Source organism: Schistocerca nitens, chromosome 7, assembly GCF_023898315.1.
Source record: "Schistocerca nitens isolate TAMUIC-IGC-003100 chromosome 7, iqSchNite1.1, whole genome shotgun sequence".
Classification (NCBI taxonomy): domain Eukaryota; kingdom Metazoa; phylum Arthropoda; class Insecta; order Orthoptera; family Acrididae; genus Schistocerca; species Schistocerca nitens.
This window is the reverse complement of record NC_064620.1, coordinates 372,804,109-373,957,541: the sequence shown is the minus strand read 5'-3', so window position 1 is coordinate 373,957,541 and position 1,153,433 is coordinate 372,804,109. Positions and strand designations below refer to the sequence as shown.

General features: G+C 42.2%; 4 protein-coding genes across 5 annotated transcripts; 2 read left to right on the top strand and 2 right to left on the bottom strand.

The window, feature by feature from the left end:
* Positions 1–211,790: 211,790 nt before the first annotated feature.
* LOC126195648 (uncharacterized) lies at positions 211,791–246,577 on the bottom strand. Its single transcript, XM_049934273.1, has 3 exons — positions 246,443–246,577; positions 219,390–219,849; positions 211,791–212,546 (listed from the first exon to the last, which is right to left on the bottom strand). Exons 1-3 carry the CDS (start codon positions 246,575–246,577, stop codon positions 211,903–211,905), a joined length of 1,239 nt encoding a protein of 412 aa, XP_049790230.1. The 3' UTR covers positions 211,791–211,902.
* Positions 246,578–496,896: 250,319 nt separating this feature from the next.
* Positions 496,897–1,000,678, top strand: LOC126195243 (microtubule-actin cross-linking factor 1). The gene is made up of 97 exons (XM_049933770.1): positions 496,897–497,237; positions 593,952–594,013; positions 676,263–676,352; positions 678,611–678,688; positions 686,348–686,440; positions 754,498–754,661; positions 755,528–755,643; positions 756,711–756,814; positions 756,993–757,208; positions 757,582–757,712; positions 757,943–758,200; positions 758,894–759,098; positions 759,293–759,421; positions 759,631–759,870; positions 762,714–762,955; positions 763,181–763,409; positions 765,381–765,650; positions 766,792–766,966; positions 770,383–770,555; positions 770,701–770,840; positions 770,968–771,088; positions 774,168–774,379; positions 784,065–784,215; positions 786,947–787,030; positions 789,296–789,538; positions 791,786–791,895; positions 792,764–793,035; positions 794,313–797,479; positions 798,783–799,061; positions 801,172–801,531; positions 801,706–801,896; positions 802,482–802,750; positions 802,835–805,686; positions 807,361–807,520; positions 808,587–810,802; positions 813,650–813,796; positions 815,847–816,070; positions 821,986–822,184; positions 827,694–828,059; positions 831,432–831,655; positions 832,236–832,436; positions 832,969–833,269; positions 836,049–836,255; positions 836,424–836,589; positions 841,331–841,468; positions 845,109–845,341; positions 846,389–846,558; positions 848,110–848,257; positions 849,004–849,324; positions 850,407–850,603; positions 851,269–851,401; positions 851,781–851,981; positions 853,457–853,742; positions 855,406–855,575; positions 855,705–855,923; positions 856,011–856,139; positions 856,727–856,960; positions 861,169–861,408; positions 861,501–861,671; positions 863,950–864,162; positions 866,709–866,822; positions 867,531–867,857; positions 870,240–870,422; positions 870,579–870,714; positions 876,902–877,074; positions 877,830–878,027; positions 879,226–879,492; positions 882,059–882,253; positions 882,688–882,928; positions 886,931–887,181; positions 887,748–887,948; positions 890,716–890,870; positions 891,214–891,225; positions 894,431–894,704; positions 901,684–902,013; positions 904,883–905,104; positions 905,217–905,539; positions 906,074–906,218; positions 910,533–910,751; positions 910,845–910,922; positions 911,381–911,578; positions 911,996–912,126; positions 914,144–914,306; positions 914,578–914,867; positions 922,440–922,502; positions 933,619–933,693; positions 935,909–936,080; positions 936,188–936,305; positions 941,763–941,995; positions 942,252–942,369; positions 966,475–966,629; positions 977,923–978,085; positions 982,932–983,045; positions 985,655–985,871; positions 988,923–989,000; positions 998,526–998,576; positions 998,998–1,000,678. The coding sequence occupies exons 1-97, from the start codon at positions 497,117–497,119 to the stop codon at positions 999,161–999,163; spliced, it is 25,710 nt and encodes an 8,569-aa protein (XP_049789727.1). The 5' UTR covers positions 496,897–497,116; the 3' UTR covers positions 999,164–1,000,678.
* Positions 1,000,679–1,019,268: 18,590 nt separating this feature from the next.
* LOC126194971 (THO complex subunit 3) lies at positions 1,019,269–1,084,757 on the bottom strand. The gene is made up of 5 exons (XM_049933368.1): positions 1,084,417–1,084,757; positions 1,072,588–1,072,744; positions 1,072,288–1,072,492; positions 1,065,760–1,065,921; positions 1,019,269–1,019,943 (listed from the first exon to the last, which is right to left on the bottom strand). Exons 1-5 carry the CDS (start codon positions 1,084,600–1,084,602, stop codon positions 1,019,685–1,019,687), a joined length of 969 nt encoding a protein of 322 aa, XP_049789325.1. The 5' UTR covers positions 1,084,603–1,084,757; the 3' UTR covers positions 1,019,269–1,019,684.
* A 132-nt stretch (positions 1,084,758–1,084,889) lies between these two features.
* LOC126194970 (intraflagellar transport protein 52 homolog) lies at positions 1,084,890–1,148,627 on the top strand. 2 transcript variants are annotated; one of them, XM_049933366.1, is made up of 7 exons: positions 1,084,890–1,085,026; positions 1,085,154–1,085,287; positions 1,085,365–1,085,582; positions 1,097,202–1,097,337; positions 1,115,432–1,115,696; positions 1,147,879–1,148,124; positions 1,148,241–1,148,627. In XM_049933366.1, exons 1-7 carry the CDS (start codon positions 1,085,012–1,085,014, stop codon positions 1,148,517–1,148,519), a joined length of 1,293 nt encoding a protein of 430 aa, XP_049789323.1. In that variant the 5' UTR covers positions 1,084,890–1,085,011; the 3' UTR covers positions 1,148,520–1,148,627. The 2 variants fall into 2 exon arrangements, with proteins under 2 accessions (XP_049789323.1, XP_049789322.1); XM_049933365.1 differs by lacking the exon at positions 1,084,890–1,085,026 and having other exon boundaries at positions 1,085,086–1,085,287.
* Positions 1,148,628–1,153,433: the final 4,806 nt, after the last annotated feature.

Below are 1,153,433 nucleotides of genomic sequence, written 5' to 3'. Positions count from 1 at the left end.
TCAAGAGTGACCGCAGCATGGTCTCCGAGCTGATAGTCCATGCTGCTGCAAACGTCGTCGAACTGTTCGTGCAAATGGTTGTTGTCTTTCAAACGTCCCCATCTGTTGACTCAGGGATCGAGACGTGGCTGCACGATCCGTTACAGCCATGCGGGAAGATGCCTGCCATCTCGACTGCTAGTGATACGAGGCCGTTGGGATCCAGTACGGCGTTCCGTATTACCCTCCTGAACCCACAGATTCCATTTTCTGCTAACAGTCATTGGATCTCGACCAACGCGAGGAGCAATGTCGCGATACAATAAACCGCAAACGCGATAGGCTACAATCCGACCTTTATCAAAGTCGGAAACGTTATTGTACGCATTTCTCCTCCTTACACGAGGCATCACAACAACGTTTCACCAGGCAACGCCGGTCAACTGCTGTTTGTGCATGAGAAATCGGTTGCAAACTTTGCTCATGTCAGCACGTTGTAGGTGTCGCCACCGGCGCCAACCTTGTGTGAATGCTCTGAAAAGATAATCATTTGCAAATCACATCTTCTTCCTGTCGGTTAAATTTCGCGTCTGTAGCACGTCATCTTCGTGGTGTAGCAATTTTAATGGCTAGTAGTGTAGATTATAGTAAATCGTTTGACCCAATGCCCCGCTCCGGCTATTAGTGAAGGTTCGAGCATACAGAATAGGCTCTCCGGTAATGACTCGAAGACTTCTCTAGTAGTAGAACTCAGTACTTGTTGTAGCTGGGATTCATAGCCATAAAAAAACTTTTTGAAGGACATCACCTTTACGCGAGTGACTGTTATAAGTTTTTATTACACACTATTGCAATTTCGGCCTTAGGTCATTATCAAGTGGTGATATTACGGCTTTAAGCCATGTCAACGTAATGTAAGCTGATACATTTGTATGTCGTTGTCAATCCTGTTAAATACACTCGTGTCGTTGTTACACAGTGCGAGCACTCGTTCAAAATGGTTCAAATGGCTCTGAGCACTATGGGACTCAACTGCTGTGGTCATTAGTCCCCTAGAACTTAGAACTACTTAAACCTAACTAACCTAAGGACATCACACACATCCATGCCCGAGGCAGGATTCGAACCTGCGACCGTAGCAGTCGCACGGTTCCGGACTGCGCGCCTAGAACCGCGAGACCACCGCGGCCGGCGAGCACACGTATTCAAACATCGTGAAAAAACAACATAATCTGTAAGTGTACATGTTCGTTAACCCTTCACTAGTCACACATGCATTAGACCACAGCTAAACCTAAATGTCGTCTGACTAGGGCCTCCCGTTGGGTAGACCGTCTGCCGGGTGTAGGTCTTTCTGGTTGACGCCACTTCGGCGACCTGCGCGTGGATGGGGATGAAATGATGATGATTAGGACAACACAATACCCGGTCCTTGAGTAGAGAAAATCTTCGACCCAGCCGGGAATCGAACCCGGGCCCTAAGGATTGACCTTCTGTCGCGCTGACCAATGAGCTGCCGGGGGCGGACCGACCACAGCTGCAGACTACTTTTTGCAGGCTACTCAATAATAAAGTTCATTGAGTCAGAAAAGCTTCTTTCACAAATCAGCACGGATATAGAAAGCATCGCTCGTGCGAAACTGAGACCACACCACGTGCAGTAGTCTGCAGCTGTGGTCTAATGCATGTGTGACTAGCGATGGGTTAACGAACATGTGCATTTACGGATTATGTTGGTTTACGATGTTTCATTACGTGTGCTCGCGCTGTGTAACAACGACACGAATGTATTTAACAGGATTGACAACGCCACAAAAAAAAAAATGGTTCAAATGGCTCTGAGCACTATGGGACTTAACTGCTGAGGTCATCAGTCCCCTAGAACTTAGAACTACTTAAACCTAACTAACCTAAGGACATCACACACATCTATGCCCGAGGCAGGATTCGAACCTGCGACCGTAGCGGCCGCGCGATTCCAGACTGTAGCGCCTAGAACCGCTCGGCCACTCTGGCCGACAACGCCACACAAATGTGTCAGCTTACATTACGTTGGCGTGGGTTAAAGCAGTAATATCAGCACTTGATAATGGCCTAAGGCCGAAATTGCAATAGTGTGTAATAAAAACTTATAACAGTCACTGGCGTAAAGGTGATGTCCTTCAAGAACTCAGTACGTTGTCCTCGACGGCGAGTATTCATTAGAGACGATGGTATCGTCAGGAGTGCCACAGGAAAGTGTGAGAGGACCACGTAAACGAACTGACGGATAGCGTGAGCAGCAGTTTGCGACTCTTTGCTGATAACGCTGTGTTGTATGGAAATGTGTCGTCGTTGAATGAAATTAGGACGATGCAGCATAATTTGCAAGAATTTCTATTTGGTGTGGTAGATGGCAGCTTGCTCTAAATGTAGAAAAAATTGAGTTCATCCAAGTGAGTAGGAAACACAGTCCTGTAATATTAGGATACAGTATTACTGGTGTGCCTCTTGACAGTCACGTCGATTAAAAATCTAGAAATAACATTGTAGAGCGATACGAAATGGAACTAGCACGTAAGGTCAGCATTAGGGAAGGCTAGTAGTCGACCGGTTTATTTGGTGAAATTTAGAAGTGTGTACCTTACTTATAAAGGATATCGCATATAAAACACTAGTGCGACCCAGTCTTCTGTACTGCTTGAGTGTTTGGGATCCCCAGCAGTTCGGTTTAAAGGGAGACATTGAAGCAATTCAGAGGCGTGCTGCTAGATTTATTATTTGTAGGCCCGATCAGCACGCGAGTAATATGAAAACGCTCCCTGAACTCACATGGGAATCGCGGGAAGAAAGACGACGTTCTTTTCCCGAAACGATATTGAGAAAATTTAGAGAACCGGCGTTTGCAGTTGACTGCCACCAGTGGACATTTCGCGTCAGGCCCGTGAAGACGGAAGAGAAATAGGGTTCGTACGGAGGCATATAGGAAATCGTTTTTCCTTTGTTTCATTTGCAAGTGGGACAGGAAATGGAATGACTGGTAGTGGTACAAGGTACTCTCTGTCACGCACTCTATATGGTTGTTAGTGTAGTATGGATGTGGACGTAGAAGAGGTTCTTCACGTTTCCTTCGCGTGTGGAGCGCGGGGTGAATGGCTACTTAAGTGCCCCTGTAATAAGTATAATTTTGTCCCCGCGGTCATTACAGGAGCGATACTTAGAGAGCTAACAAACATCTTTAGATTCTTCCCTTTATAGTGGTTCATGAAAATTTTTAAGAAGGCTTTCGCGAGATAAGTTGCCTCCACGACACTCTCCCGTGAGTCAAACAAACCTGTGACCAATCGTGCCGCCCGGCTTTGTAAGTCATTTGCAAGCAGCGTTCTCTGCAGGCTGACCGCATTTTTCCAAAATCCTGCCAGTAAACCGAAGTCTGCCATCTTCCTTATCCACAACTGAGCCTGTGTGACCATTTTATTTCATGTTCCTTACAGGTTGTTACACCCAGACATTTGTACGAACTGACCGATTCCAGTTGTGACTCGTTAGTATTGTACTCTTAGGATAGTAGATTTTTTCGTTTTATGAAGTGACAGTTTGACATTTCTGAACATTTTAAGTAATCTGCTAGCTTTTGCACCACTTTGTAATTTTGTCCGGATCTGGCTGCATATTTTTGCACTTCTTTAAACACAACACTTTATTATAGATAATCGCATCGATAATCGCATCATCTGCCAAAAGGCTGACGTCGCCATTAATAGTGTGTGCCAGGTCATTAATACACAACATGAATATCAAGGGTCCAAACGCACTTCGCTAGGGCACGCAAGAAAAATGATTGACTCTGTGTCCAAGATAAAACTATGCGTCCTCCGTACCAATTAATCCTCATTGCAGTCACAAATTTCATTTGATACCCGCTGTTAACGTACGTTCGTTAATAAGCGTGATGTGGTGCTAAGTTACAAGTATCTGTTTTCCTAAATCCAAGGCTTTCACATTGTCAACGGCGTATGCACGTTTCCGGAAATCAAGGAAAAATCAGGACACTGCAAAAAATACAATTCTAAATATTACGAAAGTAAGTAAAAAGTACGATACACGCAACAGAAAATTGAGTTACGTACGAAAAGTTTATGTTCCAAATTAGAACATGTTTGTGAATGAAATGGGTGCCTCAGTTATGTAATTGCACACTTAAAACGTCAACAAGGAAATGTTCATCACGTGAGCAGCAATGCAGCTCATATATTGAGTATCTGTCCTCTTTGTCACCTCCTTTGGAGTTTTTTAATCCTGTGGTCATTCTTGTGAAGCTGTTCTCTGCGCGACGAGCATTATTGCGAGCAGCCACACGCCCTCAAAACACTCTTCCAAAGCGACAGAAGTATTTTAGTCGAGCGGAATCACGTATTGTAACACAGTTTTCAATCTGAATATTCCAGGATTCAGAAATTCTGTTATATTTAGCACGGGTCACGGCCGACGGTCGTCCTACCACCTGAGCGGAAACTGTCAGGGACGTGCGATGTTATCTGGAAGTGTCGCCCGCCAAACGTTGCGACACCGGGTACGGAAAACAGGTCATACACTCCGCGAGTTGCTAGCACCATGGCCACAGTAACTCTGTTTCTGCGCGATGGTGTCATTTCCTTGAAGTGACGGGCTCCTCACTTCACAGATATGTCATCTTTCGGCTGAAAGGAGATCTCTATCGAACGAAGGGAATACACGTGATTCCACGGAGAAAATCGCCGTGATTGCCGACACCTGTTATCTCCTTGTCTGCCAGAAAGCAGCCGCTACTTTTTACACGCCATATAATGCATTGCCCATTTAATTAAGTAGGTGGTGTCTTTTAATCACTCCAAGATCTGATATTTCCACTTGAACGCAGTTATTCGCGATTATTTGAGATTCCCCTCCCCGCTTCCCCCGTAAGCCTCTCATCCACACCCCGGAACAGTCACACTACATCATCGTATATCTATAATCAGTACATGATATGTGAAATGTTATACAGAACATTTAAAGTCGAGGTCAATCCCAGTCGCATTAAATGTATAACATTTTTGAACTCATACCACAGTAATGTACAATTTGTGAAAAGGTATTTTCTCCAACGATTTGTGTTATTTATTTTCCGCTATTGACCAGTTTCGTGTATAATGCCATTTTCAAGCTGTAGTCGATTGTCATGAGCACAAGCCACCAAGGTATCCAACCACATACGTATTGCGTGCAGACAGATTTCTGACGACAAGCAGTCATGCGTACAATTTATATTTAGCGTTTTTTAGGGAGCTGTGAATAATTTGGGTCCCTGTACTTGACCTGTTCGCTTCAGTAAAACTGTAAGGATTTAAATCTAGCGATATAGATAGTCAACACAAGTATGAATGTTTTGCACTTAACACACAAATGTTTTCACAAGTCCGTTCTCATATAGCTTTCATATGGGCAAACGCGACGTTCGTAGTTTATTACACGTGTGTCCCCGCAATCTCAGTCGAAGCGTAAGAGCATTAGTGTAGTTCCACTATCATCTTGCTGGATTCAGTTCAGCTTGTTATGCAAACAATTGTTCTTTTTAATGCTCATACTCACAGTAACATCTTTTAGTCGCAGATGGCAAACTATACAGTTACATACAGAAGGTTCTGTAGAACACACGACTGCAGAAATTAAGTTAATAATCACAACAGACATAAACTGCTCTTATGTCTAATTTCGTTAGAATAATTGCTACTTAAAACTTCATTACAAAACTAAATAAAAGTACCCAGTGATCGCAAAGGTGTAAGACGTTTGGGCATTACAAAGAGCACTCATTTGCACATAATATATAGACCTGAATTCTCCTCCAAACACTGCGGCTGTTCTAGCTTCCAAACCAAACAATGATGATCTTAGTGATACTTAGAAGTGGAGCGGAGATTACGTCTCTGGTAAGCTTCCTAATCAATAGGATAAAAGAAAAACTATACTAACAAAATAAACACAATAAATATTTGTTGTTAACCGAAATGATTTAGTCCGAAGCTGGGGAAGTGCGCCTGTAAGAGGTCCACCCCTAAGTGTCAACTGAAGAAATTATCGATAAAGTTCATAGTTAAGTGATAGAAGACGCTTGCATTAAGACTCGTGAAATTGTTAAACTGTTAGACGTCTCACATAAAAGGACACGCAACATCCTTTACCAATTTCTATATCGGAAATAGCTGAGTGCACGAAGATTTTTGTCTCTCTTGAATTACAATCAGAGGTCTTCGGCGTCATTACGTAACTGTAGATAAAAAGTGGATCTAATATTACGTACGGAAGACAGACTTGCTGTCGAGGCAGTGGGTTTACGAAATTGAGAGTGCACCGACAAAAATTGCTGATTATGTTTCTCCGTCGGGATAAGTTTTAGCGTTTGATTTTTGGACACACATGGTATTGTCTCAGCGCCCATAAAGTTTCACTTCATACAGGACACTTTGCCTGAGCACATATCGGCCGTGGCGATGACATACACTGCCAACCAGCTGGAAACCCGAGAACTGTTCATCACCACACATTTTGATGTAGTTTCTTATGCACTTCATTCCCTACATTTAGGACTATGTAACTTCTTGTTCCTCAACTTTTAAAAGTACGTTGTAGGCAAGAAACTTTAGTTGATAGGAGAGGTTATCTGTGCTGTAAACGAACCTTATACAGAGACGAAAGCAAAGTTCATTTCATGAGCAAATAAAAATAAATTAAGCAGGAAATTGAATTTCCATTCAGCCAATGCGCAGAAGAAATGAACTTCAGAAATGAGTTACAGGTTTTGCGGAAAAATATTTGCTTTTTACCAAAGTTACCAGTGCGTCCTCATTCAGGAGATATAAATTTGCTCTAGACACCCACAAGCAGCAGAATTTGCTGAAATGTTGCTCCAAACACGCCTAGTGATTTCCGGTCACGTCGCTGAGCCGCTATATTCAGCCGATCGGCGTTCGCCCACGTCTTTTGTCAAGTTCACCTGTCAGTCGCACACACGTCGAGGCCCGAAGTTTCTTGTCGGTTAATCGGACTGTCAGCCACGGAGAAAGTGCGTCCCAGTAACACGCGAACTGTTCACAAACTACGCTATTTGAGTAATACTGCCACCCTTGGCCCGGAATCTCATAGTCATCGACATTTCCCAGCGCCATCTAACTGCCTGTTTTCATCCATGACAGCAGCCATTATGTGCAGAAGATTTGATTACGTTCGACGTGAACGTACTAATACGTCTTATTAGCAACGCCTGTCACTGATTAGGTACAAGGAAAGTACCATAAATCGAACGGCTAAATGCGAATAAAATTATTTAAAAGTACGTCGATGTGTCCAGTCTACCGTCCACAAAAATTATTTCCGCAAAACTCGGCACTTGCGTGTAGTCACAGTCTGAAGGTAAACGACTGTAGAAGTACTAGTCGCTGAAGAAACAGTGCCGCATAACAGACAGTTACCATCACTACATTCACAATACCCATAAATGATATATTATTTCGCGGAAACCTAAACATTTTCTTAAAACAATAATATTAACCAACACATGTAGTAATCACAAGAGTACCATAATACTATATTCTTCCGTTAATCGTCATCGAAGTGCAAATGAGGAGCTTCAGTAATGTCAGTAAAACACAGTAAAATGAAACAGCTCATGGCAACTATCTGAACAATGTGATCACTGTTGCTTTTGATATGGCACAAAATGTGTTGCGCTTATAAAGTGTGCATTCTGCTCCATTTATCCCTTCATTGCAACTCCACATATGCATCCCGAAGACAAAAAGAGAAATTTGGAAAAGAGTTTAAATTTGGGGTAGAAAATTGTGAGGTTTTTGCCAATGGCATTCTACACTGAAGTGACAAGTCATGGGACAGCGATACGCACATACACAGATGGCGGTAGTATCGCGTACACAAGGTATAAAAGGCAGTGCATTGATGGAGCTGTAATTTCTATACAGTGGATTCATGTGAAAAGGTTCCCGGCTTGATTATGGCTGCACGACGGGAATTAACTGACTTTGAATGCGAAATGGTAGTTGGGGCTAGACGCATGGGACATCCCATTTCGGGAATCGTTAGGGAGTTCAATTTTTCGAGATGCACAGTGTCAAGATGTGCAGAGAATACCAAATTTCAAGTGTTACCTCTCACCGCGGACAACGCAGTGGCCGACGGTCTTCATTTAACGACCGAGAGCAGCATCGTTTGCTTAGAGTGGTCACTGCTAACAGATAAGCAACACTACGTGAAATTACCCCAGAAATCAATGTGGGACGTAAGACGAATGTATCCGTTCGGACAGTGCAGCGAAATTAGGCTTCAATGCGCTGTGGCAGCTGACAACCGACGCGCGTGCCTTTGCTGACAGCACGACGTCGCATGCAGCGCCTCTCCGGGGCTCGTGACCACATTAGTTGGACCCTAGACGACTGAAAAGCCGTGGACTAGTCAGATGAGTCCCGATCACAGTTGGTAAGAGCTGACGGTAGGGTCTGAGTGTGGCGCAGACTCCACGAAGCCGTTGGCCCAAGATGTCAACAAGGCACTGTGCAAGCTGGTGGTGGTTCCATAATGGTGTGGGCTGTGTTTACGTGGAATGGGTTGGGTCCTCTGGTCCAAATGAACCGATCGATGATTGGAAATGGGTATGTTCAGCTACTTGGTGATCGTTTGCAGCCATTCGTGGACTTCAGGCTCCCAAACAGCAATGGAATTTTTGTTGATGAAATTGCGCCATATCATCGGGCCAGAATGCTCGCGATTGGTTTGAAGAACACTCTGGAGGATTCGAGCGAATGATTGGCCACCCAGATCGCCCGACATGAATCTCATCGAACATTTATAGTATATAAGCGAGGGATCAGTTCGTGCACAAACCTTGCAACGGCACCACTTTCACAATTATTGACGGCTATAGAGTCAGCATGGCTCAGTGTTTCTGCAGTGGACTTCCATCGACTTGTGGGGTCCATGCCATGTCGAGTTGCTGCACTACGCCGGGAACAGAAAGTCCGACACGATATTAGGAGGTATCCCATGACTTTTGTCTCACCTCAGTGCAGTTCTGCCATAGACGGCAAAGGACTTTTAAGATCAGTCGAACGGAGTGGACAGTGTCCTGAATAAAGTTCGCTATATGAATATCAACTAAAGTAAAGTAAGGGTAATGGAATATAGTCGAATTAAACAAGTGATGCTGAATGAATTAGATTAGGAAATATGACACTACGAGTAGTAGATGGGTTTTGCTATTTGAGCAGAAGAATAACTGATGATGGCCATAGCAGAAAGGAAATAAAATGCGGACTCTCAGTTTCAAGAAAAGCATTTCGGAAGAAGAGGCATTTGTTACAATCGGACACACATTTAAGTGTTATAAAGTTTTTTCTGAAGGTATTCGTCTGGAGCGAAGTCTTGTATGGAAATGAACCATGGACGGTAAACAGTTCAGACTGGATGAGAATAGAAACAGTTTCAATGTGATACTACAGACGAATCTTGAAAGTTAGAATGCATAGATGGAATAACTATGAGGTGGTAATAAGTCGAGTTGGAGAGGAACGAAATAAATAGCACAACTTAATTTGATAGGACACATCCTGGGGCATTTTGGAATCTTCAGTCTGGTAATGGAAGGAACTGGAGGGAGCGGGGGAGGGGGGGGGGGGTAAAGTTGTATAGTGAGACCAAGGCTCGATTAAGGCAGTTATAGATTCGAGTGGATGCAGGTTGGTTGGAGCAGTTATGCAGAGATGAAGACGCTTGCACAGGATAGGCTAGCACGGAGAACTGTATCAGATCAGTCTTCGGACTGTACACTGAAGACCACGACAACAATATCGACGACGACGAATGAGGGAAGAATGCATGACAACACAGCAACTTCTATTTTGGGAAATATTATCCTGTAGGTACCCCACGAATTAAAATATATTGCTTCAAGCAAGTGTTTATCTTTTTGCGAGATAAATACCTCATTTGTGACTTCTGACCCTGTTGCTCATTACTATCTGTTACACGGCATTGCTTCATCAGTGACTTATGCTTCTGTAGTTAACGTGCTTTATTACTGTATATGCTTTCCTTCATCATATCTATCAACCTGGAGTAATATTCCGGTTTGCATTCAAAAAAGATCTCGAAAGAGCAAATCACCCGTGAAATCGGGACCTCTCACAGTCTTACGCCGCGCGGGATTAGCCGAGCGGTCTAGGCGCTGTAGTCATGGACTGTGCGGCTAGACCCGGCGGAAGTTCGAGTCCTCCCTCGGGCATGGCTGTGTGTGTTTGTCCTTAGGATAATTTAGGTTAAGTAGTGTGTAAGCTTAGGGACTGATGACCTTAGCAGTTAAGTCCCATAAGATTTCACACACATTTGAACATTTTTTGAACAGTCTTACGCTGGTAACCGCAGAACATGAGAATGATGGAGACTATCGCGTCCAACGGACAGCACACTTCGCAGTCTTCTTGTGTAGTTCGTACCGTAGAACGGCGGAGTTTCAAAATAGTTCAAATGGCTCTGAGCACTATGGGACTTAACATCCGAGGTTATCAGTCCCCTAGAACTTAGAACTACTTAAACCTAACTAACCTAAAGACATCACACAGATCCATTTACGAGGCAGGATTCGAATCTGCGACCGTAACGGACGCGCGGTTTTAGACTGAAGCGCCTAGAACCGCTCGGCCACTACGGCCGGCGAACCGCGGAGTGCATACAACGAGTAGTATGGTTACAAAATTTACTAAATAATGGCGAATGACGTTTGTCATGAAAATACTGAACGATCTGTTAGACAATCTTGCAATTGACTCAGAATGTATGTGCTGCTGATCCCTTTAATGGTGCATAGTGATTAGCGCTCTCTTCCTGTTGTGAAAGGGACCCATTATAGGTACATTTATTTGAATAGCACAATACGGTAGCAGCCATGATCATACCTGCGATGATACGCCTTTCTCCCAACCTGAAAGCAGCTCATCCTTCCATTTGTGATGGGACCTATAGCTTGACACGGGATCAGAAATCACGTTACGAACAGGTATTTTTCGAATAACTGAGGGTTTTGCAACAGTAGAAAGCTACATGGTAGAGGATAAGAATTCTCGGACCACTTGGTAATCTAGTCCTTAGATTCTCAGTTGATACGTAACCAGCTACACTGTCGAGGCATATTCCTTCTGGCAGAGACGGTAGCTCCCATCCGTTTGACATTTTAGCTGTGATCGAATTAAGAAAAAAATAAAAGAAAGTAGAGTCTCAACGAGCCCAAGTCATTTGTTGCTTGACTACAAGCGCAGACTGGTGTTTTGTTTGTGTTTCAACTATGTACTTTGAAAACGGAAGAAGGAAAGAAAATTAGATTTCAACGTGCCGTCGCCAACGAGGTATATGATGATGAAACACGAACTTCCTTGCTACGGTCGCAGGTTCGAATCCTGCCTCGGGCATGGATGTGTGTGATGTCCTTAGATTAGTTAGAGTTAAGTAATTCTAAGTTCTAGGGGACTGATGACCTCAGATGTTAAGTTCCATAGTGCTCAGAGCCATTTGAACGAGCTTCCTCCGATTTTTGAACCAACCATCCCGATATCTGCCGGAAAAGGCGCAAATCTTAAATCAGAATAGCTAGAAGATGGCTCTTTCTGACTATGGCCTTTGAGCTTGGTTGCTCAACTTTTTCCGCGGTAGAGTTTGTAAGCAGAGAAAATAAGTCACTAGCGAGACAAGGCATTAGCACAGTTGGAAAGCGGCAGAGAAAGCAGTTCACAGTGAGTATATCGAGGGAATAAGACCAGCATTCGCTCGAAATGGATCGAGGATTTGAAGCCTACTCCATGTGTCTAAGAAACCAGTGCCCTGACCAGTAAGACACCTCGCTCCGTACAAGTAGATTCCAACATGTGATGTTCTGAAATGGTTAATTGTAATAAAACTGAGTCGTGGCCTGAGGCAAATAATTGACGATGAGTTACCGTAATTATGACGCATTTGTGTTTAATCGCAATGTATGTTTCCCTGTTTATATGTCTAATTCATCTGACGCACCCAAGTGAACTTAATTAAATATTATTTAGTTAACAGTCGACTGGAATAGTCACGTTTACTAGCCAATCAAAGAATCGAGTATTATCAAATTGAAGTTGTAACAAATAGAAATTAACACTCATTTAAGGTGCTGTCCTTATACGCAGTGCCGGCCGGAGTGGCCGTGCGGTTCTGGGTGCTACAGTCTGGAGCCGAGCGACCGCTACGGTCGCAGGTTAGAATCCTGCCTCGGGCATGGATGTGTGTGATGTCCTTAGGTTTAATTAGTTCTAAGTCTAGGCGACTGATGACCTCAGAAGTTAAGTCGCATAGTGCTCAGAGCCATTTGAACCATTTTTTATACGCAGTGCTACTTAATACTACGTTAAAGGTGATTGCAGGAAGTTTGATATTTTCCTTTTCACGTTTGATCATGATGCAATACTGTTTAGAACGAATAGTACCTAATACAATGATTGCCTGTACGAATAATATGTTAACTGTACCGTGCTTTTCAATATCATTTAATCTATCCAAAGCTGTCTGTTTTGATGATCTTGACAGTCTGAAACAATATGCACGAGGGTCGACGAATCATCTTTACTGATGTACCTGTTTTTGCTACTTTACTCCTTTTTGGTGCTATGCATATTTTATTTAGCAACTTTTATATGTTTGACAATCCAACGTGGAGCTGTATTATTATAATTGGAGCATGTTGTCAGTATGTAGACGAGCCTGATGTTTAATTACATTTCTGTCAGACTTGAGAATCGGAGGATGACAGCTAGTTACTGCCGAAACTTGTCATGAAATAAGGTATTCCACATCAAACAATCTTGGCTTATAATGTTATAAGTTACAACATGCATAAATTATTCCCATCTATAGCAATTTTTTAAAATATGATCCAAGTTTCTCACAGCATACCTTTCAACGTAGCACCAGTTTCATATTTATTAATACATATTCCATAGTGCCAACTCAAAGGCCGAGACATACATTGACGAAACTGTTACGGGTCGCAAATAAACAAGAATAACAGCCTTCAAAGAGTCCGTCCTGTAATCTGTACAGTTTTGTCCAGATACTACCAGTATAGCCCCCTTTTTTTTAAACGAGACGTAGTACTTACTGGCTCAGCACAGGTGGAGTGCAGTAACATTCTCGGCGACTTTGATCAGTAGTTCACGCATCTACCGCAAGAGCTGTATCTTATCGAGAATGTCACGGCTCCAGCGCAAACCTCAAACTGTATGACAATAAAACTGAAACGTCCCCGCCACATTATCATTTCGGAAAATAACTGTTACGCTTTGACCAATGCCAGTAACTATACTTCAGAAGTATATGTCCTCTATTTCCAGCTGACGTAAATTTTTAATGCGGCTTCAATGGGGGTGGACAAAGGCACACCTGCGGTTCTACAGATTAACATAAATTATAAATTAGACGGCTTTTTTGTATCTGTTAGTCGTTGTTATAATAATTTATAAATCCTATAGAGACTTTTTTTTTTTTTTTTTTTTTTTTTTTTTTTTTTTTTTTTTACTATGATAGATGCTCTAAATTGGAAGTGAAACGTTTCCAGAGGTGATAAGAGACTCCGAGGTGCCTCAATTTCGCTGCTTTGCTGTACTGCGCGTTTGCAGTTATGATACTTTGTTTTTACTACTGTACCCTAACTCAAATAGCTAAAACCGAATAAAAGACAATTTAAAATTCGAAAATGTGTCTATTCCAACATCCATCGAGGTAATTTATCTGTAAAACTGTGCATTAGCGTACAGTCGTATTTTGAAGTTTGGGTATGAATCTAAGGACTTAAGACGCACAAGTCAGTAAAGAAAAAATGCTGTGTAAAAATTATGACCATCAGATTCACAGACGATATTATCATATGCAGCACTTACAGAGACATATTTTCCAAAACAGACGTTGCTATGTTGTCGCACGGTCGTCTCTTATTTGCCATCGAAGCCCTAAAGTGGAGTCTCAACGACTGAATGAAACACAGCGGATATGAACAGTTGGCAGCATAGATGGGGATGATGTGATCACTACGGCTTTTGGTATCTGACTTCCGCAGTGTGTATACTCTGAAAATCATGTAGTGTGTCCACACACAGTTCTTGTCAGTGGCCCCTATCCATTCTTGTTCATTCTGCTGTGTTTTAATTCCGTCACTGAAAAAAGTGGTCACTAGCTGTCAAGCCAGCCAGTCTGTTTAGCCACACTTTTTTCTGTATTAATGGACCATCACCTACGTAACTAATACCTGAACTGGATTGTTTGCTTTTACGTAACCTGTTTTATACGAGTATTTCATTTTTGTAACTATTTCATCACGTTCTCATTATACAGGATGTTAGGGGAAGGGTGTAAGTTCAGATATTTCTGTTGATGACTGGGAAAGTACGCTGAACAACATTGCATCAGTATTTACTTCATTTGCAGACTAATAATTATGGTTATTACGAGTAATATGTTTTTAGGTTGGTTGGTACCTCCAAGTTGTTAATGTTTATTTTCTCGTGAGCAACAGGTTAGGTATTGAAGTGTGGACGCAAAACGGTTAGCCTATACTGACAGGCGTAGACCACATAGTGGCGCAGTTACGACCGCGCGCATTTACCACCGTGCAGAAAACATCAGAAAGTATCATTGTTACGTGTTCACAGGAAGATTCTTAGACGCAGAGAAAAAAATTAAAACTATGAAGCGGTTACATATTAAGATACCAATGATATAACAACATCTTTATCTATACTCCTAACACCCTGCATTGTTGTAATCTAGTTCTCTTCCGGCCGGCGACTGTTCTGGCATGGTACTTTTACTGTCACTTGTTTACCCTCCGAAATGTGTGTAACGTAACTGTTACTCTTCTACCCTTAAAAGTAACTTCCACCTAATACTAGATTTAGGGGCGCTTGCTGCAGACGCTTTTTTCCCCTCAGCTACTCGTCTTTCAGCGATTTCTGCCATCCTCTTTAACATGTTCCTTGAATGACACTCGTCGACAGCCGTTTCTGACACATCACGCGCAGTTGACACAGTTAACGGAAATCAGGACGCGTTAAAAAGCGTCCCGCCTGTCGGTCTTTCCTGCCACACTTGGAAGTAGCCAAATTGCAGACAGGCGACGAGACTTGACACGAATGCTTCACAATAACTGATACATGTAGTGTTTTTGCGCAGAACAGGAAGCGCGTTACAAACAACATGATCGCTTGCAAATGAACACACTTAAGAATTGCTAAAAAATCATGGTTGCACACCGCTGTATTAATCAATTTACCACACAACCCGTTTCACTCGAAATAAGACAAAATTAGTCATTACAGAAACAATCATAAGTGTAATATTCAACAGTCATAACTTATTAAGAATTCAACATTGTGACACCGTAATCAGATATGTAACAACCTTTAACCACCATCAAACAACATGTCACACGGCAGCATCGCCATTCAACTAAAAATCAGGAGCACACATAGCGTGTAATACATCTGTGGCGAAGCACGTGACAGTACTGATGTAGCATATGATCCTCAGGCATGAATAAATCGTCAAAGATGGTAGACTGGTAGGAAGAGCTACTGCTCAGAACCAAAGAGCGCGCTAAAATTTTTGATCACTGGTCGTTCTTCTTAAACATGATATTGTATATAATGTTGTAATCTGACTATAGGTATTACCCAAATTTTTTTACATTTTAACAGAATAGGGTGGTCAACAATTGTGTTGATATAGTGATGTCTGCATGTTTCCACCGGCTCCTATTTATTTTGCGATTGATCCAACGATAGAAAGTACCATATTTCGAGTTGGTACCTGTAGTTAAAATTAACAGAATGCTCTTTGGTTGGTGTAGCATCTCTTCCTACCAGTCTACCATCTTCGATGTTGTATCTCTTGCTACCAGTCTACCATCTTTGATGTTGTATTAATGACTGTGGATCACTTGCTACATCAGTATAGTTTTGTGCTTCGCCACAGGTGTGTTGTATACTCTATGTGCTCCTGGTTTATAGGTATACGGCCTTGTGACGGTGGTTATGGATTATCACACAGTCTTAAGTTCTTCATAGGTTATGAATATAGAGTACAACATTTGCGATTGTTTTTGTAATGACTAATTGTATCTTATTATGGTTTTTCGTTGTATGAGGACACCTGAAGACTGTTTAGGACTGAAACTGATTCTGTAGCAAACTGATTGATACAGCTGTAATGACTTCAACAATTAGCAGCACGGGATAGCCGCGCTGTCTTAGGCGCCTTGCCACGGTACGTGCGGATCCCCCCTTCGGAGGTTCGAGTCCTCCCTCGGGAATGGGTGTTGTCCTTAGCGTAAGTTCGTTTAAGTTAAATTAAGTAGTATGTAAACTTTGGGACGATGACTTCAGTAGTTTGGTCCCATAGGAACCACAAATTTCCAACATTTTTTACAAACTGTAGATCATTTCTTAAATAAAGTGGACTTCAAAACACTTTACGACATCAGGCATGTCCGAAGAATCTCAGCACATCCCGATAATGCCATGATAATACTACGACGATTACCTGGATGGTAAAAATGTAAATACATTATTTTTTAAGCTGACTGCAACACCGTCGCAAAAGCCACTATTTCAAACTGGACGAAAAGAAAAAAAACGTTGTGCACCTCAAGACATACAAAGTCAACGAACGAAACTTCTACAGAGCGTTTACCTGATTTTACCTACATTTACCTAAATCTTTTTGGGGAAGTATTACGTCTGCTAAATGATGACGGCATTATAGTTAGGTGTTGCAGTTGCAGTGTTTAATCAGAAGACTAGCTTGTCGCATCTCTCCACGCTTGTCTATCCGTGGAAGTTCCTTCATCGCTGCAGAACTACTGCAACTTAAAATCCTTTTCAACCTGTTTACTGTAACCAAGCCTTCGTTAAACTCTACAGGTTGTACTAGGACTGTGATATTTTTTAAAATATCGGGAATCCGATATATCGATATATAAAAAGTTTTTATGGGACCTCGATATATCGAATAAGAGTATCTATATATCGACGGAAAAAAATATCAGCTGCACATTGTAAGCATACTGCCGGTTTTAGAGTGTATATCCAAGTATTGATTTGTTATTAGGTATTCTGTACATCAACAAACTAGCAGCCTGCTTATCCCCCTTAGAGCAAGAATTCAAAGAAAAACTACGCACGTTCACACTTTGCGATAACTTTTTTGCTATCAATGGTAACTACATCTAAGTGGCACGATAAAAGGTGTCCGACGGGTCCGTCGTTCGGTTCTACATCTACATCTACATCCATACTCCGCAAGCCACCTGACGGTGTGTGGCGGAGGGTACCCTGAGTACCTCTATCGGTTCTCCCTTCTGTACCAGTCTCGTATTGTTCGTGGAAAGAAGGGTTGTCGGTATGCTTCTGTGTGGGCTCTAATCTCTCTGATTTTATCCTCATGGTCTCTTCGCGAGATATACGTAGGAGGGAGCAATATACTGCTTGACTCTTCGGTGGAGGTATGTTCTCGAAACTTCAACAAAAGCCCGTACCGAGCTACTGAGCGTCTCTCCTGCAGAGTCTTCCACTGGAGTTTATCTATCATCTCCGTAACACTTTCGCGATTACTAAATGATCCTGTAACGAAGCGCGCTGCTCTCCGTTGGATCTTCTCTCTCTCTTCTATCAACCCTATCTGGTACGGATCCCACACTGCTGAGCAGTATTCAAGCAGTGGGCGAACAAGCGTACTGTAACCTACTTCCTTTGTTTTCGGATTGCATTTCCTTAGGATTCTTCCAATGAATCTCAGTCTGGCATCCGCTTTACCGACGATCAACTTTATATGATCATTACATTTTAAATCACTCCTAATGCGTACTCCCAGATAATTTATGGAATTAACTGCTTCCAGTTTCCGACCTGCTATTTTGTAGCTAAATGATAAGGGATCTATCTTTCTATGTATTCGCAGCACATTACACTTGTCTACATTGAGGTTCAATTGCCATTCCCTGCACCATGCGTCAATTCGCTGCAGATCCTCCTGCATTTCAGTACAATTTTCCATTGTTACAACCTCTCGATACACCACAGCATCATCTGCAAAAAGCCTCAGTGAACTTCCGATGTCATCCACCAAGTCATTTATGTATATTGTGAATAGCAACGGTCCTATGACACTCCCCTGCGGCACACCTGAAATCACTCTTACTTCGGAAGACTTCTCTCCATTGAGAATGACATGCTGCGTTCTGTTATCTAGGAACACCTCGATCCAATCACACAATTGGTCTGATAGTCCATATACTCTTACTTTGTTCATTAAACGACTGTGGGGAACTGTATCGAACGCCTTGCGGAAGTCAAGAAACACGGCATCTACCTGTGAACCCGTGTCTATGGCCCTCTGAGTCTCGTGGACGAATAGCGCGAGCTGGGTTTCACACGACCGTCTTTTTCGAAACCCATGCTGATTTCTACAGAGTAGATTTCTAGTCTCCAGAAAAGTCATTATACTCGAACATAATACGTGTTCCAAAATTCCACAACTGATCGACGTTAGGGATATAGGTCTATAATTCTGCACATCTGTTCGACGTCCCTTCTTGAAAACGGGGATGACCTGTGCCCTTTTCCAATCCTTTGGAGCGCTACGCTCTTCTAGAGACCTACGGTACACCGCTGCAAGAAGGGGGGCAAGTTCCTTCGCGTACTCTGTGTAAAATCGAACTGGTATCCGATCAGGTCCAGCGGCCTTTCCTCTTTTGAGCGATTATAATTGTTTCTCTGTCCCTCTGTCGTCTATTTCGATATCTACCATTTTGTCATCTGTGCGACAATCTAGAGGAGGAACTACAGTGCAGTCTTCCTCTGTGAAACAGCTTTGGAAAAAGACATTTAGTATTTCGGCCTTTAGTCTGTCATCCTCTGTTTCAGTACCATTTTGGTCACAGAGTGTCTGGACATTTTGTTTTGATCCACCTACCACTTTGACATAAGACCAAAATTTCTTATTATTTTCTGCCAAGTCAGTACATAGAACTTTACTTTCGAATTCATTGAACGCCTCTCGCATAGCCCTCCTCACACTACATTTCGCTTCGCGTAATTTTTGTTTGTCTGCAAGGCTTTGGCTATGTTTATGTTTGCTGTGAGTTCCCTTTGCTTCCGCAGCAGTTTTCTAACTCGGTTGTTGTACCACGGTGGCTCTTTTCCATCTCTTACGATCTTGCTTGGCACATACTCATCTAACGCATATTGTACGATGGTTTTGAACTTTGGCCACTGATCCTCAACACTATCTGTACTCGAGACAAAACTTTTGTGTTGAGCCGTCAGGTACTCTGTAATCTGCTTGTTGTCACTTTTGCTAAACAGAAAAATCTTCCTACCTTTTTTAATATTTCTATTTACGGCTGAAGCCATCGACGCCGTAACCGCTTTATGATCGCTGATTCCCTGTTCTGCGTTAACTGTTTCAAATAGTTCGGGTCTGTTTGTCACCAGAAGGTCTAATATGTTATCGCCACGAGTCGGTTCTCGGTTTAACTGCTCAAGGTAGTTTTCAGATAAAGCACTTAAAAAAATTTCACTGGATTCTTTGTCCCTGCCACCCGTTATGAACGTTTGAGTCTCCCAGTCTATATCCGGCAAATTAAAATCTCCACCCAGAACTATAACATGGTGCGGAAATCTACTCGAAATATTTTCCAAATTATCCTTCAGGTGCTCAGCCACAACAGCTGCTGAGCCAGGGGGCCTATAGAGACATCCAATTACCATGTCTGAGCCTGCTTTAACCGTGACCTTCACCCAAATTATTTCACATTTCGGATCTCCGTCAATTTCCTTCGATACTATTGCACTTCTTATCGCTATAAACAAGCCTCCCCCTTCACTGTCCAGCCTGTCTCTGCGGTATACATTCCAATCTGAGTTTAGGATTTCATTACTGTTTACGTCTGGTTTCAGCCAACTTTCTGTCCCTAGTACAATATGGGCGTTGTGACCGTTTATTAATGAGAGCAGTTCTGGGACCTTTCTATAGACGCTCCTGCAGTTTACTATTAGCAAGCACATTAATATTGTTATTCCCTGTTGCATTTTGCCTACTCCTACCTTGCCGCGTCTCAGGAGGCGTGTTGTCGGGCGTAGGGAGGGAATTATGTAACCTAAAAAAAACCCATGTGCACTCCACACGTACTCCGCTACCCCTGTAGCCGCTTCCGGCGTGTAGTGCACGCCTGACCTATTCAGGGGGACCCTACATTTCTCCACCCGATAGCGGAGGTCGAGAAATTTGCACCCCAGATCTCCGCAGAATCCGTCACGTATCGGATTTATTCGGAACACTTCATTTCGATTTCCCTGTTATTTTAATTTCTGCAAACGCAACCGTCTACCAGTTTTAGTGTCAAAATTGCGTAGTGAAGTTAAACGTTACAGTTTCTGCTGGTAGCGCCGAGTGCCGATTACGTCAGCATTTCCCCCTCACACGTTTCCGCCCACAGCAAAGACCAATCTTGTCATTTAGATTGTTGTTCATCATTTTCAGCAACTATTTTAGAAGCCGGCCGCGGTGGTCTCGCGGTTCTAGGCGCGCAGTCCGGAGCCGTGCGACTGCTACGGTCGCAGGTTCGAATCCTGCCTCGGGCATGGATGTGTGTGATGTCCTTAGGTTAGTTAGGTTTAAGTAGTTCTAAGTTCTAGGGGACTGATAACCACAGCAGTTGAGTCCCATAGTGCTCAGAGCCATTTGAACCATTAATTATTTTAGAAGAATGCCGATGTGAAGAAACAGCACACTACTTGCGGAAAAAAAAGTCAGGAATCTTGTTATTCCATTCACACCGCCGCTCCCCCCACCCCTCCCCCTCCCCCAGTGCAGTCGGACGTCTTCTTTGTGCCGCCACCTACGGGCCCGGGTTCGATTCCCGGCTGGGTCGGGGATTTTCTCCGCTCAGGGACTGGGTGTTGTGTTGTCTTCATCATCATTTCATCCCAATCCGGCGCGCACGTCGCCCAATGTGGCGTCGAATGTAACAAGACCTGCACCAAGGCGGCCGGACCTGCCCCGTAAGGAGCCTCCCGGCCAATGACGCCAAACGCTCATTTCCATTTTCTTCTAAACCAACTAACCAATCATCGAGTTCATTAATATTTGTTGAAGTACCTGAGTCAATCATTATGGCTTCTAGTGTACTGCACACGTCGTCTGCAGACCACATTTTTTGATGTGCTAGAAGTTCATAAGGCCCACAATTAAATGTACCCAACAGTGCCCATCTATCACATAGCTATTACCAGAACGTTACTTTTATTCCGTACATAAAATTCAGTTTTGAGTGTTACAGTATCTTCAAAAGGCGTGTTATTAACGTAGGAAGTTCGTGCCCATGGCTCCCGTGGCTAGGGCTAGCATGCAACCAAACCCTGACGCCTCTCACACTGACTTAACGCTCACGTGTGGTGTTGAAATAATACCTGCGTTCAAAAGTATTTCATAAATGACTGTGTTGTTCACGAGGTTTTGATAGCAGGCGGAACATGTGTGCTGCTTTTGACGTAGAGATTCACAGTTTAGGAGCGTCAGTAAACTTAGGTATGTTTACAGAAGCAGAAAAACCTAGGTCCTGCGGAATTTGAAAAGAATCGGGGAGTTATGACCCATCTGAAACCTATATAAATAATTTAGCACTGTTAAAAAAATTACCTTTTGAAACCATCTATTTGGCCAGATTTCAGTGACGTTCAGAGCTAGCGTATATTACAGTTTCAACGCATTTAGAACAAATAGCTTCACCAGTATGCATTCAGTACACGTGTAAACTATTTCCTGTCGTTTCATTCCCCTATGTAGGATTCACACACTAACGGCACATTTAAAATGCACGTCATTGCCCTAGAGGGGGCTCAAAACCGCCTTCGTAGCCGAAGTCACTAACGGACACTGTGCGGTGATTCCCGACTCGGAGGTACGGAGGTTCGAATCCTGATGGTGGATGAAATTTTCACTGCCATTCTGTGGGAAGCATAGGGGAGGAAAGATAGTGGCGTAAAGTTCCTTACACGCAGTCTTTGCGACAATGTCCTGGATTAAATCCCAAACCTCTCCACACTGTCTCACGAAGCGAGGGCATGTGACACTGTTGATCCGTCGGATGAGGTTGTTGAACTGGGCTCCTCCCTTGGCACTGTTCGAGGGGAGTAGGGGAGTAGGCTACTTGCCGGCGCCAGATTTCACCCTCTCCTTTCTCTCTTCATCATCATCATCATCATCCAAAACAAACATAACACTACACTATATACGCATACATTACACTCACTCACACTCTACACATACACGTACCACACAACTTAGACACATCCTTTAGGGACGGGGTCAGTGTGCGCGGGAGAACGCGGGAGAAGAACGCCCTTTCCGACAGTCGGCTGAACTCACTCCGTGGGATATCCCAGCCAACAATGCCATACGTTATTTACATTTTACGGCGCTCAAATACGCGTCTTCCGCTTTTCGAGGCAGCTCGGTGCCCGAACTCATTATATTAACTAGCGCGAAAACTGGCTGCCGTAGACATGGGAGATACGCTGACGATTTGCTCGTTTTCTCCCGCTTGCCCTTCAGCAAGCGGCCGCATAGATGGTAGAATCATTTTGAGCCTACCTGTGCCCTGTTAGTTTTCGTCAGACGCTCCGCGGCTTGCGCATGACTCACCATATCGCATGTCTGCAAAGCGAGTCGTGACTTGCTTCCTCTGTATGTTATTCGGTGTGCTTGTTAACATATTAGCGTTCAGATGTCGTCTTTGCAGTAAATGTTAGCTTTTGGCATAATATACTTTGCCTGACAAAAAAGTGAGGCACCCAAAGAGGGGTGGAGGAAAGAAAATGAAAAAAATTGTGTGAATTCCTAAGGGGACAAAGTGCTGGGGTCACCGGTCCCTAGACTTACACACTACTTAAACTACCGTATGCTAGGAATAACACACACATCCATGCCCGAGGGAGGACTCGAACGTCCGGCGGGACGGTCCGCGCAATCCGTGACATGGCGCCTCTAACCGCGCGGCCACTTCACGCGGCAGAAAATATAACTTCACGGGTTGAGAAGGTATGTGATTTCAACGATTACAAAATCGAGTGAAATGTAATTAGAAAGAGCTTTGCAAGATGGGTCCACTTATCACTGTGACGTTGCACCCCTCTGGCATGGATACATGCATTGGTTCGATGGGGAAGGGTGTGATGAAGCCATTGTATCCTCTCCTATTCCAAGCTGGCCCACACCTGTTGTGATTGGTTTTTGGCTTCTCGAATACTGGCACTATGACGGCGTTGACATCCGAGCTGGTCCTGTTCGTGCTCTATTGAAGACAAATCTGTGGATTTTCCTGGGCACACGAGTTCGTCACCATCGCGCAGACAGTTCATAGACACATGTGCCATGTGGGGATCAGCGGTGTCCTGTCACAAAATGACACCATCATACATGTCACATGAGAGGTGGTACACGAGGATCCAGGATGTCCGTGACGTACCACTGTCTCATCAGACTTCCCTCAGTCACACGACGGTGAGAAGAAGTAATACACTACGACTCTTCACACCACGACGCCAGAAGTGACACCGCCCTGCCCTTCCGAAATATTGGAAAAATGGAACCTCTGCTTAGGTCGCCGTCGCCCTCTTCGACCTCTGGTTTGAACCGTGTTTCATCACGTTACATAAGGGGACGCCATTCGTCCACAGCCTATGATTTCCGGTCACGGGACCACTCCAAACGCAGCCGTTTGTTTTGTGGTGCTAATAGCAGCCTCCGCACGGAACGGTAATATCTTAGTCCGGCTACTGTTGCTAGTCTTTGACCAGTGGTGCGGGCTGATACAGAATGTTGTTGGGAGTCCATTACTTGTTCTTAGATAACAAGCACAGAAATGCTTGGTGCACAATACGTCGATCTGCCCGTGTGGTGGCCGCAGGTGGTCAATTTGAACGATGGCGACTAGTATTCCCACCCTCCCGTCCCCATGCAGTCGTTCATCGAGCGACCATCACATCTGAATGACCCATAAATCTGCATATTGCGCGATTCGACCAGCCGGCCAAATAAAGACCCACAGTATGGCCTCTTTTTAAACTATATCACGTGCTGATAATGCTTCTCATACGACCACGCTGCATCTCCTGGTCCTTCAGTGATCACTCAACATCTGACTCTGTTAACGCCGCTATGCAGGGCGATTCACGAAGGTATGCAAAAATTTTAATATGTAATTCTACAAATACAACCAAAGAAAAAAGTTCATACAAACATAGGTCCACATATGTTTCGTTACGGGTAATAAAAGATTTTGCCTGAAATTTAGCAACTTCGTTAATGTGAAGGCATCGCAAAAGTATACGAGGTTAAAGTAAACCACGATTTCCATTTATTTTGTTGTTGATCTGGTGAATCTAATAAAACGTGTCCCAGACGTGTATCTGCAGTAGGTTTCCAGAACATTCAGAGAAGCAAAGATGTAATTTCGTAAAACTTTCAACTTATTAACTGCTTGGCCCAATTTGTTTTTTAAATTCCAGAAAATTGTACAAAGTTTTCAACAGAAGTTGTAAAGAATTTAATTTTGGAAAAATGATGGTAATAACGTTAACTGAAACAGTATGGATGTGTCGGATAATCTGATTTTATTAGTACCATAGCACACGTGAATTCATGATAAACCAGATAAAACAATGCTCGTGTTAAGGAAGTTGTACAGTATACATACAATTTCACAATACATTCACAATAAATGTTCAAAAATGTCTCCACCGAGTTCAGTGCATTTAGCTGCACGTGTATGAACAGATTTTGTTGCTCATTTCAGTTTCACAGTGTTGTTCTTAATTTCGTCTATTGCATTCGTAATGCGAGCAAGTAATGCCTCACTTGTACTGACTTTGTCCTCGTAAACCATGTCTTTCATCCATCCCCATACACAAAAATCCAGTCGCGTTAAATCGGGCGTTCTTGGTGGCCACAGACGTGTAGCACCATGACCAATCCATTTCTGGGGAAAATGTTCTCTTAAAGGTGTTAACGGCGTTGGTGAAATGTGGAGGCATCCGTCATGTCGAAAATACATTTGCAATCATGTTTTATTAGATTCACCAGACCAATAACAACAAAATAAATGGAAATCGTGGTTTACTTTAACCACATAGTTTTGCGATGGCTTCATATTAGCGAATGGAATATGTGATCTTATAGGACAACTAACCAAGGATTTCCACCCAATAATATCCAAACAGCAGACTCTGTACACAGTTTATTAAATTGCCAATACTAAACTCTTAACAACAAATTCATATAACTTACAGAACGTAACAAATGGTTAAAAGAATGAGCTTTAAAAACAATAACGGCGGCTTGCCACCATAAAATCAAAGAACCTTTTACAGTAGTTCTTTTAGAGTTTACCCAAGAGGCAAAATCCAATAATAAGTTAACTTGGCAGTACAACTTAAGATCATTTACAAATACCTTTATAAAAGATAATGACACTTGGCACCATAAAATCGGAAAACATTAAGAGCAATAATAAACAAATAATAATAATAATAAATAATAATAATAATAATGGCAACTTGGCACCATAAAATCAAAGAAGCGCAACACACAACCAATAAATATAATAACAAAATAATAATTTGATACAACCAAAGGGCGAGGGCAGCCCCCAACGCAATCACAGACGAGCGAGCTCTCAACACTTCGGAGCCTTCCCACTACAAACGGTCCCCGAAATAAACAGCTGAGAGATCCCCGACTTGCCTCCCACAACTGCCCATCACTTACGCACCTTTGTTATGTTCTGTAATACACGACAGATAATATCAACACAAGATAAAATTCAAAAATACAATATAACATCCCGACAGCACATGATAACCACGGCGCCGTTAACTCGGTCGCTCTTATCAAGTGCCGGAAGCAAACACACACAAATATTAATAAACAATTCTCGCTTTTTAAAACAAAACAATAAAAGCCAAGCGCACGTGAACAGTCAAACCACAGTCTTAGAAGTGTCTTAACGACACCAAACGCGACTATTCCACCAAGTTAATAATGACACAGTGAGATAAAAATACAGAACATACTAGTAAATGCTGTTACACAAACCAAATTGACGAGATTGTGTTGTTCAGGTCCCAGAAGACCACATATACCAAGCAGCAGTAATTCACTATGCATATACTGTCCTCTTGGGTAAAATATTCCGGAGGTAAAATAGTCCCCCATTCGGATCTCCCGGCGGGGACTACTCAAGAGGACGTCGTTATCAGGAGAAAGAAAACTGGCGTTCTACGGATCGGAGCGTGGAATGTCAGATCCCTTAATCGGGCAGGTAGGTTAGAAAATTTAAAAAGGGAAATGGATAGGTTAAAGTTAGATATAGTGGGAATTAGTGAAGTTTGGTGGCAGGAGGAACAAGACTTGACCAGGTGAATACAGGGTTATGAATACAAAAGCAAATAGGCGTAATGCAGGTGTAGGTTTAATACTGAATAAAAAAATAGGAGTGTGGGTAAGCTACTACAAACAGCAAAGTGAACGCATTATTGTGGCCAAGATAGACACAAAGCCCACGCCTACTACAGTAATACAAGTTTATATGCCAACTAGCTCTGCAGATGACGAAGAAATTGATTAAATGTATGATGAGATAAAAGAAATTCAGGTAGTGAAGGGAGACGAAAATGTAATAGTCATGGGTGACTGGAATTCATCAGTAGGAAAAGGGAGAGAAGGAAACATAGTAGGTGAATATGGATTGGGGCTAAGAAATGAAAGAGGAAGCCGTCTGGTAGAATTTTGCGCAGAGCATAACTTAATCATAGCTAACACTTGGTTCAAGAATCATGAGAGAAGGTTGTATACATGGAAGAACCCTGGAGATACTAAAAGGTATCAGATAGATTATATAATGGTAAGACAGCGATTTAGGAACCAGGTTTTAAATTGCAAGACATTTCCAGGGGCAGATGTAGACTCTGACCACAATCTGTTGGTTATGAACTGTAGATTAAAACTGAAGAAACTTCAAAAAGGTGGGAATTTAAGGAGATGGGACCTGGATAAACTGAAAGAAAAAAATGGTTCAAATGGCTCTGAGCACTATGGGACTCAACTGCTGAGGTCATTAGTCCCCTAGAACTTAGAACTAGTTAAACCTAACTAACCTAAGGACATCACAAACATCCATGCCCGAGGCAGGATTCCAACCTGCGACCGTAGCGGTCTTGCGGTTCCAGACTGCAGCGCCTTTAACCGCGCACGGCCACTTCGGCCGGCGTAAACTGAAAGAACCAGAGGTTGTACAGAGTTTCAGGGAGAGCATAAGGGAACAATTGACAAGAATGGGGGAAAGAAATACAGTAGAAGAAGAATGGGTAGCTTTGAGGGATGAAATAGTTAAGGCAGCAGAGGATCAAATAGGTAAAAAGACGAGGGCTAGTAGAAACCCTTGGGTAACAGAAGAAATATTGAATTTAATTGATGAAAGGAGAAAATATAAAAATGCAGTAAATGAAGCAGGCAAAAAGGAATACAAACGTCTCAAAAATGAGATCGACAGGAAGTGCAAAATGGCTAAGCAGGGATGGTTAGACGACAAATGCAAGGATGTAGAGGCTTATCTCACTAGATACTGCTTACAGGAAAATTAAAGAGACCTTTGGAGAAAAGAGAACCACTTGCATGAATATCAAGAGCTTAGATGGAAACCCAGTTCTAACCAAAGAAGGGAAAGCAGAAAGGTGGAAGGAGTATATAGAGGGTCTATACAAGGGCGATGTACTTGAGGACAATATTATGGAAATGGAAGAGGATGTAGGTGAAGATGAAATGGGAGATATGATACTGCGTGAAGAGTTTGACAGAGCACTGAAAGACCTGAGTCGAAACAAGGCCCCTGGAGTAGACAACATTCCATTGGAACTACTGACAGCCTTGGGAGAGCCAGTCCTGACAATACTCTACCATCTGGTGAGCACGATGTATGAGACAGGTGGCATACCCTCAGACTTCAAGAAGAATATAATAATTCCAATCCCAAAGAAAGCAGGTGTTGACAGATGTGAAAATTACCGAACTATCAGTTTAATAAGTCACAGCTGCAAAATACTAACTCGAATTCCTTACAGACGAATGGAAAAACTGATAGAAGCCGACCTCAGGGAAGATCAGTTTGGATTCCGTAGAAATGTTGGAACTCTTGAGGCAATACTGACCCTACGACTTACCTTATAAGAAAGATTAAGGAAAGGCAAACCTATGTTACTAGCATTTGTAGGCTTAGAGAAAGCTTTTGACAATGTTGATTGGAATACTCTCTTTCAAATTCTGAAGGTGGCAGGGGTAAAATACAGGGAGCGAAAGGCTATTTACAATTTGTACAGAAACCAGATGGCAGTTATGAGTCGAGGGGCATGAAAGGGAAGCAGTGGTTGGGAAGGGAGTGAGACAGGGTTGTAGCCTCTCCCCGATGTTATTCAATCTGTTTATTGAGCAAGCAATAAAGTAAACAAAAGAAAAATTCGGAGTAGGTATTAAAATCTATGGAGAAGAAATAAAAACTTTGAGGTTCGCCGATGACATTGTAATTGTGTCAGAGACAGCAAAGGACTTGGAAGAGCAGTTGAACGGAATGGACAGTGTCTTGAAAGGAGTGTATAAGATGAACATCAACAAAAGCAAAACGAGGATAATGGAATGTAGTCGAGTTAAGTCGGATGATGCTGAGGGAATTATATTAGGAAATGAGACACTTAAAGTAGTAAAGGAGTTTTGCTATTTGGGGAGCAAAATAACTGACGATGGTCGTAGTAGGTAGGATATAAAATGTAGACTGGCAGTGGCAAGGAAAGCGTTTCTGAAGAAGAGAAATTTGTTAACATCGAGTATAGATTTAAATGTCAGGAAGTCTTTTCTGAAAGTATTTGTATGGAGTGTAGCCATGTATGGAAGTGAAACATGGACGATAACTAGTTTGGACAAGAAGAGAATAGAAGCTTTCGAAATGTGGTGCTACAGAAGAATGCTGAAGATTAGATGGGTACATCACATAACTAATGAGGAGGTATTGAATAGAATTGGGGAGAAGAGGAGTTTGTGGCACAAGTTGACAAGAAGAAGGGTTCGGTTGGTAGGACATGTTCTGAGGCATCAAGGGATCACAAATTTAGCATTGGAGGGCAGCGTGGAGGGTAAAAATCGTAGAGGGAGACCAAGAGATGAATACACTAAGCAGATTCAGAAGGATGTAGGCTGCAGTAGGTACTGGGAGATGAAGCTTGCATAGGATAGAGTAGCATGGAGAGCTGCATCAAACCAGTCTCATGACTGAAGACCACAACAACAACAACAACAACAACAACATACTGTCCAAAACCACCTTTCTTAGGTAGAGTTTACCTAACACATCAAATGCCAAATATGCCATACATGAACGCAACTCCGGGCAGGTAACAGGAACCACCTACGTAAATCCTTACCAAAAGAAACAAACAGGCACCACCACAGATTACGCTGAGCAGACCGGGTGGGCAACGACCACTCAGCGGGATAACCAAAAGATCCTCCAGTTGAGCAAATAAATTAGTACCAACAAGTATCGTAACGAGCCCCCCCCCCCCCCCCCCCCCACACACACACATAGCAAAAATTTCCAGCAACGCCGTCCCACATCAGAATGAAGTTCGGAAACAGCTGCTGGAGCTTCCAGCGGAAAATCTGACGAGCCAATCGATCCCACCCCCTAACCTGGCAGACGACTCCAAAATTCAGCAACTAGTTGTCTCCGGTCCAGAGTATCACAGGACCCCACCGGACCTCCACGTCGGACAGGCAGGCAGAACAAGTACGCCGACTCCAATTAATCACCACCGCATTGCCAGCACAGCGGCGAGTCGCCTCCGCCCCAGACCACTCTGCTCATATTGTGAGGCACAACAACCTTAGTGCTAATCACCAGCAGGTCAGGCAGAGCGAACTTCACGTTCCGTGCAATACCCGGAAACCGACTACCCTCTCGCTGTCCGCCGGCCACCGCAAGCACACGCCAGCGACGTAATAGCAAATCAGTACCGGAGCGCCACCCGTACTAGAACAGCGAACTATAATCGATTATAGATTAGCATTAAACAAGATATCAGTATAGCGGCGCGCGATATCAGCGAAGTTGCTAAATTTCAGGCAAAATCTTTTATTAGCATTAAATCATAACTAAACACTTGCGGACCTATTTTTATGTGAACTTATTTCTTTAATTTTACTTGTAGAATAACATATTAAAATATTTGCATATGGTCGTTAATCACTCTGTATATCCCCTACCAGACCTGGTACCAACACGAACAAAACTAATGTATTCTAATGGTCGTTCTACCTGTTACAGAGAACTACACCGCTAAACATTTACATACCCGTACCAAGTTACATTGACATCCGGCCGTGGGTCCTACACTACCTTTTCAGGCGGTGTGTTATAGTGGAAACGATGCCTTGCTGCAGTTCCGACAGAACATTTATCCTAGTAGTAGTAGTAGTAGTATGCAAGTTATTGTTGGAGAGTTGCTATGGAGTAAGAAGGAGGGGGCGGGGGATAGTGGAGTGATACTTCGTGTCCGTCTGTGTGCTTTTGGGATGACAAGAGGAAGTGTCTGCTAAAGCCAACACGTCGACATTCGAGTCCCGGTTGGCACAAGTTTTTAATCTGCGTGGAGTTTGCAGCGTTCGCCGTTGTATGAGATATATGGTTCCGGAAGGCTGCGAGAACGGCTTCCAGTGCAGCGAGGGCAGGACGAACGCGTCAGGGCGGCGGCGCTCGGCTACAGCTGGTTCCGGCCCCGGCATTTTGGCAGGCGGGCGTGCCAGCACAGCCGCTGTCAGCGCGCCAACCTCGTGGCGACACCCGCGGCCGCTCCTAGCAGGCAGCTGCCCGTCACGTGCGAATCTCGGTCAAGAGCAACAGTCGGCAGCTAATCGCGTCCAGCAGCATTGTAATTTGCAGTGTTGTGCTTCTCCTGCGACCACCCTAGTAACTGAAACCGGTCGTGCATATTTGCGGCTGACATTCCTCTTTTTTCACGAAATCATCGCCATTGATCTAAAATCTATACAACTACGTAAAGATAAGACGTTGTTAACAAAAATCTCGAAATGTTCTTGACCTGTTTGCTCTAAATTTTTGCGTGATGCATTCAGACCGTCAAGTAGTATTTTTTAAAACAACAATGCATAGGTTTCCTGTTAAAAGCGATTTCGAGAAAGAAAATCTGTATTGTGCTGTGAAAATGTGCAGTTTCACTTTCTTTCTCGCAGTCTGTTTTAATTACGATAGCAGGGCATTTAAACCAGTAAATAAACTGATAATTAATTGAAACCCTCAGCTGCCGACAGGTGTTGTTCACGTACCTTGATGGGGACAGCTAAAATTGTGTGTCTCGACCGGGACTCGAACTCGGGATCTCCTGTTTACATAGCAGACGCTTTATCCATCTGAGCCACCGAGGACACAGAAAATAGCGCGACTGCAGGGACTTAATCGCTTGCACGCTTCCCGTGAGACCCACATTCCCAGCTGTCCACAATCTACATACTTAATGTTCCTAATAGATACTTTGCCCATCCACCATTACTCGCGCCAACTAAGGTGACGATTCCCGTAAGAGTTCGGGCAACCTGTGCGCATTCTCACAGACGAAGGTCAATGGCCGGGTAGCCTTTAACTATACATATGAAGACAGTAACTGTCCTCGAAAGAACAGATACCATTGATGACCGTGCAGCTTCTCTAGAATAAATGATAATTAATTGGTATGTCAACAACACCTGTCGGCAGCTGAGGGTTTCAGTTAATTATCATTTATTCTAGAGAAGCTGCACGTCATCAGTGGTATCTGTTCTTTCGAGAACAGTAACTATCTTCCGCGAAGATCAGTTTGGATTCCGTAGAAATGTTGGAACACGTGAGGCAATACTGAGCTTACGACTTATCTTAGAAGAAAGATTTAGGAAAGGCAAACCTACGTTTCAAATTTGTAGACTTAGAGAAAGCTTTTGACAATGCTGACTAGAATACTCTCTTTCAAATTCTGAAGGTGGCAGGGGTAAAATACAGGGAGCGAAAGGCTATTTACAATTTGTACAGAAAGCAGATGGCAGTTATAAGAGTCGATGGGTATGAAAGGGAAGCAGTGGTTGGGAAGGGAGTGAGACAGGGTTGTAGCCTATCCCCGATGTTATTCAATCTGTATATTGAGCAAGCAGTAAAGGAAACAAAAGAAAAGTTCGGAGTAGGTATTAAAATCCATGGAGAAGAAATAAAAACTTTGGGGTTCGCCGATGACATTGTAATTCTGTCAGAGACAGCAAAAGGCTTGGAAGAGCAGTTGAACGGAATGGACAGTGTCTTGAAAGGAGTGTATAAGATGAACATCAACAAGAGCAAAACGAGGATAATGGAATGTAGTCGAATTAAGTCGGGTGATGCTGAGGGAATTAGATTAGGAAATGAAACGCTTAAAGTCGTAAAGGAGTTTTGCTATTTGGGGAGCAAAAATGTAGACTGGCAATGGCAAGGAAAGAGTTTCTGAAGAAGAGAAATTTGTTAACATCGAGTATTGATTTAAGTGTCAAGAAGTCGTTTCTGAAAGTATTTGGAGAGAGTGTAGCCATGTATGGAAGTGAAACGTGGACGATAAATAGTTTAGACAAGAAGAGAATAAAAGCTTTTAGAAATGTGGTGCTACAGAAAAATGCTGAAGATTAGATGGGTAGATCACATAACTAATGAGGAGGTGTTGAATAGAATTGGGGAGAAGAGGAGTTTGTGGCACAACTTGACCAGAAGAAGGGATCGGTTGGTAGGACATGTTCTGAGACATCGAGGGATCACCAATTTAGTATTGGAGGGCAGCGTGGAGGGTAAAAATCGTGGAGGGAGACCAAGAGATGAATACACGAAGCAGATTCAGAAGGATGTAGGCTGCAGTAGGTACTGGGAGATTAAGAAGCTTGCACAGGGTAGAGTAGCATGGAGAGCTGCATGAAACCAGTCTCAGGACTGAAGACCACAACAACAACAACAATAACAACTATTTTCATGTATAATAAAATAAACTGTTTCTCGAAACTTCCTGGCAGATTAAAACTGTGTACCGGTACGAGACCCGAACTCGGGACGTTTGCCTTTCGCGGGCAAGTGCTCTACCATCTGAGCTACCCAAGCACGACTCACGACCCGAGCTACCCAAGCACGACTCACGACCCGTCCTCACAGCTTCAGTTCCGCCAGAATTCGTCTCCTACCTTCCAAACTTTACAGAAGCTCTCCTGTGAACCTTTCAGAACTAGCACTGCTGGAAGAAAGGATATTGCGGAGACACGGCTTAGCCACAGCCTGGGGGCATGTTTGCAGAATGAAATTTTCACTCTGCAGCGGAGTGTGCGCTGATACGAAACTTCCGGGCAGATTAGTCCGCAATATCCTTTCTTCCAGGAGTGGTAGTTCTGCAAGGTCTGCAAGAGTGCTTCTGTGAAGTTTGGAAGGTAGGAGACGAGGTACTGGCGGAATTGAAGCTGTTAGGACGGGTTGTGAGTCGTGCTTGCGTAGCTCAGTTGGTAGAGCACTTGCCCGCGAAAGGCAAAGGTCCCGAGTTTGAGTCTCGGTCCGCCACACAGTTTTAATCTGCTAGGAAGTTTCATATCAGCGCACACTCCCCTGCAGAGTGACCATTTCATTCTGGAAACTGCTTCTCGCATAATACAGGGTGTATCAAAAAGTACCATCCGATTTGGCTCGTCTATATTTCTGAAACTAATAAACATATACATTGAATTTTGTTTTTTTGATGATTGGGAAACTCAAAAAGCTTTTTTTCATACCTTTTTAGTATGCCCGCCTTGAGATGCACGGCGTATGTCAGTGCGATATTCAAATTGTTCCGACACTGCAGCGAGCATGTCGTAGCTTCCACAGTTGCTGTTATGCGATGTCTCAGTTCATTCATTATTGTTGATAACGGAGGCACATAATCAGTCTTCTATAAATCCCCACAAGAAATAGTTACAGGTCCGGTGACTTTGGAGGCCAGTAATGTAAGGCTGAACCATTTGCTCCAGTGCGACTGATCCATCGTTCAGTAATCCCTTGATTTAAAAATTCCCGCACTTCCAGATGCCAGTGTGGCGGTGCCCCATCCTTCTGGTAAACGAAGTAGTTCGAATGAGTCTCCAACTATGGGAAAAGAAAGTTCTCAAACATATCGAGATATGTGCTTCCTGTAACAGTGTTCTGGGCAAACAAAAATGGACCTTACACTTTTTCCCGTAAAACTGCACAGGACACATTAAATTTTGGAGAGTCCCTCTCATGTTGTAGAACTTCATGTGGTTGTTCCATACCCCATATTCTCATATTATGACGGTTCACCTTTCCATTTAAATGGAATGTTGCCTCGTCACTAAACACTAAGCGTGGAAGGAAACTGTCATCCTCCATCTTGCCAAGAACGAAATTACAGAACTCCACACATTGTCGTTTGTGACCTTCGCCAGACGGACATCGAGGGCATATTGAGCGGTCGATCTGCACGGTGAACGGATTTCTGTGGACTCCTTGTGAAACTATGGCGGATGCGTTCGACGTCTGTCAGACACTCTGGGACGGCCTGGCGATTTGCCTTTACACAAACAACGTGCTTCTCGGAATTGTTCATGCCATCGTCTAATGCTCTGTGCTCTAGGAGGATCCACACCATACCTAGGTCGAAAGCCACTCTGAACAGCCGGCCGGAGTGGCTGAGCGGTTCTAGGCGCTACAGTCTAGAACCGCGCGACCGCTACGGTTGCAGGTTCGAAGCCTGCCTCGGGCATGGATGTGTGTGATGTCCTTAGGTTAGTTAGGTTTAAGTAGTTCTAAGTTCTAGGGGACTGATGACCTCAGATGTTAAGTCCCATAGTGCTCAGAGCCATTTGAACCATTTGAACCACTGTGAACAGTTATTACTGACCCGCACTGCGCAAAACGTAGAACACAAAACGCTTTCTGTTGTCTCGACACCGTTTTTACTAAAGCTGAAGTGGGCGCACACTTCTGCCATCTAGCAGTAACCATGTAAAACTCGAGAGTTTGCTCTTTCCAACAGTGTGTTGTTCACACACATATCTCAAGTAAAGTAATAGTTATGAGTTATTTTTTAATCAGATGATTCTTTTTGATACACCCTGTATTATTTCTCCTTATACAGGCTATTAAATAAGATCGTGACCGGGTTAATCAATAGAAAAATGTATTTGAGAACAAAGTAAAACATGTACACACGTCATACATGAACATAAGAAAAATGCAATTACAGTTAATAATACGTCCAGTTAACTGCAGCATCAATAATTACTTGGCATCTGCGAGGCATGCTTGAAACCAAATTTTCCCCGTATTCAAGTAAAAGAGACCTCCAAATGCGTCGAGTTTTCCTGACGGCTGTTTCAAAGTGAATTTTTCTTTCCCTTGCAACTTCTTTTTTATGTAAGACCGTATACTTTCAATAGGATTAGCGTCAGATGACTGTGAAGACCATTCCAGTACCTGCACACCTTTCTCCTTTTTTCAGCCACTGCAGAGGCAACTGCTTTTCTTCGTATCATTGTCCTGCTTCAGTATCCAATCTTCATTTTTATCGACGCATAAGCTGCAGACATATCTCTTCTTGTGTGTCTCCCTAAAGAGTTCAAAGAAATCTAATGTGTTATGGACGTTGCTTGAGGGACAAAGGTCCTCTCTGTTGGATTGTGAAAGAAGTAAGGCGATATCTTGTACCGTCTGTGTGTAATGCGGACCACGCTCTGACTTAACAAACTGTATATAAACAAAAACTTTATACACAACAATGTGCTGTTTTGTTTCCTTCCTGGCCGTCGGGTTTAACAGAAAACATGAAAGCTGTATTTATGGTTTATCGGCTTACTATTAGAATTCTTGTGCGGAATCGGAATCGTCCTGAACGTTGTGGTCGTACCGGTTCGGAGATTAAAACAATGCAAAATACTGTCATTGAAGTTATCATCCCCGCAGATCCGGCAGCTGAAGAAGTCCCTCATATCCCTTATATCAATGATCCCAACCGATTTACCCATTAATTTTGAGCGACTTCTCAATCAAGGTTTCTTTTGTGGTACCAGTTAACAAGGCTCAGAAAGAGGAGCGGGGGGGGGGGGGGGGAGGAGATGGCTGTAAGCACTATGGGACTTAACATCTATGGTCATCAGTCCCCTAGAACTTAGAACTACTTAAACCTAACTAACCTAAGGACAGCACACAACACCCAGTCATCACGAGGTAGCGAAAATCCCTGACCCCGCCGGGAATCGAACCCGGGCGTGGGAAGCGAGAACGCTACCGCACGACCACGAGCTGCGGACAGGGGGGGGGGGGGGAATAGGAAATGGATAGGGAAAAATAACTGGACACATCGAGGGGGAAAGAGGAGGTCGACAAAGAGAGCGGAAGGAGGAGATGCAGGGGGGGGGGAGGAGGAGGAGATGGACTGAGAGAGGGGGAAAAGGAATTAGGACGTATATCCAATGCCCGTACATATTAAGCAATTGGGAAGCATTGCCGGTTTCGCTAGTAACACTACACTTCCAGCATTATCTGATTTTTTTTTTTTTTGGAGGGGGGGGGGGCTATCTGTTAAAGTAACCAACATTTTCATATAGCGTCGAACTAGTGGAGGTCAGGGAACCGCCGGTATATGCTGACTCATAGTACTTTTTCCTCAGTGTGCTTAGAAGGGAGGAAGCTTGGGGTTTGTAGTCTCGTCGAGGACGCGGACATTACACACGACGTACAAGCTCTGAGAAATTTGAGATATCTACTCTATACTCCTGAAGCCACTTTACTGCATGTGGCGGAGGGTACTCGTGGTACACTATCATTTCTCCCCGTCTGTGTTCGCGAATAATGCGCGAGAGGAATGACGGTATCAGCTCTCATTGACGTCTTCATTTCGCGCAAAAAATCTCAACTTTGTTTTCGCGCTTTACAGATTACTGCGTCAACGTGTTAAATTAGGAATCGAAGTGTCCAAGGGGCATTTCTGGGGTCACTTAGCGACGTACTCGTTGGGAAGCAGCCACCAGCTTCTTCTACATACAGGCGTTAAGTTCTACTGTTTCAAGTTGCTCACTGTATATGTATGTACACGTTGCAACATAGGTGCAATATTGGTTTTTAGGATTTGCTAGGACTTGACGTATAACGCTGACCAAGATTCTGTGGTCGACAGTAGCATCGTTGGGGCCGTGATATAGTGCAATCTTGGTGCGTGAAAGCAGCTGCCTTTAGTTTACAACTGAGGTTTGTGAGAGTATTATGCCCCAACACGATATGTTCAAAGAAGAGATTTACGTTTGACATTGCGTGTTTGCCGCTGACTTTTGACAGTGCCTAATGGCCTTGAAACTTTAATCCGTGTTATACTACAGAACAATGTAAATATGTACACGATTATCGGTATGTGTACTACTGCAATGTCTTGATTCATGTTCTGATAAATATATGACACATTTGACAACTGGTACGTAGCCTTCTCAGTACTGATTCACGAGACAGTTGTATGATGGCTTCACCAGAGATAGTCACTTACTTTCCTCAGATATTGATTGATAACTCATTGTGCATAGCATCCGTTACTGCTTAAATTACTTGTGGCGTATAGGAAACCTGCGTACTAGGTTCGCCAGACAAACATTCAAACAAATCGTATTAATGTGTTTTATTACAAAATGATAATTACAATACTTAGGCCTTGCAATTACAAAGATGTGTAGCAAGCAAAGGGCGACATACGAAATATTAAATCTTCTTTCAGTATAAACAATTCCAAGTTTGTGCTGCATAGTGTGCAAGCGAAGTAACGAGCATTGATGCTTCTATCCAAATCGCTATTCTTGAAGGTGCTATTCAAGTGAGGCGTCGACAGTAGGTCGCGGCGTTATGTCCTCTTCACATAGAGGCCGCTGCTGTCGCGTTGTCGTCCTGGAGGGAGGACCGGTCAGCGTGCGATTGGCTGACGTCTTTTCACAGCCGTCTCTTCTCGATTGTCCCTGACTGCCGCGCGGGATTAGCCGAGCGGTCTTAGGCGCTGCAGTCATGGACTGTGCGGCTGGTCCCGGCGGAGGGTCGAGTCCTCCCTCGTGCATGGATGTGTGTGTTCGTCCTTAGGATAATTTACGTTAAGTAGTGTGTAAGCTTAGCGACTGATGACCTTAGCAGTTAAGTCCCATAAGATTTCACACACATTTGAACATTTTTTGCCCCGACTGGCGTGCCGGCGCTTAAGTTTACACCGTAACATTAGTGAAACAAAATTTCATTAGACTCGCCATATCACGTGGAAGTAAAAGAAGACATTTACAAAGTGCGAGTACATGTTGCTGGATAAGGGCATCGAAATTCATCAGTGCTAAGGCGCCCTCCGGCCTTAAACCGCCTCTGGACTAAACAACAACTTTAAAGCTCTTGAGGAGGATACCCCGTCAAACGCCTTTCACGATGAACAAAGCACATGTACATATCCCTCCCTGTTAACTTCTTGTCGTCTTATCTTCAAACACCTAAATCGCATCACGTGTTCCTTTTCCTCGCCAGTGTTTGTCCTTCAAGGGAAGGAGAGGTGATGGCGTAATGTTCCTAATCACCAAAATTTGCACCATTATACTGGATTAAATTCCAAACCTCTCCACATTCCCTAATGGAGGGAGCCCATGTTACAGTGTGGATGCTGATCCGTTCGTAGAGTGGAGAAGTTAAACCTGGCGGCCCCCTTGGTGCTGTTCGAGAGGAACAGGCTATTGTGCTGACACCAGATTTCGTCGTCTCTCTTCTCTCATCTTCATACAACACAAACGTGACGGCACACAATACACAGATCCATTACAGCCACCTACACTCAACAGGTATATTTAAGACCTGACTCTCACACACCGCGAGAAAAGGGGCCATTGTGCGCAGGGGAAAAATACCCTTTTCAATTAGGAGGCTGAACATGCCCCTTGCATGACATGATAATAGTGTAAGACTTCCATTTCTCGCATTCGGGAGGACGACGGTTCAATCCCGCGTCCGGCCATCCTGATTTAGGTTTTCCGTGATTTCCCTAAATCACTCCAGGCAAATGCCGGGATGGTTCCTCTGAAAGGGCACGGCCGACTTCCTTCCCAATCCTTCCCTAATCCGATGAGACCGATGACCACGCTGTCTGGTCTCCTTCCCCAAACCAACCAACCAACTTCCATTTCTGAGACCAAAGTTCTTCGAACTCTGGGTCTGTTGATCCCAGTCTCACGAGAACTGTGCTTCACAGTCTTTCATGTGGATTATGTGAAAACTTGTATAAGTACAACAGTACACAGTATGTCTCTTGTCCGTTCAACTTGTTCTTACTCAGTTCCGCAGCGTCTGTTCTGCAAGTCTTCCATCCACTTCGTACTTGTCTCTGACTACCAATCATTAACATTGTTCGTTGTGGCGTCCCAAATTCAACAGCCAAGCGTCGTGGAACCGCAATCATGTTCTCTGACTTTCAGTGAAAATTTTCCCTCATTCCGTTGTGCAAACATAAACTGCACTTCCACTGTGTTTGAAACTTCCTGGGAAATTAGAACTGTGTGCCTGACCAAGAATCAATCCTGGGACCTTTGCATTTTGCGGACAAGTGCTGTACCAACTTAGCTATCCAATTACGGGTCATAATATGCCCTCACAGCTTTACTTCGGCCAATATCTTCTCTCCTACCTGCAAACTTCTGAGAACTTTCCCTGCACACCTACAAGGTTAATTGCCAGGTAGTTTCAAATCAGCGCACACTCCGCCGTAGAGTTAAAATTCATTCTGCCATGCTTATTCACTCTGAAGTATACAGGGAGTGTACATAATTTTGAGATAATGTCATACACCGGTATGGTTTAGTTAAAGAGATATTGTCTTTCAAAGAGTGTCAACATTATTCTGTGACATCCTGCATCGTAATGGCGCTGATGTCGAATGAGAGAGAGATCAGGACAGGCGAGGGATGGACCTGGCGATGCTCTGCGTTTATCGGTCGGCAGAGACAGTCGAGCTGCGCTCTGCAGCCAGCCAGTATCTGCTACGGGTGAACGAACCCAGGACTCCGCTGTCGTTGCGCGGCCAGACAGGTAGCGGGGGGGGGGGGGTGGGGGGGGGGGTCGCTGGCGGGACTGTCCAGCGTCTGCAGAGCGACGCCCGATCTCCCACGGCGTACTGCGATTATGTGCACTGCAGCAGGGACGTAGCTAAATAATCTGTTAACTCATATTTACAGCGTTAACTCATATTTAGGCGTCTTTACAAATACGACGAGACCAGATGAAGATTCATGTAAAACTGTGTCTTGAGCACAGCCCTGTATGAGCGAAAACGTGGACGATGGGGAAACGGAAATGAAGCGATTGGAAGCTTTTGAACTTTATCTTTGCAGGAGACTGTTGAAGACGAGATAGATAGGCCGAGTAAGTAACGAAGAAGGCCGCGAGAAAAAATGCCTACTGAAGAACGTACTGAAACGAAAAGGCAGAGTAGTTGAAAATATTTGGACATTAATTACTGCACAAAAATGGTATTTGAAGGAATGATGGAAGGAAAGAATCAGAGGGCCAGGCGTAGATACGAGTAATGAAAAGCAGATAGGTGATGATCTGTGGTACCGCAGTTATGCTGAAATTAAGAGGGTGAAAGGTGGCTACACTGAGCCACAGCGCCAGAGATCGCGCTAGAGAGTATTGTTCCGCCGCCTCCACTGGCAGTGATTATTGAGATGTCGTAGTGGGCAGTGCTTGGGGAGAGCTCGTGGTAGTCAGTGCTTGTTAAGAACTCGTAGCAGAGAGTGTTTGTTGAGATGTGCTAGTAGGGAGTGCTTGCTGAGATGTGATACTGTAAAGTTCTTGTTGAGATGTGGTAATAGCGAGTCGGTGTGGAGATATATTGTAATGATTAGAGTGATTTTGGTCAATATATGAAGGTAACGAAACTTGATTTATTTTTCATTATTGCTGCCATGTTTTAAATAATGCGTCATTACAGGTTCAGTCAACAAAGCATCTGGCTTGTGTTCTTGTTTTAGAGTGTAATTCTGGTTTTCTTGAGTAATTATGGTATTTTTATTTTCTTTAATTAATTCAGTATAAATGATATTTAAAATTTCTTGTGTTATTGAAGAAGAACCGTGCCAGATGCGTACGTTGAGTCATACTTCCACACACAGAACAGTTACACTTGTGCTTTGGTTTCGTAGGTTTTATAGTTGCTGGGGACTTAATTAATTAATTGTGTTAATGAAAATTTCCAATTCATTCTTTGTTATTGTTCTATGCAGTCAGATAGCGTAATAATACTAGTCAGGGCCAACCGTTTACGAGACTGCGTAATCGGACATACAGCTACTAAAATTTAAAACTAAAATTATTTGCATTATAAATTAATTAAGCCCCCATGCACGATTAACGAACAATTGAAATAATCGCGCTAAATCGTCAACGCGTATACAAAACAACAAATCAAATTCAGAGAAAAAATACCATTCTAAGAATGACAATTACCAAATCTACACATGCAAAATAGACTATAATTACTAAACTACAAATTACTACAACAATGCTACTGTCTACTATTTTTATAATCAGAAGATTTCCAAGGGACGATCCGAAGCAGCGGTCGCCACGTCCTGCCCTCGCTGCACTGGAAGCCGTTCTCGCAGCCTTCCGGTTCAAAAATGGTTCAAATGGCTCTGAGCACTATGGGACTTAACTTCTAAGGTCATCAGTCCCCTATAACTTAGAACTACTTAAACCTAACTAACGTAAGGACATAATACACATCCGAGGCAGGATTCGAACCTGCGACCGTAGCGGTCGGGCGGTTCCAGACTGTAGCGCTTAGAACCGCTCGGCCACCCCGGCCGGCGCGCCATTTGGGAGTGGAACAGGTAAGTGTGAAAAAAATGATTGTGGCGCCAGAAGTACCCACCGCTATACACTATATGGTGGCTTGTGGAATGTAGATATACAGGATGACTCTCGACTGAAAAACTTTTAGAGGTAGTATGGACCAAAGCAGAAAAAAAGTCTCGCAAACATGGTCTCTCAAATGCACAACTTACGAGCTGTGTTGTTGTTCAGTAGGGGAGATGTGTTCACAGTAGCGAAGACGAACAAGTCCTTATAGATCTTACCGTATGCATTTCAGAGCCCATGTTTACTAGACTTTTTCTTGTTTTGGTCCATACTATCTCCTCTCCAAGTTTGTCGGTTGAGTTCTGTACACGTGTTTCTTGCCGACCGTCGTATACATTGTGAAGGTCTTAACAGCTTCACGACCAAGTTACCGGATCGCTGCAACACCATAGACACATGGGCGTCAAGCGCACAGTAAACACATGAAACGTGCTTGAGTTTCTCGTTTGCTTACGTTTGCTCTTCTCCTGAAGGCGGGACAGTAGTTTTGCGGTGCTGTTATCTTGTTACTATTTCAATTTACGTCGTTCAAGCCCTCTTCGAAGACTCTTTGTAGTGGCACAGAAAAGGAGTGCATAGGTCCATTAAAAATAAAATGGCTGTTGTAATTCGGTAGCTATAAATGTTAAAAATTCCTTGAGCACTTCAGAAAATTCGTTACATTGTTTGCTATAAGTTAATGAAAACGGCAGCCCCATATATTTGCTTGGGGTGTTCAGTATATATGATGGAAAAAAAATATTGCTGGGCTATGACACCCCCCCCCCCCCCCCCCAGCCATCTTCTGGCTCTCCAGGAGGTGACGTAAAATTTTTTTTAAAGCGAGCTGTACTCGTGACGAATCGAAAGTTTTCGGGTTGCTGGTATGATTGGTGACAGTCCTAAAGATGTGTTAGGAAGGGTTGACATATAAATCGTAACTGTGGATTGCTTGTACCAATTTCAACCAGGCGTGGTCTACATGTGCCTTACTATCTGTACGTAGGACTGGGGCACCGCTAGCTCTCTTAGAGATGAGTGTAGGAGCAGGGGAAGGACGGGTGTGACTTGCAGTCATTTCTGTGGATCGCTTGGACCAATTTCAACGAAACTTCGAATTAGTAAAGTTAGATTCCAGTGACACTTTCCGTTCTCGGTTACGGTCAGCAAAACACATGAGCAATCTTACTTGCTTTGAAGTTGATCAGAGATATCCATTTACTCCCGCAAGAAATTTGATATTGCTCAAAAGTGATTTCGCTCTGTAATTTATTTATTATTGTACATGGATGGGAATCAAAAATTATTATGTTGAATCAGTATCTGTATTGAGCGTAATATTACAAAGAATTTGTGAAAGATTCTACTGTATAAATGTATACTGAAATAGCTATTTAAAAAACGAATGAACGAAGTTTGTTTTTACACTTCAGACAAAATATATATCTTTTTCTAACCCGTATAACAAGGGAATAAATAAGTAAGAGATCGACGACGATTAATCACTTACTTTATTGTTCCTCTACTATCTTCGATGTTAACGCGAAGCTCTTCCGCATGAAGTGACTGTTCTGTTAGTAGGCAGCGAAGGGTAGCTGTAGAAGCGTGTGCAGTTCTCCAGCGGAACTGACTTTCTTGGCCTCATCTGCACGGTTGGCAGCGCGCAGTAAGTGCGCAGTTTTCCTTGAGTTAAGTACTCATTTGGCTTCCTGAAGAGCAGGTATTAGGTTTACTGTCTGCAAAACTGCACCTGCGGCTTATTGGTGATTAAGGGTGTGGCTTTGCCACTCACTTTGGTATATTCCAGTTTAAGATATCTAGCAGCGTTATTAATAATGTAACGTTTCCCTCTGGCTCCCTAGCAATATAAATGGAGGCAACATTCGTAAATTCTATCTCAGCTACAGTTGTCACTGTCGTTGATATCGTGAAATACATATTGCGATTCTGTAGTAATAAATATGGCTTATTGATCAAATCACAAGTGAAGCCATACTCATTTCGTAGGCGTAAGATGTGTTACTGGGATGAGCAATCAGTGACTTAGCCACGCTGATTTACATTCGCTATTCGCTCCCCCCCCCCCCCTCCCCCCCTCCCCCTCTCGAATGGTTCAAATGGCTCTGAGCACTTAACATCTAAGGTCGACAGTCCCCTAGAACCTAGAACTACTTAAACCTAACTAACCTAAGGACATCACACACATCCTGCCCGAGGCAGGATTCGAATCTGCGACCGTAGCAGCAACGCGGTTCCGGACTGAAGCGCCTAGAACCGCTCGGTCACAGCGGACGGCCCTCCCCTCTCGTCTGCCCCAAAGTTACGCTCGCGATAATTCTTGACTTCTTCTCCTGATGAGATATTCTTTCAGACTAGGCTGGCTGGTTGGTTGATACCAGTGGCCTTGTTTTCGGTTGGCTTTATGGCGTCGATCTGAAACCCATAAAAATCTGCTGTTAGCACGGTGAAAGAACGTACGCAGCTCAGCGTGGCAATAATGGTAGTGCACCCTGGCTGCATTGTGCTGGTGCTGCTACATTTCTCCTGGGCGTCACAAGTCAACGTCTCAACATTTTCTGGAGGCAAGGTATTTCGGATATATAGCGAAGATCCACCGTGAGGAAATCCTGTGCTACACCCGAGCGGGTCTGAGGGCTCCGTTTTCCATTCGCTCCAGGTGGTCGATAACAGCATCATCGGAGTTATGGTTGGTTGGATGGTTGATTTGTGAGAGGGGACCAAACGGCGAGGTCATCAGTCCCATCGGTATTCGGAAGGATGGGGAAGGAAATCGACAGTGCCCTTTTTTTTTTCATTTGCCTGGAGCGATTTGGGGAAATCACGGAGAACCTAAATCACGATGGCCAGACGTCGCCCTCTGTCGGATGCTGCGTTCTCTAGACCAGATCTCAGAAATGTGCTTTACAGTACAGCTCAAGGTCCTGTGGGATTTTTGACGTCGCGTTTAGCAACGGGGAGAGCACACGTGAAGTGTCCAGTGCTTTGACCTCGGGTCTTTACGGCAGCTTTCACGCGTCACAGCAATCTCGTCCTTTCTGTGGGTGACGCAGTACTACAAGCTTCACCTGCAAACATACATGAAAATACACTGGAGAAAGGTAAAAACCTAACGTTTCATTAACTTTGTACGTTGAGAAAACTGGGTAGTGTGTTCTTCTCGAAGATCTTCGTTAAGTTTCAGGCTTTCTGCAGGTGTCTGCGTTTTCCTTGGGTCGTAGCCTGTCAGGTAATTGGCTGATTTCATCTTGTAGTTATGGAGAAGCGCCTTCTTACTTTGTCTGTGGCCTCTTGCCTGAATGCAGGTCTCGGCCAGCCCAGGCTCTGGAGCGTCTCCAGCTCCTGTTGGCAGTCTGGTTGTGCCTCTCGGCTGCTCCCTTTAGCCTCCAGCTTGAGAGCGGAGGCAGCCGTCAGGTCTTCAACTCTTGCGTGAAGACTTCAACCACGTGATTCTAGCGTGTTCGTGATATGATGACAACGGCGTAAGTTTCTGGAGCACTTTACCTGAAAGAGCAGAAGTTTACCACCTGTGACAAAATTGTTTTCGCAGCTGTCCATGGCGGACTATCTCAGTGTTGCACAGTTTCTGATTCAAGCGGATGTATTGGTATGACGCAGACGCAAAGGTGACTCACAACAGACACATCATCATACTCAACAGGTCGTCTGTTGAATTCGTGCTCCGTCACTTAGAATCCAGCGTGAGGGGACATAAAAAGGGTTGAACAATCAAAACGGTTACCCATGTCCAATAAGCAGTTACCTGTCGATGCAGTGTATGCGGGACACATGTATTCAAGAGTCCGCCCCCGGTAGCTGAGTGGTCAGCGCGACAGACTGTCAGTCCTAAGGGCCCGGGTTCGATTCCCGGCTGGGCCGGAGATTTTCTCCGCTCAGGGACTGGGTGTTGTGTTGTCCTAATCTTCATCATTTCATCTTCATCATTTCATCTCCGTCGACGCGCAAGTCGCCGAAGTGGCGTCAAATCGAAAGACTTGCACCAGGCGAACGGTCTACCCGACGGGAGGCCTTCGTCACACGACATTATTATGTATTCAGGATTTCCAGACACGATGTGTGGGGCCGGCCGCAGTGGCCGAGCGGTTCTAGGCGCTTCAGTCTGGAACTGCGCGACCGCTACGGTCGCAGGTTCGAAACCTGCCTCGGGCATGGATGTGTGTGATGTCTTTTGGTTAGTTAGGTTTAAGTACTTCTAACTTGTAGGGGACTGATGATCTCAGATGTTGTCCCATACTGCTCAGAGCCATTTGAACCATTTGATGTGCGGGCATGACTTTCTAAAGCAGCTTTGAACATTTATTCCTCATTGACATTGTGATATTCCGAGCATTGGAACGAAATAATGTCTTTCAGTCGGACAGAGTGAAACATAAAGTTTAAATTGCATTAGTAGAAGTGCCTGTGTTCCAAAAAAAAAAAAAAAAAAAGAAAGAAAGAAAGAAAAAGGTTCAAATGGCTCTGAGCACTATGGGACTCCCCTAGAACTTAGAACTACTTAAACGTAACTAACCTAAGGACATCACACACATCCATGCCCGAGGCAGGATTCGAACCTGCGACCGTAGCGGTCTCGCAGTTCCATACTGAAGCGCCTAATATATACTAACAGCTTGTAACTAGTCCTGGCTTAATGGTTAACTATAACGCCCAATTAAATATTTTAAAAAAATCCTCAGGTCTTACTACATTGACGCCTTTGTACAAATGTTCCACTTCGTGACGCAACATTTCGGTTTCACGATACGCTCTGTGACCCTGCACCTCTCCCGCAGCTGAGAGTCACCAAGTCTTCCTCTCAGGAAAAAAAAAACCTGCTCCATCTGCCAATCTCCTTATGGTATATGTCTTAGCACACGTTTAGTTCCACCATAATTTTCCCCTTTCCTCTCTTCCATTCCCCGTGTGAGTTCGAGTTTCTCTGATTTCCCCGTCACGGACTTTCTCCAAGGTGTATTGAACGTACGCTCTCGGAAAATTTGTAACAGTAGGTCTCTTTGTAACACGGTGCATCTGTTTTAGCGCCCACCACTGCTGTTTTAGGAACATTTCCGTGACATTATCGCATTTACTATACAAACCTTTGACGAAACGTGAGATTACTCTTTGCATCTTCTCTCTCTGTTAACCTTAGCAGGTAAGGGTCTCCTCACATTATAACCATGCTCGGCAATGGGTCCAAGGACTCACATAGCCAAGGTTGTTGTTGTTCGCTGTAGCCGCACTTTTTACAGATTATAAAGACTAGCTGATTTATTTTTCATCTTATTTTATTTAGGGATTTCAAAAAGTAAGTTACACACGCCGTCCCACGCTAAGACCATTACGCAACAAGAGTGCCGCACTGTCAGAAGAAAGTACATGCTCTGGCTACAGTCATAATTCTGTTGCGATGCCAATAATAGATGCACCACAGTGTTCTACTGAAATGGCGTCGCAAATGAAAACAAATTCCAAAATGGTAGTACGCAGGCAGTTCTATTCTTGTGGGCAAAACTTCTAAATTACACTCTGAATCACCGTGAAGTTTCGGCGCTGTATAGAGCAAATGCAATGTCGCGTCTAGCCGCACTGAAGTAATGCCAACAATTTGACCAAGGCCACACAGATGTGGGCCAAGCTGATCGGGAAGACCAGATGTTGCAGCGTGAATTTCCATCGTTTCGGCATGCTGAAAGAACGTGTTAGGGAAAGAGATTTTTCAGCGTTGAGGACGTCAGAACAGCAGTTGTCGAATGGCTCCATGACAAAGGAGCGGATTTCTGTCGACGAGGAACCGAGCTTCGGACAGTTGTTTACAGAGACCTGATAACGATGTCGAAAAACAGTAACATATACACTATGTGATCAAAAGGATCCGGACCCCCCCCCCCCCCAAACATACGTTTTTCATATTAGGTGCATTGTGCTGCCACCTACGGTCAGGTACTTCATATCAGCGACCTCAGTAGACATTAGGCATCGTGAGAGAGCAGAATGGGGCGCTCCGCGGAACTCATGGGCATCGAACATGGTCGGGTGATTGGGTTTCACTTGTGTCATACACCCCTAAACATCCCTAGGTCCACTGTTTCCGATGTAATAGTGAAGTGGAAGCGAGAAGGGACACGTACAGCACAAAAGCGTACAGGTCAACCTCGTCTGCTGACTGACAGAGACCGCCGACAGTTGAAGAGGGTCGTAATATGTAATAGGCAGACATCTGTACAGACCATCACACAGGAATTCCAAACTGCATTAGGATCCACTGCAAGTACTATGACAATTAGGCGGGAGGTGACAATACTTGAATTTCATGGTCGAGCGGCTGCTCATAAGCCACACATCACGTTGGTAAACGCCAAAACGACGCCTCGCTTGTTGTAAGGAGCGTAAACATTGGACGATTTAACAGTGGAAAAACGTTGTGTGGAGTGACGAATCACGGTACACAATGTGGTGATCCGATGGCAGGGTGTGGGTATGGCGAATTCCCGGTGAACGTCATCTGCCAGCGTGTGTACTGCCAACAGTAAAATTCGGAGGCGGTGGCGTTATGGCGTGGTCGTGTTTTTCATGGAGGGGGCTTGCACCCTCGTTGTTTTGCATGGCACTAGCACAGCAAGGGCTTACGTTGACGTTTTAAGCACCTTCTTGCTTCCCACTGTTGAAAAGCAATTCGAGGATGGCGATTGCATCTTTCGACACGATCGAGCACCTGTTCATAATGCGCGGCCTGTGGCTGAATGATTATGCGACAGTAACATCCCTGTAATTGACTGTCACTTTCGACGCCCAGCGGCGAGAAAAAGGTGGTAATGAGACGATCACAGAGGAAGTACTTAGTTTTAAAACAGTAGGATCTCGCAATAATAAAAAAAGGAAACTTGACCCTGTAGAGGCTCTCTATATCAGGAACAACAATCTACAAATGTGGCAGTAAATAGCTAACCACCCATTACCGACGCACAGTATTGCGAACAAGCAGTGGGACAATTTTCAGGAACATCTTCCGGGTCCCCACGCTTCATAAGTCTCTGAAAATTCAGTATTGGGTCGCTTAATGTTGAACCAATGTTTTAATTTTTTAAGGTGATAAGAAAAATATACATCCATTAGAATAATACATTTGCCGGCCGAAGTGGCCGTGCGGTTAAAGGCGCTGCAGTCTGGAACCGCAAGACCGCTACGGTCGCAGGTTCGAAACCTGCCTCGGGCATGGATGTTTGTGATGTCCTTAGGTTAGTTAGGTTTAACTAGTTCTAAGTTCTAGGGGACTAATGACCTCAGAAGTTGAGTCCCATAGTGCTCAGAGCCATTTAAACCACTTTAGAATAATACATTTAAAAAAAATTAGCTATTTTATTTCCAATTCACCTTATTGTAATAAACACATGTATAGGCTGGATACATTCTCGGAAGGATGTATTACGGTGTTGAATGGAAGTCTTCATTCGTGCATGTAAATCGTCAAAAGTTCGTAAACTCGTCCGAAAATAATTTAAAACTTATCTTCATCTCCCCTTAATTCCTCAAAAAGGACAAAGAATGCACCCACTTCGTCTCTTCTCATATTGAGTGGATGGACCCAATGCACTCTTCTTCTTCTTCTTTTCAAATGTCTGTACAAGAGATACCACGTGCTCCATTTGTAGTCGAGGTCAACTGAATATGCACAAGACACGGAAGGATGGCACGGCATGCCGTACAGTTGTCGGCTACGTGTGAAGAGGCAGTAAGTCTCGTGTCGGCCCGGCAAAAAAGCTGTCTTGTCGGCTGCCGGGTTGATGTGAAATAAGCTTTAGTGTTTCCAGAATGAGAAGTTTGGAAGGTAGGAGACGAGATACTGGCAGAATTAAAGCCGTGAGTACCTGCCGTGAGTCGTGCTTCGGTAGCTCAGTTGGTAGAGCACTTGCCCGCGAAAGGCAAAGGTCCCGAGTTCGAGTCTCGGTCGGGCACACAGTTTTAATCTGCCAGGAAGTTTCAAACTTTAGTGTTGTTTATGAAACGTGTGTATTTCGTTAGCATCTTGTGTTTGTGTGTGTGTGCGTGCGTGCGTGCGTGCGTGTGTTTTAATTTAAGTGTGATTATCATGTCTAATGAAATACGAAATAAAAGCGCCAGACACAGGATTCGGGATCCAAACACATCAAGAAAGAAAACCGGACAAGAAATTGTAAGTGAACTAATTGCTATGGCAGTTTGGCAACGGCGAACGATTCGGGCGTGACGTTGAGCTCCCTGATTGGAAGAATCAGCTACAACGCATGAAGTGCAACTATCAAGTAATTTTATTCGAACTGTAGAGTGTCCGCCCTTTTGGCCAGCTTGCGTGGCTTCTGGTCCAACGTCCTTAAGTTTGTTCGTAGTATGAATGAGTTTTGTGGTCGAATCATACAACATGGAATGCCAACAAGTTATCTGCCGCGACTGTTTTTCGTTTGATTTCGCCGCATATTCTCTTGTCGGAAGTTGTTTTTATTTCTTCATTTTTTTAAAACTTTTTATATCTTGCTTTATAAATTCTGGTCTCTACGTCAGAAATAAGTGTATTTTCTGTGAACATTCTTCCGTCACGCATTATCATGAAAAAAATATTTATAAGTGAAATTGATAAGAAGCGGGAAAATGATCAATATTTCGTGGAGGTGAAACTGTAACATCAAACTCGATTGCGCAATATGCTGGTGACAAGGGCATCTTGGGTACCGCTGTATTTACGTCATACAAAAGCTGATACTACAGTGACAAATTTTGAAATGAGCCGGAAACGAAGTATTGTGTTCAGATATAAGGGGTGGTGAAAACGAAACATACAGTTAACTTTCGCTTCTACCATGGAACATATGTTCTTAAATGAGAGCTAGAAAAACTGAGACTTCCAAAAGATTTGAAAACTGAGACTTCCAAAAGATTTGATTAATGTATATTGCTTATGTTGTAAACAGTTCACGCGAACAACGCTAAAAAGTAAAGCAGTTATTAGTAGGCTGTATAACAATTAAGAAGCAGTTGGCATCGCCCGAGGTCCGTTGATAGTCCCGTTGATGTCATTATAGTCCTTTACTTGTTATTATTGCACAAATAATTTTTATTTTTCGGTTGATTTGTCAGAGGAATGTTTAGTTTTCTAAATTTTTTTAAACGTTTCATGGAAAAATGCAACATCAATGTTTACGCTTGCCTTTTTTTTTTTAATTACCGTAGTTCACTGCAGTGTGAAGAATTCTACTTACTCTACTGCATCTGTGGTAAATGATGCGTTACATCGTACCACAGTCAGTTCCTTAATTCTGAAATCAAATCTTGCTCTTTTCGCAAGATCACACCCGTAAGATCCAACAGTGGTTGTTTTGTGCCACGTGAGCTAATGAGCAGCTAGTGCCAAAGTGTCGCTGACGTAACGCCTAGTGTGAACCAACTGGTGTTATGGCTGGACTTCGCCGCTCTGTGATGCGACGTAAACGTTATGTCAGTGTGAAGAGAACGCCCTGGATTTGTGCAGCAAAGTGCCCACCTTCGGTAGAATATACCGGGTAATTATAAATAAAGTTAAACTTTCAAACCGCTGTACAAATAACACCACTGGTCAGAATGACGTCAAATTGCAACGGACTATTATCGGAGAAAGGGGAAAACGTATGGCTGAAGAAAAATAGTTACAAAATGTAGCAATAGATGGCGCTGTAAGCATCATAATTTAATAGTGGTCGACCACTAATGACAAATTAATCATATAACAATGCCTAAGGTGTACGTTTGACGTTAAACAAACTGTACTACTCAGTGTGCATGGGTGTTCAGGTATGTTAACTGTTAGTTACGTAAGCCCATCCACCACGGCAATGTCATATCACACCGGATGGGAAAAATCCGTTTTTAATTGTCCTGAGGCTAAAAACCGCATGAAGAACATCAGTCAAAATCAAATCGGATTATTAATTTCCGTGTGACTGGCGCAAAACATGTTCAATATGCTGTCCACCGTTTTCTGCAACAAGTTGAAATCGAGGAACAGTATGTTCCACAACTGATGGAATTGTTTCCGTGGTCACGTTCAGAATGTGTTCTTGCAATATAGCAAGGTAGACTACTTTCCCATTTAGGATATTTTATTATTGCATTTTCCTCATCCAATTGTTTGTTGCAACCTATAATCCATCTCAGATTCGTGTCATGAACTTTTGTGTGTATGGTATTTACAGTTTACTAGGTGTAGTTCTTCGTTCGACGATTGACATACATCTGTGTATCCAAAGAAGAAAATGAGAAAAATTACGAAGAAAACTCATCAGAACATTATTACCGAATAATTAACGTAGCTGAAAGATACTATCTTTTGTTACGTGATGAGTTACTCGTTGTTTCGGAAGCAGATCTATATCTCGAAACTAATTTACGTATTTCGTGCTTAGGCTAAATTCCTTGCAGGCATATCATCAAATCTTACCTGCAAATGTCTTTATCTGTAAATGAGTGTATTTAATAACATTCCCGCTCGTATAGTTGAGCGCGCTACCTTTAACGGCCGTTCATCTGGTACACCTCCCAGCCTGATGTGCTTCTTAAACTGTTATGAAATATAGAATGAAATGGTCGGAAATAAATATTTTAGGCGGTGCGAGGCCTTAGATGAGCAAAGCGTGTGGTGTACGTGTTTGGAAACTGTTTGTTTTTTTAACAAATAAGTGCCTGCTAAATAGAAGTCGGTGGCACAATCTTGAAAAACAATATACAGTTTTACCGTAGCATACAGTTCATGGATGGTTGTCGAGGATGGAAGATTAATGTTTACAGTAACGTTCAAACAAATTTTCAGTGTATAGTACAGTATGATCCAGTTCCTTCAGAGAATTGTTCACACAACAGAATTTCGTAAGTAATCGCCCGTTAACTTTACCTTAAAATGCAAACTTCGGATAGTACGGTGTTGGGAGTCCGGGTGGTGCATTAATTTCTCTTTCATCTTCAACAATATGTGCATATAGTGAAACAAATGATTTTGATCCGAGATTCCATTTCTGTGAATGTTGTAGTGCTTGCGCTCAAAGCAGTGGCCGTCGCGTTAGACAGTTGCTATGTTGTGTAACAATAAATTACCGACTATTAATTTCCTTGCCTCAAAGTTCGCATTTTAGGATGCTCAACCATTTGTCCAATTTTGACGCAAACGTTTGCGTATTGTGTTTATCTGAAGACTTTCAGTATCGTTGTTATGACATTGTCGTCCTGAATATGGGGCGTTCTCCAGTTAAATATTGTATAGGAAGTATGTAGAGCGTCTAAAAATACTTGTGGTGACCATAGTCGCGGGTTGTCTTGATAAATGTTAACTCTTTCTGCAGCATTTCAGTGAGATATTAAGAATCCATCTTGCGATTAGTAGTATTTACACAAGATTGAGGTAATTACAATCAAAGTGCAGTTTTCACTTACATACGCAGTTATAAAACTCGAGTTAGTTGTTGGGCCAAAGGTGAAATAAATTTTAAGAAAATGTTATTTGAGATTATTTTCAAGGTTTGGAAAAGTGAGCCATTTTCTTTGTGCTGTAGTCGGTGGAGTGTCTCGAGATGAGGTAGACGTTTTGCAGAGGACTCTGGGCTTTTCTAGGTACACGGACGCTCTGTTTGTGGTTTCGGGCAGTAAATGCAGTAATATGAAATATCAACGGAGTATGTGTCCATTTGGCAACACTTATCGCCTTAGCTTTCTTCTCACCATACATTGCAATTTATTCGGCATCCGTTGTCTTTAACAGTGGTTCTGTAATGAAGAAGGTGATATGACAATCTGCCCATAATTGATCGAAACGTTAATATGGTGCCTTTCTTTGAGCTGTTTGCGTTTCGCTCGATAATTGCTAGCGTGTCCCTGTATGTGTCGCGAAATGTAGAACCGTCCTAGCATTCATTAACGACGTGCGTTCGGTAAGTAGTGCAACACATCTTTTTCCTCGGCCAGTCTCGGTTGAAAAAATAGGGAATTTGTTCTGGGATATCGTGGAATATTCCCGCTTGAGCCCCTACAGTTTCATGAAGTTCCGACAGGTGGTGGCGCTGTAAATAGCATTCAGTATGTCGTTTCTGAGCATCGCAGATATTCATAGGCGCTTGCCGTATGTCTACGGAGACCTGGCAATATGTGACTCCTACAATATTGGAATTTGCGGACATTCTCATTCGAAACACCTCGTTGCTCAACTGAAAGTCCCTGTTGGCAGTGCTGACACACCAGTCCATCAGTTGGGGTACTGAAAGGTGTGTGCCAGCTGGATTCCTCACCGCCTAATAGAAGAGCAACGAAGGGCCATATATGCAGAATTACTTTTGCGTTACGTTTCTAATCATGACAATTGTTTGTCGAACATCGTCACAGGAGATGAAACATGGATTCATCATTTCGAACCGGAAAAAAGGCACCGTTAGATTAGATGCCGAGGGGAAGAGGAGATCGAGGACGACCCAAAACACGCTGGGGATAACTGAAGTCGTAAAGGGCAAGAATGCCTAATCCATGACGTGAAGAATTAGAAGAGTATTTGACCTATTAACATCCGCTGTGGTACGAAGTTACTCTGACGTCTGATGATTTCTTTCTGTTAAGAATGATGTGTTCTGTTGGTAGAAGTCTCCAACCCAATCACAGAGCTGGTCCGTCTAAAATCTTTGCGCCAAACTCTGAGAAACGGTTCGGAGCGTAGGCGTTGATCGGTGCATGTCTACCCAGTATTGGCTCCCGTGCAGCACCGAATGCAGAGCGTGGATGTGGTCATATACAGAGTTAAGGGGGGGCTGTGCGAAGCTGGGTGCAGGTGGGGTGACAGGTTGACGGGGCACAGAAGCGCCGCCGCGCCTCTCCGACGCCGTCCCCGGGCACCCGCCAGATGCGACGCAGGTGGCGGAACCGGTCCGTCCGCGACAAGAATTTCCTCCGGGTGTCCGTGGCGCGGCGAGGCGAGGCGAGGCGAGGCGTGGCCGGCGGCAGCTCGGGGCGCGGGGCGGAGTCCGCCAGCCCACTGATGTCACCTGCTGCTCTGGGAACGCTGACGCTGGCCTCGGCCCTGCCTGCTTTCCACAAATCACACCGCACCGTTTCCTACTCGTCCGCACCTACATCTACACTCCGCAAGAACCCTCTTGCTGGGGTTAGAAACTCCTGTTGACGTTTTTCCATATTTGCGAATTAAATTTTTTCCACTTGCGAATTAAATTTGGGTTTTTAAACGCTGCCTTCCGCAAAACGCAACTTATTTCTTTTTCTGTTTCACCTAGACATTTTTCGACATGTACGTGTCATGTTCTGGGTCTCGATTTATTTCTGTAAAATGCCAGACACAATTCATATTTGTTTAAAAATTACAACACGTGTATTTTATTTATTTTGCTTCGATTGCTTACCTTGAACTACATTAATTATAATAGTGGGTTTGTACAATTCAGCTTGTTTTTGTGGCTTCTGTCTTTTGACAGTTGGAAAAATTGTGCTTGAAAAATATGTTAATTTTGAATATGCTTTTTCGTGGGTAGTCATTTTATACGTCCTGTACGTACGGTTTTCCTTCATTTGTGATCTTTGGTGTGTTTTCTTTTCCTATTCTGTTTTCCACACCTTTTTATACTTCACTCTCCCGTTTTCACATACCTTTTACGGAAAAACGGGATCTGAGAAAACATTTAATATCGCCATACTTATCATGAGCGGTGTTATGTGGCCGCTCACTCACTCAGGTGATTATGTATGGGGGAGGGAGGGGGGCGGCGCTCGCAAAAAAAAAAAAAAAAAAAAAAAAAAAAAATAGACCGTTCGCTCGCAATGTGTTCGTGTGTGTGTGTGTAAGAGAGAGAGCAGGAGCTAGAAAAAAGGGGGGAGAGTGAACTGAGGGGCAGGTGTATATGCGTAATCGAGGATGTTTGACATACTACGTTTTATCTGGAGAAGTGCCTTTGTATAATTCATTAAGTGTTGAAAATAGTGTTTGGTTGTAGGATGTTGTGTATTCGTTCAAGACTTTATTTCTTTGCATCATTGCTTTCTCTATGTGAGATTTTCCCGCTGTTCTTTTTAATAGAGACTACTGCTTTCTCAGAGGATTTTGAGATTAGCTTCAATATTTTTTTGGTGGTGTGTTTGTTGTGATGATCTACTAGAGTCGAGTGTGTACTGTCACCTCTTAAGGCTCTGAGTGCTCAGAATACCTTGTTGCCCCATTCTCTCTCCCATTCGCGAATACTGCGTGGAATGGGCGACGGCCGATAAACTTCCGTGGGAGCCCTAATTCCTGTGGTTCTTTACATATGCCTCCGAATTGCAACCGTAACCATCTCCGTGATACACAACACCTCTCACAGCTACTGCCACTGGAGTGTGTTCAGCATCTCCGAAACGCTCTCGTGCCGAGAAAACTAACCCGTGACGAAACGTACCAAAATTGTTGAATCTTCTCTGTGTCTCTTTTAACCTCACGTAGTAAGGGCCAGAAACTGATGAAACTACTCAAAAATCAGTCGGAGAAGTATTTTTGTTAGCCACCTCTTTCGTGGACGAATTGGATTTCCTTAAGATTCTCATAGTGAAGCTCAGCCTGCATCCACTTTTCCTAGTATTTGTTTTAGTGATCATTCCACTTTAGGTCGCTTCGCACGGTTACTCCTAGGTATTTCAGGTTGTTACTGTCTACAGTAATTTTTGAGAGATCCGGACTGTATGGAGGGTGGCCGAGAACCCCTCATTTGAATTTCTGCAGGAGTGACGCGATTGTGTTGGCCGTATGAGGCTTTGCATTGTCGTGGAGCAGAATGACCCCAGGGGTGAGATTGTCTGGTCGTTTTGATTTGATCGCTTGACGAAGGGTGGTCAAGGTTTGCGAAAAACGCTGGGCATTCACTGTGGTCCCGTGCTGCAGGAAGTGAATCAGAAGGGGGCCATCTTGGTCAAAGAAGAGCGTCAGAATAACCTTTCCTGCACTCATGTGGATGGCCTTGGCTTTTTTTGGTGGTGGTAACCCTCGATGCTTCCACTGGAGACTTTGTCGTTTTGATTCTGATTCGAAGTGATGACACCATGACTCATGTCCAGCCACCACTCGGGCCAGGAACGCATTCCCTTCCCGAGCATAGCGCCGCAGGTGAACAAGATAGTGGGCCTTTCGACATGCTTCCTGGTTTGGTTGAAGAGTGTGGGGCACCTATTGGGCGCACACTTTGCGCATGTGCAGTCGTTCCTTCATGATGGTGTGAACACTTCCGACGCCCAATCCGACCACGGCGGCTATGGCTTTCACAGTCACTCGGCCGTCCGGGGGAATGAGTACAGCCACCAGCTGGAGTATGTCACTGGTAATGCAGTGTGGTGCTCCAGACCGTGCTTCATCGGCTAACGACACCCGCCCTTCCCTGAAGCGCTTGTGCCACGCCTTGACCCTTGCAAGGGACATGCAATGTTAGCCGTACACTTGTGACATTCATCGATGAATGTCTGTTCCTCCTACTCCTTCTGCTGTCAGAAAACGAACAACACCTCTTTGCTCTTCTTTTGGCGCCTCCATGTCACTGTTTGCAATGCGACTTGCAGCGTTGGACGGTTGATGCATGCTGCTGCTATCTCTGTATAGTCACGTGACTTGCACGCGTGCCCACTAACGACGGGCTGTGAACTTCCACGCTCTGGTCGAAGCCAAACCTCGTTACACACGCCACGATATTACCCTCCTGTCACCAGTTTGCGCATTCCAGACTCCAGGCCCTTTCTTTTTGAACGCCCTTTACAATCGAACAATAATGGTCACGCTTCATGGCCAAAGTTCTGTTGTTGAAAAGCGTCTTATAGGCCTGAAACTGACGCTATAGTTGTGTACACGAGTCTCCCATGGAGGATACAGAGGTCCTTCACGTGAGCCTGGCAGCATTCGTAAACTGGAAGGGGAAGACGATGACACAGCAAGATAGTAAGTAGAAATATAACGTCAAAGAAATCAGAACCAACAGACCACTCCTGTATGAATTTTAGAAGAGTTCCTCTCACCTTTATGACAAATGCCGGGATCGTAAAATCTCCATCTCTGAAACGAGGTAGTGATTGGAAAACAACAATATAAGATATTGTCATATAAAATTAAATGAAAAACGCCCCAATAGCAAAACATCCCGACTCTCAAAAATCATTCCAGACGATTGCCAGGACAGTTACATTATGCCATCCCTGTCACCACCATCATCATTCCTTGTCTGTTGTTAGTAATTTGACATAGACGTCTTGTGCAGTTACCCACAAGGGGGCAGAAATGAAACAGTTACATAGAAAGAAATAAAAAATCATTGGTCCCTCGCTCATCCACGTTTGGCAGTGTTGTTACGCCCATTGTCTCCATATGAGAGCACAGGCAGCCCCCATACCTGGACCGCACACACAGAAGCTGGTTGCATTTAATGAACTGCCAAGCTGATCATTCAACACCTGTCATCCCGCGGACTTCCTTTATGGCACTTTGCACTTGTTTTATGAGAAATAAAATAATTTAAAAAATAAATCAGAACGTCGACTTTGTTTTAAAAATGAAATGTTGGTGCAGCAGTGGGCAAGACTGTGCCAAGTTTTAACATTTCCTGGACTTAAGAAGAAGGAATCTTCCTGCGGCGACACGTTACTTTCTTCGAATATGTTAATTGTAAATTTTTTTCTATGCGAAGTGGCATGTGGAACGCTACGGTGGATAAACTGCAACAGTAAATCGTAACAATCTGCACTTGGTGGATCCTTATTGTTGAAATAGAGTGCCTTTCAAAGATATCTTGTTGCCCCCCTCCCCTCCCCTTCGCCCTCCCCCCCTCCTCAATTGCGATCCTTCCCAGTAGGTCATGGCTTCTGACATAGTTATTTTCAACAGTGAAAATAAATGCAGTCGTTTCAATAATATTCAAAGATATTAATTTAAGAAAAGCGGATACCGCCGTATTTATTTGTCCAGTTGTGTGAAGTAAGGAAAGATACGTACCACAAAATAAATGCACCGTAAAAGCTAGTAAACACCATAAGTTGGTGACAATCACCATCTGTAAACACGGCACCGAGCACCGTAACGATTATACTTAGTATCACCGTCTTTTCTTGAGAGTCGTTTAATACCGTACCAAATGTATCCCGAGGAACCTTTAACATATCACTTCTTACTGCAAAACTATAACTTGTTAATGTGGTAACGAGCTACGTTAAAACATCACCGAGAACCGAGCTAGACTTAGGTGGCAAATAATAATAATAATAACTAAATAAAAAATTTAAAAATCACCATTCAACGGTTTTCAGCTATGCTGCGCATGGCCCATTTCCACCTGAGATTGGGCATCTCCGTCGACATTCCTCAACGTCAACTCGATTCAGTTCTCCAGAAAGTTCTTCTTAATAAATAATATTGCAAAAACGAAACATCAGTATGAATAAGGATTCCAGTATGGTCAGCTTGGTTTTTAATACGTTATTTATTAATTATTAGCGCTTGGCGTTATGCAGGACTCAGTATTGAAATAAAATTATGACCAGAAATATGACATAAACATCACGTAGTACTAAACGTTGTCTCCTTTTGTTTCAGGTGAGTTTCCCGAGCTACTTTTCATTGCATCGTTATTCGTAAGTATTCAACATGAAGTTATCCACATGCAATCTGTACTCGTCGTTGCTTTGTCAATGAACGCTTCATTAGTTCATAATGTTCACCTTCCGCCTTCGACGCTGGCCCGAAGTTACCGAACAGATGCTTGGTTGGAAAGTAACCGTTTCGAAATCAGATGATGGAGGAAATGTACATATGTTCAGCTCCAAAACTTGGAAGGCAAGATGGGGAGCGCTGGTGGGGTGCAAGTCCTTATTACCAGACAGCAATCACCTCCATTCCAGCGTGAACATCTCGTAAAGAGGTTGCAAAATGCAATGTCAGAAGGCTTGGACTTCAAATTTCCCAGAGTTCCAGATTAGTTTCGGGATAAATTTTAGGGCAGGCGTTAAAATGCGTTATGCCAATGTATTTCTCTATTCAATACCTATCGAATGCCTTTTAAGAAAAAGTGTCAGTAAAACTATAACTAAAAGAATATCATTTGTTGGTGATATTAGGACTGTACACGTAACGTGAGATACCGTGTATATCAGAGCACAAGATTTCACTGCTAGCCGTTAAAAAAATGTAAATAACCACTATGAGGTAAATAGTAAAAATTGGAGCAAAAGGTTGTAAGCCTGTCAACCGCCCACTATTCGTTCCTTACTGGGAGTCCCGCTATTCCATTTACAGGGTGCTGCCGGTGGTCGCTATTTATACAAACAGCAGCTCACGTTGTGCTGGCTGCTGCGAAACCACAACAGGATGTGACAGCTGATTGGTAGACGGGCGACAAGGCCCTCCTGCGCGTAACATGCACCCAGCACGAACCGCGCTTGCGAAACGGCCACCTCGTAAATGTGTAGGCCCGCATCGGGTAGAGCTCATCACTTGCTTCGTTCCGTTTGAATAGCAGACTGCAGACGGATCTGTGGCCGTGCTGTTCGAAACGTGTGCAGTTCACTACTTCCGGTGTGGAAAAGCCGAATGCTGTGAGAGCAGACGACTGAAACCACTTTCTCGGGGCCCATCATGCATTTTACTCTCACGAATTCTGCGGAAAATTATTTTACTATGCTAGCAGAATCACAGGACAGTCGTAATAAGAGACACTTCAAGGGCACAAGCCTATGTTCATTTTTTTACCCGCAAATGTTTCACCGCTTTTTATATTTTCAGCGCATAACTGTTGTATAAAGTCGACGGAAATACACAAAACAATGATAACTCACAAAGTTATGTGACGAATACAGGGTGTTACAAAAAGGTACGGTCAAACTTTCAGGAAACATTCCTCACACACAAAGAAAGAAAATATGTTATGTGGACATGTGTCCGGAAACGCTTACTTTCCATGTTAGAGCTCATTTTATTACTTCTCTTCAAATCACATTAGTCATGGAATGGAAACACACAGCAACAGAACGTACCAGCGTGACTTCAAACACTTTGTTACAGGAAATGTTCAAAATGTCCTCCGTTAGCGAGGATACATGCATCCACCCTCCATCGCATGGAATCCCTGATGCGCTGATGCAGCCCTGGAGAATGGCGTATTGTATCACAGCCGTCCACAATACGAGCACGAAGAGTCTCTACATTTGGTACCGGGGTTGCGTAGACAAGAGCTTTCAAATGCCCTCATAAATGAAAGTCAAGAGGGTTGAGGTCAGGAGAGCGTGGAGGCCATGGAATTGGTCCGCCTCTACCAATCCATCGGTCACCGAATCTGTTGTTGAGAAGCGTACGAACACTTCGACTGAAATGTGCAGGAGCCTCCATCGTGCATGAACCACATGTTGTGTCGTACTTGTAAAGGCACATGTTCTAGCAGCACAGGTAGAGTATCCCGTATGAAATCATGATAACGTGCTCCATTGAGCGTAGGTGGAAGAACATACTGACGAAACTAAAATGAACTCTAACATGGAAATTAAGCGTTTCCGGACACATGTCCACATATCTTTTCTTTATTTGTGTGTGAAGAATGTTTCCTGAAAGTTTGGCCGTACCTTTTTGTAACACCCTGTATAAGGAACTTAGTCAAAATATAAAACACTGGACACTACAAAATTAAATATGAAAATCCAGTTCAGGCAAAGAATTTACTTTCTAAATTAGAACACGTTTGGAATGTATCAGCTTGGCGTATCCCAAATAATGCCATTGCAAAATGTGCTAATTTCGAGTTGCCCGAAAGCACATTCCTGATATGTAACGCTTTTAATGAGGGACTCTATGAACTCTACAGAACATTTATACGATTATTGTTCCAAAGCTGCATCGTAGCGAATTAACGGTGTGCATAGGGTCATTGCGATGTTACTGATGCGAGTAAGTAGGTAGTGTTTCAGTAGAACAGTATCGACAGGAAGTATTAAAAGATTTCGTAGTATTCTAACAAATATCAGAATATCGTACTAATATCAGGGTACCGACAACTGAGCTATCAAGTCGTAGTGGGAGAGGTAATAACCTTTCGCTACTAGTTCGATTAAAATAAAATTATATGCGGTTTCTGTATAGTACGAGGGTCATTCAATAATTAAAGAGACAAATTGGTCCGGAGAAAAAAGCGTTTATTTTTACAAGACAGTTCTTTTTCTGCTTTTCAACATAATCACCTTGAACATTTATGCACTTGTTCCAACGGGCTACAAGCTCTTTTATTCCGGCTGCAAAGAACTCTTTATCTTGATGTTTGAACCTATTTCCCACAAACTTTTTCACGTCCTCGTTGTCCCTGAACCTCTTCCCACGTAATGCCTCCTTCAGTGCACCAAACGAGTGGAAATCACTAGGTGCTAAATCAGGACTGTAAGGGGAATAAGGCAGTAATTCCGAGCCCATTTTGCCTATAGTTTCACGGGTCTGTTGAGCAATATGAGAACGTTCCGTTGTCTTGTTGGAGAATCACACCCCTCCTCTGAGATCCACGACGTCTCTCTCTCATTCACCAGAAACTGGACCTTAGGCATCCCAAAACACCGTCAACATGATGATGCTTGGGTTTCTTTTGATTCCGGCTCATTATAGTGAACCCAAGTTTCATCACAAGTTAAAATTTTGTTGAGGAAGTGTTCACCTTCTCTTTCATAACGTTCCTTTAGCTCTGTTCACACTCCCAACCTTATTTTCTTGTGTAGCCGCGTCAACTCCTTTGGGACCCATCTTGCACATGTTTTGCGGTACTTCAGCTTGTTGCAGATAATGCTATGAACTGTACCAGTACAAACTTGAACCTTATCAACTGTCATTTCCACAGTCACAGGCAGTCGATTCGACTGCAACTGGTCGGCCAGAACGGTGTTCGTCAGTCATTGATACGCGACCATTTTTGAACTGCTCTACCCACTTGTAAAAATTTGCAAGATTCATAAATCCCTCACCATAAACTTTAGACATTCTACAGTATATATTCACTGGTTTTTCGCCTTCTGAAAGTAAAAAACGATTAAGAGAACGTTGTTCCACTAATGTGGACGGTTCATGCGGACTCGCCATCTTGAAATCTATTTTTGAGGTTAAAAACAAAACAATGTTGATACATCAGCTGATCAGGACTCATCCCAGTGATGCCAAATTAAAGCCATAAAAGTACCAAACTTGCCATACTAACAGTTTTTTCCCCAGATCAATTTGTCTCTCTAATTATTGAACGACCCTCGTATATTATGGATCTATAAGGCTCACTAGCAACTGTCAGTTAGCCCGCCCTCCGCCATTGTTCTCACCGCCCTCCGCCGTTGTTCCCACTGACTAAGTGCAACAAAAGCAGGAGTTGTATACAGAGAAAGGGATGCTGAAGTAAAAATTACAGACGATCCACTGTCAGCTACATATATCTGTAATATTAAGTATCTGACGTATCCAGACACCCCTCTATAACGCGGAATTAATTACTACGTGTTATTAGAACTGGACCCGTCAGTATAAAAGAAGGCGGGGATTACGAGACCTGTCTAAAAAGAATCCGACCTTTGCCGATGGGGTTGGGACCCTAATCCCCTTCAAAGTAGGCCCCTTGTGCTTGCACACACTTAGCCTACCGATCCTTCTGCCTGAAACACGTCTGGAAGTCCTCTTTTCGAATGGTGTTCAGCTCCGTCGTTGTGTTTCGCATTACCTCTTCTCTACTCTCAAAACGGGATCTTGTCTGTGGCGTCTTCAATTTTGGAAACAACGAAAAATCTCAAGGAGCCATGTCTAGACAATATGTAGGTTGGCGAACGGCTGCAATTCCATGTTTGGCCAAAAAATTTAAAATCAAGTGGGATGAATTTGCGGTGGCGTTGTGATGCAGTTGCCAGTTTTTCACCGTCCGCATGTCTGGTCTTTTGCACCGAACTGCGTCACGTAGTCGCTGGAGAACATCTGGATAGTATTCCTTTGTCACTGTTTGATGTCCGTGGAATTTTGCATCACGAATACGCACCGCAAGGACAGTCAGCATCACCTTGATTTCGCTTCTCACCTGCCGCACTTTCTTCGGCCTTGGAGACTCGAGATGCTTCCATTATGACGAGTGTCTTTTTGTTTCTGGGTCGTACCCGTACACCCGTGATTCATCTCCAGTTATCACGGTGTTGAGAAACCCTGGATCAGTGTCGGTGGTGCCCAGAAGGTCCTGTGCAACGTCAAAATGCAGGTCTTTTTGTTCCGGCTGTTCAAATCATCACGCAAAATTGCATGTGCACAATATTTACCCACTCCAACCCCTTTGGCAATCTCCCGCACGCTCAAACGACGATCTGCCATCACCAAATTTTGCACCCTCTCAACAACAGCTGCAGTCTGAGCAGTTAGGGACCTACCAGAACGCTGGTCATTCTCCGCTGATGTGCGGCCAATTTTGAATCGGTCGAACCACTCCTTAATTTGTGTTACACCCATCGCATCTTCTCCACACACCTGCTGAATCTTACGAATTGTTTTGCTTTGAGAATCACCAAGTTTTTGACAAAATTTGATGCAGTGTCTTTGCTCAACACGTTCAGTCATCTTGAGAGAGTCGGTAATCCGACGAACACGCTCCAACGACGATCTGCTATCACCAAATTTTGCACCCTCTCAACAACAGTTGCACTCTGAGCAGTTAGGGACCTGCCAGAACGCTGGTCATTCTCCGCTGGTCATTTACCTCCCTCAGCGACTGACGCGCCGGAAGGCGGGGACAAAATTCACGCATGCGCATAAAGGTCTCTTCCTTTATTGTGTACAGTGGCGCCGCGCTATCGTCTCTATTTTGGTCGGATACTTTTAGACAGACCTCGTATTGTGTTGTCAGTAGAGAAGCTTAAGGGGCCATCTAGCATTGCGAAGGAGGTTGAAAAAGTCGCATAGATTCAGTGGAATTAATCACTCGCCAGTCTTGGCTACCATCAGTCCAGCTAGCTCAATGATTGTGCGTAGGAAATTAAAAGGAATGGGCTACAGTGGTCGAGCACCTCCTCAACCGCCACAGGAAAAGTCCGTGCTAAGCGATGCTTGGTATGGTGTAAAGAGCTACGGCGCTAGACATTGGATGACTGGAAACGGTAAATGGAGTGATGAATCACGCTGTACCCTGTGGCAAGGGTTTGGGTTTGGCGAATGCTAGGAAAATGTTACCTCCCATCATGTCTAGTGGCAATTGTGAGGTACAGAGGAGGAGGTGTTACAATGGTGGGGATGTTTTTTGTATTTTAAGGTGTGGTCTCCTTACTGCGCTTAAGAAAACGCGGAAGGTTGTGAACACATTTTAAAACAACATGTACTGCACACATTTTAGAGCAACATGTACTGCACAAGCAGAGGGACAGTTCGGAGACGATGGTTAATAGTGTGAGCATGACACAGCACCCTGCCATAAAGCTGCAACTGTGAGGCAGTTGTTTGTAGGCAATAACGTTCCTGAAATGGAATGACCTGCCCAGGAGTCCGGACCTGAACCGAGTGTAATACCTTTGGAACGCGTTATAAAGTAGATACCCCTCCAGTGACTAATGCCCGACGTCACTCCTTTCTTAGTTTCGCCTCTTCAGGAAGAATTGGCTGCCATTCTTCTACAAAGTCTCATGCACTTCATTGAAAGTTTCCAGCAGAGTTCAAAGGCGAAGGGTGGACACACCCCATATTAATGTCCACTGATACATGTCCGGAGACTTTTGATCAGATTGCGTACACTCTGTCTTGAGAAAATACATGTAGTATTGATTTTATTCTCGAGTTAGTTTACACAAACGTAATTGCCGTCTTTTCTCTTAAGCTATAATGACTGTATTTCCCTTAAAAATGCTTGTTGCAGATGAGTCATTTCGTCTTAAAAAACGCTTGTAATGATGTACATTAATAATGGCACATATGGCTAGAAAACATTTATCTCAAGGCTGTATGTTGTTTGAAGCTGGAATATTAGTCGTTTACTGCTTATGTTTGTATTTCATTTTATACTCAGATTGATTCAAGAAACATCATGATTATTATATTTTGCCTCTCACTTTTGTGTTAAAGGGTAGTTTGAAAGAACAAAAGCAATCAATACCTTGCAGTACTCTGTCGATACTTCTGTTCCGATAGTTCCAACATTATTGCGCTATCGATGCAATTTCAGGTATTAGTATCGATACCAAATATCGTATTGTACTTGGACGTCCCTAGGTGTGGGAAAAGGGACTGCGAGCAATAACACATCTGCTTGGAAGTATTCGAAGCATGGTCTATGCCATAGTCCATTGGAATCTGGTAGAAAACTAGAGCCAGCCAATCTGTGAGCAAAACCGTTTGCAGTTGAAGATGGTGCAAGCTGTCACCTTTGCATCGGCAGCAGATACGTACATAACAGTCAAAGGTACCATCTCCGTGAACTGCGCACAGTTCCGTGCAGTAAAACATGCCACCTGTGTGACTGCTCCTAAAGATATGCCTCACATGCACTCTACTACATAAAGATGTATAACTTTCATAGATGTTGGAGAGAGCATTACGGTTCAAGCTTCTCTCCAAATCAATACAATTCCGCTTTCAGTTTGCAAGGTAATGCGAGAATTCAAGAACAGAACTTTCCTATCCTCCACACTCAGAAAGTAAAATCTATCGTATAGTTTTGATATTTTTTTGCGGATCAGTTGAAAGAATGGCAGGTGGCATACATACCACCGTCCTCTAGCCTATTGCTTCATATCACCCTGTCGGAGACGGTTGCTAGAATGGAATTTACTAATTATGCAGTTTTCAGCATTTCATTTAGTTTCCGTGCGTTTTACGTAGCATTTGACGTGGCAAGTAGTATACCATCTGTCACAGTATTCTACACGTGTAATTCTTCTTCGCGCACCGATATTATCGATGTTTAATAGCAGTATAACGCCATCGACGTCGCCTTCCACCAAAATAGTGCTTCAGTTCACAGAGTGATGCATTGTTTGGCGTACATTCGAGGGAATTCCGACCACATGGCTTGCACGATTACCCGAGTCAAGCTTTATCGAGCTCGCCTCTTCGATTTGCCCCGCTGATGGAAATACATGTTATACGGACTGGCAAGCTGAACGGTAATATCCATTCTTCAAAGAATTATAACTTCACTCAAGGCTAATAAGTGAAGGTACAATCTCCACATTAACGCGATTTATTGAGGTATTCCTGTTGTTTTGATAATCCCGCATAAGTTCGATCAGTGTTGATAACACCTTTTCTTGGGAACTACTTTAGCGGTCCACGCATAAGAGCGATGTCAAAAGCATCATTACACGAACTGGAATTGCTGGTTTCTTCTGTGTATGCTTATTCTTTACCGGCGAAAAGCATCTGTGTCAAGATTATAAAATCCTTGCGTGTATTCCGCTGTAATTTATTTTCACATTAAGTCCAATACGTTAGCCATAAATTGTATCTACGAAATGTTAATCCTACCAGGCATGAATTAATAATGAGCTGGCTCATACACCAAGATTGTGTAGGTATTTACTCATTGCTGAGCGGAGTTGACAGTGTGTTACCGAGCAAATTTTAGCGATAAAATATTGTTTAAAACGTGGTAATGTACTCTACAAATTCATTGTATGTTCACTGGCCTAGAATTTCAAAACTTGTCGATGGTCTATTAATTTTTGAACGATGCTTCCAGTATTGTCCACGAAAAATTCATTTCTTTTCTTGTAGATTAATTGGAATTTAAGAGCTGTGCACACACTGGTGCTTATGGACGAAACACGTAGTTAAGAAATTTACCATGGTAGTGACGACCGTTACCTTGAATCGACGATAGAAATGCACTGATCAGCCAGAACATTATGACCACCGACCTGCTGTCGTTATAAACCCCTCCAGGCGATAGCAGCGTCACCTGGGGAGGAATGTCTGCTAGTCAGACGCACGCATGGTGCATGTAGTAACAATGAGTGTGCTGCCAGTGTGTAGAATTGGGAAGGCGCGCGATCTATCCGAGTTTGACCGACGGCAGATTGTGATGGCCCGGAGGCTCATTACGGGTATTTCAGAAACTCTGCACGACTTGTCTGCTTTTCCAGGAGTACTGTGGTGAATGTACTCAACATGTGGGAAACCAAGGTGAAACCACGTCCATGGAGTTCAGTGGCCACTCCTTGTTACTGATATCGGACGTCGTAGACAGGGCAGACTGGTAAAACAGGACAGGTGGGGAACTGTGGTGGAACTAACATCAGACTTTAATGCTGGGCAGAGTACTAGTGTGTCTGAACACACAGTGTTCCGAACACTCTGAACGAAGGGCGTCCGCCACGACATCGGCGTCTCGGACTGAAATGGGGACGTGGTCATCGGCACTGGGCTTTGACGCAATTGCAGAGCGTTGCGTGGTATGATTAATCCCGATAACTTCATCATGCCGGTGGGATGGCGCGGATCCGTCGTCTTCCAGGGGAACAGCTCCTTGACAATTGTACTGCGGGACGGAAACAAGCTGGCGGTGGCTCCATTATGGTCTGGGGAACATTCACGTAGGCATTCATGGCTCCAGTGGAGCTCGTTCAAGGCACCTTGACGGCCAAGGACTACCGTTAAAAAAAATAATAATAAAAATGAAAAAAAGTCAAACGGCTCTGAGCACTATGGGACTTAACTTTTGTGGTCATCAGTCCCCTAGAACTTAGAACTACTTAAACCTAACTAACCTAAGGACATCACACACATCCATGTCCGAGGCAGGATTCGAACCTGCGACCGTAGCGGTGGCGCGGTTCCAGACTGTAGCGTCTGGAACCGCTCGGCCACTCCGGCCGGCAGTATCGTACACTGGTTGCAGATCTCGAACACCCCTTCATGACGTTCATGTTTCCCGAAGGCAGCGTCATTTTTTCAACAAGATAACGTGCCATGTCACAAAGACAGGAGTGTCACACAGTGGTTCGAGGAACACGGCTACGAGCTACAGTTGATGTGCTGGCCCTGCAACTTGCCAGATCTGAACCTGAACAAACACATGTGAGATGTGATTGAGCGTGGCTTCAGAACTCATCGCCTCCTCCCCCCCAATTTACGAGAATTAGGCGACTTGGGTCTGAAGGTGTGGTTCCAGCTCCCTCCAGCGACCTACCAAGACCTCATTGCTTCCAAGTGCTTCCATGCCACGACACGTCGGTTCTGTTATCGGTGCCAAAAGTGGGCATACCGGCTATGGTGGTCATAATGTTGTGGCTGATCAGTGTACGCGTGTCTCTGGCCACTAAGTCGTAGTTCTACATCTACATTTATACTCCGCAAGCCACCCAACGGTGTTTGGCGGAGGGCACTTTACGTGCCACTGTCATTACCTCCCTTTCCTGTTCCAGTCGCGTATGGTTCGCGGGAAGAACGACTGTCTGAAAGCCTCCGTGCGCGCTCTAATCTCTCTAATTTTACATTCGTGATCTCCTCGGGAGGTATAAGTAGAGGGAAGCAATATATTCGATACCTCATCCAGAAACGCACCCTCTCGAAACCTGGCGAGCAAGCTACACCGCGATGCAGAGCGCCTCTCTTGCAGAGTCTGCCACTTGAGTGTATTAAACATCTCCTTAACGCTATCACGGTTACCAAATAACCCTGTGACGAAACGCGCCGCTCTTCTTTGGATCTTCTCTACCTCCTCCGTCAACCCGATCTGGTACGGATCCCACACTGATGAGCAATACTCAAGTATAGGTCGAACGAGTGTTTTGTAAGCCACCTCCTTTGTTGATGGACTACATTTTCTAAGGACTCTCCCAATGAATCTCAACCTGGTACCCGCCTTACCAACAATTAATTTTATATGATCATTCCACTTCAAATCGTTCCGCACGCATACTCCCAGATATTTTACAGAAGTAACTGCTACCAGTGTTTGTTCCGCTATAATATAATCATACAATAAAGGATCCTTCTTTCTATGTATTCGCAATACATTACATTTGTCTATGTTAAGGGACAGTTGCCACTCCCTGCACCAAGTGCCTATCCGCTGCAGATCTTCCTGCATTTCGCTGCAATTTTCTAATGCTGCAACTTCTCTGTATACTACAGCGTCATCCGCGAAAAGCCGCATGCAACTTCCGACACTATCTACTAGGTCATTTATATATATTGTGAAAAGGAATGGCCCCATAACACTCCCCTGTGGCACGCCAGAGGTTACCTTAACGTCTGTAGACGTCTCTCCATTGATAACAACATGCTGGTTTCTGTTTGCTAAAAACTCTTCAATCCAGCCACACAGCTGGTCTGATATTCCGTAGGCTCTTACTTTGTTTATCGTCGTCTTGTGTGTGCTGGTTTAAATATTTCACCACAGTTTTTGTAAGTTGTTTGCGTAGCATATGACGTGCAGAAGTCATCTACTTTGCTATCATTATTACCAGCCTGCAACAGCTGCGTTCCTTGTCGAGCAGTGAGTTGCAGTTTCAGACAAGTGAATGGTGTGCCTTGATTGTTATAAAGCACATCAATGTGCCCTGTACCACCTTGCAGTCTGTGAACTGAGATTTATGAACGCGACCGTATGAATCAGCGGCGGTGCCTTCACCGCAAATAGAGTGTTAAATGACATAGTTAGCCCTGTCATCAATCTGCGTTTGGATGAGGTCCTGCACCATGCCAGCTCCTTCTTTCCCGTATCTTCATAGTTTCAGCTCCTGTGTTAGACTCTCTCTGTGGAACAAGATATAAGACGTTGACAAATAGTGCCGAAGGAGACTGTTTGTAAATTATGTTTAGTTACTTGGTTATTCATCCACAGATCATTTTAGAATGTTAGGCATATCAGATTACTATGACAAGAAAATGTACCGTCAGCTTATTACGACAATAAAACACAACTAAAAGTTAATAAACGGTGAAACGTGTAATGACTTACAGTTTTATTTAACTGCAAAACTGGTGTCACGCAATTTATTTACGTCACACACACAGACACACACACATACCCATACTGTGTTAATTTCTACACACCAGAGTTTATCGCCATGCGTATTAAAGGCCATGATGGTTTCACAACAGCAGTGACACTGCAGCATGATACGGTATCTCTATAAAAGCCTTGAATTAAATTTTCTGCTTGGAATTACGTTAGTTTCGGCTCACGGTTGGTGAAGCGTGTGTGTGTGTGTGTGTGTGTGTGTGTGTGTGTGTGTGTGTGTGTTTTCTACTTTCCGCTGTCAGCAGTATGACACAGCAGTAAAAAACTGATTATCGTGACAATTTTTTTCATTATTAGATCAAGGGAAAATTCTGATTCATTTCTGTGAAAACAGTACTGCGCAACTGGAAATATTTATAGTTTTTTATTGTCACTTTTACTGTTATTTTTGGGATACTGAGTATTTCTCATTGTAGAATAAAGAGCTATACTGACAGAACGTCTTCATTTCCGTAGCCACACTATAGCTTTTGCTTCATAATAAAACCGTTATGTTAAGACTTGAGCCGGCCGCTGTGGCAGAGCGGTTCTAGGCGCTTCAGTCTGGGACCGCGCTGCTGCTATGGTCGCAGGTTCGAATCGTGCCTCGGTCATGGATGTGTGTGATGTCCTTAGGTTAGTTAGGTTTTAGTAGTTCTAAGTCTAGGGGAGTGATGACGTCACATGTTAAGTCCCATAGTGCTCAGAGCCATTTGAACCATTTTTGTAACAAGTATCTGTAGTGGATTACGTTGAAGAATGTGTGTGCGAGATCCCAAATAATGACTTATAGGATATATAATTTTGTAATTTATTTAATTATTTAATCATGTCAGAAACATAAACTATAATTTGCAGGATATCATAAACATTAAAGAAATACTGCAAACAGATTGGTACTATAAGTGTTATCGTTTCTATTAACAGTTAATGGCATCAGCTAATCATATGCTATACAAGCGATATTGAAGATGGTTTGACTTATACGCATATAATTCGCATGTTTCCTTGGTGGCATCAGTCACGGTCTGGGAAGAGGGTATAATTGGAACAAGTTGCAGACGAGCAGACGGTTTATTGTCTCTTCTTCAACACATGCGTGTGTTCCGTAAGTAAGTGGTCGAGAATTGCTGTTAGATAGTTGCTTACGTTCCCAGGTCATCTGCAGTTGCCTTGCTACATGTCTGTTTTTGAGGTGGAAGGCACAGACGTGTTTTCAATGGGTCCGGTTTCAGCTGGTTCTCTTCTCTTGATTATAACGGAAATACACATCTCTTCTGTTATTTTCAAGTACCAGATGTTTGGATTTCATCCTCCCAGTTCTTAATTTCATTCCCTCAACAAGTACGTCATGTTTCTTCAGTAATGTTCACTTTTCTGGAAGACACAAATCTTGTAATTATTTATAAAAGGAAAGCAGTTATTTTCGAAAAGTTAAGCAATTGTTACTTGTCAGAAAGTGCTGAAAATGTTTCTTACGTCTCAACGCTGTGGAGAACACCTGAAATTTCGACAATGGCAGACACGCCGTATAGCGGTCACGAGAATAATTCAGTTCTAACGCTGTTCCTGTACACCTGCAACGCGCATCCAGTGTCATTTAAGCACTGCCCATGTTTCTTTGTTTTTGCAGCTGGGTCATTATACTTCTGGACCAGTGATGTGTAAACTCATTTCCTGTGTTAAAATACGGATCTGGCGATTCACTAGTTGAAGAAAGTCATTCTCGTCAAGTTCGGAAGTGGTACATTACAAGTGATCGTTAGGGAAAAAAAAGTGCTCAGAGTAAGAAATGGTTCTCTGCGGCCGTCTGCAGCGTGGGCCCTTGGCAGCCACGTGTGCCAGCGGCTATTGACGCGCCGGCAGGCCGTCTGGACCAGGGCAGAGAGCAGAGCGGCCGATCGATGCGCCGCCCTTGACCTCGCGGCGCACCCTTGCACCACACTGCAGCAGCCGTGACGTCGGCCACGGCCACGCCCCCTGTGCGCACCGTGCTGCTGACCACGATACTTTGCACCTTCCTCTCTGCCCGTTTTCGCAAGGATGCGCGAAACCGCCGTTGAGCTCCCAAAATACACTACTGGCTATTAAAATTGCTACACCAAGAAGAAATGCAGATGATAAACGGGTATTCATTGGTCAAATATACTAGAACTGACATGTGATTAGATTTTCACGCAATTTGGGTGCATAGATCCTGAGGAATCAGTACCAAGAACAACCACCTCTGGCCGTAGTAACGGCCTTTGATACGCCTGGGCATTGAGTCAAACAGAGCTTGGATGGCTTGTACAGGTACAGCTGCCCGTGCTGCTTCAACTCGATACCACAGTTCATCAAGAGTAGTGACTGGCGTATTGTGACGAGCCAGTTGCTCTGCCACCATTGAACAGACGTTCTCAATCAGTGATAGATCTGGAGCATCTGCTGGCCAGGGCAGCAAACAAACATTTTCTGTATCCAGAAAGGCCCGTACAGGTCCTGCAACATGCGGTCGTGCATTATCCTGCTGAAATGTAGTGTTTCGCAGGGATCGAATGAAGGGTAGAGCCACGGGTCGTAACACGTCTGAAATGTAACGTCCACTGTTCAAAGTGCCGTCAGTGCGAACAAGAGGTGACCGAGACGTGTAACCAATGGCACCCCATACCATCACACCGGATAATACGTCGGTATGGCGATGACGAATACACGCTTCCAATGTGCGTTCACCGCGATGACGCCAAACACGGATGCGACCATCATTATGCTGTAAACAGAACCTGGATTCATGCGAAAAATTGACGTTTTGCCATTCGTGCACCCAGGTTCGTCGTTGAGTACACCATCGCAGGCGCTCCTGTCTGTGATGCAGCGTCAAGGGTAACCTCAGCCATGCTCTCTGAGCTGATAGTCCATGCTGCTACAAACATTGTTGTCGTGCAAACGTCCTCATCTGTTGACTCAGGGATCGAGACGTGGCTGCACGATCCGTTACAGCCATGCGAATAAGATGCCTGCCATCTCGACTGCTAGTGATACGAGGCCGTTGGGATCCAGCACGGCGTTCCGTATTGCCCTCCCGAACCCACCGATTCCATATTCTGCTAACAGTCATTGGATCTCGACCAACACGAGCAGCAATGTCGCGTTACGATAAACTGCAATCGCGATAGGCTACAATCCGACGTTTATCAAAGTCGGAAACGTGATGGTACGCAATTCTCCTCCTTACACGAGGCATCACAACGTTTCACCAGGCAACGCCGGTCAACTGCTGTTTGTGTATGAGAAATCGGTTGGAAGCTTTGCTCATGTCAGGACGTTGTAGGTGTCGCCACCGGCGCCAACCTTGTGTGAATGCTCTGAAAAAAATCAAATGGCTCTGAGCACTATGGGACTTAACTGCTGAGGTCATCAGTCCCCTAGAACTTAGAACTACTTAAACCTAACTAGCCTAAGGACATCACACACATCCATGCCCGAGGCAGGATTCGAACCTGCGACCGTAGCGGTCGCGCGGTTCCAGACTGTAGCGCCCAGAACCGTTCGGCCACCCCGGCCGGCAATGCTCTGAAAAGCTAATCATTTGCATATCACAGCATCTTCTTCCTGTCGGCTAAATTTCGCGTCTGTAGCACGTCATCTTCGTGGTGTAGCAATTTTAATGGCCAGTAATGTGTTATTCCTCTTTCTCCTATGCGCGGTTGTGTATGTGTGTGTGTGTGTGTGTGTGTGTGTGTGTTGCTCCTTATTTTACTATGTCAAGGAATAAAAACTGCCCTTTCGTAAAGTACGAAGCTCCGTTGACGCATTTACCGTAACAAGTCTATCCGATCTTCGGATGCGAAAAAAAAAAAAAGGAAAGAATCACAGCACCAAGAATGTGTTGTGCGACATAAAGGAAACTTGGCAGTCGTGTTTCTGCATCTGAAAGATAAAGTCTATCAAATTTCGCGCCAGTCGCGTAGCAGTGGCGCTAATAGCGCCAGTAAGATGCAAATTCAGGTATGCTTTGAATACACGCTGTAGTCGTGAGCGTTAGTTACTTTTGAGACTGGGCGTGGTGATTTTATGTTAGTCAAGATTCCTTTAAGGCGACAAAGACGCGATTATCAGCACCTCATTGAGTTTGAACAAGGTCGTGTAATAGGATTACGAGAAGCTGGATGTTGCTTATGCGATTTTCCAGAACGACTTGGCAGGAATGTAGTCACTGTCCATGATTGCTGGCACGGGTGATCATGAGAATGTACGATCGCAAGATGACCGGGCTCCGGACGGCGACGTGGCACTGCCGTGAGGGAAGAACATCGTGTTCGGCGTGTGGCTCAGGCATCGTACTGCATCTGCAGCAGAAATTTGTACAGCAGTTGTCATCACAGTGACATTGGTCACTTCAAGGACAGCTCCAAGTCAGATGCCCTGTAGCTTGCATTCCACTGACCCCGAACCACCGTCATTTGTGACTTCAGTGGAGACAAGCTAGAAGCCGCGCGGGATTAGCCGAGCGGTCTTAGGCGCTGCAGTCATCGACTGTGCGGCCCGTCCCGGCGGAGGGTCGAGTCTTCCCTCGGGAATGGGTGTGTGTGTTTGTCCTTAGGATAGCTTAGGGACTGATGACCTTAGCAGTTAAGTCCCATAAGATTTCAAATACATTTGAACATTTTTTTGAACAAGCGAGAACTCACGGAAACGGTGGAGGTATATTTTGTTTTCTGATGAAACCTGGTTATGACTTAGTGCTAATGGTGGTCGTACGTTGGTTAGAAGTAGGCAAGTTGAGGGCCTGCAACCAACCTGTCTGCGCGCTGGATACCCTGGACTTACACCTGGAGTTATGGTGTGGGGTGCGATTTCGTATGACAGCAGGAGCACTCCCGTGGTTTAACGATGCACTCTAATTGCAAATTTGTACGTCAGTCTGGTGATTCATCTATTGTGTTGTCATTCATAGACAGCATTCCAAGGGGTGTTTTCCAACAGGATAACGCTGCTGCTCGATCAACAGATCTGTCTGCAATCGAGCACATATGCGACATCATTGGACGACACCTCGAGCGTCATCCACAAACAGTATTAACCGTGCCTATATTCAAAAATGGCTCTGAGCACTATGGGACTTAACATCTATGGTCATCAGTCCCCTAGAACTTAGAACTACTTAAACCTAACTAACCTAAGGACAGCACACAACACCCAGCCATCACAAGGCAGAGAAATTCCCTGACCCCGCCAGGAATCGAACCCGGGAACGTGCCTATATTGACCGACCACGTGCAACAGGCATGGAACTCTATACCACAAACTGACATCCAGCACCTGTGAGACACAATGCATGTACATTTGCATGCCTGCATTCAATATCCTGGCGATTACGCAGGTTATTAATGTACCAGCATTGCCTATTTGCAATAGATAATATTGTGCTTAACACTTAAATGTGTTACCTAGACAAATGTATTCCCGAAATGTCATTTTCTACATCAGTTATTTTTGCGATTTTTTTCCGTCAGTGTATTTTGGCTGCGAAACGTCCAGCCGTCATCTGAGCAACCGTTGGTACAGACGACAGAACCTTACGGAGAGACACCCTCCTATTTTCTTCATACGACTTGAAGGCCAGTGTTCAGGCATCAATTTGATAAAGCAATTCGACGTAGTTCTCAAAAAAAGTCGAAAAAATCGCCTTTGGCGATTTTCAGACGCTGTTAAGTACAAAACATTTTGATAATTGTAAAAGAGTAGCTGGTAGCTCATTCTGTGACAAATGTTGAAACATAATTTTTAATAAAAAATATCTTTTTATTTTTAATTACTTATCGCATGAAATGAAATTACGGTTCGATACAGGTCTGTGAAGTATGTAATCATATATGTCAATAATCCTGCTCAGTTACTAGAAACGAAAAAAAAAATATTTTCTATTCGAAACTGCGTTTTTGTTATCAAATTTTAATTTTTTAAATAGTTGCATTTTCAAGCGATTAGCAATCGCCAAGCAGGGTGTAGTTTTTACGCGGTTTCGCACATCCTACTACGTAAAACCCGAGCTGGTGCCCACGTCCCGCATCAGATACACGCCATGCAACAATTTAGAAAACGAGGAATGGGAAATCGAGGCACTGCGGCGACTAAAGCTGCTGTGAAAGACATGAGATGCATCCGCAGTTGCGATTATGAACCACCTCCAGCTGTGTAATGGAATGATGACTATGAAAGCTTGTGCCGAACGGGACTCGAACCCGGATTTCCCCATTTACGTTAGCAACCCCCTTAAGTGCTTCGGCTGTCGCAGCACTGCCCACGGCCACAATCACACTTCCATATGCCGTCGTCATCTATGTGTCATACCTGTACTCGTATATCTCATTAATATAATTTTCTTTATCGTCATTCCATTATACAACTGGAGGTGGTTGATATTCGCAACTGCGGATACATTTCATGTCATTCAGGAAAGTATGTCAGACTTGATCGTAGTTTTATTGTGGACACAGACAAACTGGGTCCACAGACTCCGTCTTGGGGGAGTGGTGGCGACAGAGAGGATATCCGGCCACTAACATTAGCCATATAAAAATGCAGATCCCGTTGGTGAATGAGAAAAGGCAAAGAAGAAGAAGTAACAAAAATAAAAGTACATATTCTTTATTAAAAATTATTATTCAGTATTTGTTAATTAACATTTCCGTTTGATAATACATCAAGAACTCAAATAAAAGTGTAAAAAAAATTGCTAGTAGCGAGATTTGATCCAGTGAGCTACACGCTACGTACCCAACTACTGGCGGCTCTGTTAAATTCTTCGAAGTGTTTGTGCGGAACAGCGGAAATCTTCAGATTTTCAAAGCCGATTTTTTTGAGATTTTTTTGACAAGTGCCTCGTTCTACTTTATGAGATTGAAGTTCGTGCATTGAAAAAGAATATGAAAGAGTGCCAGTTTATAAGGTCGCCTTGTCAGATACGAGATGTACTCACTCATTGTCCACGTATTCCCCTTGTAGGTCAATGCATTTTGTCAAACTTTTGTCGAATTATTAGTTTCTAAAATGTCTTCAAAGTATCCCATCTACGACTGCCACAACGACATATTTCTCTAAATGTAGGAATAAGTGGAAATCGGATGCAGGTAACAATTTTATATTTCTGTCCTCACACGAATACTGATACAAACATATTTATCGATCTGCGCGACTCTGAACCAGTCGCCTCTTAAGATTTCATCATTTTAGTTTCTGTAACACGGGAGGATGTAAATAAATTTACCTAAATAAATGGCATTGCCTGCATCAGAATTGATACTTTGCACTCTCCATGCATATTAGACGTTCATATTTTCACAGTTCTTTGTTCCAACGATTCGACGAAGGTGGTGATCGTCAGCCGGCCGCTGTGGTCGAGCGGTTCTAGGCTCTTCAGTCTGGAACCGCGCAACCGCTACGGTCGCAGCTTCGAATCCTGCCTCGGCATGGATGTGTGTGATGTCCTTAGGTTAGTTAGGTTTAAGTATTTCTAAGTTCTAGGGGACTGATGACCTCAGATGTTAAGTCCCACAGTGGTCAGAGCCATTTGAACCATTTGGTGATGGTAATTTAGTAACAGATAAAACATAAAGTGCATATGTTCCCCAATCTTAATCGAAACTGAAATGCTCGCTCACATGTTGTTGAGGTTGTTTCGACTGAGCTGCAGAAGTTTCGCTGGGCCTTCCTTACACATCCTCCATACCGTCCCCATCTCTCCGCATGCGATTTCCATTGTTTTGGAGCCCTGAAGAAGACATTTCTTGTCGTCGATGTGCTGCGGACGCGCAGATGCACACCTGGATACAATCATGATCCGTAGGCAAGCGCAAAGATTTTTGCATAAAGGTATTCACCGTCTTCTACGCAGTGGGATAAGTGTACTATCAGCTATGGCTATTGAGTTTGAAATAATAGTTTACTTACTTTTTTCCATTTGTCTCGTTTTTATCTGACTGTCCCTTATAAACGGAGGCGTGGTTTTCGCCAAGTTATAGCTCACAGTGCCCGCCGTGGCTACCTCCTGATCATATTCCTCAGTCGAACAGAATGTCCTTCGGTGCCTGCCGACGTGAGTCTGCTTGAGTACGGAGACAGGCACTGCTAAAGGTAAATGTCGTCGCTTGGCTGTAGGCGCGAACGCCCAGCTCGTGGCAGGCCTCGTGCTTCGCTTGTGTTTCAGAAGTGGTTGGCGCAGTCTTGAGCGAGGGCAAGGAAGTTCCACTTGCACATCACACTGAACGCCGTTGTGATCGTCAAGGGGTGTGTGGCACTATATACATAGTACACTAAAGCTTTACGAACTGTAACTGCACTAGCCCACTGGGTCTCCATACAGTAGGCCAAGAGAAAGCAGATCTGCTGTGTAAAATTGTCGTTGTTACGTAATACTGGGTCTCATAGATTTATTTTCTTCTACTCGCCTTGATTTAATGTTGGCCGCAGTGAAAGTGAAATTGCTTTGCATTGCCGTGATTACTTGGTGTGTTTTTGAAGTCATCGTAAATGTTTGTAACGAGCCATTAAATCTCAATATTAGTTGTAAATTTCTTGTTCCTCTTTTTCCAAGTTGGCATTTACTAGCTTTCTAATAATGTTCTGGCAACTGCGACGTATACGGTATTGAGTGCCTGTTTTGTTCAGAAGCACTATGCAAAGTTCCTTCGGAGATGCAACAGGCACTGCAGTATCGTATTTATCCACCGAAACCTGGCAATTTTCAGTTAAAATGCCTCCGTTGCACGGGATATACGTAATGGATGTACGAGTGCAGGTTGTAGACACTTGCTTGACGACATACAGAAGTTTGGACTAGGTCGTGAGTTGTGCTCGGATAGCGTAATGGTAAGGCGATCTCTCGCGATAAGCAGGGAATCCGGGTTCGGGTCCCGGTCCGGCACAAATTTGTATTGTCTGGAACTGATGGTTGGCCATATTCGCCACTGCGAATACATTTCACGTATAATTGCAGCCTATTGCTAGCGTAGATTTCGGGGCGTTTTGACACACCCAACACGCAATAAAAATCTTCATACGTAACAAAAAAATTTCGACAGCGGTATGGAATGGCATCCAAATCTTTCGCCTTTGGCGATCTTGCCCCATATCAGCGAAGGACGGTATGGTTCACATCCTCCATCGACCAAATTTTAAAGGCTGGCCAGGGATATTTACTGAATATTTTGGTATAAGGGACCCATCGTCTCTCTTAGCTCATTACAGGGTTATAATGTAATTATGATTTTTTCTGTTTGTTACTCCAAATTCCTTTGTTTCTCTGAAAATGCCATCACAACAGCGAAAAGACATGTAATATGCATACTGCAGCAGATGCTAAAACCCTGTGATGTGGTTGCCATCGCTGCCGGGAACAGCTGACTTCGAACATAGCAGAGTTGTGGCTCTCTTACATTAAATTCAGCGAACCCGTGCAGAGGTGTGTATCGACCAGCTGATAACCCGCTCCATATCACTGTGAACGTGCAACTAGCAGTGTCAGAAAAACAAGTCATTGACAGAACCGAACAGTGCTGAATGTAAGTTTGAGGGCCCAGATTTAACGTTGTCAAAAGCGTGTATCGTGAAGTATGGAAGTTTGTTTCCAAGCAAGACACATACCGCATACCGACGAAATCCACACTGTTGTGCAGATATTTTTTCAATGCAATACAGAAAGATAAATGAGAGAGAGAAATCAAACGAATGCAGTTACTTTGCAACGAGTCACCAGAGACCACAGGCCCACTATAGTAGAACATGCAGAAAATATTCCTGAACAGCCTCCAAAATATTTACGTTACTGTAGTGTCTGTACGTGACATTATCAGTAAAGTTTGATGCAATATTCCTTCTGACATGCAAGCGTGTTTGGGTCTGTCAGTGAAACATGCTCCGTAGCCGAAGCGCTTACAGCGACCCCTAGTATAAAGTGGGAAATCCAGTTTCGATTCCCAGTCTAGCACAAATTTTCATTTGTCCCCAGTAAATTGTATAGCTTTGGTGGTACTGTATTTGCAATTTGACAATACATTTCATGACTCCGAAATATTGTTAGTCGAATTCGGGTTCACCTTGTACAAGGCGATCAATTGCCCCCACCGATCAGTTTTATGCAACCTCTGCTAAGTTTGTAACAGTAACGGTATCCAGACAGGCGACAGCCACATAATCGATATAAGTTCCCTCTCGGAACTTCATGCGAACTTTTTTTGCGTCATCAGTTTTCTTACTGGTTTGCTGCAGCGCACCACGATCTCCTCTTCTACGCCAACCTCTTCATCTCAGGGTAGTACTTGCAGTCTATTTGCTGGATGTGTTCGACTCTCTGTTTTCCTCTACAGTTTGTATCCTCTACGAATGCCTCTAGTATCATGGAAGTTATCCCCTCATGTTTTAACATGTGTCCTACCATCCTGTCACTTCTTCATGTAAGTGTTTTCCATATATTCCTAACCTCGCCGATTTTCATAAGAACCTCCTCATTCCTTACAACTCCACGCAATTTTCAACGTTCTTCTGTAGCACCACATCTCAGACGCTTCGATTCTCTTCTGTTCCAATTTGCCCACAGACTATGTTTCACTACCATACAATGCTGTGTCCAAACGTACATCCTCAGAAATTTCTTCCTCTAGTTTGATACTAGAAGGCTTCTTTTGGCCAAGCATCCCCTTTTTGCCTCTGCTAGTCTTTTTTTATGTCTTCCTTGCTTCGTGCATCGTGGGTAATTTTGCTGCCTAGGCAGCAGAAATCCTTAACTTCATCTGCTTCGTGATCATCAATTCTGATGTTAAACTTCTCGCTGTGTTCATTTCTGCTACTTCTCATTACTTTCGCCTTTCCTCGATTTGCTCTTAGTCCGTATTCTGTACTCATCTGAGCGTTTTTCCCATACAGCAGAGCTTGTAATTCTTCTTCACTTTCACTGAGGATACCAGAGTCATCAGCGAATCTTATCATTGATATCCTTTCACCGTGAATTTTATTTTCACTCTCGAACCTTTCGTTTATGACCGCCATTGATATTCGATGTATAGATTGAACAGTAGAGGCGAAAGACTACCTCCCCGTCTTGCACCCTTTTTAATCTGAGCACTTCGTTCTTGGTCTTCCACTCTTATTGTTCTCTCCTGGAAATTGGAAATGTGTGGTAAGTTCCTATGGGACCAAATTGCTGAGGTCATCGGTCCCTAGGCTTACACACTAGTTAATCCAAATAACGTACGCTAAGGACAACACAAGCACCCTTGCCCGAGGGAGGACTCGAAACTCCGACGGGGAGAGCCGCACGAATCGTGGCAAGGCGCCCTAGACCGCGCAGCTACCCCGTGCGGCTGTTCCCTCCTGGCTCTTGTACATATTGTATTACCTGTCTTTCCCTATAGCTGACTCCTATTTTTCTCGCATTTGTAACATCTTGCGCCGTTTTACAATGTCGAAGGTTTTTTCCAGGTTGACAAATCGTATGAACAAATCTTGATTTTTCTTTAGTCTTGCTTCCATTATCAACCGCAACGTCAGAATTGTCTCTCTGGTGCCTTTACCATTCCTAAAGCCAAACTGATTCACATCTTTCATATCCTCAATTTTCGTTTCCATTCTTGTATGTATTATTCTTGTGAGCGCTTGGTCGCATGCGCTGTTTCACTGATTGTGCGATAGTTCTCACATATGTCGGCTCTCGCCATCTTCGGAATTATGTGCATGATGTTTTTCTGAAAGTCTCATGGTATATTGCCAGACTTATATATTCTACACATCAACGTGAATAGTCGTTTTGTTGCCACTTCCCCCAATTACTTTAGAAATCGATGGAACGTTATCTATTACTTCTGACTTATTTGATCTCAAGTCTTCCAAAGCTCTTTTGAATTCTGATTCTGATATTGGACCTCTATCTCTTCCCTACCAATTCCTGTTTCTTCTATCACGTCATCAGACGATTCTTCCCCTTCATAGAGGCTTTCGGTGTACATTTCAGCACATCGGCCCTCGCCTGTGCATGTAACATTACGCTCTTCTTATTACCGCCTTTGCTTTTAATTTTATTGAAGGTTGTTTTGACTTTTCTATGTGCTGAGTCAGTCCTTGCTTTCCTACTTTCTCTTTCGATTTCTTCACATTTTTCACGCAGCTATTTCGCCATAGCTTCCCCGCACTTCCTATTTATTTCATTCCTAAGTGACATGTATTTATGTATTCCTGAATTTTCCTGAACGTTTTTGTACGAGTACTTCCTTCTTTCATCGATCAATTGAAGTGTTTCTTTTGTTAGCCATGGTTTCTTCGCAGTTACGTTCCTTGTACCAGTGTTTTCCTTTCCAACTTCTGTGATTGCCCTTTGTAGATATTTAGATTCCTCTTCAACTGAGCTGCGTAATGAACTATCCCTTTTCACAGTATCTGTTGCCTCAGAGAACTTCAAGCGTATCTCTTTTGCTTAATGCCGTGGTATTCCACTTCTTTGTGCACTGATTCTTCCTGACTAGTCTCTTAAACGTAGTCTACTCATCATCAGTATTAAACTGTAATAGAAGTCTATATCTTCCCTTGGGCACGCCTTACAATCCAGTATGAGTTTTCTGTCTGACCATGATGTAATCTTCCTGTGTCTTCCGGCATTTTCCAAGTATACCTTCACCTCATATGATTCTTGAACAGAGTATTCGCTGTTACTAACTGAAATTTATCGCGGAACTCAATTAGTCTTGCTTCTCTCTCACTCCTAGTACCAAGCCCGTATCCTCCCTTAATTCTCTCTCCTACTCCTTCCCCTACTATGACATTTTAGTTCCCCATGACTATTAGTTTTTCATCTTCCTTTACGTACTGAATTATCCGTTCAGAATCCTCAATACTTTGTGTCCTGCGGCTTCGTTATCTACACCTGAATTGTCGTCAGTTTGCTGTCGATTCTGAAAAAAGCAGCCCTATCGCTGAACTGTTCACATAACTCACTCTCTGCCCTATACATAACGCATCCTGCTCCTGTTATACCATTTTCTGCTGCTGTTGATATTACGCTATCTCGCGTGACCAGAACCCTTGTCTTCTTTCCATTTCACTTCGCTGACACCCACCATATCTAGATTGAGCCTTAGCATTTCCTTTTTCATGTTTTCTAGCTTCCCTACAATGTTAAAACTTCTGACATTCGATCTTTTTCTCATGGTCACCTCCCCCTTGGCAGTCCCCATACCGGAGGTCCGAATGGGGGACTTGTCTGGAATCTTTTGGCAATGAAGTAATTGTTATGACACTTTTTCAGTTTCAGGCCACATACCCTGTGGATACACACTATGTGTCTTTAATGCAGTGGTTTCCATTGCCTCTTGCATCCTCACGCCGTTGACCGTTGGTGGTTCTTCCGCCTTTAGGGGCAGTTACCCAACCCAAGGGCAAGAGAGTGCCGTGAATCTCTGCCCGCTCCACAAGGCCTTTGGCGGAATATGGGTGACTTCTCATGCCGGGAGTTTATTCAAAATTTATGCGGTTCGAACACGGTTCCGGGAACGTGTTTTGATTACTAGTCAAAGAAGCTACACCTAGACAGCGGGTGCAGTTCTGGGCAGCTGTTGGCAAGCGTTATCGTACTGTAAAAAATACTAGTGAGGATTTGTCGTTGGTTACACGGTATTTCTGGACCGGGATACACCTTAATTTTGCCATAGTCATCCTAGTGTCTCGAATCGTTCTTTGTGTAATTAGCACTGTAGTCATACAGGTTTTGGAAATCTCTGTTGGTTTATTTCGTATATAGTAATGTTTCACCTTCGGAAACAATGAAATTGATCGGAGATACCTAATGGGAAGTGTGAAAGTAACAACTTTCCGGCATACGAGAACCAAATGAAAAGATTAATATACAGGGTGAGTCAGCGGACCCTGCCCATGTCGTTTTATGCAACCCCACATGACAGAATAATGTCATCGGCCAATTCGCTCTGGCGATGTGAAGCACATTGTCAGAAAGTTAAATGATAACTGGTAAAGTATACAAAAACATAGACGTGTTGTACAAATTTTGTTTATAAATCTACTTTAGCACAATGCGGGTAGTTACATATTGACCTCTTCATTGGGTTGTACACTGTAAAGTTGCAACTCCCACACTTCTCACTGTAATATCTCCTGTTAATGCCGTTGTTTCCGATGATGAAACATATTTTATAAGGCAACTTTTCTAAACCATTGACTAAAGATTAAGTACTATAACACGAAATGAACCTACAGAGCCATCCAAAACCTGTATGACTACACCGCTCATTAGACAAAGAAAGGTTGGAGACCCAAGGAGAAGTATGGTAGAAACAAGGTATATCTTGGTCCAAATACACTGTGTAACTCACGGCTAGTCCTCGCTTGTATCTTTTACGGTATGAGTCCGGTTGCTAAAACCGCCCAAAGGTCTGGGAAGGAACTTACATCGATTACGTGACTCTCGCCTGTCTGAATACTGTTCGTAATGCGGACATCGTGCAGGTTGCATGAAACGGAATCGGTAGGGGCAGCTGAATCACTCCGTATATCTCAGTTTTATAGCATTTCACTTCAAGTGATACACGTATCGTTCTCACATTTAAAAAACGCCTATATTTGCCAAGGCGAAATTTCGCCTCGGAATCTTCTTCTTACACTACTTCTTTCGGGAAGTAACTTTCTCATGATCTTGTCTTCTTTCCCGTTTTTCGATCTATCTAGTGTTTCTTCGTTCTTTTACTGTGTTTTTTTCGTCTTTCATATGTCCACACAGTGATGTTCGACTTTTTCCTGAGAACCCCAATATCCTAATCTTGTTTCGGAAAGTTTACCTATGTAGAACTTCTGCTTTCTTAACATTAATTTCTGTTAAGTCACTTTTCACTTCCCCGAACAAAAACGGAACTATATCGACAAATGTAAAGGTAATTTCAGGAGTACTCGAAGGAAAAGTGATAGGATCATTACTGTTTACATGTATATACAAATAATCTTATGGATAACTTCGGAAGCTCCATGAGACCGTTCGCAGATGATGCAGTTTTCTATACGGGGGTAGCAATGACGGAAGACTTAGAAAGCTGCATGAAGACTTGCTGAGGATTGATTGGAGCAGGGACTGATACGTAATGTTGAACCTATAGAAATGTAACGTATTGCGCATAAGTAAATAATACTGTACGATGGCGCTATTGATAACTCATCACTAGAAATGTTGATAACCCTAAAATACACGTGAGTAACCATCCGGAGCGACGTAAATGGAAAAAAAAATGTAGTTCAGGTAGGTGCCAGGCAGAGATTTTTAGGGAGAATCGTAAGGAAACGTAATTCATCCACGAAAGAAATGGCTTACAAATCAAGTTTCGAGTATTGTTCACGAGGTTGGGACCTTTACAAAGTTGGGTTAATAGAAGGGATAGAAAACCTCCAATGAACAGCGGCGCGTGCGGTCAATGGATGGTTTAGGCGGCGCGAGAGCATTACTGCTGTGAGAATTGCTGTAGTTGTAGGAAGGTTAGCGTTTAGCTACCATTTTACGACAAATATTTAGACACAGAGCACAAACTCGGAACGAGGAGGATGGGGAAGATTATGGGCCGGCCGCGGTGGCCGTGCGGTTTTAGGCGCTTCAGTCCGGAACCGCGGGACTGCTACGGTCGCAGGTTCGAATCCTGCCTCGGGCATGGATGTGTGTAATGTCCTTAGGTTAGTTAGGTTTAAGTAGTTCTAAGTTCTAGGGGACTGCTGACCTAAGATGTTAAGTCCCATAGTGCTCAGAGCCATTTGAACCATTTGAAGATCATGGACTGTTCGTTCATCGAACGAATGACGCTGGAGTGCGTCTTAATCGTATTAGGAAAGTCATAGGAAACTTATCGTCGGTGGGGTTTGAACCCCGGTCCTCCAGAATGCTTGTAGGCCTAGTTAAGAATCCCAGCCGTCTGATAGTAACGGCTGAAACGTAAATTTGCATTATGCCAGTTGCTAGTGAATTGTTACTCGTCGGTGTGACGCTTTCACTCTAGCAGTCTCCCTCATTTCTCAGTCACACCGTGTACAACAGTTAACGATCCGCTCGAGGGCGACCGCACCCACGACACTTTTACTGCCGCAAAATAAAGTTACCAACTCACGCCCGCTGCCGAAGCGGCCCCGCAGCCGAATGGCCATTACGCAATGGAGGGGCACAGGGCCAGGGGGAAAGTCCTGTCGGCAGGTCCGTTGTGAATAGAGCTGCCACATATCAGGTGTAGAGTGCTGCAAATCGACCTGGACCGAGAGGCATTCGCAGTCACGCAAGACATTTCAAACCCGGATATGGCTAGGGACACGGTTTCGAACGAAATACGTTGATAATTGATTCACAAGTAGTATCGTACTCATGAAAGTATCAGTACCTTGATGTATCGATATTTACCTTTGATAAAAGATTAGAGTAGATACTCTGCGTCGACTCTATTGTCTGCATGTCTGTTTTTAAAATCTTTCTTATAATATAATAATAATTGATTTTCACCAGTTTTGAGTACAATAATATAAGCATTAACTGGAACAACTTTTTAGAATATATCACAATTTTTTTGAAATTTGATATTTGAAAGTGCAGAGCAAATTATCGGAAAAAGAGCTGAATATTGTCACAAAATCACATTGTTTTCATCACACTAATACTACCTTGTCTGCCTCATAGCTGAATGGTCAGCGTAGATGTCTGCCTTGCAAATGACCCGGGTTCGATTCCCGGTACTGCCAGAGATTTTGCCTTAGTGCGAAGAGTGCTAGGGGGCGTACTCAGCCTGTTAATGGCAACGGTAAAACTAATTTATTGAGAAATAGGGGCACCACGGTGTGGAGTCTGCAAAACGGCGGGAGAGCCCGTGCCCCTCCATACCGCATCCGCATGACGCCACAAGCCAGAGGGCGGCGCGGGGTTCGGTCGACATTCCTTGGGCCTTTAAGGTCTGCGCGAAGAGCTCATTGCGGGCCGCTGTGGCCGAGCGGTTCTAGGTGCTTTAGTCCGGAACCGCGCTGCTGCTACCGTCGCAGGTTCGAATCCTGCCTCGGGCATCGATGTATGTGATGTCCTTAGGTTAGTTAGGTTCAAGTAGTTCTAAGTTCTAGGGGACTGCTGACCTAAGATGTTAAGTCCCATAGTGCTCAGAGCCATTTTTGAAGAGCTCATTACCATCTTGTTAAGCAAATATTTTTACTTTGCTGTTGTGATGGAGTGTTTTCTGAAGTGCTTTTCTATGTTTGAAGTGTTTCCAGAAGGCTTCACATTTTTGAAACAGATTTAGCACATCACGTCGTTATTATCCATTATTCATCAAAATACTGCCAGGTTTCACTTTTGGCAAGGGCCATTCTGTCTGCTGATTCAGTTATTCTTGGACTTAAACTGTTTTAGACAACAATAAAATGCAGACAAGAAAGCGAATCGCGAAAACAGGGGGCTTCCAAGTGAACGAGCTGAGGACAAATCATTGCGGAGGGTGACGCAGTGTCGTAAGTGCTTTCGTACTCCTTAACTGTATTGATCGCACTCACACCGCTCCTTCATTAGTTCGTCTGTCGGTAGTCGCGCGTTGTTGGAACTGAGTCATGGGGGCAAAATTGTGAGTAAATAGTAAAAGTGTAATAAGGTACTACTAGGATCATTCCATACGCTACCTGCTATAAAGAACTGCTATGAGGAAAAGTACCAATTGAGAAGTATCTAGTTAAAAAAAAGGGATCGGTATTGAAACGAAAGTACTATGTACCAACAAGTACCGATACGTTTTTCCCTGTTCCTACATGTAGCAGCCGTGGCACGTGCAGTGGGAGCTGTTGTCGGGGCGCAGTTTTGTGACAGGAGAAAAAGTATTTAGTGAGGGAAGAGGAAAATGGAGAGAGGGAGGGTGAAACAAAAATACAAAGGAGAAGGAGAATAAAAAGTAGGAGGAGAAGAAGAGATAGAATTGGAGGCCAGTAAAGTGGAAATGTATCAAAGGAAATTATGAGAAAATTCGGATAGGACTGTTAAGCAACAGTTCCCCAAGACCCACTTCTCCCGGGTACGAAGGCATCTACTTCTTGTTTTCAAGTACTAGATTTTATTTTTTTATTATTTTTTATTTTATGTTTTTGTTAAACAGTAGTATGCAAAGATTTTTTTTAAAAAACGAAATATGTTATCAATTTATCAGAAAAACACTACGCGTTTCCTTTTAATTATAATTTTAATTTTTGTTCTGTATAGTGTAGGAACTGAAGTGAGAGGTGACTCTCATTAAAATGGTTCAAATGGCTCTGAGCACTATGGGACTCAACTGCTGAGGTCATTAGTCCCCTAGAACTTAGAATTAGTTAAACCTAACTAACCTAAGGACATCACAAACATCCATGCCCGAGGCAGGATTCGAACCTGCGACCGTAGCGGTCTTGCGGTTCCAGACTGCAGCGCCTTTAACCGCACGGCCACTTCGGCCGGCTCTCATTAAAATGCCACAAAAGACAATCAAAATGCATTTATGTAAAGTTTGGATTTTCAGTGTATGTTCTTCGTGTTAAAAATTAATCTGGATTGATTTTACCGTCTTACCTTCTGCTCTACATCCGTATCTACATAACTACTCTGCAATTCACACTGAAGTGCCTGACAGAGGGTAAGACTGATACTGCGTGAAAAGCCCGTATTTTAGTGAAAAGCCGTTGTTTTAATGATTACCACGCCAACTCATGTATTTGATCCGAGACACAAACTCTCTCCTATTTCGCGATAATAGAAACCAACTTCTCTTCGTTGAACTTTTTCGATATCCTCCGTCAGTCCTACCTGGTAAGAATCCCATACCGCACACTGCATTCTAGCAAAGGATGCACAAGCGTAGCGTAGGCAGTTTCTTTAGTGCATTTGTTGCCTCTTTTAAGCGTTCTGCCAATAAAACGCATTCTTTGCTTCGGCTTCCCCACAATATTATATTTGTGATCGTTCCAATTTAAGGTTTTCGTAATTGTAATCCCTGGGTATTTAGTTCAATTGACAGTCTAGATATGTGCGATTTATCGTGGGCTGCAGGTTATATGTATAATAGCTCGCTCAAAGACATATGAACAGTACTTCTTCTCAGTCTCTGTTACCGAATGAATTGGTAATACATATTAATTTATAATGCCACAGAAATCGCCATCTTCCTCATGAGAATGCGTACGATTAAACTCGTGCGAGGTCGGAAATATCACTTCGTACATATCAAGGAAATTGTTGTGGAACTGCCATGCCAGTTTCAGACATGGGAAACAATTTCTCGTTACTGTCGCAGCTTGTATGTGAATAAAATGCATTTCAGAGAAAAAAAGTTTGCGGCGTTTCCTTTATCACTGATTGAACTGTTCATCATATTTACGAGTGTCACATCCACAGTCCTGAAAGGCTCATTTTTTATTAGACGATTTGTAAGAGTACGAGAAGCTACTAAAATAAAGTTTTCTTGTGAACAGCCACTGCAACAAAAATAAAAAGTTGTGGACAGAACCAGTAACGTGCAATTACTAAGGCATCTTGTGTAGAAGGTATACATAGAGCATCCCCCTATGATGACTTCCTTTTTTATGATTAATACTATCAGTGCTAACTATTGTCTGAAATGTGCTCGCTGCCTGGACTCCATCCAAACTATCCAATCCCTTAAGAAAAATGCAAAATCGCTACATTTTTTTCCGTTCTAGGAGCTGCGTCCGTTCAGACTATAAACACTGTATTATTCTGGTGTGCCCAGTGCTTACATCACTCATTTCTAAGCAAATAGTCATGACATCTTGTTGGAAAAATGGACAAAGCCTTGTTGTAGGGGACATAGCTTTCTTTCTCTCGGGAACGTATTTGCGTTTCCTCGTCGCTTCTCGACGCCCGACTTCCTGCGAATGTTATCTGTGTTCAAACAGGAATTTCTGTCCTTGCGACATACGGAATAAGTGGGTTCTTGTGAGAGCAAAACTGTTTGTAAAATTTTCACGTCAAAGGCTCTTTTCTAAAGCGTTGGAATAGTCACAATTTTATTCTGGTAAGTTTTCCGTTTGAGTAACGAATATTATTTTTAATTTTAAAATTACTCACATTTGTCATGGTCATATGCGCATGTCGTAAGGTCAGATAGCTGTTCAGACCTGTTTCTGTTACCGACTGTTCCATTAAAAATTTAGAAGTGAACATTTTTTTAGCGGAACAGCGCTCGCCATCATTCGTATTAATAATATTCTTGTGGTTAAGTACTGACGGCTGCACATGCCCATCTTTCCGCAGAAGAATGATTGCTTAACGACCTCTCTGAGCGATGTAATTAGCCTGGTCTTGTCTTGTTAGTCTAATCTGGTCTTCGCGGCCCTATGTAAAGGATTGTATATTTCTAGATTCTTTACCGAATAATATTTCTTCAAACTTTGTACACAGGCTTTCGGAGGATAAATGTCTCTTCCAACGCATGGAGCATGCTGATGCAGGTTCCACAACTGTATTATGGATTTTTGATAAAATGCCAGCACACGTTACACTTTTCTTTTTGTATAAAAAACTACAACCTGTTGTCGCCCCCAAAGCCATTGTCCAGTGATATATGTCAGGCATCTGAGAGAACACAAAACGTAATCGGTCGTGATATTGTATTGAAAATTTCGCAGGGTGGTTGGCACCATTCTTCAAGTGTCTGCCAGTTTAGGTTTTTCAGTATCTGAGTGTCAAGCCTGATGGTTCAGTGGTAAAGCGCGTGCCATGAAAACGACTGGTCGCGGCGTCGAATCCCTGCAGGACAACGGAAATTTTCAGTCTGCCTTCAGTCCGACCGACCTTCTCCTCTTGAGATGTGGGGAATCGCCAGGAACGAGACGGTCAACTGTAAGTCCTCTCTGCCCGGCTGGATTTCTGGGATAGGCTAGAATCAACGCTGTCGTCGGAGTAGCGTCCAGTTGAAACACTTGCACTCGGCCATTGAGCAACACCCGATTATATTACAACATCAGAGTCATCTCACGCGTGTGTCCAACAGAAATTGGAAATTTGTTGTTCTATGGGACAAAACTGCTGAGGTCATCGGTCCCTAGGCTTACACACAACTTTCTAACTAACTTACGCTAAGGGCAACACACACACACACACACACACACACACACACACACACACACACACACACACACACACACTTCGACCCGGGGGGGGGGGGGCGAACCGTGACAAGGCGCCTGCGACCGCACTGTTACCCAGCGCGGTATGTGTCCAATGCATCTGCGACGAGTTCTGCTGTCCATTTTTGTATTCCTTCAATATCCCCTTTTAGTCATATCTGGTATGGACCCTACACGCTTAATCAATTTTCTGTGACGAGTCTCACGATTGTTTTGTAACCGACCTTCTTTGCAGACTCATTGCATTTCCTAGTGGACCAAATTCCACCACCTGTGTTACTTACCATTAAGGGTATCCAAATAATTCTGTTTCATATAGGTCTGCTTACAGATTATTTTTGAAATGCTCTCACGCTATCGAGTGAATTTGGTACTATTATGTTAGCGTTGCTGAAACGTGGATACAACAATTCAAGCTGAATGTAAGAAACAAAGTCACCGTACTCCAACAATAAGCTGTGCAAGGAAGAAATGAAGCTTAAAGCTGAACCATAAAAATGATGCCGTTACCAGTAAAGAAATACTGTCAGCAAAAGAACTGCACAAATATTCAATCAGAACTTATAAGCTGTCAGCTTGTTTTAAATGTTTGAAAATGTAACATTTTGGACTTCACAAAATTGAGTACCGTAGTATATTGTGGCTATATTATCAGTGAGACGCAACTGGATAATACACTGAAGCGCCAAAGATGTTGTTGTTGTGGTCTTCAGTCCTGAGACTGGTTTGATGCAGCTCTCCATGCTACTCTATCCTGTGCAAGCTTCTTCATCTCCCAGTACCTACTGCAACCTACATCCTTCTGAATCTGCTTAGTGTATTGATCTCTTGGTCTCCCTCTACGATTTTACCCTCCACGCTGCCCTCCAATGCTAAATTTGTGATCCCTTGATGCCTCAAAACATGTCCTACCAACCGATCCCTTCTTCTAGTCAAGTTGTGCCACAAACTTCTCTTCTCCCCAATCCTATTCAATACCTCCTCATTAGTTACGTGATCTACCCACCTTATCTTCAGCATTCTTCTGTAGCACCACATTTCGAAAGCTTCTATTCTCTTCTTGTCCAAACTAGTTATCGTCCATGTCTCACTTCCATACATGGCTACACTCCATACAAATATTTCAGAAACGACTTCCTGACACCTAAATCTATACTCGATGTTAACAAATTTCTCTTCTTCAGAAACGCTTTCCTTGCCATTGCCAGTCTACATTTTATGTCCTCTCTACTTCGACCATCATCGGTTATTTTACTCCCTAAATAGCAAAACTCCTTTACTACTTTAAGTATCTCATTTCCTAATCTAATTCCCTCAGCATCACCCGCCAAAGATAGGCATGCGTATTTAAATTCAGGCATGTAAACAGGCAGAATACGGCGCTGCCGTCGGCGACTCCTATATAAGACTAGTGTCTGGCGCAGTTGTTAGAAAGGTTACTGCTGCTACAATGGCAGGTTATCAAGATTTAAATGAGTTTGAACGTGGTGTTAAACTCGGCGCACGATCGATGAGGCACAGCATCTCCGAGGCAGCGATGAGGTAAGGATTTTCCCATACGACCATTTCACGAGTGGACCGTGAATATCAGGAATCCGGTAAAAACATCCAGTCTCCGACATTGCTGCTGCCGCAAGAAGATCCTGCAGGAACGGGACCAACGATGACTGAATAGAATCGCTGAACGTGACAGAAGTGCAACCCTTCCGCAAATTGCTGCACATTTCAATGCTGGGCCATCAGCAAGTGTCAGCTTGCGAACCATTCAACGAAACATCATCGGTATGGGCTTTCGGAGCCGAAGGCCACTCGTGTACCCTCGATGACTGCACGACACAAAGCTTTACGCCTCGTCTGGGCCCATCAACACCGACATAGATCTGTTGATGACTGGAAACTTGTTGCCTGGTCGGACGAGTCTAGTTTCAAATTGTATGGATCGAATGAACGTGTACGGGTTTGGAGACAATCTCATGAATCGATGGACGCTGCATGTCAGCAAGGGACTGTTCAAGCTGGTGGAGGCTCTGTAATGGTGTGGGGCGTGTGCAGTTGGAATGATACGGGACCCCTGTTAGGTCTAGATACGACTCTTGACATGTGACACATACAGTACGTAAGCATCCTGTCTGATCACCTGCGTCCATTCGTGTCCATTGTGCATTCCGACGGACTAGAGCAGTTCCACAGGACAATTCGACAGCCCCCACGTCAAGAATTGCTACCAAGTGGCTCCAGGAATGACGCAGGTTGCTCGGCATTGTCCAGTCTCGTTGTTGTCATAGTGCGTCTACTGACATAGATGGCGATGGCGCAAATACACGTTATCAAAGAGTAAGCTCAGATGGAAAAGTCCTGCTTAATAACGTAGTTTAGTTCAGTTCTGTCGAGAAGAAAAACGGAAAGGTTTGCTAATACCGTTAGAGAGAGCTCCGGAGAGAGCAGCAGCCGCAGTAGGAAAGAGTAATAGGACAGCGCGTAACGTTGTGAACGATGATAAGAAAGCCAGGCGGACTGTTCACAAACTTGTGACACCAAGGAAGAAGAGACTGAGGAAGAAAACGAAATGTCACGATGACTTTGATAAGTGTTTACTGAAAAGAAAATTCGTGAAATATTAAGACTTTTGAAAGAGATATACCCACTCTTCGAAGCTTTACAATTGGGTGAAGAAGGATACAGACACTAATGGCTGACTAAACATAAATTTCCGTAAGTTGCGGATTTAACATGCAACGAGCTCTTGGAAATCGTGAAACGTTAGCAGCCCGAGCCAGAATATACAGTAGATAAGAGTGCTAAAAGAATCCGATCAAGGGCTTAATGTAATGTTACGCCGTCCACCCTACAACTGTGACCTGAACCGCATTGAATTTACCCGGAATTTAATGAAACAGAAAGTTTCATGGAACAAAGTCAGCAGCGTCACCATTTCCCAACTGAAACAAGTGGCTGTGGCTGCAGTACATTACATTACGAAAGACGACCGGAAGAAGGCGTGTGATTAAGTGAAAACTATTATGGACGAATACTGGCACAGAGACGCACTGTTGGGAGCGTAATTCTCAAGTTCAGCAAGACAGTGAAAGTGAAATTTCGTCGCGTGGTTCTGGGGATATATCGAACAAGGCAGCTTCAGAATCAACTGAGACTGTTGCTTCGGACATCAGCAACAGCTCTACCGAGTCAGCAGATGAGGCAGGATTGTGTGCTAGAAGAACATAGGGATTAAAGGTTGTTGAAAACATTGTTCAAATGGCTCTGAGCACTATGCGACTTAACTTCTGAGGTCATCAGTCGCCTAGAACTTAGAACTAATTAAACCTAACTAACCTAAGGACATCATACACATCCATGCCCGAGGCAGGATTCTAACCTGCGACCATACCGGAAAACATTGTATTAACTGTTTTTCACTAGATCATATTTTTTGCTCCTGTCTTTCGTTTTCATTTGGAATCTTTGTGTATGTGATTGTAATTATTTTTATTTATTCATTATAATATTTAAATGTTCGCAAATGCTGGTGTATAGATTAAAAAACAAAAGTAGAATAATCTGCTTCTATTGGTCGTGCAATGCAGTCAAAAATGTGTTTTTCGGTACAAGATTTGATAATATAGTGATCAAAGTCATTTCGATAAAGATATGAAAATATAAAAAAAAAATCTTACAGCACCTGACTAGATTTGAATCAGTTTTGCACAGTAAGCAGACGTATTGTCTACAGCACTACTTCAGCTGACTGTATACGCTCTCTATTTTAATGGTATAGATTCTCGCGCGAAATACCGAAAGTTCTTTTTTCATCCATTACTTGCAAACGAGGGCCCACAAGGGTGAATCGCTCTAGAATGTTCTACCTGCGACCCTAACCCCAATTGGGACCTCTCTTTGTTAGTTATTAGATCGTACACCAAAATTATAATGCAGTAACAGCAGAATGTATTTTTATCTGCTGCACGCCCAACTTTAAGTTATTAGATCCAAAACACCACAGTTATCTGCAGAAGAATGTGTTAATAGCAAATGTATTACGCGTTCACTTCAGTTATTAGATTGTAACGCAGCAGGTTTTGTTTTTCATTTCGTGCGTTTTCCTGTAGAACAGTATCTTTTAAAAGCGAATGTACCGTGTTTCCTAAACGCACGCGCAGCTGCCTTGTTCGACCGTAAAACAACGGTTTTATATTACTGTTTTTTATTTCGATTGTTTTTCTGTACAAGAGTGTGTTAACAGAATGTGTATTTGTTTTATCTGCTGCATGTATACCAAGTAAATTTTCATTGAGGCAGTTACACCTATCGTGCGTCATCCGAAACAACCAAACGTCAACAGTTCGCAGCGCGCCCCAGCGCGGCAATTGTAAACTGAACGGGTAATAAATAAATTCTTAGGAGACAAGTCAGTTTAAGTCTGATGATGACCTTGTAAGCCGAAAATCGGTTAACTCAATAAATTAATGCTGTAGAATATAATCAATACAGTGCTTTTCATTTTTTTACAGTAAGCAATCTTAAATGGTTAAAACACGATGTCCGTGTTTGTTGACACGAGCGGCAAATACAGATGTACATAACTTTTTAAATCTTAATTTACCCTTATGTTCACGTTACGTTAACGTATTCCGACAATTCTTAAAACTGCTATTTGACTACGAGTTGCCGTTCCATGATTTGATTTGACCCGCGTATGAGTGCAGTGCGGATCGGTCTTGCACCCCCCCCCCCCCCCCCCCCCCTGTTGGCCGGCGGCCCAGCCAGCAACTGCGAAGTTCGCCCACTGCAATTGTCTGTCATTGTGGTGCTGGGCGTCAACCCGCAATCGGGCGCAATTGTGTGGCGCGCGGGACGCGGGAAGCTGCTGGCCGTGCGTCTGCTTCCTTTCTGCGCCGCTGGCGAGCTGTGGGCGGTACCGTTAGGCCGGACAAAGACGGCCGGGCGAGAGCCAACTTCCGGCCTGCGCTCCAGAGTCCGGCGCCTGCTGCGCCTACCTGTATACTGCGGGACGCCACAGAACCAGTAAACATTGCTCCAGTCAGCCAGTAACATCCTACACTTACGTGACAAAAGACGTGCGTTACCTCCTGATGTCGTGTCGGACCTCCTTTTGCCCGGCATAGTATTGCAACTCGAGGTGGCACGGAGTCAAGAAGTCGTCGGAAGTCCGCTGCAGGAATATTGAGCCATACTGCCTCTATAGCAGTCCCTAACTGCGAAAGTATTGCCGGTGCAGGATTTTGTGCACGAACAGACCTCTTGATTGTGTCCTATAAATGCTCGATGCGAATCATGTCGGGCGGTGTGTTCTTCAAACCAATCGAGAGAATTGTGGCCCGGTGCCATGGCGCATTGTCATCCATAAAAATTGCTTCATTGTTTCGGAACATGAAGTCGACGAATGGCGGCAAATGGTCTCTAAGTAGCCCCCCCCCCCCCCCCAGTCAATGAAGGTTCTGTTGAGCCAGAGGACCCAGCCTATTCCATATAAACACAGCCCACACCATTTTGGAGCCACCACCAAACTGCACAGTGCCTTGTTGACAACTTGGGCCATGCCTTCGTGGGGTCTGCGAACCCTACCATCAGCTCTAACCAACCGAAATCGGGACTATCTGACCAGGTCTCAATTTTCCATTTACCTAGGGTCCAACAGATAATATGGTCATAAGTCCAGGAGAGGCGCTGCGGGCGATGTCGTGCTGTCGCAAAGGCACTCGCGTCGGCCGTGTGCTGTCGTAGCCTGTTAACGACAAATTTATCCGCAGTGTCGTAAGCGGACATGTTCGTCGTACGTCCGACATAAATTTCTGAGGTAATTTTAGGCACTGTTGCTTGGCTGTTAGCACTGACAACTCTATGCAAACACCGCTACTCTCGGTCGTTAAGTGAAGACCGTCGGCCACAGCGTTGTCCGTGGTGGGAGGTAATGTCTAAATTTGGTATTCTTGCAACACTTTTGGCACTGTGCCTATCAGAATATTGTATCCTTTACCATAATCATGGCGGAAACCTTTTCACATGAATCATGCGAATACAAATGGCAGCTCCGCCAATGAACACCCTTTCATAAGCCGCGCGGTCTGAGGCACCTTGTCACAGTCCGTGCGCCCTCCCCCCCCCCCCCCCCCCCCCCCCGCCGCCCCACCGTCGGAGGTTGGAGTCCTCCTTCGGGCATTGGTGTGTGTTGTCCATAGTGTAAGTTAGTTTACGTTAGATTAAGTAGTGTGTAGGCTTAAGGACCAATGACCTCAGTAGTTTGGTCCCATAAGACCTTATCAACTTAGATTAAGTAGTGTGTAGGCTTAAGGACCAATGACCTCAGTAGTTTGGTCCCATAAGTCCTCACCACAAACTTCCCTTTTATAGCTTGTGTATGCACTGTTACCGCCATCTGTGTATCTGCATATCGCTACCCTATGACTATAGGCCCCTCAGTGTATGCAAAAACTTGATGAGGTTCATAATCATAAAGATATGACGATCTTCCTGAATTGTTGCACAATTAAACGCACGTCTTGCTTCCGTCTCACCAGCACCTGTTTACTACAAGTAGAGGTTGTTTGACAGCTTCCCGTCTGTGCATGTGATGGTGTCTGACGCGCAGGACCGGTTCGAGAATATTTTTCCACACAGACGACTTACCATTTAGCGTGCCCCCTACTCAACCCTTTTTCCATCGTATACTTTCAGCCGTCTCAGTTTTCGGTACTAACTGTGGTACGCACTGTATACAAACCTTGCACTTGGGTTTCCCTGGCGCACGTCTCAGCTAGGCACACCAAGCGGCCGCCTAGATATCGCAAGGCCCAGTAAACGAGCAAACTTTATTGTCAAATACGCCATAGTCTATCCACGCATTTGTCAAAGAAGCCCGTACACGTACAAACACATTTTGTCAGTGTAACCTCACTCTGAAACAGACGCGGCTCGTAGTCGTATTTTGACAACAGGGAGAATGGCCAAAGATGCAGACAAAGCAGTCATGGCATTGATTTTGGCACTGTGGTTAAAGGAGAAGAAGAAGCAAACAAGACGGTGGTGCAGGGAATATCTTAAAATGAGAGAGAGATTACATCAAATTTCTTCGAATGGACAATGGAAATTTTAAAAAATTGTTAAGGCCCTCGTAAAATTCGCCGCTATCTAGCAACGGATGTATCGGACAAGCCGTACACGTACCAAGAAAGCTTGTCAATTTAATCTTACTTTTGAAGCAGACGCTTTTCGTGTATGATATATTTTGGCACTAGTGGGAATGGCTACAAATGCAGTAAAGCATTTCTAATTTTGGCACTGCGTTTAAAGAAGAAGAAACAAGACGCTGGTCGAGGGACTTCGTTTAAAATTGGAGAGAAATATATGAAAATCTTTCATTGGAAATATTACACTCAGAACCTGAGGATTAAATGAATTTTCTGCGATTATTTTGTTGATAATCTCTTACTGCGTAATATATGAATGGTAAAAATGTGATACCCCCACCATTTTGGTAAGTTTCAGAGCTGTTTTGTTTTTATCATTGATCGTAGGTTCCATAGTTACGGAAACTCCCCATAAGTGAGACAAAATGTAGTAAAGCAATTTTTCACTATACGTATGCGGCGAAACATCGGCACAAACAACGCCCGCCGCCATCTTGTCAAACTTACCTCCATTCAAAATTTCTCGCAAACACGGTCAAATGTTTGGCAGACATAGTACAGTTTGACAAATTCATGGTCGTGTATTTGGGCCTCTCTACAGCTGTGGCGCCTCTGGCGCTCCAGCCGGCGGTTTGTGTCGCTTGGTTCTTAAACCAGCCCTACTAATGCATATGGTGCAAATCTTATCAATCAAATGGAGTTCCATCGTCTTGCCAGTCGCTCTATCCGATAGACAGAGGTGTATTTCAACGATCATTATCTTTTCGGACGTTTGTGCAATAATCTTTGCCACATGAAGCCACGCTCGTACTGCTCACAGTCTTCGTTGCCTTTCTTCTCGTATGCTGCATTCGTTGGCGTCAGAATGACACGCGCCTGTGAAGTTCCGCTTCAAAGAGCGTTCACGCTTATTAGAGCATTTCTTGTTCACAACCGGTGTCTATTACAGGAAACCTAAGTCAGTAAGCCACGTCATGTGGAGACATAGATGTCTCACATCTGGGCGTTCCTAAAAAAATAAAAAAAAAACATTGGAGTTTCTGCTTTTATACGACAGTTTTGTATGTTGGCCTTTCACTGAACATTTTGCATTTTTCATGCAAACTGCATTTGCAGCACCATCGTCTATTAGGACGAAACCTCATTTAGTGATTCATTTAGACGACAATATTCTGAGAACATACAGTCAGGCCAATGTGCTGCAAAATGTCGTTAAACTCTTCGTTACCGACACCGAAGACCGACGTCATATTTCCCGCTACTTTGGCACAACAAACAGTGGAAAAAATGACGCGTTTTGCAAAGATCTTTAACTCAGTGTATCAATGGGACTGCATACTTTCGTAATACGCAAATATAAATACGAAAACCATCTAATTTAACAGATTAGTTTCGCTCACTGAAATCAACGTGGATGCAGGTCAGTTTGCTTCTGCCAGCTAATCGTAGCATAGGACACATGACCTCGTCAGCAAATCACACACACCGTGTCGAGGTATCACGTACTGAGTATATTAATTTCATTACTACTTGCAACACTCGCAACAATTTTAAGATGTGCTGTTCGGTTGCATCTTAACCACAGCCTCAATCACGTGTCGTGTGCTATGACTGTCTGATGAGATTATGTGTTCTGTTCTGTGATTGGTTGACAGAAGTAAACCGAGCAGCTGCCATTTGATTTCAGTGTTTGCGAAGCTGAAATGCCGCATTTTGTGGTTATTGTACTTATACTTGAGACCAGAAATATTTCGGACTGGCTTATGGAGGATACTCCCCAGTTTTGAAGTCAAAGATGTCGGCGGAGCTAAAGAAAGCTGTCTGTAAAAACTTACGGCTATGAGACATGGATATTAAATGAATTCACTGTCAGAAAACTAATTGTAGCACAAAGAGGAGTGGAAAGATCAATTTTGGGCTGCACAAAAAATATAGAAAGAAAGCAGTTGTTAACAGACAGATAACAGAGGTCAATGGCGTAACGGACATAAAGGTCAGTGGGCTGGTCCTGCCGCTCGAAGAAAAGATGGCAGGTGGTCAAAGCAAGTACTAGATTGGAGCCCAATCTATCAAAAGAGACAAAGGGGAAGACCACTGGACAGATGGGACAGAGACGTAAGGAAGACAGCCAGACGGAACTGGCAACGGAAGGTCAATATCGGCAGAAATGGAAGAACTGCAGGGATCCTACGTTGCCCGTCGACTCAAAGATCACCAAATGATCGAATTGCCTGATAATGACGATGATCATGACTTGGGTATTACGAAAACATACAGATCTAGTGATACACCGCATTAAAGATCTCTCCAAGTTTATTGTGCTAAAGTTGCAGAAAATGTGACGTCTATCTATAAAACATTTGATAAATCTTCTCCAGAAATTGGTGGTAGTGTTTCACTTGCAAATATTTTCTCCGTTGCTCTCACGGCGCTAAGTAGATATCGTAAGAAAAATCCATGACAGCACCTTGGGTAGAACACGGGTCCCCCGTGTGACTATGTGACTACATGCTTCTCACACATTATAATCGACGGAGAAACATAGTTGGTTTTGATTTGTCAGTTCTAAACAACAGTTGCACAACATCCACTGTTCGGAAAACGTGATATTTTTCGATGAAGTGCAGTTTTCGTTTGACACGCACTGTTGTGGTGCAAAGGTACGGGAAGGACAGTACGGGGACGGAGGAGGAAGGACGCAGGCGACACAGGAGGATCCCTTTGGGTAGGACCCACCAGCGGACGAGAACAAGAGCGCCTCAGAGCACAGGAAGCGGCGCCCCCCTGTTTGCAAAGCTCTCCACTCTCCACCACACGCAGCCCACGCGCTGCAGTTTTTAGACCCACCGCGAGCTAAGCGCTGTCTTGATTCTAACAGATGCGATGTTAGTGGCGTCGAATTAATAGCACTGATTTATCTGCGAAATATTTCCTTTATTGGTAATAGTAAGAAATCATTGCTTCCACAAAGAGTGCGTTTCTTTATTCAGTCGTGCGGTTATGATGTTTCGTATTATACAGGGTGTTACAAAAAGGTACGGCCAAACTTTCAGGAAACATTCCTCACACACAAAGAAAGAAAATATGTTATGTGGACATGTGTCGTCCGGAAACGCTTACTTTCCATGTTAGAGCTCATTTTATTACTTCTCTTCAAATCACATTAGTCATGGAATGGAAACACACAGCAACAGAACGTACCAGATTGACTTCAAACACTTTGTTACAGGAAATGTTCAAAATGTCCTCCGTTAGCGAGGATACATGCATCCACCCTCCGTCGCATGGAATCCCTGATGCGCTGATGCAGCCCTGGAGAATGGCGTATTGTCTCACAGCCGTCCACAATACGAGCACGAAGAGTCTCTACATTTGGTACCGGGGTTGCGTAGACAAGAGCTTTCAAATGCCCCCATAAATGAAAGTCAAGAGGGTTGAGGTCAGGAGAGCGTGGAGGCCATGGAATTGGTCCGCCTCTACCAATCCATCGGTCACCCAATCTGTTGTTGAGAAGCGTACGAAAACTTCGACTGAAATATTGCAGGAGCTCCATCATGCATGAACCACATGTTGAGTCGTACTTGTAAAGGCACATGTTCTAGCAGCACAGGTAGAGTATCCCCTATGAAATCATGATAACGTGCTCCATTGAGCGTAGGTGGAAGAACGTGGGGCCCAATCAAGACATCACCAACAATGCCTGCCCAAACGTTCACAGAAAATCTGTGTTGATGACGTGATTGCACAATTGCGTGCGGATTCTCTTCAGCCCACACATGTTGATTGTGAAAATTTAGAATTTGATCACGTTGGAATGAAACCTCATCCGTAAAGAGAACATTTGCACTGAAATGAGGATTGACACATTGTTGGATGAACCATTCGCAGAAGTGTACCCGTGGAGGCCAATCAGGTGCGGATAGTGCCTGCACACGCTGTGCATGGTACGGAAACAACTGGTTCTCCCGTAGCACTCTCCATACAGTGACGTGGTCAACGTTACCTTGTACAGCAGCAACTTCTCTGACGCTGACATTAGGGTTATCGTCAACTGCACGACGAATTGCCTCGTCCATTGCACGTGTCCTCGTCGTTCTAGGTCTTCTCCAGTCGCTTGATGCTAGTACTGTAGAGCAATGAGTCGCATGTCAGCATAAGCACCGAAGTCAACATTACCTTCCTTCAATTGGGTCAACTGGCGGTGAATCGAGGAAGTACAGTACATACTGACGAAACTAAAATGAGCTCTAACATGGAAATTAAGCGTTTCCGGACACATGTCCACATAACATCTTTTCTTTAGTTGTGTGTGAGGAATGTTTCCTGAAAGTTTGGCTGTACCTTTTTGTAACACCCTGTATATCTTGTACGTAATCTCGCCGGACAAAATGATAGTCACCGCTTTAAAAAGGCAAACGACAGTCGTGTGGCATGAATGGCTGCGAGACACCGAGGAGCAGGTTCAGCCGCCTAATTGGAAAGTTTTTTTTTTTTTTTTTTTCGCACCCGAAGGTCTCTTTCCTTCGCTAAGTATGAAAGTTGTGTGGGTCAGTATATCTGTTAACTGTAGATAACTGGAATGGGTGTAAACATATAGTCTAGTGTTATGTCGTGTTCGTGTTGGGGATGATGAGAGAAGAGAGAGGGTGAAACCCGGTGCCGGCACGTAGCCAGCTCCTCTCGAAGAGCACCAAGGGGGCCGCAGATCTTTACGTCCCCAGCCGACGGACGAACCACTGTCATGAGAAGTGTCGCATGCCCTCATTTCACGAAGCACGCGGAGAGGTTTGGAATTGAATCCAGGACATTGGCGCAAAGACTGGTTATCAGGGAATCTACGCCAGCACTTTTGTCTCTTCTGCCTTAAAGGAGAAAAAAAAAATTGTCAACAACAATGGCGTGCCCGGATGGTCACTGATCGAAGTACTGGCAACGTCCGACGGTACTTAACCTCGGTGATGTGACAAGAACCGGCGTATCCACATCGACACCAGCCGTTGAACCCCTTTAAAAAGCGCACTGATTGCTTTGAAGCTGAAGCTCTTTAGTGTAAACTGAACTGACACTAGGCGATAATGTGACCGTCCACTTCAGGCGTAAGTCATGGCAGTGAAGAAAAAGCAAGAAAAAATGTTTGTTTCGAAAACAAACCACGTTACTTCTCGACATGGACTCCTCTGAGGGCTATACACTTGGTACGGCGATTCTCCAGCTTTTTCATCCCATTGGAAAAAGAGGTTGTATCAAACTCTGCAAAATACTCGTTGACTGCGACTATCACTTTCCCATTTGATGAAAATTTCATCCCAGCAAGCCAAGTTTCAGGTTAGGGTTCAAAAAATGGTTCAAATGGCTCTGAGCACTATGGGACTTCACATCTATGGTCATCATTCCCCTAGAACTTAAAACTACTTAAACCTAACTAACCTAAGGACGTCACACAACACCCAGTCATCACGAGGCAGAGAAAATCCCTGACCCCGCCGGGAATCGAACCCGGGAACCCGGGCGCGGGAAGCGAGAACGCTACCGCACGACCACGAGCTGCGGACTCAGGTTAGGGAACAGGTACAAATCACTTTGGGCTAAACCTCTAAACCTGGTGAATATGGTGGATGAGTAACCTATTCAGAGCCCAATTCGTGCAATTTCGCCATTGTTATCGTTTATATGTGGGATAGTGAATTATCCTACTGAAAAGGCACTTTTTTGCATACCAACCTTGGTCTTTTTTTCAGCCAAAGCAAATTTCAAACGATCCAACAGTGAAGCATAATAGGGTCCAGTTAATGGTTCTGCCTTTTTCCAAGTAATCTGTTAGGAGTATTCGTTGCAATCCGAAAAAAACAGTGGCCATCATCTTACCAGCTGACAAAATGGTCTTTACCTACCTGCGTCGGTGCGCTTTAACCAGCGTTTGTCCATTGTTTTGACTCTGGTGTGTAATTATGGATCCAGGTTTCACCAACAGTCACAAATCGGCGCGAAAATCTTGCGCGTTGAGATTAAACATCGCCAGACATTGTGTCGAAATGTTTGGGATGCGCTTTTGGTCAGCTGTGAGCAATCACGGCACCCACCTCGAGATAACTTCTTCGTAGCCAAGTCTCCGTGAAGAGTGTTTTGTACTCGCTCAGCTGAGATACCTCGATACCTAAGTCTTACGAATTTTTATTCTGCGGTTTTGCATTGCCATATAATGGATTTTGTCAATGGTTTCCTTTGTGGTGACCTCAGTTGGACAACTGGAGCGCTCTTCGCCTTCGGCACTGGCCCATTTTCAACAGCAGTTGACACAATGTGAACTGTACGCTGTGCATATTTGGAATTCCTTATACGAACCTCTCTTGGCCACCAACAATGAAATCGCAACAAAACTGTTCCATTCTTTCATAGAAATTTACCAGACTTGTCAAACTACCCTCGTATATGTACCAATAAGTTGTATGGAATCAGTGCAGTGAAGATGGGCCGATACAGAGACGCGACAGAACGGCAGAAAGGACATGTCGTATTTGGACGTGACTATGACCGTGCAGTGAATGAAATTGCCCAATTTATTGGCATATAAACGCGGACTGTCCAAAATGCGTACAAGGAATTGTGTGCGGAGTCAGGGAACATGGCATAAGGACAGTGGTCGTAAAAAGATCGTAAACTGTATGAACTGGAGACAAGTGTCACGAATTGTCAATGAAGACAGATCCATTTCGACCATTTTGCGACCGAACATTGAGAAGGAAATGCCCCTCAATTAACATTCGGAGTTGGCTACCTCGCAGAAGACCATTGCTCGTAGAGCCGCATAAAGCTACGTGTTGTCACTGGATCAAACAACACGGAATTCAGACCGTAGATGTCTTGAGACGTTTTATGTGGCACAAAGGGTCGCGATTTTGCATTTATTCAAATGATGGCAGGCGTCGAGTGCAGCTACTGTTCAGTTAAGTGTTAAATGGACGGTATAGTTCAGACCAGAGATGTTTCTGTTCTAATGACCCTCCCTTGGCCACTAGAAAAATTATTGAGTATTCCTGCTAAGAGCAAAAAGAACAAACAGACAGGCAGCCTCGAAACTTTCCGCTGCAAAATTAATCATGACTACTGTGCCCTAATCTTATCAGGTCCTATTTCCTTCAAGTATTAAATGACTTAAATAAATCTCTCCTTTGATGTTACTTTTGAATATGAAAATTGAAGTAGAACTTTTCGTCAAAAATAAAATATTTAGTGCTGTAGCTCTTAATTACTCTCCTCTTGGCTGTGAAAGAGTAAATTATTAATTTTGCAGTAATGCGTGGCCTATCCGGAGTGAAGTCGAGCGTACCCAAGGTTAAAGTTCTTCTTAGCAGGCAGCGTAAGAAACAGCATTTCCATATCTGTGTCGTAATGTAGCTCTGAAATTCTTGACACTTATTGAAGAGCAAGTCAGACGGATACGATTCTGAACAACTATGATAGTCTGCGTCGGTAGAGCAAGTGCCACATATTTTCGCTTTTCACATAAGAGAATCGGTTCATTTCAACAGATCGTGTTATTAAATAGTGATCGCACAGTACTACCTAGCATTCAAAATCCTGTCTTCTGCTTGCTTGCACTTTGTATCGTAATTACTAGGAGAGGAAAGATGAGCATAATAATATTCACGTCAGAAATTAGGAAAATTTTACCTTTTAAGATAACAGTTATTATTTCATAAAAACGTTCCTCTCAGTGCTCAACTATTACAGTATATATTCAGCTTCTTACAAGAGCGTATATTGACAAAAATTATTTCCTGATATCTCGCAGCAATGGCGGCTGTCGTTTCCTTTTTAACAATAGAAGGACACCTCCTTTGAAAATACGCCCTTCAGTAGTCAAATCTGTATCAGAAAAAAAAAGAAAAATCGTTAGTAAAGACACGGAATACACACCTGTCAGAACTTCTATCGTACCTTCCAAACTCTAAAGAGATTCTCCTACTCCAGCGTTGTCAACATGGAGAGATAGATATGGCGGAGAACGGTATTTTCTCGATCTGACTTCCACATGAGCAATGTATACGCTATTAAGAAACGCCCTGTTGAACTAAATACAGTGTCTGAGCACCGGGCTCACTTCTCTGTATAAAGAAGTTACACAGTTAGCATTTCGATGTAATTTTTTCCTCGCTTTCTATTTCGTTTCGTATCCCTTGTCTTTTGCGCACTTTGTGTCGCCTTGGGACCACACAAAGTAACTTAATGATCAGGTCTTCCTCAGCCGGTATTGTAGCATTCGCGGCCTGGCAAACGACCGAGATGGTGGAAGGACAGCGGTTCACATCTCCTCCGTTCATCCAAATTTAGTTTATCGGCGATTTCCTTAAATCACTAAAGGCAAATGCCGACATGGTTCCTCAGGAAAAGGCACGGCTAATTTCCTTCCCCACACTTTCTTCGTCCGGGCTTGTGTTCCGCCCCTAATGTAAAGGGGACATCAAACTCTTCCTTCCTTTATACGTTGACGGGCAGGTTTTCTTCGTACTACTTCGCACCACTTTTCCTCTGGTTTGTAACCAAGATATTATTCATTATTGAATCCTGCATTAAGTAAATTGTCTGCATGTCTTTGTTGTTTTATTGGAACAACTTCGTGTTTTCCCGTGACTTCGACCAAATGTGAACGAGATCTATTTAGTGCATCTATTGGAATTCATTCTTCTAGATATTTATTTATAATGTTGTGTGTCGCAAATACTTGCATACCTATTCAATCATTTACGAATTTGCATCAGGTTCACAAAGAAAAAAAATCGGTACAGATTATATTGTAAAATTTGTGTATCGTACCATTTAAAATTCCCGTCTAGATAGTGTGATCTATACAGCTTCTCCATTACCGTATATAAGTGTACCACGACTGCTGACCTCATTCAAGACTGTCTGTCTCGTGCAACAAGATCATATTAGTGAATTAATATATCGGAAGGATGTAAATAAATTTTAGAGTATCATTGGTGCTGGCTGCAGGCTACATTCTATACAGTAAAGAGTCGGGCTGTGCGATGTGAACCAAGAGTCGCTTCTCTCCGTAACGCGATTGGCTGTATCATTCAGCTAGTGACCTGGATCTGCAGCATTGACATCGATTTCGACAAGAGGTTGAGCTAAAAGTCCATTCCGTCCCTTTCATTTCCCCCAGAGCTTGACCGTTTAAAGGTCCATTTACACCGGACGACAATGGAACAGACTGTCAAATATGTCTATACGCCATGATGCTAAGTTCATTAATTGACGGTGACAGATTACGACAGAATATATTGTCAGTATTAAGAGGCATTGCCAAATTGTAGCAGGGTTTTTTTATTGTGGAAAACGAAGTTCATGATAGATATTTTTGACGTAGATCGTTTAGTAAATTCAACTCATAAAGAACAAAACAAGATTCGACAGCTTGCAATAATTTCAAGAAACCTTTCTTCATCACAGTCGCAGTGATCCTCATCCATAATAAATAAAAGTTTTAGTGCTGCAAGTTGTTGAGAAACTGGAACAATAGATAAAAGCATTTCAACAATATCAGTTGTTTATATTTATGTTCAAAAAGTCTCTCCGCAGTGCCGTATGCTGCAGTGAATATACCGAAATGAAACTCAGTGAAATAAAAGTTATTAATTCATTGAATACTTATTTTTGCTTACAGATTTTCAGATTAAATGTTGAAAGTGTCCTCCCTGTTGTTGAATACACAATTCAATTCGTCTAATCATGTTTCCAAACACAAGCTGTAACATTTCTTCTGTAACAGAAGCAGTGAAAGTGGATATTGCAGTTTTCAATTCATCGATGGATTTTGGATGGTTTTTATAGAGAGTTGCTTTCGCTGCACCCCAGAAGAAAAAGTCAGGTGGTGGTAGGTGAGGTGATCGTGGAGGCCAAAGTCCATGTGAAATTGTGCGATCACCAAAAACATCAGCAAGCGGTGACATTGAAACGCGAGCCGTATGCGCGGTTGCACCATCTTGTTGAAAATAACAGTTCAATATTTCACTTAACACAAGTTCTCCTATGAATGGATACAGAATATTACTACAGTTTCGTTGTGGGTTTACTGTTTCGTTGAAAAATATAGGACCCACAATCCGACGTCTAGAAATTGCAATCCAAACACTTTTTTTCACAGAATGAAGTGGTTCCTCATGAATATACAATGGATTTGCAGTACTCCACATACGAGAATTTTACGAATCCATGTACCCGGAGAAATGAAACCACACCTCACCGGTAAAAAACGTTTCATTAAGAAGATCCCTTCCATTTTGTGGAACGAAATTTTTGAACCATTGACAATAATGCATTCTCTTGCCATGATCAGTATTTTTCAGTTCTTGCACGACTGTCACTTTGTATGGGAAAAGTTCTAATTTTTTCCTTACAGCTGTGTGGGCCGTTCCGACACTTAAAATCGATTCCCTGGGCGAGTTTTCTTACTGACTTGTTCGGACTCATGGACATATTATCGGAAATATCGAGTAGTTTATCCTCAGACAAAATGTTAGGACGACCACTTCTCGGTGCATCTGTCACTGAACCCGTACTTCGAAATTTGTTAATCAGATCTAGCACAGTATCGCGATGTGGGAGTGTTGGCTCCGGGAAAACTGAATTAAACGTTTGACGAACTGAAACTGTGTATTTACCGCCAGATTTGAACACTTGTTCGACTAAAAACACACGTTCTTCAGTAGTTAGCATTTTAATAGTGACAAAAACGAAACAAACGAACAAAGGAACTAAAATTAAACGTTCACGTCCACACGTAACGACACACACCAACGATAATACTGACGCTGGCTGAGCTAAACGAAACAGTGGAATGTTGGGTGAGTCCACTTGGAGGGAAGTAACCCAGGCAGGCGAACAATCATGCAGCACTGCGGAGAGACTTTTTGAACACTCCGTACAACAGCCGTTTCTGAAGATTACCATGCAAACTAACGACACAATATTTTAGACAGTACATGCGCTTTTTGCTTTATTCTTTGCGTCTTTTTTATCTTCATAATTGTCAGATAATGTCACAACAGTGTTCTTTTTCCTCTAAGGAACTGACTCTAGGAAAAAAAAAAACTTTCATCAATTTGTGTTTGCATTAATTCATGCACTCCGTCTTCAGGCCACGAGTGGTCTACCGGGACCATCCGAACGCCGTGTCATCCTCAGGGAGGATGCGGATAGGAGCGGCGTGGGGTCAGCACACCGCTCTCCCGGGCGTTATGATGGTATTCTTGACCGAAGCCGCTACTAGTCGGTAGAGGCATCACGAGGCTGAGTGCACCCCGAAAAATGGCAACAGCGCATGGCGGCCTGGATGGTCACCCATCCAAGTGCCGACCACGTCCGTCAGCGTTGAACTTCGGTGATCTCACGGGAACCGGTGTAGCCACTGCGGCAAGGCCGTTGCCTGTATTAATTCATAGTGTAGGCTTATTCTTTGTCCAGGTAGTGTAAGACCTAGTCAGTTTTTAATTCCAGATATTTGACCTCTTTTGTGGGAGAACATTATATCAAGCGCTCGTGAATCCTTCACAGTATGTCGAGAAAAAAAGTATCCAACAAAATAAGGATGAAGTTGTAACAACAGCAAAGAATACGGAGCTATAATATGAGAGATTGCGACGACAATGAATTAAATTGCAGGCGACGTCGAAGTCAAATCTTTCTTCACGAGAAACCCTTGCGGTGACTTTCCGATCGGTTTCGTTCTGTGTGACTGCCGTCATTTCAAAGCCGATGTGCGGTTCTAGGCGCTTCAGTCTGGAACCGCGCGATCGCTACGGTCGCAGGTTCGAATGCTGCCTCGGGCGTGGATGTGTGTGATGTCCTTAGGTTAGTTAGGTTTAAGTAGTTCTAAGTCTAGGGGACTGATGACTTCAGTTGTTAAGTCCCATAGTGCTCAGAGCCATTTGAAGCAAAGCCGATGGGGAATGTTTTGTCGTTCCGTTCCGTGGCGCAGAGGGTAGACCGACTACAAGGCTGTGGAAATAAAGCTGAATGCTTCATAACGTACTTTCTAAATGAGAATAAAGAAAATTGTGATTCTGTTTTTCAGTGCCAACGGAATTACAGTTGCAAGTTATAGTTAAGCCTTCACAGATGGCGTAGTCATCGAGTCACGCCCTCAAACCGCACGCGCACGTGAGCATAACGCAGTAGCGATCAGTGAAACATTTATGTTTCAAGCGGACATGGTACGTAAACAGGTAAATGTAAGGGCGTGAAACAGTTGCAGAAAGGGGCAATCATGTTTGGCTGTGCGCATGGCCATATGGTTTGTGAGGTTGCCGGAATTGTTGGTGTTGTGCGGGCGGACTGTTCAATGTGTTTAGATGTAGCCACATACGGCCACGAAACACGACGTCAGAATTTTGGTAGGAAGAAGGTCCTGACAGAGAGGGAGCGGAGACGCGTTTTATGGCTTGTGAATCAAAATCGCTTCCAAATCCGACAGAAATTCCTGCAGGCAGTGAATGAAGGCCCATCCCAACCTGTTAGCGAGAGAACATTGCGACTTGAACTTCATGAAGTGAACATTTGGAGACGGTCATCTCGCAGGAGGCCATTGCTCACAGTGGCTCATAAATGCTACATCAAAGTTCATGGGGCCGAACGAATATGTCACTGGTTTTCTGAACACTACTCCACCCAGTTACATCGCGATTGGCCTACAAAATCACCTTATTTGAACCTCATAGAAAATCTGTGGCACTTGTTGGACCAGCGAACAAAACGCCTACTTCAGCATCCCTGCAGTTTGGTGGAACTGCGTGATCAAATGCTCGTCGAGTGGCTTAACCTGTATGCGACGTACCTGCATAATCTTGTGGACTCACATCCGGAGAGAATTCAGGCGATTATCAAGTCCAGGGGCGGAATTACACGGTTTTGAACGATATTTCTCTGTGGGTGACTAATTTTTTGTCCAGTGACGTGTTGACGAGTTGCAGCGCTCAGACCATGGTTGCGGAGTTCTCTAAACAACCTCTTTCCGCCGTTGTGATTACTTTTATCGGCGACACCAAGGGCGTTCCGTCTCGTTGGGCTCCCACTTTCACGGATGACTTGCACTGTTTACGCTGTGTGAGGGGAAATCAGGCCCCGGCAACATTCATTGATTGTTACTGGTTCTCAGTGAAGAAATCGTTGTTTACTGCCCTGGATTTGAGGTTGGAGTACTGCGTCTTTCTGCTTTTACATCACCTTCAGGATAAAATACAGCGTAACATATCTTTCTACATTTTCTGTTTTATCATATGATGGCATTATTGCAGAACTGCGGCTGCCATACGATACAGAATGTGTAAAACATGCAGCAACAAGACGAACTTTGGTTTTCATACGCTTCGGATACAGACCTCCGTTACCGGTTTCGAATTTACACATCCATCGTCAGACATCTTGCATGCTTTTATCAAAACACACAGTTCAAATGGCTCTGAGCACTATGGGACATCTGAGGCCATCGGTCCCCTAGAACGTAGAAATACTTAAACCTAACTAACCTAAGGACATCACACACATCCATATCCGAGGCTGGATTCGAACCTGCGACTGTAGCGGTCGCGCGGTTCCAGACTGAAGCGCCTAGAACCGCTCGGCCACAAGGAACGCCATAACACACAGTACTTTGATCTACCGGCAAGTTTCCATAAACCGAACGCCTACATTATTTGCTTTCAACGTCTTTTTACAGCGAATAACTTGTTGACGCTTCCAGAGTCATTCATCGTGGTCTTCATTACTTGCCACGTTTAGAACGCAAAAATGCAGCTTAGCTGGACGCACCATGTGTTTTGACCCGGCTACATTAAACTTTATTTCGATTTCCAAGCTAGGTAAGGTCAGAGACTGGTTCGGGACGAGATGTAGTCATTGCAGAATATTTTCCCGTGTGCGGTGGCACACCCTCTTTTGTATGTTGTTATTTAACCAGACACCATCAAATTAACTTTCGCATTCTCGGAAGTACGCTACGGTCGCAGGTTCGAATCCTGCCTCGGGCATGGATGTGTGTGATGTCCTTAGGTTGGTTAGGTTTAAGTAGTTCTAAGTTCTAGTGCTCAGAGCCATTTGAACCATTTTTTTCTCGGAAGTAGAAACAAAAATTCAGTCATTTGCGTAACATAAGTTTTGTAAAAGTTTCGTGGTTTCTCAGTAGTTGACATCTGTATTATCTCTGCTCTTGCCTTTGAAGATCGATTACTGATTCACTTCGAACTTAAGTAATTCCTGTATTTTGAACAAAACTCAGTCATGGAAGAAAATCAGTCGTCCTACAATAAAACTAGATTCAAAAGCAAGTAATTTTCTTCCGCGTAGCGTTCACTTCAGTTTTGTTGATAGATAAATGAATCCCTCACTTTCAATGGTGAGTTTTATTACAACGTTTCATCGATGTTGATCATCATCAAAATGTTCAAATGTGTGTGAAATCTTATGGGACTTAACTGCTAAGGTCATCAGTCCCTAAGCTTAGACACTACTTAACCTAAATTATCCTAAGGCAAACACACACACACCCGTACCTCCGCCAGGACCAGCCGCACAGTCTATGACTGCAGCGCCCTAGACCGCTCGGCTAATCCCGCCCGGCCATCATCACTCAAGACAACAGCAAGAACTTAATTAACTACCATAACATTCTCATTTACAACACTGATCGTCCATTTTTTTTGTTTGTTTGTTGCATACAGTTAAATACATTTATTTTATTTGAGTCAGAGGGCGATAACAGGCGCAGACAGGGTCTTCTACCGCAGCGTGCGAAGGCCTTCGCATGGTTAACAATACCGGTCAGCTCTCTGCTTGACGGTTGCGCCGAAGATGCTGCCTTCGCCCTGTTAACTGCGCTATCCCACGATATGAAGCAGATACAAAACAACATAATTAAATACACAATTTTACAAATATACATGTAACGTTTAACAATAAGCTTACTAAATACCTGAAGTTATGCTCGTAGAATACAAGCAACATACGATTACTTGCAAACTGAGCGGTAGGATTCATGGTTAACTTTTTGATATTTGGTTACACTACATATGCAATAAGAAACCTGCGCTGACATCTTTAAGATGCCTATTTTACCCGTGGTGGATGCGAGGTCGAGATCATGTTAAATTTGAAAGTTAAAATCTTGCCTTAACCATCATAGTTGAAAGACACTAATTTTTACTCGTTTCGAAGATAATATCTTCATCATCAGGATTATCTGAACAGAAGTATCTGCACTACGCACGAATGTTTGAGAAAAAGTCCCTCCATAATATTTATTGTTCGGGGGTCACTCAAAATAAATACACGATGTTTTTTTAAGTACCCAATTCATTTTCCATGTGTTTTATATTTTTGTAGTACCTTGATACGTACTTCGAAAAACAAAATGTCATTCCACATAATCTCAGTCCATATCTGCTGCCGTCCGCCACCGTGCAACTAAGACCTCTCTCTATACCTGCACGACGGAAGTCAGAACCAGCTGTTTGGCAGCTTTCACAAGGGAGTCATCATTCTCATATCTCATTCCGCGAAGGGATTCCTTCAGTTTACCGAAGTTTAATATATTCTGGACATTCTCACTTCTCTTACTTCCACTCAGATTACAGTTCGATCACTGTTATGCGTCTGTCAGCCAAAATCACATAGGGAATACGTTGCACATCGTCAGAGAGTCTGTGCAGTGCTGGCCCTGCTGCTACAGGGTGGTCCGTAGTATCGGAGTGCCCTCTTTCACCATATAATCTGCTTGCCCAACGACTCTGTGTACTACGATCAACTTAGGATCAACTCAGCCGCTTGTGATTCTTTGTCATTGTCTCATTCTCGCACCAAACGAATTCTACACTGAAGTGGGACAGCGATATACGAGTTCACATATACAGATGGCAGTAGTATTGCATACACAAGGTATAAAAGGGGCAGTGCATTTGGCGGATCTGTCGCTTGTACTGAGGTGATTCACGTGAAAAGGATTCCGACGTGATTGTGACCGTACGATGGGAATTAACGTACTTTGAACGCGGAATGAGAGTTGAAGCTAGATGCATCCATTTCGGAAATCGTTAGGCAATTCGATGTTACGAGGTCTACAATGTCAGGAGCGTGCCGAGAATAACACATTTCAGGCATTACCTATCACCACGCGCAGCGCAGTGTGGCTTTCATTTAACGACCGACAGCAGCGGCGTTTGCGTAAAGTTGTCGGTGCTAACAGACAAGCAACACTGCTTGATATACCCGCAGAAATCAATGTGAAACGTACGACGAACTTATCCGTTAGGACAGTGCGGCAAAACCTGGCGTTAATGGGCCGTGGCAGCATATGACCGACACAAGTACCGATCGTCGATTGGAAATAGCTATGTTATGGTACTTGGAGATCATTTGCAGACCTTTATGAACTTCATGTTCCGAAACAACGGTAGAGTTTTTATGGATGACAAAGCCCTAAAGTCATAGCTCCACAATTGTTTGGCGACCAGTTTGAAGAACATTCTGTAAGTTAGAGCAAATCTTTTGGCTATGCAGATCGCCATCATTGAGAGGTCAGTCCGCGCACAAAATCCTGCACTAGCAACACTTTCGCAGTTATGGACAGCTATAGAGGCGGCATGCCTCAACATTTCTGCAGAGGAATTTCAATGACTTCTTTAGTACATGCCACGTCGAGTTGCTGCACTACGCCGGGTATAAGCAAGCACGACACGATATTAGGTGGTATCCTGTGACCTTTATGACCTGAGTTTTCAGTAGCACGTTGCTACGACAGTGCGTCTTGCGGAAACTGCCTGATTTAAATTTGTGTGCCAAAGGGAAAAATGTTTCTCTTTGATTTCCGAGGGTAGGAAAGATGCACAACAAAAGTTGGATTATTGAAAAATGGTGTGAATTTCTTTTGGATTGGTCCTCACATCTCCAAGAAATAGGGACGAGGATATCTCACCAGCGGACAGCGATATGGAGGTGGAATCGATAAGTCGCCTCTATAGGACCGGAACGACCGCGCTGCCACAAAGGAACGATTTAGATGGGCAAACCAGTCTGTTTCTCGGCCGCTTTAAAATAGGCCCCCGCCGCGGCCGTGAAACCAGTTCGCGTGCTGTATATGACGCTCTCCTTCATGCGCTATTATAATATTGTGTTAATTACCTGCTTATGATCGTCAATTTCGAATTGGATACAACTAGGACTAGTTGCACATTGCTTTCGACATATTCGGCATCCGTTCTGGTATTTATCGGTCTGCAACTATCTTGGTGAAGTCGTGCGTCGCCATTCTTGGCTTGTATCGTTTTCAATGTGTTCCGCGCCAGGCTTAACTTAGTACGATGGCCGCGTCGCGTAAACAACAGTTTGTATCCAGTGGGACACGAAAATATCACAAAACAAGCAGTATCATCGTTTCGTAAAAAGTCTACAAAAACTTTGAGTATGTGTTTACGTCCTAACGTGTTGATCTTGCCGGAGAAGAGGCCGCCCACACAAACTGCTGTGGCACAACCAACGTTCGCTGTCGGAATATGCTTATTTATTGTGCCGGAGTAGCAACGCTAATAGATTAGGCAACAAGAACAGGGGAGATGAGCATGAAATTTTGATTGACTTTTGTATGGATATCTTTTATCTTTATACAGTCATCACATTGCTGATTTTTTCCTTGTTGTGGGGGCTCCATATCTCGGTGGGTAAAAAAAGAATCCCTCTGTTGTCCGTCTGTCTGTCCGATTGTCAAGACCCCTTTTTCTCAGGAACGGAGAGAGATGTATCAAGGTGAGATGTATGTCAAATACTGCGGTCTACGATCACTTGGCGGCGTAAATAACTTAAGCTTCTAAGTCAGTGCAATCCAGAGATGTCATGTTTTGATGCTTGCAAAATCAGTCATCAAAAATCCTTCTCGTAGGGAGAAATCCGCTCGTGATGATCCTTGCACTCGTTGCAGATGATGGATAGTAGCGGTTCTTATGCAGGACACACATAATCGTACTCTGGTTTTTGCACCAGACCATTACAGTTTCGGGATTTCTGTCATCAGTGCTTTCTACCGACATGTGAACGTGTGCATTGCAGCTGTTGGAGGCCAATTTGAAGATCTGTTGTGATACGCCTGCGATGCAGCTCTGCACTGTGTTCGGGGACGATTTGCTGTTGTTGCACGCACACCGTCTATTTCCGGACGCATGTTAACAGGACCATTTTTCCTCCATTTCCAGTCAGTAATCCAACACTGGAGTTTGTTTTTCATCCTGTAAAATTAGGTTCGTACAGATTCCTCAGAGCGCAAATTCTGTTCACACTTTTCCTTTTTTTTATTTTAATATTGCGGATTTTTTTGGTCAACGCTTTCCCTGCAGTGCAGTCCATGCGTTAAGAAAATCTGCATCTACCTGATCACTCTGCAACTCGCAATTAAGTGCCTAGCAGAGAGTTCATCGAACCAACCTTAAGCTACTTCTCTATCGTTTCAGTCTCGAAAAGCGCGCGGGAAAAACGAACAATTGAAATCTTTCCGTGCCAGCTCTGATTTCTCTTATTCCATGACGATGATCATTTATTCTTATTTAGGTGATCACCAACAAAATACTTTCACACTCTGATGAAAAAGTTGGAGTTTGAAATTTCATGAGAAGGTCCTGGCCGGCCGCGGTGGCCGGTTCTAGGCGCTTCAGTCCGGCACCGCGCGACTGCTAGGGTCGCAGGTTCGAATCCTGCCTCGTGCATGGATGTGTGTGATATCCTTCGGTTAGTTAGGTTTAAGTAGTTATAAGTTCTAGGGGACTGATGACCTCAGATGGTAAATCCCATAGTACTCTGAGCCATTTGAAGCTTTTTGAGAAGGTCCTGCCGCAGCGATAAATGGCTTTGTTATAATGCCTTCCATCTCAATTCGTGTGTCATATCAGTGGCACCCCGTCTCTTATATCGCGGTAATACAAAATTAGCAACCCTTTAAAATTTTTGGATGTCTTCCGTCAATCCGATCTTATACGAATGCGACTCCGCTCAGCAATACCCCAGAAAAAGGCGGACAACCGTAGTGTAAACAGTCTCTTTAGTAGACCTCTTACATTTTCTAAGTGTTCTGCCAATGAATCGCAGTCTTTGGTTTGCTTTGCCCACACCATTATCTGTGTAATCGTTCCTAAAGTGGAATTATTCGTAATTGTAATTCCTAAGATTTTAGTTGAGTTTTTACAGGGTTTAGATTTGTGTGATTCATCGTGTAACCGAAATGTAACGGATTCCTTTTAGTACTGTTGTGGACGACTTCACACTTTTCATTCTTTTGAGTCAATTGCCACTTTTCGCACTATACAGACGACTTGCCTAAATCATTTTACTATTGCTTATGAAAGGAGGATATAAGATGAACATCAACAAAAGCAAAACGAGGATAATGGAATGTAGTCGAATTAAATCGGGTGATGCTGAGGGAATTAGATTAGGAAATGAGACAAAGTAGTAAAGGAGTTTTGCTATTTGGGGAACAAAATAACTGATGATGGTGGAAGTAGAGAAGATATAAAATGTAGACTGGCAATGGCAAGAGAAATTTGTTAACATCGAGTATAGGTTTAAGTGTCAGGAAATCGTTTCTGGAAGTGTTTGTATGGAGTGTAGCCATGTATGGAAGTGAAACATGGACGATAAATAGTTTGGGCAAGAAGATAATAGAATCTTTCGAAATGTGGTGCTACAGAAGAATGCTGAAGATTAGAGGGTAGATCACATAACTAGTGAGGAGGTATTGAATAGGATTGGGGAGAAGAGAAGTTTGTGGCACAGCTTGACTAGAAGAAGGGATCGGTTGGTAGGACATGTCCTGAGGCATCAAGGGATCACAAATTTAGCATTGGAGGGCAGCGTGGAGGGTAAAAATCGTAGAGGGAGACCAAGAGATGAATACACTAAGCAGATTCAGAAGGATGTAGGTTGCAGTAGCTACTGGGAGATGAAGAAACTTGCACAGGATAGGATAGCATGGAGAGCTGCATCAAACCAGGCTCAGGACTGAAGACCACAACAACAACAACAACAACAACAACATTGCTTATGATCACCTGATGACTTTACAAGACGGTAAATGACAGCATCATCTGCGAACAATCTGAACGGACTGCCTCCCATGTTGTTTATGTAGCTCAGACACAGCAGGGGGCCTATATAAACACTTCCTTGGGGAACTCCAGATATTAGTTCTGTTTTACTCGATGACTTAGGAACTGTGACCTTTCTGACAGAAAATGAGTCCAGTCACACAGCGGACACAATACTCCATAGGCACGCGGATTAGTTATAATTCTGATAAAGAAACATGTACTTTCGAGACCCTCAAAAATGTGTGGTTATCTATTGTGAGTAGTTTCTCGTTTGAGACGGCATTAATTTCGCAACAGGGTAAACAGATGAGCAGAACAGAAGACAGGCCACCAGGTGCGTATGACCCTCCCCCCCCCCCCCCCCCCCCCCCACACACACACACAAAACACAGGTTCCCAGCGGTCTGTTCTCTCCCTGCTGCCGGTGAAGAGCGTTTTATGAGGCTGTGTGCGCCGCGAGCGTGCGTGACCGTGAGGCCCAGCCGCTAGCCGTGCGGTTGCGTCCGCATCCGGCCGCCGCAATTTGGCGCTCACAATTGGCCGAGATAACCGCCGCCTACCGCTTCCGCCGCCTTCTCATTTGCACATCCTCGCCTGTGGAATTCATGAGGCGCGCCCCAGGCTCCACACCGCGTTCCGATCGCCTCCCGATAAAGGGGGGACACTGAGCGCCGATCTCTGCCCTCTGCCTTCCACAGGTTTGTCAAACAAGCGCGCAGACGTACCAACGAAACCTGTAAAATGGGATCTCACTTTTGAAACAGCTGTCATGCATTGCGTAACGTATCTTGAAGTATTTTGAAACTAGCGGACAATGTACGAGGTGCATTGCAAGATGAAAACTTTAAATCTTCGAAATCTGATTCACTTGCCAGATACTTCAAAGTTACATATAATAGGCCAGCATGGACTCTACATGGCGTATTAAAACAGCAAACCTTAGTCCCAGGTTCGATCTTTAATCTGCCAGAAAGTTTCATATCGGAACTCTGTTGAAGAATAAAAATTCGTTCTGGCAGGAACTGGCTATTGACAAATGCATGCGTAAATGGCCAAAACTTGGAGCTTCTTGGCAGATTAAAACTGTGTGCCGGACCGAGACTCGAACTCGGGACCTTTGCCTTTCGCGGGCAAGTGCTCTACCAACTGAGCTACCCAAGTACGACTCACGCCCTGTCCTCACAGCTTTACTTCTGCCAGTACCTCGTCTCTTACCTTCCAAACTTTACAGAAGCTCTCCTGCGAACCTTGCAGAACTAGCACTCCTGAAAGAAAGAATATTGCGGAGACATGGCTTAGCCACAGCCTAGGAGATGCGTCCAGAATAAGACTTGCACTCTGCAGCGGAGTGTGCGCTGATATGAAAGGTCCCGAGTTCGCGTCTTGGTCCGGTTCAAAATGGCTCTAAGCACCATGGGACTTAACGTCTGAGGTCATCAGTCCCCTAGACTTAGAACTACTGACACCTAACTAACCTAAGGACATCACACACATCCATGCCCGAGGCAGGATTCGAACCTGCGACCGTAGCAGCCGCGTGGTTCCGGACTGAAGCGCCTAGAACCGTCTCGGTCCGGCCCACAGTTTTATTCTGCCAGGAAGTTTCATATCAGTGCACACTCCGCTGCAGAGTGAAAGTCTCATTCTGGCCAAAACGTGTGTCATACGAGCCGTTAGTCAAAATTTCTCTCAAACACTAAGTTTGACAAACACGCCAAACGAAGCAGCACCGTGCCAAACAGTTTTACAAACACGTGAAGTTTGACAAATTGTTTGCTCGTTTAGGGGGCCTTATGGGGAGCTACAACGGTTTTTTTTTTTTTTCAAAATTTCAGAATTTTATCTCATTATAAAATTTGCTGTTTTCTGAATAAAATAATACATATATCACACATAAACTCACATGGGAAGTTTTATATAGAAGGCTGTGGGTTGCTGTGTTATAAAGGTTAAATTACGTGTTGCTATTGGTCCAGAAGAGGATGGCCACCAGGTTGAGGAAGTTGAAATAAAGTTTGAGAGACAAAAGGAACTTCCTGATGGTAAAACCATAAGAGGTAGGTTGACAGACTGTAGCAGTATTGTGGGATGGGCATTAGAAATAATACTTAGGATTCGTTGAAAATGATGCAAACAGTATGGGTTACCTTCTTCCACAGACTGTCAACTGATGAAAAACCGGTACACCACCTTTGCCCACCTGGACCTGATTCGTGGTGCAATTACCGCAATGCCCAGTTCATGTAGCCATAAACATTCCATCCCAGCAGCAGTCATGGATATCATAAAACGTATTTACAGAGACCTGGAAAATCCTGAATTACTGAAGAAGTGTCTGTATGGCAGACTCAAAATCCCACTGAGTCGTTCAGTAACCTTATATGCACTCCTATTAACAGAATCTTCCGTCGGTTCTTGGTAGAACAACAATATAATAAATGAAAAGCACCAGTTTGCTTTTGTTCTGCAATATCACTTTTATTGTTAACCGGTTTTCGACTTACAAGTCCATCGTAAATGTCTGAAGGTTGCCTTTTAAGCCGAAAACTGGTTAACAATAAAAGTAATATTGTAGAACAAAAGCAAACTGGTGCTTTTCATTTATTATATGGACTCCCTTTTTGTTAGAATGAAGACACTAAAGTTGGGGGTCAGTGACGGTGTTATTGCTTTTAATGATGACAACATTGGTAGGGTGAAAGTGCTACAGCATATGGGAATTAATCCTGGAGCAAAGTGCATCAGAGATCTTCAACGGATGGACAAGGTCCTCATTGATAAAGCAGAGTATGCAGCACAGTTGGCCACTAAGGAGTCCAGAAAGAAGAAAAAACTTGGCAAAAGATCAAGAGAATGATATACAATATTGTGCAGGCTGCTTCTGAGTGACCAAAAATAAAAAAATTAAAATAAGCATGTATTAAGTGAGAAGCCGTTCCTGAAAATTTACATTTTCTGTCGCATTTTTCCGTAAATCTCAAAAACCACTTCGAGTAGAGTATTCAAATTTTCAGGGAATAATAACATACATATCCTGAGTTTACTGAACTAAAAGAAGAACATAATGTTATGTATAATGAAAATTATGGAGGCTAACGTAACAAAAGTACACAAAATTGTAACCGTGCTATTAAACAATTGTATTTCCGAAAGCAGTGGCTGAAATGCAATTATTGGAGTTCAGTAGACTCAGAAGATACAGTTTAATGTTCTGCAAAAGTTTCATGTCAATGGCTACAGGGAAGCCAAGTCACCAAAAATTAACATTGTCGGGATAGGGCGTTCCAACTTCCCTTATGTGTACAGAGGCAGTAAGCTTGTATAGATAATAATTTGATTACGGAAACACTCTCGTGTTCCCTAAATTAACCATCGTTTGAGCCAAGTGATATTTTTGTCATAGTAAACGAAAATAATAGTGAATTACAAAAATTTTATCATTACCCTTATATACTTAAAAAATTATTGTATGTATGTGCATACGTACGTAGTACTTACATATATCGTACACTTCCTCTTAAAGCATTCTGCACTAGGTACATTCCAACCAAACTTGCTACACATATCGCTGAAACTTCCTGTACACATATCGCTAACTGTCTGGAAAAGAAAGCACTGTAGGGATAAGCATAACCGACCTCCCATAGGGGTAGGGATGAAAATAGGTGACATAAAAGCTGGGGTGAAAATAGGTGACATAAAAGCATAACTCAGAAATGCCTTGAGCGTTTTCAACAAAATCTGGTATATGCATCACTCATGTGTAAAAATACCGTCGGAGTAAGATACCCCACTACCCCAAGGGGTGGAAGGGGGAAAAGGTGTGGTGACAAGCAAAAGTGTTCGAAAACGAACGGTTGATATTTCTTCCCTGTATTCCTTCAACGAATGTTTCTCTAACACAACGAGCTCACTTATTTTTCGATCCTATTTCAAATGTAAATAGTGTTTGTTCCATTTTCACACCTAAAATGTTGAAAAATATAGGAGGGCTGTTCGGAAAGGAAGATCGGATCGGGTACGAAATGGAAACTACAGTGGAAACCCGATGAAGCCTTGCGCATACGTGTTGGACAGTGTCTCTAGTATGCCCGTCGCATCGGGTCGCGTCGCTCTTTTCAGCTCTGAGGGGGCGGTGCGCATGTAAAGATGACTAGAAAGTGGTGTATCTCGCCAACTACGGCTCCTTACAGTTGCAATTATGATGTTTCTGTACCGTTTCTGATGGGACATGTTCATCAACTACAATACAACCCGTAATTGGCTCTCCCTGAGTTTCACCTCTGCTTATGCTTACATGACGAACTGCTGGCTGCGAAGACAACGTTTTGGCTCGGACAACGAGCAGTAGATCAGCTTCGAGAATTGATGGAAAGGACAGGCGGCTGTCTTCTATGACGAGGGTATGGGAAAGTTGTTACAACGCTGCGACAAATGACTAAGTCGGAACGGTGACTATGTAGGGAAGTGGCTGGAAGGTATAGCTAACTGTTGCAAATAAGACATTTTTGATTTTCACAGTGATTTCCGTTTCGCGACCAATCGGAACTTACTTTCCAAATAAACCCCTTAACATACAAAAAACAACACTGTCACGCATACTTGCTGTTGTAATTGTCTTGGTAATTGGAAATTTGTGGTAAGCTTAATGGGACCAAACTGCTGAGGTCATCGGTCTCTAAGCTTACACACTACTTAATCTAACTTAAACGAACTTAAGCCAAAGACAACACACACACACACACACACACACACACACACACACACACACACACGTCAATCTACTACCAAAAGAACTATCCCGTACTAAATTAACTACTCCTTAATGCATCTGCACTTTATCAATGGTTTGTGCCATTTTCTCTTGGAGTGTTTAGCGGCAAGCTGCGGTACTTTGGGCGAGGCTTTCAGTGTGTCATTATAATTATCTTTATTACTATTGGTCTTATGTCAGTACGGAACTGTAGCTCTAATTATTTGCTTCAAGCAATAAATTATCACCAGTGTTTCCCATATAGTAGAAATATCTACACTGACTTATTCAATGTTAGAAGATAATTCCAATGCCTTTAACCTCCCATACAAAATTCGTAATTGAAATAATAATGAGGTTATCTGTAGATAGCAACAGAATTCTGTTTCAGAGGCGGACTGGAGTGAATAGAAAGTACTTATGAATACCATTTTATTGTCCGTATGCGTTCTCGCTGCAGGAGATTTATTACTAGTGATAACTTTTGCATCATAATTGAAAGAATAAGATATATACGCGCAATATTGGATTGCAGACTTGCGTCAGGTAAACGACGAGGGCATTTCATTTGCCTTTTCAATGGGTATGCTAATGTAACCGTTTGCCATTGCCTTTCCGCACATCCTAATTGCAGCCCACCGGAAATTAAAGTTCAGAGACTGAACCTAGAAGCGTGCTTACAACAAAACGGCTCTGCAGGCAGAGCTGAACGTACTTCGGCAACGCTGTCAGAATGTCAGAAGTTGAGACGTTGCTCCTTAGCTTGTTCCTCGAAACTGCAAGGAGCTTCTTCGGCGTAAAGTAATTAATCTTGTTGGGCTATGGTGAATGAGTAAGGCTCTTATTAGAGACCGGAGGTAGGTTGCTGTATGTCAGCAGTATTTGCTAAAGCTATTCTAGTAGCATTGTGTTCAAGATGACGTCGGTGATGCTGTGGATTGTGAATGCGAGCTCGGTTACTTTTAATAAGTATAACTGTGTTTTTTTGGCAGTTTTAAATACCATTTTATTGAATACTCGCCTTTTGTAACTGGAAATCGCTGTTGTTATTTGAAGCACATACATTTTATGTGGTCATATGACGCATCTTCCGTAGAATCTTCAATCGAGAAATTACATAAAGAAATTTTAAAGCTATATCAGTGTTACTTTTATTTCTATACCTTTGTAGCATTATTACAATTTAATGGTTTCCAAGGCAAGCACGTTAGTCTTACTGACTTGATAACATGTTTTTTGCCAGTAATAGCGGTGATACGCTTTTAATGCGACTCCTCCCATATTTCTGATCGTAGGGGGAATCCATTCCAGTAGGTCTCCTCTATGATCATCTAACCCTGTATCTATTCTGTTACTGGTCTTTAGTACGAGTGATGCAGTGCCTCGGCAGATTTCGGAGTTCTGTGATAGAGAAACGTAGCAAACGAAACTGAGAGAAGATGTGTCCATGTAAGAAGAGAATAGTGATCGTATCAGGTACCAAAACTATTAAGAAACTTTTGAAAAGTGAAACCTTATACGCAAGAAAAGTGTGTTCCCTCATGTAAATGGATGAGGCATGGCTGTTATTCGTGCACCCCTGCTCCTCCTCCCATATTTTTAGCTTCTAAAATGATATGAATAACAGTATGCTTTGTTTTCCAGTCAGTCTTTTGATTGTTTTAACGCGGCCTGTCACGACTTTCTCGTATGCTTCAACCTCTTCATATCAGAGTTGCACGAAAACCCAAGTCCTCGATTATTTGTTGGATGTATTCTAACTTCTGTCTTCCCTTCCAATATTTGCTGTCGTCGGTTCCCTCTAGTACCACGACCGTTATTACCATATGCGCTATCATTTCTTATCATTATATTTAATCTTTAGGACCCTGTTATAACACCACACCGCAAACACCTCGATTATCTTCTTTTTTGTTTTCCCACTGCCCGTGATTCATTTCGATTCAATCTTTTGCTCCCGGCGTACATTCTCACAAATTTCTTCTTCATTTATGTTTGACCATAGTAGATTTTTAGCAAGGAATGTCCTCGTACAGTACTTACCACATAGGCATAACCGATATTCAAGCCAGTGCGAGGCGCTAGTTGAACAACATTCCAAAGAAGGACTTTCTTTTTGACTGTTTCAAATGGCTGTATGAACATTCTGTGCGCTCTACTCAAATGGCAGGGAGGGGGACTATGTAGAACACCTGAAGCATTAAAATCACCGCCGGCCGAAGTGGCCGTGCGGTTCTTGGCGCGGCAGTCTGGAACCGCGAGACCGCTACGGTCGCAGGTTCGAATCCTGCCTCGGGCATGGATGTGTGTGATGTCCTTAGTTTAGTTAGGTGCAACTAGTTCTAAGTTGTAGGGGACTAATGACCTCAGAAGTTGAGTCCCATAGTGCTCAGAGCCATTTGAACCATTAAAATCACCATATTAACATTCTCTATTTTGTGTGTATTCATCCAGTCTTGAAACTTTTTGGTTTGACGGGATTCCAAGTAATAGCATAAATTACATGTCAAGTAATGATATTTTTAACATAATTTATAAAAACAACTTATTGCGTTGTTGCCAGGCACCACCACTACGCTAGATTTTCTTTAACTTTGCAATTGTTTCATTCTTTGGGTCTCAGTACGTGATTTCACAATCCTTGGTCGGCCCTTAACTGCATATCATTAAACTTTATTTCGAAGTGTCGTTAAACCGTGCAGCACATTAGAGATAATTTTGCTTATGTTCCACAAATATGGAAAGTGAATGCCAAGAGGCGCAAATTATGTTTCTAAAACCGATTGCTGCCAGCAAAGTAACTTCGTTATTATTGGTGTCGAAAAGAACAACCAAGACTCACAGCATCACAAAAGCAATAGTTGTTTCATGTTGTATTAGTTGTCAGAACGGCGAAGTCGTGCCATACCCAGCAAAATCCTTTCTACTTCCTTCTCAGGTAAACGAATTTCACGGATGCCAGCAGAAGCATTTTCCGTGAAAAGTGTATCTTGGTCCTTGCAATCCTTTTGTTTTTCTATTCAGAATAAAGCGAGTGTTTGTAAGCGTCGGGGTTACCACACGAAATACACAGTTCTTGTGTCGTGGACAAACCTCAGACGTAACGGCCTTTCACACGCATCCAAAATTCGAAGAGAGACGAATTGTTATTCATCGGGTATTGTTCGTGAGAAAAGAAAGACGGCGCCGGTGTTAACGCTGAATACAATTGACCATTTTCTAGTTACCGTCTTCTTTTTCACTTACGGTTGACAGTGAGATCATTAATGCCATATTAACGGGCTATAACGTCGTCGAACAGCTTAAACTCACGCCTATTGTTTAAACAACGAATACATATTGTGGTTCTACACTGACAAAAACAAATCGCAACACCAAGAAATAATTAAAAATAGAACAATGAAATTTCGGAAATACGTTTGTCTAGGTATCATATTTAAATGATTAACATTGTAAGATCACAGGTTAAGCGCGAGATAAGCCGTTGCAAATGTAAAATGTTGGTATATTAATAACCGATGTAACCTCCAGAATGTTGACTGCAAGCATGCAAACGTGGAGTTTTCGTTCGGTGATGTCCCATATGTGCTCAATTCGAGACATCTGGTGATCGAGCAGGCCAAGGGAACATGTCGACATTCTGTAAAGCATGTTGGGTTACCACAACGGTATGTGGGCGATTGTTATCGTGTTAGAAAACACCCCCCGGAATGCTGTTCATGAATGTCAGCACAACAGGTCGCATCACCAGACTGACGTACAAGTTTGCAGTCAGGGTGAGTGGGATAAACACGACAGTGCTCCTGCTGTCAGTATGATATCGCACCCCAGACCATAACTTCCGGTGTAGGTCCAGCGGGTCTAGCACGCAGACAGGTTGGCAGCAAGTCATCACTGGCACCGAAGCAGAACCAGCTTTTATCAGAAAACACAACAGACCTCCACACTGCCCTCCAATGAGCTCTCGCTTGTCACCACTGAAGTCGCAAATGGCGGTGGTTTGGGATGAGTGTAATGCAAGCTTCAGGGGTCCTTGAAGTAACCGATTTGTAACAGTTTGTTGTGTCACTATGGTGCCAAATGCTGCTCAAATCACTGCTGCAGATGCAGTGCCATGCGCCACAGTCGTACGTCGAACACGATGGTCTTCCCACTCGGTAACGCCACGTGGCCGCCAGCAACCCGGTCATCTTGCGACGGTACATTCTGGTGACCACCGGTGCCAGCAGTCATGTACAGTGGCTACGTTCATGCCGAGTCTTTCTGCAATATCGCAGAAGGCACATACAGTTATTGAGGTGTTGATATTGGCATCTTTGTCGCCTTAAAGGCATTCTTAACTAACATCAACTCACTACGTCCAATCTCAAAGGTAACTAATGCTTACAGTTGTTAAAGCGTGTATTTAAATCAAACATGATTTGCATCATCTTCGTGGCGCTACTAGCGCCACTTTTAGGCCAGTGGCTCGAAATTTGAAAAGACATCATTCAGATGTAGAATCACGCCTACCAACTTTGTTTTACACGAACAGTAAAGGAAACAAAAGAAAAATTCGGCGTAGGTATTAAAATCCATGGAGAAGAAATAAAAACTTTGAGGTTCGCCGATGACATTGTAATTCTGTCAGAGACAGCAAAGGACTTGGAAGAGCAGTTGAATGGAATGGATAGTGTCTTGAATGGAGGATATAAGATGAACATCAACAAAAGCAAAACGAGGAGAATGGAATGTAGTCGAATTAAGTCGGGTGATGTTGAGGGTATTAGATTAGGAAAGGAGACACTTACGGTAGTAAAGGAGTTTTGCTATTTGGGGAGCAAAATAACCGATGATGGTCGAAGTAGAGAGGATATAAAATGTAGACTGGCAATGGGAAGGAAAGCGTTTCTGAAGAAGAAAAATTTGTTAACATCGAGTATAGATTTAAGTGTCAGGAAGTCGTTTCTGAAAGTATTTGTATGGAGTGTAGGCATGTATGGAAGTGAAACATGGACGATAAATAGTTTAGACAAGAAGAGAATAGAAGCTTTCGAAATGTGGTGCTACAGAAGAATGCTGAAGATTAGATGGGTAGATCACGTAAGTAATCAGGAGGTATTGAATAGAATTGGGGAGGAATTTGTGCCACAACTTGACAAGAAGAAGGGACCGGTTGGTAGGACATGTTCTGAGACATCGAAGGATCACAAATTTAGTATTGGAGGGCAGCGTGGAGGGTAAAAATCGTAGAGGGAGACCAAGATATGAATACACTAAGCAGATTCAAAAGAATGTAGGCTGCAGTAAGTACTAGGAGATGAAGAAGCTTGCACAGGATAGGGTAGCATGGAGAGCTGCATCAAACCAGTGTCAGGACTGAAGACAACAACAACAACAACAACAACAACACAACTCCTTCTTGATGTTGCGATTTTTTTTTCGTCAGAGATTTCGGTGAGAGAACATAAATGGATTAAACGAATATCGCTTCTAAAACCTATGCGAAAATGAATGTCGGGTTTCCGTTGTTCGACGACAGTGAATTTAAAGTACAAAGATCTGTGACATTGCTGAAGCTATAATTTCGCCCTCCTGTACTCGTGTTCACGTACAGGACTCCAGGGATAGAACTGCTATTTATATATGTTACTAGAATGAATGTTGATGCAGTTTCAAACACACAAGAATTTTTCGCCAGCTGACTGTCTGCAGTTTCAGCAAAGGCGACAGTGACGTAGTGAAGATGCAAATGGCTCATGAAATAATGTTAATTGAAAACGCGAGGGGCGAAACTCCCGTTTTATAAACTGTTTACAAATGAAGACGGAGATGCAGCAGCAGTGGCCACCGTTTGAAAAACATTGGGTCCAAGAAGAGGCGTCGCGACCATCGGAGAGGAATGTTCTGAGTAAACGAAAGTGTTCAGCAGCAGAACGTGAAGGCTTGCTGTAAAACTCTTAGTTCATCTGCATTGTACGAGCTTTCTCACTTTAAATATTGCGCGTATATGTATCTTATCCTTTCAATTGTGGTTCAAAGGTCTCCGAGCACTATGGGACTTAACATCTGAGGTCATCAGTCCCCTAGAACTTAGAGCTACTTAAACCTAACTAACCTAAGGACACCACACACATCCATGCCCGATGCAGGATTCGAACCTGCCACTGTATCAGTCGGGCGGTTCCGGACTGAAGCGCATAGAACCTCTCGGCCACTGCGGCCGGCTTTCAGTGGTGATGCAAAAGTTATCTCTAGTAGTAAATCTTCTGCAGAGAAAAAGTTAGTACATTAGCAAGAAAACGCTTACGGACATTTCAAAATGGTATTCCTTAAATACTTTCTATTCGTTTTAGGCATCTCCAAACCGTCTCTGAAACAGAGTTCTTTTTCTATCTACAGATAACCCCATTATTATTTAAATTACGAATTTTGTATGGGAAGTTAAAGGCCTTGGAATTATCTTCTGACATCGAATAAGTCAGTGTACATAGTTCTACTATATGGGAAACACCAGTGACAATTTATTGCTTGACACAAATAATTAGAGCTGTAGTTCCGTACTGACGTAAGACCATTAGTAATAAAGATAATTATAATGACACTACCAATAGTAACTGTATTAGCTAAGAATTGAGGTTAATAAATGAAAAATTTGAATGAAATGTAACGCACAGTGTGGATAGTTACCGCAAGAAGAAAGTAGAGGAAGGGGCAGGGGAAGGATATGTTTAGTATGCGTAGGAAGTATCAAATATTCTAGTCTTATGTGGAAACAGAATTTCAGACGAAATTACGTTTGTGAAATGCAGTTGGAGCTTTACTACTTAAAGCTTCGTAATCATCTTTTGATGAAATAGTTGTTGCGTTATTTCAGATATTGCTTCAACATTATTCGATGTACACTGATGAGTCAAAGCATTATGACCACGTGCTTAATCGCTTTTTTGTCCGTCTTCAGAACGAAATGCATAACTGATTCTGCGTGTCAGGGCTCCGACAGTTTGTTGGTAGGTTGGTGGAGATATGTGGCATTAGATGTCTACGCACAAGTCATTTAATTCATGTAAATAACGGGCCGCTGATTTGTGTACACAGTGATGGCGCCCATTAGCGGTCCAGATGGTTTTCTCGGGATTTACATCAGCGGAATTCGGTCGCCGAGACATCAACGTGAGTTCACTATAATGCTCCTCAAACCACTGTAGCAGGGTTCTGGTTCCAAGACACGGACAGTTATGCTGCTGAAAGATGACATCGCCTTCGGGCAAGACATCAAGCATGAAGGGATGTATGTGGTTCGCAGCTTCCTGCGTGTCTACTGTTACTACCATAGGTACCAAGCAATCGCAGGAGAATGTCTCCCATAGCATAAACGGCTCCCACCGGCCTGCGTCCGTGGCTCGCAGCACGTTTAGAGCCGCCGTTCACTTTGATGATGGCATTTGTGGAGAAGACCATTGACCTAGTGTAGCAAAAATGTGATTCATCCGAAGAGCCGACAGTTTCCACTGATCGACGGTCGAATTCCGATGGTCCTGTGTCCACTGCAGTGGTAACTGACGATGTCGTGGGGTCAACATGTGAACAAGTAGAGGTGGTTGACTGCGGAGTTTCATGTTCAACAATGTACGATGAACGGTGTGCTCCTAAATATTCGTGCTTGCACCGGCATTGTGCTCTTTCTGCGGAGATGCCACAGATCACCATCTGCCCTACTTTACAGAGCAGACAAACCTCCGAACCATTTAGCGCCTAGTGGTAGTTTCAGCGTCCTTCTGCCTCTTACCGTAGGTGCTCACGACAGTAGCACGTGGACAGCTTCGCCGTTTTCGAGATACTCGTTCACAGGCTCTGTGTAATAATAATTCGCCCTCTGTCAGAGTCACTTGTCCCAGTGGTTTTCCCCATTTGCAGCCCATATATTCGCTATGGTGATGCCCCCCACCCCCGCCCGTGTCTGCTTCGCTCACATACTCGTACTTTCGTTACCGCGACACGTGCCCTCAACTCCCACCAGGAGGTATCCAACATCGCGGTGGACAGTGGTCATAATGTTTTGGCTTATGCGTGATACATACTGCTTTCTTACAGTACATTTACTCACTGCTGGTTTCGATCATGGACCATCTTCACAGTGGAAATTATCTATTGTTACAACGTCACGTGGCACACATGCTATTTAACTAGGAAGATGTACGCCATTGCCGGCCGTAGTTCGAGTGGGGCGGTCTGTTGCCCGGCTGATGTTCTGTAGCGAATGCCATCAAGTACTTCCTTCACCTTAGGAATCAAACTGTGAAGCCACAAAGGCTGAAGTCGGGGGAGTGTGGTGTGTGATGCAGTACTTCCCAGCCCCGTCAAGAAAATAAACCAGTCACACTTTGCGCCTTATACTCCCAAGCATTGTCCTGCAAAATGATGGGTGGATCCTGCAGAAAGTGTCGCTGCTTCTTCTGAGCTGGTCGCAGCCTGTGTTTCAAAAATGAACAGCTCCACTCGAACAGCGAACACAGTCGGCGCTCGTAAGGGTATCGTACACCAAGATGCACTTCTCAGCCGTTGTCGAGAAAATCGAGTTAAAAGAAACCGTTGCGGTGAAATATTCTCTACGATTAACAATTTTCTACAGCGTCGTGGCGCAGCGGTAAGCGCTCGGGTTCGTAATCCGGAGGTCGCCGGATCGAATCCCGCGCCAAGCAACTTTTTTTCATTATTAGTTTTTTTGTAATTCAAATATATATATATATATAAACTATTAATGAATTGCTTATGCATGTTGATGAAGGCGGATCGCTCTCCAATTGCACCGCCTCCATTTTTCCGTTTGTTTAACAGGGTGTACCAAAACTCTCACGTCCGCACTGATTTTCGACGATGTTATAAGTTGCGCTAGGGACCGCATCTACCTTCTTTCGAAGTTAGCAGGCAACTACGCTGTTATGCGGCGGCTCGTTTCGGCCCATTCAACATCTGCCCTTCAACTGTAACGAGCGAGTAACGGAGTTTATATTTCATACCTGCCACAGCAAATTTGTGTTCGTGGGGTCTCCGTTCTAATTCGAACGTTTTACTTACGCTATACGTATTCGTTTCGGAATATCGTTTCTACGTCTTCCGTTAACTATACGTGGTAAACATTATGAAGACAATTAATAACATTTGTGAAATACAACTTTATTTGCGGAAAACATAATGATGTTCGAAGTCGCCAGTTTTTCCACGACAAACGACTTTCAACAACTTATTATATGCATAATTGTTGCAACTGATTGCCGGGAATTATATATATATATATATATATTACAAAAAACATACTAAAAAAAGGTTGCATGGCGCGAGATTCGACCCGGCGACCTTCGGATTACAAACCCGAGCGCTTACCGCTGCGCCACGACGCTGTAGAAAATTATTTATCGTAGAGAGTATTTCACCGCAACGGTTTCTTTTAACTGTCGGTTTTCTCGACAACGGCTGAGAAGTGCATCTTGGTGCTTTGCCACATTACACCTCTGGCCATGAGCTTTTATTATGCGCAGTACGAATCGAATCTGAGTTTCACAATTGGCGGCCTCCCCTTGTAAGTTGTAAATAAATAGTTACCACTATTAAAGCTACAAACACTCGTAATTCTAAAATTTTACCACACAAGTCACCGTACAGGATATGCTCGAGGCGCTTGTGTTCCGTTCTCCTTCCCCTCCCCCCCCCAACTCCCTACCCCGTTTTTTTCCCTACCCCGTTTTTTTCCACCACCTCCTCTTTCAATCTATCCCCTTTTGCTCAGTTGGTGGAAGAAGCGCTGAAAGAATGATTGCACCATAATGGTCGTTTCGTAAAACACGTAGAAGGTAGTGTACTGTTGAACTACTCATGGAGCGTGCTCTATCCGAATTTTAACGGTAAATTCCCCCGTATCGTGCAACGCTTTTTTTTATACCGCCCGCCACTGGAATAAGATGAGCATCACGCGCTGGCTGAACGAACGTGTGACGCAACGCGCATGTCTTGTTTATATTTTCCGTTAATGTCACCGTACAAGAATCATAAACTAATGAGCAAGGATCATTCGAAAGAGGCTGTGTATTCCCGACTTACGTATATTTATGGTTCCTGCAATGACTCTGACATCTGTTTTCCCTACAACCAGGTTTATACTGCAGTCAGACTGTGTTTTTGCGAGGAAAGTTGTGACTGAATTCGAATCTGAGGCTTGGCAACAAATTTTCGTGACGCAATACTGAAAAACGGCATGCAATTTTTTTCGGTTTTTCGCTTATAGCTCGGAAACTATCATCTTTTCGTAAATAATCTTCCAATTCGAAGTGAAAGAACGTGATATGTCCTACACATTTCACTATTAAGGCTGTTTCCTCCCAAGTGCTAGTTGAAAATTGCCGTATTTCGGCTGTCTCCGAAAAAATCCACTTTTTCCATGCAAAACTCGGATTTATTTTTAAAGACTGCCCACTTAACTTTTCCCATTTTTTTTTTTGCACATACCCTACTTAGATCATGTATTTAAAGGTACAGGTCATGTTTTGAAAAATGACGTAACCTTCAAATTATTTAATGAAATCCGAAATTCTATAAATTTAGGTACAAAAAATTGAAATTGCAGCGAATAATATTGAAAAATTATTACATATTATTATATTATTTTACATTTAGTTATATGTAACACTGTTATGTGAGCAAAAATTATATGTGACGTTGTCCCTTAGAGAGTGGTGGCTGAGGTTCTTAAAGTGCGGCAGGTACTGGCACAGGTTCATCTGGAAAATAAAACAGGTAGTGAGAGAACAACTTGTGATCACGCATCAAGAAGAGATGAATGATTACGGAAGACACTGTGAAATTAGACATATTGTACAGTCCGCGCCTTGTAAGCTTCTTTCTTCAATCTGTTCTCCGTCTCTTTCTTCTGTCTGTTCATCGTGTATATCAGTGAAGTCTTTCGAGGTCGACGTTTTCACCAAGCCCTTCGACGATGTGCATTATTGGGGAGCAATGAAGACCTTCTTTCCAGCATTCACAGTTACGTTGGCAGCCTTTTTTTACGTTTACAAGAAATGACCAACGTATCGAGTATGGTGCAGGATTCAGACTGGTTGACACTGGCACGAGACCACTCCTTGTTGTTTTCCACACTCACTCGTTAGGGGTTCTGTGATCATTCAGTGTGGTTTGACTGGAGAACCACTGCAGCACCTGAAAGTAAACTCTCTGTCAATGTTGTCGTACGCCAGATTCCGTGTTGGGGCAGAGAGCCAATTTTCGTTTTACATTTGTACGATGAAGACACGTATCTCAAATCGTTCTTGGTAGTCTCATGTCGTTTCCCCCACAGAGCCACGAGAAACGCGTTTCCTGCTTCGGCAATCTCGTGCCAAGTGCAAGATACGTATACGGTGCGTTTCACAATTAATAGCAAAAACTATTCCTGGCGAAAGTATACAAGGGAAAGGATGACAAATCACTTGTTCTCGATCTGGTCCTGGTGAAGGGATACAATAAATAAAATGAAAAGACCTATTTGCACAGAATTTAAATACAAAGTAAATTTTGAAATGCTAAGAATTCATTAAATTTCAACCTTTAATAGTAAGGTATGAAGGGGGATAAAGTGTGTTTTTGCGGAGACAGCCGAAATAGCAAATTTTCAACAAGCGCGCAAAACTCAATTCGTGGGAGGAAATAACATTAACAGTGAAATCTGCAGGAAATTTTATGTATTTGCATTTTGCAAGGGGAGATTATTTACGAAAAGTTGATGGTTCACCAGTTATAAGCAAAAAACCGTGAAAAATGAGGTACCTTTTACTTTTTTCGCATTTATTTAATATTGCGTTTCCAGATTTTGTTGGCAAACTTCAGATTCGAATTGAGCAGCCCGAAAAGCACGTAGAATGGAATAAATCAAAACTACCCTATAAATTTCCCGCTAGGGGTCATTTTGAACACAAATTGAATGTACATTATTAAGCTATTGCGAACTTTTGGAATATCACATAGCTCTTTTGCGAACTAATTGTTGAGTGTTTGATGCCGAATCCATATTACGAGGATTAGTTTTGAGTTATCACATCGAAAAAATAAACATCTTCTTTGTATCAATGGGATGCGGCATTTTGTTTTGGCTCTTCTAGAGACATGCTGCGTTACTCTGGCGCGGTAATTTCAACCTGCAAACAAACAAATAACAGCAATTACATAATTTTATTTTTTCGAAGAGATAATTAGAACTTTATGACTACCTCCAGTGTACATCATTTTGTTCCGTTTCGTTTTGTATTAGGCAGTTTACCCAAAATGGCTAGAGGATGCTAAGTTGATCTGCACATTTCAAAAGTTTTAAACAGTGTTTCTTCGTTCACTGGCAAATTGAAAAATATTAGAGAAGGAAGTTCCAGCTACGTCGGAAGTTATTGTAGACTGCCGCAGTTGAAGAAGGGTCGGCAAAGATTTAGGCCTTATGTGAGAACAAATCAACCTAGCATTGGGCAGTTGTGATTCGAGGAAACCACGGAAAACATGAATGAGACTTAGCGAACGGTAATACGGTCTCATCTGCTTGCGAATAAGAATGCTAAGGACGAAATAAACTTGGTCTGAAAGGATGTGGGACTGATGACCTCGCTGTTTGGTCCTCTCTCCCAAATCAACCAACCAACCAATCAATCAATCAACCAATCTGACAGAATCGCAAACGATCGCACATTCAGGAATAAACATAACAACAAAACAATGGACCGTCCATCCTTGCCTTTTTCATCTTCCGATTTAGTCGTTAACAGCAAATCCATGTTACTCGTTCGTGCCTTTGCAGAGTTACAGCGAATTCTTTTCCATTTCTCTAGCCCCAAGTTGTGCACGTGAATTAATTTTCCTCTCCATTATTCATCTGAGTTGAATTTACCGCTGTATTATTCGTAACTAATGGCTTCATTTCAGCCTCTGTAGTGTCCATTGTTTGCGGATCGGAAATTTAATTGCGTTTAAGCTCTCCATGCTGTTGCACACAGATAAGAGGATTGTAGCCCCGTTGCTGGCGCCAGAAACGTGATCAGATAAGTGAGCCTAATTTTATTTTAAGTCACACGAGTGTGCGCTCTATGAATAATAAGTGCGATTTGTTCGTTATCCTCGTAGTCCAGCGTGAACTTTTCTGCCGCGGCGCTTGTTCTCAGAACCCCGGTCATTAGGGCCTCAAGGTTAGCTCCGTTGACCATTATTTATGTGTCTAATAAACAAGCTGCCAAAACCGCAGTTGTATTTCATTGCTTGACGCAGGGGCCATTTTTGTTCCCTGCTACTTGTATCCTACGGCCGCCCTGTATAAACACACGTGCTCGCATGCCAAACACGTGCTCTTCTTTTTAGAGTAAATAATGAGCGAGGCGAGGCCGGTACGCAGTGTCGAACGTTGAAGTAATATGTGAACGACCTCTCAGTCTGTGGTCATTCGACGGAGAGATAAGGGTGACTGACCAGTCGGAGAGATCAGTTGATTCTATGTGGTTTGTGATAAATTGAATCAGTGTTTGAAATCGCTCTGCGCATTTATTTTAGTTTCAATTAAATAATTACGGAAAGTGAAGTTTACGGTGTACTGTATAATAATTATATACTTACGAGACAGAAGTTGGTGCCAATATCCATCAGCCAGTGCCACAATTATGTGAGGAAAAGTATATAGGCCGCAGCGGCGAACCTAAATTGTTGAATGGCGATAGACCATTTTAGTGCAGAGAAATTTTTGAGTACTTTATAGAGGTGAAAATGAATGTTGTGATAGAGAATGATATAATTTGTATGAGTCGGTAGATACACATCGGAATGCTTCCCACGAGCTTTATCTGCAATTGTTTTCCCCTTAAGATTTAAGGAGAAACTGATAGTATCATGATAGTTACCAGGATTAGAAACACCTTATTGCATCCAACAATAACGAAGGTCTTCTCTTTGTTAAACAATAGTGTGTAAAGCATCCTGGTATTTGGTTATTGATGACGAACATGCTTTTAAACGGACTTAACCACATAGTTATTAGTCCTTCAATCCTCATGACGTTCGACAGCATAGATACGAAACTTTTTTAATGGCAGTAACGACATCGTATGTATTACAGTCAGGTACATAAATAGTTAACTAAACTAATAAACCCACGCCCGGGTTCCCGGGTTCGATTCCCGGCGGGGTCAGGGATTTTCTCTGCCTCGTGATGGCTGGGTGTTGTGTGCTGTCCATAGGTTAGTTAGGTTTAAGTAGTTCTAAGTTCTAGGGGACTGATGACCATCGCTGTTAAGTCCCATAGTGCTCAGAGCCAAACTAATAAAATGTAGTCGTCATAAGCTAAAACTAAGATCATTGTATACAAAAGTTAAAATTCCAACCTAATACGAGGGCGCTTGAGAAAGTAAGTTACACACGCTGTTCCACGCTAAGACCATTGTGTAACAAGAGGGACGCATCGACAGAAGAGAGTACATATTAGGGTTTCCAGCAGCACGGTTCAGTGCGTTACATATAAGAGGTGTATGACACTGTGGGAGTGTAATGGCGCGGCCAACTATAAACATCCTCCGAAGTTGAAGTACGCGGGGCAGTACGATTCTTGTGGGAGAGAGCGTCTAAATTGCACACATATTCTCAGTGAAATTCTGGCGGTATGTGAGCCAAAAGCGATCTCGTGACCAGCCGTGGTGTCACAGCTCCCTCGTATTAGGATGGAATTTTAACTTTTGTATACAATGATCTTAGTGTTAGCTTATGACAACTACATTTGCTCTTGTCTTGGGTTCTTCGGCTGACGTTTGATGATTTTTCTGACGTTTCGCTAGCACGAGAGGCTGGCATTGTCAGAGCTTCACCTTTCATTGCTAGAGTTGGAATGGAGCCGACCTCCGGCAGCATATTACACTCCTGGAAATTGAAATAAGAACACCGTGAATTCATTGTCCCAGGAAGGGGAAACTTTATTGACACATTCCTGGGGTCAGATACATCACATGATCACACTGACAGAACCACAGTCACATAGACACAGGAAACAGAGCATGCACAATGTCGGCACTAGTACAGTGTATATCCACCTTTCGCAGCAATGCAGGCTGCTATTCTCCCATGGAGACAATCGTAGAGATGCTGGATGTAGTCCTGTGGAACGGCTTGCCATGCCATTTCCACCTGGCGCCTCAATTGGACCAGCGTTCGTGCTGGACGTGCAGACCGCGTGAGACGACGCTTCATCCAGTCCCAAACATGCTCAATGGGGGACAGATCCGGAGATCTTGCTGGCCAGGGTAGTTGACTTACACCTTCTAGAGCACGTTGGGTGGCACGGGATACATGCGGACGTGCATTGTCCTGTTGGAACAGCAAGTTCCCTTGCCGGTCTAGGAATGGTAGAACGATGGGTTCGATGACGGTTTGGATGTACCGTGCACTATTCAGTGTCCCCTCGACGATCACCAGTGGTGTACGGCCAGTGTAGGAGATCGCTCCCCACACCATGATGCCGGGTGTTGGCCCTGTGTGCCTCGGTCGTATGCAGTCCTGATTGTGGCGCTCACCTGCACGGCGCCAAACACGCATACGACCATCATTGGCACCAAGGCAGAAGCGACTCTCATCGCTGAAGACGACACGTCTCCATTCGTCCCTCCATTCACGCCTGTCGCGACACCACTGGAGGCGGGCTGCACGATGTTGGGGCGTGAGCGGAAGACGGCCTAACGGTGTGCGGGACCGTAGCCCAGCTTCATGGAGACGGTTGCGAATGGTCCTCGCCGATACCCCAGGAGCAACAGTGTCCCTAATTTGCTGGGAAGTGGCGGTGCGGTCCCCTACGGCACTGCGTAGGATCCTACGGTCTTGGCGTGCATCCGTGCGTCGCTGCGGTCCGGTCCCAGGTCGACGGGCACGTGCACCTTCCGCCGACCACTGGCAACAACATCGATGTACTGTGGAGACCTCACGCCCCACGTGTTGAGCAATTCGGCGGTACGTCCACCCGGCCTCCCGCATGCCCACTATACGCCCTCGCTCAAAGTCCGTCAACTGCACATACGGTTCACGTCCACGCTGTCGCGGCATGCTACCAGTGTTAAAGACTGCGATGGAGCTCCGTATGCCACGGCAAACTGGCTGACACTGACGGCGGCGGTGCACAAATGCTGCGCAGCTAGCGCCATTCGACGGCCAACACCGCGGTTCCTGGTGTGTCCGCTGTGCCGTGCGTGTCATCATTGCTTGTACAGCCCTCTCGCAGTGTCCGGAGCAAGTATGGTGGGTCTGACACACCGGTGTCAATGTGTTCTTTTTTCCATTTCCAGGAGTGTATATGTACGTGTCGCGCCAGCGTCCTAGGGCTTTTCCGTAGTCATTTCTGCTGCGGTTCTCCCCTTGCGGCCTGTAACGGTCGTTTGCTGCAGCACGTGAATCGTTAGGCCTTTCTTTCCTTCTTATTGAAGCTGTTGTCATGTGTTCGTGTCTATGTATTTCTGTAGCTTCCCTGAACAAGCGGGTATGACAGCTCCTTTCTGCAGCAAGAACTTCCGTGTCGGGGAATTTTACTATGTAGTCGGTCACACCCCGCATGTGCTCTGCCAAAGCCGATTTCTCCATCTGCCTCAGCCTGGAATGCGGCTCATGTGCGGTGATCCTGATGTTGTCCAAGGCCGCACAGCCCTCGGTGACGCTGATCCGTGAGGAGAACCATCAACTACAGACGACAAAGAGCAGGCAACGAGAAATTGATTCGTAGCATCCGCAGGTTTTTCGACGATCAGGACATTCGCTGAGCAGTTCTCGTATGAGTCCGTGAGTAAATAGCGGATTTCGATCGCCCAAAACGATTTATAGTACATTCTGATTGTTATTTAAATAGGCTTGGTGTCTATGTTGAAAAATAGTGTCTACTGCAGCATTCACGAAAAGTTACTTGACTGCAATAATAATGCGTAACTTGCTTTTTTTGCTAGACACAATTTCTTCAGGTCTAGTTGATAAAGGGACTCCTTGCACTATTTAAGGGCATTGGTTGGCTTTACTAGATATACAGGGAGCGATACCGCACAATAAAGTCGGTTTCGGTGCGGCCAGTGGCGGGTTAGACCTAAGCTGTTTTAGCTTTCCTGTCAAAATCAAATAAATCAAACTTACTTTTGGAAGTCTTCTCATACATGTGTGGACTGGCATTCGGGACGACGACGGTTCAAGTACGCGTCCGGCAATCCACATTTAGGTTTTCCATGATTCCCCTACATCGCTCCAGGCAAATGCCGGGTTGGCTCCATTGAAAAGGGCTCGGCCGGTTCTCGTTCCCCATATTTGATACAATCCGAGCTTGTGATCCGTCTCTAACGACCTCGATGTTGACGGTACGTTAAATCCAATCTTCTTTTCGTACATGTAATTTGTATGTATTATTTTCAAAAACAAGTATAGAAAAGTATTTCACTCGTTATGCCGGAATCAGGCACGAAGAATGGATTGGCTGGTGCTTCGGGCAAGACCGATAGCAGGAGTGTCCCCACCCGTCGTCCTACCGTATGCGATATCTAACGGTGGCGACTATAAATCTTTGTGGTAATAAGCACTTCTTGGTAGGGAAGTGGCTATTAGTTATCCGCTTGAAACTGTGGTTGGTGTTGCGCATTGTGTGTAGCAGTGTATCCTCACGAGAATGTTCCAGATTCTTAGGGCTGCTCCACAGGCGCACTATAGGGATTTTCTTGCCGTAATTTAAATTAATGAGTAATCTTTTCGTACATCCAGTTCCGAGACGGTCTTAGGTAACAGCTTCTCTTCTTGAGCTTCGTAGTTCGTTCTTGCATCGTGGCATTAATTGGAGGTAATAAGACAGTCAACCTCTTTCGGATGTTTTGTATCACTGTTCAGTCTTGGGTGCCTTAATACTACATGGCTAAAAATAGAGCGCGATGTGGGACCGGAAAGGTGTGTCCTTCACGAACCTGCCCCAGGCTGCAGAAGCCACAAGCAGAGAAACCTCAGCTAAGGTGTCGGCGGATTGCCTTACTGCGGCGACGTCCTCGCTATATCACGACTGCTTAGCATTTGCGGGGGTATAATGACGCACAAGCCGTGAATGCACAAATGGTGAGACATACCACGAGTGTAGACTTCAATTTGACTCAAATGAAGTTATTGAAGAGGTGGAGGAGTGGTAAAATAATGGAACCGTATTCAGGAGGACGACAGTTTAAATCCCCGCGTGGCCATCTAAATTTATATTTTCCGTGCTTTCCCTAAAATAGTGTCATTCCCTAAATAGTTTCAGACAGATGTCAGAATGGTTCTCTGGATACGGCACGGACGATTGCTTTTCACGCCCTCGCCAAGTATTTGGCCTCGTCGTCGAGGGAAGGTTAAACCGCAATCTTCATCCTTCCTTCTTCCGAATGGGTTACAACGCGACAATGCTCTGGACTTAATATCTCCGATATGTACAATAGGACCAATCTCGTTTCCGCCGTAATAGGTTTTCTAAACGGGACAGTGTTACATGATATGTGACTGACTCACTTCGTAGTTTAGAGACCGGAAATAAGGAAATGGGGAGCATCGCTTCGAATGTGTCGTATGTGTTTATGTGAATTAGCCTGGGTTGGTTTTTAGTCAATTTGCGACGGTTGTCTGGATAACGTTCAAAGAGAGATTCGTAGTCTTTTCCCCAATACCATTCGACCCACGCTCTACTCTGATCATGTCACTGCGTCGGAGGAGTTTTGACTGATAGAATACACTTTACTTTTTAGTACATTACGGGAAAGGCAGTGATCAATTTCTTACGAATATTTACTATTAAAAACAGTCTTGATCACGATTTATTTATCAAGGTGACCGGTTTCGACCACTACTGTGGTTATCTTCAGACCATTGAGTACTTCTAATTCTCCAACAGAAAGAGGTTCCTACTCAATGGTCTGTAGATGACCACAGTAGTGGTCGAAACCGGTCACCTTGATAAATAAATCGATCAAAACTGTTTTTAATAGTAAACTAGACGGAAAATGAGTAAGCATTAACATGTTTTCCGTATACATATATGATTTATCCCAAACGAGCAACAGCATTCTCAAATTGTTCACTCGTTATATAGGGCGTGTGCAGGAAATATCATCGCTAGATAGTTCTCCCGATTAAGCCACATGTGAGACACGTAGACATTCCCTGAGTACAGAAATGAAGAAAAAGAAAAGAAGAAGTGGCTGATACTGAAACAAAGTGCTCTCGCGTTGTAGATGGCGACAAGACATTTGGACTACATGTAAAGAGAGTAAATGGACGTATACTGCTTGCACAAACGGGGATAAAGTTAGTTAACTACAAAATGTGTGTGAATTCCTAATGGACCAAATTGCTGAGGTCATCGGTCCCTAAACTTACACAGTACTTGAACTAACTCATGCTAAGAACAACACACACACAGCGATGCCCGAGGGAGGACTCGAACCTCCGCCGGAGGGGCCGCGCAATCCGTGACATGGCGCCCCCAACCGCGCGCCTAATCCGCATCATCTTGACGTCACGCGCGATATCGACGACAGCACGAACGGTTGTCGACTTTGTGACAAGTAAGAGTGTGAGAGTTATTCACTACGTTTACATGCGACACAACTTCCGAAAGACGGAAACCGAATTTCGTAAACCGTTTACACTGTCGTGTTTGCATATTAAGATCTGAAGCGGATTTACTAGCCCAGTTAAATATGGCGCCTGCAAAACAGCTGTTACAGTTTATGATTTACTCAGCGCAATCGCTGTTTCACTTCAATTAGACAAGGTATAAACAGCTTCAGCGTGATATTTTCTACTTATTCTTCACTTTAGAAAATGCCATTCCATCCATATTAGCCGAAAATTTTTAGAAGCAAGACGATTCCTGACAGCCGAAGGGCGTTTCAAAACCAGTTGCTTTTACATGGGAGCGAAAATCGATTGCGGTATTGGAAAACCGGTATCCAGAAGCGGATTTCCAGAATAGATTTTGAAGTGTTTACATGCGATATTGGGAAATCGGTTTACGAAATCAGGTTTTGGGAGCCGCATGTAAACGGGGTGACTGTTCGTCGTTTCACTTGCAGCAGTTTAAGCTGTCCTCTTATGTTCCTGCCTAACGGCACACTCGGAAATCGCCACATATTCGGAAACAAAGAGCCAAAAATTTGTGAGAGAATTAAAGACGAATTTTATTGCAGCTCGTTTTAGTCGCAGCATTTAAATCGGCATTCTTAGGTTCCCGCCTGTCTGCATACTCAGAAATCGCTGCTTATTCGTAAATAAACAGCGAAATAATTGTGATAGGGAAGAGTGTGAATGTTCTTGCTCCTCGATTCACTTACACCAGTTTAATCTGTCCTCTTAGGTTTCTGCCTAACCACACACTCGGAAATCCCACATATTCGGAAATAAAGAGCTAAATATTTCTGTGGAAATAAAGAGCCAAATATTTATGAAAAGAAATATCATGAATTTTATTGCTGCTCGTTTCAGTTGCAACAATTAAAGCTGATCTCTTACGTTCCTGCCTAACCACACACGCGGAAAGCGCCACATACTTGGAAATAATCAGTTAAATATTTGTGAGAAGGGAGAATATGAACGTCATTCCACCTCGTTTCAGTCAGCTTGGAAGGTGGGAGACGAGGTACTGGCGGAATTGAAGCTGTGAGGACGGGTCGTGAGTCGTGCTTGGGTAGCTCAGTTGCTAGAGCACCTGCCCGCGAAAGGCAAAGGTTCCGAGTTCGAGTCCGGTCCGGCAAACAGTTTTAATGTGCCAGGAAGTTTCACAGTGGTTCTTGTTTCGTCTTTCAGGGTTTTACAGGAGAAGCCACTAAATTCGAGGCCACGCCTGCAAATCTTCTACTAATTTAGATTGGTTCTCACATACAACAGTAGGACGTCCGTTCTCCTAGTTACAAAGATAACACAGTCCGTGTATTTATATGGAGATATCCAAACTTTAACTAAAATACATTGAAGCTCACGCTCAAGTCGCAAAATAAGCCGTAACACAATATCGCATTGTCACTATTTTTAAGTGCTTGCTTTCACCTTCAAATCCACAAATACAACAACGCAGAGCCACTATTTCCTCAGTGCGTGCTTTCTCCACCTTCAAATTCAAATAAAGACTTCACGTGATAAGACCACTTATCTCCCTCAACAAAATAGAAAATCTCCTGTCTAATCGAGGTACGGATCGGCTACAAACAAGTGACTTTAAACCAACACTTCGTTCTGTAACTGTTTTGGCATAAAATCACGAACGACGAGAAAAGCCCTAAACAACAATATACCGTAGCCACTACCGCTACCTCAAACAAAACTCCTAAGTTTCCACATAAATCAATCACTTGACGCTTTTCGCCCATAAAGGGTGATCAGAATTATCACAGATCGGCGTAAATATCTTTCAAACAAGCCGATAACAATCTCACGAAATTCTCTTAAACGACTGTAGCGTTTCACTCAAACACTCCCGAGTCTAACCCAGATTCGGACTGATCTTAGTCCGGCTACCAATCAACGACTAACTGAAGTCTAACCCCGATTCGGACTGTTTCTAGTCCGGCTTCCAATCAACAACGACTAACTAGAGTTCTCATCAGACAAACCAAGTATCATTTACGATGAACAAACATAGCACGATAAGTCTCCCTTTTAACAATAGTTTTTCTTTGCGGCTCTCGATGGAGTCTTGCGATGGCCAGTTGCGCGTTGATATTATCTTTGCCGAAAGCCACAACTCTGCAGTTGTCCATGCGTAGTAAAATCGCTGACTTCGACCGGGTTCTGCTACTCAATTATTATCAGGCGACAATCTCTACAATGTTATACAAAAATGCATGTTAGAAACTCTCTAAACAACTCATTACATTCTCGTTTCTTTTCATAACAGCTAATTGTGAAATAAGATGAGGGGGCATCTATTGGTAATGCCGATTTAACATAACAATAATTTTGGCGCATTACACGATCTCTCTGGTTCTTGACTAATCACACACTCGGAAATCGCTAAACATGTATTTCATCGTTCAATCCCTAATCAGACAGAAATTTAAATAACGTCGAATATTGCGGAAGACACTCGTATTATATTCATAAGAAAGTCCCAGAATGTACTAACATGAAAAAAAAAGATATTTGCATGTGGCGAGATGCGAACCTACATCTTTCGACTACAGAAACAGCGATTTTATTCATTACGCTAGCACTTACTGACGTAAAATATCACTTGTCTTGGTTATCAATCTCTTGAAGCGGTATTGACTGACTTAAATGGTAATGGTGGCATGTTTGCGATGAATTTTCTGTGGTCTGTTACCTAGAAAAGACACACTAAAAATTATAATACAAGCGTGTATCATGCTTAATTTGTAAATTATTGATGATATCATCTCTCCTGTGAGAGCACTCTTACATGAATGCATTAACCGCTGATAAATCACTATGTTGTGTTTAATTGTAGCAATAATTATAATAAATCATTCCAAGAATAACGTGGTTTTAAAAATCGTCGATACGCGCCCATGAAGTCTTTTGAGAGACCCGTATCGAACAATAACGAAAGTCGATAGCAGTTTCTGCGGTCGTCCATTTTGCGCGTGACCTCAAAATAACGTCACGTGTGTGTTGTGAAAGCATCATTACCCAGACTGCATCATTATGATGGATTAAGTATGGCAATACGCATTTAGAGCGTGTGAATAACGGTCTAGTAGGTTGTGAGTTTCATGGAGTAATACTGTGTTTTGGCAGCACTGGGCTCGGTGCTGATCATAAATATTTTGACAGTTATTACACCCAAATAACTTTTGCCTGGATGATTCACATCATTTAAGCTGAAATACAATGAGTGTAATTTTGTGTTCTATCAGTGTTAGGTAATAAGATGAGTCCCTTTCATTTCTGTGAAATTTAATTTAGATAGTATATTTAACACTTCTGTAAAATGTTGCACATTTTTGCAAAATGTGGGGTAACTTTAGTCCAGCCAAAGTAACCCCAAAATGAAGATGAAGTCGTGTTGGAAGCTATTGGTGATTCTGAAAGTTTCTCTGAAAGATAAATTAACAGTTGGGTAATGTAAGACAACGAAGGATATTCTAGAATTAGGACTGAGGCGATTGATGAGGGTGCTTAAGTGAACTATGAGGGAAATACAAAGTCCTCTTGCAAATTGCCAGAATAAAAAATAAATTATTTTATACATGGGAGGCTTTGACTGGAATTATCAATCCAACACGACTAGCAAGTTGTGGCTACTTTCAAGTACCAGAGCTTCAGTAATTTGTGTAATAAGGCTTATATCCATACTGTACAAGATTATTAATATATTATATGTTGTATTTGCATATAGGTACCACAGTGTAACATCTAACTTTAAAGTTATTTAGTCAATTAATGGAAAGTAAAACACTTGTATGTTTACTGTGTCACTTTCTGAATAGATTTCAACATTCCCTGCCGTTGCCTTCAAAATGTAGTATTTCATTTGTTCGTCATGTTCCTGAATGTCTAGAGAGTTTACTTTGTCCAAACATTGAATATATATTACCACTTTTACATGAAGAAATGACTGAGTGGGCCAAGTAGCCATAAGAGTGGTTAACATTGACTCATTTTTTTCATGGGATCATAGCAACAGATGTGGCACATTTTGTTCGGTATCTTTTTTAACTGATTGTGCAGCTCTTTGGTAATACTGGAGAACGTATTTCAAATTTTCACTCTGCTACTATCCTTTTTATGTTGCTACGTATAAAGAGACTGTCAAAAATTGGGCGAAAGTAACCCCGGTTTACGGAACGTGATCGGGCCCAGAGGGCAAAGCGATGCTGACCTCTACTACGTGGCATCAGATGCGGTATGAAACGGTAGGGGATCAGCACATCGCTCTCCCGACCGTTGTCAGCTGTCCAGCCCTTCGAACCGCTACTTCTCATTCAAGAAGCTCCTAAATTTGCCTCACGAGGCTGAGTGCGTCCTCTCCAGTCCTCCGCCGAGGGAAAAAAAAAAATCCCTAGTAGTACACGAAATGGTAACCGGGTCCTCCGCTAAGCTATAGAGGTGAACTACAACATTACAATAGCCTCATTTTATTTGTAAACTTACTTTATATCTAGAAATAATTCGAAAGCCAAGATCGCTTAAATACTCTACACTGGATCTTTTTTTCTCGCTTAAATACTGTTTACTGGATAACCGGTTTCTACACACTAAAGGTGCCATCATCGGATCTGTCAAGATTTAACATGACAGGTTTGAGGTAGGGCTTACATGAGTTACACTATATACATTGCTATTAGTACAGTACCACATACCTGAATGTAGCTTAACATTTATAAACCATTTGGATATAACGATACATGAAGCAGACCAGCTGATATAAAATCATTGCCACAAAAAAATAAAAAACAACTGCTCTCATGGTCATTCTTTTCCATCAACTATGTAAAACCGAAGATAAAATTATTTGGTACTTGACTGCTGCTCGACTAGCAACGGTCGGCATCACACTGCCCCATTCCGCGCCGGTTTACCTGCTGCGATTCTAGTGGTTCACAACCGGCCACAAGATAGCACTGTCCCAGCAGTGCACACACAGTCTCACGGTGTAACCACTCATTACTACTACAATACAACTTTACTAATACTGCTAATCAAATACCCATGCAAAGAACACTTCCGCATCTACTCACTGTACATACTATACATGCTATGCATACTATACGTACTATACATACTATAAAGTACGTCAGTTACAGAGTAAAAACATATGAAAGAAAGGCATTATCCATATTAGCGTCATACAAAACTACATATTATGATTTACCCTTATTCATATATGGAAGTCAGGAATTACACGTAGTAAGCCGTTCACAACACGACTTAGATACAATGTGACGAGTGATTGAAACCTATATGCTGGGCTTTACCTGCCTGGGCACTACGGTCTTAGGTATTGTGAACGCTAAAAAAAGTATTAGCGTGCTATAAAAGGCTCTCACCATCTATACACTCCTTATGAATGTAGTACGGAGCGACTATGAAAACCTGCATAGGCACATGAAATTAAGGAAAGCCAGGTCAGAAACAAACCAAGGGGGCACGGGTACAGGGGGGGAAAAACAGACCTGCGCACCAAGATGCACAGCCATTCCACGTGCCCTCCCATCGGCATGGAACTCGTTCCGTCCATTTATCTCACCGGGTGGGGAGTACAGTAAATAGTATTAAAGCGATCTTGGCTTTTGATTTGTTTCTACAACTGAGTGATCGCCACACTACGCACTACGTGTTCATTAGTTGATATTTATCTGAATAAAGTGTAGCATCTATTCCGTACTGTTACTAGGCATACGAGGTGCATTCAAGTTCTAAGGCCTCCGATTTTTTTTCTCCGGACTGGAAAGAGATAGAAACATGCGTATTGTTTTAAAATGAGGCCGCGTTCATTGTCAATACGTCCCAGAGATGGCATCACCGTACGGCAGATGAAATTTTACCGCCAGCGGCGAGAATGAGAACTGTTTTAAATACTTAAAATGACGACGTTTTCCTTACTTGAACAGCGTGCAATCATTCGTTTTCTGAATTTGCGTGGTGTGAAACCAATTGAAATTCATCGACAGTTGAAGGAGACATGTGGTGATGGAGTTACGGATGTGTCGAAAGTGCGTTCGTGGGTCCGACAGTTTAATGAAGGCAGAACATCGTGTGACAACAAACCGAAACAACCTCGGGTTCGCACAAGCCGGTCTGACGACATGATCGAGAAAGTGGAGAGAATTGTTTTGGGGGATCGCCGAATGACTGTTGAACAGATCACCTCCAGAGTTGGCATTTCTGTGGGTTCTGTGCACACAGTCCTGCATGACGACTTGAAAATGCGAAAAGTGTCATCCAGGTGGGTGCCACGAATGCTGACGGACGACCACATGGCTGCCCGTGTGGCATGTTGCCAAGCAATGTTGACGCGCAACGACAGCATGAATGGGACTTTCTTTTCGTCGGTTGTGACAATGGATGAGACGTGGATGCCATTTTTCAATCCAGAAACAAAGCGCCAGTTAGCACAATGGAAGCACACAGATTCACCGCCACCAAAAAAAATTCGGGTAACCGCCAGTGCTGAAAAAATGATGGTGTCTATGTTCTGGGACAGCGAGGGCGTAATCCTTATCCATTGCGTTCCAAAGGGCACTACGGTAACAGGTGCATCCTACGAAAATGTTTTGAAGAACAAAAACGTCCAGGAAGGGCTGCGCGTGTGCTGTTTCACCAAGACAACGCACCCGCACATTGAGCTAACGTTACACAACAGTTTCGTCGTGATAACAACTTTGAAGTGATTCCTCATGCTCCCTACTCATCTGACCTGGCTCCTAGTGACTTTTGGCTTTTTCCAACAATGAAAGACACTCTCCGTGGCCGCACATTCACCAGCCGTGCTGCTATTGCCTCAGCGATTTTCCAGTGGTCAAAACAGACTCCTAAAGAAGCCTTCGTCGCTGCCATGGAATCATGGCGTCAGCGTTGTGAAAAATGTGTACGTCTGCAGGGCGATTACGTCGAGAAGTAACGCCAGTTTCATCGATTTCGGGTGAGTAGTTAATTAGAAAAAAAATCGGAGGCCTTAGAACTTGAATGCACCTCGTACTTCCCGAAAAGCAGTATGCATGATGCTTATCGCAAGCTACAACTTACTACAAATCATCAGCGCTGCGTAGACATTCCCGTACTGTAAAATTATTTATTTCAGCTATATCCTTGGAGTTGTTGAGAGGCGCACAGCTTAGGAGAACTAGCGATGTTTGCAGAATTGTAAATTGTAAACAAGAAAGGAGACACATGGTGTACACATCAGATTAGTGCGGCACCCGTTGCGATATCCAAACCGAGCAGTGGAAGGAGCGGTAAATGAAACTGCAAGAGGTCACGCAATATCCAATGGTTCAGGTAGTTGCAGCTCCGAGTTTGTGTGTCCTTATGATACGATCACAAGAGCACTGTCAGAGCAAGACACCTAACCGGAATCCCGCCCTGTCCAGCACACTTTTAACGCGCCATATACCATCAGTTTCTCTCTTCGGATTGCGTGGCGTCTTCTGATGCGTGGTTATCGGGAGTAGGATGCTATACGGAGACTCATGGCGTACGCCAGTAGAACTAGCGTGCATACAGGCTCTTCGTCACTGGGAGTCGTGTGCTGCTTCGACCGCCGCTATCGTACATCTGAAAGCCGCTTGCCACGGAACCCGTGCCACGACGCATAGGGGGCACCATTGCGTACCTCGAATACCCTCCAGTGTCCTACAGCTGTTAATTACCGTCCTGCCTAGCAGACTGTTACGATTATCAATTACTGTTCCACGTCCTGCCTAGCAGACTGTTACGATTATCATAAAAATAACCGTAGCAGCGATTATCGTATACAAGAACTTCCAAAATATACGACAAATGGTAATCAGTTTATACTCGAGTTGTAAGGAGGGCCGGCCGGAGTGGCCGAGCGGTTCTAGGTGCTTCAGTCCGGAACCGCGCGACCGCTACGGTCGCAGGTTCGAATCCTGCCTCGGGCATGGATGTGTGTGACGTCCTTAGGTTAGTTAGGTTTAAGTAGTTATAAGTTCTAGGGGACTGATGACCTCAGAAGTTAAGTCTCATAGTGCTCAGAGCCATTTGAACCATTGATTACTTGACAGAAGGTGAACTACTTAGCCATGATCGCTTGTAAACAACCTTTATTTTTGATTACTGCTTTCGGTAAGCATGGTTACCATCTATAGATCTGTGCATGCATTCATACAGTATGAAATTATACAGAAATAAAATTAAGTGTACAGTGAGAAATTACACAGATATAAAACTAAGCATACAAAACATGTGCATTGTAATAGCAAAACCGTATCACACATACCTTGATGAAAGACTATTCCATGTCTCCTATCCAGATGTACAGGTGCGCTTACCGAAAGAGGTGGCGCAGTGGTTAGGGCACTGGACTCGCATTCAGGAGGACGACGGTTAAAAGTCGCGTCCGGCCATCCAGATTTAGGTTTTCCGTGATTTACCTAAATCACTTCAGGCAAATGTCCGCCCCCGGTAGCTGAGTGATCAGCGCGACAGAATGTCGGTCATAAGGGCCCGGGTTCGATTCCCGGCAGGGTCGAAGATTTTCTCCGCTCAGGGACTGGGTGTTGTGTTGTCCTAATCATCATCATTTCATCCCCATCGACGACGCGCAAGTCGCCGAAGTGGCGTCAAATGGAAAGACTTGCACCCGGCGAGCGGTCTACCCGTCGGGAGGCCCTAGTCACACGAGACTTACATTTTACTTCAGGCAAATGCCGGGATGATTCCTTGGAAAGGGCACGGCCGACTTCCTTTCCCACCCCTCCGTAATTCGATGTGATCAATGAACTCGCTATTTGGTTCCCTCCCCCAAGCCAACCAATCAGCCAACAGCTACGCTTTCTAAAACATTGCCAGGTCTGTGAGGGAGGAAATGAACTGTTGAAATCAGTGTGTAGTGACCCAGTATATGTCATGTAGTGTCGTACGTACGGCTTGCTTAGTAAATTAATACACGAAATCTTCTGTATTTGTTAACTATATAAAACACGACATTAAATTTTGTGCCGGTGATCTGTTTAACCCACAATGATAGCGGATCTCTACAAGCTGCGATCTCTGTTGATTAGTGACGTGTTCTCACTACTATTGATTTCAGGTCATTTGTTGGCCTATGAAGATAACTTGCCCTACTAAGGTGCGGTGGTACCCTTACATACTTAGGCATCGGGCGACACATCCTTCCATACTGACCATTTTTCTGGCATTCCGTTTTTTTCTTCTGTACCAACAAATGATGATAGGAATTGCGAGCAATGGAGATGAATACAGCTCAAGAGAAGATACGCTGAACATGGCGTAGTTGTCGAGAATTTTGTGGAGGCGTCATGCGTCTCACGCGTGAATTAATTTGTTCATTACCTAGAGGTCTTTATGTTTTTATATTGGTGCAAATCATTGACGTTAGCCTTTCCATTAATATAATCTTGGTGAGTTTATATTTTTTTTTAAGTGGTAGAAATCTGGAACACAATGTAGCCACATGTCGTGACTCCGATATGGGAGGTCTCATCGTGTAAGTGTTGTTACTACGCTGAATTGTGTTATCCACTATCACTGTAATTATTTTCTTATTTTCATACGTGATAGTAACGTAGGTTGTCAGCTGCAGCGTAGATTGCTATCCAAACGACACAATGAAAGCCCACTATGTAACTTTATTTTTTCATATTTTTATAATTTTAATAATTTGACAATTATGTTTGCAGATTTTTATAAAGTACAAAACGCTGTCATGCAGCAATTTATTGCGTATTAGTTTGTGGAAATTGTACCAAGTTGTAAAGCAGCTTCTACATAGGCGCACTTACGCGAGTGAAAGTTCAAATGTTTCAAATGGCTCTGAGCACTATGGGACTTAACATCTTAGGTCATCAGTCCCCTAGAACTTAGAACTACTTAAACCTAACTAACCTAAGGACCACACACATCCATGCCCGAGGCAGGATTCGAACCTGCGACCGTAGCAGTCCCGCGGTTCCGGACTGCAGCGCCAGAACCGCACGGCCACCGCGGCCGGCGCGAGTGAAAGTGATAAGAATAATTTTTTAGCTTCGGTTTTAATAATTATGTTACAATAATTTTCAAAAGGTGTTTAGGGATCATGTTGTAGTTAAAATACGTAAATAGTGTTAAGAAGAAGTACAGGAATATACAAGTAACACCTGTCTGTTACAATTGTCTCTTTCCCGGCCAGCGGCGGCCACCACCTGCCAATCTAGCGGTGCCCTGGCTGCAGTGAAGTTCGCAGTAGTGTGTGGCATGGGACACGAGCATTTCGCGAATATATTGTGGTGTTAACCTTGACTTGCCGATGTATCATTCGTCTCGTTTCTCACATACCTGGCAGTATTTTAGAACGAGTACCTATACAGCTGGATAGGATACAATTAATAAACTTTTCTCGAGGTATGTTGTGACACGGTTTTGCTATTACAGTGCACCTGTTTGGTATGCTTAACTTTATCTCTGTTTACTTTCACATTCTACGCGTAATTTTATTTCTGTATGATTCCACACTGTATGAATGCATTCACTGGTATGAAGATGGGACTAATGTTTACCAATACTGGTAATCAGCAATAAAGTTGTTTACGAGCGATATTGTCTAAGAATTTCCGTCTTCTCTCAACTATATCTGACTGGCAATGCGTGTGTAAATTGCGTACATCATAATGGTGAAATGGGCCGAGAGGCGTTACGTGACGTGGTGCACATTGTGAGGAATACTTTTATCTGCTACGAAGGTCATGAGCAACACGTTGCTATGAATATTAATTTTTATTTTTTTCAGACAACCATGTCAATTATCTTAATATACAGTTTTTTCTATCACTTTACAATATACTCGTAGTTTGCGTTTGGATGCACACTTTTCTGTTACCGTTCTGTAAAGCGCGGTGCTCAGCGAGGTGTTATGCGATACGACACGTTGCAGTAAACGTGGCGTGACCCGACTGTTATCCCTGCGATACTCGTACTCCCTCAGGAGCGATGTGACAAGTGACGAGAGACAGCAGGCGGCAACAGGCTCCCGTGTATCGCCTCACTCCTGACCTCGTCGCAGACAACTTCCAAATGTATGGTGATTCAGAAAGAAAGAACAGATTTCAGTTACTTATTACAGACCAATTATTAAAGACAGAGACAGTTTGTGCATGTCCCTGGATAGAGGACGGTTCAAAGGTTCATGTTCGCACTGACACTATACTGTACACTCAGTGTGAAAACCATGCGTTGCTCGAGAAACACAGAAATGGCAGTGCATTTCATTCCACACACGAATCAACAGGCCCTCTTTATTGAATCGATACCATCAACAACTCGATTTCGTAGCTCTTGCAGAGTAGCTGCCATAGACGGAACTGCTTGGTTGATTTGGGGGAGGGGACCAAATAGCGAGGTCATTGGCCCCATCAGATTAGGACAGGATGGTGAAGGAAAGCGGCCGTGCTCTTTCGAAGGAACCATCCTGGCATTTGCCTGCAGCGATTTAGGGTAATCACGAACACAACTCAGGATGGCCGGACGCGTGTTTTGAACCGTCGTCCTCCCGAATGCGAATCCAGGGTGCTGACCACTGCGCCACCTCGCTCGGTGGTAGGTGGAACAAGTACTCTGTGTGTTACGTACCCCCCCCCCCCCCCCCCCCACCCACAGAAAAAGATCGCAAGGTATGGGGGTTTGGTGACCTGGGGGGCCAAAAGCAACGAACAAGATCTTGTTGTCCACCTATTCCAACCAAAAGTTTTGGGCTGGTGTTGTTTAGATAACGCCACACCTTAAGATGAAATTGAGGCGGGACGTCGCCATACATGGAAATGAAATCCCTGGAATCTTCGTGAAGTTGAGGATAGAACCAGTTTTGGAGCATGTCCAGATAAGTCATTCCTGTCACAGTTTCCACCGAAAAACAGAAAGCTCCATAAACTTTGTGAACAGAAAGTCACAGAACACATTCCGTTTCTGTCAGCCTCTTTCAAGTTCGAAGACGACGTCAGGATTTTGTGCCTCCCAAATATTTACATTTCAGCGGTTTACTTTACCCAAAAGATGAAACGCCGATTCGTCCGAAAAGAAATCATTCGAAAAAAGTGCCCTATGATATATCCTGGAGAAATGAAATGGAAAATTTGTGCTATCTGTTTTGGTCGCCGGGACGCAATAGCTGCAGTAACTGCAACTTATAAGGCTTTGTATGCAGACGTTGTCTCAGAACACACCAAACCGTTGTTTGAGGAAGTTCAGGTTTCCGTCCTGCCCGGCTGGCGGACTTCGGAGGGCTCTTTGAAAACGCGTATTGGATACACTCGACATTTTTATCAGACGTGCCTGCCGACCGGCCCTCTTGCCTCTGCACATGAAAACAACTTCCAAGAATTTTGTTATGCCAGTCATATATCTGCTTGTGCAGAGGCGGCTTCTTGCTGAGTCGTCAGCGGAATGCACGTTGCACTTGAACGGTGGATTGATTTCTCGCAAATTCCAACACGCAAAATGAATTTTCTTCTTGTGTTGCCGCCATGTTTCTGGGAACATACAACAGCACAGCTGTGTCAAAACTCTGAACCTTCCTCTATCCAGTGACATGCATAATGTATTTTTGTCTTTTATAGTTTGGTGTGTGTAATAATTAACTGAAAATTGATCTTTTTGGATCACCCAGTACGTCACGTATTTACTCGAGTCTGGAATCAGGTTATGCCTGTCCTCCCAACGTTAAAAACGATTTCGATACGTTAGCTGCATCTGGTACCCATTATTATAAAAGGTAAACTGGCCGGCGACTACTTTTTCTACTGCAAACTTTTTAAAATATATTCCGTGTTTTATTTAATTTCGAAGTATAATGATAACTATGGGCAATAGCGAAGAGCAAACAAATTCATCAGCTATGCTACGAGACCATAAAATGCAGAAAAATTTTTTTATCGAATAATTTCCCAAAATCGAATTAGAAAGATTGGTTAGCGAAAAAAGCGCGCGAATCCGAAACAGTGGTTTTTATTTTTTTTTTTAGCAAAAAATAAAAGTTTTTCTGAGAAACATTACCGAAGGGTATGTAGCATCGCTTCGCCTCAGTGAGAACTGCGCGTAAATCTGTAATTCGTTTACCGTAGAAATCCATTCCAATACCCCAAAGACGCCACTGGTCTACTTGTAACCATTGTGTTTTACTGTTGTCTTGCTTAAGATCGTTGTAGCGCTAACTGTATTTCACATTACAGCAGTGTTCGCGGAATGAGCCTCTGAAAGAGGTAAAAGCAGCTCAGTTTACAAACGTGAAACTAATTTGCAATATGAGGTGACATAGTGAAAGTGACTTGAGTATGATTTACTAAAATAAAACAGAGCGCTTGTGATAAGCAATCGAGGAATAGACGAAGGTTACCCTCCTAGAATTTTTTTTTGTTTTGTTATAACCTCTAATCCTGCAGCCTCGTGATATCTACATAAATACTTCGCACGCAAGCTATTTTACGGTGGCCAGCATGGACTACGCTGACCAAAAAATAAAGTTCATATGGCTCCAATCAATCGTATACTATATCAAGCATATTTATTGCGGTCGTTTCGCGAGTTGCTTAAAAACAAAGCTATCGCAAGCAGCGTTATAGTCAAAGTAACAGTCTCGATCGTGCTGTTGCCACGTGCCACCCTGATATTGCCACAACCCAGCAGTTGGTAGTACCGAACGTGACATGCATTTATTTTCTGCTAGTCGTCAGAAACAAAGCAATGCTTTTCCGTGAGACTACGGGACAGAGCCCACACTTTGATCAACCGCGCGTGATGTGAGCAATGACACGCCACGTTTTCGCGCATTCGCGTGACTCACGGTGCAGATAGGCAGCATGCAGTCACCTACTGCCACACTGACGCACTAGCCTTGGCCGAGAGAGTTCCCAGTCAGCCTTCGGAGGAATTTGTCGGTGCCTTTGTGCAGTTACAAGTTAATTCACTTATCGCACGTCAGCTAAATATGTGCGATAACCGCTTCTTACCTGAAGGACGCCCGTTCGCTGGAATTTCAAAGCTTTCCTTCAGCGCAACGTTGCGTAATTGTTTGATCTCTTTTATACAGGCTCTCGCGGTTTGAAATAGCTTTATTTATCTGGACAAGATGCTGAATTTACAAAAGTTATCGAAATTTTCTGTGCGTCCATACAAACTACAGTGCCTTGTGCTTGTCTCAATGTTTGATAGTGAAGAGCCCTTTTATGCACGCATTTTACGTTTAAAATACTGTTATTAGTGATTGCTCGCGGAATAGAATGTATTATTATTACTTATTGAATGTAGTATTATTTAAAGGAAGTGATGGTCAATAACTTTTAAATATGTTTGAAGGGTATTTCGCGTTTCAATTTATTTAGTTGTATATGCGGGAAATAATAAAGATCTAGAATTGGAGAACGCTGAGGAAGTCTATGTGGAGGAATATTCTGCTTGCGTGAAGAGTTAGACCTTGCTGTCAGGCAAGCCCCTGCAGTTGATGATATATCAGCAGAAGTCATCAGGGCTGCTGGAGAGCAGCTACATGATGATCTGCTCCATCTCATACACGTTATATACGAGCTGGGCAACTCCCAACAGACTTTAAAACATGTATCAAGGTGCCAATATCAAAGAAAGCAACTGCAAACAGATATGAACAATATAGGACCCTCAGTTTGGCAACGCACGCTTAGATGATCTTGACCTCTATCGTTTTAAGACGGATCGAAGGCAGAATAGATCCAACGGTCACGGATAACCAGTTTGGCTTTAGGCACACGAGAAGCAATACTCGGCTTACGATTAATTCTTGAAAAATCGCTATGGAAGAGCTCGAGACACGTATATTGCCTTCATCGACTTAGAAAAAGCGTTTGGCTGGGTACACTGGCGACAGCTTTTTAAGATGCCGGGAGAGATGGACATAAAGTGTACGGACAGAAGAGTAGTGCAGAGACTGTATAGAGAAGAGGTGGCTGTGATAAGATTTGGAGAACATAAAGAAGAAGCCACTGTTATACTCTCTCTTGTCTTATTTAGTGGATACATTCAGAGTGCAATAGATGAGGCAAGTGAGAAACTTGGAACTACAGGAGGAATTAAAATTTATGGTAAGGCAGTAGACATGATGAGATTTCTTGATGATATCTCGATATTAGGTGAAGATGCAGAACAATTAGAAGCGATACCGGCCCTGATAGAAACCACCCCCAGCTCTTCATATAATTTGAAAGTTGATAAAGGTGAAACAAAATCTTAGTGGTGAGTAGACAAAACACCATCGCTCAATGCTCGCTTAACAATGAGTAATAGGAGACGGTCGAAACCTTTGCCTCCACAGGTAGGAAAATTGCTCCAGACGGCAAATTAGGGAAGAATTAGCCGAATGCACCAGGTAAAAGCTGCTTTTAACAAGAAACCATTTCACATCCAGCAGCATAGACCAACATTTCAGGAAGGACCTCAAAAAGTTTGTTTCGAGTATACTGCTGTACCTAAGTGAAACGCAGACGCTCGACGAAGCTAAAAAAATAATATAACTGCCTTCGAGATGTCGTGTTACCGCAGAATGCTCAAGATTTCCCGAGTAGAAAAGATATCAAACGAAGAGGTGCTCCACAGAGCTGAGGAAGACAAGCGTTGTCTCCTGAAGATCACGAAACGCAGTAGGGTCACATGGGTTGGCCACCTGCTGGGACATGATGGTATCATCGAAATTATCACTGAAGAAACAGTAGAAGGGAAGAATGCAAGAGGCAGACCGAGACTAGAATGCATCAACCACGTCATGGGCCATACCAGATGCACCACGTATACCGCTCTGAAGAGGAAGCCGAAGATAGAAATTCATGGTGAACTGCTGCTAATCAATTCCATGGTAAAGACGGAAGAAGAAGAAGAGATGGACGACATTCCCAAGATTTCTCACAAACCGACGTAAATGTGCTAATTAAAACCGAACCTAACAAATTAGACCCCTCAACTTTCCAGTAAGTAGAAAGACCTCTCAAAGGACAAAAAAATTATAAAGGCTGTAACAAAAATTTGGATAACAGAAAAATTCCCTGAAAAGTGGACTACGGCCGTCATACACCTCTACACAAGAAAAGGGGTAAGAGCAATCCAGACAGCTACAGCGGAATCTCTCTCATAGACTGCACATAAAGGATTTTATCCAGGGTCCTATATGGAAGAATCAAGGAGCAACTATAACAGGAGTTACGGGAATACCAGGAAGGTGTCAGACCATGGAGGAGCTGTGCAGAAAAGATCATTAGTTTAAAACTGATTCTGGCATATTACATGAAACATAACAAACCTCAGGCAGTAACATTTGTATATTGCCTCCATAGACCGCCAGTACAAAAAGTTTTAAATGGCGTGGGACTCCGTCCAAAACTAATTAAATTAGTAGGACTTACTCTAACCAACACCAAATCGAGATTCGAGTTCAAAGGGGAAATTTATGAAGCACTCCTTATAGAAACAGGCTTAAGACAAGGTTACTGTCTATGAGCATTACTGTTCAACTGTTTCCTGGAATATATAATGAGAGAATGGTACAAGGATAATCCAAAAACATAAGAATTATAGTGCTACAAATATGCTAGTCTGAATTGCTTGGGATTTGCTGGCGACTTTGTCCTGCTAGCCAACAGTGTTCAAGAAACCATATAACAAGTGAAATCACTACAAGAACTAGCACAGAAAATTGGCCACAGAATATCATTTGAAAAAACAGAAATTATATTAACTGACCCATCACTTGCAAATAAAATTACAATAGGAGAACAAGAAATCAAAATTGTTGATAAATATAATATTTAGGTGGAATGGTAACTTACAATCTAAATAAAAAACCATCATGGGAAAATAGAATAAAAGAACTGAGCAAATTACTTAGCCAGAAACACATACAACAATAAAGCCTATCTATAGATGCAAAATTAAAACACTACTAAACAGTTACACAACCAGCAATAACTTGCGCAGCTGAAACCATCTTCAAAACAACTAATACAGCAGAAGTAGACAAAATACCAAGGATAGAAAGAAGAATAATAACTATGATATGTATAAATAAGCAATATCAAGTAAATGGGCATTGGAGAATAGCTTCAAATGAAACAGTGTACAAGAAAATAGAACCAGTAATGAGCACGATCAGGAACTAGCATATCTCATTCTTTGGACTAGCGTATCTCTTTCTTTGGACATCCTGATGAGAACACCAGAAAACAGAATTAGTAAGGGAACATTAGAACAATTGTGGAATAGTAAGAGCAACTTTAAATGAATCACAGAAATTAAGTAAGATATAACACCAAATTACAGCAGATGGATTAAAAAACAAAACAGAGAAAATTAGAGTAAAAACAAACCAGTCTACAAACGAAGATCGATAAAAGGGCTACAGGAAGAGTGATCTCAGGCGAAGAAAGAAAGAAAATGTCTGAAAAAATGAAGTAATGGGCAGACAGAAGAGCAAAACACGCTTCGTATAATAATAAATTATAATAATCCCTGTGTAATCATTGCACTGTTGAATTGTGTTATTGAATTATTATTGAACTGTATCGTATTACTGAATAACAACAACCTGCATAAACTTTTGTATAACTGACTAGAGTGGTCCAATGAAGGCCATAAAATAATAATGATAATAATATAGAAGCAACTAAGGAACAACTAGAAACACAATAAAATTAGTTTGCAGTTCTTTAATTTTTCACAGAACGCTAATTTCGGTCATGCAATGAGATTTCATGTGCCGCTTTTATTTTCATGACCTTCGCGTAATTAGACAATATTTCAAAAAATGAGGGCTCCAGCCTAATCCAAAGAAAACAGAAGTCACATAGTTTATCTTCACAACAGAGACTCTCAAAGAGCTCTTATCATTCATTATTATGGCCTCATTGAAACACATTCCACACCACCTCGGTGTTACACTCGACAGAACACTCGCCTTCAAGCAACACCTGAAACAATTGCCAGCAAAAATGAAAATTATAAAAATAAACAGATTCAGAAGCTGTTCGATATGTCACGAGCTGTTAGTGCCTGAACATCAAGAATTAGTAAAATAGCCCTCGTACACTCAACTGCAGAATACTGTGTTCCTGTTTGGATCAGCAGCTACCATACCAACCTTGTCGATACACAGCTAAGCCAGGCATTGCGAACCATAACTGCAACGATCAGAACAACTCCACTCCGGTGGCTACCATCATTTAGTAACATCGCACCTCCCCAAACTGCACGGCTGGCAGCCCTCAAATCACAACTGGAAAAATGCTGATGCCAACCCATCCTTTTCCAATCATGACGATGCAGCATTCCTTTCTTTTATTTATTTATTTTAAACGCACCATTCCTTAAACAGCAATGACTGAGACAGGTCGTAGACTTGCACCTTTATCAGTCTCCATACAACTCAACGACTTCAAGAGCAGTTATCAATGGCCACTTTGACAACACCAAAATAATTCACGAAATCCCACCTCGTGACAGATCCAACTTTGGCGGTATCTGGATTTTCCCTTCCCAGAAGACAGTGCTGCAATATCGCTAGGTTTCGTACAAACCGTGATGTCTGAAACAAGAGCCTGACTCAATGGGAAGCTTCAGAGCGTCCCCGATACGACCGATGTGATGGCCGCTTGGCCCAGGTTTGCACAGATACATCATTCATATGTGGGTTACATGTTTTTTAATCGCAAGTGACTGAAGTTCGATTCATTATGACGAGTACTCCTGCGCGCTGAATTTTGTCTGTTGGCTGTGAATCTAGCTATTGTATTTGGGGAGATCCTTCGCGATTTTTTTCAGTTCTCTTATACTCTCATTTTAGTTTATGTACTTTAATAAGTCCAGCTGCAAAATACTAACACGAATTCTTCACAGACGAATGGAAAAATTGGTAGAAGCCGACCTCGGGGAAGATCAGTTTGGATTCCGTAGAAATGTTGGAACACGTGAAGCAATACTGACCCTATGAATTATATTAGAAGATAGATTAAGGAAAGGCAGACCTACGTCTCAAATTTGTAGACATAGAGAAAGCTTTTGACAATGCTGACTGGAATACTCTCTTTCAAATTCTGATGGTGGCAGGGATAAAATACAGGGAGTGAAAGGCTGTTTACAATTTGTACAGAAACCAGATAGTTATTAGAGTCGAGGGGCACGAAAGGGAAGCAGTGGTTGAGAAGGGAGTGAGACAGGGCTGTAGCCTATCCCCGATGTTATTCAATCTGTATATTGAAAAAGCAGTAAAGGAAACAAAAGGTAAATTTGGAGTAGGTATTAAAATCCATGGAGAAGAAATAAAAACTTTGAGGTCCGCCGATGACATTGTAATGCTGTCAGAGACAGCAAAGGACCTGGAAGAGCAGTTGAATGGATAGGGCAGTGCCTTCAAAGGAGGATACAAGTAGTAGGTGAGTTTTGCTGTTTGGGGAGCAAAATAACTGACGATGGTCGTAGTAGAGGATACAAAATGTAGACTGGCTATGGCAAGGAAAGCGTTTCTGAAGAAGAGAAATTTGCTAACATAGAGTATAGATTTATGTGTCAGGTAGACTTTTCTGAAAGTATTTGTATGGAGTGTAGCCATGTAGGAAGTGGAACATGGACGATAATTAGTTTGGACTAGATGAGAATAGAAGCTTTCGAAATGTGGTGCTACAGAAGAATGCTGAAGATTAGATTGGGATGTTTGGGGGAACAGCGAGGGCACTGGTCTCGGGAAGGACAGGGAAGGAAGTCGGCCGTACCCTTTCAAAGGAACCATCCCGGCATTTGCCTGAAGCAGGGAAATCACGGAAAACCTAAATCAGGACGGCCGGACGCGGGATTGAACCGTCGTCCTCCCGAATGCGAGTCCAAAGATTAGATGGGTAGATCGTGTAACTAATGAGGATTTACTGAATGGAACTGGGAATAAGAGGAATTTGTGGCACAACTTGACTAGAAAAAGGGATCGATTGTCAAGGGATCACCAATTTAGAACTGGAGGGAAGCGTGGAAGGTGAAAATGGTAGAAAGAGATCAAGAGATGAATACACTAAGGAGATTCAGAAGGATGTATGTTGCAGTAGTTGCTCGGAGATGAAGAGACTCGTACAGGATAGAGTAGTATGGAGAGCTGCATCAAATCAGGCTCTGGACTGAAGAACACACCAACAACATATTCTTATTAAAAAAAAAAAAAAAAGACAGAAACGACCGTCTACATCGTGAGCTCTCCGTGCTGTACCAGAAAAAGACGATAATAGAAAAGTAATGTCGTGTTCTCTGGGTCAGAGTAACGACGGCGTGCTGCAAGCCGTTTGGTGAACAAATTAGGGTTTCGTCTCTGCCACCAAAAGTTCCATTAAAAAATATTGCCTACCTGATTATAATCCGGCTGGTCTGGGCTATTAAGGAACAATGGCTGTCTGATAAAATCGCTTGTAATGGAATGTTGGTCAATGCCGTAGAGTGAGACGGTCGGTAATAAGGAACAGACAGATAACTCGCGACATGGCGATGCAATAACTTTAATCTCGGCTGTGCCGCTGCGTGACCTGCCGACGCTTAGCAGCTGCACACCACGCAATCAGTCGTCTTTCGCACGGTAATACCATTCGATTAGCATCAGTTTTGTGTAACGGGAATGTGTTTTGGTTCATACTCTATCCACATACGTTTGCTACCTATCTGATATCTGGAGATTTGGGTGTTAGTGGCAAGAATCAACACCATTCAAAGCAGAATTACATACTCAATCCATGACAAGATGTAGTAAAGTTGAATACCAACATGTAGCCCTCCATTACATACATACGAGAAAGTAAGTAAAACGAATGCAAACAAACATAAAGTAGAATGAAAGCAGTATAGTTACAGTGCATTTAAATCGAGCAGTTCACACACACATTAGCAAGCAATAACAAATACAAGCCGGCCGGAGTGGCCGTTAGGTTCTAGGCGCTACAGTCTGGAACCGCGCGACCGCTACGGTCGCAGGTTCGAATCCTGTTTAAGTAGTTCTAAGTTCTAGGGGACTGATGGCCTCAGAAGTTAAGTCCCATAGCGCTCAGAGCCATTTGAACCATTTGAACAAATACAAATAAGCCCACAGAACCTTGTGCAACGAAAGCAGCTTCTGTTTTATACAGAACCCCGTACAAAGAATGCAGCTTCTGTTTTATACGGATCAAAGACAAATCTCAAACCATTTCTGTTTTATACGGATCAAAAACAAATCTGAAATCATTTACCCCACACAATAGAAATCAATCGGAAAACAACACATTTACAATGAAAGTCAAAGAGTACAATACGAGTAGTCGAAATCGGAAGCACAATGTTATGAATCAAATTCTGTTAACTACGAAACGAAAGCAAACATAGAAGACTGCAAAATCTGCCAATAAGAATGCGAGTGGCGGATGGATAAAATTTCAGCGCTCCAAGTGGCCTGGCAGCAAACCAAGGTCGCGTTATCGGAAATCCCCTACGATAGATTCGACAGCAAGATGTGCATAAGACCATTGCAAGTGACGGCGAAACCAGGAACGACAACAGACAGTTAAATCGAAACAAATTTTGTTTTGACCACCATGTTGTTTTCGCTGTACATTAGTGATGTCGTGTTTTAAATATCCTTTTCAAGTTCATCAACAGTGGTCAGCAAGGTCTCAATACCCATAACAACGGAGGAACGGAACACTCCATAATACGACAGCAATTTCATATGAACAAAGTGTGTGATTATTTTAAAGAATTTGTGAATAGCAAACCTACATACGAAGCGAATATCCCCTCATATTAGATTATCCTGTTTCTCCATAGAATGACCGCAGCACATGCCCAGAGTGTGCACAACTACTTTTAATATTCATGTGTACTTTTGTTAAATGTTTTTGTATTGGGATTGTAGCCTGAAGATGAGGTTTGTACATCGAAACATGGTGCTTCAGTAAATAATTTAAATAGTTAAAAAACTTTGTGACTGGTAGGGGTCGTTTAAAAACCTTTTCATATATTCCTTTTGTGTTCCAATTACATTTCGTGGCAGCAACGCCGTAGAAAGGCAAGAAACGATATACGAGCACGATTCGTCGGCACGCGAAATTAGATGTAGTTCGACATTCGGATGTCGCTGTTTTCCCTCTAGTCTTCTGAATGGTAAACGCCAAAACGCCACTGACCAGAACTCGGTGGTGGCGGAAATTGTGCGATGCAGAGAACAAGCTGCCGTTGCCGCCTAACTTGTTCCTTGAACTTAGAAACCTACCTGTAACTTAGTTTTAGAAAATTTTACTGAAAACGTCACATCAATGAATTGCTGTTTCCAAGAGGATTTAAAGCCGATTTTCTGTTAAAAAACAATGTTGTGCTGGAAGGTGCGGATAGTAAAACGCTGGTATGAACCGGGCCACACGATGATCGTTCGTTTATTAGTCGTACTGCCACCGTATCTCAGCGGTTAAATACACACACTGTCAAATATATGTGTACGTTCTTCACATCGTATGTTATGGAGTTAACTATCTGACGAGCGTCTTAACGCTAATTTGGGCGTAAGACATAAGGCAGGTGTTTGAAATTGCGCTGAAACCAACATGGCATTAGACTGCTGTTCGCAACGGTAAACTTTTTGCTAAATTTCTTTTTCTTTAAATTCCCGGACGGTCATTAGCGTCAGGAAACATTACTCTCTGAAACTCGCCAGTCCCGTTGTAACTAGTGAGTGTATTTGATTAAGTCATCCGACGTTGGTTGCTGGTTGGACCGGTTTACTGCAGACGGCGGTCATTCGAAGGCTGGTTTGTGGCAGCCACGGTTCAGCGAGTTGATCTAAAAGGCACATTCACGCGTTATGCCGTCTTAGTATGTGCGCTATTTCCATCTACATTACATACGGCGTTTCACTACCGCCAGTTTAATCTGTGTCGTTCTGCTGATACGAGGAGCTCCATTTATACTTACGTTCCAAAAGCAGGAATACCAGTTTTCTAGCGTAAACTCCTGTACATATTTCACTTTAGTAGCTATACCAGAACTTATCATCTAGTAGAAGCAGCCAAAATACACTGAAGCGCCAAAGAAACTGGTACAGGCATACGTATTCAAATACAGAGCTATGTAAACAGGCAGAATACGGCGCTGTGGTCGGCAACCCCTATATAACACAAGTGTCTGGCGCAGTTGTTAGATCGGTTACTGCTACTACAATGAGGTTGTCAAGATTTAAGTGAGTTTGAACGTGGTGTTATAGTCGGCGCATGAGCGATGGGACACAGCATCTCCGAGGTAGCAATGAAGTGGGGATTTTCCCATACGACAATTTCATAAGTGTACCGTGAATATCAGGAACCCGGTAAAACATCAAATCTCTGACATCGCTGCGGCTGGAAAAAGATCCTGCAAGGACGGGACCAACGACGACTGAAGAAAATTGTTCGCCGGCCGCTGTGGCCAAGCGGTTCTAGGACCTTCAGTCCGGAACCACGCTGCTGCTACGGTCGCAGGTTCGAATCCTGCCTCTGGCATGGATGTGTGTGGTGTCCTTAGGTTAGTTAGATTTAAGTAGTTCTAAGTCTAGGGGACTGATGATGACCTCAGATGTTAAGTCCCATAGTGCTTAGAGCCATTTGAACCCCCCCCCCCCCCTTTTTTTTTAAGAATCGTTCAACGTGACAGAGCTGCAACCTTTCCGCAAAATGCTGCAGATTGCAATGCTGAGCCTTCAACATTTGTCAGCATGCGAACCATTCAACGAAACACCATCGATACTGGCTTTCGGAGCCGGAGGCCCACTCGTGTACCCTTGACGACTGCACGACACAAAGCTCTACGCCTTGCTTGGGCCCGTCAACTCCGACATTGAATTGTTGATGACTGGAAACATGTCAGCAGGGAACTGTTCAAGCTGGTGGAGGCTCTGTAATGGTGTGGGGCGTGTGCAGTTGGAGTGATATGTGACCCCTGTGACGTCTAGATACGATTCTGACAGGTGACACGTACGTTAGCATCCTGTCTGATCACCTGCATCCATTCATGTCCATTGTGCATTTCGACGAACTTGGGCGATTCCAGCAGGACAATGCGACACCCCACACCTCCAGAATTGGTACGGAGGGGCTCCAGGAACACTGTTCTGAGTTTAAACACTTCCGCTGGCCACGAAACTCCCCACATATGCACATTATTGAACATATTTGGGATGTCTTGCAACGTGTTGTTCAGAAGAGATCTCCACCCCTTTGTACTCTTAGGCATTTATGGACAGCCCTGCAGGATTCATGGTGTCAGTTCCCTCCAGCACTACTTCAGACATTAGTCGAGTCCATGTCATGTTTTGCTGCGGCCCTTCAGCGTGCTCGCGGGGCTCCTACACGGTATGAGGCAGGTGTACCAGTTTCTTTGGCTCTTCAGTGTAGCTCCAGGATGGCACACAGCTGAAGGTCCTCCTATCTTAGTGCATTGGACTACAAGCCTCGCATACATTCCTGATAACTTACTATTGCACTTTTTAATCCAGCTATTAGTACCTACGCTGTGAAAACAGGATTCATTTGTGAAGGAAGAATACCAAAAACGCGTATTCTTCTGCTCGTTTACTCTCCGGAAGGAACTGGTTCGAGACAGTAGTTTGGATGCAGAGATCAGAGTGAAGTTAATAAGTCATAATTTACATCTAGTACGGTCAGAACTTCCAATCTCGGAATTAAGGTGCATTTTGTTGTCTGCTTGATGCCTTACGAAATGGTAACCTGCATATCTCTGAACGAGATGCCTTGTTTAATAGTAACCTGCATAATTACTGCCTTAAAAGTTGAACGAGGTCGCGCAATGGTTAAGTTGCTGGAGCTATTTAGGGATTAGCGGGGGTTCAAATCATCCACATTTAGGTTCTCCGTGGTTCCTCAAAGTCTCTTAAGGCGAATTTCGGAGTGGTTCGCATGTAAAGCAGACGGTTTTTCTAATCGGATCTTTCAGTCTTCCTGTAAGAGTCTCTTCGTCGATGAGACGTTAAACACTAATCGTTCTTCGTTCTTTCCCAATAGAATTCTATTGATATCATAAATTTTCATACGCGTACTGAGCGAGAGAAAGATGATTGTAGGCGGTGGCAGCATCAGTGATCGCAGGGTCATCTCCGCTTGCAGATTTTCTAAATTTTCCCAACAGGATTTCGCTAGAACTACGTACTCTCTCACATTTAAGACTAGTGGAATTGCGCGCGGTGCTTAGCAACGATTGTGTAGATATATATTTTAAATACTATTTGGCAGTACGTGCGTACTTTGATGACCTTCTGTGAAGAACCATAAGTGAGCACTAATGCTGATACCCACAGTTATAGAACTAAACGTGGAAATTGCCACCGTCGGTTTTGGTTAAGAAACGTTGATTTGTGTTCCGAAATAAATCTTCTGTTGCATGTGTTCTGATATATAATATCTGAGAGATCACATTAATTTTGGAAAAGAAAGTTGAAATGTTTCCTCTTGCCAGCTGGTCATATTCCGTATACCACGTATAGCAGAAAACTATTGTCTCGGTGCTGTACTTAGCTCGTTTGTAAGTGGGACCATCGAAAAATAACGGACAAAATTGAGATTGGGTCATATGAAACACATTTACATGCTTGCGATGAGCTTTACACAGAAACGTATTCTTTTATGATGAAATAAATTAACTGTCAGTATAACAACGTTTTTCACTCTGATCTGGCGCTCAGTTGCCACACTGGTTAGTGTGGTAGCGGGAGGTAGCAGATAGCTGCAAGTGTTTGCACCCCATTCGAAGACAAGCGTGCGTGTGCTTTTCTGTTTCACAGGAAATGTGTTTCGGCGTTGACGACCAACTTCTTTGGGCCAAGAAAAAAATTCTTGTAGCAACAGTTGTTTCGTTTTGTAAAAGTCCTATTTTGTCTCTCTCTCTCTCTCTCTCTCTGTGTGTGTGTGTGTGTGTGTGTGTGTGTGTGTGAATTCCTAAGGGACCAAACTGCTGAGGTCGTCGGCCCCTAGACGTACATACTGCTTAAACCAACTTGTGCTCAGAACAACACACACACCCATGCCCGAGGGAGCACTCGAACCTCCGGCGGGAGGGGTCGCGCAATTCGTGACATCGCGCCTCAAACCGCGCGGCTGGCATGGTGTATGAAATACACTATGTGCAGTAGTGTGTAACTGAAATAATGTCACATTCTTATTACATACCGATGAATAATGTAGGAATCGTTAACTACGCAATTATTAGGTTGTTGCACAAGTTCGTAGCGTTTTTGTTTTGCGTGTTGGTATTTCGGGTGCTAGGGCTTTATTTATAGATTGTTATTTTTTGTTTGTAGTTCACTGTTGCTATTTGAGTTTGCATGTTGTTATTTAGTCATTTGAAGATTATGAGTGGTGCCGTGGACTCTACAAAATGGAGTGCCAAGTGGAGTAATCACAACATTTTCGACATATTTTTCATTTTGAGTTCAATAGAGGGTTGGCAGTTGACAGCAGCGGAGGCAGCCAGAAATATTTGCGCCGTTCATGGGGGGTTAATGTCGTTGAGCAGAGGATGGTAAGAAAATGGATTTTACTCGTTTTAAAAAGGGTCGTTTTGACATTACTGACTCCCCACGTTCAGGAAAACACTCCGGGTTTAATGATGATCGGATTAACGCCTTACTCCACAATGATCCACGTCAGCATACTCGAGAAGTGGCAGATGTGATGAACTGTGAGCATTCCACCATGGTGCGACAGTTTCAAAAATCGGGTGTAAGGGTACCGCATGCTGTAAGCCAAAATCACAAAAATCAGCGGGTGGGCCACATCTTCTTTTCTGCTTGCTCACCTCAATTGGTTCGTGAACAACACCGACCATTCCTAACCTGTATCGTCCCTGGTGACGAGAAATGGTGTCTTTATGCTAACATAAGGAAAAGAAAGGAATGGTTGAGTCCAAAGAAAGCAGCAACTGCCCGTACAAAGGCCAGCGCACATCGACAAAAGATAATGCTATGTATCTGGTGAAACAGCTACTGTGTGTTGTACTACGATTTGTTTCCTGGGGTGTAACCATCACTGCTGATATTTATTGTCAATAGCTGAGACGTCTTGAAGACGCAGCCCAAGGACAACTACCAGGGAGACGTGTGAAGTGATGCTACTCCACGATAACCCCCGCCCGCGTTCTGCTAGACTGACAAAAAACACTGTACACGAGTTGTATTGGGAAGTCATTACGCACCTACCTTATTCACCTGATCTTGCTCCCTCAGATTTCCACCTATTCCGGTCTCTATCGAACGACCTTCAAGGCACCTTCTGCTCCGGAAAAAAAGTGCGCTCCGAACATGGTTCGACGAGTTCTTCGCCCCCAAACATAAGTGATTTCTACGCTCGCGGAATGGAAAAGTTATCTCAGTGCTGGGCCGGCCGGAGTGGCCGAGCGGTTCTAGGCGCTTCAGTCTGGAACCGCGCGACCGCTACGGTCGCAGGTTCGAATCCTGCCTCGGGCATGGATGTGTGTGATGTCCTTAGTTAGGTTTCAGTAGTTCTAAGTTCTAGGGGGCTGATGACCTCCGATGTTGACTCCCATAGTGCTCAGAGCCATTTTATCCCAGTTTTGGCAGAATATTGTGAATGTTGAAGGACAGTATATTATTGATAGCTCGGCTCTGTTATGGGTATCTGTTGTGTTCATTAAACTTACGGAAAACCGCTACGAATTTGTGCATAAGAGTAACAGTAGGAAGTGTGGAGCTTAAAAATAAGTGAGGAGATCAGACCATGAATCCAGTTAGCAAAACAGATGAGGGCCGCAGCAGCTGTGCAGATAAGAAGGTAAACTAGCCTCGAGATTTACGTCAGGCGCACTTCAGACTGGTGACTGCGGCAACAACAACCTGTTGTTTGTCATGTTTCTAGCACATTTGCCGGCCGCGGTGGTCTCGCGGTTCTAGGCGCTCAGTCCGGAACCGCGCGACTGCTACGGTCGCAGGTTCGAATCCTGCCTCGGGCATGGATGTATGTGATGTCCTTAGGTTAGTTAGGTTTAACTAGTTCTGAGTTCTAGGGGACTAATAACCTCAGAAGTTGAGTCCCATAGTGCTCAGAGCCATTTTCTAGCACATTTTGCGTCGATCCTTATTTATCATAAGCTCTGTCAGAAGCTTTAGTAGTTAGCCTCTTGGAATTCTCGCTGACTGCTTTGGTGAAGGAATCAGTTAAAATCCCCACCCTCGCACGTGGACACGCCTGCGCTTCATCAGACGGCGGGAGAGCTGGCGCCATCCCAAGCAGAGCGCTGCGCCCACGCTTGGCCGGCAGTGCTCGTTACGCCCGCTGTAGCTGGTAGCGCCTCCATTCTGTTACACTGCCGGGAGTTCCCGTCTCGGTTGTGAAGAATAAATGCGTACGTGGCAGCTGGCGTTCTCTCTGACCCTGAACTGCTGGTCTGGGCTTGGTGACGTTCTTACCTCCCGTATCCGGAGGCCGTTTGCAGCACTAGGCTTTGTCTGTGCGTAGTGTCCCAACAAATGGTGGGACCGAACTTCTTTGCCAGCCGGTAACCAGCTTTTCTTGCATCTCGGACAAATGGCTTCCTTTACCCAGCCCCAGGAAGTGAACGAAACAAACTGCTTATCGATCAGCCGGCCGATGTGGACGAGCGGTTGTAGGCGCTTCAGTCCGGGACCACGCGGCTGCTACGGTCGCAGCTTCGTATCCTGCCTCGGGCATGGATGTGTGTGATGTCCTTAGGTTAGTTAGGTTTACGTAGTTCTAAGTCTAGGGGACTGATGACCTCAGATCTTAAGTCTCATAGTGCTTAGAGCAATTTGAACCATCTTGCGCTTATCGTTCCCTTTACATACTTACATTTCTTAGCGGCAGTGAGCAAAATATTTAGACAGGTTATCAGCACTTTACATACGTACTTCTCCAGTATAGATCACATCATATCGCGCTGTATAGGATTTGTACGAAATGAAGTGAGCATTTACCTAATATGACTTACGGTCAGTGCGTCTACGGTGTTTACTTAAACCCACACCCACAATATAGTAACACGGGCATCACGATCTCCCCAGCGTAACTTTAATCTGGAGAACGGTTATAATAATGCGACAATCACTACGTTTACATGCAGTGAACCTCCTTGAAATCGAAAATCGAATTTCGGAAACTGTGTTTCGCTATCCCGAAAAATATCTGTTTTCCGAGCGACACTTGTTTTACACGAATACTTTCTGTAAATACGCTAATCACGCGACTTGTGGAAAGAAATACGGTGGTCAGTGGTGGAACTTTATTATACTTTCGTAACGGCTAGAAAAGTTGCGAATGTGCAAAGACACAGTACTTTTCCCGTTCTTCGAAGTAGCTGTTTTGTCACCAGTGATTGATTGTTTACGAGAGCCTTTTCCGCTAAGTGAGAGAGAGAGAGAGAGAGAACGGTGGAGGGGTCGCAGTTCACTAATTCACAGGATTACTACGAAGGATATAGGGTTCTTGTCACAATTTTGCTAGTTCACAAAGTATGACAATATTTCGTTTATGTATCTGCTCACATCTAATATGGATAAATTGTGTGGTCTTCAATGTTGCGAAAAAATTGTTCACTATTCGCGTAGGACAAGTGAGAAAGTCTCGCCAGAATGGAAATGTTTCAAAGAATTTAACTTACGAAAAACTAAGTATGAAAACTGCAAAACCGAAAGATCATAAGGTAAATACACTGCCGGAAAAAATTAGTACACCGTTTTAAAGTTTTCCAATTCACTCAGTATTTAGTGTTTCAATAGCGCATATGGAGTGCATGAAATGATTACATTTACAGATCAATAGCACAAGTGGTTCTGAAACACCAAGTATCGATCCATACTGAAACACCTATATTAGTACGTGGTAAGGTCTCCAAGGGCGGCGATATAGGTGCTGACTCTGACATCCAGTCGTTCTGGGTTACGTGATGCCACGCCTGCTCGACCTGTTTTATAAGGGCTGTTGGCTGACAAGTAGCGCGAGTCACTTCTCGTCTCATCATATCCCGCATGTGCTCCGTTAGAGACAAGTCTGGAGAACGTGCTGGCCAGGGAAGTTGCTGCACGTCTTGCAGAACATGTAGAGTTTCACGGTCAGTGTGTGGGCGAGAATTATCCTGTTGGAATAACATATCACATTCCTGTTGAGAGAATGGCAAAGAACGGGTTTAACAAGATTCTGCACGTACGGAGCGCTGGCTAGCGCCCCCTCCAGAAACACAAGAGGTTAACGAGTGCTGTAACTTGTCTCATCCCAGGCGATAAGGCCTGGGGTGGGGCCACTGTGTCTTGGATGAACGCACTCTAGGAGACAGCACTCGCCAGGTGTAGGTCGTACGCGCAAACGACCGTAACTTGCTTCCATCGCTGAAGACGTCAGCGCGCCATTCCATCTTCCAACTGATCCTCCGGCGGCACCAGCCAAACCGTGCACTCGATGATGTGGAGTGAGGGGAAGACGGGCTAGAGGTGTGCGTGCCCGTAGTCCCATTGCTAATAGCCGGTTCTCAACAGTGCGTGTTGACACGTCTGGTCTCACAAGCCCACTTGTCTGTGTTGTGGCTACTGTACGATCTGCCACTGAGCTGCCCTTACAGTACAAGGATGCTGGCGTGCGTCTGTGCTGTGCGGACGTTCCGAACCTCATCTACGGGTGGGAGAATGTTCACGTGACCACTGACACCAGCATCGTTGCGCAACTCACGCAGCACGTCCAACTTACGTGGCAATTCTCCGAAAGGATCATCTCGCCACTCGGAAGACCACAATTTGACCCATTTCAAACACGCGTTGTTTGCTGTAGGAAGCAAGAGCACATCTCCGTGTGGCACGATTAACTACTTTGCTTTACACGTTTGTTCCACACTGAGGTTTCTGGCTGTGAGCATTCTCGATGAAAGGGTAGATCAAGATGGCGCTCTAGTAGCTATGCCACTACGTTATCTGTTGGCGGACGACGTTGAAACATTATCGGTACATCTCCTGTCCCCTAGATCTCGCCGTCCGCTGTGGCCGAGCGGTTCTAGGCGCTTCAGTCCGGAACCACGCTGCTGCTACGGTCGCAGGTTCGAATCCTGCCTCAGGCATGGATGTGTGTGAAGTCTTTAGGTTAGTTAGGTTTAAGTAGTTCTAAGTCTACGGGACTGATGACCTCCGATGTTAAGTCCCATAGTGCTTAGGGCCATTTGAACCCGAGATGGCATATGCCGTCATCGGATCAAAATCGACGTCGTGTCTCCAGGTGCACTAATTTTTTTCCAGCATTTTTTTCATAATTGTAGTGGGAGTGCACCCACTAATCTGTGTAAAGATGAGATCGGCCGTAGAATTTGTTAATACAGTCGAGTAATTAAAAAATCCACATAGCAGTGAGAAACGCGTCCTTTCATGGTCCTCTTCATCCTCGGGAATAGAAAGAAATCACAGGGGGCCATTGTACTGTGAATATGTTGGTTGAGCCAACATAACGTTTTTTTTTTTTTTTTTTTTTTTTTTTTTTGCCATACCATTACGAAGAAGCATTGAGGTGTTAGCAGGAGCATTATCGTGATGCCGGCTGGTGTGGCCGAGCGGTTCTAGGCGCTTCAGTCTGGAACCGCACGACCGCTACGGTCGCAAGTTCGAATCCTGCCTCGGGCATGGATGTGTGTGAAGTCCTTAGGTTTAAGTAGTTCTAAATTCTAGGGGACTGATGACCTCCGATGTTAAGTCCCATAGTGGTCAGAGCCAGTTGAATCATTATCGTGATGTAGCTTCCACGAGTGGTTTTGCTACAATTCTTCTCGTTTTCTTCGGATTGCTTCAAGCAAACGGCGCGTAAGTTCCTTATTGACCATAAGGCAGGAACTCATTGTAATCGAAGAAAAGAGCTACAGGAACCTTCACATGTGATCGAACTTGTCGAATTGTTTTCGGTTGTTTTCATTGAGACGATTGGGCCTTGATTTCGACGTGATAACTATATTCTCATGTTTCGTCAGCTGTTATAACCTTCTTTACAAGTTCTGGATCGTTGTTGTCTTCATTCAGCAATTCGTGAAAGATTTCGGAACAAACTCTGCTGCTACATGTTTCATGCCCAAAACATTCTCAAAAAACTGCTTAGCATAAGCTAGTGGACATGCTAAGATCATCAGCAACCTCTCTGACGGTGATTCCGCCATTTTCCAGAACAATTATCGTTACTTCTCCACATTAACTGACGTGCTACAGCGTCCAGGGCCGTCGTCGTCTCCTAGACCGTCTTTGAAACGTTTATCCCACTCATAAACTCTTGTCTTACTCGTAGTAGTCCGCAGCTCGTGGTCGTGCGGTAGCGTTCTCGCTTCCCACGCCCGGTTTCCCGGGTTCGATTCCCGGCGGGTTCAGGGATTTTCTCTGCCTCGTGATGACTGGGTGTTGTGTGCTGTCCTTAAGTTAGTTCGGTTTAAGTAGTTCTAAGTTATAGGGGACTGATGACCATAGATGTTAAGTCCCATAGTGCTAAGAGCCAGCCTTACTCATAGTAGAGTCGCCAAAAGCCGAATGCGGTGCTGCACTTTTTTCAAGCAAAATTTAATGTAAATTCGTTGATCCATCTTTTTCGTAAGCAAAAATTTGCCGAGCATACGAAAACACGTACAACCTTTTCGACTTTCAACAAAAAAGTAAATATTGAAAACAGCTGAAAATGCAAACATAGATAGGAACAGGTACACCAACAAGATATAAATCGGATGTATAAATCCCGCGAAATTAAAAAATTTCCGTTATTTTTTGTGACATCTCGCATGTAATGCACTAAATTATGGCACTCGCCGTTATCGGAGCAACGCTCCGTCCGTTTTCACGGCACAGCCTCCCGCTCGTCTGACGTGTAAACGATATGAATGAATCACTGGCTACCGAGGTGCGTTATAGCTCTGACGGCACCCGCTGAGCCGGTTTCCCCTGAGAGTGAATCGACAGAGGCGGCAGCGCTTGGCGCTTGGCCTTTAGCTTTTTGCGGCCACACGTTCCGCGGACGACGTACGGACTAGGCTAGCCCTCGTGCAAGCCGAGGAACCTGCGCGAAGCAGGGCAGCGGCGCTGCATTATTCAGCTCTGAGACAAAGGCAGCCGCCGGCCGCCAGGGGTCACTGTCTGCCGCAGGGCGTGTGCACTGCCCGCGTCCTGCATTATTTGTCGCCTGGGTGGAGGGCAGCTGCGTAGAGCAGAGCGAACGTCAGTTTGCGAAAAGTGCTGTCTAGCCGTTACATTGTGCACACACGTTTCCGTGGGCTCCCACATCTGATCCCTCATTACTGCTTCTGGGTGTTTAGGTAAACACACTAACACCGATTTTTGGAAATTTGCGTTTCGTTGCTCCCACAAACGGTATTTGTTTCAGAATGCCTTTACTCGCGCCGGCCGCTGTGGCCGAGCGGTTCTAGGCGCTTCAGTCTGGAACCGCGCTGCTGCTACAGTCGCTGGTTCAAATCCTGCCTCGGGCACGGATGTGTGTGGTGTCCTTAGGTTAGTTAGATTTAAGTAGTTGCCGGCCGAAGTGGCCGTGCGGTTAAAGGCGCTGCAGTCTGGAACCGCAAGACCGCTACGGTCGCAGGTTCGAATCCTGCCTCGGGCATGGATGTTTGTGATGTCCTTAGGTTAGTTAGGTTTAACTAGTTCTAAGTTCTAGGGGACTAATGACCTCGGCAGTTGAGTCCCATAGTGCTCAGAGCCATTTAAGTAGTTCTAAGTTCTAGGGGACTGATGACCTCGGATGTTAAGTCCCATAGTGCTCAGAGCCATTTGAATCTTTACTTGCTGTAATATTGGATAAATACTTGCACAAATGTACTATATCCGAGGGGGATTACTTTCACGGGGAAAAGTTGATGTTGATGAGTAAATAAGGATTCCATAGGAAAACAAAAATTGTCTTTACTTTATGGTCACAGCTCTTACATAACCAACTACAGTGGAACTGGGAGCCATAAGCTCGTGGAACCCAAAGGAGGAGAAAGATTTGAACGCTAATTCCACGACGAGTTGAGAAGGAACGTAGCCTCGTGACGCTAGGGCTTGATGGGGAAAAGAACTGTCTCGTTTCAGTATAACTATTCCACTTCTCTCCTAAATCGATTTAGGGTTAACACGAAAAAATCCGTATAGCCAGACGGGGATTTGAACCCCGCTACTCCGGAATGCGAGTTGAATCTGCTAATCAGAGCACAACATTGTTCGCTGTGTACATGAGTACGTCTACTTCGCAGGCCACTATACGGTACGTGGCAAACATTACTTCAAACTAATATTACCGATTTCCTGCCCTATTCCTTTCACGTATTGAGCGAGTGAGAATTCTCTCTGTAAGCTTCCGTACCAGCCCAAACGGTCTTATTTTCGTAATCCGTACATCTACATCCATACTCTGCAAACCACTGAAAAGTGTATGGCAGTGGGTACTTCTGAATGTGCCAGTTATTAAGGCGCCTACCCGTTCCATTTAGGTTTGGAACACAGGAAGAATGGTTCCTTAAACGCTTCTGGGCGTGGTAATTAGTCTAATTTTGTCTGTTCGATCCCTACGGGAGCGATCCGTAGGGGTGTTGTACTATATTCCTTGATTCGCGGAATGTGCGGCTACAAAACGCTGTAGGCGAAGCGCCTGCTCCTCCCTTGACTCACTGAGGGAAACATGCTGCCCTCTTTTGTATACGTTGAATATCGCCTATTAGTCCTATTCGGTAGGGGTGCCACACCCTTTGGCAATATTCTAGAAAGGATCACAAGAGTGTTTTCTTTTGTAGAAATTGCATTCACCTGGTATTCTGTTAATGAACCGAACTCTGCCAACCGCTATACCTATACTCAAAGTATGTGATCATTCCACTTCAAATCCCTACGATTGTTATACCCTGGTAGTTGTATATTTTGGTCGATTCTAAATGTGACTCATTGATTTTGTACTGATAGGATACTACGGTTTTTCGTTTTTTGAAATAAAAAATTTTACATTTCTGAACATTTAAAGCACGTTGCTAATTTTTGCAGCAGTTCGAAATGCACCTTTTTCTTCAGGTAGAACTTCGTTACAGATAACCCCATGATCTGCGCGCGGGATATACGACTTTCGCGGTAGAATTATCGCACTTTTTTTTTCATTGGAACTCGGTTCTCCACACTTACTCAACAGGGATCTGATATAGATCGATCCTTTCTCGTAAAGGTTTCCATTGAGCTTCGCCGAACATCTGTTTCACTTTCGTGTAGGTATACCGAGCCGCGCGGGATTAGCCGAGCGGTCTAGGGCGCTGCAGTCATGGACTGTGCGGCTGGTCCTGGTGGAGGTTCGAGTCCTCCCTCAGGCATGGGTGTGTGTGTTTCTCCTTAGGATAATTTAGGTGAAGTATTGTGTAAGCTTAGGGACTGAAGACCTTAGCAGTTAAGTCCCATAAGACTAAAAGAAAAAAAAAGTATACCGACCTGTTTTCACTTCGTTCGCTCTCATCTGTCCTGCCTACTTGGTAATGACTCGAAACGCTACAGCAGTGCTCTAGAATTGATTCTACCTTCGCCGTGAGTGTGGTTTTCCTTATAGATACACTGCACTTTCCCAGAACTCCTCCACAAATTTAAGTCTTCTATTCGCCTTGCCTAATTACAATATTGTGTCTTCGTCGCATTTCATGTTACTTCTAAATGTATTACCCTGCAAAACTTTTAAGGACGAGCTAGATATAGTCAGATATCATATTAACTACTCGTGGAAATGAATAAAAGTGAGGGAGCATGTTGTCGGAGTGCACAGAAAGCTGGTTCAGATGGCGTGAGGTCGTGAGGTCTTGAGTGACTGGCGGCAAATGAGGCTGCCCCACAACATGAGGCAGTTGCAGGTATGGGAAAAGAGAGAGAGAGAGAGAGAGAGTGTGGTTGTGTTCCACCGTGGTGGTGTTCTTTATGATAACAAGACTCGAAGACAACATCTGGATGACTACACACGAGGAAGAAATCATCGGTGGACTGGAAATAGGACGAAGTGTGATTGGTACTTGGACGGGGACTGCGAATAGGTGGCGCTCGGTGGGGGTGTGGATCGACCGTGAGGCTTGCCGAGATAGTCCGTGCAGTTGCTATAATGCAACATTCGTTACCGCACCTTCCTAGTAAGCAGGAGATCCTGGGTTCTAATCCTGGTCCGGTGCACAGTTTATCTCGTCGCCGCTGATTCCGCTTAATGTCCCACTGCAGCTGACAGCAGCGATCGCCCTTCAATTTGCATATGAAGTATTTCTCACAGCAGTGTTTCACCTGGATGGTGAGCGTTCCCAACCACAAGCACTGCTGCCCGAAGGAGAGGAGGCGGTCGACTACTGATAGCTACAGCACCAGACGACCGCTACATTGTGCAGCGGGCAAGGAGGGACCCAGTTCAAACAGCGGGTTCATTTATTGCGATTTAACATACTGTAAGTCCCGCACTCTCACAGTCCACAGTTGCATTGAGTATTTCTTTCAGTTACCCTCTGCACTATACTGTAGCACTTCTTCCTTTATACGTGGTACAAGTTTCATCCAGCTGTGCTACTTGGCTGTGACACGTCATATGAATGTTACTTCGTCCTTGAAGTTTTGCACAACATTGTATTACCTCTAAAAAACGTCATTGCTCGACTAGAGTGAGCCGGCCGAAGTGGCCGTGCGGTTAAAGGCGCTGCAGTCTGGAACCGCAAGACCGCTACGGTCGCAGGTTCGAATCCTGCCTCGGGCATGGATGTTTGTGATGTCCTTAGGTTAGTTAGGTTTAACTAGTTCTAAGTTCTAGGGGACTAATAACCTCAGCAGTTGAGCCCCATAGTGCTCAGAGCCATTTGAACCATTTTTTTGACTAGAGTGACCTGTATGTTCTCTAGACATGAACCCTATCGAACATGCCTGGGATAATTGAAATGGGCTGTTCATGAACGACGTGACCCACCAACCACTCTAAGGGATCTGCGCCGAATCGCTGTTGAGGAGTAAGACAATCTGGACCAACAGTGCCTTGATGAACTTGTGAATGTATATGCCACGACGAAGACAGGAATGCATCAAAGCAAGAGGACGAGCTACTGGGTTTTAGAGGTACCGGTGTGTACAGCAGTCAGGACCACCACCTCTGAAGGTCTCTCTGTATAGTGGTACAACATGCAATGTGTGGTTTATGTGAGCGATAAAAAGGGCGGAAATGATATTTATGTTGATTTCTATTCTAATTTTCTGTACAGGTTCCGGAACTCTCGGAACCGAGGTGATACGAAAACTTTTTTTGATGTATGCATTTGTCTTGTGATGCAATGAGTAATTGTGAGCCGTACTTTAGGCAATGCAGTTCTTCGTTTATGATCTGCCACACTGGAGTGGTCGCTTCCCAGAATCTAGAGTTTGGCGTGACTGATTATGTGGAGTTAGATTTGATTTTGCAAAGCAATCGTAGAGTGCTTGTTTTGCGAGGGAGGAGACTGTGGTGAATTAAGAGTCAGATGCAGCCCACGCACCAGCTTAGCTGAGTAGCATCGATAGTCAGTGAACCGGAGAAGGGTTCGAAGTTTTCAGGAAGACTTGGACCACTGTAGTTTTTAGTAGCTACATGTGCTACACCTGTGTACTTCTAGAGAGTGTTTCCGTGTGCCTCATTGTCTCCAATAACGTAAGCATGGAGTGAACAGTTTGACTTGGTACTGTACAGTGGGTTTGCCCGTTTCATTGTATACAACTAATGCAACTTTGTCGAAAATTTATCACGGAGAAATTCTGAAATGCTTTTATTCTTGTTTCAGGTGAGTTTCCATAGCCGTCTTTCACTGCAGAATTAACTGTAAGTACTGTAAAAAAGTAGTCTGTTTCGTGTAGAAGCCATGTCTGTCCACTACGAGGGTTCTTCACTATTTCTAGCTTCCCAGATGTTTGTGTTGTAACCTGTAGTGTGCTGGCGTTATTACGTTGATGTTACCTAAGCTAGATGGAAGTAGAAAATAATAACGGCAAATTTGTCGAAGCAACCTATGATTTTTTTTACTTGGTGTCCTACAAAATTTTCGTTCCCGCCTTTCGTCAGAAGATGTTGCTAGAAGTCGGTGAATTTGGCCTTGTCCATTGGATAGATCATGATTTCACAATTCTTCTTGACCAGTTTCAGCTCTGAATAGTCAAGTCAAGTCAATTGGTTACATATGCAACGCATGAAATTTTTATGTTATATGCTTGTAACCAACACATTTTTCGTCACTTCTTGCAGAGCGCATATACAGGGTGTTCGGAAATTCCCGTTACAAACTTCTAGGACCTGTAGAGGGGACTCAGTACATAATATTTTGAAAACGAAGCCGTGCTCGCAAACGCCATAAAGAGACGCTATAGTGTCATAGTTATAGGCGCCGGCGCCTGTAACGTGATTCCATGATTAGATTACGAACATTCAAAGATGATGGTGAAAGATAAATGTATAAATTTTGTACCGTAAACGAACGAGTCGAAAGTTATAAGCGAAAATCGTTGTGATATCTCTGACAGTGGAATACATGTACCGGTACTGTTGTTGCTAAGATTGTCGGTTAGGCAACTTCCAGAGCTGATAGAATGGGCCAAAATAAGAAAAAAAATGTGCTGCAAACATGGGCTCTAAAATGTATACTTTTAAGAGTTGTGAGCACACGTTCAATAGAAAAGATGTGTTTCACACTGGCGAAGATGCACAAGTGCTCATAGCTTCTTACGGCCGGCCTCTGTGGCCGAGGGGTTCTAGGCGCATCAGACCGGAACCGCGCGACCGCTGCGACCGCAGGTTCGAATCCTGCCTCGGGCATGGATGTGTGTGATGTCCTTAGATTAGTTAGGTTTAAGTAGTTCTAAGTTGTAGGGGACTGATGACCTCAGATGTTAAGCACCATAGTGCTCAGAGCCGTTTGAACCATTTGAGCTTCTTACGTATGCATTTTAGAGCCCATGTTTCTAGTCATTTTTTCTTGCGTCGGTCCATACTACCACCTCTGAAAGGTGCATACCCTAGATTCTCAGCAACAACAGTTTTGTTCCATACTACCATCTCTAAAGTTACATACCCAAGGTTCTTAGTAACAACAGTACCGGTGCTTGTATTCGCTTGTCAGAAGTAATAGAATGAGATTCGCTTCTAACTTTCGACGCGTTCGTTTCCGAACCAGGGACCCTTACCTCAAAATGGTACGTTTATGCGTCTCCATCATCCTTAGAAGCTTGTAACATAATCACAGAATCACCTTGTGTGTACATACATTTACATTCGCCGGCCCCTATAACACTGACGCTCTGTGACGTCCTTGGATTGCGTTTCTGTACATGAGATCCTCTTCAAAATGTTATATACTCACTCTCCTCTACAAGTCATACAAATTTCCAACAGGAATTTCCGAACACCCTGTATAACTGACGATGTTGTTCAGAGCCGAAACCTCAGACGAAGACATGTAAAACTACGACATAGATGACAAATAAATGGTATTGCTATAAAGTTCATTCGAACACCATAGAGGGGGCATGTGAACGTTCACTAACGCAGAAAATACATTTCCGACAGTTAGGAAATATAGCTAACGGACTTTGCTCAAGTCAACGATAAATTATGTTACATTGAACTGTAACCTTGTTCACATTTTCGTCTAGGGTAACAAGCATCGTGTACTGTTAGTCAGATCGTGGATTCGTTGCAGACACACTTATTTGTCTTATTACTATTTTAAAACTGTGACCGGAGTGTAATCTGACGAACATAATATGATGAGTACCTAATGCCGTGCAGCATTAGTAGTACCGGCCAGTTGCGCCAGATACTCAACAGTTACATGGAGGACCTCTGGACAAATTATAAGCCACGAGCTCTTAACCATTACCCACGGCTTCCAGTTATTTCTGGATGGATCTTGGATACAAGTACATGTCATGTTCATGTTAACGGTTTAGTGCATGGAAAGAATACAATGAAGGTCATGCTAGAGCTTCCCAAATATCTTCAGTTTTTCCACCTGTAACACTCCCTTCCTTTAAGAATGCTAGCTGAGCACAGGGATGGACGCAGTGAAATTCACTAATAGACGGAGATTTGCCCAAATTGAAGCTCCGATCGAGCTTTGTGCCACACTGCACACACCACTCCAGAGTGAAAACAACAGAGATCGCGAGGAAATACAGATAAGATATTTCAGTGTTGACTTAAGAAGGCCGTAAGTGGTTATAAAACCAGATGTTTTGCTTACCGTTTTATGACTAAATGTTACACACATGTGCGTAGACTGCAGTACACTCGCCGTGACCGACTTAATTTCAAAAATTTGATAGTTTCTTCGGAACGTGGTGCGCAATCTACGTGTAATTCAAATGGTTCAAATGGCTCTGAGCACTATGTGACTTAACATCTGAGGTCATAAGTCCCCTAGAAATTAGAACTGCTTAAACCTTACTAACCTAAGGACATAACACACATCCACGCCCGAGGCAGGATTCGAACCTGCGACCGTAGTAGTTGCGCGGTTCCGGACTGAAGCGCCTAGAACCGCTCGGTCACCGCGGCCGGCCCTTACATGTGATTTTCTCTGGAGAGGCAAATCGAGGTTCCAGCGCTTTCCTAAGTTGATGTGATAGCTTCCAAAATGAATTTGATCTAGATTAGTGATGACTTGGCCCATATCAGTAACTAGTTCCTTCTACATGACGAAACACAGTCCGAAACTTCAGTAATCAAGGTGTTTACGATGAAAAAAATTGTAACTGTATATACCCTTCATCGCAATCGCCAAAACCCGAGAGTGGTAGCGTAGAAGTAAGACACAGTACTCGCGTCCTCATTTAGGTTTTCCGTGGTGTCCTTAAATCGCTCAAGGCAAATACCGCGATGGTTCCTTTGAAAAAGACACGACCGATTTCCTTTCCCCATTCTTCCCCAATCCGATTTTTTCCGCTAATGATCTCGTTGTCTTCGGAGTGTGAAACCCTAATCTTCCACTTCGTGTAATATCTAACACTGGCAACTGATTATACGTTTTTGTTCTAAGAAGTGAAATCGTGCGTAAAGGGTTGTCTTTTTAAATGAAGTTCGATCTAAAATGCGGTTGCGAGTACATTACACGCAATTTCAAAGGATGACTTCAGCAGAAAGGACCTACACACTTCTAATATCGGTTGCAATTCTGTTGGGAACCGTTAACAAACGTTTCTTGTGGTCACGCGTTATTGAATATCCGCATAATATGTGGGACCCGCTGTTACCAGTACTATTCGTTGATCACACGACAGTCAATTGCGTGGTTTTCGTCGCCTTCTCCGCCTTCCCAAAAAAGTCGTCTGATAATATTCGGATTAAGACGATGTGAATCGCCTCTTACGACAGCAAGGGCTTGAAACATAATGAATTTCTACCCGAGGGAGGCGCAGAAGGCTATGAACAGGACACCGACTGGCGTTTGGTCTCCGGATCGTATTGGTAGCACCAGGCCTCACCTCTGGTAATAATGTGGGTATCCAACAACACATGGCCACGGTGCTTCGAGCGATTTCACAAGAAGCGCTTCTTAACGTTTTCCTACGGCCTTACAATCGAAGTCAGAAGAGTCTTGTAGTTAATTGTGACTACTCAGAAGGCCTTTATTTCTCGAGACCATTCACCGAACTTTTCAGGCGCACATTTTACAGGCTGGCGCTGATAAATGGTTCAAACGGCTCTGAGCACTATGGGACTCAACATCTGTGGTCATAAGTCCCCTAGAACTTAGAACTACTTAAACCTAACTAACCTAAGGACATCACACACATCCATGCCCGAGGCAGGATTCGAACCTGCGACCGTAGCAGTCGCGCGGTTCCTGACTGAGCGCCTAGAACCGCTAGACCACCGCGGCCGGCTGGCGCTGATAAAAGTAGCCCTTTTAAGTATAAAGGAAATGCAGTGGAATTACAGAAACGAAGAGCTAAATGGACTTGCCATTTATTTACAATGAAAACTAAACTTACAGAAGATGTTGAAAGTGACTCCTGCAACATCAATATACAGCTGTACACGTCAAAGCATATTCATTTACACCCGGCGTAAAGCTCGGTTATCGAAGGCGGCAACTTCACAGCTGAAGCTGTCGTTCAGTTCCTTTATTGTGTGTGGATCTGTTTCACAGACCATGCTCATCAAATGTCACCAAACGAAAAAATCACATATTGCTAGATCCGGCGAACGTGGTGGCCATAAATGTTTGCTAACAATTCGTTCCTCAGTGAACACATCACGGACTCGTTCCTTAGACATGTGGGATGTTGCCCCATCTCGGTGAAAGAAGTAGTATTATCTTTCATATTCAGTGAGTTGAGCACGAAGTGTATCAAAAATTTCCATGTATGCCACCATGCTGATTGTAGTGTCAAAAAATATCGGTCCAGTGATGTGCGTTCCTGCTACACCGCACCAAAAGCCGATTTTTTTGCTGACACTCCATGTTAAGGTTCTTCGTTGCCCAGTACCTCGTGTTCTGTGAATTCACATGACCGGAAAGAAATATGAAACCATGCTTCGTCGCTTGTGATGTAACGGAAAGGGCCTAACAAACCATCGATGATGTTATTCAAAAACCATGTGCAGTAATCTTCACATTTCTGTTTATCCTCCGCTGTTACTGCACAACCGTCACACGATATGGCTTCGATACGACTTTTCAATACGATGTCAACTACTCACATGCGGCTGTTGGGCCAGTTTACGAGAAGAGGCCTTCGGGCTCTGAATAATTCTTTGGCGTATATCTGCAATAACTTCTGTTGTGTGAACTGAAGGAATTCTTTGTCGTTTTACATTTTGCACAGATGCGTTAGTGCGCCGATTTTTATACAGACTTTGTATTGCTCTCTCTCTGCTGGTAGTCCTTTAACCGGATACTTGACCCCGAAAACTTCCCGAATTTTCGTAATCGAACCTGTTTTCACATAATGCTTCCACAATTTCAACTCTTTCTTCTATCGAGAAAGTCGTTTTGCAGACCGCAAAGGGAAACGTCTAAGTTCACAGGTGAAATAAACTGAAATGCTGACAGAAGAATGCTAACAATTGATTATTGGATAAAACCGTCCATTGATGTAGCTGTTTCGGAAGTTGAAATCGCATTCAAAGGGAAGGCTTACTACTTTTAACTGCGCCACCTTGTATATTGCAGGCTGGAAGTACGCTTTCTTTCATGTTTTTGTAACAGCATTCTTGAAGCTTACAATATACCTGTTTGTTCGATGCAGTTGTATTTTTGTAGGGGATATTTATGCCTTCGCAGGATGAGGAGAAGTGGATCAGTCAGATTCCAGGTGTCTGAATGAGTTGTCTTTGTAATAAACATTACTTTTTGATCTTGTATGCCGCTTGTATGATTTACTTTGCGTACCCTGTTGTGAGCTGGCGAAAGCATTTGTAGCTAGTCTCACCTGTACTACCTCGAGAGATACGGAACAGGTTTGCATCCATTGCTATTTTGCGATTGATTTGCTGCCCCCGATGGAATTATTCTTTTTCATGCCCTCGTTTCGTAACTGTGACGGCGTATAAATTACTAAAGTTGCATACTGATCGCAGTAAACCACTGCCTATGCAAAGGCTATTAGGTAAAATAAAGGCGTCAGTTTTCTCGTTCCCTACCTACTGCCAGTAAAAGAAATTGACGCCTTATATCGAAAGTACGTTGTTATTTAGAATATTTTATTAATATTTGTTTGATTTATTCACATGATCCATTGTAAATCGCTGTGGTTCAATAACCGTATACGATAAAAAGAAAGACATCTGACTGTATTTTACACCTGGTTCTGTCGAATGTCGTTTACTCTTTGCTTACTCCAAACTGAGAAAGCCCTCAGCCACTCGGTTAACAGGAGTACGTACAGCCTAATACAGAATTCGATGTCGGCGCCACTCGACTCAACTGAAGAGCCAAAGAAACTGGTGCACCAGCCTAATACCGTGTAGGGGCCGCGCGAGCACATAGAAGTGCCGCATCACGACGTGGCGTGGATTCGGCTAATGTCTCAAGTAGTGCTGGAAGGAACTGACACCATGAGTCCTGCAGGGCTGTCCACAAATCCGTAAGAGTACGAGGGGTGGGGGGAGATCTCTTCTGAACTGCACGTTGCAAGCCATCCCATATATGCTCAATAATGTTCATGTCTGGGGAGTATGGTGGCCAGCGGAAGTGTTTAATCTCAGAAAAGAGTGCTCCTGAAGCCGTTCTGTAGAAATTCTTGACGTGTGGGGTGTCGCATTGTCCTGTTGGAATTTACGAAGTCCGTTGGAGTGCACAATGGACATGAACGGACGCAGGTGATCAGGCAGAATGCTTACCTACGTGTCACCTGTCAGAGTCGTATCTAGACGTATCAGAAGTCCCATATCACTCCACCTGCACACGCCCCACACCATTATAGAGCATCCACCTGCTTCAACAATCCCCTGCTGACATGCACGGTCCATGGACTCATGAGGTTGTCTCCATACCCTTACACGTCCATCCGCTCGGTGCAATTTGAAACGAGACTCGTCCGACCAGACAATATGTTTCCAGTTATCAACAGTCCAATGCCGGTGTTGATGGGCCCAGACAAGGCGTAAAGCTTTGTATCGTGCAGTCATCAAATAGACACGTGTGAGCCTTGGGCTCCGAAAGCCTATATCGATGATGTTTCGTTGATTATTCCGCACGCTGACACTTGTTGATGGCCCAGCATTGAAATATGCAGCAATTTGCGGAAGAATTTCACTTCTGTCTCGTTGAACGATTCTCTTCAGTTGTCCTTGGGCCCTTTCTTGCAATTTCTTTTTCCGGCCGCAGCGATGTCGGAGATTTGATGCTTTACCGGATTCCTGATATTCACGGTAAACTTGTGGAATGGTCGTACGAGAAAATCCCCACTTCATCGCTACCTCGGATGATGTTGATGATGATTGGTTTGTAGGATGATGATATTTGGTTTGTGGGACGCTCAACTGCGCGGTCATCAACTCCCGTACAAAGTCCCAACTTTTACGCAGTGCAATTTGTACACAGTGCAATCTAGCCACTGTCACGAATGATGATGACGAGGAGGAGGACAACACAAACACCCAGTCCCCGGGCAGAGAAAATTCCCAACCTGCCCGGGAATCGAACTCGGCTCCCGTGATCCAGGGGCAGCGACGCTAGCCACTGGACTACGAGCTGCGGACCGCTACCTCGGAGATGCTGCGTCCCATCGCTCATGCGCCGACAATAACACCACTTTGAAACTCACTTACATCTTGATACCCTGTCATTGTAGCAGCAGTAACTGATCCAGCAATTGCGCCAGACACGTGTTGTCTTATGTAGGCGTTGCGGACCGCGGCGCCGTGTTCTGCCTGTTTAAATATCTCTGTATTTCAATACACATGCTTATACCAGCTTGTTTGCCGCTTCAGTGCGCAACACAGGGAAAACACTGACAGGAATTAAAATCAAGTTAACTCCCAAACAAAGCCCTAGAATCTACGTGGAATTGGAACTCTGGCCTTTGATTTGTGGTCTGAAGCAAAATTAACGTGGCCACAGGGGCAGATGCTTTTATTAAATGAATGTCATTTAAGTTTTATTCGCTTGGACATGTTTGAAAATGACGAAAGGTAGTGGAGCACATCCAGCACTTTGTAAAAAGAAATGCGGAGAATAATAAAAGGTTAACTACCGGTATGAAATTCCACTGTATAAGCAATAATAATAATAATAATAATTCAACATTGTAATTTATTTCATTTCCCTTACATTAATATTGGCAAATTATATCAGCCCTGAGTTGTAAAATTACGGTGGACAGAATATTGCTGTGTACGTTATATTGTTAATTAGTGGATGTTTAACAATTCTGCTTGGCGTCTAGAAGAAGAACTAAATACAGTGTTAATTCTAAAACATTATGGCGGTAATTGTAGGTATGAAATGCAACCAGTCGCCTTTTGCATTAGGTACTATTTTACCATTAACAAGTTTCCAGCCACTTCAGTCGAATGATCAGATCGAGGTCTTACAAGAATTATGTCCTGTATATGGTGCAGCCAGACGCTAAAAACTGAAGGATAAATCAAAGAAATATGTACGAAACGGAAAGATTGTTTATGCAATGTAAAGCATCCTAAAACATAATGATATTTTCGTTTCTCACACATTTCTTTAACTTAAGCTTAAATTTCCATTATTTTCGCCACGAGCCTAACGTTTAGCTGCCCTTGATGCAGAAAATAATGTCCTTTTAACACTTCCCTCTACGATGAGCTTTCAGTGGCTCCAAACTAGTTAATGGTATAATAAATAATATCAAGGGTTGATTTCATACCTTCAAGAAACGCCGATTTCACGCACAACTCTAGTTAGTTATCCATAACGGATGCAAATCAAAACCATATTTAACCCTAGTACACTAAAGAGGAGAAACTGCTAAGTTGCTACTAAAATATCATAACTTATATTACTCCAGATTTATTCAAGGAACCAATATTTAATAGGTTATGCATTAGGTAATTACAATTGTTACATCTCCAAATTAAGTACAAAATGTCCTGTTTTAAACCCTGCTGCAGTCGTAAATTTTACGGATGTTTAGTAATCAACGGTTAATGAAATTGTGTACGTGGAATTGATGGTAATAGCGACTATCTTTAGATACAGAAGAATGTCATCTGGGAATCTCTCGTAAATCGGGACTAGGTTTTCCGATTTGCTCTGTTGCCGTTGTTTTTATCCACGCGTTGCTGGGCAATACTGGACTGGCTTGTACTTTAGGATTGTAAAGCATTTGGAAGGCACCGTGTTGGTGTTGTTTCAAACAATTGTGTGTATGCTTTCCTGTGATGGTTTGGAATCAAGAAGATACTAAAATATCGAGAGAAGAAAGATTATCGCACAAACTTAACGAAGTAGCCACAAGTTTTCCACGAAGGACACGGGAATCTACAACGTGGAAAAAAGAGGCGGAACAGCTACGACAGAATCCTGACTGCTACCTCGCTGGAGCTAGTCACAGCACGAACAAGAGCACGAGGAGAAAAACAACTACGGAACTAATGTAACGTACCCGCGCTGGGACAAGTCTTAGCAACTTTTAGGCATGTCCGATGGCGCCAACGCTACTACAGCCTTACCACACTGAGTCGGCTTACACCTCTTGAGTCTCGACATGACATCCACTGCTCACATCTAGACTGTACCTGCCCAGCTGCGCTAAAGGCACGTACCGCGATAAGGGAAGCATACAAAGTGATTTTTACCACCGTGTACAGTCTCCAGGAATTGATCGTTGAGAGGACGCGGAACAAAAATGGTCTAATAAACTTACGTCCCACACGTTCATACCGGCCAGGCTGCATCCGAACAGTGTCAAAGGCAGCTTGAATACGCTGCTCCAGTGTCTGTACACGTGGAATGGGCTACGCATACGCGATGCTTTTGTGGTGGCCCAATAACCAGAAATCGCACGGGTTGATATCCGGTGAACGTGCAGGCCATGCAACTGCACCCCCTCATCCGATCCATCGACCAGGGAGGGCCGGACTGAGAGGTGTCTGGACGTTAACGGCGCAGTGGGCTGGAGCACTATCCTGTAGTAGCAACATAACGCTTCGGATGAACAACGGCACTTCTTCCAACGGGGGAGGCAAAATCACCCGCAACAAACGCCGATAGTTCTGTTAGGCGACGTGGAAGGAAGACTGGTCGCAAAATATGGTCGCTAATTATCCCAGCTCACGCATTCCGGCTTCACCGATGCTGATGATTCGCTGTCACCATACCATTGGCGTTCTGCGTACTACCCCACAGATGACTGTTACGAAAGATGACGACACGACTCCGCGTTTGGGTGGCCTCATCTGTGAATAGGATGGATGACACAAATCCCGGAATGGTGGTTGCCTGGTGAAGAAAGCAGTGACAAAACTGCTCCCAACGTAGAAAGTCTGTTGCTAACGCTGTAAGTGATAAGGGTAGTAGCAGTTGTCATTGGCTTACCCTGTACTAGCGAGCCAACTGCTCTGTACCGACACGGCAGTCGCCTTCCACAGTGTTAATCACATTTTCCTCCAAGCCTGGTATCCGAACACTGCAGGTACGTTCTTCGTGATTTGCTGCTACCTGAGACGACCCAGACTCAGATAAACGGCGAAACACTGTTGCAAACAATCTTCTTGGGGTTGAAGCTCTTTTTTCCGTGTTTGCTTTAACAATACGTATTTTTTTGGATGGGGGTCCGCCTTTAGCAAAACACAATTTTGTTTTTTAACCCAAACATGTTTCACTGCAGTTGCAGCATCGTCATTGGGCTTTTACTCTTCATCTGTTAAAGATAAAGAATGTTCTTTACTGTCTGTATACATGTAACTATTAGTTTTTAAATCGTAATGACAGATATTTGAAAAAACACATAAATCATTAATTCATACCTTTTTACCACATGGTGTGGTTTTTCTGATGTGTTGTGTTTCTACAGTGACTGTTTTGTTCCAAAGTTTGTCATCTGCAACCACTTACACTTTAAACTAGATAAATTGTTTAAGCCAAAATTACGATTTGAAAATTGTTATTTCTGTGTTCTGTGCCTGAAATTGTCTATTTACATAATGGAAAAGAGATGAAGAGGAGGAAAAAGAAAACGTAAGTGATACATTATGTAAATGCACAGAAATAACAATTTTCAAATCGTAATTTTGGCTTAAACAATTTATCTAGTTTAAAGTGTAAGTGGTTGCAGATGACAAACTGTGGAACAAAACAGTCACTGTAGAAACACAACACATCAGAAAAACCATACCATGTGGTAAAAAGGTATGAATTCATAATTTATGTGTTTTTTTCAAATATCTGTCATTACGATTTAAAAACTGATAGTTACATGTATACAAACAGTAAAAAACATTCTTTATCTTTAACAGATGAAGAATAAAAGCCCACTGAAGATACTGCAACTGCAGTGAAACATGTTTGGGTTAAAAAACAAAATTTTGTTTTGCTAAAGGCGGACCCTATCCAAAAACATACGTACTGTTGCAAACACTGAATGCTGTGGTTGTCGGCGGAGATAGGTCTCCTGATGCAACGTTGCTACCCGCAGCCCGTTGCCATTTGCCTTTCCGTAAGTGAACATCATGTCGGCAAGCTCTCGATTTGAATACGGAACCGTTGTGTAGAACGCTGTTATTATATCCACTACCAGGTGGGTCAGCAAGAGAAGTGAATCGGACACAACATTACCAATTACTATGGCAGGTGAAGACGCAAGGGTATGGCGTCTGAGGAACATTACCATCCTCTAGGAGGAAACTACGCTTTCTGTAACTGTGGCTGCGTGATAGAGCGCCTAATAGACCGCAGTCTCCGTAACAAAGTGTGATTGAATAAACGGTCTCTTTACATGGAAACCACGCATTTCCGGACATAAGTTCATTAGACTTTTTTTTGTTCCGCATCCTCTCATCGATCAATCCCTAGAGTTTGTACGCAGTGGAAAAAATCATCCTGTATAAGCGAAGCAGACACGAATGGGGAATCATTCTAGGGCAGATAACGGGTCGCAAACCGGGAAATTCTCCCGACATAAGCGAGTTTGACAAAGGGCATATTGTTATTGCCCGGGCGACTGGGGACGAGCATATAGGAAACGGCGAATCTGGTCGATTGTTTTGCTTGCTACTGTCGTGAGCATCTGGGGAATATGGCTGAACGACAGTGAAACTATGAGGGAGGCGTTGGACGCCACGGCTCGTCACAGCACGCGGGGATCGCTGGCTTCCCCGCTCTGTAAAACAGTATAAGCGGTGACCTGTGACAGCGCAGACGACAGAGTACAAAGCTGGTGCAGACACAAAGTATTATGGAGCGCATTATTGAACAGGGGGTTTCGCAGCAGGCGACTCCTAAGTGTTGATCCCATGTTGACGCAAGCTCAAGTGCGATTGCAGTGGGCACGGCTACAACGAGATAGGACGGTGGATCAATGGAAACGTGTCGCCAGCCCGGATGAATCATATCATTCAAGCGAACGGCTACTCGTAACATTCACTGCGCCACGGACTTTGACCGATTTGGGGACATTAACCTGGGCTTCCATGGGACCCGTGGTAAAAAACGAAGGCATCGTGGCAATTGTTGCGGACCACCAGCATCCCTTCACACTGGATATCTACCTCGACGGAGACAGCATCTTTCAGCACCAGGCTAGACTCGTGATACTGTGGTTTGGGGAGCATAATAGTGAACTCATTTCGATGTTTTCGCCACCAAATTTGCCTCACTGTGCCATACGGAACACTTCAGGGGCGCTTAGGGTGGCAGTTCGTCAAACCACCGGCCCGTAATTTACTAGAATTTCATGACATGTACGTAGAAATCTGGTAGCACGTACCTCCGGAAACCTAACAAAGTCTTGTCGAATCCGTGCTGCGTAGAATAGCTTCTGCATTGCGTTCTAAAGGTTGGCCAACGTACTATCAACCAAGCGGTCATAGTATTTTGGCTCATCTATGTACGCTTGCGGCAAGGACTTTGCTACCCATTTTGTGCATGGGCATGAAGCACTTTCGTCTTACAGTGCTTCTAACCCCTCCGACAGCGGACACCTTGTGCCAAGTCCATGGTAGAAATAAAGGAACACTGAAAGAAAGCCGCACGAGGACTTCCGAAAGGCATGGTGTTTCAGAATGGCTGCAGACAGGACCTCTCTTGGAACGTCACGGAGCTGAGGTTCTGTGGACACTGATCGACCTCGCGGGTGCGGTCGCGGGAAATGTGGCCCGGACTGCGAAATGTAGAATTTTAAGAAAGAGAAGACAACACCAGACAGGTGGAGGACATAAGCCCGTCTTCAGATAGTAGGATTGCATTTTGTGTGCATCGGAGACGGACAGAACTTACATGGTTGGGCACAAGTGCGGAAAAAGTGAAAAGGACCTTATTTTCTTTTTAGTAATAAAACTGGAGAAGGATTGCGGTCATTTAATAGTAGCAGTATCGCAAAATTAATTTTTTAAACTTATTTAATCGTTTTAATTTTTAATTTATTTTTATTAATTTTATGTCAACTATGAGTAATACCTTACACGTTGAGTTTGGAGCGGACTAATTCTCTGGACAGAGGAGGGACTGGAGGGGAAGTGCTCTTTATAATCAGAAACAGTTAAACAGACCGCATAGGAAGGTTATCTTTTATTAAAAATTTAGTTATGTATTTAGAATTGTGCGGTCTGCCATAGCGTCTAGGGTGCAGACACGTCAAAGGTATGCGACTACATCAGTATGCTGCTGAAGTATGTAATTGTAATGAGTAAATGTCGGTTTGGACAGTGGTGCGGGTAGTGATGTCATGTGGGCCGGCAAGTGTCCAGCGGGTAGGACATTTGTAAATGAGCATTTACCCGGGAATTCGCCCAAAGCAGTTTTAAAGTTTTTGCTGCTAGAATGTAGAATATACCAATTTAAATAAGGGATGGGACGATACTCCAGATATTAAAAGTTATCATTCATTGCCTCTATTATTGAGAAGGAAAGGAAAGAAGAGTTTTTTTTACTAGTATTCCGTTTTGCTGTACCAAGGAAGAGAACATGTTTCTGGCAGCTGCTTATCATTTATAATGTCTTCTTTCTTTTTGCCAATTGTACTCTTCTCTCTCTCTCTCTCTCTCTCTCTCTCTCTCTCTCGTCACACACACACACACACACACACACACACACACACACGCAACTCGCACACATATGATCACAGTCTCTGGCTGCTGAGGCCAGACTGCTCGCAGTAGTCATGTGTATGTGAGTTGTGTGTGTGTGTGTGTGTGTGTGTGTGTGTGTGTGTGTGTGTGTGTGTGTGTGTGTGCGTGTGTGTGTGTTTTCTATTTCCGACGAAGACCTTGTTGGCCGAAAGCACGCTTTCTGATAGTCTATTCGTTGTGCCTATATGCAACTCAGCATCTCCGCTAAATGGTGATTAGCAGCTATCCTTTTCGTAATATTGTCCTAATGTCATTGCTGTGTATTGTGACACACTTTCTAATACCCCTCAAATCTCTGAATATTATTGAAGATTAGTGATGACGAAATTATTACGGAATGTATTAAACAGCTGACCTGTGGTTCTTGATGGTAAATGTATTCTTACATATTAAAACGATTTCAGAGGAAAAAATGCTTTATTTGCACATGTATTGACGATTGGGACACTATAATTTTCTATTCTGCTCCTTTCTATATCTACTTCAGTACGACTACACTGCTGTGAAGATAAAATTGACTTCATTAAAGATACAAAAAGTTATGTTTACAGGTAGGTTGTTTCCCTAATAACTCTCCCTAACGGTCAAGCAGCTTGTCAACTTGGATACGCAACCACTAAAGAAGCAGTGCTGCAAAACACCTTTTCCAACACAGAATATCAGCATAATTTTTTTATAAGCCTCGCTTATCAGTTAATATTTAAAATGCATATATGCTCTGGCGTTCATGAATTTTGGGCATTTGCTCAGGCATTTACCCTGGCCATTTGCCCCAGCTTATAAATGCCCAGGCATTTTACACCACTAGGCGCGAGACTGTTTACTTCTTTCTCCACACCAATCTAAAACTGCGTAGTTGTATTATTTGAAATTAATTGTCTGCTGTTCTTTCCTAACTGTATGTGCTTGTGTACGTGGTGTAACTTTATGTTCAAATGTAGTTGTATGTAATAAGTAACAGAGTCGCGAACAACCCGTGATGTACAAGTGTCGAAACTGTACTACTTCTGAATGTAAACATTAACTGTGTTGATTTTCTCAAATACATGAGATTTAATTCCTCTAAACCTAACTTAATAAACCGTAAATATTAGTATTTAAAGCTGTGTCAAAAAGTTATAATGAACAACTGTCCCGTATTAAATGTGAATTTTGTTAGATAATGCAAATTTTGGGTTGTATGAAAAATATACGAATGGTCACTGTTCCCTAATTGTTCCTCACAAAGTTCGTCTTACCTGCACAGTGAAAAGCGCTGCTCTGCTTTAATATCTGAAATAAAACGATGAGCCGCAAGTTCCTGAAAGGAATCACAGCGAGCCGGTCTTTGTGGCCGAGCGGTTCTAGGCGCTTCAGTCTGGAACCGCGCGACTGCTACGGTCGCAGGTTCGAATCCTGCCTCGGGCATGGATGTGTGTGGTGTCCTTAGGTTAGTTAGGTTTAAGTAGTTCTAAGTTCTAGGCGACTGATGACCTCAGATGTTAAGTCTCATAGTGCTCAAAGCAGTTTGAACCATTCGAATCACATCGCGGGTGATGAACTTAAGATTTGCTTTAAGTGCTTTGCAATTAAGATTGATATGTTGACAAGAATTCAGCTTGCTGGTCATGCAACAGTGCGAGGCATCTCAGCAAAGTTATGTTAACTTTCATTTATTTATAAATAAATAAAAATAAGTTTTACTTTTGAACAGGGAGAGGAAAGCTTAACTGATTGTAAGTTGGCTCTCGGCGCAGTGGCTGATGGGAGTACCCATAAATGGAAATGCCTTTACGGTCGCTCCCAGCCGTCACCTCGCCGGATGCCAAGTCAGTTTTTTTACATTGAACAAATGACTGATAATTTTGAAATGAATACCAACCGTTGGTACACAAACAGATTAAGTGTCACCTATGTGTTTAGGCATCCAGAGATGTAGCAGAAATCTTACGATATTCTTGAATGTGTGCATATTCACTGTGTACGTCTAAACTGCGAGGAAATAAATCTCTATTTAGCGCAGACATAAAGCGTCCGACTGGTACAATCGGTGTGCAGACTGAAGAGCGAGCGAACAAGTCCCCACTCTATGTACCCAATTAAATCACAGGGGACACCTACAGGCTGCTCCCATAAGTTTAAACGGAGCCTTCCTCATCACGCATTTCGAATCTGTGGCGACGCATTGAGTAGACACGCCCGGAGAGTGTTTATATTTCTGCATATGCGGAATACAGAAGTTAGTAACTCATATGACAGCTAGACGGGAAATTAATGCTTAGTCACCTTGTACGGCAGTTGTGACCTACATTGGGGAAAGGCCACTTCCTTCACCACAGGCGCTCCTGGCTCTTCAGTTTTCGGACAGACTATATTTTAGTTACATTACTACTTTCGTGTCGTTAGGTATTGTTTTTTTGTGTGTGTGTAGTGCTGCTTTGGTGTTTGCAGTTGCATTGGTCGCGGATTAACGCCGTCTGTGCTGGAGTATACCATAGCTTGTAGCGCTCATTTGAATATGACCTGCCCCGCTGGCTGAGAGAAGTAGAGCGAACGGTTTTTGGCCCGTAATCGGTCCCGTTCGTAGCGGACACACCTCTACCCCTGTTACTGTGTGTGCCGCGGGCGGAGACTTGGGAATAAATTCGTTGCGAGTGCGTGCTGACCGTTCGACTGGGCTGCCGGTTGTAAACTGGCTTAAGTACTGTTCATGTGCCCTCGCATTTCACATCTGACTCGTGGGGGCGTGGAGAGAACGGGATGCCGTGGTCTGCAGATGGCAGCGGACAACCTCCAGAGCAATTCTTTCGTGCAGGCTGCACTTCTTTTTCTTTGATTTTATTACTGTAGCGTGCTAAAAACTAAGATCTTGTTGTCCATTGCGGTTCGTGTTATGTCAGGTTTGGATGCAATATGATGACATGATGAAAGGAGAGCCGATTTCATCTCTGAACCGATCTACGGCTATAGCTGTCTCTAAAGGCGAAACTCCACCGACTCAACATTATATGAAGATGGTATCTGTTCTTTCGGACATGCAGAGTTTCTTTGCAGGAATCATAAGGAAATTAATTTATCCGCGAAAGAATTTTTGTTACAGTACACTTGTTCGACCATTTCTTGACCATTGTTCAACAGAGATTCATGAAGAAGTGAACGGCGTTTGCTATCGGAATAGATGAGAAGGAAGATGCAAGAATAACGTAATAGCGTGGACTGCACAGAGAATAAGGGCTTTCTATAAAAATCAAACGCTGCTAACGTCCAAAAACAAAAACTTGCAGACCAGAACAAGATTCATAGAGAACTATATATGTGCAGTGTATGGTGCATAACATGTAGGCCTACGGTGGGGGAGGGGAGACTTGGAAATATGGTCCTGCCTCTAGTCAACGACAGTAAATATCAAATGGAAAACTATAGTTGACTGTATTGTGAAATGGAAGAATTAGTTCTGCAAGCCTAGATATCATTAAGACAGATCGTCATTGGTATGAGATGCAGCAGTCTTGCCGACATTCTTACAGTACGTACTCTGCAGTTCTGGGATCTCGAATCCCGTTTTTTCCTAACATCTTGCAGAGTTTTTAAGCATTTTTCGCTGTTACTTAAAACATAGTCGCAACGTTTGCTTGGACTGTACTGGAAACCTCATTATAGGGCAATTCAATCAAATGATTAGGCTCTGCTGCTACACTATTCCCTTCAAACTAGAAATAAACTAATAGCTTCTAATTTGAACTAAAGGAATCACAACCTAATTAAATCGCTGGAGATGCGGAACACTGAAGGTGAAGAGCCCAGAAAGATTCTGTGATCTCCAATTCCGTCTTGTCGTGATGCAAGAGGGCGAGCAAATTTCCTGCACCCGCTGAACTGACACCGCCGGCAACTGAAATATTCATGCCACTCATCCGCCTGCGACACCGCTGAATTATTTACGAGTCGCTCGCTGCTCTTTCCGCTGCAAGTCTCACACCTGCTGTCAACGTGATGCCCTAGAGGACACGTTCGCTTGCAAACGTGTAATTGCTTTTGGACACTGGCGTATCAGGTTCGAAGGTGGAGCTTCCAAGATCCGGTGATAGTGGCAGTGTAATGAAACCTCTCTTGTGGAAGTCACAGTATATGGTCGTGGTGACAAGCGCTGTAATCTTGGACTGTCCATTTCCCTGTCAGTAGCAGTCAACCTGCCTTTTCGTAGGAACTGTGTTGCAACGCACACTTGAAAATATTATCGCCGTATGTCATAGGTAAAGAGCAGAGGCTTCAACTAGTTTAAAATCCTGTATGATGCACTATATTCCTGCTTCCTTATAATCAGTCATTCTCCATTGCAGAGTATAGAAGTCCTGTGTAAACGCACCTGAATGAGAGAAGAAGCAAATTTGTATTGTGGTTAAGACATTTATCTGCTTTCGGCGGTTTCATTCCCGCCATCTAGTTCACGGTTTTTCGTCCTTTCCCTAAATTTTGTAGACACGATGTATTATATAAATGTAGACAACAGGTCTAAAGTAACAACAAACTCCCTAAATAGATGGTTTCTTTAACCCTTTGATGCATAACAGGGGTCTTTTGGCCCTGGCAGCTCTTCCTTTTATCAATAAACTGTCTTCAAATTGGGCCGGCTGGGGTGGCCGAGCGGTTCTAGGCGCTAGTCTGGAACCGCTCGACCGCTACGGTCGCAGGTTCGAATCCTGCCTCGGGCATGGATGTGTGAGATGTCCTTAGGTTAGTTAGGTTTAAGTAGTTCTAAGTTTTTGGGGACTGATGACCTCAGAAGTTAAGTCCCATAGTGCTCAGAGCCATTTGAACCATTTTCTTTTGTCTTAAAATTGTTTACTGCAGTTTATGTTTTAATTGACTTCCTGCTTCGAAAAACATTATTTAGTGCAAGTCAAATTAATTATTTTCCTTCATTAACTTTGTAATCCTGTATGTCTAAAGCATGACGAAGGGTTCTGAGATCCCTTAGCGAGCAAGCCATCTTTCGAATAGTTCACCTTTAATCTGAATGGTAGTATGGCACATTATATTGGCAAGATTAGTGACAAGAGTTGGCAGTTGGGCGCAGCTACCACTCATTATTGAAAAGTCAGCATTATTATGTCAGTTGTAGCCCAGTGTTATTTTGAAACGTAAGTGTGTCTCTATGGGACAAAATTGTTTCAAGTGAGCATAAGTTTACTTTCACAAACAGAATAATTGCTTACTGCATGGATTCCACTGACCTGTTAGAAACAAAAGAGCGTCATCAGAAGTCAGCCCAAATGTCAAAAATTATCGATCAACAGTTTCTGAATGACTTGTAGATGAAGTTTCCTCAGAACAGAAAGTTGACAGCGAGTCAGACATTGCTAGGGATCGAGGATAATCCCTTTGGCGAGATGGCACGTACATGCACATTAAGAGACAGTCAATAAGATGGCCTTTTATCTTATGGACAGATGTAATGGATGTAGCAGCCTAAACGCCCTGTGTTTGTTTTCACAGCGACACCCCATCTACCAAGAATGCAGATCTGATGAAAGAAGAATTTCCCTCAGTGAATTTAGACAAAAAATAATACGTCCTCATGACGTGGAGGTCAAATCCATACATCCAAAATAATGAGCTACAAGTTTCCATTGTGGAGGTAGAGCGTGCTCTTAGCACTCCATCATGCGCCAAAAATGAGTTTAATATTCTTGTCGTGTGATGTAGGATGTGGCAGGTATTAAAAGAACAGATGTTTCTACCTGACGAGAGAATACTAAGAGGAAATATGGCGTATGCCGTAGTGTTGTATCCGATTTTATAAAAAAAAAAAAAACCGATCGTTAGCGATTTGAAGACGCGTGTATGGTCATTTCTTCTGCCTTCGAAAATAACTCATATAAAGGGAGAATCTACATTTCGCTTGAAAAATTCGAGGTGTATTGATAAAACAATATCGCCGTTTCGAAGTTTTTAAACTGAGGAGTCTGTCAGGGGGAGGGGGGGGGGGGACTGCAGTAAGTCCAAGTCCGGCCGTGTTGTGGCACGGTCAGTGGCAATATGGCAATAGTGACCACGAGGGGGTCGGGCGACTGGAAGTCGAGGCTTAAGTGGCGGTTTGTCGGCTAGCCGGGCTTGTCAGGTACTCAGTACACGAGGTAGGTGGCGCTGAACTAGGTTGGAGGTGATTTGTCAGTTTTTTTTTTTTTTTTAGTCTTGAGATGCTGTATTCAGGTAAGATAATGAGCACTGTATTCTTAAAAAAATATCGTACAATGTATTTCCCGTGCTTCTGTTGGCTTGTAAATAAATAAGTACAAATGTGTTTCATTCCCAAACAACGTTGCTACAGGAGTTCTGTATGAGTATATAGGAGCAGAGAGTTACACGGGCACTGAGACAGTGGCTCTCTGTTTTAATACTATTAATCATCCATGTGTTTCTCTCAGCAGCTATTCACTTGTAGATCGGCAGGAGGCTGCTACTCCACTGTGCTTCAGTGATAGCCTGCTGTCATATCAAATCAAATGGCTCTGAGCACTATGGGACTTAACATCTATGGTCATCAGTCCTGCCCGAGGCAGGATTCGAACCTGCGACCGTAGCGGTCACGCGATTCCAGACTGAAGCGCCTAGAACCGCACGGCCACACCGGCCGGCAGTCATATCATTATTGCCCATCCTTCTCATATGGTTAGAGTGGCTGGAGCAACTTGTTACTGCTAGACTGTAGCGAAAGTCTCCACTCCACATCCAGCAGTTATTGACGAAACTGGGTGGAGCTACTGTCTAGTGCTCGATTGGTGGCAGCTACCCCTGCCTAACTCAGATTGTTTCAGTAAACCATATTCCGCACTGAGAACAAAACAATGACTTACATGTGTACTATCAGCCAGCTCAGTACACAGACTGAAGCTACGGAGGAGAGGGAGGGTGGCGAGGGCCAGTTGCACCCTATGGTGGTGGTGTTGTGAGCTAGCTCAGATGCTCTGAACCTCAAGGTGAACACACAAGATTTGATATTCCCGCCAATAAATTTGAATTTCCTGCGAAATTTCAATTTCTCGCCATTTCCAGGGGAGCGAGTGGGAAGGGACCTATGACATCATCAGGGAATGGGGGTAATTAATTAATAAATTAATTAATTTTATAGCAAAAGTGTTCCAGAATGCAGTTTGCCCTAGTAATATAGCTTGTTCAGAAGGTTATAGGTTCCTGTAGTTATGCAGAGATGAAGGGACATGCACAACATACACTGTACATAGAGCTGTATTGATTCAGTCTTTGGACCGAAGAATAGCAGAAACAGCAACAACAGCATACAGTGCTTTTACAGTACTTCCAGGTCTAGAGCCATCGTGTCAATGCTATGTAACAGCTTTAAATACGGACGCAACGGGACTGAGCTTTCCCTGAGAGCGCTAAGTTCAATGGTTCAAATGGCTCTGAGCACTATGGGACTTAACATCTGAGGTCATCAGTCCCCTAGAACTTAGAACTACTTAAACCTAACTAACCTAAGGACATCACACACATTCATGCCCGAGGCAGGATTCGAACCGGTCGTGCGGTTCCAGACTGTAGCGCCTAGAACCGCTCGGCCACACTGGCCGGCAGAGCGCTAAGTATACAGCGTTTCTTTTCTTCGGCAACTGTATTGTTTCACGTTTTAATGAAACTGCAATATCGTCCCTCTCTAATACTCGTACCAATGAAAATTATACGACTCTTTTGTAGCCTTCGCCTTAGGAGTGGTCCGCGTCCTTTTCTTCACACTTTGGGAATTTAACCGAATAAAACAGCGTGTCCCGTGATGAATGACATTCCTTACACATATTGTCAACACAGTACAGTCCTAACTTGAAAGACTATTCAGGTTTTGAAATGTAAATGTGATGTAATAAGTGCGGCTACGCAGTTTCTACTTACTTGTATGTAGTTCCAAATAATGATAAGCATGTCTTATACATTGTTTATATCAGGAGCCAGCTAGGGTAGCGGAAGGAAATAAACCAAAGCGCATCGTGTAATAAGTAAAACTAGTTGGAATCAGATGGGGTACCAGTCAACAGATGAGACAGCAGTTCGTTAGCAGAGCGCGACGAGGAGCAGAAACTGGCGCTCAGTTGGAGACTACAGGAAGAGGTCGCAAAAGCGTCGAGCCGGGCAGCCGGTGAAGCACAGCTGGCCGCAGTATATTGTCGACCCAGCGAACCGGTTATGGGAGAAATCCGTTTTACGAGTAGCCCGCGGCAGTAACGCTATCGGAGATTCGTTCATGTTCGCAGTGCCTGTCGTTCTTAGGCCTGCCTGCCGACAGTTTGGAAATGGTAATACCGACTCTTCAACATGAATATGTTCCGCAGAGTCACCTCTTCAAAGACGTAAACAACCAATTACGCTCTGAATATGGATGCAACGTCTGTGTTCTCTGCGCTAAGCGGAGAAACTTACCATTGAAAATGCTAAATGGATTCGTTTGTGTATGGCAGCTGGATCCTTTGGAAAATTGATAATGTAAATGCCTCCATTGGTTGCTAATTTACGGCCAGAGAAGTGCCGTCTGGATGTTAGTTTCTTCTTTAGCTGTAACATACGTATCGGCCGAAGTTATGTAATTCTTGGGCGTTAATTGAGTACGTCAGACGCACTGTACAGTCTAATGATCACATACGTTTCTCCTCCATATAAGGCATGTGTTGGTATGCCACGCACAAAAAAAATGTATAAACTTTCTGATGGTCAGTGACGTAATACAATTCGTTTGAAATATTATTTGAAGACACTCGTAGCCTCTGACTCCTCAAAGTGTCAGGTTGGCAGTTCTGGCGGAGCCTCTACAGCTTTACAGCGTTGATGAATGTTAAAAGGTGCTGTACCAGAAATCTCCATACAGTACAGGCGATACAGCATTTTAGCAATGTAAGCACGTCTGAAAGTTCTGCTTTAAATTTTGGTGTTAGCAGTTCATGTGTTACGCAATCAGTCAAAGATTAGTAACATTTCAAAATGGACTTGAAAACGCGTTTTTCTTACCTCTTGCAATTGCAGTAGCGAAAGGTACTCTCCAGATGGTGACAGTTCTAATTATCGTATGGCAGCGAAACTTGGTAGATATGCTAATGCTCGAATGCGAAACTGGCTAAAGATGAAAAGAGTGTTCCAGTTTTGATCACCTGTTACCAATCTGACGCTTTACACTGAAAGACATCCACGCTGTCATTTGAGAAGCTATAACGTGAGTGAACAGTATGTCTATCGAGAAGATAGACCGTGCGCTGTTAATGAAACTGTTTTATGCGAACGACAGCAATTCAAGTGCTACATTGAGAGAATATCGCCGCGCGGAAAGGTCTGAGGAGAGGCGCGATGCCATTGAATGGTTTAAAGAAGGTGGGGACGAAACTGGAAAACACGGGTGTGCTTGGCGTGGCATCGGGAAGAGGAAGGCGCCCTATCCCGGTGGAAGTTACTGACGAGTTTACTGCTGCTGTAACTGAGCTCGTGCAGGGTCACAAAAAACGTCCATCCCATGGCCGACTCTACGGAAAGTTTTACGGTCTATTTCTGTTTGTTGATGACACTAGCTTGGTTGTAAAGCATGTTGTGTGCAACATTGGTTCGGTTTCAAATAGTACAGTTCATGACATAAGTTCATGGCTTGTAGAAAATAAACTAACGCTGAATCACAGGAAGACTCAGTTTTTATAGTTTATAACACACAATTTCACAAAACCTGATGATTTAATTTCACAGTATGGGAATATGGTTAGTGAAACTGAACAGTTCAAGTTTCTAGGTGTTCAGATAGAAAGTAAACTGTCGTGGATAGCCCACGTTCAGGATCTTGTGGAAAGACTTAGTGCTGCCATTTTTACTATTCGAACGTCGAACGGTATCTGAAGTAAGTGAAAATGAGCGGTTGGCGTCATTTGCCGGGAGACCCCTTGCCGGGCAGGTCCGGCCGCCTTGGTGCTGGTCTTGTTACATTCGACGCCACATTGGGCAACCTGCGCGCGGGTTGGGGATGAAATGATGATGAAGACAGCACAACACCCAGTCCCTGAGTGGAGAAAATCCCCTACCCAGCCGGAACGGAACCCGGGCCCGTAGAACGGCAATCCGTCACGTTGACCACACAGCTATCGGGGCGGACTCTGAAGTAAGTGATCGACACGAAAATTAAGTCTACTTTGCATTATTTTTGGGGCAGTTCTTCCCATTCTCAAAGGATTTTTTGGCCCAGAAGCGGACGGTTCGGGCAATAAGTGGTGTAAGTTCGCGAACCTCTTGTAGACCCCTGTTCACTAGTCTCGATAATCTGACATTGGCCTCCCAATATTTATATTTTTTAATGGCGTTTATTCTTGACAGTATCAGCTTATTCCCAAGAATTAGCAGCTTTCACTCAGTTAATACTCGGCAGGAATCCAATCTGCATTTGGACCGCACTTCCTTTTCCTTAACACTTGTGCAGAAAGGTGTGAAGTAATCTAAAGGCTGTCAATTCGACTAAATACCTAGGAATTACAATTACGAGCACCTTAAATTGGACAGAACACATAGATAATATTGTGGGGAAGGCGAAACAAAGATTGCGCTTTGTTGGCAGAACACTTAGAAGATGCGACAAACCCAGTAAAGAGACAGCCTACATTACACTTGTCTGCCCTCTGCTGGAATATTGCTGCGCGCTGTGGGATCCTTACCTGGTAGGATTGACGGACGACATCGAAAAAGTGCAAAGAAGGGCAGCTCATTTCGTGTTATTGCGCAATAGGTGTGAGAGTGTCACTGATATGATACGCGAGTTGGGGTGGCAGTCACTGAAACAAAGGCGGTTTTCTTTGCAGCGAGACCTATTTACAAAATTTCAATCACCAGCTTTCTCTTTCGAATGCGAAAATATTTTGTTGACACCCACCTACGTAGGGAGAAAAGATCATCATAATAAAATAAGAGAAATCAGAGCTCGAACGGAATGACTTAGGTGTTCCTTTTTCCCACACGCCATTCGAGAGTGCAATGGTAGAGAAAAAAAAGTAGTATGAAAACGGTTGGATGAACCCTCTGCCAGGCACTTAAGTGTGAATTGCAGAGCAACCATGTAGATGTAGATACTGCTGCATCCAGTTTCAATAAGCTACCACAAGAATTCAAAAATCGTAGCAGTAGCGCTTTCAAATCGAAACTGAAGAATGTCGCCATGGGTCACTCTTTCTATTCTGTTGATGAGTTCTTTGAAAAATTAAACTGGTTCTTGTATTGTTGATTGCGTTTATTTAAACTAATGGCTTGACTTTTTTGGGTTGATAAACATTTTATTTTATCTGTTATTACTTTTGTGTTGTAATTTCATGTACAGACACATTCCATGAGCTTGGAGATTTGTTCCTCAATTTGATCCTACGGAACAAGGCGTGTAAATAAATAAAATTAATTTGATCTATCAAATGGATCGAAGCAGAAGTACTATGTACTGCTTTAAACACGGCTGTTGTCATTTTGAAAGACGGCACACTCATCATGAAGATGTAGAAGGAAGGACAACGATTGGCCACAGACAATACTATGAACAGTTCAAACAAATTTCGGGCATGCAGCCGGTCGTCGTTGAACGGCGACCGGCTGAAGCCCGAAATTTGTTTGAACAGTCAATTCGCCGGGAAAATTTTAAAATTCAAATCCTATAAACACCCTGGTTCATGCACGCAGTAACCAGCGTGAGAGATCCCAAGTTATGAAACGAGAAACACTCCCAAAACATCACAGAACCACTACGAACGGGTTAACTGAATAACTCAGTTATGCAGGGCAGGTAACTGAGTAATGCAGGTCATGCTCGGAGTGCTCGACATGCGGCTGCTAAAACGCTTATGTGGCCCCGTTTACCGCCAAGTCTAACCGGACTATCCGTAGATCAGAAATGAGCTCCATATACTCACTCTAAACACACCAGCGATTCCTGTGACGTCATATCCGAACTCGCCGAGGCCCACAAGAAAGACAGGCTGCGGCGTTTACGTCACAGCACTTGACATTGCAGGTCTTAAGAGTGCCAGCAGCCGTCTCTGGGGTGTGGAACGAGTAAATATTTCAGACGAGATAATAATTCTTGACTGCGTGTTTAACTGCACACGAGAAAATTAAAACCTTTAGTGGGTACCTTTTCAATTAAATACTGATTTCCTGTGGACTTTGCACGGAGCCTAGCGTTCACGAAGTGTGGCGAACAAGCCGATTAGTGTGGCGTCACAAGTTCGTCGCAGGACCCGTGTATCTCGTTGGCCCCGCGAACTCGCCGTCGCCTTGTGCCCCGTAGACTCCACTCGTGAGTCTCCGCCGCAGCCCATTCGTAACCTTAGTAAGTTAGGCGTGTACAGTTGGACTCGACTCGCTCAGAAAGCAACCTTTTTGAAAGACATTTCCGCCTTCATTAAAATGTAAATTATTATTCATTTATTTCACATAGTCTTGATTTCGGTTTTATAGCCATTCTCAAGTGCAAGTTGAAATGTCACAAGATGTCCGACCTGCCTGAATGACAGAAACAAGTTGTGTAGCAATGTAATGACTGATTGGAGAGCAATGAATATTCTTCTATTTATACATACATTTACATGGATAAAAATAGTTCGAAGACTGCTGTAAATTTATTTTAGTATTTAATATGTATTCAGAGAATGTCTAGCAGTTGTTGACATATGTATAAACACTTACGGGACGTTACCGAGTCTGTAACGATAGTATCAGGAAACATGGCATGAGGATGAAGTGCAATCTGTAAATGATGATTAATTATTAAAATAAATTACAGAAATGAATGGTAAGCTACACAACACGCCGTTAGCCCATAAACGCAAGTTGCCATAACCAAATAAATACAGAAATAGCGCGCATTTTTGCCTCAGGGATATAACAGTGACGTTGCTCTGTGCCCAGTTTTCGTATGACGCAGTACATATGTGTTCTGACAGTGAAGGTGGAATAAACAAGAACACATGTGTTTTGTTTGCGTTGGAGGACATTAGTATGAAGTGTGGACTGCAGCGTGCAAGTCATTCCAGATATCACTCCTCCGCTAATGTAACGAATTTGCTGTTGTGTGCTATACATTAATTTCCGTCTAACACCCTCCACAGTCTCACGAAACACAGCTTCGTTAACGGCCAACTGATCCCAGCAAATGGCTTTGAGCACTATGGGACTTAACATCTGAGGTCATCAGTCCCCTATAACTTAGAACTACTTAAACCTAACTAACCTAAGGACATCACACACATCGATGCCCGAGGGAGGATTCGAACCTGCGCCTAGAACCGCTCGGTCACACTGGCCGGCGACAAGCCTTACACCTATGTTTCAGGAGGAGAGAACAAGTAGACGAGTATGAAGCGACCGCAGCGCCACAGTTCACAGACGCCTTACTCGCGGAACTGCAGCAGGAACGAAAGAAGCCCTTTAGCACTGATGTAGCAGCGGCGCCTTGATTGTGAAGTACGCAACCCGAAAATTAGACACGTACACATTTTGCTTCTGATCTCTACTACCCCGCACTGGCTCTTTCATACTGCTGGATAAACTGGTTAACTTTTCTACGTGCTTGCACCGTATTGTCGTACGCAATTAAGTAGCACCTCAAGGTGGCTCAAATGGTTCAAATGGCTCTGAACACTATGCGACTTAACTTCTGAGGTCATCAGTCGCCTAGAACTTAGAACTAATTAAACCTAACTAACCTAAGGACATCACACACATCCATGCCCGAGGCAGGATTCGAACCTGCGACCGTAGCGGTCGCTCGGTTCCAGACTGTAGCGCCTTGAACCGCACGGCCACTCCGGCCGGCTCCTCAAGGTGGAATTAGTGTAATGAGAATCTGGGTGGTGTACTTGCCTTTATCCAAATAAAGGATCTTAGAAATTACAACTGTACCAGATTTTACTCGCCATGAACATCACATGGGTGCAACCCACGAATGGAAATCCTGCTGGGAAACAGAGCAAAAATAATCTCATGAAGGTGGAATTACCATTGAAATGCGTTGTGAACATAAATAATAAAGAAGCAAGAAATAGATGTTATTTGTGTAGAATCTTGTCAACTGTGCAATTTTGTTTTTTGTGCATCCTTTTCATTTCTAGCATGAGTTCCTTGTCTCATGAGAGCTTCGACCAGTTCGTATTTTTGCAGTCGATTGTTCTGTTTTTATCATTTATTATGAAAACAGCACTGCGTACAAGAAGAGTCAGTTGTCTAAGACACAACATACACTCATTGAAAAGTCTGCATACGTGTAGCAACCATAGTGCGATTAAAATTACTTGATCGTTATTTCACATGTTGCAGCTGGTTTTCTCCGATCAGAGAGCTCAACGTTACGTCAGAACCGTTCGCCGTTGCCAAACTGCCACAACAGTTCGTCTCGTTTCTCGTCCGGCTTTCTTTCTTGATGTGTTTGGATCCCGAATCCTGGGTCTTACCCTTACGTTTCGTATTTCATCACACATGATAACCACACACGCGCGCTCGCGCGCGCGCGCGCGTGCGCACACACACACACACACACACACAGATGTTCAAATGTATGTGAAATCTCATGGGACTTAACTGCTAAGGTCATCAGTCCCTAAGCTTACACACTACTTAACCTAAATTATCCTAAGGACAAACACACACACCCATTCCCGAGGGAGGACTCGAACCTCCGCCGGGACCAGCCACACAGTCCATGTCTGCAGCGCCTGAGACCGCTCGGCTAATCCCGCGCCACACACACACACACACATATATATATATATATATATCACAGAGATCGGCTTACGTTAGATAAGCTTCGCACGATATGGTGTGAAGCCAAAATTTTAAAGGCTGTCAATTAATCGTTGCGACCGGGACACGAGAGTCATAAATACAACAGATTTTTGCAGTGTAGTGGCATGGCATAGTGGTTAGCGTAAAATCTTCACGTACAGAAGGTCGAAGATTCGAATCTCGGCAAATGTAGCGAAATTTTTTACTTTTCTAAATCAAATCAAAAGACTGTCATTTTCATTCGGTTGATTGGTTATAATGTAATTCTCTTGATTTCTAATATTTTATCGCATCGTTTTCATCACCGTATTGACTTTTTTATTTGCTCTTGTTTTTCTTCCTATCATTCTTTTTTCATTTGGAATCTGCTTGTGTCGCCTATAATCTGCGGCCATATTCAACCAGGAACACGATGTTCTTCCCCCTCGGCAGTGCCACGTGGCCGTCCGGACCGTACATTCGCGTGACCACCGCTGCAAGCAGTCTTGGACAGTATCTACATTTGTGCCTAGTCCTCCTGCAGTATCGCAAAAGGAACAACCAGATTCTCGTAGTCCTATTACACGACCTCGTTCAAATTCAGTAACGTGTTGATAACGGCATCCTTGTCGCCTTCTGGACTAACATCAACTCACCGCGCCTGATCTAAGTAACTAACGCCCACGACCGTTACTGCGTGTATTTAAGGAAAACCTGATTTGCATCTTCATAGTGACGTTAATAGCGCCACTATTATGCGATGCGCGTGATATCTGAATTGACATCATCTTTCAGGTATAGAAATACTCCTATTCCGTTTAAGTCGCACAACGCCTTCTTAGTGTTGCGATTTCTTTTTCCATCAGTGTATATGCGCCTGCAGGTGCGCACGGATAATGCAGGTGATCCCACCTGCCAATGTGCAGAAGTACCAGGACGGGTATAAAATTGTGTTCTCAGTAATTCTCATCATCCCCCGAAGAATAATTTCATTTTTTAGACAACGTGTACCTTAAATTTGAAGGGAAAAGAACAGAAATACATGAAATTGTTGGCTTCGGAGAAGTCTACGACGAAATTCATCACATTTTTAGTCTGGTAGAGAGAAGCTCAGGGGCTGTTTTCCAGTACACGAGGATGATGATAGAAGCATTTAACTACATTTTGCAGATTGTTGAATATTAGCAGATGGAAATATGGTGTAATTAGCATAGAAAGCCAGAAGAAAAACTAGTAGTAACAATAACGTAAATGAAATCAGTACTGAAATAATTCTGTAGTTATTCTTTATTTCACATTGTTTTCCGATAAATATAAAAATTGAAATGTTGAAGTTTCATCTAAAAACTACTAAAATAGTTACCAGTGAATTTATGGAAGTGTCCAAGTAACAAGAAAACATCTCAACAAACTGTAATTATTAATTACAAGTCAACTAGTAGAATATGAGTAGAAGGACACTACTCTGTTATGTGGGATGTTGGTTGATTTGGATAAGCAAACTCTTGTACTACCTCATTAATCCTATTCCTAAACAATAATTTTTTACATTCTGGAATTTTTTTAATGTGGACCATTAAACTTTTCAAAAACAGTTCGTCGCAGTCATCGCCGTCGTCGTCGAGGTCATCTGTATGCCTTTTCTTGTGGTATTTTGCCAATGAATATTGGAGTTTTTCTTTTTCTGTCTCTAAAACGCTTTTATTATAATGTTTTAGTTGGCGGTTCTTTCCTTTCTTCTCTCTAGCAGACAACTGCGTGGACGAAAGTAATAACGGCTTATTACTTGAACATGTTTTTTCAGCTTCTAGGGAAGCGTCGCTTACGCTCTGCGGTGATGAAGCCAACATTTTGAGATCACGTGGTTCTGCATCCGTCCTGCAGGTCTTGCAGACTTCTGCTGTCAGCTCTTCAGATGTCGATGCTGCAGATTCAGTTGATTCCGAGACCGAGACGCGGCGCACTTTCCCTGGCTTTCTAACTTTCACAAAGTCCTCCAAAAACATTAACAAATGTAAATAAGGCCATCTTGATGCTGGTTTTCTTCCAAGTTCTACTGCAAACTGGTCTCTCAGATACTTCCATTTCTTTCTTAGCACGGTCTCTGAAAACGAATTATTTTTGATGATTCAGTATTCTAACCTCATACCAAAAATTACAGGTGATAAAGGAAAATTAAAATTAAAACTTATATTACTTTACGATTTCTTTTTCGTGACAAGCCACTGGATCTCTTTTGGGTGTTGCATACAGTTTTGGAGTGGGTATATTAATGGCTATCAACGTGCTTGCTGGGACTACATTCTTGCAATGTGGGAGGAGCAGCAATAAAAGCAAATAATTATGCCAACAAAGGCGACTTTCAGAGAGAAATCGGAAGAACTTTATAATATATGAAACTTTCCAAATACTGTCAGAATCGTGTCCAAAGAATTTAGGATCGATGTTTTCAGTTGCAATAATTTCTTCTTCATTGTCCAACAAGAGGTTCATAACTACCGAACTACCGGTCGGTTTGGTAAGCAGAATGATGGTAACACATTTCAAATATCTACACTCCACATGCTACTAAAGGGCAAAATCTGGACGTCCTGGAACTTAGCTTCTTGGCTTAAACGAAATTTGAAGCTCCGTACGTATTTGTAGGCTCTGAGGTGTATCCACTGTTACCCAACTTCGAGAAACCTTATAGTGAGAAGGGATTGACTACAGAAAAGGAATGTTTCAACAAAGGCTAACCAATTGCCTTTGGTTTGGCATCGAAGAGTAGACCCGGAAGATTTCTACCAACACCTAACTGATGTAGGCTTCAGTCAAAGGAAAAGTCGGTAGCAAGTTGTGGGACGACTGTCAAATAAAAGTAAAACTGTAACAGATGTACAGGCTGATTCCAAAAGAAAGACCAGCTTTCAGTTATTTATTACAAACCACGATAGATAGAAACGTGTCACTGGATAGAGGAAGGTTTGAAGTTTTATGTTCGCAGCACAGATAATATGCCAGGCACTAAATGTGAGCACCATGCGTTGCTCGAGAAACACCAAAATGAAAGTCCATTTCATTCTACGCACGACCACCACAGAAAGAAATTGCGAAGTGTGAGGTCTGGTGTCCTGGGAGGCCAAAAGCAGTGATCAAGATCTTGTTGTCCACCTCTTGCAATCCAGATTAGTGGAACTGTGTTGTTAAGATAACGTCACACCTCAAGGTGAAAGCGGGGTGGTGCGCCATCATGTATGAAAATTAGAAGAACTAGAATCTTCGCGAAGTTGAGGAAAAAACCAGTTTTGTAGCATATCCAGGTGTGACATTCCTGTCACAGTTTTCTCCGCAAAAAAGGAAGTTTCATAAACTTAGTGAACATAAACGGCACCAAACACATTGTTTCGGAGAGCCTTAGCCTGTTCGACGACGACGCCAGGATTTTGCGACCCCAAATCCTTGCATTATGGCGATTTACTGTACCCGGTAGATAGAAGTCGATTTGTCCGAAAAGATGAGTTATTCGGAAAAAGTGACGTCTGACTTAACCTGAAGCATTGAAATGCAAAATTTGTACCTTCTATTGTGGTCGGCGGGACGCAATTGCTTCAGTAAATGGAACTTTTTAAGGCTTCATATGCGGACGTCGTTTCAGAACACTGAGGAAATTGAATTTCGAGGCCTTCCTGTCTTGTGGGCTTACGAGGGCTCCGTGTGAACTGATACGCTCGACATTTTCATCAGATGCGCTTGGCCGACCAGTACTCTTCCTTGCAGATGCCGCCAGCTTCCAAGAATTTTGTACACCGGTCATAAATTTGCTTGTGCAGAGGCGGCTTCTAGCTGATCGTCAGCGGAATGCACGTTGCACTTGAACGATGTGTTGACTTCGCGCAAATGCCAACACACAACATGATTTATTCTCTTGTGTGGTTGCCATGTTACTACAAACTAACAACAGCGCACCTATGTCAAGACTTTGAGCCTTCCTCTGCCCAGTGGGCTGCGCAATGTGTTTCTGTCTTTTATAGTTTGTAATAAACAACTGAAATCTGTTATTTCTTTTTGAATTATGCGGTAAAATGACAGTCACGAAAAATGCAACACTTCCAATTTCTTAAGGTATTTTGAATTTCTGTATTTTAAATTTCAGTCATCTTTTTGACAATAATCCACTATTTTATAATAAAATATTATGGTACGCTCCCACATAGGTATCTATCAATGAAGAATAAAATGATTATAAATAAATTAAGGCAGAGATACAGAAGTAACACGAATGTATTTGCACTTAAAGCAAATTTTGAAGAGGCTCATGTTGAGGTAATGCACCTCGATTTTGATTTTCTAAACTTCACTTCAGACTTCTCTCTGCGTCTTCAAATGTGCATTACTTTCTCTGACACCAATCAATCATCGAACCTTTCAAGCGTACTCCTGATTAATGCTGCACTGTCCTCTTGAGGAATCATCTACCATACTTTCAGTAGGGTCTCACATAGGACCAGAATGGCCTCTGAATAGAGCTGACAGGCCTTTCTTCCCAGCAGATTCCACACATGTTCAATAGGATTCAAATCAGAGTTTCGAGCAGGCCTTCATCAAACTCCTGCAGTTCTCGCGATGTGAGCATGCATTTCTGGTATGTAAAATCATTACCAATAGATATAGCGTAAGGCGCAACATGCTCCAAAAGGATTTTCTCCACGTACCGATGTGTTGTAAGGCTTCCTACCTCCCTGAAGATGAAATCCGTTCTTGTGGTCTTATTGATTCCTGCCCACACCATCAGAGCACCACAGAGAAAAGGCGTCCTGGATGAAGATGTGCAAGAGCACTACCTTTTCCCGGCCCTTCTCCACACCCTCACTATACCGTCAGGAGATTACAGGCTAAATCGCTATTCATCGATGAACGACATTCGTTCCTATTTTTGTGCTCGTCAGCCGCGATGTTTCCTTGCAAATCGTAGTCGAGCTGTGTGGTGCTCGTTGATGGATTTTAGACCTGTAGAAGGTTTCTTAACGTGAAGATTGACTGTTTCCAGTCTTCAATGGACGGTTCTCACACATGTCATTGACCCCATCGAAGTTAATGGAGTAGATTTCGTGCTTCAGTGGCGGTAGTGTGACGGTTGCAGAGAACATGAAGTTGTAAGAAGTGATAATCTCTTGGCACTATTGATCTTCTCGGACCTGATTCTGGTTTCCTTGCATAGCCTCGAGTTTTCCTGTACTATCTTACAGTTCTGGAACTCGTGGAAGGTGTAGTTCTCATACTTCCCCACCGTAATTCGCGCTGCGACCATTTTCCACCAATGCAACAGCATATGTGGCGTGTTCAGGGCTAAACGGCATGCTTACTCCAGAAAGCTGATTTCGACAGTCACATAAAGAGCCTACAAACGCAGGTGATTGAAAGGGAACAATACAAGGTGTAACAATGAGTGGTACAGTCCGGGAAGATATTATTGCTCCACATCCAGTGATGTGTTTCTCAGGTTGCGCCAGAAGAAACAATTAAGGCTACGGAAATAAATAATCGTCGCTGCAAATGTTTGCACACAAGGCGATGCCAGTAATATATTCCGTCTAAAAACTAGGGACAAATATTAGACATTGATTAAATAGATAATTACACATCTATTACGTGTTACCTTTGTCGTGCTAGTATTACAGCATATGTAGTAAATAACCCCTCAGTGTACAACTGAAGACTTGCTTTATTGGCGGTTCATCATTTGTATTTACGAAATGAACATGTAGGAAATGTTAAAATAAACATTATATGCACATATGAAGTAATATGTCGCTTATTTTCTCGTTTATTTGTTGACATAATATCGAATTCTGATCTGTGTTCGTCGTGAGTTTAACACCAAAGAAACATTGCGCTATGTATTCCTTCTCCACGAATCGTAAATCAGGACCTGTCGAGTAGTTACGTACGCTTATAGCACGTTTGTGCTGCAGCAACGCAACTCTAATGTACACTATGTGATCTAAAGTATCCGGACACCCCCAAAACCATACTTTTTCATATTAGGTGCATTGTGCTGCCACCTACTGCCAGGTACTCCATATCAGCGACCTCAGTAGTCGTTAGATATCTTAAGAGAGCAGAATGGGACGCTCCGCGGAACTCACGGACTTCGAACGTGGTCAGGTGATTGGATGTCGCCCGTGTCATACGTCTGTACACGAGATTTCCACACTCCTAAACATCACTAAGTCCATTGTTTCCGATACTATAGTGAAATGGAAATGTGAAGGGACACATACAGCACAAAAGCGTACAGGCCGACCTCGTCTGCTGACTGACAGAGACCGCCGACAGTTGAAGAGGGTCGTAATGTGTAATAGGCAGATATCTATCCAGACCGTCACATAGGAATTCCAAACTGCATCAAGATCTACTGCAAGTATTATGACAGTTAGGCGAGAGGTGAGAAAACTAGTATTTCATGGTCGAGCGGCTGCTCATGTGCCACACATCACGAAGGTAAATGCCAAACGACGCCTTGCTTGGTGTAAGGAGCGTAAACATTGGAAGATTGAACAGTGGAAAAACGTTGTTTGGTGTGACGAATCACGGTACACAACGTGGCGATCCCATGGCAGGATGTGGGTAAGGGGAATGACCAGTAAACATCATCTGCCAGCGTATGTAGTACCAACAGTAAAATTCGGAGGTGGCGGTGTTATGGTGTGGTCGTGTTTTCATGGAGGCGGCTTGCACCCCTTGTTGTTTTAAGTGGCACTATCACAGCACAGGTCTAAATTGATGTTTTAAGCACCTGCTTGCTACCCACTGCTGAAGACCAATTCGGGGATGGCGATTGCATCTTTCAACACGATCGTTCGCCTATTCGTAATCTACGGCCTGTGGCGGAATGGTTACACGACAATAACATCCCTGTAATGGACTGGCCTGCACAGAGTCCTGACCTGAATCCTACAGAACACCTTTGGGATGTTTTGAATTTCTTAATGGTTGAAATGGCTGTGAGCACTATGGGACTTAACATCTGAAGTCATCAGTCCCCTAGAACTTAGAACTACCTAAACCTAACTAACCTAAGGACATCACACACATCCATGCCCGAGGCAGGATTTGAAGCTGCGACCGTAACGGTCGCGCGGTTCCAGACCAGAACCGCTCGGCCACCGCGGACGGCTGATGTTTTGGAACGCCGACTTCGTGCCAGGCCTCACCGACCGACATCTATACCTTTCCTCAGTGCAGCACTCCCTGAAAATGAGCTTCCATCCCCCAAGAAACCTTCCAGCACCTGATTGAACATATGCCTGCGAGAGTGGAAACTGTCATCAAGGCTAAGGGTGGGCCAACACCATACTGAATTCCAGCATAACCGATAGAGGGCGCCCGAACTTGTAAGTCATTTTCAACCAGTTGTCCGGATACTTTTGATCACATAGCGTAGCCTCAGTGGCGCCGTCTTTCCATCTGTGCCAGGCGAAGGTAAGCCTACAGGTGCATCATGGAGAGCCGAACAAGAAAAGCGCTAAATTCCCTGTGTAAGTGATTCGTAAAAGCGATGAACAGCTGGCAAACCCTACAGTTTCAAAACTCATTTTAGTACAGTTTGTAAGAGATGATCATCATTTTAGAAGAAAACTTCGATCCCACAGCTCTTAGCACAAAATAGTTACATGTTCCTAACGCACGCGATTGTAGTACCCTCGTGTTGCGTAGGTTTTGTATTTCTTCCTGCACGCCTAATTCACTCGACATGAAGTTCAGGCAAACGCAAATGGTATTTCTAGACTCTGCTATTGGTGCGGGCCGCGGTGGTCTAGGGTTCTAGGCGCTCAGTCCGGAACCGCGCGACTGCTACGGTCGCAGGTTCGAATCCTGCCTCGGGCATGGATGTGTGTGATGTCCTTAGGTTAGTTAGGTTTAAGTAGTTCTAAGTTCTAGGGGACTGATGACCACAGATGTTAAGTCGCATAGTGCTCAGAGCCATTTGAACTTTTTTTTTTTTTTTACCGACGGATGTTTATTTTCTAAAAACTTCTCGAACTTGTTAAGCACAATCTGTTTCTCGCCGCCTCTTAACGATTTTCTGTACAGAACACGAAGCAAATTCTAAAATTTTCACAGCGCATACGAAGAGAACCACATGAACACGACTGATGTGACAGAGAAACAGACTGTGCAGTGAGAATTGAGATAAGCACTGCATGGGTTAAACATTAATATGCCGATTAACAAAAGACAGTCAAGATTTTTAGTGCTTTGGCGTGTCTCATTTTGTCATTCACGCTAGAATAACAACGAATCAGCTGATACATAAAAGGGCCCGTTTCCAGTGGCGTGACAACATCTGTTTTAGCTGCATTGTACCCGGCGAGCAGTCGATAAGGGTGCCGAGGGGGGCTTTTGTTTGCATTATGACAGTATAGTAACACCATGCTGCTGTGAAAACTACAGAAACTAATTACTGGTAGAGAACACTGAAAATGTGAGCTGTAGAAGATTCATACTTTCTGATAAGCGGAGAAGTAGCCCATAAACATTTACGTGATTTTTTTTTTTTTTTTAAGTTTTACGCCGCACGAATTTCAGAAGTTCATTCCACCAAAAATTCCAAACAGATGCGCGCTAGAAACAAGAAGCCTTGACCAGAGCGAAAACTTCACAAAAACTGCATCTGGACTTTTAACTCAGTAAGCATATTCTCTCTCTCTCTGTGTCTCTTTCTTTCTTTCTTTCTTGGTTTACGCCAACAACCATCATGTTGATGATGAGACACTGGGACAAAGAGACAAACACTTTCAAGTTGATGAGACACTGGGATAAACTTTTCGCACGTGAAGACAAAGATATTCTATCCTAAAGAAGCGAATGAACAGTTGAAGCAGATATCGTCAGGTGGACAATTGTAATACAATGTTCTAAAGATTAAAAGACAGAATGAAAATAATAATAAATCGTTACTAACCATCGGTTTTCATCTCACTGCTGATTTCAGCCCAGCATTTTTCCACAACGTGCCTCTTGGAGTGGTTTCTCGACTCCCTGTCCCATATTGCCGGCCTCTCGTAAACCAATGCAATTAAAGCTTCCAGGTCGACCATTTTATCGTGCATTATAAACTGTGAACGCTGAGACGGCCAGCGCAGCGCAGGCGGGAACGCGCCACCGTCGTACGTCCGAAGCGGGCGACTGACAACAACCGGCGCCTGCCAGTCTATGTCAGTGCTGCCACCTGCACCGCGCGCTGCCGTCCCGTTGTTTGCGCACACAACACGAAGAAAGCGGGTTGCCTGCGCAGAGGAGTCCAGCTCGGGGCGGCCCGAACCGGCGCCGAAAATGTCCCCTTGTGATCTAATGAGGCAGCGCACGATGGCGGCCCCGACCGAAAGCGCCGTTTCGGTGCAGAGGGCGGTCGACGCGCTTCGCTGACAAAATCGAGACGCTATCTGTACAAAAACTGTTCAGTAAAAAAAAATTTGTGTACTCTTTCGTTATTTATAGCCTTCCAATCCCAACAAAAGCAGGTGTTGACAGATGTGAAAATTAGCGAACTATCAGTTTAATAAGTAAGTTTAATAACTATCAGTTTAATAGTTTAATAACTATCAGTTTAAGAATACTAACGTGAATTCTTTACAGACGAATGGAACAACTCGTAGAAGCCGACCTCGGGGAAGATCAGTTCCGATTCTGTGGAAATATTGGAACACGTGACGCAATACTGACCCTACGGCTTATCTTAGAAGCTAGATTAAGGAAAGGCAAACCTACGTTTCTAGTATTTGTAGACTTAGAGAAAGCTTTTGACAATATTGACTGGAATACTCTCTCTCAAATTCTAAAGGTGGCAGGGGTAAAATACAGGGAGCGAAAGGCTATTTACAAATTTGTACAGAAACCAGATGCCAGTTATAAGAGTCGAGGGACTCGAAAGGGAAGCAGTAGTTGGGAAGGGAGTAAGACAGGGTTGTAGCCTCTCCCCGATGTTATTCAATCTGTATATTGAGCAAGCAGTAAAGGAAACAAAAGAAAAATTCGGAGTAGGTATTAAAATCGATGGAGAAGAAATAAAAACTTTGAGGTTCGCCGATGACATTGTAATTCTGTCAGAGACAGCAAAGGACTTGGAAGAGCAGTTTCCCGGAATGGACAGTGTCTTGAAAGGAGGATATAAGATGAACATCAACAAAAGAAAAACGAGAATAATGGAATGTAGTCGAATTAAATCGGGTGATGCTGCGGGAATTAGATTAGGAAATCAGAAACTTAAAGTAGTAAAGGAGTTTTGCTATTTGGGGAGCAAAATAACTGATGTTGGTCGAAGTAGAGAGGATATAAAATGTAGACTAGCAATGGCAAGGAAAGCGTTTCTGAAGAAGAGAAATTTGTTAACATCGAGTATAGATTTAAGTGTCAGGAAGTGGTTTCTGAAAGTATTTGTATGGAGTGTAGCCACATATGGAAGTGAAACATGGACGATAAATAGTTTGGGCAAGAAGAGAATAGAAGCTTTCGAAATGTGGTGCTACAGAAAAATGCTGAAGATTAGATGCGTAGGTCACAAAACTAATGAGGAGGTATTGAATAGAATTGGGGAGAAGCTGAGTTTGTGGCACAACTTGACTAGAAGAAGGGATCGGGTGGTAAGACATATTCTGAGGCATCAAGGGATCACCAATTTAGTATTGGAAGGCAGCGTGGAGAGTAAAAATCGTAGAGGGAGACCAAGAGATGAATACACTAAGCAGATTCAGAAGGGTGTAGGCTGCAGTACGTTCTGGGAGATGAAGCAGCTTGCACAGGATAGAGTAGCATGGAGAGCTGCATCAAACCAGTCTCAGGACTGAAGACAACAACAACAGCCTTATGTGACAGCTTCACGGTCAACTGCTTGTCTTTTCTTTAGTGGCAATAGTTATTGTGATGTTTCGAAATTAAGTTACTCCCGGCACGAAATTCGATAGCTTGCAATGAAAAATTGCCGTCGCTATGAGTTTGCGTTTGGTGCAAGTTACGTCAAACATTACTGCGTATGGAATGTGCCTAACCTATTGACTTTTTCTGTACAGTTCGATGGAGGTCTATATGTATCTGCAGTCTCGAGAAAATGGATTTTATATATAATATTCGCTTCTAACCAATTGTACGAACAACATAGCATCATGACTATAGCGAATTATTCATAGCATGCATTATACAGGGTGTTCAGAAATTCCTGTTACAAACCTCTGGGATTTACAGAATGGAGTGAGTACATAATTCTTTTAACTGGAACCCATGTCCTGAAACGTCATCCAACGACGCTACAGAGGGTCAAAGTTATAGGCGCCGGCGCGTGTAAATGTATGTATGTACAGGGTGATTTCGTGTCGATGTTACGAAAGTTCTAAGATGATGGAGAACGATAAATGTATCAGTTTGCTATAAGGGTCCCTGTACCGAAAACGAGCGAGTCGCAAATTATAAGCGACGACCTTCCTGATGCCTCTGACTGGAATATCTGTACTGGTACTGATTTTGCTAAGAATGTAGGATAGGAAACTTTCAGAGGCGGTAGTGTGGACCAAAACAAGGAAAAAATATCCAGTAAACATGGGCTCCAGAATGCACACCTTAAGCGCTATGATCAGTTTTTCGTCTTTGCTGCTGTGACACCCATCTTCTCTGTTGAACAAGTGCTCATAACTCGTAAGGTATGGATTTTAGAGCCCTTGTTTACTAGACATTTTTCTTGCTTTGATCCACACTATCACCCCTGAAAGTTGCCTAACCCACAATCTCAACAACACCAGTAGCATACATGTAATCCATTGTAGAGATGTCAAAACGGCTTTCACTTAAAAACTTTCGATTCGTTCGTTTCCGGTACAGGGACCCACACCGCGAACTGGTATATTTATCCTTCTCTACAATCGTAGAAAGTTTGTAATATTGTAACGGAATCTCCCTGTGTATACATACATTTACACGCGTCGACGTCTGTAACTCGCTAACGCTTTGTCTCGTAGTTGGTTGAAAATTCCGGACGTGGGTTTCTGTTCAAAATCTTATGTACTCATTCTCCTCTGCAAGTCGTCGAAGTCTGTAATGGGAATTCCGAACACCGTGAATTTCATAAACAGTTCAAGACATCGAAGCAAGTTTCTGGAAAATGATAGCACACAAAGAAAAGAGTATTTTCGAGTGTGGTTTATATCGAAACATTCGAATATTTCGAAATAGCAGTAAATATAGATTTTTCCAGTTGAATAATGTTTGTTGTTTGTGTTCCTCAAAAAATGGTTCAAATGGCCCTGAGCATTATGGGACTTATCATCTGAGGTTATCAGTCCCCCAGACTTAGAACTACTTAAACCTAACTAACGTAAGGACATTACACACATCCATGCCCGAGGCAGGATTCGAACCTGCGACCGTAGCAGAAGCGCCTAGAACCGCTCGGCGGGCTTGTGTTCCTGAGAACTTTCCACTGATGGCGTCTCGCTGAAGTCATAAAAAGGGTGTCACGAAGTCATCTCCTCTCTGCAATAGTGGTGTAATATCGTATTTCCACTAATGAAACCCTGGGACTGAAACTTTCTAGAGAATTTTTCACTTCAAATGTCTTATAGCTCATGAAAGATATAATGTTTAGACAGCTTTAAATCTACTACTAGTTTATTTTCTGAATGAGAACTTCTATTCTGAAACAAAAAACAGCATAGTTCTACTACTTGAAGGAAAGAAAACAAAGTTGATTCTATGGTTAGTAAGATTATGAAAGCATATTGCTTATTATGTTGTGAGCCACAAGACCACATGCATGTGTGCGTGCGCATACACACACACACACACTGTTCGGTCACATCAGTGTGACCACTGTCAGACGCCTGAATGACCACCTTTTGCAGCGTGGCCAGCTGCGAGAAGTGCAGGAGTAGAGTCGGTGAGGTTCTTGAAGTTACCGACATGGGCGGGCAGCCATGCTCCACTCCAGTGCCGTGGCCAATTGTGCCAGGTGTCTCTGTTGAGGTTCCATGGCACACACAGCCGAATGTGTTCAAATCCTAGAAGTTTCGTGGCCAAGGGAGTACAGCTAAATCATCCTGGTGCTCTTCGCACATCGCACGTACGCTGCGAGCTGTGTGAGACGTTGCATTAACCTGCTGGTAGATGGCATCATGCCGAGGAAAAACATACTGCATATAGGGGAATACATGGTCCCTAAGGTTAGATGCATGCCTATGTTGCTCCATTGTGCCTTCGAGAATGGCTAGATCACCCAGGGAGTGCCGCGAAAGCGTTCTCCAGTCCTTAACGCTCCCTCCTGTAGCCTGCACCCTTCCGACGATTCTTGTAGGGTGTTTGTGGGTGTTTGCTTGCAGATGTTTCACCTGCCCGATCGAACATAAAACGTGATTCGTGTAAAAAGACCACCTGCCACCACAGCGGACATGTAGTTTCGGTATTGGCGTGCAAACTGAAGCCTTGTATTGTATTGTATGTTAACCGGCGACCTAGAAACGACGGAGAGGCTCCGTCCCCGCCGCAGCCGCAGTGGTCCACAACCCCACGACGATTACCGCAGTCCACTTCACCCCTCCGCCGCCTCACACCGAACCCAGGGTTATTGTGCGGTTCGGCCCCCGGTGGACCCCCCAGGGAACGTCTCACACCAGACGAGTGTAACCCCTATGTTTTGCGTGGTGTACGCGTACGTGGAGAACTTGTTTGCGCAGCAATCGCCGACATAGTGTAACTGAGGTGTAATAAGGGGAACCAGCCCGCATTCGCCGAGGCAGATGGAAAACCGCCTAAAAACTATCCACAGACTGGCCGGTTCACCAGACCTCGACACACATCCGCAGGGCGGATTCGTGCAGGGGACCAGGCGCTCCTTCCCGCCCGGAAAGCCGTGCGTTAGACCGAACGGCCAACCGGGCGGAACTGAAGCCTTAGTCGCCGAAGCACAGCAGTCAGCATGGGTGTATAAACGAGGCGCCTTGTGAGGAAATCCATATGCTGCAACGTTCGCTTTAGCGTCGTCGAGGAGCCACTGTTGGTATCCCCTTGGTTCATCTTGGCGGTCAGTTTCTCAACATTTGCACGTTTATTCGGCCACACACATCTCAGCACCCGTCGTTCACCCGTGTCATCTGTGGCCCGTGGTGAATCACAGTTGCCTCAGCAGCTATTTTGCGTAGCGTCATTTTGCCATGCACGCTATACTTCAACCACGGCGCAACACGAACACTTACAAACTAAGCCATTTCGGCAACGGTGGCACAGCGGTAGCACGCTGGACTAGCATTCGGGAGAATAACGGTTCAAACCCGTGTCCGGCCATCCAGATTTAGGTTTTCCGTGATTTCCCTAAATCGTCCTGGCAAATGCCGGGATGGTTCCTTTGAAAGGGTTCAAATGGTTCAAATGGCTCTGAGCACTATGGGACTTAACATCTGTGGTCATCAGTCCCCTAGAACTTAGAACTACTTAAACCTAACTAACCCAAGGACATCACACTCATCCATGCCCGAGGCAGGATTCGAACCTGCAACCATAGCGGTCACGCGGTTCCAGACTGAAGCGCCTAGAACCGCACGGCCACACCGACCGGCATTTGAAAGGGCATAGCCGATTTCCTTCCCCATCGTTGACGCGATGCGAGCTTGTGCTCCGTCTCTGCCGACAGGACGTTAAACCCAACCTTCCATCCTTTTTTTCCGTTTCCCAAATATTTCCACCCAGTGGAAAGCCAGTGTTCATGCCCTTTTAGACGTCTGTAAATGGTTTCGTTTCCGCATCACGAGAACGACTGCACTATTTTTCCTCTTCGTCCAAACAAGCTTCATACGCCCTCCACCACTGGTGCTGCCACGTACCGTCTGTGAGTGGTTATTTGCTCGTTGATGTCGAACATAGGCGGAGGTCACATTAATGTGACTGGACTGTATGTATTGGTGAATTGCTTTTGTATCTCAGATGACTGAAGCGTAGGGAGAAAATCCTTTACTAGCTTTGCATTCCAGCTTTTCTTTATTCAGAACACGTAAGTTCAGGATTCCGTAAGAATCACAAACGGCAAGTTATATACACTCCTGGAAATGGAAAAAAGAACACATTGACACCGGTGTGTCAGACCCACCATACTTGCTCCGGACACTGCGAGAGGGCTGTACAAGCAATGATCACACGCACGGCACAGCGGACACACCAGGAACCGCGGTGTTGGCCGTCGAATGGCGCTAGCTGCGCAGCATTTGTGCACCGCCGCCGTCAGTGTCAGCCAGTTTGCCGTGGCATACGGAGCTCCATCGCAGTCTTTAACACTGGTAGCATGCCGCGACAGCGTGGACGTGAACCGTATGTGCAGTTGACGGACTTTGAGCGAGGGCGTACAGTGGGCATGCGGGAGGCCGGGTGGACGTACCGCCGAATTGCTCAACACGTGGGGCGTGAGGTCTCCACAGTACATCGATGTTGTCGCCAGTGGTCGGCGGAAGGTGCACGTGCCCGTCGACCTGGGACCGGACCGCAGCGACGCACGGATGCACGCCAAGACCGTAGGATCCTACGCAGTGCCGTAGGGGACCGCACCGCCACTTCCCAGCAAATTAGGGACACTGTTGCTCCTGGGGTATCGGCGAGGACCATTCGCAACCGTCTCCATGAAGCTGGGCTACGGTCCCGCACACCGTTGGCCGTCTTCCGCTCACGCCCCAACATCGTGCAGCCCGCCTCGAGTGGTGTCGCGACAGGCGTGAATGGAGGGACGAATGGAGACGTGTCGTCTTCAGCGATGAGAGTCGCTTCTGCCTTGGTGCCAATGATGGTCGTATGCGTGTTTGGCGCCGTGCAGGTGAGCGCCACAATCAGGACTGCATACGACCGAGGCACACAGGGCCAACACCCGGCATCATGGTGTGGGGAGCGATCTCCTACACTGGCCGTACACCACTGGTGATCGTCGAGGGGACACTGAATAGTGCACGGTACATCCAAACCGTCATCGAACCCATCGTTCTACCATTCCTAGACCGGCAAGGGAACTTGCTGTTCCAACAGGACAATGCACGTCCGCATGTATCCCGTGCCACCCAACGTGCTCTAGAAGGTGTAAGTCAACTACCCTGGCCAGCAAGATCTCCGGATCTGTCCCCCATTGAGCATGTTTGGGACTGGATGAAGCGTCGTCTCACGCGGTCTGCACGTCCAGCACGAACGCTGGTCCAACTGAGGCGCCAGGTGGAAATGGCATGGCAAGCCGTTCCACAGGACTACATCCAGCATCTCTACGATCGTCTCCATGGGAGAATAGCAGCCTGCATTGCTGCGAAAGGTGGATATACACTGTACTAGTGCCGACATTGTGCATGCTCTGTTGCCTGTGTCTATGTGCCTGTGGTTCTGTCAGTGTGATCATGTGATGTATCTGACCCCAGGAATGTGTCAATAAAGTTTCCCCTTCCTGGGACAATGAATTCACGGTGTTCTTATTTCAATTTCCAGGAGTGTATTTTCGTCTGATTTTTTTACGCGTATTTTGTTTCAGACAATTCTCATCACTGGTGAGCGCTGATAATATTTCTTTAGTTGTCGTGTAAAATTTTGCTTCTTTTACCAAATACGTTAGAGTTTGCGCAATTTAACTTCATTACCATGCTAACTGCGATACAGTCTTATTCATGAAGCAGACAGCAGAGGACAAGACAGATCAATAGCTTATAAAATGCTCATTGCCATTATTAAAAAATAGCCGTTAAAAATTACATTATTGCATTGAAAAATATGTAGGTACATCTACGTATGTAAACGAGTCATTCACATATTAATCAAATGGCAAAATAGTCTCCTACTTGCGTGCCGTCATCTGCCAAAAACGCACTTTAAGATCTGGAACCGTTTATGGAATACGATAGGTGTTATAATTCTCTTTCACTGTATTGAAGTGTACACAGATGGAAATGAGTGCGCTACATAAAATATATTCCCTTGAGATTAAAGATAGATAACGACTTCCTCCCAAATGTAAAGAACAATTCAGTATGACATGAAAGTTTTCTGAGTAGCGTACCGCGTCATGGTGTAAAAAAAACTGTACCGGAGATACCAACGTGTCGGCCGCTGTTGCAGTGGTCTTTTTCCGTGTCTAACAGAAGACCCAGAGGAAGGCTACTGTAACTGTGCCTGAAACGTTGGTTTCTACAGTACAGTTTTTTTGCATTATGACGCGGTAGGATACTCAGAAAACTTGTATGTCAACTGACTCTGGCCACGGAAGCGTACGCAATTATTAAAATTCAGTATGTTAGTACATTCCCTACGCAGTAATGCGAGTATATAATACACCAAACGCTAACTCACCCCGGCGCCTGGTTTTCATTACAAGCTATTGGAATTTCGTTTCGTGGCTTACTTAATTTTGAAATATCATAATAACTGTGACCATTAACGAAAATCTACGCATTTCACGATTAAGCTGACATTCAAAGCTATAGGTAACGAAAGAATTATTTTTTTTTACCTGGCTATTTGTGTAAAATAATTTGAAAAAGAACGTGAAGCAGGCACACACCATGGCACACTGCTTATGCCATAGTAGTGTTACACCTACTGGTGGATTAACCAGCGTTCTCTGTGAGCACGTTCACCGCTGCCAATCGTCACGCACACTACCGGCCATCTTTGTGTTCCCGCACATACCCTCATATGGTGGGGGTGGGAACACATGATGCTTCCAGGAACATTGTCGAACAGAATGATTTTTGTGGTCAACGTGTTACGGTGTGGGGAGGCATAACATTGCATGGGCATACTGACCTCATAATCTTTGAATACAGTGTACTCACCAATCAACATTATTGCGATACTGTACTCTTTCCTTGTGCGCTTCTTTTCAGGGGTGCATTGGCCCTGACTTCATTTTTTATGAATGTCGGGGTACGACTGCATCGAACTGTGCAGGTAGAGGAGCCCTTGGAACGAGAAGAAATTTGGCGAATGGAACGAGAAGATATTCATCGAATGGACTGGTCTGCGCATTCCCCCGACCTAAGTACCATCGACCAACTGTCGGGTGCGTTGGGTAGACATATTCCAGCACGTCCACATGCACCAACGACCCTCCATTAGTTGTCAGACGTGCTGGAGGAATGGGACGCCCTGCTTACATGAGGTCCTTACCAACCTCGTGGGCACGCAGTCCGTTGTGATGGTACACCCTATTAAGAAACATGTCCCACCTTTTGTAAAGTCTAGGAGACCATTATCTTTGAATGAATGTGCCATTACCGTTCATCTCATTTCGTATTTCTTATAGTAACTCATTGTACTAAACTAGCGCATTTCTTTTTCTATATGACGATACTTTCTTCGAGCTACGTTACTTGCCAATGACATATCCTGCGACAGTTACTGTCATCCTTAAGTTTTGCACACCAGTGTAGTTACAAGACGGGCTAACTTAGCTGCAGATTCGGTATAGGATCTGATAGCGTCAACCGCGTCCTGGAGCTGTATACGAGTTTAGCGATTTCTGTTGTTTCTCAACACCACTGACACGTAATATCCGCATCATTCATCTTTGCAATGGTACAAGGCTTAAACTGGGGAAATATTTCTGGATTTTCCTTTGTAAAGGAACATTTGAAAACAGAATAACGCATTTCCGTTTTTGCTTTGCTTCCCTCAATTTCAGTCCCTGGCTTGACCTTGAGTGTCTGGACACTAACGTTGATACGACTAATAGCCTTTACATATAACCAGTATTTCGTCGGGTTTTGTGAAAAATCTGTCGATAATACTGTACTACAGTAGTCGTTGAAGTCTTCACATGTTGCTCTCTTGACAGCCAAATGCGATTCATTAAGCATGTCTCTATCTATAGCTATGCAGTTTGGTTTACATCATTTACGGAGTAGTCTGTATTTCTTTAGCAGTTTTTAATAGTGACTATATACCGTGGATGGTCCCTTCTGTCATGAACTGTTCTGCTAGGTACACACGTATCAAGTGAGTGGTCAACTTTTCTTTTAAACCTGAGCCTCCGCAGGGCTAAATGTTTCGAGTTCCATATTGAGATACGACACTACTGCTCCTTTATCTAGTTTACTGAACTTATAAATCTTCCTACTTTTTTTGCACTATGTGATCAAAAGCATCTGAAGAACTATTAGTTCACATTAATATGGCGTTCGCCCACCCTTTGGCTTTATGATGGCTTGAGCTTTGTTGGGAGCACTTTCAGTGTGGTGTTCGCATGTCTGTAGAGAAATGACAGTCCAAAGATCCTTCCCAGAGGCGTTCCATTGAGTTCGGGTTGGGAGTCTGGACAGACCAGTCAGTTTCAAGAAATGTTACTGTGCACAGAGCATAGCTTCACAGATGCTCCTTAATGACAGGGTGCTTTGTCGTACTGATTCAGTCATCGTCTCCGAACTTTTCCTTCATTGTACACAGTACACAACGCTGTAAAGTCCATTCATTTCGTCCGCATTTAGCCTGGTCTTAAGCACGATAAGGGGATTACGCACTAACTGCGAGAAACATCCCATACCATCGCACATGCTCCTCCGTACTTGACTGCTGGCACCAGATGGCAGCTGACGCTCTCCAGGCGTTCTGCAAACTCAAACCCTTCCATCGGATTGCTACAAAATATAGTGTGATTCATCATTAAAAACCATTCGTTTCGAGTCATCCATTGTCAAGTGGCATCGTTCTTTGCACAAGCACCGCTTAACATTGACTACCGAAATGTGACTTAAGAGAAGCTGCTCGATCATTGTACACCATTCGTTTTAACTCTCTTCGCACAGTCATTGTGCTGGTTCGACTGGTGGTACCACACTGTAACTCCTGATACCAGTTTCACAGTAGGAATCCTGAAAGAGGTCAGGTCTCCTTCACGTACAACAACGACACGACTTACGTTTGCAGCTGGGACGTAGCTACTCGTTTATTGCCGTAGGCCACTTTTCTCCTTCCACGCCCCTCGTCACTCTCACAGTGGACTCTCCACGCGACTGTTCTAAGCACTAAAACTTTCATTCTGGAGGTAACTGGTCCACGTACTGGAAATAAAAGTAGTTTACGGAGTCAATATAAGGAAAGCAAGAAAATGCGAACTCCTGTAGAAGCAGTACTTGGTCGTGATTAAGCCCGTTCGTTCCAGGCTATATTACATTATTTTCCACACAGTGTAAATAGGGTTGAAGGATCACATTCATCATTGCAGTTCGTCATTCAGATGGAGGCGTCAAAACTTCGTGATATCTTGGTGCTATTGTCGCATGTGTACGCTCTATGTTCCATTCACTGCCTCTGATTTCGTTTCAATCCATAACAAGAGAAAGCAGAATAGACCACCAGAAGAGTACTAACACGCGTATCATGACTTCGACACGTGAGCTTACTGCTAACCTGGGAATCGGAGGAAGACAGTGGCCAAATATTTACCCGATCCAGCGAGTTGTTGGCGCAGTGGACACACACTCGGGAGGACGGTTCAAACCTGCGTCCGGCCACCTTGATTTGGGTTTTCCGTGATTTCCCTATATCGCTTCAGGCAAATGCCCCGATGGTTCCTTTAAAAGAGTGCGGTCGATTTCCTTCCCCATCTTTGAAACAATCCGAGCTCGTGCTCCATCTCTAATGACCTTGAAACTGACGGGTGTTAAACATTCATCTTACTTCCTTCGTTACCTTTAGCGGGGCACCATTACGGGATTTCCACATTGTCTCGCATCGCTCATTGAAGAAATTTCCCGGCACATTAAAACTGAGTGCCAAGCGGAACTCTCGGCCGAGGATGACACGCCTTTCGGTCGATACTGTTTTCCGAGGCCTGTTCGGCCCGATTCTAGTATAGTTTAGAGCACTGAATTACAAAATGTGACAGGAAAAGGTAGTAAATATGTAATTTCACGATTGTTTGCGACATGTGTAGCAAGGAAGACATCGTAACTGTCTTGGTGTGCGTACAGGGTGAATATTAATAAAACCGACAAACTACAGGGACAGACTACTGGCTCGAAATGGAGGAAAGAAGGTCCTATATAAAGTGTGTCCGGAAATGCAACGTTGCCACGATAGATGGCGCTGACGAATGACGGTTCCTCTGGCTACGTGCCATGTGTTCCTTCTGTGTTGCAGGATGTGTGATTGACGCAGCGTACTGTAAGCAGCAGAATGGTCCGGTATTCATTTCAGGAACAAACCAAGATCTTGTTTGTGCACGGATGAACAGATGGAAACGGTCGAGAGGCAGCAAGGCTATACCGAAAAAGTACCCTTACAGACACCAACCGTATCACACAACATTTCAAGCCTTTTTTGGGTGGGTGTGTGGTCATGGATCGTATCAGACAGACGAATGCCCAGGGACGCGGCATATAGTGCGTACACTAGATTTGGAGGATCGGGTTCTACACGATATTGAGACGAACGCTAGCAGAAGCTCAAGGCAAGTGGGCCGCCAACATGGTGTAAGCCAAAGTACGGTTATGTGTATCCTGCATGAGAGCCGCTGCTATCCCTATCACCTGCAAACCTGTAGAGGCCAACTTGAACATCTGTTGTGAAGTGTTGTAAGTGGATGCGAAGCAGCTGTGTACTCTGCTCCGGAATGATTCGTTGTCGCTGCACGCACGCCGGCTTTTTCCGGACATTTGTTCATAGGACCTTTTTTCCTCCATTTCCAGTCAGGAATCCGTCACTGCCGTTTGTCAGTTTTATTAATGTTCACCCTTCTGTAAAGGCACGACGTAGTACATTTTATATGACTCCGTGGTTGTGAGTCTTCAAGTGTCCCAGTGGTTATGAGATACGCCTGACGCCCAGCAACGGGCTTCTATGGAAGTATGGATTAAACGCTTTGAGGACTTTATAAGCACTGTATTCACTACGTTGAATCGTACTACGTACGACATATAAACAATAAAAGCAGTTTCACAAATAAGATACAGTTCAAAAGTCAAAGAGTAAATAGCTTTTTCTAAGAGTAATTATTGTTCCATATTTTGTACTATATTGTTCAGATCAATAAATATTCTGTACTACTGTGGTAATTCAAGGTATAATCTAATTCTATTCTAAATTTCTTCCAGATCCGTCCAACCGTTTCAGCGTGAAGGAGTAAAAAAAATGCCCTCTGTCGCAATAATAACACGTGCCCATGCGTAGGTCTAATTGGATCATAAATAACCAAATTTAAAAAAAAAATCATCATCCTGCAGAATCAATGATTCATTCTGCTAACCGGCACACTGTTTTTGGAAATCCGTGGTCTACGGCAAAGTCGTTTTTGCGCAACACCCTTTCATGGTTCAAATGGTTCAAATGGCTCTGAGCACTATGGGACTTAACATCTATGGTCATCAGTCCCCTAGAATTTAGAACTACTTAAACCTAACTAACCTAAGGACACCACACACATCCATGCCCGAGGCAGGATTCGAACCTGCGACCGTAGCAGTCGCGCGGCTCCGGACTGAGCGCCTAGAACCGCTAGACCACCGCGGCCGGCACCCTTTCATGCAGGAGTACTGTTTTACCGGATTGTGCTGGAGAACGTCTGCTACATTTGGAGAGCTGCGGAAAGGTAATGGCGGTTGTGAGCTGCGAGGGAGGGTCGTGAGTCGTGCCTACGTAGCATTCCCCACGAAACGCAGTGTGCCGAGTTCGAGTCCCAGCCGGTGCGCAGTTTGAACCTGCTAGGAAGCAGGAACAGCCCTCGCTCCACTGTGGAGTGCAAGATTATTCTAGAAGCTCATAGAATGGTTTGATAATAGTTTTGAGACTTAACGCTGAGACCATCTCATTAAAACTAGCCTCATAGGTGACAGTGCTTTGCAATTACCAGACTATTTCAGTCCACACATCAGTTTGGCGTTTCATAGAAAGCAGCATGATATTGTTAACATTTAACGTCGGTGCCATCACAAAGGATAAGCTGTGTGAATCTTGTCCATAACTTTCCAGGCTCGGAGGGTTGAGATAAGCGTTACTTACAGGACAAACTTATTATTATTATTATTTTAGCCGACCACGATAGGCTAGGGACGGCGGTTATCGCCGAAACAACCGCTTTTCGGTAATATCAAGTTTTTTTCAACTTCTATTTAACCGGACTGTTAAAACAGCTCAAAAAATCTTTTTCTAATAGTTCAAATGGCTCTAAGCACTAAGGGACTTAACATCTGAGGTCATCAGTCCCCTAGACTTAGAACTACTTAAACCTATCGAACCTAAGGACATCACCACATCCATGCCCGAGGCAGGATTCGAACCTGCGACCGTAGCAGCAGTGCGGTTCCGAACTGAAGCGCCTAGAACCGCTTGGCCACAGCGTCCGGCACCTTTTTCTGAAATAATGATTTTCGGTTTTTTATTCCTGCTATTTCTTGTAAAAAACGTAGAAATCGAACAAAGATTGAAAAAATTCGACTCCCTGAGTTTCGAGATACGTACATAGAATAAAAATATTAAATTAAATAGACAAACAAAAGATAACTCAGTCCGTCCACCGTTCGTTGCTTTTCCCGAATAGTGGTAGGTGGTGGTTGACTTCCAGTATTCTCCTATTGATTCTGATTTTTTGAAACACTACTCAAAAAGCATGTTGTGATGGGGAATCATAGTAAAATGGTTCAAATGGCTCTGAGCACTATGGGACTCAACTTCTGAGGTCATTAGTCCCCTAGAACTTAGAACTAGTTAAACCTAACTAACCTAAGGACATCACAAACATCCATGCCCGAGGCAGGATTCGAACCTGCGACCGTAGCGGTCTTGCGGTTCCAGACTGCAGCGCCTTTAACCGCACGGCCACTTCGGCCGGCGGAATCATAGTACTATTTGGACATTACGAATAGTCAGTGTTAAAGGGTGAAAACTGGGGTTCGAGAACTCTAGTTTTCGTGTTAATTTGTCCGTTTTGATGGTCTACAAGCAGATAAAGGCTTGTTATGTAGACACAGGCAGCAGATTAGTAGCTTTCTGTTTTTACTGTAACTATGAATGAGCCGTTCACTTTTAACTTTTCTCCTTACATTGTGTTACAAGTTTTTTGTGGCATCTCCCGTTTTTAATTTTTAAAGTAAATGGAACATTGTACTTCAATGATACCGCACTTCGCTAAATTCTTCCAGATTGGGGAAGGTGCCATTTTGTGATGCAAATTGCCATATAGATGAGATGAGCAAGTCTTTTACACTGCACGTACACGCGTAGCACACAGGACAACAGCGAGGTTATTGTCCCAGCAATGCTGTACCAATTGTTATGCGTCGCATTTTGTTGTTCATTTCTGTCGGCAGTGTTAATAACACTATGCCGTCCGGCGACACACAGTGGTGGCGTGAGCATAGTATCGCGCAGTGGCCGGCGACAGCACTTTAGTATCTTTTGCATTCTCTTGGCGTTCTGTTTAGGTAACAATAAGTTACACACGTCAACAAGTTCTTTGTTTTTATAAGTACTTGTGCCCTTTCATCATGGCGGACGAAAGAGAATACGATTATTTACGATGAATGCGCGTACGTCTTGTCCGACGTTCCGGACTACTTGGCCGATTGGGAAGAACACATTGGATATCAAAAAAATGAAAGTGAAGCAGAATCTTAGGAAGATAGTGAAATACGTCCAAGAAGAATTCGGCGAACGCTACGGTGCCGACTGATTTGGCAGAATCAGATGAAGAAGACAGTTCACAATGGTCAGACTTTGATTTGCCGTGGACCAGTAATAAATTTGGAGGATCCCCTGGTCCAAACATATTTCACAAAGATACACAGAGCGTCGAGGATATCGTAGAATTATATATTGGGAACTATCTATTTGAATATATTAGCAACGAAACCAACAAGTACTACAGTCAAAATTGCAATAGAAGGAAACGATTTAAAAAATGCCTAATTTGTCGACGTAACGGTATCGGAACTTAGAAAATGGTTTGGGCTTGCTATCCTTATGGGAATTGTAAAAAAAGTAAGGACCTATGATTAATGGTCAACGAATCCGTTGATGGACACACTGATATTTCGCAAAACGATGGCCGGCAACCGATTCAGACAAATATTATCATTTTTACATTTTTCCGACAGCATCAATAAACCGTATAATTCCGATCGGCTTGTCAAAGTGCAATTCGTACTTGATTATTTTTCCAAAAAGTTTAAAGAAACTTTTAATCCAAGTCAAAACATCTCAGTTGATGAAGGAATGATACCGTGGAGTGGACGGTTAAATTTTAAAGTTTACAATCCGTCGAACATTACGAAATACGGCATACTCATTCGGATGCTGTGTGATTCGAGTACGGGATACATTTCCTCAAATGGTTCTAATGTCCCTGAGCACTATGGGACTTAACATCCGAGGTCATCCAGGCCCCTAGAACTTAGAACTACTTAAACCTAACTAACCTAAGAACGTCACACACATCCATGCCCGAGGCAGGATTCGAACCTGCGACCGCTGCGGTCGCGCGGTTCCAGACTGAAGCGCCTAGAAACGCCCGGCCACAACGGCCGGCTACATTCCCTCATTCAAGATATATTCCGGCGTTGGACAGCCTTTACCAAAAACAGTGATGGGACTATTGACACCTTCTGATGGAAACTGGCATCATCTCTGCATGGATAATTGTAGAACTTACAGAGAAGTTACTTGAAAAGAAAAAAGATACGGCAACGTAGAGGATTTCCGGAAAATTAAAGCGCGTAAAAGTCAATGTGTCTGATGGTTGACAAGGTGACAAGCGGCCGGCGACAAGTCAGGTAAGCTGAATTAGCGCTGCAGGCTCCAAGCGAATAAATTTGTACGAGACGTGCGGACGCCAAAGTGTTAAAATAGCACTGGTCGCTTTTCCCATTTTCTATAATAACGAAATATTTCAGAGCAATGCACATTCTACGAATAAAAGTTTCTCATTCTGTAAAATACCGGTTGTTCAGATCTAAAATACCGATATCGGTTTTAACCAGTCGTTCTTTCCCATCCCTACAATAGGCGATGCCATTTTTGTGGGCTGGAATCCCATTCGAATTCCACCCGCGTGCTGGACCAGTGTTGATGAATCACTGCTGCCTCCTGGTGACGCCGGAGCAGGGAGTTAGCTAGCAGGTCGGGCTCCAACATTCCTCTTTTGGCGTCGGCCTCGCAGCCGCTGTGGGAACGCGGTGTACAGAGTCTGGGAACGGATCCGCCACCATTGTTCCCCGTCCGTCGAGCAGAAAGTGCGTCACGTGAAGAGTGGCTGCAGTACACACCTTGTTTGGGTGCGGAGCCGTGTTCTTTCTTCAGAAGCGATAGCGAATGAGGAAGATCATTAGTCAACCACCATTCAGCTGCTGATGCGTGAATTATACAGGGATACTTATACACAGAGATACTGTCGTAGGTAGGCCTAATTCAGAGGACTCCCTAGAGTGCACTTTATTTCATCTTTAGAGCCCGAATCATAAAACTTGGAAGCGTTCATGCAGTATCATAGCATTAAACATGCTCAATGAGGAAGCAGGATATTTTTATACCCTGCTGCGCCACAAGAAGCGACGGCGTACTAAAGTGAAGAAATTTTGGACAAAGTCAGACCAAGTTTTGTACATTTTCGCTGCAAAATATTTGTTAGTCAACATCATAAACTTAAAATGAGGATTTGATGCGATAACATAATGCTATCGAGACGGAATCTCGTATTAAGTCAATTTTTTTATATCTATAGAAGACTTTTGAAACCGTTCCTCTCAAGCGGCTTCTAATCAAATTGCGTGCGTATGAAGTATCGTCTCAGTTGTGTGACTGGGTTCGTGATTTCCTATCATAAAAGTCATAGTTCGTATTAACTGACAGACAGTCATTGATTAAAAACAAATGTCATATCTGGCGTTTCCCCAGGAAGTCTTGGTCCCACTACTGTTCCTAGTTTATATGAATGATTTGGCACTCTCAGATTATTTGCTGCTGATCCTGTCATTTACTGTCCCGCAACGTCATCAGATGATCAAAACCAATTGCAGAGTTACTTAGTCAAGATATTTGTATGGTGCAAAATGTAGCAACTGACTCTAACAAACGAAAAGTATGAGGTCATCCACATGAGTACTAAAAGAAATCCAATTCCGGTAATACGATAAATCGCAAAAATCTTAAGGCTGTCAAATCAACTGAATGCCGACGAATAACAATTACCAACAATTTAAATTGGAATGATCACATAGCGTTCTGGGGAAGTCGAAGCAAAGGTCGCATTTTATTCGCAGAACACTTAGAATATACAACAAATCCTCCACTACGCGTGTCCGTCCTCCACTCGAGCATTGCTGTGCTGTATGGTATTCTGACCGATTAAGAGTAATAGAGACAATCAAAAAAGTTCAAAGAATGGCTAGTTTTGTACTATCGCGAAAATAGGAGAGAGACTGTCACGGATATGATACGCGAGTTAATATGGCAGTCATTTAAACAAAGGCTTTATTCGTTGCGACGAGATCTTTTCACAAAATTGTAATCACTAATTTTCGTCTCCGAATGCGAAATTATTTTGTTGACGCCAGCAACATGATCATTGTCACAAATTTAAAAAGGAAAACTGAGCTCGCGTTGACTGGAAGTGTTCATTTTTCCCGCGGGCTGTTCGAGAGTGGAACGATAGAGAAATAGTGTGAAAGTGGTTCCATGCAGTTGAGTGTGACTTCCTCCTGTCAACTGTGACTTCCAACTTCGGTTTTGCCGCAGGGAAATGCACAATTCCAGTTCCGTGTTTTTAATGCGAGCTGCATTAATCGTTTCGAAAGTGTCTGTGATCCTAAACCGGGAAAAACGATTAGAGGGCAGTAACTTAAGCATTTCCAATAGGATGAAGCAAATAGATGCTAACTTTAATATAGTTGGGGGAATTTAGTGTCTCTTCCCGACCTAACTTCATCAAAACTATCACAGTAAAAGATGGCAGCATATCTCTAAATGTGGCAACTCTGTATCAGGAGAAAAAGCTAGCATATAACTTAATTAATGCTTTGCATTTTGTGTGTCTATTTACCTTGTTTGTGGAGGACATCAGCGTATTCGCACTGCCGTATGTTATTAAGTATTGTACTGCTTGAGCTACGCCAATAGCGCAGGGGATAAACATGTAACGTGCGTTAAGATAGCATAAAATATTTGCGTTTACGACCTTCAACTTAAACGATTTTGCGTCTATTAGCAACAATAAGATTCTTTTTTTGTTTGAATAATTGCCACGAAATATATTGTCTTATACCGAGCCGATCTAGGGCACTCAGCTCACTATGAAGTTTACAGACTGTAACAAAATCAGCGAAAGTACTCATGTTCTGCTCTTTTGGCGTAATTAGAATGAATAAAACATCAATAAAAGATGCTATCATGCAAGTTATTGCAATATATGCAATGCGGCCATAAAAATCATATAATGTGCAGTATAAGTGTCTAAATTCATGCAGTTATATCGATGAAATCTTCCAAATATGCATTTACTCTCCTGGCCATCGAAATATGAAGATATGCACGCAACATACATTTGCATGGAAATCTTACCACTTTATCGCTTGTGCTGCGTACGACAGTCGCCGCGCCCTTGCTGGAAGCTTCTGTCCGCCTTTGCTTCATATGCTCTTTCCTTCTTGACGCTAGGTGAAGATCTTTCCTTCTTTCCTGGGGAGTCAATTTCCCTATTTACTTTGGCCACTTGGCGTCATCTGTCCTTTCTAGATGGCCGAAGCATAGTAGCTTTTTTTGCTATGTTATCTCATGCTGCTCCCATAATTTTGCTTATTGTATTATTGTAACCATGACCCATTTGCGAAATTTCACAAGTTCTCCAAAAGCATAGCTTCGGTGGCAGTATCTCTCTCTTTCTCTCTCTCACTGTCTGACTGTGTGTGTGTGTGTGTGTGTGTGTGTGTGTGTGTGTGTGTGTGTATTTATTGAGTCATTTTTCTCGTATCATATTGGATATTTACGAACGGCAGTAAAACTGGTGCCGTAAAATTTAATTTAATGTCGTGTTTCGTTAGTGTGTCGCTGCAAGTAAAACTGAGTTTGTCCCAGCAGCAAAAATTGTATGCCTCGTTTGTGTACTTTTATTCTGTACTTAACCGTAATACATAGGCTGACGTAAAGCACATAAATTAAAACTAGAAACAGAAAGTGTTACATCTACCCCGTATAATATTACACAACCACCAACCACTCTCCCCGCATAATATATGAATGCTGTGTATCTCTGACCACGCTGCGAGACTTGGGACTAGAGCAATATAGAATAAATCAGCGCAAATGAACAGATAATGTGTTGCACGAATGACTAGTATGGGCACGTAGCAATAATTTCCAGTATTACAAGTGTGAAATACGCGATAGCCGGTACCACTCCACTGCGCCACAGTAGCTTTTTTATTTTTATTTTTTTTTATTCAGTCTGTACCGACCGCATGTTAAGTCCCAATCTCATTAACGCCTGTATCGTGTTGGCCTTCCGTCTGTTGGTAATTAATTTAATCCTTCACACAGTACTTCGACTATTCGTCAGACAGAAGCGTTCTAGATTTTCGGAGGTCGAAAAGGTTTCGCAAGGTCAGCATCTCTCTGGTAACTATTCGCATCTAACTTTCCTAAGCGTACCTATTAGATTTTCTTACAGCTGTATTTACCTGTTGCAACGCTAGTGACAAGTGTCTGGATTCCTTCGACATCTTCTGTACGGCAGACTTGTTAGGAACTGAACAATGAAGCAGTACTGGCGTCTTGGTATACAGTTTCCTTTACAGGTACACAGCACATTCTCAGAATCTCTGCCCATTACATTTCATCTCTCTTCGTAGTATTATGCCAGATGCCATGGACTGCACACGGTTGCCACTGTCGCTGCAGAGTAATAGTATAAGATTCTTTGCCTTGGCTATGCACAGGATCCTGCTTTAGCCTACATGTAATGAGAATTTTTATTCGGTAAACGAAACGGGAAACTAAGTTGTTTGTCCTTTAGACATCATCTACAGCCAACGAACGGAGAGTACTGATGACCGTACCTGATAACGATTTTTGTGCTGCACACGCAGTACTACTTGTCTAAACCTTGAACTATCGTTGTCCAGTATAACGTACTCTTACCGCCACCGGAGTGGGTAAGTGACAAGTCGACCGGCAGCATTACTGTGATGGAACAGAGCTATTTTATGTGTGCAAAATGGCTCTGAGCACTGTGGGACTTAACATCTGAGGTCATCAGTACCCTAGACTGAGAACTACTTAAACCTAACCAATCTAAGGACATCACACACATCCACGCCCGAGGCAGAATTCGAACCTGCGACCGTAGCAGCAGCGCGGTTCCGAACTGAAGAGCCTAGAACCGCTCGGCGACAACGGCCGGCTATTTTATGTGTGTTTTTATATTATCAACTGTTGGTTTGAAGTGGCTCGCTACAAACTAACTAACGCAGTCATCGCTCCGATGTCGACTTATAAGGATGCACCAGTCGGGAGTACAAATTCTACAAATATACAAGGTATCTGCACGGAGATTATTACGCACCAGTTGTCCAAAATGGGTGATTTGCTTAATACAGTGTTTCGGGACTAAATTAATGTGCCATTACGAACTGTCAAAATAGGAAGCAAGTATTCTAATTTGAAGAACTTGATAAAGGGATAATGTAGTCATAAAACACGTTTGTTAAATACATCAAAAAAAAGTTTAGCCTCACCTCGGTTCCGAGTGTTCCGGAACCTGTATAGAAAATTGGAATTGAGATCAACATCATTTCCACCCTTTTTATTGCTCACGAAAACCACACATTGCATGTTGTACCACCACACAGTGTGACCGTCAGAGATGGTGGTCCAGATTGCTGTACACACTGGTACCTCTAATACCCAATAGCACGTCCTCTTGCATTGATGCCTGCCTGTATTCGTCGTGGCGTACTATCCACAAGTTCATCAAGACACTTTTGGTCCAGGTTCTCCCACTCCTCAACGGCGATTCGGCGTAGATCCCTCAGAGTGGTTGGTGGGTCACGTCGTTCATAAACAACCCTTTTCAATCTATCCCAGCGTATGTTCGACAGGGTTCGTGTCTGGAGAACATGCTGGCCACTCTAGTGGAGCGATGTCGTTATCCTGAAGGAAGTCATTCACAAGATGTGCACGATGGAGGCACGAATTGTCGTCCATGAAGACGAATACCTCGCCAATATGGTTGCACTACCGGTCGGAGGATGGCATTCATCTATCGTACAGCCGTAACGGCGCCTGCCATGACCACCAGCAACAGCGATGCACGTCGGCCCCACATAACGCCACCCTAAAGCAGCAGGGAACCTCCACCTTGCTGCACTCGCTGGACATAGTTTCTAAGGAATTCAACCTGACAGGGTTGCCTCCAAACACGTCTCCGATGATTATGTGGTGGAAGGTATATGCGACACTCATCGGTGAAGAGAACGTGATGCCAATCCTGAGCGGTCGATCCATTGGGCATGCTGTTGGGCCCATCTGTACCGTGCTGTATGGTGTCGTGGTTGCAAAGATGGACCTCGCCATGGATGTCGGGAGTGAAGTTGCGCATCATGCAGCCTATTGCGCACAGTTTGAGTCGTAACACGACGTCCTTTGGCTGCACGAAAAGCATTATTCAACATGGTGGCGTTGCTGCCAAGGTCCCTCCGAGCCGTAATCCGTAGGTAGCGGTCATCCACTGCAGTAGTAGCCCTTGGCCGGCCAGACGTCTACAGAAAGTTAAAGTCACAAGGCGTCAAATCTTCGTAACTATAGGGCCAAATGGGGCTGGCTACGCGAGGCAGTTGAGGGAAACCGAAAAGACGGGTGAGTCAGTCAGCGAGCAGTTACGGTACACTGTGCTGTGGTGTGTGGTGGTGTTCATCATTGTAACTTGGCCCGGGTCACGTTTCGCGGAGAAGTATCACTGGCGGACATGAAGATGACGTGTGACGATTGTAGCCCAGGAGTTTAGTGTTGTTCACAGCATTGTTTTACGTGTATGGGGAGTGTTCCGCAACACAGGAAGTGCTGCCCGAAGGAAAAGAAGTAGTTGATGACGGTCAAGTACAGCAGCAGATGACCGCTACGTTACGCAACCACATTTAACACGACTGCAAGGCACATAGTCTCATGTTCCATAGAGGTACGGCACTGAGTGGGGATGGTCTCTCTGCCGGCGACCAGTACGCCATGTTTCGTTGATATCCGCACATTGGGAGCACAGTTTGGTATGGAGCCAATAACATAGGGGCTGGACCAACGAGGATGAGACCAGATTCAGTCTGAGGGATGGGAAAACATAATGCACCCAGGAACATAGCCGAACATGATCGTTCTAGTGGTCCAGGTGCTGTGGTGTCGAGAGGCGTAATGCTCATGAGCGTGCTGACCTTCGAATCTTTGAACGCGGTACACTCACCGTAAGTTATTGTGATGCTGTACTCCTCCCCTATCTGCGTCTTTTCAGGTGTGGATTCGGCCATGACTTCATTTTTACAAACGGTAATGCGCGCGACCCCATCGAACAACGTAGGTAGAGGTGTTCTTGGAAGGAGAGGATATTCGGCAAATGGACTAGCCAGCCCGTTCCCGCCACTTAATTCCCGCAATACCAGGGGGTAGGGGCGCACTTTATGTCCATCTTTTGAAAATATTGTAATTTGGTCATGTACTTCATATTTAAAAATTCTGAAAAAATATTGTTTTTCATGATTTCTTATATCAGATTCTGCAATTGTTTTGAATTTTTCAGTAAAACGTAACCCAAAACTTAAGTCTTACTACGGACACATTTGACATCGAACGGTCGGAACCGCACGAGACCATGCTTAAGACTATCACTCGACAATAAAAACAACAGTATAGTCTGTATCATTTCCATGCAAAACTACGCACTTGTCTGCTAGCGCCATCAGACGGTAGCATGTTGTAGCTGCGCTGACATGTGCTCGAGTTGCGAGAGTGGTATAGTTGCTGTACGAATCTGCCTCTTAGAGTGTTCGCACGCGGGTTACTGTGTACACTGTGTAGAGTGATGTCTTGAAGAGAATTAATCCCACGAATGTGGTCCAGATGTTAGGGTCAATGTTGCGACGTGCTGAATATGGAAACGAAGAGACTTCGCGGATTTACTATATAAACTAATTCAAAAAGATAATGGGGATGACAGAAATATGACATTCCGCGGGATAAATATATTAATTTTTGAAGGACAGGAAGAACCTGAACCTCAAGGTGGCTGTTCAAGCAGTACACGACGTTCACCTCCAGAGCAAAGGAACTGTACAGTCAAAGTGAGTACGAACTGTCTTCACCCAAACAGTCAAGACCTAGTTTATTGGAAGATACTGATGACAGCTTACTAGAGAACATTTATGAAGACTATTACAATCGTGGCGTCAATTCCAATAGCAAACCAATGAGCGCTCTAAGTGCACTAAAAGTAAAATTGCAGATTAATTCTAAATTATGTGTCTAGCAAAAGGCGAGCAGGAGCTCGTTTCAAAGGAAACAGACTGTCGCAATTACGGGTATAAAAAAGCATGTAATATCGCAATTTGATAGAGCAAGGGCGTATGACACTACAGTTCACTGTTGGCATCTGCAAATGTATGCACTAGAAGTGTCTAAAATGGTTGGCATGCACAATTCTAAAGCTTAGATTTCTTTTAAGACAATTTTAAGGCTGGATATGGCATTTCATCCATGCATATTATTACATTTGTCATATCTAAGGACATAGAAGACAAAAATAGTATACGACAGAAGCACAACAGTTTGTGGAGGAAGTGAATATGTTTATGATAGAGCAGGGTGTGGAGTAAGGGCGTGCCCGGAAAAGTGACCAGATTCGGTTCCAGCATGAAATGCTGTCATCACTAACACTGCCTTACAGAGGAGAGAAAACTACAGCTAGTCAGCTAGTATGTTGCATCTGTACTTACTTCTATCCACAGCACACAGTTGATGTGGTTTTATAAGTGACAAGCAGACTATCAAACAAGTTGTACATACATTTTTAAGAAGCACAAGGCACATCACCGAAATCCCTCAGTGCACTATGGGAACTAATATAAATACCATCAAGTTTTTAGGATATATGTGTTTTGCGCTATTGTAATTACTTTAAGCAGTGTATTTTTGGCACTGTTGATTGAAAATATAATGATACACTGACATCATTGAATTACGTATAATTGCCGTCGTGTAGTATTGAATCTTGTCTCTGTTTCTTTCTGTTAAAATGCCACTTCTGGTAGAACGCAACTTTTCCACGGAAATGACACTGACCACTGTTTTTTTTTTTTTAATGACCGAGTATTCTAAGCTTAGTTTCGTGCGGTTCCGAGCGTTCGAGATCAAAGAGGTCTCTTGTTAGTAGTAAATGTGTTTCTTCACAACAAATGTCATATTTTTTTCCAGTTCAGGACCCTTCTTACACATCTGTATATCTTTAAAAAGTATCTTGTGGATAAAAGTCAAAGCTAATTGACAAAATGTGTATTTAAGAAAAATGTGTGGTGGTTATGAAATCCCCTCTGTGTACAAATTACGAAAAATGCTTAGGTACTGCTAAGATTGTGCTATAATATATTTTTTTCAGGTTCTGCACCCTATTTATGCATAAGTACCTGTTTAAAAAGACTTGTTAATAACAGTTATCAACAATCAACGAACTTTTTTATTTTTTTGTGGTGAGCACAAAGTACCTCCCCCCCTCTTGGTAGTACGCATTATGGAAAACAAGTTGGTATTGCTGGGGTTAAATCCTATCGAGCACGTGTGGGATGCATTTGGGGATGCGTATTGCTGTACCTCCAGATGCACCACCCAGCAATTGTCAACCGCGCTGGTAGGAGGAATGGAACACTCGGAGGAATGGAACGCCCTACCAATAGAACTCATTATCAACTTTGTAGCCAAGCCGCGGGGGATTAGCCGAGCGGTCTAGGGCGCTGCAGTCATGGACTGTGCGGCTGGTCCCGGCGGAGGTTCGAGTCCTCCGTCGGGCATGGGTGTGTGTCTTTGTCCTTAGGATAATTTAGGTTAAGTAGTGTGTAAGCTTAGGGACTGATGACCTTAGCAGTTAAGTCCTATAAGATTTCACACACATTTGAACCTTTTTTGTGACGAGCAAGGGGCCACTTTGCAAAGCATGCTCCACTGTCGGTGGTGATTACGTACCCTATTAAGAACCATGTCACGCCATTTGTTGTAATGTCCAGTGGACCATCATAAATCGCGGCGACTTCAATCTAATTATTGTCTTTCAGTGCAAGTGTCATTTAGGAACATAACCTACGACCAACTTAGAGACAGAAGTGATGACACTTTTTGCAGGACCTGACCATCATTTTGCAGGACAACGCTCTAGCTCGTACACGTACAGTGCAAGCTGTTACCGATTTGTTTGAGTTATGGGGCTGCTAAGTGCTATACCACCTACTGCACTCCCCTGACTTAAGCCCTCGTAAGTTCAACTCGATTTCTTAGCTGAAAGAAACCTTTTCGGCATTCGCTTCAGAACTGCTACAAATTCTTCGGGCTTAGACCGCGCCGCCCGAACTGTCAATACAACTAGCACTGCTAAGAGTATCCTACGACTTCTGCGTCGCTGGCAACGGGTTATACACAATGCTGGTGACTACTTTGGTCAGTAAAACTTTGAACACGTATCTATTTTGTACGAGCTGTAAATAAATAGTTGCCGCTATTAAAGTCCCAACCCTCGTATATGTAGAACGCGCATTTGTGTGTGTGTTTTTTAGATAGGGAGAGAAAGAGAGAGAGAAGGAAAGAGAAAGGAGATACTCCTCATACGATTACGTCCTGGCGAGTCGACACTAGAAAGCGAGTTAATAGACTTGCCTATGACTGCATTAATGGGCGTGCAGGTGGCACGCCTGCGTTAAGGCGATGGCAGAGGACTCTGGCGCGTGCCTTATCCGTGCGGTGGCCACCTGCAGTAGCTCTCAGATTCGCCTCGCGCTGGCGCTAGGCGGCTATGATTACTGGGCGCCGCGTGACGTCACCCTGCCGCCTGGAGAGGCGTGAGCGCAGCCAGCACCCCCTGGGGTGCTGGCGCAGCACGTGCAAGCGGTGCCGCGTCGGCGCAGCTGCCACGCGTACTGTTGCAGACGAGCACATACTTTGTAGCGTCGCTCCTTTTTTGGTAGCTTCCTCAGCCAGATGCCTCAGCTCGGGAACGTGTCATCTGCGGTGAATCATCACGCTACAACTGATAAGAACTCTAACGCGTTCCTGTGTGAATAGTCTGTGCGTATCACCTTTCTTACCATATTTACTCTTTTTTTTTTTTTTTTTTTAACTCACGGACACCACAAGCACCGATCGTGTGAAAATCAGCTCCTCGTCTGCTACATCGAGAATGCCGAAGCTAACGGAACCAAAATTGATGCCGTGTTTTTAACATTCGGAAAGTCTTCAGTAAATGTCCACAATGCCCCTTTCGAATACTGGACCAAGTATACGGACATGATTGAATATTTCCTAACACTCAGAACTCACTGTTTATTGTCATCAGAAGCAAAAGTAGCATCTGGCATCCTGTAATGACATGTTATAAGCACGTTACTGTTCATGATTGTATATATAAATTACATGGTAGGTAACGTCTTTAGATCTCTGAGATTTATCACGGCGAACACACTTGTATTCAAGGATTTCACTTCATTAAAAAATATTACCATAGTCAGGAAGACATACAGAAATAACTGGCAGCTGGCACAGCGCATAAGCGAATGCTTGGTTTTTGACGGAGACCGCATTACCAACCGCTTTATACATTATACCAGTCTTCAGTAGAACAGCATCCACGAAATTCAACAAGACACTTCATGGATGAAACAACATACAGGCAAATGTGATAAATGTGTGAGGTATTTAATTATTTACTTACTTATTTTCACCGTCACCGATCAATCGGTGGAATCAGCCACAATTGTAAAATACTTGGAGATATTCGCTCGTGTCAAGACAACTATGGGATTGTGATTCGTTAGAAGTATCCTAATGAACGTCGTGTATAAAACAGTCGTGCAACCAATCTCGAATACTGTGTGACTTTAACCGAGATGAAGAACGTGTGGACAATGATACTCGGCAACTTGAATTTGTTGAATGAAGGTCTTTTTGATAATGCAGAATCAGCGGAACCAGCAGAACTTGCGTAATATGAATACTTATTTTGAGTCAGACTTCAACAATGTGATCAAAATATGCATAGTGCATATCTACAAATATAAGCAGGGTTCAGTAAAAAAAAAAAAAAAATAACTCATAACTTACCGAGTTGGATTAATGAAAGAGATAGGGAATATTCGAGGAAATACGCGTGATTCGGCAGATCTTAGTGAGAGATGTTGCAAGAAATGTGTTGTGCGTCACAATAGAATTTAACATTTAAAATGCAACAAAAGACTTGTGGGAACCGTAAAGTCGCCTGCTATTCTACATTGCAGGGTAATAGAGAAGAGCTGCTATGATTTAATCTGTTTAAATCGTGTGTAAAGATCTTCAGGCGCGCTAGCGGCCTTGTTGTTCCCTGTAAGTAAACAGCTCTGCACTGTTTTTTAGTATTCTGTCAAAAACAAAGTTATTAAAGAGAGACCATATTCTAATATTCGATTCAAGACGTTAAAGAATCACTTGTGCCTCATTAATATATTTCATAAACGCGTCTATGGAAATCAGAAATGCAAATCAAGGAATTAAATCGCTGTATTCTCTGACGATTTTACGTATTTTTATGATTTTTTTTTTCAGGGAAGCTCTTTCTAGTGTGCATTTAAGGTGTCAACGGCTTTTCCGGAATGAAAGCAGCTTTCAACGTTAAATGTCTACATTTTCCGCATTCGAGTGTAATTAGTATTTATTTTACATTTCCTTAAATTTCGACAATTATGCAAATTTTCAAGCGGTATCTAACCACATGATACTGTCATAATAACTGATATTTATCAACAGCGCAAAATAAGTAATAATTACACTCGAAGGCGTATAATGCTGTCATTTCACAAATTTTGTTCGTTTGTGACCCTGCCCGAGGAAAAGGAAAATTATCTCACTGTTGATGTTTTATGAGCCCAGAACATCATATTCAAGCCACGCTGTGAAAAGCTCGATCCTTGAATGGTTGTTCTTAATGCAGGTGCCAGGGAAGAACTGAGAAACTACGGACAGCACGGCTTGTGAAATAGCTACGGCGGGACATTAGTGAGCTAATGGGAGGACTCCTTGTGGTAATTGGAGTACCAGAGACTATTCATGTCCTCCTAATTAAAGCTTAGTTTGCATCCGCCTTCGTTTCTCATTTCGCACAACACAAGCCAAGCGGAAACAGCGGGCACCGTACGTAATTACTGAAAAGGTTGAAAACGATGGCGGAGAAGTCACACCTGTAAAAAGGGTAGCAAAAACGTCTCGGTGCTTCCGTACTAATTGGCAGATTGAATTCTTTAAGATATTTATATCTTATCAAGTTATGGACGTTGAATCTGGATTGTTGTTAAAATAGCGGGTGCTTTGTGTTGATACTGTCCGAGGAATTCCATATCAGAACGGGCGTGACATAAGATGATGTTATTTCACTGCTGCTATTTAATCTGGCCCTAGAGAAAGCAATCCGAGAAATGAAAAGAGAAAACAAAGGGGTGATGCTAAATGGTAGGACATATTTATTGGGTTACACAGACGACATCGCTGTTCTAGCAGAATCAGTGGAAGAGATGCCAGAAACTGTAGAGGACCTAGCGCAAAATGCAAGTAAGATCGTGTTACGGAAAAGACCGAGGTAATGGAGGTATCGAGAGAAGCACCTAATGACATCCCATTTACAGGTAGGGATACGGAAATTTGCTCAAGTGGAAAATTTTAAGTACCTCGGTACATGGTTCAACAGGCAAAATAATTTAAAACAAGATATAAACCAACGTATTGTGAACGGATCTAAAACTTATTTCAGTCTAAAGCAGATAATGCCATCCAAGAAACTGTCAATTAAGACCAAACTTAAGCATACAATGCCATGCTAGTGCCAGTATTGTTGTATGTGACAGAAACCCTAAGCACAACAAAGAAGGATGAAGAAAACTTGTTCGTCTTCGAAAGAAAAATTATGAGAAGGACCTTTGGACCTGTCCAGGAAGGGAGCTCGTGGAGACGTAGAAAAAACCAAGAATTGTATGAGCTGATGAGGCAACCGAACATCTTTCAAAAACTGAAAGCGAGGAGAATAAGCTTGGCAGACCGCGATGCTAGACCAGACACCTCTAGGGCAAAAGCCGTACTTATGGGAAGACTTGATGGTACCCGTCCAATAGGAAGACCCAGGAAGCGATGGGAGGATGGGCTACAGAAAGACCTTTGCCAACTTGGAGTCCGTGACAACTGGATCCAAAGTGCAAAAGATCGCCGTCTGTGGAGAAGCATTGTGAGGTCGGCGCATGATCTACAGGGTCCTTGACCGCCGATTTGATTGATTGATTGTATTCATACTGCGACCAATTGTTTTACAGCGCTTTTTTGAAAACTTTAATTCTTCCCTTGGCTAATTAGGTAGGGTATTTACAGGCAAATGGTACAAAATATAAAGAGCCTGTATACAACTATGACCATCTGAGAATGAGCCTGCGCCGTTTCGAAAGTTAGAGAGGAATAAAGTTTCATAAAAAGATAAAACGATTGGTCGCAGTATCAATACAAAGCAGCCACTATTCTTTGAGACATAATTTCAGATAAAATGGTTCAAATGGCTGTGAGCACTATGGGACTTAACATCTATGGTCATCAGTCCCCTAGAACTTAGAACTACTTAAAGCTAACTAACCTAAGGACATCACACAACACCCAGTCATCACGAGGCAGAGAAAATCCCTGACCCCGCCAGGAATCGAACCCGGGAAAATTTCAGATAAGAGTTGTTCAGTGTTGTATCTCATAGGTTTTTGCGAACATGTATCCCTTTGATCATTATGGAACTCTTATTCAGTGACCAGATTGAGCATTACGACCAAACGTATTGATTCACCTTCGACTTGGCTCAAGAGCTACTGTTGGTCTAGACGTGGACTCTGCAGCTGCTCGATGTGTGTCCAGAAGTAAACACCAAGTACCAACATACAACTCTTGTTGCATTGCCAGGAGATATTCATAATCTCCGAATGGACCATCAGCGTATTTCATAGTGTTCCGAATGGACCTACCAGACGGTCAGCTACGACTGCAACCCACTAGCTTTTTAAACCAGCTACTCCCGTTTAGCCTGAAAAGTACTAAGAAGAATTTTATTAAAATTTTGTATTGTGTCTTTCCCTCCAATTGTTGCCTCATCTAAAAATAAGAGTGAAGGTAACAACGGATAAGCCGTTTAAGCGAAAATACGTCATCTGATTCTCTCCTATGGTCGCCAGGTGAAAGATTCTGCACACGTTGAAGATGATGCGGTACATAAACTACCCCTGAAGTACGAGTACACTCCATATGATACTGTTGAGGCGCAACACACTCAACGGCGACGTGTCGTATGTTGATACCTGAATATCAGTGCGTTGCAGAATGCGTTGTTCCTGTGCAGAAATCGGAGCGAATCTTTCTAGACCCACCGTTTTTGGTGCTAGAGATACTCTCCCAAGAATAATGCGACGAAAAACAGCAGACGAAGTTAAATAGCATCTATATTTTCTGCCTGGAAACACTTTCTAATATTGCCCCATGGTCCTTCTTCCATTATTATTTGCATAGTAATGTGAGATGTCTACGCGGGAAAGAACTGGCGAAAGTAGGTGTTAAGAGGTGAATGAGGTGTTGGTTGGGCAAGGAAACGTTGGGTTCGAGTCTTCATTTGAAGTGAGTCGGGTGGGTTCTAAGTTTACGGTGTGGGAGGGGAAAGCGATTGAAACTACCGTGGGAAAGAACATGGATTGTTGGGTGTGGAAGGAAGAAGAGACAACTTGATAGAGGGGCGATAACAGACATGTGCTCTTATGAATTTTTCGTATAAACTTTCGCCAAATGAATTCCGACTGGCCATAAACCGCCGCAAACACACAACTGTATGACCTCACAGTAATCCCATTTATCCTTTTGAACGAAACGAACGCTGTATGACTAGTTTAGAAATATTAAAAAAAACTGTTCTGCCGATCGAATTGACACTTGAATTGCAACACAAGCTAGATGAAACCAAAATTTTGTAAATGTTAACGCCATCGCTGTCCCAGATCGAGGGCACAGTGTCTTTGATGCACGCGGCGTGCTGTAGGATGCTCCCATGAAGGAATCTTTAACCAGAATAAAAATGTTCAAATGGCTCTGAGGACTATCGGACTTAACTGCTGATGTCATCAGTCCCCTAGAACTTAGAACTACTTAAACCTAACTAACCTAAGGACATCACACACATCCATGCCCAAGGCACGATTCGAACCTGCGGATGTAGCGGTCGCGCGGTTCCAGACTGTTGCACCTAGAACCGCTCGGCCACCTCGGTCGGCTTTAACCGGAATACAACAGAAGAAAATTTATCGCAGATGTAGAAACTGGCGTAATAAAGGGAAAACACTAAATTCAACTCAGGTTAATATATTAATATATCAGTATGTTACTCTGCTCTAAGCAAACTGTAAAGAGTATTATATGGAGTCCATTTCTGGTTCTCAGTTTGCACAGAAATAATTTTCTAATTTGTTTAATATCTGAATATGCATACTACTGGCGATCATCAACAGTTAAATTGTATTTCAAAACTGAAATAATTTATGCTATTATACTACGGTGTAAAACTAAGAATTCTATTGCGGTAACATTCCACAGTATCTGTGAAGTATCTCAAGCCAATGTCTAGAATCTTTGTCACTGTAACATCTTTGCATTGTTTCCTTTATCAGTCTTTCGGTTGGTTGCCAGCTGCCCTCCTAGATTTATTGGAACTCATTTCTTCATTCTTGCATTATGTACAGCACGTTTTAAAACTGCCCTCTCCGGCCGCTCGGGCTATCTTCCCTAGCATTGTTCCTTCTAGGACGTTCGCAAGGAACTCATTGTTGCGTGTTATGTGACGTATTCATTTGTGCCTTCGTAGCTGTAACGTTCTCCTAAAATAACCTATCCTTGCCAGTTCTTTGCAGGACTTACCGGTTGCAGGTTCTATCTGTTCGCTTTAACAAGTGTCTCCAGCACCATACCACAAACGCACCAAGAGGTTTTATTTTATTTTTGCCTATTGTTTCCCTAATTGTTTGTTTTTATGTCTTCATTACGGCTTCCGTCTTCAGTTATCTTAAAAACTAGTTCCTCGTCCAGGGCGTGGAGGCCCAGGGGATGTCGACCGGCGGCCGTTTCAACCTCTGCCTTGCCATGTCATGCGGACGCAATATGGAGGGACATGTGATCAGCAGACTGCTCTCGCGGCCGTTATACCGACTTCCCAGACCCTGGAGACGCTACTGTTCAGTCAAGCAACTCTGCAGTTGGCATCACGATGTTGAGTACTATCCGTACCAGTCCTCCCGCCAAGTATGAATCTGTGGTACTACTGGGAAACGAACCCGGATACTCTGCATGGGAGCCGCTCAGATACGGAGATGGACTCAGTTATCTTACTTCTTAAATATCTATATGATCTTGTTTGTTTTGTCTTATTCCCTTTAATTTCAAAGTCTGTTTCTTCTGGTTGTTTGGAGAATGCGAGTACGTCTCTCCTTTTTGTGTTTCTTTCTATTTTGCACTCGTCCCTTAGTACTGCACTCATAACTTCTGAGATTCTTTCATCTGGAGCTATCACAGCTATGTCACCCGCAAGCCTAACCACCTGTATTCGTTACCAATTTATTCTGATACCTAAACAGTTTTCTTCGCACTCATTTATTGCTTCTTCTTACAGATGTTGAATAGGGATGGGGACCTGAGTTGTGTAGAGCAAAGTAGCTGCTTCTGCATCCACCTTTTTCCAAATTTTTTTGTTACCTTTTCTTTTCTGAGAGATTTTGGGTCTTTCTTATTCATTTAACAGAAGCACTTTCTCAAAAGTCGACGTTATTTGTTAAAAATAATGTATTTGCTGCAACTGTTGTTGCATAGACCAGTGGCTGGAAGGTTTCCCCAGTCGCCAGAAATCTTAACCTGACTGCCAGTCTGTGTCTGAGAAGAAACACAAGTTACTCACTGGAACTTTTTGCTATTATGAAACTCTGTATAATATATACAGGATGTCCCAGCTATCTTCTCCACCCAAAATATCTCTGGAACAATAACAGCTATTGGAAAACGACTATCACCGGTATCAATGTAGGGCTGGGGCCCATGAATGTACATATTTGGAAACATTCTAAAACGAAAGCATATGTGGTTTTTTTAACACAAACTTATGTTTTTTTTAAATGGACATCCTATATTTTTTCTTCAGCAATCCATAGCATGACAAAGCACATACACAATGGCGTTGATTGCATCGCAATATTCCCATTACATCCCGAGATATTAAGACGCAAAGTTGACGCTTGAAATACCCGACATGCGCTGCTAGCGCACGTCCTGAGGCTCAGGCGTGAACCCCATGCTGCCCGTAATCGCGATGTGATTGACATGTGTAATCACACTTCCATACTTATCAAGAGGTCCTAAACGAATAATACGGTCTGCTGCCATCCTGCATTAACGTCGTACATTCCAGCAGGTATTTATCCCATAGGCTAGGGGTGATGCGGTTCTGTAACATATCTGTGTACCGCAACGTTAGTCACAAAGTTAACTTCGCTTATCTTTAATCCGTTACTAAAAAGGTAATGCCGCTCAACGTTAAAACTTTACTGTAGATCTAGCGCAAGTGACAGTTAATCATTCACTCGTAATAGTAAAATTTATGTTGATGGTTTTAGTGAAACGAGCAAGTGGACTAAAAGTTTTACCGTTGTTTAGGTAAAAATGTTTTGATTTGGGAAGTTCAGGTAGGACATAGAAGATGAATGTAAACATGTTTAACCAATTAGTTTTATTATCACATAATTATCAATGTTATGTTTATCTAATGCGTTAAATGACAAATTGTTGCAAACAAATGTTTCTTAACATCACTGGGTAAAATGGCCCTTTGTAGAAACTTCCACTGTGATACCAGCACTACATACTAAACATAGCGTTCACATCTCATGCTCAAAGTGATGCCCATTGGCTTGCATACATAGGGTCACTCTGCGGATGAAGGATGCCCTACTTCGTGCTACTGTTTCCTCTTTGATGGCTGTACAAGCATCAATAATGCGTTGCTTCATGTCCTCTGGTGTTGTTGGTTCATGTTGGTAAACAGCATCCTTCACTGCTCCCCAAAGAAAATAATCCAGCGGTGTAAGGTCCGGAGGCAAGACCGCTACGGTCGCAGGTTCGAATCCTGCCTCGGGCATGGATGTTTGTGATGTCCTTAGGTTAGTTAGGTTTAACTAGTTCTATGTTCAAGGGAACTAATGACCTCAGCAGTTGAGTCCCATAGTGCTCAGAGCCATTTGAACCATTTTTAAGGTCCGGAGATCGGGCAGGCCACCTAACTGGGCCACCTCGTCCAATCCACGTACCAGGGAACTTACGGTTCAGAAGACGTCGTGCTCGTAAGGCGTTATGTGCAGGGCATCCGTCATGCTGATACCACATGACCATTCTCCGGTTCAGAGGTACGGTGTCCAAGAGAACAGGAAGATTGTGTCGTATAAATCTGGAGTATTGTCTGCCATTTTGGATGCCATTTATAAAGAAAGGTCCGATAATGGTATCTCCAATAATCCCACACCAAACATTAACGTTCCACGGACGTTGATGCTCTACCTGACGGAGCCATTTTGGATTGTCTGCGGACCAATAATGCATATTCCTCATATTGTCAATTCATTTGTTGGAGAATGATGCCTCGTCGGTAAAGAGAACATCTGCAAAAAAATTTGGATTAGTCAGACGTTTTTGCTGAGCCCACCGACAAAATGTTACCCTAATGCGGAAGTCATTTCCATGAAGATCCTAGTGTAAATGAACACGGTAAGGATGAAATTTATGACGTTTAAGAATACGCTGTGCACTTGATTTCGACACACCAATTTCACGTTCAATTTGACGTGTGCTGATTTGAGGATTCACAGCTATGGTAGCGAGCACAGCAACTTCAGCACGTTCATCTGTGCGTGTTCTAGGACGATGTCGAGGTCTTGGATTTAAGCTTCCCGTTTCACGTAAACGAGATGTGAGACGACAAAACATCCGGCGCGAAGGCGATGGATTGTCAGGGAATCGTCTTCTGTACAGTCGTTCTGCCTGAACAGCATTTCGTCCACCTACAACAGGGTACAGTACAGGTATGTAGAGTAGGGTAGAAAACAGACATATTAACTTAATAATCATAATGTTCGCTAACAGTACTATCAACAAACAAGCAATCTCATAACGTATTTCCCGTCAACGTACATTCTCCATAGATCAGCAGCATTTCTACCATATCTTCATGTGTGTACATTATACTGTACAGTATAAGTTCCACAACACAACGTTTATTCACAATGTGTACTACCTCCGTGCCGTCACTAGATTACTCTGATGCACGACTACACTGGCAAGCGGTGTACTGTACGCCAAAGCAACAACAAATGGGATGCTCGGAGGATGGTGGAGTACAGGAGTTTGCATGGGTCGCAAATCATAAACAAGGCGAAGTGGTAACTGTGGCAGTAGTGGGAACTACGTTGGACACTTGACTAGGTAGAGCCAGGCCCTGCGCGACAGGCACAATGGGTCATATAACACATTAGGTAAACCTTATTTTGGGTGTGCAGGATAAATAGGACAACCTGACGGGTGTACACCGATCGGTACTGGTTCATATTGTGTACGTAGATACGTAAAACGTGCAAGAGGGAAACCATTAGGTGCTTATGAGAGTTGATGGCAGCAGACAGTATTATTCGTTTCGGACCTCTTGATAAGTATGGAGGTGTGATTACACATGTCAATCACATCGCGATTACGGGCAGCATGGGGTTCACGCCTGAGCCTCAGGACGTGCGCAAGCAGCGCTTGTCGGTTGTTTCAAGCGTCAACTTCGCGTCTCAATATCTTGGGATGTAATGGGAATATTATGATGCAATCAACGCCATTGTGCATGTGCTTTGTCATGCTATGGATTGCTGAAGAAAAAATATAGGATGTCCATTTAAAAAAAACATAAGTTTGTGTTAAAAAACACATATGCTTTCGTTTTCCAATAGCTGTTATTGTTCCAGAGATATTTTGGGTGGACAAGATAGCTGGGACCCTGTATATGCTTATCTATGGGTTATTGGATTGGCTCGTATTTGTATCTTGCCAGTGAATATCTTTTTGAGTGATGTTGAGCACCATCGATAAAATGTACTCTTCCATTCGAATCTAATTACGAACGAGTCTCGATTTTAAAATCTATGTGATGAAGTACGGTTGTAACCTCCCCGCAAAAATTTTGAAAGACAATAATTAAATGTTAATGGGAATAGAGCCAAGTGTAACCTTCCCACAAAAATGAAAGAAAATAATTAAATGTGAATGGACATCGTGCTGTAAAACGTAACCTCCCAGCAGAAATAAAAGAAAAGTCCATGATAATGAAAACGAGCCAAATATTTGCTTTCCACAGTAATAAAACTCAATGATAATAAAAATGTGCAAAAAATGTTAAGTCCCCACAAAGTTAACGTTAAGGTGAACCTGATACATTTTATAAGGGCAGCTGCGCTGACCGTAGGCCCTGTGCAATAATTAACCTGATAAATTGATTCTGGGAGGAAAAACATAAGAAATATTGTTTCAATTGGAATGATTCTTTTCTTAAAAACGATTGCTTTGAAAACAAAATTATTATTGGGGCATTTCTTGAACAAATTAATTACAATTAACATACATTACATTATCAGATGTGCGCAATGCTGCTTCATTACCTTATTTAACAATATGCCTCGTCCCGAACCTTGACCAGAGACCCATGTCGACGCCCGCCGACTCCTCACACACTATTCCCGACTGAGTACAACTCGCAACTGACCGTTCCTGCCGACTCGCTATACGCAACTGAGTCCAACTCGCAACTGAACTGTTCCTGCCGACTCGCTACACGCAACTGAACTCTCGCGCGGTCAAGCGCAGACTAGCAACGATAAATAACTCTCTGGTCAGAGATTCTGTCATGCCTCGCCATCGGTGTTAAATGAAAACATATCAAACGTACGCGTTTCACGGTATTTCAGAGCGTTGGTAGTAAATGCAACATCGAGAATATGGATATCATGCACACACAAACTGACTTTAGACAGTATACCTTAACTAAAGGGTGGTCCATCTGAAGTTTCGGATGAGATTATATCGGGTAAAAATAGTGGGTAAGACAAGTTCGTAAGCTCAAAGGGGGACTTCAAATGATACTACACGTGACCCCCCAGCCCACGCCCCCTTGGGTGGGGCTGGGGCAACTTTTAAATCTTAAATGGAAACCCCCATTTTTTATTGCAGTTTCGGATTCTCCATAAGAAAGTAATCAAGTTTTGTCTGAAACTTTTTTTAAACCATTGACAGATGGCGCTCAAATCGAGAAAAATTAAAATTGGGGAAGAACTCCGATTTATTTAGAATGATCCGAGAAGGACGCATCAACTCGATAGAAAATGTGCACCAATTCTTTCATTACGCCAAATTAACTATTTTTTTACAAAATATATCCTACCTACCACAATTTTTGATGGAGAGAGGCAGAATGGTATTAAAATCTCCACTCTTCTTCAACAATCTCTAACGGAGTGTGGACTTCGAGCCAAATAAAGCCAGCAGCACCCACTGGAGAGCGGTGAGAGCGCAAATGACGTTAACCAGTTCGTTCCGTGTGAGGCCGGTTTAGGAATTTGTGGACTGGCCGTAGCGATTTCAAAATGTTCAGATGTGTGTGAGATCTTATGGGACTTAACTGCTAAGGCCATCAGTCCCTAAGCTTACACACTGATTAACCTAAATTATCCTAATGACAAACACACACCCATGCCCGAGGGAGAACTCGAACCTCCGCCGGGACCAGTCGCACAGTCCATGACTGCAGCGCCCTAGACCGCTCGGCTAATCCCGCGCGGCGTAGCGATTTCACTAGTCGACACAGAAGCTCGGAAATGACGGGCAAGGAGGAGGAACGTTTCGAATGCAGAATTATTTTCTGTTGTGTAGATATTTTTCACAGAAACTAAATTAATTGGGTAATAAACCGAATAAATCATAATTACATTATATTCTGTAACAAGTTGTGGAGTCCATGGGTCCTTTGTACTCAGTAAACATCGATTAACAGCCTCCGAGATTTTGTCGGTCTAGTCCAGGGCTTAACAACTGGCCGGTTTTGAGCGCGAGTACTCGCGTCTGCTCAGGCACGTGCTCACGAGCGGGTGCTAGGTCGTGGAGTAGGGAGGGTTGGGAGGGAGGGGAAATGCGCGCGCACGTATGAATAGGACCGCAGCGTGCCTATTGAATTCGCGCCGACTGTGTAACGTTAAAAGTACTACGATCAGCTCTAACAGTCACTTCGCTGGTTAAGAATCATGTCAAGTCGCCGTTGTGTAACCCCAACCATGCTTTCGCAGTTCAACCCCCATTGGGAGGAATTGTATCTGTTTACAGAAAAAGATGGTGTTGCAAAATGTTCAGTATGTCACAAAACGCTGAATTCTCTTAGGAAATTTAATTTGCAGCGACATTATATGTCGTACCACGCGAAAGACTACGGAAGTGGAAAATGTGATGGACCAGATCATGCACAGGAAGTTATTAAACTTAAAAGGAAACTATCCGAAGAAGATCTGGATAACGAAGAAAAATCAACTGAGGCAGCTCTCAGAGTGAGCTACAAAATTGCTTTGTTTTTAGCAAAATCCCTGCGCCCCTTCACTGATGGCGATTTAATAAAAGATGTTTGGTAGTTGCAGCGGAACATTTGTGTCCATCTCAAGTTGAACAGTTTCGGATTGTGCCATTATCTGACATGACCATTATGTGTCGCATACAGGACATGGCAGACGACGTCCAGAGCCAGCTTGGAAATATCTATAAAGATTTTATGGCGTATTCTCTAGCTCTGGACGAAAGTGTTGATATCACTGGAACAGCGCAGCTTTCCATATTTATTAGAGGTGTTAATAGAGATCTTCAGGTGAAGAAGGAGCTCCTCGACGTAGTAGCCATGAAGAACACTACAACCGGAGGTGATATTTTAAGTAGTGTTGAAGAAAGTGTTGAAAATATAGGATTGTCGTGGAATTCGTTAGTTTCAGTGTCTACAGACGGTGCACCAGCGATGACAGGGAAAAAATTAGGTTTCGTTGCGCTGTTGAAGGAGAAAATGCAAAAACTGACCGTGCCGAATGAAATAAGGGGCGTTCACTGTGTGATCCACCAGGAAAACTTATGTGCAAAGAGTATCACTCTAAAAAATGTGATGAGTGTTGTTCGTACAACCAATTATATAAGGAAGCATAGGCTACAACACAGACAATTTAAAAGCTTTCTTGAGGATGTAGAAAGCCAGTATGGTACCCTGCCTTATTACAGCGAGGTCCGCTGGCTTAGTCGTGGCAAATTATTAAATCGAATTTTTGCCTATTAAATGAGATAAATATGTTCATGGAAATAAATAACATGTGTGTTCCTGATTTGAAAGAGCCTTCATGGAAATGTGATCTCACGTTCTTAGCAGATTTAACTAGCCATCTGAATGCTTTGACATTTCACTACAAGGTAAATATCTGCTAATTACTCATTTCATAGATCGAATACGAGCTTTTAAAATGAAATTGACACTTTGGATGAGTCAGCTGGAAACAGGAAATCTAGCTCATTTTCCTAAATTATCATCCATGCAAGATGTTCACAGAGACTGTGAAAGTTATTCACATAGTTTAGTTGCCCTTAAGGGAGAATTTGATCAACGCTTTCAAGATCTGACAGCACTAGACAGTGATTCTGATCTGTTCTCCTCTCCATATTCAGCGAATATTGAAGAGATTCGTCCTGAGCTGCAACTAGGAATTATTGACCTGCAGTGTGACAGAGAATACAGAGACAAATTTCAGAACAAGAAAAACATTTTGGAAGTTTACAGACACTTCCCTCAGGATAGATTTCCTCATTTGCACAAACTGGCGGATACAATAATATCAATGTTCGGTTGCTTGTATGTTTGTGAATAACTGTTATCTGCAATGAAATGTAACAAGACGAGCCTGAGAAACGCATTGTCTGATCGAAATTTAAACTGCACGCTGCGCCTACGATGCACAAGAACAATTACTCCGAACATAGACGCAATTGTAAAGGGCAAAAAGCACAAGATAACAGAGAATCCCACGCTTCAGTGACACCTTTTATTGTGTAACAGTTCACAAATTAATACGAATTAGAGGCATACACTGAGCTAATAAAATTATGTGGCACGTGTACATTCTCCTTTATTTGTTTCATTTGTCGCAGTAATAATTCGTGAGTGATATCCCTGCAGGTGGCCGTCGATTTACATTGACTGGCGGCAGCTGTTGTGTGCCCCACGTGACTCTCCCCACTCTCCGCTCTGGTCCGGTAGTGGGGGTAGTGTGCTCGCGCTGCTCCGTGCTCGCGCCTTGCTGCTCACAGCTTGCTCCGCGAGCACGTATGTTGTGAAGCCCTGGTCTAGTCGGTGCTGACCCTTTATAGAGGACAGAGGAAGGTGATGCAGAACTGCATCCGGCTAAGAATTTCCGCTCGTCACGTGGACGGAGACCGCGCGCGCCACACCCACCCCCGGAGCCCCGGCGCCCACGCGCGCCCAGGTGATGTCAGCGGCGGCCTGGTGCTCGTAATTCTCGTGTCCAAACAACAGGCCAGCTGTGCGCCCGAAAGGTCGCAGCACTGCTCTCCTGCTTTAGCCGCGTGACGGCACCACACTAATTACACACGGGGCGTTACTGTTTGCATTTGTCGAGCTTCACGCCACGAGTTTGCCTTTCGTGCTCTACGAAACTGGGCGACATTGTGTAAGAGAGAAACGTTCAAACAATTGCGTCAGAATAAGCAGAATCCGGGAAAAATACCGGAGCAAGTCAGTAGAGACAGAGAATTAAGGGCACGAGTCAAAAAATTAGTCACCCCTCGCTGATACGGAGTAACACCATCTGAAGGCTCGAAAATGGTCTCAGTTCGGCGAAGAAGACAGTCCACAAATTTCTTCAGGCACAACATGTCATATACTGCAGAAGCCACTCTTCGGCCCACTTACACTGAAGCGAATTCATATTCGCAGTCGGTTCGCCAGTGTTCACCACCATTCGCCTTTATCTGTGATCAACCATAGGGAACGGAAGAGGATACCAGAACTTTTCATATATGTCGGTTGGCGCTTTTCGTTGACTGATCATTACAACTGAAGGGGAAATTTGAAAGCTGAACACTAATTTCCAATGGATGACGAACATGACCTGAAGAAAGGCTAGCGGTTACCATTTTGGTTATTAGTAACCCTATACATTTACAATAGTGATTGTTTTGCATTTCAGCATCTTCTATCTCTCCCACGAAGGTTTCAGATATCTGCAGTGATATATGCAGGGCACTTCCAGGCTTTTATTGAAGTATGTATAAGGAAGATAACGTCAATAAAATATTATTAACGAAATGTGATACATACACTCATGCTCACAAATTAAGGATAATTGCAGAATGTGGTGCCGCACAACGTGGCACTACACAAAACTGGCGCTAATAGCAGAGGCACATAGGGAACACACACGAAACAGATCTGTAAGTCCACGGTATTGATGATTAGTTGAGAAAACCGTCCCGAAACACATTAGCTACAAAATGCCACTGTTTCCTGCCCATGTACACCGACATCAATATGGGGTATGATCCACACGTACACGGGCCGCACAACGGGTTGGCATACTCTGCATCAGATGGTCGAGCAGCTGCTGGGGTATAGCCTCCCATTCTTGCACCGGTGCCTGTCGGAGCTCCTGAAGTGTCCTACGGGTTTGAAGACGTGCAGCGATACGTTGACAGAGAGCATCCCAGACGTGCTCTATGGGATTTAGGTCTGGAGAACAGGCAGGCCACTCCTTTCGCCTGATATCTTCTGTTTAAAGTTACTCCTCCACGATGGCAGCTCGGTGGGTCCGTGCGTCATCATTCATCAGGAGGAAGATGGGACCCACTGCACCCCTGAACAGGCGGACATACTGGTGCAAAATGACGTCCCGATGCACCTGACCTGTTACAGTTCCTCTGTCAAAGACATGCAGGAGTGTACGTGCACCAATCATAATCCCACCCCACACCATCAAACCATGACCTCCATACAGGTCCCTTTCAAGGACATTAAGGGGTTGGTATCTGGTCCCTGGTGCACGTCAGATGAGATCCCGGCGAGAATCACTGTTCAGACTATACCTGGACTCGTCCGTGAACATAACCTAGGACCACTGTTCCAATGACCATGTACTGTGTTCTTGACACCAGGCTTTACGGGCTCTCCTGTGACCAGGGATCAGTGGAATGCACCTTGCAGGTCTCTCAGCGAATAAACCGTCTGTTCAGTCTTCTGTAGACAGTGTGTCTGGAGACAACTGTTACAGTGGCTGCAGTAAGCTCCCGAGCAAGGCTACCTGCAGTATTCCGTGGCCGTCTGCGGGCACTGATGGTGAGATATCGGTCTTCTTGTGGTGTTGTACACTGTGGACGTCCCGTACTGTAGCGCCTGGACACGTTTCCTGTCCGCTGGAATCGTTGCCATAATCTTGAGATCACACTTTGTGGCACACGGAGGGCCCGTGCGACGACCTGCTGTGTTTGGCCAGCCTACAGTCGCCCTAGTGTTCTACCCCTCATAACGTCATCAGCATGTGTTCTTTGAGCCATACGTAATTGTATTACACCAGATATAGATTTCAACTATGACATACTCATTTTCAATGCACATAAAAACAGGTGACATTTATTTACTGTTGTTATTTGCACTGAAGATGACTGTGCAATAGTTTAAATCTAGATCTGGTGTAACAAAACCATGTACTTCGCCATCGATTTGTGTTATTTTCTTCATTGTCTATATTGAACGATCGCTGCGCACAACGCGATCATATGGATTTCTGTGTGATTACGATTGTATTTATTCACTCCGTTCCCGCCTAATGCAAACACCTAATGAATTTGTCTTTCTCATGTCGCCAGTAATCATTTGAGTGTGTAGACAATTTTCCGCCAGTAATATTTACTTTCATTCAGCATTTGTGCTTTAGATCTATTGGATCCCTGAAGCATGGACCACTACATTACTCGCGAATCTCTTGTCAAGAACAAGAAAAGTAGACAGGAGATAAAATGAAACCTTTCTGTACTGGTAACGCCGATGCGTAGATGACACGAACTTCCTTTGATGGTTCGCTGAAAGACAGACAACCAGCGGGAAACTAGGAAACACGCCCGAATGCCGTTTGGTAACGCGCGAAAAAGTAGGTAATCTGATTCAGTCTGAGCGTCGGTTGAGTATTTGATCGATTGCTGAAACTGGAGGAACTGACAAAGAATGGGTAAGACAAGTTTTATGAAACCAGTTTAACATGAGTAAAGGGTGTGCGAAACGGGGAAAATTCTCATCATAGAACAAAAAGAATCTCGTAAAAATGTTTGTACTAATACTTTGAGTACCACTGAAAATGATCCTAATTTCTTGCAAAGAGCGGCAACATGTACGGATCTTGGTTTTTCACTTATGACCCAGAAAATAAGCGCCAACCAATGCGTTGGAGGGACCAACGCTCACCGAGAGCAAACAAAAGTTCGAATGAGCAAATCAAGATTCAAAGCGATGATGATATTCATGGAACTGTGTATCTTCACTCTGTTCCTAAAGGTCAGTCTCTAAATGAACATTACTGCCTTGAAGTTCTAGTTCAACTCCGCGAGAAAATACGGAAAAAACTACCTGAATTGTGATAGAACAAGTCATGGTTTCTGCATCAAGACAAGACACCAGCTGATACCGCGTTGTCAGTTGAAAGGTTTCTAGCGAAGTACATCATCCCAGTGTTAGACCAACCACCTTATTCGCCTGACCTAGCACCATGTGATTTCTATCTTTTACCCAAAGTCAAATCTGAGGTAAGAGGGACAAGATTTCAGTTCGCTAAAGCAGTGGAAGAAAAAGCGGCGTGCGTCATCAAAGATCTCACAGAGGAAGATTTCCAGCACTGCTTCCATCAATGGAAATTCGCACGGACCATTGTAGGGAGTATATTGTGGGTGTCAATAACTAAATACCTATATTTTTGAACAAACGTTTCAGAGCAATAGTCCCGTTATTTTATAGCCATACATCATATATATCATCATCCTGTTGCCTCGCAAACTGTCTTCAGATTCACTTTTGTGCTGTGTAGCAGAAATTAGGATGCCCAAAGACTTAAGATTTTGTGGACCTGGTCAATGTGAATGCTGTCGGGCACGAACAAATAGTGATCGGAACGAGCGTGCCTTAATAAAACAAGTTTTTGGCGAAAATCTTCAGCGAAATGTGCCGTCATTGTAGAGAAATCTTTTGGGAATGTTGATTGGAACACATTCTTTGAAATTCTGAAGGTAGCAGGAGTAAAATACAGGGAGCGAAAAGCTATTTACAACGTGTACAGCAAGCAGATGGCAGTTGTAAAAGCCGAGGGACGTGAAAAGGAGGCAGTGTTTGAGAAGAGAGTGAGACAGGGTTGTAGCTATCCATGATGTTATTCAGTCTGTACATTAAGCAAGGGGTAAAGGAAACCGAAGAAAAATTTGGAGTAGGAGTTAAAGTTCGGCGAAAAGAAATAAAAACTTTGAGCTTTGCCTACGGCAATGTAATTCTGTCAGAGACAGTAAAGGACCTGGAAGATCAGATCAACGGAATCGACAGTGTCTTGAAATGAGGATTAAGATGGACGTCAGTAAAAGCAAAACAAAGATAATGGAATGTAGTAGAATTATATCAGGTGATGCTGAAGGAATTAGGTTAGGAAATGAGACACTTAAAGTAGCAGAAGAGTTTTACTATTTGGGCAGCAAAATAACTGAGGATGGAGAGAATATAAAATGTAGAATGGGAATGGCAAGAAAAGCGTTTCTGAAGAAGAGAAATTTGCTAACATAGAATATAGATTTAAGTTCAATTAAATGGTTCAAATGGCTCTGAACACTATGGGACAACATCTGAGGTCATCAGTCCCCTAGAACTTAGAACTACTTAAACCTAACTAACCTAAGGACATCTCACACTACCATGCCAGAGGCAGGATTCGAACCTGCGACCGTAAGGGTCGCGCGGTTCCAGACTGAAGCGCCTAGAACCGCTCGGCGACAATTGCCGGCCTAGATGTAAGTGATAGGAAGTCTTTTCTGAAGGTCTGTAGTGTGGCGGCGTATGGAAGCGAATTAAGGCAGATGAGTGTCATGCATGAGTGTATAGTTTACCTGGGTGTTTTTGTTGCATGACTACTCCCTTCGAATAACACGAAGGAGGCAGCCGAGCTTAACGTACTCATCCTACGGACGGTTTACTAACAACAGTGTCGTATGCTCTCAGTTCAGGAGAGATTGCGGAGAGGTTTGCGTTGCCACAAACACCGGTGATCAGGAACTTTACGCCACTATCTCTCTTCCCCTTGCTGGTCACATAACGGCAGTCAAAATTCCATTCACCACCAGGATTCGGACCGGCTTACCTCCGAGCCGAGCGCCACCGCACAGACGTGTACTACGAATCTTGACAGCAGAAACCGTTGGTAAGTAAAAAACGTGACTTTGGAAGGATTCAGCAGCTTCTTGAACCGACAGAAATCGCTGCCCACGCATGGTTTTTGTTTGACGTAAGACAACAAAAAGAAACGTCAAGTGATAATCTGGTGGAAACCGAAATGAGATATTAGGGTGATATTTTTCTCCGTAAAGTAAAAAAAAAAAGTGTTTGACGTGCTGTGTGACAGCTCTCGCTGTCATGATGAAGAATGATGCGACGTTTTCGACTGTTTTTCCTGATTTCATCTATGATTTGTGGCAAACAAATTGTTGTATACCTTTCATCATTAACGGTTCTTCGATCTTCTAGGTCAAGTCAGAGTAAACAAAGAAACGAGAGTTCTTTTTGGAAGTGCTTCCCGAACGAACCATTTCGTTGGTTTGGTACATCTTAGAAAACCCGAACAGTGGAAGCTGTTTCGTCTTCTGTTCGTACCAATATAAACGGTGTTTCGAAACTATTCGTTGAAATTAATACAGGAAATAGAGAGCATCAAACAAATACATCTGCTCTGTAGATGTGCAAAGCAGTGCAATGAAGGGTCAAGTTACGTCTTTACGAAAATCGTGAATAATCATGCAACGAAGACGATCACGTGTATTTAAAAGCTCACTGTGGACCAACTCCTTGGCCAATTTGTGACTTCACATTCTTGACCAGTTAGTGAGCTGCTCTTATTTTAACAAAAACGAAGCGCTACTTTTAAAACAACCGTAATGTCACTCGTCAGTAGAGCCACCTAGTGGCCATTTGTAAAATATTAAAACGCGGTTCTCGTATGCGAGTCCACAAAGCACCAACAGTTGTTGGCGGAGGACCGTTACGAGGTAGTAGCCGAGCAAACATATTCCGAACCCTTTCAAACGGGCGAAATGTAGTGTGTAATGTGTATGCAGTAGGGTCAGTCTTGCACACCCCTCGTCACGAGCAGATGGGCATTGTACTACTGAAAAATGTCATGAGGAGCTCACATCACACCAGCCTTCATAGCCTATTAAGACACACATATTTGTGAAACTGAGATAAATTTCTCGGTTAGTCCTTATTTCAGAACCATGTCACACCTGGAGGAAATTATTTAAAATACCTTATATGACATAGCCAAAATACACCATTGGTTTACAAAAAACGTCTCTTTGTTTACTGCTTTTAATCTTATAAGTCTTAATACGTACTACTATTCTGCTCATAAAATAGCATGCACGCGTCAGCGAGACAAACTAACGTATAAGTCTAGCCTCTTCGACAGCAAAAATAATAGTGTCCGTCTATCTGTAATTGTCATGTTGTTCGCCCTTCATTTCGACAGCGTGGGCTTCACGGCCGATCGCGTTTTTTTTTTTTTATGTGGAGTGAGTAGCGGCGTTTTGGCTTAAATACGCAATTCTGGTCTACAGAAAAAATGCACATGTTAAAAAAAGGCCATTATCACGTAAACCACGAAAATAAACAGAAAAACGTCTGTCCCCAAAAATGGCTCTGAGCACTATGGGACTTAACATCTGAGGTCATCAGTCCCCTAGAACTTAGAACTACTTAAACCTAACTAACCTAAGGACATCACACACATCCATGCCCGAGGCAGGATTCGAACCTGCGACCGTAGCGCTCCCGCCGTTCCAGACTGAAGCGCCTAGAACCGCTCGGCCACATCGGCCGGCCGTCTGTCCCCCCCGGGGGCGGTTATACTTGAAGTTCCTAATGAGGTCGACGAGTTAGTGGTCTCTGGAGAACGGGAACCAGCGCAATGGAAAGTGTGCCGTCAGTCTAGCTCGTAGCATGCGGCGGGCAGCGAACCGTGGACACACGTTGCGGCTTTCCATCACAGAGGACAAAGATACACTTTCGTTACGGCCCTGCGAACGAGACGGCGATTGTTTGGTGCAATGGTCGCACTGTGCAGTCCAAGGTGCTCTCTCGTCGCTGCACACGACACTCCATCTGCTGTCGTTCCGACCGCTCAAGACGATATTGTGCACATATTGTCATTCGCGTTTCCATTCACTTCACGACTCTTCAGTAGTTGATTCTAACGTAAGACTGGCCTTCGCAGTAGTACAGAACAGGTTGCCGCTGCACTTAATAGTGGGCCATGTCTCTAAAACTTATTAACATCTTCAGTATACAATGTAGCATGTATCCTCCCAGTTTGGATTCAGTCTTGCCACTCTTTCCCCGAATGTCGCAAATTTTCACAAATGTTCGTGTCAACATTCCTAATATTCCAGACGTGGTTTAATATAATTAATAGTCCATAATGAGGCTATGTTTGTATTTTTCTATCTGATGAGGTAATGAAGCCACTATCTACATTTTTGAGCGCAACTGTGTGTTTTGACGCCATCCTTAAGTCAACGAAGGGAAGAGTAAAATATGTTTTAAGAGAAACTTTTCTAATCTAGATGAAAACAGATGAAGTAAATTTGAAGGCGAACATCGCCGACCCAGCGAAAGAGCGTGTCCTGTATTGTATAAACTACATATAACGGATCTCGGGAAGACAACTCGGTCACTTATATTTGGTACTTACAGCTTATTTCATAAATATTTTAACGCCCATTGTATACAAGTACATCTTTGCTTTTTATCGAAGTATCTGTTCCTGTACATTTCATTACTTCAATCGTTTATGAAATTCAGGTGTGTTCACGTTACGACGGGCGTACTTCATATATGTGTCGCCTTGTCACGTGGAGATACTACATGTATGGTATGACAATAAAAAACCTATTCGTTATCACGAAAAGAATACTGCCAAGTAGTCCAATTTCTAACAAAATAAACTCAATACCTCTGATTCTGTTCCGAGTAGCATTTTCTACGACACTTCGTCCTAGGAGAAACATATCACGCAGAAATCACTGATCCTTACATATTGCGTGCTTTACGTCTCAAACTATATTTAGTCCTCAAACATGTCTTAATATGAGCACACGAAGCAGTAAAAGTTGATTCCAAGGACAGCGTTAATCGAACACGATTCGTGGTGATCTTCTAGACTGACTTTCACAATACTGGAAAGTTAAAGGAAAGCTTACCTTTTCTGTAATAGTTTACCGGCCCATCGAAAGACAACTAAGTAGAGACAGAGCACCAGCTCTTGGAAAGCAAGAGGTGTGTGTGTGGGTTTGCTGTGTAAAATGTCTGATGCCCAAACTGCCTTATGCATCTCTCTTTGTTATGCCTCATAGAAGTTAAAAAATGAATGAATAAAGTTAATCTTAACAGCGTTGTAAGATATAACTTGAAACATAAATTTGGTTTTTGGCTTATTTTATTTTAATAATTCGATTTAACATGTTACTTCAAAGTTTAAAATTCATTTTCCTCGAAAGTTATTCTGTACTTTACATACATTAGCAGCCAACACAAAAATATTTTGTTACTGACAGATGGAAAATAACAAAAGAAATAATCTAACGCTCGCGGGCGCGCGGGAGTGTGTGTTTGCTCAATATGATATGACACAACCAGAATGTCTTTAGCCACTAATGGCTGTATATTCACGGCAGGCAGATGCCAGGTTTTGCATAAACAGAAAAAAATTGCACCAGTTTAGTTCCTCATCGTTTTTGTGTTATTGAAATATCTCTGCCGGCATAATCCTGAAGTGATTAACAGGAACGATGGCTGCCGGCCTAATCCTGAAGTGATTAACAGGGACGATGGCTGAATTTAAAGATGTACGGCAACATTGTTATTTCAGTTCTGTTCTTCCAGAGCTGCACCCGTTGCACCGTCAGATAGAACTGAAAAATAGACGGGCAAAACGAAAGAAAACACAATGCTGATTCACTGCGGGACGGGCGCCGAGCGAGTGAAAGTAATTCCCGTCACGAAGTGGGTATAAATCAGCTGATACGCTGCTAGTGCTGTGTCATAACCTGTTCATCGAGATCAGACCATTTCAGGCCAGTCAGCGGGCTAAGGCTGTGCAGATCGGATCTGAGGATCAGACGTTCAGAGGTCGCCGCTGGTGCAGAAAACGAGCACGGCAGCTGGAGTGACGGCTGTCTGGCATGCAGGCGGACCAGACGCGGGCGCAGACATCGGCGATCTCTGTGGCCCGCTGCTCCGCAGCTGCAACGGCGCGCTGACGCGTTCGCCTCGCCAAGGTCGTCCCGGGACGCTAATCTCTTGAGTCAAGCGCGCGGCAGGTTGCTTGCCTTTCGTTTTCCTTTTCTGGTGCTGATTGAATGGAATGGAGCTTAACGAGACGGCAAAATTCAAAGGCTGTCGAGACATTGGGGAAAAGAGTACGCGGTCCAGCCACACTAATATGACAACCGCCTGTGTTCGACGTCAACGTGCAATAACCGATCACAGACGGCAGGTGGCAGCAGAAGCAGTGGAGGGTACATAAAGTCGGAGGTCGTAAAAAACCGTACAGTCGCAGGCATGATTCCGAAACGGAGCGATTTATCTGACGTCCAAAAGTGGAACGATGATGCCCTTCGGGTGAAGGGTGAAAGAGTTTCCCAAACGGCTTAAGGTCTCCAAACCGTTTGCGTGTCGCCGTGCTTAAAGTATACGGTGCATGGCAAAATGGCGCTACTGAAAACTGGCGCCGAGGAGACTGTGGTGAACCACGGGTCATAGATGACAGGGGTGAACGACGGCTGCGGAGATGCGTACGGGCGATCAGACGTGCAACTGTTGAGCAACTGTCAGCCCAGAAGAACCAAGAGGCTATCAATAGTGCCTCTTCGAAGACCGTTCAATGAACGTTGCTGTCAGTAGCTCAACTGGACTTCCACTGAATGGAGATAGGTGCCCTTTCCAGATGAATCTTTTTTTGTGCTCCATGAGACAGATGGCCGTTGGTGTATACGGCCCTACAACAGTCGTCGGAACGGACCAGGCCGGTGGATGGAGTGTTTAGTCTGAGGAAGTTTTTCGTGGCGTTCCCTGGGTGATCTCGTCATTCCGGAGGGCACAATGAATCAACGCAAGCATCCATTTATCCTTGGGGACCAAATCGACCTCTGCCAACGGCCTTACCGCAGTGGTAACACCGGTTCCCGTCAGATCACCAAAGTTAAGCGCTGTCGGGCTGGGCTAGCACTTGCATGGGTGACCATACTATTTGCCGACCGCTGTTGGCAAGCTGGGTGCACTCAGCCCTTGTGAGGCAAACTGAGGAGTTACTTGATTGAGAAGTAGCGGCTCCGGTCTCAGAAACTGACATACGGCCGGGAGAGCGGTGTGCTGACCAAATGCCCCTCCATATCCGCATCCAGTGACGCCTGTGGGCTGAGGATGACACGGCGACCAGTCGGTACCTTTGGGCCTTCATAGCCTGTGGGGGAGGTTTTTTTTTTAAATCGACATCTACATGCAGCTTGTTTTTCATCGGCACAATGGCATCTACCAGGAGCGCAATGTGTCACACAGCTCGCAATTTACGTGATGTTCGAAGGGCACCAGGCTGAGTTTACTGTACTCTGCTGGCCACCAAACCCAAACTAGAATTTGTGGGACACTTCGATTGGACTCTTTGCGTCATGGATCTTCAACCGAGAAACCTAGAGAAGCCAAGGCACTGGTGACGACATGATTCCACATCCTGCCGGTACCTTTCAGAACATCACTGACGCTATTCCTGAACGTTCGCAGCGCTCCGCACTGCAAAAGTGGTTATTCAGGCTTTTGACAGATGGTCACATTAATGTGACTGGACAGTGTACTAGAGGAGGCCTCATAATCCAGAGTACCCTCATCATTCGATGGACAGAACGATCACGTGTCAGCGAGGAGGCGACGTTGTAAGTAACAAACTGGGCTCAGTCAAAATGACCACCCAGGTATGGAGATCCTCATTCCAGCCACATCGATGGAAAGAAGCTGGTGCTCACAAGGTAACTAGTAGGCCACTATCCACCTCTGGCGGAATCATCTACCAATACGTCAATCTTGTTGAATACAACTTTCGGCACAATTACATGTGTTTCATATGCTGACTCAAGAGCAACACCTGGCTTCGCTGAACATCTGTCCACCATCCTAGCTCCCACGTGATCAGTGTAACACGAATTCTAAAATTCTGTGAAGTGTCGCGCAAGAAACCTAAGGTATTAAGGAGACGATGTACTCGTAAATGAGCTCAGTGGATGACTAAGCCTCTGTTTTTTACTGAGTGGTCCGCCATCGCATTATAAGGCAATTTTATCATATTTCATTCAGCGCATTCTTGTTCCATCATACAGCATCTCTGGCCAGGATGAGTATAGGTTTCTTCAAGCACGAAAACTTCAGTGTGAGTGGAGACGCTAAGTAACCACCCACGATACAGCACTCTCCAACCAGGAATACAGTCTTGTTTTATCTGTACGCTAGTGTTCGTAACAGTGGTTACAACAACGATAGGATCCCAAAAATCGAGCCGAAGCATGATGCAGGAGCAGCAGGCACGGTTGAACTGCAACAAAGACGTGACGAGCGAGGTATACTAACCTGAGAGTGCGGTGTGACGGGAGGCAAGTGCTGATGAGGGGCAGGCCGGTTCGGCGTGGCAGTGGGAGCCACGAGCGCTGGCGAGCACCGCTTCCGCACCCACCTAGCGGCCCCTGACCTCGCGGCCTCGCCGAGCGGCGCCTCTTACCGCTCCCAATACTCTCTCTGCCTTACTCTCACTGCTCGCCAGCTGTCTGCTTGCCACCCACTGCACAACTGTCAGGGTCACTTACTGTGGCGGTGGTACCCCCGCCGGTCACGGCCTAAGATTAATAAATAGTTTTCTGGTTCATCAGATACTGCGCCGATGATGCGGCTCATTACGATAAATGGTTGATGGACGGCCGCCAGATAAAATGCCACTGACGGTTACTCACTAAGAGTAACCGTTTACATTAATCCAAATATTAATTATAAATGAAAAGCACTAAACTGTGGATGTTCTACAGTTTTAATTTATACACTCCTGGAAATTGAAATAAGAACACCGTGAATTCATTGTCCCAGGAAGGGGAAACTTTATTGACACATTCCTGGGGTCAGATACATCACATGATCACACTGACAGAACCACAGGCACATAGACACAGACAACAGAGCATGCACAATGTCGGCACTAGTACAGTGTATATCCACCTTTCGCAGCAATGCAGGCTGCTATTCTCCCATGGAGACGATCGTAGAGATGCTGGATGTAGTCCTGTGGAACGGCTTGCCATGCCATTTCCACCTGGCGCCTCAGTTGGACCAGCGTTCGTGCTGGACGTGCAGACCGCGTGAGACGACGCTTCATCCAGTCCCAAACATGCTCAATGGGGGACAGATCCGGAGATCTTGCTGGCCAGGGTAGTTGACTTACACCTTCTAGAGCACGTTGGGTGGCACGGGATACATGCGGACGTGCATTGTCCTGTTGGAACAGCAAGTTCCCTTGCCGGTCTAGGAATGGTAGAACGATGGGTTCGACGACGGTTTGGATGTACCGTGCACTATTCAGTGTCCCCTCGACGATCACCAGTGGTGTACGGCCAGTGTAGGAGATCGCTCCCCACACCATGATGCCGGGTGTTGGCCCTGTGTGCCTCGGTCGTATGCAGTCCTGATTGTGGCGCTCACCTGCACGGCGCCAAACACGCATACGACCATCATTGGCACCAAGGCAGAAGCGACGCTCATCGCTGAAGACGACACGTCTCCATTCGTCCCTCCATTCACGCCTGTCGCGACACCACTGGAGGCGGGCTGCACGATGTTGGGGCGTGAGCGGAAGACGGCCTAACGGTGTGCGGGACCGTAGCCCAGCTTCATGGAGACGGTTGCGAATGGTCCTCGCCGATACCCCAGGAGCAACAGTGTCCCTAATTTGCTTGGAAGTGGCGGTGCGGTCCCCTACGGCACTGCGTAGGATCCTACGGTCTTGGCGTGCATCCGTGCGTCGCTGCGGTCCGGTCCCAGGTCGACGGGCACGTGCACCTTCCGCCGACCACTGGCGACAACATCGATGTACTGTGGAGACCTCACGCCCCACGTGTTGAGCAATTCGGCGGTACGTCCACCCGGCCTCCCGCATGCCCACTATACGCCCTCGCTCAAAGTCCGTCAACTGCACATACGGTTCACGTCCACGCTGTCGCGGCATGCTACCAGTGTTAAAGACTGCGATGGAGCTCCGTATGCCACGGCAAACTGGCTGACACTGACGGCGGCGGTGCACAAATGCTGCGCAGCTAGCGCCATTCGACGGCCAACACCGCGGTTCCTGGTGTGTCCGCTGTGCCGTGCGTGTGATCATTGCTTGTACAGCCCTCTCGCAGTGTCCGGAGCAAGTATGGTGGGTCTGACACACCGGTGTCAATGTGTTCTTTTTTCCATTTCCAGGAGTGTATTTCGTTAACCGGTTTTCAGCTTACAAGGCCTTCATCGTACTTTAGATGCCCATATCCTTCAAAGACAGTACAGTACTGTTGTACAACAAGATAAAAACATGGAGAGTGAAGTTCAACACAGAGTAAATTTCATCTTAAAGTACAGGTGCTCCGGTAACGCAGTTGAAAATGTTAAACAGTAAGTAAATGTAAGGCCTTACTCAGGGGCTGGGGAAATGGTCTCTTCTTATCCAAGGCAATATGTTGCCCATATCGATCAGTGGCAGTGGGGCAGTTGCAAAGTCAAGGTGGCGGATGTGGTAGCCGACCGGTGTGGCCGAGCGGTTCTAGGCGCTACAGTCTGGATCCGCGCGACCGCTACGGTCGCAGGTTCGAATCCTGCCTCGGGCGTGGATGTGTGTGATGTCCTTAGGTTAGTTAGGTCTAAGTAGTTCTGAGTTCTAGGGGACTGATGACCTCAGATGTGGTCGCAGGTTCGAATCCTGCCTCGGGCGTGGTTGTGTGATGTCCTTACGTTAGTTAGGTTTAAGTAGTTCTAAGTTCTAGCGGACTGATGACCATAGATGTTAAGTCCCATAGTGCTCAGAGCCATTTGAACCATTTTTGAACCAAATCTTCACCTGAAACAGATTACAGTGTAATAATCCTGATGAAAGCAGATGTAGTTTGAAAGTGACAGTGCCGATGCAGTAGGATAAGTTGCCAGGACACGCATTTCGACCGTTAAGTGTTGGCCTCCTGTTAACCTACATCCAGCGTGGGAACGCGTCGGGTGTACAGAAATACTGCCTACGTGCGAACAGTCTCGCTACACTGCTGACTGACAAAGCAGCCAGATAGGATGCAATCGTAAGCGAAGCTACTACATTTTCATCTCGTTGCATGGTGGAACAGTAAACAGGTGCCGTTAAATTATAATTCGTGGCTCTCAAGTACCTCTGAAGAAGCAAGGAAGACAAAAGAAACAAAAAAGAAAGAAAGTCGATTGAAATTGTGTTATTAATATTGTTTATTTATAGAGTTTGTTCTTTAGCGTCCACATTTAAACCCTACAGCCTGTTTTATTTCGGGAGGTTTTGCACCAACTGATTTTCAGTCGTCTCGGTCTTACATCAAGAAAAGTTGTGTCAGATGTTGTAGAGGAGTAAGATGATGCACAGGTGAATATAACACGCATCCCTAATAGCGTCTTTAGCCTGCTGGGATGAATAACCTTGTCATGGTCGTTAAATTACGGAAACATTATGGAAGTATGCTGAATCATTACTCTGAACAGCCAACCACAGCACACGGAGGTTGGTTGGATAATCACTATGTGTATACGGACTGATAAGGAATGAGCAGGTTCTCTGCAGAATGGGCGAGGAGAGAAGTATATGGAAAACACTGACAAGAAGAAGCGACAGGATGATAGGACATCTGTTAAGACAGCAGGGAACAACGTCCATGGTTATAGACGGTGCTGTAGAAGATAAAAACTGTAGAGAAAGACAGATACTGGGATACATGCAGAAAATAATTGAAGGCGTAGGTTGCAAGTGCTACTCTGAGATGAAAGATTGCTACAGGATAAGATTTCGTGGCGGGCCTCATCAAGGCAGTGGGAAAATTGATGACTAAAAGAAGAAGAAAAAACTAATCCGCAAGTCAGTATGTGGTAGTATGTTCTCTGCACAATAATCTCGTTTTAATCAAAAGTGGACCAGGTGCCTGTAATGGCATGTCGTGAATATGACAGCTTATAGAAATGAACAGACCTAAAGCATCAAAGTATCATACGCCATAGTATTAGAAGATGTGTCGCATATATTACTATCTGTGGCTTGGGAAATTTCTTGTGAACACTTTCACTGTGTTGAGGCATATTCATATCTCATTTTGTAATGTAGGACACTTTTGTTAGTCTTGCATTTTTTAACCGCCAGTAAAGGAAAGAACGACAAATTATGCATTATTCGAGGCTGGTGGTTTTAAAATGAATACAATATGCTGAAAGTAACGCATTGAAAATTAATGCTGACACTATTGAGTTAAAATTTTTGTTCCGTAGCAACTGAAAACGATGATCGAGTGTTCCCGCTACGGTCGTAGGTCCGAATCCTGCGTCGGGCATGGACGTGTGTCATGTCCTTAGGTTAGTTAGGTTTAAGTAGTTCTAAGTTCTAGGGGACTGATGACGTCAGAAGTTAAGTCCCATAGTGCTCAGAGCCATTTGAACCATTTTTGATCGAGTGTTCGCCGTACGAAATAAGCAGGAGAGGAAAAGTGTTTCTCAAGTTCATTTGCGCAGCTCAGTCTAATGTAAAATCCAATGTGTTTATGACCATTGTGTACAGCGAGATCTAACTTATGTCGCTGATTAATAGAACACAGATGTATAAATGATCCACAGATAGCGAGTTACCCAATGTACGATGTGCAGAATCAAAGTGTGAACTAACTTTCCCCAAGTAAGAGTCATCTGTATTATCGATGGACCTATTCTCTCGGGTCCTGTGTGGTGTAAGGTTCCATAGGCATCTTTAAAAGCTAATATAAAACTTGTAGAAAGTTAAACAGTAATGAACCAGACAGATGCTTCGGAGACAGCTGTCCTGTGATACAGGACAAACAATATGTTACACTTAAATGCCAACCACAATGTAACCTGACCTTTTACAGACACAAAGGTGTGACAGGAGTGAAAGTCACGTAAAATCCTCTAGCGAACTGCTGACAGAGCCCAGCGGCTTGACGAGCTAAGTCTTAAGTTTTCGCAAAGGTCAAACACGTAGTTACATTTTACAGTCTTGACTAGCGGTTATTTCGTGTAATGATGTTCGACAATAACTTTTGGTGAATATCCAGATCCTAGTAACCAGTGTGGACAGTGCTCCTTTTATCTGTTACGTACCGAACATTTATTTGATGCGGGCGGCCCAAATTGTCAATATCGGGAAATACATCGGCACGTGAAGAATTAGCGTTACAATTCTTAAGTCGACAGCAGTCGTCGGTAGCATATTGTGTATACTTGTACACGTACCTCGCGTTTTCATCGAGAAACTTCTGTGTCATTGTGGCTAACGTACAGTTCTCTAAATTCTAAGCAATGTAAACAATAAATATTCAGAAGGAAGCTATGAGTAAACTGTCTCGAAATTATTACTAACTTATTTTCAATCTCTTGTTGGTTATTCGTATTCTTAATCAAATGTTCTGTAGGACAGGTGAGACACTACTTGCAGAAGAGAGAAGTATTCTCTCATAGAGTTTGTAAAATTGTGAAAAGACAGTTCCAAAGTTGACCAACACGTGATACCTAATTTCAGTACAACTATCGAGCCATCAGTTTGCAACTATCCGGAAGATAACGGCTATGGAACGCATTTCTGTAGATGCCGCGTTGGCATTGTTTAAGTTAATGCACTCACGACTTCAATTGCTCCTTTGGAAACACCATAGAGGGAAAAAAGAAAAACAGGATGTTTCAAAATGATCCATCCGATTTTGCAGGACTGTATCTTCTACATGTACAATAACACAACCGTGGGGTAAATTTTAGCTTACGCATGGGAGTAAAAAGTTTTTAGTTTTCGAAAGAACCATCCGATTTTACAGGCATCTATGTTTTACATGACTGCACACACTGCCTTGAGATACTGTTTACAATTACGTTTAAGATCTAAGTTTCACAAATGTTCGGTGTACCAGTGGACGCACGGCGTAAGTCTGCGATAGTCAAACTCGTCTCATACTTTTGCGAACATGTTAACATTCTGTTGCCACGCGGCTCACAGCTCACCAAAACTTGTTGAAAGAGGACGGAGATGGAGTGTTCAAAAGACGTCAAAAATGACATATCGTATGGTCAGCCGACTCTGGTGGTCGATAGAGCAATGCGAGTTTCGCACACCCTTTAGACTGGATCCATCGTTGAGACAGCTCATTGCTAAGAAATGCTCTTACATGCAGGCGCAGGTGCGGTTGTGCTCTGCCCCGATGAAATTTTCGGCTTGTTTTCGCAGATGTGGAAAAAGCTAGATAAACGAGCAAACAAGCGAGCTAGCTGCAGCAAGGAGACACCTACCAGCACCAAACAAGACTTTTCATTTCAGTGCGTAAATTAAAATACACTAATTCTATGTCTTCATTCGTGTAAAATTCAGTCTTGTGATATCGAATGTTTTTTTTTAACATTTTGTATTTTCATTGCAACTGCGATGGCTACTTGAACGTGTGCTGCAGCTAGTCCCGATGCCCAGCCCAGCTATCCGAAGCAAGCGGTCCGCTGCCAGTCGCTCCTGTGTATTTATCCTGTCTCAGCGGACGCTCCGCAGCCGGGCTGTAATCACCTTCGACGCAGTGCAGCGCAGCAGCTTCCAGACGGGTAATTCTTCCGCTGGGAAGAGCAGCTAGAAAACCTTCCAACGTGAAGAGTTTCATACATCACCGGGACTGTATGAACTACGTGTTGCACTAATAGTGGGCGCGTTTGTCGGATTTTCGTTCTGTCAAGGCTGAGTAAAATTTCACAGTTGTAGGAGTAATGTTTTTTTGGTGCCTACAATCATTTTTAAACGAATACGAGAGTTTTTTAATTGACGCAACCTAATTTTGTTGTAGTGCGTGCTATCTCTAGCCTTTCTTCTTATCGTCAGTAGCTTCTCTGCCTCCAGCTAGTTGGCGTTTCGAAGGTTCTTTGACATTTATTTTCCGTTGCGCGCAGTGGAAATTTCCTGCCGCAACACTCGTGCACCTCGCCTTGCAGTTGCACAGCCATGATAAGCGAAATTAAAAAACACAGAAACGAACTGCACGGTACCGCGTAGCCTGTTAAGTGTGTTTCTATCGGCGCACAAATCAAGTATATAATTGATTAGAATATGAAATTGAAGTTCCTTTGGCACTGCTAGCGAGAGAGGCCTAGAGACAATTCGTACGCTGCATTGCAAGAATTTTCACCGGGCCAGGTGGCACTCTGCCTTTTGAGGCTAGTGTTCCGCTGCTTACCTCATATACTGCATTTTCGTTTTCCAGCCTGTACATGAGTGTGTAGGCGTTCGTGTTTGACGTCACCGAAGGTAAAATTTCCTGGGTGACTAGGCTGCGTCATATTCCGCGTCATACTAGTTCTTCAAAAAAATCGACATGTCGGCTTCCCTGCTGGAAACTTCCACAAAAGTATTCACGTGTAACTGACCGCTCAGCCACCCCGGAAATGCTAAAGAATTCGTGAGGATGATGACTCCAGAACAGACGAACGCAGTCTAATCACGCAAAACATTTTACGTTGTATTGTTCATTCTCTAATGACCACGACATCGATGAAACGAAATATACAATCTTCCTTTCCCTTTGTTTGAGCCCATTGGGGAAACTTTCCCTGTTCCTGTTCAACATGCACCTTTTCTTCTTTCTCCAAAGCTTCTCGGTTTTCTGCGACGTGTGCCAGTAACTGCCTAATGTTTCGCAGGCAAAACATCCTCTTTCTTCCGATGTCTGCCTGCCATTTTGCTTTCAGTTCTGAGTTGCAAGAGTCTGGATTTTTTGTTTCGCATGATATGTCCTAGCAAACTCCTCTTCTTAATTATACTGGGCGGATCTCGGTATCTGCTGACAGTGTTAATGATTTTTCAATTTGTCGTTTTTGCCACTGTTACCTTAAGTACATCTGCATTTACTCTTCTTGAGGGTATTTTCGTTCTGTCGTTGCAACTACAAAAAGGGGTGTTTTTTTAACACCAGACACGTTTCGCTTTATTGAGGTATCATCAGTACCTGTAATTATTTACATTTTGGTTTCCGTTAAGATCGAAAAACAGTTCGTTTTGGATCGTAAAGGAAATCAAAATGTAAATACACTCCTGGAAATGGAAAAAAGAACACATTGACACCGGTGTGTCAGACCCACCATACTTGCTCCGGACACTGCGAGAGGGCTGTACAAGCAATGATCACACGCACGGCACAGCGGACACACCAGGAACCGCGGTGTTGGCCGTCGAATGGCGCTAGCTGCGCAGCATTTGTGCACCGCCGCCGTCAGTGTCAGCCAGTTTGCCGTGGCATACGGAGCTCCATCGCAGTCTTTAACACTGGTAGCATGCCGCGACAGCGTGGACGTGAACCGTATGTGCAGTTGACGGACTTTGAGCGAGGGCGTATAGTGGGCATGCGGGAGGCCGGGTGGACGTACCGCCGAATTGCTCAACACGTGGGGCGTGAGGTCTCCACAGTACATCGATGTTGTCGCCAGTGGTCGGCGGAAGGTGCACGTGCCCGTCGACCTGGGACCGGACCGCAGCGACGCACGGATGCACGCCAAGACCGTAGGATCCTACGCAGTGCCGTAGGGGACCGCACCGCCACTTCCCAGCAAATTAGGGACACTGTTGCTCCTGGGGTATCGGCGAGGACCATTCGCAACCGTCTCCATGAAGCTGGGCTACGGTCCCGCACACCGTTAGGCCGTCTTCCGCTCACGCCCCAACATCGTGCAGCCCGCCTCCAGTGGTGTCGCGACAGGCGTGAATGGAGGGACGAATGGAGACGTGTCGTCTTCAGCGATGAGCGTCGCTTCTGCCTTGGTGCCAATGATGGTCGTATGCGTGTTTGGCGCCGTGCAGGTGAGCGCCACAATCAGGACTGCATACGACCGAGGCACACAGGGCCAACACCCGGCATCATGGTGTGGGGAGCGATCTCCTACACAGGCCGTACACCACTGGTGATCGTCGAGGGGACACTGAATAGTGCACGGTACATCCAAACCGTCATCGAACCCATCGTTCTACCATTCCTAGACCGGCAAGGGAACTTGCTGTTCCAACAGGACAATGCACGTCCGCATGTATCCCGTGCCACCCAACGTGCTCTAGAGGGTGTAAGTCAACTACCTTGGCCAGCAAGATCTCCGGATCTGTCCCCCATTGAGCATGTTTGGGACTGGATGAAGCGTCGTCTCACGCGGTCTGCACGTCCAGCACGAACGCTGGTCCAACTGAGGCGCCAGGTGGAAATGGCATGGCAAGCCGTTCCACAGGACTACATCCAGCATCTCTACGATCGTCTCCATGGGAGAATAGCAGCCTGCATTGCTGCGAAAGGTGGATATACACTGTACTAGTGCCGACATTGTGCATGCTCTGTTGCCTGTGTCTATGTGCCTGTGGTTCTGTCAGTGTGATCATGTGATGTATCTGACCCCAGGAATGTGTCAATAAAGTTTCCCCTTCCTGGGACAATGAATTCACGGTGTTCTTATTTCAATTTCCAGGAGTGTAACTTGATTACATACCATTGATGATGCTGTATCTCAATAAAGCGAAATGTGTCTGGTGAAAAAATCACGCATTTTTGTAGTTGCAACGACAGAACAAAAATACCCTCAAGGATTGTACAGCTACGAACAATATGGCCACACAAATGAGCATTTACACTGTTCGAATCTATGTAAAGTGAGTGACACAGAGTATTTTTTGTTGTCTCACATACTAGGGCTTCCTTTCGTTCCACTCACAGATGGAGCATGGGAATAATCACAGCTTGTAGGCCTCTGCCTGCTGTTTTACCTGATTTCATTTCCATCGTCTCTACGCGATAGATAAGTTAGGGGCTGATGAAATTAGTAGTTTCTGGCCAGAAAAACGAGTCTTGAAATTTCTACAAAAATGGCCAGCTTCTTTCTTCGAGTGTCCGCCATTTAAAGTTCACAGCTTCAGTGATGCATTTTCCCGCCGGTAAAACAAACTAGTGACCTTCGCGACGCTCTTGTCTCTACACAATCGATTTTCCTTGCTCGTCGGACCTGATACGGCATCCTTAGGCTTGAGTATTCTGGCAAGGACGGCTCAAGTGTTTTCACACAATTTCTTCGTAGACAGACTGCAGTTTTCCAGTCCCATAAGGCGTAAATCATAGACTGACGATTGTTTTGCCTTGAAATGAGCGTATGTGGTTGCTCCCCTTCGTATCACTACCTACTTGTTACTCTCAAATATTTGTATCACATGAAGACTATAGTGTTGACTCATTAATCGTGTGGTCCAAAATACTGAACTGCACAGTTTTGGATTCCTCTGTATTAAAAGCCAGCTGCCAGTCTTGTCTTTGGGTTAATATTTTATCGATGTTCCACTGGATACTACGTTAATTTTACTGGATTGCATTACATCGCAGGTAACTGCATCGTTTTCGAAGAGCTTGTTGTTGCAACTAATAATGTCTGATTAACATTAAAAGGTAGTCCTAGGTTGAACAAGACTCTTTATTGGCTAAAAAACGACGCGTTTCACCCGTGTAGGGCATCATCAAGTTATCACAAACGATGTGGGTCATCAGTCGTAGCAATGTAGAGTAAGATCAAGCTCATAAATCATAAACATGGCCCCGGTACAGAGTGTGAGCGCAGATCGGCCTTTAGAACCGATGCTCATTTTTCACAGAGAAGGTTGGCTGTGTGAGATATCCACGGCTCTTCCTGAAAGAAAAATGCGACAAAGAGAGAATTGGTACAGAACACATTAAAATTAAGGGAAAAGTGAGGAAATCGAAGAACGTAGAAAAGGAAAGACAAAAATATTTTTCACCACTAATACACCTTCGAATCACAAATCGAGGGAGGTGGTTCAGTGGGAAGTGCGACTCGCCCCTCGCATCGAAAGGGGTCAATATTTCGATTTCGCACATGGTGATTTTGGTTTTCCTTGGTTTACCTAAATCAGCCTAGGCGAATTTAGGAAAGGTTTCTGCAACAAGGCTGTGGGCGATTGTCTTCCTCCATCCGTGATAAGCAGAATTAATCGTCCGTATCGATGAATCTCGAAGTTAACAGGTAATTACTTTCCTTTCCTTAAGAATTTAATGTGGAATTTTCAAAACTAAAGTAGGGCGTTTTGAAAAAAAATGAGTGAAAGAAAATGAAAACTGTAACGGAGTAGCTTTTGTGTTGGCAACTATGCAACCATCTCAGTTATTACTATTTTCCAACACTATTGGATACTGTGTGGCCTCCTAAGGATGAAAAGCTGTTCATCGAGAGCTTCTTCCTAGAAGATAGAAGTAGAACTCTGCTTATTTCTAGCTTATAGAACTTATCGAGGGAGATAGCACAGTGGTTAGCACACTGGACTCACATTCGGGAGGACGACGGTTCAGACTCGCTGCTGGCCATACAGAGATAGGCTTTCCGTTATTTCCCTAAATCGCGTAAGGCAAATGCCGGGATGATCCCTCTGAAAGGGCGCGGCTGATTTTCTTCTCCGTAGTTCTCTACTCGGAGCTTGTGCTCCTTCTCTAATGAGATCGTTGTCGACAGGATGTTAAAACTAATCTCCTCCTCTTTAATTAGGACTCTAGTTAGCTAGAGGTATTTTACGTTGTCGTAGAATAAGATTTTATTGAATACAGACGTTATCTCGTATTTCAAGGATTGGCCTGAAATAGATCTTAGCCCTGGATGAACCTAAAATTTAAATCAACACAATTATTGATGAAAAGCTAGGTAACATGAAACTTTTCACGTAATCAACGGCCGGCCGGGGTGGCCGAGCGGTTCTAGGCACTACAGTCTGGAACCGCGTTACCGCTACGGTCGCAGGTTCGAATCCTGCCTCGGGCATGGATGTGTGTGATGTCCTTAGATTAGTTAGGTTTAACTAGGAGAGTGATGACCTTAAAAGTTAAGTCCCATAGTGCTCAGAGCCAAACAACAAACGTAATCACCGAAGCGACAGTGGAAACTATACGACTATTTTAAATGTAACTTGGCTATAAATTTACTCAAGATTCGCATTGTACTGCCGCAGCTGTTAATATATTTAAGATGCGTGTGAAACACCATTTCAGTTGTCAAGAAATTTCTGCCATCGGTTACGTTCAGTGTGAACACTAGCAGGTGACAGATGCCTAGAAGGGAATCGAATGTTTTCAGATGTGGTGCTGTAGAAGAACGTTGAAAATTAGGTTGACTGATAAGATAAGGAATGATGTCTCCGCAGAATCGATCAGAAGAGGAACACACGGAAAACGTTGACAGGAAGAAGGGTCGGGATATTAGGACATGTGTTACGATCTCGTGGAATAGCTTACAAGGTACCAGAGGGTAAACGCTGTAGGGGACGACAGAGACAGGAATACGTCCAACAAGTAATTGAGGGCGTAGAGTGCAATAGCTACTCTGAGATGAAGGGGTTGGCACAAAAGAGGTATTCGTGGCAGGCCGCACATAGCACTCAGAAGACTGATAGCCCAAAAGAAAACCTACTGAAACTGTTCTCATGTGTTCGGAAGGCAGCTGTGACGTGAGGATGTTCAGTGAACCTAACCCATACCAGATATTAATGCATTTCTTAACAATGGCTGAGGCGGTGTTTTAGTAGGTATGCATTAAAATAAGTTGGCTGCTGTGTATCCGTTTTGCGGGCCGGCGTTGGGAGAACCCCCGCGGGTGATCGTGCTTCATGAATGAACGCGCGACCGGTTGTAGGGACTGCCGCCGCGGATTAGCGTAAAAGAGGCGCCTTCCGCGCCGGCGTGATTCAGCGAGTGCGCCCGTTATGGAAGTGCGGCATTCACAAAACGCCCAGCGACCTTGCAGTCTGGTTACAACGAAATATGCCTGTCCAGCGCCCGCGGCTGCTCCTGCGTCAGCTGTTGGGCCATTTCCTCCCTGGACTCCAACGCTGCCCAGAGAACACTGTGCCACATTCCATCACAGCATCCTGATGTGCATTGTGCAACTCAAAAATTAGCAACAAACACCTCCATTAACAAAAATAGTGCGTCATCCCGAAATTTCAACCAAAAGTATGCACTTTACGTAAAATATAAATTTGTAAGAGAAATTTTTTACCACAATAGTATGTTACGGTTGCAGGCGTTGCCAATAAAATTAATTTGATTCGAACGCCTTTTCACATTAATGTAACCATATGGCGCCAAAATAAAGCAAAATTGTACAAGATAGCAACTTTTTACTGGAAGGATTTTTGAATTTTACATGTTTTGTCATTTTCCTCTATTTATGTTTTTTAATCAAATTTCTAATAACCTACCGTTTTTAAATTGGGTTTTTATAAAGCTTCTATTTTTTTAGTGCACACGTTCTAAGGGAAAAAAATGGCGTACCGCGAAGGAATTATGCAAATTTGTCACTTGTCCATATCCATCCAGATATCGACGGAAAACGCAAAATTGTTAACTTTCGTGCCCATGTTTAAATGTGTGACGCTGCAGCGCAACTCGACCGCGCAGTTCTTAAGGACGGTAAACAGGGATGATGGCGATATAAGAGCATTCCGTGTTCTCAGTTGGACAGTAACAGAGCAATATACACAGATGTCAGCATTTGAGAGAGGGCGTGTAGTTGAGCTCAGAGAAGGCGGTTGGAGTAATCGGCGGATCGCTCGACATTTAAATAGGAGAGATGCGACTATGCGACGGTGTTGCCAGGAATGGGTGAACCATGGCCGAACACAGCGTTACGAAGGAAGCGGTTGACCTAGAGACGACAGAATATAAGGACTGAGCAATCATCAGAGAGGCAGTCAGAGCCCCGATCCGACGTGCAACTGGTGCTTCAGTGACTACAAGAACCATTAACAGGCAGCTCACAGCGCCTCTTGCGCCCACTATCATTGAGCTTTGTACACCAACAAGCTCGTTTGCAGTGGTGTCGGTCATATTCGGACTGCAATATCATTGACTTTGAGTAGAATTGTCTTACGTGATGAGTCCCGGCACGAACTGCGCCCTGTCAGGCGCCATATACCTCGACAACTAGAAGTGATCGTCTGGGGTGCCATTTCGTCTCGTAGCAAGATCCATTTGGTTGTCATCCGTGCGCCCTTACAGCACAGCGGTACTTCGACGATATTGTAAGCGCCCTTTTGTTGCCTTTCATGACAAGCCTTCCGAGGCGTACATTTCAACAAGATAATGCCCTCCCGCACACGCCGAGAGTTTCTAGTACTTGTCTTCGTGCTTGCCAATCCTCACCGTGGCCACAAGGGTCGCTGTATCTCTCCCCAACTGAGAACGTTTGGACAATTATGGGCCGGCCTCTCCAACCAGCAGGGAATTCTGGATAGAATTTGGTCCGATATCCCTCAGGAGCAAATGCATCAAATCTATGAATCAATGTCCACTCGAATAACTGCGTGCATAAGAGCCAGAGGTGTACCAAGCAGTACTGACTCGCTCAATTTGTGAAGCTCTTTCTCTTGAATAAATCAGGGTTGTTTTTTTTTTTTTTTTTTTTTTTTTTTTTTTTTTTGATTACTCCTTCGTGGTGCGTCGTTTTTTTTCCCTTACAGTGTACATTGACCATTTCCAACAACAAGGTTGCAAATTTCTGTATGATTTCTATATGATTTCTGAATTTTGAATAAAAGTTGTATGAAAATATAATTTGAAATGATTACTTTACAATCCGCCCATAAATGATGCACACAACAGAGAAATATCAAAATGTAGATGTGTTATTTACAAATATCCACAATTTATACTTTTGATACTGGTGTCTAAAACTGTACTGTGACAAGTACTGTATTTGCTTAACAGAACCACACCCATTTATATGTTCGATATTACATTTTCAATAGCTATACTATTAGATACTCTTGATGACAGGTTGAATCTACGCTACAGTTTGGAGACGTCGGTACCCAAAGAACTGAGCCAGACAAACGCACTATCAGCCATTATTTCCATTATTCGCATAGACGACATTATTTAGAAATGGAAAGCCCATTTATATTAGAAGATACTTATTGATATCTAAGTAAAGCTTTCATCGGCTTGACGATTCGCTTCAGATCACTGCGCTTTACTAGACATGGTCTTAATTGGAAGTAGTTTCTCCAGTTATAAGGTGGACCTTCAATTTAACGTCTAAAGCGAACATTAGTTTTTTTTCACATTCTGGAGTTGTTAAAAAAACGGATCTTTCTAAAACAGTGGCATTTATTTTTTATGTTTTCCGTCAGTCCTTAGTTGCTTCTGTGTTCATAGGATGCGGAACAGTTCAGAATGGTTCAAATGGCTCTGAGCACTATGAGAGGTGTTGGGGTGGGTTGTTTGGGGAAGGAGACCAGACAGCGAGGTCAGCGGTCTCATCGGATTAGGGAAGGACGGAGAAGGAAGTCGGCCGTGCCCTTTGAAAGGAACCATCCCGGCATTTGCCTGGAGAGATTTAGGGAAATCACGGAAAACCTAAATCAGGATGGCCGGACGCGGGATTGAACCGTCACTATGAGACTTAACATCTGAGGTCATCAGTCCCCTAGAACTCAGAACTACTTAAACCTAACTAACCTAAGGACATCACACACATCCATGCCCGACGCAGGATTCGAACCTTCGACCGTAGCAGTCGCGCGGATCCGGACTGAAGCGCCTAGAACCACTCGACCACCGCGGCCGGCTGCGGAACAGCCTATCATGTAATTCAATTAGACGAACCACAGTATTTACATTCATCTTTTAGTGATTTAATCCTTATCTTCTTCAAAGCATTCCTATCTTCAATTCACACGCTTCGTCCCATGCAGTCCTGAAAAGAGTCGTTTGGAACATCCTTAACGTCATTCGTGGGTTCGAAACATGGTTCTGCCAGCAACGTTCTTAATTATAGAAAGAATAAGAGAATGTCATATGGAGTTAGTTCTGGGGACTAACGTTGAAGGGAGGGGAAGGGGACCGCAGTTGTATTCTTGGCGCAAAACTAGCGAATTGATGCAGCTCGGCGTGTAGGAATGTTGTGAAGGAACTTGCTTTGACTGTGGATCATTTATGCGAACGTTATCCAAACTACTTATTCAAAACACGTTAATAATGCCTGTTGACTGACCATGCAAAAAATTGAAATGCACAATTCCACTGACTTAGAAAGAAACTGTGAGCTTCACTGACATTGGATCCATATGGTCGTGTCATCTTCAGTTGTCTGACGACCACTTATAAATTCTAAGATCCATTCTTAGCATGGCGTTACAGCTAGCGCATCATTATGGCGCGGAAACTAAAACGAGATATCGGCAATGTAACTGTGACGAATATTGTGCTTCCAATGGTATGTCGCTTGGATGTTTCTAGCTGGGAAGCGTGTAAAGACGCAACAAAGTAATTAATTTTTTTAGTTGTGGTTCAGTCATTTAAATTTTTTTTAAATCGTCAAGGTCGCTTTTGACTGTAAAAACTATTCATAAAATCCACTGTTGAAGTTTCGGCTGAGTGGCTATTAGCATGTGGAGTACTGCGAAATTGGGGTTGAGCACATGTGTATGTTTCAAAAAGTATCTGACGAGTACGTGTGTCATCATCACGTCCGTACGCTGTCTATTTAAGATTATCTTTTGCATAAATAACACCAAACCATTACACATGCAGTTTAAAAGATGATATGTTAAATAATGAGCTTTCGGACGTGATGGTATCGTACATATGTAGCAGATCTTTAAAGTTTTGACGGTACTCTGGTTGATAATGTCCATACGGCCTAAATTGTAATAGCGCATTTTTTGAGCAATGGATGGACGACCATCCCAACAGTGTATTCCTGTTTAATAAGTACATGCGCATACTCGAAGCGTATAGATAAGTTACTCCGTTTCCACCGTTCGCTAGAGACGCGTATGATAAGACAGGTAAATGATTTAGAAAAATAATATATTTATCTTCTTGCTACTGAGGTTGCTTGTTGCAAAGAATTGGTATTAAGAGACAATGAATAGTGCACAGAGATGCTGCAATATCAGTACTTCGAGTTCTCGAAAGCATAACGCAAAAGATACTGTTAGATCGTTGTTTTCACGGTAGTTGGGGTTGTTTGTGGGAAGAGACCAAACTGCGAGGTCATCGGTCTCGTCGGATCAGGGAAGGAAGTCGGCCGTGCCCTTTCAGAGGAACCATCCCGGCATTTGCCTGGAGCGATTTAGGGAAATCACGGAAAACCTAAATCAGGATGGCCGGACGCGGGATTGAACCGTCGTCCTCCCGAATGCGAGTCCAGTGTGCTAACCACTGCGCCACCTCGCTCGGTTTTCAGGGTAGTAACACTAGATAGATTATATACAGACTGGGTTCAGTTGCTGTGTAGTCATTCTCTGTATTTTTTTCAACTCTCCGTCCTGCGTGAAACGAATCTATAGATTTTGGTGCGTCGGAAGCGTGCCCTCTCCGCCGTGGTAGCCGCCAGATGGCGGGTAGAATTCTTACACCTGCTCCCGACGACAGCTGCTTACCGCCACTTCTCCAACACTTGTGGTCTCTGCGTGCTCGCTGACCCTACTGAAAGGGCATCTTTTACTCGGAACGCTGTCGTGTAATACTCAGTGGTTTCAAGATAGACAGCGCAGTAGGCTTGAAAATCATCATCGCGGTAGTTGAAGTCCTTGCCACTCGTTTCGTATGTTTCTAAGCTTTGGCAGTATTATTTTCAAGAAAATGCCAAGAGTCTTAAAAGTTATGCAAGAAACCTTCATGTGGCTTATAGTTCCATAGGGAATGGTACGTCAGTGTAAACTGGAAGAAAAAGGTATTGGCAGTTACGAGGAGAAAACGTGTAGAGCATAGAGGCAGGTAGGAGATGTGTAAACGTTTACACAGAAAAGGTTAAAGTGTTAATTAGCCAAGGGCAAGGTAAGGAAACTTCATGTTAAAAAGGATATAAGACAGAGTTGCATTTAGTAACCTCTGCTGATTAACTCAAACAGGATGTCCAGAAATTTACTTGAAGGATAGGCAATTGCAACTTACTGTGACTAGTAATTACTAAACTTAGAATTAAGTAACTGACATCAAGAAACTAAGGAACACACGCAACGTTTAGTGTTTGGATACTAGACACGCTGTACCCTTCTTGCACTTGTACTTGGCATTTTTTCCATCTCTTTTATGCAGCATTCAGCACATTCAGAAAGGAAACTAGCAGCACAAAAATTGAGCGTCGTGCAGAAATAGAAGTAGGAGACGAAGAATGGGGGCACCTGTTAGACAACTGGGCCACGGAGATTTCCACAGTTGCAGTGTAAGATCCGGCATCAGCGGAATTTGGCTTTGTCTGCCAGCTGGAGAGTTCTCCGTTACTTTTTACACTTGAATACGAACTTTCGAGAAATCATAGCCGGAAGCAATACTTTGCAACGGAGGAGTGCTTAACCAACACGAGTGCTCGTGCTCTATTGAATGGCTGAAAGGACTGGATAAAAAAATAATTCCGGGAGCCGGTGGTAGCTCGCGGAATCTGGGAGCCGGCCGGGAACGCTCGCAGATGGATATTTTTTCCCCTCCTGTTTTTGCAGACAAAACTACTGCGACTAAGTGCGTGCGCACGCGATTGCTTGGAAGAGATCTCGTATTACTTCATGGAACTATTCCACACTCACAGGGCGCGACTGGAAGTCATAATTAAGACTCAGTTCCATTTGGCTCCCCTTCCTAATCAATGAAGCGTATTGCGATAGCCAGCAACTCATAGCAATCTAAGGTGGTGAATCCGTTAATCTAAGTATAGAATTAGGAATATAGTAGAACTGTAACCTTCGCTTAAGTCTTGGTTTTAGCGCCTCCAAGACCGTGAGAAGTGGACATGAGTGCCATGGACCATTATCTGCACCGTAAATTGTCTAGACTGACAGTTAGTGTGCATAAAAGTGCCAACCGCATGCGACCGTGGATAAGTTCTTCGCACTTACACGTCCGCTGGTGTAGAATGAAACTTTTCGTGTGTTATATTACTTCACAACGTAGGCACCAAACAAGCATTTTATTCTATACAAACAACAAAAATTTCCTGTTTCCAGTGATGTAGTGTAACTACCCAATGAATCACGGTCATGTTCATACATGAATGCAGCACAAGCAATTAAATATGTAACATAACTGAGGTGAGCCATCTGCAGGGACTAGGATGCACATTGGCTTGAATTTAGCCAGAACATTACATACTACGCCTGTTGCGTCCAGCACAGTTACTGTATGTTGAGCAAACAAACAGTTCAGCGTGGCAGCGGCAGATCTGGAATATGTTTGCTGGAAGTGAAGAGCTCGAAGTACAAAAAAGAAGTTTCTCATCAGAAGCATCCAGGTGCCAAACCGGAGTTGATAACTGATATGGTCATCCAAAGATTTGTTGTTTCATATCGTTTGTTTCAACAGACTTCCATTAGCGACTACAACTTATCTTATTGACTTCCTCTAATTAAATTATCTTTCAGGAACTTCAGTTTAAATTAATATGTTTTGGCAACAATTACTTAGGCTTTTGGCGAAGCCATTTTTGCGCTGTATCCTTCCTCTCAAAATGTGCAGAAAAACTACTGTGAAGTTTGGAAGGTAGGAGAGGGAGGTACTGACTCAAGTAGCGCTGTGAGGGTGGATCATGTGCCCTGCCTGGATGTTCAGTAGGTGACAGCATTGCCCACAAAATGCACGGTTCCGGATTCGAGTGCCAGCCTGGCACGCAGTTTTAATATACCACGAAATTTATTTAAAGTTTGCTATCATTATTATTTCACTATCTACCTTTGCACTCAAAACAACTGGCACATGCTTTAACGTGAAAGGGACCTGCTACTAGTATTATCTACACTCACACCCTCTCCCCCTCACTTTCTTGTTCCATTGTCGAGCGTTGTGCAGAGAAAACGACTGTCTACTTGCTTCTTTGTGTTCCCAGTTTTGTCACTGGTTCTTTCATGTAACCGTAAAAGACTAACCATCTAACCAAGACAAGATCTAGGAAGTGCCTCTTCGTAGGGGTGTCATAGTAGCGAAGAATCTCATCATGAATCACGCTGCCTTTCTTTCAGTTTTTTCATACTGAATGTACAAGGGTCCCAGCACATCTGCTTTAATTTAAAAAAAAACTACCTTTCCTGCTGTAAGATTCACGTAGATGTTCCATAGCTTAGTGTTCCAGACAGTCAACTAGGGAACTTACCGATAGAATCTAGCGAGTCACCGCTGTACTGTGTTATAACGATACGTTTATTTTAATCCGATGCCTATGTTTGTACTTACTCCGAGAATTAATGTTCTGTTAAATGTATTTTATCGCACGGCAGATTGATCACAAGACCTCCTGCAATGGCGGCATCGCCTAGAAACAGATTACTGCTACATCGTTTAATCAGGCACTAACGTATATTATGAACGACAACGATCTTATAAAACTTCTCTGCAGCACAAACGATGACGTGTTCCTTTGAGACGATGTCTCGCCATGTAGAACGGTGCATTGTTCTCTTTGACAAGAAATCGTTCACTCACTTGCATGTCTAATCGAACATCCTGTAGTCTCGTATGTTATTCCGCGAATGATAGTACGGACCTGTATTAAAAGTTACGGTAGACAAGATTCGTAACAGAATCGTGGTTATATGTTACGGATGTCATGAATAAGCAGAATGAGCTGGATTACGCACCTTATATATTGCATTTTCTAATTTTCTGTTAATTCTGTTTTCGTTTATGAAAATACCTCGATGCTAGTGACGCCCTCATTCTAGGAGTAGCAAATGTGGGAGAAGGATGAGAAAAGAAAATGATGAAAGTTCTTTGTAGAAACCATTTTACTCGAAACAATGTAATGAACTAGCACAAACTCTAAAGAAGTGATAGTCGAGATTTAAAACTGTTCTCTCCAAAAGTCAACTTTGATATTCACAGAGAGTCAGCTCATTAGACAGCCCAAGACGGGCCACAACAATTCGAAAAGCTACCACCAGAGCCGCCTTCTGTTGTTTCTCTTCTGCGAGGAAGAAAATTCTGGTTATCGTCTTCTGTTGCATATCGCTTTCCGTTGTTGTGCATTAGTTTCATTGTTCGTGCATCGTGTCTCTCCGCTGGTCAGCAGTCGTTTTGAGTAGCAGATAGCCTACATAAAGACGGAAACACAGAAGCAGAGAAGATATACCAAACGGACAGTGCTGAAGTACTGTTGTAAACGTGATGATGCGGCACACGAAGCAACACGGCGTTAGAAAACGTAGCTTGTGCGAAACCCAGCTTGCTCTTTTCTCACATGATATACTGCGAACTATGAATGAAACGCAATAGGTAGATTCCATATTAGTAGATTTCCGAAAAGCATTCGACACGGTACCGCATTGCAGACTGTTAAAGGAGGTACATGCATGCGGAATAGGCTCCTAGATATATGAGTGGCTCCAAGGCTTGTTAAGTAATACAACCTAATATGTTGTTCGTCGGAGACGGGGAAAAACCGGAAGTGCCTCAGGGAAGTGTGGTAGGACCGCTATTATTTTCTGTATACATACATGATCTAGCGGACAGGGCGAGCAGCAATCTGCGGTTGTTCGCTGATGATGCTGTGGTGCACAGAAAGGTGTCGAAGATAAGTGACTGTAAGTTGAACCAAGATGACCTAGACAAAATTTCTAGTTGGTGTGATGAATGGCAGCTGGATCTTAATGTAGAAAAATGTAAGTTAATGCTGATGAATAGGAAAAACAAGCGCGTAATGTTCAAATACAGCATTACTAGTGTCCTGTCATTTAATTTTTGTATATCCATAATTAAAACGGACGACTTGGGACGTCAGCTAGTATAATATATGTTAAAGAATGACGAAATTCCTCCAGCTGTATTACGGTGTTGGTTTTATTGGCAGAAGCTGGAGGAATTTCGTCATTGTTTAACATATGTCGTTTATTTATCTGGGCTTAACGCTGCGAAGCGATATGAAAATGGAACGAGCATGTGAAAATTATGGCATGGAAGGCGAATGGTCGACTTCGGTTTATTCAGAGAGTTTTAGGAAAGCGTTGTTCATCTGTAAAGGAGACCGAATATAGCACTCGAGTGCGATCTATTCTTGAGTATCACTCGAGTGTTTGTCATCTGCATCAGGTCGGATTGAAAGAAGACATCGAAGCAATTCATAGGCGAGCTGCTAGATTTGTTACCGGTACAGATCAGCATTCAAGTGTTACGGATATGCTTCGGGAGCTCAAGTGGGAATCCCTGGAGGGAAGAAGACATTCATTTCGAAGAACACCACTGAGGAAATTTAGAGGACCGGCATTTGAGGCTGACTGCAGAGCAATCCTACTGCCACCAACATACATTTCATGTAGGTAGCACGCGGATAAGATACGAGAAATTTGGGCCCGTACGGAGGCACATAGATAGTAATTTTTCCCTTGCTCTATCTGGGAGTGGAACAGGAAAGGAAACAACTCGTTTTGGTACAGGTTACGTACCGCCACCCACCGTACGTTGCCTTGCGGAGTATGTATCTAGATGTAGATAAGTCAAAAGCGATGCCTTCGAGAAAAGACAAAGCCGTTTGCTTGTTTTGTTGACACTGTTTCGTTTCTACACAGATCCCACCTGTAACTGAATTCGGGAATTCTGCTCTGTTCGCTTTTTTATCTTTTGACTCATTAGAAAATACGTGTTCGGTAGTCCGTGTTTGCATTTTCCCTGCACGTGTTCGCCCTCAAACTGGTCGTTGCCCTTAAGCGTTTTAGATTCGATCGCGTGCTGCTAGTTCGGTACCGGTCAATGATTCGTGACCTACTTTGTTGCTGGTAGGGTATGTTACGGATCATTCCAGTTCCGAAAGATCGTGGCAATACGCGAGGAAATACTGATCTTACGGCTTATCCTAGAACGTAAGTCGAAGAAAGATAAATCTAAAGGAGTAAGATTTGTACACTTATACAAAGCTTTTGGCAATGATGACTGCAATATTCTCTTTGAAGCTCTTGAAGGTAATCGTGGTAAAACATGGAGCGAAAGGTTCTCTAAAATTTGCATTAAAAACATACTGAAGTTATTAGTCAAAGGACACGAAAGGATAGCACTAGTTGAGGAATGAGTGAGACAGAAATTTAGCCTGTCCCTGATGGTATTCAAATTGCACAGTGAGCAAGTTGTGAACGAATCCAAAAGAGAAATTTGGAAACGGAATTGAAGTTTAGGGTGGGTAAGTTAAACCCATGAAGTTTGCCGACTACGTTGCAATTCTGTTACAGATGGCAAAGGACTTGAAAGAACAGTTGAACGGAATAGAGTGTGTCTTGAAAAGAGATTAGAAGGTGAACTTCAATAGAAGCAAAACAAGTTGAACTAAATAAAGGCGAATTAAATAAAGCAACGCTGAGGGAATTAGATTAGGAAATAAGATACTAAAAGTAGAAGATGAGTTTTGTTATTCGTACAGCAAAATAAGCGACACTGGCCGATGTTAAAGAGGATATAAAATCCAGAGTGGCAGCTACAAAAGAAGCGTTTCTGAGAAAGAGAATTTGTCAACATTCTAATATAAAGTGAAATGGTAATATCTCTTCTGACGGTAATTGTCTGGAGTGTAGTCTTTTATGGAAGTGCTACAGAAGAGCGCTAAAGATTAGATCTGTAGATCGGATAACTAGTGAGGAGGCACGGAATCGAACTCGGCCAAAGTAATAATTTATCGACGACTTGACTATAAGCAAGTTTCGGTTAATAGGCCGCATCCTGAGGGGGAGAGGGAAAGAGGGAGAGGACTGTGGAGGAGACCAATTCTTCACTATAGTAAGCAGGTTCAAATGCGTGCTGGTCGCAGTAGCTACATGGACACAAAAGGCTTGCGAAGTGTAAACTATGTGGGCAGCTGCATCAGTTCAGTCTTCAATTGAAGACAACAAATTCGTGGAATTACCAGCGAATCCTTGGGTTATGAACCTTAATCGAACTTTTCGCCACTATATTTCTTACTACAGCGGTCTGCAAGATGCGAGAAGAGAAATTCCTCAACTGCTGAAGGGCTGCATAAATATATTATTAAATGTGAGGGAAATGAAACAGCAGATACTCTCCCTATGAGTAAATTTTACTATAAGTGTTAGCTATAGGTGCCACTAGCGGTAATTCTGTTGCGATGGTTACAATGATATAGTGTTACTGACGACGTTTATCAGTAGTGTACTGAGCGTCTTCAGCCTCCATATTTTCTGCTTATCGCAAGTGTGTGTTGTTAATAACTGTGACAATGACTGTATTACAAATAGTTGGTCATGAAAAACTGAATATAAGCGGTTAGCGGTATCGTGCTGTAGAACACTAACCTGTGAACCCTTCACTGGTTCAACCTCTTGAGTCATTCTTAGACAGCAGCATGGTAAGTGCATACATGGGAAGAGAGTATCGCTCACACGACCGTTTATGTCAGCTTCACTAAAACAGATCCTGTACTTCTACTTCTAGTTGCCCCTCCATTGGGCTAGATGGCGCGGTAGTATTACACTGGAATTCTGTTTAGGTGGGTGGTGGTTCAAATCCCTGGACGACCATCTAGCGCGTAAGACGAATGTCTGGGTGGTTCCTCTGAAAGAACACGGCCGATTTCCTTCCCCATCCTTACCTAATCAGGTCTTTTCTTCGTCTCCAATGATCTCGTCGTTTACGGGACGTTAAACCATAATCATCTTTCCATTTTTTTCTGCGTTGTCCATAGGAGGCCGAAGAGACGCAATTCCAGTAGTCTTTAAAAAAAATCCGGTGTACAAAGTAGGATCGTCTTGCTTTCCTTTTGGGGCTGTCACACACGGAGACCACTAAAAACAATCTCGTCATATAATGTTTCTCAGAAAATTATTTTCATCATGTTCATTCAACCCTTCGTAAGACACACATTACGATATTTATTGCATGAGTTAATCTGGTATGCAGTCAGGAACAGAGGCACCTTCATCAAGGACCGTGTGTTTTAATTTCACTAACCAAGTTCAAATCTCTTGCTGAGCGCACTACACTCGCAATGCTTCACCCCTAAAAATAAACAATAAAGAAGTGTAATCCATGACAGTCAACAAATAAATATGGTTTGCATTTGAGACAAGTTGCCGTAAAACATGTACTGATGTACCAGCCTGACAGTTTATAGAATACACAAATTTTGGATGTTTTTAAAATTCCTTGTTAAGAAGAAACTGGAAAAGACAGCTGCGGAAAGATATAGTAAGTCCACCGATCTCTCCAAACTCTGTGTTGCATTTCTTTGTTCCTTCGAATACCTACATATCTAACGTTTTCTTTTTTCCTCAGCGAAAATCAAGACTTGCTTAAAATCAGTGGTAAGATAATTACAGTTGTTCCTAATTCGGCGGCCTTCTTCCGTCAGTATCCTCTCTGTAGAAATTATCAGGGATATTGTATCACGCAATAATAGGTAGTAAATCTAACTTCAATAACAAATTATTTTTATTCTAAGTTAAGCAATACTAACTTTTCTTCTAGCTTTTTATGGAGTGGTTTATTCGTGTTTGAAAATTGCGTTCTCTTTGTGTTTCAGGTAAGTTTCCAGACGCTGGGAAGATACCTATGAGCAGGTTAGACTATACTTCTATTCACATTTGGTGTACAAACTGCCTTGCCGTTACTGCACTACAAACGAATCCGTTAACGGCCATCTAGACTGCAGTCGACATGTTAAGTGGTCGTTAGGCATTCAGAGTGTGCTTATTTTCTGGTTGTAATGTGTTAAGAAGCTTCAATATCAGCTCACTGTCTTTAATTTTACTAGGAACTGATAAAGGAATGGTCCAATTCGACATGTCGAAACGTAACCTGAAATTTTTCACATACGAAGAATACGCCGAAAGAATTGCATTGTCAAAATTTTAGCTGCTAAGGCGTACAAGTATTTTTTTTGCTATACGAAGAGCCGCTTATAACAGCGGTTTGTACAGCCTCGCATCAGTCTCAAACAATTCATTACCCAAACACTTTGGTGAAGCATGAAATGCCTTTCCAGTTTTGCAATTCGGACATTTAATTATTAATTTACACACAACGCCTACCCTTGCTCCAATATCCGCGTGAAGTTTAACTTCAACACCACAAAGAGAGCAAGCCTCAGATTCAGAGAGAACTTGTGCAAGGATTTGCAGATCAATAATGATATTGTCCATAAAATCGTTACTTTTTCCACTGCGATTTTAATGTTACCTTTCTTTCGGCTGCACCAGGGGGCATGGTCACTTTAGAAACTTCGTGGTTTAAGTGTTAGCATATGTGTTTTGTAATACTTCAGACGCAAATTCAGTTCTCACATGACATTGTAGGCTTTCCCGGCGTAATAAGTCTTCAAAGCCTCTTAGGACTCAGTAGCAGCAGCAGCGTTCTCCTGAAGATGGCGAATAGTTAGATCGCCGAAATATTGACTCGAGTTTATTTTAGGATCCGGCAGCAAACGCGAAGAGACTTTCAGATACTCCCGTGTCAGTTACCCGCAAATTTGGGTTTCTTAAACGTACTTTTACACTCAGTCATTTTATTTACGTATTAAACAGCAATAGAAGCAAGAGCACTACAAAAATCGCTAGTTATCACACTGCTTTCAAATAAAACTAGTACCAGAAATAGATTTGTTTATTCGTAATGCCAACTTATGAGACGTAACAGTAGGCACAAATCAAGGCAATTCACAGCCTTCTAGATTGCGTGGATCCCAAGATATGACTGTTCAACTGTGGCAGTGTACGCGAAGAGGTGAAAATTGTCAGCCATATGTCAGCTTTCGAAATACTGTTTGACCACCTTAAAATTTTCTGTTTTTAATGTATAACAGCACGTCAAGGGAAGTCCAAAGTACATTACGAAACAGAAAACAGAAAATGCCAAATTCCATCGAATTTGACGTACAGTGTCCACTTAAAAAGGTTTCTGTCTGTTATTTCTGATTATTTGATGTTGTTTGTTTCTAATTGTTTTCTCATTTCTGTAATCCATGCTGTTTCCATTACTTTTTCCGGGAAGGCAGGAATATTTATTTTAGTAGCCTGTTCTCATTTGTTCGGTGTGTATGTTCAAAGAAGAATAATTCTCTTTACTATTACTTCAACTATTTTTCTCTATATTTTCGTAGATCTCCTCATTACTTCTCATTTTCCAACCAGATGTAGTTTGTGTTGCACCAGTTATTTTTCTAATAATCCACCTTTCAAGTACTTCAATTCTGTCCAGTTTATAGTTCATCGCTAGGTATTCACATCCATGTCAGAATTCTGGCTGTACCACAGTGGTTTAGTGTTTTCGTTTTATTTTTCTAGATACACATTTATTTTTTTTAAATATTCTTCATGAAACCATATGTTCTTTCCATTTTATTGTTCTCTTATTTCTATTGCTTTTACAGTCAATTCTGTACTGTTTCCCCCAGATACTGTATTTAAATTCGCAAATTCAGTCTATTTTATCTGTTTGTGTTGGTATGTAGTTGAGTGCATTTTTTTTATTTGCCATTATTTTTGTTTATTCAGCAGAGATTCTGAGACGAGGTCCATTCGCTATCTTTCCAGATTCATATGAGTAACCGTTCATGTCGGATTTTCTGAAAGCATTGGAAAATCATCTTCAAAACACCTTAGTTCATTTGTTTTTCTTGGTTATTTAGGTCCAGAGTCCAGATCATTACAACTTCTTCTAAAACGTTGTTAAACAGTAAACGTGATAAGCCACCTCCTTGTCTAACACCAGTTTTTATTTTCAAATGGCTGAGATATTTTTCCTGTAAAACTATCGTTGAATAGCGTCTTGAGGTTGAAGGTCTTCTGTCTGAGCTTGCTTACAAATAGATTTGCTTTTGGAGTGGGTCTGCCTTGAGCAAAACAGTATATGGTAACAGCGTATATTTACAAAACCTCTTTTTTTAAATTTGTAAATACTTTCTTAAAACTCTTTAATTTATATTTGTACCAGTAGTAAAGAGCATTTTTTATGTTTAATAGAAGAAAATAAAAACCCACTGACTATGCTGAAACTTCAGCGAAACGATGCTGAAACTTCAGCGAAACATGTCGGCAAATAGAATAAAAAATAAGATTGTGTTTTGCTCAAGATAGACCCCCTCCAAAAGCAAATCTATTTAGATATAGTATTTGTTAGAGTTTCACATTTACTTTAACACAAAAATCTCTAGTGATTTTATGTGTTGTTTGCGTACCGAATCAAATTCTTTTTTGAATTCAGTAAATGATAGTATTATAGTTTGCTGGTTAACATTCTGTAGCTCAGTATTGTTTTTAAGTTAAAAATCTGATCTGTGCAGGATCTTCCCTTTCAAAACCCACCCTGATATTATCCCAGTTGTTTGTCTGTGGTCTCTTCAACTCTGTTCAGGGGAATTTATGATAATATTTTGTATATCACTGGCAGAAGTGACTCTTCTCTATTATTGACATTTTATTCCTCTCCCTTTAAATTGGCTAAATTTTGATTACGCGATAAGTCACACAAATCTGAAGGTTGTAAATTCAACTAAATACTTACGGATTACAATTATAAATAACCTAAATACTGTGGGTAGAACAAACCAAAGACTGCGATTCATTGACAGAACACTTAGAAGGTGCAACAGATCTATTAAAGAGACTGCTTACACCACTCTTGTCCGCCCTATTGTGGAGTATTGCTGTGCGGTGTGGGATCCGCATCAGTTGGGACTGACGTATGACATCGAAAAAGTACAAAGTAGAGCAGCTCGTTTTGTATTATCGCGGAATAGGAGAGATAGTGCCACAGACATGGACTGGAGTGGCAATAATTAAAACAAAGGCGTTTGTCGTTGCGACTGGATCTTATCATGAAATTTCAATCATCAGTTTTCTCAACATTCTGTTGGCACCCACCTACAAAGGGAGAAAAAATCATCACGATAAAATAAGAGTAATCAGGACTCGCACAGAAAAATTTAAGTGCTCGTTGTTCCCGCGTGCCGTTCGAGAGCGGAACGGTAGAGACACAGCTTGAAGGTGGTTCATTGAACCCTCTGCCAGGCACTTTATTATGAATAGCAGAGTAATCACGTACATGTAGATGTTCGTGTAGTGGCTGGGTCAATGCTGTTTTTCAAATGTTCTCAAAAAGCAAGTGCAGATAACTTACAATCTTTGATTCGAACCATTTCAATAATTCTGCTGGAATGGAGTCTTCGCCACTTGGTTTGTCGTTTATGAGTGTTTTAGTGGCTTCATATCTTTCTAGCTCTGTGGTAGGGAAATCTTCCGTAATATTTTCTGGTTTCATAATTACGTAACGGTTTAAGAGCCTGTCCAAAAATTTTACTAATATTTCACAATTTATTGTGTTAATTAATCCAGTTTTGCCGTTTTCTTATTTGAAATGAATACGTGCTACTTGATACCCAGCAAGGATAATTTGCTGTTATTCATTTCGTATTTATTTTGTGTGTAGCCATTTTCAAGCAACAGTATAGGTATCCGAAAAACGTAATTAGAATACTAGGTACAAAGCAACGATTGGTAATAGAATAACTGTTGCAACTAAATTATTTGAAAGATAAGGGTGTGAGGGTACTGGTGTGTAGTATGTGTAAGTGGTTGTTCTTTGGAGGGCGACAATGCCCAGTGGCGCAGAGAGTCGCAAGCAGAGGCAGCCAAAGGCGGTTGCGTAGCGAAGGATTTATCTCTATGTTTAATAGTAGTGGCACACAGTTTGAATAATAGTGTGTTTATGTTTGTGCAGTGTGATAAAGGAAATAAATTAAATTTTACCAGTTCTTAATGCGTCTCCATCAGTTAGTACCACACCATTGCATTTAACAATGAACGAAGTCTCGATATACACGGTCAACTACAAGAAGAGGTTTGTAGCATAATAATCATTAATTAAGCCATATAATCTCCAAGGAGACGGTAGCTTATAAGGGGATTGAATATATTTAAATGTGGTGCTACAGAAGAATGCCAAAGATAAAGAAATTAACGAAGAGATATTTGGGAGAAAAGAGGTTTATTTACAGATTTATCTGAGAGTACATTGATAGGGCACTTCTTGAGAAAGCAAACAATAATTAATTTGGTGGGAGAGGGAAGTGGGGAACAGAGGGGGGGGGGGGGGGACCGTCTGAGAAGTGGAGAAGGAGTGGGTGTAAAAACAGCAGCAGGATACCAAGGCTTGAATACACAGGTTGCAGTAATTGTGCAGATATGTAGAGTAGTTCACAAGGGGTACCGGCGTGGGGAGCTGCGTCAGACCAGTCTTTGGACTGACAACTACCACAATATTGAACGCAGATGACGGAACACACCTCTGCGTACGAACGTTGTCACAGTATTGGCACGTAGCAATTCGTCTCACCCTAGGAGTCAACGTAATACGGGTAGTAACAAATGGAAAAAAGGGGGAAGCCAGTGAGAGTACCGCTGCAGAGTAAGACCTCCCGTGGGGCGAGAAGCGGGTGGAGTGGGCGCCCCGCCGTGTCAGATCGCTATCCGGGATCACCGCCCGTCAGCCTTCAACCTGGTATTGACCACGCCTTGATAAATTGGACGGGACTCAGCAACACTTGCCTTGTGCTTTACGGCTTATTCACTGCTTAGTCATTGCTGTGACGTGCCTAGCTTGCTAAGGTATTCAGTGTTGCTGTCAGTCACGAGTAAATGACAGCTGTCACGAACTTTGGCTGTTGTTATACGAAGAATATCCTCTGTTTCGTGAACCCCCTTTGCGTATTATTGGGGAAAAAAAGGCACTGTTGACAATATTGTAGTCATTGCTGTTTGCATTAACTGCAAGTAAGTTGGCTTAGTGGTTATCATATGAGTCTCGTGTTCAGTGTGAACGAGGTTTAGATGACGTGTGTCCCCGTTTTTCCCTGGCACATTTCAAACGAATCGAGGGATTTTTGTTTTTTCTCCAGCCGACTGATTTCCACCCCCCATCGTTGTTCACCTCTTTAATAAGCCCTTTTGTCTTGTGTAAGCCCAGCTATTATACCATTCTTACAATTTCCTTCTTTACCCGTTCTGATTCGGAAGTAGCAAAATTCGTCTACCCTGTCAAGGATCCTAGTCTGACATGCAGTCATCTAACATGTGTAGCTGCTGCACACACCAATTACTTATTTTTGTTTTTGTTTATGTGCGTGTCACGGTTAGGAGGAAGCAAGGGCGCCCATACGATAGTTTGTGGAGTGCGGGGGCTGCACCTGGCGGCATGGAGTGTTTTTAATATTTTGGCAGATGAATGGCGACTGCAGTTTCGACTGTGTTCGAAACCTACCTAATATCGCCTTTCAAATCATGATCTTGAAAGAAAGACTCCTAACTACACTGTATTTTTCCTTTTCTCTGAGAGCTGGATTTTAGGGGGGGGGGGGCATTGACGCCCTTGGCGGGAAGTACACGGCGCTTTGCACTAAGCATTCGACTCAGTTTTTGGTCATTTCTGACAACCACTGCTGTGTCATCAGCGGAACCTGTCATGCTGAGTTTCTGTCCGTGACAAAGAACCACCATTAACAATTAGAAAATGTTATGTAATGTGCTTAATAGAAAACGACGATCCTCGTTGCTGAAAGCACCGTGACTTGCAATGCTGTATACCACAAGGCATGTGGGCAGACGACGAGAGACTGCGTGGCATTGCGTAGGTGAGCTCAGTCAAAAATTGTTGAGTGTTGACTTTCGGGCTCTGCGAGATCCTCAGTCCTCTACAGCGATCCTCCATTACGAGCTCCGTGTGCCACTGGTGATGTAGGCAACACAAACACGCGGGAGCCATGCTGTTTTGACAGTGCTCGCCGTTTATATAAAGATAACTCGACTGCCGCCCTTCTACGTCATGGTCAACTCTGAGGGTCGGCTGGGGATACGTTAATGTGGAACAGCTAAATGTAGAAACGTGGACCAAGGGGTGATCTACATGCGACCGTGTATTGCGTGAGACACAGGGCAGTACAGCGAATCAACGTCAGATGTCTGGTTTCGTACGCTAGCTGTTTAGTCGGTATCGCATACGTATTTTGTCAGCACAGTGAGGGATACTAGCATAGTCTCCAAGTCAGTCAACTTATGGTGCTTTTTTTATTTACCAATTGTCCCCTTTAAAGTAGTTCCCTTCGGCGGCTATACGCCGGTGGAGTTGTTGTTCCGCAGCAGTACTGAAAAGCTTCAACTGGCGGGTCCTTTATCAGGTCTGTCATATTCTTTTGAATGTTCTCCGGAGTCCCAATGTGACGCCCTTTAAGCATTTTTCAACTTCGGGAATAGGAGAAAGTCACAAACACTCAGATGAGGAGAATAAGGGAGCTGTGGAATAACAAGACTCCCTTTTGGGGTCGAAAATTCCGTCATGGAAGTGGCCGTTGGACACGGGGCGTTGTCATGGTGCAGCATCCACTTGTTTGCATTGTCCGGTCTTACTCGATTCACCGTTCTCCCGATCCTTTCAAGGACATCTTTGTAAAACGGTTGATAGTTTCTCGTGGAGGAACAATCTCACAAGGGCACGGACACGTTCGACGTTTTCGTCGGTTTTTGAAGCTAAATGTCTCCCTGAGCGAGGTGTATATTCAACGTGTTCTGGGCTTTCCAAAAATTATTTGTTCCAGCGCAAAACGTATGCCCTTGATAAGAAATCTTTCCCGTAGGTCTGTTTTAACATTTCAAGGGTCACACTCGTGGATTCCCCAAGTTTAATACAAAAACTGTACGGCGTAACGTCTCTCTAAATTCCGCAGTCTCACTTTCGTAACATACAACAAAAACACAGATTCACAGATGGCACTCTCAAAAATCACGTGATGGCTCTACGTAGCCGAAACTCGGGGTGAACTTCTGGAAGCAATGAACACACCACAGCATTGTCAGATCTCTCACAGTGTTGTCAGACTCATTACTTTTCTCACTCACCACCTACTCCTTCTACGTTGGCATCTGTAAACTAGGCATAATCAAGAAGATAGAACGTATTTCCTAAGTGGGATGTCAGAAGGTACACAACAACGAAAATCTCGATCACAAGATATGACAGATGAACACACTGGACGAAAAATAGTCGCCCGTAGGACATCATACTAACAACGTGTAACACCGTCTATAACGTTAATAATGGGCACAGTTCGAAGCCGATGGTTAGGTCCCATAGACTACCAAATTATGGGGATGTTGATGGCTGCGTTCACATGCTGTTTTTTTTTTTTTTTTCCAAATAGTCACAGACATTTTCAGTGGGGTTAAGGTCGGGATGATGTAGCGGGTCAGCCTAGGAGCCATAGCGTGCCTAACAGTTCGACAAACCGGGAACGCATGTGAACACAGCTGTTGTAATCTTGGAAGATGGAAGTGTTCATAATGAACACTGTGAAAGTATTGAAGCAAGGGCAGCTTTGGTCACCGACATGTGGACATACTCGTAAGTATACTGGTTCATGTTCACGGTATCCTGGATGAGTAGGCTCGAGTCATGCTAAAATTATCACCGACAAATGCACTTGACGCCTTGCATCATTTGAAACGAGTCAAACTCGCGACTCGTCGAAGAATACTACACGTCTCGTCAACTGCTGTCCCGTTACTCCGTGGTTTAGCCCATGAAGTAAAGCTTTATGTGCTGCTAGAATGAGATTTTCACTCTGCAGCGGAGTGTGCGCTGATATGAAACTTTCTGGCAGATTAAAACTGTGTGCCGGACCGAGACTCGAACTCAGGACCTTTGCCTTACTATTGTGCTTCTGTTTTGTTTTCTCATATATATTACAGCGTGTAAAAATTATTAGTAGCTCCCGTCTCTTGTTTATTTTCGGTACCAGACCTGGTCATGGGCATGTAATAGCTGGAAACAGATCGTGGTCTAAGCACTGAAAAATAAAAAAATTAAAAACCTTGCAACTAAAATGTATCTCCAGTCTCTGCTACAGATCCTGTCAGGTTTGAAACCGATTGTGTTTGACAAGGCGAGAAATTCATCTCCAGTCTCTTGAGGATTAGGATATGTCTACAACCACTGTTCTCCGGCGTGTTACATGACTGCGTGTAGTATACAATTACTTGTAGATGCGTTGGACGATCTGCATTGATTCACCAACAAATCGGGTTGTTAGATTCGCGGTGTGGTCATGGAACTGTCTAAACACGACATTTTCTTTGTGCCATTCTGTCACGTCTCGACGACGTCATTTTTTAATGCAGTACTTCCTTAGAACCAACTGACACGAACCCATCACTTCACTGTCATGATTAAGTCAGCGGTGCGCGTGGTACCAGTTCTACAGAATCTACAGCGCTCCAAAGCAACCAGTTGGAATGACTGATATTGTCTGGTGAATTCAGCATTGCTCACAATATGTGTGGTGTCACTGCCGGACACCACACTTGCTAGGTGGTAGCTTAAATCGGCCGCGGTCCATTAGTACATGTCGGACCCGCGTGTCGCCACTGTGTGATCGCAGACCGAGCGCCACCACACGGCAGGTCTCGAGAGACGTACGAGAACTCGCCCCAGTTGTACGACGACGTTGCTAGCGACTATACTGACGAAGCCTTTGCTCTCATTTGCCGAGAGACAGTTAGAATAGCCTTCAGCTAAGTTAATGGCTACGACTTAGCAAGGCGCCAATTGAAACAGTGCATGTATCTTAAGAGTCTCATTTGTATAGTCAAGAGAGATGTACCAAAGGAAGCATTAAAAGTTACGTATATCCCAAAGCTACGTATTTTCTTTATAGCAGTCATAACTTATCCTGTTCCAGACTTGACGCCAGTCGGCGCGTGTGTACGCGTGCCTTTCGGCTTCCTCCTCAGTGTGGCGTGACTAGCTTGTTACGCCACAACAATATGTAATGGGAAAAGTTCTGAAATAGAAGAATTCAGAGACTTGTTGTTACGATCGAAATAGGTCGATATAGCGCATACAAAGTGTAACACAAATATTCAGTGAACTTAAATGGGGGGGGGGGGGGACGACGACGACACGAATTGTTCTCGCAAATGCTATTAAGTAAATCTAGAGAACTACTATTGAGGAAGTTTTTATGAAAAACCTGCTACCACTGTCGTACATCTAACTTAAAAAGACATCACGAGAGGAAAGTAAGAGGGATCAATCGCACACAGAGGCATAAGAGGGGGGAGGGGGACCAAAAAAACTAGGGTTTATATGTACGGCGTCAATTCTTTCAGACATATTCTTGATCGCGCTGTCGTACACGCGAGGTGTGTTAGAAAAGTATAGTGATACTGACAACACTGTCAGCAATCTGGCAACGCTGTGTTGTTCTGCTTGTGTAGACCGGTGCGCTCGTTCCATCTAGATGCTCAGTCCGATTTTCAGCTCAGTACATCCATCTTGTGACTTTTGGGAGCGCCATCAGTGAATATTTATTTCTGTTGAGCTATGAAGATAGTACAGTGGAATTTAGGGCAACTTTATGCCCTCAAGTTTTGTTTTAAGCTTGGGGAATATGCAAGTGTGACATATGAAAAGTGGAAACAGGACCATGGGGAACGTTCCTTATCAAGAGGACAAGCCTTTCGCTGGCACAAATCATTTTTGGAAGGCAAAGGACACGTTGAATATGAACCTCGCTCAGTGAGACCAACTTCAAAAACCGACGAAAACGTCGAACGTGTGGGTGCTTAAATGTGATTGTTCCTCCAGGAGAAACTATCAACCAGGTGTTTTACAGAGACGTCCTGGAAGGCTCAGGCAAAGGTTGAGGCCAGATATTGCAAACAAGTGGATGATGCATCATGACAACGCCCCATGTCATATGGCTACTCCCAGCACGGAATTATTGAACTCAAAACCATTCCAATTGTTCCAACCCCTGCCTATTCGCCTGATCTGAGTCCTTGTTGCCGGCCGGGGTGGCCAAGCGGTTAAAGGCGCTACAGTCTGGAACCGCGCGACCGCTACGGTCGCAGGTTCGAATCCTGCCTCCGGCATGGATGTATGTGATGTCCTTAGGTTAGTTAGGTTTAAGTAGTTCTAAGTTCTAGGGGACTGATGACCTTAGAAGTTAAGTCCCATAGTGCTCAGAGCCATTTGAACCATTTTGAGTCCTTGTTACTTTTTTGTTTTTAGAAATTGAAAAAATCTTCAAAGGACGCAGTTTTGGGAATGATATGTTCAAAACCCTACCAGTTGAACCCTTCAGCGTTACTACCAATACTGAGAACGACTAGTGTATAGCAGCCGAAAGGAGTTCCTTTGAAGGGAACAATATTAATGTTTAAAAAAATTAAGACTTTTAAAAATCAGTCTCATTATTTTGCTCTCACACATCGTATACATGACGGAACGACATAAATTCTGACATCGGCTGGAATTGGGCATTGAAATGAATTCACTGGCGACAGTTGAAAATTTGTGCCGGACAGGGAATCGAAACAGGATTTTCTGTTTCACGCGAGCGATCGCCTTAACCGTTCAGCTATCCGAGCACGCTTTCCGTCCGACCCAATTTACCATCTTATCGCACAGCGCCCTCTCTCCACCATAGTCGTTACATGACGCTTGATTCCCACAAGAGTTCAAGAAAGAGAGTGCTTACTTACTGAAATGACATGTCCGAAAGGACAGGCAACCAAACTAAGCCTTGAAGACCATCAGATCATTTCGGGCTGATGCACTCTCCCTCCTGAACTCTTCTTTGAATCCAGCGTGATGCCACGACCAATGAGTACGGTGAACAGGGGACGCTATGTGAGAAGTGTGTGGCAAGATGGAAATTTGAGCAGGATGGAAAGCGTGCTCAGCCGAAGAGATGACGGCAACCGCTCGTGTAAAGTGGGAAATTCAGGTTGGAGTTCCAGTCCGGCACGAATTTTCATTCGTCGCCCTTAAATTTATTTCAGTCCGCAATTGCGGTCGATACCAGACTTTATTTCATTTCATCACGTATTACGGGGAACTCAAAAAAATGGCTCTGAGCACTATGGGACTTAACATCTATGGTCATCAGTCCCCTAGAACTTAGAACTACTTAAACCTAACTAACCTAAGGACAGCACACAACACCCAGTCATCACGAGGCAGAGAAAATCCCTGACCCCGCCGGGAATCGAACCCGGGAACCCGGGCGTGGGAAGCGAGAACGCTACCGCACGACCACGAGCTGCGGACTTACGGGGAACTGTTCTACAAACAATTGTGTATATGATTGAAGACTTCCAAAACTTAAAATATCTTCAAAATATTGTCCATCAGACATAATACACTTGTTCCATTTTTCATTAGTAGGAACAGTTTTTAAATTTGTCTGTAGCTACGCTGTTTAGTGACTCCGGCGATTTTTTCACTTCTTCTACGTGTTGAAAACGCTTCCCTTTCAGTTTTCTTTTCATTCTTGGGAATAAAAAAGTTACAGGGCGCCAGGTCCGCCGAGTAGGGTGGGTGGGAAACTGTTGTCATTTGGTTCAAAAATGGCTCTGAGCACTATGGAACTTAACATCTATGGTCATCAGTCCCCTAGAACTTAGAACTACTTAAACCTAACCAACCTAAGGACATCACACAACACCCAGTCATCACGAGGCAGAGAATGTTGTCATTTGGTTTTTGGCCGAAAACTGCTTGAGACACTCAATGCTTTGTGCACAGGGGCGTTGTCTTCGTGAAGAAGGCACTCTCTTGATTGCCACAATGCTAGTCGTTTCTTTTTTTCATTGCTTCATGTAATCGTAGTAGCACTTGAATAATATTGGGTAACTGTGGTACCTTGTGGGACAGATGTGTGGTGGACGATCCCATTGATGACGATAAAGGAAACCAACATTGTCTTCACAACATGGGATGTCACCTGACTAGCTTTCTTTGGCCTTGGTGAAGGAGGACTCTTGCACTGGCTGGATTATTGCTTGGTTTCTCCGTTGTACCCATAACACCATGATTCGTCAGCTGTGATGACTTTTGCGCCAAAATCCGGATCAGTTTCCAGTTGTTCCCGGCACACGCACAAAGGATTGGCACTCTGGTTGTCAGAAAACACACGCGGAACGAATTTTGCTGCAGCACGTTTCATCTTCAGACAAAATTCGTTGGCATGAACTCCGGGATTTTCCAGTCATTTCTACTGATTCATCGATTGTTCTACGACGGTGACGCATGATCGCAACACGGATTTTTCAGTGTTCCCGTCCGTTGTGGAAGTCGAAGGACTTGATTTGTATTCAGTTAACATTTGATCATTTTTAAAACGAGAAAACTAATCGTAAACCCTTGTCTGGATTAAAGCTTTCTCCCCATAAGACGTCCAAAGCATTGCGACAACTTCTCTTGCCGATTTTCGTAGAAATAGAACCTGATGTTAGCACTTTGGTATTTAATGTCTGCCATTGAAAAATCGCCGAACACGTGAAAAAGCGCTTACAAAAACAGTCACATTGACCACAGTTTTTCCACAGCAGTGCCGCTAGGGCGGCTGATACAGAATGGTCCCTAGTGAAGGCACTTTGCGGGAAAATTTGGAACTAATATTCTATCAACTGACAGAGAAAAATTCTCTTTACTTTTGGATCTTCCCCCCCCCCCCCCCCGCCCCCCACCGTATAAACGGTCGTATCTCCCTCCGTCCAAAGATGTATATAATCTGCTCCCTCCGTACACGAATGAAATACGACAGAAAATTGGTATTATTCCACCATGCACTGTGTAGTGGCGTGTGAAGTATATATGAAAGTAGATAAACGTGCCTACCATTACTATACATGTAAATCAATAAAACGAAACTCTGCGCTCTTGTAATAGGGAAGTAGGGTTTGCTAAAAATATCCGTGAGTGAGTATGGAAAACAAGAGTGGCAGCCATACCCGTGCCGGACGTGATGCCAGACTGCATCGTCGCCTCGAGCTGCTTATGCCTAGCTCCTCTTCTGCTGTAAGCCGGGTGTTGAGTGCACTCTGTTGCTGGTGTAAGCCGGTGAGCGTAAATAGACAGTGACGTTGAGCAGGTTGCTGTGGAGGACAGAGCGTAGGGTCGCTTTGTGGGGCCTTCACGGCTGGTGGGCGCCAGGGCAGCAGCGGGGAACGGCTGCAACAGGTGTTCATCTCGCTCCGGTGCGCTGTCCTCACGCCGCCCGAGCGTGCAGGCTTAGTTGTCATCTCGATGCCTCGCTGCACATTGATTGGTTTCCCAGTGGCTCCTGCGACGGCTTCTCGTTAGGTACGGGTCGCAAAGGCACGAATTTTCAAAGCTATCTCCTCATTTTAGAATAGCTTTTGCGTCCTACATCATCGATGACCTGCCTTACATTTATGTAAATCATTTTTATAGGGCGGTTACTAACAAATAATAAATATTACACAGAGTTCATGGTACAGAAGCCGCCTGAAAATGTTTTGATCTCAGATTACCATCTTGGTGTTAATACCAGGTAAAATGTAAACTTGCACAGCCGGAATTGTCACTATTAATAAAATATTCCGGGCTATTATACCGTTGTCGACAGGATTTCACCTGAAAACCCGACGCTTCGTCCGCATCTGCGGAGGACATTGTTGAATGTCCGATTCACACCCTGGCTCTCTACTGATTGCTAGTCAGTAGCGAGCCACGGTGTGAATTGGACATTAAACAAAGCTACGATGCCCTCTGAAAATAGGCTCCGCAGATGAGGACGAAACGTTAGGCTTTTAAGTGAAATCATGTCGACCACGGCATAATAGCCCGAAATATTTTATTAATTGTGTTAATACCAGGGTCATTCAAAAAGAAACGAGCTGGAGGCTGTAAAATGGAAACCGCTGATGAGATCGCAATGCAATGGCCTATGGAATAAGGTGTGGTCCCTGTAAGAGAGCGAGGGCCAAAACTCGCCACTAGAGGGATATGGGCGCACACCAATGTGACGATACAGTGGGCACGGCCCGCGTCGACCATCCACTGCACTCAGTAGTGCTTCATGAGAAAAGGATTGTAGTCCACTTTGTGACAGCGGAAGGAATGAGCTGAACGAAAATCAGTGAAAGAATGAAACAAGCGTACAAAGAGAACTGCATTTCCATTGCAAGGGTCAAGGCGTGGCATAAGCGATTCAGGGAAAACCGTTCATGACACCCCACTGCATCATCGGTACCAGGGGAGTTACAGTGGCAACCATTGACCCACGGTTCTGACTGAGCGTCGGAATTGTAACGGACATGCAGTGCTCTCAGTACACTTGCGAAATTCTTTGGTGAATTTCCGTTCCCCAAACTCCTTTCGGTGTCAGAAAACGCACTCCATCCCGCGGATCTTCTTTTGAAGGCCCAATTTCTCTGTTTTCATCGTGACTGAGTGCAATGGGCGGTCGACGCGTGCCGTGCTCGTTCTGTAGCCACATGGGAGTGCGCCCATGTCCCTCTAGCGGCGAGTTTGGGCCGTCAGCGCTCTTAAAGGGACGACACCTTTGTCCATATGCAGAGGCATTACAATTCTTTCAGTATTTTTCATTTAGCCTCCGGCTCCTTCTTGAAAGACCCTAACACTTCTAACATACAGAGCGCATCAGAACTTCATAAAGTGCAGTTGTAAATGTGTTCTGATAATATGCCTTCACACCTCGTCCGCACCAGAGGGCTGAAACTCGTGTTGTGCACTCTACCAGGTCTACCGACCGACCCTCGATTCCGAAGCTGTTCATAGCTCCGCGACATTCTTTTCACATGCAGACGTTTCGGCCAATCACCCTACAGAGCAGAGAGCAGGCACTGCGACTGGATATTACCTACTACCATAAAGTACCGCTCCCTGTCGACATTTCCAGAAGTCTGTTCCCGGAAGGGTACTAGGAAACGCCAGCCATTCACTGGGAAACCACACTTGAAGACTACGCAGTGGGGCCACCCACTACACGTTACTCGCATTAGTCGAACCCAATTATTTATCTTCCGACTTGAAAATAGCCACATTTCCCCGATCACTCGAAAATCGGCGCCGTCGCTTACAATAGCGACCAGTACTCATCGACGGCCGCAGCCCGTAAATGATTGTACGCCTCTTCATTCTTGTTTCACCACACTGGCAGTGTCAGCGCCACATAACAACTATGTCGTATGATGACGCATTGCTGTTGTACGCTTCCACCAACTCAGCAGGCACGAGTGCAGCTTTTTACCGTGCAAATGCGGGAAACGATTTACTGCGCGACACGTTATAAATGGGTTGTGTCATTTTATTTTGGTTCCTCTGGCCGTTTCATTGTGTACAAGTACTTTTAGACAAAATAAGCAAAAAGTTGGTTACGAAACTTTTATTTTTTCGAGGTGATAATTGAAACTACGTAACTACTCTTCCGAAACTTCGTCGTAATACAGTTACTGAAAAGCAGTATTCCCAATAAGCTAATAGTACTTTGTGAAGTGCACAAACGCGTGACTCCTAGCATCAGGTCGTGGTGACGGTCAGCAACCGAGGCGTTTGCGCTGAGAACGCCCGTGACGGCTCGGCAGCTGGGAGTGCCGGCTGTCAGTGTCCGTGGCCTTTATTACGAGGCGCCGGGAGAGGAGCGAGGAGTGGCTCGGCGGCACGGCGGACACCCAGGCCGAACCCGTCGCTCTGCCGCCCACGGCCGCCCCGCCGCCCACGCGACACGGACGCGGCCCTCACCCCGGCCCGTGACGTCATCCTTAAAAGGGGAGGCGCCAACGCCTGCTGTCGGGCGGCAACACCAAGGCCTGGACGCGTTTCTAAGCGCCGTCCCCCAACTATTGAGCTCAGCTGAGACTTACCAACAGTCTTTATACACAAGCACCATTCATAAATGGGAAAGGAAAGGAAGGAAGTTCTAGTTTTAGTGTGGGCACAAAAGGACTCGGCGCATAGACGCATGGACGGTGCAGTATGGGAAGGGACAACGGCACTAATGAGGGCTCCGTTGTGAGCAGTCACTGCACAAGAGGGGTGGTGCAGTTTGACAACTGAAGCTCAATCACGTAACTTCTAAACCATAACTAGCGACTTTGCTGACGGCTGTATTAACAGGTTATGTCTGTGCGATAGATAAATATAGATGTCAAGAGTTAGTAGTTTGTCGCTGGAGTGACGAAAAAAGTAATAGCATAAACAAAGAATCAACTCAGATGAAACCATATGCTGCCAGAAAGAAATATCATAGACCAAAACATGGGTTAAAAAAATGGCTCTGAGCATTATGGGACTTAACTGCTGTGGTCATCAATCCCCTAGAACTACTTAAACCTAACCAACCTAAGGACATCACACACATCCATGCCCGAGACAGGATTCGAACCTGCGACCGTAGCAGCAGCGCGGTTCCGGACTGAAGCGCCTAGAACCGCTCGGCCACATGGGCCGGCTCTGATGATGTATTTCACCATGAACGCCACCTGTGTGATGCCCTCAATATGTTGCAAGTGTCAGTAATCGTGAGAAAATTGGTCTTTATAGTTGTGAATGCACTTTGTCGGACCTAAGTCAATTGAACGTGGGCAAATTACTGGTGCTCGTGTGGTGGGTTCTTACATAACCAAGGTAACCGAAGTTTTTGGTGTTTCAAGAGGTACCATATCGAAAATTTACATCATATACAGGGAAACCAGAAAAACAACATCTACTAAGTCACAGCGTGGACGAAAGAGTGAGTTGAGTGATTGTGACAGACGTCAGCACCGACACAACACCAAGGGAGCTCAGTAAGCAGGGAAAGGGAAGCAGAAGCAAATCTGGAATTCCAAAACCACTCACCAGCGATGCAAATTCTCGTAACAGGAAAACATGGTGCGAAAGTCATAAAACTGGGACTTTGAAGAAATCCAAGAAACTTATTTGATCGGATAAGTCTTGTGTCACGCTGTTTCCAACTTCTGGTCGGCCCAAGAATGAAACAGGGCGGAGGGGTTGGTGATGATTTTGGCAGCCATATCGTGGTATTCCAAGGATCCCATGGTTATTCTGCAAGACGGCATTAGTGCTAAGGCTTATGTGACGATCAGTTTCATCCCATGGTACAGTGTTCGTTCCCAAATGGTTAATCTGTGGCTCCTGTTCACACAGCTCACATCATCAGCACTGATTTTGTGAGCACGAGGACGAATTGTCGCGTCTCTCCTGGCCGCCACAGTCACCAGATCTCAACATTATTGAGCCTTCATGGTATAGTTTGGTTAAAAGGGTGGGTGATCGCTATCTACCTCCATGAACTTTAACTGAACTTGACAGTATTTTGCAGGAAGAATGGTATTAGATTCCCCTGCAAACCATACAGAATCTACATTTATCCATTTCTATTCCGAGAGAACTGGACCTGTTTTGAAAGCCAAAGGTTTTTCTACAACCGTATTAGGGATGGTGTGGTTTAATGGCCCGGTGATAAAGTGCCTCACTACAAATCCAAAGGTCGAAGGTTCGATCACCTGTCACTTATCACTTCATTGTTGTCTGTCAGTGTTTGTTGATGTGAAAAATTCCGAGTTGCACCGTGTTAAAAATGTAGGCCTCCTATAACTGGCTGGTAAGTCAGTTCAGAGGAAGGCAACGGCATAGCACTTCCAACAGGACCATGCCTATGTTCAAAACAATCTTCGGATTGATGACGGCTTTACTTTGACATTAGTAATGGTATGTATCAACTCGTCGGTGATTATCCGCAGACTACAAACGAGGAATTGTGTGCACAGCTGAATATCGGCTGCAATGTCATACACAACATGTTATACTTGGATGTTTACGCGAGAACAAAAACTATCATCGAATGGAAATTAATCGGAACCTGCTGGACCAATACGAGGCCGGAGATGATACTTTTCTGAAATCATCATCACTGGAGATTAGGCATGGTGTCACCACTTTGAGACGGAAATCAAAAGACAAGCCATGTAGTGGCAACACGCATAAGGGGTTTGTCCAGCAAAGAAGTTCAAGACACAGACATCTATAGAAAAAATTATGTGCGTAGTCTTTGGGGCGTCGTGGAATGGAGCATACAGCAATTACCAATGAGAACGCCACTACGCGACACAGACTAGGCTGGTGGCCTAAATTTACGGTCAGTCCAAAGAAGAAAAAGACAAGCTTCCGCTTGCAACTCGATAACGCCAGACCACACAACAGTTTTGCTACCATGGAACACTTTGCCAAATTTGGTCGGACTGCTGCACCACACTCAGTTTACAGTCCTTCCATCTCTCTGGGCCTATTATGAAAACCAGACATGTTCTCACAGTAACAGCAAGCCGTTGACGGTCCGTCGCCACAATAATGTCTTGTGAAGATAATTCATCAGCAATTTCACGACGTAAGAGTGACAGAAGTTACGTATTAAGTTAGAACAGTTTTCCCTCCTTTGGGGAAAGAAAAGAAACAAATATTAAAATGTAAGGCTTCCTGACTCAGGGATCATCAGAATTATAAAGAATTGCAGAATACTTGCTTCACGTCTATAGCCGGCCGGAGTGGCCGAGCGGTTCTAGGCGCTACAGTCTGGAACCGCGCGACCGCTACGGTCGCAGGTTCGAATCCTGCCTCGGACATGGATGTTTGTGATGTCCTTAGGCTAGTTAGGTTTAAGTAGTTCTAAGTCTAGGGGACTGATGACCTCAGAAGTTAAGTCCCATAGTGCTCAGAGCCATTTGAACCATTTTTTTTTCACGTCTATAAATAAAAGGACGGCTTCCAACTTATTGATAGTATTCAAAGACTATGCAAGTCATGGACAAAATACAGCCGGTACCGGAAGAAACATCTAGCCGCGTTCACACCGGCCGCGCCGCGCAAAACCTGGGAAAGAGGTTTGGCGTGGACGGCAAACCGCGCCGCTCTGCGCATCAACGAACATGTACCGCGCAGTGAAAAATGTTCGTGCGTTTCTCATTTTCCATTTTTGGTGAGCAGCGCGCGCGTTCATTGGAACATCTCTGGGCACATACGGACACACTGCTCCTTTCTTTGTAGTTCTGCGCTGCTCTACGCCGACAGCAATGCATGATGAGTAAATTCAAAACCTAAGGCCAGTAAATAAATAAATAAAACCAAGATTGTTCAGTAGTCACATAATATCGAAATAAAATACATGGACGGTCCTCAGTTCTCTTCCATCCAGCGATGTAATCGCTGTTATCGTCAGAACTTCCTATCCGCGGATCTGTGACAGCGTCATTAAGGTCACTGCAGGTCACAGAGGCGCTAAGAAAGATCAACAGAGCGACCTTGATTTGGCTGGTGACGTATAAGCCATTTCTGGATGCCCGGCCCACAGACCAGTCATCAACCATTTCACTTTGTCAGCAAAAGCAGCACCGCATCTACAAGAGGCCACCGAGGGGAGCGAGATTAATTGTCCACGTTACGTGGCGGCATCTTTGAGGGCGTTACAACAACCGTTGAATCATTCTTCTCGAAGTTTGCAGCTCCAGTGGGACATCCGCACTTGAGAAACCCACGCATTGCGCTGCACTGATGTCATTCATTGCCTTTATCCTTCGCGTCAATGTGCAAGAAATTGCAGGTTATTCCATACAGTGGTTGGGTGTAAGTAGGCGTCTGACTAGGGTGTGGAGCTGGAGTTCTCAGATGTGGGGAAAATAAACAATTATGCAGGCAGAATGTTTTTGTAAGAAGACGTATGACTATAATCGAAATTCGTTCTAGTTCCATAAGTTTGCGTGATGACTCTTCTCCGTCAGTTTGTGTTGTAATGAAATAGCCTACCGAATTTAAACGAGGCTGTGAAAGTGTCCAAGGCAATCCACGTGAAGGATGTCCGACGAGAGTAACCACACCAGAAATCGTCAAAAAAATGGTCCATATGATCTTAGAAATTTGGTCTACGAAAGTGTGTGACATTGCCAAAATTGTGAGGTTTCCGTAGAATATGTCGGCTACACTTTGCATGAAGAACAGCACGTGAGGAAGATTTGAGCAAGAAGACTGCTGTGCCACTCACGACGGATCAGATGCGAATTCGAACGACACTTTCCGAGCGGAGATATTCTGTGCGTCGTGACAAATAATGTAACATAAACACAGCACTACAAACCGGAATCAAAATAACAAGTGAAACAGCGAATAGAAGCCAGTTGCTCAGCACCAAAGAAGGCTAAGATGATTCAATCAGCGGGAAAGATCACGGCATCTATGTTTTGCAGTGTCAAATATATTCTGTTGATTGAGATCTTCAGAAAGATAAAACAACTGGGAATTGCTGTTTTAACTTTCTAACGAATCTGGATGCAAAATTTCAATAATAGAGACCAGTTTTCAACAGACTCATGTTTCACTAAGACAGTGCACCTGCCCACAAAAGTGTGTTGGCAATGAGAACATTGCGTGATGTGCGCTATGAAGTATTGGTAACATGTGCAATATTCCCCAGATTTGGCTCCCCCAGACTCCCATCTCTCCACAAAACACAGCGCCTTCCTTGCAAATCAGCATTTTTGGTAGATGTATTGTCGTGCCAAAACCATTGCGCAACAGGAGTGGCGCTTTTCAGAAGAGAATACATATTCCGGATTTCCTGTGGATAACAGATGCAACGCCGTCTGTGAGTGAAATGGAGAGGCAGCTGGGAACGTGCTCCAAAGTTGAAGTACCTGAGACAGTATAATCCTTACGGGCGAAGCGTCTAAGTTGCACACAGATTCACCGTGAAATTTTGTCTATGTAAGGACGGAATGCAATCCGCGTCCAACCGTAGTAAAATGGGGCCAACAACTTGATCAAGGACACACCTATGTGGGTGATGCTGATCGAGAAGTCCAGATCTTGCACTGCACAGTTTACATATTTTTGGCAAGTTGGAAGAACATCAGGGAGAAGTAGATTATCCAGAGATGAGGACGTTCTCACAGCGGTTTTAGAGTGGCTCCGTGACGTGGAGCGCATTTTCTATCGTAGAGGAATTGAACGATTTGTAGAACGTTCCTACAGTTGTTTGCATAGACTTGGTGACTGCATTGAAAAATTGAGACACGTATCTGTGTCACTTTTTTTCAGTTGTAGTGCATCATTGAACTAAAAGTTACTCGGCCTGAAATAATAATGTGTAACTTACTTTTTGAAGCCCGCGATCATATTATCTCCCCATAAAAAACAGTATAGCAGGTTTGATCAAGTAGCATATTTGGCAGGTTGTATGTATTATCACATTTCTATAATCATACTGTATTGACATTATCTTCTTTATAAATATTTTAATGAAATCCTTTAAGTATTTCGCATATGTCACTGCAGATATAGCAGCTGTTGAAATGGGAAATGGTCACTAACGTAAATTTCACCAGTTACCATACTCCGTTCATCATAAGGTTAAACCTGATGGAAACAAACACAAAGGAATGATTGGTCACAAGCCGTAGCACACGTAAACTGGTGTTGTTGCGCTCTTGGAAGTAGGTCCTACTTACGTATTAGATGTATTATTGCTAAGTTACGTTAAATGAAACTTTATATTCAAATGTATTAGCAGCCGTCAACGTTTTTCTTAATCACGCTTTAGTTATGTAGTTTTTATTTCAAAAATCGTGTGCGGTCACAGCCTTTGCATTGCTGTGTTCTGGTTGTCGCGCTGTTAATACGCAGTATGAAAATGGCCGAGGCTGCTTCATGTTTCGTAGTGAAACACACATGTGGAACACTGTTAAGTGCCGAGAAATAGGTTGTTCTTAATGTTTGTCTTATATTTAAAGAGATAATCGGCTCTGAAGTTTTCCGAGGGACTGTATTACATACAGTTGAGACGTAAGTGCACATTCGTGAATAGCGGAATCGGTAGCGCAGGAGTGTGATAACTCATTGTAGTAAATGATTCACTGGTTCAAATCTAGCCCGAGTCAATCTTTTTTCTGATTCAGTTTGAATTACCTACATTTCGTAATTCTAAAATTCATCGTCATTTTTTATGAATAATGCACGTCTTATTGTTTATACGAGGGTTGGAATTTAAATAGTGGCAACTGTTTATTCACAACCGATACAAAAGAGTTACATGTTTGCAGCTGTTACTGTCCTTCAAAGTTGTCACCAGTGTTGTGTAGAACCCGTTGCCAGCGATGTGGAAGCAGAGCAGAGCAGAGCCTGTTCTGTTGATGGTGCGAATGGAGCGGTATACTGGCTGTCGAATCTCTGGAAGAGTTCTGAAGCCACGAAGTGCTTCCTTCATCTTCGGAATGAAATCAAAGTCACAAGGACTTAAGTCCGGGGAGTTTGATGGATGGTACAGTACTTCCCAGTCCCATCCACCGAACAGAGCAGCCACAGCTTGCGCTGTATGCGCCCGCACGTTCTCGTACAAAACAAAATGATGGATGGGTTGCGCAGGAAGTGTCGCCGTTTATTTCCAAAGCTGGTCGCAGGTGATGCTCCAAAAACGAACAGTAATACTGTGCATTGACGGTCTGCGTGGAGGAACGTAATGCGTTAGGACAACACCATCACAGTCGTACACGAGAGTCACCATAATTTTATACCGCTCCATTCGCACCATCAACAGAACAGGCTCTGCTAACGGTATACTACGCCTTCCACATCGCTGGCAACGGGTTCTACATAAGGCTGGTGACTACTTTGAAGGACCGAGCGAGGTGGCGCAGTGGTTAGCACACTGGACTCGCATTCGGGAGGACGACGGTTCAATCCCGTCCCCGGCCATCCTGATTTAGGTTTTCCGTGATTTCCCTAAATCGTTTCAGGCAAATGCCGGGATGGTTCCTTTGAAAGGGCACGGCCGATTTCCTTCCCAATCCTTCCCTAACCCGAGCTTGCGCTCCGTCTCTAATGACCTCGTTGTCGACGGGACGTTAAACACTAACCACCACCACCACCACTACTTTGAAGGACATTAACAGGTGCAAACATGTAACTCTTTTGTATCGGTTGTGAATAAATAGTTACCACCATTTACGTTCCAACCCTCATAATTACATATTGCTCGTGAAATTCCTGTTTTCATTGCAAATATAAATTCTCAGTTATCAATATTTTTTGAAAGACTGTTAATAAAAGGTATTGAAATTAAGAAAACTTAATAATTCAATTTTTAAGGGAAAAATGAAAAACTAAATACTCTTTATTTGGACTATGTTCATTGTTTTATACCACAGATGTAGATAATGTGTCATAGAAACATGAAAAACAATCATTTTCACAGCATCGAGCACACCATACAAATGCAGCATTTTTATATTTGCCACTGTACGATTACAATGTGAACCCAACATAACTGATGGGGCCAAGTTAAGGAATTTGTCCCGAGAAATAACAAGACTCTTAAGCTGCCAGGCGTACTGAAACTGACACACTGCAGAACGTTGGCGGGATTTGCAGGGGTGTCACTAACTATTGCCACCAAGAATAACTCCGAGGCCGGCCAGAGTGGCCGAGCGGTTCTAGGCGCTGCAGTCTGGAACCGCGCGACCGCTACGGTCGCAGGTTCGAATCCTGTCTCGGGCAAGGATGTGTGTGATGTCCTTAGGTTTGTTAGCTTTAAGTAGTTCTAAGTTCTAGGAGACTGATGACCTCAGATATTAAATCTCATAGTGCTCAGAGCAATTTTTGAAGCATTTGAATAACTCCGTAAGTATGATAGCTGAAAAGTTTGTCGACAAAAGTTGCATGGGACAACGGGGGCCATAATATGAGGTTGGCTTTTTGTTGCTAGGTGGGGTCACGTCAGAGATACGAAGGTCAACTTTGTTTTTTTTTTTAATGGGATGCTATACTGTGGTACTTATTTTCTGATAGCGGATATCGAGACGAATCCAATGATGTGTAACAGTAAGGTCAACGCAGGTCAAAAAGGTGGAATGAACGTCCATTTACAGAAGGTGTTCGAAGTGATGACCATTAGTATCAATGCAGTGCTGCATTCTTCTTATCATGGATTGAGTTTTATTCCTTATCACATCGGCGCTTATCGAAGCACATGCTCTGACAATTCTGTCTCGCATATCTTCAGGTGTAGTTGGATCGTCATTATAAACAATGTCTTTTACGAATCTCCACAAGAAAAAATCCACAGGCGTGAAGTCTGGCGAATGAGCCGGCCACGACACATCTCCTCTGCGTCCAATCCAACTATTTGGGAATTCTCTCTGCAACTCATTTCTAGCCATCAGTGAAAAATGTGTCGAACAGCCATCGTTTTGATACCACAGTCTGTTCGTTGTTCTTAAAAGTATTTCTTCCAATAACAGACCTAATATTTCTTGCAGGAATGTGGTGTACTTCCTAGCATTAAGATTTCCTTCGGTGAAATAGTCACCTATAATTCTACCCTCCAGAATCCCACACCATACATTCACCGACCACGGTTTTTTGTGTGCAACTTACCGCAACCAACATGGATTTTCAGTTGCCCATTAATCCATGTTACGCAAATTAACATTTCCATGGTTCGTGAATGTAGCCTCCTCAATAAATAAAATCAAATTAATAAATGTATCATCCCTCTAAATCTTGAAGTTGAGTCAATCGACAGAATTCAGTGCGAGGCATACAATCCGTGCTATTTAGTTCGTGGTGGAGACTGATATGGTAAGGACGATATTCATGGCGACGCTGAACACGAAAAACACTACTCTGGCTCATACCAGATTCCTTTGCGATTTGACGCGAACTAACACAACAATCTCGAACCCCAGGGGCAAGAGTCCCAATCTCCGTTTCCTTGTTGGTAACTTTACTTTGCCGGATATGTGTCCGATGCGTTAACGATCCAGTTGTTCTCAGTTTAAATGTACGACGTATAGGGTGAGTATGCTGAGGATATCTTTCAGCGTATAAGTCTCTAGCTGTCACTGATGACAGTTCCAGTACTGAAATATACAGGGTTATTACAAATGATTGAAGCAATTTCACAGCTCTAAAATAACTTTATTATTTGAGATATTTTCACAATGCTTTGCACACACATACAAGAACTCAAAAAGTTTTTTTTAGGCATTCACAAATGTTCGATACGTGTCCCTTTAGTGATTCGGCAGACATCAAGCCGATAATCAAGTTCCTCCCACACTCGGCGTAGCATGTCCCCATCAATGAGTTCGAAAGCATCGTTGATGCGAGCTCGCAGTTCTGGCACGTTTCTTGGTAGAGGAGGTTTAAACACTGAATCTTTCACATAACCGCATAGAAAGAAATCGCATGGGGTTAAGTCGGGAGAGCGTAGAGGCCATGACATGAATTGCTGATCATGATCTCCACCACGACCGATCCATCGGTTTTTCAATCTCCTGTTTAAGAAATGCCGAACATCATGATGGAAGTGCAGTGGAGCACCATCCTGTTGAAAGATGAAGTCGGCGCTGTCGGTCTCCAGTTGTGGCATGAGCCAATTTTCCAGCATGTCCAGATACACGTGTCCTGTAACGTTTTTTTCGCAGAAGAAAAAGGGGCCGTAAACTTTAAACCGTGAGATTGCACAAAACACGTTAACTTTTGGTGAATTGCGAATTTGCTGCACGAATGCGTGAGGATTCTCTACCGCCCAGATTCGCACATTGTGTCTGTTCACTTCACCATTAAGAAAAAATGTTGCTTCATCACTGAAAACAAGTTTCGCACTGAACGCATCCTCTTCCATGAGCTGTTGCAACCGCGCCGAAAATTCAAAGCGTTTGACTTTGTTATCGGGTGTCAGGGCTTGTAGCAATTTTAAACGGTAAGGCTTCTGCTTTAGCCTTTTCCGTAAGATTTTCCAAACCGTCGGCTGTGGTACGTTTAGCTCCCTGCTTGCTTTATTCGTCGACTTCCGCGTGCTACGCGTGAAACTTGCCCGCACGCGTTCAACCGTTTCTTCGCTCACTGCAGGCCGACCCGTTGATTTCCCCTTACAGAGGCATCCAGAAGCTTTAAACTGCGCATACCATCGCCGAATGGAGTTAGCAGTTGGTAGATCTTTGTTGAACTTCGTCCTGAAGTGTCGTTGCACTGTTATGACTGACTGATGTGAGTGCATTTCAAGCACGACATACGCTTTCTCGGCTCCTGTCGCCATTTGGTCTCACTGCGCTCTCGAGCGCTCTGGCGGCAGAAACCTGAAGTGCGGCTTCAGCCGAACAACACTTAATGAGTTTTTCTACGTATCTGTAGTGTGTCGTGACCATATTTCAATGAATGGAGCTACAGTGAATTTATGAAATCGCTTCAATCATTTGTAATAGCCCTGTATTTCTCGGGTTCGGATAAGGAAGAAACTAAGAGATTACCAGACGGCTGACTGTAATTAATATCTTCAGTGGCTTCTTTATTCAACAGTACGGTGAAATACCTGCAGTATGCTTTTGCATTACTCATAGCCCGCTCAGAAAAATTACCCTGTGTTTAAGTTAGGCATTTTCATCATCCTTGTTTGTAATTAGAATTCTATGTCAGATGAGAACAAGAGCATTTTATGCTTTCTGTCTGGTCACCTAAGAAGCGCGCGGTAGTGCTGGAGTTTTGCCGGATATTATTTCATTCTCTTTAAAAATTAAATTACATTCAAAGCTATATTGTTTCTTTGTCCGTCTCTCTTTACGTCAAACTGCAACTGCTCACATCATTGCAGGTTAGTTGGCCAGCTGGCTGGCCAGAGCTGTCCAAGTTGAATATGTTGGTACAGGTGTTGTCCCACATTATCGCTCAGTCTATGTGCGTGTAACACAGCAAAAAACGTATCCTTATGATCGTACTTGACTGTACTGGTCACAACTTGGCTTCCGCTCCACGTGAAACGAAATCCAATGAGATTGAAGCAAACGCGGAAGAATACATGGTGTAATGTTTACATCAGTTTTATTTTTATGATGAGCAGAGTATAATAACTATAGTGTAAATGCTAGCCGTTCTTCAGGTTATGTTGCTAGTCGGGAATCAGCGTTCTACTTTTTACTGTCCTTCCAGTTGTAACGAGAAGCCAGAGTAAAGTGCCAAAGGGACAAAAATATGGCTCTGAGCACTATGGGACTTAACAGCTGTGGTCATCAGTCCCCTAGAAATTAGAACTACTTAAACCTAACTAACCTAAGGACGTCACACATATCCATGCCCGAGGCAGGATTCGAACCTGCGACTGTAGCGGTCACGCGGTTCCAGACTGAAGCGCCTATAACCGCACAGCCACACCGGCCGGCGCCAAAGGGACAGATGAGCAAAATTTTGGAATAATAGTGAGGAAGGCGGGAGTTGCAGTTCAGGGTTAAGTGCATTACTGGCACGCCTTTCTCCATTACGTACAAATTCAACACCTACATTGTTCTTCTCATGCGCCATTTTGCTTGCTTCGTCAAAAGGAGCGACCTCACCATGCAAAATTATCCTGTCTGAATATCAAAGTTTTACATCGCGTCTGGGGAGACACCGGTGTAACGCTTATTGTTGTTGTTGTTGTGGTCTTCAGTACTGAGACTGGTTTGATGCAGCTCTCCATGCTACTCTATCCTGTGCAAGCTTCTTCATCTCCCAGTACCTACTGCAACCTACATCCTTCTGAATCTGCTTAGTGTATTCATCTCTTGGTCTCCCTCTACGATTTTTACCCTCCACGCTGCCCTCCAATGCTAAATTTGTGATCCCTTGATGCCTCAGAACATGTCATACCAACCGATCCCTTCTTCTAGTCAAGTTGTGCCACAAACTTCTCTTTTCCCCAATCCTGTTCAATACCTCCTCATTAGTTACGTGATCTACCCACCTTATCTTCAGCATTCTTCTGTAGCACCACATTTCGAAAGCTTCTATTCTCTTCTTGTCCAAACTGGTTATCGTCCATGTTTCACTTCCATACATGGCTACACTTAAATCTATACTCGATGTTAACAAATTTCTCTTCTTCAGAAACGATTTCCTTGCCATTGCCAGTCTACATTTTGTATCCTCTCTACTTCGACCATCATCAGTTATTTTACTCCCTAAATAGCAAAACTCCTTTACTACTTTAAGTGTCTCATGTCCTAATCTAATCCCATCAGCATCACCCGATTTAATTTGACTACATTCCATTATCCTCGTTTTGCTGTTGTTGATGTTCATCTTATATCCTCCTTTCAAGACACTGTCCATTCCGTTCAACTGCTCTTCCAAGTCCTTTGCTGTCTCTGACAGAATTACAATGTCATCGGCGAACCTCAAAGTTTTTACTTCTTCTCCATGAATTTTAATACCTACTCCGAATTTTTCTTTTGTTTCCTTTACTGCTTGCTCAATATACAGATTGAATAACATCGGGGAGAGGCTACAACCCTGTCTCACTCCTTTCCCAACCACTGCTTCCCTTTCATGCCCCTCGACTCTTATAACTGCATCTGGTTACTGTACAAATTGTAAATAGCCTTTCAAAAATGGTTCAAATGGCTCTGAGCACTATGGGACGCAACTGCTGAGGTCATTAGTCCCCTAGAACTTAGAACTAGTTAAACCTAACTAACCTAAGGACATCACAAACATCCATGCCCGAGGCAGGATTCGAACCTGCGACCGTTGCGGTCTTGCGGTTCCAGACTGCAGCGCCTTTAACCGCACGGCCACTTCGGCCGGCTAAATAGCCTTTCGCTCCATGTATTTTACCCCTGCCACCTTCAGAATTTGAAAGAGAGTATTCCAGTTAACGTTGTCAAAAGCTTTCTCTAAGTCTACAAATGCTAGAAACGTAGGTTTGCCTGTTCTTAATCTTTCTTCTAAGATAAGTCGTAAGGTTAGTATTGCCTCACGTGTTCCAACATTTCTACGGAATCCAAACTGATCTTCCCCGAGGTCCGCTTCTACCAGTTTTTCCATTCGTCTGTAAAGAATTCGCGTTAGTATTTTGCAGCTGTGACTTATTAAACTGATAGTTCGGTAATTTTCACATCTGTCAACACCTGCTTTCTTTGGTATTGGAATTATTATATTCTTCTTGAAGTCTGTGGGTATTTCGCCTGTCTCATACATCTTGCTCACCAGATGGTAGAGTTTTGTCATGACTGGCTCTCCCAAGGCCATCAGTAGTTCTAATGGAATGTTGTCTACTCCCGGGGCCTTGTTTCGACTCAGGTCTTTCAGTGCTGTGTCAAACTCTTCACGCAGTATCTTATCTCCCATTTCATCTTCATCTACATCCTCTTCCATTTCCATAATACTGTCCTCAAGTACATCGCCCTTGTATAACCCCTCTATATACTCCTTCCACCTTTCTGCCTTCCCTTCTTTGCTTAGAACTGGCTTGCCATCTGAGCTCTTGATATTCATACAAGTGGTTCTCTTCTCTCCAAAGGTCTCTTTAATTTTCCTGTAGGCAGTATCTATCTTACCCCTAGTGAGACAAGCCTCTACATCCTTACATTTGTCCTCTATCCATCCCTGCTTAGCCATTTTGCACTTTCTGTCGATCTCATTTTTGAGACGTTTGTATTCCCTTTTGCCTGCTTCATTTACTGCATTTTTATATTTTCTCCTTTCATCAATTAAATTCAATATTTCTTCTGTTACCCAATTTCTATTAGCCCTCGTCTTTTTACCTACTTGATCCTCTGCTGCCTTCACTACTTCATCCCTCAGAGCTACCCATTCTTCTTCTACTGTATTTCTTTCCCCCATTCCTGTCAATTGTTCCCTTATGCTCTCCCTGAAACTCGCTACAACCTCTGGTTCTTTCAGTTCATCCAGGTCCCATCTCCTTAAATTCCCAACTTTTTGCAGTTTCTTCAGTTTCAATCTGCAGTTCATAACCAATAGATTGTTGTCAGAATCCACATCTGCCCCTGGAAATGTCTTACAATTTAAAACCTGGTTCCTAAATCTCTGTCTTACCATTATATAATCTATCTGATACCTTTTAGTATCTCCAGGATTCTTCCAGGTATACAACCTTCTTTTATGATCCTTGAACCAAGTGTTAGTTATGATTAAGTTATGCTCTGTGCAAAATTCTACAAGGCGGCTTCCTCTTTCATTTCTTCCCCCCAATCCATATTCACCTACTATGTTTCCTTCTCTCCCTTTTCCTACTGACGAATTCCAGTCACTCATGACTATTAAATTTTCGTCTCCCTTCACTACCTGAATAATTTCTTTTATCTCGTCATACATTTCATCAATTTCTTCAGCATCTGCAGAGCTAGTTGGCATATAAACTTGTACTACCGTAGTAGGCATGGGCTTTGTGTCTATCTTGGCCACAATAATGCGTTCACTATGCTGTTTGTAGTAGCTAACCCGCACTCCTATTTTTTTTATTCATTATTAAACCTACTCCTGCATTACCCCTATTTGATTTTGTATTTATAAATCTGTAATCACCTGACCAAAAGTCCTGTTCCTCCCGCCACCGAACTTCACTAATTCCCACTATATCTAACGCTTATTAGCGCAAAATAAAGTTAATGCGGCGGCCATATTTCTGAATCTCCGAAAGGCTTTTGACACTGTTCCACACAAGCGGCTTGTAGTGAAATTGCGTGCTTATGGAATATCGTCTCAGTTATGTGACTGGATTTGTGGTTTCCTGTCAGAGAGGTCACAGTTCGTGGTAATTTACGTGGTAATTTACGGAAAGCCATCGAGTAAAACAGAAGTGATTTCTGGCGTTCCCCAAGGTAGTGTTATAGGCCCTTTGTTGTTCCTTATCTATATAAACGATTTGGGAGACAAACTGAGCAGCCGTCTTAGGTTGTTTGCAGATGACGCTGTCGTGAATCGACTAATAGTCATCAGAAGATCAAAACAAATTGCAAAACGATTTAGAAAAGACATCTTTATGGTGCGAAAATTGGCAATTTACCTTAAATAACGAAAAGTGTGAGGTCATCCACATGAGTTCTAAAAGGAATCTATTAAACATAGGTTATACGATAAATCAGTCTAATCTAAAAGCTGCAAATTCGGCTAAATACCTAGGAACTACAATTGCGAAAACTTAAATTGGAAGGAACACATAGGAAATGTTGTGAGGAAGGCTAACCAAAGACTGGGTTTTATTGGCAGGACACTTAGAAAATGTAACAGATCTACTAAGGAGAATGCCTACACTACGCTTGTCCGATCTCTTTTAGAATACTGCTGCGCGGTGTGCGATCCTTACCAGATAGGACTGACGGAGTACATCGAAGAAGTTCAAAGAAGGGCAGCACGTTTTGTATTATCGCGAAGTAGGGGAGAGAGTGTCACTGAACCGATGCAGATTTTGGGATAGACATCATTAAAACAAAGGCGTTTTTCGTTGCGCCGTAATCTTCTCACGAAATTCCAGCCACCAACTTTCTCCTCAGAATGCGAAACTATTTTGTTGACACCGACCTACATAGGGAGAAACTATCACCACGATAAAATAAGGGAAATCAGAGCACGTACTGAAAGATATAGGTGTTCGTTCTTTCCTCGCGCTGTACGAGATTGGAATCGTAGAGAATTGTGAAGGTGGTTCGATGAACCCTCTGCCACGCACTTAAATGTAATTTGCAGAGTATCGATGTAGATGTAGATCATAGGATTGGCACTGAGTGCTCGTTCTCTCGTGTTGTCTTTCATTTCCTCCGTTGAAAACGCTTGTTGACAGGTGCAAGCAAGGTCTTGTAATATTTAGGTCCAGAAAGTTGATGCTTTTATTTTGGACCTAAATATTACAATACACAACAAAACATGCACATTCAAAATTCATAGGAAAAACACAATGACTGACTCCACAATCCCTGCAATCTAATGTCACCCAAATATCTATAAACAGGCAGCGTACAGGTCAATGCTACATAGGGCAACTAAAATACCATTGAACCAAGAAAACATGCAACAAGAAATAAACGCAGTGAAAAAGATTGCAGTTGCCAATGGTTACTATGCTTTCATGGTTGACACAATCCTAGACAAAGTGAAGAAAGCCCCGGGTACAAACCACACCACAGAAGAAAAACAGAAAAACAAATTTATATCTAGTATCCCATACATTGGCAATGTATCACAGAGGATTACAAATGTTTTCAAAAATCACAAAGTAAAAATTGGGTTTTCTGCATCTAGTAAAGTACAACAAAATCTAATACATAATATAAAGTGTAAGCATGATCCATACTCAGACTTTGGAATATACAAGAATGCTCCATGTTCTATCTAGGACAAACAGGCTGAAATTTCAACACTAGGTACACAGAGCACATAAAAGCCTACACACACAACAGAGACACTACATCAGTCATAGCAACACATATACATAATACAGGACACCCATTTGGAAAAATAGACTAAAATGTCAAAGTACTCCACCGACTAAATAAAGGACATAAAATGGATTTGCTAGAAGAACTGGAGATACGAAAAACTTGTAAGTGAATCAGTGAATTTCTTCAGATTTTTCGATAGTATAATTAAATAAAAATAGTAACACATAGAAATAAGCACAATTGTAAAACAGATATAAGTAAAATCCAAATTGTTAAGGTAAATAACCTCTGTACAAAAGCATATCATATGGAAGACCTATAATGTCATCTCTGTTGACTATTTGTAGGAACATCTGTGTAACTGGTATGTTTATGTAAAATGTTTTCGATGTATAAAAGTGTACAAGAAGTTGTGTATGATTTTTAGTGTGTGTGAGACTCTGCACAAATGGACCATAAGGAATCTGTAAGTACAAATTATTCTAAATTTCGCCACTAACTTCACAAAAAGATCGACAACCAACTAAAAATTGCGTGTGTTCTTATATATTGCAGTAAAGTCAACGAAATGAAGCAGACACTCACACATCGACAACATCACGTAGAAATGGCATAACAAACATAAAAAACCCACTTGAAAATGGGGATCATTTCCAGAAACGCGACGTGCGGTAAATAAAATAAAGAAAATCGCGACTGGTAGCAGATGAGTTATTTATAAACAAACCTATTAGAACTTGGTAGATACATACAGTTTTTGTCAGAAACTCAAATCCTGGTACAGTTTTCTTAAAGAAGCCGTGTTCGGAAATCTAGTGTTTGGATGTAAGAGAAGTGTGAAGATGGGATCGCTTTCAAATGTACTGATTCACGGAACACACAAAGCGGAGACATTGACCTGTGACCTGAGTGCCCTACAGGAGCCCGTAGCATGTGGGGAAATGGTTCAAATGGCTCTGAGCACTATGGGACTCAACATCTTAGGTCATAAGTCCCCTAGAACTTAGAACTACTTAAACCTAACTAACCTAAGGACATCACACACACCCATGCCCGAGGCAGGATTCGAACCTGCGACCGTAGCAGTCCCGCGGTTCCGGACTGCAGCGCCAGAACCGCTAGACCACCGCGGCCGGCGAGCATGTGGGGAATGTTCGAGTAGCCGTCGTCGCCTTCTCTTCTACGTGACGAAGGACGTCCTCTTCAGAGTCGAAAGTGAGTCGTATCCCTAGAGGAGCACAATCAAAACTCAAAGTTGCGAACGTACCAGTTTCTCGCACCCATTGTTTTTCCATTTTAGTCGGACTAAAATGGAATATGATGTCATCACTAAAATGGTATATGTCATCATTTACACCCGGAACTGACTAGGACGCCCTCGTCTCTGTTTTTGCGCGTGCTACTATTCCGGGCATGGGATCCTTACTGAGTCCTCTCGACAACTGTAATAGAAATCCTGAACCACGCTGTATTTTAAGACAAGTGTGGCATTATCGGTGATGAACTTGTAAGGCTGGAACTTATGCGGTACTGTAGCTTCTGTTGATTTTCTTTCTTATTTTATCGCTGACAAAGACAAAAATTTGAAAATGAGTTTCATGCTATTGCATTCACAATTTTGTGGTGATTCTTTGAAAAATTATGTACCGTTGCCGAAAGACTAATGTCACGATGATTCGTGGTGACAAACGAAAATGAAAACAAATGATTTCATTGTGTTTTCTGAAGTACGTATGATGCAGAGTGCAACACTCGCCTGACATTTCGATCACGTGCTTATTCATAGCGCCTGTTCTGGACAATATACCAGAGACAGCCGGTGTAGGTCCGTATTATCTAAAACACAGACAAAACCAGCTGAATTTCTATTTGGAATTCACGAAGTGACCAACCGCAATGTACGGATAATGGTTTACACACTGGAGCGGAGTTACAGGGAAACAGTGTTAAGGTACTCAACAGAACATTCTGATTCAGGTTTCCCGTTATTTCTTTAAAAACAGTCCGGGTTAACGCCGTATTAACAACAAATCTCTGAATTCCTTCAGTCATCCTTTATCCAACCGAGCTAGTGTTCCATCTCCCAAAACTTATATCTTGATGGGGCGTAAACTCCACTTTACCTTTCATCCTTCTTCCGTGTGTCCTATATATTGAAGATACGCTTTCTACTTGAGACATTTCAACGACTTTTGACTGAATTATAAATATTTTTCAGCAGTGACTAAGACGGCTCATATAAAATTTGGTGTTTTATACTGTAGTATTGTTATTATGAGACAGACGTGAGTGGATGTCAGTGGGCCCGGTACCAGGGTGCCGCCAGGTTAACCATTCTATCCGACAGACGGATCACTGTTAACATTGCCATTTTAAGACAGTATGAAGACTCATAACTTTGACCCAGGACACTGCCTACAGTCTGCTTCTCCTCCTCTTAGAAGCCTAATTAGAGGGATGGGTTGATTGATTTACCCATTTTTCGCGGCTGCCTTCCAAGTCGAGTGCGACCACGACTGTAAAGGATGGACTTTTGGAGTGGATATCACTTGCCTGCGTAAATGAGACGAATTATCCTGTGCTGAACCTGACGAAAAGTAGAAAAGAACAAGTGCATGACGAAGCTGTTCATCAACATCTACATCATTACTCTGCAATTCACAATCAAGTATCTGGTAGAGGGTTCATCGTAAAACCTTCAAGCTATTTCTCTACCGTTCCACTATCGAACAGCGCGCGGCAAAAATGAACACTAAAATATTTCTGTGCGAACTCTGATTTCTCTTATTTTATTATGATGTCGTTTCTCCCCGTGTAGGTGGGCGCCTACAAAATATTTTCAAACTCTGAGGATAAAGTTGTTGACTGAAATTTCTTTATAAAATCACCTTTGTTTTAATGATTGCCATCCTTGTGTATCATATCCATGACACTCTCTCCCCTACTTGACTATAATGCAAAGCGAGCTGTCGTTCTTTGAACTTTCTAGATGCCCTTCGACAATCCTATCTAATGCGGATCCCACAGCGCACAGCAGTGCCCCAGAAGAGGGCCAACAGGCGTAGTGTAAGCAGTCTTTTTAGTTACCTGTTGCATTTTCTTTAAGCGTTCTGCCAATAAATCGCAGTCTTTGATTTGATTTGCCCACAACGTTATCTATGTGGTTGTTCGAATTTAAGTTACTCGTAATTGTAACCCCGACGTATTTGGCTTAATTAATAGCCATTGATTTTTGTGATTTATGGTGTAACCGAAATTTAGCAGATTTCTTTTAGTCCTCATGTGAATAACTTCACAGTTTTCTTTCTTCAGTATCAGTTGCCACTTTTCGTACGATACAATTATCTTGTCTAAATCATTTTGGAACTGGTTTTGATCATCTGATAACTTTACACGACGATAATGATAGCATCATTTGCAAAACCATCTAAGAGGGCTGCTCAGATTGTCTCATAAATCGCTTATGCAGATTAAGAAGAACAGAGGCCCTATAACACTTACTTGGGGAACACTATATATTACTACTGTTTTACTCGATGACTTTCTGTCAGTTACGAGGTGCATTCAAGTTCTAAGGCCTCCGATTTTTTTTCTCCCGACTGGAAAGAGATAGAAACTTGCGCATTGTTTTAAAATGAGGCCGCGTTCATTGTCAATACGTCCCAGAGATGGCAGCACCGTACGGCAGATGGAATTTTACCGCCAGCGGCGAGAATGAGAACTGTTTTAAATACTTAAAATGGCGACGTTTTCCTTACTTGAACAGCGTGCAATCATTCGTTTTCTGAATTTGCGTGGTGTGAAACCAATTGAAATTCATTGACAGTTGAAGGAGACATGTGGTGATGGAGTTATGGATGTGTCGAAAGTGCGTTCGTGGGTGCGACAGTTTAATGAAGGCAGAACATCGTGTGACAACAAACAGAAACAACCTCGGGCTCGCACAAGCCGGTCTGACGACACGATCGAGAAAATGGAGAGAATTGTTTTGGGGCGATCGCCGAATGACTGTTGAACAAATCGCCTCCATAGTTGGCATTTCTGTGGGTTCTGTGCACACAATCCTGCATGACGACCTGAAAATGCGAAAAGTGTCATCCAGGTGGGTGCCACGAATGCTGACGGACGACCACACGGCTGCCCGTGTGGCATGTTGCCAAGCAATGTTGACGCGCAACGACAGCACGAATGGGACTTTATTTTGGTCGGTTGTGACAATGGATGAGACGTGGATGCCATTTTTCAATCCAGAAACAAAGCGCCAGTCAGCTCAATGGAAGCACACAGATTCACCGCCAGCAAAAAAATTTCGGGTAACCGCCAGTGCTGAAAAAATGACGGTGTCCATGTTCTGGGACAGCGAGGGCGTAATCCTTACCCATTGCGTTCCAAAGGGCACTACGGTAACAGGTGCATCCTACGAAAATGTTTTGAAGAACAAATTCCTTCCTGCACTGCAACAAAAACGTCCGAGAAGGGCTGCGCGTCTGCTGTTTCACCAAGACAACGCACCCGCACGTCGAGCTAACGTTACGTAACAGTTTCTTCGTGATAACAACTTTGAAGTGATTCCTCATGCTCTACTCACCTGACCTGGCACCTAGTGACTTTTGGCTTTTTCCAACAATGAAAGACACTCTCCGTGGCCGCACATTCACCAGCCGTGCTGCTATTGCCTCAGCGATTTTCCAGTGGTCAAAACAGAGTCCTAAAGAAACCTTGACCGCTGCCATGGAATCATGGCGTCAGCGTTGTGAAAAATGTGTGCGTCCGCAGGGCGATTACGTCGAGAAGTAACGCCAGTTTCATCGATTTCGGGTGAGTAGTTAATTAGAAAAAAATCGGAGGCCTTAGAACTTGAATGCACCTCGTATTACGCCATGTGACCTTTCGAACAGGAAATCAGGAATCAAGTTGCACAACTGAGACGGTACTTCATAGGCACGCAATTTGAGTTGAAGTCGCTTGTGAGGAATGGTGTCAAAAGCCATCCGGAAATCTTAAAAATATTGAATCAATTTGACGTCCCATGTCGATAGCAATCATTACTTTGTGAGAATGCAGACAGATGTGTTTCAGAAGAACGATATTTTCGGAATGCGTGTTGGTTGTTTTTCAATAAATCGTTAATCTGTAATTGGTTGAGGAAGTCTTGGAAGGCCTTCTCTTCGCGTAACGACGCAGGCAGGAGGAACGGAACCATGGCACGGCGTTGTCTGCGGCAGTTGGCTCAACCTGGCGGAACAGATGGGCGCAGGTGCTGGTTCTCCTGTGATGGCCTACGAGTAATAGCTCTGTCACGTCATACATTGCCTACAAAGAACTCTGTCGGAGGTAACAATAACTTGGCAATATATCATCGCCATCGTCTTGGGAGTATTCTACGGCTGGCGTCGCTTCTTATCTCCGGTATTCCACTTTCTCCGATGATGCCAGTCTCATTCTTGTTGTCCCCTGGCAAACATCGCGTCCCGGCTCCTAGGGCGTCCACGATTTCTTGTTTTCGCTGTGTTCACTGTCAGGTTTCTTTGCCCATCGGCTATGTTCCATCCCTTCTAGATGTCTCATACCGTCGATGAACGTGCAATATATACTTCGATTAAAATAACGTGGTTATCGACGTTTCAGTGAGTCGAGTGGTAGGGGCCGGACGACAGACAATCGTAGCTGTTCCTCGGACTCCACATGCTCGCTGGTTTGCCTGTACTGTGGACCAAGCAGCAGTGCCTTCCCACGCGACACAGTCTCCATGGGATGGGAGAGGGCCAGAGCCAGGGCAGGCATATTGCTCGTTTTCTTTTTTTTTTCTGGCTGTTCTCATTTATGTTTACCTGAATCATATCAGGCAAATGCCAGGACGATTGCTTCAGAACGACCCGGACGACCACCTGCCCTATCATCAAAAAACATCCTTATTTATTTTGGGTGTCTGTATATTTGTGATATTTGTCAACTGTTTTATGACGACAAATCATTTATCGTTATCACATAATCCCTGGATGAATAAATAAATAAATGTAACTTGTGCCGTTTCATGCAGATGAGAAGTGTTTGGTATTTGGATCTGCAAGTGATTGTAATTTGGTTCATATTCCTCTTCTCATAGCTAGATATGGACTTTCAAGTTTGTTGCTTGTTTCAGTGGCACATTTAAACACAAGGACACACTTAGGTATCGTTTACACGGCCAATAGAAAATGCGTAATGCCTACAATATATCCGGGAAATGTTGCACACGAATAGGAGCCACATGTCGACAACATTGCCAGCCACTGTTGTCTGGCAGTCTTCGCTGCAACAGCAGCTGCACGCTTTATTTTGGCCCCTTTGTGATCAGTGCAAATAGGCTGACTGCGTACCGATCCAGAAAGTTTACCCATGTTGCCAACGTTAGCTACTTAACAGTACTGTACGCTTAGCAGTAAGTAACCATTGAGAATATAGTATTGATCCGTGTGCGTTGTTATGTGTAGTGATCGCAAAAATCATTTACGAAAATGAGCGAAGAGGCTTACCTGGTCCATCTAGTGACTCGGTATCAAACTATCGTGTCACTTATGCAACGCATTAATCCATTACATATTCGTTTCTTCTATAAGCTGGCCACTGGGAGAAGGAAGTAGGTCTCGTCTTAACAGCCAATGTGCTACGAGCCGCTCGGAGGCCAAGTACAAGTGTGCGATCGGTATATTTCCGGGCAGGAGGTGTTTACACGAACCACAGTATTGGCGCGAAATGGATGAAAGCGAGCTAGAGCTTTAGCATTCCACAAGGGGAAAAATGATAAGAGAAAGAGAAATTAGGCTTTGTGGGTATGTTATTTTTTAAGCAAGCGAACTGTTTACCAAACTTCTAGCTTGTGAACTAATGCTGGATACACACTACCTCCAGAATGTTGAGATACGATTTTGAATCTATAGTAACATCAGATGCTTCGAGAATTGGTAAGACCAGTACCAATATGAAAGGCTGTATATCAGTTTAAAGCCGGATTGGCAACCACCAGTCCAATTTTGGCTACGGCTGGTTTATATAAAAGTTTGATACGTAATTTTAATCGAAACGTCTCATGGTGCCAGACGTTTACTACTCTTTGCTGGAGGGATTCAAAGAACTCATAAAGTTTGATGTGACGGTCAAACGTAATATTAATATTTTATTGTGGTTTAACGGTATAATGAGAAAACTGTGAAGTGCATGAACGCAGCTACGACCGGAATTGCAGGACATGAAAAGTAATGTGTACGACGACAGTAATAATAGGACGATTAGCAAATTGCTGCCCATGAAACCAGACACACCCTTGATGAAGTTTAAAAAAGTTTTGAAGTTTCAACTCATGTGTATGGATCATTGCCACAGATCTTCTTCTACGATGGTAGCAGCGTGAATGCCCTTTTTTAGATGTCTGTGTATATTACTTTCGATGTTCCATAGCTCCGGCACTAGATGTATGTATCAAATTTATTTGTTCAGCTCTACATTCTTGTAGACAACAAACAAATAGGGAGCCTCGACGTTGGCGCGCCAACTTTGGAATTAAAGAGGAATTATATTGTTTCGCCGCTCAGATGACGTGACTTGGCACTGCAGCGCTGTCGACGTGGAAAGAAGCAGGCTTAGACTGAGAAGTAAGGGCAGAGGCAGGTATGGTCCAATTAACACGAAATATTCTCCTCCCTCGCTGGACAATGATGGCAACTACTTGCAACAGCGTGACCCATTCTGCTCTGGTGATACCTAATTTCGAATGCAACGTATGACATGCGTGAGTTTGTCTAATTTCTCATGAATTTTTGTGAACCTGAGTTTGATCATTTCTACAATAGGTTCCACATTGAGCTCCTCGTGCAGTGTAGTGTCCAAATGCGCGTGTATCATGAAGCCCTAAGTACACACCGAAGTACTTTATTTTGTAATACCTGGATGTGCTGTGTTTTGGTCTTGCTAGCGAGGCCCCATGATGTGCTTATCATCAAGGATTCTTGATAGAACAGTTGCCATAATTGTTGTACAGATCTTGAGCTCCCTGCTGCGAAATAGTGACGTCAGTTCCCTCGGCATGTCAAAGGCTTTTATTAACCTTTAGGTCTTGCACGTGTCTATGAAAAAAACAGGTACCTATCCAGTGTGACTCCCAAATACTTGACAGTTGAGCTCCTTGGTACTTCTTGCCCTTGGATAGAAAGGTTTCTGTCTAGTTGTGCACGGTTTTTGCTAAAGTATATTGTCTTTGTTTGGCCAGGTTAATTTTAATCTTGTGATGTCTGTACCACTTTGTAGTGAGGCTCAAATGTGTCCGTAAGGCTTCTGGTGTTGACATTATGTTGACGTCCACTCGTAAAGTACACAGTGTTGTTATCAGCGAACTGTACCAGTTGAGCGTTTGCAATCATCGGCATGTCGGTGACGTAGATCGCGATCAACAATCGGAGCTCGAAGGGCCGTGCAATATGCAGGGCGATTTTTACCACCGTGTACGAACTCTAGGGATTGATCGATGAGAGGATACGCAACAAAAAAGGTCTAAGGAACTTATGTCCGGAAATGCATGGTTTCCATGCTAGAGACCATTCATTCAATCATACATTGTTATAGAGACTCCGGTCTTACACGCGCTGTGCCATAGAGCCACAGTTACGGTAAGCATGGTTTCATCCAAGAGGGTGGTACTAGCTCTATCCCTCCTGCCATAGTAATTGGTAATGTTGTGTCCGATTCACTTCTCTTGCTGACTCGCCTGGTAGTGGATGTGATACAGCGTCGTGCACAATAGTTCCGTATTCGAATCGAGATCTTACAGACGTGTTGTTTACTTACTTACGAAAAAGCAAATAGCAACGGGCGGCGGGCAGTAAAATTGTATCGGGAGACGTATCCCCGCCGACAGCAATAACAGCATTCAATGTTTGCAACAGGGTTTCGCCGTTTGTCTGCGACAGGGTCGTTCTAGGAAGCAGGAAATCATGAAGGGCGTACCTCAAATGTTCGGATAGCAGACTTGCAGGAAAATGTGATTAATACTGTGGAAGGCGACTGCTGTGCTAGTACCAGGCAGTTGGCCCGCCAGTACAATGCAAGCCAGACGACCGTGGGGAACATTCTCCATGACAATTGTTGCTACTCTTGTCACTTATAGCGTGTGCAGGGTTTACTAGCGACAGACTTTCCACATCGGTAGCAGCTTTGTCATTGGTTTCTTCACCAGGCAACCACGATTCTGGGATTTGTGTCATTCATCCTGTTCAAAGATGAGGCTACCTTTACGTGGAGTGGTATCTCCAACTTCACTCGGAGTAGTATCTCCAGCTCCCATAACAGTCATCTGTATGCAGAACCCTCCTGGTATGGTCACAACGAATCACCGGCATGGGTGCAGCCGGAATGTTTGGGTCGCGATAATTGGCGACCGTATTTTGGGACCAGTCCTTCTTCTTGCGGCGTTTCTTGCGGATGACTTTGACTCCTCTTCTGAAACAAGTGCCATTGATGATTCGAAGGGTTATGTGGCTGCTACAAGGTGGTGCTCTAACCCACTTTGCCGTTAAAGTCCGTACGCATCTTAATCGTGTCTTCCCTGGTCGGTGGATAGGACGAGGGGGTCCAGTTGCATGGCCTGCTCGTTCACCGGATCTCAACCCGTGCTATTTCTGGTTATGAGGACATCTCAAAGCTATCTTGTATGCAGAGCCTACTGCAGATATGGAGACTCTGGAGCAGCGTATTCATTTTCAACACTTACCGTACAACTGTGGCTGCATGGTGCAGCGCGTATTAGACTGCAGTCTCTGCAACAATGTATGACTAAATAAATTATTTCTAGCATTTAAACCATGCATTTCCGGACATAAGTTCATGAGACCTTTTTTTGCTCCGTATCCTGTCATCGACCAATCCCCGGAGTTTGTACACAGTGGAAAAAATCGCTCTGTATAGGCTGTATAGATAGCACCACCGTCTTTCGCGTGACGCCGGCTACGAGACTATCTCTGGTAGTGACAACGTTATCGACTGACAGCAGTCGATCGTTATTCTGTTGGTGCAAAATCGAAGTCCACAACTGAAAGGAACTTCATAAACACCCGTTGTAGCCAGAGGATGCCGTATATCTATTGCCATTCGTAAATATACTTTTATCTTCCTATCCTTGTCAGCTCTTATGGTGTGTGTCGTTATTTAGCAAGATTCGGAGAACGAAGCTACATCGTGCATAGCCGAAGTTTTTCCAGCTGATATAGTGACATTATTCGGACACTGCCTCGCCACAACCTGTTTTCAATATAACAGTGATTTTTATGATCAGACTGAAGCGATGGCTATGTGCAGTCCTCGTATTGCAGATGTGGCCAGTTTGTTTGTGGTCACTTTTCAAGAAAGGGTGCCATCGCTATGTTGTAGCTAGTGTGGACACATTTTTCCTTCTTGGTACATCTTAATACTATTGCACAAAAAATCCAATTTATTGTGGAGGCGGAGAGTAATGGAGAACTTAATTTTCTGGTTGTGTCTGCAGTTAAACGAATGGACGGGACGTTGGGCCATAGCGTGTATAGAAAAGGCACGCATACTGGTCGTTACCTTCATATAGATTCTAACCACCACCCCAGACAAAAAGGAGATAATGTAAGTACACTGGAGCCAGACGCGGTGGTCTCGCGGTTCTAGGCGCTCAGTCCGGAGCCGCGCGACCGCTACGGTCGCAGGTTCGAATCCTGCCTCGGGCATGGATATGTGTGATGTCCTTAGGTTAGTTAGGTTTAAGTAGTTCTAAGTTCTAGGGGACTGATGACCAAAGATGTTAAGTCCCATAGTGCTCAGAGCCATTTGAACCATTTTTGGTGGCCAGAGCTAACAAACTTTGTGAGCTGTTTTATTTACCAGAGGAGCTTCAAGAAGAATGGTTGTTCTAACGAGGAGCTGAATCGAGCTCGTCGCCTTATCAAGCGTATCAGGATCATAGAGGAACAACGGCTGCCCAGCGGATAAGTTTTTCTTCCGTTTGGTAGTAATATTACAGATTGCATCGGGAAAGCGTTGGGCAAGTACGGAGACGAAAGCATTCTCAAAGTCACTAAGAAGATAAAAGAATATTTAAGAACTATACAAGATATAAGACATCCTTTGGCCACACGATGTGTATAAAAAAATTCGTTGTAGTTGTGGACTAGTATAAATTCGTACCGTGAAAGCAAATGGTAACAACCGTTTAGTTGAACATGAGAGGAACTGCTGTTTGGACATGCGGATAAGTCGGCCGTAGCAGAACATGTGTACGAAGAGAGTAATTATGAAATAAGATTCATAGAGAAGACTTTGCAGGAGAGACGCTCAGTAGCTCGGTACGGGCTTTTGTTGAAGTTTCGAGACCATACTTTCACCGATGAGTCAAGCAGTATATTGCTCCCTCCTACGTATATCTCGCGAAGAGACCATGAGGATAAAATCAGAGAGATTCGAGCTCACACAGAGGCATACCGACAATCTTTCTTTCCACGAACAATACGAGACTGGAATAGAAGGGAGAACCGATAGAGGTATTCAAAGTACCCTCCGCCACACACCGTCAGGTGGCTTGCGGAGTATGGATGTAGATGTAGATAGAGACAAGGGTCATATCGAAAACATTGCATTATCATGCGTGCATACACAGATTGCCTGTTGATATTTGTAAACACCGCTATAATTGTAACAGAAAAGAGGAAGGTGTCAAATTTGGTAATATACGATGTCTCGTAGCTGGCGTCACATGAATGACTGTGGTACCTTCTATATTGCCTTAATATTCGGCGCTCCCTCGAGTTCTGGTTGCAGTTCGCCGCTTTATCTTCGACGACGTCTCCCGCAGCCGGAGACGAAACGTTACGGGAAGTTTTACATGTCGACCACGGTCTGTCAGCCCGAAAGGTTTAAGTGATGTTATCACGGCCATGAAAGCTTACATTAAATGATCAGTCACCACATTACCGTAGTCGTTACGATATACGTCTAAAACTCACTATACTGAGAATATTCTGATACAAAATATTGTCACTGGAGAACATATTCTTCATTAAGTATTTCACTGCTGTTTTTGGCAATAGTCGAAGTTGGAAAAGTATTCACCATTCACCCCAGCATTTGGCCACAAGTGAGTACGCAGATAATTACAAAGGACGTGGTTGCTAGGTGACGTGGGCTGGGTGGACGCGGTAGGTGCGCAGGACAGGAAGCGGCGGCGGCAGCGGCGCGTCCTCGCGTCCGTCCTTCCGGCTGAGGTGACATCACGTTCACGCTTCGGCAGGTGGCGTTGCGTCGCGGCGGCTGAGCGCGCTCTCCTTACACCAACAAACGTGGCCGCGTGTTTGCGGACGTAGCCTAGTCCTAGCTAATGCGGAGAAGACGGTCCAATCCGCGCCGATAGCTGCTGCGTTCGTTACTACTCAGTGCCCCCCCCCCCCCTCCCCCAGCGTCGCAACCTTTGGTGTCACCATACAGTCTGCGGTGGAGGATGCAGCCGCCTCCCATTCACGTATGGCCCGGCGGAAGATCCACTTTTCTTCAGGCTTAAGCCATCGGCACACGGACCGTGCTGTCGAACGTTAACGTTGAGCGTGCCAAGTTCAACGTGCTGCTGAACGCTCAGGAACGATGTGACTTGTGCATACGGTACATGGACCCCAACGTGGTATACGCGATCGCAACGTACTCCAACGGCAGTTGAGGGATGTTTCTAGTTCGTAAATCTCACTGTTTACTCAACGGGCGCGCGTAAAATTCCCACGTTAGCTCTATTAAAACGCACATTTCCTCCATCGACCAAGAAAAGGAAAGTACCGTGTCCAATCAGTAAGGATGCAGGATTGTAAAAGTTCCGTTACAAACAGTGCGGTACAAATTTGGAATACTTCTCCGCATAAGATAAGCAATATTTCATCATTCCCATATTTTTGTAAAACCCCAAGTTCAATCTTACTTGATCACTGTTCCTACCCAGTAGCAGGAATCTTTGCAACATGTGAATTACGAAGCGTAAAAGAAAATGGAGCAAAATATCTTTATACAAGTAGCGCAAGCTGTCCTGTAGATTAAGCCAATCGAACTAAGTCATCCCTCAAAAAAAAAATGAACTTATATTAACATAACATCAAATATTATAGTATATACTTATATTAAACTAATAATAAAGTATCACAACCTAATAAAAACGAGAATGTTAGGGAAAAAAATTGGAATTGGCAAAACGCGAACCACCGACCCAACACACATGTCAGTACAGGATAGTGACGCTATCCATTACGCTAAACCAACAACACGCCCGTAGTATCTAATCATATTATTTTACCCCTTGCTGAAAACCTTACTCCTAGCTATGTTACTAACTGAAATTTAATTATAACAAATTGACCGAGAACAATGCGTTTTGGGTGTATCTTAAAGTGCCGTTGCCTTCAAATAGCCTACTCTCATAACACGCAAATTACAATATTTCTTTTGCCACGAATATGATGTTTCTCGTTATTTTATTGGAACGAATCACACAGTTAACAACGGGCTTTCCAGTGATTCTCAATTTGGTGGTGCTCAGAAACGGCATTTCTACATATAGGCTTGAAATGAATGCCAATATGGCGCCTTACAACTCTGTACTGAAGGGAGACGGCGTGCGTGTGACGTAGGCGACGTTGTGCCACCTCATTGGTCAACGCTCAGACGCACGCTCAGAATATCTGACATGCCAGATATTGCTCTGCACGTTCAGAAAGACTCCCGAACGTGCTGTTCCACGCTATGACGTCAGAAACTCGGCACGCTCAACTCTCAACGTTCGGATGCACGGTCCGTGTGCCGACGGCTTCAGGGTATAAGTTCAGAAAAACCTTTCCAATCAGATGGCTGACCGTGTTTTTATTTGGTGTAAATTTAGTCGTAACAATGCAAAATTTACTGTGTCTCTTGATAATGTTGTAATGAACATGTAGCGACAGTTGTAAATTTGTGCCAGACTGGAACACGAACCAGCCGAGCGCGAACAGTCGCCTTGAGAAAGGACATACGCCTCCAGGCAAGACCCAAACTACGTCATTGATGTTTCCACCTAAGATTTCCGAAGCAGAGGTATGCGGTTATGGGCCATCAACAGTTGTCACTACACAATCGTTACATTGCAGATTTAACACATCTGAAGGGTCTGCACCGATATCAATTGATCTCAGTACATCTTGATTGATTTCGTCCCCATCATTTCAGTGCACTTGACCCAGTGCACTTAATCCATTCTGTATACAGCACTGTTTTTCGGACGAGTGCTGCGCTGCATTCACGGCACTCAACCGAGCGGAAGGAAGAATGCCCACGTTAATAACACAGCTAGTAACAAGCAATGGAAACAAAGGGGAAAATTGGGAAGGAAATCACAATGCGCGGAGAGAAATTGAAGCTTCGAGGTTTGCTGATGAATTTGTAATTACGTCAGAGACGGAAAAGGATTTACAAAAGCAGTTGAACGGAATACATAGGGCCTTGAAAAGATGTATTAGGTGAACATCAATAAAAGTAAGACAACACTGATGGAACTGGAAGTGGTCTGTGTTATGTTATTTGGGCACCAAAACAAGTGGCTACAGTCGAAGTAGACAGGACATAAAATACCGAGTGGTGATAGCAAGAAAACCGTTTATGAACCTCGGAGTTAAGTCTAAGCAAGTTTTTTTTCTGAAGGAATTCGTCTGGAGTGTAACCTTGTGCAGGAAGTGAAATGTGAAGGTTAAGCAGTTATTGAGAATTATGTGGGCAGATCGAATAACGAATGAGGAGGTACTGAATCGAATTTGGGAGAATAGAAAATTGCGGCATAACTTGACTAAAAAGAGGGGTCGGTTGTTAAACCACGTCGTGAAGCACGAGGAATCGTCCATTTGATAAGAGAAGAAAGTGTGATGGGTAAAAATATAGTAGTTAGACGGAAATGGAATTGGGTTGCAGTTGTTACGCAGCGATGAGAGGGCTTGCAAGGACAAACTAGCGTGAGAGCTACATCAAACCAGTATTCGGAGTGAAGACCGCAATTAGAACTGTAAGCTTTTTACACCAGTGTGAAAGCAAGCCACACAGTGAAGCATTATGTGGTATTGAGTTATGTTGAGAATACCCAGTCTACGCATTGGCGTTCGAGAACTAAAACTGTTCGTGCAACATACGCAAGTGCACTCTTCTTTATGAATTTGATGTAATACCGAATATATGCCACATTTTACTTTTTGTTAACGGACAGTCAGATCATGATAGTGTCTTTTATTTTGATTGCTTTACCGTCATTGATTAATACAGCAGTTAACGGATTGTGAATTTTTAGAAAAGAGTAAGGACGTGAAGTAAGCTTTCAATGTAGAGTGCTATGCAGAGTCACTTTCCCTCATTTACACACCTGACGTCATTGGAGAACGGGTTAAGTAGGTCGTTAGGCGAGTTCCTGGCGTTTATCTTATCGTTTCTACCGCGCGCCACTTATGTATCTGCCACCACATGCAGGGATCCTGATATTCCACCGACAAGCAGCTACAGCTGTTGACACTAGTAAAATAGAGGTATTAGTATTTGGAATACACCCCTCTTCTGCAGCTTTGGTGTAGCTGGACGTCGTGTCAAAAAATGGCGAGAAAGCAAAACTGAACGACAGAACTTGGCACGCTAGAGCATCGCTTTCATTTCTCTTATGTTCTTTATCCAAAGAACCATTTACCTTGTTGTGTTTGTTATATTAGTATTCTATTTTGTAACAGTGTGTTTGTTTTCGCCACGCTACGATGGGAAACGTGACCAAATGAATCGACCGTGCTGTTGCTGGATAAACTATCCCGTTTGTGATTCAGGGAAACTATGGCACACTTAGAATTCTAACTTTGAGTTTTCACCCCTTGCGTACAATCTTTTCCCTCTGCACATGCATTAATGCGTCATAGTTTCCATAAAAAATGGCGATATACGGGTGTTGCCTTTCCTGAATTTTGCCTTTCACTTTCGTTGGGTAAATCAGACTGGTTCGTGCGTGGGGTGAATGTGTTGCCGCTGCACACTTCTTTGGTACAAAGCAGGTTGCTCGTGTGCATCAGGCACATTATTTCAGAATATAGTAAAAGAATATCCCATTAAGCCACGCCTACAATTTGTTAGAGTATTTGGACGCGGGAAACTAAATTCCGCGTAACGCTAATATTTGTATTATAGACCTTGACGTAGCCAGTATATAGACAACTGTGGCAGTCGTCTCAGTGAAGTTACAAATGTGTAGTAGAAAGCGACTCTCCCAAACCGAATACCAGTTGCAGGTTGCCTATCTGCCGCCTTTCAGGGACAACAGATATAAGATTTTCGATATTCGCATAATTATTGGCCGAATTTTAAAATTTAAAATGCTGTCTTAATCTACTCAGTAAGAGGTACAATCATAAAAGTTTACAGCCAGTATTACAGCCAGAAACTGTGGTTGTCTTGGGGCAGTGTAACTGGCGGCGCGCAAATACCGGGACTTTATTCATCAATTATTTTAGAAGGAGAGCACTTAGCGACTTCCAACGAACTTTTACACATAATTTCAAACCTCGACGAAACTCTGCTTCGCTGACATCCTCCTCCAGAATGATGAAAGAAAAAGAAGTTAGTGCTTACTACATTTTCACTGTTCATGCAGTAAAATTTCAACATTATTCGTGACATTTTAATTTATTACTTCTTTACTACTAACTCGATTTGCTAAACACTTTGCAGACAATATTTATATATGTCGCTGAATATATCTGCAAAAACTATATCATTATACGATACATATTTTAGGAGATATGGTGTCATAAACATTGAGATGCTTAAAAAACAGCTTTTGCCGAAAGAAGGAGCAAAAATTACTCACACTATAATCATCCACTGTTTCAATATTAGAGCACGTAGCGATTTCCAGCAAACTTTAATCATAACTTCAAACTTTTCTAAACTTTTTCTCGCTTGCATGCTTAACGTCAAATTTTTAACACTCTGACTCATTCGTAAAGTAATCGGGCATTTGAAGCTGTTTTATACATGGCAGTTCCATTTTTTAAAAAATCGGCGTTTACTGGTTGCACTCCAACCGAGATAGCTGACACCCCCTGATGTGTGGGAATCAAGATACAATAGCCGATCTGTAAGGCTCCTGTATGCATAACGATTTTCAGGTAGGCCGTTACCACATCGTAGACTTAATAACCGTCTTCTTGATACAGGATCGCTTAGACCAGACCGATGGGAAACTGCCAGCCCTCGCCACGCGCGAACTGTTCGGCCCATTTGGCTGAAGCCATTATTCGTGAAACATCTGCTTGTTTTCAGCTTGTCCAGCAATCATTAACGCGCAGATGCCAATTGCGCATTAATGTAAACGGAAGACATTCTCATCAACATTCTGAAACAATTTGAACACCGCTTCTGAACATCACTAGAGCGTCAAAACGATCGTGGGCCCGTAGCGGGGTAATGGTGCAGTAGTGACACTGTGGCACATAGAAAAGTGCTTCTTTTTATCTCCTCTAAACAGTCTAAAATCTTGTATACTGTACGTAACTTTGTGGTAGGTTATCGACAGGACGGTCGTAAAAGTCCTCTTCTCCTCTTTGGTGGACTATCAAAGCCGGGAAATCTCTTCTTCCTTGCGCTACAGGCGCCAGCAACGCACACTATCCCTCTTTACGACCTAATTTATTGGCGAAGGAACTATGTGCCATAAAATTTTAGCGAAATAGTTTTTGATAAGGTTCGTCAGTGTCGCCTAACTCGTAAAACGAGCCTTGGAGCAATCCAGTTGCTCTTAAGCATTTCCATTATTTGAGCACTGGACAGTAAACATACACTGATAAAAGTTCCCGTACAGCTTCCAACTAATTTTACTTCATTGGATAGGTCCTCAAATAAAAAGTATTTGGATATATGTTCAAAAAGATACTTTCAGAAATACTTTCCAAAATCCACCAATCCAGATTCTGAGGAAATTGTACAGTTCACTTATGTGAGTATACACAGAAATAAACTTCTCAGTGGCGGAGTTGGTTAGTATTAAACTACAGATGCTAAGGTGTTGGGCTTAATCCTCCGTCGGTGGGTCTCCAAGGTGTTTACACTTAACTTTCGCTACTTGAGAGAACGCCCATGAAAAACGAGTAATCATAGCACAATAAAACTTTGTGGAAACATTTTTGAGGACACGCAGAAGAGAAATAACAAATTAACCTTTGAAAGAAACACATTTTAATTTCCACATGGGAGGGTAATATTTGTTAATTGCGTACCATTTTTATTTCCGATTTACATACGTTTCTCAGTGTAACTGCCACACGCATCCACGACAGTCTGGAATCGCACTAGAAGAACCATTTTACAAATGTTAGCAGCACTTTTCGAACGGTGGACCATGGAATGTTGAACTGTCGTTGGACAGTTCAGGCACTGCTTGAATGTCGCACAGTGTGTCCAGCATTCTCAGCCATGGCAACAGTAACTTCTTCAACAATTTGTGGCGCAGTTAACCGCCAGCCTTTCCTAGTAGCAATACGCAAATCGCTATTTAATTCGAACTACTGAATCGTGTTTCTTCAAACCCAGTACGGAAAGAGGATCTCTCCATATTCCTTTAATGCGTCGACACACTGGAAAAGCAGCAGCACTATTGCTCTTGTTTCGATAAAACAGCTTTACGAGTAAAGCCCTGCCCATCTCGTCCGGATCCAGTTTGACAGTGTGCTTCTGTAGTGCATACTTTTGCTTGTACTTCAGTCCTGCATCGCCATACCACTACTGCCGCCTAACGGAAAGTCGTAACACTAACACTACTAACAACGCAAATTCTGCGTGTACAGTCTGAACTTCATTCCTGTAGAGTTGCGTAGCTATACGGTAAGTAGTTTTGCGTTATACGGTAAGTAGTTTTGCGTCTACACTGGCACAGTCGCGAAACTTTAATTGTAACCACCCTCTATATCAGTGACTGACTAGCTTGAAAAGCGCTGAGTTGCATCGCAGATCGACGTTCACGCTAAACAGTCAGGCAGTGTCCGTGCAGGTTGTCAGCTGACTTCCTCGAGCAGCGCAGGATCTCCATACTGACATCCTGTGGCTGTTGGATAGAAAATCATTTTCTTCCTCCGTCTGCCTCCGTAGTTGAGTCGCCAGCGCTAGCGATTCCCGGTACTGGCAGGGATTTTTTCTTGATGGGAGGAGTGGAACGGATTGCAATCAGCCTCGTGAAGCCAACTGAGGTGCTGCTTGACCGTGTAGTAGCGGCTCCAGCTCACGAAAACTGAGAGCAGTGTGCTGACCCCACTTTCTTTCGTACCGCATCCACTGCCGCCTTTGGCAGAGGGGGAGACGGCGGTCGGTCAGTACTATTAGTTCCGCCAAGTGCTTGTCGATGGATTTAAAAAACATTCCTCCGTGAGTTGTACCAACGTCACCAGCGACCACAGAAACATAAAAAATGGTTCAAATGGCTCTGAGCACTATGGAACTTAACATCTATGGTCATAAGTCCCCTAGAACTTAGAACTACTTAAACCTAACTAACCTAAGGACATCACACAACACTCAGTCATCACGAGGCAGAGAAAATCTCTGACCCCGCCGGGAATCGAACCCGGGAACCCGGGCGTGGGAAGCGAGAACGCTACCGCACGACCACGAGCTGCGGACACAGAAACATAATTTTCAGTTTTTGTCGTATAGTGCCTGTCTGTGATAAACATAACGCAACTTGCTTCACACTATGACAGAGTCCATCTAGGTATGGTCTGAGTATTACCAAATTCAGCGGTCCTAAAACGAACTAAGTGGGCTAAAAAATTCAAATTACTGTATGGTATGTCTGCTATTAAGCTTTCTTTATCTTTAATACAATGAAACACATCTTATATGCTTGATAATCTGGATTCCGCCAGACAAAAATAATATAAATGATACAGTTTAAGTTGCAAATTGTGTATGGTTATGGTGAATTAATCACAGAAGCAGCCGCAAGTGAAGGTAGGAACGTATTGTTGAGCATAGCAAACTTGTTACCTAGCCAGGGTGCCAGCACCGTGTTTCCGACAGAGAAGCGTGGCGTACCTTCCAGTACGTGAGCTGGAAAAAAGTGGTTAGTTTTTTTGTAGTAAGGTCCTGTGTCAGGATCGTGGCGACCAGTTCAAATTTTTTTCTGGTGGAAAAGTCATTAAGGAAACCCACTTAGCTTTGTGAGGCCAACTGAAAAGCTATTTGGAATATAAAAGTAGCGAAATTGACACCGAACTAGCGTTATGTCGAAAGACCAGCACCAGGAAAAGTGACACAGAGCGTTTGTTTATAGTAGCGAGAGCATCACCCATTATTTTTTCCGGTTAGAGAGGAGACGCTTGACTTATTACGACTACGGATCTGATTCTTTGCAAGGTTCCGTATCAGATCTAATAGGATTTAGCTCTAGATGATATGGTAACAATAGGTAGGGAGCCATTTTCATGCTGATTTTTTGTCAGCGGGATAAAGAGGAGAAGATTGGCGCTCTTTAGTTAATGCCAGAACTTTGGCCCTCCCTTACCGTTACGTTTTTCTTTTTCTGCCCACCGGTGTTTGACAACACCCGTCAAGTGTAGTCATTTTGCAATAATTATCACTTTATAAGGTGTATGAAAAATAAATAAATTACTGGCCACTTTAGTTCTGAAGTATCATTTTTCATTTTTGCAAGTGTTGCAAGTGTTTTCTCTTGTCTGCATGTAATGACTCGTTTATTGAGGCATCTTTTGCAGTCAAATCCCATACACGGAACCGTTTTTTTTCCGAGTTATATATGCTAGCCCAGAAGTCCATTTCTGTGTGGCAAAAGTTGTGAAGTTTTTGCATTGAAGGTTTTCCGTGTATTGCTCATAGCATCACATAAACTGCTGTCTAATAACGCATTTATTTATATCATCAGTAAAATATTGCGGCCCTCAGAAAGGAAGGTTTTCGGATGACCAGCGAGCGACGCATACACCGCGTCCTTCGCTTGTTGGTTCGGCGTGAATCGACGCCTCCTTAATGTCACTTTCAGTGGACCAAATGGTGGTAGGAAGAAGCAAGATGAGGACTATACAGAAGTTGGCCCATTGCTTGAAACTTGAGTTTCCAGACCGTTTCAGCTGTATGGGCACCGGAATTTGGGCGGACATTAACTTGCAACAACACAACGCTTTCGACAGTAATCCTCGGCATTTGCTTCGAATTGCAGGCTTTCGTTAGGCTGTCAGTAAGCATCTCGCTGTAATGCGCACTGTTTATTGTACCAGTCTCCCGATGATGTTCCAGTACTGGGTATTATGGATCCCAAAAACGGGAAGCATCAGGTTTCATGCGGATGGTTGGCCTTTGAACGTTTTCCTGCTGAGCGATTGTGGACCTTTCCATTCCATACTTCGCCGTTTACTCTCCGGCTTGTAATGGTCGAGTCATGTTTCGTCACCAGTGGTTATTCTCAGAAGCCGTCACGTTCGTTATCACAGCGATCGAAATGTTTTTGTCAGATGTCAAAGCGCGGTAGTTTGGGTACTCATCTTAAGCAGACTATAAAATCCAATTCTATTGTGGTTGATTTTATAGGCAGAACCATGACTAATTTGTAGACGATGTGCCACTCCATCAATAGTCATTCGTATGTCTACCAGAACCATGTCGCTTCACGCTCAATGTTGTCATCATTTGCGGGCGTGTATGGTCCTCCGGCTCCTTCTTCATGCGTTACACTTGTGCAACCATTTTTGAATCTCGCCGTCCATTCATAGACACCTGGTTGCGGCAAGACTTTTTTTAAATTTAAGATGGGGCCCCTCCACGCCCGCACCAACGTGGTTACCAAACCAAAAGTTCTACTGTCACCTCCGTCAACATGTTAGTTATCTAGTAAGTGGACCACAGGATGCTGGGCTGTGATGTTATCCGTGCGTCTGGGTAAGACTACGCATTAACACGGTCCATCAGGTGATAGATAGTGGACGAAACGCGAGTGAGGGTAGCGATTTGAAGAGCAGTGGGAAAAAAGTGCCAAATCTCGTGCCGTGGGAAAAAAACCTCTGCGACAGTGGGATGGGTAGTAAGAGCAGTAGTGGCTTACTAGTTGCGATAGTTCATGCAAGGTTGGATTTGTTAGTATGGGTATCATGCATCATTACCGTGGCAAGTGATGGCGATGTGTCCCAGTTGCTGCAGCCGCTACGTTCCTGGAACAATCAAGATCGTTATATAGTAGTGGGAGATAGGCCATAGATCATCTCACTGTGTGGGGGATGTGTGGAGCTTGTCTGCATGCAGTGTACGGTACGGCTTCCCTGCGTGGTGCAGTTATTCGGAAGTGTATTCCAGCTGGATATCCAGTAATGGCGTTTGTTTAACAGGGGCTCACCTGTACCGTTGTGTTTGCGTGTGCTTGGCCATAGATGTTAGGTTCTTACAAGTATGTCTTTTGGTCTTTTATGTTTCCATCTATGGTTGTGGTCGTAGTTCCCCAGATTCAGAATAAAAGGGTTCTGCGAATGTCTGGAGTTTCTGTATAGTCTTGTGTGTGTTTGTGGATTACCTCCGTGAGAGTCTCAAGCCGATATTCCCGGTGAAGGTCCGCGATGCGTGTGTATCGTGGAGCATTGCTTATGGTTTTGAGTACTTTGTTTTGTATGAGCTGCAGACGGCGCAGACGTGTAGGCGCAGCGTATCCCCAGACAGGAGCTGCGTACATTAGGGGTCGAATACGTGTCATGTACATGGACCTCGACACCCTTCTGTTCAGTGTGCTACGGCTGTTCAGCATAGGGTAGAGCTGTTTGAGCCTCGCGCTAGCTCGGTTGGTCATGTGTTGTATGTGGTTCCCCCCCAGAGTAATTTCCGGTCCAACCAGACACCGAGGTAATCTGGCCCCCGATACACCTCCCTCCCGACCAAAAGAAAAAAAAAAAAAAAAAAAAAAAAAACGCTCATTGTTCCTCTTCGGTGCAAATCTCTAGTGGAGCGGCCTTGGTAAAAGGAAGGCAATGGAAGAATTACGATAGTACTTTCGTAGCAGGATCACACCAGCATAACACTAAAATAAACGAGGACAGAGGTCGATATGAACAATGTAAGAAGAGTTATATCAGCATTGCGGATTATTTTTTATTTATCCTCGTACTTTGGGGACAGTTGTTTGAATTCCGCTCCACTCGGCATCTTGACCGCCTTCTGAAATTTGCAGCTCGATTAGTTACTTAATCTTTCCTTGTCAACATTCGCTTGCACCTTCATTTTGCTTGTCAACATTCGCCTGAACTCTCTGCCTCCATCTCACTCAGCACCGTCATACTTTTCTCGTTCGCTTTTTAAGGTATTTTCCACTAACGCTTCTCGGGATAACTTCTCTCGACCGCCTTGCGAGGCAGCAGCGCGCGCTACTTCGGTCACGTGACCACGTCGGTTCCTGCTAGGGCCAGTTTACCAGCTCGCCGTACCTGCGCAAACATTTTCGATGCCGGCCAACAGCCTTCCGGAAGCCGGGCCACCTGCGCCTGGCTGACCGGTGGGCGGCTGCCGTGCGCTGGTGCAGGGCAGGGCGGCGCTCGACGCCCATACAAATGGGCCCTGCGCCCGCCGCCGCCTACGTCACGCCACACTACGCCCAATTGGCTCAATACGCCACCGCCACCGCCGCTGTCGCCGCATAACATTGCCTCGGCGTCATCCCGCCGGAATAGCCTCACACGTACTACCGCTTCTGCTGTGTGTGACAGCACCGACGCCACGTGACGGACAAACTGCAGAACCATCGACGATACATTATGACAGTGCCAACATAAGACCACGAGAGTTGGTGCTCCATGGTGCTTCAACTCACGCGGCGAGAGAAACACGAGCAGTATTATACAATACTAGCGAACCCGGCAATGCTTCGCAAGTGCTAAATATGTATGTGAATTCGACATACATCGTAAACTCTCCCCTCCCCCTCCCTCTTTCTGCCTATCTCCTCTTTCCGTCTCTTTGTCCATCTCCTCCTCCTCCCATTCTCTCTTTGCATCACTTTCTCCCCTTCTCACGGACCATCTCCTCCTCCCCTCTCTCTATGTTCATTTCCTCGCCCCTCTCCGTCCTGGGCCGGCCGATGTGACCGAGCGGTTCTAGGCGCTTCAGTCTGGAACCGCGTGACCGCTACGGTCGCAGGTTCAAATCCTGCCTTGGGCATGGATGTGTGTGATGTCCTTAGGTTAATTAGGGTTAAGTAGTTCAAAGTTCAAGGGGACTGATGACCTCAGATGTTAAGTCCCATAGTGCTCAGAGCCATTTGAACCATTTCAGTCTCCGTCCTGTACTCCTCTGTCTGACTTTGAGACTTGTTTATTGTTATTGGGAACTGAAGTCGCTTAAAATGAATGGTGAAATTTGTTAGAATCGTTATGTGGGGTATGAGATACACCTGTCTGTGAGGATAGTAGCTTCAATGACAGTATTGCACATAGCTTTAATCCGTAAATGGGTAGGATTACAAAGTTCCAGACCATTCAGATTCCGTAATAGTATTCCAATAGAAAGCCGATGAACCATAAGTACAACTTTCCTGTTTTCTGTAAAACCGACGGCGCGAAAAAGAAAACAACACACGGTTATATAGTGTACGTGAGAAACAATCTGTCTAATAGTTTACGAGCTTTACGACCGTAGTTGGAACTGACTTCGAGGAAGGAAACGAAACCGCACATTTCCACGACACGACGTGTCCTTTCTCGCACCAGTTTTAACAGAAAAGCAGTACACTATGATTTAAAAGAATCACGTAGCCTATGTCCGTCTGAATGTTTATTAGAGTATCGTCTGAGAATCTGTAGTAAATTGGTCAAGAATTCGCGATTTTGCTAACAAAATTTTCCCTTGTTATAGTAAACTATATTAATGTATTACATACATTAAAAATAATATATCCAATGTATGTCCAAATGTTAGTTACAGTACCGTATAAAAATTTGAAGTGAATCGGCTTAGTACTTTCAGAGATTTTTCTCCTTCATTTATTATATATTATGTATTTTTGTATATTTAAAAAGTATGTAGCCTATCTTCGTTCCAACATTTATTAGAGTATCGTGTAAAAAATTGAAGTAAGCCTCTCAAGTACTTTTCGAGATTTTTTGTAACAGGGTTAAACACGACTTCTCTCTATATAGCATTATAGAAAAACCAAGGGGTGGGGGGTTTGGATAGATTTCTCGGGTTTTTACCGCCCTCGTTTCACATGTGATAGAAAAAATTTGTGTACCAGAGTTCTGATGTCCCGATAATAGTGAACGTCAGTAAGTTCTAAAGTGAACTGGGCTCCAGAATAAACGAGGCGTTTCCCAGCACTTGTCGATGAAACAGTGAAGAGGGAGTTCACTAAGAAATGCTCAGGAACGAGTTCCAGTTGCTGGTTTACAGGTGAGTATTTAGTATCAAATGCATGAAACACGGACACCATATTTCTACTGTAGAATAGAGCCATACGAACATTAACAGAAAGTAGCAATCAAAGTTGATTGTAAAGAACTATTAAAAAAACTGGATAATCTCACTCACCTGATGACTACAGAATATCTACCCATCTGTTTTACACATCAGGAAAACATATGTAAGTCATAGTCAAGGAACGAGATGAATATCTAATGTGGACTTATATTTACTAAGGAAAAACAGGGTTTTCTGTCAGGGATTAAGATTATTTAGTAAATTGCTCAAGCAGAGAAAACGGAAACTAAAATAGATCTAAAAGGGCGGTCAAAATGTAGCTCTTAAATAATACAAACTGCGCAGTTAATGATCGCTTAGATAATTTAGAGGGGTGGATAATTAAGAAAATTGACAACTTAAACGCCCCTGTCACAGCATAAAATACGTTCGGAATGTAATATATTTCACAGAAAAGTCGTATTCCCAACATATGTAGTGAATAATACTAACAGAAAGCAATATTCAATTTGAATTCTCTTTATCATGTCTTGACGGAAACAAGAGGTATTTTTCATCCGCGGTGAAAGAAAAATCTTTGCGGCGTGCGTCAGTTATCTGTGAGTGGCAGTCGTGAATCGAGAGACGTGTGCGTAATTGATAATGTTGTGCAAATGAAGAAGCTAGAAACTGGAGCAGTAGATTTTCGCAGTTACTGTACGTCCATCATCTGTAGGTTTAAATCTTTGTAAATGACATTTTAGATGGACACAAGAAATGTAGTAACTTAGGAATTTATTAGTAAGAGGTAATATAAATGGTCAATAGACGATGTAAAATGTGAGTGGCTTCAAGGCAGAAACTGAAGACGAGTCCACGAGGTTTGAATTGTTTAGTGCAGTAAGAAAAAGCATTTTGTGGTTGAAGACGGCTTTATTTATCGGCGAACTGTCCCAGATTGTAATCAATACCGTAATACCCTGCCGTAGTTAATATAAACACGTTCCGTCGTATGTGAGTAGAACTGAAATACAGGGCCAATGTTGTTCGTAATGCTGAAGGAGATAGAACTGAAATAGCCTAAAAATAAACATTTTGGTTATATCCATTGTGGGTGACGAACTGTAACTGTGATTTAAAATCGCTGTTTGTGTTGGAGTAATATATAGCCAAGCGCTTTTTGAATTTGTTACGTACTTACTGTACCGTTAACTAGTTTTCGAATCACTGCAGGCTCATCGTCAAATGGTGGTATTACAGGAACATTACTTCCTGGATCAAGTGTAAGGATTTGTAAAGTGGCAGGATTTAATGCTATGTGCTTCTGTGTTACACGAAATTGTCAAATTTTAAGCAGAACTATAGCTTGTTGTTGTGACTAGTTCGTATTTTCCCCACATGGTGCTAGATCGCGAAATATCGGACCAGTTTGACTGCGGGTACCGTTAGCACAGATCTGGGCGGTGTGCGCCGCGTCGTCAGTATCTGTTACAAATGAACTGTCCAGTGAGGTCCAATAGAAAGACAGGTCGTGGCGCGTACGTCACAGCGCGTGGCACTGCACATCTTACGAGTGCCGGCAACCGTCTCCGGCGGGAGGCGAGTAAGTACTTCACATGAGTTTAATCATTCTTGGTTCAGATGGCTCTGAGCACTATGGGACTCGACTGCTGTGGTCATCAGTCCCCTAGAACTTAGAACTACTTAAACCTAACTAACCTAAGGACATCACACACATCCATGCCCGAGGCAGGATTCGAACCTGCGACCGTAGCAGTCCCACGGTTCCGGACTGCGCGCCTAGAACCGCGAGACCACCGCGGCCGGCTTAATCATTCTTGACTGCGCGTTTAGATGTATGCAACCTATCGAGAGCACACGACAAAGTTAAGCCGTTTAGTGAGTATTTTTCAATTAGTTCATGAGCCCACTCGAAGCGTAAATGGTGGTGAAAGCATACTTGACCTTTTAGCAACAAATAATCCTGGACAAATAGTTAGTGGTGTGACGAACACAGGGATTAGCGACCACAAGACAGTTGCTGCTAGGCTGAATACCGTTCAAAAAGAAACCAAAGTATATCTGCTTAAAAAATCTGATAAAAATGCTCTTAACACCTTTTTAAGGGACAGTCTTCACTCCTTCCGATCTGATCAAGTAAGTGTAGAAAAGTTGTGGAATGTTTTCAGAGACATAGCATCAACAGCAATTGAGAGATATATACCACATAAATTAATAAGCGATGTTACTGATTCCCCGTGGTACACAAAACGGGTCAGATCGCTGTTGCAGAAGCAACAAAAAAAGCATGCCAAATTTAAAAGAACGCAAAATCCCCAAGATTGGCAAAGTTTTACAGAAGTTCGAAATATAGCGCGTACTTCAATGCGAGATGCTTTTAATAATTTCCACAACGAAATTCTGTCTCGAAATCTGGGAGGAAACCCAAAGAGATTCTGGTCATACATAAAGCACACGACTGGCAAGACACAATCAATACTTTCACTGCGTGATAACAACGGTGAAGTCACTGATGACAGTGCCACTAAAGCAAAGTTATTAAAACGGTTTTCCGAAACTCCTTCACCAAAGAAGACGAAGTAAACTTTCCTGAAATCCAGTCAAGAACAACTGCCAAGATGAGAAGCATAGAAGTAGATATCCTCGGTGTAACAAAGCAACTTAAATCACTTAACAAAGGCAAGGCCTCCGGTCCAGATTGTGTACCAGTCAGTTTCCTCTCAGAGTAAGCTGATAAAATAGCTCCATATTTAGCAATTATATACAACCACTCGCTCACAGAAAGATCCGTACCTAAAGACTGGAAAATTGCTCAAGTCACACCAATACCCAAAAAGGGAAGTAGGAGTAATCCGCTGAATTACAGGCCTATATTACTAACGACGATTTGCAGTAGGGTTTTTGAACATGTACTGTATTCGAACATTATGAAGTACCTCGAAGAAAACGATTTATTGACACATAGCACGGATTCAGAAAATATCGTTCTTGTGAAACAAAACTAGCTCTTTATACTCATGAAGTAATAAGTGCTATCGACAGGGGATGTCAGATTGATTCCATATTTTTAGATTTCCAGAAGGCTTTCCACACTGTTCCTCACAAGCGTCTTCTAATCAAACTGCGTTCCTACTGAGTATCGCCTCAGTTGTGCGACTGGATTCGTGATTTCCTGTCAGAAAGGTCACAGTTCGTAGTAATAGACGGAAAGTCATCGAGGGAAACAGAAGTAAAATCCGGCGTTCCCCAAGGAAGGTTTATAGACCCCCTATTGTTCCTGATCTATATTAACGACATAGGAGACAATCTGAGTAGCCGCCTTAGAGTGTTTGCAGATGATGCTGTCATTTACCATCTGTAAAGTCATCAGATGATCAAAACGACTTGCAAAATGATTTCGATAAGATATGTGTATGGTGCGAAAAGTGGCAATTGACCCTCAATAAAGAAAGTGCGAAGTTATTCACATGTGTACTAAAATAAATCAGCTAAATTTCGATTACGCGGTAAGTCACACAAATCTGAGGGCTGTAAATCCAACTAAATACTTAGGGATTACAATTACAAATAACCAAAATTGGAACGATCACATAGATAATACTGTGGGTAGAGCAAACCAAAGACTGCGATTCATTGGCAGAACACTTACAGGGTGCAACAGGTCTTCCAAAGAGACTGCTTACACTATGCTTGTCAGCCCTATTCTGGAGTACTGCTGTGCGGTGTGGGATCCGCATTAGGTGGGACTGACGGATTACATCGAAAAAGTACAAAGAAGGGCAGCTCGTTTTGTATTATCGCGAAATAGGGGAGATAAGTGTCACAGACATGATACGTGGAGTGGCAATCATTAAAACAAAGGCGTTTTTCGTTGCGACGGGATCTTCTCATGAAATTTCAATCACCAATTTTCTCCTCCGATTGCGAAAATATTCTGTTGGCACCCACGTACATAGGGAGAAATGATCATCACGATAAAATAAGAGAAATCAGGGCTCTCACGGAAAAATTTAAGTGCTCGTCTTTCCCGCGTGCCGTTCGAGAGTGGAACGGTAGATAGACAGGATGGAGGTGGTTCATTGAACCCTCTGCCAGACACTTTATTGTGAATAGAGTAATCACGTAGATGTAGATACTGATTTCTCGTGGGCCCTGCAGAGAGCGGAACGTTCGCGAAATGTGGCGGACACACCGACTAGTGTTCAAAAAATGTTCAAATGTGTGTGAAATCTTATGGGACTTAACTGCTAAGGTCATCAGTCCCTAAGCTTACACACTACTTAACCTAAATTATCCTAAGGACAAACACACACACCTATGCCTGAGGGAGGACTCGAACCTCCGCCGGGACCAGCCGCACAGTCCATGACTGCAGCGCCTTAGACCGCTCGGCTAATCCTGCGCGGCCGACCAGTGTGACGTCACAAGTTCGTTGCGGTGTCTGTATTTCTTCTGGGCCTCGTGTACAGTGACTTGATTACTCAAGAAACAAACGCGGCTACGTGGCAGGGGGAAAAAGGACGTGTATGCTGTCACCACAGGGGACAACTGGCGGGCTGCGCGTGCCGAGAATGCGCATTACCTCACCTCCCCCACCAGTGTCGGTCGCATCGCCAATGATAAGCTTGGCGCTCTGCTAGTAAACACGACGGCAAACGTGGACGCGGCAGCCGCTGTGTGTCTTCTTGTTTCTGCAACGGCGATAACTTGTGGGATCAAGGCTGCTTCTTAGCTCAGCGCAAGCGTAAATTGCGCCTCTGTATTTAACTGACTCTGAGAACTTTATCTATTGGACATCTAGCGGAAGTCGTCACTCTCTACCAAGGGCTCCACTCGTTCTTGTTTAATATCCATCGACATCAGAGTGGCGAATACCACGAACTCACTGTTTTCCGTCGTAAACATGGGTGATTTGCCTTAAAGTTATTGTACACTTTCTACTGGGTGGGCACCACAGCTTCGAAACATTTAAAGGGCGTGCTTTTCACCAGACTGTTATCTTAAATCGTACTTTTTCAGGCACCAAGCACGCAATCAACCTCCTGCCAAAAAGAACAGACTGAGGTGCCTCTTGTCAAAAACAACAAACTGAAGCGGCTCAGTGGTTCATATACTGGGCTAGCATATGGATGGAACAAGGTTCAAATTCCCGATCGATCATCCCATTGTATGATTTCTGTGGTTTACCTAAATCACGTAACGCGAATGCCGTCGTTGGTGTTTTGCTTATTGATGTACTACTTATAATAGCGGCTTGGCGAATGTGATATTGTTCTTTAAACCTTATACGTAAGCTGTTCCCCTTATTAGCTTGTCTGTACAGAAAAACAACCTGGGATCCATGGGTCCCGCTATCAACTCGAGACCAAGCACTTACCACATGTTACTTTCCCTTAAAACATTCCCAAACGTCTCACTACTGTCGTAAATTCACAGTTTCGCAATACAAAAGCTATATAGCATAATGCGAAATCGCCATCAGTGTAAGCGCACATGTTGTAGATAGATGGCTGCAACAGGAAGCATACCTCTAGCCGGTTGCCGGCCGAAGTGGCCGTGCGGTTAAAGGCGCTGCAGTCTGGAACCGCAAGACCGCTACGGTCGCAGGTTCGAATCCTGCCTCGGGCATGGATGTTTGTGATGTCCTTAGGTTAGTTAGGTTTAACTAGTTCTAAGTTCTAGGGGACTAATGACCTCAGCAGTTGAGTCCCATAGTGCTCAGAGCCATTTGAACCATTTTTGAACTCTAGCCGGTTGGTGAAGAAAAAAGGCAAATATACACTCCTGGAAATTGAAATAAGAACACCGTGAATTCATTGTCCCAGGAAGGGGAAACTTTATTGACACATTCCTGGGGTCAGATACATCACATGATCACACTGACAGAACCACAGGCACATAGACACAGGCAACAGAGCATGCACATTGTCGGCACTAGTACAGTGTATATCCACCTTTCGCAGCAATGCAGGCTGCTATTCTCCCATGGAGACGATCGTAGAGATGCTGGATGTAGTCCTGTGGAACGGCTTGCCGTGCCATTTCCACCTGGCGCCTCAGTTGGACCAGCGTTCGTGCTGGACGTGCAGACCGCGTGAGACGACGCTTCATCCAGTCCCAAACATGCTCAATGGGGGACAGATCCGGAGATCTTGCTGGCCAGGGTAGTTGACTTACACCTTCTAGAGCACGTTGGGTGGCACGGGATACATGCGGACGTGCATTGTCCTGTTGGAACAGCAAGTTCCCTTGCCGGTCTAGGAATGGTAGAACGATGGGTTCGATGACGGTTTGGATGTACCGTGCACTATTCAGTGTCCCCTCGACGATCACCAGTGGTGTACGGCCAGTGTAAGAGATCGCTCCCCACACCATGATGCCGGGTGTTGGCCCTTTGTGCCTCGGTCGTATGCAGTCCTGATTGTGGCCCTCACCTGCACGGCGCCAAACACGCATACGATCATCATTGGCACCAAGGCAGAAGCGACTCTCATCGCTGAAGACGACACGTCTCCATTCGTCCCTCCATTCACGCCTGTCGCGACACCACTGGAGGCGGGCTGCACGATGTTGGGGCGTGAGCGGAAGGCGGCCTAACGGTGTGCGGGACCGTAGCCCAGCTTCATGGAGACGGTTGCGAATGGTCCTCGCCGATACCCCAGGAGCAACAGTGTCCCTAATTTGCTGGGAAGTGGCGGTGCGGTCCCCTACGGCACTGCGTAGGATCCTACGGTCTTGGCGTGCATCCGTGCGTCGCTGCGGTCCGGTCCCAGGTCGACGGGCACGTGCATCTTCCGCCGACCACTGGCGACAACATCGATGTACTGTGGAGACCTCACGCCCCACGTGTTGAGCAATTCGGCGGTACGTCCACCCGGCCTCCCGCATGCCCACTATACGCCCTCGCTCAAAGTCCGTCAACTGCACATACGGTTCACGTCCACGCTGTCGCGGCATGCTACCAGTGTTAAAGACTGCGATGGAGCTCCGTATGCCACGGCAAACTGGCTGACACTGACGGCGGCGGTGCACAAATGCTGCGCAGCTAGCGCCATTCGACGGCCAACACCGCGGTTCCTGGTGTGTCCGCTGTGCCGTGCGTGTGATCATTGCTTCTACAGCCCTCTCGCAGTGTCCGGAGCAAGTATGGTGGGTCTGACACACCGGTGTCAATGAGTTCTTTTTTCCATTTCCAGGAGTGTATAACGAAATACTTCAGCATACAAGTAATATCAATAATACTAAAAGTGGCGGTAATTGCACTTTAAATTTCTCTATACAAGGTGGTCAATAATTATCGATCCATTTCGAAGATATAATGGATGCATTTACGTAATTCCAATTCATTTATGTGATAACGTGGGCAGTTTTTGAACGTTAATTAAAGAGAGTGCTTACAATAGACGAGCGTGTGGCTGTTGTTATTGCGCGATTGCGCCTTGTGTCGTATGTTATGTGCAGCAAGTGCTACATCCGGTTACTTGTCAAAACGTTCATAATAAATGGAAAAGTTACCGATGAATCACGTTCCGCTAGATCTCCTGTACCACAAAAGATAGTTGAGCGAATAAGAGAAGCAGTCGAAAGATTTGTCGTTTAAGAAACTACTTAGACGTGCCAATATCAGCTATTTTGGAAGTTTTAAACTTTACGCTAAAGAAGACACCGAACCATATTAACATATGATTCACAAATTAGACCACGAAGGTTTCGAAGTTATCCAAGCTGCGTGTTACCATTTGACTGAAGCTGTACGCAGTTTATTTACTGATGAGATCACATTCCACATCTACATCGATAGTCGGCAGTCCACCTTACGGCGCGTGGCGGACGGTACGCCGCACCACTACTTGTGAGTTCCTTTCCCTGTTTCACTCGCAAACAGAACGAGGGAAAAACGTCTATCTATATGCCTCCGTATGAGCCCTAATTTCTCGTATCTTCGGGCTCCTTATGCGCAATGTATGTTGGACGCAACTCCCTCCTGCGAGCTTCAAATGGTGGTTCTCTAAATTTTCTCAACAGTGTTCCTCGAAAAGTACGTCGTCTTCCTTCCAGGGAATCCCATGTGAGTTCCCGAAGCCTCTCCGTAACACTTACGCGTTGTTCTTCGAACCTACCAGTAACAAATCTAGCTGACCACCTCTGAATTGCTTCGATGTTTTCCTTTAATCCGACCTGTATCGATCCCCTGTACTCGAGTAGTACTCAAGAATAGATTTCACCAGCGTCCTGTATGCTGTCTCATTTACAGGTGAACCACAGTTTCCTAGAATTCTTCCAGTAAACCGAAATTGACCTTTGCCTTTCCTACCACAGTCCTCACATGCTCGTTTTATTTCATATCGCTTTGCAACGTTACGCCCAGGTGTGTGAACGACGTGGCCTTGTCAAGGAACACACTACTAAGCTGTATCCAAACATTACGGGTTTGTTTTTCCCTCTCATCCATACTGATTTAAATTTTTATACGTTTAGAGCCAACTGCCATTCATCACACCAACTAAAAATTTTGTCTAAGTTATCTTGTATTCTTCTACTGTCACTCAGCTTCGACATCTTACCGTAAGCCACAGCATCATCAGCAAACAACTGCAGACTGCTGCCCACCGTGTCCACCAAATCATTTATGGATATAGAGAATAATAGTGGTCGTATCAAACTTCCCTGGGCGCTCCTGACGATGCCCTTGTCTCTGATGAACACTCGCCTTTGAGGACAACATATTGGGTTCTGTAACTGAAGTAATCTTCGAGCCACTTATCTGTGTACCTATTCCATTTGCTCGTACGTTCCTTAACACTCTGCTGTCCGGCGACACCACAGTTGCCGGCGACAGCACTTTAGTATCTTTTGAATTCTGGTGCTGTTTTGTTTTACGTAACAATAAGTTACACACGTTTTTTTTGTTTTTATAAGTACTTGTTCCCTTTCATCATGGCAAACGAAAGAGACAATACGATTATTTACGATGAATACGCGGAGCAAAACTTGGAGGTTGCCACTACATCACGTACGTCTCATCATGATCCGGTTGAGAGACTTTCCGGTCACATAAAACTGGTAGACCTACGTATTTCCGCGAATAAACAAAAATGAAGAAACTGCTATGTACGTTCCAAAAACAAAACAAAAATAAGAACAACAAACTTAATGTGCAAGTCTTGTGGAGTTGCGTTGCATCTTAGAGACTATTTTGCTGCATATCATATAAAAGAGAAATGATAAGTAACAAAGACAATGCAAATAAAAAAATCTATGAAAAACAAATTTTGTATTTATTTACGTATGTATATCATCGATATTTCATGAAAGTAGGGGAAGGGGGTTGAGAACTTTTGAGAACGATAAGATGAGTAAAACGTAACAATTTATTATCTCCAGATAATGTCAAGAACGGCCGGCGACAAGCCAAGTAATCCGAATTAGCGCTGCCGGCGCCAAGCGAATGAATTTGTACGAGACGTGCGGACGGCAAAGTGTTAATAGTCTGCTATGGGGCAACGTGTCTAACGCTTTCCGAAAATTTAGAAATATGGAATCTGCGTGTTGCCCTTCATCCATAGTTCGCAGTATATCATCTGAGAAAACGGTAAGCTGAGTATCGCACGAGAGATGCTTTCTAAAACCATGCTGATTCGTGGACAGAAGCTCCTCGGACTCAAGAAGATTCATTGTATTCGAACTGAAAATATGTTCAAGTATTCTGCAACAAACCGATGTTAGAGATATTGGCCCGTAATTTTGCGGGTCTGCTCTTTTGTACATTTTATACACAGGAGTCAAGTGCGCATTTTTTTCCAGTCGCTCGGGGCTTTGCGCTGGGCTAGAGATTTACGATAAATTCAACTAACTAATTGGTGGATACGAAGTAGGGAGCCACTTCATGCTACCAATGAATGGCATACAGGCAACATTTACCTTGATATGCTTGGAGGAACTCCTGAAATCACAACTTCACCAAGAAGGCTTTGCTGACAGTGTTATATTCCCGCTGTATGGAGTATCCCTTCATTTTGCTCTCATAGTAATGGCGTACCCTAAATCGAAGATTCGTCAACAGATGTATAGGCAGAGGTTCAGCAAGACTGTGCCCGTCGCTTTCACCTGATTTGACACCATTAGTTTTCCTCGCATCGTGGTACATAAAGTCAAGGGTATACAACAGGATGTGATAGCTCGAATCCGAGTTGCAGTATCGGCAATTTCACAACACATGCCTTACAATGTATTGAGGTCTGCTTTTGAGCAATGCTTTGAAATGTACGGAAGCCATGTTGAAGTGCGATGAAGATGTATACATAGATTGAATATAAACATACATGCATATTATTTGGTAGAAAAGGATCGATACCTTATGACCACCCTGTACTTCCTGTGTTTAGAAGGTTAAAAGGTCTCTTATGGTGGCCATATTCTTGCCGAATTTAGTTTTGCCATACCAGAATGTTTTGTATGGAGACGGACCGAAAAAATCTTACATTGTTGCCTTAAAGCGCGAAGAAATAATAAACAGAGGAATCTTTTACTAAGACGGCAAAACTGTAGTTGTTGGGGACACTAGTCAGGCAAATGCAGCCATAAGCTCACTAAGTCAGGCACTAAGCGAGTATTTGTCACAGGAACACTCTTGGTGGATGTCTAACAAGGCACCGAGTCCTCACGCGTTTCATCACGTACAATTGAAGGACATGGCACATGATAAGCTACCACGGCTGTCCAATGTAATGTGGCTGTAACTGTACACGGTCTGATGCCTGGAGGTGGTGGTTATACTCCGAAACGGATAACTTTTAGACTTTGTGGCATTGGTGGAGTTTTATGCACGGTAATTAACAGCTGCCACGAGGAATTCACGAGTCGATGATGTTAACTGTTTGACACACAAACAAACATATACACGCATCCACTCTGGGCTACCGCAATTTTGTGTGGAATACAATTGTCGTAGCACTAATAGGTTTAGTTTTGGCCTCTGGTTGCAACCAAGGCTTTTTGGAGGATTAGCCAAACTGGGGAATTGGAAATCTCCCAACTAATTCCAACTGGAAATCCCTTTTTCCCGTTTCGGGCTTGCTTGGGTTTAGTTTCGAAAAGACCAGAGTTCTGCACGGGTGCACGTTTAAAGTGCCAGATGTGTCAACAATTTTAATATTAACAACAGTAAATGTATATAAAATGTACATAACCATAATAATCGTTCCTCTCTGCATATGAATAGTTAGCACGGCTGACAGCCATGTGAAAACCCGCATTCGATTGCCCCTACTCCCAGGCATTATTCCTTGGCGGGAGGACTGGAACGGGATGCACTCAGTCAAATGACGCCAACTGGGGAGCTACCTGAGAGGGTAGTAGCGGCTCCAGGTAGCGAAAACTGACAACGGCCGGGACAGCGGCGAGCTGACCCCACACCCCTTCGTATCGCATCCAAAGACGCCATTGGCAGACGATGACACGGCGGTCGGTCGCTACCTATGGGCCTTCCAGGCCCGTGGATGGAGTTTACTTATACAATCATAATCATATTTACATTGGCGCTTAGTACATCCCTTAAGCGTAACTTCGAAGAAATATAGCATTTGAAAAGCATTGATTGACTGTTCCGTCTGTTCTTGGTAGAACTTTTTATACATTATGAATGAAACGCACACAACACTTGTAATATTCCGCAATATTTATTATTTGTTATACGAACCGCGCTCGGCTGTTACGCCATCAAGTACAAAGATAAGTATGTGGTGCAGTGAAATTTTGATGGATCAAAGATTTTAAACTGTTGCATCTACAGAGTACTTCCATTTGCAGAGATGAAAATGTTAATGTTAGAATTAGGAATTAAAACAAGAGGATTTTTTCAGAGAAAATGCCATGTAATATTATTTAACTATGATAAAATATGTAAGACATTAACTAATGAGCTATAGATAGATTACGACGCTTGTTGATAGAAGAAAATAATTGAACAATAAACTTTGGTGAAATATTCCAAAGCTGTCGCTTAGCAAAATAATCTTCTCTTTAATAGGTCCTAAATGACAACCATGTAAGTCATAATGGTGATATTAAGGAGGTGAATGAAGCATCTGTGATAACACAAAGTACAATTTTTTAACACAACTACAGAAATTATAGTGACTGAAGTAAAGAAAAATGGGCATATGAGTAAGGGGAGTAACTGACAACATGGCCTGGATGGGATTAGGAGTGGTATCTGCACTTGGAAGTGGCGAGTAGGGGAACTGTTTCTGGTTATTCAGTACTAATATTAGGTTGGTCGATGTGTGTTTATTAATTTCCCATTATTTTGAGGCAGTTCATCTTCCTTCTTTATGTTTGTGATTTAATGCCTCATGTTTCACCTTGTAACTATGGACTTCTTTAAGCAGGTGGTATGTAAAAGTAGAATCTCCTTTGCTAAGTTTCCAGCTTCTGTAGTGTTCCTACAGGCGGGTACATATTACCCTGCCAGACTGATCTACATAGAATTTGCCATAGTTACAAGTAATTTTACTTAGTCCATTCTTTTTTTCTAAGGAGGAGTGCTGTGTTTACCATAGAGCAAAAAGTGTCGAACTGTGTTGTGCGCAAAAACGATGTTTTAAGTCCTTGGGTTTAAGCTTTCTGGCAACATCCAGTGAGACTTTTCCTAAGTTCAGCCATATCTTTAGACTATGTCACCAAAGTTTACTGTTAATTTTTTTCTTTTATGTACAAATGTTGTAACTTAGCTTCATCCCCCTTGTTTTATTCCTAATTCTAACATTAATATTTCCATCTCTGGAAGTGGAGATACTCCGTAAATTCACTATCTTAAAATCTTTGAGCCATCAAAATTTCACTGCACCAGATACTTAACTTTCTACCTAATTATGGCATAATAGCCGAAAACTGTTCGTTGTAAGAAATAATATATATTATAGAATATTGCACTAATATTGTGTGTATTTCATCCACAATACATTTAAAAAGCATTTGTCGGAAGTAGATGCATCCTGCAATTAATCTAAGAACTGTAACACCATCAGAGTCGAACAACTTCGACAAAATCATAGTTTACACAATGTAAAATGGAAGTGTGAACTCATCAGTGTCAGTATTTCACTAGCTGTACAATTTCGACCACAGATACTGCAGACTACGGTTACCTTCTTCTTCTTCTTCTTCTTCTTCTTCTTCTTCTTCCTGTTCTTTTGTCGTGTGTTCCAGGCTCGTTATTTCGAATGTTGAGTGCCTGTGGATGGCCGGATGCACCTCCAGACCGGAATTTGTGTGCCCCATCTGCCTAAATGAGAGGAATACTGTTCCCGTCAATCATTTTCACATACGTTTTTTTTTATTATAATATTATTTTTTAGTGGAGGCACTTTCCGTTTATGCCTTGCGTTACTCAACTTTCTGTTGCCTCACGAATTGCGTCGGATCGACTGCAAATGTAGCCAGCTTTTTGCTGTCACAGGTCCAGCGGCGTGGTTCAAACGGCTCTGAGCACTATGCGATTTAACATCTGAGGCCATCAGCCCCCTAGAACTTAGAACTACTTAAACCTAACTAACCTAAGGACATCACACACAGCCATGCCCGAGGCAGGATTCGAACCTGCGACCGTAGCGGTCGCGCGGTTCTAGACTGAAGCGCCTAGAACCGCTCAGCCACAGCGGCCAGCCAGCGGCGTGGGCAGGCCCTCATGCAGACAGCTGAAAACTATCCTGTGCTTAATAAAACGGGTAATTTCTAGGCTTCTGTAACATTTTAGAGGCTACTGGTTTTCATGCTACTATATTCGCCGAAAGCAAATTGGGAAATTCCGAAATTTATGTACGTAAAAGTGTAAACGACGCACTCTATTAGGAGGGATATCATGCCCACGTCCAAAATTCCTCCTTCCTATTATAAGATTTCCACATTAAAGTGTTATAACATCGTTCAAGGCGACTTCGGAAATAAGATTTGTTTTGGACCCTGGAATTTTTCAGAATGTTAGCAGCTAGAGAGAATAACAGAAAGCAATCAAGGACACGGGTTGTGTGCGTCGGATCCAGTTAAAAGGCAACTTTACCGTGTTAGAAAACAGAACAGCGTGAGAAGTGATAAATGAGAACGGCGTAGTTTAGACGACGGCAATTTTCGCGGCTGGGGGTAGTGAAGGCGTGCAGATTGTTTCACGATGTTTTACGGCGCTCACGAGCTTAACACTGCGTTCATCTCAAAGGGAACTGCCGGCAGCGGCGAGCAATTAGGAGCGCTCGAGACCGAATAAGAAGAAAACTTCTAGTTGAACAGCTTTCTTCTCGACGCTAAATTGTTATGCAGCAGACGTGTTAAGTGACTTATTTTATCTGAAAAACGATGTTTTGTTGCGGAAACCAAAACGCAACTCATCTTACTTTGGCAGAATAACTGCCAATGCAGGAAATGCTTGAATAACTGCTCACGGCTCGGTTTTTATTCTTCCGTCTCTTGTTCTCAGCCCTAGCTGTTACTGGTAACTAAAATCAATGGAATAGATGTTACTTCTGAAAGACAGCTACCAAAAGGCGAAAATAATAAGAATTCCGTAATATAAAGTTGAAGCGTCGGTGCTGATGGTGGCAAGGAGACTTTTTTATAAGATTCAACTCATGCCCCATCTCACTGGCTGATGATGAAATGTGAAGACCAGACTCACCTTTTTACCTGCGATAGTGAACCTGTTGTAAACTGTACCCCTATTTCTGTGCACCTTTTGGCATGAAAACTACGTCATCACTCTTTCGTTCCATATATCGACGTTATTCTCAGATAACATCGAATCGGAATCATTATCATCAGAAACGGTCTAAGGCAGTTCACGTCTAATGTAGTCAACTGCAGTCATCACAGATATAACGTAGCATGTGTTATCGCACAAGGAAGCGTTTTAGTTTTCTTCGCATGTAAGACGTCTTATAGAATGAATTAAATGCTCTGAAAAATGGATAGTTGGATCTGCAGTAATTGTACGAGCATTCACATAAATTAATATCATTAGAGCATACTGTTCGGATCTGCTGAACCTGCTGTGTGATGACTACAAGTGGTGTGCAGTGACAGTTCAACACTGTTGCAGTCCCAGCACACGAACCCAAATTTGCCGCTTATCGCCAGTATCCGCCGCAACATCGGGCTATCTGAGCGCGTCTCCAGGTCTCACTCAAATTTTCATTGCCACCCACGTTCCCACGTATGATTCTCGCAGGCTTACTCGTAAACGTTTATTGCGGACCCAGCTGAATCCTCTTCACTGATACATTATTAAATCAGTCCAAATGAGAGTAGCCAGCCGTGTAGATCCATGAGACTGGGCAAAACTTCTCACTACGCCAAAAAAAGTAACTGAAAGCACTATAGGCATCATAGCAACTTTCAGGAAGGATCCAAGATCCGACCGCTGGAGCGGAGAATGGCACCGTTAACAGATCGTACCCCACCTCCGTCTGGCTCATAGTAACTTAAGCCATTAACCTCCTCTACAACAAGAAAGGAAAGACACTGCCCGACTAGATAAAGTAAAACACCCACAAGGGGTCAGACAGGGTATGTGACATTCTTTCAGTGATTACAAAATCGAGTCAAATTCACAAAGAACTTAGCAGTATGAGTCCACTTATCAGTATGAGGTTGCATCCTTTCTCGCCTAGATGCATGCACTGATTCGGTTGGCAGGTTGTCATTAAGCCGCTGTGCCCCCTCCTGAGACAATCTTAGCCACAAAATTTATAACTCCACGTTACTCTGCTGGATACTGGCCCTGGGACGGAGTTGACGCCCGATCTGGCCCCACACAAGTTCTATCGCGGACAGTCCTGGGAATCTTGCTGGCCACAGGAGTACCTCAACCTCATGCAGACAGTTTATAGAGATACGTGTCGTGTGTGGACGAGCGTTGTCCTGTTGAAAAATGCCACCATGTTACTATCGCTTGAGAGTTAACACATGAGGTCACAGGATCACCGTCAGAGTTCTCAACCCTTCTTAGACTATCATTCCTGAGTTCAATAACAAGTCAGCTAGTACCCCGCTATTCACCCCACCCCTCCCCTGCTGTCTGTTGCCCCCCTCCCCCCCACCCCACATCATCACCAACTTTAGTACCTACCTAAACTGTAGAATGAAAGACTTTTCTTGGTACACTTTTATTTTTAAAATGAAGAAAGATGAATGATATTTACCGTGTGTGTGTGTTAGAATGAATGACGAAGGAACACTTGGCGCATCGCAGGTGCTAACCACAAGTCCTTCTCAGATAAGAAAGCTACGTGTCCACAGTGAGGGTAGACACTTTTTACAAAATATACTTTCCCTGCACTACTCCTCTCCATTGCGACACTTGCTTGACCTGCGCGCTGCAACCCCATTTAAAGTCAATCAAGTGAAAATGTGTGCACTACACTTACTGTTCGTAAATCATTTGATTGCTGCATTCCATACTTCTGAACTGGCAAACATTGGAAGATTTCAGGCTTAATGCTTTGTGTCTGACCACAGTCACTAATGGTAATAGTAATAATAATAATTCTTTGTGCCGCACTATAGTAGCCCTTATGTAGTTACAACTGTGTCGTGCTGTGAATTAATTCATTTACCTGCTTCGGAGCGAGTAATGAAGCAATTTCTGGACTACTGCAGGTACTATCTACAACGTGGAGATGCCATTTTCTTGAGATATTTAGAATTTGTTAGGTTTATGTCTCACTTTTATCATCAGCGACGTACAGGACAAAGCACAACATGTGTGTATATTGGGTGGACTATGTGAGAAACCTGTAACCTTCACCGCATTAGTGCTTTTAATTGAGAAAAAGTAATTACGATAACTTATATAATTATTATTAGAGTCTTGCAAAATTATGATAATATTGATTATCTTTTGAAAATAAATTAGTTTATTGCCTGAAACAGAATCGAATCGTTTAGTGTCGGCCGTTGTGGCCGAACGGTTCTAGGCGATTCAGTCTGGACCCGCGCGACCGCTACGGTCGCAGGTTCGAATCCTGCCTCGGCCATGGATGTGTGTGATGTCCTTAGGTTACTTAGGTTTCAGTAGTTCTAAGTTCTAGGGGACTGATGACCTCAGATGTTAAGTCCCATAGTGCTCAGAGACATTTTGAATCGTTTAATTTTTACCCCTCAGAAAATTTAATTTTACGCCTCAGAGGGTAACTACCCCCAGGTTGTGAATCACTGCTTTAACCACTATGAGCCGAGATCTGAAGTTACACCCAAGGACTGGCTACACCATGACGCGACAAAAGTAACACCCGTGTGCCACTCCAAAACATTGGAAGAGTGGGGTCTCTCCCCAGACGGCGGTCATACCGCCGACCATGGTCACCTGGGGTAGTGCAGAACAGCGATTCAGCGCTGCACACAATGCGACGCCTTTCATCAGCAGTCCATGCTTCCCGGTTTGTTTTGTGGTGTTAACACCAGTCTGCGTGTGGGATGGTGATTCCCTTGTCCGGCTGCTGCTAGGTTCGCATCAAATAGTGTGGAATGACAGAATTTTGCCAGAGATCCAGTGCTAGTTTTCAGATGGCAGACGCAGATGTGAAGGGTTTAAATGTACGCTAATGTTCAGAGAAAACAGAACACTTTGAACGACTAGATAGAGAACATCCATATTCACAGAACATGTACATTAGTATGTTCTGCTGAAGTGATTAGCATTGTAGTCACCTCGGTTCAGCATGTGTCCTGTTGCGTAGTAGGCACAGTGTCCACCGTGGCCCCTGATTACTTCTTCCAGGCTCGATGGCATCGAAGATTATAAGGCACGAATGGCGTCCTGTCTTATAACTATCATGCTGCGTTCACCTGGTTCCAAGGTTATTGTGTGGTGGTTGGCATTGGGTCACAGCGCTGCACTTGTCTTTTCGCCGTATCCCACATATTTTCCATTGGTGGACAAATCTGGTGATCTGGCAGGCCAGGGCAAAAGGCTGACATCCTGTGACACCAAGAAGGCACGTGTTTGTGCAGCAACAAGTGGTCGTGCATTGTCTTGCTGAAAAAAAGGCGTCTGAGGCGTTTTGCAGAAAGGGTGTGGCTAAAGGTCGCAGGATGTCATTCACGTATGTCACACTGGTCACAGTGTCCTGGACACGCACCAACTGTGATTTGTGGTTGTACCCAATAGCACCCTACACCATAACGCCTCGAGGTGGTGCTGTATGTCTTTGTGCGAATCCAGTCACTGTGATGCCGATCCCCTTGTCTGCGGCGAACCAAATACGGCCATCATTTTCAGACAAACAGAAACTAGATTCGTCCGAAAACACTATCTGATGACATTCCTTTGCCCAGTGAAGTAGTTACTTACACAATTGCCGTCTAGCATGTTTCCGCACATTCGTCACAGGTAGGCGGAGAAGAGGACGACGTGCATGTAACTCACGCTGCAAAAAACGGCGATGGACTGTTACTCCTGATAGTGTACGGTGTGTCCCACTGTTGGGCCAGAGCCGAGGAGCACGCAGATCTGTTCTACAGCGCCATTCGGATGAGGTGTCGATATTCTCAGGAGGTGCAGCAATTTCCTGAATGGTTGCATCGCATTCTGTGATGCCAATAATGCTCTCTCTTTCAAGCTCACTAACTTGACGGTACGGTTCGCACATACATCTGCAGGGCATCCTGGACGTCTCCTCAAGTCGCACTGATCCATTACCTTCGGTTTATAGCGATAAGGAGAGTCATAGGTACATTTTACAGGTAGTTGATGTTGCACTGCGATATGGATGTTGGCCTTGTACTCGACATGGTTCAGATGCTAATTATTTCTGCACAACATACTAATGCACATGTCCTATGAATATAAATGACCTGTCTCCAGTCGTTCAAGGTGGTCTGGTATTTTTTTAAACATGAGTGTACTTCGAGCACAAAACGACGAACCTGCCTTGCGGTGGTCAGACGCGATCCACTGGAACCTTGGCGACGAATATGCCGGCTCTCACGTTTCCATGCAGTCCAGCATCGGGTCGCCGTTACATCGGAATGTCCGAAAATTCAGGATACTGCACAATTCGACCAGCAGGGCAAATGGAGACTCACAATTAAGACCCGTTCAAACTCTGTCAGGTGCCGTTACCGCTGTCCCACAATATTACGCAGCATCTCCTTGTCCTCTGACTTGTTCACGCTCCTTGAGTGACATATCCCACCAGGCCTGGTAACACACTAAACACGAATAATTTACCCACCCGCCGATGGTATGCACGTATAGGAAGCTACATTGATATCCGACTATATCTCCTGATTGATTCTATTTTTTATTACGGGCAGTATCGTTGAGTGTAAAGATCAAAACCGTACAAGATCAGGGAAACGAATGTAATTTATTTACTTCGATTAAAGTTCACCAAGTCCGTCATTTCATCGAGCAGCACCTGTCGCTTAGCTGCTGCTGCGCTATCTGATACATTGACTACGCCTACTCATCACGTGTATACCGCAGCTCTCGTATAGAAAGACGAATTTCGATCTACGAAAAATGGCCGTAGGACCAGGAGTTTTCCCAGTGTTCGGCACCGCTTATTAGGGGCGGAAAAATGTTATCGTGTCGACAATGGTCCTTGAGAAGTTGGACTTCGAAGTAAAGTGGGACTCTGCTGACGGAGGCAAAGCTTGGACCGACGGTAGGAAACAGCTGATGTCCCGTTAGTTCTGTGCTCCTAAAAGGCTAAGACTGTCACACCGTCACTGTTGCAGGTTTCTATCTAATGGCTTCTAGGAGCAACATAAATTTGATTTTGAATATTTTATGCATGTACTTATCGAATTTGTAATTTAATAAGCTGTCGTAACCTACTCGCTAAGAGCTATAATATTATGTTAAAGGTTTAATACAGTAAGTCAGGTATTAAAGTTAGGAGCTGTGTGTATGTTCTGAGCCAGCGTAACACACAGCGCGCAAATTACCCAGAGTATATTCATCCGCCTGCCCAGCGGATTTGTGTCGAGGTCCGGTGTGCCGACCAGCTTGTGAATGGTTTTAAGGCGGTTTTCCATCTGCCTCGGCGAATGCCGGCTGGTTCCCCTTATTCCGCCACAGTTACACTATCGGCGATTGCCGCGCAAACACTGTCTCCACGTACGCGTACACCACAATTACTCTACCACGCAAACATTTGGTGTTACACTCGTCTGCTGTGAGACGTTCCCAGGGGGGGTCCACTGGGGACCGAACTGCACTATAACAAAAATGGTTCAAATGACTCTGAGCACTATGGGACTTAACATCTATGGTCATCAGTCCCCTAGAACTTAGAACTACTTAAACCTAACTAACCTAAGGACATCACACAACATCCAGTCATCACGAACTGCACTATAACCCTGGGTTCGGTGTGGGGCGGCGGTGGTGTAGGTGGACTGCTGTGGATTGTTGTGGGGTTGTAAACCACTGATGACTACGGCGGGACGAAGCCTCTCCGTCGTTTCTAGGTTCCCGGTTGAATACACGATACACAATATTCATCCAGTGTTTGAGAATGAGAGCACTTCCAACGAATTTCACACATCATTTCAAACCTTTAGAAAATGATAGACGGAAAACGTTTATCGCTTACTACAATTTCTGTGTTCACGCAGACAAATTTAACCATTAATTTAACTTATTTAGCAGTATTTCTATTCGCGACACAATTTGCAGATCATCGACACATACCACTGAATATAAGTGCATAATTATGTCGTTGTTATACGATACTTAGCTCAGAGGACATGAAAAATCATTGTTTCTTAAAACACATCTCAAATTACCCGGACTATACTTATCGAGTGTCGTTTTAGATATGGGATCTCTATTCTTAAAATAATCGGCGGTGAGGTTACTGCTTATGAACTACACTACGATGGTTGCACGGGCCACTGGTTTAGCCCATTTATAGCCCAGCGCATCTGTACTAGGACCATTCGTAGACGGCGGCCTTCTTCAAATCCGATGTTCTAGCAACCGACGATTAATTGTTACTAGAAAAGCGGCCTTTGCTTCAGGTCTTAGCCTTTCTGCAACTCGGCTTTTTCACGTCCAGATGGCAGCGACGTAGATTGTGAGCGTTGTGGAAGCGGAGCAACAGAGCGCCGTGTGGTGCACGGCGGCCGCAGGCTGCACAACATGTGCGGGCGGCCGGAAGCCGCGGCGTGGAGCGACGTCCCGCGGATCCGCACAAATATTTGCCGCCGCCGGCTGCGATGCTACACAGGCGCCGCCTGACTCAGGGGCTGGGGCAGAAGGTGGCGAGCCACTACTACACCTACCAGCTGCACGCGGTGTGGTGAAAGAGTGGGGGGAATTTTTATTTCTCTTGAAGAATATTTATTTATTCTTCAACATCAACTTTATCCCCTTCAAAGTAATTCTCTTCAGATGTAATACACTTCTGCAGCTTTTTCCAATCTTGGAAGCACTTCTGGAGCTTACTTTTCGTTATGCTGTTCAGCGATTCTGTTTTTATCTCATCAGTGGTGGCAAAAGGACATTGTTTCATGGCTCTCTTCAGCCTCGGGAATTGAACGAAGTCGCAGGGGGCCATGTCTATCAAATACGTTGGCTAAGGCAAGGTAATGATGTTATTTTCTGAAAAAAAAAAAAAAAACACGATCAAGCATTGAGGTGTGAGCTGGATCATTATAATGATCCGTTTTCCACGAGTGATATTGCCTCAATTCTAGTTGTTTCCTTCGAATTGCTTCACGCAAACGGTGAATAATTTGCAAGTATTGCAAAAGACCACTTCGTAAAAATGGTCCTAGTACAGATGTGGTAGACTATAGATAGACTAAACCAGTGGCCCGCGGTGCCGTCATTGTTTACTTCGTAACGAGTAACTTACTGACCGCACGACCGTAATGTAGGAAGACATGATGCCTACTTCGGTGGCCTTGGAATCACATGGAACCCCTGATGTCGCTGCGTCTTCCGGCAGTGAGCATCTTACCGGTCAGCCATCACTCCAGGGTGAATGGCGGACAGTGGTGGGCTCGCGTGTGCCTGGCCGAAAGGCGAAGGTGGGATCTGGCCGCGTGGCAGCTGCCTTACCCCTTTCCAACAGGTACGGGGTGCTTCCTAGTGGTGATGACATCGTTTCCGAGCCACCACAGGATGCCTCGCCTGTTGGGCCAGTGGCCGATTCTCCGGCAAGGTCCCGACAGTCACAGAGGGCGGGCCTATTAGTTATAGGGAGCTCCAATGTTAGGCGGGTTATGGAGCCCCTCAGGAAAATAGCGGGTAGGTCGGGGAAGAATGCCAGTGTGCACTCGGTGTGCTTGCCGGGGGGTCTCGTCCGTAATGTGGAGGAGGCCCTTCCGGCAGCTATTGAACGCACTGGGTGTGACCGGCTGCAGATAGTAGCACATGTCGGAACGAATGACGCCTGCCGCTTGGGTTCTGAGGCCATCCTTGGTTCCTTCCGGCGGCTGGCTGATTTGGTGAAGACAACCAGCATCGCACGCGGAGTGCAAGCTGAGCTTGATATCTGCAGCATAGTGCCCAGAGTCGATCGCGGTCCTCTGGTTTGGAGCCGTGTGGAGGGTCTAAACCAGAGGCTCAGACGACTCTGCGACTATAATGGTTGCAAATTCATCGACCTCCGTTATTGGGTGGAGAACTGTAGGGCCCCCCTAGACAGGTCAGGCGTGCACTACACACCGGAAGCAGCTACTAGGGTAGCAGAGTACGTGTGGCGTGCACACGGGGGTTTTTTAGGTTAGAGGGACCCCCCCTTGGGCGAAACGATAAAATACCTGACGGCTTACCAGAGAGAACATCAGCATCGTTGATAAAGAACGTCCGTCCTCAGAGACCAAAAACAGGAAAAGTTAACGTAATATTGGTAAACTGCAGGAGTATCCAGGGCAAGGTTCCTGAATTAGTATCGCTTATTGAAGGAAATAGTGCGCATATAGTATTAGGAACGGAAAGTTGGTTAAAACCGGAAGTGAACAGTAACGAAATCCTAGACACAGAATGGAATATATACCGCAAGGATAGGATAAACGCCAATGGTGGAGGAGTATTTATAGCAGTAAAGAATTCAATAATATCCAGTGAAGTTATTAGCGAATGCGAATGTGAAATAATCTGGGTTAAGTTAAGTATCAAAGGTGGGTCAGATATGATAGTCGGATGCTTCTATAGACCACCTGCATCAGCAACCGTAGTAGTTGAGCGCCTCAGAGAGAACCTGCAGAACGTCGTGAAGAAGTTTCGTGATCATACTATTGTAATAGGGGGAGACTTCAATCTACCAGGTATAGAATGGGATAGTCACACAATCAAAACTGGAGCCAGGGACAGAGACTCTTGTGACATTATCCTGACTGCCTTGTCCGAGAATTACTTCGAGCAGATAGTTAGAGAACCAACTCGTGAAGCTAACGTTTTAGACCTCATAGCAACAAATAGAACGGAACTTTTCGACTCCGTGAATGTAGAAGAGGGTATCAGTGATCATAAGTCAGTGGTTGCATCAATGACTACAAGTGTAATAAGAAATGCCAAGAAAGGAAGGAAAATATATTTGCTTAACAAGAGTGATAGGGCACAAATCGCAGAATATCTGAGTGACCACCATCAAACGTTCATCTCTGAGGAAGAGGATGTGGAACAAAAATGGAAAAAATTCAGAAACATCGTCCAGTACGCCTTAGATAAGTTCGTACCGACTAAGGTCCAAAGCGAGGGGAAAGATCCACCGTGGTATAACAATCATGTACGAAAGGTACTACGGAAACAAAGAAAGCTTCATCATAGGTTTAAGAGTAGTCGAATCATAGCTGATAAGGAAAAGCTGAACGAAGCGAAAAAGAGCGTAAAGAGAGCAATGAGAGAAGCATTCAACGAATTCGAACATAAAACATTGGCAAACAATCTAAACAAGAACCCTAAAAAGTTTTGGCCATATGTAAAATCGGTAAGCGGATCTAAATCCCCTATTCAGTCACTCGTTGACCACGATGGCACCGAAACAGAGGACGATCGAAGAAAGGCAGAAATACTGAATTCAGTGTTCCGAAACTGTTTCACTGCGGAAAATCGTAACACGGTCCCTGACTTCAGCCGTCGCACGGACGCCAAAATGGAAAATATTGAAATAAACGATATCGGAATTGAAAAACAACTGCTATCACTTAGTAGCGGAAAAGCATCCGGACCAGACGAGATACCCGTAAGATTCTACAGTGATTATGCTAAAGAACTTGCCCCCTTTCTATCAGCAATTTATCGTAGATCTCTGGAAGAACGTAAAGTACCTAGCGACTGGAAGAAAGCGCAGGTCGTTCCCATTTTCAAGAAGGGTCATAAATCAGATGCGAATAATTATAGGCCTATTTCGCTTACGTCAATCTGTTGTAGAATAATGGAACATGTTTTATGTTCTCGTATTATGACGTTCTTAGATAATACAAATCTCCTTCATCATAACCAACATGGATTCCGCAAACAGAGATCATGTGAAACTCAGCTCGCCCTATTTGTCCAAGAGATTCACAGTGCCGTAGACACTGGCGAGCAGATTGATGCCGTATTCCTGGACTTCAGGAAGGCATTTGATACGGTTCCGCACTTACGTTTAGTGAAAAAAATACGAGCTTACGGAATATCGGACCAGGTTTGTGATTGGATTCAGGATTTCCTAGAAGAAAGAACACAACATGTCATTCTTAACGGTTCAAAATCTGCAGATGTAGAGGTAATTTCGGGAGTACCGCAAGGAAGCGTGATAGGACCTTTATTGTTTACAATATACATAAATGACTTAGTTGACAACATCGGTAGCTCCGTGAGGCTATTTGCAGATGACACGGTTGTCTACAAGAAAGTAGCAACATCAGAAGATTCGTACGTACTCCAGGAAGACCTGCAGAGGATTAATGAATGGTGCGACAGCTGGCAGCTTTCCCTAAACGTAGATAAATGTAATATAATGCGCATACATAGGGGCAGAAATCCATTCCAGTACGATTATGCCATAGGTGGTAAATCATTGGAAGCGGTAACGACCGTTAAATACTTAGGAGTTACTATCCGGAGCGATCTGAAGTGGAATGATCACATAAAACAAATAGTGGGAAAAGCAGGCGCCAGGTTGAGATTCATAGGAAGAATTCTAAGAAAATGTGACTCATCGACGAAAGAAGTAGCTTACAAACCGCTTGTTCGTCCGATTCTTGAGTATTGCTCATCAGTATGGGACCCTTACCAGGTTGGATTAATAGAAGAGATAGACATAATCCAGCGAAAAGCAGCGCGATTCGTCATGGGGACATTTAGTCAGCGCGAGAGCGTTACGGAGATGCTGAACAAGCTCCAGTGGCGGACACTTCAAGAAAGGCGTTACGCAATACGGAGAGGTTTATTATCGAAATTACGAGAGAGCACATTCCGGGAAGAGATGGGCAACATATTACTACCGCCCACATATATCTCGCGTAATGATCACAACGAAAAGATCCGAGAAATTAGAGCAAATACGGAGACTTACAAGCAGTCGTTCTTCCCACGCACAATTCGTGAATGGAACAGGGAAGGGGGGATCAGATAGTGGTACAATAAGTACCCTCCGCCATACACCGTAAGGTGGCTCGCGGAGTATAGATGTAGATGTAGATGTAGATGTACCCCACTGTAATCGAAGAGAACAATGAGAAGAACCTTCACATGTGATCTACCTTTTCGAAAGTTTTTTCGTTCTTGGCTCTTCAGGCAGTTTCTATTGGGACGGTTGGGTCACGGTTTCGACGTCATACCTTGTATATCCGTGTTTCGTCACCTTTTATATAAAACCTTTCTGGAAGTTCTGGATCGTTGTCAGTTTCATTCAGCAATTCCTGAGCGATGTCTACACGACGTCGTTTGTGGCCGGAATTGAACAGTTTCGGGACAGGCTTTGCTGTTACATGTTCCATGCCGACATCATCAGCAACCTCTCTGATGGACATTCAGCGATTTTCCAAAGCCATTTTGTGTACTTCTTCCCCATTGTCGTCAGTAATTGATATGCTAGGGCGTCCAAGCGGTATCGTCTTCAACGTCTTGCCGATCCTCTCTGGTACGTTCATACCACCCGTAAACTTCATAGTAGAATCGCCAAAAGCCACAGTCAACATATCGAATGTTGTGCTGCACTTTATTCCATTTTTCATCAAAATTTAATTAAAGTTCTTTGATCCTCGTTTTTGAAAATATCCGTCGAGCGCTCGAAAACACATGTACCCTTTTCGAATGTCAACAATGAAGTAAATATTCAAAACAGCTGAAAATGCAAACATACTTTAGGAACATATGTACTAACAAGATAAAAGAATTTTAAAAATCAGACTATAAAGCCGCCCTCTAAATTAAATAATTTCCGTTACTTTTTGATCACACCTCGTACATGCTTCACAAGTTACCGTCCAGTGCGTGGCGGGGACTGCATCACACCACTATTATTGATTTCCTGTCCCTATTATTGATTCCCTATTCCGTTCGCATATTGAGAAAGGGACCTCCACTGTACATGCCGTAATCTGCCTTGCCGATTTCTCATGATAATTACAGAACATATTGAGCGGTGGCAGCTTAGTAGTCGCACAGTTTTCTTTGAATACAGATTCTTTTAATTTACCGAACAACGTCTCGCGATATCTGCGCCGTTTTTCTTCCGAGACTAGCCATTGAATTCGCTGAGAATGTGTATCGGCTAAACGGATTTCTTGCGATCCTAGCAGCGCGTCTCAGAGTTCGTTGGATGTATTTGTCATGGCTACTTGATAAAGAAGGTCCAAACACTGGAACAATAGAACTAGTGCTTTGTATGCTATTTCCTTAACAGACGGATTTCATTTTCGTAGATTCCTTCCTACAAATTTTCCATTCGCCTTTCATATTAGTGGCTTTACTTGATACTCCCACTTCAACGTCGCTTCCTAGTATCACAGTGTGACGTTCTCAAGGTGTTCATCATCTGATCCTGTAATCGGGTTCTTTTACTTTGTTGTAGGCATCATCTTACATCTACCCATATTTAAAGAGAACAACCTTTCATTACATCAAGTGGAAATTTTGTCCATATCTTTCTGCGATCCGGTATTATCATCAAACGACTATGGTTTCTTGTGCATAACGGCATCGTCAGAAAAGCATCTTACAGCGCTGCTCATTCTGTCTGACAATTTTATGTACTGAAAACATTGTACGTCCTATTACGCTTCCTTGGGACATACCATATGCTAGTTCTGTTTCTGTTGAACATACGCCATCCATTGGAGCTTGCTGGGTTCAGCTACTCAGTTATTCGTCGAGCAGGGTTCTCTGTATCGTCGCATACTTGTTTGTAGTCGACGATGCAATACAGTGTCGAACGCCTTTCCGAAATTTAGGAAGACGAAATCTACATCGACTTTTTCATATCGTCCTTAAGTACAAAACCACGCGTATCCTGCACAGTGCCACTACAGTCCCGCTAACATAATCTCATCTTCGGGAAGAATTAAATGCTGTTGAAACTAAAGCATCAAACGTATACTCAGATGTACTAATTAACGGTGTATTTTTTACCCATCCGCTCGGCTAAGAGACACAACAAAATTATGGACCATAGCACTCATGTAAAACACAGGATATTTCAAAACGATTTATCCATCTTCATAAGATTCAATGCGTTAAATAAAGGAAGATAGAAACGTCCAGTAAATTTTAACTTACGTATAGAGGTACAATTTTTTAATTTTCATAAGAAGCATCTCCTCGCGAATGCGGAGGAAGCTATCTCTATTCGACACACATTGGGTTATGAACCAGCGAGCGAACTAACTACGCCAGCGAGACACATACCGGCAATTCATGTAGAAGATATGGTATTGTGAAGTTGAGTGATTTTTTTTTATTATTCACCCTGTGTATCAGCGTACGGGCCTACTCTCTCCGAGGACCATTTCTGATAAAGCAGTCAGTTTATATAGAGAAACCATTATTCGCTCAGCCCACCACACTGATGACAAACTGGGACAACAGCTAATGCACGAGTGTACGAGAGCAGGTAGGAGATGAGTCTGCCTCGTTAGTTCGGCGGTCCTTGTGGCCGACTCCATGCGGAGGACCCGGGTTGAGTTCCTGTTGCCGGCCGAGGTAGCCGAGTGGTTCTAGGCGCTACAGTTTGGAACCGCGCGACCGCTACGGTCCCAGGTTCGAATTCTGCCTCGGGCATGGACGTGTGTGATGTCCTTAGGTTAGTTAGGTTTAAGTAGTTCTAAGTTCTAGGGGACTGATGACCTCAGAAGTTAAGTCCGATAGTGCTCAGAGCCATTTGAACCATTTTTGAATTCCCGTTACTGACGGGGATTTTTCGTCGGTGGAAGGTCTGGAACAGGGTGCAGTGAGCCTCTTTAAGCAAATTGAGGAGCCACTTGACAGAGTAGTAGCGACTCCAGGTCACGAAAACCGACATCGGGCGAGGCAGCGGTGTGCTGATGGCACGCCCCTCCATACCGCATCCAGTGACGCCGCTGACGGAGGATAACGTGACGGTCGGACGCCACCGATGCGCCCGCCAGGCCCTGGACGGTGTCAGCGTAAAAACCGTAAGAAGGTTTAAGAGGTGTTAACCAAAATACGTTGGTGAACTGAGATTTAACCACGCCGACAAATTATCGTACCTGAATCCTTATTGGCGAGCGGAGATTTGAACGGTAGTCCTCCTGATTGTCCAGTGCCTTAGTAGTGCGTCAGCTCATTCGGCTCAAGAAATGTGCAAAGCATTCATTCGACACCTACGACATTCGCCGTTTGTTGGCAAGGTCGTCAAATCGCGAAGGAGATACCTTTGTGACACCATAGCCGCTCGTCAGAAGACGCGTATCTATTGCCGTAACCGATAGCAGCCCCCGCAGTTACGACCCAGAGGAAGGTCCGTAGGTATCGTTTCAAAGCCCGCCGAACACACAGTAAGGCGATCCCCGTGAGACGAGCGGCGGAGCCGCGGCCAACGCACCGACTCGCCGAGTACGACTGTTCCTGCCTTGCCTCGCCTCGCCTCGCCTCCCGCTGGTCGCTTTTTCTTCCCAACCACAAACAGAGACCAGTTGGTTTCGAACGGTTCACGGTGGTGCTCTGAACTATGTTAGTGTGTTACATGTCCCACAATCGGTGCAGCAGCTGCCTATTCCTCTCGGTACTGTGAAAAGGGTAACCGTCATTTGCTGTAATTCCCGGTGAACAGCAGTGGTCTCAGCTTCTCCGAACACCGCTCACTCTTCGCAAATAATATTTGGTACCTCGTGCTATGACTGAAGAGGAACTCTCCTAGCAATGCCGTGAATTCCGAGAAATGACACTGATGAGACACTACACTTCTTTTACTTGTTCTCAAGTGGGTACTAATGCCTAGCACCATGGACGTCTTCAGATCCAGTACTTAAGGAATGCGTACCATGCACGTGCATGGACGTCTCAGAAACGGCCTTCGCCATTTTCCTCTGCAAATACTGAGCAGTTGTGTTGTAAGATGGCCAAATATATACATTATCCTAAACTTTAAGATCGAAATGATACGTATCGTAGGATCAAGGACGCACCCAGCGAGGGTTGCGAGGGAAGAAGGGCCCCCTCCCTCAGGAAAAAAATAATAAATAAATTCGCAGACATAATTGGCATCCTGTCCCGCCAAAGAGAAACAGACGTGTAAATTCAAAATCAGTTTCAAGAAAGCCAGAACACTTAATGGATACTAACTGGTCGCAAGTGTACCACTTACAATTGCAAAACTACTTCAAAGTGTATGTAAATCACCACCTCAGCTACTGGTAAGAAATGTTTTAATTTCCACTGTGGTTTAAGTTCATTGAACAAATGTCCGCCTCCGGTAGCTGAGTGGTCAGCGCGACAGAATGTCAGTCCTAAGGGCCCGGGTTCGACTTCCGGCTGGGTCGGAGATTTTCTCCGCTCAGGGACTGGGTGTTGGTGTTGTGTTGTCCTAATCATCATCATCCCCATCGACGCGCAAGTCGCCGAAGTGGTGTCAAATCGAAAGACTTGCACCCCGCGAGCGGTCTACCCGACGGGAGGCCCTAGTCACACGACCTTTACATTATATTGAACAAATCTTCTGTGATAGGTTTCTAGAACCTCGTCAGACGCTTCGGTACAAATAGGAAAAAGATTAATGTAGCAAAACAGTCGGCAAGATCCCATAAACCTGTCCTTCCAAGACGTGTACTGTACGTAAACGGCTGTGGAAATTAAAAAACTTCTTACCAGCAGCTGAGGTGGTGTTTTACACACACCATAAAATTTTAACCAGTGCGGCAACTCAATGAGGAAACTGCATAAAAGGAAGTATAACGATGGAAAATAGGTAGTTAGTATTTTATTGACACTTACAACTTAAGCTTTTAAATCTGATGTTGGCGATGTTTACAGTCTCATACATTTAACGTGTGTCCAGTGGTACCTGAAGATGCTTGCGTCCGATAAGCGAAACCAGTAGTAAAAGGAAATTGTATGCGACGTGTGGCTGCTCCACAATTTCATTTCTTTCGACCGCTGTTCCTCTGGAGGCAATGCCTCTTCCCACTTCTTATGCTAATCATAACGGCGTCCGAAATCTTGACTCCCTCTCAAACATCCCTGTTGTGCGTTCTACCATTTCATGTTGTTGTTGTTGTGGTCTACAGTCCTGAGACTGCTTTGATGCAGCTCTCCACGCTACTCTATCCTGTGCAAGCTTCCTCATCTCCCAGTACGTACTGCGGCCTACATCCCTCTGAATCTGCTTAGTGTATTCATCTCTTGGTCTCCCTCTACGATTTTTACCCTCCACGCTGCCCTCCAATACTAAATTGGTGATCCCTTGATGCCTCAGAACATGTCCTACCAACCGATCCCTTCTTCTAGTCAAGTTGTGCCACAAACTCCTCTTCTCCCCAGTCCTATTCAGTACCTCCTCATTAGTTATGTGATCTACCCATCTAATCTTCAGCATTCTTCTGTAGCACCACATTTCGAAAGCTTCTATTCTCTTCTTGTCCAAACTAGTTATCGTCCATGTTTCACTTCCGTACATGGCTACACTCCATACATATACTTCCAGACACGATTTCCTGACACTTAAAACTATACTTAATGTTAACAAATTTATCTTCTTCAGAAACGCTTTCCTTGCCATTGCCAGTCTACATTTTATATCCTCTCTACTTCGACCATCATCAGTTATTTTGCTCCCCAAATAGCAAAACTCCTTTACTACTTTAAGTGTCTCATTTCCTAATCTAATTCCCTCAGCATCACCGGAGTTAATTCGACTACATTTCATTATCCTCGTTTTGCTTTTGTTGATGTTCATCTTATATCCCCCTTTCAAGACACTGTCCATTCCGTTCAATTGCTCTTCCAAGTCCTTTGCTGTCTCTGACAGAATTACAATGTCATCGGCGAACCTCAAAGTTTTTATTTCTTCTCCATGGATTTCAATACCTACTCCGAATTTTTCTTTTGTTTCCTTTACTGCTTGCTCAATATACAGATTGAATAACATCGGGGAGAGGCTACAACCCTGTCTCACTCCCTTCCCAACCACTGCTTCTCTTTCATGTCCCTCGACTCTTATAACTGCACTCTGCTTTCTGTACAAATTGTAAATAGCCTTTCGCTCCCTGTATTTTACCCCTGCCACCTTCAGAATTTTAAAGAGAGTATTCCAGTCAACATTGTTAGAAGTTCCTTAATCTAGCTTCTAAAATAAGTCGTAGGGTCAGTATTGCCTCACGTGTTCCCATATTTCTGCGGATTCCAAACTGATCTTCCCCAAGGTCAGCTTCTACCAGTTTTTCCATTCGTCTGTAAAGAAGTAGCGTTAGTATTTTGCAGCCGTGACTTATTAAACTGATAGTTCGTTCATTTTCACATCTGTCAACACCTGCTTTCTTTGGAATTGGAATTATCATATTCTTCTTGAAATCTGAGGGTATTTCGCCTGTGTCATACATCTGCTTTCTTTGGAATTGGAATTATTATATTCTTCTTGAAGTCTGAGGGTATTTCGCCTGTGTCATACATCTTGCTCACCAGATGGTAGAGTTTTGTCAGGACTGGCTCTCCAAAGGCTGTCAGTAATTCTAATGGAATGTTGTCTACTCCAGGGGCCTTGTTTCGACTTAGGTCTTTCACTGCTCTATCAAACTCTTCACGCAGTATCATATCTCCCATTTCATCTTCATCTACATCCTCTTCCATTTCTATAACATTGCCCTCAAGTACATCGCCCTTGTATAGACCCTCTATATACTCCTTCCATCTTTCTGCTTTCCCTTCTTTGCTTAGAACTGGGTTTCCATCTGAGCTCTTGATATTCATACAAGTCGTTCTCTTTTCTCCAAAGGTCTCTTTAATTTTCCTTTAGGCAGTATCTATCTTACCCCTAGTGAGATAAGCCTCTAAATCCTTACATTTGTCCTCTAGCCATCCCTGCTTAGCCATTTTGCACTTCCTGTCGATCTCACTTTTGAGACGTTTGTATTCCTTTTTCCTGTTTCATTTACTGCATTTTTATATTTTCTCCTTTCGTCAATTAAATTCAATATTTCTTCTGTCACCCAAGGATTTCGACTAGTCCTCGTCTTTTTACCTACTTGATCCTCTGCTGCCTTCACTACTTCATCCCTCAAAGCTACCCATTCTTCTTCTACTGTATTTCTTTCCCCCATTCTTGTCAATTGTTCCCTTATGCTCTCCCTCAAACTCTGTACAACCTCTGGTTCTTTTAGTTTATCCAGGTCCCATCTCCTGAAATTCCCACCTTTTTGCAATTTCTTCAGTTTTAATCTACAGTTCATAACCAGTAGATTGTGGTCAGAGTCCACATCTGGCCCTGGAAATGTCTTACAATTTAAAACCTGGTTCCTAAATCTCTGTCTTACCATCATATAATCTATCTGAAACCTGTCAGTATCTCCAGGATTCTTCCATGTATACAACCTTCTTTTATGATTCTTGAGCCAAGTGTTAGCTATGATTAAGTTGTGCTCTGTGCAAAATTCCACCAGGCGGCTTCCTCTTTCATTTCTTACCCCCAATCCATATTCACCTACTACGTTTCCTTCTCTCCCTTTTCCTACTACCGAATTCCAGTCACCCATGACTATTAAATTTTCGTCTCCCTTCGCTATCTGAATAATTTCTTTTATTTCATCATAGATTTCTTCATCATCTGCAGAGCTAGTTGGCATATAAACTTGTACTACTGTCGTAGGCGTGGGCTTCGTGTCTATCTTGGCCACAACAATGCGTTCGCTGTGCTGTTTGTAGTAGCTTACCCGCATTCCTATTGTTTTATTCATTATTAAACCTACTCCTGCATTACCCGTATTTGATTTTGTATTTATAACCCTGTATTCACCTGACCAAAAGTCTTGTTCCTCCTGCCACCGAACTTCACTAATTCCCACTATATCCAACTTTAACCTGTCCATTTCCCTTTTTAAATTTTCTCACCTACCTGCCCGATTAAGGGATCTGACATTCCACGCTCCGATCCGTAGAACACCAGTTTTCTTTCACCTGATAACGACGTCCTCCTGAGTAGTCCCCGCCCGGAGATCCGAATGGGGGACTATTTTACCTTCGGAATATTTTACCCAAGAGGACGCCATCATCATTTATCCATACAGTAAAGCTGCATGCTCTCGGGAAAAATTACGGCTGTAGTTTCCCCTTGCTTTCAGCCGTTCGCAGTACCAGCACAGCAAGGCCGTTTTGGTTAGTGTTACAAGGCCAGATCAGTCAATCATCCAGACTGTTGCCGCTGCAACTACTGAAAAGGCTGCTGCCCCTCTTCAGGAACCACACGTTTGTCTGGCCTCTCAACAGATACCCCTCCGTTGTGGTTGCACCTACGGTACGGCTATCTGTATCGCTGAGGCACGCAAGCCTCCCCACCAACGGCAAGGTCTATTGTTCATGGGGGGGGGGGGGGAGACCATTTCATAGGCACCTATAAGTACGTACCACTCTCGCCTCTCCCGGCTATATGACTCCCCGCGTTCAGTTCTGCCACTTCTTGCTCCAAGCATTCACCGCCCCTAGCGACGACTCGCCTATCCACGTACGTCTCAAGGAGATGCCTACAATACCTGCAGCACACATGAGGTAGTTACTCCAGGCCTCTCTCACCTTGTATTAACGATACGTCAGACTTTTAGACCTGTCAAATGTGCGTAAGTATATAAACAGCCCCACGTCCTCTCTCTTCTCCCGTCCTTCTTAGTCTACTCAATAGTGAACCATGGATAGATTGACTAACGTCACGCCTCTACACTGAGGCGACAAAAGTCATGTGACACCGCCTAATATCGTGTCGGACCGCCTTTTGTCCGGAGTTGTGAAGCAACTCGACATGGCATGGAATCAGCAAGTCGTTGGAAGCCCCCTGTACAAATATCGAGCCATGCTGCCTCTGTAGCCGTCCATAAATTGCGAAAGTGTTGCCGGTGCAAGATTATGTGCACGAACTGACCTCTCGATTGGGTCCCATAAATGTTCGTTGGGATTTGTGTCAGTCGATCTGGGTAGCCGAATCATTCGCTCGTATTGTCCAGAATGTTCTTCAAACCAATAGTGAACATTTGTTTCCCAGTGACATGGCACATCCTCATCCATAAAAATTCCATCGTTGTTTGGGAACATCGCGGGCTTTCAAGAAGATAAATGCTATGAAATGATGATGGTGTGGGTGGCCCTCAACTACGTACCCTCCGACTCAGAGTTGCAATATTAAAAGTTTTGGCTGGTATCGTTGTCTAGGGGCTGGGATACATAGTTGCCACATCACAGGCCACATGAATCGAATGGTCGAAGGTTTCTAACACTCGGCAATTGCGAATTATGAATGTAATATATAAATTTATTAACGAAAGATTGCAATTAAGTAAAATCTGCAGGTATTAACTTAACGACTTTAAATGATGAGTACGATAGTTGAAGTACTTTTGAGAATGCGGTATATTTCTGCAAAACACTTATTGGTGTCGATGGTAGAGCAATTAAATAAAATATAAGTTGAATAACAGGGAAACGATGGATTCCTACTGCACGTAATTAGTTCTGAACAACAACAAAGCTCGCGAGATATTCACTTCTAAACGTACACTACATCTTCACTGTAGAAGTCACGGAAATCTCACAAGTGCACAAGTTAGCACTACGAAATATTTCTATGTGCCGCTCCACTCTCTCCAGGTCCCTCTCGCGACTCCGCGTCCGCCGCGTCCAGCACCTCCCGTGTCCTGTCGACTGTCCCTTGCTCCGCACTGTTCCGAACTACCTCGTGTGCTCTCCGGACACGATGCTCCTCCCCAACCTCCATACGTCTCTCTTAGTAACGAGCACTGTGATTGGCTAGAGCGTTCCCTCCATGTCTCCATGCCAACGTACACTCACAAACATAATGAAACATATTCGAAATACTGGATTTACATTTAAATAACTCGAAGTTAAATAAATATTCTACGGCTGGACCATAAACACGCGCTAACACACATTATTAAATACATAAACAAATAAACATAGATCGAAGGAATAGCAACAAAAAGTAGGCCAGTAGCCTAATGTCTCTGTGCTTTCTAAAACACAGTAAATATTGAACCAACTTATTCATGAATAGTATATATCTGATATAAACAAAGACATAGATGAATAAATATAAGCATGCTTCTACCGTTTTTTCGTGTAACTGTGGAGTACTTACGGCCTGACGCGATCGATAGTAATTGGCCACTTTGACCTCCAATAACTCATATACTCTTCAAGTTACATGCGCTTTAATTTGTACCAATTTAGATTTACACTAATAACTTTCTAAAGACACGTCGATAGACGAAATCGGATGAAGCATTTACATTTTGGAAATTCGTTGCGTTGGAAATTCGTAGTCAGATACGATATAGAAAATCTGATTACACGATCAGAATCGTCGTGCAAATAATAGTAATGTACATGTTTCTTTTTGAGGTATCATGATTCATCTGGCTACTATTAGTTTCTGTACGAACTGTGAAATGTCTGCCATTAAGGTTTCACAAAGCCCGCCATCTTTGGCACTCCCTGCCTGTCTCCTTCATAGACACAGCGCCGCCGTGGAATTCCCAGCCACGTGGCCGATGGACCACGTGCTCCGGTCGTTGTGAGGAACCACGCGGGTGCTAACGAGCTCGGCCGTGCCGCGCGGCCCGAGCGGTGGCCGCCACTCCGAACTATTTTCAGGGCGCCACACTCGCCCGTTATCTCACAACACGAAGTCCATTAATAGCTGCAAATGGACTCCACGTAGTTCATTTGGACCAGTCCATTCCATATAAGTACAGCCCACACCATTATGGAGCCACCATCAGCTTGCACAGTACCGTGTTGATAGCTTTGGTCCATGGCTTCGTGGGATCTGTGAACCCTACCATCAGCTATTACCAAATGAAATCAGGACTCGTCTGACGAGGCCAAGGTTTTTCAGTCGTCTAGGGTCCAACCGATATGGTCACGAGCCCCAGAGAGGCATTGCAGGCGATATCGTGTTGTTGGTAAAGGCACTCGCTTCACTCGTCTGCTGCCATAGCCCTTTAACGACGTCAAATTTCGCCGCATTGTTCTAGCGGATACGTTCTTTATACGTTCCACATAGATTTCTGCGGTTATTTCACTCAGTGTTGCTTTTCTGTTAGCACTGACAACTGACGCAAACGCCGCTGCTGTCGGTCGTTAAGCGAAGGCCGTTGGCCACTGCGTAGTCCGTGATGAGAGGTAATTCGTGAAATTTGATGTTCTCGGCACACTTTCGACACTGTGTATCTCGGAAAATTGAATTCTCTGACGATTTTCGAAATTGAACGTTCCATGCGTGTAGCTCCAGCTACCATTCCGCGTTCAGCCTGTTAATTCGCGTTGTGCGGCCATAATCGTGTCGGAAACCTCTTCCCATCAATCACCTGAGTACAAATGACAGCACCGCCGCTGCACTGCCCTTTCATACTTTGTGTACGCGATACTACCGCCATTTGTCTTTGTGCATATGGCTATCCCATGACTTTTGTCACCCCAGTGTAATTTACCCTCATGACAATTTGATGCCAAGTTTTTCACACCATTTACCGAAACAGCGACGCATTAGTTATGGCGGTATACTCATATTAGTGAGAGAGCAATATTTAAATCCACGTCCAAACAGAACTATTTAAGTTTTCAAGGAAACCAACTTTTGTGAACAATGTACATGTAAGTGCAGTTATTAAGGCTGTTGGGCACTGCATAGGATAGTGTGCTGGCAACGGTAATCAGGTGGGTCGTCTAAATGTTTGAATCCGTGGCCAGGCTGCACATGTTCGTAGAGAGCGATCTATCATTGGCGAATAGGAAAATCTTCTGCGGGCAAGATCTCTTGCTACTTTTATTGTATTTCACAATGACCGGTTTCGCCCGTCTTGCTATTATCATCAGATCTACAGTGTACCAAAAGTATAGCCGTTACAAAGAAAATTTATTATTGTGTACAAATCCGTACATCAGTGATAACAAGTAAGAAGCATTAGTTTACATACCTTCGGAAAGTTCTTATTAACAAGTATACATGCCACCAATACAATGAGAACACTTTCCACGCATAGAAAACGGCATCACATTGACTTGTCAAACACATAAAAGCCGGCCGTTGTGACCGAGCAGTTCTAGGCGCTTCAGTCGAGAACCGCGCTGCTGCTACAGTCGCAGGTTCGAATCCTGGCTCGGGCATGGATGTGTGTGATGTCCTTAGGTTAGTTAGGCTTAAGTAGTTCTAAGTCTAGGGGACTGATGACCTCAGATGTTAAATCCCATTGTGCTTAGAGCCATTTGAACCATTTTTGAACACACAAAAAAAGAACAAGTAATTACCTGTTGCACCAACCAGGAGAGGAGATGAACACATGTGAAGTGCTTTCGTGGGCCAAGTACATGACAGGAAAAACTGAGGGCAGAGCGAGCGAGCGAGCGAGCCGTTACTTCAACGGTCAGCAGGTGGCGTATATGTGCTCATACCGATGCTTTACATTCTTACTGTACTAAACTGGAGAATCATTGACATTCTTACAGAAACTAAACTGGAGAATCATTACACCATCGGATCCAAAATATATCCTATGATGCACAGAGAATTTGACAGCCACATACAGTAGATACTTGGCTGGAGATGATTTTCCTATTCACGAATCTTTAGAGCTGACGATACCGACAACCCGAAAGAACAAGTCGTTACTACGATGGGAAAACCAAAACAGAGCAACAAATATGTCAGCGTCAGTTTTAATGTAAATGATAAAAATGCCTTGCTAATATTAAATTTTCAGTACGCTGTTATCTTTGTAATAGTGGTAGTTTGATGCAACTTTCCGCGGTAGTCAGTCTTGTGCAGGCCTCCTCATCTTTGATCAACTCGAAGCCTACCAGAAAGACAGACTGCGGCGCGTACGTCACGAAGCTCGCTCCACGCACCAACCAAGCTGCGTTTCTACACCTGTTAACTCGCAACTAGGAGTGTATGTACAAATGGTAATTGCATCTTCTACTGGAATCCGCTGTTATGGAGTCTTACTGTTATTAGTCCTATAATGATAGGAAGCCCATAGGCTTATTAATAATTTGTTACGGCTGTACTGGGCTATAATACAATTAAAATCATGCTAAAATGATTGTGAGCTGCATAAGGCACCACATCTTCTGTGGAGCAAGGACTGTTACGCAAATGGACTAAATGCTATAAACAAGCCGTTATACCATTTATGTCGAGAATTGATTTTAAATTTTGTTGAACGACTAGTTCAAAAAATGTTCAAATGTGTGTGAAATTTTATGGGACTTAACTGCTAAGATCATTAGTCCCTACGGTTACACACTACTTAACCTAAATTATCCTAAGGACAAACACACACACCCATGCCCGAGGGAGGACTCGAACCTCCGCCGGGACCAGCCGCATAGTCCATGACTGCAGCGCCTGAGACCGCTCGGCTAATCCCGCGCGGCGAACGACTAGTTCAAATGCCTCTAACAAAGGAACCTCCCCATCGCACCCCCCTCAGATTTAGTTATAAGTTGGCACAGTGGATAGGCCTTGAAACACTGAACACAGATCAATCGAGAAAACAGGAAGAAGTTGTGTGGAACTATGAAAAAAATAAGCAAAATATACAAACTGAGTAGTCCATGCGCAACATATGCAACATCAAGGACAATGTGAGCTCAGGAGCGCCGTGGTCCCGTGGTTAGCGTGAGCAGCTGTGAAACGAGAGTTCCTTGGTTCAAGCCTTCCCTGTAGTGAAAAGTTTACTTTCTTTATTTTCGCAAAGTTATGATCCGTCCGTTCGTTCATTGACGTCTCTGTTCACTGTAAGAAGTTTAGTGTCTGTGTTCTGCGACCGCACCGCAAAACCGTGCGATTAGTAGACGAAAGGACGTGCCTCTCCAATGGGAACCGAAAACATTTGATCGCAAGCTCATAGGTCAACCGATTCCTCCACAGGAAATCACGTCTGATATATTCTATACGACACTGGTGACGGCATGTGCACCACATGACAGGAATGTGTTGTCGACCAACCTAACTTGTACACTTGGCGAATGGGTAAAAAGATTCTTCTACCTTGCCCGATTTAGGTTTTCTTGTGGATGTGATAATCACTCCCAAAAAAGTGATGAAAACATAAGAGTTTGTCACATAAACTGCAACAAATGAATGCAACAGTTTCGATGTTTGTTTAGTTGTAGCGTCCCCATACTGAGGCGCAGTTACCTCGCATCCCAAGGACGGACGGACGGACAGATAATAATTGTCTGAAAATAAAATATTAAAACTTTTCACTCGAGGGATGACTTGAACCAAGGACCTCTCGTTCCGCAGCTGCTCACGCTAACCACGGGACCACGGCGCTCCTGAGGCTACATCGTCCTTGATGTTCAATATCCTGCGCATGGACGACTCAGTTTGTATATTTCGCTTATTTTTTCATAGTTCCACACAACTTCTTCCTGTTTTCTCGATTGATCTGTGTTCAGCTTTTCAAGGCCTATCCACTGTGCCGACTTGTAACTAAATACGAGGGGGGTGCGATGGGGAGGTTCCCTTGTAAGCACTATGGGACTTAACATCTGAGGTCAGCAGTCCCCTAGACGTAGAACTACTTCACCTAACAAACCTAAGGACATCATACACATCCATGCTCGAGGCAGGATTCGAACCTGCGACCGTAGCAGCAGCGCGGTTCCAGACAAGCGCCTAGAACAGCTCGGTCACAACGGTCGGCTGAACGACTAGAAATCAGTAAGACTTCATAATAGCAGTTTCCGGTAGAAGATGCAGTTCTCATTAGTACGTACACACCCAGCTGCAAGATAACAGGCTTAGAAACACATTTTGCCCGCTGAGTTAAGCGAGCGAGCGAACTCAGGACTACCTTCGTGCCGTACGCGCCGCGGCCTGCCTTCCTCGTGGGCCTCGTGATCAACTACAGCAACGCACGTCCATTAGGACTTGTAGACTGCACACAAGCCGTATTCTCGTATACTGCAGACAAGCCGTATTCTACCTCTCCCCCCCCCCCCTCCGCACACACACACACACACACACACACACACACACACACACACACACACATTTCCATACATTACTAAGCTGACGATTCTTTGATGCATCAGGATGCCCCATGTCAGCCGATCCCATGTTTCAGCGAAGTTATGCTACAAACATCTTTTTCCTCCGATTCGATTAAATACTTCATTAGATATCCCATCTATCCATATAATCTTCAGCGTTCTTCTATAACACCGCATTCCAAAAGCTCCTTTTCTCTTGTTTAAACTGTTTATCGTCCACGTTTCACTTCTGCACAAGCCAACACCCGACACAAATACCTTCGGAAAAGACTTCTTAAGGCTTAAATTTATATTAGATGTTCACAAATTCTTCTTTTTCAAAAATATTTTTCTTCTACACCTCGACCATGACAAGTTATTTTGCTGCCCAAATTGTAAAACTCGGCAACCACCTTGAGCGTCTCATTTCCTAATATAGTCTGATTTAAATCTACTACATTCCACTACCCTTGTTCTACTTCTGCTGATGTTCATCTTATGATGTCTTTTGAAGGCACTGTCCACTCTGATCGACTGATCTTCCAAGTCGTTTGCCGTCTCTGACGGATTTACAGTGCCATAGGAAAACTTTACAGTTTTTATGTCTTCTTCCTTAACTTTAATTCCCTTTCCAAATGTCTCCTTCATTTCTTTGACTGCTTGCTCAATGTACAGACTGGATAACACCGGGGATAGTTTCCAATCCTGTCTCACTCACTTCTCAATTGTTCTTCGACTGTTACAACTGCTGTCTGGTTTCTGTACAAGTTCTAAATAACATTTCGCTCAGTGTATTTACCCTACTACAGTTATTTCAAAGAGTGTATTCCATTCAAGAGTGTCCAAAGCTTTCTCTAAATCTATAAATGTTATAAATGCAAGTTTACTTTACTTCAGTGTTTCTTATAAGATAAGATGGTGGTCAGTTTTTTTGTCTAATATGGGAAGCACCGTGGTGACGATTCCGCAACTGTGGTAATGGTTTCGAAGAAACTGGCTGCACCCGTCGCACTATTATTTTTATTTAGCACCACGACCGGTTTCGTCCTGTGCCGTCTCAGGACGAAACCACATGTACCACTAGATAATGGCCTTGGGGATCGAAACTGGTCGTCGTTTTAAATAAAAAACGAAAGTTCAACAGGTGCATACATTTTCTTCAATTTTTGGATCAGTATTGCTTGGTGTGCTCCTGCATAGTCATCTTTATGTTTATTAATTTCAGACTTATATTTAAATCTCAGTTTTAGATATGTTGTATCCAGGAACTCCTGGGTAGTCTATCTCTCACCCAACTGAGCGACTGAGACTAAAATTACTATGAAAGGGGGAGGGAAAATATCACAAGTGTGACCAAATTGGTCAAATTTTTATTGTATTCTTAGAGAATAAAACCAAAGGCTCTTAGCTTTGTGTACGGCTGTTAATGGAGAACCCACTTCGTCCTGACTACGAACCTACGGTGAAGAACTACTCGACGCCGTGAGTACACCCGTTTGAAATGCGACACGCAGCGGAACACGCAGCCTCGTTTTGTGGAACACGATGTGTCCTTTTGTTTCGTGAAACAGCGGGGTGTAATTTCTACGCCAGGGGCGGTCTGGGCGACAGCATAACGGCGTATCCTCTGGGGAGGTTGGAACGGCGGCTGGCTGACGACGTACAAATTAGAAATAGCTGGAAGGGAGGCAGTGAGTGTGGGGATGTCGAGGGTGGGTTGCTACCCCACTGGCACTAAAAATTGCCGCCAAGAACTTTATTTATCCGTATCATCGTTACGTGTTCATTCTAGCAACGGCTACACAAACATCTGCATGTATTTGAGCTTACGACTCCCCTATGGTGGCTATTTGTTTGCAGATAACGGGACATGTGTGCTTCTACACCGGGGTTAGGACGTAAAAGAGGGGGGGCGACTCTGGCACCGTACGAGATGCAGGAGATGGATGCTCTTACACTCTGTTCGTGTCACGTAGCCATTGTGCATCATTACTCTGTTCCTGTTCCAAATTTGTGTCTAACTTGACAATTCACTGACAGGAATGCCTGTTCCAGGACAGTTCTAAGCATGTTCCGATGTCATAAAATATCAGTTGAAGACATAAAAATCATAAAATGGGCGCTGGTTACTTATTCTTCCGACTATGTTCACTGTTGAGGTGAGAACTACTTTTAAGTTTGTCTTGAAAGAATGCAGTAACTCCGGCTGCGTGGGGCCATGTTACAGACAACTTTATCTCCAACGGCGATAGCCGAACATGACGGCAACAACAGTTGCAAAAGAGTAGTTGCAAAAAAATGGTTGAAATGGCTCTGAGCATTATGGAACTTAACATCTGAGGTCATCAGCCCCTAGAACTTAGCACTACTTAAACCTAACTAACCTAAGGACATCACACACAACCATGCCCGAGGCAGGATTCGAACCTGCCACCGCAGCGGTCGCGCGGTTCCAGACTGAAGCGCCTAGAACCGCTCGGCAACAGCAGCCGGCCACAGACGTCCATTTTCTTGAAAATTCTTCGGGAACCAACTACTGTTGTGGATTTCGGTTCACCTTGGGACTCCGTTTGTTGCTAGTTTCCGCCTCGTGCGAATGTAACCAAGATTCGTCGCGTGTTACGAGGTTGTATGAAGATTTCGTACTTTCTCTTCAACTTTTTATGAGCGTTTCCTTGCGACCCTGTTTTTGAACATTGTGCGGAATTCATTGGGTGGATCTTTACCACAGCTAGATGCTGATGAGAAATCAAATGTTCTGCGGTCTTCGCTAGGCCTAGGGACGGCTCTGCCTCACTGCAAGTTGGATGCCAATCTCACCAGTAGTGTTGCTAACAGCATCGATGATATTTTTGAATAAGTATTATTGGTTGACCTTGAACAATTTTATCGCCAGCTGAAGCAAGACCACGAGGAAATTCTACCAGCCATATTTTAAACAACCTTACTTAAACACGACAGATTTCCAAAATTTGAACGAAATGATCCAAGGGATTGCTATTGAGTTATGTCTTTGCGAAAATCACAAAAAAACATCCTAAGAGACCTTTACTTGAAATTTCCATTTTTCAGTACTGTATTCAAATACAAAGCCCGTACAGCCGAGCGCGTTAACATACCGATTCCGCGATTCGGGTAGGCGAGTCCATCCGGAACAAATACACCTCGGGGATTAACCTCGAGGGCTGGTGAGCCGTCCACAGAAGAGGAAGCTCATTGTGTCATGTCTTGTGACTGAGCTGACCTTGGAGCGAAACCACAGCGACCATTAAATTGTCGTCCAAAGCGTACTTCAGTGTGGTTTCTAAGAAACAGAGCAATGTGTGAAAGTGTGCCGACAGCCTGTCGTTTTGAAACTACGTAAGCCGAAGAATTCTCGGCGACATATCCCTAGGAACTGCGGGAGGATCTGGGGAACGAACATTTTGTACACTTTTAATGTATCAGGAAGTAGGTGAGATCCAATCACAGAATCGTTGACAATACGAGCCAATACATTTACAGCAAATTTTGTTGATAGTACCTATACACCAGTGCGTGTAGATTTTCGTTATATTGCACAAGGCTACTGCTACTGTAGAACATGCCCTCTCTTGTAAACTTGGCTCCGTCTGTGAACAACACGAAAACAGGAAAATTGGGGCTTTCTGTACATTGCTGTAGGAACCAATTCACCAACGCCACTCACCTGAATGGAAAGTCCACAAAGTCTCAAACAGTGGATTCGCTTCTTTTCAGAGCTCTTGTTAGGCACCGACTACTAGATGCAGGATTGTCAGCAGTCGTAAGTAACACATTCTCTTCCATATCGGGTCTTTTAGCATACCTTACATAGCCTGTATCTTCGATTGTAACACGGAAAGATCCAGTTTCTCGTAGGCGCTCATGTACAGATACAATACTACTGTGACGCGGAACAGCTAAATATAGCGTCGTTGTGCCGCTCCTCCGTTGCATTCAGTGAACCCGTACACTAGGTGCATATGTCGGCCAACTCTTTCATCAGTAATGCTATTCACTGTAATGCCGTGTGTCACCGTTAATCCACAACTAACAAAAACCTACACAGAACCGAGCGACGCTCAATGCAAACTTGAGAGCAACGAGGTAAGAAGGAAATTACTGTTGTCAGCTTCAGGAACCGTAAAGGAATGGAAACGAGATATACAGCGCATACCACGGGCATTTGCACTGTTGAGCACTGTTTTCACTGCAATACAGATACAAAACTAATGGGGGCCAGAAACCAAACGAAATGCAATAACTCTGTAACGGGTCGCCGCTTACCGTGGTTCCTTTATCCCTGAACTACTTCTGAGTTTTTTAAAGGAGTTCTGGTTTACCCTGTATATGGACGACATGTATTGGTACAAATTTTATTTACTCGTTGTTAATCGCAGTTCTGTTTTTCATGTTAAGCTGACCGTATTCAGGAGCAGATAAACGCATATTATGTAGACACTTTCTGTATTTATTATATACTACTAATGAATTTTTTGTTAAGTTTTTAATTTACTTCTGTTAACACAGTTTACTACCTCATTTATTATTTTAGAGAAATGGCAGCCAGATCTTAAATCTTTTAAAGCAAATGAGACGTTGAACTTCATTGTTACGTCACTTCATAAAAATATTTCCAGACCAGGGTTGGTGCCATTCTGCAGAACAACGGATGTCCAGCGACGACAGGGAGAAGCAACCGTATTAAACCAGATAGGGCCACGTCTTGCGCTCTGCATGTTCACACGTACCTTAAGCAACGACGTAAGGCAGCACAACATTACTCATATTGTCTCAGCCATGCTATACTATTTCTTGTGCCACGTGTTTGTTCTTCGTTTCTGTCGACATCGTTATTGAAATAGCCGTGATCGTCTCTCGTATTTTCTATAGCTACACAATAATTGAACCGAATGCAGATTTTACGATTAAAATTTAACCATTTCTAAAAAAAGGTTCATTTAAAGACGAAAAATTTTAGCATTTCTGGTACGGCTAATTGATATTTCGATTTTTTACTCGGTTAGTGAAATATAAAGAAAAACACCTGTTATAACCGAGACCGAACAAATACCGAAAAATACCGGGTATTGAGAGCTAAAATACCGATATCGGTTTCAACCGGTCGGGTTTTTCCATCCCTATATGTAGTACCGTGGGTAAAAGCCGATCGGGCAGCTGGCCACGCCGCCTCCTGGTGCCGTGGCGAAGAAAGTCTGCACTCTACCTGTAGTCAGGCCAAAGCTCCATCACTTCAAGACTTCCACTTTATCAGATTTTCGGTACAGCTGCTCAGCTTGTGCACATCCTAGGACAGAGCACTGCTCATACATTTATGGAAAAGGAAGGAAGAATAATGCTTATGTGTCTTAAAAGCTACTACAAATAAGCTCTTTTACTGGCCTGCTAGGCCTAATGTCATGATTTTCTTTTAGGGTTAACTTCCTTAGCCTTTGATAAGCCAAGATCATACTACAAGGCAGCAGCTGCTGGTTTTGGTCCATCCCGGGTATTTTATTTCCCCAGTACCCACCATATCTGGTAAGCATTCCCCTATCCGCCACCTGGGCTGGCGCCCGATGGGAGGCCAGCAAACTGCACACGGGATCTTCTCCGTGAACAGGTGTATTTGGACAGGCTCATTACCACTACCTGGGAAACTGGGACTTTTAAATGATGATGATGAAGATGAAGGAAGAATAACTCTCGACGCTCAGTCGACGACGAGGTCATCACGTAGCATATCTGAACAGCGAGCTGCTATGGGGACGCTTGTCTTCTAAAGTTTCTTATTTGTTACTAGGTTGCCGTGCCTCAATCTGTACAGTTTGTAAAAATGGAACCCTTATGGATGGCTTCGTTGGCCGTCCTTCTGACAGTCCGTCTGACTGTCCGTCTGACTGTTAATAATCCTTTTTCTCACAAACGGGTAGACGTTTCACGTTCAAATGAATGACACATATGTTCCATGGCGGTGTAAATATTTTAAGCTTCTAAATAACTTCAGTCAAAAAATACGGTCATTTATGTCACGTATTTTGATACTCGGAAACTCACTCATCAAAACCTATAGGGTGCATCCCGTTGCCCTAGAATCATGAAATTCGGCAAGAAGCAAGGTTCCACAGCACAAGTAACAAAAAAATCTGAAACTTGTCAAATTGCCATTATATCACGTAAAAATCTCTTTTTCCTTTTAAACATACGTTGCTTTAATGATCCGTCAAAAGGATAATAGATGAACATTACTGCATGCAAACATAAAATACAAGTTGTAGTCCTGTTTTAGTAAGTCAATAAAATGTTTTTAAATCTTATGCCTCTACATGTATAAACTCAATACCCGTGCTCACTTCTTTTTGCATGACCAATCTAGTCTGAGGAACTACCGTCGAGATTTTGATATGGTCTTCTAATTCACAAGGCCAGTACCTTGTCAGTATCAACATCGGTAACAGCCAAAAATCGTTTAGGTTCTCGATTCCTAGGACTGATTAACTAATGTATGTACGGAATCGTTACTACCCGAGTCCGACTCACACTTGGCCTTTTTTCAGTAACTCTTACAGCTGCGTCAAAAATTTTTTGCTTGTGGTTAACTACTTTCGGACTACACTGCCCATTCCCAAACCACAGTCTACAAACAGTACATAGTTGTCAATGAAATCTTTAAAACAATTTATACATTCCAGAAATTTAGACAATCTCCATTAGTGTAATTAACACTGCTGTGTCCTTCTTGGACATTTAAGTGTCTAGTAATGACACAGTTAATTGAAACAGTATTAATAAGTAATACTTTTGTTGTTGTTGTGGTTTCCAGCCCAAAGACTGGTTTGATGCAGCTCTCCATGCTACTCTATCCTGTGCGAGCTTCTTCATCTCCAAGTAACTACTGCAACCTACATCCATCTGAATCTGCTTAGTATATTCATCTCTTGGTCTCCTTCTACGATTCCCCCCCCCCCCCCCCCCCCTTTTAATTCATAGAAGGAGTTGACAACAAGCCATTTATTTAATGTTCTCCTAAATTCACACTGTGGAAGGTCTTGTACCCTCTGCGGAAGCTTATTAGTTTGTGGCTCACTAGCTCATAGCTATTGATTGACTTTGATAATCTGTGGTGTGACACATGTATGGAATTATTATTTCTTGTGTTGTGACTATGAATATTATTTCTACTTTTTACTTTGTGTAGCTTCTTTTTGTGTAGGTTGTTGTTGTTGTTGTTGTCTTCAGTCCTGAGACTGGTTTGATGCAGCTCTCCATGCTACTCTATCCTGTGCTGGCTTCTTCATCTCCCAGTACCTACTGCAGCCTACATCCTTCTGAATCTGCTTAGTATATTCATCTCTTGGTCTCCCTCTACGATTTTTACCCTCCACGCTTCTCTCCAGTACTAAATTTGTGATCCCTTTGATGCCTCAGAACGTGTCCTACCAACCGGTCCCTTCTTCTTGTCAAGTTGTGCCACAAATTCCTCTTCGCCCCAATTCTGTTCAGTACCTCCTCATTAGTTTCTTGATCTACCCATCTCATCTTCAGCATTCTTCTGTAGCACCACATTCCGAAAGCTTCTATTCTCTTCTTGTCTAAACTATTTATCGTCCATGTTTCACTTCCATACATGGCTACACTCCATACAAATACTTTCAGAAAATACTTCCTGACACTTAAATCTATACTCGATGCTAACAAATTTCTCTCCTTCAGAAACGCTTTCCTTCCCATCGCCAGTCTACATTTTATATCCTCTCTACTTCGAACATCATCAGTTATTTTGCTCCCCAAACAGCAGAACTCATCTACTACTTTCAGTGTCTCATTACCTAATCTAATTCCCTCAGAATCTTCTGATTAATTCGAATACATTCCATTATCCTCGTTTTACTTTTGTTGATATTCATCTTATAACAGCCTTTCAAGACACTGTCCATTCCGTTCAGCTGTTTTCCAAGTCCTTTGCTATCTCCGTCAGAATTACAATGTCATCGGCAAACGTCAAGGTTTTCGTTTCTTTTCCCTGGATTTTAATTCCTACTCCAATTTTTTTTCTGTTTTCTTCACTGCTTCTTCAATTTACAGATTGAACAACACCGGGGATAGGCTACGACTCTCTCACTCCCATCTCAACCACTGCTTCCCTTTCATGTCCCTCGACTCTTACAACTGCCTTCTGGTTTCTGTAAAAATTGTAAACAGCCTTTCCTCCCTGTATTTTACCCTGCCATCATCAGAATTTGAAAGAGAGTAGTATTCCCTTCAACATTGTCAAAAGCTTTCTCTAAGTCTACAAATGCTAGAAACGTAGGTTTGCCTTTCCTTAATCTATCTTCTAAGATAAGTTTTAGGGTCAGTATTGTCTCGCGTGTTCCTACATTTCTCCGGAATCCAAACTGGTCGTCCCCGTGGTCGGCTTCTACCAGTTTTTCCATTTGCCTGTAAAGAATTCGTGTTAGTATTTTGCAACCGTGACTTATTAAACTAGTAGTTCGGTAATTCTCACACCTGTCAGCACCTGCTTTCTTTGGAACTGGAATTATTATATTCTTCTTAAACTCTGAGGGTATTCCGCCTGTCTCATACATCTTGCTTATCATATGGAAGACTTTGGTCATGGCTGGCTCTCCCAAGGCTATCAGTAGTTCTAACGGAATGTCGTCTACTCTCGGGGCCTTGTTTCTCCTTAGGTCTTTCAGTGCTCTGTCAAATTCTTCACGCAATATCATATCTCCCATCACATCTTCATCTATGTCCTCTTCCTCGCCTTTGTATAGAGCCTCTATATGCTCCTTTCAGCTTTCCCTTCTTTGCTTAGGACTGGTTTACCATCTGAGCGCTTGATATTCATACAGGTGGTTCTCTTTTCTCCATAGGTCTCTTTAATTTTTCTGTAGGCGGCATCTATCTTACCGCAAGTGATATATTCTTATACATCCTTTCGCCGGCCGCGGTGGTCTCGCGGTTCTAGGCGCGCAGTCCGGAACCGTGCGACTGCTACGGTCGCAGGTTCGAATCCTGCCTCGGGTATGGATGTGTGTGATGTCCTTAGGTTAGTTAGGTTTAAGTAGTTCTAAGTTCTAGGGGACTAATGCCCACAGCAGTTGAGTCCCATAGTGCTCAGAGCCATTTTATACATCCTTTCATTTGTCCTCTAGCCATTCCCACTTAGCCGTTTTGCACCTCCTGTCTGTGCGGCTGGTCCCGGCGGAGGTTCGGGCATGGGTGTGTGTGTTTGTCCTTAGGATAATTTAGGTTAAGTAGTGTGTAAGCTTAGGGACTGATGACCTTAGCAGTTAAGTCCCGTAAGATTTCACACACATTTGAACACCTCCTGTCGATCTCATTTTTAATACTTTATTAAATTCAATAAAATTTATGTTCGATAGCCAGGCTCGGCTCTAGCTAAGAAACTGCACATGTGGCTAGCGGTTCAGAACACACTAAATGAGCCACGATTACTGAATGGTGAATTGGTACAAGTTCATAATGGCCGTACTGCGGCTCACTTCAGTCATTAGCAAACACTTGTCGACAATCGTTCTGACAGCGTTGTCGCGTAGGCACAGTTCACAGTAGACGAAAGTCTCTTCGCACCCCTATGGTTGACATGGGCTGTGTCACGGCGAATATGCAGCATAACGACGTTAATCCGACAGGAATTTCCTTGAAGTGAGCAAGATCCGACCTCGATCAGAACTGCGTTCCTGGCCTCTGGTGACCGTATTTCAGGAAGAGGCGCGGCGGTGGCGCCTCGGAACTATGGGAGGCACGGCTTCTGCCTAGCATCTCATTGGCAGCTCGTGATACCGCTTTGCTGTGCAGTATCTCTGCGGTGGTCGATAGTTCTTGCGTCGCTCTCGATACTCCACGACACCGCAAACACTATGTACCTTTGCTGTAAATGTTAACATATGTTTCCAACAGTGCATACATACACAAAAGCCATAACTGATATTTTTACACGTGTAGAATAGTAGAGAGGAATTCGTGGCGTGCTGCATCAAACCAATCAGAGGGCTGATGACTCAAAAACAGAATAGTAATGCTTATTCTCCAGCAATTTCACGAGTAGTGAAAGCTCCCTCCAGAAGTACGTAGTATACTGAAAGTGCATGTTGTGACCGTGTCGAGGTTGTTAGTGGTTTAACGTGTTAACTCGTAAGCGCTGCGAAGCTTTACGTGCTTCATGCTTCTGCAGTGATAATCATCTGCTATTCATGCAAATGGTTCAGATGGCACTGAGCACTGTGGGACTTAACTTCTGAGGTCATCAGTCCCCTAGAACTTAGAACTACTTAAACCTAACTAACCTAACGACATCACACACATCCATGCCTGAGGCAGGATTCGAACCTGCCACCGTAGCGGTAGCGCGGTTCCAGACTGTAGCGCCTAGAACCGCTCGGCCACCTCGGCCGGCTCCTATTCATTAAATACGGTACTAACCAAAGTACAGATTTGACGACACCGAATGCAATTTGTTATATAATTTTAATGTACTTTTTAAAACTGTCAAAACTATTAAAGATACAGCGCCTTAATGAGGTGTGATCAGACACCTAGTGTTTCATCCTCAACAATGTGCCTGAAGTCGCAACGGTATGCTGAGTTTGGGTCTATTCTGTGACGAAGCAAACGCGAGAATCTAATCGTCCCAGAAGACCCTAGATGTGAAGCTTGCATCGTACAGCGTCGTGCAGAGCGTTGCACCGCAAAACAATGGGACATTAAAGACAGCCCGTCTCCTTTATTCTCCCGTAAGTCACGCCAAACACATCCACAAGTGCGGCGGTCTTGTCGTGCCTCATTTATTCATTAACTATTGCGAGGGAGATGTTTGGGTAACGCAGGTTTTAATGTTTTGGCCGGGTAGCGTGAATTAATTAGCTTCTGGCGTTTAAAAGTGGCAGTGAATTGCGTTTAAAAGTGGCAGTGAATTTGTAGTTGTTAAACACATACGCTACTGATTTTTCCAGTACCTTACGAAAAGTTTCTTTCGGAATTATATTGCATAAATACCGCGGAAAAAAAGAAACTTAGCTCCTCAGCCTGTTAAGTCGTTTCATACGTATATGACTTTATGATGAAAAATACTAAAATAATATTCATGATATTAAGCTAGCAGTTTCCTAGACTTTTACAGCCAGTTTCCTACTGTGCCACAAGCTGAGTCATAACTGACTTAACGACCGTAACTCTTTGCTAGCTTAGTTCTGTAGGATGCGACCCCAGCTTTCTTAGACTTGGGAACTACTTCACACAGCTAAGCTATAGACGCACCTCTCTTTCAGTGTGGAAAATTAATTAGAGTGCAGTTGACATTATTTTGAAGTCCAGAACGTATTTTGAGCTCAAAAGTAATATGGGCACCTCCGTGCCAACCACCATGGATTCTGAAAACACTGCTCGTGTGAAGCCCAACTCGCGCTTTTCTCACCTGATATCCTGAAAGCCAAGGATCAAGGCAGGTTGATGCAGACTACTTTCAAAATTCATTTGACTAAGCACCAGTACCACAACGACGATCTTTGACTACAGTGTCATCATAGGGGACCTTTCAGATGTCCCGCAAGGAACTCTGTAGCTCCCTCCTCACTTGATGGATAGCAGAGACTTGGCAGGCAATATTAACAGTAAAGTCAGAATTCCTGCTGATGATGCATTTGGCTACAACGCAGCACGATATTAAAATAGATGCACAGGTATTCATTCATACAGGGATTGGACAGACGTATGTAAACACCCCGAGAAATGCATGCTTGAATATAAACGCAGTTGCTAGCCAAGTCTACAGGCTGCACTGTTATACATATTTCACCCCGAACAGCACCTGTACAATGCCCTCAAATATGTTGCGAGTGTCAGTCGTTGCCAGAACAGTGTTATTGTGTAGTTGTGAGTGCAGTATGTCGGAGCTGAGTGAATTCGAACGTGGGCGAATTGTTGGTGGTCGTACGGTGGGTGCTTCCGTAAACAAGGTAGCCGAACTGTTCTTTATTTCAAGAGACACTGTGTCGAAGATTTATACCGGGAAAGTATACAGGGAGAGCGAAAAAACATCATCCGATTATTCACAACGTGCGCGAGTGTGTTGTTTTGAGTGATCGTCACAGACTGCCATAGAAGAAGATTGTGACGAAACATAAAGAGGACAACAGCAGGGAAAGTCACTGCAGAACTGAATGTCGCACGCGCGAACCCTGTCGGCACCAAAACAACATAAAGGGAGTTCCAGACGCAGGAAATTGCAGCGCGGGCTGGAATTCCAGAACCACTTATTTATGATGTAAATGTCCGTAACAGGAAAACTAGGTGCTGAAGCAATTACACCTTGAGTATGGAACAGCGGAAGAAAGCTATTTAGTCGGATGAATCTTAATTTACACTGTTTCCTACTTCAGGCCGAGTTTGCGTCCAAAGTGTGAAACGTGGCGTGGGTTCGGTGATGATTTGGTCCGCCGAATCGTGGAATTCCGTGGGTGCGATGGGTAGTCTGCGAGGTCACGTTTATTGCCAAGGATTATGTGATCATTTTGGCTGTACAGATCCATCCCGTGGTACTATGCTTGTTCCCCAGTGGCGATGCAGTGCTCCGAGACTACAGAGCACCTGCTCACACATCTCGCATCGTCCGAGACTGGCTTTGTGAGAACGGGGATGAGTTGTCGCGTCTCCCCTGGTCATGACAGTCACTAGATCCCAGTGTCCGTATTACAGATCCTTTGTGGTCTGCCTTGGAGAGGACGGTGCGTGGTCGCTACCCGCCCCCACCGTCGTTCCCTGAACTTGCCACTATATTGCAGGAAGACTGGTACAAGGTTCCCTTCAACACCATACAGGATCTGTATTTATTCATTCCGAGAAGACTTTGGGCTCTTTTGAATGTCAATGGGCCTCCTAGGCCATATTAGGCATGGTAATGCTTTGTGTTTTTGGTGTTTCCATATTATTATCTACTCCCTGAACATTGCGAAGATTTCATAATGGTGCAGTCATTGACATCCTGCTTTAAACGCTAGAAAATAGTCCTGATTATTCCGAGTGAGCCTACTTGCAGCGGTCAAGAACCAGTATTAAGTGAAGAATCTGGAGATATACTACAACCCACTTCATATCAGTCCGTTAGATACCCCCAAGAACAAGAATATACTAACTATAGCGCGCAGAGAGGTGTGTACGCAGCCATTCTTTTGCCCTCAATAGCCTGCTGGAATAGTTGGTTCATTGGGAAGTAGTTTGTGCCAGACAGAGTGATCAGCAGAGTCCGGATGTAGATGTAGATCTACCTTACCGTTTTCCTTAGTGCCGCAACGTGTCGTTATCCGCCTTTTGATGACGTGTTGGCGTTTGGAGAGTAATTTAGGAGTCGGTACAGCTCGTACGCAGCAGGGTGTAAATGCTTAGAGAGTGTGTTCTGGTCAGGAATCCGGCAATATAGTGATCGGTAGGAATATTGTAGAGACTGTAGTATGAATTTCGTCTGTGTCTTTTGGCCCGTGGTAGCATGCATTTTTCCTTTGTTTTAAGTACTGTAGTATGTTCAGTGTCGTCTTCACTTAGCAACTCATCAGTTTATATGAGCCTGACATTTCTTCGTTTGGAGGGAGAGTTTACTACGATGCTGTGTTTGTATCCTTCCTTAAAAATGTGACGTATCTTCAACTGAAACACGATACACATAGTCTCTGAACAGATGTGGTTCCGGTGATATAAAAATTTGCTGTCGCATCCTCAGTTTTTAGTGCGTGGAGGCTCTCGAGGTAAAACAACCATCGCTTGGCCCTTTAATCCCCCGGATTGCGGCTTCAGACATTGATGTCGTTTAAGAAGTGGGGATTCCTTCGACACCAACAGTGTAGTGTTCTATAGTGATGCCTCCAACTCAAACTATAAGTAACCTGTACCGGCACTTGTCAAGGCGGTGTGATGTTGAACCAGAAGCCGAACCAATCAGAATCAGAATGGGGGCGCATCAAAGGCCGATACAAAGTTTTTACAAACATCTGCTCTGGTACCCAATTGACTCCCATTACCGAACTCAATACGCTTATTTCTTCTTTTCTATGCTTTTCAGTTAACGTGTTTATTATGTAAACTGAAGGAGGAGAGGGAGGGGAGAAAGGAACGAAAGGGAGATTATTGATATCATCTGGATCATGACTTCGTGGGGGATCAGCGGTGACGAGTGAAAATGTTGCCCGACTGGGATTCGAACCCAGGATCTCCTGGTCACTAGGCAGCTGCGTGAACCACTGCACTACACTGACACAGCATTTGTCACAACTGTCTGGACTATCGCGGCACGCCTCTCGGTCGACCCATACTCCCCTGTCCTCAATCCCTGTCCATGTCCTCCATGTTAGCTACTTTGAGATTCCCGCAGGTGGTCGGGCGTAATTGTGAATCCGGACTGAATGTAGCGGATCCGTTGCCCATCTACGCGAATCAGTTATATGAACGCGTGGTGTCTGTTCTTTCGGACATCTCTCATTCTTGCAGAGAACAAGTATTTTGAGAGAAGAGCCACCAATATAGGGTTGAAAATGAGTGTGATGTGACTGAACGCCGTCGACTCTTGTAGAAGTTTGCTGAAAATGTATGTTACGAAGTAAAGCACACGTTACTGTACGATGAAATAATGCCGCTGAAGTTCGTGACATTTCCGAGATTGAAATGAAAAGAATGGAATGTGTAAGAAATTATTCCAGTTAGTTCAAATCATATTTTTTGGGCACAGATAAAAAAGAAACGATATTTTCTGCGTCCCTTCTTTAATCGTACTCATTAATTATAATTCGAAAGCTGGAAACTATTTGCTGGAAGTTCGTTTGACGTATCCATGTTGTTGTTGTTGTTGTTGTGGTCTTCAGTCCTGAGACTGGTTTGATGCAGCTCTCCATGTTACTCTATCCTGTGCAAGCTTCTTCATCTCCCAGTATCCAAATACGTGTGATTTCAGTGATGAGTGTAGTGTAATGTTAACGTTGCTATGCCTGGTTGAGGGAATGCGAAGAAGGACGAATGTGAACTTAGTGCCAAAGAATTGTCCAAGCCTTTGAGCCGCACGACGTAGGTATTACTTTTTTCTTTCTTCCACAATCGGAGTTCAGTTCACCCATCTTTCGATCTTCGGTTGAACACCACTGCACTAGTGTGCGATTTGGAAATCGGCTGCGGATACAGCTACAGCATAAGTAGGGATCACTAGTTACTACTGCAATTGATATATCGCGAAAAAAATAAATACTGTCATTGTTGATTTTCGTTGTTTAGTTGTTTAAGGTGTGTTTCCGTGCCTAACATCTCGTCTCCTAGTGCTAGAGACATCGTCAGAGGCTACATAAAGAAATAGAATTATCAGCACCAACTCTTCTGCAGTAAAAGCTTCAAGGTGGACAAAAGTATTCAGAGACGGGTCACATGCATATATTACGGTCAATTCTGACTGATGCATGCACGGGATGTGTATCTGCGTATGTACCATATTGCAGGGAATATTTCGAAAGACGTCGACTGTGCGAATGTCACCGTACCCTCTACGTGGAACGATTCGTTCTGTGTTACCTCACAGCCGTGTGTTTCACGCGGATCAAAAGTAATCAGGCATCGACCCGCTTGACAAGGTAACCGCAGTTTGAAGGCGCAACTCGGCGGCAGCAAGCAGTCAGTGTACGCTAGGCAGCTTCTCGTACTGCAGGAAAGCACAGGTCTCGAAAGAAAAGACCAACGTAGCGCCATGCCCCGTAAAGGTAGAGAAACGACAGTGGAAGAGCGGCTGCATAGTGAGCGAAAATTATATGCAGCAATAGGCAAGGTCGTCAACCGAAATTTGGAAATTTGCGGTAAGGTCTTGTGGGACCAAACTCCTGAGGTCATCGGTCCCTAAGCTTACGCACCACTTAATGTAACTTAAACTAAATTACGCTAAGGATAACACACATACCCATGTCCGAGGGAGGACTCGAACCTCCGACTGGGGGAGCCGCGCTGGCCGAAGCCGAAAAACTATGTTTAGTATCGTCCAGAAATGGAAAGAAGAAAAAACTCTCGTCAATCGTACACGTCAGGGGCCTCCTCAAAAACTCACGAACAGAGACAAGAAGAAGATAGTTCTAATGGTGGAAAACGATCCGCAGACAACGACCCCTGCTATAGCGGCAGAACTGACAGAAGGCGTTGGTACCGAAGTTAGTGTTAAAACAGTGCGCAAATGCCTAATGCTGGGCACAATGCCAGAATGCCAAGTCGCAAACCAAATGGTTCAAATGGCTCTGAGCACTATGGGACTCAACATCTTAGGTCATAAGTCCCCTAGAACTTAGAACTACTTAAACCTAACTAACCTAAGAACAGCACACACACCCATGCCCGAGGCAGGATTCGAACCTGCGACCGTAGCAGTCCCGCGGTTCCGGACTGCAGCGCCAGAACCGCTAGACCACCGCGGCCGGCAGTCGCAAACCGTTCGTCAGTATGTGTAACGCAAAAAAGCGGATGGTTTTTGCAGAAGAATTTGGCGGCAAGAATGTAACGTTTTGGGGCGAGATTCTGTGGAGTGATGAATGCAAATTTACTTTGAGCCACGTTGATGGCCGCAGTTTAGTGTGGCGTCAATCAAACACAGAGTTGGTTCAAATGGCTCTGAGCACTACTTAAACCTAACTAACTTAAGGACATCACACACATACATGCCCGAGGCAGGATTCGAACCTGGGACCGTAGCGGTCGCGCGGTTCCGGACTGAAGCGCCTAGTACCGCTCTGCCACTCCGGCTGGCTCTTGTTGTTCTGCATATGTTCAAATAGACATATGTATTACACATTTGTAAAGAAGTAAAGAATAAAATATATGTTTTGAGTTCAAAACACATTTAAGGTTTATTTCTTTGATTACTTCTAGTGTCTGAATACTTGTCCGCCTCTGTACGTCGGCGCAACTTCGTGATCATTGGCCGAATTCGGGTGATGTATAAACAGTTCGGCTTGGAGAGCTTGCATGGGTGCAAAAATCAGCTAACGGAGTCTTTATAACCTCTGAAGTTGTTAAAAGATTAAGTGTTAAGGCACGCAAAAATGCCTTGGAGAATGGGCTAATGCCCGTGTAACTAAAATCAACAGGGGTGTAAATAGTGGTCGTCACAGCCTGCGTTTAATGAATGAAGACAAAACACATGCAATGACAGAAAAAGGCCGCGGGTACCATTGTTTTATAGCTTCCTGCTTTTGCGGAACTGAAAGTTGCGAACGTGGCCCTGGTACAGTATGTCGGAGTTACACAATCCTGGATGTGCATTGTGGAAGGACGCTATGCGGTCATTTCCGGCAGCTGGGCACCGGCCGTGCGACAGTTGTGGGCGGGCAGTTCCGTTCGCACGCGACGCGGCGCGATCTGGCGGCCGACTACTGACGTCATCGCGTGCGCAGCTTTTGCCAGGCGCTCGATTCCGGCCCCGTTCGCCTGGGACCCACCCGCACCGGCGTGTCCGCCGCAGGCGGGAAAAGCAGATCTCTCTCTCTCTCTCTCTCTCTCTCTCTCACTCATCAGAATCGACTTCCTGGAATATTGTGCCTCTCTCATCAGAATCGACTTCCTGGAATATTGTGCTAATGCCTGTTAGCATCTTTATGGGTAGTATGTCACAAAGTACACAGGATATTTAACAAAGAGTGGCCTTATTTTAACAGTTTATTTTGTGTCCCCCTTTGATACGGTACACCCATACCCACAGACGGCGCCAGACGCCGGGCAAGTCTCCGGCGTGACACCACATTGTTAATGATCAGTTATCATACAGAGAGCGCGCGTAAGACGAGCCATATTATGCTTCCGGCTCACACCTTACGAATAGTTGATTCATCCGCCAACAGTTTGGTCAGATGCCACAGAAGGCGCTGAAATTACTGACTACTTCCTTCAGCCACTTGGGACACGAACGTTCTTCCATCGACCGCAGATTTAATTGGCCATATCACTTCATTCTGCCAATTATCCAGTTGAGAGACACCGTTCCAATTGCGAGGTAGTTATCAACGAGCTTTCGTCAGCAGTCATCGGGACAGCCAACTCCGAGTGTCGAAGATTTTATCTATTACCAGAGTCTAAACTAAACACTATAAGCAGACCATACTGAACTGCAATTACGTTAGTTGGTCATCGTTCACTGAGTGATGTTAGGTCAATGTTCAGCACACATAAGTATCTTCAGTCTTTTCGTCACACTGAAAACTACTTATTTATGTACATGTAATAATAATAAATGATGGTTAGTAGTTATTCATCGTGTTGTCAGCATTATTTCTGATACACTCTGCCCTCTGACTAGACAGTTGCAGCGTGCTATAGGGGGTTCGCTTCCTTCTACCTTCTTAGTGAACAGAACAATATTTATTAATAGAGACATATTACAAAATTGGAACTAATTGCAAAATACCCACGAAACGCCAAAGTTCTTTTGAATTTTATTAAAAAAGCTCTACGTATCCACCACCAGCCGGAAGGATAACATCCCGACGATAGCTAAATTCTTCATAGATTTTATGTGAAATTATCGAGAGAAGTCGCTATTTCTGTTATACTGTTTTTTGAGCTCATTTATGTTACGAGCTAAAGGGGGCCAAATACAGTCCTTCACGTATCCCCACAAGAAATAGACGAATTACGTAGTGTCTACAGAGGTCCGACGCCAAGGATGTAGAGCAGTATCTCGGGATCTCGTGTGTGTTATCCAGCGATGAGGCAGTGTGTAACTTAAAAACTGAAGTATGTTGTGGTGCAACTATATCCTCTTGGGATATGAAATCATAAGTGTCTTCTTAAAAGTATGGAAAGAGCCACCCATGTCTGCAGCGTTTCAGAGTAGCTCATTCCAGTTACAACGTTGTCATCAGTAAATAATGCAACATTACCCTTTTCAAAATAAATGGTACAAAACACTTTCACTTACTCGAATTCATTTCATACTCAACGATTTCTTGTGGATTTTGGAGTTCCCAAATGTGCATGCCATGCCAGTTAACTTAATCACTAATATGAAGTGTTGCTTTATAACTGAAAATTAACTGTTAAAAACACGTCTTATTTCATATTGTCTAAGAGAACATTGCTGACGTCACTGTATGGACAATAGATTAAAGTTGCAACAACTGAAAGAACGGTAATGTATCGCAATCGATGTATGCGTATATACAGAGAACGGACAGCACACGACTACCCATATTAGTTTTACCCCATAAGCATTTAGAGGAGATGTTGGTTAACATAAGAATACAAAGTATGGCGATTTCGGGACGACACTATAGGCTGACAGCCTAACCGGAGAGGTGGAGAATGAGAAATGGAAGAAATACGGGGGATCGATAGCTTCTTAATAATATATGACTTCTGGCAAGCTGTACGATGATTTCATCCATTGTAGCCAGTAAAACTTATTTGGCGGGGGACGGCGGCGAGCACGCAGCATGATGCACAGGGGAAACGGTAACTGTAGGGTAAGTGAGACGTACAGTGAAGATTAACACAGCGACAGTGAGTCAAAAGAGTTAGGTATCAAAATGAATCGGTTCACATCCAATGAATTAGCGGACATACATTCGTGCTTTGATGTTGCACATGCATCCAGGTGGTATTGTCCAGAGCCGTTTTCTCAGGGTTGATCGTAGACGTCGAGAAATGACTTCTCAGATGTTTACTTACTTTCAGAGATGTTGGTCCAGAACTCCTCTTTTGACACCAGAAATTAAAGTAATTTAAGTGAAATAATTTAAGATTCGTCAATAACGTGCGGTGCTCATTCGTGTTCGAAACACAGTTGAAGAAAATTTGTTGTAGCGGGTTGAAGAAAACCCTAGTACCAGTCGGTATGGAGTCATGATGATGGTTTTGGTTTTTGGGGCGCTCAATGACGCGGTCATCAGCGCCTATACAATGTCCCAATCTTTTCACTGTCTGGCCTCGCCGTTGTCCCAAATGATGGTGAAGTGATGAAGACAACACGAACACCTAGTCCCTGGGTGGCCGAGCTGTTCTAGGCGCTTCAGTCTGGAACCGCACGACCGCTACGGTCGCAGGTTCGAATCCTGTCTCGGGCATGGATGTGAGTGATGTCCTTAGGTTAGTTAGGTTTAAGTTGTTCTAAGTTCTAGGGTATTGATGACCTAAGCTGTTAAGGACCATAGTGCTCTGAGCCATTTTTGAACCAGTCCCTGGGCGGAGAAAATTCCTGACGTGGCAGGGAATCGAACACGGGACGTAATCCACAGAGAGCAACGCTAACCACTTGACCACGAGTTGCGAACTCCCTGGGGAGTCGCTGGTCAGCTTGGTATCTCGCATACAACAGTGCGGATCACTTGGAACGAAAATGGATACAAAGCACTTTGTTAAAATAAAGGGTCAAACTCAACCAGCCTTATTATTCACAACGTGTTCCGTTTAGTCATTGTTGCAGCGATGAATGTGAACACAAACCCGATTTTGCCTCATTAGTGCTGTTGAAGCAACGTTTAACGTAACGGCATTCTTAACTCCAAACATAATATCTGCTAGGCAGTTGAAAGTCCCCAAACTTTATATGATCGTGGACATCATGAAAAATGTAAAGTCAGTGTATGGGCTGGCATTATCGTGGACGATCTGCATTTTGCCTGGAAGGTTAACTGCACATAATTATCACTTTTTCTGAGAGGTGTGTCACTGGAACTGCTACAAGAGATTCCTCTCAAAACATTTGTGTGGTATCATAGATTGCTACCACCCTCACCGGCGTCTTACAGTTGGCAGCGTAAACGCACTTTTCCGACAGACGCCGATAGCGGTCGCGTGGGCAGGAGCGGATCCAATGATGCGGGCTCGCTGGGCCACGCCCTTGGCGGCTAGACTGCGAGCTTCCACTGCCGCCGCGATATACACTGAAGAGCCCAAGAAACTGGTACACCTGCCCTATATCGTGTAGGGCCCCTGCGAGCACGCAGAAGTGCCGCAACGCGACGTGGCATGGACTCGTCTAATGTCTGAAGTGGTGCTGGAGGGAACTGACACCAGGAATCCAGCAGGGCTGTCCATAAATCCGTAAGAGTACGAGGGGGTGGAGATCTCTCCCGAAGAGTACGTTGCAAGGCATCCCAGATACGCTCAATAATGTTCAAGTCTGGGAAGTTTGGTGGCCAGTGGAAAATTCCGAGTAGTGTTCCTGTAGCCACTCTCTAGCAATTCTGGACGTGTGGGGAGTCGAATTGTCTTTTGCCCAAGTCCGTCGGAATGCACAATGGACATGAATGGATGCCGGTGGTCAGACAGCATGCTTACGTATGTATCACCTGTCACATTCGTATCTAGACGTATCAGGGGTCCCATATCACTCCAACTGATCACGCCTCGCACCGTTACAGAGCCTCCACCAACTTTTACAGTTCCCTGCTGAGATGCAAGGTCCATGGATTCATGAAGTTGTCTCTATTCGCGTACATGTCCATACACAACATGAAACGAGACTCGTCCGACCAAGGAACATGTTTCCAGTCATAAACAGTGCAATGTCGGTGTTCACGGGCCCAGGCAAGGGGTAAAGCTTTGTGTCGTGCAGTCATCAACGGTGCACTAGTGGCCCTTCGGCTCCGAAAGTCCATATGGATGAAGTTTCGTTGAATGGTTCGCACGCTGACCCTTGTTGATGGCCTTATATTGAAATCTGCAGCAATTTGCGGAGGGGCTGCACTTTTGTCACGTTGAACGATTCTCTTCAGTCGTCGTTGGTCCCGTTCATGCAGGATCTTTTTCCGGACGCAGCGATATCGATGATTTGATGTTTTACCGGCTTCCTGATATTCACGGTGCACTCGTGAAATGGTCGTACGGGAAAATCGTCACTTCATCGCTACCTCGGAGTTACCGTGCCCCATCGCTCGTGCACTGACTATAACACCACGTTCAGACTCACTTAAATCGGAATAACCTCCCATTGTAGCAGCAGTAACCGATCTAACAACTTCGCCAGACACTTGTTTTATATAGGCTTCACCGACCGCTGCGCCGTTTCCTCCCTGTTTACATGTCTCTGTGTTTGAATACGCATGCCTATACTAATTTCTTTGGCGCTTCAGTGTAGATGTAGTTGTAGAGGTAAATGAATCGATGAAGCACGTTTCTTGAGGCAGTTAGTTTTGTTCCATTGAAACAACCATTCGTTAATGTTAATTTAAAGGTTTCGAAGGTATGTACTAATCATTCCATAGCAATACCAGGATGTTAAGGAAGGCTACGACTTCTTCCAGCCCATACATACGTGACACACATTGAACACCTCGATGTCGACATAAGCAAAACTCGAATTTTGTCCTTCATCCTCAACACAGAAATTAATTCTACAGCTCTCCATGCAAGTAAAAACGGTAACCCACTCTTCGTTGAGCGCACAGCAGTTTCTCATCAGAGGATAACTAAACGAAAGGAATAATACTTGCGAGAGTTGGACATCCTCTACCGCCCACACTACCAACTGCTGGAGATGGCGTTGACCCTTTTGTGGCCAGTTCCAGGAGATACTTGTTTTACTGTGAGAACAGAGGCGACGATAATCCGGGCGATGCTCATAAATCTCACTGACGGCGCCGGCGCCGTGCGAGCCACGAGGAACTTCCATTTCCGGCGATAACTTCTTGTGCCAGCGCAGATGCCCACAATAAATACCATTCGGAACTCTGCTTCTCATCCTATTTCTGGGTTTCCTCTTCTCTCGTATCACAGGGTCATACTTCACATCCGTAGCCGCGCAATATATTTTAGGCTCTGATATACAAGCTTGGAAATACTATGAGAACTATTAGTTTTTTGTTTTGGCTGACAGCCTATGCTAGCGTCGATTTTGCAGTAGAAACTGAAATTGTTTATTCTGATCAACTTTCGCTACAAGTGGTTTCAAAAAGTAATGCAATACCTTTTTTCGGTTGAAAAAATGCGGAAATTGGTGTGAGACATTGTGGAGTATTCCTGCTTCAGCCCCTGCAGTTTTATGTAGTTTCGATAGGTGGAGGGGTTATACCTAGCATTCAAAATGGTATCTGTAACGGAGGTGCATTCGAAGCCGAGAGCTGTCGTTGAGTTTCTTCTGGCGAGAAACCAGAACACCGCAGATATTCGTGGGCGCTTGCAGAATGTGGTTAGAGACCTGGCAGTGAACAAAATCACGGTGGGTCGTTGGGCGAGGATATGTCACCATCGCAACAAGGTCGCGCAGACGTGCCCGGTCCTCCGCGCGCCGGTCGGCAGCAGACAGCTGTAACTCCCGCAATGTTGGAACGTGCGGATGCCCTCATTCGAGGTGATCGACGGATCACAATCAAACACCTCGCTGCACAACTGGACCTCTCTGTTGGTAGTGCTGATACACTTGTCCACCAGTTGGGGTACCCAAGTGTGTGTGGAGCCGGGCTCCTCGCCGCCTAACAGAAGACAACAGAGAGCAACGAAGGACCATCTGTGCGGAATTGCTTGCGCGTTACGAGGCTGATTGTGACAGTTTTTTGTGGTCAATGGGGAGGTTATTGACGGAGCAAGACGTTGGCTCCGACGTCGATCAATAGCGTGGTATCATATGGGCCCTCCCAGTAAGATGGCGTAAGACCGTAGCACTAAACGGAGACTATATTGCAGACTATTGTCTTGTAACCAGAAGAGTAGGGAATAGTACAATGTTTTGGAATCTTAAATAAAACCAATCTACTTTTAGAAAACAGGTGTGTTGCATTATTTTTTGAACCCCCCATCGTACTCCAGTCTAACATTTAAACGAAAAACTGGTGTGTTGTATGTATGTGTTCTAAGAACAAATAGGATTACTTTCGTTGTTGATGCTGTTGTAGTCTTTAGTCCTAAGACTGATTTGATGCAGCTCTACACGCTAGTCTTCATCTCTGCGTAATTACTGCAAGCTACATCCATTTAGACCTGCTTTCTTTACTTTCACTTTCTTGCATTACGAAACAGTCGATTCGTTGATATCTGAGGATGTGTCATGTCAACCGATATCTTCTTTTAATCAAAGACTTAACTTAGTACATTAGTTTTACTTACGTTCCTTAACCTTCTCGTTAAAAAAAAAGTGTGTGAATCCCTAAGGGACCAAACCGCTGAGGTCATCGGTCCCTAGACTTACACACTACTTAAACTAACTTATGCTAAGAACAGCACATACACCCATGCCCGAGGGAGGGGCCGCGCAATCCGCCACATGGCGCCTCAAACCACGCGGCTAACTTTCTGGTATTTTTTTTTCCTTTGCGGTTTTCTCTCAGCTATTCTGTGCACAGTACAGCACCGTTTTTTTTTTTTTCAGTGATATGACTAAGGGTGCTGATAACAGGTGTTCATTTTAATGTTGTCCTATTGCTACCATTTAGCAACATAACACAAAGTTTAAATATCCTATAGATAAAGTCATTGTATGGCGCATTGAGCGAAATGTGATACACGTTATACAATGTACGCAAAAGCGACACTGTTACCAGTTTAGCCCAAGTTGCTCCGTTTCTTTCTAACCGAAATAGAGTAGTTGAAAAATATCGTACTTTATGATCAGTCATGACACCTTAAAATGTCATGGTTAGTTACACAATATATTGGCATTTTCCAAAGTCATTTGCTGTGGCAATTTACAGCCTCTTCATTTTTGTTCGTAGAGTATTCGCTGTTAATTTTTCTTCCAGTCTGTATTCGGGACGGCATACCTTTCATAGTTTTAAACTTGGTATTCTCTTTTTGTTTCAGGTGAGTTATCAGAGACTGGAACGAGGTCCACACCCAGGTTGGATGACATTGCTCTGCAAGACCGAGGAACAACCGTTGAAAATATCAGTACCGCATTGGCTTTCACTAAAAGTGAGACGTACTTATCTGTTTTATCTTCCACTTTTTCACATCTGCTCGTCTACTACCGTTTCTTTGCGGGCATGGAGTTAGGCCCTCTACAGCAGCTGCGTAGAACGGTGAAGGTTTAGAATGAGGAAAAAGTACATGATAATCGGCCTACTTTCGTATAATGGTAAATTTCAATTTTTTGAGCAGGAACATGTTGTTGAAGGTAAGTAAGCAGCACACTAAGACATCAGTGAAGAGAGGCTTCAGGCGTTTTTCTGAAGTGCTATCTTCCAGGCAGTGTCGATGGGCATCTACAGATATCAGCTTCTGGGTGATATGAATGGACTGTAAAAACGAATCTGTAGCTTAGAGGGGTAACTTTGGGAAATGTAAATTGAACGCAGCTTCATTCAAAGAACTATTGTTATCGACATAAATGATTTAGGAAAACGGCTACATAAGCTGCTTGACTAGAAAGATAAAACACATAGAAGACAAGAAAGGATGTCAGTCTAACTTCTTACACTTACACTTCATAGGCTGGTATGTAAATGATTAGACGTGAAATTCTATGTGACCGGTAGAACGACCGCCAGAGAGCGTTAGCGTTGTTCGTATTTAGTGTTGTTACTAGGCCTTGTAGAGTCTACAAGGGGCGTGGACAGCGTCGGATGTTGGCTAGTCACTGCAGGGAGTGCAGAGATGCTACGAATTGGCGTGTGACAGCGTTATCGGCACCTGACAGATTTTGAAAGGGACTTCATTGCGGGTTTTCATTTTGGGGCTGGTCCAGTCGTGCAATAGGAAGATTTTATTTTGGGGGGGGGGGGGGGGGCTCATTCAGATTTGACTACGGCCCGATGTTGGACTGGGTACCTGACCGCCACAAGTTAGGATCTCTGTACTGTGCACAAAGCGCTTCGCAATCTCTTCAAATTTGCGCTCGCCGTCCGTCAAAAGATAATGGACTCTGTGCAACATTCTGTGTCATTCTGCGCCATTGGCCGGAGACTGGATTCGTTGATGAACTGGTTCTGCGCTATCGTCGGCCAGTATGGTGGCGACCCGGTGAGAGGTCCCACTCTTCCAATGTTTTGGACATGCACAGTGGCGTTACTCCCAGCGCCACGGTGTGGGGACCCATCGGGTGTGACTCTCTAGGTCGCGGATGGTGGTGATTAAGGGAACTGACGGCACAACGGGTCGTCACAGACATCCCGTGTCCTCATGTGTTACCTCTCATGTATCATGATGCAATTTTTTGGCAGGGCAGTGACCGTCCACGCATGTCTCTGTCACATTGTGGTACTCCGGTGCCCAGAAATATCCCCAGACTTGTTCCTGATAGAACATGTGTGGGATTAGATAGGATTTAAACTTCCTGTCGGATCCAGTATCCACGATGAAGGACCAGTTACAGCAGTTTATGGCCGACTTGACTCAGGAGACGATACAACGGGTTTATGACAGGCTTCGCAACCGAATCAGTGTATGCATGCAGGCCGGATGTAGTGCAACGTCAGATTCCAGAATGGACTCATATTGCTAAGACCTTTGTAAATTATTCTAGATATTGTTATCACTGAAATGACATAGCATACCATCTCAGCCCGTGAAGTTGCATTTCGTTTCCTGCTGCCCTTGTGGATACCTCACTTTTTTTTTGTTGGTTAATGTAAATCAGTATGGGCGGATGAACAGGAGCTTGTCGTCGTAATCTTGGTACATCTTCAAACAATTCCCACTTCAGTTGTTCGACACCGCCGTTGCGTTTACTTTTACAAAAACAGCGAAGGAAGATTACGGTTATTGTCCCGCCGGTGATGAAATCATTGGAGACGAAGTACCAGTTTACATTAGATAAGAAACAATTGCAGCATTCGATTTAATGCCTTCTGGAAGCTATGGAAACCAAATATTGAGATGAGTAGACGGGGATTTGAGCTCCATTGATCGGAGTCTATTTTAAGCTCCTATGTATGCACGTTTTCCTAAACTGGCTGTAAAAGGCATTTCAAAGATTTGTGAGGTCAAAGGCATAATCACGTACAATAGGGCCATACCTGATTAAGCGCTGTAGTGAGTGAACCTACCTTCTGGATGAGTCATGTCTATAACCCAGGTTACGTTGAAATTGCTCCAGGCGTTGCATATCTGTGATAGGTGAAAAGAGAGAGAGAGAGAGAGAGAGAGTCTGTGTCTCTGTGCATTACGATTTCAACCGTAAGAATACAAAGTTAACTTATGAATATTTTTTCCATATTTTAGTTTGTATTCTTTTGAAGAATTCTGTGGATTCCAAAAACCAGTTGCGGCAAATTCTGGGATGGTTCATTTGAATGGCACACGACCGATTTACTTCCCGTCCCATTGTATTTCGAGCTTATGCTCTGTCTCTAATGATCTCTTCGTCGACGGCACGATAAACTTAAATATGCTTTGTTTCCTCTAATTCCGGTACAGAAGTATAATACAACTAACTGAAACATGTACGGGACATCACAAAATCTGTGAGTGTAATTAGGACACTTCAGTTAGCGATGAAAAATAGAGCAGAAAGTTCTGTTAAATACTGAAACAGTAAAATATAATTTTGAGACGTTTGCGACTCTGCGGTCGTGTTTAATTTACTTACCTGCGACAAAATAGCGTGTTAAGTGGTAAATTGCTGGAATTATGGGGTGTAACTGCTGCGACTAGCATCTTTTTTTTTTTAGAGCTCAAAACTCGCTTCAACTTAAGGAGTGATTATCATTGCTGCGGTTTCACTTAGAGTGCCGCAGTTGTGCATATCGCTGCAGCAGACGAAAAAGTATCTCATTATGAAAACCGTCGTTTTGGTTTTAACATAATGTAAAAGAAGAAGTGGTGGTGAATTCTAGTAGCGAGAACATCTGGGAGCTCTCCGAGTGATACTTTGCCATGGTCCCCATCTGTGCCAAATAAGACGGATGTTAATTAAATATTGTCACCCGTTAATATTCCCACTCGCTTCGCTGTGCAGCTGTTGTCTTGAAATTCCCGAGAAAATAATCCAGAAAACAAAAATGTTACGAATTGCTCGTTGCGTGGCTAATTGCCGTGCTGGTATTTCAAACTAAAAATTCCAGATTAAAAGTATAAGCCAGTACTAGATTCGCTTATCTAATAAGTATGTCACGGTTTAACGTTTTGAATAAACCAACATACTCGTATTCTTTTGCTAAAAGAACTTATAGTGGCACTAAAAATTCAAGCAACGGTTTTTTTACCCCTAATTGTTTGACAGCTAGACAAAGTTGCGGAAAAATAAGGCATGATTTAAAATGTCAAGCTTAAAGTTTTAAACATGGCTACATAGTCGGCGACCGTTTATAAATTAAAGTTAAGCAATTACAGCCCTCGGTAACATTTTTTTGACCGAGGGCTGTAATTGCTTTAACTTTGACAAGCTCGAGTGAAATATGCGATCAGTTCAACTTAGGCACGTCCCCTTTAAAAGAAGAGTAGAGTACCGTGGATCCGACACGTTCCCATCATTGTTGGTTGGTTGGTTTGGGGAAGGAGACCAGACAGCGAGGTCATCGGTCTCATCGGATTAGGGAAGGACGGGGAAGGAAGTCGGCCGTGCCCTTTGAAAGGAACCATCCCGGCATTTGCCTGGAGCGATTTAGGGAAATCACGGAAAACCTAAATCAGGATGGCCGGACGCGGGATTGAACCGTCGTCATCCCGAATGCGAGTCCAGTGTCTAACCACTGCGCCACCACGCTCTCCCATCATTGTTTGAAGCGTTTCTACGTACCCATGAACCACAAGTACACGTAATACCAGTTGCACTGTTACGTAAGTATGTTTGTGCCGAGTATGACTGCAAATATTTTCGTCCCACCAAAGGCGAAAATTATGTAGTTCGAATGTGCACGTACGTAACTGCTCTCCTGTTGTACCATATATTCAAACATTAATTGAAGAAGATTGGTGTACTGTGAACATAATGACGACACATCGAGCAAAACAAATTATCTGGTATTGCGCTAAGTGACCAAACATCACTGTCAATCGTTTTGCGTCACACATTCAGTTAGTTTTGAGATGACGGGGGAAAAAATACACGTTTGTTGTGTGTGACATTATAGTAACATCCTGAATATAGGCGTAAAAAACGCTTTGAATTTAAGCGCGTCATTTACATTACGGAAAGAAAACTACTTTTTGATTATAATCAGCTTGGAACCAAGAACTAATATCGCATGTAGGGCGAATTTTCATAAGTATTGTTGGATTTTAAATGGACGACGATATATGAAAGGACAAAGTAGCCGGACGTTCGGATGACTCTCGGATTAGCCGATAGATGTCTCCGGTGTCGCCTTCCACGCGCGCGCTACTTTCACCGAAGTCACGGTAGGTGGCAGAGATGTCGCCATCCACGTAAAGGTCTTAGCGTCCGCAAGCGCTTGAATGTCAAGCAAGGCGTACGTACAAAATGTAATACTGTATTACGTACATCTACATGACTACTCTACAGTTCACACTGAAGTGCCCGGCAGAGGGTTCATCGAACCTTCTTCAGGCAGTTTTTCTACCGATCCGCTGTCGAACAGTGCGCGGGAAAACGAACACGTAAATATTTCCAAACGAGTTCTGATTTCTCTTATTTCATTACGATGATCATCTCTTCCTATGTAGGCTGACGGCTACAAAATATTTTCGTATTCGGAGGAGAAAGTTAGTGATTGAAACCTCGCGAAAAGATCTCACCGCAACGAAACACGCCTTTGTTTCTATGACTGTCACCGGCCGCGGTGGTCTCGCGGTTCTAGGCGCGCAGTCCGGAACCGTGCGACTGCTACGGTCGCAGGTTCGAATCCTGCCTCGGGCATGGATGTGTGTGATGTCCTTAGGTTAGTTCGGTTTAAGTAGTTATAGGGGACTTGTGACCACAGCAGTTGAGTCCCATAGTGCTCAGAGCCATTTTCTATGACTGTCACCCTTAGTCGCATATCGTATCCGTGGCACACTCTTCCACGATAATAAACAACGAGCTGCCCTTCTTGAACTTTTTCGATGTCATCCACCAGTCCTCTATTGTAGTGCTCCCATACCGCGAAGCAGTATTCCAGAATAGGACGGACAGGTGTACTATAGGCATTTTCTTTAGTAGATGGTAGACGTGGTCGCATCTTTTATGTGTTCTACCAATAAAAGGCAGCCTTTTTTCTCCTTCCCCACAACATTACCTATATGATCGTCCAGTTAAGTTGTTCGCAATATTAATTCCTGGGCATTTAGTTGATTTGACAGCCTGTAGATATTTGTTCTCTATCGTGTAAGCGAAATTTGACGGATTCCTTTTAGTACGCATGTGAATGACCTCACACTAGAGTGTGTTGTCACTTTTCGCACCATACAGATATCTTGTCTGAAACATTTTGCACTTGGTTACGATCTTCCGGTAACTTTACTAGACGGTAAATGACAGCATCACGAGCAAACAATTGTCTCTTAAATCGTTTATATAATTTAAGAACGGCAGAGGGCCTATAACACTTCCTTGGGAAACGCCAAATATCACTTCTGTTTTACTCGAAGACTTTCCATCAATTACAACGAATTCTGATCTTTCTGGAAGGAAGTCACGAACCCAGGCACAGAGCTGAGACAATACTCCACAGGCACGCAATGTGATTAGAGGTCGCATCTGAGGAACGGTGTCAAAAGCCTTCTGGAAGACTAGAAACATGTAATCACTCATGCTATTTATTCCACATCCTTAATAAAAAATGGGGTTTGTGTATTATGATGTGTCCGAATATTGCAGTAATAGCACCAGGCCGAAGAAAAATTAAGGATGGTCGTTTTTGGAGAATCGTGCTCAGGCCATACAAAAACTGAGAAGGTGAGTTCTGCGCTCTCGAAGTTTTCTTCGAGGAGAAGGGTGTGTTAGTTGCACGAAAAACAAAACTGGAATTTCGTGTTGCGTAAATGCTTCGGCGAATGTATTTGAGACGTGTCTTGTCTCCATGTTAATTTCATTCAATTAATAGCGTCACCCTAATTATGAACAATTTATGTTGCAGTGTTGGAAGTTTTAGATATTGAGCATCATCTGCTGTAAGTGCATATATTTGTAATATTAATGTGGTTTATTATTCTTCACAACGTTCAGCAGTGGGATTCCGCAAGCTACAACGGACCTTAAATGTTTCGTCCATTATACAGCGATGTAAATTAACTACTAAATTATAAATTGTAGCTTTGTTAACATCGCTTCTGTATGATTACTCATGATTTATTGAATCAGTCATTTAGTAGTAAATGAAAGAAGGCAGGAAACTACACGCAATTTAGTATGTTATCTTAGGTTCGCTTCCGTACATAAGTAATGAAGAGCTGATGTTTTGCATTAGCACAGGAGAAAAATAAGAGATCGAATACAGCATAAATGTTGCTGTTTGTAATAAATTGCAAAACATGTTCTGCCCGTTATAAAACGATTTTATTGAATGTTAGCCGTTATTGTAAAATATAGTTGTTACGTCGTGCGTACGTATTTTCACTCTGTGGGTTGACTTCTAGGTCACCCGTGAACGAATCATAGAGATTTTCACTAATTCTACGATATGTGGGTTCATAAAGCGTACATTTGGTAGTCCAGGTGTTATGGTGTAAGGGGGGGGGGGGAGGAGGCATAACGTTGGTTCAGCATACTAAACACGGTGCACAGCGCTATACGGAACTCTGTGCAGTCACCGGTCAGTGTTATTGTGACACTGTGTTCCTTGCCCGTGTGTTTCTTTTCAAAAGGTCATTTGGTCCTGAATTCATCTTTATGTTTCCGTAAAAACGGAATCTTTATAGGATCACTTTGTTGTCCGCCTGTCTGTCCGTCTGGTAAGACTCCTTTTTTTGAGGAATGGGCGTGGGTATCAAGTTGAAGCTTATGTCACATACTAAGGTTTCTGACTGCGCAAAAAAATTATACTTCTAAGCCAATGCAATCAAAAGATAGGGCAATTTATGTGCTGAAAAGTAATGCCTCCTAATTTTTGGTGAAAAAATTTTAAAGTTTTTCTCAATTAAATAAACGTTAACATCTATGGTCATCAGTCCCCTAGAACTTAGAACTACTTAAACCTAACTAACCTAAGGACATCGCACAACACCCAGTCAGCACGAGGCAGAGAAAATCCCTGACCCCGCCGGGAATCGAACCCGGGAACCCGGGCGCGGGAACCGAGAACGCTACCGCACGACCACGAGCTGCGGACTGAAGTCCTCAAAAGTGTTCTGTAAGTTCTGGAAATCAATGAAAATCGGATGGGGCGAAGTTGGGAATGTATGGAGGCGAAAAGTCAATATATCCTACTCATCGACAGTGTTACTAAAAAATTCGTCTGTGGGCCACTTCATAACGAAACACAGTGACATTTATATTTCACAATGCGTATCATAGGCACCAAACGTTTTTCAAACATAATTTTAATTCATAGGTACTTTTCATTGAAAACAGTAAAAAAATGTGTGTGCTACGCACCCAATCAATACATATATTTGTGTCACATACATCCAATCAGTAAAAAAGTGTGGCTTGCTGTTATGTATGGAATATTTTCCTACGAAAAATTTGCATAATTTAGAATATATGAAACGTCCAATGCCAGTGAAGTCATTATCAATGGAACATAATACGAACATTCACCATCTTAATTCATCATGTGTTCATAGTTATTTCTCAACATAGTCACCCTGACGACGAACGCATTTCTCCCAACGAGAAATCAGTTTGTTGATACTGTCACTGTAGAATCTTTGACGGAGCCAAAACTCAGCTCTGCTTGTACCACGTATTCACTGTCAAAGTGAAGTCATCAAAAGTGTTCTGGAAACCAATGAAAATCGGATGGGGCCAAGTTGGGAATGTATGGAGAATGATCAGTGACAGTAAACCCAAGGCGTAGAATTGCTGCAGATGTGGCATTGCTGGTATTGTTATAATGAAGGAGGGGATGCTCCATGTGTGGGCCAACTCTTCGAATTCCAAATTCAGTTACAGCACGAAGTTTCTCACGCACCGTTATGGTTACGCCACACACCGCCATGTTACACGCTACAATTTGGAGCCCTCTAGCGGCAGAGGGCTGCAGATATGTAGACATGAAGAATAAAGATGTAGAATGTTAAAGACGTTTGTATTATTTAAAAAGTTTCAAGAGCTTTCACTTAAAAAAAGCCGGCGACGTTAGTTTTCAGCATGTCCTCATATTTCAGTATTCGCAAAGTCATACATCAAAATCTTATAGGGTACTTTCCGTTGGCCTAGAAATAAAATTTGGCAAGAAGCAAGATTTCGCAATACAAGTAAAAGAAAAAATCGAAAATTGTTAATTTGTAATTATATCACATAAATTTTTTTTTGCCCTTTGTTGTCCGTCTGTTAAGACCCTTTCTTCGCAGTAGCGGGTAGAGGTATCAAGTCAAACTTTATATCAAATAGTAAGGTCAACGGTCCCCATGGCAGAAAAAAAAGCTTCTAGGTGAATTCAGTCAAAAGACACGGCTATTTATGGCACATAGTTCGATGCTTACTTCACCCTTCAAAACCTATTGATGAATTATCTATCGGGCGTCGTGGTTTAGCGGTAAAGCACATGCGTAGAAACGAGAAATGTTGGGGTACGATCTCGGCCGGACCACGAGTTTTTGAATCTTCGTTTTAACCTAGCCTTCACCTCTCAACCACGTGAGGAGTCAACAGAAACAACACATGCTTCGCATTGTTCGTGACACTGTAGGTTCCCTTTCCCTGGTTAGATAACTACAGTAGTTTAGGGAAGCGCAAGTGGCGTCTAATACACACATCAAAAAACGTTTTGCGTCACCCCGGTTCCCAGAACTCCTGAAGATAGACGTTGACTGTGGATATTGTATCACAGACACAGTCCCTTTGACTGTTCGGAGCTGTCACTAAACCCCCCCAAAGACGTAAACAACCATGCATGAGCAGCGCCTTTTAGGCAGAGGGGATCCGACAGTCGATCAGTTCCAGTCATTCCACCAGGAAGGAGGTACACGGCGCGTGATTGTCTGAAGTTCAACCACGCATAGACGGTCAATACCGCGGTTCGATCGCGTCCGCATTGTTACTTTGTACCAGGAAGAGCTCTCAACAAGGGAAGTGTCCAGGCGTCTCGGAGTGAACCAAAGCGATGTTGTTCGCACACGGAGGAGATACAGAGAGACAGGAACTGTCGATGACATGCCTCGCTCAGGCCGCCCATGGGCTACTATTGCAGTGCATGACAGCTACCTACGGATTAAGGCTCGGAGGAACCCTAACAGCAACGCCACCATGCTCGAATAATGCTTTTTGTGTTACGACTCAAACTGTGTGCAATCGCCTGCATGATGCGCAACTTCACTTCCGACGTCCATGGCGAGGTCCATCTTTGCAACCACGACACCATCCAGCGCGGTACAGATGGGCCCAAAAACATGCCGATTGGACCGCTCAGGATTGGCCTCACGCTCTCTTCACCGATGAGTGTCGCATTTGCCTTCAATCGTCGGAGATGTGTTTGGAGGCAACCTGGTCAGGCCGGACGCCTCCGACCCACTGTCCAGCGAGTGCAGCAAGATGGAGGTTCCCTGCTGTTTTGGGGTGGCGTTATGTGGGGCCGACGTACGCCGCTGGTGGTCATGGAAGGCGCCGTAACCGCTGTACGATACGTGAATGCCATCCTTCGACCGACAGTGCAACCATATCGGCAGCATATTGGTGAGGCAACGTCTTCATGGACGACAATTCGCGCCCCCACTGTACACATCTTGTGTATGACTTCAGGATAACGACATCACTCGACAAGAGTGGCCAGTATGTTCTCAAGACTTGAACCCTATCGAACATGCCCGGAATAGATTGAAAAGGGCTGTTTATGGACGACGTGACCCACCAACCACTTTGAAGGATCTACGCCGAATCGCCGTTGAGGGACAATCTGGACGAACGGTGCCTTGATGAACTTGTGGATAGTATGCCACGACGAATACAGGCATGCATCAATGCAAGAGGACGTGCTACTGGGTATTAGAGGTACCGCTGTGTACAGCAGTCTGGACCACCACCTCTGAAGGCCTCGCAGTATGGTGGTACGACATACAATGTGTAGTTTTCATGAGCAATAAAAAGGGTGGAAATGATGTTTATGTTAATCTCTATTCGAATTTTCTGTACAGGTTCCGGAACTCTCGGAACCAATATGGTGCAATTTTTTTTTTTTGATGTGTGTAGAAAGACTTGCACCTGGGCATCGAACCACACGAAGTTTTAATTAATATCTACATACATAGTTAAGTTTGCACGGAACCCTTAGAGCACAAGTTCTACTCGCATTTGTCCGGCTTTTTGTGGATGACAATGCGCGACCGCTTCGAACTGCACAGATGGAAGAGCGCCGGGGACACGTCTTCCAGGACTTCCATGTGCACCAACGACCATTCAGCACTAGTCAACCGCTATGTTGGAGGAAATGGAACGCCATATCACATCTCTGTGCCAACCTTGGGGCCAGCATGTTGCAAAGCACGCATTGTTGTCCGTAGTGATCACACACCCAATTAAGAAGCTTCTCCCGTCCTTTTTAATGTCCAGGGGACTTCAGGGCGATTATTGTCTTTGATTAAAAATATCATTTCTGTTCGTCTCATTTTATATTTCAATTACCATCTGTAGTATAATGTAGCAGTTCTTTCTACGTATGATCCAAGTTTCATCGATTTGTGTTATTTTGCAGTGACACCTCATGTGAATGTTACTTTCGTCTTTAATTTTTGTGCGCCATTTATTTAAATAAATTCGTCCGTAACTTTTTCTGTAATACTCGAAATTCGCGTATCAATGGAGATACTGAAGCAAGTATATTTATCGTCCCAGATATTGAAGCAAGTATATATTTTTTTATTTTATGGTGTATTTTTATCGTCATTTGAAATGCCTTGAAAAGACAAGTACAGTAACATAACGTTTATTACTGTGGGCGTTGAAACTTTGCTCAAAACAATTTCAGAAATGTCGCAGAACTGAAAGTCCGGATGGCCGAATCCACTCTTGCAGTGTCAACATCTCCAAGCGCTGCCATCGTGCAAGTTTTCATAGCTATGTGCAACAAAAAGATTAAAAGGTATTCAGGCAGCAGTAGAGGCTTGCGGCCGCATTGCCACTAAATTTAAACGCATTTACCAGGAACTTTTATGAAACGTTTCAACGCCAACATTAGCAAGCGTTATGTAACTGTACTTTTCTTTTCAAGAGATTTCGAATGCCATTAAGAGTATACCGTTCTATCATATAAAAACATCAAACTGTAATTGCTTCATTATTTTGATAAATACAAGGGTTATGAGTATTAACCACGTAACAAAATTACTCTGTATGCTAAATTGTTTTTGATATCCTTAGATGTTCTCAAAATAAATGTTTCGTCGTTTATTACGATGGTCATTTCTTCCACTGTAGGTGAGGATTAAAAAAAAATTTTTTTTTACCTGTTTGAGGAAAACGAAAAGTGCTTCCTTCTAATGAGTGGCACTCCAACTCGCTTACTATAACAAAAAAAAACTGCCTTTCTTTGAACTTTTCCGATATCCCCCATCAGTCCTATCAGGTGCGGATCCCATTCCGCGCAGCAGTACTCCAGAAGGGGACGGATAAGCGCAGTCTCCTTAGTAGATTTGTTGTACTTTTTGGAAAACAAAATATGTTTATACCCCAAAAGTATATAATCGAGATTAATTCCGTGCTTGAAGAAGGAACACAATTTTTTAATTTTTGAAAAACCCGAATTTGCCTTTCTTTACGGTACGATGGTTTTGGTATGGAATCGGTTCCGTTTCCTGAAACCTTGTCATCATTTTCTTAAAGGAGTGTATGAAAATGTATAATATTTTACAATTTGTGCGCAATAGAAAACAAATTTTGTTTCGAAACCAGTTAACATTGGAATGCTTCGGCATTCAAGTAATATCTCCAGCGAGTTATTGAAAATCTCATTGTACCATTTCTATTGCAACGTATACAACATGATGCGTTATCATCATAGACGTGTTCGTCAGATCGAATAGTCGATGAGAACTTAATGTTTTCGCCGAGAGAACGATAAGCCCCGTAATTTGTGGCATTCTCGAGAGCTCGTCGCTCTAGTTAACATTTTAGCCACGTGAAAACACCAAGGAAGCAGAACACAACATTCCCTTTGGTGCCCTTCATAAATCAACTGTACACTGTGAGGCGCGTTAAACTTGCTGCTCCCTGTAGACTGTAGTACAGGACTCACATGGTGATTTATGGCACACAGATGGGCGTGAAGAACTAGAGGATTGATAGCAGATTAATTTGCGCCTAAACCTGACAGCTCTTTACCATGTTTGAGGAAGAATGGAAATCAGTTCTAACTTGACTGTGGGAACGAAGTTTTTCGCGACGGCAATTTTTTGTAAAACATTCTCGGTATTCCTGCCGCGTCAGTTCTGGGTAAAATCTATCCAGAACTGACGCGGCAACAATACCGAGAATGTTTTACATCTAACTTGATTGTCTTATAATTTCCTAGAAAGTCTTCCCCAACACTGTGGTAATAGAAAAAGGAGGTTCCTTACGCTGTTAATTGCCGTGGATGTTCTGACATTTTCGACCAAATTCTGTATACCTCATTGTAGAAAAAAAAATTAAGTGTTGAGGTATGGTAAAGAGCATTTGCAATATGGATATATACTCTCGGCTTTTGAATCGTGCGACCTATGATGGCCGTAATATCGGAGTGCCAAAATGTAACTCCCTCAGGAAGGATGAATCAAAAACTAATCTTAAAGTTATGCAACGGCTGTTCAACGTCCTGATGATTTACTGGTGCGTAATGGCGTTGTTTTGCTACTCCACGTACCCAGACAGGCTGAATCATGCTTGACCTGTAGAAATGAAATACTGACTGAAGATTAATGTAGTAACTTCAGTTCGTGCGCAACAGAAAATTTATTATGATAAGAACGTCTTTTTCTGCTGAAAAAATTCTGATATGACTGTGTCTTAAATGTAACTTGCACATCTAATTCGCGTGCGATCTGGTTAGGCCTTTCTGGAAAAAAAAATTCTATTGAGTTTTTTCCGCTGTTCGGACTCGTTTCGAATAGTTTTGCTGTTTATTTTACGTTGTTACGAAATGACGACATTGCTTTTCCTGCCTACATGCGTAGGTAAATTTTGGGGCATGAATGCATTAACAAGCGCACGCGCGCCGCACGCACGCGCGTACACACGCACGCGCACGCACACACACACACACACACACACACACACACACACATACACACACACACACACACATTTGAGGGGACAAATCTAGTTCAGACACACATATCCTGCCTTAAGAATGCTCCATTAAAGTTATAATTGTGATCCAGATGAGGTAAGTACATAAAAGAAGGACCACTGACACATCAGAACCCATGGAGTCGTCCTGAAGGTGCCATATCTGTGTCTTTCTATGCTTCCAAGCGCCTACATTTTTTCCAAATATACATTACTACAAAATAATACAAAATTTGCAATCAAAGATTGCAAACTCAACCAGTTATGTCACCATAAATAGTTTCTCTTTACATATGATGAACATAAAAGAATATGCTTTAAAATCTTCTATTTCTGCCTGTAACACTTTAAAACAGAAACTTCCTGTTTCTCTCCTCGGTATCATCTTCTCGTGAAGTCTTGTGCTGTATCGCTTCCATCTTATGAATGAAAGCTCGGCACTTTGAAAAATTTGAGTCTTAACTGACCGTGTAGCGCCTTTTTCCCGTAGTTATGATGGTGCAATCGTGTTCAGCATGTTGCTAATCACTTCCGCGTAGTTTTTATGTTCCTATTGTGTGATGTTCTAATTATACGTATGAGTATATGAAAGCGAATTGTCGATTGTAAGTTGGATACGTAGCCATGTGTTTAACTAAATTACTGCTTTGTTTTTTCGATCGTGGGTATCACAGGTATTGCCGCCTTATCGTTTCCATTACGTCCATTAGCAAGACCAGATCTCAGATGCGGTTCTGCAGGTGAACCTGTGAATTGACGTATCGACGAGACCACATGTTTCACTTGTGAAAGTTGTGCTGAGGTGATTGTTACATAATTTTTCATTAGTTGTTTTTTTTCGTTGCCGATCACACGTACTAAATGGCTGTAACGTGTGAGAAAACGTTTCTGTGTAGATTTCTCCAGATGTTTCTCTGAGGATTGACTGTGATTTTCTTTGTTGTTCGTCATTAAAAAGTCATAGATCTATATGTTAGTAAAGTTATATAGTGGACTATAATTCTTGCATACATATCTGAACTAGGAAGAATATTGTGTAATATGTTTTAAAAATTTTGTTTACGCTGTAATATCGATCGCCGGTTCCATGCTTACTCGCTCCAATCTGTAGATTAAGAGCTTAATAACAGTATGGTTCCAGCTTTCCACACTTTTGCGGTGGCGATTGATCAGGATAGATTTTCATTTTTGGCTTAATGCCCTTGAGGTCGAGGCCACCATTCGTGGTTGGCAGTGTTAAGGAGTCTTAATGCATTTCAAAAATATTTCTCAGCGTGATTAAGACATTGGATGTTATTTGCTATGGGAACAGGCGCAGGAAGAATCTGCGCTGAGTTTAATTATTATCGCGATTTTGCGTGTTAGCCCAATTTATACCACGTTCACCTACCTATAGTTGTACAAACTGATGTTTGCTCTAGTTTTGTTTAGTTTATCTGCTCAATTTCTGGCTGACATTTTGTCGGGTATTGTGTCCAGGTAAATGTCGACGGATTTGTAGTAGCTACTTTGTTGACACCAATTACTGCGTCACCGATGTGCAGTAGGGAGGTTTTTATTTTATTTCTCCCAGCACCCTTTGCCACAGTAAAATCATTGATGATGATGATGATGATGATTATGATGATGATGTGTCCTGCTGACGAGACCTTCCGACGCCAATTCGACGATGGTACGACAAAACGTAATTCATAAGCAAACACTGAGCAGTGTGAAACATTTCCTGACGTTGCCAATGGCCATGATGTTAAAAGAGGCCCTGTAGCAATGGTATGCAGTCGTTACCGGACGGAACACTCAGTTTTAAGAGGTCTGCTCAGATCTCCGTTGATCTGGACCCGTGATGAATGTCTCCAATGGTCCGGTCCCTCTTAATTAGTTGCATAAAACGTGCCCCATATCCCATTTTGTGCGTGATTTTAAGGAGACAATCGGGACTAATGAGGTCATATACCTTCTCGAAGTCTAAAAATAAAAGGGTACCGGAACACTTGTTCTGTACAGAGGCACTAATTATGTAGCGGAGTTCGCAGGCGGCAGATATTACGCTTCGGTTGGTTATGGCCAAAGCCTTCTAGTCATGGCGTTGTTGGTGTGGTACTGTATTCTATGCACCTAAGTTGTACTTTAAAACCGGATGCATTCGTAGTTTAACCATCCCAGCCTTGATCTTGCAGTCACCATTTAAGGGAGTAATGGGTCCCATTTTACTAATATTTTTGCTGTTGCCCTTAGGCAGCGGCGTCACGATGCCATCTTTGAGTGCAAGTGGTATTTCAGCGTCCCATAACTCGTTTCGCCACTTCCAGCAGCGATGGTCCTATAAGATCCAAAATTCTGTGAGGATCCCATCCGGCCGTGGTGGTTCCCTTTTGCGGCTTTGTTAATAGATTCTTTGATTGTGTTTTCGGCGAAGGACCCATCAAGGTTTGCTGTTGAAGCCTTCATCATTTGGTTAACAATCTTTTCAGTTACCCTGTCACAAAGATGTTCGTCATTTGGCTAACAATCTTATAATTTCGTGCAGGTTTACACAAATTTTTCCGCACGTCGGTGACATCGCCCACAAATGTCGCATTGCGTCGCCTGACCGTTCGCACTAACTTTTACAATGATGCGTTTTCCTAGGATGTTACATCTTTGGGCTGAGATCTTACCAATTTGGCATCCATTTTTCCCCGCTGAAGAGCTGTTTTCTGGCTTTGCACTTTCTTATGTCCCTAACGAGCCATTCAGGAAGCTACGACGTGAATATAAGTCCTGCAAACTCTTACGTTCGTTTGCCAGAAGGCTTTTTGTTACTGTATTCCTTATTTTAGTTGTAACGATGCGTATCCACCATCGCAGAACACTGTTGTAGCGGCCTTTATTGAGAACCTCATCTCCCGCGGGAAACTTGAATTTACAGTACTGCTGCTGTCGAAGTGGGGCTATTCATGAGTTACTAACTCCGTGTTGGAATAAATGTACTGTATTATCAATCTCAACTCGCCTGATTTACTGATTTAATGCAAATATGAAACAAAAAGCAGTGACTGGACACAAACATACGTTAGAATTAAGCGTCCTTCATTAGCAGACAGCCTCTAATTAAGCGATCGAACTGCCGACTCGTTAGATGTGCTTACGCAGCAGAAGTATTCCTGGGATTACTTTCTGTACCGATAGTTTCTTCTAACTAATTATCTAGGTTGAAGCAGGGCTAGGTGTCCGTGATCCTATCGATATGACGCTTTCATTTCTCGTAACCATCGCAGGAAAGATGACATCATGTTTGATACTCGATGTGTTGTTTGTATTCTGAGTTAATGTGAGAGCGAGTGTTCCTTCGCAGCAACCAATATTAAAAAATTGTCTGCTTTTAAGATGGAGGATGAACTTTTTTTAGAAGTTGCTACGACGAGCGTCTAGATACTTTAATAAATCCTCTTAAGCGGCGAGAAGAGATTAGAGACTCTTTGTGAGACATATATAATTACTTGAGATCAAGCGAAGGCGGTAGGGACCCAAACAGTTTTTCAGGATAGATTGTTTTTTTCCACTTGGAGATGACGCTTTTAACAGCGAAAGATAAGGCGACCATAATGCATGTTAGGATGTGTGTAGAGTATCCCAACAATCTCGTAATTTTTCTCCTTTACTAATGTATGGAAATTGTCAAATTTACAGTTGTTACGATGCAGCGCTGGTGTTGTATTGTATATCGACAATTCAAACGAAATCCTCTTTTGGACATTAATTTTCCAGTTGTTGATCTTGTAACTTTATTTCATACAAAAGAATCATCAAACTTATTCTCTACTTGTGTATTTAATCTTGTTGGTTCCAATCTTTTAATATATCCATAGAATTTCAATCTGCCTTTTTTTTATATACAAATATATATTGGTATACTTTTCAATTATTTTATGTATTTTTAGTTTATTCCTCCGTCAGTATAACTTGGACCTAAATTTTCGTGATTACTTTTTGTTCTCATTTTTGGATTTCTTCGGTGCATCTCTTTCTGTACCAGATCAGTGTATCAGCCCCACAAAGACACTCTAGTTTGATAACTGTGTTGTAATGTTTCACTTTTGTGCATTTTGAGAAACTATTTTTGTTACAGATATCTTTCGTAAGTGTGAAGTCTGTTTCTAGTTTGTGACAACGAACTTCGTAACCAGTCTTTTCAAGGCCAGTCTTCTGAACAGTTACGACTAAATATTTGAACTGAGAAACTGTGTCAGTTTTCCCGTATTTTGATTTCAGAATGTTGGGTGCGAATTAGTTGTTTAATTTTTTCAAGTGATATGTGGTGACATACTCTTTCTGCTGTTTCTTTAAGAATTTCTATTTTATTTTGTGCTATTTGCATGTCCCGACATAGAATCGTCAGGTCATCTGTAAAAGCTAAGCAGTCTATTCTAATACTTGTTGCTCCTAATTTGATTGTGTTGTCAATTTTAAGTTTCGATTTTAATTCGATTACTTTTCCTAAGGCGAAATTGAAAAGTTATGGAAAGAGTCCACCGTCTTATGTCATTGATGCTTTATTTATTCATTTTTTAATTTCTTCCCTTCTTTCTTTGCAGTAGTTTTTCATTTGTTCTCTTCTTTGTTCTGCCCATACTGCGTCTATCTTATTCTTTTCTTCTGTGGGAAGCCCTTTTTATTTTAACTATGAACTTTCCTCTTTCTCCTAATTTCTCCTCCGTAATTTCCATTTCCCTTCTGCTTCAACTTCCTTGATCCACGAAATTGATGTTTATGGGTTTCTGGCAAAAAATTTAATTTTTTTACTATTTGTTATCATTTAGGACTTTAAATTGTCCTTGGAATACAACTCTTCTTCTCTCATTGTGTCTAATATTCGTTCTATTCTTTCATAAATTTCTTTATTGCAGAAACTTCATGGGAGAGTAAAATTGTGTGTCAGATCGGGACTCGACCTCTATTACTTCTTTATTTTTATTTTCAGTTCTCATATTTTGGTTCCAAGAATTTCCTGGTTATTTTCATTTCGTTCTCTTCTATTTCACCAAATTGTTTGTCTGTATTTAACAAAAGGTGTTCTGAAACATAAAGGCATTCTGGTCCATTGACAGTGTTGTAGTACCAGAGTTTTGCATTTATGGATAAATATTTGGTGTTATGTAGGTTTTTTGTTTATTGAAAAGCTACTCCCATTTTCCTTGCTCTTGCTAAGATAGCTTCTTTGTCCAAAGCTTTTGGTTGTATTATTTCACCTAGATATTTCAATTTTGTATCGTTTTGTTTACCATCCCATTTTCAGTTTGCACGTATTTATGCCGTCTTCGCATCTGTCATGCGCTGTACTTTTTCAAAAGATACGCGTGGAACTGCTTTTGAAGCTAACTCTTTTACGAGATTTATCTGCATTGCTGCATCTTCTATAAATTCAGCAAAGATGGCAATGTCTTCTGCAAAAGCCAAAACAATCAATTCTGAGATTATTCCCTTTTCTTCCAATTACAGTTTTTTAAATTCCTATTTTTTTCTCCATTCTCTGATCACCGTTTCTAGTACACAACTGAACAGGATTGGGGACAGTCCATGACTTTGTCTTCCAACAGTTTTGATCTCAAAAGCCTTTTAGGTTTCCCCCGAAAAATTGGTTTTGCATTTTGTATTCGTTAACGTCTCTTTTATTATCACTGATTTGTTGCCTTCTTCTTCTTCTTCTTCTTCTTGTTATTATTATTACTAAAGACGCACCAACTAGTGAGGATAACACGCCATAATGCCACATTTAGAACTATCGCCCGAAGCGAAATGTAAACTCGTGACACAGTGCGACATGGAGCGAGGTGGCGCAGTGAAAGCACGGGGCTCGGATTCCGGAGGAGCGGCGTTCAAATCTCCTTCAGTCATTCAGCTTGGTTCCACAAATTAGTTAAGGCGAATGCCGGATAATAGCGGCCTATTCCCTTCATCATCCTCGTCCAACGGAAGCATGCCCTATATCACTAATGATATCGTCGTCGACGAGACGTTAAGTCTTTCCCATCCGTCCGACAATTTCTCAAGAGGTTCCTTTGCCATCGGCAGTCGTAATCGTTGACATATCCTAATAGTGTGAGGCACTGTATATCATTATAAAACACGGTAACTTTGCCAAAAGAATGTACCCAGGATCTGGGCGGTGGAATCAAAGCACTGTTTCTTGAAAAAATGTAACTATTAATTAGTATACCAATACTACCAATTTATTATAGATAAGTAATACCTGTAATTTACTTAACTGAGATAGTATAATTTGAGTGAGGTTCGTACATATTATTTTGGCAGTAGGCAGGTAACAGTCAAATACCAGAAAACATTTGTGTATTCACAGTTTTAGTTCAAAAAATGGTTCAAATGGCTCTGAGCACTATGCATCTTAACTTCTGAGGTCATCAGTCGCCTAGAACTTAGAACTAATTAAACATCACTAACCTAAGGACATCACACACATCCAAGCCCGAGACAGGATTCGAACCTGCGACCGTAGCGGTCGCTCGGCTCCAGACTGTAGGGCCCAGAACCGCACGGCCACTCCGGCCGGCCACATTTTTAGGGTTTGGCATTGAGTGGTAACACGAGGAGGACAGACGTTAGTTGAAGGGAGTTATAAACAAACAAACAAAAGTACGTCGCTACTGGAAGCTTGTAAAACCCAGAGCCACCTGTCATTTTCAGGTGTCAAGGGAATCGCGTCAAACTGTGAAATACATTCATCGTCAGAAAATACAGAGCACCTTGAGCGACTAGAGATAGGACGTTCGTATTCACAGGACATGAATGTATGAATCACGAAATATCGAAAAAAATTATTGCTTTTTATCTTGAACATTGTGTGAACTTGGTCTGTTGAACACCAAAGAATACGTCACAGTGCCACATGTACAAAGTCTTTAACTAATGTGAATACAGGCATGTGTACTGAATCGTGACTGGGACATAACTGATAGCACCATTAACAGCAGCATTACAATTTTATTCCATTGTTAGTAATAATTACGGCAGGAGATCGGCATGGCTTCCGCTGCTTCTTGCGGTGGACGGCTGTCGACCCGAAGAAGATTAGATCCGTTGACGTGAATTTTTGGTCCCACGCGCATAAAGGCGTCAGCTCTCGCCCGATCTCTGCGTCGCTCATGCAACAAAGAAAACACAAAACAAATACCTTGTATGCCCGTCCTTTTGACTAGAGTACTTGGAGACCACGGCTGTTCGTTCACTACAGTAAGAAAGTGAAACGCCTACAACCGTCCTTATGATCTTATTTATTGTGTAACTACCAGTGAAGATGGCGCATTAAGCGCCGAAACAGATAGCTACACTACAAATAAAATCATAAGGACGCCTGTAGGCGAATTCATTTTCTTATACACACTTTGTAGTTTTGTTGTTGTTCTTGTGGTCTTCAGTCCTGAGACTCGTTTGATGCAACTCTCCATGCTACTCTATCCTGTGCAAGCTTCTTCATCTCCCAGTACCTACTGCAACCTACATCCTTCTGAATCCGCTTACTGTATTCATCTCTTGGTCCTCCTTTACCATTTTTATCCTCCACGCTGCCCTCCAATAATAAATTGGTGATCCCTTGATGCCCCAGAACATGTTTTACCAACCGATCCCTTCTTCTAGTCAGGTTGTGCCACAGATTTCTCCCCAATCCTGTTCAGTACCTCCTCATTAGTTATGTGATCTACCCACGTAATCTTCAGCATTCTTCTGTAGCACCACATTTCGAAAGCTTCTATTCTCTTCTTGTCTAAACTATTTATCGTCCATGTTTCACTTGCCTACATGGCTACACTCCATACAAATACTTCCAGAAACTACTTCCTGACACTTAAATCTATACTCGATGTTAACAAATTTCTCTTCTTCAGAAACGCTTCCCTTGCCATTGTCAGTCTACATTTTATATCCTCTCTACTTCGGCCATCATCAGTTATTTTGCTCCCCAAATAGCAAAACTCATTTACTACTTTAAGTGTCTCATTTCCTAATCGAATTCCCAGAGCATCACCCGATTTAATTCTACTTCATTCCATTATCCTCGTTTTGCTTTGGTTGATGTCCATCTTATACCCTCCTTTCAAGACACTGACCATTCCGTTCAGCTGCTCTTCCAGGTCCTTTGCTGCCTCTGAGAGAATTACAATGTCATCTGCGAACCTCAAAGTTTTGATTTCTTCTCCATGGATTTTAATTCCTACTCCAAATTTTTCTTTTGTTTCCTTTACTGCTTGCTCAGTATACAGATTGAGTAACATCGGGGATAGGCTGCAACCCTGTCTCACTCCCTTCCCAACCACTGCTTCCCTTTCATGCCCCTCGACTCTAATAACTGCCATCTGGTTTCTGTACAAATTGTAAATAGCCTTTCGCTCCCTGTATTTTACCCCTGCCACCTTTAGAATTCGAAAGAGAGTATTCCAGTCAACATTGTCAAAAGCTTTCTCTAAGTCTACAAATGCTACAAATTTAGGTTTACCTTTCCTTAATCTTTCTTCTAAGATAAGTCGTAAGGTCAGTATTGCCTCACGTGTTCCAACATTTCTACGGAATCCAAACTGATCTTCCCCGAGGTCGGCTTCTACCAGTTTTTCCATTCGTCTGTAAAGAATTCGCGTTAGTATTTTGCATCCGTGACTTACTAAACTGATAGTTCGGTAATTTTCACATCTGTCAGCACCTGCTTTCTTTGGGATTGGAATTATTATATTCTTCTTGAAGTCTGAGGGTATTTCGCCTGTCTCATACATCTTCCTCACCAGATGGTAGAGTTTTGTCAGGACTGGCTCTCCCAAGGCTGTCAGTAGTTCTAATGGAATGTTGTCTACTCTCGGGGCCTTGTTTCGACTCAGGTCTTTCAGTGCTCTGTCAAACTCTTCACGCAGTATCGTGTCTCCCATTTCATCTTTATCTACATCCTCTTCCATTTCCATAATATTGTCCTTAAGTACATTGCCCTTGTATAGACTCTCTATATACTCCTTCCACCTTTCTGCTTTCCCTTCTTTGCTTAGAACTGGGTTTCCATCTGAGCTCTTGATATTCATACAAGTGGTTCTCTTTTCTCCAAAGTTCTCTTTATTTTGTATTTTGTATTCCATATTATATATGTAATACATTACTATAAAATTCATTAACATTCCTATATAGCATACTTCACTATACATCCTGGAGGTGGAGAAAACCACATTGGTACAGCCCAAACTCTGTATCTTTACAGTAGCTCACTTTTATAACCAGGATTTCTTTCCAGCTTGTTGTTCTTCTCTTAATAGAACATCTTCGTTAGCTAATGATAATAGCATAAGCAGAAATGTAACATGTCACATACAGGCTATATAAATGCAGATTTTACAGTATTATAAATTAGTTGGTTACGTGTTCCATAGATCATATTCACGATAAACGTTGTAACGCGGTACTAGTCGACTGAACAAATGGAGAACACAAAGATAAAAAGATAATAATTATATGGGCAATGCAGGGTATTTACAACTGTTTTTCTGCATAAATTACTATTTATTTGTATTCGAGTATTTCTCTATTGTATAGAAGGAGTTGTTAAGAAGTAACATCTTTAATTTATATTTGAAAATACTTCTGCTATCTGTCATACTTTTCACTGCTATGGGTAAATCGTCAAACAGTTTTATATCTGCATATTTCACCCCTTTCTCTGGCAGCTGTATTCATAAAAAGGAAAATGCAGATCATGTTTTCTTCTAGTGTTATACTTGTGAATATCTCTCTTACTTTCAAACTCCGATGGATTGTTCATAATACATTTCGTAAGTGACTAAATACACTGTGAAGCTGTGGCTAATATTCCCAGCTGCGTAGAGAGAGAATATTCAATTGACGTCATTGAAGAACGACAGCCGTCGCACTTAATATTTCAATAAAAAAAGCGGTCCAGATCGCAATAAATTATTTATTTTTAATTCAGTAACCGGTTTCGTTCTACACGACTATCTCCAGACAACGCGAGAAGCCGGTTCACGGGGTTGCTGTGAGTACCGACGGGTACTCGTCACCAGCTGCTCATTGCAGTTCGGACATTATTAACTATTTCTTGGGGTACGCGCGAAGTTACTTTTACGTGTCAAGATTTCTCTCCGTTGAGAATAACATGCTGTGTTTTCTTTCTACAAACTCTTCAATCCAGTGAAACTACTGATTAGATGTTTCGTACTCTCACGTTTTCTTCATCAGGCGGCTGTGTAGAATCGTATCGAACGCTTTTTGGAAGTCACGGAACACTGCCTAAAACTGGGAAGTGCGTACTGCTGTCTGGGTCCCGTGCACGGGCAGAGCTAGCTGGGCTTCAGTTGTTCGTTGTTTCCGGAAGCAATGTTGATTCCTACTTACAATATTTTCGATCTCCAGAATACAAGTACAATATCCTGCTTCTGCGCGATCTCGCTCTGTACGAGATAGAACAAATAGGTCATTGTAGATTGTCTACTACATGCGTAAGTATCTGTATTACAATTTGGATTATTTGCTGTAATTGTTCTACGCATTCATAGATAACTGTATTTAGTCACTTACGAAGACGGATGGTTTGAGATTTGACGCAAGTCCGAAAATAGTCAAAAAAATGTTCAAATGTGTGTGAAATCTTATGGGACTTAACTACTAAGGTCATCAGTCCCCAAGCTTACCCGCTACTTAAATTATTCTAAGGACAAACACACACACGCATGCCCGAGGGAGGACTCGAACCTCCGAAAATAGTCACCATCAATAAATAGAGTTCCTAATGCAACTTAACAACGGTAACCGAACCATTGCTTTCATTAAAGATAAAGTTGCGGACGCACTGCACCTCCGCCATGCTGGAGATCTGTAAATAGGGCCTTGCCTGGGTTAGACTGTAGATCTATCAGCATGAGATGGTAGTAGTAAATCACCAGCCAAAAGCGATAACCGTCTGACAAATAAACCGCAATCCGTCGAAGTTGCTGGATCTCTTTGAAGACTCTACAGAATATATGCATTAGGCGCATATCAGTTTTTGAAATGTAATCCGTCATTTCTGCTTGACAACTGACTAGCCCATGTTCCAAATCATGAATATGTAGATGACTCTCCGGAAGTTCCATTTTTTCGCTGTATCTGTGAACAAATAAATGCCTGTTTTTTGCAGTGAGAGGTTTAATAAATTCAAATAATTGGCGTCAACTTCTAACAACGACAGAGACAATTGTCATCTTTTTCGCTCATCTCATTCCGACCTCTTGAGAAGAATAGAACTTCTCGTCGTGGCGTTGTAATAGTTTTCGAATGAACACTTTTTGTTGTACATAGTGCGGTGACATATTAAATGCTTTGCCTGGCCTCCAAATGATACTTCCACTCCACGATTCAGATAGTTTTTTACGACCTACTGTTAGTAGACCTAATGCTGAACCACTCGTATCGTGAGCAAACTGAGTGGCATATGACTGGAATACGACAAGGCCGGATGTGTCCACTCATGGAAAAAAAAAAAATAATAATAATAAGAAAGAAAAAAAGACAGAACTCCTTGAACGACTAGAGACATGAACTTCATATTTCACAGGACATGTACATTAGTATGTTCTGCAGAAATATTAGCATTTGAACTATGGCGGCCCGCGGGTTCAAGATCAACTCGATATCATGGTACAACACCACCTACGGGTAAAATGTGCCTGCGGCTCTTGCTGTTTAACCGTACTGCCAAATCAGCGAGTTTAAAAGAGGGCGCATTATTGGCATGAGGGAATGTGATGCACCCATCCGGGAAATTACTGCTCTTAGGGGACGAAATGTTGCGGCAGTGCAACGGGTGTGTGCCAAATTGTTCACAGAAGGCCGTTGTACACGACGAGATGGGTCAGGTCGTACCACCCAGACCACCCCCTAAGCAGATCGACATCTCATATAAATCGCATTGCAGGACAGATTCACGCCCTCCTCGGCGCTGGCGAAACAGTGAACAGTGTAACACATCGTATATCATCAGGGATGACAGTCCGTCGCCGTATATTACAGTACGGGTTACGTGCGCGTCGTTCACTTCTCAGCCTGCCTTTGACGAATATGCTGAAACATGGTAGACGGCAGTGGTGTATGGAACCACACTGAGGACAGGAATGGCATCAGATGGAGTTTTCGGACGAATCCAGGTTCTGTTTGTTTGAAAATGATGGCCGCATTTTGGTTAGCTGCAGAAAGAGGGAGCGGCTTGACGGTGACTGCATTAGCACAAGATATAAAGCGCTAACTCAAGGTCTTATGGTGTGGGGTGCTGTTGGATACAACCACAAATCAAAGTTGGTGCGTGTCCCGTGAATGATATCCCGCGACCAGAAGCCATAGCCTCTCTGAAGCACAGACGCTTTTTTTTTTTTTTTTTTTTTTTTCTTCCAGAAAGGCAATGCACGGCCACATGTTGTTGCACGAACACGTGCCTTCTTGGTGTCACAGAATTTCCGCCTTTTGCCCTGTCCCGCCAGATCACTAGACTTGTCGCCAATCGAAAATGTGTGGGATATAGTGAAACGACGGTCGCAGCGCTGTGACCCATCGCCAGCCACCACCGATGAACTTTGGAACCAGATGAATACAGGCTGTACCACAGGACCCCATTCGTGTCTTACAAGCGTCGATGCCATCAAGCATGGACCAAGTTAACCGAGCCCATGGCGGACATGTGCCTACTAGGCAACAGGAAACATGCTAAACCGAGATGACGGAAATGCTAATCATTTCTGCAGAACATACTAATGTACGTGTCCTGTGAACATGGACGCTTCCTATCTCTAGTTGTTCAACGTGTTCTGTTTTTTTTCTGAATATGAGTGTATTTGTCAGACTGACACGGCGGCCGTCTCGCTCTAGCAGAACCACTCCTCGCGTTTGAAGCAGCCGGACCTATTGGCTAGCGTACAATCAGGGGCCTGAGCCTGCGGCACGCCAATTTCTACTAGGTTCGGCATTATAGTGCGAAAGAATCGCGGTCCGAGTTGGTAACATAGGGCCACTTTCGGACAAGGCCCGCATCCTGAGAGTTACCAGGAAATATAAGTTAGTGATTACGTTTGGTTGCTGATACTGGGTGATATCTGTCCCTACCGATTGGTTTTACGCAACCTGCAACGCCTTCAAACACCATGCGCAAGATTTTCACATTTTGTCGTTCACAACGCCAAAATTGTTAGCCCTGCAGAAAAAATGAACAGGTATTTTTTGTAGTAATTTTAATCTAGTCAAGTTTTGTATCGGAATATGTTTTCACTAGAGGCCGCAGGTTTCGAATTAAAAAAAAAAAAAGACAAAGGGACGAAACGCGTTTTTCTCGACTAATTTGAAAACCGTGGCCTCCCCCGAAAACGTTTTCCAGTACATAATTTTACTATATTAAATTTCTTACAAAAAGATACTGTGTATTTTGTTTGTAGGACTAATAGTTTTCACGTAGCCAGCGAGAGAATATGAAAATCTCGCGACTGGTTTTTGGAGTTGCAGGTTTACTCATTGTGCGAGGAAAAACAGATGAAACAAAAACTGCACAGAGGACCAAAAACATGTCGCCGATGTTTACACATTCGCTTATCATTTATTCTTAGTTCAAAATAAAATTTATTTCAGAAAAATCATGATTTGGCACAGTAGTTTATATCACTTTTTTAAAACTGCAATTGTCGGTCAAACACTATACATTAACTACATCAAAATTATAGAATGTTGCAAATAACCCGATTTATTCACAATGGAACATGTGCTTACCTACAAGTTATGTTTAGTGCAGTTGATATACAGTATAACGCTGATCTCGATATAAGTAGCCTTAACTTGGCGCATGTCTACATCTACATCTACATCCATACTCCGCAAGCCACCTGACGGTGTGTGGCGGAGGGTACCTTGAGTACCTCTATCGGTTCTCCCTTGTTCGTGGAAACGATTGTCGGTATGCCTCTGTGTGGGCTCTAATCTCTCTGATTTTATCCTCATAGTCTCTTCGCGAGATATACGTAGGAGGGAGCAATATACTGCTTGACTCCTCGGTGAAGGTATGTTCTCGAAACTTTGACAAAAGCCCGTACCGAGCTACTGAGAGTCTCTCCTGCAGAGTCTTCCACTGAAGTTTATCTATCATCTCCGTAACGCTTTCACGATTACTAAATGATCCTGTAACGAAGCGCGCTGCTCTCCGTTGGATCTTCCCTATCTCTTTTATCAACCCTATCTGGTACGGATCCCACACCGCTGAGCAGTATTCAAGCAGTGGGCGAACAAGCGTACTGTAACCTACTTCCTTTGTTTTCGGATTGCATTTCCTTAGGATTCTTCCAATGAATCTCAGTCTGGCATCTGCTTTACCGACGATCAACTTTATATGATCATTCCATTTTAAATCACTCCTAATGCGTACTCCCAGATAATTTATGGAATTAACTGCTTCCAGTTTCTGACCTATTTTGTAGCTAAATGATAAGGGATCTATCTTTCTATGTATTCGCAGCACATTACACTTGTCTACATTGAGATTCAATTGCCATTCCCTGCACCATGCGTCAATTCGCTGCAGATCCTCCTGCATTTCAGTACAATTTTCCATTGTTACAACCTCTCGATACACCACAGCATCATCTGCAAAAAGCCTCAGTGAACTTCCGATGTCATCCACCAAGTCATTTATGTATATTGTGAATAGCAACGGTCCTATGACACTCCCCTGCGGCACACCTGAAATCACTCCATTGAGAATGACATGCTGCGTTCTGTTATCTAGGAACACCTCAATCCAATCACACAATTGGTCTGATAGTCCATATGCTCTTACTTTGTTCATTAAACGACTGTGGGGAACTGTATCGAACGCCTTGCGGAAGTCAAGAAACACGGCATCTACCTGTGAACCCGTGTCTATGGCCCTCTGAGTCTCGTGGACGAATAGCGCGAGCTGGGTTTCACACGACCGTCTTTTTCGAAACCCATGCTGATTTCTACAGAGTAGATTTCTAGTCTCCAGAAAAGTCATTATACTCGGACATAATACGTGTTCCAAAATTCTACAACTGATCGACGTTAGGGATATAGGTCTATAGTTCTGCACATCTGTTCGACGGCCCTTCTTGAAAACGGGGATGACCTGTGCCCTTTTCCAATCCTTTGGAGCGCTACGCTCTTCTAGAGACCTACGGTAAACCGCTGCAAGAAGGGGGGCAAGTTCCTTCGCGTACTCTGTGTAAAATCGAACTGGTATCCCATCAGGTCCAGCGGCCTTTCCTCTTTTGAGCGATTTTAATTGTTTCTCTGTCCCTCTGTCGTCTATTTCGATGTTGTTATCGAAATAAAAAATTAAAAGTCACAGGACATGAAGCAGGATCCATTTCTGACCACGTATGATCGTTAGAACACTCGAAAACAAAGAATTTTTTCATACTTATCCGTTGCGGAAACTAATAGCTTCCGAGAAATCCAAGCTGGTGATTTAGATTGGCTGCAGAATTACCTTAAGGAGGGAACACCATGCTAATGGGACGATAGCGACGTGGTTTAAGGCCTGCCTTCAGGTCACCTTTTTATATTTAAGCATAGGAACGATTTTTTTCAACATGTTTTACTTTATATTCAGGGACTGAAATAAAATTTACGCTATTTTAAGAAGGTGATAATCCACAGCGTTTAAGCATTTTTTGAAAAATCTTGGTTAGGAACAATTGCTGTATGTCACTTCTCTGACTTCGTGGAAACGATTGTCGGTATGCCTCTGTGTGGGCTCTAATCTCTCTGATTTTATCCTCATAGTCTCTTCGCGAGATATACGTAGGAGGGAGCAATATACTGCTTGACTCCTCGGTGAAGGTATGTTCTCGAAACTTTGACAAAAGCCCGTACCGAGCTACTGAGAGTCTCTCCTGCAGAGTCTTCCACTGGAGTTTATCTATCATCTCCGTAACGCATTCGCGATTACTAAATGATCCTGTAACGAAGCGCGCTGCTCTCCGTTGGATCTTCTCTATCTCTTCTATCAACACTATCTGGTACGGATCCCATACTGCTGAGCAGTATTCAAGCAGTGGGCGAACAAGCGTACTGTAACGTACTTCCTTTGTTTTCGGATTGCATTTTCTTAGGATTCTTCCAATGAATCTCAGTCTGACATCTGCTTTACCGACGATCAACTTTATATGATCATTCCATTTTAAATCACTCCTAATGCGTACTCCCTGATAATTTATGGAATTAACTGCTTCCAGTTGCTGACCTGCTATATTGTAGCTAAATGATAAGGGATCTATCTTTCTATGTATTCGGAGCACATTACACTTGTCTACATTGAGATTCAATTGCCATTCCCTGTACCATGCGTCAATTCGTTGCAGATCCTCCTGCATTTCAGTACAATTTTCCATTGTTACTACCTCTCGATACACCACTGCATCATCTGCAAAAAGCCTCAGTGAACTTCCGATGTCATCCACAAGGTCATTTATGTATATTGTGAATAGCAACGGTCCTACGACACTCCCCTGCGGCACACCTGAAATCACTCTTACTTCGGAAGACTTCTCTCCATTGAGAATTACATGCTGCGTTCTGTTATCTAGGAACTCTTCAATCCTGTGACTAATGTTCTTTTTTATATCTCATCGTCTATTGTTTGACAGAAACATAGTTTCAGAGAAGTGACATACAGCAATTGTTCCTAACCAAGATTTTTCAAAAAATGCTTAAACGCTGTGGATTATCACCTTCTTAAAATAGCGTAAATTTTATTTCAGTCCCTGAATATAAAGTAAAACATGTTGAAAAAAATCGTTCCTATGCTTAAATATAAAAAGGTGACCTGAAGGCAGGCCTTAAACCACGTCGCTATCGTCCCATTAGCATGGTGTTCCCTCCTTAAGGTAATTCTGCAGCCAATCTAAATCACCAGCTTGGATTTCTCGGAAGCTATTAGTTTCCGCAACGGATAAGTATGAAAAAATTCTTTGTTTTCTAGTGTTCTAACGATCATACGTGGTCAGAAATGGATCCTGCTTCATGTCCTGTGACTTTTAATTTTTTATTTCGATAACAACATCATACTGATCTAAATTCTTTCTCAGTAGTTACTTTCTATTGACCAGCGAATATTATGGGTGCGTTCATTGAAGCAGATGGGTCACTAGGTCTGGCGCCTCCTTGTTTGTGATGAGCGCAACCGAGGACTTAAAGGAGTCGAGAACTCTCGTTTTCGAACGCCGAAAGGAATCGAATACTCAAACCCGAGAACCGAGTACTTTACGAGTACAGCCCCTGCTATCACCTTCAGTTCCGTAATTGCAAATATTACGTAGATCATTAAGCCATTCATAAGATGTAAAACACTCCACTAAAACCGTTAATGTCTCGTTATAAAAGAACTGATATCTAATTTTATATACAACAGTACTATTATAACCTCGTCATTAAATCCATGTAGACCACAGTAACATCATCAGTACAAAGCTGGGAAGGGCGTAAGCCAGTTTCGCAACTTCCAGTAATGATTTTGTAGTGCGCTGGTGACACTGTGGGCATCCATGCGAAGGTGATTAAGATCTTCGATCATGCCACAAGGGTAAGGATCCAAAGAACGCAGTGAATGAACTGTCGCAAGTTCGTAAGGTTAAGTCGTAGCCGAGCTTTTGTCAGAAACTAACTTTGGCTGCACTCCTCGACATCGTACCACAGGCGGCTAGGAAGACGAGATGCGTTAGCGTGATGTCTGCCGTTAATCTGGTATGACCCTCTTAACAGGTCCTGAAATGCATGTTAATGCTGTAAAGGATGTCGGGTATTGGAATTTTGTCATGTTTTCACTCTCCGATCCTGACAGCATCTTTAGCTAGAGTTTCCACCTTTTCATCGCTAACGGTTCCGCCGTAGGCATTAATCCGTTTGATAGTCTTTTGTTTCGATTATGTGTCACTTCAGTTTTAGCTTTGTTTTGCAAAAGTAGGCCAAAATATTACGGCCTCGCAATGTTTCCGGTCGCTACCAGGCCATACAGTAGTTGGAGGCCGCTAAATTTTTATGCTTACGTAAGCACAGAACTGTGTATTATTCTCCGTTTATGGCTCGTTTCCAGTCATTACACGAAGTAACAATCGTACAGACTTAAGTTTGTGTGCCGTAGCAACATTCCCGTGAACCTCTTCTTCATAAATAATTCCACAGTCCGCGGGAATGTTATTTTTACGACTGACATAATTCGTCAGGCTATCTGATAAAAGGAAATTAGAGCCTTACATATCAGCAAGATGGTGTGTTACCTGAACGAATTCACTGTAATTTATCTAGATGAGTGAGCTGAGATCATTTGTAGCATGTCGCTCTATTGAGCCGTAGTGTGTACAAGCGCTCTTAATAGTGAACGCGCGGGGTTAGCGATTTGCTGTCCTTGCTGCTACGATAGTATACTGTGGACTATGTATCTGAAACTCGCATCTTTTTCTTCTGTGCAGGTGAAAATGTGAAATAGTGCCGGTGCTCAGTGTTGGGAACAAATCGTTATAGGAATAGGCTTCATTGAGGAGCCATCCCGACATGCATATCAACTGACTAAAGAAAATCACTGCCACATTTCTCACTAGCTTTCTTCTAATTCTGCTTTCCCGAGATTGTCAGGCGAAGTTAGAACGCCCGTTCCTTCAAAATACAACTTTGCTGGCGAGGAAGGATATCAGGCAGAAATAGGCTCTGTGTTTGTGTAACCTTTGAATGATGACTGTGATTTATACAAGATAAAGAAACGATGTGTGATTATTCTGTTGAATGCCGACTTCCGAGAAACGTATAATAAACGTTTATTAAAATCATAGGTGATCGCCAGAGCTGGTGTCCAAATGTTACTCGTCTGAAACACCCAAACACTGTACTAATTTTCAGTGAATTGTGGGATGCCAAATCCCTTCTCGTACTAATCGCCTCTTCTTTAATCCCTGCTCGTGGAGAAAATGTTATTCCTGACTTTTTGCGTTTCTGCTGTCTTCTGTATATGTACACTGTAAGCTAATCACATGTTCATGTAATAGTCGTATGTGCGAACGAATTTTCCACGCTAGCCTAGTGAGGTCTATCAACTAGTCAGGAATGAATTCCACAAAGCTTACGAAACATAGTACACACCCTCGGCTCTCAGGTGCCTAGGTGTTTCAGGAAACCATCACTTCACCTACATCATAACTATACATTAGACCTTTTTTTCTCTCTCCTGTCCGGACATTAATTTACTTTTCTAGAAAAAAAAATTGCTCGTCAGACATTGCGTTCAGAAACACACAAAGTGGCCATGCTAATACCGAGTATCTCATTCGCTGGCGGAATCTATGCTGTTTCTGCTATGCTGTTCAGTCCAAAGACTGGATTAATACAGCTCTCCACGATAGTCTTTTTTCTACGCAAACCTGCACGTAACTGCTCCCTGTACAATTTTAACCCTACACACTTCCTTCCATCAACAAGCTGACCAGTCCCATAGGATGTGTCCTGTGACACTATTCCATATTTTAGTCCAATTGTGCCTTGAATTTCTTTTTCTCCCAGTTCAGTTCGGTACCTCTTCATCAGTTACTCTATTTACTCATTTAATCTTCAGCATTCCTTCTATAGTACCAAATTCCAAACGGTTCTATTGTATCCTTGTCTGAACTGGTTATCGTCCACGTTTCATTTCCGTAGAAGGCTACCCTCCAGAGAAAAACTACCAGAAAAGACTTCGTGACACTTAAATTTATATTCGATGTTAATAAATTTCTCTTTTTGTGAAATTTCTTTCTTGCTTTTGCCAGTCTGCGGTTTATATCCTTCCTACTTCGGCCACCGTCAGTTATTTTGCTGCCAAAATAGCGGAGGCCGGCCGAAGTGGCCGTGCGGTTAAAGGCGCTGCAGTCTGGAACCGCAGGACCGCTACGGTCGCAGGTTCGAATCCTGCCTCGGGCATGGATGTTTGTGATGTCCTTAGGTTAGTTAGGTTTAACTAGTTCTAAGTTCTAGGGGACTAATGACCTCAGCAGTTGAGTCCCATAGTGCTCAGAGCCATTTGAACCATTTTTTGCGAACGAATTTTCCACGCTAGCCTAGTGAGGTCTATCAACTAGTCAGGAATGAATTCCACAAAGCTTACGAAACATAGTACACACCCTCGGCTCTCAGGTGCCTAGGTGTTTCAGGAAACCATCACTTCACCTACATCATAACTATACATTAGACCTTTTTTTCTCTCTCCTGTCCGGACATTAATTTACTTTTCTAGAAAAAAAAATTGCTCGTCAGACATTGCGTTCAGAAACACACAAAGTGGCCATGCTAATACCGAGTATCTCATTCGCTGGCGGAATCTATGCTGTTTCTGCTATGCTGTTCAGTCCAAAGACTGGATTAATACAGCTCTCCACGATAGTCTTTTTTCTACGCAAACCTGCACGTAACTGCTCCCTGTACAATTTTAACCCTACACACTTCCTTCCATCAACAAGCTGACCAGTCCCATAGGATGTGTCCTGTGACACTATTCCATATTTTAGTCCAATTGTGCCTTGAATTTCTTTTTCTCCCAGTTCAGTTCGGTACCTCTTCATCAGTTACTCTATTTACTCATTTAATCTTCAGCATTCCTTCTATAGTACCAAATTCCAAACGGTTCTATTGTATCCTTGTCTGAACTGGTTATCGTCCACGTTTCATTTCCGTAGAAGGCTACCCTCCAGAGAAAAACTACCAGAAAAGACTTCGTGACACTTAAATTTATATTCGATGTTAATAAATTTCTCTTTTTGTGAAATTTCTTTCTTGCTTTTGCCAGTCTGCGGTTTATATCCTTCCTACTTCGGCCACCGTCAGTTATTTTGCTGCCAAAATAGCGGAGGCCGGCCGAAGTGGCCGTGCGGTTAAAGGCGCTGCAGTCTGGAACCGCAGGACCGCTACGGTCGCAGGTTCGAATCCTGCCTCGGGCATGGATGTTTGTGATGTCCTTAGGTTAGTTAGGTTTAACTAGTTCTAAGTTCTAGGGGACTAATGACCTCAGCAGTTGAGTCCCATAGTGCTCAGAGCCATTTGAACCATTTTGAACCAAAATAGCAGAATTGTGGTTTCAGAACATGTAGAGGCCCCTGTGTGAATCAGATCACTACTTACTAAAACTGGAATATTTTTGGCTATGTAAGTAAGGAAAAATAACTTAAGTGCTATAAAAATGAACCAGACCGAAGGATGAAAATAAACATTATAATTTCAGAAGCTTAGAGGATGGAATCATAAAAACATTATTTACTGCCAGAATGAGGAGGATACTGGATGAATCGTTTGAATGAAGTATAGAAGAAATGTGTGAGTTCATAAAGAACAACGTTAAAAACGCTGTAAAAGTGGTGCTGGGCGTATGGGATAACACCCACAAGCAGAAGGCAGAATGGTGGTCAGAGGATATAGAGACAGCAATAAAAGAAAAAAGGAATGCATTTATTCAGTGGCGGAATGATAAATCAGAAGAAACAAAGACACTCTGTAAAGAAAAAAAAAATTGGGGGGGGGGGGAGAGGGTAGAAATAAGGATAGCAAAGAATGAAACATGGGAAGAACATATGCCAATGTCAATAGGAGATTGGGACTTGGTTGATTGAAAGAAGCGTTGTCAGTATTAAAGACAAGAGACGAAAGCAAAAGCTAATCTACAGTTGGGGTAACACAAAAGGAATTGGAAGTATATTTCAAAAAATTATTAAACGAGGATAAAGAATAATATATGGAGGAAGGAATATTAGAAGATAGCGAGCAAAGAAGTGATGAAATTCAAATTTAGGAAAGTGAAGTGCGTGACGTATTAACAGCAGGAAAGAATGGCAAATTACGTGGACCAGTTCGAATCAACCTGGAGCTTTGGAAATATGGTGGTAACTATAATAATATAATAAGATTTTTATTCAACAAAATATTGCATGGATATTTAATGCATAAGGAAATGAAACTAGGTGACATTACTACCATATTTATGAAAAGAGATCGCAAAATGTGTGTTAGAAATTTATTAATGAAAATGTTAAAGAAAATAATAAACAAAGTGGAAACTAATTTTAATATACAAGAAAAATATTGTTGTTCCGTAGTCGTTGGGTCATATATAGATTCTATTTTCACTTTATGCCAGATTTTGGGAAAAAAGACCAATGAAAAAGCGCTGGATTAGTTTTCGTAGATTTAGAAAAGGCATTTGATACGATTCCAGGGAAACTGCTTTGGACAGTGTTACATATGGCAGGCGTAGACGACCCCTTAAATAAAATAAAACAGGTAATGTATAAAGAGAACACATGCCAAATGAAAAAGGTAAAATACTTTTACAGAAATTTAGGACCAGTAAAGGCCTGTTTCAAGGCTGCCCAACATATTAGGGGCAGGAATTGGTCTCTTAATTGTAAGAGAATGGCATTAGAGACTGCAGATGTAGTTACCTGCATCATTTACTATTTGCTGATGACTCAATCATCATAGCACAAGATGGGGAGGATGCAAATCATATACGTCATGGGCTATCAATGGAGTATTTAAACTGGTATTTGGAGATTAATTATCAAAAAACCTTAATGTCTTACTAGCGATTTAGATGAATTGTACACAGATGAGGAAAAAATCAAAAGGTCTACAATTTGAGTTACGTGGGGTCCATTTTAGAAAAAGAGGGAAGCTCAAATGTAGAAATTAATGAAAGAATTAGCAATGGAAGCAAGGTAATTGGGATGCCTAATTCAGTACTGTGTAACAGAAATTCCATGAATAGAAGAAAACGACTCATATTTAAGTCGATACTAGAGATTATAGTTTGTATAGGACAGAGAGACTTTGACAACTAATAAGAGATATACAAATAAGCTGAAAGTATTAGAGATGGATTTCTGGAGAAGATCAGCAAGAATTTCAAGGAAAGACCATGTAAGGAACACCGATGAGATGAATGAATGGCGTGTGGCTAGGGCCTCCCGTCGGGTAGACCGTTCGCCTGGTGCAAGTCTTTCGAGTTGACGCCACTTCGGAGACTTGCGCGTCGATGGGGATGAAATGATGATGATGAGGACAACACAACACCCAGTCCCTGACCGGAGAAAATCTCCGACACAGCCGCGAATCGAACCCGGGCCCTTAGGATTGACAGTCTGTTACGCTGACCACTCAGCTACCGTGGGCGGACACCGATGAGATGAAGATAATGGACATGGAAGAAGGAATATGTGATGTGTTGAACTAAAGAAAATTACAGTGGTACTGACACGTAAGAAGAATGGAGTAAACAAGAATACCAAAACGGAAATGCCGTGTGGCTAGGGCCTCCCGTCGGGTAGACCGTTCGCCTGGTGCAAGTCTTTCGAGTTGATGCCACTTCGGCGACTTGCGTGTCGATGAGGATGAATTGATGATGAAAGACACACAACACCCAGTCATCACGAGGCAGAGAAAATCCTTGGCCCCGCCGGGAATCGAACCCGGGACCCCGTGCGCGGGAAGCGAGAACGCTACCGCAAGACCACGAGCTGCGGACGAGAATACCAAAAATGACACTTGGGTGGAAATTGATGGAAGAGAAGAAAAACAAAAATGTACAGAAGACGATGAGAGGATATGGTGCAGAAGAAGACACACAAGATCGAAGTACGCTGAGGACAACTAGTCGTTGGAAATGAATGAAAGTGCGGGAGCATGTTGCTAGAGGTCTTCCAGGCGCGCACAGAAAGCTGGACGTAACATTGTGTGAGGTCATCGCGACCTTAGTGCCAAATGGGGCTGGACTCGCAACACGTGGCGGTTTAAAGAACAGTAAAGGATTGTGTGTATCAATTAACTAGAAGTTACGGTGCCCTTTGGTGGTATTGTTCATTACAGAATGGTCCGGAGACAAGATATGGATGACTTCACACGAGGAAGAATCTACGGGGAAAATGAAAGAGGGACGGAATGTGGCGAGTGTAACCCAGGAGTTTGGTATTGCTCACTGCGGTATTTCACGTGCATTGTGGGTGTAACGAACCACTGACACTACTGCTCAAGGAAAGGAGATGGTCGACCATGGTCAAGTACAGCAGCAGATGACCACTACAACAGGCAAGAAGGTGGGGGGACACCTTAAACATGGGGACAGTTATTGCAATCGCATTTAACAGTGCTGCAAGGCACGCAGCCTCACGCTCCACAGAGGTACGGCGACTGCGTAGGGGTGGTTTGTTTGCCCAGCGACCTGTGCGCTGTGTTCTGTTGACACCAACATATCGGCGGCACCGTAGGCGATGGTGCCAAGAGGATAGCGACTGGAGTGACAAGGAGTCGGCTCGCGTGTACTTTTCGCATGAAAGAAGGTTAAGTCAGAGTAGCTATTTTGGGCGTAGCCTCATACGGCGAGAGGTAGAAACACGTAAATTACCGAGGAACGTTCCGAACATGACCGTTTTGATAGTTTAGCTGCTATGGTGCGCACGGGCGCATTGACTTTGGACGCGGTACACTCAACCGCCACTGCTGTACTGCTTTGCCAGATGCGTCTCTCTAGGGTACTTCGGCCCTGGAGTGCCACCACATCGAACAGCCGCAGGTGGAGAAGCTCTTGCAGCGATAGGATATTCGGCGAATGGAGTGGTCTGCTTGTATCCCCGACTTAAACTCCATAGAGCGCGTGTGCGTGGGGGGACGCATTGCAGCAGGTCTGCATGTACCAACGACCACCCAGCAGCTGTCAACCCCGCTGGGTGAGGAATGGAACGCCCTACCACAAGATCTCGTTTCCAAACGCGTGGCTAGCTCGGGCACACACCCTTTTTTAATGTCTGGGAGACCATCATAAATTGTGGTGGCTTAAGTGTAATGTTTTAATAATAGTATCATTTCTGTTCGTCTCATTACGTATATATGGTCGAAGTTTCATAAATATATGTTACTTGGCAGTAACACATCATGCGAAATGGACTTTCGTCCTTAAATTTTGGACAGCAGTGTAAAGTCAGTGTCTTACACTAAAGAGCCAAAGAAATTGCAACACGTGCCTAATACCGTGTAGGCCCTCCGCGAGCACGCAGAAGTGCCGCAACAAGACGTGGCATGGACTCGACTAGCGTCTGAAGTAGTGCTGGAGGAAAATTACACAATTAATCCTGCAGGGCTTACCATAAATCCGTAAGAGATCTCATCTGAACGGCACGTTGCAAGGCATCCCAGATACGCTAAAGAATGTTCATGTCTGGGTAAAATGGTTCAAATGGTTCTGAGCACTATGGGACTTAACATCTGTGGTCATCAGTCCCCTAGAACTTAGAACTACTTAAACCTAACTAACCTAAGGACATCACACATATCCATGCCCGAGGCAGGATTCGAACCTGCGACCGTAGCAGTCGCGCGGTTCCGGACTGCGCGCCTAGAACCGCTAGACCACCGCGGCCGGCCATGTCTGGGTAGTTTGGAGGCCAGCGGAGGTGTCTAAACACAGAAGAGTGTTTATGGAGCCGCTCTGCAGCAATTCTGGACGTGTGGAGTATCGCATTGTCCTGTTCAAATAGCCCAAGTCCGTCGGAATGCACAATGGACATGAATGGATGCATGTGATCAGACAGGATGTTTACGTACGTGTCACCTTCAGAGTCGTATCGAGACGTATCAAGCGTCCCATATTACTCCAACTGCACGCGACCCACACCATTACAGAGCTTCCACAAGCTTGAACAGTCCCCTGCTGACATGCAGGGTCCACGAATTCATGAGGTTGTCTCTATACCCGTGGACGTCCATTCGCTCGATATAATTTGAAACGAGGCTCGTCTGACCAGGCAACATGTTTCCAGTCATCAACAGTCCAATGTTGGTATTGACTGGCGCAGGCGAAGCGTTAAACTTTGTGTGGTGCAGTTATCAAGTGTATACGAGTGGGCCTTCGGCTCCGAAAGCCCATATCGATGATGTTTCGCTGAATGGTTCTCATGCTGACACTATTGGCGCAGCATTGAAATCTGTAGCAATATGCTGAAGGGTTGCACTTCTGTCACGTTCAACTGTTCTCTTCAGTCGTCGTTTGTCCCGTTCTGGCAGAGCCGTTTCCGGCCGCAACGATGTCGGAGATTTGAGGTTTTACCGAATTCCTGATATTCACGATACACTCGTGGAATGGTCGTACGGGAAAATCCCCACTTCATCGCTACCTCGGAGATGCTAATTCCCATCCCTCGTGCGCCGGCTATAACATCACGCTCAAACTCACTTAAAGCTTGATAACCTGCCATTGTAGCAGCAGCTGCGCCAGACACTTGTTGTCTTATATAGGCGTTGCCGACCGCAGCGCCGTATTCTGCCTGTTTACATATCTCTGTATTTGAATACGCATGCCTATACCAGTTTCTTTGGCGCTTCAGTGTACTTCCTAATCGAATTCCATCGGCATCGCCTGATTCAATTCGACTACATTATCCTTGTTTTAGTTTTTTTTATGTTCGTATTATAAGCTGTTTTCAAGACACTATCCATTCACTACTTAGACTGGTGTAACAATAACAATTGAATAATTTTTAAAGTCAGCAATAACCGCACAGGTGAGTGGAGGCACATAGTGGTCCCGTGTAAAAACTTAAAAGGACTGGTGGGGCCTGGAGGAGCGCGGTGCAGAGGCGGCCCGGCTGGGCGTGCCCTCGCCGCCGCCGCCGCCGCCGCCGCCGGGTCCTTGGCGCCGGCCTACGCGTCGCCCACGGCGCCCGCCGCTGCCACGCGGCTGTGACGCTCTGCGGTGTTCCGTGCCGTGCTCGGATTCAAATTTGGACAACCGTCGCCCGCCGCGTCTCCAGCCGCCCGTGACGTCGCGCTCGGCGCAATCTGCCGAAGCAAATACCAACTGGCTGTTCGTAACGTCACGAGGTGTGAAGTCGACTTTTTAGGCGTAAAGGGGGGGGGGGGGGGGGCAGAGTTCGCCGTGAACAAGTACTCAAGACAGCTGGTATGTTTCCGCACGTGAGCTCTTGGATTTGACTATAGAACTTCAGACTTAACTAATCATTAAACACTGGCATTATTTTCGTGTCTTTCTTCATTTTGGGCCCACTTCAATTCAGATCCGATTTTTTTACTCGCGCCGGATATTTTGCGCATTTCAGCTATTTAATTGCAGAAACAATCCTATCGGAGGAACATCCGCAACTGAGCTTTATACCAGAGGTTCAAAATACCGCTAAAGTTGTAAGGTTCTTTTATTTAGAACACGACCAGCGCTCGCTGGTACCCGTCCACCGCGGCGCTCGGGATCACAGCACGAAGTGATAGCACTTGAAGATGGGCGTATAAGAGCCCGAAACCGGTCGTGTTCTAAATACGAGAACCTTACAGCTGAAGCGGTATTTTCAACCTCTGCAGTTTAATTGTAAATAATATTAAATCTGGAAGAGAGTCTTTAAAGTTTTAAGGAATAAGGGATACTGACATTGGTATACGCGTAGTTGAGAGTCTGTAGGGGGCCTTCGCCACAGGCAGCCATCCGCAGGCGTCATCTGTTACATCATACGTCACATCATATGTTGTGGAGCCTAGTGAGATTGGTACATATACATCTACATTTATACTCCGCGAGCCACCCAATGGTGTGTGGCGGAGGGCACTTTACGTGCCACTGTCATTACCTCCCTTTCCTGTTCCAGTCGCGTATGGTTCGTGGGAAGAACGACTGCCGGAAAGCCTCCGTGCGCGCTCGAATCTCTCTTATTTTACATTCGTGATCTCCTAGGGAGGTATAAGTAGGGGGAAGCAATATATTTGATACCTCATCCAGAAACGCGCCCTCTCGAAACCTGGACAGCAAGCTACACCGCGATGCAGAGCGCCTCTCTTGCAGAGTCTGCCACTTGAGTTTGCTAAACACCTCCGTAACGCTATCACGCTTACCAAATAACCCTGTGACGAAACGCGCCGCTCTTCTTTGGATCTTCTCTATCTCCTCCGTCAACCCGACCAGGTACGGATCCCACACTGATGAGCAATACTAAAGTATAGGTCGAACGAGTGTTTTGTAAGCCACCTCCTTTGTTGATGGACTACATTTTCTAAGCACTCTCCCAATGAACAACCTGGTACCCGCCTTACCAACAATTAATTTTATGTGATCATTCCACTTCAAATCGTTCCGTACGCATACTCCCAGATATTTTACAGAAGTAAAAGCTACTAGTGTTTGTTCCGCTATCATATAATCATACAATAAAGAATCCTTCTTTCTATGTATTCGCAATACATTACATTTGTGTATGTTAAGGGTCAGTTGCCACTCCCTGCACCAAGCGCCTATCCACTGCAGATCTTCCTGCATTTCGCTGCAATTTTCTAATGCTGCAACTTCTCTGTATACTACAGCATCATCCGCGAAAATCCGTATGGAACTTCCGACACTATCTGCTAAGTCAAAAAAAAAAAAAAAAAAAAAAAATGGTTCAAATGGCTCTGAGCACTATGGGACTTAACATCTATGGTCATCAGTCGCCTAGAACTTAGAACTACTTAAACCTAACTAACCTAAGGACAGCACACAACACCCAGCCATCACGAGGCAGAGAAAATCCCTGACCCCGCCGGGAATCGAACCCGGGAACCCGGGCGTGGGAAGCGAGAACGCTACCGCACGATCACGAGATGCGGGCTATCTGCTAAGTCATTTATATATATTGTGAAAAGCAATGGTCCCATAACACTCCCCTCTGGCACGCCAGAGGTTACTTTAACGCCTGTAGACGTCTCTCCATTGAGAACAATATGCTGTGTTCTGTTTGCTAAAAACTCTTCAATCCAGCCACACAGTTGGTCTGATATTCGTAGGCTCTTACTTTGTTTATCAGGCGACAGTGCGGAACTGTATCGAACGGGCGGCAGGTTCGAATCTTGCCTCGGGCATTGATGTGTGTGATGCCTTTAGGTTAGTTAGGTTTAAGTAGTTCTAAGTTCTAGGGGACTGATGACCTCAGATGTTAAGTCCCATAGTGCTCAGAGCCATTTGAACCATTTTTGTATCGAACGCCTTCCTGAAGTCAAGGAAAATGGCATCTACCTGGGAGCCTGTATCTAATATTTTCTGGGTCTCATGAACAAATAAAGCGATTTGGGGTCTCACACGATCGCTGTTTCCGGAATCCATGTTGATTCCTACAGAGTAGATTCTGGGTTTCCAAAAATGACATGATACGCGAGCAAAAAAACATGTTCTAAAATTCTACAACAGATCGATGTCAGAGATATAGGCCTATAGTTTTGCGCATCTGCTCGACGGCCCTTTTTGAAGACTGGAACTACCTGTCCTCTTTTCCAATCATTTGGAACCTTCCGTTTCTCAAGAGACTTGCTATACACGGCTGTTAGAAGGGGGGGGGGGGGCAAGTTCTTTCGCGTACTCTTGTGTAGAATTGGTATCCCGTCAGGTCCACTGGACTTTCCTCTGTTGAGTTCCATTTGCTTTTCTATTCCTTGGACGCTTATTTCGATGTAGCGGTGATCTTCATCAGTACATCACGTCGGTTCGAGCCAATTACGAAACGGTGAAATACGCTTGCATTTAGATCACCAGTATGTTATACTTTTATAATCTTCTGGGTTGGTGCATAAGTTCCTGGCGTTTTTCCGTAAGTTTAATAAACACAACAGACAAGAAAACGTAAACTTTAGTCGTCAATAATATGGGCCTATTCTCCTTCACTATTTAAACAGTCTGCTAACGCTGCAATAACTTCTAGATTTCGTGACTAGAAATTAAGTGGTTTTGAACCGAAGACCTCGTCGAGCCAAGTTCGGAGCGCATTTTCATCCGCAAACGAAGTTCCCTGAATGTTGTTCGGTAAAGAGCGGAAAAGGTGAAAATCTACGGGCGCAATATCAGGTGAATAACGTGGGTGCGGAATGACTTGCCAACTCCTGTATAGTGTTTTTTGTCAATGTAGCAAAATGCGGGTGGACGTTATCATGGAGTAGCCTCACTTCAGGCAGTCTTCCTTATCTTTGTTCGTGGATTGCGTCTGCAAGACGTCTCAGTTGTTGACAGTAAATCTCAGCAGTTACGGTTAGATCTGGGGAAAGCAATTTGTAGTGCTCTACGCCGTCCCTGTTCCACCACATGCATAACGTTATATTTTGTGGATGCGCGCAGGTCTTGGTACTGGGAGTTGCTGCTTTGCATGGACCAACCATCCCTTGCTTTTCCTTATGTTAGCATAAAGACACAGTTTCTCGTCAGTGGTAGCAAACATGATAGAAATGGTTGGTTTTGTTTACGAGCCAAACTCGTCAGTAGTAGCAAACATGATAGAAATGGTTGGTTTTGTTTACAAGCCAGTCTAGACGAGCAAGCGGAGATGCACATGTGGTCACCCGCTGATTTCTGTGATTGTGGCTTAGAGCATGGAGTATCCATACACCCGATTTTTCATGTTATGCCACAGGACGGTGGAATGGTCACAGTTCATCACATTTCTCAGTTCTCGGATACATTGACATGGATCATTGCGGATTAATAAGTTTAAACGATCTCCATCAAAACTCGAAATTCCTCCTGAACAGATGTCAAAATGCTCCTCCTTAAAACGAGAAAACCATTTTCTTGCCTTGCTCTGTCTAATAGCGTTATCCCTAAAGACGGCGCAGATTTTTCTGGCTCACTCCGCTCTGTTACCGCTCTACTAAACTGAAACAGAACACTATGTCGGAAATATTCCGATTTCTCCACTAGGCACTCCATTTTCTAGCGTCCGCATCTGCACTTTCTACCTTCAAATGACAAAATGACAGTATGTAAACCGAAATAGCGAATGTAAACCGAAATAGCAACAGTGAGCCACAAATAAAAGATGATAATCGGTAAATGAACCCATAGCAATTGGAATACCAACATCCAAAATAAGAATGCTTCGAACTTACTCATCAACGTAATAGAATCGAGTCTTTAAAGTATTAGAGATTAAGGGGCACACGCATTGGTGTAGCTGAGAGGTATCAGGTGGCCTTTGGCGGAGAAAGACATGCGCAGTCATGGTCTGTTTCAGCAGATGTTACTGTTGCGGAGTGTAGTAGAGTGGGTAACGCTGGTCATCGTGGGTACGTCACGTCGGTTCAAGCCCTTTACGAGACGGCGAAATAGGCTTCCATTTGGAGCCCCAGCATGGTATATTTTGATAATCTATACCCGTATTCTGCAAACCAGTGTGAAGTGCATCGAGGAGGTACTTCGCAATGTAACAGTTGTTAGCACTCCTGTCTCTGGCATTCACGTTGGAACACGGGAGGAATCATTGCTTAAACCCCTCAGTGCGTGCTGTAATTAGTCTAATCTTGTCTTGTCTTCGCGATAGTAGGGGCTCGTTGTATATTCCTCAATTAAAGTCGGCTCTTGGAACTTTGTACGTAGGCTTCTTCAGTGTACTCTGCGTCTACCTTAAAGCTCATACCATTTCAATTCCTCCATAATCTCCGTGACACTGTCTCGTGCCACGAACAAACGCGTGACCATTCGTGCTTCTCTTATTTGTATACGCTCAGAATCCCCTGTTAGTGCTATTTGAGACCCGTTCCACATACTTGAGCAGGATCCTAACATATTAAACAAAATAGACAGTGGTCAGGGATATGGACGCAAAGGACAAACGCTGTTATAAATTTCCTGTATTAATTCTATTTTTAACCATAAAAAGGTAATTAGCTGTCTGTGTATTGTCGAGACAGAAACAGAGGAAGATGTCATAAATACGGTCGAAATTTAGCATGGCACGAAGTGGATCTTTGTTCGGGTTTGGTTTGGGACCCGCTAAGTGTCACTTATGATGAACTTGTGTGCGGCTAGCCTGGTTGGTATTTTAGGATGGACAAGGATAGTCATAAAGTGTTGATTCTCACCTTGAAAAAGTAAAAGCTACCTAATAAATTAATTTTTTGTTTGCAGTTACAGCCCATCGATAAAGTGGAACACCGTGCGGTAATTCGTTTTCGACAGCATGGAAATGTTGCAGGTGTGTCAGAACGATCCAGGTGACATCTCTAGGCGTCTGGATTAATCTGACATAGCTGCAACATTTCCACTGCTGTCGAAAACCAATTACCGCACGCTCTTCCACTTTGTCAATAGACTGCGCCTTTGGTTTTCCTTCTTTTTATGTCAGACGAGGTTCATTCCATTCCCGTTGGTGTTTAAATATCGCTGCCTTCTGAATTTTGCATCCTTCTAATATCGCCCATCTAAGAGCTGTATTGATGTTCATCATATGCTGTGACACTTCGTGTTCTGACTGGTTTTATGTGGTCTCTCACGACTTCCCCTCCTGTGCCAACCTCTTCGTCTTATAGTTGAATTTTTCCAACATCCTCAGTTCTGTGCGTCTACCTTCCCCTGTAGTTTTTACCCTCTACAGCACCCTCTCTTACCATAAATGTTATTTGCTAACGTCTTAACATAGGCCTTATCACCCTGCCCCTTCTCCTTGTCGGAGTGCTCCATATGTCCCTTTCACTGCCGATTCTGCGGAGAAGCTTTTTATTTTATCGATAGAGATATGTAAGTCCGCTTTAGCATCGTGTCTAGGTGGTTTGGTTAGTCGCCCCTTGTAATTTATCCCAACAATGTCACCAATGTCGTCAGCGAACACTAGACATTCTATTTCTATTCGTTCTGAATACTTTAGAGATCGCCTTATTTTGGTCATCCGTGGTGTAATCTTCGATATACTTTGCCAGGACGTGTTGAAGTTACTTGTTTCATGAATCTGTTATTTATTTCTTGTGTGTCTGTGCGCTGATGCTTCCAACTAAATAATAATAATAATAGTTTCTGAATGCGGTTTGTGGTCGTCGCTAGTTACTTTCTTAGGCCGACCGGGACACAGTGTAACTTTATACCTCCTTTTGGATTTCACCTTACAACGTCACATACAGTGGACCTCGGCTCATTTAACTCGAGATCACTGTGGCAGATTTGCCGATCTTCTGCACTCCTTCAATTTGCTAGCAATTAGAACTGGCGCAGTTTTTCCGTTGAATTATTCAAACTCAGAACTCGAATACCATGTTTCCGCGTGGTGCCTACAGTGATATACTGTCGTATGCATACCTGACGACGTAACATAGTATGCGTTCATTGTCGTATCCAGGGAATTCTGTCGCCATACACTGTTTATACATCTTTGGGACTGGATGACAAATTTTTCCCCTCGTATTGGAGGTTGTAGATCTTTGGAATCGGCAGACGTGTGAGCCAGAAGAGACAAGCAGATTAACGAGGAATCGTCAAGCCAGGTAGAGACTCGGCAGTGGACACATACACACAAGTTTAGCAAAGTGACAAGTTGACACTTGACATCAGACTTTTGCGTTTAGGATTTATCGCTCCACCAAATGAGGTACGTCTGCGTAGAGTTCGGACGTGTTTTGCATTTCCCTCCGCGTTCTAAAGTCGTAAACTAATTCACCGTGATGTTACGTGAAATACAGTGTGTGCAAGCATTGCTGTAGCAGATGTTCCAAATTGAACACAGTTTACTCTTCTCTTTATGTTTCGAAGAACTGATCGCACTTCGTTATTGGAGAAGCCGGCGCGGTTCGTAACAGTCTTGCATCTGATTTGCTACCTTTGTCGTGGCAGAAACATTACACATTACTATTACGATGAGCCGACGAACATTCATTGCCCCGGTCGGGGCACACATTTTCAGCTGTCCACATCGAGGTATAACAACAACACCTGTCGGCAGCTGAGGTTGTCAGTTAGTCATCATTTATTCCAGGGAAAAGCTGCACGGTCATCAACAGTAACTGTTCTTTCGAGAACAAGTTACTGTCTTCGTATATAAAATTTTACTTGTTGTGCGTATAACATACTGCACAGCAGAAGAGTTCATAATTAAATTTGTAGGTGGCTTGGGGGCAACAAGATGCGAAATTTAGAATGGCTCTGAGCACTATGGGACTTAACTGCTGAGGTCATCAGTCCCCTAGAACTTAGAACTACTTAAACCTAACTAACCTAAGGACATCACACACATCCACGCCCGAGGCAGGATTCGAACCTACGACCGTAGTAGTCGCGCGGTTCCAGACTGTAGCGCCTAGAACCGCTCGGCCACACCGGCCGGCTGCGAAATTTAGCGCAGAGAGTTGCTACCTGTGGGAGCAACAATGGTTCTAATCCGACATGCGTGGATGGAAGTGAGCTCGGATGAAGGATACGGTCACGTCATTCTATGCTGCAGAAATTCTTTGCCAGAGTATATCCAAGTTTCATCTCCTAGTACAGTGTTACCTTAATACTTTTCAATCGTAATGGCTGGCAAGTTGTAGCGTACCAGTCTCTAGGCAACCCATGGCCAGATGTTTTAAAGTGGTGATAGATCTGGAGAAGGTGCTGGCCAGCGCAGTAGTCAGGACAGCATGTACAATGAGCTCTTCGCATTATCGTGTTGAAAGATGCTGGCCTCGAAGACAGGGGGCAGTCACCGATCCTAACACGCCAGAAATGTGACGGGTGCAGTCCAGTTTATGAGCTATGTCAGCTAGAGGGGGTCGTGTTGTGTACACCTCGGCAGTCTGTACTATTACACCAGATGCTAAGCACCTGCGACGATGACGAATGCATTCCGGCAACGTCCTCTCTGATCATACGATGAAAGCTTCCACGACTGGATGTCTTAGCTGCTGGAGAGTTTTCCAGGTCCATGAGATCGTTGTTTTTGACATTTTGTCCAGAGTTGTGCTGAATATCTGTAGAGGAGATCTTGCTCTCGCTGGTTCTTTATCTTTGGAGCCTACACACACACACACACACACACACACACACACACACACACACACATATATATATATATATATATATATATATATATATATATATATATAATGGTTCAAATGGCTCTGAGCACTATGCGACTTAACTTCTGAGGTCATCAGTTCCTTGGAACTTAGAACTAATTAAACCTAACTAACCTAAGGACATCACACACATCCATGCCCGAGGCAGGATTCGAAGCTGCGACCGTAGCGGTCGCTCGGTTCCAGTCTGTAGCGCCTAAAACCGTACGGCCACTCCGGCCATATATATAATAATGCTGTATGAAAAACTGGGACGTGATGGTGGCGCTCCAGTGTACAGTGTTTCCGTTGGGCGCACCACCGTCGGCTCGTCCCTCTCTGCTGCCGCTCAAGCCAAAACGCTGCAATGGTCGCCGTGCTGACAGTCTGACGTGCTCCAGACGTAGTCGCAGTGTGTGTTACAAATAAGCCCAGTTTCACTCAAGGTACGTTACGTGGTTATAGAATCCTGCAGGGCCATCGATTAACACATTTGTCTTCTCGGGCGCTAGTTTCGTAGAGTTATAAAAGCCTGCATGGCATTGAATATTCCCCACCTGAACTCATATACTCTATGGCAGTCGCGGTACACCAGCCCCATTAGCTGAATGGTCAGCGCGTTGGCATGTCACGTACGGGGGCCCGGGTTCGATTCCCGACTGGGGTGGGAGATTTTCTTCCCCCAGGGACTGGGTGTTGTGCTGTCTTCATCATCATTTCATCCCCAATGTCGACGCGCAGGTCGCCCGATGTGGCGTCGCACTCAGTAAGACTTGCACTTGTCGGCGAACTTACCGCTTGGGAACTCCCGTCCACTGATGCCATACGATCATTTCCACGGTACACCAACCAACACGAGCGGCAATATCATGGGACGACAAACTGCAGTCTCCATAGCCCACGATCCTGGTGCTGTCGAATTTCGACCATGCTGGTAGACGTTTCTCACCGTACAGAAGGCCATAACAGCCATTTCTTACAAAAATACAAATCTGATTTCTGCGTAGTCTTTCTTTGCATGCAGAATGCAGATGACGTCACTTCTAGCTAATGTGTGTGGTTGCCCTGAAATCCTTATCATTTGCATATCCAAGCACTTAGTACACTTCCTGCAATACATGATGTATTTTAACGGCCAGGAATGTATTATCGTACCAATATTTAAGAAATTAAAATCTCGTACGTCTTTGTCAGTAGTGAAAGAACAATCAAAAAAGCAAACGTAGCACGTCTGCTTACACCCTCTCCAAAAACCCGCCCCTTCCACCCCACCCCCCCACCCCCACATGTCCCTTCGTCCTTCTTTGTGTCTACGTGGAGGGTACTTTCGGTATCACTATCTGATTCCTCCAACCCTGTTCCGCTCGCGAATAGTGCGTGGGAAGAATGATTGTCGGCAAGCCTCTGTATTTGCTATAATTTCTCGAATTTTCTCCTCGTGGTCAATGCGCGAGATGTATATGGGGGGAAAGTAATATGTTATTTGACTTTCCCTGAAAAGTGCTGTCCATAAATTTCAATAGTAAACCTCTCCGTGATGCATAAAGTCTGTCTTGTAACGTCTGCCAGTGGAGTTTGTGTAGCACTTCCGTAACGCTCTCTCGCCAGCTAAACGATCCCGTGACGAAACGCGCCGCTCTTCGTTGGATCTTCTCTATCTCATCTATCAGTCCTACCTGATAGGGATCCCAGATAGATGAACAGTATTCAAGAACAACCGCCTTATAAACCACTTCTTTCGGGGGGAGTTACATTTCCGTAAGATTCTTCTGATGAATCTGAGTCTTGCGTCTGCTTTTCCCACTATCTGTTTTATATGGTCATTCCAGTTAAGGTCGCTCTGGATAGTTACGCCCACATCTCCGGAATGTGGCAGCTAGAATAAAAATTCAGTACACTGTTTTTCAGAAGTTGACAGGAACCGCCTGGGGTGCCACTGCAACACTCCTCAGTTCGTCACCTTTAGCTGTTTCAGACTCAGTCGCGGAGTATTGCTGTTCCACCTGGTTAAACAATGCTCACACTAAAATAACTGGCGCACAGCTGAATCACGCAATGCGCCTCATCACAGGATGTGTTGGTCCCACAAACACGCACTGGTTACCGATATTTGGTGGTATTCCACTACTGTCCATAATAAGCATACGTGTACCTGCAAATAAACAAAGTAATTACGTAACTTTATTTTGTCGAGTGACAATTAAAACGTTATGCCTGCGACACCTATGTTCGTATTAAATCACTCTCTTACAACATAATAACAACGATTCGTAAGTTCTGTTGTTCCACTGGCCAAGTTCTCCTTCAACACACTTGGCTTCACAACTTTCTACTCAGTCGTTTCTGGACCTGGATTCCCTATTTCAAACTGATACACATCTCCTTGTCCAGTGTCCCTTAAAGGTTGTATCATCTCAGAAACAGCCTGTAATTTTGCCTCTTCAAATAAATCGCGATTTATTATACAAACACGCAACCAACAGCTGCAGAGGAACTCTGACGCTTTGAGGAGTGGCAACTCCCACTTTCACATGAGCAAAACAACCTAGTCCATTCCAAGTAAACAAAGGCCACACCACTAGGGAGCCACCACCATCTTGCACAGTGCGTTGTTGACAACTTGGGTCCATGGCATTGTGTGACCTTCGCCACACTCCGACCCTCCCATTAGCTCTTACCAACTGAAACCGGGACTCAACTGACAGGCCAGGGTTTTGCACGCTTCGATGGTCCGACCTATATGGTCACGTGCCCCAGAGAGGCGCTGCAGGGAATGTCGTGCTGTTAGCAAAGGCACTCGCTTCGCTCGTCTTATGCCATAGCCCATTAAATTTTGCCGCGTTGTCCTAACGGATCGTTCGTCGTACGTCCTACATCGATTTCTACGGTTACGTCACTCATTGTTACTTGTCTGTTCGTTAAGTGAAAGCCGTCGGTCACTCCATTGCCCCATAGTGAGAAGTAATGCCTGAAGTTTGGTACTGACGGCACATTCTTCAGACTGTGGCTCACGGAATACTGAATTCCCTGACGACTTCCGAATTGGAATAATGCGACTTCCAGCTACCATTCCGCGTTCAAAGTCTTTTAATTCCCGTCGTGCGGCCATAAAAACGTCGGGAAACATTTTACGTGAATCACCTGAGTACAAATGACAGCTCCGCCCACGCACAGCCATTTTATATCTTATGTATGTGACACTACCTCCATTTGTATGTGCATATATCGGTATCCCATGACTTTTTGTCGTCTCAACGTATGTATATTGTGTCATTTTTTCTGCGCTATGGCTAAGTGTTATCACGTCTGACGTTCCGTTTAATTTGACGAGTTATCGAAATTAATGATTATTTTTCTTTGATTGTGGAAACCCGTGCATGCCATATACACATGGATCCAGCCTGTAATCACGACGATAGTGTATGAACCAATGCTGCAGTCCGCAGAACACAACTACGGTTACAAAACCATTACGCTTCCCCTTGTCTTGGCGTCAGTTTGTTTGCTCACCGGGGGGCGGAGTGAAATAAGCGAGCTGTCACTAATAGATACTCGCTTACTCAATACTGGGCGGATGCAACTGTTGTCAGCGTTTATCGCACAGCGACATGCCTGCCACTGCACTGCGTCGCTCCTAGAATTGCAAATGCTTGGAGCTGCCTTTGCGTTGTGCAGGCTGCAAGGTGCGGCAGAACAAAGACATGGGTGCAACGTGCACCTCGTTACCAGATTACTTAATGAGCTGCCGCAATACTGCTCTACATGCGCGCTCTGCGGAAAGCACTCTCATGGTTTAACCATTCAGTAGGATGCACGGTCGGGAACATCCTTAGTGTAGTGGCAACATTCTAGCAGCACTTCACTTCTGTTTAATAAACAGCCAAGAAGCGGCAAAATGGAAGATTTGTTTAAATCTCTTTACCATGGGTTCAGCGTTTATAAAAACGTTTTGTTCATATGGGACTGCAAGGAGGGAATAAACAGAAATGAATGAGACCTAGCCCCAGTACATTAGGCAAAAAGAAAAAAAAAATTGTTACCTCGTCCCTAATCTCCATGAGTCCCAATGATTGCTGTGACAACAACTGCCACAAGATGTGAAAAATTGTAGAGGTAAGATTTCTTGTTTTCTTCTTTTATTTATCATTAGTCCTGGTTGGTTGGATGTGTCGTACAGCGATTTACTGTTCTACGGCAATCCGTGTATCCCACTTTCACTCAGCGTCCTCCTTTGTTTGTCGTGTATATTCCTGTCTTGGTCCCTCTCCTACTGTTTTTACCGTCTAGCACCATGGAACTCTCTCTGCAGTTTTAAGGCCAGTCGAAACATGCTGTACATTTCCTTCGCCAATGCTACTGAAAACTTATTAATTTCTTACCTTACAGCACCCTTCTGTAACATCACGTCTCAAACATTTCCGGTTTGTTCCGCAATCCACGATCTGCTTCCACACAATACTGTGCTCCAGACATAAATTGTAAAAATTTTTCTCAAGTCGAAGCTCACGTTTGATAGTAGTAGACTTCTATGGCGAAAAATGCTCGGTTTGTCTGTGCTTTGTGTTTCTCTGTGTGTCAGGTCCTGGTACATCTTGCTTCAAGAAGCGGTTTTTCAAGTCGTCAAATGTATGTTCCTCAGTTTTGTTGTTAAGTTTATCGCTAGCTTATTTCTGCTGATCCTCAATACTTCTACACTCAGTTCGTTTTCTGTGATCAGCAGACTGTTGATTCCATTTAACAGATTCTGTTATTTTTCTTCACTTGTAGAGAGGGTAGCATTGTCCGCCACGAATGTCATCGTTAATATTCTTTCCCATATGGATTTTAATCCCAATTTTTAACCTTTCTGTCATTTCCTTCATTAGTTCCTTGAAATACAGGTTGGAGAGTAGATGAGAAAGACAGCGTCCCCATTTTACGGTAACCCTAAATCTGAACACTTGTATCTTGGTCTTCAGTCTTCTTGTTCGCTCTTGTTTCTTGTAAATATTGTATATTACCTCCTTTACCTACTTTTCTGAAACTTTCCATCATCTTCCACCACTTCCCGTCGGCTAACTTTCGATTAGGTAAACATATCGTGTGGGTGTGTGTCAATTTTTCTGAAGCTTGCTTCCAGGCGTAACGTAAGAACTACTTCTCTCTTACCTTTACCTTTGCTGTTGCCGGACTGAATTCAACAGAATATGGAGTTGCACAGTGTAGTAGGCATGTAAAGATGAGAGGTCAGGAACGAGATAGGCACCGAAGCATCCAAAACACACTGATGATGTGTAACAGAAGAAAAATGATGATGTAGTAGACGCAGAAATATGATGATGCAGTATATGCATATTCTGTATAAACGATAATGAAAATGTATGAAGAGGCCAACGCTGGATTTGGAAAGTATGTCTTCTGAAAAGAGGTCTAGAGTCATAATTGCTCTTCAACTCAAGTGCGAAGACGTTCCCATTGGTATTCAAGGAGAATTCGTGTGAATTGAAAGACGGCGGAGCGTCCTTGTCCTTTGACATTCTTCGCATACTACAGTGAGAAGCTAGTGTTTGATTCGCACCGCCATCGATGCCGTTAACACGGCAGGCCGAGAATGTATCAGTACGGGCTTGCAGTGACTCACGCGAAAGGTCAGGCAGGCAGGCTGAGGCTGCTACAGTGCCGATTTACTGCTCGGTGCTCGGGAACGTTCGGCTGCTGCAACCCCAGCGCGGTTGTCACTTGCAACAACCTGTATACCTCTGCATCTCATGTTACCGGACACGGGCCGCGCAGATTCCTTCACGCGGCCATGCACACACCACAAGCCCGTGTTCTTCATCCCCCCATCAACAAATCCTGTTTCAGCGTTTATCCCCGTTTTGCGTTGACCAACATGTATTCAGTAAAGATCAGTCGTAAACATTTGGGACTAGTTAAAACTATGAGCCAATCAGGAAGACTGACCCACGCCCCTTGGCGGCTGCGTGCTGCCTGTTGCACCATTCTGGCACACCAAATCAGCTGGCACTGATCCACTATTGAGGTGTGTGTGTGTGTGTGTGTGTGTGTGTGTGTGTGTGAGAGAGAGAGAGAGAGAGAGAGAGAGAGAGAGAGTGAGTGTGTGAGGGGGGGGGGGGATAGCAGTCACAGTTCTTAATTTCCCCAAATGTAATTTCCTATTATTCCCAGTTTTAACGTACCACAGTTTCCCTGGATTTAATAATAACAACAGTAACATATATAAAGTTTATTTCTGTCACACTTGATAACTAGTTTCGATCAGTCAATAAAAACTAAAGTTAAACAAAAATAAAATAAAATATTAATGAATAAGTACTTAATTTTTTAAATTGTTATGATCGTGTCTCACAAGGGGAGGCCGCCAATTGTGAAATTCAGATTCGATTCATACTGTGCATAATAAAAGCTCATGGCCAGAGGTGTAATGTGGCAAAGCACCAAGATGCACTTCTCAGCCGTTGTCGATAAAATCGACAGTTAAAAGAAACCGTTGCGGTGAAATACTCTCTACGATTAATAATTTTCTACAGCGTCCTGGCGCCAAATGGCTCTGAGCAGTATGGGACTTAACTTCTAAGTTCATCAGTCCCCTAGTCCCCTAGAACTAACTAACCTAAGGACATCACACACATCCATGTCCGAGGCAGGATTCGAACCTGCGACCGTAGCGGTCGCGCGGTTCCAGACTGTAGCGCATTTAACCGCTTGGCCACCACGGCCGGCATATATATATATATATATATATATATATATATATATATATATATATATATATATATTAATGAATTGCTTATGCATGTTGGTGAAGGCGGATCGCTCTCCAATTGTACCGCCTCCATTTTTCCGTTTGTTTAACAGGGTGTACCAAAGCTCTCCCGTCCGCACTGATTTTCGACGATGTTATAAGTTGCGCTAGGGACCGCATCTACCTTCTTTCGAAGTTAGCAGGCAACTACGCTGTTATGCGGCTGCTCGTTTCGGCCCATTCAACATCTGTCCTTCAACTGTAACGTCTTCCGTTAACTATACGTGGTTAACATTATGAAGACAATTAATAACATTTGTGAAATACAACTTTGCGGAAAACATAATGATGTTCGAAGTCGCCAGTTTTTCTACGAGACACCGAGAAACGACTTTCAACAACTTACTATATGCATAATTGTTGCAACTGATTGCCGGGAATATATATATATATATATATATATATATATATATATGTGTGTGTGTGTGTGTGTGTGTGTGTGTGTGTGTGTGTGTGTGTGTGTGTGTGTGTGTACACATCTGAATTACAAAAAAACAAATACTAAAAAAAAAAGGTTGCATGGCGCGAGATTCGATCCGGCGACCTTCGGATTACGAACCCGAGCGCTTACCGCTGCACCACGAGGCGGTAGAAAATTATTAATCGTAGAGAGTATTTCACCGCAACGGTTTCTTTTAACTGTCGATTTTATCGACAACGGCTGAGAAGTGCATCTTGGTGCTTTGCCACATTACACCTCTGGCCATGAGCTTTTATTATGCGCGGTATGAATCGAATCTGAATTTCACAATTGGCGGCCTCCCCTTGTCAGTAAGCAGATAAGAAGGACTGAAATGTTTCAAAAAACTGAACGGAACATACGCGGAGAAACACGTACTGTTAAGGCGTCAGCACACGGACGGTGCATCCGAACGTTGAGTGTGCCGAGTTATGACGTCATTGCGTGGAATAGCACTTTGCGTAGTCTTTCCGAATGTGCAGAGCAATATCTAGTGTATCAGATATTCTGAACAGGCGTTTGAGATGGCGGAGTACTCTCTACATCATTGCACGCCATATACCTTCGGAAGCCCGTACGTATATGTGCCGTTTCTGAGCACCAGCAAACTGAGGAGCTCTCGAAAATCCGCAGTTAATTGTATGATTCGTCGTAATAAAATGACGAGAAACGTCATATTCGTGGTAAAAGAATTATTTAACTAGCGTATTATGAGGGTAAGCCATTTAAAGCGTTCAGAACATGGTAACAAGCTAGATACTGTCCCTTTATAGTTACGATCGCTTTAGCGCAATGCATTGCTTCACAGAATCATAACGAAATGTATGATGTGTTGTTGGTTCGCGTCCCACAAATGGTTCAAATAGCTCTGAGCACTGTGGGACTTAACGTCTGTGGTCATCAGTCCCCTAGAACTTAGAACTACTTAAACCTAACTAACCTAAGGACATCACACACATCCATGCCCGAGGCAGGATTCGAACCTGCGACCGTAGCGGTCACGCGGTTCCAGACTGAAACGCGTAGAACCGCATGACTACACCGGCCGGCTCGCGTCCCACAATATCCATATTTTTTTCTAACCTTCGCGCTTTTAATAGGTTCTGATACTTTCTTATTAGTGTAATACAAATATATATTGTAATATATGATGTTAGGCAAATGTAAGTGCGCTCTTTTTGAGGAGTGGATTTGTTCGATTGGCTTAATCTACAGGACACCGTGCACTACTTGCAGTTAGATATTTTGCCCTTGTTTTCTTTTAAGTTTTGTGATCCGCATGGTGGAGAGATAACGCCTCTGAGTAGGAACAGTGATCAAATAAGAATGACCTTAGTGTTTTACTAAAAAGTGAGAATGATGAAAGAATTTTTATCTAATGTGGAGCGCTACTGTAAATTTGTAGCTATTTGTAATGGAACGTTTAAAAGTCTCTCTCCTTATTGCCTAGACATGATACTTTCCTTTTTGCCTTTTAATATTACCACGGATACTGAAGTTTTTGGTTATGTATACTACAGACAGAAAAACGTGAATAGCATATGTACAAGGCAACAAAGTACGTTTTAATAGAACTAATAAAGGAATTTTACGCCTGTCCATTTCGTAAACAGTGTGATTTATGACCCAGATACAGCCGACAGCTGCCACTAGAGCGCGTTGCGATCGTGTATATCATGTTGGGCCCAACGTACCGTATGTAGAAATCGCATCGTTTCTGAGCGTTCAGCAGGACGTTGAACTTAGCACGCTCAACCTTGACGTTCGACAGCACGGTCCGTGTGCCGACGGACTTAGTTAAAAGATGAATATCAAGCGCAGAGCTCTATCTGTATGCCTATAGAATATAGAGGAAGGGTGTCGGATACAGTAGTGCAACAGTTTCGGAAAACCGGGTTAAGAATAGGCTTTCGCGTAAGTGAAACACTTCGTTTTAAAATAAAACGTGATACAAACAACCCAAGTTTTAAATTTAGTACATGAAGTGTGTATACAGTTAAATGCAACGAATGTAAACAGTACGTTGGTCAGACTGGTAGAAATTTTGAGATCCAGTTTAAGCCGAGAACACTACAGGAGGGAAAATGTTATATTGTTGGTTAAGCGTCGTAAATTTTACTACTCCATATTTGATTCAAATTAAGATATGCTCAGAAAAACATTAACCATCAAATGTAGAAGCGTAGAGTTTCCATCTGTTGCTGGGTACGGGAACTACGAAAATTGACATTGTTCTCACTCCTAAATATACTAGTGTGATATTTAGGGGTGAAACCAACATCAATTTTGATAGTTTCTGTACCCAGCAACAGGCGACAACACTTATGTCTAAGTTTTTACAGTTGAGGGTTAGCTCTTTTTTCCGCGAATGTCTTCAAATGAAGTCATAATTTATAGTTTAGGTACTAGGAAATTACATTTAGAAGTATCGGATAGTATGTCACATACAAAATAATCACAAAATGCCCTGTTTTACACCCTGTACTGACAGTATCACATCGGTGGGAAACGGGAATGGGTACCAACTGCAGTCGTAAATTTTCTGAGCGTTTAGTAATCTAGGGTTAAGTAAATTCTTGAGACAGCATTTGGAGAACATCTGACTGAAACTAAACAGTCGGTAGGACTACTCGAGACATATCTTGAAATTTTACATGCGGCACCTAAGGGAAGTTTTCTGAGCATTTGGGAAGAACTCACTTCCAATCTGACTTCAAGAATTCTGACGACGTACTCAGGCGCCCCATGTAGCAGCGACTCTCCAGGTTTGGTAGAGCATCAGCAGCCCACGTACACAAGCAGAAAAACACGACCCAGGCACACTCTTGTGAAAACTGCGTCCTCTCAGTGGTTTAGATTAATGTAATCAATATAATTATAATTTTAACAACATGTCCAAATGTATCAATATTAGGTTGGGGGTTGGGTTGATTTGGGGGAGGAGACCAAACTGCGAGGTCATCGGTCTCATCGGATTAGGGAAGGATGGAGAAGGAAGTTGGCCGTACCCTTTCGAAGGAACCATCTCGCCATTTGCCTAAAGCAATTTAGGGAAATCACGGAAAACCTAAATCAGGATGGCCGGACGCGGGATTGAACCGTCGTCTTCCCGAATGCGAGTACAGTGTGCTAACCACAGCGCCACCTCGCTCAGTATCAATATTAGGTGCATTATACAAATATCTCCTTAGTCTTAAATTAATTTTATTACATCTTTTAGACAATATCTTTGATACAGTTTAGTACAGCACTGTGTTAGTACCTTTCTTCTCCCCCTCGCTCATACTTCCCCCACCCCCACCCATCTTTCTTGAGACCTGGGTCTGTATGGTGCTGGACGGTTCTAGTAAAATATTTGTTTACCGTTGTATGTCACAAGTGTATTCTAGTGCTATTCCTTTATTTTACAGCTTATAATTACGTTCTTTTTAAAGAAATTTTATTTTTCACAACTCGTGATTAATCAGGTGTAATTTTAAGAATTTTAAATATCAAATATTTTCAGTTTCTGTTATCTGCTTAAATAGAGATTTATTAATGTTTTGCTTTATTTTGTTTTTAGACATGAAGATGATCATTAAGTGATCGAAAATCGTTATCAAATGTGATTAATAGCAGCTAAGACTGTTATAATAAATATTTAAAAGTTCTTGATTTAATAATTATCAGTTGCTTATATTAATGCATAGTATATCTTAACTTAAGACAATAATAATTTACACGATGTAAAATCGAAGTGAGCATTCATCATCATCAGTATTCCATTTAGCAATACGATTGTGAACATAGGCCTGCGGACTGTGGCTATGTTAGCGTGTAAATGTGAGCAATGCTGTTTCCTTCAGTCATTTTCGCCTACTGTCAGGAAAATTTATTATTTTTTCCCTTAGTGGAGGTCCTTTCCCTTTCTGTTTTTCACTACTCAGTGTGGGATTTGTCCGTGACAGCAGTTGTGGCCATCCTATATGAATGAGGGCTTTTGCGTAGCTGGAGTGTTCTCTGTATCCTGTCAGTCCGCTAGCCCATCCAGTGGGGGCAAGCCCTCAGGCGGGCTACTGAAAAGTGTTTCTGCTAAACATAGGTCGTAATTTTCTAGAATTTCTTGCCATTTTAGACTGTTTTCATTTAACTTAGTTGCCGAAAATTATCTAACATTCTTTGTAAAATGCCCTTTTTATGGGGGTAGGGGGTTTTGAAATCCGCCCACTCCTGGATCCACGCCTGCAAATTAGAAGTTTCAAATAGCATTTAGTTTTTCAAAATAACTCCAAAGCTCTTTAGCATTGCTCATCAGTTTGGGATCATTAGCAGACCGGATTAATAGAAGAGACAGACGAGGGAAGACCCAACAAAGAGCGACGAGTTGCGTCAGGGGATCGTTTCGTCGGTACGACTGCATTACGGAGAAGCTCAGTGAACTCCAGCGGCAGACGATACAAGGGAGGTCTACTTTCGAAATTTCGACGGAGTACGTTCCGGGAAGAGTGGGACAAGACACTACTTCCTCCCACGTAAGCCCCGCGAAAGACACAACGTGACTAATACACACCATTCACGAATGGAACAAAGAAGGCGGGAACAAATAGTGATACCAGGCGTACCCTCCGCCCCACCAAAGGTGGCTTGCTACACCAAGAAGAAACGCAGATGATAAACGGGAATTTATTGGACAAATATATTATTCTGGAACTGACATGCGATTAAATTTTCACGCAATTTGGGTGCACAGATCCTGAGAAATCAATACCCAGAACAACCACCTCTGGCCGTAATAACGGCCTAGATACGCCTGGCCATTGTGTCAAACAGAGCCTGGATGGCGTGTACAAGTACAGCTGCCCATGCAGCTTCAACACGATACCACAGTTCATCAAGAGTAGTGACTGGTGTATTGTGACGAGCCAGTTGCTCGGCCACCATTGATCAGACGTTTTCAATTGGTGAGAGATCTGGAGAATGTGATGGCCAGGGCAGCAGTCTAACATTTTCTGTATCCAGAAAGGCCCGTACAGGACCTGCAACATGCGGTCGTGCATTATCCTGCTGAAATGTAGGGATTCGCGGGGATCGAATGAAGGGTAGAGCCACGGGTCGTAACACATCTGAAATGTAACGTCCACTGTTCAAAGTGCCGTCAATGCGAACAAGAGGTGACCGAGACATGTAACCAATGGCACCCCATACCATCACGCCGGGTGATACGCCGGTATGGCGATGACGAATACACGCTTCCAATGTGCGTTCACCGCGATTACGCCAAACACGGATGCGACCATCATGATGCTGTAAACAGAACCTGGATTCGTACGAAAAAATGACGTTTTGCCATTCGTGCACCCAGGTTCGTCGTTGAGTACACCATCGCAGGCGCTCCTGTCTGTGATGCAGCGTCAAGGGCAACCGCAGCCATGGTCTCCGAGCTGATAGTCCATGCTGCTGCAAACGTCGTCGAACTGTTCGTGCAGATGGTTGTTGTCTTGTGATGCAGCGTCAAGGGTAACCGCAGCCATGGTCTCCGAGCTGATAGTTCACGCTGTTGCAAACGTCGTCGAACTGTTCGTGCAGATGGTTGTTGTCTTCCAAATGTCCCCATCTGTTGACTCAGGGATCGAGACGTGGCTGCACGATCCGTTACAGCCATGCTGATAAGATGCCTGTCATCTCGACTGCTAGTGATACGAGGCCGTTGGGATCGAGCACGGCGTTCCGTATTACCCTCCTGAACCCACCGATTCCATATTCTGCTAACAGTCATTGGATCTCGACCAACGCTAGTAGCAACGATAAACCGCAATCGCGATAGGCTCCAATCCGACCTTTATCAAAGTCGGAAACGTGATGGTACGCATTTCTCCTCCTTACACGAGGCATCACAACAACGTTTCACCAGGCAACGCCGGTCATCTGCTGTTTGTGTATGAGAAATCGGTTGAAAACTTTCCTCATGTCAGCACGTTGTAGGTGTCGCCACCGGCGCCAACCTTGTGTGAATGCCCTGAAAAGCTAATCGTTTGAATATCACAGCATCTTCTTCCTGTCGGTTAAATTTCGCGTCTGTAGCACGTCATCTTCGTGATGTAGCAATTTTAAATGCCAATAGTGTAGATGTAAAAAAGCCCACAGAAGTTCTTAGTACATTTCGATGAAAAGACATGGCAAGACTCTTTATTTATTTATTTATCTATCTTTGTGTCCTCTAGGTCTTTACCCAAGCAACCACCTACCGCAAGTTTCAAATCCTTAGTACTTTATTCCTAAAATTTATTAACTGCTTTATTGGTCGGTTTACTTTGGTCGGGTACAACATCTTTTGCTGAAATACGTGGACACATGTAACGAGTTAGAGAGTTGTGTGGTTTGGCACCCGGTGCGGACTATTAACTTTCAACCCCAAGCCCAAGAAACATCAAAAAATTTTTGGGCAGCAATTCCTTCATACAAGTAATTAAGCACATAGGTGATGTTAACATGTGTTTTAGAATCTCTTCCGTCTAACACTTTCCCATCTGATAATTTAAAATGGATACCTTCACCGACATTATTTTCGATTGACAAAATTGCCAAACTAGAGAGTCGTTGCTCACTCATAGTGAACGTAAGATAGTTATTCATTAGTGTTTTGAAAAAAAAAATCTTCAAACATGACGCTACCGAAACTCATAAAATTAAGAAAAATATTAACGCCAAAATGATACTGAGAACAGATTTGAGAAATTCATATCCAACCACGAAGTGCAAAACCGACTTCGGCAGTTTGCATAAACCTTCTCAGGCGCGGAATTTCTGTAAAGAGACAATCTTCAAATCTCTTCGTAATTGTCAGCTAAACTTTTTACAATCGTGGGAAGTTCCGTTTCTGAGGTTTTAATCAGATTACTGTGCTCTAAAACAGCAAAATGACGTGATATATTTTCCATGGTTTTGCAATGTGTATTGATTTCTTGTAGGACTGTATCGATGCCCTCTAACATCGACCTTGTCAGTTCCCGGGTGCAAAGTCGGCGTCTCAAAGATCACTGACGTTACTGTCGCAAGTACTGATTGAGAGTAGTTTTTGTTTACACACTATTTTACGGTAAGATACGCATATGGCTGCAGAAGGGTTAGGCCCGGTTCATAAGATCTCTACATGGCCTTCCGCTCCCATAAGTGTCAGGAAAGAAACGACGAAAAAATATTTGTTCTTGCAACTCTTGCCACAGAACCTAGTAAGTTTTGTCACCTCCACGAAGCTGGTAGCCAAAGCGGACCGCAAAACGTACCACGCCCTCTTAGGACTCCATCTTAACCATAACCTCAGGTGACGTACGCAGGGTGAGTCGGAACGCGAACCTTTTCATTTCGTGAGCAGTCCAAGATATGGAAACGAGGTTACCGGATAATGATAGTCCGTAGAGGGACACATAATTTTGTTAGAGGTTAATACTAGTAACTCTCGTGTCAACCAACATACTGAATCGCTTGCGCATTTTTTTAACGGAACAATATCCTTCTTTAACGACATCCAAAATCTCGTGAAAAGACGAGTACAGTGACATTACGCTTGTTGGTGTGTCGTTGAAACTTTTCGCTAAAGTATTTGATAAAAAGTGCTAAAATTGAGATGCATTGTGGCCGGAATCGGCTATTGCTGTGTGAAGGCCGCCAAGCAGAGTTCTGATGCCAGGCTCCGTCGTTATTTGCAGGCTCGGGCAACTAACACGAATTACCTCTTGTCTCTCCTTTATAGGACAAAGATATTGGTTCAGCTTCAATTTCTGTAAATATATGTTAACATGTAGTGTGGCAGAAGGGGAATTGGATAACTATTTCAAACAGGTATACGTCATCAAGTTTAGTATAATTATGCTGCATTTAAATATGCAGCGTGACGCCAGATCCCCGACTGGTGGTTATGTTTACAGCACAATGCCCGATTCCACTGCCTGGCCTCTTTATTTTACGTTTCTCAGATACTTATACTAAAGTTTCAAGTCCAACATTATATACGGTACCGTTTAAAATGTGTCCAAAGAAACTGTTTAACAAAACTGCGTGTTCCGTTTGCGCACTGAAATTTCACAGAATCCTTTCTACACTCCTGGAAATTGAAATAAGAACACCGTGAATTCATTGTCCCAGGAAGGGGAAACTTTATTGACACATTCCTGGGGTCAGATACATCACATGATCACACTGACAGAACCACAGGCACATAGACACAGGCAACAGAGCATGCACAATGTCGGCACTAGTACAGTGTATATCCACCTTTCGCAGCAATGCAGGCTGCTATTCTCCCATGGAGACGATCGTAGAGATGCTGGATGTAGTCCTGTGGAACGGCTTGCCATGCCATTTCCACCTGGCGCCTCAGTTGGACCAGCGTTCGTGCTGGACGTGCAGACCGCGTGAGACGACGCTTCATCCAGTCCCAAACATGCTCAATGGGGGACAGATCCGGAGATCTTGCTGGCCAGGGTAGTTGACTTACACCTTCTAGAGCACGTTGGGTGGCACGGGATACATGCGGACGTGCATTGTCCTGTTGGAACAGCAAGTTCCCTTGCCGGTCTAGGAATGGTAGAACGATGGGTTCGATGACGGTTTGGATGTACCGTGCACTATTCAGTGTCCCCTCGACGATCACCAGTGGTGTACGGCCAGTGTAGGAGATCGCTCCCCGCACCACGATGCCGGGTGTTGGCCCTGTGTGCCTCGGTCGTATGCAGTCCTGATTGTGGCGCTCACCTGCACGGCGCCAAACACGCATACGACCATCATTGGCACCAAGGCAGAAGCGACTCTCATCGCTGAAGACGACACGTCTCCATTCGTCCCTCCATTCACGCCTGTCGCGACACAACTGGAGGCGGGCTGCACGATGTTGGGGCGTGAGCGGAAGACGGCCTAACGGTGTGCGGGACCGTAGCCCAGCTTCATGGAGACGGTTGCGAATGGTCCTCGCCGATACCCCAAGAGCAACAGTGTCCCTAATTTGCTGGGAAGTGGCGGTGCGGTCCCCTACGGCACTGCGTAGGATCCTACGGTCTTGGCGTGCATCCGTGCGTCGCTGCGGTCCGGTCCCAGGTCGACGGGCACGTGCACCTTCCGCCGACCACTGGCGACAACATCGATGTACTGTGGAGACCTCACGCCCCACGTGTTGAGCAATTCGGCGGTACGTCCACCCGGCCTCCCGCATGCCCACTATACGCCCTCGCTCAAAGTCCGTCAACTGCACATACGGTTCACGTCCACGCTGTCGCGGCATGCTACCAATGTTAAAAACTGCGATGGAGCTCCGTATGCCACGGCAAACTGGCTGACACTGACGGCGGCGGTGCACAAATGCTGCGCAGCTAGCGCCATTCGACGGCCAACACCGCGGTTCCTGGTGTGTCCGCTGTGCCGTGCGTGTGATCATTGCTTGTACAGCCCTCTCGCAGTGTCCGGAGCAAGTATGGTGGGTCTGACACACCGGTGTCAATGTGTTCTTTTTTCCATTTCCAGGAGTGTATTTCTCGCCATGCCCCACTATCTTCTTAATATACAGGGTGGGTGTTTCAAGAGGATTAGTCACTTTCGTAATATGCAGGGTGGTAGTATAGAATAATTCTAATAAAACATCCCACATAACATAGTCAGATTTACTGAGATAAAGCTGTTGGAATGTAACCCAAACAAAAACTCACAAAAGGTGTGAAGCAAAGGCAAATGATTAATTTCAAAGTTGATTTGCAATTCCAATTCAGACTACAATGCACTTTCGAGTTGTTATGACAACACCTGGTGTAGCTCTTCTGAGGTCGTCTGGGTATTGTTTTGTGACGACAGCACTATTCCCAATTGGATCAGATTATCGCCGGCCGCGGTGGTCTCGCGGTGCTAGGCGCGCAGTCCGGAACCGTGCGACTGCTACGGCCGCAGGTTCGAATCCTGCCTCGGGCATGGATATGTGTGATGTCCTTAGGTTAGTTAGGTTTAAGTAGTTCTAAGTTCTAGGGGAGTGATGACCACAGCAGTTGAGTCCCATAATGCTGAGAGCCATTTGAGCCATTTGAACCATCAGATTATCTGTTTACTTTTTCTTCCCCTTTCAGTCAGATCTTCAGGTAAAAGTCCCCATATTGGAGACGGTATCCCGTTGCCTTCGCCAACGGCCTTGCCGCAGTGGTAATACCGGCTCCCGTCGGATAAGCGGGGTGCACTCAGCTCTTGTGAAGCCAATTGAGAATCTGCTAGATTGAGAAGTAGCGGCTCCGGTCACGAAAACTGACAAAAGCCGGGAGAGCGGTGTGCTGACCACATGCCCCTTTTTATCCACATCCGATGACGCCTAAGTGTTGAGGATGACATGGCAGTCGACCGGTACAGTTTGTCCTTACGAGGTCTGAAACTTCCTGGCATTATTAAAGGAGGATATTGCGGAGCTTGGGTAGCTCAGACGGTAGAGCACTTGTCCGCGAAAGGCAAAGGTCCCAAGTTCGAGTCTAGGTCCGGCACACAGTTTTAGTCTGCCAGTAAGGTTCATATCAGCGCACTTTCCGCTGTAGAGTGAAAATTTCATTCTAGAAACATATGCAGGCTGTGGCCAAGCCAGGTCTCCGCAGTACCCTTTATCCAGGAGTGCTAGTTCTGCGCCGTCCTAGATGATCGAACGGTTCTAGGCGCTTCATTCCGGAACCGCGCAACTGCTACGGTCGCAGGTTCGAATCCTGCCTCGGTAATGGATGTGTGTGATGTCCTTAGGTAAGTTAGGTTTAAGTAGTTCTAAGTTCTAGGGAACTGATGACCTCAGATGTTAAGTCCCATAGTGCTCATAGCCATTTGAACCATTTTTGCTACTTCTGCAAGGTCTGCAGGAGAGCTTCTGTGATGTTTGGAATGTAGGAGACGAGGTACTGGCGGAATTAAAGCAGCGAGGACGGGGCGTCAGTCGTGCTTGAGTAGTTCAGATGGTAAGAGCACTTGCCCGCGAAAGGCAAAGGTCTCGAGTTCGAATCTCTGTCCGGCACACAGTTTTAATCTGCCAGGAAGTTTCATGCCAGCGCGCACTCCGCTGCAGAGTGAAAATTTCAATCTTAGGATGCCTGTTCGGAGTTTAGTATCCCGTTGCTTCGTCCGATTTTCGAACAGACTCACTCAGCCAGTAACAGTCGGACGTACTATTTAACGTGGTCTCCAGATGACTTACACAAATTATAATACACAACTGTAAAGTTCCTACCCGTCCGGATATCCGCGTGTAGTAGGGCGACGCTTCCGGGACGGTTAGGTTCGCCGGCCGTGGATCGAAACCGTGCGGCGCATTAACGACGACGGCAGGCCTGTGGGCCAGCCTGGATGTGATTTTTAGGCGGTTTGCGATTTGGTGAATACCGGGTTGATACCCAACTTCCGCCTGAGATACACGTTACGCAAACGTTTAGAAAACGTTCGCACACTTTCTCATGGATAACACCAGACGCAGACAGGTGGGATAAACAGTTCCGTCCCTGGGAGTGACGGGGCGGCAAGAGCAAGAGCATTCGGTCACCCTCAAATGTTAACAATGCCACATCCGATAATTAACACAGCAGCCCCGTGCGGGTATATGATAAAGGGAAAATGAAGAAGACCCCCAGGCATTTATCTGAAGTGATTTAGGAAAATCACGGAAAGCCTACATTTGGATTTCTGCACTGGGATCTGAATCTTTTTCCTGCCGAATAAGATTCCGGTGCAGAATGCTTTCACCAGGCCCTCCATCGCTTCTTGGTCGAAATATTCAGATGTTGAACGATTTTGTTGATGATGATGCGTTGGGAATGAAAGCATATCCCTTTAAGGGATTCTTTGGTCACCGCTGCTGCATCTCGATCGATACTAGAACAAATACAATCCCTATAAAGTGCGATAACGCATGATTAAGAATCAGTGTGTTTTGCGTTTGCGTGTTTTTGAGTACGCATCATCGCAGTAGTCTTTCAAAGAGAGGTCTACAGATGCAGGCGGTCGCGAAAACCCGGTCGGAGGAAGCATTCATATGGTAACCGGGTACTGCACTGAATCTTAACGATGCGCCGGGAGAAATACATATAATAGTAATTCTGAGCTGTAATCCTCCAGTAGACAATGTCAAGACTTATGCATTCATAAATCTCTCTCTCTCTCTCTCTCTCTCTGTATTCGTTTAGTCGACATTGTGACATAATTTTGTTAAGACATCTTAATCCATTGTGCTTGGTGAACTCCACCCAACAATCGAGAAGAAGGAGAAGGAGATGAGTAATTATCAACGAAGTGAGCAAGGATGGAGCTAACAGGGTCAACTAGCTGCAGTCGTATATTCTACAGGGTGTCCGGACTAGACGTATGGACAAACAAACGCTTATAACGAACGAACTCGACACTTTATGTTGATGGATAAATAAGCAGTCGGTAGAAACGCTCTGCAAGATGTGATCCTCATCATGTCATGAACAGCGCAGTATCGAACGTGAGGTGTCTAGTTCCCTAATCTATTTACGTCGGCTTCTAGCGAATGCTTCGCGCAGTCTTTGCACGGTCTCGTCATTCTTGTTTTAGGTTGTTTTCCAGAATTTGAAATCAAACTTCCTTTTCTCGAGGAGTTCTTTCTTTTATTTTGGATTTACGTGTGAGAGGATGCATGTGCCATTCTCTTCGTGCACGCCGCTGAACAAATGTTACAGATTTTAACAGCACGGATTACGTCTGCGTGCTGCACAGTACACAGACGTCTCGGGTTGCGTGCTTATAAACCACAACTTTTCCATCACATTAAGCTTGAGGATCACCGCAGACGATTTGATTTTGCTGTTGAAATGTTGCATCGTATAGACGAAAACAGCGACTAACTCAATGCACTGCTGTTAAATGATGAATCTATCTTCCGCGTCTGTGGGAAAGTTAACCGATATAACAGTCAAATATGGGAAAGTGAGACTCCAGGAGAAGTGATTAAGTGCGAAAGGGACACACCAAAAGTTAATGTGTGGTTGGAATTACATAAACGTGGTGTGATTGGTCCATTTTTTTTTATAGTGTCTGCAATGCCAGAGACACCTGTCTCGACATGCTGGCGAACTATGCAGTTCCACAGACGCACTCCGACGCCATTTTCCATTAAAATGGTTCCCCACCCCAATATCATGGGGATATTACCACTTTTCTCCATGATATGTTTCTTGAGCGTTGGATCGAAAGGGGGTCCCATTTCCTGGCCAACTCGATTTCCCTATCTGAATCCACCGGATATCGGTCCATGAAAATTTATTAAGGACATTGTTTACAGAGCAAAGATTCGGGATATGTTAGGTTTGAGACAACGGATCTACGCCGCGCCGTAACACCTGTTATGCTTATGAACATGTGTCGAGAAGTGGGGTACCGTTTCGATATCTGTCGAGTTACAAGCGGTGCTCACATTGAACTATACCAACATGTATAAAAATAATTGAGCTCCGGTGTACACTGTTGGCTGCGTCTGCAAAATATTCTAACAAAGTCCGAAATTGCTCAAACTAGAATTATGGTAATTACTTACAGATTACTTAATTTTTGTATGTTAGGAGCAAACCCACTCCTCCACCTCCTATCGTATTCAGCTACTGGTATTAACAGATGATTCAAAGAAACTATTTATGCAATTCCACACAAACCACTATAGGCTATATATATATGCTGTCAAAATCAGGATCTATCTAATACTGGTATTAGAGATATGCCGAATACTCCCTTGAGTCGAAATACTCTGATAAATTGTAGGAAGAGTGGCTACTATTTTGCTTTGCTTTTGAATATTTTGAGAGTTCCAGTTCACTGTCTAATGTTCACTGGCGACCTGTTATACTTTTCCATAATCTATATGGAAATTAGTTCTACTTCTGTTACTCATATCATGATTGCTAATTATTGTTTTCCTCCTAGATTCACTCTTGTTATTAACCACAAATGTTGTTACGGAGTACATATGTTGGCATGTGGGTGAGCATTGCAAAATGATTTAGAGAAGATATCTGTAAGGTGCAAAAAGTAATAATGAAAAATGTGAGGTCATCCGCATGAGTACTAAAAGGAATCCGTTAAATTTCGATTACACGATAAATCTGAAGGCTGTCAAATCAACTAAATACCTAGTGATAGTAATTGCGAATGCAACAGGCCTACTAAAGAGACTGCCTACCTACGCTTGTCCGTCCTCTCCTAGAGTATTTCTGTGCGGTATGGGGTCCTTACCAGGTAGGAATGAGGGAGGACATCGAAAAAGTCCAAAGCAGGACAGTTCGTTTTGTTTTATAGCGAAAAAGGTGAGAGAGTGCCACATACATGATAACACGAATGCTGGCAATCATTAAAACAAAGGCGTGTTTCTTTGCGGCGAGATCTTTTCACGAAATTTTCAGCTCCAACATTCTCCTCCGAATGCGAAAGTATTTCGTTCACGCCCATATACAGAAGGATTGATGATCATCGTAACAAAATAAGAAAAAATCACAATTCGTGCGGACATATTTGTTTGTTTGTTTCTCGCGCTGTTCGATAGTGGAACGGTAGAGCAGTGGCGTGTAAGTTGTTCGATGAACCCTCTGCCAGGCACTTGCTGAGCAGTCGTGTGGACGTAGATTTAGAATCCCCGAAGAGGCTTCTGCAAAATGTGTGATTATCAACTTTACCCAATATTGTTGTTGCACGTTTGTGTAGAATCAGATTTGTCGCCTTAGCTACTGTTCCCCACTCTATTGGGAGCAAACATGGAAATATAAGGAAGGGACTGGGGAAATGAAAGGACGTATGTAAACTGGCGGCATCATTTTATCCCGCTCTCAAAGAGCACCAAAATTCATTCTACCCGGTCACTGAGCGTACAACCATTTAAAGCTTCCAATGCCACAGGGAGTGCAGACACGGGTAATTTAATTCAAGTCTTGGGGCATCATTTAGTAGCCAAGAACTACAGAATACCGAGTATCTGGCAGTTTTTCAACACCTTCGATTCATGAAAACTTTTTTTTTTCCGTCGATGAAGTCCCCATCAGCCAACTCCGAGACAAGAATAAGCGCACCTGCCTGCTCGTTAATGCCTAATTCTCTGAGTCTCCGTTGTAAACTATGAGACCTGTGCTGAAAAATGTAAATAATCGTATAGGAATAACGTGTATGTACTGTGGGAAGCTGAAGATTCCTGATAGATGAAAACTGTGTGTTGGACCGCCACTCGGAGCTGGATCCCTTCCTTTCGCCGGTAATGCCTTTACTGGCTGAGCTAGCCAGCGAGGATTCATGTCCGCTCTTACTTGCAAAAGTAAATCTCTCACTAAGAACGCTGCCCTCTCAATAAGAACGCTGCCCGCGAAAAGCAAGGTTTCAAAACAACCAACAGCATGCATCAGAGTGAAAGACTCATTCTGGACTGTAGGAAACTACTTTACAGGAGTCTCTTCCAGTTCTCAGTTGGGGAATAACACTTCCGTCCATAATACACCGAACAAAAACCTCACAACACCAAACAACAACTAATGCTGAATATTGAAATTTCGGGAATACGTTTGTCTAGGTAACATATGTAAGTGATAATAGTGCAACATCACAGGTTACTGTAAGCGCGAGGTAAGCCATTGCAAATGTGAATTGCTAATACATTAATAACCAGTGTAAACGCCAGAAGGTTGAATACAAAGTGCATGAATCGTGTTTTACAGATACCAAACGTCAGTTTGTGGGATTGAGTTCCATGCCTGCTGCACTTGGTCAATACACGACTGGTTAATGCAGTTGGATGACGCTGGAGTTGTCCGAAGATGTACCGTATGTGCTCGACTGAAGACAGATCTGGTGATCGAGCAGAACAAGGGCAACCTGTCGACAGAACAAGGACAACGTGTCGACACTCTGTAGAGCATGTTAAAATAGCGGTATGCGGGCGAGCGTTATCCTGTTGCAAAAATAGCCCCTGGAGTGATGTTCATGAATAGCAACACTACAGGTCGAATCACCAGATTGACGTACAAGTCTGCAGTCAGGATGCGTGGAATAATAACCAGAGTGCTCCTGCTTTCGTATGAAATCACACCCTTTGCCATAACTCCAGGTGCATGTCCAGTTTGCCTAGCACTCAGACAGCTTGGTTGCAGGCCCCCAACTGGCCTCCGTCTAATCAACACACGACCACAACTGACACTAAGGCAGAAGTAGCTTTCATTAGGTAACACAAGACTTCCGCCGTGCCCTCTAATGAGCTCTCGCTTGACATCACTGAAGTCACAAGTGGTGGTGGTTTGGATTTAGCCGAATCCGCGCTACAGGGCGTCTGGCTCAGAGCTGTCCTTGAAGTAACCGATTTGTAACAGTTTGTTGTGTCACCGTGGTGTCAACGGCTGCCCAAATTGCTGCAGCAGATAACTGTACGATGCCTCTCAGCCATACACCGAACACGATGATCTTTCCTCTCGGCACGACCACATGTCCGTCCGGAACCCGGCCAGCCACGGGAAGTTGGTTAAGGCAAAAGAATATAACAGAAAGACTGAATTCCGGAACGTAGGTGGAAATAACTGAAAGAAATAGTATTCTCCTCGTTTACACACTCACATAGGCTGGATCTGTAGACCTGTGACCCCGGTTCAAAATGGTTCGAATGGCTCTAAGAACCATGGGACTTAACATCTGAGGTCATCAGTCCCCTAGACTTAGAACTACTTAAAACTAACTAACCTAAGGACATCACACACATCCATGCCCGAGGCAGGATTCGAACCTGCGACCGTAGCAGCAGCGCGGTTCCGGACTGAAGCGCCTAGAACCGCTCGGCGACATCGGCCGGCTCCTGTGACCCCGGTCATAGTGCAAAGTGCACTTACAGTTTAGGTGTTATGTAATTTCTGATGATTTCAAAGTTGCGATGTGCGTTGTTACAATACTTAAATCGGTATGAAACAAGTACTTCTCAAATTTTCGGATGTATTTCTATGAATTCCAGTTTCTTGAAAGTTATTCTAAAGTGACATTGCCAAATTATTATGATATTAAAGCATATGTATATTATCATTCTACTGTTATCGTAGGCACTTGTACGTTGAAAATGAGGTGACGGCAATTTAGATTAGAAAGGGAAAGGGACAGGTCTGTGAGAAGAGGCGGCCCACTAACAACCCCCACCCCACCACCTTCAGCCCTATACATTTGCAGCACGGCTGTTAGAGGGGTTACCGGAAGAGGGGTAATAACCCAGCAGTGAGAATTATATGAAGGTTTATTTACAAGTTGCCTGCACTTAATAAACACACATTCACACATTCTTTACAAATGTAGTACTTCCTCCTGTTTCTGACTGTTTTCGCATTGTCCACAGACCATTCGCGGAATAAATATTAATGTAGACCATTAAAATATTAATGTAGACCATTATACGTGTTTGTTCATAGTTATTCCGGTGTTAATGAAGTATTTGTTTCAAAAGGAACGGAAGGCGGATCAACGATGAACAGTGTTCTCTATAGTTTTGTTCTTATACCATCCCCAATGCAAATTTATTGGGGAAATCCTTCAGGCGTCTTCTTTAGTGTTGTGCAATTGGTGGTTAGCAATACTTTAATATTATTTGTCTTTGTACGAAAGTGGAATCAGTGAAGTCATGTAAAGATAGTGCTAAGGCACTAGAATTATTGTGTTGGAATTAGTAAATAATGAAATAAAATAATGACTAGTTGCCAATTCCTACAGTTAAATCTAAAATCTTAATCTGTCGTTACTTTTATTTTGCCCAAGATTGTTCGAAAGCATCGCATCTGGTTTCGTAAATATCACTACAGCCTGACACACTATCTACAATAATCATTTGCTTCATCTGAAGTAGTTTCATGACTGGGCGCATCGTCAGACGGCGGCGAGAATTTCGTTAGTTCTCCTGATACCACAATAACTGTTGATCATCTTAATTTGTTGCAGATATTTGTCGCGCTTTTCAATTTGATCAAGTGAACTCCAAGGGACTTAAGAATAGATGTTAAAATTTCGTTTTAAATAATAATCGAAGAACTTGTGCATTCCTTGTATTTCTAGATACGTATGATTGTGAATGAACCCTAACCAATGTTATCGGATTAAATGTGTAATGTGCTATATTCCAGCTTATACACCACTGTCTGGTTACTTGATATCACTATAAATAACTTATCTTACCCAGTATAGTGAAATTGCAAAAGTTATTAAAATCTTGTTCTAGACAAGCTGTTTCTTCCGTGTTAGAAGTTATACATCTCAGCATTATTGCTGGAAAAGGTAGTATTGTAGTAAGACCAAGTTTGAAGGAGAATTATGAGTGATACGTCATATACCTTTTCTTAACACAACGGTAAAAAAGTAATTTTAAAAAAAAATCAGGAATTCTTAAAGCAACGTCGGTTTCGCAAATTCATTTACCGATAACAGATAATAATAGCGGCACTTTCGCGGATAATGAATCAGAAGTTAATCTGTGAATCTCATCTTGTCTATCCCCCTCTCCGCACTCTCAATTGCACATAACGGATTAGTAATTAATACGTAGTTGGTTTGTTGTAAAATTTACTTACACTTCTACTTTAGTCTTCTTAACGGATAGTATTATCAGATAAAGACGATAGCGGGGCATAGTAATCGCACCTTCTTAGTTTCACCATTCACCGCATTCGAATTACGCGCCGAAGCCCCGTCACGCGCAGCGATACGTCCGTCCTCGTAGCTAATAGTTGCACGGAACGGCGCAAGGAAGCGCAAGCGTCGCGTTCACGTAATCCTGTCAGTGATGCCGATAATGTCAATTTACAAAGTTAATATTTGTAATTTCTCAGGTTATGTATGTTCCATAGTCTTCGAAGTAAGTGACGAAATAAATATTAACTTTACATATGTTTTAAACAGATTTCATTTCGGGCTGTATTAACTCACAGATTTTTACTAAAGTAACCGTTTATTTACTTGCAGTTTGTTATTGTACCTTGTTTACGAAGTAAAAGTGCTAGGAGAGCTTTACGTACGCGCTGGCATAGCGACAACGATTGTCTGCTTCAGGGAGAGTGCGCTATCTTTCCGCCGCGCCTCTTTGGCGCGCGCTCTCCCCACCACGCGCCGACAGACTAGTATGGAGTCTCGCAAGCCGGTTGTGGCTTGAGGTAGCGAACGAACGATTTCGAGTGGGCAGAAATGCCAGTACGTGTGTGTTGGTGGTGACATGTAGGTGGCATGCCGATTAGAATATTCAGTGACGATCGCATTTGCGTGGGTGGATAATCGCAGAGCTTTTCATGCCAATGATGGAATATTTGGTTGCATATGTTGACACAGAACGACCGAAACGGACCAGCGCTTTACAATTTTAGGAAGAAAGGAAATCGTGTGTAGGTGTAATGTTAAAAACTGAGGAAATATTAGTCGTATTGTACATTGATTATTGACGTAAGTGTTGGAAGGATCAATTAAAAAGTGTTGCCAAATCTTCGATAACCGTGTGTAGTGTGTAAACTGCAGGATGCAGCTCTGTGTTACAGAATTCGGGCCTCGGTGAAATAACTGTTCAATCTGTTATAGAACTGAGATTATACTGTGTGACTTTAGTGTGTGGACTGTGGCAGACTACACGCTCGTCCTGATTTTGCCGTGCCCGTTGCCGCTGGTGGGAGAAACCTGCTGAACCGCTACGCCCAGTGCAGAATAGCCCCCACCACGTCGTGACTGGATGCTGGCTGGCCCGTGCTCCGCCGTGTCCGTAGCAACCCCTCCCTCCAGCTACGTAGGGTCAACTCGCAGGGGGCACCTTTTAAGGTGACACGCCAGTGACTTTTCTTTGGAAGCACTAGGTCAAGAAGAGAGACCTGCAAGCAGTGGGGGGCAGCGATCGTAGGTAGCAATAGGAGGAACCTGCCCCACCTACATGAAGAGCCGAGCTGTTTGTTGGAAAAGGGAAGGGACAGCAGCATGAGCTCGTTTTCGCCTTTTTCGTAACGAGTTGGCCATCTGTGTGACAGAGCGAGTGTTTTCGGATCGCAGCGGCGTGCTCGCCCACGCATTCAGCGTGCGCTCTCGGCCGAGGGGGAGGGTTGTAGGTGACAAGGACAACCGACCGGCATCAGTGTTGCGAGTTTTAATGGTGAGCCGAGGTTCCAGTCTCTCCCAGTGTGCTGCAAGAGCCGGTAGCGACCACAACTTGCAGAGCTGACATTCGTCGGTCCCTCCCACACTTGACGTCGCTCTGTGCTTCCGGGTGGAGCTTTTCCCGAGGACTGCTCCATTCGAGGTGTGAAACTGCTGCGATAGCGCTTCTGAAGACCGCTCAATGCCAGCGCCTCTTCTTCGATAATGTCGACCCAGGCCTACTACAAGGATCGTCTTGGCTTCGACCCGGCGGAGGCCCTCAACGATGGCATGGCCTACGGGAAAACGCAACAGGGCTACGAGGAGAGCTTAACAAAGTTCAAAGGTTTGTGGGAGCACTTTATCGAATCAATAGGTATGATTATATACACTTCTAAGCCTGCTGTGTGATCTTGAGCATGGCATGCTCGTTAGCAGCAGTTTGCACTGACCGCCGTTTACTGACAATTACGTCGAGTCCTTGTGTGTCATGTTTAACTGTAGACTGATTGTTCTAGATGTCATGAATATTTTTCTGTAAGTGCAACGAATGCCTTTTATCAGCGACTGTCCTTTAGACCGCGTGTTTGTGCAAGTGTTTGTAATGATTAACATTCTCTAATCTTATCTTGGATTAACTGATGAGATGAGAACTGTAACGTATGCTGTGGGAAAAGATGTGCTAGCTAAAAACTTCGCCCCTCCGTGTGTGCGTCTTTCATACCTGTCTTTCAGATCCGCTATAAATTTCGAGATTTTGTCGTAATCATCGGAGATATTTAGGAATAACTAGTCCAAAAGAATACTGTTTAGGTATAGAAGCATTTTGGCGCGAGCGGAAGAGGACTTTTTCATGGTGAATAGGAGTTGACTGATTTCGACATGTAGAGAGATATTCTGAGCAAAAGTCTCGAATATTAAGCTTCACGGGTCAGACACCAGTCTGCATAGTAATAAAGTGTTATTTATCTGTTATTGATTGTGGGAATGTCATACTTCGTATGTTTTGTACCAACAGACAATTTAAGAAAAATCCGCTTTGACAGTACTAAAACGACAAAGTAAGATCGTTTTCGAGAGAGAAATAGACATTCGGTTTTTAAAATAGTAATTTCTGTCCTCGACACTAATCACTCACTATTTTATTCTGCTGCCTGGGTTTGAGACTTAAAAAGTCCCTATAAATTCAACATAGATAAAGTTTGCTTGGAAACGATCCTAAGGACGGAAGCGCATGATTGTTTTGTAGTGTACATAAGTATATAAACTAAAGCTTTGTAGAAGTGGTTTACCGACAAACATTTTTCCCACGCACTATTTGCGAGAGGAACAGGATGGGAGCGATCAGATAGTGGTACCGAAAGTACCCTCCGCCACACACCATCAGATGGCTTGCGGAGTATGATGTAGATGAAGACATACGGTCCGTGCAGGGTTGTTAGAACTGTCACTGATTCTAGCATTGGGGAGGGGGGGGGGGGGGAGACAAGTGATCATTTTGTAATTACATTGAAATGTAGAGTTATTGGTGAGTGTAAGATTTCTACTAACGTTCCCTTTATGGAACAATTTCTGCTGTAATATAGGAGCGGGTATTGGTAGTTACGTTTCTGGCAGTAATACATGTTTTTTATTTACATAAACAAGTCGCAAGATACGTTACCGTTGAGAAATCCGCCCTCGATATATTACCATAAGATGAGGGTTAGTTGAGGGAGTATGAACGAGACTTGTATAAGGGGGCGTGGTCATTTAATTTGCTAGCATACGTGACGGAATCCACACCCATGGCGTTTCAGTAATCTTCATAACATTATAGATTATGCTCTCTTCCGCAGTTCCGATGTGTAACTCACTAAAATTTAGTAGCGAACTGTTTTAAGAATGCTGCTATTGACACGTGTATTAAGATTTGCTTGTGAGCTTTCAGTTCATGATTTTTAACTTTTCCGTGTCTGTTGTTTTCTTTTGAAGCGACTTCGAACGAAGTCCAAGGATTCTTAAAGAGAAAGCGTTCAGTTTACTATCGGTGTTATCCCAATAGCAACCCTTTGTTCTGTGTTATCGGGACTAGTATTTGTCTAGATAGCGGCAAAGGAGGAATTCTTTACTTGGATATTACTCATGTCAGAAGTAGCTGTAAATGACACGCTAGCTATGCGTGAGATGTTCTGTCGAAAATGTACAAAAAACTTTACACATACCAGTATCGTAGTGTGAGTGTTTCTAGAGTCATGAATACTAAACACAGTGATTGTTTCAAAGAAGAAAACAGCAGCCAACCGCTGTTAATAATGCGATTTATTTACCCAAATAACCCCCAGTACAGGTTTCGAATACAAAGGTTCATCTTACGAGGGCTGTCCACGTTCAGATACCCATTTGTTGATAGTTGCGTTAGTTTTTGTGAACAGTCGTCTGAATATCCGTCCGAAGCCCGTAACGACGCTGTCGCCAGGAGAAAAAAAAAAAGTATAATTATTAATAGCGGCTGGTTGTTGTTTTCTTCTTTGCAAGAATCAACCTGTATTATGTACACAGCCGCGGTCCCAAAATGTCATTTCTCGACAAAATAACATCATGTGGGCTCCTTCTGCAATGAAACATGTTAAGTATTTGTACATGATTGTTTAATATGAACGTTTGTTTCCCATCATTATCAGTAATCGTACAAATGGTCCTCGGAACTTAAAACTAAGTAACTGGTCGAAGTAGTGCCTTGCTAATCAACAGACTTTAATACGGTTGCGTCATGCTATTTGATTTCAGGATGAAGCATTGGTAAGAAACTAGTAGTTACGTAATGAGCATTTGTATGATATAAGAAAAAGATGAATACAATAATAATAATAATAATAATAATAATAATAGTGTATTAGATTGACAGCAACTATCCACTCCTCTTCGAAGGACTTAATAATAAAAGGCCACTTTTTAAATAAAGTATTACCCTATTTTCTGTTTGTTTGCATTCAATCTACATGACATGTTTGATTAATTTATAAATAAAGAGCTATAAGAGCATAAAATATTGGGATTTGTCTGATTATAAAACAATAAAAATTATATTCAACCTATTAAATGACGTTTTCCGATCACAGCTGTTACTGATACTGAAATTCAGCTGCTGCTGGCCAGTTTTGGCGTTAGCATCCGTATCAACCAGCACTACACTGTACTGGTATATAGTTGCAATGTGAAAAACAGTGTATGTGATTGATATCTGCATTGCATTTCTGAATGCATTTTGTTACACGTTCAGACGTATTATCGCGTGCGTTGCCCTTACTAATTAACAATTTTCTTTCTCATATTGCAGCTACTTTCTATATTTTATTAGTATTTGTTCAGGGCTTTTCGATATCCCTCATACAACCAGTCTAATTTTTTTTCCATTTAAAATGTGCAGTAGCTTGAAACCATTATTAAACAATTATCAATTATATTCATTTAATGAGGAAGGTGGTTTGATAATGCAAGACATTCATATTCATTTACTATATTATAATGTAAAAAATAGCTTTTTTATATTGTTGTTTGCCCTTCTGCTATAAAATCCTATAGGAGGTTATATATTTTTATGTCTTATGTCGCTAAAAGTGCTTGAATGTTCTTTCGTAATGGGCTGCCAGATAACGTCAGACGCAGCATTAGTATCGTGGTTCCTTGATATCTTGTACCCCAGTCGAAGGAAATGTGGTTAACATCTTCCTCACTCTCGCAATCACATGAAGATGGGATCATGTTGAGGCAGTAGCAACGTTGTCGGAATATCTCGTTATTTAGTCGAAGTCGTGCCATTTTTACTAAAAAGTTTCTGGTGTTTTGGTAAGACGGATGTGACGGAGGATTACGTACCACCGTGGCATAGTGTCACGCTTTAATGTCGTAAGACCGGTGCACGTTTTCGTTTCGTCTCCTCTTGTTTCTAGTCGTTACGGTATGTAGGACGCCGTCAGGTGGCACTAAACCAGTGCACACAACTTTCTTGGCGAGGGCACAGACTTTTTCATTCATCTTTATTTCGCTGTGCGCTTCACTCAAAACACAATGGTGGTCTTATTTAGGCTGGGAAGCTCCTGAATTGGTTCTATTGTGTGATATACTGGACAATTTTTGATGTTGTTGACATCTTAGTATTTTAACAGCATCAATGCTGAGCGTGAATCTGATAAAATGATTGTTTCTTCTGGAACTTCTTTTGTGTCCCTTACATTATGGACGCTACTTCAGGGAGCTTGTATTTACTCCCTCTGTTTAGTCTCTTTCCATTTACGAATAAACTTCCTGTACAGCATTTAGTAGTGGGTTCTCTAACCTTTGATAATAAACTGTCATTAATAAGTGGAAATATTTCAACAGGAATTCGACACTGATGTACAAAGTACATTGGTGAGCGAAACGATGAGAGTAACTTCCGCATTATGTTACTGCCAAATAACATAATGAAACTTCAACCGCACGTGAAAAGAACTGCTAGAGTGTACTACAGGAGTAACTGAAAAAATGCTAAAGGAGACGAGGAAATATGAAACTTTTATTCAAAGACAATAGTTACAGTAAGTCACTTCGATTTATGATTGTCCTCTGGACATTTCAAAATTCGGGACGTGGTTCATAACAGGGTGTGACCACGTAAGGCAGTGCATGGTCTGCAATGTGCTCCCTTGCTTGCCACTACGTTGGTAAGGTGTTCCAGTTGTAGGGCGTTCCCTTCCTTCACCAGCGGTCGATAACTAGTGGATGGTGGTCGGTACGTGTGGACGTGCTGCAGTACATCTCCCCAGTCCATCCCTCACGTACTGGATGGGATTTAAATAGGCGAAACGTGTAGGCCAGTCCATTCACCTAATATCGCCTCTTTTCAAGATGCTTCTCCACTTGCGCTGTTCGGTACGGTCGCAGTTTGTCCTCCATAAAATTGAAGTTAGGGTCGAACGTACACTTGGAGAGACGCACCTGCGGAAGTGCTGGTGTCGCAAGAATGTTGTCAAATGAGTGTACCGCGTTCAAGGATCCGGAGGTAAGTATGTCCATGCAACATGATGCCGTCTGAAGCCATAACATCTGGACCCGTAAGACGATCGTGTTAGACAGGTTTCCTGCACGTATTACATACCATCATATAGCGAGAGGTGAGAACAAGCAAAGCACACAGGAGCATTGTTGACAGGACAAGAGAAGCTTTACGTGATTTCATATATTGCGGCGAGCCGAAATGTTACACCTTGAGTGTTAGCTCTTTCATTGGGTGCAACATGATTTGCACGAGCCATGCTGCAGGAGACGTTGCTGAATGGTGGTATCAATGACATCGTCATGTGTTTGAGGGGCAGCACAAGATATTTACGGTTCGTATTTCTCGTACCGTGATTTGTGCGCCTGCCACACGCTGAGCAGTGCCACAGTGTGTCTATGGCAGTGCCTTTGCGTACTGCACATTTTCGTAAGTCGCGTTAACGTGCGTGGCGAGCAGGAATCGAAAACAGTTTGATCTAGACTCACTTTCATACCAGATAGAAATGCCAATTGTTCATTTGAAAATCAGTGGTTGCTTCACCCTACATTTATTTACTGATTTTGCTTCTTGCTGTTCTCACACTCAGTAGCGCGCTTTTGATTTTACGTAATCCGATCCTAACATATGCTGATTACAGAGGGGAAAAATACCCCCCAGTCAGCGAATGTGTCCGAGGTAGTCAACTTTTTGATAAGAATAACGTACTTATCCTCTCCTTGTTAAAGTAACACGCGAGATTATAGACAACCATTTATGCGATAAATTTGGCAATCCCCGTCATTTCCTGACAGAAGGAAATTTTGCAGACTTAACTTTGGAAACGGTGGACTCACATTCCTATAGAGCAGCATCCAAATCCTCCTCGTCCATCGCACGCCGTTTTCGGTGGTTTCTGTCTATAGTAGGACGTCTTGTAGCACGAGCTGTGATTTTCTTCTCATCCATTTCAGTACGAGCTTGACCCGTCCTTGATTAGCTTGGGGTCCTCGGAACTCAAAGCTCTGACCTAATTCATTTCTATCCACATATTGGGATCACTCAGGTGACGAATCTATTATATTGTGCCTACTTTCAGATGTAAATTTTTCGTCCGCTAAACAGTCGTCGAGATTTGTGTCACTAGAAAGCGAGGAAGAACTCCTGTCCCTTGCTGTTACTCCCAGGATTGCTCGTAATGCAGCTATCAGTTTTTAATGGTTCCTCCTTTTGATGCTTGCTTGCTTAAAGTCGTAGGTTAGAATTGTCAACATACGCGGATTATAGGCTTGGCAATACCCGTCCCGGTGATGTACACGAATTTACGGTCTGACTGACTAAAGCTCGTGTTAATTGCCATTGCTTTACGGTAACAAAGTATTTGACGGATACGAAGGAATTTACGTGGTATCTCTCAGATATTCGAACAATTTTCCTCCAAAGAAAAATTTTTTGATCTCTATAATATATATGTTTGCAGAAACAAATTTCTGGCAATTAAGGGTCTAACGATAGACTGAAGACATTCTCATCAGCACAGTTTCAGGTTTTTTTAAGAAGTAAAACTTTACTTGTTGTTCTTGCAAGTCCTCGTCTACTCGCTAATTTATACTTGTAAATGAGTATGTCCTCTAGCCTAAAAATAAAAACTAAAACTTTAGACGATGCCATTTTCTTCTTTCCCTTTTAAGTCGGCGGGTTTAATTTCAAAATAAGGTTACGGTAAGGACGGTGTGTACTCGGCATAATTGCTGGGCCACGCAGGGGCGTTATCAGGCGTGGAAAATTTAGTTTGAAAATGGGGCTAGCGTGCCCATCAGCCCGATACTACTTTTAGGTTGTTTTCTACGGTTTACCGATCTCCTTAGAACCTACAGACTCCAAAATACGCAGTTGTTTCACGTTAATGACAAGTCACGGTGCTGTTATGTGACTAAAACACTAGGTGACACACAGACTGTTTCGCATGTCAAATGAGATCGCAGAAGTCTGCTGTTCAGTTTTTGTCACAGGACATAAACTTTACTCCAGGAGGTTGTAATAACCGCGATGACCAACTTTTGGGTTTATATTCATCGTCGAAATCTCACCATATTACTGTTAATTGGTAGATTTGAATTAATGAGCGCAGGTCTTTCATGTGACAGAGTGCTTCTTTCAGTGGGCCATATCTGATTCCTTATCCTAAACTCTCCCAACCGAGTCGGCGCCCCTTATTGAAATGTAGTTCTTCCCTTCGTAACACCTTTGTTGCAGTTTACGCTTGCGCATTGTGGTTGTTTTCTACAGGTTCGTCAGTGTTTTGGGAAAATCACTAGTCAGTGAAGCAAGTCTGGAAAGCGTGATGCTTTGATCAGTCCGTTTATTCTCTGTGAATTTGCAAATGAGTTTGCCCCAGCGCTGGGCTGCGCTGACTCCCTGTCACAGCATTCCGGACGGAAGATGAGAGATGTGTGGAGAATACAGAGTTGTGCCGCGTTTGGCGAAGAGGAAGGTGCTGCGCTCCGACTGGCCGCATACAAAACGGACCACACAGCCACTGCTCAAGGGCGAGTCCGCGTTTTCAGATAATGGGGGCCCAACCACAGCTGCTGGCCAAGTTCAATCTCAGGGATGTATTAACGCTTATACTGTACGTCTTTTAGAGCTGGTAAATATACTTGCAGATTTGTTAGTAACATGTACGGTTCCCCGGGGCTGAATTGCGGCCGGAAGGGTGTTCCGTCATCTGCCAGAGATTTTTTTCAACTTGCTGAAACACGTAGGTACCGCAGATTTAAAACAGTACTCTAATCTTCCGCTGCGACTGCGCCAGTGAAAGTGGAAATGGGTGACCAATGTGATGCGAAGGGGCAGGAATATCTTCGTCGTCATTCGTCGCAAAATGCTTTATTAATTGAAGACACACATTCATCGAGGAGCTGGAGTGCAACGGTTTCAACGTTGCGGATGGCAGCAATTGAAAACATGTCGTAGACACGAAGAATACCGATTTGTGCCGATATGCATGGAGCAGAACTAGGAAGCAAAGTGGCAGGGATAGAGGGTAGCGCCTGTTCTTTGTATATTGGGTACTCAGTTTTCTGACTGGTTCTCTCCTGTGATGATAACCTCTTCATTTCAGAGTAGCACTTGCAACCTACGTCCTCAATTATTTGTTGGAAATCTGGCTTCCTCTACAGTTTTTTCCCTCTACAGCTCCCTCTAGTACCATGGAAGTCATTCTCTTACGTCTTAACAGATGTCCTATCTTCATGTCCCTTCTCCTTATCAGTGTTTTCCACTTATTCCTTTCCCCTCCGATTCTGCTCAGAACCTCCTCATTCCTTACCTTATCAGTCCACCTAATTTTCAGCATTCGTTTGTAGCACCACATCTCAAATGCTTCGATTCTCTTCTGTTCCGGTTTTCCCACAGTTCATGTTTCGCTAACATACAATGCTGTACTTCAGACGTACATTGTCAGAAGTTCCTTCCTCAAATTAAGGCCGATATTTGATATTAGTAGACTTCTCTTGGCCAGGAATGCCCTTTTTGCCATTGCTAGTCTGCTTTTGATGTCCTCCTTGCTCCGTCCGCCATTGGTTATTTTACTGCCTTGATAGCAGAATTCCTTAACGTCATCTACTGAATTTCAGAACAGTATTTTGTAAAAAATGATCTCATTGTAAGTTTTATCAGAAGTTTAAAAAATAATAATTTCTGTTTTATGGTTTGGGGGAGGGAGAAAGTTGTATGGTTCAAGAGACGCATTCCGGCACCTAACATTGGACTAGTACCCTTTTCTTGGACGATGTGTTTGCTGACCGTGCGGCAGAACTCCATTCATACGGCAAAAATCTGTAAATGTCGGTGTACCTTCCCGTTTTCATTCCCGACGAAACACAATACTTATGCATATTTGTTTGCTTCTGCACAAGTTATATTGGTTAGTTTGTAATCCGCATGTGTCTATTTTATATTACAGCAACGCAATTAAACAAATAACTCCATCATATGTTGCGGTCGCTGTCTAAACCGAAGATAACCAATCGCCGCTCGTCAGCTATAGTAATCACACAGTAAAAATACGCAATCAGTGTTTGAGTGGTTTCGATCAATATATAATTATAGTTTTCGTATCACATTGCGAAATGATTGCGTATTTTATTCTTAAGGAGATGAAATTGGAAATATTTTTCCCTTCAGATCTTCATCTTTTCGATGTCATATTCCATTTCATGTCATCTAGAGTCATCGTAAGCTAGAAAAACTGACCACATGCGAATGGGACTCGAGCCCTGAGGGTTCCACACGAACATAATTATATATGTAGACAGACATTGCATCGCCTCTCGTAAAACGTTTGAAGTTGGAGCAAGCACTGGATTGCTTGCGAACGTGCCCGTTGGGAAGCAGTCACGCGGCGTTACTGTCGCGGCAGAATTTTCCCGTAATACGTCGATGTCTCGGCATGATGTCACCGCCAGAAGTAATGAGCAGCTAATATGCAAGTTTGCGCCACGACAGGATAGGGCGTCGTCGCTCCCAGATATCGACTATCGTGCCACCATTCCGCGATAGCGCACTTAGAGCTGCCGCTCGCAGAGGGAGAAATTTTGAAGCTTAATCTAAAAGATTGCCTGGCTGTGTGGTTTCCGTTAATCGGGTGTAAAAGCACAGCTTAAATCTTTTTTGTCTGTGAAACTGCATGCACTGCGGTCGTCAAGTGCGCAGAGTAAAATGATCAATAATGGCATGTTTCCCAGATTTTGTATTAGGACAAAAGCCGTTCGTATTTACTTTATTGGTGTGAGTTAGTTTCACGAACATGTATAAAAGTTCCGCATGCAGCCGATTGTGATGGAGCGCTCAAAAATAATTACGAAATTAAAGATCCACCACGTATGTAGTGTTCAGTGGCAGAAATAACACCACGAGAACACACTTGTTAAAGGATTACTAATTTTTGCCTATTTTACTATAAAAGACATTCCTAGAATTTATACGAATGGATGCTAGACTTAATGTATGCTACAAACTCCCATCAAACTCAGTGTAGTATTGCCAACGGACAAAACGTCAGACCGCCAGGAATTAATATGTTGTAAGGGGATGAGGGGGTGGGAGGGAGGGGACGGGAGGCACCCGCGAGATATGAAATTCAAAACTTAACTTTTCGTAACATTCTGCCCCGTCTTTGTTGGTTATTTTACAGGTTCCATCGTTGAGAATGATAATGCTCAAGAGTTTTGGAGAGTTAGTCACAGTTAAAATTCAGTTCCTGTTCTTGTGTGTGGCTGTATGTAGGAGGATGTTTGGTAACTCGCTACGAGTGTTTTTTTTAGCTTTTTTCTCACTATGTTGTATATATGATTTCACTTCTCAAACCAACCAACCTTAGGGTCCTGTGTTTGTTACCATATGCGAACTCTTCTTCCATGCCTAGTAAACCTCAAATTACTAACATAGATGGCCGGCCAGAGTGGCCGAGCGGTTCTAGGCGCTACAGTCTGGAACCGCGGACCGCTACGGTCGCAGTTTCAAATCCTGCCTCGGGTATGGATGTGTGTGATATCCTTAGGTTAATTAGGTTTAAGTAGTTCTAAGTTCTAGGGGACTGATGACCATAGTGCTCAGAGCCATTTGAACTAACACAGATTATTGAATTAACTTACTGGAGGAGAGTAGATTATTGAATTAAGTCACTGAAGCAGCCTTTCGTTCAGTAATATGGAACAAAAATAAAAAAAAGGAAGTTTTTGTTGATAGAAGTCCAGAATTCCGTAGCTCTAGTCTTGTCAAGGTGTGTGTACAACTGGTGAAAGCACCAAATTCAGCCTATCAAATACTGAATAGTTTAATCATGGTTTAGAGTTTGTCAGATGCGTCTTCAATATAGACCATCTCCGAAGGTTTGCTGTGTACAATGCCATTTCTGCATTAGCGAGCGCGCACACGGATGTACTTCCGTCCTCGAGGAAATTGCGGTGTGACGTCCTGTTTCTCAACAGTTGCGTTATACGATGCCCTGTTCATCCCGTGGCACGCAGCGAGATAGATCTGATTAACGGCAGCCACGTGAGGACAAGGCGGAGCACGTAGTGCAGTTTTGTCAGGCGAGCAGTTGGCTTGAATTGCTTAGCGCGTCCCTTCTGTTACAGCTCAATTTGTCGCCGTCGTCTCCCATTTCCCAGTGATTGGGCCAGTTTCCGGGCGGGCAGCGCAGCGCGGCCCATCATCTGTCCCTCGCCGTGACCTCACAGCAGGTTCGCCGCACAATGGCCCGCCAGTAATCGCACAGCCATTATTCAATTCGGCCCGCTCGTTCTGTCATTACGGCCGTGCACTCAACCTCTGCGCGTTGCACCGGCTGCGCGCCCATGGGAATTTGTCGGTCTAGACCTACGTAGAGCATATTCATTCACAGTCTCCGTAGTAAACTGGACAGTAACATCTCCATTGGCGAGCCTTGACCTCGATGTATTTTCAGGAGCTGTTTTGTCACTGTCGTAAGACAAGAACCATAGTTACATCTCTGTGACGCACATGGGAGTCCATAGTCAACTCTCTGGCCTCCACACCATCTTGATCCATTTATCTTTCTCTCTCATGGAATTGTTTCCCATCTCTGGCATAAATATTGGCCCTAGTGCCTCAGTTTTACCGCTTTCTTAGTACTACTGCGATTCGATCAGGTTTCTTGCTAGTGTCACAAACCCCAAGTTCACTGTCCTATGAAAGAGGGACTGGTGACTTCGGTGTGTAGTCTTTTAAAACCCAACAACTAGCTAAATCTGTTAATACCCTTATCCAGCGTAGCACTGTCCATTCGATACCAAACTTGTGGATGTGGTCTTTAATAAAACCTCTAAGGTGAAGGGGCCGGCTAGCTGAGACATGTTTCAGGCGACCGTTCATCCCAGGAATTGCCTCACCCAACATCTGCGGAAAAGCACCTGCGAATAGGGATTGTGACCACATTCAAAGGAAGTCCAAAAAAGTCTTGTTGTGAATAACTCGAGGTGAAACTCACCTGTAAGGCATGACTAGAGGTGTGGTACTCAGGCATGTGGTGAACTGTTGAGACCTTGTCAAAAATGAGAAGTGTGATTCAGATATTCTTCCGGCTACCCATATAAAGTATCTTCGTGGCTTCCATACCAACTTTACGGGATCCTGAGACGGTGTCATTAACAAGGTTCATATTTTAATCTAATTTGAGTAGTCCTCAAGCTCTGTGATTTGGTCGCGCCGTCTACATAATTATACTGTTCTCTTTACAATAGAGCCCTCTACAACGGTAAACAGTTCATCACCGCCGAACACTTCCAACCTGGCATCTTACACGTTAGTGAGTGCAGACTTGGGTAGGTATACTGTAGAGTAAACCAGAGAAGCTGAGTCTTCATTAACACAGAGATGACGTGTGAACAAGAGCGTATCCACAAGCTGAGCTTAGATTCACGGTGAATGACGAAGCAGTTTAGAGATTCACGATAAATGGTTCAGTGTTATACCTGTTCTGTCCTTTAGGTTCTGACTGATACTGAACTGATACATTGTGTCTGCGGCGGGGCAGGATGCGGGTTTGATTTGCAAAGGATTCCTTCCCCTCCCTCCTCAAATTGCTGCAGATTTCAGTGCCGCGCCATCAAAAAGTGTCAGCGTCCAACCATTCAACGAAACAGCACCGATACGGGCGTTCGGAGCCCAAGGCCCACTCGTGTGCCCTTGATGACTGCACGTCACAAAGCTTTACTCTTCGCCTGGGCCCGTCAAGACTGGCATTGGACTGTTGATGACTGAAATATGTTGCATGGTCGGACGAGTCTCGTTTAATTTGTATCGAGCGGATGGACGCGTACGGGTACGGAGACAACATCATGAATCCATGGACCCTGCATGTCAGCAGGGGACTGTTCGAGATGGTGGAAGCTCTGTAATGGTGTGGGGCATGTGCAGTTGGAGTGATATGGCACCCCTGATACGTTTAGATACGACTCTGACAGGTAATACGTACGTAAGCATCATGTCTGATCATCTGCATCCATTCTTGTACACCGTGCGCTGGGCGACTCAAGCAGGACAATGCGATACCCCACACGTCCAAAATTGCTGCTGGGTGGCTCCAGGAATACTCTCCTGAATTTAAACACTCCCGCAGGCCACCAGACTCCCCAGAAATGAACATTATTTAGCAAATCTGGGATGCCTTGCAGCGTGCTGTTCAGAACAGATCTCCACCCCTTAGTAATATTACTGGTTTACGGACAGCCCTGCAGGATTCATAGCGTCATCTCCCTCCAGCACTACTTCAGACATAGGTCGTGTTGCAGCACTTGTGCGTGCTATTCATAGTAAAGTGTCGCCATTTTTTCTGTTGCAAATTAAACTACATTTTTTTCTAGTTTTGTTGAATTTACTTTACAAGTGCGGCAGAACTTTTAGACATCACGCGATGGCGTAGAGGTGTTTCGATGATAAAGGCTACCTGAAGGTGGAAATACGAGAATAACGAACGACATTGACACAAACCACACTGAGCAGACAGTCCACACTCTTTATTTTACATGGCGGACGAACGAGTAAAAAGGTTCAGTAGACAGCTTGCTGGGCGGTGTGCATGTACTAGCCACTAGCTATGCAGTTCTGTAAAACTTTCTCCGTACATACTGGCCAGTTTGGAGCCGCGACGACCGCTCTTTCGTGCGTGGTGTTAACAGCCATTTATGGGTTTCAGTTACCGCGAGACTGTTCACAGCTTATTTCCTTTCCACCGTGGAAAGCAATGGCAAAGCGCTGCAGCAAAGGCCCAGCTGACGTGCATTTGCAAGCTACGGAACGCTAGACGCTCCATTCACCTTCTGCTGACTTCCGTTTTGCGTTCCTTACTGGAGAGCCGCTCAGCTTTCTGGCGGAAGTAACGGACAGTTTGCAACCTCGCCCATTCCGCGGATCCATTGTGAACCAGCCACCCCGCTGTTCCTTGGGAAAACTGCCTGCGCGCTGTGCCTTCCCTTTCTCACGCACATTCGTGGCTGCTGGGCAGCGTTCCGTCAGCTAGGCAGTGATCGCATCCTGCCACTCGGAGGTAGCCGACTGCTTTGCGTGCCAGAATTGACGGACGTTGCGTGTCTCTCAGTTTACTGGCCTTCCGGTCGGTTTTGGCAGGCGACGCTTTAGTTGCGAAGCTACAGATTGTCACTTGGCTGACACGCGAGTTTGTAAACAACTCTTTACCGGAAATAGAGGCGACTTGGCTATAATTTGCGACATGTAACAATTATTACACTTAAATGAAACAACAGGTTTACTGTTACCAGCCACTGTTTATTTATTTCCCACAAATATAAAAATCCAAACTAAGGACAAAATATAAATATTACAAATCTTATTGAATTTGGAACCTCAGTAGCAATGGCAGTGTTTCTTGCTAGCTCTTCTTTGCTCAACGAGACAGGGCATAAGCGAGTCTGCCAGAAATGAGCTGTCGGTTCGGTGAATAAATTCTCTGTTTTTCCAAGCGGACTCCTTCAAGTATCATCCTTATTTCAAGATGAAGCTATGATACTGTGGGTGATGAATTGAAATGAAATCGCAGGTCAGCTAGCGACACAGTGTTCTCACGAATAAAGTGAGATGAATGCCTGATAGGTTCATTCGTCAGAGCATAGTTTTATAATCGCTCTATTAGCTGTATTTGGTTACTCGAGACAGTGAAGTGAATGTCAAGTTAAATGACAAATCTTGTATACTGCCTTACAAGAGAGTATTTTATTAGCCAGTTCAATCCTCGTCATGTTCTAGACTTCTCTTGTCTGTTGAGAGACCATTTCGATGTCAGCACAATCTGAAGGTAGCACATTATCAGACAGGCTTTAGCGACTCCTTTCAGCAGACAGGCGAAGCATCCAAATTGACCTTGGTCAGAGAAGAACGGAAAGACAGTAGGCGGAACTTGGCCATTAACATTTCGGTGGAGGTAACTTCTTTGTATATGAAACTTTATACGATAGCAAAAAATTACATTGAGGAACGTATTGGGCAATTAAACAATTTAAATTCCAATGCTAATTGACCTCATTTTCAAAAACCTAGCGTTACTTTTCAAACCAGTGTTACGTCCTTGAACCCTGCTATAATTGTTATTCCATATTCTGTCGTTTAAAACAATCTCAGATAAACGATGGGAGTTTTCCTCCAAAATTTACATTTTGAACGTCTCACTGATACGTCAGGTCGTTCTATTTACATCTGCTATTATGTCGAGCATGGAACAACTACTGTAGGTCAATTCTAAGTGCGGTAACAACCACCACATTTAAGGGACTGCATACTCGAGTAGCTTAACGCGTATAATATTTACTCAAGTTCTCTTCTAAGGCGTATCCCTGGGAGTTATGTTACACGGCGAAGAGTCGCGCATGCGCAGTGTACGACGACGAGCACGACGCAAATGTCATTTGCGTGGCAGGTGCGGCCCGCTGACGTCACGGCACGTGCTGGCGCTAAACATTTGCTTTAACGGCCCCCGCGCAGAGTAGGAAACGCCCAGAAAGTAGCTTGCGAAGTCGGAACTCGGCGCGCTCTTCGGTCACAAGTACCTATGTCTTGTAGAGACACTTGTTACCAGGTTTGTCGCGCTCGGTGCAGTCGCTCGAAAATATTTACGCGCTTACTGATTGGATTATTACTGCAACAACGTGGTGCCGTGTTGCTTCCGGTGTGCAGCAAACTGGCCTTCGAAGAGAATAAAAATACAGTTGCTCCCCGATGATTTTATGTAACCTAATGGGGATGTTGAACATATAACGTGATTGATTGCGCCATTGATTGGAAGCTTGTTTGTATTGAGAAAGAGTGTAAATGATATTGCACTCTGAAGTACAGGGTACTGGAAACATGATGGCTAGTATCACGCAAACCCCCTCTTAGGGCATGATTATCAGTTCCCAGGCTAGAATTGTGAATATTCTTCAGCCTTTTGAGGCTTAAAACTGCCACAGAAGCCTTTTGAGGCTTAAAACTCCCACGGACTGAGAAGATAAAATCAAACTAACAGCATGATACACTGGAGTAGTCATTGTTGCCACTTTGTAAATACAAGAAGAAGGAAACTTAACGTATAGTAAGAAAACTACCATTTTCCGCCCTCATTCTAGTGATTCGTGTAGTTGTGGTATCGATCCGCTATGTCGCTGGATTTCGCATTTCGTCTGGTGTGAACTGTAAAGGATTTCATCAAGCTTGAGATCATTCCGAAGACTCGAAACCCTGTTCGCATTACATCACATCGAAAGTGAAGGAACACACTTACGAATTAGTTTCTCTCGGAGATTAGCTCCTGCTACATAAACGACAGACTTCGTCAGAGAGCCTGCCTCCTTTGGTAGATTCATTACTTACTTTTCGGTTCCTACATAAATCCTCCTCACGGCGAAAGTAGATCCCAGACTGGTAATAACGCTGTTCCCAGCTTTCAAACGCGAAGTGCAAACGTGAACAAAATCGGACCTGGTAGGCCTCCGAAGCAGTCATACCAAACCCAAAACTGTCATAGACCTACTCTTGCCGTGCGGACTATAATGAGTTTGTTTTCGCCTAGTTTCGCAGTACTGCTTTTCGGTAACTTAGGCCATTACACCCGTTACTGTGTTTGGGTTCACACTACTTTTTTTCAGCAACTCTAGTTTATGATCGTTAAACCATAGCGGCCTATGCTTCCGACGCCTGACAAGTTTCCTGTGTCGGATGCGTTTCCTTTGTAGTGGCTACTGAACGACCAGTGGTGTAAAACAGTTTTATGGCCCACGAAATAATGGCGACGTAACCATGTTGATACCGAAATCGCATTTGATAGATATAAGATTTTTGACGTGCTTGTCACGAATTGACACAACCGCACTTTTATTACACTACTACCCACAATACGACACTAGTACAAACGTAAGTGAAATTTCAAAACCCTGTTTACGCCACCAGCAGCTAAAAGTTCAGGGTCGAATGCATGAACTGAACACAAGAAATAAACGGCTGAAAGAGTGTAGTTGGTAAAGAGAGATAGGAGAGAAGGGGAAGTTACGCCGTGAGCAAGGGAAATGGAATCAATCTGACGGCTTCATATTAAACGGAGATAATAAAATAACGACTATCGTTTTCGATAATAAATATATCAAAATGTTAGGGTTGGACTGGTACCGCTGTGCAGCACTAGTATATATCACTAGGATGCTGAAGTTGTTCTGTGTGCCATTCAGCAATCAGAACTTGGTGCGCCGCGCACCCCATCTTGCTTCCGCAGCCCTCTACTGATCCCACGAGCCTTCGAGACACCCGACCCGCCCTTTGTTTTAAGGACCGCGGCGAAAGCTGCCGGTGACTGGGTTTATTTACGTCTTTGGAGCGTAAGCAGTGTGGCTGCTTTGACCTGCTGTAGGAAGTGAATGTTTGCCGGGCAGCTCGGAAGTGCTCGTGGCGTTCACCTGGTGATACCCCTTCCCTTCCCTTCTCCTTCCCCTTTCTCGACTTTCAAGCCGCGCCGTTGTCTCCATCGGCTAATCGCGTTCGTAGCGAGACGTTGCTTGCACCTGGTTGTGCAACGCGCGTGACGTGTAACTTTTTCGTTCAGGCTTTTAAAAGTTGAGCTGGTCTTCCTTAGTCATTCTGTGACTCACTACCAGTCATCTAATTGTACTACGTAAGTTTGCAGACTTGTTTTATGTTCCATACTTTTCAACGTCTCGTAACGCCTCTGATGCTAATTACATCGGAAGCATTGTTAATAAAAGGTAAAGCTGTCATCATTCCTAAGGGTGGTTTGAAAACCACAGTGCTTCGTAAATCAAACGTGGCCCTGTTGGTGCCCTTGCTTCCTCAGAGCTGTGAACTGACATAGCGAGCCAGTTTTTTTTAAAAAAAAAGGGGGGGGCACAGTTTGACGTGGACTCCGAACCATGGTGTACTTTAGCGTTTTTCGCATTAACCAACCTTGCCATAGGTGAAAGAAGGGATAAGTGGCAGAAAAATCTTTGGGGCAATTGCGTATCGGACCAGCAGTATCATTATGATCATCCTCTACCTTTCAAGGATTAGGGTATTGCCTGTTCCGAATTCACAATTCCCATCTGTTCCGAGGTCTTGAAATACCTCGTTTCCCATTCGGCTTATAGTTCAGGATCATCTGGGGAATTATGCGACCTCGAGTTCTCATGAGGCGCCGTGTCAAGTTTTCACGATACTTTTGAATTTTTTCATTCGTACTTACAACATTTAACTCTGTTCATTTCTGGTCATGCCTCATCTTGTGCAGCTCTTCGCTCAGAGCCACAGTATTTCGTAATTGTTTAAGTAATCATTTCTGTTCGTACGGTGATTTTCTTGAAATAAGATATGGATGAATACAATCCTGAGATTGGTTAATATCTAGCAGTATAATTTTTCGTGAGTGAGTGTTTCCATTATAGTGTTACCATTGCCGAACTCAGCCCTATCTCAGGGTTTATCGTGAATATGACGAATATAACTGCCAGTTGACTAACTCGACAGGGTAGCAAACACCTTGCTCGCAGCCTGTAAGGAAATGCAACCGCGTCGAAATTGTACGATGACACTTTTACGATATTTCGTTGTAATATTATTTATTCGTGATCACTATAATGTGTCATCTTCCTGTTTAGTTTGGCTCTTAAAGTTTAGGATCATCTTGTAGTTTGTTCAACGCAGTTTGTTGGATGTTGTCTTATTCTTAATCACAATGCTCGTGTTAGTGTTGTGAAATGATCATTCCACGTGCTGTTACCTTGGCGCGAACCGGTATTTACCGAAGACACGCTTTAACACACTGTAGTTTGCAAGGACGAGAAAGCTACGTCCAGTAAATTTTTTGTCTTCGTACACTTCTTATTTATGTGACCTATAGGTCAAAGCAGTTTATGAGCGACATAATATCTTAACGTCGATGTCATCTTCCTTGAGTTCTTTAATTCTCCGTGGAATATAATTCCCCTTAGCACAAAGTTGGTATCTGTATCTTCCGCATTTTGTCATGTCTTCTTAACAGTTATACTTTTGTCCCCAACCATTCGATTTCGAGGTTAAGTTATTAAGTTGTGCTGGGGTGACCATAATTTCGTGTACTGGAGCTGAAATTCTGCCATCCTACCCATCATCATAATTAATGTGGAGTTGCAATGTAAGGAAGCAGAAGGGAAATCTTGTAACTTGGGCCAAGATGGGAGACTAGCGTTCATTCAGTGGCGAATTGCTCTTCGTTGTTGATCGATGGAAGACAATTCAAAATTACAACACTGTGTGCAGTGTGGCAATTTCGGCCGCACTCTTGTGTGACAAGCAGCTACAGCTGTGGATGGAATGCCACGTGGAGGCAGCTGTTGGCAGAATCCGGCGTGTTATCAGTGCAAAGCAGGCCGCGAGCGCCGATAAGGCGCGTCCGTGGACTAAGCACGGCACAGCGCCTCAACTTCCCTCTGTACAGTGGACGCGCTGTCGATTGCGAATGAAAATCTTTCATTCATTGCATCTCTAAACACTCCCCACATCAACATTACTAATTTGAACGGGTGACTTTCGCCTCGAATTTGAGGAAAGGAATTTTAGAGACTCTCCTTCTGGAACAGACTGTTGAGTGGAAATGAATCGTGGACTGTGGGAAAACCGGAAAGAATAGAATCGAATCATCTGAGATGTATTAAGGGAGGACGCTGGAAATTTAGAATATCTAATAGAAATGAGGGTCGGAAGGACGACGGTTCAAACTCCGTCATTTCCGTAAACCGCTCCGGGCAAATGCCGGGATGGTTCCTTTGAAAGGGTACGGGCGAGTACTTTGCCCGTCCTTGAAATGGAAATGGCTCTGAGCACTATGGGACTTAACATCTATGGTCATCAGTCCCCTAGAACTTAGAACTACTTAAACCTAACTAACCTAAGGACATCACACAACACCCAGCCATCACGAGGCAGAGAAAATCGCTGACCCCGCCGGGAATCGAACCCGGGCCCGTCCTTGACACAGAGATTGTGATCCGTCTGTAAGGACCTCGATGTCGACGGGACATCAGAATTCCTTTAGAAATGAGGTGGTCCTCAGTCTATAGAATCGACGAGAAAGGGAATCCATGGAAGAAAACTGAATTTAAGAAGGGACAGGATAATAGGACATTTGCTACGATGTTTGGGAATGATTTATTAAATGATTCCATCCCTTCTACAATTATTAGTTTTTGGTTCATGTTCTATAATGTGGTAAAATTTCGCCCGTAGTTCATTTTCAGTTACCTAAATAAATTTCTTGACACTTGAAAATGACTTGAGGCCGAAGCCGTACGATGGTACAGAAATTAAATAAAAACTGACAGTTGCAGGTGTGATGAAAATATTTTTAAAAATTCGTATCAACTGTGGAGTCAGGTTAAAAGAAAATCATCCACCAGAGGAAAAACTTTCGTGGTACTAGAGGCAGTGGTAGAGGGCAAAAGCTGTCGGGGAAACCGAAAAGACCGAAAGAATAAAGCTTTTGCCCGGAGGTATTGCTACTTAATTGTTCTCTTACTAAGCCTTCCAGTACGTCTGAAGTCATTGTGTATGATCATAAAGTTTCAGCGCAGGTGGCAGCGGACAAATGGCTGCTAAGGAGCAAGTGACTCATCGGCTTTGAGCACCAGCGCTCGTCCTTCGCTCTCCACACACCCAGATAACAGATTGGTAGGAACTTTTATTATGTGATTAATTATCAAAGGACGTGCTGTTGTGAATGATGTTTAACTTCATTTTTCGTAGTGTTCGGGAAATCGATTTCATGTTCGAAGTATTTGAAACTGTCGTCGCTTGTAACAGAAAAGGGTAGGATGACTGTTACCTGTGTGTGTGTGTGTGTGTGTGTGTGTGTGTGTGTGTGTGTGTGTGTGTCCGGAAGTAATCAGCCACTGTTAATTTTTCTTTTACTCTAGTGTCTTTGCCACAAATTTAATTTTAGTTTGCTCTTTTGTGGGAAACAGGTGTTATAATCGACGTAGCGTTCTTCTTCCGGATACCCAGATGTTACTCATGTCCATTTTCCAGCATTCTTAACAGGAAAACCTCAGGTCCGTTCGCGCCAGCAGAAGCAGAGGTGTAGGGCAAGTGACGTGGGTGGCCGGGTCCCGGTCGGCGATGACTTCACTGTGGCCGCCGCCGGCGTCTTCAGGGAAACTCATCACACTCTCACCCACGCACCTTCAACGATGACGAAAGCGCGTGGGCGCCAGTGACGACATTTTCGCGTCTTGCATTGAAGTTCACCGCTCGGTTTGGCCCGCTGAGCTAGAGGAGGCTTCAGAGTGAAGAACGCGCTGTTCATTTCCAGACTCCGATGTCGGAAATGTACGTTCCTCCCAAACGTCCCGCGAGATAACCGCGACAAGAAAATCATAGAAAGTCCAGCTGTTATGGAGTCTCAGCGGTAGTTGATTTCCCAGGCGCCATTCGCGAATTGAACATGAGAAGGGGGTGGGGGAATAACAATGGTATAATACGTACCCTCCGCGACACACATCAAGGTGTCTTGCAGAGTGTGGAAGTGTAGAAGTTGAAGCACGCAGTCCAGCTTCACTTGTCTGTTCGCGCCAGTTGATGAACACGCCCAGCATCCTGTAGCGACGGAGTGAACTTGAAAGCTCAGTATAATTCTTTCCGTACTTTCTGCTGTACAAAACGATTATAAAGTAATGCTCGGTTCCGTACTACTATATTTATTGACACTGAACAGTCTGTAAGTGGAGAGATTTCCTAACGAAACAGAGGTATTGTCCGCAGTCGATCCACGACCGACCTATCGACCTGACAGGTGCCGAACAGTTACAACCGGACGTTAGTGTGCCATTGTGATGGCGATCCGACCCTTGTGCTTCCTCCTCCGACGAGATTTGTAACATTGCTCTCGCGTCGATACATCCGGACGTCGTAAATATTGTCTCTTTGTAATAAATGAAATGCGACTTTGTCATTGGCAGTGACTGTAAAATCCTCGTGTAACACCCTCTGTATGAATTTAGGTGTTAGGTCGTGTCATTATAAGACACTATAGGAACTAATAAGTTGACGTTTCCACCGTATTGCAATGGCCCTCTACAACAGCGTTCCTCGATTTGTGCTCCGCGAAAAACTATTAACAACAAGGCGTTCTTGAATTTTGACGATACTAATTATTTTTAAAATTTCATTACGATTTTTGTGTTATTAGTTATGATTTAAAACAGAGCTAATCAATGAATAAAACAAGTTTCTCTCATTTTTGAAAATTTTGTTAACTGTCAAAATAAACAAGGTGTTCGATTAAAGTACAAGGACTTTCGGCGTTCCGTCAGAGGAAATGTTGGAGAACACCTGCTCTACAACGCCACCAAACTGTTTGTAGTTGCTGTGAAGAGAATTTCTGCAAAGACTGTCGAAACATCGACTTCATAGCTTTTTTAGTGTTTCGTAATGACGCGGCCTAACAATCAGAAGAATTTTATTCAAATTGACACTACTGTGGAAGCCAACGCTCGTATACTTTCTGTGTAGGTCCATTACGCTATAATTCATGCACTAAATACGGTCTGCAAGGCATCATCTGCGGTTGCTTACGCATAATGTTATTAACTATTGATTTTTCCCAACTCTTCGTAATGATTTCTGCAATCTCCACAGGGGATTTGATGCGCTATTCTTGATTGATCATCATTTACACTTGTGCTCCCAACCTATAATCTACCTTTATGGCGTATACATTAACACCCCTTCTACCACTTCGCTTTTCACGAGCGTAGACGTGCCAAAATTACCTTCTAAATGCCCGCCGAACCTACTAGGTTGTTTCATCGTAAGTTTTCAAACATCTACACTCTACGAATCGCTGGTAATGCTGATATCTTCGCAAACAGTAACGTATCTGTTAACTGAACGTGGCATATGGAAATCACATGGCAGTAGTGAAACTTAAATACTACCAGTACCTCTTTCCAGATGACACGGTCATTAATTTACGCTCTCGAAAATACAATTTTATGAAATCGTTAATTGACTCCCTGTTGAGTGTACTGCAGCTGATCTGAGCCACTTATTACATGCTACGTATAACCTAATTAATATATACAGTCTCTGATAGTTTTTGCAGTATATTTGTGGTGACAGTGGGATCACATGGCAGTCGTATTTTTTAATTTTTAATGTTTATGGTACATCAAGTTCTGAAATCAAATATCTAATCAGCCAAAACAAGTCGATGAAGTTCTAAAAAAAATTCGAGAAAATCGACTAAGTAGTCCTTCGATCGCCTTTAAAATGCGTCTGTAATATGCGAAAACAGTCAGTTTTTGTCGAAGGGTCGTATGGTTGTGTGGTAAAATGGTCGCCTACCACGTGTGGCACAGGTTAGATACCCAGCCCTGCCAAAATGTTACACAAACGTCTATATTCCATGAAGCGTAAAATAGACATGGATGAAAAATAATTTAATTTGTAATTTAGTTCCAAAAATAATTTGTAAAGTATCAGTAATTAAGAATTATATTTGCAATGAAAACTGAACTTTTGTGTGCCACATCTAATTGGAAATGAGAAGACGTGCATTTTTCTAAAAAAAAAAATAGCACTTAGATACCTATTAGTTAGCATACATTTGAGGAATTTTATATCGAACTGAAAACTTCTACGTATCAAGTGAGCACTCTACAACTCTACCACACAGCCACACGGATTGCTGTGAAAAATAACCTTGCTTTAGCATATTAAAGACGATCGGAAAGCTTCAAACTCGATTTTCTCGAGAATTTTTGAGTGTTGCATCGAACTATTATGAGGGATTAATGTTTAAGTTACGAACTTCACGTACTATAAATATTTTAAAAAGTAGAAAAAACTCGATTGCCATTTTATGCACTTGTGAGAGAGCACAGGTTCTAGGCAGCTCTGTGTAGCGACCTGTCTCCCAGTTTGTTTCAGTATAAAGTACTGGAAATCTCAATATTCCGAGGAAAGCTTTATTCTGACATTTGGCCTAACTGGTAAAGTGAACGGCGACGTACATTACTTGAAAGCATAACCCGTTACCCAGTGTCCATAGTTTCTTCTTCGCGGGCCCGCAGGGGTGAGCGTGTCAGGGAAACTTTGCGACTGACCGGAATGGCTCCGTATATAGCTGAAATTGTGCGGTGTTTAACGAGGCAGGCGCCGATAGCCATCTCGGCGTGGCTTGGCCCGCCGCACCTCGCGTGTTTCGGATCGCAGAGCTGGCCGTGCCTGGCCCTAGGGCTGCCAACTGTTACACGCCAATTACCTAAATGGCGCAGGGAGTGGCCTCAGGCCTCACGCCTTCTGCCCGACATCGGCGCCTGGGAAATGTTACCTCGCCTGTTATTAAAAATCACCACTTTTCGTTTCCTCGTCGATTTACTTTTTTATTCCTCCTCATTTTGTGGCCGCGTATTTACTCAAAGGGGCTAAGGGGCATGGAAGACTTTCTGTCCTGTCTACTTTTGTGTGTGATTAAAATATATCAACAACTATTTGTTGAAGATGTATGGCCAGCTGAAGTTTCCGCATGTGACGTGGGAAGGACAATCTGAACATTGCAGCAAGTGTGACGTTGTTTACTCAGCGTCTTCTTCTTCTTCTTCTTCTTCTTCTTCTTCTGGTTAAAATAGCGCAAAGTCTTACAAATTGGCCAAGGATTTTGTTGACCAGAAGGTAGAGCTCCTGTGTTTCAAGACACTGATACAGGAGCCGTTGATCTGAAGAAACTCTTCATGGCTTGCATTCAGTCACACACAGGCTGTATTTTGATTGTACAGTGACTGTGGAGCGGGGAGGGAGAGAGTGGAACTCCATTAAGAATGTGGATTTTCTCTGCGGAATTATACCAGACATACAAAAATGACCTACTGAAACGTACTGTTTACTTTGGCGAAAACAATGTCCTACTTAAAGGATGTGATTCTTCGACAGAACTCAAGGCGTGACAGGCGTTTGCGTTTGTGCGCCAGCCGGTGGACAATGCAATTTCATTGTTTCTTAAACGCCAGGGTTAGGTCAAGAAATACTCCCAGGCAGGAACCATCTCTTAACCAAAACTGTCAACTCATCAGCTTCATAGTTCTGCAAACTGTTCTCTGCCCTAGGCTTAGCTTCTTCGTGTTCTTCCTGTGGTCCTCATGAGACTGCAGATCACTGTCAGCTTATCTAAGTTTGAAGGGCTGCTAGCAGTACGTCGGAAATGGTAACTTGAAGTGGTCGTCGCTAGTAGTAATACCTCATTTTCATCCACGTTTACACCTTTTCCAGCGATATGCTAGACACAGATGAGACATTTAAATGCCGCCGGCCTGAGTGGCCAAGCGGTTCTAGGCGCTACAGTCAGGAACCGCGCGACCGCTACGCTCGCCGGTTCGAATCCTGCCTCGGGCATGGATGTGTGTGATGTCCTTAGGTTAATTAGGTTTAAGTAGTTCTAAGTTCTAGGGGGCTTATGACCTCAGCAGTTGAGTCCCATAGTGCTCAGAGCCATTTGAACCATTTTTGAACGATGTGTATCGAAATAAAAATGGGCCTCGTATGTAATTTCAGACAAATGCAGCAACCTCATTACTCACAACTTAGTAAAGTGTTGGGGTGCCAATTTGGGTGTCGCCCGCCATATGAACAGACAATTGGAGCGATTGTCTGGGGTGCTATTTCATTTCGCAGCAGCACCCCTTTGGATGACATCCGCGGCGCCCGTAGAGCGCAGCGCTACGTCGACAATACTCTAGGTGCCACTTTGTTGTTTGGAGCATTACGGACAGGGCCCTCCAACTATCTCGGGATTTTGACAGTATAATGCGCCGATTCGAAGAATCAGTTCGGTATCCTTCAGAGGGACATCCAACAGCTCTGTCAATCAATGCCGAGCCGTGTAAGTGCTTGCATAAAGGTCAGAGGTGCACCAAAGCGTTATTGGCTTGATCTTTGTCTTGAATAAATCACCTAATTTTTCTAAAATTGTAATTTGTTTGTACATGTACAGCACATCTACCGATTTTCTCCCCATTTGGTTAATTCCTACGTGGCACGTTACGTGTGTGTGTGTGTGTGTGTGTGTGTGTGTGTGTATGTGTGTGTGTGTGTGTGTGTCAGAGAGAGAGAGATATTGTAACTTTGCTCTCTGGGCAGTCTATGATAATGCCCGCGTGACTGAAAATAATTGTGCAGACATTCGTTTAACAGTCCTAGTTGTCCATAAATAGCGACTGTGTAGCTGGGAGTGTGCGCCAGAAGGTAACTGCAGGAGATCGCCTTTACTGGCTGCAGGCACCGAACTGTACTGTGTGACTGCAGGATGAGAACTGTAGAGAGTATTGGCGGCGCTTCATTTGTTCCGCTGTCGGCAGACTAGGCGGAAACGATGTAGTCACCAGTTGGCAGCCTTCTCTCTGGCGGCTGGCAACACTATCGGCGGACGACTACGACGCGCCGACTGACGTGGCGCGGAAGCAGAAAGAGGTCCGGACTTGAGAGGCCCATCTTAGAGACTGCTGCTCGGAACTGAGGGGCGCCAGACGAGCGGTCGCGGCTAGAGAGCCTGTATAGGGAGAGAGTGGCCAACCGGACGATACGGCGGCCATTTTTCTGCCAAACTGCGGGCGGGACTTTTGAATGGCCAGTAGTGGAGTACACACTCACCGAATCAAAAGCACAAGACAATATGGCGAAATCATTCGTTAAATGCCTTTGTTTATAAGAATAATGTGTTATAATAATTTTCACACAGCCAATTTACAGGTCTGTTTTCAAATTTAACTATGTATTTTGCAAGTTGTTTTATATGTAGTTAAAAGTAAAAGCGACTTACTTCGCATAGATAAGAGTACTTGGTTGGTTTCCACAAGGCTCCTGTTTGATTTATGTCAGCCCTGTCGACTGCGACTGCCCACTGCTTTCGTCTTTCTTCACTGCGTGGAAATGCTAACATGCGAAATCCACCTTCGCCTCTATTGGAACAACCAAATGCGGCACAACCTGGCATCGTTTACGAACGTCTGCAGAACGAATTACAGATGTCAAAAACAATATTGTACAATTACTAACGTGTTTACTTCAGACGTGTAGGCCTACCGCCTTCATCACAAAACGCTTCATTATTTCAATTCGTATTTAAGATCGCAAACGCTAATTACGTACTAAAAACGATATACAACTAATTCGAACCTGCATGCACAACGCATAACAAGTCTCTCAATAATTCAAATTCCTTTTAATCGTTTCCAAAAGTCCTCTAAACTTCAATTCAATTCAAAAGCACCTCGAACATAGGAAGCGCGAGAGACGTTTGGCGCCATTTTTCTGCCAAAGCTAATCAACCAATCATGGGCAACTTCACCTATGGCCACTCTCTCCCTATACAGGCTCTCTAGGTCGCGGCTGTGTTGTGGCGGCCTCTCGTAGCATTTGATGCGTACCTCTTAAGCCGGTGCACGGCAAACAAGAAATGCGGGAAGTTCAAAGAGATGGATCGAACTGACTGTCTGAAGTTTTTCATACAGCCATTAACTATTCTTACTCCTAATCATGGTGGCAGAGACAACTGTCAGTAGCTGGAGAAATTTTTTTGAAATGACTATGAACACCGAGAAGATAATATTCGGATATGCCGCCGCGGACACGTTTTTAACCTGTTGCGAAGTCTGAACGCCATTGTGTGCATGTTTGTGTTTGGGTTGCTGTGGGCGAATCGAGAGCTCGGTGGTGGCGAGAGGAGGATCGCGACGGAGAAAGCAACGTGGGGAAGCGACGCCCCCTGCAGACGCCAGCCAGCCGGCCGGCCGGCATGCTCCCGGCTTTCTCTGGCAGAACAATGGCCGCGCTGACGTCAACCCGCCGGGGCGCCCAGGGCTGCAGAACCTGACAAGGGCATAGTTAAATGTCCCGGTATTCTTTCATCGGCAGCATGGGCTTCCCCAGAAATTTTTCCCGGGAGGTGCGGTGGGGCTCTAAAGTTCGCATTTTTTTTATATAAATCAGTTTCGAAACCTAAGAACTAAATTCTGTACGTCGCACGAAAACTCGTTATGCCGGTGTGCCGGAGGAATGATAGTTATCCACTCAGTATACCAATAAAAGCTTTGTACTAAAGTTTCCAGGCTATGGCTCGTTTTGTCTTCAGTTCTGAAATTTTTGGATGTATCTTGCTTGATCTTCCCCTTTGTGTTGTAAGCTTATGTATTCAAAGTCCCCGTACGTGGTTCCTCCATTCGTTTGCGTAATCCGACGAAGCTAGCAGGGATAAAATACAGGGAGCGAAAGATTATCAACAACTTTTATAGGAACTCGACTGTAGTTATAAGTCGAATGATATGAAAAGAAGGTGTAATCAGAAGAGGGTGAGACAAGGCTGTAGCCTATCTCCGATGTTATTAACCTGTACATGGAGCAAAATGTAAACCTATATTTTTAGTTCATCTGTGACTTCCTAAGACTCATGTAGAGGCTCTTATTTCTGTTAGAATGATTCTTGCAGGTGTTTTATTAAAGGAAATCAGGAGACATTTGGAAAGGGAATGAAATTTACGGGAGAAGACATATATATTTTTTCAAGTTTGTCGATATGACATTGTAATTCTGTCAGACAGCAAAGGACTTGGCATAAGAATAGTTAAACGGAATTGATAGTTCTAGACAAGAGGTTACATCAGCAAGAGTGAGACAAACATGAAATGTGAAGCACCAACAAGGACGTTTGTCTATGTATATTAATGGCTTTAAAAAAAAAAGTGAGACATTGCTTATTGAACGACCCTCCTATTTATGTGAGGATAACCTTTTACGTGAAATGAATGGCTGACGATGAACAGTTCAGACAAGTATAAATAGAATAGAAGGTTTTGAATAGGGCTCCCTCCAAAGAATTAAAAGATTAGATGAGTAAACCTTGTAAGTTGGCACTGAATCGAACTGGGGAAAAATATTTATGGCACAAATTGATTTAAAAACTGGGATGTGTGAGGGTTAAAATGGTCTCCCTCTACAGAGGCTTAACCACTATAAACAAGTTCAAATGGATGTAAGTTGCGATAGATATGCAGAGATAAAGAGGTTTGCACAGAATAGACTAACGTGGAGAGCTGTATTAAATCTCTGGTCGGAGAGAAGTTCGCAACAACGACAGATCGGCAGTTTCTTCCAGTCTCCAATTGCTTAGAGAAACTCATGTTTACGCTTCTGCCTTATTTGTACGTGGCAATTAGAAACAGCATCAAAAAGTGCATTTTCGCAACCTAACGGCAGCTTCTGTCCCCCACTTTCATTGGCGAACCTCATACGAAGGGTGCCCCAGGAGGAATGGTCAGTATCCAGGGATATGACAGGAACGATCACTCGAAGCAAAAAAGTCCGGTAAATAAGAGCTCTAAAATGCATAGCTTACTGAGCACTTGTTTAGTAGCGGAAGTGACGTGTTACCTAGCCCGAAGATGGTAGCACACCAATTTGTAGCTGCAGACTGTGGACCAGAAGTTCATCCTCCGGTCACGAGGGCAATAAACACCTTACGAATGCGTGAGCTTTCAGTAGAGGATTTTCGTCAGTATGGCGCACAGTACGAGATTCTTTGCGGTGCATAGTCATTGCCCGACGCAACGTTGTTACTTGTCGGTGCTTTAGAAAACCAACAAAAGTGTGACTTATAGATCATATCCGACACCAAAAGAAAACGATACCGCTATGTTCAGTACGATTTTTTATTGCCGCTTTAAATGGGAAGTCTTGAAAAGTTGCTATTACAGGCGAGTTCTGAATGAACTCTTCAGATCTATCAGGTTGATATTACTTGGCTGTTCCTAAGCGCCAACGACCACCCACTCCCCAGCAAAATTATCCGTGAATGTATCGCGTCCTACTTTTTACAAAGGAAACTATGCACTGATCACTTCAGTGTTGTTGAAAATTAACAATCATAAATTGAGAAGTTGAGGAGTGCTAGTTCTGCTAGGTTCGCAGGAGAGCTTCTGTAAAGTTTGGAAGGTAGGAGACGAGGTACTAGCAGAAGTAAAGCTGTGAGGACGGGGCGTGAGTCGTGCTTGGGTAGCTTAGTTGATAGAGCACTTGCCCGCGAAAGGGAAAGGTCCCGAGTTCGAGTCTCGGTCCAGCACACAGTTTCAATCTACCAAGAAGTGTCATAAATTGAGAAGTCAAGTTATCATACAAAAATACGTCCGTACCTGAGGACTAATTTTATTTTCCGTCTCTTCCGGCTCCTAGACGAACGGTAAATCGTTGTACTTAACTTTGAACTATATTATTAATTTAATTCTATCCTTTCGGGTATCGCACTGCTAGATTTTATGCACCGTGGAGGTAGACCCAAAGAAGTAAAAATGTGGCACTATAGTATCGTCGCATATGGAGTTATCCATGTCGGGCGAACCCAAGACGTTACTCTCGAGTGAATGACTATGTTCTCAGACGATAGTAATTTTCTGAACAGGGGTGTTTCCGCTTGGGACGAGTTGGTAACCCCGCGGCAGCGCCGAAGGTCTACGCAACACTGGCGGCAGTGACGGCTGCGGATCGCGAACCGCCAAGCCTAGGCCTGTGTTTACAGCTGCGCCGGCAATCAGGCCCGCCGAGAGCCGTAATGCGATGCAAATGCTGGGTCTGGCGCCGGAATGAAAAGGCCGCCCCGGGGGCACTAGCAGCTCGTGGAAGGTGGTCGTCTGTGGCGCCACAGCACAGAACCCACGTGGCGGCATCGCGGGCCTCTCCCACGTGACGTCACGACCCGTATTCGCCCTCTGCTCACACATCTACATTTACTCTCTGCAAACCACTGCCAGATGCGTAGCAGAGGATCCTGCCATTGTACTGCGCATTACAGTTTCTTTCATATTCCGTTAGCGCATGCCCCTGTGCCCGCTGTAAGTAGTCCAATCCGGTCTTTGCGGCCCCGATGGCGACCGTACGTAGGCAACAGCGATGCATTACAAGATTCCGCATTCAGCATCGGCTCTTGAAACTTTGTAAAGAGAATTTTGCGGGAATCGTGAAGTATCTGGCAATTTAGTTTATCCAACATCTCCGTGACGCACTCGCGTGGATCAAACAAACCTGTGAGCATTCGAATTGCCTCCTTCGTATGCGTTCAGTATCGCCTTTTAGTTACGTTTCGTTTGGGATCCACGCGCCGGCCGCGGTGGTCTCGCGGTTCTAGGCGCGCAGTCCGGAACCGTGCGACTGCTGCGGTCGCAGGTTCGAATCCTGCCTCGGGCATGGATGTGTGTGATGTCCTTAGGTTAGTTAGGTTTAAGTAGTTCTAAGTTCTAGGGGACTGATGACCACAGCAGTTGAGTCCCATAGTGCTCAGAGCCATTTGAACCATTTTTTTTGGAATCCACGCACTTGACAAATATTCTGTGATGGACCGCACGAGAATTGCAGATCCAATCTCCATTGTACACTTGATTGCTTTCTCCAAGTATCCACCCTGTGAAGCGAAGTCTGTTACCTTCTAACTTATTTTCCGACAGGCTGTTGCAGCCAGGTATTTGCGTGAGTTGATAGATTCCATTTGTGACTCACTGATGTTGTAATGATGGGAAAATACGTTTTTTCGTTTCGTAAAGTGCCGAGTTTCACTTTATGACCGTTTTAAGCAGGTTTCCATTCTGTGCACCAGACTGAAACTAAAGAAGGTCTAACGCCCAGTCACACGATGCTTAGGAGAATGTCCACATCTTCTCCCTCCACTGAAGGAAATGTTTCATCATTGGTCTTCCTCTCTGTCGGGATATAGTCATGTATGGTTGTTCCATTACAAACCCCCCACTCTTCCCCTTCATGGTCATAGCCAACAACGATCTGTGCTCTTGTCTCGAAGCGGCCTGATAATACAGGGTGAGCACAAAGTCCTGCCCTGATTATAACAATTTATTGCAGAATAACTGTTTGGCATAATAATTTTCATTTGATGCCGTTACATAGGTTAATGTTACTAGTTTCTTTTAAGACCACTTACGTCAGTAAACCTCAACGTGTGCTCTCCTGGTAGCTCGGAGAATGTCGAGGCGGTATTCCAGTTCCCGCCAGGTGTTTCATAACATGTGTTCTGTCACAGTACCCACAGCAGCTTGGATCCAGTTCGTCGGCGTCAGCAACTGGTGCGACGAAGACTCTGTCCTTGATACAGTCCCAGAAAAGTCAAGGGGTGGCTAGGGTGTTGATCGTTCCTTCCATCCAATCCACCGATCCGGAAATGTTTCATCAAGGAAATCACACACTATCAAAGCCCAGTGTGGGTGGTGCTCCATCTTGCTGGAAAAGTATCCATGGTTCGTAGTCTTCTAACTATGGGGAAATTAACTGTTGCAAAACGTCTAAGTAAATGTTAGCGGTAATGGATTTTTCCGCGAAGAAAAACTGTCCAAAAACCTTTTTATGCATGAGGCCGCACCAAACATACACTTTTTTGCTGTCTCGCTGTAACTGTACAGTAGCATGTGGAGACTCTGAACCCAATATACGGACATTATGCCTATTTACCATTCCATTGACATGAAAGGTGGAGTTATCGGTAAAGCATGTGCGATTTAAGTCATCGTTAGCACCATCAATCCTGTTGAGAATCTCAGTGCAAATTCAGCACGTGCCAGCAAATCATTCGGTTGCAAGGCCTGCACGATTTGCACTTCGTAATCATGAAACCTAAGTCTTTCATGAAGAATCTTCACCACACTTGCTTGCGGTATTTTAAGTTTACGTGATGCCTGACGAGTTGATTTAGACGGACCCCGCTGAAACGATTGCCGAACACGATCAACAGTTGCATCACTCACATGAGGCCTGCCACTTCCGAGGACGATCTTCAACGCTGCCTGTTTCGTTAAACTTTGCATACCATCGCTAAATTGATTTAACGTCAGGAGGGCTGAGTCTATAAGAAGCCCGAAATTTACGCTGAACACTGATGGGCGATTTCGTTTCGCGAAACCAAAGCACACATTACGCTTTCTCCTGCTTCGACGCCATTTTGCCAGCAACTAACGTGACCTAACAGACTGCGTCGGTGTTGTGGAGCACTAGCGCCACCTATTGGTCACAACAATTAGTAACACTAACCTATGTAACGACATCAAATGTAACTTATTATGTCAAACGGTTATTCTGTTATAAATCTTTATTATCAGGGCAAGACTTTGTGCTCACCCTGTATTTCAGTTTGGTGACATTAAAAGGTTCGGAGACGACTCATAATATATGTTATTATATCGCGATACCTAATGTATTCGTGTCTGTGTGTGAGCCAAGCCTTGCGCTAAATATTTGTTAAATGGTGGACTGAAAAGTAGCACAAGCAACTGCCCTTGTACCGTTTGTACTACAGTCTTTTTACTATAGAGGAAAACATCAGCAATACCGTGCGTAGATATCCCAAAAAAGGAAACACATTTTCACAATTTAATATCGTTGCTGCTAACAGCTTGCTGTACACGATGAAAAATGAGTGTCGCTAACTCGCCGAATGAAATTCTCTTATATTTCTTTATAGTTATACCTGTCGTCAAAGTTGAAAAGTTATAGTAACCAAGGACATCTGTAACAATCTTAGTATGCAAATTAAATATTGTATGTAGTGCGGTAACTCGAATGTTGCAGTATATTCACCCTTGCAATACTTTGCATATAATTGTTTGAAAGGAGGTGAAAACTTCAAAAAACACAGGCGTTGCATAAACTGCCACACAATCTGAAATGGGCTTATTCTTCTGATGTCAGATGGAGGACTTTAAATGCTTGTTGACCGCAGAGTAGATAGAAAACTAGCAACTGAAATGAACTTAAAACTCTATCCGAGTTACGTACTGTCTTTTACGGCCAAACAACGCAACAGTCACACACAGTGTTTGTAAAATATGTCAGTTATCGCACTGCTTGCAATGGCGATCAAGACTCTCCAAACGGATAGGAGCTACTTTGAAGCACGTGCCGCAAGGACGATTACAAGTGCGGCGGTGAAAGGTTAACGTAATCTCTAAACTGCATCTGCCAAGTGGCACGTACTCAGTTACTTGCACTTCGTAGGTGTTCATGGCGATAACAAATCTTTCGCAAAACTTCCCGCTTGCTGCAGCTTCTCACGTATTGTTGTATCTGTTATGACAACGGATAAAATATCGAAGTACATATGAATAGTTTTATCACCTACTTAAACAGATAGTGGTCGCGCAAAAAATTAGTTGCTGAAGCTAGTTGCAACTTGGAAGATAGGAGTAATGAACATCGTTTCATACTTTTTGGCATACGCGTCGTTTCGGTCGACAGAAACGGCATTGAAATGGTTTTGATTTATTATTGTTATTAATTGCTCGTGGAAGATGTTGGCGTATACATCGAACACAAGGCAGCATCTCCCAAATTCTTCGCATAAACTTGGTTTAACACGTACGCACGTGAAAAAGACAATAAACGAACCTGCAGAACTTGATAAAATGGTGTCGTGTAACGGACAGCCTTCCCAGTGTCCTTGTTCGTATTCGCATTTGGCTGTGACATAAGGCCAGTCGTAGGAGTCTTGAACTGGAATACAATACCCCTCCAGCTAAGTATACCACGCTACGCGAATACTACAGCACTAAGTTAATCAACTAGTCGTCAAAACCTATCTTCATCTGGAATCTCTATATTTTAAAAACCGCGATCATGTGAAACTCGGCTGGCAGACATCGCCTTTAATAAGACTTCAGAGACTGCTTCTTCGTGTTCTACAGCGCTAACGTCAGCACATCAGAAAAATGTAGTATTGCACTTAAAACTTTCAGGAATTGTATTTGTTCATTACTTACCAACGGAAGTGAAGCAGTCTAGTGAAACAATATGGTTCCAGTGACCTTTTAAAGTCTCAGACATCTATGACGTAAACATGCAGACTGAAACAACGAATGAAAATTTACACCAAGGACAGGGTTTGAACCCGGGTCGTCTCCTCACTAGGCAGATCCGCTAACCACTGCAGCACCGTGGCTCAGTGGCTTTGCACAACTACTGTAGGACACCTCCCTCCTCAACCCAAATTCCCATTCACGCCTCAATTGACATTCCCCCTAAACTCGAATAGCACTGCAAAGGCTCTCCAACTGTCCTGGAATAATTCAGGGAGACTACTAAGTGTGCTGAGGCGTGAATAGGAATTTGGATTGAGGATGGAGGCGTGCTAGGGTTGTCCGTGCAGTTCGGCAAAACCACAGTGCCTGGGTGGCGTAGTGATTAGCGCATACTCTTTGTGATCAGGAGACCCCCATTCAATTTCTGACCTTAGTACAAATTTTCATTCGTCGCTTCATTATACATACATACATAGAACTGAAATAGATGCATTTACTGGAAATACATAGCGGGACTTTAAAACAGCAACATCAGGAAATATAACAAACAACGAAATATAATTTGCAGGTACATAATATAGAAGAAGGAACAAATGAGTAAATTTTGGGTGATAAGTGGTTACACTAGCTACAGAAACCAGAGATGATGTTTCGTTGCCATTGAACAGGTGCTGGACCCGTGTGAAGATGAGGATTGGAATCTGGCGGCGTTCATTCTACTCGGACCCTTCAGACTCGAACATATCCCTGATGATGCCCCGTGCAGAACTACAACTATTCTGAGAAGACGTCGTGATTCCTTTGATGTGTCTAGTGTTGTCGTTGGGCGTTCCACTGTCGGCGTGCGACTTTCTGATGCCGTAACAATGGTTGCCAGGCTACATTCTATCGCACTGTCCGTGTAGATACTTGTCTGGCTGCTAACAAATCCGTTATCTTTCTCTAAGTTCCTGACGAGGCAGTATGGTTCTACAGCGCCAAGCGTACAATGTCTGTCTCCTTTCGGGCGCCCGTACATAGGGTCGTTGAGATCCTAGGTAGCGTTATGTATGGCCCTCCTGAACTCATCTATTCGATATTCGCATTGCAGGCGTGGGATGGCGACCAACTCTGGCATTCGTATCATGTAACGATAGGCCACGATCCTGACGCTGTTGAATTGCGACACGTGCTGCTGGTCGTTTCACCTTCTTTCACGACGCATAACACGATCTTGCCACAAACAACCAACATTACGATGCCACGTGTGGACGAAAATCTTCCTGCGCAATCTTTCCTTGGATACACAATGTAGATGGCTCTACTCCTACTCACTTTCAGCGTCTGCACTGAAATTCTAATCATTTGCGTGTCGAAGTATGTAGTGCACGTCATGCTAATTTGACCTTTGTTGCACGCCGCCCTCGTGGCCGGCAGTGTGTAATAGCGTTCTAATGTCGATTCGAGTCTGTATATCTGTATATGGAGGCTAGTCATCGGATTTCCAATAGGACTGAGCGAGTCCGTGACCAGGATGTAGCATTTCACAAGCGTGGCCACCTGGCGCGTCGCTGTTCTGCGAACGAATTGCGCTCAGCGTCGTGCGCTGAGGGTACGGCTCGGAACTGATCGCGTGAACGAGAAAAATACAGGGCGACCGCTCTGAATAAATATGAGCCGCCGACTGAGGCGTCTGACGTAAACCACGGTCTGGTGACGGCCGCTCTCCCGAATAAACCGACACACACACACACACACACACACACACACACACACACTATGTTGGCTACAGTGGCAACTTTCCCATTTCTCTGATCTCGCATCGATCCTACACCAGATGTTCTTTGTACTGTTCTGTACCTCAGAATTAGTCTCAAAGTAAAGGATTGTATAAATTGAATGAACTGTCTGCTGCGCACAGAATACGGTTTGGTACCAAGGAAAGAACTGTTAACGACGAACTGACCATAGCTAGAGACCAAGTGAGGAAGTGCTACCTTGGAGGCAAATAAACGCGTAACGGACGAAGCAAGGAAGGTATAAGAAGCAAACTAACAGAGGCTGAGGGAGAATTCCGCGCTAAATACGAGTCTACTGTTATCGAACACAGGCCTTAAAATGAAGAAATTTCTGAGAATATACCTCTCCAAGTATAGTATTGTACATAAGTGAGTTATGGGCTGTTGTAAAAACCGGAAAAGAAGATATTCAAAGCGTCTGAGATGTGGAGTTAGAGAAGACTGCTGAAAATTGGACTATTAACACGACGAAGGTCTCCTCGGGATCACCGAGGATAGGCGTATGTGGGAAATGCAACTGGGAGAAAGGACAGAACATGTGTGAACATCAGAAAATAACTGCCATTGTACTAGAGGGAGCAGTAGAGGGAAAAAATTGCAGGCGAAGGCACGGATTACGATATATACAGCAAGTAGCTGATCACGTCGGGCGTGAAGAGATGATGAGGTTGGCACAGGATATGAAGTAGTCAAAAGACTGACGGAAAAACGTCAGAATCACTTAGAAGTGGTAATTGTGTCTAGTGGGTTTATTTTTTATTGAAAATGTTAAAAAGTTACCGGCTTTTCAATGGCGAGATCATTAGACGGACGAAAAAGGCTTCTATAGCGACTATGCTAGGGTTATTTAGGCTATATGCAATAATGTGCGGAACGAAACAGTTAAGTCTGCGTCACATAATTTGATGCAATTTAGCGTGTCCTTGTTTCAAACGATATATTTCTCTTGTCTGCTAGACATGTCAGAGTCACTGCGTGAATTGTAGCGTCTGATTTTAGGTGTTGATATGCGAACTGGGATAGTTCACGGACCTGCTGCTTTTTAATGAGCATGTCCTGCACTTCTATATGAACCCAGGCGGCGTAAATACGGCGAGGAGGGAGGTTTGACTGGGAAACGAACACGCAATGGCTGCCATCGCCTAGGCTGTTCATCATCTCGACCTCTTGAAACGTGCTGCCTGGGTGGTCCGCACGCGACGCTTCTTCGTGCAGTGCGCTCTGACAGTTGTGAGCCACGTCATCGTTTTTTAAGTTGCGTTAACCGTTTGAGTGAAGAACACGAGGAAAAAGAATAGAAGTCTAAATATAAGTGGTCAAGTCATGGGTTGCATCGCCGATTTGTATAGCTGTTCTTCCATATCACGTGTTAAAGCAGCTGTTTCTGTCTGCAGTGTTTGAACCAATATATTGAAGAGCTATTGAAAATTGTCTCGTAGCTAGTTCTCACATTAAATAAAGTAGTGTAAAGTGTAGAATGGCCTTGGGTTGTGAAATTTATTTCCTATCTCTGTACTATGTAGAATAATTTATTTAACGTAATTTTTTGAGACGTAGAGGTGGACCACCATTGTAGCTGTTACTTAATTTCTCCCGTGTTAACTGATAAGCACATAACGTCGCTCTTCCTCTCTGTGTTTTCCTAAAATTGTTCAAGACAAACAAATCCACGTGTAACCTCCCACATCAGGACGATTAGTAGTGTTACGTATCCAAGCGACGTGCATTGAATATTGAATCACTAGTGCCGCTCAATGACTACGTTGACCAGTACTGTACCATATAGCGGGGGTGTAAATATTTAGGTAAGAGTATGTATCGCCGTGTGAAACATATGTGGTCGTTTAATTCTGTGATCGCGTCTGCTGCGATTGGTAGGTGGAGTTACCAATAACTCACCCTAATTCAGTGAACACTGTTGTCCATTCAGACATGTGGTCATGACGTATTGCCTGTATCTATTGAATCTACCACTGTAATGCTCGTAGCCGACGTAAAACTGTTCCCGCTGACGAGAAGGAAACTTGAGGCCATTTACAGATGTTTCCTGCGACACGATTGCTCGTACTAGAAAATGGATAGTAATAAAATGCTCAGTTTAATGGTTTATCGACATCGATGCGAAGAGAACTGGGCGGCAACTCAGATGATGATGCTGGGGGTATTCTCTCTGGTGTGTTCCTAGGGTGCCTTGTCTGTGTCAATATGGTCACCTCGGTATCTGAGGCCGGAGTCTCTGTGATCAGTGTTCTACCTTACTAGCTGGTTACTTTTGTCGGAACTATATAGGTGCGCCATCTGCTTTGGTTTTCTGTTATTTGTACTTCAGGCGAACCTTCCTCATTTTTAGTGAGATGCAGTGTGCCTCCGTTATTTAAAACTTTCATATCGATGACGGAGAGCTACTTGGCGCACAGCTTAACACGTTAGACGCGCTTTCGTGAAGAAGATTATTCAGATCCCTTTTCGGACAGCGACACCTAGGTTCACCGTGGTTTGTATAGATCGCTTAAGACGAACGCCGTTATTTTTCATTTGAAAAGGCCTATTTCTTCACCCAAACTTCACTCGTGCACTTGCTGTGTCCTTAGTGACCTCGTCAACGACGGGACGTTGAACCCTAATCTTGCGGTGGAGGGGACGTTAAGGTTAAGCATGTGCGGGATGGGCGGTGGACGAGGCCAGACGTTGGGGCAGGCGGACGGAGGAGTGGGTAGGCGGGTGGGTGAGGGGCTGGCGACGCGACGCGGCGCGCCACCCGGTGCGGATCGGTGTCTGTGTGGGCGTGGCGTGGCGTAGCGTGGTGTGGGTGCCGGAGGCGGTGTCGGGTGGCCGGAGCGCAGATCCAGTTGCGCCCGCGTGCGAACGCCCTCGTCCCCTCCCCGGAACTCACCACTTCCGTGGGCCCTGCCAGGGTGGCGGGTCTAAATGAAGTCGCCAGCCACCTCTATCTCGCTCAACCCACATCCGTGCGGGACAAACTCTTTCTTTAGCTCGGAGGGCAATATTTAACTTTAGTTTCGGATGAAGGGTGCAAGTGATGGCTGGGTCAAGCCGAGCCCCTCCACGCCCACACCGGCATGATGGCCAACTCAATAGATCTACTACCATCTCTGCGTAAGAGTTAGTATTCACTAAAGTGGGGTGTCGCAGGATGTGGGTACTGCGACGTTTGCGTACGTCTGGTTAAGGTTAACCATCAATACGCGCTCATCTGGAGATAGATTGGGTCGAAGTCGAAGGGTAGCGGTTTGAAGGGCAGAGCAAAAAAAGTGCCAAGGCAAGAGCCAAGGGGAAAAAACCTCTGCGATAGTTATGTCGGGTGGTAAGAGCAGTAGTGGATGTCTTGCTGCCTGCGATAGGTCGTGCGAGGGTAGACTTTGTTAGTAGTGGGTGTCATGCATGTGGATACCTTTGACGTTGTGCGGTTGTGTTGCTAGCGCTGGGTGCCGGTGTAGAGCTCTCGTTCAGCGTCATCAACCTGCAACAGTTAGGTTTATTATCGTTTTTGTGTCCTATAGGTCATATATCGGATGCACAGTGTAAGGTAATGTTGGCGGTTTGTTTGTGCGTCAGTGGGCGAGCTCGTCGGTGTCTCTGCTGTGGCCTGCTGGTCGGCTCTGGTCGGCAGCTGGTAATTACCAGTCAGTGTTGCTGATATGCAGGGGCTTGCCGACGTTTGTCGCTTGTTTGTGTATGTTAGTTTACCATAGGTGGCTATGCCCTAGCTAGTAGTATCTTGAGTCATACGAGCGCAAACTTAGGTTTGGCTTCAAGCTTGTGATGATAGATCTTGCTGAATTACAACGGGAGATCTGGGCTAACCTAGAATGCGGCCAATGGTGATTTCGTGGTGTCCAACGAATGAGACGTCATCAGACCAACTATAATTCTTCTTGTTATGTCCGCCCCCAGTAGCTGAGTGGTCAGCGCGACAGAATGTCAATTCTAAGGGCCCGGGTTCGAATCCCAGCTGGGTCGGAGATTTTCTCCTCTTAGGGACTGGGTGTTGTGTTGTCCTAATCATCATCATTTCATCCCCATCGACGCGCAAGTCGCCGCAGTGGCGTCAAATCGAAAGACTTGCACCTGGCGAACGGTCTACCCGACGGGACGCTCTAGTCACACGACATTTATTTATTCTTGTTATGTCGTATGTGCATCATTTTATGGCGTATTCACCAGATCAGTTTAGCAGTATTAGTTAGGAACACTAATCTACCCCAACAGTGAACGTTCACTAACAAATCCCGACTGCTGTTGTGTATAGTTCAGGCTCGAATGTAATTAATACTTCGACACTCGATGTTAATTAATACTTTGACACTCGGTGTTGACTCCAGGCAAACGCCAGGATGGTTCCTTTGAAAGGACACGGCCGGCTTCCTTCCTCATTCTTTCCCAATCCGATGAGACCGATAACCTCGCAACAACAACTCGCCCAGCTAAAACCGCTAAGAATAGAAAATTGAAGCTTGGTGAGGTTATGGCATCGCTCGAGAAGGGACTGTCCGAAATTCCGCTCCTAAGGGGATGAAGTAGGGAATGAAAGGCTTTTTGAAAGTATGTCGCTATTAAGGGAATTTTGAAGCTAGAAATACGAAAACTGGTATTTGGTTTCTCAGTCAGAAAATAAAAAAATAAGTATTTCAGCATTTTTGGAAATTCAGCCACTAAGGGAGTAAAATAGTGGGATTAAAGCTTTTTTGAAAACAAATAATTACTAAAGAACCAATAAAGGGATTTTAAGGTTACATCAATGACAATTGGTCTTTGACTCCTCGGTTACACATAAAAACATACGTGATTCATTGTTTCTGTAAATTCAAACGCCAAGGGAGTGCCATAGGGGATGAAAAATTTTGAGAAAATATTTCGTTTCATTAAAAAATTTTAAAGCTAAATTTATGAAAATTGGTATTTCACCTATCAGATATAAAGAAATACTTGTTAGGGGATCAAAGTTGCTAGAAATATCTCTACAAGAACGAAAAAGGCCTGGTTAACATAAACTTTCGACTCCGGCTACCAGAGTCGCTTTGTGGTCAGAAGTACATTCGGAAAAAGACTATGCTCATATGGCCTTAATTAGCGTGGAAAGCTTAGAAGGTGTTGCAGTTTGTGTAAAAGATAAAAATTCGATTAAATAAAAACATAAAAATCTTTGCAGGCCATACAGTGTACGCGAGCGAAGCAGCGGGCTCTAAGCTAGTCCTGTATAAAGAGATGTTTCAATAATATATTGTCGTACACTGATGACATATCGGTATTATCAAGACCCACTCAGCAAAGTTCGCTTCTTTCTGCAAGTGTGTGAACGTCATTGATTGCAGAACGACCTTTTGCATTAATGCGAGAGTGTCATTTTTTGACCGGCTAAATAGTAAACAGTGGAAAATTACGTTCACAATAATGAAGTGATAAAATTGTTTACAGAAATCATTCGTAAGGTGCAGTTTTAAAAATCTTGTCCTGCTGTCAACATTTAAATTTCCTGTGGTTTCTCTACTCAGTAGTTCCTTTCGATACAGCCACTACCGACTTTCCGTACCATTATTACGTAAGCTTTTGCTTCGTGCATAATGAGCCCCTGTTCTAAGAGACGTCAGTGGAATCCCGCTGCCCCACGGTATCTTCCTTCTCTTTATTTTGTAACGGTTCCTTCTTCCATTATCTTCGTTTGTGGTGTTTGCTTTAGAGGCATGTTTGATCTGCTAAAGTTGGAGGAGAATGAAGAGAGTGTGTTTGAAGCTTCCGTTACAGATCAGTACGTCACCTCAGTGTGTTTGTGATGCAGTCCGTCGTGTGATAGTGTCTGGATGTAAACAATTCTGTTAAGTACTTCCACGTGGCCAAGTTTGGTGGTAGCGAAATGTCAATAGCGGCAGTGATTGCTGTAGTGGAAGGTTCTGCTTCCTCTAGAATTCTGCTGCTATCGGCACGCCAGAACAGGCGCTTGCAGTCATGTCTTGCGCCGACGCTACAACCTGAACTATCAATGTTGCAGCCTGAACTATCAATGTTGGCCCATTTGCCATACCGACAATGAGACGCTGAAAATTGTCTTGAGGACGTTGCTACTGCTGTGGCGCACTGCACAGGGCACCTTTCTCTTGCCCTGCCTCTCGACAGAGGTAGCTCCAATGGTAACGGTGATTTTCGTGCCGACAGAAATTTCGCCTGCCGCGTTTTCCCCTGTGACTGAGGCCGCCGATCGCTTCCAGATGGCGGCTATTTCTAGAGGCGTCGGGTTCTGAGGCAGTCATCATGGCAGATGCACTGGAAGCACTACAGAAACACTTGGGGGTTAGATCTAACCGAGAAGGTTTGGCGAAAGTACCGCCCGCGCTGACTGCAACATAGAAAAACTCCAGTTCTCTGATTCACTCACCATCCTCCACACGACATTTGCCGACACTTGCTGAGGGTCCTAGAGGCGTGCTCAGATGACCTGATACGTAAGGCAACGCCTCCCAGTAAGTAAGACATTTGGGTTCGAATTACAGACTGGATGGCACGACGTATTCATTACGTAGTTGATTCAGTGTACTTTAGGGTTAGCACTGATATAACTTTGATGATATTGCGTCTTCGCTGATATAATCCCGATCGCTCCATTCATTTCATTTAAGCGCATTTATTTCTTTTTATAAAGAGAACGAAAATAACTTGTTTACACCGTGTGTTTTACAGCCTTTTCAGTTGCATGAAAATTTACAACTACCAAGAACTGTTACTGGGCTCTCTACAGCAAGATATTTAGAAATTAAACATTATCGTTTCTTTAAGGCTGATGGTATTTCCATCTGAAGAAAGAAGGAAGGAAGGAAAATTAGCGTTTAACGTCCCTTCGACGACGAAATCAATAGAGATAGAACACTGCTCCGGTTGGGGAATAAAGTCGGCCACGCCCTTTCAACTTCGCCTTAACAGCTCTAGGGAAATCACGGAAAACCTAAATCTTGGTGGCCGGATAGGGATTTGAACCTGCTATATTACATTTATTATGCTAGAGAATTAAATTATAAATAAATATGATAAAACTGTCTCCCTGTTTTGTGCGTCCCAATTTTCTATAAAACGATAATGAGGCGGAAATTGCATATCATAATTCTCTTTGTCCAAAAGTAATTTTGGGACAGCTTTATTTTAATGAAGCGCCTTTCAAACTCTGAGTGGAAAGAAATATCCGACATTTATCTGCAGTGGACATTGAGCGAACCCAACGGAGACTGGGAGTGGAACCCGGGTTTACGTGAGGGGTCGCTTTAACCGCCTCGGATGACCGGGTTCGACTCTGGGTCCGGCACAAATTTCCAATTTTCACTTGTCGCCGTTGGATTTGCTCAATGCGCACTGCAACTAAATGTCAGATATTTCTTTCGCCATGCATTGAATATAGCTGCTGATCGAATCAATGGTGTCTGTTCTGCTGGAGATGCATGACCGAAAGGACACCATCTGTATATAAAATATTATTGGTGGTCACCAAGATGGTGGTGACCATTAGAAAGGCTCCTTGGTTTGAAACAGGACACCAGGAGCGCGAGGATATTTTACGAAAAGGTAGTTGGTTGTTACGACCCGTCAAGTAACGGCAGTCTAACACATAGTTCCCTGAGAGCTCGCTTGGAGGACGGACATAAGTTTTTGTAGCAGCAGCCATTTATGGTGGCAATAGAGAATGTTACCTGCTCTGATAGTGTGCTGTTTTCTTGATGGAACCGAATAGGATCAGTTATCCTCACTTTTCTGCTGTTCTGGAGCAGTCAACATTATTTCTTCTTGAGTGAAAATTTGTTCCTCCCACTATTATGATTGTAGTACGGCCCTTCTTATGTACCTACGTCCCTACGATAAGCTTTCACTAATCGATAATTAAATTTAGTGCTTGATTCGAGCCTGTAAATGAGATAGAATGATCTCATAGCCATGCGGCATCATCTTCTTTGGGTTCTGCTTGCCAGAGAAAGTCGTTGGGGGAGGAAGGCGAGGTGTATCAACACACAGTCATCATCCCGAATAGACGTCCGTTGCCTTACTACTACGATATTCCTATTCGCAGTTCGCCTGACATGGACCTCGAGTCTGATTTCTCGCCGAAACTTCTAAATTTTCTTTGCATTCCAGATGTGAGTTGTTCATCTGTGACGTACGGTTCTGTTCGCAAGTCCCGCGGTCGGAATATTGTGAGACCTGCTTCAGTTAAATCTCCAGAAGCAGAAATCATGGATGTCGGGTCCAGTGAACCATTGCTTAGGCCGGACGTGCCCACTGAGCTACGAAACGGTCGTAAGGCAAATCGTGCACTTGATTGACACATCTTGTTGGAAGCCTACATTGCCTTATTGGCCAACATGTCTGTGAAATTATTAAGTCATTAGGTATAAAAACGTACACTAAACCATGGATTGCTCTCTCCTGCCAAAAGATATGACTAACTTTTCTCTTGTTTGAGACATCTATTATAGTAAGGCGTTAATGGTGCTTGTTTTGCTAATAAAGTTTAAAATGATTTCTCATCCACATCACGACTTCTCCAGTGGGCATAGGACAGCCATTTTTCCTAAAATAAAGTACTTGTTGCCTCTGAGTCTTTACTGGACGGATTCCTTTTCGCGGTGTTGTAGCTTCTGCCGTCCTGTTACCTGAGAACACCCTCAACCAGCCAATTTCATTGGGGTGGGGGGGAGTGCTGCTGTTAATGCAACATGTTATTTTGACATACGCATAGATCAGTCATGTTAAGCAGTCAACTGGAACCAAGTCGGGTTCGGAAACAGAACCTGTGGGTGTGTAATTTTGCCACCCACAGAGCAACGTAGTCTCGTAAATTCTTCCTGTGAACCAAATATTAGTCACACGTTACGCTACTGTTTGATTCCACGAGAGGAGTCCACTAGAACCACAGTGCAGCATTTCTTGAGTGTGATCTCTTATGTCCCTACATGCCAATTTATGCGCTAATAATGCCCTGTGGCGACACTCAGATGTCCAGGAGCATAAGATTTGAGGAGCCTCACTACACATCAATCAGTCGCTGCTTCACGCTTAATTAGACGCTTAAGCAGGCGGAGAGGGTTTGGCGGTACGCCAGCCTCATTTGCTACCATATGCGTACAACAGTCAATTTTGTGTCTTGACAGGGACTTGTCTTTTTAACGTTTGGATGAGTTCCTGGAATAATGTAAACTAAATTGGGTTATGTCAACTAGCTGATGTCCATAGTGGCACAAGCTTACGCCTCCAAGTCTAATAGTCGGCAAGACTTGATTTACTGGGCCCAGGTGAACCGTATTATTCCTTTAGTGATGAAATCTGCAGTTTATAATCATTAAAGAATGAAAACTAATTAGATAATAAAAGGAGTATTTACTATTACAATTATGTATCCTTTGAGATACGGCTTGAGAATGAACAGAAGTGATGTGGTGCAGCAATGTTTTCCAAACTGATGTAGATTCGTTACGCAAGAAGTCATGAGAATATGAGCAGGTACGACAAAACAAGGAAAGAAGTGTTATTACGACCTTCCAAAGAGGAGGTATATGCGACAATACGTTGTTTTGTGGAAACTAGATATGAGAATGGAAGCCAGATTACTTCGACGAAAAATGGAAGACTCCTCTGATATTGCTAGTGACTCGATGCTTTGGGCTTATATACTGGAGAATACGGGTAGAAATACTGATCGTCATATTATCTTGAAATTAGACTGCCTCTGCTATATCTCTTCCTCCACAACTACTAAGATGATTGTTCTGCCAAAACCCGAGCCTTTATGCTAAGAAGTTAGTGCTCCTTTTAATCACACCTTCGTAAGCTGAAACCACAAGAAAAAAGTTAATTGGAAGCACAAATTCTTTTTCTCGTTTGCTGAAAATGCAACTATGTCCATTGGTAAAACGGACAGATTCTGCAGATGGTAAATGGCTTACAGACGCCTCTTTCGGCAGTAAAAATTCGCTAGGGGAACTGTCACTGTTCTTCGTAGAATATATTGATTTCTCTGACATTTAATGAGGCACTGTGGACCCAGCTAATGAATACCAAGATGAAAGTGACAGTTTTCTATTGTCACTGAGTTCATTTCATATCTGCATTTTATTTTCAACGAATCTTCCATTATCGATCATCGTAATTCTACAAACTTCAAGAAACCTCTGACTACGCAGCCTTGAATTTTCCAGATATGATAAACTTATCAGGATTTGATAAGCATTAAAGTGAGAAACATATTATTTGATTAGTGGAAGTTTTTGTATTATTAAAGACAATTTTTTCCATTTAGGGCACTGTGATGCAGGTAATCAGATGGAAAATTTTATGACTGGGATTATTCCTCTCTTGCTCCAAAGTGTCGTTAAAACAGATTGACATTACCTAGAAAACTCCTCTTTGACGGAATAAGTACGCAATTCTTGAGACTAAGCAGTCGTTTCCTTGTGAGAAACTTACAGTTGGATGTGTACCTGCGCCGAATGATGTGTTTTGCTAATGGACTCGGGGCTGTTTTACGACGCTGACAAAGCTTAAAAGTGCAGCCGTTGATCTACAAAGATTATTTGCCCCGTTAAGTCTCGTTAAACCTTGACTCCTTGAAGTCTGCAAGTCAAACTGTTTGCTGGAACGCGAAATCATCTGATGTATGACGACTGGGACATGCGCATCGTTCGTTTCAGGGTACGAGATGCTGGCATCAAAGATACTGCCTCTTCGGCTTTATCTGTATGCAGCATGATCTGTGGTAGAAGTAACCCACCTAATATCGGCAAATGACTGAATAAATCCGTGAACTACTGTAATAGCTCATGGACAAAAATTTCATTTTTTTCACATATCTCTGTGATTGCTATAAACTGTCAATTTCTCGATGGTGGTCGGCAGTAGGTCTAATCGATATTTCAACTAAACATCTTTTCATGGGATAACCGCACACTGGAAGACCCTTCTGTTGAGTCCCATTGTCATTTATTCTTATATTTGTCAGAGTGCCAAATTGTAAGTTACAGTCTATGGCGACGACGTGCAGAAGTTTTAATATTTACAAGTTCGGCTTTGCTGTTCTGTTTTGTTAGCAGCGCTCTAACTGTGTAGATAGGTGTGTGCGTTTTCTGTATAATATACTACTGTACACAGAACGTTACTGCGGTTTTGCACGATAACGTCCATAAGGTGTAACGTAAGGCAGGAAAATACTATTCCTTTACGACTCTCTTTAGTACCAAGTGTCCACTAATCTACCGACGCTTTCTCCTGTTGTCTTTTTGGGTTAACGACCTGCCAAGGGTACCGTGTTCTCCTCTTTCCTCGTAGGCCTACGTTTTATAAACTGAATACGTGGGCACCGTTTTCAGACATTGTTTGTTAGTCTCAATCCGTCCGTACAAGTGCGACCGCTACCTCGACATCAGATTCACTTTCATACCCAAATAGGCGCGTATGCTGTGAATCCATTTTCTCCATTCCGGCTACAGAACGCTGAGGCGTTGAAAATAAATTCCAAAGTACGTTATGTCGTAATCACACCTTCGTAGTAGGCATTTTTAAAGCTCAGCCCACACTCAACTCACTATGACTTGAGACGCAGACGAGAGAGAACTCTTGTTTCCTGCTAACTCTTTTGTACTTGCTAAACAAATTTTCTCTCGTTTTGTATTTATATTCATACCCGAAGTCACTGAGTGATGATGCAATTGCGTATATACCATGTTAGAAGCAATATGTGTGACTTACTTAATAGTTCCAAAACCGCAATATTTGTGAACACGAATTTATGTAAGACAGTCGCCAGTATTTCAAAACCTCTCGGACCATCGATTGAGGTTTTTGTATGTTTTTCCGAAAATGCCTAAGGCAAATGCTGGGATTCTTCTTTTGTGAAGGTTACGCCGCTTTCCTTCCCCAGTCGAGCTAGTGCCCCGTCAGTAATGACCCCATCATCGACGAGACATTAGAGTCCAATCTTCCTTCCTTCTTTCTGTTTGTGATGACTGTAAAACGCTAACAAGTAGCTGTTCGTGTAACAAGAAGGTGAAAGTTTGTGATAGACAAAGAACGTCTAATATTGCAAAACTTTAGTTGGTAAAATGTACGCTTTTCGTTCTTATTTATGGAAGCTTGTAGGAGCATGGTAGCTGTCACCGTATGTCTTTGTATGATGCTCACTAAAGGCATTCGGAGTGGGGAAGGGGATCGGGGCGGCATCACTATTAAAGAGCACTTGCAAACCCCCCCCCCCCCCCCCACCACCACCACCTTGGAAAATGAACTCCAGTGTTTTTATCAATTACTAAGATCTCATACACTTCTGGAAGTGATTTCCCGGATTCCTGTAAACCTGTCGTTTAGCCAATTGTAGCGTGTTGTGGTTGATCGCAGTGACGTAGCAACTACTGTATAACTTATTTGGCTGTCGCGATGTTCATGTATATAATGCATATAAAAAATGACAATTTGTGTTGTGCCTCCACCCTCCGGGGTAAATTTCTGGAGACCCACTTGGCGGTCACCCCACATATTCATGTTAAACTCGTGTAGAAATGCTGCTACGGCCAGTATCACATAACCAGTGAATCTGTCACGCCGCGCTGTTTTCTTGGTGTGTGTATGGGTGGCGGAGGAGGGGGGACGCATAGTGTACGAGGCTCCGTTACGTTTGCTTAACCGGGCGCCCGTACACACCCGCGGCGCACCTTTCAACTTGGCGTCGCCCCACGTTGGTCTTTCCTCTGTGGGCCGCCACAGCTTTCGTAAGCGCGAGCTTACCTCAGCCACGCTAATGGGAGGTGGCAGCTGCATCGCCCGCCACGCTAGGCCGCGCTGGCTGGCCGGTGTACGCTTTAACTTAGCAACCTTCGGAGTTTAGAGGGGGGCTTACGACTCACAAAGCTGCGATAGCGTCAGAGTTTAACTGAAGACCCTTCCTGTGCCCCTTGTGTGAACAGTCGCACTGTTCGAATATACGAATCATTTTTTTGGGAACAGTGCCCGTAAATGGCGACTTCACACGTTTTATTGCGAACTTTTTAAAAAGTGATTAATTCAAATGTTATACGTCGCCAAATTACAGTTCTTGTACAGCTTATTTGTGTCTCAAAAAGCTCACTCATTGACTGTCTGCTGTAGAGTAGGCCTACCGAAATGAACGACCCTTATAATTGGGGAGACTTTTGATCAAACAACCTTGGTTTTCTTTCTGAGCGAATAATTTACGTAGCCTGTTCATTAGTGCCAGGCAGAGAGAAAGCTGATCGGCGTGTTTTACGACCGAAGGAGTTCTCGTAATTATGTCGGGCAAGGACACGCTGCGCATTGGAAACTATTACACACAGAAAATTCGAAAATTCACTGGTGCGTTGACGAAAGAAGAAAGATTTCTAACAGAAGTGACACCGTCTAAGCGGCCGACAGTAATGCAGTCGTGAGAATTTGAACTCTTGTTATCTAACATCATGTAGTGTTAAGATATCACATTTTTAAGGATATAGACTAGGTGCTCACGCTTCAAAATCGCGGACTTTCACTATTTTATTACTGAGCAGGGTGACAGGTTGGCACAGTGACTTAAGACACTGAACTCGCGTTGTAGAAGACGTCGGTACAGAATCCCGTCCGGCCAAAATCGCGTAAAGCAAATATTGGATTGATTCTTTTGAATAGGCCACAGACGTTTTCTTTCCAAGATCTGAGTTCCATCTCGGTCAATAATGACCCCGTTGTGGACGTGACGTTAAACCATAATCTTCTATATTTACTCGTATATTTTACTCCATTGCACGCGAAGGCATGACTAACATTTATTATTGTTATGTTGTTGTTGAAAAGCGTTGAAGTACAAATTGCATGAGACATCCTTAGATTGCAGATTTATTTCGCTTCTGTTTGTGCTTGTTGGAATGTTAACCATGAGTATCTTTGGATAGTGCCACACAAGTAAAGAAAATCTATTTTGTTTTATTACAAAAAACAAAATGGTATTGAATGACGTACTGAATTTCTAGAAACTTAATTAAGATGTCAGATGGAACTATATGATTCCAGAGATCTTTTCAAGTCTCAAACATTACTGAAGTGTATATACACATTGAAACAACGAATGAAAATTTGACCAAGCTTGGGATTAGAACACGGGTCTTGTGCTCACTAGGTAAAGACACTAACTACTTCGCCACACTGGCACAGTGGAATTGCACAGCTGCACTAGTCTAGCACGCCTCCCTGCTCTATTCGAATTCCGATTCACGCCTCAACCCAATTGGCATTCCCCCTGGACTCAAACAGCGTTGCAGAGGCTCTCCAACTCTATTGGAATATCAGCTCAGTATCGAACGAAATTGAGGTCATGCTACACAGCTATTATGAAAACATTGCGATGTATGTCTGCTATTAGCAGCTTGTGGTGATAGGCATGAAACTAGCTTTCATTTTTATTATTTTAATTATCGTTACGCTCTCGGAAAATTGAAATTCTAGGAATTCGTCCGTCAGGGTTTGACAGATGTCGGGGTGCTGGACATGCCTCCTGACAGACTGTCGCTGATGAGCTGACCTGATACTACCGTATCTTGTTTACCAATTGAGCATCCGTGCGTCATTTATCTGCGCTTGTGTAACGCATAACTGAATGATGAGAAATGAGACGTGTCGCGATAAGACAATTTCAAATAGAGCGGCTTCTCGTGGTCCGGGGGTTTCCCGTCAATACAGTACGCAGCTCAGTAGGCTTATGTAGGCTTATAAAAAATGAATATTCCTTCATATAATCGGTATTCGATGTCTATTGTGGCCGTTTATAATTCTGCATTATTAAAAAATTAATCGAACGAAACTTTTGCCAGAGACTCCTCCCGTAGATCACTTGTACACCCCCAGTTGCCACGATGTTAATCTTTGGTAATTGTGTCCCCCATAACAACTGTCAGCTTCCCTCTGTATAATGTATGACGCTATGCAGGGTGTTTGAGTATTGTAGACGAAAGGTCGAGAAGAGAACAATGAAACAAAAAACGTTGGTCCGGATCCCAGATACGACGTGTAACGACTGAGCCCATGAACAACTTAGAATTGAGTGCCCGAGGATCCAAACTGCAGAAATGCACCTGAGAACAAACTCATTACAACAGGTGTTCCACATGTCTGCGGTTCATGTGAAGGCAGGCCTAAGCAGGTCTCGTTATCGTTGCCTGCAAAAGTCCATCCATCCCAGGCGTGTTCCGAATTCACTGACAGCCATCAAGAATTCGTTACCAGAGCTCATGGATGCGATTAGTAGGGTCAGAATACACCAAAGCTTTTAAATACGCCCACACAAACAAAAATCCAACAGTTTCAAGTCGGGGGACATGGGAGGCCATGGTATTGGCGAGCCATGAGCGATACATCTGTTGTCAAAAAGATCTGTGCTACGTGTTCCCGAGCAGTCACATGGAAGTGTGACGGTGCACCATCATTTGATGTACCACACGTACATCCCTTCACAATGAAGAATATAATCCAAAACGTAGCTTCGGACATAAACAGTATTATAACATTGAATTGTGCGTACAGTAGCGGGACAAAAATACAGCGACTACGCAAGAAATGCATGGTTGAACATAAATGCAGATGCTACTCAAACCTGCAAGTTGCGCTGTTGTATATGACCGTTAACGGCACCAGTACAATTCCTTCATATACGTTGCAAGTGTCAGCCGTGGTCGGGAAACTGTCTTCTGTAGTTGTGAGTGCGTTATGTCGGAGCAAAGTCGAACGTTGCCAAATTGTTGATGCTCATATGGTGGATGCTTCCGTAACCAAGGTAGACGAAATGCTTGGTGTTTCAAGAGGCAACGCACCGAAGATTTGTACCGTTTACAGGGAAAGCGGAAAGACATTATCCGTTGAGTCAAGACGCGGTCGACAGTGTCTGCTGAGTGATCGTCACGGATGGTCATCGAAGAGGATTGTGACAAAAAATAAGAGAACAGTAGCTGCAAAAGTCACTGCAGAAGTGAATGTCGCGCACTCGCGAACCCTGTCAACACAACAACAGCACGGACAGAGCTCTATAAGCAATATGAGCTGTAATTCCAAAATCACTCATCAGTGATGCAAATGCCCGTAACAGGAAAACGTGGTGCCGAAACCATAAAACCTGGACTATGACGCAGTATAGTCATTTGGTCGGATGAGTCGTGTTGCACACTGTTTCCAGCTTTTGGCCGTGGTTACGTCTCAAGAAACATGGCGGGTGTTCGGTGATGATCTGGACAATGACATCGCGGTGTTCCATGGGCCCCACGGTTACTTTGCAAGGTCGCATTATTGCCAAGGATTGTGTGACCATTTTGGCTGAGTGAGTCCACCCCATGGTACAGTGTTTGCTCCCCAGTGGTGATGCTATGATCGAAGACGATAGGGCACCCGTTCACACAGCTCGAATCGTCCAGGAGTGGTTTTGTTAGCACGAGGATGAATTGTCGCTTATCCCCTTGCCACCACAGTCACCAGATCTCAATATTATTGAACCTTTGTGGTGTGCTTCCGAGAGAAGGGTGCGTGATCGGTATCCCCTCTATGATCGTTACCTGAATTCGCCACTATTTCGCAGGAAGAATTGTGTAAGATTCTCCCGAAATCCATACAGGACCTGTATTTATCCATTCCGAGATGACTGGAAGCTGTTTTGAATGCCAAATTTGTGTCCATGCTAAAAAAATATAAAAAATAGTACGTCGTATCGGGGAACCCATTCGTTTCCGGACCTATGTCTATTGATACTGTTTGCATGTTTCATTGTCTCTTAGTCGCCTCTTTGGTTTGTACGTATAGTAACCGAACAACTTGCATAATTGACGACATGACGGCTAGGTAGTAGCCATTGATACAGAGGTGAAGGGGCTGTGTATAAACGGTTTCGGACGTGCAGAATGTCCGACACAACTATTTCCGTTCAAATCATTAAAAGAATGGCGTTTTTCGTTGCGACGGGATCTTCTCACGCAATTCCAATCACCAACTTTCTCTTCCGAATGCGAAAATATTTTGTTGACACCTACCTACATAGGGAGGAACGGTCACCAAGATAAAATAAGGGAAATCCGAGCTCGTACGGAAAGATATAGCTGTTCATTCTTTCCGCGCACTATACGAGATTGGAATAACAGAATTGTGAAGGTGGTTCGATGAACCCTCTGCCAGGCACTTAAATGTGATTTGCAGAGTATCCATGTAGATGTAGAAATAACGTTGTCTATGTAAGGACGTGAGTAATATGTTTGAGTGTGGGTGAATAGTAAACTTTTTTTTAAATTACTGTAAACTCCTGATTACCCAGGTGAATACGGACCCGAGGTAGGAAACTGCTTTTTACTGTATTTACAAAACGTTCTACATACCATATTCGAAAGCTTTACGTGCGTGATACTAACAAATTCTGACGAAACGCGCTCTTTTTGTTTAGGTCTTTTCTACTTATTTACAAAACTACAGTTAAAACACATTGACGACATGACGGCTAGGTAGTAGCCATTGATACAGAGGTGAAGGGGCTTTCAGTTCACGATTGGAAAACAATGGTTCAGTTTTTCTGTTTTCATTCATAGGCTTGCAATGACGGTTTTCATTTCCATACAGTCAAAACGTCGATGCAGTCAAACGAATTTGGTCCTGCACACTCAAGTAAAGGAGCAGTACCTTCCTGTGCCTCTTTGGGTTCGAGAAAGCACTAGCCGCATACCGCAGAGTTTTGTAAACGATTATGTTCGTTAGAATTGTAACAAAGTTTAAAAAAACCGCTAGCCAGATAATCGGGCGCTTTCTGTAGAAGTGTTGTGGGTTTGCGAAGGAACACTCATCTGGGATTCGGTTCTAGAAAGTCAGCTTTGTCTGTTGAACCCACTTCTAATTCTGCTTCCTCGTACACGTAATGTTTTACTGTAAGTTACTCTGGTTTGCTAAGTCGAGAAAATGCGTTCTCGAAGCGCGGCTAAAAGATTCTCTTGTCGTTGAGTACGTTGTCGACAGCGTATAATTTTCCAACCTATTTCAGTGTAGTCCTTCCGTGAGACACAATCCTCGAACACCACCCAGCATCACAGATTGAGATTTGTCGTGGCTTTCCTGAAGTAGTTACAGCGAATACTGGAGCTGGTCTGTACTTCGATGTAATTTACTGAATCGGGCTTGTGGTAAAATTAAGTTTCTCGCTGACGCTTCTGCCAGTTTAGAACGATAATTCACTGTAAACAAAGAGCTGAGAAGTATCGGCAGTATGTTGTATGATAGTTATTTTCTTCTCTCTCTGTCCGCCCCCGTTAGCTGAGTGTTTAGCGCGGCGGAATGCCACGCCCAGGGGCCCGGGTTCGATTCCCAGCTGGGGAGATTTTCTCCACTCAGAGACTGGGTTTCCCCCCCTCCTCGTCATCATTTCATCCCCGACGCACAAGTCGCCCAATGTGGCGTCGAATGCAATAAGTACTTGCCCTCGGCGGCCGAAGTTCCCCGCCTGGGGGACTCCCGGCCTACAATGCCTTACGCCCATTTCCACTTTTCTTCTCTCTCTCTCTCTCTCTCTGTCGAGGGTGCGGGGTTGGTGGCTGTTGACCCACAGATGCTGTATCCTGCTATCTTCAGCTGAGATGTAGAGGACTAGATATTCAGCGGCATGCATGGAAGCTGACGTAGGCGGCGCCTGACTCCCAGAAACGTAACAAAGCCGCCCTTGTGGCAGGAGGCCACGGTGTTGCGTGAGAGTGGCTGCCCTGCCCTGCCCTGCCCTGCCGTGGCGGCCACATACGGCTCGCAGGGCGCGGCCTCGTGACAAACTTGTGGCTCCCCAGCCGCTGTCGTCACCTCGTCCAGCTTCCTGGCTGCAAGCGCTACTAGCAGGTCACACAGCGCAGACACGTGTCGGCTTCACTCATAAATACCACTGCGTACAAACACTCACCAAAATAACCAGCACAGTACGTACTGAGCTGGTGCAAAAGTTCATAATGTTTTTCCGTATGTTCAATAAACACAAAAGATACACATAATCGAGACTTTAGTAATCAATAGTATATTGTCCTTCACTATTTACAACGATCTGCCAACGTTGGGGTAACTTCTCCATTCCGCGACTGTAGACATCTCGTGGTTTTGAGGCGAAGAACTGGTCGAGCCATGTTCGGAGCGCATTTTTATCCGGAAAGGGAGTTCCTTGAGGCTTGCCCGAGAGAGAGCGGAAACGGTGAATATCTGAAGGCGCAAGATCAGCTGAATAAGGCGGATGCGGAATGAGTTCCCAACTCAGCTCCTGTCTAGTGTTTCTTGTCAGTCTAGCAGAATGCGAGCGGGCATTATCGTAGAGAAGCTTCACGTCACGCAATCTTCCTGGACATCTGCTAAAACAAATGCCTTCGTATGGAATTTCCACTTCTCCGCTATTGGTCCCTCCTGTACTCCGCCATAGGTATCTATAATATATTATTACTCTGATTCTCCAACCTTCATATGATTCTCCTCTATCATCATGATCAGCAGCTCAGATCTGTCGAGACTATTTCAGTCTATGTATGTATTGCCTTCAGTCATTCCTTCCACTACTATTACTAGAAAACGTCTGTGTTTGGTAGATATGGCCATTTAATTGATCTCTTCCGTATTAGGGGCAGAGCTCTTTTTTAGCTGCTCTTAAAATAATTTTTTCGTCTGTGATCTATGTAATCAACGAGATCTTTTCCATCCTCTTCCAGTACCATACTACTACTACTACTACTACTACTACTATTACTACTTTATTGCTGTATACAGCTTCTTTAATATGTACATTCCAATGTTATCTCCCCTCCTGATCTAAATACCCCTCATGTACGAAATGCACAAATCAGTTACATTTTCATTTGATTCAAGCAAACGGCAAGGATTTCGTCTGGATTCTAGCGGTTAGGAATACGCATTAGTCTTAAAATTACGGAGTTTACTTATATTTCGGAACTGTATTTGTGAGTAATAGTACACAATAAAATAGTATCTTCGTCTTTTTGTTTTTAAAATCGTAAAAATAAAGTTGAAATCAACATACCGTTTTCATATTTCTTTCAGAGATATTCCGTCAAAGATTGTGTTTACACATATCGGCTTTCCAGTTTCATAACATATTGCTATTACGTCCGTTAAGGAACATCTGAGAAATCTCCGAATAATCTCTGCAGCTGTAGGTGGGTCTGTGACTTCAAGTGAGTAATCGAGAAAGACAGACACCGTCTGGGTCTCCTTGTTTTATTTTGATTACCGATTTCGACGTTTGTTATAGATTTTTTCAAATAACATTTTCGCCGTGGATTGCATCATTTTTACGAATTCAGCGAGACTCCGCACTCAGCACCAAATACAGTTTGTTGTAAGTCATCTTGAGGAGAAGGTAAGTTATCCTCAAATCCCATATGTAATAACTGTGAAGGCGCAGATGGATGGTCCAGATTCGGTAGGCCAGGATGGGGAGCCCCATCGGTGACGGCGCTGACTGGCAGCCGGGGAGACGTGGCCGCTGGAGCTAAGTTTGGTCGGCGCGAGCTTTGTGGCTCCAGGGCTTCCCTCGGCCAACATCGCGCACGCGAGACGGCAGGCCGCGACCCTGTGGTCTGAAAGCCGGAAGTGACGCTCTCTCGCTTCATCCGGTCTGCTACTTCCGGCGCGGCTTCCCTACTGACCCGCCGACGGATCAGTCGCGCTGCCTCCTCGCACGTCCACTAATAACAGCGCTAGAAACGGAAAGCCGATCTGTCACTCGCTTCCCTATTACTCCGAGGCTCCAGAAAACCACCGTATACTCGCACCCTTTGCGACGGATCTGTCCTCAGGCTAATTTTATGCATCCTGAAGGCGAGGACATGGGAGCATGTCGACTGGAGGAACTTTCTTAGCATCTTTCACTGACGCTAATTCTACATCTATACCCGGCAACTCACATTACGGTATATGGCGGAGGGTATTTTGTGTGCGGTTGTTACTTCCTACCTTTCCTGTTCCATTCGTGAATGTTGCTTGGGAAGAAAGGTTGTTGCCAATCCCGCGTAAGATCGAATATCTTCAGTTTCTAAGTCATCTCTGTTTTCACGAAATACTATATGAGGAAGCGAAGTTTTCGTTGATTCTTCTAGGAACGTACACATCCCGTAAGAGCAAATATTTCCAATTTCTTTTTTTCCGAGAAATATCGTAGGAGGAAGCGATATTTTCTTTAACTCTTGGAATTTTAACTTAACCACATCGCGATGCACAACGCCTCTCTTGCAATTTTTGCCCCTAGAGTTGGATAAGCATTTCCGTAACGCTTTCGCGCTTACGAAATGTACCTCTGACGAAAGGCGCTGCTTTTCTTTGGATCTTCTCTATTACCTGTGGCAGTCCTAGCCGGTACGGATCCCAGACCAATGCGCACTATTCAGACATTAGTTGAGAGATTTGTAAGCTGCTTCATTCGTGCATGGACCATTTATAAAACTGACAGCTTCGGGTTATTGTTCTCCGATGATGTAATCGTACAATAATTTAGTCTTCACACATATTTGTGCGCAATATGTCAATTTTTTTTTTTTTTTAGTGTAAACTGCCAATCCCTCCGCCAAGCTCTGCTCCTCTGCAGTTTTTCCTGCATTTCGCTACTTTTCTAGCTGTTGAGACTTCTTCGTATTCATCATCATCCACGAACTGGGTCATGGAACACCAGACGTTAATCATCATGAAATTTATACATACTTTGAAAAGTCATGGTCATATAACACTCCATTGGTGAGCGCCTGAAGTTACTTTTACATCTGAAGATTTCTTCCTTTGAGAATGACGTGCTATGTTCTATCTGTCACGTCTGTTCACACATATGACACGTGGATGTTTGAATCGGTCTAGGAGGCGTACTGGGATAGCGGATTTAGTTAAAGACAACAGCTTGCCGCAGGGGGAAATCCGAGTTCGAGGACTGGTCCGGCACAAATTTTCATGCTTCGCAAACAGTTCACGTCAGTTCACAGTCGCACAACACGAATCTATTCAGTGCTATGTTCTGTTTGCTAGGAACTCTTCAGTCCAATCGCTATGATACTCTGATTTTGCCTACTTTCGTATTTTGTTCATTAGCCGACAGCGTGTAACTATTCCGAATGCGTTCCGGAAGTGAAATATTAGCTCTTTTACTTTCGCGAGTGACATTCCCTTGCATTACCGAGTGGAATACGTAACCGCCTGTAACGAGCTTGTCACTCGCCCCTGTGCGTCATCCAAACAGTGCAGCTATATTCAAACATTCTTCACCTGAGCTAGCCGCAGCTAATAATGTAAATACAATGCGTAGCCCTTAACTTTTGCTCGCATGTTTTATTGGTCTACAATGAGTTTCGCCCAATTCAGTTTTCAAGAGATATATAATGTCCAGTATAAAAACCCAGTCAACAATAAAGGTAAATCGAAAGGCGCTCGCATTCCAAAATAATTGCCACCAGTTGACTTTTCATGTCAACAAACATCATGCCTTATTTCATGATTATACGCTCAGGCGAGAGATTATAAGGAAAGGTTCTTATCAGCGTACAGTCAGCATCTAAATGTACTGTAGTTGTAGCTTTATTAACTTTCGCAGCATTAACACCATGTACAAACAGCTTGCAAGTCAAACACCTTACTAACGCCCGTCATCCATATGCAATCGAATGTCGTACGGTAGGCAGCGTGAAAACGTTGCTCTAACGCAACAAAACGTTATAAACATTTTCCAGTGATAACTCGATTCATTGCATCTTCCACAGTTGATTTTTTGTAAAGGACCAGAAGAACTACATGGCGTTACATGCCATTTGAAGGAAGTACCAAACTGTTCGTGGTGCAGTCAAAGATGTGCAGCTGGGGCGAAATTTCACGTACTTGTTTACTGGACCAATATTCAATAATTCCCCGTTCCATTAGTTGACGTACTGTGCGGATGCCTAAATACGACTTTATAAACTTGAAACGGTGATTGAACACAAACCAAATGACACGAACCGAAAAAATTTTGGAAGTTCTTAGTTATTACCCGGTCTTTCTTAAATCCTGCGCGTTACTAGCGCAATTCAGTCACCTCGTTAGAAACAATCCTGGGGCAGCATTTGGCAGCATGTGGATGAAAATCTGACACACCAGATTTGATTTCTTTACTCGTCGTCCGTCTGTGTGTAGTACTAGTGATAATAATAGTAGTAGTAGTAGTAGTAGTTGTTGTTGTTGTTTCAACTCGAATTTAATCAAGGGCAGAGAAGTTTTATCACTTTCCTGAGTCAAATTTATACGCCGATGCTTTCTATTTTGAGGCGACAAAGGTTGTTTGCATCAGCACTGTTTGGAGTAATGCTAATTTTTTTACATTCCTCTGCATCACATAAAAATGCTGCTCCTTCAGATGTTCGGTAAAAGATATTTTTTGTATGCTTTTAATCTTTCTGAGTTGGTTTTCGAAGCACATTTTTCTGCTGTTGTGACACAGTGCGTAATTAACTGTCGTAAGCGTACTGTGACTGCGAATAAATCGCAGGCAGCGAGAGAAATTTAGGCAGAACAAGCAAAAAATATCCATTATTATCGTTTGTCTGGGACTAAAAGTGTTTTTTTTTTTTTCCTTTTTTGTAAGCCAGACCTAAGATCCTTTGCTTGTTGCTGCATATTCCAGTTGCTCAAGAGCGGCGGTTCTCCAGTCTCCTTTTGCCTTATTTGGTACCGACTGGACGCTGTTGTCGCCTGGAATGGTTCGCATATAACGACACGTGCCATTCCTCATGTTACGTGCCGTAGTTACGACACGATTGCGCAACGAGTAAGCCGATCAGTTTCCGAGGCAGCTCGGGGTAGTGTTTCGCCGGTGTCCCGCCGACCCAGCCGAGCAGTAACACTCAAATATTTATCTGCCGGTGGCAGACTTCTGTCGAGCGCTGGCGGAATGCGCAATCACCAACACTACTACTGTGTACCTGTTTTATAGCATCCCCTGCTGCGTCACTTTACGACCCAGGAAATTGCGTAACTGGATTGTCCACGGATTAGTTTTAATTTCAATTATTGTTCCTTAGTAGTTTCAGGTTTCTCCAAGGCGCTAGTACGTTGATTAGTACCTGTTTTCTAGGCGCTCAGTCCGGAACCACACGACTGCTACGGTCGCAGGTTCGAATCCTGCCTCGGGCATGGATGTGTGTGATGTCCTTAGGTTAGTTAGGTTTAAGTAGTTTTAAGTTCTAGGGGACTGATGACCACAGATGTTAAGTCCCATAGTGCTCAGAGCCATTTGAACCATTTTAGTACCTGTTTTCAGCACTGCTGCTGTTTGATTGCTTAATTTGACTCTTAATATAGTTATTCGCCTTTTCGTGATTAATCGACCTTATGACTAGAAAGACTTCTTACGCCACGCTCGAATGATTGGTACACATCGGCAGCTTGTTTGTAGGACATTCTGACGCAGAGTTGCCGAAGATTCAATTCAGCTGTAAAGTAACTTGCCGTAAATGATAATTATGAACTCCGGTCGCGACCGCAGCTGTTGGCCGTAGGGTTAGGGTTTGGTTTCCACGCTGTAACGCATAACGACGTTAATGCTTGGGTACTTAACGAAAGACGTATTCGTTATTGATTAACGTCACCACTCACAATACTTTGAAGTTGTTGCTGATAATTCGTAAATGCATGTCTTCTCGTACGTCCAACCGTTTTGTCATTCTCTGATGGAGGAAACTGATTTCCAGAATTTTTTTATGTAACCACATATGTTCTAGACTACGCTTCTCGTTCGAGCAAGCAAAATGTGTGCTTGGAAGAACACTCTTGAAATTGGTTAACACTCAATCGAACAAGGGTGTCGATTCCTTATTAGTCAGTGTGAAGCAGGGGAATACTGACTATTAAGGTTAAACTTACTATTCAGCGTTTAATTTCTTCTGTGCCACTTTCAGCTTCTTTCACACACACACACACACACACACACACACACATACACCTTTCCATTTCCCTCCTTAGAAATGTTTTTGTCGCAACTGCAATGTCTTGCCAGTATTGAATGAGCAGATCAGGAGACGGAGCTTTATGGCCCAGAAATGTTACTCTCCCATAAAGAAGGAAAGAAATCAGTAGCGCCAACGGTAATAATATTCTGTGTATTGAGTACCGCGAACTTCTGAATACAAAATCAAATTCAACGCAAAATTTAAAAAATATATACTGATCTCCGCAACGTATCTTATATTTTCTCAAAATATTTTTACATTATGGCGCTGATGCATCATATGTTAACATTGTCATAAATGTCTATGCTTCAGTTTAGAGATTATATTGCTTCAGATCTTACGGTAACTTCCAAGGTATTACAGTTCAGAAAAACGTAACATTTTAAAAGCATTCGTCCGAAAATTGTAGAACTGCGCCGTGCAACTGACTTAAGAACTACAATACCAGGAAACTCTCATAACTCTGACAAACTTATAATTTACCCGAGACAAAACTCGAAGTGTGCATTCACAATTGTCCAATATTTCCCTCCCTCAGCACAAAGCCTGTGAACGCAGGTCTGCAGACTAGGGGTATGAGAGCACATAATGGGAAATTGCTGTTTATTTTACCCTGCGGCAGAGAGTCAGTCTTCGTTTTTTTTTTCTTAGTGGAAGGTATTTCTCTGTGTCTTTCCTTACTCAACTTCCTGTGATTTGGTGGTTCAACCTTCGGATGGTCACCCTGTGAATAGGCTTCGGTAACGGAAAGCAGCTGAAAGGAATACAGAAAAAAAAACCTGTAGTTTCTAGAATTCCTTGCATTTACGTCATATTTAGTTTCATTTCTTTATTCTCCGGAAGTCAGCTCTGATGCTTGGAAATCGATATAATCAAAAATACAAACGCTTTTTGTAATATTTTTCTGGGAGGGGGGCCATTTCACGACCCCACTCTCCCTCTCTCTCCCCCTCTCCCACTCTCTCTCCTCCCCCCTCTCTCTCGTCCCCCCTCTCTCTCTCTCTTTCTCTCTCTCCCTCTCTCTCTCCTCCTCTCTCTCTCTCTCTCTCTCTCTCTCTCTCTCTCCCCTCTCCTCCTCCTCTCTCTCTCTCTCTCTCTCTCTCTCTCTCTCTCTCTCTCTCTATCTCTCTCCTCGCTCCTACATCCGCCCTTGATGATAGGTTCGAACCAAATATTAGGCCCAGAAACCTATATAAAACAGTGTTGTGTCCTTCAGTTGCTCCAGCTGTTGTTTACGCTGAGACTTCGCGGCCTTCCAGAAACTGCCCGAAGTTCAGTACGCCAGTTTATTTTCTTGCGCCTGATTAACTTTTTCGAGTCGTATGACAGCACAGTATTTCGAAACCAGCTTGATGTCATCTGCCGCTGGCGTCGCCTGCTATTTGCAGGCAGAGCTGTTTCAGAACGTGACTATTCATTCTGTTTACCGCGAACGCCTAAAGAGGTAGCAGGCAGGCAATCGTTCTTAAGCAGCGCGGCCTTGGCGTTAATGCGTCTTGTAAATAGGAGCGCCCACGGGCAGTGGCGACCCAGCGCACGCCCGTGTTGTAGTCGAGGGGGAGGGGTATTGTGCGCGGCAGAACAAACGTTGGGACTCCAGGCTGCCTCAGGGCCCACCGCCCGCTAATTGGCTTCTCTAGCGGCTTTATCAGTGCAGCAATTTGCCGGCAACATGTTGCCCATCGATCACATTGAAATACGAGCTAGTGCTTGGTACGCCAATAAAATATAATTTGCTTTATAGCAATAATACTGGAAATCGCGTTGCGCACTCACGTTGTGGCTGAACAAGTTGCAACTAGTAGCTGTATCGCTAGAGATTTGCCTGTAACGTAGAAACATCTTGCGCTTTTTTTGGGCGGCAACGTTTCCGTTTTGCAAGACATGTAATCTGCGGCTATTCGCTTTCTCGTGTTTTGCATACTGTACAACATATCGATGCTGTTACGCGATGTTATGATGTCTAATGAAGTGACCACATGTTACTAGATGCTGGTTAGTACCTATTATGGCGATCTGCTTCTCTCACGACGTATCTACACTCGAGAGAATAACAGGGGAGACGCACATATCGTTACTGCCGTATTGACTCGACAGAGTCGCAAATAATCCACACTGGGTTGAGGTGTTGAAACAGTGTACATAACTGTATATCTCCGGGTGCACTGTGGACGTATGGTAGACGATACGGTATCAGAATGTTGTTGAAAGAATTACTCAAGATTTTTGTGAAGAACGAGATTCCTATACGGAAAATTTTCTAGTAAACACGGGACCGTGATGAACATTCTCACCGTACTCGTAACCAGTTGCTATACCGAAAGATTGCAAATAGCGATATGTACAAAACAGCTTCCTTTCTGCATGCTGTCTTGGAGACGTGAACGTGTGGAATGTATTTGCTCCTTAGAATGTTCTACTCAGCGGACGTTGAACTGTGATGTGAACGAAAATACGAACGTTAAAGTCTAACGTCCTTCGAACATTGAAGTGATTAGAAAGTGAGTGCTGATACTGTTGGCCTAGGAGTCAGGAGGAAATCAGGCGTAATCAGGTTGAAGAAATCACTAAGTGAGACGATTGTGAATGAAAAGATACGGAATTATCTTGAAGCTGGGAAATACTGTTTAAGTGATTCGGACGTACAAGATGGTTGTGACTTCAAACTTGAGGCAATGGATGTAAGACGTGAGCTTTAGTGTTGGCCGAAGCTGGTGACGCAGATTTTATTTATTGACACTTGGTGAACGTGCCACACATCTTGTTATATGGATAGGAGCTCTGACGATTACAATATTTTTGTCAGGATATTTAGCACAAAATAGCTGATAACAGATCACAATAACACATTATGGTAACTGGAAACCAGTACAGTTGAGGTTATTGCGGAAACAGGACATATAATAATTTGTCCTGGAATGAATTTATTTTGTGCTGGATTTGAGAAGTTGAAGGTAGAGCTTTATTTGACACTACTGCACGACAGACAGTAAAAGAGATGCTGTTTATATGAATGGAGAGTTATGCCCATGTGCTAGTTACAAAAGTTCGTATTTTTTTACGGTACGAGGGTAGAGGTGGTACTTTTTGGAAGTTGATGTTACCACTTGCTTAGTGTCTTGCATATAGTGACTTGCTGGTTGCGGTACCCACCAAAATAATAAGTGATTTAAAACAGCGTCTGATACTGCGTCGTCCAAACAAGGCCAGGAGTCTCTTTCAGTTGTCCTTCGGAGGATCGTGCTAGACAACGCAGTGGTATGACATGAACTTTTATTTGGGAGGTTGGCGGTTTCCGCGATTTCCCTGAATGTTTTCTCTGGAAAGGTGTGACATTTTCCATCCCCATTTGGAGCATTTACTCCTTCTCTGATTAGCCTGTCGTCTACGGTACGTTAAACCTGGTGATTTTTTTTCTTATCATGCGGAGGTGTGTGGAAAATTTACCCTGATGGAAGCACATCTTTACCATGGACGTCTGTCCCATCTGCCACGTATCCAACCAAGAATTCACGATCTTCGTGGCGGGGTTGGGGTTAAAAAGGTAGTCTGCTCTGTGGCGCCACGTTTCTTTCCACTCTTCTCTAGACGTCAATACCCTCCCTTTACCTTGAGGATATGTAGTGTCGAAATCATTGAGATGGGTGTTAACCAAGTGCTCAGTGTGTGCTGCGCCCTTTTGCAACGAAGAAAGCGCAGTTAATTATTCGAATGTCTTGGGACGCTTGTATCTACCGGTAGTTTCAGACCGCTGCAGCTCAAACACTTGCGGTATTACGTTCATGAGGTGAACATTGTTGTCTCGTGGCCTACAGTGCGACGTCTCCATTGTCGAGCAGCGAGATACGAATTCATTACACGCGTTACAGCCGTGTAAGGTGGTGCAGTGAGCGGTAACACACGTTCGTTACCGCAGCGAGCGTCCGCCACGTGACACTTCTTAGCGTTACGTCGCGGACGGATGCCGGGAGGCACGAGCCGGCGTAAATCATCGTCGCAACCCGCCGAGTTAACCCGTGCCAGCACTTCGGCTCTCAATCGAGTTTGAGCGTCGCTCTAGGCACTCCGCAGGTCACTCAGTTTGACCTGGATGGCCATTCATCAAGTCGGCGGCCCCGTCCGTAACCCAGTTCCCTTATACGCGATGCGGCCATCTCAGCATTTGCACTAGCCGTCGCGCGATGCGTTCAGAATACATAGCAGTTCCAATCGGAGCGGCGCAAATTCATCTTGTTTGACCTTTCTTTCTCATTCGTCAAAGATTTCCAGTTGATGGCAGAACGGCTGTAGATAACTTGGCCCATAGATACAATAAACAAGAGCTAAAACTCGCAGAATGAACGGCGTATCGACGAAGACGTAAATGTATTACGCCATTTCAAGATGGATGTAAAGCCAAATCACGGCTTGGAGTTAATAAAGCTATGTAATATTATGGCTTGTTGCTGTATTTCTTCGAGTAAATTTTTTTGCTCTGTACCTTATTGTGCTTCTGGCAGTTTTACTCGAAAACTGGGCTTCAAAGGGCAGCATTCACATAACGGATCACCGTATTTCGTGCGATCGGTATAGTGTTTTTTACGAGCCCGTTGAGTACCTTAGCTGCGCGCCACACTTCCGCTTCGAACAGCGACGTGACGGCAGCCGGTTGTGGCTGCAGACTAGAACTCCTGCCATATTTTATTGTAATTCTCCACCAGACACATGGATCGTTACAACGAATCATGTTTCTTCGGAAATAGCTTACTAAATGCCTCGGAAGGTCTACAAAATATATCTTTCACTAAACACTTCAGATCCATAATTATGAAACGGTTCTGAACCCACTAGTTACGTCTGCAGCTGAAACTCAATCCCAAATGGTTCACATGGCTCTGAGCACTATGGGACTTAACTGCTGTGGTCATCAGTCCCCTAGAACTTAGAACTACTTAAACCTAACTAACCTAAGGACATCACACACATCCATGCCCAGGCAGGATTCGAACCTGCGACCGTAGCGGTCGCGCGGTTCCAGACGGTAGCGCCTAGAACCGCACGGCCACTCCGACCGGCAAACTCAATCCCTAAATGCAAATAAAGCCCTCCTCGAAGAAACGGAAAAGAAAGAGCGGAGAATCATTTGGGCTATCATGAGATCCAGTTACAAGAATGGCATCCTCCAAGAGAGATGCAACTTGGTTGGAAGTATACAGCGAAATAATAGTTTATAAAAAGGAGGAAGGGACGGGAGCAGGTTGACTAAGGTAATATTCCACTTTTTGACTAATTTTCCACCGCACAATGATATTGTGATTCGTCAATGGACAGAAAGTCCTGGAAGAACTCGATTTCAGGAACGCAGTAAATGTTTCTTTGCGTTATACAGTAACGCACGAGCGTCTTATGTGGTTGCGTGTGCGGGTACGGAAATGAAGCAGTGGGGTACGCAGCCGGAAGGAAAGCAGGGAAGCTCGGACCATTGCAGGAATAGGGAACACAGGTGCTTTCTGTTGCTGGTCCGAAAGCAATACAAATACAGTGTGTGTTCTTCGGTAGCGAACTGAAGATCGCAAGGTAGGAGATACGGTACTGGCGGAAGTAAAGCTGTGAGGACTGGTCGTGAGTCGTGCTTGGATAGCTCAATCGGCAGAGCACTTGCTCGCGAAAGGCGAAGTCCCAGGTTCGAGGCCCAGTCCGCCACACAGTTTTAATCTGATAAGAACTTAAATTGTTCGATTTCGGTATAATACCGTATGACTCTGTGCGTCAATAAATCGATGTTCATTTCATCACCAGTCCTTTATTATACTCGCCTCGAATGTAACACTGTAATTATCATTATTATTATTATTATTATTATTATTATTATTACTTCTACGCTGAGGCCACGTTTTATTCCATTTAGCAGTGAACTCTGTTTTCGTTAAAACCCAGATTTCTTTATTCTCTGGAACTGAACTTGCTTACGCTTCTCCGTACAAGAGGTACCGCGTCTTCCTTTCGGTTGTTCATCTCGGTGTGACCTGTTCGTCACTATCTTCTGAAGCTCTCACAGACGTCTTCGGGTCTGGTTTATAGGAGCTGTAATTATTTTTTGGTATTTGTAAACCAGGGCATTGTGTTTTGGGTTCAGGCTTGTAGTATGGTAGGCTGAGACTTTAACTGTTGTTGGACGGCTAGCGGTCTCGTATGGTCAAGGGCAAGGAAAGTTCACCCATTCCACTAAAAACATAATGTAGTCAGGTGTTCTCCTTTCAAGAAAGTGATTAAGTGATTTAAAAGTCGGTATTATCTGGGTTTTGAACAGCCTCGAAACTGGAACGTTTTCATTGCTACTTGTTATACATCCCCATTCATCTTCTAAAATACTAAAAATATTTCATTAAACCCCCCCCCCCCCAGGTCAAGCGTCCCCCTACAGACTACGTATGGCCTGGGCGCCCGTTCGTACGATATTAAACAGGCTTGTGAAACTTCGAACCTTGATATTTTGGAAAGATACTACGATCGTGTAGATGACGAGCAAAGTCGGTAAAAAAACGCACGCTGTCTTTTTCATGTTAGAGAAAGTAACAGATAAAGAACGATTTGCATTGGGCGTCTTTTTTTCATAAAGTTTACATGAAACAACCAGAAACCTGTATGTAAAAGACTAAAGAAAGAAGTAAGCCGTTTACGTCGTAAAGGAACGATCCCGAAGTACCAAAACACAGAATTTGAATACCGGTGCCACCTCTATGAGAGTTCAGTGTAGGTACTATCAAGCTGAACCGGTCGCTCATCCGAAACACTGAAAAAGTTACAGTGCTGATCAGGGATGGGCATTCTTTTTTCGTAATTTACAGCTATTTGCTCACCCGCCCGGTCAGATAGTCCGCAGCTTTATTTGCCGTGGCGTTATCTTCTGCGGAGTTTGTCGTCGTTCGGACTAGCGCGAAAAGATAGTTATTTTCAAGCAATACCGGTGTTGTTGTAGCATACAAACCTTGCTACATCAACAGACATGACAGAGTTATTAAATTAGTTTTGACTGAATTTCGGCGTAATGTTTCGCTTGTGACTACCGCGCGTTGCTTGTACAGCCTAAGCGCAGCGCAAGAGGCGAACGTGTAGCAAAAACACTTGCGGATATTAAAACCATTATTTACAGTCTTGGCATGTGCTGTGTTTATTCTGCAAAAAAAAGGACACGATAACTTGATATTGCATACATAAAAAATGTAATTAATCACTAATTTTATTCATGTGATACGGCTGTCCCCTTAGGTGTATTCAGTCCTTCATGTGAACAGCTGACCAACGAACGAAGTCTCGTATCTCGTTAGCCTCCTCTTTCTCTGCACCATAACCGCAGCACGTATCAAGACTGTAAAGAACCATTTTAATATCTGCTAATTTTTTAAATGCGATTGCAGCTTGAAGATGAGGTTTGTATCTCAAAACATGTAGCGTCATTAAATAATTGAAATAAGTCAAAATGTTGTGACTGGTAGCGGTCTCTGAAAACACTTTGGTCCGATATCAACGCAATTTATAGGACACGCAGACAGACGACGTTCTCGATTTCCCCCCTCCCCTAGCTTAAGACTGTGGCGACCCAAGTGGCCGCGGCCACAGAAGTTGAAATAAATTTTCCAAACCATTAGACGAAAGGACCCCCCCCCCTCCCCACACACACACACACGACGGAAAAACGCTACAAGTGCGTTTCCACGGTGATAACTATTGCAGTAAAAACTTCACAAAGCACATCGTAGATTCCACACACTTCTAACACACTCGCACGTCTGCACACTATCGTATGTGTATCGTGAGTTGTACAGAACTAACATATTTATTGTGTCATAAATTGCAGGGAACGGCTGCAGTTTAGCTTGCGAACGATATTTGACATCCTGTTAAATATCACCTGGAAATGAATAGCAGTACCCGGGGCTGGCAGTTTGATCACTGCTCTGCGGCTTTCACGGTGTAGCATTTCTGCTAGAGGGTTAACAGCGGTGAGACACAGCGGCCGTACAAGGTAGCGATTGTCGTGTAATTTTTCTCCAGAGTCCAGACAGACCTGTTAAGTTGTACCATGTAAGGCTTCAAAGTTTGGAGTCGCACACGAAGGCGAAGTTGTTTACATCGAACCACTAGCGCGCAAGATTGCTCGACGGGGAGCAATTGCCACAGATTGCGCGGTTCGTTCTGCTTGTAGCCATTAAACAGCCTGAAACGGCGTTTTCCTTAACGCCTTTGGCGCACGGGTACGAGCGGCGGCACAGGAGCGTTGAAATTGCTTTGCTCGCCAGTTGTGGACACACACACACACACACACACACACACACACACACACGCGCGCGCGCGTTAATCTCCATGTCTTAAGTCGAAACTAGTGGCATCATCTTCTCGTTCAGATTATTTCGTGTTCTTAATTGCACTTTGTTCTTAATGACGCCCGAGTTGCGCATTTACCGCAAAAACTGTGTAAAATGTGACAGGATGACGGAAGAGTCGCAGTTTCTATCTCGCAATAATGACATGACAGCTATAAAAATAAATGCTCCAGAAAAAGATTCAGCCTAATCTGTACACAACTTATTTCTACGTCTGAATATACACCTTGGCGCCTTGTGTATCCTTGACTTGATGTGGGTTACGTCATAGGTATTAATTAATGTTTCTCTTAGATTTTGACTGGGCAGTCAGAAAGTTGGTAGGTTCCGATGGATATTAACGACAACGCCTTGCTACGACCCGACAAGGTCAACGTATTATTCACATTGTTCAGGTCAGAACATCTGCACGTTGTAAAAATAAAACTGCCAAAATGTGCCCCGACTATAACGTAAATTTACATGAGGAATCGATGCATAGTTTTATGCACGATGATATGTTTTATGTTCCTTACCTATCTGATATGATTACCTGTTAGCTAATGCCTTGTAATAAAGATTTATGAGCAAAAATTTTTTATTTCGATTATCCCTGTTCCATACTAGTGTCCATCATCATGTGCCCATTGAGTCACTGTCGACCCACCTCCTTCCAGAAATGAGAACTGTAAATTACAGTTGGAGCTGGTGTGCGTGGTCATGTATGAAAATCATAAAAGTACGTGTTGTTAAAAAACATCTGGGAATATATGGGTTAAGAAATGTGTTACTTTTAGTATTTGTCACGTTACTATAGAGATTAGTGCTGCTGAACGAATATGGGAGTTATATCGAGCTTACTCTTCAAGGAATTATTCCGCTATTCGGCAAAAGTGATTTAGGGTACCACTGAACATTAATTAGGACAGACGGGCTAAAGATTGAGCGCCGCTATTCCCTGAATAACCATAGTGTTTTTCGAGAAATGGATCACCTTGCTTGGACAAATGATTCGAACATTGATGATGACTTCGAGTATAATTACACACCTTTATTTCATACTTAACCAGATTATAGTTGGGCAATAGTTGTTTGAAATAGCTTAAGGCAATTTGTCGCTGTTGTCAATCGAACATTTAAGAAAAGTCTTTCCACATGTTTGGTGAGTAATTAAAACGATATTCATTCATAAAGTCTAGGAAACTTTCAGTTATTACTATAAATCTACTATCGTTATTATTGAACTATCGCACAAGTATAGTAGAAGAGTTTATTCAGTCCGGCAGAATCGAGAGAATATAAAATTCGATGTCATCTCCTGAATAAACAGATACTCCTAATTTTGCACTTATAAGTAGCATCTGCCTGCAATGATCGATTTCGGGACTGCCAGCCCCGTCATCAGTTTCACCGTGAAACATAAACCTAATCAATGTTAGATATTATTTCCGGTCTCGGAGCTAGCTGTCACCGCTCGTCTGCAAATGTGCGACACCTACGTCAACAACCACACACAAAAGACAACCAGCTATGATCAGATGATGACATAATGCCGAAATGCAAAGCAGTCAGCTTTGAGAAAAATGCTAGACATTTTTGGCTACCGTCCTTTATGGTGATTTAAACATTATTGCCATCTGTGTGTCCAGTTGCGTTAGTAGCATCTGTGCGTTCGTTGCACACGCCGGCCAGGCTGGAGGGTTTTAATCCGTGGTGAATCGATTGCAACCACGAGCGATCGTGCCCGGGCGATCGTTCTGCGCTCCGTGGCCCGCCTACGAAAAAACGCACAGTGGCTCCACTTGAGTCGCATTGACAAATGAAAGGCCCCCGTTCGGGTGTCGCGTTGCGGTCTCGCTTACGGCGCCGCCAACCGTCCGTTCAGGAGGATCGGCGATGAGCGGCGCCCATTCACGCGCTGGCTGGAGCGCCGAGGCAGGCGCGGGTAGCAATTCTTTGATAGTACGCCAAAGTCGCGGCTTGGCGGCAGTAGCTGGCTGCTCGAACACTGACTTCTTGCAGTGCGCGCGGTGAGGCGTAGTAAGAAGGCAATTCTGGAGTAGGAGCAGCAGTAGCAGTGTGCCCGTCTGTAACACTGAACCTCTATAGAGCCTGTTTAAGGACATGAAGCCGTAATTCTCATTGTGGTAAACAATCTGCCCTCTAGCAAAACATATTTTTCTGTTTATTCAAACATATAAGAATTTCTCCAACAGACACCACCCCCCGCCCCGTTTCTCTCTCTCTCTCTCTCTCTCTCTCTCTCTCTCTCTCTCTCTCTCTCTCTCTACCCCCCCCCCCCCCTCCCTCCCGCCCATATTCCTCCTCTCTCTTCCTCTGCCAGATTGCCAGATCCATTTTATTCCTATTATTCCTAGAATCCGAAAGAAACGTTATACTACACGACTATCTTCTTCTCGAGTCTGCAGCCATCTTGACAATCTTTCAGCAATCAATATGTCAGCCTGGTTGACTGCTGGAATACAGTGTCAAGATGACTGTATGATCCGGCAGCAAACGCGACAAGAAAGTAATCAATTAATACGATGGGGAACTTTCCGTAGCCACTAAAAGAAAATTAGTGACTGCAGTTGGAAACGTCCGTGTCACAAATACAAATGATCCTCATTTTTTATTCTTCTCATGTGAACAATATTTTCCAGAAATTGATACGACAAGACATATCTGCTGAAAACAGTTGTAGACCGAGATGATACTTCGATAACATGAGTGGAGAAACTTAAATGTTTCAAAAAAAAAAAAAAACGTAAATAACTACAGTAGTTTTAGAATTATGAAGGCACCACCCATACAAAATATTCTGAGGTATGCTGACCAAATCTCTGCTTTATCCATCTGAGATTATGACAACACTTCGTTAATAAAAGGGTTCATATGATAAGGTTATTGTTTTTCTCTCACGGTCACTTGGCAGTAACCTCCCAGAGTTCCAAAAGGGTTGGAGGGGGGGGGGGGGGAATTGGGGGAGACTGGTCTGGAATCTATTGCCAGGGGAGAGGTCATCATGACCCTTTTTCTTTTAATTACGGGCCACATGTCCTGTGGATACACATTATTTGTCTTTAATGCAGTGGTTTACATTGCCTTCTACATACTCATGCCGTTGATCATTGCTGATTCCCACCCCAGAAGCGAGAGTGTGCCGCGAACACCTGTCCGCTCCTCCGCCCCTTGCGGCAGAACGAGGGTGACCCCGTATGCTGGGACTCTTCGGCCGCCATTGCTGATGATTTTTATTCAAAATTTAAGCGATGGCGAGGTTCGAACCCAGGACTCAAGACTTTCTGAATACTAGTGAAAGACGCCACCGCTAGACCACGCGTGAAAATTAGGTGGACCGATAAGGTAAGAAATGAGGTGGTTCTCTGCAGAATTGGCAAGGAAAGGAACGTATGGGAAACGGTGACAGTGAGAAAAGGCAGGATGATAGGACATCTGCTAAGATACCAAGGAATAAAATTTCATGGTACTAGAGGGAGCTGTAGAGGGTAAAACTGTAGAGGAAGACAGAGATCGGAACGCATCCACTAAATATTGAGGACGTAGGTTGTAAGTGCTACTCTGAGATGAAAATGTTGGCACAGGACAGGTATTCGTGTCGGAAAGCATCAAACCAGTCAGAACACTGACCTCTCAGCTTTCATATTTGTACAAATCCCAAGTCAGCGAGATAAACTTAGGTTATGTTTAAATAAATTATGATTTCCAGAATTAATTTTTTTTCTGCAGCGCGATATGAGTTGATGTGAACTTTGTGGAAGATGAAAGCTGTCTGCCAGATCAGGACTCTACCGGGGACCTTGGCCCTTCGACGTGTTAAGATTTGATTTGGGGTTGGAACGGCGGAAGCTCTGGCCACTGTCCGAAGTCGGCAAAGAAGGCGTCGGTTGAGAAAGACTGCCTGCAGCTGGTTGGTCTACATGGCGTGGAAACTGGCCAGTAAACGTTTCCCAGTACACTGTGGTCCATTCGATGGTTCGTCGTGCAGCATCTACATCTACATCTACATTTATACTCCGCAAGCCACCCAACGGTGTGTGGCGGAGGGCACTTTACGTGCCACTGTCATTACCTCCCTTTCCTGTTCCAGTCGCGTATGGTTCGCGGGAAGAACGACTGTCTGAAAGCCTCCGTGCGCGCTCTAATCTCTCTAATTTTACATTCGTGATCTCCTCGGGAGGTATAAGTAGGGGGAAGCAATATATTCGATACCTCATCCAGAAACGCACCCTCTCGAAACCTGGCGAGCAAGCTACACCGCGATGCAGAGCGCCTCTCTTGCAGAGTCTGCCACTTGAGTTTATTAAACATCTCCGTAACGCTATCACGGTTACCAAATAACCCTGTGATGAAACGCGCCGCTCTTCTTTGGATCTTCTCTATCTCCTCCGTCAACCCGATCTGGTACGGATCCCACACTGATGAGCAATACTCAAGTATAGGTCGAACGAGTGTTTTGTAAGCCACCTCCTTTGTTGATGGACTACATTTTCTAAGCACTCTCCCAATGAATCTCAACCTGGTACCCGCCTTACCAACAATTAATTTTATATGATCATTCCACTTCAAATCGTTCCGCACGCATACTCCCAGATATTTTACAGAAGTAACTGCTACCAGTGTTTGTTCCGCAAGGGGCTGTCATATAAATTAGGCAAAAGGGACGCTTGGACTGAGAACCCGGTGTTCTCTGCCCATCTATCGAGTCGATAGCGTTAAATAATCGGCTGACGCTGCTGACTGTCACGTGGCAGATTTACTTGCGGAGCGGATTTCCATTGCAGATAGCCTTGGCAGGCGGCGGTAGTATTTATCGAAGTAGGCCGGCGGAGGCGTCTCATCTAAGGCGACGCCTTGACACGGGCCGCGTTCGCAGAAGAACACAGCTCGAGAGCGTGGGGAGGCGTCGCTGTGGTAAACACGACGTGGGACGGCGCCTCCAGCCGTGGCACCGTTTCACCGGGCCCACGCGCCACACACGGCACAGATTCCCCACGCACCTGCGTGTTTAATGCCGCACTCTGGAATAGCAAGCAGCCATTGTTAAAGTCTCGGTTCTCCAGTGTTCCCAATACGCACTTTTGACGAAGCTATAGTTATTGTTCGTTGATACGGTATGATGAACACCCAAGTGCCCAGTAGGTGGATGGCGTGTACCTCACAGATTGGGGGAGAGCCTTTCGGTTAGACGGCACTTCAGCTACCTGCGTGTTAGTATCGATGTTTACTTACTCAAGCTGCTTCTCATACTATATCTCTAGGTTGGTGTACACAGTTACGAACGTCACCTCACTACTAACGTCTATGATCACCGCGTGAATCCGCCTCGGCAGCCATCAGAGCTTCTTGAGAGATATACAGGGTGTATAAAATAGGATGGCGCAAACTTTCACGGCCGAAAGTACACGATAATTGAAACACAAATGTCAAGTAAACATGGGCTGTAAAACGCATACCTTAAGAGCTATGAAATATTCTTGATAAAGAAAAAAATGTACAGTAAACATGTGCTCTAAAATGCTTACCTTAAAAGTTATGAGCACTTGTTCATTAGGAGAGTTGTGTTCCAAAGTACCGAAGATGAAGAGGTGCTCGTAGCTGTTAAGATATGCATTTTAAAGCACATGTTTACTGGACATTTTTTTCTTGTTTTGGTCCATACTACCACTTCCGAAAATGTGGAAGGTAAAGAGCTTGCAGTAGAAGAGATTTGTCTCACAATATTGAAAATCAAGGATATCTCATAGCTGTTAAGGTATGCATTTTATAGCATTTGTTTACAGAACATTTTTTCCTTGTTTTGGTCGATAAGAAGACTTACCTAAATGTGGAACGCAAAGAGCTTGCAGTAGAAGAGGTTTGTGTCATAATATTGAAAATCAAGGATATAGCTGTTAAGGTATGCGTGTTAGAGCCCATGTGTACTTGACATTTGTGCTTCTGTTATCGTGTACTTTCAGCCGTGTAAGTTTGCGCCATCCTCTATGGTACACCCTGCATTCTTTGCCAACTAGGGTAATTTCGATAGGTCCCCGGCTACCCTTGTTTTTATTTCATTTGACGTAAAAGGAAGAATGTTGCCATTTAAGCTGTTGTAAATAGTTTTGTGATACAAGGAAATAATAAAATGATCTAAACTCGAAATTAATAAAGATTTGTATAACAAGGTATTTATTAAATAAAGGGAACGTGACTCAGTACTTTGTTAACATCAAATTAAAAAAACGTCGAAAGAAACCTTTACAGCAAAAATAAACTTAAATACGAACTTGGGGAGAAATTTACATTAAAAGAAGTGATTACTGGGAAATTGTATCTGACTTATCTGGCATTAGCCTGTAGATTTGTAACTGTGCAGCTTCAATTAATAAACTATTACCAGTTGTGGATTTGCAAATAAAATTCTTCTTCGAAACCAGTGTAAAAGATCATGAGCGAAGTTCGTTTACACCGAAAATGTCTAACCCCAATATCGCAGGAGTAGGGTCGTTAGCCGCATTTAGAACCGCATTTCACGTGAACAAGCTCGAGATATGACGCCGTGCGATATCTTGTTCTGGGGGACCGTATGCTAGACTCCAGCGGCCACTTTCTTGCAGTGACGGTCGTTTGCGAGAAGTCGTAAAACATCCTTCAGTTTATTGCGAGCTACGAGGGGACTTTTAAGAAAGTAAGTTACACGTGTTGTCCCCACCCTAAAACCTTTGCACAACAGGAGTAGCACATCGTCAGAAGAGTACATGTTCTGAATTTCCTGATCACAATTCTGCTGCGGTATGGTTAATACGTGCGTCACAGTCTGGAAGTGAAACAGCACGGAAACTGGAAACGTACGCGCGATGGTAGCATTCTTGTGGACAAAAGGCCCAAATTGCCAGTTTACAGTGAAACGCGATCGGTACGTTGAGCAAATTCATTGTTGCGTCCAGCCGTAGTTACATGGTGCCAACAATATTTTATCAAGGCTACACAAACGTGGATGATGCTGATCGTGAAGGAGGGCCATCGACATCGAACACAAACAAATATATCCAGGCAATAGAGGAACTGATTCACAGCATACGGAGATTTTCCGACGATAAGGACCTCCAATGGCCCCGTGACCAAGGAGCAAATTTTTATCGACGAGGAACTGAACGATTATTAGAACGTTCTGACCGTTGGGTACAGAAACTTGGTGGCTATGTTGGAAAAGAGTGACATGTATCTGTTTCACTTTGACGTCTGTGAAGCATTCAGCAAAAGCCATTTGGTCTGCCACAGTAATACATAATTTACATTTTCAAGTCCCCTTGTATATGGACAGTTATTGGGAACGTTCAAACGGATATCCTTTTGGAAGACGACATATCTTGACAAGTCTATCGACTTATCGGGAGAGACAACTTGGTTCTATTGCCCCTCGATTCAAACTCAATCTTTCCATGCCTAGAGCACTCGACATTTGGCGCTGTTGTTAGATCAACAGCGGCGCATGTGTTAGAGAGCTACATTTTCGGCAATGCCACGGGGAACAATCACCACGAAACACTTGGGCCTGCCTTGGCACTGGCAACCGCAGCCAGTTGCGCCAGAGATAGTCGCTGGTTCTGCCTTAAGAGAGCGAGCAGGCTTCCAGCGTTCTGAAAGACCGGAATTTTTTTGCATGTGGGGCTATCTTTCCTTAACTTCGCCATAATCGGGATTTTTCTGCTTACAGTGCCTCCTGAAAAGTCAGTATGTTTGTCTACAGCACCCCGTCACGTGTCATTAAGAGATCTAGCTCTGTTCATTTCCACAACTGCTATCATAGCTGGCTACTGTAGTGTCTTATTACCCCTATTTTGTGTAATTCTCGCTATTGTAGTACGTGTGGCAGAAAGTGATGCTTACTGGAGTCATTTGTCATTGTAGTTCTTCAAAGCGGACTCTTCGGTGCCCAGCAGATGATCACGATTTTCCGTAACTACTTGTTCATAATATTCAAACACTTCTCAGCATTCTTGAACAACCTCTGAAAGCGTAGAGAATTTAAGGAGGTTGGTAGACGTCTCTTTCTGACCGTTCGAGCATTTCTATGGCATTTTTAATTAAATTACTACTTTAAAGGAGCGGCAAATGTGTAGCAGTGGTATGAGTTTTGTTCTCTCTACCGTGTTAGATTCGACTCGTATCACTCACCAAACGCCGTACATAAAAATAACGTAGATGATTTTGTGGAGAGCCGTCTGAGTTATTGCTTTGCTCTCATCTTGTTGAAAGGCATCGATGTTTCCCCTATATTTACATACAGGCAAAGTCTGTCAGAGCCCACTGCAGCCGTGCCCACAACGTCGATACCTTTTATCGAAATTATGTCCCACAATAGCTGGCGTTACCGAGCGAGGTGGCGCAGTGGTTAAGACACTGGACTCGCATTCGGGAGGACGACGGTTCAATCCCGCGTCCGGCCATCCTGATTTAGGTTTTCCGTGATTTCCCTAAATCGCTCCAGGCAAATGCCGGGATGGTTCCTTTCAAAGGGCACGGCCGACTTCCTTCCCCATCCTTCCCTAATCCGATGAGACCGATGACCTCGCTGTCTGGTCTCCTTCCCCAAACCAACCAATCAACCAACCAATAGCTGGCGTTACTTTGCCATTAACGATTTAATCTTTTAACTGCGGACACTGTCGATTGTAATTTGTTTGCGCGGTGTTAGGTCACCCTAATGATTCTGTGGTTCCACTTCATCTCTTCTGGCGTGCATAAAAGGTTAGCCTCCATCGACGTTCACAAAGTGCAATCGGTTAAATGCAGGAGTTGGTAGCCAAATTTTAATTTCTATTTGCGCCAAGTATTATGGGACATACTCATGATTAACACCTTGTCTTAGGAATCGTGACCGTTTTATTATAATGAGCAGACAAACGCCGTTGGATCACAACTTCTTATTTACCGACCACCGGTTTCAGTCTGGGTAGCAGGTCATCTTCAGATCTGGTGTCGCAAAGTGAACTTTGTCAACAATTGTGTGGTAATGACGTTAAAAAAATTCACACAACTGTTGACAAACTGCACTTTGCGGTTGCAGACCTGAGGATCAACAAAGCAGATTGAAACCTGTTGTCGGTAAATAAAAAGTTGTGACCCAAACTGTGTTTGTATTCGTTACGAGATATGTCCACAGTGCAGAGCGAATGTATTCAATAATAAGATTGAAAAGTGCTGACGTCCCTTTAAGAGCTACGACTGATGACGTTTTCCGAGTTAGCTCCGTAGTTAAGACAGTAGAAACCATATCGCACGCGCAACGCAAATAAGCCTGGTAAACGCTCACCGATCCAGCGGCCGACATTAGGGAACTGTCAAGCACTGTGCGCGAGACGTATCACCGTAAAGAATGCGGGATTTTCAGCTGCATTCTCTCTCCTATACTCGTTACAGTTTCCGCTTTCGCGTCAATAAACATTTTCAAGTTAGTCAGTACTTTTACTAGCTTGCCATCAGTGTTTTGGTACAGCTCTGTGTAATCACTGTACAAACTCGCCAACGGATGTTGCCTGTCATGGTGGCGTGTAAACTGCGAGGACATACGAAAGGCTTGTTGATTTTTGTCTGAAGGCGTATTTTTGCTCGTGACTGGACTGTCCCTCCTACAAAGTTTTTCTCGTCCTTGTAACAGGCAATATGTGCAAGTACGTATTATGAGACGGAAAATATGTCTGCTGACATATTTCGACCGGAAACTTAAACGGTTCTAACACCGCGTCGTTCTGAGGCTCTCAGAAGAAAATAGTACCGGCGTTTCCACGTCCGGTTTCCGTCTTCATTTCAGCGTAACTATCAGAATTTTTACTGGTACCAAGTCTTGGGCGTTGAATGTATTTGCTTATATTAAGTTTCCATATTATGCAGACGGTTACAGGGTGTGACGGACAGAGGTCTGCATGTCTGTTGAAGCTGAGGCGTTATTAGAGGCCTTAGTCCGAAAAGTTGACGTTTTAAACCTTTCACATTTTTTTAGCAATTTTTTCCGATGCAGGGTAGCAAAAAGGGTTAGTAGAAATGTGGAAAAAATAGAGACTTGAGAAATCGTTCTTGAAGAATGAGATTCGGTCTGGGCAGTCTTCGGTAAATTATTTGTCTTATCCAGCCTTTGAATTCGGTGCCATGTTTGTTATTACACCAAGAAATGCTTTCATGTCTGCTGCCGAACTTTTTTCCCATGAATGCTAAATGTTGTGTTTTGTTAGTGGAGATACCTCCTGTATTTTTCCCTGCTGCATTTTTAGTGCTCACGATTTTGCGAATAAGGTCGACTGTAAAAATGAGCTAGAAATATTAGATCCCATTGTTGGCCAAGCAGATGAGGAATCGTAGATCTCTATTGGCCGACTCATTTCAATCACGACAAAGCTTCCATTTACATGTAATGAAATCCCCATTGTACTCACTTTCTGATTCGTCACTAGCTTAAGGCCAACCGAGAGTGGTACGACTCGTCAGCAGACATCTTCAGTACACCCTCAATAACATCGTCACTGATACGGCTTTTGTCTGCCATCGACATTCAAGCAGAAACCACGGGACAGCGCACTTCTAAGCAACAGCGTGCTATTCCAGTGTACAGAAGGCAACTTCTGCTTTGTGATAGAGACAGATCTACGCGACGAAGTACGCACTGGACTACTTGCGACAGAATACCAGGCGAAGAAGAGTATCAGAAACTGCGTGTTAACGTCGTCCGACATCGTTGCCAGTATGTCGGATAATGTTGGACTTTGATGCGGAAACGGAAACTAATTCATTAGGTTGCTGAGAAGATAAGACGACTCTTGCTGTCGTGTTTGCCAACAGCGTATTAGTGACGCATAGGATTCGTTTGTAGGCGGGTAGGTTTATCGCCACAAGTAATGTCTGTTTAACATAAGAGGTCCCTGTTACGTTCAGCCACTTAGATGGCACTTCAGAGAGCAAGCGAGCGCTGAGCATCGTGTGTGTGTGTGTGTGTGTGTGTGTGTGTGTGTGTGTGTGTGTGTGTGTGTGCATTGCCCAGGAATGTTAATGTGCGCTGCGCGCCTTTCACGGCCGGGCCCGGCCTGGCGCGATAGCATCGGGTCGCGCCACCCTGACAAGGGTCCCTGCTCTATATTTAGGGCGGCAGTCAGCGGGCAAGACCTGCAGCGCCAGGGGGTCACGGCAGAGGCGGCGGCGGTGGTCCACAGGATGCACGCGTCACCGCGTCAGCCTGTCTCGCTGCTGCACTCGACTGCATCTCACGGGACGAGGCAGCTAACGCTGACGCGGATGCGGACGGGGATGGGAAATTCAGCTTAACGGGACACGGCGCCGCGCCTCTTGGGACGTGCTGTATACACTGCCGGAAAAAAAAAAATTAGCTCAAGATTTGTTGTTGCAACAGCGCGTGTGGAGTAAATGAAATAATTACCTTTACAGATCAATAGGACAAACGGTTCCGAGGCACCGGGTATCGACCCATTCTGAAACATCCGTATTAGTAGATGGCGAATACTATCCTGGGATACGTTAAGCCATCCGTGCTCGACCTGTTCACATAGTTCTGTAAGAGCAGTTGGCTGACGAGTCGCGCGTGCCACTTCTAGTCCCATCCACACTTGCTAGATTGGAGACGTGTCTGGAAATCGTGCTAACAAGGAAAGTTGCTGCTCGTCTTGCAGAGCACCTTGAGTTTCACGAGCAGTGTGTGGGCGAGCATTATCCTGTGTGAGTAACATACGACCTTCCTGTTACAAGAACGGATGTAACAACATTTTGCAGGCACCGAGCGTGCCCTCCAGAAGCAATGTATCAACGATATAGATAAGTATTTTAGGCTACAATTTCTGCTGAAAAATTAACAACTTTCCTAAATCTGTACAGCTTTAGGAATGACTCCCAGCGGACGGTGTTACTTGATGTCATTTTTAAAGTTTATGACGTATGTGGAATTAAACGCAACAGAAAATAGTTTGACACAGAACTGGACTTCAGTTCTGCCAAGGAAACCATATTAAAAAAAAAAAATTCCTTCTGCTACGCCGCGGAGTGCCTTAGGTGCGCCGTAGCCTAATTGGAATTTATTGTTAGTTGGTATTTGTGTGCTGGCACTACCGCGTTGCGTCAACGACCACTGCAAGTGCGTGTGCGGTGTGTAAGCTGACAGTTCGCTATCTGAATGGAGGATCTCAGTTACAAGCGTCAAATGTAAACTGATAAGTAATTTTACCCACACTGTGGTGTTCCTACCAACGAAAGGTGGGTACATGACAGTAGAAAAATGCAAGAGTTCCAAGGCGGACCCACAAACACTCAAATTAATTAGCAGCAAACTGCAAGGACATTCTCAAATTAAAAATTCGTGTTTATAACGAATGATGCTTTGCAGTTAAACTTCTATGTAGTGCATTCTCTAGCTACATGACTGCTCTGCAATTCAGACTTAAGTGCCTTGCATACGGTAGGCCTACATAGAATCATTTTCAGACTGTTTGTCGACCGTTCCACTCTCGAATAGCACGTGGGAAAAATGAACACCTAAATCTTTCCTTCCGAGCTCTGTTTCTCTTATTTCTTCATAATGGTTATTTCTCCCTATATAAGACGGAATAAAAAGAAGTCTTTTTTCATATTCGGAGGAGAAAGCTGGTGATTGAAATTTCGTGAAAAGACCTCCCCCGCAACGAAAAACTCCTTTGCTTTAATGATTGCCACCCCCACTCGCTTATCATATCTCCCCTATTTCGCGATTATACAAAACGAGCTGTCCTTCTTTGAAATATTTCGATGTCCTCCGTCTATCTTATTTGGTAATAAGAATACTACTACTACTATTACTACTACTACTACTACTACTACTAATAATAATAATAATAATAATAATAATGTATGGCTCACAGACCTAGTGCTTATCCCTACCTACCCCAATTATCCAACCGGGGAAAGGGACCAGTAGTTAAACGTGGAATATGAACCACGTGTCGTTTCTGGCGATTCCTCCCATCATTGAGAGGTGAAGGCTGGGTTAAAATGCAGACTGAAACATCCAAGGTCCGATCTGGATTGGATCCCGCGACTTTTTGGCTTCCCGTCATGCGCTTTACCGCTAGGCCACCAGGCCCAACATTTCGTTTTGGGAGAATCCCATATCACGCAGGAAGGGACAGGCATCATGTTGGCAGTCCCTGAGGCATCTTATTAAGAGTTCTGCCAATAAAGCTGTGTCTTTGGTTCGCCTTCCTCACGACACTGAGTACGAGATGGCCTTTAGCTTATGGTGTAGCCTTTTCCTGCTTCAATTTTATTTTTTAAGTTCAGGATGGCTCTTACTTCAGATCCTAATGTCTAGGGTTCGATCCCTGATAGCCCTAATATTTTTATTTGTCGCTTACTTCTGTTACCCCTGGCAATGTTTATTCTGAAAACGGTGGGATGCACCGCGGTTTGAAGTCCACGTTAAGGGCAGTTCCCTCAGTAACCGGCTGGGTAAACTAGTTCGAAGGTCGGAGAAGGCAAGTAGGTACCACCTCTAATAAGAGCATGCCTAGAAAGCACTGGAGTGCTCATACAAACCTTCAGGTTGATGGCAGCTTTAGTACAGCAAAATTAACTCTATATGAATTTCAGCAGCCTGTATCTGGACTCGTCACGTACTCGATTTATGCAAAGCATTTACGGCGAAGTGAAGCTGCTTTTGGACGAGGTAAGGCAGGGAGGGTGTCGTGGGGCAGTACCCCGGCCGCCTCCCTTGTTGACAGCGGCCCTCGAGCCGGGGGAGGCAGTGCCTTCCTTATCTGGAAAGGAGGCGCCTGGAAGGCTATCGGCCCAGCGCGGAGGGCCTGCGAAGGGCCTGGACTTGGTCCTCTGCTTATCTCCGAGACGCCCTCAGTTTGGGCACGGGCTGCCTCCGCCGCCCTTATCGCTCGCCTTTGTGGGCCCACGCCATCGGCACGCAGTGTCACACCTCTTCTTCGAAAGGCTATCTCTGGACACTTTACTGATGGTCCGCAGTTGTCCCGCGGAATGTGACGCTATAGGGCTGAAACATGTTGTGGCAGGAACTTTAAAAAAATGCCACAACAGTAACGTGTTACACTCCTTTTCGTCAGAAGGTCGATGTAATCAGGCGTTATTTCACTGTCGACGACTTCCGACGGTTGTTTTTGTAGGTATAGTTGGTAAGGTGACGCGGTGATTAAAGACATTCTCCTGTTTGTTTTGATTTAAATTTCACGTAAAATAGTTATGAATCCAACAGTTGGTTGGAGTGCTTGTAACATGGTGCCAGACATCGCCATCATTGGTGCTGACATGTTTTTCCTTCCACTCTCCATATAGTTATCCGAACAACAATTTATATTTTGTCCTGCAGCTGAAAATTAAATCCAAATCACCGTAGTTTCTGGTTTCAAGCTCATTTCCTGGTTAAAATATAATCTTCTTACGGCCGAAAATGTCACACTGGCCAGGGTGACCAGCGGTTCTAGGCGCTACAGTCTGGAACCGCGCGACCGCTACGGTCGCAGGTTCGAATCCTGCCTCGGGCATGGATGTGTGTCATGTACTTAGGTTAGTTAGGTTTAAGTAGTTTTAAGTTCTAGGGGACTGATGACCTTAGAAGTTAACTCCCATAGTGCTCAGAGCCATTTGAACCATGTTTTTGTCACACTTATTAAAGTTTTCCGAACTAGTTCCCTGTGATCGATTGAAGCTTCAGCCTGTAGCATCCAAGTCCTAAACATTACTTTTGACGGCGCCGGAATCTGTGTGTAATTGAGAGCGTGTTTCTACCCCTAAGGATCGAGCTCTCGACCACATGTAAACCTCACGACAATGAAATAGTTCCTTAGGACGCACCGTTTTCTTTATCTTATTGGTAGTTTTGTTGTCAATTGTTTGACGGCTGACGACTCGGGCGTTTCGTATCTCAGTGCTTGCGAAGCGGAAAGGAAATAAACTACTCCCGCAATATGAAGTTCGTACCGATGAGCAAATGATACTCATGGGTGCAATTAAAGATCAATTCTAATACTCAAGTTGGCAAGTAAATTGATAACTGAGTTGTCAAGGACAGTCAAATGCCGTTAACTCTTTGAGCTTTACTTTGCTATGACCGGTGTTAAAGATACCAACAAGTTTACATATCGTAACGGATCGATTTGTTGAACGATAATCACTGTGCTGTCCTTAAACGGGTAGTGTTTTGGTTTTTAATGAATTTATTTTAACATTTTGCATGAGTCTGTGCGGTTTTTTTTAATAATACTGATTTGTTTGTGGTTAACAAACTATAGCAAATTCTTTACTGCGAGATATGTTGTATGCTGTAAAAATGTGTTCGTTTAACGGTTTTCAGCTTTGTTTTGTGACGCCACTGTTTCTGCGCTACTTCATAAGCTCGTATTGACCGGTATTCGTATACGCACGGTAACATTCAAATATAGACAGTGACGCAAATGTACTGCTGTTTACGATATGTCTGCTGTATTTACGTACATTTCTTCTGGAAATGGGTAGTCGACACGTAGATTTCATACTTTGTACTACAGCTAAACAGTAGGTTGCGAAATCTCTGTTCAACGTTCCTGCAATGAACTGGAGACCCGTTTCACACAGTGCAGGGTAGAAATCGACACTGAATTCTCTTAAATGGTAAAGAGATTAAAGTGCTGAGTCATTTTGAAATGGAGAGCAGTAGATAAGTATTGCTAAGCAAAGTAATTCAGCGGGAGGGAGTATTGTTCTATTGGAACAATTTTGTGCATTATAGTTGTTTCTGACTTGGTAGCTGAACAACAATGTCCGTATAACAAATCGGCGCGAAGTGTTTTAGACATCAAAACAGTGGGTACGAAGACAGACCTCAGCGGACGCCTTTTGTGTTTATGATGGGCGTGGCCCTGTTAATCCCCCTGCTGCATAACGCTTTTGCGCGGTGCGGTACGGTACGATGCCTCCCTCCTCACGCACTCACAATGCCCCTACTAGTAAGACACACACTAATTTAGAGGAGTAATGGGGTTGGTGATTCGCTTATCGAAGGTTATCCAGCATCACTAATTACGTTTTACTGTTTTTGTTAAGTAAGGTGTGTGTGTGTGTGTGTGTGTGTGTGTGTGTGTGTGTGTGTGTGTGTCGGTAAAAAGGGTCCTCACATCTATACTACCATAAATTATGCCATTCAGATAATAGAATCAACAAGGTGACTATCACAGTTAATTTGCAGCTCTTCTGAGCCGTGCATATTAGTGCAATATACGTCTAAAAGATTCAAGAGTGCCTATGTTTAACATCTCACGTTTTTAATTGATGTTGTCATCCAATGCTTGTGCTGGCGCATTGGTTAAGCCACTAGATTCGCACTCAGACTGCGCGGGCATCAAATCACAGTGTACACCACCGTATTTAGCTTTCCCGTGGCTTCCGTGAACAGCTTAAGTCGAATGCTGGGATGTTTTCTTTGAAAAGGACCGTACCAGTTTCCCTTCCGCCACTTCCGTGCTGTCTGAGCTTGCGTTCTGCCTCTGATGACTTCGTCGTCGACGAAGCGCTAAACTCGAATCTTATCTCCTTGACATTCCATTTAATTGATGAAAACACTGATCCATTGAATTGTTCACGTGCTAATTTTATTCGGCCAATCAGCATTCAATAAGTAATCAGATCAAATGATTGGAAGAATAAACATGTATTATTATAATTCATCAGAAATATGTAATTATCCGTTAATAAAAAAACAAGCCCTGGAGACAGGACTGAAGTATTACAGGTTAAAACATTTCGCTAATGATATATCGGACGAAATGTTTGTTAATAATACGCAGTACGAGAAAGTCCAATACCTCACCATTACTAGTGCTGTTCATACTCATAAACTCCTCTGTTGGTTATCAGTGTATAATTGACGGATTTTATGGACATACGAGTATTTAATGATTAAGAAACGGGACACTTATTCGGTACTTTAGCTCAGATTCCGACCGACTGTTGACTTTTCGTTGGTGCCCAGTAAAAATGTCAGCCGAATGGTGGAATAGCCCCTTCTAACAAGGAAAGGTGTGAAACCGAATGAAAATGATTAAAACTTCCGAAGGCATGTCTGTTCTACAATCGACATTAGAAAGTCAACTACTCTAAAGACAACAGATGCACAATTCGCTGTGAAGAAAAATTGGCATGTAACAGACAGTTATGACCAGCAAATTCATCGCAGTTATAAACCAGTTGTTAATGAGCAAAAAAAAAAAAAAAACACCTGCGTGAAATAAAATGTATTAACACATCCAGTAGTTACATACTCGTCTTCACCGAAGCAGAAGTTGCTGTGTCGTATTATGTTCTTCCCTAATAGTGTGATAGCTGTTCATACAGCACTACTATACTGCGGTTGCACCGAAAATGATGTGGTATTTCTCCATCTCGCCCTTATCGAATGTGCGTAATAGTAGCTCTTCGATGTCTCTTGTGAAACTGCTGCTCATAGTTGGCTGTTACACAGTACCGTTTCTTGAACCATTTCTGCTACTCTTGTCTTCAGGTTAGTTAATCCTCAGACGTATTTTGCACACAGATACCGAGTTTTACATATGAGGGACATTAAGGGGTTGTAGAACAGACATCTCCGTATTTTAAAACCACACTTGTTCGGTTTGAGACTTCGATCTTATAGTAGACACGCCCATCTTCTTGTCCAGTTGAAGCTAATGAAGTTTCGCTACAAAGCATTCATGCGCAGTATGTTTTAGCATTTGCGAAAAGAAACCAACAACTGTCTCGGATCCATTTTGCGAGAAAGTGTTATTTAGCGCAAGATGCCCCTAAAGGTTCTGGTGATGAACGTAGACCGTCAGGCAGCACAGTGAAGATACCCTTGTCCACGATGCGCATCCGACCGCCACACCCGACCCCAATTAACGAGAGTCGCCGTCCCCCGCCCACGGACAGTTGATTTATGGGCCGTACCGTCTTTATAAAACACTCCCCTTGCAGTCCAAGGCACGAACGGCTCACGGCCCTGGGATAGCGACTCCATCGCGCGGAAACACTCCCCCCCCCCCCCTCTCCCTTGTGCGCTCGTCCACAACGTTGCCTTATTGTTGTTGTTTTGCTGTTGCTGCTTCTGCTGTTATGTAAAAGTCCTGTAGCCTTTGCCACCGAAGACTCTATCTCTTGTAAAACCGACGTGAGCCCAGTGTCTTGTGCTGAACACTGTACTGTTTTGCTAAACACCGTCTTGTAGTATGAGCAAATCTATTCGTGCCTGAGAAGGTCGAGAGCCTTCAACTTTCAGTTGTAGATAAAATTCAGACTTCAGCTCAAGCTCCTGATTTCGCCATGAAATCGAAGTATGTAGACATCACATTAATTGATCGTAAATTGCGGACTAAAGTCTGCATCTTCAGATTATCGATCTGAATAGTAACTGACATAGCTTAATAGGAACCATACGAATACGTTCTTTTCAAAACGCAGCTTTTGTTAGTAATGTTTGTGTTGAGGAAGGGCATATGCGGTGTTGTTCGAGGAAACGCCGAGAACATACAATCTTCTTTGTTTTAATTCGTAAACATTTATATCGAGTTCACTTTCTCCTTGCAGATATAACTGTAACAGATCATCTAGGATTACCTTGTAGGCCTACTAGAAGTCCCAGATATCAACCATAATAAAATAAAAGCAGTATCAGACTTCGTTACTTTCGCGTATTTACACCCTTCATTGCAATTCCGCTGTTATAAATGGAGTGATGCATATTTAAAACTTTCCAATCGTGGTAAGACAGACCTCTTTTTCTTCCCAATGTTTATTATTCAAATTGGAGACTGCTCTTCAGTGGCTCTCAGAAACTGAAATCTTGAGCGCAATTGGAAAATAACTTAAAAAATTGGTCATGATTTGTCCAGATAATAATAGTAATCATTATTGTAATAGACGAGATTACAGTACGGAAAGAAAGTCGATTATTATTATTATTATTATTATTATTATTACTATTATTATTTGGTAACATAGTCGTCTGAATAAGAGTAAGGTACAAACCGGATTTTTTTGAAATTGTATGTAATTATGGATAAAGTATCTTGGTCACTTGAATTTACGTACGTTTTACCTGCTGTGCGTGAATGACGCCAGGTGTAAATTGTTTTTGTCCTCTGTGTGTCACAAAATGCGATGCATTGTCACGTGTGATATTTATTCCGACGTGATGGTGCGCTGTAGCAAAAAAACAAACTGAGTGAAGAGTTTTTTTCCAGGGATGCAAAATCAATTACTTGCCGTAAAATCAAACTCCACATTTATCGTCCTTGCGTGGCGTATTCTGCAATGCCAGCCTGGATCTGACACTCTAAACTGAGATTCCTTACGTGGAGTAACGTATGCAGATGGAGGTAGACGTTTGTGTGAGGTACAAAGCAGACGCGTGCGTACCCGTCGTCGGCTGCCCGCACGGCGCCTCTGCTGGCTCTGAGCGGGTCGATGAGGCGACTGACGTCAGGAAATCCCACCGCTAAAATCACACTCGTCAGTCGCCTCGGATGGAATTGTCCGGTCACTGATGTCGACGGCTACTTAACCAAGTATAACGCCTAGTTTCACCAGTATAATTACATCAGCAGTAGTTTCGTAAATAAATTTGCAATTAGAAAACCATCTGGTATACATCGGGGAACCAAATCAGTATGACCACCGCCCACCGCGAAACTGAATGCCGCCTCTTGGAGGTGCGGGCGCGTGCCGCGGTATAGAAGGTATTTGAGAGAAGCAGCGGCGATAGGAAATGCACTGACGTAAACGACTAGGACAAATGCAGATTGTTATGGCCAGGCGCCTGGAAAAGAGCATCTAGGAAGCGGCGAAGCTATTCGCGTGCTACTGTCGTAACTATAGCAAGTGGTCGAAGGAGGGTGAAACTAAGAGCAGACGCCAAGCGTAATCACAGAACGTGGCGGTCTTGTAAAGCGGAATAGGCGGCGATCTGTGGCATATTTGACGCCAGAGTAGAATGCTGGTGCAGACACTGCGAAAAAGTTTACTGAGATTGAACCGTGGATCGATGGAGACCTGTCACCTGGTCGGGTGAATCAGATTTCTTGTTACACAAGGTTATCCATGCGAACGGTTGCTCGAAACATGCTCTGAGGCACGGACGCAGGTTGGTAGCGTCCGTATTACGGTAGGGGGGACATTCACCTGAGCTTGTGTGAGACTTGGGGTAGTAATCGAACGCACACAGAACCGTTGCTATATTGCATTCCAAAGGTGGACCAGCACGCTATTACGCGGGTGGTCCTACTTTTATGATAGATTGCACAATTAGAATGCCTCGATATAAGTACAGATAATTACTCCTGCCATTCAATTCGAACGTAAAACTTCCTGGTAGATTAGAATGGTGTGCCGTAGCGAGGCTGGAATCAGGGCCCTTGCCTTTCGCGGGCAAGACAAAGGTCCCGAGTTCGAGTCATGGTCCGGCACGCGGTTTTAATCCTCCAGGAAGTTTCATATCAGCGCTCACTCCGCTGCAGAGTGAAAACTTTATTCTGGAAATATCCCCCAGGCAGTGGCTTTCTTCCAGTAGTGCTAGTCTTGCAAGTCTCGCAGAGAACTGTGAAGTTTGGAAGGTAGGATACGAGGCACTGGAGGGAGTAAAGCTGTGAATGGGACTCGGGGTAGCTCAGTTGTTAGAACATTTGCCCGCGAAAGGCAAAGGTCTCGAGTTCGAGTCTCGGTCCGGGCACACAGTTTTAATCTGCCAAGAAGTTTAATGTCATCGCACACTCCGCTGCAGAGTGAAAATTTAGTTTTGGAATTCAAACGTATTTCACCCTATCTTAAAAAAATACTCACAGTGGAAGCTGAACGTGTTCGCTGTTGTGTCCGAAGTTCTCGTCCCCGACATTCGCGAGGGAGTCGGCTGACGTGAGGCACGGTTGCTGGTAAAGGGAAAGTCGGGCGTTCTCGTTAGAAGCGCGTGATGTGTTGTGCGGGTACGCGATCGCTGCGTCGTCGCACAGGAAGCCTCTTTCTCTCGACTGCACAGCCTCAACCAGATCCGGGAGTCCATGCCGCTCTCCCTGATAATCTGTTCCCATTTGATCGTATGCTGCCTGGTTGCTGCACAATATCGTGTTCATACTACCTCCCTGACAGACCAAAACTGCAGGCTCACTAGGACTTGTAACACACACTCTCTCTCTCTCTCTCTCTCTCTCTCTCTTTCGTATTCGCGAGGAGACGGGTCCACAGTCACCCTCCAGATATTGTAGTTTCTGTAAATCACTGCAGGCCATCAGCGGCATGATTTGTCTGACAGCACCACGACTGATCCCACTTGCCCTCCTTGTCCAGCTGAACTGCTGTTCGATCCCAAATGATTTCTAGACCGGTGGCAAATTGAGCTGTAATTTCGTGCGACGTTCCACAGTAGCGCTTCTGCCGAATACTGATCGATTACTGCTACAGAACTGAGAAACTTAGCTGGACTATCACTCTTAGGCGAACTTAGTACCTCGTTGTCTTCAGTAAGACAGGCATCTGTGATTAAAGGTAAATCTGCCATCAACCGCAGCGCCCCAATAGACACGGAAATAACAATGGAGGTGGTGTACCCTTGCCTTACATCGACCTTTGAGCTGACGCACCCAAACATGTACAGGAGGACGTAAAATTCAATGTGAACTCCAAACGGCGGTGGAACGATGATTTTTGCGTATACACATGATTGGCAGAGGTAAAAAAGCTATAAGTGAATATGTAGTCTGAGACGGATCAAGCGTACAGTTTTTAATAGTCTTAAAAGATTTATTCGTTACACCAAGTTGGCTGCAGACTTTAAAGTTCACTAGAAAAACACAGTATAAGAAAGTGGAGGATCTCGTTCATTAGATTTTGTGTTGTCCCAAAAAAAATGGTTCAGATGGCTCTGAGCACTATGCGACTTAACTTCTGAAGTCATCAGTCGCCTAGAACTTAGAACTCATTAAACCTAACTAACCTAAGGACATCACACACATCCATGCCCGTGTGTTTCCAAGATTACATGTCCACTGATGCATATTTCAGGAAATAGTGAGCAGGTAGACTTAACATCATGGTGAGACTGGAATAATAATTGCCTACAGGAAATATCTTGTTTCTCTACCATCGCTGTTGGCCAAAAGATGTATGGGAAAACACCCCACGACATTCGATCACATGTAGCGAATTGACAATTTTCCTGCGAGTTTGTGCTTCGTTGCTAGTGATCTCGTGATGCCGGGCAGTTTTTTATCACAGAGTGCACTCCAGGTGGCTGGTTTAAACCCGAAACGTCTCCGCAGCGCATCATGAAATGTGAGCGTGAGGAAGAGAGGTGTAGTGTACAGCGCAAAGTTCCAGGCAGCTGGGAGAAAAGCACAGCCACTGCTGTTTGTAAGAAGGATGAAAGAACGAACCCCCAGAATTACAGACAAATATCCGTAACATCGGTTTCCTCTAGAATTCTGGGGCATTTTCTAAGTTCGAATATAATTTCCTAGTGCCAAGAAAACATCTGCCTGCAAATCACCACGGATTTAAAAAACTCTGCTTGCCCTTTTCTCGCACGATATCTTGCGAACCATGGATGAAGGGCAACGGGCAGACTCCTTATTTCTAGATTTCCGGAAAGCGTTGTATACAGTGCCCTACTGCAGAGTATTAACGAAGGTCGGGCATACGGAATAGTTTCATAGATATGAGTTTCTCGAAGGTTTCTGAAGTAATAGAAGTCGGTAAGTTGTCCTAAACGGAGAGTGTTAATCTGACACAAGGGTATAGCCAGGGGTACCGTGAGTAAATGTAATAGGACCGTTGTTGTTCTCTGTATATATAAACGGTCTGACGGATAGGGTGAGCAGCAACTTGCGGCTATTTGCCGATGACACTGTAGTGTAAGCGTAAGTGTTGTTGAGTTATTGTAGGATGATACAGGATGGCACGGATAGAATTTCTATTTAGAGTGTTCCGTGGCAGCTTGTTCTAAACGTAGAGAAATGTAAGTTAATGCGAATGAATGAGAAAAACAAGCCTGTAATGTTCGAATACAATTTTAGTAGTGCGCTGCACGACACAGGCCCAGAGATCAAATATCTAGGTGTAAGGTTGCAAAGCGATATGAAATTTAACGAGCGCGTAACTGCGGTAGTAGGCAAGTGGAATGTTCGACTTAATGGGCGAATTTTAGGAAAATTTTACTCACCTACAAAGGAGACCGCTGGTACGATCCATTCGAGAGTAATGTTAGACGATTGGGATCCCCACGAGGCTGAATTAAAGCGAGACATCGAAGCAACTTAGAGACGTGCTGCTTGGTTTGTTGCCTGTAGGTTCGATCAAGACAAGAGTTTGTTCTTCTCGCGATACTCTGTGGAGAAAATTTAGAGGACCTATATTTGCGGCTGACTACAGAGCGATTCTACTGCCGCGAACGTATATTTGACATAAGGACCACGAATGCGAGAGAAATTAGGGCTCATGCGATGCCATATAGATAGTTGGTATTTCCTCTATTCACTTACAAGTTGGACGGGAAAGCGAATGACTAGTAGTAGTACAAGGTACTCTCCGCTATGAACCGTATCGCGGCTTGCGATGTATGTATGTATATGTTAACTCGACAGTCCCCTTGACACTATCCGAGGGGAATAGGATATGGTTTCATTCTCTTCCTTCCTTCCACCGACATGAACAGGACGAAGACAAAACTCCATTCTACAGGAACCAGTCGCAATCTTCTTCGCAAAAACATTGCACCCTCCCGGTGGTCTCAGTTAGAAAAGCTTTTGTGGTGACATTAACGAAATATAATAATGGTGATATCTACAAATGGAAGTTAAATTGTGCACCCTTTCCAAGTCTGTAACATCATGTTCCAACCTGAAAACTCATTCCTTTCATACTAAAAGCGAGAAGCGAGCTTTGGCAAAATACGAATCCGAGTCTGGTGTTTGAAGGGTACCTTAGTTACAGTAAATCCGGATTCTGGTCACGCGTTCTTTGATTTGGCAAGTTCGGAGGATACAATGATTTACAAATGTTTTGTCGAACACAATAGTCCGTACTACTGCGCACAACTCGTCGTACTGAACAGCTTTTTTGGCGCTGTCGTAGATGGGCATTTAACAGTGCAAATATGCCGCAACATCTCCAAAAGCAGTGGGACGAGAAATTGCGTGTCACGCTGTGAGGTAAACATTGAATCGTCATCGCCGGTTCTGGCTGTAACGTGGCTGGCGCTCCCCGCACGCACCTGTCGCGGCGGCTTGCTGCTGATAATGTAGTGTCCGTTTTGTTTGCGGACGACCAGCGCCCTGTTTGCAGACAGCTACCGCTGAGGCGTGTGTCCGCAAACAGCGTTCGGCAAGTAGTAGCAAGGTTACGCCTCTGCGCTTCGGGATTGCAGTTTACCTTTCCGTACAAAGTCCTCTTGCCTTTGCAAGCGGCCTTGCTGTCACCACGGAACTTTCACTTTCTGAACATGATCTCGTTCCTGTCATATGGCTCTCAATTTTCTTTAGTTGGGCTCTCGGAGGCCCAACTACTAAAGTTTCTGACCAGTTGCCGTAGTATTTATTGAATTATTTTGTTACGAAATTTTGCTCCGTAATCAAAGAACCCATACGTATCGGTAGGCGCAAATCGCACATCCAAAGTCTCAGATTTGGATCCATTTTTGCTCCTGAGTTATTTGTGTCACGTACGGCTACTTTCGCAGCTGATAATGCTGTTCTTACTTGTGAATATGTCATGCCTATATTTGGGCCTCTACTAGGACTCGATACGAATAGTACGGCATGTGGTACGTGCGCAAAAAGAAAGAGAACAAAACACCAACAATATTTGTTATGCATCTATACTTTGTAGAGTATAGTTTATGACGACATACTAATCTGTAGTGTAGCCCGCGATCGAGGTTAGGTTGAGAAGTGACGGAGTGGTTGAGAGTTGGCGAAGTAAGTCATCGAATATTAACTAGTGTTATCGTGCGTCTGTTACACATATCGGATTTCGGTTAGTCGTTTATCAGCTATTTTGCTAATGTAGGTGGAAACAGAGAGGCGGAATCGAAGGCTTCAGTTAACCCTCACAGTGACAAGAAAGGACAGTAACATTCGAGTCAGTTTCCGGGTTGATGACCGCTTTACTTTTATTCGTCTCCAGTAAGCGTGTAGTAGCGAGCCGGACGTTAGAACGTCCGTTAACATATCGCAGACACGATATCCTCCAGTTTACGTTACAGCAGTTTAATGGCTTCCAGATGACTTTTGCTGAAACGATAAACTAAGCCCGAGTGGAACTACACTCAACATCAATTTTCACTCGTGGCCTTCATGTCCTTTCTCCCCGCTCAATCAGCGACTGCAAGCGAGACCTGCCATCAACGCTGTAATTCTGTAGATAAGTTTGTAACCCTGGTTCGACACAGTACTTAAATTTACCACAAATGTCTCTATTCTGGTTTGTGTGTGAAAGTTGCGACTGATAATATGACTGAAAAAAACCTGTTGAACTGTTTAATTTTATACTACGCGCGTTTCGACTATAACGCCAGCTTCATCAGTTTGGAGCTTCGTCTTACAAAACTTCTTAGTAAGTGAAAGTAGCAATAATTCTAGTTCCACCACGTGTACAACACTGCTGCGAATCTAAGTACAAACTCATTTAAAACAAATGATGTCTCTGAGTCAGGCAAAGGGGATGCTTTCTTACTGCACAGGCTGGAATTCCCATCATTTGCATCTCTTTCATTCTGTTGTCTTCTAGCTGAATAATAATTGGTGCCGTTCCTGACAACAGCCAAATGGTTTCATATATTACTGTGTTTTGGAGGTTACAATTCTGAGCAGAATACAAGTAGTTAGGGATCTTCTTCTTACGTACGCCCCCTATACCCGCCAGACCATATGTAATTTTTTCCGCCATGGCTCTGTTGTAACAAGAAGTGGGACGGAAGACGCTACTCGCCATCGCTATTAAAGTACTTACCTACGGAGCACCAAGAGTCGGAAGTGGAAGAAAGGAAGATTAGGCAATAGCGTCTTGTGGACGGTGCGGTCACTGGAGGCGAATTAATAACTCGGATGAGGAAATAAATAGGGCGGGCCCGTTTTTAAAGGAGCTATCGAGGCATTTGCTTTAATGGATTTAGGGAAACGATGGAATCCCTAAATCTGGATGATCAGACTGGGATTTGAACATTGCTCCCCCTCCACCATCACCACCCCGTACGAGTCTAGTGTTCTAGCTGCGCCACCTCTCTCTGTTTGGGGAAGGAAGCAGAGGTTGTTTATGGCGTGTAGAAGTCATCGTTCAGATATTCGCCAGAAGCGCTCTACGGGGACAACGCAACATCAAAAGCAAGATGACTGTACCAGGATTTGAACTACACTCTTCGCGAATACGTATAGTTTGTCTAAACATCCCAAATGACACGCCTGTGAAATTTGTTACTAATGTTCCAGTATCTCGTTGGAAGAACGCTGTCGTTAGTTTCACTATCTTTCTTAGTCTCTGCATTATGTCTGCAGTATGTCACTGGATTAGAGTTGGAGGAGTGCAGTCGCCACGAGCGTCAAACATGATTCGTATCACCTCATCTTGAATCCTGTGAGGGCAACTGATCATCTTTATCTAATTACACTGCACACGTTAGCCTGTATACAGCTAATAAAAGTCTTTAGTAGCGACTGCATGCGCAAATATTTTCTTCAAATCATGTCTGAATTTTTGCTTTGGCTGCGTAACCGTTTTTGCTGTGTTGTTTATATCGTTGTAGTTGTAGTGACAATAGAAGAAGACTATGAAAAATGTTTTGAATAACTAATGATAAACTTTAAAAACACATATTAGACACTTTGTCGTGTCTTCATAAGCAGTGTTTTTTATTTATTTATTGCTAAGAACAATGGTATTGGCAGGTATTTTAGAATGTTTACTTAACGAGTTGACGACTGTGGCGTGATAGTGAGAAGTTTATTTTTAACGCCTGTTCCTGTAAAAGATAAACATTTCGCTGAAATGTTGCCATGGGAATTGGGAATTTTGCCTAACAAGTTTCTTTCCATTGTTTCAGACGAACGAGATGCAATCCAGAAGAAAACGTTCACGAAGTGGGTCAACAAGCACCTCAAGAAGGTAACGCCAGCTGCACCGCCGTGTTGAATGTTAACCTACCAGCCCTTTCCTTTATCTTAATTGCTGCTCAACGGAAACAGTCTATGCGCAGCAAAATTACTCATCATGCGGCCAAACCTGCTTTTGTTATGACAGTATATGTGTTCTAAAACGTCTTGTCTCGGTGGATGTGGACTTCAGGAGTTTTAAATCTAGTCACACGGCCCTATTTTGTCATGGCGCGTACCTAGCGGTTATCTGATGCAAAATGGAAGACTACGCAGCTGTCGCTTCGTACGGTGTCAGAATTGACACTTTCTCACACTTCTAAAAGATCTCTCATTTATTTCAGCTCGTCGGCAGTACGTAGCCTAGTGGAGTGGTAAATATTTTGCTGTTATGTTCTTATGAATCTTTGTTCCTGCTCACAACCGGGCTTATAAGGAACTACTTCTTCTCATTTGATCAGTCTTAACACTACTTTCCGATCATCAGTGGCAATTTCCGTGTATGTTCTGGATCAGTTGTTGATAGTCGAAGGTTTAGCTAATGCGATTAATGTGTTTCCGATGTCCATTTGGACCAACAAGTAAACTAGTAAGCACAGTATTTCTAGACTGGTTCAAAAAAATGGTTCAAATGGCTCTGAGCACTATGGGACTCAACATCTGTGGTCATAAGTCCCCTAGAACTTAGAACTACTTAAACCGAACTAACCTAAGGACATCACACACATCCATGCCCGAGGCAGGATTCGAACCTGCGACCGTAGCAGTCGCACGGTTCCTAACTGAGCGCCTAGAACCGCTAGACCACCGCGGCCGGCCTCTAGACTGGTAAAGTCGTTTTCTTCAGGAGATAGTTCAGGCAGGGAGCAAACGTAAACTAGCCAATAGCAGACCCAGGCGCCAAAATAAGGTGTACTGTAATACTGACACTGGTAGATACAGTGGTGCATCTTTTTCAGCTGAAAGATAGGATTTTGTCGGAGAGAAATATGCTCGTCTGCTTCTCTTCTTCCCTCCGATTGTTAGCCCAGCAACAATAACTAACCAGTGCAAAAAGGAATCTTCCCGCGAAATTGAACAGGTGGGAACATTTTGTAGAAACTCGAAGTCTATACACAGTAGTGATGCGCATAACTGTGACGCTTACGTTAGACCCGTTGTATTAAAGTTGTTTTCCGAAAGCACTTTAATACGATGATCAGTTATCATCAGAGAGGAGACTTTGCTCCAGGGTAGATAACTGAACATAAACAGAATATAGAAGTCTCAGACGTGAGACCCATTTACAATAGCCTGTACCTGCCGTCTTTCTGAGAGGAGGTTATTAGATGTCATTGCAGAAGTATATTTTCGAAGGTCGCCCCCCCCCCCCCCCCCCTTACGACGGGAGGGAACCATTAGAATACGACCCGACAATGTCCAGAATTTCTTTTGATGTTAAATTTTAACGTCCATGAGAATCAAGACGCTCATACACGAACAGTGTTCTTGGTGCCTACATGGGGAGCTCACTTAACATGAAGACGTCAAATTTAACATACACTTTTTTAAATTAGTAGACAGAGATTTAAGTCAGCAGTAGTACCTAAAAGGACAAATATTTTGCTGTAACTGAAGCTATTGCCATTCTGATAATATTAGTGTTCCTTTAAATTGATATCTGTACTTTTTAAGGGTAATGGAAATGAAACTACACAGTGTCGGCTGACTTTTGGCTCAAAATTAACACATTTACGCGGGAGCATGAACTGCAGTTTTAGCTACAACTGTTGTAGTTGTTAATGTTAATATTACTTCGTTCATTAACCTATAGGTTAAGTGGATTGCTGCCACTTGTCTACCTTGTTAATTTTAGGACAAGCTTTGCAACCTGCGTCATTAGCAACCTCCTTTGTCTACGCACATGTAGGATTGCCTCGAATCAGTATGGAAAGTACATCGTTCCATAAAAAGTAATTGCTTAATAATACAAATACTAGTATTAAGTAATGGGTTTTTGTTCCTTAAGCCACAAAGCTATCGTTTCACTGGTGTGTCCTAATCTACTCATTAGATTTTGCGTGTTACTATTGATTTTGTCATTTGATTTCTTTTATTCCATATGCATTTCGGGAATATCCTGTAATGTCGCTATCTAATTACACGCCTGTGCCTTGAGACCACGAAGGGTGGCGTTGTAGTTTTCTTAGGCGGTTGATGAGAGTGGAATGCTAACCACACAGCTAGATACTTGCTGCCTGGTGTACTATTACATGCGAAAAACCTTGTGTTGATATATTACTGTGAATATTTAGTACTCGTGAGTGACGTACGCTACTGTTTAGTGATCGTAATTTCATGACGTGGAAGGGGCGATCAATTAGGAGTGGTTTCTTACTGGTTGTGTATGTAGCGTTTTCCTGTCGATGAGAGTGCGTTCGGCGGCAACATTTTGGCTGCGCATATTGGGGCCACAGTGACGCACCTTGGGCCGTGACGTAATGGTCTGAGCTAATTGTTAGAGCGGCGAGTAAACAGGCGCAGCCGGAGAAAGAGGGCGCATTCGGCGCGGGGATGAAGGCGGCGATTGTGTGCAAATGGCATGCTAATCCGCAGAACTGCGCGCCGTAATGAGGCGTGAGCATCCGGCGTCTGGCTGCGTGTGTAGCGCCCGAGCAAGGTGAGGGCAGCCGGCAAGGGGCGTATCGTTAGGAAAGCAGATACGATTTACAGCAGATTGTGGAAAAATAGAGACAAGTAACTCGGTTTACCATGGAGGAAATGAAATGAAATGATCGTAAGGCATTCGGGATAGTTCGGGCGCCGTATTGAAAGTCCTTTTTTGGTGACGCCACACGGGCGACTTGCGAGTCAGTGGTGATGAAAATGATTATGAGGGACACACAACACCCAGTCCCCTGCGTGGTAGGCGGTAACGCTAACATGGAGGAAATTTCGGCAAATAAGACTGTATTGTTGAAACAGCAGTAATGTACCTGGGTGTAACAAGTTGCAGGGATACGAAATGAAACGGACCCATATATGCTTATTCTTGATAAAGTAGGTTGCAGACCTCGGTCCGTTGGTAGAGTACGAGGAAAATGCAATCAGTTTACAGAGGACATTGCTTACAAAAAAACTCGTGCGGCCCATCCCAGAATAATGCTCAGCGTACCAGATAAGACCAACAGGGGACACTGAACGTATACAAAGAAGGATTGTAGGAATGGTCACCCATTCGATAGCGTCGCCGATATTTGAATGAGATACGTTTGAAAACAGACATAAAGTATGCTACGGAAGACTGAATACAGAGTTTCAAGAACCAGCTTTAAGCGAGGAATCTAGGAATATATTCGTACTATAACCCCATGCGCATCACTCTCGCAGGACTGCGAAGATAAGATTAGATGAAATACAGCGTTCACAGGGGCGCTTAAGGAATCGTTGTCCCGCGGATGAAACTGGAAAAAGCCCTTATAAAAATGTTACAGTGGGAAGTGTCATCTGCCGTGCAATCACTGCGGTTTATAGTCTGTACACTTATAATTCGTGCAGACACCCTAAAGCGCATTAGACCCCGTTCAGTCTATCGGCAGCGTCGGACGTTGCTTTTGAGACGGGCGGAAAGGTCCACTAGCAAAGGCCCTGGGAGAACGCATTCAAAGTCGTCACGAGTACAAAGGAAGTTAAAGGGCAAAGTTCTTCATAGTCAAAACATGCGAAGTGGTTGCAAATGCCCACAAGTTTATGAAGAAAGACGACGTGCTACGTGCTCTGTTGAATCTAAAATCAACATTGAAAATAGCGCCGAAGCAGCTGGTGTACCGTTCACTTCCGTTCGGCGAAATACTTACGTAATTACTACGAACTGTTTACTTAAAAAGTACCCAAGAGTACAGACGTGAGTGCAGTCCAATTGTCTATCTGGAGGAGACATAGGTTCACACTTGTCGCACGACATGGATTTCGCAAATTATGGAAAGTGACTAATCTACTACCTCAAACTGTCCTCGTTGTAGATAACGGCCGGCCGGAGTGGCCGTGCGGTTCTAGGCGCTACAGTCTGGAACCGCGAGACCGCTGCTGTCGCAGGTTCGAATCCTGCCTCGGGCATGGATGTGTGTGATGTCCTTAGGTTAGTTAGGTTTAAGTAGTTCTAAGTTCTAGGGGACTGATGACCTCAGAAGTTGAGTCCCATAGTGCCCAGAGCCATTTGAACCATTTTTTTTTTTTTTTTTTTTTTTTTTTGTAGATAACGGCACGTATCACTATAAGCAACTGACTCGAGCTTCAACATCAAACTGCACGAGAAAAGAAATGATGTCCTGGTTAACAGAAAAGGGAATTCCTTTCCACAAAGCATTCTGAGACCGCAGTTGTATTCATTGTCCAAAATGGAAGAAAGGCCACGTCGCTTATCAAAAATAGACTGTGTTTTAACCGAACATGGTCATAGTGTGTGAAGTTCCTCCATACCGCCCAGAATAGGATCCTAATGTGACATTCAGAACGATCACATTGAAACTTAAAGATGAACAAATAGCTTGCATAACAAAAGAAAAGAAAATTGAGGAGCAGTATATTTCAAATGAAGTTTACTGTACCAAGCGCTGGGGTGATCATAAATGTGGGGAATAGTGCAGACTCGAATAATGATAGTGCTGGAAGCAATACTGATTCTGCAAGTGAAAATCACTGACAATCACTGACACAGCCAGTAGAAGGGAAACAGACGCGGCTACTGAAAATGAAGATACTTCGGTTGGGACATTTTCTAAATGTGTTTTGTGTGTGGCAGTGGTGACAGAGAAAGATCCACAGCATTAGTCAAACGATGGACTGTGTTATCTGTAATGTGCAGTTGTTTCTGCGATTGCTCTAAAGATCTGTGGATGGCTTTTTGACAGTGAAGCTACGTTTATGATCAGATTGTACGTTTCACTTGGCCGTGCTTGTAAAATAAACCCGCTTACATTTTCTCATGTACACTCGTGCCGCATCTAACTCCTTTGCTTGTTCGCGACACTCCAATACCTCTTCCCCTCCCTCGCATTTCCCCTCCTGCATACGAGTGCCCTGTTTGCATGAATTGTAGATGTTAACCAATGGCGCCGTAGTCAGCATACTTCGCCTGTTAATAAGACAGCTCCATGTTAGAGGAGGACGGCAAATTGTGCTGTGAAAGCGAGCCAGCTGGTATGGCCTGCTGGGTCAAATTGCTCCGGACTGTCAGTTTCGTGTAACCGGCACATTTTTAATTAGTCTGCCACATAAGGGAGATTTAAACGGCGATGCAGGTCGCGTGGAAGTGATGCAGTTCGGGCTATAGTAAATCTTTCGTGTTTCAGTTACGATCTCTCTCAAAATTTCACAGCATTCAGCCAAGATAACGGTACTCATTACTTGACGTAGATGAAACGATAGAACGGTGGAGAGTACCTTTGATATGCAAATAGACTTGTGTGTATCGTCCAGACATCGAGAACATAAGAAATGTACAGGCACTAATCTGTCCAAGTGCAATACCGTCCTCGTTTTCATAAATTGTTCCACGTAGTTAATATTTCTTAGATAGGCGCTGGAGTTTGAAAGATGCATGGAGCTCCCACGAAGCCACAGTAGACTCGCTGACCAATAAACACCACTAGAAAACCATTTCATGTTTATATAGCTGCTGTTGCGCATAAAAATACAGGTCTCCCTATTTGCTAATAATCTTTAAAGAAAAGCCTTTTTGTAGCGGATGTACTTCAAATTGTCCATCGGGAAAATATTTTTTGTGGTCACTGCAAACATCAAGTTGACCCTCTGTCCGAACATGAACTCCATATTCACATTGTAGCGTCAAACGGGTGCTCGTGTGTAGGAAAAAGAAAAGGTAATGCTTTTATTATTGTGACGACGAACTGTCAAAGAGATGAATCCGTAGCTGCCCTACTGCCGCAGTGTGCTAATTTCCAGCGCTTTCGCTTCACATTGCGGGCTAAGGACGCATTAGACACGGTTTGGAACGATTATGCACAAACGTAACAGACATATGGTTAATGAAACGTTTGAAGTCCTGTAATACAAACAGATTGTTGTTGTGTAACAAGAAGATAACGTAACCTGAGATCTGGTGAATAGACGAGTTTGAGAGGTGAATGTTTACCTAATTCCTATCAGAGGCCCACTGAAAAATTTAGCCAAATGAGTCGATACACAGTTATCGCATCTACGTATAAATGTTTGTGGTGCAGGCCCCAAGTCTGCATACAACCTTCATAGCCTGCGCGTGATTGCGGCCCCCGCCTAGGAAGACTCCACTGAGACGTTTGCGTTTTTCCCTTTTCCCTATTTGAGATGTTTAGATCTACTGTATCTACATCTTACTGTAAGTAATTCTGTAAATGCTCGAATCGTGCCGAGCTCAGGACTGCGTAACGGTCACACTGCAGAATTAACCTTCTTTTTCTGAAGGGGAACATAATCGTACTATATATTGCACAGTTTCCATTTTTAATATAGCTTCAGGATTTGTAGTTAGACGAGCTGAAATCCTTGGCTTGAAACGTAAACACCGGAAAATAGTTCCGCTCAACAAGCGTTCAGAAATTTTGTCGGCACGAACAATATACTAGCACAAGTATAGTGACACATACGTTCTCATGATAGCGGTAAACATTGTAATATCACAAATTAATACGTATTAACAACACTGATTTGATAATCAAAATATCCACGGGTGTACTGCCGGTCTACAGTGACCAACGGGCACAATATTTCGGCGATCATACGTGTCGCCATCATCAGGTGAACTGACGGACTGAGCTGCTGTGAACGTGCCGGCACGGAGATCCGTACGCTATGGCTGCTCAGGGGGAACTGGGTTCGGTCGCGGCGCGTTCACAGGAGCTCAGTCCGTCAGTTCACCTGATGATGGCGACACGTATGGTCGCCGAAATATTGTGCCCGTTGGTCACTGTAGACCGGCAGTACACCCGTGGATATTTTGATTATCAAATACGCCGGGAGAAACTCAAGAATCACAACAATGATTTCGTTCTTTTGTGGCTTACCTGATAACTACTTAAAACGCATGCAATAAGTATTACGTAAAAACTAGCCGAAATCGTCGTGCTGTTTATTAATGACTTAAGTGACGTGAAGACGTAGTCAGCGTGTGTGCCTCTTTTACGGTGAGGCGCGTCTTGACAAGTTCCCGACGCTACAGGCACTTGGACCCAGACGGCTGGCAGAGTAGCAATCATTGATGGAACGCATCAGGCGTGCCGGAGTTAAGGACTGTGAATCACGTCCTGTCCGGCGTGCGTCACGAGAGTACACCGTCGCTGTCCTGAATCATCAAACAGGGCCAGCACGTGCTGACTTCACTCCCAGGGTGAGGGCAGCTGTCTTAATGCCGAATCGTCATATGTGGGGGTTTACATTTGGAACCTTTCCTCGCGGCTGCAGGGGTTTGCTTACTGAAGTCGTACCCCAGGAAAGTTCGCTTAGGTTGCACACTTCCTGGCTTGCAACTCATTCAGTCAGTTGTGCGTGTCGGTTTTCCCCATGATGTTCCTTCAGAAGATAGATACAAACTTGCTCTAGTATATTATTCGTGCCGGCAAAATTTCTGAACGCTTGTGGAGCGGAACTATTTTCCGGTGTTTACGTTTCAAACCAAGGATTTCAGCTCGTCTAACTACAAATCCTGAAGCTATATTAAAACTGGAAACTGTGCAAATTTCATATACAGCACGATTATGTTCCCCTTCAGTAAGTGAAGGTTGGTTCTGCAGTGTGACCGTTACGCAGTCCTGAGCTCGGCACGATTCGAGCATTTATAGAATTACTTACAGTAAGATGTAGATACAGTAGATCTACACATGATTATGAAACCATTGGCGGGCAGTAACTTCTAAGGACGCACTTCATGTCGGGAGCAAGCGAATCTTATATTGATGTGTGAAAAGCATAACATTTGCAGATCTGTCAAAACTTTTATCGAATTATAAAACGTCATTTTCCTAACCAACAGACCTACGAATTGGAAGAATATCTAGAAATCCATTGAAACTTCGGCACTCTGTAAAGCCAGCGGAGTCATTAGTGTTCACGCGACGATAGTGCGTTTTCCAAATTATCAGAAAAGTTGTTGTTTACACACAAATTTTCCTTTTGGCATTCCGCATCACAGTTACCGTCACGTCTTGAAAATAAGTGAGCAAAGTGCAGTATAATTAGACTTGAATAACGGGCCCTGCCTTGCTATCATATCTTTCGTCCTTTATACTGGCGCCACCCACCAATCACATCACCCCCTCCCGCTTGCCGGCGCTATTAAATACGCAGGTCAGACATGTACCACTTGTCTTGACGTGGTAAAACTCGGCCGGCCGAAGTGGCCGTGCGGTTAAAGGCGCTGCAGTCTGGAACCGCAAGACCGCTACGGTCGCAGGTTCGAATCCTGCCTCGGGCATGGATGTTTGTGATGTCCTTAGGTTAGTTAGGTTTAATTAGTTCTAAGTTCTAGGGGACTAATGACCTCAGCAGTTGAGTCCCATAGTGCTCAGAGCCATTTGAACCATTTTTTTTTTTTTTTTTTTGGTAAAACTCTGACAGAGTGCAGCTCACTACAGCGAACATCACGTTGCAAAAATAATTAGGATGCCTTTTTAGAAAAAAATGTGTGCTGTCACCAAGTATACGTTACACGGTTTATTTTTGTGTCCGCACTGTCTATTACAAACTCGATTTCTGAATGTGCAGACGATACGGAATTCATTCATTGTTTGTGAGCGTTTCCCTCCAAAATGGGGGGTGGGGGGGAGGGGCAGATTAAGAAGTTAACTTTTCTACCAGATGTGTAAAATAATGTAACGTACCTGTCGAGAAACCCAAAAAGGTAAATGTTTAGCGAACTGTTGTTTGAAAACGAGCTCTATCACCAAACTAAGCACTCCTTCCCACGCACTTGTTTATGCAATTAAAATGTAGTGTATAATGGACACTTTTTCTTTCGCTACACAGAAAGAGGTGGCAGCCTTTGGACAACCCATATGCTGCCCTCTTCTTTTACCTGTCCCTCTAAGTTCAAAGAAAATCCCGCGGCATTTGCGTGAAGTTAAGCCCAACTTCTCTCGAATACAAAAGAAAGGAAGTTATATTTTAACACCCTACCGACGACGAAGTCATTAGAGTCACGCAAGACCTAAATCTGGATGGCCAAATGGGAATTTTGAACTGCTGTGCTCCCGAATAAGAGTCCAGTGTATTAAACATAGCATCACGTCACTCGGCACATTGCGTTAGCATTGGCCTGAAAACTATTTGATAGGAGGTAGTAGAATATGCGGCTCCCGCCCCGGATGGAATGCGCCCGGCGGATTAAGGACGACGGCCGGTGTACCGGAGATCCTGGATGTGGTTTTTAGGCGGTTTTCCACATCCTACTAGGTGAATATCGGGCTGGTCCCAACGTCCTGCCTCAGTTATCCGTCTCGCAGACATTTGCAACACATCCACACTATTTCACGTTTACACTAGACACAGGCAGCTGGGGTACTCTACTTCCGTCCCAGGGGGTATGGAGTGGCGGCAGGAAGGGCATCCGGCCACCCCTTAAAAATTAACCGTGCCAAAACCGTACTTAACCCTGCCGACCCTCCGCACAATGCGGGATCAAGGCAGTAGCAAAAGAAGAAAGAAGTAGTAGAATATGCGGCTCCCGGATACGGAGTGCAATGTTCCGCAAACTGTGCAGACGAAAAAATAGACGGCAGTAGTGTGCCATCCACTGCCGAGCCAACCGATTCCGTACAAGGGTCGTGCGCAAGTGCCGGGCCTTGCCTGGTGTTGAGCCATCAGTCTTAATGTACGAAGTGTCGACCAGCAGGTGGGCGTGGTGAACGCCCCTGCTGTTGCCGCATTCCAGCCCCGCCTCTCAGGCTCCCGCGTGTTGACAGGTGGCGGCCGAAGGCGAGCGCGTGGGCCGGAGACTTGAACGCCTCGCCAAGCGGCGTCAGCATCCCACGTTCCGCCAACGGCCGCGCGCGCTTCTGCGTGGCAGTCGGCTCCGAGTCCCCTGGCCGCTCTGGCCTGAGACTGCTCGCCCACTAGCTCGCGTCTCTACCGATCCGTACATCCACATACGATAACTGTTCGCAGCTTACCCTACTGCTATAGGGGAAGTCTAGACGAACAAATTAATATAGTACACACGTGACCTATGAAGCATGAAAACAACCTCAGACTGGCCTACGAAAGCTACCTAAGATCCAACGCAGACACGTCGTTCGAGATCACCTTTTTGCGCAACCTGCTTAGTCGGTCTTAGCCGTTTCGAGCTCACTTCTTTTTCTCGCTAAAATCCTCCGTGAACATTAAACACACCTTGTCCTTGCACTTACAAATTGTAAAATGACGTCCCTGTACATATTACAACAAATTTGGTGAATTTTAAAAGCATAAAAAATGTTCAAATGTGTGTGAATTCGTGAGGGTCCAAACAGCTTAGGTCATCGGTCCCTAGACTTACACACTGCTGAAAGTAACTTAAACTAATCTATGCTAACAAGGGAACCTCCCCATGGCACCCCACCCCCCTCAGATTTAGTTACAAGTTGACGCAGTGAATAGGTCTTGAAAAACTGAACACAGATCAATCGAGAAAACAAGAAGTTGTGTGGAACTATGAAAAAAATAAGCAAAATATACAAACTGAGTAGTCCATGTGCAAGATAGGCATCATCAAGGAGAATGTGAGCTCAGGAGCGCCGTGGTCCCGTGCTTTGCGTGAGTAGCTGCGGAACGGGAGGTCTTAGGTTCAAGTCTTCCCTCGACTGAAAATTTTACTTTCCTTATTTTCGCAAAGTTATGATCTGTCCGTTCGTTCATTGACGTCTCTGTTCACTGTAATAAGTTTAGTGTCTGTGTTTTGCGACCGCACTGCAAAACCTTGCGATTAGTACACAAAAGGACGTGCCTCTCCAATGGGAACCGAAAACATTTGATCGCAAGGTCATAGGTCAACCGATTCCTCCACAGGAAAACACGTCTGATATATTCTATACGACACTGGTGACGGCATGTGCGTCACATGACAGGGATATGTTGTCGACCCATCTTACTTGTACACTTGGGGAATGGGTAAAAAGATTCTTCTACCTTGCCCGATTTAGGTTTTCTTGTGGATGTGATAATCACTCCCAAAAAAGTGATGAAAACATAAGAGTTTGTCACATAAACTGCAACAAATGACTGCAACTGTTTCACAGTCGCACAGTTTTCTCTGTGCTCTGTCAAAACATATGTTTTTAACGTTTTCAAATTTTTCCGTGTGTAGACCGTCCAATCTTGCATATGTCCAAGCAAATCTGAACATGTCCTGGAATTTTGGAGAGAGAAGTTGATTATGTGTGAGTCCCTGAACTTTGATAATTGTCTGAAAATAAAAAAAATAAAACTTTTCACTCGAGGGAAGACTTGAACCAAGGACCTCTCGTTCTGCAGCTGCTCACGCTAACCACGGGACTACAGCGCTCCTGAGCTCACATTATCCTTGACGTTGCACATGGACTACTCAGTTTGTATATTTTGCTTATTTTTTTTTTCATAGTTCCACACAACTTCTTCCTGTTTGCTCGAGTGATCTTTGTTCAGTTTTTCAAGTGCCAACTTATAACTAAATCTGAGGGGGGAGCGATGGGGAGGTTCCCTTGTAAGAACAAAACACACACACACACACACACACACACACACACACACACACGCGCGCGCGAGGGAGGACTCGAACCTCCGGCGGGAGGGGCTGCGCACAGCATAAAATTAACAATTAAATAGTTTTGTTTCTCTCGCTTTCTTGCTACGACACTACTGTACTTGTAAGGATAAACTTCAGATCCAAATGTAAACTTAATTAGCTTTTGCATAATGTTTACAAAAGTAAACGATAACGATGCGAAAAAGATTTAAGTAGTTGACCGAGTCAGTCGCGTAAGAGGACGAGAAAATATTCAAAACCTCGGCCGGCGCACATGCGCTGTAGCTTATGTGACTTTTGTAGCCTAGTTCGAGGTTTCCCGGTGTGATAAACCATACCTGTCTTATATAAAATTGCTCGTATCGACTTCCTCTACATCACAAGGTACGTGATAACATTTATCGTTTACACCTGGTATCTTTATACTCAGCAAGACATCGTACGATGCAAGGCGCAGGTTACTTTGTACCACTGCTAGTCAATGACTTTCCAGTTCCACTCCGTAAGGGAGCGAACAAAAACCGACAGTTTGTATGCTAAGAGATCTGATTTCTCGTATCTCGTCTTCGTCCTCATTAAGGGAAGTGTACTTTGGCGGCAGTAGAATCATTTTGCAGCCTGTTACAAATGCCATTTGTTCGGCGAAAAGAACGTCTTCACGAAGCATCTCCGCAATACTCGTGTTGTAACCAGCCCAGCAGCACGCCTTCCAGTTGCTTCGCTGACCTCCTTTAATACGATGTGGCGGTAGTTGCAGTAGAATGGGTCGCACAACGACTTTTGCACATGGCATTCGTTGCAGATGAACTACACTTTCTTCCAATAAACCGAAGTCTACCGTTCGCCTTTGGTGCAAGTGACCACACGCGATCGTTCCATTTCATCACGCTTTGCAGGGGTGCGCCTAAATATTTAATTGACGTGGCCGTGTCAAGCAATACACCACTGATACTGTATTCGAACACTACACGACTGTTTTTCCTGCTCATCGGAATTAACTTACATTTTGCCGTACTTACGGCAAGCTATTGTTCATTACATAAAATATAAATTCTATCCAAGTCATCCTGTACCGTCCTGTGTAGATAATGAACTATGTGAGCCGTATTGGCTCTTGATACTGGTTAACTATTATGTAATTACGTGTTCGGCCTCATCCGGACACGTAATTTTTGAGGCACGTGTTTGTACTAGATACATTATGTGGTGGTTTGGTAGGTTTGGATTTTATTATTATTATTATTATTATTATTATTGCTGTTGTTGTTTGTATCGTGTTCCTCCCCACCACCACCACCACCACCACATATCGCAACGACCACAATCGTCAGCAATATCGGTAACACAACACGTTATGGCCGGCCGAACTGGCTGTGCGGTTAAAGGCGCTGCAGTCTGGAACCGCAAGACCGTTACGGTCGCAGGTTCGAATCCTGCCTCGGGCATGGATGTTTGTGATGTCCTTAGATTAGTTAGGTTTAACTAGTTCTAAGTTCTAGGGGACTAATGACCTCGGCAGTTGAGTCCCATAGTGCTCAGAGCCATTTGAACCACAACACGTTATCGTTGTCGCCAGTATCATTATCATAACACTATGTTCAAACCCATAACTCTGTATCACTCATTGGGATACTTTACACACCAAAGTGTTTTGTATTTTCTATAATCTTCGATTGTCAGTTATGACAAACGCCATTATTGAACAAACTGACAAATAGCATTGTTGAACATTCCTGAGTGCGGCCTTCCTTTGTATGGAGGAAGCGGATCTGAAGCAGAGCCGCAATTGGTTTTTAACATCCGTAAGCTGGACATGTGGTAAGTGGCATCGAGTATGAAGGAAACAGATGTGTGCGTTAACGAGGTACAAAGGTGGAAGCTATTATTTTCTTATGCACTACGTTTGCGAGTTAATGTGTTCTCGTTCGAAGCGCAAAAAATACTGACTGCAACATGCCACTGTTTAATAGCATCTGGTAGCAACTGCACTCACGCCACGTACGGAAGTGAGAAATTCGCAACGGTTTCTAGCGTACAGGAGTGAGTTATTACGCTATTTCAGTTACTGAGGTATGAATGAGTCACACTTCTGCACATATCTGCAAAGCGCTGTCATATGCCGTGGAGAATGGCGTGTTAACGACTCCACGGATCCTGAAAAGGAAACTGACTGCATTACTGTTTTCGGAACGCTAATGTTGCTTTCTGTTCGACTAATATTATTTTTACATCTTCATTACTGTTGGTATCAGTGTTAAAATTTCCACAGTAGCTTCCTCGAAATGACGTGGCTCTTCTCGGGTAGCGCCATTAGGAAACGTAGAACGCTATACAACTAGAGATTTCGCAGTGTTCCGATTTAGTTCGGCGAACTTCAGTTCAGTAGTGCAAGATGCAGGGAAGATCTGCATACTTTGCAGCTTTCCCCACCGCTTTTGCTGTTTCGGGTAGTGACTACATCGATGCACGCTTGTGAGCTACAAGTTACTGATTTCGCTCTTTGAGGAGATCAAGCCTTCCGGCAGTTGTTTCACGCCTTGTATTTCTGTTGCTTTCGAACGCTGCTCACAGGTCGAAGAGGACGACGAAACAAACTAATTACATGCTTCATTCTTTACGTTTCTCTTAGCTCATGCACAAAGCGATGACTCCGCAGTTTCCCTATTTTCATAACAGACAATAAAACAAACGACTGGTGTTACGAAGAGACATATTTGTGTACTAAACATAGTACAGGAAAAAATTAGTTTATCGTCGCGTCGATAGAAAGACCACTGTAAATTGAACTCTGTATGAAGGGACGAGGGGGGGGGGGCGAGAGAGAAAGCATCTGTCGTGGTCTTTTTAAACGGGACCAGCCGACCATTTGTCTGAATTTATCAAACGAAATAAAAACCTTAAAGATAATAAGGGGTTTGAAGCCCACGTTTTGCCGAATGCAATAACACGCTTCACTATGTCACTCGTTAGAAAATATGAGAAACATGAATGAACATAGACTCATTGGAACTTGAACTGGGTCGGTCTAATGTTAGCCTCTCTGCGAGTCCAACATTGGCTTGCAAGCGCATTCTGTACTGGCAGACATCGTCGCATTAGATTCTTCTGGGTTTAACCTTTTCAAAGGTTTCACCTCTAGTGTTCATCACCTATAGCGAGATAGTGATTCCTCTTATAGTTCATCAGGAGGAAGCTGAATATTCAAAGATGGATACACACAAAGGCTCCGTTACAAATGAATGATGTGGTGCATGTTAAGTAAAATGCCATCCTTCTTTAGGTAGTCTTCTGTTGAGAGAGAGCTTAAAAAATTAGCGTTGTGTAACTCCTATTCCTCGTGACGCTACCTATGGAGAATGACAAGACTCCAGCACTGTTGTTTGTAATTCATTTTGCCCTTGCTCGAGTTAATGAGGAATGACATAGCGACGTTTGTGTACGTCTATTGGGACTGTCAGTGGAACTTTCAGCTATGAGAAGATGGAGAAATAGCAAAGGAAAGACAAGAACGCCGATTAAAATATCAGTCTCAACTAAACAAACAGGGAAGAGACAGGTTGCTGAACTCCGATACGCAACAGAGACAATGTCAACACTGTTAATATTACTAGTTTACTTTGTTATGGTAAACACCAGCAGATGTTACTACCGGTAGAAACGAATTTCGCAGGCAATGACAGACTTTCACGTTTTCACATGGGATTTGTTCGCCAACGTGATCTGACACCCCAACTCTTTCCAGAGGCAGTTACCGGTGCATTTGGCACTCTACATACTTCGATTTCCATCCGAAAACGGGCACCCTTGAAGTAACCGCGTTAACTTCTGCAATGATTCTTAAAAGTGTATGGAGAAAATCCCGAGGGACGTTGGGGCGATGTAAATGAAATTTTTAAAACAGTCGATATCTTTCCAAATAAAATACCGTTGGTAACATATTTGAACAAGAAAAGTAAATTTCGAAGATATGCGCGGGGAGTTAAACTTTTTTTCTCCACCGGGAATCAGCGATGTGAACTTACACTACGAAAATCCTCAAAGTTCACACTTCTGACTTGTTTGCTTCCTGACCTGCCAGGATCATCTCAAACAAATTATTTGCTGTGAACCCATAGTACAGTTGATATCAGAACAGAGATTACGGAGCAGTAGTTGTCCAGATGTTTGATTTATTGTATTTAAAAACGTATTTAGGGAAGACATGATCTCATCATCAAGTTCTGTAAATCAGAAAACTGGAATTATTATTTGGTATACTAAGATACATGTAATGGGAACCTGTGTGCACTGTCCATGTAGTTTTATGTACCTTAAAAGTAACTGCGAGAGTTATACCAGAGTAGGTGTAGTTCTTAGTCTATGTTTCACAATGCATGCTTGATTATTTTTGTCGGTGCCTAATGGCATAATGCTTTTAATGTAAATAATTCTGTATGGACAAATAGACAGGTTTCCATTACAGCCGGCCGTGGTGGCCGAGCGGTTCTAGGCGCTTCAGTCTGGAACCGCGGGACCGCTACGGTCGCAGGTTCGAATCCTGCCTCGGGCATGGATGTGTGTGATGTCCTTAGGTTAGTTAGGTTTAAGTAGTCAAGGGGGACTGATGACCACAGAAGTTAAGTCCCATAGTCCTCAGAGCCATTTTTCCATTACATGTATGTCGTTGTTTGTAGAACTATAGCATAGGATTATGTTTTTCCGAAAAAATGTCGTGTTTTTAAATCAAATACGTTACACACTTTGACAACTGGGGACGTTGTCATCTCCGTACTGATTATCTCAGAGTTTTCATTTTTATGGGTGAACAGAAAGGCGCATAGGTTTTGTCGAGTGAAACATATGGATAGTTTTATATTCCCAGCCTATACATTGCACCTTGAAATACGAAGCTCTTTTAACCACTGACACTGTTTCCGGACATTTTATTACAAGAAATCTCGCCAAAAACAACTCTTTTTGCCTTTACTTCGAAACGTATTTTTATATTTCGTAAGCTCTAATACAGAAACCACAAGATACGGAACTTAAGCCGTAGTAAAGTATGTTACAGTGAGGTATGCACTAGTTTCAACCTCTGGCTTAAAAGCGCTCTTGCATCGCTTTGGTTCGTGTTTTCGCGTCGATGAAATGCGACACGTTGTGGTCTGCTGGCACATGTTGGCGACTAGTGGAGCGGCTCGATGGTGGAGGTGGTTCGTTACGAGGCGGTTGTAAAAGTGAAGGATGGAGCGGAGCGCTAATGAATGCAGCTTCAGTAGGCGCAGGCGAGGCGAGGCCGGCTCGCAGAAGGGCCGCCCGCCTCCCCGGTGGCCTGCCCGCCACGCCCCACGCCTGCAGACACGGCGTGGGCGGCGCCGCACAGCGCAGAGCGGCCCACACCGGGCCTTGGCGTACTACGCTGCGCCACGCCTTATGCGGCCGATCGCCGATTTGCGGGTGTCCGCTCCGCGCCACTACAGATGGGAAATAACCGGGCCCCACACGGCGCGGTACATTTCATGTAGCCGGGCAGCGTCCTGTACTCCAAACGACGACACCGACGCGTTGCAGGGGTTAACGTGCGGGACAGAGAAGTTCAAATAATGTGTCCCGTGAATTACCAACACACATATTTTGCAAGCCAGCATACGGTGCATGGCGGACGGTATCTCGTACCACTGCTGGTCATTCCCTTCCCGGTTCCACTCGCAAATGGAAACGACTGTCTGTATGCTTCCGTTCTACCCCACATTTTTCTGAATTCGCGGTCCTCACGTGAGATGTATGCCGGTGGCAGTAGGGTCGTTCTGAAGGGTGCCAAAAACGTTGCTTCTCTTAAACATACTCAATAGTCTTTCAAGGAAAGAACGTCTCCTTCCTTCCAAGGATGTTCATTTGAGTACCCAGAGTATTACTGTAACATTCTCGCGTATTGATCGGTAGCAGCCCGCCTATGACTTGTTTCGATGTCTTACTTCAATCCGACCTAGTGGTGATTCCAAACACTCGACCCGCACTCAACCGTGAGACGCATAGTTGTTCTGCACTGAGGTGATTAGTGTCATGGGGCAGCAGTGTGCACATACACAGATGGCAGTAGCATCGCGTACGCAAGGTATAAAAGAACGCCGCCACGGTAGCTCAGCGTGTTCGGTCAGCCAGCTGGTTGGCCTCTGAAATAAAAAAAAAACTGAGTAAAAGAATCGACAACGAACTTGAACGGATGTCATGTGACGTCCGCAATCACCAAACACAACGATCAACAACGAACAAAATCCAGGAAAAAAAAGGTGGATAGAGCTTCTGCCATCTAAGCAGGATGTCCCGGGCTCGAGTCCCGTTCGGGTAACACATTTAAACTAAAAGCCGGCCGGTGTGGCCGTGCGGTTCTAGGCGATTCAGTGTGGAACCGCGCGACCGCTTCGGTCGCAGGTTCGAATCCTGCCTCGCGCATGGATCTGTGTGATGTCCTTAGGTTAGGTAGATTCAGTGTGCGATTTGCAGGGGGGGTGGGGGGGATTTCCCCCCTTCTGCATCAGACCATCCCCTCCTCTGACTTTAGTTTATGCATCCCAACCTGGGATGTTTATTTCCCACGCACTGGAGTAAAACTTTACATATAATTTAAATTTGTGGAGCTGAACACTGAAAGTTTTTAATACAGTCTTACTATTAATACTATTAATATGTTTGCTTATTAATTTTGAAAAAGTGTTACGTAGTAGTTAAGCATTTCAAAACATTTAGAACTAAATCATCATTCTCATGTTGTCATTGTTGCTATTCGTATAAGGTGAGTCATCCGTTTACTTGCGAGCTTGCGAGGGAAGTAGTGTGGCAGTCATACCGCAGCAGTCGTACCGCAGAGTTGGGTGAGCTGGGGGCTGAAAGTCCCACCCCGGGCCCTGACACAGGGTGGTGACCGCCCCGGTACCTCTGCGAACATTCACCGTTAGGCCACCTTTTGGCAACAGTATGGCGCGGACTAACGCGCCTGGGACGAAAGCACACATTACTAAATAACGCACCATCGTCTGCTTCTAGTTCCTACGATACTATTTCGTGGACCTTCTTTAAATACTCTTCTCTTCCACCATCGTTTTCTTTTCCTTTGGTTTTCATTTCCGTTGTTAGCTGCGTGTGCGAGTACCAAGTAGGCCGCCGCTGCGATACTTTATCATCCTTTATACTGCAAGACCGACACACGTGTGGCACAAATTCTGTTGCTTTGGTATAAATTAACCTGCCGCATGCAACATACGCCGCAAGATGTTGCCTGTTGTAGCATGCTACAAGACGACGCACGCCACATTTCCGTAGCATGCCACAATGTTGCAAGACGTCGCCCCAGCGTAAACGAGGCTTTAGAGCCAGGTCTGTATTGTATGGTGGATGTGATGTGTTGCGTACGAAACTAAAACCTGCAATCAGATACAAACGTCGTGGACGCTCACCCACATTCTGCCAAACGGACAGCCGTCGCAATAAAGGAATTGAGATTCGAGGTGCTGGAGCATCCACCATACAGTACAGACCTGGCTCCAAGTGATTTTCACATGTTTGGACCCTTAACGGAAGCACTACAGGGAAGAAGATTTGAAAGTGATGAAGGCGTCATTGCTGCGGTGCAAAATTGGTTACAGATGCAACCAAAAAACGTATTTTCTGATGAAATAAAAAAAAAACTCGTAAAACGTCAGGAAAATTGCATTGAAGTCCAGGGAGGTTACGTAGAAAAATAACGCATGTTTCAGTTTTCTATCATCAGAATAAGTGCAACTTTTCACAAATGTGCCTTTACTTTTTGAATTCCCGTCGTATACCTGTATATACACTCCTGGAAATTGAAATAAGAACACCGTGAATTCATTGTCCCAGGAAGGGGAAACTTTATTGACACATTCCTGGGGTCAGATACATCACATGATCACACTGACAGAACCACAGGCACATAGACACAGGCAACAGAGCATGCACAATGTCGGCACTAGTACAGTGTATATCCACCTTTCGCAGCAATGCAGGCTGCTATTCTCCCATGGAGACGATCGTAGAGATGCTGGATGTAGTCCTGTGGAACGGCTTGCCATGCCATTTCCACCTGGCGGCTCAGTTGGACCAGCGTTCGTGCTGGACGTGCAGACCGCGTGAGACGACGCTTCATCCAGTCCCAAACATGCTCAATGGGGGACAGATCCGGAGATCTTGCTGGCCAGGGTAGTTGACTTACACCTTCTAGAGCACGTTGGGTGGCACGGGATACATGCGGACGTGCATTGTCCTGTTGGAACAGCACGTTCCCTTGCCGGTCTAGGAATGGTAGAACGATGGGTTCGATGACGGTTTGGATGTACCGTGCACTATTCAGTGTCCCCTCGACGATCACCAGTGGTGTACGGCCAGTGTAGGAGATCGCTCCCCACACCATGATGCCGGGTGTTGGCCCTGTGTGCCTCGGTCGTATGCAGTCCTGATTGTGGCGCTCACCTGCACGGCGCCAAACACGCATACGACCATCATTGGCACCAAGGCAGAAGCGACTCTCATAGCTGAAGACGACACGTCTCCATTCGTCCCTCCATTCACGCCTGTCGCGACACCACTGGAGGCGGGCTGCACGATGTTGGGGCGTGAGCGGAAGACGGCCTAACGGTGTGCGGGACCGTAGCCCAGCTTCATGGAGACGGTTGCGAATGGTCCTCGCCGATACCCCAGGAGCAACAGTGTCCCTAATTTGCTGGGAAGTGGCGGTGCGGTCCCCTACGGCACTGCGTAGGATCCTACGGTCTTGGCGTGCATCCGTGCGTCGCTGCGGTCCGGTCCCAGGTCGACGGGCACGTGCACCTTCCGCCGACCACTGGCGACAACATCGATGTACTGTGGAGACCTCACGCCCCACGTGTTGAGCAATTCGGCGGTACGTCCACTCGGCCTCCCGCATGCCCACTATACGCCCTCGCTCAAAGTCCGTCAACTGCACATATGGTTCACGTCCACGCTGTCGCGGCATGCTACCAGTGTTAAAGACTGCGATGGAGCTCCGTATGCCACGGCAGACTGGCTGACACTGACGGCGGCGGTGCACAAATGCTGCGCAGCTAGCGCCATTCGACGGCCAACACCGCGGTTCCTGGTGTGTCCGCTGTGCCGTGCGTGTGATCATTGCTTGTACAGCCCTCTCGCAGTGTCCGGAGCAAGTATGGTGGGTCTGACACACCGGTGTCAATGTGTTCTTTTTTCCATTTCCAGGAGTGTAGATGATTTTGTAAATAAGCTTTAGCTATAATGTACTTTTAAAGATATAACAAGGGATTGCTTTTCTGACAGTGCATACGCGTGAATAGTGAGTTTCGGCATTAACATCTGTTTATAAATAACTGTTTAACCATGGGTAACGCCACGGTCCAAGCTAGTAACATATGTAATTATACTAACCCCCTAAGACATCCCACCCACTGGTAAAAGCACAAATCGCACACTGGTTAGATTTAAGTAGTTCTGAGTTCTAGGGGACTGATGATCTCAGATGTTAAGTCCCATAGTGCTCAGAGCCATTTGAACCATTTTGTAAAAGAACAGTGCATTGGCGGAGCTGTCATTTAAATTCAGGTGATTCATGGGAAAAGCTTTCTGACCTGGCCTGATTGTGGCCGCACGACGGTAGTTGGAGCTAGACGCACTTAGGAAATCGTCAGGGAATTCAGTATTCCGAAATCCACATTGTCAAGAGTGCTAAGCATAACAAATTTCAGGCAATATCTCTCCACCACGGACAACGCAGTGGCCGACGGCCTTCACTTAACGACCTACAGCAGCGGCGTTAGCGTAAAGTTGTCAGTTCTGACAGACAACCAACACTGCGTGAAGTAACCGCAGCAATCAATGTGGGACGTACGACTAGTGTATCCGTTAGGACAGCGCGGTAAAATCGCCGTTAATCGGCTGTGGCAGCCGACGACCGACGCGAGTGAGTGCCTTTGCTAACTGCACGACATCGCCTGCAGCGCTTCTCCTAGGCTCGTGACCTTATCGATTGGATCCTAAACGACTGAAAACCGTGACCTCGTCAGATGAGTCCCGATTTCAGTTCGTAAGTGTTGATGGTGGGGTTCGAGTGTGGCGAAGACCCCACGACGAAGCTATGGGCTCGAGTAGTCAACAAGGCACTGTGCAAGCTGTGGTGGCTGCATTATGGTTGGGATGGGTTTACATAGAATGGAATGGGTCCTTTGTCCCAACTGAACTCATCATTAACTGGAACTGGTTGTGTTCAGCTACTTCGAGATCTTTTGTAGCCAATCATGTTTGTTCTCGGGTTGGGGATTTTCTCTGTCCGGGCACTGGGTGTTTGTTTTTTCCTCATCATATCATCATCATCATTTGTGACAGTGGCTAAATTGGACTGAGTAAAGAAATGGGACTGTGTGAAAAATTAAGGCTTGTATTGGCGCTGATGACCACACAGTTGAACGCCCAACAAAACCAAGCATCATCATCATGTTTGTTCTCAAACAACGATGGAATTTTTGTGGATGACACTGCGCCATGTCAGAACATTCTGGACAGTCGAGCCAATGATTTACTAGTATGGTTTCTTGAACAACTTCACGGACGACTGTTCCTGCCAACCTTCTCGTGTCCGAGCTAGTGTGTCTCGAGTGACAGCGACGTCGATGAGCTGTTAAACCATTTACTTCGTCCCTGGTCTCTACCAAATAATTTAAAATGTGTCTTCAATCAGAATTACTGTAGTGCCCTTTGCTTTCTCTGGTCTTCGCAGATCCCAGCCAGTTACAGCGAGACCTACAGTATAATGTGGTCGCAGAGCCACGGGGCATGTTGGCGTTTTTGACAACAACGAATCATTTCCAGTGGTGAATGAAGCGGTGTAACTTACAGAAAAAATCGCTGGGGTGGCTCTGGTCTTTAGGTCTGTTGTCAGACACTTACCTATTGAACCACGGAGACACCAAAATAATAAAACATGTCCTGAAGGTGAAGCGGCTGCTGGTGTGATACTTGTATTGTGATTGATTTTATTTCGACATCATTCCAGTGGAGATGGAACCAGTTAAGGCAAGGGTCATGTCGGTTAACGCAGAATCGCAGACACAGATCGCATGATTCTTTTTAACGTATTCTAGAGTTTGCTAGAGATGAAAGTAATATTAAGTTACGACCAGAAGTTGATCATGGTTTCGAACACCGGATGCAAGAATGTAAGCTTTCTTCTAAAATGGCTAGAGTTGTTCGAAATTAGTATTACCTTAATAGGACGAGGAAGATGATGGTGGTGATGATATCTGGGATCAGGGAATATTCAACATTCAGTATTCGAAAAAAGAATTTAGGTCGTTGCCTACCGACACTGTCCTCCGCTCCACCGTCGCGCAGGAATTTCGTGACTGGAACTGTCTGGGAAGCTCATGGGTCCTCTAGTTCGGAGTTCGTTTTTCCCTGTTTCTGTTTACTGAAAATGGCAGAACGGCCATGTGCAGCAGGAGGCGTCGCGTAATGGCTGGCTTGTCGGCACGGGAAGTGCGTCGTTAGGCCGACTAATTAAAAGGCCATCGCTCCAACGAAAAAGCTTGTGCCGGTAGACAACAAAGGCAGCGGTGTGAACACAAGCGACTAAGTCCTAACGACGACGAACAAAAGCGACTGCGGCGAGGACAGCATTGCATCTGCTCGTAATGTGGCGCGAGTACAAGTCGCCACACGTGTACTTCGTCAAACACGTCTTCCCTTTTGTCTTCTCTCATGCATCTAGTGGAACGATATCACACATTTCTCTCTCTTCGTTACATAACTGTCTCAGGACATTCACTGGACCACTTTTTCACTAATATTGTAACAGATTTCAATAGGATCACAGAGGTTCTTTTTATTTATGAAGCGCTGATGATTGTTTCCTAAGAGAACCGAAACAGCTCATAAATAAAAAGATTGTTTGTAATCCAGTAACTGAAAAAACTAATATATATTATGAGGATCGTGGATTCCAAGACATTATATCGAGGCTTAAAAACATTTTTCGGATACTACCTTTTTTCTGCGATGTTGCTCTCTTCTTCGTTTGAGTAACAAATCTTTAATTCAGTAGGCCATGCTTCAGCTTTATAGATTTGGCGTATTTGGTGGTGTTTGGCGTATTAAGTTCTTTCTGCATCACTCCCCTAAACGGTATAGTTACAAACAATGTTAGCTCTTTATAATATTAAAGATGTGCTCAAGTTGGAGGATGGTTACAATACCACAGGGATTTACGAAGCTTGGAGCTGTTGTATAAGATACAGGTCCTCCTAGCTGCGGCTTCACAAAATGGTTCAAGTGGCTCTGGGCACTATGGGACTTAACGTCTGAGGTCATCAGTCCCCTAGAACTTAGAACTACTTAAAACTAACTAACCTAAGGACATCACACACATCCATGCCGCCCGAGGCAGGCAGGATTCGAACCTGCGAGCGTAGCAGTCGCACGGTTCCGGACTGAAGCGCCTAGAACCGCTCGGCCACACCGACCGGCGCGGCTTGACAAATGACTTAACAGTTACAGAAGTGATCTACAGCTTATCTTGGAGTCTGAGCTCAAACAGAGGTCAGCTTTAGTTTGTTAAAATACTGTAGCCGAAGAAGCAAAGCATTGCCTCTATATACTTACTTTTTTCTATCTCTTACCACTGTTTCGTTGGTAATGTTTGGTGCCTATGACTTCCAGCACGTTAGTTTTACCTTCTTTTTCTTACCAGTCAGTCCAGCCTAAATATATTTATTGGAAGTTGTATATACATTAATTTTTGTACACCTTCCTCACTTAATTTCCTTGTTACACCAAGTCTGACCGGTCTTATTGGCGGTCATATATCCATTGTTAGCTGTGCATCCTGTTTTTGTCTTCTTATTTGAATCGTTTTTAAGTAAAACTTTTGCGGCACCGCTGCAAAGCATAGCCGTATACAGCCTTGAGATACTATAGCTAGACGTGAAGGCAAGACACTGAGAACGTGGCCCAGTGATTGAAGTTTGTAGGAACCGTTATGGCGGAAAATTTGCTTCAAATGACGAACAGGCCCCGCTTATGCAGGTGGCTTCCTTAGGTCAGGAAGAGGTAACCTCATACTTTAAACAAGAAAACGATCGATTCTTTTCCCCATGCTAATTCAGCTGAACTGAAACATTATCACTATCCGACGGACCTATCTAGCGTAGAGGATACCCAGTGAATATCACCTCGCCGCGCTTCAGAATCCTAAGTCAGTTACTTAATGAGAATAAATGATCATTGCAGTCTATCTCGTTGAAGACGATAAACAGCCTTGATGTCTGCTGTATGAGACCTAGATTTGTTAAAAAGGCGGCAGCTTCATTCAAGATGTGGAAAGTAAAACATAGAGGAATTAACAGACATTGGCTGCGAATCGGCATTGATTTAAATAAATGGGGAAAGTCTAAAATTTGTGCCTGACCGGAATTCGAACCGGAGTCTCCTGCTTACTAGGCATTTGCTCTGACCAGTAAGCCATCCGGACAACTGCACGGACTACGCTAGCACGCCTCCTGCCCAACCCAAATTCTCCACTTATCCACACTCTTGCGGATGTAATGCCCATTACCCATTATCCTCATTGCTCGCGGCATTTATCTAACTCCTGTAAGAGTTCGAGCCTGATGTGCATCCGTATTAAAGAGATCATTGGGCGTCCTCTCCGTAATTGTACGTATATGTGGTGTCTATTCTTTCGGACAATTTCGGGTTCTTTCGGACAATTACGTGCAGTTGCGATGAGGCCTGTGTCCGGATGGCTTAGTGTCCAGAGTATCTGTCTAGTAAGAAAAAGACGCGGGTTCGACTCCGGTTCGGCACAAATTTGAAACTTTCTCCATTGATTTAAAAAATGCCATCTGGCATCCATTGTCTGTAATTCCTTCTATTTGCATTGATAGTTACTTTGAAGTGATTGTCTTGTGAGGAAAAAAGTGTGGCTCTAAATGAAGCCTACGTCGCGAAACAGTTAGCACAGCACTCGAAGTAATTGCTATCGGAATTACTCACGTCTCGTCGCAAAGAATTGCATCGCCGGCTGTTACGGCGGGCAAAAATATGGTTTGAATGTTTTCAGACGAGGGAAGAGAAATTAGTCATTAACGTCTCGTTGATACTCGTGGTCATAAGAGATAGCATGGGATTGGGAAGGAAATTGGTCGTGCCCTTTTCAAAGAAACCATCTCGGCATTGCCCTTTAGTGATTAAATGAAAACTCAATTTTGATATCTGAGCGGGGATTTGAACCGCCTTTTTTTTTTTTTTAGCAAGAGAGAGTAACTTTCCAAGTTACTTTAACGTCAGGTAAATGAAGCTTATATTTCTGCGTTTTAGTGTTGTAGTGGTGGTGCACATTGGCAGACTGGTGATGCATCCTGGGAAGGCCAGACGGTGGCGCCGTGATTCTGTTTAACTTTCTAGATGGATCACAGAGCGCGCGTGCTGATTTTATATTGCCATGTAGTCGCTCCTTGCGAATGGAGACTGCGTATGGGTGCAGCGAGCGTGAAATAGCTTAGGAGTTCTTGCAATGTCACTACCGTGAGGGCAGTGGGTAACTCCGTGGATTCATTCTGCCGAGGACACTGGAACGCAGGTTTACAGCAAAGACAGGGTACTTGTGATTTTGTTACGTTCTGAGCTCTCTCTCACTTGTATGTAAAGCTTTGCTTGGTCGATATGTAGATGGATTCGTGGGAGAACAATTTATATTGCTCGTTAACCTTCTGAGCATTTAAATCTGATTTTAATTGATTGCAAAAGTATGTCTTCTGATGGCAAGTAATGAATGAAACTAGCAGTATGTAGGATTATTACTAATAAATTTATACCATTCATCATTTGCAGGATGCCACTACCTATTCGTTTTCATCATGCACGAGACTCCTTCGTATTAATACGTCGTAGTCCCACATTTTTGTATTTTATATTTTAATTTTTGTAGCGTAAAAAGAGGTAATTTTGTTCATGCGCAGATTTTCCTTCAGTATTCGGAGATACTACGTGACACTATACACATTTACTATTTATTTCGAGGGATTGCTCCGACAATCAGCATTCGCTCCATGTAAACACTCTGCTTAAAGGGTTTGAGTTGTGATTGGATTGTCAGGTTGCTACGTGATTTTTAAAGTTTTTATTTGAATGATTGGTAAAGCTACAGGTTAAGTCTCACAAAAAGTAAAAAAAAAAAAGAGCAACTAGCCAACAGGCGATTTTAAGTCTAAAATAATTTTCCACACGCGGTTCACTCGGAACTTTCTTGCGATCTAGGTATGTGTTGTGAAACAAGTTTCAGACGTATTAAATAGTATCGATAAAATTTTTCAACATAATTTTGTGAATGATCTACTCCTTCTTGTTAAGAGTTCATTGCCATCCATTAAGAAATTATTAAAAAGAAACGCAGGTGCTCCAGTCTGTATTCCGTACGAGTTGTGGATAACCCTTGGCTGTTGCAGCTTGTCTCTGCTACCTTCAGAGTTCCAAAGAGTTTTTTGCCGTAAACAGCGTCAAAAGTATTATCTAAATCTACAGATACTGTAAAAGCAACGATAAGAGTTGAAGTATGTGAAAGCAGTAAAGGCAACCACTGAGAAATTTGGCAAGGAAACTAAGGTTCAGCGAGAAGAAATAAAAGCTTTGAGTTTTGCCGTTGGCAGTAATTGTCAGAGACAGTGAAGAAGTCGAAGAGGAGTTGAATGAAGTGTTTTTAAAGATTAAAAGATGAATACCAACAAAGTAAAACAAGGATGATGGAATGTAATCAAAATAAACCATATGATATCGAGGCAGTTGGATTAGGAAATAGACAGTAATAGTAGTATATGAGTTCTGCTATTTGGCAGCAACCTAACAGACGATGGCATAAGTAGAGAGCATGTAAAATGCGAACTGGCAGTAGCAAAAAATCTGTTTCTGAAGAAATTTATCAACATCTAGTATAAATTCAAAGGTTAGGAAGATTTGTCTAGAGTGTAGTCTTGTACGGAAGTTACACGTGGTCACTAAACAGCTGTGTATAATAGAGAACAGCAGATTTTGAAATGAGGTGCTACAGAAAATTGTAAAGATGATATGGGTAGATCGAGGGACTATAGGTGATGAGTTGAACTGGGGCGAAAAGAAATTCACTTTATTAAAAAAAAATGATCACTTGATATGACATACCCTGAGGCACCAAGAAATCGCCAATTTGGTGGAGGGTAAAAATTGTAGAGGTAGATACAGGTTGCAGTGATCCTGCGGAGATGAAGAGGCATGCACAGGATATAGCAACGTGGAAAGCGGCATCAAACTAGTACTAGGGCTGAGAACAACAATCGTACGGAGAAGCTTACTTCATTGTGCTGACGAAATGCTTGGAGCAGATTTAGACACCGTTGGATCAACGAAAATAATGATCGGAAAACTGATATTTGATCGCGCTGGCAAAACCAATTCGTGCCTAGCGTAAAACTCGACAGCGAAAATCGGTTTCCGGGAATGGATTTTCACCTCCCGCAAGTTGTGGCGTATTGATTGCGGCAGGTGAGGGTATATAGAGATGGCCGGGACGCGGCCCCGCAGATTGCCGTCCTTGCCGGAGGAATGCGGCCGTTCCCCGTTGCCTTTACGTGCCTCCTCGCCATCGTCCCTCTCCTCTCCTCTCTCCTCTCCTACGACTGCTTTGCCTCCTCGCGGAGCCCGTGCCCCAGACTGGATGCCGAAGCCGGCGCCGGCTCAAGCACGCGCTGGTTGGGCAACGCCGCATCGCAGCCACGACGCCGGAGGGCCATCTCAATGGGCAGAAAGGCATTCCGCAGACCTCTGCCAGCGACTCCGATACACAGCCAGTGAGCGTCCGCGTTACCGTTAACAAAAAGCTCCATTTCTGGCGGCATCAACGAATTGCTGCAGGGACTGGCAGCTTGTCCGGAACGTAAATGAATGTAACACATTGCGCGTAAATAAGCGAAGAGATTCATTACTGATGGATCGCACTATTGGGAGCAATCGCATCGAGTCATAGAAAATGGAATGTCCACATGCCTTCTAAAATGGAATATCCACATAAAACTAATTTTAGAAAAAAAAACAGAAGCCGGGCTGAGATTCGTTGGATGAATCTGACGGAGTACATCGAAAAAGTTCAAAGAAAGGCAGCACGTTTTGTATTATCGCGAAATATGGGAGAGAGTGTCACAGAAATGATACAGGGTTTCGACTGGACATCATTAAAAGAAAGGCGTTTTTCGTTGCGACGGAATCTTCTCACGAAATTATAATCACCAACTTTCTCCTCTGAATGCGAAAATACTTTGTTTACACCGACCTACATAGGGAGGAACGATCACCACGATAAAATAAGGTAAATCAGAGCTCGTACGGAAAGGTATAGGTGTTCATTCTCTCCGCTCGCTATACGAGATTGGAATAATAGAGAATTGTGAAGGTGGTTCGATGAACCCTCTGCCAGGTGATTTGCAGAGTATCCATTTACATCTTATGAAGATATAATTCAGCCAAAAAATAAGTGCTTTTCAAGACACTTACTCGATCAGTGCTTGAGTATTGCTCATTAGTCTGGGACTGTCAATAGAAGGGAGAGAGAGAGAGAGAGAGAGAGAGAGAGAGAGAGAGAGAGAGAAGATCCGACGAGGTGTGGCGCGTTTTGACACGGATCGTTTAGTCGGCGCGAGAGCGTTACGGCGATGCTCAACAAATTCTACTGCCAGTCTTTACAAGGGAGGCGTTGTGTATCACGGACAGGTTTGCTGTTCAGATTCCGGGACCTTACGTTCGAGAGGGGTCGGGCAAGATATTTCCCCCTCCTACGTATTTGTCGAAATGACGACGACGAAAAAATAAGAGAAAGTGATGTTCATTCGGAAGTTCATTGACAGTCGTTCTTCTGCTCACTACTTGATAAAGGAACAGGGAAGAGCTAAGTAATCAAGGTACCACAGGCACAACGAGGTGTTAGAATCGTTCTGGAGAGATGCATTGGACCACGAATCTTGCAGTTATTCTCATAGTTTTTCTTATACAGTTGGTGCTGGGCCCGTAGAGCGTACACGGGTATCGATACCATGCCACCTGTGTGTTTGGGGGGGGGGGGGGTTTGGAGAAAAGAAAAAGGTCGGTGACGTGTCGCATTGCCTTGTTGAAACATGACTTCTTCATGATGATACTATAATGCAGGATTGGCAAGACATTCCACGGAACGTACATCTGTCTTTGGTTCCTGTAGCCGGACAGTGGGGTCCAGTTGCGACCGTATGAATACAGTCTAGACCGTAACTGAGACACCTGCCACTTTTTGAACACACAATTACGTATAGCTTCGTCGGACGTATGCAAGACTCCCTACGCATCCATCAGCGTAACACAAAGCCGATATTAATCGGACACGCCGCCACTGTTCCATGCTCCAGCGACGATGTTTGCAGGCCCATGTCAGCTGTTGAGCTCCGTGTCGAGGGATCAGATAAAGGGACACGATTCGGTCACTGGCTGGTGAAGCCTATGTGGTTAATTTTTATTACATACACTTCTGTTAGACATGCCTTCCTCGCCCCCCCCCCCCCCCCCCAGTATTCAAATGGACGGCGAAATGACTGACGGTACATCGTCTATATCTTCATATGGCTCTGCGGAAGCGACGCGACGTCGTTCACTTCGCTTAACACTTGTGGTCCACCTCTGTGGCGGTGTGCGCTTGTGAGAACACTGTATCGGCAGTATTGAAGACGCACCTTAGACGCTGATGACGTCGGAAAGCCAAATTCTTTTATAATCTACGATATGCCATGAATCCTGTGTCTTGCACCGTTTAAGTTGGTCAGCTAGCGACATCCTGCCGTGTTCACTGCGCACCAGACTGTACTGCTTCGATATCTTTGGTACACTCGGTTCATACGCCCATACAACTTCAAATGAGGCAACCCATCCCTTCACTTTTTGCCACTCAGTTTAATATGTCTGCTGCTGTGTACAGAACTCAAGGCTATTTCTTCTTAATCTATCAGTCTCTCCTAGCGAACTACATTTGAAACGAATTTATTAGTTTCAGCAATAGACACCACGCTTTCCTCTTTAAGGAAGATACATTACGAACACTTACCGTATACAGCTATCTCAGATTCACGAAGACTATGTATTCAAACCCGAAGCCACAAAACAAGACTAGGGAAGCAAAATACTCGGAAACCTAACCTGGTACTCCGTCAAACCGGTATCTCAAGTGTCTTAGTCTCTATTTCACTTTTCCACGTCATTGCCCGCTAGGTGAAATCTCTACTCCTTGCTGCGGAACTACAACGTAGCAGTTGTCTTGGCGATTGAACAACACAGTCACAGGAAGAAAAATGAAAAGCGTTGACCGCCACTAGAATGGCTGCGGAAGGACGGTCATCCCGTTTGCGTGCGGCGCCTCTTAGTTTCGCGTCACGGCCATTCCTCGTAAAGCTTTCGCAAATAATACTCGTAGACCGAGGCGCCTGCTTTGGCGGTTGTGTCATACATCTCTACTTACCCATCTACGGAAGAGTCTCGCCGGTAGTTGCGGTTCTGCGGTTTTAGTCACACAGAATTCCGATGACGTAAGTTTTATAGAGAAGCGCTTCCTACATAGCGAAGGAATCCTTCTGCCACGTTCCTCATTAAAATCTCGACAGCCCAGCAGTACTCAAGAGGCCAATATTTCGAAATGAAACATATTCATGTGCTGATGAACTATAATAAAATCGCACTTGCAACAATGCGTGGAAGAGAGAACGCACTCTTCCGTTAGAATCATGCAAAGAATAGAGAATTCGGAACGCTGGCATCAGCGAAACACGAGGCATGTGCTTTTCTTCTTCTGAAGGAAGTGTCCTGACACAATAAAAAACAAAACTTGATCGCTCGGAAACATGCACACGGACATCTCTTTGGGACTTTTGTGTTGTTCAAATTGATGGAGGTGCCTCAATAGATAGTGGTTTCTTAAGGCTATTGAAATATACCGATACGTTTTAGTAAACCTTTATTGAAGCACAATTGCCATAGCGAGAAGAGGCTTCCGTTTTATCTTTACTTAAGTTTTGCTGGTTATCCCCACTGCAGTAATTGAAACATATATTTTCCAGACAGCACAAAATGCGCAATCGTATAAACAAGAAGAATCAGTACAGTTGTGTGAAGTCTTGCTCTAAGGGCACGACACAGGGAACACATCATTTCCGATGCAGTTGCGCATTTTTTTCCATCCAACACGACACCCACTTTATTCAAAATTCAATCTCAGTTCTAAGTAGCCATATTAGAAGTTTATATCTCAACGTAGAGTCCGTGCAATTACGTTTTGCGTGTACCGCATGCGGAAAGCAAACGTTTATCGAGATGAACGAATCGTAAGAATATTTCCTTTGATTTTCTTATATAGGTATTAGGCTGTGGACCAAACCGTGTTTCTGTAGCTAAAGTTTAGTCTCATATTGTTGGAGACACCCTCAAAAGCTAGTAGGGAATTAATATTCTAACCTTTAGGCATATTTAAATTCGAATATTAGCATATTGTGTATTTTAATCCGTTAGGTTTGCCCCAACAGTATGGGGCAAGACATAAGGCAAATAAATATGCCTCTGATCATGGCCTAATGCCCACATAACAATTGGCAGTGGTGTAAATAACATGGTTAAAAGCATGCATTGTTTGATGATAGAAATATTTCCTGAGACCTGGTAGCCAAAGGATTGCCTCTTATACCTTCTCATCGCGTGGTATGGTGATGAGTTTTCTGCGGTTAGAAAGGTATGTTTGGTAGAAATTAAAAATCGGTCGTAGTTTCCGCATCTGCCGAAAGCAGAACACATGGTAGATACAAAATTGAACGTGTTTCATTTCTGCCCGGAGCTTCCATTGTAGCTCATTGTAAAATAGACACATGGTCCAAAACTACATTGCCCTTGCTATCATTGAAATAATCATGAAAACATACTTCACGTTAGGTCGTAATAGTTAAGTGCCCGAATAAGCATAGACTTGCCGCAATAAAACGCGTTCCCTTGTCACCACATTTGTTCCCCTTTGTAATTGCCACGTACTTCTCTCGCGTGACTTGGGTGGATGAAAGAATAACTAGACTGACCTTAGGTGGAATGAATGAGAGGCGAAGAGAGAAAATTTACCGTGAGCTCGCCCGCCAGGTGAAAGGCGGCGTTTCATTCAAGCTAAAGGCAGGCGCTGCCTGAGTCATCCTTGCGGTTGCGCTTGCCAGCAACGCTCGGCGCTCTGCTAAGGACGAAAAAAGGTGGTGTGTGCTGTCCGTTGTGTTCTGCTAGCTGGTTTGAGTCCATTATCTTGAGCACCTTAATCGCGGCGTTGCGCCACAATTTAAACTGCGCGAAAGTGTAACAGAAATGCTCGGGGAGATCAAAAGTGGAATCAGTGGAAGAAAGACGATGTAGTTGTCGCGAAAATGTGTTGAATAGATCAAGAGAATGTATATTAAACGATCATGCGACCATTTTTCTAACACCATCAAGTTTCTGACGAAGTGGTTATGAAAATAACGAAGCGAGATTAGAGCACGTTCAGATTCATATAGATAGTCATTGTTCCTCCACTGTGCATTGTAGCGGAGACTGCAGAATACATATGTATAAATATTATTTCACGCTGCTTTATACCCGAAAATAAACCCTCTACTAAGTACATTACAGTTTCCATGCAGTCTCCTCATTCCGGCGCCTTCACCTGAAATCGTAGGTAGTGCATACATTGAGAAATTCATAAAGAATTGTCTCGCAGCCTTATTTTCTCTCGCTGCCGTGGTAACTGGAAGCTGTTCTCTATAATGTCTTAAGTATGTCTAAAATCTATTTTTAATTTTAGTTTGGACCGGATACGTTTTCTCTTGAAATAGGCGAACGTTTCGCGTACGGAATAGTTTCCCACATGAGCACTGGCATTCGCCGTGCTTTGCACGGCGGAATTTAGTGAAGTTGGCAGTGCCAAGCTGCAATTGATTTGTAGCTGGCGGCCCGCTCTCTGTCAAATGCCAGCTGACGAGGTACACTGCCTGAAGGCGTCGTCTCATTGGACGTGAAAGCGTTCGTGGACGAGGAACTGGTAGGGTTTCATGACGTCACAGTGTGGAATTACAAGTTCCACTCTATCGCGAAAATTGAGGGGAAAGATCTGCCTAGTTGGTTTTTGTTACGTGGAGAGGAACTTGACCAATGAGATGCAACATGGGTTTTACATGACGGGCAGAACTTGAGACTATATATTGGATTAGGTCATATGGAGTTATACTCTGTATAAGTGATGGATTTCATAAAACATCTGCTTTGAATATAAGGCGTTTCAAAGTACCGGCTCGTTGAGGATATTTTGAATACGCGTCATTTGGTACGATTTGTTATAATAAAATAACGGTAAATTACACATCGCTAATTAAAGTTTCTCGTTTTTGATAGATTTCGTACTATTTCGTCCATCCTACAAAAGTGTGCCGTTCCAGTGCCATGACACAAAAATGGTTCAAATGGCTCTGAGCACTATGGGACTTAACATCTGAGGTCATCAGTCCCCTAGAACTTAGAACTACTTAAACCTAACTAACCTAAGGACATCACACACATCCATGCCCGAAGCAGGATTCGAACCTGCGACCGAAGCTGTCGCGCGGTTCCAGACTGAAGCGCCTAGAACCGCTCGGCCACACTGGGCGGCCTGTTCGTTTCGACCGAATGTCGCCTGCTTGTTTCGATCCTCGTTCCCCTGTGTTTGCTTAGCAGTTCTTTGTCGTATGTCGCTGGCTGATTCCTTTCTTCTTCGACGGTAGGTATTAGAGTTAACACAGCTATTTTACACGCGTCCAGTTTCGTAAACAAACTGTGTTATTTGCGCGCCAGATGCAGCTGACATCCGCGTAGGAGAGCGCCGCGGTCGCAAATCAAGATCAGTAGCACGCTGTGTGAGATGTAGCAGATCGTTTCAAAGCATGCAGCAACTACGACGGATACCACATCTCGTGCTTCGCAGAGAGCAATACGTCCCGTGTGAGGGCCGCTTCATGGAAACAGTGGCTGTATCGTAAAATTTCTTTGTTGTTCTTTTCAGCCTCGAGTCATTCGATTGGCCTGATGCAGAAATAAATTATTTTTAAAAAAATGACAGCTAATTTGAACAAGAGTGTCGATATCCACGGAAGGAAAACAAATCGGGATGGCCCAATGGGGATTTAAATGTGATCCTTTAATGTACGAGTCGTGTGTCTTAAACTGTGTCTTTCCCCCCCCCCCCCCCCCCCCAGACACTTCCTCCTTGGCTAGGGTTTCGGTCTGCAGAGTTTTCTGTAGACACCTTTACACCTTTCACTAAAGGAAACGGTATGGCGGGCGAAGGGAGGGGGACTTGGAAATGTCAGTAGTTTCTAGAGCAGTTGAAGATGCAGTCGTGCAGAATCACTTAATTCGTGGAGAACAGAGAGAGCGAGCGATGGAGCAGGCAGAAGCGTGTCGGGATTTGGCGACATCGCAGGATGGGAGTGCCGCCATGACCAGGGAAAAGCGCAGACTGGCGCCAGCTATCTAGTCGTCCGGGCGAGCACGACGGTTTCGTAACCGGAAGCTGGCCGCGTGCCGCTCTGGGCCACGCGGGCTTCCCGCTGTGGTTAGCGTCTGCAACGCCGGAAGCCTGCAGCTACAGCCTCTGTGTGTGTGTGTGTGTGTGTGTGTGTGTGTGTGTGTGTGTGTGTGTGTGGAGCTAGCACGCCTGCGGCCATCTGGCCGTGTGGTCTGTCTGATGGAGATGAGATATCAAAGGCTTACTGACGGGGTAGGTGCCGGGCTCGTATTTCCCATTGCGCTGCTGCTGTCCCCAAATTTCTGGCAGGGCAGTCTGGTTCATAGCTTGTGGAAAGATACGCAACGCCTGAAACAGAACCACAACACTAATCGTGTTGTTCAAACTAAAATTCAGTTTGAAAACTACTCGCAACTTGGGATTAGCTGGTACTTTGGAGATTTGTTCACCATGGGCGTCGAGGTGTCGTCACCCTTGATTAGAAGTAGACAATTTGGATTCTCGTGAAGGGAGAAATTATGATGGACACAGTTCCGTAAAAAAGGAACGGAGATATGGCAACTTAAGATTCCTTTTCACGGAATTGCCGTCCGCGCTTCTCGATTAAATCGTCCTTGTGTTGAGGTGTGAAGGTCGAAGAACTTTTGTTGCTGCCGATAGGCCTCCCGCAGTGCGAAGTATAGCTGCACTACGAACGGTGACAGTATTGAGAATGAGAAATGAACGTAAATCGTAGTGGGACCACCAAACGATATGGCTCTTTCAGCAAGCTTACCCCAAATTCTGTGCTTGCCCAGTTCAACTACCGCTCTGTCTGTGTCTAATGTTCTCCATAACTTCTGTTATAAACACACGATACTTTGAATTTTAATAATTTGTAATCAGTCGTCTGGACCTTTGGTACAAACTCGCCACATGAAATGCATTCAAAGCAAGAAAGAGAGTATCTTATTAGAAGTATTTTGTCGTTACCAAAAGGAATAAGGCGTGCAGTTCTTAGTGGGATTTCTGCTCGAATTCGTTTATTAGAGGCTGTCCCATTTATCTTGACAACCCCAAACAACGTTTTGTCCAGAAGCAAAATGAAACTATATAGCACGTTTGTTTAGCTACCACGGGGGGAAGGGGGGGGGGGAGGAGAGAACATTAAGCAACATGATGTATTCTTCTCGGGTTATCAGCTAAGTGGTGGCGTCGTCTTGTCGCAACGTTTCAATGAGTTTCGTACCCATCATCGTCAGTGGAATACACCGAGAAAGACTGCAGTCGCATATTTAAGCAACTTGGATTACTTCAATGATACATCGTGATTAGTTTTTCAGAAGCTCTTTACCAGAGTAAGTGGTTACCGAATGATACAAATATGGGGTGTCATTGAAAAAGAGAAGTATTACTCTTTGTATTTTCGTAATGAACAAAGTTACGAGAAAGGCATTCAAGCTAGTTTATGTCCACCAGGTAGCTAAACAACATTTGCTTGATACATATTTTATTTTACTTATGGACGAAGTGTTGTTTGGCTTGTTCAAGGTACATGGGACACTGTACATCAGAACTATAGCATTGGCGGTGAGATAAAGGCAGGAGATACAACAACATTCATTTTTCGCGTTTGATGCCCGCGACTGTCTCAGATTACTAACGTATGTTTCAACGCACTCATTACTGACTGATCAGCCTACTTGGCTCAATAATGTCACCGCTTTTGAGTCTTGTATCTCGAGCCTTTTTGGAAATAAAAAATGTAGCAGATCCTTGACATTGATGTTCCATAGTGGTTCCATATTGAGTCGAATGCATTCTCCCGCAACACGAATACTTGCCTAGCACAGTTAATTAGTTATCTATAAATCAACCGCAGAGAAATGTTATTTCTCATATTAAAAAAAAAATGGTTCAAATGGCTCTGAGCACTATGGGACTTCTGAGGTCATCAGTCCCCTAACTAACCTAAGGACATCATACACATCCATGCCCGAGGCAGGATTCGAACCTGCGACCGTAGCGGTCGCGCGCTCTCATATTAAAGCCACTGAACGTTGTCCATACAGAGAATGATCGACCATACTGAATGAAGGTGTTGACTCTGCACTCTGTACATTTAAGAAGATAAATTTTGACAATGAAAGCGGTCTCGTGTGCTTAAGTAAAAGCAATCGCCAGATGCAATCGCAAATCCCATTTCTGAGAAGTGCAAGAGATCTTAGAATTTTGTAAGCATTACGAAGAATTGGAACGACAAAGCGAAAAGGCGCGATCCAAATCTCCAGAATTCTCTATTTGGGCATAGTAGTCTCCGCTTTCCCGCACTGTGAAAATCTTTACCAGATATGAAATTCTACCAGTGTAATAAAATATGGAAATTAGTGGGAATAAAGTCAGCATCAATATAATGACTTGTCACAGTCATCATGTTAAGCCACTACAGCTGGGATATGGGATACTAAAAACATTCGGCAGCTGGCACATTTTATAACCACCAACTGCATCTCTGAAGTATGCACGCTCACCTATCGAAACGCATGGTTTGCCATCTTTTAACGATTTGCAATTCTTACTTCGCGGGGTTCGGTGTCGTTGAGTTTTACGAATTTCCTGCCATCTTATCGTATTGTGCAATCACGAAATATATCTTCAATGCGGCCTTACAATCACTTTTCGCAGCTGTGCAGATGCGAATACTGTCGCACCTCAGACATGAAGCTTTTTGTCTTGAAATCCGCATCCGCATGGGGCATTGCTCACAGCAATGGAAGTCCTTAGTGAGAACTCCTACCCTAACAGCCGGAGCAATGGCACCCACACGATAGTTTGTGTGCGAGGACGGGGGGGGGGGGGGTTACACCCGGGTGTATGGAGTATTTTTGGTATTTTGGAAGACGAATGGCGACTTGCAGTAGACATAAAAACGTTCCAGTTTCGACCCTATTAAAAATTTGCATAACATTGTTTTTTAAATAATTTTCTTGAAAGAAAAACAGCTGACTACACTATATCATTTATTTCGTTTCGTTAGAACTAGAGAGAGGGGGGGAGGGGCGTGCCCCTCTTCCCCCCAGGTATGGGCGCCCTCGAGTCAGAACAAGCAAGCCGTCGCGTTGAGTGAGTGATCTGCAGAGCGCCTGCAGGCAGGCGGGGCGGACACCCGCTCGACAGTAGCGGACGCGCGCTGGCCGGCGTAGAAAGCCGGCGAGAGCCCGACTGGTGCGCCTGGGGCCTTGACATACTGCACAAAAGGGCTGTTCTCCGCAAACTGCCGGCGGCCCACAAAGCCTCCTGTTCTTCAGCCTCACGCCACCCTCCGAGGCACGGCAAATCCTCGTCCAGAAGGCCTGAGGCTCACCTTCTAAATGCACACCAATAACACGAGTACTTCTGTCGTAGTGTTCGGATTATCCTTGGGATGTCAGCTTTGACATATAAAAACTATGTACAGGGGATATTTAAAAAAAAATACGAGAAATCGTTTCTCACAGTAATCTTATCATGTTATACAGGGTGTTACAAAAAGGTACGGCCAAACTTTCAGGAAACATTCCTCACACACAAATAAAGAACAGATGTTATGTGGACATGTGTCCGGAAACGCTTAATTTCCATGTTAGAGCTCATTTTAGTTTCGTCAGTATGTGCTGTACTTCCTCGATTCACCGCCATGATTTCATACCTGTGCTGCTAGAACATATGACTTTACAAGTACGACACAACATGTGGTTCATGCACGATGTAGCTCCTGCACATTTCAGTCGTAGTGTTCGTACGCTTCTCAACAACAGATTCGGTGACCGATGGATTGGTAGAGGCGGACCAATTCCGTGGCCTCCACGCTCTCCTGACCTCAACCCTCTTGACTTTCATTTATGGGGGCATTTGAAAGCTCTTGTCTACGCAACCCGGGTACCAAATGTAGAAACTCTTCGTGCTCGTATTGTGGACGGCTGTGATACAATACGCCATTCTCCAGGGCAGCATCAGCACATCAGGGATTCCATGCGACGGAGGGTGGATGCATGTATCCTCGCTAACGGAGGACATTTTGAACATTTCCTGTAACAAAGTGTTTGAAGTCACGCTGGTACGTTCTGTTGCTGTGGGTTTCCATTCCATGATTAATGTGATTTGAAGAGAAGTAATAAAATGAGCTCTAACATGGAAAGTAAGCGTTTCCGGACACATGTCCACATAACATATTTTCTTTCTCTGTGTGTGAGGAATGTTTCCTGAAAGTTTGGCCGTACCTTTTTGTAAACCCTGTATATGATCGTGAAGTTCTGAACAGGGGTAGAATGCATTTAAAACTAGTGAGAGGGGCAGTTGCGACTGAAATTAGGATGTACTTGAAAGCCTAGGATAGAGGCTGAGAGGAGAATTAGGATTAAGGAAATTTGAAAACCGGGATAAGTAGCTATGGAGCTTAAGGGAGGAGACGTGGAACAATCATACTGAATCAGATGAGGGAGACTTATTACCTCGGAAGTGGATTTCACTCAGTGAGATCATAAGGCTCCTCAATTCTAGTTCTCGTCAGTTATTTGTTACTATGGTAAATGAAAGTATTTATGAATATAACGGGCGTGAAACAAAGCGATGAACTGTGCCCATTGCCGTGCTTTAGGAAAAATAATCCAAGCAGGAGAAAATTAAAATGGGTGCATAAAATTGGTGGTCCAATGAAGTAGGAAGAAGAAAATGTTAGAATAGATCGCTTAAGTATGTAGACGACATGCGATTCATGTAAACAGCATAAAAACAAATAGAAAATGTTAAACAGAAAGATTGTTTTTAAGGACCATTTGTGAGAGGGGGGCGGGGGGGCGAGGGGATGATTAAATATCTTGCAACAGCTTGGCACCCACAACTCTAAAAGCTAAATACGAGAAAATACCAGAAGAGTTAGGAAACATTTTGCTTCGTTCTACATACGTCTCGCAAAATGATCACAACGAGAAAATCAGAGAAATTCGAGCTCGTATGGAGCTTTATAGACAGCCATTCTTCCCGCGCACTATTCTCGAACGGGAATAGGAATTGGGGGGACGGGTAGGGGGTAATGGTAAAAACCAGAAGTGCCTTCCGCCTTGCACGCTAAGGTGGCCAGCCTAGTGTAGATGTATCATGCAACTTGATAGAAGCATTTCAAATAATACAGACATTATGTTTATTAGGTGCCTTTTTGTGTTTACGTGAGAGAGATCGCTTCAGATAATTATCTTAAAGGTCATCGAACAAGAATCTACTTTGTTGCAGAAGTTGTTCTGCTTTGGCAATTTATGCTTAAGTGTCAACGTTGACACCAGCGCCGCGACTGTCAACTAATCGTGGCATTGGTTGCTGCACTTTATTTATTTGGTATGCTGCAGAAGCCGATCGGTGAGAGTACAGGGGCGAGTTGACTCTGCTAAATATGACGCGGCCCAGGCTAGCCGCTCGCGACTTGTGTATTCCTCTGTCCTGTCCTACCCTTCTCTCAAGTCGTTGTGACTGTTTGTAGTGGACAGTTGCCAGACAGTATTGTAAACTGTCAGTCAATTGTAATGCCGCACCCAAGTCGCTGTTCCATTAACTGCTTCCTGTTAGCACAGAAGGTGCACCACATCAACTTACGAGGGTACTACTGGGACACAGATGTAGATTGACTGTTAACAGTTTTGTAATGTTTGTCGTTCGAGTCTCCAAGTTCACGCATCAGTTCGTTTACTTGATAAACAAGAAGGAATCAAAAGGGATAAGTGCTGGCATTTTTATTAGTTGTTGATCTCCCTTTCCCCTCTGGCAATGTCGATTAATGTGAAAAATGCCGTATTGTACGTAATTCGAAGACCACCTTAAACTCTTAGACCCCCTGTAAATGGCTGGGTAAGCAACGGCACATCACCACCAGCAGGACCATGCCTAGTAAAGCACTGCGGTGTTCAGAAGTGAGGACTAGCATCAGGCTTACACTTTACCAGTGTACGTGGATTTCCGTTGATATTCGCCGAACGGGATGGCGCAATAGATGGATTTTTTTCTTTTTCTTCATTTTTTCGTTCTGCAGCTTTAATCGAAAATTTTTGCCTTAGATTAAGGTTTATTTATTCACTCTTTTATCGCATGTTCAAAGTCGTCAGGCAGACTTGTAACATTGTTCCATGCAATGACTGAAAGTTCGTCTTTACACTTCGTGAAAAACTCTCTCTTAAAGTGGTAATATTGTAAGAATGGTTACAATGTTAATGAGTATGAACAAGTTTATCGTGCTTGTCAAATGGTTCAGAGCACTATGGGACTTAACATCTTTGGTCATCAGTTCTCTAGAACTTAGAACTACTTAAACCTAACTAACCTAAGGACATCACACACATCCATGCCCGAGGCAGGATTCGAACCTGCGGCCGTAGCGGTCGCGCGGTTCCAGACTGTAGCGCCTTTAACCGCTTGGCCACCACGGCCGGCATATATATATATATATATATATATATATATATATATATATACTATTAATGAATTGCTTATGCATGTTGGTGAAGGCGGATCGCTCTCCAATTGTACCGCCTCCATTTTTCCGTTTGTTTAACAGGGTGTACCAAAGCTCTCCCGTCCGCGCTGATTTTTGACGATGTTATAAGTTGCGCTAGGGATCGCATCTACCTTCTTTCGAAGTTAGCAGGCAACTACGCTGTTATGCGGCTGCTCGTTTCGGCCCATTCAACATCTGTCCTTCAACTGTAACGAGCGAGTAACGGAGTTTATATTTCATACCTGCCACAGCAAATTTGTGTTCGTGGGGTCTCTGTTCTAATTCGAACGTTTGACTTGCGCTATACGTATTCGTTTCGGAATATCGTCTCTACGTCTTCCGTTAACTATACGTGGTTAACATTATGAAGACAATTAATAACATTTGTGAAATACAACTTTGTTTGCGGAAAACATAATGATGATCGAAGTCGACAGTTTTTCCACGACAAACGACTTTCAACAACTTATTATATGCATAATTGTTGCAACTGATTGCCGGGAATTATATATATATATATATATATATATATATATATATATATATATATATATATATATATATATATATATATTTGAATTACAAGAAACAAATACTAAAAACAAAAAGTTGCATGGCGCGAGATTCGATCCGGCGACCTTCGGATTACAAATGGTTCAAATGGCTCTGAGCACTATGGGACTCAACTGCTGTGGTCATAAGTCCCCTAGAACTTAGAACTACTTAAACCTAACTAACCTAAGGACAGCACACAACACCCAGCCATCACGAGGCAGAGAAAATCCCTGACCCCGCCGGGAATCGAACCCGGGAACCCGGGCGTGGGAAGCGAGAACGCTACCGCACGACCACGAGATGCGGGCTTCGGATTACAAACCCGAGCGTTTACCGCTGCGCCACGACGCTGTAGAAAATTATTAATCGTAGAGAGTATTTCACCGCAACTGTTTCTTTTAACTGTCGATTTTCTCGACAACGGCTGAGAAGTACATCTTGGTGCTTTGCCACATTACACCTCTGGCTATGAGCTTTTATTATGCGCAGTATGAATCGAATCTGAATTTCACAATTGGCGGCCTCCCCTTGTCAGTCTGACGAAAGTATTTAGATCCAGGCAAGCTTATTTTCTACTCAGATAGTAATTTTTAAACTTCATTCTTTCACCCGTATCTGTGATTTCATCTCTGATTGTATAGTAGTATTACTTGAGACTACTCAGAAACTGTCAAAGGAGGCGTCGTATCAGTATAATTAGACCTCTTTCGACGTACAGTTCGTTAATATAGCGAGGTATACTCTGCTCCTCATTGCCACCAAACACTACCTAACCTTTCTTCCATTTGTGATCCATGAAAAATGGTTTAGAGGATGCAAAAGCAACCCGTAGAATTTTGTTCTGTGCCTGAATGGGTGTTTGAACACTACAAATAAAAATTTTCGTGGTTCGATATCCTTTTACTCAAAAGCTGCTTCTCAGTTGGCATAAAAAAATTCGGCTCTGGCTTTGCAGTGCATACGGGAAGAAAAAAATCAAAGTTCTATTGAGTTTTGGATTCGAAGTTAAACAGTTGGTATTCGCACATGAAGATCACAGAGGAAAACACCGACATACTTTCAAAAGTGGTTGAAATGGTTCTAAGCATTATGGGACTTAACACCTGAGGTATCAGTCCCATAGAATTAGAACTACTTGAACCTAACTAACCTAAGGACATCACACACATCCATTCCCGAGGCAGGATTCGAACGTGCGACCGTAGCAGCAGCGCGGTTCTGGACTGAAGCGCCTAGAACCGCTCGGTCAAAGCGGCCGGCCGACATACTTTCTCTGATGGGACTTCGCCTAGTAAATCACTTGTGGTTGACGACGCCCTTCTTTTGCACTGATTTCAGCCAAGTGAATCAGTGATTAAATGGTGAGTGGAACAGAATTCTTGACTATAGGTGGGGAGGAACCTTGCATCTGTAATGTCGCGGGATTTTTGACAACCGTAAAACCATGAAGTGCAGTGACTGGAACCTGGCGTCTGCGGTTCTGTTTAAAGTTTGTCGCGTGGGATTGAAAATATGCAGCACCAGTCGTGTGTGTGGGGGGGGGGGGGAGGAGAGAGAGAGAGAGACGGGGAGAGGGAGAGAGAGAGAGAGAGAGAGAGAGAGAGAGAAAGCGTCCTTTCCCGGCTGTGTCCTTTCTGAATATACGGGCGCATTGTGTAACGCGCAGGGTGGCCGCCTCGCTTTATTTAGCGGCGCGCCTTGTTTATGCCGGGGAAGGGTGGGCGGGGCTCGCCTGGCGCCGCGGGAAGCTGCCACTGTCGGTAAAAAACGGACAAGGCTACACTGACAGGAGCCGGCGGGCCAGTCCAATTCCTCGAATACGTAATGAGCTGCTCCGGACTGCACTCTGGTGGTGGTTTCTATAGATACCCGGAGATTTTACTTGCCGTCTTAAGAAACTATCATACTGATTGCGAAAGAATAGAAGACTGTGGTGTCCCGCTACGTCCTAATCGCGACCACGGCTGGAATCCAAACATCCTTGGCGACGTGAGCAGCGCGAGACAATTCACGCGACGTACTGACCCGCAGAATTGCTCTGAATACATCCTGATAAATTACTAATCCTATATCGCTAATAAATGGCTCATAGCAAATCAACTACTTTCAGATCTGACCACTGGATTGCAGAGTGAGCACCGCAAAGAGTCACTACTCCGTCCTCAGTAGGTAGCTAGCAACTTCCACCGGTAATGTCCACCATTAACAAATTTCTAATGTGAAAAAGGACCACGACTGAAACAAAAGCACGACACTGAAGTTTCCACGGGAACGAACGGAATTTGTCGTCTCTTAGACGTGGCCGAGCCGACCTAGAAAGCCGGCAAATGATGAGCCAAACTCCACGCCCGCGTGCAGGAACGTACTTTCAAATATATCCGTACTAGCAGAACAGCTGTATTGATCAGTGAGGACACTCGCTCTCGACCTACTCTTGCAACACCAGTTTCGCTCCAGAGGGCCCACGACGGCCCTCGCCAGGACTGCCGGACGAGTGCTCGTTTGGTCAGCTCCAAAAACGCTCTGCGAATTTGTTTTGACATTCAGCGCTCCAGTCAGCCTTAGGAACGCTATCCTGACCTTTCCACAGGCCCTTTCGTGCTCCCGTTAATAGCAGCCTTAAGTATCGCTTCTCGCCAGAACTTTCGGGAATTTTCTTCCCAAAGGATGCTGATAAACACCTACCGTCATGGAAATCATCAGTCTTATCTGTTTTACCTGAACATGGCCAATGTTACAATAAAGAAACAAATTGCAGAATTATTTGTTTCCACGGAAACAGAGAGCACTGGCAAAAAATGTAGTCCATAGTACCACTGTCACTTAGAAAGAAAAAAAAAGAAAAAGAAAAATTCAAAGTGATTGAAATCCCAATTGACAGTATTAACGTGTCAGCGTCGCAAAGAAATTGTTGAACGAGTGTCGTTAAACTATTTTGTCATAAAAAATTGTGTCGACGGAATGAGCGAACTACTTGCTGTCAGAAATTTAAAACTATTTATTTAATTGCTTCGCATTCATGACGTCGATTTTATTGAAACACGGAACTGTTTTCTTGGAAACTAGAGCGCTAATTTTCACCACGAACCAGTCAGGCCTTACGGAGAATGTAAACGCCTAGCGATGATCAGCTACTCAAATTGGTCCCAATTAGACAGCCTTGCAGGTCTCCTAATACGCAGTGTCCGTCGTGAAGGTAATTAGCTTCGCAGTCGAGCAACTGCATTCCTTCTTGTTGTGTTAAGAGAATGAGGGTATCCGCATGTGATTAGCAACTGTTTGTCAGCTAGGTGACAAAGACTTCCGTCACAACTACATCTAGCCATGGCGCAGTCGGTAGAACTAAGGAGCCGTTCAAACATTAGGGCAAAGAGCGTAAGAAACGCTGAACGACTAAGTAATAAAACGAAAATGGGAATTCTGGAAAAAGACTAATCACCTTAATATTTCTATGCCTAATGTGCTTAATATTAAAAAAAAAAAAACCTCAAGTCCGGGAAAACTTCGTTTCTCGTTTCGCACACGGTTGCTTTAAATGGAAGAGATCACACATTTTCCAATAGCTCTTTTGTTATAGTTGAAACGTAATAAAAATTACGATTATATATCCAGGTTGTAAAATAGTTTTCTCCTACAGTTCTGATAAAATACATTTAGTGAATAAAAAGGGGAAGTAGAAATTATTGTTGAATTATATCAGTGCTACGAAATGTTTCTCTCTCACTACAGATCTAAAGATTCAAAAATCAGCTCACAGATGGTGCCAGGATTTTTCCTTCAGTAACTTATTCATCTCTGAAAACGATATGTATACATGGAAAAATGCCGATTTCTCTTGTAACTGGTTGGGAAACTTTGTTCAAAGTTCTTAGGGTGGTAATGACGTACCGCTTCCAGTATAACACCAAGTAAACCACGGTGGAGATTAAATCAGTTGTTGGTCTGGTACAGCTATAGTTACGTGCTACGCCGAGGCGGCAGTCAAGATTTTGTTTCAGGAGCTAATTAAATATTTTCCTTGCCAAATCGTCATTGGTACGTATTTATTCTTCTAGTGGTCCAGTCAACCGCAGTAACCGTACTTGTTAGTAACTCCAACACTTTAGTGAGAAAGGTATCTGAGATAAGTAAAATAAGCCGGCCGCGGTGGTCTAGCGGTTCTAGGTGCTCAGTCCGGAACCGCGCCACCGCTACGGTCGCAGGTTCGAATCCTGCTTCGGGCATGGATGTGTGTGATGTCCTTAGGTTAGTTAGGTTTATGTAGTTCTAAGTTCTAGGGGACTGATGACCTCAGAAGTTAAGTCCCATAGTGCTCAGAGCCATTTGAACCATTTAGTAAAATAAAGACTGAAGAATATAAACAAACACATTATCCTGCAGTAAAATTCTATACTAACTCTCGAGATGTAAGTGTAATAAGCGTTATGGACGGGAGAAAGAAGCAAATGTGTTCAAAAAACTAAAAAAATTGCATTGTTTGGATGAAGTTTGTTTTTAAACACATTTATTTTAACAGTCTCAGTTTCATATTGCCACAATAATTAGTTACCATCACTTAAAGATCATCTTCAGATTTATCTATAAACATTAATAAATATGTATTTAAGTAAATAACATGGATTTAAATTATTTAACGCTCTTAAAATTCTACCAGATTTCGAGCTATATGGTCTGTTTGAATAGATACTTCATAATGTTTTATTTTTACTTTTAGATCTGAAGATCAATAAGTGATCGTCATAAGTTATCATTTGTGACAATTTGCAACTGGGACTGTTACAATAATTTTTTTAAAAAAATTACGTATTTGCGGCATCTCGCATGACAATGTAGGTTACGGTATTTTGTAGATTGCTGTTTAGGTTGAATACTTTGGACACGTGCTAATGAATCTGTTGTGAGATCGAAAGTCAACATGGCTTGCGGTCCACAGAGATGTACCCGAATATGTTGCGTTACGGAGTAGTCGAATTGTTGCAACTCTTATGGTAGTCGGCCTCGCGATAACCCCTGCCTTCATAAAAGCCCAGCAGCCGGGCTGTGTGTGGCGATGTGCTGTCACTATTGTGGACCGCCTGACCGAAAACTCGCGGTGACGGTCAGCGTGCTGAGTAATTTCGTCTCTCGCTGGATGACTTCACAGTCACTCGTACAACAGGTTCGCCGGATGCTTTCCCCGCTGGCGAGACATTCAAAGGAAAGATTGCGCGACCGCGGTTGCAGTTACGCTACAGAGCGGCGAGAATAGTACTGCGCACACCGAAAAAGGCAAGCGCCGTGGCACGCCGCCGGTTGTGGCGGGCTGTCCACCGCAAGTAGCCCACATTCCCCTCTGACGCATAGCGTCGCTTAGAACCGTTACTTCGTGTGGAGTTGAGGTGTTGTACGAAAAGAGAACGTATATTACAATCTCAGCAACGGTCAGGGGAAGTAGTAAAATGAAAGACCTCCACGTATAAAAATGGTATAAGACAGCTGTTTCGTGTCTCTATTGTTCTTTCATTTTCATACTGAGATGCCATTGTATGAACTGAAACACAGGATTGTAACAGCTAGAAGATATGGACGAGGAAAGAACAGTGGTCATACTCTTCGGACTGAAAATATGAAACACAATAATGAGTTGTCAATTGGAATACGCAGAAGGTAAAGAAAATGAAAGGAGAAGTAGTGACAGCAGCAGCTAAACAGTAATATTGTGTCGTAAAAGGATTGTTGCTTAGTGTCGGCATCAACCTTACAAACCCAGCGAGATGACGCGGTAATCAGACAATCGACTCGTATTCGGCAGGACGGCTAAAATACCCAAGTGGACATCCAGATTTAGGTTTTCTGAGAGTATCCCAACTCGCTTAAGACCAATGCCGGGATGGTTCGTTTGAAAAGGTATGGCCTATTCTTTTCTCATCCTTCCTCAATCCGAACTTGTACTCAGTCCCTAGTGACCTGCTCCTCGACAAGGCTTTAAACTCTTAAGAGTCCTCATTCGTTTTTATCGTTATATTTATGGACGGACGATGAATCGGTCGTGGCTTACTCAAGAAAAATCCCGGCATTCGTCTGAGGGTAGCCGAACAGCGCAGTTCGCATTTCGTGCAGACTTAAATATATCCGCCCGAATTCCTGTGGTCCGCAGCTCGTGGTCGTGCGGTAGCGTTCTCGCTTCCCACGCCCGGGTTCCCGGGTTCGATTCCCGGCGGGGTCAGGGATTTTCTCTGCCTCGTGATGACTGGGTGTTGTGTGCTGTCCTTAGGTTAGTTAGGTTTAAGTAGTTCTAAGTTCTAGGGGACTGATGACCATAGATGTTAAGTCCCATAGTGCTCAGAGCCATTTGAACCATTTTCGAATTCCTGTGCCTGGCCAGCAATCGGTTGTTTCGTGTGTGAACATGTTCATGGCGACTGGAAAAATGCAGAGAACAACAATGCAGCTACTGCGGCCCGTGATTCACCACAGAATAACGAAATAGTAAAGCAGTCATTGGGATCTCTTCGGCTCTCGGCATCCAATCATGCAGCGGCCTTACCACTATCTGATCGTCCTGTGAGGCAGATTCTTCATGATGACTTCCATTCACACCCATATAAGTTGCCTGTGCTGCCATAAATCTGTGAACGCGATTTTGTTGTCCGGCAAAATGTATACGAATTGCATGGAAAGTTGCCTCATGACACACTTTGGTGTTCTTTAGTGACGATGCGCACTGTAATCGGTGTTGATGCGTGAATAAACGAAGCATGTGCCACTGGATTGCTAATAGACCCAGAAAACTTCACGAGAGGAGCCTTCGTTCAGAACGTGTAACTTCTTGGTGTCCATTTTCTTTACTTTTCCTAAAGATAACGAGCGCCCAGGAAATTTGAAACCTTAGCAACTTTTCAGCGCTATTGAGGACTTATTTTTTGCCCAGTCTTGTACAAATTTATGTTGGAAGCGTGTGATTTCACCACGATAGGACCATTGCACACGCAGCGGGAACTCCAATGCGTTTTTTCCGGGAAAAGTTCCCTGGGCGCCTGATCTCGATGAGATTTACACCGATCGCTTAGAGATCCTTGCACACTTAGAGGAGAACATTAGCTAAGCAAGGGCACGCATACCCATTGCTCGAAAAAGTCTACTGGAAATTGCCTCAAAAATGGTTCAAATGGCTCTAAGCACTATGGGACTTAACATCTTAGGTCATCAGTCCCCTTAGACTTAGAACTAATTAAACCTAACTAACCTAAGGACATCACACACATCCATGCCCGAGGCAGGATTCGAACCTGCGACCGTAGCAGCAGCGCGGTTCCGGACTGAATCCCCTAGAACCGCTCGGCCACAGCGGCCGGCTTACTGGATATTCAAAATTAGAGTAAATGTGTGTGTTGACAATAACGGCCGTTCTGTTGCTGTTCTTATCGCTATTTTCACTCTGAAAACTGGTTTCATGCAGCTCTCCCTGCTAGTGTTTTCCGTGCAAGCCTCATCACTTCTTCATAACTACTGCAACCTAAGCCCCTTTTGACCCCCTGCTTAACTGTAATCAAGCCGTGCTCTCCCTCTACAATTTTTAACTCCAGACATCCCGCTGTTAACAGATTGATAATTCCTTAACGCCTCATTAAGTGTCCTATCAATCGACCCATCCGTTTTGCCAATTTGTGCCATAAAATTCCTTTCTTCTTAATTCGAATAAGTACCTCAGTAGTTATCCGTTCTACCAGTGTAATCTTCAGCATTCTTTTATGGTGTCACAATTCAAATTTTCCGTTCGCTAACACAATTTTAATGAGATGTAACTAATCACAATGAAGGACACAGTAATTCGATGTATAAATCTTGTAGCCGGCTGCTGGTGGCCGAGCGGTTCTGGCGCTACAGTCTGGAACCGCGCGACCGCTACGGTCGCAGGTTCGAATCCTGCCTCGGGCATGGATGTGTGTGTTGTCCTTAGGTTAGTTCGGTTTAAGTAGTTCTAAGTTCTAGGAGACTGATGACCTCAGCAGTCGAGTCCCATAGTGCTCAGAGCCATTTGAACCATTTTGTAAATCTTGTAGAATGCAGTAATCTGGTCACAAAATAAAAAAAAAGTTCGGATGTGTGTGAAATGTTATGGGACTTAACTACTAAGGTCATCAGTCCCTAAGCTTACACACTACTTAACCTAAATTATCCTAAGGACAAAAACACACACACCCATGCCCGCACAAAATAAAAACAGTGTTATAATCATATCAGGTATGGCTATCACTCTAAACTAGTACCTAAGATTGGTACCACCAGAAGATATAAAATAGTAATTAAACTGATAAGTACAGCTCACCTGTAGCGTAAAGTTACCGTCGGCATAGTCAGTTTTTATATGCTGCAATAGATTAGAATGTCCGACATATCTGACGCTCGTATACATCGAAACACGTCGTAAACTGAAAGAGAAGAAAAAAAATTGCGATCAAGGATTGTTTTATGTTCTCAAAGTTGTACAATTTTAATTTCCAAGTGTGCAGCAACATAACAATATACGTTGTTTCATTCTGTTGAACGCTGAAATGAGCAAATTTCGTTGCCACACCCTATATTTGACAGAAGTACAGTTTTTAATTAAAATGGAGTATTATCCGCCCGTCGACCCTGGAAGCGAACGCGCAATTGACATTTAAAGACACGGCAGCTGTCTATTCTCTGCCTCGCGGCCCACGTCGAGCGCTCCCAGGCAGACATTTCTCCGAACGAGAAACGGGTTGGTTGTATCGTGGGCGACACCCGGCGGTCACCGTCCAGTTTTGCAGACAGGACGCGCCCAGGAGGTAATGGGCGTGATGTCACCGGCCAATGACGTCACGGCTGCGGACACCTCGCATTACGGGCAACGAGCGACAATCGCGGCGCGCTGGCCGAGACCGATTGCGTCACCAGGTTTCCGTCTGGACGGCGGAAGCGGTCGCGGGCACGGCTTGACCCCAATTTGTGATTGTGCGCAGGCGCGTGTTAGCATCAGGCGCCGTGACGGTATGGTTCTCGCAGCGATCGCGTTTTAGAATCCGTGGTGTAGCTCTCTGGACGTCGTCCTGGCTGCTGACGGAACTTCGGCCGTAGGCAACCATCATTCTAGCTGTATACTTAGATCAAAATAACGAAGTGATTGACAGTTGAGCGTGAGAGTGGTCAGTGTTGTCGTTTAGCCATATGCAGTCGTAGCAGCAACAACAAGGCTGTTTCGTTGTCGATACGTTTCACACGCTCCGTGTTAATGCATGGTACTGAGTTTGATTTACAGCATTGTAATATTCTTGTCACTCTAATAAGCAGACTTATGGTACCGAATAAAAGAAGCTGTACACGTCTAGTACGTATCTGTGATAGTCGCCATCGTAGTGGTGGTGGTTGTCTTTGTCGTCGTCCTCGTCTTCTACAATCCCAAAACTGGTTTGATACAGCTGTTCAGCTGGTCTATCCTGCGCAAGCCGCCTCCTCTCGAAACCTACACCTTTTTGAAACTGCTTGGTCTCCCTCGAAAACTTTTGCCCCCCCCCCCCCCAAACCCTTCCTTGCTCCAATACCAAATTGATTTCTTGATGCTTCAGAACTACCCCACCAACCAACCCCTTCTTTTAGTCAAGTTATGCCATAAATTTGTTTTCCCTCAGTTAGATCTACCCCCCCCCCCCATTATTAGTTATTCCATCTACACATCTCATCTTCAGCATTATTCTTAGCACTACATTTCAAGAACTTATATTCTCTAGTGTCAAAATTGCTTATCACCCACGTTTCCATACGAACTTAGGCTACAGTCCAGACACATACCATGGGAGGAGACTACCTAACATCTAAATTTATATTCGATATTAACGAATTTCTCTTTTTCAGAAATGCTTATCTTGCTATTGCCGGTCTACATTTTATATCCTCTCTACTTTGGCCATCATCAATTGTTTTGTGCCCAAATACCAAAACCTGTCTACTACTTTTAGTTTTTCATATCTTAATCTAATTCTGTCAGTGTCAGCTGTTTTAATTCGACTACATTCAGTTACCCTTGTTTTACTTTTATTGATGTTCAGCTTATAACCTCTTTTCAGGTCATTATCCATACTATTCAACTGCTCTTCAAAGTCCTTTGCCGTCTCTGACAGATTTACACTGTCGTCGGCAGACCTAAAAGTTTTTATTTGTTCTACCATTCCACATTACTCCATGATTTCTTTACTGCTCGCCCCACGTACAAATTTAATTATATCGGGGAGAGGCCATAATCTTGCCTCACATCCCCCTGAGTTACTGCTTTCCTTCAACTCTTGTAAGTGCAGGTTGATTTCTGTACAACCCTGCGTGATTATTCACGCCCTATCTTTTATCCCAGCTACGTTCGCAGTTTCAAAGAGTGTATTCCAATCAACATTTCAAAAGCTTTCTGTAGACCTACAAAGGCTATTGATGTAGATTTGCCTTTCTGTAACCTCTGTTCCAAGTTAAGTGATCCGTATGGCCTCGCGTGTTGCTACGTTTATCCGAAACTGAAACTCATCTCAAAGCTTCGACTTTTACAAGTTGTCCCCTTTTTATGTAAATAATTCACCTTAATATATTACAATAATGATTTATTAAACTAGTGGTTCGCTAATATTCACACCTGTCAGCTGTGTTTGGAATTTTAATTATTACGAGGGACGTTCAATAAGTAATGTGACGCATTTTTTCGAAAAAATGAGGAATTTGTTGTATTACATCGTGGAATATTCCCGCTTCAGGCTCCATAGTTTATGGAAGTGTCGATAGGTGGCGGCGCTATGCGTAACCTTCAAAATGGCGTCTTGAAGTAAGGTGTGTTTCAAGCAGGGATCATTGAGTTTCTTTTTGCGGAATACCGGAGCATCGCGCTTCCAAAATGTCTACGGAGGTGTAGCAGTGAACAAAACCACGGCGAGTCGTTGTTCGAGGCGTATGTCATCATCGTAAGACTCATGCAATATTGGAACGTGCGTGCACTCATTTGAGGTGATCGATGGATCACAAAAACCTCGTTGTACAACTGTACGTCCCGGTTGTTAGTGCTGACACACTTGTCCACCAATTGGGGTACTCAAAGGTGCTTGCCGATGGCTGAGAGGGCCGTTAAGAGCCGCGAAGAACAACTGTGCGGAACTGCTTGTGCGTTACGAGGTTATTAATGCTGCAAGACCCTGGTTCCGATGTCAACAAGTAGAGTGGTATCGTGCGGGCATGTAGGCTCTCCCAGTAAGGTGGCATATGGCTGTCGCATTGAACGGATATTACTTTGAAAAAAGCCAGAAGAATGGGGAGTAAGACGATGTTGAATCCTGAATAAAACCAAGCTGCTTTCAGAAAAAAAGTGTTGCATTACTTATTGCATTGTTCTTGAAGTCTGAGGATATTTCGTTGTCTAATGTATCTTGCTCACCGGGCGGATTTTTTTGTGGCTGGTTCTCCCAAGGATCTTTCTAACTCCAAGGGAATGTTGTCTGACTTCGGACATACCTCAAGGGAGAGTTAGAGGATCCTTACTTTTCACAGTACATATAAATACCGGCCGGAGTGGCCGAGCGGTTCTAGGCGCTTCAGTCCGTAACCGCGCGACCGCTACGGTCGCAGGTTCCAATCCTGCCTCGGGCATGGATGTGTGTGATGTCCTTAGGTTAGTTAGGTTTAAGTAGTTCTAAGTTCTAGGGGACTGATGTCCTCCGCTGTTAAGTCCCATAGTGCTCAGAGCCATTTTTTTTTACATGTAAATGACACAGCAGACGTCAGAAGTTCCTTGAGGATTTCCGCGGATGGTCTGTTGTATAGAGAAATCACTACGCTAGGAAATTGTACCGAAAATGCAGGAAGATCTTCAGAGGTTCGATGTGTGGTGCAGGTAGTGGCAGCTGACCCACAACATAAAAAAGTTATATATTTGCATTAATAGGCAGAAAGACCCATTATTTTAAGATTGCACTATTGCACAACAATCACAGGAAACAGTTATTTCCATAAAATAAATAGGGGTATGCGCAACAAAGGAGGTAGCGTACGAAACGTTCCTTCGACCAATATGTGGATGATGCTCGTTACTACGGGATCCGAATCAAATAGGATTGATAGAGGATGTAGAGACTCAAAGAAGAGCTGCATGTTTCGTTACAGGTTAATTTAGTAGGCATGAAAGCGTCACAGGGATGATCCAGCAACTCCAGTGGCAGACTCTGCGAGAAAGACGCCCTGCATCCAGGTGTGGTTTTATGTTAAAAATCCAAGAACGGCCGATCCTAGGAGAGTCAACAAATATATTGCTTCCTCCTGCATATATCTCGCGAAAAGACTGTGGATATAAAATTAGATTGATTCGAGCCCCTGCAATCTTTCCTCCCGCGAACCATTCGCGACTGGGACAGGAAAGGAGTGAAGTGACAGTGACACACAAAATACCCTCCGCCACACACCGCAAGCGTATAACCGTTGCTTGCAGGAAGATAAACGGCGGCACAGTGAAATACAAATATGCGTGACGTGATAGAGAGCGGAATGTGCAAAAGTACATCGTTATTGAGTTGGTTCTCTGTTCCTCATCCTGGATGCCGTGCTGTCCACTCCAGTAGCCCAAAGGATCATATTTTGTTACTACCCTTCTGAAACACATTATTTATGAGAACTCGGCGTTTCCCCGTATCGCTTACGATGACGAAGTGAGCACGTAGTGAGCAGGTAGTGGCAGCTGACCCACAACATAAAAATTTATATATTTGCATTAATAGGCAGAAAGACCCATTATTTTAAGATTGCACTATTGCACAACAATCACAGGAAACAGTTATTTCCATAAAATAAATAGGGGTATGCGCAACAAAGGAGGTAGCGTACGAAACGTTCCTTCGACCAATATGTGGATGATGCTCGTTACTACGGGATCCGAATCAAATAGGAGCCCGCATCTCGTGGTCGTGCGGTAGCGTTCTCGCTTCCCACGCCCGGGTTCCCGGGTTCGATTCCCGGCGGGGTCAGGGATTTTCTCTGCCTCGTGATGGCTGGGTGTTGTGTGCTGTCCTTAGGTTAGTTAGGTTTAAGTAGTTCTAAGTTCTAGGGGACTTATGACCACAGCAGTTGAGTCCCATAGTGCTCAGAGCCATTTTTTTCAAATAGGATTGATAGAGGATGTAGAGACTCAAAGAAGAGCTGCATGTTTCGTTACAGGTTAATTTAGTAGGCATGAAAGCGTCACAGGGATGATCCAGCAACTCCAGTGGCAGACTCTGCGAGAAAGACGCCCTGCATCCAGGTGTGGTTTTATGTTAAAAATCCAAGAACGGCCGATCCTAGGAGAGTCAACAAATATATTGCTTCCTCCTGCATATATCTCGCGAAAAGACTGTGGATATAAAATTAGATTGATTCGAGCCCCTGCAATCTTTCCTCCCGCGAACCATTCGCGACTGGGACAGGAAAGGAGTGAAGTGACAGTGACACACAAAATACCCTCCGCCACACACCGCAAGCGTATAACCGTTGCTTGCAGGAAGATAAACGGCGGCACAGTGAAATACAAATATGCGTGACGTGATAGAGAGCGGAATGTGCAAAAGTACATCGTTATTGAGTTGGTTCTCTGTTCCTCATCCTGGATGCCGTGCTGTCCACTCCAGTAGCCCAAAGGATCATATTTTGTTACTACCCTTCCGAAACACATTATTTATGAGAACTCGGCGTTTCCCCGTATCGCTTACGATGACGAAGTGAGCACGTGTCTTGCGTTACGTGTCACGGAAAGGCTGCTTTCGGCTGTCGAGTGGCCACCACGTAGCACTCGGTGTGAGGAGTGCAGCGACGCCGAGCTGCTGTCCTCGAAGCAGGCTCCATATTCGGCACGACTGGACGGCGCGTGGGCATCGCGCGGTGGTCGGCTCAGGACCACCGTGGGCTCTTTAACCGGACTTGCTCGTTACTCAGCCAGGCCGGCACTATTGTATCCGCGCATACTTCGGTTTCCCGCCCGCCTCTGCTGGCCGTGTCCAGCTATACAGGGGCATTCTTCAGCTGAGCCTCGCGGGCCGCGTTTGTCTGGCACTACATCGAGTCTGTACCACTGTTCGTCTTGCGCATGGCTAAGCAAGAAATCAAAGCCTGCTTGTAACTGCGGAGAAAATACTTCAGGGTGTACCGGCTTGCGGAACATCAGACCTTAAGGCCCCCCACACCCGATCGACTGATTGTAGCAACACGTAGATAGTTCGTGCGACCTGTCCGTAGGACGTGTGGGATTAGATCGCAGCGGTCGGTCGCTGACCGCTCGTGATTCCCAAGCAGTCTCATGAGTCGTACACGACGTATCGACAATGTCTGGCAATATGGTTGCCTGACTTGACTCGTTTCTTTCTTTACTAAGCTTGGTCGCGTGGTTTTGGTTTGTTTCGCTAGGACCACGTGAAGTTACAACTTCTCTTTGGAGTTTATAGTTCTCCGAAAAGAGAAGCTGAATTCGGATTTGACGCTAACATTAAGAAAGAATACGAATATAAAACATTGACACTCCTACATTTTTTCTGTTGTGTGTTGTTATGTAGAAATGGAAGTTCATACTAAAGAGTTTCAACAAACAGGTGGTTTGGATTTAATACGTCTAGTTGTTTCATATATTATTAAGCTTACAACTGTTAAACAGATTGAGGTAATATTAAGCGACGATGTTAATTTAAATGTTTAATTTGTTCCTATCCCACAGAATTACATAAGTCCCTTACAATTTCATGTAATTCAACTCCTCCTCCCCCGCCCCCTTTTCCACATACAATTAAAGCAACATTTATGGAACCCAGCCGTGCTTCTTTAGGTAATATTTCTATACACACTTCTAGAATGCAAAGCCAATAAGTGCCATTAAGTAATCATTTGTACTTAAATTGCAAGACTAACATACGAAAAAACGATTTTACGCTATCCCAGTGTCACATTGTTGCATCGCACACTCCCTGCTTGGGGACGTAAACTCATTCCGCATAAGTTGCGAGGATGGAGGGACATAGGCAGTTTGTTAGTCATCGATTTTGTTAATGTAATACCGTAGGCCTTTTCCCCGCGACCGATTGGGATCTGATGATTTACATTGCTGCCGTTCACATCCACCGAGAAAGATGCTGCAGCGCTCAGTGTTTGGTGAACTGTATGTTTTTCGGTGGTGGCCTTGTCTAATGCTGTTTCTTTCTGTGTCTTCTTTTTTTACATGCCTTTCCAAATCCACACGAACGAACTCAGCAGCACTGGAATTATATAAAGGTTAGTAAGGGAAAAACATTACTTGTCCATTATAGTACGGATGGGTACGTAGACGTGTGTGTGTGTGTGTGTGTGTGTGTGTGTGTGTAAAAATGCCCTAGAAATCAAAGTAAATCGCTTTGTGTGGAGAAATAATAGGCAATAATAAGAGGTACACCAGACTCTTCAAAACATCGTAGCGAACACTAATTTTAGATTGCTGCACGGTCCGTAAGAGAGACGTGACGTAAATGGTTCTTCGAAGCTTTTTATTTTCCCGTAATAGAATTCACACCGGGATTGATATTCTTATTTTAGATCGAATGTCTCAAGTTTTTAATATGATGATAGGAAAAGCGTGTGAATAGTTTGCAGGAAGAATTTGATGAATATTGTTCGTTTTTAGAGGCACCAAAAATAGATTTCGGTGCCCTATATATCATGCTGTGTCATAAAATAGAATACTTACACGTGGAAAATTATCAGAATCAATTTGCAACCTACCTACACTAATGCCATCCAAATAGACGCACTGTTCTCGTGCACACACCCTCACTCGCCGAGATTTTGGACCGAGCTACGCTCTTAGAAGCTCGTTATGATAAACCACCTTGTTCCTGTCTCTACAGTCATACTTTCAATTGTGATTGGTGCAAAAGCTGGACTCCAGTGCAGCTCTCATATGTTTACACGGTTGGCTTTCAGTTTACCCTCCATAAGTAACGAAACTAACGTGTCAGGTACTAAATGAACACGTAAAGTGATGAATCAAATACAATATTGAACCTGTAGCCGAGGGTACTGCTGATAATTTAAACTTGTATTTGGTTTTTACAGGAGACACTTCGCGGATCTGCTACGTGTGAAACGAACTACCGAGTCACGTTAATCTGGTGAAGGCGACGTTGCCTTTAGAATTGAAAGTGGTTTCCACGTAGTGCTTCCTTAAGTAGGAATTTTACCTCAATCTTAGAAAAAGTTTAAATTTGCTATTCGATGCTGGGAGGGTTTAAACAGTGATAAATAGTCTTGAGTGATAATGCGGAGTTCTGCTGAATTTGACTGAGTTATTTTGTCTGCAGTGCAGTTGAAAAAGTTTTTATCACGTAACGATATTTGTTGTTATCTATTCCCATGAGTCGTGTGATATCAAGCGCATAAGATAGCTGCCAACAAAGTAAGGAAGGGTCTGTGTTTTTGAAAATGTGAATAAAAACTTTCACGAGTACAGTTATGCCAGCTAAAGTTTCTCGCTGTTTCATATAAACTCACCAGTTTTGTCAAACATCTCCCGTGATGGGGAGACCATATTATGATAGGGGACCCTTCTATATTTTTTTATGCGAATTCAGCAAGACTATGGATCGCTTCAGTTTTTGTATCACTTGCAACCCTTGATGAAGAAATCTGTCACTGGACACCACATTTTTCAGCAGCACAATTCTCTGCGTCATATGGACACAATAGTGCTACATTATTGAGTTCTAAGCAAATAAGGGAAAGCAGAAAGGTGGAAGGAGTATATGTACTTGAGGACAATATTATGGAAATGGAAGAGGATGTAAATGAAGATGAAATGGGAGATACGATACTGCGTGAAGAGTTTGACAGAGCACTGGAAGACCTGAGTCGAAACAAGGCCCCGGGAGTAGACAGTATTCCATTAGAACCACTGACGGCCTTGGGGGAACCAGTCCTGACAAAACTCTACCATCTGGTGAGCAAGATGTATGAGACAGGCGAAATACCCTCAGACTTCAAGAAGAATATAAGAATTCCAATCCCAAAGAAGGGAGGTGTTGACAGATATGAAAATTACCGAACTATCAGTTTAATAAGTCACGGCTGCAAAATACGAAGACGAATTCTTTACAGACGAATGGAAAGACTAGTAGAAGACGACTTCGGGGAAGATCAGTTTGGATTCCGTAGAAATATTGGAACACGTGAGGCAATACTGACCTTACGAATTATCTTAGAAGAAAGATTAGGGAAATGCAAACCTACGTTTCTAGCATTTGTAGACTTAGCGAAAGCTTTTGACAATGTTGACTGGAATACTCTCTTTCAAATTCTAAAGGTGGCAGGGGTAAAATAAAGGGAGCGAAAGGCTATTTACAATTTGTACAGAAACCAGATGGCAGTTATAAGAGTCGAGGGACATGAAAGGGAAGCAGTTGTTGGGAAGGGAGTGAGACAGGGTTGTAGCCTCTCCCCGATGTTATCAAATCTGTGTATTGAGCAAGCAACAAAGGAAACAAAAGAAAAATTCCGAGTAGGCATTAAAATGCAAGGAGAAGAAACAAAAACTTTGAGGTTCGCCGATGACATTGTAATTCTGTCAGAGACAGCAAAGGACTTGGAAGAGTAGTTGAACGAAATGGATAGTGTCTTGAAAGGAGGATATAAGATGAACATCAACAAAAGCAAAACGAGGATAATGGAATGTAGTCGAGTTAACTCGGGTGATGCTGAGGGTATTAGATTAGGAAATGAGTTTTGCTATTTGGGGAGCAAAATAACTGATGATGGTCGAAGTAGAGAGGATATAAAATGTAGACTGGCAATGGCAAGGAAATCGTTTCTGAAGAAGAGAAATTTGTTAACATCGAGCATAGATTTAAATGTCAGGAAGTCGTTTCTGAAAGTATTTGTATGGAGTGTAGCCATGTATGGAAGTGAAACATAACGATAAATAGTTTACACAAGAAGAGAATAGAAGCTTTCGAAATGTGGTGCTGCAGAAGAATGCTGAAGATTAGATGGGTAGATCACATAACTAATGATGAAGTATTGAATAGAATTGGTTAGAAGAGGAGTTTGTGGCACAACTTGACAAAAAGAAGGGACCGGTTAGTAGGACTTGTCATGTTCTGAGGAATCAAGGGATCACAAATTTAGCATTGGAGGGCAGCGTCGAGGGTAAAAATCGTAGAGGGAGACCAAGAGATGAATACACTAAGCAGATTCAGAAGGATGTAGGTTGCAGTAAGTACTGGGAGATGAAGCTTGTACAGGATAGGGTAGCATGGAGAGCTGCATGAAACCAGTCTCAGGACTGAAGACCACAACAACAACAATATTCAGTTCATATTAGACTCCAAATTCGCCAGGCATGAAAGTGTCCGCGCTGTCATGGAGCTGCCACGTCCTCTGTAAACTACTTATTTTGGGTGGACGTGTGCATGACCATAATCGTAGAATTATAGACGTTATGCATGCTGAAGAAAGCTGAGCCAACGAGCTGTTTTGAAATTTATGATCACCTCCGTGGTTTACTGGTCTGCGTCTCGTCCCCAGGTCTATTCTCGGATTTTTATGATGCAGCAATGTCCAGATCCGTATCCTCAGTCTTTTGAGGTGCTTGTGTGAATAACTGACAGTCGATTTATAGATTTGCTGTGTGGGTGCTCTTTAGTGTTCTGTCCGGTCACCGTGTGTGTGCTTCTGAGTTCTCAGTGGAATAGTCCGTACGCGTGGAGTGGTTACCAGGCTGGCTACGAGTGCGAGCAGTGGTCGTCAGACAGGTGAGGTAGGGAGTCCATGGGCTCCGGGGCGAAACAGGACAGGACAGGCCGTGTCTGTGGCCGGGCGCGTGTTAACTCAATGGCCGCATTGTGAGAGACCCATCACTGGGGAGGGCCCACACGACATTCCTTAACCCTCTCGTCGCTGCAGCGGGACGTCAACTGGCTCACTTCACGAGCGCCACTCCTTAAAGAAAAAAGAAAGGGCCCCAGCCGTTTTCTTTGACCTCTGGCTTCGGCCCCAGGACTTCATCCACGCTGTGGCACATCTGCGAGGGTGGGGAGGGGGGGGGCTGGGGATCGTAGTTATATGTGAGGTAAGAAATCCCAAAAAGAATACTTGATCAGAGGAACTAATGATAAGAAATCATAAATTATAATGTTGTTGAGAGAGAGAACTGAGTACTGATAACAAAAAACCGAGCTCATCAATATTGCTCACAGCGAAGACCACCAGTCGCAATCCCTTACAACGGTGGGGAAAAAAACCTCATTTTTCTATTGGGGAAACTATCACACTCGAATCGGCGAGTACTGTTAAAGCCTTGGCGTTCAATTTTTGAGAAGACATATGTGTGTCAATGTCTCGGAGGATTAAAACAGATAGAGGGGTATTGATCGTAGACGAAAATACTGGCATCTCTGGTGTAGTATTACTCGCCATGTTTTGAATAATTTTTGTCATAAGTCATCTGAGTGGTTGCTGCAGGCCTGCTCGACCTCCTCTCATATGCCAATATCTCAGGGTGGCAGCTACACCTAACATTCTGAATTATTTGATCTATATATTCCCCCTGTCTGCAATCCTTACGGCTCTCTCTAGCGCCATGGAAGTTACTTCCCGATATCTTAACATTTGTCCTATCATCCTGTTCCTCTCTGATATTCTCTTCCTCGCCGATACGGCAGAGGAATCCTCGTTTCTGGTCGATCGGCTAAATTTTCAGCATCGTTCTGTAACACCACATCTGAAACGCTGAGTGTCATTTCTTTCCCGTTTTTTCTACAGTCATAATTCACTTCCGTACAGTGCTGTGCTCGAGATATACGTTCTCAGAAGATTTTCCCTCAAATTAAGGGCTTTCTTTGATACCAGGAGACTTCTTTTATCGAGGAATTCCCTCTTTATTACTTTCTTTCATCTTTCTTTGATTTATTCTGTTTCCTGTAGTTCTTCCTGAGTTCCACTGAGGACACCAGTATTGTCAGCGAATCTTACCATTGATTTCTTTTCACCCTCCAACCTCTCTCCTGAGTCTTTCTTTTTTTGCGGTCATTACTTCTTTGATATGCAGGATGAACGTTACGAGAGACACTTCTCCCTTCCTTATTGGACTCGCATTCGGGAGGACGACGGTTCAATCCCGCATCCGGCCATCCTGATTTAGGTTTTCCGTGATTTCCCTAAATCGCTGCAGGCAAATGCCGGGATGGTTCCTTTGAAAGGGCACGGCCGACTTCCTTCCCTAATCCAATGAGACCGATGATCTAGCTGTTTGGTCTCTTCCCCCAAACAACCCAACCCCTTCCTTACGCGCTTTTTAATCCAAACACTTCTCTGTTGCTCTTCTATTCTTACATTTCTCTCTGGTTTCTTGTACATATATTTTTCTGAGAATTTAAAGTATCTTGCACCATGTTATGTCGTTGAACGCCATGTATGAAATATTTTTGATGTCCACCATACGTACGGGAGTTCGCATAGTTGACAGAATTACTTACTGTACTGCATGACATATGGCGCATATTTCCGTACATGACGTATAAAACGGCAGTCCATTGATGGAACTGTTATTTGTGATCAGGTGATCTATGTCAAAAGTCTTCCGACGTGATAATGGCCTCACGACGGGAATTAGGACAATGAATGCGGAATGACAGTTGGAGCTAGACGCAAGGACACTACGCTTCGAAAATCGTTAGGGAATTCAATATTCCTAGATCCACAGTGTCAAGACTGTGCTGAGAATATAAAATTTCAGCCATTACCTCTCACCACGGAGAACGCAGTGGGCGGTGGCCTTCAGTTAACGACTGAGAGCAGCGGCGATTTCGTAGCTGTCAGTGCTAACAGACAAGCAACACTGCGTGAAATGGCAGCAGAAATCAATGTGGGACGTACGACGAACGTATCCGTCAGGACAGTGGGGCGAAATTTGGCGTTAATCGGCTATGGCAGCTGACGACGACGCGAGCTCCTTTGCTAAGAGCACGACATCGCCTGGAGCACCTGTCCTTGGCTCGTGACCCCATCGCTTTGACCTTAAACGATTGGGAAACCGTGGCCTGGTCAGATGAATCCCGATTTCAGTTGGTAAGAGCTGAGGGTAAGGTCAGTTTGTGGCACAGACCCCACGAAGCCATGGATCCAAGTTGTCAACAAGCTACTGTGCAAGCTGGTGGTGGTTCCATAAAGGTGTGAGCTATGTTCACATAGAATGGAGTGGATGCTCTGGTGCAAATGAACCGACCATTGACTGGGTCATTTTCAGGCGTTCATTGACTTCATGTTCCCAAACAACGATGGAATTTTTATGGACGACAATGCGCCGTGTCACCTGGCCACCATTGTTCGTGATTGGTTAAAAGAACGTGTGGACAATCCGAGCGAATGTTTTGACCACCTGGACCGCCCGATATGAATCCCATCGAACATTTATGGAACATAATCTAGAGGTCAGTTGGTGCACAAAATTCGCACCTGCAACACTTTCGCAGTTACGGACGGCTGTGGAGGCAGCATGGCTCAATATTTCTGCAGGGAATTCCAACGATTTGTTGAGCCCGTGCAACGTCGAGTAGCTCCAGCCGCCGGGCAGGAGGAGGTCCGACAAGATATTAGGAGGTATCCCCTCACTTTGGTCACTTCAGTGTAATTACGCGCGTTGAGGGCTTGAAGCGTCTGTATTGCACCGAGACAGTTGGCCGTGTCATTGCGAAGGTGCGAGTTCGCAACGTGAAAGGAAAGGAAAGTTCAGGGACTACATACAACAGGTGCTGCCAAGAGCTGAAGCATTTCTCTGCCAAGATTTATTAATAGACAGTTCACCGAGAAGTGTGGTGCGAACAAAATCATTGTGACCGCAAACGGCGACCGGGACCGGAAATAGGCAGACAGCCAAAGGTTGGCGGCCGCGAAATCCTCAGGGTCAGTGAACGGCCGCCGGGAGAGGCTGCCCAAAAAAAGAACGCCAGCTGTGTGTACGCGCGCGCTGGCTCCTTTAGCTTCAGCACACCCACGGCTCCCAAGTCCGTGGCACTGTCACTATGGTACTGTGCAGGTGACCGCGTTTTAAAGCAAAACCACACACTTATTCAGCTTACTAAAACGTCTGTGCAGCTACAGTTACGGTATTTTTTCCTATCCTCGCAGCCTAGCAGAGATTAAGCTTATCTTTAGTGCCCCGTATAGCGTACCGAGCGGCTTAAACCTACATGCTCTGTCTTCACGTCTTCGAGGTGTCAACTGCTATCAGAACTCAGCAGATTAGGCATCTTATCTTTCGACTTGTGTGATCCACGCAGATTTTACTATATAATTTAACAGTTGGAATTCCGAACTATTACCTGGACCGTGAGAAGGTCGGAATGTGATACAGCTATTTTTAATTTATTTTTTTATCCTTTAAACCGTGTGACAGGTGCTAGGTCTTTACGACTAACCTTGTAATCAGATCCTCCCGGCTTGTTTATTTGTTACGAGCGTTCTGTACCGTTTGAACACAGTATAACCAGTATATTTTCTATTCGTATTCCATTCACGTAAGGCACTCGAAAAGACTTCCTGCCGGTAGGCCATCGAATATCTACCTTAGTATGATAATCATTACGCTTCAGCTTCGTGGCTTCTTTTGGACCGGTCGCAGTCAAAATTTCAGTAGCGAAATACAACCGTGATGGACAAAGCATTATCGTTGCGACGTTTACTGGAGTTGGCCGAGCACTTGTGCGGCTCATTGCAGCTAACTGAAGAAACCAGTGACCATTCGATAGGTGCTCTTTCTTCACAGTATTGAATAGTCAGTCGGCCTATAATTCTAAAAGGATCTTTTTCTCGCACGAATAACGCTTCCTCCGGACGTCTGCATCACCGTATGTACTCCGGAAGCAACTTTGTAGTGAATGGCAGAGTGTTCTTTGTACTACTACCAGTGATTCCTCTCCCTGTTACACATGAAAATTGAGGAATTATGGCCAGTACGCCTCTATAAGTTCCAGAATCGCCCTTAATCTGTCCATACGGGCTTTGCGTGAGAGGGACGTCGGAGGAGTTAGAACCATTCTTCCTTCTATCGCAAGTGCTGATTCTCTAAACTTCCTCAGTAGCATTTCGCGTTTCCATTACCTAATTGACTATCTGCTGCCGCGTCAGTACGTATACTATCAACAGATCCCTTCATTTAGTGCAGATGTAATATTTATTTTCTCCGCGATTAGACTCGGCGCTCCATTAGTTATCTAAGAGGGTGTGATGACAAGTAATTCCTCCGAATTTTTCATGTGAATACGCGGGGAAACTTCTTAAACAAAACAAACGTTACTAACATTCTACATCTTCATTCTTTATGTATACATATTTATTTCTTTACGTAATCACCCTGGCGATGAACACATTTTCCCAACGAGAGACCAGTTTATTCACGGCCGTCACTGTCGAATGTTTGACTTTATTCACGGAGCCACATCACGCCCTGCTTGCACCGCTTTACCGCTTTCAAAATGAAGTCCACGACGGTGTTATTTAAGGTTTGGAAACAGACGAATATCGGATGGTGCCGAGGCGGGACTTATGCAGCATGATCGATGACAGTGAAACCAACACGTCAGATTGTTGCAGATGTCGCAATGCTCGTGCGTCGTCTGACATTGTCCTGCAGAAGGACAGGGTGCTCCATATGTGGACGAACTCTTCAGTTTCGAAACTCGGTCACGTTACACACCGCCATGTTACACCCTACAGTTCGGAGCTGTCTGGCGGCAGAGGACTGCAAATTTGTAGACATAAAGAATAGAGATGTAGATTGCTAGTAACATTTGTTTTATTAAAATGCTTTAAGAATTTTCACATAAAAAATTGGAAGGCTTTACTTTTTAGCACGCCCTCGTAATACAGTACCTAATATTCAATATTGCTCTGCAGCTTCTACTCTCCTCTTATCTCTATTATTTATCGTCCACATTCCCTTCCGTACGATGCTGCACTCCAAATACTCTCAGGAAAGTCTCCCTAACACCTAAATTTATACGTTCTACGTTAAAATATTTGTCTTCTTCAGCAACTTTTATCTTTCTGTTACCAGTCTACATTTTATATGCCCTCTTCTTTTGCGATAGTAAATTTACTCCCCAAACACCAAACTTCTCTAGTGTTTACAGTATCTCATTACCTAACTTAATTTCCTCGGCATCGCCTGATCTAATTAGACTGCACACCATTACCTCCTTTCTCCTACTTTTGTTGATATTCGTCTTACACTTCTGTCGATATTTGTCTTCTAACCTCATTTCAAGACACTACCTATTTCATTCAATGGATTATCAGAGTCCTTTGCCGGCTCTGTCATAATTACAGTGTCATACGCAAACGTTAATGGTATTGTTCGGCAGTTTTTGAGGTCCTTTCCAATAAATCGCCACAGTTCAATTAACGTGGTTGCCTCTGGGTGCACGTGTTCGCCTTTAGAGCGTAGATATCCCCCTCGATATTTGACGGTTGCGGCTGACTGATTTGTAGCCGACTGCAGTCAAACATTGTAGGATCTAATATTCACGAATTTTACCTTAGGTCTGTTTAGGTGTAGGTTCACCACCCCGCTTGTTACTCCAAACATTAGTCATTTACTAGATTTTCGTCCATTTCAGAGTACAAATGCACATTTAGTGGATTTTACTACAGAGATTTGTGGCGCATTTAATACGTAACGAGAACAGGTTTAGTAGATGCGAAAGAGCAAACGAAGGTATAGTAATTCTGCTAAGAGTGCTTTCGTATTAATGCTTCCAATTAGTCTTCTTGACACTTAAGTTTTGTTTGTTTTTGGACACGTCAGTGTAACTGTTGCTAGTGTCATATTGAATCACCCGTTTGTATAGTCTGTGCGCACTATGAGTTGCTCGATGCTCTGCATGATTGATTATAATCTGGATGTCTGAGAATGGAGTTGCACTACTCCGAGAGCGATAGCGTAATGTACGAACTTCGTAAATAAAAACAACTGAGCGGATTATTCCAAACTTGTTATTGGAAATAACGGTATATCTATTTCAAATAAGTGCACGCGCCTTGACGAGGTTTACAATAGTACCTTTCGCGATACTTGACGAGTGGACGGGGCGCACACAGCCCTTGTGAGACGAATTGAGGAGCTACTTGATTGAGAAGTAGCGGTTCCGGTCACGAAAACTGACAACGGCCAAGAGAGTAGTGTGCTGGCCACATGCCACTCCGTATCCGATTCAAGTGACGCGTGTCGGCCGAGAACGACACGGCGGTCGTCGGTACCGGTGGGCCGTCCGAGGCGTATTCGGGTGGAGTTTAATTCAGTTCTAATTTTTAGAGTAGCGCAGGAAGGAGTAAGTAGCCGTATGGAGCGTAGCTTCTTCCACGTGGACCAGTGAGCAAGACGAGTGGAGAAGTAATGCATAGCAGCGCGGCCTGCCGACATTTACATAGTCGCTCCGTGAGGGGGGCTGCCAATGAGACGTTGGCGCCGGCACTTTTTTCCCGTGTGACGTGGGACTTGAACCGCTGCCCAGAATGCCGTTCCCTGCTGGGCGCGTGCGCACGTAGGGTGCCGTGCGCCGCGCCGAGCGGCCGGTCACATCGCGCGGTGCGCCCGCCGCTCCAGCTAACGTTACAAAACTGGGCGCCCCAGCTGCTGGAGTCCATAAATTGTGCCCGATCCGGGAGTCCCATAAAATGTGTGGCAGTTGGCTCGATCCCAACTCCAACATTGTAGCCTTCACGGGAATCTGTCGCCTGGTACTTAGCTCCAGAAGGTTTTTAATTTCCTTTTTTACAGCCCTTACTCATCATTTAAGTAGGTCAGCGCCGCTTATTAACAATACAGCGTGCACGGCAGTAAACTGAACATGAACAGCCAAACTGTTGGAAGTTCGCTCGGTGTAAATATACAGTATCGCTCCTATGACTTGCGTTCATTACAGTTTTATGCTAAATCATTTGTTGCAAGCTGTAAAACTACTGCAAATATATACGAGTCTCTGTTATCCCTGTTTTCAATATTTCCGACAGAATCCGTACAATAAAATCAAGTGAGAAGGTCGTGACGAGATTTCAAAGTTAGTTTAGTTAGTTAATTTCAAAGATGCTCCGATACAACTTTTTTTGTAACACTACGTGAATGCATTGTGTTTAGTGCAGTCTTATGTTTGCCTTGTATCATGCTCGTTACGAGAAGAGAACGGAGAGTCAGAAACCTGGTGCCGTCACAGCCTACTTCTCGCGAATAGCACCAAGGGGGCCGTCAAGCTTAAGGTCCCCGTCCGACAGACAGATCACCAGTGTCACATACCCTCACTTCAGGAGACCCTGCGGACAGGTTTGTTATTTAAATCAGGACACTGGATTCGAACTGTAGGTGGCACAAAAGTAGTATTCAGATTGTACTTGGGGGTGGGGGTGGCGGTGTGAATGGAACAACAGGATTTCCGATATGAAGCAGTAGTACACCAATTGCGTTTCTTCACGTCGGCATTCTTGAAAAACAGTTGATGAAAATGGTGAATAAAAATCTGAATGACTAGATTGGTCTTTGCGGTGGACGGAGACGTGTAAGGGGAAAATATCGATAAATTGATATTTTATCAACAGCCCTAATTCGAACCGGCTTACCCCCGGGTAGACTGCCACCGCACCACACCTCGTCCACGGAGGCGGGTTGAGATTTCAAAGTGGTGCAAAGATTGGCAACCTTCTTCAAATGTTCAGAAATTTAATTGTAAACGTCAAGAAAGGAGAAAACATTGTGTCTTATAGCCACAATGTCAGTGAATCACTGTTTGAATCGGTCAAGTCATAAAAATACCCAGATGCTACAATTTGTAGAGATATGAAATGGAAACATCGCTTATATTCAGTCATAGGTAAAGCAGCTAGCAGACTGTGGTTTATTCATCTGTTAAGGGAAAAAAAATGGTTCAAATGGCTCTGAGCACTATGGGACTTAACATCTGTGGTCATCAGTCCCCTAGAACTTAGAACTACTTAAACCTAACTAACCTAAGGACATCACACACATCCATGCCCGAGGCAGGATTAGAACCTGCGACCGGAGCGGTCACGCGGTTCCAGACTGAAGCGCCTTTAACCGCACGGCCACACCGGCCGGCTGTTAAGGAAAGTGCAGTAAGTCTACAGTGGAGACTGCTTACAAAACACTCCTGCGACCCAATCTAGAATAAAGCTGAAGTGTGTGAGAGCTGTACAAAATAGGATTGACAGCGGATGTTGAACATACACATAGCAGGGCACCACGAATGGCCACAGGTTTCTGTGATCCATGGGAGAGCGTCACGAAGTTTCTAAAAGGACTGAAATGCCAGGCGCTTGAAGGTAGTCGCAGAGTCGCTTCAAAACCTACCTAGAAACTTTCCATAACCAATATTTCCGAACTCCACGTGAATGGAAAGGGAAAAAGCCATAACAACTGGTGTAATGGGATATACCTTCTGCCATGCACTTCAGTTGTTTGCAGAGTGTAGATGTAGACGTAAATGTACGAGAAGGTTCGGTGTTGTTTGGCTCTGAGCACTAAGCGACTTAACTGCTGAGGTCATCAGTCGCCTAGGACTTAGAACTAATTAAACCTAACTAACCTAAGGACATCACACACATCCATGCCCGAGGCAGGATTCGAACCTGCGAACGTAGCGGTCGCTCGGTTCCAGCCTGTAGCGCCTAGAACCGCCCGGCCACACCGGCCGGCTCGGTGTTGTTTACTGTGCAACTCAGCGTGAAACGTCCAAGACTGATCGTAAGGTGAGCAGGTTGTCTCTCTGATTCTCCCATCCTGCATTTCCCCGGAGCGTGCAGTCTACAAATTTGTGTGAACCCATAACTTGCTGATCTCTCTACCTATCATAATGGCACATTCCAGGACGTGGGTAAAGGTAAAGAGGCATCAACCCGAGAGAAAGCATTCACAGCAAGCGTACGTCGTTGTTTTATTCTGCTGTTACATTTTGTAAAGAGCTTCTCGTTTTGCACTTTTCGAGTTGCGGTGACGTACGTAACTAGAGATAAGACTCTTGTAGCTTCCGTATTGATGGTAGATAGTGAGGACGTCGGCTGATAACCCCGTGCAGGAGAACAAACACTTTCTTATTCTCAATTTTCTTTCACTTCTATACTCAGTAGTGTTGTTTTCGGGTTGCCTGCTGTCGATTTAAAAGCCAAATAACGCCATACAGGTATATGGATACCAAAGCAGTCTGTATTGAAAACATAGATATCGAGATGTGATAAACCTATTGCATCACTAGATTTACCAAACACATCCCATTAATTATATTTTAATAAGGAAGTAACCAAAACTCCTCGGATTATACGTTACAGGATTAATAAAGAAAAGAGTTATTAACACACAAATATAGTCTGTGATTGCATCAGTATTAGTATTTGTTGGGAATATCTATGAAGCAAGAAGTAAAGCATTGCACCATAAAGTCAACCATAGCCATGACTCAGGTATTACTAGATGAAAATGTTAAACCTGATACTGTACGAAATCTCTAACAGAAATGGATCTAAATTTACGCGGTGGATAACAGTAACTATCTACTAATACGTCTAGGTAATCATTATTAAGACGTAGAACATTCCAGACATACCAAGCCAGTCATGTACCAATATTTGTAGGTGTTAACGTAAATGACACTGTCAGGCGTGGTTGTAGGTGAAGTAATGCCCTCATCAAACTGTAGGGCGATTCCAGTATCACAGTGTCATTACTTGTCGTCCTGTCTGAGGTTGTCTTTCCCTTGCTTTCCTCGGACCCTAGAACTGACTTGCCCAGCCACTTACAGGGGTTCCAGCCTTTAGTGTGGACTCCGAACCACAGCGCAGTTGGGCGTTTTTTCACATTAACAAACGTTGTCCGACGTGAAAGAAGAGATAAGTGACAGATGAAAATCGTAGGAATGGACTGGGTCTCGAACCCCACCACCCCGTTTTGTGGCATGTTACCGTGGAGCCACACAGAGATACCTTTTCGTTGATACTATAATAATCAATAATAAAAAGAAGAAAGTGTAAGAAAAAGTCCTTGATTCCTTCATTAAGATCTGTGCACCAACGTTTTTGACAAAAGTATGGTAATTTTACCTGCGGTGATTAAAAGGGAAACACTATGGCTAAAGTGAAAAAGGGGATGTAAGAGGGGTGTAGAAGGCTGGAGTGTGCTGCAGTGCACGCTAACAACTCCAGACACGGTGTTGCGCTTGAGTCCACTAAGAGTTTATCGGCTTGTTGAGTTCGGAGTCCGCGATAAGGCTTGCAGCCGCCGCTTGCGCACTTCCTGTTCCGTGCTCGCGAGCCAGACCCCTCTGCAGCGGTTCTTTTATCGGACCGTACCGCGCATGGCTCCATTACCTTTTGATGCACCCATAAATTTGTACAATCCCCATCAGTCATCAGTCTTCTCAATATTGTGTTACATCTCCATCGCACTGGGGAGTGCGCTGCAATAGATCAAAAAGGTACAAATGGAGCAATATGCTTTCATATGTCACATAGTTGTTTAGCTATTAGGTGACATGAAAAAATTAATTTTTTTCTAGTCCTACTAATTTTTTATTATCTTCGGCATACCACGATTAAACCACGCTATCCATATATTGAACGTCATAAGAAGTTTCAGGTTGCTTCAGTATGTTTTATGTAAAGCTGATTTTTTTTTATTTACTCATGTCCATCTGATGTATAGCTGATAACTACAGGTGATGTGCACTGGTGTGCAAAACCTAAGGACGAAAGTAACTTGTGCATGATGTATCATTGTCAAGTAACATAGCGCGATGAAACTTCGGACCATATATAGAAAGAGCTGCTAAAGTATGGTGTTAGAAGGTAACTGAAAGAAATATGCAATGAGACGAACGTAAATGACACTTTTATTTTTCAAAGACAATAATTACACTGAATTCAACGAGATTTATGAGGGTCTCCGGACATGACAATTTCAGGAGGATGTCCTGTCACATTTTGTCATGAAATTTGTGCATCAGCAGAAATGTGGCTTGGAAGAATACGTATTGTTCAGTTTTGCGTAATGGGATGTACGAAAATCTCTACAGTAATGGAACACTGTCTACGTTCTTGCCGGTAGATGAACTAAGCAATATGAGTGGCTGCGAGAAGCAGCATTGGAATCGATACTCGGCGACAGTTTTTAAGCTGCACTAAAGTATGACATTAAATCTTGTGGTGGGGACGTTACATCAAATTAATTCGGTGTGTAAATTGCGTAGTGTTTCGTAATGAGCAGGCTGCAAGTCATGTTAGATAAAAGCGTTTCAGAGATTTTTATGTCTTCACCTCAAGTGTTGTATCATTATATTTGTGCACACGAACTTCTTAATCTAGAAGGTTTCAAATGCTTTGATACTTCTATCGGAGCAGAGGTGTTACATCACATGTGATCATCACTGAAAATGAAGACGCGAGTCTCCTAAAATAATCTGAAAATAAATATGCAGCTGCCCGTTAGCTTATTTACTACAGAACAATGTAAGCTAATATCAAAGCTCCCTTGCGGAAATGGGCAACGAAGTGATGTTGCAGATGGGGAAACTGAAGTGTGTGATATTTGTCAGTAGGTATATTTTATAGGCACAAAAAGGAAGAGATTTAACTTTCAGAACGCGTACGCTTGCATCATTGTTCACAAAACTGGGAGACTTTAAAAATATGAAAGCTATCAGATACGTACCACTACAAGTGTAACAGTCGAGTAAGGTTTAAATTCTAAACGGGAACTAGTCTTCGGAGTCGAAGTAGTAACACCACTGTTGGACTTTTCATCAGTTTTACTAAAGATTTGACGTTGGTAGCTCGCGGAAAAGTTTCTGTGGGATTTAAAATCTCGTAGTCGAAGCAAAAAGTCGATTCCCTGAGTACCCAAATGTTGTGGACACGTGTGTGTGTGTGTGTGTGTGTGTGTGTGTGTGTGTGTGTGTGTGTGTGTGTAGAGCTGGTGTTTGTTTGTTTTGCCTGGCTGTCTTGTGGTGCTACACGTGTGCGGGCTGTTCTCTTGCAGACGTACACGTGTCTTCACGTGTGCTCCAACCCGACTGGGACAGGCCAGTGCTGCTCGCCATCTGTAAGTCCCGACGACCGCCCGTGTTCGCCTGTTGTTTGTATTCCTAGGTTTTCGCCTGATGCATGGTCTGCTGCAGCGCTTGCTTAATCTCATCTAGTTTATTCTTGATTGCTGTGTTGCTGATTGCTGTATTTGCACCTGCTTGCATAAGCATTTTGTCTTTTATCGGCAACTAGTTTAAATTTTAAATTTTACTCGTCTTTAGTGTGGAATAATAGTGCATTGTTATCGTTATCATATCATCTAGTCAGTAAAAGAGTGTAGCTTATGTAGCTGGTAACATAGACGGAAACTGGTTATGGATTCAAATGATTGAAAAAAACAATTCTAACTGTCCGCAGTATCCAGAATGCATTTCCACTTTCAAATGGAGTGTGCGTAGAAAGTCAAAGGTCCGGACACAGTTTTGATTTGCCATGAAGTTTCATATCGGCAATGTATTTAAACGTTGTTTGTGATAAGAGACACCGAATGCGTCACGGCATATAATGTTATTAGCCATGTTTAAAATGACTACACTGGACGAAAGAGCCAGCTTGATCATATGCTTCTGCTGTAAAGCTTTGTGTAATTCCGCTCTAGAAGATTATAAGATTAACCGCGAAACAGCTGTCAAACATGAAGTGGTAGCGATTTCACAACTTAGCTTACCAAATAGCCACAGCACCCTCAACGTGTCATCGATTAACAACATACCTTTCAGAGATTAGTGTATGTTGATACCTTGGCTTGTGCGCGACAGAAATGAAAATTTATTTAATTTTTCCTTCTCACTAAAAGTGAGTTTACAGAAAATATTTGGAGAAATATTAACGTTGTGCAAGGTTAAGATACGTGCCTACGACCATACAATTTGTTGAAAATCCATTAACGTGTTCATGTGATTTTGATATCAAAGGCTGCAAAACCCATCATGGACAGCCATAATGCTCTGACTGGTTCACTTATACGCCATTAAACGTTCACAATAGGACACGTCCCATTACTTCAGAAGCTTTAATTTATCTCTCCTTACGCTTTGCTCATTTGATAACGTGGAAACTTAAAATTTCCTTGCTGTTGCGCTGTGCAGTGGTAAGATCACTAGGCTTCTTAGATGGTGGATTGGTAAAGTTATTCAGTAAGATGTAGTGCCACTAGGTCGGCAGAGATCCAGGATAGCAAAATGCGACCGTATGTCGTAAGTTTGTAGGAACAGTCTTCTGGCACATGAAAGGTGACATTAGTCTCAATATTTCCTTAGCAAAGCGTCTCAGTTAATGCCGAGTAGTAGTGCGCAATGCAGCGGGAAGAAATGTTATTTGATGGATAAGACCCGAAGCGCTCTAGGGGAACGTCCTCCACTCTATAAATCACGGCAAGCGCACTTTCGGCATTCGCTGGACACATTCAAACCACTTCACCTCATTGCTTCCGTGGTAGACTGTTATTAGGAAACTGCAGCTAAATGCAAATTGAAAGAATTATGGTACGTCACATTCACTTTTAATTTGTTGCACGTCGCCTTTAGATGGCTCCTCAGGTCGATACAGTAACTGACATGAGTGTTTCTCCTGGATGTAACCCGTCGTCCGTGTTACATTTGACTTCGAAGATATTCGAGCAAGCTTCACAATGCAGCCCATTATATAGCGAACATAAACGCAAAACCAAAACAATGTCCTTATTTTCGATGTACAACGGCCTGCAATAAGCTTCTTCCAAATGAGACTCGAGGCAGACGATTGGCTAAATCCAGGAGAGGAAATACACACAACCACATGAGGATCAGGCCATAACCCCTCGAAACAAGTCGTGGTAGAAAATTGACTGTTCAAGATAATCTTCATTTATTGTTCCGTCTCAGATGCACATACCAGAGTACAGTACTCTGATGTGTGGTTCTGAGTGGACAAGACAGGTTGCTGACGCAACTAGTTAGATCTGAAGATGATCCATAGTGATCGAAACATGTTCTCTAATTTAAAATGTACAACTGAAGGAGAATAATAAATGAGAATTATCTAAAGTACTAATATAGTTCCTGAATCTCTCCAGACGAATATGTCGGTTGTAGTGAAAACTGACTGTCGCAGATAATTGTCCGACTTTCTTTTATTCAAAGCGCTAAAGCTGTGCTCTCGGAAAATCTTCTCCAGAGGATTTACATCAAAATTTTTTGAAGTGGTTGTGTTTCGAATCCTGTCGTTCTTAGTCTTGTTTTTCTGTGTTAATTCTCTCATTTCTGTTGCTTGGCTATGACTTTGTGTTTCCTTCCTAACTGTCCAAGGTTCGCACCACAGTGATCAGTAACGGGGGTATATTCGTCGACGACAGAGCTGTGAGCGGCAACCACACCCTCGTTACTTCAGCAAAACTTGGATTTTGCGATTTTCACGAGAGTTTTGCTCGCTGCTTTGGGAGTGGCAGTTTCAGTCGGCCACACTGTAAAAGAGTACTACTAGTTAGTGTTTGTGAGGCGGATAGACGGTGGGGGAGTGCGGTCTGGCCAGGCCACGTGCTGGTTGTTTATCAGGCGACGCGGCCAATGACAAGCAGCAGGTAGGCTGGCCGTTGCGACACGGACAGCAGAACGGGTTCAGCGTAAAGCGGCCGCCGCAGGACATAAATCGCTCGCCCTGCTGGAGTTTCGCCGCACGGGTAGCGACGTCCTCACACACGGGGGAAAGCGGCGGACGGACATCTCTGTCGTAATATGCCGGCCGCGTCATCTCTCTAGCGTTTGGAAACCCTTCTAGTTCCTAGCTTACGCACCGCACAGAAAGGGGCTGGTTGCCATTTACTCCTTGCATCACACTCTCCATGATTGTGACAATTCGCAGATACGTTTGCATTATTCCTTTGGGGTACGTGTAATTGATGTAGTGAGATGTACCGGGTAATCAAAAAGTCAGTATAAATTTGAAAACTTAATAAATCACGGAATAATGTAGATAGAGAGGTAAAAATTGACACATATGCTTGGAATGGCATGGGGTTTACTAGAAAAAAAAAAAAACCATATTGCTAGACACGTGAAAGATCTTTTGCGCGCGTCGTTTTGGTGATGATCGTGTGCTCAGCCGCCACTTTCGTCATGCTTGGCCTCCCAGGTCTTCAGACCTCAACCCGTGCGATTATTGGCTTTGGGGTTACCTGAAGTCGCAAGTGTATCGTGATCTACCGACATCTCTAGGGATGCTGAAAGGCAACATCCGACGCCAATGCCTCACCATAACTCCGGACATGCTTTACAGTGCTGTTCACAACATTATTCCTCGACTACAGCTATTGTTGAGGAATGATGGTGGACATATTGAGCATTTCCTGTAAAGAACATCGTCTTTGCTTTGTCTTACATTGTTATGCTAATTGTTGCTATTCTGATCAGATGAAGCGCCATCTGTCGAACTTTTTTGAACTTTTGTCTTTTTTTTGGTTCTAATAAAACCCCATGTTATTCCAAGCATGTGTGTCAATTTATACCTCTCTATCTACATTATTCCGTGATTTATTCAGTTTTCAAATTTATACTGACTTTTTGATCACCGGGTATAATTCCTGTACGTGGATCAAGACCAAATGAAGGAAGATTAGAGTGTAATATGGCATTGCAGTGCCTGGTTTGTTCAGAAATACCATCGAATGTTTCTTCGAACAAGCATGTGTATCCGAAGGAACAGGCACTGCGGAGACTACAGCCGTTAGAAATACATGAAATGTATTCGCAGTTGAGAATATGGATAACCAGCAGATGCATAATGGAACGCATGTCCGAAGGAACTTGCATCGTATTTCTGAACAACACAGGCACTACAATGAAGTACCGGTTAAGCGACTTTAAAGTAAAATGTCTCGCCTGTGCGAGAATATACATAATGGATGTAAGAGTTGCAGGTTGTAGACACATGGATGACGACGTATGGAAGTTTAGGTCTGGCCGTGCGTTGTGTTCGGATGCGTAATGCTGAGAGGCGACCGCTCGCGAAAAGCGGGAAATCTGGGTTCGAGTCCCGGTCCGGCACAAATTTTAATTTTCGTCATTCCATTCGACAGCTGGTGGTTGTCCATTTCGCAACTGCGAATACATTTTATGTATTAAAGTTTAATGTCCAGTCGACAGCGCGGTCATTAGCGATGGGAATAAGGCCGATAGTTACTGTGGTCCACGTGATCCGGATCCGGGCGTTATGTGGCTTAATTAACTCAGCAATGGCCGGCGATATGGGGCGTAGTTATCCCACCAGTGGTAAAGAAAGCAGCTCCAATAAATCGTGACTTCCATCCCCTGGCCTAGTAAATAAAGGTGCCAATGTAATGAAAGATTTTGGCAGATGAAAACTGCGGACTAGGCTGGGGCTAGAACCCGGACCCTTCCTCCTTTGCGGGCAATACTCTTACAGACTGAGCTGTCCGGGCACCGACTCACGACCAGCCTGCACAGCCTCACTTCTGTCACTTTCCAAACTTCACATACATTTTACTCCTAGAAGAAAGGCTATACCGGAGAAATGGCTTAGCCATAACCTAGGATATTGTTCCAAGAATTGATTGTGGAAGGAGCTAACATAAGAACAAACCTTGCACTTTACCTTTAGAAGAAAGTTTCGGAGCAAATAGTGAGACTCCAATTACAGATTAAGACCCGCAATTTCAATGTAAAGAATTTCAGTAGTAATTATCGTTTTAATGGGTGCAAAAGTAACCCGCCAGGTTGCATTCCTAACAACAGTATTAAGTAACCACCATTCGCTGAAAACACATATAAACATATGCTTGTTTTGCATATTTTTAATCTAGGCATGCTTATTTCGTTCCCGTTCCGTCACGCTCGATATTTAGTCTCTGGTAGAGAATAAAATAAACATTTGGAGCTACGGTTCTGTTTAATTATCATATAAACTGTATTTTCATTACAGTTTCCTTCGTTCAAGTGCTATCTGTCGAAAAGAAATAAATGTTTATTCCTGGTTATAATTAACATAGCTTCAATAATAACAAAGACAACTTGAACAGTAAAAAGGAAAATCAACCTATATCACATCTACCACTTGATCAATATGGGTTCCATTTCAGGTTTCAGCTCCACTGCTTTATGTAGATCTCAAATAAATATGTGCCCTACACCCAACTTCCTTTCTTGTCAGATGTGTGTGAGATAACACGGTTTGTATCGTAGGATTCGGTTCTTCACTTCAGGTTCAGCATTCGCCATTGTTTCCTTAAATCTGACATCCTTTTAGTCGTGTAGCATGACGAATTTATCATTATTGCAGCTGCCAGTTGATATCTTTTCTGTCTCTTCATGTTGGCCCATGCGCAGCACCTTAATGCTTCGTGCTATCTTCGTTATCGAATGCGTGTACTCTTTGTGATCTATGGGGTTTTATCGTCGCGGTTGATTGGTGGAGTACTTCGCGGTGTTACCGGAACCGATCTTTCATTTTATGCAATGGAAACAACTCGGGAAACACGCTGGAGTACACCATTAGTGCATTTACTATTGACGATCATTAGTTACAGCCTTTCTTCTTTCTAACTTTTTAACAGCTCTTTGTATTTTATTGTATCTTTCCAGTCCACACAAGGTGTTTACCTCGAAGCACGCTCTTTGGAAGGCTTCTAAATTTTGCTCTTGGCGTCTTTTCAATGTCATGCGAGCTACGTCAGCTGAAATTCGGCGATCCGAACATCCGAATTAACGTAGAAAACGAGACCAGTTAATATCAGACGGGGGAATAAGAAAGTAGAGAAGAAACCCGGTTAGGATGCGTTGCGGGAAGGGAGATCGCCTGCCCTGTAACCAGAAGCTGTGCCGTGGAGGCGGGTTGGGCTGCAAGTGAAGGTGTCTGCTAGTGGAACGTTTCCCGGTACTGTATTATCGCTAATGGGACCGCCGGCAGGAGAGTCGCCCTCCTGGGCGCAATTTCCGGCGCGGCGCGGCGCAGCAGACTGACAGGTGTAGTAATTGCGGCCGGTGACGGTGCTGTCTGAGCGCCGGGTTGCGCAACGGCAGCGCGGTCTCTGAGGCGAGGTGACAGCTCGTCGCGGGCGCCACTGTCCCAGTTGCCTCGAGCTCCCTGTCCCAGGCCCCCTTCTGGCCTGGGCGTTCGTACGACGCCGCCCACGTTCCCTCCCAAAAGTCAGGGCTGTTCAAATACCATACTGATATTGGTATGCCTGAAATTCCCTTGATACCTCGACAATGTCTGATAAAAAATATCGATACCGACATTATCGCAAGATATTGAATGCTTAAGTATATTTAAGCATTTCTTGAACACAAAAGGACTAATACGGAAATAATGCTATGTAAAAGTTCGTAATAGCTATCCTTAACAGTGTTAATATAGTTGATGACAGATGGCCTGTACCCATAAAATTATTTTATTTCATTGGAACACTAGTGCTTTTCACCTTCTTGGACGCTAGCTAGTGCAGAGCAACGGGGAGTTACATTGCAGACTACCGATGTATCACATATCTAAATAATTGTCATTATCACGTAACTCGACTGTGTGTGTCACGACAAAAAAAAAGGGGGGGGGGTTCAAATGGCTCTGAGCACTATGGGACTTAACATCTGAGGTCATCAGTCCTCTAGACAGAACTACTTAAACCTAACTAACCTAAGGATATCACACACATCCATGCCCGAGGCAGGATTCGAACCTGCGACCGTAGCGGTTGCGCGGTTCCAGACTGAAGCGCCTAGAACCGCTCGGCCACACCGGCCGGCTGTGTCGCGACAGTAATAACTAAAAGTTAAACTCTAGTGGTAAAATTGTATCGCTAAACTATCGACAAACGGTTACATATAGTGTAAATATGAAGACAGTTGTTAAATGTGGCACTTGAGACAAACGACGGTTTGGTTTCTTCTCTTCCCCCATCTTAAATATTTTCAATTGATTGAGATACTACATTACATACCACACCTTTCTTAATTTTGACACAGTACTGCATTTTAGTCTATGACTTATTTCTGGTTGCTTAGTGATTTATTTGCCAACGTTTGTTACTGAAAAAATAACACCCTTAGGCACTCGTTACAGTAAGAGACAGCTCATAAAATATGCTCAGCTTCAGCCAGTGGACTGATAACATCATAACAAAACTCTAAAATTACTGTGAAAAAATTAATTCATTGGGTCATTGTTAAGTTTCTTGAAGAGAGAGACACTCCTGAGGAAAATCCATAGTTCACACACAAAAATATATCAAAATATAGCCTTTTTTTCCTCAGACTTTCCTTGTTCCTACTCGTTCTTAGAAATGACACCAAAAGTAATGCCATCTGGAATTCATCGATAAGGAATCTCTTAATACTGCGTATTTAGGTCCAACTACCGGACTTTCCTTGTTCCTGCATGTCCTTAGAAATGACACCAAAACTAGTGTCATCTGGAATTCATCGACAAGAAATCTTGTAACACTGTGTATTTATGTCCAGCTACTTTTCCTTACTTAGTCTCTCTTTGATTTTACGTCACTTATTGAATGAAGACCGGCAGAAGATTGTGAATGGAAACCAGTGTAATGTATTGGACTTCAGAGGTCCACTGCTGTTAGTTGACACCATTAGTGACAGATTACTGGAAATAGTAAACACCATAAAATACCTAGGAATAACCACTGGGAGTGGCCTATAGTGTAATGCCCACATAAGAAAAACTGTAGGAAAAGCAAAAAATGTAATTCATCCATGAAAAAAGTGGCTTACAACACACTCGTTTAGCCAATTCTTAAGTATTGTTCATCACTGTGGGAACCTTACCAAGCAGAATTAATAAGAGAAAGAGAAAATACGACGAAGAGTGACTGGTTTGTCATAGGATTGTTTATTCAGTGCAGAAGTGTTACGGTGACGTTTGACAGACTTCCAGTAGAAGACTGTACAAGACAGGCATACATTATGGATAGTATTACTGTTTAAATTTCGAGAGAGGATGTTCCAAGAAGAGTCAGGCGTTATATAACTTCCTCCCACATACAAGTATGTCTCGCAAGATGATCACAACAAGAAAGTTGGAGAAATTAATGTCACATGGACCTTACTGACAATCATTCTGTCCTTGTGCCATTAGTGAATGGAACAAGATAAAAGAGGGGGGGGATATTATAATTATCCCTCATCACACCATGTGGGGTGGCTTTTGGGGTAAAGATATACGTCTAGAGTTAATTGCTTTCTCGTTTTTTCTTTTATCATTCTGCCCTTGTGCCACTAGTGAATGGAACAGGATAAAGGAGGGGGGGGGGGTATTATAATTATCCTTCATCACATCCTGTAGGGTGGATTGTTAGGTAAAGATGTAGGTGTAGATATAATTGCTTCCCCCTTTCTTCATGTGTCATAAAGAAACGTGTCTACTCCAAGATTGTCTTCGAGTCATTGCAATCTGCTTCCTCATTTACTACAAAAGTTTATATCAAAACCTGTGATCCTGCAACTTCTTACAGTTCCTACTCTTCAAACAGTATGCATTACCTTTATGGTCTATTCATATACCATAAGAGGTCAGTTTCTGTGTATTTCACTTTTGTCATCATGTATGCATTTAGTTTCTGATCATGTGTGTTTATTGTTCATTTAGAGCATGTTGTTTAGTGTGCACTGTTGTGTAGTTATTTTTTTTTCCTTGTAACTTGCAAGTAATTTTGCTCACATACTTACAGAAAACATTTGGGTTGTGTGACCATTAGATGCAGACTAGCACATGAGAAGTTTGTTTATACTCACTTGCATTAGCATGCGATTGTAGTTATTCAATTAGATATTGCATCTATGACGCATATACTGAATATTTTTTTGCTTTTTCAGGCGAGTCGTCATGTTGGTGACCTATTCGAAGATCTCCGTGATGGCCACAATCTTATCTCCCTGCTGGAAGTCCTTTCTGGGGAGCATTTGGTGAGTAAATATGGTTCTTCTTACATTCACAGCTTCTGTTTACTGCAAAGAAAAGGATCATAGGGAAAAAAACAACAAGTAAATGAAGCAAAGCTTGTGTAAAGAAGAGCACACACAGCAAAAAATTGTATACATCGTTCAAACTGAAACTAAACTTGCAATTATTTTAAGGTAATTATCTTTTTAGCAGTTCGATGCGTGGAGCACAGAAACACACAACAGAAAACAGCATTCACACTAGCTTTGCTACTTAAATGCCGTTTTGTGCTGTGTGTGGAAAGCTAGTGTGAACACTTTTCTGTTGTGTGTTTCTGTGCTCCACGCACATCGATCCACTGTAGGTGAGTGGTTACCTTTCCCTTGTTTTATGTATTGCTCCATCCACAAATTTCCATTAGTGTGATTTAATTATGTTTTTACCATTACATAAACCTAGTATTCTCATAAAATTGTACATTTCAGTATCTTCCTTCTATGGGGGTAATATTTTTTATTTGATAGTTAACGTAATATCAGTTCAGCTTCAGTGGGAGATTGTGTGGATCTTTCTGTTTAAATCCATTATTCACATGACCATTGTTATCATCATAATTTTTCCGTTTGTTGTTGAGTAAAAACCTGTTCTTGTATTTAAATGTAATTACAGTCTCCCCCCATATATATATATATATATATATATATATATATATATATATATATATATATATATATATATATATAGAGAGAGAGAGAGAGAGAGAGAGAGAGAGATATTCCACGTGGGAAAAAAATATCTAAAAACAAAGATGATGTGACTTACCAAACGAAAGCGCTGGCACGTCGATAGACATACAAACATACACACAAACATACACACAAAATTCAAGCTTTCGCAACAAACTGTTGCCTCATCAGGAATGAGGGAAGGAGAGGGAAAGACGAAAGGATGTGGGTTTTAAGGGAGAGGGTAAGGAGTCATTCCAATCCCGGGAGCGGAAAGACTTACGTTAGGGGGACAAAAGGACGGGTATACACTCGCTCGCGCACACACACATATCCATCCACACATATACACACACAAGCAGACATCTCACAAGCAGGCATATTTAAAGACTTTAAATATATCTGCTTGTGAGATGTCTGCTTGTGTGTGTGTGTGTGTGTGTGTGTGTGTGTGTGTGTGTACCCGTCCTTTTTTCCCCCTAAGGTAAGTCTTTCCGCTCCCGGGATTGGAATGACTCCTTACCCTCTCCCTTAAAACCCACATCCTTTCGTCTTTCCCTCTCCTTCCCTCATTCCTGATGAGGTAACAGTTTGTTGCGAAAGCTTGAATTTTATGTGTATGTTTGTGTTCGTTTGTGTGTCTATCGATGTGCCAGCGCTTTCGTTTGGTAAGTCACATCATCTTTTTATATATATATATATATATATATATATATATATATATATATATATATATATATATATATAACAGAGGGAAACATTCCACGTGGAAAAAATATATCTAAAAAGAAAGAAAGTGATGAGACTTACCAAACAAAAGCGCTGGCAGGTCGATAGACACACAAACATACACACAAAATATATATATATATATATATATATATATATATATATACCGCTCCTGGGATTGGAATGACTCCTTATCCTTTCCCTTAAAACCCACATCCTTTTGTCTTTCCCTCTCCTTCCCTCTTTCCTGATGAAGCAATCTTGGGTTGCGAAAGCTTGAAATTTGTGTGAGTGTTTGTGTGTTTTTATTGTCTCTGTCTACCAGCGCTTTCTCATTTCGTAAGTCACAGCATCTTTGTTTTTTATTTATATTTTTCCCACGTGGAATGTTCCCTCTGGGTTTGCATTAATTACTAGTTCCTTACTTCACCAAGATGTACTGGTGATTACCCCCACACATTCCAGTCACACTATGAATTTCCTTTTGGGTCTCTTTCTAAATCTGTAAACCATTCATGTTTCCATGTTTATTTCTTTCATAGTTCATCTGTCCACCATTTCACATTTTCCAAAGTTGACAGAAACATCATTGTCATCATCTTCAATATTGTATGTAATAAGTTCTACCATTTTTATTTCAGCAATATAACTAAACATGTGTATTTTTGTTTTGGGTTGATCTAGTAAATGACATTACAAAACAATTGTCAACACTTGTTTAACAAATGTACCTTGTTTGTCATTCATGCAGTTTGTGTGTATGGGTCTGTCATATTTTTTAACGCAGTACTAACTGAATATTTTTTTGTGCTTTTATATTTTCACAGCCAAGAGAACGTGGCCGCATGCGTTTCCATATGCTGCAAAATGTTCAGATCGCACTTGATTTCTTACGATATAGAAAGGTTAGTATGAATGAATAATTTCTTGTTGTCAAGCAGATATATATCGGTAGAAACCCCAGTCTTAAGAAGTAAGCTAATTCTGAACTTTTTATATCCAAGTGAATATTAATTTGTCACTGGCACTGTCTTATTTTCTATATCTAGGTTTCTGTATTGACAAAACCATTGTCACAGTACCTTCTTAGTGAAAGTAAAGCAGTTTGATAAGCAGCACTGACTAAAACAAGATTTATAGACTGCAAATGTGAATGTTTACAAAACATCATATATCTGTTAAAGTGCTACTTTCACTTTCCAATGTAGTTGTCATACTCTGGAGTCAGCTGATTTGCTAAAACTAATTATATTTAATTGTATACAGTGTATGTTTGCAATGTAGCTCAGTGTAAACAACCATTTTTAATAAGAGAATGCTTTAAATCTCCAACCAGCCATCCAGGTTTAATCTCCAACCAGCCATCCAGGTTTGGGTTTTCCATAAATTTCTTTAATGTGAAAGCTGGGATATTCCCTTTAAGAGGTCACATCCAATTTCCTTCACTATACTTCCCCAAATCAAGCTTGTGCTCGCTTTTTAGAGACCTCACACTTGATGATGTGGTATTAATCCTTAATCTTCATTCCTTCCTACCGTGCTTTCTAATATGTAGAAGAATATCGCAAAAACATAATGCTGTGGAAAGGTTAGATAGCTACTCACCACATAGAGGAGTCACTGAATTGCAGAGAGGCACAATTTCAATACTATTAACTCCAAAGCTTTTGGACAAATTCTGAAGAAAGACTTTGAAAACTTACAAGTAAATATTTTAGCAGTCTTTCTCATAGTGTCTGTCTGTGACACATCATGATAGTGTGAGTAGCAGTCTATCCTTTCCATAAAACTGTTGTTATTCCATACTGGACTTTCCAATGTTTAAGCATAATGTCCTCAGAAATGAAGGAAAATACTCAAGAGCCACTTTATGTGTAACATGTTGATTTATACTTCACATCAGAGTCAGTACCCAACTTTGTTGAAGTCATTAGTTCTCTCATTTGTTATTCAGTAGAAATTCTTGGTGCTTATAGGGTTTGTGATGGTAGTTGCTTCGGCATTGTGAATATAGCGAGCCATTGAGTTCATAATAAATGGTGAAGGCAGTGGGGAAGACTCTATTCTTGACTAGTAAATATGCAGTGACTGATGAAGTGAAATTCTCTTTCATTGACAAGTAAACGAAGAGTGTAGGAAAAGTGCAGAGGGGAAGAAAGGAAGCCTGAAGTTGTTCTGAATCTTGGCACTAGACTTAATGTTAGAGCATATAAGAAAAGAGCAGTTAATTAGCTAAGCTAAATTTTAATTTGTTTGTTGTTGCTAGTATCTGTACTGTAAAGGAGGTTTTGGAGATAAATTTTTATCAACTCGTGTAACTAGTGGCCTGGCAAAAGCCTTTCTAGCTGATGCTCCTTGGATAGATCGTGTCTCAGATTTCTTAGTTGAATCTGTTCCCCATTGATGTATTTGATATCTTGTATTTGAATCCATTCAAGTGGTATTTTGATTTTGTGTTAAGTGGTGGTGGTAGTGCTGGTGGCAAGGTGAAACCTAGTGCAGACACAGCCTATTCCTTAAGTAGCTCAAAGTGAGCCACTGACTTAAATGTGTCTAACCATGGGATGTATCATTATCAACAGATCAGATTTCCTCACTCTGTGGAACACTGTGCCAATACACCGGGTTAAATTACTCTCTCTTTAAAGTCTGACAACCAGAAATTTTATGCTGCCACATATCCATCTCTTATTGCAAAAATAGTGAAAATGGACTTTTTTTCAGTAGCAAAATTCAAAGTGGCTACTTCAAACAGAGTCCAAATTCACAGTCATGTGTTTGTGACCTCAGCTAAGGAGATACTTTGAATGGAAGTGAGGTATGGAAGAGCTACACAATTGAGAAGTTACTCATTTAACAGTTGTATTTGTTTAAGAGCACTGGTAGAAGCATTTGTTGAGCAGCCTCTTCTAGCCTTCTGCAAAACCATTTCTGCAATTGCATATTAATGTGTGGCGGAGAATGAAACAAGTAAACAATTTGTGCATATAGGAATAACCCTTGCACAACAGAGGACAGTCGTGATGTTAAAAGTGTATGAAATATGATAGTACAACTTTAAACAATAGAACAACAGTTGAGAGATGTAAGCTAAACATCACTTTCAGAGATGCAAATAAGTTTTTGAAGTATATTATTAATTTACTGCTTGCTCACCATAATACACTTTATCCCATCAATGTCAGACTGTGCCAGACACACTATCTGAGATTCCACTGACCTTCCTGAAGTGTTCATTATTTTTAATAATTTGTGTCTGTCACAATTTTACACTACATTATTGCCACCATGTTTCTTGGTGTTGTAAGTCAAAATTATGCTTTGTAGCAGTGGTTCTAAAATTTTTTGGGTCAATGGCTCCATTGCCCTGAACATAAACATCCTTGGCTCTTTTGGGGGGGGGGGGGGAGATAAGAGTAATTTTCTTTATTAACTGTTAACATATTTCATCAACTTTCCTTATGAAAAGGAAAGTTAAGGCCAAAAGCTTTATTTGTGACAGTCTTTTCATTGTGCCTATTCGCAACTCGGCATCTCCGCTATATGGTGAGTGGCAACTTTCCTTTTTATAATATTGTTACATTCCATCCTGGATTTTCCATTGTGCAATCAAACTTTTAGTATTATTACATCGTATTCTTACAATGATATCAGTGCGAAGGATGAGTTTTCTTCCTCTTCTTCATTCTAAACCTTGACACAAGATTGGAAATTGCAACTCAAGTCTCTTTCTCGACATTCATTCACCATTTGTATTTCGTGCTGATGCTTCTGCTTCACCTTCCAAAACTCTAGCAGTGAGGAAACAATCGAAGATTTCGGTGTGGAGCCTAAAGAAATATAAATAAATTGCTCTTGTTCGTCAGTGCATAGTGTTGAAGGAAGTTCTGGACTGATGAGATCTTTGACCCTTTTGTGTGAATCAGCTTCTTCTGGAAAGTATTTCAGACGGTAATCATTGAGTTCACTTAACTGATCCACAAACATACACTTAAGTGAACCACAAACATAGATTTCAGTTTCTCATTAAATGGAAGTTCACTGTCTTCTACAACTGCATGAAGAGGGGAAAAAATAATGCAGCCCATATGTTTGTCATCTGACAATTTCTTCAGCAGTCTTAGTTTCTTATGGAAATTTGAAATTTTGTTTGACAGTTGCAAAGTATTGGTCGCATTACTTTGAAGGGATACATTCACCGAACTGAGTTTTTCAAAGATGTCACAAAGATACGCCAGCCTCAGAATAAAGGCACTGTCTATGAACTTCTGAGAACTCAAATGTTTTACTTGTACAAAATATGAGTAAAGTAATTTCTGAGTTCATAACCACAGTCATACCTAAAAGCTAGTGAGAGTTACTGTAATAAATGAGGGATATGTGCTCAGTCCCCACATCAAAGCACATTTATTGAAAACCTGTCAATGTATGTGGCCAACTTTTAATGAAGTTTACTACATTGATCACTTATTAAAGAACCTTGCGAAGAATGGGTGTCATACTGTTTGGTGCCAGTGCTTTTTAGCAAATAAAAATGTGTGTATGGGTGAGAAATTACATGCTTATGCTGTTTTCAGTAATGATCAGTAAAAATTCAAAAGTTATACTCTTTAATGATATATCAGTATATTTATCTTATCACCGGCATTTTAAATAGTATTGGGAAGGTAATAAATCCTAAGTAGAGCAGGTGACTTCTGGAAAAGCAGTTCCCATTCATTTTAAATGAAATGAACTTGCAAGACTTCCTCCTTGGAGAACTCATGATTGTATGTATTTCTCTTACAATCTTCTAATTTACTACTCATAACGACGCTATCCGAAATATGAGGAAACAGGTTTTTTGTCTGTGGAACTGTGTCGAAGAGCCACATTTCTGCAAAAATTTGAAATTATATAGCTTCCATGATGCCACAGAAAGTTTCTCAGGGAAACAAACCAACCAGTTTAGCCCAATGTGCATGACATAGACTGATTGAACTCCCCTCTCCAAATATTGATGACTGTGATTGAAACTATTGAATTGATTTCTAACAAAGGCTCTCCACAAATTGATGCACTGCTGATATCCTAGCAACCATAAATATTAAAGTTATTAAGAATTTTTAATGTAAATGAATGGAAGCATTAATGACTTCAATGAAAATGGGTTACTGTCTTAGACGTGTAGTTAAATGTGTTTTTATAGCAGAAACATATGCTAAACCAAAAAGTCCCTTGTTTAATATCTAACACATTTATGTATTTGACATTCTGTTTCATGTTAGGAAGGAAAGAACATTATGATTTAACATCTGACTAATTACAAGGGCTTTCAAGAGGGAACACAAACTTTGTTTAGGGAATGATGGGCAAGGAAATGGGCTGCGGCCTTTTAAAAGGAACATCTCAGCATTTCCTTTAGCAACCAAACAAAAATTTGAACCATCATCTGCTCAAAAGTGAGTTCAGTTTAACCTTCCCACCTCATATAATATATGTTACAATCTGTGATGATTGTGTGTTCCTAATTTGTTGGAAAGACACTGATTCTGAAGCAAATTGACTTAAATGACATTGAAAATGGTAAAACTATCATCAGTACGAGAATTGAGTACACTGTCTTAATAAATACTAACCGTAAAGAAATATAGTAAGGAAGATAAATTTAGATTGATTCATCAGATTTATCACAGTTCATACTCTAAACTTTAGATATCTTTACTAAAAGTTAATTATTTTAAAGAACTGCAAAACTCTGGAATATGACAACCAAGTTTTCAAACAATGGAAAGTCCAAATTGGAGTGTAAACTATATAATGAAAAGGATAGATTGCTGCTCACCATACAAATGATATGTTGAGCTGCAGGACTTTGAAGCATAAAATTCTCAAAATTGCAGAAAATTTAATTAATATAGTTCAGTAAGAAGTCAAAAGTGCTATAATTTTCCACATTCAGTGGTTTCAACAGTTCTTTTAACTATTAACTTGAAAAGTTTGTAGTTACTGTTGTTGCTCAAATTTAAATTCATGACATTAATTAATTAGGAACAATGTGTACTTTTGAACATGAAGAGTTTTACTTTCTGGCCAAGTTATAATCCTCAGCCTTTACCAAATTTAGCATTCAGTATGTGATAATCGGCATATAGGACAGTAGTATATCGATCCTATTCCAGGAAATAATGACAACGAAATTATTATTAAAAAATTATCTCATCTAAATCATTCAAAACACTTGTGAAGCCTTTACCAACGCTAAAAAATTCCAAATTTAAGATATCATCCTCTGATATAAATGTTTCTTATACCTGCTGTGGCTAAACAGTACTTTTCTTTTTATTACACTGAAGCATCATTGTAAGTAACCAATGTTATGTGGACCATGTAACAACCAAAAGAATCATTGGGCACACATTCACTGTGTCAGAGCCACTCATACTTTTGACCTTTAATCATCTGCAGCTAAATCACTTCTCACTTATGGCTTGTTCTTGCCAAAGACTGTAAATAATCCAAAATTCTCAATGTAACTTCTTAGACAGTTTCAGTCATATAATAAAATAAAAAGTCCCTGACGTTTCCTGTGTTTACTGTAAGGACTTTTTAAAAATCTGTTTCAGTTATAAAAATTGCATTTCTCATATTTAGAGGGCAATGTTTGCACGATAGTGTAACAGATTGTATTTAATCAAAAATTCACATTCTTGAAAAAGAACGAAATTCAGTGTTTCGCTAGTAGTGCTATGTTATAGTGTCATGTACTGTGCTGCAGTGGCACACAGCATTTTACCATTGTGCCAGCATGCAGACACACAGTAGATTCATTGTGGTGACAAAAGTTGTGTGTTACCTCCTAATAACGTTTTGGATCACCACCTGCTCGGTGTAGTGCAGCAACTCGACGTGGCATGGACTCGACAAGTTGTTGGAAGGCCCCTGCAGAAATATTGAGCCGTGCTAGTTCTAGAACCATCCATGTCTGTGAAAATGTTTCCTGTGCAGAATTTTGTGCATGAACTGACCACTCAATTATGTCCCACATATGTTCTATTTGGTTCTTGTCAGACAATCTGGATCACCAAATCATCCCTTGAATTGTGACATGGTGAATTGTTACCCATAAAAATGAATGGCTTCAAATGGTCTCCGAGGAACCGAACTTACAATTTTGAGCGGTTGCTCAGTTCAGTTGGATCAGAGGGCTCAGTCCATTACATGTAAACACAACCTACACTATCATGGAGCCACCACAAGCTTTGACATTGCCTTGTTGTCAACTTGGATCCATGGCTTTTTGGGGTCTGCATCACAATCGAAACCTACCACCAGCTCTTACCACCTAAAATCGAGACTCGTCTCACCAGGTCACAGTTTTCCAGTTTTACGGGATCCGACCGATATGTTCACAAGCCCAGGAGAGGCATTGTACATGATGTGCTGTTAGCAAAGTCATTCACAGTGGTCATCTGCTGCTATAGCCCATTAATGCCAAATTTGGCCATACTGTCCTAACGGATACATTCACAATTTGTCCCACGTTGCTTTCTGCACTTATTTTATGCAGCGCTGCTTGTCTGTTAGCACTGACAATTCTATACAAATGCCGCTGCTCTCGGTTGTTAAGTGAAGACTATCGGTCACTGTGTTGACCGTGGTGAGAGGTAATGCCTGAAATATGGTGTTCTTGGCACACTCTTGACAGTGGTGTTGAATTTCCGAAGGATTTCCAAAATGGAATTCCCATGTGTTTAGCTACAAGTACCATACCACTTTCAGAATCTGTTGGTTCCCATTGTGTGGCTGTAATCAAGTCAGAAACCTTTCCACATGAATCATCTGAGTACAAACGACAGCTCTGCCAGTGCACTGCCCTTTTATACCTTGTGTACGCACTACTGCTGTCACCTGTATGTGTGCAGATCAATGTCCGATGACTTTTGTCACCTCAGTGTACAACAGAATATGAAACAATTAGTTTTGGGATATGCATTGTTATCAGTTAGCCTCAAAGAATGAAAGTTACAGTAGAAAACAAAACTCACACTTAACTGATTAATGCTGTTTTGTATAAATGCGCTATTCTCCAGTCAGAGATTTTACATAAATTTGTTTTAATATGAGTAACAATGATAGCACATAGTCAGCTTCATGTATTAGTTTTGAGTTAAAATTTGTGGCACACTGAAATCAAATTATGATTTATTTGTCAATAGGTAATATATAATTTATCTTAAGTAGGCATTCTTATAATGTGGTTTGTAGGTATCGTTAGTTGGGTTCTTGAATAATTTTGGGTCTGCGTTACATACACATCAATCTGAACAATGTCGTACACATGGAGCAATTGTAGGTCTAAGTGTAAGGGGACTGTAGAACCACACCTTTCGTAAAGTACTTAATTCTATTATAAATTCATCGTACTGTGATTTTTCCGTGGTTTAGTTGACTCAATAGATGTTACCATATTATGCTATCTTATACGATGTCATAATTCAGCTTGTAATAAAAATATGTAATTATCTGAACTGTGACTTGATTGTGCGAATGTCATATTTAGAGATACTATTTTATATTTTCAGATTAAACTTGTAAATATACGTGCAGACGATATTGTTGATGGAAACCCCAAACTTATCCTGGGCCTCATATGGACAATCATTCTGCACTTCCAGGTATGTAATGACATCACATACCAATTTTGCAGCTCTCTCTTGTGTAGGAGGAGTTTTTAATTCATAATTTCACTTGAATGGTGTAAGTAAGAGAAATAGGTACTATTATGACTGTCATTTTTGCAATACGCAATATGTCAGCACAGAAATACCATTTAGTAGCATTTACTGTCATCTGCAGGTATTCAAAATTTTCTTTCTGTATGGATTTAATAGAAAAGAACACTTTGTTGATGATTCCTGATACTCGTAGAAAACATTTTATCATCCTCATAGGGAACAGAGTAGAAGACACAGTTTTTTTTATATCTGTCACCAGTTTTCATTAACAAGAGCCCATAATGAAAGCATTCACAATTAATTCTTTCAGCCAGACTTGCACTTGCACTTGTATTCAGTGCTGTTCAGTGGTTCCCACAAACTTTAGCAACCACTCTCTATTCTGATTAAGAAAGGTTACATTTTCATAAAGTATTGTACATGTTTTCAAGATATCCATTTAAATGAACTGCTCCATTAAAATAACTGCTTCTGAAGCTTATAAAATTCTGTAAACTCATGTTATAAATAAACTTCTGTTATTGAAACGTGATTTTCCAAATTGACTGTCATTATTGATGATAGAGGTTCAACATTCATGTAACTGCATGTTGTTATTTTTGGGCACGATTTTCCTACATGCAGATGTTAGCTAAAATGCATTCCTAAATTCATTACTGAATTTATGTTGTCTTCAAATTATTTCTTTTAAGTTTTTTATACATATTTTCATAATAAATCAGCTTGGCACTTGCTTATGCATAGAGCATGCCTTGCACACACCATTTAGAAACTGGGTAGATACTACCCAGTAAAAATGCACTGATTGTCTGGGGTGAACTCCTCTGAAATAGCATTATGAGAGTGTGTGTGACAATTCTTGCTGCACATGGACAGTTCTTCGTGTGGTTGCAATAGCATTTGATCAATTCTTTGGCTCCTTCTACCAAGTTTCAAAGCAGTTATGCATATTACAGAAGCTTTGAATATTACCAACTTTTATTTTACCTCAGTATAATGATGTAGTTGAATATACTCCCTGTATAAAATTCAGTCTTCGCTTACATATTTTTGTCTTTTGCTTAATTGCGGCCAAATAATGCCACCTCATCAGGGACGGAAGGTAAGAGCCCAAGAAACTCATAACTGTCAGAAGCGTATGTAAATGAAGACTATGCTTGCATAGAACAGCTTCTGTCTCTGGCCACGCAAAGAACTATCCAAAGTAATTGTAAGAGGTACCAGTTGACTGCAGCAAACAGACTGCCCAATCTTTCTAAAATCATTATTGCAGTTTTGAAAATAATGTAAAGAATACAGCTTTGATGTAAATAGCATAACAATAAAACGAAATAATGCATACTTAAAATTGTGCACCGACAACTTGTTAATTACATACTGCTATTATATCCCTGCCTTGGTGGCAGTTTAAATATTTGCTTGCTTGCATTACTTTGAGATATACATGAAATTCATTTTAAAAGTATAAGAATACATCTGGTTTCAGTCAATTGTATTGAGTGCTGATCGGTATGCTTTTAGTACTGATCAGTATGCTTTTAGGACTTGCTCTCTCATGAGCTATATTTTTTGGGTTTCTTGAAGTGCTGGGTACATGTTTCAGTTTTTTGTCTAATTTGTCAGATCCCAACTGCACACATTTATATTCAGGTCATGAAAAAGTGTCAATTTACAAACACAACTGCTCAAGTTTTCATGAAAATCTGTGGGTATTTTAGTGCATGCAGCAGTTTCTCAAAGAAAAGCTAGCTCCTCCCATTGCAAAGTGTTATCATTCTCTTTAGATTTGTGTGTCATAGATTATTACCTTCACTGTTTCCAAAAGCTTTTCAGGCCCAGTTATTCTTCAGGCTATGGAAAACTGATGTGCATCTTTGTTCTTGTGTCTTTATATGTCAATAACGACCTTTTTCAGCCATTCAACATAACATTGTATCATAGTGGCTCATAGCAACAGGTGGTCATATGACTAATGAATTCTTTGAGAGATACGGCAGCCTAAAACTGAAAACTTCAAGAATGTTAAGGAAAATCAATAATTTCTCCTAGCAATATCCCTGTGACATAGTTTTCTAAGTAGTTACGCAAAAGGCCTGCAGTTGGTCCTTGGTTTGAAGAAACATACTGATGATTAAGGAAGAATTTATATTTAAGCATGTTTGAGAGTCAGGTCTGTAGAATAGGGTTAATGTTCAAACAGTTGGGAATGCTAATTTATAATTTTTACTGGAGTAAAGCCACTTATGTAAGCAAAAATTAGCTTTTTCCTTGTGCAAAGCTTGTAAATTTTGTCTATCATTGTGATTAGGAGAGCAATATTCTAATCTCCTTGTGTTATTGTACTTTCTTTGGGAAAAGCAGTTAACCCCAGCTGCATACAGAAACACTGGACCGTGGTCTTCCCCACAGATGTCTTCTATATGATGAACCTCAACTTTTTTATTCAGGTTGAACATTTTGTTGAGAGGCAACAAGCAACTTCATTACATTCCTTGAAGCATTAATTAACAATTTTGTCAACAGTTGCAGTATTTATATTAGGTGACCAGTTTTGAACCTTACATATTCATTTTCAAGCCTGGCCTACTTAGGCTGCACCAACAGTGCCTGATCTTAATCATAAACATAAAAGTGGCAACACATGCCATATAAATGTTTGCAGAAATGATGCATCAATCCACTCATGCCTTTTACCAAATCAAAATCAAACTGAAATACTGCAACTTTTGACAGAATCATAATAAATACTTTAAGGAACATCTATCTTCTGTCCACTGTTTCATCTGTAGTTTCAAACCTGTTATGTAATAATAAATCCTGAAACAAATCTCCCCCCCCCTGTCCCAATGTAGTGATTAAAAACCATTGGTTTTTGGACAATATTCATGTATTAATCCATCAATCATCTATTAACATGTTGCTCATGCTGCAATGATTCACATGGCACCTCTCACAGACTGATCACGTTTCATGTGAGAGACCATTACTTAATGGCCGAGGATGACTGTCCCCTTACACAATTCTGGCATGATGTATTGGGTAGAATGCCTTGCTGCTGTAGATTTATGCATAAGCTGTACCAGGTCTTTCAAAAATTTCCCAGTACTACTGTTTCTATTTCAGAGATGAAGTTCTTTAGACAGTCCACATAGTTTGGAATGCATTGAACAGAATAAAGATTTTTTGACAATCTGTGTAGGCGGATTGAAGGGATTAAATATATAATATAAGATAATCAACTAGTTTTTGCCAACGTGCAAATGTTATGATATACATTCATAGGCCTCCACTGCCGGTGTCATTTTGAGCAAAATAATTTTGGGCATTAAGCCTCATCATTATGAATCACTAAAGCAACTAATTTGGTGACGTTGTGACTGACTTTACAGTGGTTGTCTTCAAGGTGGTTAACTGTCCTGAAGAGGATTGCTCAAAATTGGTCAATATGTTGGGGATTTAGTTGCTTTAGTTTTTATAATGATGAAGCCTAACACCCAAAATTATTTTATTAAAAATGTTGTGATGTTAGCTCCTGTATGGTTGTGCTCAAATTAAACCTGAACACAACTGAAGTAATTTCTTTTTTCTAATACAATTAAATGTGACAGTGCTTACTGAAGCACCTCATTATTTGCTGGAAGTTATTTCTTCTTGGTTCTACTTTTAAGATATTCTGCTTTACTTGCAAGACTAAGAAATTACTTGAATGAAAAATTATAAATTGGAGATATTGATCCAATGACTTCGTGAAATAAGTGATAACCATAAAATTTACCTGATATGTATTCACCCTGCTCACAAACTTTCCTTCATATTTAACCGTTTTTGCATCAAGTTATTAATTTTTTTCTACATTGTACAGCACAAATAATAATAAGACTTCAGTTTTGTGACATTTAGATAAGACTGGATGACAAAACTTATCTGTTGCCATTAGGCAGTTCACTCTTGCTTACTGAGTCAGTTAGCATTATGGTCATTAGTGGGCTGCATGTTGAGAAAGAATGCTAATGGGTGTAACAGAGTGTGCAGGAATTTTTTTTCTGTTTCCACATTATTTAACAGGACTTATATACCACTTATTCTCTTTTTAATAACCAAACAAGTATACTGAGTCTTCAGAAACTAGAAACTATTCATTGTGTCGGAGCTAGTCATACTTTTAATCACTAGCAGCTACATCACTTCTTTTATGGCCTGTCGTCAAAGACAGTCTATACTCTTTTGTTTGTCATTCCTCCAATGGGAAATTTCTTTTTACTGTGATGAGGTACGTGCAGGCTATGTTGGGGCGGGCAAGCTGGGAAACAGGCCAGGGCTGACGGGTTTTAGGATGCAGCAATATTTGTGGAAAATTGTATGAAAACCATGGTCATTAAACAATTACTAAATTTAAATCTCCTGCTTTTAGGGGAAAATTAATTGATACAGTGCTGATTAATTTCCACACAATGCATATGTCCTTAAAATTTTACTCTCCTGCTCATTGAGGAATCTTAGTTGATGCACATGCAGAAAAGTCTTATGTAGTGTCAGTTTTTTCCAGTTCATAAACAAAACAATGTACTATTGAAACTTTCGGGGGCATGTTTTATGAACATGAGTCAAATGATGAATTAACTTATGATCATGCATTTGTTAACTTTTTTACATCACGCATATACCTATAAGAGCAGATAGCAGCAGATCCACTCTGTGTGATTTTCAAGTGAATGACTGAATATAGTTTGCTTTAGTTTGTTGAATCATAGAGCAAATTACTTCAGATGTGATTCGTACCTTGTTGTTAATGGATGCTGATTTGCAATATTTGGGTACTCACTGAAGAAATGACTGAAACAGACAATGTCAGTCTCAGAATCGTCCTCTGGTAAAAGAAAACAGAGGAGGAGGAGAAGGAGGAGGAAGAAGAAGAAGAAGAAGAAGAAGAAGAAGAAGAAGAAGAAAATGACACAAGTTCTGCACTTTGATGACATTTTTGCAAAATCCTCAAAGAATTTAGATAGAATTTACCCTCACCAAGTGAAATTTTAGAAAAGCGGGAAGAAATACGTGCACCAGATAAGCCCAAAAATGAAGAAAAAACAGTTTACCAAACAAAATTGAAAATGGATTGTCCATCATTGTAGAGAAACATTCGACATTGTGCTTTTTTTTTCCCCCTTGAGGAAAAAATGGAAAAAACCCATGACTACATCACAATGAATGGCATAAAAAAATAAAGAAAGTGATTTTTCAAAATCAAAACTTCCGTTTAACAATAGTACCACAAGATGCTGTACTAATGCGTTTTTCAGAGAAAGCTGGCCAACAGTGAAATTACAGATATGGATTATTTAGCATATTCAGAAAATCGGTGAACGTTATTTCGTCCACCATGTACCAGTACTCTGTTTGGGAGCAACATCGGATTTGACAGAACCTCATTTCTCGGTCAGGAAGTACCCAGAAATAATTCCAGTTCATAAAAATAGTTCAAGGCACTGAGATTGCATTATTAGTTTAAAAAATAAAATGAAAACAGAAGCTTGCCTCTAACCAGTATAGATGGAAAATTGCTCACACAACTTGAAAATGAAGTGCAATTCTGGTATAATGCATCACAGAGTTGTAAACGTAAGCTTCTGCCTTTGTCACAATCAATAAATTCTTCTGGGTTTGAGGCCACATTATCAACTATAAAATTTCAATTTTTTGGCAACTATTGTGAGACGCCTTCCTCAGGGTGTACTGCTAACTGCTGAATGAGCACTTCAGCAGTTAGCAATACACCCTGAGGAAGGCATCTTTGAATAGTTGCCAAAATGTCAGAATTTTATAGTGACGATGTGGCCTCAAACCCAGAAGAATTTTATTCACTGTCACGGAGTTATTGATGAAGTATTGGAAGTGGTCATAATACTAACTTTTTGATGTGCATGTAATTTATAGGTGAATTTGATCCATTTCTTGCTAGCCACATGTCAATATAAGGATTATGGAAAGGGAAAAATGTCATACCAATATTTCGCTACATGTGAGGAAGTAATCAGTATCCTGGGGAAGAGGGTAGTTGAAGAAATAGTGGCAGAAATTGTTGTGGGTAGATATAATTCTGTCATTGTTGATTCAAGTCCAGAGATTGCGCACAATGATCGATTAAGCTGTGTCTTGTGTTGTGGCAGTATCCTGGGACTATCAGAAGAGCGATTTGTTAATTTTATATCCATTCCAAGACATGATGGCCAGAACCTGGCAGATACAATACTCAACTATCTTGAGTGACATGTATTGGACGTGAGGAACTGTACATGACAGAACTAAAACAATGCACCAAATAACTCAGGCTTGCAAACTTCAATTAAAGCTGTCTCTCCTTGCACTTAACTATATTCCTTACTCAGTGCAGCATTGGAATAATAGGATCATTCCCCATGTCTTTCCATACTCGCAGACAATGTTCATTTGGGGTAGTGCAAAACTATGATTCACTGCTCAGCACGATGCGATGCCATTCATCACCGGCCCATACGTCTTGGTCACAGCACCACTCCAAAGACAATTGTTTGCATTTTAGTGTTAACGGCAGTCTACTCATGGGACTGTAATACCCTAGGTGGGTTGCTGCTAGTCATTGTCCCATCTAAGTGATTGCCCAGTTCGATCAACTATACAAATGGAGACCCACAATGAGGCGCTTTTCAAACTGTCAGGTGGCAAATAACACTGTTTTAAATGAGTAAACAGCATCTTCGTGTCCTTTACAATGATCACTCAACATTTGACGCTGTTTGTAACCCTTAAGGCCTACCAGGACTGGTCACAACACTAAATATGAACAAAATTTTCACACTCCAGTGGCCGTTCTCCCTGTCACAGAGAACTGCAGCCGATGGTGTGTACATATACAAAGTTACTTTGACATCCGACCGTCTCTTCTGGACACTTCACTTTTTTGTCAGGCAGTATAGTTGGTATGTTAACCACTCCAAGTGTGTTATTTTAGTGAAAGCAATAGTACATTCACCTTCCCATGACTACTGAGTCATTATTTTATTACTGTATTGGTTTTGCATGTATTTAGGTGAACAATGAAGTTGGCTGCATTGAAATACAGACTGAACAAACTGCATTTTTATGCTGCTGTTCATGAAGTATTCCTTTCATTTTGTGTGTGTGAAGAGGCAGTGACATAGGCTTATTTATTTTATGTTATTGGATAAATTAACCCTTCATTCTCTCTAACAATTTATTTGATCACATGGAAAACTTGAAAGTTTACACTTTTTTCTGTTTTTGGTTAATCCTATAGATCATTTGTGCTCTGTGTAGTCAATCGTAATAGAACTATACTGGATTTGACAAAACTTTGTCCTATGTTCTTTCAGGAACTAGAAACTGAAGTGCATTAAACACGTGTCTGGAGAGAATGCTTGATGCAATAAAAGTCATTTGTCTTCTTGACAATACAGATGGTGGGCATGGTGGTTACTGTTTATTCATATATGTTGTAAGGGATCCACGATCCTTCAGTCAGCATTCTTACGTGTTTAGTTTTACTGATCAAGAGTGTATATAGGTCTCGATTATTGAAGTTGAAGTGCCAAGAGTGCTGTGTCAGTAAAATTAGTTCAGTAGTAGTTGTGGTGAATAACTTGGTGGTAGTTGAAAGTTGACATTGAAAGCTTCAGACTCCCTGTAGATAGTCTCAACAACTAGGGGAATCGCAATGACTAGTGAGAAATTGTATTTTTGATAAGAATGTATGTAAAAGAGAATTGTGTGAATAGTACGTACGACTGAATGTTACAGCAGTGTTCATCTACCAAATCAGTTATTATATGAATGTATTACACCTACCAGCAGCCCAATATGTGGGGACCAGGTGAATGGTCAAAATAACCGAGACTCGAAAGTGATAGTTAGAAGTACAAACAGGCAAAAGTAGTTAGATAATCAAGAATTTTGCTTGCCCTACCCACTTTCATATGGAGCAAATAGCTGGATTATAGGCAAACACAGTACATATGCATGCTGCAGATTGCCTACACCCTGCAACATCATCAGTTATTTTTGCAGACATACAGGGTGTTTCAAAGTCTTTGCCCCAAACGTGTGGGTGTGGTAGATCACTTCATGAGGAACGACTTCTTTTGGAGACAAAATGTTAGCTGACGCTTTCCAGTGCCACAAGGCATCTTTCTATTGAATTTTGCCACCCCTGGGATGACAAGATTTCACCAAAGTAGCAGGACCTATGAACCAGGTGTGCTGCATCTGCGTGTTACCTCCAGTAAATTGATAGTGTGATTTTCAACAAGAAAACCTTAAGAATGAGCTAACCCTTTGTTACCTGAATTATCAGAAACACATTAATTTTACAGTATCTCTCTCTCTCTGTCTCTCTCTCTCTCTCTCTCTCTCTCTCTCTCTCATGCACATACAAACACAATTCACACACACGACTGCAGTCTCAGGCAACTGAAACCACACTGCTAGTTTCAGTTGCCTGAGACTGCAGTCGTGTGTGAGTTGTGTGTACGTGCGTGTCTGTGTGCGTGTGTGTGTGTGTGTGTGTGTGTGTGTGTGTGTGTGTGTGTGTGTGTGTGTGTGTGTGTGTGTGTGTGTGTCTATTGTTGACATTACAATAATGAGAATACTAACACTAAAAAGAGCTTGACCTTTATGCAGTTAGATCAATGAAGCTAGGAAAATATAACAAAAAAATAAAAGAAATTGACAAACAACACTTATGCAGCAGTACACAAGAAATGCACATAAGGCCAGATTGGTTCTCTAAAGCACGACATGTTTTCTGGTTTTTTCATAAATGAAAATTACAGGTTTAATAACAAAGGTGCACAAGAAGAAAATAGGACCTAATCATCATCGTGTCCATGCTAACAAACACAGAAATGGTTAACATTTGTTTGTTGTAAAGAAATCAAATATGCTCTCCAAAGCAAACCTTTATATTTCAGTGGAAAATATACACACACACTTTTTGAATAGATAATGGTATCTGGAAGTCCAGTGAAGTGTTTTCAACTCAAGATAAACATGTATTACACCTACCACCAGCCCAATATGTGGGGACCAGGTGAATGGTCAAAATAACCAAGACTCGAAAGTGATAGTTAGAAGTACAAACAGGCAAAAGAAGTTAGATAATCAAGAATTTTGCTTGCCCTACCCACTTTCATATGGAGCAAATAGCTGGATTATAGGCAAACACAGCACATATGCATGCTGCAGATTGCCTACACCCTGCAACATCTCAGAGGAATAACCAAAAATAAGGCACCTGGTGTTGCTGGGAAGTTTTGGTGAACAACAGAAGTTGTTCCCCAAGACATTAGCTGTCACTGCAAGATACTTGATGGCAAAACTTTGAAACACCCTTTATATATGTGTGTCATCTAAATGGCATCGTGAATATTTCAATTTTGGGCTATTAGTTTCTGAGACAGATGGGTAACTTTCTCATATTTGAGTCTGAAAAAACTACATTTGTCTTTTGAAACTAAACAGTGGCTTTTATTACTTTGTAACCTAAATTCACTTCAGTATTAGCAGGCAGCCTTTAAATCTTGTTGTAACATCTTCCACTGTAACCTGATAACACTTGCCTGTTAGGTGAGGTCGGTAATACACACATTTGCAGTGGCACTCAGTCAGAGGTAAAAGCGAATTCAAATATTGGTGGTGGATGAAACATTTGCACCTAGTATTTTGCAAGTAAGGGGAGCAGAGCTGATAGCATAAAGTCCTGATCACCAATCTTTGCGCCTGTGTTCTGGATTAAATTCCAAGCCTCTTTTCAGTCTCTCATGAAATTAGGACATGTGACACTGCGTATGGTGATCTGTCCTCAGGTGAGGATGTTAAGCTCAGTGCCGCCGCCCCCCCCCCCCTCTCCCCATGTTACTAAGTAGGCTATGTTCTGGCACTTGGTTTCACTCTGTCCTTTCTGTCATCACCATCATCATCAACATCCATCATTATTCAACACAAAAATAATGCTACACACACTTCACACATATCCGCAAGGAAAGGGGCCAATGGGTGCAGAGGAAGGACACAGTTTCCATGAGATATTCCAGCCAACAATGACATACTAAATTTACATTTTTATGGTCCCAAACTAATTCAGACTGCTTTTCTTTATTCCAATGAACAGTTTTGGCAGTCTGATTTTGGAGTGTTAAGTTGTCCTTTGGTCCTCCTCCTCAAACAATCATAAGCTCGTGTGAACGCACCTGGATGCTGTCAAGCTCGTATGAACACACCTGGATGCTGTCAGATTGGTCATGTGCGTGGGGGCACACATTCCTGTAACATGTGCGCGTTGGTGATGGTTGTGAAATACACCAATGCCTTTAAGTGTCCACATAATCAGAACTGTCAGTGATTAATACCAGATGAACATGGAGGGCGTTATACTAGACCTTTGGCAAACATCTCACCCGTTTCAGTATCATAATGCCTCATTGTATATGAACCATATCAGTTGTCTTTCTGCAATGCTAACTCCCTGCAATAGCATAGATCATGTTTTTCACATAAATTGGTAATAAATAACACCAGTTACTTTGTCTGTTAAAATATGTGGCCCTAAATATCTTTTTTCTCAAATTCCTGGCCATAGATTGAAAATAAAGAGAAACTGATGCAAATCATAGAACAGTTGCAGGAGCAAGGAATTGGTTGGCCTGTTGTTAATGTGGTAATTTATCAGGCTTGGAACTTAAATAGTGGCAACTATTTATTCACAACCGATACCAAAGAGTTACATGTTTACACCTGCTACTGTCCTTCAAAGTAGTCACCAGCATTGTGTAGAACCTGTTGCCAGCGATGTGGAAGGCATAGAATACCGTTAGCAGAGCCTATTCTGTTGATAGTGTGAATGGAGCAGTCGTCGAATCTCTGGAACAGTTCTGAAGCGAATGCCACGAAGTGGTTCCTTCATCTTCAGAATCAAATCAAAGTCACAAGGACTTACGTCTGGGGAATATGGTGGGTGGTACAGTACTTCCCAGTCCCATTGATCGAACAGAGAAGCCAAGCTTGCGCTTTATGCACCCGTACATTGTCGTGCAAAATGATGGAAGGGTTGTGCAGGAAATGTCGCCACTTCTTTTGCAAAGCTGGTCACAGGTGATGGTCCAAAAATGAACAGTAATACTGTGCATTGACGGTCTGTCGTGGAGGAGTGTAATGTGTTTGCGGAACAGGCTCTGCTGACGGTATACTTCACCTTCCACATCGCTGGCAACAGGTTCTACACAACACTGGTGACTACTTTGAAGGACAGTAACAGGTGCAAACATGTAACTCTTTTGTATTGGTTGTGATAGAATAGTTGCCACTATTTAAGTTCCAACCCTCATATTATTGGAGTCTGTTAAATCCCACTTCATCCATAAATATAATGCAAGCTGTCAACTGCTGATATATAGTGCACCATATTAGAAAAAAAAACAAAAAAAAAACTGTAATCTGGCATGGCAATCTTATGGCTTGAGAACTTGCTCATTTTGGAAGTGATGTGATAAAGTGTCAACTTGTGCAGAATTGAATACACAAGAGCCCATCTATACTTCTGGCAGCTCTGATTCTTGGCCCACTTGTTTCAATATAATTTCCACTCATTGCAAGGAACAATCCTCTGTAACTAACATGTAAATGGTACAAGGCCTTCTGTGTTCCTTGTCCTAGTGAATGATCCTGTGTCTACAAGTTGCTGGCACAGCTTTCTGAAACACTTTACATGTCGAATTACTGGCTGGAAGTTGTTTTGCATGCATCACATATGCCCATTCAATACAATGTCTCTATTTCCTCCTGAATATTAGGACTCCATATCACCATTTGCATTGTTCTCAACTTGTTGAATCATTAATCTTGCTCTTATGCCAGCACAAACTCAAAACTGTACATTTGGAGTGGCTGATACAGGAGACCATTGTAAGACTTGTGACTGACAGTGGCATCACAGTTGAAGGACTAAGAGCAGACACAAATACAGGCAGTAAGAAAAGAGTGATAAACCTCAACAGGAAGACTGTCTACTCCACTGAGTACTCTAGTTCTTGACAATAGTAAAATGGCCTCAAACTCGACAAGTATTTGATTCTGGACATATGTTTACAGTACTTTCTTCCCTATTTTGCCCTCTACTACTCCTATAGGAACACTGGGCACTTTTTTGTTTAAATACTATTGTGGATTAATTTAGTTTTAAGTGGTAGCATATGTTGGAAGTCTTGAAAACTGGGCATGGTGGAGAAGCTGGAGTGGTGGAGGAAATACTAATTATTGAAGGTTCAAATTTTAGCACATTTATTGTCTGTAACTGTTGGCAGTGTCACAACTGTATATGTGAAGAACTGTAACAAGTCTCGGAGCCACTTCAGCCTCAGTAAAGGGCTTGTCTTGGCAGTGCTGTTGTTGTTGGTCTTTAATATTTGCACATATTAAGCGAAAATGTTTCTTCGTGACACGCAACCCCAGGAAATGCTTTCCTATCTGGCTGTAGAAGAAAATTTGATTGCCTGAGGTGGAGAATACTAAAAAGTAATCATTTCATACTTAAAGCATACTGTAAGTCAGTGTTCGTCAAGGACTCATTCTCTTCACCGGGGTGGGGGTGGAGTGTGTGGCAACGTATTCCAACACACAGCTCCTGGAATGTGTTTTGTGATGAATTTTGCCTTTTTCCGTTCAAATGCAAGTTCAGTCCTTCATTGATACAGAAAATTACTAACAGTGGAGTAGTTACTGTCTTCTTTTTTCCAAGCAATGTGAAAAAACGGATTAACTGTTTAACACCGAAGGTGAGAGACTTGTCAAAATCACGTGTAGCTACTCTATTTTTACGAACTGCCATTAACTTGGTGCAGAATTTGACTCACTGTATGAAAATGACAGAAAAATGGGAAATAGGTCACCCTGCAAATGACTGAGAGTTTTGTTGAGTTCATTCCAGTGCTCAAATGCTAAATTGTTATTTGTAGCCCCAAACATGATGAAACTCAAGGTGAGATTTGTTCTCATTGGAGAGTGCCGAGTCTTGTTGCAATGGTTTGCATTATTAATAAAATCAAAACTGCCAGAAACAATTTTCTGGTCACACATTTATGTTCAAAGGGTGGCAGCGCAACTAAATTATTTGGAATTTATTTTTATGTGATTTTTTAGAAAATATTATTTACAAAAACATTGAATTGATTTGTGTCTTCCAGTGACTAAATGCAGTATCCTTTCTTCTATGCTCTTGAAATACTGATAGCTTGCTTAACACATGTAGCTTGTGTATTATGATTTGTTGTGACGTCTCAGCAGTGTCCACTCTTGTATATGCACTTTCAAGATTTTGTTGTCAGTATATTATCTTTCCCCGATTACTTCAAGAACTTGGTCAGTTTGAAGAATGTGCGAGATGTAGTAGTTATATAGGTTAGCTGAAATAAATTGGTTTTGACTGAGGCTCGTTTGATTCTTGAAAGCAGATGGGTTATCCATTACTGGCTTGCTGGGCCTAATGTAGTTTCACCAGAGCCTCATTTGCCATCATTTTTTGGGGTTTCTGTGGTGCCTTCACAGCTACCGTGACAGTCTTGGGGCACACACAGTCCCCTACATCATGCTGTTGTCAGTCTCCTACAATGTGGACAAAGGGGTGGACTTGTGGGCCAGAAAGACTTCCAGGGAGAGTCCTAAAATGGACAGAATCTGGACAAAGACCAGTTGGAAGACCACGAACGAGGAGGAGAGATCAGGTGAAAGATTACATGAACCAAAGCGGGCTGCAGTGGGAGATACTAAATGATAGGCTGTGGGAGTTAAGAAGGCTGTGGGAGTTAAGAGAAGTTTGAAAGAGGCTCTGTGAATGACCTATATAAGCAGAAATATTTCAGGAAGGCAACTACATAAATTAAAAAGTATGTTGTCTTTTCCACTTTTAAAGCATTTTAAATAAAGCAAACCTTACCAACATTCTTCATAATTATTCTTCATGTATATGTATTTATTTCTCAGTATAGTCACCCTGATGACGGATACATTACCGCCAATGAGAGACCGGTTTGTTGATACTGTCAACTGTAGAATGTTTGACGTTATTGACAAAGCTACAACCTCACCTCTGCTTGCAGTGCTTCATTACTATCAAAGTGAAATCCTTGAAGGTATTCTATCTGTTTTGGAACCAGATGAAAATCGGATTGTGCCAAGTTGGACTGTATGGATTATGATCGCTGACAGTGAACCCAAGGCGTCGGTTTGTTGCAGATGATGTCGCAGCGTTCGTGTGGTCTGGCAATGTTATACTGAGGGAGGTGGTGCCCTTTGCGTGGACGAACTATTCGAATTAAAAACTGTTACAGCACGCGGTTTCTCACGCGCCGGCATAGTTAAGTTACGCGCTACCGCGTTACGCGCTACCGCGTTACACGCTATAACTCGGGGCCCTCTAGCGGAAGAGGGCTACAAATATGTAGAGACGAAGAATACATACGAGGTGTGTTCGAAAAATTCCGGAACATTCGTAATTTCTCGCCAGTGATGTCAAGAAGCGAAATGCGGTTGGTATCCCTGCACACGCTTGTATTTAATGTATAACTGAGGGAAGTTTCATTGTTTTATGTCTGTTAGTTATTGTTCAGTGCTGTATTGAGTAGAACGTTGTTTCGCAGTTTGCGAATTTTTATATGGCAGAGTTAGAGGAGCAAAACGTCTGCATTAAATTTTGCTTTCGCGTGGAAAACCTTTGCAGAGACGCCCCAAATGATGCAGGAAGCCCACGGTGGTGAATGCTGAAGGCGTACTCAGTGTTCCGAATGGCTCACACGGTTTAATAATGGCCGGTTGGAACTTAAAGATGGCCTTCGTTCAGGACGCCCTTTGACGTCAACCGACGACGCTCATCTCAGGAACGTGAACGTAATTGTGCGTGCCCATCGGAAACTGAGTGTCCGAGATATTACAGAAGAATGTAACAGTTCATCCTGACAGCGCAGCTTGGAATTCACTGTGTTGCCGCCAAGTTCGTCCTACGGCTCAGAAAGACCTTCGCCTCGCAATCCACGAGTTTTTGGATCGCGCAGATGAGAGCGAGACGTTACTTAAGAGAACCGTAATAGGTGATGAGAAGTGGGTCTACGGTTATGATCATGAGACCAAGGTTCAATCATCACAGTGGGTCAAGAAATGTTCTCCAAGACCAAAAAAAGCTTGTCAGGTGAAATGTCGAAGCCGTGCTGATAGTTTTCTTTGACTTTGAATGATTAGTTCTTCATGAACTCGTACCACAGGGACAAACTTATAATGGACTGTACCATCGAGACGTGCTGCGACGCCTGCAAGAAAATGTGAGAAGGAGATGGCCTGAAATGTGGGGAGACAATTCATTAGCTCTTGCATCACCATAACGCACCCGCACATTCATCCCTGTTGGTGCGTGACACACAATTACTGGGCTGCCTTATCCTCCGTACTCTCTCCAGACCTGGACCCTGCGGACATTTTTTTTCCCCTTCCAAAGTTGGAAGCCCCGTTGAAAGGACGAAGATGTGCAACGATAGACGAGGTAAACGAAAATTCACAGACGGCGCTTTGCGCGATCCAGTAAGCGGCGTACCAAGACTGCTTCCGGAAGTGGAAACTGCTTTTGGAGCAGTGTATCAATCGTGGAGGAGAGTATTTCGAAGTAGATCATGCACAATAAGTAAAAGGTGAACGTAGAAAAATTTTGTGGGCAAAGTTACGAATATTCTGAACAGACATGTATGTAGAAAGTTTGTAACGTTTGTTTTATGTAAAAAGCTTTTGAATTTTCATATTAAAAAAAACGGAAGCATTACTTTTCAGCCCGCGCTCCTAAATCTTATAGGTGCGTATTCTTGTTACCTCGGGACCCACTTGATTAACGCTGAAATTGAAAAACGTGTTTTTTTACAATGTATCATAACATCACTTCATCAAATTTTTAACGTATAAATCGTGAAAAAAAAAATTCACGGTAAAATACAAGTTAATCACACAACAGAATTCACGTAGTTGACTGAGTTAGGTGGCACTGACGTAGCCGGACAATAAGCGTCGGATTTGAAGCGTTTTGAATTTAATTACGTTCTGTACTCCGCTCATTTAACTTAAAAGGAATATTGTCGCTACGGAAGTCGAGGAGGGACAGAGTATAAACATTAAGATTCTCAATGTGCATATTGAACGGAATAAAACTAAAACTATTACTATTAGCAACAAAAAGATTAATTTTAGTATAACGCAACGAACTGAACAAAAGAAAGATGTATTTGACCGACGTGTCCATAATGTACGTTCGTCGTGGATCAAGGACTTCGACGGAGCAGCATCAGCAACTCGGGGAGAAGAAGAGTGTGGTAAAAAGACGGGCTTTTACGAAGGCGGTTATTTGCATAACAAAGTTTTTGTGAGAGGCGTAAGGAATCACTGGCGTGAAGGAAATCGTATTTCTCAGGTGACGTGGTGGTGGTGGTGGTGGTATTTTTCGTGCCACGTTGATTGGAGAAGAGTTAAATGCGTTTATGTGGCATTATCTGCAATCCTCTTTCATTCCAGATGTATAATTTAGTTGCACTCTTCTGCAGAATTAGACTAATTACAGCGTACATCGTAACGACATTCTTAGTGACATGTTTCTTATTACTTACACAGTATTTGGAATGTACGCCTGAGTTTGGAAAATTTGTGCTGATTTTGGTACCGGAACACAATTCCATCGCATTATCGTTAGAGTAAATTAAACCTGCGAGGCCGTATCGGCAGTTCCCTATGATACAAGGGATGACAGCTGACAGGATGCTATAGGGCTTCAACGCGCGGGTCACCGATAGTAGTTCTTCTGTCGAGCGATCCGCTGCGTATTGTTTGATTGTCCGTATACGTGAGGAAATTATGTTGTCCACTTCCGCTTTCTGGGGCGATTCTTTCCATCGTGTTTATGTGGTCGACTGCAAACTTCAAAAATCATTAAAGCCTGCATGTTAAAGCTGGGCACGTAGAGTGCCGTGTACCTCTCTTATCCATTAGCGAAGCCGGTTTTTTTCTTTCTGGGTCGCCTTTACCAAGCTTCGTATTTTCGTATCGAATCTGTTACGTGCAGTCATGTAGTACTCTGTTGTTAAAGTTGGTTTTATCTTAAGTAGGGTCTGATAAGGCTCTTACAAAATGAACGTACGCTCTGACGCCACCACCAGCTGTGTTGAATAATTTGTAAACACGTTTGCTGAGGGAACTCTCAGCTTAGCGCTCGGTGTACGCCGTTTCAGTATTACAAGCTCTGCGGTCATCCCCATAGTTTCTAAATTAAAAGGCAACTACAGTTCGCTCTAAAGGGGTCCTTCTCATTCACGAAAATGGTTAAATTTGAGGATAGTTCCTTATAGTAGGCCATGAATGCCTCCTTTCCCCGTATTTCTCCGGTTGAAATTGGCATCCACCTTTAATGTTGCGTATTTCGTTGGAGCGTCAAATTTTAACCTTCCGCTAGTTCAGGTACGAGCATGCCTTTAATTGGTATATATGAACTACCTAAAGCGATATACGAACATTTGTGCCGAACGGGGATTCGAACCCGAATTTCCCGCTTATCGCGAGCGGACGCCTTACCACTTGGGCTATCCGAGCTCGCTCCTCGAATTAATAATCTACGAGAAGAAATAGATAGGTGTGTGACATGTGGAAGCTTGGGTCGGTCCGGAGGACGTGCTCGGATAACCCAAGTGGTAAAGCCACCACTCGCGATAAGCGAGATATCCGGGTTCGATACCCCGGTCCATCGTAGATTTTTCATGTGTCATTTTAGGTTAACCTACAGTTAATTTGAATTTCAGGAATAAATTTCAGTATTGGGCACTTTAATTCGTCAAGTATAAAGCTTTATTTTAATCACTGCGGTTGTGATTTCGACTGTTGTTAATTTAAAAGTGGAATAGATGGAGTCACGAACGATGGCGGTCGAGTTTAAGCTTGTTCTGCGCACCTACGTCACGTATTCTTCGGCAGCCAATGAGCGGTCAGTACTGTTCTGACCCGCTCTGCTGTGACTGCCGCAACCAATACCATCATTAAACCTGATCGAAGTGAATTGTTTAGTGAATTTCGGTTCCATTTGTTGCGAGTTGCCATCGCTGATTGTGGTGGTAAGTGATAAATTCTGCATAAGCAAGCGAGAGCATATGTTTTGCAGGCTTTCTTCAAGCGGAAAGCACCAACATGCGCTAACCGCAACTATCGCTGGGAATCGTCAACCATGCAATACCCGTCCATGCCTCGACATGCTCGAACCGCCATCGTTCGTGGATCGGACTATACGCACGTCATAAAACTTGAATATCGACTGGCATCCGTAAACATTTCATACCATAGCCAAAACAAATCCAGCAAACAATCCAATATTTGTGTGCTATCCACAAATCTCAGCAAACCGTCTATTGTAATATGAAATATTACACGGAGATTCGTGGATATGGTGCGCAAGTGTTACTGGATTCATCTGCTTGAACTACGTTGACTGTGGCATGAAATGAGTTTGTCATGAAAAGTCTCTGTATTCGGAGTATAAATAATTTTTTTACTTGTGCCTGGACATCAAATTTTCACTTGAAAAAGGACCAACGTTCCACGATGCAGTGGTGGCTATTGAAATGAAATTTACAGAGACGAAAAAAATTTCTTCAAACAATTTCTTCTCTCAATTTTAATTTACATTCAGTGCTGCTAACGGGCTGGCACAAGACAAGAGCACGCCTATTGCTTCAGTATTATAATAGGTTTTATGATACTTCTTTAAATTATTTTGTCGCGAAATGCCGAATACGCCGTTCAGGCCAGTTTTGTTTTGGAAACCCTGCATTTATCGTGAAAATAAATGACCTATTACACTTCTGGAATGTCGGACGCTACGTTCTACATATGGAGTAGTATTCCGTATACAAAGATCTCCCCGTCTGCGAGTCGAGGGCTTAACAGACTTGGATTACACGCGTAACATGGATCAATAGTACAGCTTGCTTTTTCGTGTTTTTACTTTTGTTATCAGTCTGACTGGTTTGCTGTGTTCAACTGTTCCCGTCTTGTACTAGTCTTTCCGTCTCTACTTAACTGCTACTCCCAAACAGTTAAAAGTATTCTAGTTGCCGTCTTTCGTTGCAATTTTTCCTCTCTACCACACCTTCCAGCATCACCTATTGTGGAGTAGTGCACTGAACTCGCATTAGGAAGAGCAACGTCTTGGATCCCCGACCGACAGATTTAGATTTTGTGAGATTTCCCTAAATCTCTTAAAATAAATTTCGGGACGATTCTTTTAGCAAGGACACGTTTTTCTCATCTATCCTCAATCGAACTTTTTCTCCGTCTCTGATGTGGCTTTAAACCCCCAGTCTGCCTTTTCCTCCCCTAATCTGTTCCTTTTTAATTTTTTAATTTTTATTTTTTTAGTACTTCATCTCCCCACTCAACTTTCAACATTCTAGATTGCAATACATTTCAAACGCTTCCCGCCATTTCTTGTCTTGATTTCCGATGCTCCACCTTTAACTTCCGTATAGTCCAGTTGTTGAACTTCTCTTCCTTATCAGTATCTGATTGAAGAGAGCTTTCTACGCTCATGCCGTTCTACTTAGGATTCTTTCTTGCACTTTCTACATAGGAGAATTCTTCCAGTTCTTCCACTATTGTCTCTTCCCCAAGATTGATGTTACACTAGTCGCTGTTTTCTTTTCTACTACTATTAATTATATTTGTCTTTGCCTCCTTTATCCTTAAGGCGTTTTCCGCGCTAAGTGTGCTCTCCGTGCCATTAAACAGGTGAGGCATCACTCACATTCGATCAGAAGGGCTTGTGAAAATTACGAGGATTACTAAACATTACTCATCATCCGACGTTTAAAAAAGCACAAAAAAGGCGCATGCCTGGAAAAGGATTCCACGCTGAACTGTAGGACCCCCAGTTGGATAACTGGGGGTAGGTTAGACACACGCGTAAGTGGCATCTAATTGAAAGAATTGCACGAGGCCATTCACCCACACGAAATTATTGTTATATCGTCATATCGAAGGGGAAAAAAAGAGGAGCGGGAAGGACGGCAACAAGACAAGCTGCGAACTTCGTGGTGGTGGTGGTTGTTCTTCTCTATTTCTTTACGCTTCAGTGACACATTTTTCTCAACAGTGGATGCCTTTCCGGAGACGTTGGTTCTAGAAGTTTGCATTTTGGCTGTCGAGGAAACGTTCTAGTTAGATATCCCAGAGAAACAGGTAGTGCGATTGTGTCCTGTGCTGCATGAGTTGGACGTTGTTGAGCGAAAACACTATTAGACTTTCTGCGACGCTTAGTCTTCAGTCTCGTTCGTTTGGAAATTTCGGTAGTACGCTTCTGTGACGGTTTGTCCGAACATAATCTGTTAGCATTGCCGTATCCGGTAATGGTTGGGTTCAAAAACTGTTCAGATGGCTCTGAGCACTATGGGACTTAACTTCTGAGGTCATCAGTCCCCTAGAACTTACAACTACTTAAACCTAACTAAGCTAAGGACATCACACACATCCGTGCCCCAGGCAGGATTCGAACCTGCGACCGTAGCGGTCGCGCGGTTCCAGACTGTAGCGCCTAGAATCGCTCGGCCACACTGGCCGGCGATAATGGTTGGGTCTTCACCTCTTTCGGCAACGGCGAATCCACGCGTTCCACTGCTTGCTTTGATCATCTGTCTAGGAGTAATAGTGATAAACACCCAGCACTCATCCATGGGGAGTAGGCGCCTACAGAAGTCATCCGGATGGTCGTAACTGAGGTTTAATATCCACATACTACCTCGCTTCGGCGAGCTTTTTGAGTGGGTGTGAACCGTTGTGGAACCTGCTATTTTCAAAATGCCATGCAAACTGTTGAAAAACGATCCTGATCGATTTTTAATTTTCTGATTATCACCTGAACTGTGAGACGCTGGTCTTCGATCTGAAAGTCCTCCACTTCATTTCCGACTTCTGGTTCTTCACAGAGATGTGATCTGTCTCTGTCGTTCAGACATGTTTGACCGCTGGAAGCGTCTGTGTCACTGAACCAGTGTGTCATATGACGGTGCATTGTTGCCGTATACTTTCACATCCATCGTACGTGTATATTGCGAACTATATACGAACACCAGCTGGTTGGCTGCAAGTGGTGGCTGGCTGAGCAGTTGAATGCCAGGTAAAGTAACAAAGGTCCTAATGTGTGCAGTTGAATTGGTGTAGCCCATTCTTTCTGAAAACGGACAAGGGCGACTGTTGACTGCGATGCGCGCCGCTGAGTCGCGTGGGTTGACCTCGGAGGCGTCGTGAAGTAGGCCGCGCCCCCGTCCAGCTCCAGCGCGGCTTGCACAAGAGGTGAGACTGGAGTCGCCAGCAGATTGTGGAGGCGCGTGCGCTGACGTCACGCTGATGTAAGGCCGCCTAGCGACGGCCCCTAATACAGCGCCAGCGGCCGCACCTATTGTCCCAGGTAGCGCGCGTGGGCCGCCGCCGCTGGACCCGAGCTCCAGAAGACGTCGTTACTGCGGACTTGCAACCCAGCGGGGGCAGTGTGGAAAGAGACACTGGTGGCCTACATCTGTCGTCATACGGTGTTTTTGTGGTCTATGGTCCGAAGATTGATTTGGTGTTGCTTTCCATGTCCAAGCTCTGCGTAACTACTGCATCCTAGATCCGTGTGCTCATTGTAGTCAATACTTTGACTACCCCTACAATTTTTGCCTCCCATACTTCTCTCCATTATCAAACTGACGATTTGCTGATGCCTCGGGATGAGTCCTATCAACCGATCCCTTATTTTAGTTGAGTTCTGCCATAATTTTTTCTCCGATTGGATTCAGTACCTCCGCATTTGTTATTCGATCTAACCGTCTAATTTTCAGCATTCTTCCGTAGCACATAATTGGTTCAAATGGTTCAAATGGCTCTGAGCACTATGGGACTCAACTGCTGAGGTTATTAGTCCCCTAGAACTTAGAACTAGTTAAACCTAACTAACCTAAGGACATCACAAACATCCATGCCCGAGGCAGGATTCGAACCTGCGACCGTAGCGGTCTTGCGGTTCCAGACTGCAGCGCCTTTAACCGCACGGCCACTTCGGCCGGCTAGCACATAATTCAAAAGCTTCTGCTTTTTGCCTGAGTCACTTATCGTCAACGTTTCACTTCTGTACAAGATTACACTCGAGGCAGATAATTCAGAAAAAACTTCCTAAAAGTTAAATTTGTTTACTTACACGTCTGAATTAACAGACATTGTTGACGAAAGGCGGCTGTCCGAAATTACTTCGAAATAAATTCGCCCAGTGCGAATAACTTGGCTTCAGCTGTGTTAGGTATAGATGTTCTACCTATTGGTGACATGTGACTATTTCTTCCGGACCGGAATTCGAACCCGTATTTCCCTCTTAGCGCTAGCGGTCGCGTTAACCATTACGCTATCCGTGCACCCCTGCGGGACTGAAGCAGACTTCTATGTCACACTGCCCTTATCCCTATACCATAGTCTCCTACATCCATCGCTGTAAATTTTGACCCGTCATCAATAGGTAAAACATCTATACCTGACAGCTGAAGCCAAGCTATTCGCGTTCGGCAAATTTATTTCGAAGTAATTTCGGACGACTGTCTTTCGTCAGCGATCTGTTCAACCAGACATGCAGGTAAATATTACATGCCGAGGCGGGCAAAAGATAACATCGTAGGTGTCTGTTGCTCATAGAATCCTTATCTGTGGTGAGGGAATACAGAGTATAGCTGCCAGTCTACATTTTATATCCTCTCCACTTTGGTGATCGTCACTTATTTTTCTGCAGAAATAGCGATTCTTTTAGAATCTCATTCCATAACGTGTTCCCCTCGACATCACCTGATTTAATTTCGCTACATACCATTACTCTTGTTTTTGCTTTTGGTGATATCCATCTTTCACCCTCTTTTCAAGACGCTATCTATCCGAACACCTGCACTTACAAATCACTTGCCGTCTGTGGCAGATTTTCAGTGAATATCGATAAACTCCAAAATTTATGTAATCTTTCTGGACTTTCATTCCCTTTCCAAATTTCTCTTTAGTTTCCTTCTTTTCCAGCTATAATATATATTATAGGCTACTGTCTCTTTTCAGCTATTGTTTCCCATTCATGTTGCTCGATTATTATGAAGTGTGTCTTACATAGTGCACTTAGCAATAAACGAAGTAATACAACGGAACAGCGAGAACACATTTGGCGGAGTTTCATAGCCCACTGCATACGTTAGAATACCTCAATGATCCCAGTGCTACGGCTTCCATTAGACTTGCCAGAATAGGGGGAAACTCAGAATCGAAAGAGGAGTCAGGCGACGGGATCGTATGTCTCCAATACTATTCTGAACGGTTCTAGAGGACGTCTTTTTGATCTCTAAATTGGTAACCACGATAATACTTCTTAGTGGAACGTATTTGAAGCTCCTTCATTTTGCCGGTGATGTACTGTTTGTCTCTAGTGCGGATAAACTTTCACAAATAATGAATGTACTTAATAGAGTATGTTTAGAAGCTGACCGCAAAATCGAGTAAGAGTTAAGTCCAAAATAATGTGTAACCTATCGAAGAAAAAAATAGTGTAAACCCTTAATGAGGTGCCGGCCGAGCGGTTCTAGGCGCTACAGTCCGGAGCCGCGCTGCTGCTACGGTCGCAGGTTCGAATCCTGCCTCGGGCATGGATGTGTGCGATGTCCTTAGGTTACTTTCAGTAGTTCTAAGTCTAGGGGACTGATGACCTCAGATGTTAAGTCCCATAGTGCTTAGAGCCTTAATGAGGTGATAGAACCAATCGGTAAGTTTTCTGTTTGCTTATTTCACTGGCCAGCCAGTCAGTGTCAGCTGCCCTGCATACAAGGATGAAGAAAAAGAAAAAAAAAGGTCCGCAATGGTTTTGGTATAAACAGGATTTTCAAAACGAAGCTCCCTTTGTGCATCAAAAAGGAAGTTTGCAGTCGATGTACGTTACCAGTTTTGTCTTCTGACTGTGACATGTGCACTACAATGAGACCTTAATAGATGTAGCCGGGATATATAGCTATGCGAATGCAAGGTGGATAGACCAAACAAGTTCTGTTGTGGATAAGACAAGACAGAGGCGACAACCGGATGGAAGGTGGGTAGACAACATTAGAATACTTTTAGGAGCAAGTTGTGCGCATGTAGGTGAAGATCGTAATGAATATTAACGCTGAGAAGAGGCGGTCATTAGTGTGGACGTCAAACGGTTGATCTCCGTTTTCAGACAATCCTTACCTTGGTCATCTACCATCCATGCGCCGAGAATTGGAATATGCGTAATTTTCATCGCGCGATTGTTTGAGAGGGTTTCCATAGAAGCTGGACAGGCGAGGACGCCACAGCCAGCAGTGTTCGCTTCGTTTCTTATCTGACAGAGCCCGTTAGAATTTGTGGACACGGCGCTACTGACAATATTGCGGAATGCTATTTATTGACGAATCGGTATGACGAAACTTGAAAGAAATTCTTGGTCCCGAGCCCAATAGCGACTAAAAAGCTTTAAAAAACGTGCGTCTGTGTTTTAGTAGTAGTATCTGTACGGACACTCCTATGTAACGTAGAATTGACCACTAGGTGTCACCCGAGTCCGACTGCCAGTATGAAAGAAGGCGGGGGGAGTATTTTGCTGTCAGTAGAGAATGGCTGGATCAGGAGAGCTCAGTGGCATCGAACGTAGATTAGTCATTGGATGTCACCTACGTAACATGTCCATCAGGGACACTTCAACGCTTCTAAGGTCGATTGTGAACGTCGATTTCACTGAGGACCCCAGCGTCAGTCACTACCTGCCCAGGTTTCGGCTCTTACGAAAGGGCTGCTATTCATCCACAGGCATTCATTGGAAGTGCCCCAAGCAGAGTTCAAGCTGTCATAAGGATGGAAACACGCCTTATTCATGTCCACTGACAGGTGTCCGTGTACTTTCGATCAGGTAGAGTATACCTCTGTATAGGCCGCTTGAATATGTTTGTTCATCAACTCCAGAAAACTGGTCAAATTACCGAACGCAGTCGTGTCTCAATTAAAGCAGTCTTCATCCAAGTCTAAAAATCCTAGTCGTACCACTGTCATTGTCATTTTGCGTTATTTACTCCTTAAAAAGAGAGCCACGACCAATTTACTCAACTGATATTGTCACACAATACGTGCCTTTTCGTGGGAGCTGGATAGCACTGCACCAGTACAAGTTATTAAATTGATTCATTCGTTATACTTCTGAATCGAAAAAAGAACGTCTCATTCTTCGAACGAGTGTCAGGATACTGAACAGTTGAACAACATAGTATTTCAAAACTGTTAAGGCTTTCGTGGCCAATTGATAACATATCGTATGTTGGCTTCTGTTTCAGGTGCTTTGGGTGACGTTTGTTTTATAATTTTTCTGACATTTCGCCACCATGAGTGGCTTCACGCCCGATTGTTAGTCGTGGACTGGACAGTGTTGTTAGAGAGACGGGGAGGGGGAGGGGTGTTTGGTTGAGGGTATTCCTTTCTTAGAAAATGTTCATCGTGGTATGCGAACAACGTACTCATTGAAAATGCAGTTCACGGTCGTGAATAAAATTTGTGTAACTGACTGGCGTGACCTTTCGCCTGACGACTAAAGTGGCTACCCCCAAATACTGCGAAACCATTCCAGAGGCATGGCGGCCAGCCAGATGCGTGCTTATACGTGCGTGTGTGTTGGGAGGGGGGGGGGGGCGCTAGCGACCTCGCTTCCCAGGAAGATTGCCAAACATGGCGCACAGCTCCACGGAGGCGGGCGATGAGGAATGCAGGATACATGGCAGACGAAGTACTGTCCAGGAAAATGCTGTGGTCGGCGCCATCCTCTGCAGCATTTACATCGAGTTTTATCTCTCTAATGCTAATGTTAAGTATTATCTCAGCTGCAGACGTTTCAGGAGAAAGAATTTACTTGACAGAATTGTAAGTCGTGAGGAACAGTACGTACAAGTTGAGGCGTCAAGTATGGTTCGTTTTTGTCCATTTGCAGTATTGCCTCTCATGTATTTCCTTCTGCGTATTGAATACTTGAAAGGAACCCAGTTCCACCTGTGTTAGTAACTTCCTACTTGGGACTCCTGTCATTGGAAGGTATGTGCGTACGCAAATCGTTGAAGAACCATCGTTGAGTTTAACTAGAGGTAATGAAGAAATAGAGGTGAAAGGTCATATTTCATGCAGGCGTGACCTACCAAGAAGTGACGCTTCCGCTTCTTAATGCCCTGTGTGGAAGATGATGGAAAACTCTCATACCTCAAACTTCATTATCCTGCGTTCATATATTGGATTTGTAGCGTCAGTTAAAAATTTGTTCCAGGCCGGGATTGGAACCCGGCGCTCAGTTATTGTGAGCAGACATCGCGACCAGTAGACAACCTGAGCACGCGTACGTACGTGACTCAACATCTTATTGTCACTAATGTTTCCACCTCCGATTTGGCTAGCAGTCTAGATTGCGTATAAATGAGAATGTGGTTTCTTACCTCGTAACGTTCCACTTGATAAATTTCTCATCGTAACACACTCTTATTTTGAATGTTCTCCTTGCAGATGTATGCTTAGAGAGAGCGCGTCGTAGTTTGGACTGGAACAAATGTGTAAAATTGTGATTCACTCACCCACGTCCACTGAGTGAAACACGGATAGTAATGTACTGATGATTACAACATGTATATCCAAATGATAAATGCTGAAAAAGTTCCAAGAGACCGAACAGTATTCGTGTGCCACTTGATGTCCTCCCGATGGGCCTTACCCCGTTTAGCTGCAAATACCAAGCGACGTGATGCAAAGTAAAGCGCTAGATTCTCTTTCGGGAAGACAGCAATTCAAATCCTTGCATAGATTTTCGTGGTTGCCGTAAATCGCTTGAGAGCAACCGCCGGACTAGTTCCTTTGACAAGAACGCGGTATGTACCTATCCCAAGCTTTTATTCAGACTGTAATGACCTCGTCGTCAACGGGATGTTAAGCCGTAACCTTCTTTTCTTTTGATTACCATTATTGTTTTGAACGGAAGCTGAACGAAGTTCGTATTAAAATCATCTATCTGGCGCGCTCTTACACATCCTAGGACTAATGAGCATTTAGAAACACATTGTACCAAAATAAAAAAGTAAAACCTATGCTTGAAAATGGCACCCTCTAGCTACGGCTCTCCACGTGCCACAAACTCGTAGCAGCACAAACGCTACTTATTAATGATCTCTTTGTTTTGCTCGGACGAACAACATTCTTGGCTTTCGCACGATAAAGTGTTTGTTCATCATCATTCTGTCTCGTTTGGCAATAGACATTGTTGCACAGCGTTAATTGTTAGCGGTTGTGCACAACATCTGCGTACTTTCGTAACGAGGACGAAGGGGTATATTGGGCATGCTCACTTAATAACATTGTGACACTGCACCTTTAATTCCGTCCCTCAGAGGTAAAGGGGACATAAATCCAATTTCTGCCAAATACAAGAGTATTTGTAATGACTAAACACCCCTCCATTTATGGAAGAAGGGCGGCAGTGAGGCTGTAGCCCATGGGCATGCGCCTCTTAACAATCTCACACACACACACACACACACACACACACACACACACACACACACACACACACACACACACACACACGTGTGAGGAGACGAAATTCTGAGGAGAATGTGGACTCGCGGTTGGGAGAAGCGAGTACATTCCGCCGCCCTGACAAGTTTTCCGCGCTTTCCCTATATCTCCTCAGGCGAATACTGGGAGTATTCCCCCGACAAGGCCATGACAGGTTTCCTCCCACATCCTTATATAACTACGGTATCACTGCATCTGTAACGACCTTGATGTCGGCAGGATAATTTTAATCCTTCCTGCCATTGGCGTGAAGGCACTTCTTTCGCTTTATGTACAGAAGCGATCAGGCCGTCTAGTTATTAAGAGCTCGGCCTACATTGAACTCCCAACCTTCCGTCATGTTTCGTATTAGTCTTTCTGCATCTACATAGTAATTATTTAGCAAAATAGTGAGCGGTTCCGCTGTGTCTGCTACATAGCAGGTCGAGAGTCTACTTCGGCAAAGAAAACAATTCATTTGCGTGACACCGTGATAATGCACTTAGTTACGCTGTCAACGAAAATAGTCTCTCTCACGAACACGAGTGCCAACTACACCTAGTACGTGGTATCCGTAGTGGAAGTCGCGTACCGCGAGTAATTTGTTGTACCGACTCTGATGCTTCCATTTTTTCGCTAATAAGCCACTCTGATCACCAGCGAAGTTCTTCCATATTAGAAAAAACGTGTGAAACGACGATTACGAACAGTCTTGCTGGAAGCAGCAGCGGGTTAAACATAAGCAATATCATTTCTCGCTGACAGAATTAGGTAGGCTTCTGCGGCAGGTGTCAAGATGACTACAGTTCTTCTGCTTTTTGTAGTGCGTCACTCTGTAATATGCTTAAACCGACGTTTCTGCGGTATTTTCATCTTACAACGGTCTCCGTCTTTATGTCGGCCGGTGTGGCCGAGCGGTTCTAGGCGCTTCAGTCCGGAACCTCGCGACTGCTACGGTCGCAGGTTCGAATCCTGCCTCGGGCATGGATGTGTGTGATGTCCTTAGGTTAGTTAGGTTTAAGTAGTTCTAAGTTCTAGGGTACTGATGATTGATGACCTCAGCAGTTAAGTCCCATAGTGCTCAGAGCGACCATTTTTAACAATCTTTTAAGTTTGTTTGTGCCATTAACTAAACATTAAAAGCAGCAGATATACATGGGCTGATGATCACAAGTAAAAGAATTGTTTTTGTTTTCTCCTCTCCCATTTGTAGGATAAGAAAGTTTTTTTTTGGGTGGGGGAAATGTGCCCCTGTTCATCTGTTCATTACCAACTACCGGTGTCAGTACGTCGTATTTGTGGAACACTGCTCGTAGAAAATTATAGGCTGCTCATGGCGAGAGGCAGAGGGTAGGAAGGAAGGAGGCTATTCGTGGAGTATCCGGGTTGTCAGTGATTGTTACCTGTCTGCTCCTGGTGTGCATGTTTCCTTACGTTTCCTATGTGGTGTGCGCGAAAACACACTACGTAACTGTTTGTTTAGGCTGTCTGTGGCCTGCCAATTTCTTCCTATTTCCGAGAAGCTTAGTTTTTGAGCTACTTTATTCTCGGAAAGTTTACCAGAAATTTTTAAAATTTTTATATTTGCAGATATAAACTCTTTCAGTAAAACGTTTTTTCTCTTGAGGGGATTTGTCATGACGCTCATGGAACCGCACTTGACCACAATCTTCATTGTTAAGTGATGCATTTCTTGCCTATAAATTAATGGACTTGTAAATAAATAAAGTAGTTTATACTGCTATAATCTAGTTGTCTGCGGAGTTTCAACTGGCTGGTATTATTAGTGCCAGGTCAACGTTCTTGTAAAGATTTTACATTGCTGATTCATGTTGGTGGCCTGTATTTAGCCGTTTAGAGTACTAGTTTCTAAAGGATCAAGTGTTTTTCACTGGCGTGGTAATATGTTGTGAGCCGATGAGGTAAACACGACGGAGAATACTCTGCGTGTGTAACGCACGCGCCGGTCGGATACGATGACGACGGCGGCGGCAGCCCGCTGCCGGTAGAGGCGCTGCCGTCGGCCTCGGCTGGGAGCACACGCGGCTGTCAGTCGAGCACGGACCGCGACGCGAGTTGGTGCGGCCGCACGTACTGTGCGCTGTTACGTGAGGCTTCGCCGCGCCTCGCTGTGACCTCGGCAGCCGCCCCGTGTCTGCTTTGCTCTCCTGTGCTGCTGCTGCGTGCGTGAACAGCCCACCCAGTCCGTTCGAAGCGTTCCCTGCCGTCGGCTCCCTCTCCGAAACACTCAGGTGCAGCGCCGGTACAGAGACACGCACACACCCAGGCGCACGCTGCGATTGCTAACTCAACTTGTTAGTCCCAATTGTCCCTCGGCGCTGTGCAAGACGCCGCTGTTTGGCTAGAAATAGCGACTGACGTGTGTGCGCTCGCACCAGTTCGCGTGCCAACTGTTGCACTGTGCTCGTAACCCACCCAGTGAATGGTGTGTTGCGATTTTGTTAAGTGCACTGCGGCGCCAGGTGCGGAAGAAGAGAAATAGAAGTCACCTTACAACGAAAACATAGTGTTTTGAACGAGTGGTGTTGAAATCCGTGAAACCGTTTCGTACTAATCTGGCGGCTCAACTGGAAGAATATCAGTGCAAACGAACTGACGCATCCGTATGAGAGACAGCTGTTTGTCAGACGCCGGCGAAGAGCGAGACGGGATTACACAGCTGAGCGTGCAACAGACAGGCCCCTATGCACCGTGAATGGCAGCGCTTGTTCAGAAGCCAGGGCGGATGCGTACCAGTTTTCTCGCTACTGGACGGATGAAGATGAAGCTTTAGCTGTCAGAATGCCAACCTACTCCACACTGGTAGCTTAACTGTCTGTCCAGCTTGTGACACATATTCTGTGTTCTGTTCTGTGTTCGGCGGTGCTGCAGGCATCAGATATTTGCTGTCAATTTTTACAGAATCTGTACACGACGCATGGTCGCATATCAGGAAAGTGCCGGTATTAGCAATGCTTGTGACTGAAAAAACCAGATACTTCACCCCAGCACGTCGTGACTGTTGGATGAGTTATTTTTTAGTTGTCTTCACTACGCTGAAATAAAAGGTGCATCATTAATGTCCAGGAAGTGACGCCGTTTTACTTAGCGCCGAAGGACGTCTGGCTGCGGCTCGTTAAGAGTAAATTACTGGTCGTGAGAGATACGAGAGAGGTGCGAAGGCTACCTAAGAACAGTTTCTGTAATTGAAAATCGTCGAGAGGGGCGCTCAAGATTCTGCTGTCGCAATTTGCCTCGGATGCCCTGAATGGTAGATGTGAATTTGCCAAATGGGCCTTAATGTGAGTGACGTGTGACTCGGCGACCTTCCAGAGCCGCCCACACGACTGGCCGTAGTCTGTATTAGGAAGGCGAGCCTTTTGCGGAGAACTGCGGGCGGAAGTGGGAGGGGGAGGCAGGCCTCCAAAGGCGGCGGCCCGTAGCCTGCAGTGCGCCGCTCTCACAGGCAGCTGCACGCGTTGTGAGCGACTGTTGCCCCGAACGAAGTTAAATATACGCCGGCTGCTACTGAACGTCCGGACACCTGTTGAACGCCGCGGCTGTTCGAGCGTGGCGCCACACTGTGACTGCACGTGCGACGCAGCGACTGAAGCGGTGGATATCGAATGAGGATTGCGCGGTAGCTAGACGTGCCCGTGTGCGTACGTAAGAGTGTGCGCGATGTACCGGTTCGTGCGCGGCGGCCGCCTGTTCGTGGAGGCGACGCGCGAAGGTGGCGACCGCGACGACGTGGCGGCCGGGGGCGGCGCCGGCGCCGACGGCCGCTGCGAGGAGCTGTCCGCCGTGGAGACGCGGCGCCGGTTGCGCTCCGAGGTGACGGGCCGCACCGAGAGCGTGGAGCGCGAGGCGCGCCGGCACGGCGTCCGACGCATCACGACGCGCGTGCTGCGCCGCACGACGACGCTGAGCCGCGCCGAGGAGCTGTCGAGCGCGGAGCGCAGCCTGCTCAGCAGGGCCGTGCCCGCCGCCGCGCGCGCGCCGCCGCTGCACGCCGCCCCAGACTTTGCCGTCACCCGTCCCCACAAGGTACACCGCGTACTCCAGCACCGCCGCTCGACATACTCCCTACTGGGCCAAATACAGCTTTCGTCTTCTTACATAAAATCTGAGACCGTCCTCCACCGGAAGCTAGGGAGGTCTTCCACCGGAAGCTAGGGAGGTCTTTTCACCAGGAGCTGGGGAGGTCTTTTCCACTAGGAGCTGGGGAGCTTTCTCTACCAGAAGCTGGGGAGATTTCTCTACCAGACTCTGGGACAGTCCTCCACTAGAAACTGGGGATGTCTTCTACCAGAAGCTAGGATTTTCATAGACCCATCCACAACCTCAGCTAGACAGTAGGCTAACAGCCGATGAATATGTGAGAAGTAATTGATTACACCTTTCGCCATATATCTGTGTTCTCCAGTCGTCACACGCCTCTATATTGGCAGATAGTGGTTCTGTAACCAACTGTACCCAGTGCCATAAAAAGAGACTAAAAACTGCCCCTCGTAGTCCTGTTCATGCGTGATATGACTATTACAAGCTGTCAATCGACTCAAGTGACCACTGGTTACATCACGCATCAGCAGGTCTATGGAAGCCGAATTTTATTTCCTTTTATACCATTGTGTACAGTTGTTTACAGGACCACGATTGCTAATAGAGGGGCCCGCTGGCGGTGCAGTGGACCACCGATACTTGTCGAATTTAAATAAATACAAACTCACTGATTTTAGTGTTACCATTACTTCACATAGAAACAAGGATGTTGTTTGGAACTTTAATAGAGCTGTCTGTTCTGTTGAAGCTGAGGATGCGTCCTCGTCTTTGGGATTTGAGTTAGGGCAATCTGCTTTTGCGTATGCGAACGAGTTTCTTGCGTTGGTTTTGCGTTATCGTATTTAAAAAAATTAATCCACTTGCAAACAACCTGTTCCCATGCTACACGGTGTTCAACCGAAGACACAATGATATAAGGAGTGTTGAAGGTAGCCTAGGTATCCTCTATTATAGGATTACAACTGTATATGACATTCCGTTTTCTTAAACATATAACGTTCACTGGCGAATTTCAGTACTTACTCATTCTCTTTGCAGTTTGGGAGTAGCGTGAGCAAGGTTCTCCCAGTGTTGATTTCTTATTGTAGGATGATCACGTTTTGGCGCTAAATGCACGTTTTTGGCTCACAATAATACGCGTGCGATTTTCAGAGCTGCCACAAAGAAATCACAATGAGCGACAGGTATAGAGACACACCAAAAATGTTTTCCATCACACCGGTTCTCAGAACTCCTGAAGATAGACGTTGAGTTTGCATATTGTCTCACAGACACAGACCCTTTGACTGCTCAGAGATGTCACTAAACCTGCCCAAAGATGTAAACAGCCATGCATGAGCAGCGCCTATTAGACGGAGGGGGTCCGACAGCCGATCAGTTCCAGTCATTCCACCAGGAAGGAGGTACACGGCTCGTGTTGCCTGTAGTTCAACCATGCCTAGACGGTCCATACCGCCGTTCGATTGCGTCCGCATTGTTACTTTGTGCCAGGACGGGCTCTCAACTAGGGAAGTGTCCAGATGTCTTGGAGCGAACCAAAGCGATGTTGTTTGGACATGCAGGAGACACAGAGAGACAGGAACTGTCGATGACATGCCTCGCTCAGGCCGCCAAAGGGCTACTATTGTAGTGCATGACCGCTACCTATGGATTATGGCTCGGAGGAACCCTGAGAGCAACGCTACCATGTTGAATAATGCTTTTTATGCAGCTACAGGATGTCGTGTTACGACTCAAACTGTGCGCATTACGGTGCATGACGCGCAACTTCACTCCCGAAGTCCATGGCGAGGTCCGTCTGTGCAACCACGACACCATGCAGCGCGGTACAAATGGCCCAAACAACATGGCAAATGAACCGCTCAAGATAGGCATCACCTTCTCTTCACCGACGAGAGTCGCATATGCCTTCAACCAGACAATCGTCGGAGACGTGTTTGTAGGCAACCCGATCACACTGAACGCCTTAGACCACTGTCCAGCGAGTGCAGCATGGTGGAGGATCCCTGCTGTTTTGGGGTGGCATTATGTGGGCCCGACGTACGCCGCTGGTGGTCATCGAAAGCGCCGATACGTGAATGCAATCCTCCGACCGATAGTGCAGTCATATCGGCGACATATTGGCGAGGCATTCGTCTTCATGGACGACAATTCGCGCCCCCATCGTGCACATCTTGTGAATGACTTCCTTCCGGATAACGACATCGCTCGACTAGAGTGGCCAGCATCTTCTCCAGACATGAACTCTATCGAACATGCCTGGGATAGATTGAAAACGGCTGTTTATAGACTACGTGACCCACCAACCACTCTGAGTGATCTACGCGGAATCGCCGTTGAGGAGTGGGACAATCTGGACCAACAGTGCCCTGATGGACTTGTGGATAGTATGCCCACACGAATACAGGCATGCTTCAATGCAAGAGGACGTGCTGCTGGGTATTAGAGGTTTCAGTGTGTGCAGCAATCTGGACCACCACCTCTGAAGGCCTCGCTGTATGGTGGTACAAGATGAAATGTATAGTTTTCATGAGCAATAAGTGCGGAAATGATGTTTATGTCGATCTCTCTTCCAATTTTCTGTACAGGTTCCGGAACTCTCGGAACCGAGGTGATACAAAACATTTTTGATGTGTGTATTTTGTTACTACGTACTTACGTATTTCTGTGTTTATGGCAGTAATTGTGCCAGTTCAGCATTCGGCTACATTAAATTTGCTTGGAACCATGAAATCTCTCTCTCTCCCTCTATCTATCTATCTATCTATCTATCTAATCTCTCTCTCTCATTAGATTTCTACATTTCTCGGACTGGACAACGTCCTTGTTTCGTTTTGTACCAAACAAGACTTCGTGGCAGTAAGACATCGTATTTCTGTACAGTGCATGGCCGAGTTACTGCTCACTAATAATCGCTATTTTCTGTCCGATTGGCGTATGGAGCGAGGGAAAAAATGACTGTCCACATCCTTCAGAGTAAGTCATCTCTCATTCTCATGGTTGTCGGAAATCTTCCTCGAATATGCGTCCTGTTCAATCTGTTCCACAGGATTAAGCGAGAACAATATCGCCTTCCAAAGACTTCCTTTTAAGGTCGCTCAGCATCTCTGTTACTCATCCATATTCGCTACATCGACCTATTGCAGAAGCGTCGATAATTCATTTGTGGTCTATCGTGGTTAACTGCCTCTGGTCGCAGTAGCGGTATTGGTCTAATAGTAAATCCTACACAAAGTAGCTTTGCTCTTAAAATACATTTGTGCAGCTTTCGTTTCAAAGAAGGTTCCATGTTTGAATAACGATTTATGATTTACAATTATCCTTTCTTAACGCTGATAAGAACGAAGTGACAGTAGAAGGAACTACATAATAACTTTGATGTTGAGAAGAAGGAAAGACATTCAGGGTTTAATATCTCGTAGACGACGTCATTAGAAGCGGAGCACAAACTCTGAAAAATTTGGTTGAGAAAATCGGCCCTGTCCTTTTCAGCGGAACAATCTTGATATTTGCCTTAAGTGATTTAGGGAACGCACAGAAAACGTAAAACTGGATGGTCGGACGGTCGATTTCAACATAGATTCTTCAGGATGCGTCTAGCTAGTGCCTTAACCAAAGCGCCACATCACTCGATTTCGGTTGAAGCTAAATGTGTTAGCTTCTTGAAACAAGGATCTTCGTCCTCAATTTGCTGGTACCACAAGATGACTCGTCTTATGCACGTTAGCTCTAATCCTTCACAACTGGTAATGCGTCTGACACCATCACTTTTTCCTCAGTTGTGTAGCTGTTAAGCAACGGTTGTCGTTTCATTGATGAACTTTTGTGCTCCCGAAAATTGTGAGATTTGGGTATTCTCATCAGCAGAAAAGCTACTCTAGCAGAACGTATACCTCAGTGATTGCAGGATAGAAATCGTGAAAAATTACTCTTGTGAGTTATAGTGTATATTCCTTCCTGCAAAAGGACCTCATTTTTATCGAATTGACTGAAGCCTTTTCCTATCTTGTAGCTCGGCGCCCAATAGCGGGTAATTGAAAATTGGCCTTGTTCCACTGTAACTCGAAATATTCAGTTCGTTCAATGTTGCGAATGTTATGCAACGAAAAAGGGCAGGACGCAGTAGTAGTATGATGTCCACCTTTGCGTAATCGGATTTGTCAAATTTCAGAATACGGTTGGTTGTGCTTTTCGTGCAGATGATGGCAAAAATGTAGCGAAGTAGTTAAGGAGTGGCTGTGGGAAAATCGAAACGCTGACGTCGCAGGAACGAATTCTCTCGGCGGCCGCATCAGCTGCACCCCACCGTTGCTCCCCTGCGTTCGGTGCCTGTCTCATTTCTATTTTCAGCGCGCCCTTCGCTAGTGATATTTACGGCACTTGGTTCCGACGTGTTCGGCACACAGATGTACAGTATAAATTCTGAGAGATGGAAGGCTGCGAATGAACAGTTTGTGACGCCAGAGCGTACTATGTCGCTGTATACTCTTCCTTTTAAGGACATAGGATGGTGATGGCCGAGCGGTTCTAGGCGCTACAGTCTGGAACCGCGCGACTGCTACGGTCGCAGGTTCGAATCCTGCCTCGGGCATTGATGTGTGTGATGTCCTTAGGTTAGTTAGGTTCAAGTAGTTCTAAGTTCTAGGGGACTGATGACCTCAGATGTTAAGTCCCATAGTGCTCAGAGCCATTTGCTACGATCAATTGAGGCGAATAGCGGGATGAACTCTTCTGTAAAGACCGCAGCCCATCCTCTGACTTTCTTCTCCTGCTGAGGCGGTGCTCGTATCTCGTAATCACCTGGATATTGGCGAGGTAGGCAGCACTGGGTGGGCTCCACTGGCCAGTCGGGCGCTCTGACCATTCTGCCACGGTACGAACTCGAAGCCGTAGCAGCTTGTAGGCATGTCAGCCGGCGCGTACGCCAAGGCACAACTACGAACACTGCCTGCGTGACACACTGAGGCAGCTGACGTTTGAGACGTTCCATGCCCTCTTTTGCATGTCGCCTCTCATTTTCATCAATTTTATTGGTGTTTTACATCATTGCACAGTGGTAACAAGCCGAATAAAGTTATTGTGATGAGAGTATTTGTACTGAGAGCTCAAAATACTTTTCACTTATTCCCATTCATGTTGTTTTACTTCTGTGGGTGGGCTGTGCGAGGGGAGCACCGGAGGACGCGGCACACTGCGTTTCCGGTTGGGGGCTGCACTTCTGCGAATGGTCAGAGAATGGGCTTAAGCGCCTAGTGGAACGACTGACGTCGGTAAAGTTTCGCTTATTGTATGCAGGGCGAAACGACCTGCGAAGCGTCTTGAGTGTCATCGCAGTTTATGTGTTTACCGTTCCGGAACGTCCGGAACGAAGACTGCTGGCACAGTGTGACTGCATTGTCCTCTTGATTCTGAGAATACTTGTGGACCGTGCCCTGCTGGGCGCGACTGTCTGGCGGCGGATGACCGGTGGCCTAGGTACGTTGTTTTCGTAGGCGGTCAAACGGCGAGTTCAGTGCCCTCAGGTGTATAGCAGAGGCATGATGGGTCAACTTAAACTGAGGCTAGTTGACGTCATAAAGCCCTGCTCGAAATTGGAGGGAATGGTCGCTATTCGCGCGAATGATTTTCTGAGACAGTCTGGGTGAATTTTGGAATCAGCACCGAATGCGGGCGCGGCGATTCGGGATCTGATCTTTGTCGGAGTCGGACGATCTTGCGACTTAGTCGCACGTTTTCGACAGAACTTAGAATTCTCGGACAGCCTTCGAAGCCAGGGGTTGAAACAAGAGTTTCTGCCCAGCAGAAGTCGGCGCCTACAATCATCAGAACGCTGCCTACCGACGACGTGCTGCAGATTTCAGGATTGGTTCAGTATTTTGTAGCTTCGGCATTGTAGGACCTATCAATTTTATACCGAAGTCCTCAACAGCAGGCGCTCTCGCTGTGCTACAAGTCCACCTTGCCTGTTTCTCCATGTGATCCCATTTGAGCTCTCACTACTAATCGCGATACTGCATTATATTCGGGAGAGTAATATTTTATTCATTAGGACCTCCAGCCATTATCGTCAATCTATTGTGTCACAGAGACTAGCAGCCCCTTGTTCTCGAGCCAACTCTTATTCTCATAATTAATTCGGTATACCCTATCCTTTACTGTTTGTGTCGATAATCATGTGCTTCATGTTCTGATGTGCAATAAATCTCATTGTAATATTTAATCGTTTCGTAGATATATGCAGAATCCCTTTTCCTGTTGTTTATTATGACAGTTATGGTTTTTTTCTCTGAGTAGATTACGATTTTTTTTTTAAATTATTGAGTGTGTGCACTCCTTATTTTACCAACTAGCAGGGTCCACCATCATTTCTTTTCGTTATCGTTGTGCGCATAATTAATTAGGTGGTAGGTAAGGAGGGTTGAGTGCATGTCTCGTTCTCATGCAAAATTCGTTAGAATTAAAGAGGTACAAACGCTTCTCCTCCCCGTCACCTCGCAGGTTCACCAGTGGGACTTTGACGCTCAACAGCGGGCATCTCACAGCACAGAGGCGGACGGAATTCAGAAATAGGAGTTCATTATTACATCTTGGCAATAGCCTGAATATACGGAGCACCAGTTGTTACTACTTTTTACATAATTCTATCGAAAAGAGTGCTAATCACTTTGTCATGTTTACACGATTAAGAAAGCCGCTCCGAATCCTGCTCTCGTTAGTGATCCGATCATTTCGTACTCGAGGGAGTAGGGCGGGCAGTTCCACAACTTCCTTAATTTGTGCAAAATCCGGAGCCCCCCTACGCAACTCACGGGAATAGGGCGGGCAGTTCTAGAACATCGTTCCTTTGTGCCAAATTCGTTTCATGTATACTGCCGTACCTTTTGGGTAATAACTCCAAACTCTGAATCACTGCTCTAGAACTCGTTGTACTACCGTCTTGTATGCGATTATATTCACAGATGCATCGCACTTTTCCAGAACCCTTCCAACGAATCTAAGACTTCTGTCCGGCTTCCCTAATAACTGACCATACGTGATCGTCCCCTTTTTAATAGCTTCCTTAGCATTATCCCTAAATATTTCTACGATGTAACGTGCTCAAGATGTTAAAGACTTTCCTTATACTTGGCGACATGGTGTTCTATATCTTCTTTATAGGCATTGTGCATTTATTGGCATTTAAAGAGAGCTGCCCATTCATTACACGGAATGCAAATTTTGCCCAAGTGTTTCTGCAATCCCTTACGACGATACGGTCCTCCCCTGTGCACAACAGCATCGTCAACAAACAATTCTGTTGTATTGCTAGTCCTGTCTGATAAATAGTTTGAGGGTATGAGAGGTCCTATTGTGCTGACTTGGAGTACGCCCAATATTACTTCCATGTGACACTATGGTGAAATCCAGTTGTAATTTTACAATTAATATAATGCCATTGTATTCCCTAATTTGATAAGAATCATTCATGTAGTAACCTCCTACGAACATGGATAGGTAAATGGAAGTAATAAAAAAAGTAAATAAAAACAATAATTGGACGCAAAATTAAAAAGCCGCTACGCCAATCACTGAGCCGCCATTTCGTCAGGGGACATCGCATGGTAAAAGGCTCATGAAATAGTCGAAAAAAGCTCGAAGACTTTGACATCTTCAACTTTTGTGGCCCTGTCTTCCTCAGTTGCGTGTAATATTACGGAATATTGATAATTTTTACTTATATACCGTCTGACAGCAACTGAATAAAACACAATTTTAGTGCCATACGCGTTTCGCCTTTATTTTATGCAAGGCATCATCAGTGGCCTGGAATATGTACATATGTTAGCTATTTAATTTACATTTTTGTGACTGTGCCTATAGGTTATAAACAGTTCTGGTGGTTGGTATTTCCTATTAAGTAGCAATGTTTTGAACTGTACTTACAGGTTGCGTGGACAAGTTCTTACATATTACGCTCCTGTTGCATTTTTGTTGTTGTTGTTGTTGTCTTCAGTCCTGAGACTGGTTTGATGCAGCTCTCCATGCTACTCTATCCTGTGCAAGCTTCTTCATCTCCCAGTACTTACTGCAACCTACATCCTTCTGAATCTGCTTAGTGTATTCATCTCTTGGTCTCCCTCTACGATTTTTACTCTCCACGCTGCCCTCCAATACTAAATTGGTGATCCGTTGATGCCTCAGAACATGTCCAACCAACCGATCCCTTCTTCTAGTCAAGTTGTGCCACAAACTTCTCTTCTCCCCATTCCTATTCAACACCTCCTCATTAGTTACGTGATCTACCCACCTTATCTTCAGCCAATATGCGGTTTTTTTCCCACAGGCATATAAGCCTGGGCAAACCCTCCAATCACACCTAAGCCAGCCAGCTACCAAGAGGGACAAATTCCAACAATCAGGAATATATAAACTTGAATGTCAAAGTTGTGATGCAGTATACATTGGCATGACATGCAGGAATTTTGAAACACGATACAAAGAACATATCAAATGTTGGAAGTATGAAACAAACCATTCCACATTTTCAGAGCATTTAAAACACCATAACCATCATTCTACAAACATGGAACAAGAAATGAAAATAATGAGAATAAGCAACCATGACAAACATCTTATACAAACGCAAGAAAACTTCCACATCCAGAAAGCCATAGCAGAAAACAAACATGTGATAAATGAACAAACACACATCAGCACAGGCTCCCTACTACACTTAATAAAGGAAATGATAACATAAAACAAAAAAACTCTTACGCACACCATCTGGACACACACACACACACACACACACACACACACACACACACACACACACACACGAACAGATCACAGATACCCTAAATTGGCATTCATAAGAAGAACACCAAAAAGGCAACAGGAGCGTAATATGTAAGAAATTGTCCACGCAACATGTAAGTACAGTTCAAAACATTACTACTTAATAAGAAATAAGAAATACCAACCACCAGAACTGTTTATAACCTATAGGCACAGTGACAAAAATGTAAATTAAATAGCTAACATATGTACATATTCCAGGCCACTGATGATGCCTTGCATAAAATAAAGGCGAAACGCGTATGGCGCTAAAATTGTATTTTATTCAGTTGCTGTCAGAGGTCCATAAGTAAAAATTATCAATATACCGAAGACTTTGACTTTAGTTGTTTCACAAATGGTCGAGTATTTACCGATAAACGTGTTCACTTATTTGGACTTAGTGAAGTTCCTGGGAAAGTGGGTTATGGCACATGCCGTGTTCTCCTCGTCAGTTGTGCTTGGAAACAGTGAAACGGAGCCTTCAAAAGAAGAGCGAAGGGGTGCAGTGCTTTTCCTGACAGCGGAATGAGTGCGACAATGGAAATTCATCGAAGAACGGCACAAGTACGAACACTGCATGTTCTTTGAAGTTCCGACGCTCAGTCCGACCAGTGCGGCAATGGCTGTTAGCGTAACACGCCGGTCTAAATAAAGAGGGCACCCACTTGATGGCCAGCGGTGCGGCGTTCCAGACCGTGCCCTTCCCTGAATCGCTTGTGCCACGCCCTGACCCTCGCAACGGACGTGCACTGCTGTCCGTACACTTTTGCCATTCTTCGACGAATTTCCATTCTCCACACTCCTTCCGCTGCCAGAAAACGCACTGCACCCCTTTACTCTTCCTTTGAAGCCCTCGATTCACTGTATTCACGACTGACGGCAGTGGAGAAATCGTGCGCGTGTTCGCTCGGTGCGCCTCTGGCGGCGAGTTGTGGACTAGGCGCTCTTTCAGCAACCACGCCTTCTTCCGCAGGGAATTATATTACGAACTTCTCAGCGGTTTTTCTTTTACAGCATTTAAGAATGTGCCTTAAGCCCGTCTCACACGGAGCAAGATTCGCTGTAAGTTTCCTTGCTGGCTCCCGCGACGGCTTCCTTGCGGGCTCCCTTGCTGGGAACCTTGCAAGATTTCCAGGATAGGTCCGGTGCTATTTTTCTTGTACGGTTCCCTGCGTGCTACCTGCATTGGCCAATCATGAGACGTTTCGTTTGTGACGTCACACGCGGAAAGCTTGGGCGGGAAGCCTTTGTTAATAGTCGCTTTACTGCTGTTGTGAGGTGCGGTAGGAAGCTCTTATAATTATTAAATAATGGCACCGCAGTGGTCCAAGGAAGTGATTGAAGTATTGATATGTACTTACAGGGAAGAACAGTGTCTGTGCGCCGTGAAAAGCTCAAACTATTATAATAAACACTTGCGTGCAGAAGCACTCGAAAGAATTGCAAAGGATGTACGATCTTCTATCCTATAAAATAAAGTCGTATGTAACAGTCATTATTGGTATATTTATAAAGTCAAACAGTAATGAAATGGTGATACTTTTCAAACCAAAGTAGGTGTTATGCGAACTAACCTCAACTCTTTACGAAGCATGGAGAGCCCACCTTTTCCAGCGTTTCTCCTCTTAATCCAGTTTTTCGTCCATTCTTTTTTTTCTTCTTCTCTCATTAGTATGCATTTAACGCCAGTTCGCTCTGAACATCTGTATCTGAAGCAGCCATCTTCGTTCGATACAACACAACTAGCTGCCGATCTTACACCGTGGGAGACCTTCGGCATGGAAGATAGCCGGCTCCTTTCCCTGCAAGCCGGCAGGCATGCACGCCATCTCGCAAACTTGGCGGCGAACCTCGCTCCGTGTGAGACGGGCTTTACTGACGGCCGCGTGCTGTCGCTGAAACGCTCCCCGGAGCAAATGGGATTAGAAATGCGACTGAAGCAGCGGATGGAGCAGCCGCAGTGAAGCTTTACGCTGGCGGCAGTGGGCGCGACGTTTCCGCCCTTCCAGCGTGCTTGCGGCAGAGGGCACGTCGCTCACACGGCGGCGGCGTCGCCTGCGGGGGCGGCTAGACGCTGAGCTGACTCGCGGAACCGGTTCCCTCCACGGCCTCTCCCACTTCTCTACTACTTGCTCCACTCATCACTCGCTTTTGCACACGCAGAAACTCTGCCGACACTGGAGCCGAGCGTGCTGCGCAGTCCTGTTCGGGTCGAAGATCTCCATTATCCTCGGCGAGGTGGATACAATTAAATTCCAACGTATTACAGCACTTACGGACGACGAGGTTCGTGTGATTACGTAGCAAGGTGGCTCAGCCGTAAGACACTGGGGTCGTACTCCGAAGGACAGTGGCGCAAATCCCCTGCAAGCCATCTAATTTATGTTTTACCGTGATTCTGCTAAATACCTTTATCTGAATGCTCGGATGTTTCCTTCGAAAGGCACAACCTACTCGATTCCCAAGTCGTTCCTGATCAGCACTCGTGCTTGCTCCCTATTGATCTTGTCAACGGGACATTAAATCCAAATCTTCCTTCCTTCCTAAGACGTCATACGTATTTCACTTTCTCTGTTGAGTCGGCGAATGTTGTTGCTGCTGCTACTACTGTACAGGCTACTTGTTGGTGAGAGAACGTACTGATCGTCTGCTAACTTGGCCGCTCTCTGATCGGTGAGCCGTCTGACGCAGTGCTGCTCCAACTGCTTATGATCGCTGCCACCCTTAGCTACATAACAGTATTCTGTACCGTAGCAATAAGTAGCTATTTTGAATATAGTGTTGGTTCTCGTGTGGTGTTGTCCGTAGTGATTTTTAATATTATTTACAGAATTTTACTGGATCTTTCGTGCCACATTAACGCTTTCTGTGTTCGTTTCGTTACTTTCCCAGCAGCCAATGCACTACAAGCTGGTGGCGAGCGTTCGCTCCCTGCATCGTCTGCATAGGAGAAAAGTTAAAGTATGCGATTAGTACCGTACCCGCTCCGGGGGAAATCTCAGCGTATTGTCAGTTGCTACCGAGGCTATCGTTAGTTTTAGGTTATTTCAGTAACAGCTGTCATTATCCCGAGAATTGGTTTCTACATCATCGTGTTTTACATTACGTGGTCGTCAGACCTGCGAACTGATTTACTATTATAGGGGGACCTGTAGCTTAACATACACTACCAAGGACAGTGCAACTCAGAATTGTTACTGATAGTTCTGCGTTGGGGCCCGACCGACAGCCGTGTCGTCATCCCCCAATGGCGTCATCGGATGAGGTATGGAAGAGTCGTTGCCGGCTTTCTTGACCTTGGAACCGCTACTAATCGATCGAGTAGCTCCTCAGTTGACATCACGAGACTGGCAGTTGGCAACACGTGGCTGGGTGTACCTTGTACCAGTTCTTCCATCAAGGAAAAATCCCGGCAGTATGGGTTCGAACCCGGGTCCTCTGCATGGCAGTTAGCCATGCTGAGCACTCGATTACGGAGGAGCACACTCACAACATTACAATACAAATAATGTACACTCACAGAACCTACAGTTAACCACGACTTTGCTACAGGCGCAGGTGTGTGTGTGTGTGTGTGTGTGTGTGTGTGTGTGTGTGTGTGTGTGTCGGGGGGGGGGTGAGGGGGGCTCATTTGACACGGAGGAGAGCAGTTAACCGGCTTCAGGGGTAAGTGGCTTTTGCCCCTTGAGCTTCGACTATCGGTCTCGTTAAACAATCGCACCTGTACAAGGCGGAGGCGGAGACGGCTCGTGGCACCGCTAGGCGGCAGGTGCGTGCTTCCGCTCACCTGCCGGCGCCGCGCCCTCTGCTTCCGGTGAACGCCCGACTCTTGCACGCTCTCATTGTGCTCCACAACTACCTGTCGCTCTCTTTCGTCTCCAGCGGCACGCTTGCTTTCAGCAAGAACGCCGCCACCTGCCATCAACTATGTGCACTTCATTGTCGCTTCAGCCTCAACCTGTTGTGGACTCGTTTGAGAGACCATCGTCGCCTTTGACTGTTAAAATTGTGTGTGCAACCAACTGTTGCAAATGGGGTGTTTTGCCCATCATTAAGGGGAGGACACTGAAAATTGTGCTTCAGCTGCTTCTTCTTTCTTTTCTGTTGTGTTCAGCTCGAATAAATTCCTCATACGAATATCATGTTCTCCGCGGAAGCGCTGTTACTGCATTATACAGATGACTACTGCGGCGACAGGAAAAGCACGGTGAACCCTTCCGCGGCAAGAAGGCGCCGGTGGTCAGCGACAAGCGCCTTTGCGTCTAATGGGGCACAGGAACCGGTTTCCGCGGCACGGGAATTGGCTGCTAGTCGGCTGATGCGTTCTGCGTCTGCTTCATCCTCAGCTCAAGGTGACCGCATCTGTTGAACATCACATGTTAAACTGATGCTTGCTGTCTTGAGGAAGGGAACTCTGCATCCATACTCAGCGAATAAGTGTTAATGTTGCAGAGGGTACTTCTTATCGTACCATATACATAGTATGTCCAAAATAAAAATAAAAAAATTAAAATCGGAAAATAGTTTTAAAAATTACGACAGGTTGAAAATGGTCGCCCTACACTTGATATTTTTGTGCTCGTGACGTCACATGCAAATTCAGTTCACGCAGAACTCTACAAAACATATTGTTTCAACGCTGGAGCGCATTTTTTTCAGTTGGTCTAGAGTTTTATATTTATTTTCTCAAACTATTCCTTTTCCACTTTTCCTGTAGATTGAAATCACAAGCAGACGATTCCGGCGAACGAGGTGGTCACAACTTTTGCCTGTTGTGCTTTCTTCTGTCATATCACATCAGTCCTACGAAGTGCCTCCCTCCCCACTATGTAAATAATAGAAATAACATTTACCCCTCTGATGATGCTTTTGATACGATCATTTTCATTAGTGTGCATTATATTTGACAGGTTGCTCTATTGTTCTACATACATTCTTGTGTCTTGACCTTCATCTGAAGATGGACTTGTGTGATACCGAAATTAGTAATGTAATTGGAATATATTAAGTAAGACAGCTGAGTGTAAATTTGCCGGTTGTACGGATAAAACACGCCGTAAGGAACAGTTTTGTTGCGGGGTTTCTTTCACATTTTGTGTGTAGCGCAGTAAGAATAAAGTTCTCACGTCACCAAGAGCAGTACGGGAAATCATTACTTTTCTATCACTTTTCAAAGCGTTTCATAGTGCTGGGAGAGAGTTTAGTAAAGCCACTCGACTTATAATTCAGACAGAGAAAATTTGTTCCATTGGTAAGTAAATTTTTCGAATGCAGAAAAACTGCCATATGAAATTAATCCTTCCTTCTTCGTAATTCCTCTGTGCCCTGTCAAAAAGGAAACGAATTTCTCGTAAATGCAGACGCGCACCTTCCACTGCAGTACTACCCAATTGACAGCATTGTAACAGCTTAGGACGAGATTTTATGTAATACAGTTGAAGAAATTGGTTGCCCGTGACTTTCTTTATCGACTCCCTCTTACCACTGAGTGCGTTTGTATAGCAGTCAAGGCACTGGACTTGCATTCTGGAGGACGGCGATTCAGAATCATTTCCGGTCATCGGTCATCTAAATTTGCGAGTTTTTCCAGAATTATTTAAGGCGAATACCGAGATGGTTGCTTTAAAAACGCTATCGCCAATTTTCTTCCCTACTCTGCGCTTCCGTCTTTCGTGACCTTCGTCGACGAAACATTAAACCACGTAATCAACGTAGCTTTCGGACGGAACAATTATAATAAGCAAACTGAAGATCGCGTCGGCAGTCGCCCCCTAGTGTTCAGGTGAACAGCAGGAACTTATCAGTCATTGCCTTCAGAGTGTCGGTCTTCTGCTGTAACGGGCCCGGAGTTTGGAATGCATGCCGGCGTCTGGCTTCGGACGCTGACCCTTTGTCTCGGTTCTGGAGAAGTGCCTTGGGATTCTGCCACAGCGAGCATCAGGGCCAAGCCGTTGCGGTGCTCTCTCCAGGTTCTGGAGCCTGGAACAAACCCTCTACACAACCAGCGTCTAGCTTGACACGTGAAGAAGATAAACGACGGGCGTTCAGAGGTATGCAGACAGTTAAAAACTTTCATTTTCAGTGACAGAAGTCGGGGAACAAGGTTGAAAATAGTATCGTTTGTTCATTAAAAAAAAAAATATCAGTTCCTCTCGACATACGTGCCCCTGGAGAGCAATGCTCAGTGATAAAAAGAGTTTCGTTATCCAGTGGCTTTAAACCGGCCCAATTATACTGTAGAATGTTGAAACTGTTTGTTGAGCAGTGCTTAAGATATAAAGTGTTAAAGACACGGGAACTTGTGTAAGAGTATTGAAGTTTAAATGGGACAGAACAAGCGTCACCTGTATCCATCGCACTGGATGACCTGTTGGAGCCTCGACCAATGCGCTATACGATATTCTACTATCGGTTACCACGTCCATGCCATTTGTTAGCCATGCTCATTGTTCACTGGAGTCTCTTGCTCAGCCGATTGTAGCACCCTACTCGTAATGGACCCTAAAATGCGGGGCTACTTGCACATTTCCTCTAGTGTGGGGAACGACACCTTCTCTGAATACGCCATCTCTAGTCTAATCGTAGATTTTTCCAGTCATTCCTTTCGTTAGTTCCTCGTTCCTTGTAGCAACAATGTTACAAAATCTGTATTTACATATGTCTCTTTCCGATTATGCTGTTGGTGATTAACGTTTTCGATTAAATTTGTCTGTGCGAACAGTTTTCCCTTGACCATGCCTTAACCGACCGAGATGGCCCTTTGGCAAATTCAACGACCACAAATTCCAGAAGAGCTGCTGGGTTCATTCTTGCCCTGGCATTCAGATTTAGCTTTTTCGTAGTATTCCTAAATCACTAGGGATGACTGCCGGACTTATTTACCGATCCTTTTCTAGTCAGAGATTGCACTCAGTCTATTATCGTCTTCGTTGGGTCGTTAAATCTTATTTCGGGGACATTAGAATTGGTTTAGTAGGCTCTACATTCTTACTGTCATCACAACTGCTTCCTTTACTGCATGTTATGCTATTTGTGCTGCCATTACCGAAGACCTTTTCATTACCACCGTCACCGAACATCGTCCTTACCTAATTCCTTCTTCTCCCATGTTTTAAGACATTTCCAGAGCGCTTCAGTGACCGCGCCTTCATTAACGGCTAATTGCAGTAAATTTTTATAATTATACTAGTCATTGCCAACTTAAAATGTGACGCACGTTGTATCAGGACAGTCGTTTTCCAAAACCAAAGATGATCGCATTGATAAAAAGATCGCTGACCTAAATCTGCATATAACCTTTAGTTAAATAGTCATAAAAGCCGAAGCAAAAGACAATTCTTCGTTACAGTGCAGGCTGTAACAATGCATTGACGGACAGTATCATTGGAGGTACACTGAAAGTAAGCAAACTATTTTACGGTCAGCTACTGACATAATTTAGTATGGGAGAACAAGCTCGCGTTGAACAATAATAGTGGAAATAGGCAGTTATATTTTTAATTGATTGTAGTAAGTCAGTTTGAGGATACTACGAAATTCTAATTCTGGGTGGCCGTGGGGGAATTGATCGCCATTCCTCGCTAATTCGAGCCAGGTGCGTTAATCTTCAGCCATCTTGCTCGGTAACAACTTTGCTTGGAATGAGTGGAATGAAAAAGGGAAAGAGCAGAAAGCGTATCGGTTAGTGCGGTAAATTACATCGTTAGGTACGCCTAGGATAGTGCTAACGACGAGTTAGCGAAGTAACAAAGACGCCAGATTCGTATTCAGGAGACTTCAAACATTTTTCAAGCCGACTTGGCGCTCGTACGTCATTTTCCCTTGAGTTGGTTGGTTGGTTGGTTGGTTTAAAAAGAAAGGAAAGGGACTAAACTGCGAGGTCATCGGTCCCTTTCCCTTGAGTTAAAGACGACTGTAGAGCGGTTGTTGATAAGCTGACTCATGCAGTCCGCGGAGTCCACCGCCTTCAGAGTGAAAGTGGGATGCCGCACATTTTTGGGAACTGATCGATTCAGTTACTCAGTAGTACCACAAAGGAAAATTTTGGATTAAATACTAATAGTGTGGAACCATTGAGAGAGAACCGGTATGCAAGGAAATTTCGGACCGATATCACGCTTCTGTGCAACGAATACGAGTTTCCTCAATGGCGAGTTACCAGTAAATATGATGCCATAAGACATTAATGACTGAAAATAAGAAAACTGAGTCAATTAATTTTTCACCTCAAATCTGATATCCATAACGCAAAATTTGCACAGCTTGGACGTTAAAGATGATCTGTAACACATGACTTCCAAGTTCAAACATAAAGTTATTCCAGTCGACATAGAAGCACAAAATTTGCGCAGTAGCTATTTAGTGCTGTAGTTACCTGAAACTAATTTATATTGCGGCAAGTCATATGTTATTTTCCACTGAGTGTGCCACGGTGCGCTTTCCATGTCTTTGGTCTTTGGTTTTCCATTTCTAATTTGCTTTAGGTGAGCCAGGATTTCTGTGGTCGTTACTGTGTTTATACCAATTTGTTGTTTTGTCTCGTGTCTTAAGGCAAATACATACGGTGTCACAGTAGAGCCTGGTAACCTAGATAACACACTCTGCTGTGTTATGCGTGGCTCGTTTCCTTGCCCGATAACGGCCTTTTTTTCTATACGCAAACTTGAAGCGCTTCTTGCGCTCCGCAACTTCAGATACACTACATGTAAGGGACTCTAATAACTTCCAGACACTCCATTTCTAAGGCATTGAAATGCAGCGGTTAATACGGCAACATAGCAACATGTGGCAGAGGCCTTCTTGTTGGGGGGGGGGGGGGGGGGGGGAAATGAGATATCAGCATCCTTCCAATTCTAGAATCATCTGACGTTCTATTGGCAGACACCGAGGACACAGGTGCACTGGTCAGTCAATAAGACAGATTTCAAAACGCGGCATAGAGCACCGATGCCATATTAAATATCGCGATTTAGACAAATCTGTTTGAAGAAATAAACACCTGCCTACTGCAATTGTCATCAAAGACGGACCGTTTGCAATCAAAGTGTGTAGCAACTACTATGGCCACTAACAACTACTTTGGCCACCATCTAACGAAATATATATTATCTCTGGTAGCATATGGAAGTTCCTTGACTCCGTAGCTTCTCAGTGACGTAATTCGACCAACTAAAGTACCCAACAGCTTACTGAGGTACGACGATGACGCCAGAGGAAGTCGTCGAAAGCGTGGGACTGGCGAATTTGATGCGGCAAGAAATCCGCAGAGCATTTACTCAAGAATTTTGCCTCAAAAAACTGCGTTCACAACGAGAATGGTTGTTGGCATAATACGCGGACCTTAACAGAATTTCGTCTGCTGTTAACCCCTTAACTACAACCACCCGTGAGACTCGTGGTCCGGGCCAAATGTGATTATCACGACCCTGGTCCGCAGTACGTTGGTCGGCCGAAATGTAAACTGCATGGGCCTGTCTTGTGGTTCGTCACATTAAAAAGGTACTGAAACAGCGTGAAACTGCAAGAGATACAAAGTTCCGTTAAGTGTACCCGTTGTGTTTGGAACGATATCACACCCTTGAAGGTTATTAAATTGTTTTGTTGCTGTTTGTAAGCGTGCCAATTATGTGAATTGTGTTTTTGGGAATTGGAGATAAATAGTATTGATTTGTATTGTTGATGGAGATGAAGTTTTTTGTGATATTTCTAACACAATTATTACATGAGCTTGTGATTATGCAACAGATATTTCACAAAATTACACCAACTGTATCTTACACGTGAAGTTAAATTCAAGCCGTGCACGTTTGGTACAACGTCGGACCGATTTGCCGAACCGTGGAGTGGCTCGAAGGCTGCGCGATCGTGCTTATGTTTTGGGTCCAGACCGTTGGAACAAAAATCGTAGGTTATGCTTAAAAAACAAATGATAAATAGATCAGTCGCGGCTCGTGGTTTCGATACTGGGGGCTCGTGGTTTCGATACTGGGGAAGGCTGTGAATCTGTTACCCATTCGGCCAAGTTCTCTAGTACATGAGTGCTACAGGTTTTTTTGTCCCATTCTGTTACGCTTCAAAATGCGTGTTTTTGGCAGTTCCGTCTAATGCACACATTGCGAACGCTGTCGACATGCATCTTCTCAAGAAAGTAAAAGAAACATGCAAATTACACATTTTATCAAGCAAACAGGTAACGAACTTGTTAGCAAATGAAAGCATTGGCGTGCGTTTGTCGCCAATATTTCATATAATCGTTCGTGAAACGCTCGCCTGGTGGTGAAACATAGCCGGCCGCGGTGGTCTCGCGGTTCTAGGCGCTCAGTCCGGAACCGCGCGACTGCTACGGTCGCAGGTTCGAATCCTGCCTCGGGCATGGATGTGTGTGATGTCCTTAGGTAAGTTAGGTTTAAGTAGTTCCAAGTTCTAGGGACTGATGACCGCAGATGTTAAGTTCCATAGTGCTCAGAGCCATTTGAACCATTTTTGGTGAAACACATGTGACCATATTCCATTGCACTCTTGCGAGGCGTTTACAAACTTTACAACGTCAGAAACAAAACGCTGTCTTTAAGACAGTCAAAACATTAATATTAAACATCGATTAATGACGCATAAAATGGTAACGGAAAATTAGAGACAGAGAGATTCAACAGTGAATGTCCGGTGGAACGTGAAAATCATACATATCATATTATTACCATATCGTCTTACTGAGTTCAACATCTCGCTCGCTATACAGGGATGCTGATTCAGTTTTTCAGGCTAGCAAATGGGAAGTTGCGGTGGACAAAATGGTCCTGACATCATCTGATAGTGTGTGTAGTGTTATGAAATAATGTGTGTAGTGTGTGCAGTGACTGGGGAGTGAGAAATGTATAAACAGTGTAGGATTAGCCGTTTTCATTATTAAATAACTTACGTGTAAGACGACATTCTACATTAGGGGTAAACCTAACAAGGTAGCACAGTTTCAAACGGAATGGCCTTATATTCGGTAGGGCGGAGGCTCCAGTCTTCATCCAGCCGGCCTGATTTAAGTTTCCCTTAATTATTTCAGGCAAATGTCTGGATGGTTCCAACTATAAGGCCGCGGCTGTTGTTCTTAAGTTGAAATACCAAGACTTGTAGAATACCCTTGTAAAAGAGGTTACCTGAATAAAACTTGCTACTACTAACACTATTATCTCTGATACTGTATCGAGCTTGCCACGACTCCTTTAGGCTCAGCTACAAAGCTACAAGAATCATATACAAGTTCATCAGAGCAGTACTCTGTGGAAGCCACGCTACTGAACATCTGCTAAATGGAAGCTAACAGGCATTTCAAGACGCAGCCACTACCTGTTTGGAAAACATCACTCGAATACCAAGTTCTTTAAAACTTGAATGTAATTCGCGTCCTTGTGGATAACATTTGAAATATTTCTTGGTAATTTAAATTCTGTGATATTTTAATCAATGTCGGAGACGTCAAACATGAGCCACGCCGGAGTGAGATGTAGTTTGAGTGAATGGACGGCGAGGACGTCGACCCCTTAGGGAGGAACGGTTGGCGGTCACGGCTCGGGCAACGCGCCCTTCTGGGTTTCGCAGCAGAGCGCAGCCTCGGCGACGTCACGTAGCGGCTTCCATTCAGGTTTTGCGTCTTCTCTCGCTGAGCAGCGGCGCAGCCTGCCCTTCGCATTTCACGTGTTTCTCAAACGTTACGGGGATCACTAAGAGCGAGTGTTTGGAAACAAATTAATCGGTTCGTAAGTACTAGAAGACTGCCTGACGCCCTGTTGAAATATGAACTCACTTAAAGCATATCGGAATTGATTGAGAGTCCTTGGCAGCTGCTGTATTCATACTGTGGAAATCAGTGTCCTGTGCGTGGTAGATGCCACTTTGTACACTGTTCTGAATCATTGGAATTAGAAGGCGATATCGCGTACGGTGAAAGACATATGAAGCAGAACGGACATGAATTCACTTGTAGGGACGACGACTGGTACGAGGTGCATTCAAGTTCTAATGCCTCCGATTTTTTTCTCCGGACTGGAAAGAGATAGAAACATGCGCATTGTTTTAAAATGTGGCCGCGTTCATTGTCAATACGTCCCAGAGATGGCACCACCGTACGGCAGATGGAATTTTACCGCCAGCGGCGAGAATGAAAACTGTTTTAAATACTTGAACAGCGTGCAATCATTCGTTTTCTGAATTTGCGTGGTGTGAAACCAATTGAAATTCATCGACAGTTGAAGGAGACTCGTGGGTGCGACAGTTTAATGTAGGCAGAACATCGTGTGACAACAAACCGAAACAACCTCGGGCTCGCACAAGCCGGTCTGACGACGTGATCGAGAAAGTGGAGAGAATTGTTTTGGGGGATCGCCGAATGACTGTTGAACAGATCGCCTCCAGAGTTGGCATTTCTGTGGGTTCTGTGCACACAATCCTGCATGACGACCTGAAAATGCGAAAAGTGTCATCCAGATGGGTGCCACGAATGCTGACGGACGACCACACGGCTGCCCGTGTGGTATGTTGCCAAGCTATGTTGACGCGCAACGACAGCATGAATGGGACTTTCTTTTCGTCGGTTGTGACAATGGATGAGACGTGGATGCCATTTTTCAATCTAGAAACAAAGCACCAGTCAGCTCAATGGAAGCACACAGATTCACCGCCACCAAAAAAATTTCGGGTAACCGCCAGTGCTGAAAAAATGATGGTGTCCATGTTCTGGGACAGCGAGGGCGTAATCCTTACCCATTGCGTTCCAAAGGGCACTACGGTAACAGGTGCATCCTACGAAAATGTTTTGAAGAACAAATTCCTTCCTGCACTGCAACAAAAACGTCCGGGAAGGGCTGCGCGTGTGCTGTTTCACCAAGACAACGCACCCGCACATCGAGCTAACGTTACGCAACAGTTTCTCCGTGATAACAACTTTGAAGTGATTCCTCATGCTCCCTACTCACCTGACCTGGCCCCTAGTGACTTTTGGCTTTTTCCAACAATGAAAGACTCTCCGTGGCCGCACATTCACCAGCCGTGCTGCTATTGCCTCAGCGATTTTCCAGTGGTCAAAACAGACTCCTAATGAAGGCTTCGCCGCTGCCATGGAATCATGGCGTCAGCGTTGTGAAAAATGTGTACGTCTGCAGGGCGACTACGTCGAGAAGTAACGCCAGTTTCATCGATTTCGGGTGAGTAGTTAATTAGAAAAAAAATCGGAGGCCTTAGAACTTGAATGCACCTCGTATGTGGTAGTATACTGTTGTTTAACATCGAAGCGTTAATATTGCACACATATTTGTTGCGTTTCCACACATTTATTGCCAGTAGTAGTGCTGAACTTTCGCTGCTGCAGATAGAATAGACATTCAATAAAGAAAGAAAAGATACTTTACATACGTAAATAGACCAAGAAATTTTTAGTCTGCCTTTAACCTAGTCTTCGCATCTCAATGATGGAAAATTCACCAGGAGGCCACGTTAACTTGTAGGTCCCCTTTTCCCGGTAGGATTACTGGGCAAGGTTAAATACGCTATTATTATTATAACTATTATATATTGGAATAGGCGCTTTGTGTGTTGGTTAATGTCCAGGAAGTGTACGAAACTAATGCATGAAATGATCGGGATAATTAACGTGACTGTATTACATTTACAAGTCAAGTGGTAGGTAACTGGGGAGTGTAGTGCCAGTCAAACCGTTGAATTTCTAGCAATGTTCACCTACGAATAATATCTGTGCTTATTTTACAGTTGGCAAGAAGTTCCTATGACGCGGTTAATAATTTAGGTACCCTAAGGATAAACAAAAGAATAACAGTAGCAGAACGTAAAACGGAAGAATTTAGTTCCTAAAAAATACTTCGGAGAGTGATCAACAGTTAATCTGCTGTATGTAGGAGAGGACATAATAAATTTTGTGGGGACACTTTCACTCTGACATAATAGGAAGTCACTTCACATTGCTGCCGCTGCAGATTAAAATTGTGAGCCGGACCGGGGTTCGAACCTAGGACCTTTGCCTTTCGCGGTCAAGTGATCGACTAGGGTTATCCATGCACATCTCACGATCCGCACTAACAGCCCTACTTCCGCCAGTACATAATCTCCTATACCTCCCAAACTTCACAGGTGTTCTGCATACCTTGCAGGAAACAATCCCCCAGGCCAATGTCTCCGCCATATTACTTCTTCCAATAGTGCTAGTCCCGAGATCTTTTGTGAAGTTTGGAAGATAGATGAGGTACTGGCGGAATACATGAGGGCAGATCACGGTACATGCTTGCATAGCTCAGTCGGTAGAGCATTTTTCCACGAAAGGCGAAGGACTTAAGTTCGAGCCCTGATCCAGTAGATAGTTTTCGTCTCCCAGGAAAATTAAGATGAAGACATCCGCTGCAGAGTGAAAATTCGATCTGGAGCGGCACATCTCTTCAAAGTTTTCAGCCCACATCATTTCCGATATCTAATATACGAATTGTTGAAACGACTGAATTCCGTGTGCGAAATCCACAATAATTCTGGTCAGAATCTGCCTACACTAGCGATGAAAACACATTTACAACAGTATGCAAGGCGCCTGCGTGCACTCGTTACGCCGCACAAGAGTCACATGACTTGGAATTATACACGGCGTTGTGTTCCACGTCTCCCCCCCCCCCCTCCCCCCCCCGCTAATATCTTCACCAGTTCATAAATTTGCACGCTAAGCTTGCTCTCTTGTGTTCTCTTCAGTTCCCACCAATGTAAACGCTTGTTCACAGGTTAAAGAAAATGGCACTGATGAATGACGAATCGTTTGCGAATGTTCGTGATTTCCATTCTGCTAAAAGATGTGTTCAAGCATGTTATTCCACATGTATGGCAAACGAGATCCGCCCTTAAAGGGAGAGGCAAGGGCTACAGCTACTGGCCTCTCGATGTAATCCGTCTGCAAACAAGTGCTTCAGAAAGGACTTTCATTTGAGTGTTAGTATGAATGATCTAACCAATTGTCTACTCAACGAAGACAGCTGTGGCCAACTTGCGGGAAAAGTCGCTAAGTATGAAGTATTTGAAAAGCACAACAGCGACTAAAATTCATATTTGGGACTGACGACTTTTTTTTGGGTGGTCTGCTCGAATTATTATGGAAAACGTGAAGTTTTTCACTACCCTAACTCCTAATTAATGGGAGAAAACTTGTACACCAAATAACTCTATTGCGATTATAGGTTGTTTAGTGCGTGGGGGGAAAGAAAGGAAGAATGGACTTGTTTTCCATTGTAAGACGCGTGTAAGCTTACTCCTGACGTTAGCACTCCTTACATGCCAACAACAATCAGTACGAGCTTTGCCTTCCTATACTCCACCACCTATGAAGCAAGAGCAACTTGCGCTGTAGAACTCCCTCGTTCAAATCGACAAAACAAGTTACAACAATGACTCTCCCAGAATGCAGTGCACTGTTACACAATTTGCTTGTAGTGTTGAGTTACGTTCACTACACTGTTTGACTAAGTGTGTCCACGTGCAAAATTCGCGATGGGACGTAATCCTAAATACGAACATTACAGGCAGGTTTAGGAGTCCTATCCTCAATTCAAAGAGTGGTTACGCTCTGTTGAAAATGACACTACAAGAGCTTACTGTACCTACTGCAAGCGCGAAAGTCAACACAGCAAATTTCCGGATCTTTTCAAAAGTTTTCGATAATGGAAGCTTCCGTTTAAAAGCGAGACTAAAACAAATGCCAATAAATTTTCGGAAGCAGATATCTGTATGTTCATTGTTGAACACACTTCATTCGCTTCGTGTGATCACTTGTCAGAATTATGGAAAAAAAAACAATTTTCAGATAGTAAATTTTAGACAACTCAAGTTATACAGAACTATGGGCAGAGAAATTGCCGTAACGTGTTAGCTCCACACTTTTCGGAAATGTCGCGTCAAGATACACTGAGAATGAACTCAGCTTAATTTTAGATGAATCAGCAGATACATACGTCACAAAATTACTCGCGTTTGTATACCCTGTTTCAGCGTCTCAATGCAGAAAATAATGTGCACGCTCTTGGCTTGGGTGGAATCAGAATCTGGTACAACTGAAGCCATTGTTAATTCAATAAAAACTTTGTTGGGGTGTCAAACTTAATTCAGAAAATATGATTGGGGTCGGGATTGACAATGCTTCCGAAAACACAGGAATAACCAATGGTAAATTTGAGAGGCTGAAACTAGATTTAAACTTACCATACTTGATTATGTGTTTGTCATTCATTGCAGTTTCTCTTGGAAGAGATGAGACACTGCCAAGGAATACCAACTTTTTGGTTCGAGAAACCTACAACTGGTTTCCTCACTCTTGTAAGCGGCAAGCAATGTATAGGGTCATTTATAAAACATTAACAGAAGGTGAGGAACCTTCGAAAATGCCTGCTGTGTGACGCGATGACTTTCTATTGAGATAGTTACAAGAATATTATCACAGTGGGAAGAAATGTAACTTCACTTTCAGATTGTTAGATTTATAGAAAGAAAAAAAAGAAAAAAATGCTGTAGACATGAACTGCGATCCTGTGAATAAGTTATATTTGTGTGACTTCAAACCAATAGTACAGGAAGTGAAAAATACAACAAACGCTTTTGAAAGTGAGAACATTGACTCTACAAAATTACTTCAGGATTTGACAACTCTCATTTGATCGTGAGTAGGAGAACTAACAGTTTACGAGTTGCAAGGTATGGAAAAACCGCAGTTATTAAAAACAGCGTTTTAGTGGTTTTAAATTAATGTTTACTGTGGGTTAAGAAACAGATATTAAATGTGTGTACCACTTTTAGTGCAGTAGCGCCTTAAGCGTGGAGGGATAGGGACCGGTGTGTCGCCGGATTGCGATCACGCGCGTCCCTCCTTCAAAGGCCTGCAAACTGGAGAGCAAACGGGTGGTTCCCCACGTTTCAAGGAAATACAGGGTTTTTTACAAAGTTATACCGACCCTCCACAGCGCGCCTTGTGGATCAGTGGCGTCATTGTGCGCAGAGACGCCCGAGGGGTGTTAATTTCCCAAAAAAGTGCCTTAACACTACATGGAATGCAGATATGAGCTACTAATAAAAATAACGAGGAAACGCATACGGACAGAATCTACGTAAATTTCCGCACGCTGTTAGAGAGGAAATTCAACTTCCCCCAGCACAAGCGCTGGTCACTATTCAGACTCTCTCCAGCATTTTCTGTCCAGTTCTCTTATGTGAATAGACAAAATAACTTCGCCGAGTTTGTTTTTATATAGCGGAGTTAATTTCAGTTTATTAAAGGAATACTGCAGTTGTTTAGTGAGCTCTTATTAAAAATAAATAACTGTAAACAACAGGTGAGAAGTGTAGAATCTGAAGTGACGGTGTATTACTGCACTTCTCTCACCATTAACTGACTGCATAAATGTTTTTCATTCAGAAACTGCTGGCACTTGTAGAGTGAACTGCACTGAATGGAACCACTTACCACACATCGACAGTGCATCTTCCACGAGGGGTGTGAATGTGGAGTGGATTTGGTCATGTTAAATCTAGAACAATAATCTGCTGAAGTTCTGTGACCGCCAGATGACGACCTACCTTTGCAAAGGGAGGTAATTTAAGCCTCTGGGCCTCTTCAGATGTTGGAGGAGCTGAGGCTGGGGTGATGCATTTGATAAACGTCATGCACTGAGAAGTATTCCAGCCAATGGCATAAGAGGCAATGAAATCGAAACTGCCGAATACATATTGACAGCATGTTACACTTCGGTGTGGTAGATAGCTGACAGCTCCAGCTGTTTAACCTTTTTACCTAATAGCCCCCTTACAAATAATTACACAATATTAACACGAACCTTAAGAAGTTATTTCATCTACTCACACAAAAGAACCGGTCAAGAAACGCTGGTCGGTCTGCAAAACGAAATGCGATCAGCGCTCGCGGTGAGCTAAGTTGCACATCCCTGAAGAAGAGCCCCCCTCTAACATTGTGCACAGATTTACGTAGATTCTGTCTTTTCTTGCGTTAGTGTCAGTAGTAACTCGTATCTGTATTCCGTGTAGTAAAAAAATCGTTCAAATGGCTCTGAGCACTATGGGACTTAACTTATGAGGTCATCAGTCCCCCTAGAACTTAGAACTACTTAAAACTAACTAACCTAAGGACATAACACACATCCATGCCCGAGACAGGATTCGAACCTGCGACCGTAGCGGTCGCGCGGTTCCAGACTGTAGCGCCTACAACCGCTCGGCCACCCCGGCCGGCTTCCGTGTAGTATTAATGCACTTGGTGTAAAATAAACATCCGCCAGGCATGTTTGCACTGCTTCGTCAGAGGCGCACTGGGTAAGATCGGCATAACTTTGTGAAACACCCTGTAATTGCTTCTATGAGGAACTCAGATGGATAGAGTGGAGACTCATCTGCTCGCTCTTCGGTCTGCAGACCTATGAAGGTGAAATATTTCCGCCAGAAGCGACGGTTTTCGAGCTAATCAAGTGAAATAAAGTGTCCTTTTAACCAACCCACCTACCCCACACTCCACCATAACGAATTTTTTAGTTGTTGTTCATGACACACTCTCCAACAGCTGTAGAAAAATTGGTGACTATTTTCTCCCCTATTCGACTGTTTTCGTGCTATGGATCTCTTAGGTCACACAAGCATCTACAATGTTCTGGCCTAACTACAAACGCCGGAACGAAGGGGCGAAACGAAAGACCAGAGAAGGCAGTGAAGAATCGGCGGCCAATGGTGCGCGGAATCGGACCGCGCTGCGTCAGGCGTGCCACCTGCAAACAGCTGCATGTAAACGCAGCTCATGCTAACCTCGGCCGCACAAGATCGGCCCGAGTCTGCAAGGTCATTATAGCTCCGCTGTACAGATCCGTAACAAGTAGAACAAGTAGCTCCTTGGACTTGGTGTATAGGAAGAACTGTGTTGTTTTCATGTCCCCTCTCGCTAGCGACATTTGTTGTAGTAAATTTAAGTATTGTCAATTTTTCCGGGCGGGAAGGAGCGCCTGGTCCCCGGCACGAATCCGCTCGGCGGATTTGTGTCGAGGTCCGGTGAACTGGCCAGTCTGTGGATTGTTTTTAGGCGGTTCTCCATCTGCCTCGGCGAATGCGGACTGGTTCCCCTCATTCCGCCTCAGTTACACTATGTCGGCTATTGCTGCGCAAACAAGTTCTCCACTTACGCGTACACCACCATTACTCTACCGCGCAAACACAGGGGTTACACTCGTCTGGTGTGAGACGTTCCCTGGGGGAGTCCACCGCGGGCCGAACCGCACAATAACCCTGGGTCCGGTGTGGGGCGGCGGAGGGTTGAAGTGGACTGCGATAGTCTTCGTGGGGTTGTGGACCACTGCGGCTGCGGCGGGGACGGAGTCTCTTCGTAGTTTCTAGATCCCCGGTTAACATACAATTGTCAATTTGCTTTTCTGGAAATAAAACTACTAATGTTGTTTGTTTAATTAGCGACGAGAGGGCAAGACGCCACAGGTATTAGCTATGTTCTTCTGTTAGCCACACTACATTCTCTTCTGTCAACTCTATCGCTCACTCTCCAGTCAACTTTCACTCACGCATCTCACGTTAATAACGATGGTAGTTCGCGCGTAAAACAGCACGAATGGTTTCTATGCTGCGCCGAAGCAGGGAGTACGCGATCTTCCTTTGGTGGTTCGCTGAAATACGAAAAGTGGTACTCGAGTTCGAACCTGCGAATACCAACCGCACGTGACCAAATGCTCTTTGGTCGCGCTCTCCTAGTGACTACATATGAGATAATGCTACTTCGCTGATGCTCTTTCATTTGTGTTCGCTCCGGAGCGAATAATGAATAGTTCGTACGCACGCAGCTACCACAATAAATCAATTTAACACAAGCTAAAAACATAGCTAGAGACCGTAACAGGCATTTACTGCTTCTCCGAACCAGGATGACACGAACAGCTGTTGCTACGAGTGAGGTTTAGATTGCGAAGATCAGGCCACAGCAAACAATAGAGCAAGCCGGAGAGATTCTGCAGGCAGGTGGGAAAATGTGCCCGTCTCCAAGGTGATGCAGTCCTCAGGTTCTGATGTCATGCTGCGACCAAGTACTTTCGCAAGCGCACACCTCAAGGTCACTCGGTTCTCCCCCCGCGTTCTGACCCCACAGGCTGTCCGGTACGACTGCAACTTGCGGTCCCTCATCAAACCAGTCTTGCCCGCGCCTTTCTCGCCCTCTGAAGGGGCAATAATGCCTTGCGTACTCAAGTGCAGCAACGTAACGGCTCTCTGAAGAACAGTTACGGGGAAGTCACAAAAATATTCCGGAACTACATAATCTCACGCAAAAAGAATACGCGTACTGAATAAGCCACCTATCCCGCCACCTCCCTATTTTACTCCATTTGCGCTTGGGCAGACGAAACGAAAAATGTTGTAGAAGCCCCTTGAACTCTTAGCTTATTATCGTGACTTCTCCGTGAGATCTGTGATGCAGGTAGTAGAACTTTTACACCCTATACATCTAATACTGCTTCTTTACATTCATCCATAAAGATCTAAAGAGTATATTGTCTTACGTAGGCTTGTGGGGGCATATCTGTTACACTTTCGTAAGGGCTACACCTGTAATGCAGCAATAACAGCAAAATCCTTTCATAATCCCGTCACGCCTGCCGCGACTAATGGAACAAGAGTCTTGCGCGCAAGTACCTTAAAGCAAATCTCAATATACGAGGTGCATTCAAGTTCTAAGGCCTCCGATTTTTTTTCTAACTAACTACTCACCCGAAATCGATGAAACTGGCGTTACTTCTCGACGTAATCGCCCTGCAGACGTACACATTTTTCAAAACGCTGACGCCATGATTCCATGGCAGCGGCGAAGACTTCTTTAGGAGTCTGTTTTGACCACTGGAAAATCGCTGAGGCAATAGCAGCACGGCTGGTGAATATGCGGCCACGGAGAGTGTCTTTCATTGTTGGAAAAAGCCAAAAGTCACTAGGGGCCAGGTCAGGTGAGTAGGGAGCATGAGGAATCGCTTCAAAGTTATCACGAAGAAACTGTTGCGTAACGTTAGCTCGATGTGCGGGTGCGTTGTCTTGGTGAAACAGCACACACGCAGCCCTTCCCGGACGTTTTTGTTGCAGTGCAGGAAGGAATTTGTTCTTCAAAACATTTTCGTAGGATGCATCTGTTACCGTAGTGCCCTTTGGAACGCAATGGGTAAGGATTACGCCCTCGCTGTCCCAGAACATGGACACCATCATTTTTTCAGCACTGGCGGTTACCCGAAATTTTTTTGGTGGCGGTGAATCTGTGTGCTTCCATTGAGCTGACTGGTGCTTTGTTTCTAGATTGAAAAATGGCATCCACGTCTCATCCATTGTCACAACCGACGAAAAGAAAGTCCCATTCATGCTGTCGTTGCGCGTCAACATAGCTTGGCAACATGCCACACGGGCAGCCGTGTGGTCGTCCGTCAGCATTCGTGGCACCCACCTGGATGACACTTTTCGCATTTTCAGGTCGTCATGCAGGATTGTGTGCACAGAACCCACAGAAATGCCAACTCTGGAGGCGATCTGTTCAACAGTCATTCGGCGATCCCCCAAAACAATTCTCTCCACTTTCTCGATCACGTCGTCAGACCGGCTTGTGCGAACCCGAGGTTGTTTCGGTTTGTTGTCACACGATGTTCTGCCTACATTAAATTGTCGCACCCACGAGTCTCCTTCAACTGTCGATGAATTTCAATTGGTTTCACACCACGCAAATTCAGAAAACGAATGATTGCACGCTGTTCAAGTATTTAAAACAGTTTTCATTCTCGCCGCTGGCGGTAAAATTCCATCTGCCGTACGGTGGTGCCATCTCTGGGACGTATTGACAATGAACGCGGCCTCATTTTAAAACAATGCGTATGTTTCTATCTCTTTCCAGTCCGGAGAAAAAAAAATCGGAGGCATTAGAACTTGAATGCACCTCGTATAATAACTGTTAGCAATTATTCGCTTTCATGTTGGTCGTATGCGCAGCATGCTATGCGTACTCCATTGATGTTCCTACTGTATGAGAACAATCAATTTCTTTTACAAGTACATATTGTTAAGCATTTTGAAAAGTGTGAGGCCCCTCCTCTGCTTGGCGCCCCAAGCGGCGGCTTGTGCCGCTTGGGCCTATAACCGGCCTTGCTTGTATTCTCTGTTGATTTTCTGGAAATCTAGTTACCTGTTTCTAACAAGATGGCAACTGTATGTTACAGTATTCAGTTACATAAATATTAAAAAAATAACGAGCATACTTCGTGTTAAACTTCTCAAACTTTGGACGAATTCCGTTTCGAGACCAACTGGCAAAAAACTAATAAGCTTGTATTGTTTCGTACCGAGCAATAGCTGATTTTTTTTTCCCGTTCCGGAGAGCGTAGCCGTTTCCTGCAATTGATATGAAATTGTTTCTCACCCATTTCACCACACACACATCCAGTACTGTACACAGAATATAACGGCTGCGACAGTGGACTACTACAAACGTACACAATATTGTTTACTTTGTTGGCTGTGACACTCAACATTGCCGACGGGAGTCTTTGTTTCCTACTTCAACATGTGTAGAAGCCCAGAGTTTCAAGAAAATATCGATGGATTAGAAGTGCTCCGTATCTTCAGTGTTACTTATGTTGAATCGCTTTGAATGTGCATTGAAGAACATTAAGAGTAGACTAGTTTATGGCAAATTATTCCCTCGATATCGCCAGAAAAATTTAAGAAGTAAAAGATGTAAGTAAATATTTATCTTTTTAATCAGAATACCAATATGCTTTAGTAGTTGTAATAGATTGATTTGCTTGTCACTGACAGTTCACGATGCGGGAACTGTGAAAATTTATATGGCCTTTAGCTTGAATTGACAGTGAGTTACTGAGTTGCCTAGGATAAGGAAACTAGTAAAAAAGACTGGGGAGGTGAATTGGTATGTTCCGTATTTGGTGGGGCTAACTCGGGTTTACGCCAAACTAAGTTGGGATGAAAGAGATGAGATAGCTTTCAGCGCTGTTCACGCTTTCGTGCGGCTTAGGGAGCAATTTTTGGTCTTTTGGCTTGAAATTGTGAAAAACCTGAAACATGCTCCTCAGTTCTTTACGGCCATCGGGTGAACGTAATGTAACCAAAATCTAAACTAGCGTGAAACAAACCGTAACTCAGCGCAGCCCGCCGTGCAGTGCGTTCGACTCGAGTTAGTAATAATCTCAACCCAAATTAGCACGTTTTATAAACCAAGCTGATTACCCTGAGCTCGCTCAGATCGAGTTGCAGGAAAATCTAAATTATCTTCGACGCCGTTTGCCACGTTCCTTCCTGTTCCGGTTGTAACTTCTCTTAAGATACGGTAACCAAACCGAGTATGTCGAAACATGCTAAAAGAGTTCATTTCTCTCATTAGCGTCTGCGAGGCTTGTGAACGGGTTTGATTGCAATTTTGTTTGTTATATGAAATCGGCGATCAAACTAAAAACACTTTTTTTTTTATTATTGTCTGACATACAAATATCTGACATCATCAGCAATATTTCCACCGATTGCCATGTTTCCTCACAAGCCATATACTAAGTATTATATCTTCTTCTTCATTCTTTTTCACGCGATCAGGCACAGAGGACCGCGCGCCACCACAGTTAGAGCTCTCCATCCGTCTCTGTCTTCTGCTATGTGTCTCCAGTTTTCCGTGACTCCCAGCTGCAACAGGTCTTCTCTCACTCCATCGATCCACCTCTTTCTAGGTCTTCCCACTGGTCTGCTGCCTGACGGGATCCAGTCCATTGTGATTTTGGGCCATCTTGTTGCCTCCATTCTAACATGTCCAGCCCATTGCAGTCTTTTGCTTCTCATCACTCCCAAGATGTTAGGCTCCTTGTACAGCTCTTCAGTGTTATGGCGTCTTCTCCATTCTCCAGTAGTCTGATCTCTGACTGGTCCAAATATTTTCCTAAGGTCTTGTTTTCGAGTGCTCCAGGTTTGAGAACCATAAAGTACTACTGGCATTATTAATGTCTTATACAACCGTAGCTTTAGTTGTTGCGAGACACTTCTACATTTTAATATAGGGTCTAGAGAATGATAGTATCTGTTTCCCACCTGCAGTCGTGCTTTTATCTCTGCTTCAGTTGATGTTACTTCTGTAAAAAAATGATCCAAGGTATTTGAACTCTTTCACACGTTTATACCTGGTGTTGTTCACAATTAAATCTTGAGAGTTCTGGATCTTTCTTCCTATGGTCATATACTCTGTCTTTTCAGAGCTAATTTGTAGACCGATCCTAGCTGCCAATATCTCCAAGGTCTGGATACTTCTCTTCAGATCTTCTTGTGTGCATGCTAATAGTGCAATGTCGTCTGCATAGGCCAGATATGTAATGTGTTCATTACCAATTTTAATGCCCTTGATGTTTTCTTTGTTGAAATCCCGCATTACCTTCTCAAGTTCCAGGTTGAAGAGGACAGGTGATAGCCCATCTCCTTGGCGTAATCCTGTTACAACTTGGAAGCTTTCTGTCATTTGATTGCCTACCTTAACCTTAAGTTTTGTGTCATTTAGGCATACCTCTACCAGTTTGACCAACTTCTTTGGTATACCAAACTCTGTCATAGTTCTAATCAGGCTAGGTCTATGTATACTGTCGTAAGCCTTCTTGAAGTCGACAAACAGGAGATGTATCTCTCGTCCGTATTCGTACATTTTTTCACAGACCTGTTTTAGGACAAAAATCTGGTCCGTGGTTGATCGCCCTGCCTGGAAACCTCCTTGGTATTCTCTAATTATGTCTGCTGCTATAGGTTTTATTCGTTCTAATAGGCAGTTGGAGAAGATCTTATAACAGGTGTTGAGTAGCGCTATGCCCCTGTAGTTGCCACATACGGATTTGTCTTTCTTTTTATATATGGGGCATATCACAGCTACCTTCCATTCCTTTGGTATTTCATGTTTTACCCAAATTTGCTCGATTAGCTTGTGGATTTTGAAACAGAGGATTTCGTCTCCAGCCTTGAGAAGTTCAGCAGGAATACCGTCCTCACCTGGACTTTTACCATTCTTAACGTTTTTAATCTGGTTCCTTATCTCTTCAATGGTATTATATATATCTCTTTAACCTATCAGTAATTTTTTTTTCTTGAGGGCATTTCATAAACGGCGATTTAGTAGCCAAATGCCTCGCCGCGAGCAATAATGATGGATGCCACTCTACAGTCTGAAATTACTGCTCATGGGACACCCTGAATTTGCTGAGAGATTTCGCTATAGGTTGTAATTCGAAAACACTCTCATGAGACATTCGGAATTTGCTGTAAGGATTTTGGCGACGATATTAAGGTAGCCAACTACCGTGGCTCGAGCATCAGTGGTGTAAAGTTATCGCTTCCATCAGTTACTTTGCATTCTAAATTTTAATATGTGCGTATATTTCCGAGTTGTCGTGATGCTAATATTCCGTGTGGACTCGCTTGTAAATTACGTTTAACAAATGCCTCACGAATTTCGATCAAACAAAATAAATCACAATAGGCGGCTACACCCCTAAAGACCACAGTGAATGATTTCCCGTCCTCTAAGCACAGATTCAACTTGAGTTCGGTCGCCGCGACGGCGGTAAACTCCAACCTCGCTCTAAACCGTCATCGATAGCAGCGACCGCCGCGCAGCGTGTGAACACAACTCGAATTATCAACAATCTTACTGGGGTTGACTAGAAATCGTCTCAACCAAGTGTTAAGCCGATTTTGTAACTCGAGTTGATCCATCTCCAAAGACCAGCAACACTAATCAAAGGTGAAAGTTGCACTGGGCGCGTGGACGGTCTAGTCGTTAGGCGGCCCTCTTATCTAGAAGACCGGAAATTGAGAATGGAAATTGTTCTACGGGACAAAAGAGATGAAAGCCGATGTGCGCTGTAGACTGTGGGGTGGGGCTGGACCTCATTTGATTACCAGTGTTCTGCTCGGCAGCTCCCTGTAACTATGGGTGCTCGCTCGTTCGTGCGACACCGCGTTTTAGAAACTTTTTGTGGCAGCCTGTGTTTCATTTCCGGACCGTAGGTGACTCACTGTATAATACAGTTCCCAAGTACATTACATGTCACAATTCTAGAACTTAGTTCTCTCAGTTCATTTCATCAATCAATCAATCAATCAATCGATCCATTCAGTCATCCTTTCATTGTGTTCCTTAGAACCTATTGAGATGTAGAACCGTCAGGGATATGCAGAGTGTCAAGATATACATTAACAAAAGACTAGCAAATCACAGGCAGTTCACATATTGAGAATCTGCATACAATATTAAAAATAAACTATTACTACACTGCTGTCATTTTCTAAGAAGGTATGGCCCCAAGTTTTACTTCGTATGTGAAGGTCTATTTTTGTTTTTTAATTGTATGTGTTACAAGAAAAACAAAATATATTGTTTTAACTCTTGAACTAATATTGATATTTCGTGCACTAGGAACTGTTACTACTAAAACTAATTGCAGTGGTGGCCACCAAGCTTGTATCTGCTCAATAAGTAATGACACTGAGTGGAGTATACTTCGTTTATGTAAGTGTCATTGCTACTGCACTTGTAACTTGTGCAGCTGTGTGTTCCTCCAACCATGCAGCTCGTCATGTGGACCCACAAGAAAAAGTCCACGGGAGTCAAGTCTGGGGGTGTTCAGTAGCCAGTATCAGAATGAGTTACCAGTATAGGCTACCAAGCAATTAGGAAACTCACTACATTTTGCAATCTCTTAACTGCTGATTTTTGAGATGATGTTGTAATCATTCTGCTTATTTCTACAACACATTGGTGAAAAACAATTTTAATGTTCAAATATTGAAATATATTTATTTTAAGATTTAATTTCGTAAACACACAATGTGGTATTTTAAATCTCCATTTCAAGTTGTTTGCTGTGTGCCTGGATAGAACTAAATGACCTGGTACATCTATTGAAGCATTCTGACACAATTAAGATTGTGGAGCTCTCTTTCTTCCATGAGTGAAGTGGCTGCTATTCACTGTAATCTGTTAAAAGTGTGCCTCCAGTACTCTGAATATTAGCGAATTATTAGTTTCTTTGTAGTGAACTGTTGTTTTCTAATAAGATTCTTTAAGTTATAAATTATCAAATATTTTCAAAGAATGATGTCCAAATATCGAAATATGATGTGCTGTTGTGCTTCTGAGGATGTTTCATATGAAGCATGCCCTTTCTGTTTTGGAATCATTTACATTTATTACCAATGGTTTTGTAAGCCTAAAATGGATTGTAAAAAGTTACTAGTGTAAAGGCTCTCGAAATTGGTTTTCCACAATTTGACAGAAAGTGTTAAAACTTATTGATGATGGGTGTGGAAAATCAAATGTGTCTCTTTTGTGCCGACAGATATCCGACATTGTAGTGGGCCAGGAGACAAACATTTCAGCGAGAGATGCACTGCTGAGATGGGCACGCAGATCGACGGCAAAATATCCAGGCGTCCGCGTCTCCGACTTTACATCCTCCTGGAGGGACGGGCTGGCATTCAATGCTCTCATTCACCGCAACAGGTAATGGGTTAAATGCTTTCCTGTAAAGTATTTTTCAACCATTGATAGTGATATGTGGCATCTTGTATGTTGCAAGGAAAACACTGCCTTTTTATTTACTGTAATACTAACAGCAGGAAAACAATTTTTGTCTGTGAAAAATTAGATAAGTACTGGTATAAAAATAATCCTGTGACAGAAATCTCAGTGGTTTGGGGGTTGTCGATTACTGTTTCTGTTTGTGAGTGAATCTTTTGTTCTTTAGTGCAACTATTACAACAACAATCATAACTTACAGGTATGAGGAGATATTAACCCACAGAATTATTAAAAAATAGAGTTCTTGTGTGCTCTGGAAGAGTGTATGTGTAGATAACGAATTGGTGGTGGGACACATTTGATAAAGAATTGTTGGTGGAATACATCACTACAACCAATCCGTTCTTCTATGAGACAGCATTTCAGAAATAAAAACCAGGTAGTATGGAAGCAGATAACTGTGGGCTGAAGGGTTGGATCACAATAATTGATGCAGTCTTTTTGTAATTAGCAGGAAGCATGATTAGTATTTGACTTTGTGTGTTAATTAAATTCTTAGGTATCAAAATATCATCTATTGGGGCCTGTTTTTGGATTTTATCTTTTATGCTCGTGATATTGTACTAGAATATAATTTTGGCCATCCATCAGTGGCACACGCTGTAAATATGTGCTATTAAGTTGTCCTTATTCTTGATGTTTTCTGGTCACTTGAAAACTAAAATTAAGGACGAACCACACTAGATTGCCATTTTGTTTAAACCTGATGCCTCCCCCCTCCCCCATTGTAACCTTATTGTTAATAGGAGTTTTGGACCATATTGTACAATCAATTCTTTCTGTTTTAGGCCAGACCTTATTGATTGGCGCTCAATTCGTTCAAGAGTTGTGAGAGAACGTCTCGAAACTGCTTTCACAGTAGCCGAGAGGGAGTATGGCGTAACAAGACTTCTTGATCCTGAAGGTAAATTTAGCTAGTAATTTCACAAACTTTTGTGCTTCTAGTGTAAGAGAAAAATATTAGCGCATTTAAAATCTTTAAATGTATGACAGTGAAACACTCATTTCACTTAAATACTCTTGCTATGTATTGTGTAGACAAGTATATAAAATATAATAGAGGGAAACTCCACGTGGGAAAAATATATCTAAAAACACAGATGATGTGACTTACCGAACGAAAGTGCTGGCAGGGGATTGGAATGACTCCTTACCCTCTCACTTAAAACCCACATCCTTTCGTCTTTCCCTCTCCTTCCCTCTTTCCTGATGAGGCAACAGTTTGTTGTGAAAGCTTGAATTTCGTGTGTATGTTTGTGTTTGTTTGTGTGTCTATCGACCTGCCAGCACTTTCGTTCGGTAAGTCACATCATCTGTGGTTTTAGATATATTTTTCTCAAGTATATAAAATGAAAGCCTAGGTGTCTTTTTGTATAAAATTGTTAGGTTTATAGTTTTTGTTGTTTGGTGATGTCTCCTTTACACAGAATAGGACTTCTACCAGTATTTTGATTATTCGCTTTGATTTTGTTAGAAGATTGCTTAAACGGCATTTCTACTTGAAACTAAGTATTACGCAAATTATCATAAAGTTATGTTGCAGTGTTTCTGAACTTGGTGTTAGGAGCAAAGGAAACATTATATTTATTGTTTATTAATGTTTGAAAATGGAAAATATTTGGAAAAAATACTCATCAGAATACTGTTTTCTTTTGCCACACAAGTGGTTCAAATTTTGATGAAAGCCTGTTGAATATGAGTAAAAATGTTGGATGGTAAGCTAACAAAGTTTCTGTTATTTAATTACTTAAAGAACCTTTGTATAACAGTGGTCATATATGCTTGTAGGACTGTAGGCTAGCTGTCTTTGTACAAATCCATACAGTGTTATAAGTACACAAACAGAAAAAATGTCATTGTATCACCAGAAACTGATTTACTGGCTCACAAAGGGCAAATAAATTTGTCTTGGAGAGGAAGTTATGAAGATGTGATTTGTTGTTAACATTACTTGTTTTTTTTCTTTTTCAGATGTTGACACACCTGAGCCAGATGAGAAGTCTCTCATCACATACATATCATCACTTTATGATGTGTTCCCAGAACCACCCCCAATTCATCCACTTTATGATTCAGTAAGTGGCATTGAGATTAATTCATTTTGTAATGCAATAACTTATTATTTTGGTTCTTAATCTCAATCTATAATATTTGTTAGAAGTCATAAGAGCAAATAATAACATCAAAACTAAAGTGAGTAACTGTAAACCCACCAGTTGGGCATGCATTTTGAAATAATTTCTGTTTTAACAGGAATCTCAACAGAGGCTATCTGAATATCGTGAACTGGCCAGCAGTCTGCATTTATGGATGAGAGAAAAAATTTCAGTTATGTTGGATCGCACATTTCCAAGCACTCTCATAGAAATGAAGAAACTTGCCGCAGAATCGAATCGATTCCGATCAGATGAAATTCCACCTAGACAGCGAGATAAACAGAAACTGCACTTAATCTACAGGGAACTTGAGGTAAGATTCAAGTAATGCACAGGGCACCCAGAAATATGTTTCAGATATTAGTTTCTTCTTCTTCTTCTATTTGGCCATCGTAGGACCATGTTAATTCACTTCAGCTTCGTTTCTTCTGGTATTTCTTATTTCTCAAGATTCTCATACTTTGCAACCTTCTTCGTTCTTCCATCCAAAATTATTTTGTTCTGGGTCTCATGCTGTCAGTTTATTTTATTTAAATTCGTCAGTTGTTCTGTGATGCAGAGTATCTTTATGATTTTTTTCAGTGAATCAGTTATGAATTTTAGCAGTTTTGTTTTTCTCCCTGGAATTAAAAGTAACCTGCCTTTTATTATGTGGCAATGTTTAAGTTGGTTAATATTATTCACAGAAATATTTCGAAGCTGTTGGAGAAGTAGACATTGAATCTGAACTTCAGTATGAGGTTATTGACAAGAACTGGAACAGACTGATGATTGCACACCAGGATCGTGATCATGCCATCCTCGAAGAGATAAAACGGTAAGAATGTTACTAAGCTTAATAAATTAATTAAAGCTCTGTAAATGTGTAGGCATCATACGTATTACAAAAGTTTAAGCCAGTAGTCTGTATTGGTCTCCTCCCTATTACAACTTGACTTCACTGGAAATGAGTACTTGCCACATTTTGTGCCCACTGTTTGATGACATAGCTTGCTCATTCAGTTTTGATGCAGTAGTGTATTGTGTGTTTCTTTAATCCTGTTTCAGACTAGAAAGACTGCAAAGACTTGCTGAGAAAGTGCACCGTGAAGTTAAGCAAGTTGATTCTCGTCTGGGCGAGCTCGAGGTACGTGTTGAAGAAGAAGCTCGTCGTCTGGACCGCCTGCATCCTCTTGATGCAAAACATAATGTCGATTTACTGGAAACGGAGCTGAGAGGTACAGAGGATGCCATCAACAGCATGTTCACAGACACACAAGTCCTGCGTGAAGGACGGTACCCTCAGGCACCGGAATTGCATAAGAGGTTAGTTCTGTGCTGTTAGTACTTGTTGCATTGCATTAAGCCTTCCATTTGATTCCTGTGATTATTAGCCAAAATGAAATACAGTTTCATCGGAAAATAGGTTTACTTGCAAGGTAAATACGTCTTAGTGATCTGTCTTATGCCTTCATTTGCACATACAGCTATAGTTCAGTAGACAAGGATTGTTATGATTTGTGATCTTTCTCCTCGACCTTTCTGTAATGGTGAACCACTTGATAGTTCACTGTCACAACACAATGAATAATAGCATTCAAAGTTGTAGATGAAGGCTGCAGCAGTGGTTTATCAGTTGACTAATGTATATCACAATTTCAGCTGGAATTTTAGCAGAAATTAAAAGTCCTATATTCAGTCTCACACCACGGTCATCGTGAACTGATATTGCTCCTCCTCCTTTCTTCATGACTGGTGCTAAAGAAAATTATGAAAAAGTCGGTGTTGCGTCGTTTAAGCAGATACAAATCTAGGAATTTTCTCATCGTTGTGAGAAAAATGGATGGATTTAAAAAAAAATATAGATATTCATGTATGAAAATAAACTGTATAGATTTGTACTTTAATTAATATCCTCAAACAATTAGATAAAATAATTCACAACTAACTAAACTGAAACTAGTGAACAATAAAATTACTAACTTGTAACTAAGCGGTGCTCTTATTTATTTTGTGCAGAGTCCAGAAACTCCATCAACGTTGGGTTTCCCTAAGGCAATTGGTACATACCCATCTGGTTTCTCCTCTTGCATCATTATCATTCCCTGTAGAAGAACGAACTGTAACTAGACAGACACGCACTGTGTTGGAGACAAGACTTGTTGATACAAATGTGCATTTTAGACAGCTTCAAGAATGCTCTGAATGGTGTCGTTCTAAATTGGTAAGTGAAAGAAAAGTTTTTGTGCACTTTTTATAGATTTTAAGCGAAATTTGATATCAGTAGTGAGATGTCAGTTGGTATTTAGTAGTGATAAGAAATTTCTTTTCTAATTGAATAATGGTGCGAATGATGCAGGATTAATAGTGATGGTAAGGCAACTGTGATGATTCTGATTTATCGTTTTATTTTATTAGAAACAACTACAAGATGCTGAATATGGATCTGATTTACCAAGTGTCCAAAATGAACTTGAACTCCACCAGCGAGAACATAGAATCATTGAGCAGTTTCAGACAAAGGTTGAGCACTGCTCATTAGCAAAGGTAAGTTAAGACTTTGCTGCACGAGTAGGACTGAATATGTTTCAGTCTATCTTGAAATATGACTGATTATTTTGTTGTTTTTATGATTCGTTGTGGTTGTATTAAGTTATGCTCGTAAGGAATGAATGAAAAGTCATTTGATCTTTTCTCATTTTGTAATAAATATTTCTTTTTTCTTCTCTGTATGACTGTTTTTCTCATCTATACAGAGCAATTTCCATGGTGAAGAGCTGCAACTGTACAATCAGCACCTCGGACAATTACAAAAGCTTTATAATGAACTGCTGGTCACTTCTAATAAACGACTGTCTGATCTAGAAGTGCTACAAGACTTCCTCCAATCAGCCACAAATGAGCTGGTCTGGTTGAATGACAAAGAAGAAACAGAAGTTACAAGAGACTGGAGTGATAAGTCGCTTAATGTACCTGCTCTGGAACAATATTATGAGGTAAGGCCTGTTTTTAATCCCATTCATTTGATTTAATATTTTTTCTTCTTAAAGGTTTTGAGGTTTTAATTTTTTTTTAATTGAGCAAAAGCAGAGAACATTTCACTAATGTGAAATGCAGAAGAGGATGAAGATAAAGATTAGATAGGAATGTCATTATGGCATAAGTAGCAAAACTGTGTGGTGAAAAATACAGGTTGACAATACTAGTGTTGAATGAGATTTGACAACTGAAGTGCTAGAAATGTCAAAGAGAGACAGAGTAGGCTGTGAATGAGATCAACAGTGGCTAGGAACAAAATATATGTTACCAAGAAATTTCAGAACTGAGAAGCCATGTGATAATATTGCTTGGGGGGAAGGAGGGTTGAAGTGTTAAAATTGCCTTGAGGTAAAGTGAATAACCAATACAGTCTCTGTCACTGTTTTTTCAGTGTGTTCTGTGCAAGATGATTTACAAACAATGTTTGGAGCAGCAGATCTACTCATACTGAATGATGGTTAAGTGTGTGGGAAGATGGACCTAAATTTATTTTTTGCTCATAACATGTAATTTTACTTTTATGTTAAATGCCAGCAAAGTGCATTTACATTGTTATCCATACACACAATGTAGTTTTTTCTCTCTTCAATAGTTATTTAATTCTTGCTATAGGACAAAAATTTATGCTATGGTGAACGGTTAATTTTGTATGGAATTTAGTACTAGATTGGGGCTGTAGGGTGGATGAGGGAAAATTTCCCATTTGAATGAATTGAGGAGTTCTTTAGTGCGGTTTGCCATGTGAGGTCGGGCATTGGCATGCAAAAACAAAATTTTGGCTGTCAGCTTTCCTTGGTGTTTGTAAGAATACATCATTGTTCATGTTAGTTCTACGTTATATGGGCATTTATGGATAAACGTGTGGGATCTCGAGGCCCAAGATCTTGCATGCTATATGCAAAGGAGTAAGTGAAAGAAGCCAAAAGAAACTTAATGGGCTAGCAAACCAAATTGTTTAAATGTTTGTTTGAAGAGGGACAGCTTGGGAAAAACAGGGAAGATAAACAGCCTTGAAGAAATACACATTTATAAGTGTGTCTCAGCAATCGTCATCTTCCTCCGCCACCGCGGCTGGTGCTGATACTACTACTACTACTACTGCTGCTGCTGCTGCTGCTGCTGCTGCTACTGCTACTGCTACTGCTTACATATAAGGGCTATTCAGAAAGTAGGGAACGTTTTTGTCTGACACCGCTAGGTGCGCACCAATTGCGTATATTTTGGTATCTGCATATTCGGCAGCTCAGTCTGCATCCATCCACGACAGTGGGAATGTCTCTGCAAATCTAGCTTTTTCTATATTCGAATTTGAAATGTGCGCTGCAATCGAATATCCCACCAGTTGTGAGGTGCAGTCTGTGATATGGTTTTTGTTGGCAAAAAACCTAAAATCTATAGAAATTTGTCATGAACTGTGCGAAGTGTACGGAAACAACGTAATGAGTGAATGTTCCATCCAGAAATGGTGCATTCGGTTTAAAAATGGCCAAAGCAATGTTCATAATGAAGAGAAGTGTGGATGCCCGAGCATTGTGACTGCCAATAAAGTTGTTGAAGTTGATGAAACAATTTGTGAAAACAGTCACTTCACAATAACGGTGCTTTTGCTTTTTTCCCACAATTTTTACGGACTTTGTTGTTTGAAATTGTCACTCAAAAGCTAGGCTACCACAAATTTTTTGCGCAATGGGTGGCCAAAATGCTTACAGAGCACCATAAAGAACAGTGAATGGGGGCTACATTGACATTTCTGGAGGCCTACCACAAACATGGTGGATCGAATCGTAACTGGTGATGAGATTTGGATGAAACATGTCAGTTGTGAGACAAAATTACAGTCCATGGAGTGTGGGAACACAAGGTCCCCTCAAAAACCAAGAAAATGTTTGCAAATCTTGTCAACAAGGAAGTTTATGGCGACAGTGTTTTGGGATAGGCAAGGTATGCTTCGTATTGATTTTCTCGAACGTGGAGCAACCATAAATTCTGCCTGATACTGTCAAACTTTGCACAGCTTTAGAAGAGCAGTTCAAAACAAACACCAAGGAAAGCTGACAGCCAAAATTTTGTTTTTGCATGCCAATGCCCGACCTCACATGGCAAACCGCACTAAAGAACTCCTTAATTCATTCAAATGGGAAATTTTCCCTCATCCACCCTACAGCCCCAATCTTGCAGCAAGCAACTTCCACTTGTTTCCCAAGATGAAGACCTGGCCTGCAATGCAACGCTTTGATGATGATGCGGAACTCCACATGGGCGTGACTCACTGGATGAAGTCCCGGACGGCAGAATTTCACGACAAAGGTCTTTCGAAGCTTGTCCACCACTGTGATAAGTGCCTCAATGTGTTGATGACTTTGTGGAAAAGTAGTATGTCAGTTGCTCCTTCAGATGTATATAATAAAATGTATTTCTTCTATATTATTATTATTATTATTATTATTATTATTATTATTATTTTAAATTCCAAAACGTTTCCTTCTTTCTGAATAACCCTCGTACATACATTGATTCATGCATACAGATATGTATATTCCAAAGGATAATCCCTTGTGGCTGCTTCTGCTCTCTTCTGTTATATGTTTGTTTCAGTTCCACGTAATTGTCACATCGTATCCTCTTCTCGATGTCTTCCTAGGTCATCCTCTTCCTTTCATTCCTAAGATTTTCCTTTAGGAATGTTTGTGATGAAAGTGTTGCATCTGATGACTTGTCCAATAAATACTACTACTATTATGATGACCACTACTTGCAAGTTTTTTGCTGATTAGCTAACAACTTTTTTAAATTTTTGCAGTCCCTCATGAGTGAGTTGGAGAAACGAGAGATACAGTTCAGTGCAGTACAAGATCGAGGAGAGAGCTTGGTTCTGCAGCACCACCCAGCAGCAAAGTGTATAGAGGCATACATGGCTGCTATGCAGACTCAGTGGGCTTGGCTACTGCAATTGACACTTTGTCTGGAGACTCATCTCAAGCATGCTGCCCACTACCAGCAGTTCTACCGTGACTTGCATGATGCTGAAGCGTGGATAGCCAAGTGAGTGTGATATTGGCTACTCCAAGTACACGCGCTTTTCAGGCATTACTTGACCGTGAATATTCATGATGTATTCCTTTCTTGTCTCCAAACATTGCTGGCTAAGCTGTTCAGTTTTTATGCATGTTAACTACATTTTTGTCAGAGTACAAAATTGCAAATCTCATGACAAGCACATTACATAAATGTGTGTTCCGTTAACTGTATGCCATTCTCTCTGTGTAGGCGAGATGAATTGCTGAACACGATCTACAGTAAGTCCGATTTCACACTGGATGAAGGTGAACGTTTACTGAAAGGAATGCAAGAACTCCGTGATGAGCTTAACCAATACACTACTGTAATACAAAGGATAGCTGAGAGAGCCACAGAAATAATTCCTCTCAAGCAACGAAGACAGCCTGTAACACGCCCCACAGCTGTGACTGCAGTATGCTCGTACAAACAAGTCAATGTAAGTGCACTGCGTATTAAATAAGAACTGTGAATTGTCACAGAAGTAAATAGTCAATTCTGATTTGTTTATTGGCATTCACATCTGATAATGATGATGATTTGGAAATATTGACCAGGTATCATTGTAATGCATAATAGTAATAAAGTTGTTCTTATGAAACTGCATTAGTGTGATTACCATTCTGATAGAAAATTGAGTTTTAATAGAAATATTCTTACCTAAATTGAATTTAATGTGTTTTGAAAATGTTTCCCAATGTTCCTAATTTCTGTGTAAATTATATATTTGACATAGATAGAAGAAATTTCTTTGGTCTCAGCATTTCTTCCCAGTAATTCCTTTCTTCACTCCCTTTTAGTTTTCTATATCTTTTATTTTCTGATACATCAGCTTTTTCTGCCCCTCTGTCTCTACTACATACTATGCACTTAGCTTTCCACTCTTATTAACTCTTGCGCAATGTTTTGTCTGTAACCTATGTCCTGGTTATTGTGCTATCTTTTGGGACTGAAAACTGTAGCATCTATTTTTGGAGAAATTTGCATCTATTTTTTGCTAATCTGGTGTCAGTTTTTGTCAAATTTACGTCTGTTTTCTTTGTTGTCAATGATTAGACACACAAATTTAAAAGGTTGTCCGCTACATGAGTGAAGACAAATAAATTATTAGTTCTTTAAAATTGAATGTTGAAAAAAGTGCTGATTGCGAACTTTTTGACGGATTGTTTGCTTTCGCAAAAACTTCAACACCTTTTTCTTCTGAAATTGCCTTTTGCTTTTTTCCTTTGGGTGTATTTAAGCTGTCAGAGGTGATTGTTGTGTTGAAAAGCAGCAGCATTTTCCCACCAGTTAATTGAACATGTTTCTGATATAAGGTGTCTCTGGACATTATTTGCCTTTTCCCCACCCAATCTGAAGATTAAAAAATCTGCTGACTTCTAATTTTGACCTTTCGTGGGCATTCATATTCCTACGACCACAACAGATAGAACTAACAAGGCATTTAGTGTAGAAGCGGAACCGAATGTACAGCAACTCGCTTTTAGCGTTAGGAGAAAAATTTCGGCACGGTTGAAAAAGTTACAGACATTGTTTTCCAATCACTATAGCTCAGAGGGTGGGCACTATAGGCTGTAGTTGCAGATGGCTGTGAGCATAAATTGACTAGAATTTTGACTGCCACATGAGAAGGAGTGGTGCGGGGAAACAAACCCCGCCTCCATTTCGCTGGCCAGCAGCCTACAGCAACACACATTGTCACAGAGAAAACCGATCTCTTGTGGTGTTGTAAGAGTTATAATCGAAATCCATGATGGACTAGAATTATATGCTTCACTTATTTCAAAAGAGGGAAAGAAAAAAACGAGCAACACACATCACAAAATATTTGTGGATGACTATTGCGCAATTGCTTGTTGAAGTTAGCAGAGTATTGTTAATGACGTAGTTCAGGCCCAACCTCTAGCGATATTTGATGCAACTGCGCATCAGAACATCTGCCACCTAATTTGCCACGTTAAAACTGTCCGCATTGTACTATCTTTTGAGTGTTCTCTCTCTCTCCCCCCCTCTCTCTCTCTCTCTCTCTCTCTCTCTCTCCCCCCCCCCCCCCCCTCTCTCTCTCTCTCTCTCTCTCTCTCTCTCTCTCTCTTGCTGATTTTGCTGATTACATAGTGTCCGCACTATAGCTTTGAGTTGGCCACCCTTCCCCAACCCTCCATCCCATTCCCCCACACACCTTTTCTCCCCTTGCCCACTCCACCTGACACAATTTATACCTCAAAAGTAGAAAAAATTAAGCTTCCGTAGCTTTTAAAATATTTTTGTGTATACACTGGTTCTTACCTCATTCCCTCCCTTGAGAAATGTTAATGAGGTCATTTGGATATAACATGACACTCATCTTTTTCGTTTACTGTCAGTAAATTTAACACTTAAATTTTTTTACTGTGAATGCTGTTGTCCACAGATTATTATTGAGAAAGGGGAGAAATGTGTCCTCCATGATAATTCTGGAAGAGTCAAGTGGCGAGTCAGCAACTCTTCAGGGCAAGAGTCTACTGTACCTGGTGTGTGCTTCCTGATCCCTCCTCCAGATAAGGATGCAATTGATGCTGCCGATAGGTTGCGGCGACAGTTTGATCGTTCAACTGCCCTTTGGCAAAAGAAGCAACTTCGCATGCGGCAGAATATGATCTTTGCCACAATCAAGGTTGTCAAAAGCTGGGATCTGGCACAGGTTTGTTTAAAATAGAGAAACATTTGAATAAACAATAATTTGCTTTTTGATAGATGTTTGAGCGATTTTCAATTCAACTCGTTATCCACATATTATTTCGAACGACATTTTAGTCATTGTTTGTTAAAAGCCTTGATTTTCTGTAACATTTTGATTTGGACCACATATTTAGTTAATTTATCAAGAGTGCTAACTTGAGAAGTGTGTACATTGACTATATTGTAATAAACTAAATAATTTTGGAGTAATACAGTTCAGGTGTCTCAAATAACAGCTACCTTAGATTGTAAAGCATCTTTCATACTGCTGATTGTTGCCCCACCACTTATGTACAACCCCAACCCAAATTTTATTAAACATTGTATTTCCTCATCCATTATTCGTATCTCCCTTTTATTCACTATTTTCATGTGGCTGTCCTCTACACAAGTGTAATACTGTGTTCACTTAATATTCTACTATTGTGACCTTTCTTTCCCCACATTTCGTGTGGGTGTTACTACTTACACTTCTGCCACCACAATCACCATCACAACCTCTCTTCCTCCTCCTACACACCAAAGTGAATTATATTTTGTACTACACTTTCTCCTGTGCTGTGTGCTGCTGTTGGTATATTACATTTTATGAAGTTGTGAACTGTTTAGATAAAAGTTTTTTATGTAAAATATTGTATAGAAGTAACAACTGGATCGTGACTTGGCTTATGGGATATAATGTGACAGGCATTTCAGAAAGTTCAGCTTGTGTAATTTTGAAAATCTTAAATATCACAGAATTTGTATATGAATACAAATTTTTACATAGCACACAATTTACAGCAATTTCAGATTTTTTCAGCTTGCTGGAAATATGTTTTTCTACATCTTCAATATAGCAAAGGACAATACCTAAGAAAGTACATACTTAGGAAAGACTGTCATTTTCTCATCTGGAGGATGTAGTCACAAGTACGGTTAGATGTCACACCAAAGTGGTGCTTTGGTTACTGAAGAAGAATAAAAGCTAGAGAGCAAAATAATTATTTATCAGGTCCAGCCATCACTGTTAACAAAATTTTCAAGATCAGTCCACTTCATAATAGTTTGTAACTATTCTGTTAATGATGTGTTTCCCTTTACTATTTTCTCATTTTTTTCAGTTCTTAGCAATGGGCCAAGAACAACGTTCAGCTATTCGTAAAGCTCTGAATGAAGATGCAGACAAACTACTGCAGGAAGGTGACCCTGCTGATCCACAGCTGCGACGCCTCAAGAGAGAAATGGAAGAAGTTAACAGACTCTTTGATGAATTTGAGAGACGTGCTAGAGATGAGGGTAAGATGTGAAACTGCATATTTATAGCGCTCCATTTACTGTAGTCAAATGTAAGAGATAGGAAGATGCATGTGATATAGGTAATAAAATTAATTTGATTATTGTCTTGTAGAACTATTAAGTACATGGAACAAAAGTTAATTCTCATGACATTAATTCTAACATGTGAAATATGGAGAATATATGGACACTGATATCTCCTGTACCCAGAGACTATAACTTAAAACCCAGTAAGTCACAGGTTCTAGGCTTTTGAAGAATTTGTGCTATGGGTAGGGTGAAGCTAATTACAATTCTTTCAGTTAACTTTTTTCATGATTCAACATACCTTGTGAAGACTGTCCCAAGATAGTACAGGTGTGTATTGGGACAGAAACAAGTTGAGATATGTTGAAACCAGGCAAAGTTCATTAAATAATAAGCAAATAACAAAAATAATAAGTTTTTGAAAATATAATTGAACAGAAAATGTGCAAGATTTCAGAGCCAATGACTACTCCTCCTGGAAGAGAGGGGTTGAGGCTGGGAGGGGGGGGGGGGGGGGAATGGAAAAGTCGCCCAGAACCCCAGATCATGGGAGACTTACGGGACAGCATTAGAAGGAAAGGCTGATTTTTTTTTGGGGACTGCACGGGTGAATCTGAAAACCTGAGAGCTTGAAAGTGGAGGATAATATAATAAAGAAAACACATTACTGACAAAACATGGTGCAAGGGTTAATAAGAGCGGATAGCTAAGTGCATTATATGTGATAGGCTGGTGGCGGGGAAGGGGGGGGGGGGGGGAATGTAATACTAGAAAACTGAAATGGGGCAAAGAAGAAAAGAAATGCTGAGACCTAAGACATTAATGTAAATTAAAGCCAGATGGATGTCCAGAACCAAGTACATGGTATAACACCAGTTCCCACCTGTGGAGTTCTGAGAAACTGGTGTCGTGGGAGAATCCAGTTGGCATATGTGGTGAAACACGCAATGAGGTCACGAGTGTTATGTTGCAGAGCATGCTCTGCAACAGGATATTGTGTGTTGCCAGTATGCACACTCCAGTCTGTGCCCATTCATCCTAACTGATAAATTGATGCTAGTCATACCTGTGTAGACGGCTGAACAGTATTTACATAACAGCTGGAACATGACGTATCATTTCACAGAAGGTTCTGCCTTTAATTTGTCAGGTGTGCAGCTGGTCTAGGTGGTGGTAAGAGGGTACGTATGGCAAGTCTTATCAGAGACAATATTCACAGGTAGAATCCACAGGGTAGAGAAATGGGTGCAGTAGGAGCATAGAGCCTGACTGGGATAGTGCAGAGATTGGGGGAGCTAGGTTGGACAGAATTTCTTCTTGAGCGTAGTTCAAGAGCAGATTTCCAAGGCTGTCACAACCAATCCTGGTACTGCTGATCCCTCAAAGAAACTAACAACTTAGGGGCACACTTCTTGTCATTCAGTACTGTCCTAGTCTGGAAAGAATTGATTCTCTACTTCAACAAGGCTATGACTTCCTAAAACCGTGCCCTGAAATGAGGGCCATTCTGTTTGACATTTTGCCCATCGCACCTAGAACAGCTTTTAAACCACTTCCCCATCCTGCAATATCCGGTTAAGATTGTATGCTTCTTTTGCACCCATTTCCCTACCCAATGCTTCCTGCCTCATTGATAGTCCCCAGTGTACAACTTCACTGTGCCACTTATACCAGTCCTGTTACTGGCAGAACATAGACTATTAAAGAGAGAGCCACCTGTGAAATGACACACGTTGCATACCAGCTGTTATGTAAACACTGTTTGACCTTCTGCATTCGCATGACTGTTACCAAGTTATCAGTTAGAATGACTGGACACAGACAGTGAGTGTGCACTGGCAACACACAATATCCTGTCGCAGAGCATGCTATACAGCATGACAGTCGTGATATTGACACCCGTTTCACCACATGTGCAATTCGGATTCTCCCACATGGCACCAGTTTCCTAGGACTGTAAGTGGGAACTGTTGTTACAACATGTTGTTGATTCTTGCCACCCACCTGCCTAAATTTACATTAATTTCTTTGGTGTCAACATTTCTTTTCAGAAACTATTCCTTGTCTTTGCTTCCTTTAGTTTTCTGTATATTTTATTTTCTGACATATTTTTCCTTCCTCCCACCCCCATCTTGCCTCTGTCAGCGTGCAATGTATAATGCACTTAGCTTCCCACTCTTTTTAACACTTGCACCATGTTTTGCCAGTAATCTTTGTCTTGTTTATGATCCTGTTTTCCACCTTCAAGCTTTCAGGTTTTCAAATCTCATTCGGAGCAGTTGGCCTGGGATTCTGGGCAACTTCTCTATAAATCCCCCCATTTCCTAAGCCGCATCAGTTCTTTCCCTTCATCCCTCTTCCTTCCCCTTCAACCCTTTTGCTAGAAGAAGGAGCCACTGGCTCCAAAAGTTTGCAAATTTCCATAACTTCTGTTTGTGTTTTCTCCTAATGCCACTTGGTGAGTGGATTTTTTTATCTGTCCATTTGTATTGTAAACAAACAACAAGCTGCTCTATCTGAGATCATATTTGTTTTGATATTAGTTCACTTAATGGACACACAGTTGGTTTTCCTCCACTGCTGTTATTCAGCAATGAGTTCAGTTTACTTTGTGTATCCATTCTACTCATGCATTCAGAGTCTCCAATTTGTATGAAATAGTGTGCTGTTGTATTCTAAATTGTGTTATGCCTTAATGTACACACCATTAGGTCATAAAAAAAGCCAATTACTAGTTTGTAGTTTCTAGTTTTTGTATGTAATTAGTGACCCACCCTGGCTTTGCAAGGGTAGCACTAAATATCTACAACTGGTTGACTTGTTGGGCTTAGTGGTAAAACACAAGCCTTCCTCAAGAATCAGTCTGTGTGTTAGTGAAAACTATTTCAAAATCCCTACAGCGATTCTTGAGATTATCCTCAACATACAGACTGAAACTGCCACGTACGAACTTTTAATTTGTGTATTTTGCAGATTTATAGCACAGTTAATTTTGTTGAGTTCACAGTCAATTTTAAGTAACTGTTATGAACTACTAGTAGATGCTTTCATATGAAATTATATGTGCTGCTGTAGGTATTTCCGTATTGTGTGAAGAAGAACTGTTTCTCTTCCTATAGTTTATGTATGTTACAGTATTTTTCAAGAGCTCATCATCCCCCCCCCCCCAACCTCCCCCCACCTTTTTTTATGTTGTATGCAATTGAGAAATAATGGTGAATCCAATAACATGTTATTCTGATAACTTTATTTTCTATTTGTTTAGTATGAATATTGTTTATACTGGGTGGAGTTGTGAGAAGTTGTTGGAGTATACCACTTTTGAAATAACACTACCAAGTTCTTGAGGAAAATGTCATTGTATAAAATTGCGAATTAACATGTTGCAGAGGACAGCAAAAGCACAAGTCGATCTTTCAATGATAGTGCCTCAGCACTTGCAGCAGCACTTGATGACGCAGAACGTACACTGAATGCGCGTACCGCAGCACCTCTGCCCAGAGATGTTGACTCATTGGAGCATTTGGTTATTGAACACAAAGATTTTGAGACACGGCTACAAGTAAGTTAAGATTAAATTTCACACCTTAGGATACTTGTTAACTGACTGGACTGAAAGTTCATCTGTTGACAGGTCTTATTTTTGGTATCTGTTTAAAGAATTGTGTGCAAAAAAAAAAAGGTTAATTTGTTCTTTTGTGTTTAAGGCTCTTGGTCCAGATGTGGAGAAACTGCAATCTACATTCCGCAGTATTTCACGTAAGACACCTGAACAGCAGACTCGACTCGACAAATGCATTTCAAAATGGAACAACCTCTGGGCCACATCTCATCTCTATATTGAAAGGTTAATGAATGCTGAGATTTGAAAACTTTGTGTAATCTTGCTGAGCCTTGAATAAACTGCACCTTATTCTGCTTACTTTAATTAGTTCTTATAACTTTCCACATTAAATAATACATCTTTGTTTCAGGCTGAAGTGCATTGAAATAGTTCTCAGTGGACATGAAGAAGCTACAAACATAGTAACAGAATTCGAACTTAAACTTGCATCTTATAAAGAGCTTCCCTCAGATGTCGAAGCATTAAGAGCCGTAAGTACATTTGGATACTGTATGTAGGATTTATACACCCCTGGACAAATGGGAAATCTGGGAAAAACCTGGGAATTTTTTCAGTCGGGAGAAAACGGGGGAAAATCCAGAAACTTTGTAGAATTCTGGAGAATTTTTCATTGATTATGTTTCAGTTAAACTTTCCTTACTTTGACTGGTAAGAACTGATACTCCGACAGAGAATTTTACTGTATCCCACTGCTTCAGAATAATACTGTAGCAATGAAACACAGACGAGAGTAGAACAGCAGTATAATATTTAACTTGCAAAGAAAATGCACCATTTGCAGTGACAAAACACAGTCTGTGCACAAGCATCTGCCGAAAGCAAAATGTGTCAAAGGCTTTGACAAAGACTGTGCAATGCTTTGTAATAACAGACTGCTTTCGATGAACGTGGCATCACAACTGTTTAAATTAGTTTGTTTGAGCAGATACCAGTGGGCTTGTATGCGTGCGCAGAGCTGTCCGGAAAACTGTTTATCGTTTCCAAGCTGCCATATTTGTGCATGCACAGAGTGATCGTAATTGTGGTGAGGAGTAGTCTTCGTGTGGCCTGCATTTATGTTTCGTGATTTTGCTGTTCTGTTTTAGTTAACAGCTCTCATGTCAGATGAAAACAAAACAGATATCTGTGGCTGGGAGCTATCAAATTAATTAAAATACATGCACATAATTATGTAAGACTAAAATATGTTGTTAGTTTCAGTTTACTGATTTTATATTATTTCCACATTATTGGCAAGTGAGCATTGATCACTTTGCAAAATAATGAATTTATTTTTGTTGGCTTGCTAAGGAAGTTTGCCTTTTATTAATCTTTCCGCACAGGCAGTCAGTTTATTTGAAACGAAGTGTTTTGTTCCTCACAGTTACATAGTTTCAACTGTTCACTGAGTTTGAAGTGTACGTTTTCATCTTCTGGCACATATGGCATTATGCCATAATAAAGAATAGAACATGAGATAATACTGCAATGGAAGAAAGTGGCATCCCAGAAACCTCACTGAAAAACCTTAGCAGCTTTTTACATATCTGCTTTTCGTCAAACACAATCTTTTTTGATCGCAAGACATGTTTCAGTAGCTGCCTGGTTCCTCTTCTAGACCTGACGTTATTTCTTAATTTGTGTGGTTTACGTCTTATATTTACAGAATGCCATTCTTCAGTAAATTATAGACTGGCATAACCTGTGTTTTATCATTGTAACTCACCATGAGACTTTATATTTACTCCTGGAATAGAATATAAACTGCCAATTATAAAGTATCTGGGTTTCACAAGTAACTTTATTAATTTTTATAAAGTTCAAAAAGTCGTAAAAAGCTTACTGTTGTTCTTAGTACTGCTGTATACAAACAACTGTTTCTTTTCATTTTTGCAAGAAATGTGTACTCCTTCTTACTAAGTTTCTGCAACCTCCTCCCCCTCCCCTCTCCTCCCCTCCCCTCCCCTCCCCTCCCCTCCCCTCCCCTCCCCTCCCCTCCCCTCCCCTTTCCTCTCCAGTGCTGTGTGGATGTAAACTTGACTGGAAATGCTAAATAACAGTATTAAAGAGTACAAATATAAAAAAAAGTGTGTAAAAGGCACCACATAGCAAAATATTAGGGTACTTTGGGCTATAGAGTCTAGGTTTGAAACGAATATTGTACCAAAGGCTGCTTTCTGATTTTGCATTCCTTAATATACCCTTAGTAAAAGCCCTAAGTACAATAACTCTGTATGCCCCCTCCAAATAACATGCCGCACTGCTGCACATTGTCATGTGATGGCCCACTACACATGAAATTCCAAACAGAAATGTGATGAAACATGTATGAGAATTGCAAACACCAAGTGCAGGCTTGCTATGTCGTCATAGCTGTGGATGCGCAGTAACGCCTGTCTTCTGGCGCTCTCTAGCAACTGCTCAGACAAATCTATTACTAACAAGTTGTTGGTCTGAGAAAGGTTACTTTCAAAGTAGATTTCCTTCTATGCAAGATGAATTATGTTAACTGTGAGACTGTGCGATGAATTTCTTAAATTGGAGAGCGTTTGACTCCTATTCAGAATACTTTGAGGGCCAGCCACTCAGAAAAAATTTGGGGCCAGAAGACCAGACATTTATGTCCCTAAAGTGCCGGGAAGTTCTATGCCAGTGTATAAAATCTTTGTTATTCAAAGGATTAACAAGTTTTGCAGATACGGAGGAAAGCATACTGTCCGTTAATGGAGAAAGTGTATTTTCACCCAAGAAAGTGTGTATTTTCACTTGGAAAAATTTGTATTTTCACGCAGGAAAAAGTGTATTTTTAACTGGGAAACCTGGGGAAAATCCGTGAATTTTCCTTTTGTCTGTGTATACACCCTGTGTATGGTATTAACTTTTAATTCTGGTTTGCTTGATATGTGTGTGTTTGGTGAGCATGTTGCTGTTTTGCAGAATGGTTGTGGGCAAATTATGATGGTTATTTTAATCGAGGACTGAATACTATTACTATGATAAGCCAAAAATATTACACAACTCAGCATTTGTGTGTGTGTGTGTGTCAGAAATAATGAAGATATTTATTCAAATAGCATGTATTCTTTCTATGTGGAACTGTAATGAAGAATAGAAAAGTTAATTTGTAAAAATGAGGGAAACCTGGGATGCGATACAAATACATGAGGTAACTTGGCGTGCTACTGTGTAAAAGAAGAAATGCATGTCAGAACTAGCTCATGATAGTCAGTCAATGTAGCTCATGATAATCAGTCAATGGGTGAATAACTGTGCTTGTTACTGTCAGCAATGTTTTGCTTCTTCACTTTATCAGAAACTTAAGCTTTGAAATTTAAACTGATGCATTGTGCACGAACTAGTCGTTATCAGTGTGCATCACTGTGTCCTCTTCTGTTGTTACTGGTTTTCAAGTGGTAGACATGCCTTGCTGCTGGGATTGAAATAACTATCTCAAAGTTGATTGCTACTGTATCAATCTGATTTAATGGTACCTGAAATGATTATATTTGCCACTTCCTTTTCTATAATTTTATACAGAAATTTGGAATTTTTTTTCGGTTACATTCTTAGGTTCATGAAGATTTGCTGAATCTACAGAACTCTGTTGCCCAGCATCAGATGGTAATTGATCAACTGAGTGAAGATGTGCTAAATGCACGTCGTCTTGTAGAGAAGTCACGACCTAATCATCGGGGTCCTCACTCTGACCTTGAACGCTTGGAAGGAGAAGTTGGACGCCTTACAAATCGCTGGGGGAACGTCTGCTCTCAGCTCGTCGACAGGTGAAGCATATATTCTTTTCTTTTCTTTTTTCTTTTTTGATTTTCTACAGCTTGTTTTTTTATTAGTAATACTGATAAATTATTTATTTTAAAATTTGATAAGGCAACATTTTTGTGTGTAGTTTTGGGTTGAATTCCAAATTTAATCAATGATAATTTAATGATTAGGATTTGGATTTAGAATTTAGTATTCATATACTTTTGTTTGACAGCATTAATTGTGAAATGTAAAAGATCCTCTTAACTCACGAGCAGAGGCCAAAGTTCAGGCATGATCAATTGCAGTAATAGACAGTGAAAGGAAATACAGAAAAACCTTTGTTTGCATATTTATGTTAACATTATGTTGTTGTATTAAATTATTAAAGTAACTTAACAGTTTTAAACAGAATGATAACTGTACTCGACGGAAAGTGAAAATGTTTATTGAAAGTCTATACATCACAATGCCTTATTGGTTGCACGTGATCACCGAATGGTTTTTAAAAATTTTCTAGGGTCATGTCCTGCCTACTGTCAAATAATACATTTGGAACAAAACTAAAAGATTGAACTATTATAGAGTATATTTCTACTACAATAGAATTGTCACCTTATAGAATTTTTGAAATGTTTCTAAGTTTGTCAAGATCAATATTTTTTTATAACACCATTTTACACTTTTTCGTCACTAATAAACCCCATTTCTCTGGCACTCTCTCCATTGTTTGCACTGTGACATCCATGATTTTCACTGGCATCGTCAAAGGCTGCTCTGTATCTTGAAATTGGCAGGAAACGGAACTTGCAGCAATGAAAGTTAAGTCATTTCTTGCTTCTGAAGGTTAGAAGAGTTTATTTGCTGCTATAAATGAAGACGCTTCGTCCTCCAGAGCGATGATCCCCTTAGTTGCATTAAAAAAAAAAAAAAAAAAAAAAAATGAATTGTAGCAAACCTCTGCTGAATTCCATGTCCATCGTCTTAATATGATTGGTTAAGGGAGCAGAAATATATCTGGTGCAACGTCTGAATCCTTCACGCGGCTTTAACAAAGATCATCTTAATACTGGAAATCAATTTGTTGACATCCTGAAGAAAGCTTCTTATCCCTGCAGATGCCCTGTGAAGACCATGTGTTAGGAAGTTCATTTGCAGAATTTTTGGAAGTATCACTCTTGAAGTTGTCCCATTCTGTTTCACTGTGGGTGTAATGTCTGAAGTGAAAAGTAATCAATTGTCGTACTGAATTTCATGAAGTTGCAGTGCATTTTTGTGTTTGGTTGTACTGATATGTTGATAAATGAAATATTACTTTTCTTAGTTCACTGACTGCTCACATATTTTGCACTGAAGTAATTAACCATAAGCAGACAAAACTTAAGAACTGAAAGTATTAATGTAACTTGGCAGTTTACTGCATAAAGGAACACTGAATTTCGACATGTTACTAGATTGGAGAGCAGCTACGAAGGCGGGTGAGGGCTGTGTTCTGCACAGAGAGAGAGGGAAGATACATTGCGATGCTGCCAATTTCCTTCAGTCAATTTACGCACTGAGACAGCTGACAACGAGCTAGCATAAACATCGTTCCACAGTGAACTTTAAGAACTGCATTCTTAGTAATGAGAATTGTTACGTGCGCGCGCACACACACAACCTGCCACATAAAATTAATTAATATTGAACTTAATCACAACATTCCCAATCGTATAAAATATCGAGATAAATAATTTCTGTACATCAAGTTCTATATGGTTGAAGACAACAGACTCTGGAGAGGGAAAAAAAAGAGGGGGGGGGGGGGGGAACCACTGCATGTGGTAACAAGGTATATATGCAAAATTTTATGCTGTTTTTTGATTTGTAAAAACTTTCTTAAAAACTCTAATTTATATACATGTAAGTAATAATGAATATTTTTCCTATTGTATAACAGAAAGCAAATGAAAGTCCAGCGATGATGCTGAAACCTGAATGAAACGTCTCTGGTTGATAGTGCAAAAAGAAACAATTGTGTTTTGCTCAAGGCAGATCCCTTTCAAAAGTACAGTTTATTTGTAAAGCAAACACAGATGGAAGAGATTCAATCTCAAGGCGATACACCATTTTGTCAGTAATCATCTTTCTTTAAATACTGTCAGTGTTTAATGTTCCATCTTTTTCTTTCATTGTGCAACGTGCTACGGCGTTACAATACTTGTTCTTAATCGAACAAAATATGTTTTATGAAGAAAACAAATTGAACGAAATATGTTTTATGAAAAAAAAACATCATCATTATGAGGTCAAAAATGAAACTTGAGCTACTAATAATTTTTTATGCTTCTCCAGGCACAGTCACACAAAGTCATAAGTAGCAGTAATTGGTACTAACATACTTCACAGCAAGAAATCCACTCCATCGTCTTCGCTGTCTTATGTAGATGAATCAGACTCGGCAAGATTTATGACTAATGGTTCCATAACCATGTCCCTGACAATTTCCCTGTTGTAACCTTCATCTTGCAGTTTTTCTGCGTGTCTTACGCAAGCTGCCCATGCAGATGTTGAAATGCTGTCTATTGCCTCATGTGGAAGTCTCTCGTCATCTGCAATTTTGAATGTATTGTTCTTTTCTGCAATATATGCTTTCATCTGAGCCCATACCAGCTCGATTGGGTTGTAATGGCAATGGTATGGGAGTAATTTAACAATATGGTGTCAATACTGCTTTGCAATTTTGTTTATCTCATAAATTCTGATGCAGACTTATGTTGATTGACAAGAACCAGCATTTCTGCTCTGGTATGCGACAAGTTAAGAGGTATTCCGTTAGATGACAGCCATACAATAATGTCTGCATTTTTGGAGTTCGTATTTGGAACTTTGTTCACTTGTACTGAGTGGCTGCTCGCATTGTCCATGACTATAACTGAACACGCAGGAATATGTGGCAATAATTGTTGTGTAAACCACCTTTTGAAGATGATATATGTCATTTCAAAGTGGTAATCTTTAGAATTCTTAGCTTTAGATGCCTTAAAAATAAGCTTACCCTGGGGAATAAAGCCAGTATCTGCTGATCCGATATGAGGCACTATAATTCTGTTACCCTTACCAAGAGGAACTTTTAATCCACTGTACCCGTCGCTCATTTTCCAGCACATAGCCCTTGCATGGTTCTGAGTAACAAAAGGTTCATCTAAGTAATAAATTTGAGCTGTGCCAACTTCTCTGATCTCCTGCATTGTTCTCAAAAACACAGTCCTTGCAGCTACTATATCGCTTTGTTCCATTAATAATTTTACCATCGTTTGTTTTCTGATACCTGAACCTCATGTCTTTCAGTATCATCAACATGGTCCATTTGCTTCTGTTAAAATTTTCAGCTTCTTTCATACGCAAAATTAGTTTCTCTGCTGTTGGATACTCGCCTTCAGCGAACATGCTGAACACTATGCACCGCAAAATGTTTTCCGCAAAATCGTCTACCTCACCCACTTCTTTTTTGCGGTTGTGTTGCTTCCCTGGTGATTTGAAAACAACTGAGCCACAGGCTTAAATAGACGTCTTAGCTTCACTGGATATTCTCTGAACAGTCCTCAAACCAGTACCACAGGCTTCAGCTGTCTGCTCTCGGCATTTGGCAACGGCGCGACCCACGCCTGGTGCCAGCGTTGATTCAGTGGAAGATTGTCTCTTAAAGTATTGGTACACATAGAACACTGTTCCTCTTGCCTATTTGTGTAACACTTGGTGTGATTGCTTACCATCACTCATAATGAACTCTATGAAGACAGTCGGCACTCAGCATCGAACATAAGTGACTAAAATAAACAGTTAGAACTTCTGAACACAGCACGACCCGCACAGATCGAAGACAAGAATGTCACTGGTGTACTATTGGCTGAGTGTCAAGTGGTACACTTCCACATGCTTCTGTGCATCCTACCCTCACCCAACTTCGTAGCTGCTCTAGTCACCTTACACAACAATGTTGCAATGAAAAACTGAGAGAGAGAGAGAGAGAGAGAGAGAGAGAGAGAGAGAGAGAGAGAGGAAAATTTAGAACAATAATGAAATCACTCCAGCAATCATTGTTTCTTTTGAAGGAGGTATGTTCCATTAGGAAGGCAAATAAGCATTAGTGATTATCAAAACCCTTACGTAACCTTACCTTCTTTTTATGATGATATGTTGTTTTTAATAATAAAAGAACAAATAATAATCAGAAAGGCAGAAAAAGCATTTCTATTGGCAATTGGGTATTTATATGAAAAATGCAACAAAAAATTGTTGTATATTAGTCGCAAAGAAATCATGAAGATGTAAATTGCACGTATTCACGTTCAGTCACATTCCAGCCTCTGCTTATGAGGTTTTATTATAATAATAATCTCCTTTCTGTACTGAACAGAAAAGTAGAAAGGTTAAATAAAGTTGAAAGGAATATAAAGGTGGCAGCTGCAATGAAGGTTACCCAAAGATTGTCAGAAAGAAAATATTGGGTGAGATAAATTGCATATAAGTTGTTCTGTAGGTCTGTGTAGCCAGTAACTTTCCCAATATCATTTTCTTTTTTAACTTACAAAGATTATTAGTGCATTGATGCAGTGCACAATGGCAATGTGAAGGTGTTGCATAGGGAACTAGTGCTCAGGTGAAGGATCCACATGGCAAGGGTTCTGAAGCAGTCATTGAAATTGAGCAGCATGTTCTGCCGCAAGGTGAGCAGTTATTCTCTTAGTCACTATTTGGTAATGACCATTAATTCTGGCAGACAGCTGGTTGATAACCATGCTTATATAAAATGTAGTACAGAAATAGCAACAGAGCTGGTATATGAGACACTTGCTTTCACAGGTGGCCCTGCCTCTGATGGGATAGGACAAGCCTGTGATGGACTTAGAGTAGCTGTGCTGAATGGCTGAATTGAGCAAGTCTTGCACCGGGGCCCGCATAGGTATACGACCACAGTGGCAATGAGCTGGGAGCGGAAGTGACATAAAGCTGGACCAGGATTTTTAGGTTGGGCGGGCTACGAAATACCGCTTTAGGAGGGGTAGGAAAGATCGTGGTCGGTATGTCCCGCATTTACAAGCACAGTGGTGGGGAGTCAAAGCTTTGGTGACGGACATTTTCAATTGCTCCAGTCCAGGATGATGTCGGGTGGTGAGGCGGGTGCTCCTTTACAGCAGTTTTGTTGGAGTGATGAGAGGATTAGGGGCAGGTGTGAGGGTACGGTGTGGGAAATCTGTTTGCGGATTGGGTTTGGACAGTAGTGGCAGTCTGTGCGGCCTTCAGCATACTTTAGATAAGGGAATTCTAGTCACAGCAGATAAACCACCCATGGTTGAGCAGGTTGTATGTAAGTAATTTTTTGATGTAGGAGAAATGGCAGTTATCGTCTGCACCTGCTGCCTCTTCTCCCTCCAACTTGCCTAGCTCACACACTTGCGGCCTCTCTCCCAGCCATCAGCTACCCTTCTTCAGCTTTCGCTCACACTCTTTTTCCCCTCACCCACACCGCTTGACACAACACGTCACCACAGGCTACTTGCCAAACTGCATATATTCATCCAGTCCAATGCAGCTTTACTAGTGTGTGTGTGCATGGGCGTGAGTGTGAGCAGGTGTGTGTGCTTGTGTGTATGAATTACTTTTCTGAATAATGATTAGTAGCAATATAGCTGATCACCAAAATCTTTTATCAGAAATAATTTAACAAAAAAATTTGGGAGCTGCGTTAAAAGAACAGAAGATTCAAATTATGGCATTTCAAGAAACAAGAGTGACAGACAATAACACCATAGATATCGGCAGTTATCATCTTTTTTCAAGTAAAACTGATAAAAGAATACTTAACAAAACACCACATTTGGAAGTTGATTTTAAATTCAGTAACAGAGATAAAGCCCATTAATAATAGATTAATAACATGTTTTCTTAAGTGCTCAAATAAAGCATACATTTTAATTAATACCAATATGCGAGTCAATGAGGATAACCATAAAAAACCTGAAGAAGTTAATGAAGCTTGTGATTTTTATGCTCAATTAGGTAAAGAGAAAAAATATAAGAAAATGGTGAGTGGATTTCCTGCACAGAAACTGACAAACCAGAATGGCCAAAGACTTGTTGAAATGTGCAAAAGTTTTAACCTTAAAATCATGTCAACACATTTTAAAAAGACCCCTTTTAGACAAAAAACTTGATGAGTATCCAGTACATTTATTGAAGAATTTCAAATTGATCATGTAGGAGTTTCATACCCTAACTACAAAGAAATTTTAAGTGTCCAAGTTAGGATACCATTATTTAACGCAAATAAAAGTAAAACTTCAGCTTCAAAAACTCTTCAAAACAAAAAAAATGTTATCCCAAAATTTGACACTGCTAAAACTTCAACTCTAAGAAGTGAACTTGACAAAAAACAATCCAACAGTTGGCAAAGCCTTAAAGAAAAGTTCATGAAAACAGCACAGAATTTAATTCTGCTTCCAAAAGAATAAAAGCACCCTTGGTGCAACATGGGTTGTAAAAAAAGTAGTTCAGTGTTGACATGCGGCATTCAAAAATTGAAATAGTAACAAAACTGAAAATACGTACACGATCTTTTTAACTGTATGAAAAAGAAACATCAAATTAATCTGACAGACTAAAAGAAACTACAAAAATGCCCAACTTTTAGAAATCGAAAGAGACTTCCAAAAGAACAGTACAAGAAACTTTTATAAAACATTCAAATCAGGACTAACCAGTCACCTACCTCAAAGTCTTTGCTTCAAAAATGAAATTGTCAGTTGGGCTCTCAACAACCATGAAAATTGCAAAGTACTGTCTAATTATTTTGAAAAAACTGTTAAACTGTCCAGGGACTGGAGCAGACTGCAAGCAGGGGAAACGAAATTTCTCAGAGCAGTTAAGGGAAAGCAAGAATGGACAGAGTAAAGAATGTAGAGATTAGAAATGATGTTAAACAAGAAAATATGAGAGAAGAAATTGAAAAAAAAGAGATTAAGATGATATGGGCATGTTAAGAGGATGCATGGGCAGAGACTCCCCAAAATTATGGAAGAACTAAAGATGGATGGCAAAAGACCTAGAGGGCGCCCAAGAACACGGTGGAAAATGGGAGTGAGAATATCTGTGGAAAGGATAGGTGTGACCTGGCAACAAGTGGAGGAAGAAAAGTGGTGGGAGGACTGAGCCAAATGGAGAGGACTCGTCAGCACCCAGATCCGGCAGTAGTTGGAGCGGGATCCGGATATAGATAGATTAAACTGTTCAGAACCAGCAAATAAATTCGAATCACAGCAAGCTGCTAATACCAGCCCTAACTCCACAGAACCTGATGAAATTGAAATTACTAAACAAATTAAGAGACTGAAAAAACAATATAGCATCCTGAGAAGATAGTATAATTGCAGGACTACTAAAATCAGCTGTTTCTAACACTATAGAAGAGACCATTTAACTAATAGGACATATCTTCCAAACTGAGAAAATACCTGAGGACTTGAAACTGCCCTAATTCATGTGTTGCATAAAAAAGGGAATACAGCTGATGTTGATAATTACCGAGGAATCTCTCTTCTCTTCTAGTAATATACAAAATTCTGTTGCTGTGTACTTGATCAAGCCCAAGAACAATTGGATCCTAAAATTGGCAAATACCAAATAGGCTGCATACCAAACAGATCCTGTCTGGAACAAACTCCTAATTTAAAACTAATCCTTAGGCAACAAATGATTTCTTGTAACAATATTATATGTAGATGTGTGGATTTTAAAAAGGTTTACCATTGAGTTGATCGTGAATCTGTTTTCCAAATTTTAAAGGAACAAGGACTGGATAGTAAAACTCTAACACTGATTAAGGAATGTTAACTGACACTAACATTAAAGTTATCTAAAAACAAAGATGATGTAACTTACCAAGCGAAAGCATTGGCATGTTGATAGGCACACAAACAAATATAAACACAAACACAAAATTCAAGCTTTCGCAACCAACGGTTGCTTCGTCAGGAAAGAGGGAAGGAGAGGGAAAGACGAAAGGATGTGGGTTTTAAGGGAGAGGGTAAGGAGTCATTCCAATCCTGGGAGCGGAAAGACTTACCTTAGGCGGGGAAAAAAGGACAGGTATCACTCGCGTGCACACGCACACATATCCATCTGCACATATACAGACACAAGCAGACATTTGTAAAGGCAAACTCTTTACCTTTACAAATGTCTGCTTGTGTCTGTATATGTGCAGGTGTGTGTGTGTGTGTGTGTGTGTGTGTGTGTGTGTGTGTGTTCCTGACGAAGCAACCGTTGGTTGCGAAAGCTTGAATTTTGTGTGTGTGTGTGTGTATATTTGTTTGTGTGTCTATCAACATGCCAACACTTTCGCTTGGTAAGTTACATCATCTTTGTTTTTAGATATATTTTTCCCACGTGTAATGTTTCCCTCTATTATATTAACATTAAAGTTAAATTCATGAGAGAAATTTCTGAACCATTTGATGTAAAGAGTGGTGTTGCACAGGGAGGTGGACTGTCCTCATTACTGTTTAACTTTGTTTTGGAAAAGATAATTACAGAATGGTAAAATCAAAAGTTGAGTCAAAATATAGATCACTCAGTTAGGTAGAAGTGATATTAGAGTAGGTTGCCTCATGGCTGCAGATGATCTGGCAACTTTAACTAGGGATATTACGACAGCTCAAAAACAAATTGAAGTTCTTTAAGATGTTGCAGAAAAAGTAGGACCACAAATATCATTTGAAAAAATGGAGTATATGACATGCAACAAACAAGCACCAATTTTTTGAACACGAAATATGGAAAAATAAAAAGGGTTTCTCAGTTTGGGGGACATCATACAAGAAAATAGTCTGGAAAAAGCTGCAAATTAAGTCCGCTGTCAAAAAATGGCAACTGCTTTCAGATTAACACAAAATATTTATAGTAAAAAATCACTTTGTAAATTCAGAATACTTGAGCAACAACAGCACTGTAATCAAACCTGAATTTCTGAAATTCGAAAGAAAGAAAAATTATTAGGAAAATATTAGGCCTGAGAATTACTAATGGAAAAACGTGTAGACTGAGAAGTAGTAAGGAAATAGAAGAATATGCAGACATACATGGTGAAATGAGAAAACAAAGACTTAAATTTTACGGGCACATTAAAAGAATGGCACCCACTAGGTTGACAAAACAAATAGTAGAATTCTACAGTAAGGCCAAAACTGAGCCATTTAAATGGATCACTGCAATTAAGGAGGATCTTAAAGTAGCTGGTATAACTCAGGCAGACGTTACGGATAGAAAAACATTCAGATAAAAGATATTTAATTGGAAAATTTTGCAGAGGGAAATTAGAAAACGGACTGGAGCACTGTAGTCTGATGAAACAAAGAGACTTTGTTTTGAAAGGATGAAACAAATTTGGACACAAAGGAAGGCCAACCATCAAAAGCAACATTCATGGATTGTACCTTCTGTGGTCCTATTGGGCCCATACGTGAATAATAATTATAGTTAACAAAAACCAACACACAAGTTAGTTCCAGTCAGTTTATAATTTCATGTGAGTAAGTTTTTGTAAACTGTCTAAAGAGTTCATTCCCATCACATCAGTGTATTCTACTGAATGAAGAGTATTGTAGCATTAGACAAGGGACTTTATCAGCATAATGTTAATGCTTGTCTGTGTTTGCCTTGGTTTTTCAGATTGCGCAGCTGCGAAGCTGCTTATGGATTGCTGCAGACATACAGCAACTCGTATGAGAAAGAGGTTGCATGGGTGGATGAGAGCTATGGAAAACTAAGTGGTCTTGCTCCAATTGAAGACCGTGCGAAGGAGCAGTTGGAACCAACACGAGTAAGAACTTCATTTGTGTATTTATGAAACTGTTTCTCTGTAGAAATGTTTGTGTGTCTTTTGTAACTGATGTACATTGTTTTATCCATGAACATTTCTGTCTCCGTCTAACATTGTGTTCAGTTCATGGCACAAATGCAGTGGCATAAGCTGCAAATGAAAGTACTTAGTCTAAAATCCATAGATATAAAGACACAGTTGTACAAAGAACAATACACAATGATACGTTGCCAATGTTGGAGACTTTCTCTCACACATCGCCCCTCCCTCCTCCTACCCTTTTCCCATCTCCCTTATGTGCTCATGTTTATAACAATGAAAACCATCATGTTTTGACAATATAATTTAACTAGATGGATAAAAAATCTACTCACCAAGCTTTGGTGGAATACTCATATAAAAGGAGGTTATAATTAAGCAAGCTTTCAGACCAAGTGGCTTCTTTTTCTGGCAGAAGGATTGAAGAGCAAGGAAGAGGTCTGAAAGAACAGAACTGGAGAGATCTAGGAAAAGGGGTAGATTTTGGAAAAGTCACCCCAAACTGTGGGTCAGTGGAGGCTTACTAGACAGGATGTGAAGGAAAGACTAATTATTGGGGACTGGATGAGATATGAAAACCTGAGAGCTTCAAGGTGGAAGAAAGGGTAATATGCAATACAGAGGTTACTGCTAAAACAACATGCACGAGTTAATAGGATTGAAAAGCAAAGTGCATTGTACGTAACAGAGGTAGGAGGGGGACAGCGAAAAATACACTGGTAAGAAAATGAAAGATGTAGAAGTGAAGGAGGGAGTAGTTACTGTGAAGAAATGTTGAGATAGACGAAATTAACGGGGACGGTCACAGGAGTAGGAGCCATAATGTTGGGAGACGGATGCAGGAGCAGAGTAGGATCTAACAAAGATATTGCGAAGATTGAAAAGCTACTCTTGGTGTGAGAGCAAAATCTCAGAAAGAATAAATCTCATTTCAGGGCATGATTTTAAAAGGAAGTCACAGCCTTGTCGAAGTAGCTGATTAATAAATTTCAGACCAAGAAAATACTGAGTAACAGGTGATGTGCTCCGAAGTTGTTTTTTGGAGGGATCAGCAGAATGAGGACTGGATACGGTGGCCTTGGAAATCTGCTTTTGAACTAGGCTGGTGGGGTAATTATGCTCAGTATTGGCTGAGGTGTGGATGATGGTGTATTCGTGGAAGAGTTGGGATCCAAACAAATGTGTTTGCCTTGAATACCAAGGCTTTATTCATGTTTATCATTTTTCTTTGTTGTTTGGGAGGGAAAAAGTGACAAGAGAGAACATACATTGAGAAGCAATTCACCACACATTGTCTTATTTGATGAGCAGCATGTTCAGCTACTTGGCATCTACCACTCTGCCTGAATCTGGTGATAGGTCAAAAAAAAAGAAAAAAAGTCCTAAGACTCCACTAATCAAGCCATTATCCTTTTCTTGAGCTCAAGTGCTGTGACTTGGAACAAAGGTTTTTCAGTGAGTCCTTTTGCTTCCACATTCTATGGACAATATCCACAACTCGCCCTCAACATGTACACACATGTGACAGTTGCTGACATAAAATTATGATGCCATTTTAGCTAGCATGATGGTTTGATTGATTGGGGTGGATGTTTCTGATGCCGTTTGTAAGTCACCCATAGATGTGATATCATTAAATACTGTAAATATATTTGTGTGTGTGTGTGTGTGTGTGTGTGTGTGTGTGTGTGTGTGTTGGAGGGGGGGAGAGGGGGTGGGGTTGTACTGGAAATTTTTTTTTTTTTACAGCTTCCAAGTTAGTATGTGTCATCCTTCTAGTTTGTAGCACTGTGTGCTTTCTGAACTGAAAGATGAACATGAACTTTCTATAAGCAGCCCCATCTGTTTTCACTGAAACTCATAACAATATTCTGAAAAGCATAGATTGGTACTCTCTGTATGGAGGAGACATTGAGTCGCAGTCAGGCACAACAGAAGGAACTGTCGAATTGTTTTTGTACGTAGTGGTTCCATGCATTGTGACTATTTGATTATGCATTTTTTTGCGTCTAATATCACATAAAATTAACAAATCAGCTTATTTACATGCCTTTTTTCTCTTACTGACAGGTATCTAGTTAGTAAAAATTTCATTCCATTTAATTAATCTTACTATATTAATGAAGTATTAAATTGAGTTAGTAAGAGTGGTACTGAGTAAAGTTTGACTGTGTAAAGCTTTGCTTGAGATGAAACATTTTGGTATCTAGTTCCAAAGAGTTGCAGCATAACAAGAACAGATTGTTTCCTCTTGAATAAGTCTAGAAAACAGTCTAAAATGGAGACTACCCAGCTATGAACAGAGAGGCATATACCGGACACATTTGCGTTAAGGTTCCTTATCTTTGTTTTCTTTGCTTGATTGACTGTTGAAAAAATAATGGATTGTGATTTTAGAAATATAGTGGTTAACACTCACTTGAGAGTTCCATTTATTTATGACATGAACATATTCATATCATTTGGTGAAACGATTTACATCAGAATTATAAGGGATACTTGCTTCGGGAAATAAAGCAGTTTTTTTCTTCTAGTCAAAAATTTTTGAAAGGTATTCCTCATACTGCAAAGCTGCTATTAGCTCTTTCACTACTTCGAGTAAAATTATGAGATAAATAAAGAAATAATTTGTACTATTATCTACAGAAATTAAAATTTTTAATTTCATTAATTGTTTTTCTGTTTGTCACAGGTGCTGTACAACAATGTATTGGAGAAAGCACCAGCAATTGAGCAGGTCAATGTTGTTGGTGGGCGATTTATCCGGGAAGCGAAGGTGAGTTTTATGGCACAACACAGGTAATTGGCTAAGTTTTATATTAGGTTTTCAGATTACTAGTGATGTAGAAAATGCAACATGAGGCATCAAAACACCAGGCAGCTGTTAGAGACTGTAGTTATAATTCTACAAGGTTTTGAGTCCACCTTCATGTTTTGAATGTGTGTGGTGTGAGTGGATTTACTATTTGTAAATAGTAATTGTACATACTATAACCTATACAGATATCTAATGCCATATACCTACTGACTCTCTGTTACATGGCTTTAGAACTTAACTTCAAAAACATTTTTGTGGGTAGTAGTAACATTCTGTTAATATTCTCAAACATAACCTCATTATTATGATTACTCTTAGGGAAACACAACACCTATGTTATTGCTTTGCCTGTCAGTTAATTGATATATGGTGTAATAGTGGGTGAGCTAAAATAATGTTAGATGCGTATTTGAAGATAATGCTAATCTATCAGGCACAATATTTATCATCATGTTAACCTTTCTTTCTTGTACATCAGTTCAGTTCATGTGGAGTCTAAATGTTCAGTATTCTAAATCACCACTTTTTAAATTTATTTTTGATCGTATTAGTCAGATATCATCTTCCAAATGATTTATAAAATTACAGAGACACAGAATGGCTGGCCTTTATGCACCCCATGAGGTGAAATTCCAGTACTGCTGATAAAAACATAAGCAAATTAAAAACAAAAAACTATGAAATATGTCTGCTGACAGTACTGGAATTTGGTTTCTCCAAGATAATTAGTGGCAAGCCAATCTAGTTATTGATGATCTGTCTTTTTGCAATTTATAAAAATGGTATTTCACATTTTTAGACCGATGTATTATTCAGTTACATCAAAATGCTGACACTGTTCTGGAAATGCCACAAATTCTCATTAGCGTCATGCAGTACACTGATACTGTTGGCATGATCAGATTGTTTACAAGTGATTTGCATTTTTCCCCTTTCACTGTGTTTGCTCTTTGATTATATCTATAGGAGAGTGAAGTATAAGTGGTGACAGATGTTTCCACTATGTTGCACTCTTCTCGCTTGCTTGCTGCGAAGAAGGAACAAACACAACAAGGTCATGAGGTCATAATTCATCCTCCTGTGTACACAAAATCTATTCATGATAACAAAATAATTTTGCTGTCAGGAGGGCGGAAAGGGGGGGGGGAGTTAAATAAACATAATTATTTTGTGAATGGTGGCCTCTTGCACTGCAGAAATGAAATGTTTAAAAAATTAAATAATACACTGTGGTCCATAAACTTTGAATTTTACATTTAATACCAGAGTCTTCCTTCATTCGAATCCTGTATTTTTTATTTTGTGCCTGAGATTTTCTTCACTTCATAATTTTAGCTTGTACACTCATTGTTTTGGCTTAGTATTTTCAAATTTTCATACACTTCTGTTCTCATTCATGAAATTTTTAATGAACTTGTTCATTATATTCAATACTGTATAGTGTTGTTGATCATTTATGGATATTGTGGTATATTTCTTGTGTTTGGTGATGGTTTCTAGAATGTGTTTGGGATTTGCACCATCTTCCCACTCTGTCTTCTTGTTTTTCACAGTTTTTATGAGTATATAACACATACAAACTTCAAATTATGTGAAAGTGTAATGATTTAAAATTCTTTTCAGTTCAGCACTTACATTGCTGTGTATCAAAGTCAAACTCGCAAGTTCTACCTACTGCATCAAAATGCGTAGCTTAGAAAGCTGATAGTTAACAACTAGCCAAACATTTAACTACTGTTTTGTCATTAAGAAATGAGTTACACATTTTCATGCAGTTTTATTATTCCTGATGTAAAAACATTTAACAGATTATATAGATGCGCTCCTCATGTGACAAAATTGACATTCATAAAGAGTAGTTTCGTAATTTTGATGGATATATCCAACAAATTCTTTTCAGTGATTGTTGCTTTACATTTAAATTCCTGATATATATATATATATATATATATATATATATATATATATATATATATAAACTCCTGATAATGTACATTACAGTGCAGAACAGTCTAAGAATCAATGCAAAGAAAATAAAGAGAAAAGAATGAGAATTTTTGGATTTCACATGAGGATCACTGGTTCATTTTTTGATATATGTCATATTGGGGAAATACATTGGGTGGCACTCCATATTCATTCATGGGTTGGTGATGGCATGACTGACTGAGGTGAGGGGCCAACTAACCTGACTAACATGCGGCCGGCCCCGCACACCCGCAGATCTACGACCTGCGCCTGCAGCACTATGCGTCGTGGCTGGTTGATGAGGTTCACCCAAGCATGGACACAGTGATTGGGAGAGGCAGATCCAATGGAGACAATCGTGCTGACCGCATTCCTGGTGCAACTGCTGTTGCTGCGCAGCTGGATGCACTCAACCACCGCTACCGAGCACTGCTGTGTCTGCTGTACGATCGATTGAAACAGATTGCAACTTTGTGCCCCAATGAACCTTCAGTGCAGGTAATTTCTGTGTATGTAATTTTGTTTATATCCTATGTTGTAGTTTGAATAGACATGAAATGTAATGTGGAGGGCCAAGGAAAAGAGATTTCAGATTTTTATTTGTTGCAAGATACAAAAGATAGAAACACATTTGCAATGTTTATGGGCATAGAGTAGCTCGAAGTATTGAATCCTCTGTGTAGAAGTTCAGTATGAACCTGTAGTAGCATTGTTGTTTGTCAGTAGGAAATTACAGACAATAGCACTGTATGCAAATTATGAATAAATTTTTAACTGAAACTATATTCCAGTGTGTGCTCAACAGGCAGCTATTTCCTCATAATAAAGAAATTTAATAGTAACACCAAAAATTCATAGAAGATTATTGTAACTGCAAATGGAAAATTGTAGGTTTTCAATACCTTTTGGATACAAAATTATTTAACATATGTGAAATGTACATTGCAAGCAAGCAATTTACTTGAAGTTATTCAAGCAAGGGTTTTCATATGGAGCCATACAAGACACAGTTAGCACAATTGTGACATCCTGCTGACAACAACATGCAGTTCAAATTTGCACGAGTTTCTAGAGGATGTGAAAGTCGAAAATTTTGTGGAAATATTTTGTTTTCTGGCTGACTCTATATTAGAACTTTATGGTAAAATTAGTCACCATAAAATCATGATTTCTGGTTTTGAACATGCTATTATAACTATGAACATGAAAGTGAATCTACACTTCGTAAAAAATTAAACCTTTGAAGTATTATATTTTGAAATTCAATAGATTAACACTAATAGTTATTAATTAGAGCATACACACCAGTATATATTTCTAGAACTTCTTTGAGGGATTTATTGGCAAGTTTTTTCATGTATTTTCGCAACATCGTTTATAAACATTCGGTCCCCTTTTTCCTTGATTAGGATTGTATAATTTGGCATCACTAAACTTTTAGCTAAATTTTTCAACAATATTGTGGAAAGTATAGAGGAGACACTGAGTCACAGACAGGCAAAACAAAAATGCTATACGTTTTAGCATTCGGCCTAAAGGCCCTTTTCTGAAGTAACACACACACCTACTTACCTTTCACTTTTACGTTCACATTCACACCAAGTGCCAGAGTCTTCTTTTAACAGTATTTGCAATAGGAAGAGGCTATTTCACTGTGCCCTTGACACAATATAACGTTAAGTTACAGCCTTGCAATTTCTTCAGCTGACCAATTTGTACACCACCCTCTCGTAGCCAGTTATCATCGACAGAGAAAGAACAGTCAATCACTTTTTGAAAAGTTTTATTTTTTAGAAACTCAGCATACTTAAGTTCTTTTATTTCTTTTTCCATAGTTTTTAATTATTGTCACAAACCTGCATTATAGCATTTACTGCATTGTTTAATATTATGGTTTCTTCTGCTTGTGGTTTCTGCATTAGTTGTACTTTTTTTATGGTAGCTTCACTTCTGTGCTCTAATTTCTCATTATTGAGCCCATTACTACCGCCTAAATCAACTCTGTAGCTGAAACAGCTGAAACATGAGCCATCAGTTTGCACTTCCGAGGAAGATTCAACAGCTCACTTTTCAGCGCCCTTTCATAAACCGAATCAGCAAGATGTATTGAGTACACATAAGCATTAACAACTGAAAACAAACCATCTTTTTTAAAAGCATTTATCCATTTTGATTTTTGCCTCTTTGTTGTTAGGAAATATATGAAACTTAATTCCAAACTTTTTTGTTCTCTGAAGTTCTTACTATACCTTGTGATAACACAGAATCCATTATTTTAAACCAGAAATAATTCAGAACATGTTCTCAGAAGCCCTCAATACACTAATAATGGTAGCACAACTTTACATTTAATTGATAAGAACTCACACTTACTTGTACTCACTCAAAAATGGAATGACATCACAATAAATTAATGGCAATGACGAGCTACTGAGTAGTGGCTGGGTGGGTTACCCTATCAGTAACACAGCATACATACCTGTGATCCACACCATGTATTCTAGTAACCATGATTCCAATCTCTCTTCTTTTTAAATACCTGTTGCCCACTGAATGAGTTAGCTATACAGAGAGTGGTTGCTTTTTCTCTTTACCTTATGAATATAGTTCCTTATTTGTCCTTCAGGCTTTTTCTTTCAACTTATCTTTTATGTCATATTCAACAAGAAAATGAAATGAGGCATTCTTACTATAAAGTAAATTATGATTGCTAATTCATACACTTATTACTTCCTCATCTTTCAGGTACTGGTGTCACAGATGGAACCAAGGGACCTCAAAACATTCCGAACAGAATTTAATATATATGAGTCTACGGAAGAATCTCAGTTTAACAGCAGACAGTATACTACAAAGTAAGAAATATGTTGTCAATATCGACATCTATATGTTGATTTTAATAATTGTACTTGCCCATTATTGTAAGTAAAGAAAAACACTATTGAAACCAGTCTATTGAGCGTCATAAATGATTTTCAGTTGATGTGGTAGAAGCCATTTTTTCCCCTACAGAAGTTGTGCTTATGCAGTAAAAAATTCAACAGATACCCAAATCAAGGTTTATGACATGGCACAAAAATGTCAGTTTAACCTGAATTCGATTATGAACTACTCTAAAACATGTGGTAGTCTTGCACAAATGGAAAACTCAGTTGCTTGTAGTACATTACTTTAAGTATTTCAAATTTGCTTACTAATGACAGGGTAGCCATTGGCTTAGTGCAATATTTCTCCTCTATTTTAGGTAACACTGAAATGAATAATCAGTTTATTTAATTTTTTTTGTGTGTTGGTAGAGCTCCCCTTTTAATTCTAAGACATTTGTTTTCTTGTTTAGTGGTGGCGGTGGCTGGTCGAAAAACATTACTCCCTCCCCCCGTTCCTCCCCCTCTATGTAAACCCCCCCCCCTCCAAATCTTCTTCTGAATTGGATGTCTCTGAGCCATGTAGGTTGGGCTCATGATTGCAATCATTGGCTCAGTTGGTTTATCATTTATTTTCATAAGAATTTTACATTGACAAAGGTTACTTCTCTCTCTCTCTCTCTCTCTCTCTCTCTCTCTTTCTCTCTGCTCCCCCCCCCCCCCTCTCTCCCCCCCTCCCACCTCCTGATTTAAAATCATGATACAGAAGCAGGTACTTTTTTTCTTTTGTTGCAAGTAGACATACACCTTTAGAGACTGCTTGTTTCATTTTAAGGAAAAACATAATAAATCATTTCAGGTACCAAGAGATCAGGGATGGCAGCAAAATCACGGTGACCACACGAGGATCTCGTGATGGATCACCTGCTCCAAAGAGACAGGCAACAGAAGTAGATGGAGGTCGTCCAGGTGTGGGAGGGACCGATGGTAGTCCTAGTCAGACTGTAGGAGTTCCTAGTAGCAGAGGAAGCAGCATGCATTTCTCAGAAATTCGATCTTTACGTAGGATTCGGCAGGCTGATGAGGGAACAGATGTTTCTGATCTCCTTGGAATTACTGATCCTGCCACAGGTAAGACTCCTTTTCCGAGTTCGTTTTTCATATTTCATATAAATAAATTGCATGTGTTTTGTTAATGACTTGACTGCTATGTGAGTAAGTACCACGCTGAAAACACAAGATCTAAGTTTTAATTCCCAGTTTGTTGTAGAAACTTTTCTATCAGAGTTTCATCTCAGTACATTGTGAATATGGAGCAGCATTAGTAAATCTGTTTAGGGGTTTTGATTCCAGTTCAAAAATCTTGTGATCCCCAAACTTTTGTGGGTGGACCAGTTATGAAGTTGATGGCAGGAAAAAATATACTACCTACAGTAAGTCCCACCCACTCGAGCACTGGTATTTAAATCGACCTTCAGTTTGATATTGGCTTCAAGATGGAAAACCTCTGTGTTTTGCTGGATTTATGTATTACTATTTACGTCAAGAGGACAACACTAAATTGTTTCGTAAAATATGAAGTATATAGAGACTATTATGAATACAAGGTGCACTGTAAACAGTATTTTCTTTTGCTCAGCCATATGTTCTGCCACTGGATAGTCAATAACTTTTCTGTGGCCCCAAATAAGATTTAGCTGTTGTCACTTTCCTGATTACCTCCCATGATGACTCGAGCAAGTTGGCATAGCAATTAGCTACTGGCCTCACATTTGGGAAGGTGATGGTTCAAATACTTGCATAGTCATTCAGATTTAGGTATTCCATGTTTTGTGTATATCACTAAAGGTAAATACTAGCATGGCTCCTTTGAAAAGGACAAGGTTGATTTCCTTCCCCTGTTCTCTCCCATTGAGATGATGCGCTCTGTCTCTAATGAACTCATTGTCAACAAGATATTTAATTCTCCTCTTTTCCATCTTCATTTTTCTTCATTATTATTATTATTTGAATAGTAGCAATATTCAGTGTATTTAATTATAGATCACTTAATGCAGTGCTTGTTTCATGGCTGTGAGACAGTATTACAATAATTATATCAAATAATTTTGCACATGCTGTAGCATTTCAGTTCATACCTGTCAAGTTCACATTTTGTGTTTAAACTGGATTCTTGTGTGTATTTGGTGCTCAGTTGAGGAAAGGTTTTTGTGATTTTTTAAATGTATGTTTGTGATTTGCCTTCTTCCTGAGAAACAAATACAATAATTAAGGCAACTTTTGAACCAGTTATCTTTCAGTTACTAATCTGCAGTAAAGATCTCTAGTCTTGGTCAATATAAATTAATGGATTACAACTTTTGGTTATGTAGTTCCCTACGTATAACTAGCCACTTATACTGTGGCAGGTCGTGTACTGACAGTGGGTGAAGCAATTGCGCTACGTGTGCTGGATGTCCGGTCAGGCCAAGTGGCAGGGACTCCACTACAGGAAGCTGTAAAATGTGGTTTGGTGGAACCTGCTTTGGCCACCCGTCTCCTCGGCCCTTGTGGTGTTGGTCAGCTGTCACTGCTGGAAGCTATCCAGCGAGAACTAGCAGATGCTGAGAGAGGGGTGCCATCTACGGGACCAGAGGTAAGGTACACAAGGTCTTTGGGAACAGGGGCGAGCGGGGTTGTTGCCGGGCTGCCACTGTCATTGTCAGATGCACTAGCAAATGGACTGGTGGATGATAGTGATGGCCGTGTGCTGGATCGGTGCTCTGGTGAGTGGCTGACTCTGTCCGAGGCAGTCGCTCGTGGTGTACTGGATGGTGAGGTGCGTGAGGTGGTGGACGCTGCTGCAGACGTACGCCTCAAATTATCTGCTGCCTTAGATCGTGGTCTTATTGATGCCAGTGGTCACTATCACCATGGTCTATCAGGTGAGGTATTGCGATTAAGTGAAGCACGCCGCAGACGACTCGTCTCTCGTGCTGCTACACTTAAGGATGCTGTCGATTTGGACCTACTGGATGAACGTGGCTGCATTTGGTCACCAGCTCATCGCAAGCGTCTTACACTGACGGAGGCTGTGCAGTGTGGCACACTAGATGACAATTGGGCACGATCAGTAACAGACACACGGTCTGGAGAACTGGTGACACTTTCTCAAGCACTTCGCGATGGCATTGTATTACCAGATGGTGCTCGCTTTGTTAACACTGATGAGGGTGCTGTGTATTCCATGGCAGAGGCAGCCGATCGTGGTCTCCTTACTTCTGTTGCTGTAAAATCCATTTTTGACATTGATGGTTTCAAGGAACCTGATGGAAAAGACTTTGTTAGTTTTAATACAGCTGTGTCAAAAGATTTCTTGAAGATAAATCGCGGTAAAGTTTCTGTTGTTGTTAACAGCAAGACTGGGGAAGCAGTGTCAGTTCCTGAAGCAACAAAACGAGGACTAATCAGAGCTGAAGTTCTCGAGATGCTTAATCGACCTATTGGAATCTTTGATGGTAACAGAGAACTGAATGTGCTAGAGTCTGTTGCAAGGGGTAAAATTGACACCAGATTGGGATTGCCACTTGACACAAAAACTGGAGAACCAGTTGCATTTAATGAAGCCGTGAAATGTGGCCTAATCAATGCGGAAGGTGCAGCATTGTTGCTCAGCATGCTTACAATCACTGTAACAACACAAACAGTTACAAAGACTGTAAAGAAATATGTCACTATAACATCATCTGGGACAGCCACTACAGCAGAAGTGAGCTTGGCATATGGCCGATCTCCACGTATGACATTACAGGAAGCACTCATTCGTGGGCTTTATGATGAGAAAAATAGAACAGTTCGAGACCCAGAATCGGGTAGAATTCTGACACTAGAAGAGGCTGTCGATGCAGGATTGATTGCAGCTGAAAAAGTAGAAGTTTGTGTAGATGGAGCATTACCAGATAAAATGGATTCACTTCGTAAACAAGAGTCAGTCCCCAAAGAAAATAGCAGCTCTCCTTTTAGAGATCGTGTTCCCAGAACTGTGTCAACAAAAACAACAGTGGAGGAATTAACAGTTGATAAAAGTTCAACGAAAGTGACAGTCATTGAAAAAGAAGATAAATCTTTAAGGAGAGGAGAGTTGGTTCGTGAAGATTCATCAACTTCTCCTCAGAAAGTAAAAACTTCTCCGATGGAGGTAGATGTCCATAGCACTTCTCCTAAACAAGCATACCCTGATGAGAAGATTACCGTCTCTCCTAAGAAGGCTAAAATCCATCCTTCGCCAACGAGACATATTCCAACAGAAAGTGATTTAACTACGTTTTTACAGAAAGAAGCATTACAGTCATCTTTAGAGAAATTCCCTCCTTCATTGCCAGCCAGATATGGTGATACATCACCTTCGCATGTAAAGAATGGCACAGAGCAGCCTCAGCCTCAGCAGCTTATAAAAGATGAAATGGGACAAGACATGGTTTTGGGACTATCACAGGTTCCCCGTGATCAGTCTGTTAGTAGACGAGACCAGGCAACAGTCCCTAGCACACATACAGCAACATTAGAATTGAAACCTACAGATGAACTGCACTTGGAGCAGCATACACAGGTGTTTGAGCTCCCGCGGGATGGATGGCTACTGTCTGAAGCAATAGAGCGGCGACTGTTTGATCCTGTGACAGGGCTTTTTATTATTCCAGGTACTGATAGGCTTGCTTCTTTTGAGGAGTGTATAAAACTGCAAATAGTAAATCCAGAATCAGTCACTGTCATTGATCCCAACAACAAACGACATCTGACTGTAACACGTGCTCTGGAAAAACACGTGCTCGATGCAACGGGCCATTATGTGTCACCAGATGGGAACAAGATCACTATGAAGGAGGCTGTTGATCATGGATTGGTTATCTTGGAAGGAGCTACCCCAGTTGTGTCTACTCAGTTGGACAGCAGTAGTGCGTCCTCACGGCGACTAATTCAAGTGACTAAAGTTAGTGGTCGCCCAGACAAAGTGGAAGTGTCAGAATCTGTAACAAGTTCCGGTCGTCCCCACACATTTAAAGAGGTGTGTGCAGATGTTCATGATATAGAACCTCTACAGGTTGCACCTGGTATTGTGTATGATCCATCATCAGCACTAGTGATTTTCACACAGACTGGGAAGACTGATAACCTTCTTGCTGCAGTAAAGGAGGGTAAGATTGAACCGAGAATGGTCAAAGTTAAGGATCCGTACACTGGAAAATCCCTCAATATCAATGAAGCTCTGAGAAAGGGCTTCATCGATAAGGACACAGGTGAATATAGAGATAAGGCTGGACGCCGAATTCCGCTTTCTGAGGCATCCAAATTTGGTGTAGTGGCAGTGATGGGAGAACCCCTCTCTGTTGCTCCTACTGCTGAGCAGTTTACTGTTTCAGCTGAAGTAATTCCAGCAGATGGTGTCGTGAGGACCAGGACAGCAGTTGTTTCGACTTCCATTGTGGTGAGAGACCCTACAACAGGAGCTGAGCTGACTGCCGAGGAGGCCGTGCAGCGTGGCTTGCTATCGCCAGAGCAGGTTGAACAACTCGCAACCGATGCTGGCCGTTTGAAGGTATGCTGTCCGTCAACAAAAGAATAATAAATTAATATTTTGTTGCTGTTTTTATATTAACCAGCTGTAAACCATAGATTTCAAAACATACACTAGTACAATTAATGCCTTGTTTTAGAAACAAAGTTAAGACTTCATTAGAAAAAACATTTACTAATTAATTATGAGACAATTTCTGGGCAGTACTTACTATTAGGCGTTTAAATGTTTAGTACTGTTGACAGCCACATATAAAAATAAAAATTATGCCACAGTTTTAGCTTTCAGAAGTATTAGTTCCTTTTTCAGGGAGAAGAGTGGGGCAGGTTAAAAAGGAAGGTAGAGTCACTCAGATCCCAGGACATGTAGCTACTACAGTTGGGTCCCTGTCATCTGGGGGTTTGAGTGATCTATCAATCTTTCCTTCTCGAGTAAGGAACTGATAGTTCTGAAAGCTAAATTGTGTTATTTTACTGACAGTAGCCCACATTTTGCCTCCTGAAGGTAATTGGTGGAAACTCCAGGTTGGAATAACAATAATATAGACTGCTACTCATTGTAAAGATGACACCTTGGGTTTCAGACAGCCTCAACAGAAACACTGTTACATGTTGTCTTTTGACAAAAGCCCTCTTTAGAAAAGGAAAAGCACACACATTAACCCACACAAGCAAGCACACCTCAGTCGCACAAGACTGCCATCTCTGGCTTGGTCCAAGTTACTGGAGATGGTGGTCATGTGTGCATGATGTTTTCTTGCTTGTGTGAATGAATGAATATATGTGTGTGTGTGTGTGTGTGTGTGTGTGTGTGTGTGTGTGTGTGTGTGTGTGTTTCCTGAAGAAGGCTTTGACCGAAACCTAAATGTGTAGCAGTCGTTTTGTTGTGCCTCTCTGCAACTCGGCATGTCATCTTTACAGTGAGTAGCAATAGCAGTATTGCTAACTAGTATAGAGGCATTGACAGTGTGTCATCATCAGCCCTGCTGCTGCTGCTACTACTTCTACTTCTACTTCTACTGCTACTGTTACTGCTACTCCTTCCCCTCACCCCCTTCCAAAGAAAATGATGCTTACTATTACTAATTTTGTATCTGTTCTCAAAATCTAACTATGTAATGGTTGTATACGGCATTGTTGTTAAGTCTGTATGGTTAGCAGTGACCAGAGGAAAAAGTACTAGGGAGGCCAGTGATCAAGAAAATTTTGAAAGGTACTAATATTTGCGTATCACATTACTTGCTGCTGTATGTTTACAGTAAGTGCAGTTTAGCAGTTTTCAAAAACTGATACTAATTGCCACAATTTCCTTTGCAATATTGCAGATTCTGGGCTCAACAAGCATTTCATTGGACGAAGACGACGACGATCGACCCTCGGAAGGAGAACGAACACGTGGCCGTGTCACTACAGAACCCAAATACCGAGTAGCAATTGGGCGTGCCCGTTCTTTCTCTTGCTCTCCAGATCGTGAAGCTAGGCCTGTTGTTTTGCAGAAGATGCGCAAGAAAGTACTACGGCCTCGTGAGGCTGCTGCAGCTGGCATTATTGACCGGGAGACAGCCGATGTGCTCGATCGCCCGGAAACTTATGTTGGTGAACAGGTATGTTTACATGAATTTAGTCAGTCCTGCAGCAGAGACTGTATTTACTGTGAATGCATAAGGAAATAATTATAAAATTTGGGTTATGTAAAATTTATTTCCATTATGATGAATCATATTTGTAGCTTTAAAATGCTGCCCAGTGAAAGTGATTGAAGTGAGCAGCACATTTTGTAAAGATTTATCACTTTGTTAAATAAAATGTTTGATTTAAAGCAGCCTAATGTGTAAGACGAGCATGTAGGAATCTGTTTTGAATATCTGTTCCTTACTCAAGCTTGTAGTGAAGAACAAATAAGATTCATATGGAGAGAAAGTACTTATCTACATCTACATCTACATTCATACTCCGCAAGCCACCCAACGGTGTGTGGCGGAGGGCACTTTACGTGCCACTGTCATTACCTCCCTTTCCTGTTCCAGTCGCGTATGGTTCGCGGGAAGAACGACTGTCTGAAAGCCTCCGTGCGCGCTCTAATCTCTCTAATTTTACATTCGTGATCTCCTCGGGAGGTATAAGTAGGGGGAAGCAATATACTCGATACCTCATCCAGAAACGCACCCTCTCGAAACCTGGCGAGCAAGCTACACCGCGATGCAGAGCGCCTCTCTTGCAGAGTCTGCCACTTGAGTTTATTATACATCTCCGTAACGCTATCACGGTTACCAAATAACCCTGTGACGAAACGCGCCGCTCTTCTTTGGATGTTCTCTATCTCCTCCGTCAACCCGATCTGGTACGGATCCCACACTGATGAGCAATACTCAAGTATAGGTCGAACGAGTGTTTTGTAAGCCACCTCCTTTGTTGCTGGACTACATTTTCTAAGCACTCTCCCAATGAACCTCAACCTGGTACCCGCCTTACCAACAATTAATTTTATATGATCATTCCACTTCAAATCGTTCCGCACGCATACTCCCAGATATTTTACAGAAGTAACTGCTACCAGTGTTTGTTCCGCTATCATATAATCGTACAATAAAGGATCCTTCTTTCTATGTATTCGCAATACATTACATTTGTCTATGTTAAGGGACAGTTGCCACTCCCTGCACCAAGTGCCTATCCGCTGCAGATCTTCCTGCATTTCGCTACAATTTTCTAATGCTGCAACTTCTCTGTATACTACAGCATCATCCGCGAAAAGCCGCATGGAACTTCCGACACTATCTACTAGGTCATTTATATATATTGTGAAAAGCAATGGTCCCATAACACTCCCCTGTGGCACGCCAGAGGTTACCTTAACGTCTGTAGACGTCTCTCCATTGATAACAACATGCTGTGTTCTGTTTGCTAAAAAATCTTCAATCCAGCCACACAGCTGGTCTGATATTCCGTAGGCTCTTACTTTACTTATCAGGCGACAGTGCGGAACTGTATCGAACGCCTTCCGGAAGTCAAGAAAAATAGCATCTACCTGGGAGCCTGTATCTAATATTTTCTGGGTCTCATGAACAAATAACGCGAGTTGGGTCTCACACGATCGCTGTTTCCGGAATCCATGTTGATTCCTACATAGTAGATTCTGGGTTACATGATGGCAGTGATTCATATGGAGAGAAAGTACTTATTAGATGGCAGTGATTCCTGTAGTCAAAATTATTAGCTCCCTCAGAGTTTGCCACTTCCTGTGTACAATACTTTATGTTCACTCTGCATGTGTAAATGAGTGTAAACTGTTCTTTTTGTTCTACATCAGGGGGGGGGTGTACAGAATTGATAGTACCATGGGCCACAAACTTCTCACTGTCATTACATGGCCCACAAGGAAAAATGCTCGCATCATTTGTTTCTCAAATATTCATTTTATTTAACAAATATCATTACAAAAATGTATTTTTATAGAAACATTATGTACACAATTTAATTTGGAAGAGGAATCTCAATTGATTCAGCAAGAATGAGGAAGCCCACAGGCTGCAAGCTGTGCATCCCTATTCTGCAGAAAAGTATCCCTTTTAGCTTTTCACACCTCCTCTTCCTAGTTTTGTAGCTATTTTTTGAAATTCAGTAAGAAAATAATCATTATACTGTACCATTATGATACTTTTGTTTTCTGCTGGAAGTGATTATTACATTAATTATTTTTTTCACTTTATGCAGGGAGAGTCTCTGTCATTATCTGAAGCTGTGGTGCTAGGACGTGTGAATGGAGATCATGGTGCAGTGGTGGACCCACAACGTGGAGATGTTTTGACAGTGCGTGAGGCACTTCACAGAGGAGTTTTAGACCCATCGAGCCCAGGGGGCCGCATACTCGTGCCAGTTGCTCGCAGTCTCTCACTACCTGAACTTGTGCACCAGGGTCTGGTTGATCCTAGGACAAACAAGGTTGTTCATCCAGAAACTGGAGCATACCTAACTTTGAAAGAAGCTATGTTGTGTGAAATAGTTGACCAGTTCTCTCCCATTGTTGTTCCACACACAAATAAGAAGATCACTCTTGAGGAGGCAGTTGCTGAGGTGTGTATAAAACATAATGTAGTTTTAATAGCATAGTAGTTTATTATCTTCAGTGAAGAATCACTCGTGAAGATTGATCAGAAATAGCTATTGAATGTAAGGTGAAAATCTAATTGGTTGCTCATGTGACCAATACTTAATAACATTGCTGATGGTGTTTCTTTTTCCCCTCAGGGAGTCATTGATGATGAAAAGTGTCTAGTACAGACATTTGATGGCCCAGTTAGTATTGTGACAGCTTCACAGGATGCGAAGCTCTTCCCGAGTCGAAAAGGTAAAGCACCTCCACCAGGTGCCCAGCCACTTCCACCAGCAGGAATGACATTCCCTGTGGCTCTGAGGCGTGGACTTGTTGATGTTCAGAGGTATTCAGCTCACATTCCTTTTATTTGTCTGAAAAGAAATTGTTTCCGTTGGCATAGTGTATTAGTTGTTCTCTGCCAAATTTATTTGAGCAAAAGTTTACTTGAAAGGAAATAAATATGTTGGACTGACTCAAATGATTATTGTGTGGCAAATAGAAATATGCAACAGTGAAGACTTGCTGTAGTGCTTTTATGAGTAGATCAGTGTAAATTTTGCAAAATTTTTACTCTGGAATTAGAAAGAGCACACACTTCATGCATGTTTCTGTTGAGCTCTTGCAGTGTGATGACCTAGAAATCTAGTTACTTCCTCTTTTTTTTTCTCCATGTATAGACGTGCTTAAAGGAGAACCAACTTGTGAAGTTAAGAAGATAGTACCTAAGTTTCTTATGATTCCTTTGCTGTTGAACTTTGATATCGTTTTGCCTTAAATCGTGCACGACCCTTTTTTTTTTCCAGTCAGGAGCAAGCGAGGAAGGATTAAATGTTAATAATTTTACAAAATATCTGTTCGAAGATTTTGGTGTGTACAATGTGTTACATTATGAGGAAAAAGGTTGATATGCATTTATTTTTATTTGTAGGAAGGAAATTCGTCACCCTGTAACAGGTGACAGACAACCTCTGGAACAGGCCATTAGTTCAGATTTCATTATGGCTCTTCCATACCCTGCTTCACCATTAAGTGTGGATGTGGGGGTGGCCCTCGAAAGGGGCCTAATTGATGCAGAGCGAGGTACCATGAAGCACCCACAGACTGGTGAGCAAGTCCCAATTACAGAGGCTGTTGAGAATGGCCTACTCATTGTTAAACCCGGTCAGCATGCACTGACATTTGAACCTTCAGCAACAGGTTATTTAACTGCTTTTCAATTGTGTTTTGAGATTTTAATTTTCATGTTTCTGTTTCATTACAATGATTTTTTTTCCTCTCCAGGTAGTTTAACTGCAGTTACAGAAACTGTAACTTCCTATCATACAATAACAACAAAGACAATTGAACTCCTCCAGGGGTATACACTACTTAGCCCATCAGAAGTAAAGAACTCCTTGACAGGTGAAGTTATGACACTAGAGGAAGCAAAACGCCGCGGCATAGTTCGTGATGAGTCCGAGGTGAAACAGCAATTCACAACACGTGAAATTAAGGTATCTTTTGGAGATGCCATCGCACGTGGACTCATTGATCTAAGTGCTGGCACATACACAGATCCAGAGTCAGGGCGTGTAATGCCCATAGCTGATGCAATTCGTGATGGATTGATTGAAGCTGTGCCTGACAGTGTCGATGGTGGTGATAAAAGAACTAAAAAGCTTAATGTATTGGAAGCTTCAGAGAAACTGTATGATGAAGCTGCAGGATGTTTCAGAGATCCAGATTCACCAACAAAAGCATACTCATTTGAGGAAGCTGTGAATGCTGGCCTTATCGACAAGGATTCAGTTGTGTATGATGTGGTTCGTTCAAAACCTGTCACTGTAAAGGAAGCTCTAAGAGAAGGATTGCTAGACCCAAAGACGGGTCAGTTTGTAAAAGAACCAGAAACGGGCTCAAAGATTTCTGTGAAGCAAGCAGCTAAAATGGGACTTCTGGCAGTACTTGGTGCTCCTGTTTTAGCAGGAATGGCAGTGGTAGGAGCTGTCAAAGAGAAACTCGAGAAAACAACAGGTGATGAAAATGCAAGGGGCGCTGTTATGTCAGACGTGAAGAGTAATCGCATGAAAGTACAAGGAGGAGAGATCACCCCTGGGGAAAGCACAGTACAGTCTGGTGAACAACAAAAAAGTCCTGTGAAATCTGAGAAGGGAAAGATATCATTGATTGGTGGTGATAAGCAATCTCCATCTGCAGCAAAATTAACAGAAGAAGGGACAGAAGCACCTTCAGTTTCACCACTGGACAAGCAGAAACAATTAGACACACCAACCCAGCCAGAAAAACTAATAACACCAACTAGAGGTGTATTAACAGAGAGAAACAAACAGCCACCAGAAATTAAAATTGAAAGTAAAACAAAGTTGCCTGTGGTTTCCATCAGTAAAGCAGTGGCAGATGGCCTCATAGATCCCAACAAGTGTGTAGTGAATATTCTGGTGCCTAATGACAGTAGGTTATACACAGTGCATGAAGCACTATTGAATAATGTCATTTCACAGGATAGTAAAATTGAAGTGTTAAGCAAGACTCATGTTAATCTTGTAGATGAAAAGAAGCAATATAAGGTGACTGTTGTTCGCTATTTGACTCCTGAGAAACTACTAAATGTTGGTGCTTACAATGTGGCACTGGAGTCATTTGTAAGCCCTGCTACAGGAGAAGTAATTAGATTTGATGATCTGGTTTATCAGTGTGATGTGCTCAGTCCAGATCTAGTCCTTGTCAGAGATTTATTGAGCAAGAAGCCAAATGCATATGTCACACTCCGTGAGGCACTCGAGGTTCCCGTCATTGACCGTCATACGGGTCACATGGTGGATCCTGGGACAGGAAGAAAAGTACCATTTTCTGAAGTTGTCAAATTAGGGTGGATTATTGAGAAGCCACACACATCTGAATCTCTTTCAAAGAAAATGAAACCAACTATAACACTTCAGGAAGCTGTGCAAGATGGACATTATGATCCCCAGACAGGTGACATAGAGGATCCAAAAACAGGACAAAAATTTAGCTTTGTTGATGCTATAAAGATGGGAGTTTTGGATCCGGAGTCTGTGAATATTCGCAATCCAGAAACTGATGACATAATACCATTATCAGAAGCGATTGAAGTTGGCATTGTTGATCTTAATAGGGGAGTCATAGTAAACGTAGATACAAGAACTGAAATAGAATTCAAAGTGGCATTCCTTAAAGGGTATGTTATAGCAGGTCACAGAAAACCAATTTCTCTAGAAGCTGTGATTCGTAAAGGTTATTACAATCCCACTACTGGCTTAATAAAAGAACCTCTTACAAACCAGAATATAGATGTTGAAGAAGCTGTGAAACGTGGAATGGTTGATGCTTTCATTACAGAGTGCAAGGACACTAGAGCTGACAGTTTAATCTCACTGGACGATGCTTTAACAACGAAGCTTCTGAATCCCAAGGTGGGTAAAATGCGTGACACGTTTACAGGCAAATTACTGACTTTAGATGAAGCTCTAAGTAAAGGTCTGATTGTAACAAACAAAATCACGCTGTCACTGATTGACGCTATTTCTGAAGAGTACTATTCACCTCGCACTGGACTCATAGAAGATCCTGCTATTGGGGAAGATGTAACACTACAAGATGCAATAGACAGTGGTCTGATTGATGTGTCATCAGTAAGAGTGAAGGACAGTGTGTCGGATCGACTTGTGCCAGTAAGAGATGCAATGGTGATAGGACTGCTAGATGCTCGGCGTGGGATGCTGACACGGCCTGCTCCAGGTGTAACTCTGGATGTTGCACTTAGCAAAGGTCTACTATTGAGCACAAGAAGGCCGTGGTCCCTTCCTGAAGCTCTGGCACAAGGCTGTTACGAACCACAATCTGGTCTCCTGTTATTAGATGGTGAACGTATAACTCTGGAAGAGGCATTGCGACGTGGGGATATAAGCAGTGATACTCTGGCTGTTAAGGACCCACGCTCAGGGGACATCATCAGTCTACGAGAAGCAGTTTGTGCCGGTATCGTAGATCCTAAAGCTGGCACAGCAACAGATCCAACCAGTGGAGCTGAAATGCATTTCTACGATGCTCTGGAGCGAGGGCTGATCATTCCCGCAAAGAGAAAATTTTCATTGCCGGAGGCCGTGTTCAAGGTAACTACCTTCGCTGTCTCTCTGTTTCAAACCTGTATCTTTTAGATGTCTTGTACTATTTTTCACTTTGAGATTAGGTTATCTGTCAACAGAAACGTTATAGAACCGCATTATTGTTGAGTTTTCATTTGATACGGTCACATGACATGTTGGCCTATGATACAATGCATACAGATAAATTATTAGTTGAATCTACTAAGCTTATATTTTTACAATTATTGATAGTTGTAAAAATCAATAAAAACAGTTTTGATCATGTTTTCAAATTTGTTTTCATTAGCAACCGGTTTCAGCCTACTTCAGACTATCTTCAGGCTTTTCTCCGCCATTACGGCTGCTGGTGGCAGCAGATGGAGAAGTGAGAATGTCACTGAGGTCATCCTCACTTCCACAGGTCTCACTCTGTCTGCTGTCATCACCAGTCATAACGGTGGGGAAAGACCTGAAGATGGTTTGAGGAAAGGGCTGAAACCAGTTGCTAACTAATAAAAATCTGAAAATGTGATCAAGATTGTTTTTATTAATTTTTAGCATTTTATACTGATTGCTGCTTTGCTCCATTTACAAAATGCTTTCTAAAATTTTAAACGGACAATCTTGGCAAGTTGGTGCTTCAGCAGTGTGATTTGTACCACTATTTGTACCACCGTTGAATATTCGCCTTGTCACCTTTGCCACCCCTGGCCATCGTGATTTTAAAGTAGTCTGGGCAGCGACTCAGTTTACTGAGCAGGTTTGAATGTCTATGGTGACACCGCTGCATATCTTCTCTTCCAAGCAATATTTGTGACCTGCTTATCTCTCATACTGTTTCTAATAAACTCGTAATTATCAAATCTTAATCAGAATTACACAGAATATTTGCTAACTCAATAAGAATAGTCGTATATTAAAAATTCCAAACCTACCAAACGTAATACATCACAAGATGTATTAATTTATTTTTGTCCAATAATTTGAAATTTGACTGTTCTGTTGTTCTTGTTGGAAGTGACAAAATTTCCCTGAGTTGTAGAGTTATCTAACAGAATGTGCGAAAGTTTCTATTATTGGAAAGAATACAGCCAGGCATGGTATAGCATTAAGAAAAATCTATATGTAATTAAGTGAAGTAACAGGCGTAAACCTATTTGTGTGTTGGTGGTGGTAGTCATGGTGCTGTTGCTTCTGCTGCCATGCAGGATCTCTTTTGTTCACAGATTATTCCAGATTTTATGCAGTTTATTCAAATATGTAAATCTCATTCTTATGTGGTGTAGCTAGATTGTGTTTACACTTATGGTAATTACATTCTTGATTATATTAGAGGTTTGTTATTCATGTGTATATTTAACTTCAGTCACCTGCTACCAACAAGGCATGATGTGAGCTTTGCTGAAGATTAACCACGATCACTGCATATGATTACTGAAAGTGAGAATGTAATGTATGACAGAATAGCAATTTTGATTTTGTCTTAATTTGAGATGGGAGCTATGGTGTAAAGCAATACTGAAGTTTTAAATTAAATGTGCAGGTGGTATACTCTGTTGATTGTGAAAATTTGAGAAAATTTTAATGGTTTTGTGTAAGGAAGATAAATTGTTTTATGCATTTTTGTGTATACAATATGAGTATTTTAAATCCACTGCACATGCACATGAAATATGTTACTTAGTTTCTCTTTCTGTGCAGGGCTTTTATGATCCTAAATCTGGTCGATTTACAACTCCAGAGACCCATGAGAAGTTGCCCACTGATAGAGCTATTTACAAAGGTATTATAGACCCTGCTTCAACTCTCGTTCGAACAGATTCAGGAAAGGTAGTCACATTTGCAAGTGCTGTTGAAGAAGGTAAGAATGTGTTTGTGCTATGAAGTGCTGTGTGAATAGCTGCTGCTGCTGTTGCTACTGCTACCCCCCCCCCCCCCTCCTCCTCTTCTTCCTCCTCCTCCTCCTCCTCCTCCTACTACTATTATTATTATTAATATTACTTGAATTTTATTTTAAATTTGCAAATGAATTGTGTCAAAATGAGTGACATTTTCTTTCTTATACACTAGCAGTTTTAACACAAATGAAAATTAAATGTTTTATACATATGATGTTAATAGATTTTCTTTGCTGACTCATCAATAAATTAATTGCAGTCTTTGACCAGGTTAACAAAAATATATTTATAATAATCTTGGGAGTTTTGTACTATGACCACTGTAACAAAATGAGGCCGACTGCCAAATGCTTTGGGTAGAGGAAGGTGAAAAACTTAATTTTTCTGTCTCTTTGGTCCTGATTATATCAAATTGTTCTTTCATATTTACATCTTCTGAACCAAAGAAGTGCAGTAGAGAAAAGAATTTGCTTAACACCTGTCAAAAATACAAAATGAAATAATTTTTTTCTGCTGAAATAAAAATCCAGTGATAACTCATCTGTTAAAAGAACCTTGAACAGACAGGTCTCTTGCCAGAGAACAACATAATTTCCAATTTGATTTTTGTAATATTCAAATAATGGTAAATATTTTTTGACTGTTTTTTCAATGAGATAGGTGAGTGGCCATTGTAGTCTTATTATAACTAGTGTTTTATGATTTTGATCCATAGTTTCCATTATATTTATTTGCTTTACATTCGATGCATCTGTTTATATTTGTAATGCTCGTATTACATCAAATAGCGATGCAGGTACATGTTAACCTCAAATTCATTGTTCTATGGAACTGCATTGGAGTTAATAAGGAGAGCACCGCTTGCTGGTTGAATTTTTTTGTGTAAAATTGCTATAGTATAGATTTTTAATAACAAGAACGTGGGCATTCACTTTTTACTTATACAATTACAATGTAACTTTAACCTGTTAGGAAAAACGTACAAAAAAAATCATACAAATTTCCTAATTTGTCTGCTTCAAATTTCAGGTGTTGTGGATGCAAAAGCTGGTGCTCTCAAAGGTAGAGATGGAAAGCTGGACTTCCAGGAAGCTTTTGAACAAGGTCTGCTGATAGAGGCTCACCCGCCTTTAACACTAAGTGAAGCTTTAGTCAAAGGAATCTTTGATGAGGAAACAGGACTGTTTCTCGATCCCAGCACAGGAGAACGTGTCACATTGGCCTATGCTGTTGAGAACAACCTCATAGACTCGGATTCAGTTCATGTGAAGGATACAAGAAGTGGGTTTTGGAAGAAACTGTCTCTTGCAGAAGCTATAAAATCAGGATTTGTTGATGGACAGACAGCAAAAGTGAAAGACTTTACTCGAGGGGACATCAGTGTACCAATATCAGAGGCATTTGCTACTGGTCTGTTGGTGGATAGTAAAGCAGCTGTATCAGTACAGAGAGCTATTCATCAGGGCTTGTACGATGAGGCGAGTGGTAAGCTAACAGATCCAAATACGGGTCGTAAAGTGACATTGCACGAAGCTATACGGCGGTCAATTATCAATCCTCAGTTACCGTGCTATTGGGACCGTCGCTCTGAACGCCTGTTGTCACTGGTAGAGACGTGCAGAGCTGGTATAATAGACAGAAGGGCAGGTGTTTTTCGTGAACCAGGATCTGACTGCACAATCCCACTTTCACAAGCTATGGAACTGGGTCTTATTGTGGACATTGAGAGTGCAGCATTTGGGTTGTATGAAGCAATTGCAATGGGTCTGTACGACTCAGCCACTGGTCGATTTGTTCATCCATCTACTGGTAGGAAGCTGACTTTAAGTGATGCTTGCAAAGAAGAACTGATTAATCCAATTATCTCAATTGTGAAGCACTCTAAGACTGGTAAATATATGAAACTTGAAGAAGCTATTCTGAATGGGTTAATTGATGATGAAAAGGGTCTCTACAAGATCCCTGAATCAAAGAAGACCCTGTCATTGAAAGAAGCAAAAGAGAAAGGTCTTATTGTTACTTCTCGCAGGCCACTATCAATTGAAGAGGCTGTAAAGTATGGCCTTTACCGACCAGAGGCAGGTTGTTTCGTTGACCCACAAGTTAATGATAATTTGGACTTGTCACAGGCACTATTACATGGTCTTTTAGATCCAAACACTACAGCAATGAAGGATCCTGTTAGTAACAAGCTCAAGAGTGTCAACTCAGCTATTGAAGATGGTTCTATAGATGTTTTGAGAGGCCGTGTGGCAGATCCGAAAACAAAGCGGTCTTACACTATTGATGTTGCTTTTGAAAGGGGGCTGCTTTTGACTGTAGATCGTCCAATAACATTTCAGCAAGCTGTAAGGCGTGGATCAATTGACTTCCAGCGTGGTACATTTAAGGACCCCAGGACGTCACACGAGTGCACCTTGGAAGAAGCAATACGCAATGAATTGATTGATCCTGAATCTGCTGTTATTAAAGACCCTCAGACTGGACGCTTCCGCACTCTAAAGAAGGCTATAACAGATGGGCTGATTGACATGAATCGGCGTGCAGCATTTGATCCACAGACAGGCAAAGTGAAATCGCTGTGCATTATATTTGAACAGGGAACTGTTGTGTTTTTAAGGGAACCACTGACTTTTGATGCAGCTGTAGAAGGGGGTCATTTGGACATATCAACAGGTCGTTTTACTGATCCACAATCACATGAAGTTCTAACACTAAAAGAGGCAGTTACATTGGGCTTAATAGATCCTGATTCAGCTCTTGTGAAAGACAAATTGAAGAAAAGACTTGTTCGCTTGCCGGAAGCATTCCGCAAAGGGTTAATTGATTCAGAGAAGAGCAGTGTCCTCGACTCTGAAACATCTCGTCTTTACACCTTAGCTGCTGCTTTAGATACAGGGTTGTTGACAACACCAAGTCGTGCACTATGTCTGATTGAAGCTATAACTTTCTCATTGTACAATCCAACTACAGGAGGTTTCCGTGATCCATTCTGTGCTGCAGGTGGTGTAACAGAGCGGCGGCGCTTAACTCTTCGTGAGTCTCTAGCATCTAATCTTATAGATACCTCAACAACAGTGGTGAAAGATGTATCTACAGGGCGCATATTGACTTTGTCTGAGGCAGTTGGTCCAGAAGGTCTTGTTGATCAAGATGCTGGACGATTGCTTGAGACGACAACAGGAAAATCTATTGATTTCACAAAGGCCCTAGAGCGTGGGTACATCCTGCCTGCGCAGGCCAGAGTAAGTCTGCATTCAAGTTTTGTTTACTGTTTTATAACTGTAATGCTAAACTTTAATTTCAGTAGCTTTTGCTTAAAATCATTTCTAACTTGACATGTTGCTGAAAGAAAAATGTTTAATAACTGAGCAGCATTTTCAATCATCTCCAGTGTTTTCATTTTTGAAGAATATTACACTTACATAATAATAATAATAACAATAATATAGTGAATTGCACCAAATCATATTCCAAACAACACAATGCATCTTTCTCTTGATTGTCACATATATAATGGAATGAAGCCATAATAGGAAATGTAAGGTTTTATATGTTGTTCTAAGGAAACAGACCTGTATTTTATTCACTGGAGGCATGCTGTTTTAAATGGCAACAGTAGATATTAATTGGAGCAACATTTTTGAAGCTATTGTTACACTCTTTCCGGATTGTATGTAAAATACTGATAATAATCACTTACTGTTTACAAGAAAGAACGAAAAGAAAAAAACAAAACACCAGCATTAAATCTGATGATGTTTGACATTAGTTGACATTAGTTTTAATTTTTTATTCATTATTTAATTGTGTTTTAAAGTAACCTACTAAATTATGTATAAGATCAGGCACAGGTCTAAACATTTTTAACTGCAATTAGTTGTTGACAGTTAACATGCTGGAGTGCAATAAAAACTAAAAGTGCTTTGCATTCATTGCCCATCCAAACTAATGTGATAAATTATGTCATCTTAAGTAATATAAAGTCAGTTACACAGCATGCACATGTCATAAAGGGCTAATATCTGTTTTCACTAGTCATCACAAATAAAAAGAATCCCACGCTATTTATTTTTTAACAAATGGCACTGTATGTGTGCATGCTTATGCTTCAATGTGTGTGTGTTCAGGATAGCTAATGGAATGATTCAGCTTCGCAGTGTTGGGGCAGCTTTGCACTAATGCATGGCAAAGAACGGAAAGTTTTGCAGGAGCTCTACAAAATTTACCATGTACTTCAGCACAAGTGGAACTTTCTTCCTATAAATTCACATAAGCATCTTTGAGAGTTGTGAGCAATAATTACTCTCGTCTGACTGTGTTTTTCATTGAATGGTCTTCCTAAATCTTTTTCGTCCCTTGACATGTTTCATCTCTTGTAAAACTTTCCTCATTTGCATTTGTGTGCTGCTTCATATTTTTCCTTCTCTGTATGAAATGTGTGTCTGGAAGTTGAATCTCATTAAATTTGATAGTTACTATGACTTAATTTTTCAAAAGTAATACCTACATTAGTAGTGCTAATTGTTTGTAATTCTCATCTTGTTACAGATGTCTGAGAGCAGACGCTTTGGCTTATGTGATACTAATTTGTTTTTAATGCGTGGAATGAGCAGATGATTAAATTATAGCACATAATTGATGTGCAGCTATAAAGTGAAATTTCTGAAGTGGTTATTTGAAATGCTAATATTTTAATGATCCTGAAAATATCTGCTAGTGACTAACATCATTTAATGTATTGCTGTTCTTTTAATGCTAATTGCTATGCCCGGCAATGCTGTAACCCGCTCCTCCTAACATTACTAATAGCGCTTAGGTTTTAGTATAGTACCTCCTTTTGTGAATGAAATGTTCAAATTAGAAATGATCTATTTTATATTTTTGTATCTTTTGTAGCTTCAAAATAATCATGTTAGTAGTCATTTAAGTTTTTGCCTTGAATGTTTTGCATTTTTGATCTATTAACTTCTTTAATTAAAACTGAATTATTCAAATTTTGATGTTTTAAAGCTAAGTCTAGTGTTGAACTGATGATCATGACCACTAGTATTCCTTTCTGTTGTGTAATTATTTTTGTTTGTTTACAGGCTTTTACTATATGTACAAATAATTTCAAACTAGATTACGTACTTAACGATAATACTAAATTATTATACTAACTGTAACAATCTGTGTGAGTGGGATTGAGTGGTTTGTTGCCGTGTTGTCAGAATCCTCTCATCTGTTGCCTCTGTCATTCTCTATACAAGTTATTTTCTTCTGGATGTGGGAGTTTCAGAAATTGGTTTGCAAACCTGCCTTCAGAAGTTCTCTGCTCTCTGGAGTATTGGCTTGTTTTGTCAAATCTGAGAAATTGTTTAATTGCTGTCTGGTTTTAAGGAACTGTAAAGAAATTTCTGTGGTTACTGATAGTATTGCTCTGATTCTTTGTGTTTCGTGCAGTGTTGTTTAGTGTGTAGATTCCTGCCAGTTTTTGAGCATGGGAGGAAACGCATTTCAAGTAAGCCTGCATGAGTGGTTATGCAAACTTTTCGCAGATGTCACATTCTCTGTTGGGGCTTTATGGTTAGTTATGTTCTGCATGAGTTACTCTTTTTTATGAATTAATAGAAAGATATTTATTTTGAGCAGCATTAACTGATTCATTACTTGATTGATTTCTTCTTTCTGACACTAGCACTCAGTCTTAAAAAAGAATCGTTGGTCATATACATAACAAATAAAAGTAAAGAAAATTTAAAAAGTAGATCTGAATTTAATGCTGTGTGTTACGGAGATTAATTGCTTATATGACATTCTTTCCTTTTATTAAATAAAATAGAAGATGAGTTCTTGACTGTAGTCAAATGTTCTTATCATCTGTAATTTCATTCAGTTATGTTGGTTTATGTGGGGATAGTCTTTAGTGCCAGTGGATTAACTTGTGGGAGTATAGATGATACATGGAAGAAGGGAAAAAGCAAATTATTAACCTTTGAATTTTTAAAAAGTCAAAAAGGGCGAAATGTGGATATAAAAATGTTTGAAAGACCAATTTAAAAAAAAAAAATATAATGTTAAAATTTTGTTATTGTGTGTTATCTGCACAGCAAGCTGTGGAAGAAAAATATAAACATTGTGATGAGACACTGTCAAAGTTGCTGATGTGGCTCTCAAATACAGAGAATCGCATTGCAAGTCAAGGAAATGTTGCGGAAAATACTGATGATCTACGGAACCAAATAAACACTCTCAAGGTCAGTATTGTTTTGTGATAATGACAACAGTTCCAAGTAAATAATAGATTTGTTGGTATGAAGATGAAAAGTTGAAGCAGTATTTTTTTTTATTGTATGCTTTCAGTATGAACTGATGAATACTTGGGTGGCCAATAAAATAGTTATAAAGGAAATAATTCAGGGTATATGTAAATACTTCTCGGCTTTCAGAAGATGATTGTTTCATAAAACTACAAGTGATACAGAAAAATGACACAGAACAGTGGATGAAGTCTCTCAGAGTTTCAATTCTTAACTAACGCTGTGGCATAGTTGCAGTCAGGGGCAGGCATTCAGAACATGTAAACAAATCATCTGCTCGGTGCTGTAGCATCCAATTAGTTAATGCTTGCAAATAGGCAACGTAATGAACAGGGTTTACAAAGCTGGCTGCTGTTGCACCTTCCAGGGCCCTTTAGTCGGTAACTTGAATGAATTGTATGCACATATTACATTTTCACATCTTAAACAGTTCCTATATTTGAGAACCTGTAATGTAGGTTAAAACTTTTAGGGATGCTATATCCACTGATATGCTTTTTTCCAAATGTCTTGTAGTTTTTGCGCAGTTGTCTTCTGAAACCCCAGAGGTATTTATCAATAACCTTGTAGTATGATGACAAAGTTGTGCGTTGAATATAGGAAGGTATATTGCCATTTCCTTATAAAACATAACAAGGAAACTATCTATATATCTCTCTTGCTTGACCCTTCCTTAGCATAATCGCTATTGAGATCAAGGCATTTGGGTCAACAAGAAGCTAAGTTACATATACAGCACTTATAAGTTACTCATTCTGTAAAAATTAATTCTCTGCAAGTCATTTCTTGAAATTAGGAAATTAAAAATGGCCAATTTACTAACAGGCACATTGTTCTGCCACAAGAGCTCTCTTCTTCTTCTTCTTCTTCTTCTTCTTATTCATTTTCTTATACTTTTTTTCCAACCTCCATCTTGCTGCCTAATTGATCATAAACACCACTTACTCAGTGTGCTGTGGAAATGATCCATGGATGTTGCTTAATAAGAGCCACCTACTGTTCTAATGTTTTCAAATAGTCAGTATGTCAATCACATACAGTAGCTGTGTACAATTACATTGCATCATATTTGAAAGCCTGAAAAAAAAAAAAGAAAAACTAAATAAAGAATCTTGGCTAAGAGTCCTACTGCTTAATACGCAATATTATAGAAAGATCGTTACATATGTTTTGAGTGCTCCATAATGAATGAAATGTATTCCTATTTATATGGATAGATGATGAATTTCTCCTCTTTGTAGCTCTTCCTTGAGTTTTGCACTCGCCTAATTTTATGTTAAAATGCTCAAAATTGCTTTGTAGGAACAGCATTGACCTTCACAATAAAATTTAAAGAAATGTGAAAGTGTCCAACACAAATCAAAGTATATTCAGCTTTGTTGCCATAAAATCTTTGATTTTGTAAATGAATATTAATAAACAAAACTCTAATCCTGCACTGACTTATTCTCATTGTTTGGAAGACAGGAAACACCATTCATGTGACAATATTCTACTATGCATTACATGGAGAGGAAAATCAGTGACGACTCGTACAAATGAGGAAATAGTATCTTTGCTTAACTTACATAGTTGTATGCATTGTCCGTTTTGTGGAAGCTTTTTGTACACTTGCAGTAAGAAAATAAGTGTAGGAACTAGACTTCTATACAAATTTCCTCCTGGAGGTTTTTTGCATGCCACTGAGAATTTATAAAATATGTAAGAGATATATGTTGCCACAATAATTTATGCTTCAGTTGTCTTAAGACTGCCAGACAAAACTTTAGTACATATTCATGTAAGATGTGAGGATGATTGCAGATAAATCCTGATTGGAACAAATGATGACTAGTGTGAAATAACATTAAGCATAAATTGGAGGAAGAGGGAACTTGTCATATTTGTTGAAATGTAGACAAACCTTCCTGTTTCCAACAAAATTAATGATTATGTCTTCCATATTTTGTGGTATTTACCAGCATTTATTTTATTTTCTATGGTGCAGCAAGTGAAGGACGACCTGGAGGCCCACTCCCGACCGATTGCAACTTGCTTGGACCAGGTACGACAGCTTGTTTCAACTGGAAGAGATGTACTGTCAGCTGATGAGGTGTCAACAGTTGAAAAGAATGGGCGTTCCTTGAAGACACGCTATGATTGTGCCACAGAACGTACAGAACGCCTTCTCAGAAAACTTGGGACTGCGCGTGATGAGCTTTCAAAATTCAAGTAAGTTACAGTGTGTACTCCTTATGTGTTAGATATAGAAGAAAAATTTCAGCTGACATATATAGAATACAAAGACACAAATACAGACATTAGAGCATTCTTGCATAGACCGCCAAATAACCCACAAGTCGAAACAACAATAAAAACTATCAACACAATCATACACAACAAAATAAATGAAAACACAACTATGGAAGAGTTACAACTACTGGTTTATATAGGAGCACTCACTACACTAAATATACACACTAGGCAGAGATCAGAACCAACCAACACACAGAAGAAACCCACGAAACCAGCATGGCAACACAGGCTACAGATCAGAATAGAAAAACTAACAAAAGACATCGGGCAGCTAACACAATTCATAAGAAATGAAATGCCAGAAAAAAAAAAAAAAACGAAAAAGGTCAGGTAAAATCTCACAACAAGAAGCGATAGAGCAATTAGATGAAAAGAAGCAGAAATTACAAGCATTGGCCAAACGACTTAGAAGATACAAAAAAAGTGAAAATAGAAGGAAACAAAACCAAACATTCTACACAAACCAAAAGAAATTTTACCAGACAATAGATAACACACACATTAAAATAGACAATCCACAAAACATAAGACATGGAACACTTCTGGAGCAACATATGGTCAAACCCGGTACAACATAACAGGCATGCACGGTGGATACAAGCAGAAACAGACACACACAAGATGATACCACAAATGCCTGAAGTGATAATTTTGCAACATGAAGTCACCCAAGCAATTAATTCTACTCACAATTGGAAAGCCCCTGGAAAAGATAAAATAGCAAATTTCTGGCTAAAGAAGTTCACCTCAACACATTCACATCTAACTAAATTATTTAACATATCTAAAAACAAAGATGATGTGACTTACCAAACGAAGCGCTGGCAGGTCGATAGACACACAAACTAACACAAACACACACACAAAATTCAAGCTTTCGCAGCAAACAGTTGCCTCATCAGGAACGAGGGGAAGGAGAGGGAAAGACGAAAGGATGTGGGTTTTAAGGGAGAGGGTAAGGAGTCATTCCAATCCTGGGAGCGGAAAGACTTACCTTGGGGGGAAAAAAGGACAGGTATACAGTCGCGCACACACACACATATCCATCCACACATATACAGACACAAGCATACATATTATTTAACAGTTACATTGCAGACCCATACACATTCCCTAATACACTTACACAAGGAATAACTTATCTGAAACCTAAATATCAAGCAGACACAGCAAACCCAGCTAAATATCGCCCCATAACATGCCTACCAACAATATACAAAATATTAACTTCAGTCATTACACAGAAATTAATGACACATACAACACAGAACAAAATTATAAATGAAGAACAAAAAGTATGTTGCAAAGGAGCACGAGGATGTAAAGAGCAACTGATAATAGATGCAGAGGTGACATATCAAGCTGAAACTAAACAAAGGTCGCTACACTACGCAGTAACCCCACTCATGGTTACTACAAATATTGGAAACATACAAAGTAGATCCTAAATTGATAATGTTCCTAAACATAGCAATGAAAAATTGGAAAACCACACTTAATATCCAAACAAATTCAAATAATATCACATTGCAGCCAATACAGATTAAGCGTGGAATATACCAAGGAGACTCATTAAGTCCTTTCTTGTTCTGCCTTGCTCTGAACCCACTATCCAACATGCTAAATAATACAAATTATGGATACAATATTACTGGAACATACCCACACAAAATCACACATTTGCTATACATGGACGATCTAAAACTACTGGCAGCAACAAATCAACAACTCAACCAATTACTAAAGATAACAGAAGTATTCAGCAATGATATAAATATGGCTTTTAGAACAGACAAATGTAAGAAAAATAGCATAGTCAAGGGAAAACACACTAAACAGGAAGATTACATATTGGATAACCACAGCGACTGCATAGAAGCGATGGAAAAAAACAGATGCCTATAAATATCTAAGATACAGACAAAAATAGGAATAGATAATACAAATATTAAAGAAGAACTAAAAGAAAAATATAGACAAAGAGTAACAAAAATACTGAAAACAGAATTGACAGCAAGAAACAAGACAAAAGCTATAAATACTTACGCTATACCAATATTGACCTACTCATTTGGAGTAGTGAACTGGAGTAACACAGACCTAGAAGCACTCAATACACTTACACGATCACAATGCCACAAATATAGAATACATCACATACATTCAGCAACAGAAAGATTCACATTAAGCAGAAAGGAAGGAGGAAGGGGATTTATCGATATAAAAAAACCTACATTATGGACAGGTAGACAATTTAAGAAAAGCTTTCTAGAACGAGCAGAAACTAGCAAAATACACAAAGCAATCACTCATATAAATACATCGGCTACACCACTGCAATTTCATAACCACTTCTACAACCTTTTAGATCACATAACATCAACAGATACGAAGAAAGTAAATTGGAAAAAGAAAACACTACATGGCAAGCACCCGTATCATCTAACATAGCCACACATCGATCAAGACGCATCCAACACATGGCTAAGAAAAGGCAATATATACAGTGAGACGGAAGGATTCATGATTGCAATACAGGATCAAATAGTAAACACCAGATATTACAGTAAGCATATTATTAAAGATCCCAATACCACAACAGATAAATGCAGACTTTGCAAACAACAAATAGAAACAGTAGATCACATCACAAGCGGGTGTACAATACTAGCAAATACAGAATACCCCAGAAGACATGACAATTTAGCAAAAATAATACATCAACAGATTGCCTTTAAACATAAACTTATAAAACAACACGTTCCCACATACAAGTATGCACCACAAAATGTACTGGAGAATGATGAATAGAAATTATACTGGAACAGAACCATTATAACAGATAAAACAACACCACATAACAAACCTGACATCATACTCACCAATAAAAAGAAGAAATTAACACAACTAATCGAAATATCCATACCCAATACAACAAATATACAAAAGAAAACAGGAGAAAAAATTGAAAAATACATCCAACTGGCTGAGGAAGTCAAGGACATGTGGCATCAGGATAAAGTTGACATTATAGACAATCATACTATCAACTACAGGAGTCATACCACACAATATCCACCAGTACATCAATGCAATACAGCTACATCCAAACTTATATATACAACTACAGAAATCCATAATTATTGATACATGTTCAATTACCCGAAAGTTCCTAAATGCAATATAACATATACCGTACAGTTAAAAGGAAGTCACGCTTGATCAAGGTCTGCGTCACTTTCCATTTTTGACCAGACATAACGTCTGATAAAAGAAAGAAATAACAATAATAATAATAATGCTTCAACGGAAAAGTAACAAAGGCAGGCAGAAAACCTAAGAAAATGGAATTTAGTGTGCTCTGACACACATTCCTACAATCAAAGTTGAGAAGGTGCCGAGTTCCCCTGGGATCCTCTGTCCAAGCACCATGTTACATTCACATGACCCTTTCCTGTTTGTTTTTTACATATTAATTTCCTGTAGCCTACATAATTTGTTTACTCTTTTCTTCTTTTGTTTCTGTTTATTTGGCTTTTCTTCGTTTCCTTTTGCCATACTTTCTTCTCCTAAAAATGGGAGAGAAGAAAACAAAAACAATTCTTTCACTTGTGATCATTAGCCCATGTATATCTGCTGCTTTTAATGTTTAGTTAATGGCACAAACAAACTTAAAAGATTGTCACTAAAGGTATATACATATATATTTGTTAAGGTAATTTGCTGTGAAAATGCAAATTATAAGGAGCGCACCCCAGTTTGTAGATATGGCAAATAACAAGCCACTAGGATTTGAAATAGATTCCCATCCAATATCCAACTGTTGAGGCATCAGCAACATTCCTCCTTGCAGGGGGTCCCTGATATGTTCAGATAATGTCAAGGTGGGAACTTATCACAACTCTAATATGAAAAAAATAGGGAGTAACAAATTTACTGGTATATTCTGAAATTAGAATTAGGAAACATACAATATTTAGTTGATGGCAGTCTTCACTGGCTTTATGCAGTGATGAAGTGTACAGAGAATACGAATTGAAACCATAACTAAGTATGCAAAACTACTATCAAGTTGGAGAATATATTGAACCATAGAGAGCAGACCAAGTGACAGACAGAGATTTTGGTGAATCTTACCACATATCTGGCACAGCTGGTTTGCAGTCTTAGCATGAGCTACTTCCGTTTGCTGGGTGAACGAAACAGAAAACATACATGAGCAACATTGCTGCATTCTGTTCCAGCTGATAAACAGCTTAACTCCAACTAACTGGAAGGCGGTAGAGTCCACACAGAATAATGTGGTACAATAGATGTGCAATTGGCAGGGCACGTATGGGGAGAGTGGTAGTGGTGGGGGTTGCGGGCAGGTGCTGTAAGGGAAATACAGAGCACTGGAGGGGAAGTGCCATTCTAAACTGAAGCCTATGCTCACAGTTTTTGTAAATATTAAGTGGAATCCCTCCACACCCACACTGGCGTGGTGAGCATTCAGAAAGATTTACTGTCGCCTCTGCTTTTGTTAGCACCATTCATTGCAAACTATTTTGAATTTTGTGCAGTATCTTACGTAAATGGAAATATGACACTAAGTATGACCATTAACAAAATGATGGGCAGATATTCGTGAGGCTGACATATAAAGCTATAAGAAATGCAAAACTGAATTTTTTGTACTGAATAGTTCCTGTAAAATTGTTTTAGAAAAATTGCAAGGCATGTGCTATGATTCTGTTATTGCAGCACGTTGCTGATTGGCTGAAAGTGGACAAACAAGGTCAGTCTCCCCTTCTGAACAAACAATTGAGCTCGACCAGTGCTTTGGATGAAAAATGGTCACTGCGCATCGGCCATCGTATCCTGTGTGGACTCTGAATGACGGTAATGAGACACACGTGACAATGACAAAGTTGGGGCTGCTTATCAGACTCAAAGCTCAAACTGAATGTGCAGAACATAGCATTGGCTATACTTTTCATATCTTGGTCAGTGCCACAGTCCTCTAAGCATCTGACTTCAAAAATTTAACCTTGCCAATTACATAGGAGATCAGGGGCCAGTGCCTTCCTGCTGATATTTAGGAGCTGACAACATCTTTTTGCTGACAGATTTCTTAGGCTGGCACAGTTCCAATTTGCAGAAATATGATTCTCACTGGATTCCTACGCCTCCTCGAGGAAGAAGAATAATTGTGTAAAACTTGAGTAGTTTTTAGCAATTCCTGCCATTTTAAGTAAGTTATCAACTGCTACCAAAATGACAGCAGCTGAAATCTGTTTCCAGATTTTGGTTCTTCAGTATGTTAGGAATCATTATCAATAAGTTTCTTCCTTTCAGAAATTATGTTAATGGTTTAAATCACTATAGAATTTTCGAGGAACTCGAAGTAAAATCTGACCGCTCGCTCATTAATCTTTATCAACTCTTTCTTCGTTTGCAGCTTTGTGTGGCCACCCGTGTGGCTGTCCTGAAAAGTTCCACTGTATTACATTACTTTGAAACTTGATTTGTGAGATTCTAATGTCTGCAAAACACTGTTTCATTGTGTCAATTCTCACAAACTCTTTACCTGTTGGCACTTGTCTTAGGATCTTTGGCTGACAGTCATGTAGCGGTTTTCTGACTTATCCCCAACCCGAGTTGCTGGAATTGTCTATCTTAGACATCAGAAAAACTGCTCAGCTATAGGTGTAAGACAAGTGACAACAAGAACCAAGTGAACAAGTGGCCACCAAAGTTTCAACTGTTTTATTATAAACCTACACTTGATAATTAACAGTTTCAGTCACATCATTTATACAGAACAGTCATATGTGTTTTTGCCATTACAGGTCTGAGTTGTTGACATTTAATTCATGGCTGGACAAAGCATGCAGGCAACTTGAAGATAAGGAGCGATCTCTGTCCAATCTGAACAAATTACACAGCAGCACTGACAGCACTAAGGAGTTTGTTAGTGATGTCATTGCTCATCAGGCAGACTTGCGGTTCATTACTATGGCTGCTCAGAAATTTTCAGACGAGTCAAAGGTTTGTGATTAGTTTTCAACTATTAAAGCTCTGTTATGTGAGTAAACTACTGGTTTGGTAGTTAACAAAGGTAACTTCGCTTATTTATGGTAATTTGAGTATCGAATCTTGAGAAGTGTTTGCTTCTGCAATTGAATTATTCTTTCTGAGAATTGTAAGCAATCTGTTCAGCGGTGGGCATGACATTCACAATTGAGTGTAATGAAAATTTTAACAGGTCATATGATATGAGGGTGCATCAAATATAAAGGGGATGTTATTTTTTATTTAAAGTCATTTATTGAAAAAATCAAGACAATTATAATTTATTTTTCCACACAGTCTCTCCTGCTTTCGAAATGCATTTGTCCTAGCGTATAGGCAGCTTTTTGATGCTCTCATCATAAAAAGAACTTGGTTGTGTCACCAGCCAGTTGCGCACGAAGTCATCCGCACCCTTATCATCTTCAAATCGTCGCCCTCCTAGAGCTACTTTAGGCTGTCCGAATAAATGGAAATCTCAGGGTGATAAGACCGGGCTGTGAGGATGATGATCAAGTGTAGTCCAGTGCATTTCCTGTAGCTTGGAGACAGAGCTGCAGTATGGGGTCACGCATTGTCACGGAGGAGGATGAACTGTCGAATCGATTGCTCTCATCTTTTGCAGTGATATGCAGCTCTCGTCTTGTTCAACAGTTGACAGTAGTAAGCAGCATTGATTGTGCGTCACTCGTGCAAAAAATCAATCAGCAAAATGCCTCACTGATTGAAACACAGTTGTAAGAACTTCGCCAGTTGACAGTCTAGTCTTGGGTTTCACTGGTGCTGCCTCCCTTTTCCTCTGCCACTCCTTACTTGCTTGTTTGTATTCTGGAGTGTAGTGGTGGACCTACGTTTCGTCGCAGGTGACGATCTGACTAAAAAATGCATCACCTTCTTTCGTAAATCTTTCTGTAAGCCTCTGACAGACCTCCAAACGTCTCAACTTCATATTTTCGGTCAAAAGTTCAGGGACCCATCTGGAACACTCTTTACGGAACTGTAGGTTATTTGCGACGATTGCTTGACTGCTCCCCTAACTGATTCTGACTTTTTGTGCAATTTCTGATACTCTCGCCCATCGATCATCGTCAGTAATGTCTTTAACCGCATGAACATTTTTGTCTGTAATGCTGGTCCGAGGATGGCAATCGTGTTGCTGATTTTCCACACGTTCTTTTTATGCCAGGCAGTCACAAGTGTCCTTGATAATGTTTTATCACTGACCTGTGCGTTCAATCTTTGGCAAATTTCCACTGCTGTAACTCCTTCATGAGCAAGAAATTTGATAATTATGCATTGCACAATGGAGGGGTGCACCTGTTGCTCAGACATCGTGATGAAACGGTGGGAAGTATATAACAGCACGCTCTCCTCACTTCTAACAGTCTTGCCTAAGTATAGCAGAAGTGTCGGCCAGTCCTACCAACTGTTGATGTTCAGGAACAAAAATCCTGTTAATATTTGATCCCCCCTCATATGTATCAGAAAGAATGGTCAAATTTGTCAGCAAGTGAGATATCCATTGTAGCATGTGACACTATTTTGAACAGGCAAATTTGAGGGTTATATAATGCTATCAGTGTTTATGCTTCAGTACTATAAGACTATCATACTAAACTTTGCTTGCATAGTTAATGTTTCATGAGACCCAGTGTAATGTGTAGTAGTGGTAATGTAAATTCTTTTAGACCCATGGCATTCGTGCAGAACAAGAAGAGCAAAAGAGCTTGTTGGAGTAGATACAATATAATTTAACACTGAAACCACTACAGCTTAAATTTCATGTTCACATTATTATTAATTGAAATGGTATGTGAAATGTATTTTGTTTAACAATTTAAAAATACATTTTTAAAACATTGAGTGTTAACTGTAAAAAAAGTGTTGATAAAGAATTTTGTTATCATATCAAAGATTCAGCACATTAAAAACCAAAAGAATAAGCTACGTTCATTAAGAGCATTTTCAGTGTTACAGTATGCAAGTTGCCTGGTAAGGTTATAAAACTGATCTAGAATGGGAACCAGTTTGTACAAGAATGAGGCAAGAGTTTGTGTAAAATTTATTCCAAACATAGTCCTAGTGCTATAACAAAGAAGTAGTCTGAATCAGATATAATTGTTGGAGATTGTTTGTCTCTTTTCATCTCTTAGACTTACCCATTCTCTATAGGCAGTGGGCTCCGCCTTGAGCGTAGCCCTTTTTGCTATCACGATCAATCCAATTATGGATTGCATTCCACCTAATGTCTCAGGCTCTCTCTTTGTCGATGACTTCGAGATCTACTGCAGTGCCCAGAGAACATGCCTCCTGGAGCGCTGCCTTCAGCGTTGTCTAGACAGCCTCTACTCATGGAGCGTGGCAAATGGCTTCCGGTTCTCTGAAGAGAAGACGGTTTGTATCAACTTTTGGCGATATAAAGCGTTCCTTCCGCCATCCTTACATCTCGGTCCCGTTGTTCTCCCATTCGTGGACACAACTAAGTTTCTAGGGCTCACGCTGGACAGGAAACTGTGTTGGTCTCCACATGTCTCTTATTTGGCGGCCCGTTGTATACGTTCCCTTAATGTCCTCAGAGTTCTTAGCGGTTCATCTTGGGGAGCGGATCGCACTGTCCTGCTTCGCTTGTATCGGTCCATAGTCCGATCGAAGCTGGATTATGGGAGCTTCGTCTACTCGTCCGCTCGGCCATCCCTCTTACGCCGGTTCAACACCATCCACCATCGGGGGATATGTCTTGCGACCGGAGCCTTCTACACTAGTCCTGTCGAGAGTCTTTATGCTGAAGCTGCCGAGTTACCATTGACCTACCGGCACGACGTACTGCTGTGTCGGTATGCCTGCTGGCTGTTGTCTATGCCCGACCACCCCTCTTACAAGTCCTTCTTCGCCGATTCTCTCGACCGTCAGTACGGGTTGTATGTGTCTGCCCTGCTGCCCCCCGGAGTCCGCTTCCGTCGCCTGCTTCGACAATTGGATTTTGCCCTCCCTACCACCTTCAGAGAGGGTGAGAGCCCGACACCACCTTGGCTCCAGGCTCCGGTTCATATTTATCTCGACCTCAGGTCACTCCCGAAGGAGGGTACTCCGGCTGCAGTGTATTGCTCACGGTTTGTCGAACTTCGTGCTCGACTTGCCGGTCACACCTTTATTTACACCGATGGCTCCAAAACTGACGATGGTGTCGGCTGTGCCTTTGTCGTCGGGGCCGCCACCTTTAAATACCGGCTCCTCGACCAATGTTCCAGCTTTACGGCCGAGCTTTTTGCTCTCCAGCAGGCCGTTCAGTATGCCCGCCGCCACCGCCATTCATCATATGTACTCTGCTCTGACTCACTCAGTGCTCTTCAGAGCCTTGGAGCTCCCTATCCGGTCCATCTCTTGATTCAGCGGATACAGCAGTCCCTCCATTCTTTCGCTGATAATGGTGGTTCTATCAGCTTTCTGTGGGTTCCCGGACATGTAGGAGTGCCTGGGAATGAGGCTGCGGATGCTGCAGCCAAGGCTGCAGTCCTCCTGCCTCAGCCAGCCTCCCATTGTGTCCCGTCATCTGACGTTCGTGGGGATGTATGTAAGAGGCTTGTGTCGTTGTGGTGGGATGCTTGGTCATCCCTCCAAGGAAACAAGCTCCGGGCAGTAAAACCGCTCCCAACTGCTTGGACAACATCCTCCCGCCCATCTCGGCGCGAGGAGGTCCTTCTGACCAGGTTGCGGATTGGGCATTGCCGGTTTAGCCACCGCTACCTGCTCTCCGGTGACCCAGCCCCGCAGTGCCCTTGTGGTCAGGCATTAACAGTGCGCTATGTTTTATTGTCGTGTCCCCGTTTTAGTCAATTTCGTGTTGTCCTGTCCCTGCCATCTACTTTACCGGATGTTTTAGCTGATGACGCTCGAGCAGCTGCTCGTATTCTGCGTTTTATAACTTTAACTGGCTTGTCCAAAGACATTTAACCTTTTTACTTATGACTGGGCGCTAATGACCTCTGCAGTTGAGCGCCCTTAAACCCAAACAAAAAAAAAAAATCTATAGGCAGTAAATTAACTTGATCCTGTAGAGTAGTACTGAAAGTGTTCACCAATGATTTCATTATTATCTTTTCTCACAGTCCACAGGCAACAAAAATATTCTAGATACTCTGCTAGCAGTGTTGTGGAGAAGATGGAAATTGTCAATCACAACATTATTATAATAATTAAGCATAATAGAAGAGATGCCATGTTATTTGAAACAAAATTATGTTGTTATGCAACCACTAATGTTCATCCCAGAAAATGAAATTGGAACAGCGTCCCACTTAAGTTGGCATAACTTCTGTGTTATGATGAACAGGACCAAAGTGCTGTTATTGTTTTCTTGGCTGCCCACTGACAAACACCGGTAGACATCCATTGAAGAGTGAAGACAGTGTATGGGGCACAGTAGTAGTTTTCGACAAATGTGCTATCCCATATACATTCTTCATTCTTTGATGGATGTCTGCTGGTGTTTGTCCTTCAGTATCCAAGAAAAGAATAATAGCACTTTGGTTCTGTGTGGAAGCATTTGGTAATAATGTCGCCACAGTTCACATTTGCACATGCGAGTCAGAACGACTGATTCGTTGCCTACACGTTCGTGCTTGTATACCTGCATCGAAGTTGTGCTAAGTTGCATATGTGCTACAGCAATCCTCTCAAATGGAAACTTTTTGATCACCTCTTATAGCAAAGAAAGATAACAGTCTGAATATTGTGAAAAGGATAGTTGCTACTCACCATACAGCGGAGAACGCGCACACGCACACACACACACGCACACAGCTGGAGTCATAATCTGTCTCCTGCTGCCAGAGACTGTGTGTGTGTGTGTGTGTGTGTGTGTGTGTGTGTGTGTGTGTGTGTGAGGGGGGGGGGGGCTGTCTATTTTTGACAAAGGCCTCGTTGGCTGAAAGCTGGCTTTTTATTGTGCCTTTCTGTGGCTCAGCATCTCTGCTATATGGTGAGTAATAACTATCCTTTTCATAATATTGTCCATCCTAGATTTTCCATTGTTTGAAAAATAACAGTCTGCTATTCAGTCCCCAGTCTTATAGTGACTGGGTTATGGGAGGGCTTCTGGTTTGACATGTCGCAAAATTTTCTGGTTTTAAATTTTTTGTAGTTTCCCTAAGTTATTGCATAAAAATGCCTGTACTAGTTGTTAATTATCCTAAGTGTTTTCCTGTTTACATATCTTTTCTACTGTAACTGTATTCGTATAGCAATGTATTACAGTATATTATATAAATACTTGATATTTTTCTCTTATTTTGTCGGTGTTCTTTTCAGTTCTTACTTATTAAATTATGAACAGTTTTTATTTTAGTGCAGATATGGCAGGTCTATAGGTATGCCACTGCCATTTCTTCCTTATACAATGGCTATTCATTCAGACCATTTGTTTGTTTTACCTTCATATAAACATTAAATAAAATTTTTTGTGATCCTGTTATGATATACTTTTATACAGGAATACCTGTCCATACTGAACGATTTCCGAGGAGGACTGCCAGAACGCCTTCCACATGTTGAGCATCCTGCACAGTCATTAGTAAGCCACGAAGTTTCAGAGGCATCTGTGCGATATCGGGATCTGTTGTCACGTGCAGAGGGACTATCAGACCGGCTAAGTGGTGTTGGTGGTCGTCAGCGAGAACATCAGGATGCACTGGAAAAAGCAAGAACATGGATGCGTGAGGCAGAACCTCGTGCACACAAGACTTTAGCAGAACCAACAGGAGCAGACCCTCGTACACTAGAAGAACAGTTGATTCGGGCACGTTCACTCTCGTCAGAGTTTGTTGCTCAGGGAAGACTCATAGATGCAGCCAAGCTGGTGAGTTCTGAGGGAACGTAAATTTCTCCATGTCTCTCTCTCTCTCTCTCTCTCTCTCCTTTTTTTTATATATATATATTTTTTTATTTTTTTTTTTGGTGGGGGGGGGGGGGAGGTGTTAAATGGAGAAAAAGTTGCCAATCTTGATCCTATAGTCTTATGTAGACTATGTCAACATTTAATTATTAAGTGTGGTAACTACCAATTCTTGTTCCTCCTTGCCCATCTTTGTAGCCAAATGAGAGAGAGGTTGACTAGACACATCCTGTGGCATCAAAAATGGTTAATTTGCCATGGGAGTTTCAGTTTCTGCTTTAGAGAAATATGGAAGCCATATGTTGACATCAGTTCACTATGATTAAGGGGAGAGACAATATTTGACCCCAGGAAATCCAGATTTTAGTCTAAAAATATATATAATAATTTTATTAATATGAATATGGCATTTTAAATTCCCTTAAATGTATTACTATAAATTGACCATATTTACCCGATTGGAAGATGAGGTTTCTCCCAGACTTGTCATTTTAAAAATACAAGGTCATCTTATATTTGCAGATTAAACTATTGCTGCCGAGGTTAACATTTTAACATCATTTAATAGAGTACATAGGAATTGTCTTACATTTACGGATCACGCTATGGCTATGGAGATAATGTGCAGATTTATCTTGAAGAATTCAGAGGATGGGCAAATGATACTTGCATTCCTGATACGCTTGTTACTGTATAGATGTTGCTTGAACAATCACGTGACATTTGATTCACGAAGTGCTAGTACAAGGATTACATGAGTAACTATGAACTAGCCACCGCAACAGTCTATTGCTCTGCTTAAAATTTGACAATTTTGTGAAACACAGGACAAAATAGCACTAAATTCGATGGTATTACAAACTGTTACTGTATTTGAATAGGTTTTGCAATAAAAGCTCTCATACAAGTATGGATATTGTTTACAAACATTAATGCTGCTTTTTAAATAAAGGTAACTTTCAAAAGCGTAAATGTTGTCATTAAGAAAACATTACTTGTTCTGAACTCAGATCAATATTTTATTTGATAATGAGGGACTGTAAATGATTTACTAAGTAGGTCACAAATGAGAAAATTGATTGCTGTTCACATATTAGAATACTGGGTAAAAATGTTATTAGGGTTTAATCAGCTTTAGAACATGATGGTGACATTCAAATGAAACAAGAAGGAAAATTAATCCTGATTGAAATGTCTGACAAACAAAATAAATCATATTAAACTGACTATAATTGTTGTCTTGAGAATAAATTACAGTGGCAAGACCCATTGTGGAGATTTTACCAATAGATTCCAGTAGATCATAGCATGAGCAGAAGTTCAGGAATTGGAATGAATCATGAGTTCCATCTTTTATATAGATATCAGTTACTGTTATTACTTAACAGCAGTATTCATTTCTGCAAGAAACAGCAAAAGTCCAGATAGGGGCCATTGGTGTGCTTATGTATTTCGTGGTGCAATGTTATTGATGCTCACCATGGTGTTTTATCCATGGGAGAGTGTCACAGAGATACTGAAGGAACTGAACTGGAAGACTCTTCAAGGTAGACGTAAACTACCCCCAAGAAAGCCTATTAACAAAGTTGCAAGAACCAGCTTTAAATGATGACTCTTGGGATATAGTACAATCCCCTATGTATCACTGATGTAGGGATGATGAGGTTAACTCGTATGGGAATGGAACAGCTAGAAACCCAAAGGACTGATACAATGGGTCGTACCCTCTGCTATGCAACTTATGATAGTTTGTAGAGTATAGATGTAGATGTATTACTGGAATGAAAGTGGTTATGTCAGTGGCTGGTTCTACGCAGCCAATGAGAGAGCAGCGAACAGGTGATATATTTGGAAGCAAGAGACATTGTAACATGCTATAGCATGAAAATAATAAAAAATAAAGGCTCTTTACTCAGGTGTAGTTTGTTATAACGGTCACTGTAGCATGAAAAATACTTTGTGAATATTGTCTTTGGCTTAAATGTGTTGTAGGTTAAAAAAGCCAACAGTAATCTTAACAACTTGACTTTTAAATAAATTGTAAGCAGAACGGCTTTCAATATTGCTATTAAATGTCCTTGGAGAGCTGTGGAATTATTTTGTAACAAGCAATCCCTTTTTTTTTCTCCCACCAGGGGCTACAAATTCTTTGAAACATGACTTTATTAATAATCTCTGGTATCTGGTTTGATGTATATGCAGACAATACACATTTTATGTTATTGAGCTCATTGAACATCATGTATGTAACACAGTGTAAAATTTCCTCATTCTAGGTGCTTTCAGGTAATGTACTTGTTATATGCAATCCAGTTTAAGCAAAATCTGAAAATTATTAAGACTGTTGTTCAATATTTCATAAGATATTAAGAATTTATCACTCATCTTCAGCAAAACTTGGCTCTCTGGGCTGTATTTAACAAAAAGACAGCCAATGGTGGGAATAGTCCACTAGTCTTAATGTCGTATTACCCAGGAAAGGACATTACTTTTACACTAATGTTGGAGTATTCCTTTAAACTTTACAATAATAAATGTATTTTCAAACACAAACAAAGAAATTATTAATTGCTACAGACCTTGAGAGATATATGTTGAGCAAAATCTCGGTGCGTCCATTCAATTCAGCGAAACTAGCCAAAGGGGTGAAACATTTTATCAAACAAAACAATTGCCATATATTTTTTGCAATGTCTTTGTTTTTTTTTCTGTGAGATCACGTACACATGGTACTCAACATTACATCTTTGGTTCAATTCATTAGACATGAGTGTTTTGTTATGTACATTTAACATCTTCACTAAAATCAGTTCCAGGAAATGGTATAATGGTCAGATCAGTATAGAAGCAAAATCCAGCTTGTATTTGAATAAAAACAGCTGTTTTCTCAGGTCCGACTGTAACCACAACCTCAGAAATTGCAACTTATTCAGAAGTAGTAGCCAAATATTTGTGACAGTGAAGATATAAATTTCACAACTCTGCTACTAGGATGTTGGTGATGGCGATTAAAAATCATATTATCAAAATGTAGAAAGTCTATAAATGGCATAATTTTAGAACAGATATAATGTTAACTTTTTAGGCAGATATGTTGTCAATAAAACAGTTCGTAATTTTGATTAGTGTGAATATGTTAAAAGTAAATTTTTCTCAAGAAGCCTCTTGAAGAAATGGGGGTCATCTTATTATCAGCGTCGTCTTATACTCGGGTAAATATAGTATGATGACAATTTTTTACAAAATATTGATATAAAAAATACACTTGTTATTGTATATACTTAGTTTTTTAGGGTAGTCTAATCAGCAGGTTACTAATATGTGATACATTTTCAGTCTCTTGGAGCACTCCTGCGGTCTCTTGAAGGTCAGCAGACGCAAGCAGAGGTGGCGTCATTGGAAGCACCTGTTCATGAATTAGAAGACAAATACAAGCAACTCTCAGAGGCTCTTTTGGAGAAGTGCCAGGAACTAGACACTGCTCTTGTCCAAAGTCAGAGTGTGCAGGATGCACTTGACAGCCTTACACAGTGGCTGAACAGCGCTGAGAATAATGCCAAGTAAGCATATGTGATCTACTAGAAGTATCAACATATTAGTGTGAAATTGCTCAGACCTGTAAAATGTGCCAACAGATTTAATACTTAAAGCCTCACTAAGATGCAGGAAGAACCATTAGAGGAATTACAGTTAACAGCAAGGCTAGTGCAAATAATGGATGGAGTAAAGGGTTACCACTCAAGATATGGTAAAGATAGTTTACAGACATACAAACTAGACTGAAATCATCACTGAACTTCAGGGCAATTTCTTCCCTTAGAGCTACTAAAGCACGATCATATACGTGCATGGCTACAGTGTCCCAATGATGTAATTGGACTGCAGCACCAGGAAGTGTGTGTGTGTGTGTGTGTGTGGGGGGGGGGATTATTTCTCTTCCATCCAGAACTTCTTGTGTTGTAAGAACAATGGCATATAATGTTTACAGCCCCTATGTGACTATTTGATAGCAGTTGTAATTCTAATATATGTATCTGATGTATTGTGGTCTTGCTTTTAGTCAGCTCAGCTTCATAGTGATTGTCTTGTACACCAAATGATAATGCGGACACTACACTACACACATTTTGTCCATTCTAGGAGTCTTCAGCGGCCAGCAAGCCTCCACAAGGAAAGACTAGATGAACAACTTCGTGAACATAGGCTACTACAGGCAGATGTCGACCAGCACAGGCCTAGCATTGAAAGTGTTTCTCAGTCAGCTCAAGAATTAATAGCCACTGCATCTAATCCTAGGCTGGCTAAGAAAATAGATGTGAAGCTCAAGGACGTAACATCAAGGTTTGTGCGAGACAATAGTAATTGTTCATCACCAACACATTTTTGTCATTTGTGTTTGCTTCCACAATATGTTGCCCAAATTATCATTGCATATATGCTAAGAGAAGTGTAATTGGGCAGCATGTTTCTTATAAAATGGTGTAGTTGTATTTCTCTCTCTCTCTCTCTCTCTCTCTCTCTCTCTCTTTCTCTCTCCTTATAAATGTCTCCTTCATTACCTCCTCAGCTGCCCTTTTGTCTGGTACATCTTACCCCTTCCAATTGCCACATCCCTTTCTAATTTTGCTTGTTAATTTTCATCAGGGGTCTAAAGGGAACTTCTGCAAAGTATAGACAGCTATTACTTGCAGTTTGGCACTTTGTGTACACAGATGTGTAAAATTCTTTTTTACACATAAAATAAGTCTATGTCACATATTTCTGACTCGGCCCTCTCTGTGTCCCTTCGAATAACTTGCATACAGTTCACTCTTAGTTTTTTTACTGTGAGCATCTCAGTGACATTTTATATTCAAAGTTTACAATTTTCCAGATTTGAGAAGCTCTCTGAGCGAACATTACGCCGTACAGAATTGTTAGAAGATACGCTGGCAGCCTTGACGTCATTCTCGACACGTGCAGGCAAGCTGGAGACTTGGTGTTCACAGACCGTGGAAGCACTCGAAGCTTCTGCTGGTCGCTTGGATGCTGAAGAGTTGCAAGTTCGTGTAGATACACTAGCCACACAGAAGGAAGCACACAGACCAGAGTTTGAGGAAACTGTTCGAGCAGGCCGTAGTCTTGTGGGCAAGAAAGATGTCACCGACACTGTTCCTCTAAGAGACAGAATCAAGGCAAGTATTATCACAATCACTGTCAGATTGTGTTTGTGGGCATTTACCTGTTCCCTTAGCCTAGATCAGAATCTGCAAAGTGGGAAATGCATGGATATGCCAGCTGGATTGTGTTCTGGTTCAGCTGATATTTAAGTTGCATTATGGACAGCAACTGTACTGAAATGTAGTAGTGTAGTAACCATGTAGTGGCAAATAATAGACTGAAGTTAAAAAGAATAGAAAAAAGATGGACAATATGGGTGAGTGAGTGCTGATTAACTGGAAAAGTAGGTAATAAATAGCAAAAGGGGATTGGAATGTGCAATGTAGAAGGAAGTAATTGAGCCTGTGCGTCCACTATAGGTAATGCCTAAGCAGATGTAAAATTGTCATGAATAGCTTGAGAAATTCGTTTCTGGTAGACAGAGATACAATGAGGTAAAATAAAAATCACCAACCGAACATTATAGATTATATGTCCCTTATTTTAGAATGGAAAATCCAGTGCAGATTTCCTCCCAAAATAATGATGTTAAATGCTGCACTTTATGATGGGGTACAGTTGCTAGAGAAGTAATTTACGAATTGTGTACATTCATTGCCCTATGCACTCCTAAAATGATTGTGCCTAGCTGCCTGTCCGCCGTCATGTTGAAATTTTGATTATTAATTCAGATGAGAGATTTGAATTGGATCTAGCTCAACACTTATTTGTGAGAGAGATTGCAAATTTCCTTTGCCTTACACAGAGATAGCATGATGTGGCTGAAAATATGATTTTTAGAAAGTTTCATTCTTTGGATGGGAAACTGTGAAGTTTAAGACTACATTTAGTTGTGTGCAACAGTCGTAACCAATCAAGTGAACACTGTATTATATTGAATTATATATTGTGATTGAAAGGCTCAGCACCTACGAACATAAACATTTTTGAATTCAAACTGCCTTGAAGATCTTTCGTGTATCATACATCATAGCCTATATGCCGAAGGACATCGTGTATTACCAGCAGATCCAGTTGTCGTAACATCTGGTGTGGAACATTAGCGACAAGCAAGCACTATCTCAGGCATTTGTTTGTGAATGGGCAAAGCTTGTCTTGGCTGTATAAATAAATATAGTGCAGCTGTTGCTGATTTTCTTCCAAAATGATTCGACTTGTTTAATTACTATTCTAGTGTTTCACTGAAGTTTTACACTAACAGATGAAATACATACAGGGTGTTTCTGTAAGAGAGTGCAAAAATGCAACAGGACATAGAGACTTCTCCACTGAACGATTTGAGGTGGGAACCTGGGGTCAGAGAAGCCAGCTTAAGGAAGTACGGAAGTAAACTTTTCTACTGCGTTGTCTAGCCAGCTTAAGGAAGTACGGAAGTAAACTTTTCTACTGCGTTGTCTAGCATTAATCTTTTCCAGCTTATTTACGACTACCTGTGTTCTAGTGTGCATGTACTGTGCTGTTTACTGACATGTACATTCTTTATTACCTGCAAGGAAACAAGGAGGATGAGCCTGATTACTAGGAAGCCGTGATGCTATAGGCCATTTGAATCGCCACCAGTACTTGAGGGTTGTGCAAAAGGTTGTACCTGAGTTGATGGAGAACTTACCCTTGGCTGTTCGTGAGAGGATGTGGATACAACATGACAGTGCACTGCCTCACTTCAGTGTGAATATCCACAACCATCTCAATGCTGTATTTCCTGGTCGCTGGTTTGAAAGGGGAGGTCCTATTCTGTGGCTTGAGAGGACACATGACCTGAACCTCCTCGATTGTTACCTATGGGGATATCTGAAGTCACGTGGATATGAGAGACCAGTGGATATGGAGCTGGAATTAGTTGCCGGAATTGTAGCTGCCTGTGAAGTGATTCAAAACACACCAGGGATATTTGTCAGGGTGTGTCAGAATCTTGTTTGTTGATGTCATTCTTCCACTGAGCTTGTTGTCAGTGAGTTTCAGTACATTTTGTAAGATACAGTACAAGTGATACCCTCATTGTGTCAGTTACCTGTAACTAATGTAAACAGAAAAGTACACAGTGATTTGTTTTTATTCCTATTATCTCCTCAAGATGGTTTCTCCGACCCCTAGTTCCCTACCTCAAATTCTTCAGTGGAACATCCACTATGTCCTTTTAAATTTTTGCACACTCTTACAGAAACACCTTGTATGTTGAAGATGAGAATGTCAGTTGAAGCAGTGAGGAACCGTGGTAAAAGTACAACAAATGAAGGAAGGAGGGTGAGGAATATTGTATCTGCAAAAAAAAATAAATAAATAAATAAATAAATAAATAAATAAATAAATAAATAAATAAATAAAAAGAATAAAATAAAATTCCTAGCCTATACTTTTAGGGATTTGCATGTTATTCAGGTTAAGTCACCCTATCCTGCAAAGAAGAAAGTTCTTCTCCATCATTTTAACATATCCTCAGATCGTTGCTGCAAACTTTATGGTCTTCGCTCTTCAGTGTGTTTCCATATCTGCCGTATTGATGAAATGTGACTCATAGCAATTGCTTTGTTTCCAGACATGAGGAAATTTGTGGATGGATGTCAAATGAGTAAGTTGGAGCTGAGACAGATGTGTAGTTCATACAATCAGATAGATCCTTATGTGTTAAGGGGATTAAAAAGTTGGAAAGTCATTAAACTGCCCCTTGTATCTTATCTTTTAGATGAATATTTTGCAGAGTTTGGGAAATTTAGTAATTATACAAATCTGACAAGACTTTACAAATTTGTGTAACATCTACTGTAGCCTTCAACTTCCTTTCCTTCATTTTAGTACCTGGAGGGTCAATGGAAAGAACTGGGACTTCAGCTTGAAGAGAAGCAGCGTCTAGGAAAAGCACGTGTTGACCAGCTGAATGCATATGAGCGACTTCATGAACAAGTTATGGAGTGGCTGACAAAAATGGAGAGTCGTGTACAGCGACTTGATCCTGTTGCTGTCGATACAGATGTTCTGCGTGCTCAAATTGAAGAACTTAAGGTTTGTTAGAGAACTAGACTTTTTTTTTTAATTCATACATGAGGAGTGTCCTTTGTAGGTAAAGAATTTATTTATGACCCTCACTAGCTTTCAAATGTGTTTGAAAACACTCGTGTGTCATGAGAAGAACTGATTATGAATGATCAATTTGGTTTTATTCACTTGTAGCCTCTCCACAAGGAGTATCGAGAATATGTTGGAACAGTGGATCGTCTGAATGACTTGGGAAATGCTTATGACAACCTTCTTCGTGGCGATCGCCCTGAATCACCTCAGAGACGTCGATCATCTGCATATAGTCCCACAAAGAAGACTTCAGTTACAGCTAGCCCACGTAAGTTCCTCATATGTGCCTACTTAGAAAGCTATTTTCTAGTTGAAAGTCGTGTAAATATGTGAATGCTTTCACAAGGTGTTCTATATGGGAAAACAATTACAAACAAAAAAATTGCAGGGTATCTAGTAGTGATGATTCTAAATTTTTTAGTGAATAAGTGTAAAGAGGGAGCGATTACAAAATGATGATGTTAGCCTCATACATGAGAAATACAAAATCTTTTAAGATCATTTCTTGTCTGTTATTGACGAACTAATCGTAAGTTTGTTGCACAGTACCTATTACCTAGTTTTTCTACAGAAAGACTTAATGAAGCAGCAGACTGAGCTATTTTTTGTCAGATAGCAAAGAACTTCAGCCATTTGTTAATCATTAAAGGGCGAAGATTCCTTCAATTAAAACTAGATACCAAATAGGGTAATAATAATGTGTGTACCTAACATTATCAGTCTAAGTAATTATATAAACAATTTTTCATTCTAGCATTTTACCCGTGCAGACTTAAATTTCAGTGGGAATGTGTGTACAAAGGAAGTGGGAAAAATATGAGGTTGAAATCAATAGACATTTTCCCTCATGGCCATTTTCTCAAAAATGAAAAAAGAAAGTGAAAGGGGGGGTGGGGGTGGGGGGAGCAACGTAGAATGGTGATGTAATAAATTTCTATAAACAGAAGTTATCAACAGATTCTCAGTGAGGTTTCAGGAATGGTTTGTTAATTGATAAGTCACTTTATTTTGTCTTACACAGAGTAAAAGAAATTGATAAAAAATTATGTATCTTCTGTAACTTAAAAAAGGATTTTAGATACCAGTACTGTGTTATCGAGTTATTGGTAACTCATTCAGGTGGCTTCAGGCTTCATAAAAAACAGGAAGTATGATTTTACTGTGCAGTATTACATAATTTTGAATGATGTTGCATATGTTGTGTGCCAGAGCCACTCCTTTTCCGGGTATGAATTTGACATGCTTCAACCGTGGCAAATAAGTAATCTTTTCCAGATGGTGCAATGATAATTGTCAGTCAGAAAATGAATAATATGACAAATCAAGTTCTGAATTAAAGTACTTTTTACTTCACAGCTTGTCTGACTCTCAATTGCAGTGAGAAGCAGACGAAGCTATATTTGTTTAAAAGAAGGTGGATAGGAAGCTCTTAAATTTAGCACATTAACAGAGCAGGATAGAAACATCAAGGCTAAGATGTTAGGGCACATAAAGAGAATGGAAAACAAGAGAATTTCCAACAAGATGTATGAAATGGAGACCAGAAGGAAATGACTAAGAGGAAGACCATGAGATAGATGGCTGAGAATTGTGGAGGTGTGTGTTCAAAGAAAAGGCAAGGACTGCAGCAGAGTGAACTCGGAAAGATGGTGGAAAAGCAGGATTAGATGGTGAGTTCAAAAAGACACAGCCTGGGGCTGGAAACTGTTCATGAATCAGAATCAGCATGTTCCCACTGCATTGACTTGTTTTGTCTGTGGGGTATAGTTGTGCACCAAAGTTTCATCTGTGGTCACAAACTGGTGCAATAAATTTTGTTCGTTTCTCCTAAAACGGGCCAAACATTGGTCAGATATATCCATTCTCGTGCGTTTTTGATCCAGCATCAAGAGTTGTGGCACCCATCTTGCAGATAATTTTTTCATTTCTAATTCTTCAGTTAAAATGTGATACACCCTTTCAGATGACATCTGGCAAGCATGAACAATTTCATGCACTTTCAATTGGCGATCCTCCATGGCCATTTTGTGCACTTTTGCAATGATTTCTGGAGTAGTGACACATCTTGGCCGACCCCTGTGTGGATCATCATGTAAGCGCTCCTGACCAAATTTAAATTCATTTGTCCACTTGACAACAGTTGAATATGAAGGAGCAGATTCCCACAGTATATTCTGGAAACTGGCATGAATGTCCTTTGCTTTCATACCTTTTTTTCTGAAGTACTTAATCACTGTTCGAATCTTGATTCCCCCGCCATCGTCACAAAGCACTACGCAGGAACAACAGAGCCATGTCACCACCACAGCTCTCTTCCAGGGGCACTGGTGTGGCACATGTTTACAGGTAACAGACCAATGAATATCATGTGAAAAACTTGTTGCGCTAGCGCTGACCTCTCGTGGTGGTTCCGGGAACTTTTGAAACCACCTTCATATATCCTCACCCAACTCCGCCGTCATGGCATACAGTCACACCAAAGGGGGGGGGGGGGAGGGGGGGGGTGTGGCGAAAACAGATTCAAGAGAACAAACAATACAAGTTGAAGGAATGTAAACTGAATTGTGTAGTTCATGTAGTGAGATGACACTGTTGGCAGCCATGTAGTAAATGAAGTACAGATGAAGTGGCTGCTCCATGTTGCGTTGCTGATTTTGTACTATGGCACAGAGTAGGCTGTGGTGTGTGCTCGTATCATCCTGTGCAGTGGGCATCCTTAGGATGTGAAGCTCAGTATGCTCTGTGAGACTGTCTCAATTTCTGTTTGGCCAAGACACAAGACAGATATTTATGAGGTCATGCAAAACTTTACACAGCTTTCTTTATGACTAAAATTAAAATATTTTACGAATGCTCAAAATGCAGGCAGACACAGCCATGTGCGATACTTATAAAAAACAAGATTTTCTTACACTGACATTTCAGTATACATACTTGCTCATGAAATGTATGCTTGACAGCATGGACCTTTTTTTAAAAAAGAATAGTGTTACCTATTTGGTTAACAGGACACAGAGGAATGTCCTTTATGTTGTGAGTACATTCACTGTTAAAAAAAATAAAATTGCAGTACTCTGTAGCATGATTTCTTAGTATGCTCTCACAAGAGCTGAAGAATCACTTCTTGAATGTTTTTTCTCTTGGAGGACTACTTTTCCCTGTAGGATTACGTTCAACCATTAATTGTAATTTGCTAAATGGAATAGAAGAATGGGGAAATACTGTATACGAAACGTTATGTTCACTCAATTGTATTATTGTAATTGTGACACTCTGAAATTATAAAAAACAATATTGGCATGTTTAGATGGTCCAGCCAACCTGATTCAAAATTGCTGGTTCAGATAAAAAAAATTTCCAGGTTTATGCTGGTATGCTTTCTATCAACAGGCCGTAGTCAGCACCATCTTTGTGCTTTCATTCATTGTTTGTTGTTATTATTCTTGTTGTTATTGTTTTTGTTTTGAAAATTTATGGTTAAAAGTTATATTTCTCGTTTATTACATTAAAAACAATTGTGTAATATAATGAGCATTTACATAATGAATTTTAGCTCTGCAGCGGGATGTGTGTTGAAGTTGAGAAAGTAGGAGGTAGGTAGTACTGGAAGTGAAGATGTGAGAGTGTGTTGTTAGTTGTGCCTTGGTAGCTGAACTGGTAGAACATTTGTCTGTGAAACCCAAAGGTTCTGGGCTCGAGTCCTGGTCCGGCACACAGTTTCATGGAATGATGTGTTTCCTGATCATACATCCTAGGGTAGAGGTTCATTGGAGTAAAAATAGGTAATATTGTGATTGGTATTTCAAGTCCTGACAGAGGCTATTTCATTGTATTTGATAAGAAGTGACTGTTATCAGTGGTGGTGGTGGTGGTGGTGGTGGTGGTGGTTGGGGGGCGTATACGAAATAAAACTGAATTATGCTTCAGGAGGAGAGAATATTTCAGAAGGAGAGAATATTTGGTTTGTAAAGACCTTCAGCTCTTCTCAAAAGGTATTATCTATCGCTGCATATGTAGTGTGAATAGTTTTTGAAGGCTATAAAACATGAAGGTTGAGCGCGTTCCTTTAGAAAGTCCATGGATTGCTTCCTTTCCCACCTTCAAATATCTAAGCTTGCACCCATGCTCTCTAATGACAACAGTATCGGACTGAGATTGGGTGATATATCAACATTGCTTCATATATGGTGCTCTTGGAAATAGTAATGTGATATTGTGGTTGTAAAGGCTATACCACCTGTCATTTACTGATTACTTCATATATCTAATTAAGCTGTAAATTTTTGTAATGATTGACTCACAACGTGACATTTGTTGCGAGATTTCCATTTCTAAATGTTTGTATACCCTTCATAGCCGAACACAGCAGGCAGCGATTGCTTACTGGTATATCACAAATCGGCCACATACATCAAAAATAGTCATTTTCAAAGTGATAAAATGAAATAAATCATATCAAAATGCATTACATTTGATTATTTTTTTTTATTTTATTTTATTTTATTTTTTTTTTTTACATAGTGCAAAAACTTTTCAGTTACATTCTCCTAGTTGTCTATGTGGCTATTACAGTTTATTCTCACAATACCATCATCTTTCAGTTCTCTGAATTCATGGCAAGTGCTTTGGCACATTACAGTTATTTATATCTGTCTTTGCGGGCCTACTTTTGATGATGTGATTGAACCAACTGTTAACTCTCTAGTTTTGAGCATCATGGAGGAGAAAAATGTTTTCTAATTATTTTTTCAGTTGGTACTCGACACTCAGTTTTATCTCCTCTTCCTTTTTTTATTACTCTTTGTCTAACCTCTGTGTCAGAACAGTTTCACTCTCTGATAATTTGAATTGTATATTGCAATTTTCTGTTATTTTAAAGGGCTACCATACTTGTCTGTTCTTTCTGCTATTGTTCTAATATCAAAACTTATGAACTACAGAACTCTCTCTACAAATGTAGTTTAGACAAAAGTTCACCTTGTCAGTCATTTGGGAAACATTTTATTCAGTTCGTCGATCTTCGCAAGAAGCTCGGTCACCATCTCCCACAAAATCTGTTGGCTTCAACGCTCAGAGCCCTGTTTCTCCTGGAGGTTCAAGTGGTTTCAGCAGCAGACGGTCATCACAGGATGGCTTCCACCTTGAAGGTGAGACACTTCTCCTTCAAAATATTATGTTTGGCTCTGTGCTTCTATCAAAAATGTAGGTCTGGTGCTGTGCATGGATGATTCATTTGCTGATTTGCTGCCAACATTATGTAGTATCTGAGTACACCTTTATGTAAATCTCTCTCTCTCTCTCTCTCTCTCTCTCTCTCTCTCTCTAATTGTACACCATCTGTGAAGCACATCTCTGAAGATGAATGTTCATCATTCATGTTCAGTTGTATGTTTCAATCCTGTATGTTTTAATTTTTTTGTTACCTAATTTGCATCTTTTTCTGGCAAATGTGTAGCTTTATTCGCTTTCTCTTTCATTTCTTTCCATTGTTTGTTTAGTTTGGTTTATGATAGCAAAATACTGATACAGGAAGGTACACATCTGCATTTTACATTCTAACAATTCGCTATGATATTATTGTCAGTAGCAGCAAGCAAATACTACCATTGCTAAAATTTTCATCTAAAACAGATGTTCGTTTCGTGAAGGCATACAGCTTTAATGTAAACCTTCTTCATTGAGTTATTCATCTTTTAGATCTGCAGCTCTTGTTTTTCTTTCTGTGTTTGCAGCTAAAGTACAGGATATAGGTTCTGCATATTATGCAAGAGCACTGTTTTTTTTTCTTTTTATCCAGATATGTTTCGGCACCTCTATGCCATCATCAGTGGGTTTTGTTTATTAAAAACTGTAAAAAGTGAACATATTTTTGGTTGTAGCTGATCTGACAAAGTGAGGCGTAAAGAAAGTTTTTAGGCCTAAAGAAAATTTTTGTTCATTTCTCTCCTTACCGTGGTTTTACATTATATGGTGTTGCAGGACCATTTGTATGGTGCCCTGCACTGATAGCCTGTCATCTGCAAACCAAACGATGTAAATGTAAATGTCAGTGTCGATTTCATCGCCGAGTAACACTTCCCTTTATTTTTAATAAAAATGATTTTGGTTTGACAAAATGTTTTGCGTATGTATTTGTTATTACTCATATTTTTTTGTGACTAATCCTCCTACTCTTGCGTTCTAAGGGCACTGCGCGCGCACACACACACACACACACACACACACACACACACACACACACACACACACACATTAATGTACTGTGTATAATTTTGTTTAACCTAGCAGTTAGGAAAAACAACAACATGGTATTCACCATGTTTTGTCAAGTGGAAAGGCGTTTAGAAAAATGAAATTACATAAAGTACATTAATATGTGTGTGCAGTGCCGTCAAACGCAAAAGAAGGAGGATCAGCCACAAAAAATTTGAGTAATAACAAATATATATACAGAACATTTTGCCACCAAAATCACCTTTTTTAAAAATTAAGGGATGCGTTAACTCGATGATGAAATTGTCATTAACATCATTTGGTTTGAAGATGACATGCTATCAGTGCGGGACGCCATATAATGTAAAATGATGGTAAGAAGAAAAATGAACAAAAACGTTCTTTTGGTTTCACTTTGTTACATCAATTGTAACCTAAAATACCTTCACTTTTTACAGTTTTCAATAAACAACACTCACTGGTGATTGCACAGAGGTGCCCCAACATGTTTTGCTAAAAAGAAAATAAAAACAGTAGAAAAATAGTCCTAAAGTTTGCCTGAAATGCTCTGTTGTCAAAATGTGAATTTTACTTTCAACCATGGTTGCTTCTAAATCTCCCCTTTGTTAGTATCAATATATAATGTGCCTGCAAAAAGCTGGTTTGTTATTGTGAACATTGCCTTATTTGTTGGAAGCTTCGGTAAAATCGAGGAAATGCTGGTGAGAGTTAGTTTTTGGTGGTAGCTAGCATCAATTTCTGTGCCATGCAACTACAGTTAATGGCATTAATATGTGGTCTTGTCATCCCACAGAGCATCTGGAGAGCCTGCCGTACAGATAAACAAAGAAATCTCACTATTAGTGTGCAAGTAAAAAAATTGAAGTCAGTTTTGATTTCTTTGTAAAATGGAAATTGATGGTCTTTGTATGTTCCTATGTGAAACCTTATCAAGTATTAGCATTCTAAAATCTGTGGGAGTACATTTAATATGATCCTCAGAGGGTAAGCATGTGGACATACAGTAAAGGAGATAAAGAAATGGCAAAATTGTAGAGTCATCAAAGCATGTGAATGGGTTTTCTCTCCTGCCAACTGTAATCGGTTTTACAATAACATATTGCGATAGAGTTCTAATATTTCACAAAATTGGCTTGGATGGTGACCAAAGCTACTGTAAAGTTTTCACAGTTGAGAGGCCACTCTTAATTTGTACATTTAGAATAGATTCATTTTGTACTTAAATCTTATAATTTTCAGTTTTTTGATTGTGTGATACTATGTGTGCTTCTGTGTCTTCCTGATCAGTATTTCATCGCAGCATGAAGTAAAATAAAATTAGTTTTCTGTTAAGAGCATTCTGCTGCTGTTACTGTTACTACTACTACTACTACTACTACTACTACTACTACTACTAGGTGCTGCACTCTCTCCCTCTCTCGCTTTAGTTTTTCCATTACTAGTTACTGATTCATGAAGAATGGGTTGCACTGTGTACTAATCAGTTACCCATTCTTGTTAGTTTCAAAGCTAGGATCTTTATCCAAAACAATGGAAACCCAATGTGTTTTTCATAACAATTCCTTATTCCCAAATTTGATTTAAAAACTAGTAAATTCATAACAAGCCCTGTTAATTCAAAACAGAAAACATTGGCACGCGTGCGCGCTCCTCTGTGTGTGTGTGTGTGTGTGTGTGTGTGTGTGTGTGTGTGTGTGTATGTGTGTGTGTGTGTGAGAGAGAGAGAGAGAGAGAGAGAGAGAGAGATAGAGAGAGAATGTTTTATTGTTGAGGCAACTAGTTTTCAGCAAGTTACACCAGAAACTGCAGGCATTGTGTGTCCTAAATTTGTTCAGATGGACACAGTTTTCGTTAAGGATCACAAAAGACGACGAAGGAATGTACGTAATCTGTAGTATAATTTTTTAAGATGCCTGTCTGTAGTATATGAGGGAGAATCAGTACGTTCCGTGCATAAAAAAAAGAAATTAGGTGAAGTCACCATTGACTGGTGGAATTTTTTAGTCGTGAAATACTATCATAACAGGCTTCACACACAATTATATATTTTATATGTGTATTTTCTAATAGGGACAGCACTGTTGATTGTTTCTCATTTGTTCAAAAACTATTTGTTTTAAACTAAACATAAAGATAATGTACCCCATCACTTTAGGTCACGATGCCAGAGTATATGCAGCAAACCACCCAGGGTATTTTAGTCTCCTAATTCTCTGTGGGCTTTAGTATTAACGTGTATTGTGTAGAAAAGAGTAATGAATGTTCTATAAGCACAGATGTTGTCTCTATGGGAAGACCAATATGCATAGTTAATATTTACCATTGTCAAAATGAGTACAAAAAATTCAGCATTTAAAAGTTCACCCAGAGAGAGGAGGGGCAGCAACACATTTTGTAATTATAATTTTTATTTTGTGTATGGGACATTATGTACCTATGGTGTTGCCATTCTTGAAGCATTCTGTATCAAAAAATTTGTAGCTTTTTAACTTTATGTTCTTGACTTTTTATGTACTAGGAATACTTCATATGTTCAATACAAATCTCTTACAGAATTATCACCAGTTCAGCAGCAACTGACAGAGGTTAATAACCGTTATGGGTTGCTTGGTGTACGTCTATCGGATCGCCAATCAGAGTTGGACAGCACACGTGAGGAAGTACGTAGGCACATGGATAGTTTACGTACGTTGTCAGCATTCCTGGACAAGGTACAACGATCTCTGCCAAAAGAAGTAGTGCCACAGACAAAAGATGAAGCTAACAAAGCTGCTAAGAGTATAAAGGTAAATATTTATCTCCACTTCTAATCTGAAATGTGCATAATTGTTTTGCTTCAGAATTGTGAGAAATGAACTAGTTAATTTATTCTAAATTTGATGCAAACTATCTATAATATTGTTGGATTGGATTATATAATCTGTAGTTAAATTCCAATTCAGAATATTAATAGGGTTTTCCATCTCATAAGCAGTAAGAGACATGTAATGTCAAAAATACGGTATTCCAGATTGGGTTACCCTCTGAGAGATAAAAAAGAAATGACAACAGTTTCATTACCCATCTAGATTGAATTCATTTTTAAAATAGTGTCACATTTCAGTTCCATATGAACCATTTTCAGATTGATTGTTTTGGCTACATGAGTAACCTATCCAGTTCATCAGCAAAATTTACATGGGATGTTGGTTGTTTTTCTTATAATCCAAAGATTGTTCATGAGAAACAGAAACAGGTTACGGTTTATAAAAATGGATGCATTGTAGACTGACAATAAAACCTATTGTAAAACAGTTTATTGTGGATTTTCACCAAAATGACGATTTGTAAATTTTTCTCAAATACGCTGGCTGTAGAATTGGTAGACCTGTAATATAAAGGAGAAAACAGTGGAAAGAAAGATAGACATATGAAATTGTCAGTAAGTCATTTAAAATTGTTACAAAGTGTTGCACCACAACTGTGTATTATCCTTTATTTAACAGCATATATCTTGTGTAAGACAAGCATTATATAATTTGAGTAAGTGAAATATGCCAGTATATTGTGCTATATGAATAGTAGTCAATGAGAGGTTTTCTTGGTTAACTAAATCATTAAGAAAGTAATGTTGACAGATTTATTAAAAATTAGGATCTCCATACTTTTCCCTTAACAGCCATTATTAACATCACTTCCTATTCATATTTGTGAACAACTGTCACAAGGTTATTTCACAATTATTTCCATTTACTCATTTTTCTATAACTGTGTGCAATATTTTTAAAAATTGCAGAAAGGCCTTAGTTGTTGATCACTATTTATTTGTTGAATAAAAATTGGTATTTTTATAGGCTATCATGGAGGACATGTACGAGAAACAATCTCTTTTGGATAACACTCGAGGACAAGTTGCTGATCTTCTCAAGAGGAAACCCAGTGTACAAGGGTCTGATACACTGCATGATGAATTGACTGATGTTGTTACTCGATGGAAGAGTATAAATGATAGATGCAAGGACAGGTTAGTTTGTGTGTGTGTGTGTGTGTGTGTGTGTGTGTGTGTGTGAGAGAGAGAGAGAGAGAGAGAGAGAGAGAGAGAGAGAGAGGGGGGGGGGGAGATTGTATATTACTACAAACTGGAGTCAAATGAAAACCTGAAAAATGTAATTAAAAATCTACATTTCTCGGCAACAAAGTTGGCCATACTGTTACAGAGATGTAGGGAATGCCCTACAGGTGGCAGCATACTAAAGACAACTGAAACATATCCACAACACTGTTTCATAGTGGCTGCCCAACTTTCAAAATGCACCGTGTAAGTGCAGTGTTCTGTCATACATTTTCTGAACATCCTATTGAGATCCATTGGCAAATGAAGATCCAGTTTGATAATGACTGTCTGTTACTGCAGCAAGTGTATGAGTGGAGCAGAAAGTTTGAAAATGGTGTGACTTCTGTGACAGGTTGTCAGTGCCCAGGACAGGCACACCACGTCGTGACACCAGCTGCAACATTGAAACCATTGTGACAGAAAGTCGCCATGTGACGATGGTTGAGATAACTGCAAATCTGAACATTAATCATGGTCCAACACCTGAAATCATTCATGAAATGATAAGTTTTTCATAGTGTTTGCGAGATGAGTACCATGGCAGCCCACTCCTGAACCGAAAGAGCAATACATTGACGTCTGTGAAGAACTTTTGTGGCACTTTGAAGCAGAAGGTGATGACTTCTTCACAAGAATCATTACAGGAGGTGAAACCTGGGTAGACTACCACCAGCCCAAAACTGAGAGCAATCGAGGAAGTTCTGGACACACATATATCTGCAGGGAAGGTTTTGCTGACTGTTTTGGAATGACTGAAGTACAGTCTAGGAACACTACAGGATTGTGAGAAACACCATCAACAGTGTATCATGTTTGACTATGTTAATAAATTAGCTTTGGCCTGCAATAAGATCGAAGTGACATGAACTTCTGACTACAGATACTGTTTTGTAACATAACAGTGCTCAGCCTCATACTGCTGTGCAGTGCTTACAATCATCAGTGACCTACACTTTGATACTCTGCCATATCCTCCATAATCACCAGATCTCACACCAAACGATGACCACATGTTTGGACCACTCAAAGAGGCGATGGGAGGAAAGAAATTTCATATTGATGAAGAGGTGCAGCAGGCAATGCACAAGTGGCTGCCCACATGATCAAAAGAATTGTATTTATTTATCGTGCCCCCCCCCCCCCCCCAACCAAAATAATCCATGTACTTCCTATACACTGAAGGAAGTGTGTTGAATGATGAGGAGGCTTTGTCGAAAAATAATATAATTGTGTTCCCCTTCTTGTTTAATAAAAAAAAGAAAAATTAAGGTTTTCATTTGACTCCCCCCTCATATAACAGAGATGTTGTAAGAGACTGTGATTTTACAGGTATTAATAATTTTAAGTAGATCATGAAGTTCCTTTATTATGAATTGTAGAACTTAAATAGCGAGATTGTAAAGACCTGGGTGCCTATTTGAGACACTGAGATTATTACAATGCTTTATTTTCTTTTTGCAGAATAAAACTGATGGATGATATCAAAGAATTCTATGATACACATGACAACCTCTCAGCCTGGCTAGGAGCTAAAGATCGTATGATGACTGTTCTTGGTCCTATCTCTTCTGATTCACGAATGGTTCAGAGCCAAGTGCAGCAAGTACAGGTATGTTACTTAGCTTTCCTGACTCTTTGAGTCTGTGGTTTAGTGGATATATGCCACTGTCTGTTTTACAATTAAAGGTACTAAAAAGTTATGACAAGTGATAACCGGTAATAATTTCAGTTAAGGTTACAAATAAAAGAAAAGGAGTGTTACAGGTACTCATTCATTATATTGTTGAAATTTTGAAACTTTGGCAGGCACCTAAACAAAACTGAAGTGCTTCATAACTAAAGCAAATGTATATTCCCCCCCCCCCCCCCCCTCCATCACCAGCAACACCCCCCCCACCACCACCACACACACACACACACACACACACACACACACACACACACACACACAGAGGGAGAGGTGAAGAGGGGAGAGGTAGTGGCTGCATCATCACATAGGATACTGCAGTTGCCATAACACTAAGTAGCCATGTGACACACACATTTGTTTTTTTGTGTGTGTGTGTGTGTGTGTGTGTGTGTGTGTGTGTGTGTGTGTGTGTGTGTGTGTTGTACTAGTTAGCTGTGAAGATTCTTACCCTTCATTTACCTTTACATTGATTTTATAATATATGTGATTTTATACAATCTCCATCACACCTGCCATTCAAAACCAACTAACAACTTACAGCTGTAATCAGCTGTAAAGGTTACTGATACTAAACATTGTCAGGCATAAAACTAGTGCAATACTAATTTCTTACTCCTCTCAGTTTGTCTCTGTGATTGCTAATGTTGTGCTTCTGTTTATCACAGGTTCTACGGGAAGAATTCCGCACTCAGCAGCCACAATTATCTCATTTGGAGGAAGTTGGCTCTGCTGTGCTGTCGAAGTTGGACATGTCAGCACCCGATGCTCAGCGCATATCAGTGAAGCTGACATCTCTGCAACAACGATGGGCGGAACTCCTTGCGAGGCTTCAAGAACGTGCTGACTCGTTGGGTGCTGCTGCTGATACTAGCCGTGAATTTGATGCTGGGTTGCTGCGCTTGAGAGATGCCTTGCAAGCTCTTTCAGACCAGCTAGATGAGGTACCCCTTGACCGGGATCCAGAGGAGCAACTTCGTAAAGTTGAGGTTTGTGTAATGTTTCGTTACTAGACTGCTAGCAGTACACAGTTATTTTCACAGTATTGTTGTTTCACTCATTGAGCAGTAACTGTTCATATTTGTAAATATATTCAGATGATTTTCTGTTTTGTACATAGTTTATAAGAAATATAGTAGTGTCGATGTAAGAAGATACCTGTTGGAGTGAGATGAGCACAAGCTTCACGTGCCTGCTTGAACCAAGCGTGTAAAGTGACTTTGTACACATCTCTGTACCAACACATCAGTGTTGCCAGAGGTCTATAGATGACTGCTGTTTTCACCTACTTTGCAGCTGAAGTCTGGCAACAGTGCTGGTAGGATCATCGTATGCCGACTCAACTATATGATCTCATACTAATAGAGAATTGTTTCCACTTTTTGTGGCATTGCTACACTCTTGAACACATACTGTAATCATGATGCAAAATGGTGTGACTACAGAAAAATTTCATGTTGATTTTTACAAATAAAATCTGGAGAAAATGTTTGCCACATGTTGAACACACAATCAGTATATAGAAACAGATTTATAATTTTAAAGAAAGTTCTGGCAGAATGTAAATACTTTAAAAGTGAAAGACCACTCGCTGAATAGCAGAAGTGATGGGTCATCAATATACACTCACAAAAGAGAAAGGAGGATGTGTTCCAAAACCTAGCAAGTTGTCTTTTTATCTTGTGTGTGTGCTTGTCACTGACTCAATGCTACTGCTTTTCCACAAGTAGATGTGGAATTAGTTTGTTCCATTACATTGTACATCATCAGTGTGAATGTTGATATAATAGAAGGTTATGTAGTTCCACCACACATACAGCTGCGTTTATCTGTCTACTTAACATGCTCTTATTCAGGTTCATGGTGGATATTTTATCATTGCTCTGTCATTTGAATGTAAAGATAACTGACATTTATGTACTACAGTATTTAAAAGTAAATGTTACTTACAGTTAAGTTGCAGACAGTAGAAATGAAAGATACAGAGACAGAAAGTAGAATTTTAATAATCATTTCTTAAGTTAACCAGTAATGAGTGTTAAAATACTTGTCATACTTTTAAATTTTATAGAATCTTGAACGTCAGCTTGAGGGCCAGCGTCCTCTATTGGCAGATGCAGAATCAACAGGGGCTCAGCTGTGCGATGTACTTAGTGACCCTGCTTCTAGAGCAGAGATACAGGGAAAACTTGGTGCTGTTGGTCGTCAATACAATACATTGCAGAAGAAAATGGATCACCGCAAAGCAGAAATTGAAGGCAACCTACGGTAATTAATTGATATCATGGCTAGACGTCTTTTAAGTAATGAAGTCTTTGTTCATATACTCTACTGCAGACCTTGGAAAACTTGTAGTTCTGTATTCTAGCACTGCTGATGAATTTGAGAATGAACTAATCACTGCAATAAACAAGAACTGAATGGTTTTAACTTTCTGTTCTTCATAATATTTTACTTTGTTCTCATTGTGTTAGTGGCATTGTTGGTATCGATACTCCAAAGCTTCATGGGTAGAGGGAACAGGGGCTACTAAGAGAGAAATTTGCATGATTTTTATACATGTGTGCAGTTTTTGAACATTCATAACTTTGTTGTAGTGTTAAGCAAGCCTTAGGCCTTTGCCATATATGATGTAGCCATCCTTTTGTCTCTAACAGAGTCAGTGTAGATATGACACTGTAACAAATGTGTTATATAACTATTGTGTGATAGTGTTGTCTGTTGTAATATTACAGAAGTCTTTCCTTAGATAGAACCATCAACAAAGATTTTTGACGCAGTTCAGACTCATTTTATTGATTCTTTTTATTGTTTTGAAAGAAGTTCGGATTTGTGCTCCATATTTGCAAGAATATGTTTTACTTTATAGAAACTAATATCTTTCTGGCTGATGTTGCAATATGCATACTTTCAATTTGTTTGGTATATTTCAGAGATGGTAGACAGTTTGAGGCATCATGTGCACGCACTTTGGGATGGCTGTCTGATGAACTTGGAGCTATGTCTGAAAGGTTGTTAGTGTCTGCTGATAGAGAAGTATTACAGCAACAACTTGATCAGCACGAGGTGAGAATAGACTTACATCAGTTACATTTTAATCATGAGTTCATACATAGAAAAGTAAATATTGAAGGGGGCTAACATTTTTGTGACAAGTTAAAATTGTGTGTCACACTGGATATCGACTCTGGAACCCTTGCCTTCCATGAACAGGGCTGCACACCCTAATGCTATCTGTGTTCACCTCTTAGACCAAATTAAAGTTTTAACTTGTTACATGTTTTCCTCTTTATCTTCCAAGCTTTTAGTAAAAAGTGTTAATCATTCAGTATATTGTTGAAGGAATAAAATTCTTGTGATGGACGACATACTTCTGTATAATATGTGCCACTTTTTAGACATATCAATAATGTTTTTGTGCTGATGTTGTGTTTTACATTTTCAGCCTGTTTATAAGGAGGTAATGAGCAAAGAACATGAGGTAATAATGCTGTTAAACAAGGGGCGGGACATTTTGGCAAGATCTTCACAGATGCAGCGCAGTGATTCACGCAATTTGCAGAGAGATGTTGATAAGATTCAGTCTCAGTGGGACCGACTGCGCAAGGATATTATGGAGAGACATACAAGACTGCAGACATGCATGGTGAGTGAGCAAGATAATATTTTTACAGGTTTTTACTCTAGTCAGCTATATGTCATTCTACCCGTGATTACTCTTGCTTTGCCAGCCTTTATAGTGTAGTACTTTTTTTCTTTGTAAGAAAGGAAAAATCAGTCTATAAAACTAATAAATTAAGGAGAGACCTTCTGCCTTGGACTTGCCTTCAAAAGACAAAATGTGTAATACTGGCATTAGACTTATTTAATGGTAGAAGTGACAAGCTAGCTAGCTTTTGGTAGTAAAAATTCCTTCTTCAGAAGGGGGAGATGGATAGCTTAGGCACAGTTACAAAGGAAGGACTATAGGGACCCACCTATGAGGAGGACAAAGATATAGTAGCTTTTAGTAAACTGTTCTAACAAACGGTCTCAATTGGGCTGCAATTAACCAATCATGTTTTCTGTGGTAAATGAATTTTTCTCATAAAATTATAGCCTTGGCAGAAACAATATCAGTAATTGCAAATTAGTACATGCTAACTATTTATATCAATTTCCTAAACCTTTTGCAGCAAATTTCAATAGCTTTAACACCATTATGTTCTGTAGAGGAAGGAGCATCACATCAGTTTGACATCATTTTAGCTCATGAGAAAGTTCTTCAGCCACTCGGAACTAGATCATTCCAGGAAAAACTAAAGGCCATTAGGATTACTGTATTCTCGCTTCCCACGCCCGGGTTCCTGGGTTCGATTCCCGGCGGGGTCAGGGATTTTCTCTGCCTCGTGATGACTGGGTGTTGTGTGATGTCCTTATGTTAGTTAGGTTTAAGTAGTTCTAAGTTCTAGGGGACTGATGACCGTAGATGTTAAGTCCCATAGTGCTCAGAGCCATTCTTTTTTTAGGATTACTGTAGATGATGGAAGCAGTAAGGAAGAATCTCTTAACACTTTGAAATAGGAATGAGAAGAAACAAACCATTCTTTTTTTTTACACTGCTGTCTATTTTTCATAGAAACAAATTATACTGCAGTAATGTGAAAGGTTCCAGCACATATTGGTAGGAGTTATATCTTTGTACCAAAGGTTCCTTCTTGTTATTCTTAAGGGGGAAGAGTTAACACATGAAGGCAAGAGCTGAACCACCTGTTCAGAACTTCCGATTTAGAATAGCAACCAGAAAGTTGTGTGCTCTAAAACAGAAGTCACATTAGCAGGAGAGGAGGGGGAGGTGGAGAGAACAGGAGAACTTACTCTGTTTAGTAGACTTGAAATTCAGATGACAAAGGGGGAGCAGGGAGGTGGATGAAGTGGGGTATGTGCTGTAGAGGAACTGCGTGTAATTGACTTTTGTTGCCTCTTTGCAGTAAAATTAATTAATCAAGAGTAATAAAGCAAGAATGACAACTAATATTGACAGCAAAAAGATGTTTCTTTCAGTTTCAAGTATCTGTAAAATGAAATTTATCTGTAGTTCTGTTTTAAAACAAGTAAATCATCTCTTCATCTCCCTTCCAGGAACATTGCCGCAAGTATTACAAAGCACAGGAAGCTTTCCTCCCTTGGTTGTCACAGGCAGAGACCAAGCTGGAGGCTTTGGCACCAGCGTCATTTAAGCGCAAAGACATAGAACGTCAGCTTAAAGATCTTTCCGCCTTCCGTAATGAAGTATGGAAACGTTCTGGAGAATTTGAAAATAACCGTACCCTTGGTGACACTTTTGTAGCTGCGTGTGATATTGATAAAGATGTTGTTAAAGGGGAGCTAGCACAAATGAAGAAGAGATGGGATCGTCTGAATAATGGTGAGTGGACTTGGTATTGTCATTAATCATGACAACATATTAACACTTTGAGGACCAGCAGCTTAGATACAATCTTGGTCCAGTGACCAGCCATTTCTAGCGTTTTTTGAACTACCACTGGCACGTTTATATTTAAGATACCTTGAAACAGAAAACATATGAAAAAACCGTCTTTAAGGTTTATTTTAAACATTTATTTTAATTATATTGCTTGCTGACAAAATGAATAACAACAAACATAAAATGTATGATTTCGGTTTCACAAAAAATGCGTGTTTTAGTTTTGTGTAAATTCACAGGTAATTAGCTTCAGTCTGGAAGATTTTGAAGCATTCTGGCATGCAGAGTGGTACATTGCAGTCTGAACACCACCAGCTGGTTTCCTTCTTACCTGCTTTACCACTATATATATATATATATATATATATATATATATATATATATATATTTTTCTTAGAGCAAACTTTACACATCCTAGTTGGACGCTCCTTCTCAGTGGCTGGAATTTTTTCTGCAAAGTGTTGTCCTGGAAGTCTGTTGCTGTGAGTTTCACTAGTTGTCTAGTGCCAAACTGGTACCTTTGTGAATTAGTCCTTCACCAATTTGTCGTAGAAAAGTGGAAAAATGGCAGCTCTTTCCTTAAGCAGGAGTCCTGGTTTCCCAGTATAAGACAAAATGCATTTGTTGCAGCTATTATAAGCATGTGGAAGAACAATTTCTTCCACCACTTCATCTGTTTCCTCCTAAATGCATAGTAAGAAATCATTTGATCACTCCTACAACCCCTGTTTTGTAAATATTATAGTCAAGAATGGCATCTGGTTTTGATTTTACTTTGATACTTCCTTTGTATGACCAGACATGCCCGAGCTGGTCATTTTGTGCACAGTGGACAGGCATAGTACATCTCTAGTGTCTTTCACTTCAAACAAAGCAGATGATTCCTCCTCATTGACACAGACTCATACCTTTTCAGTTTTTGGAAACAATTTCATTTGGTAGTTCTTTCTGGTTAGTCATGCTTGTACCTACTGCTTTTGTTTTATGTTGCCACAGAAAATTGAATACTGCTGGTGAACTATAAAGTCTTTTCAAGTAAACAGTGTGGCCTTTTCCCAGGTAATCTGCTAGCAACCTCTCAAATAATGGTATTACGGAGTTGTCTTGTGTTCCTTTCCCAGCATATACCCCCAATCTAAGAACATTACCAGTTTTGGAATCCCACTCAATAAACCTTTTTTTCTCCATACTTGTCAGGTTTATTTTTTATGTAAACCTGGAATACCACTCTCCCATGAAAACCACACATGCCTTCGTCAATAGTGAGGTTTTCTGATGGGTAAAATGATTTTCGTGATTCTAATAAGAAATGATCCAGGACTGGCCTGATTTTATACGTGGAGTCATGCTGAGGTTGACTTTTCGGAATGTAAGTTGCAATGGCATTCAAGTGCAGGTTTGATAATATTGCCTTGAATCTGTTTCTTGCCATAATGGAACCAGGGGAAGGGGTTGAAATAAAATTCTTGGCAGAGTTGACAGAATGTGAATTGTGATGTGACTTTTTCTGATCAGAACTTGAAAAACTGAAAAATTAAATTACTAAATATGACTTAAGTAATCATATTGAGGTAGCAATTAATAACATCTTATCTCTTTACAGAGTTACTTGAACGCACACAATCCCTCGAAGATACGTCTCGCCGACTAACAGATTTCTCTGAGAATCTAAGAGACCTGACACATTCACTGCAACGCTGTGAAGATAGGCTGGCATCTCATGATGCACTTGGTGGTGCAGCAAAGGATCCAAAACTGCTTGACAGAATAAAGGTTGGGACTCTGAAGATTACTTTAGTGGTGTTGAAGTGAAGTTGCCTATCTACACTGTCATGTTTCTCGGAAGTGCCATCAGTGATTGGAGGTATTATTTTTATGATTTCCTTTGTTTATCTCTTTCAGACCTTACGTGAGGAGACAACTGCATTACGCAAACCTCTGTCTGCTGTGCGACAACAAGCAGGTGATTTGTGTCATGAAGCGGGAGAGTTGGGAGTTGATGCATCTCATCTGCAAGATGAAGTGGATGGCATTGGGGATCGTCTTGATGACCTGCAAGCTAAACTTGATGATCGTTGCAGTGAACTTCAGTCAGCTGCAACTGCGGTCACTCAGTTTACCGTGAGTATTTCAGCAATGTGAGGGCTGAGATATTCTGATATTGCTTTTTACTTAAATTCCTCATGGGCTTTGTGTTTGTTAATCTAGGACCAAGTGAAAGGTTTGAGCCACGACTTGTCGAACCTTGAACAAGAACTAGAGAATATGAAGCCACCTGGCCGAGATCTGAAAACAGTTCATACACAGCAAGATGAAATTGCCAAATTCATCAGAAAGGTATTAAATGCCACATACACAGTTGTTCTTTCATTCTAAAGCAAATATCTCTGCTTTTACTGTGGGTTTTAAAAGTAGTTTTCAGTGTCTATCATGTTGATCTGCATCTAATGCTGAATTAAGTTTATGTCTTTCAGTCTATGGACATATTATCACACAACTCTTTCTGGTACAAACTATGACATTATTACTTAAATATGGTCTTGCATTAACAATCATATAAAAATGATTGTGTACAGCCGGCCGCGGTGGTCTAGCGGTTCTAGGCGCTCAGTCCGGAACCGCGCGACTGCAACGGTCGCAGGTTTGAATCCTGCCTCGGGCATGGATGTGTGTCATGTCCTTGGGTTAGTTAGGTTTAAGTAGTTCTAAGTTCTAGGGGACTGATGACCACAGATGTTAAGTCACATAGTGCTCAGAGCCATTTGAACCATTTTGATTGTGTATATCACACTAGAATTTATTATAAATTAGTGGCATTTTTTCATACATTTCAAGAGTCAGAAGACTTATTCCACATTATTCATTTCTGCCTTAGTATTTTTGTTTATTCATAATCTTAATTTAAAAAAATGAATTTTTAACAGCTGTCACGTGTGTCGGACAATGTGGGGGATACAGTGTCTGCCGGTGAACGCCTTGTAGATTCTGGATTTGCACCAGACACTGCAGCCACTCGGGAACAAGCTGATCTGTTACGTAGGCAATTGGCTCGGCTTGAGGAGAGAGGTCGTGCACGCGAAGAAGACTTAGCAACAACCCTTGACAGGCTTGAAACATTCTACCAGGCACATTCTGGTATCACAGAGGATATTAGACATGTAAGTGTGAAAGACAGTAAGCATTTCATGATTTTTGTATTTGATGAGATTTCTTTTGACAAAGTAGAAGAAAGAAAGAAGGTATCAATAATGCAATTGAATAAGTGTAATTTCCCAGAACTGTTTGAATTTTCCAGCAATATATTAGTTAAGTGTGTAATATTTGTGAAATGTTGTATGAGAGTTCAGAAGGAAATAGTCAAGTGGTGATAAAAGTATATAATTGGTTGTAATTTAGTGATGAAGGTCTCAAAGAGTTGCAGATTGTTCACTTAAGGTCCATAGCGATTGCTTATTGCAAATAGTTTGAAGGAAGGCCCCCAGGTCACTACAAGAAAAGCATCATACTTACATGCAAAGACACACTTAGAGTTTTTAAAGAATCCAACTTCATTGAGTAGTTTAAAATCAATCATTCACCACTGAAGGACTCATTTGAAAAAGACAAATAAAATGATATTTACAGTCACACAGACCAGCATTGATAAGAAATTTAAATTTTAAATTATTATTCCCAATTTTCACCTTAAATTTATCACCTTCTTTATCTTGTCTTAGTTTATTCTTTGTTCTCATTTTCACTTTATTTCTTCCAAGCCAAGCTCACATTTTTTAGTTACAAAAAGTCCTTTGTTATCAGTAATCATACCATCAGATCTCAATTTTATTTGTGTAATTTATTAATTTCATTTTTGTTCATTGGGGAAGAGGAACAAGAATAGCAAAACATGGAATTTTGAAATACCTGGATGATAAAGATGGGTTATTGCTTTTAAATCATTTTCTATATCCTGTATTTCTCTGGAGTCAGAGTTTAGAACAACTCTCTTCATTTTACTTGTGTTAGGTTTCTTGTTCCTACTCCTCTTCCTATTGTGCGATGTGGTACATTGATTATAGACAAGGGAATTATTTACAGGAGTAGTAGTTTTTAGTCTCTGACTAATCAACCCAAACTGGATTTCCAACAGGGTCTCAGAATCACTTCGGTTGAGTGAGTGGACTGTTACTTCAATATGCCAGTACCTCTTCTGTCATTGTGGTGTTAAATGTGGGTAACCTTCATGTTAAGGTCATCCATAAATTTTAAATCATTCACTGTAATAATGCAGACATAGACAGTGACCACAACCTGGTCCTAATGAAAAGTTCATTCAGATTCAAATGTCCGAAGAAAAAAACACAAAAAATGGAATTGGGAAGTACAAAACCTGAAAACTAAAGAACTGGCAAGGCATTATGCACAAGAAACAGACTATCTAGATAAAAATTTACAAAATGGCGGAGTAAAAGAAGACTGGGAGCAAATAAAATCTGGTATATATAAAGCAGCAGAAAATAGGGTTGGCAGAATTAAACCTGAAATCAAGAGGAAATCGGTTGCAGCAGATGTTAGGTTATCGAAAACAGAAGACCATGAAAATGTAACTGATCAATTTCTTTAGGATGTGTGCAGAGATGCAGAAGAAAGTATGTGAAATGGAAGAACTGATAGTCCACAGGAAACCAGATAATTTTTTTAACAGATGTTATTTGATGCAGACATGGAACTGTATGACAGAACACCTTTAGTGGAGGATGTACCAGGAGAGGAAGAGAAAGCAAATGAAGATGACAAAGGAGACCACATTTTGCAATAAGAATTTGAGAAAGCTCTTAAAGATCTTTGGGAGAACAAAGCAATGGGTACTGATGACATTCCAGCAGAACTAATGAAGAATGTTGGTAACTGTGTGGAAATGATACTGATTAGGTCTGTCTGTAACACACGAGAAATATCAACTGACTTCAAAGAAATACTTTGTGATCTCTATTCCGAAGAAGGAGGCAGCTATAAAGTGTGAACAGTACCGAACTTAATCCTAATATCACATGCACCATGAAATCTCATGAAGATAACTCTGGGGAAGATTGAAGAGAAGTTGGAGGATATGCTGAATGAAGATTAGTTTGGATACGGGAGAGGATTAGGAACAAGGGAGGTGATTCTGGCACTGAGACTTCGTATCGAAAAGCAAATACAGAGAAATAAACCAACTTCTATTCCTTCATAGACGTAGAAAAGATATTTGAAAATGTTATCCGGTAAGAGATGTTCAGAATGCTAAAGAAAGCAAGTCTAAAATACCAAAACATGGGGGTGATACTAAGTGCCTATAACAAGGAAGTGGCTGTGATTAGGCGTTTCATCAGAAACAAGGAGCAAAAATTAGAAAAGCTATGAGAGAAGGATACACTCTTTCTTTTCTTATATTCAATGCTTGCATCTGGGAACTATAGTCTGCAAAATTACTGAAGTGGGGACAAAATTAATGGGCAGAAGATAGTCATGCTGCACGACACTGATGATATTGTTGAGAGCACAGAGACAAAAATATCTAGAGAAGGTCCTCAGCACAGTGAAAAGAATTTTTGAGGATCAATACAGTATGAGAATATACAAACAAAAGACTAAAGTGATGCTGTGCGGTACTGAAGAAGAATATGAACCTTGAAGAATAAGAATTGGAAGGGAAGAGCTAGAAGTTATAGAGGAATGTACTTACTTGGGAAGCAGGGTCATAAGGGATGCTAGAAGGCAGAAAGAAATCGTGAGCAGAATACAGCAGACCGAAATTGCATTTAATTTGAGTAAAAGAATGTACTCACTAAAAAGAATATTAGTCTGGAAATAAGGAAATGAACCACAAAAACATTTGTTTGGAATGTAATCCTACATGGGTGTGAAACTTGGACAGTTGGACACCAAGAGAGATGATGGCTAGAACCACTAGAGATTACGTGGTTTACAAGGATGATTAAAATCATCTGGAGAGACACAGTTATGAATGAAGTGGTGCAGAGAAGAGTACAGGAAACGAGGTATCTGTGGAGGCAAATCGAAACAAAAACAGCCGGTCTCGTAGGAGGTGAATGATATTGCTCCAAACCACAAACCAACCTGCCTCAAACCACAAACCAACCTGCCTCAGGTTTGAATACTAGATATTGGAGAGGGGCGAATGTGTGTGTGTGTGTGTGTGTGTGTGTGTGTGTGTGTGTGTGTGTGTGAGAGAGAGGGAGAGAGAGAGAGAGAGAGAGAGAGAGTTTATTACAGGTGGTTGGTTTGTAAATTGATAGCATTTACGCATGCACCTGTACGGTGACGCTGTACAAGCTGACTAAACTCTGCAGCACAGCAGCTAGACTGGGGTGAGGCATGTGTCAGGCAGAGTGGGTGAAGGGAGAAATGAGGTGGGGAACAAAGGGGGCTGACAGCTGGGTGGGGGAGGGATAGAAAAATCAAATGCCTGTTAAATACGTTAAAATGTTTCTTAACGCTTTTGTGAGCCCTGGGAAATATACTTACTAGTAACTGTATTTCTTTACTTCGTTTATGGAAATATATCTTACCGTGTCAATATGCTCTTGGCAACTAGTGGTGATCAATTGAACCACCTGTTGTTTGTTTGTTGTGAAATATAACTTTTAGGACCATGAGAAGTATACATCATACCAAATAATATTGGTTTAAAGACCCTTTGGAAATATGCTCACAACCAAAATAATCTCTCTCAGAGCTTTGGGTTATTTGTGGGTTTTGGGAAGCATACTAATTACCACCAACTTAGTGATTTTACAGAGGTTTTCGAAATTTGTCTTACCACTTCTGGATGTTCCCACTACCGTACCAGGCGTATAAAAACTGTTGCAACCATCAGTTTCTGTTCGTCATGAGATCTCTACTGTTGTCTCGTGTGAAGTCAGAACGTGGTGCTTTGTTTTTACGGGTATATTATTGTTACTTGCATCTGTTTATTCATTTATGGTGTGGTCAACAAAGCTTTAGGGATTGTTTTCACATAGTGGTAAGTAAACTAAAAGGTAAAAAAAATAGCCTTTTTTATTTTTTCGTGAGTAATAGCTCACAAGAGGTGAGTGGGAAATCCACTTGCCACCATACTTTAACAGCTCACAAAAGGGCCAGTGGGAGGTATACGTATCACCGTAGTTTTTATTCCTAGATCATAAAAGTAAAATTGTAAAAAAAAGTATAGTCAGTTGACCACAATTCCAGTATGATACAAAAAGAAATTATTTCACTGTGTCACTACAAAAATACACTCACATAAGAGTTAAATGAAACTAGGAAATTCTTCTTTAGTTTTGTTTGCAAATTTACATTGTTATATGCAGTTTAATAAACCAGTACTGTTGCCTCTTTCTAGGTAAGTGATGAGCTTCACCATCTGAAGCCTGTTGGTTCAGAAGTTGATACCATTCGAGCTCAACAAGAAGAGTTCAGAATATTCAGAGACAAGGAAGTGGAACCATTAGCTTCTAGAATAGATGAATGCAATCGCCTGGGTCAGGGACTGATACAGTCGGCTTCTGGTGGTGTCAGTACTGTCAACTTGGAGAAGGATCTGGAAAAGATGAATGACAAATGGAATGATCTGAAAGAGAGAGTATGTCATAAAGATAAATGTACCTCCTAGTGACAAAATTTGCAGTCTCTTTTTACATAATGCTTCAAATAAAATGTGCTTGAAATTTTCAGTTGAATGAGCGTGACCGTAAACTGGACGTTGGTTTACTGCAGTCAGGGAAATTCCAGGAAGCTCTTGATGGTCTATCCAAGTGGTTAACAGATACTGAGGAAATGGTTGCAAATCAGAAACCACCATCTGCCGACTACAAAGTCGTTAAGGCACAGCTGCAAGAACAAAAGGTGCATCTTTTTATTACTTTTTTTATAGCTAATGTTCGTAATGTAATTGATATTAAACTGCTCTTTTGGAATGTTCTATTTCACATCATTATGAACTAAAAAAATCTTGTCTCCAGACATGTTTGAGGTTTTGTGATGTACCAGGAAAGGTTTGGGTGCTGAAAATTTGAGATATTAATAAAAGATGTTAGAGAAATTAATGGTATCATCTGGAAAAAACAAATACATTTGGTTATTTGTGTAGAATTCCTGTTTCTCATCACGTGTCCTGGTACAAATAACTTGAACTTTTAGATGGAATTGTAGAATCATAGTAAATGGTGCAAAATTTGGGACAAGTGATGTGGAATTGACAAAGGTTGTGCCATTTGATAAACTGTTAGAAATTGAGGGGAATTATAATTTAGTAAACCACAAAAAAACAATATGAATCTTGTGACTCTTCAAGCTTTCCCGGCAGATGTGTTGTAAATAGTTTTCACAGGTTTGCCCCCGGATCACATTGCGCAAATTCCACAACATTTCCTCAGAGCAACTGTCCAACATCTTCAGGTGGTTCAACCTTGCTGGTGGCTAGGTACGCCTGACGGTAGCCACACATCGATGCCCTATTTCTAGATAACGCGTGCAAAGAATGCGAAGGCGCAGAAATCGTATGCGCAATGATCTGCAGATAGATGGTGCCTTATTCAAACTCCCTCTACTGAAAATTGCAGAGCGGCTCTCCTGCGCGTACGCCGCATTTGCCAACAGTGTGGCCAGACGTTACTCATCAATGGCCGCACTAGACCAATGTTATGACAGGCCTCTTAGCAAAGATCTTGATTTTCGCATCGTGATTTAATAGCAGCCAATGCAGGGTTCCAGGCTGTGCTCAGTTGGAATCCTGCATCCTTGTTGATGAGATTATCGGCTGTGTGGATATGTATTGCTTTCTTAATGATGCAATGCCAGAAAGATGATGCCGGGGATAAAACTTCTGTCTTTTCATAAATCATGTGGTGTCCTGTGTTCAGACAGTGTTCCGCAATTTCCGACTTTTCCGATTGACGAAGGTGTGTATGACGCTCGTGTTCATCGCAGTGTTCTTGTACTTTGTGGCATGTCTGGCCTATATACACTGCCCCACATTGACTAGGAATCCTGTACACACCACATTTCTTCAGGCCAAGGTCATCCTTAACTGAACCCCAACAGGTTTCTCAGTTTTGCAGATGGTTGAAAACACATTTAATTCCATATCTTCCAAGGACTTTTCCGATTCTTGACGACATGGCACCAAAATACAGCAAAAATGCCAAAGTTGTGGGTGTCTTCGTATCTTCATTCTGCTCTATAGACTGAACTCGCCTGGGCCTGAATGCATTGCGTATCTGTATCTCAGAATAACAGTTTTGTCGGAACACTGTCTTCAAATGTTGCATTTCACTCGACAGGCTTTCAGGATCAGATACCACATATGATCTATGAACTAACATACGTAATTCACAACACATTGTACAGGATGATGGCAGCTTGTGGCCTGCAGATATATGTATCTGTAAGTGATCCGGAGGCAAACCTGTGAAAACTATTTACAACACATCTGCCGGGAAAGCTTGAAGAGTCACAAGATTCATATCTGTATGTGTTGGCTTTCCTGTGTACCAAAACATCAAGAAGAGGTAAAGTACCACCTTTTTCCACTTCCATTGTGAAGTTTATATTCAGATGGAGCAAATTCAGATGCTGAAGAAGTGTACGTAGAGTATAAAGTCCATGTGGCCACACCACAAATGTATCGTCCACATATTGCAGAAAACAAGAGGGTTTGGGAGTTGGCTGACTGTAGTGCTTTTTCTACAAAGTCCTCCACAAAATAATTGGCCACCACAGGAGACAGAGGGCTTCCCATGGCAACATCGCCCATTTGTTCAAAATATTGGTCATGAAATGAGAAGTATGTGGAACTCAAACTTGTTGCTAATGATCTCCAAAGAGTCCTGTGAGGACACCTTTGGAAATAAAGACACAATAGCAAAACTTACTAACAGATCCAATGATTGCAATCTAAGATTTTTCAGAGACCTTTGAAACTCTGAAGATATTTTATCTAAATAAGATTGTTAAGTGATCAATTTATTATGATGAGATCTTGAATTCCAAATTATATATGCACAATGAATTTCTATTTGTTCTTCAGTTCTTGCATACATGAATTTAGTCATCCATATATGTTGTTTAAGTGGAGACAAATGCAGGTACAATTTCAATATGGAATTTATTTTTACTGTTACAGTTCCTCAAGAAAATGTTGTTGGACCGGCAAAACTCCATGTCTTCTCTGTTTGCAATGGGCAATGAAGTTGCGGCAGGTGCAGACCCAGCAGAACGGAAAGCTATAGAGAGGCAGCTACATGAGCTCATGCAGCGTTTTGATAATCTGACAGAAAATGCAACGCAGCGTATGAATGCCCTTGAACAAGCTATGGCTGTTGCAAAGGATTTCCAGGTTAGTTTGTAACTTCAACTGTGAATCGTGGTTACTGTGTAATTTTTCCTATCATATGATAAGCATTTTTTAAAAATCATTTAGTGCCGAAGACCTAAGCATCAGTGTGGCAATGTGTTCTAATCAGAGTGTGTAACAAATGTGCTAGTTGCTGTTAAAATATCAGATTAAATAAGTTTGAATTTTGAGTCCAGCAACTTGTGTGTGGGACCAGTTTTCATGGGAAAATGCACTAAAAACAGTAGAGGAAGAGGAATTTGAAATATAATAGATTTAAGGATGGAATTGAAATATCATTAAAGAGATAATTATCTTTAATGAGAGTAAATGAATACAACAAGCAAGTTTTAATGTGAAATCTCCCATGCAGTACTTAATATAGGGAAACTAGAGTAATATCCAATAGGTGATTCGCTCTTGAGTATTGCTAGTTTGCCAGGCATCTTTATCAAACAGAGCTAAAGGAAACAATATAAGGAGATGGATAGGTTGCAATTTACCATAAAGATGACACATTAGGTTGCAGACAAACACAATGAAAAGACTGATAGGTATCGGAGATGGTGGTCATGTGTGTATGAAATGTGCTTGTTGTGTGTTTTCTTCTCTGAAGAAGGCTTTGGCCAAAAGCTAAGTGTGGAACAGTCTTTTCGTTGTGCTGTCTACAACTCAACATGTCATCTGTATGGTGAGAAGCAATCTACCCTTTTCCTTATATTGCAGATCTTCTAACCTGGAGAGTGTGAACATCCCACCTGTAATAATTTCAAACTGATAATGTGTAACCTCCCCCTCATTTATCGACCTTAATGACAGTGAAAAATTAAACTGCGTGCACCTAATGGAAATTTGGGAAAAGCAATCGTCACCGAAGTTAATCTGTCGGTAAAGAGGGAGGAAAGGGTTACATCTTAATGAAAGGAAAAGTGCAAATGAAACTGGTGGAAATTAATTTTGAAAAGGGGTAAAGTTAATAAAGAAAGTAAATGTGCGGCCGTTACGTTAACAATTAACTAGCGGCAATTAGATATTTGAGATTTGGGGGAAATTACGGTCGCCAGTCCTAAGGACAATTACTATAGTAACTGAAAAAGAAAGGTTATTACACATATAATTAGCACTAGAAGCGTGGCAACTGAAGGTTGACACGTGTAGTGTGAAAACTGAAGGTTTGTCAGAAGTAATAAATTTCGCTACACTCTGACTTAATTTAGCAAAAGAATTAATAAAACCGGAAAATCGAAAGTTAATTTAGTGACTGAAGTTAATAGTGAGCTTTCTTTCTGAAGCACATCGAAATTCAGTAAAATACGGTTAGTCTTGGACTACCTCAACAATCATTTCAAAAGCTACTTGAATCTACGCAATTTAGAAATAAGAGATTTAACTTTGAACTTGAATTAAATAATTCTTAACAATTAACAATAGTAAAATTTAGTACGTACCAAGCTGAGCTGCAATCACAGGTAAGCTAAAATGCGGTAACAAAACTCGCACTCTTAATTTGTGCTTGTGTAATCTAAATATTGTAGCCAGCTATGAATACCTTAACTGAACTTTGAAATTAAAGCAGTGAAATCTAATGATGCTGGCGTTTGAATTTCAACGACACTCGGGTTCATTCCGGAAAAGGAAGGGACCCTGCTTGGTAATGCAATTGAGACAATGAGCAACAAAGGTTCATGCTACGTTGCTGTAACTTTGTGATTTGAACAGTTTGAAAAACTGAGGTCTGCCATATAGTTCTAAAACTTTATGTGCTTCCAGTCTTCCTTGTTGGTTGATTGAAGGTTTGAAGCTGTCGATCGAGGAGGTGGCGACAGTCACTCATTGTCGGCCGTCGCTGTTGCAGAAGCTGGATGTTGGCGCGCCTTCTTCTCGACACGGTCACCAGGCGAAATGGGCTCTTGATGTGCGCCAGCTAATGCTTCCCGTCCGTGACACCGTGTCAGAAACTAACATAGCAAGTCGAGCGCAATTACATGCTGCCAAACCCCGAACGCGCGGCAACTCGCGGGAGCGTCACACAACACACCTGCTCCACTCACTACTCCAGCCAGACTCCTCTCTGCTCTCGCTCCACGCGACAGAGTTAACACTACCAAAGATCCTAAACACTTTCGTTCTCCACACGACCTATCGATGTATTCGTTCGATAGTATAGTTTTCCCTAGGCAAGACCCATCGTAAAATACAAATAATATTTACAAAACAAACCAATTATACATCGACATAAGTGCATATATATACAAATAGTAAAACAATTACAATATACAAAGACACAGAAATGTTATATCTTCAGGTAACAAAATAAGGAAAAAAATTTGCAGTGCAATAGATGGAAATTGAAGGATATGCATTTCCGGCGTTACAAATGGAACCCTGTTATAGTGACTCAAGGAACTAGTGGAAATATTTTAAAGCTTGTATAATATAGCTTAAAAATAAAGATTTTATTCTGCCTGTTTTGTGAGTTAGTGTGTCACATGACGAACATACATTTATTTTAAGTCAGACATTAAAATGTAATACATATTATTTTACAGGATAGGCTGGTTCCTATTGTGGAATGGTTGGACAAAACAGAAAAGAAGGTAAAAGACATGGAACTTGTGCCTACTGATGAGGAGAAAATTCAGCAGAGAATAAAGGAACATGATGTGAGTATACACATGTTTAAATCCTGTAAAACGTGTCGCGTGCCCCCCCCCCCCCCCCACACACACACACACACTTTGTTTTATAAATATTCGTTTTCTGTAACAAATGTAGTTACTACTATGTATTTTTATTGGAACATTATTTATATAATTTAATTTGGAATGGGAGAAAAGATTGATTTTGTTATATTATTTACTGATAGTCATGAAGGAAATGCCTACACATTCACAGAAATACCCAAGGAAATTGCGATAAAAAGTTGAATTCACTAACAAGTAGGCTGATGGAATACCCTCTGATCATGTCATTACTTATGATAATGTCATTACTTATGGACTGGCATGCCACTTTTGTTGCAATGACTGCTTTCTTGTGCAAGTGTAAAAATAACGTGCTGTGACATGTGGGACACAGTCTGTGAATCCCTGGTGTAGAGTATTTGACATTTCTTTATTTTCTTTTTGTGTCTTTCTCAGTTTTTAGTTTGAATTTTAACTGTAATTTTTGTAACATATGTTTAAAAATTAAAAAACGATAGATTTTTCATGTCGAAATCATTGTTCATGTCTGTGAGGTTGTGCCATTGTGAAAATGCAGTGACAAACTTAAATTGCTTTATGAATCGGCTGCAGGGAACTACAAAATAATGTGTGTCTCTTAATTGCTGTGGATGTAGCGATTTCTTATTTTGCTTTATTTAATTTCAGGCTCTTCACACTGAAATCCTTCGGCACAAGACTGATTTGTCAGAGTTGACAGATGTGGCTGGGGAACTAATGGGCTTGGTCGGGGAGGATGAAGCAGCTGGCCTTGCTGACCGGCTGCAGGCAGCAGCTGATCGTTACACTGCACTTGTTGATGCTTCTGAAGCGGTTGGTGCACTGCTGTCTCAGTCTCGCACTGGCCTAAGGCATCTTGTACTTGGTTATCAGGATCTACAGGCTTGGATGGATGGAGCAGATCAACGTCTTTCAAAGTTCCGCATTCTTGCTGTGCACACTGAGAAACTACTTGCACAGATGGAAGATCTTGCCGTAAGTATTGTGCCTAACAAGCAAATTCCTTGTGTTTAGCATGTTCTTTATTGAATTATAGAGATTTTCTTCTCCATATTGGTTCGTAGCTGAAAACTGCTCAATTAAAGGCATGCATATGAGTTGGATTGATGTGTTCAATGACCTTCAGTTGCATGTGTGCTACTGGAGACGTGTACAGCACCATAGAGAGGTTTACTGTTGAAATTTCAAGAAGAGTTGGGTAATGCGTTATTTTCTTCTTCATACGTCTTGTGAAGTAGCCCCAATAAGAAAATCAGAGCTATTTGAGCTTATACAGAAGTTTACAGACACTTAATTTTTGCATGTACCATTCACAATTGGGGGGGGGGGGGGGGGGAATGGCAGTGGTGCCAGAAGTACTCTCTGTTGCGCTCTGTAAAGTGGCTTTTGGAGTGTAGGTGTGGATGTAGCAGCATTTTTTATACACGAGGAACACTGTGCGAGACGTGTGTTGTGCCATGTATGATGATGAATTAAAACATTATGACCACCTGCTTAGCAGCTTGTTTGTCTGTCTTTGGAATGAGATACATCACTGATTTGGTGTATCAGGAATCTGACACTTTGTTGGTAGTTTTGTGGAGATATGTGGCATTAGATGTCCATGAACAGGTAATGTAATTCATGTAAATAATGAACTGCTGATTTGAATACCCTGTGACGGCAGCTGATAGCAACCCAGATGGGTTCCACAGGATTTACATCAGGCAAATTTGATCACCGAGGCATCAATGTGAGTTCACTATAATGAACCTCAAACCACTGTGGCATGGTTCTGGCTCAGAGCAGACAGTTATACCGCTGAACATGTCATTGCCGTCAGGGAAGACATCAAGCATGAAGGGATGCAGGTGGTTTGCAGCTGTCAGCGTGTCTTCGACTACTACCACAGGTCCCATGAAAGTGCAGGAGAATGTCTCCCATAGCATAATACTGCTCCCACCAGCCTGTGTACGTGGCGCACTGAACGTTTTGAGCCGCCTTTCACCTCGACGACAGTAATTGTGGAGACGACCATCAATCTAGTGCAGCAAAAATATGATTCACCCGAAGAGCCAACATGTTTCCATTGATCAGCGGTCAAATCTCGTGGTCTCATGCCCACAGTAATTGTAATACACCGTTTCATTGGGTCAACATGTGAAGAGGTAGGGGCGGTCTGCTGCTGATCTCAATGTTCAACAATGTATGATGAATGGTGTGCTCCGAAACACTTGAGCATGTACCAGCATTGTGCTCTTTCAACAGTGATGCCACAGATCACCATCTATCCTACTTTAGAGGGCGTCAAGCGTCCAAACCCCACATTCTGTGAAGAGTTGTGCATGTCCAACCATTTAGCACATAATGGGAGTTTACTGTCATTCTACCTCTTTCCGTATGTGCTCATGACAGTAGCACGTGAATATTTGACTAGCTTTGTTGTTTACGAGATAATCGTTCACAGGCTCTGCATAATAATAATCAGCTCTTTGTCAAAGTCACTTATCTCAATGGATTACCCCATTTGCAGCTCATATCTTCACTAGAGTGATCCCCCATCCATGTCTGCTGTGCTTACATACTTTTAATACTGCTTCATGTGCCCACAATGCCACCAGGCGGCATCCAACATCGTGGTGGGCAGCAGTCATAGTGTTCGACTTACTAGAGTGCACTTCTGTTTAAACTAAATAAAATGATAACAAAAAATATTGCAAAAATGTGATTTTTAGCGAAATAAGACAACTTTGGCAATTTTTTTGAAATATCATGAAGGCAATTTCTCTGCAATATCATGGAATTTGTTATTTTCATTCATAAACAATGGTACAAATATGAGGATGGCAATTTACCAATATTCACAATAGACACTTATTGAATTTTGAAATTTTGTTTTGGCTTCTTATTTTCTCAATGCTGAGGATGGTGTATAACTTTAAAGTGCCAGTTCATTTCCTTCATAATTTTGTGACGCCAAAATAAGCACTGAAACTGGCAAAAAAAAGCTCTAAAATTTGAAAAAAAAAACGCCAAAATTGGAAAAATAACACCAAAAATGGAAATTTTTATACGAGCTACTCAGTATTATCTGCAAGTCAGGAATTACCTATCGTCATTTTTTTTATTGTTCCCAATCTGAAAGTTAAATTACCATTATATAAACTGTGACGAACTATTTTTAAAAGGTAGTTAAGTGAACCTAAAAAAAAAAAAAAAAATTCTAATTTTTTAAAATATTTTTCCTCGTTCAGGCATGACAAGTGAATTTACATTGCAGTTATGTAATGCATTTAAACATCAAGGTACTGTTGCTCAAGGATCTAAAATTGATGCGGGAATGATACTGCATTTTCATGTGTACTTTTCTTTTTATAGGACCTAACTGAAGAAGTGGCAAATCATCAGAATCAAGTGGATGGTACTGTGGATACTGGCTTGGAACTCATGAAACATATTTCAAGTGATGAGGCTCTGGCGTTAAAAGATAAACTGGACTCACTACAGCGGAGGTTTAATGATCTTACCAGCCGTGGTGCAGACATGTTGAAACATGCACAGGTGTGTTTTTACTGTACACAGATAATTCTTGAAACATGTGTAAATAACTTAGATACTGTGCTTAATTGATTTCCTTGTTCCTCAAATTCTGCTGTACATGTATAACCCATTATTTTTTAATTTCGCTGACAAGTGCAAATGTTAATCATGTTTCAGGAAGCATTGCCACTTGTGCAACAGTTTCACAATTGCCACAACCGTCTGGTTGACTGGATGATGGGAGCTGAAGCTCAGCTGCAGGCAGCTGAACCTCGCGAAGAAGACATACAGCGGCTAGAACTTGACATACAAGGTAAGCCTTGCGTCTCCTCTTATTTATTCTGGGGCCAGTTGTAATACATGCAAGCCAGTGGCGGTGAAAGATGAATAGCACTGAAATATCTATTAGAAAAAGCTATAAAAAGTGTATCATTTATTAGATTGTCTGTCTAATAAGGTAACTGAACATCTTGTCAAATGATCTGGATATTTATAAAATATAGCTGAATGACATAGAAAGATTAACAGGATCTCGTTGCAAGTTTGTGACACAAAGGCTGATTACAGTCTTCAAGAAACATTAAAAATATTGTGTTGGTAGGAAAAGAAGAGTGCGGTAAGTAGTAAGATGGTGAGGTGAGGTAGTCTCACTTTGGTGCATAGCTGATGTTGCTATCAATCACTTTTTGTTTTAGTTATGCTGGTACACATTCTATAATGTAAGCGTAACTATCAACTATGTGTGCAGACTATTTATTTTACACTGAGGTGGCAAAAGTCATGGGATAGTGATACGCAGCTATACAGATGGCAGGAGTATTGTGTACGCAAGGTATTAAAGGGCAGTGCATTGGTAGACCTGTCATTTGTACTTACATGATTCATGTGGAAGGGCTTCTGACATGATTATGGCCGCATGACAGAAATTAAGACTTTGAATGCAGAATGGCAGTTGGAACTAGATGCTTGGGACATTCCATTTCTGAAATTTCTAGGGAATTCAATATTCTGAAATCGACAGTGTCAGGAGTGTGCCAAGAATACCAAATTTCAGGCATTGCCTCTGACTATGGACAATAGAGTGACCATTGGCCTCCACTTAATGAGAGAGCAGTGGCATATGCAGAGAGTTTTTGGTACTAAACTTGTGTGAAATAACCACAGAAATATGTCGTTGTAGGACAAACGTATCCGTTAGGACAGTACAGCGAAATTTGGTGTTTAATGGGTTACGGCAGAAGATGACCAATGTGAGTGCCTTTGCTAACAGCATTGCTTGCAGCACCTCTTGTGGGCTTGCGACCACATCAGTTGGATCCAAGACAACTGGAAAACCATGGCTTGGTCAGATGACTCCTGATTTTGATTGTTAAAAGCTGATGGCAGGATTCGAGTGTTGCACGGACCCCACAAAGTCATGGACCCAAGTTGCGAACAAGGCGCCGTGGAAACTGGTGCTGGTTCCATAATGGTGTGGGCTGTGTTTACATGGAATGGAGGGGTTCTCTGGTCCAGCTGATCTAATCATTGACTGGAAATGATTATTTTTGGCTACTTGGAGAGTATTTGCAGTTATTCGTGGACTTCTTGTTCCCAAACAACAGAATTTTTTGCAATGTCAGTGTGCCATGTCAGCGGTCCACAATTGTTTGGGATTGGTTTGAAGAAAATTTTAGGCAATTCAAGCGAATGATTGGGCCACCCAGATCACCCGACATGAATCCCATTGAACATTTGTGGGACATAATCAAGAGGTCCATCCATGCACAAAATCCTGCACTGGCAACCCTTTCCCATTATGGAGAGCTGTAGAGACAGCATGGCTCAATATTTCTGCAGGAGACTTCCAGCGACTTGTCGGGTCCATGCCACGTCGAGTTGTTGCCCTATACTGGGCAAAACGTGGTCTGACATGATATTTGGAGGTATCTCCTGACTTTTGTCACCTCAGCATATGGATCTCTTTGAAGCAGTAATGTTGCAGGTTTTTCATTCTAATTGATAAGCTGGAATACTATGCCATCATAAAATTCCTATTTTTATGCTCAGAAGGACCAGAGATTCATCTATAAAGCATTTGAAATTCTATAAAGCAAAACTTATTTGTTATTTACAGCTAAGAAATAGATTACTAAATTCGGATGTATTTACCCTGAAGGTGACCCATTAATAGGGTTTTTAATACTACAACTACAGATGAGAATACACAGAATATGCCCAATATGGTGTTGGTATGGTTGATAATTAAGGTCTAGGATAGCTGACACAGTAGGAATCCAGAAGAAAGGGTGTGAACTTCTTACATGAAGAATTAACTATGAGAAAACTTTGTGCATGATGGGTGCTGCGTTTATTAAACGTTAGCGGAAAGTAATGTGAAAGCGAATCTTTTTACCTCTTCAAAACAAATACAATTGATTTTATGCATCAATTGTGGTTAATATCAAAGCATTGGATGCAGCAAATGGCACTGCATCAAACACTATTAAGTGGGCTGCATCTATAACAAATGTTATGATCAATGTTTTCTTGGCTTAAAAATGGATTTTTGATATTATTTTATGAGTGATAAAATTATAACTAACAAGTACTACGCAAGTATTATGCAGAAATTGGAGAAATAAGTATCTGAGAAGAAATCTGGATTTCATAAAAAGGCATTACTTTCACTTCCAATTATCAGAAATAAATAAATAAATAAGCCTCAACAACTTTTTGTTGCTATTAAGGGAAAAATGGTTACTTCACACACATTCCAGAATCACACTTGAGATATGAAATATATTCTCTGGAACAATAGCAAATAAGTGCATGGATATGAAATAGGACTATGTAAAAAAAAAAAATAATAATAAATAAATAAAAAATAAAAAAAGCATCTCTGATGTAAAAAAAGCACAGTTGTTTACTACCATGCTGAGAAACTTTGATCATACCCTGGTATATAAACAAGTACAGAATTTCATCAGGTGGAGCTGTGTGATTATTGTACGAGAGTATTTCAGTCAATGCAAAAATTAAGTTACCACCAGATAGTGATTTTCCATGAAGTCTTTTATGCAACAGAAAGTCTGAACTGCATAGGAATTGGGTTACTTAGGAGGCTAGACCTTTTAAATGAAAGATTCTCATAAGAATATCGGGAACTCGAAGAGAAGGAAACAGTTGGTATAGAAGAAAAGTCTACAAAGGACTGTGAATGAGAGGATCTTGGACACTATCACTATATTGTTCAGACACATTCCTAGAAGCAGCAAGGGGAGGCAACACTTCAGATAATGTAGTTTCTTGTGAACAGGAGAAGCATATTATATTGGCTCCAAGAGGGGAGGGATTAAAGGATCTGGAAGAAATGGAAGTACATAAAACAAAGATTTACAGCAACAGGACTTTTCACATGTAAATTCAAGCTGTCATATGTTTATACAGGGCAGTATTAGACCCAGGACAAAAACACCATGGACAGAAGAGCAAAGGAGTTTATAGAATATGAGAATGAAAAATAATGGATAAGGATAAAGGCCAGAAGAAACAAAGCTGATCCAAATTAATGTGGTCTTAGATGACCAAAATGAAATAAAGAGGTGCAAATAAGGCTAAAATAATTGGAGTACATGATTCAGTTACATTGTTGTGGCCACCATATAAGTTTGACATCAATGTGCAATAACCATTGAAAGATGACAGGTGGCAACACTGGCAGTAGAGAGTATATAAAGCGAGCTTGGGGGGTGGAAAGGGGACAAGAAAATCAGTGCAGCCATTGTTGTAATCAGAAATGGAGTGATTTATCTGATGTCCAAAGGGGCATGATCATTCACTTTTGGGCCAAGACGGGAAGCATTTATGAAATGATTTAGTTTGTAAACTATTTGTGTGCTGCCGTGGTTGAAGTATACTGTGCATGGCAAAATGACACTGTGCAAAACCGGCTCCAAGGCAATTGTAGTGCAACATGGGCCATAGATGGCAGGAGTGAACAAAGATTGCAGAGATGTGTATGGGCGATTAGACAGGCAACTAACTGTTGAGCAACTGACCACCCAGATGAACAAAGTGGCTGACAACTCTTCTCTCCTCAACAACTCTTCAGTGAACATTGCTGCGTATGGGCCTTTGCAGTAGGTGCCTTGTTCATGCACCTGTGCTGATTGCTGTTCATCAGTGACAAAAGCTGGAATTTGCACACTGACGCCATAGCTAGATGCTCACTGAGTGGCAACAGGTGGCCTCTTCACGTGAATCATGTTTTATGCTCCATCAGACAGATGACCATTGGCATTTATTGCTTGAAATGTGTGAAAGCAAACATACTGCATGTATTATGGTGTGAGGAATGTTTTCATGGAATTCCCTGGATGATCACATCATTCTGGAAGGCACAATGGATCAACACAAGTACACAGCTATGTTGGGGACTTTGTCTATCCGTACATGTAGTAGGTATCTACCAGCGGGACAGTGCAGCATATCACACAGCTTGCAGTGTACACGCACGGTTTGAAGAGCACCAGGATAAATTTACCATAGTCCCCTGGCCACCAAACACATCAGATTAAAACCCAATCTGAAATCTGTGGAACTACCTCGGTTGAACTATTCACACAACAGGTCCACAACTTATATGCCTAGCACAGCTGACCATGGCTCTGGAGTTGACATGGCGCCCCATCTCTGTTAGTACCTTCTGTATCCTCACTGATACTCTCCCAGCATGTTTCCCAGCAGTCTACACTGCAGAAGGTGGATGTTCAAGCCTCTGACAGGTGGTGCCATTAATGTGACTGGACATTGTAGTTATGTTAGTGGGACGATTATGACAACTGGCTGATTTTACTTTACACATCCAGTGCCTGTTACGTGAAAGTGTGTATGTTGTTTGAGACCGCTTTAAAACAGATGTCTTTATAGAACGAAAGGGAGGTAACAATAAAGAACACTATACGCCACAATAACACTGCTGTCAAGAGTTGTTTGATCGGAGTCACTTCTTAAGTGCATTGATTTGTGGTTATGTTATACTATCTTTTCACACATTGGCCAAAGTCTTAGGCCCCTTCTAATATGACTGGATACTAATGTGAATAGCTGCAGGAAGATTGTGTTTGGAGATAATTTAAATGATGATGACGACGACGACGACGATAAAATCTATATATTGTTAGTGGCTCAACTGGACTGAAAATTGTAGCCTAACAGAAGAATTCTAATATTACAGTGCAATTAAAATACTCAGCCTTAACATTACGGATATTGTGGAATGTTTATTTTAAGTGATTATTGTCTTCCTTTCATTGTATAGTAATGGAAAGAATGGAAAATAAATAATAATTTGTGCATGAACATCTCTACAGCAAAATATAAAAATACACAGGGGTTTGTTAAGTTTGTTCCTTATAATAGATAGCAAATGCTAATTTGGTAGTTAATTTTTTGTTATTATGAATCACTTGGAAACTTTCTGGCAGATTAAAACTGTGTGCCCGACCGAGACTCAAACTCGAGACCTTTGCCTTTCGCGGGCAAGTGCTCTACCATCTGAGCTACCGAAGCACGACTCACACCCAGTCCTCACAGCTTTACTTTTGCCAGTATCTCGTCTCCTACCTTCCAAACTCACAGTAAAGCTGTGAGGACCGGGCGTGAGTCGTGCTTCGGTAGCTCAGATGGTAGAGCACTTGCCCGCGGAAGGCAAAGGTCCCGAGTTCGATTCTCGGTCGGGCACACAGTTTTAATCTGCCAGGAAGTTTCATATCAGTGCACACTCCGCTGCAGAGTGAAAATCTCATTCATGAATCACTTTTGTGAATAAAATAAAATTTTAAGGAAGTCTGTAAGGATTAAGAAAAACTACTTAAAAACCTGTACAAGATGATGATGATGATGATGATGATAAAGATATAATTTTCTTATCTGTCACAAGAAATTGGGGTCCAGTAATAGTTCTGCACATCTATTCTCCATCCTACTCTCAGTACAAGATGACAGTTTGCTTTCAGGCTTTTGGTTCTCAGATATTGTTTCCAGAAAATTTAGTTGAATGTTATGTGCATATCAAAGTAAAACATAGTCTCAAGAAATGGAAAGTCCAGGGTGAAATGTAACAATATTATGAAAAGGGTAGTTGCTACTCACAAATAGCAGAGATGCTGAGTCACAGATAGGCACAACAAAAAGACTGCCAGAAAGTGAGCTTTTGGCCGACAAGGCCTTCGTTGGAAGTAGACGAGAGGCCTCAGCAGCCAGAGACTGTGGTCATGTGTGTGTGAGTTGCATTTTGTGTGTGTGTGTGTGTGTGTGTGTGTGTGTGTGTGTGTATTTTTGACAAAAGCCTTTTTGACCAAAAGCTCACTTTGTGACAGCCTTTTTGTTGTGCCTATCTGCAACTCAGCATCTCTGCTATTTGGTGAGTGGAGTAGCATCTATAACTTTCATAATACTAAAACATAGTCTCCATTTTTAACTGATTTTAAGCAACGTTTTGTATTATTATGTTTCAGAGTTCCGCCCAGTTTTGGAAATGATCAACTTAGTAGGTCCACAGTTGTATCAGATATCACCTGGAGAAGGTGCTTCCACCATTGAAGGCTTGGTGACACGTGACAACCGTAGATTTGATGCTATAGCAGAGCAAATACAGCGTAAGGGTGAACGTATTCAGTTATCAAAACAGGTAAATTTTCTTTCCTAAGGTAAAGGTATTTTTAAATAGTTTTCATAATAGGATGTAAAGATATCTTCCAGTGTCCCAGTACAAATCAAGAAACTCATTGTCCCAGTACAAATCAAGAAACATTTTACTTCTTCCAACATAGATCTTATATAATTGCCTCAGCAGTAAAATTTGAGATTTTAATTACACACGTGATTGCCAGTAAAATGGTTCTTGTACAGTACCATCTTTCAGTGGATTAGGAGGAGGGTTAATGATTCTGATACACTGTGAGATGTGTGCCACACACTGAGTAATAAGTTGCAAATTACAGAAGTTTATGTAGATAAACTGTTGCAAAGTGCTTATACTTCAAAGTAATGTAGACAACAAAGCATCTTGTACACCAAATGTTTAAAGATGTGCAATTCTGAAAAAAATACAATACTTGACATTCATTTTCTGAGAGGACAAGACTTCCCAGAAAGAAATATATCTCTTGTTTTTCTTGCGACCCAGTCATTTTATGTTCTTCACCCATCTGTAATGCTTTTGACAGAGGACTGTCAGAATTTGTAAGTCCAAAATATGATTACCAATACTGTGAACACTGCATTGCTGAAAGTTTCATTTCGTAGTTTATAATGACTCCTCTTTCTCTTAACTACAGTTTTGCAATGAAGACTGTCTTGTCTGATGACTTTGAATTCATTTGCAGCAACTTACATAACATCAACATTTTAGCACAATTTCTCAACAATGTCTGTCTTTTTCAGAGGTCACTTGAGGTCATAGGAGATATTGATGAACTTCTTGATTGGTTCCGTGAGGTTGAAGGACAAATTCGAGAAGCTGAACCTCCCAGTTCAGAACCTGATGTCATCCGCGTGCAATTGAAAGAGCATAAAGCTCTGAACGATGACATATCCAGCCAGAAGGGCCGTGTTAGAGATGTTCTTTCTACAGCGAAGAAGGTAATTTAACACTTTGATAAAAATGTGGGGTTTTACATTTTAAAATAATTTTTAAATGGATTTGATTGAATTCAGCTTTGTGCTGTCTAACCCTTGATGTCACAAGTTTTTGGAACACACATTTTCAGTGTACAACCCCTTTGCGACATGGCTCCCTACCCTTGAACTGAAAGAAATTTGAAGACTTCGGAAAGAAAGTGTGTTTTCCAACCCTGACAGTGAAACTGCTCTGTAGTGCAGTAGCATCCACAATGTCATGTTGAACACTGTGTTTTATTTATGATGCATTTCAAGAACTTCACATAAAAAGTGTGATGTATCAGTTCCCAGTCAGTCACAGGTGCTACCAACATTTGCTTGCACAAGTATTTAACTTTGGTTTCATTTAAATGAAAATTACATCTGAATTTTTGGTGCAATTCAATATTAGGAAGAACACAGTTCAGGTACCATTTCTGTTGGTGGCTAGCATTATGTAAGGGGGTTGCAACAGGCTGTTCACAGGTTTTTGAACTGTGACTTACTTCCTCTGCTCTTCACTTCACACCCTGTAAACTTTGATTACAAATTTATCTTGGCAGCAGAAAGGTAGTCATTCATTGTAGAAGTGAAGTCTTGAGCTGTAATAAAGGAAATTTAGTTGTGTGTTTAAACAGATTTTCTCTCTCACTCTGCCTTCTGTAAGGAGATATTTGAGGACTTCCACTATTGTCTGTCTTCCATGTTTATTTTTCATGCAAAGACATTCACGAAGATTCTCTGTATGGTGTGATGTATGGAATGTGGTGAATGAATGGTCAAAAATGGATGATGATGATGATGATGATGATGATGATGATGTGTTCTCTTACCTTTGTCCCTGTGGCACATGAAATAATGCATTTGAACTCTCCTTTAGAATTGTTTATGTTTGGTGCAATAATTTGGGCCATTACAGTAAAGATGATACGTTTGTGGGTGTGAATAGTCCTATGTAAGATTCCATTCTGTAAGGGCACACATTCCTTTGCATCTCAGGGAACTGAGATAGATTATACGAGACAATACGCAGATGTATTACATTTATTTCAGCATTGATTTAAATGGAGGTACCATAACTTAATACTTAATACTTATGCAAGGAGTGATAAGAATTTTACATTCTGTAATGAAGATATTGTTATTGTTGATAAATCTTAGACTACATTGTTTGTAACAGGTGCTGCGAGAGTCAGCACAGCATGAGGACACATCAACAATTCGTGAGAAGATGGAAGATCTACGTGAAATGATGGACACTGTGTCAGGACTGAGTTCAGATCGACTAGGGGTGCTGGAGCAGGCCTTGGCTCTGGCTGAACACTTCAATGAAACTCATGATGGCTTGGCTAGTTGGCTGACTGACACTGAGCAGCAGTTAGCTGTTCTTGCCGCGATGCCAACTCTTCGGCCTGATTTAATTGCACAGCAGCAAGATAGAAATGAGGTTGTTATTACATTTGAAATATTTATATTGTTGATGTTCAGCTACAGGTTTCCTATTATCTTCTAATAAAGCATAGAAAAAACAGTGACTGTTGGTGCAGGCCATAAGATTTTTGTATGCAGAAAGCAATGACTAATGTACATAGCAAGGGTTTAATAGTGTTTGGATATTTCTTGCAAAATGCTTTAGTACTGTTGCAGATTCAAGAGCAGGTCTTTATGGTTGTGCAAACAAAACATGAGTGCTTGTGCGAACATGTGTCTCTTTAAGTATTTGGGGAGCATAACTATCACTAGGGATTGACAACTAAATCTCATTAACCTAAAAGGTTTTCAGAGACACATGAACTGTACACAACCCCAATCAGAAGACAGTGATTGTTCTCACTTTGTGTCCTAGCAGTGTCCGTCCTATTTTCTGTTACTTTTTTTTAGCATCTGTGTTCAAAAATAGATTGAACCGAGTATAATGAAAAATATTAGAGGAGCCTTGGAATCACAATGTACACATAATATCATTATTTCCACTATGGATTGACTTGAACTATTAATTAAAAGTAATAGATCAGTATGTTTCTGTTCCAGTCAGGTAATAGGTTCCAGAAATACATTAATTATTAGATAGATACCATGTAGCCTGTGAAGTATACTAAAACCAGCAAAATAGTTTGCATTAGTGTAGCAATATTTCTTAACACAGAGAGGCTGACGAGGGTGAGATGGAAGTTTTAAAACCACTTACATTGTAGTGTTGGTTATGGACTCAGGTATCCCATCCTGCAGCCCTTCATATTGGAGCCTCCTCATTTGTGAGTAATCGACAGAACAATTTCAGAATTTCTTGTGATGCACCAGTAATTTAAATAACAGTAAGTTTCAGAATGGCGCCATAATTTAGTGGTTAAGCCAATTGATTAATATACTGTAGTGTGGGTTCCAGTCCCGTTGTTTTTTATTTTATTTATTTTTTATTATTATACGATCAGTATTTTTATCCATTTAATTTTGTTTCTAATAGTGGAAACTCCAAGTTGACATTGAAATATCAACAATATTAGGAAAAGGGTAAATTGCTACTCACCCTAAAAATGACACTTTGAGTTGCAGACAGGAACAACAAAAAGACTTTTATACACTGAGCTTTAGGCCAAAGCCTTCTTTAGAGAAGAAGAAGAAGAAGAAGAAGAAGAAGGAGGGGGAGAAAAAACACACACACACACACACACACACACACACACACACACACACACACACACACACACACAGTCACACAAGCAAGCACACGTCATGCACACATGACCCCTACCGCCAGGAGCTCTGGCTGGATTGCGATGTGAATAGCCATCTAGAATGGGGTGGTTAAGAGGGAGACATAGCTGGGTAAGAGTGTGGGCAGAGAAGATTGTTGTCTGGCAGGGCGTGCTGGGACTAGATGGCAGCCTGACGAGACTGCCAGGTGCAGCGTTGGGAAGTAGGATGTGGAGGAAAAACAGGGAGTGTAAAAGGGGAGAAGCAGGGAAGAGTAAAGGATGGGCGAGTGCTTGGGCTGATGGCGGCACACAATGAGGGGGAGGTGTGGGACGGGGGGGAGGAGGATGTGAGAAAGGGAGGAGCTGATACGACGGGGCGGAAACTGTTGGGTGGACGGCAGGTTAATTTTGGGAGTGTAGAATGTCCTGTAAGGATAACTCACATCTGACTGTTCAGAGGAGCTGGTGGTGGATCCAGATGGCCCGGCTTGCGAAGCAGCCATTGAAATCAAGCATATTAAGTTCAGCTGCATGTTGCAGGGTGGTCTACTGTTCTGGTTAAGACAAACTTTATGGTAATAATTGATATTATATACCAATAACAAAAGCTCCCATTACCACACTGATAAAGTACATTTAACATCAAAACATAATTGAGATTTTTTAACACCTATGTTCACTCTGTTACTTTACTTCTCATTGTATCTATCCATTGTAAACTACCCCCCTCCCTCTCCCCCCCCCCCCCCCTCTCTCTCTCTCTCTCTCTCTCTCTCTCTCTCTCTGTCTTTGCAGTTTGACACCACCACCATATCTAGCTCACTGTCTTCTCTCTGCTTCTGGATCCCCTACCCCCAACTTACCTACTCTTTCCTCCCTCCCTACTTCCCTCTCACCTCCTCTTTCCTCCCTACTTCCCTCTCACTTCCTCTCTCCTCCCTCCCTCCCTCCTTCCTTCCCTCCCTCCCTCTCACCTACTCTTTCCTTCCTCCCTCCCTCCCTCCCTCCCTCCCTCTCACCTACTCTTTTTCCCCCCTTCCTTTCATCTACCCTCCTCCCCCCCTCCATTTCCTTTCTTTCCTCATCTTCTCCCCTCTTCTCTTTCTTCACATTTTGCCCCCTTTTTTTCACCTCTGTTATCTACATCTACTGTCCCTCTCACCCTTCATCACAACTTCTATTCTCAATTCCACTTTCCATGAGCTGTTGAAATCAAATTAAGAATTGTTGTGGGTTTTCTGTTGTTTTCAAGCAAGTAAAGAGTTTACATAATATTGGAGTAGAGTGATACTGACTTAAGGAATTTTTTATTTACAGCTATTGATGCAATCAATAAATGAACATAAACCTCTTGTGGAAAAGCTCAACAAGACAGGAGAAGCTCTCATAAAACTTGTAAGTGATGATGAGGCAGCAAAAGTTCAAGAGATTGTAGAGAGTGACAATTCTCGCTATGCTGGACTACGTTCTGACTTAAGACAGCGGCAACAGGCTCTTGAGAAAGCTTTGCAGGTATGTAGCACAGTAACAACCCTAATTGCGTATTTCATCTGAGGCATTACTATGCATCTTTCAGTGTTGAAGAAAAACGCTGTTGACAGTTCTTAAATAATATGGACTTCACCATTTTCTGAACCTTATTCAGCAGGTTTTGAGTACTCAGTTATTCCCTTATCAGAAAAATGTCTAAATTTCTTCATTTAAAAGTGCTACATTGAATCACACACAAAGCAGAGATTGGATTATTTAGTCATTTTTCTTCTTAAAGATTATATAATGACATAAATTCTGCATATTTGTGAATTTCATAATATATTGTCCTAACTTGCCAACTCGGCAGTTAGACTTGTGCAACAAGACCACCCTGTATTTCCATTATGTAAATGATGTGTGTAGAGTTGTTGCTACCAGGCTCAATCCTATAATATTTTTTCTTCAACTTACAGGAATCCAGTCAGTTTTCAGATAAACTTGAAGGAATGTTAAGAGCTCTTGGCTCAACTGCAGATCAGGTGCATGCTGCAGAGCCAGTCTCAGCACATCCGACACGCATTCGAGATCAAATGGAAGAGAACACAGCACTTGTAGAAGACCTTGATAAACGTCAAGAAGCTTATGCTGCTGTCAAGAGGGCTGCAGATGATGTGATCAGCAAGGCAGGAAATACATCAGATCCTGCTGTTAAAGGTGTGTACAGTTTTTGTTAATACTCCCTCCACCTTCAGTTTACATAAAATGTATCATAGCTGCAGATTCTGCGTTGTTTCTGTTCTTTCGGGCACAAATTCCTTATAGAACTAAATTTTGTGCCTAAAATATTTCATTAACTAAAAAAATATTTCTCAATAATATTTTTAGAACTTGTTTTTATTATGACAACAACATTTTTATAGTAATATTTCCTAAACCACAAAATTTTAAAAGAAGAAAATTTTTGTAGTGATGAAGATTATAATTTTAAAATGGAGTTCAGGAGTATTGAAACGGGCTCTTCTTAGCAAATCAAAATTTCGAGTGTGAGTGGTGTTTCTAATCTTAAATGATCAATATTACTTAATGGAAAATGTTTATCTGCACAGTATTAGTATAACTATCATTTGATTGTAAGTTATACTTCAAATAATGAAGGTTGGAAAAATAGTGCTTGTAAAATAACTTAAGAATTTCAGCTTGCTACTGTGTAAATATGAGAAAAGAAAAACAGTACTTTGGTTAGTAATAAGAGAACAAATGGACCAGTTCCACTTTGCTATGTTTTAAACTACCAATACTGTGCTTGTAATACTATAGTATATTCAATCAAGTATTATATCAATATAGGCTATAAAAGTAATTAAAACATCATGTTTTTTGCTTGGGTACCACAGCCTTGATAAATTTGAGGAAAGGCATTATTATACCCTGGTGGATTTTAAACTTGTACTTTATTCAGCACTATTAGTTTAGGATATGGCCCATTTTTAAGTGCATCTAGAACAGATGTTGATACAAAACCCATGTCTTATCATACAAAAATTACACGCCACGCGTAATTGTGCAGTTGGTTGACAGCGCTGTGCACAGATGTGCAAGACGAAGATCGTGTATCGACATCTGTTCTAGGTGTACTTGAATATTGCTCATGCCCAAAACTAGTAGTGCTGAAGAAAATAAAAACTGAAAATACATGTTGTGGAATGAAAGCTTGTCACATTTAAACCAGACATTATTGACCAAGATAAGATCATATCAGTATGCATCTATGCAACAGCTGCACACTAAATTAAGTAAATGAATTGTTTTAAGAACATAATGGAAACTACAGCCGTAATTTTTCCTGAAGGCATGCAGATTTACTGTATGGTTAAATGATGATGGTGTTCTCTTGGCTAAAATATTCCAGAGGTAAAATAGTCCCCATTCGGATCTCCTGGTGGGGACTACTCAGGAGGATATCGTTATCAGCAGAAACAAAACTGGCATTCTACAGATTTAAGCGTTGAATGTCTGATGCCTTTATCGGACAGGTAGGTTAGAAAATTTAAAAAGGGAAATGGATAGGTTTAAGTTAGATGTAGTGGGAATTAGTGAAGTTCGGTGGCAGGAGGAACAAGACTTCTGGTCTGGTGAATATAGGGTTATAAATACAAAATAGAATTATTGTAGCCAAGATAGACACGAAGCCCACACCTGCCACAGTAGTACTAGCATATATGCCAACTAGCTCCATAGATGATCAGAAAGTTGAAGAAATGTTTGATGCGATAAAAGAAATTATTCAGGTAGTTAAGGGAGGCGAAAATTCGACTGTAGGAAAAGGAAGAGAAGGGAAAGTAGTAGGTGAATATGGACTGGGGCCAAGGAATGAAAGAGGAAGCTACTTGGTAGAATTTCGCACAGAGCATATCTTAATCATAGCTAACACTTGGTATAAGGTTCATGAAAGAAGATTGTGTAGGTGGATGATGCCTGGAGTCACTGGAAGGTTCCAGATACATTATATAATGGTAAGACAGAGATTTAGGAACTAGGTTTTCAATTCTAAGATGTTTCCAGGTGCAGATGGGGACTCTGACCACAATTTATTGGTTATGAACTGTAGATTAAAACTGAAGAAACTGCAAAAAGGTTGGAATTTAAAGAGATGGAACTTGGATAAACTGAAAGAACCAGATATTGTTGAGAGCTTCAGAGACAGCATTAGGGAACGGTTGACAAGAACGGGGGGAAGAAATACAGTAGAAGAAGAATGGATAGCTTTGAGAGATGAAATAGAGAAGGCAGCAGAGGATCAAGTACGTAAAAAGACGAGGGCTAGTAGAAATCCTTGGGTAACAGAAGAGATATTGAATTTAATTGTTGAAAGGAGAAAATATAAGAATGCACTAAATGAAGCAGGTGAAAAGGAATACAAACGTCTCAAAAAAAGAGATCGACAGGAAGTGCAAAATGGCTAAGCAGGGATGGTTAGAGGACAAATGTAAGGATTTAGAAGCATATATCACTAGGAGTAAGACAGGTACTGCCTACAGGAAAATTAAAAAGGTGTTTGGGGAAAAGAGAACCACTTTTATGAATATCAAGAGCTCCGACGGAAAACCAGTCCCAAGGAGAGAAGGGAAAGCAGAGGTGGTTGAAGTTGATAGAGGGTCTATACAAGGACAATGTACTTGAGGGCGATATTAAGGAAATGGAAGAGGACATAGATGAAGATGAAATGGGAGATATGATACTGCGATAAGAACTTGACAAAGCACTGAAAGACCAAAACAAGGCTCCGGGAGTAGATGATATTCCATTAGAACTACTGATGGCCTTGGGAGAGCCAGTCCTGACAAAACACCATCTGGTGAGCGAGATGTATGAGACAGGCGAAATACCTTCAGACTTCAAGAAGAATATAATAATTCCAGTCCTAAAGAAAGCAGGTGGTGACAGGTGTGAAAATTACCGAACTATCAGTTTAATGAGTCATAGTTGCAAAATCCTAACATGAATTCTTTACAAGTATATGTAAAAACTGTAGAAGCTGACCTCGGGGATGATCAGTTTGGATTCCATAGAAATGTAGGAACCTGTGAGGCAACACTGACACTACAACTTAACGTAGAAAATAGGTTAAGAAAAGGCAAACCTATGTTTCTAGCATTTGTAGACTTAGGAAAAGCTTTTGACCATGTTGACTGGAATACTCTGTTTCAAATTCTAAATATGGCAGTTGTAAAATACAGGGAGCGAAAGGCTATGTACAATTTGTGCAGAAACCAGGTGGCAGATGTAAGAGTCAAGGGGCACGAAAGGGAAGCAGTAGTTGAGAAGGCAATGAGACAGGGTTGTAGCCTATCCCCAATGATATTCAATCTGTGTATTGAACAAGCAGTAAAGGAAACAGAAGAAAAATTTGGAGACGGTATTAAAATCCACGGAGAAGAAATAAAAACTTTGAGGTTTTCCGATGACGTAGTAATTCTGTCAGAGACAGCAAAGGACATGGAAGAGCAGCTGAATGGAATGGGCAGTGTCTTGAAATGAGGATATAAGATGAACGTGAACAAAAGCAAAACGACGATAATGGAATGTAGTTGAATTAAATTAGGTGACATAAAATGTATACTGGCTATGGCAGGGCAAGCATTTCTGAAGAAGAGAAACTTGTTAACATTGAGTATAGATTTAAATGCCAGGAAGTCTTATATGAAAGTATTTGTATGGAGTGTAGCAATATGTGGAAGTGAAACATGGACGATAAACAGTGTAGAATAGAAGCTTTTGAAATGTGGTGCTTCAGAAGAATGCTGAAGATTAGATGGGTAGATCACATAACTAGTGAGGAGGTACTGAATAGAATTGGGGAGAAAACGAATTTGTGGCACAAGTTGACTAGGAGGAGGGATTGGTTGATACGACACGTTTTGAGGCATCAAGGGATCACCAATTTAGTATTGGAGGGAAGCGTGGAGAGTAAAAATTATAGAGGGAGACCAGGAGATGAATACACTAAGCAGATTCAGAAGGATGTAGGTTGCAGTCGTTATTCGGAGATGAAGAAGCTTGCGCCGTATAGAGTAGCATGGAAAGCTGCATCAAATCTGTCTCGGGACTGAAGACCACCACAACAACAACAACAACAACAACATAATTTCTAGCCATATGATATGCACTGTTCCTCTTTTTAATTTTCATGTTGCATCATTTAACCATGTATTGCAGACATCAAACGCAAGCTAGAACGTCTGAACAGCTTATGGAATGAAGTACAGCGGGCAACAGGAGAGCGCGGGCGCTCTCTGGGAGAGACACTGTCTGTGGCCGAAAGGTTTTGGGATGAGCTGCACAATGTCATGGCTACACTGCGTGACCTGCAGGACAGCCTCAGTTCTCAGGAGCCAGCTGCCGTGCAGCCAGCCGCTATACAGCAGCAACAAGAAGCTCTGCAGGAGATACGCCACGAGATTGATCAGGTACTTACCCAATGTATGCTCATTTCGTAGCTTTCTGGATAGTGGTAATAGGGTACTTTTATTTTACTACCTTTGGCCAGTGTTATAAATAGCCCATCTGTCTGTGCCGTAATCAATTGATAAATTAATATACAGACCTTTCGACCTAGTACTATGAATATTTTCATAATCTACAGAATCATTCCTGCGGAGTAAGATTATTTTCCTGATCTATCGTAAACGTTTTTAGTGTGTTCTGTCTTTCACAATATGAAGAATGTGCAAGTTGAATTCTATTTGGTTCCAGAAATAAACTCAGATACATGGTATTGAATGTTGCTCACTGTTTGTTATATATTTTTGCTTTAATTAGGTTTTGCTTTTATTCTGGTCATTATAAAAAAGAAACTTTGAAAGTGCGTATTAAAATAAAGTGTAAAGGAAAAGATATATTATAAGTTTGAAATGAAAATATTTGTTGAGGCACTTTGTATAAGGTCTTCTCTACATAACTGTTTTATACCCCTAAATTCATTTTGATGTCTTTTACTCTTTTTCTGTAAACATTTTTCTGTCTGTTTTGACAGACAAAACCAGAAGTTGACCAATGCCGTCAAACTGGTCAAGAGCTGATGAGCCTCTGTGGCGAACCTGATAAGCCTGAAGTGAAGAAACACATTGAGGACCTAGACAATGCTTGGGATAACATTACAGCTCTGTACGCTAAACGAGAAGAGAACCTCATAGATGCAATGGAAAAAGCCATGGAATTCCATGAGACATTACAGGTTTGTATCTTGTTAGACTAGAAGATTCCCTTCTGCACATCTGTTGCATGAAATTTTTTGATGTCGTGGTTGATACGCATCTTCTAATAGGTCAGATCACCTCCCTTGATCCCTTGAAAACACCACAACCAAATTTCGGCTCCTTGCTCATCCAGTCAAGACTACTTTCTGTCTCTACCCCGTCATCAGTTACACAGTAAAATGTGAATGTCCTTGAGTATTTTTTATCACTGTATCTCGTAGAAACAAAACTTCTAAATTTTTTAATCTTTCGTACAAATATAAAATTTTCTGTTTCATAACTTCGATATCCCCACCAAACACAGGCATGTAAGACCAAGAGTTGTTTGTGGTTGAGAGTCAGAGTTATCCGTGACTGCTATGGCAGCACGAGTGTTGCATACATGGGACAGTGCCTCTGGAATCATAACCTTCCTGGTTCGACTGTGCTGAGTCTGGAGTCACTCGCTTGCAACCTTCAGCGTGTGTGTTTGTTTATTCGGCTTAAGCGCATTGCTTTTTCGTATGTGAATGCTTGGAGCTGGCATGCTATCCTACTTTCGTGTTTGACCCTGGTGCTACAAGTGTTTGTTCACGGGTGTCACAGGCACAATACTGCCCAGATAGCAGGTCATTACACAAGAGGAGATAATGCCCCTAGTCTTTGCAACTTTTTGTGCCTAGTTTATGCTAGGACACACAGCAGTTGTTGAAACTGTGGGTGAACTGTACCATGGAATAACTTTCCTTTGTTTGAACTAGTCCTCAAACACATCAGGAGACCTACAGCTTCACCATATAATGGTAGACTTGGGGATAGCCAAGTATTGCCTGAGTATCAGTAGATACAGGGGTCTTGGCCACTCTGATCAGTTTGGATACTTACATCTGTCTGGGGTGTCCCTCCCCCTTACAATACTGTCAGTCATATCGTGTAGCTCAGCACCATACAGTATCGTGTAGTGGACAACGGATTCGCCTGTGGGGACAAATAATAGTCATGGCCAAATGCAAAAAACTGTGAAATGCCAGCTTACACTTTTTTTCGGGAATTGTTAATTGGCCAAAAGTATTTTCAAACTTGATACTTTCTCTGTTTTTTAAATCTGAAATAGTCAATAAAGTTGTACTGGTCTCTCAGGTAGTGCCTTTCTGAGCATGGTGGCTCCTTATGGATCTGGGTAGAGCCAAGACTTTGAGGCCCAGATTCCTAAGTTCTGCTGTGCCCAACCTATCCTCTTCGCTGTGCTAGATAAAGTGAAGATGAAACTCAGTGGGCGGCAGAATCTTGGGGTGTGTTGCCAGTTTCATGAAGCCAGTGGACCATTCCCATTGTTATGAGACAGAAACTCAGTGACAATGTTAGACTTTGTGACTATTTCAAGTACTCAGTCAAGGCACAATGTGAAATAGATATTTATCTCATGCTGTGACCTGTTGTCCATGTACAGGGTTGTTCCAGCAGTCCAGCAAGGATGGCTGGAGCAATTTACAGTGGGATAAGACTCGGTACTCTGAGCCTATTGTGATGTTTGAAATATGTCCAATGTTGTCAATAGTGTCTGACAGATAGCTATGGAAGATCAGAATTGCTGCATTGTTATTGCCCTGGCAGTGCACCAAGGCATTCTGCAGATGTTACAAGCATCTCATTGGGGGTTCTCCTGAATTAAAGCGCCGGTCCGATGTGCCTATAGAAAAGCAATTAATTGTCCCATTGAGCACATTGTGAGAGCCTGTTCAGCATCATCTTACAATCAGACCGTCCCACCCAAAAATTTTCTCAAAGGCCTGCACCATAGCACCCTTGGGACTGGGTGCTGCATGTAGATTTCACCATTCCCTTGTCAGGGGACATGTGGCTGGTAGTGATAGAAGTTGTACTTCAAGGAAGGCAGATGATCTACCTTGGACAAGTGAACATATGTTTATTGCTTTCCAGCATTTCAAGAAACCAAGAGAAAATATCTTAAAATAATAGAAATTGATAAACAAGTGTCCATTGTTCATGCTTAGTACTGAACAACCTACACACACAATTCCTTATCCGTCACTTCCAACGATAGATGCTACTAATATTCTCATCCAAACCACTTTGTAGATTACCTCTTCCACTCACTTGTCCCAATTTATTCCCTGTATTTCAATTAATATATTTTCAGTGCCTTGTTAAAAATATTTTACTTAGTGTTATTACTGTTATTTCATGTAATTATTTATAAGTCTCATTTCTAATGTTGTACCCATTCATAATATTGGACCTTTAAGGACAAGTTTACCTTGTTCAGTCATCCCTTGGAATGTGTCACCGAATTGTCCTATAATTTGATATTTAACATGTCGTATATTTTATCTAACCTAAATATTTTACATCACATTTTCATTGAAATAATCTCCTTTTAGTCAAGCATTAACAACTGTCATCTTCAGAACCAACTGAGATACTTGGTAGTTGCACTATTTAAAATGTATGATCTCACAAAAAAATCTCACAGCCACATTTGTTTATCTTAGTAATTGATGATTGTGTGACAGCCGAAAACAGGTTTGTAAAATAATACACATTGCAGAATATTACACCAGTTCTTAAATATAAAATATTCCACCAAAAACCAACATAACAGCCAGTTAATGCAGTTATATATTAATGTAACAGTTTTGATAAAATGCTGGCTTAACTAACGTTGTTATATACTAATATAACTGTTTTGATAAAATGCTGGCTTAAATGCTCTAAATTAAAAACACTTTTATTTCAATTCCCTAGAACTTGGTGGAATTTCTTGATAGTGCAGAAGAGCGCTTTTCATCAATGGGAGCACTTGGGTCTGACATTGATGCTGTCAAAAAACAAATTGAACAGCTGAAAGACTTCAAGGCTGAGGTTGACCCACACATGGTCAAGGTTGAAGCCCTGAACAGGTAAAGTAACTCAGTGCAGTCTTCTTTATCAAACTGTGTAAAATATTTTGATGAAATTTGGGTGTAGTACTAGAATATCTTTGAATATGTTTGACTTCCTTAAGAAAATATTAATTTTACTGTTGAGAAGAATTACATAGTATTCTATGAATAAAAATCGTGTAAAACTTTGTAAGAAAAACACAAAAGTAGTTACTGTGCAGAATGGATTTAGTAAGTTCTTTTCTTGTGTGTAAAATATAGTTGATTTTGTATTCTACATGTATTTGTTAAAGAGTAGTATGAATAATCTAATAACGGACTTTTCTTTTCTTTCCACTTGATGACATAATCTGGCCTGCAGGGCTCTGAGAAGGCAAGTTACATTATTATTGATTTTGAAGCAGAAATGACTGCTTGCTGATTAGCATGTTTTGTTTTTGGAAAGTGCATGGCTGTTTTGCGTGAAATATATTTGCCACTGAAAGAATGAACTAGTGATTATTCATATGAGAACTTATTTCCTATGATGTGTTAACAAAAGGAGAAAAGTTCATAAATTCCCTGATGACAAGTGTACAGGTTATTTCTGCCAATTGTGTTACAACTGTTTGTGATTTTCTTGTGAGTGCTTGACTAGACTTTACACAACCGTGTAAAATTGTGATGTATAGATCGTTATAAGCAGGAGTGGTTGAAAATTGGTTACCTCTCTCTTCTGCTGATAAAACCATGATTTATCTTTGTCACTTTTATTTATTTAAAGAAAGAATCTGATGGAGCCAAAATCCTGGTACATGACACAACAGTTTTAAATAATGTGCCACTTTTGAATTAACCTTTCTGAAAGCTTAAAACTGTGTGCTGGACTTGCACATGAGCATAGATCTTTGTATTTTGCTTGCCTTCTTTTTTGTGGGCATTTCATGGATATCTGAACTACTTTTCCAAACTGCGGGATTGGTGCTATTCTAAGATCAACAGGTGTGTGTCAGTTGAGTGTGACAAACAGTGGACTGAAGGTTCAAATTTGTCAATGAGGACTTGTCACATGGTTTTACTGTAGAACATTATTTTGTGTGCGAGAGAGCAAGCGAGCTCTTGATTTGAGTTGTGGTTCAACATCAGCAAGTAATTTGCCAGGAGAGTTCATTTTACTGAACTGTCCACTGAGGAGCCACATGTTTCATTTATTATTATGTGGTCATGTACAGTGTATAAAGTATGGTATGACAGTTTATTTGAAATGTAATGCTGCTATTGAGAGGCTTTAGAGTTTGGCCCATGTGTGATCTCGATACCATGGTTCAGGTTTCATGTTAAACCATAGACCCCACATAACTGGCTGGGTTAGCTGTTTCTCAGGTCATAGGGAAAAGGGATGTGCCGTCATGCCTAGTAAGGTGCTGTGGTTCCCAGTTCAACATTCAGGTTGATTATTTAAATGTTCCTTTATTTTCACATTAATGACTGCTCTTCTTTATCATAATATTCCTGTTTCTGTTGAATTCTGGAGAAGTGGTTTTTTGTTTTATCTAACTTAATACAACACTAGGAAGTTATAGGTGGGTAAAAATAGTGGTAACACTAAAGGTGCCTACTCATTGTGTTATTAAGACTTTGAGCAGTGTCTTCCCTTGGAGTTAACTATCAAAAATACATGAAACACACATGGCAGCAATGGGTCCATGAAGCTGGCCAGCACAACATAGTGGTGATCATATATGTTTTTTGTTACTGAGTTCTGACGAAGATTAGCTACAGTTTCAATGTTATTCATATGTCTTGTTGGTCGCTCACTTTACCTGCCTTCAGGTCTCAGTAGTACTGAGTGAGGTGGTAAATGATAAAGCCTTGGGGCTCATGTTTGGAAAGAGTGGGCTTGAATGTCCACGTAACCATTCTGATTTAAGATCACAACAGATGGACGCCAAATGGTTCCTTAAGTAAACTACAAGTAACTCTGTAAGGTTTCTTTTCCATCTGACCAAGTGCTGCATCTTTTATTTGCCTTACTGTGAGTAAGACTATTCATCATTAACCTGCCAGTCTTATTTTCTTCCAAATTTCATGTTGTTTCCACTTTCATTTTGGAACCTTTGGCCTGTGATTGCTTGTTTTAATAATAAATTCTGCTTGTAAACCTTGTATAGTTGCTTCACATTTATTGTACAGTAAATACAACATTAATAAAATAATGACAGTATTATGAAAAAGATACATGGCTACTCACCATATAGCAGAGATGGTGAGTTGCAGATATGTACAGCAAAAAGTCTATTGAGCAAATAAGCTTTCGGCCAAAAAGGCGTTTGTGTGTGTGTGTGTGTGTGTGTGTGTGTGTGTGTGTGTGTGTTTTGGGGGGGGGGGTCTAATTCAGATGAAGGCCTCTTTAGCTGATTGCTTGTTTGACAATCTTCTTGTTTTGCATATCTGCGATTCAACATCTCCACTATATGGTGAGTAGCAATCTATCATTTATATTGTCATTATTCCATCCTGGGTTTTCCAGTGTTAATAAAATAGTGTTCCAAATAACTGAAATCCGTTTGTTTATGACTTTATTTCAGTTGTATCACATACTGCGTCCCTAGCTTCTGCTTTATGCTAAGTGAGTGCATAGACTTATACATGACATGGCTGTAAAATATTAAAGCTTTAATATTCAGTCGTTAAAATGCTCTGAAATATTTACATTCATCATTGAAGAATTTGTTAATGTTGCATGACAGATATTGTAAATTTTGCATGTCCAACAAAATAGTATATGACATGCGAAAGGCTGTGACTATGTATTTATTAATTAGTTTTGCTGTGAAATTGTGAAGTCAGCCTATTATTAGTCTCCTACCCCCCCACCTCCCTTCCCCAATCTTTTGGAAATATTTATGGGACAATGTATTTAACAAAATAAATTCCCTTATTAGTACTTTTAGCATTTGTTTTTCTGTAAACGGAAGATGGAACAGGGAATAAAGGAGAGGTAAGGGAAGGAACTGTTGATGTCAGCTGCATGAGGATTTTAAGCAGAACCAGCAACAGTGAGTGAAATTGTGTGCTGGACTGGGGGTTCGAACCCAGAATCGCCTGCTTAGTAGGCAGTCACGTTAACTACTGCGCCGTCCAGACACAGTGTTTATCGCAGTTGTGCGGAATATCTCAGCACACCTCCTGGCCAAGCCACGTTTCCATCTGGCACTGCCTATCCGCAGTCCCTGTGCATGTCCTCCATGCTGGCTACTTTGACATTCCCACAGGAGGAAAAACATATTTGTACACCTGCACTGAAGATAGTGGATTCACTGCCCATCAAGGCACATAAATTATATGATGCATGATGTCTGTTCTTTTGGACATGTCTAAAAGAACAGACACCGTGTATTCACATATTATTTAATTTTCATTTCTAAGCAGTAGGGAACATACTTCTTTTACATGTAATGTATGCTATAAACATTTTTTGTGCCCTATTACAAAATAAAATTAATGAATTTGATAATTTCTCTTGGAGAAAAATAGGTTAAAAGAGTGAGTGATAATTAAGATTTCTAAATAGTCCTAAATATTGATTTAATTTTTAGGCAAGCACAAGAACTAACAGAACGGACTAGTGCAGAGCAGGCAGCTGCAATAAAGGAGCCTCTGTCAGCTGTCAATGTCCGATGGGATGAATTACTGAGGGGTGTCGTGGAGCGCCAGCGCCAGTTGGAGAATGCTCTGTTGCGGCTGGGTCAATTCCAGCATGCACTGGCAGAGCTTCTGGTTTGGATTGATAAGACTGATAATACACTTACTGAATTGAAACCTCATGCTGGGGACCCTCAAGCACTAGAGGTTGAGCTTGCTAAGCTAAAGGTCAGTATAATGTTATCATCAATAGCTAATTTATAAATTATATTGTAACACAAAGAGTACATAAGTGTGGCATAAAAAATTGAATTTTCTGCTCACCACTCAGCTGTACAGCGTTATAGTTGTTTACAGTCTAGAATCTCATTGTCGTTAGAGAATATCAATGATATGTTCTGTTTTTCATTAATAAGGTCTTAGTTGCTGACAGTGACACAGGGATTAACCCTTTCACTGCTGCAGACAGACTGCTGCTTGCGTCCCTTGCTGAGGCAGCTTTCATTATGGCTGTACTGCTCGTCAAATGCTGGTATCTGTGCTTAGAAATGGCATTCCAGCTGATGTGAAATACTTATCACATGACTGTTTGAAAACTGTTAGGTCAAAATTTTTATCTTTGCATGTCTTACAGTCTGATATCTTCACTCGATAAAGAACTGAGGTTCTTTTTATTATGTAATACTTAGTGCGTTGCATCAAATTAAGTAAAACATTGCACAAAATTTTAAAGTGTTCACAGCGGTAAAATCCCATTGCGTAAGCTTTGTGTGTGGTTGATTTTACAAGGTGTATAGGTGGACAAGAGGAAAAAAGGGGGAAAAAAAATCGCAATCTCCTGGTTAAAAACCACTTTTTCTCACATGAAAATACACTTCTTCCAAGGTGAAAATACACTTTTTCCATGATGAGCAACAATGTGAGCCGTAAAACTATAAATCCTTTGAATGGTAAAGGTTTTATACACTAGCATTGTACTTCCCAGCACTTTATAAAACGAAACTCGGAAAGGGGGGATGGAAGGGGGGCACATTTTGGAAAGATTTTTGATATGTAGCAACATCTATGCTGCATATTTTCATATTATGATACGCTGCATATTTTCATATTATGAAAATATAAATTCAAATTCCACCATACACAGCATGTTAGTTTCCAATGTATTGAAAGAGAGATTGCAATGCACTTTTGAAAGCCAATCATAGCTCATTTCACTGATTTCACCAGTCAGTGACAGCAGATATTCAGAGCATAGGACATGTGATATCGTCAGCTAATAACAGCATCACTTTTAAGTAGCGTGAACACACACAGAAACAGGAAAAGTTAATGGTTTAAATGAATGTACATAGTATAGCACAAGAAAAGCTAAGCTGTGATTTAAGAAATTCATTACACATTCTGAAACGTAACATAATTCATCTTGCATAAAAGGAAATTTCGTTTGAAAATAACGCTTTTCAAAGAATCATTTGCAATATTTTCCTGCGATCTCTTAGACATTGGTTCGTTTCAGTAGGTGCCAGAGTGCGCCAGAAAACAGGCGTTACTGTGCATGGGCAGCTAAGATGTCTTAAGAAGCCCGTATGTTTGTGCACATATAGCATTAAGAGATATTACATGACATCATAAAAGAAATAGGACATCTGAGGATACTCGAAGAGCATAGGAATTTCGTAAACCATACTAAAATGCATAATTCAGCTTAAAGGACATGTTCATATGTCCAGATTCACAATGAAGTCGGCACCAACCAGATATTAAACTTTTCAGTGTGCTTTTGAGGATGTAAATTTTCTTGTAGTACCAGTACTGTATTGTCTCATGTTTGGTTCTTTTTTTGGCATAATACCATACATGCCAGAAGATGAAAATGTGCACTTGAAATTGAGTAAACCGTTGAAACTGGCCAATAGTTTGGAATGAAATGCTTCAGTTTCTTATAAATTGACTGCATCTGCGGAAAAGATTAATAAAAGCCACATTTATTTAGCAGACCGCCAAAAATAACTTCATTATTGTGCAAGGCAATTAATGCTTGACTACCAAAAACATGGAAAGAAAATTAGACAACTGAAACCAATAACATATTTTAGCTTTCTGTAATTATGTGAATGTATTTTAATTCACTAGATAGTTCCCAGTCACAGAAATCCATTTTGTTTTCATTTGATGTTTGAACTGTAAACAAAAAGGAAACAGTAAACTCACTGAACATAAACACGGGTCACTATCACCCTCCCCATCACAACCCAGACATTCTCTGTGCATGCGCGAATCTGGCAGCTTGGATGTGCCAAAAACATTTTTCTGTGTTGTGTGACTGCCTCTTGCTACTGCTGCAGCCACAAGCAGGAGAAAATACTGCTCATACACAGCTCAAGTGCGCATGTGCACGAGTCCCCTGGCGAACAAACTTAATGTAAACAGTTGTGATGCCACGCTCATCGGATGTTATTACGTATTCCATAGTCTTTGTCCTAAAGCATCTGACACGTTTTGCTTTTGGCAGGCACTTGTGTGTGCACTGTGTTTTGTTCTTGTAAATGGCACATTTTCTTTGCAACTTAAGTTTTACTCTCTCATTTATGTTTTATTGCTGCAGTAGCAGGATACAGTAAAATTCTTTGTTAGACTATCAGTTCTTAAGTCAAATACAAAAATTTAACTAAAGACTAAAACAATGAAAAATTTCCAGAATTCTAAAAAATTTCCGGTTTTTCCCGGTTTTCTCCTGGATAAAAATATTCCTGAGTTTTTCCCAAATTTCTCATTTTGTCCTGGAGCGTATCCACCCTGTTTTAACACATGCATTACAGTACATGAAATGTAGATAAGATATCTTAAAATGATTCAAGATATTGAAATGAAGCTATTTGCAAATGGTATCATGGAATGAGGCACATATCAAACAATCGGAAATTCAGAATGGAATTTAATAATATTGTGAAAAGGAAAGTTGCTACTCACACTTCGTGTGACCTCGGTTGGCTGAGACCGCAGTTGTGTGTGTTTTTTTTATTTTGACAGTCTTTTTGTTGTGCCTATCTGCGACTCAGCATCTCTGCTGTGTGGTGAGTGGCAACTTTCCTTTTTCACAATAGTGAGGCATATTTGTTGTACAATAAAGACTTGAAACTTTTTTATTCACTGAAATATGAAAGCAACTCATTTGCAGCAGTGCGAGAGTGGCAGTTCACTATGCATTCAGATATCCATAGCACTGTAGGAAAACCCAAGCGGCGCACTTACACATGTCCATGATGCCTGGGGAATAGCATAGCAGGACATGTATACATGCCTACAGCAGCAAAAGGATTAAGACTCTTAGCTACTTAGTAGTTTGTGCATCTACACATAATTGTACAATGATACTAGAAATGACAGCTCGACACAGCAATAAAATGTAATTAAAAGAGAAGCAAACATACAGGTGCATAATTACTTACAGATATAGTTGATTTCAAAACTAGGTTTGCAATATTTATTCTATCACAACACACACACGAACGCGCGCGCGCACACACACACACACACACACACACACACACACACACACACACACACACACACACACACACACACACCGTTTTGTTTGAGGTCAGGACCCTGTTGAGGTCAGGACCATGTTGATACCCAGCCTCTGGATAACATTCATTAGTATGTTCTTGAATCAACAATTCCCCTGGATATACTTATCTGAGTCGATGTAGTTCTGAGTGGGGGTATAGGTCCACAGCATCCTTTAGCAATCTGAGTGAATACTGAGGTTTGAATTAGCAAATCAAAACCTTATGGAATGTTTGTTTCTTATGAGCATAAAAAAAATGCAAATCAGTGCACTCAGATATGGTTGCCCTCAGTATAAGGACAGATTTTCTTTATATTTACCGTTCTTAACCTTTTTGATTATTTAGGTAATTGTATGCTGTACAGTGCATATTGTTTAAGAGAGATGCCTTAACTGCCTTTTTTAAAATGTGTATGTATTAGTTACCTCATTTATTTACTTGGACAATTTATCATATAGTTTGATTACCTGACAGAAAATACTGTTCTGACATTTTAATTTGTCCAGTTTATGTAAGCTAAGATAATAGTGTGATGATTACTAATGTTTCTTGTGGACTATGTTGATATTAGAATTAGTGAAACAGATCCACTCTTAAACATAAGACAATAGCAGCATAATAAAAATGACTGAATCAACCAGCTTAGCCGCGCGGGGTTAGCCGAGCGGTCTACGGCGCTGCACTCATGGACTGTGTGGCTGATTCCGGCAGAGGTGTGAGTCCTCTCTCGGGCGTGTGTGTGTGTGTGTGTGTGTGTGTGTGTGTGTGTGTGTGTGTTTGTCCTTAGGATAATTTAAGGTTAGGTAGTGTGTAAGCTTAGGGACTGATGACCTTAGCAGTTACGTCCCATAAGATTTCACACACACACAAAACCAGCTTGTCCTGATAGTGAGCCAGAAAGAAAAATAGTGAAAAAAAATGCTATGTTTAATCTTTGATTTAAGCAAGAATTCACCTGTCCAGTATGGTCATCTCAGGACTTCGTCTGTAAGACCAGTTCATACAGGTGCTGTACTCTATTTTTTTGCTTAATAAATTGATGTTGCCTTATATTCGTTTACTTTTTTTTTCTGTAAATGGAATTTTGATATTAATACTGTGTGGCAAGTCTGTACAAATTGTCACACATTAATACTGCAATAAGTATTTTCTGATAGCTCATCCATGTTGGATGGCTACTGTGTCTGAGCAAGTTTAAGTTTGGTGTAGAAACTGCATGTTGCTCTTTCACTTATGATAATGAGCAATAATTTTCTGGTCCTTTACTGGTGCTGCACATCATTTCACTGCTTGAGACCTACTTTCAGAGCACAATATTAGAGACAGATTTCAAGTAGTCACTGAGAATTGAATGAATCCACAAATAGTTGTCCTTGGATGTGAGTAAAGTGATACATAAATTGTTTGTGGCATTGGTGTTGAAGATGGTTTGAGTGAGAAAAGATAGTTTGAAATGTGAATGTAGAAAGCATCTTAGCAATTTAAATTGTAAATACAGCTGGAGAAAGTGTTGACGTAAAGTTAAAAGAAAAGGCTACCTGAAAATTATTTAGCTTAATACCCTCTTTGTATTTTTCTACTCTTCACATTCTGTTCAGCTGGCCTCTGGTGAAATATTATTCCTACTCTCCCCCTATCAACCTGATAATCTTTTGTAGTTTTAACATGAATGTAGCGTTCTCATCCTCCAGAGAGATGCATTTTTTGGATTTTTTTTATTATAACTGGACAAAAGATTTGTGGTAGTATCATGGGTTTGTAATACAATAATTTGAAATTTTTCCAATGGGATTAGAAAATACCCGAAGTGTACACTATGTGATTTTCAATGTTATATGTCACCTTTATTACAAAAATAAAAACGTGGCAACAATGTACCTTCTCAGCCAACCAATTTGTACAAAATACATGCACGTGCATGGTTGGAACAAATTCACAGTTAGGAATTGTAATTTGTTGAAATAAGTCATGGTATTGTATATTATTTATACTGGATCATGGTATATGCTTTGGAAGGGGCTGTGGGTTTGAGCAGGTTTTAGCAGATATATGTAAGAATGATTGTGATAACAGATCAATTTTTGGAAATGGAGATGGGAGTGATGCTGATGTAAATGTGACAGGACGATATACAGGTCAGAGATGAGGTGCATGTTAATGAATGTGAAGTGATGATAATGGTATTCAGAAAACTAGTGTGCCAACTCCTCTATCTAGAAGAGAACAGAAATGTGACATAGTACCACCTGACATGTGCAAGCAACATGTGCAAGCAGACTTTGAGGAGGATACTACACAAAACTGCACATATTCCACACCATCTTAGACCACAAATACAGACAAGGGCAGATTGTCTCATGCCGTCTATCACCAATCATGTGCAGAGTGTTAATAGTAATGCATACCAATAATCATACAGAAGACAGTAAAATTCTATACTCATATCTTGAATGCTGGATTGAACTTGACTCTGCAGAACTACAGGCATTTTTTGGTCTACTAATAACTGGTTTACACAAGGCATGTGGGAAACCTTTAAGCGAATTTCGATGAGTACGGCTTACCCATTTCTCAATCCACGGTGAGCTTTTCAGGATTTCGTGATATTCTGATGCCCTTCAGGTTCAGTGATAAACTTGAAAGGTAACTGTTAATGATAAACTTGCTGGACCTGTACAGGCTGTGTTTGAAATGTTAATTGATGCATGCATTTCATCTTAAGTCTCTGGGTGTCACATTACAGTTGATGAGTACCTCTGAACTTTCAGGGGACAGTTTACATTCAAGATGTACCTTCTTTCTAAACCTGACCAGTGCAGGATAAAAGTGTGTGTTGCCGTAGTGTGTGAGATGAATTACCTCATAAATGCACAACTGTATACAGGGAAATCTGCTGAATTAAGTGACATAAATCATGAGAAACAAGTGGTACATGATTTAGTTGATCACCTGAGGGGGAGTGGTAGGGTCATTTCCACTGACAGTTTTTTACAAGCTTGCAACTTAATTATAGCATGCAACAATGGAATTATAATTTCTACCATGTGTATGGGTCTCACAATAATTCATTACTATTTTTGCGAAAATATTTTACTCTTTATTGCCATATTGTTGCTAGAGTCGCTTTGGGACAAAAAAAGACCCCATACATGTAATATGTTTTTCCAGAACTCATACCATGCGACAACTAGTTCAGGAACCAGACTTGCATTTCAGGGTGCCAGGGCTCAAATCACTGCCCCAAAATCTCTTCAGGTGAATGCCAGAATAGGTCCTTTTAAACAACCATGGCAAATTTCCTTCCCCTTCCTGCATTGATCAAAGCTTGTGCTCTTAATGGCTATTTAATCTTCGGGGTTTCTTTGACCCCTTTTTTTATTCTCTCCAGTTCGGTTCCACTCCAGTGGAATCATTAACATCAGTATGCACAACAAAAGCTTCAGCTTGCTCCCAGCCCTACCTAACATATTTTCCAAAATTATAGAAAGTAGGTTTAGTGATCTATTCACTCATTCGTGCTAATGCCTCTTCATCTCTTTTTCCTTTACATATAAAAGCCAATATTTCTTAGGGTGTGTTTTTTTTTTCACTATAAGAAATAAAAAAGTTATGTTGTTTGTGGTTCATCTTTCTAGGTATTGGTGAATGATATCCAGGCACACCAGACAAGTGTTGACACCTTGAATGATGCAGGCCGACAACTGATTGAGCAAGGGCAAGGTTCAGCTGAAGCAGGTGCTACTCAGGAGAGGTTGTCACAGCTAAATCGCAAGTGGCGTGATCTGCTGGACCGAGCAGCCGAGAGACAACGTGAGTTAGAGGAGGCACTAAGAGAGGCTCAGCAGTTCAGTGCAGAACTACAAGATCTGCTCTCGTGGCTAGGTGATGTTGACGCAGCCATTGCTGCATCTAAACCTGTCGGTGGTCTACCTGAAACTGCCTCAGAACAGCTTGAAAGGTTTATGGTAAGTGTAAACTATACATAATTTTTATGTAGTGTTTCACATGGCTGCAAAAGACAGTTAAGCTATAAATGAGATTAAAATGTCAATATAATAGAGGGAAACATTCCACGTGGGAAAAATATATCTAAAAACAAAGATGATGTGACTTACCGAACGAAAGCGCTGGCAGGTCGATAGACACACAAACAAACACAAACACACACACAAAATTCAAGCTTTCGCAACAAACTGTTGCCTCATCAGGAAAGAGGGAAGGAGAGGGAAAGACGAAAGGATGTGGGTTTTAGGGGAGAGGGTAAGGAGTCATTCCAATCCCGGGAGTGGACACACACACACACATATCCATCCACACATATACAGTCTGTATATGTGTCGATGGATATGTGTGTGTGTGCGCGAGTGTATACCGTTCCTTTTTTCCCCCAAAGGTAAGTCTTTCCGCTCCCGGGATTGGAATGACTCCTTACCCTCTCCCTTAAAAGCCACATCCTTTCGTCTTTCCCTCTCCTTCCCTCTTTCCTGATGAGGCAACAGTTTGTTGCGAAAGCTTGAATTTTGTGTGTGTGTTTGTTTGTGTGTCTATCGACCTGCCAGCGCTTTCGTTCGGTAAGTCACATCATCTTTGTTTTTAGATTAAAATGTCAGACATTTTTGATCAGTTTGGTTATTGTAAATATTTTTTACAATGCAGAATGTGTCTGCATTATGTCAGTCGTTAAAACAAACTGTGGTATTGCTAGCCATATTAATGACGAAATAAAACTTGCATGTTAGCAGTCAATCATGTTTTTCCAAGTCATTGTGAATGCGAGTCCATAGTTGCGTGTGAGTTTTGTTTAGCACCGTGGGTATTTGTATGTATGAATAACCTTTCTCAACTTGTGCACACATTCAAAATTATGACTGGATTATACTGTTAGTTGTTGGTTACTGTGCTGCAGAGAAAAGATAATTGATGTGTGCTTCATGCTGTGTTTATGTAGAATATACAGTTTACGCTCTTCTCTGTGTGCAATTTTACAATAATTTGCGGAACTCTATAGAAATTGTATTACAATATCATGTGCTAAAAGCTACAAACAATAATAAATAATAAAGACTCTCCTGTCACTTTCCGAAATTTATCAAAATATTAGGAAAGTATTTCTTATAGAATACATTCGTCATGTTCTACCAAGTACCAACAGAAAATTCAGTTAAACATGCAAACTTTTTATTTTTCATTTGCTAGTAATACTGTTGGTTATAGCATCATGAAGTGTGCATTATTAAAACACGTACTTTGAGACAACAGAATAATTTAGTGATGTTTTTTGAGAAGACATTTTTAGACATTGATTTCAGTTCCTATTGGAACTAGTTTAATGTGCAAATACTGTATGTAAGATATTTGGAAGTATGTCACCTGGAAGCAAGTCTTGATAAGCTATGCCCGACACATATGCAGGATTTATTTATTGATCAAAGTTTTGAACTGTGGGAATTCTGCTTTAAAAATAAAATCCGTGTTCCAATAAATGTGTGGTTAGCTGAAGTACACATCATACTGTTGTCATTTATTTTTTATGCGTACAGGTTGTCTTAAGTTTAAATGGGTGGATCATCATTTGCAAGAGATATTTTGAAATCCATTATTCTCTCTGCTAAACCAGCAAATTCATCTTCATTTGAACTAGATCTCATATTAGTGTAAAAATTGTACACGTTTGAGCTTCTTGCTTCATGATGGCAAAATGTCTTTCAAACTTGGCAGCTGTAGCACTGGTGACAGAGATGTACCAAAATCTTCTGCTCCATTGGAAAAATAGGGTAAAATAATGGCAGCTCAATTTGATTGAGACAGGCAATTTTCATCATAGTTTTGTGTTGTAATTAGATTGTACTTAGTGCTAAAAGCATTAATACAGTTACCAAACACATAGAAATGTAATGGCCAATACATGCAGAAAAGACTTGATTGTAGAAATGAGCTAGATTTTCAGTTGTTAATAGTGTGGAGTCATGTAAAATAGTGCAGCAGCTAAACTCTTGAAACTGAGTGTTAGTGCATATTATGCTGGTTTCCATGTTGTTGATATGTAAGAAGAAATCTCTCTCTCTCTCTCTCTCTCTCTCTCTCTCTCTCTCTCTCTCTCTGTGTGTGTGTGTGTGTGTGTGTGTGTGTGTGTGTGTGTGTGTGCCACAAATGTTTCTTTCCAGACTAGATTAATTTGTTATTCAATCTACCAATCTAATCGTCAGCCCTTTTCTTGTGCACCTCATTTCAAAAGCTTCTGTTCTCTTCTTGTCTGAATTACATCTCATCGATTTTTCACTTCAGCATAAGGCTACACTCCAAATATCTTCAAAAAAAGACTTCCCAATACTTACATCTTTATTGGAGGTTTCGCTGCTATGCGTAGTAAAATCTTAACAGCTTCATAAAAAATCTTAATTTGAAATAAAGTCATCCTTTCATTGCTTTCTGTGTTCAATATGATACAGGTTGCTTGTAATTTGATTATAACATATGATGTGTGCAATGTGTAGTTCAAATTGAGTGCAGAAATATTAATGCCAGATATAGAATGTGTAAACAAATGGGTATTAGGTAGAGTTATCATTGATGATTGAGGTGCATGTATAAGAATTCTAAATTTAGTTGACTAGAAAGGTCTAGAGAAAATATACAGATCAGCAAGAACGCACAGTTATATTTCCTGGTGTATATGCAAAGCTCTTGGAAACAGTTAACCAGTATATCTGATAATGTTAAAAAATAAAGTAAGTAAAACCATCACGTAACTGACTTCACAATGGTATCTTGAGGTTTAACAGGCAAATATTCATTTTCCATAACTAATTAAATATTGTTTGAATTCACCCACAGGAAGTATTTAATGAACTGGAACAGAATAGACCAAAGGTTGAGACTGTACTACAACAAGGCAATGAGTACTTGAAGAAATCTGGTGCAAACACAGGACATCTTCAACACAATCTGAAGACACTAAAGACACGCTGGGACAGTGTTACTGCTCGTGCCAATGATAAGAAGATAAAATTAGAAATTGCACTGAAGGAGGCAACTGAATTCCATGATGCATTACAGGTATGTTGTTTTACATAAAATTGATTGCAACAATGATAGGCTGATTTTGTCAGTTTTTTGTTGTTTATTGTGAAATCCTTTCTGATGATGATCGCTTCTATCTCCATTACAGTCATTTGTGGACTGGCTGACAAATGCAGAAAAGACACTGGGTGGCTTAAAACCTGTGTCACGTGTTATGGAAACAATATTGGGGCAGATAGAAGAGCACAAAGCATTCCAGAAAGAAGTGGGAGTTCGCCGCGAAACTATGTTGAATCTGGACAAGAAAGGAACTCACCTGAAGTATTTCAGTCAGAAACAGGATGTGATCCTCATAAAAAATCTGCTAATTTCAGTTCAGCATCGATGGGAACGAGTTGTTTCAAAATCAGCTGAGCGCACAAGAGCTCTGGACCTTGGATATAAAGAGGCCCGTGAATTCCATGATGGCTGGTAAGAATCTCCATCCAGTAAGAAACTGAAGTAGTCCCTCCTTATTAAGTCTTTCTGTGCCTTCTCCATTGGTTGTTGGTGTTTGGTGGTGTTTGAACTTTCTGTCCAGAGTTTGATTACCTTTTTTTTTTTTTTTTTTTTTTTTTTACCTCATATTTTGTCACTTTGACCATTAGATGCTCTTCCCCCCTCACAGCCTCTCTCTCTCTCTCTCTCTCTCTCTCTCTCTCTCTTTCTCTGTGTGTGTGTGTGTGTGTGTGTGTGTGTGTGTGTGTGTGTGTGTGTGTGTGTTTTACAATGTAAAAGTCGATTAAGACACTATTTGAAACTCTCAATCCTCCTTTTTCCTAACTACGTGTACAGCGGTGAGTAGAGTTTGTGTTTTAGTAACACATGCATTTATAAAAATTTATTTGGTTTTGTATAATGATTTTTACATCAAGAACAGTGAAAATGTCTTTTTCAACAATAATAAGACACAATTTTTCTACAGTTTTAAAAATTAGGTTACAGTGATGAATAATGTGGTTTTAGGTCTGCACTGATGACATGGCTGGAAGATACAGAAAGAAATTTAGATGAGCTTGCAGAGGATGTTGCTGCTGGCAATGATCCTGAAAAAATTAAGACCCGTCTTGCCAAACATAGAGAATTCCAGAGAGCATTGGCAGGAAAACAGGTACATTTTAAAAGCTAATAACAAATACTCCAAATGATTTATTATTCTAATAATAACTTTCCAATATTTATAATCCACCCAGGACTTTTCATTATCAAATTCTTCTGAATTTACTATATGATATTACTATATATGTTCTCAGTCTTCTTGCTGTGTCAATTTAGAGTAAAAATATGAGCTTCAAGTGAATACCACAATTGTTTTTGTCAACAGCAACTGACTGTCATGGCTGCTACTATAGTAATCTTTCGTAACCAATAAATTGCCTGTGGCAGTTGTTCTATGTCATTTTGAGATGATATTGCCAAACACTGTGCTGTGTATGTAATTGAAGGACACCATACTCTGTTCATTGTACGAATAAAACTGATGTAAACATTATGCCATGTGTTCTCCCATGTTTGATTGAATCTCACTGGATTTCGTTTCACGTGGAGCGGAAGCCAAGCTGTGTCCAGCACAGTCAAGTAAAATTATAAGGATACATTTTATGCTGTGTTACACGCACATAGACTGAGCGATAATGTAGGACAACAGCTGTACCAATGTATTAAACTTTGACAGCACTGGCCAGCCAGCTGGTCCAACTAACCTGCAATGATATGAACAGTTGCAGTCCATACATAAAAAGAGATGAGCAGAGAAACAATATTGCTTCAAATGTCATTTAATTTTTAAAGTGAATGAAATAATATTCTGTAAAACTCCAGCACCTAGGCTCAGTTCTTAGGCGACCAGATGGAGAGCATAAAATGCTCTTGTTCTCACCTAACATAGTATCCTAATTGCAAACAAGAGTGATCAAAATTCCTAACTTAAACAAAGGGTAATTTTTCTGTGTGGCTATGTATGATGCTGAAGCATGTTGCAGGGATTTCACCTTACTGTTGAATACTGAAGCCTCTGGAGGTGTTAATTACAGTCAGTTGTCTGATAATCTCTCAGCTCCTTTCTTATCTGAATCTGAGATATCCATTTCAGTTTTGGAACTGTCATGTGCTATGTTGATAATGAGTCAATCAACAACAGAGTCCACAAAAACTTTCAGGTGCTGCATTTTCTCCTCTTCTTGTATGATGTGCCATTCTATATCCCGCCAGCGTTCAGAAGTGACGTGAAAAAGCTGAATGTGTTAGTTCCAGTACGTTTGGCAGCTTCACAGTCTTGTTATTTCTTGCGACAAGTCCCTTAACTTGGCTCCAGATCAGTTTTGTTCGGTTCTTATTGTGAAACTACATCTATGATATAAAACAATGGACGTAGTCCAAAGAAAGAGAATTTGGTTTTTCATTTTTGCCCTAAAAAATTAAACTGTTATGTTTTCGTAATCTTTATTAACAGTCTTTCATAAAATATCGATAATCAAGAATTTATATTTGAAATGAAAGCCAGAATTTTGCATGCAATATGTAATTAGAAACAAGATGTCTTGCATTATTCATAAAAAATGATGATGATTGTTACAATTATGAGAAGTAGGTATTTCAGACGGGAGGGGGGAGGATGAGGGGATGACTAAGGGGTGACTTGAACCAATGACCCATGAAGTGCACAGGTTATCAGTCTCATACATACCAATTCTGCTGCACATTCATTGCTTATTTGTATCCAGTACAGTTACTCAGAAATGGCAGAGCTGATTTTTTTTTTCTGTAAATTTGTGAAAAACATTAAGAAAACCTATTTCTCAGGCACTTTCTAATCATGTTCCATACGTGTGTTTCTCTACAAAGCAGAAAGCAGCCTCAGCCACTTTCATGCTGCTTATTAACAGTGCGACAATCGGAGCACAACAGTACAGAGACTGTGACTGTACACTGTTTTCGAAGTAAAAACTACATAGCTAAAGCATGATTAAGAAAAACGTTGATGGCTGTTAATACATTAGAATATCTTAGTTTCTTTTAATGTAACTTAGTAGTTGGATATCTAATACGTAAGTAGGACGTACTTCCAAGAGCATAACACCACCAGTGTATGAGTATTACGGCTTTGATCAAGCATCGTGTTTGTGTCAGAATGTAAGAAAATGGAAAAAACTGTAACACAGTTGCATTACAGGTCTTTTTATTTGAACGAGTGTAAATTAAAATTTTGCATAATTTTTAATGCCTGACAAAAAAATTTTGCAAAATTTTAGCACATTTAGAATTTTTTAAAAATGTATATAAAAATGAAGGTTTAGATAAATACATAAGTGCCATGCTTTATTTCCAAGGAATCACTAAATCTACACAGCATCATTTCACTTACATCTGAGCACAAACAAAGGATACAGTATTGACATTTCAGACATAGTTAGAAATAAAGTTGCTGTACTTTGGTAATGGATCCTTCATTTGTTCAACACTTCATTTGCCGGTCCATAGAGGCCGAAGAATATTTTCTAGTGTAGGAAGGTCGTACAGTTTGCACCTCAGGATAACATGCTACTTTTCTTTTTTTTTTTTACATAGCACAATACACAACTAAATTATCATTTTAGCTTACATCATGTTATGATGGATGTTTGTGAGCAACAGCTGTACCTTTGTTACATATAGCTTTTGTTGAGTTCTTAGTTCAGGATTTTTCTTGATGTTTTTATCTTGCCTTGCCTTTCCTTTCCGTCGTAATGCAGTGGACTCAAAAGATTCAAGTAAAAAATAACTGAAATGAAGTGAAATGTATTATTGGTTTTTGCTTACAAGTTAAAAAGAGATTATAACATGTTTGCCACCATGGTCAGACACACTTAGCACATTCAGTGCCCCTCATGTCACAATCAAATAAATTTGCCCACTGCTGCACCTAATGGAGGAATTTTTAAGGACAGGGAGGCTTCTGCGGCTTGTTAACCATGACACATTTAGCGATTTTCATAGAAAATAAAAATATCCAATTTTGGCACTTTCAGTATTTCTTATTTTCAGTCTTCAATAATTGACCCATTTAGAGTTGCTGTTGTACCATTCCGATCTCTGTGACAAGAATTACAATAATTAGATAGGTATGTGAAGATTTTGATTTCATCAGACTTAATTTTATATTTCAAACAATGAAAAATCAAGGTAAAGAACAGATAGTGCTACTCACCATATAGACAAAATGTTGAACTGCAGAAACGCGCAACAAAAAAACTACTTTACATTTAAGCTTTTGGATGAAAGTTCTTTAAAGTAGAAAATGCACACACATTCACGCAAGCACAGATCATGCACACAATCACTGTGTCTGGCCACAGAGGCCAGACTGCAAGCAATGGATGCCTAATGGGAGTAACAATCCGTGGGTGGTGGGGGCAGGTTAACTGAAGTTCTCTTTTACTTGTACTGGAGATTGTTCAAGTAGGCGGCCAGAGACAATAGTCGTGTGTGTGTGTGCGTGTGTGTGTGTGTGTTTGTGTTTAATTCACAGGAAGGCCTATTGGCCAAAATCTTACTTGTTAAGTCTTTTTGTTGCGCATATCTGCAACCCAGTGTTTCTACTATATAGTGAGTAGTGATCAATGCTTTTCATAATTTTGTCATTATTGCATCCTGAATTTTTCATAATTTGTTCAAGTGGTCATTTATAAATTTTCCAACATAAGAAATATATTCATTAAAATATTTACAATTTGTTACTGGCATTATGTGACATATACCTATTATGGTTAATTGTAGGGACAATATATAATTTTTTCTTAAAATATCTAATGCTGGGAACCAGGAACAAAATAAGTTCATTTGAGTCCTCTGTCATGAGACTGTAAGTCACTTGTCTGGAAGCAAAATCCATGTTGCAACAAAGTCTTTTCTTTTCCTCTTTTTTTGTGTTATATCAGCAACAAAAAAATCTTGTTTTATCCTGGTAGCAGTGTGCCCAACACACTTTCTTGCAGAGATCAAACTTTGGCATGTGTTTTAGTCAGTGTTGTAAATATACAAATTGTACATAATGTTATTAGGTGTTGTCTGGTGTAGTGTGGAAACTGCACAGTATTTTAATGAGGTAGCTACTCATCATTTTCAGGTGCAACTGCAATATGTATATTGCTTGAGGTTCCATGTTGAGATCTCAGGACTCTGTAGAAATATGTGTGTACTGTGAACCACTAAAAGTTTGTCATTACAACAATTTGTTGATGTTTGTATTAGATAGGAACAAACACTCTTTTCATCTGAGAATGTTCTGAAAGCACCTTTCAAAACACCTTTTTCCCAGGAAGAATCATCGAGTATTTTTCTTTTGTAAATGTTAGTCACTACAGGCTGAAGAACCCTAAAAGCAATAAAGCAGTTTAATGTCTCTTTCTCTGTTATTTTTTGCGTTACACAAAACCTTACATTGCAGACGGCATATGACACAACAATGAGAGCTGGAAAATCCTTGAAAGAACGTGCACCAAAGACTGATGAACCAGCTTTGAGACAGATGTTGACAGATTTGAAGGCACGCTGGACTTCTGTCTGTGCAAAGTCGGTGGACAGGCAGCGTCGCTTGGAGGAAGCGCTGCTGTTTTCGGGCCAGTTTAAGGATGCTGTACAAGCTTTGCTGGATTGGTTGCACAAGGTGAGCTGTAATCACTTAGAGAACTATGTGACACTATTGCATAGCCAAAAATGTCATACATCTTGATAATTATTTTTTCTCTATATTTAACAGGTGGAATCAACCCTTGGTGAAGAAGGTCCAGTTCATGGAGATCTTGACACTGTTGTTGCATTAGTGGAACAGCATAAAGTGAGAAAACTTAAGTTTTCCTTATTTAGAAAATTAATTGTGGTCTTAACTGTGTCTCGTGCCATAGTTGTGTAGCTCATACATTTGAAGAATGTTGAATTGTTAAATCAGATAATTTATTGACTGTATAGAGTTCTAGTGAAACAATTAACATTTAATTCCTTTGGTTGTTTTTTTTTCCTGTTTTTCTCATTTTTATCGAAATTATGTAAACCAGTTTATAGTTAGGAAGTCATTACATAATTTTTTTATTGATGGAAATGAGTATACAAATTATGAAACTGGCAAAATGTTGCCATCTGTAAATCTAGAAAACATCCATAAATATCACACACACATTATATATTAAGCACAAACACTGTTAAGAGTTGTGAACATCTTGAGGAACTTTCATGTGCTCAATATGTATGAAACATTACACATTTGTATGTTTATCAGTCGATGTTCTTTCTCGGTAGACCTTCGAAGAGGATTTACGCAGCAGACAAGCACAAATGGAATCTGTGCAGAACACAGGTCGAGAACTCCAGGCAAAGGCAACGGCAGCGGATGCAGAAACTATTCAGGCACAACTTGTCGAACTCACAACTCTGTGGGAAACTGTCACAGTTCTCAGCCATAAGAAAACACAGAGGCTGGAAGAGGCCCTTAAAGAGGTGAGTGATTCTGTATAACAGAGTAAAGTATCAGTTCTTCGCTGGTTAGACGCAAGTAAATTTTGGTACAAAGACTGACCAGGAAAGCTGATTAAACGATTTCGTACAGTTTTTCTGTCCACCAGCTGCCTGAAACTTGCATATCTAGTCCAACGCCATTTTAATTTCAAAACGCTGTTTTGATTTTTGTATGTTAAAAAAAGCCAGTATGATTCTTAACATGATTATGTGTGGTTTTTATTGGAATGTAATTAGACGCAGAAATTGTTCAAGTATAGACTGGAAATAAAGAATGATATACATTAATTCAGCTTAAACCTGTAGCATTATTAAATAAATGATCATGTATAACAGTTATCTGTTAACAAAGAAATAAAAGAATTACATGTCAGATACAAATATTGTTTTTGATTATAGGCAGAGAAATTGCATAAAGCTGTGAACATGCTCTTAGAGTGGCTGTCTGATGCTGAAATGCGACTCCGATTTACGGCTGCCCTGCCAGAAGATGAACAAGATACACGCAATCAACTTGCCGAACATGACAAGTAAGTTTATCAAGCCATAGAAAAACAAATTTTCTAGAACAGTTACTTTATATTTAAGGACCTGAGAAAGTAACCTCTGCAATAAATATGGATACAGATGCAAATTCTGACTCAAAAATTACGAAAACTTGAAATTATGTAATAAATGATTTTTTGTAGAGAGAGTTTGAAATACCGTTACTACTTGCATACAAATATCAAAAATGTAACTAGATTTTCTATTATCAATGTTGCATGTCATCTGCTGAAGCTTAATTTGGGAAGGTAATGTACGTAAGAAAATTTTGTAAAATAAAGTGCATGAATGCAATTGTGTATTGGTGTGCACGATGCTCTGACACAACACCAAGTGTGGATGGTAAAATTGTGTTTAAAATATGCTGCATAGTGCAATATAGGACTTGGCCATGTGATCTGGCATCTTAAAAAGAATGTGTGTTTTTGTCTGCTAACTAATAATGGGGACACTTTAACAAGGCAGTTTTAGGTGGCAGGTGTGTTGAAATGTGGTTGTGGCCAATACTGTTATAGGTTGGGCCTGAACTACTGCATATATGACATTTCCCCTCTTTACAAGCCAATGTACAAGAGCTGTTACCAAATACTGTGTGTTGCGCATTGTGCATGTTTATTTCTTTTCTTGTTTTCTGGCCCATTACAGAGCTTGATCACCAGATGGGATCAGCGGTATGTATGACCTCATATCAGTTTTGCTTTAGAAGAAACACAGAATACCAGTGTAGGCTGATTGCGCTGCGAGAGGTAGGCAGGGCTTGTTTCCCCACATGACTAACCTCTCTTCTGGTGGTCTTATTCTAATTTGTTTGCACTTCTGGCTGACTGTCAGTACATGTTTTGGTGTTCTCTTGAGTTCACAGTCTGGACAATAGCAACTGGAAAACAAAACCCACCAACATATTTAAAGCCCACCAGAAGTCTTCCTCTAACATGCAGATAAAGTTATTTTTGGTTTCCACTTTTACACTACATACTTTGTCAGTCCTATCTTTAGCTTTGTCAAATATGGGTCGTATGGCTACGAGCGCCCACAAAAGGTCAAAATCAATATTCTGCAGATACTGCAATTATTGAATTTGGGGAGGGGGGGGGGGAGTCAGGGAACACCTTAAATTGGAGAAGCACGCTCTTCACCTGTGGGAGAATGCTGTTGCTTGTCAGCAGAAACAATTGTTTGTTGAAGGTTTGAATAGAGCAAAAAGAAGATAACAGTCGAAGAACATTTTGGGGAAAAACTGTTGAAGTTTTTTTGTAAAAGCTCCCCAGTCACCACTTTTCCAACAGTTAATTTCAAAGCACCAAGGCTTTGTCATGGGACAAGTAGCATGACAAACTTTTAAGTGTGTATGTCTAGTCATTTACAAAGAAAAAACTTTAGATGCAAATTTCAACAAAAACAAATGTGAGTTTTGCCAAAAATAGGTACTATATTTTTGGGTCCTATATTTACATAGCATTAACTAAACCCTCCTGCTCAAATAATGCGTACATTGCAGTGCAATTGCTTGTACTTGTTGCATAGGGTTGTCCCATATAATAATCATTGTGCATTTGATTTCCTTTTTTCACTGTACGGTGATTTTACGTGCCATGAACAGGCACTTAAAACATTTCTGGGTTACTAGAGAAAAGGCACTGCTTTATGGTAGAGGTCATTGAGAGATCTGTTATCATCCTTTGTGCAGGTTACTACTCGCCTTGGTTTCAACCACAAAAAAAATTTGATTTTGGTGCATTCAGTTAGAAATTGCCCCTCACTACTCTCTCACCTCCCCCCCGACCCTCCATACACCTTCCCTTCCTACCCTCCTCCTTGTGTGATAATTTTATTTGGACTGGGGGTATGAAGGGAGTACTGAAAGTTTGCATTTACCCTACATTTTGGTTTGGGTATAACTGTGAGTGCTATAAATGTCAATGTGTTTGTTATAGCTTTGCCTGTCTCTTTGAGCTCTGTCTGGCTTTCAAAATTAGTGCTTAACAATAATGTTTGTTTTAGATTTATGAAGGAGATGATGGACAAAGAGAGAGAGAAGAATGCTACAATTGCACTTGCACAAGAAATTTTGGCCAAGGCTCATCCAGATGGTGCTGCAGTAATAAAACATTGGATCACTATCATACAATCACGTTGGGAGGAAGTTTTTAGCTGGGCAACACAGGTGACTTTTAAGATACTTCTACATTTCCTGCACAAAATATGCTCTTTTCATATCATGTTTTTCTCTTTGTGTTAATTTCGTTTTGATTCTGTACTGTCTATGACGGGAAAGTATTGTGAACGATAGAGAATGTCATACAAAGCCTATAGTTGGATGACTACTTGAGAGAATGGGCAGAAAACTTCCCGACTTTTGCTGTTCTTTTCCTCATTCTGAAAAGTTTTGAGCCAGGAAGAGTATTGAATTATTATGTTAATTTTTCCCATTTTAGCGGGAACAGAGGCTGAAGGATCACCTGGCAGCATTGAGAGACTTAGAAGGGCTGTTAGAAGAACTGTTGGCATGGTTGGCTGGACTGGAAGGAACACTTGTTGACTTGGAACGAGAACCATTGCCAGATGACCTTCCCACATTAGAGGCACTTGTTGCTGATCACAGACAGTTCATGGAAAATACAAGTAAACGTCAAACAGAAGTTGACAGTGTCTGCAAATCACGGCAGGTGAAACCAGCAGAAGCACAACGTGACCGTAAACTGTCACGGCCCAAGACACCATCTAGGTGAGTAGTCTCCCTCTGTTTGTTTGTCATGAATCAAATGAAGATATCAAATTAAGATTTTTTTTTTGAAGGACACAATGTACCAAGCACATGTTTCATGTTAGCGCAGAAGAGAGAGAGGAAAGTTCTCAGAGGTAAAGGAATGCTCAGCAGATTGTCACTTTGTGTTCTGTCGTGAATGGAAACACACGTCTCTTTCTTCTGTTGCTTTTTTTTCCTCTCTATGTTGACTTGTTTTTCTTGCACAACATTTGTTACAGTGCATGATACTTGTATGTGACTTGATGTATGTTGTCGGTCAATAACTCTCTCTCTGTCTGTCTGCTGTGTGTATGTGTGTTTCTATTAGTGCAAATAAAGGTTAATAGCAATCTCACAATATGACAATCACTCTTTCTGAAGATGAGACACATTTGCTGGCTTCAGAGATCTTATGCCCCTTCTCTACACGAACAATGCAAAGATATAAAACAGTACATTGGCATTAATGTCACTTGTAGCTGCTATTATACTGCTAAAGTGGGACAGGAAGTATAGATGCAAACTGTAAATGACTTCAGCAGTATTGGCATGGCACAATACAGTGTCAACTCAAATCAGTCACTCTCTCACATACACATATGTGTTTTGTTGAATCACATAATGAAGGAAAGCTTTCATGGGAGTGGAATGAGTCAAGTTGAACAATTATAGGCAGAAGGGACCACCGCTAGCTACATCTGTAAAGTATAGTTTGACTAGTGCTAATTACTCAGACTGATATTATGACAGTTAGTTCTAGATTACATTATTTTTCTATTAAACAATGGAAAATCAAGGGTTGAATGTAACAATATTATGAAAAGAAAAGTTGCCACTCCCCATATATTGGAGATGCTGAGTCGCAGATAGGCACAACAAAAAAAAACTGTCACAAATAAAGCTTTCGGCCATTAAGGCCTTCGTGAACGACACACACACACACACACACACACACACACACACACACACTGCAGTCTAAGGCAACTGAAACCAACTTGTTTTCGTATGTTAGATGAAAAACAGCTTCTTTGAGAGAAGCCATTACTCTTCCTCCTATACCATGCAACTACTGTTTTTACCTTATACTTCAAACAAAGCATTTATTTGACTTTACAGTCAGTTACCAACTTTCTGTGTACTAACAGTCAAGATCAATCTAATACAAGTGTAGTAATAGGAAAGCCGGGATGGAATAACATTAATATGGAAAGGACAAATTGCTACTCACCCCATAGAGAAGGCAGTAAGTCACAGGCACCATGAAAAGAATACTATAAATATTTAAGCTTTCAGTCTAAGTCCTTCCTTGAAGTAGACATCTCACACATTCACACAATAACAACTCGCACACACATGGTTACTGTCTCCAGCTACTAAGGCCGGAGATGGTAGCCATGTGTGCATGAGTTGTTGTTGTTGTGTGAGAGTTCTACTTAAAGGAAGGACTGTTTCTGAAAGTTTAAATATTTCTAGTATTCTTTTCATTGTGCCTATCTACGACTTATTGCTTCCTCCATGTATTGAGTAGCAATCTGTTCTTTCCTTAATGTTCTCAATAGAAATATAGGAGTTACATGAAACTTACATTTCTGAGTCCAGATATTCTGATAAATTGTAGGAGTGGCTAGCAATAGGTACTTTGTTTTTTGACTATTTAGATATTTTCGGTTTCCTACCATATGATCGTTGGCAGACAGTTACACAGAATATAAAGCTCCATTCTGAACCTTAGAGAAGGATGTGTAGCTTAAATGAAAATTGTTTTTATTTATAATATTGTGTCTGTGAATTCCTAGTTCATTTTAAATTCATTTTTGGTATTAACCAAAAATGTTGTTAGTGAGTATATGTATTGGCATATGAAGCCTCTGAAGAAGCATCTGAAAAATGTTCTGTTATCAATTCTACACTAAATTCTTAGTGCACACTTCTATAGAATAACTCCATGTTTACTATTGGTAGCAGAGAAGTGTGAAGTGGTGGTGACAAAGAGGAATAAAATGATTGTAGCAATGGATATAAGAATTAGAGGGCATAAGTAAAGAAAATGGAAAGTTCCAAGTATCAGGGGGAGCAGAATACCAGAGAGAGGGAGGAATGATAAGAAATTAGTGAAAGGGAAGGTCAGCCCATGGATTTCTGCAGAGCGTAAGAACCCTGGTATGGAGGTAGGATGTACCACACAGAATCAGGCAAGTGTTATACTGAGCACATTATGATCTAGTACTCACATTTGCTTGAGAAACATGGTTAATGAAGAAAAGTCAAGTGAGTAGGATACAGGCTTAAGATAAGACATTTCAAAGAAGCAGAATAGGACTTACTGGAATGGATAGAGTAAGAAATGAGATGGTGAGAGAAATAGTGAAAGAGAAGACAATACTAGAGACCATAGAGAAGGCAAGAGTTAGATGATATGAGCATGTTAAAAGAATGAGAGTTGGGAGTACACCAGGACAGGCTCCTGAAATGACAGTATGAGGCAAGAGATGTAGAGGAAGACAAAGAGACACATGAATCATTGGGATGAAAGAACCATACGCCAGGAAAGAAATTACTAGCCGAAAAAATATGTACTCGCATTTCGAAGAAGAGTGAAGAAAAAAGTATAAGTGACAAACAAATGGAGATTAAGAAGTGTTTTAGATGAGTTCCAAGCTGTGCCATCGGCCAAACGTGAATTACCAAGTGGTTCAAACCGATTAGGCAAAAAACAATCAATCAGGTCATCAGCCAAACGAAAATTACGAAATGGTTTAAACCGAAGAGGATAGATGTGGATGAAGCAAAACTTATACAAGCTCCAGAAGTTAACTCACCTGCTGATTGCCACCAGCGAACAGAAGCCACACACAAGAAACATACAGAAAATTTTTTATGGTTAGTGCTGTATTAGAAATGCCATTAGATAAAGAATCAGAAACCGTTTCAACTAAAGTTACTAAGTACCCAGATTTTGCTATACTACACCATAACGTTCAGTCACTCACAAATAAAATTTCCATGTTGGAAGCACTACTCCAGTATGCACTAAACATAGATATAATTTGCATTACTCAACATTGCCTACGAAAAGACGAAGTAAAATTAACCTCAATCTCAGGATATAGATTAGCAAGTCATTTTAGCCGAGAGTTTTCCAAACATGGTGGCTCTGCTATCTTTGTGAAAGAACAAATAAAGTTCTGTGATGTCAGTAAAAGTTATATTGACTCAATTGAAAAAGACTTTGAGCTTTCCATTACCAAACTGCCAGAGCTTAATTTCATAGTTATTAACATATACAAAGCACCAAGTGGAAACCTGTCAGTCCTCATGAATAAACTAGAGGTTCTGTTGAACAAGATCAGTACACTAAATGTGAAGATAGTGCTTTGTGGGGATTTCAATATTGATTTTTCAAAAGACAGCAGCAGCAGAGATGCTTTGATAAATATGACCGACACATTCAATATGATCCCCACAATACGCTGACCAACAAGATTAACAGAATGCACAAATTCCATTAATGACCAAATATTCATCTCAGAAACAACTTACATATTCACAAGCAGAGTACTGAGCATGGGTTATAGTGATCATGAGGCACAGCTGCTGTGTATAGAAATGCCAACAAGTAGTATCAGTTCTGGAAAAGTAGTTGGAAAAAGAACCTTTTCTGAAGATAACATTAGAATTTTTAATCTCTTACTGGCGAAGGAAAACTGGGAAAGCATCGCCACTCAGAACAATGTTGATAGCATGTACATGAGTTTTCAGAGCATCTTTGTTCACTATTTTAATGTAGCATTTCCAAAAGTAGTAAAAACAGTAAAACCTAACAATAATAAGCAATGGGTAACTAAAGGCATAAAAATTTCCAGTGAGAGAAACAGATTTCTGCAGTACTCTTGTAAGAAATATAGAGTAACCCAAGAATTTGCAGATTATTCAAAAGCCTTCAAAAGAATCTATGGTAGAGTAGTCAAAGAGGCAAAAATTATGTGGAATGACAATTTGATAAGAAACTCATCTAACAAAATGAGATTCACTTGGAGAGTTATAAAGAAAGAAACTTGTAGTTCAGTGCCAAAGAAAAAGAATGTATCATTAACACTAGAAGGCTCAAAAGTCACAGACCCAAATTCAGTTGTGGAAAAATTCAATGAATACTTCACCTCACTAGCTGAAGACCTCATTCAAGTACACTGTCAAGGACCAGTCCCAAGTTTCTCCAGCAAGTCAGTGACCTTCAATGCTACTATGTATGTGTATGAAACAAACCCAATGAAATTATAAGTAAATTAAATCATTAAGCAATAAAATGTCAAGTGGTCTTGATGAAGCACAGGAGTTCATATTAAAAGCATGTGCTCACCACATAGCAAACCCCTTGGCAAAAATTTTCAACCTCTCTTTAAAAACTGGTGTATTCCCAGATATTTTTAAAATAGCAAAAGTTTCACCACTGCTAAAAAAAGGTTCTTCTGAAAAAATATCAAACTACCGACGCGTGTCACAGTTAAGTTCCTTCTCAAAAATTCTAGAAAACTCTTCTATGACAGGCTTTTAAGTTTCATAAATAAATATGCACCTCTTATAGTACAACAACATGGTTTTAGAAAGTCTAAATCTACACAGACAGCAATTTTCAAATTCTTAGACTGCATTTTAAAATCCCGTGATCAACATAAATTAGCTACAGGTATTTTTCTAGATCTATCAAAAGCCTTCGATGTCCTGGACCATAACATTCTGCTCAAAAAATTAGAAAGACGAGGAGTAAGAGGTGTAGCACATAGCTGGTTGTGTTCATACCTAAAAAACCGCAGGCAGAAAGTATCACTTCAGTATGAATTCAACAAAATGAATAAAACAAGAAACATTCCTTTCTTTCTAGGGAATTACCAATAAAATGTGGTGTAGGGCTCAATCCTAGGTCCACTACTCTTCTTGATTTATGTGGACGGCTTAGTTGAATATATGAGTCCCACAAAAACTATCCTGTTTGCTGATGACACCAGCATATTGCTCACTGGATCCAGTCCAGAAACTTTGTGGTCCACAGCAGAAAGTTCTATGAAAAGACTCTCTGAGTGGTTCACAAAAAACAAACTCATTATAAATACTGAAAAAAACCGAGTGTGTCGATTTTCATTTAATTCCTCCAACTAATCAAATGTATATTCAAGCCCAATTAAAAAATGATCCCCTAGAAAATGTAAGTGTTACAAAATTCTTGGGTCTTTGGGTTCAGCAAGACTTAAAGTGGGACACACATATAAATAACTTGTGTAGAAAACTATCTTCTGTGTCCTATGGCCTAAGAATTTTAAAGGCTACAACAAGCAAAACAACAGTACTGCAGGCATACTATGCACAGTTCCACTCTTTAATCCGATATGGGATAATTTTCTGGGGATACTCAATTCACATGTAAAGGTTTTTAGAATGCAAAAAAGAGCTTTAAGAATAATTTGTGGCCTTAAAAAGATGGAGTCCTGTAAATCCCATTTTACTGAGCTTGGTGTTCTAAATGTTCCAAGTTTATTCATTTATAAAACTATCTTGTTCACTAGGGACTATCTCCTGAAAACAGGCAAACTGCTACAGAACAAAAGTGTACACAACTATAGTAGCAGAAGAGAATCAAATATACATCAAAAATATCACAGAACAACCACCTATCAGAGGAGCATAATTAACATTGGTGTAATACTACACAATAAGATACCAGCGGATACTACTCATCCAATATTTAAAGCTAAACTAAAGGCATTTCTAATAAAGCACTGTTTCTATTCTGTCAGAGAATTTCTGAATAAGTAAAAAAATTAATTGTAGTTGGTACCTAATTTTAATTGCTAATACTATGTATTATTGTAACTTATCTTTGACCTGTCCAATATCAATCGTACAATTTGTGCTATATGATAAAACTGGACCAATAAAAAATCAAATCAAATCAAATCAAATCATGTCAAGATGAGAGGAGAAGGCTGGACAATGTGGAGAGGGGAACATGGTGGACAGTAAAAGAAAGAGAGGCGTATGTTCCGAACAGACCCAGCCAGCACCTGGAAACAGTAGGTGGTGACGGCGGATGTGGCGGCAGCGGAAGTGGTGATGGTGGTGATGACGGCTGTTAGGACTACAGTTCTTTTTATAGCAGTAAAAGCACCTTAATATTACTACTGACAGTAGGATGTGAAACTGAAGTGCCATATTTTACCATATTCAGCTTAAGTAATTACCTCTTCTATAGTCAAAATCCTACTGAAGCCAGCACACACATCACATGACAGTAAATATATACTCATTGATTTCAGAAATTAATGACTGTAAAATATATCTTTCAATTGTGGGACTTGCTTGACACCATATCCGAATTTATAGTATACCAATGTTGCTCTTGCATGTTTCACCTATTGCTCTTCTCCCTCTGTCGCTCCCTCCCTCCCTTTGTACTAATTATTTCATTCTGCTTTGAATAGTGAGGTGTCTGCCACGCATCCAAAGATGTATTTTGAATGTAATACTGCACAGGAAGATGCAGAGTGCTGTTAAAAAAGTTACCATTTCATTCTTTGTTTGCGAACTGTGACTGAGACAACATCCTTTAAAGACATATTCTGATCTTCTACTTATTTCTGCATTTAGTATAAATTGTCTGTATTTCAAGGAAGATGGACTGATGGTTCCGGCATTTTCAGTATGCAGTAATGTGCAAGGACGCTAACAGAACTTTGGTATCCTTGACATAATTTTAATTGCAACATAAAAACTTTTACTTAGTTATTGAGCTTTGAGACTTCCAGTGAAGCTACAGGGAGCTCAAGGAGATAGCAGTGGTCAAAAAGGACTATTGCCCATATTTTGTAAAGAATGAGAATTGTTTCACTCTCATGATTTCTCTTCCTGAAAATGTTCCTGAATGACAGCTCTTCCTCAGTAGTTGTTTGGTGTGTAGGTGGTTCCCCCCCCCCCCCCCCCCCCCCCCAAATGCTCGTTATTAGAATGTGATCTCATATTTAGTTTCATCAATTCAACAAGTGGACACATTTTTTATTTTATGTCATTTGTTGTTGTTGTTGGTGGTGGTGGTGGTGGTGGTGGTGGTGGTGGTGTGGATGAAATTTTTAAATATATTGATCCTTTAGCATAGATGTTTTCAGTTTGCTGAATTTTCTCAGAATAATATTTTGTAAGGGAATTCCATAGAATACCTGTGAGCGTGTTGTTATAGAATTGTGTGTGTGTGTGTGTGTGTGTGTGTGTGTGTGTGTGTGTGTGTGTGCGCGCGCGCGTTGGAATTATTTTTTGTGCATGATAATAGCAAGCAATGAAACACTGATGTAATTGCTCACATTAATAGAATATTGTATAGAATTTCACTCATATTGCAGGATTGTGGTGAAATTTGAGTCACTTGACAAAGTTTGTTTGTTTCACCTTAAACTTTTGTCTGTCCATGTAACTGTTGTCTGCACTACCAACAAAATCATTATATGTGGTACTAAATGTTGCTTGCATGTTTGTGATCGCATGTGTGTGTTGGTGTGTCCTTCACAGCAGAGATGCAAGAGAAAATCGAGAGTCATCACCAGAGCATGATCCAGCCTCTCGTAAGTCAAGGTTAGTTCGCACCTGTCGTCTTTGTACTTCATTGTTTATTTAGTTTGGTAGCTTTTAATGTGCATAGATGTCAAAATATGTCAGTGTGTTTATTGCTGAAGTTCTCTTTTGTGTTGCATTGTGAGCCTGAAGTTTAAGTTTTGACACTTCATAACACTGTTGGGCCCAATTTATTAATAACTGAGAGCCCTTTGCAATTTAACTGTGAGTCATAGTCTATCAACAGTTTTGAACACATGAAGTAAGTGATTGAATTTACTCTTTTTAATTTTGGATTTTCCCCACTAAGACATTATTTGGTGCATCAGAATGTAAGTATCTGATTAAAGTTAAACTGTCTCTATAGCTGTAGTGAACCCCTGCTACTGTATGTACCTGCTTTGTGAGTGCAGTTTGTCCTAGAATTTAGTGTTGTGGTATGTATGAACTAGTAATGTATGACTGATAATATAGTTGTTTTATTTTTTTCCCCATGGAAGAACATATTCATTCTAAGCATTCGCTGTCAACTTCAATGTGATTGTGTTGCTTGTCTGTTGGTAGTTCAGTCATTATGACGAAAGTGAAGAGGGTCATAGTACCATTGCTGGGTAGATTTGTTTGTTAAATTTAGTGTGGTCTTTACCTCTAGAAAAGCAGGTTGAACGTAAAAAAAATGGTTTTTGGTGAGTAGACAACATGGTTCTCCGTGATAATTCCGTTCAGCTCTGGATTGGTTAGTTCATTAGTTTGTTTGTTTCATGTTACATGGATTATTTGCATGACAGGTCATAGTGGTGTGGAACATGTGATTATGCTGTCTAGTTCCAGAATGAAATTTTCACTCTGCAGCCAAGTGTGCACTGATACGAAACTTCCTGGCAGATTAAAACTGTGTGCCAATGTGAGACTCAAAGCAGATTAAAACTGTGTGCCAATGTGAGACTCAAACTCTGGACCTTTTCCTTTAGTGGGCAAGTGCTCTACCACTGAATAGTTGTTTGCCAGTCATTACAGTAATTAAAATGTATTCAGTGTCTGGAAATTATAAGTACTATTGCATTGATAGTACAGTTATACTTCTTATGCTGTTTTTCTGCAAGTGTAACAGATCATCATCATCATCGTCATCATCATCATCATCATCATTGTCAATAGTTTCTAACAACAGGTTGAGTCTGTTTGGAACATAAGCTTTGCCATCTAGTCCTGTTTTCACACAATCTTTCTGTGATCACTCTGGCCCAGTCCTTGCCTCTTTTCTTCAATGCACTCCTCCACATCTTTCAGCCATCTGTCCCTTGGTTTTCCTCTTGGTCCTTTTCCTTTGCATCTCCATTTTGTGTATCCTCTTAGGAATCTACTTGTTTTCTGTTCTTTTCAAGTGCCCATACCATCTTAGCCTTGGTGTGTCTATCTGCCCTGCAAGGGTTCCTCTTTCATTATTTTCCTTACTCTCTCATTCCTCATCCTGCATCTCCTTGTTACTCCTATCCTACTTCTGAGAAGCTTCATTTAACCTGCCAGTAATCTGCTTACATTTATATTCTTCATTGCCTATATTTCGGATGCATAGGCCAATGTTAGGATGTAGTACTTTCGATGTCTTACTTATTTGCTTTTTTTGATGGACATCTTTGTTCTAAACCAGGCTCATATTACTTCACAGGAATGCTTCTGCCTGTCTGCCACATTCCCTGGTCTCTTTCTCACTCCTTCCATTTTCGTCTATCACACTTTCCAAGTTCTTGAAACTTTCCACCATCTTCAGCTTTTCACCTCCAATCTGTATTCTGCTAGTTGGTCTATCTTTCTTTCTAGTCATAATCAGGATCTCACATATATTTACATTAAATTTAATTCCATTAAATTTGATACTATACTGTTTCACAGTTTCTTCTCAAGCATCCAGCTGTTCCTGAACCACCTCCTCACTGTTTCCCCAGATCATTAAGTCATCTGTGAGCACTATTGCTTTTTCCAGTTTTTTCTGCCACCTTAGTCATTATCTCAGCCAAGACTGTGATGAAGAGGAGAGATGACAATCCTCTGTCCTGTTCCACACCATTTGTTTGCTGGAACCAATCCATCCTTTCATTTCTCACTTTCACACAGCTCTGGCTTCCACAGAACATCATCTCCATTCTGCATATTGTCTATTTTTTCCACACCCTTCTTTTCTAGTGCTTTCCAGATGCTATCAAATGCCTTTTCTGCATTGAGAAAGGCAATCACAAGGTCTTCCCCAAATTCATAGTGATGCTCCTGGAGTTGCCTCACAGCAAATATGAGGTCAATAGTTGACCCACCAGGTCTGAAGCCATACTGTTCCTCTCTGTTTGTTCCCGGCCCTCATTCAGGGTCTGTCCTCCAGGGTCTGTCCTCCAGGGTCTTTTCATTTATCTTGGCACAGTGTGGTATCAGCATGACTTCCCTGTGTAGTTTCTACAATCCTTCATAATCCTTTTCTTCGATATAGGGACAGTTATTGCCTCTTCCAATATTTTGGAGTCTTCTCATTCCACACCACCCACGTCATGCGGTACAGCCACTTTCCGTCCTCCCCTTGCTGCCTTGACCATTCTGACACTTACTCCGTCCTTACCTGGTGACTTTCATCTTTTTGTCTTGTCCTGTAGCGTTACCATTTTTTTTCATGTCAGGTCCTTCTTCCCCCCTCCACCCAGAATTTACTTCTACCACCTTAAGTCTTTCGTCCTCATATCCAAATCTGTTCGGGTTCAGCATGTGCTCAGAGTTCTCCTTCCACACTATATTCACAGTCTCTTTGTTATTAACTTCTTTCTCCTTTCTATCCACCATTGTTGCATCCTCTTTCCAACCTCTCCTCATGCTTTTGACCATTCCATACAATACTTTGTTACCTCCTTTGCTATCTTCTTCCATCATTGTCCATTCTTCCAACCACTTTCTTCACTCCTCAGCCACTGCATTATTTGCCTCTTTCTTCTTTTTCTTATATTCCTATATTGCTAACCCAATTCTTTCTTGGAACCACAATTCTTCCCTCCCACTACCTCCTTGACTCTCTCATTTCACCATGGTTTCTCCTTTCACCAGTTTCTGCCACTTATCCTTCTGCATGCAACTACTGCAGCTAATACCATAGCACTTTTAAATTGTCCCCATTCCTCTCCCAGTAGCCATAGGTCACTATCCAATGCCTCGGATGTTAATACCTTTCCAATGCCTCAGATGGTAATACCTTTATATCCATCAAAGTGCTCATCATTTTCATTTTGTTGATGAAAGATTTCTGTGGCAGATTCATGCTGTATCACATTACTTTGTGGTGCTCTTCCTTCTGAAAGGAGAAGTTGCCAGTTGCTACACCATTTCTCTTGCAGAATTCCAGCAATCTGTTTCCATGTTCCTTTCTAGTTTCCTCCTCCCAGTACATCTTCATACCCTTGTCTTTCAGTCCCTATATGTGTATTCAGTGTCCCATGACAATCACCCTTTGTCCATCCAACTGCTTTTTGTATTTCTTCCCCAATGTCTTCCTCCTCTTCATGTACAGCTCACTTGATGGACTTAAACCTGAAACCCCTCCATACTTCTTCCCTTTGTCGTTATTCTGATCTTCATTATCCTGTCACTTATTCTATGTACTTCTTGTGTTGGACCATCTTTTATTTTTAACAATAAACTTTTTAAATAGTATTCAGAAGCCCTTGAAAAGAAGAGTAATGTGATATAATGGTTGTTTATGTTGGCACTGAAAATTTTCACAAAAGTGTTAGAGAAATGAACTATAATTAAAAGGCAAGGCAGCAGGAATTTGCTCTCATGGTATAAACACTGCCAAGTGGTGCTCTCATGCCAGGTGACAAAAATAATGTTTATGTGCCTGTCTGTGACTGAGCACGTCCACTATTCATTGAGTCATTAAATTATATACATTAAAAGACCACTTGGAGGAGATTTATTACGAAATTGAAACAACAGTGCTGCACACTTTCACATAAATAAAGGCCATATTGTGGATAAAGAACAGTTTGGGTCTTAAGGATTGCTGCAGTTGAGTAACACTGTGCTGTCTATTCCTGTGGGTCACAGTTTTAACACTATAATGGCAAAGGGATCAAAATGACTCATTGTACATTTTTCTTCAATGTATAATCCATTTTTTACTCCATTCATGAAATTGTATGACTTTCTATAAATTTTTCTCCTCTGAAATCATATGACATGTCTTAAATTTTTTTCCCTGTATCATTACATATTATATTTAACAGAATATTTGTAAATAATTCAACAATGAAGCAGCAACAGTCGTAAATTGAGGAGAATTGCTGTTCATGGTTGCATACACCACTTTGCCACAACTTACATCATGTCACTCAGATAAGTCCATGAAAGATGTCGTCGAATAAGTCTTGTTATCATGAATTTTCTGATAAAGAAAATATTACTTTGCTTAGAGTATTCCAACAGTGAATTGGAAATTGACTTCACTGGTGAAGGTAAGGATTTTGTACCGGAGAAAAGTGGAGATGAAGACATTGTGACTGAGGAGGGATTAGCAGAGGAGGATTCAGATGTTAATCTATATCAAATTCTCACCTCACCTTGTCCATCACAGCAGGTTCAGTGATATGCCTTCTCAAAGATGGTTGTTAGAGACAGAACTGAGTGGAAGTTGTCAGTTTCTTATCTTGTGGAAGTAGGTTGGCTGTGAACATTCTAAAGGAGATGGGAGCTCCCACTATTTACACTTGCCAACTAGTAGGCAAGACTCTATTAGTGATACAACACATGTAGTGATACAACTCATGTAGAGATACATAGCATCAAACACCTGAGAAGTACTAAAAAACAATGATTGGTCTGTGTCACTCGAGAATCTGGAGAAATTGATGGTGGTCAATTATGCTTGGGGTATCATTTGTACAAAAGGTGTGGCCGCTGATCTTCAGTCACAATCTTGGGGATCTACTTTCATCAAGGATGTTACGTCAAGGGACAGATTTTGGGAACTTCTGAAATTTCTCCATTTTGTTGAAAAATCAACCTGAGCCAAACAACTGCTGGCCAACAAAGTTGCTCTTGTTTCTGAAATTTGCAGAAAGTTCATGGGTAACAATATTCATTCGTACTATCCTGGAAAAGATATAACCATAGATCAGCAACTATTACCAAGCAAACCAAGATACAGGTTCACTCAATTCTTGCCCAACTAGTCTGACAAAAATGTGGTCTCAAATTCTGGATTGTTGCAGGTATAGCAACAAAGTACATATGTAATTCTTTCCCATTCCTCAAAAAGAGGACATGGATAGAAAGAAACAACCAATTGGAGAGTATGTCATTCTGAGTCTCATGTAGCCATTTCTGAATCAAGGAAGAAATGTGATGACAGACAACTTCTTCACGGTGCTTCAACTTGCTAAGAAGTTCAAAGAAAATAAACCTTCATTAGATTTTCTGTGATTAAGATATGTTGTGAAATCCCTGATGAGGTCAAGAAACCAAATGCTGAAATACACTCCCATCACCATCCTGTGCCAGACTGGCAACACAGACTGCACACTGTCACTGTATACCAAGAAAGGAAGAATAAAAAATGTAATTCTTCTGAGTTCATTGCATGCTGAAGTGGCAATGAGCAAAGAAGGAAAGAAGAAATCTGAAACAGTGACATTCTACAGTGCAACAAAGTATGGGGTGGACGTGGTTGATCAAAAGGCCATTAAATTTACTACAAAGATTGCATGTAGGAGATGGCCAATTCATGTCTTCAACATCGTTTTGGACTTGGTGATAATAAATACATGCGTCATTTATAAAATAGTAATGACAAGAAAATGGAAAGAAAGTAGTTCATTCTGCAGCTGGTGGATCAATTCAAGGGAACGAAAGAGCTGGAAGATGAACCAACGAAAGAAGAGAATACAGGCCCAAAATTATCTAGAAAGTGGAACAAGTGCCAAATAAGCTTCTGGAAATGCAACAAGACCAGCGACAACTGTGTAAAGCACCACAAAGCTGTGTGAGGAAAAAATGTGTGATCATAGAATTCAGCTGTGCGAAATGCACCTAGCAGATTCCAGCGACTTAAATGAGTGAAAAGTACAGAAAAGCCACGTGTAAAATACTCGAGAGTATAATATGACACATTGATACTAAATGTGTCTTGAAGGATTTACAAATAGTTGCTATATGGAAGTCTAAAGTTTTAGAAAACTTGTTGGCATGAACAGTGAAAGATCGGTAAGATAATTTTGTTGTTGTTGTTATTGAAATAAGTAAGTAGCATGTTAATTGTCATGATAAATAATTATTGTTATAAGTCAGAGAATGGTAGAGGTTAACATATATCAAAATATATCCCTTGTGTAAGTCAAATGTGAAAATATTTTATCTGGGCTCAAAATGACCCCAGTCTACCATTTTAGGTATCTCAGAAACTCTGCCATTCTGATGTTAAAGGTGATGATCAATTCTGGCTGCTGTTGTTGAAGTTGTTCCAATCGTCTTTGAATCTCTGTTGTAGCTTGGAAGTGATTACATTGTTATGAAATTTCACTTTGGAACACTGCTCAGGCATTGGCTATGCTACATGGTGACGGGCCTATTTGTCCCTTACCAGTGGCTTGCCGTGTCGTACATTTTGGTAAATCAAATTTCTGAGACATTGGACCACCATTATGCAAACTATACTTATTAGTACCTCAAATCACTGATTTTTCCCTCATGGTGTTAGCAAGTCTCCTACAAGGATGAAAGAATTTTGTGTTCCATTTTTATGGTTATTTTATTGTCTTCTTTTGATCAAAAGTTATGCTCTAGATCTTCTCCACTACCTCAGTGTTGTTATATCAAGTTGATAGTCATCAGGCCACATTAAACAGTTTGTTGGTCCTCTGCATGTAGTATGGCTCTTCAAATTTTTGCTTCTGTAATCTAATTATTGATAATATGTTAAACTGTAATAAAGTATTGTAATAATTAGGTTAATGATGGTGGTGGTTACTATTATTATGTATTTCAACATGACATAATCAATCTGTTTCTGAGGTATGTATGTCATTGTAATGTTTCATCTGCTATGTCTTTTTTATTTATATGATGATCTAATTTATTGGGTTTCATTCTGGTGCTACTGTTTTTTCACCTCCTTTCTAATAAGTATCTGGTGCATTAAGTTTCAGTTTTTTGCTCTTTTGCTGCGTGTTAACAAAACATTCTACATTATTTCTTTTTTAGCATGTAATTCTGCCTACATAAATGTTGTGTAATTATTAAAATAATTATAGAATGTTGTATTTTGTAGAAATATACAGCCATGTTAATAGTTTCCTTACCAGCTGTGATTTTTCTCAAGAGCAGCCTGGAAACCTGTGCACATGATGGTCTGCTAAAGAGTTTTTTGTGCAGTGTGTACTACTCTATAAGCAATGCACTTTTATTCTATAACAAGAACCCTGTATTTACACTCTTCATATTTGTTTATACCCTGATGACATAAAAAAAGCAAGGTTGTCACAAGTAGTCTGAACTCATTTACCCACAACTCTTATCTGCAAGTACATTCTTGAAGAAAAAGAAATTCAAATGTATAGGTGTAGTGTAGTGACTGAACAGGACAAAAGTACTTAACATTAAATAGGTTGTAGTGCATGCCAGAAAGATAGATCAGAAGACAAACTAGAATGCAGCAAAAGATGTTAAAACATGGTAGTTATCTGGAAACAGAGATTACCAAAAGAAGCACCAGAGCAGATGACAAGTGACACTGCAACGTATGCTGTGAATTTAATTCTTCGTTTTGAATTACATCTAGGCAGTTTGTTAGCTATTAATCTGTAAGGACAGGAAAAATAAAACATTGGCCTATGGCAAGCTGAGAGTTCCTTGGTGAGGTTCACTGTGTATTCTGGCTAGAAAAATGCATATACGTATTCTCATACTACATGTATTGTGAAGTACTTCAGTGTATTCTGCAATCAAATATTTGTTTTACATTGTTAGCCATTTTGCTCTCTTTAGGATGGTTGTAAGAGTATAAATGCCGTCTGTGTACAGCCTAGAAGTTTTTATTTGCTAAGCCACAGTCATGTTGGCATGAGTGACAGGCAATTTATTAGAACTGTTTAGAAATCTGCCATATATAACTAGACTTCGTGTGAAAGCACATATTGGTAAATAACCATATAAATACTTAATGAAATGCTGTACACATGCCCCATTACAAAGTGATACGTTATAACTGGCAGTTCTAATAAAATGGAGACTTTTTTCCCTACCAAAATTTCACTCCTGCCTCTTCTGATCAGAATTTCCACCTGCTACAGTTATTTGCAGTCTTTGTACAAACTTGTATCTATTGCTCATAACTTTTGTGTATCAACGTTTGTATCATTATTGGGCTGAGTGAAACCTACCCCACTTAGATTAGTTAACACATTAACTTATCTTTCAGTTTCCTAATGCAGTTTCACTGCATGCAAAAAAGTTCTTAGTTCACAAAGTGAATTACACTTTTTTAATAATCAGTGTCATTGTTGCATAGATGTTCACACACTGTATCATTTATAGATTTTTTTTGGTAGATCCCACTTTGAAGGGAACTTACAGAGATGCGAAATAAATCTGTATGCTGCCAGCTGGCTTAAGAATTAACTATCAGTACAGAATGTTTGGTTCTTTGTAACTAAGTGAGGGAGTTTACTTTTCAAACAATGGAAAAACCAGGATGGAATGTAACAATATTGTGAAAAGGAAAAGTTGCTACTCACCAGATAGCGGAGATGATGAGTCGCAGATAGGCACAACAAAAAGACTGTCACAAATAAACAAAGCTTTCAGCCATTAAGGCTTTTGTCAACAATAAACACCACACACACACACACACACACACACACACACACACACACACACACACACACACAGTTTCAGGCAATTGAAACCACACTCAACACTCAATGTTGCGTTTGAGTTGCGTCTGCAACTCAGAGTTTTCTTTCCTATACTTATTAATGATTGGAAAATAATATTTTACTCGGTGAACAGTTTTACGAAAAATTCGCTTTTGTTTCACTGAGTATATCTATCTTTGTTGTAATGATCAATTTTCATATACTGCTGCTCTTGAAACTGGACTGAAAATTTTTGCAGTGAGATCTCAGTTACTGTGGACAATATCCATTTAGGGAGAATAATAATGTGGGAATGAAAGAATCATAATAAAAGAAAGGAAAAGGGAAAAATGAAATGTTTGGACCACAGTTTGGAATGTTAGAAAAGGACACAAAATAACTATTTTGTGAAAACTTGGATGTCGGAAGAAATATTCGGTAATTTGGAAAAGTCTAGAGTACTCGGCTACTTTCGTTCTGTAAGATCACCATATGTAGTGAATCTGTGTGCTTCACTTATTGTAGTATATCTCATTGAAGGAATCTTACTCACTGAAATTTAAGACACTAGCCATACTGATGAAGCAATTGTGTTTTTCAAATTTTTTGAATTGGAAGAATATTTCCTGCTGATATCAGATGATTCATATAATATTAATCAATACCATCCTTACTGCAACTGTAGATAAGGCATAAACAGTGTTAATGAAACAATCTTTCCAATCATCACTGGATGAAATACGTGACCAAAGTAACGGAAAGGTAAAGCACCATTTGTGAATAGTAAGAATAATGTATGTACCTGTAATGATGCGTGAGAGGGTGCAGAATACAGTAGTTGAGAATTAATGTCAAAGAAGTTGAGAATTAATGTCAAAAGAAACAATATTATGTCCCTTATCTCAAAGTCCACCCTCTCCAACTTAAATTTATCTTCCTCTTTCTGCCATACTCTCATTGGCTTTCTATGCGTAAGTTACTACACAGCACAGTGCACAAGGTTCCATGTCTATCGCCAGCCACTGTTGTGATAATATTCATTCATTCATACGTTTTCAAGGAAACTGATGATGATGATGAAGTCCCATACTCCTTGACAAAGCGTAGGGGACAATGCGGGAGACCTGCATTGCCGTACTAGGCAAGGTCCTAGTGGAGGTGGTTTGCCGTTGCCTCCCTTCGACCATAATGGGGATGAATGATGATGATGAACAACACCCAGTCATCTCGAGGCAGATGAAAATCCCTGACCCCACAGGGAATCAAACCTGGATCCTGCATTCGGAAAGCATGAATGCTACCACGAGCTGCGGACTCAAAGAAATTACTGTTTTGCAATTTGTTGCCCTCTGTTATTGACTTGCCTCGAGCTTCTCCTCCCCCTCCCCTCCCCCCTTTTATTCTTCTTCTTCTTCTTCTTCTCCTTCTCCTTCTCTGGACGTAACCTCTTTGCAATGTCAATTTTACTCTTTAAAGTCTATACAGTTGACTTATACTTGTGCACCCCATTCAAATCTTGCTCCTGCCATCTTCTTTCTGGAAATAATGCTGTAGGTAGGATCTTGATGGTAACTTAGTGCTCATTCTCCTCCTTCTTTTTTACTGCCTGTGTTAATTATGGTTCCAAATGATGAGTAGTCATCTACTGTCTCTGTCCAGTCTCTCAATTTTTAATGAGACATATTCATTTAGTTTCCTTCATTGCTTGTGCGGTGACAATTGTTGTATCAGTATTGATTCTTTCTAGTTTGTTATACAGTGTTCCTTGTTGTAATAGTCAGATTGGTAGAAGTACACCCCATCTTACAACTCAACCTATGGGCCATTGCTGTTACAGTATATATTGTGTGTAATGCATGTTGCTGTTGCATGTAATATAACGAAGTATGTGCCGCAGGCTGAAATAATTTGATGTATGCAATGTTTGTGGTGTTTGCTAAACCAATAGTAATTTTTTATGGTGTTACTGAGTTGGAGCAGTAGTTGGAATGAATAGAACAAAAACTCCTGTTAGTTTAATTTTGTGGTTGACATAGCACTCGGAACAAATAAATGTGGTATGTATATATGTATGTCCGTCTACATGTCCGTCTGCCAGTACAAAGGTAACATGTTCAATCATTGTAGCAGCATGGACAAAAAAGTACTATTTGAGATAATAAGACAATAGTCAAACTGCTCAGGTTTCCAGACTGCCTAAATCACCAGCTGCAGTATTTATTATTCCCTTGCATGATGAGCTGTTTTTGTCTCAGTCGTGCGAGTCCTGGACGAGAGAAGGCTCCGGAACTACAACCTCACATTGGCCCGAGGTTTGCTGCCAAAGGAAGGTTAGCTATGTTATGTCTTCCAAAATGCATTTTTGTTAACTACTTGTTATAGTAGTATGAAAGATTAATAGCACCTCATTTAGTTTTTTATTGAAGTAAATCTTTTTATCAGACAAATATGAGGAGAGCCAAACAGGATGGGACAAGGTACAGTAAACGTAACTGAAAGCAGATAAGAGTAATGATTTAACAAATGTATTGATTTACACTCAGTATCCAAGGAAACAAAAATGGATAACTTTGTACATTCAAACTAGATGGAAGTTTCTTGTTTCAATTAAAATGTTTTGTAATTTAAAAAGTGTGAGTCCCCCCCCCCCCCCCCCCCTCTCTCTCTCTCTCTCTCTCTCTCTCTCTCTCTCTCTCTCTCTCTCTGTGTGTGTGTGTGTGTGTGTGTGTGTGTGTGTGTGTGTGTGTGTGTGTGTGTACAAAACAAACAGAAGCCAGAATAAACACTGGTTTCATCTAATTTGAATTACTAAGGTTTATTAATTTGAAATCGGTTTTAGTTAACGTGAACATAATGTGTTCTGAAATATCTAAGTGGAAGGTCCGTGGAGTAGATGATATTCCTTCAGATTTAGATCCTTCGGAGAACCAAGCATTACAAAGTTATTCCACCTAATGTGCAAGATCTATGAAACAAGGGAAATACTCTGACCTAAAGAAGAATAAAGTATTCCAATTCCAAAGAAGGCAGGTGCTGACTATTGTGAATACTTCCAAACCATCAGTTTAATAAGTCACAGTTGCAAAATACTGATACTAATTATTTACAGACTGGAAAGACTTATAGAAGCTGGCCTTGGGGAAAATCATTTAGGGTTCCGGAGGAATTTAGAAACGTGTGAGGCAATACTGATCTACGTCTTACCTAAGAGATGAGTCGAAGAGAACCACACCTATGTTTGTAGATTTAGAGAAAGTTGACACACTCTTTGAAATTTCAAAGGGATAAAATAAGGATAGGAAAGCTTCTTGACAATTTGTTCAAAAATCAGCCTGCAGTTAAATGAGTCAGAGGACATGAAAGTGAAGCAGTAATTGAGAAGGGCTTGAGGCAAGGTTGTAGCATATCCCCTATGTTTTTCAGTAAGTACATTGAGCTAGCTGTGAAGGGGTCCAAGGAGAAATTTGCAGTGGGAATTAAAGTTCAGGAAGAAGAAATAAAAACTTTGTAGTTTGCCGATGACATAGTAATTCTGTCAGACAGCAAAGAACTGGGAAGAGCAGTGGAACTGAATGGAAAGTGGCTTGAAAAAAAGATATAAGATCCACATTAATAAGTGTAATGGAATGTAATCAAATTAAATCAGCTGTTTTTGGTGAAACTGAATTAGAAAGTGTGTCACTAAATATGGCTGATGAATTTTGCTATTTGGGCAGCAAAATCACTAATATTGCTTAAGTAGAGAAGGTATCAATTGCAGACAGGTAATAGGAAGAAAAGCAAAGCATTTCTAAAAAAAAAAAAAAAGAGAGAGAGAGGAATTTGTTAACATCAAACGCAAATTTCAGTGTTTGGAAGTCTTTTCAGAAGATATTTGTCTGGGGTGAGTGTTGTGCAAAAGTGAAATGTGAACAATGAGCTTTATGGCCAGGAAGAAAACAGAAGCTTTTGCAATGTCATGCTGTAGCTGAAGGCTGGAAATTGGATGAGTGGATTCAATAACTGTTGAGGAGAGACTAAATCAAATGGGAGAGAAAAGAGGAGACCAGTTGATAGGACACGTCGTGGGGCACAAAGGAACAAGCCGGCAAGTGTGTGTGTGTGTGTGTGTGTGTGTGTGTGTGTGTGTGTGTGTGTGTTTTTTTTTGTTGTGGTGGGGAGGGAGGGGGGGGGGGATTAAAATTGCAGAGTGAGACCAAGAGATGATTGCAGTCAGCAGATTCAAATGTATATGGGTTGCAGTAGCTATACAGAGACAAACAAGTTTGCATAGGATAGAGTAGGGTGGAGAGGTGCTTCAAACCAATCTTTGAACTGAAACCCCAGCAGTAACAAGAACAGTGAGTTCTAGGAACACAATCACAAGCATCTGAAAAAGAATTAGTTATACTGACTACACATGGTGCTTCATAACTACAGATAATTGCTATTTGAGCTTAAAATGTTGAGTAGGGTTGACATAATGTGCAGCCTTTCTTTATGAAAGTGTAGAGGACACTGGATTTCAGCATGAATTTAAGATAAGTTTTTCATTTTCCTTTATAGCAAAGGTGCTGAACCTCAGTTCCGCAATCCTCGTGTTAAACTTCTATGGGATCGCTGGAGGAATGTGTGGCTTCTAGCATGGGAACGGCAACGTAGACTGCAGGAAAGATTAGCGTATTTGCAAGAACTTGAGAAGGTCAAGAACTTCAGCTGGGACGATTGGCGCAAACGAGTAGGTTATCAGCTCTTATAATTGCAGTAAGCAATTTTTGGTGAAAATCTGTCTCTTAATTGTTTCTGTTAAATGAGTACTTAACATTGCATGTTGGTTTTTTTTAGTTCCTGAAATTCATGAACCACAAGAAATCGCGTCTCACTGACCTTTTCCGAAAAATGGACAAGAATAATGATGGCCTCATTCCTCGAGAAGACTTCATTGATGGAATTATGAAGACAAGTAAGCATAACTTTTTGCTTTCTCAGTTAATATCCAACATCCAAGCTATTAATAAAAGTATATACTTGTGTGCAGGTTCGTTGTTGCTATTTACATAAATAGTAATATAATACTTAAAGATAATATGTGGTTACCCTATATCCAGGAAATAAATTGAAACAAGCAGAATTATATATGAATCGCAAGGGATTTCAGAAACTATGATTTTATATTATATTGGTTACTTTGTTTGTCGTCATTTTCGATGTAATGTCATAGGGGGTTAGATCACAAGCTGTAATTGAGAACTGAATTTTTTTGTGTGCCACTTTAAAGTGTTACATAATCTTGCAGTACAGAATGTTTTCAGATGGGGTGAAAAATCAATTTACCACTCATTTTTGTATTGTTGTTGGTTGTTGTTCCCCTTACCATTCATTTGTTCCTGTTTGGCTTGTATGGCTTTCAGTCAGTCATTCATCATTACAGCTTTATACTAAATTGCTAGTGAATCACTACTTCATTGAATTGTAATAGTGGACAAAAGACTGTTAGTTCAAGAAATGAGAAGCAAATGCCATTCAAATTTTTGACTGACCTTTATTTATTGGTTTCCTTTACTTTGGGTTCAAGGACATTCACTGTGCTACTTGTTGCAATCCATCTGTATTCTTACGCGCGCGTGTGCGCGCGCGCACACACACACACACACACACACACACACACACACACACACACACACACACACTCTCTCTCTCTCTCTCTCTCTCTCTCTCTCTCTTTCTCTTTGAGTTCCTGTTTCCAAACAGTCTAAAAGAAAACCACTTCTCAGAATGATGTTAAATTTATAACTGCATATTATTAACATGGGAGAACTGTAGTGAATCAAAAATAAATGTAACAAAAATTTTACCAATAGATGGCGCTGTACGTGTCTTAATGTAATTGGGGTCAGCTACACGACAGACGAATTTCGATACAATGGCTATGGTTTGAGTTGCATCTTACACCATCTGTACTGTTCATTGTGCATGACTACACAAGCTCAGCAGTCAACAATTGTGGCACTGTTAGGTAGCCCATCCACTATGGCAAAGTCGTACCATATTGAATGGGAAAAATCGATTTTTAATTGTCCTGTGGCCAAAAACCATATAAAAAACAGAATGACACCTGTCTTTAATTGTCCTGGGGCCAAAAACCACATAAACAGCAAAATGACATCAGTTTTGATTGTCTCGAGACTGGCGCAAGACATCTTCAATAAGCGTCCACCATTTTCTTCCAAAAGTTGAAATCAAGAAGCAACATGTACCACTACAGGTCGGAGTGTCTTGAGGGACAAGTTCAAATGCTGGACAAGAATGTAATTGGAGCACTGAACACAGCATCTTTCAGCTGACTCCACAGCCAGAAATCACACTGATCATCAGGTGATCTGGATGACCACGCTGTAGGAAAATGACAGCTGATAATTCTAACATTTCAGAAATGCCGCTGCTGCAGCCACTTTACTGGCTGTGCAGTGGGTGGAGGATCGCCATCTCGCATAAAAATGGTACTACCTGCACATCCACCCTATTGAAGGGTTGGAATGACGTTGGTGTGAAAAAGGCCCTTGTGGTATTTACCAGTAACGGTACAGGTAACAGGACCTTCAGGACTCGTCTTCTCCAAAAGATGTGAGCCTACGATAAATGATGATGTCAAATCATACCATACAATCACCTTTGCAGAATGAAATGGTACCGCTTGGTGTGTATTCCCATATTCTGCAGTTCTGTATACTGACATGTTCTCGGAGATGGAACTGGGCTTTGTCTGTCCGCTGAATATTCCATGACCATTCATTGTCCACTTCCGTGAACAAGAAATTAGATTGAACGTTTGGCTTGCTGACAGATCAGCAGGAAGCAACTCCTGAACATGTGTGATTGCTGTATGGATAGCAATGCAGGATGTTTTGTAGGATTTTATGCACCATGCTTGCAGGCATGTCAAATGTATGGGCAATTTGCTATGCACTGCATGTTGGAACACAACCGCTTCACCCCTCCTTGTGATGCTGTCTCCACACATTTGATAGCTGCCGGATCAGCTGCTTTCCTCTCTCTGCCACATTGCTTGTCAAAAGATCCTGTCTTTTTTGGATTTTTTAAATAATTTTCTCCAGACACTTAAGAGACATCAAACCAAAGCCTTTTTTCATACCATCGTCAGGAGTATCTGTGGGGATACTGGTGCACAGTTATTGTTTTTTAAAAGCTTTGCCAGCGGCACATGATTCTTTATGAGGACAGTCATGTTGAGCTGTGTATTTCGATGCGTACAGTACTTTCTATTGGCCAAATTTTTGTGGTGTTCTGCCCACTCTTTCCTGCATCAACAATGTGCTTTTCAAATTTGATATCATTTTGAGCAGTGGTTCTCTTCTCACAGTATTTTGAAACTGTAATCTTAATTATGGACACCCTATATCGGGGGTGGGGGATGGTGAGTTGTTGATCTTACAATAAAGTTGTAGACTTCTGCTGTATAGAGAACTGATGCTGATGTCCGACCTGACAACTTTTAGTAATTTCAGCATTCTTCTTATGGTCTTCAGTCCAAAGACTGTTTTGGCACTGCTTTCCACGCTAATCTGTTATGTACAAGCCGCTGCGTAACTAATTTCTCATTATAGTGTGTCCTTTGCCCCCTCAACAGTTTCTTTGCCCAGACTTCCCTCAACAACTGCACTGACTATTAAAGTGCGCGTCATATATCTTGGCGGCCGAGTTTAGGTTCGTTCTGCGCATCTGACGTCACAAAACACAGTCAGCCAATGAACAGAGAACGACGTTGCCAGATCTCGACAGCAGTGCAGACCACGGACGAGTGTCTTCAGTTTTAGAAACGTTCAGTCATAAATAAAGTAATAGAACAAAAGCAATGTCTTGATAGCAGATTTTCTTTTACAGAAAGTTTGGAAAAAGCATTCTTTATACCAATTGCTTCATATTCTATTAATTAATTAAACCAAACAAGCAATAAGACTCCTAATTCAGGTGATAGTCATACCAACAGTGTTTATAAGTAGTTGCGTGTGATGTTAGAGTCCTTATGGAGTTACACTGAGTAGCTGAGGTAGCGTAACGGTTAGGGTGTTAGGCTGCCAAGGGGAAGGTTATGAGTTCAAACCTTGTGCGGTGCTTAATACTTTATTTAAAAACAATATTGGAGTGCCTTACTTCACGAATTTTATTCGTTTAAATGAAATTTCTAGTGCTTTGCCTCTTCATTAACTTTTTCGCTGCTGCAGACACGTGCTCCCCGCAATCCGCGCTGTGCGTGATTTTGTCATCACTGCACTTCTCGCCTGTGCAGACACATGGTGTTCCCACTGCTTTGACACACTTATCATTCGATTTCACAAAAACTATTTGGCAAAAAATTTGATTTTTACACGTCTTCTTGCCTGATACCTTCCCCCCTTAAATGACTTAATTTTGTTTTGATGTGCAGCATTAAATGTAGTAAACCATTGCAAGAAATTTTGAAGAGTTTGCAGAGGTAGAAGTCCATAGCGTATACTTTCCGTATGGTCGATTTTAGTTGCCACAATGTTGAGAATGAAATGTGGACAAGATACCTAAATTTCATACAATATTTACTGTATAACAATATCTCATTTAATTTAAGTACCACATAGGTGTCATATGTAATATTGAGAAATATTCCGTCTTTCGCGACTGTAACAAAAGTTTTATATACACACGGCGCGTTTGGCTTTATTTTAAAGCACTCCCATCGGTGAAAGGTATGGCACATACACAATGGTATTCATGTTCTACTTCTTGTTTTTGTTCCATAGTCGCAGTTTTACCAATGGTATTGAAATATATCCCTCTTCTGCAACTGTAATAAGCGACTTATTTAGACCAGACGCGTTTCTCTCTTTTGAAGCATCATAAGAGGACTGTATTTTGTGTCCTCCATTGCCAAGTCACCTTTCGTAGTTTTGTGCTGCGGTAGCACAATATTCAACGTTTGTGTTGGCTCATCAGTGTTTAAGCAAATAAATTATATTTGACATAGCTCTGAGCACTTCACTGACAGACGGTATATTCAAGTCCTAATGTTTTTGTAAGTCCACAGTTTTGTTTAATGTATTTTGTCTACTTCCTTTTGATTGATTGAAGTGCTTTAAAATAAAGCCCAACGTGCCCAGTGTAAGTAAAACTTTTGTTACAGTCGCGAAAGGTGGAATATTTCTCAATATTACATACGACACTTATGTGGTACTTAAATTAAATGAAATATATAGGTATCTTGTCCACATTTCATTCTCAACATTGTGGCAACTAAAATCGACCATACGGAAAGTATACTCTATGGACTTTTAGCTCCGCAAACTCTTCAAAATTTCGTGCAGAGGTTTACTATATTTAATGCTGCATAATAACTGCGTTGAACATCGAAACAAAATTAAGTCATTTATGGGGGGAAGGTATCAGTCAAGAAGATAGGTAAAAATCTAATTTTTGAGCCAAATAGTTTTTGTGGAATCGAATGATAAAGAGTGTCAAAGCAGTCGGAACACAATGTGTCTGCACAGGCGAGCAGTGCAGTGACAAAATCGCCCACAGCGCGGAATGCAGGGAGCACGTCTTTGTAGCAGCGAAAGGGTTAATGCGGCTGTGGTGGCTTTATTTCATGAACTGCGCGCTCCCCCCTACACGTAAGCTTGCGAACTATGCTATACTATGGCGCTGCTTCTATTGGCGCGTGCGTCGTGTGCAACTGGCAACGCAGCAATCCCCAGCATCTGGGCGGGCATGCGCGAGCCGCCAAGATAAAAGAATTGAACTATAGTTTATGTGTCATTGTGTTGCTTGTCAGTTGATCACTTCCTTTAGTTAAGTTGTATCATAATGTTTTTGCCCAATTTGGTTCAGTAACTCTGTATATTAATTGAAATTTATTGTAGCCTAAGTAGATATTTAACCAGATGATTGATTTCTTTGCTGAAACAGTTTTTGTTTCTTTTCGCTCTTCCTTTCTGCCACCCTAACTGCTTCTTTTTTGTATTGTGTTGGATTTGCATGTGTCGTCTTACGACTATTGTTTATTAAATTGTTCCTGTTCATACATCAGCTTAGTGTAGCCTTTCCTTTGGACTGCTGGTCCCGGCGGAGGTTAGAGTCCTCCCTCGGGCATGTGTGTGTGTGTGTGTGTGTGTGTGTGTGTGTGTGTTTGTCCTTAGGATAATTTAGGTTAAGTAGTGTGTAAGTTTAGGGACTGATGACCTTAGCAGTTAAGTCCCATAGGATTTCACACACATTTGAACATTTTTCCTTTGGACTGACTATTTGCTTGAAGATATTCAGTTAAGTGGTTAATTACTTTCAGTTTTAAAATATGTGTGTGTTTCATTTTTTGTAATGAACACCCGTACTTACTGGACTACCATGAGAACTAGAATCTTTGTTTTTACAGAATTTGATACGAGCCGGCTGGAGATGAATGCAGTCGCTGATCTTTTTGATCGTAATTCAGAAGGTTTCATTGACTGGAAGGAGTTCATAGCAGCATTAAGGCCTGATTGGGTTGAGCCAACAAAACCTGTTACAGATGCTGAAAAGATTCATGATGAAGTTAAAAGACTTGTTATGCTGTGTACATGCAGGCAAAAATTCAGAGTCTTTCAGGTTGGAGAAGGAAAATACAGGGTGAGTTGAAACAACCATTTTGTTTTGAGTCTCTCTTTTTTTATATTCAGTGTGTGATCTTAAAACTGTTGTATGATGTACTTGAATCTGTAAAGGTTGGCCATCAGACAGCAAGGTAAACAATAGTTTTTTTCCCCTAGGGAAACAATATAAACCAGTTCATAATCATTAACTACAGTACTAGGCAATATAAACCAGTTCGTAATCATTAACTACAGTTCTAGGTTTTCCACATCCCTCTTTATTTCTCTTCCAGTTTGGTGACAGCCAGAAGTTACGCCTGGTGCGTATTCTACGATCAACTGTCATGGTGAGAGTTGGTGGTGGCTGGGTTGCACTAGATGAGTTTCTGCAAAAGAATGACCCTTGCCGTGGTATGTATAAGCAAAATTATGCTTTAATTTTTTCAAGAAGTCTTTCTGAGAATTTGCATGTGAAATATCTGATGAAATGGTGCACTGTTGAAGGCATTTTATCTTTTTTTTTTTTTAGTTGTGTGTAAATATGTTTTATTTGTAAATTGACTATGATGGTAGCAATACCAAAAATATAAGAAAGGAATGTCAGTGTCCACGATTAAGTGGAGAAACTTCAGGCAGGAACGAAGAGAGGCTGCCCCATGACATGAGGCAGTTTTAATTATGAAGGAAAATAAAAATGATTCTTGGTTTCATCTTTTTAATGTTTTATTTTATTACAGCACTTCTTTTCTGTTAGGAATAATGTCCATTGCTGACTATACCTTAGGTGTGAAGTTAGTCTTCGTACATCATTATACTTATCCTAAAATTTTATCAATTTATGGATTTTTTGTGAAATATTCAAGTACTCTATCTACAGTTTTAGAATAGTGTTTGTCCAGAATTTATTAACCTTTCAGATCAGAATTTAACTGTAACAGTTTTTAAGCTGTTTGTGGTGCATAAGCAATTTATTGTTATGAGATGCAGAATCTTTTATCTAGATTGCTACAGAAAAACTAGTAAATTCGTTAGCAATGTTAACAAAAGATGTTATAAGCCTTAAGATATATAAGATTTCTTAACCATTATTGACTGTGTACTATATTGTTTGGAGCAGCCTCCAGTACAGAGCTAGACCCAACTGCTGTTGCATCAGTGTCGTGTACCTGTCCTTATTTCTCTGTCTTCTGGCAACATTCTGCTCAAGTATTTCTGCCAAGTAGTAAGCAGCTCATGCAAATAGTTTTAGTGCTGTTGGAATTGAGTTGAAGCCATGTTCTTTTTATGATTTTCTGCTAGTTTCCATAGAAATCTTAGAGGCTCCCTTTCCTATTTTTACTGTTAGTTACATTCCATTTTCATTTCTACTTGCCAATTTTTGTTTACAACTTTTTGTTGTTTTGTTCTTCAAATTATGCAATCAACATGTCACTTTATAAGTGACTACCGTTATCACACTTACTGACACTGTGTTTGTTCAGAATGCTAATAATCTGGTAGGGGCATTTGTGTTGCTAGAGTAAAGGCATTTCTGTGTCTTGCGGTGAAAGTAGTCCAGATAGAAACAAGCGGATGATACAGTGAATCATATTTGTATGTAAGGCTATTTAACAGGTAGCATTTGAGATACATCATTTAAATATGTACTTGTTTTTCACCAGTGCACTTACAATTATTTAGCTTTGTCAGATATTTCACATACTGTATCATGTTCATGAATAAGTGATGTGTGGTACTTGTAAATAAATTTTCATTATTTTTATGGGTAACAATAGAAGTTTTTGGATGGAGTAATACATACAGTAAGGGAAAGGCAACCACTCACCTACAGTGGATCAGTCCGTGGAGCACAGAAACACACAAGTCTTGCTAAGGCTGTGGGAATGTGTATTTGGGTTAGAGATCAAAAATGAGTTCATGTAATCGCTTTAAATTTGCCAGCAGGTTCTATGGCGTGATCTCGGAACCCACTGTCTTCGTGTGCCTGTAGGCTCAACTCGTGAGTCTCTGTCACAGCACACTCGTCACCCGAGTCTGTTGTCGGGTAAAAGTACACTCAACTTGCTCAGAAAGGAGCACAAGTACCAAAGCTCACAAGTGTGACCATGGGCTAGCAGTGTTTGTGCTACATATACAACTATCTTGAAAGACATTTCCACCATTAAACTGTAAATTGGTATTTATTTGATGTAATCATGATTTCGGCTTCACTGCCTTTCTCGGGTGCAAGTTGAAATGTCACAAAATGTCCGAACTGTCTACATGAGGGAAGCAAGTCATGTACCAGTATAACAAATGATTGGTTAGCAGCGAATATTGTTCTGTTTATACTTACATTTGTATAGATGAAAAATTTTGAAGACTGCTGTAAATTTATTTTAATACCTATTCAGATAATGTCTAACGATTATTTTAACATATACACAGTTTCAAGGCATTGTTGAGTCTGTAATGGCAGTACCAGAAAACGTGACATTTTGATGAAGTATATTCTCTCAGTGGTGGTTAATAATCAAAATAAATTACAGAAATGAATGATAAGCTACACAACTAGATGTTGTGCCCAGGTTTTGTTTGACGCAGCACATATATTTTCTCATGGTGGAGGTGGAATGGACAAGAATGCAATCATTTCATTTGCATTGAATGAAATTTGTACAGATTTCAAAATTTTATTTTTGTGGGGGTCCATAGCCTCAATGTTGCCTGATAATGAAAACATGGTCCAAGTGGGCTGTGTATTCTTTTTATTATACCTGTCCACATGTATCAGTTATTAAGTGTGAAGCATAAAATACTTGCTTGAAAGTGACCCACGATTGAAATTGGTCAATTGCGTGGATGATGATAAGAATAAAACCTGCTTCGACCACATTTTCTTTGTCAAAAAAGAAATATATGATTTTCATCTGAAGCTTGGACTGCAGCATGAAACTTATTCCAGATATCACTCCTCCTCCTCTAATGGTAAACATTTACAATTGTGTACTTTGGATAAATTAAATTTCTTCTTGCATTCTCGAAGTCTGACAAGACACTGCTTCGTTAAAGGCCATCCGATCCCAATAGTTGGTCATTTTGCCTTGTCACTGCTACTCTACAGCAGCGAGATTGTGTACTCATCTTCCTTACTAACAGTAAGTCATGATTAGCATTACACTCCTGCATGCTTTGGCAATACAGTTTAAAGCGACCACAACACCACAGTTCTCACATTCGTATTAGTTGCGGAACAATTGTGGGAACAAAGGAAGTCCATTACAACTGATGTAATAGCAGCATCTTGATTTGTGGAGTATGCGACTTGAACATTAGACTTATACTTGCTATATTTCTGATCTCTAGTTTGGGTGTCTGTGTGGTTGTGCGTGTGAATGTGAGTGCTATTGCTAGAACAGGAACCAGTAGTTGAAAGCTAGAGTGAATGCTGTTTTCTGTTGTGTGTTCCTCTTCTCTGTGTATTGATCTGCTGTAGGTGAGTGAGTGACTTTCTCTTATTTCACATATTGCTCCATTATTTTTATGGATTACATAGATAACACAATGTAGTCAATGGTAATTAATTTTCTGGATGTCTTCTATTTTTCAAAATGTTACAGGTTTTATATCCTTGAATTCACGTAACTTGAGATCTCTTGTTCAGCATGTCATAAATGGTTGATATCACAGTTAATGAGGCCCCCTGCAACCCTATTGACAGTAATATCTCACTACAGTGAGATTCTTCCTAGGATTGTTGACAACTATGGCTAATTAGTGTAATACTGCCTGTGTTTTAACCTAATTCAGTGCAACAGAAAGTAGTCAGGCTTTTTCTTGCAAGTAGATAAGAACAATGTTGCTCAAATTCAATGTTTGGTAAATGAATATTAGAAAAAAAGACATCAAGAATGACACCAGACTTACAGAGTTACCTGTTGAGAGAAAAGTGATCAAATACTTGATTCTGAGAATTTTGTTGCCCTTTTGTTGTAAATCATTAGGGGAATTAAAGACAAATGAGAAAATCTATTTCACTTGGTTGTCTACCATTTGTTTTATTGCCCATTTAATATTTAACATCATTAGGATTCAGAGATGGAAAATATATGGTGTACTGTGTCATTTAGCTTAGTTGAGGCACTATGTATTGTGGGAACTAAGCATTTGCTACAGAACAAATCATTATACGTAAGTTTTTGAGGTACTAGCGTTGGGAGGAATAACCCCAACTGAAGGTCACAATCACATGAGAAGACACACTAACCTAACAATTTAGGCTGCCCTTCAGTTCATAGCTTCAAAGAACACACTACATGTGGATTTTCATTTTTTGATAATGGTATGGCCTATTGTCCAAAACCCATCAAATATTAAAGGTGCAAACAATTTCCTGCAATCTGTACATGTCTCACACTCACCCCACATCCAAGCAGTCTCCTGTATTCTAAAGGAAACAACCAGCTCAACTTGACATCATACTTGACCTTCCTGAACATCACATTACTTGGCTTGGTAGTTTCCAATAACTATTTCACCTTTGAGGGGTAGACTCACTGACAGATCAGTGATACAACTGCGCAAGCCAGAATTGCTCCCTTTCACATTTTAATCTCTAAAGATTTGCTGAAAACCAAGAATCTTAAGATTTTTTGTGGCTCCAATTAGTCTTTAAAAATATTCACCATATGTGGATGCGCAGCGGGACTCACCTTTTTATATTCATAAAATAATCTGAACTTGTTGTCTATTTATAAATCTCACATAAAGTCCATGGATGTTGACCTGTTACTGATGACCAACTCCATGTATTAGTTAAGGAGAAAAGCTCAGCTGTGTTTTTCAGTCTTGTGTGTATGTGCTTCTTAATTGTTAAATGCCTTAACTATATGGAGAATGGTTACCTTAACACCTATTATTTGTGTACTTCACAGGACTTTTCACTCATAGTTGAATAGTATTCCAGTTAACATGCACCCGCTGTCTGTCTGTTGACATTATGACCACAGAATAGAAATGAAATAGATATACATAGAACGTATGTATTTTTTAATACATGCTAAGCAGTCACACCACAGTTACTGGAAACTTTGATCGGTGCTTGTTCTCATCAACTGACGTTATTTCTATGACATTGCTGAACAGGAATGTTGAGTTCCCATGTATCAGATATTTACAAGTGCCACACTGCTGACTTTTACAGTTTTCTTGTGAATTTTTAGATCAAAGTATGCTATTTTTAGAAATGTCTCATATATTGACCTGAGCTTTCATTTATAAAATTAGTTTAAGTGATAGTTAACCTGCAGTTATTTGAATTGGCTTTTATCTTTTAGGAATTGCATATCATATTTGGGCAAGAGCAAGGACGTAATACTTTTGTAGGTCAAAAATATGAAAGAAATAAAGAACAGATATTTTCAGTTGTATTGTTAGTTAACCATAACTGTGCTGTTTATTTAAGCAATTAGGAAAGTATTGTTTCTGAAGCTTATCTTAAATTAATTGTACTTTGTCCTGCTGTCTTTCATTATAACTTTTATTTCTTTTCATTTGCTCTCTTTTTATGCTAAATTCCCATTGTCAAGGTGGAACAACAAGTGACAGAAAAGGGAATTATTGCCACTGAATTAAGCTAACTTGCTGTTTTACTACTGAGTTCAGCTAACTTGCAATTTTACCCCTGAGTTAAGCCAACTTCCAATTGTACAGTTTTATATCTCTGTTTCTCCCTTGAGTTACAAATAATTTAATAAAAGACAACAGTTCTATTTTGAGAAGGAAAAGAGTGTGTAAGATGGCAGATTAAACAGTTTACTCCTTAGTTGAATACTAAGGTTAATTTTTGGGTTGTGATGTTATTTTTAAGTGTGCACTTTGGTTGCGATCATGTTGTCAGTTGAGCGAAACTGTGTAGAAAATGTTATTTTGTATGTATATTCTTCACTAAAATTATTGGGAAGGGTCTTAACTGTTGTCGCCAACAAGCACCAAGCACCGGTGGGTGGTGTTCGTCTTATGAGGTAATTAAAAGTGTGTTTGATATGTTATGTTCTTGAGCTTGTGCCTTTGCTTATGTAATTGTGAGTTGGGGAGATGTAAAATTGCTATCTGTTATGATATGAGAGCACAAACATTTTTCATTATTAAAGCATTCACCCTAGTTCATACAGTGAACACAAAGCTGTACCAAGTAAACAATAATTATTATTAATGTTGATGATCAATCAGCTGTTGTTATTAATGGTGTAACAACAACGTTGGTAAAGCTCTCATATTATGAAAGACTTTTTTGTGAAGAATTTTGTTAAACTCATACTAATGAAGACAAAAATGTAATTATTTTACCCGTGTTTTTCTCTCTCTCTTTCTCTTTGTCCTGTACCCGCTTTCCATTACTGTGCAACTGAACATTTATGCTTTGTTCCATCGCACATTTTTGTATTGTTTTTCATTGCAATGTATCTTTTATTTCTGATATTGTCGGCAAAATCATTTTTCGACCTATCCCGGATACTTTGGTCCATTTCCTTTCTGTTCACTGGCATGTTACGCCTATTTTTATTTCTTCTATGCATTTGCATTGTTGTGGAACATATGCAGTTGTTCTGCTTCCGATACCTGACCCCAGTCGGCCTGAGGAGCATGAACCGTGGTGTCCTCTCAGTGTTGTAGCACTTTTCTGTAAGTTTGCTTCACCACCAGACCCTTGGAATGCAGTGTGTGCTAGCTGTGGGCTGAAGTATTTGACTGTCTTTTTTTTTCCCTTGCAGAATTTAATTTTCTAGAATTATAGTATAACAACAAATTTTGGATGTTTTGGGAGTCATAGTATTTCTGTTTGAAGCACAGCTTGCATTTGCCTGTTGTCATAGTAATGAAAAACTTAATTTTTAGAAAAAAAAAAAAAAGGAGGGTGAGATAAAGTTCTGCAGTTCAAAAAGATTGTGAGAACTCACCAGAAGGGGAAACAATTTATAGAAACGTTTTGTGTGTTTTTTACTTTCCATTGATTTGTGTTATAAATTAGTCTTATGTTGTATAGTAGATGTATGACCATATGGCATATTGTTTATCTTAAGCAAACTAACATGATTCAAGTAAGATATTTACTGGTTTTGTTTTGAAGAACAAGATAACATGCAATATGCATACGGACTGGATGAAATCCACGTGGAGTTCTGAATTGCAGACCTTATTTTGTCTAAACTGCCTTGTCCACTGGAAGTAGGGTCAGTGTTTTATGGAACCAGGTATTCTGTTCATTACAGTTTGTTAAATATGCAGAGCAATTTGTGGTGGGTCAGTAGTGAATTGTTTTCCCACCAAAGACTAACCATTCTACCACACAGTTTTTTATTTTCATTTTCCCCATTGTTTGATTTTTACTGTTGTACTTGCAATAGTTCTGCAGTACATTTTGTTGGTTAATTAAGTTCCTAGAATGATATAGTCGAACAATTTATGTATTCAAGGAAGATGTAACTTGGCAAAACTACTACTACTTTGAAGTATACACTGCTTGATCTTGGTGATCTTCAATAGTTTTTCAAATGAATTTAGTTTCATCAGCGTAAGGAAATTACATTGAAATTACATACAAACTAACCGAAAGGCCAATGGAACATTATAAGTGGTGTACAGACTGTGTACATATTTGATAAGTGTCTGAATTAGACTAAGGGTGTGCTTGCAGCATATAAACAGGTTCTACAGTTTCTGTTATATTTGTTACAGCAGGAGTGTCTAGAATCATTTTAAAAGAGTGACAGTCGTGAAACACCAGTGCCATTAAAAGATGATCACTGATTAGCTACTTTCTGGTGTCCTAGAAAAAAATGGCCGTGATCACATTGTAACTTCTGTGATGAATCTACACAAGTTTTTAGTTAGTGCAGAGCTTTGAAAAAGTTGGTACTACTTATTTTTAAATAGTGGACTTTCTGTCATCAGTTCATAGTTTCAAGGAGCCAAGTTTTTGTTATGTTGTAGGTTTATGCTACCAATGAAACAATGAGATCAGATGGCTTGAGGTTGATACTGCATTTCTGAACAAGAAGTGATGATAAAATGACATCAGTAACTTTCATAGCCTCTAGTTAATTCTGTGAAAGCTATAAATGGTTTCCAGCCCCTTCATGTTGAGCAGTAAATGATCATATTTATATCTCTGTCCAGCCATCTAACTGAAGTTTTAAATAGTTCACCTATCCACATCAACCAAGTGGTGGAATGGTTCCTTCAAGAACCTCAAAACTATTCAAACTGAGCTGACATTCCATTTCTAGTAAAAAGATATAAACATTTGCTGCTATGTTCAAAATTACTTTAGGATTGAGTTTTATGGAGGAGCATGTGGAGGCCCTAAGTTGTTGTACAACACGGAATTTGCTCTTAATATTGTATTGTGTTCAACTTGCTCAACCTCATAATCTATTCATTATAATATCACAAATGGAGTACGAGATGAAACTGGTATTAATATTTTCTGGAATAGCTGTACTATGTTTTTATTTTAGTTTTATTTACTGCAGTAACTTTTCTCTAATGACCCTGTACAGCTATCTGTGGCCAACAGTATGTGACAAACTATTTTTTCCCATTCACGATTTCTGATGAATATGCTTGTGACATTATTCATTATCACACATCATACCACCAAATAATAATAACAGTTAATAAAATAATAAATGCTCATAAGCACATGAAACAAGAGAAATGAATCCCAGTGCATAACAAATGCTCTCACTGGACATTGAACTGCTTGGAATTGGAGTTAAATGTAAAATGTTGGTATTGCAGTTTGTCAATGCCTCCGCTACACCTCCCATGTGATTGGCTGAATGTGTGGCGTGCCTCCCATGTGAGCCTCATCACCGTACTTCTTCCATAGCTGCCAATCCTAAAGCCTTTTTTTAAACAGTGCGGAACATAGCAATTGTATTAACAAACACAGAGAATATTAACTTCTTTATGTTTGTAGTACTGTCCTCCTCAGTTGCATATAATGTTAAAGTATGTTGATAATTTTTACTTTTGAACTGTCTAATTACAAATTAATTAAAGACAATTTTCGTGCCATACACATTTCACCTTTATTATTTGCAAGCCATCTTCAGTGGCCTGGTATATGTACATTTATATACTATACTATTATTATACTATTTAGTTTGCATTGACTACATGTATATATAGGTGGTAAACAGAACGGCAGTTTGCTTTTCTATGATTTAGTAGTAATATAAAATTCTGCATACAGGTTTTGTGGATGTTGTTCTACATGTTGTGTTTTGTTCCATTTTTGACACTGTTCTTTTTGTAATTCCATTTGAAATTTTGTTTTTGAGACTTCTCAGCACTAGGAATTGAACATTTGTTTGATGTTATAATTTGGTTGGGGTTGCCAGCTGTTGAATGTTATTACCAAAGATTGAATGTCATTATCAACTATTGAGTGGGTTTTTGTGATATCTGCAATCGGTTTGGGTGTGCGTGCCCCCCCTCTCCCCCCCCCCCCTCACCCCCCAACCCCCCCCCCCACCACACACACACACACACACACACACACACACACACACACGCGCGCGCAGATCACCAGATATTACAAAAATACACTCAATAGTTGGCAATAATATTCAATCTTTGGCGATAACATTTGGCAGTTGGCAACACCAACAAAAAAATAACATCAAAACAAGTGTTCAGTTCCTAGAGCTGTGAAGTCTCAAAAAGAAAATTTCAAATAGCAGTTGTTGTTGTTGTGGTCTTCAGTCCTGAGACTGGTTTGATGCAGCTCTCCATGCTACTCTATCCTGTGCAAGCTTCTTCATCTCCAAGTACCTACTGCAACCTACATCCTTCTGAATCTGCTTAGTGTATTGATCTCTTGGTCTCCCTCTACGATTTTTACCCTCCACGCTGCCCTCCAATGCTAAATTTGTGATCCCTTGATGCCTCAAAACATGTCCTACCAACCGATCCCTTCTTCTAGTCAAGTTGTGCCACAAAATTCTCTTCTCCCCAATCCTATTCAATACCTCCTCATTAAAAATGGCTCTGAGCACTATGGGACTCAACTGCTGAGGTCATTAGTCCCCTAGAACTTAGAACTAGTTAAACCTAACTAACCTAAGGACATCACACACATCCATGCCCGAGGCAGGATTCGAACCTGCGACCGTAGCGGTCTTGCGGTTCCAGACTGCAGCGCCAGAACCGCGCGGCCACTTCGGCCGGCCCCTCCTCACTAGTTACGTGATCTACCCACCTTATCTTCAGCATTCTTCTGTAGCACCACATTTCGAAAGCTTCTATTCTCTTCTTGTCCAAACTGGTTATCGTCCATGTTTCACTTCCATACATGGCTACACTCCATACAAATACTTTCAGAAACGACTTCCTGACACTTAAATCTATACTCGATGTTAACAAATTTCTCTTCTTCAGAAACAATTTCCTTGCCATTGCCAGTCTACATTTTATATCCTCTCTACTTTGACCATCATCAGTTATTTTGCTCCCCAAATAGCAAAACTCCTTTACTACTTTAAGTGTCTCATTTCCTAAAGTAATTCCCTCAGCATTACCCGACCTAATTCGACTACATTCCATTATCCTCGTTTTGCTTTTGTTGATGTTCATCTTATATCCTCCTTTCAAGACACTGTCCATTCCGTTCAATAGCAGTTATAAGAAGAAAAACAGTGTTAAAAATGGGCAAATAGACAACATCCACAAAATCTTTAAGTAGAGCTTTCAATTATTATTACATTGTAGACAAGAAAACTGCCAGAACTGTTTAGAACCTATATGTACATTGTCCCAAAATGTAAACTAAATAGTATAAACAAAAATATGTTCATATTCCAGGTCACTGAAGATGCCTAGCAAGCAATAAAGGCGAAATGTGTATGGTCCAAAAATTCTTTTTCATTCAGTTGTAATTAGACAGTCCAAAAGTAAAAATTACTAACATACTGTAACAGAGAATGTTAACATTCTTGTAGTAAATAAAATTTGTACTGCTCGCACATCTTACTGCCACTACTCTTTGTGAAATTAGAACGACATGACGACGACTTATCAGGCGCACTCAATTTCAACCTCACTAAATGTAATGTTTTTGTAAATTACATCGAAAACAGTGTGTGTAAAACACACAGATTATTGTAAGCTTTGCCCTTCATGCCAGATCCCACAGCAAACAATGTGTAATTTATGTCTTTGTGTGTTCTGCAAACAGCTGAAAGCCCGATGTGACATGATACCATGGTTGGCAATAGTTAGCATTCCAAGCCAAATCAACTGCACCACCTAATGACCTACACCAAATGGCCATGAATAATTACCTGCTGAAAGATGCATTTTTGTGACATTAGTTATAAAGATAAATACAACAGTACTCTCTCTTGAAACTGTACTACCTAATTACACCAATTACTGCTTTCTTAGTTTTCTAGGCCACTGATGTGGTTAGCATTCTGTGTTCAGGAACCTAAGCACTAAGGACATAAATTTTTAAATTTTTGTTTACACCATCAATAACTGATTTATTTCAGTGTTGTTTAGCTGCAGAGAAGTTCTTCCACTTCTTTCCCTCCATTTTTACCTCACAAAATCTTCATTAATAAATACTGCAAATCAGTGATATACAATATGTATCTGCAGTTGAAGCACGGTAATCGTTTTTATAGTTGATTTAGTATTGTTGTCAAATGTGTATCATGCTAATTTAGACCAAAGCTGAATCTCGTTTAGTTGATTCACATTTAGTGTCACACAACTTAGTAAATTCATGAACCAGGTTCATTTTTTGTACTAAGGTCAGAATTGATCTCCAGTCAGCGATGGATGATACTGTCAGGGTAGACACTACTCAGGATCTCGTAATGCCTCACTGACATTGCAGGGACTAGGGGTGTGTGCGATCGTGGTTTGAAGGTTGAATTATGATAGATGCTCAGCCTGCATGACTGTGACTTGTCAGATTATTAAACTGCAGTCTCTTTAGGTCATGATATCACTATGGTGATGGATGAGTCAATGAGAAATTGATTGAAAAAAGCAGGATGAGTCATCAGCTTGAATTGTAATCACTACAGGGGGTGACACATTCACCTTATTCTTATGAAGAGAACAGGCCTTTGAACTTCATGCAGTCTGTTGGCAAAAAATGATGTTACTGCTGCAGCTGCACAATTCCTTGTTCTCTGCTAATTGATCTCTAATTGGACGATGAATTGGTCCACAGGTTTCTTTGTGAAGGATAGACTTGGTGCCAAACCAAATTTACTTGTGGCTGCACTGATCTCATCTTTGCAGTCAGGGACATGCATGGTGTCAAAATACAGGGTGTACATAAAGTCCGGTAACAATTTCAATTATTAATTGCACAAGAACCAAACAGTCTACAGTTATCACACATATGTCATTGTGAAGAGAAACCCTGAAAAGTTTTTTTTAAAAAGTATACCGCCACAGCGTAGTTCGGTAATTTGCCGATAGTCAGCCCTAGTCGCAATCGTGGTGAGTTCAGGTGTGGAGCGAGCTTTCTCTGTGTTGAAGTTCGACAAAAACAAGTGTGCTACAGCTGTTCAACAGATGTTTGGAACCAAGTACGTTAAGAAGCCACCAACAAGCAAGGCCATTTACCATTGGCACAACAAATTCGTTAAAACAGGTTGCTTGTGTCCGGCAAAGAGAAGCGGACGTCCCATGTGAGTGAAGTGAATGTGGAACACGTATGAGAGACAGTCATAAGGAGTCCATGGTTTGCTTCGTAGTTTCTCTCCAAAATGCAATATGTATGACATCTGTACAATGTTTAGTTCCTGTGCATTAAATAATTGAAAGTGTTCCCGGACTTTCTGCACACCCTGTACTATTTTCTTGCAGTTTAACTCCACTTGTGGCCCAATGACCAGGCTTGCATCTGACATTATACAGAATGTTCTACAGTTATAGAGTAGACCTAGATAAAATTTCGGTGTTGCATGTCAGAAAACGTATCAGTTTCCTAGTTACAGGGAAAAGAAAACTTGCTAATGTTTTTAGTTGTAATGCTAATATTGATGCTTATTACAGACAGTATTGATGTCTCTTATATACAATATTGATGCTTCTCTTGTACTTAATGAAGAAAACTATTCAGTATGATGGCCACCATGTTGCACAAATTGAGCCTGTACAATAAATTCTGATACTCTTGGTTAAATATACATGGTGTACTTTGAATCATTTCTGCTGCATCCGTAAATGGGCTAGATTTTCCACTGACAGTACTAGAATGACTTAAAAATGGGTCCCCATATAGCCATACAGGAAAAAAAATCTGGGGAGCTTGGCACCCAAGTTTATAGTTAACCTCCACCTATCCACCTTTATCTACAAGTTTCATGTTGCCCTCAGACCAGAAATATTTTTTTTCCTTACTAGCCATTGTTTTGAAACAGAGTCCACTGATCATATCAGTGTAGCCTGTCGTACAAGACTGCTAATTAAAAAAAGAAATTGGCTGTATTATTGAATACAAGTACAAAAGTCATTTAGTCTTTACTTCCACGTAACAAGGAAAAGACTGATCTGGACCTATGTTCCTATGCAAAACTTCAATTGTCATATCATCTTTACAACCGTCAGAAGTGTGTAATATTGATAGTAACTGTAATTATGTGGCACTATGTTAAAGTTCATTAGGTTAGTCAAATGGCCTACATAAAAATCCTAGACACTTCCTCTTAAATAACACCATTCCATTGTCTACCTGTGCACTGAATAAATTACTATTTAAGAGAGCATGAACTTATGATAAGTATGTAAGTAGCTCAAGAAATACTTTACTGATAGAATCCAGCATGATGTACAGGATGGTAAATGTTTGAAGCTAATAATATGAAAGTCATATAAAATAAATTAACATGTGAAATTAATAGTATAGAAGGTGAATTAAAAATTTGCTGGGAGGATTCTGTGAATATGTGGGTAATTTGTAATGGAATCTGCTTTATACATGTTAATACTACCTATTCCACAAAACTGAATTAGGCTCTAGAGTCTTAGTCAAGTAGGGGTGACAGCAGACATTGAAGGAATTCAGAGGTCATACAAAGTTAATATAGCCTGTGTAAATTTTCTTGGAACTTGAATGTTAAGCTTTGGAATAAAGATGCTGTAAATTCCACAAAATCCCCTTTACTAAAATACTGAATAATTATTCATGAAAGGCCATGCAACAACTATGTTTCTGCCATTAATTAACTTTTTTTAACTTCAACCTTAAAATCCATTCCTCAATGACACTTTAAAGACCTGTTCAATTTGATATAATAATATGTGGAGGCCGCCAAAATTGTAATTTTATATATCATATTTCCCCCTTGTTTTATTTCAGACAGTAGTGTTTTTTATACTGTTGAAATGAAACCTTTAATAAAATGGGAAGTCCAAGTTGGAATATCAATAATATTATGAAATGGATAGATTGGTGCAGATGATATGTTGAGTTGCAGACAGGCACAGCGGAAAGACTGTAACACGCTGAGCTGTTGACGAAGCCTTTTTCCGAAAAGGAAACGCACGCACACATGTGCGCATGCCCACACACACGCCCACACACACACACACACACACACACACACACACACACATACACACACACACACACACACACACACGTGCACATTGCGAGCAAATTTTGGCCCTCATTGAAGAACACCTCCAACCAGTTGCCCAAAATCTAGCCTCCCAGATTGAAGATACCAACCAATTCCTTCACAGACTCTCCACCCTACCCACCCTTTTACCTCCAGGATCTCTGCTCATCACTGTTGATACCACTTCCCTATAGACAATCATCCATCATGCCCATGGTCTTGCTGCTGTCGAGCACTACCTCTCCCAGCATCCTTCAGACTCCAAATTCATTACCTCATTCTCATATACCTTACTAACTTTATTCTCACACACAACTTCCTCTTTGAAGGGAAGATATACAAACAAATCTGCAGCACAGCTATGTGCACCTGCGTGGCACCCACCTGTGCCAACCTGTTTATGGGCCATCTAGAGGAAACCTTCCTAGCTTCCCAAAACACCTAACCCATGGTCTGGTTCAGATTCACTGATGATATCTTTGATGGTCTAGTTTCAGGGCCAAGATAACCTTATTCTCATTCTGTCACAACCTCAACACCCATCTCTTCCATCCCCTTCACCTGGTCCTCCTCATCCCAGCATTTCAAAATCCTGGACATCGGCATCCTCCTATCTGATGACTCTGTCCACATTAAATCCACCAACCACCAACAATATCTGCACTTTGACAGCTGCCACCCCTTCCACACTAAAAAAATCATCCCATGCAGCCTGGCCACCCAGGGATGGCGTATCTGCAAACTCCCATGCCGAATGTGCTGAAGGTCTCACAAATGCCTTCACAGACCTGGTCCGCAAATACATTACCTATCCCACATCCCCCCCACGCCTCTCGCCAACCCAACAACCAGCTTCAAAGCATGCCGTTTGTTACCCAACACCACTCTGGACTGGAAAAAATGAACCACAACCTTCATCAGCACTTTATGTATTGTCATGCCCTGAAATGAGGAGCATCCTACCCACTCATTCTGAAGTGGTGTCCCATCATCCGCCAACCTCCACAATGTCGATGTTCATCCCTATGCTGCTCCCAGTTCTAACACCTTGCCACATGGATTACACATGTGGAAGACTAAGGTGCAAGATCTGCCCAATCCACTAACCCAGCACTTACTATTCTTGTCCTGTCACAGCCTTACCTTACCCCACCAGAGACCGGGCTGCGTGTGAAACAGCTGTGTCATATACCAACTATGCTGCAGTCATTGCCCAGCTTCTTATATTGTTATGACAACAAACCAGCTGTCTACAAGGACGAATGGCCACCGCCAAAGTATGACCTCATCACCAGCTATTCTGAACTGCGCCAATTGGAGTTACCCATATAACACATTGTCTGATGTTGAAATCATCCTGGCCTAAGCCTGCAGTAAACTACAGTCCACACACCCTCCATGCAACAGTTACCATCTCTCTGTTCTGTCACCTCTCCCAGTTCAAATTCTCGCACCCTCATTCTGTGTTACGCTCTGCCAACCCAACCACCAGTCTTTTCCCCTTCTCTGCTCCTCGCCTCCCCCCCCCCTCCCCCCCTCCTGCCAATTCCTTTCCCTCAGGCTCCCGACACTGTGCCTGGCACCCCTGTCGTACCTACACTCTGCCAGGCACTGCTGACTTCTCCTCCCACCCACCCATCTGTACCCTGATATCCCTCCGCCTTCCGTGCCACATTACAGATTACTGCTTCTGTTTGATGCATCACAGTTGCATTCTGGTCAGAGCAGCCGGAGATAATGGTCATTTATGCTTGCTTCTGTGAATGTGTGTTTGTATTTTTTTTTTTCTGAAGAAGGCATTGGCTGAAAGCTCATTGTGTAACAGTCTTTTTGTTCTTCCTGTGTGCAACTCAGTGGGTCATCTTTAAGGTGAGTAGCAATCTATCCTTTTCATAAGACCTTTAATAAAAAAGATACTAGGGGGCATTCGATAAGTAACGCAACACTTTTTTTCTGAAAACAGGTTGGTTTTATTTGGAGTTCCAATACACCATATTATTCTCCACTCTTGAGGCTACAAAGCCCTATTTTTCAACATAATATCTGTTCAGTGTGACATCCTTACACCATCTTGCAGGGAAGCCTGTGTACCTGCATGGTACCACTCTGCTGGTAGACTTTATAGCCAATCTCGTGTTGCTTCGGTAGTCACCCCATCATCCACACTGTGCTTCATATGGAGTGCATCCTTCTTTGGGGCAAACAGATGGAAGTCTGAAGGTGTGAGATCTGGGCTGTAGGGTGGATGAGCAGGAACAGTCCAGTGAAGTTTTGTGAGCTTTTCTCGGGTGTACCTACGTGTTTGAGGCCTTTTGTTGTCATGGAAAAAGAGAATTTCATTTTCTTTTTTTGTGATGAACATGCTGATGTCGTTTCTTCCATTTCCTGAGGGTGGCACAATACAGTTCAGAACTGATCGTTGCACTTTCAGGGGAACATCTAACAAAATAACCCCTTCAGAGACCCAGAAGACTGTCGCCATGACTTTACTGGCTGAGGATGTGTGTGTGTGAACTTTTTCGCCAGAGGAGAGTACATGTGGCACCACTCTATGGATTGCCGTTATGTTTTCGGTTCAAAGTGATGAACCCATTTTTCGTCGCCTGTGACAATTTTTAACAAAATGTTGTCATGATCAGCCTTTTAACATACAATCAATTCTGCACAGATGGTCCTCTGTTGCTCTTTATGGTCTTCTGTTCCGCAGTGAGGAACCAAGTGAGCACACACTTTTGAGTACCCCAACTGGGTGATGAGTATGTCAGCACTACCAGAGAAGTCCATTTGTGCAGCGAGGTGTTTGATTGTGATCTGTCAATCGCCTCGAATGAGTGTGTCTGCACCATCCAGTATCGCAGAAGTGACTAATGCGTCTGGCTAGCTGACATGTGGGAGATTCGGAGAGGTCTGCACAACCTTGCTGCAATGACAGATGCCTCACCCAGACTTGCCACGTTTCTTTCTCACTGACAGGTCTTTGTAAACATTCTGCGAGCTCCTGTGAATATCTGCAATGTTCTGGCTTTCCGCCAAACGAAACTCTATAACCTTTCTGCTCGGAATACACCTCTCTTACAGATGCTATTTTGAAAGTTCTTGTAGTGTCATGATCTCTCGGAACTTCATGAAACTATAGGTACTGAAATGGGAATGTTCCACAATGTCTCGCAACAAATTCGGCATTTTTTTCAACTGAGACTGACTGAGGGGAAAAAGTGTTGCACTTTTTACTGAAATCCATTTTCATGTTAATGTGTATGTTGAAGATCCAGTCTCTCAGCTGATAGTATTTGTTTGGTACGCTTTTTATCCCACTTATACTTTTGTAATAATTGATGCACGTAGTGCTCTTAAGCTCATAAGTGATTCACACTAACAAAAAAAGGCACTATAAAGAAAAGATAGCTTGAATACTTCTGCTTTGATTTATCACTTCTGAACTCAGAGTTACGAACATAATATGCTGTCTGCTGGGCTTAATTTCTACAAATGCTTTACTTGAAGTATTTTTCTCTTCTGTCTTGGGCAACATGAAATAGCTGGACCATGCCACCTTTACACCCTCACTTTCCATCGAGAATAGCAGAAAAAGTTGCAAATGTGTTCTGTATAGGAAATTAGAAGCTTAAAATTGAAGATTCTATAATTTGAGGTTGCCAACAACAACAACAACAACAACAACATGGTTTATTTAGGTAAGCCTTCTCTTTGTGCCTTCTAAGCTAATGTCAGGGGAAGACCCCCCCCTCCCCCCCCACACACACAAATCAATTTTTTTTCATGCAAGCTCAACTCATACAAACATGACCACTGCCTATGGTGTCTGAGGCCTCAATTGTGATAGCGTGAATGTGTGTGTTTGGTTTGTCTGAAAACTTGAATTTATAGCAGTTTTTTGTTGTTCCTGTGTGCCACTCAACATATCTTCTATATTTTTGAGTAAATATTATTGCATGAATACCAACAGGACTTGTTAGAATGTGTCAGTGGTAGGGAATCAGAGTCCTACTGTCTGATTTGTATGTTTTTTGGTTCTTTTATGTGATTAAGGCCATTTCATTAGGGAAAAGCAAAGTTTAAAAGATGATAAAAATATAGCTTATTGTGTTTTCAAAAGTCACACTTACTTCAGATATAAGAGAGAATATCTTTTGTGAAGCTGAGATTGAGGTCTCAGCGTGCGATACTAAACATAGACATATATTATCTCCAAATGAGGTGTCATAGATTAGTTGATGTGAATTCCAGTTATTGATGAACTACTTGTATTTATTTCATAACAGTTGCCATATTTCACTGTGAAGTGAAGGAAAAAAAATTGACTTGAAGAGTGTCAGTGCTTTTGTTAGAGTTATATAGAAATAAACTTACTGAAATTGCTAGTATGAAAATCCTCTCATGAAAGTTACCACTTCAGCCTTGGCAGGGATGGTGATGATGATTATATAGTAACTTTGGTGGGGAATACACGGCTCATGTCAGGACCTTCAGTTCTTTGTTTAGCACAACAGATGCTATGTTTTAGCAATTCAAAAATGGCTGACTCAACTCCTTTCCACTTCTCAGAGAGTTCAGTATCTGACGAGGCCCAATGCAGTGGCATGGTTCCTGTATAAAAGGTGTCTGAAGTCTCTGCTGAGAAACCACTAGTTCTGATTCAGTCAGTAGTATAAACTGAGGGGAGAAACTGGCAAGAGATGCAAATCCTCGGGCTATGTGCTGTAGGCTATTTCAGTGACAGTCAGTTTTCCTTTCAATGGCATAGATTCATCTACTTTTAATTTCTATTGGTCTGATAGTTATCTTCGTCATTTGGCAGTGCCTTTAGTTTCTCTTGTTATTTTTCCCTCACATTTGTGAACTGCATGCTGTCTTTTCCTTTGCCTCTTGGTGTGTTTAATCATAACTTAGCAGAAACGGGAAGGCTTTGGATGAACAGTGTGTTCGATAATCTTTGTAACCAAAGAATATAGCAATGCAGTAGCAAACACAGCACTGTATTTAAACACTATTTCATGTGTTGTGATGATTTAAAGTATGTTTTGCCACTTCCGGTTGGTCACAAGTACAATCGACACTGCCAGCTATGAGAAACAATTTTGTGAAGCATTTAAAAGTTTGTTACCACTCTGTGGCAGGTGATCGATAGAAAGAACAAAACACAACTTCCTTTTCTATTGTTAGCAACACTTCATGGATAATATGGAATTCACTACTTCAGGCTTACCATAACCCGTCTGCAGCTTATGGTCTAGTGGCTAGCATTGCTGCCTCTGAATCACGGGGTCCTGGGTTTGATTTCCAGCCGGGTCAGGGATTATCTCCGCTCAGGGACTGGGTGTTTGTGTCGTCCCCATCATTTCATCATCATTCATAAAAGTGGTGAGTATAGACTGTGTAAAGATTGGAACTTCGTGTGGTGTATGGGCGCTGATACCTGTGCCGCTGAGCGCCCCACAAACCAAATATGATCATCATCATCATTTATCACAACCTCTTTGTGTTATGTCTAGCTTCTGCTCCCATTTTCAAGTGTTTTGTGATTCCCAACACTCTAAATTTCCATTTCTCTCTCATATTAGGTCGTAATTTCAGACTCGCCAATGGCTTTTGCTGTTGTCTTTAGTCCAAAGACTGGCTTCATGCAGCTCTCCGTGTTACTCTCTCCCAAGCAAGCCTCTTCATCTCGGAGTAATTACTGCAATATACAGCCCTCTGAATCTGCGTACTGTATTCATCTCTTAGTCTCTCTCTACAATTTTTACCCACCTCCAGTATTAAATTAGTGATCCCTTGATGCCTCAGAATGTCTCTCTGTCTAACAATTATATAAATAATCTGAAACCTTCCAGTGTCTCCAGGTCTCTTCCACGTATACAGCCTTCTCTCATGATTCTTAAACCAAGTGTTAACTATGATTAAGTTATGCTCTGTGCAAAATTCTGCCAAGTAGCTTCCTCTTTATTTCTTACCCTCAGTCCACATTCATGTACTACTTTTCCTTCTCTTCCTTTTCCTACTATGGAACTCCAGACTCCCATACTATTAAATTTTCAGTTCCCTTGACTATCTGAATAATTTCTTTTATCTCATCATACATTTCCTCAGTCTCCTTCTCATCTGTGGAACTAGATGGCATATAAACTTGTACTACTGTGGTGGGCATGGGCTTTGTGTCGATCTTTGCTACTTGATTTTATTTTTTTACTCATTATTGAGCTTACTCGTGCAATATCCCTGTTTGATTTTGTATTTATAACCCTGTATTCGCTGGACCAGAGGTCCTGTTCTTTCTGCCTCCGAACTTCACTAATTCCCACTATATCCATTTCCTTCTTAAATTTTCTGACCTACCTGTCCGATTAAGGGATCTGACATCCCACAATCTGATCTGTAAAATGACAGTTTTGCTTCTCCTGATAATGACGTCCTCCTGAGTAGTCTCCACCTGGAGATCCAAATGGGAGACTATTTTACCTCCGGAATATTTTACCGAAGTGGATGCCTTCATCATTAAACCAGACAGTAGAGCTGCATACCCTTGGGAAAAATTACAGCTTTAGTTTCCCCTTGTTTTCAGCCATTTGCAGTACCAGCACAGCAAGGCCATTTTGGTTGATGTAACAAAGCCAGTTCAGTCAACCATCTGGACTGTTGCCCTTGCACCACTGAAAAGGCTGCTGCCCCTCTTCAGGAATCACAAGTTTGTCTGGCCTGTCAACAGATACCCCTCCGTTATGTTTGCATCTGTATCCCAACAAAAGGGAAAACTTGCAATGGGGCATTCAAATCTTACCTTCGTTATTTTCTATGGAGTGAATGATTTTGTTTGATGAGTTCTTCAGTTACTGGACCATTTTGCACCTCTTCATTTCGTAAATGTTTTCAAATAATATTGTTATTTCATGTCTTGGTGCATAGGGCACATTCATCATTCTGTTTTAAACAATGTGTACACCCCAATTTTCTTATTCTGAGAGGATTTTTTCGAATAATTAAGAATGCTTCATCTTGTAATTATTGATGATGTTGAAGCAGATCTTATTAATTTTGACACCTGTTTCCAAATATTTCTCCACTTATTCACTTGAGTGCTGAGCCATATAAGTGTCTCATCTATTTTGAAATCGGAGTCACATGAATATTAACATTTTTCATAAAAAATATTCCATTGGTTATCTTAATGTCCTGTTAAATGTTGGTTAGAACTGTAATTTCTTGATTCCAAATCGTATTCCTCACGTTTCTGTTTTTCATTGCCACAGCTGGGGCACTACCAGTTTTAAGAAATCAGTAGCAATACAAAAAGCAGGGGTCTGGGTCACATTTGATGCTGTTCACAAATTAATACTCTCTAGTGAAACTGCTACATGATTTGCAACTGCAAGTAAGCTTTACTTTTCAAATAACTTCTTTAAAACATTGAAATTGGAAAAGCACAGATTGAACTAAGCTTCAGTTTAATTTTACTACATTTGCTGTTGTATTCAGACTACCGACACTCTCGATAAAATTTTCATTTACTTGTAACAAAATATTCCCAGAGAATATCAGTGTATTCTAGGAAATTACTACTAGGTAAAACTATTTCCTTCACATTGATCACTGTATGTGCGTCTCCAAATGCTACAAAGTGTAGAATTCTTAATGGTGAAATGAATATACTTGATCGACATTTCATTTCACTTGTGAAGTGTTTTGAAAATTCACATCTTGCAGTTGTTTCTAAATTGTAGTGTCTACCTCAGATCTGCCCCAAATTAATGACACTGTGCAAAGATTGTGGCATGTTCTACCATAGTTAAATATATTTATGAAGAAGACAGTGAAGAATATTCCAGAAGTCTTTTGTGCATGCAGATGTTTAAATGTTGCTAAGTAGTTAGCAATATTGGTTTTAATTTGAAAATGTTAGTACTTGTGTTGATGAACAAAGTCTTTCGTCTATGGAGAACATGTGTAGAATGTCAGAAAATTAATTTAGTCTTCTCAGGGAACCCCTCCTACAGACCAGTTCATAACAGGACCCCACCTCGCACTCGGTCATTAGAGTTCAACTTGCATCCCCCAAGTCCAGAACCAGATATTGTCTCTGGATCAGATCCAGGACATGGATTCAGATCCTGATACTGCTATACAGGCTCAGGTGAGAACTATAATTCTTTCTGTGGCCCCTGTAGCAGATTTTTTGAAATAATAGTTTTGTCCATCAGTTAAGTTACCTTTCTTTTTTACATCCCTCGAATTATTGAGGTAATTTTATTGCTTTGCTTTTGTATTTTCATCAAGATTATCAGCACTGTTGTTTATTGTGTTTCTATAAATATTTTGCACAAAGAGAAGCTGTAAATGCTGTTATGACAGCGTCAGTAGTTGGAGCTTCATGTGAAGACTAAATAATTTATTAATTTTGTTGCTGAATGCATGTACTCTGGCATTACAACACATGCTGCACCTAACTTATTTACATGTTGGATGTATTGACAGAAGCCCAAAAAGTTCTTAAAACCTAGAAGAAAAGGTTTAATAGAATTTTTACTAATACTGTGCACATAAATGCTGTGGTTCTCAAATGGAGTTAGTTTGTGTGTATATAATAATGAAGGAAATGAAATGCTGTTGGAATGCTCATGCTTATGGGTTTTTGTTTTAAGAAGCAACATGTGAAAATATTGCAGTACTTGACCTATCATCATAGTACATGTGCAACTATGCTGACCTTACTGTATGTGGTGGACTTCTTGTCTTGTTATGTTGTGCACACTCTATTGGTGAAGTAATTTTCTTAATACATTGTTCAGTTCAGTTTTACACTCCCCATCTCAGACTTGCACTATATCTCTTGCTTGGGATTGCTGGAGTAAATAATTTTTACGGTGCAGTGTTTTCTGTTAGTGTGTTGTGTCATCATCCACTGGCATGAAAAAGTAGTTAGGTTTTGTGTAAATATTTTGTGTGCTATTCAGTATCTTATACTTTTGAGTCAGATGCAACTGTTAAGTGCTGTTGTATCAGTTTCAGTATTATACATTTTCAGCTATTAAAATTGATGTCCCAAACTAGAAAATATTTTAAATTACATAAAATTTCATAGGTTATTTGACCTAATATATTTAGTATGTAGCGAATTAGTTATTTTAAGTGATATCAAAGCTCAAAACTTGATGATATTCTCTGTTTTTTGGGTCATTGATGTAACGAGTGAGAATTTTTTGGTAATAGTAGTCCATCATTTTTAGTGCACTTTAATTCTCATCATTATGAACAAGAGTTTCCAACTAATTGGGAAATCCAGCACTGTGCAGTTGCATTTTGGTCTGTAGTGGTACAGTACACACATGTGCACCTATTTTGGTTAGTCAAAACTTAGGATGCTTTTGTTTGCATTTACTTTGTCATTTATGTCTTTAGTTGCATTGATCTGTTATGAGACAGATTTTATGCAGTCCCCAGAATGTAAATTAGACACATGATATAATTTCATTGTGAGAGACTGAACAAGCACACCATTACCTTGCACTTGGGCTTGTCTGTCACAGAACATAGTTCTTGGTTGTTAGCAAAGAGATGCTGTTTGGCTTTGGTTCTTTTTCTAATGTTTTATTGTTTGCAGTATTTCTGCTGTTCACCTAGCATTTTTATTTAGTTTGTAGTGTATTTTGTTGTTTTGTTTATTTGCTTATTGTTTGTTTTCTGTCTACCTTTCTCTTCACATCGTCACCCTGCCTTCGCCTGGTCCCATGTGCACGTCTGCTTTGGATTTGACCTTCCCTTACCACTTCCGACCCGTGCACATGAAACACTGTTGCTGACACCGCTTGTGGGGGAACTGCACACCCCATCCTATGTCCCGTCCGATTGGAACACACCTCGTTCGGACATTAAGCAAAGGGACGTACGAACATCGAGCTGCGTGAGCAGTTCATCCTGGCTGAAGGCGTGTCCCAGAGCATGACAGCATTCAAGCCGAAGGCCAGCCCCGGATCAGGATCAGGATCAACTCCGCAGAGGTCGCAGTCTTTGGCTGGCCCCATCACCAAGGTTGGGCATCCCCTCCTGAGCACAGCCTGCAACAAAGCTCTTACTGCATGAATCTTTCTTTCACACATCTCTTTCCTTGAAAGTACTTGTGTGTGTGTGTGTGTGTGTGTGTGTGTGTGTGTGTGTGTGTGTTTTAGAGAGAGAGAGAGAGAGAGAGAGAGAGAGAGAGAGAGAGAGTTGAGTATGTAAAAGGGAATGAAAGGATTTTTCTTATTTTGTGGTAGTGCACTGTGCATTTACTCTTCTTTTTACTAGTTAATCACAGTTATAGAGTTATTTGTATCACAGTACACTGACTGTTTATTTCTTAGGTTCTTCCCATGCTTTCATTAATGCTTTCTCTTTTGATATCATAAGCTTCCATATATTAAATAGTTTAGAAAAGTACCATACACTCAAACATAGATTCTTGCTATCTTGTGCCAGCTATTCATTTTATTCAGTTTGGCATTTACATACATTTATGACTTCCATACATTCACCAGTAAACATGTCTGAGTCCACATATAATAATAAATCTAAATTCCCTGTGCAAATGAGGAGAAACAGCAATTAGCAGTCAAAATTCTTCAGGCTCTGTTAATGTTACCTCCACAAGCGGGTGCTTTACAAGGTGAGTGGGTTTCCTGTGTACAGCTTTTGCACAAGGATGTGGCAGCTTGTATCATCAGTTCAAAAGGTAATGTAATACCATGCATGTCTATTTTCTGGATATTTTATACAGCTCACCATACTCGTGCCTGTTGTAAAAAGTGAAAAAAGAGGTTGCTCATGGTTTGGGTTTTGATAAGGACTTATCCCTTCAGATATTGACATAAACTTTGGGCCCTCAAAGAGAAGCAAGTGGGGTTCTCTGTAAACCACTGAAACTGATAAAAAATGTCTTTTTTTAAGAATTGGGTTGGGAAGGCACTATTTGACATTTGAGAAAGTGTTGGAATTGAGAAACTTACTTCATCTCAAGAAGGTAAATGAATGTAATCTGTGTTGCAGTGTTTGGTTATTTGTCAGCGACTGTAGAAGTCTGTTGCATTAATGAAACTCACATGAACATTGGATAACATTTGAAATCAGTATTGCAATTTTTTGCAATGCAGTTGTTTATGTGGGGTCAGTATGCTTCCCCTTTTTGTTCTTATATTATTTGCTTCAATATTTGATTTTGGTGTTAGATAACAAGATATGAAAGTGGCAGCTTTTCCTCTCGTCTTTCTTTGCATGGATGTTTAGTTTGTTTAATTGTAAAGAATTATTTTTTGTTGGTGGCGCTCCTGAGGGTGCAGAGAATAAGAAAATTTGTATGCTATCAACTGTAGAACTTTTTCGACATGCTTCTTACAGCCGAGGAATATATGAGTCAGCTGATGCCCATCTTTGAGAGCCTTCGCCAGAAAGAAGATCTGCCTTGTGCGTATCCCCTGGCTGTGGGCTCTTCTTCCGGCCCTCACTACCACTGGGTAAATAGAAAGGCGTGTGGCTGGCTGGCAGAGTTGGCGCTTTGTTTTGTAGTGCGGGCAGTTTGGCTTTTTGTTACACACTTGCACCACAGTGTGGTATGACTGGAACTGGAAAAACTGCAGTATCTTACATATAGAAGTGTGACTTCTTAAAATAACCACAAAAAAAAGATAGCCATTCAGGAAAAATTACAGTGAAGCTCAAGTTTTTGCTTTCTGTTTATTTTTTAACTTAATTGTTTTTGTTCTGAATTGTTTCCAAATAAATTCCCCTTTAATATCATTTCATTAGCTGCATGGTGTAGTGCCAGTTGTGTGGTTCATCATTACCTGGCCTATCTGTGACTATTAGTCTGTAGATTCAACTTAGTGAGTGACTTTTATCTTGTAGGTTTTTTAATATAGTACAGGTCCATCTGCTTTATGGCAACCTTTACTACTTGCAGGAGAGAAATGTCCTGACCACATGCACAAAAGTGCTCTGGTTTCTTCAAAATGACATTACAACTTTAAAAATGGATTTCTCACTGTTGGTACTCAAACTGCAAAATGATATTTTTACCAAAGAAAGACAATACTATAAATTGATGTTAAATTTGATGATCTAGCAGTCGGTCAGGAAATAACCTCAGTAGTTTCTCTATGTGTGAAATAAAGAAAATTTGATGATCTAGCAATCAGTCAGGAAATAACCTCAGTAGTTTCTCTATGTGTGAAATAAAGAAAGACATTGTTCTCTCAGTCACACTGCTGGCCATTCAAATTGCAACATGCAGACGGCAAGCAACAAACATGAAATTGGCATCAAAGTATAACATACTTGGATATTCACAACCACCAAAAGCAGGTATGAGTAAAAACGCCATTTATATTTTGTATGCCAGACAAGAATACACATTGGTTTCTCATATAGAAATCACATTTGAATGTAGGTTGTGAGAATATTGTGTTATGCCTCATTCAAGAAGAAGAAACATCTGCCAGTGTATGCGAGAATTTGACGGTTGCAGGACTATGTCCAAATGACATGGCAGTTTATTGTTCCACATTACAACTGTAGTGCAGATGTGAGTCATCGGGTTTGAATGGCAGTGTCTTATGTCCTGAGAGGACAGACATGTTGCTCACTTGGCTGTATCTTGAACCAAAACATTAGCTTGTTTGCAGCAGGACAAGTATTCACATGGACAGTATAGCAATTTTTGGAGGACAACAGTCTGTTGCCGCGGCATTTTTACAGATCTATCACCCATTGGAAACATCCGTACATGGGTGGCCAAGAGACTGGCATACCACCACTCACTGACGGCTACAGTCAATGAATTCTGGCACACAGTTGAAGCTGCATGATATAACGTACCCATATTGTCATCCGAGCTCATTTCAATTCAATGCCCAGCCAGGTTGAAGCAATCAGTGGTGGTGGCTCTGCATACTAAATTTTGCACCCTGTTCACTCCCAAATCACCTGTACATTTAATGAAGTGTTCTTCCTAGTAATCTGTATAAGCACAATAATGTAAAATTTTGTTACTTGCCATTAGTCGAACACAATATTATTACACCTGGGATTCAGGGCGTTTTGGTTGGATCATGTGTTTGTCTGCACACTCAAAGCTGATCAGAATGTGCTCTGCTGTTGTAATGACCAGACAGCTTGAGCAAGAAGCAATTCAAACTTCTGCAGTGTACCTGATGGTCGAAAAAATGGTTTTTGTTACCATAATGACACCATGCCTTTCTGATAATGACCGTGGGAGGCCAAGGTGGAATAATATCACAGTTAGTTGGTATCCAACTTGGTGTTGTAGGTATAATGGCTAGCAGTATATTAACCTATCTGTACGTGTTTTTAGGGTAAGAGGAAAGGAGATGGTTTAGCTGAGAAGACAACCAATCACCCACCAGATAAATGAAGCATTGAGTGGTAGATATGCACATAAATAAGATGGTGAATATCGTATTTCATTTATTATTTCCAGTTGCAATGGAGTGCAAATATATATTGCACTTCCTTCTACCTGATGTTCAATTAAACCATTGGGTATAGGACAAATTTCCTGAAGTACAGTATCGAAATTTAGAATATTAGAGTCCCTGTCTGTGATTGCTCTAAATCGCTTAAAATTAATGCCAGGGTGGTTCCTTTGAAAGGACCTGATTGGTTTCCTTCCCCATCTGAGCTTTTGCTTCATCTTTAATGAGCTTGCTGTCAGCAAGCTGTTGAACCATTATTCTGCTTTCTACTTTTAAATATGTGAAGGTATTATTTTAATGTAGCTCCATTTATCAGCCATTAGTAGGTGATACTCTCTCTTGACTGATAATATTTGTATGATTCAGTTTCTTTTCCATTTATGACATTGCTACTATACAGTAGGCAAACTGTTCCTGTCTTGTTACTCTCTTTAATTTCTATGTTCTAATTAAAATGACTTTGTGGTAGGAAGTTGGAGACATTGTCTGTAGTATCTGATATAGACACTTAAGCAGACAACTTGACAAATGTCGCAAGAATGCAGCTCTCAGCATTCATAACATAATTCATTTGCTTGCATTCAGTATCTAACTCTTCATCATAAATGTACTGCTGTAGTTCTCATCTTGCTGAACTGCAATCAGCAATGTTAGTCCTGTATCAGTTTTAATGTTGGTTTATAACTAAAGATAAACATCCCGTGGTGAACTGGTGCTCTTATTTAGACTTCTGATTTTAATTGGTGGCATTATGGTCCCATTATTTGCAGCCCAATTTCTTTTTACTACATGTTAAAATAATTATTTCAAATGAAAGCAAATATTTTTGTTTGTTTAAAGTATATAACATAGAACCAGTAAGGCATTTGATGTTGCTGCACACTCAGCCCTGATATATTCTCAGTGAAAATTTCTCCAGTAGGGTATCTAATGAGGACTGTAACACACTCCTAGTCTACTCCATATCCACAAACTATTCAAATAATAGTGGAAGTTAATTTAATTTTGATCTGCTGAAGACGTTAATTGTTCACAAGATATACCTGAGTGGAAAGTTGAAATGATCTTCTGAACAAAGGATAGGAATACAAGAGAAATAGCTATTGAACATACAGTGCTTGTCATACTGTTGCAAACGAGCAGAAATAATCATAAATACATCTGTGAGTACAGCACAGCTGAATTACATGGGATGGGCTGGAACCCTGGATGGGTGTGGCACGGGAAATTGGCAAAAATTTGTGTGACAGTGAAAAGATGAGAACCAAATATGAGAGTTGTAGAGAATGCAGACATGACCAAGTTCAAAACGCAAGGAGGCGGGGGGACTGAGAATAGATAAAATATCAAGCTGAGAAACAGCGATAAATAAATGTAAATGGGGTCAGGATGATAAGGGGGTAAAATGTAATAGAAGTTGAAATAAATAGGGATGGAAGGACTTCGAATGCAAATGGGGTAATGACAGCAGAGGGTACTGAACTAGCTGAGATTGAATTTAAGTGAGGTAGTTTATAGCTGTAAAATTTCTGTATTGTGTATAATTTCATATATTCTTTTCCTTCTGAACCACCTATTTCCTTCTGTACTGTTTTTTGCCCCCTTCTTTCATTGAACTGTTTTGCTGTCCACCTCTACTTCATGTGGACTTCCCATTGTATTCATGCACCTGGATGCTATGCTCTCTCTCTCTCTCTCTCTCTCTCTCTCTCTCTCTCTCTCTCTCTCTCTTCCTCTCTCCCATTCCTGTCACTCCAGGAAATTGTGTGCATATGCATGTGTGTGTTTTATAATTGTGAGGAAGAAACTGGGTTCAGTAGCTTATTTAATTCCATCTCCTTTTTCTGCATATCCATTGCTGAGCACTTAATCTTCAGGCCACATAATGGTCATAGTACATGCTTTGTGTATTTCTCATTTATATAGCACATTTCTGACATCCTTAATACAGCAAAGGGTGTGGATAGAGTTCTTTCTGTTTCAGTTTACTTTTATGCCCTTATTCATAATGGACTACTTATTTAAACTGCTGTGCTCAGAGTTACATTTATTATACTGCTGGTGCAAGTGTTTGCTTTGTGTTTCATGTGTCATAGTCTGTAGCTGAAACTGAGTGACTTTAAAAGCTTCTTGACAGTATTGTCACCTGAGCTGTTGTGATGTTATCCTGTTGGCAGTCTGTATTGCATACACAAAAGATCTCACTTATTTCCTTGTGTCAGGGTTTTCCTCATTTTATTTATGCTCATATAAAGATTCCCTTGTGCACACAGATTTTATTCTTTGCTTAGGCTATATGTGGAAACTAGCCACATATACCATCAGGATATTTCAGTTAAATATTTATTTCCTTCTCTGAACCTGTATACTGATCATAGCACATGACAGTGGACATGATATTTTGGGTAGTTGGTTTATTAGTGGAAAATGTAAATAAGGTATTGATTTTATATGAACGTCATTACCCTAATGTTAGACGCATAAGAATAATTATCAAAAATGGAAACATAACTTGTTCGTGGAGGAATTCTTTCCAGAAATGTCATGTTCTCAAGGGCAGAAGCTTACTATCAGCCTCCACCCAATCTGCATACTTGGAATGAAAATTACTGTAATTCCTAGTTTTCCCATTGCTTGTTGCTGTAACTTGGTTAGATACTTGCTACTAATAAGTGGACATGCCAGTGTCACACAGGACAATTTCTTGTTATTAACCCAACTTATTTAAGTAAAAATAGTGTCCCGTTGTTCCACCATTAAAAGGTTTATTATTACTGAATTCCTTTTCTTTGGTTAGTTTTTGTTACTTTTTTAATGTGTTGGTTTATTGCCCCAAAAATGTTTTGCTCATTAGTTTGCCTTGATTTATTTACTTCTTTTCATTCATTTCTTTTCTTTTAAAAGAAGGAAAGATGTGTTGCACTTTTCTTTTTATGGGATTGACAGGACACCCGTTTTCATTATAGATACATCATTAAATATGATCAATTATGTTTAGAGGAAGTTAGTTGCTCTTAGTTTTAAATTTAGAGTGGCAAATGGTAAGTACAGTTGTTTCATTACATGTCTTTCAAATCATAACTGTTTTCATATGGCAACAATTTCAATCATTTTTGCTCAGTTGTGGAATTCAACCGAGTGGATGCCCGGCAAATGTTATCACAAGTGGTGCTGGTGAGTTGCCTTGTAGAATATAACACTACATTTATGTGTGTTACATTTAATTAAGAAATGAATAAGTCAGTGTTACTGAATTTCAAGAAAATTGGATGAAATATTACTTCCTTAAATTATTGCATTGCTGTAGTTTTAATATTAATCACTTTAATAAGAACACGAGGTGATTTACATATCATTTCTTATTTAACCATGTTACATAGAATGTCATTTTCTTAATAAGTTCCTCACATGTCTGTATTGTCATAATTGAGTACTGATTCACTGAAACTGCATGGTACACTGTTCTGAAAATGAAGCTTATTGTTGTTAAACAAGAAGTGGTGTATTAAGAGAAAAACACCCTAAATAATATTGATTTGTATTCCTATGGAGAAAGACGAAATTGCAGAAATTCTCAAAACAAAGTAGTTGAGCATGACTTCATTTGTTCCTGCTTCAAATTCCTTCTTTTCGGATAAAGGGAAAACTGAACTTGAAAAAGTGTATTAAGTTAACAGTCATAGTAATAAAAATTTATAAAATGCAGTCCAGAATGAAAATAGTGACAAAACATTGGCAACTGAGAACAGGAAGACGCAGTTGTGGCAGTATTTTGTACTACGAAGAGGAGACACAGTAAGCTACTGGGAAGTGAGGTGATAAGGTGAAAGGGAGTAAATAAATATTGAAATTGTTAATATAGGACTTTTACCTGATTTACATGGTGTGTGTTTAATTATATTATGTTTCTTCTTTTGCTCGGTTGCAAATAATTTATCCTTTGATTTCACTTTATTTTCTTTGTTTAACTTTGTCCTTGGATTAAGGGAGAAAAGGAGAAGAATTAGGAAGAGCATTTTAAGGATGACAAGAAAGGGAAAAGGAAGCTCAAGAGAATAACTACGACATTCAATAATTTTTTGTCGAGATGTAATAATTTAACCTGCGAGACCCCTTGTTTCAGCTGTGCATATTTACTTTGAAATTGTTTGTGGAAGTTTTAATGTGATGTTCTCAGACCCGTGACCATGTTCATACATCGTATATCATATCATTCATAAACTATGCCATTATCATCCATAATTACACATTCATTATGGGAGATTTTTTTATACATTTTCCAACACTTTTGTCAAGAATTGTTGTTTGTTTGGTGCTCTGGGCAATTGGCTAATTAGAAAGAAATGCAAAGTTTTTGTCTATTTAACATTTGAGCTTTTGTTGCTTAGAGGGGCGGGGCCGGGGGGGATGATCAATACACTTAGGTGATAAGTCGTGAGATAGTGTTATGCACATATACAGGTGGCAGTAGTGTATGCAAGGTATAAAAGGACAGTGCATTGGTGGAGCTATCATTTGTACTCAAGTTATTCATGTGGAAAGGTTTCCGAGGTGATTATGGCCACACGATGGGGATTAACAGACTCTGAACATGGAATGGTAGTTGGAGCCAGATGCATGGGATACAATTTCAGATATCGTTAGGGAATTCAGTATTTTGTGATCCATAATGGCAGGAGAGTGCCAAGAATACCACATTTCAAATTTCAAGCATTACGCCTCACCACAGACAACGCAGTGGCTGATGGCCTTCACTTAATGACCAAGAGCAGCAGCATTTGCACAGACAAGTAACAATACGTGAAATGACCACAGAAATCAATGTGGGTCATATGATGAACGTATCTGTTAGAAATGTGTGGTGAAATTTAGTTTAATGGGCTATGGCATCAGACGACGGACATGAGTGTGCCTTTGCTAACAGCACGACATCGCCTGCAGTGATTCTCCTGGGCTCGTGACCATATCAGTTGGATCCTAGATGACTGTAAAGCTGTGGCCTGGTCATATAGGTCCCAATTTGAGTTGGTAAGAGCTGATGGTAGGGTTCAGGCATGGTGTAAACCCCATAAGCCATGGACCCATGTTGTCGACAAGACACAGACCAAGCTGATGGTGGCTCCTTAATGGCGTGGGCTGTGTTTATGTGGAATGGACTGGGTCTGCTGGTCCAATTGTAACAATCATTGACCATTTGCAGGCATTCATGAACTTCATGTTCCCAAAAAAAGACGAAATTTTCATGGATGATGAGGCACAATGTGACCAGGCCACAGTTGTTTGATTGGTTGGAAGAATATCCTGGGAAATTCGAGCGAATGATTTGGGCACCTATATCACCCAACGTGAATCCCATCAAACATATGAGACACAATCGGCAGGTCAGTTTGCACACAAAATCCTGCACCAGCAACACTTTTGGGATTAGGTATGGCCATAAGAGGCAGCATGGTTCAATATTTCTGCAGGGGACTTCCAACAACTTGTTGAGTCAGAGTTGCTGCACTACGATTGGCAAAAGGTGGTCTGACACAGTACTAGGAGGTATCCCATGACTTTGTCAACTCAGTGTGTAACACTGATGACGGACACTGAAAAATATTAAGAGATGGCAGATGTTTTGCATCTTCAGGCCCTCACAACATTTAAGTGAAAAATTAACAGTGCAGTATGTGTCTGGAATACTGGCAGAAGAATCTAAGATGTATAAGAAGTACAGTAACTTCAAATAAGAGAAACAAGAATTGAAAAAGTAAGATGAATACCAAGAATAAGTAGAAAGTTGCACATATAATAATGAAACAAATGTCAGATTTGAATGTAATAAAATCATGACTGCAACTGTATGCTCTTTATTGTATTTGTTTAAATCCTGTGGCAATTGGGGACCAAATTTTCAACTTACCAGATGACTTGAAAATCTCTTCAGTCAAGTTGGGTGTTCACATCAGTGTTTTAAGAGGATGAAATGATCTTTAATTATGTAAAATAGTATAAAGCGTTCCTTGATTGGAAAAGGACAGTAAGATTTATTATGAACTGGCTGATGAGAGATTCATTCTTCAGGTTAGCATAATATATTTACAGGCTGATGCATTGTAAAATGTGCTTGAGTTCATACATAAAATTCCCTGTCTGATGAGCCACAGTTCTCACCCCCATTCCCCACCTCCTCAACAATTCAGTCAAGAAAACTTGCAAAATTGTAATGAGAGAGAATGTGTGGCCAGTACTTACCTTCAGGAGGCAAAATTGCTATTAGTGTCTACAGGAATTCTTAAAGTAGAAAATAGTACACTGTCCTAGCTGACTACATAAATATAAATCCCACTTCTTGAGAGCAAATTTTTCTTCTACCTCCCAGAAATACTGATAGAACTGTGGCAACAGATTGCAAGGGAGTTCAGAAGTGCCTATTATACTAGGCATTCCTTTGTCCTTTCTGAAGAGGGAAACTATTTAGTTCTAAAAAGCTTGATTATTACACTCTATTCTTGAATTTTGCCTCCTAAAGGATAATACTGCGCAGTTGTTATGTCTCATTGTAATTTTTACTGTGAAGTTGTAGTATTGGTTAAATCAGGAAAAGATTATCTATGAATGACAAGTTTAATAAAAGGAAGTGTTATAGTTGGTGTCATTCCTCACCATCCACCTCTCACCCTATTCCTTCTGCATTTTTTTAAATAGCAAATTATATGGTAGTTTTCTTAGACAAACATATTATTCTCTCCCTACATGTGTCTGTTGCAATAACAAACATGTATTTTAATGTAATGAAAAAACTGTGTTTATATTACTGTTCCTTTTTTGTTTCATGTTAAATATTTTCACATTAAAAACACTGTTTTGAGGATGTGCAGTGGTGTTGATGTGGACAAGCATTTATAAAATACCCATATTTTACACTCATATGATATTTCATTTTTTGGGCTCAATGATTTTTATGTGGTTAGACCAAATGCACCTTAATATTATCCAAAGTTTTACTTCTGTTAAATCACAATCAGTTACTTGAGTGAGCATTTGTTAATGGTTGTATGTGTATGACTTCAGCCACTTCATGTCTTATGAGTGAAATATATAGAACAGTTGAAGAAATAGAGGAAAAGATTATGTTGTGATGTAACTCAAATAAAGAGACTTCTGCTTTGTGGCAGATTAAGCATGGTAGAAGTGTTCGCCATACCTTTTTGTAGGAGTTAGCTTTGGACAGAACATAGTTGTGAGAGGCTTGCTGGCAGTCATAATGTATGCAGTCTATAAACACACATTGATAATGAGAACGTACTGTGTCACCATTCACTCCAGTTACATCGTTTCTATAGCCTTTTTTAAAAATCGCTATTTTTGTTTGGAAAAATTGAAGATTACCCTTAACATAACTGAAAGAACAAGCATAGAAATGAAATTAGGCTTTAGGCCTGACTTCAAATGGCAGCTAATACAATTCCCAAAGCTGGAAGGTGGAATGATGAAATACTGAAGTTCACGTTCACATGCAAACCATTAAAAAGAGCATGCTGTTAGTAAGTTTCCACAGTAGCAATACATTATATTTGGTGCCAAAAGAGTCGTGGGCTAGATTCCTGTATTGCCAGCCTGATGAGTCAACCAGTCAGCCAGTCATTTAATTTCTTAGATCTTGTAAAATTTTGTTTCCACCTCTATTAATCTGGCAGTGAAAAGATAGTTAAAAGTATCAAAAATAACTAATCTAGTCCTAACACACCATTGCACATCTTGGGAGCATCTCAATTTTATTTATTTATATATTTTATTTTGTGTATATGTGTTTATACTATCATGCATGAAGGTTAGTCCATAACTCAGTTATTTCTTTGATACTAAAAAATTAGGTGCGAGAGAGAAGTGCCCGCAGTGTACCTATGGGTCGACCATCAGGACGCTCGTCATTTTCTGGTGGTGCGCGGACACCTGACTCTCTGAGTGACAATGAAAGCACTCTGCCAAGGCCTTTGCGGAAGGGGTCTGCTCCTCCTAGATCCAGCTTGACACCAGGTATCATAAAAACAGTCCTGTGAAGAATATTTGCGTACGCCTGAAGTGCTAGAGTGTAGGAAGGTGAAATACTGAAGAAAAAAGTTGATGTTCGCAATTCTTTTCCTTAAACTTAGTAGTAGTAATCTCAAAAGTTTATTGATATGTACCTAGTTTTTATTGACTTTTGTTTTTTGTAATAAATATATATCATTAAATAAATAATCATTAAATATTGTGATGATCCTGAAAGTTTTGTTTATTGTTGAGGAAAATCTCAATACTTAGGAATAATGATCAATAATTGAAGAGTAGAAATGGAAAACTTTCTAAGTGCCACATCTAACATTTGTCAGGAAAATGAAATAATGATGTATCTCTGTTTCTACATAACTAATTTGTATCTGAACAACTGAGAAGATATTGTAATATCACATCATCATCACATCATATCACATCTCTCAATGGAGAGAAGTCTTCCGAAGTAAGAGTGATTTCAGGTGTGCCACAGGGGAGTGTCATAGGACCGTTGCTATTCACAATATACATAAATGACCTTGTGGATGACATCGAAAGTTCACTGAGGCTTTTTGCAGATGATGCTGTGGTGTATCGAGAGGTTGTAACAATGGAAAATTGTACTGAAATGCAGGAGGATCTGCAGCGAATAGACGCATGGAGCAGGGAGTGGCAATTGAGTCTCAATGTAGACAAGTGTAATGTGCAGTGAATTCATAGAAAGATAGTTCCCTTATCATTTAACTACAAAATAGCAGGTCAGCAACTGGAAGCAGTTAATTCCATAAATTATCTGGGAGTACGCATTAGGAGTGATTTAAAATGGAATGATCATATAAAGTTGATCGTCGGTAAAGCGGATGCCAGACTGAGATTCATTGGAAGAATCCTAAGGAAATGCAATCCGAAAACAAAGGAAGTAGGTTACAGTACGCTTGTTCGCCCACTGCTTGAATACTGCTCAACAGTGTGGGATCCGTACCAGATAGGATTGATAGAAGAGATAGAGAAGATCCAACGGAGAGCAGCGCGCTTCGTTACAGAATCATTTAATAATCACGAAAGCGTTATGGAGATGATAGATTAACTCCAGTGGAAGACTCTGGAGGAGAGACGCTCAGTAGCTCGGTACGGGCTTTTGTTGAAGTTTCGAGAACATACCTTCACCGATGAGTCAAGCAGTATATTGCTCCCTCCTATGTATATCTCGCAAAGAGACCATGAGGATAAAATCAGAGAGATTAGAGCCCACACAGAAGCATACCGACAATATTTCTTTCCACGAACAATACGAGACCGGAATAGAAGGGAGAACCGATAGAGGTACTCAGGGTACCCTCCACCACACACCGTCAGGTGGCTTGCGAAGTATGGATGTAGATGTAGATGTAGATGTAGAAGAATGATACAAATTAGAATATAAGTACTTTATTAAGAACATACCATGTGCCATGCCAGGAAACTTAATATAAGTGCCAGTAAGAAAGTTTTTATAAATTGTTTCTTGCAAGGACACAGTTACTAACACTATAGATTTACACAAATAGCCAGTTTATATTACATTAGTTGTTGACCATTTTCTCCAACATCTAATGTAAATGACAACAATATAACATAAATGTGAATAGCAACCTGAAGATGAACCTGTTGGTTTGCAACTGGTGATGGTAACTGTAAATAAATAGCATTAATAACAGTGGCTGTTCATTGTTTTCTTCTTTGCGAGAATCAACTTGTATTTTACAGACAGTGCCATTCTCAGAAATGTCAGTTTATGACAAAATAGCAGGAAGAACAATTTCATCTTCTTCTTCGTTCTTCCAAGTCCCATTAATGCTGGGGCTTTACATTTTACTTGTGGTATTGCATGTACAGAAATGCAGCATTAGGTTTTTAATGAGTGGAATTGTAGTCAACAAAAACCACTTCTCATACCTTTTAAACTTTGGAACCCCAGAGAGGTACTTGCAACAGAGTACTGAAAACACAATAGCATTTGAAATGAGCTTTGTGAAAAAATGACACTAGGAACATTTTCCATTTCTACTCGTCAAATGTGGGCTTATGAAGCATTTATTGATAACAGTGCAAGTGAACCAAGTAAGGCGATAAAGTTTGTTGTTGGCCTTGGTGAATATATAAATCTTTTTAGTTGAAAAGTTCTGGTAGACCTCAAAGGAGACCACTCACTGAATAGCAGAAGCATTGAGTCATCAACAGACATGTGCAAAACAGGAAGTTAACTTGATAGCATTTAGAATGAATCCTTTGTTGACCTATGGGGCGCAAGTGCGTGCACTTGCAACCACCCTCGCGCGCGCACACGCACACGCGCGCACGCACACACACACACACACACACACACACACACAATGTCCCTACATTGTGTCACACAAACAGTGCTGGGATCGCATATTGGCAGATGGACTAGGGTGGGTTGGGGTTCGAGTCATGTTGGGTGGGTAGAGGACAGGAGAGGTAGGAGATAGGAAGGGAGTTGGAGATGGTTAGCTAGCAGCTCAGAGGGAGGTAGCAGGTTTGCTGGTAGGGAATACGGGAGGGAGGGTCGGCAATTGGATGGGCTAGGCATGTGACATGCAAGGCTCGAGTCAGTGGTGTGTGGCGCACGATGAAGTGATGTGAATTGAAAGGGGGGGGGGGGGGCAGAACAGAGGAAACTGTTGGGTGAGGTGAGTGAGGACAATGGGTTAACTGTGATTGAGGCCAGGAGAGTTACAGGAATGAAGGATGTGTTGCAAGAATAAGTCCCATCTGCATAGTTCAGGAATGCTAATTGTTGAGGAAAGCATCCAGGCTGCCTGGTTTGTGAAGCAGCCTTTGAAACTGAGTGTAGTGTTTTCAGCACCAACATAAAAAACTGTGCACTGGTTGCATCAGAGTTGGTATTTGACACGGCTGCTTTCACTGGTGCTCCAGCCTCTGTTGAAATAGAATAAGCCTGTGACAGGACTGGAGTTGGAAGTGCTGGATGGGTGAATTGGGTAGGTCTTTCACCTGCGTCTTCCACAGGAATATGATTGCGGTGGCAAGGAGTGGCATAGGGATGGAGCAGGTTATTATGTAGATTATGTGCATGATGGAATGCCATTTTAGGAAGGGTGGGGATGATCGTAGATAGGATGTTCATTTTCAGGCATGATGATTAGATAATCAAAGCTCTGGTGAGGGATATGGTTCTGTTGTTACAGTCCAGGGTGGTAGCTGATTCTTGAGAAGTGATGGGAGGATTAGGGGTGTGTGAGAATATGGCACAAAAAGTTAGGTTGCGAGCTAGGTTCTGGGGACAGTGTTTATGAAGGCCCTTGTGAGACATTCAGAATACTTGGCAAGGGAGCTCTTGTCGCTGCATGCACAGTCTATTGTTATGCAGGCTTTATGAGAACAAGTTTTTGGAGTAGAAGGGATGACAGCTGTTGAAATGTAGGTACTGTCTGTAGTTAGTGGGTTTAATGTGGATAGAAGTATGGATGGTGAAATTGGAGAAATGAAGGTCAACACACATGCCGAAAAGTGGCATGTTGTATGGAGGAGGACCACATGAAGCAGACAGGAGAGAAGGTGTTCAGGAGGAATGAAGATAGGGAATCCTGACCCCAGGTCCAGACCATGAAGATATCATCAATGAACTTGAACCAGACTGTGGATTCAGGGTTTTGGGAGGCAAGGAAGGTTTCCTCTAGGTGGCTCATGAAAGTGTTGGCATAGGAGGGTGCCATGTGAGTGCCATACAGCCTGGCCATTTGTGAATGGCATATCTACAATGACGAGACTTCCCTAGTCCTGCATGCTGGCAGTCTTTTTAGGGCGTTCACAGACAATCCTGTAACCCAACTTGTCTCGATCTCCATTAGCTCGCTGCCCCCACTTCCACTACCCAACAGTCTCCCCTTCCTCTGTCCTGTAGCCCACTCCCAATCCGTGTCTCTTCATTACCTGCATTGTGTTCCGCATCCCACCAGCTCCACTACCTGTGCGTCACAGGCCTAGACTTGGCACCTGTCACCCCTCCCTCCTCGCATTCCTAGCTAACAAACTTGCTCCCTCCAACCGAGCCACTAGCACTGTGTATGTGTGTGCAGGCGCGTGTATGTGTGTGCAGGCGCGTGTATGTGTGTGCGTGCATGCTTCGGACAAAGGCTTTATTCTGAAAGCTAGCGAATTTTTTGCATTTGTGTGCGCTTAGTGACAACTCGAAACTTCTGCTATTCAGCAAGTTGTCTCCATTACTTCTAAATGTTTGTGTTTGACATTCTGTGATGATTGATAAAAATTATGTTTAGCATACTGTGATTAATTTTGTTGCATTATAATGAATTATCAAGGATAGTGCTGCAGAATTCTATCAATTTTGCAGATAGGCTGTTACATTTGATATATTTATTTTTGCCAGACTTTTCATATTTTCAGGATGGTGGTCAAGTTTGTTGTCTGAGTTTGATTTTATTACGTGTCTTTTTGTCAGTACATGTGGTGTAGTATGTGTACCTTCTGTTGACTAGTTAGAAATATGTAAGGAATGTGGGCAACCAAAAAATAATTAGGAGAGTGAAGTATCTGCCACGAACTGTTTCGGTATTCCACAGTTATAAGCATTTAATACCAATGTTCTACTGATTCACTGTCATTTCGATGAAATTTTGTTTTTACTACTTGAATTTTACATTAAACCAAATGACTGTACTGTTTACTGGTTTAAGAATTTTTTATTACTTTTGTTTGTATTTAAGTGCTATTCCTGTGCTCTGAATGTATGTATGTGGTTAGCTTTCAGACAAAAATAGTTATGTCAGCAGATGAAACAATCAACAAGAAGTATGTTATGTTCCAGGAGGAAGCCTGCCTGGCAGCAAGGCAGGAAGCAGAGCGGGATCGAGACCAGGCAGTCGCCAGGGCAGTAAGCCTCCCAGTAGGCACGGATCCACCCTCTCTCTTGACAGCACAGGTAAAATACTTCTTGTTGAAAGTTTTCTGAAGAAAGTCTGCTTTGGTGTAGGCACTTGAAAGTAATCACTCTTGACATATGTAAGTGACAACTTATTTAACGAAAGAGATTTTGAAGCTGTGGGCATAAAAAAGATCAAATAACCTAACTACTAGTAATAATTTTAAGCAACGCCACTGGAAACATTAGAATGTATACCAATGTTGTGTGTTAAATTCTAAACTTCGCGGCTGAATTTTGTGAAGTGTGGGCTTATCGAATTACTCGAGGTGGTCTCATTGTTTGGGTGGAGCAATAATCTTGATAGAGTATTATGTTATATGCCCACTTTGAATTTCAGTCTCCTAATAATAAAAATGATGAGACACCTACTCAAATCAATTACTTAAAAATGTGTCAGGTTACTATACTTACTTCAGCAAATGAAATTGGGTATCCTGCCAATGAACTGAGGTCTGCTACCTGCCTTACTTACAGTTCAGACTATGCGATCACTCCGTTTCGTAGCACTACAGAATGTTGATTGATTAATTCCAGTTGCAATTCGTTCACATTGTACTCGTAACGTATTATTTCTCTGCATTTTGTCAAGTGTGTAGTTGTATATTTCTGAACATTTAAAACAAGTTTCCAATATTTGCACCACTTTAGAATCTTTTCAAGATATGACTGGATGTGTATGTGCAGCATTTTTAAGGTAATATTTCATTATAGGTAACTGCATCTTCTGCAAAAAGTCAGAAATTACTATTAGTATTGTTCATCAGGTCGTCTGTGTACAATACGGATAACAAAGGTCCCAAAACACGTGCCTGAGGAATGGCTGAAATTACTTCTACTTCTGTCAGGGACTAACTCTCCACCCAAGACAACATACTGCATCCACCATTTCAATCACAAATTTTGTTTGTTGTATAATGAGCAATCTGTTTGTTAAGACAGCAGCATGTTCATCCTCTGCATCCCTCCTGTACTGGGTGGTTTTAATTGAAGTACAGCCACTCACAGAGGTCCAGTATGGGCTGTAATTATCATGTGGGAGATGTTCTAATGTGTCTATGCAGAACCAATATATGCTAAAAAGGTCAAATAAGTGAGCAAGGCATAATGTTGATTTTATTATTAACTTCTGCTTACACAATTTATTCAGTATGAGTATCAGAGATGTCGGCCAAGTACTGCATCTGCAAAATGATGTCATGAACAGTTGCTCGCAACAGTTCTGGGGCAATCTGAGCAAGGTGTTCCTGCACACTGGCCTTCAGGTCAGGTAGGGATGGAAAGTGTTCTAGGTAAACGCATTCTTTTAGATGTACCCAGAGCCAAAAGTCACATGGGTTCAGATCAAGTGATCTTGCAAGTCATGCATTTGGAAAACCGTTGGAGATAACATGTTTGTGGAAGCTTGCATTAAGCAGATCTTTCATTAGGTGAGCGATGTGAGGTGTTGCCCCATCTTGCATGAAAACAGGGGTTTCTACACAGTTATCCTCTTCTGCAACAGGAATCACATGCTATATAAGAAGGTCTTGATAACGTTCAGATGTCACGGTACACTTGACAGCCCCTCTGGACGTATCCTCTGCAAAGGAGAATGGACCAAGAATAACAATGCATGTGAATCCACACTACACAGTCACATACAGTGAGTGCAGTTGCTCTTAGTACACAACACACTGTTTAACAGTGCCCCAAATTTGGCAATTATGTATATTCGCTGCACCTGGTAGTGAAAAATGTGCCTCGTCACTTCACAGAATTTTGCCCGGCCACATGTCATCGACTTCAACCTGTGCCAGAAATCAAAGAGCAAATTCTGAATGTTGTGCTGCATCATGAGGTTTCAGTTAGTTCCAAGTCCGGATCTTGCATGGGTACTAATACATATAGACTGCAAACTGTTCCGTACTGTTGACCATGGGATGGACATTCCTCATGGCACAAAATGAGCATTAGCATTACCAAGGTCATGCAGTTCATGGTCAGTTACATCTACAGAAACTTCGTCAGTAACTTCCACTGGGAAAGGGTACCTTGGTCTTCCAGGTGCCACACAAAGCCCACTCATGTTTTCGAATTTTGTTATCACTTTCTTTAAAACATTTAATGACATTGGGCATCTCCTCAGATTGTTCAGTCGTCAATACCGTCTCAGTTCAGCACTCTAATTGCTGCAGTTCATATAAAACAGTTTCACTAATAGCACACAATCTCTCTTCTCAGTAGCCAACTGTTCAGTCACATTATGGCTTCTCAAATGACAGTGCTGATGTCGTACTGCCATAAAAACACCGTAACGTGCCAGATTTGTGTTTGGTGGCCACAATTGTAGCTAATTTATTTTCCAGTGTAAATGTGTTCCACATTTATGCATTAGTGTACTACAAAGCTGCACTGCCATATGACGGCCCACAGCAGATCTCTGTGAGCAGCTGCACTTTAATTATAACCACCCAATAGTTCTGTACTCGTATGGAGTAAAGTTGTTACTATGTATCGGTTACCATGTTTCTGCCTTAAATTTTATTCTCGTGGGTAGTTAAAAAGTTTGTGGGTACTAAGGATCAGAACATTATCAGTATTGTTATTGTGCATATTTTGTGTTTCAGACGAAGGTACACCGAGCCGTATTCCAGTACAGAGGCGAACAGTTGGTCCTGCAGCAACACCACCAGCCAGGGGTGGAACCTCTGGTAGCAGTTCGCGTAAACTCACAGCTCCTGTGAATGGCACACCTGGCGGCAGCCGGCCTCGAACGCCAACAGGGGGCAGCAGGCCACGAACGCCAACGGGGCTTCTCAGTCCTGCCAGTGGTTCTTCCTCGAGGTACAAACACATGCATTTTACTTGATACTTTGAAAGTATTTAGTTGTACCTTGAATGACCAAAGATTCTTATTCTTAAATGTTACCAGAATACCACATCTGAAGAGAAGTAATGGCACCATTACATGCCTATTTCTTAATTGTCATGGTGTTTAGAGGATATGGAATAGAATAAAGGCCACAAGTGTTGGAGTATTTGATTTTGAAGGAAAGCAACACACTTGAGTCATTTAATTGTAATGCATAGTATCTCATGTTTCTGGGACAGATTTTCCAATTTTCATTATCATGATGATCGTAGCATACCAGGAAATGAGAAATTCAGAGGTGAAAGAGTAGTTGGTCATCTAAATTTTCCTGATAACATTGTACCGCTTGCCTCTATTGCCAAATAGAACAACTTAATAGACAGAGTTTTAAAGTGGGGTTAAATGTCTTAAACTGTAATTATTGCATAAAAAGGAGACAGAATAAATTAACAGCAGAGTTGTAGAATTACTATGAGTTTATGTAAGCTCATCAGACAAAATACTAATCATTGCCTTAAAAGAGCACATTGGTCAATTTGGAACTGGTGAAGCACCACATGACTGGCTATCAGCCAGTTGTGTGACACTCGTTCATATGATGCTTTTTCACTATGACTTGAGCTCACTCATTCTGGTTATGGCGAATATGAAGTAAGTCTCAGCAATGACGTACTGTATATGTGCTAGTAAATTGATTGGAATCGGTGCAGTAATATGAGTAAATATGCAGATGTGACAGTGGTAGAGAGGAGCTATTGTGCCAATGATGACTCAGTGAATGAAGTTGTGCAGTAGTTGATGTTTCACCCAGAGTATCCAGTGTGTTTGTAAGGATAGTACACCACTAGCAGCCATGTAATATGACATAAGAATATGGTCCTTAGAATATCCTAACTGACAATAACTCACAACAAGTGTAATACCACGTCAGGGACAGTTGGTCTCAAACTCGACAGGAATTGCTGTTATCAGGGTATGCAGATCAGTTTCAACAAGTTTCTGAGTGAAGATTACAAAGGGAACTGCATGCAGTTGACATTGTGGGTTGAGTTCCTAACAATGGCCATTGCTCACAGAGGCATAAAAAGCTACATGACTTCAGTGGGTCAGAGAAACTGGACACTACCTGACTGAAGGTGTGTTGTGTCATCTGACAAGACTTCTTGTGCACTGATGACCCAGTGAGGTGTTTAACTCACATTGTATGGAGGGTGCTGCTCTTTCGTTTTTCATATGATGCTTTTTCACTATGACTTGAGCTCACTCATTCTGGTTATGGCAAATATTAAGTAAGTGTTTACTTCAGCATTCTTGGTGACTGAGTATTGCTCCTTCTTCTATATCTTCACAATCTGTATGCTGTAGACACATCCGTTGTTCTGTGGCAATAATAACAATATATTAATGTGTAACTTCCTGGCAGATTAAAACTGTGTGCCAGTCTGAGACTCTAACTCAGGATCTTTGCTTTTCGCGAATTTGACCATCTGAGCTACCCAAGCACGACTCACAATCCTATATATTAATGTGATGTCTCCTGAGTTGAATACTTTTTTGTCTGGTGTGCTTATGTAAGGCAGTTGAAGACAGTGAAACTATGGGCATCAAAAGACATAAATAGAAGAGCAAAAGTGTCCAGGAGTGCTTTTGTGAAACAAAACAGAGTTTTCAAAGTGAAGAATCCAGTGTGCCTGAAGTGGAAAGTTCACGATCTGTTTTGATGTACAGATAGGAAACATGAAATTACTATGTGAAAACCATTCAGCTTGGCAAGCAATGGGGAGTTATATTGGGCATTACTGGAAGAGGCAGAGAAGCAAACAAATGATAGAGGCAACATAATTGATAACTAGTTTACATTGTATAATGAAATTGAATTAGAGGTGGCTGGGATATATAGCAGGAGATAGTATTGGATGGTCAGTGCTCCAAGGATTTATTTTTCTAGATCTCAAAAAATGAAGAGAAATAAGAGAAAGTAATGATAGTGGAGAGGAGGATTATATTAGCCAGTATTGTAAACAATTCCATGTGGTGGAAAGAGAGAGAGAGAGAGAGAGAGAGAGAGAGAGAGAGAGAGAGAGAGAGAGAGAGAGAGAGTATATGAATGGGAAGGTAGAATTGCCACTTTATCCGTTATCTTCCCTCCATGATGTTCTTTTGTACTCACTTAGGATATGTGAAGCATTATGTACAAAGTTTCAAAAATCTGCCATCAATTTTGAATAAGACAGTGACTGTATAAAACTCTTTGTTATTCATCAGTTTGCAAGTTGAGTTGTGCGCTTAGGTCCATGGAAATAGGGAACTTAAATGTTAAACATTTACGCTTTGTACCAGATATCTTTATGTTCATACATCAGATTCTTATATTGAAGTTAAGAAAATAAGTGTTTTGATTGTTTGTTTTTGATCATTGAATGTACAGATAATATTGTAATTCAAATAATAATTTTTAGGTTAGAAACAGTTCACACAGCATCACATGTATCATCGTCTACTGGCACACGAAATAGGTAAATAAAATTGGGTGATACATTGTGCAGAGGAATTAGATGGGTTATGACTGTGGTGTTGGAATTTGGGTTCCGTGGCTGTCCTCGTGTATTTGTTGTGCCACATTGTTGTTGGTCTTTAAGTGAACACAGTTATCACAAAATTTGTTTTAATGTGATTGTTGATTTCCAACAACACAAACAACATATGTGACAACTGCTTATATTTTATGGGCACTTGAGTATACATATAATTGAGCACTTGCACACTCAAGTGGAATGTCTCTGTGTTTCCTGTAAATGAAACTGGGCTTCTAAATTTAAAGAAATTCAGTGCAATCATTGAATGAGTCTAATCAAACCAATTTTTGAAAACTCTAACTTTTCTGATTTGACATTAGATTTATTGAGAAAGTTTGAATATGTTCCCAAAATCTGCAAACTCAATCACTGTTAAGAGAATATTAAGTTTCTTGCAAACTTGAAATCTCACCTACAAATATCACAGATTTGATTTTGTTTTTGTAGCAAACACTCAAGGATTCCAGTTTATGTAGGTTCACCAGAAACAGATGTTACTTCACCTCCTTCCTATGCTTCTTCAGGGTAAAAGTTTATAACTTCTTTCTATATATGTGTGTATGTGACTTTTTCCTGCCTTTTATTGCTGTGACTTTTTTTCCTGCCTTTTATTGCTGTGACTTTTTTTCCTGCCTTTTATTGCTTCCATTTGTTTGCTATCCGTTTTATTTCTGCATATTTAATTTCATTGCACCCCTTTTGTATTGTGTAACAAAGAATAAACTCCTTGCGAAGAGTAATTTCTGTGCATTGGGTCCTGCAGCTCTTGTAAACTTAAAGAAAGACACCATTTTAAACATTAGTAGCAACAACACATTTTATTAATCTTTCTGCAACTAGTTTTGAGTGCAAGTTATCATCAGGCAGTACCAGTATTATGAAATCAAGCTGTTTGGGAAGTATCTATATTACTTAAAACCACCCATTGTATTTCAGTAAGATGAAATGTTTCCAACATGGTTAAATTTTACAGAGGTATGTGAATCAAATGCTATACCTGTGAAACAGTGATGTCATCATTGTTTTGTATCTAATGCATTAAGTTAGTTCTTTTTTTTTTCCACAGACATGGCAGATAAGTCATAGAGATACATATGGTTAAACAGTTAATAGTTTACCTATCACTGGCAGCCAATTCATGTCAAAGTTGTCCTTTCGTAACTGTGAATTAAATCTACTGATTTAAGATATTATCATAAACCCCCCTCCTTTCTCCCATTCTTTACAGAACTGAACTCCCATGTATAAATTGGCTTCAAATGTCTTATCACCTTACAAATGACTGTTAAAAGTGAAAGATTAGTTTATCATCCCATTGACATCTAGGTCATTAGAAACAGAACACGAGTTCATTTTAGGGAGGGATTGGGAAAGAAATCAGTCATACACTTTCAAATGTTCCATCCCGACATTTGCCTCGAGCAGTTTAGGGAAACCGCGGAAAACCTAAATCTGGATGGGTGTATGTGAATTTGAAGCATCATGTGTGTATGATGTCATATCTTCTGAATGTTGTGTCACAATGACATATCCTGAATGGTGTGCCACACAATGACCTGTGGTGTATCTGGATACTATCAGCGAAATTAGTAGTAAAGAAGTAAGTGCTTCATGCTGAACTTTTAATGTATGAAGAACGAAAATGTTTTTCCTTTCATTATTTCACTGGAAAAAAAGGGGGGGGGGGGTAGGCAAGGAAAAGTTTCAAAACAGTTTGAAAATATGTTTAAAATTTATTGAAACTCGTTGAGTGCTCTCATTCTCAAATAGTGAAAGAACATAATCTGGATAATTTGCACGCTGTGAGTTACACTGCCTCAAGACCTCAAGACATATATAGTTTCTAACTTAAATACTTGGCTTAGTGTAAGGTTATACTGCTCAATGAGTAGATTGTGACACATTTTAAATTTTTAACTTCAGTTATAATTACGTGATCAATAGCCTTGCCGCAATTGTGGCACCAGTTCCCTTCAGATCACCGAAGTTAAGCACTGTTGGGCTGAGCTAGCACCTGGATGGGTGACCATCCAGTCTGCCGAGCACTGTTGGCAAGCAGGGTGCACTCCACCCTTGTGAGATAAAATGAGGAGCTACTTGATTGAGAAATAGTGGCTCCGTTCTCATAAACTTACATACGGCCGGGAGAGTGGTGTGCTGACCACATGCCCCTCCGTATCTGCATCCAGTGACACCTGTGGGCTGAGGCTGCCGGTCTGTACTGTTGGGCCTTCCAAGGCCTGTTTGGATGGAGTTTAGTTTAGTAAAAAATATGTGAAATACTTGGATATTGAGTGAAAGCAGAGACGGAAGCTTGGTGCTTGTAGGGATGTGGGAGCATCAGTTTCAAATGTGGTGCTAGCTCTTCTTGCTGCTTGACGTCATTGGTCTTGTGGTTGTGTTCTACTTCTGATGACGACTGTGGAGACAAGTGTCAAAAAGCTCGACTCCTTTGTTCAGAGTGACACAGATTGTGAACAGAAGATTTTAGTTGCACATGTTTCTGTGAAAGGAGAGGTACATGAGGTACTAAAAATCAGAGTTTTATTGCCCATGGAAACCATTCCGTAAACAACCTGCAATTGTAACCAGGTGATTGTGTGACCATTTTAGCCATTTACTAATGTATATGTGCCTGTTTAGTTAAATTCGTATATATATTCTTGATTTCTGATAAATAGTTTAGGAGTAAAGGTAACAACTCACCAAATAGTGGATGCTACTAGAAATTGACAGACACACAAACAACACCGAAAACTGGCTAGCTTTCAGGTGAATCCTTTTTCAAGCTAGAGTACAAAGAGTACAAATATACGTACATGCATTGACACTTGTAGGGGCCACGCGTCCTCTAGTTCAAAAAACAATTCAACTGAAAGCTTATAAGTTTTCAGTGTTGTTTATGTGCCCATTAACAACTCAATGCCACCACTATTCAGCAAGTTGTTACCTTTACTCCAAAATTATTCGTGTTCTGCCACACCTTTCCATTATCATGTAGTTTTGTTTTAAAATATTCAGAAATTTCCATCCTTCTCTTTTTATAGGCTTGTAAGATTTGTTTTTAGGTCAACACTGATATGTCATTCTCTACCAGATTTGTACCAATTACCATGCTGTCATGTTAGCTAACTTTTTCGTAAATAAATTCTTGAACGACAATGTTCATTTAATCAGGAAAGTTATCAGTTAGTGATGTAATGTCAACATTGGTTTTATCTATTTTGGTGACAACAGCAATATCAAAGTTCAAAACAAAACATGAAGTAAATAAGAACATTCATTTCTTAAAGTGAAAGTGATTAATAAAATCTCAATGCATAAATTTGATAAATTCTGTAAGCCAACAAAAGCAGGTAGTCTTACACCCAACTCTTCACTTCATCCCCTAGTTGACAAAAAGGCCTACTTTCAGGCCCTGATAAAACATTTTAGCAAATTTTCTCTGTGCAAGAGAAGATTAACATTTTATAGGATACCTGAGTACAGAAGCTTCCAACAATGATCTTCATTCTGGTGTTACCCTTATAAAACGTACAAAACAACATTAAAAATGCCAATATTAACGAAGAAATTATATTAGAGAGGGAGTATACACTAAGGAATTGTTAGTTTATTATGTTATTGTATTTGGGGAGCATTTTGATAAAAACCAGGTAAGTGTTCTGTAAAAGAGATTATCTTTTATACTTCTGATATGCCCAAGATTAACCTGTAACACAGTATTCACAAGACTCTATAATACGCACAACCGAAAAATAGCTATGATAATTGTAATAAGTTCTATATGGGACAAACAGTGCATAACTTTATTACAGGATATGAGGCAGACAACCAAACACCCCCCCCCCTTCCCCCTCCCACCAGTATTTTCTTCATTTTACCAATTACAATGGCTGGTTTTAGGTGTTATGGGTTCTTCAGATTGCTCATTTACAATAAAGGTACTACCCGACTGTGATATTCTCTTTTAACTAGTTGCGGGAAATGAAAAAGATAAATTGAAATGACTGGAATCGAATGATGCATATTAAGAAATGATGACATATTAATTAGTCATTGAGAAGCTAATGTTCCATAAATTCAACCCTATATTCTGATATGCATGATTAGTTTGTTTCATGTCTGTTTAATTGCACATAGGTTTGCATGTGGTGCGTGTGTTTTCGCACATTAGTAATAAATAAATTGGGAGCTGACGCTTGCAGATGTTTGTGTGCGTTCCTACTGTTACTTGAAACTTAATGTGCTAACCTAGCACTATTTATATGAGTGGCATTCCCTCTACTTTTCATTATTTTAAGGTCGGACTGGTATTTAATATTAGTCTTATTGATCTGATGACTATACCATTAATTGGAGTCAGAGGAATTTTCACTAAGTGGGAAGTATTTCCTTTTCATTGCAAAGAAATGAAACCGTTCATTTTAATATATAGTCCTTTTATTTGACCTGTTTTCTCAGGTATGGTAAATTTGTTTTCACACCTAAGTGCAAGAAATTTTCTTGTACATTTCTCTATAACTTTCCAATTCTGTTTGGGGTGAGGGACTCTTCATAAATAAAAACACTCAGTTGCAAAATATTTTTTCTTGGAATAATTCCTCTGTACCGCTATTTATTTTTGTCTTCTCATAAAAGAACTAACTCACTTCATGAGGTGGAATTATATATTACATTTGCAATACATTGTAATTTTTTTTCTTTTTCCATTGTACTAATAGAGCAGTAAAGACAGTACTGCATTGTCTGCATCTTGTAAAATGCATATGAAACAGGGAAAGAAACACATTTGTGTGATTATATACAAATAAAGCTAATGTAGATACATTGATGTAAAATATTATGAATGTTTATCCATTGCCATTTGGGCAAGAAAGAACATATTGCTGTTGCCATTACTTGGAACGCTGCATGTTTAAATGATGTCGGTTTCTGCATTGGGTTGAGCTGAATTCATGAAATTTTTGGAGAATTAAGTATTCACTCAGTTCAATTTAGGTGGGTTTAATTATTGATTAGGATCAATACAATATCCTGTATTGTTAATATGTTGTATGTACTTTCCAAATAGCGTCATTAATAATCTGAAGTCACCACATTTTTAATTATTATTTTGTTATTAACTCTTAATATTCATAAATTGATCAATGGTTTTCTTTACACTAGACTGTTATGTGCACTTCACAAACTTCTTTTTGTGTCAAATCTGTGTGTTTAACCCATGGGTGTACAGTTTGTTTTTTTGACATAGTGACACAGTGGTACACTTATTTTTCAGCAATTTTCCTCATTCTTACAGCAATGTACTGTAAGCTATATTAGAGCAGTCTATTTATTGTATTTCTCTATTATGCTGTGAAATATAATCATACATAGTTTGTCTGAGTGTGATAAAGCATAAAACACTTATCCAGGTGTAGGCAAATCATGCACTCTTCACACTCAAAGCAGGATTCCCCACACTGTCCTCTGTTGTAACAGACCTTATATGTTCTAGACAGTGCTGTTTTTTTTTTATAGTCGGAGGTTATTTTTGTGGGAAAATGTCCCCAGTACCTTACCTGTAGTCTTGATGGACTTGTTCCTTGGCTTGGGCATCTGTAACCTGTAATCAGGAAATCTAATGTTTTTCAGAATTTTTTTCTGCCAGGTTGAGACAAAAATCTGAGAGCCTCATTCTTCTTTTACTGGAGTTCATCGTGTAGTGTACTATACTTGCATTGAGAATTGCCTTGTCTAACATATGAAAATATACTTTTCTTATATCTTTTCTCATATCTTCTCATGAAAGACTTAAGTTGCTAAGCATTGGTCGTGTGCATCAGCTCTGTCCATCCTTTGTTGTAATCACTGATGCAATTAGGTTTCAGCTTAGTCTTCCCACTTCTTGCTGTCTTTCATAGTCATGAATGGTTGGCAGTATGTCAATCCATTTCACAGCTAGAAATTTACTCACTGGCGCAAAAGTCAGTTTGCTTTTTTTCAGCACTGAGTTCTTGAACTGTGTTGGCGCGTTCTTGTTTGGTGTTTCAGTTCCAGCTGCATAGGTCTTCCTCTCCAATAGCCGTGGAAACAAGGTGGGAGAACTATACCAGTTCTCCTTTCATCCAGTAAAGTTTCTCACAAATCCAAAACAACTTTCTCTCTTATTGTGGTGCTGAATACTTTTTTTGCTTCAAGACCTGTATAAATTTTAATGGTATCCATTGTCAGATGAGCATATTTTCTGTACTTTTAAACCAGATCTTCCCTTCTTAGGAGGGTCGTATTGTACATATGATAATCTTCCGTGAACTTCATCAGGCTGTCATCAATTAAAAAAAAAAAAAAAAAACAACTTTTTTCCAGGCTTGTACACCACCTGAAGTCTGTCAAGAAGAAGATTAATAGGTCTGACCTTCCTCAGTTTGTCATGCTTTTATATCTGCAAAGTCAGTAGCAAAATGAAGATACCTTGAGATGGCTTTGAATCTCCTAAAATGCATGGTTTTACCAAAAATAGGAATCTTCATTTTCTCTTAAACCAATTATCTTGTACAGAAGGTTTCTTGTTTTGGGACGTAAGTGTGCAGAGCACAGAGTGGGCCTTCATCTCATCTACTGTCACAGGAAACCATTGTGCTTTTTACAGTTGTTTCTGCATGTGTTTTATGTGCAGATTAAATTTGATTCCTTGACCAATGACTCCCAGAACTTTGGTGTTAAAAACTGATCAGTTACGTTTAATTCTGATGGGTTTTGGTATAGGGACCTGCGAACAGTAACATCAATATCGCCATCAGTGCTGCTCTTGGTAATGTAAGGGTTATGACAAACATTATCACAGTTCCACTCATCAGTAATCATCAATATACCTTTTGCTGGCTCTGCTACGGTGTCTCGATTGTTGAGGAAAAAATCTTTTTTGTCGACACAATCACTGTCCTCATACGCATCAGATTCTGTGCTTTTATTGGTTTTGGAATCTATTTCACCATCAGTATCACTCAAATCACTTTCTTCAAGAAATTGATGTATTCTTTCGGGTTGCATTTCTTATGGAGCAGCCATGTTGTGCTGCTGAATCTGTGTAAACTTGACAACTTTGCATCACAATGTTTAGCTGTGTTTGAAACCAGATGTCATTGGTCACTACTCATCAACCAACAAGAAATGATCTTAGGTATAATTAGATTTCTTGGATAGTTCTTGTGCTATGAACATGACAATAGTGATTTTGTGTATTATATTGCAATTTAAAAACTGTGGGTCACCATTTCTTCTCATAAATGTAACAGACTGGCAAAGAGCAGTAAAGGAATGGTGAATTTGGGCTAGGAATGATGGTAATGTTTTTAATGTTGCCTTCATGCCTCCAGAAAGAATAGTGAACTGGCCGGTATTGTTATTATTATTAACCAAAAGCAGCATATTGTAATATTAAGTAGCACTTTTGACCAAAGCATACTGTCATCTCTCATGAAAACCCATGCTTTTAATCTTCTTTATATTTTCTTTAAAACTCTGAATTAGTTGTGTTTTTCAAGTGGCTATTAATGTGCACAGGTTCCATAATTTTCTTACCAAAGAGTTAAGAAATTAATGCTGCCACTATTAGTACTCTCAGTGTTAGTGTTCTGTGATAAACTGGTTCAGTGGCAAATTTTAAAAAAAATCTGATAGATAACTGTAGTGCACTATTCGAATTTGCATATAAAGCCCAATTAATTGGGAAAACAGGTAGTGTCACAATTCGTTCTGGTACATGTTTTGGAACAGAGTTCAGACTAGAGCTATATGTAAAATTGATAAACATCTTTGAAATTTTCCATGGGGAAAAAATTAATAGGGAGTCAGTACAGTCTCTTATAGCTACTGGATTAATATTAGATTTATTAATAAGAGAGATGAGAGGTGTCGGGCTTAAAATTGTGTGTGAAATAACAGATGGCCAAGTGTTTGCTGGCTACCTAAATTATGTTGTATATATTACACCATTCTGTTTCATTTTCCACAACCTTTGTCATGAAGTATCTGATATTAAAAGTTTAGACTCAGTTGGTTACTAGTAACAACAATTTTAGCAATTTGCTGAGGCTAGAAAATTAGCTTTTTCCTGTGCCGACATTGTCTGTGCTTAAGAATGGTATTGAGTTAGGTTTCCACCCAAGTTCCACAGGCATAAACTATTTGCATGCCAAGGCTGTTATATTAACACTTTGCTGTCCACACGTCTCGCGTAATTCAGATTACTTGGTTTGTCGCCGGCCGCTTGTCACCTTTCGTTGATGACAAACTTCAAACACATTGACTTTTGCGCATTTAATTTTTCCAGAAATCCTCTATTTTGCCGAATCGTTCCACAAACTCAAATTTTCTTTTCAAGTAACTTCTCTGCAAGTTCTACACTGGCATAATAATTATCCATGTAGAGGTGATGCCACTTTCCATAAGAGGGTGTCAATAGTTTCATCACTGTTTTTGCTAAAGGTTGTCCAGCACCGGAATGTATCTTTAATGGGAAAATGTATCCCGTACTCGAATCACACAGCATCCAAATGAGTGTGCCATATTTCGTAATTTTCGACAGCCTGTAAACTTTAATATTTAACTGTCCATGCCACGACATCATTCCATCATCAGTTGAGATGTTTTGACTTGGATTAAACATTTCTTTAAACTTTTTGGAAAAATAATCAGTTATGAATTGCACTTTGAAAAACTGGTCGGCATTATTCAGTTTATTGTTGTCGTCGGAAAAAAGTAAAAACGATATTATTTGTCTGAATCGGTTGCGGGCCATAATTTTGCGAAATATCAGTGTCTCTATCAACGGATTCGTTGACCATTAATCATCAATACCTGCTTTTTTTTTTTTTTTTACAATTCCCATAAGGATAGCAAGCTCAAACCATTTTCTAAGTTTGGGTCCCATAATGTCGACAAATTTGGCATTTTTTAAAATCCAGTTTGCTAATATATTCAAATACATCATTCCCAATATATAATTCTGCGATATCCACAACGTTTCTGTGTATCTTTGGGAAATATGTGTGGACCTGGAGATCCTTCAAATTTATTATTGGTCCTTAGTAAATCATAGTCTTGTCTTCTTCATCCAGTTCATCCGAATCAGTTGGCAACTGTAGCGTTCGCCGAATTCTTCCGACGATTCTGCTTCACTTTCATTTTTTTTAATATCTAATGTCTTCTTCCCAATCGGCCAAGTCGTCCGGAATGTCAGACAAGGCATCCGCGCATTCGTTGTAAATAATCGTATCGTCTCTTTTGTTTGCCATAATGAAAGTGCACAAGTACTTATAAAAACAAAAAAACTTGTTGACGTGTGTAACTTATAGTTACCTAAACAAAACACCAACAGAATGAAAAAGATACTAAAGTGCTGTCACTGGCCACTGAGCGATGCTATGCACACGACACCACTGCGATGTCACCGGCCGTTGACTGCTATTTCATGCACGACAACACTGGGGTGTCATTGGACGGCAAAGTGTTAACAAGCTGTTGTTTTTTATCCATTGTTGGTGTGTTTTAAATGAACCAAGCAATAGGTAAAGTTAAAATTTTCAAGAGCGCTTAAATCAAGAAAAGTATTGCTAACATATAGCATACAGTCTCAGGGAACAATGGTGTCATCGTTGAAACAAGTAGTGTAGTTTTGCTCCATATCAGTTGTGGCTGTCTACTTGTAGCTCTGACAATGATAGCTTTGTATTGTTTATTACTGCATGTTATTGTATTTGAATACTTAACGCTTTTCTCTTTTACTATAAGCAGCCTTAACAAATATTTGTGAATAGAGTGTTTTAATTGTTTCGCTTTGTTCTTGTATAAAGGTGCTTTCTTTTTGGATGTTTTCTGGTGGTAAAGTAGTAATGACAAGTATTTAAATTTAGTCCTAACAGTTTTTCATGAAATTTATTAAAAAAAAAAAACGATTTATTTGGAATTGTTAAAAAAAACTTTCATAAAAATTTGAAATTAAAAATTCATGAACACTTACATTGGAACTGCTTAACTAACGCTTAATAATTTCTTCCAATACAGCGGATCCTCCACGTCTTCTAACATCCCTGTTTTAATAAAGGGCTTCTATAGGTAATGCAAATTATGTTACTATATTTGTCAGTAGCTGTCACTGTCCTTTTCCCTCTTGTCGAAGAATGCCTTTGATACGGATGTATCAATGAGTGTAATTATGAATACAAGAAAATAGAACAACATTTTATTTAAAATGCATTAATTTTGTGTCATCTCGTCAGTTTAATTCTAGTTGTAATTTAGTTGAAATTTACTGTGCTTATTCATATTTGTGATAGCTAACCTTTTTGCAGCAAAAGAGGAAACAAAAAATTTGTTCTTAAACATCAGTTATGAATAGTGTTAAACTATAATTGTAACACTTAAAATTGATTACCCCAAGTCTCATGACAAAACGTTAAAGATTTTGCATACCTATTGCCCATTATTCATTTCAAATCCTAACTGTATTACTAATAGCAACAACTTAATTTCACAGGGCACGAACTCCGTCAGGTTCAAGCACTCCAGTTCCAGGTGTTCCTTCCAGTGGCACCAAAATAACACGGAGGTCATCAGGAGCATCAGACACAGGAACAGCAGCAGCGCGAAAGGGTTCCTCTGCTAGCACACCAACGGAAAAGCGAGCTCCTTTCAGACTCTAGAGGAGTGAACGAACCATTGTACCCCATAGTCTTCAATTTCTAACCTAATCAAATCCATAGAATATGGTAATTCATGTGAAATACAAGCATATTCCTATGCTGAAATGAGCATAGGGAATTCAGTTTCCTGTTGCCCTGAAGAATTCTTTGAACTGCAGGCAGTGAATTGTAATCAAATTTACTGCTGTGTATGATATTTTGTGCTGTCTACATTCTAATGTTTCATATTGTTTTTCCACTGATTTCTTTCCTTTTTTATATAAGGGACCATACCACAAGCCATAATATTCTTTTGTGAAAAAGACTCAATCATATTTTTCATTGTAACAAACTGTAACCTATTCATTTGTGTGTGTGTGTCGTATGTGTTATTTATCTGAAGTTTGTTCATTGTACATGCTCATCAATGAATTTGTTTTGTAATTATTATTATTATAGCTTTAGGTAACATGTATTCCTTGCCAGGAAAGCCATTTTTACGTCCATGTGTATAGTGTTTCTCACTACTACACAATCTATGTACAATTAACAAATTGACACTGTTGTGATTTATTTGCTCACTGGTGGAGCTCATTTAAAAGAAAATACAATATTTCTACCTTCATTAATTATGTTTAACAAATTAAACTATTCTAATCAAATTTACTGACTGAAAATGATAAACAGTATTTTGATTGTGCGAATCTTAGAGCAGTTCTCCCCCTCTTGCCTTGATTGTCTGTTTTATGGCAAGTTGTAGGAAACGAAGGTTTTGTCTATGGCTGTCTTGGAAGCATTGAAATGGGGGAAGAGTTCCACGGTTCTAGCAGCTGTGCAGTTTTGTATTGTCACAAAATAACTTCATTTATCTTGAGGTGGCTGGAAGTACTGAAGAATCAAAGAAAATGTTTCGAAGATGACTGAGCTTGTGAAAACTATTTTACTAATCAAAATGTTTCCTATAACGTGTACAGTTTTTGAAATAATTTTGTTAAAATATAAATACAGGTCATAAAGAGAGCTAGCTTGTTTGCAAGAGAAAGGAAAAGTCTAAAAAAATTCCTTTTTTATTTTAAAGCAGTTGTATTTGCTGTACGAATTTTTGTATTCATTTTTACTGGTACATCAGTTACTGCAAAAACGCATTTGTTGCCATGAAAGCAGTTACTGAATTATGTTGTAAATATTTTGATCCTTTCTAGCAGCACAGCTTTAAGGAGTGTGCATTCTTTTGTACAAAGCTCTATATATTACTTTTGTAATAAAAAAAAGAAAAAAAACTTTGTCGTCTACAGCGAATTGTGAATTAGCACAAAAACTGCTCCTTCATTTTATTTATTTTAAACATGTATTTTTTTTATAAAGTGGTAAATTCTGTTACCAGTTTAAGAAACATCGTTCAATAATTTATGTATCTCTAATACATTTGTTGTCATGTTGACTGAAGGTGTTCTAATTTATAGAGACTGTACCAAACATTTCCTTTTTTTAAAAAAAAATAAGACACACTGTGTCAGAGAAAAAGACAGTTTGGAACAGATATTGATGTATATTAATATATTTGCTTATTAAAAAACTCACTTCAGATCAACTTCTTATAATCAAACTCCTCAATTTGAATGAAAAGTGATTACCATCAATCCCTCTACTTCCACATGTCAGTATACCATTAATGCTAATACTGAAAGTACATGAAGAATCGTATGTTTACAAGAGAAAAATTGAAACTGTACTTTATTGAATTCTGCTGTAGCACGGAAAAACTGCAAAACCTAGATTGCGTGTAATTTGTTTGCTGTGTGTGTGTGTGTGTGTGTGTGTGTGTGTGTGTGTGTGTGTGTGAGTGTGTGTGAGAGAGAGAGAGAGAGAGAGAGAGAGAGAGAGCGCATACATATTGCACAACTATTGATGCGAATACTGTTATATCGTGAGTTAGCTATCCTTAATTTTCAACAGATTGTCAACAATCAGTGAGCAACAACCCTGTTATGTCCTTTGACATTATGTAATAGGTTTCATTGTGAATAGGTATACCATCTCATGTGGTAGGAAATCCAGATTTTTTTTCTTCTACACAGAGAAGGCATTCTGTTGTGTGACACAGACAACATTGGATTATTTGATTTCAAAAGAATGCTGCATCCTGGCTGTGTGTTGTAATAAATCAGTTAATTGTATCAAAAGGATAATTTACTCAGGAAAATTAAAATAAAGTTGAGTGGCTGACTAATACTGTACTTCTCTCGAGGAGACAAAATTCCACAAGTCTGTGCAGGATATGATGGCTGATGTGCAGTGACCAGTTTTTATCCAAAGCACTGGACAAGTTCAATAGTTTTTTCAGAAGGAGAGGCCGACATAGTTTGTCCTCTTTCAGCCATTTTGCAAAGCACTACAATGGCAGTATCGAGGGGTGCACACTTGGCAGTCTTTCTCAAACTATTTTACAAAAATTGAGATGAGATCTCAGGCTGAGAAATTATAGAAATTATTTGGTGATGTGCCCATAGTTTTGTTAATGGTCACAGTTATTGTGATACTTGCATTTCAATAGGACACTGTGTGAAATTTGAAATAGTTTGCAGTGAAAAATAGGGGTTGCTATGATTTTGCATTTGGTGCATGTTGCATAATATGTTGCTGCTTATGAAATTTATCTAAGATATCAATTTTGTGTTAGACTTGGATGGAGGTCTGTCATCAATTTCAGAAAATTGATCTGATGTAGCACACCCATTTGCTATCGTGCATGCTAGTGATAAAGCCGGAATGAAATATACACAACGGATGAAATATACACAACATTCCTCATATTTCATAAACAGTTTGCAATACCAATATGAGATTTTGACAAATGATAGCATTAAATGAGAAGAGTACTTTGCCATCTGGTAGTTACGCCAAAATTCATTATTTGCCATTTTATTCCACTAACTACAGACTTTTTCAATGAAAGAATGTAATTTTTAAGTGCCATCGATAGCTGTGAGTTTTGGAACAACATAAAGTAGACATTAATTATTTATTTTTGTGCCGAGGATGTGATTTTTCATAAGCTATTGACTTCACTTTTCCTCAGTTTCTCATTTAACCCATTGACTTACTCATATTTTACCCCATAGTCACCCCTATATTTACCAATTAAATTTATTTCTTACTCACTTTTCTCAAAATTGTATAACTTTTTTGATAGGATCTCCCTGTAAGTCTTTCCGTACTATTTATTGAAGTGGTGAAGAATGAAGATAATATTGTTTTAGAAGTTTTTGTTGGTGTGGTACACCCAAAGAAATACAGGTATGCACAATAATACCATTATACTTTTCTCTCACTCCTACTGTGATCACTTTTCTTCTTCCTTGCTTTACACATTACACAATTCCTAGAGGGTGTTTTCTTGGAGGAGTTTGGGAGATAAACCTAACAAAACCTGAAAATGATTGCTTATAACTGACAAAATATCGAAAGGAATTGAGTATGTTATACATTGCTAAATATTTAGATTTCTCAGCTTTCCAATGGTAAACAACATGTCGAGCCATCTATTAACAGAGAAGAAGAAACACTTAAGTAGAAGCTATAGCTGCTGCCCGCCTCAGGGTCGGCATTTAACAACGGACTTCAAACCTGCAACCAGTTGTTAGGAGGCTGTATAGGCCAATGATTTAATAAACCACTTTCAGAATTCTCTCACTATTTTGTCTGCACAACATAGTAGTGGGATGACACTGTGTAAACTCCGCTGTTGTGTGGCAAAAGAAGCAAAATTTTAACATGGCAGCAAGAGAAATGTAGGTTTCACTCAAAATTCACCACTTGTGATGCTTCTCTGAAAGTTACAAATTGTTAACAAGCCAGATGAAAATAAACTGCTGCTTTTGTTGCATTTTTAGTGGCAGTCTTTTTAGATAATAAACAAAGCAGAGGTCAACATACAAGTGTGGGCACGATAGGGCTCTCTTTAATATTTACAAAAAATATGAGCACGGGCTTCAGTTTAGACTGGCACTTCCCACCTAGCACTCGACATTTCCCCTACAGCGCCTGCCCACAACCCCGACCACTCTTGCTGTCCCCGTGCGTGCCCTGCTGACTGCACGTCCACCGGCCACATTATTCTGTGTGCGCTCTACTGCCGATAAACCAAACTGTGTAGCCCACAGTTCTCAGTCGTATTTTATAATAATATACATCTAGCAACCAGCATCCCAACCTGCAAATGTCAACTAACATTAACAGCTTCTTAAGAGTGTGGTGTCACTGCTCAGTAAATGAAAAAAGACTTACGCAGACAGTAATATTTTAAGATTTGCGTTATTTTTAATTGATGGTGAATTCAGTGTGAGCTAAGTAAAGTGGGTCGCTTACCTCCGGGGCGGAGTGGTAGGTAGTGTGGTGACTGATTAGAGGATGTGAGATAGCGAATTGGTATTCATGTACAGCATGTGCTACCTAATATGTTCCAAAATGCCATGCATGAAAACTGGATTCTGGTGCTGATACCTTGGGTTCTGTTGGTGACAGAAAGGTAGGATCAAGTGTTCTGGATAGCCTTTGGGCTAGGGACCACTTGCATACCCAACAGGAAAGGATGGTCTTAGTCTACATGGTTACTCTGCAATTCACACTTAAGTGCCTGGTAGAGGGTTCATCGCACCATTTTCATACTACTACTCTACCATTCCACTTTCGAATGGCGCGTGGAAAAAAGGAACACCTAAATCTTTCCGTTCGAGCTCTGATTTCTCTTATTTTATTATGATGACCATTTCTCCCTATGTAGGTGGGTGTCAACAAAATATTTATGCATTTGGAAGAGAAAGTTGGTGAGATAACATGAAACGAGCTGCCCTTCTTTGCAGTTTTTTGATGTCCTCCGTCAATCCTACCCGGTAAGTGTCGCTACCCTACAGTGCAGGGTCAAAGTACGAATATTACACACTTCTTCCTGGTTGTAGAAAATAAGTTGGTTCCTTTTGCATTTGCTGTGGTCAATGGTGGGCCTTAAGGGACTTTAGATGATGGGCGTTTCCATAGGAACCCCCCCCCCCCCCCAAAGAAAAAGGGTTTTTACTATTTTTCACACCAAAACCGAGCTGCAGATTCCAAGATAACTATGCACAGCAAATGGCTGAAATTTTTACAATATATTCTGAAGATTACTATCTCGGAACAGCAAAGGACTTGGAAGAGTAGTTGAATGGAATGGACAGTGTCTTGAAAGGAGGATATAAGATGAACATCAACAAAAGCAAAACGAGGATAATGGAAAGTAGTTGAATTAAGTCAGGTGATGCTGAGGGAATTAATTAGGAAATGAGACACTTAAAGTAGTAAAGGAGTTTTGCTATTTGGGGAGCAAAATAACTGATGATGGTCGAAGTAGAGAAGATATAAAATGTAGAATGGCAATGGCAAGGAAAGCGTTTCTGAAGAAGAGAAATTTGTTAACATCGAGTATAGATTTAAGTGTCAGGAAGCCGTTTCTGAAAGTATTTGTATGGAGTGTAGCCAACAGAGGTTCAAAGTTACCCTGCTTGTACATACAAAATCCAGTGTGAGGCGGAAATGTAGTTTATAAAGAGATATGACATGGAGAAGTATGCGGTAAAATGTCTCCGATATCATCAGAATTGTTCAGAGAATCCCATGTCGTAGTACTGAAGCACATGTAAAATTTGTGTGCATGTAAAATCCGGTCTGAATTGTGAAATTAGTTTTGTATTATTTCAATTTCACATAAGTAAACTATCAAAATTTTACTGACCCATAAAGTTCTTTTCACATGAGTAACCTGCCCTGCTGTGGCAGGGAAAAAGAAGGGAGCCAGTGAAAAAATTCTCCTATCAGAGCACAAAAAAGGCAAATATACTCCTGTTTTAAAGACTCTGACTGAAAGGTGGAGTACCAGTTGCCTCATTTGATGTTCCCCAGCATCCACAAAAAATTTAACAAATTTTAGCGTGCGAACACATTCATACTTTTTTAAGTTGGGAGAGAGGAGGAGACAGTGGCAGTGCGAAATAAATAGAAAAATAATAAATACTGGAGCATAGTTGGCAGTGGTTGTTGTATGCAGTGTTTGTTGTACAGGAAGAAAGAGAGAGAGAGAGTGTGTGAGTGTTTGTGTATGATAGTTGACCGTGACAGAACAGTATTAGGAAAAGAGTGAAGGAGGCAGTGCCAGAGGGAGAGGAATAAAGAGGAGGAGGAAGCTGAAGTGCATGAGGTCCAATAATAATGAGAGAGTCTATGGTTATGACAATGAGGAAGATAGGTAATGACAGTGAGAAGAGACAGCAGCACTGGGAAGGAAGGAATGAGGTGGTAACAGTACGGGAGAGCAAGAGGAAGACAGTGACAGTGATAGGAGAAAGTAGTACTAGGACAGAACGAAGGAGGCTGTGGGTTTGAGACAGGAGGCTGTGACAGTAACAGATAGAGAGACACGAGGAGATAATGGAAATGAGTTGGGTTAAATGTGTGAGTGAGAATGGGCAAATAGGAGTGGATGTGTATGAGCGACTTAGTGATGGACTAGTGGGTGTGAGCAAGTTACAGTTAGGGCAGCTTGTGGGAGTGAGACAAGTTGCATGTTAACAGGAGTGCAAATATGTCCACATTCCAAATATTTTGAGAAGATTTTTAAAAATGCTAAGAAAGGTAGAATGAGGCAGCTGGTACCCCACTTTTCACTGGTGTTATATTGTTTGTTTTTTCCAGTGCTGACAACTCACGTGGGTTGCTACGGTATAAATTTCCATGGATTAATGAATGCATATTGTAGAGGCTGTCGTCTTCAAATGCGGTACATATTTGAAGTAAATAATATGAAAATAATTAAAGCTCTTGTGATATAATGTAATGAGTAGAAGGAAAATGACATTCAAAACATTTAGTAATCATTTGTGATCATGCCTCACATTGAATAATGCAATTAAATATGAGTAAAATTGCTACTGTTAATCAGTTATCATCAGCACACACAGACAACACAACACATTGTCGGGCAATTAGTCACACCTTTGGGATCACTGAGGGGTGCAGCAGTCTGAAACAGAACAATCAACATGAAGTGTTCCGAACGGAGCCAAATTGAAACAATCAGTATTTGGGAGCCGGCGGCAATCTCTTCGCGCCCATACTATAACTAATGTATTGGAAGCTCATAACATACTAATTTATTTACTTAGCTATTAATAATAATATCGACACATATGCACCCTGATGTGCCACCCCACAATGTCAGTATTGCCTCTGGAGCTAAAAAGTCTGACGACCAATATGATACACTCATTAAAAGTTGAAAAAAAATATTCATATCTGTTGGTTGCTTTCTAACAACAGATGGATTCATCTTGACCTGGTATATGGGTGATCTGCCTTTCCTTCTCAAACCTATCCCTCTTTCCTCACTGAGGAAGGAACTAACAGTTCAAAAATGTAGGATCACATTAACTTTTTAAATATGTCCTTCCTGCACACGGTGAGATTCTCTGTTGTTCCACACCACACGTCCCCCATGGCTTTGAGGGCTGTTGTCTCAGTTGAGTTGCAGATGTAGGTACAGATGTGTCAATGGTATAGTGAAATAGCAGTTTTATTTCAATTTACTATATGAATGAACTATACTGGCCTCTCTCACTGCATAGTTACAGTCGTGCATCATATTCACGCTGCAGTCATCCCCTGTTTGAAACTGTAGATACTAATTAGCACAGAAATATTGTACAGTTTCCTGCAAAAGCTCAAAGATAGCTCTTTGTGGAAGTTTCCTCATATCCACATGTATTATTATAGAATGGGTACCATCTTCTAGGTGACATTTTTCTCTATCTTACCTCAATGAGATAAGCTTTTGAAGATGGTGGAAAGCTTTGACGGTTACTTAAAGTAAATCACAACTAATGTACTGCCTGTTAGCTTGACTCAGTAGATAAGACCAGTAGAGAATAAACTGAAATTGTCATTCTTTTGGATTTTAGTTTCCCACCACGTATGTATCCTCTTTTTATTTGCTTGTACATTGTGTTAAAAATGTGAATTGCAGTCAGTATTCCTTGGAGTAGGTGAAAGGCATGAACTAGCTTCTGCATAAAGGTTCTTGGTTCAATATTGCTTTTGTGAGCTGCAACAGGCTATAAAAGTAAATGGGGAAAACTTTCACTATTTATTGTTGAACTTAATTTTTTTTCTAGGTTTGGAATTTGACTTTCAATTCAAGATCCTTACAGTTTAATTGTCCTTTTCCTCTGTAAATAATCAAAACACATACACTTATAACAAATTGCCTAGCCTTCGTTATGTGCTGGAGTAATTTTACTCATATTGTCGCAGAAGAAGCTGAGTAGCACAGTCACCATGGTGTGGTGGTTAGGATACCAGTCTGTTACATGGAGGGTTGTGAGTTCGAAAATCACCTGAACTGTAAAGTTTTAATTTCTATATTCGGTTCGAGTACATTCTAGAAGTATCCACAAATGTCAAGAATCATTGTACTGGAATGTTCTGTAACTGTATATATACCATATATGTTCTGGCCGGAGGCTGTTCGCTCTGCACCCTTATATGTACAAGTGCTGAATAAACCTTTGTTAAGTGAAGTTAGTGTTCGTAATTAATCTACTTACTCCCAGAAATTGACAATATGTAAATATGGATTCTGCAAACAGAAATTGGTTGTCACAAAGTGTACTATTGAACACTGTAAACACACATATAGCGTAACTGCTAGTGTGTACTCTAAGAAAACGTGCAAAGATGAACATGCTTAGTAGAACATCTTTTGAAGCAATCCAGTGGCCAACTGCAGCCTACCATGAATGTCGCTAAACATTCAACCAGGCACCTCTGAGTGAATCGTTAATCTCTCTATAGAGGCAAAATTTGTGTTGATGTGTTGCAGAACCTACAAGTATTGCAAAGTTTGTCTTTGGTAGTCCACAGCAACTCCTACTTCTATATTCTTTTGTGAACTTTTCTGTAGTGAGTCCTGTGTCACTGACACACAAGTGAGTTTTCCTTATTGCCTTCCACTAACTTATCCTGATGGCTGTTCCTAGGGATCTACCTGTGAAAACCTGAGAAATCTGTTGCAACAACACAAAATACCAGTTTTCATCTAGTTTATTTTAATTTTGTATGGCAGTTCTTTGCTACCTACAGACGAACAGCCACTTTTGTACTCTTCATGAATGTTTACCCTCCAGTCTTAAAACAAAATACACCACTGAGGCACACTACTTCGCTCGTCAGCTTTAGTTCACATATAGCGCAAATTTCACATGAATGTAAACAGCTTTGAGACTTTTTGCCATTGAAAACTATACGAATGATAGGTTTCACATATGGCGAGATGTTCAACTGCAGCACTCATTTTAAATAGCTGCTGTAGATGAGTGAGATGTGATGTGGCTTTCTTGCTATCCATGTTATAAGCATATTAGCCTATTGTGTGTTTCTGTGTAGTGATTATTACAGTCCCCTTCTACTTTCTTTTGGTGTTCAGCAGCATTTTTCTTCAATCTGTGCTCAACCAGTCAGTTGTCCCAAAAAGGAGCACATTAAACCTCCAGTATTCTATTGTGTGATCTCTCTTTTTAACACTCTATGTTCTTCAGAAACCCTGCGTACTGTTACTTTCACACCTAAGACCTTTTATTCAAAGCCCTTCTTTAGAGTAACAATCTCTTCCTTCTTGTTTGTCAATAATTCTGTGATTGTTGTTGAACTTGTCTGATTAACATTTCAATTCATATTGCTCTTCTTGACCTTACTGAATATCCCATATCTCAAAGCTCGTCTCTCAAATTTTGTTCCGTAGTCCGAAACTGCCTCTATTCCCACACTAGGTCTGATTTACGAACAGTTTCAGTTGGCTGAACTGATACTTTATTCTGCACATCATCTGCTTGATCTATTTCCTCTATAATCATGCTTATTCTATCCAGAATCCAACCCAGCAGGCATCAACTTGTCACAAATTACATATCTGAGGTGTTTTAGTAATTTTACTTATATTGACGCTTTGATTACTCCCATAACTGATACTACATGGACATGCAACCTGAAAATTCAAATCAGCATCTGAAGAATGTGACAGGGTCCATTGTAGCAATACCGTGTATAAAAAGGATAAAGCATTTCTGCTGTCTACCAGCAGACCATTAATCATTTATGCCAAGAAAATCTGAGAGATCACCACACATGACTGTCACTGCTGCACAGCAGCATCTACCACTCAAAAATGTTGGTGGTAACTTACCCGCTTTCTGTGAAATAAAGAAACCATAATAAAACATGAAATTTTATGTGTGAAGCAAAATATTATGGGTTTGTGTACTTAATGTCATAAGAAAATATACTTTCTTCAGAAATTATTTTATAATGGTGAATACAATAATTGCCAGATACTTTTAAACTACAGGAGACATTATTCAATATTTACAATATTGATAATGTCACATGCAGTTTAGTATTATCCCACATTTGAGGGCACAGAAGTGTACAGCTGCTTAAAGCTTTCATTCATATCAGTGAAGAAACCTACTTCCTGTACAGTAATACCGAAGAGGTTATTTCTCTGTGGCAGGTCTACAAAAATGCAGCAGATATCCATGTTATTGCTTAAGATGTGGGTAGCAACTGCATTCAACCTCCTTCACGCTTGTTTGAGCATCCCGTGCTCAAATGGCCCTGTCTACTATAAGGCTGTGTGAATGCTAGAAGGGAAGTTGTACGATTAACTGTCACTCTACTTTGTACGTCCTGAGTTGTGCAACCCCTATCTCCATGTGAACATCTAAAAATGACAGGGATGATTACCAGCAGTGACGCCCATTTAAAAACAAAAATTGGGAACTTTTGTGGAAGTAAAAATACGAGAGCTATTCAGAAAGTAGGGAACGTTTTCGTCTGACGCCACTAGGCACACACTGCTCACATATATTTTGGTATGTGCGTGCTCGGCAGCTCAGTCGGCATCCATCTGTGACAGCTGGAACGTCTCTTGCATGTCTGGTTTTTTCGATATTCGAATTTGAAATGTGCACTGCAATGGAAAATCCTGCCAGTTGTGGGGTGCTGTCTGTGATACGATTTTTGTTGGCAAAAAACCTAAAACCTACGGAAATTTATAGTGAACTGGGTGAAGTGTACAGAAACAACGTAATGAGTGAATTTTCCGTCTGGAAATGGTGCATTCGGTTTAAAAATGGCCAAACCAATGTTCATGATGAAGAGAAGAGTGGACACCCGAGCATTGTGACTGACGATCTAGTCGCTGAAGTTGATGAAATGATTCGTGAAAACCGTCGTTTCACAATAACTAGCTTTCGCTTTCTTTTCCACAAGTTTCACAGACTTTGTTGTTTGAAATTATCACTCAAAAGCTAGGCTACCACAAATTTTGTGCACGGTGGGTACCCAAAATGCTTACAGAGCACCATATAGAACGGTGAATGGGGGCATGTTGATATTTCTGGAGGCCTACCATGAACTTGGTGATTCACTACTGGATCGAATAGTAACCGGTGACTATGCTTGGGTGAAACACGTCAATTGCAAGACAAAATTACAGTCCATGGAGTGGGGGCACACAAGGTCCACCAAACACCAAGAAAATGTTTGCACCCCTTGTCAGCAATGAAGTTGATGGCAACAGTGTTTTGGGATACACAAGGCGTGCTTCTTATTGATTTTCTCGAACGGGGAGCAACCATAAATTCTGCCCAGAACTGTCAAACTTTGCACAGCCTTAGAAGAGTAGTTCAAAACAAACGCCCAGGAAAGCTGACGTTCAAAATTTTGTTTTTGCACAACAATGCCTGACCTCACACAGCAAACTAAAGAGCTCCTTAATTCATTCAAACGGGAAATTTTCCCTCATCCATCCTACGGCCTCAATATTTTACCACGCGACTTCCACTTGTTTCCCAAGATGAATAACTGGCTTGCAACGCAGAGCTTTGATGATGACGCGCAACTCCAGGCAGGCATGACTCACTGGCTGAAGTCTCAGGTGGCAGAATTTTACGCCGAAGGTATTTCAAATCTTGTCCACCTCTATGATAAGTGCCTCAATGTGTTTGGTGACTATGGGGAACAGTAGTATGCCAGTCGCTCTTACAGATGTATATAATAAATTGTATTTCTTGTACTTAGTATTTTTTTAAATGCCAAAACGTTCCCTACTTTCTGAATAGCCCTCATATAAAACACGACTATAGCTTTCACTGTCACATAAATTCCCTGTGGTGTTGATTGTGTTCCAAATGCTGCAAATACTTTATAATGTCACTATGCTGTCAAGTTCTACAGTGTGCTGTTGTGTAATACCCAGTGGCCAAAATAAAATTGCCCAGAAAAATATTTACAGTAAGACTAGCATGGGATAGACCTCGTTAATGAACATCACATCATGGAAGATTCTGAAAGTGGCCACCCGTTTCACCCCATTTTGCTACTAAGTTTTGCATTGCAGACTTTGCTGGAGGATTTACTAAAACATTCATAGTCTTAGTCTTAAACTCTTCAGGAAATAGTAACATGCACATTCCATCATCTCCTCAGCACATATCTGGGATATTATTAATTCTTGTTCGGATGTTTTGGCTCACAACCATTGTTAAAGTCAGTTGCTTGCAAGATTTTTGGATCTCTTTATACAGTACGTGGACTAATCGTGCATAAGTCAGAGATAAAATTGTTGGTAACAAGAGTGTCAGTCATGTATAAAACCTTACGTGTATCAGAGTAAATCAAGGCAAGTGCAGAGTCTGTGAATCCACACTGAATCTGGTTTCAGTTGCCTGATTACTGCAGTTGTGTGTGCGAGTTGTGCTTGCGTGCGTGCGTGCGTGCGTGTGTGTGTGTGTGTGTGTGTGTGTGCCATCTATTGTTGACAAAGGCCTTTATGGCTGAAAGCTTTGTTTGTGATAGTCTTTTTGTTGTGCCTATTTGTGACTCAGCATCTCCACTACATGAAGACTTAGAACAGTATTTCCTTTGAGAGCACAGACATGAAATGAGGGCATGAGCTGCAAACCCTCATCTCAGTTAAGCAGACTGTATGCTGACTGTATTGCCACAGTTTCCTTGACCACTGAATCCCAATGTTATCTTTACATTGGGTAAAGTGATTTAAAAACCTTGCATGCAGTTCACCTAAGAGAATGGTTGAAAAGTTGTCAGCCAGAATATCTGAACAAGATTTAATAATACTGTGGATGCACACCCAAAAGATGATACAATATTCAGTCCACCAGGAAATCATAAAGAAACACAGCTCTGCTCTTATTTTCCACAGAAAAACCATTAGCACCATTTTGCGTTGCATTCAACTGCTCACTCAGGTTTGCTCTTCTCTCTCACTCAAACATGACGACAGAATGAAATACTTGGGATGTTGGAGATGTTCATGTGAAGACATGTGATCACAAAAATTGGTGCAGTAAAATCACGATCAGCAGCATTTTCTGTGATGAGCTGTTCTCCTGTTTGTTAACAAGGATCAGTGACGCAATAGTCTTACAATTATTTTCCAGGCCAGTTTTATTGTGCCCCACCACAAGCACACACTTTCAGAATTGTTTTATTAATGATGCACCCAATAAAGGATATTGCAGTTACAAACACTATTTAGGTTTATTTTTGTGGAAACGTCCGTCCATGCTGTTGGCCCCACAATGACCTGAATTTATAAATTGTACTACTAAAATTTTCAGTATCCATTGCACATAAGGGCAGGTTCTAAGACTACTACTACTACAATCACAGCAGTATAAGATCTCACCTCAGATTGCACGTACATGGTTGTAGTGATACTTAAGTGTGGAGCGTGGTTTTATATTACGGAAGACTGCAACATTTGTCAGTTGGAACACAGAACTCAGGCTATGCTACAAATCTGTCTGTCACTACAATCAAGCAGGGGAGGGGGGCAGCAATATATGCTGGCCAAAAGTTTACATACTGTATCTTCTTTCTGTTTCATGATCATCTACTTATTAACACCAAAAACAAACCCCGTGATAAGATCTATAGGACACACACCTATGGCCCTGTATGGTGCTGGCTTGTGGTGTAACAGCACCATGTAGGGGCATGTGTGTGTGTATGTGTGTGTGTGTGTGTGTGTGTGTGTGTGTGTGAAAGGGGTGGGGGGTGGCACATGTATGTTTTACCCGGGCTCATCAAAGGACAACTATGAAAGCTAACATGTTTTCCTTCTTTTGTGTGTGACTATCAACTACCCAACACTTCTGCTTTTCAGTGGGTGGTCTCTTTTAATCCTAAAGTGCTTACATTCTCCAAGAACTCTAGGTACTATATTTATCTGCAGTTGTCACATTTCCTGAGACTTTATCACCATAAATCTTACTAAAAGACACATTTTGGAGAGATCTTTAATCCCATGTATGTTAGCTTCACTGCATCCTTAAAGTTTTTCATGTTCACTTCTAAACTTGTGATGTGTAATAATGCTTTGTGTATTTTCAATCTGCGACATTTATGAATTCGCAGGACAAAACAGTAATATTTGTGTGACATCACTGGTCTTGTGCTGTGACTGTGATTTTTGAATGAATGAGTAAATAAATACTGAATGGTGAGCAAATCAAGCAGTGATGTAGAAAACAAACAATCTTGTAATTCATTGGATCACATTCCACGGCTTGTTAAAATAATTCTCACTCAGGAGAGGGAGGGGGGGGGGGGGGGAGAGCTCTAATATGTACATAACTTCTGATATTACAGCACATGCCTCTGTTAAATTAATGAGGATTCTCAGATTATTTTAGAAAGAGTCAAGGCGAAGTTAAGAAATCTGTAAAAAGCAGGATCCACTGCATTCCTGCAAACTCAGCACTATGTCTCTTATGTAATACCCTGAAGGCATTAATTGGTTGTGTGTTATTAATTGACATTTATTTATACCAAATCATATCAAGAACGACACATTTTTTTTTATACGTCTTCAATGGACACTTGCCTCAAAATGGCATACTTTCATAACATGCAAGTTATAATAGGAAAACAATGAAATACGAAAATTCTATATCCACCAAAATGACATTTCTCATGATTTACTTACAACAAAATACTTGGTGTTTTGAAACAGCTTATATTCATAGGCTGTAACTTAAAATACAAAACCCACCAAATATTGGCTTCAGCTGAATAGGACAAAGTCCAATATGATCTCTCTTAAGTTCTGCTTGTGACACAAACGTGACGTGGGATCACTAGCCTGAATAGACTGAGCTTTGAGGAGGCTCATCAGAGCTGTACTCTGTAGAAGCCATGCCCCCAAACTTCTGCTACAGAGAGCTAACTGACATTTCAAGGTTCAGCCTTAAGACAGGCTACTACTCGGTTAAAAAACAACTCTCAATATCAACAGTTCCAAAAATGTTAACTGTCATTATGTAAATTTGTGTGACAAATACTCGAAATGTTTCTTGATAATTTAAATTCTGAAACCCATTATTGAGAAATGTATCTCAATAATTCTGTAAGCCATTCATTATTGAGAAACGTATCTCAAAATATATTTTGCATCGGCTCCACCTCAGATACATAATACAAAGTTAACAGTCCAAACACAGATATCTGCGTTTTAGACAAACAGACAATGAATTGTCTTGCTCCTGTTGCAGTGACCCCGAGTCAGGTTAACAGAGCCCAAATCACCAGCTAACCAGTCCTTGGTATTGGCCTTACGGCTGTCATTTTTAAATAGATGCAGTAGATGCTTGCACACACAGGCGCGCACGGTCATGTGCGCAGCCGCGCGCACCCACCCACGCGCGCGCGCACGCACACACACACACACACACACACACACACACACACACACACAGAGGCACTTAACACACTTTTCGTCAGAAGCTGGATCCCATGTGCCCCTCCATTTAACAGTGGCCGACACATATGTCAGTTCCTGGATGTCAGAGTGCACCTCATGGCAGCCTGGTGGATAGCTGGTTGTTGGTACTCTGCTGCCTTCTCCGTATGACACCAGCTCAGCTGGACATAATCACCTATGATCTAGTTCTTGATTATCCTCATGCAGCTGAACTCAACCACCCAGATGTCTGCTTTGCAGACTCCTTCAAATGTTCAGAGGAGGAGCAACTCCACTGTGCGTTGAAGCCCTGCTGCACCAAGTTGCATGAAAGATACTTCACAACAGCGTTGTGACATGAGGTCTTGCAAAGGTCCCATGATTCTGCAAACAAGCTTGGATGAAATGGTTGGCTGTCTCAATGATGCATCTGATGCAGCATCTGGTGTCTGCCTCCCTTGCATGACTTGTCCTGATGCTGCCCAGGTGTTACAACATGTGGAAAGTGCTACCCTGTTGGAGTTGACATACATGGGGGCTGCCCACACCTTGCTGAGTTGTTCAAAGGATTTGAGGAGACTGCCGTTCCACACGAGGTGCTGGCAGATCGAGCTTTCTCAGTGCCAGTAATCTGTTTTGTCAGACGGTTGGTCCTCTTCCAGTGGCGAATGGAATGCCCGTGGCTGTCTGGCCTACAGAACAGTGGAAGTAGCTCAGAGAGGTGTCTGCCAGGTGGTGGAACCATCTTCTTCTGGCAGCTTGGGTGCAGATGAACAGTCCTTGCACCAATGCATGTGTGCCCCAAGTCCGGATCATTGTACAGGCCCACCAAGAGGACATTGGTAAAGATGAAAATCATCATTGTGGCTTCAGTGGGAGCCCAGCTGATGACATCGAGCTGCTCCTTGAAGTGACACTTCTGATGAATCGTGTACCGTCCAGCTGAGAAGAACTGTGGCCCCATGTATCCTGCATGTGCAAGGCTGGCATGATGGTGTGGCCAGAACCGAAGGTGATTGTTTTGACCACCTTCACCTTTTCCTTGTGGTTGGAGGACACCAGTGCAAGAGAGCAACACTTCTGGGCTTTGAGGTGCAGTCTCATGTGGTATGGGGCTGCTGATGGTGGTATTGATTGGGGCTGCAGACCTCACCACGTCAGGGTGAAGGGCAAGACATCAGCAAAGGCTGCAGCACTGACTCTGTGACCAAGGGTCCGCACTCTGAAGTGAGATGGAAGCTGATCTAGAACAGTGCCTATGGCCATGTTAAACTGCAGAGGGAGAAGCAATCACCCACACAACCCTTCGGAAGACTGCACGGTCATGGACTCACAGGCACTTCCTTCTGCATCTGGCATTACTGCCCTTTGACGCATTCTGCGAACTCCTCAAGTTGGCCATATGCTCTAACGACTAGGTGAAAGGCGTCACTGGCTAGTGAATTGATCGCTTTGATAATGTCCAGTGATGCCACAAAGGCACACCAACACAAACGGACTGAATCAGAGTGTGCGTGTCTGAGATGAAGGTGTTCTCCAGTATCCCAACTCAAAAGATCAAATGCCTGTTAATGATTGTCCACAGCATGTGCAATCAAGAATCATAATCTGAGTTGCCAGTACCTTATGAAAGGTCCTGACATGCTCAGAGCAGACCGTGATAGAGTGAATATCACTGGGGAATGCTGGGGCAGCCTTCTTGGGGAGCACAATGCTTTGGGCAGAGAGGAGGGAAGAGAGAAGTTTTCTCTCCAGGAGGAAGACATTGAATACCTTCTCTAGACCTCACTCAGCAGCCAGCAGAGGTGTGTGGGTGGCTCCTTTACAGCCTGCAGCAGACCCTCTGGATGGCAGGGAAGACACGACCTCTTCTGTGACTGACCACCCGATGCTCTTGAAGTCAACCAGCTCCAAGTGCAGCAGGAGGCAGGCACTAATAGAGCTAGTGGTGGAGATCAGCTTCTTGATGAAGTCTGTTCAGAAGTCCACAAGGCCCAGGATTTCGGGTGGTGGCTGCAGCAGCAGCATGCCAACCAGAAGTTCGTGCCACAGTGTGCTCAGTTCCCGGATTCTGGGAAACTCCCATCAGTGGCCCATACACCTCTGCCGCATTGGTCCCCGAGACCTCTGAGATGGTAGCCACAGTATCATCTTCTTTGGCATCTGCTTCGAGCCTACTGCCTTTAGCACACACAGGAGCATGCTCAGGATGGTTGGGGGCAGAGTCCCCAGCCCAAAACTGACGATGATGTCCAGAGCCGAGAAATGCAGGGCAGAAGCAGAAAGCCCCCTATATGGTCCCAGATGATGGAGTCAGTAGACTACACTGGTTGTGTCATGCTGTCCCCTCCATTTGGGCTTCATAGAGGCACTATTTTCCTTGGTTAAACTAATAATATACAAGGGGGGAGGGGGGGGGGGGGTGTAACTGGGAGTCAGATGGTGGCTTAGGTCTAGGCTAGTCTGAGAACTGTAGTAGGCAATTAATAGGGGAAAAACCATGGAAATAAAAAAGGAGTCACGAAGGTTCGAGTTTAAAGCGTCATTATATCTAAGCCACCAACTTATCAAATGTGAAATAATTTGTATTTATCTTAATCTACATTATTTTCACACTCTGCAGTCCAGTGTTTAGTGGAGGGCAGTCACGTTCAGGCAAATACATGATTTGCACTAATTAAATATGGAACTGCATTTCAATATCAATACTTTTTTGAGAGGTGCATATGGGGCCTGTTGATGGCTTACTGAACTGCTGAAACTGGTAGCAATGATAAAATAAAATAACTTCTAAATCTGCATGGCTGTTTGGCAGATTTCTTTGTTAAATAAAATGAATTATAAAATGTTAGCAGCTGTCCTTTCTCAATTAAGTTCCTACTCAGCGTACTGTGATACCAACAAGAATGGGTATGGTAAGCTGAATTTTACATTTCAGTTTAAAACCGTGTAGCACCTATCTTAAACCCTTTAGTTTTAAAATTGCACAATCATTAATTGCAATATTTACTTCTCTATGTCAATTTGGGATATAAAATGTAGACTGGCAATGGCAAGGAAAGCGTTTCTGAAGAAGAAAAATTTGTTAACATCGAGTATAGATTTAAATGTCAGGAAGTCATTTCTGTATGGAGTGTAGCCATGTATGGAAGTGAAACGTGGACGATAAATAGTTTAGACAAGAAGAGAATAGAAACTTTCGAAATGTGGTGCTACAGAAGAATGCTGAAGATTAGATGGGTAGATCACATAACTAATGAGGAGGTATTGAATAGAATTGGGGAGAAGAGGAGCTTGTGGCACAACTTGACTAGAAGAAGGGATCGGTTGGTAGGACATGTTCTGAGACATTGAGGGATCACCAATTTAGTATTGGAGGGCAGCGTGGAGGGTAAAAATCTTAGAGGGAGACCAAGAGATGAATACACTAAACAGATTCAGAAGGATGTAGGCTGCAGTAGGAACTGGGAGATGAAGCAGCTTGCACAGGATAGAGTAGCGTGGAGAGCTGCATCAAACCAGCCTCAGGACTGAAGACCACCACCACAACAACAACAACAACAACAACATGTCAATTTGTATGAAATACTTGCATTACGATCCAGAAGCTCTGAATGCTGATATAACATAGAGATACCACCTCAAATATTTCTAGGCACTCTGTTCTGTTCACCTACAGCTGCTAAAACACGATCATTATAACTCAAACTTCTACTTACAATATTACATTAAAAAGTATTCGAAACAAAATTAGGCTGTTGCATAGTACTATAGATTCAGCCTGCCCATACTAATGTGCTGCTTCCTGAGCAGGAAGGTGTGGCAGTCATCAGCACGAATCTGCTTGGAGGATTAGTGCTGAGGTCCGGTGTGCCGGCCAGCCTACATATGATTTTTAGGGCGGTTTTCCATCTGCCTCGACAAATGTGGGCTGGTTCCCCTTATTCCGCCTCAGTTACACTATGTCGGTGAGTGCTGCATAAACACTGTCTCCACGCACCCATACACCACTGAGGACTACGGCGGGACAAAGCATCTCCGTCGTTTCTAGGTCCCTGGTTCAAAACACACTCACTGTAAATTTACAAGCAGGCACTAAAAATTATATGAAATATTGTAACATGTATGGGGTATGGGAGGGAGGGAAGGGGGAGGGGGGAGGGAGAGAGGGGGAGGGGGAGGGGGAGAGGGAGGAGAGAGAGAAAGACTAGTGACAATCTGTAACACATTTATTCAATTTTTTTAATTATACAAGTGCTATCAGTGTGGAAGAAAAGCATTAATCAACTGGCTGTAAAAGTCAAACAAATATGCCTGAATTTTTTTAATATATAAAAAGCTTTTAGTTACAGCATGTACCTTCAAATTTCCATCTTACCTAATTATTAAAATACTACAAGATACAAACAGAACAATTACTCAGTTAAACTATACAGGCAACCAAACAACTGATAAAAGAAATATGAAAATTATCTGCAATGGTACATGTACTATCCATTTTTCCCCAATAATCAATTAAACCACATTAAGATAGAATATTATCAAAATATCTCTTTTTTCCAAAAATTCTTCTGTATTTCACAACTGCATGTAAAATCAATTTGTTTCCAACATTTTTCTCTTTAAAATGCTTTTGTTACACATTGAGCTCAGTCTTCAATCATCACAGTTGGAAAGCCAGCACTTATCAGCTGCCTATTCAGATGGGAATCCAAAAACTTTCAATGTACCAGCATCTCTTTTCCGGTCATAAGCTTCCTTATCATCACAAGCAAAGGCCAGCAAATACTGAGATGGGTGCCAGGCAACTGTAAATGTGGCTGCTTCAACTCCAATGTCCACAACTTTATTCCCTGAGCAAACTTCACCTATGTCAATCACCAAATCTTCTGATGCTGAAGCCAGGAGCTGGCCATCATGACTAAAGCTGATTGTGCGCACTGGCCATTCTAATCTGGAATTCAGAGAAATTCCTAAAATGTAACTTCAATTAAATAACACCAACAGCAAACAGAAACAAACAAAAAAACAATAGCTATATTTTCTCACCAACCAGCAGCAGAACACACACATAAAAGATGGTTGTAATTGGCAAGCTTTTGGAACCAGTGACCAGTGGCACCTATTTTAGGTTGAAAATGGGAGGGGGGGAGGGGAGGGGGGTGTTCTAGGAAAGGGGTAGATTTCAGGAAAGCCACACAGAACCGTGGGTCAGGGGAGACTTACGGTACGGGATGAGAAGGAAATAAATTTATCAAAATTAAAAAAAGAATAATAATTATTATAATTTTGTCAATAATTGATTGTTGTTACAAAAGCTATCTTTTGGAATAACTGTTTCCTCAAACAGACAAAACAAATGATAATTTCAGGATTATGTGGCGAAGTCACCCAGATTCCAGGGTCAAAAGTGTCTCTTCTGACCTGAGGATTATGAGTTACATGAACTTAATCACTTACAGACCTATTTGCTTCAACTTTTTTCTCTTGCTTACTAGTTGGTGGAACCAATTGTTTCAAAGACTCTGTTTTATGTTACATATGACACATGTTACATTGGCATGCAAAGGTTTCTACAATAAAAACAGGGAGAGCTCATGTCAACACCAAGGTTAACAGGGTTAGAAGGACAGCTGAGGGGGTCTCCCTCTACAATTTTGAGGCCCCCCCCCTCCCCCCTGCTCCCACTTTCTTTCATTATCAAACTGACAATTCTTCGATGCCTCAGGATGTATCCTATCAACCAATCCCTTCTTTTAGTCAGGTTCTACCATAAATTTATTTTCCCCCCCAGTTCAATTCAGTACCTCCTCACTTGTTATTTGATGCCCATATGATCATTCTTCTATTGTGCCACTTATGAAAACTTCTATTTTGCTGCTGTTGTCTGAATAATCAATTTCTATACTTCACTTCCACACATAGCTACAGACAATTACTTTCAGAAAGCACTTTCTAACATTTAAATTTAAATTAAATGTTAACAAAAGAAACACTTTTCTTGCTATTGCCATTCTGCGTTTTGTATCTTCCCTACATCATCATCAGTTATTCTCTTGCCCAAGTAACACAACTCACCTACTACTTTTAGTGTTTCATTTTCTAATCTAATTCCCTCAGCTTGATTGACTTCGACTACACTCAATCACACTAGTTTTAATTTTATTGATGTTCATCTTTAATCTCTTTTCAAGACTCTATCCATTATGTTCAACTGCTGTTTCAAATCCTTAGCTGCCTCTGATGGAATTACAATGTCATGAGCAATCAGCAAAGTTTTCATTTCTTCTCCCTGAACTTTAGTTCTCTTTCCATATTTCTCCTTGGTTTCCTTCACATCTTGTTTGAATAACATAGGGGACAGGCTATAATCCTGTCTCTCTCCCTTCTCAACTACCGCTTTCCTTTCATGACCTTTGACTCCTATAGCTATAGTCAGTGTGCCAATCACTACACCACCTTGCTCGGTATTTCTACTAGGCTTTGTCCTTTTATCTATTTGAACATCTGCTGTTGTCACAATTTTATCTCTTGAAGCTACCCATTCATCTTCTACCGCAACCCTTTCTCCAGTTGTAGTCAATCTTTGCCTATGCTCCCTCTGAAATTCTTAACAACTTTTGGTTGTTTCATTTTACCCAGATCCCATCTCCATAATTTCTTACCTTTTTGCAAATTCTTCACTTTTAGTCTGCAGTTCATAATGAAACAATTGTGCTCCGAGTCCACATCTCTACCTGAAATTGACTTAAAGTTTAAAATCTGGTTTTGAAATCTCCTGTCTTATTGTTATACAATCAATCTGGAACCCAGGAGTCTTACAAGTAAACAACCTTTCTTCATGATTCTTAAACAAAATGCTTCATCATCTATGGAGCTAGTCCCCATATAGACTTATGCTACTGTGGAGGGCATTGGCTTCAATAATTTCAATATGCTGTTCATAGTAGCTTGCCCATGTTCTTATTTGTTATTAGGCCTACTACTGCATTATCTCTTATCTGATTTTGTGTTGGTAACCCTGCACAGACCAAAAAAAAAAAGGTCCTGTTTTCTTGTCACCACACTTCAACTAAATCTAACTTCAAATTATCAATTTAACTTTTTACATTTTCTCACCTATGTATCTGATTACGGGGTTTAACATTCCACTTTCTGATTCACAGAATGCCAGTCTTGTCTTCTCTGATGACAAACCCTCCTGAGCAGTCCCCTTGTCCGGAGTTCTAAATGGGGGATTATTTTACCTCCAGACTATTTTACTGAAGAGGATGTCATCTTCATTACACCATATAGAAGAGCTGCAGGCCTACAGGGGCAGGGTGGGGGGTGGGGGGGATGCTGTAGTTTCCCCTTGCTTTCAGCTGTTTGCAGTACCAGCACAATAAAACTATGTTGGCCAGCGTTACAAGGCCACAAGGCCAGGTCAGTCAATCATTCAGACTGTTGCTCCCACAACTACTGAAAATGTTGCTGCCCCTCTTCCAAAACTAGAGGTTAGTTTTAAAAGTAATCCTCAAGGCCTCGGCTATAAAAAGGGAAAATTAAATTAGTGGATATCTTGCTCCTTTGAATTTTTCTTTATATGTCAAGTTCATACAGATTATCAAAACAAGACATTTTACAGTAAACGTAATTTACAACAGTAACATTTTTTTTCTGAACACAGAACATATACACTCCTTTGAAAATTGGTTAAATTCCTCCAGTTGACATTTTAGAATGTTTATAGAATGTTCAACACTAATAAGCATGTGAAGAATGGACAAATATCGTCTTGTCTTGATTACACAAATTTTACACTTCACTATTACCGATCTCCCCCCCCCCCCACCCCCCATGAACCATGGACCTTGCCGTTGGTGGGGAGGCTTCTGTGCCTCGGCAATACAGATGGCCGTACCATAGGTGCAACCACAACGGAGGGGTATCTGTTGAGAGGCCAGACAAACGTGTGGTTCCTGAAGAGGGGCAGCAGCCTTTTCAGTAGTTGCAGGGGCAGCAGTCTGGATGATTGACTGATCTGGTCTTGTAACACTAACCAAAACAGCCTTGCTGTAACTGTGAACGGCTGAAAGCAAGGGGAAACTACAGCTGTAATTTTTCCCAAGGGCATGCAGCTTTACTGTATGGTTAAATGATGGCATCCTCTTGGGTAAAATATTCCAGAGGTAAAATAGTACCCCATTCGGATCTCCGGGCGGGGACTACACAAGAGGACGTCGTTATCAGGAGGAAGAAAATTGGCGTTGTACGGATCGGAGTGTGGAATGTCAGATCCCTTAATCGGGCAAGTAGGTTAGAAAATTTAAAAAGGGAAATGGATAGGTTAAAGTTAGATATAGTGGGAATTAGTGAAGTTTGGTGGCAGGAGGAACAAGACTTTTGACCACATGAATACAGGGTTATAAATACAAAATCAAATAGGGGTAATGCAAGAGTAGGTTTAATAATGAATAAAAAAATAGGAGTGCGGGTAAGCTACTACAAACAGCATACTGAACGCATTATTGTGGCCAAGATAGACACAAAGCCCATGCCCACTACAGTAGTACAAGTTTATATGCCAACTAGCTCTGCAGATGATGAAGAAATTGATGAAATGTACGATGAGATAAAAGAAATTATTCAGATAGTGAAGGGAGACGAAAATTTAATAGTCATGGGTGAATTCGAGAGTAGGAAAAGGAAGAGAAGGAAATGTAGTAGGTGAATATGGATTGGGGCTAAGAAATGGAAGAGGAAGCCGCCTGGTAGAATTTTGCACAGAGCATAACTTAATCATAGCTAACACTTGGTTCAAGAATCATAAAAGAAGGTTGTATACATGGAAGAATCCTGGAGATACTAGAAGGTATCAGATAGATTATATAATGGCAGGACAGAGATTTAGGAACCAGGTTTTAAATTGTACGACATTTCCAGGGGCAGGTGTGGACTCTGACCACAATCTATTGGTTATGAACTGTAGATTAAAACTGAAGAAACTGCAAAAAGGTGGGAATTTGAGGAGATGGGACCTGGATAAACTGAAAGAACCAGAGGTTGTACAGAGTTTCAGGGAGTGCATAAGGGAAAAACTGACAGGAATGGAGGAAATAAATACAGTAGAAGAAGAATGGGTAGCTCTGAGGGATGAAGTAGTGAAGGCAGCAGAGGATCAGGTAGGTAAAAAGATGACGGCTAGTAGAAATCCTTGGGTAACAGAAGAAATATTGACTTTAATTGATTAAAGGAGAAAATATAAAAATGCAGTAAGAGAAGCAGGCAAAAACGAATACAAACGTCTCAAAAATGAGATCGACAGAAAGTGCAAAATGGCTAAGCAAGGGTGGCAAGAGGACAAATGTAAGAATGTAGAGGCTTATCTCACTAGGGGTAAGATAGATACTGCCTACAGGAAAATTAAAGAGACCTTTGGAGAGAAGAGAACTAATTGTATGAATATCAAGAGTTCAGATGGAAACCCAGTTCTAAGCAAAGAAGGGAAAGCAGAAACGTGGAAGGAGTATATAGAGGGTCTATATAAGGGCGATGTACTCGAGGACAACATTATGGAAATGGAAGAGGATGTAGATGAAGATGAAATGGGAGATAAGATTTCTGCATGAAGAGTTTGACAGAGCACTGAAAGACCTGAGTTGAAACAAGGTCCCGGGAGTAGACAACATTTCATTGGAACTATTGATGGCCTTGGGAGAGCCAGTCCTGAGAAAACTCTACCATCTGTTGAGCAAGATGTATGAGACAGGTGAAATACCCTCAGACTTCAAAAAGAATATAATAATTCCAATCCCAAGGAAAGCAGGTTGGTTGGTTAGTTGGTCGGTTTGTGGGATTAAAGGGACCAGACTGTGACGGTCATCGGTCCCTTTTTCCAAAAAAAATTAAAACCACCTAAAGAGAATAAAAACAAACAACAGGAAAGACGTCAGATGACACAGGACAAGAAATACTCCGACAGAGATCAGACAAAACAAATTAAAATCACACAGAGTGTGACGATGGTTGGCCGACCATAGAAACAAAAAAGGAAAAGCCGACCACTGGGAAACACATTAAAAACTCAGACTAAAATCGTAGGCCGAAGGCCAGAATCAACACAAAACAATAAAATAAAAAATAAACACTCAAATTAAATGATAAAAACCCCCTGCCGAATAAAACGTAAAACTAAGCCAGCCATAGCAGGGTCATCAGATAAAAGGGCAGGGAGCGTATCAGGCAGCGTAAAGGTCTGTCTGAGCATGGCTAAAAGCGGACACTCCAATAAGATGTGGACCACAGATAAAACGGAGCCGCAGCGACACAGAGGTGGGTCCTCACGGCTCAATAGGTGGCCGCGCGTCAGCCGAGTGTGCCCAATGCGCAGTCGGCAGAGGACGACAGACTCCTTGCGAGAGACGCGCAAGGAGGAGTGCCACACAGTCGTCGTCTCCTTGACGGCACGAAGTTTGTTATGGGTGGCCAGACCGCACATATTCAGCGTCCCAAAGCAAGGAAATGTGTCGGCGGAGGACTGCCCTCAAATCAGTCTCCGGGAGGCCAATGTCCAGAGATGGTGTACTGGTGGCCTCTTTCGCCACGCGGTCAACATTTTCATTTGCGGGTATCCCAACATGGCCCGGGGTCCAAACAAAGACCACAGAGCGGCCGCAACGCGCAAGAGTATGCAGGGACTCCTGGATAGCCATCACCAGACGAGAACGAGGAAAACACTGGTCGAGAGCTTGTAAACCGCTCAGGGAATCGCTACAGATCACGAAGGACTCACCTGAGCAGGAGCGGATATACTCTAGGGTACGAAAGATGGCGACCAGCTCAGCAGTGTAAACACTGCAGCCAGCCGGCAATGAACATTGTTCGGAATAGTCCCATAGAGTAAGCGCATAACCGACACGACGAGCAACCATCGAGCCGTCAGTGTACGCAATGCCAGAGCCCTGATACATTGCAAGGAGGGAAAGAAAGGGGCGGCAGAAGGCCTCCAGAGGGACTAAGTCCTTTGGGCCCTGTGCCAATTCCAGCTGAAGGCGAGGGCGAGGGCGAGGCACACACCATGGGGGTGTACGCAGAGGTGCCCGGAAAGGAGACGGAAGAGGTAAAGTCCCAAGCCCAGAGAGAAGGTCTCAGACGTGGACCGCGATCGTACAACCTGACCGGGGCTGACGTTGTGGCAGATGGACGACCGATCGCGGGAACAGGAGACAACAGTTTGGATGCCCGGGCAAGCTAAAAACATGGGCAGCATAAGCGGCCAATAAATTTTGGCACCTGAACCGCAATGGAGGGACACCTGCCTCCGCAAGTATGCTGTCCACTGGGCTGGTCCGGAGAGCACCAGTGGCAAGGCGTATGCCGCTGTGTAGGATTGGGTCCAGTACCCGCAGTGCAGATGGGGATGCTGAGCCATAAGCCAGGCTCCCATAATCCAAACGAGACTGGATTAACGCCTGGTAGAGCCGTAACAGGGTAGATCGGTCGGCGCCCCAGCGGGTGTGGCTCAAGCATCTCAGAGCATTTAAATGCAGCCAACACGCCTGTTTAAGCTGCCGAATAGGAGGCAGCCAAGTCAGCCGGGCATCAAAAACTACACCCAAAAACCTGTGGGTCTCCACCACAGCAAGGAGTTCATCGGCAAGATAAAGCCGCGGCTCAGGATGGACTGTTCGGCGCCGGCAGAAGTGCATAATGCGGGTCTTGGCAGCCGAAAACTGAAAACCATGCGCTACAGCCCAAGACTGCGCCTTGCGGAGTAGAGCTGTAGTAAAGGCAGAAGTCGTCAGCATACAGGGAAGCGGAGACAGAATTTCCCACCGCTGCAGCGAGCCCGTTTTTGCGATTAAAAACAGACGGACACCGAGGACAGATCCCTGTGGTACCCCGTTCTCCTGGACTCGGGAGGAACTATGAGAGGCCGTGACTTGCACACGGAAGGTATGATACGACAGAAAATTTCAGATAAAGATCGGCAGAGGGCCCCGAAGACCCCATCCATGAAACGTAGAAAGTATGTGATGACGCCATGTCGTATCGTATGCCTTCCGCATGTTGAAAAAGACAGCGACCAGGTGCTGACGGCGGGCAAAGGCAGTATGGATGGCCGACTCCAGACTCACCAGATTGTCGGTGGCGGAGCGGCCTTTACGGAACCCACCCTGAGACGGAGCCAGAAGGCCCCGAGACTCCAGTACCCAATTCAAGCGCCGGCTCACCGTCCATTCGAGAAGCTGGCAAAGAATGTTGGTGAGGCTAATGGGGCGGTAGCTGTCCACCTCCAAAGGGCTCTTGCCTGGTTTCAAAACGGGGATGACAATGCTTTCCCGCCATTGCGACGGAAACTCACCCTCGACCCAGAGACGGTTGTAAAGGTCGAGGAGGCGTCGCTTGCAGTCCACTGAAAGGTGTTTCAGCATCTGACAGTGGATGCGATCTGGCCCAGGAGCGGTATCAGGGCAAGCGGCAAGGGCACTGTGAAATTCCCACTCACTGAATGGAGCATTGTAGGATTCAGAATGGTGGGTGCGAAAAGAAAGGCTCCGATGTTCCATCCGCTCTTTAATGGAGCGGTAGGCCAGTGGATAATTGGAAGAAGCAGAACTAAGAGCAAAATGCTCTGCCAAGCTGTTGGCAATTTCGTCGGAGTCTGTACAAACTGCTCCATTCAGTGAGAGCGCAGGGACGCTGACAGAGGTCCGATAGCCATAGAGGCGTCGGATCTGGGCCCAGACCTGCGATGGAGAGACATGGAGGCCAATGGTGGACGCATACCGCTCCCAGCACTCCTGCTTGCTTTGGCGGATAAGATGGCGGGCCCGAGCACGCAGCCGTTTGAAGGTGATGAGGTGTTCAAGCAGGGATGTCGCTTGTGAGGCTGGAGCGCCCACCGGCGATCTTTAATCGCTACAGCGATCTCAGGCGACCACCAAGTCACAGTACGCCGCAGAGGGGACGCAGAAGAATGGAGATGGCAGATTCGGCGGCAGTAACGATGCCGGTGGTGACCGATTGAACCACCGCATCAATGTCATCAATAGAGAGAGGCTCAATAGCCCACCTGCAAGGGTGCAGAGAAGACATGCTGTGGCAGTGACAGAAAGATCGGAAAGTGGTCACTACCACACAGGTCGTCATGCACTCTCCACTGGACAGACGGTAAGAGGCTAGGGCTGCAGATCGAAAGGTCGATGGCGGAGTACGTGCCATGCGCCACGCTAAAGTGTGTGGAGGAACCATCATTTAAAAGCGAAAGATCGAGCTGTGCTAATAAATGCTCAAGGGTGGCACCTCGACCCTTCGCCACTGACCCACCCCACAGAGGGTTATGGGCGTTGAAGTCGCCCAGTAACAAGAAAGGTGGCGGCAATTGGGCTATCAAAGCAGCCAGGACATGCTGCGCGACAGCACCATCCGGTGGAAGGTAAAGACTGCAGACAGTAACAGCCTGTGGCGTCCACACCCGAACAGCGACAGCCTCTAAAGCTGTTTGTAGAGGTACAGACTCGCTGTGAAGAGAGTTAAGGACATATATGCAGACGCCACCAGACACCCTTTCATAAGCTGCCCAGTTCTTATAATAACCCCGACAGACACGGAGGGTGGGGTTCGCATTGCTGGAAACCAAGTTTCCTGAATAGCAATGCAGAAGAAAGGGTGAAGGCTGATAAGTTGTCGGAGCTCAGCTAGATGGTGGAAGAAACCGCTGCAGTTCCACTGGAAGATGATATTGTCCATGACTGAGAGAGGCGTGACGGGACTTGGAAGGCAGATTATGCCGCTGGGTCACCTGCTGCCTCCAATTGAGCACCGGTGCTAGCGCTATCCATGGCGTCTGAGGGACTGGCGAGATCGAGATCTCACAGGATGTAATCGGTCGTATTTCCTTTTGGCCTCAGTATAGGTCAGTCGGTCCAGGGTCTTATATTCCATGATTTTGCGCTCTTTCTGGAAGATTCTGCAGTCTGGCGACGAAGGTGAATAGTGCTCCCCGCAGTTGACACAGATGGGAGGCAGGGCACATGGAGTATCGGGATGAGATGGGCGTCCGCAATCTCGACATGTGAGGCTGGAAGTGCAGCGGGAAGACATATGGCCGAACTTCCAGCACTTGAAGCACCGAATCGGGGAGGGATATAGGGCTTGACGTCACATCGGTAGACCATCACCTTGACCTTTTCCGGTAACGTATCACCCTCGAAGGCCAAGATGAAGGCAATGGTAGCAATCTGATTTTCCTTCGGACCCCGATGAACGCGCCGGACGAAATGTACACCTCGGCGCTCTAAGTTGGCGCGCAGCTCGTCATCAGACTGCAAAAGAAGGTCCTTATGGTAAATAACCCCCTGGACCATATTTAAACTCTTATAGGGTGTGATCGTAACAGCAACATCCCCCAACTTGTCACAAGCAAGTAACCATCGTGACTGGGCAGAGGATGCCGTTTGTATCAGGACCAATCCAGAGCGCATTTTGGACAAGCCCTCTACCTCCCCAAACTTGTCCTCTAAATGCTCGACGAAGAACTGAGGCTTTGTGGACTGAAAAGACTCCCCATCAGCTCTCGTACAAACTAAGAATCAGGGCGAATAACTGCTACTGCCATCCTGAGACTTACGGTCCTCCCACGGTGTGGCCAGGGAGGGGAACGTTTTCGGATCTTACTTCTGAGCGTTAAATTGAGCCCGAGAATGCTTAGAGACTGCTGGCAGCTGGCCACCAGTGAGAGACGATGTACCACACTTCATTGTGGGTCATCCGCCCTGATGCCACCTACTCCGACCAAGGGCCCTCCCCACGGGCGCCACCCAGCCACAGCAAAGGCCACCTGGCAGGATGGCCATTGCCGGGAGTCCCGATGCCCCAGGGAGATGGGCATCTACTCCTTGGCATACGTGGGGAGTTAACGGCGCAGGCATCAGTAGAGCGATCCCTGTGTTATCAGGGGGCTACAACCAACAGGGTACATGGCGGCCCCACCACAACGGACTGACTACCGTGCTGGATGTTAGGTAACATGTGGTCCATGGTCGCCGTCAGTGCAGAAAGAGGCACTTCACAGTGCAAGGTGTAATCTGCACGAAGGAACGTAGTCATGCCCAAGAGATGGAGAGCGGGCAGGACTGCAATTCAACGGCGAATAAGCTGGCGAAAGGTCTGATCGCAAGATGGACACAATGCACCAAGTAAGGTGCCCTTCCCCAATCGGCTCGCTCTTCGGAAAATTTTGAGAGATGGAGGTCAAACCCAACAGGGGACCATCACATAACGCCGAAACGTGTGAGACTCCTTTTAGTTGCCTCATACGACAGACAGGAATACCGCGGGCCTATTCTAACCCCTGAACCCATAGGGGGTAGGAAAGCAGGTGTTGACAGATGTGAAAATTACCAAACTATCAGTTTCATAATTCACGGCTGCAAAATACTAACGTGACTTCTTTACAGACGAATGGTAAAACTGGTAGAAGCCAACCTCGGGGAAGGTCAGTTTGGATTTCGTAGAAATGTCGGAACACATGAGGCAATACTGACCCAACAACTTATCTTAGAAAATAGATTAAGGAATGGCAAACCTACGTTTCTGGCATTTGTAGACTTAGAGAAAGCTTTCGACAATGTTGACTGGAATACTCTCTTTCAAATTCTAAAGGTGGCAGGTGTATAATACAGGGAGTGAAAGGCTATTTACAATTTGTACAGAAACCAGATGTCAGTTATAAGAGTCGAGGGGCATGAAAGGGAAGCAGTGGTTGGGAAGGGAGTGAGACAGGGTTGTAGCCTCTCCCCAATGTTATTCAATCTGTATATTGAGCAAGCAGTAAAGGAAACAAAAGAAAAATTCTGAGTAGGTATTAAAATCCATGGAGAAGAAATAAAAACTTTGAGGTTCGCTGATGACATTGTAATTCTGTCAGAGACAGCAAAGGACTTGGAAGAGCAGCTGAACGGAATGGACAGTGTCTTGAAAGGAGGATATAAGATGAACATCAACAAAAGCAAAACGAGGATAATGGAATGTAGTCGAATTAAGTCGGGGAATGCTGAGGGAATTAGATTAGGAAATGAGACACTTAAAGTAGTAAAAGAGTTTTGCTGTTTGGGGAGCAAAATAACTGATGATGGTCGAAGTAGAGAGGATATAAAATGTAGAGTGGCAATGGCAAGGAAAGCATTTCTGACAAAGAGGAATTTGTTAACATCGAGTATAGATTTAAGTGTCAGCAAGTCGTTTCTGAAAGTATTTGTATGGAGTGTAGGCTTGTATGGAAGTGAAACATGGACGATAAATAGTTTGGACAAGAAGAGAATAGAAGCTTTCAAAATGTGGTGCTACAGAAGAATGCTGAAGATTAGTTGGGTAGATCACGTAACTAATGAGGAGGTATTGAATAGAATAGGGGAGAAGAGGAGTTTGTGACACAACTTGACAAGGAGAAGGGACCGGTTGGTAGGGCATGTTCTGAGGCATCAAGGTTCAAATGGTTCAAATGGCTCTGAGCACTATGGGACTCAACTGCTGAGGTCATTAGTCCCCTAGAACTTAGAACTAGTTAAACCTAACTAACCTAAGGACATCACAAACATCCATGCCCGAGGCAGGATTCGAACCTGCGACCGTAGCGGTCTTGCGGTTCCAGACTGCAGCGCCTTTAACCGCACGGCCACTTCGGCCGGCGAGGCATCAAGGGATCACAAATGTAGCATTGGAGGGTAGCGTGGAGGGTAAAAATCGTAGAGGGAGACCAAGAGATGAATACGCTAAGCAGATTCAGAAGGATGTAGGTTGCAGTAAGTACTGGGAAATGAAGACGCTTGCACAGGATAGAGTAGCATGGAGAGCTGCATCAAACCAGTCTCAGGACTGAAGACCACAAGAACAACAACATTACTGATTTCGGCTACTGCCATATTCAGATCTGTTACAAGCGAAAACAGGATATAACCAACTAAGTTCAGTTTGCTGACGCTAAATCTATAAAAAGGCGTGGTGCTACATAAGAAAGGTAATAAGTGTTTACATGATTAACAGCCATGCATGCCATAAAATTTTCTGATGTAGTATCAACTTCAAACAAAGCTTGTAGGTACATTGTAAGTGTCGGTGATGAAGAGAATGCATCTAGTAATTTACACAAAGAAGCTGAGGCCAGCAGAGGGCACCATAGCAAGGGTACATGATTAATAAGTATCACAAATGTAATGGTTAAAATGCAGTATGCATAGTCATTAATTAAAACTACTTCACATGGGGAAACGAGAATCTGACAATAAAACATGTACTGACATACCATACTAGGAATTAGATTCATACTCAAAACCCACATAAAAAGTGCAAATACTAATAATGTGAAGCTCCTAGCCTGGCAAAGTAAAACATACAACTGTGTAAAAGCCAGTATAAAAAGTATAGGATTAAAATCACATCCATGAAACTACATCTTCCAGTGTGACAAAACAATAACCGTAACCGTAATTGTAAGGTAATGAATGAAACAGTAACTATTAATTTAAAAAATCGATAGGTGATAATACATCCAGAATGGGATCTCAATCGCAACACGTCGTGACTTCTCTGTGTGACATTTTTGTTTTCCTATGGCGGAACGTGTGGAGAGAGGACCACTCTCCCCGTCACCGGCATCTGGTGCACATGACCACATGCCGAGCTGCTGGGGTGATCGATGCTGCTCAGACTAGTAGGTTTCTGAATACGTCAAAATATGCATTTAGGTTAAACTCATTCTGTCCATTCAGCAGTAATTCTTGTTGCCATTATCTGTGTACAGAAATCTCCATTTCCTCGAGTAGGTTCGGTAACTTCCCCTTTGGCACCATATGCAATTCTTTCATATTATCCTCTATGTTTCCTGACAAATGTTTTTCTCTGTCCAAATGTGTACCGAAAGCACTCTTATTTTTGTTATACATATGCTCTCTAAAATGAGTCTTGAAATTCTTTCCTGTCTGACATACACAAAACTTGTCATACTCCTGGCATTTTATCTTATAGACACCAGATTCCAAATATTTGTTGCTGTTAGCAGCTTTGTGGCATAGCCTACAACCATTTGTACTTTTCGTTTGAAATCACAGTTCTGTTGGAAAATGCACCACTCTATAACACAGCAACAAACTTCTTGCTCTTTGGTTCTGCTGTCTCCTTCTTGTCATGTATTTTTGACTTTAGTTTATTATAAAAGTTTCGTTACATCATGGTCCTTATTTGCGTTTGGCTCTGCTACTTGTCTGATCACCCTTAATTCTTCCACCTCGTTCTTAGGGGTGAGTGGCAGTTTTAGCATCCTGTAGATCATGGCTCTGAAGTCAGCCCATTTATGCTTCTCAGGGTGACACGATTTCACATTTATAATCGTGTCTGTAATAACACTGTTAACGTTTATGTTGCACTTTACTTGGCGTAGACTGGGACTGTGCCCTAGGCATGCTCGATGTTAACTGACTGGGCACGGCCCGTGCTGCCTGAGTTGTTGTTGTTGTTGTTGTTACGCTGGCAGAGGTCGCGTCTGAATTCTCGCGTGCCCTCTGGTGGATGGGACTCTACTTGCGGCAACTACCGTCCGTAAAGGCCAAACGGGGTGTTGACGACCGCCAGCCGTTTGGAGTCCTCATCAAGTGGTATCTGATGATAAGCCTCCGAAAGATCGATTTTCGAAAAATATTGGCCTCCCGCCACGGCGGAGAACAATTCATCGGCACGAGGCAAAGGATAGGTGTCCACCACCAATTGGGAATTAATGGTGGCATTGAAATCGCCACAAAGACGTAATTTTCCCAAGGGCTTCCTTACAATAATGAGGGGCGAAGCCCACTCACTAGAAGAAATGGGAAGAACGACCCCTAGGGCTGTCAGCCGGTCTAGCTCTTCCTTTACCTGAGGGCGGAGAGCCAAGGGGATCTGCCTCGCGCGTAGAAAACGCGGGCGAGCCGACGCCTTCAACGTTAAGTGAGCTTCAAAATCTGAAACATGCCCCAGGCCCTCCTCAAAGATATCTGGAAAGTCTGAGATCAAAGATTCCAATGATTGATAGGGAACGTCTTCGGAAACCAACTGTATGGTGTCAGCGATAGAAAAACCGAAAGCTTGAAAGGCATCCAGGCCAAACAGGTTAGCGGAGCTCGCGTCACGGACGGTAGTGAATTGACCCAGTAGGGGAATGAACTGTTTACCATAACCCCGTAGACGCCGGTAAACTGGCGCCAACGGGGGCGATCCAAGGTCGGAATAAGTTTGTGCATTCAACAACGAAACTGCCACGCCCGTATCTACTTGCAGTTGTAACCGGCGCGACAGAACCGACACCTCGATAAGGAGTTTGCGTGCCGATGCGTCAGGAGCCTGGCCCGATGAAACTTCCTGAATGTCAACGTCCATGTCCTCTGTACCTGCTTCCTTTGATTCTTTTGAGGCTGAGCGGCAAACTTTAGCAATGTGACCTTTTTTATTACATTTGCGACAAATGGCCCAACGCTGGGGGCACTCTGACCGATCATGATGTATATAGCACGATGCACAGGATGGCAACAGGGGCCGGCGGCCGGAATTCTGTTGACGCGCCGTGCGGGAGCGGCCGTAATGGCCGGATTGTACCGCTCGCACGTCGTCCACCCCGGACGCAGTGGACGCGGCCGCGCCGCCCTGAACCGCCACGACGTTGCACCACGCTTCCAGCGTCTTCTAACTGCAGGGCCTGTTGCCGGACCTCCCTATCAGGGGCCGAACGAACAATGACGTCGCGTACCATAACGTGGACATACGACTCTCGCGACTGCTCCGTGACAAAATGACACTTGCGACTAAGACCGTGCAGGGTAGCGGCCCACGCCCGGTAAGACTGATGGGGCTGTTTCTTGCATTGATAGAACTCGACCCTAGCCGCCACAACATGCGTGTGGCGGCGATAACATGAAGACAGCAATGAACACAGTGCGTCAAAAGACAAGGACGAGGGTTCCTGCAACGGCGCTAGCTGCCGCAAAACTTGATACAGCGAGGGAGATATCCAAGACAAGAAGAGAGCACGACATACCTCCGCATCGGCAACATGAAATGCCTGGAAATGCTGCCGAAGGCGATGTTCATATGCGTCCCAATCCTCCGCCGTCTCATCATACAGGGGAAAGGGAGGAGGGAACGGCGCTGTAGCAGACTGCGTGGAGAGCAACGCCGGAAGCACTTGTTTCATGGTGGCCATGAGCTCCGTCTGCTGCTCAACCAAAACCCGCCCTAAATCCTCCATGCCGTGGAGAAGCTGCGAAACCGGAACAGCGACGCAAAACACGAAAGAACGACCCTACTCGTCGCCAATTGTGTAATAACACTGTTCACGTTTATGTCGCACTTCACTTGGCGTAGACCGGGACTGTGCCCTAGGCATGCTCGATGTTAACTGACTGGGCACGGCCCGTGCTGCCTGAGTTGTTGTTGTTACGCTGGCAGAGGTCGCGTCCGAATTCTCGCGTGCCCTCTGGTGGACGGGACTCTACTTGCGGCAACTAGCGTCCGTGACGCGCCGTGCTGATGTGCGCCTCCCGCGATCTTTCTGGTGGCTACTGCAGTGTCAGTAGCTGTCGTCTTCCTAAATATGCTAATATTATGCTGTCCATCTCTTTTAGTTAACCTAAGATCCAGAAAACTTATTCTTACTTCTTCTTCTGGTTCCACTGTGAAAATTTTTTCATGCATCCCACCAATTCTTCCTGCTACCTCACGTATTTCATTTTTATCGTCTTTGTACAGTAGAATAATGTCTGCATAAAGTCTGTAATAAACATTTTTTTGCAGATAGTGTTAACTAAATATATGTCACAATTAAATTTTATTACAATGAAACAATAAACCATTTAAATAGGCAACAGCCATAAGATCAGTTTTAGAGTAATGTGAATTACCTCATTTCCAAAAATTCATATCTTTTTTCACAGTCAGATATCAAAGTTGAAATTTTTACAGTATGTTGCTATTATATAGGGGTACAAACTGTGCAAAAATCATATTTTTATATTCAGTCCCACCTGAGATAACTAACTCCAAACTCTACAAAAAATGAAAATTTTCAAATTTCAAAAATTCATAAAAAACTAAGGAAATATTTGTAAGTGTTCTTGCTCTATATGAGGCTAGTAATGTATGATATCTAACTATAGGAAAAAAATAGACTCTCATAAATCACTCCTTGTTTCTTATTTTTTGGGCCTAAAAAGTGGATTTTTGAAAATTTGGATTTCAAACTTTGGAAGTCATTTTAACTGGTAATTTTTGAATTTAGGGTATTTTGTGTAATAGACAAGGGTGTAAAGGACACTTTTCTAAAAACAATCATGTCAATTGCAATGTTGTAACTTAAACCAGTGCAGAGATATTCACATTTTTCCTAATGTCTCTAACCTGAAACATCGTCATGTTCTTACAAACGAGAAAATGGCTGCCATTCAGTAAAAAAAGAGGAAGGAGAAGAGAGAGAGAAACATTTTGAACTTCTCAATTATAGGGTAATCACATAAAAAAAAAAGTTTAAAAATGGTAAAGCACCCAAATTAATTTTTATTGGACCACTTCATTTGGATTGACCCTAAAGGTATACACTATATTTTCTACGATGTTTATACTATACAGTATATAGCTACCAAATTTCACATAGTTTGAATGGTAAATAAATAACTGCTAATTTATTTTCAATATGTTAGCAATATTGCTTTGTTGAAAATGATACCAGAGATGAGCAAGGGGGAGGAAGGGAAACTGGCGTGTTCTTGTTATTTGTTCCTAGTAGCTTAATGCCTGTAACAAAAATACATGAGTGCAGGGATGCCACTAATTTTACTATTTTGTTATATGCAATAAACCAAGAACCTATACTTTTGAAGTACAAGTACTTTTGTTAATCCACACTACTTAGTTCAGTTCTTCATATTGGAGAAAGAGACAATTGTAAGAACACAGAGAATTAAATCAGTTACAATAACTTCTCAAAAAATTAGAATCATTGGTCTAGGATACAGGTAATGTGTGTCATTATTGAATTGAACATGTAACCATATCATTTTGCAAAAGGGAAGGTAAATATTCAATGTAAGGTGCTGGCAATTAATGTAACTGTTCTGCCTCAGGTTCACCTGTGATTTGTTTTTATTTTCCTTATTGTAAATCTGATTCATAACACGTTTTCATGGAAGAGGTCATTGTCAAAGTGCTCACATCAGGGCTAGTGAGTGGCATGTGAATGTATCCATTCAAAATGAGACGAAGGAAGATAGATTTGGGATTAACATCTGATTGACAATGAGGTCATTAGAGGTAGAGCCCAAGAACAGACTGAGGAGCGATGCCGAAGGAAATAAAACTCAGTGAGTAGGACCCCACGAGGAATGATCAAGTGTATAGCCACACTCTATCAGGAGGAGAACGGGGGGTGAGGGGAAGAGTGGAGTGAAGCAGATAGACAGAAGTTATTGAGTCACTATTACCTGTGCATGATGACAATTTTGTGTGTGTGTGTGTGTGTGTGTGTGTGAGCGCGCGCGCGGCGGGGGTGGGGATTGGTTGGGTGAAGAAGGGACCAAACTACGCGGTCATCAGTCCCTCTGACCTTGGATTAACTAAAACTGATTAAATCCCACTTTAGAAGAGGGAACCACAATGTCCATAAAATGATAAACTATTGACAGGGAAGGACGGAAAAGGGTGGAAGAAGAGGTGAGGGAAAGGAAGTGATCTAATGACAGGGGCATGAAGGAAGAAGCAAAGGAGACAAGAGAGATGCTCAAGACATAACAGACCTCATAAGGAAAGGAGTGGGAAGGCAGAGGGCTGGGGTGAACCACCAAGCCCAGTTGAAGCCAATCCAGTCGGGACAAAGGGGGGAGCAAGAGGGCCTGCCATGCCCTCCACTCACCGATAAGGTGGGAGTCCCCTATCTTAAATAAAACGATAAAAACCCCTATCACAAATAAAATGTAAAATGAGATCCGCTGCTGAGGCATTGTCAGCCAACACCAGGGGTAGCGAGTCTGGAAAGCTAAAAGTTCGTGGCAGGACGGCTAAGTTGGGGCAGTCCAATAAGATGTGAGCCACAGTCAGCATCGATCCACAATGACAGAGAGGGGGTCCTCATGACGGAGGAGATAACCGGAGTCAGCAATGTATGGCTGATGCGGAGCCAGCATAGGACGACAGAGGCCTTACGAGAGGCCCGTAAGGAGGACCGCCACAGAGTTGTAGAATCCTTAGTTGCCCTGAGCTTGTTCGGCGAAGAAAGAGGGTGCCATTCTGCATCCCAAAGGCCCAAAACCTGACGACCTAATGCTGAGTGAAGGTCTATTTCTGGAATGCCAATAGTAAGAGATGGCCTGGTAGTAGCTAATTTAGCCAGTCGATTGGCAAGTTCACTGCCAGGAACGCCAAAATGACCTGGGGTCCAAATGAAAACCACCAAGCATCCACAATGAGCAAGGAGAGAAAGGGAGCCCTGGATGGCGATGATCAATGGGTGGCGAGGGAAGCACTGGCCGATAGCGTGCAAACCGCTCAATGAGTCACTACAGATAGTGAAGGATAGTCCTGAGCAGGAGCAGATATGGTCCAGTGCGTGCAAGATGGCTACCAATTCTGCAGTAAAAACACTACAGCTATCTACCTGTACATCGCGCATAGGTGTAAGCAAAACCAGTGTGGCCAGCAACCATGGAGCCATCAGTATAGATCACTTCTGAACCCTGAAAAGAACTGAGGAGACAGTAGAACTGGTCGTGAAGAACCATTGGAGGAACAGAATCCTTTGAATCGATTGAGAGATCGAGACAGAGCTGTGGCCGAGAGATGCACCATGGAGGGGTACGTGTGTGAGTGGAGAAAAGAGGCGGTAAAGGGAATTGCTGGAACTCAGAAAAGAGTGACTGAATGTGGACAGCCCATATTGTGGCTGCCGCTGCGACAGGGTGGTCTCTGTGTCAGGATAAAGGAGACCACAATTAGGGTGCAGTGAATGCGGAGCAGGTAAGATATCAGCTGTCGTTGGCGCAAAACTTGCAGTGGTGGAATCCCCGCCTCTACGAGAAAGCTAAGTATGGGGTTAGTCCGGAAGGCACCAGTCGCAAGTCGGACCCCACAATGGAGGATGGGGTCTAGTATCTGCAACGTCGAAGGCAACGCAGAACCATACACAGGACTTCCGTAGTCTAAACGAGACTGGACCAATGCTTGATACAATCGCAGGAGAACAGAGCGGTCTGCACCCCAGGAGGTATTGCACAGACACCTAAGAACATTGAGATGGGACTAGCGCGTCCTCCTCAGCTGGCGAAGATGAGGGAGCCATGTCAACTGGGCATCGAAGACCAGACCCATGAAGTGATGGCTGTCCACCGCCTAGAGGGGCTGGCCATCGAGGAACAGTGCCGGATGGGGATGGACTGTACAGCGATGGCAGAAATGCATGAGACACGTCTTGGCTGCCGAAAACTGAAAGCCATGGGAGAAAGCCCATAAGTGAGCCCGGCAGATTGCCCCCTGTAGACAGCGTTCTGCAGCGCTCATTACAGAGGAAGCGATGCAAATGCAAAAACCATCAGCCTACAAAGAGGGGGGACACTGTCGGCCCAACAACTGTCACCAGACCATTAATGGCTATGAGAAAGAGAGGGATGCTCAGCACGGAACCCTATGGAACTCCATTTTCTTGCCGATGGGGAGTGCTGTAGGAGGAGCCAACTTGGACCCGATAAGAGCGACAAAAAAGAAAGTTACAGATAAAAATGGGCAGAGCATTACGAAGGCCCGATTCATGAAGGGTGGTGAGGATGTGGTAGCGCCAGGCAGTGCCATAGGCTTTATGCAGATCAAAGAACATTGCAAGGAGGTGTTGTCGATGGGCAAAAGCCGACTGGATAGCAGACTCCAGGTGGACCAAGTTATCCACTGTAGATCGGCCACAGCGAAAACCACTTTGAGTCGATGACAAATGGTCGCGGGATTCAAGGATCCAAAACAGCCACCTACTCATGATGCGTTCAAGGAGCTTACAGAGGGCTAATTGGATGGTAGCTATCCCACTGAAGAGGTGGCTTCCCTGAATTCAACACCGGAACAACAATGCTTTCCTGCCACTGGGTAGGAAAGACTCCCTCACCCCACAGACAGTTGAAGAGGGTCAGTATACGATGGTGGCCAGCCACCGGTAAGTGCTGGAGCATTTGGTTATGTATCTGATCCGGTCCAGGAGCCGTGCAGGGACAAAGGGCGAGGGTGTTGGCGAATTCCAACTTGCTGAATGGGGCATTATATGGCTCTGAGTAGTTAGAAACAAAAGACGAAGGCAGTCGTCCTGAGTGCTCTTTCAGGAGAAGGTACGTGGGCAGATACTGAGCCGATGCCAAAGCTTGAGCAAAGTGTTGAGCGAAATTTTCTGCTACAAAGTCCGGATTGGTAAGGACAACACCATGCACAGAAATTCTTGCAACCCCAGTGGGAGGACGGTGGCCAAACATCCGCCTGAGTTTCGCCCAGACTTGTGAAGAGGGGGTGTGTGGTCCTATGGCAGCTACATATCATTCCCAGCAAATCCGTTTCTGAAATTTGATAAGGTAGTGCTCCGGGTGCGGAGTCATTTAAAGACCAGAAGAAGAGCAGTAGAAGGGTGCCACTTGAAGTGTTGAAGAGCAAGGCGGCGGTCTTTTATGGCTGCAGCACTTTCCGGAGTCCACCAAGGGACCATCTTCCGGCGGGGGGAATCTGAGGAAGAAGGGATTGCTGAAACTGCCGCTGAAAGGGTGGCGGCAGTCAAAGCCTGTGTAGATTGATCAACACTGTCGTGTGGCAATACAGGGGGGATGGGAGCAGAGGAGAAGGCACCCCAATCAGCCTTAGATATGGCCCACCTGGGAGGGTGACGGAGCGAGAGACACTGAAGGAAGGTCAAAACAATCAGGTAATGGTTGGTGTCACATAAGTCATTGTGGACACCACACTGAATGGAGGGAAGAAGGCCGGGACTGCAGATGGAGAGGTCAATGGTAGACAAAGCGCCGTGTGCCACACTAAAGTGTGCGGGAGCACCTGTGTTTAGTAAAAAGAGGTCAAGCCCTGCCAGAACAGATTCAACTGCCCTGCACAGTGCAGTAGTAGTATGACTACCCCAGAAAGAGTTGTGGGCATTAAAGTCCCCTAGTAGCAGGAAGGGAGGAGGGAGTTGTTGAAGAAGGGTGGTTAGGGCAAGGGATGTGGGCAGTCTGTCAGGTGGGAGGTAGAGATTACAGATTGTGATTGGAGTGGCCAGATGGACCCTGACACAAATGGCTTCCAGAGTGGTATGGAGGGGAACCCATTTACTAACAATGTCCTTTCGGACCAAGCTGCAAAACCACCAGAAGCCCGCAAGGGGCCAATTCGGTTCGGACAGAAAGCGTGGAGTCCATGAAGGGCAGGTGAGTAAGAATTGACAAAATGGGTCTCCTGGAGTGCAATACAAGTGGCAGAGTAGAAGGAAAGAAGGAGCTGCAACCCTGGAAGGTGACGCAAACATCCATTACAATTATACTGGAGGATTCTCAAGCTGGATTCCAAATGGGAAGTGAATGGACCAGAGTCAGTCACACTGCTGAGTCGCCATCCGTCACCGATATGGATGGGGTAATATCCATACAGGTGGGGTCAGACTCTATTGGTTCATTAACTGGAGGAGGGGAACGCTCCACCTGAGGGGGTACCAGAGGGGCCTTGCCCTTGTTCTTGCGTTTCTGCTTCTTCTCTTGGGAAGGAAGAGAAGGGCAGACTTCAGCGAAGGCGGGCACGGAATTACACCGGGCAATCTTGGCACCCACCAGCCGCGGGTCATGCTGCTGATTTGGAGCAGCAGATCGCCTTTCAGGGGGTTGCCGGGAAGAGGAGTCCCAGGAGGGAGCTCCAGTACCGGCGGACGGCGAAGGAGAGGAACACTTCTCCAGCGGGGGTGGGGGAGCAGCACCCGAAGGGGTGGATATGGGTAGTGATGGGGAGGGGGAGTTGGAGAGGAAGGAGGAGGCAGAAGGCATCGGGCAAATGGGGTGGGGCTGGGAAGAGGAGCAGGTAGGAGGGGGAATGGACGTAACTGAAGCAAAAGTAGAAGTCATAGACACAGGATGGAGCCGGTCATACTTTTGACAAGCCTCAGTGTAGGTGAGCCAATCTAAGGTTTTGTACTGTTGAGTTCTCCTTTCTTTCACAAACACCGGGCATGCAGGCGAGCGTGGAGAATGCTGTCCATGACAATTTACACACACTGGTGGGGGAGCACAGGCACTCCCCTCATGGAGGGGGTGCCCACAGTCAGGGAAAGAGCATAGGGAAGCAGATGCAGGAATCCCACATTGTTGTTCTACACATAGTCCTATGGGAGGAGATTTGCCATTGTTTTTCTCCAACCTTTTATGAAGTGTCAAGCGTGTATCTCTGCCCTGTGATGAGTGCTTGTACAGCATAGTTTTGAGTTTATGTTGTTATGGATGAAGGGAAGGGACAGGGTGAAACCTGATGCCGGCACACAGCCTAATCCTCTCATATGGCACCAAGGCAGCCACAGAGCTGAAAGTGCTCATCCAACAGACAAATCGCCATCAACAGAGTCACATGCCCTTGCTTTATGTGACACTGTAGAGAAGTCTGGAATTTAATCCAAGTCACTGGCACAATGACTTCCTCTCCTCTACTTGCCTGCCAAATACAAGCAGTGAAAATTTTCTACCACCAGGATTCAAACCACAGGGTGTATACATGGACAACGAAAAAAAAAAAAATTCCCGGATTTTTCCCAGTTAAAAGTACACTTCCTCCTGGGTGAAAATACACTTTTTCCGTGTTAAGTGAAAGTATACTTTTCCTGGGAACTGTAAAAGTTATCAGTCTTTTGAATGGTTATGGTTTTATACACAGGCGTAGAATTTCCCAGCACTTTCGTAAAAGAATCTCAGGGAACAAAACACATTTTGGGAAGATATCTGACATGCAGTAACATGTAAACTGTATTTTCGTATTATGAAAGTATAAATTCGAATTCCACCAATCATCATATGTTACTTTCCAAAGCATTTAAATCGAGATTGTGATGTGCTTTTGTTAGCCAGTCATAGCTCACGTCATGTGATCTCGCCAGCCGACAACAGCGGATATTCAGAACATAGGGCACGTGGTGTAGTCAGCCAATAGCAACATCACTGTTAAGTAGCGCGAACACACAAATAGGAAAAGTTAATGGTGTAAATTAATATACGCAGTGTTGCTACAAGAAAAGAAAAGCTTTCACATACAATGTTGCTGCTGTTTGCACGTGTTACACTTTAAGATACATCACACAAATGTGCCAGTAAAATTTTTAAGAACATAATTGTCAGATCTTCTGGACTTGAAATTATTCTAAATCATCGTATTCAAAGAGCTGATTTTTAAATGAGAGTCAAACGCTCTGTGATTTAAGATATTCATCGTCCATTCTCACACACAGTTCATCTTGCGTAGAAGGAAATTTACTTTGAAAGTAACACTTTTCAAACCACCATTCACAATATTTTCTCGCGACCTGTTAGAAATAGGTTTGTTTCAGCAGTTGCCAGAGAGTGCCAGATAACAAGCGTCACGGTGCTTACGCAGTTACGATGACGCAGGAAGCCCGTATGTTCGCATGTGTACAGCATTAAAAGATCTTACATTATATCACAGAGGAAACAAGACATTAGAGGATACTCCAAGAGCACGGGAATTTTGTGAACCATACTAAAAGGCATAATTCAGCTTGAAATGCACATTCGTATGTAAATTTTCTTGGAGTACCAGTACTGTATTATCTCATTGGTTCTTTATTATGGCATAATGCCATGTGTGCTAGAAGATGAAAACGTGCACTTGAAATGCAGCGAACAGTTGAAACTAGCCAATAGTGTGGAATTAAACGCTCTGTTTCAAATAAATTGGCTGGCTCAGCGGAAAAGTTATTAAAGTCAAATTTCTTTAGCAAATCGATAAAAATACTTCATTGTTCTCCAAGGCGATTAATGCTTGACTGTCAGAAAGGGGACATAAAATCTGAAACTAATAACGTATTTTAGCCTTCCATAATTATGCAAATGTATTTTAACGGACTTCAAAGCTCCCGGCCACAGAAATCTGTTTTGTTTTCATTTGACGTGAGAGAAATAAACGAACAGGAAACAGCAAAATCACTAAACGTGAATACGGCTCAAGTGGAGACCACCACACTACGACGCAGACTGCTCTGTTTATCAGTCCTGGATCTACGATATTTCCGAACCGGGGCAATACTAGATAGTGGCCGCCCCTCCCTCTGGCGTTCGAGATACGATGCCAAAAATTAAATCGACTTTCCAAAAAACATTCATTTTGTAGCACGCATCTTTCTGAAGAGTCTGATACATAAAACCTATGTATGAGAGGAAATGTAAGACATGTTATTTGGTCTCAAGTGTGCCAAAACACAGTGCCATGCATCTTCACACAGCATTCTTCTGTCGCACATCACTGTACTTCACTCTATTGAATTCAAATGTGTATACTTTGTAATGGATGCCATCAAACTATATTCAGGATAGTAGACATTAAAATGTCCTGTGGTGCCTCTCCTGCTCCAAGTCAGCCGTTTTGACATCTTGTCCCTCTTAAAAAAAGAAACATGCAATTAATACTGGATGGGATTACTTGTAATCAGGAGATCAAGAACTCTTCAGAAAATCTGCACTCTTTATTGCCTATTAGCTAATAAGTTGCTGTTTTGTGTGACATAAAATTTAACATAGGATACATAAAACCAGTGAAGATGAGAGACAAGCAAGACGGTACACATTTCTTCAATCCTTAAGTCCTAGCAAATTTTTCTCCCTAATCTTGCTTTGGGTTTACATAGCGTGCTTTCCTTCCTGCGAAAGAATCTATTACATCATGAAAGTTAGTCAAATGTTTTGCTACACGAAAAAACAATGTTGTCTAATACTGAAAAAGCTGTTAATACAAATAATACCCAAGACTGGTGTGGTTTCTCGATCTGATTACGTGTATTTTGCCACTGTGTGCTAGATAAAACAAAATAGACATGTGTAATATTACAGAAGTTTTAATACACACCAAATAAATGAGACTGTTTTGGAACAAATGGTCATTTTTATGGGACAACAGAACATGATTTACGAAGAACGAATATCAAATGCCAAATAGGCTTACCACAAGCAAAAAGCTTTATGTTAGGTAAAAGTTTACATTTCATTCATATGCTCCAACTTCTGAAGCATGAGATCGAAAAGTAGTAGTACGAAATTTTTATATAAATTTGGAATCGTCATATTCTTCTATAATTCGTGTGATGTCCCCGTTTCTTCTCCTTCCTCATTATAATGAAGAACTTTGTCATCACTAATTCTAAAAACTATTCCTGCAGTGTCCAAACTTATTCTCCGATTAACTTCACTAACCCTGCCATGATCACCGGTTTAGTTATCCAGTGTTTATTCTCCGGTTAGGTGTTATTACGTGTTCGTACAACGCGTTTTGCGCACTCCTCCCAGAATAGAACTTAAGCGCCTGCTAGCTTGGGACTGTGCAACTGGCCCTTACTAGTGTAGAGGTCTGGCTAAAAACTTTGTCTAAATTTCATTTTTTTGGATACACCGAGAAGATACCACGTAATCTTTCTTACCTGTTATTCCTGTCAGTCATTTATTTCCACTCTGATAGTTTGAATCTATGCTTTTGCTAGTAATTATAACAATTCTGATCATTTGCAGATCCAGTCAACCACATAAACAGCGATTGGTGTTGACCCGTTCGGCTTTATTCCGCTCAGCTCGTTTGGCCCCGCCGCCTTTTGTCTGCAGGGAAGTTTATTCCTACACGCGGGGATTCCCCTGGCAGACATCACGTACACTGTGCATGCATTCAAAAATCAACTTATGATTTATTCAAAAGTCAACTTAGAATGTGTTCAAAAAGGTTCAAAAACTAACAGGGATGCGTTCCGGGGCAGATACCCTGGTTTGCCTCCGCCCCTTAGAACCGAGTCTGTTGTGCATGCGTGACGCTGATAGATTAGGCGCACCAGTAAAATGTTTCCGGGAAGCACCTGGCCGCTTGCTGCTTTGATTATACAGCTAACAGTCACATTTCTGCAGCCAGAAGCCGGAGAAGGTACTACACACAACGCCACTCAACTGCTCAAACAAATCTAATGTAAACAGTTGTGACGTCATGCTCATTGGAGGCAATTTGTTGTTCTGAAGCATTGTATAGTCTTCCTAAAGCCTTTGACACATTTTGCTGTTGGCAGACACTTGTGTGAGCACTGTGTTTTGTTGCTGTGTATGGAGCATTTCCTTGCCAACTTAGTTTTATTTTTGTTTTTCTCTCTTTCATGTTTTATTGCTGCAGTATTACTCTGCTGTAGTGAGATACAGTAATATCCTTCGTTACAGTATTGGTTCTTACCAGTCAATGTTACAAAAATTTAACTGAAAACTAAAACAATGAAAAATTCCCAGAATTCTAAAAAATTCCCGGGTTTTTCCCGGATCTCCCGGCTGTCCTGGGTCATATACACCCTGAGCCAGCTTATGTCCAAGTTGAAAATCACCACAAAGGTGTGCGTTAGTGACCTCAGCTACGGAGGTTGGTAACATCATCTACAACAGTGAGTGATTACTGTCTAGTGGGTAAAGTGAAATTGTCTGAAGAGTAAAAACAAAAAAATTCAAGTATGGCTGCCTCAATACAAATTATTTACAAAACATTAAATCTAGTCGATTAAATTTTGGGCATGCAGCCACGCAAATAAAATTTCCTCCACTGATATTTCGGCCATGTATCATCCGGCCATCCTCAGTGTGAGTCACAAGACAGACGACAAGATGCCAAGCGTGGCCTTATATGCTCCACCGCGGTGGTACTGCGCATGCGGGTCACAGATGCTGGTTGGCGGCAGAGAAATACGTTTGCACATGCGCCATCTGTGGCGAAGGCGTACAGATATTCGATTCGCTTATCGATGTATGATCGGTGGCAGTGACACGATGACAACTTCTCTGAAGTTTAATTACTACAAGAGCGATTCCATGCTTTGTCCAAATTAAAACCATTATCTCTATTTATTAAGTTATTAGCTGATCTAATCTCTATAGCTTCCTTGAAGACAGATTCCCAAAAAGAAAAGGTGGATGTTAAAATCTTCACATCACTGTAATTCATGGAATGTCCGGTATCAATACAATGTTCGGCCACAGCTGACTTGTCTGGCTGTAATAAGCGTGTGTATCTTCGATGCTCCACACACCTCTCATGAACGGTGTGTGTTGTTTGACCTATGTACGACTTCTCACAATTTCTGCAAGGAATCTGATACACACCCACTTTACGAAGCTGTAAATCATCCTGCAATCTTCGTGGGGGGCCAGAAGATCACCTTAACACAGTGTTTCTCAAGAATACGGCCTATCTTCGAGGAAAGAGCACCTACATAGGGCAAAAACGCACTAGATCTGAAGGAATTACTATCTTCTTCCCCATCAAATACCTGCTTTTTAGGTTTTGCATCGAATGCTCTACGAATTTGTTGTGGAGAAAATCCATTTAATTTAAAAATGCTCTTGAGGTATGTTAACTCTTCTTCCAAATTGTCTTTATCGGATATAGAGTGTGCCCGATGCACTAAAGTCTTAAGGACACCTGTGAAGGGTGATGGCAGCTACTGGCATGAAGATATAGATTTGTGTGTGTTGGTTTCTGATATACAGCATGTCCTAATGTGCCATCACCTTTAGGCGAACGACAACATACAAAATGGGGAGGCAGCCGTCGTTTTCTATTTCCATAGTAAATTTAATGCTAGCATGGATGGAACTGAAATGATCAAGAAATCGATGTAATTCATCCATTCCATGGGGCCATACCACGAATGTGTCGTCCACGTACCTCCAGAAGACCGTATGTTTAAAACTTGCAGAGTCTAGTGCCTTGTCCTCGAAGTCTTCCATGAATAAATTAGCTACCAGAGGGGAGAGGGGGCTTCCCATGGCAACACCATCAATTTGCTCATAAAATTCACCATTAAACTGAAAATAAGAGGATAAAAGCACATGTTCAAATAAGGACGTAATGTTCTTCTCAAAATGTTGGCTGATAAGAGATAAAGAGTCCTTTAAAAGTACCTTGGTGTATAATGATATCACATCAAAACTAACAAGCACATCCGTACTATTTAGCCTGACATTGCTAAGTCTCTGAATAAAATCCACAGAATTATGAATGTGGTGACTACATTTTCCTACCAATGGTTTTAATAAGGAAGCTAAATATTTGGCAGAAAAATAGATTGGTGAACCAATAGTGCTCATTATAGGTCTCATAGACAAGTCCTCTAGACGCTCAGCCTTACCCATCTGGTGAACTTTAGGAAGACCATAAAATCTCGGTGGTACTGCACCTCGTACTTTTAAACTACTTATGACTTCCTTTGGTAGTGATGAAGCTTTCAGCAAGGCAGCAGTCCTTATTGTCACCTTGTTAGTAGGATCTTTGTTAATCTTCCAGTATGCACCAGAACTAAGTAGACCACATATCTTTTCCTTGTAGACTTCCTGAGGCCAAAGGACAGTAGCATTACCTTTATCAGCATGCAGGAAAACTGTCTCAGTATCCTCACGCAGCTTTCGTATCGCACATCTTTCTTCCTTGGAAATATTGCTTCTTTGTGGATGATGCTTCGTAATTGCTTGACATGTTTCTCGTCTGATTTCTTCCGCAGAATCCTCTGATAGTGGACGGACAGCTTCTTCAATGGCACTGTTGAAAGATATCAGCAAATTTATGACAGGACGTCGAACAACAGAGTCCACCTGAGAAGGCTGGTCCAATCAGCTGTACTTGGTAATCTGTCTTTTTGTGACCACTTCACGAACCCAGTCAGACTTAGCCCATGTTGTGCCATCTATCCAGTCCCATGAGTCAGGAGATAAAACAGCCGCTAACTTCAAATGCAGATGATACAGGCATTCAGTTTTTGTCCAACTTCCGACGAGTAAAACGAATTCTTTCTCTGACAATAGCAGAACCAGCCCTATGTAAAATTCTATTTACTGCAGCGTTCTTAACAAAGCGAAACAACCTTGCATGTGGCCGCATGCCTGAAATTTATCCGATTATTCTTTACATCACGATAAGTTTAAAATGCAGATCAAGTACCTCTTTGGGGAGGAGATGGTTTCATGGGTCCATAGTTTGGACAAATTATGACACCAGAGAGCAAGACTATTGAGCTCCTTGAGTTTCTTACTGAAGTGCCGCGACCATGAATTGTCCAAAAGTTTGCAAGGTTGGTTCACTTTGTTAAGAACGCTGCAGTAAACAGAATTTTACACAGGGCTGGTTCTGCTATTGTCAGAGAAAGAATTCATTTTACTCGTCGGAAGTTGGACACTGTTTCTTAACGCCTGTATCATCTGCATTTAAAGTTAGCGGCTGCCGCCGACCAGTATCTGTGACCCACATGCGCAGTACCGCCGCAGTGGAGCATATAAAGCCGCGCTTGGCATCTTTCGTCAGTCTTGTGACTCACTTCGAGGATGGCCGGACGATACACGGCCGAAATATCGGTGGAGGAAATTTTATTTGCGCGGCTGCATGCCTGAAATTTAATCAATTATTCATTACGCCAAGAGAAGTTGAAAATGCTTTAAATCTACTGTCACTATTTTGTTAGACTTTAATATTAAGGAAGTATCTAACAATTATCTAAATTTTAAAAATGTAAATTAGTCATATTTGATGTGAGGGAAGCCACAGATTATGAAACTGATATAGGAATCATGTTTATTGAAATTAGTCCACACTCAGTGGTAACGAAAACTATCATTACGAGCCACAAGCTTGGTGTGGCATGTCCAGTTGTTCAAACTGAGTTATCAATTTGTACATCATTCAACGTTTTGCTGTCAGTTTTTCACTTGCTGACAGTCAATCGGTACACAATATGAAGGGCATGTATAGTTGTTGTCCCCAATTTCACTACTGTCTCAACATAATTTGGCCAGTTCTCACACTTTCCTGTTCCAGTGCCAAGTACTGGGCAATAAATCAGTAATTTTAAGCAGTGCTTTCATTCACAATGGGTCACAAGTAGCTGACTTGGTAAACATTTTTTTGAATGACCATCTGATAGAAAATGAGCTAAGAACAGGAGGCTCTTCAGAGATAGTTCGGTTTGCTTCTAAGAAGCATGGAAAAGGAGACAGATTTACTTGCCAAAGTAAGTGGATTTCTTCAAAGATACAAATACCCTTGAACCCTGTTGGCAGATAAATGTGATGAATATCTTACCACTATAAGACACAGTTGTCTTGCTTCGAAGAAAACTGGAGCTTAGCAGACAGGACAAAGGTTAAAACATTTAGATATTCCCCCAGAACTGACATAAACAATGGAAAATGCTTATTCACAGTAAATTGTATTGCTGCTATTTTAGTACTGGTTTCTAAGATCACTTTCGCTGAATGTCTAAATTTTTCACATAATGAACTTGACATTTGGGTACAATTTCTAGGACTCTGTAATTAGCAACATACTGAAAACAGATTTTGATTAAACAGAATTAGAAATATGTAGGTGGAAAACTGCTGGTGAGCCTCCACCATCATAGGAAAAAGCATTAAGTACTCTAATTCCATTCACCCAACTCATAGGTTTAAAAATAAATTAACGAATATGGTATCAACGGCACCATAGTCAATGAGCAGAAAAAACTGGTACATGAATTAATAAGAGCACTGCGCTTGGCCAAATCTAACATAAAAAAACTGTTAAACATAGCAGTGCCAATCTTCTTATTGATTCATTATGTCTCATTTTCATAAAACAGTTACAAATAAAAGTGAATTTTATTTGTTCAAACATTAACTAAGTATTGTTTATTTTGTCACTGTAGAAATAAGAGTGTAGTTTTTATCAATCTAAAGACGGTGAGATGCCAAAGAAGTTTTGGTCGTAATGGATCAAAGCCATCTGTCCCGACATTCTGTGACAGCACAGAGAGGGCCAAAATATTAAACTTCATTTTCCATTACTGTTTAAAAGAGGAAGATCACACTGTAGTTTCTCCTCTAAATTGTCGAACGAATGTCAAAAATAATAGATACTGAAACAAGTGAGCATGTGATAGAAAAGGAACTGAAATTGCTCACTAGAAGAAAGGCCACTGAATCTAACAGGATACCAATATAATTCTACATGGAGTATGTCAAAGAACTTGTTCCCCTTCTAGCAGCCATGTACCGCAGGTCTTTGGAGAAGCGAGATGTTCATACTGATTTGGAAAAAGTGCATGTCATTTGCATTTTCAAGGAGGACCACTGAACAGTTGCACAAAACTTTAAGCTTATATCTCTGATGTTGGTCTGTTGTAGAATTTTGGAACACGTTTTACGTTCGCATATTATGACATTTCCAGAGACTGAAAATTTTGCCAGCAGAAATCAACATGGGTTCTAAAAACAACAAGGATGTGAAACTCTACTCACCCTGTTCACCCCAGAAAGTAGTAGATACTGGCATCCAAGTTGACGCTATTCAATACACACACACAAAAAAAAGTTTTCCATCACTCCATTTCCCAGAACTCCTGAAGATAGATGTTGACTGTGGATATTGTGTCACACACACAGTCCCTTTGACTGTTCAGAGATGTCACTAAACCTGCCCAAAGATGTAAACAACCATGCATGAGCAGTGCGTAATAGACGGAGGGGGTCGGACAACCGATCAGTTCCAGTCATCCCACCGGGAAGGAGGTACACAACTCGTGTTGTCTGTAGTTCAACCATACCTAGATGGTCAATATCGCGGTTCGATCGCATCCGCATTGTTACTTTGTGCCAGGAAGGGCTCTCAAACAAGGGAAGTGTCCAGGGGTCTCAGAGTGAACCAAAGCAACGTTGTTCAGACATTGAGGAGATACAGAAAGACAGAAACTGGCGATGACATGCCGCCCAAGGCCTACTACTGCAATGGATGACCGATACCTACGGATTATGGCTCGGAGGAACTCTGACAGCAACACCATCATGTTGAATAATGCTTTTTGTGCAGCCACAGGACATCATGTTATGACTCAAACTGTGCACAACAGGCTGCACTCCCAACGTCCATGGCGAGGTCCATCTTTGCAACCACAACACCAGGCAGTGTGGTACAGATGTGCCCAACAACATGCTAAATGGACCACTGAGGATTGGCATCACGTTCTCTTCACTGATGAGTGTCGCATATGCCTTAAACCAGACAATCATCAGAGACGTGTTTGGAGGCAATCCGGTCAGGCTGAATGCCTTAGACACACTGTCTAGCGAGTGCAGCAAGTTGAAGGTTCCCTGCAGTTTTGGGGTGGCATTATGTGGGACTGACATACACTGCTGGTGGTCTGGGAAGGTGCCGTAACAGCTGTATGATACGTGGATGCCATCCTCCAACCGATACTGCAACCATATCGGCAGCATACTGGCGAGGCACTGGTCTTCATGGACGACAATTTGCATCCCTATCATGCACATCTTGTGAATGACTCCCTTCAGGATAACAGCATCACTCGAATAGAGTGGTCAGCATGTTCTCCAGACATGAACCCTACCGAACATGCCTGGGATAGATTGAAAAGGGCTATTTATGGAGGCAGTGCCCCGCCAACCACTCTGAGGGATCTATGCCAAATCACCATTGAGAAATGGGACAATCTGAACCAACAGTGACATGATGGACTTGCGGATAGTATGCCCCGACAAATACAGGTATGCATCAATGCAAGAGGACGTGCTACTGGGTATTAGAGGTACCGTTGTGTACAGCAATCTGGACCACCACCTCCGAAGGTCTCACTGTATGGTGGTACAAAATGCAATGTGTGGTTTTCATGAGCAATAAAAACGGTGGAAATGATGTTTATGTTGATCTCTATTCCAATTTTCTGTACAGGTCCCGGAACTCTTGGACCCGAGGTGATGCAAAACTATTTTTGATGTGTGTAGTTGTGCAGTGCTGCTTAACGAAAAAAATATGAGCGTACTGAATATCACATCAGCATTGTGACTGAACTGAAGAGTTTCCAGCAAACAGAACATGGCATGTCATTCTCTATGGATAGAAATCTTCATATGTAAAAGCAACATTGGGCATACTCCACGAGAGTTTTACAAAGACCATTATTTTACAAAATATATGTTGCCATAGTGGACAATAGTAGTGACATGTAGGAAGACTTGCAGAGGGTCAATGCTTGGTGCAGGGAGTGAAATTGACTCGCAACATAAGCAAATGTAAAATATTGCTAATAAATAAGCAGAAAGACTCATTACTGTATAATTAAATGATTGCAGAACATTCGATGGAAGCAGTTATATCCAAAAAATATCTAGGAATACGTGTACAGAGTGATTTAAAGTGGAACAGCCCTATGAAACAAATCAATAGAGAAAAAGAGAAGATCCAAAGAAGAGCAGAGCATTTCATCAGAGGTTCACTTAGTAAAGGCAAAGACATTGTGGATATGCTCAGCCAAATCCAGTGGCAGATGCTGAAAGAGAGGCATTCTGCTTTCACACTGTGGTTTACTGTTAAAGTTCTGAGAGCATATGTTCCTAGAAGAGTCAACCGATATATTGCTTTCTTCCTGCACATACCTCGCGAAAAGATCATGAAGGTAAAATCAGAGACATTCAAGCTCACGTGGAGGCTTACCAACAACTGATCTCCCTGCAGACCATTTGTGATGGAACAGGGAAAGGGGGAAGAGATGGTAATATACAAAGTACACTCCATCACATGCTATAAGGTGACTTGCGGAGTATAGATGTAATTATAGAAGAGTATGAACAGCATATAACACCCACTACACACCGTATGGTTTGTGGAATACAGATGCACATTGAAACACATATGTATTCATTACCAGCGATGGCGAGGCATGACAGAATCTCTGACCAGATAGTTATTTATCGTTGCTAGTCTGCGCTTGACCGCGCGAGACGACGACAGTTACGTGTAGCGAGTCGGCAGGAATAGTTGCACTCTGTCTGCAGTAGTGAGTTGTACTCTGTCTGTAGTAGTAGTCAGTCGACAGAGTAGTGTGTAGCGAGTCGGCATGCGTCCGCGGTGTGCTCTGCTCGCGACGCTGGTCACGATTCTGGAGGATGAGTATTGTTATAGAAGGTAAAGAAGCAGCATTGCGCATATCTAATAATGTATGTTAATTGTCATTAATTTGTTCAAAAAAATGCCCAATAATAATTTCTTTTATAAAGTAACTGTTTTAAAGAAAAAGATTCATTTCAATTTAAAGAATATTTCCTGTGCATTTCCTCCAAGAATCAAAATTAAATATACGCCAGCATTGCACGAAGCTGTGTCGATAAATAAGAGCAGATATAGATGCAGTTTTTATTGAGGCAAGTTTATAAAGTAACTGTTTTAAAGAAAAAGATTCATTTCAATTTAAAGAATATTTCCTGTGCATTTCCTCCAAGAATCAAAATTAAATATACGCCAGCATTGCACGAAGCTGTGTCGATAAATAAGAGCAGATATAGATGCAGTTTTTATTGAGGTAAGAGTTTTTGCTTTTTTATTCAGAATACAGCGCTGAAGGTCAGCGCTGCTGTCCTTATAAAATTTATCAGGTTTAATCATTTGTGTTGAGATGTTACATACGGTTCATGATTCATTATTTAATTAATATTATTGTTGGTTTATGGTCAATTTTCATTCCTTAATTTTTGTGAGGAGTTTAAGCTTGACTCCATTTCCATTTTTTTATTATCATTGACTTTTATTTCTGTGGGGAGGTTACACTTGGCAACATCCGGACCAGGATCGTATTTCTTTGTGAATCTTCTGATAAGTCGTCATATATCTGCTCTTATTTACTTAAATGTAATTAGCATTTGGCGCAACGCATTTTCTAATTTGTCACTCTTTCTTCCACAGATCATCGGCAATTTGTTGCTCTTTGTTATATTTGTGTTTGTTGCATTTCGTATTGTCTTTGTTTGATTTGTGAATAATTCTGATTTGTGTAAAAATGCCGCGAAAAACTGTTAACAGTACACCGCGATGTACAATGAGTGAAATGGCCGATTCTTGTAATTTGACCGATAGTATTTGCGACACTCAGTGTAATAATGACAGTTCCCCATTTACAGACAATCAGTGCATACCGACCACTTGTAATGATTTTTATCCTAATGATGAACAAATGAATTCAATTGTGTCCTCTGTTAATTTGACGACAATTGATGACGCGGGACGTTCTGTTACAATGAACGCTGCCCAGCTTGATACACCCGGTTTGCAAAATTTACGTAATGAACAGACAAATTTTTCTAATGTAAATGAACAGTGTACTCAAAGTACGGCAGATTTATTTAACTCCGGTGTAGTGACTAACAGTACACATCCGATTGGGAAACCTTTTCAAGAATCACATAATAACCAACTGGTTACACAAAACGCGACAATTGCAGGTACGCCATCAAACGGCACAGAGAATAGAGTATAATGTTACTGTGGATCAAGTTATGGCATTAATACTACAAATCAATGAAGTACAGAAAAACCATTTCAAACAACTTAGTGAACTAATTAATGAAAGTTTCAAACAGCGGAATGAAATGCTAGATAACCATTTCAAACGACTTAATGAATCGTACAAACAACGTAATGAAAATTTCGACAACCATTTCAAACAACTTAATGAACAATTTAATGAAAGTTTTAAACAGCCGAACGAAAAACACGACAACCTTAATGAACAGAATGAACAACTTAGTGAACAGATTACAGCCGTTACCGTGCAATGTCATGACACTAAAGAACAATTACGTGAGGATACTAAGGCTTGTGCTAGTAACAGTAGTGAAGAAATTAGAACTGTTGCACAAGAATTAGGTAATGGACATGCAGGCACAACAGAATCAGTTAGAGATGAAATTAATGCAGTCACTGAACAATGTTCAGAAAATGCAACACAGATACGCGACGAGTTTACTTTAAAGTCACCAGAACTTTCACACACATTGTGGATACGGAAGTCGACAAGAAATGTGAACAACAGATCAGCCACATTGACGAACGTATTAAAGTAACAGAAATGAAAATTGTTTCACTCACTAACACGTCACAGCATACGCCATGTTGCGAACATTTGTCACACTCACACAGCCAGTGTAACTTAAGTAATTTACAGAGACTAAGCGACTTAAAATCCGAAAAGCTACGCGACTAAAAATCCGAAAAGATACAGACAAACAGATTCTTATGTAATCGTGAACCTGTTCACACATTCAGTGACGAGAACGTTGATTATAAGCAATATTTATCTGTAATAAAATCTAAGGTATTTGAAAATGACAGAGCACAGGTACACGCATTGAACTGGATACGTCAATTTAATTTTGTATTTTTAACAGCATTGCCTATAATGCAGAAACTGGCATTGGCATGGATACAGCAATTTGTGTTTGAATTTTCACCGGCATTGCCTGTAACGCAAAAGCTAAAATCTATTTGTAGCGCGTAACAGACCTCAGGGGATTCATTACGCTTTAATGAATATGTGCCGTAGCGTGCACAGGGCCCCGAGCCGTAGTAGTGCTGTCTCATCTTTAGTTTTCTGCACTGCTGCCTTCTCTTCTACTATCCTTTATATCTATTAAAACAGCTCTTCAGCTATTGCTCTATCTAGGATTAAGAAACATGTAAAGAAAACCCGATTTGACAAGTTATACCGAAAGTGACAATTTTCATTAGGCACTCCAGAACTACCAGCGTAATTTTGATATCAGATAAAATTTTAATCATCAGTAAGCACAAAATTTTCAGCAGTTGCAACCACATTTTGGTAACAATAGAGGTTTTTCACCGCAATAGCATCAAAGCCAGCCGGTTAGCATACCTAACCAACAATGTAATGTACAAGGTCAACCAAGCTTTAATGTTTTGCCGCATACACGTATAGTCTCAGCCTCAACAAATTGTAATGCACAGCAACAAGGAAATCAGTACGTACAGAAAACACACTATTTCAATTCCTATCGCAATGCACCGTATAGAAATGACTATCATGACAGACGTAAAAACAATGAGCACAATTTTCAGCGTACATTTAATAACAGTCTATCTTATCAGCAGCAAGAACGTCCGCCACAACAAATAATCATGAATGTACCAGACAGTAGATATCATCCAGAACGTAATACATCAGGAAGAAATAGTAGGACAGTACAAATAGTTGAAATGCCACAGCATCCTCCTGAAAATAATAACACGCCAGATAGAAATTGATTAAATACAGTACAGGTTGCATATTCCAGTAACGCAAACAATACTTTTGACACGCAGAATCTTGTTCATGAAAACGTTATTTGAAACATGCTGATGTAATTAATTCCATACCAAATGAATCCACTATGCTATCTCCGTCTGTTACACTGAAAAATGTTGAACCACCTAACAAAATTAAAGAATTAGTAACTTTTCCTACATCTCGTCGACTACGACACCATGAAATAATTGACATTGCGCTAAACAACATCAAACGTGCCACAGAGCGCCGGAGAAGACAGCAAAAACAGGTTTGTACACGCCGTGACTTTCACATTGGACAGAAGATATTAGTACATACACACTATTTATCCAATAGAGCAAAAGGTAGGTGCAGTAAATTTGAACTTCTATACGCAGGTCCATATCGGATTCGCAGCATTCCTCACCCCAATGTTGTACACGTCGAAACTTTGAGAACCAGAAAAACCAAAGGAAACCACCACATATCGAATATCAAACCTTTTATTGAATGAAGATACACTCCTGGAAATTGAAATAAGAACACCGTGAATTCATTGTCCCAGGAAGGGGAAACTTTATTGACACATTCCTGGGGTCAGATACATCACATGATCACACTGACAGAACCACAGGCACATAGACACAGGCAACAGAGCATGCACAATGTCGGCACTAGTACAGTGTATATCCACCTTTCGCAGCAATGCAGGCTGCTATTCTCCCATGGAGACGATCATAGAGATGCTGGATGTAGTCCTGTGGAACGGCTTGCCATGCCATTTCCACCTGGCGCCTCAGTTGGACCAGCGTTCGTGCCGGACGTGCAGACCGCGTGAGACGACGCTTCATCCAGTCCCAAACATGCTCAATGGGGGACAGATCCGGAGATCTTGCTGGCCAGGGTAGTTGACTTACACCTTCTAGAGCACGTTGGGTGGCACGGGATACATGCGGACGTGCATTGTCCTGTTGGAACAGCAAGTTCCCTTGCCGGTCTAGGAATGGTAGAACGATGGCTTCGATGACGGTTTGGATGTACCGTGCACTATTCAGTGTCCCCTCGACGATCACCAGTGGTGTACCGCCAGTGTAGGAGATCGCTCCCCACACCATCATGCCGGGTGTTGGCCCTGTGTGCCTCGGTCGTATGCAGTCCTGATTGTGGCGCTCACCTGCACGGCGCCAAACACGCATACGACCATCATTGGCGCCACGGCAGAAGCGACTCTCATCGCTGAAGACGACACGTCTCCATTCGTCCCTCCATTCACGCCTGTCGCGACACCACTGGAGGCGGGCTGCACGATGTTGGGGCGTGAGCGGAAGACGGCCTAACGGTGTGCGGGACCGTAGCCCAGCTTCATGGAGACGGTTGCGAATGGTCCTCGCCGGTACCCCAGGAGCAACAGTGTCCCTAATTTGCTGGGAAGTGGCGGTGCGGTCCCCTACGGCACTGCGTAGGATCCTACGGTCTTGGCGTGCATCCGTGCGTCGCTGCGGTCCGGTCCCAGGTCGACGGGCACGTGCACCTTCCGCCGACCACTGGCGACAACATCGATGTACTGTGGAGACCTCACGCCCCACGTGTTGAGCAATTCGGCGGTACGTCCACCCGGCCTCCCGCATGCCCACTATACGCCCTCGCTCAAAGTCCGTCATCTGCACATACGGTTCACGTCCACGCTATCGCGGCATGCTACCAGTGTTAAAGACTGCGATGGAGCTCCGTATGCCACGGCAAACTGGCTGACACTGACGGCGGCGGTGCACAAATGCTGCGCAGCTAGCGCCATTCGACGGCCAACACCGCGGTTCCTGGTGTGTCCGCTGTGCCGTGCGTGTGATCATTGCTTATACAGCCCTCTCGCAGTGTCCGGAGCAAGTATGGTGGGTCTGACACACCGGTGTCAATGTGTTCTTTTTTCCATTTCCAGGAGTGTACTTTATGATTTAACATGCTGTAATGCCATTTGCTAATTTTTATGACCACTTATGCAATTATATTCACATGACTACTTACTGATGATTGTCGTATTTTTCTTGGCAAGTGCCCGGCAAGGTAAGGTTAGCAGGTCGCTCTTCTTGTCGTTACACATCAGACCGTGCATATTTTCCATTTTTTTGTATGTACCATTGTTTTCCTATTTTGTTTGTATGCACTATGAAATAGTTAAGATATAGCAAACACCAGTTGACTTTGACATTTTTGCCTTATGACATCTCAACATCGTGACTACTTTACTTCTTTTTTTTTTTTTTTTTTTTTTTTTTTTGCTGCTACATTGTGGGTACATTTTGCCTCTGAACACTATCAATGTTTTTGACATATTACGTTTTCTGTCATGCTATGCTGTATGCTCAATTATGTTACTATAAACCAGTTTTCATTTAATGGGTATATGAATTAAATGCAAGACATAAATCTTTGTTCATCATTTTCAGAAAGAAATAACGTGTAAAGGAAATAAATTAAACAGAAATGGGAATTTCACCTTCGGAATGAACGAAAGAAGAGGCAATACCTCATGAGGAAGAGTAAATGGATCAGAATTAACAAGCATTAACAAGAATATACTATACACATCGTAGAATAGCAGTCTTACCTAATTTTTTCTTTCAGAATACGAGGCAACTGATGCAGGCTGTCAGACAGAACTACACATCTTAGTTTTAGTGATAAAATATGCTATAAATAAGGAATAATTGTGTAATGAATAATGAAGTAATTTTTTTTTGCAGATGATAATGAATAATGATGAAGAATGTGTTACTATGGATAATGAAGTTTTTCTTTACAGGTGATGATAATAATGGAGTTATGATAATATAGATAATGAAGTTTTTTTTCTTTACAGATGAGGATAATGTTGAAGTTTATGTATTTATGCTATGTAGTTATTTAAGTATTTGTTGCAGTTCGTTTTGACAGTATGTGTTATATTGCATAGTATGATGACTGAAGGTTTTGGAAAGGACAGCTAGGGAACACATTTTTTTATACACATTTCACTACCTGTTAATTCGAAGTTCACTACTTTTCAGCATAACATGCGTTTCTTCTTTCAGTTTAATAATCCATTTTTGTATATAATACAGGAGAAATTATTCATGAAATTAATGTGCTATAAGCAGTTATTCATTAAACCTATGTCATTTATGAATGTGATCACATATACTGTACTTGTTTCATAACCTTGCTACAGCTGACTCACGACGAATGATGTTACACATCTTCATTTGCAGCAATGACTCAAAAGGAAATATTTTCATTCCCCAGTAATTACCCAACGCAATGCATTGCTAGCAAAAAAATTATAATGCTTTGTAACTGGCCAATGTCTGCCAATGATTACTATAATTAGATTAATTATGTGCATTATTCTGTAATACTATGTCACTTATTAACTCCTATTTTCAATGATGACTTCTGATGGTTTGTAATTAGGCAATGAGTGCCAATGTTCTCTGTAAAACGTCTCACGAATATTATTATGTAATACTATGTCACTTATTAGCTCCTGTTTTCAATGATGACTTCTGATGGTTTGCAATTAGGCAATGAGTGCCAATGTTCTCTGTAAAACGTCTCATGAATATTATTATGTAATACTATGTCACTTATTAGCTCCTGTTTTCAATGATGGCTTTTGATGGTTTTCAATTAGGCAATGAATGCCAATGTTCTCTGAAAAGTGTTTCATGAATATTATTATGTAATACTATGTCATTTGTTAACTCCTGTTTTCAATGATGACATCTGATGGTTTTCAATTAGGCAATGAGTGCCAATGTTCTCTGTAAAATGCCTCATGAATATTATTATGTAATACTATGTCATTTATTAGCTCCTGTATTCAATGATGACTTCTGATGGTTTGCAATTAGGCAATGAATGCCAATGTTCTCTGTAAAACGACTCATGAACATTATTCTGTAATACTATGTCATTTATTAGCTCCTGTTTTCAATGATGACCTCTGATGGTTTGTAATTAGGCAATGAGTGCCAATGTACTCTGTAAAACTATTTATGTACATTATTCTGTAATACTATGTCATTTATTAGCTCCTGTTTTCAATGATGACTTCTGATGGTTTATAATTAGGCAATGAGTGCCAATGTTCTCTGTAAAACGATTTATGTACATTATTCTGTAATACTATGTCATTTATTAGCTCCTGTTTTCACTGATGACTTCTGATGGTTTGTAATTAGGCAATGAGTGCCAATGTTCTCTGTAAAACAACACATGAACATTATTCTGTAATACTACATACATGGTACAGAAATGTTCAATAACTGGGCAATGAGTGCCACCAACTATTAGTGTAATTCTCAATGAAGACTAGTATGTGACTTAATGTCCTTCACGTTCTGACCTAATTACCTGAAATTACTGCAATATCCATTTGTCCTGTATATCCTCATGATCATGGAGCACTATATTTGATTTTTGCACTAATTCTACGTTGGTGTACCTTATAACAACGTGGTGTTGACACGACATGCTGTCCACCACCGTGAGCGATGGAGATGCTATTATGGTCCCACTGTTTGGTGTACCTAATGTACTACCAAATGGATAACATGGGATATTACTACGGCATTTCAGTGTCTTGGCTACGCTGATTAATACTTCTGGGAAAAGAACTTTAGATTGCCTCACTTGGTGTTGTGCTTCTGTAGAAAGATGTGGACTTTCAGTGCAGCTGCGTGCAACCTAAAGTGCTACAACCATGACGCAATCCTTTCCTTTCCTATCCTAATTCTTGTAACATAGTGAAAATCATTTTTGCTAACATGATTTCTACTCATTGCATATACATTTTTTTTGTGATTTGCCGATATGTTCTGAACTACAGTGCATGTGCACTTTTGTCATTTTGTTAACATGATTTCTACTCATTGCATATACATTTTTTGTGATTTGCTGATATGTTCTGAACTACAGTGCATGTGCACTTTTGTCATTTTGTTAACAAGATTTCTACTCATTGCATATACATTTTTTGTGATTTGCTGATATGTTCTGTACTACTGTGCGTGTGCACTTTTGCCATTTGTGAATATGTTTTGTACTCATTGTATATATATTTTGTCATTGCCTGATATGTTCTGTACTCAGTGCATGTGCACTATATTTACTTCATGTTCTGCACCTATATATCTGTATATATTCTGTGATTGTAAAGTTAATTAGTTAAAAAAATTTGTTGCTCATGGCAAGTCCAAATGACTCACCATCGCTGTCAAATTTTTGCGCCCCCCAGCGAAGGGTTATGAAACACGTATGTATTCATTACCAGCGATGGCGAGGCATGACAGAATCTCTGACCAGATAGTTATTTATCGTTGGTAGTCTGCGCTTGACCGCGCGAGACGACGAGAGTTGCGTGTAGCGAGTCGGCAGAAATAGTTGCACTCTGTCTGCAGTAGTGAGTTGTACTCTGTCTGTAGTAGTAGTCAGTCGACAGAGTAGTGTGTAGCGAGTCGGCATGCGTTCGCGGTGTGCTCTGCTCGCGACGCTGGTCACGATTCTGGAGGATGAGTATTGTTATAGAAGGTAAAGAAGCAGCATTGCGCATATCTAATAATGTATGTTAATTGTCATTAATTTGTTCAAAAAAATGCCCCAATAATAATTTCTTTTATAAAGTAACTGTTTTAAAGAAAAAGATTCATTTCAATTTAAAGAATATTTCCTATGCATTTCCTCCAAGAATCAAAATTAAATATACGCCAGCATTGCACGAAGCTGTGTCGATAAATAAGAGCAGATATAGATGCAGTTTTTATTGAGGTAAGAGTTTTTGCTTTTTTTATTCAGAATACAGGGCTGAAGGTCAGCGCTGCTGTCCTTATAAAATTTATCAGGTTTAATCATTTGTGTTGAGATGTTACATACGGTTCATGGTTCATTATTTAATTAATATTATTGTGGGTTTATGATCAATCTTCATTCCTTAACGATATTTTGTGGGAAGACAACATGTGGCACAATTATTTAACGTATTTATCTGCAGGGAGGTTACAACATTTAGGAGGTAAATCTTCTAATTAGTGACAAAATACATAATCAATCTCATTTACAGAGTTGATCAATGGGCATAACCCATTTGTATATGTGCTTCCTTTTTTATCCCTTTTTTTTCAACAATACATTTACTGCTCCTGTAAAAATGGGTTACATCAGCAGCTTCATTTACTTTTCATTGCACAAGATCACACATCAACTTCATTTCATTCATAACATCGTGAAGTGCATAACATCACTATCTTTACAATTCTTTTGCACTTGATATTCATCATCATTTTAATTTGTGTTTGCCTCTTACAATTTTACTCCATTTTAATATTCAGGATTCTCCCCTTTATTTCTCCGTAATTCTAATATTGTCTTTATTTTGTCTCTAAATCTTTAAATTTACATTTCCAATTTTCCCACAACAGCTTTTTGTTCATTTCTTACCGGCGACAATTACTTCCTTGCGCAGAATGCTAAGCTACATTGTGTTTTCATTTTTGGTAAAATTTTTGCTTAAATTGGTTCTGAAGTCTTCACCTGCCCACTCCTACAACAATAAACAAAACTTGTTGTTTGCAGTTAGGTGCAGAGGTATCTGACAGCATTATTACAAAGAAAAAGAAGGCTCTACATAGGCTGTCTTCAAGGGTGTTCTGCTTTTCCACTTGCAATTAAGACTACACAAGACTATGTATTTACCTTCATGTCTAGTGATGAAAAATGCCTGGGCATCTATAAGTTGAGGCAAATGCCCAGTATAAATGCCTGTGCAAATGCTCAAAATTCATAAATGCCTGGACATTTATGCAACACTTATAAAAAAAAAAAATTTAAACTGCTATTCTGTATTGGAACAAGTTTTTTGCAACATACCTATAAATTTTTAATGAGGTCAATTCTTGGGGTAATACATAACAAAAAAGAAAACAAAACTCAAGTTTAAAAGTAATTTCTGAAACAAAGTATAGTTTATATTAAAAAGATAGGCTGCAGGTAGTATTTTTACTTATAGCCTACTACACTACTGCAGAAAAAAGTTTATACATAATGATTTTAATTAGGAATAAGTCATGTGCCGATTCAGATTCTGTGACTCCAAGAATCGCAGGTTCTCTAGGAACTGACTAGTATCGGAATTGAACAATTCTAGTGTCTTCAGCATCAATTCCTTGTTATTAAATCTTTTTTATGTTAGTGTTCTCATTTTATCTTCACAGCAGTGCAGTCATACGAAAGTAGATAAAGACAGAAACAGAACAGAAAACTATAGTCTGTATCAAATGTCACTAAATGTCACAATAAAGCTTCCCCCCTCCCCTCTCCCCACTGAAAACAGTTTAACATTTAAGGATACATTTATTATCAAGAAACACATGCCAGCTGTTTAATATGTTCAGTAATAATTTTGCTATCAATAGTCATTCTTCAGTAATATTCAGACCTTACAAAGTGATGACGTCACAGCAATGCATTTTTATACCAGCTTATCATAACAAAGCTGTTCAACGTAGTGTGTGTGTGTGTGTGTGTGTGTGTCAGAGAGAGAGAGAGAGAGACAGAGAGAGAGAGAGAGAGAGAGAGGGAATAAAGAGTAGAACTGGTAAAAATAAAAAGGACACTGTAAATGATAAGCTTCAGTAACACTCGTCCTTCCTTGGTACAGCAAGTTGTAATGCTAGTAAAAATATATATAGCTCCTCCCTTCTTTCCTCTTGTTCTTTGTAATAAATGCAATGAATGATATAAGTATGTGCTAATTTAAACATCTACTAACTTCTAATATTGGGAATATTGTCCCATCCCTTATTTTAATTGGTAAGTTATACACTCTACCAATACAAACTTTAAAAAGTGCTTTTTTTATAAATGTCCATATTTTGGACATTTAAAGCTGCTTTGGGCAATTTCCCGAGCAAATTCTCATTTATAAATGTCCTACTCACTGGACATTTGCCTGGCCCACATCACTATTCATGTCCAAGCATTACTTATTTATTTGAATAGCAGAATATAGAACCTTGGGAGCTGTGAACAATTTAAATCAAGCCTACTACATAGGAGAAAAAAGCACTATGAATGTAACAGCACAGCTGAATGACAATGCACTACTGTTTCCTGAGGAAGCAGTTTTAAATAAAGACTACAAATCAATTATGAGTTTGTTTCACAGTATGACTGTTGTTATACATTCACCCTGGTGCTTAATGTACAGGAGTTTCACATGAATATAAGTGATGAATGTTTTATACATTAAAAGCTGTTTATTTTATACAATACTGAAAGCTGATTGGATTGTTACATAATGCTTAGAAAATATTGAATCCTTTCAAAACACAGTAAAATGAACTTGTTTAAAAATGGAGCAGTATCTGCCAAACTTACCTTGAAAAAGTTCGCAAACATGCAAGTTCTTCCAAATCCCACAGTGAAACAAGAGCATCAGCCGATCCTGTAGCGAAATATTTGCCTGTAGGATCTAGTTCAATGCAAATACAAGTTCCAGGATGTGCTTTCAACACATGTTGTAGTTCTAGGTCTGGATAACTGTCAAACAGAATTTTTAGCTATAGGTTAGTATAAACTCATGACTACAAAGATGTCAACTACAGCTTTTCGCTTGCTTTTTTGATGTACAGTGTGTATCAGACGTCCTTCAACAAACTTTAGGGATGGATTCCTCACACCAAAGCAATAAAAAACGACATATAAATATAAACAAGTGAGGTTTGTAACCAACAATTAAAATCTTTTTTGATAGACAATCAAGTTATATCATCAGTACAAGTCATCTGCTGACACCACATTGTCTCAATAATACTGTCCTGTTAACAATGCAGGAAAACACAGATTGCTACTTAACACAAAGAAAACATGTTAAGTTAGAGACAGGCATAATTAAAACACACTTACGTGAATTTCAAATAACTTCCGGGAATTCAGCCAGGTAACACTTTCAGTGAAAGTGTTACCTGGCTGAATTCCCATAAGTTATTTGAAAGTTGTATACGCCAGGAGAAACTCAGGTCTCACACTTACATGAAGCTTTCGACCACAGCCTTCCCCAATAAAAGTGAGACACAACACCATTCATACAAACAAGGGTGTGTCTCTCTTTTACTGATGAAGGCTGTAGCCGAAAGCTTTATATAAGTGTCTTTTAACTGTGCCTCTCTGCAATTTAATGTGTTCTTTATGGTAAGTAGCGATCAGACTTTTCCTATATTGTTGATATTCCTACCTGGGGTTTCCATTGTTTGATACTGTGCTGTTATGGAGACATGATCACCTCTGACATTTGAAATTAGTCTGTCTGGCATATTTCGTGTGGGGCCGTAGTGGTGGCGGTGGGCATGATCACCTCTGACATTTGAAATTAGTCTGTCTGGCATATTTCGTGTGGGGCCGTAGTGGTGGCGGTGGTGGTTGTTGTTTGCTGACAGTGCTGTACCAACTGCCAATCAGGTTTCTGTGCTTTCAGTCATATTTAAGCAAATTTTCACCAACATTCATGGACAGATCAAAATTCTCATTATACCATTAAGACTAAGTACCATCAGCAGTGTAAGATTAATGTGTGTGTTGCAATCACAGGTGACTGTCTGGTAAGTTACATATTCTCTCAGAATGTTTTATGGGTGCTGTCTACAACGACTTTATTTAGAACACTTCAGACTTGCAACAGGGTGAGCCCCTGCATGTAAGAGGAAGCATGTGTTTTATGCTCAATGGAGTTCCAATACACTGCAGTCACACTATTCAAGATGCACTGTCCTGATTCGTATATGTACTTAGTATTCGTACTTAGTAAGAGGACTAACAGCTTACTTAACTGGTCTAGTACACATCAACCAAAACCCCCAGCAGCGCTCAAATTTCTGAATTCATGGCCTGAAATTTGATCCACCTTACACACCCAAAAGGGAGGGTTTGAGCCGCATGGAATCAGTGAAAACGAGAACTGACATATTTCTAGCATTCTTTTTCATTATACTTGCCTACGACTCAACACATCCTCTACCAATCTATTCTTTCCATATTTCTGTTATGCCATCCTTAACTTTCCATTATTTGATTTTACTCAGCATTCTTATGATACGAGGCACATTTCAGTACCTTCCCTATGTAACACTTGGAACCTCATGTCCCTCCAGTTCAACTTTGTATTTGGGCATGACATTTACCTATGTTATTTTCTAATTTTTGTGGGTGCTTTTCCTCTTTTGCATAGGTGTGCTTTATAACTGCTTCCAAGTATTACTTATAATTTTCAGATTCCAACAACACCCCATGTTATAGACATCAAGTTTTTACTTTCCCCGTTGATTTACAGTGTTTCTCCTTCCCAACCCACAAGGCTTGAGGAGGTCCTTGTGACTCATTCTTAATTCCTGACAATTCTCATGACAGCAGCTAAGCTGACCGTGTTAATGAATAATGACAGACACAGAAATCTTTACTGTTAGTAAATGGTCCCTAGTCACAAAATACTTTCCTCAATTTAGTTGGAAGAAGAAACTCTGCTTGCGACAGCTAGGAAAATAGTAAGAGTCCAGTTTTTCTTTAACATCAATGATCAGGGAACACACTTTAATCTTTAATGACACATACTTTCTGAAATTATTTCACTGTTATGTACTTTTTTAACAGTCTGGCACTAATATGATAATGAAACAGTGTGTATTGTACAAATGAGCCAAAGGAAACATCCAAGTTTGCAAGTAAAATTGTACATGTAATCTGTGTTCTGGTGTAACATCAAGTGCCGGAACATCGGCCCGAAATGCTGCAGCAGAGAAGGCTGTGAGATGACACAAGCCAATAGGACGCTGACTAGGACCACACCACGACCAGAGCGGCCCCTATATGAAGAGAATATAAGGGCTGTTCTGCCAAGCCTTGGCCGCACTAGAAAACGAGCCATGACTTGTGATCTATATTAGTTGCTTGCATGGAAGTTGTATCTATTGAAGGACATTGATTATTTGCATATCGCTATTTGCTTGCAACACCTACTGCAAAAAGGCAAAGTTAAGTATTGTCAATTCAATTTACTGTAATGAACTCCATTAATAAGATTTGTTTGAACGTTGTCTAGTTATCTGAGAAAACAGTTTCCAAGGCACCCTATGTTCGACACGTAGGTAGGATCTCACAATCTGAATCACTGAATGTAAAAAGGGGCGCCTGAGATAAACCCAATGGACTATTTGCTAAATAACAACATTTACAATAACACTGCTTTCATTAAAATTAAAATTGAGCACTACTCACAGATGTAAGTACATCTAGGGGAAAGGTCTCTTTTGGGATTCTTACATCCCTGAAACCCTAAGTATGCAAAGTCAAAAACTGCAATTTTCATAAAATGTGGTGCTTTCTGAGTAAAATCACATTAATATTATAAAAGGTAAAAAATACACAATTTGTAAATTAGGTTGTTTGTGCAGTTTAAATACATTGGAAAGAGAAGCTGGCTGTCACTCACCTAACAGACAGTGTGATGCAGGGGGCAACTGTAAATGAAGAGAAACAACATAATTAGCTTGCACTTTTCTCTTTTGCTTAGCAAACAAGTAATGTACGAAAAAAGCTGAATCTAATGGAGAGGAGAGTCTGTTTATAGTGAGAATAAATCACTTGCTTGTTATTTATCAGACTGGCTTACTGGAAGTCTGAATCAGTACATATTAAGAACTGGGAATTTGACGAGTAGTTTGCCCATTCAAAGATTACAGAATGAACAGCTGCATTTTGGTTTGAGCAGATCAGTAATTAATTGCAGTGAGCAGAATGAGGTTCTGAATAGTTTGGTAACTTGGACAGACAGTCCAAGGTGGGAAAATGATCACTAGGGAATTCCTGAATGTGAGTTTCAATGTGTTACTAAATTCCAAGAGGGAACACTGAATAGAAAGCACCTAAGATGTATGATTAAAATTTTGAAGGTGCTAGTTTGCAGTTTGACTCAGGAAGTTTTTACAGTAACTCCTTTGGAATACACCATGTCCTCTGTGTGTAAGTGGGACCACAGGTCTACTACATTTGATATGCATTCTGTTATGCCAGTAGGAATGGTCACAACACATAATAGCTGGAGCAGGTACAATGGCAGCTAATCTGTGATAACCCCACAAGGCTTCGCCTGGGGGCTCCAGCATGTTTCCACATGAAACTCTCACCAAATGTGATCGAGTTGGAATTTCTACCAAATCATACTTACAAACATTTAATGCACACTCCAGTGCATGCAAACCTAGAGTACCTGATTTCCTAAACTTCAATATTAGTCCTTAATGTTAAAAATGTGTAGATTATTTATGTGTTCGGCCACAAACAAAATAACCAAGCTAATGTAATAATTTGCGAGTAGATATTCATTTTAATATTTAGTGTTTGATGTAATTTTGATAAGCATTTAAGTGTCGTCTATATAAAATTCTTTTAATATAATAGAGGGAAACATTCCACGTGGGAAAAATATATCTAAAAACAAAGATGATGTGACTTACCGAACGAAAGTGCTGGCAGGTCGATAGACACACAAACAAACACAAACATACACACGAAATTCAAGCTTTCGCAACAAACGGTTGCTTCATCAGGAAAGAGGGAAGGAGAGGGAAAGACAAAAGGATGTGGGTTTTAAGGGAGAGGGTAAGGAGTCATTCCAATCCCGGGAGCCGAAAGACTTACCTTAGGGGGAAAAAGGACAGGTATACACTCGCACACACACACATATCCATCCGCACGTGCGAGTGTATACCTGTCCTTTTCCCTCCCTAAGGTAAGTCTTTCCGCTCCCGGGATTGGAATGACTCCTTACCCTCTCCCTTAAAACCCACATCCTTTTGTCTTTCCCTCTCCTTCCCTCTTTCCTGATGAAGCAACCGTTTGTTGCGAAAGCTTGAATTTCGTGTGTATGTTTGTGTTTGTTTGTGTGTCTATCGACCTGCCAGCACTTTCGTTCGGTAAGTCACATCATCTTTGTTTTTAGATATAAAATTCTTTTAATTAATATTGGCCAATTGGTCCACAAGTTGTATAAAATTGGAACGTAATTACATCACTAGGACAGAGTGGCATGGTAGGGAAGAGACAATACCATCAGCCAATAGGAAGGAAGTTAAAAGAATTAGTAGGGCAAGACACGATAAGATGGGCTCGCTTTTCGAGATGTAGGGGGAACTTTGTGTTTAGAGGTTAAAGGGTGCGAAGCTCTGTCTTTAGGATATGATTTGGTAACATTTATGTGACTGATTCTGGGTGGTAAGCAGCTGCGTAGTGCAAGTGTCGGGACTTTAATTATTTCACAATTCCATCGTGACTTGGAATTTTTCTGCAAATGAGACCGCAGATGCACTTAACAGCTTTCCTAGGGAGGTACACTGATAAGATATCAAGGAACTAACAGTGCGATCAGTTATTTGTGAATCACAAGTGGCACTTTGAGTCTGTTTCTTGTGAATTTGGCTGCCAGTCCGAGTTTTTATTGGGATACCTAGTGCCACTATAAAAGTTATAATTTCTTGAATAAACTAGTGAATTTCAAATGTACACCTTGTGTACGATAACATCAAATCCAGTTCTACTCATTTATTTATACTGCATTGACAGGTCTGCAAAGAACTTATAAACTTGCGAATTTTTTTTTAAATCGGAACTGTTTTGCAGCAGTTTGTGATCAGTCTCTAGACTACAACAAATGGACCAAAATCAATACATGTAAATCTGATAGTGTATTTATGTCCCCTCCCAAAGATATGTTTATCTAAACATAGTGGTAGCATGGTGACGTGTAAAGATATAAGAGCCCTCAACAAGAAAGGTGCTGTGAGCTACAGAATGTTTTACTGGGCACAATTTGTGTTACAGTTTGTAGGCACTTATGGCCTTCCAGCCTGAGAGTCATCTAACCTTAATAGTTATGAAGCTTGAGGATTAATGGAGTGATTTTTTTTACATGTGGTAAGGTATTCTCAAAGGCGAAACTTAAGGAAATATTTCTGAATTCCTCATTTTAGTCTGTGTGTGTGTGGGGGGGGGGAGGGGGGGGCGGAGGGGGGGGGGCGGTGGGGAAGGGGGTCTAGAGACACACATAGAGAGAGAAAGAGAGAGAGTTGGTGTTTGGGGCGGCAGGCAGAGGGTTGGGGCTGCACGTGTGTGTGTGTGTGTGTGTGTGTGTGTGTGTGTGTGTGTGTGTGTGTGTGTGAGAGAGAGAGAGAGAGAGAGAGAGAGAGAGAGAGAGAGAGAGAGAATATGTGACTTCAATGGAGCGAAGGTGGGAGTGGGGTGGGAGTAGTGCTACATATAAATGCCATCATTCAGCAACAGTCAAATGTGTGATTGGGAGTGTTTTAGAAACATTATAAATTACCATTTATCTTCTAGGTAAATTTCAACTCTATGAAACATGTTTTGGATCTGTGTGTTTCTTGACACTTTATATTTCCTTTGCTCAACAGTTACAGCTCTAGATAGCTGTGTTCTGCGCATTTAACTATAGCATGCTTTCAATATACACTTCAAATTATTTAAGAAAATCACACAAAAAAGTTAGGAGAGAATACTGGTACTTCCAAACAAGTCATTCTCAACAAGGCTTAAACCCATTAACTAGAATACTTCATTGCCAGTAGAGATCACAAGCACGAAATATAATTATTATTGACATATTGCTTTTGTACTGACCATTCTCTCCATTAGACTTTGTGTTCCTATTATGCATCTTTATCTGTCAAACAAATCCAAATGATGATTTCACGGGGCTTTTTCTTTGTTTTATTTATTTATTTTTTAACTAACTGCGTCTCTCTTGCCGTAAGCCTCAGCTGCTGTTGGAGTGGTGACTTGACTCACTTCTCTTTCTCAGAGTATTATGTGTAGGGAGACAGCCATATAACACTGATGTACCTTAATATATGTATGCAACCTTGGCCATTTGTTAGAAAAAACAGATTACTTTCTTTATTCCATGCAATTTCATTTACTTCAAAATGAAACTGTTCTTCCGCCTTTATCTTGTGAGTACGGGTATCTATGAATGTCACCAAGTCCTCTTTATTCCCAACAGCGATAGTATTGCCATCTGGTGCCCAAGCAATGTTGATGTTTTCACCTAGAACATTTACAAAATGAAACAAAATGTCACATGTGAACGCATTATGCACAAAACATTTACAATTGTTTTTGTTTTAAGATTTTTTTGTGTACCCTTTGTCAAGATTGTAGCGGCACATTTCTGGGTTCTGGTGTCCCATATTCTAACACTTTTATCACCACTTGCTGTACTTAAGAGATCAGTATTAGAGGCATGCCAACACAGCTGGTCAACACTACCACCATGCCCTCGGAAGGTGAACTCCTTATTCTGTAAAAGAAAAAGGACATTTATAACTTTTGGTAAAATATCAGTAATGCAGTGAAAGATAAGTGATGGTAGAATCAAACACTGGAAAATGCAGGATGGCATGTAACAATATTGTGGAAAGGATATTTGCTACTCACCATATAACGGAGATGCTGAGTCACAGATAGGGACAACAAAAAGACTGTCACAAAATAAACTTTCGGACAACAAGGCCTTTGTCTTGCATCTAGGTCTATACCTGCACAATATACTCGTCCATTCCTACACAACCCCTGCTCCCAACCCCTTATCTCATCCCTGCAATAGACCTAGATGCAAGACCTGTCACATACATCCTCCCACAACCACCTACTCCAGTCTGGTCACAAACATCACCTAGCCCATCAAAGGCAACGCTACATGTGAAACCAGTCATGTGATCTACAAGCTAAGCTGCAACCACTGTGCTACATTCTCTGTGGGCATGATAACCAACAAGCTGTCTGTCCGCATGAATGGCCACCAACAAACTCTGGCCAAGAAACAACTGGACCACCCCATTGCTGAACACACCGCCAAACATGACTTTCTTCATTTCAATGACTGCTTCACGGCCTGTGTCATATGGATCCTTCCCACCAACACCAGGTTTTCTGAACTGCACAGGTGGGAACTCTCCCTGCAATATATCGTATGTTCCCGTAACCCTCCTGGCCTCAACCTTCATTAGTCATTGTCCCCACACATATAGCCCCTTCCCTGTTCCCATTCCAGCACTACACAGCCTCCTATTCCACCAACGCAGCCAGTCTTCTTAATTCTATCATTTCCCATTAACCCCCCCCCCCCCCCCATCTCTCCCTCTGTTTAACCTCCCAACTGGACCTAGCTGCCTTACCCTCACTCCACCTCGTCCCTGCACGATCCCCAGCAGCACTTCACCATTCCCCACCCCTACCCTGCTATCCCTCTCTCCTTCCCCATCCTAGCCTCCTCCTTACCCACACCCAGTTGCCTCTCCCATCATGCACTGCTGCTGCTGCTCATAGTGTGTTTTCAGCTGTCAGAGGCTGTGGTTGTGTGTGTGTGTGTGTGTGTGTGTGTGTGTGTGAGAGAGAGAGAGAGAGAGAGAGAGAGAGAGAGAGAGAGAGAGAGAGAGAGCACTCGCTCGCTCTTGCTGGCCAAAAGCTTATTTTGTGACAGCTCCCCCCTCATCTGCGACTCAGCATCTCCGCTACATGGTGAGTAACAACTATCCTTTTCAAAATATTATAAGTGATGGTAGATTGGTTGGGGTACCACTGATACTGGAATGTGTTGCCATAGTGCATCACTGGAACGAAAATACATTTTTGCAACAAGGACTGACAGTTTTCTTCCTTCAATGTTAACCGATCGTTTCTGCTACACACCTCCAACAGCCTAAGCTTTTTTTCACTGTATTTACAATAATTGGGGGACTCTAAAAATATCTTCCTTGTTTCACTAACTTACTACCCATAACAAAATTCCAGTTAGTGGTAATGTCACACTGGATTATAGATAGGCATCACAAAAAGATTTTTTTGGTCAAAGCCTTCTTCAAAAGGAAAACACACATACATTGGGATTGGGAGTGGCATTGGGATGGACTAGGATGTTGTGGAGGTCAGTTGGATGACAGAAAATCACTTTAGGGAGGTTGGGAAGGATGTTGTATAGGATTTCCCTTATTTCAGAGCTTGACGATATGTAATCAAAGCACTGACGAAGGATGTGGTTCAGATGTTCCAGTCGTGGGTGGTACTGGGTGATGAATGTGGTGCTGGATTGTACTGCATGAAGAATAGGCACTCGTTTGCAGCTGGTTCTTTGGGGTGGTGGGGGGATTGGAGGTGTGTGGGAAAATGACAAAGGAGAAATGCTTGCAGACCATGTCTCGGGGTTAGTGTTTGTCTGTGAATGCCTTGGTGAGTCCAGCACACTGGGCAAGGGAGTTCTTGTCACATGGAACGGATGACAGCTGTCAAAACATAGGTACTGTTTGTGGTCGGTAGGTTTAATGTGGACAGAGGTGTGGATGGAGCCATCAGAGAGGAGGTCAATGTCCAGGAAGGTGGGGCATTGGGTTGTGGAGGACCAGGTGAAGTGGCTGGGAGAGTAGGTGTTGAGGTTGTGAAGGAACGAGGATAGAATGTCACTGCTCTGAATCCAGATCATGAAGACATCATCAATGAAACTGTACGAGACTAAGGGTTTGAGAAAGGTCTCCACTTAGATGGCCCATAAACAGGTTGTCATAGGAAGGTGCCAACCACGTACCCATGGCTGTGCTGCAGATTTATTTGTAAACCTTCCCTTCATAGGAGAAGTAGTTATGAGTGAGAACAGAGTTGGCAAAGCTTAAGAGGAATGAGGTAGTGGATTTGGATTCTGAAGGATTTGGGATAGGTAGTATTCAACAATGGCAAGGCCATGGGCATAAGGGATGTTAATGTATAGGTAAGTGGTGTGAACAGTGACAAGAAGGGATTCAGAATGTAACAAGGTGGGAATTATGGAGAGTCAGTGAAGGAAGTGGTTGGTATCATTGATGTGGGAAGCTAGATTACGGACTATTGGTTGGAGGTGTTGGTCAGTGAGGTCCAAAATTCTTTCAGTGGGGGCACAATAACCATCTGTATCCTCCTCTCCACCAACAGCTATTCTGAACTGTGCAGTTATCATTACAACACATTCTCTGCTCCTATAATTATAACGGCCTCAACCTACAGCGACCTACTGTCCCTACAGCCTCCACCCAACAGTTTCCGCCTCCTCTGTCCTATCACCTCCTTCCTATTTTCATCCCCTCATCCTCATTATGTGCTGTCCTTTTCCACCGCACCCACCCATCTCTCTCCTTCCCCGCTCCTCACATTTTCCACTCGTTGTTGTTCCCTGACCCTCTTCCTTGCCGCACTGTCTCCCAAAGCTGCACCAGGTGGCAGTCTTGTCATGTCTTGCTGCCCAACACATTTACTACTTTAACTGTCTCATTTCCTACCCTAATTCCCTTAGCATCACCCGAATTTTATTTGACTAAATTCCATTGTCCTTGTTTTGCTTTTGTTGATGTTCACCTTATATCCTCCTTTCAAGACACTGTCCATTCTGTTCAACTACTCTTCCAAGCCCTTTGCTGTATCTGACAGAATTACAATGTCATCGGCAAAACTCAAAGTTTTTATTTCTTTCAAAGAACTTTAATTCCTACTCTTTTTTTTCTTTTTTTTCCTTTACTGCTTTTTCAATATACAGACAGAACAACACCGGGGATAGGCTACAGTCCTGTCTCACTCCCTTCCTCTCTTTCATACTCCCTGACTCTTATAACCGCTGTCTAGTTTCTGTATGACTTGCAAATACCCTTTCGCTTCCTGTATTTTACCCCTGCTACCTTCAGAATTTCCAAGAGAGTATTCCAGTCAATATTGTCAAAAGCTTTCTTTAAGTCTAAAAATACTATAAATGTAGGTTTGTCTTTCCTTAATCCATCTTCTAAGACAAGTCGTAAGGTCAGTATTGCCTCGCATGTTCCCACATTTTTCAGGAATCCAAATTGATCTTCCCCGAGATTGACTTCTACCAGTTTTCCAGTCATCTGTAAAGATTTTGTGTTAGTATTTTGCAATCATAACTTATTAAACTGATAGTTCGATAATTTTCACACCTCTCAGCAACTGCGTGCTTTGGAATTGGAATTACTACATTCTTCTTGAAGTCTGAGGCTATTTTGCCTGTCTCACACATCTTGCAGAAGAGTTTTGTCATGGCTGGCTATCAGTAGAGCTGACAGAATATCATCTACCGCTGAGGCCTTGTTTCGACTTAGATCTTTCAGAGCTCTGTGAAATTCTCCTTGCAGTATTATATCTCCTCTCCCTCTTTATCTATGTCCACTTTCCTTTCTATAATATTGCCTTCAAGTTCATCTTCCTTGTGTAGGTACTCAATATGTTCTTTCCACCTTTCAGCTTTCCCTTTTTTGCTTAGGACTCATCTTCCATCTGAGCTCTTGTTATTCATACAGCTGCTTCTCTTTTTCCTGAAGGCCTTTTCAATTTTCCTGTATGTGGTATATATCTTTCCCCAAGTGAAATATGCTTCTAAATCTTTATATCTGTCCTCTAGCCATTCCTACTTAAGCCATTTTGCACTTCCTTTCAGTCTCATTTTTTCATTGCTTGTACTCCCTTTTGCCTGTTTCATTTGCTGCATTTTAAAATTTTCTCCTTTCCTGAATTAAATCGAATCTCTTGTGTTATCCAAGGATATCTACTAGGCCTTGTCTTTTTACTTATTTGATCCTCTGTTGCCTTCACTATTTCATTTCTTAAAGCTACCCATTCATCTTCTACTATATTCCTTTCCCCTGTTCTAGTCAACTGTTGTCTAACGCTCCCTCTGAAATTCTCAACAACCTCTGGTTCTTTCAACTTATCAAGGTCCCATCTCCTTAATCTTCTACCTTTTTGCAATTTCTTAAGTTTTAATCTACAGTTCATAACCAATAAATTGTTGTCAGAGACTACATTTGTCCCTGTAAATGTCTTAGAAGTCAAGATCTGGTTCCTCAATCTCTGTCTAATCATTACATAATCAATCTGAAAACTTCCCACATCTCCAGGTCTCTTCCACATATACATCTTTCTTTTATGATTATAAAACCAAGTGTCAGCGATGATTATGTTATACTCTGTGGAAAATTCTACCAGGTGGATTCCTCTTTCATCACTTTCCACTAGTCCTATTCAGCTACTATTTTTCCTTCTCTACATTTTCCTATTATTGAATTCTAGTCCCTCATCACAATTAACTTTTCGTTTGCTGTAACTATCTGAATAATTTCTTCTGTCTCATCATACATTTCTTCAGTCTCATGACCATCTGTGGAGCTAGTTGGCATACAGTCTTGTACTAACTGTGGTAGGTGGGGCTTCATGTCTATCTTGGCTATGATAATGTGTTCGCTATGCTCTTCATAGTAGCTTTCCTGTATTCCTCTGTTTTTATTCATTATTGGATCTGAGCTCTATGGGACTTAACTACTGTGGTCATCAGTCCCCTAGAACTTAGAACTACTTAAACCTAACTAACCTAAGGACAGCACACACATCCATGCCCGAGGCAGGATTCGAACCTGCGACCGTAGCAGTCGCGCGGTTCCGGACTGCGCGCCTAGAACTGCTAGACCACCGCGGCCGGCTTTATTCATTATTAAACTCACTTCTGTATTACCCCTATCTGATAATATATTTATAACCGTGTATTCACCCGACCAGAACTCCTGTTCCTCCTGCCACCACACTTCACTAATTCTAAGAGATCTTAAGGTTTGCATTTCAAAGACTCTCTCTCTCTCTTTTTTTTTACCAGACAATCTTTTCTTGTTTTGATCCATACCACCTCCTCCCACAATATGGAAAGCAAAGAGCTTGCAATAGACGATATTATTTTCTTCACAGTGACAAACATGAAGAAGCAATGAAGTGCTCACAGCTCACTAAGGTATGCCCAGGGTTACTACACATTTTTAGTTGAAATCATTCCTGTCATAACCCTAAATATTGAACATTCCTCCTGGAAGACCCTGTAGTATAAAACATCTATCAAACATGAAATACAATTATACTTTGGAAATACTTGACAGTATTACCCTCCAACGATTTTCTTAAAAATTTATCCTGAGAGAATGCAAAAACAAACAAAATATTTTCTGGTACAAAATCATCTACTCTTTACAATTAAACAAAAATAAAAATACAAGGTGATAGCATATAGTTATACAACATAAAAGTATACACACAACTGATAATTTTTTTTGATAGCTTGATTATTAATTCATAACTTCTAAAATAATAATAAATAACTGCTGTCCTTTGGCAGAGATGATAACAAGCATCTCTACAACTACATCTACATCATACTCTGCAAGCCACCTAATGGTGTGTGGTGGAGGGTACTTTCAGTACCACTATCTGATCCCTCCAACCCTGTTCCACTTGCGAATAGTGCGTGGGAAAATGATTGTCAGTAAGCCTCTGTATTGGCTCTAATTTCTCGGATTTTCTCCTTGTGGTCAATACGCGAGATGTATGTGGGAAGAAGTAATATACTGTCCGACTCCTCATGAAAAATGCTGTTCCGAAATTTCAATAGTAAATCTCTCCATGGTGCACAACACCTCTCTTGTAACATCTGCCAGTGGAGTTTGTTTAGCATCTCTCTAATGCTCTCTTGCCAGCTAAAAGATTCCGCGACGAAACAGGCCACTATTTGTTGGATCTTTTCTATCTCCTCTATCAGACTTACCTGATAGGGATCCCATATAGATGAACAATACCCAAGAATTTGGTGAACAAGCGCCTTACAAGCCACTTCTTTCGTGGATGACTTAAATTTCCTTAAGATTCTTCTTTTTTCATTAAATGGCAATGCAGGATGGTGTCAAATGCCTTACTGAAATTAAGAAACATGGCATCAACCTGAGCGCCGTTGTCCATTGTGCTGTGGATCTCATGGAGGAACAGACCAAGCTGAGTTTCGCAGAATCTCTGTTTGCGAAATCCATGTTGATTTTTATAGAGATGTTCATTTTCCAGAAATGTCATAATTCTTGAGCACACCTAGCTGCAGAACTACTAAAGAGCACTCAGTATACTTTAAGTTTGTCCATAAATAAGGGCAGCCACAAAACAGTTGAAAAACTGTTGTATTAATTTTTCCACCACATTGACCTCATATTGCATCAAAATGGTGAATGACACTGACTTAAACTTTCAGCAGTGTGTTGAATACAAAATGCCATAGGGCTCAAAGAAAATTCTGCTCTGTTAACCCATGCCCAAATTGTCACCTTACAATTTGACCTAGATCTTGGGCTATGCTACACATTGGTCTGACAAAACAATCAAGATTTCTGGACAGGGTATCCCTATAGATCCTAGTCCATTTTGCAGCCACCTGTCAAACACCTGATACAACGTGAAAATTTTCATATGCTGAGGTCAAATTTTGTACAACTTATTTAGGTGCAACCACAATGGAGGGGTATCTGTTGAGAGGCCAGACAAACATGTGGTTCCTGAAGAGAGGCAGCAGCCTTTTCAGTAGTGCAGGGGCAACAGTCTGGATCACTGACTGATCTGGTATTGTAACACTAACCAAAACGGCCTTGCTGTGCTGGTACTGCAAATGGCTGAAAGCAAAGGGAAAACTACAGCCGTAATTTTTCCCGAGTGCATGCAGATTTACTGTATGGTTAAATGATGATGGCATCCTCTTGGGTAAAATATTCTGGAGGTAAAATAGTCAACCATTTGGATCTCCGGGCGGGGACTACTCGAGAGGATGTCGTTATCAGGAGAAAGAAAACTGGAATTCTACGGATCGGAGTGTGGAATGTCAGATCCCTTAATCGGATAGGTAGGTTAGAAAATTTAAAAAGGAAAATGGATAGGATAAAGTTAGATATAGTGGGAATTAGTGAAGTTTGGTGGCAGGAGGAACAAGACTTTTGACCAGGTGAATACAGGGTTATAAATACAAAATCAAATAGGGGTAATGCAGGAGTAGGTATAATAATGAATAAAAAAATAGGAGTGCGGGTAAGCTACTACAAACAGCATACTGAACGCATTATTTTGGCCAAGATAGACACGAAGCCCACGCCTACTACAGTAGTACAAGTTTATATGCCAACTAGCTCTGCAGATGATGAAGAAATGTATGATGAGATAAAAGAAATTATTCAGGTAGTGGAGAGAGACGAAAATTTGATAGTGACTGGAATGCGACAGTAGGAAAAGGAAGAGAAGGAAACACAGTAGGTGAATATGAGTTGGGGGTAAGAAATGAAAGAGGAAGCCACCTGGTAGAATTTTGCACAGAGCATAACTTAATCATAGCTAACACTTGGTTCAAGAGTCACGAAAGAAGGTTGTATACATGCAAGAAGACTGGAGATACTAGAAGGTATCAGATAGATTATATAATGGTAAGACAGAGATTTAGGAACCAGGTTTTAAATTGTAAGACATTTCCAGGGGCAGATGTGGATTCTGACCACAATCTATTGGTTATGAACTGCAGATTGAAACTGAAGAAACTGCAAAAAGGTGGGAATTTAAGGAGATGGGACCTGGAGAAACTAAAAGAACCAGAGGTTGCACATAGTTTCAGGGAGAGCATAGGGGAACAATTGACAGGAATGGGGGAAAGAAATAAAGTAGAAGAACAAGGGGTAGCTTTGAGAGATGTAGTAGTGAAGGCAGCAGAGGATCAAGTAGGTAAAAAGACGAGGGCTAGTAGAAATCCTTGGACAACAGAAGAAATATAGACTTTAATCGATGAAAGGAGAAAATATAAAAATGCAGTAAATGAAGCAGGCAAAAAGGAATACAAACGACTCAAAAATGAGATCGACAGGAAGTGCAAAATGGCTAAGCAGGGATGGCTAGAGGACAAATGTAAGGATGTAGAGGCTTATCTAACTAGGGGTAAGATAGATACTGCCTACAGGAAAATTAAAGAGACCTTTGGAGAGAAGAGAACCAATTGTATGAATATCAAGAGCTCAGATGGAAATCCAGTTCTAAGCAAAGAAGGGAAAGCAGAAAGGTGGAAGGAGTACATAGAGGGTCTATATAAGGGCGATGTACTTGAGGACCACATTATGGAAATGGAAGAGGATGTAGATGATGATGATGAAATGGGAGATATGATACTGTGTGAAGAGTTTGACAGAGCACTGGAAGACCTGATTCGAAACAAGGCCCCAGGAGTAGACAACATTCCATTAGGACTACTGACAGCCTTGGGAGAGCCAGTCCTGACAAAACTTTACCATCTGGTGAGCAAGATGTATGAGACAGGCAAAATACCCTCAGACTTCAAGAAGAATATAATAATTCCAATCCCAAAGAAAGCAGGTGTTGACAGATGTGAAAATTACCGAACTATCATTTTAATAAATCACAGCTGCAAAATACTAACACGAATTATTTACAGATGAATGGAAAAACTGGTAGAAGCCGACCTCGGGGAAGATCAGTTTGGATTCTGCAGAAATGTTGGAACACGTGAGGCAATATTGACCTTACGACTTATCTTAGAAGAAAGATTAAGGAAAGGCAAACCTACGTTTCTAGCATTTGTAGACTTAGAGAAAGGTTTTGACAATGTTGACTGGAATACTCTCTTTCGAATTCTGAAGGTGGCAGGGGTAAACTACAGGGAGCGAAAGGCTATTTACAATTTGTACAGAAAGCAGATGGCAGTTATAAGAGTCGAGGGACATGAAAGGAAAGCAGTGGTTGGGAATGGAGTGAGACAGTGTTGTAGGCTCTCCCCGATGTTATTCAATCTGTATATTGAGCAAGCAGTAAAAGAAATAAAAGAAAAATTCGGAGTAAGTTTTAAAATCCATGGAGAAGAAATAAAGACTTTGAGGTTCGCCGATGACATTGTAACTCTTGTCAAAGACAACAAAGGACTTGGAAGAGCAGTTGAATGGAATAGACAGTGTTTCGAAAGGAAGATATAAGATTAACATCAACAAAAGCGAAACGAAGATAATGGAATGTAGTCAAATTAAGTCGGGTGATGCTGAGGGAATTAGATTAGGAAATGAGACACTTATAGTAGTAAAGGAGTTTTGCTATGTGGGGTGCAAAACAACTGATGATGGTCGAAGTAGAGAGGAAATAAAATGTAGACTGGCAATGGCAAGGAAAGAATTTCTGAAGAAGAGAAATTTGATAACATCGGGTATAGATTTAAGTGTCAGGAAGTTGTTTCTGAAAGTATTTGTATGGAGTGTAGCCATGTATGGAAGTGAAACATGGACGATAAATAGTTTGGACAGAAAGAGAATAGAAGCTTTCGAAATGTGGTGTTACAGAAGTATGCTGAAGATTAGATGGGTAGATCACATAACTAATGAGGAGGTATTGAATAGAATTGGGGAGAAGAGGAGTTTGTGGCACAGCTTGACTAGAAGAAGGGATCAGTTGGTAGGACATGTTCTGAGGCATCAAGGGATCACCAATTTAGTACTGGAGGGCAGTGTGGAGGGTAGAAATCGTACAGGGAGACCAAGAGATGAATACACTAAGCAGATGCAGAAGGATGTAGGTTGCAGTAGGTATTGGGAGACGAAGAAGCTTGCACAGGTTGGAGTAGCATGGAGAGCCGCATCAAATCAGTCTCAGGACTGAGGACCATCAAAACAAGAACAACGACAACAAAAACATTGTATTCTATATGGAACATCTGTAGAATAAAGAGAAATATTCAAAATGAGTCATTGCCTGTGACATGGGGAGTGCATAATGTGTGACAAACACCAAAAGCATGGCAACGATAATGTTATATCAGTGGCAAGTTTTTCAGATGGGCTAAGCGGATCAATGGAAGAGTCCGATTCCACCTGTCTGCTTTGACCCAATGTCGTAAGGGTGTTGTGGTTTGTGACGTCATTACAGCGCGGAGTTTGAGTTGGTCGTGTTTGTGGATGCCATCTTGTTGTGTTTCATGGCATCCTCTGTCTGTCTGTGTGAGATGGCCGGCTGAAATTTGTTGGTGGTAAGTAACTGTTTTTTTGGGTCAATTTTTCTCGAGTTGTAATGTTTTGTGAATTTATTGTGTATTGAATGTGTTTTAATTTACATAGGGGTGTTTCAGTTTTTGAGGTGCTGTTGTTTTGGTTTTGTTTTTCGTAGCTGTAGCTGTTGGTTTTTTCGTATAAGTAGTTATAGTATAGGCCTATGTAGGTCAAGGGAAATGATCGATTCCAATTTTTATACGTAGGTATAGGTGTTTCAGTGCCGTCAGCTGTGGTCAAGGGAAATGTCTGATTCCAATTTTCGTAGTTTTTACTGTAGGCGTCGGTGTTTTAGTATCGTCAACTGCCATTGACCTATATAGTTCTAGGGAAGTATCCGATTCCCGTTGATTTTGCAATTTTTTTTTTTTTTTTGTTCGTCATCTTGTGTGTTTTGGGATCGTGGTGTATTTTTTACTGTTATATTTAGCTTGTCCCCTCCCTAAAACCACAAATTTCCTGAAGTTGTCCCGTTAGTTTGATTGTATTTTTGGAGGGAGATGTTATTATCTTATTTATACGTATTTTCGTGTGTGTTGCCGTGCGTATGTAGTGATATCATAGGCGACATATCGGATACGCTTCCACCATATTGATGACGCCATGGGTCAAAGAAAACGGGTGGAATCGGACACTTCTGCACTCCCAGGCCACGCTACAATTCAGTATGTTAACACAACCAGGTTCTTTTAGTTTCACGTTCTTTGGCTTAACCAACTCACAACCAAACTGTCACCTTCCAACATACCCCGACTGAGCGGAGTGGCGCAGTGGTTAGCACACTGAACTCGCATTCCGGAGGACGACAGTTCAAACCCGTCTCCGGCCACCCTGATTTAAATATTCCATTATTTCCCTAAATAGTTTCAGGCAAATGTCGGGATGGTTCCTTTGAAAGGGCACAGCCGATTTCCTTCCCAATTCTTCCATAATGCGAGCTTGTGCTCCGTCTCTATTGACCTCGTTGTCGACGGGACGTAAAACACTAATCTCCTCCTCCTCTAACTACAGCACATCAAACAGACATCTTAGATCTACTATAATCAAACAATCATTAATTTGAACTTACCAGTCTGTCTCTATCCAAGGTAAATATTGACACACATTTATCAAAAGAGCCAGATGCTAATCGTCTTCCATCGCAACTCCAACCAACAGAATGCACTTTAGAAGAATGTGCCTGATATTCTCGTGTTTTATTGTGTGTTTTGAAGTAATTCTGCAATTCTTCAATATTGCTATAGAAATCTACCATTGTTACAACGTATACTAACAGAAAATTACAGGTACTGTTTTCAAACACTGTAACTTTCCGCGGCGTCGCGATCAAAATCAACACAAACACAAACGCATGCTTGTTGACGTTGGGTTGTCGTTGTCTTACAGTATCAGAGATGGTGACAAATCTGCAGAAGACGAATCAACCAGTGGATTTTTTTGTATCAAAGCATATATGCAGTAGCATGAAAGCTATGTTCTTCAGGTAATTCACACCGTTACTCAACACAAACGTATAATATTTGCTCATATATAAGAAAGTAGAAACCACAGTCTAAAGTAGAAACTACGGCCCAGATCGAATGATATCGATATGGTCTAAAGCTAAAACTGAACGAAGCCACTGGCATGTGAACACGTGAAGATCGGAAAGTGTAAACCAAAGTATGGCGCCCTCAGAGGTAAACAAACGCATGAGAAAATGTCAAACTGAACATTCTTAACACTACCATTCCGTAACGGAAGTTGTAATTCATATAAAATGCAGGTCAAACATTTCAATTATTAATGTCTTTCTTTCCTTCTAAGGATCTGTCAACTGGCGTGAAAGATAGGAGTAACAACACCATCCTTTTCAATTCTTGTAAGAATGAATTGTTTAAGTTAACAGACAATTATAGGACGCTGCATCGTAAGCTGAAGGGGACTTGGAAGGTTATGTTGTAAGTAAATTCGGAATATTTAGATCGTACCTGAAGTAAGTTTCAATAGTTTCGTATTGCTGTATTTTGACATTCAGGAATAAGGAAGAAATAACCGACGTTGCACTATCGGATACTTCTGTATTCGTTTTGCCTGGACCCCGAGAAAAGTTCTCAGAAGCAGAATTCAACTGCATGAAGAAATTTTTGGATTCCGGAGGATATATGTTAGTAATGCTTGGCGAAGGTGGTGAAAAGGCATTCCATACAAATATCAATTTTCTTCTTGAAGAATATGGTATTATGGTTAACAACGGTAAGTTGATTGATATATAATAACAATGACTACAATTTATACAGTAGCCCCTGTATGTTACTTGAATTATCTTACGCCTGTGAAATTCATTGTTACTTAGCATGTCATTATGCACTAAATCAGAGGAAGTTCTATTTAAGTATTTGTATTTTGTGTTTTTGAACTTTGGGCGAAATGATGAAAAGCTTGTGTTTTGCATTTGTACTGAAAAATCTTCCTTCAATTTATGCTTATAATCCGTAGTGGTATTCCTTCTCAACACTGGTTTGATGCAGCTCCCCACACTAATGTATCCTGTGCAGGCCTCTTCATCTCCGGATAACTACTGGAACCTAAATCCTTTTTAACTTCCAATCTTCCACTCCCCCTCCCCCAATTACCAAATTGACAATTCTTTGATATTCCAAGTGCTGTTTCATCAACCAGTCTGTTTTTTTACCCATGTTTTGCCACAAATTTCTTTTTTTGCAGCTTGATTCAATCTTTCTTCATTAATTGTTTGATATCCATACCTAAACTGTAGGTTAATGAATTAATTAAATTAATAATATAATTAATGAAGAGAGATTGAATCGAGCTTCTGTACCATCACACTTCTGAAGCTCCTATTCTCTTCCTATCTGAATTACTTGACATCTTTGTGGTGCAATATTTTTGAGTTGATTCGTGTTTGTAGATGTTGTGTTGTAGTATTTGGTGGTGCACACTTGTGGTGAATGTTGAGGTTTGGTAGTTGGCCATTTGATTTAGGGTAATCATTGCATGAACTTTGTCCTGGAAGAGTATGCTTTGTCATCAGAGAATTACTTTGATTTATTAGTTCTGTGTTTTATGCGTTTGAGTTTTTTGCTAGGTGTGATTGGTGTTGTGTTGTTTTTTGCTAGTGATGGATGCGATTGATATATTCAACAATTACTCTGTCGTGAAGACATGATGACTGAGATTACTGCTCATACGAATCTGTTGACTTACAAAAGCGTATTACAATCTCGGTAACTAACGTGCTGTGTTTGGCGGAATTTGAATTTATACCTTTGTAATATTACAATATGCAGTGTACTTGTTGCTGCACATCAAACTTTTTCCCCCCACTGGCGGACATTTGCCAATGTGCCTGGAAGCTCGAGCCGGTGCATGAAACCTTAACACGTCAAAGGATTGATAAGTTTTACAGCTTTGAGGGAAAGTATCCTGTCACTTAACATGAAAAAAGTGTATTTTCATCCGGGAGAAAGTGTATTTTTAACCGGGAAATCCGGAAATGCTTTTTTCCTTGTCCACGTATACACCCTCATAACTGACATCTGCTTTCTGTACAAATTGTAAATAGCCTTTCGCTCCCTGTATTTTACCCTTGCCACCTTCAGAATTCGAAAGAGAGTATTCCAGTCAACATTGTCAAAAGCTTTCTCTAAGTCTACAAATTCTACAAACGTAGATTTACCTTTCCTTAATCTATTTTCTAAGATAAGTCGTAGGGTCAGTATTGCCTCATGTGTTCCAACATTTCTACGGAATCCAAAGTGATCTTCCCCGAGGTCGGCTTCTACCAGTTTTTCCATTCGTCTGTAAAGAATTCGTGTTAATATTTTGCAGCTGTGACTTACTAAACTGATAGTTCGTTAATTTTCACATCTGTCAACACCTGCTTTCTTTGGGATTGGAATTATTATATTCTTCTTGAAGTCTGAGGGAATCTTGCCTGTCTCATACATCTGTCTGAGGGTAGGCCTATTTCACCTGTCTCATACATCTTGCTCACCAGATGGTAGAGTTTTGTCAGGACTGGCTCTCCCAAGGCTGTCAGTAGTTCTAATGGAATGTTGTCTACTCCCAGGTCCTTGTTTCGACTCAGGTCTTTCAGTGCTCTGTCAAACTCTTCACACAGTATCATATCTCCCATTTCATCTACATCTACATCCTCTTCCATTTCCATAATATTGTCCTCAAGAACTTCGCCCCTGTATAGACCCTCTATATATTCCTTCCACATTTCTGCTTTCCCTTCTTTGCTTAGAACTGGGTTTCCATCTGAGCTCTTGATATTCATGCAAGTGGTTCTCTTTTCTCCAAAGGTCTCTTTAATTTTCCTGTAGGCACCATCTATCTTCCCCCTCATGAGGTAAGCCTCTACATCCTTACATTTGTCCTCTAGCCATCCCTGCTTAGCCATTTTGCACTTCCTGTCGATCTCATTTTTGAGATGTTTGTATTCCTTTTTGCATGCTTCATTTACTGCATTTTTATACTTTCTCTTTTCATCAATTAAATTCAGTATCTCTTCTGTTATCCAAGGATTTCTACTAGCCCTCGTGTTTTTACCTACAGTGTGTTAACTGTAAGACGGCAGTGTTGTGAGGGGAGAGCGGGGAGAGGAGGAAGCAAGCATTAGCTGGCGATGGGAGAGGGGCCGTTGGGGGGGGGGGGGGGGGGGGGGCACACGCCTACCAGTTGCAGTGCTTACAAATTGCGTGTCATGCTTACACGAAAGCAGACTGGAAGGAAGTAAAACTCGCTTTAAATGTTGTTCGTAAACGAAACTGGAATTGTCATGTGCATTGAAATCTATATGTATATATAAAAATGAATGTATGTATGTTTGTCTACTATGCGCTCACAAACCATTCATCCGATTGCAGTGAAACTTTGGTGAGTTGTTCTCCGAATGCCCAAAAAGAGTAATGAACAATGTTTCAACAGTTAGGTCACTGTAGGATGCATAGCGCAATTGATTAGGTAATGGCTTGTCATGCAGCGGACCGGGGTTCGATTATCACTGCTCACAATTTTATTATTTCATTCCACGCAATGTTAAACTATTAATTATAAAATTTAAATATACTTAAACAGGTCATATATTATAACGTAACTGTCAATTTCTATACATAAAAATGAATGTATGTATGTCTGCCTTCTGTGCGTTTCCCAAACCATTTATCCGATTGCGATGAAATTTTGGTGATTTGTTCTCCGTATGCCCACGAAGGTTCCTGGCCGGAAAAAAAAGAAATAAGACACAAGACACATTCTTGAGGAGATATGACGTCATAAACAATGAGATGCCACCACGGGAAAATACCCAGATTTATGCATCCTCTATTTGAGAACCGTTACGAAAAATTTTCTCGCTGACAACCCCCACAAAATAATGAAAGGAAAAAGGTTGTCGCTTACTACATTTTCTCAGTACGTACCGTAAATCTGCCGCAGTAGGCATGACGTTTTCATGTATTATTTCATTACTATTAACTCTGATCGCAACATATTTTGCACACAGTATCCACATTTATCAGTAAATGCGCCGGCAAATTTGTCTCTTTATGACATATAATTCAGGAGATATGACGTGGTAAACATCGAGATGCGTGAAAAAGTGCCGCGTCAGGCATGACGTTTTGTTCTATTATTTCTTCACTACTAACACTATTCGCAACACATTTTGCAAACGTGTTAAAGTATACAAAACCACGGGCGTATTCCTAAAAAATGTTGTGCCAAAATTTTAAATCAATCGGTCAACAACTTTCCGAGATATCTTCCGTTGCGAAGCACGGGTGTACAGCTAGTGTTTAATAAATATCTTAACTGCAGCAATGAAGTATGCTTATCGCAAGGAAAGGAAACAGTCTGAAATAGAAATAAAATTTACGACACAATGAGTGGCAGATTGTTTTTCGTATTTATTCGAGGCAGATTGTTTTTCGTATTTATTCGAGATGTCATACTTTTGTAAAAACATTTAAAGCCATGTGGTCCACTGCTTTCACTGTCACTATGTTCCGTTTCTGTGTTTGATTAAAATAGAACAGAAATACAATTTACAACAAACTAATAGGAGATTGTTTTTGTTATTTATTCAAGCTGTGAACTTTTGTAAAAACATTTCACGCCATGTGACATTTCACGCCATGTGATCAATCGCTTTCACTGTCACTGTCTTCCGTTTGTGTGTCTGATTGTGAGTCTTCCTCACTTACATCTGATGTGGCTGTGTTAATGATAATTTCATCCACAGCAATTTCGACACCATCACGTGCCCAATATTCTTCTTCTGTTTCTTTAACTTTCTTGCAATATCCATTCTAATCATTGGCAGTAACAGACTGGAAAGCTGCGTCCACAAGATTCAGCATATTTGTGGCAGCCAAGTCCACTGATATGTTGTGCTCCCTAACATGCCTTTTTATCTTCGCCCATGTAAAGTGATATGCCCAGGTTTCGTCACCCGTGACAGTTGAGTCCAGAAAGTTGTCCTGTTCGGCTGCAAGGCGGTGAAGAAATGCGCGGGAATCATCAACTTGTTGCTGCATGTGGTCCTCAGTCAGCAAGCGCGGCACCCATCTTGAGCACACCTGGTAGTTCAATGTTTCCATTTAAATTCTGTGAGCGGTGTTTTGGGAAACCTCAGGAACCAACGTGCTGAGATCATCCAGGGTGATCTGCCAATCTTCACGCATGCTTTGCTCAACCTTCAACACTGTCTCTTCACAAATTGATGGTCTCCCGCTCCTCTTTTCGTCGTGAAATTCAGTCCGACCAGCTGCAAACTCTCTACACCATTTATGAACAATTTTGACATCCATGCACGACTCACCATACACTTCTGTCAATTGGCGATGGATTTCAATCGGTGCAGTGCCCTTTGTGTTCAAAAACCGAATAACTGCGCGCAATTCGCACTTTGCAGTAACATCCTACGGGAGCTCCATTCTCAAAGGCTGCCAAGCCAAGACTGAGCACCTCAGCGCGGTGTGCACATGTTTACACAGAGCATGCGAAGCACTGTTCATAACAGTTTGTCCAACTGCCACACAAACAGAGTTCTTTACTTATAAAAAAATAGGAGACCTTACTTTTGAGATTACCCTTGTAGCTTGTAGACCACATGACTGGTCTCACAGGTACCCCGGCTTTGATGGGATAGGTGATATTAGTGACCAGACTGGAGTAGGTGGTGGTGGGAGGATGTATGCGATATGTCTTGCATCTAGCTCTATTACAGGTTTATGAGCCATGAGGAAAGGATTGGGAGCAGGAGTTGTGTAAGGATGGACGAGTGTATTGTGTAGGTTCGGTGGATGGCGGAATACCACTGTGGAAGGGGTGGGAGGATAGTGGGCAGGACATTTGTCATTTCAGGGCACAATGAGATATAATCGAAACCCTGGTGGAGAATGTAATTCAGTTGCTTCAGTCCTGGGTGGTACTGAGTTACGAGGGGAATGCTTCTCTGTGGCTGGACGGTGGGACTTCGGGATGTGGTGGGAGACTGGAAAGATAAGCCACAGGAGAATTTTTTTGTACAAGGTTGGTAGGATAATTACTGTGAGTGAAGGCTTCAATTAGACCATTGGTATATTTCGTAAGGGACTGCTCGTCACTGCGGTTGCGACGACCACGGGTGGCTAGGCTGTACAGAAGGGCTTCTTGGTATGGAACGGGTGGTAGCAATTGAACTGGAGGTATTGCTGCTGGTTAGTAGGTTTGATATGGATGTAGGTACTGATGTACCCATCTTTGAGGAGGTGGTCTACATCTAGGAAGATGGCTTGTTGGGTTGAGTAGGACCAGGTGAAACAAAGGGGGGAGAAGTTGTTGAGGTTCTGGAGGAATGTGGATAGGGTGTCCTCACCTTTGATCCAGATAGCAATGATGTCATCAGTGAATCTGAACCAGGTGAGGGGTTTAGGATCTTGGGTTTTTAGGTATGATTCCTCCAGGTGACCCATGAATAGGTTGGCTTGGGATGGTGCCGTGCGGGTGCCCATAGCCATACCCCAGATTTATTTGTAGGTAATGCCTTCAAAGGAGAAGTAATTGTGGGTGAAGATACAGTTGGTCGTGGCGACTAGGGAGGAGGTTGTTGGTTTGGAATCTGTCGGATATTGGGAAAGGTAGTGTTCAATAGTGGTGATGCCATGGGCATTAGAAGTGTTAGTGTTGAGAGAGGTGGCATTAATAGTGATGAGCAGGGCACTGTGTGGTAAAGGGACAGGAACTGTGGATAGTCAGTGGAGGAAATGGTTGTTATCTTTTATATAGGTGGGTAGGATCCGAGTAATAGGATCAAGGTGTTGGTCACGAGAGCAGAGATTATCTCAGTGGGGGCACAGTAATTGACCACAATGGGGCATCCAGGTTAGTAAGGTACATGGAATTACGGATGCATATAGAAGGTAGGAGTGCGGGTTGTGGTAGGGGTGAATAGAGAGATTGACTCGTGGGAGAGGTTCTGGGATCGGCCTAAGGATATGAGTAGTGACAGGAGATCCCGCTGGATTACTGGAATGTGGACACTGTGGCAAGGTTTGTAGGTGGAAGTATCTGACAGCTGGCGGACTCCTTCCACCAGGTAATCCTTGCGGTTCAAAAGAACAGTGGTGGAGCCTATGTCCGCTAGTAGGATTATAAGGTTGGGATCCGTTTTTAGATGGTGGACTGTGGTTCTTTCTGTGGATGTAAAGTTAGTTTGCATGTTGAGGGATTTGGGGAATGATGGTGAGGCATAGTTCGAGGTTAAGAAATTTTGGAAAGTTAACAGGGGGTGGTTTGGGGGCGGTGTGGTGCATCATGGTTGGATGGAGGAGTGAACTGAGTTAGGCAAGGTTCTATATTGGTCTTTGTTTGAGTCTGATTGGTAGCGTTTGTGGCGAAAAAGTGTTTCCACTGTAGGGACCTGGAAAAGGAGAGAAAGTCTTAACAAGTCCTTCATGACTGAATTTGGTAGTGGGGCAAAAGGTGAGGCCTTTGGAAACGACTGATATTTCTGTGGGGCTAAGGCTTCTGGAGGAAAGGTTCATGACTGATGTGGGTCTGTTTATGTTCTGGACTCTGTGTGGTGGAGGGAGGGAGTTTGGAGAGTGGGGTAAGTGACCTACTGCCACTGTTGTTTTGAACTGCAGGGATCACCTGGTCGAAAGACTCTGCCAGCTGTCAGATACTTCCAGCTACAAACCTTGACACAGTGACCCCTTTCCAGAAACGCAGCAGGATCTCCAGTCACTAGTCAAATCCTTACACTCATCCCAGAACCTCTCCCCAGAGTCCATCTCTCTACTCACTCCTACCACTCCATGCACTCCTGCCTTCTATATGCTTCCTAAAGTGAATAAACCTAACCATCCAGGCACCCCATTGTGTCCAGTTATTGTGCCCCCACTGAGAGAATCTCTGCTGTCATAGACCAACACCTTGAACCTATTACCTGGAACCTACCCTCTTGTATAAAAGATACCAACCCTTTCCTCCACCGACTATTCACAGTTCCTGTCCCTTTATCACATGATGCCTTGTTCATCACTAATGATGCCACCTACCTTTACACTAACATCCCTAGGGCCCAAGGCCTTACTGCTATTAAACACTATCTTTCCCAAGACCCGGCAGATTCCAAATAAACAACCTCCTTCCTAGTCACCATGACCAACTATATTCTCACCCACAATTACCTCTCCTTTGAAGGCACTAGCTACAAACAAATTTGAGGTATGGCTATGGGCACCCGCATGGCACCATCCCATGCCAACCTATTCATAGGCCATCTAGAGGAATCCTTCCTAAAAACCCAGAATTCTAAGCCCCTCACCTGGCTAAGATTTATTGATGACAGGTTCGAAGATGAGGACATCCTATCCAGATTCCTCCAGAACCTCAACAACTTCTCTCCCATTTGCTGCACCTTTTCCTACTCAACCCAACAAGCCACCTTCCTACATGTTGACCTCCACCTCAAAGGTGGGTACATCAGTACCTCCATCCATATCAAACCTACTAACCACCAGCAATACCTCCGCTTCAACAGATGCCTTCCGTTCCATACCAAGAAGTCCCCTTCCGTACATCCTAGCCACCCGTGGTCGTTGCATCTGCACGAAATGTACTGAGGGTCTCACTGAAGCCTCCCAACCTTGTACCAAAAAAAAAATCTCCCGTGCCTTATCGTTCCAGTCTCCCATCACCTCCCAAAGTCCCACCATCCAGCCACGGAGAAGCATTCCCCTTGTAATTCAGTAACACCCAGGACTGGAGCAACTGAATTAAACTCTCCGCCAGGGTTTCGATTACATCTCGTCGTGCCCTGAAATGGTAAATGTCCTGCCCACTATCCTTCCCACCCCTCCTACAGTGATATTCCACCATCCACCAAACCTACACAATATGCTCGTCCATCCTTACACAATCCCTGCTCCCAATCCCTTTCCTAAAGGCTCAAACCCCTGTAATAGACCTAGCTGGAAGAGCTGTCCCATACATCGTCCCACCGCCACCTACTACAGTCCGGTCACTAACATCACCTATCCTATCAAGTGTAGGGCTACCTGTGAAAACGGTCATGTGGTCTACAAGCTAAGCTGCAACCACTGTGCTGCGTTCTATGTAGGTGTAGGCATGACAACCAACAAGCCGTTTGTCCGCATGAATGGCCACCAACAAACTGTGGCCAAGAAACAAGTGGACCACCCTGTTGCTGAACACACTGCCAAACATGATATTCTTCATTTCAGTGACTGCTTCACAGCCTATGCCATATGTATCCTTCCCGTCAACACCAGCTTTTCTGAATTGCGCAGGTGGGAACTGTCCCTGCAATACATCCTACGTTCCTGTAACCTTCCTGGTCTCAACCTTCATTGGTCACTGTCCTCACCCACCCAGCCCTGTCCCTGTTCCCATTCCAGCACTAGACAGCCGTCATTTAACCGTCACACCCAGTCTTTTAATTTCTTTTTATTTCTCTCCTTTCCACTACCTACCCCCCCTCACCTCTCCTGCCCTTCGTCTTAACTGCAGCACTTCTGTCTGCCACCCCCACCATACTATCCCTCCCCCTTCCTGCACCATCTCCTCATTACACCCAACCAGTCGCCACTCCCATCACTGGTGCTGCTGCTTGCAGTGTGTTTTCAGTTGCCTGAGACTGCAGTCGTGTGTGTGTGTGTGGGGGGGGGGGGGCGGGGGGCGGACGTGGGAGAGTTGCGCACCCGCATATGTGTGTCTCTTGTTGACGAAGGCCTTAATGGCCGAAAGCTTTAATTGTGAGTCTTTTTGTTGTGCTACCTGCAACTCAGCATCTCTGCTGTATGGTGAGTAGCAACTTTCCTTCTCGTATATTGTTACATTCCATCCTGGTTTTTCCATTTTTTGATTGAGGTATACGAGGAAATTATGTAATGGGTGGATCACCTAAAACTTGCATCACAAATATTGCAGAAATGGGAAGTCATGCATGGACAAAGAGGTTTACCAATGCAGAAAAAGCTGACTTGTTCATGGTTTATGAAGAGTGAAGGAAGAATGCAATTCATTCTTGTATGGTGTATATGGCGAATTATCCCAGTAGATGTCAACTGTCTCAACAGTTATTTATCAGCCTTTTCAACTGCTATATGAAAGTGGTAGTTTTAACACCTAGACAGTGTTACAGAAGGAAACAGTTGATGACAGAATGGGGGGAAATTAATGTTCTTGCTGCTGTTGCAGTTCATCCACATATTAGCTCTTGCACAATTGTATGAGGATGTAGCATGAGTCAGGCAAGTGTATTACACATTGTCCATTGACATAGGTTCCATCCCTATCACATCTCTCCATCAACAGCTGCATGGAAGCTATTATGAGAATCGTGTTAACTTGAATACATGGACATTAAGACAGCATACTCCAGTTGTATCACATATCTTGTTTAGTGAAGAAGCCACATTAACAAATCATGACCAGGTAAACTGCCAAAACGTGCACTGTTGGTAAGTTGACAATCACCGCTGGCTTTCTCAGGTGATATGTCAGCATCTATGAAGTTAAGTGTAAACATGTGTGGGATAGTGAACCATCAGCTCATGTTCTTATGTCTCATAGGTGGAACACTGAACGCACACAAGAATCGTAACCTCCTAAGAGACTGTCTTCTAAGGATGCTATAAGACATTCCTCTGCAGACTAGGAGTAACCTGTGGTACCAATATGATGGCCGTCCAGTCCATAGTGCAAATCGTTGGATTAGGGCTCAGAGGGCCTTTACCTTGCCTGGCTCATTCCCCATATTTGACGCCTTTAGCTGTTTTTCTGTGGAGAAAACTGAACGATGCTGTCTACAAGGAAATACCAACTACACCCAATGATAGGCAATGATGTATTACAGCAGCCTGCTTGGACATCTCCACTGAAATGCTGGCATGTGTGCTGCAGTTGTTCCATGCCAGACTGAAAGTTTGTAGTGCCGCTACCAGTGGTCAATTATAACACAACCTGTGATAGTCAGTTGTCTTGTTACTGGTCAGAATCCACATAACTAATGTATGCACTTGTGTTGTTCTTTAGTGTGTACTACCACAGGTATTCTACAAGTGTTGGTATGGGAACTTTTCAAAATATGATATCTTGTAAACAAGTCTCACTAAAATCCTCCAACAGACACCACTGACGTACTAATTTACCTTATTTTTAGTTTGTTAATGTCTGTAGGCACTGTTTGATTTAAAATAGTGTATGTTTGCAAAAAAATGCTTTCTAAGTATTATTACAATCTACTGATTGCCTAACAATACAAGCCCATAACTACCAATCCATTCTGCGTAAACTGCACATTCTTAGCACTTTCCATTTCCACAATTTCTGTTGTGTATGTTTTAAGCGATTCACCCTGAATGATACATTTGGAAAAAAAAAAGGGGGGGTTCATGGTTCTAATATATAAGAGCAATGGACTAATTTTCACATTTTATAAGAGATGTTACACAATCAAAATAGTATCTGTTTTTTAATGCAAGTTGATCATTCAACAAGTCTTTTGAATTGGAGGAGGAATGTTTATATATTTCAAATTTTTCTAAAAGGTTAAGTTTGTTGTCCTTGTCAATTGTATGCAAAATTTCCATGTTAAGCAATGGTGAAGTAGGAAGAATGTATTTCTTACTTTTGAGATTTCCTGCAAAAGTCAACTCATATGAATTCCCACTATTTTTGCTGAGCAAGTGCTCATGAATGAAGGTCTTAAATGCCCTCCCGATCTGTTCTGTATAAAAATGCAGACATATATTACACTGTTTTTTATAGACTCTAGATCTGAGAAATTTTTCAGTCGGAGGTTTCTCTTTGCGTATAAAGAGCAACTTGGTGGTATTGTTGGTGAGAAAGGACACTTTGTGTTTTTTTACAAATTAGCTGTACAATATAAAATGTCACCTAAAAATTCAGTGTAGAGTAATTTATGTTCTTGTTGGTTTTATGTGTATAAAGTTTTTGTACAATGCTTGCTTGATATACATTTTTGACAGCTAAGTATTTTAAGTTATTAAGTTAAGTAACAAAAGCAGAAGGATTTAGGAGCACCTCAATAATGTGGTCAATCATAGCGTGAAAAAGTCCCAATTTGTGCTTAAAGGCGGGGGGCAAGAGGAGGCATGGATGGTGTATCGATTATGATGAGTTTCCTGTAAAAGTCAAAGTTATGTCGACATTACCTGCTTGAGGTAGTTAGTTTTGGTGCATAACAGCATTTTTGTTAAAAAAAACTGTAACTATATTTTCGGAAAGCAAAAAATATGTGAAAAAGATTGTTAGTTTTTGCTAATTATTTTTTTATGTAATATGTTTCTTTAATTGCAAATAAATGATTTTCAGATTGTGTTATTCGGACAACATACTACAAATATTTTCATCCTAAGGAATGCTTAATTACAAATGGAGTTATAAACCGATCTATTGCTCAAGCTTCAGGGAAATACTCGGCATATCAAGATGACTATTATAGTTCCCAGTAAGTGTAAATATGCATTGTGAGAATAATAATGTGTGCTAAATTAAGCTTGTTTCTTTAGCATGAAATTAGATTTACAACAACTAACATCTGCATGCATTTTTTTATGCATCTTGCTTCTTTTCTTTGTTCCTGGCTTAACAGTACCATAGTCATTTAGTTGCCAAAGCACCATTGGTGTATGTGTATTTTAAATTGTGTTTTTGTGAGTCCTTATATCTATATTGGTGCAGTATATAATATGGTGTATATTTGTCAATTTATAATGAACACAGTTTCAACTCCAACTACATTAAATACCACATTGAAGTTCAAAATATAAGGAATGTTTGTTCTTGTTCTATTATTATTATTATTATTATTTGCATAGCAAGGAATTTACAGCGTGTTCTCCAGTTGACAGCCACAAATGGTTTGCTTAATAGTGTGCTTCTGGGTGTTCTGCAGAATTGTTGTTTTGTATTGTTTGTAAAATGGAAACAACAATTTGACAAAATGCCTGGAAGCACACTGTTAATCAATCACACTGAGGAAACATGAGACATCACCTCACTCTATAGGGAGATGATGTTTCACAGTGTACACTAGTTGGATAAGCTCCACCAAGGACAGTTCATCTTCTCAGTGTGTTGAGATGGACAAGTTGCACACAAGTTCACTGAAATGAAATATCATATTAACACATGAGCGGCAAATTGGATTATGCACCATGCAAGCAAGCCAGTCTGTAGTGCGAAAGAGAATTTGTGATGCTCTACAAATGCTAGACGTCATTTCAAAAGAGCACAGTGAAGTTCATTGTCAGAGGGTTATATTTCGTGCCCACTGCAAAATTGCTACCAGTAGCAGAGTAAATAAGCTCTGTGGAGTATATAGTGTATCTTGTACTGGAAGTAGCAGGAGAGATTTGCCATGACACCTGTAGAGCACTTACAAGGTGTCAAGGCTAAGATCAAACATCTTTAAGGGAGAACTAGCATTAAGAAATCTGCCAGATGACAAGAAAGCTGTAGTTCTGCCAGCACATTCCTAATGTCACATGTGAGCTACAGTAAGAAGATTTTTGATCTATTGAATGACATTGCAGACCGACGGACAGGTGTTGATCCAACAAATAAAATTGAGAGGAACATGATGGTGATTTCTCAGTGAGTCTGGCTTGCCACATAAAGTCAGTAAGGGTATTAAAACACAAGTGACAGTGCCACCTCTACTAAGTGACCTTCCTAAGGTACATAAGGAAGGAATTCTGTAAGAGTCATAGTAATATTGGTGCACCTATGTACGTATCGGCAAAATACCTTAAACACATTCTCAGTGTAATGTGGGAGGTGTAAAGACCACATCTGCATCTCCACTGACTTCATACAATGCCTCATTCAATTGCGGTTCCAGGATACAGCTATAATGGTCAATATCAGTGTGGTCTCTCTCTTTACGAGGTTCCATTTTCTGATTCCTTTGACATTTGTTCCCCAGAACTTTTAAGACACATACTGACATCTATTTATCTCCTGTTGGACGGAAAATATGATAAACAAACTGATGTGTGACGAATGATAGTCCATTATCAAATGTTGTGGCGAACCTACACATGGAACACTCTAAAGCAAAGGCACTACAGTATGCCAACCTGAAACCAATGTGTTTCTGTCAGTAGATGGAGAATACATTTGTGGTGTGACCATATGGAGCAAAGAAAGCTTCAAGGGTTCCTGGAACATTTAACCTCTGTCCATGATATCAAATCCATGATGGAACTTGAAAAATATTGCTAGCCACCTTCCCTCGGTGTGTTAGTTAAGAGAAGAATGGATGGATCCCTGGTTCACAGTATATGTAATAAAACCTACACACACTGACCTGTATCTCCACATCTCAAGCCAATACCGTCAGTCACAAGGAAATTCGGTGCTAAAGACTCCGTTATTTAGAGCTTGAACACTTCTGGACAAGGAGAGCCTCACCAAAGGATTACAACACCTGCAAAAAGTATTCTGAAGGCATTTGTGCTTACGTCATCAAACTGAACAGGTGGTGCAGTCAAAATCAAGAATGCCTCAGAAAGAGGATGAGACCGAGACTGAGGAAGAATGGAGAAAGATTGGTAGGCTCCTATGGAAATATGCATCAGTCCCTTAACTAAGATAAAAAGTATTCTTTTTAATGTTAGAGAAGATCTAGGTCTCTGAGAGACAGACGTGTGCCACAGTCCATGTGAATGTGGCATGTCTTACGTTGGACCGATTATCAGAACAGTCGAGGAGAGGGCAAGCAGTATCAACGACGTACTTAACTAAAACACCCAACAGATCGGTTGTCGCTGAGCGCTGCCTTGAATATAATCATGAAATGAAATGAAATTTGATGAGAAAAGTATCATGGTGCAGGTGCCATGTTTCTGGGGCAGCATAATTAACCCGTCTATCAAAATAAAGATGTAAGAAAACCTAATGAACAGGGACAATGGTTTCAAGTTAAATAATGCTTGGTGCCTGACACACTATTAAAATATCTCCATTCATCACAACCACCCTTGTTGGAAAATACTAAGAGAACTTACTTTTCAGAGAATATTAGTGCTAGTTCTGGAATAAAAGAGCACCGAAGGGTGTAGTCTGCTTCGGGAATTGAACATGTAACAATATTATGAAAAGGATAGTTGCTACTCACCATATGGTAGAGATACTGAGTCGCAGATAGGCACAACCCAAAGACTGCCAGAAAATGAGCTTTCGGCTGACAAGGCCTTCATCGGAGACAAAACACACACACGACACACATGCAAACGCAACTCACACATGCAACCACAGTCTCTGACTGCTGAGGCCTCAGCAGCCAGAGACGGTGGTCGTGTGGAGTGTGTGAGTGTTTTGCCTCCGACAAAGGCCTTCTTGGCTGAAGGCTCATTTTCTGACCGTCTTTTTGTTGTGCATATCTGCAACTCAGCATCTCTGCTATATGGTGAATAGCAACTATCCTTTTCATAACATGGTTATATTCCATCCTGGATTTTCCATTGGGGAATCAAACATGGCTATAAATAGTGGTTCAGCTTGGTTGGAGTTTAGGCGGTGAGTACCATAACAACAAAACTCACAGCACCTGAAGAGGGGGTTGGGTCAGCATTTAAATATGACGTGTAAAATGCAAACAACAACTCGACAGAATGCCCAGAAGCACACTATCGATACATCATGCCAGAAAACCTTGTAAGTCTCAAAAATGAGCTGTATTATATCTACTCCACTATCGACTCTTGCTGGTTAAAGTATCAAAGAGAAAGAGCAAGAATTAAAATGTAATATTTATTTGAAGTTTGGTAACATGTTAAGAATGGTGTAAGTTTTGCCTTGTAGTTGTTAAAAGTGGTTCATGTTTCTCTCACTTACTGTGCTTGTTCTGATATGTCGTGCGTTGTTGAGGAATGTGGTGTTCAAAAGTTCTAGATTTTCATTTTTGCACACACTTTTATTCTGATGATGCCTATATGTGAAAGCTAAATGTATATGTTATGTTATTACTCGTCTCACTCAAAGGCCATACATACCCCTCCATATTGCAGTTGAAACTGCTAATGAATGGAATGGAATATTGTTACCAGCACTTAGAGAGACCACCATGCTTTTTGCCAGCATGTGCTCATGAGAAAACATTGCCGTCCGCGGTGGCCGTGCGGTTCTGGCGCTGCAGTCCTGAACCGCGGGACTGCTACGGTCGCAGGTTCGAATCCTGCCTCGGGCATGGGTGTGTGTGATGTCCTTAGGTTAGTTAGGTTTAAGTAGTTCTAAGTTCTAGGGGACTTATGACCTAAGATGTTGAGTCCCATAGTGCTCAGAGCCATTTTGAGAAAACATTGTTAATTAATAAATAAATGAGGTACCAATCAGGGCAATTTCATCAGTGAATACTTCATGAATAATCACAATTATAGTGTAAGCAGTGAGACCACAAGGGTATAATCATCTCTGTCCTCACTGGATTTTAATCTGGAGCTGCTGTTGACAGGACGGCCATATCTTTGATCTTTTCTTTCACAAGTACATCACGAATCCATGTCCTGTGGACTACCTTTTTGATCAGGCTGATAACTCAAGTCTAATCATGCAGGGTAATGTTTACAGTAAATTCTTTCATCAGCATGTCAACTACACTGAAAGTTTTTATTTTTCCTAGCGAAGTCGCTTTTCACCTGGGTCCCATATATGTTCAGGCAGATTGAAATGAACACTGGCTACACAGTTCTCTTCCATTGCAGTCAATTCATCAACCTCTTTGGGTATGGTTCTTAATTTGTACAGCTAATAAAGTCCTAGTAACACTATTGTATTTATGTGTGGCTTGGGATTGTTCAATGAAACACAAAAATTTGAAGACCAATCCATGAAAATTTTTGGCATTAAAATCCTCATGATAGTCGCCCGGCTTTCTAGAACAAAAAACCAATGAGCAATTTGGATTAAAGTCACAAGTTGAGCTAGCGTGAAAGATGATTACGCGTTATGCTTGCCTACTGGCACTTTTGTTGTTCCTTAGGCTGTGTAGTCCTTGCAGCTTTTATTAAGGTGTGTCTCGCTGTAACTACAGCCTCTTCCAGGCACGCAATATGTTTGAGCAAATGTTCCTCTTGGCATGCAGATACTGGCACGTCAGTCTGATATGTCGCTCACCTCTCTCAATGAATATCGGGACAATTCAAGTTCACGGTCAGTTTCAAAGAGACTGCTTAGCCCCATTAATAACTTTGAGCAATGGCAACTCCAGGTAAGAATGTCAACAGTGTAGGAAAAGTTAGATTTCTACTTACCATAAAGATGACAAGTTGCAAACAGGCACAATTAAAAGACACTTACACATAAGCTTTCAGTGACAGCCTTCATCAGGAAAAGAGACACACACGCCATTCATTCACACAAGCAAGCACACCTCACGCACACATGGCCGCTAATTCCAACAGCAGCTCAAGCCATAATGCCAAGCGTTCATTTGCTTCCTTTTGTCATGAACTTCATATCCACAACTATTCGTGATGCATTGAGAACTTATAAAAAGAGTGTGTGTCACAACTGAAGTATCATTTATCCTAACTGCTCCAGTGAGCCCAACTACCCTCCTCAACTATGAGACATACCATCAAAAAGGGTGTACCAGCAAGTTCAAAGTTACTACATGTGTTGCTGTGCAGCCTCAAGTCTCAAACATCTATCATGTATATGTGGAGACTGAAGCAATGAATGAAAATTTGTACTGAGGCTGGGATTCTGGGATCAAATCTGGGTCCCATGCTCACTTGGTAGATGTGCTTACCACTGTATCTCTCCCAAGGGGCTCGTCGCTCTTTGGTGGGCTCATGTTTGACTACCTCGGTGCTCCCCCCCCCCCCCCCCCCCAGGGGGTCCACAACTCTTTTGTGGATATGTGCGTAGCGAGCACGGGACCCCGAGCTAATGTGGCCCTCCTTCCTTTCCGGGCTGCATACCTTCCCTTTCCACATCCTTTCCCATCCCCCATCTTCGCCCCCCCCCCCCCCCCTCACCTCTGCTCTTTCCTTCCCTTTCTCCCCCTCTGGGAGTATGGTTTGTGCCTACGTCCGGAGACGGACGCTCGAAACTGTTACAAATTCTTTGCTTTCTCCGCTTGCAAGTCTTCGTCCTTCCTCTGTCCTTCTCTTTTCCTTACCTCTTGTCTTTGCCCTTTTCTCCGCTGCGGCGTTTGAGACCCCTCTTCTCTCCTTTCCCTTTCTCTTTTTTCCTCCCTGTGCGTGTCAGAAGGCCGACCCACGCATTTCCATGTGTAGCCGGTGACGGGGTAACGCGTAATTCCCCGCCCCGGGTAGACAGGTAGGACACGTACGTACGCCCTGGTAACGGCCAGGCTCAGGGAGGGGTGATTACCCGAGCTGGTACCTTCCGAAAGTGCCGATTGGTCCCTCCGTCCGTTTGTCGGGAGGTGTGACCTGAGATGTGAACAATCACCTAAGGCGGGAGTGCCCTCAGAGAGGGCCCCCACAAGGGAGGAGCGCGCCATCGGAGACGCCGGTAATCATGGGGGATTCTTCCGCAATGGTTTCCTCACCTTCCACTATATTGTTGGCGACACCCCGAATCAGTTTCGGCTTCCCGACCAGTGTTCGGTTTATACTGCGGAGCTTTATGCTGTTCTCCAGGCTGTCCACTACATCTGCCGCCATCAGCGGATACAGTATGTTATCTGCTCAGATTCTCTCTGCTCTCTCCTCAGTCTCCAAGCTCTTTACCCTGTCCACTCTCTGGTCCACCGGATTCAGGACTGTCTGCGCTTGCTCCACCTGGAGGGCGTCTCGGTGGCGTTCCTCTGGCTCCCAGGACACGTTGGTATCTGTGGAAATGAGGTGGCCGATATAGCGGCCAAGGCTGCAGTCTCTCTTCTTCGGCCAGCTATTCAATCGATTCCCTTCACCGATCTACAGAGCGTTTTATGTCGTCGAGTTGTTCTTTTATGGCACGCCCATTGGTCGACACTTCTCCATAATAAATTGCGGGACGTGAAAGCTCTTCCTTGTGCTTGGACATCTTCCTCCCGAACGCGTTGTCGGGAGGAGGTAATTTTAACTAGACTCCGGATAGGACACTGTCTTTTTAGCCATCGACATCTTTTAAGTGGCGATCCTCCCCCACTCTGTCCCCACTGCTCTCAGCTGTGGACGGTAAGACACCTTTTAATTGAGTGCCCCTATTTTACTCCGTTACGCGCCCGTCTACAGCTGTCGCCTGATATATCGTCCATTTTAGCAGATGACACGCGCTCGGCCGATCGCATTCTTGAGTTTATTAGTGCCAGTGAAATGACGTCAGTCATTTGAAGCTTTTTTTGGGGACAACCAACCCCTTTCTGTAGTGGATTTTTAAGCCTTCCTTCTGCTTTTAGTTTCTCCAATTTTTTGAGTTTCGTTCCCATTTCTGCTGGTTTCCATTCTCGGTTTTTACTGTTTCCTAAGTCACGTACCGGGCGCTAATGACCATAGCAGTTTTGCGCCCTAAAACCAAAACAAAACAAAACAATACCTCGGTGCCCTAGCCCTTGCAGCATTTTTTCCCTTCCAAGCTGCATGTCTGTCCTCTTGCTATTCTTCTTCCCCTCCCTTGGGGAACATGTCTGGGATGTTTTTGGGATTGTATTCTGCATTTTCAGTAGCCGACATCAGAACAGTCTCTCGACTGTTTTTTGTTCCCCTTCTCCTATGCTTCCTTCACCCCGTTGTTTGAGGTTCCTCTTTTTCTTCTTCCTCCTTGTGCGCTCCTGAAGGCCGGTCCACGCATCTGACGCATAACAGGTAGCTGGGTAACTTGCTTGTAATTCCCAGCCCCGGGTCGATAGGTAGGGTTCACATGTACCTCCTGGTACAGGTCAGGCCCAGGGAGGGGTAATGCCTGAGCTGCTACCTTCCAAATTGTCAATTGGTCCCTCTATCAGGTGTTAGGGAGGTGTGAACAATTACTTAAGGCAGGTGCATCCCCCTTCCGAGGTGGTCCCCAGTTGGAAGGAGCCATTGGAGATGTTGGCAGTCGTGGGGGATTTTCTTGCAATGAGCCAGTCATCTTCTTCACAGTCAGCGTCTACTTAACGTAAACAGAATGAAGCTCACAATTCAAAAGACCCTCCCAGCTTCACCACAGTTCCTCATACTGAAGATGGTCAGTCCTTTGCTACAGTAAATCTGTTTATTATTCAGAAAGGTGTTGATGCAGTTGCCATCCCAGTGAAATCCTGCTCTCGATTATTCAATGGCATTTTGGATTTGGAGATTACTTCTGATTCTCAAGCACAACAACTGCTTGCATCTTCATCCCTCCACAGCTATCCTGCTCGTGTTGAGGCCCATCGGACTGTGAATTCTTCCCATGGTGTTATTTACTCTATGTTGCTCGAAGGTCTGACTGAGGCAGGAATCCAAACCTATCTCTCTCTGATCAGAGTGTCGTTGCAGTCTATCGGGTGATAAAAAAGGTAGATGCATCATTAGTGCCCACACCCACTCTTTTTCTTACTTTTGATAGAGTGGTGCTTCCAACAAAGATCAAAGCAGGCTATGATGTTATCACAGTCTGACCATACATTCTGAACCCCCTCCTCCCGAGTTTGTCCCCTGTATCTTGATGAGCGGGCAGTCCAGGAGATCTGGATGAAGGAAAAAGTGCCTTACCCAGTCGCTCATAAGTTGTTGGCTAGTCGGAAACCCTCCATTCTACCATCCGGCACTTACAGTACTGTTCTTGCTACATCTCGCTCCATGAGGGACATGGCCAGTGCAGACATGCGACCTCAAATTCAGCACTGCGGTTGTAAAATTGCCCAGTGTCACGTTAGCATCCCCATCTCCTCCACATGTGTAACAAGCCACCAAACTTTCGCCTCATGGGGCGAAGTCACCTGCTTCACAATTGGCAGGCTGGAAAGGACAGAAGGAATGCCCCCGCGAAGGCTTCTTATGTCCCTCGAGCCAACATATATCTGAGTCGTCCTCTGCCAACTGGAAAAGCTCCAAGAAATCAAACAAAGGCAAATGGTCTCCTCATTTGCCGATTCGGAGATCCTCTTCGATGGTGTTGCCACGTGATACCCCAACCCGGGTCACCTCTGTGTTGCTGGTGTGCAGTGACAACCATTTTCCTGCCCTGGACACTACAGACCAACAGAGGGAGAATGCCGAAGCCTCTGTAGATCTCATGGAGCAGGATCCTCCAGCCTCTGTGCCCCGTAATGGTGAGTCTTTGAAGACTGGCACTCATCCCCTCTCCTCATCACGACTCTCCTCCAATGGAACATTCGCAGCCTTAGATCCAACAAAGAGACCTTTTGGCTGCACTTGGAATCACACGGTCTGCTTGTTCTCTGCCTCCAGAAACAAAATTGTATTCTCACAACTGCTTTGAGCTCTCGCATTTCTTTCTGGGCCGCATTGACCTTCCTCCCAGAGGACGGCATTCCATCTCATGGGGGAGTCATGCTGCTCATGTGGAGTGATGTTCATAGTCAAACCATCTCCCTGACTACCCGGCTTCGAGCTGTTGCAGTCTGCTTTTCCCTTCCTCACTTCACATTTTCCCTTTGTATCGTTTGCATCCCTCTGTCATTCGATGTCAGCAGGGTAGACTGCCTCCAGCTTATTGGGCAACTCCCTCTGCCCTTTCTGCTGCTCAGTGACTTCAGTGCTCACCAACCCCAGTGGGGCTCTCCCACAACCCATCAGAGAGGTGCCCTCTTGGCTGACTTTCTCAGTCAACGTAACCTCATCTGCCTTAACACGGGAGCACCCATGTTCCTTTCAGACTCGTACACACCTATTCCCACTTGGACCTCTCCTTCTGTACTGCCCAGCTTGCCCATCGTGTCGAATGATTCATTCACTCTGACACATAATCAAGTGACCATTTCCCGTGTGCCATCTGTTGGTTGACTCCCACTCCATCTACGTGCGCACCCAAATGGCGGGTTTTTAAGGCCGACTGGGGCCTATACAACTCCCTGGCAACCTTGACCAGTTGTGATGACCAAGTAGAATGTCTTGCAAAGGTTATGCTTACCACCGCAGAACATTCCATTCCTTACATTTCCTCTTTTCCGCACCATGTCCTGATCCCTTGGTGGACTGAGGCATGCCATGATGCAATTTGCGCACAGAGATGTGCTCTCCACGTTTTTAACCATCATCCTATGTTTGCATTCATTATAAACAGTTGCGTGCACAGTGTCGTCGCGCTCTTTGGGATATCAGAAAAGCTAGCTGGATTTGATTTGCCAATTCTTTCAACAGTTCCACTCCTTCTTCCATTGTGTGGGCCAACCTCCGACAGCTGTCTGGGACCAGGCTCCATCCCCCAATTTTTGGCCTGATCTTAGCAGATGATGTCATAGTGGACCCCATTGCTATCTCCAACACAATGGGATGCTGTTTAGCAGAGATTTCGAGCTCCATCTGCAATCATCCTGCCTTTCTCCTTCAGAAACAAGTGGAGGAGGAGTGGAGGAGGCTTGGGCAGTAATGTTCTGTTCTCAGAATGTGAGTGCTACAATGCTGTCTTTACTACAAGGGAGCTAGGTCATGCTCTCACTTCATCACGATCCTCTGCCCAGGCCGGATGATGTTCGCATTCAGATGTTGCAGAACATTTCTCTGACGGGCAAACACTTCCTCCTTCATACGTACAATTACCTCTGGGCAGAGGCACGTTTACCAGATGCTGGTGTGAAGCAACTATGACTCCTATATTTAACCCCGATAAGGATAAACACCTTCCTTCTAGTTATCACCCCATTTCTCTTACCAGCTGTGTTTGCAGGGTGACGGTTCAGTGTGGATTTCGAGCAGACCATTCTGCGTATGACCATCTCGTCACTTTTTCACCCCTGTCACGAGCGGTTTTCGTGGAAGTACCAGATTGTGCTCGTGTTTTTTGATTTGGAGTAAGTCTACGACACCTGCTGGAGGACTGGTAATCTCCATACTCTTTACACGGGGGGCTTCTGGGGCTGCGTGCACCGTTTGCTTCAGGAAATTTTAAAAGATTGAGTTTTCAAGGTATGTCTGAGTTTTGCCTTGTTGGACACCTTAATCAAGGAAAACGGTGTGCCTGAGGGTTCTGTCCTGAGTGTCATCCTCTTTGCTATTGCCGTTAACACTATTGTGGCCTGTCTCCTGCCGGACATCTCCGGCTCCATTTTCGTTGACAATTTTGCGATCCATTTCACCTCTCCACAGACGTGTCTCCTTTAGCGATGTTTTCATCATTGTATCAATAGTCTTAACTCGTCAAGCATCGACAATGGCTTTTGCTTCTCCATTGACAAAACCATTTGTATGAATTTCTGGCAGCGCTGTTGGCTTCTTCCACTGTCTTTACATCTTGGGCTTGTTGCTCTTCCATTCATTGAAACTACGAAATTCCTGGGGCTTGTACTCAATAGAAAACTTTCTTTTTTCCTCTCACATGTCTTATGTCTTACCTGGCCGCCTGCTGTGCGTGGTGCCTCGGTGATCTGTGTGTCCTCAGCAGTACTTCCAGGAGAGTGGTTCGAACCAACCCCCTCCTTTTGTGCCGGTCCCTTGTCCATTCAAAACTAGACTATGGGTATTTTGTTCGTGTATCTGCACGTCAGTTTCTCTTACACCGTCTCAATACTGTCCAGCATTGCAGCATCCATTGGGCCACTGGCACCTTGTACACTAGCCATGTTGAGAGTCTGCGTACAGAATCTGTCGAACTACTGCTCTCGTACCGCCGTGATTTTCTCCTCTTCAGATATGCATACCATTTGTCTGTCATGCCAGGCCACTCGTCTTGTGCCTTCTCCTTCAATAACTCCTTTGATTGCCAGTATGGGGCACATCACTCTTCTCTGTTACCTCCTGGAGTTCACTTTCGGCTATTGGTCTGGCAGCTTAACTTCACACTACTGGCTACTTTACCTTAATTCGCTTCCTAAGGGTACTACTCCAGTCTCGCTCTATGGCCATAAGTTTCTCATCCTTCGCAATAATACCTTTGTGTACACTGATGGCTGTCAGACTGACTGTGGTGTCGGGTGTGCCTTTGGCATTGGCTCTGACATTTTTCAGTATCAACTTCCAGAACACAGCTCAGTATTTACAGTGGAGCTCTTCACTGTGTATCAGGCCACGCAGTACATCCGACAACACGTCCTTTTCAATTGTGTCATCTGCCTCGACTCTCTCAGTGCTCTTCAGAACTTCTGTATGCTGTATACTCTTGATCCCTTAGTGCAATGGGTCCAGAAAAGCTGTCATTTGCTCACACTTGACGAAACCACTGTGATGTTTATGTGGGTTCCTGGTCACGTCAGTCTGATAGGAAATGAGGCCGCTGACACTGCTGCCGAGGCTGCAGTCCTCGTATCTCAGCCTGCTAGTTTTTACATCCCCTCCAGTGATCTCTTGTGTTGCTGTCTGTTAGCAGGTGGTGTCACTTTGGCAACACCACTGGTCTTCCCTTCATGGGAAAAAGCTGCGGGTTCTTAAGCCTCTCCCAGTGGCGTGAACAACCTCCTCTCAGCCCTCTCGCCATGAGGATATCATTTTAACTAGGTTGCATATCAGGCACTGTCTTTTTAGCCATGGCCATTTGTTAAATGGTGTTCCTCAACCTCTCTGTGTTCACTGCCTGCAACCTTTGGTGGTTCACCATTTCCTGATGGAATGCCCTTTTTTTAATCACTTAAGTTCTCATTTATGTTTGCCGTCTCTGTGTAACCGGTTGCTTTAACAAATCATGTGTGTGCTGTTGGCCATGTTTTACTTTTTATCCATCGTAGCAATATGGCAAAGGACATTTAATCTTTAGTTCAGGACCTCCAGTTCTCCATGGCATCTTCATGTTCTATAGTTCCGACATGGGCACATATGACCCTAATTGTTTTGCGCCCTAAAACGCAACAAACAACAGTGACCACTGTTTCATCGTTACACAGTGGCTTTGCACAACCGTTGGACTACCTCAGCATGCCTCCCTCCTCCATCCAAATTCCCACTCACGCCCTCCACCTGTAGGCCCAGGGTTAGAGTAGGCCCGAGGTATTCCTGCCTGTCATAAGAGGCGACTAAAAGGAATCTCACACCTTTCGGCCTTTATGTGATGGAAGGTTTTACCTCAATTTCTCAAAATTTTCCTGAAGAGAGTGTCAATTGGGGAAGGGCGCCTTACATGGTGCCTCGTGTCCATTGTGCATTGAGACCTTTAGCCCACTTTCTCCTTGAGGCTTTGCAGTCCCGTTCTTCCTCCATCTCTTGGGCAAGGACACCATCCTGGGTGCGTTTTCCTCCACCCACTATGCAGTGTCGTTTGCTGTGCTGACAGTGACCATGGAAGTCCTTGCACCTCATATCCAGCACGGTAGCCTGTCCGTAGTGGTGGCGCCGCCATGTACCCTGTTGGTTGTAGCCCCCTGACTACGCAGGGATTGCTCTGCTGATGACTGTGCCGTTAAGTCCCCACATGCCAAGGAATAGATGCCTGTCACCCTGTGGCATCAGGACTCCTGGCAATGGCCATCCTGCCAGGTGGCGCTTGCTGTGGCTGGGTGGTGCCCGTGGGGAGGATCCCTGGTCAGTGTGGGTGGCATCAGGGCAGATGATGCACGATGAAGCGTACCATGTCATCACTTGCTGGTGACCAAACGCCAGCAGTCTCTAATCGTTCCAAGTCTCTGTACAATGCAAGGAAGTATGATACTAAATCGTTCCCCTCCCTGACCACACCATGGGAGGAATGCCAGGCTAAGAATGGCAGCGAACCTTATTCGCCCCGGTACCTCATATGTATGAGGGCTGACGGGGACTCCTTTGTCTCGGTGAAGCCTCAGTTTCTTGTAGAGCATTTAGAGGACAAGTTTGGGGAGGTGGAGTGCTTGTCCAATATGCGATCAGGGTCAGTCTTGATAAAAACAGCATCCTCTGCCTATTCTCAGGAATTACTCGCTTGTGACAAGCTGGGGGATGTTTCCGTTTCCATCATGCCTCATAAGAGCTTAAATATGGTCCAGAGTATTATATTCCACAGGGACCTTCTTTTGCAGTCCGACGACGAGCTGCACGCCAACATAGAGTAACGAGGAGTTCATTTTGTCTGGCACGTCCATGGGAGTCCGAGGTATAATCAGGTTACCACCAGTGCCCTCATCTTGGCCTTCAAGGGTGAGACACTGCCCAAGAAGGTCAAGGTGATGGTCTACCGCTGTGTTCCCCAATGTGGTGCTTTAAGTGCTGGAAGTTCGGTCATATGTCTTCCCACTGTACTTCCAGCGTCACATGTCGAGATTGTGGATGTCCATCCCATCCCAATACTCCATGTGCCCCGCCTCCCATATGTGTCAACATCGGAGAGGATCATTCCCCTTGCTAAACAGACTGCAAGATTTTACAGCGAGAAAGGAAAATCGTGGAATACAAGACCCTGGACCGACTGACCTACACTGAGGTGAAGAGGAAATTTGAGCGCCTACATCCTCTTATGCCACCGCTCCAAGAAAAGTTGTAGCCCCAACAGTTCCAAGCGTTCCAGTCGGCTCTCAGAGCTGGAAGACTACACCTGCCCCTTTGATGGTTGGGGGGCACTTCCCTCCCTGTTACTCACGCACCACCTACCTTGGGAGCACTACCACCCCCCTACCCCCACCCAACCAACCATCAGGGACACCAGTCCCTACTTCTCAGCCAGAAAAGCAAGTCTTCATCGGCTCCTCTCGCTAGGAAGGAGTCCCTTGGGTCACTCCCTTCCCAGTTTTCCTCTAGTGGGAAAGATGACACCAGTGGCTGAAGTGCCCAAAGGCAGCTGGTCATAGGGCTTCACGATCATCCTCTGTTCCAGAGACGGAATCAGAATCTTTACCATCCTCAGACATAGAGCTTGTAGGCAGCGGTGGTGTGGGTGCCACCATAATTCCCTTGATTTTGGGGATCTTCTTTCTGGATTTCTCTGGCTGGCAGGGTGTCCCTGCCAGCCAGAGAAATCCAGAAAGAAGATCCCCAAAATCAAGGGAATTATGGTGGCACCCACACCACCGCTGCCTACAAGCTCTACGTCTGAGGATGGTAAAGATTCTGGTGTCTGCTGATGACCTAGATCTCACCAGACCCTTTGACACAATGGATATAGCCTGTTCAGGAAATAAGTCGGTGGCAGCAGGTGACCCTGAGGCGTAGACTGCCTCATTGAGTGTTTCCTGCCTTCCCAGTCTCACAATCATGTCATCCTCCATTTGAGCTAGGGCAACTGTTAAGCCTTACACCTGCTTTCTGCATTGCCCTCTAGCAAACCTGGTTCCCGGCAATGCGAACCCCTGCCCTTCGTGGCTACAGGGATATTACAAGAACCGTAGCGAATATAATAGTGTGTCAGGTGGAGTTTGTGTCTATGTCCTGAACTCAGTATATAGCGAACCTGCGCGCTTTCAAACTCTTCTTGAAGCTGTGACTGTCAGGATACGGACGACACAGGAAATAACTGTTTGCAATGTATGTCTTCCTCCGGTTTTAACGTCCATAACCCCTTGTGGGGTAGCACCATACTTACTGGCCGAGGCAGAGATGTCAAAAATTTATGTCACAACCCGACCTCTGCCTCTTAAATATGGGTGCCCCCACACATTTCAGTGTGGCACATGGCACATATTCGGCCATTGATTTCTCAGTTTGCAGTCCTGGCCTTCTCCGATCTATCCACTGGAATGGACATGATAACCTGTGCGGTAGTGACCACTTCCCCATCTTCCTGTCACGGCTCTGGTGTCAGGTCCACGGACACCTACCCAGATGGACTTTAAACAAGGCAGACTGGGACGCTTTCACCTTTGCTGTCACCATTGAATCTCCCCCACATAGTAACATCAATGTGGTGGTTGAGCAGGTAACTACAACGATCGTTTCTGTGCCGGAAAACATGATCCCTCGTTCTTTAGGGTGCCCCCAGCGAAACACAGTCCCTTGGTGGTTGTCGGAAGGCAATTAAGGAGTGTTGGCGAGCTCTACAGTAGCACAAGCGGCACCCTTCCTTTGAGCACCTCAGTGCCTTTAAACAGGTGTGTGCCCGCATTCGCCAGCTTATCAAAAGGCAGAAACAGGAGTGTTGGAAGAGGTACGTGTTGACCATTGGGTGCCATACGTCACCTTCCCAAGTCTGGGCAAAGGTCAGACGAGTTTTGGTGTACCACACCCCAACAGGTGTTAATGTAAATGGTGTATTATCTACTGACACAAACGTGACTGCTGAGCACTATGCTCGCGCCTGTGTGTCAGAGAATTACCCCTCAGCCTTTCGCACTCTCAAACGGCAGATGGAAGGAAAGTCCTCTCGTTCACTACATGCCACAGTGAACCATATAACGCCCCATTTATAGAGTGGGAGCTCCTTAGTGCCCTTGCACATTGCCCTGACACAGCTCCTGGGCCAGATCGGATCCACAGTCAGATGGTTAAACATCTATCGTCTGACTACAAGTGACATCTTCTCCTCATCTTCAACCGGATCTGGTGCGATGGTGTCTTCCCATTGCACTGGCGGGAGAGCACCGTCATACCAGTGCTCAAACCTGGCAAAAACCCGCTTGATGTGGCTAGCTATCGGCCCATCAGCTTCACTGACATTCTTTGTAAGCTGCTGAAACGTGTGTTGTGTGGGCGGTTGAGTTGGGTCCTGGAGTCACGTGGCCTACCGGCTCCATGCCAGGGCAGTTTCCACCTGAGTCTCTCTACCACTGATTATCTTATGTCCCTTGAGACTGCCATCTGAACAGCCTTTTCCAGACCCCAACACCTTGTTGCCGTCTTTCTTGATTTATGAAAAGTGTATGACACCACCTGGCGACATCATATCCTTGCCACATTATTCAAGTGGGGTCTCAGAGGCCTGCTCCCAATTTTTATCCAGAATTTCCTGTCGCTTCATACTGTCTGTGTCCAAGTTGGTTCCTCTCGTAGCCCCCCCCCCCTCCCTCCCCTCCCCCATATCCAGGAGAATAGGGTCCTGCAGGGCTCTGTATTGAGTGTATCTCTATTTTTAGTGGCCATTAATGGTCTAGCTGCAGTTGTAGGGCCATCTGTCTCTGACTCCTTGAGCAGCCTACAAGCTGTTGACCAGTGCTACCCTCGTCATCCTTTGGTAGCGACCATCCAGGAGTCCATCTATGCCCTGTAATGGTCTGGTCATTCAGTGGTGTTTGTGTGGACCACAGGACACTGGAATCCCAGGCAACAAACTGGCTAACAGGCTGACCAGACAGGCTACACGGGAACCACTTCTGAAGATAGGCATCTCTGAAACTGACCTGCAACCGTTTTTACTCTGCCAGGTTTTTTGGCTTTGGGAGACAGAATAGCATGGTCTCAGTACACACAACAAACTGTGTGCCATCAAGGAGACTACTCTAGTGCTTTTAGGGTGGAGGTTTTAATGTGTAGCAGGTGGCTGGCTTCTCCTTTTTATTCTCATGGTCAGCCAGCCATGGTAAGCTGTTTTGTCGTTTTAATCTCTTCTATCTGTTTTTTGTGTTTCTGTGCTTTTCTTCTCCACTTTTGTCCATTTAACTGTTTGTTGCCCTTCCGTCGTTCTTGTGGTTTTTCCTTTCTCTCCATTTTGTGTTGTCAGTCTCGCTTGTTTTATCCTCACCCTTGTGGCATTGTTTTATTCGGAAGAAGGGACCGATGACCTAGCAGTTTGGTCCCTTCCCCCTCCCCCTCTTTTAAACCAACCAACCAACCCACTCATGCCTCAGCCCACTTGGTATTTCCCCTAAACTTGAAGAGCATTGCAGTGGCTCTCCAACTCTACTGGAATAGCACCAAACTGAACAAGTGATTGTGCCTGAAATCTAGGCATAGGTGATTTAATCAAATGAAACTATGTGGTTACAGAGACATTTTCAGGTCTCAGATATGTATGATATATATATACAGATTGAAGCGACAAATGAAAATTTGTACCAAGGCCGTGATTTGAACCTGTATCTCCTGCTCACTATGCAGATGCTCTGACCTCTAAGTCACACTGGCACAGGTGTGCCTTGTGGCAGTGGTGGTGTCCTACATTGCACCACCAAGCCTATTATAATAAACAATACTTTTGCACTCTGTAGACAGCCTGGATTTAAAATTTCTTGCCTTTCTTTTAGTTTTTATTATTTAAAATTCCTCTGCCCCTTCTGCCTTTACCACCTCCTAGCATTTTATTGCTGTTATTGCAAACTTCCCTTTTCACATGCCTAGCTGTATTCTCCCTGTCATCAGGGGATATACACAGAACGTAAGTAAAATGGTCTGTCATAACCGTATCGTTAACATTTATATCAAGCAATTACTGTTGTAGTAATAATGTTTTGACACTCAGCTCAAGGATGAAGTTTATAAGAAAACTTAACTCAGAAGTGGGAGCAGTCACTAGAATTAGCATGTGCACTCATTATTTTATGTTTCTCACCACAAAGTGGCATCTTCTTTGTTGACTTTGCTATTTCTTAAACTGCACAATGCATTTCAGCAATGGCACCTAACAGCACTAGTAACTTAAAGGACAGTACAAGTGGCACACCTGATAACAGATATCTGCAGGGCGCTGAGCTTCATATATCCGTACGGTGCAACACTGAAGCTTGCACGGCCATCTGTGGCACTCCTTTCCACTGGGAGTGTTGCATATCCTCACCAGCGACCGGTCTGTGCAGTTTCTGGACGGCTTGTGGTTCTGGGATCAGGACACATGCTAGCCGATCGCTATATTGATCGTGAGGATAACGACCGCATTCGGGAGGTACTACTGCGACTCTTGTCTCCTCCACCATTTGACCTCAATGATGTGGACGCAGAAGATCCTGAAGTGAGTCTGCAGTTTTATATTTTACTTCTGTTCTTTTTCTGTTTTGTGTTTTTCATTATCTCATTTCTTTCTTTCTTCTACTATTGCTGCTGCTGTTACTATTTTTTAAGGAAATTGAAGTCTGTTGCAATGATTCTAATGTGTCTCGCCTACTGTACATCAACCGTGTTTGGAGCTTACCGTCCAAAACTTTGTAGTCATATGCTTCCATAGCTAGTACTCACTATAATGAAGCTACCGGTAAACTGTTATGGTAGTACAGTGAGAAGAGATAATGTTCCTCCACTCTATAGTTTTCCATAAGCAACTGGGGGACATTGTTCTTATTTTCAAGAAGTTGGTAATGTGTCTAGGCCTCATCTTGATGAGAAATTCATCTTGTTGTGGCACCTAAAGCATCTCTAGGTAAGATTGCTAAAGACTTTAAACATCGTAAAGTGCTTTAATGGCAGATTTTGTGGGAGGGGCACAGGGTGGGAGGTCGCACAGGTTCGCCCTGTTATTATTTTACAGAGCAGTTTTTTGGTCATTGCTGGACTGTTGCTATACAGTATGTAGTTTTGCGTGGCTGTCTTATCCAAACACCTTGGATTCCACTCATCATGAGGGCATTACAATGGCAACAGGAACTTCTGGACACACTGTGTACACAACCTTTGTGCTGAGTCTGGGAACTGCCTTTAACCATGCTGTTAACGTTCCTCATGGTGCAGGAAGCATATAGGATTCAGTCTTTCCCACAATCTCCTCTTGTTTGTTCACCAGTAGAACGTGCATGTATAAATTACAAAAGTGCCACAAGACTAGTTTAGATTAAACTGAAGGTGTAACTTATAGAGCTCACTGCCGGACATTATTGGAACCGGTATCCTCCCTGGTTAGTATTGAGGTGCAGTCTGTTTTCAAATCTGAGATTAGTGAAATAAATCCTGTACACCTGATCTTATTTTTAAACAATCCTCCTCTGTATTTTTAGCTGTGGACCAAATTTAACAGTTATTTACACTAATGGATCTGAAGAGGGCAATGCTGTCAACTGATCTGTAGTTTCCTCTCAGTTTATCCTTAGGATTCAATTTCCAGGTGAATTTACAGCCTTTTATGGTAAAGGCACTAGAGCAGATGATGTGTAGTCAACAGGATAACTGTTTTATCACTCTGATTTCTTAAGTATATTACTGACCATCCAGCAAATGTACCCAGCAAAAAAATGGTACAAAACATAAGTCACTGCATCTACAACGGCAAGGAAAGGAAGTATCATTCTGCTGGGTACAATGCCCTTTTGGAATCCAGGGAAATAAGCGAGCTCGCATTGCAGCAAGCAACACGTGCAAGGAAAATGATGTACTACCCTGTGCTGTCCCTTCGGGTGCTCTTATCTCGTTGATGAGATAGGGCTTGGCATAATTAACTAGTGCTTACTTCACTTAATTTCAAACAAAGAATTCAAGTAAAAAAAATGTTTATTAATTAATAAGAAAAGGAGCCCAGAATTATGTATAATGATCAGTTTAATCACCAGGTGTACCTTGTGCATTACCAGTACTTTAATCAACAGTTGCGCCAAATACGTACAGCAGTTACAAAAAACACGTCAGCAATATTCAGTAGCTGGCACAACATTGAGGTGACCAAAAGGAGTCCTCTACATTTTGGTCTTAAGTATTGTGGTCCCCTTTTAGGATTTGCCCCCCACATTCTCCAAACTTTTCAGAAGTGAGGGCCATTTGGGGAAGGATGCCTTACATGGTGCACCGTCTATCCGACGTGCGTTGTGACCTTCTGCACCTATTATTGTCAGGGCTCTCAACACCACCAATAATCGAGCCATTTGGGTGAGGACACCTAACAGGGCGCATAATCTACATCTGTTGTCTGCTGTCCTCTTTCACCCCCATGACAATACTGGATGTCTTCAAATCCAATATCCAGCACGATCGCCAGTGTCTGTCACAATGGAGGGGGCATCATGTACCCTCTTGGTTGTAGCCCCCTTACAACATAAGAGATCGCACTGCTGATGCCTGAGCTGCAAATTCTCCACGTACGCCAAGGAGTAGATGCCCATTCCTGCTTGTCATAAGAGACAACTACAAGGAATCTCCATCCTTTCTGATTATGGTCCCCTTTCGGGGTCTGACCTCCACCTTTCCAAATTCTGCAGAAGTGCGGGCCACTTGGGGAAGGACGCTTTATGTGGTGCACTATACAGGGTGATTCATGAAGATATGCAAATATTTTAATATGTTATTCTATAAATAAAACCAAAGAAAAAAGTTCATATAAGCATAGGTCTGCAAATGTTTAGTTACAGAGTTACGGCTAATTAAAGATTTTCCCTGAAATTTAACAACTTCGGTAATATGAAGCCATCGCAAAACTGTACGAGGTTAAAATAAAGCATGATTTTCATTTAGTTTGTTGTTATTTATCTGGTGAATCTGGTAAAACATGTCCCAGATGTGTATCTGCAGTAGTTTTCCAGAACATCCAGAGAAGCAAAGAAGTATTTTTGTAAAATTTTTAATTTTTTAACTATGTGGCCCACTTTGTTTTTTAAATTCTAGACAATTGGACAGAATTTTCAACAGAAGTTGTAGAGAATGTAATTTTGGAAAAATAATGATGATAATGCTAACTGCAACTGTATTCCCTGTTTCATAAATAACCTACAAACTACAACAGTGACTGTTGGTTTCACTTAAATAGACTATTCTTGTTATGTTCTTTCACTGAACAATACAGAAAACTTAACTCGTTTCAAGGTTAGGAAATGAGTGAAACAACTCACTAACGGTTGCCAACAGTGATATAAACGTTTCTACATTCTTAATGGAAAGCAAACTAATATACTTGTATAATAATATTTGCTTGTCTGGATGTTCTGGAAAACTACTGCAGATACACATCTCAGGGTGTATACGACCCAGGACAACTGGGAGATTCGGGAAAAATCCGGGAATTTTTTAGAATTCCGGGAATTTTCCATTGTTTTTGTTTTCAGTTAAATTTTTTTAATTTTGACTGGTAAGAACCGATACTCTAACAATTGCCTCCGATGAGCGTGATGTCACAACTGTTTACATTAGATTCGTTTTAGCAGTTACGAGCGGGATCATGCGCATGTGCAGTTGAGTAGTAGCTTCTCCCGCTTCTGGCTACAGAAATGTGGTTGTTTGCTGTGTAAGCAGTTGCAGCAAGATGCTACCGGGAAAAATTTTACTGGAGTGCCCAAGATGCCAGATTCATGCATGCGCAGCAGGCCCATATCTGGGAGGGGAGGGGGGGGGGCAAATTCATATTCTTGAGGGGAAAAACCTTGTTTCACAAAGTGACTAGCATCCAGCGCATGTTAGTCTATAAATTTTTCATATGACTTTGAAACGCATTCCTGTCGGTCTTAGAACACATTCTAAGTTGATTTCTGAATGAATCGTAAGTTGATTTGTGAATGCGTGCATAGTGTAAATGATGTCTCTGTCAGGGTAATCCTTGTTACATGTAGAAACAAAATTGGCAGGAATAGTTGCAGAATTAGTGATAACAAGACTGTTTGTTAGAAAGAGGAAGGATAATAAACGAGGATATCGCACAAATTATGGAACAATATGACGATACCCCAAGTTAGTATAAAAATTTCGTACTACTATTTTTCGATCTCATACTTGAGAAACTGGACCGTATAAATGAAGTGTGAAACTATTTCCTAAATTAAAGCTTTTGCTTGCAGTAGGTCTAATAGGCATTTGACATTGGTACATTGTGAATAATATTCTGTCGTTACAAAAAAGATAGGTTGTGCCAAAACAGTCTTTTTTATTTGATGTGTGTTACAATTGTTGCAGTATTAGAAAGGCCTATTTTGTATTATCTAGCTGACAGTGACAAAATAGGCGTAATCAGATCGGGAAACCTCACCAGTCTTGGGTCCTATTTGTATTAACAGCTTTTTCAGTATGAGACAACCCCATTTCGATTTTTCATGTAGCAAAACGTTTGACGAACTTTGAGGTAATAGATTCTTTCGCAGAAAGGAAAGCACGCCATGTAAAGCTGTAGCAAGATTAGAGAGAAAAAAATTCTAGGAGCTAAGGATTGAAGAAATGTGTATTGTCTTGCTTGTGTCATGTCTTTACTGGGTTTATCTATCCTATATTTAATTTTATGTCACACAAAGCAGCAAGTTGTTAACTGATGGGGAATAAAGAGTGCAGATTTTCTGAAGAGTTCTTTTTTGCGGGGGGGGGGGGGGGGGGGGGGCAGGATGTCAAACCGGCCGACTGTAAGCAGGAGAGTCACCACAGGACATTTTAATTTGTACTGTCCTGAATATGGTTTGATGGCATCCATTACAAAATATACATGTTTCAATTCCACACAGCGAAGTACAGTGACGTGCGATAGAAGAATGCTGTGTGGAGGAGGCGAGGAACTGCACTTTGGCACATTTAGGACCAAATAACACGTGTTACATTTCCTCACACACACATGTTTTATGCATTAAACTCTTCAGAAAGATGTGCTCTACAAAATGAACATATTTTCGAAAATTCAATTTTTAAAAATTTTTGACATTCTATCTCAAACACTCGAGTGAGTGGAGGGGTATTGCCCCGGTTCGGAAATATCGTAGATCCGGGGCTGATGCGCAGAACAGTCTTGAGTTACAGTGGGGAAGTGGGTAGTCTCCACATGACCCGTGTTTACATTTAGTTATTTTGCTGTTTCCTCTTTGTTTACTGCTCTCACGTCAAATGAAAACAAAACAGATTTCTGTGGACGGTAGCTATCAATTGAATTAAAATACTTTCACATAATTACGGAAGGCTAAAATGTGTTACTAGTTGCAGATTTTATTTTATTTACACCTTTCTGACAGTCGAGTATTAATTGCCTTGCAGAACAATGAAGTCATTTTTGTCGGTTTGCTAAAGAAATTTTCTTTCATTAATCTTTTCCATTGAGGCAGACAATATATTTGAAATGAAGTGTTTAATTCCACACACTGTTCGCTGCATTTCAAGTGCACGTTTTCAACTTCTAGAATGTATGGCATTATGCCATAATAAAGAACCAAACATGAGATAACACAGTACTGGTACTCCAAGAAAATTTACATCCTGAAAACCGCATTGAAAACTTAATATCAGGCCATGGCCTACTTCACTGGGAATCTGGACATACGAATGTGCACTTCAAATGTGCACATTTTAGTACGGGTCACGAAATTCCGATGCTCTTGGAATATCCTTTGATGTCTTGTTTCTTTTATGAAATAATGTAAGATCTTTTAATGTTTTACACGTACGAACATATGGGCTCCCTACGACTCGTAGCTGTACAAGCGCAGTGATGCCTGTCATCTGGCGCTTTCTGGCAGCTGCAGAAACGAACCTATTTCTAGCAGGTCGTGGGAAAGTATTCCGAATGGTGGTTTGAAAAGCGTTACTGTCAAAGTAAATATCCTTTTACGCAAGTTGAACTATGTGCGAGAATGTACGATGAATTTCTTAAATCACAGAGCGTTTCACTCTCATTTAAAAATCAACTCTTCGAAGATGAGTCATTTAGATGAATTTCAAGCCCAGAAGATCAGAAATTTATGTCATTATTAAAAATTTTACTGGCACCTTTGTGTGATATATCTTAAATTGTAATACACGCATAAAAGACCAACATTATATGTGAAAGCTTAGCTTCTCTTGCAGCGTATTAATCTTATTGACCAATATTACATGTGAAAGCTTTGCTTTTCGTGTAGCAACACTATGTATATTAATTTAAACCGTTAACTTTTTCTGTTTGTGTGTTCACACTAGTTAACAGTGATGTTACTATTGGCTGACTACATCACGTGTCCTAAGCTCTGAATACCCGCTGTCATCGGCTGGCGAAATCACGTGACATGAGCTATGACTGGCTTACAAAAGTGCATCGCAATCTCGATTTCAATGCTTTTGAAAGTAACATGCAATGTTTGGTGGAATTAGAATTTGTACTTTCGTAATACTAAAATATGCAGTGTACATGTTGCTGCACATCAAAGATCTTTCTAAAATGCGTTTTTTCGCTGTGTTTAGTTTTCGATAGCGCCGGGAAATTCTACGCCCGTGTATAAAACCATAATCATTCAAATGACTGATAAGTTATACAGTTCCAAGAGAAAATATACTGTCAGTTAACAGGTAAAAAGGATGTTTTCATCCGGGAGAAAGTGTATTTTTAACCGAGAAATCCAGGAATTTTTTTTCCTTGTCCGTGTATACTCCCTGCATCTGGAACATGTTTTATTAGATTCACCAGACTAATAACAACAAAATGAATGGAAATGGTGCTTTACTTTAGCCTCGTACAGTTTTGCAATGGCTTCATATTAGCGAAGTTGCTAAATTTCAGGCAAAATCTTTCATTAGCTGTAACTCCGTAACTAAACATCTGCGGACCTATGTTTATATGAACTTTTTTCTTTAGTTTTACTTGTAGAATAACAAATTAAAATATTTGCCTATCTTTGTGAATCACGCTGTATATCCCTCATGCATTATGATCTTCTGCACCTAATATTATGATGGCATTACAACTCCACCCATATTTCACCTGTTTGGGCAAGGACACCTTATGGGGTGCGTAATCTCCATCGATTACCCACTGTCCTGTTTTTGCCCCCATGACAATACAGGATTTTGATGCACCTAGCATCCAGCATGGTAGCCAGTCCGTTAAGGTGGGGCTGTAATGTACCCTCGTGGTCTTAGCCCCCCGACAACACGGATATCACTGCTGATGCCTGAGCAGCAAACTTCCTATGTTTTCCAATGTATAGATGCCTGTCTTCTTGGGACATCAGGAGTTGGTGCACGTGGGGAGAGCCCTTGATTGGAGTGGGTGGCATAAGGGTGGATGACCCGCAATGAAGCGGGCCAAGTCATCTTTTGCTATGGACCAAATGGTTCAAGCAGTTCAAGGGAAAGTTGAATTTAATCCTGAGAAATATGGCCCCAAAACGTTTCCCTCCCTAGCTACAACATGGGTGGAATGTAGGACTATGGAAAAGAGAGAGCCTTATTCGTCAAGGTATTTAGTCTGCTGCGGAGCAGATGGGGACTCTATTTTTTGTTGAACATCTGGAGGATAAGTTTGGGGAAATGACAGCCCTGTCCAAAATGAGAAATGGGTTGGTCTTGATTCGGACAGCATCCCTAGCCCAGTCCCAGGTGTTGCTCGCCTCTGACAAGCTGGGTGATATTCCCATTTCCAAAGACAAGCTACATGCCAGTTCAGAGCGATGGGGTATTCACGTTGTCCAGTCTGCCTATAGGGGACCAAAAGATAATAGGGTTGTTATCCATGCCTTCATCTTGGCCCTTGAGGATGAAGGGCAGTTTGTTACCTGAAAAGGTCAAGATGATAGTATACTGATGTAACATAGAATCATCCCCTCCCCCCACACGCAGTGCTTTAAGTATTGGAAATTCAGGCACATGTCTTCCTGGTGCACTTCCAGCACCACATGTCACAATTGTGGACATCCATTGCATCCAAATACTCCATTGCATCCAAATACTCCATGTGCCCCTTCTCCTACCTGTCAGCTGTGGAGAGCACCACTCCCCCTGCTCGCTGGTCTGCACTGTTCTTTGCAAGGAGAGGAAGATTATGGAGTATAAGACCCTGGACCGGGTGACTTACCACCCTCCGTGGCTATTGGGGGTATTACAAAAAATGTAATGACTGTAACAGGATGTCAGGTGGAGTTTGTATATATGACCTCACGTCTGTATATATATAGCAAACCTGTGTTCCTTCAAAAACCTTTAGAAGCTGTGGCTGTCAGTGTGAGGATGACACAGGCAATTTCCATCACCAGCATCTACCATCTTCTAGATGATGACATGCCGCACCATGTATTGATTGCACTAGTTTCCCAACTGTCCCCGCCTTTTCTACTTCTGGGTGATTTACACACCCATAACCCTTTGTGATCAATGAATGGACACCTGAGGGAAGTATGTCAGTTTGAAGTACACAACTCCAAAGAGTCCCAGAATATCTGGGTCAACTGATAAACATGAAAGGAGATTTAAAATCAGAAATATTATGGTGAATTAAATTGGGCTGGAAAGCTTATGGGAGGCACTCTTCAATTTTGAAATCTAAAATGTTGGTTGAGCTGAAGAAATCTATTTTTGACCAATGTATATAGTCAGTAATAACTTATGGCTGCGAAGCATGGACATTAAATGAGTTCATTGCTAGGAAGCTAACGGTGGCCCAAAGAGGAATTGAAAGATCAATGTTGGGTTACACGAAAAAAATACAGGAAGAGAGCAGTTGAAATAAGATGAACAACAAAGGTCACCGACATAATGTAAAGAGTGAATATATTGAAATGGCAGTGGGCTGGTCATGTTGCTTGAACAAAAGATGGTAGATGGTCTAAACAAGTCCTAGACTGGAGCCCAATTTACCAAAAAAAGACCTAGAGGAAGACCACCAGACAGTTGGGACAGAGATATAAGAAAGGCAGTGGGATTCAATTGGCAACAGGAAGCTCAGGCTTGGAAGAAATGGAAGATCTTGCTGGGATGCTTTGTTACACTCTGGCAGTTTCCACCGACTAGAGGAAGCAATGTGGTATCGGTGTGCAAGACTCAAACGTCCCCTTCATCATTTGACTTCCTTGGAGGTGCTTTGCTGATCTTCTTCTCAGGATAGCCAGCTGCGACGATCTGCCCAACTTCTTCTCAGAAGATATGATACTGTTTGGAGGAATTTTCTCTACTCTTAAAATGATTGTGTACACTCAGGATACTTTTAAATCAACCATACTATATTTCACTTCCACAAACAGAACACCATATAACAGTTTCACATCAATGAATCATATTTCATAAATCGAATGACTCCTGGTCCGTCAGAAGCTATTGATTACTTTTACAATAAATACAGTTCCAGAAAAACTCAAGGTTCTCACAAGTCCACCTTCCGCAACTCTAGAGTGTCAATAAGTAAGAAAGTAAAAGTAAGTGCCGATCAGCCGTTCACCTTGTGGCATTCTCTTGACACATGTCCACCCTGCGCACACAGAAAACTGGCGCGAGGTAGACACACTCCCATTTCTCACACTCGTACGTAAAATATCGGGTGTTCAAGACGGTGGAAAATGGAGGGTCTCTAGAATTTGCGACAATTCTCGAGGCACTACAACTCACTGACTCAAAGATGCAACATCATTAAGTGATAGAACTGGCTGATGATGATGATGATGATCTCTTTGTGGGGTGGAACCAAGATTATTGGGTGTGGTATTTGTCTCCTAAATACAAGTGCTCTCACTCATTTTAGTGTGGCACATACTCAGCCAGTGATCTCTCAATTTGCAGTGCTGCCCTTCTACCATCTGTCTGCTGGAGAGCTCACGACTACTTGTGCTTTAGTGACAACTATCCATCCACTCTTCCTGTCCCTCCGGCATCACTCATCTGGACACTTGCCCTGATGGGCTCTTACCAAGGCTGGCGGGGATGCTTTCACGTGTGCTACTACCATTGGATTTCCGTTGCATGCCGACATCGATGAGGTGATCCAGTACATTACTACGACCATTGTTTCTGCAGCTGAATCAGCAGTCCCTTGTTCCTCAGGTTGCCCCCGGTGGAAGACAGTGCCTCGGTGGTTGCTGGAAATTGCTGTGGCCATTAGAGATCATAGGTGGGCCCTCCAACATCATAAGCGGCACCCGTCCCTGGAGCACATTTGTGCCTTCAAATGGCTCCGTGCCTAAGTTCGACAACTCATCAAACGACAGACTCAGGAGTGTTGTTGAGAATTATACATTTCCACCATTGGATCATGAACCTCTCCTTCCCAGGTTTGGACCAAGATAAAGACACCTTTACAGCTATCAGACCCCAGCAGGTATACCTGGGATTTCCACACATGTAGCTGTATATACCGACCCAGATGCAATCGCAGAGCGTCTTGCTGAGCATTATGCTTGCACCTCTGCCTCTGCGAATTACCGCTCACCTTTCATCTCCTACAACAGCAGGTGGAAAGACAACACCCATATTTTGCTTCATGCCACCCTGAGCCACGTATTGCTCCATTCAGTGAGTGGGAATTTCTCAGTGCCCTTGCAGCACATTGTCCTGACACTACCCCTATTCTTGACCACATCCATCACCAAATGATTAAACATCTATCACTGGATTACCAGTGCCACCTCCTTTCCATCTTTAACCACGTCTGGAGTGATGACGAATTCCAGTCGCAATGGCGAGACAGTATCATTGTTAAAGTGCTAAAACCTGGTAAGACCCCACTAGATAGTGTAGCTATCGTCCTGTGCAAGCTGTTCGAACGTATAGTGAACAGACGGTTGTGTTGGCTTCTCGAGTCTCGGGGCCTTCTGGTTCTGTCCCAGGACAGTTTTCACTAAGGTCACTCCACCACTGACAACATGATATACATGGAGTCTGCCATCTGAACAGCCTTTTCCTGCAGTCAACACCTTATTGCCATCTTTTTTGACCTGACGATAGCCTATGACACCACCTGGTGACACCACATCCTCGCTACATTACACGAGTGGGTTCTCCGGGATCCGCTCCCGATTTTTATACAGAACTTTTTGACACTCCGCACCTCCAAAGATCGAGTCAGTACTTCGCACAATTTCTCCCGTATCCGAGAGAATGGGGTCCTGCAGGGGTCTGTACTGAGTGTGCCTCTCATTTTAGTGTTCATTTATGATCTTGCAGTAACTGTGGGGGCCTCAGTATCACCCTTCTTATGTGCAGATGACTTTTACCTTCCCTTTTGCTCATCTGCTCCAAGACTTGCATCATGCGCTTCTGTCACTGTTGTACAGTTGAGCCGCACCTATAGCTGTGTCTCGATGACCATCTCCTTAATGTAGTGGGCTCTATTGTTTTTTGGGACTGGTTTTCGACACCCACTTAACTTGGCTTCCCCATCTTTGTCAGCTTAAGTGAAAGTGTTGGCAGCATCTCAACATTCTTTGTTGCCTGAGTCACACCGATGGGGTGCAGATTGCCTTACACTGTTGCTGCTGTGCAATGCCCTGGTACAGTCCCATCTTGACTATCGGAGCCTGGCGAGTGGTTCAACATCACCCTTAGCATTACAGATGCTGGACCCTATACACCACTGTGAAGTTAAATTGCGATGGCGGCTTTCTGGATGAGCCCTGTGAACAGGCTACTAATGGAAGTTGGTATTTCTCCATTGCGGACCCTGCAACAACAACTGCTTGCCAATTATAGTGCACACATTTGCAGCTCACCTAAACGTTCAAATCACTGTCTCCTTTTCCTTAACATGGCAATACATCACCCACAACGGCAATCCACAACGAGGATTCCAATTGCAGTCTGTGTCTGGCCACTGCTCACTGAAGTCGAGTGTTTCTCTGTACCACCTCTATTCCTGGTCCGGTCATGTACACCTCCACAGTTTGTACCTCGACCACTGCTTCATATAAATAAGTCCCAAAAGACTCAGTTCATCCTGCACCTCTCCGCTACCTTTTCCTCTCTATTCTTGGCACGTTTCGGGGGTCAGAGATAGTTTACACGGTTGGCTCAATGGTTGATGGTCTATTGGCCTATGTCCTTTTTCCACATTAGTCACCAGTAACATTCTGTCATTCTCTGGTCTATTTCCCTACATCCTCCGTGCCCAGATAACACATTGCGAGGGCAAAGGTGTCATTTTCGAAAGATAGATGAATATTTGAGTACCATTTGCACCCTCTGTGGTCTTGTATGATTGAGCAAGCATGGATATTTCAAAGTAGGTTCAGCAAAGTTAGTTAAAATAAGTGTGTGATGTTTTTTTCATTTGGTGGTAATTTTATGCTTGAGTTACTTCTGGTGCATCGTGCGGTATCAGGGATTTGGTGTAAAACGTTTAGTTAGTTCAGATTTGATTCTCACTCAACATGGAAAATATATCCAAATTATCAAACAAATATTCTGATGTTTTATAATTTAATACATAATTATTAAACCAAGTCATTAATCAGTACACAGACTTTCCATTAGAAGCTTGGAAACCATCACAAGAAGATGTTTTGAGAGTTTGCAAGGTTTTTGTCTGACCAGCACTGGGGCCTAACTTCAAGAAGATGCTCTTTGTTGGCATAAACCCTCGCAATGTTATCGTGCACTTTCTACAATACCTCCTCCATTAGCTCAGCAGGTACTACTGTATGTGGCCCCATCTTAGTTGACCTACATAACAGCCTACCGTTCACAATAAACCACAGTTGTGTTGTGCTAATATGTTGCAGTCTGCGTCAGCAGCTTGTGCCTTCTGCCACTCTGCAAGTCTGTTACCTAGTGCCCGCACTATCCCAACCGTCCTGTTAAGCCTGTCTGTGTTCCCATACTTCTTGTCATTTTTATGATTCAAGTCAAATTCACACACACTGTGCCCTTTGCGTGAGTCTCCTGGAAGGATCCTTTAACTTTGACAGCCACTTTAGTGCTTTGTGATCAGTTATCACCTTGTACAGATAACATCTGAAATAAATGACACTATCTCTCAATTCCAACATCTCTTTCCATAATTCCTTTCAGCTTTATTTAACTGCCATCCAGAGTGTGCCACTGTGCTCCTTACCCTGTACTTCCTGGCTCAAAAGACACCCTACTGCCTAGTTGGAAACATCACAACAGGATAAAACCCGTCTTGTAAGATCAATACAGAGCTTGTTGTTAATGCCTCTTTTAACTTTTTTGAATGAGGCTTGACATTTTGCCTACCACTGGAATTCCTATCGTTTTGTAACAAATGCATAAGTGATAATGCAATATCTGCAAATCCCTTCATAAGTTTTCTGTAATAATTCACTAATCCCATAAATGACTGCAACTTCTTACTCGTCTGCGGTGTTAGAAAATCCCTCACTCTCATATCAAAACACTCTCTGTCTTCACCCCTTCCTAACTAATAACATGTTCCAAGTAATTTACTTTCTGCAATACAAAATGACCCTTCTCAAGAGACATGTGGATCATAATCTACTAAATACTTTCTTAACTACTGCTTATGCTCCTCCATCTCCTTTGAAAACATGATGATCTCGCAAGGTACATCACGCATTGCCGTGGCTTTAAACACCTTAGCATTCTCTCCAGCAGCTTCAGAAACGTGTTTGGTGTACTTTTGAAACAAAATGGCATTAGCTGATACTAGTAATGGCTGCAAAATGACTGAAAATGCATATTTTCATTAGTCCTGTGGCACCACTTCCAATAGATGGTAACCAATCCTTAGATCTAATGTAGAAAAGTGCTGACACTGCACTAAGTTACCCAGAGTTTCTGTAATTTTGGTATTGGATTATCCATCTGCTGATTTTGTGCTGTTTAAATCCTGATAGTCCCTGCAGAATCTAAAATTTCTTGTAGCATCTGATGATTTCGTAGGCGCAGCAACAGAGGCTGCCTAGAACTAGTTCTTTGCGCAATTGTTCTTTGATGAATTTCTCCATAATTGATTCTAATTGATGGGCAATTGTATACAGTTTTTGGCCAAGAGGTGCTTTATCCCCAGTTGGATTCCTGTATGGTTGTTGCCAGTGGTGGGCCATGAGGATCAAAATGGTCTTTGAATTCTATCTACTACTCCTTCACAAGTACCCTCTCTGTTTTCTTCACACACTCCAATTTTGCACGCAATGCAGTTTTACAGATCGCTCACTTACGGCTATCGTCCACACTTGATCTGTATACATCATCTTTGTGTAGAACATCTAAATTGGCTACTAACAACTTATTTGCCAGATTTACTTCATTAGTGCCAAAGTTGTCTACTAGAGTGCTGCAACGCTCAATGTTTGACCGGTCACGGCTCGCCTGTTGATGGGGGGACCGAGCCACTCGTGTCCGGCCCCACACGACTCGGCTCGGTCACGTACTCGCCCCATGTCTGTTGTCCGGATTCCGGACACGCGGATAACCGAGCATGACCGGTCACCGCTGACGTCTCACCTAGCCTTGCACTGTACTGTACAAATCCAACACACCTCTCTCTCTCTCTCTCTCTCTCTCTCTCTCTCTCTCTCTCTCTCTCTCTCTCTCTCTCTCACACACACACACACACACACACACACACACACACACACACACAACATATTTATCTCTGTCTCTCTCTCTTTTAATACAAATATAACGTTTCCAAAAACAGGTACGTGACAGCTAGATTCATAAAGCACTTGGAAAGAAAAATGATATGTCAATACAACCGCGGATAGAAGACGAGCCTCATTTCCAAACAGAAGATATATTTTTCCTTTCATTAACAGGAAACATTAAATAAGTGCTGTCCCTGTAACCTAGAAGACAGCCATCTTCATAAAGAAAATATAAAAAGAACATTAAACATACACAGACGTAATTTATCATATTTTTCATCTGTTTACAAGAGAAACAAAATTATAGTTATTGTTGATCAGCAGTAAATCACTAACGCGTTTCGGATTTAATTGGCTGCGGCGTTTTGTTAGTAACATGCCGTCTTTACTAAAGCGTCTTTAGCTAGGTGCGCTTGTTGCTGGGATACATAAAATACCTCTTGCCACTGCAGCCAGGCCTGGCAGATCTGTTTCATGTCTGCTCCACCATTTTAAGATGTCATCATCTCCAGGGCGGATTAAAATGTAGACATCTACTTCATCTGCTGCGGATGATCTGTTGTTCCTCCATTCCTTGAAACGACCTCTCTTTATGGCTAGTGATGACACAGTACTTGAAGGATTTATGATAATAAACAAAAAGAACAAGTAATACAGAACTGATGTGGAAATCATCGAAACGTTCCAGTAAAAACGATGTGTTTTACGTTAATGAAATATTATACGAATTATAATATTCCCATTTCTCTGTAATACACTATCCACTAACTATGCAAAAACGATTATGTTAATGACTGCATGTTGTACCTGCTTAAGTAGCACACATTTGTCGCACATTGCTAAGAAATTCCTGCTTTTCATTTATTTCCAGCATATTAAGATCACGGAAAGACGGCCTAAGAAACTTAGCAATTTTATCTCTGGAAGTGATCACAGTCTTCTCACAAACTAAAGTCAAGCCTGGATTTTTAATCCTTTGTACCTCCTGTTAAAAAATACATATCTGTTAGTACAGATCAGTTACGCTAGTTAATAATAAATCTATCGCGTATAATAATGAAACAGTGCATATAACTGCAGTAATTACTTACCTGACAGTCAGTGTCATTGAAACTGCAAATTGTTGCAGTTTGTGAAACTAAAGAAGGACTAACTGGATTGTCGGTTCTTTTTCGCCTTCTAATTCATCTGTGGCCTCTTTAAATGTTATCAGAAAATGTGTAATTTTTCAAATGGTTCAAATGGCTCTGAGCACTATGAGACTTAACATCTGAGGTCGTCAGTCCCCTAGACTTAGAACTGCTCAAACCTAACTAACCTCAGGACATCACACATATCCATGCCCGAGGCAGGATTCGAACATGCGACCGTAGCAGCAGTGCGGTTCAGGACTGGAGCGCCTAGAACAGCTCGGCCACAGCGACCGGCGCAATTTTTCCTGCAAGCTCATTGTCATATCCTTGCAATCTGTAAGCGGAGTCCTTTTCCATCAGAAAAGCAGCAACTTCGTTATACTGAGTGTGTAACGATTCCAGCATAGTGTACAAGCTGCTCCAGTGAGTGCAGACCTCTTGTTTCAACGATGATTTCAAAGACGAGCAGAGTCCTCTTTTCTTAATGTACCTTGCAATGCATTTTGCAGTATTTATTGTTAATGCGATGTTCGGAGCATGATTTTTGAAGAAGTTATTTTCATCGAAAGTATGGCTAAGTGCTGTGTTTATATAATGAGCAGCACAAGGAATCCTTTCATGATTTTCCAAAGCCTTTATTACATTGGCACCTTGGTTGGAGACCAAAATAAAACTGTGCAACATGTCCGGTGAAATGTCCCAATCAGCCATCCTCTCTAGAATGTCTTTCATTATATTTACTCCCGTCTTCTTAACGTCCGGGAACTTTGTTGTAAATAAAACATCGTTCACATGAGGCAAATCTGTGTTAATGTAATGTGTTGTAAGCGTCAAATAGTGCACCTGATTATGCGAATCAGTCTACATATCAACTGTTGCAGCACATGTTTTATTAATAGCTTCCGCAATAACAGAAGGCATTATGCTGTTTCGTATTGCATCAGCTTGTTCTTTGACATGTCTGCTTATAGTAGAGGGATGTGGCATGACATCTGCCACGTTAACTTCTCCATAATGCACACCTAGATGTATTAATTCTTGGCCTAGTTCTCTAAAACCTTCACCGGAAACAGCATTAAAAGGTCTTATGTCTTTAACATACATTGCAACACACTTTTTTGTTACTGCCGGTATCCCTGAAGGAGCTGTATCTTTGTGAGGTTTCTTGCAACTGTGTTTCTTTTAATGAGTGGTTCCCGACTGGAAACATAATAATGTGGAGCATTTTATGCACAACCTTCCCATTTCTTCAATGCGTAAATTTTGGTTTCAGTCTTACGTCTTACTGCACTGGCTTCCTCGCGCTGCATGATTACAGAGAGAGAGACACCACAAATGAGAAGCCCGTACTGGTTGCAGTCTCACCCGGATAATGACACGTGTAATGTGTTTTAAGTTCGGTCACGGCTTGTATGCTCGGTCACCAGATCTAGTGCGGGCAGCCTATCCAGTTAGGGTGTGCTCGCCTCATCTCGTAATTTGTGCTCGCTTACTCGGTCATGCAGGACTCTATTGTCTACACTGACAGCAACCACTCTTTCACTATCCGTTTCCGGTATGTGTACATCAGTTTTATGTGCAAAACAACATGCTGCATCCAACAACTCATTCTCTTCTAGTAGCTCAACCACACTCAACATGTTAACAAGTAGTTCCATTTCCATGCTCATGCAAAGCAATTTCCCAGTGTGTTGCACCACTTTACCTCAAGAATTGACTCGGTGACTTCGCATGCAGTTTAATTGTTTTGTCCTTCGTGATAGATAAACCTTGTGGCTATTTATCGCTAGCAAATTAGGATTGTGCAGTACCCTTCACCTATAAGACCCACAACTTCCACATTCACCCGGAATCTTCCCACCTCGAACTGAACACACGACCATGCTGGCTCCAATGATTTTATATCACTATTGCCTACCCCATGTCATTTATAATGTTGAAAGTTCAACTGCCCCTTACCCAAGAGGTCCAGACTTGCCACTGACATATGTACCCGTGTGTCCAATAAAAATTGTGCTCCCTACAATTCACAATGCCCACTAAGCCACAATCAACTCTGCATATGTTTTTCAGCATTGAAATTTACTGGGACGCCATTTAGCAGTTAGGAGTTCCCATTGGTGTTTAAAGGGTGACTATTCTGCATCTGTCAATTTTACCTCGTGTTCCTATAATCTTAATGGTGCAGAAACATGCCACAGCTTCCACGTTGTAGTTAGTGACACTGCCTCTGGATATGCCCCAAATGTCCTCATCTATAACATCTTGTGTGTCATACTCTTGTTGCAAAATCTATCTCCTTTAGCTCAGTAGCTGCCCTAATGGTGATAGTCAAATTCTTTGGGGGCACTCCCATACCCACCTTGACACATCAGCTGGCAGCCCCCTTAGGAGAGCATCCAATGCCGTATGCTCCACCTCATGGAGAATAATTTTGTTTGATTTGTTGCCATCCATTAACTTATAAGTATTTGCATTGGCTTTCCTGATTCTGCCTCATTCAGCCTCTGTGGCACTCCACTCAGCTGTTCCTGAAAGAATCCTGTGCTATTTTGTTTCTTTTAGTGCTGCTTGAGACCTACCCTTTGCTGCTCAAAAGTAAGTGCACTTCTCAGGCTTCTGTGGTACCTAAAAAATGCTATTGCTTCCACTGTCAGGTGCAACTGGGTCATTTGTAGTAAGGCTAGTCTGTCCAGAAGCCCAGTCTTGCAGCTGCTACTAAGTGAGCTATAAATGTCAATACATCCTCCATTGGTTTTGTTTTCAACACACTCCTTCTTTTATCAGAGATTTAATTGCCTTCCATTTGGAAACACCCTGTGTGTGTAACTCTTGGTAGTGTGGAACCCCTGTCCATCAAATCACACGAGATAGAAACAAAACACAATAACGCAACACAAATGAAACAATGAAACGCACGCAGAGAATACAATACGACAGAAGAGCCAGAAATGTTTATTCTAGACACTATGCCTAATCATAAGCCACCTTGATTTTGTTTACTTAGCAAAATAATCACAGTGATGGCATCTGCGGTGCTGAACTGGTGCTGACTCAGTACATGGTGTTCTATGGCCCAACAGGTTGCACTGCATGCGCCTCACTAGTTGCAAATAGTGTTCTCTAGGGTTCCTCCAGAGTTGCGACAAGTCATCCAGTTCCTCCAGCTTTACAAATCCACTTTTAAGTTCCTGTGACATTCCCATTTCATATCCATTTCTCTTGCACGGAACTGAGGAGGAGAAAACAATTAGTTTGTTCACAACATTGTGCTTACTGCTGCCTTCAAGTGCGACTGGAGATTTGTTCCAGGACGCAACTGCAGACATCCATATTAATGGTGCTTGAAACTAGAGCACTCATTCCTGTTAACACTGGTAATCGTTGGGAGGTGAATACCCACTATGTTGGGTGGTGGAACTAGTTTTAGTGTCAGGAGCCCATAATTCACCACCCCAGGCAGGATAGCAGTGGGTGGATGGCTCGCGGCCATCAGCCATATGAACATGAAAACGTCATTGATTAGACAAACATTTTGTTAGTGAACACACAAAAACTATCACAAAGAAGCTTTACAATTGCAGTGATCTCCAGGGCATCTGCTGAAGACATGAGGTGAAGTTGGTTGGGCAGTTGCATCGCCCTAGTATCGAACAGTGGCTGTCTAGTGTAGGAGGCTTGCAGTGGCTGGAAGTAGGGCCAGAAGTGCCCCACCAGATGGAGAGTGTTGAATCCATAACTTAGGACTTACAACCAGCAGTAGCCATGCAGTTAGTGGAGGCAAAGTCCCTTGTAGGTTTATGTCTACTTGTAGACTGTGATGATCCTCTCCCCAAAATGTGTTATCGCCAGACTGCAAGCATCTATCTAAAAATTGGGGATTTATACTGACTGTCTGTACTTGTTTTGTCAAGGTATTGATTCCTCATCATGTGGCCCCAACAGAGTCCACAGCTCGTGTGAAGTAATCGGGTCCCTGCAGAGGTCCTGTCTTTCCGCTGCATTGTTATTACGTTGCTGGTCCCCCTCCTGGCTCCCGATCTGGTAGCTGCCTGGTGTAATGATGCAAGTAGCAGGCACTCCCTGTCATATAACTGTATATGGTCGGGTCTAGTTTGGCCTGGCGCGTTTCCATTGCCTCTCGCATTACATGTGGCAACAACATTGTTAAATTCAGCAGCACCAAAAAACAGTAAGGAGACTAAGGTAGACAGTGAGAGGGGAATGGCAGATATAAAGAGAGGGGTGATGGTGGGCAGGGAAAGACGAGATGGACAGAAAGAGAGAGGGGTGGAGCAGGAGGTTGAGAGAGGAGAGGGAGGAGGAGATGGACAGAGAGACATTGGTGGGGAGTTGGCCAGAGAGGTAGATTGGCAGAGAAGTTGGGCAGAGGGAATGAGGTTGGTGGAGGAGATACAGAAAGAGAAAGGATGGTGGAAGAAACAGACGGAGAGAGGACGGGGAAAAGAGAAAAATAGAGACAGAGTGGGTGGGAGGAGAAGGTGGACTGAAGGAGGGGGATTAGGGAATGTCAGGAAATGAGGAGGATGATATGATCACAGAGAGGCAGAGCAAGAGATGGACAGAATCCGGAGGAGGAGCTAGGCAGAGAGGGAGGGTCAGGAGGAGGAGCCGGGCAGGGAGGGAGAGTTCGTAGGAGATGGACTGAGAAGGATGAGGAGATGGACTAAGATGGAGGGGGAGGGGGGGCTGAGAGAGGAGAGGGTGGCATCTATGTATGCATAAATACCCTGCAAGTTCTGCTACTAGTCATTTCCTTTTGTGTTCCACTCGCACAGAGAGGTGGAAAACAGCTGAGTATATACCTCTGCAAGAGACCTAATTTCTCTTATCTTCATGGTTCTTACATGAAATGTATTGGTGGCAGCACAATCATTCTGGAGTTAGATTCAAGTGCCAGTTTTCTAAAGTTTATCTTAACAATATCTTGTGAAAGGAATATTGTCTTCCCTTCAGGGATTCCCACTTAAGTTCACAAAAAATCTTCATAATGTTTGCATCTTGGTCAAACCTACCAGTATGATATCAATGGATCCTGCTACAGTCACTCAATGACACCTTCCTGTGCCCCACAGCATCATCAGCAAACAGTTGCAGATTGCTACTCACCACATTATTTATGTATACGGTGTAGTTCTTTCCTGGGGCACTTGACAATACTCTTGTCTTTCATGAACATTCATACTTGAGGACCATGTTCTGATTTCTATTAATGAAGAAAGCCTCATGCCACCCACGTACCTGGGAACCTATTCTGTATGCTCGTACCTTTGCTAAGAGTCTGCTGTTTGGCACTGCGTCAAATGTTTTCCAGAAATCTAGGAATACGGAATATGTCAATATGGTACCTGCCTGTTGCCCTTCATCCATAGTTCATATCGCGAGAAAAAGGCAAGCTGAGTTTTGCATGAGTGATGCTCTCAAAATCTCAGCTGATTTGTGGACAGAAGCCCTTCCATTTCAAGGAGAGTTGGGGTGGAGGTGCTGGAGAGAGAGAGGAGGAGAAGGGGAAGGAGAGGACTGTGTGGGAGACAGATGGATGATGGAGAGAGTTAGTGGCAGATGAAAAAGGAATAGGGCGTAAGGAGGCAGTTGGAATGGGGAGAGGGAGTCAGCTGGAAGGTGTAGAGGGTATGAGAAGACAAGTGGAGGTAGGAAGCAGACATACGGGGACTACGTTGTGAGAAGGCAGGTGGAAGAGGTACAGGGTGTGATGAAGCAGGTGGGATAGGGATAGGGTGTGATAGAGAGGTGAGAGAAATAGAAGGGCAAAAATAGATAGGGGTGAGTTTTATATTTCTTCCAATTATTTTGATGAAACTGTGTGGGCAAATGGCTCTCTCTCTCTCTCTCTCTCTCTCTCTCTCTCTCTCTCTCTCGTTGGTAGGGTGGGATGGACATGTGTGTGTGTGTGTGTAACATAGTTATTATATATAAAAACATAGTTATTATATAAACAGGTGACAGTCAGTAGCAGTACATTATATAAAATTTTCTTCTACCAAATTAGCCTTACAAAAGATTTTTAAGACTTTAATTAAAAATTTTTATGTTATTGTAAAAATTTGTTTTCTGCTCTGGACTGGATATGATGTCACACTGTATTACTAAATTTTATTTGTTTTTTATAGCTTTATTATTATTTTAAAATGGGACACACTCCTGACACATATACCCCTCTTCAAATAATTTTTGGTACTAGGGATAGGGATCTGTTAAAAGAAGAGTGTTATACAGTTATTAAGTCAAACAAATTTATTTACTCACAGCTTAACATTTTATAAAATTTGTGGTACCTACATATGAAATTAGTCCTTATCTCTTGCTTTTGTGTGCTGCATTGTCTGTATCATCATCTATTGTTCCTTACTGGAAAACGTTTTCCAGCTGTATATAAGGGCACATCATCATCCACACATATGGGTGTGTATCTGCAGTAAAATGGTAAGATAATAAGCTAGTTACTGTTTTGTGAATATAAAATATATCACAAGAAAAAACAGAGATGGTACAACGTTAGCTATATCCTATTCTGCAGAGTACACAGTTCTAATGGGAGCTGTAGAGTGGTTCGACCAGTGTAGAGGAAGATGTGCTTCTGAAAATAAGTCACTTAAATGGTGGCATTGTCTTTTTAATTTTCTTTTGGGTGTTGCAGTAGTAAAAAGTTTCATCATATGGAATGTTATAATGGAGTAAGATGTGACCACTTTTCTTTTCCCCTCCCTCTTCTAAGGCAGCTTTCAACTGGGAGAAATATTACAAGTGGGGGAAGGCAAGTGTTTATCACAAAAAACAAACCAGGAGTTTGTGTAGTTTCCCATTTCATATCAAATCAAGGGAAATAAAATAGGATTGTGACACCAAATTAAATATATAAGTGTAATGATTTAGACATAAATATGAAGAAAAAGCACAAATGGTGCCTCTCTCCTCACACTGGCTATAAGGCAAAACCATTAAACAAATTTAAAAGTGTTTTATCAAAAAATAAGTGAACAAATATGTATATTTCTAGCAAACAGTGTATTGCAAACAGGGAAAACACATAGAAAACCATGTGAACACCATGCACATAACACACAACTGAAGCAATTAAGTGATATCTCATCCATTAGGTGCCAAACAGTGATCTTGTTGGCTCCAAACAGTCAGTACATTCAACCCTAGATCACAGCACCACACAGATTGGGACTTTCATATCCATGTGATATGAAAGGAAATAAATTTGTGTGTTGGATATGTATGTCCCCACTGGTCACAACAATGAGTCTCACTGTGGCTGCGAGTGTGTACATTTGTTCATCTGTGTGAAGTTAGTGTAGTAGAGAAAAAGCAAAAGCTCAAAAGCTATTGTAAATACTGTTTCCTATTGGGTGTTTCTATAGGCTCCATATCAGTTGTTGGTGAGTGGTTGCCTTTCCTTAATCATACTGCAATGGTTGATATCTGATAAATGTTGTTTGACACTAGAATGCAAGAGGATTTTTGGTTTATCTAGTGGGGATTTAGGTTCTCACTGGCTTGTCTCACTTAGATGCATCTACATATTAGTGCTCTGAGGAACCTGACCCAAACATGGCACAGTATGAACTTAATGCATACAGACTGAGCTGAATCAAATTGATTCAACTACATTAACATTGAAGTGTGTGACTATCATCATTTTTATAGACATTTTCTATAGCTTCCACGCAGCATAAGGCAGGTATCTATTATTATTCCTGGTGATTGTACATACCTATAATGCACTACATCCCGTTTAGCTCAATATCATATTATATCTTTCTAATCTCTTTATCGTATTCTGTATCCAGATTTTCATTAGAGGAGGATTTTTACACTTTTCACTTTTTAAAGTAGTTTTACTACAAGATTTAGGTTATTGTGGAACTTGACCAAAAGTAAAATAGTTCTTTTTCTCAGACTGATATACAAAGTTAACTACTTCGTATTTATAGTTCCCTCATAGTTAGTTTCACCAGAACTTTTGAAATTATTATTGTTATGTATTGCTTAAAATATCTGAACAAATTACCTTAACTATCACATTCAATACAGTCTTCTTTGGTCCATTGCTTCCAACCTCTCCATGCTTGAATCACTACTCACAGCCTTCCTTCTACCATTCTTCTCTCTTGTCCCCCACCCCATCCCTCTTTTTTCTTTGCTTGTTATTTTCTTTCTTCTCCTGTGTGTTTCATTGTCTTCGCCTGTATGCTTCATTGTCTTTGTACCATCGAAATTAGTTCTTTATGTTACAAACTTGTCTCTTGTCCACTGTGTTCACTGAGGGCAAATCAGTCATCTTCAGTAAATTTCTGTAGACAATATTTCCTCATTTTTACTGTACATTGCTGGCCATCACAGTTGCAGTACCAGGAATTATAGCAAATAATGAAATTTTATGTATTGTGTGTAAACAATATAGCAGGAAGAATACATGATCAATAGGTACCATAGGTGATTTGAGAGCATACAGAGTGTATAGCACACACATCTGTCTTCTCTGTCAGCAGTAGTGTCTCTAACCCAGCTGAAGACTGAGTCAAACTGAGCATGGATGAAAGATTTGGGTACACCATTCCATGCTGCTTCAGCTATATGCCAGAAAAACTGTTCCCACCACTGCCAGAATTCCAACATGTAATGTTAGACGTACCTCTTTATTACATGAGGTGTATAACATACCGTATTTACTCGAATCTAAGCCGCACTTGAAATTTGAGACTTGAAATTCTAGGGGAGAGAAAAGTTTTAGCCGCGCCTCCAAATCGAAACAAAGTTGGTCCATTGTAACATGAAACACAATTTAGGTCGATTGGATGAAGATACAGCTACAGTAGTTTGGTTCGAGTCGTAAGCTTAGCAGTTAAGCTTTACCAGGTAGCAATTGCTATACGTCAGGCTCTCCGCCCGTATTTATGCAGGTACCCTTCCTTTTTCACATGCTTTATCTGGTTTAAATCGATTGCTTAATTTGCTTTGATCTGAAAAGTACAATTCTCTTTGTTATAGGTGTTGTTCATGCATTGTTTGTCGCATTCTGATAGTGAGTATTTAAGACCTGTCGCCGCTCGCGGCATGGCTTGCTTTTGTGCGTGCTAGCGCCGCTTATAATAAAAAAAAAAAGAGAGGTGAATTGTCTCATTAGCGAAACAATGGTAAGAGACTGCTATATGTTGTTACTTATACTGCTACTTTCTTTGATAATGATCAACAAGAACCAAATGATAGACTGCATATGACAGAAGATGTTCTGAATGAGAGCTTAGCGAAAATTTTTCTCCATTTGAAAATCTTTGCAGACGCCTCTTTATGCATTACATTCTGCACAGAAATTAGTCATCTTAGATTTAAAAATTTAGTCAGTTGCCATACTTCATTTCTGTTTGTCTCACTATCCAGCATAAGAATAGTACGAATATAAAAATGATATGTATATTCTTCCGCGTTTGCTGTTGTCTCACTCTAGTTTCGTAGTTTATTAGGCAGACAGGATTTAAATGAGATAGCAGCAAACACGAAAGAACACATGGCATAATGTTTACATTCGTATTATTCTTATGGTGAAGAGAATACTGCATGTGATTCACGATTCATAAAAGTTCCTATTAGCAACCATCTCTTGTCACAGGTTGGAAAAAATTCAAAACATAGAGTTGGCCATATTGACATACATCCTCAACAGTCTTACTAGTCGAATTTTCGTAGTAGATTTTTAGTAATGACTTCAAATGCGCAGAGTGTGATGTTGTTATCTTCAGTCCGTAAACTGGTTTGATGCAGCTCTCCACGCTTTTCTATCCTGTGCAATGATAGTAGCAACACTTATAAAATAAGAATGAAAATAACTTAGAAATTAAATGCTGAAATTAATAAAAAAATTATTAGGTTTGTAGTACATCTTATACAAAATGTTTAAAATATCAGTCATGATTCTGAATCACTATCACTCGATTCTTTGTTGCTCATTTCTTCACACAGAGCATCGTCCTCCGTACCATCTAGTGCACTGAATATACACTCCTGGAAATTGAAATAAGAACACCGTGAATTCATTGTCCCAGGAAGGGGAAACTATTGACACATTCCTGGGGTCAGATACATCACATGATCACACTGACAGAACCACAGGCACATAGACACAGGCAACAGAGCATGCACAATGTCGGCACTAGTACAGTGTATATCCACCTTTCGCAGCAATGCAGGCTGCTATTCTCCCATGGAGACGATCGTAGAGATGCTGGATGTAGTCCTGTGGAACGGCTTGCCATGTCATTTCCACCTGGCGCCTCAGTTGGACCAGCGTTCGTGCTGGATGTGCAGACCGCGTGAGACGACGCTTCATCCAGTCCCAAACATGCTCAAAGGGGGACAGATCCGGAGATCTTGCTGGCCAGGGTAGTTGACTTACACCTTCTAGAGCACGTTGGGTGGCACGGGATACATGCGGACGTGCATTGTCCTGTTGGAACAGCAAGTTCCCTTGCCGGTCTAGGAATGGTAGAACAATGGGTACGATGACGGTTTGGATGTACCGTGCACTATTCAGTGTCCCCTCGACGATCACCAGTGGTGTACGGCCAGTGTAGGAGATCGCTCCCCACACCATGATGCCGGGTGTTGGCCCTGTGTGCCTCGGTCGTATGCAGTCCTGATTGTGGCGCTCACCTGCACGGCGCCAAACACGCATACGACCATCATTGGCACCAAGGCAGAAGCGACTCTCATCGCTGAAGACGACATGTCTCCATTCATCCCTCCATTCACGCCTGTCGCGACACCACTGGAGGCGGGCTGCACGATGTTGGGGCGTGAGCGGAAGACGGCCTACCGGTGTGCGGGACCGTAGCCCAGCTTCATGGAGACGGTTGCGAATGGTCCTCGCCGATACCCCAGGAGCAACAGTGTCCCTAATTTGCTGGGAAGTGGCGGTGCGGTCCCCTACGGCACTGCGTAGGATACTACGGTCTTGGCGTGCATCCGTGCGTCGCTGCGGTCCGGTCCCAGGTCGACGGGCACGTGCACCTTCCGCCGACCACTGGCGACAACATCGATGTACTGTGGAGACCTCACGCCCCACGTGTTGAGCAATTCGGCGGTACGCCCACCCGGCCTCCCGCATGCCCACTATACGCCCTCGCTCAAGTCCGTCAACTGCACATACGGTTCACGTCCACGCTGTCGCGGCATGCTACCAGTGTTAAAGACTGCGGTGGAGCTCCGTATGCCACGGCAAACTGGCTGACACTGACGGCGGCGGTGCACAAATGCTGCGCAGCTAGCGCCATTCGACGGCCAACACCGCGGTTCCTGGTGTGTCCGCTGTGCCGTGCGTGTGATCATTGCTTGTACAGCCCTCTCGCAGTGTCCGGAGCAAGTATGGTGGGTCTGACACACCGGTGTCAATGTGTTCTTTTTTCCATTTCCAGGAGTGTAGAACATTTTTAAAATCCTTGTTGCACAGTCTGATTTGGAACACACTTCCATGCATCATAAATCCATTGGCACACTTGCGACAAACTTGTGCATTTGTCTGTCGCTTTTCGAAAGCCAGTCTGTGTACATGCGTTTAAGCTTGCCCTTAGATGGTTTATTCAGATGTCAAGTGGTTGCAGAATTGACGTCATCCCACTTGGAATTACTGTCAAGTCTGTTTTACTTTCCTCTGATTCTCGTTTTACTGCAGGCGTTGTAGGCCTGCATACGCATCTAATACCAACAGATTGCGTAAACCAAGCGTTGCGCCAGAACGATGATTCCACACATGCCTAATCCATTCCAGCACCATGTCCTCCGAAAATCACTCAGTTTAGTTTGCTCGTACAATTACAGTGTTTGGAAAGACTTTCGATTTCGGTGAAGTCTTTTGCTTGAAAACTATGAATGGGGGTAATTTATGTCCATCCGCTGTGCAAGCAAGCATGACGGACATCCGCTGTTTTTCATCCCCTGATGTAAGAGCACTTATGTCTTTCTTTCCTTTGGCGTCAACCGTATAATTTGACGGCATGTTAGAATATACGGGAGTTTGGTCAGCATTTCCTATCTAACCAAGAAGGTATTGATTTTCTGTGCTCTGCCTAATTATGAAGCACTGAAATTCCACAAGTTTTTCTTCATTTTTCAGCAGCTTCTGTGCAACTGAAGTTCGCCTCCAAAGTGAAAAACCCCATCGCTTCATAAACAGATTAATCTAGCTGTGACTAGCCTTAAAATTTTCGATTTTTTGCTCTCTAGCAATTTCATGTGCCTTAACTTTTAAAATTTCGGCGTTCACAGACAGGAATTTCTGACGCTGTTCCTTAAGAAATTCATTTAAAATCACTTCTAGTGCATGATATCGGCCACACTTTGGCCCACTAAATAATTTCCTGCTAATTAACATTCATATAATTTGTCTCTGCAGTCGCCATCGCCTGACGTTGCTCTCATCAAACCCGTGTCGCAGACCTGCAGCACAATTACAGTTTTGTTCCGCAACAGAAATAACTCTTCTCTTGAATTTGGCACTATAATGAAAGCGCTTCATTATGGTTCACTAACATCAACAAGCACTTCACAAAATTCCACGAAGCAATAGGTGCCGCTACGTGAAATCTTAATGAGTCCCAGCGTATCAACTCGTGCAACAATCGTAAAGCCTTGTGTTTTGTTGATATTTTTCTGTGAAGAAATTTATTTTTGTTGCTACGAATATTTGAAAGGCTTCTACATTCGAAGATGAACAATACGGAATTTCTACTTACTTCGTTGGATAATATGTGGAACTGCAGTGGTCGAAATTCGGGGCGGAGAAAAAAAGCTCGTCTTCTATCTCTCTCTCTCTCTCTCTCTCTCTCTCTCTCTCTCTCTCTCTTTTTTACTGATGCAGAGGTTTTGGTGCCAGTATTTATCTTTGTGCCTGCAAAGCATGCCTGTGTAGTGCTACATATATTCGATGGCAAAAATTAGTTGTGGCAGCACCTACCAACATTTTTCAGAACTTCCGCTTACTTTGCACTCGATTCTAAGTCACGGGCAGTTTTTTGGATTACAAAACCGGAAAAAAAATGCGGCTTAGATTCGAGTAAATACTGTAATCTTCTCACAAACAACCGACATTCAAATACAAGTTCTAAATTAGAAACCCGCTGTGCAATCTTTCTTTATACAGGCTAGAGGCAGTAGTAATCCTACCTATATTGTGTGATTGCTTTGAAATGTTAATCTTTTACAAACTCGAGCATGTTGTATACTTCATGTTGATTTGACATTTGATGATTGCTTTCTTGGTGGAATTGCAGTTTTAATGGCTCCCCAGCCTATAACTTCTCATGACAACCCATGTCAATCTCCTGTATAGTCCATATCACTGCATCTGTTCCATTTTTGTGATTCATATACACTGAAGGATCTTTGTTACTGTCTATGTAGTAAATCAGTCCAGTTCTAGGCACTATAATCACTGTTAAGAGTGCTGTCATGTATTAGACATTTACTATCACTGCTTTGTCAGTTTGCCATGCAATGTCATTACTGATTACTGTCTTCTTCTTCTTCTTCTTCTTCTTCTTCTTCTAGACCTTTTTGCTTTTCCTGAAGCATCTGATTTGTGTTTTTGTACATTCATGATTAATTTTTCTTTTTATCTTTTCTCAGGTTTGCTTACTACTTCTTTCCGATATTCTGTGCAGCCATTCTAAACCAGTGTCATATCATTCCATAACTGTTTTAAAGGTTCAATAAATTGCTCTACATCTTACATGATGTAATATTCTTATTATTATAGTGTCACATCAGAAGGCGGCTCAGTTTTGAACAGTTCTTCGCATTTCCTCTCTGTGAACCCTTGACACCCAATGAGTTTTAATCTGCCTTTGGATGTCTTGCTGCAGCACTGGATGATGATCCCTGCTCTCTTGCAGACTGTGGCATATCCATTCTTCAGTGGCTTCCATATCACTGCCTCTATCTGTATAGAACTGCCTGTCACCATAATGTGGATTATAACTCAATAATCATATGAACTGCACTTTCTATAATTTCTCACAGACACTTCTTTCAAAGAAACTTGGTTGGTTATACATGAAGTAAACTGTGGCGCATTGGACTTAATTTTTTTGTATCCACACAAAGAGCCTAATACTATAATTGGTTTTAATATCACCCATCATGATATTGTTTTGCTGAGAAATATCACGAAGCCGCTGTCGTTTTTAGTTGGGTACATGTGCAGCATAGCACATAAACACTGAACACTGCTGCCGTAGGTACCTGCTAACAGTGAACACTTTTCCTGCAATTGAAATGAACAGCTTACATTATAGACACCCACAAAACATGGATCCTGCAAACTGTAGCCTTCAGCCACTTTCTGTAAACCATTCTGCAATTGTCCTCTCTACAGAACTGAAATCTCATTTTAGGAGTTACCTAAAAATTAACTAGCATATGGTTGCAACTGCAGCTACCCATGCTAAAATGTTCATAAAAATCAAAGGAAGCAGAAAACAGCAGAATTCTCTGCTGCCCTTATCATGTAAAAGATTAAAATTATAATTTGTTGCAGAAAATTTGTGTGACTAGTGGATTGATGGTCCATTGGTAGCATGCTTCTATTTCTTATAACTGCTTTAGAAAATGCTTTACTGTCTCATTGACCAAGGAAATTAGAAAAAGTCTCTTAACATATAATATTGATACAAAAGACACAAAATCCTTTGATAAGTGTGTATGTATGTTGTCTTTGTAAGTCTTCTTTAGGTAATGACTGTTTCCAATGATACAAACAGCAGAAAATCCCTTTGATAAATTGGTGTGTATGTTGTCTTTGCAAGTCTTCTTTAGGAAATGACTGAACTTCTTTGTCTTAAAAAGACATCAGATATGTTTCTTGCATGTTGAAATCACTCTTACTATTCACCTGATTATGCACCAGTTTCATTCCACCAACCCCCCCCCCCCCCCCTTATTTATTTAGCCTCAGTGTGACCTTTGAACATATCTGGACCTTATGAAGATCAGAAATATTAAATTTTAAAGTCTCAGTCCCATGTTTCTGAAGTCTCATTTTTAAGTATCCAGTTAATGAACTTAGAAATGGAGAAGCCACACAATACCTCAGAAGTGTATTGGAGGAGGAGGGGGGGGGGGAGTTGTCTTACAATTTCTTTCTGGTCCATAATTAATGATTACTAAGAAATGTTTTGGTTGCACCAGTATCTTTTCTCATATGGCCACACCAGCAGTAGCTTTTTAGCAGCAATTCATAACACTATTCTTTGTCATTCACACTGTTGTCATTTTCTACTTTTTATTTTAAATTATCAGCATTAAAAAACGAAATTATTTTGTCTTCTCAAACTTTTGTCTCTCATCAGAAAATTGTAGAATGAATTTTCAATTTGCAGCAGTGTGCACACTGATTTGAAACTTCCTGTGAGGTTAAAACTGTGTTCCAGACTAGGACACGAACCTGAGTCTTTTCCTTCTAGAGGCAAGTAGTTTACTGGCTGAGTTATCCAGACAGTGTCACAACCTGTCCTCATAGTGCACACTCTGCTTCAGAGTGAAAATTCATTCTGGAAATAGTCCCCTGTGGCCATAGCATCTCTCTTCCATATCCTTTATTCCAGGAGTGCTAGTCCACAAGATATGCAGGAAAAATTCGATGAAATATGGAAGCCAGGAGAAGAAATAGTTGTGGAAGTAAAGCTGTGAGGACTGTTTGTGAGTCATGTTTGGGTAGCTCAGTTGGTAGAGCACTTGGGTGCAGAAGGCAAAGGTACCAGGTTTGAGTCCTGGACTGGCACGCAATATTTATCTGGCAGGATGTTTCACATCAGAAAATTGCTTTTTCTATTTGCTAATTTTGCATATGGTTTTGCCTTAATAAACTGTGAATAGTTTTCCGTACTTTAAGTAGCTGGCAGATTTTTTAATTTGTGGTTGTTAAGTCCTCACAGCATCCAGTATTGCATGAATTCCACAGTTACCGCCCAGCCACTGTTGCATACAAATTGCAGATACACAAGCCTCGTACTATATCTATACTCTAATAAACCTAACTTACACACCGTATATCAGCTGCAAAGAGAGGAATTAAAAAGACTATAAACTTCCAAAGTACTGAATTTAATTTCCTTACAATCAGTCAAGACATTAAATAATTATGGCAAATACTAGGGAATGGCATGTCATAAGATACTAAGACTTGAAAGGTGTTGATTCCACTGAACTGAAGGAAGAATGGAAGGCTAAGTTTGTGCCACACATATTAAATATTGTGAAAAGAGTTGATAGTGGACTGCAGAAAACTGGTTTTGGAGTTAAGCTCCAACAAGAATTTGCTTCCAGAGTATATAAAAGTAAGCTTAACAATCCTCAGCATGCAGTCCTAGGTTTCCAGATCGTTCCAATTGCTGTAAACAAGAAGGTATTCAGTGCATGTATACGCTTTGCTATTTACAATTTGGAGAATGATTTGCTGCTTTATAATAAAATAACTCATTAATAAAATGAAGTAAATTACAACAATATGAATTGTAAAAAAAGTAGGTTTTAAAAGCTATAGTTCAGTTTTTCCCTCGTTGATATATTGTTCAGTTATTGTATTGTTTACTCTGTTACCCACTAACAAAATATGACATTTCGTCATAACTGTAGATTAATAAGTTGAAAATGCATTAAGAAAGTTATGTAGGAGAATTTAAAGTACTAACCCTCAGAACATATTATACAACGCTATTGCTTTTTTTCAATGGATGTTACATCATAAAGAGCTAATATTAAATATCTGGAATTCATACTCCTTACACATAGTGTCTCTTACTACAATATGTGAAAATCTCAAAATGTTTCTCATTATTTGCAGATAGCAGACTACAACATGATACCAGACACAGCAAAGCTGGCAGAAAGGCCACGTGTATGCTTACAGGAATCGACAGATGAGATACCAATGGATTACACGAAGTTGTTTGATCAGCGTTTATTCTCCATACATACAGGCATTGTGGCAGATGCGATTGAAGCTTACAATCAATTGAACGTGAAACATGAACCCCTCAGACTTATAACACCTCAGTTTGAAACACCACTTCCATTTCTTCAAGCAGCTGTGAGTTTAAACTAATGTTGTGCGCCTTTGAGCTTATAATGTAATTTTTCATTATAGTGTGTTAATTGATTTCCTTCTTAGTCTATGCTGTGTTACATTTTATTATATTTCAATAGGTATTTCCACCATCATTCAGAGAACTCCCTCCTCCTTCTTTGGAGCTTTTTGACCTGGATGAAGCATTTAGTTCAGAGCAGGCAAGACTTGCCCAGCTTGCAAATAAGTGTCAGCTGACAGCTGGAGAAACAGAATCAGAAGCAGATGTGGAATACTTTATTCGTGAATGTGGATATGCCCTGGGTGTAGATGCACCCTCCCCTGACGCTAGATCAATTCTACATGCAGTTGGGTTGCAGATTGCAGAATTCCGCAAACTGGGTCAACCAGGAGAATAAATAAACTATTACATGAAGTAATTGTTCAGAATTGTTGTTAGATTTTGATGGTGTGCATTTTCTACTTTATTCAGTATTGCTTTAAACAATAAATGTCAATATTTTAAATAGTTGTTGATGTTTTGCATTAGTCCTTCCACATTTCCACCTGTTGAAATGTTTTCATTGTATATAGTTCAGTCTGCAAGGAGGAGAATGACAACTATCCGTGTTTGTTAATTTTTTGTTGTTGTAAAATGATGTTAGTGCAAATGAAACAATGGGAAGATACATCTTGTCAGTAGGAATAGGACATCAGGTAGTGAGGGACAGAAATAGTGTGATATTAAAAGTGTATGTACTGTAATTGGAAAAAAATTAAAGAACAGGGCCAATAACTTGACTCTGTAGACTTTCTGTGTGGAGTAAATAAAAGTTAACATTGTACAGCATGACAAAAATGTTGCTGTACACTTATCAGCAGTAAAAAGGGCTGCTAAATTGAAGTCCTAAAAAATAATATGAAGCATAGCAATCTCACAGTTAACAAAAGAGATGCTTGAAAAAGTAATATTATTTGAATATTACACTGAAACCATTGTCAGTATTCTGAATAGGATGTAGACCAGCAAATAAACTCGACAATCATTAGCTATGCAGAGTATCTCAGAAGAAACGACACAACTTCTGCCTTGTGGCCCCAGAAAAAATTAACATGTACAAGCACTTTTGGCGTATAAGATTCATAAAGCCAGATTTTTTAGTCTGTTTGAGTACATGTGCCTTGACATGGCATGAATGAAGTGAGAAATCATTACACCAGCTATGAGGTGAGTGTGAATACCCGAAACTCTGATGATGAGTTTTGAATACTATAATCATGTATTAAGTATTTTTTACTTGGGATATTAATAATGGTGTCTATTAAACAAGACGAGTAAGTAAAATACTATGTTTAAGATATAAAACTTTTTTTTTTTGGTGTGTGGGGGGGGGGGGGGGAGGTGTGAAATAATGAAATGTGTATACTTTCTCAGAAAAAGTACGCGTTTCAGAAGTTTAACATTTTCTTATACAAAATTACGGTTTCTGTGATTAATTAACATAATGATATTATCTTCTAATTATAAAACAGAAAAAGAAAATAAAAGGTCTTATATGAGATCAGTTAGCTCAGCACTAACATTACACATACAAATCAGCACATTCTCCGCACATAAAAATAGTGTGCTCCATACATATTGGCTTCTCACACTTCGAACAACAAAGTTTTGTTTTGCTGTCCTTTTTCCCCCCAGTACAGTCACCACACTTGACGTATCTACTAGTCATTTTTTTGGAACTGGCGATGAGTTTCTCCCAGTTGATTAGCAATCCTCTTTCGAATTTCCCTTTGAAACCATAAAAAAATGTCATAGGCCAACCTTTGCTGTTACGGGCAGTATCATAAGTGGCACTCAGTTCACACCTGTCGATTGGTCTAAGTTTTTATCATGGTGTAAAGTTGACATAACCAGCACGACTTTATTTATTTTTTTTTTTACATACGTAGGACACCAAATCGAGAACTATATGCTTCTGTTCCTTTTTTGAAAATCTCAGGTACACTTTTATTGTTTCTATGGACTGTGCCAACAGAAGTTAATGAATGTTCTTGCAAGAGATGGATCATAAGAGGGTAACTAGTAAACCAATTATTGAATGTCAAATTCATATTTATTTTCATTATTGGTTCCACTAAACAGTTTAAAATATCATATGCTTTATTACCAAGCTGGTAATGTCCTGGTGGCTGTTTTCCCAAGTATACTTCCAGTTGGAGGATGTAGAATGTCTTCGCATCTACAAGAGCATATATTTTTAGGTCGTATTTGGTTGGCTTGTTTGGCATGTATATACAGAAAGGACATCTCCCTCGGAAAGATAACATCTCATCAATAGTAATGTTCTCAGAAGGCATATAGTGTTGTTAAACATTTTCAACAAAATTATCAAAAATATCTCTTATAGCATCTAGATTCTCAGTCTTTTTCCTTTCATCCTGAGTGTTCTCATCACTGAATCTCAAACAGTTCTGGAGTAAGTAAAACCCCTGCAATGACATTGTAGTCCGAAAGATTGCAACTCCAGTACCATCTGTACACTACCAATTGAGCCGTTTAGGCCTGCTGTATACAAAAGTCCCATAAATGCCTTCAAATGCTCCAATGTTGCATTGTTCATGTGGTATTGCTCTTTATTTTCTGGATATTTTCCCTTGATATTCCTTATTTGATTGTATGTACTCAAAATACTGTTTTTTATGAAAAGACTCCAACATTCAGTCTCTGTTTTGCCATGTTTTGCAGCACCTTTTACACCTGGAGAATTGGTAATAATATTCTCTGAACGAATATGAACACTTTGCCCAGGACAATCCTTCATCTATTTTGTACCATTTTTGGACGTATAAAAAATTCCACATGTGACTGACTAGGAGCCGCTAACGCAGATTTTGGGTCTTCCGAATCATCCAAAATACCCTCTTGCTCCAAATCACTTTCTTCACTTCTTTGAGAAACTTAGTCAATTTTTTCTTCACTCTCGGAGTCACAGGAACTAGCATTTGAACAGTTTTCTAAAACTTTCTCTTGTAGTTCTTGTAGCCGGTGTTCATTTTCTTCATAAGACATCTTGAGAAATATAAAATCTAAAAATAAATCAAAGAATACTATAAATAACTGTATATCTCGTAAACTTGCTGATGGCTTTAAAATGTAATACCGACTACAAGGTCGGGCGTGGCGCACCCTAACCACCTTTGCACACATGTATCTCCCTCTGACGCTGGCACAACAATAAACTCAACACTGCATCTTGCCCCCCTCTCCCTTACCTTCAGCTATTGTGACAGCAAGATTTGTGTGGCAACAATGACATTCAATCATCAGCACTTCAAAACACCTCGGGTATGACATACCCAACCTCACTCACACCAGGTTAACAAACATTGACAACATACAACCTGCATTCCAGCTCCATCCACTCTTGGCACAACATGTCTGCATTAATCGTATCAGTGTTATCTACATTTACTTCTATACTCCGCAGCCCCCTATGAAGGGCTTGGCAGAGTGTACATCCCACTGTAACAGTTGTAAGGGTTTCTTCCTGTTCCATTTACTGCACACTGTAATTATTCTAATCTTGTCCCCACTATGTGAGTGATACGTAGGGGTTTGTAGTATACCCCTGGAGTATTTAAAGTTTATAGACTTTCTTGAGGTAGTTCATGTCTTATCATCAAGATTCTGGAAGTTCAGTTACTTCAGCATCTTTGTGACACTCTCTCATGGATCAAACAAATCTGTAACCATTTGTGATGCGCTCCTCTGTATACGTTGAATACCCTGTTAGTCCTATTTGGTAGGGGTCCCAAATACTTGAGCAATATCCTAGAATGGTCACGTGAGTGATTTGTGAGCAGACTCCTTTGCACAGTGATTGCACTTCTCCAGTATTCCACCAATAAACTGAAGTGTACCATTTGCTTTACCCACGATTGAGCCTGTGAGATCATTTCACTTGATACCCCTACAAAGTGTTACATGCAGGTATTTGTATGAGTTAGCAAATGCCAACAGTGACTCACCGATATTATAGTCAGAGGTTACTAAGTTTTTTTTTTTTTTTTTTCTCTCATTTTTTTCATTTTGTGAAGTGCACAGTTTTACTTTCCAGAACATTTAAAACTAAGTTGCCAATCTTTGCATCACTTTGAAATCTTATAAGTATCTGAATATTTATGCAGCTTCTTTCAGACAGTGCTTTATTATAGATAACTGCATCATCTGCAAAAAGTCTGAGGTTACTATTAAAATTGTTCACAAACTCATTAATGTGCTACATTAACAGCAAGGGTTTCACCACACTTCCCTGGGGCACACCCAAAACTACTTATACATCTGACGATGACTCTCCATCCAAGATAACATGCGCCATCCTCCATACCAAAAAGTCCCCCAATACAGTCACAAATTTCTCTTCACACACCATATGATTTTACTTTTGACAATAAGCATAGATGTGGAACTGAGTCAAATGTTTTTCAAAAATTGAGAAATATGCCTCTACCTGACTGCCTTGATCCAAAGTTTTCACTATGTCATGTGAGGAAAGTGAGAATTGTTTTTCACATCATTGATATTTTCGGAATCCATGCTGGTTAGCATGGAGGATGTCATTCTGTTTGACATACCTCATTACGTTTGACTTCAGAATATGTTCCAAGATTCTGTAACAAATTGATGTCAATGATACTGGACGGTAGTTTTGTGGATCACTTCTACTACCCTTCTTTTAGCTGGGTGTTACCTGTGCTTTTTTCTAACCACTGGGCACGATGGATAGATTAGAAGAGGGGCTAACTCAGCTGCAAACACAAAATAGAATCTGTTTAGAGATTACATCAGGCCCTGGAGCCTTGTCGAAGTAGCCAATTAATAAGGCCATGACTTCCTAAAATCATGCCCTGAAGTGAGGTCCATTCTGTCCACCTAAAATAGATTTTTGTTGCTCTCCAGTCTCTTTGTCAGACCCATGTCCCTACCCTATGGCTCCTACCCTATGCACCCTCCAACCACCACCTATATCAACCTTGCAACTGACAAAACATTTACTATCAAAGGGAGAGAGACCTGTGAAACGACATGCTGTATATCAGCTATTATGTAAACACTGTTCGGCCTTTTATGTCGGCACAACTACCACCAAGTTATCAGTTAGGATGAATGGGCATCAGCAGAGGGTGTATATTGGCAACACACAAAATGCTATTGCACTACAACACGACAGTCATGATCTTGGTGCCTGTGTCACCAGATGTGCAATCTGGATTCTTCCCCAAGACACCAGCTTCTGAGAACTTCGCAGGTGGGAACTGGTGCTACAACATGT

Coding starts and splice junctions, on each gene's coding strand:
- LOC126195648 (XM_049934273.1), bottom strand. CDS start 246,577: ATGTGCTCGTCTGCAACAGTACGCGTGGCAGCTGCGCCGACGCGGCAC. Junction 219,850..246,442: donor GTGACGTCACGCGGCGCCCA/GTAATCATAGCC, acceptor CGATTTTGTCAG/CGAAGCGCGTCGACCGCCCT. Junction 212,547..219,389: donor CAGTGAGATGAAAACCGATG/GTTAGTAACGAT, acceptor ATTCGTTTTCAG/AGACCGTGCTAAGAAAGAAA.
- LOC126195243 (XM_049933770.1), top strand. CDS start 497,117: ATGTCGACCCAGGCCTACTACAAGGATCGTCTTGGCTTCGACCCGGCG. Junction 678,689..686,347: donor ATTTCTTACGATATAGAAAG/GTTAGTATGAAT, acceptor TTATATTTTCAG/ATTAAACTTGTAAATATACG. Junction 985,872..988,922: donor GCCAGTGGTTCTTCCTCGAG/GTACAAACACAT, acceptor TTGTTTTTGTAG/CAAACACTCAAGGATTCCAG.
- LOC126194971 (XM_049933368.1), bottom strand. CDS start 1,084,602: ATGGTAGATTTCTATAGCAATATTGAAGAATTGCAGAATTACTTCAAA. Junction 1,072,745..1,084,416: donor CCTTGGATAGAGACAGACTG/GTAAGTTCAAAT, acceptor TTTCTTTTACAG/AATAAGGAGTTCACCTTCCG. Junction 1,019,944..1,065,759: donor TGTTTGCGAACTTTTTCAAG/GTAAGTTTGGCA, acceptor TCTGAATTCCAG/ATTAGAATGGCCAGTGCGCA.
- LOC126194970 (XM_049933365.1), top strand. CDS start 1,085,133: ATGTCTTTCTTTCCTTCTAAGGATCTGTCAACTGGCGTGAAAGATAGG. Junction 1,085,288..1,085,364: donor GGGACTTGGAAGGTTATGTT/GTAAGTAAATTC, acceptor TTTGACATTCAG/GAATAAGGAAGAAATAACCG. Junction 1,097,338..1,115,431: donor GATGACTATTATAGTTCCCA/GTAAGTGTAAAT, acceptor AGATATCTGCAG/GGCGCTGAGCTTCATATATC.